The 1153433-nt window shown below is 45.3% G+C and overlaps 4 protein-coding genes across 7 annotated transcripts; 1 reads left to right on the forward strand and 3 right to left on the reverse strand.

The window, feature by feature from the left end:
- Nucleotides 1-172924: 172924 nt before the first annotated feature.
- On the reverse strand, nt 172925-190446 carry TGIF2 (TGFB induced factor homeobox 2). The gene is made up of 3 exons (XM_069243716.1): nt 189761-190446; nt 180653-180903; nt 172925-178544 (listed from the first exon to the last, which is right to left on the reverse strand). Exons 1-3 carry the CDS (start codon nt 190290-190292, stop codon nt 177933-177935), a joined length of 1395 nt encoding a protein of 464 aa, XP_069099817.1. The 5' UTR covers nt 190293-190446; the 3' UTR covers nt 172925-177932.
- Nucleotides 190447-423064: 232618 nt separating this feature from the next.
- On the reverse strand, nt 423065-486544 carry MYL9 (myosin light chain 9). Its single transcript, XM_069243722.1, has 4 exons — nt 486412-486544; nt 441716-441918; nt 429088-429249; nt 423065-425524 (listed from the first exon to the last, which is right to left on the reverse strand). Exons 2-4 carry the CDS (start codon nt 441897-441899, stop codon nt 425352-425354), a joined length of 519 nt encoding a protein of 172 aa, XP_069099823.1. The 5' UTR covers nt 441900-441918; nt 486412-486544; the 3' UTR covers nt 423065-425351.
- Nucleotides 486545-486643: 99 nt separating this feature from the next.
- Nucleotides 486644-912897, forward strand: LPIN3 (lipin 3). 4 transcript variants are annotated; one of them, XM_069243720.1, is made up of 20 exons: nt 486644-486810; nt 660618-660818; nt 661290-661385; nt 665631-665926; nt 714111-714227; nt 751446-751566; nt 768665-769214; nt 769551-769650; nt 774446-774627; nt 775589-775682; nt 810093-810162; nt 810291-810383; nt 838361-838422; nt 843716-843860; nt 844213-844361; nt 876268-876354; nt 883185-883337; nt 887492-887606; nt 907854-907957; nt 912312-912897. In XM_069243720.1, exons 2-20 carry the CDS (start codon nt 660627-660629, stop codon nt 912460-912462), a joined length of 2877 nt encoding a protein of 958 aa, XP_069099821.1. In that variant the 5' UTR covers nt 486644-486810; nt 660618-660626; the 3' UTR covers nt 912463-912897. The 4 variants fall into 4 exon arrangements, with proteins under 4 accessions (XP_069099821.1, XP_069099819.1, XP_069099820.1 ...); XM_069243718.1 differs by lacking the exon at nt 486644-486810 and adding an exon at nt 578271-578718; XM_069243719.1 differs by lacking the exon at nt 486644-486810 and adding an exon at nt 578744-578884.
- A 61815-nt stretch (nt 912898-974712) lies between these two features.
- Nucleotides 974713-1084823, reverse strand: EMILIN3 (elastin microfibril interfacer 3). Its single transcript, XM_069243723.1, has 4 exons — nt 1084120-1084823; nt 1030553-1030675; nt 1000200-1000462; nt 974713-977197 (listed from the first exon to the last, which is right to left on the reverse strand). Exons 1-4 carry the CDS (start codon nt 1084308-1084310, stop codon nt 975294-975296), a joined length of 2481 nt encoding a protein of 826 aa, XP_069099824.1. The 5' UTR covers nt 1084311-1084823; the 3' UTR covers nt 974713-975293.
- Between the last annotated feature and the right edge of the window lie 68610 nt (nt 1084824-1153433).

Raw genomic sequence — 1153433 nt, forward strand, 5'->3', positions numbered from 1 at the left:
AGCACTTTTTTACCTTATGATTGACGGTGTTTTAGTTGTGTGTCATATGCAGCAATGGACCATGTTGGCAACATGGATGTTTCTCATAGCTCTGGTCCTTTGATATTGCCATCCAAATGTGAAATAGACAGGATATATGTCATTAACACTGTGTGTGATGTTTGCTGTACAATCATATCCATCAAATTTGATGTGGCTTTTTCAGTATGCAAATTTGTATTTCTGCAATGCTCCATGAGGCAAAACTCTGATTATGATTCTTAGGGATCATGTGATGCATAAATAATTACCCAGAGCATGATTGAGTGATGAAGTGAGGTGTTTAATTACATATGATAACAAAGTGGTAATGGTGACTATAGTTAAAAGAAGTTTTGTACGATGTGTTGTCTGACGCAATCCTGCAGCTGTGTTTGGATATTCCACCTCATTTTCCCGAACAGCATCCTCCTCTTCCTCCTCTTCGGGCATTTGTTGATCCAGTTCATAGAGGGGAATGTTCCACCTCACACAAATGTTGTGCAGGATGGCACAGGTCAAAATGATCTTGCAGACCATTTCAGCGGAATATAAGAGGCTGCCTCCGGTGATGTCCAGGCACCTGAATCTTGACTTCAGGATGCCAAAAGTCCTCTCAACTATGGTGCATGTCTTACAATGTGCCTCATTATAGGCACGCTCTGCTGCTGTGCTTGGGTTGGCAATTGGGGTCATGATCCATGGCTGTATCCCGTAACCCTGATCAGCTGAAAGAGAAAATGAGGGTAAGTATTTTGTTGTTGGTTGCACCGTGATTGTCACTTTGCATGGCAGTTGTTATTTTGTGTCGTCTGTGACTCATCTGTGTTTGTGGTATTGTGTGGGATCCTAGGCTTCTGTGATGTTCTTTCTGCATTGCGTTGTTTAACTATCAAAACTGGTATTTGGCTGATTGACATGATATCAGTGGTATATTTAGAAACTTGCTGTTCAGTGTGTATCTCCCATGCATTATGTAATATGAAAGAAGTGTCCGTGTGCCTTCACTGGAGGTGACATGATACTTCCACATACACAATACATTCCACTGTGGTGGTAGCATGGTTGCACTATATGGCCTGAACATCCCATCCAATTCAACATATATAATTGCAGGTGAAATGCAACAGTGAGGCCCTTTGATTTGGCTAGGTGACAATGCACAACCCATCTCCATAAGCTGGCAGCACTGAAAAGTTCACAATTAACAATGCCCAATTATCCCATGTGTGACAAGTTCTATGCAAACCTATTTTTGTGCCCTCACCGACTTGGCTCATGTGCAAACGTGTACCTACACTATTGAACTTGCTCCAGGTAAGCTGGCTAACTTGGTTGTGGGGGTGAAGTTTTTAGTGTCAGAAGGTCCATCTGCCTGTACATATGTTAAGTGTATGGGGAATTGTCTCAATCCGTATGCGTAGCAGTGTGCACTTTGCATTAGTGTCACATCCACATGTTTTCATAGCACAGTCCACTTCCTTATTGCTAACTGGCAATGTCACCCCAGGAGTGATGTGAGATGTTGTTACTGCCTCAATAATTCCATGTCACCTTCATAAGAGTCAGCGTCCTCATGCTATGTGTCTCATGGTGTTTGACTTGCATCAACACACATTGCACACTGCTTACACAGGATGTATTGCTTGGAAGGGTGTGGGATTGAGTGTTATTGATGTGATTTTGAAAGGTTCATTTTCCAAGTTGTACTGCCAGTTAAGGCCATGTCATTGTCACTGTGTGGTTTTAAATTGGTCCCGTGTGGCTCTAAAGTGGCATCTCTTGTTATTTGCATCTGTCATTTGTCCATAGGTGTGTATCCCACTGGGTCAGGATATCAAACATGACTACCAGTGTCACACCTCAGTGTCTTCCTGGCCATGTGTCAATGTAGTGGTGCATGTGTTGGTGAAGTATCTTCTTTAAGAGACAAAAGAAGAGGAAGTCTGAAACGTTGCAGAAGAGTCTTCTTTATTCTAATGAGATGAAGGTAACAGAAACTCCAGCCACACTTGCACACAGCTCCTCCAGCTCCAACTACCCAGAATCTACCAGAGAATTCCGGACAGTACAAAAGCTGGGCCAGGGGCAGCCAGAACATACCAACTAATACATTAAAAGAGACATAACAGATGTCCTGAGAATAAAATGGGAATTACAACAAAATAGGAATACAATAAAATATAACCTAAAGGAAGACCTAAAATACTACACCACCTTCCTCCTTTAAAACGATTTTTTTTATTTTTTTATTAACAATATAATGGAGAAGGAAACAGAAAATGTACTATTTTAGCTTAACAACTCTATTGATATTCCAAATTAGTTCATCATCCACCTTAACAGCTCCTTTAAACACCTTTATAACTTTAAAAACTCTACTGTAATGAGATTGTCCACTCCTCGTTTTACCTGGCAACTTGACCTTGACAGAATCGCCCACATTAACATGTATTTCTTTCACAGACTTGCTTACATCATACACAAGTTTTTTTTTTTTTTTGACAACTTAGGGGGTCATTCTGACTTTGACGGGCGGCGGAGGCCGCCCGCCAAAGTCCCGCCGGCAGAATACCGCTGCGCGGTCAAAAGACCGCCGCGGTTATTCTGAGTTTCCCGCTGGGCTGGTGGGTGACCGCCAGAAGTCCGCCCGCCAGCCCAGCGGGAAACCCCCTTCCATGAGGATGCCGGCTCCGAATGGAGCCGGCGGAGTGGAAGGGGTGCGACGGGTGCAATTGCACCCGTCGCGATTTTCAGTGTCTGCTTGGCAGACACTGAAAATCTTGGTGGGGCCCTGTTAGGGGGCCCCTGCAGTGCCCATGCCATGGGCATGGGCACTGTAGGGGCCCCCAGGGGCCCCACGACACCCGTTACCGCCAGCCAGGTTCTGGTGGTCAAAACCGCCAGAACCAGGCTGGCGGTAAGGGGGTCGGATTCCCCATGGCGGCGCTGCTTGCAGCGCCGCCATGGAGGATTCCCTTGGGCAGCGGGAAACCGGCGGGACACCGGCGGTTTCCCGTTTCTGACCGCGGCTGTACCGCCGCGGTCAGAATGCCCATGGGAGCACCGCCAGCCTGTTGGCGGTGGACCGCCAGGGTCAGAATGACCCCCTTAATGTCTGCTCACAGCAATATTTTTTCATTCCTCATAGTCAAATTGTTCTTTAGTATAATTTTTAATCCATGGCTGATCTATCTTTGTGTGAGGAATACGTTTTCTGAAGATAACAAAGGCGACTGACCAGTGCTTGAGTAAGGTGTAAACCTGTAGTCCTCAACTTTACATTTAACCATGCTCTCCCAATCACCCCCTAACTGATTTGCCACCTGCATGGTTTCTTTCAATGTTCTGTTAAAACTTTCCACCATCCCATTGGTTTCTGGATGGTATAAAGCACATTTTTGTGAATGATGCCCCTTTCCTTCAAAAACTCACACATTAACTTATACGTGAATTGTACACCATTATCTGACAAAATGTATCTTGGATTGCCCTTCCTTCTGAACACTTCCGCCAAAAATCTTACTACTTTCAAAGAAGAGACTTCAGAAGTAATCATTATTTCTGGCCACCGTGACAACTCATCCATGAGGACTACTACATATTTGGAGAGTGTTCCAAGATCTACAGGACCCAAAATATCAATTGATACTTCCCACACCTCCTTGGGGACTTCTTTCAACACCATGGGTTGTGTTCTAAGCTTTAACGTCTTATCCGCCATTTTGCATTCCACACAATCACAAACTTTCCTTTCAACCGCTGGCCACCAATACACACCCCTCATTCTTTCTTTAGTTTTACATTTGCCATGATCTATTAAACACTCACGTAATTTACCTGGTGGAATCAATCTACACCCCCTTACAACCACTCCATTTTGTACAGAAAGTTTGTGCCAAATTTGACTATATTGCTCACTAAGCCCCTCAACATGACCAGGAGGTAACCCAGCAGACAGCAAGTCCTTGAACTTTAACAATTCTTCATCATCATTCAACTCTTGTTTCCACTCTTCCTCAGAAATACGTCCACCTGTGACACTGCAAACCTTTACTTCCTCATCCACCCACCACGACTTATCATTTTCACACTCATCCAATCCTTTCTTCTTCAACCTGGATAAACAATCCACAGTCCTGTTCTCACATCCAGGAACATACTTCACACTAAAATGATAATCTTGGAGGCCAATAATCCATTTACATATGCGACCTGAGACATTGTCCAAGCCTTTCTTCTCAAATATTTCACGAAGAGGTTTATGATCTATCAATCAATCACTTCATTTCTAAAGCGCGCTACATACCCGTGAGGGTCTCAAGGTGCTGGGGGGGGGGGGGTAAGGGGCGCTACTGATCGAAGGGCCAGGTCTTGAGAAGTCTTCTGAAGGCCAGCAGGTCCTGAGTTCGTCGAAGGTTGGTAGGGAGAGTGTTCCAGGTCTTGGCGGCGAGGTAGGAGAAGGATCTTCCATTGGTGGTGGTTTTCCGAATACAGGGAATTGTGGCGAGGTTGGCTGAGCGGAGGCTTCGGGTGGGGGTTTGGAAGCTGAGTCGGTTGTTGAGGTATGTAGGTCCGGTGTTGTGAAGTGCTTTGTGTGCGTGGGTGAGGTGTTTGAAGGTGATCCTCTTGTCGATGGGGAGCTAGTGCAGGCCTCTTAGGTGGGGTGTGATGTGGCTGCGTCGGGGGACTTCGAGGATTAGTCGTGCCGAAGCGTTCTGGATTCGTTGTAGTCGTCTCAGGAGCTTGGTTGTTGTTCCTGAGTAGAGGGCGTTCCTATAGTCAAGTCTGCTGGTGATGAGGGCCTGGGTGACGGTTTTCCTCGTGTCAGGGGGAATCCATTTGGAGCATCCGCAGGGTGTTGAAGCAGGACGTGGAGATGGCGTTGACTTGCCTGGTCATGGAGAGGATGGAGTCGAGGATGACCCCCAGGTTGCGAGCGTGGTCTGTGGGTTCCGGGGCTGTGCCTAGCGATGTGGGCCACCAAGAGTCGTTCCAGGCTGATGGGGTGGGTCCGAGAATGAGGACCTCCGTTTTGTCTGAGTTCAGCTTCAGTCTGCTGTCCTTCATCCAGTCGGCTACAGCCTTCATTCCTCTGTGGAGGTTGGCTTTGGCGGTGTGGGTGTCTTCGGTGAGGGATATGATCAGTTGGTTGTCATCAGCATAGGAGATGATGTTGAGGTTATGTTGTCGTGCGACGTGGGCGAGCGGTGCCATGTAGATATTGAACAGCGTCGGGCTGAGAGAGGATCCCTGTGGGACGCCGCAGATGATCTTGGTGGTTTTTGAGCGGAAGGGTGGGAGGCGGACGCTCTGGGTTGTGCCGGAGAGGAAGGATGTGGTCCAGGCCAGGGCCTTCTCTTGAATTCCGGCACCATGGAGGTGTGCTGATAGGGTGCGGTGGCAGACTGTGTCAAAGGCTGCTGATGGGTCCAGGAGGATGAGGGCGGCTGTTTCTCCTTTGTCCATCAGGATCCTGATGTCGTCAGTGGCGGCGATGAAGGCGGTCTCGGTGCTGTGGTTGCTGCGAAAGCTGGATTGGGAAGGGTCCACAATGTTGTTGTCTTCGAGGTAGCGGGTTAGCTGTTTGTTGACAATCTTCTCTGTCACTTTTGCCGGGAACGGGAGCAGGGAGATGGGCCGGAAGTTCTTGAGGTCTTTGGGGTCCGCCTTGGGCTTGTTCAGAAGGGTGTTGATCTCGGCGTGCTTCCAGCTTTCCGGGAAGGTTGCTGTCTCGAAGGAACTGTTGATTGTTTTCCGGAGGTGGGGTGCGATGGTTGTGCTGGCTTTGTTGAAGACGTGGTGAGGGCAGGGGTCGGATGGGGATCCGGAGTGGATGGAGTTCATGGTTTTGATGGTGTCTTCGTCGCTGACGTAGGACCAGGCGGTCAGGCGGCTGGTGCGGGTGGTGGTCGCAGGGGTGGTGGTCTCGGTGGTGGGTGCTGGGGTGTCGGAGTTGAAGCTGTCGTGGATGTTGGTGATCTTGTGGTGAAAGAAGGTGGCCAGGGCGTCGCACAGGTCTTGTGATGGTGGGATGTTGTTGGTGTTGGAGCTGGGGTTGGAGAGTTCTTTCACGATGCTCTTTGGTGTTGTGTGTGTTGTTGTCTAAGCGGTCCTTGAAGGCGGTCCTCTTGGCGGTCCTGATAAGTTTGTGGTGTCTGCGGGTGGCGCTCTTGTGGGCTGTGTGGCTGTCTGGTGTTCGGTCATGGAGCCATTTCTTCTCCAGTTTCCGACAGGTGGTCTTGAGAGGAGCGAGGGTGTCGGCGCAGTCTTTAATCCACTGTTTGAGGTTAGTCGCGTCTGGGTCGGTGGGGTCGGCGGGTGGTCTCAGGTCGAGGGTGGTAGTCAGTTGGTCTTTGGTGACCTTGCCCCAGCAGCGGCGTTGTAGCTGTTGGGTGCGGTGGTGTGTGGTGGGTTTCCTGAAGGTGAAGTGGACGCATCTGTGGTCGGTCCAGTGGGGTTCGGTGGTGTGGCTGAAGGACACATGGGGGCTTGTGGAGAAGATGGGGTCCAGCGTGTGTCCAGTGGCGTGGGTGGGTGTTGTCACGAGCTGTTTTCGTCCGAGGTTGGCGATGTTGTCGATCAGGCCGGTGAAGTTGGCGTTGTTGTTGTTCTCGAGGTGGAAGTTCAGGTCCCTGAGGAGGATGTAGTCCGTGGAGGTGAGGGCGTGGGTGCTGACGAGGTCGGCGATGGTGTTGCTGAACTGTGGTCGTGGTCCAGGTGGTCTGTATACGAGTGTTACTCTGAAGGTGGTGTTGGGGTTGGTGTGGATCTGGAAGTGCATGTGCTCTGCAGTGGTGAGGGTGTTGTCGGTGTTGGCCGATACTCGGAGGGTGTCCTTGTGGATGATGGCTATTCCCCCTCCCACTCCGTTGGTGCGGTCTCTGCGGGAGATCTTGTAGCCCTGTGGGACGGCTATGGCGATGTCTGGTACTGAGGTGGCGTTCAGCCAGGTCTCCGTCAGGAAGTGAACGTCGGGGGTGGTTGTGTCTAGGAGGTCCCAGAGTTCGATGGCGTGCTTACGAGCGGAGTGGGTGTTGAGGAGGAGGCCGTGGAGGTGGTTGGGTTCTCTGGTGGTGGGCTGGATGCTGGTGAATCTGCAGTTCTGGCAGGCGAAGGGCCCTTGGGTGCGCTTTGGGGTGGCCCGGTAGCAGGGGTGGTCTTGTCCAGTGTTGAGTGCGTGGAGGGTGCTGGCGTCGTAGTGCAGTCTGGTGTTGTGGGGCGCGGGGTCCAGGGCTCCTGTCGCTGGGTGAGGTCCAGGCGCGGACGGGGGCAGACGGGCTTGCCTTTGGCGCACCTTCGGCACGCCAGCGGCGCGTCCGCTGCACACGTCCACTGCGCTTCAGCGCGGCAACCTCCATAAGAGGCGAAGTGGCAGGGAGGAACAGCTGGGAGGCGGGAGCGGGCGGCCAATGGGCGAGGGCACGAGAGACAGAAGGTAAAAAGGGGCGGGCCGCAGGGGAGCAGCAGAGGGAAGTGGGGGGTCAAAGAGGGCAGTGGTGCAAAAGGGAGCGTCTAGCAGAGAAACAAAAATGAGAGACAAAAAGCAAAAGCAGAATGCCAAAATATGAACAACAAGTTACAAGACAATTGGGAGAAAAAAAAGATTAGCAATACAACCAATAGTCACCAGGGGCAGAGAACCCTCGGCAGCAGCTGGAGTGAGACACGGGCACCCAGGAGGAGCCGTGCGGCGTGGGGAGTGACCAGAGGTCAGGTCGCACTCACTTCTGCGCGACAACCTCCATAAGAGGCGAGGTGGGAGGGAGGAGCAGCTGGGAGGCCGGAGCGGGGCGGCCAATGGGCAAGGGCACGGGAGACAGAAGGTAAAAGGGGGCGGGCCGCAGGGGACCAGTGGCGGGAAGTGGGGGTGGGGGGGCACAGAGGGCAGTGGTGCAAAATGGAGCACCTAGCAGAGAGACAAAAAGCAAAAGCAGAATGCCAAAATATGAACAACAAGTTACAAGACAATTGGGAGAAAGAAAAGATTACCAGTACAACCAACAGTCACCAGGGGCCGCGAACTCTCAGCAGCAGCGGGAGTGTGACACGGGCACCCAGGAGGAGCCGTGCAGCGTGGGGAGCGACCCGAGGTCAGGTCGCACTTACTGCCGCGAGACGACCTCCATAAGAGGCGAAGTGAGAGGGAGGAGCAGCTGGGAGGCGGGAGCGGGGCGGAAAATGGGCGAGGGCATGGGAGACAAAAGGTAAAAGGGGGCGGGCCGCAGGGGAGCAGTGGCGGGAAGTGGGGGGCGGGGGCACAGAGGGCAGTGACGCAAAAGGGAGCGCCTAGCAGAGAGACAAAAATGAGAGACAAAAAGCAAAATCAGAATGCCAAAATATGAACAAGTTACAAGACATTTGGGAGAAAAAAAAAAAAGATTAGCAGTACAACCAAAAGGCGGCGAACCCTCGGCAGCAGCGGGAGTGAGACACGGGCACCCAGGAGGAGCCGTGCGGCGTGGCGAGCGACCCGAGGTCAGGCACGTACCTCAAAGCTAGTACCCCAAAGATACTGCTTACATTTTTTGACAGCCCAGAATATGGCTAAGGCTTCCTTTTCAATCGTGGAGTACTTACATTCTGCTCCACGTAAACCTTGTGAAGCAAAAGCAATAACATTCACCTTGCCATCATTGAATTGTTTCAAGACACAACCTAAACCTTTATCTGAGGCATCTGTAGTAATTGAGCAGGGAAGGCCAGGTTGGAAACTGCTAAGGAATTGCGCTGAAGACAAACCAAACTTTAAGTCATCAAACTCTTTTTGGCATTCAGAATCCAAAACAAAATCTGTACCTTTCTTGAGCAGACTCCTAATAGAACAACTCCTTTTTGCCAAATCAGGAATAAACCTAGCGTAAAATTCTACCATCCCAAAGAAAACTTGAACCTCACTCTTATTTTCAGGAGCAGTCAAGTCAAGAATAGACCTCACCAGCTCCTCCTTAGGTATGACTCCTTCGCATGTTATTATGTGGCCTAAATACGAAATCTCAGATTTGAAGAACTTGCATTTGGCACCTTTCAATGTAATCCCTTTCAAACGAAATGTATCAAGCACTTTCCTGACCAATTCTTTATGTCGTTCTATGGTATTTGTGAAAATAAGAACATCATCTTGGAAATATTTTACACCAATCATATCACAAGTATTTCATTCATTAGCCTTTGAAAAACCGATGCTACTGAACAGAGTCCAAAAGGCATTCTATTGAACTTGAACACACCAAAAGGTGTAATAAAAGAAGTGAGCAACTTGGACTCTTTGCACAATTGCACTTGATGGTATGCTGAACTCAGATCTAAGGTGGTGAAGAACTTGGCATCCCCCAGGGAACTAACCATCTCGGTTATATTAGGTAGAGGAAACCTATCCTCATTGACAACCTTGTTTAAAGTGTGCAAGTCAACATACAGTCTAATGTCTCCATTACTTTCAGCTGCAACCACAATCGGAGCGATCCATTTAGCCGCCTCTACTTTCTCAATTATGCCTCCGGACATCAGCCTCTGAAGTTCCACCTTCACTTTGTCTTGCATACTGAAGGGAATGTTTCTGACCTTACATGCGACTGGAGAAGCATTTTTTTAGTACAATGCAATGCTTATACCCTTTGACGCAGCCCAACTTACTATCGAAAACATCCGGAAATTCCTTCATCAATTCCTCACTCCAACTACCAACCTTCTGCACTTGTTGGGGCACAGAGTTGGGGTTTAATATTATCCTTAATAATTTTTGATGCGGCCAACTCAATATGATATCACCCACAACAGGAACATACACCTTCCCTTCAATCATGTTCCCTTTGTATACAATTCTAGCATCGAAGTAGCCCTTTAACTCTAAAGGTTTCCCACCGTAACTGAAAGGTGTAACATCAGGTGCATGAAGAGTCACTTTGTTCAGAAAATATTTGGTATAATCAGTATCCGAAACGAAAGTCAACTTTGCTCCTGAGTCCATCATCATTGGTATTCATTTAAAATGGTGTCTCCATCTGCACCATCGGAGTATTAATCGAAGGTAAATTCTCAAAAATTTCCTGACCTTCCACTCCAAGACAGTGTTGTAGAACAGAAGTCTTCCTGTCTGCCGATAAATTGCTGCTACAAACACGAATATAAGTAAGAAATACTTTTTTCCATTCATTCCACGGAATAGGTGGATCTCCTGGTAGTAACAAAAAGAAGGGGGGCGAAGAAATATTCTGCATTATTCCAAAATGGATGCGCAAGAAGAGCCAAGAAAAAGAGAAGAAAAATAAAAACTAAACAAATGGAGGTAATAAAAATAACTGTAAATGAACTGAAGACTAGTAATATGGGTCAAAAAGTCCAGGGAAGCAAGAGAAAGCCGCAAATTTATTCGACAATATTTTAATCCAGAAGGCAGTTATAAGGAAAGCATGCAGCCAATAGTAAGAAAAATTCAAATGCTTAACACATGCCCTTATACAGTGCTGAAAACGAGTCTGCGTGCAAATGAGAAAAAAAAATAGTACTCTGTAAATGGCACCAGAAGCAGATAATCCTCATGAGATAAGACTCCGAGTTGTGAAGAACGTTCCATAAATATAGTCTCTAGCGGCGTGTACTGATGAACCGAGGCCGGTGAAGGGTTACATATAAAGAACTCGTAAAATTGACAAGGTTGGAGGAAAGCACCACTGTAAAATCTTAAGCGGCGGCGCGCTGAATGAAACTTAGCTGCGTGAAGTGTTACAAGTAATAAGCTTGTAAAAGTAACAAGGCCGCTTTACAATGGCCTGCACATTGATGGAGTGTGTGTGCTTCCTGTTGGGGTATAGGTGCTCGGTTGCAGCAGGTGGCACAATCCGGACATGTGTGCAGTCAATGGCACCAAGCACGTGCGGGAAGCCATGAATATGATAAAACCCCTGTTTGGTCTCCTGCTGCTTCTGCTGTGTGTTGGGAAAGCTGATGTGGCGGGGTGTGAGGGAGATGATGGCATCAAGTACCTTGGGAAGGAAGGCAGAGAATGAGGGCTGTGAGATCCCGGCAACCAGGGCACCAGTGGTTTGAAAAGAGCCACTTCCCAACATATGCAGGACAGCTAGTAGCTTGGTCTCCGGTGGAAAGATGTGGGGTGTCTGCAAGTTGGGTGCCAACTGTGGCTCAATGTGGCGCAGCAGCTGCTGTATGGCTTTCCAGTTTAGTCTGTACCTCTGGATGATGTCATGTTCCCTGAGCCCTGAAGGGTTGTCCTGGTCCTGAATATCCTCTCCTTCCTTCTGCGTTGCCTTTGGGGTCCATGTTGGTGTGGTGGTAGCTGCTGCTGTTGCTCCTGTGCTCTGCATCTTCGTACATGCTGCATGAGTATCACCTCCATGTCTTCCTTTTTGAGCAATGATGTTGCTTTTGTGAGTTTTCCTTAAGTAGAGGTGTGTTTGCCCCATTTTAACGCCTGCCCTGACCCAGGTGTTAAATTTTGGGGCAAATCGGGATTTGCGCAATTTTCTGGCTCTGCCTACCAGACGTGCACTATTTTTGCACGGTTGGATACATATGGCGCACGGCTGTGTAAGTCATTTTTTGGACGGGAACGCCTACCTTGCACCTCATTGACGCAAGGCGGTTTCTCGCACCCAGAAAATGGTGCACACTAGGATATTTTGATGTTAGACGGGTCTAGCGTCAAAGTATAATATGGTGTTAAGTTTGCGCTGGTTTAGCGTAAAAAAGAAATGACACTAATCCGGTGCAAAGGGAGTATAAATATGGGCCTCACTGCTCTAAATGAATATTGTTTGGTGCAATTGTGTATTCATAGGTTTAAAAGTATTTAGTTGAGTTAAATGTACGTTGGTTAGAATGAATGTACATTACTTTTTTCAAATGTACTTTCAATAGAGCAAATATGTATTCGATTATGCTCGTTTGGCATGTGGCAGATAATTTGCAGTCATGTACTGTATACACAACTGGATTATGACACAAGCAAAATTCTTTCTTGGCATATAGCATAGAGTTTGCAATGTATTCTGGGTGCTTCGAGATACAGCCTTATAACTCTGATGAGGTGAACAAAATGCTTCTTGGTGGAGGAAGAACACACCACTCCACTGATTGTGCTTTGTTCAAGGAGCGAGGGTTTATAGTGTGACCTAGATGTAAAAAGTGTTGGGATTATCCGTGGGGACTGACAGGGTGCTCCTTTCATGATGCAGTATTTATGGAGCTGGAGCTTACAAGTGAACGTGAGCAAGTCATGTAATCACATTTGCGTAGACCGTGCTGGCTTTGTAAATAATGCAGCTGGTTTTGAAGATGGTGCAGGCTGGCAAGGGAAGCAAATGGAATCCTATCAGAATTAAAGTGATGTGATTATATTTCCTCAGACCTTGGATGAAACGTAGTGCAGCATATAGGATGTCCCTAAGAGGTGCCTGTATGGAGTGTGGAAGGCCAGGGAATAGGGCATTACCACTATCCAACTGTGAGAGTACGAGGGCTTAATCAGCAGTGCTCAAGTACCTTTCTGGAAGAAAGGGTCTGGCTTTCAATAAAAAAGAGAGCTGGCAACAAATTGTCTTGGGGTTTTTGGTAGTATGCTCCTTGAGAATGAGGTTGGTGTCCAGGATCAATCCAAGTGACTTGGCATTCAGTGGAAGTTGGGGTTCAAATCTGTCAAGGTTCATGTCATTGAGCCAGAGATTTTTTATAACCAAATTTTACTAGCTTTAACAATTATCAGCAGCATCCACAAACTATTGATTAACATCATCACAGTGTGTATCTGATATTGGAACAAAATACAAATATCTGTAAACAACAACAGCATCACACCAGCAGTCCATGATATGCCCACCACCCACCCCATGTATTATCATGTTTTTGGGGTCATACCCATGCATCATAAAATGGATTTTCCTGACGTGCACACCAGTCCACCCCTTCCCTACAGACTCCCAAGAAGGTGAGTTTCGGAATGCTCCAGACACGAGCAGGATCCCTTTTGGCCACCAATGCGACTACTCTAATTAATGCCCTCTCCAACCTCGGAACCCCAACTTCCTCCAGGAAAACCAGTAGGGCAGTTGACGGACCAAGGTCATTGCAGTGGCTCAGTACCGCAGAGATCTCTCATCCTATCCCTCCACATAAGACACACAATGCCAGAGAAGTCAATGCCATATGGAAAAAGCCAACTGCGGGAAGACTGCACTTCGCTCATGCAGCCTGAACAGAAAGGCCAATCTGCTGTATTCACCGGGGGTGGAGGGTCAGATGTGTCACGTGGAGATAGTTGATTTTGACCATTCGAAGATGTGAGGAAATTGCCAATTCTCTCGGGCCATGCATGCCTCCCACCAAACATTAGCGTACAACTCTCCCACCCAAACCTTCCACTTGTGTCACAAGATGAGGGAGCAATCCAGTTGTTCACCATAAGGGAGCAGTGAAGCATTGAAATGGCTCCCTTGCCCAATCTTTCCATCAGTAGTTTAGCTTCGAGGGGATTATATTCAGGGATCTGGGTATCTACCGAGATGTGGACAAGCAGGCATGGTGTAATTTAAGGTAGTGAAAGAATTGCATGTGAGAAAGGTGGTAATGGTCACATTGTTCCTGAAATACCATCAGCGTCCCCCCTCAGCGTACACCATCCAAATAAATAAACCTTACTCTTTCCCACTGTGTGAATCACTGAAGGCCCGAAACCTGCTGGAGCCTTGTACCTTGCCACAGAGACGTCATTCCTGTTAGACGACAATTCCAATGGATAAAACACATTGCTGTTCTCCAAAAGAGTAGCGTCACTCAGGTGCAGGATGGACGAGTGTGTGGTACTGGACTGCCATGGAGTAGGCCGAGGAGACTGTCAAGGCACATGAGATGTAATTCAACTGAGGAGGCGGGGGTCATCCCAACCTTCGTTAAACCAATCATTTATCGTTACCATGTGTGCAGCAAGGTAATACCTGTAAATATAGGTCATTCCAAGGCCCCCATCATATGGGGACTTCCTTGAGGAGGTGAAGGCCACCCGGTGTCACCCCAATCTCTAAAAGAAGGCAGTGATCCTAGAGGTAAGTGATTGGAACCATTTCCGGGGCATCAGGTGAGAGAAGTTTGCCAGAACATATAGGAGTGAAGAAGGAACATATTTTAAATAAGGCTCTAAGCCCCTTTGAGTTAAGAGGTAGGGGCCCCCCACCTCCATAAATTCCTGTTTAAGGCGGACCTAAGAGGCTGGGAATTGAGGGCCCCTGCCAGTTTAGGGAGATGAGATATGTAAATCCCAAAGTATTTATAGGAGAGATGCTGTATCGGCACCTCAGGGCACTAGGTATCACCAGTAGCATCACCCTCAACCGACACCAGTATTGATTTGCACATATTAATCCGTAATCTGAAGGCTTCCCATACAGGTGGAGGATTTCAAGGCAGCTGGGGCCCGTAGTCTGTAGGTCACCAACAAACAGCAGAACGTCATCTGCATAGAGAACGATGCATTCCTCAACACCCTCCTTCCACTACCATCCCCGAACCCGAGCATCACAACTATTCAGATGAGCCAGAGGCTCTGTTGGGAGGTTTGCGTCAAAAAGTATACCGCTGGCTAGCGCCATTCCTGGACGCCTGCCGGGCATCATATTTAAGTTATGAGGCTAGCCGGCAGTAAGGGCCAGTTCGGGTAATAATTATTGATGCTAACCGGGTGGGGGAGGCATAGGGAAAACTGGAGGTTATGAGTGAAAGAATGGCGCTAGTCAGGTTAGAGTAAATTAAATTACTCTAACTTGATTAGCATCATTATTTCCACACACAACCCCCATGGACATGACTCCTGTCTAAGTAAAGACAGAAGTCATGCCCCCCAGCCCAATGGCCATGCCCGGGGGACTTTAGTCCTCTGGGCATGGCCCTTGGTCACAGTGCCATGTAGGGGGGCTCAAATTAGGCCCCCTATGGCACTTTGCAAAAAGAAAAGGAAATACTTACCTTAGGTGTACTCCAGGTGTGGGTGCGGGTGGGTGAGGGTGTCCCTGGGGGCAGGCAAGGGCACCTGAGGGCATGGTCTCTGACAATGGAAAAAGGCCCACAGGTCCCCTAATGCCTGCCCTGACCCAGGCGTTAAATAATGGTGCTAAGCAGATTTAGCGCTATTATTTAAGTCCCTCCTCCTCCCGTGTGTGATTTTTTTCACAGGAGGATAAATAAGGTGCTAGGGCTTTTGAGTCATTTTTTGTCTGGGAATGCCTACCTTGCATCTCATTGATGCAAGGTAATTTCCTGTGGCAAAAAATGACTTTAACTCCAATATTTCGGCGCTAGATATGTCTAGCGTCAAAATTAAATATGGAGTAAAGTTTGCGCCTGATTTGCGTCAACAAACATGATGCAAATCCAGTGCAAACAGAGTATAAATATGCTCCTTAATGCCCAAGACAATCTGGGCGCAAGGACCTTTGCAAACACCTTAATTTCCATGTTGATGAGGGAAATCAGTATGTATGAGGGGCAGTGGTCCGTAGGTTGGTCAAACTTAGCTATGTCTACAATAGTGTCACTATCTAGGTCTTGGAGAAAGGGCCCATACTCCGTCACTTTGGTATAGAGGACCAATAGGTGGGGTACTGCGATAACGTTTAAAGAATTCGATGGGGGACCCATCTGGGCCAGCGGTCCTCCCGACTTGGGGTCAGAGAGAACTATACCTATCTTCTCCACTGTGAGTGGTTGGTCGAGATCCCGTCCAAGGAACGAGGGATTGAAAGCAAAGGGATATTTCATATTAGTGGGGATGCGACCTCCTGGGGATGTACGGGGATCGCTGCATGTAGGTCTTGATAGTAAGCCGCAAAGAGATGCACAATCTCAGGTTGATCCTCGTGGAGGGCTCCGGAGGGGTCACGAATGGCCAGTACTATCCAGCTGTAGACATCATGGGTCACCAGTCAATAGAGTAATTTGTTGGACTTATACCCATACTCATCGACCCGTTGGGTAAATGCTCTCCAGCATTACTTCACTTCTTCCAAGGAGATCCGTCGCAGCATAGTTTTCACCAGCGCCAGCTGGTGCTCTGGGTCTCCAGAGGCCTGACCACGGGCCCACCGCTCCAGATCAAGGGTCTCAGCTTCTAGATCCATTACTTGTGGCAATTGTCTCACCTCCTTCCTCTGCATGTACACTTTAATAAGACCCAGTTAACAATTAGGTTTCAGGTTGGCGAGGGTAGGCAGCACAGCCAGGCAGAAACCACCACTCCAGTCAGGGAGAGAAAGTTACACACTAAAGATAGCCTTTGCTCACTCCCGGTAGCTTGGCAAAGTAGTCATGCATATCTCCAGAAGGTCATGTGTAAAGCATTTGCACAACACACCTAAACCAGTGACACAATAAATACACCACAAAGAAAACTCCACAACAAGTTATATGAAAATAGATTGTATTGCATAAAACATTAGACTCTATACCAAAATGACATAAATCAATTATACTTCTGCTAAACCAGCAGTTGTCAGATCAGCATCATGTGTGCAGAATAAGGAGAAGCATTTCCCTATTGTATGTCTTAAAACATTACAAGCGAAACATTACTGCGCATATTTTACAGCCCCCTGTAGCAACATCTGTGCTCTTGTTAGAAGAGACACGACATATACCAATCACAGAGCATGAAAATGCAGCACATAAAAAGGGAAAACACACCTGCCACCATAACAGTATATGGCCCAGGACTCTTGGGCTCCTATTACAGGTTATATAGTAGTTAGAAATCCACCACACAAGGCACAGAGTCTCCTGTGCTCTTTACACAGTAAATATGGTACATTCTCCTATTGTACTAGCAGGATCAGGGACCTCCATCGAGGGCCGCCACCCCTTCCTGTTACCTACGCAAATGTTCCAGCACCATCAAAGATATGCTGCCCATCTGCGGGTGGGGGTCCCTACACTTCTTCTGTTGCCGTGGAAGGACCTTGCTGGGTTCCCTTCTCACAAGTGGGAAAACAACAGTCAGCTGTCCGTGTCCTCGCACTGTGACTGCCGACTCCTGAGCTCCTAATCCGGACAGGGGCTAGACCCCCGTTGAGGGTTCCCTCCTGTCCTTCCGCAGAGTCGGGAAGAAGGCCACCCCTCCTGCGGGAGACCTTGGTCAGTCCTTATGCTCAATTTTGCACAGCGACTACCTGTGTCCACGTGGTGTAGATGCTCTTTTCAGAACCTTGATGTCTTCCGATGAGACGTCCTCTTGGTCACCTCTGGCGCTGGCAGCAGCTGGTAGAACCTTCTTTTCACTGAGCCTGTCCCCCCCTCGGCTCGCCTTGGACTAGGGAGGGGACTACAGCAGACTCGTCGATGGGTCTCCTCACGCCTGTGCTGGCTAAAGACATGCTTCCCAGGCAGCCCGGGCTGCAGCAGTAGATGCACCAAAGTATGTGCCTGATTGTGGCCCGGGGGCACAGGATAGTGTGTGCTTGCCCACGATCCATCTCTCTTCCTTCCGGGGGGGGGATTCACACTGGAACCAGGGGCACTCATCTCACACTCCAGAGATAGCCATTCGCAACGCTCACCACACGCAGGGAAGAAACATCCAGGGCCTCTGGCAGCATTCACCTCACACTAGTGCAGTTATGCTGAAAGCACTCTTCACATGCAGGGCAGACATAAGCCAAGGAGCAGGAAACAGTGCTCCTGGAGAGACACTCAAGGGGGTACAAAAAGAAGGGGTAGGCAGGAAAGCACACACCAAGAGGTTCCAGTGATGGTTCCTCTTTGCAGCTTCGTAGAACCTTTCCTGTCCAGAGTCAGGGACAGGCTGGCAAAGGGGGAACACACAGAAAATCTATCTAGATGAGTTCTTTAGGCCATCCAGCTGATACCAGGCAGAAGGGCAACAAAAAGAAGAGCAGTCCAGACAAATCTTTTGGCAGTTCAGCAGTCCTTCTGGTGGAGGTTTGGTCCCACTTTCAAAAGTGGTCTCTAAATCGGAGGCAGAGCTCCCCTACTTACTCAAAATGCCTTTGTTCAGGGAGTAACTTCAAAAGAGCCCTTTCAAATGAAGTACAACAACCTTTCAAGCCAGCCCTGTCTCCAGACATCAGTAGTGGGTAATCAGTTTATTGTGTGATAGCTGGACACAGCCTATTCACATGTAAGGTGTGAACGACCCTCCCTCTCCTCAGCCCAAGAAGACTATCAATTTGCAGATGCCTCTTCTGTCACACTCTGCCCTTCCTGGGTGTTATGGCTGTCTGGAAAGTATGCTCCAAGTGGAGCTGTCACTCTACCCCATATGTGCATTGGAGTCAGGCTGCAAAGCACTAGAGGTATAAGGACAGAGAAATGGCTACTTTCTAAAAGTTGCATTTCTAAAATAGTAATAAGAAATCCACCTATGCCAGTAAGCAGGATTTCTCACTTCCATTCCAGACATACTAAACATGCCCATGGTGCTCCTTATAGATCAAAAGATACCACTTAGATACATGTCAGGGCATTTCCACTGCCATCCCATGAGAGCAGCTGTTTGTCACTACTAGGATGTGGAGCACATAAAAACATATGTCCTAGCTTTTACATACACAGCACCTTGCCCGTAGGGCCATATAGGGCCTACCTTAGGGGTGACTTAGGTGTAGTAAAATGAGAGTTTAGGCATTGGTGAATAGTTTAACTTGCCAAGTCAATGTGGCAGTAAACTGTGCACACAGGCCCTGCAGTGGCAGGACTGAGACAAGTTTGAAAGGCTACTCCCGTGGGTGGTGCAATCTGCACTGCGGGCCCACTGCTAGCATTTAATTTACAGGCCCTGGTTATATGATATACCACTTTACGAGGGACTTACAGGTAAATTAAATAAGACAAAGAATGTAAATCAATTATACCAAGTTGTAGAAGAGAGAGCACATGCACATTAGCACTGATTAGCAGTGGTAAAGTGCTTAACATCCTAAAGGCAACACAAAGAGGGTCAGAAAAATAGGAGGAGAAAGGCAAGTTTGGGAATAACCCTACAGAAAGGGCCATTTGCAAAAGAACACTTAAGGTGGGTTTGCCCCGGGAATGGGTCTGTCCCCTCCAGGGCACCCAAATTCAGTGGGGGGCAAGGGATGGTTCTCAGCCTCTGACTTTGTTAGTCCTCCAGTCCCTGCTCTACCTCCCATTCCCATGCCTGTTCAGAAGTGTCAAAGAACTATGTAGATTAATTGAAGGCGAGCCGAGAAGACAAGCATGTATTGGATATTAGGCACACTGATTTTGTGCTTAATTTCTTCAAATGAGCTGCGTTGCAACTGGGTCACTCGGGTGTAGTCCAGGAATATCATGAGTGTAGCATTGAGGCAGAACAGATCCTTTTGACTCCGGGCCTCAAGAAAGATGGTTGAGGATACAATCTATGAAGTGGTGGGAAAGGGGCAATTGGGATGTCTCTTAGTTAAGGCTCGATTTGCCCTCTCCACGACAAAGCAACGGGGCAGATCATCCAGCGGGACCCAGATCCGATCCCACTCCATCCCCTCCTAGAATTCAACGAGGCACAAACTATTTCTCCTGGACCTGTTTTTCAGCATCTTCCACCCGGTCCTTCAGGACGGGCATCCTGGAGATCAGTTTGGAGACCTGGTGCCTGAGGTTCACCACTTCATCATCAACCATAGAGACCTGGGCCTTAGCCTCACTCACCCCTTGTGACGGTCCTGGTGCGGAGGGAGACATCAATCCAGAAACCATCCACTTTAGATTCCACCACTTCCCTGGAGTCTTCAGTAGCTTTAGGTGTGTGTATTGTGGGCAAGTCGTGGTGGGAGGAGGCATCTCCGCCGAAGTGGTGTAATGGTCCATTTTGTTCTGGGCCATTTTCAGCATGGGGGGCTTGTCAGGCCCCATCTTCATCCACTAAGTAATAATCCCTCGGGGGGACAAAGACACACTCCCGCTGGCCCCCTTGCCTTTGGGCAGACAAGCAGCCAGCAATGGTAGTCTCAAGTCCATTCCAGGGAGGCATCACTATAGCTTGGGAGTCCGGCCAAGGACAGATGAAGATCCAGGTGGGTGGAGGGAGCTCCTCCACCTCTCTGCTGATGTTTCCGTCCGTGCCAGAGAGAAGGCTAATACGCCAGTCTGCAGCAACTCAATAGATCACAATTATCGCCTCGGGTCATGCACTTCCCTTGGGTCGTACTGGTTTCAGATTCGCCGTCACTCCCAGCACAAGGGGGCTCTCCGTAAATGGCCCAGACAGGGAGCCTCCAGAGAGTCCTGGTGGAGAAGAAGTGAGGACCCCCAGAACGGTTAATCACTTCCTGCAGGGGGGCACTTAGAGGGGGGAGCCGGACTCACTCCAACACCATATCCACCCCCATAGTCCGCCTGCACAGTTCAGCTCAAGGGGTGGACCGTGCCACAGGAAACACCGCAGTGCAGCCCACCGAGTCAGCTGCCGATAGCCAAGTGACTTGCCCATCCAAATCCAGCTGTTGGGCCCTGCAAACTCATCCTCGCCAGGTACGCCAGGCCGCCTCACCTGAGATCAGTCCCAGTAAGGCACCTTCACCGCCAACGTCTGGGAGTGCCACTCCCAACTTCAAGCCTGTCACGGTCCCAGGCTCACAGAAGAGATGACCACCATCCCAAATGCAGCACTCCCTCCCTCCCACGAGGACCTGCCCAAAATTACCACGGGGCACTCCAAAACCCCTTAGCCTCACCCCAGCAAAGATAGCCCCATACAGGTCCAGACAGAAATCAGTAGACGAGCACGAGGTGGCCGACATCTCATCCCCTGCCCCTTGCTCATAAGATCTATGCCACGGGTCCACAGCACACAAATCGTGTCTAGTGTCTGCAGGGCTCGGAGAGGGCTGAACGAAGCACTGTAAGGCAGGATGCATCATTTTTCAGCTGGGCAACTGGAGCTGACTTAAGACTTGACCACTATTTTGGCTTTCTTGGCTACGCCGCTGAGCGATACTTTTTGGCATGATATAGTGTAGTTACCAGTCTGCGATAAAGAGTGTATTACACATCTCCGTTTTGTTGTGTAGAAACATAGTGGATGTGCATGTTCAAGTGCCACAGATGTAGGAATAAGTTTTAACCTGTTGCAAGAGATATATACGTAGTACACTTGTGTGTGTGTTGATGCAAGGGAAATTACCCCATGGAGTGAAAATGTGGGGCAGTGTAGTACTCTATGGCATTGTGGATGATAGCTACAAGCTTCACTTGAGGGGTCATTCTCTACGAATGGAAGATTTGACAGGTTTATTGTAAAGAGGGCAGAGCACATTTGTGATGTGCTGTAGCAATAATTATTTCAGAAAACACTACAGGAAACTATTATCATTGTGGAATTCTTTTTCTGGTGCAGCTTCCAGAGGGTGTGGTACTGGATCCAGATTAGGTGCTTTCATCTGCCTCAAATGTGAATTTTGCCAGCTAGTGTGACTAGGTATAGGACTTATTAGAGTGCCGGGCTGCACTTTTTGTGTGAGTGCATGGTGGAGTGAGTTGTCCTTCTGGGTTTGTCTGTGTGCTAGTGGAAGATGGAAAAACTTTGAGAGTTTGAGAGTTATGTCCGTGTCACCTGCATAGTTTACAAATGTGATGAGGATATCTGTAGACATTGTGTTGAGTGTAGTTGTGATGAAAGGTTTTGTGTTGGAGGGAATTTGGAGTTGAGATTAGACTTTCTGCCTTTGTTTTATTCTGTGACTTTGAATGTGTAGACTTAGGGTTGACTTGGAAACCTTTGTCAAAGGAAGACGGTGGGTTATGTGCACTGTCTTTCGCATAGGCCGTGACTACATATCATGCATGCATAAATGTTGTATAATGTGACTGTGAGTGGGACCTTAAGTATGAAGGATCACAAGATGTATATGGTCTCAGACCATTGCAACCTTGTAGTCACAAACTAGTTGTTGAATTTCCTTGTTGACATGTCTGGACTCAATGCAGCATTTCTGTGACTCCTATTTGTCATGTCATCTTTGTGTGTCTCCCTGGGTATTGGGCGGTTTACCAGGTTATTGTTGGGTGAATGGGTATGCTAGACAAGTTGAATTTTGAGTGATTGTAAAATACTGTCCTTAACTAAGCTAGACATGTTGGACCTTGAACAAATGTGAATGACTGGCTCTTTACGTTATATGAATGGCAATGGATGTTCTTTGTTTTGGTTTTTTGTAAGAAAGGGAGGTGTGTAGTATTCTGTGTACTATTTACCTGAGCTGGTATCTGGAATCCTGAGAGTGAGTGATGTAATAGAATGTTGGTGTGTGATGTGCAGTGGAGCTAGGAGATAGGAACAGTTGAAAAAAGGATTGAGCCTTGAGAGGGGGTACTTGCTGTTGCTGCAACCTAAGGGCCAAATATGAAACAAAGAACTTACCTCCTACTTGAAGGCCCCAAACCTTTATACATAGACCCTGCCTTCTAACTTTACCAATGATTGGCATGTCTTGTGAATTGAAACCAGATAGGATGAAGGCCTAAATGGGAAGTGGTAATGAACTGAGCTAGGTGTTGAACAGGATTGGAAAGATGAGAGAACCTTTGACACCACATAGTTAGTTTAGAATTAACATTGTAAGAGCAGCAGTAGTAAGGTCATCTTTAGCTGCCTGAGAGGTAGGATGAGATCTAGTTTAGAATGCTGCCATGAATGCTAATACATTAACGCCTCTATAGTAGGTTGGAGTGATCAAAGGCAGAAAGCAGGTCCAATAAATGGTATGGGGTAATTTCATTCCTGTAACTTGCGGTCTTCACAAAAGCCAATTTGATAGAAAGTAGATTGGTTTATACCAGGAAGTCCATGACTTAAGTCAAAGCAGATCTGTGAACTAGCCAGATTCGGAATGTGCTGTTGGAGAATGGTCAGCGGCTTGCAGAAGCAGCTGGATCTTTCCTCATGGTTGTCTTTGACAAGAGGTCTTGCAGTCATTGAGAAGATCTTTGAGGTTTGTTAACATCAGGGCAGTGCGCGCTCTACGGGTGACTGGAATGCAAAAACCAGCACTTATGAGATAACGTAATTCATGCATTATGTTGAAATGCTGTTGTTTAACCTTTTGCATTGCAGAGTTTAATCCTGAAGCATTATATTCAAGGTGCTTGTAAATACTGTTCATTGCAATGTATTGCTGCAGGCTTTCAGAGTGTGTCAGGGTGTGGTCCCTTTTCAGGGCCTTCTAGAAGCTTTCTCTGCAGCATGACTGGGTGTGGTTTGTGGGCTGGGACAGACTGCATACAAGGAAACCAGCCCAGCTCCACGTGCTCACTATTCAGAGGTCCCGGTGCAGAGCAGCAGCAATTTCCTGAGCTCCTGTTCCAGAGGCCTCCCTTGATCTTCCAGGCCTTTGCCCTTCATTGTATTGGTGATCCTTGATCAGGGTGGTAAGACGGAGGTCGGGCTGGGCCCCCGATCCCGTTTTCGAAGGCATTCGAGTTTTTGGGCCTAGTTTTCATGTTGGAAGATTTTTCCTTGTGCGTGTGAATGTGCTCGTGGTTTCTGGCATTTACATGTTGATATTCGAATCAGCAAGATGCGCGATTCATTCTTGGCATTTGACTTTTGAGATTCGGGTTGGCAACAGTGTGCGCGACCATTTCTAGACATTTGCATATTGACATTCGAATCGGCAAGACGCGCGATTCATTCCTTGCATTTAACTCTTGATACTCATTGTGCGCTACCATTTCTTGGCATTTACATGGTGGCATTCGAATCGGCAAGACGCGCAATTTATTTTGTGCAATTAACTCTTGATACTCATTGTGCGCTAACATTTCTTGGCATTTACATGGTGGCATTCGAATCGGCAAGACGTGCAATTCATTCTTGGCATTTGACTTTGAGATTCGGGTCGGCAACAGTGTGCGCGAACATTTCTAGACATTTGCATATTGACATTCGAATCAGCAAGACGCGCAATTCATTCCTTGCATTTAACTCTTTATACTCATTGTGCGCTACCATTTCTTGGCATTTACATTGTGGCATTCGAATCAGCAAGACGCGCGATTCATTCCGTGCATTTAACTCTTGATACTCATTGTGCGCTACCATTTCTTGGCATTTGAATCGGCAAGACGCGTGATTCATTCCGTGCAATTAACTCTTGATACTCATTGTGCGCTACCATTTCTTGGCATTTACATGGTGGTATTCGAATCGGCAAGACGCGCAATTCATTCTTGGCATTTGACTTTTGAGACTCGGGTCAGCAACAGTGTGCGCGACCATTTCTAGACATTTGCATATTGGCATTCAAATCGGCAAGACGCACGATTCATTCCTTGCATTTAACTCTTGATACTCATTGTGCGCTACCATTTCTTGGCATTTACATGGTGGCATTCGAATCGGCAAGACGCGCGATTCATTCCGTGCATTTAACTCCTGATACTCATTGTGCGCTACCAATTCTTGGCATTTACATGGTGGCATTCGAATTGGCAAGACGCGCAATTCATTTCGTGCATTTAACTCTTGATATTCATTATGCGCGACCATTTCTTGGCATTTACATGGTGGCATTCGATTTGGCAAGATGCGCGATTCATTCCTTACATTAAAACTTTGACAATCATCGTGCGCAACCATTTCTTGGCATTTACATGGTGGCATTCGAATCGGCAAGACGCCTGATTCATTCCGTGCATTTAACTCTTGATACTCATTGTGCACTACCATTTTTTGGCTTTTACATGGTGGTATTCGAATCGGCAAGACGCGCGATTCATTCCTGCATTTAAAACTGATGCTTCAGATCACTTGCAGAGTGCACGATCATTTCATGGCATTTACAAATCCTTGTTGAAATCGGCAGTGTGCGCGATTCATTTCCCGCATTTAAAACTAGGTGTTAAAATTCAAGATGTTACAATATATGTGCATATTAAGGGGGTTATTACAACTTTGGAGGTGGTGTTAATCCGTCCCAAAAGTGACGGTAAAGTGACGGATATACCACCAGCCGTATTACGAGTCCATTATATCCTATGGAACTCGTAATACGGCTGGTGGTATATCCGTTACTTTACCGTCACTTTTGGGACGGATTAACACCTCCTCCAAAGTTGTAATAACCCCCTAAGTCCTTAATACAATTCCTATTGTGTTCCAGGAAATGTTCAGATTACTTTTTGTCCTCATGTAAAAAGACCATGTTTGTTCTGAAAACATAATTCTAGAAGGTTCTTATAATCCTAGACAACATTTCATGAAAGGTTTCATTGAGAAGTTGTACTAATCATTTTTGATTCCTTTCCAGGTACCCAGACGTCTTGAGGCCTAGTTATTAGTACTTTCTTAAGTTATCCATGGTTACAGTATGACAATGCTTAGAATCCTAGTCTAGTGAAAATCAATGTGATATAATCTTGACAATGTGTGGTTTAACCTTTTACTTCCTACAGGTCTCCTTCCCTGCTGTTCCCATCCTAATCCCCTTTTCCCCCGCTTGGACTCTCTCTGGCTCTGTGATTTTATCTATCGGAGCCTTGGAGCTGTCTAGTGGAGGAAATGTTGAGAACGTGCGCAGACCTCGAGGATCTGGTCTCCCTGACAAGTTTAGACAGTTGAGGATGATGGCTCTGACCTGAAGACCAATTACTGAGGAATTGGATGCTTTCAAAGCTAGAAGGGTCCAATGCAGATGTACCTTGGATGTTAGACTTTAGCATTTAATTGAATTAAGGGTGGTAAAGAATTAATAAAGGTTTGACATAATCTGGCATGTGCCGGTGGCCATTATTTTGTGCTTTGTGGTCTGTGAACTGAAGCTGCAGGTTGGCATGCTTGTTACAAAGCTTTTTATTGTATCCATTTTTATGACAGATGGTCTGCAAGGAGCAGCACACTGGGCATGGAGTAATGAAATCCTGGTGGTTGTCTGGGCTGAGATGTGGAATTAGAGGAGCTTGCAAAGTTGCGTCTAACAGGATTATGCTTCACACCTCTAATGGGTGTAGTAGTGTTTCTGCTTTTTGTGATGCCCATCTTGTAAATCCTTGTAAGACATTGGGAGTGGAGATTTCATTGCCACAATTTCACATCTTCCATTAACATTTCAGGGTTCTGTTTTCTGTCTTCAGTGCATTTACTTATATGTGGTTTTATAAAGAGCGAACCAAACCCATAAAGGGAAGAGGAGTGCTTGATAGAGGATGACTAAAACAATTACAAAATAACACAAGACATTTTTTACAACACATCATTAGAAGTAATAACAAGATAGAACCAATGTTCGATGAGTAGGATAAAAATTCTGAAACCAGTCTATGGAATAGCAATATTCAGGAACTAACAGTTGAAATGTGAGGGATGGAATCGATGGTATCAAACATCTGCCATATATGGGTAGGTGCCCGGAGCTAGGTAGGGCAATGAGTTTGAAATAGGAGGAAGTTTAGATCATTTCTTAATGCTGTAAAGTCCAGGTAAGTTCTGATTGGCAAGGGTGTGGAGTTCCAGATCCCGCCTAATAGTTCTTGATTTCTTGAAAGGGGTGTGTTGATAAGTTGTTGGAGCTGTGTAAGGGGTGAAGTCCTCCTGAGATTACATATTCTTCAGCTAGGCAGACAGAAGTGCCTATTTAATTGTTTTATATCTAGGTTGGGCCACATCGTTAAAACCTTCAGATAGCCATCACATCAGTTACGTAGTTGGGATGTCAATGATTCATCGGGATGCGAGCTGAGTGTAATGAGGTTGAGATTGTTCCTGTGTCTGTTGATAGTCACATTGCTCTTTGTTACTGTTAAAGTGAATTGGGGAGCAGTTTCATGATGAAGATCAGGTGCTGCTGGTCCCTTCAGATAACAAAGAGAGACACGGTCACTGTGATGAGTCCTAGTGTGTCATTCAGGAGAAATCCTGTCAGAAGTAGAGTTTCTTTGTTTGTGAGGAAGGATCTCATTTGGGTGAAGTCTACACCAGATATTTAAGTTTGTCAGGATGGAGAGGTTGAGTTTTAGTGATGTCAAGGAAAGTGTCTGTGATTACTGATTTGCTTGATGGATGCTTGTTTATCAGTAGGATGAGCAAGAGAAAAGGGGTATGTAAGGAGGAGATGTAAAGAGATTTGCATTCAGGAGTGTAGACCCTTTGAAAACCATACAAAACAGCAATTAATAAAAAGAAACACTTTGATGCCAATGTAATGGCAGAAGGCAATATTCAGATTCAATATAATCTTTCAAGATGGCAGGGCGTGAACTAGTCTTATAGAGCTGGGATTGGTAATGGGTTTTGCAAAGCTGTGCACGTCAAGTTTCTTCAGATACTCAATGAATGTGCTTGTTCTTTTTGTGTACCTCCAAACAAACAGACAAGTTATGGGTACTTTTGAAGTGTTTTATCCTCGAATAGCTGGGCCACTTTTTACTATTTATGTGGAAATTATCTAAATAGATTACATGTTCATGGAAAGTTTGGTAAAAGTGAAGTTTTGTGCAAAACTCCCAGTTGTCATTGCGCTAAAAGGGTCACAAAATCTACCTTTCAAACTATGAAATCTTTAGTGTGGGGTGATGGGGGAAGTGGAATAAAGATAACATACTTCTGCTCAATTTCCCCTGTCAATAAATCCTTCCTTTTCTTCTCTGCCATGCTGGACAGGCCTACGTGAAACCATACGCTCAATTCTATATTACATTATAACATAATCACAACACATCCCCCCTCTTTATATAAGTACAATGCAATAATACAAAGGACATTATATCAATATAAAAACAAAGTCATAGTACAATAATTCAAGCAATAAGCAACACTAATACAAGGTAAAACTAGACTAAAAATAAATAATACAAAGAGCAGAAGCTTCAAAATCATAAATACTAAATACTATATACAAACTTCAAAAGCATAAATACTTAAGTACCATATACTCTAGGAACACCTCCAGAAAACACAACAAAAACACAAAAAATTGTTATACTTCGTTATACTGTATGGCCCTGATTTAGATCTTTCATAGGGGTTACTCTGTCGCAACAGTGATGGATATCCTGGCCACTGACATCTAAATACCATTGGTTTCTATGGTATTTAGATTTCAGCAGATGGGATAGCTGTCACCATGGAAAGAGAGTAACCAGTCCACTGAGAGCTAAATCAGGTCCTATGTAACCTATTAGGCAGTTTGGTGGCTTCCTAGTCTTCCGAGTACACTTTTCACCCATACTCACATAAGGTACATCCATGGCTCTTACAGTTGATACACCAACAATGTTTGGGACATCACACTGTCCAATGCACAGTAAATCGCACTCTCCACTACATTCTAGAGCTTCTGCACCACTCTCTGGGGCATCTGAATTGAGGACATCCTCCTCTAGGTCACCATTACTTCCATAATTCCCACTCTGAACACTAACCAAATAGGATCCTTCAGACTAATGTTGTAACCAATTAAAAGCCTCCTTTCCAGCCCCCCCAACAATAACTTCTTTCCACTTCCTTAGAAAAGACCATGGGGCATATTTGTACTTTGTTTGTGCCACATTTGCGTTATTGTTTTGTGCGCTAATGTGATGCAAACTCAACTCCATATTTATATTTTGATGCTAGACACATCTAGCGTCAAAATATTGGAGTTAGCGCCATTGTTTAGATGCGCCAACCCACCCTGCATCAATGAGATGCAAGGTAGGCGTTTCCATCCCAAAAAGTACGCTATCCCCTTAGCGCCATATTTATCCCCCTTTGTTAAAATGGCTCACGGGTGGGGGGCGGACCAAAAGAAAGCTTGCTAGCACCATTATTTAACGCCTGGGTCAGATCAGGGATTAGGGGACCTGTGGATCTATTTCCATGGCCAGACACCAAGAATGGGCCCACAGGTGCCCACCCAAAGCCCCAGGAACACCCACACCCACACCAGAGGGAGACCAGAGGATAGGGGACCCCATCCTAGGTAAGTAGGGTAAGTATGGGTAAGTATTATAGATTTTTTGTTTAATGCCATTGGGGGCCCTAACATGGGGTCCCCTGCATGGCACTGGGTGCAATGGCCATGCCCATGGGACACTGGTCCCCTTGGCTTGCCATTAGGGTGGTGGGCATGTCTCCTGTCTTTGCTAAGGCAGGAGTCATGTTTTTGGATGGCTGTGCGTCTGGAAATGATGCAAGGATGGTTAGCGGCAATTCTTTTGTCTCTAACCAGCCTAGCATCATTTTTTTATGCAAAACCCCCTTCACCCCCACCGGGCTAGCATTTTTTTTTTTTAACGCTAGCCCACCCTGACCGCTGGCTTGCGGCATTCTATACATTTGGTGCCTGCTTGGCACTTTGGAATGATGCAAACCAGCAGTAAACTTTTTGACGCAAAACTGCAGTAGCGCATTTTTGCACCAAAAAGTATAAATATGGGCCATAACTCTTATAAGGTTCCACATCTTTCTACTTCTCAACTAGACTGCATTATGCAAAATATTGACCACTTCTTCTGGTTAAATTGAGGTTCATCTTTATAAACATTGCCAGGTTTCTTAATGCAAACCCAATCACTCACATCAATTTTCACAGGTTTAACACCATGTTTGGAATTGCGATACTTTTGACTCTTATCCAAACACTGCAACAATTTATCATACACATTCTATAAGGACCACTGCACAACACCAGTTTGATACAACCAACACAGGTTGTATTTAGATCTCGGTTTCCGAACCCTCATGATCACAAACCAAGAAAGACCTGAAGACATTACTTGTGACACAGTATGCCGACACTGCTTTTCCAAACTGTGTAATTCAATCCTTTTTATTACACTTACCCAACTGAATAGTATCTTTCAACACACGGTTATACCTCTCCTCAATGCCATTACCACTAGGATTGAACAAGGATGTGGGTCTATGCTTTATCTGAGTTTATTAAAAATACATTTTTGCCTTATTAGACAAAAATTGGACTCCATTGTCACAACACCAATGCAGAAATGCCTTTGGCAACAAACGTCCAATCTAGAAATGCTAGATTAAAATCCATATTAGTTTTTTCACCTCCTCAACAACTGACCACCTTAAAAACAAATCAATCAAAAACAAAATATACTTCTGAGACAGATCTACTGGGCTCATAATATCTATGTCTACTCACTCCCATGGGTATTTGGGTATAAAACCCACACTAAATGGAGGTCGCAATGTGCCAGATTTCAAGAATGCCACACTGTCTCTTACACACCTCTACACTACTAAATCAGTCCCCGTCCACCAGAGCAACTTCATCACCACAGAATTAGTCCTGACAATACCAAAATGACCCTCGTGACACAAATCCAACACACAGTATTTTAGTTTTTCAAGCAGAACAATCCTATGACACCTGAGAAACATTTCACTATCAACACACAACTCTGACCTCACTTCCCAGAAAGATCTGACTTGTCCATCCAAAGGGGATTATTTACAAGTCCCTGTGCGCCACCGGAACATCACGTTTCTGATGGGCTGTTGGCGCACACTGCAGGTCCATATCTACAAAGCCACATAAAGCTATTCTACGTTCCTTTTCATGGCTTTGTAGATATGGAGTGAGACAACATAGCACAAGTTGCTTCACTTCACAATAGGGAGGTGTGCCGTCGATGTTGTGATGGGCGTTTCCACCTAAATGACACCCTGGACGTTGGCGCATGGCAGTCCATTGTGCGCCAGCACAGGGGGGCAAAGGACAGGAATGCACTGTATCTCATAGATGCCCTTTCCTTTTGATGCAGGGCATCGCAGTAAGATTCCTTTTGATGCTGCCCTGCTCCAAAACTTCGGAAATGAGGCCCAAAGTTTCTTTCTTGGGCCAGCCCTTTACTATAATTGACTTCACCTCTTGCAACACCTTGTTGTTCTTGTAGTCTCCATCCTACTCCTCTTCCTTTATCACTGAAGGACCTTGATTATGCATCAAAGCTACCTTGAAGTTATTCCATATTTCATCCTCACATTCCTCCATATGAACAGGCATACTTGATAGAAAATCTCACATTGTCCTTTCAAGGTGTATAGGTTATCTTGTACACAAAATCCTGCAAAAGCATGAATATTTTTTCCAACCTGGACAATGCATTGACAGAACCTTCTGTTGTTGAAAGTTTGACCAATGCTTTATGATCACAACAAATTATACAAGGTTTCCCCAAAATAAAAGATCTAAAATGCTCTAAAGCCCAAGCACGCACTAAGGCTTCTCTCGCATTACATGTCTCTTCACTTGGGGATGAGGATCTTGATGAATAAGCAGTTACATTTTCCACGCCTTTTTCATCCATCTGTGTTAATGCAGCACCCAGACCCTTACTTCTAGAATCAGCAGTGATGATACTACGTGCATATGGATCAAGATTTTCCAAAAAAATGGCAGTAGCAATTTCAGAGTTAATGATACGAAAATCATCCTCACGCACAGCAGACCAATAAAAAGCATTCCTTTTTTAGTAATAATGAATATATTTTGCGTAAAACTCAACCATAGTGAAAAAAGGACTTAACATCATCTTTACTTGCATGAGTAGGCTCTTTCTCAATATGACTCAAAAAGGTGGGTTTCGGTTTCACCCTGCATTCATTGATGATATGACCTAAGCACGTAACGCTATCCTCTGCAAATTTGTATTTTGAAAATTCTACTGTAAGTCCCTCCTCTTTCAAAATGGTTAAAACCTCATTAGTCACGTATCGTGTTCGGTCTTATCAATCCCAAAACCGAAAAAGCCACCCTGAAAAAAGGTTACCACAACTCTTTGTTAAGGATATTAAACATTACGCTTTGGAAAACGGCCACTGCCAACCCAAAACGTCTGATTAGTAGCAACCAAAAGGTGTAATGAATGATGTTAAACCCATCGATTCAGGAGACAAAGAGAGCTGGTGATATGAGGAAGAAAGATTGATAGTGGAAAACCATTTCGCTCCTTTGAGACAAGTTACCATTTCATTAACCTTAGGTAAAGTGAATCTATTTATAATAATGTTGTTGTTTAGATGCCACAAATCAACACACAGCTTGATCTTTCCATTACTGCGTCTGGGCACTACTAAGGAAGACTACCAATTAGAAGCTTCTATAGGTTCACTTACCTGTGAAGCAACTAATTTGTCCAGTTCTTTTATGTGCACATTAGGAACAGCATCCTGTTAAGTAGTATTCTGTGTTCAAAACCTTTTAAATTACCCAGTTTGCTAATAAATACAAATGGGAATTTCTTCAACATCCTGTCTCCAACAATTGTTACTTCATCTAGCAGCAGCACTTGCTTCAGACTATTAGGATCGGGAATCATTTGCAATTTTCTTTGGTAAAATCAGCCTAACACTGGTGGTCCTTTATTTTCAATGTGTAATTTTCCATGGGTACCTCTGTTTTTAAGTTTAAATGTGAACCATCTGAAACTTACCATTTCAATTATTTCCCCTGAGAGAGCGTAGCTTACATAACATATATTAAAATGAAATGTTTATATCAATGTGTGATGATGCTGCATAGAAAACTATAACAATAGCAATTTGCTTAAATGTGCACCTGAATTGTGATCACGGTGAATGGCCACCAATGTATACGCAAACTTATAATGATGAGTGAAATGTTTATGCTATGATTCAATTAAGCTTATATTAACCTTTGCATTATTAAAACCGTATCAAATATACTTATAGGCTTTAAGTTAGCGTGAGCTGCAGTTTAGCTGCTCGGCTCTCATATTAAATGCATTTTTCTGTTTTTCCAGTGTGCTGACTCGCAAAGGGCCATGACCCTGCAAATGTTCTTTTTCTTCAACTTGGAAGACGAATGTATCCATATTAATTCCGTTCCCAAGCGCATATTCGGAGCCTCGGTTTAAAAGTTATGAGTAAAGTGAAACAAATGTAGATTAATGAAACGTACAAGGTCACTTAGACCGATGGACAATGAATCTGCTGACCCAAAAGACGTGCCAAGGAATGAAGTAACACCGGATGTGCCACCTCTGAAGACGTCAATTATGAAGACCAATCAAAGAAACGTGAATTAGTGTGGGTTGACAATTGGGATTACCTAAAGCTAAAATTGATAGGTTAAAGATAGTTGGGTATAGTAAGTGTCCAATAGAATTTTGGGGGAATGTACTACGAAAAAGGGATAAAAACCCATGTCACAGAAGGGTCATTAGAATTAGGTAGGGAATGCTATTGAATTTATCCAGAAACTCTGTCACTCTGTTTGGTGACTTTGAGACTTATTAAAACCATCCTCACCCATAGACTGCCCATTTACGCTTTTCCTCCTCATGAGGGAAGTGCCCCTATCCCTTTAGTTAAGCCTTGACTGATGGCGTCTGACTGATGTCCTGAAGACAAAGACTGTTCCTGTGTGCTGACCTAATCCATGGAGGGTAATTATGACAATGCAATTTGTAATTTGTCTGTTTGCTTTTCCTTCCTAGGTACCAACTGCTTACTTTTGACAGAGACCATAGATAGATGTTTTCCAAATTGGTGTTCTAAATTGTTTTGCATGAAGCCCAACATGCGAATGCTAATCAGTGGTTAGGACAGGGGTTCACTGAAACTGATGCAAATAGACAAATGAGTGACATCATGCTTTGTTGAACTGACGCAATATCAATACTCTGCTATAATTGATCTATGTTCACGCCGTGCTATGTTCTGATGTTTGTGATTCTTGCCTTATTGGAATCTTATCAAAGTTGCCATATCGTAACTATGCTATTGTGTTTCTTGGTTTTAAGATTGACGCATTTAATCTTAGATTGTAACTAATAGGGAATAAAACCCATAAAATTCTATCAACTGGTGTGGTTATTCATGGCGGAAGGTCATGATTGCGCCATCAATTTGATTAATGACTTTGACTAAAGTGAAATGTATTGTTGTGATAAACATTGATGACATCATTGATATATTGATTGACATATTGATCAGCTATCTTGTCCTACGGTGTCTCTCAACTGGGTCAAAAGATTCATTGGCCTAAAACGAGTCCCAATGTGTAATAAATTAACATAAAAGGACGCGTTAACAGTTCTGGTATCAGAGCGACAGTTAGGCCCTTTTGGTCCCTAGGACAGAGAATCATTGTTTAAATTGTTTTTCTATGATAATGCAAATCGGAGGTATGATGGGTTTCTAAGTTCACCATGACTTTCCTGGGATCTACAAGCCTGCCTAAGTGAGTTGGGGATATTCTCTGCGTCATAATGTGTTTGGTATAGGGTTTTGCACTTGCTCAGCTTCTGCCTTTTTGCAGGTGATTGTGAAATCTGTGCGTATCTAGGTCAGGTAAATGTTGTTTTAGTAGGAGTGGGCGTACTCCGCGGTATGAGAGTAGGGAAGTCGGCGTACTTCACATGAGTGTGGCGCTTTGAGCTCAAAATTATCCACGTGGTTGGTTGTTTTGTACGGACCCGTCGTGGTCTAAGACTCCGGAGTATATTGACAAGTGTAGGAGACACTTGAGTTTATGTTGTAATCTGTACGGTTTAATAGGTCAATCGGGCGTGGTTGACAAGTCGAGTTTGAGTCGAAATGTATGTGTGAAACCTTCAATGGAGATTTGGCAAGTTCTAAAGTGCACTAGGACAAACCATTGACAAGTGAAGAGTAGAATTTGCGGGTCAAATTCTGCTTGCTTATGCGGGAACTGAGAAGGAGAGAGTAGCGGCTGAGGCTTCAAGTGAAATCTCTGTAAAGTTCGGAAGCGAATGTGTTACCCTTCCTGTAGTAAACCGGCAGATTTGTGTTGTCATTAAAGGTGCTCGCAATAATTTTGCATTAGTTTGTGTGAATTCAGTGAGGGGCGGACGGGCCGCAAGACTTTGTCAGCTGCAGTGTGTGAGTGTGACGTCAGTGGTGCCGCGCTGGGATAGGTCAGTTGTCAAAAGGGGTCGCGCACGGATTGGCTGCCATCCGTGAGAGGCAATAGGTTGAGAAAGGTGGGTGAAGAGTGTCCTGGGAACTAAGTCACTTTTGATTAAATACAAATAAGAGAAAATCGCAAAATGAACTTCGTCAAGGCATTTAAGAACGCTCTGAAGGGAGACGCATATATTATGGCAACTGATGGGGAGCCTACACCGCCCGAGGGTACTCCAGCTTACATGGTTATGGAAGAGAAGGGTGTCGCGCCTTGTTTATGGATGAAACAATGGCACAAATTAACAGAGAAATAGGGATGTTTAGCGTTCCCAGAAGATGGGACGTTCAATCCGAAGGTGCTAGAGAACTTAAGGTGGATGCTAAGTACACAAAAACCATCTCCGAGGCCAGCTCAATATGAGGCTTTAGCGATTTGGGATTTGATGGCTCTTAAACATAGACAAGAAAGGTTCCAGAGAAGGCCAAAAAGGGCAGAAAAATCCTATGCAGAAGCTAGGTGGGATAACGAGAACAAAATGTGGAGACGGGGAATTGTTGACGGATTAAAATTATTCCCAGCAATAACTCAGGGAGAAGAGTCACAGGGAAAGAAAGCCTCCTGTAAAACAGATAAGGACTCTAGTAAGTCTAAAGAGAATAAGAGACCTTGGGAAGAGGAAGACGATTCAGACGATGAAGAATTCATGAATCGATTATTACATGATCGCCTGCCACCTTATGCGGTGAGCGACAGTGTTCCGAGCACTAGCCTGGGTCCTGGGAACCAGACGCAGGAGAAGGGAGTCACTGATATGGTACAGACTAGTGATACGGCTTCGATACAGAATGGTGTCAGTGTACCCACTGCACCAGACATGCAGATACAGTTGCAACCTCCACCGCAGATACAGAGAATTTATCCAGACGTTCCAGTACTTGAGACTACTACAAATCTGATAGTGCCGCCAGACCCGATATATACAAAATCAAGGTTAGTGCAGATTGAGTCAACTCCGAAATTGCTGTCCCAGCCGCAACCACAATTGATACCAGGGTATAACCCAGTGGCTGGTCTTCCATTAGTACCTGTCCTGGGTACTTTGGAATAGACCTATGGAGTTACTGCTCCACGGAGCTTGGGACCAGGTCAGACGCCTGCTGCAATATCATTACCAATTACTGTTGGTCCATCGGTGCCATTGTATGCACAAGGCAAATCTAGCGTATGTGATCAGGGAGGGATGACCCAAGATGCGATAAGAGGAGGGTCTATAGGAAATCCCCCGATAATGGCCTCAGGAGAGCAAGCAGTCGAAAAGCTGAGGTCCTTTATAGACCTTAGCCCAGTAGAAGTACCCTTGGAAGCAATGCGTCAGACAGGATTAGGGATTTTAACTCCACAGACGATAAGTATGAACACTTCACAGTTGCCAATGATACATGCAGGGAACATTTCACTGCAAGGTTTTACAGTGCAACAGCTGAATGAATGGCTAGAAAAAACTTATACTTCACAAAGGACTGCAGCGACTGCAGTGGAACCGGAAAAGGCAGGGCAAGATGACTACCTAAATTTTGTAAGACTGGGAGTGGAAGCTGCTGAATTAGTGGAAGGTACGATGGGGGTAAACAGATTAGAGTCCTACACTGAAGCAGAACTGAGATTTCTGTGCCCTAAGATTACCAAAGAAGTGATCAAGGTGCATCAGAGATTAGCAAACCTGGCAGACAAATACAATATTGACATTGAAAACACTAAACATTTGAAAAGAAGCTACAGATTAGACTTTGATTCGAAATATTTTGAGCACATGAGGTCTGCTGGAATGAAGGCGCATTTAAAAGAACTATTGCAAAGTGCGCAAATTTGGGCTGCATTCAAAAAAGGGGAAGGCAGATGGGCAAAGAAAAGAGATAAGGAGAAAGGCGATCGTCCAGGGTCAAGTCAGACCAAAACCTTAACCGATACAGAATCAGTAAAAATACTACCTATGAGAGAAACAGCTGGTGGTATTTTAGTACATGCCCCGTGATTATCCCAGATTGAGGGAGAAACCGATTGAGTGGTATCAGCAAACAGACAGGTTTGTGAAACTTGCGAAGTGTCTTTGGGAAGACTTGAATATCTTGTTTGAGATCATTGTTCCGCCTGATTTGTGGCTCGTGTGTAAGAGAGGAGTAGATTGGCCGACGAAGGAGCCGGCAAGGGATAAGGTGACCGGAGCACCCTCTGAAGAAGTGATGAAGTACTATCATAAGGTGATTGAGTTTTTTAAACAAAAGGTGTCGCCGAAGTACATGCTAACTATGAGAGGTTGTTAAAGGCATTCAAACACTACAGTGGTACTGAGACCATTGAGCCGAAAGACATGAACCATCTCGTGTTCAGATTTGTTGAAGGGTTGAAACCAGAAGTTAGTCAGATGATTAAGAGTCATTTGATTTGTTGGCAAGCGAAGCCGATTGATGAGGTGTTGCAGTATGCAAAATATTGTAGCGACGAAATTGAGTTGAGGCAGAAAAAGTTGAAAGAGAAAGTGATGGTGATGCAGATAAGGATTGCACAGGCAGGAATACAGGGAAATGGAGTTCAACAGATGATACAGCAGCAACCGCAAGTAAATGGTGTGTTTCAGGCGCAACCGAGAGGTCGAGGTTTTGTGAATCGCGGTCCAGACTTGAATACTGTTGTGGTTCAAAATGACGTGCAAGGGATGAAAAAGATGTCACCATGTCACGCGTGCGGGGGCGTGGGGCATTGGAAGCAGGAATGCCCGAATGTAGCGCAGGATGGTGTCGTTCAACAAAGCACTAATGTCGATACATTGCAAAATGTAAGAGGTCCAAAACTGAGACATCAAAATCCAAATTTTCTAAATAACCTGGTACAGATGCAAGGGGTACAGCCCATGCAGCAGATACAAATGTCGCGTATTCAGCCAGCGCAGATGCAGCAAGTACAACAGCAGGTTCCCATGGTACCTAGACAGCAAATGCAATTACCAATTGCTCCCATGGGACAGCAGCAGGTTATGCTTCCTCAACAGGTCACAGGTCAGGTAATGAGTCAAAATAATACAGTACAGCAATTCCCATTATGAGGTGAAAATGGCATGAATGAAGAAGGATCGGATGACAGCTCAGATAGTGAAGAGTGCAGGCTTGCAGCATCCTTAGAGGTAGACCAGAGGGGTCCCTATGTGAAGGGAAAGGTAATGGGTTATAAAGTTTCATTCTTGGTCGATACTGGAGCTACACGCTCTACAGTCAGGAGTGCAGAGGTTCCGAAACTACCACTTTCGGGGCGTACCATAAGGGTAGTCGGAGTAGCAAACCAGTACCTGACAAACCCGATTACAGATCAAGTGCCAGTTGAGATCGGCAACTTCCAGGGACTGCATAGATTTGTAGTCTGTGATTCAAGTCCAGTATCCCTATTGGGAAGGGATTTTACTGTGCAAGACAAAATGTTTGATTACCTGTTCCAAAGATGGAATCGAAGTACAGACAAATAGTGACGATGAGGGAGATGAAGGTCAGTTCTCAGAGGAAAAGACAGGGACGGCAAATGAGGATTATCCTTTGATTACCTTGTTTCCAATGCTTACAATGATTGACCTACCTGTCGAGTTACAGGGAACAGTGACAGAGAAAGTGTGGGATCTGACAGGAAAGGAAGTGGGACTAATAAAAGGTGTGGAACCAGTTAAAGTACAAGTGAAGCCAAATGCAGTGTTTCCCCAGGTGCCACAGTATCATGGCACACGATGTTCTTATTGAATTATCACAAATAATTGCAGATTTTTTGAAACAGGGAGTCCTGAAAGAGGTTTTGAGCAGTCCATGTAATTCTCCAATAATGGGTCTGAAAAAGCCCTGTGGGAAAGTCCGAATTGTGTAGGATTTGAGAAAAATAACTGAGATTGTGGTAAAATGTTGCCCCACGGTGCCCAATCCAGCAGTGATCATGTTTCAGGTTCCGTGTGATGTTGAATGGTTCACTGTTATAGACTTGTCACAAGCCTTCTTTTTCGATACCTCTTCACGAGGACAGCTAATTTCTGTTCAGTTTCAATTTCCTGGATAAGGTGTACAGTTGGTGCAGAATTCCTCAAGGGTTTTCTGAATCACCGTCCATCTTTAATCAGATATTGAAAAAGGATTTGGAATCCTTAATACTGCCTTTTAACTCAACTCTAGTGCAGTACATCGATGAATTGCTGATTGCATCTAAAACAAGGGACAACTGTAAATATGATACAATTGCCTTACTGAATCATTTGGGAAAGAACTGACACAAGGTGTCACCCAAGAAGCTGCAATACTGTCAGAAAGAGGTGAAATACCTAGGGCATCTAATTGAAAGAGGGGCCAGGAGAAGATCAAAGGAAAGAATAACAGCCATTTTGCAAATTAACCCTCCAACGACAAAAAGGGATGTCAGAATGTTTCTGGGAATGGTGGGTTACTGTCGCCAGTGGATACCCAACTTCTCGATTATCTCAAAACCTTTGATAAAACTGACAGGCAAAGAGATCAAGGATGAGCCATATACCATAGCCTTATCCAAAAAAGAGCTTGAGTCACTTATGGAAATGAGAGAGTGCATGTGCAGGGTACCAGCGTTAGGTATGCCTGATTATGGGAAGCCTTTTCTACTGTTTTGTCATGAACATGATGCTTGTTCTTTATCTGTCTTGACACTGGTCCATGGAGGTGCAAATCGCCCTGTAGCGTATTGTTCAGCTACCTTGGACCCCGTTGCAGCAGCCTTACCGGGTTGTTTGCGCGCAGTTGCAACAGTTGGTCAGAGCCTTACGCAGTGTGAAGGCATAGTCATGGGATACCCCCTAACAGTAATGGTTCCGCATTCAGTTGAAAATTTGTTGACTCGAACCAAAACTCAGCACATGACAAATGCCCGACTTACTAAATATGAGACAATCATACTGGGGTCACCAAATGTTTCTCTGAAAAGATGTACTGGGTTAAACCCGGCAACTTTACTTCCTGCTGAAAGCACTGAAGTCAGTAATGAAGAAGAATTTGAACATGATTGTCTTGAGGTAACGGAATTATGTACCAAACCACGACCTGATATTCAAGAGACACAGTTAAAGGAAAATGATTGCATTATGTTCGTTGATGGGTCTTACTTGAGAGACTCCATCGGTACACTGAGGGCTGGATATGCCGTATGTACCATAACTGGTATCATTGAAGCTTCCTGGCTCGAGAAAGTGTTTTCCGCACAAGTGGCAGAATTAATTGCCCTTACTAAGGCATGCCACGCAGCTTGAATCTGAGAGTCACTATCTATACTGACAGCAGATATGGATTCGGAATTGTACATGATTTTGGCCAACTGTGGTTGCAGAGAGGTTTCATGACCTCTTCTGGTTCTCCTGTGAAAAATGGTGAACAAATAAAGTATTTGTTACATGCAATTCAGTTACCTCTTGAAATTGCCGTGGTGAAATGCAATGCTCGCATTAAGTCACAAGACTTTGTGTCCATGGGAAACGGTTATGCAGATCAAGTCGCAAGGTTTTGTGCATAGAACTGTATATCGTTCAAGGAACAGTGGGAATTGTTAACGCAAACTGAAAATTACACATGTTTGAACCTTGCATTAAGGGTGGTCGATACCCTAGATGAGTTAAAGACATTACAGGGTCGTGCTAGCAAAGAGGAAAAACTTTCCTGGCAAAGAATGCAATGTGTACAGAGGGCTGATGATTTGTGGGTCTCAGAGGAGGGGAAATTAGTCTTGCCAAACAGTCTTTTATCACAATTCGCTAGGCTATACCATGGACAGGCTCATCTTGGGAGGGATGCGATGATCAGGTCATTCAAAATCGATTGGTTCAACCCGAAGTTCAGACATGCCGCAGAGGTTACCTGTCACAGGTGCATCATCTGTCAACAGATGAATGCCGGAAAAGGGACTGTGGTAACTTTGAGCCACATTGGGAGAGCTGGTGGTCCATTTAGCAAAATGCAAATGGACTTCATTGAGATGCCTGTTTGTGGAGGACTGAAGTATGTGTTGGTGATTGTGTGTGTTTTTAGTCACTGGATTGAAGCCTACCCCACACGTAGAAATGACAGTCTCACAGTTGCAAAGCTGCTGCTTAGGGAACTAATACCAAGGTTCGGGTTTCCGGTCTCTATAGAATCAGATAGGGGCAGACACTTCGACAATGAGGTGATTAAACTACTGTGTGCCGCACTAGACATCGAACAAAAGCTACATTGTAGCTACCGCCCTGAAGCATCAGGACTAGTAGAGCAAATGAATGGTACTCTGAAATCAAGAATGGCAAAGATGTGCGCAGCTACCAATATGAAATGGCCAGATGCATTGCCCTTAGTGCTGATGTCAATGAGGAACACCCCTGATAAGAAAACAGGACTGTCCCCCCATGAGATCCTCATGGGCAGGGCTATGAGGTTGCCAGCAGTACCTGCGAATGCTCTAGTAAATATCACAGATGATATGGTGTTGGACTACTGCAAAGGTTTGGCTGATGTGATTCGCTCTTTCTCTTACCAGGTAGAGGCTAACACATTACCACCGATTGGAGATCCAGGTCATACCCTACAAGCTGGTGACTGGGTGGTTGTCAAGAAGCACGTGAGAAAGTCGTGTTTGGAGCCGCGTTGGAAAGGGCCATATCAAGTAATCTTAACAACAACCACTGCTGTGAAATGTGCAGGCGTTCCAAATTGGATACATGCCAGTCACACAAAGAAGGTAACGTGTCCAACTGACGAGGAACTTGAAGTTTTCGGCACAACAGTTCCAGGAAGAGAAGTCTCAGGGCCAGAAAGCAGCCAAGAAGGAACTGAGACTGCAGGAGAGCCCACTGAGAACAGCCTCATCCCTCAAACAGTGAATGAGTTTAAGAGAGGTGACAGAGTGCCTATCTCAGTAGAGGCGGCAGGAGAGCTAAGTCAAGGGGAGGTTCTCCCAGAAGTAGACGGATACTGGTTAGAACTTGAACCTGTTACAGATCAAGAAGAAGAAGAAGGAGAAGAAGGGGAAATAATAGAAAGAGATCAGAGTGTACCAGCATCCCCTGAGCCAGTTGCAGGTCCATCAAGTGAAAACACCATATTACAAGAGGAGGGTGCTGTCCAGCGTCCTGAAAAGACATATCGGAAGAAGACGGATAAGGATGATAATTGGCCGGAGAACCCACCTTTAAGGATAAGAAGCATTCCAGGTGAAACAATAACAGACAAAACAGATGGAAGATCTAAGTGAGGGAGAACTGCAAGGTGAACGCAGATTGAAGAGTAAGAGAGTCGCAAACAGAAGATATACAGGTTCCGAATGGGCGTATGCTACAACATCAGAATAGCAACAAGAATTCCTAGCATTTTGTTTTGATCGAGAAGTACCAGGTCAATATTACGGTACCTGAATTAACTCAAAGAAAAGACTTTGTTAAAAATCAAAACTGAAAACTGAAGGAAGAGACTTATAAATTACCGGATGTGACATTAGAACCGGATTTGACTTTGAGAAACCTGATTATAACAAGCTGCTAACCTGATTTGACAAAGGGTTCCTGGAGCGAGTGAAAACGCTGTAAATATACGCAGAGAGCAAGAAAAAAAAAAAAAAGAAGAGTTCTAAATCATCCTCGAATTGATTGTTATTCTGCTATCTGATTCTATACAGACATGGCTTATAATAGAAGTAGTAACAAGGGAAGTAAGGTGTGTGGTTGGTTAAGCCTTATAATAGGTATTGTGTGTGTAATAATAATTGTGGGAATGCCGTGGCTGGAGGAAAAGACTATTAACGCTACTTCAAAACCTGAAACTACAACACTAACACCATGGGAGAGATTTGAGCAGGATGCAAGGCACTTGCATGAGGGAACTAATTCAAAGGGGGAACTTTCTACCAATGTTTTCTATCGCTTGCTGAATGAGTATGTAGAGACCATGGAAGCGAAAGACTGTAATGTGTGTACCAAAATTCCTTCATATGTGCAAGAAGGGGTTACCTACCATAGCCTTCCTCTAACCTACGGGATTAGCTGTAGTTTGCTACTAACCAGATTCTATAATCAAGAGCATGTGCAATACTTTTATTCAAATCTGGATGTTGTGTTCTCTTTTGTGCCTGTGATTGAATTCCTGAACAAGTTAGCTAAGGAACATGATATAAAAATAGTTAGAGGATTCTTTGAGCCGACGCTTACATTTGGAACTGCTTATGCACATCGCAACAATCTGACCTGCTTACTGTCACCTGTAGAGAAAAGCTTTTTAGATCACACTGGTGATAGACGCAAAGCATTAAAAGAAAGATTTGAAAAAGGGTTAGAAAAACACACATATGCAAACGATTATGCTTACACTGCAATCAAAACGCAAGGCAAACTAGCTATAGATGCATTACATGTAGGCAGGCTCTGTATATATAGACCAAAATCTGAGCAGGACAATTTGTTTGTGGGAACGAGTGAATGTAAACATGAGTTCTTGTTTCAGAGTAAGTGGACATTTATGTTGAATGGACAGGATCCAGCGATCCCTGGGATCTATTACATCTGTGGACTTAATGCTTATTACCATCTCCCTAAGGGATGGTATGGGACATGTTATTTGGGAATAGTTTTCCCAAAGATTTACCAGATTGATGACTTAAAACAAATACCTAAAACGTCTGAATTACAACATGCTAGACAAAAACGAGAATCAGAGGCTGCTGTCATTGGTGATATATTTGGAGCTATAATCCCTTCAGTAGGGGTTATCTTGATTTCTATGAAAATTCAAAAGTTGTCTACTATTGTGGATAACATGCTGACAAATTTTACAGGGGCTATACTCCTGATGGATACTGAACTTGCTGCAGAAAGAGCTATGACTCTACAAAATTGGCTTGCTTTAGACATTCTTTTAGCAAAAAGTGGAGGGGTCTGCAAGATGCTCAATGAGCGCCATTGTTGCTCGTTCATTCCGGACAATAGTAAAAAGATTAGAGGTATGCTTACTAACCTAACTAGAGATAGTGCAGATTTGAAGGATTTGAAGGAACCTGGAGTTTGGGAGAAATTTGGAAAGGGAATTGCCAGAGTGGGAAACTGGTTTACCAACATTTGAAATGGGGTACTTGCAAAAATACTAATGGGTTTATTAATTGTTCTGGCCTGTCTATTAGGATTATTGGAGGCATGCAAAATTAATGATAAAATTAAGAGAAATTGGACCAAAAGAACCAGTAGAAATGAAGAAAGGGAAAGAGAGAAAATATTCAATAAAATTTGCAAGAGTTCACATAAGGGACAAAATGTTGAAATGCGCATTATGCGTAAAGTGAAAATTTTTAAAAATGAAAGGTTAAAGGGAAAGGTTTGTGCGATGACGAGCGTCATCAGAGGAGGGACTGACAGAGCGTAGCTTACATAACATATATTAAAATGAAATGTTTATATCAATGTGTGATGATGCTGCATAGAAAACTATAACAATAACAATTTGCTTAAATGTGCACCTTAATTGTGATCACGGTGAATGGCCACCAATATATGCGCAAACTTATAATGATCAGTGAAATGTTTATGCTATGATTCAATTAAGCTTATATTAACCTTTGTATTATTAAAACCGTATCAAATATACTTATAGGCTTTAAGTTAGCGTGAGCTGCAGTTTAGCTGCTCGGCTCTCATATTAAATGCATTTTTCTGTTTTTCCAGTGTGCTGACTCGCAAAGGGCCATGACCCCTCAAATGTTCTTTTTCTTCAACTTGGAAGACGAATGTATCCATATTAATTCCGTTCCGAATCGCATATTCGGAGCCTCGGTTTAAAAGTTATGAGTAAAGTGAAACAAAATGAAACGTACAAGGTCACTTAGACCGATGGACAATGAATCTGCTGACCCAAAAGACGTGCCAAGGAATGAAGTAACACCGGATGTGCCAACTCTGAAGACTTCAATTATGAAGACCAATCAAAGAAACGTGAATTAATGTGGGGTGACAATTGGGATTACCTAATGCTAAATTTGATAGGTTAAAGATAGTGGGGTATAGTAAGTGTCCAATAGAATTTTGGGGGAATGTACTACAAAAAAGGGATAAAAACCCATGTCACAGAAGAGTCATTAGAATTAGGTAGGGAATGCTATTGATTTTATCCAGAAACTCTGTCACTCTGTTTGGTGACTTTGAGACTTATTAAAACCATCCTCACCCATAGACTGCCCATTTACGCTTTTCCTCCTCATGAGGGAAGTGCCCCTATCCCTTTAGTTAAGCCTTGACTGATGGCGTCTGACTGATGTCCTGAAGACGAAGACGAAGACTGTTTCTGTGTGCTGACCTAATCCCTGGAGGGTAATTATGACAATGCAATTTGTAATTTGTCTGTTTGCCTTTCCTACCTAGGTACCAACTGCTTACATTTGACAGAGGCCATAGATAGATGTTTTCCAAATTGGTGTTCTAAATTGTTTTGCATGAAGCCCAACATGCGAATGCTAATGAGTGGTTAGGACAGGGGTTCACTGAAACTGATGCAAATAGACAAATGACTGACATCATGCTTTGTTGAACTGACGCAATATCAATACTCTGCTATAATGGATCTATGTTCACGCCGTGCTATGTTATGATGTTTGTGATTCTTGCCTTATTGAAATCTTATCAAAGTTGCCATATCGTAACTATGCTATTGTGTTTCTTGGTTTTAAGATTGACGCATTTAATCTTAGATTGTAACTAATAGGGAATAAAACCCATAAAATTCTATCAACTGGTGTGGTTATTCATGGCGGAAGGTCATGATTGCGCCGTCAATTTGATTAATGACTTTGACTAAAGTGAAATGTATTGTTGTGATAAACATTGATGACATTATTGATATATTGATTGACATATTGATCAGCTATCTCGTCCTACGGTGTCTCTCAACTGGGTCAAAAGATTCATTGGCCTAAAATGAGTCCTAATGTGTAATAAATTAACATAAAAGGACACGTTAACACCCCATTATAACCTTCTGGTTAAATGTCTGAATCAATCAATTTGCCTCTCACCTTCTCAACAAAAGTAGAAATCCACATCTCCTCATTAATAAAAGTGTACAGTGAACTCGAGTCTGCAAACATTTTCACCTGAACACCACAAATGGTCATCCAGCACTCAGGTTTGTTTTTACACATCTCTTCATTAATATTTAGGACAAAGCTATTATGTACATTCATCACTAACTTGTTTTTACCAACATTATATTCAGATTCATGTTCTGAATTGTACTCGTCATCATTTCCCTCATCATTCTTTACACACTTCATCTCTACAGTCTTCTTCTTACACCCTTTTGAGAAATAACCAATCATTTCTCAACTACTACACTATTGTTTAGCTGAAGGACAACTCTTATTGTATGCAAGATGATTGTTGCTGCCACATGTTAACATCTAGCCTGCACCTTCAACTTTGCATTGTGAAACAAAACATTAACTAGAGATTTCAGCTTTGCATACTAAGCCTAACACATTCTCTAAACCAGAATCCCCACTGACCCTAAGATGCTTTTGGATAACAAGGTTGCTAGCATGCATGCCTCTTGCCCTAATGAAGTCTTCATGAAGATTCCCAAATTTAAAATCCATAGCTAATTTTTTGCATTCTGCTAAGTTCATCTACACTTTCTTGTTTGCCTTGCTTCCTCTGAGAAAGCGTAAATCTAGTCATACCAATACACAATTTCAGTGCAAAATAATTATCTAGATCAAGTATAGCTGCATTAAGAACATTTACATCTCCTGAAACCACTGATATAGGCATCTGAATGTACACTTTAACTCCTTGAGTATCCAAAGAATGGAATAGGGTCCTTGCTTTACTGTACTGGGGACATTTGGCTTGACTCGTCCACAGCAGCAATGTGAAAAAATACACCTCCCACTCTGCCCATTTCAATGTAAAGGTTGATCCTGATGGCCAAACAGCCTGCAGAGGACTGATGCTGAAACTCTATGTTCTCAAGATGTGGCTAATGGAATAGTTCAAAGTCCTTACTTCACCAATAGGATTAGTTCCATGTCCACACTTCATCAAAAGCCTCTGAGACACACAATAATGCTATCCCTTGATAAGGTTGAGAGTTAACAATCACGCAATGGAAGTAGAGAATTAATGTTGCTGACAGAATGCAATAATTCTCCAGGAAGAAACATTCTCGCACCGGAATACACAATATCCGTGCAAATTGTAGTAGAATCCACACAAACCATCATCCGAGGTCATGCTGCTGATGAGAACCAATTAGTGTAATACATAACAATCTGCTACTTCTTCCAGCAGGACAACAGTGACATTATAATACGACCGTAAATCCAAAAATGGCCGTTATGTAAAGTTCCATTGCTTAATCTGATGTGATGACATCATGCCGTAGTGGGCAGATGGATCTTTTTGAAAGCAGTGGCATGACTGATTAGAACTGCTGTGAGTGAGATCTGTGCATAGCAGGGAGCCACGCAATGTTATATTTGAAAAATGACAATGGTAAGCGACTCCCTCAACTGCTAATGTAAGCTTACCACTGCTGTTTGCCAATTTGTGCTTTGCCAATCCTGCAATCTAGTTGCTATACACGAATCTACTCAAAGGGTACTCCTCACACCACAACATACCATGAAGATGGCTGCCAAACGTCCGTCATCAAATGATGATGACGCTCCACACTCCTCCATGATGACGTGGGCCACCGCCTCCAAATCCTAAAACAATGTATGGCACGCCAGGTCCTACTTTTCAAGGTGCTTGTTGACACCTGACATGTTAGAAATTGTCACATATATGTAAATAAATAGTTTATTTAATCTGAGGGGTGTGAAGCTGCACATTCACCTCTGAGTCTTTCTACGCAGCAACTGCCATATAAGGAATCTCCGGGAGCATAAGCTCCATTCTATATTACATTATCACATAATCACAACATAGACACAAGAAAAAGGGAGAGAAACCCAGATTGCTTTAGACTAAAGAAACTGTTAAAAGTGTAGAAAATGAGGAAAGGGGCTTGTGGAATGCATGTCTTTCCAAAACATTGGTGTCTCACAGGGCAGGGCTACAGTACTTTATGAGCAGTTGGGAAGGTGCACATAGCCATAAATTATGGAGAGAAGGAATAATCTGAATTAAGGACATAGCTGAAACAAACAGATAAATGTCATGGTGAGGAGTAGGTTTCAGTGACGGGCGATAGTGCGAGGAATGGGTATAGCAGAGAGTTAGAAATAAGGGGGTGCTAGTTAACAGATCCTTGGGTAGGCCCCATAGACCATTGGCCTCTCGTGAGCCTTCCTCTCATAGTTACATTTAGCTGAAGCGAAAGTAGGAAAAAGATATGAATTAATGAGAGGAAAGAGGTCATCAGGGTCAGAGATATCATATTTATATCTTTTTTTTGTCCAATTTATATTTATTTCAAGTTTATCGTTTATCATGTAAAACATATACAACAATAATAACTTAACTTCACAACATTGCAGCAGTGTTCGATACATTTAGGGCCAGATGTAGCAAAGGTTTAGCGACTCGCAAACGGCGAAAAACGCGGTTTGCGAGTCGCTAAAGCCACTTTGCTATGTTGAAATGCATTTTGCGAGTCGGAACCGACTTGCAAAATGCATTTCCGAGTCGGAAATAGGAAGGGGTGTTCCCTCCCTATTTGCGAGTCGCAATGCGATGTAATTCCATTTGCGACCGCGAATGCGGACGCAAATGGACTCACAGTTACCATCCACTTGAAGTGGATGGTAACCCAGTCGCAAACGGGAAGGGGTCCCCATGGGACCCCTTCCCCTTTGTGTCTGGCATAAAAAATACTTTCTCAGAGCAGACAGTGGTCCAATGGACCACTACCTGCCCTGAAAAAACCCGAAACTAAAGGTTTCGGTTTATTTTTCAAAGTGCAGCTCGTTTTCCTTTAAGGAAAACGGGTTGCACTTTGAAAAAAAAAACTGCTTTATTTAAAAGCAGTCACGGACATGGAGGTCTGCTGACTACAGCAGGCCTCCATCCCCGTGAGTGCCCTGAATCGCTATGGGGTTGCAAATTGCGACCCACCTCATTAATATTAATGAGGTGGGTCTTTGCGACCCCATAGCGACTCCCAGACGGTGTCTGAGACACCGTTCTGCAGAGCAAATTGCGAGTTGCAATTTGCCTTCTTGCTACATCTGGCCCTTAATTTCTTGTGTAGTATCTGTGGGGCCCTGCCGTTCAGTCCCGGGTGGAGGGGGGGGAGTGTACAGTTCTTTTGCTGTTGTCAGTATAATTTCAGTTGTAAACCTGCCCATCCCAAACCCACACTTCCCATCCTTTCTATTGTTTATATCATCCTCATTCTTCTCTGCACTTGCCCTTTCTCTAGCTTTGCATTTCACCTGAATCACTACTCACTCGCTGTCTCATCTGGGGTACGCGCAGCCGCCCCATCTCCCTTTGCACTCGGGCTGCCCCCCTCCCACCCCAATCACTTTCTCCATCTACCGAGCGCTCCAGCATGTCACTCCAGATATCCAGGTCTCATTCTGCATCTCATCCGTCTGTACCTTTCCTAATCTGCATTCTTCTGCCACTGGCCATTCCAGGGGATCTGCTCACCATTTACTCAGAGGCGGTGGTGTGGACCAAGTCCAATGCATAGTTATGCTGTAGTCCGACAGGGCCAGCCTGTGTCCCATCTTCTTCCCCTCTGCAGGGAGTTGGCAGGAGGTTGAGGAGACAGTGCAGGGCAGTCAGCTCCACTCGAACGTTAGTTATTCTCCTATTGTCCCAGTAACCGTTTAATCTCAACCATCCTCTGTCATGTGAAGGAAGTGAGATAACTGCTCCCGCATCAGAACAGTTACCAGGCCTGGCGGTAAAAATCCTACTTAGGTGCTGTGGCGTGTGGTAGACATGATGTAGGTAAAAGAAATGTGTCAGTTTAAAGTGGGCATTGTTTGCAGTTTCCTTCACTTGGGCACCTGCGCTTTTCCACTTCCCGTCCATGAGCCGCTCCCTCATGTCTCGGTTCCGACTGGCACGAACTGTGGTTATGTCAATGCACCTTGCTCCCTTCAAAGCTGCATACAAGCATGATATAATGCCCCTACTAGTTCCCGGGGTCCACGATCATGGTGAGTATTATCGACTACTCCAGTTCCGCCATGAAAAACATCCAGATCTCAGGCACTATGCAGGAGAATTTAGCATACCGTCCAAACCGTCCTGGTTCCACCTGATACAGAAGAACAGCCTTGGCCACTGTAACAAAAGAGCCATTTAAATAGAGATGTGGCAGCAATATCCATTATTGACGGTATGCTCTGGCAGGGCTGCAACCATCAGATTGGCAATAGACGAGCATAGGGGTCTCCCCAACACACATTTCACAGCTAATTCCCAGATCTTTGCTACCTGTTGTACCACCTGTGGGAAGTTCTGTGGAACCTGTACTCCACTCATCAGTTACCTTTGGAGATCTGTTTCCTCCACCAACCCGGCTCAAAGTCTCTTTTCTCGGTTTCCTCATTTGGCACACCATAACACAGCATATTGGAGTTGGTCAGCTATGTAGTACAAATGTAGGTCAGGGAGGCCCAGTCCGCCTCAACAGGGTTCAGCTTTAAAAGATCAAGTTTAACTCTGCTCTTCCTGCCCGCCCACAATAGGGACACCAGCAGGATGTTTAACGCTGTAAACCTGGCTTGCGGTAGGTCGCCAACAGTGTTCTGTAAAACATTGGGATAAGATAATCATCTTGCTCAGAGCCACTGTGCCCTTGACCGAGAGCGGTAGCGTGTTCCAAAATCCCACAGACTCATGGAGGCCATTAATAACCAGCCCATGTTCAGTTCGCATTGGAGACTCAGTGTATGTCTAATGTTTATACTCAAATAGTGGAATTTCATAAGTTCCCACTCGAGATCTGTCTGGAGGAGTTCCCCCATTGGGAGTCCAGCCAGGTGCCCCAAGGGAAAAAGAATGGTCTTTGTCTTATTGGTGCAAAGTCCCAAGGCTCTCCCGAAGCACTCCAGGACACCAAGACACCCAAAAGCTTCAGCACCGAGCAATTCGGTCTGCTTAGATAGATGAGCATGTCGACTGCGTACATTGACACAATGTGCATGGGAGTTCCCACTTGTATTCACTATTCGCGGGGGGTCTGCCACAGGATTATTGCAAAAAGAAATGGCAGCAGTGGGCATCCTGCTCTCGTATCCCTCCATAGGTGAATCGGCTCCGACACCATGTTCCCCATGCGCACTCTTGCTGTGAAGTCAGTGTACAGTATGTGTACCCAGGACAGAAATACCTAACCTAGCGCCATTCTCTACAACACCTCCCAGAGATACACCCAGTCCATGGTATGAAAAGCTTTTTCAATATCCAACATGTCAAGACCAGCTTCAACCTCCCTGGACTAAATGCAGCATGTAAGAGAGGCATCTCAAGTTCACAGGGGTACCACAACCCAGCATGAACGTGCATTGATCCTCATCCACCCGATGGAGCACAACCCATTGCAATCACACTGCAAGTATTTTTGACAGCGTTTTTGTATCCACTCCCAACATCAACAGTGGTCTATAGGACCATGGGTCTTGTGGGCCCTTGTTGGGTTTAGGGATCATACCTATTAGGGTGTACCACATGGGTGGGGGCAACTCATCCTGCTGCCATGCCTCCTGAAATGTCTGAAACAAATGAGACGCCATCAAATTAGAGAATGTCTGATAGTCCCACTTCCACCCTATGTTCCTGTAGTAGAGTGTTTATCCCTGCCTGTCTGTTTACTGGAGTACCGACTGGGTGGAGCAAGAACAGGATCATTGGAGTGGGCTTCTTTCTTAAGGAGCCATGCCAGCAGACATCCTCAATTATCCCCCTCCTTATGTTGTCCTTGTCTGTACTCACACCATGTGTAACAGTCCACCCCGTCCCACAGCTCCCACACCCTAAGTTCGGCTTCTAGTTGCTTCCTACCCTCCACCCATGCAGTCCCCTCCTGTCGCTTCAACTTGGTTAACACTCGCTCCCCCTCCCGCAATTCTAGTTCCAATTGCCTCCTGTCGCCTGCCACTCTCGACATGCAGTCCCCCCATATCACTACCTTCAATGTGCTTCACACCGTATCTGAGAGCGGTTGATCATCAATTAGTTTTGAACTATCCTGACAGCACCTCTCATGGCTCAGCCTGAAACGGAGGATCCAGCAACGTCTCTGGCTGGAGTCACCCTAGTGGTATTTCCAGGTGCTGCCCTCTCATGTGTGTTTTAGAACTGCTTTCACCAGAGTTCAAAGTTGTAAATACCTCCACTTGTGCTTTTGCCGCCACTTACTCTGATCCACTCACTCTTGACATCCAGTGCACCATCATGTCTTACCACCACTCAGATTGCTGAGCTCAGTTGCCCCCTATTCTTGGCTCACCTCTTCTCCTCTGACCTGTCCACCTCTGGGGCCCCCCAGAAGCATCCACCAGAACCCCACCATCTCCTTCTCCGACCTATAGCCAGTCCCACACATCCTCAAGTGTGAAGAATTTGTACTTTCCCTCATGTAGAACCTTAAGTTTCGCAGGGTTCAGGAGCATCTATTTTAGGCCCTTGGCTTTCAGTTTTTGCTTGATGCCCTCAATTATTTGTCCGGGTTGCTGCACCCTCTGCATGTAGTTTGGAAAATTTGAATAGATCAATCATAAAAGACAGGACCCCTGACCAGTAAACAGCCTGCAGGATAGATTCACGGTCTCTGTAATTTAAGAGCTTGGTGATCATTGTTTACGGTGCACCCCCTGGCGGAGGGGGGGGTCTCAGATCCCTGTGTGCTCTTTCAACCACAAAGACAGGGGACAGGCTAGCCATTTGTATTGTCTTTAGGACCCACTGCTCAAGAAAAAGTTCCGGATCTCTAGCACCAACCCCCGTTCCCTTTGGAAAGCCCACAGAGCACAGATTGCAGCTGTATAAGCAGCCCTCCACGCCTTCATCTTGCGTCTCCAATTTCTTTGTCTGTGCATTGAGCCCGGCCAACAAGGTTCTGAAAACCACCATCCCCTTCTGATGTTTGGTCACATTTTGTATCATTGCCAAGGCCACTTTTCATAAATTGCCCCGCTACAGGTTGACATTGATGGATACAGCATCAATCTTGGTCTGTACACTCGCGCTCAAGGCCTCTATCGCTGCCAGTATCTCTGCCCTGTGGTTCATGCAGTGCACACCCTTGTCTATTGGAGGTCCACCTCTGGCTCCGGGCACATTGCCTTTATCCATTTTGATCATCTGAGTGCCTCTCATCACTTTGTCCTTGTCCATTGTTAAGGGACTCCCACGTGCCTTTGGCTTAGGTAAGATTTGGTACAGCACCTCTGCGGCCCACTAGTCTATTCTAGATCCCACTGGGGCTGTTGTCGAAGAACGGCTCCTCTCAGGGCATCCCAGAGCTCCACACCCGCGTGTGGGCCCTCATCAATCTGGCAGTCTCAGTTCAAGCAACTCTACACATAGTCCACTGTATCTTCACCCCCACCACCTTAGCTACATCCCATTCCAGGGAGCCCCTTTCATCACCTGCACACTCCTGGACAGCCGTAGAGTCTCACATCCTTAGGAGGGTCCTCACCACAACTACCTGTACCTCATAGGCAACAGGTAGCATGTATCTTGCGGACCCCTAGTTTTCTCTGCCCCCCAAGAGGGGGAGGAAAACCCCCTCACTGCTCCAGCCACTCCTCTCCACCATTCCGTAGGGATCCCCTCTGTTGCAGTACAGCACAGCATGTCCTCACTCTCAACTGTGCGACCCAGGACAGGTCTGCCATCCATGCGGCCACAGTCCCAGTCCACAACCAACCTTATTGTGGCTCCGCTGTGTGCCTCAATCAGGCCTTGCCATCTCCAACCACAGCAGCGCAGTTGTAGGATAGACCTCCATGGGCCCAGGTCACTTCTCCCTCCCCACCATAATAGTCATTGTTCCACCCTGGGCCTCCTGTCTCAGTAGTTCATGGGCTGTCCGGCCTGTCCAGAACTTTCCATGCTGCCAACTACAAGGCAGCCACGTACTTCTTCACCTCGGATCCCAGGTACCGCTGTGCTACAAGCAACACAAGCACGGCTGCCGCTGAGAGTGCGCCCGACCTCCACAGAAGCAGACTAGCCTGGACTGGGTTGGGCTTGTGGGGTATCCTGCGACACCCGCTCGCCATCAGTCTTCTGGTATTGTGCATGCTATTGGCAGGTAGGCATCTCGTCTAGGTCAGCTACGATTGCAAGCAACAGTCAGTGGATCATCAACAGAATTAACATTATAGTATTGGGTGGCAGCATGAATAGAAGCTACTGCTTGATGTAGGTAGAGTAGGAACACATTATATACATCACATACATACAAACATAAGTTCCCAAATCCCAATACAAACATTTTAGGCTAGGGATAGTTGTAAACCAATGTAAGAGGAGAAAGGCTTAATACATGTCATGCTAAAAAAAAAAAAGACAGACTGTGGGTTCAATAGAAAAGGCAGGTCATATTTAGGTAAAACAAACACTTATTACTTAGGAAACTTATACACATGCTGCATTGTTAAGTTAGCTGTGCTGAAACACACAAGAGGCCCAAGCCACATTAGAATGAAAGTTTTCTTTAAAGCTGCACCAACTGTCGCTTTCAAAATCTTCACTTAGCACAAACAGGGTCGAACAAAAGGGTGTATCCTGCCTTAGCACAAGGGTCCTAAAAACCACAAGTCTTTCATATCTTGGTGAGGGGAACTGTGTAAAGGTCAGATAAGCATTTGCACAAGGCAGGGCTACGGTGAGCATCATGTAACATATAATCACTTGTTGTGCAGAAAAGATAGAGATGCAGAATGACGTCAATGTCATTTACCCACCCATGAGGTGACCAGTAATCGTGCATGTGCTCTTGTCAAGAGGTACCTCTCCCCTATTATCTTATCTATACTGCTTGTTCTTGCTTACGTCAATGCTGAACTTGGCAGCATAGTTTTTTGTGGTTTTTACAGTATAAATACCACTGCTTGTGAACTAGAACTTTGAACTTCAGTCATGGCCTCTATGTTGAGACTGCCTGTTGTTCCCAGCTGAAAATCGATTAAATCTATATTATTGTGGCACTGTAATGTATAATTTTGGTGTTTGCATGCAAGATTATGTACGAAATGATACAATATTAAGGGATCCCGGTGGTAAGTCGGAAGATACAGTGAACTTGACTAAGTAAGTCAAAAGTGGTCAAGAGTAGTGTTAGACTTGGGGCTGAGCAATCCATGTATGTTCTAAAGAACACTCAAGTCAACCTAACCCAGACCTTAAGTCTGGAAGTCACAATTTGTAGTTGCAAATAGTGAAAAAGTTGTCCCCTCTATGAATCCAGAGGGAAGTGATCAGTAGTATTTTGTTTGCCCTAGTATGAAATTAAGAATTACTGTGTGTGTATATGCATGGATAGATAGAAATGTGGCCACACAATAATGTCAATATATAGGTTTATGTTATTTAGTGTATAATTTAGGAATAAGTATCAGACCTCCTATTCTTATGAAGGTGAAGTTATAACCGTATACTCAAAAGTAAAGTAATTGACTGGATTGAGCAAATGTCCCAAGAAAGTCAACTAATTAATTCCACATCCCTGAATTAATTATTCATTTTTATAATGGTCAGGCTGTCGCCCTCTGCAACAGAACTGACCTTAGTAGACCAGTAATATCAATACCATAGAATCATTTATTTTTAAGTCAGAAGTTTATGAATGTCTAGGTATTTATAGTATATCACCTCTAGGCCTTAAAAAAACCTACATTGACATAGGAGAAATGCCCGTTAGACAATTATAAATAATTATTCAAAGAACTAATATAATTACATTGTCCTCCAAGTTAAATGTAGTGTAGTAGCCTCATGAACCCCATAACAAATACTGACACTACTAACTATTATCCCCATTATGAAACTATAAAGCCTCAATATTGGAGGCAAGATGAATTATCAAACAGTATAGACTAGGACATATACACATATCTTGAGGGTATACAAATAGAAGAAGAATTATCAGCTACTATACAACCAAATATATTTAACTACCTTTCAGATAGATGTGAACAGAACCTTCGCATAATTATAATAAAAGAGTTTGTTTTAAAATCTACAAAACCTGTTGCAGTTGTCTTTCCAAGAGTGAGGCTCCCCTTTGAAGGTCTCTAAAATATTCCGTTTAATTTTTCATGTGTGACACTGGTGCCACCTTGTGGTCAGAAAGTGAATATATTTTTGAAGTCACTGCAATTTTTCAGTGGAACCATGGGCAACAGTCATGTGAATTCCCTGCAGTAATAACAGATTCATATTTAGCATTAGACCTCCTATTGTATGCATTTATTAGGGACCTCCCAGTGTGGAACATAGGATATGAGTAACTTATAAACATGTACATATATCACAATAACGTTATTGTTTGGTGTGTCAGGCAAACAAATCACTTAGGCCACACATAAATGCACCTACCTAATATATATATAAATGAACAAAGTCTTTCAGAGATTAGGGATATATATATATATATATATGATGTTCACCTTCACAGCCTAGTAACAGTTTATGTGAAGTCTGGAAATACCGCCAGGAAGTAAGTAGAAGTGTATTTAGAGTGTAAACCATATAGTATAAAGGATTAAGTTCACTAAACAGACATGGGGTCTCCTTTAGAACACATGGTTTAAGTGTTCTCAGGAGACAAGGACAGGATAGGAAAATACCGTAAGGAATGGCGCAAAGCATCATTAAAACTTACACATGCGTGGCCCAAAGAGGGCACATTTGATAATACAACAATAGAACACATGGCCACCTTCCTACAGAGTAAATTCAAGGGAAATAAACTAGAGTAAAGGAAGATCACACTAGACCTGTAGGAAAGTACCATCTTGCCTGGCATGTTACCCCCATATTTCCCTGTATATATGTTGTTTTAGTTGTATGTGTCACTGTAACCCTGCCAGCCAGGGCCCCAGTGCTCATAAGTGTGCCCTGTATGTGTTACCTGTGTTATGACTAACTGTCTCACTGAGGCTCTGCTAATCAGAACCTCAGTGGTTATGCTCTCTCATTTATTTCCAAATTGTCACTAACAGGCTAGTGACCAATTTTACCAATTTACATTGGCATACTGGAACACCCTTATAATTCCCTAGTATATGGTACTGAGGTACCCAGGGTATTTGGGTTCCAGGAGATCCCTATGGGCTGCAACATTTCTTTTGCCACCCATAGGGAGCTCTGACAATTCTTACACAGGCCTGCCAATGCAGCCTGAGTGAAATAACGTCCACGTTATTTCACAGCCATTTTACACTGCACTTAAGTAACTTATAAGTCACCTATATGTCTAACCTTTACCTGGTAAAGGTTGGGTGCTAAGTTACTTAGTGTGTGGGCACCCTGGCACTAGCCAAGGTGCCCCCACATGGTTCAGGGCCAATTCCCCGGACTTTGTGAGTGCGGGGACACCATTACACGCGTCCACTATACATAGGTCACTACCTACGTATAGCTTCACAATGGTAACTCCGAATATGGCCATGTAACATGTCTAAGATCATGGAATTGCCCCACCAATGCCATCCTGGTATTGGGGAGACAATCCCATGATTCCCCGGGTCTCTAGCACAGACCCGGGTACTGCCAAACTGCCTTTCCCGGGGCTTCACTGCAGCTGCTGCCAACCCCTCAGACAGGGTTCTGCCCTCCTGGGGTCCAGCCAGGCTTGGCCCAGGAAGGCAGAACAAAGGACTTCCTCAGAGAGAGGGTGTCACACCCTCTCCCTTTGGAATAAGGTGTCAGGGCTGGAGAGGAGTAGCCTCCCCCAGCCTCTGGAAATGCTTTGATGGGCACAGATGGTGCCCATCTCTGCATAAGCCAGTCTACACCGGTTCAGGGATCCCTCAGCCCTGCTCTGGCGCGAAACTGGACAAAGGAAAGGGGAGTGACCACTCCCCTGACCTGCACCTCCCCTGGGAGGTGCCCAGAGCTCCTCCAGTGTGCTCCAGACCTCTGCCATCTTGGAAACAGAGGTGCTGCTGGCACACTGGACTGCTCTGAGTGGCCAGGGCCAGCAGGTGACGTCAGAGACTCCTTCTGATAGGCTCCTTCAGGTGTTGCTAGCCTATCCTCTCTCCTAGGTAGCCAAACCTCCTTTTCTGGCTATTTAGGGTCTCTGCTTTGGGGAATTCCTTAGATAACAAATGCAAGAGCTCATCAGAGTTCCTCTGCTTTGCTCTCTTCACCTTCTGCCAAGGAATCGACTGCTGACCACGATGGAAGCCTGCAAAACTGCAACAAAGTAGCAAAGACGACTACTGCGACATTGTAACGCTGATCCTGCCGCCTTCTCGACTGTTTTCCTGGTGGTGCATGCTGTGAGGGTAGTCTGCCTCCTCTCTGCACTAGAAGCTCCGAAGAAATCTCCTGTGGGTCGACGGAATCTTCCCCCTGCAACCGCAGGCACCAAAGAACTGCATCACCGGTCCTCTGGGTCTCCTCTCAGCACGACTAGCGAGGTCCCTTGAACTCAGCAACTCTGTCCAAGTGACTCCCACAGTCCAGTGACTCTCCAGTCCAAGTTTGGTGGAGGTAAGTCCTTGCCTCCCCACGCTAGACTGCATTGCTGGGGACCGCATGTTTTGCAGCTACTCCGGCTCCTGTGCACTCACCGAGGATTTCCTTTGTGCACAGCCAAGCCTGGGTCCCGGTACTCTAACCTGCATTGCACGACCTCCTGAGTTGTCCTCCGGCGGCGTGGGACTCAATTGTGCAACTTCGGGTGAGCACCGATTCACTCCACTTCGTAGTGCCTGTTCTGGCACTTCTGCGGGTGCTGCTTGCTTCTGAGTGGGCTCCTTCTCTTGCTGGGCGCCCCCTCTGTCTCCTCACGCAATTGGTGACATCCTGGTCCCTCCTGGGCCACAGCAGCATCCAAAAACCCTAACCGCGACCCTTGCAGCTAGCAAGGCTTGTTTGCTGTCTTTCTGCGGGAAACGTGGGACATCCATCCTCCAAAGGGGAAGTTTCTAGCCCTTGTCGTTCGTGCAGAATCCCCAGCTTCTACCATCCGGTGGCAGCTTCTTTGCATCCACAGCTGGCATTTCCTGGGCATCTGCCCACTCCCGACTTGATCGTGACTTTTGGACTTGGTCCCCTTGTTCCACAGGTACCCTCGTCTGGAAATCCATCGTTGTTGCATTGCTGGTGTTGGTCTTTCCTGCAGAATTCCCCTATCACGACTTCTGTGCTCTTTGGGGAACTTAGGTGCACTTTGCACCCACTTTTCAGGGTCTTGGGGTGGGCTATTTTTCTAACTCTCACTGTTTTCTTACAGTCCCAGCGACCCTCTACAAGGTCACATAGGTTTGGGGTCCATTCGTGGTTCGCATTCCACTTCTAGAGTATATGGTTTGTGTTGCCCCTATCCCTATGTGTCCCCATTGCATTCTATTGTGACTATACATTGCTTGCACTGTTTTCTATTGCTATTACTGCATATTTTGGTATTGTGTACATATATCTTGTGTATATTTGCTATCCTCATACTGAGGGTACTCACTGAGATACTTTGGCATATTGTCATAAAAATAAAGTACCCTTATTTTTAGTATATCTGTGTATTGTGTTTTCTTATGATATTGTGCATATGACACTAGTGGTACTGTAGGAGCTTCACTCGTCTCCTAGTTCAGCCTAAGCTGCTCTGCTAAGCTACCTTTTCTATCAGCCTAAGCTGCTAGACACCCCTCTACACTAATAAGGGATACCTGGGCCTGGTGTAAGGTGTAAGTAACCATTGGTACTCACTACAAGCCAGTCCAGCCTCCTACAAGACCTATGCAGGGTCTTTTGTGAAACAAATATGAATGAGTCAAAGAAAAAGCCTCAAACCCTCCCTTCGGCTCCTACACCCCCCTATCAAGAGGTACAATTAAGGTTAGGCAGTGCAAAGGTACAGGGCATGTATACGATGCAACCTGGTACCCCACACTCACTACCCACCTCTTCACATCACCCTGCTGTGGGATATACAGACCCCGAGTATAGCCCACCATTAGAATCTTTTTCTGAACATAGAGAATATGTCCACCCATCTCCATGTCCTCAAATGGCCAGTACACCACGGGAAATGTTAGGTGGGGACAGTTCTAAATACATAGGGACAGTAGATGCCACATTTACACTTCATTTAGAGGACGAGATGTACCTTACTAGGAAAAATGAAGGTATACCTAATGAGGGGTCAAGAGAGGCACAGAGAATGGATGGGGCTAGAAAAAAAGGAGGTGTTTTGCAAAAACCAAGTACCAACATTAAAAATGAGACAAGAAGTTTAGCTTACACACACCAGAAAGTCCTCCCACAGAGTGCTGGAGGTTCATGCACCCAGGAGCAGAGGAGAATAGTGTAGGCAAGGGGGTCACAGTGCAGGAAGATGGACGGGTAGACCAAATGGCGACTTGGGAAAAGGAGGAAGCGCCCTTTAGGCAGTCAAGGGCTCTCACTGGGCCACAAATGATTGAACAAGAAGGACTAGAGGACACAGACTCCACACACAGCAGCTTAGGTGAAGAAGATCTGGATTTAGAAAAATCCTACAAAGGATCAGAGGGGGCGTTAGATGACATCACTGAACATTTTAAAAGAATGTCCCTTCTTGAGGACCATAACAGGGAACAGTCACAATATGCCTGGAAGGGAGAAGAAAACAATAAGACAGGACAGACTTTACAAAAGAAGCCAAGAGAATTACAGAGATTAGTACTTGATGGGGCGCATGCACGCCCATTTGAGAGAAAGGGAACATTTGATATGGCAGGAAAAATGTGACTGAGGAAAGACATGGCACATGCATTCCCTGTATGCCCTGGCAATACTTTGACACCCAATAAAATAGTAGTTCAGTATGAAAATAGTTGGTATAATGTGGTCCCTTTTACTGACAACCTAGCAGGCAGGACAGAAGGATTGGCATCACAGATGACACCATGGCCGCGAAAGGGTTCCTTTGAACCCCGAGACATGGCTAATGTAGAAATGTGCATTTTTCAGGGCACAGGGGATCCTTACTGGGATTACCCCTATATGCAGAAAAGTCTAATAGTGTGGCAGAATTATGCTCGTAAGTATGACTCTCATCACTCCACTGGCAATAGGACTACAGTCCTGTCACAACTTCCCTTGATATTCAAGGGCCCAGGGGCGCCTCAGTATATACCATGGCCCCAGATGGACAAAGAAACTCTTTGAAAAACAGTTGCCACAACTTGCTGAAGGTGCTGAGAAATGGATAGCAGCTCTGTAAAAAACATACTGCAGGGAATTCTCTTGCAATAGGGGACATTAAGAGTTTACTAAGTTCCCTTATAGGAGATGAGACAGACCTACTGTTCACAAAGGCAGGAGTAAAGGATGTGACATTGACCAACCCAAAATGTGATGGGGCACCCTTTAATAGAGTAAGGGGAATTGTTTGGAAACAACTGAGAAAAATGTATCCAGACAGGCCAGACATTGGGTCCCTTATGGCACAAACAATGCAGCCAAATGAGTACCTGGCCTATTTTCTTAGCAGAATGAAGGAAAAATGGACACAGGAAGTGGGGGAGAGTTGGGGTGTAACTGGACAGAATGCAATACTATTTTACAATATAGTGAAAAAGGGTCTGCCAACTGAAGTGCAGGATAAATGAGATAATATAGTGGCCTTAGAGGCCAAACCATGGATATAGATACAAGCACAAATAATACATTTTTGTAAGAAGAGACAAGAAAAGGAAAAGAGCGAGAAAGATAAAATAGAGAAAGCAGCAGCTAAATTGGTCCAGCAGAAACTGGCTAAGAAAACAGAGGAAGGAATTACCAATGCCACCACCCAGTTAGCTGCAGTGTCCCTGGGAGTGCCCCTTTCAGGCACCCCAATGCAACCCTACCAGTATACCGAGAAGCAATAACAGGATTAATGGAAGAGGAGGGCGAGGAAGGTTTGGGGGAAATAGAGTAAACACATTCCAGAGTGGACAGACATGCCACCATTGCAAGATGACAGGACATTTCATTAGAGTCTAGGTTTAAAAGGAAGATGAACTTGGCAACCAGACAAGGGCAAATTATGGCCAACAAATGGCACCGCCTGGTGGCATTGTAGCACAACCTGCCACGAGTCTCCACGTGATATATCTCCCACAGCCCCAAATACAAATGCTGCCTCAACCACAGATACAGCCTCAGCAGTTAGGCAATTAGTGCCCCAAATACAGTTTGGGCCACAGCAGACAGTGCAGCCCACCTGGCAGCACCATAACTTACAAGGAGGGGTAACTGTCAGGGGAGGAAACCCATTCCAGCAACCCTACATGGGAGGATATGCCCAATGAAGGTGCCCAAGGAGAAGTCTCATGTGGCCAGTCTTATCGGTAACCCACAGGCCAGACGAGGAACCCACTGTGATGGTAGCCATAAATGACAAGGAGTACACCTTTCTCATTGACACTGGGGCCACTAGGTCCTGTATCGGTGAGAGGGGACTGCCATTGTCAAATTTATCAATGGACACACAGGGGTTCTCCGGGGCTGTAATGAGGGTTACATTCACTAAACCTGTGGAGATGGAAATAGGGGGAAGGTATGTTGATGGATGTTTCTTATTTTCCCCAAATGCACCAGCTAATCTGCTAGGACGTGATCTCATGGCAAAAATAAACATGACTATTCACTTTGAAGAGCATGGGACTATGATCTGTTCAACACCTGGAGTATCTAGTACACGCATCATGACAATGGTTACACACACCCCAGATGGTAACCAAGTTAGAGCCAGACCTGTAGACATTTTAGCTTTTACTAGCGCAGTGTACACCATCATAGCAGAAACACCAGAACTGACAGGGAAGCTAGTTGAATTACCCAAAAGCTTTCTTTTTAGACGACAGGGCCCCTATTTTGAAATATTAGACAAAGACCTAATTCTGGAAATAGAGGCTCTAGAAGTGTACCCCACCTCTGGGACACTGATGGCAAGTGACCACACTGGTGCGATGTGGGCATGTGTCATCTTTTATGATCCCAACATGCAGGTGGGCAACATATCAGATGACCATTTGTTTGCCTATGACCTTAGAAGGACATAGATTGTTTTTCAAAACAGTGTACCTCTACGCACCACACTGGAGACAAAGCCTGTGATACCAATAAATGTCTCCAACCCATCAAAGATAATGACTTTGCGCAGGAACCCTCCAACTTGTGGACAAAAGGCCCTTATGATGTAGGCCTCATCCGCACAGCAGTACCATTCAGAATAATTTTGAAGGAAGGAGCAATACTACCAAGAGTGAGACAATACCCTCTATCCAGAGAAGCAGAGGAGGGCATTGCACCTGTTATACAGGCATTGGTGGAGCAGGGAGTCATATACCCAGGTGTATCCCCCTGCAACACCCCAATTTACCCTATAAGGAAGGCCAGGGGAAATTTGTGGCGCATGATTCAAGACCTGCGCCCCCTTAATGATGTAGTGATACCAGACTTCCCTGTAGTACCTGACCCTTCCATCATCCAAACCAACATACCCCAAGATGCTAAATACTTTTCAGTCATAGACTTGAAGAATGCATTTTTCAGCACTCCCCTGCACTAAGACAGTCACTATTTGACTGCATTTTCATATCGCGGTTCACAATACATTCATTCCCGATTACCTCAAGGGTACTGTGAGTCCCCTAGTGTCTTTAACAGGACGGTCAAGAATGCCCTCACCAATTTTCAATGTGACAGCACAGTGTTGCAGTATGTCGATGACCTACTGATCTGTAGTCTAGCAGAGGAGCAGTGTAGAAAGGACACTGTGTCCCTGTTGTGCACCCTTGCTCAAAGAGATTACAAGGTGGACAGGGACAAATGACAGTACTGCCAGGAAGAAGTTCAATTCTTGGGGCAACTACTGTCAGCATCAGGCTGCCGAATTATGCCCGGGAGAGCAGAATCCATTTGGCAGATGACAGAGCCTGAGACTGTGAAAGGAAGGCAGAAGTTCCTAGGCTTATGTAATTATGTCAGACAATGGGTTTTTGACTACAGTACTTTAATATCCCCACTGCTTGCTTCTATCAAACAGGCGAAAACACAAAAAGACAGGATAACTTGGACTACGGAGATGAAACACATTTTTAGGAAGCTAAAAACAGAGATAACAAATGCACCAGTGTTAGGAACACCAGACTACAACAAATAGTTTTTTCTTTTTTGCAACTGTAATGGCCAGGTGATGACGGCTGTCCTCACCCAAAACTATCCTTTAGGCCACAAACCAATTGCAGATTTTAGTGGCCTACTTGATTCTGTCATGAAAAGCCATTAACCTTGTGAACAAGCATTAGCCACAGCAGCCTTTGCAGTAGAGAAAAGTGCCCCAATAGTCATGGGTGTGCCTCTGACACTGTATGCTGAACATGCTGTGTTTGCAATAATTCAGAAAGCTAAAACAGCATTAACAACACATAGAGTATCAGGCTACAAGATAATAGTATCATTACCATCCTTGAAGGTGGTTAAATGCCACATGGTCAATCCTGCTACCTTCTTTGCACACCCAATTTCAGACACTGATGATGATGCCCATGATTGTGCCACATGTAGTCCAGATGAGTGTAGCCAAGCAACAGAAGACCCCATTCCAGGTAGTGTTGTATATTTTGTGGATGAGTCTTCCACAGTAGATCAGGACACAGGGGTAAGACTAACAGGTGCTGCAGTGGTCAGAGCGATGCAGCACAACTCTTCAGACACACTGCAGATAACCAAACAGATAACTTTGCCATCTCAATATTCAGCCCATACTGCTGAATTAGTAGCTTTAGTGGCAGCCCTCAAACAAAGGGAAGGAGAAACAATAACAATATACTCTGATTCAGCCTATGTCACTACGACAGTGCTTTCCAGCATTATGCGGTGGAACAGACGGGGATTGCTCAAGTCTGTTGGAAGCCCTGTCATGCACCGCCCCTTTTAGAGGACTTGATACAAGCTTTAACACTGCCACATGCAGTTGCAGTAGTGAAATGCGCAGCCCACACTAATGGTCAGGATTTTGTGTCCCGTGGAAATGCCCTGGCCGATTGGGCAGCCAAAGATGCAGCAACACGCCCTTTTAGTGACACAAATACCACAGTTTTGTTAGCTATTGAAACATTGACACCTTCAGACCCTTTGAATGCATCCAGACATTGCACAGGGACAGCTCATCTGCATATAAGAGAGATACAAGAAAATGCCCCAGAGCATGAGAAACAGTTGTGGGAAGCCAGAGGATGCACACAGTCAGGAACATATTTAATATACAGACAAATGTCAACAGGGAAGCCTGTCATACCCCAAGCATTGCTACTGATAGCTCTAAACCAGCTACATCTTCCTTCACATACTGCTAGAGGCAATATGTCCCTCCAAATACGTCAGGATTGGTTTGTCCCTAACTTACATGAGATGATTACAATGTACATACACACCTGCACAGTGTGCCAGCAGTATTCACCAAGTCCCACCTCTAAGGTAATAGCTTCCACAATACCTGACCCACAAGGTCCCTTTAAGGAACTGCACATTGATTACATTGATATGATTGACAGGTGCAATCATTATCGCTATCTTATAGTTGTAGTCTGCCCATTCTCAAGGTGGATTGAAGCAGGACCTTGTGTTCACTGTGATGCCAAGTCTGCTGCTAATTTTTTGATCCATGAAGTAATACCGTGGTGGGGTGTCCCTGGGGGGATCAGATCCGACAATGGCACCCACTTCATCAATAATATCTTTTCTCACCACCTTGTTAGGAATAACGCACAAATTGTCCTCAGCTTATCATCCGCAAAGCAATGGAATTGTGGAGCGCCTTAATGACCTCCTCAAGAACAAAATAAGTAAACTATGTGTGACATTGAAAAATAAGTGGCTATACTGCCTCCCTTTAGCACTCTTTGCTTTGAGAAATACCCCAGCATCATATCACCATTTGACTCCTCATCAAATAGTGACAGGTAGAACAATGAGCACATTTGTGCCATCAACTAGACATAAGTTGGAGACTGAGAGTGCACCTGAAGTCGTTCAAACTGAAATGAATGAATACATGTCTGAGCTAACAAAAGTTGCAAAGTTCTTCTCTAAACAGGTTAGACGTGCAGCTAAGAAGCACGCCCACGCATCTCCTGTAAAGGATCAACAAACACCATTACCTTTGGGAACTTTAGTAGATATTCGCAATTTTGGCAGAAAGTGGAAGGACTGCAAATTCAATGGACCCTTCCCAGTGACAGACAGCACGACTACAGCAGTGAAAGTCCAAGGCCACAAACCATGGTACCACCTCCAGGACATCTGCCTGGCCCCAACCATGCCATCCATCCCTTTGGACACCGAGCAGGAAAAAGAGGGGGGAGAACAGGAGAAGCAACTGGAGAAAAGCCTCTCTCCAAAGCTCCAATATTAGACAATTCTTCTTTCCAGTTATGTATTTTATGTTTGTTTTTCCACCTCAGTGCATTGATATTGATGTTTTTAGCCCTTGGATATTTTTATTTTTTTGATCCTATATTAAATATTACACGCATGCGTAGAACTGTTGATAATGATATTGACCATCACCCTCTCCATACTGCTTTGTTTGATAATATGTGGTACCAGCACATGCATAGTATAGGCACATCCACGTCCAACACCAGTTGGTATGTATACTCTCTCATCCCCCACGCTGCTGAAGTAGATAGATTGCATCTCCCAAAAGAGGCATCCCCAAACATTACACATTGTCTCCTGCACCTATTTTTATTCAGAATGAGAGCACAGCTACAGCCAACTCACGTTAGTCCTGTTACTGCATTAGTTAACACAACTAGATTTGACACCACCCCAGAAGTCCTACAAGTCCTGACAGGAAAATAAGAGATAACGGTCTGGCACAGATTGGGAAAAAGGGGTATTACATCAAGGTATTTTTGGAAGGTCTTACCCATCATCTGAAGGTAGTAACTATTTAGCTAAACCCCTCCCCCCTGATTGCGCAGGCAGGCCAGTTCTTAGTATCACAGGATCAGTATTTGCCCATGATAAATGGCATACCGAGGCCAAAGTCATATGTAAAACAATATCATTATGGGATGGCACTGAGACACAAAGTCCACTAAGTTTTAATAATATAATAGGCCAATGTCAGGAAATATGGGATGCGAACATACAGAGATATACATGGACAGGAACTACCATACACCCTAGAATAGCAATGAAATTAACACAGTTTTCTCTTTTTTTCAGAGGGAATGGGACAGTGAAGGTGGGGAGTAACCTCAACTGCAACATCACCACCTACAAAGCTGATATGCAGGGCGGCACCTCCAGGCTGATGGATCATTACTGGATGTGTGGGGCCCGGCTCCACATGCAACTACCCCCGAACTGGAATGGCCTCTGCTCCCTAGTGACTTTGCACACCCCCTCCCTGGTGATACCTGGTGTGGACATCTCTCGGTTACTTGACCATCCCATGACCCGTCCAACAACCTTGCTTCACCATTTCCTGACAAAACGAGCTGCTATGTATTTTGGTACTGAAGTGTGGAAAGACGTTCCACAGGAATATAGACTATTTCAAGATGCCCAAATCTTTTTTAGTAGCATCGTACCATTTATTCAGGCGAAAGCAACTGCACGCTGGTTGCAGATCACACGCTTTGAATTTATGAAGACCATAAACGCAACCAAAGATGGGTTCAATGCTATCAAGGAAGAACTCCGAGCCCTTAGGCTGATGGTAATGAAACACAGATATGTACTTGATTTAATGACAGCCATGGAAGCAGGGGCGTGTAAGAAGATTGGATAGGCCTGTTGTTCTTATGATGCAGAATATGGGACATTAACTCAGGCCATTCAGACATTGCATGATCTACAAAAGAAAATGATCGATGAGGGCGGTGCCCATGATGGGTGGTTGTTCGAGGGCTAGTTCGAATGGGTGCCATCCTGGATGTCGGGGTTGTTCAAGGCCTTGTTGCCTTTGATAGTGTTGTTGCTCTTGATGTGTCTTATTTTTCAGGTAATAATAGCATGTTGCAAAAGGATGACAGCTAAATTGGGAGGGACAGAGTAGTGGGTATGTGGTGATTCCCCTAGTTTCATTAGTAGATGGGAAAGTAGGAAAAGTAGTTGAATAATCAACTAGAGGGGGGGGAATGATGTAGGAAGAATAGGAACACATCATATGCATCACATACATGCAAACATAAGTTCCTAAATCCCAATACAAACATTTTAGGCTAGGGATAGTTGTAAACCAATGTAAGTAGTAAAAGGCTTAATACATGACATGCTAAAAAAAAAGACAGACTGTGGGTTCCATAGAAAAGGCAGGTCATATTTAGGACAAACACTTATTACTTAGGAAACGTATACACATGCTGCATTGTTAAGTTAGCTGTGCTGAAACACACAAGAGGACCAAACTACATTGGAATGAGAGTTTTTCTTTAAAGTTGCACCAACTGTCACTTTCAAAATCTTCACTTAGCACGAACAGGGTGGAACAAAAGGGTGTATCCTGCCTTAGCACAAGGGTCCTAAAAACCACAAGTCATTCATATCTTGGTGAGGGGAACTGTGTAAGGGTCAGATAAGCATTTGCACAAGGCAGGGATACCGTGAGCATCATGTAACATATAATCACTTGTTTTGCAGAAAAGATAGAGATGCAGAATGACGTCAATGTTACTTACCCACCCATGAGGTGACCAGTAATCGTGCATCCTCTTGTCAAGATGTACCTCTCCCCTACTATCTTATCTGTACTGCTTGTTCTTGCTTACGTCAATGCTGAACTTGTCAGCATAGTTTTTTGTGGTTTTTACAGTATAAATACCACTGCTAGTGAACTAGAACTTTGAACTTCACTCATGGCCTCTATGTTGAGACTGCCTGTTGTTCCCAGCTGAAAATCGATTAAACCTATATTATTGTGTCAAATTGATCAGTCTTATTTTATTAACAGATTTCCTTCTAACATGCTATACACAATTACACTTTACAGAAAAGTTTTTCAACAACATGCCCCTCTTTTGTGGAAGCAGCAGCACGCAGCAGAAACCCCACTGAGCCCTCGCCACCCGGCCTCCCCACCGCTCAGTGCCCCAACTTACCAGTAGGCCGATATGAGGGGAGTGCTGCCGGAAAGCAGGTAAAAGCAGACTCAAAACTTTTTTTAAATGTGGAGCTGTTTACCTTATACACATACACAAAAAACAGCCAAAGCAAAGCAGGCTCGATTTTGTGTGGCCAAATACCTCAAACTTTAACAAAATGAGAACTTGCAGGTCCCTTTTGCTAATGGCTCACGACAGAGAGCGAAAATATGTTTTCAAAAAACAGAAATACGCACCGAAAGGATCAGCCCCCATGAAGCTGAGGAAACAGAGGCAGAGACGCCCATCCCCTGTAAACCCATCTGCAGTGCCTGGCGAAAAGGACTGCTCAAATGTACTCAAAGGCAATGAGGCAAAGAGAGCAGCCAAGCCAAAGCCAATTCAAATAAAAATGGAAAAAACTATACATGAGTACTTCCGCACAGTGAGCCCTAAACCAGCTGAGGAAAAGCCAGAGTAAAGAGTCTGGCGAACTTATGTGGCGATCGTTCCACTACAAGATTGCTAATGGACAGTGCCATCACACAGGGCTCGAATTTGGAAAGCAGTTACCATGTGCCCTTGCTACCAAGAGCACTACCGGACCTAGAAGCAGTTCATACTGCCGGTGGTCGAGTATCCACTACTGAGGCTACCCTTGAGCCTTCTTCATTTGGAGGGCCCCCATTATACCCGGTGATTAGAGTAATAAAGCAGCAAATAACTGAGGATCAAACACAGTATTAAGCCGTTGCAACCATTTTGGGGCCCTCACAAAATAATTTACCCATGACCGCTACCAAGGTTTCTGTGATGTAACAACCATGAGAGGAGATAATTGGCAGTGGTCTTGTTTGGAGCCACAGGCAGTCTCCTCAAACGCAGTCCTTATCACAGAGACCCACTTTAAGGAGCCCGGAGGAAACTCAAGATGAGTTTAACTCCAAGTTTAAGATCCAGGGCGGAAAAAGGGCTGATTGGAATGCCCCATTCAATGCACTGTCCACAATTACTACAGCTACTTCAATGAACACTGATAAATTAGATATTCAGATATCAGTCATGCAAACAATGGCTTCATACATAATGGCAATCGATGCCAAAATGGAAAAGCTGAACTCCTTGAATACAAGAATGCAGTTGTATGCGGCAGAAACATTTCAGCATTGCGGCCACAGCCAGGTCATGGAAAAATTGGCAGAACTACGCAGGGTCATAAATGGCATAATTACTGGAATAAAAAATACAACTTTGTGTCAAAACAAACCAGCTATACACAAACCAGACTGTTTGCCTCTCCAGATTGATGCCTGCAAAGATGTTCAACAGCCTCAGTTATACCTAGAAGCACCACACGAAGCACACCAGGAAAAAGCCTGGCTAGTAGCCGTTGAATTACTAGACCCCAAAGACGATGTGGGCCAAACGGCCAACAACATCCAACAAAATCTAAATACGCTTCCAAGCTCAAGCAGGTGAGCAACCCAGGACTCGACACCTTTCAAACTGGTTCCATTCAGGAAAAACAAAAAGAGACTGAAAAAACTCAATAAGACAATGCAAGACCACTAGAAATCAAGCAATTGAAAAGTCTTGAGGGCCACCAAGTATACTTTGTATTAAAAAAAACACAAGCAACTAGACCCAAGGCCTCCCAAATGGATCAGCAGAGGATGCTGACACCAACAAGCACACAAAATAATGAAAATAAGGCCCAGGTCAAGCAGGCCAACATAATCGTTAAAAAAAGCAAACTATTGGGGACAGTGAGCTGCAAATGCAGTGGAATACTCAGGGTGCCACCAATGATGCTATAAATACAGAACCCCGGCTAAGGTAGGCACAGAGGGCCCCTCGAACGAAACGCCCTTCTCAAGGCCAGTGCCAGCGCATTCCCTAACCTATGCTGATCAGCCGTGCAAAGAGCGATCAGGGAGGGCATCAAAAGATCAGCCACCGGAAGATAGGGGTAGCACAGACTGTCAGGTCAACGGCCCCCTGGCGTTTCAACTCTCAGGTGCCAACTTCAATGAGATTGGGCCCAGTAAACACACAATCAGCACTCAAACGGTGGAACCAGTCAACATACCACACATGGAAGCAATCCAGGAAAGCCTACCCATCCCCAACTCCATGGATAAACAAGCACCCCTGGTAGGTGCACAGCCTGCCCACGTACGGTTTTAGGGGTCTTACCAGGAATGACAGAACTGTGACACCGCTCTAACAAAAGTCTACATCTAGGGCAGTGTCCCATTCTTTCCCATCTCAGCTGCAGGTGTTTACTGTTCAGTAATAATGGCTTTCCCCCCTCAAATTGACACAGACAGGAGCTTCTCCTTAGCACAAAAACACTGTTAGGGCATAGATGCTCACCCACAAGTTATCTACAGGAAGACAAGAAGCAGTATATTGAGCAAGAACTATTGCAAGCATCCAGGGTCACGCACATTTTTTAGCCTACCTACAACTCCAGGGGACCCTGGGACATTATGAACAGTGCAAATATCCTCAAACTTTTTGCATCTCTCCCAGGTCTCAATAAAATTAACAGCTAAAACCTGGATTAAGTCTCATTTCTTTGCACGGGCTCAGGGGAATGCAGGGAACCTTCTGAAATACTTTCTTAGTGACACTAAAATCAAGGACTATATTTTCTAACATAGAGCTCTGCTGGAGGAATGGGGAATTCAAGTAAGTATGCCAATACCAGAGAAGTATCCTCACTTTCTAGCGCACCGGCCTAATAACAGTCCAGTTACCGCAAAAACGTATTCAATACTGGCAGGCGCGAAAGGGCCACAAAGCAATGCAACAAACATACAACAAAACTTTAAAATAAGTATTCCTACTAGATTTGAATCTCGATCTTCAGCCAGTACATCTTCTGGGGGCACATGCTCAAACTGGCCTTCAAGTGACCTTCATAGCAGCCCCTAGCACTACGTCGACAGCGGGAAACAGAGCACTGGGCTACAAACACAAGCTCTCCCTAATTTAATGGAACATCGCAGACATATATAAAATCACCTTGGACCCACTGCTTGAAACCTACTTACGCTTGCATGACATAATATGACTTCAAGAGACGTGGAGCCTTGGCGAAATTCCCATTCGGGGGTACGGGCAATGCTACATACCCACCCAAAAAAAACAGAGGTAAGGTAGGCCAGGGGGTGTTTTGGGCACATACGTGACCCTCAATAAAAATATAAATGCAGCAGACCTGGAGTTGGATTCGCCACACATAAAAGCGACAGTCATTAAAAACTGGAAAGTAGAGGCCGATGAAATCTGCGTTTTGATAGTTAACATTTATTTGAACCCCAGGATTAAAATCCACTGAGACAGTAGAGCAAACTTTGCAGGAACTTAACAGCCATTACTCACGTGCACAGTGGATAGTGAATGGAGATTTCAAATTAAATGTATCTAACCTCCTGGGGATAGGGTGACCACCCGTCCATAAATTTCACGGACTGTCCGTAATTTCGCCCTGTCGTCCGTTGTCCGTGATGAAAGCTTTAACGGACAGCATTTGTCCCTAATTTTAGCCTTTCACCTAAAGGACAACAGAGGCAGGGCGAAATTATGGGCAGATCAGTCTCCCTAGCTGGACTGGAAGGCAGGGAGTCTCCTGTGCTCTGAGGGAGGGAGGGGCAGACAGATAAGAATCAGACCTTCTTGCCAGGGGGTCTCCTTCCCTAAAGACATGCAAATGTGCCCAACTGGTAAATCTGCAAATACAAAGGGGCTTGAAAACCTGCATTGACTTTACTAAAAGGAGTCACTTGAAGTTTTCTGGTGGCAAAGATATTTCTTTTAGAGAGGTATTGTAATGGTGTTCCAAAGTGAGCTGTGGGGTGTGTGGTTTTAATGGAGTGTTATATATTTTTTTAGTACTAGGTATAAACTGTATATTATTCAAATCTGTATTTGAGAAGCACTTTTATTTTATTTAACCGAAATGTATTTGCGCATTTTGTAGCAGCCTTTATTATGATGTAATAGTATTTTTCACAGTTCTTTCAGGTACCTCGGTACCTCATAGTACTAACAAACATTGGCAAAGCCAATAGGTCTCATCTATGAAAGAGTTATTGTCTTTGCTAATGTGTTTTAGCCATTAGCAATGTTGTACACCAGAGTAGCTGCTGTTCAGCATGGCTTAAAGTTAGTGGCATAGTTGTGTGGAGTGGAGTAGAGTGGCATAGGAGCAGTGGTGTAGAGCCCAGTGGTGCAAAGTACAGTGCAGTGGGGTACAGTGCAGTTGTTTAGAGTGCGTTAGCGTAGAGTGCATTGGTTTAGAGTGCAGTGGCATGGAGTGTCGTGGGACAGAGTAGAGTGGCATAGAGTGCAGTGGAGTAGAGTGGCATACAATGGAGTAGCAGAGAGAGCAGTAGTGTAGAGTGGTACAGTGGCATAGATTGCAGAGTAGACTGACGTTGCAGGGAGTGCAGTGGCGTAGTGTAGAGTGGTGCAGAGTAGAGCAAAGTGCTGTAGAGTGGAGTGATGCAGAGTAGAGTGGCATAGAGTGCAGTGGCATAGAATGCAGTAGTACATAGTACATTGGTGAATAGTACAGTGGTGGAGAGTGGAACGCTGCAGAGTAGAGTGTCAGTTAAGTGATGTAGAGTGGAGTAGAGTGGCACAGAGAGCAGTGGCGTAGAGTACAGTGGTACAGAGTAGAGGGCAGTGGCGTACAGTGCAGTTGTTTAGAGTGCATTGGCGCAGAGTGCAGTGGCATAGAGTGGCATGGGGTAGAGTTACATAGAGTGCAGTGGAATAGTGTGGCATACAATAGAGTAGCAGAGAGTGCAGTAATGCAGAGTGGTGCAGAGTGGAGTATTGTAGAGTGGTGTAGAGTAGAGTATAGTGCCTAGAGTGCAGTGGCATAGAGTAGAGTGGTGTAGAGTGCAGAGTTGCAGAGTAGAGTGTCAGTGCAGTGGTGTACAGGTTCTGGCAAGGCAAGAGAAAGCTGTGCATGATAACCCTGAATGGTGATCCGTAGAATGGTCAGTAGGAAACAATGAGCAGTGCATTAAGCCTTTCTTAAAAGTCTTTACTGGTAAACCCCATCTCATGCAGGGAGGTGGGCAGAAAGCCAGCGAGCCACCCATTGTTCCTGTGCAGCTGAATAAAAGCATTCTAAGTCCAGAAGACCTAATCCACTCGCAGTCACAGTTAGCCTTAGAGTGGAAAGAACTCCTGATGGCGCCGCAGTGACCAAATAAAATGTGTGGCCTGTCTGAAGAAAGAATGAAGGACGAGCAGAGGAAGGTTTGCAAAATAATACTATCATTGGGGTAGCACACCATCTTCACTAGTGCCACATGGCCCCTACAGAAAGCAGAAGAGAAGACCAAAAAGCAAACTGGGCTTGGAGGGACCGTTCGCTCTGCCAAGATTTTCTTCCTGGAAATCAGTGTAAGAATGGTAGATATTAATCACTAGGTATCAAAAGGTAACTGGTTCCCAGTTCAATTTGAGATCTAAATGTATATAAAGGCAAAAACAGTGCCATATGTCAAAGAAACACTACATTTTAAAATTTGTAAATTGTGTTTGTGCAATTTACATCCCAAATATTTTGAAGATTGTATGTGTACTTGACACTTAGGGATAACCCAGATCTCTAGTTTGGCTTTTGCTCAATTTCAAAACCATATAAAGACATGGACAAAGCGGGCAATTGCCTTGCACAACCTTGCAAGGGGTCTGGCCCCTGCTCACCCTTCAAAAGCACTAACAGCGAACCATTGCACCAGAAGAGTTTGCCAAGGTGGATGGGTGTTGCTTGTTCAACCACTTGACAGTGCCCCTTCTGTTTCGCTCCTGTGTGCAGAGACAACTCCCCAGGTTCCCAATAACTTCGAATAGTCTTGGTGGACCCATCTTGTCTGGTTTTAGGAATTGTCCCACCTTGTACTTCTCTTCCTTATTTACCCAGGTCTTGGCAACTACCCTTTGAATTACTTGCAGTGGATCTACCATTTGCTCTCGATTTAATCCTCCTCTTTTATTATCTTTGGTAGTCCGGGCTCCCATTTCTGAGATAAATGTAGAGTCCCGGACATACACTCTAGTGCTGTGAGACCACAGACAAGTTATGGGTACATCACATCCTGACATTAGGTGTGAGACTGTCGCCCACACCATCTGCCCTGCCTCGTTAAGTTGAAAGTCCTTGGGCGGTTGGGGTAAGCCAGATGTTTTTGTTCAATTTGTTTAAACTAGCATAAGGTTAATTACCTTAATGTTTCCCAAACTGTTTGCCAGGGGTTTTAAAATGTTTAGAAACATAATCAAAATTTTGCTGTTACTTTCTCTTCAAGAAAGATCGGGTAGATTTGGGTAGGGGTGATGGCCTTGCCGCAGTACTGAAGGGCATTAATTTACTACTGAACAAGGACGTATAGTGACACCTGAATGTAGCATACCAGGAGGCAATCACAAAAAGATCACAGTGAATAAATAGTGCTATGTTAAAAAAGAGTAAATAAATGCACTGACAACATAGTGAGGCATGGCCTCTCTTGCATGTGTCTGTAAAACTGACGTTTGTTCTTGAATTTTTGTCCGGAATTTTGACCCTTTGTCCTGAATTTTTGTCCTGAATTTTGACCCTTTGTCCTGAATTTTTTACAGTCCTGTCCAGAATTTGCCTCAATGCCAGGTTGTCACCCTACCTGGGGAATGTCACAGGGGCACGCACCCAGGACGCCGTCTCACACATACTGGAGCAAGTATCGAAACATGCAAAATCTAACAGAGCCGACCATCACTTATTGACAACTTTTTAAGCAATGGGGCTCAGGGCTCTGAATGGAAGGTTCCTTACAAATCAGCCAATAGAAGCGACCCACAGAATTAAAGTAGCAGGGTCAACTATAGACTACGTTTTTGTTTCTCTTCATCTATTTCACAGGGTCATAGCTTTTGAAGTAGAGGAACGAAGGGAAAGCGACCACTTCCCCTTAAGGCGGAGATAACAAATGAACATGAGGAGGCCACTGAAAGGCATAACATAGGGCTGCAAGACCCGGGATCCGCATGGCATCGAATAAGACGGACAGAAGCCTCTCAAGCAAAATATGAGTTCTGGAAAAGTCTCATTCTTTCAGGAAGCTGTGAACTTCAAAACCCGACGGCTGACTGTGAAAAAGTTCTGACAGGATTAATGAACGTGATAGGAGCAAACAAGTGGCAACTCCTTTTTCAACAATGCCCGCCATACAACAAATGGTTCAACAGCATCCTTAAACTGAAGAAGCACGCTCTAAAAACTGCCAAGTTTACACATCATCATCAGTATGTACCGGGCATCTCTGCTCCTACCTTCACAGAAAGGAGAAGGAATATGAGAAATCCATTTGGAAAGCAAAAAGAGCAAGGAATGAACAACAATGATTTCAAATTCTACAAGCTTGTAAAACAAAACACAGCAAACCACTGTGGACCCTGATAAAGCAGCTAGAGTGTGGCCCGGTTCACACCACAGGCAGCAATGTCCCTCAACATGCATGGCTGAGGTATAGTTGGTGATTATATTGCTGCAACGAATCCACTCTGCCACAACCAGAAAGCAACCATACCGACTCTCTTTGTGTGCCAAACCACCATTATTGCACTGATAAAGGCAATAAGAGACTCCAGGGAGCCAGGCCCAGATAGCGTTCCCGCCTCAATATTCAAGCAGGCACAGGGTTTTGGAGTAGCATATTTGGTCAATTATTTAATTTCTATTTAAGTGAGAACAACATACCAGAGTCTTGGTGAGGGCCAATCCTGCACCCGATTTACCAAAAAGGTCACCACGTGGCCCCAGATACCTACACTTCAATAGCTTTACTAGATGTTGAGGCAAAGATCTTCGCAGGAATCCTTCTTCAGGAATTCAAGAAATGGGCGGAGGTGACAGGTAGAGGTAAGTATTTTGGAATTTACTTTAAAGTGCCATTGGGGGCCTTGAAATGGACCACCATACATGGCACTGGGTGCAAAGGCCATGCCCAGGGGACCTTTGTCCCCTGTGCTGGCCATTGAGATGGTGGGCATGACTCCTGTCTTTTAAAAGACAGGAGTTATGTGGTATGGTAGGGTTATTGTCAAGAGTCATCTTTTTTTACTCTAACCAGCCTAACGTCGTGTTTTAACGCGAAACCCACTACTACCAAACTGGCACCCCCACCCGGCTAACATCATTTTCCATGACTCTAGCCCACCTTTTGTGCCGGATTGCGCCATTCCATAAATGTGACGCCCAGCCAGCATCTTGGAATGGCGCTAGCCGGCGGTATACTTTTTAACGCTAAGCTGCGTTAGTGCAGTTTAGCATCAAAAAGTATTAATCAGAGCCTTAATGCCCATTGTTCTACAAAATCTGCTTGACACCTTGGCCTCTTACTGTGCAACAAATCAGATAACAGATAATCTAGACAAAACCAAAATAGTCATTAAAAGGAAGGAAAATGGTACCTGGACAGCAGTATAGTAGAAAGAAGCCCCAGCTACAAATATCTGGGGTTTGGCTACACGACAGGCACTCGTCCAAGCTGCACTTAAATGCCCCGAAATCATGATTGCCTTCACTGATTGTGGCCTTTCTCAAACTACACAGCAAATTTTTAATGCCATCCTGGAAACCTATTTTAACAGCAATCAAATCAAAAGTGATTCCAACATGTTTCTATGGATCAGTGGCCTTCCTGGGGCGGTTGAACTCTTTAGTCAAGAACACCCAGAGCAAAGTCAATCGCCTAGTATTCAATCTTCAAGAGGCTGTAAACTTCAAAACCTGGCAGCTGACTGGGAAAAAGTTCTGACAGGATTAAAGTACATGTTAGGAGTAAACAAGAGGCAATGCGCTTTAGGAGCAAACAACAAATGGTTCAACAAAATGATTTACCATAAAGTTCCCCGAGTGGCACCAGATAGCTAACATCTAATAGCTTTCCTAGACATTGACGCAAGGATCTTCACAGGAATCCTTCTTCAGGAATTGGACAAATGGGCAGAGGAAACAGGAAGCTTTGCAAGCAACCAAACTGGCTTTCGGCCCAACTCAAGTACGATGGACAATCTTGTGGTGCTTAGATTTAGAAAAAGCAACACCTCTACAGGTTTCATCGATTTTTCAAAAGTTCAATCAGGTCGAAAAGAACTTGCTGTGGCGCAAACTAGCCGCTTGGAATATTCCATCTAATCTCCTGCAGGTAATACAGTTATTGTACTCTCAAACTTGGGCAAAGGTTAGCCTGGGCATGAATAAAGGCCTATCCACATCCATTCCCATAGGCAGAGGTTTAAAACAGGGCTGTGTCCTTGCCCCAAAACTATTTAATTTGTTTATTTCAGACCTAATCCCAGCACTGGATGAAACACATTTCCACCCTTTAAGCTGGGACAGCACCTGATGATGTCTTTATAGTATGCAGATGACATCGTTATCATGAATTTAACGCCCATTAGTCTACAAAACGTGCTCAACACCTTGGCCTGTTACTGTGCTACAAATCAGATGACAGTTGATCTAGACAAAACAAATATAGACAGAAAAAGGAAGGAAAATGGTACCTGGGCAGCGGTATAGTAGAAAGAATCCCCAACTACAAATATCTGGGAGTTTGGCTACAGGAGAGGCTCTCGTCCAAGCTGCACTTAAATGCCCTGAAACCTCGATTGGCGAGATGATTTGGCCTTTCAAAAACTACACAGCAAATTTTTAATGCCAACCTGGAAACCTATCTTAAAAGCAATCAAATCAAAATATATTCCAGCACTTTCCTATGGGTCAGTGGCCTTCCTGGGGTAGTTGAGCTCTTTCCTCAATAACACCCAGAGCAAAGTCCATCGCCTAGTATTCAACCTTCCACAACACACTTCACCTGCACAAATCAAACTAGAATTTGGGCTTCTGGATCAAGGTTTAACGCAACACTCTGCACTCCTAAAATATTTGGCATCCGTCCAAGCAAGTTCATCAAATACTCTGAAATTGTTCATCTGGAAGGCGACCCAGGACCATGGCCACTCAAATCACCGGGCCAAGGCGAGTGACGAAGCCTTGAAAGTATAGACTGCACAGTACCTGTGGAATCTGCCAATAACATACCAGGCTTTCAAACTAGCAATGAACAAACAAGTAAAGTTCTTGTCTTGGAAGCAGGACAAGGAACGCTTCTGCAAATGCAGGGTTATGCATCAACACCTACAAAAATCTAACCTCACAGAACTATCTGTTTGAAGGCATTAATGGCTACTACAAGACGAACTTTTTAGCATTAAGATTCAGCCTATTTCCATCGAAGGACCAACACCTTCATGGGCTACAAAGCCAGCCAGTCTGTTGTGCAGACTATGCCATGGGCTGCAGGAATCCTTCTTGCCCCATATTGCTAACCTCATGCAGAAAGCTCCTACGGAACTTGTTTAACGCAAATGGAGTTAGAATGTATCGCCAAACCATGTTATTCTGTCTGCAGGGCCATAAACCCCAAGTAATTGCATGTTTGACAAAGGTTATAATAATTGCAGAACAACAGTACAAGGCAGCTGCACTCTCAATGGGAGAGAATGCATCTTAAAACTGTATATTTTTCTCGCTTTGCTAATTTTAGTTTGTTCAGTCGCTGACCTAAAATCACTTTAGATATCATAAGTATTTGTATTTTTCTTGTATCAATAAGCCTTGTTGGTTTTGAAATTTGACTTCAGTTTTATCATATCATGTAAGCTTTTAAGTAACTATACCATGATTAATAAATACATTGTTCTCATTCAGGGTAGCATGGGGGCTGCCACCAGACCCCACAGTGATAGTCTACCTCTCCTGGCTCTCACTTTGGGCTCTTGGCTCAGCGCACACCCATTTTTGGGATGTCCTTTTTGTGCCAGCCTGCCCCTCTGGCCTCCCAGTTCAGTGGTCCAGTAACTGCTCGACTGGTGTAGCTTGGTTTGTGTGACCAGTCACAAGAGAGTAAGATTACTTTTGCAGGGTGTATCTAGTATGCTCAATCCTCTGTCTGCTCCGACTCTGCAGAAACTAGCTTGCCTGCTTCCCCACTGTTTTCTCACTATGATTTTTTATGATAGTCCAAAATCTTTAATCAATTGTTCTGAATTATCTCCAGCATTCCTGGTGTCATTCTTGGCCTCTGAATGCCCTTGTATCCAGGGCTAATGAAGTGAACCCACCGCTGGAGGAACAAGGAATTTAAAGGAGCCTTTCCAGAAATGTTCATGCAGTAGTAGTCAGTAACCAGGGTTACTGACTGGAGATGTGGTCTAATAGCCAGAGCTGCCAGCTTCGGAACTAGGAAACCAGGTTTGAGCCCTGCCATTGGTTAAACATTGTGTGATTTTGGGGCAAATCGTTTAGGCCCTCATTAAGAGTGTGGCAGTCTTACTGCTGCGAGCCCGGCAGGAAAACCAATGTATTACGAGTCTGGCCAAACTGCCACAACTCCAGCCTGGCAGCAGCTTAAGACCGCCAGAGGTATTACAACTCGGCAAACTGCTAGGCTTTCCGCGGCTGTCACCCTAACATGAAAACCCTGGCGGTAACTCACCCTGCAACAGGAATTCCCATTCCTGTCATTGGCACACGCACCCCCATATGTCCACACACCTTCAAACGCCCCTACCCCTCCACACACATGCAGACACCCCCCACCCATCCACACACATGCAGACACATTCCCAACCCATCCACACACATGCACACACCCAACACCCACACATCCACACATATGCAGACACCCCCTCACCCATCCACTCACATGCAGACACCCCCACCTATACACATGCAGATACACCACCCACCCATCCACACACTTGCACACACACACACACCCCCAACCGCATGCATACATCCAGACACCCCAACTCACACACAAACATGCAAACAGACACCCCAATTCGTTGGCAAACTGCTAGGCTTTCCGCGGCGGTCACCCTGACATGAAAACCCTGGTGGTAACTCACCCTGCAACAGGAATTCCAATTCCTGTCATTGGCACACGCACCCCCATATGTCCACACACCTTCAAAAGCCCCCTACCCCTCCACACACATGCAGACATCCCCCCACCCATCCCCACACATGCAGACAACCCCACCCATCCACACACATGCAGACACATTCCCCACCCATCCACTCACATGCAGACACATTCCCCACCCATCCACACACATGCAGACACATTCCCCACCCATCCACACACATGCAGAAACATTCCCCACCCATCCACACACATGCAGACACCCATCCACACAAATGCAGACACCCCTTCACCCATCCACTCACATGCAGACACGCCCCCACCCATACACATGCAGACACACCACCCACCCATCCACACACATGCAGACACACCCAGCCACCCATCCACACACTTGCACACACACACCCCCAACCGCACACATACATCCAGACACCCCCACTCGCACACAAACATGCAAACAGACACCCCAATTTGCTCACAAACACGCACTCAGACACCCCCATTCACTCACAAACACGCACTCGGACACGCATTAGCTCACAAACATACACTCATACAAATAACCCCACCCCTCTGCATACAAACACACACAGACTCTCTCACCCCACCCCACCCTATTCCGGACTGTCCACCTACCTGTCTTGGTGGGGTGGTCATCCGGAAGGGGATGGGTGTCGGTGTTTTCCACTGCCCGAACCGCACCACTGTTCAGGAAACTGCTGTGCCGTATTACGTATTGTAATACGGCGGGCGGAGTCCTGTTTCCGAGGTGGTGCAGGTGGTGGAAACACTTCTCTTCCGCCATCGGCCAGGCCAACGGTGTCGGATTTCCACCTGTAAACGCGCAGAAATCTTAATGAACTCATAACATGGCGGACTTCTGGTGCCAGGGACTTTGGCGGTCTGTTGAAAAGACCACTGAAGTCCACTGAAGTCGTATTGAGGGCCTTAAACTATAAACACAAAAAAGTGAATGTGACCTTCTGTAATCTCATCTTGTGCTATTGTAAAGAGCTCTAGTGCCCTGAAGCCAAGTGCATGCTAGATAAAACTGCAAACAAAGTAGAATATGAAGTGGTATTGAGGGCTGGTAAGGCAAACCCATCACTGGAGATTTTGCCCTGTCTTAGCAAGCAGTTGTGTTCAGTCTGTGTATGGTTAGTGAAAGGAACATGCAGTTTCAATTCTTACCCTCCCCGGTGTTCCTAGAAATCCAAGGACATCGAGAAATAGCTTGATAGCAAATCATTCTCTTTATGAGACTACAAATGTCAGGTAATGTGACGCATGTTTTAATGTAGCTCTTTGCCTGATGGAGATCCAATGAAGTGTTAAAAGCACAATTTTTCTGTCTTCATGTGAGTTTGGACGCTCTTCAGACCAGCTAGATCACCCTGAGTGTAATATGGAACAGACAATCTTTTCAAGGGTATGTGATGAAGCTTGTTTGTTATACCCGGTAATGTGAAAACTGATCGTGGAATATAATTAAAACATTTGCAGTGATGGTTCTGCTCTGACTTAGCCCTCTCCAGTCTGTAGTGTGTCCCCAGGACTGGGAAGGCAAATGTTGTTGCTGCTTGACAGGGGTAAGTGTGGGTTAAGATCGGTGCTTTAAATGGGCAGGTGCTGTCTGGTACTGAGTAACTGCACTTCTTTCATTTGAAAGGGAGAGTACCTGCACTTCTCAGCATTGCAGCAGTGGATTTAGTGGGTGGGGACTTGCATTTCTCAGGAGCATACTTTAAAAAGTGAGTCTTGTCCGGGAGAAAGTGTAAAAAGGGGGCACACCGGACACAATCAAACCTTTCTTTTTTTCGTTTAGCAGTGTATCACAGGAGACAGCTAGGGTTGCCACCTGGCCAGTTTTCTACAGGCACCACCCGCATTTTTATTTCACGGCCGATACGAAAATAAGCTGAAACTCTTGAAGCCAGTATTTTTATCCCGCTTACTCTTATCTGTGCATACTTCAAACAGCAAATATTAATAGACAACACTTTTAAATGTGTTTTGGAGCGGAGTTAACGATCCCTGGATAATGTTTAAAGTAAACAAAGGCAGAAAAGCCATGTTACAAATGAGTACATTTGATTTAGTTTAAATTCCTATTCAATATCATGTCCAGGCCTTTGCAGACTCAACAACAAATGACCAGTGTGTTTATCTTTGAAAGATGGTAACCCTTTGAAACAGATGAAGGGCATATAGGAATATTAACGGTACCTGTTGATGCTCAAAGATTAAGCCTTCGCATGTTTCTTGCCTCATATGGTCAACAGGGTACAAAAAGAGAAAGGACAGTGCCAGATCTCAGCGTGCCTGCCATAGGTTGCAAGATAATTGTTCCCACATTGCACTATTATTAGCCAGCCGTAAGGCCTTTCCGCTTTTTTAGGAGTTCTTCCTAACTTACAGTATGGCCATAAAAGACAGTGAGAGCAACGTTTTGCGACCAATAAGAAATGCTTAGTGTAACCAGCGTCTCTATTGGGAGCACATTTTTGCAGCTAGGCTACAAACCGCCTCAGCTCTCTGCCAGGAGACACACAGCGCGGTATACCTTACTCCACACAGCCAACCCTTGCGCAAGATTAGCTGTTTTTGGACAATCTCAGTTGTATTTTTTCATGTTTCTTGCTTCCCTTCCTTTCTTTGTTTGACCCGGTCCTACAAGCGCTTGTTGGTAACACCTTGGTAAATTTGTCATTTTTCCTGCTCCGAACGAACGACTGCAGACAGGCCTACGTTTAAAACCAATTTGCTGCCCTTCAGCGTCACCCTGTGGTCACGTGAAAAACTGCAGCGGAAATGTGTAAGGTGCCTCATCGAGTTTAACAGCAACTATGAACAAGTACTGACAATGGCAATCGCACTTTTTATATGAAGGTAAGACTGACTGGCTTTGCCAATTCTTGTTTTCTAATTCGTATTACATGGCGTGTTATGTGAAGAAATAGCATTCCTAGATACTGTCAGAACTTCAAGTACAAACATAAAACGCACGTTCCTTTTAAGAACTGTGTAAAACTGATTGCTTATAACCAATAATACAGTCATTATATATGACTTGTAGGGCTATAAAATGACCCATTGATCACAATGTATTTATTTATTATTGGGGTTGAGCGGAGATACACTTCCAAATTACAGGAGACCACCCAGAGGGATATGGCTACTTTGCTAAACTCGCTCCATTAACCTCCGGTCTGCAAAACTGATAAATGCTCACACTCAGGCCGTGGAACTGTTTTCAAGGTTGTCAGATCTGACTAGATTACATTTATGGGGTTTTTAGGTTCTGATTTAACTATACAACTGTCGCCAGACCTTATGTGATCAGCAGATAAAGGGCTTTCAGAAGTACTACTGTGATAGGGGATTAGGCTCCACACCATGTTGCTTCCAATGAATACAGATTTTGATTTGACAGGATTTATGTGCTCCCACTGAAAAGAGTTCTTGCATTCCACTTTTTGCCTTGTGGGAAAGTTTACACTTACTTGGTACAGTGGGACTGTATTATTTATGGTGACAAGCCAATGATTAACTCTATAAGCTTAATCTTTTCATTATGGAAAGTTATGATAAAGATATTAGGCTTGACATATTTGCATTTAAGGGTGTATTTTTACTACTATGTACAGGGAGTGCAGAATTATTAGGCAAGTTGTATTTTTGAGGATTAATTTTATTATTGAACAACAACCATGTTCTCAATGAACCCAAAAAACTCATTAATATCAAAGCTGAATATTTTTGGAAGTAGTTTTTAGTTTGTTTTTAGTTTTAGCTATGTTAGGGGGATATCTGTGTGTGCAGGTGACTATCACTGTGCATAATTATTAGGCAACTTAACAAAAAAAAATATATACCCAGTTCAATTATTTATTATTACCAGTGAAACCAATATAACATCTCAACATTCACAAATATACATTTCTGACATTCAAAAACAAAACAAAAACAAATCAGTGACCAATATAGCCACCTTTCTTTGCAAGGACACTCAAAAGCCTGCCATCCATGGATTCTGTCAGTGTTTTGATCTGTTCACCATCAACATTGCGTGCAGCAGCAACCACAGCCTCCCAGACACTGTTCAGAGAGGTGTACTGTTTTCCCTCCTTGTAAATCTCACATTTGATGATGGACCACAGGTTCTCAATGGGGTTCAGATCAGGTGAACAAGGAGGCCATGTCATTAGATTTCCTTCTTTTATACCCTTTCTTGCCAGCCACGCTGTGGAGTACTTGGACGCGTGTGATGGAGCATTGTCCTGCATGAAAATCATGTTTTTCTTGAAGGATGCAGACTTCTTCCTGTACCACTGCTTGAAGAAGGTGTCTTCCAGGAACTGGCAGTAGGACTGGGAGTTGAGCTTGACTCCATCCTCAACCCGAAAAGGCCCCACAAGCTCATCTTTGATGATACCAGCCCAAACCAGTACTCCACCTCCACCTTGCTGGCGTCTGAGTCGGACTGGAGCTCTCTGCCCTTTACCAATCCAGCCACAGGCCCATCCATCTGGCCCATCAAGACTCACTCTCATTTCATCAGTCCATAAAACCTTAGAAAAATCAGTCTTGAGATATTTCTTGGCCCAGTCTTGACGTTTCAGCTTGTGTGTCTTGTTCAGTGGTGGTCGTCTTTCAGCCTTTCTTACCTTGGCCATGTCTCTGAGTATTGCACACCTTGTGCTTTTGGGCACTCCAGTGATGTTGCAGCTCTGAAATATGGCCAAACTGGTGGCAAGTGGCATCGTGGCAGCTGCACGCTTGACTTTTCTCAGTTCATGGGCAGTTATTTTGCGCCTTGGTTTTTCCACACGCTTCTTGCGACCCTGTTGACTATTTTGAATGAAACGCTTGATTGTTCTATGATCACGCTTCAGAAGCTTTGCAATTTTAAGAGTGCTGCATCCCTCTGCAAGATATCTCACTATTTTTGACTTTTCTGAGCCTGTCAAGTCCTTCTTTTGACCCATTTTGCCAAAGGAAAGGAAGTTGCCTAATAATTATGCACACCTGATATAGGGTGTTGATGTCATTAGACCACACCCCTTCTCATTACAGAGATGCACATCACCTAATATGCTTAATTGGTAGTAGGCTTTCGAACCTATACAGCTTGGAGTAAGACAACATGCATAAAGAGGATGATGTGGTCAAAATACTCCTTTGCCTAATAATTCTGCACTCCCTGTATTGACGCCTGCTAAGAGCTTTTTTGTTTAAGTGAATCTCAGAGATGACCATTGTAGGTAAGGGTTTTGAAGTTGGTTACCCAATCTGAAGGTGAAGATAGAAGATTTGAATTGTGATAGTTCTTGTTAGTTGTATTCTCCCACTAGAAGTGATAGCATCTTGCTTTGTCAGTTGTAATTTATTTACACACTTGTAATTTGAAGAATGTAAGTATGCTGGTTGCCTTGTGGAAAAGCTTATTGTCAATACTGTAGGTATGAGTTGGTTATTGTGATAATCTAGCCATAAAGGCTATAGACCTGATTGATTCACGTGGAAAATGTACGTCCAATTCCATAGGTCTGATCTATTTACTATCAAACATTATGACAAAGGCAGTAGGCCTGGCTTATTAGTTGTAAAAAAAAAAAGTGATTTGTTAAATTAATTAGCTTTTAATTGTGGATTGTTATCACACTGTGTTACAGACTGTAGATGGGTATTTTTACATGAAATCTCACAGATTACTATAAGTAGGCAGTGGTTTTGGTATTGCTCCTCACTCCTAACAAACACTGAGGGGTGGAAAGTTTTCACTGCGATTAACCTTTTGAGGGATTGTGTATTGGCCCACAAGAAATTTGAATCAGGAAGCGTAATTTGTGAAGTTTCATGTTATGCTTGTCATACAACCTTTTCAAAATGATGCCATTACGATACATTGCATAATTATGCCACTGCAAAATTATAGCACAGGAGCGTGGGAACAATCCGAATGACCAGAATGAGAGCAGCTCTCATTCGTGTCACTTGCATTTTTGGGTTTAACTTTTTTAGCCTAAAACGTGCCCCCATTGCGAAAAAACGAGAGGAGGAAACCTTTCATGCTAAAGTATCACATTAAGTGCAGGACTTGCACTTTGGGTAGTTTTCCCAAAGTTGCAAGAAAGCAAATTAATTGAATTTCACACACCCTTAGCTCTGCATTGTTTTGCCAACTGTAATTTTGAACATATTTGGAATTTTATACCTTTATGTGCAATGGTTGCCAACTTATGCACACTTCAGTCGACTTGTGTTAGTTATGATATCAAAAACGTATAATGGCTATAGGTGTTTTTGGTTTATCCGGAACAATTATTGCAGATCACCTAGGTTAGATCTGTTTAGTATGAAAAGTTGACACAACCAGTAGGTCTGATTATTTATTTAAATAAACATGTGTTCAATACAATAGACTTTCAAGTGTGGATTATTATTATCACAATGTGGTAAAGCCTGTAGGTAGATATTTTGGTACATGGTAGCTCACATATTACCATAGCAGTCAAGGGTTTTGGTGCTGATGACCCACTTGAACAAACCATGGCTACAGAAGCTGTGCACTATTATTATCCGTATTAAGCTCTATTAGGAGGAATTGTATATTGTATATTGTTTTAACGACTGCCACTAAACCAGGCGCTCATCATAGAATGGTATTGTCCAAACTGCATCGTTATTTCACCATTCAAAGATGGCCAAGACATTGGTTCTAAACGTGTTGACCATGAGGGAAATTCAAAACAATGATAGCACTATTTAAGTACTATTCCAAGATGATCAGTCGCTGAAGCAGCAGCATGCTTTCGTTTTTATTTTGGTTTGTACTTGAGTTTGTGTTTGTGTTAGTGGGTGAATGCAAGAATAAGTCAGTGTTGGATACATGGATGCGGTAGCGAAAGGATGAAAGGAAGTGAGCATTTGTGATGATATATTGAGTGCCTAAGCCCATGAATGACTGAAGAGGCACTTTAATTTATAAGCCAGACCTGTTGGATCGCCAATGCTTGTTTTATAATATTGTTTGAAGATGAGGAACTCGCTTGAACCACGTCACTTCTCCCTACTAAACAGCACCTTCTACACACTGCCACTTAGATCATTTGTATATGACCAGTGGCACTGACAGCCTCAAATATGACAGAGAAAAAGTGGTCGCTTTGATAAGAATGTGTGACAGCTGCAGTTATTTATACGACTAATTGCTGGATTTGCTTTCTGCTAATGTCAATGTTTGAAACTATTGCCGGTAGCCAGGCTTATCGTCGTGTGTATTTTTGGTTTTGTATAATCCCCCTTCTGGAAGAGCTCTTGTCACTGAGAAAAGAAAAGGCCTTCCTCTTATTTTGGTTAGAATCGGATGCCATCTAGCAGTTTTAGGATTCGCATTGCAAAGCGTGGCAATCCAGCTAGCAGTGCACCCTAGTGGTTGAAAGGGAACATAAGACCCCAAGCTTGTCTGACAAGCTGCCGACCTGTTATCTATATATCGAGGTAAAACTTTATGATGTTGTGGTGCCTGTATGAGAGTAGGTATAGAAGCCAGAGATTTATATGCAATCACTAACATATTTAATGAAAAATGTAGGCTCGACTAGGATCTACCAGAAACCTTTCCACAAGATCTGTATAGCCTACTTTTCCCATTTATGTATAGAAAAAGTAAATGTATATCAAACAACAATCAAATCAATGTTTAAATGAAGTGTTCCCTGCATCCTACTATTAGCCCCAAGTAGGTGCCCTCTTTCATATTTACCGAATATAACAAAAAATGAATCAGGGCAAGATGTTCAAAGCAGCATCTTTAGGGCCAGGTGTGCTCCACTACGAGGCAAGTGGATCCTAGGAGAAGGTGACCCCGGACACATCCATTCTGCTGGACATGGTGTCTGTTCTGTGGGGGTGCTATTCGTATTCAGGCGGATGAAGGAGGCTGCGCCTTCCAAACCAGACACTGACTGGGAGACAAACCTGCCACTGAAAATACCAACGTATCGCAATGTGTCTTAATCAATTGCCTTGTTATATTTTTAAGTTGGTGGGTTTTTACAAAGATTGGTTTTTATAATATATTGTTTATGGTGCATATAATGTGCATAAACTCCTATACTTTATAGTATAGTATTTAATATGATGCAGTGGGTATATAAAAAGAGGCTGAATGAAACTGTTTCAACAGGTTTACATTCACAAATTGCATGCAAACATTCTCAACCTGTTATAACCCTTACAATCCTGCATGACAAACTGATCTTCCAACACTTATGTTTTTTAAACTACCTCTTCTTCTTTCTACCTTCTGTCTCCCTCTTCTATATACAAGTTACTCTAAAAATCTAATTCCTAACTGCCTTAAAGCTCTTTGGAAACCATCACAATATTAATTTCAGCTAACAATAGTTTCTCACGTAGCCCCCTCTAATAATCATGTCTATGTCAACAATTACCACAAAGAAACTGGATTGAATGCATGGCATGAGCATGCAAAACTAACCCCAATAACCAATGGACTGACCACTATCTAGGCTCTGGGTTACATGCTACTCACCGTAAAGCACTTCAATGCCTCGTCAGCGTTAGTAAGCACTATACAAATACAATGTATAACAATTTATTATTGTAAATCTAGCAGTCTTTATACTAATATAACTAAGTAATTGACAAGTCCCCTGCTGCTATTTTCTTTCTTTCATAAAATCTTTATTTGGCCAGATTATGACCATAAGAGAGAAGTCAGAACAATTTAAAACATACATTTTCATAATAAAACTTGTTGCTGAATCAGATATTATTCATATTAAAAAGTTATGGCAGCATTAGTCATCACACCCATATTTACAAGTCTGCTATGTTCATGAATTCCATTACATTAAAATGAACATATTTGTGAGTTTTTGAAGCATAATATAGCTCCTTCGGAAACAGTTATGCACCGAGCTGGCTTCATTTTCCACGACCTCGGCAAAGTTCTTCTTTCTTGTTGTTACACATAGGACTATTAGGTTTAATGATACATTGTATGTTAATCAGCCTACAAAATGTTTTTTTTTTTTAATAACAGTCTTTATTGAAGTTTTACAGAATACATAGACATTTAGGCCCTCATTATGACTTTAGTAATCTCTGAGCGAGACCGCCAAAGCCAAGGGAGCCAGAAGACCGCCGGTGCTGGCGGTCTTCTGCCCGCGATAAAATGGGGAGTGCGGGATTTCCCCCACACTATGGGTGGATATAAAGCAGTAGCCATGCTGGCTGGCGGTGGCGTTCTGGCGTTGCTACCACCTGCACCGTCCCACCAGTAGGACACCGCCAGTCATATTAAGACCATTAATATGGTCTGGCGGTGTCCTGCTGGCAGGGCACTGCTGACGGTGGCAGCGTCCGTTCCCTGCCAGACGACCTCTTCGCCAGACAAGGTAAGTTGGGTGTCCGACAGAGGAGGGGGGTAGAAGGGAGGGGGTGTTGTGTGTGGATGTCTGCATCTGTGTATGAATGTGTTTGTGTTCGTGTGAACATTGAAGTGAGTGTGTGTCTGCATGTCATTGTGTATGCATGTGAGTATGCGTGTTTAGATGTTTGTGTGTATGAGTGCCCGAATGCGTGTGAGTATGTGTGAGTGAATGCATGTATGGATGAGTGTGAGTGAATGCGTGTGAGTATGTGCAAGTGAATTCGTGTATGGACGAGTGTGAGTGGATGCGTGTCTGGAAGTCTAGGTGAATGGGTGTATGCGTGGTGCCTGTGGGTGTCTGTGTGCATGTATGCGTGGAGAGTGGGTGGGGGTGCTATACAAATAGGGTGGAGGTGCTATGTGAGTAGGAAGGCTGGGGGGCGCTGTTATTGTAGTGGGGGTGGGGGGTCAGGTGCCTGCTGGCAGGGTGGGTGAGCCATCTACAGGTGACAGGGAAGGAGTTCCCTGTCACCAGTAGCCCTACTGTCATATTTGTCATGGCCGCGCTACTGTCAAGGAAACCATGGCAGTAGGCCGGCTCCAAATACTGCCAGCGGTCCTCTGTGGATGCTGGGTCGGCGATGAACATCTCCAGCCTGGCGGTTCATACCACCATGGCAGTATGAGAGGAGATGTGGCGGGTTGGCAGCGGCCAACTCGCCACACTCATAATGTGGAGGTCTTCACCGTCAGCCTATTGGCGGTGATACCGTCCCATTAGACCGCTACTGCCAGGGTCATAATGACCGCAAGAATCATGGTAGCTATAATACTCCATCCCTAAGTGTTTAGGCAAGCAACCATTAACCATCCCACACCAGCCCTCCTTCCAACCAGTCTACAAAGTTGACCTATCTATGACAGACTATGCATGTACCAGAGGCAGAACTGGCAGGAAAGAAACTCAAGCTGGTTGAGTCAGAAACTGCACAGGCTGTTTTTTTTTTTTTACATGTATTTATTTGTTTTTATTCAACATTTACAATTGACATCTGACTTGAGTCATCATAATCATATCTTCTAAGATATAACTGAAATACAACCTGGAGAGGAGGGAAGGGCAATCGTCAACAGCAGGACCGGGTACCCCAACTGTAGTTAACAATTTTATGTGTGTAACACCCACTCATTGAAGTAGGATTAAAGGAGGAATAGCAACCCCATTTCCTTGTCTCCCACATGAAATCCCAATGGGATATAGTCACGCCCTGTTAACACCTCTATAGTGCGCCCAAATTATGTGGTAACTCGTGATGTCAGCATTTTGTACCATGCAGATATCACATTCCTTAAAACTGTATTGCTTAATAAGTTATAAAGTTGGTATATAGTTCCAGTGAGGCACATGGTATCTCAAGTTCTTGGGGGCCCATAGCGCCTGGTACACTAACCCAGAGCGTAACTGCCATGCGCCCTCCCCTGGTTTGTGATTGAAACTATGGCAATGGTACGTAATTGTACTTCTTAATGCTTGCCAAACCAGAGCTATTGGTTCAGGGGGGGGAGAATGTCATTTTTAGCCTCAACTTTGATAATAAAGGTGTCCCAGAGCTCCAGTCCCTTTATCAATACGCCCCTGTCCTTAAGAGAATGAAGCTTGTGTGCTTCTACCCTCGCCCACTTTAGCAAATCACCCAGCCAGAGGCATAATTGTGGCACCCCTGGTGCTTTCCATTGCTATGAGGCATTTGAATAGCACAAACGCCAGGTCAACACATCTGTGGGTTTGTCTATCTCTTCTTGACCTGGTGCGTATGCCTAATAGGCAGGATTACGGTGTGGGAATCAATTTGTGTCTGACCAATTCTCCTGTTAAGGAAGTGATGTCGTGCCAAGCCCGCTGTATAGATGGGCAGGCCAGGTCATATGATAGAAAGTAGAACCTGGTTCTTCACAGCGCAGGCAGATATAATTAGTGTGAGGAAACATTTGATGCACCTGGTGCAAAGTAGGTTTGGTGCAAATAATAAAATTGGGTGTAACGGAATCTAGGGTTACGTGACATTTCCTTTACCATTCAGAGCGCTGTAGCCCATGTAGACTGAGCTAGTGGTTAATTGAGGACCCCATCCCGTCTCACCCATGCTCCTGCTTGATCTGTATAGAGGAGTTCTAGGAGAGAGCCTTACAACTGAGACGTAATGTGAGTAGGCCCTATGCCGGATAATATTGTGTGTAATGTAGATGAAATCAGAGGTTCCAAGTCTCTGCAACGCCAGACACCACATATATGCTGCTTCAGTGCACAATAGGTTAGGAGTCGCCCTGTCCCTACACTGTGGTAATCATCTAGTTCTGTGTACGTCATAATAAAGCCTTCCTTGAATAAGTCATGTATAGTGTGTATTCTCGGGCCTAACCATGGATCTAGGAAAAGTTGTATGTGTAGCTTCTTGGCCCCTGGAATATCTAGCAGTGGAATCTTAGGTGAGTAAGGTGGAATTGCATTCTTTCCTCTTATGTAACGGCTCCAGCATGTGCAAGTTACTTCCATCAGGTTATTTCCTCGCAAGGGAGGGGATGTGTGGTCCTGAAACCATGCTAGCACACTCTCCCCTCCCAGACTTTCACGCACTATTGTTGATTCCTCATTGGGGGGGGGGGGAGTTCTGTAACCATTGAAGTAGCCACTGCAGCTGCACTGCTCCATAGTACAGCTCATAATTTATTATACCCAGGCCACCTTTCATAAGCGGGTGATGCGTTGCAGTGAGTGCTACACGCCGTCAACCAGTCCCCCATGTTAGTTCTAACGTCAGACCATTCAGGGTTCCATAAAAAGATCGGGGCACTAGTAATGGTAATGCAGTAAAGAAATACAGCCGTCTGGGGAGTATGATCATCTTTGCAATGGCCACTCGCCCCAAGGGTGATGGTGGTAATGACCCCAGAAACGTAGGAATCCCTTAATCGCACACAATGCATGTCCTAAGCTACCCTCCAGTAAGTCTTCATTAGTGTAATAGATATGGACGTCAAGATACTTAAAAGCAGTACGGCACCATGGCAAATTGGAAGAGCATGTCACAAGCATTCCTGTGTCAAAGTCAACAGGATTTGGACCAATTTACGTACAACCCAGATAAATCCCCAAATTGATCTAATAGTTGCAAAAGCTCCGGGAGGGATGTTGTGTATTTGTTTAGAAATATTAACACATCATCAGCATAAAGGGATACTATATGTTGTCTTCCTCCCTCAGGTATCTCCCATTGTTGCACCCTCAGTTGGAGCTGGGCCGCCAATGGTTCGATTGCTAGCGCAAATAACAGCGGCAATTAGGGCCACCCCTGCCTAGTACCATGACAGATGGAGAAACATTCAGAGATGACCTGGCCTGTTTTAACCCGGGCAATGGGATTGGAATACAATATTTTGATCCAACTCAAGAATCCTTGATCAAAACCCATATTCCGTAAAGCCTCCTTGAGGAAAGGCAACCCGAGGGAATAAAAGGCTTTCTCGATATCCAGTGATACTGCAACTCTGTCGTGGTCATCCTTGGGAGTGCTTGACATTACCCACAAAAGTCATCTAACATTCTAGAAAATGTTTAGTTCTGGTATGAAACCTGACTGGTCTTACGGAAGCAACTGGTTTGCTAGGACCATACCCAATATCTTGCAATTCAGGTTGAGCACTGATAGGGGCCTATAGGACCACACATCCAGGGGATCCTGGCCTGGTTTGGGCAAGACCAAAATCAGTGCTTCACGTTGTGAGTCTGTGAGTTGCCCTTGCCTTTGCACCTCACGTAGTACCTCTAGGAATGGTGCGGTTAATTGTGTGGTGAACGAGGTGTAATATTCCACTGGAAACCCATCCTACCGGGGATCTTGCTTCGAGCCAGTTGACACAGTGCTGTTTGGATCTCATCAATTTCTATGGGTCAATCCAACGCCATGCTCTGTAGTGGAGTGAGGTGTGCAAGGGGGGGCGAGTCAAAGAAATCTGCTATCTGTGTGGCTGGGGGTTCCAGTCTTGCTACATATAGTGCGCTGTACTAGCGCTGAAAGGCATCATTTATGGCCAATTGAGTACTGACCACAATTCTCGAGTCTAGTCTCAATGACCCAATAGGGGTGCAGTTCTGCTCGCCCCGAGTCAACCACGCAAACAGCCTGCCAGAGTGATCTTCCTCTGCATGTGACCTAGAGATATAATGTCGATAATCATAAATGCGCAGGTGTTCGTCTACCTCTCTATGGCGTGCGTGCTGTGTACGGATGGCTACTAGGTCATATGAGCATGTTGCTACCTCACATTCCACCCTGCGCAGGTCTGTTTCTAATGAGGCTAGTTCCTGTACCAGCATGCACCGCAATCCACCTGGGGCCGCGAGGCAATGACCTCTTAAGACCACCTTATGAGCATCCCATTCTGCTGCTTGCGTCGAGTATGTATTTCCATTTAATTCAAAGTATTGGGAAATGCAAGCCTTCATCTCCTGCAGGAAAGGAGGGCCTTCCAACATGTCAGGCTGTAGCCGCTATGTGGGTATGGAGACATGTTGCCTGCCACAGCACAGGCTAACTCTCAGGGGGCAATGGTCCGACAGCGTCTTAGTCAAGTAGTCTGCCTCGGTAGTGCCATTGGCCAGACCGCCGGGCCCAACAGGAAGTCTATACTGGTATGTAACCCATGTATTGGGGAATAGAAGGATAATTCTTGATCCTATGGGTGTAAAAGGTACCATATGTAATAGAGCTCCCTTTCGGACATCCATTGGCTCAGTTCACCCACCATATTCCCAATGGGGGCTCCCATCAATGGCGGATGAGATCTGTCTAAATCTACATTGGATACGCAGTTACAATTGCCACCCCATATGCAGTTGGCCATGGGGCCCTAGAAGAGTATGGGCATGATCGACCTTAGGAAATCCCCTTGCTTGGACATGGGGGCTTATAGTCCAGCTATGGATAGGGAATTGCCATCTAAGTAGCCCTCCAACAGCACATATCTGCCGTCTTTGTCCACTACAGAACGTTCAACTAAATAGCTCCAGAGCTATCCATATTAACACAGCTCTAGCAAAATCTGATGTCACTGTACCATATGCCTGCCCACGCCATTTAGTTTTAACACTATGCACGTCTCTTTCTATGAGGTGTGTTTCTTGCACGATCGCTATATGGACCCTGTGCTGTTATAGGTAGGCATGAATCCTATGACGTTTAGCAGGATTGGCCATTCCATGCACATTCCATGTTACCACTGTGCAGCTGTCAACCGTCATGTGTGTGTAAGTACGTGGTAACACGCATGGACCGCTGTCCCATAATCTCTGGGCATAACTTCATCAAATGACTCTAGAACCAGTAGGCTCCCATCCCACACCGACCTCCCCTCCCCCATCCTGCACTCAACGTCAGTGTCGAAAATCCACATAATATTAGAAAACGATAAACAGTGTTCAACTTTCCGGGGACACGGCCAACAGGGCCCAGATCTCCCAATACTGTGGTAGCGCAACAGGTGCAGTTAATAAACATGGTTTGAACAGTGTCCAATCGGGAATCCATTCGAAGTGGGAGGCGTTAGCGTGAGGAGTTGTCTTCATCTCGCCTCCAGCTTTTCAAGTACCATGGTCACTTCACTCACCTGGGCCCCCCCCTTTCACCTGTTAAATACGTTCACCCTCAATCACCAGTTCTAGCAGGATGATATCATTCAGTCGGGCAAGTGTAAGTCCAGGCCGAGCAGTGGAGCCGCTAAGAGCGGACCATTTATCTTAGACCTAATTTCCAGTGTTCATCCTTCCAAAAGCAGTTATGAACCGCACTCATGGATAGTGATTTCAGTATTGTCATAACAAATTAATGTATAATCTTAAAGTTCATCAGCCGTACGTGGAGTCACATCCGGGCCCAACATCGAATGAACTGTAGATCCACTGGAACGGCCTAACGACGAGTCAGAGTCCGTTGCCTTATCATCACGGAGGGCAGTATATGGATTGGATGTGATTTGGGTCACTTGAAGTAGTGCCTGTGCTTGGCCCTCAGCCGCTTGTGCCCTAGAGGGGTGCATCTTGATGCCAGATCTCTTTTTGCATCGGGGTTGGGGTGTCAGTTTGTCTCCATCTAGAGGGCCCTCACGGTGTGGTTTGATCAAGCCTTGGCATGTAACCACGTCCATGAATCTTCAGATGATACTCTCCCCTCCCAGACTTTCACGCACTATTGTTGATTCCTCATTGGGGGGGAGGGGGAGTTCTGTAACCATTGAAGTAGCCACTGCAGCTGCACTGCTCCATAGTACAGCTCATAATTTATTATACCCAGGCCACCTTTCATAAGCGGGTGATGCGTTGCAGTGAGTGCTACACGCCGTCAACCAGTCCCCCATGTTAGTTCTAACGTCAGACCATTCAGGGTTCCATAAAAAGATCGGGGCACTAGTAATGGTAATGCAGTAAAGAAATACAGCCGTCTGGGGAGTATGATCATCTTTGCAATAGCCACTCGCCCCAAGGGTGATGGTGGTAATGACCCCAGAAACGTAGGAATCCCTTAATCGCACACAATGCATGTCCTAAGCTACCCTCCAGTAAGTCTTCATTAGTGTAATAGATATGGACGTCAAGATACTTAAAAGCAGTACGGCACCATGGCAAATTGGAAGAGCATGTTGCAAGCATTCCTGTGTCAAAGTCAACAGGATTTGGACCAATTTACATACAACCCAGATAAATCCCCAAATTGATCTAATAGTTGCAAAAGCTCCGGGAGGGATGTTGTGTATTTGTTTAGAAATATTAACACATCATCAGCATAAAGGGATACTATATGTTGCATCCTCCCTCAGGTATCTCCCATTGTTGCACCCTCAGTTAGAGCTGGGCCGCCAATGGTTCGATTGCTAGCGCAAATAACAGCGGCAATTAGGGCCACCCCTGCCTAGTACCATGACAGATGGAGAAACATTCAGAGATGACCTGGCCTGTTTTAACCCGGGCAATGGGATTGGAATACAATATTTTGATCCAACTCAAGAATCCTTGATCAAAACCCATATTCCGTAAAGCCTCCTTGAGGAAAGGCAACCCGAGGGAATAAAAGGCTTTCTCGATATCCAGTGATACTGCAACTCTGTCGTGGTCATCCTTGGGAGTGCTTGACATTACCCACAAAAGTCATCTAACATTCTAGAAAATGTTTAGTTCTGGTATGAAACCTGACTGGTCTTACGGAAGCAACTGGTTTGCTAGGACCATACCCAATATCTTGCAATTCAGGTTGAGCACTGATAGGGGCCTATAGGACCACACATCCAGGGGATCCTGGCCTGGTTTGGGCAAGACCAAAATCAGTGCTTCACGTTGTGAGTCTGTGAGTTGCCCTTGCCTTTGCACCTCACGTAGTACCTCTAGGAATGGTGCGGTTAATTGTGTGGTGAACGTGGTGTAATATTCCACTGGAAACCCATCCTACCGGGGATCTTGCTTCGAGCCAGTTGACACAGTGCTGTTTGGATCTCATCAATTTCTATGGGTCAATCCAACGCCATGCTCTGTAGTGGAGTGAGGTGTGCAAGGGGGGGCGAGTCAAAGAAATCTGCTATCTGTGTGGCTGGGGGTTCCAGTCTTGCTACATATAGTGCGCTGTACTAGCGCTGAAAGGCATCATTTATGGCCAATTGAGTACTGACCACAATTCTCGAGTCTAGTCTCAATGTCCCAATAGGGGTGCAGTTCTGCTCGCCCCGAGTCAACCACGCAAACAGCCTGCCAGAGTGATCTTCCTCTGCATGTGACCTAGAGATATAATGTCGATAATCATAAATGCGCAGGTGTTCGTCTACCTCTCTATGGCGTGCGTGCTGTGTACGGATGGCTACTAGGTCATATGAGCATGTTGCTACCTCACATTCCACCCTGCGCAGGTCTGTTTCTAATGAGGCTAGTTCCTGTACCAGCATGCACCGCAATCCACCTGGGGCCGCGAGGCAATGACCTCTTAAGACCACCTTATGAGCATCCCATTCTGCTGCTTGCGTCGAGTATGTATTTCCATTTAATTCAAAGTATTGGGAAATGCAAGCCTTCATCTCCTGCAGGAAAGGAGGGCCTTCCAACATGTCAGGCTGTAGCCGCTATGTGGGTATGGAGACGTGTTGCCTGCCACAGCACAGGCTAACTCTCAGGGGGCAATGGTCCGACAGCGTCTTAGTCAAGTAGTCTGCCTCGGTAGTGCCATTGGCCAGACCGCCGGGCCCAACAGGAAGTCTATACTGGTATGTAACCCATGTATTGGGGAATAGAAGGATAATTCTTGATCCTATGGGTGTAAAAGGTACCATATGTAATAGAGCTCCCTTTCGGACATCCATTGGCTCAGTTCACCCACCATATTCCCAATGGGGGCTCCCATCAATGGCGGATGAGATATGTCTAAATCTACATTGGATACGCAGTTACAATTGCCACCCCATATGCAGTTGGCCATGGGGCCATAGAAGAGTATGGGCATGATCGACCTCAGGAAATCCCCTTGCTTGGACATGGGGGCTTATAGTCCAGCTATGGATAGGGAATTGCCATCTAAGTAGCCCTCCAACAGCACATATCTGCCGTCTTTGTCCACTACAGAACGTTCAACTAAATAGCTCCAGAGCTATCCATATTAACACAGCTCTAGCAAAATCTGATGTCACTGTACCATATGCCTGCCCACGCCATTTAGTTTTAACACTATGCACGTCTCTTTCTATGAGGTGTGTTTCTTGCACGATCGCTATATGGACCCTGTGCTGTTATAGGTAGGCATGAATCCTATGACGTTTAGCAGGATTGGCCATTCCATGCACATTCCATGTTACCACTGTGCAGCTGTCAACCGTCATGTGTGTGTAAGTACGTGGTAACACGCATGGACCGCTGTCCCATAATCTCTGGGCATAACTTCATCAAATGACTCTAGAACCAGTAGGCTCCCATCCCACACCGACCTCCCCTCCCCCATCCTGCACTCAACGTCAGTGTCGAAAATCCACATAATATTAGAAAACGATAAACAGTGTTCAACTTTCCGGGGACACGGCCAACAGGGCCCAGATCTCCCAATACTGTGGTAGCGCAACAGGTGCAGTTAATAAACATGGTTTGAACAGTGTCCAATCGGGAATCCATTCGAAGTGGGAGGCGTTAGCGTGAGGAGTTGTCTTCATCTCGCCTCCAGCCTTTCAAGTACCATGGTCACTTCACTCACCTGGGCCCCCCCCTTTCACCTGTTAAATACGTTCACCCTCAATCACCAGTTCTAGCAGGATGATATCATTCAGTCGGGCAAGTGTAAGTCCAGGCCGAGCAGTGGAGCCGCTAAGAGCGGACCATTTATCTTAGACCTAATTTCCAGTGTTCATCCTTCCAAAAGCAGTTATGAACCGCACTCATGGATAGTGATTTCAGTATTGTCATAACAAATTAATGTATAATCTTAAAGTTCATCAGCCGTACGTGGAGTCACATCCGGGCCCAACATAGAGTGAACTGTAGATCCACTGGAACGGCCTAACGACGAGTCAGAGTCCGTTGCCTTATCATCACGGAGGGCAGTATATGGATTGGATGTGATTTGGGTCACTTGAAGTAGTGCCTGTGCTTGGCCCTCAGCCGCTTGTGCCCTAGAGGGGTGCATCTTGATGCCAGATCTCTTTTTGCATCGGGGTTGGGGTGTCAGTTTGTCTCCATCTAGAGGGCCCTCACGGTGTGGTTTGATCAAGCCTTGGCATGTAACCACGTCCATGAATCTTCAGATGAAGGAAAAATGTGGGTATTTCCATCATCCACCACCTGGAAACGAGCCCGAAACAGCAGGGAGAAAGTAATGTTACATTCACAAACCAATTATTTGACCTTTATATATGAAGTTCGCTTGCATTGCACCTCCATGGTGTAGTTGGGGTAAGCCGTGATATGAGTGTTATCAAACCTCTAGGGACCCTGCATGCGGAAGCTCTGGAGAATCTGATTGCAGTCCCGGAAATTGAGGAGACAAGCTATTAGCGGCCTGAGTGGGGCCCCAAGTCATGGCGGCCTTCCTTGCTCTCTCTACGGAGAAGAAAGGAGGTACCTTGTTTGCGAGCACCGTGGCCTTCAACCATGTTTCAAGGAATGATTCAGCATTAGACGCCTCCGCTCGCTCCGGAAATCCTAGAAAATGAATATTGTTTCTTCGTGAGCGTCCTTCCGCATTTTCTGCCCTGCGTTGTTGAGAGGAGACTTCTGCCATCAGCTGTTTTACCTGGCTCTGAAGGTCTTTAGTCTCTGGTTGAACCACTACTAATGAGGCCTCATTCTCAGATACCCTTTTGGCTAGTTTATGGTGTTCAACTCTGAGTAAATTTACCTCCTGTGCCAGAGTCTATTTTAACTTCTAAGGCCGTTTTAGTGTCCAGTACGGTTTGTAAGAGCTTATCGAATTGCACAGAATTAACCTGTAGAGTTTTGTTTATCTTGTGGAGGGTTGCCACCTTGTCTTTAGTAATGGTGGGTGGGAGTGGCATCGCTCCTTCAGAAAGTGGCAGCAATCATGAGTGCTGCCGTGTAGGGGAGCTCGCTTACTCGGGTGCGACTTCCCTATTTAATGTTCCCAGCCACCAAAGTAACCAAACCAAAGACCAGTGGCACTCCCACCACTGAGGGCCGCTGCCTGTTCCCTGTTGTGGCGCTTCCCACACCTCGTAGCGTGATCAAATGGGGTCGCTCAGGAATAAACGTTCCTGGTGCTCAAGAGCCGGTCAACAAGGTTCAGGTCCTCTGTGTCGTGCTGGCCTAGACAGGTTACCAGCAAAATCCCACACAGTTGGCCATATGCAAGAGTCCTTCCCTGTTACTTCATTGTTTTGCTGGGACAGGACCTCTCCTCACATTCCTCGTGCAAGCCGCGTCAGAATTTTCTGGTGCTAGACTGCACCCAGCCCCCCACCGGTATGGCCTTGGTGTGGATTCAAGTGTCACGCTTCTGGTTTTGTCAGGGGGGGCCACATAGGATGCCAGAAAGGGGGGCCGCTTTCCCAGTCCCCCCGAGAGGGCTGTGGCTTATGGCACGCTCTCACCTGAGTCCTGGGCCCCTGCATGTCCCACTCTCTGCCCCACGGGCTTGTCTGCGGAGCACGGTGTCCCCGTGTCTCTCCCGCCCAAGAGGCAATTCTGTACTCCGCATCAGCCGCACAGTCCGCACACTTCCTCCTCCAGTGCAGTCAGTAAGATTCACCAATTATAACAGGCACGCTGACAGCCAGGGCCGCGACCCACCGCCCCTCCACTGCCCTTACGGCAGCTAACCAGGCAGCGGAAGAGACCCGCCTCTGGTCCCGAATCGGCCACTTAGGCCGCCAGACTCTCCGATGCACCAGACTTCGCCAACCAGTAGAAGCAGGTAGCCCCCCCCCTCGCCTGGAATCAAAGAACTCGTAGACCTGGCATCTAGGGGGGGCCTGGGGAAGGTGTCAGACAGGATAATTTCTGGGCTGGGAACACAGCTATTCCACGAGCGTCGGCTCCGATCACCATCTTGGCCACACACCCCTGCACAGCCAGGTTTATTGTGACCCCAGCCATTCTTAGATTCCGCCCAAGCCCAACACCAAGTATTCCAGAGTTAAATATACACATCATACTTCTTTCCCAGGCTTAAGGTGTCCATAGCCACCACACACCTTTCCTCCTTAAAATGACCAATGAAACAAACCAACAAAACTCAAACTAACACCGAATAAAAAAATGTAAGGATAGAAACAACACAAATGGCCTGTTTTATCATTTGGGGGATGATTAAGTACTGTGGCCATGGCAAAATACTTTTCCTCACAGTGATCCCTGAAAATGCATTGAAATTTTGGCGGACAGGGCTGTGGCATATGGCACGCTCTCACCTGAGTCCTGGGCCCCTGCATGTCCCACTCTCTGCCCCACGGTCTCGTCTGCGGAGCATGGTGTCCCCGTGTCTCTCCTGCCCAAGAGGCAATTCTGTACTCTGCATCAGCCGCACAGTCCGCACACTTCCTCCTCCAGCGCAGACAGTAAGATTCACCAATTATAACAGGCACACTGACAGCCAGGGCCACGGCCCACCGCCCCTCCACTGCCCTTATGGCAGGAAGAGACCCGCCTCTGGTCCCGAATCGGCCACTTAGGCCGCCAGACTCTCCGATGCACCAGACTTCGCCAACCGGTAGAAGCGGGTAGCCCCCCCCTCGCCTGGGGTCAAAGAACTCGTAGATCCAGCATCTAGGGGGGGTTGGGGAAGGTGTCAGACAGGATAATTTCTGAGCTGGGAACACAGCTATTCAACAAGCGTCTGCTCCGGTCAACATCTTGGCCACACCCCCCTGCACAGCCAGGTTTATTGTGACCCCAGCCATTCTTAGATTCCGCCCAAGCCCAACACCAAGTATTCCAGAGTTAAATATACACATCATGCTTCTTTCCCAGGCTTAAGGTGTCCATAGCCACCACACACCTTTCCTCCTTAAAATGACCAATGAAACAAACCAACAAAACTCAAACTAACACAGAATAAAAAAATGTAAGGATAGAAACAACACAAATGGCCTGTTTTATAATTTGGGGGATGATTAAGTTCTGTGGCCATGGCAAAATACTTTTCCTCACAGTGATCCCTGAAAATGCATTGAAATTTTGGCGGACAGTTCTGTCGGCATGACGGAGCCATACGTCAAACTTAAGAAAAATATATATATTTCCAAAAGGAAGTCCCAAAGTAGGATTTTCTTTTGAATTAAAAAAAAAAAAAAAGAATTACCCCACCTCACCATGGGAGATTTCTCTCATGGTATGGACATCATTTTCAGACTTCACTAATGGACAGTGAAAACTAGGCAGTTCTTCACCCAATCTAAATAGGGCGAACCAACACATGGCGAAACCTTAAATCTTCGATTGTCCTTATTCGGTAGGAAGTGTATGTGGCAGCGGAGATGGAGTAGTTTCCATCCTCTACATACTGAAGTTATTCCCGACCTTAAATGAGTCCCATCTTCTCTCTGTGGCATAGGTTGATACGACCACACCGGCTGAGGATTCTTGAGCTCATTACTCAACACCAAACAGGCCCGTTGCCATTCCTGACTGCATTGTTATAGACAGAAATGATTAGGTTCTATATCCTGCCATCCTCCATTTTCATAGCATTTTGAAACAACTTTATTATTCGTAATGGCTTGGTGAGCTTGGACCATTGTTCAGTGCTTACAGATCCGTAAAGTTTACCAACATTATCCATGTATACCACCACATCACAAGTCTTCTGCCTTAACTCATATTACAGCTTTCTCTGCTCATGTAATCTTAGCTTTTTTTTCTCCCAAACATTGTTCCTCACCACATCCCTCCACCCTTTACTCCAGTTCATTTACCAAAGTGCCTATTATCCGGTCTCCTTCCTTTGAATAACTGAAAAAGAGATTTCCCTGCAGTTGAATGTGGTGACATTCTGTATACCAAAAGCCTCTACTGCAACTCCTCTCACCAATACTACCCATTAACTTTAGCCAATTGTATTCCTTCCTTGATTGTCCTATTAAACTCCTCGAAAATCTCTTCAGTCTCTGAGTGATGACACACTTGTGATGTTCATTCCCATACTCTCTCAAAAACATTTCAATTCTTTGGAGCAGGATTACCCTCTATTGCCAGTTAAAAAAAACATGTAGTAAACCTTTCCTCTGGAAGTACCTCTTGAGAGACTTGTGGTGCTAATGTCACACACTGCCCCTTCCTAAGATCCATTCTGAAAACCCTGAACACACATAAGAGGCAAATGTGTTTTCAAAATCTTGTCACTTGAGCAACATTCATTACACTCCTGTATCTTCCTAGCTCCATCCAGTTCTTGCTGGGCATCAAACAATCCATTCCTAACCTTCCCTTAGTTTTGAGAATCCCTAGATGTCCTTTGTGCACCAAATCCAAAGGCCTGTTCCTTAGGGTATACAGGTCAATTAATTGTGAACCTCTGAACAGAAGTTTGTGCTTGAGAGATAACTTATGCCTCATCTGTCAGAAAGGTTTCAAACATTTGTCCTTATTCTTTTCCTGGTTCCATACTGTCTAAATGCACTTGATCACCTCCCTAGTAACTGGTTCTTCGAAATTTCATCTTGTCACTTTTCCACCAATACAACTCCATTAGTAACACAAACTCTCTGTGACATCTTCTCATTGCCTTCTTCCTTCTACATTGTCACCCATTTTGATAAACACTCAGGTCAGGTAGATTAATAATACCAGGAATGTTCTTTATCCGACATGTACAATCCTGTTGACTTACAACCCATTCTGTATACTTCCAGAACCTGCATCTAACCCCTTTTCCTCAATGATATCATATACTGGTTTGTGATCTGTCCTGACCATGAGTATGACCCCCAGGGCAAGCCTTTGAACTTAAACGTATAGTCTAGTTAACCACCAATGTCTCTTTCTCAATTACTGAGAAGTTAAATGCTGCTCCTCTTAGTGCCCTAGATGTAAATTATATGGTCTTCTCAACCCCATCTATCACTTGCACTGTTCCAAGACCTCTGCAGCAAGTATCTCTAGTTACCATGCAATTCCTTCCTGGTTCAAACCCTTGCAGGACTGGCATCTCGGCCAAATCCCATTTACCCATCTCAAACACCTCACAAAAACCACCATCCCAGGCAAACTACACATTTTTCATTTGTAGGGCTCTCATTTTTTCCATCGTCTCCACCAAAGTGCCTATAAATCTAGTTATAGAATCCCATTGTAAAACTCACATCTTCAAATAAAAATCTACACACAGGAAAGTTGAGGTGACACAAGATTTATTGCATAGAAGAAACTCCAGCCACTGCATCTGTTAGGTCTCCCAAAATTACTGTCTACCAAAGCTTCTCTTTCAACACTCTACATTCTACTCAGAAACCACTCCGAATAAGGAGAGTTTGTCATGGAGACTGAGTATTCATGGTTATTCATAACTCAGTCAAGGCATAGCTCAAATATGTATTTACACATTATCACATACCCTCCTTTAATAAAGCATCCCCTAACACGTTATTTGTTTTTCACTACAACAATCCGATTGAAATTCCAGATACGACCATCATCAAATTTGGCTGCCCCTGCGAAGACATTTGTCACCTTATAAGTTCTACCGAACGGTGGTGCTCCTCGAATTCTCTCGGCTACCTTACTTTGACTACATTGCCCTCTCTTATTTGCAAGGGTTTGCAACTGTCATATCTCTCTTTCCTCTCTCTCTGCAGATATACTTCTTTTGCCTTGGTTTTCTCCATTACCTCTCCAGGCCTTATTTCACACTGACTGTAATTTCTCAACCAAGGAGAATTCACTAAGTCAGTGGTTCCCAACCTGTGGTCCGGGGACTGCTTAGAAAATTAAAGAATATTAACAGATTAAGGCCCTCATTCTGACCTTGGCGGGCGGCGGAGGCCGCCCGCCAAAGTCCCGCCGTCAGGTTACCGTTCCGCGGTCGAAAGACCGCGGCGGTAATTCTGACTTTCCCGCTGGGCTGGCGGGCGGTCGCCTTCAGACCGCCCGCCAGCCCAGCGGGAAAGAGGCTTCCACGATGAAGCCGGCTCGGAATCGAGCCGGCGGAGTGGAAGCTGTGCGACGGGTGCAGTTGCACCCGTCGCGTATTTCACTGTCTGCGCAGCAGACAGTGAAATACATGTAGGGGCCCTCTTACGGGGGCCCCTGCAATGCCCATGCCAGTGGCATGGGCACTGCAGGGGCCCCCAGGGGCCCCGCGACCCCCCCTACCGCCATCCGGATCCCGGCGGTCCGGTAGGGGGGGGTCGGAATCCCCGCGGCGGTGCAGCAAGCTGCGCCGCCGTGGAGGATTCAATGGGGCGGCGGTACACTGGCGGGAGCCCGCCAGTGGTGCCGGTCCGACCGCGGCTTTACCGCCGCGGTCGGAATCCCCATTGGAGCACCGCCGGCCTGTCGGCGGTGCTCCCGCGGTCCTCCGCCCTGGCGGTCTTTGACCGCCAGGGTCAGAATGAGGGCCTAAGTCCCCAGCTTTCAGTAATGATTTAGTGGGGGGGACCCTGAGAACCAATAATTATTCAGTAGGGGTCCCCGGGGTCCAGTAATCATAACGTGGGGGTCCACAGAAGTCGCGATGTTGGGACCCACTGCAATACGGTATAAGGCCTTCGTTTCTTGGGTAGAGCAAAAGAGCTTACCCCATGGTTGAATGCGGAGTGAGTCTATACTTCTCGCCTCTTTACTGCCTATGTGCAATCCTTTATATTATCTCTAGCAATTTGAATGGCTCCCTTCAATGTTTTGTTAAACCTTTCAACCATTCCATTTATTTCTGGATGATATATGGCACACTTTTTTATGAGATTTACCCTTACTAACCGAAACATCTCTATTTCCTTTGAGGCCAGTTGCAACCCATTGTCTTTAAGGATACTTTTAGGATTGCCTTCTCTCACAAGTACCTCAGTTAAGAATCTGATGACTGCAGCAGTGTTGATTTCATTAGTCATTCCCACCTCTGGACACCTGGAATGCATGTCCATGAGTACATACAAACATTTTGTGGTGCTCCCTATATTGATAGCCCAACCATGTCCAATCCAACCTCCTCTTAATTCAGTGGGAATTTCCCGACAAACCATGGGAGCTGTCTTTACTTTCACATCTTTGTCTCTCATCTTTTACTCACTACAGTATCTCACAACCCTCTCAAATACAGTGTCTGTTCCAGGCCACAAATACACACACCTAAGCCTCTCTTTTGTTTTACTGACACCCCGACGACCCTCGTGAGCAAGCTGTAGCAAACGTTCTCGGACTCTCTGTGGTATCAATTTGCTCCCTCTCATTAGTTTTTCCTTAGTTTCTGACAAGTCATCAAAGAGCTTCAGATAACCAGCAAATTAATCATTCTTTTCTAAGTCTGGTCCCCAGGCAAAAAAAACTGACACATATCCTCCACAACCTCATTTCCCTCTGTGTCATGCCTCCATTCACGTGCCGTTACACACCCTATCGTAACATTACACAATTTAACCTCATCTTCCTTCCACCAGTTTTCCTCATCATCCTTGGATCCAGAATCCACAGCCAACCTCGACAAGCAATATGCAACTTTGTTGTCAACACTGGGCAGATATGAGACAACAAATTGAAAGTCCTGGAGTACCACAAGCCAAATACAAATTCTAGATGAAATACAGTGCAGACCCTTATTCCCAAAGACTTCCTATAATGGTTTATGGTCTGTTCACACTTGAATCCTACACCCCAAAGAAACTGCCAAAATGTCCTTATTGCGCAGTATACTGCAAGAACTTCCGTCTCTATGGTTGAGTTCCGCACCTCTGCCCCCTTAAAGACATAGATGTAAAGGCTATGGTGGCATCCTTATCTTCCTGCTTCTGCATCTGCTTCAAAACAGCACCAAGCCCATTTTCACTCAAGTCAGTAAAAATTAAGCAAGGCATACCCAGAACAAAGCTTTTTACAAATTGAGGAGCTGTCAATGCAACCTTTAGATCGCCAAATTCATTGAGGCCCTCTTCTGTCCAAACAAATTGGACACCCTTCCTGAGAAGGCTCCAACTGCCAAAAATAGGGACAAATCAAAAAATGTATAGCGCGCGCTACTCGTCCGTTAGGGTCTCACGGCGCTTGGGGGTGGGGGAGGAGGGTCACTGTTCGAACAGCCATGTCTTCAGTTTTTTTCTGAAAAGCAGGAGGGTCCTTGGTCTTGCGAAGGTCGGTGGGGAGGGAGTTCCAGGCCTTGGGGGCGAGGTAGGAGAAGGATCTACCTCCTGTGGTGGTGCGTTAGATGCGGGGGACTGTGGCGAGTGCGAGGTCGGCAGATCGGAGGTGGCAGATGGGAGTGTGGAAGTTCACTCTTTGGTTGAGGTAGGCAGGGCCGTCGTTGTGGAGGGATTTGTGCGCGTGGATGAGGATTTTGAAGGTGATCCTCTTGTCGATGGGGAGCCAGTGAAGGGATCTGAGGTGTGGTGAGATGTGTTCATGGCAAGGAAGATCCAGGATGAGGCGTGCAGCTGTGTTCTGGATTCTCTGGAGTTTGAGTTTGAATGCGATGCCGGCGTAGGGGGCATTACCGGAGTCTAGCCTGCTGCTGATGAGTGCATGGGTGACGGTCTTTCTGGACTCTATGGAAATCCATTTGAAGGTTTTTTTCAGTGTGCGGAGTGTGTTGAAACAGGAGGAGGTGACGGCATTGATTTGCTGGGTCAGGGAGAGGGAGGTGTCCAGGTTGATGCCGAGGTTGCATGCGTGGTTTGCGGGGGTAGGAGCGGGGCCTAGGGGGGTGGGCCACCAGGATTTGTCCCATATGGTTTTGTTGGGTCCAAAAATGATTATTTTGGTTTTTTTTTTTTTTTTTTTTTTTTGTCCTCATATTCATCCCCCGTGCTTTGATTAAGTAAAAAAAGGCAATGACACAACAAACGACAACGTGCCACCAAACCTCAGTAGATCATCCCCTCTAATCTACTGATTGCACTTTCTCGTACGGGAGTCATTGATCAAAAGTTATCACTTTCAATCGTAGCCAAAGCAGCACCTCCAGAGAACGAGGGGGAGATCTTAATCATTGGACTTTAATTTTTTTTTTTTTTTTTTTAAAGTATACGAAGTTTATATGACACAAAAAAAAAAAAAAAATATGTTATTGATACACATTTTCCCAATATAACCAAAAATTATCTTTTCTAGACAAGGGGCCCCATTGTTCCAATGTACAGATTCGATTTACAACTGTCTGCCAATCCAACACCCGAGGAGGCAGAGGATCAATCCATTTACGACAAATTTCTCGCCTAGCTAGAAGAATTAATATGAACAGCAAATGCTCTTGCTGAACTGGCAGTTTCTGATAATTTGTATCCTGGTCCCACACCCCAAACACCACCAATGCTGGATTTACAACTAAGTTTACATTAAAAATTACTTTAAAAATACTCTCTATGTCCCCCCAATAATTCAACAACTTAGTGCAATGCCAAAACATATGAATATCATCCGCCTTATCATCCCCGCACCTTGGACAATTTTTCTGAGATTTCCCAATAGCTGTTAATTTGGCCGGAGTCCAGTAAACCCTATGGAGTGTGAACAAATGATTTTTCTTCAGCCCTGCAGGACTAGTAGTAAGCCACAGTATTGAACAAGACTTTTGCCACAGTGTTTTAACATCTAAAGTTGGGAAAGTTGCTCCCCACTTCGACAAGGGGAGGGAAGCGCTATCATCTGATGATTCTAACAGAGCGTGGTACCACAATGCAACCTCTTTGTTGATAGCTCCCTGATTTAGCTTCCCTTCCCATATACTCCTCCCTATTTCCCCAATTCGACGAGACTTTACCCAACTAGATATTTGAAGATACTTAAATCTAGAAACTGTCCTGCCAGTACCTTCCTGGAATGCGCCCCAGCTTAACACTTCGTCTCCTTCCATCAATTGGCCCCATCTTTCCACCCCACTTGTTCTCAAAGGAGTTGATAGTTTGTCTATGAGGCATTCCGGAGTGCCAGGCGAATCCCAAATGGGAGCTGAGCTACAAAAATAAGGTATCTCTAACGCCCTCCGAAAATGCATCCAAACTTTACATGCATGTCTGGGGAGTTTCAAGCGAACTTTCTTGAAGTAACTGGGGTGTCCAAATTTATATAAAAAGTGATCTGCTCCTTCTTCAAGGTGAGCCGTTAATGCTCCCCAGACTGAATCGTGCTCAGTCCTTTTATTCAATAAAACTCTAATATTTTTTAGGTGAAAAGCCAAATAGTACTTAAAAAGGTCTGGAGACGCAATACCTCCCCATTCCCTTTTTCTACTCAACTTCTTCCAAGCAATCCTAACTCCCTTGGAAGCCCATACAAATGAGGATAACTCCCCTTGTAATTTTTTTAACCAACTCTTCTCAAACTCTAATGGGATAGTGTTGAACAAAAAAGTAAATTTTGGAAGGATACACATCTTCAAAATATTAGATCTCCCAATTATCGTAAGAGGAAGAGCAACCCACGCTTTTAACAGTTTTTTGGTTTCCCTATATACTATATCAAAGTTCAATTTAGCTACCTCGTTAAAAGCAGCTGTTAACCGAATACCCAAATATCTGATCTCTTGTTTAACTAACGGGGAAGCATACATCAAATTCCAACACATTATTTCTGTCTTTTCTGCATTTATGCTGTACCCAGAAAGTCTTCCAAATTGTTCCATCAGAGCAGTGACCTTAGGTAGAGTAGAGCTAACATCACTCGTATATATCATCAAATCATCTGCGTATAAAGCCAGTTTTTTTTCCCATCCCCCAGTTCTAAATGGGATAATCTCTTTAGAAGACCGGAGTAAAGTTGCCAAGGGTTCAATGTATAAATTAAAAAGCAAAGGAGATAGGGGGCATCCCTGTCTCGTACCTCGCCAAATCCTAAATTCTTGTGTTAAATGGCCATTTACCAGAATTCTCGCTAGAGGACATCTATACAGTTCTCCTATTGCCCTGATAAAAGGGATTCCCAAGCCCGCTTTTTCCAGAACCACCTTTAGAAACAACCAATTAACACGGTCAAAGGCCTTGGCCGCATCAAAAGACAAGATCGCCAGAGGCGCCTTCTCGTGAACCGCCACATCAATTGCAGCAAATAACTCGTGAGTTATCTCGTGAAGCTGCCTCCCCTTCATAAAGCCCTTTTGGTCCGAATGGATTAGATTGCCAGCAACTCTCCCCAGTCTCTTGGCTAAAAGTCCTGAATAAAGTTTATAGTCTACGTTCAGCAAAGAGATGGGCCTATAGGAGGAACATGACGTGGAATCCTTACCCGGCTTTAGCAATAAGCAAATTGTCGCCTCTCTCCAGGAATTGGGAATTTGGGTCCCTTCTATCAACATAGAGTTGAATAACTCTAATAAAAAAGGGATAAGTTCCTCCCCCAAAGCCCTATATAATTCGTTAGGGAGACTATCTGGCCCCGCTGCCTTACCTTTTTTTAGTGCCTTTAGACCTTCCGCCAACTCAGCCTCATTTAACTTATCATTCAGTAGGAGCCTCTTCGACTCCTCTAAAACTGGAAGATCTACATTATCTAAGAATTCTCTTACCGGCTCTTCTAAGTTAACCGAACTTTCTGAATATATCTCCTGAAAGAAAGATACGAATGCCCCCTCAATCTCCTCTTGCTCCGTACAGACCTGATTCGCAGGCTCTAATTTGACTGATAAAATGTGCCTTTTGGAAAAGTCTGACTTAACCTTCCACGCTAACAGTTTACTGCAGCCTTCTCCATAATCAAAATGAGCATATTGACTACTTTCCCATTTTAACCTGCAGCGGTTTTCCAAAAAAGCATCTAGATTAGACCGGACCTTTTCCTCTTGACAAGACAGCTCCATTACTAAATCCGTTTTCCCTTCTAACTGCGCATTATACCTTGCAACCTGCAAGGTTTTCAATGACAACTCCATGTTTCCCAACTTTTCCCTCTCTTCACGATACTTATAAGCTGCAAGGTTAACTAGCCTCCCTCTTATAAAAGCCTTGAACGCATCCCAAACACACCCCAAACTTGCTGTTCCTTGATTCAACTGAAAAAATTCTCTAGTATCTTTTTTTAACACTTCTACTAATGCGTTGTCTAAAAATAGAGCACGATTGATTGTGCTCCTAATTGTCCTGTTACTCACCCTAATATCTAAATGTAATATTACTGCAGAATGGTCTGACAAGTGTGCTGTGTTGTGAGCTACCCTTCTTACCTCCGGGCATAAACTTTTATGAATTAAAAAAAAATCTATTCTAGATCTATGCCCATATTTTTTATTGTGGAATGTATATCTATCTCCTTCACCCCTTCTCCAGTGCCAGACATCTACCAAGCCTAAATCCTGCATTGCTTGCTTCACTACTGCCCTTGTTTTAGGTGAATTAACCGTACCCCTAGGGGTTGACTTATCCTGTACAGGGTCTAGCAGTATATTAAAATCCCCACCCAACACCACTGGGTACCTAGCTGAGAGTAGAATATTAAATAAGTCTTGAAATGGCGATGGGTCGTCAATATTCGGCCCGTAGTAACCCGACACTGTAATCCAATGACCACCTACACACAGCTCTACCACTACCCACCTCCCTCTAGGATCAGCATGTACTATTCCTACCCTGCACCTCATGGATTTCTTAATCAAAACTGCCACACCTTTTATTGTACTAGTTTGAGAAGAGCATACGCTAAACGCAACCCAATTCAGCTGTTTAAGCCAGGTCTCCCATTCAGTTTGGTGAAGATGGGTTTCCTGCAATATAATAATCTCCTCTTCAACCAAACGTAAGTACTCAAAGATCTTCCTCCTCCTACCAGACACCCTTAACCCATTCACATTCCATGAGATAAATCTCAACTTCTCAATACCCTGCATGCTCATTCAAAGCGAGAAGGAAAACAAAGGGAGAACAGCAACCCCCCCGACCTATATTAGCAACATATGAGGACTTTCTTATTTTATCCCTTTCAACCCACCATACCCAAAACACACCCAGACTCCCCGTGTCACCCACCCCTACACCCACCACCACCAACGTGCCCCCCGAACCCCATTCCCCCCCCAGAGGAACCCTCCCTTTTTCTACTGGGATAACCATCCTGTTATCCTATATTCGAACCCCACGCCGGACGGGGGCTTCCCACTAGATCTTATTGAGACGCCTTAATCTGCTCTATAAATATACTGACCTCCCCAGGATCTCTCATATTGTACATTTTATTCTTCCACATTATGCGGAGAGCTGCCGGGAACCTTAGTTGGACCGTCGCCCCTAGCTCGCGGAGCTCACGCATAAAACTTCCCAGCTCCCACTGCCTATCTAACGTTGCCTTAGACACATCAGATCTTATCCTAAGAGACCATTCCCCTTTGGGAAAAGCCCCAACCTTGAGAGCTTCGGACAAGATTCTTTCCTTAATAGAGTATGTGTTGAAATTTATCAAAATCCTCCTGGGGTTTTTCCTTCCTGGATTTTTCTTGAAAGGATCACGATGGACTCTCTGAATGTCATCCTCCAGATTGACCCCTACCATACTGGGGAGGACATCCCTAATCAGCGAAATCACATAGCTCTTAATATTTTCCCCTTCCAACCCCTCTGGAACTCCCAAGAGCCTTATATTGTTTCTCCTCATATTATTTTCCAACATTTCCAATCTGTCCTGCAACATCTTTTCTCCCCGTTTCAATTGTGAAATGTCCTTAGCTTGAGCTAACACTCGTTCCTCGTGGGCCTCCACCACAGCCTCTAGTTTCCCCAGCCGGTCTGATAGCAGGTTGATTTTACTTTCCAAGACCTCACAGGCTTCCCGAATCCTAGTTTGATTAGTTTCTGAAATTTCGAATTTCCCTCTAATTTCTTTGGTGAGAGAAATTAGCAGAGCCTGTACATCCAAGTCATGCGTTATTGATCCACTGGAAAAATTACCATCAACTTCCGGCAAGGGTAGTATCTTTAAAGGGCCCTCTCTCACTGTAGCTGGTTCCATATCTAACAATTCTTGTGCTGGGCCGACAACTGAACCACCTTCAACTAGCTTAGAAGCCTCTAGCTTGTCTAAGGCCGGTTTAACGTTTGCCATATCCTGTGGTGGGGGAATTGCGGTCTGGAAGTACCTTGTGATCAACGAATCACTCCTCCCCTGGATCTCAATTTGACTCTCTTCCCGGAGGGGTAAAGGATGATCCACTAATAGTGTTGTGAGGGGTGGCCCTTCACCATAGATTTTAGAATCTGAGTCCGTTATACCTGTTGTTATACCTGTTGTTATAGTTCCAGAAACCTGAGTCCGAAGATTAGCACTTGTACCACGGGTACCGGGCTTACTTTTCCTGGCCACAATCACATCGTTGACTTCTGCCCGGGCACCCCTGGGGCGTCGCTTGATTAATGACATGCACTGCGGGGTTCCAACACTCTCACACTCCTTTCTTGCCCCCGTCCCACTTAAGTTGGATCTGGTGTGGCTCCCCGGGGACTCCGGGAGGCTCCCACGGAGAGAGCAGCGGGAGATATAAGATCTCCCACGTCGCACACCCTTTACCGCTTCTGCCCAAATACTGGAGTTTAGAGCCCGCTTCCAAGGCACCCCGCCACCCCTCTCCGTAGATAATGAACCCCCTTCTTGTTCGCCGTTTTTCCTCCCTAGTTTTCCCGACAAAAGTCGGAAAAAGGAAAACACAGTAGAGAGGAGGAATGAAATTAACAAGGCACAATAACCAAAAGTGTTCTTCTTTCCCCTTTTTTCTCTTTTTAACGCCTAGAAATCCAGGGGAAAAACAGTGCAAGAAGTGGAGGGCCAAGTACCCCCACCCGACAGGGAACCTATCTAAGCGATGTCCCACCTCCTTTCTCAAGACCCTTAAACCTGAGGAGCTCTCAATTGAAACAACAATTTACACTCTCAGTCCTTCCAGGAAACGGCAAAGCACCATGAATACAAAAGCGTTTTGAGTTTTGGCGTCCCTCTGAGTCTCACTACCCTTCTGTATAAAGCAACAAGTTTTGCACAGAATTTGTGATTATAAAATGACAAGCGCTGAAACGTAGCAATCCCTAGCGAATACGCAGCTGTAAAACTCAATATTTAGGCTTGGAGTTCCTCTAATACAAACTTCTAGTAGAAGGCTCTTGCATCTGGTTATTGTTGCAATAGGCAGCACTTTCACAGATATAAATGTTTTCTTTAAGCTCCCCAATACTCCTGGGAGGGCAGCAACGATAATGATAACAGTCTCTGCCTGCTGGAGACAAGCTATAGTCAAGCACAAATCATAGGACTAGTCACCCAGGCACCCCCCCACTCCACCAGAAAAACCCTGTCACCGTCTTTGCTGCTCCTTGCTCCGTTAGCGCAGCTCCAGGGGCTTCCCTCAAGAAACGCTGAAACGGGAGATCCAAAGCTCACGCTCCCGGGCTCCCAATCCGTTGCACGAAGGCGAGAGGAGAGAATCCTCACCCTCGCCTCCCTGTTGATCAAGCCGTCGCCCGGGTGGGGGCCGGGGGCACAAACACACGCGGATCCGGCAGTGAAAGCTACCGCAGCTTTCCCGAGTCTCACGCGCCCAGACTCCCAAACCGGAGCGCGAAGGCGAGATGAGGAAACTCCTCACCCTCGCCCCTTTATCCTTCAGGCCGTCGTCCGGGGGGGGGGCCAGGGGGGACAAACAAACGTGGATACGACGGGAAGAAACCTCTGCTGCTTTCCCGAGCAGAGACCGAGGGAAGGTCTGCTCACAATGCAAGACGCGCGGTTTCGGCGTCACATCCGTCCGACGGGAGTTCACGGCAGCTCGTTAGCTGACCGTCATGTTCCTCTCCTCCAAAACCTCGACCAATCTCGATTATTTTGGTTTTGTTGGAGTTGAGCTTGAGGTGGTTGGCTGTCATCCAGGTGGCGGTGTCAAGGAGTGCAGCGTGGAGGTTGGTTTTGGCGGTAGTAGGGTTGCAGGTGTGGGAGATTATGAGTTGGGTGTCATCTGCGTAGGAGAGGATGGTGATTTTGTGTGGTCGGAGGATATTGGCGAGGGGGGTCATGTAAATGTTGAAGAGGGTGGGGCTGAGGGAGGATCCCTGGGGGGCACCGCAGATGATTTTGGTGGCAGTGGATTAGAAAGGAGGGAGGCGGACATTTTGAGTTCTATTGGTGAGAAAAGAGGTGAGCCAGTCTAGGACTTTTTGTCGAATCCCTGCGTTGTGGAGGCATATGCGGAGTGTGTGATGGCAGACTGTGTGAAAAGCCGCGGAGAGGTCTAGGAGGATGAGTGCGATGGTCTCACCCTTGTCAACTCTGGTTCTGATGTCGTCAGTGCATGCGATGAGGGCGGTTTCCGTGCTGTGGTTCTTGTGGAAACCGGACTGGGAGGGGTCTAGTATATTGTTTTCCTCCAGGAAGTGGGATAGGCGTGTGTTAACTAGTTTTTCCGCAACCTTGGCGGGAAAAGGGAGGAGAGAGATGGGGCGTTAGTTGGAGAGGTCGTCCGGGTCAGCTTTGGGCTTTTTTTAAGGAGTGCAGTGATTTCTGCGTGCTTCCAGGGGTCTGGGAAGGTGGCGGTGTCGAATGAGGTGTTGATTATGTCGCGAAGCTTGGGGGCGATGGTTAAGCTGGCTTTGTTATAGATGCAGTGGGGGCAGGGGTCGGAGGGGGATCCACAGTGGATGGAGTTCATAGTTGTTTCAGTTTCTTCGTCGGTGGTTGGGGCCCAGGTGGTAAGTAGGTTGGGGGGGTGTGAGGGGGGTCTGTGTTGGACGGGTGGGGGGGTGCAGTGGGCATGTGTGGTGTGAAACTATTGTGTATGTCTAGGATTTTGTGGAGGGAGGGCCAATGGGTGCGTGTGGGGGGGCCACAGGGGAGGCAGCGGCAGGAGAAGCGGAGTCCGGCCGGAGCCGGAGAAGGGAAAAAACAGGCAGGGAGAGAGAGAGCAGAGCGAGCGCTGAGAACGGGGGGACAGGTGGGCAGAAAGGCGCAGAGCAGAGGATCACAGGAGGAGTGGGAGGCTATGACAAACAGCAATTACAAAATACAAAAAATACGTACACGGCAACTACAGAGTACAGAAATAGAAAAACACAAAAGGGTTACTTACACGGTAACCGGAGCTACCTACCACTAGGCACCAGGGATGAGGTGCAAGCGGGTGCCTGCGGGTGGAGGAGGGCCTCGAACTGCTGTCCAGGCGGCAGTCAGAGCGGCTGAGGGGCACGGGGGCAGGCTGGTGGAGCCAAGTGGACTCCTGGCCAGACCCTGGTCAGGAAGTCACACGGGGCTCCGCGCAGCGGCTGCCATTAAGAGGGTGGGGTGGGAGGGTTGAGCAGCTGGGAGGAGGGAGGGAGGGAGGGCCAATGGGTGTGTGCAGGGGGCGGGGCCGCAGAGGAGGCAGCGGCAGGGGAAGCGGAGACCGGCCGGAGAAGGGAAAAACGGGTGGGAGAGAGAAAGCGGAGCGAGCGCTGAGAACGGGGGGAAAGGCGGGTAGAAAGGCGCAGAGCAGAGGATCACAGGAGGAATGGGGGGCTATGAAAAACAGAAAATACAAATACAAAAAATACGTACACGGCAACTACAGAGTACAGAAATAGAAAAACACAAAAGGGTTACTTAGACAGTAACCGGAGCTGCCTACCACTAGGCACCAGGGATGAGGCGCAGGTGGGTGCCTGCAGGTGGAGGAGGGCCTCGAACTGCTGTCCAGGTGGCAGTCAGAGTGGCTCAGGGGCAAGGGGGCAGGCTGGTGGAGCCAAGTGGACTCCTGGCCAGAACAAGGTCAGGGAGTCACACGGGGCTCCGTGCAGCGGCCGCCATTAAGAGGGTGGGGTGGGAGGGTGGAGCAGCTGGAGGGGGGAGAGAGGGCCAATGGGTGTGTGCGGGGGGCGGGGACGCAGGGGAGGCAGCGGCAGGGGAAACGGAGACCGGCCGGAGAAGGGAAAAAATGGGTGGGGAGAGAGAGAGAGTGGAGCGAGCTCTAAGAACGGGGGAGGGCAGGGGGCAGAAAGGCGCAGAGCAGACGATCACAGGAGGAGTGGGGGGCTATGAAAAACGGCAAATACAAAATACAAAAAATACGTACACGGCAACTACAGAGTACAGAAATAGAAAAACAACAAAAGGGTTACTTACACAGTAACCAGTTCTGCCTAACACTAGGCACCAGGGATGAGGCGCAGGCGAGTGCCTGCGTGTGGAGGAGGGCCTCAAACTGCTGTCCAGGCGGCAGTCAGAGCGGCTCAGGGGCACGGGGGCAGGCTGGTGGAGCCAAGTGGACTCCTGGCCGGAACCAGGTCAGGGAGTCACCGATATTCAGATATACCCAGGAATGTTTGGACCTCTTCTTACTTGGAAGACTGTGGCAGTTGAGGTATGGAAGCAATGAGCTCAGCCTCGGGTTTAACACCCTCACCCGAGATAACGTGTCCCAAATATTTTATCTGTGATTGACCAAACTTGCACTTGCTAATCTTGAGTGTGATTGCTTTCTGAAAAAATATGTGAAGTACCTCCTTCACCCTGTTTACGTAATCATGCAGGTTGTCACTAAAAATTGGCACATCATGCTGAAAGAATTTCACTCCCGCCACCTCCTCAACAAGACTGATCATGAGTCTCTGAAATCTATATGCTGCAGAACAGAGCCCAAACAGCATTCTGTTGAAGCAGAAGACTCCAAAAGGTATAATAAAAGAAGTTAAGTCCATCTAATCATCACTCAATCGGACCTGATGATAGGCAGACGTCAAGTCAAGAGTTATGTTCAGCAGGGGAAACTTATCTTCAGTAACCTCCCTATTGAGATGATGAACATCAACACAGAGGCAAATCTTCCCTGAGGCCTTGGAAGCTACCGCCACCAGTGCCATCCATTATGAAGCTTCTACAGCCTCAATAATTCACTCCTTCTTGAGTCTATTCAGTTCAGACTCTACTGTGCCATGTAGACTCCACGGAATAATTCTGACTTCACACGCAACCGGTGTGGTTCCTCCCTTGTTCTTAATGTGATGGACATACCCCCTCACACATCCAACTTTATCTGAGAATACCTGAGGAAACTCTTGCTGAAACTGCTTAGCCATGGCATCCACTTTCCTGATCTGCACCTGGGGATTCAAACTAGGATCCTGAAAAATGTCCAAGAGTTTCTGGTGAGGCCAACTTAAGATGGTATCACTCTTGACAGGGACATATATCTTCCCAGGAGCCCAGTTTCATTGGAACTCAAAATCTGCATTAAAGTATCTGCGCAAATCTATAGGTTTTCCTCCATAACTATATAGCGCAACACAAGATGCATTGAGTGTAAGTTTTCCTATGAAATAGCAGTCATAATTGCCATTAGATATCAATGTCAATCCAGCACTCAGTCTATCATCATGACTGCATCCACATCATTCAATTTGACTACATCCGTGGGTTGTGCACAATTAGTACTTCTAACATAATTTCAATCGTCATCATATATTTGCAAAACAATATCTTCCTCATCTGCATAAATATCATTCACTTTCACCTTACCAGAGTTAAACTTACAACACTTTGCAAAATGTCCCCTTCTCCAGTGCAATCTACATGTTACACGTACAAAATGCCAATCCCTGGAATTCGCCAAGTGACTTGGATTGAAACACCTATAACAATTGACCTTCTTTTTAAGGAAAATTCATTTTTTTCTTTTGAGATTCAATTGTGTGTATCACATTTATCTCACTTTTAGCTTCACTTTCGACCTCAGTTTTAGATTTCTGCAGATCCCGTATACATTGTATTAAATGTTCCACCAGTTTAGCTATTGTTAAAACTTCTGTGAGACTGGGATCATTTTTAACCCACAATTCCTCCCTAACCTTGTAGTTTCTAAACTCCAACATAAATTGGTTGTGAATCCTTTTGTCTGTGTTTTCCCCAAAGTTGCACTGAGCAGCCAACTTTCTGAGCGCTGTGACAAAGGCTTTGTTTGACTCACCATCGTTCTGTTTGGTCTTGCCAAAAAAGAACCTCTGTAATATTATAGAAACTTTGGGCAAGTAGTGTACATCCATTTTTAAGTGAAAGCTCAAACTAATTTAATGTACAACATCCACCTCCCCAGTTATGTCAGGTAAATTCTCAAGCACATCCTGGCCTTTCAGCCCCTAAACAATGTATTAGCATGAGGTTTTTTTTCTCTGCTGAGAAACCAGGACCACATACTTTTAGCTAGTCAATAAACACCTTCTTCCACTTTGACCACATTAAGGGCAGGTCTCCAGGAAAAGAGAGGATGAAGAGCAGCGGTGAAATATGTTGCATGTTGAAGTATTGAGAAAAGAATCAGGAGAATGTGAGGAAAATGATGCATCCTCATTGCTGGTGTGAAATTAGTATCTTCAAGAAAATCTCCATGCAGGAAAGTTGAGATAACACAAGAATAATTGCACAGAAGAAACACCAGCCACAGCATCTATCAGGTCTCCCCAGATAACTGTCTATTACAGCTTCTCCTTCAACAATCTACATTCTACTCAGAACCAACAAGGATACACATTCCCCAGTAAATATACCTTAAACATTACATTACCACATACATCATATCCAGTGAAGTTAAATGTTCCTAATTTTCATAAGGATCCTTCTAATTTTTTCTTGCATCAACCCGGAACCTTATTCCTGCAGCCGAAATTGGTGCTCCAGATACAAAATTGCATCTATCTCAAATGGTATCTGCCTGCTCTCAAAGTCAGGTCACGTTTCTGAAACTGCCAAATAACACTCTTCACTCTAAATCATGTTCCTCCAATGTTCTGGCCTGCATCCACAGTTTCATGCATTGATACTGGTAGTTCTTTTCATTTTTGCCACAACTAGCTTAGCCTTCTCCCTCATCTTAAACTTTGGAGCAAACGTCCCAAACATACCACCTGCTGACTGAAAAACTTAGGAAATAATTTCTCAAACTTGCACAAATTCTACACCACTTTATCTTATAACCTATACCCTTGTAGTTGAAAAACAGCATAGGGATCCAGTGTAACTCCCAAATCTTTTTTTGTGTGGCCAACATATAAATCTCATCACTGCTAATAGGCACTTATGGTTTCCTCCACTATGATCCTTCCTTTGAATTCAAGAGTGCAGTTATGTAGTTGGAACATAGCGGGCTGGGTGGTAAACGAGAGGATCAGGTTAGGTTGAGTAAACTTAAAGAGGTTGATATTGTGGCTATGCAAGAGACGTGGGACGTTGAGTTGCTCTTTTTTTATAGATGCTTCTGTCTCCCTTTCAGTCCCTGCTGTCCCGGCTCAATGCGGTAGGGCAAAGGTCGGTTTATTACTGCTCATCTCTCTCAGCTTAAGGTGTTCTTGGTCACAGGTGGACCTTGGGCCTAGGCACTTGCAGGTCATCAAATTAGACTTTCTGGGCTTTCCAAGCATCATGGTTTAAAATTTTTATAATTCTTACAAGAGGGCTGCTCTGGCTGAATAGAATGAAATCTTATCCCTTACTTTAGACTAATTAGCGGGGAAGTGTAAGAACCTCAATTATTTCATTCTGGTGGGGAACTTTAACATGCATTTTTGCACTACTAATTGCGTAAACACTGCTTTTGCCGCTGAAGATGACTTAGAGCAGGGTGCGCACTTTCAGCATACACTTGAATGTAGGTTATTGGAGGAGGTATTGGCAGATCATTATATGGAGCACTTAAGGGATATGCTGGTTGGGCCTCTTGTGCCGACCGTTAAGGGGAGAGGGGCTAACACAGTTATTGATTACATCTTTGTTTCTGCCTTTCTAGTTAAGTTTGTTTGTAGCTTTGAAGTCCAATGATCAGCTTTTATTGGCCACAACTCGCTTGTTCTTGCTATAGACTGGGGTGTTCGTCAGGATGTCTCAGCAAGGAGGGGCTCCTCCAACATTGAGATTGTCCCTCAAGATCAGGGACGCAGATTGAAGTGTAATATGATCTGCCATGCCTCTTTTTTGGATGATCTATATTGTATTTGTAAATCAGATTTGGACCAGTGTCTGAATAGCGAGGGGATTGAGGATGGTTTGGTCTTAGTGGCATTTACCAGGATATGTGGACAAATTAATGTTATGCTCAAGGACCCTGGTAAAGTGAGGCATTCTCCCAGTGAGAGGTGGTTTGACACCCTTTGTATTAAAGCTCCTTGCAGTTTGAAACAAGCTAAAATCATCATGCTCTGAAGGGATAATAAATCAGCTTTAAAGGCTCGTAAGAAACAGATCAAGGAGAAGGCATGAAATGACCTGGTGAATTCTCTTTTTTTGAAGGATAGTTCTAGGTCTTGGGAACTTATCAATTGTCCCTTTTTCACCAGGGAAAAGAATTAGGCCACAGATTGTATTATTCCAGCAGTGGTGTGGGTTAAGCATTTTTCCAGTATCTATGGCAGTACTATGGACAACCTAACACCCCCAGCTCAGCTTAGACCTAATGATGATGATTTGGTTTCTTGGTTTATAGTGTAGGAAGTGGGGGCTGCCATTGCAGTTATGTCAAAGAATAAGGCCTCCGGGTCTGACGGGGTGCCTGTTGATTTATTTTGCTATGATGCTGAAAGGCGGGAAAAGGTTTTAGTTTCGGTGTTCAACGCTGCTTGGAGGGAGGGTCCACCCCCTTCTTGGTTGCGTTTCATCATTGTTCTGGTGTTTAAAAAGGGGGCTCTGTCCAAGCCTAGTTGTTATAGACCCATCTCTATTATGCACTCCTCCATATAAATCTAGTGTAGGGTAATCTTAGCAAGGATGTTGGACTGGCTAGAGGACCGGAAGGTTGTCTCCTGCTTCCAGTATGGGTTTAGAAGGGGGTGGGGTACACTTGACCATTGCCCGAATTTGATAGTTGGTAAGTATACAGTGGCCAAGCAGGGAAGGGTATATTTAGTGTTTATGGAATGGCTTCCGTCTTGGACCGGGTCAACAGAGCTAAGCTCTGGTCCATGATAATTTATCTGGCAATGGACTCTAGCTTGGTTAATTCTTTGAATGACCTTCACCAGTGATTGATGGCAGGTGAGGTATAATCATGAAGGGTCTTTAACTGACCAGATTAGTATCAGGAAAGGGGTGAGGCAGGGCTGTATATTGGCCCCACTCTTGCTCCCCTTATATATCAACAACATGTGCCCAGTGTTGAGCTCAGCTACGAAAGATATTCCACTTGTGGGATCCTTGCTGATTCTGGCTCTGGTTTATGCTGATGATACTGAGTATATAGCCAGAACAGCGGTTGGTCTTCAGATGCTTCTTGATTCCTTCATCTGCTTCTTGATTCCTTCATCTGCTTCAGGTCCTTTCATGACATGGAAATAAATTATTGTAAATATTGCTGAATGAGAATCGGGAGTAGAGAGAAGCGTTGCAAGCAATTGTGGGGGGAAGGACATGAGATAACGAGGGTCACGACGTTTCCTTATTTGGGTGTCCTGTTCAATGAGAATGGTTCCTGGGTGCTGCAAAGGAGGCTCAAGAGGAATGCTTTAGCTAGGGCTATAGCAGTGCTTTTTGAGTTTGCAGGTAGACTAGGCTCTAGACCAACACAGACTTTGCTTAATGTCTATGGAGCTAAGTATATTGCTAGAGCTATTTATGGTAGTGGGCTTTGGGGTTTTAAGGACTGCAGGGAGATTCAGAGAGCAGAAAATGTGTTTGCAAGGAGGTTATTCTGTCTCTGCAGACTTCCCCTATCTTTATTTTCCATGAGGAATTAGGACTGTATTACATCACAGAAAGGATGGCTTTGGCTCCTGTTGTTTTGTCGTTTCAAGTCTGGTCTAATTCAGAATTGGACCTGAATCAATCGATTATCAGGGACTGTAAGGGTCTAGATAATGGTTGTTGCATACCTGGCTGCGCTACATTAAAGAATCCCTGCAGAAGTTGGGTTGCAATAGGTATTTTGAGCAGTTGGAATTAATTAAAAAGGCTGATGTGGTATGGATCAAAAAGAAATTTTGTGGGAGGGCCAAAGCTGTAAGGGAGAAGGAAGAGGGGATAAAAACTAAGGTGCAGGCGTATGTTACGTTGAAAACTGCCCCTGGGATGGAGCCTTATCTCGGGATAGTGAGATCCCTCTACCAAAGTTTTTTATTAGTAAGATTTAGACTCAGGCCCTCATTATGATTTTGGCGGTCCGTGGACCACCACGGTGGAGGTGGCGGTCACACCGCCGTGGCCCCAGTGAAGCGGACCGCCATAAAATGAGCATGGAGATAGAACCAACAGAACACCGCTGGCAGCAGGCATATCCAGGCCGGCGGTGAAGCTGTTTCCCACGACTCTATTAGGAGGCTGCACACTGCCAGTATTTCCGGGGCGGTAGCACTGCCATGAAAAGCCTGGTGGAAAGGATTCACCCAAAAGGGAACACTCACCTTCAGGAACACAGGCACGTCAGCAGGTGCAATGACATCTACAGCACTGACATCTTGCACCACTCTGCCGGATTACACATACTGTACAGGGTAGCAGTAAGAGGACTCACTCATCTCCCCTGGCACAGTTTTGGGAAAACACAGATGACAATGCCCTGACACATCAGGTGAACTTACGACGTTGTCAGGAGCTGGCTACCAGAACATTTTTGTGGGTGACCACACAAATTATACATTTGTGGTACTTGCCCTCATAAGTCACCAACTGAATGGAATGGTCCACATCTGTGATACAAATCCTGCCAGGGTGACTGAGACCCATGGTGGACAGGCATCTACCTAGTATCTATGCTACAGCTTTCCACCAGTCCACAAACCAAAAGCACCTAAGCAACATATTAACAAGGTGAGTGTGTACATACCTCCTAGTGGCTGCTGGGCTGCCCTCAAGCGCCTATCCACCTCGGGGTAGGCCACCACCAGAATGCAGACTATTTATGGGGGTCAGGGTCCGATGGGCACCCTCCCTCGTTGGGAGGACGTCCCCAGTGGGTGTCAGCAGTCTTCCAGGCCCAGTGTCTCAGGTCCTCCCACCTCTTTTTGCACTGGGTGCTCACCTGTCATGGATCCCCAGGGTCTTCTCTTGCTTGGAAATGGCCCGCCAAATCCCCTTCTTCTGATGGGCGTTGACCTGCATGGGTGATAGAGACAGAAGGAGAAAGTCATGTAGAGTGGCATCACAGGGACAGCAGTGGACAGCACACATCTCATGGCAACACACACGTCTACACGCCAATGACTGTCAGACTCCTCACCAATTTCCATGCATCCGCTCTATCTGCCACGTTCCAATGCCTTACATCCACATAAATATCGCTATTAGACAGGATGGTCACAATAGACTCACCTGCTTCTCTGGTGCCCCATACAACTGTCCAAAAAGAGTAAGGATCCCATCCACGAGCTTCTTTAGTTCCTCCTGGGAAAAGGCTGGGGCCCTATCACCTGCAGGACATGGCATCTCGGCTACCAGAATAGAACACAGCAGCACACGCAGTGGAGGTCTTGTGTGCAGGAGTATCAGGAGTCAAGTGAGCATTGCCACATGTAATGGCGGTCACGTCTGCCGCAGACATCACTGTCAAAGGTCGGGGCGATCACCATTGGCTCCAGTCTCCCATAGACAACCATGTTATGCAATGAGGAGTAGCATGGTGATGATGACTGCCTACTGCCATGACATCTAACACCGGCAGGATTAGGTTACTTCCATCTGCCTTGTGCATGCAGGACAGGTGGCTGTCATTTTACTGGTATGTTGTGAATAGGGACTAAATGCTAGCAGCATCATAGGTGTAAATTGTTACTTATACACAGCTTTACTGTGCCCACACAGTCAATGGAGCTTTTTCTGACTTCTCCCCCTCCTATTCCCAGATACGGTGCAATGTTGAAGATAAGGCATGATCTGGTGTACCGGCCACTTGTCGACTTTGCCACCCTGGAGGAGCGACACGTCACTCAGACGTATCGTCTGAACCGTCAGACCATCATGGATGTGGTGACCAAGTTGGAGCCTGATCTATTGCCTGCCAACCGTCATTCGAATGCCATCACTCCCACGGTACAGGTGTTGTCAGTCCTCCACTTTTTTGCCACAGGGTCATTCCAGATGACAGTGTGCTTGGCAGCAGGGATGTCTCAGCCGATATTCAGTAACGTTTTGAGGGATGTACTGCTTGCCCTGTTGAGACATCTGCCCTGCTACATCAGGTTCCCCCCAACATGCTGATTTAGCCACTGTCAAGAGTGCCTTCTACAGTTTTGTACACATCCCTTATGTGTTAGGGGCCATGGATGGCACACACATTGCCTTGGTGCAAACCAGAAGGAATGAACAAGTGCTCAGGAACAGTAAAAAAAAATGTGATTCTATCAATGTGCGGGTGGTGTATATCAATGACCAATTTATCTCACAAGTGACTGCCAAGTTCCCAGGTTCTGTGCATGACTCCTACATTCTGTGGAACAGCAACGTCCCACACATGATGGCACCACTACAGAGGGACCAGGCGTGGCTCATTATCATGTTGGTTCCTGCCTCAGTGCACACGGGTGACCGGTTATCCCAACCTTCTCTGGCTACTGACACCTGTGAGACATCCGACTACAGATGCTGAACATCGTTTCAATAAGGCTCATGGTTGACATGGCGTGAAATTGAGAGAGCCTTTGGCTACTGAAGGCCAGATGCCGGTGACTACACATCTCCGAAGCTGCCCAGCTCTACATACCACAGAAAGTGTATCAGATCATGGTTGCCTGCTGCATGCTACACAATCTGGCCCTGAGACGTCACATCCCCTCGCTGGATGCAGAGGAGGTGGCAGCTGGACCAGTGGCTGATGAAGGGGACATGGGGAGTGAAGAGGATGATGAGGATGCAGCTGACTCCAGAGCAGAGTTGATATGACAATGCTTTCACTGAGCTACAGGTATGTGTTAGGGGTATGTAATGTGACCAGCGCTCCTGGCTGCCCTGTGACATTGATCCTCCTGGTGTCTGTTAGTAGTGGTGTAATTGGGTTCAGCCCTGCCTCTGGGTGGGTTGAGGGGGGTCACATGTCACCATCAGTGGGGTTGTTACTGTACACATTTCAGTTCAATCTCCCTGTTGTTGTGATGCTTCACATGTGACATGTTTGTGCTTTACCATTGTTCCCTTTACTGTCTCTTCAACTGCTATATGTGTGCTACACATTGTGGTGTCAACAATATTTGCTGCCCGCCTAAGAGTACACATTGGGAGGCAGTGCAACATTACTGTTTTGACTGTGGTACATGTCTTGTTTATAGCTTTGTCTGTTGTGATGGAGAGACTACTGGGGATGGTTGTCTTGGTAATGTGGGTCTCACATGGACACATGGCCAGAGCTGACACTTGCCAAATCACCCTTGGGACATAGTTGTTGTGGTGGTGTATGGACATTTTTAACTCCTATAGTCAATAATGTTCCTGTCTTGTTTTACTTGCAGGGCATTGGTGTGATGCACTCTGGTTCCTGCATCACCTGTTACCTCCCTTGACACATGTGTCCGACATCTGCCTGCTCCACTATCATCCAGGCTGCATATTGGTCCCCGTTCTGTCACTTACACATGCTTTGGCAGAACAATGGGTTGACAGTTAAACATGCAATGCCACAGTAAATGTTACTTCTGGCAATAAAGCACAGTGACAGTAGCTGTGCTCAATAATGTTTATTTGTGACTGACACGTGCAAGGGGGATATGTGGGGTCATGGTGGGTGAACTCATCAGAGTAGTCTGGCCAGCTGTGTGTAGTCCGTGTCCAGTATAGGGGGCCATGGGACAATGGAGAGATGACAGTGGACAGTCAACAGGGTGTCTCTGTGGCACACTCGGGAGAAAATTCAGGAGAGGGTCACTTCCTGGCAGTGACGTTGGTCTTGGCATCAGTTCCTGCAGGATGTCTGGTTGGACATCCTTGGTTGTATGGGGGTCCGTCACTATGGGGGGAGGGGGGGTTGCTGGTAGTCTGCGGTTCCTCAGGCATGGCCTCTATTTCACTAGCTGCCGCTGTAGTGGAGGGCTCTGTTGGGATGTGGCTAGTGGAAGGAGCTTGCTGGTGGGTGGAGAACTCACGCAGGATGCTGGTCAGTTCCTTTACCAATGGTGGCCATGGTGGCATTGAGGGCCTGCCACTGCTGCATGGCCTCCTGATGGTGTTCCCTTGCAGCATCTGGTTCTCCTGCACGGTGTTGAGTATCTGGCCCATGGTGTCCTGGACTTTGTGGTATGCACCCAGGACTTGGGAGAGGGCCGCCTGGCCAGTCTGTTGTTGTGCCTGCCCTGTCCTTTGGACCACATGTCCACTCCCACTACCCCTCGTCCCCTGTGCCTGTGCCACTGGCAGTGTGCCCACTCACATTAGCACCTGGACCTTCATTGTCCCGATTGTATTCCCTTGACTCTGGCCCCTATACTGTGGTGCACACTTCTGATTGAGCCGGTCCTGGGGCGCTGGTTTGAGAAGGTAAGCCTGGCTGAGGTGTGGCTACCGCATGGAAGGGGGAGTCTGGTGTGTCCATGGTGGGGCTGCTGGGTATGGACTGACCAGTCGTCCCTGATGGGCCAGGCAAGTCGTCACTGTTGGGACATCCACTGGGGTCTTCATCCAGGGGAGGGCTGCCTGACCCTGGAATCCACTGGTGTGTGGCAGCAGGACCTGTGGATAGTAAGGAAGTTAGTTTAATATTATAGATGTATTTGTTGGCCATATCGTGTGATCCTTGGTGTAGCCTGACTTGCTTCCCAGTGATGGCAGTGACAGCTGGAGTGATCAGATATTGTTTGGGGGATGCGGATTGTGCCATTGTTTCCATGTAAAATTGAGGGTTGAGGATAATTGATGACATTACTATCATTGCAATGAGGTGGAACGCAATCAAGGCAGTCAGTTTCTGTGGCATGTGGATTGGTTGTCCATGCAGGGGTTCCACTGTGAAGTGTGACTGTCTTCCTCTGATGTGTAGGGAATGTTGCATTGTGGGAGTTGTGGTGCTTGGCATTGTGCTTGGTATCCGTGCATTTGGGGGTGACTGTGTGAGGATGGTGGCACTGGGGTGGTGTGGCATGCAGGGGAAGGGTGTGGGGTGGCTGGAAGGGGTGCACAGGTATGGGATAGGGTTGATTGGGGAGTGAATATTGGTGGGGACGCATGCTAGGCAGGCGTGGCTGATGGCTGAGGGTAGCAGAGTTCATCCCTCAAAAGATTCCAGTCAGACCCTCAGGATGCATGATGTCTATGACTTTCTACTCCCAGGATGTCAGCTCTAGGGGTGGGGGTCCACCGCCAGTCTTGTTCAGGGCGATCTGCTGCCTGGACGCCATGGAAAGCACCTTCCCCCCATAGGTCATTCCACCTCTTCCTGATGTCCTCCCTTGTGCATGGATGTGTGCCCACTTAGTTGACCCTGTCAACGATCCTCTGCCATAACACAGTTTTCCTTGGCATCAATGTTTGCTGGACCTGGCCTTGGGAACAGTTATTGCTTTACCCTGGCGATTTAATCTACCATGACCCTCAACTCACTGTCAGTGAAACGTAGGTGCTTTTGAGGTGCCATTTTGATGGGGTGGGGGTGTTTGGTTGTGGATGCAGGTGGGTTGTGGTATTGGGATGTGTGTGATGTGTGCTTTGTGCAAAACACATAGTTGGGTGGTGTGTGCTGAGTTTTCAGTGTGAATATGGGTTCTGTGTAACTGGGTCGGCGCCATGTGTGCTGTTAGAAGTGTTTGCAAGGGATTGTGGGTGTGTGAGAGGCTGATTTATAGTGCCATGAGCAGGTTGTGTGCTTTGTGTATGTGTCTCACGTGTGGGATAGTCTAACTGTCCAATGTGGTTTTGCCTACTATTGGCTGTACCTTTTTTAAACCGTGGCAGTGCGCATGACCAGTGGTGTTCCGCCGTGCATGGTCCGCTTGGCAGGGATCTAACACGTGATAGGGAGGACGGAATGGTGTCCGCGCGGCTGGGCTGGTGGTCGAACAGTCATTCTTTCGCAGTCAGTCGGTCGGCCTGGCGTTGTGGCATTTATGGCTGAATTTGGCTGTTTGTCACTTTGTGACTCGTAATACGGTGGTCACTGTACTGCCGCCACTGACAGTATGGTGGCAGTATCCTGCACAGCGGTCTTGCACGGACACCACCAAAATCGCAATGAGGGCCTAAGCCTTTTGCCAAATCTTTTAGCTGACCCAGTGATAGGCCATAAAGACGTTATTCTGCCTCCCTCTTCTTGGATAATTTTTCAAACCAGGATACTTTGCATTTTCTTTTATTTTCTGATCATTATGTTGCCCTGAGATGGGCTACATGTTACCTTTGCTGCGAGGGGAAGGTATTGTTCATGGGGAGCCTGCCTTAAATTACTTACAGTGGCTGCGTACACCTTTGATCTGTTTTAGCGTAGCCCGTTTTCTGGCAGGTGCCTTGCGTATGAGGAACCGTAGAGTGCCAATTCAGAGGACTGATTTTGACTAACTAGTGCATTTAGGATGTTACTTTTTTTTATATAAATTGCATTTATGGTTTTTAGTCGCTAGACCTTTGTAGGTCTTTTTAAATGGGGTGTTTAACATTTTAAATTTTGTACAGAAGGTTCTAGTTAGTTTTTGTATTTATAAGAATGTGATATATATGTTTCCTTTCAACTGTTATATTCTGACTTGTGTATGTCTTTCATGGATTGTTTTTAAATCCGCATAAAGAATATTGACTGACTGATTGAATTCAAGAGTGCTATTAGGGTAACTATGCAGCTTTATACTCTGTCCCCCATTAGCTCTTGAAATAACACCCATGTAAATCAATTTGTTTCAGTCCATCAATGGATGTGCATAAACTGTTTCTGAAACAATTGTAAATCTGGAACATGAATCAACCATCATGTGAACATTCACTCCATCAATCGCCATCACATCTATTAGGCTGCTATCAATTCATGAATCCAGTTTTAGTATTGCTAACTCTTATATCTCTCCACCCTCCCTGGTTTCTAGCGACCCTCATATTGCGCCAGCATTTCTTGACATATCCCTCGTTATCACAGCACAGTCAAGTGGCCTTTTGTTCCAGGCTCTTGCTAGTGTTTGCCACGTATCCAGTCACAGAACGTCTCTAACACTGGCCTTTAAAGGCCCCTGTGAACTCCTCATTTTTATCATGATAACACAAGACCACATTCACTTCATCTTGGTTTTCTCCATCCTTCTTTATTTCCTTAACACTTTTTTCATGGTTTAATTTCTCAATGCAACAATCAAAACTCCACTCACTGGCGGCTCTTTCTTCATCTCTATTTTTTCCTGCACTTTCATACAATTACAATTCATGAAGAACCGGTCCCTTATTCTTTCCTCTGTTAGGGGTCTGAACTTGCAAGGTGATGCAATTTTTTGCAAAGCAGTTACAAAGTCTTTGACTGATTCTACCTCTGTCTGAACTCAACATCCACAATAATTGTGTTACATAATTGTGGAGGCCATGAATATAGGTAATGTATATTTTGCTTTTTTTAATATAAACATCAAACTCATTAAGACCCTGCTCAAATTCTCTTCCTAATACTGATGAGTGCTCTATTGCCACCTCCTTCTGAACAACATACACATCACACATACATAGGATAAAATACATTTTTTCAATTTACACCATTTTATGGGTGGCTCCCCTTGGCGGTTCAGAAAGAAAAGTGGAGGTGTAGCATTCTGCATCTGCTCCACTTGACTCGTGGGGAAATGTGTTTATTTTTTTTTAATCCATTGATTCTCAAAATATGACTGGCTAAACAGGCTTATTGTTGACAATAGCTACTGGATGCAGCAACACAACACAGTGATTGTACCCATTGGAGTTAGTGATTTGATACAAACAGTACAATCGTAGATCGTGTCAGCACCAATCCTATATTGCAGAGAGAATTTGGAATGGTGTGCAAACCATTAGTTTGCACAATGGCAGCAATTATTTTGTTAAATCTCCTTTAAGTTAATCATTGGTGAGCTTGTAACAGGCTCACCATTAAAAAAGTAATTGATTCTATAGATACAAAGGGCCTCATTTACAAGGCCCTTGCACCACTGAACCATCACTTTTAGCAACACTCTGGTGGCACAGTGCCCTGTGCCATATTTACAAGGCGACGTTAAGCCGCTTTTAGGAGCTTAATGCCACTTTGTAAATAGGGCCCTTTACATGCATCACTTTCCATGAAAGGGGCGTGCAATGGGTGTTGCTGTGTGCGTTTCACTGCAACTCCCATCGCAGTTTGACGCTACCCCAGATTTACGAGGATTTGTACACCTGAGGCAGCCCCAAAAAACAACGCCACCCCAGAGGTGGCACTAGCATGGCGCAAGGAGGAGAAATTCTTTTATTTCTCCTCATTTTTGCTTTTTCTATGTGTGTGCATTCTGCAGCACACACAGAAAGAGCAAAACGCCATAAATGATTGTTTATATGTAGGAAGGAACACCTTCCTGCAAATAAAAAAAAATTCCCTGCAAAGCAGGCACCCTTGCACTAGGGTGCCTGCGTTGGCGCTAGGCACCCTTGAACTAGGGTGCAAGGGTGCCTGCGTTGATCCTAGGCAGCTAATTTTAGCACGCAGACTTGGGGAAACACAGGGGTGCGCCACATTTTCACAAATACGGTGCAACCGTGCATTTCTGAAATAATGCAGCGAGGTGCTGCCAATTTTGGCACTGCACTTCGCCACTTACTTGTAAATGAGGCCCAAATTTTCCTCTAATAGGACTCAGGCTTTGTCTTACCTCTGTAGTGCTTCAGAAGATGGGCAGTGCTACCTCAGTGAGAGTCAAGTGACCACTGCCACACAGGCAGCAACCAGCATGCAACATGCTTAGATTCACGTCTTTTCTTATGTACGCACCAAATTTATCAGTGACATTTTACACAAGCCTGCTCCTCGGTATCATTTCAGATGTCCCCAAACAGCAATGTTTGTGTCTGCTCCTGTTCCATGCATGCATTCCACTGACAGTGTTTCATCCCTCATGCATCACATGTGGTTTCAGCAATGCGTCACGGAAATCCTCCAAGTCTTTCATCCACTACCACTGCTAAGATGAATTTTGCTTTATTTTAACCACTGTCAGTTTTTCCACTGTCTGACTCATTTTTTTGACTGCTTGATTGGTGTCGTGCTCTGTTTGCACCACCATTCATCACAACTCAAATGTGCGTGTTAAGGTGCATTCAATCGATCGTCACTCATCAAGTGTGAAAGAGTATGATGGTACCAAATGCTGAACTGGGAGGAAAGCAACACAACACACACGACGAGCAAGAAACGGCACAATAAAGTTTATTGTAGCCCCTCAGCCACAGCTTTGGCATACAACTGTCACCTTTCAGAAGCCTCCCAAGCACCACAAGAAAGTCACAATAATGTGGTATCACTATTAGTTGCAGATTTCGAGCCTCCGTCAAACTGTAATAATGGTAAGTAAAAGCTCTGAGAATTTAAGAACTGTGGAAGTTATTCACAAATTTATTTGGAGTGCATGAAGCAGCACTCCCATCGTACTCTTTTCCATACTCTTTCACAACTTTGTGAAATGGCCCAAAACATCTACAATTGGAATAATCGGAATCATTAATTTACAACTAATACAAACAGAAAATAATTTTCACTCATTGCATTTATACAAATGGGGAGCTGGGTGTTTCAGGGCTGGTTTCCAAGGGCATGAGAGTGTACATACAGGAGTACTGCTGTAGCACTACTTTCCAAATTCATAAATGCTGCCTTGAAATGCTCCTTTAACTTAACTTCGGCTGTTAGATTTCAAACAACATACAGTTATCTAAACCGTTATAGGTATCTGGCCCATATCTTGCATTAGGTTCAGTTTCTATGGGCCAGATGGATGTAAAATTTTGCGATTCGCTATTAGGAAATCGCAAACTGGGATGTAGTAGAGTGTATTTTACAGTCTGCGATTCCCAAATGGGTTGCAAGAGACCTGCCTCAATTATATTCATGAGGCAGGTCACAATTTGCGACCCATCTGGGAAAGGCACATTCACAGGGATGGCGGCCTGCTGGAGGCAGCAGACCACCATTTCTGTGATTGCTTTTAAATAAAGCAGTCTTTTTTAGGGTCGAGCGTGCAAAGCGCTCTGTCCCTGTTGTAAACTCTCTGTGGGCTTTTAACCACGCCCATGTCACTCCCATCAGTTTGGTTGGTTCGTGGGCTTGCCTTTTAAAATTTGCTTGATTTCATTAATGAAAGGCATGCACACGGTATGCCTTTTCTGGTGCTTAGCCCTCCTCGAGCGCACCGGCCAGTTACTGAAAACATATGAGGCTCTGTGTTTTACGCATGGCTTCTGAACTACTTTTTTTTTTATTTCGTAGGCAGCGCGATCTCACTGGGCAGTAGTCATGCGCTTTGCATGACATTGACCCTGTTACATGGATAAATGCACTTTTGCCGGTTACATGGATACTTGGATTTTTGCCAGTTAAATGGATAATTGCACTTTTGACAATACGTTTGACTGCGGGCGAACTTCTGTTTCCTTTTGTGTGTCTGTTTTGCACTCATGACGGCCGTCGGATCGCCTATGTGAAACTGTTTTACGGTTTATTTTGTTTATGTGGGAACAGTCCGGTTAGGAGTTTACAATGCTAATAGCTCTAACTCGAGCAAACGCAAGACCCATTGCATTGCAAATCCTTGTTTTTGTAAAACAGCCCGTTTTCCTTAAAGGAAAGCGGTATGCAACACTAAAAGAAAACTGAAAAGTTTTCTTTTCATTTTTGAAGAGTAGGTCTGTGGGACCACTGCCTGCTCTTCAAAAATGTTTGCAGCCCCATTCAAATTCAATCGTGAATGGGTTACCACCAACTTGAAGTTGGTGGTAACTGACAATGTTTTGCAACTGCATTCCTGGTCACAAATCATACTTACATGGCCCTGAGACTCGCTATTAGGAGGGGACTCCCTTGGCACGTGCCTTCCTAATAGCAACTCGCAATCCCTATTTTACGAGTCCGTAACAAGTTACCGACTCGCAAAATAGGGATGCTACATGGCCAGAAGCATCTTACCAGTTGCAAACGGAATGGTGGGCGGTTTGCAACCGGCAAAAATGCTTCATACTTCTAGCCCTATATAAGCTACTTCGTCACTAAAAGCTAACTATCTTGCACTGAAATATACATGTTTATCCACAATGTTAACACAACAATGCTATCTGAAGAAGATGAATAAAGAAATAACACAATCAGAACAAGAATCTTGCACTATGTCCCAGAATATGTCACCCCTTCTTTGCCTAAAAGGACAAAAAGATACCAACAGAAATTGAGCTATTGAATTTAAATTTTTTAGTGCCCGACAAATGACATCATTTGCTTCTCTAAGATTGAGCTATAGCATATTTAATTTGTTCTTTGTTTTAATCATGTAACTTACTTATGAGTCTTTGAAGTCCCATGGATGTCATTACAACAATATAATCTGCAATAGCCAAGCTTTTAATTCTTCTGTCAAGTCTAACAGAAGTATCAGATACATTTGTGACATATAGACAGAATACAAGAGTGAAAGCATGCCACAATGTTCATGAGCATTTCTTGTATTTATTTATTTTGGTGAGAGCCCCTCTCAGTCAGTTCATTTATTTGTTTCTTTACTGTTGTTGTTGTTTAACTCAATAATAGAATTTAATGCTATATTAGCTACCCGCCTGGACAGTGGCAAAGTATAGCAAAACCGATTGTGGAAAAAATAAAGTTCCGACCATCATCAACAAAGCAGCCATTTATTTGAAAAATCATTTGCCTGTTTCTAGAGATCATTATAGGTAATACCATTATGTTGCCGAACTTGAAACAGCTTTTCTGAAAACCTGTTTGATTGAATTTTAGCAAATGTCAACAGTGGCACAATTATTAAGTCCTTAAAGAATGACCTTAGCAAAGATTTTCCTTATGTATCTAGTAAAGCTCAAGGGATGGTCTCATGGGCTATTTCTTTTAAATGTATTTGATCCCAGACCCCTTCTATGAAGCTGGTTATCTGCCTAATATTTATCACATTGTTGGCTAGTGAGAATATCTAATAGCCAGTTATCAAAGCCAAATTTAAACACATAGGGCCTGATTTAGATGTTGGCAGTGCTACCTCCTAGCAGCGTCAACGGCAGACCATAGAAGACTGTCAAGTCGATGGTGTCCTGCTCAAAGTATTTAGATGTTAATGCTCTGCAAGCAGAGGGCTGGTGACTGATTGCTGACGGAGGGAGACAGCGGCAAGACCAAGTGGACCATGTACAATGGCAGGGGCTATGGAACAGAGGTAATTGACACACGCACACTGTCCCTTAGCCATATGTGTCCCCCTGCACTACAACCTATACAACACACCACATACACACCATCATTTATTACAATTCCAACACAACAAAACCCATACCTAACAAAAACACAGTGTCACACCATGGACACTACACCCACACACAACACTCCCACAACCAACACAACTTCACACACTCACATACATCACAACAACGTCCACCACACAACACTCACCTGAATGTGTCACATGGCAACACTGCATACACAACATCAGTGTCACATGCAAGTGACACACATACAGACACAACCACATCATCCACTCCTAGTCCCTCCACCTCAACCAGCCAATCCACACACACATACACGTTCGGACTCTTATACACAACAGATAGCACAAACCTACCCGTACAGATCCCCTTGCTATGCATACACATAGACACCGTTGTCCAGTGTGAGTGTACCGTCATTGTCTTGCCAGCATTGATTTCACAGTGAATGATGAGACCACACTCACAGTTGTGTATGTGTGCAGTATGCGTGTTGTACCAGTGTGTCCCCAGCCATGTGTGATATCATCCTTTACCCCACATATGCATGTCACAGTAATTAAAAAAATTACTGTGACATGTATATGCCTGCAGTGGTCCCGACCTCCCATGCAGTACCCACCCAACTTACCCTGACAATGCAGCATCCTTACCTTCAAGTCTGGGGACCGGGGTTTGGTGGCAGCACTGACTGCAGGTGTTGTCCAGACATGCCAAGTTGAAGACGGGGTTGAATGCGGAAAAAGGTGAGTTTTCACCCCTTCCCTCCCACGTCCCCAATCTGCCAACTCAGACATGGAGGTCGGATCGCCACTTTTTTCTTGGTAGTAAGGCACATCCAAATCTGCATGGTGGGAAAGGCAGCTGGGGTCACCCCGGCATCTCCTTTTTCCTCTCCTGGCATTGACGCAGGCAGTATTTCTTGGCAGAGACGGCAGTTTGAATGCAGGATTTCATCTATGGGACCGCCTACATCTAAATACCGTGGGCAGAAAAGTCGAAGGTGGGGCCATTACCACCAATATCTAAATCAGGCCCATAGTTGGGTACGTAATTAAGACTTACAGATCTGGAGGGCTTACAGGACTTAATAATTTCCTCAACATCCAATGTGGTGACAGAATGTATTACAATTCTGCTTCTTCTCAATATCTATTACATAACTTAAGTTGGTGCATGAAAATATTTCTATTATTATTGCTGTTGGGTATGCTCTCCATTTTAATAATGAAATACAATTAAGGAGCCTTAACCAGATAATCTGACAAGATGTAAAACAAATGTTTATCTGAGAAAAATACTAATTCTGTAAAGAGGGATGACTGACTGTTAGTTCAAAAAAGGCTGGAAAGCCTACTATACTTTATATAAGATTTTTCCTAAGGAGTCCAAGTGACCACATTTATCATTTTCATCAAATATCATCTTTGATTCTAGCATTGGAATTCAGCCATCAACATCACACATCTACAGTAACATCATCCTATTGAGGAAAACAACATAACTAAAAATGTATGATTTGGGATAATGCTGTCTGATCCCCAATTGTAGTACAACAATCCAAGATGTGGCATTTCAACAAGCGTTCCCTTTATCTGCAGTTTAAGGTAGTCTTGTTTGCTTTGTTTAACAAGGTTATCATTTGCTTAGTGCTTTTCCCCCATTATATTGATTACTTAAGATGATACTAAGAAAACTATTCTGCAAGGGCTGAGCACAATGTGAGTGCTGTAATATTGCATCAACACTTAGAAGACTTCAACAGACAAGCTCACACATCTACTCCAACATTTTTGTTTTCACATCCAGTGGATTTCCCGAACCCCAAAAGGAAATGCTGATCTACTTTATGATGAGAGGAGAATGAGCAGATGTCTCCAACCCCTCCTACAGCAATATGCACATAGAAGCAAATGTGCTTGGAGCCAGCAAAATCTGTCAGAGAATCACGCACATTTGCATGTGACATTGCGGAGGGGTGCCCCCTCACACAAATCATGATATTTTGATACATATTAACCTATTCTTATGTAACTATATTGTATTCAACTGGCTCAAAGTTTGATGCACTACTTCAGCACAATGCTTGCCAAGCCATGTATTGCCCCCAGCAACCCTCGATGCCATTCTGTATGCCTTACCACAAATCAGAATGCCAATTGTCAACATTTCTCACCATCAACTGTTCGGACTAACAGCTACCCCGTAATTACTCTGCAACACTGCAAACCTGTTTCTAGGTACAGGTATTCCTATGGAGCCTGCTCTTTAATTGGGGATGGGCAACTTGCTGACAGAGACTGACCTTGACGAGCAGTTGGTATGAGTAAGTGAACAGTTATTGTCTACTCCAATGTATCCTAATTGGGTCTGGGCACTACTGTTAGGAGAAGTTGTTCTTTTGGTCCTGAGGAAGCGTCACTGGATGCTTTGTGGCCACTTAAACGCGAAACATGTTGACCTAGTTCTTTAGGAATTTTGAGATTATTCATTTTTCTTACACTTACTGCGTTTGAGTGCGGTTGAGCATTACCTCTACAAGCACTCTGTACTTCTTTTTTAATCTTGGCCTAGACCATCTTCTGAACTATTAAAAAAGATGGTTATGGTTTAGAGCCATTTTTATATTTCACTTTTCATTCTCTCCTACACACATCTCTAGTTTGTGTTTATTATGGGCACACCCGCTATGAGGATTTAACTCTCCGGCTAAGTGCCACATCCTTCCCCACAAGGGGTGGCCCGTCAGACATTGCAGTGCCGGTCTGATGAGGAGCTTGCCCAGTGATGAACCTTGACATCCTATTGGATGTGTGAGGGCTGTTCTGCTCCTGACTATCTTCGTGTAGATTAGTTGTGTTTCTTTTAATTTCTTTTGACCATTTGGAACAGTGTACTCCACAATTTATTGCTGTATTGTGTATTTCAGTTCCTTAAGCACTGCATTTGTATAATATAAACCTGAAAACAGCCCTTTTAGCTACTGTACAGCAGATAATTAAACATCCCTTCTCTGCTGCCCATAATTCAAGCAGCAGATAACGCGCAAACGCGTAAAGTACAACCACAACATTCAGTTTGCTCATTCACCAATAAATAGCTCACTACACTCAGTGGCTAGTAATTTGCTTAAGTATTAATGAAGTTTCTAGTGAGCTACTGAAATACACATAGTGACATTTTCCAGCTTATTATATCATCCAATTTAGTTTTGCTCTTAACAACCCTCAACGACGATTGGAGGGGAAAACTTAAAATTCTTGGACTCAGATAGAATTAAACATTGAATCATATCTTCTTATAGACCACTGTCTAAAATTCATCAAATTACTCTGATGGTCATAGGGTTCCGTGGTATCCAATTAGTCTTCAGCACCTGCTAAACTAGCTTTGTATTGTTTCCGTTCTGTTTTATACAAATCTACTGATCTGTTCCTGGCCCTAAACGCAGTTCTAGGACTGAATATGTGATTTTATCAATTTCTCAAATTTGTCAGTTGTTTCCCTTTGAGAATATGATGATTCCTGCATAAGACCCATTATCAATAGGGATAGCAAAGCTTTTTTGGATCTATTTGGACACTAAAAAAACGCAAAAAACAGTTTTGTTCTCATTGAAACATTCAATGGAGTTGTGAGATTGGAGTTAGTGTATGATCATTAATACCACATTTGGCAATTTTTCCACACCGTGAGGTGGATGTGAGCTTCACCTTACCTAGTAGCATCCACATTGCCGGCATGTGGACCTTCAAATGAAGAAACCAACTGTAACTTCTTTGGCAAATTGTTTATGACATTCACCTCATGTACATGTCAAATATGTGTCCCCTTTGATTCATCAGCTACTGTGTGAAATTTAACATTTACTAGCAATCTATCTATGTCTTAACTGCTCAACATTCAAACCCTTTTTTTATTAGTAAAATGTGAATCCTTTTGTTGTGGTACTGCTGGTGCTATTAATTGCCAAACACAAGCAAAACTAAAGCATATTATAGAGTATGATGTTATTTGAAATCCTTATTTTTGGGTTAGGACATGCTGCAAATTAAGTTTTCAAATCAGGGCATCTGTCAATTTAAAGCTTGACACATCCTTTGTAAGAGACTAGTTTTATTTAAAAGCTCATACTCGTTTTCAACCTATTAATTCCCCAAATTGTATATTTATCATAGTATGTCAAGAATGAAGGATGCAAGTCAGGTTCTGATACTCTTGATCAAAAGAAGGGTCAAGGTCAAACTAATACTTTGATGGAAATTTGAACTAGGGGAACTTAGCTGCAAGCTCTGGTGTACTCTCCCAGCTCAGAACAGAGCAGTGCTCTTATTGCACTGACAGTTCAACCTGTTGGGATTTAGAATGTGAGGGTACCATTCAGCATAGGGATGGTAGCAGTGTTGATATTCCATATTCTGACCAATGCTCCTGGTGATATGATGTCATCCAGGTCAAGAGAAACGTACGTAGCAACTACACATTCTCGGCTGGCCACAGTATCTGACAGTCCAGTTCCTCCCAAAGAGACTCCATCATGCAACTGGATGGCTGTCGGGTTAACAGCATATACACCACTGATAGACAGATGAAGTGAGTCTTGCTTGCCTAACTATAATTGGCTCCTCCTAATCTGTTAAATACTGTCCAGGCTCTATTTGGATGAGGAACATCAACACTGTAGTACATACTGTAAATGTAATTACTGTATATATTATACAAACATAAGCCCATAGGGGGAAGGTGGGAACTGTATATTTATTTAGTACCAGAGTATCTGATTCACAAATTTAAACTTTACCTTTGCATTATCGCTAGCTCAAATCCATATGATTGAAAGCTCATGGTCATTGTGTCATCCTGCTCTTTGCAATTTTTTGACAGATGTTTTACACCCTGACAGTTCTGTATCTGAATCAGGATGGTTTCTAGGACATGGATTGTTCTTTTCAATATCATTCTGATTGGCCAGACCCCTGGCATAGGGGTGACTAGTGGTGCTGTTGGCACCTCAGCGATAGAACTTGCTGCATACTCTTATTCACGTTCAACCACCACAGTGCTTGTTGACTTGCACTTGGACACCAAATGGAGAGACTGCTTTATGTAGGGCAGTCTATGTTAGTATTTTTCTTGTCAATGGCATTAGATGACAGTGATCAATTGGGCACCTAATATGGCTCGACGTGTCGATTGACACCTGCCTATTCTTCAGTACCTGAAAGGTGGAAAATTGCATGACTTATACCATCTGCAGATATAATTGGCACTGTCTTGTTTATCAGGCCGATTCTCGGGCACTAGTTCACCTTCTTTTAGTAACCAGCCATGGAAGAAATTTAGGAGCGGACAGCTGATTGCACTTCAGACAAATTCTGTCTGGTTTTCTATAAATCCTGTAACAAACAAAGGCATGATGGAATATGAGGAGCCACCACCGGCAGGTCTGGCAAATATGTATACTTAGAGAATATTTCATCGTCTGAAAAACAATCTGGGGAAATTATTTAATGCTATTTCTGAAGTAGAGAGCTTATTTAGCTAGAATGTATACTTGCAGTCAAAGTTTAAGTGTGTCTTTCTTCCCTCTGTCCCTCTATTTGAAAGCATTGGAGAATGAAATGTGAATTCACACTTCAGTAAGTGCCTCTGCTAATAGCTGAAGTGAAACTCAGCCTCTGGTCTTAGGGAAGGAAAAGTCCAAACTTCACACAGTTTGACTAAAGACAAGTCTTTTGCGACTTCATGAACCATGGCTTCGTGCTGAGACAGCACCCAAATGAAGAGATACAGAAATCTACTGTTGCTGGTAAGTATTTATAAGTATTCACTGATTGGAGGCTAATGAGATGAATAACATGAACTATTTCGAAAGGTTGAGCTGCTGTGAAGAGAGGTGTTTGAGGAGGTATATTTATTGAGGATGGCTTCCTTACTTGACAGATTGTGAAACGCACTAGTGGAGAAGTGTGGCACAATGGTTAGAGAGGCAGACCCTGATGCAGAGATCTGGCCTGGGGCCAGGGTTCAATTCCCGCCTCAGCGGTTCTTGGGCTCAATTTCCCTGGACAGGATATTTCTCGCCTCAGTGCCTAAACTAACTCATGGGTCACACTCTGCAACTCTGGGCAATAGCTTGCTTAATCTCCACAACGGCCCCAACAGCGCTGGGATGCCTGGCTTCCCCTTGGGGGTTGCCCAGGACTGGGCATCTTACAGGGAAAGCCAGGAGGGGTTCCACAGCGGTATGCGTTCAGCGCCTCGATACCTCTGGGTCGGAGTGCGCTTTACAAGTACGAATTTACATTTACATTTACTATCTATTATAAAGTTTATAACACTCATATAACAAAAGTGAAACTGCCAAGACTCCGGGTTTAGCGGAATCTACTGAATCTGAACTGATTCATTTGGTGGAAGGTGATCACCAACTCCTGGTACTGTAACTTTATGAACCCCATCGTATTCCAGGATTTTATGGTACTTCACTGGAGAGTGAAGTGTTATAGCGATTTTATTTTATGCTGATTGTATTACGGATACTACTTCCAAGTCCATTTTAGTTTGTGCCCTGAATAATTTGGCTGCATAACATATTGTATCTACAGATTTTAAAGCTTGATCAGCTGCAAAATTACTCTTTTACTAGATTCTCTCTACTTTGCAGCGTGTATTAAACATCCGCCAATGGAAGCTATCTTTTAAGTGCAGCTATCCTTTCTCAGATCTGTTGTTTTGTTCTAATTATGTTTGCTTGCGATTCTTTGAATCATTGCCTTCCCAGTGAATCAGGATTATGTTTACGGCTCCCAGTTTTAAGGTATTTTTTTTAACATATCTGTATGTATGTATCTATATTAATTTTTTTGCCATTTTATTGGTATTCATACATATCTATTTTATGTTTTGAGCATAAATGGAGTCGTATAATGGTATATTTCCACATTTATTTAACTGATAAACCTGCACTCATACTTTGATGCCTGTTGCGTTTGGGAAATGAGGGAGCCAAATATAACGCAATACTACACTGACAGGTAAATATTAGCATTATAAACAAATATATGTTAAAATATGCCTGTATTTAACCTCTTCACTGCTAGACTTCTAACCCCCCCAGTGCTGAGCAGTTTTTTTGACTTTTTTGGGTGGTTCGCACATAGGCCAACATCCTGGGGATTCTAAAGGTGCCCAGGGTTTGTGCATTTCCCTGAAGTGGAAGTGCAAAATATAGCAACATTTTGAGTTTTTTTTTTCTTAGAAAAATCTGGAAAAAGTGCTCCAGATAAAACTGTTGTTTTTTTTTTCCCTACAAAAAAGTATCCACGAATGGTTTGCTGTACTAAAGTCATCATCTTCCCAGCTTTTAGGAACACACAGAGCTAAATCTGAAAACTAAACTGTACCACAGTTTTAGCATTTTTCTAGGAGGTAGCCAAATATCCCTATTTTTTGTGCTCTTAGCCTACTTCCAATTTGTGGCGGAAACCAGTGTGAAACTCATGGGTGATCCAGGCAAGCTATACATTTCTGAAAATTAGACAACATTCTGAATTCAGCAAGAGGTCATATGTGTAGTTCTCAAGATTTTCTCAAGGAAAATAACTGTTGGAAATAATACAATATTGAAAATGAAGAGGGAGGAACAGGCATTCGTTACAATTTCATCTGTAACTTTCCGTTACAATGGCAGATTGACAAAAGCAATACACCATTACGTCCGCTAGACCCTTACAGATGCAGGGATATATAGGGTCTGTAGGTTTTCCAAGAACCCAATGTACCGAGAGCAAACAACTGAGCTGCACCGTACAATGGTTTATCAAGGAGTACCAAGTATAGACCAATTCTTATAGCAAAATAGGCAGAGTGAAAAATGGGCATCAACGAAACTTATTTATTTCTGAAAGGGCCACAAGATATAGAGGTTAGGAGCAGTGGTTATTCCTACACCTCTGAATTTGTGGGTGCCAGTACTAATGTATATGTTTTGGAGGGTACTTTTCAAAATGTCATCTTTCTTATACACTGACTTACATTTGAAAGTCGCAAATGCAGTAAAATTCGATTGGTAATAACAAATGTTCTACTATTCTGTGCTCCCACAGGTTTCCAGATGAAAATGGTACTGCACCTGTGTGGATAGACCTAGTGCCTACGTCAAGAAATGGTCTAACATTCAACATGGATGCTGCGCATTTTTCCATCGAAAACTGACCCTCTTTCTCTGATGTGGGTAGCTCTAGATTTAGGACCCTAGCTCAGCTGGCACCTTGGGAAGCTTACATTTTTAAAACATAGACACCCAGGGAAATCCAGAGTGGGCTGACTTATGCGGCTTGCGCCACATTTGTTTTACCCGGAATCCCTTGCAAACCTCAAACTTTGACTAAAAAAAATAATTTTTTCTCACCTGTGATGTAAAGTTTTGGAATCTGCAGGGAGCCACAAACGTCCTTCCATGCGGTATTTCCCTAAGTCTCCCAACAAAAATGGTACCTCACTTGTGTGGGTGGACCTAGTGCCTGAGACAGGAAACGGTCCAAAACACAACATGGATGTAGCACATTTTGCCAACGAAAACTGGTCTTCTTTTACTGATGTTGGTAGGTTTAGATTTTTGACCCCAGCTAAGGAAACCCAACCAACTTGTACATTTTTTTAAAAGTAGACACCTGGGGAATACAGGATGGCATGACTTGCGTCGATTCCATTAGGTTTTTTTATTGCATACAATGCTCTGCAGATCTCCCACTTTGCCTGAGAGCATTCATTCTCCTTACATTTCTGTGATGGAAACTTCCAGAATACGTAGGAATCCACAAAATTCCTACCACCCATTATTGCCCACCTGTGCCAGTAAAAACACTGCCTCAATTGTGTGGCTAGGCCTAGTGGCGCAACAGGAACACCACACACATACACTTACCTATGTTGGGCTACCTCCACCTGTAGTGTCCCTGTGGTGTGGGTGGTGATGATGGTGGGGGATGGGGTGGGTATCTATGTGCACATTCTATGGTGTATCCCCATGGAAATGGGCCAACCAGCACTTTAAAACCTCCCAGGTGAGTGTCATTTCAGCATCTGGAGTTAAATTTGTCGAGGGGGGCTATCGTCATTTTTAAGAAGGGAGCGCATATCTTGTATCTCATTGTCACAATGAGACGCATTGGTGGGTTGGCCCTTCCTAAAAATGGCGCTAACTCCAATATTTGGACGCAAGACGGGTCTAGCGTGAAAATGTAAATATGGAGTTAAGTTAGTGTTGCTTCAGCGTGAAAATACATGACGCTAAGGCGACACTAACTCTCTATAAATATGGGCCTAAGTGCACATGTTAGTTTGGCCAGCCGTCTTAGCACTTACTCCAAAGCAGTGTTTGAGCGGAAGACCAAGCCGCTCAGACCAATTCTGGTGCTGCTCTCATGCTAGGTACAGCAGCGCTAGGATTGTGTGGGGAGCTTGTGCTGGTGTCCCAGAAAATGCTAGGACACCATCAGAAGAGAAGCGCAAGGCGGCATCTGGAAAGGTACGTTTATTTTTTTGATATTATTAAAATTCATTTTTTATCATTATTTATTGTCCCCTCGTCCTACCCCTCCGCTCGCCCCTCCCATTGAGATTTGCAGTGGCTGCCACTGGCTTGCACACCATGAACGCTGATCGTAATTTCACTGAAATGCAAAAACTGCCTTTTGAACTGGGAAAGATCGTTCATAGCTCCTAAAGCTGGTTTTTAGCAAAGGGAAATCCCTCCGCATGTGCCCAGGAAGGAATGGTTCCGTCCTCAGGACACGCCCACCATGTCTGAGGTCGAATATCCAGTCAGGAAATAGATTGTTTTTTGTTTGTATTTAGCTGTAAAAATCAGTAAAAACTGGTAAACTAAAAGCCTAAATTGCTACATTTACATTGTAAGCATCTATTTATTACATGTAGTGCTGTAGCTGTAAACCTGAAGGCTAAATTTTGGTATTTTGCATTCTCTTCTGTGGCAACCAGGTCTGGTCTGGTGTTCCCCATGCACTCAAATATGGTAACTGAACTTGGAAATAGAGTTCCCACTCATGGACATGTTGCTGAATGCTGTTTAAGAGGTCTGCTAAATTGTTGTTTACCTCCGAAAGATATTCTGCAGGGAGGTGAATGTGATGCTGTATCCCATTTCCATAGGCTCTTTACTAGGCATGATGGCTGAAGAGACTGAGTGCCAAATGTGTGTGTGAGGAAGGATTTGAGCGTCAGTTTTATCAATAGGAGTTTCAAGACATTGATGTGATGAGACCTCTGTTGAGCAACCCAGATTCCTTGGACTGTCATCTCATACATGTGTGCCCCCCCAAACTGTGTGATGCTCTGTAGTGAATGTCACTTGCGGAACTGGGTGCATGAAAGCCCTCCCCTTCAGCAGATTGTTGCTGTTCCACCATTGAAAAGAATGACATACTGTGGACAGAATCAATACTAGATCTTCGAGACTGCCTTCCAGTTGTGACCACTGTGACGCAAGACACTTCTGTAAGGGGCAAACGTGATCTCTCATGAGGTAGGATGGCTATGGAAGAGGTCATAATGACAAGAAGGTGCATCACCGTCCTGACTGGCAGGTGACAATGTGGCTGAAAAAGAGCCAGTTGGGTTCTGTAAATTCAGAACTCTCCGGGGATTGGTTTAAACCTTGGCTGTCCCAGAGTTAAGAATCACTCCCAGATATGATTGTATCTGGAGGGGTTGTAGATGTGATTTGATGGTATTTTTTGTGAACACCAACCCGTGGAACAAGCTGATAGTGCCCTGTGTACTTTTGACAGAATTGTCCCTGGTTGCACTTTTTATCAACCAGTCGTGTAAATAGGGGAAAGAGATGAATCCTCTGTCTTTGCAGGAGTACGTCCACGACCACCAAATATTTTGCGAATACCCTTGGCACTACTGCTACACAAAAGGGTAGAACTTTGAACTGATAATGTCGTCCACTTAAGCACAAACCTCAGATATTTGTGATGAGCAGAATCGATGAGAATGTAGAAGTATGCATCTTTGAGGTTGAGAGTTATCACAAACTCACCTTTTTGTAACAGTGGGATGACATCCTGCTTGGTAACTATATGAAAATGTTTCAATGGGACGTATCTGTTCAGAGGCCTGAGATCTAGTATAGGCCCTAGTGTCCCATCCTTCTTTGGGATCAAGAAGTTGAGAAAATATACTCCTCTGCCATGATACTGCTTTGGAACTGGCTTGATGGCCCTCTCTGCCAGAACCGACTTATCGCTTCTTCCAGAAGATGTAAATGTTAAGGACTGCGGATGTGTTTGCGTGGAGGAATGTTTGGTGGGGTTTACATAAATCTGAGACAATACCTGTGCTGTACTATGGCTAGCACCTACTGATTAGATGGCATGTATGCCCAATGTGTTTTTAATCCTAAAAGCCTACCCTCAACAGGTGGTTTGTGATTTGGAGGAGACTAGTTGTAGAGAGACACCCTTGGCTGGAATACTCCAACCTTTCCCTTTGGCTCTATTGCCTTTAACCCCTTCACTGCCAGGACATTTTCCCCCTCAAGTGAAAAGCCTTTTTTTTGGCTATTTGGGGCAGTTCGCGCTTAGGCCCTGATAACTTTTTGTCCACATAAGCTACCCACGCCAAATTTGCGCCCTTTTTTCCCCAACACCCTAGGGATTCTAAAGGTACCCAGAGTTTGTGGGTTCCCCTGCGGGAGACCAAGACATTAGCCAAAATACAGCGAAAATCTCATTTTTTTAAAAGAACAAAATGGGAAAAAAGGCTGCAGAAGAAGGCTTGTGGTTTTTTTCCCCTGAAAATGGCATCAACAAAGGGTTTGCGGTCCTAAAACCACCATCTTCCCAGCTTTCAGCAACAGACAGACTTGAATGAGTAAACTACATTTTCAACACAATTTCGGCATTTTACTGGGACATACCCCATTTTTACTATTTTTTGTGATTTTAGCATCCTTCCTGTTAGTGACAGAAATGGGTGTGAAACCAATGCTGGATCCTGGAAATCTAAACATTTCTGAAAAGTATACAAAATTCTGAATTCGCCAAGGGGTCATTTGTGTAGATCCTATAAGGCTTTCCTACAGGAAATAAGAGCTGAAATAAAAAATATTGAAATTGAGGTGAAAAAAACAGCCATTTTTCTCCATGTTTTACTCTAACTTTTGCCTGTGATGTCAGATTTTTTAAAGCAATATACCGTTACGTCTGCTGGACTCTTCTGGTTGTGGGGATATATAGGGCTTGAAGGTTCATCGCAAACCCTAGGTACCCAGAGCCAATAAATGAGCTGCACCTTGCAATGGGTTTTCATTTTATACCGGGTATACAGCAATTCATTCAGTGAAATAGAAAGAGTGAAAAATAAGTATCAAGAAAACCTTTATATTTCCAACATGGGCACAAGATAGGGTGTCGAGAATCAGTGGTTATTTGCACATCTCTGAATTCTGGGGTCCCCATACTAGCATGTGAATTACAGGGCATTTCTCAAATAGACGTCTTTTTTACACACTGTCTTACATTTGGAAGGAAACAATGTAGAGAAAGACAAGGGGCAATAACACTTGTTCTGCTATTCTGTGTCCCTCAAAGTCTCCTGATAAAAATGGTACCTCACTTGCATGGGTAGGCCGAACAGGAAACGCAGCATGGACCCATCACATTTTTACATTGAAAACTGACCTGTTTTTTGGAAAGTGCCTAGCTGTGGATTTTAATCTTTAGATCAGCCGGCACCTAGGGAAACCTACCAAACCTGTGCATTTTTTTTAAACTAGACACCTAGGGGAATCCAGGATGGGATGACTTGAGGGGCTCTCACCAGCTTCTGTTACCCTGAATCCTTTGGAAACCTCAAAATTTGGCCGAAAAACAAAAAAAAAATCCGCACATTTCGGTGACAGAAAGTTCTGGAATCTGAGAGGACCCTCAAATTTCCTTCCACCCAGCGTTCCCCCAAGTCTCCCGATACAAATGGTACCTCACTTGTGTGGGTAGACCTAGTGCCCATGACAGGAAATGCCCCAAAACACAACTTGGACACATCACATTTTCCCAAAGGAAACTGAGCTGTTTTTTGCAAAGTGCCTAGGTGTGGATTTTGGCCTCTAGCTCAGCCAGCACCTAGGGAAACCTACCAAACCTGTGCATTTTTTTAAACTAGACACCTAGGGGAATCCAAGATGGGGTGCCTTCTGGGGCTCTCACCAGGTTATGTTACACAGAAATCTTTGCAAACCTCAATTTGGCAAAAAAAACAAAAACACTTTTTCCTCACATTTCAGTGACAGAAAGTTGTGGAATCTGAGAGGAGCCACAAATTTACAGCCGGCACCTAGGGAAACCTAGCAAACCTATGCATTTTTTAAAACTAGACACCTAAGGGAATTCAGAATTGGGTGACTTGTAGGGCTCCCACCAGGTTCTATTCCCCAGAATCCTTTGTAAACCTCAATATATGGCAACAAAAAAAAACATTTTTCCTCACATTTCAGTGATGGAAAGTTCTGGAATCTGAGGGGAGCCACAAACGTCCCTCTACTCAGCCTTCCTCCAGGTCTCCCGATAAAAATGATACCTCACTTGTCTGTGCGGCCCAGGTGCCCGCAACAGGAAAAGGCCAAAAACGTGTAGAGATTGAGGGGATAGCACAGCAACTTGATAAGCACAATATTTTCTTTTATACATTTTTAGACTGACTCTGCTTTGGGGACCAACACAAGTGTGGTATCATTTTACTTGGGAGACTGAGGGGAACCCTGGTAGGAAATTTGTGATGGCGCTGTGATCCTACAAAAAAAAGTGAGGAAAATATGCTTTTTAAAGCAAATTTTGAGGTTTGCAGAGGAGTCTGGGTAAGAAAATGTTGGGGGATCCACGCACACGCCACACCTCCCTGGACTCCTCTTGGTGTCTAGTTTTTTAAAATGTCTGGGTTTGGTAGGTTTCCCTAGATGACGGCGCACTCGGGATCAAAACCAAAGGTGACCCCCCCCCAAAAAAAAACAGGTAGTGTTGCAATAGATCATTTTGATGTGTCCACGTCCTTCTGTGATGTTCCAAACACTAAAAATGTGAAAAGAAACACACTTAGGTTATGTTAAGAAGACCCCTCACGCACCAACACAGTTGGTGGCATGCTTCATCATCGGGGTCTCACCCGAGACACCTAGCACGTCACAGGTGTGCTCCTACGCCTGATTACAGCTAAGCAGGTTTTGTCATTTTTACCACACATACTGGTTGGATTTGGCACGAGTGAGAGTGATGGTTCAGCAGATCAAATTTTATTAACAAGAGATTTCACAAAAAAGGAAATTCACTGTTAATAACTGAAAGGCCAAAAAACTGAACCAATGACTCACAGCTTGTGAGCTGTAAAGTGCGCCATGGCACCAACCGCTTTACAGTCCATTCACACACCTTTCATACATGACATGCCCAAGACCATTTACGCTGCCAGCCGCTGGCCCAGCACATTACAACACTCGCATAAGTAGACAGTGCCATTCAAGGGCCCATCACTTTCATGCGGCCACATTCCTGATACAGCAATCACACCAGCTGATGGGAGTGTGCCCAAGCTCCACTCCACGCACACTGCCATCACTAATTACAAATAAGTACAAAACTACAAACTCAAAAGATCTTACTAAATGCATGACAGTAATGCCAACCGTGAAATTAAACAAAAAATGTAAAACAATACCGAACAGGCAGTTTTCACTCATGGTAGTTCCCAATAATTTTTTTGAGTGTGGTAACTTCTAAAACAGCCGGCCACACACAGCCCAGGCTTAGAAGGACAATCAGGGCAGTAGTTTTGAGTCTCCTTCCGGATACTTCTTTGGGCACATACTCTACATTTCTTAGTGGGAAAGTCTTTTTTGGGAGTGGGAGGAATGTGATCAGGAAAGTGTTGATCTTTCAATCTAGCCACATTCTCCACCACTGCTACTCTAGGAACTCTTGCTTGTTCCACCACAATAAGGCTCTCTATCACCGGCTCCTGAAATTTAACAAATTTCATCCTTGACTCAAGGAAACAATCCTTGAACACAATAAAAGCATTAAAAGTTGCTAAATGAAACAAATGGATGGCCAACTTTTTATACCAAACATAAGACTTACGAATAGCAGTGTAAGGTTCCAACCTCTGGTCTACTCTATCAACATCACTCATGTGCTTATTGTAGTCTAAAATGCACACAGGCTTGCGCAGTTCCGCAACTTGGCCCCAAACAGCCACAGGTGAAGTACTCTCATCACGTATGGTAGTTAACATGTCTCTTCTGTCTGCAAATTTCAGAGCTAGCAGCTCATCATTCCGCAAGGCATTGCACTGTCCCCTCTCAAGTTCTTTTTACAGACAAGCTCCCTTGGATAGCCTTTCCGGTTAGAGCGGATTGTGCCACACGCAACAGTGTCCACTCTGAACAATTCCTTGAACAACTGCACTCCAATGTAGAAGTTATCTATATCAAAACGGCTACCTTTGTTAAACAGTTGTCTACCAAGTTCCCACACAATTTTCTCACTAACTCCAAAAGTGGGCGGACAACCAGGGGGGTCAATACTGGAATCCCTACCAGTGTAGACCCAGAAATTATACACATATCCTGTACTACTTTCTGACAGCATATACAATTGAATTCCATACCGTGCCCTCCTGCTAGGAATGTACTGCTTGAAAACCAAACGCCCCTTGAACAGGACCAAAGACTCATCTACAGATATTTCTTGCCCTGGAACATACACCTCTGAAAAATAATCTATAAAATGATCAAGGACAGGCCTAATCTTAAAAAGACGGTAACAGTCAGGGTGATCTCATGGCAAGGTTAAAGCATTGTCAACAAAATGCAGCATCCGAAGAAGAAGCAAATACTGATTACGAGTCACGGTTGCAGGAAATATAGCCGTTGCCATCAAGTGACTAGTAGACCAATAAGAAGCCAGCGACGGCTTCCTTATCAACCCCATCAAAATAGTCAAACCTAGGAACTTTTTCAACTCTTCCAGATTTGTGGGAATCCACTGGGTAGCTCTAGACTGAGGCCTAGGTCTGGCAGCGTTGTCCCTCAAATACTACTCCGCATACAAGTTAGTCTGCTCAACAATCTCTTCCAAAAATACATCGTCCATAAACAACTGAAAGAAATTGACAGGCAAAAAGTTTTCTGTATTGACTCTACACCCCGAGAGACCAGTAAATGCAGGCAACTGTGGCTGCTCCATGTTTGGGGCAATCCAGGTGTCAGGTCTTCCAATGGGAAACCGTTCAGCCCCAGGCTGCTGCACTATTGGCTCATCAATGTCCCCCTCTAGAACATCTACATTGAGACTGGCTTCCTCATCAGAAGATTCCTCTCGGACAGAAAACTCACTGCCAGAATCTCTCAGTTCCTCCTCTGCCTCAGATGCAGAGTCAGTCTCATAATCATGGTCAGAAGACGACTCAAAAAGCATGGCAACAACCTGCTGAGCGGTCACTCTGTGTCTAGCCATGATCCTTTCTAAGAAGTGTAACTTGACAAAAGCGCCAACAACAACCAGCACTGTCTAAAATAAGTAATAAGTGTGGCTTTATCAAAAGAGTTATGTACTCAAAAACTATACCAGTCACTTGCCTGAAAAAACTAGACTCACCAGCAACTACTCTGCACAGACACAGCAATCACCAATGATATCCCACTAAAAAGAAAAAAGAAAAGCAAATTAGGCATAAGACAACACAAATATCATTGCGCACAAATCTGAGGACAATTTCACACACAATCCTGCATGGAGTACACCACCTACAAACATGTCATTCATGCATGTCAACAATACTCCTTTGGAGTAAATTGCTTTTACTTAACTAAAACATTAAACAACGCAAACCGCAGGTCAACTACTGCCAAAACCGCAAGGATCCACAAAAAAGGAAGCAAAGGCATCGAACTAAAACAAAAAGGAGATATAAACTGTTATAATCACAATTACAATACTTCGACAGTTGACAAACACCCCACCACCAAGCATATCCAAATTTTCCCTGGTGCCTAAGTGGATTTTGCCCCGCTTGGGGGCAGATGAGCCTACAAACAAATAGGCCGATCTGCCCTCAAGGGGAGCACAAATGGCCATCAGTCATGTGCCCCCTTTGGGGGGGCGATCCTTCAAAAAGGGGCAGCCCCCCTGCACCAAACACACACACAAAACACAAGATCCCTGGTGCCTAAGTGGATTCTGCCCCCTTTGGGGGCTGATGGCCCTAAAAAAAATAGGCTGATTTGCCCCCAACGGGGGCAGAAAGGGCCAACAGTTTTGTCCCCTTTGGGGGGTGACCCTTGCCAAAGAGGGTGCCCCCAGCACAAAAAAAACTAAGGGAAAAAAAAATTCCCTGGCGTCTTGGTGGATAGGCCTAAAAAAAACCTAGGCCAATCTGCCCCCAAGGGGGTCAGAAATGGCCAACACTAATGTCCCTCCTTTGTGGGGACGACCCTTGCCCAATGGGGTACCCCCAAGACACAAAAAACACACAAACAAAATCCCTGGAACCTAGTGGATTTCGACCCGCCCCCCCACCCGGGCGAAGATCGCCAGAAGGGGCCGAAACGTATAAAGAAATATTGCCCCCAGGGCAGCGACCCTTGCCCAAGGGGTCACGCCCCAAAACAAACAAAGAAACATCCCTGGTGTCTAGTGGGTGGATTCCTGCTCCACGATTGCGGGCCTCGCCTGCGATCGTAGAGCATGAATCCACTCAAAACAGGCACAGGGGGGAAGGAAACACTCTTTCCTTTACCCCTGTGTTCCCCCCTCCAAACCCACCCAAGGAGAAGGACTCACCTTTTTCATGTCCTCTCTCCAATCGCGCTGGAAGCAAACAGCTTCCAGCGCATCTCCGGCAGCATTTGATGACGTTGGCGTGCTGATGTCATCAGACTACCGGGGGAGGGGGGCGAACCCAACTTGTCCAAGGCACCCAAGGGGTTAAACGAAGCCCTTCCATAATCTCTACCTCCCTGTTGATTGTAGGCCTCATGTTGCAGCCAGTAGGTTTGGCTCTAATCTGAGGTGTATGGTTTATCTCCTCTACTTCGTTTGCTTATGAAAGGACTGGCACAGTGTACCAGTCTGTAGTACCCCTGTTGCTTTTGATGTTTCTGTGTCTTTTTAAAAAAAAATCTAACATTTTGTCTACTTCTGGGCCGAACAAGTGTTCACTTTCAAAAGGAACATTAAGCAAGTGTTCTTGTACTTCAGGTTTAAAACATGAAATGTGTAGCCATGTGTGACTTCTTAAAATAACTGTGGAGTTAATATCTCTGGCCGCAGCATCTGCCACATCTACTGCACACCTGATGGTTGCATTAGAGATCTGTTTTCCCTTGTTAACTAGTTCCTCTTCTCTTTTTTTATATAGGTCTGGATGATGTTGCAGGAGATCCTCCATGCCACCTCACTGTGTCTGCTTTATCTTGATAATAGTCCGAACAAATTGGCAATTCACCAGTGGTTGGTGGAATTAAACACCACCCTCTTCACTGCCACATCAGTTCTTTTACCTTATTAGGTGGAGGCGCATCCACTGCCATCTTCGTCGCAGCTATTTTCCTTGTAGTAGCTACTACTAAATAGAAGGGGGGTGTTATCCCCTAATGTAGAATGGGTCTAAGATGATTGTTTGTACTTTTTTCAAATTTAGGAGTGAATATTCTTATTTTCACTGGATCTTTCAAACTTTCTGTGGACAGTTGTAGGAGGCTGGCCTGGTTTGTAGTGGGTGCCCTGGGTACTTACACCTGACACCAGGTCCAGTTATCCCTTGTTAGTGAATGTAGTAGTGTTCTAGCTGCTTAGGCAGATAGAGGTAGCTATAGCAGAGCAGCTTAGGCTGAACTAGGAGACATGCAAAGCTGATGCAATGCCACTTATAGTTACACAGTACTTATACTGTGCTAAATACAATACTCAGTGTTACCAAAAATAAAGGTATTTATTTGGGTGACACAGTACCAAAAATATCTTAGAGACAATACTCCCTCTGGAGGCAAGTATTATACACAATATATACAGTAGACACCAAAATTAGACAAGTAAATAGTCATAGAACAATGTAAACAGTAGGAAATCCTATAGAATGCAAAGGGAGAAAATAGGTCTAGGGGCAACACAAACCATATACTAAAAAAGTGGAATGTGAATCACGAATTCCCCCATAGACAAGTGTAGTGTGTGCAGAATCGCTGGGAGAGTAAGAATACAGTAAAGCTAAGTAAATTACCCCACCTCAGAGCCCAGAAAAGCAGGAGTAAAGTACTACAAGTTTCCTTAGGACACACTACACCTCGTTTTGGGGATTTTGCAGCAGCCAACCAAGTCTGCAAAGAACAACTGCTGGATTATTGGACCTGAAGACCTGCTAAGGAAGGCAACCAAGTTGAAAGAAGTTCCAGGAAGCACAGGAGCCCCTGCCAACCCAGAAGAGGGTGCAAAAGAAGAGTCTCTGGTTAGTAGAAGACTGCAGAAATGCACCCTAGGAAGATGCCAGCGGGTTCCTGCATGATGCAAAAGATGTCCCACGGCGTGAAGATCGTTGCAGATGAGATTTCGTGTTGGAAGGCACCAACAAGCCTTGGCTACGACAAAAGTAGGTTTTTCATTAAAATGGCGCTGGATGGACCCAGGAGAGACCTGAGGGCCTTAACTCTGTGTGAGGAGGAAGAGGGGCCTCTCAGCACCTTAGATTGCCCTCAGCAAGCCATCCAGCATCCCCAGAAGCCGCAGGATCTGGGTTCAAAGGAGGTGCAAAATACAGGTTGATGCAGCACAACAAAAGAAGGTCCCACGCTGCCGGAGAACAACTCAGCGAGTTGAGTGTCACAGGATGGAGTGCTGGGGACCTGGGCCAGGCTGTGCACGAAGAAATTTTGCAAAGAGTGCACCGAGGTCTCAGGAGGCGAATAAGACACAATGCACTGGGTACCGTCGTTCTCGGGGAAGGCAAGGTCTTACCTCCTCCAAATTGCGTCAGCAGGACCTCAGGACAGTCTATGTCAAGGAAGTCTGCCCTCTGTGTCCTTAGGAGCACGCTCATCGCCGTGAGAGGAGTCCCAGTGTTCCGGTCGTCGCCTTGGAAGGTGCCTTCTTGGAGCAGGGGAGTGATTCCGTCACTCTACGTAAGATTTATTCGGTTCTTCTGGTGCAGGATGAAGACAGGGAGTCCCCAGAGCGTGCACACCATGCAGTTGCTGACTTGGAGCTGAGGTTGCTGAAGAAAAGTGTCTCTTGTAGACACTTTGTTTCAGTTACAGTATTTCTTGGAGCAGGCTGCGGTTGGTCCAAGGTCAGAAGAGTCTGAAGTTGTTGCAGAGGATTCATGAAGGAAACTTGCAAGCAGAATCTGAAGAGAACCCACAGGAGAGACCCTAAATAGCCCTGAGAGGGGGATTGGCTACCTTATCAGGTATGGACCCATCAGGAGGGGTCTCTGATGTCACCTGCTGGCACTGGCCAGAGTGCCCCCGCACCTTGCAAAGCAAGATGGCTGGGACACACTGGAGGAGCTCTGGGCACCACCCCTTGGGTGGTGATGGACAGGGGAGTCGTCACTCCCCTTTCCTTTGTCCAATTTCCCACTAGAGCAGGAGAGAAGGGGTCCCAGAACCGGTGTAGACTGGTTTATGAAAGGAGGGCACCATCTGTGCCCTTCAAAGCATTCCCAGAGGCTGTGGGAGGCTACCCCTCCCCAGCTTGTAACAGCTATTTCCAAAGAAGGGGGGTGTAACACCCTGCTCTCAGAGGAAATGCTTTGTTCTGCCTTCCTTGGACTGGGCTGCCCAGACCCCAGGAGGGCAGAACCCTTTCTGTGAGGTGGCAGCAGCAGTAGCTGCAGTGCAAGCCTCAGAGAGCTGGTTTTTGGAGTACTGGGGGTCCATGGTGGAGCCCCCAGGAGGCATGGAATTGGCTCCGCAATGCCAGATTTGGAATGGGGGGACAATTCCATGATCTTAGACTTGTTACATGGCCATATTCGGAGTTACCATTGTGAAGCTACATATAGGTAATGACCTATATGTAGTGCACGCGTGTAATGGCGTCCCCGCACTCACAAAGTCCCGGGAAATGGCCCTGAACTATGTGGGGGCACTTTTGCTAGTGCAAGGGTGCCCTCACACTTAGTAACTTTGCACCTAACCTTCAGCAAGTGAAGGTTAGACATATAGGTGACTTATAAGTTACTTAAGTGCAGTGAAAATGGCTGTGAAATAGTGTGTGCATTATTTCACGCAGGATGCAATGGCAGTCCTGTGTCACGGTTTGTCTGAGCTCCTCATGGGTGGCAAAAGAAATGCCGCAGCCCAAATGGATCTCCTGGAACCAATGCCCTGGGTACCTAGGTTTCATATACTAGGGACTTATAAGGGGGTTCCAGTATGCCAACTGAAATTGGTAAATGAAGTCACTGGCCTACAGTGACAAATTTAAAAGCAGAAAGAGCATAAGCACTGAGGTTCTCATTAGCAGAGCCTCAGTGACACGGTTAGGCACTACACAGGCATACATATTAGGCCACAAACTCTGAGCACTGGGGTCCTGGCTAGCAGGATCCCAGTGAGACAGGCAAAACACACTGACACACACTCACAAACAGGCCAAAAGTGGGGGGGGTAACCATGCTAGAAAGAGGCTACTTTCCTACAACAGTTTAAACATTGATTATATTGAGTTAGAGAAACACTTTTTTCTGTTTTGGAAAAAGACTTCACTAAACAGGTCACGGTAAGAGGGTTTAAACACCGAGGTTTTAGGGGCCGACGGCTGGGTAGGGGGAACATGTCAACTGGAAGTCTTTGAAGGCTCATAGCCCAATTTGAATCAAGGGCCTTTCGTCCTTTCTCGACTCTGAAGCCCTGTCTCTGCCAACCAAAACAACTTGGTTATGGAGCAGCAAGACATGGGTGTCGAGCTGGGCTCCTAGGCCGACCCGCTCAAGGGCGTACCTCAGGCAAGTCCTCCAGACGCAATTTATGTTTAGGGCCTTAAAGGGCATGTGTAGTCATGGCCCTTGTAGTTGTGTTCAGCCCGATGTATTCTAAGGTTTGATATCAGGGTCTCTCTGGTAGGAGATGGACGGTAGAGCCTCATCTCCACTGCCCCAGTGTCAACAGAGTCTCTCGAGCTATTTCAGTGCGGACTATATGCCATGTCTTCCACTTGAACAATCTCGAGCTTCGTGGAGATTTCCATGCTTTGGCTCTGGCGTCAAGCTCTCTACTTAAACTGTTGACACAGCATGCAGCCTTGTTCTCTGTGTTCAGGGAATAGACACAAATTGCACACTTGACTGTGATCGTTGTAAGGGTATTTGGCATTAACGGAGGGCACACACGGAATAGGGACTGCTCCATTACCCTTCTTGGACCATTGTACGACTCCGGTGGAAGGCTCCTTGAGTTCGATGATTCATTGGAGTCTACTCTTTTTCTATACACATCTGCCGAACCTTCAGCAATGAAGTTTTCTTCTTGGAGCCAAAAAAAAGCCTTGAAAGGTACATTGAGGATGCGCTTTGACAGATACATCCAGGCCCAATGGCAGGGAAAAACATTGACGGCAGGGAAGATTGAGCTGATGACCATGCACATTACTTACTAGAGGAGGAGTTAAAGGACCTCATGACTGAAAAGACTTTGAAGAAAAACAAGTTGCAAACATGGTAGGAGAATGCAGCACGTGTATCTACAGCCACACATATACTTTATAGCCCTGCATGCAAAATTAAAAATCAGAGGCAATTAGTTGTTGAAAGGAAGGATCCATTTTTCTAATGATCTAAGTAGTGCATTTAATTCTGTTTTGTGCAATAAAATCTCCAAAGGGCTTCACAAGTATGTTTAATTTCAAACTTCTTGTTCCAAAATGTTGCTCCTACTGCTGCATTGTGCTCTTTTGTGTCCATTACAGGCGGTGCAGATCCTTAAAGTATTCAGAAAGTGCATGTGATATTCGGTCAATGATCCGACCAGTGGTGTCAGTAAAATTGCTGGTTGAGACCGTTGAAACTCTTTGGTTCTGAGAGCAGGATCATATTCAAATTAACCCTGAGAACATATCTGATTTGTGACCCATTGCACTCAGTGTTCTACAATCAGTATATTAAGTATACTAGCCTCAGCAGTGGCTTTCAGCGTAGGTAATTAAGACACAATACTCGTCATCCACTGTGCTGCTTTTAATATGGCTATTTGAACTATTGTGCAAAGTTGTTTCTACTGGAGCATGCTGTACATCTGCAGATGAATACAAATGGAATTTGTAAACAATAGGTGTTCATCATCAATAATATAGCAAAACGTGCTTGTTTTGGACCAATTGTATTTACCAAGTTATACTGCCACAGGTCTACACGTATGTAGAACACTTTGTATCCAGTGTTATCAAGCATGGTGATTATTCTGTGTACATGTTGGATAAGTTCTTTTACTTTGGTAGTGATGTACATGCCAGCCAAACAATAAACCTGCAACAATTTGTTGTTGCACGATGACCATACCCCGTTGCTATTGTATCATTGTAGTAACCAAATCAATCCATTTTTTGGATAACTAGTTAATAACAGAAGAATGAACAACTCCCCTCTGAAACTAAAGTGCTTACTGTTACTTTTTTTTTTTTAACTGCCTTAATTAACTGCAGAATTTTAATTTACCAGGAAGTACAGCATTTATCATTAAATACACTAAGAAATGAGCACTAGCCATTGCTTAAGATCTTTTGTGGTAAGTATTGAGAAAACCTAATTAAATCTCTCAGATTCTGTTTATAGCTGTTCGCCCATTAAATTGATTAATTTCCTTCTGGGGCCTTGCTCATACTTTGGTACTTCCTGCATATAAAGGCGAAGAGAGGATGCACACTTAATTATGTGGTATGTACTATACTGCGCACCAGCACCATTCCACAGGACCATGGCGTTATAGCAAGAGTTTGCCTATTCCACCCATGGGGTTTCATAAATTTGGAGTCAGTAAATACGGGACAGGGTATGCTGTCCTTCAGGGTGTTCTGGGTGCAATGGGTATGTTCCCAAGCTTTGGAATCTTACCTTGGTCGGACCCTCCACTCTCAATATTGGTTTCTTCTGTCAGCATGACCATAAACAGGCATGGACCCTCACCCTTTCGAGGATGCATTATGGTCTGAGGACTCTCCTCAACATTAGAAGCTGAAGTCAAGTTTGAGACTATGTCTAATAAAATGTCTGTTGTGGTAAGATTTAAATTACCTAATATTTTTCTAGGTTCCAGTTTCTTTTTTGCAGGCAGAAGTGTCCAGTCGCAGCTTGCCATGGGGTCGGGGCAGCGCGGATAGAGGGGGGAGAAGGATGTTTGGCAGGGGAGTGGGGTAAACAGGGACACCAACACATTAAAAATATATATATATATATATATATATATATATATATATATATATATATATATATATTCGAAGAACATTACCTCCAGTCCTGCGATTCACCGCTCCTCTGGCCTTCCGTCTCGCTCCTGCACAGGCTCCCAGTCTGCCCTGCAGCCAATCCTGACGCTGTTCAGAGCAGCGTCAGGACTGGCTGGGAGCCTGTGCAGAATCTCTCCAGCCCAGCAACTGTGTTGCTGGGTTGGAGAGACCCTTCTGCACATGTGTTTGGTCAGCCAGAGATGGCTGGCCAAACATAGATGCGCAGTGAGAAGGGGGACGCTGAGCACTCCCCCCCCCCCCCCCCCCCCCCTCATTGCTCGTCACCCCCGTGGCCCTGCATCTTTTCACAAAAGCTTTAGTAAACATAGTTTATTATAGTTTTTGGGGTAATGTTTTGAAGCTGCCTGAGGGGGTGGGGGGGCGCGGGTGAGGGTGTGACGCTCCTCCACCCTTATGGAGGGCCGGCGTTGTCAAGTGTCACTATTAAATAGCGGTAAATGTGAACAGCTCCAATGGTGATACGTTTCAGCACAGTTCTGTCTGGTCCATGTCTAATAGTTTACATTCACTTTACATAGGCTGCATCTTCCAGGGGTGAGGGAGGACTTGAAAGGGAACTTCAGTGATAGTTCAATTTTGCAGAATTAGATGAAGTTTGAAATAAATAACACAAAAAGAAAAACCCAAAATTGGAGCTGCCTGGGCTATTTCAAGCAAACGATAGACATTTTTGAACAAATAATTCATTCTGCCTTCCGTTGCTGAACTAAAGGATGTGCGGTGACGTTTTATAGGTTCAGTGCCCAGACACCCCTGAATCAAGGGGTACTTGATAGAGAGGCAGTCTTGCCTTGAGAGTAAGGAGGTCCACGAAGCTTCCCTTCTCACTTGCAGTCCATGTCTTTGCTCTTTTCCTCTTTGCTACTTGCACCTCCGCTTCACATTAAATTTTGTTTTAACTTACCGATTGTAAGGTTTGAGTGAAGACAGCACAAGCGCTTGCAAAGATCTTTAGTTACAACAAAAAAAAAAAACACCTTTGAAAGAGCTTTTGTTGGACCTAGCTATTACTTGCCACTGGTTTGCTTCACTGCCAGCCTTATTTCCTTGCTTCAAATTGGCAATCGTGTGTTGGCTTCAGTCGGTCTTCCTTTTGTCTCTTCCCTGAAACATGGACCAAAACCTTATTGAGATCTTCCGCACTGTTTGTACAGGGATTTTGGTACTTTTTTAGACAAATAGATTACCAGTTCATGGGAACTTTGTAGATTCAAATCTATTTATATTGTAAAGCATGCAAGCAAGTGATATATTGCTTCATGATATAAAGTAATTTTCACACTACACTCTTGACTCTGAGTCTTAACCCCCTTCGCTGCCAGGCCCTTTCGCCTCAGGTGCCAGGCCTTTTTTTGGCTATTTAGAGTAGTTCGTGCTTAGGCCCTCAAAACGTTTTGTCCACATAAGCTACATATGCCAAATTTGCATCCTTTTTTTCAAATATCCTAGGGATTCTAGAGGTACCCAGAGTTTGTGGGTTCCCCTGGAGGAGACCAAGAAATTAGCCAAAAATTAAGTTTTTTTTATTTAAAAAATAAAATGGAAAAAAGGCTGCAGAACAAAACATGTGTTTTTTCCCTGAAAATGGCAAAAACAAAGGGTTGCAGTGCTAAAACCACCATCTTCCCAGCTTTCAGGAACAGGCAGACTTGAATCAGAGAAGAACATTTTCAACTGAATTTTAACATTTAACTGGGACATACCCCGTTATTACTATTTTTTGTGCTCTCAGCCTTCTTCAAGTTAGTGACAGAAGTGGGTGTGAAACCAATGCTGGATCCTGGACTGCTAAACATTTATGAAAAGTAGACAAAGTTCTGAATCGAGCAAGGGGTCATTTGTGTAGATTCTACAAGGTTTTCCTACAGAAAATAACAGCTAAGATATAAAAATATTGGAATTGAGGTGTTAAAAAAAAAAAAAAAAAAAAATGTCTTCACGTTTTAGTCTAACTTGTCCCTGCGATGTCAGATTTTCAAAAGCAATATACCATTATGTCTGCTGAACTCTTCTGGCTGTGGGTATATATAGAGCTTGTAGGTTCATCAGGAACCCTAGGTACCCAGAGCCAATAAATGAGCTGCACCTTGCAATGAGTTTTCATTGTATGCAGGGTAAACAGCAATTCATTTGGTGAACTATGAAGAGTGAAAAACAGGTAGCAAGGAAACCTTTGTATGTCCAAAATGGGCACAAGATAAGGTGTTGAGAAGCAGTGGTTATTTGCACATCTCTGAATTCCAGGGTCACTAGCATGTGAATTACATGCCATTTCTCAAATACACTTTTTTTTTTTTTTTTTTTTTTAAACACACTGTCTTACATTTGGAAGAAAAACATGTAGAGAAAGACAAGGGGCAATAAGTTGTTCTTCCATTCTGTGTTCCCCCAAGACTACTGATAAAAATGGTACCTCACTTGTGTGGGTAGGCCTAGTGCCGCGACAGGAAACGCAACATGGGCATATCATATTTTTTACATTGAAATCTGACTTGCTTTGTGGAAAATGCCTAGTTGTGGATTTTGGCCTTTAGTTCAGCCGGCACCTACGGAAACCTAGCAAACCTATACATTTTTTTAAAACTAGACACCTAGGGGAATTCAGAATGGGGTGACTTGAGGGGCTCTGACCAGGTGTTCTGTTGCCCAGAATCCTTTGGAAACCTCAGAATTTAGCAAAAAAAAAAAAAACACGTTTCCCCCTCACAGTTACGTGCTGCAAAGTTCTAGAGTCTGAGAGGAGCCACAAACTTCCTTCCACCCAGCATTCCCCCAAGTCTTCCGATAAAAATGGTACGTCACTTGTGTTGGTAGGGCTAGTGCCCACGGCAGGAAATGCCCCAAAACACAAAGTAGACGCATCACATTTTCCCAAAGAAAACAGAGCTGTTTTTTGGAAAGTGCCTAGCTGTGGATTTTGGTCTCTAGCTCAGCCGGCACCTAAGAAACCCTACCTAACCTGTGCATTTTTTAAAACTAGACTCCTAGGGGAACATAGGTTGGGATAACTTGTGGCACGCTCACGAGCTTCTGTTACCCAGAATCCTTTGCAAACCTCAAAATATGGCCAAAAAATAAAATTCCTCAAATTTCGGTGTTGCAAAGCTCTGGAATCTGAGAGGAGCCACAAACGTCCTTCGACCCAGCATTCCCCCACATCTCCCAATAAAAATGGTACCTCACTTGTGTGGTTAGGCCTAGTGCTTGCGACAGGAAATGCCCCAAAACACTACATGGACACATAAAAATTATCAATTACAAAACTAACTGATTTTGCAAAGGTGGGGGGGTCGATGCACGCAACTGCATTTTTTTGTCCTGGGCTCAGCAGCCATCTAGGGAATCCTACCAAACCCAGACATTTCTGAAAACTAGACAACAGAGGGAGTCCACAGAGGCGTGACTTGTGTGGATCCCCAAGTGTTTTCTTACCCAGAATCCTCAGCAAACCTCAAAGTCAGCCTTAAAAAAAAAAAAAAAAAAAAAAAAAAAACACAAACAACATTTTCCACATTTCTGTGTGGGATCACTGCTCCGGCACAAATTACCTACCACCCAACGTTCCCCTCAGTCTCCCGATAAGAATGATACCTCACTTGTGTAGGTGGGCCAAGAACCTGTGACAAGAAGAGCCAAAACATGGCAAAATTGAGGGGGGGAACCAAAGCGGGTTGAAAAGGGGGGGGGGGGGGGGGGGGGGGGAAATGTTTTTAGGCTGACAAGTGAGGCAGAATTTTTAGCGGTATAGATGCAACAATGCTGGGTGGTAGAAATGTTGTGGATTCCTGCAGATTCCAGAACGTTCCATCACAAAAATATGGGGAAAATGCCTGATTTCAAGCAAAGTTTGAGGTTTGCAGGGCATTGTGGATAAGGAAATGGGTGCGGGGTGCATGTGAAGCAAACCACCCTGGACTCACCCAGATGTTTAGTTTTCAGATGTGTCTGCGTCTCATAGATTTTTCTACATGGCAGCATCCCAAAGTCCAAAAAGTGCAGTCCTCACCATTACAAGTGGGACGATTTTGAGAGTAAGCCAAGCTCTCATGGCCCAAATGTAAAAGCAAAACCCAAAATAATCTGGCTTGCCGTTGGGATAAGATTTTTTTAGTGTGCGGGGGAGGGGGGGGGGGGGGATCTGAAAGACACTATTTTATTTATTTATGTTTAATTCCCTGGCATCTACTAGGCTTTCTACCCCTCCCCCCCGGTGTGGATCAGGGATAATTACCCCATCTGCCCACCGGTGGGCAGAACAACTGTGTCTCCATTTAGGGCTATACCCCACCCGCTTTTTTTGAAAAACAATTCTTGTCTGGTGGTCTTACCAAATAGTCCAATCTGCCCCCAAGGGGGGGGGGGGGGGGCAGAAATGGCCAACAGTAATGTGCCCCCATAGGGAGCGATTCCCCCTGCAAACAAAACACACACATACACCAATCCCTGGTGCTTAAGTGGTTTCTGGCTCCCTGGGGGGGAAGATCGGCCTAATCAAAATAGGCCAGTTTGCCAAATGGCCTAAAATCAATTTGCCTTGCTAAGGGGTCACTCCACTCCCCTTGCGTAAAATTGTCACGTTTAAAAAAAATATATAATAATAATAAATCCCTGGTGTCTAGTGGTTTCAGGCCGAATTACCAAAAAGGGTCGCTCCCCAAATATTTTAAAAAAAATAAATATATATATATACAGGGAGTGCAGAATTATTAGGCAAGTTGTATTTTTGAGGATTAATTTTATTATTGAACAACAACCATGTTCTCAATGAACCCAAAAAACTCATTAATATCAAAGCTGAATATTTTTGGAAGTAGTTTTTAGTTTGTTTTTAGTTTTAGCTATGTTAGGGGGATATCTGTGTGTGCAGGTGACTATTACTGTGCATAATTATTAGGCAACTTAACAAAAAACAAATATATACCCATTTCAATTATTTATTATTACCAGTGAAACCAATATAACATCTCAACATTCACAAATATACATTTCTGACATTCAAAAACAAAACAAAAACAAATCAGTGACCAATATAGCCACCTTTCTTTGCAAGGACACTCAAAAGCCTGCCATCCATGGATTCTGTCAGTGTTTTGATCTGTTCACCATCAACATTGTGTGCAGCAGCAACCACAGCCTCCCAGACACTGTTCAGAGAGGTGTACTGTTTTCCCTCCTTGTAAATCTCACATTTGATGATGGACCACAGGTTCTCAATGGGGTTCAGATCAGGTGAACAAGGAGGCCATGTCATTAGATCTCCTTCTTTTATACCCTTTCTTGCCAGCCACGCTGTGGAGTACTTGGACGCGTGTGATGGAGCATTGTCCTGCATGAAAATCATGTTTTTCTTGAAGGATGCAGACTTCTTCCTGTACCACTGCTTGAAGAAGGTGTCTTCCAGGAACTGGCATTAGGACTGGGAGTTGAGCTTGACCCCATCCTCAACCCAAAAAGGCCCCACAAGCTCATCTTTGATGATACCAGCCCAAACCAGTACTCCACCTCCACCTTGCTGGCGTCTGAGTCGGACTGGAGCTCTCTGCCCTTTACCAATCCAGCCACGGGCACATCCATCTGGCCCATCAAGACTCACTCTCATTTCATCAGTCCATAAAACCTTAGAAAAATCAGTCTTGAGATATTTCTTGGCCCAGTCTTGACGTTTCAGCTTGTGTGTCTTGTTCAGTGGTGGTCGTCTTTCAGCCTTTCTTACCTTGGCCATGTCTCTGAGTATTGCACACCTTGTGCTTTTGGGCACTCCAGTGATGTTGCAGCTCTGAAATATGGCCAAACTGGTGGCAAGTGGCATTGTGGCAGCTGCACGCTTGACTTTTCTCAGTTCATGGGCAGTTATTTTGCGCCTTGGTTTTTCCACACGCTTCTTGCGACCCTGTTGACTATTTTGAATGAAACGCTTGATTGTTCGATGATCACGCTTCAGAAGCTTTGCAATTTTAAGCTCTGCAAGATATCTCACTATTTTTGACTTTTCTGAGCCTGTCAAGTCCTTCTTTTGACCCATTTTGCCAAAGGAAAGGAAGTTGCCTAATAATTATGCACACCTGATTATAGGGTGTTGATGTCATTAGACCACACCCCTTCTCATTACAGAGATGCACATCACCTAATATGCTTAATTGGTAGTAGGCTTTCGAGCCTATACAGCTTGGAGTAAGACAACATGCATAAAGAGGATGATGTGGTCAAAATACTCATTTGCCTAATAATTCTGCACTCCCTGTATATATTTCTGGTGCCTAGGGGTTGCCGCCCACCTGGGGATCAGAATGGGCCTAATTAATCTAGGGGAGCGACCCTTGCCCAGGGGGGCACTCTCCTCATGTGCAACCATAAAAAAAAAAAACTCCCTGGTGTCTAGTGGGCATTCCTGCAGCACGATTGCTATGCGATCGTGCTGCAGGAATGCTCAGAGAGACATGAAAAGTAAAGGAAATGCCTTTCCTTTCCTTGCCTCCCTGGCCTCCCCTGCCCCCGTACAGAGGAGAAGCTAATCAGTTTCTCCTCTGATCGTGCTGGAAGCCATGCTTCTAGCGCGATGGGGACGACCTCTGATGAGGTCAGCTCACAATCATGTTCTGATGTCAGACGTCACGGGGCCAGGGTGGGGTTTAGGGGAAGCAATTATTCTACCTTCTCTGCCCAGGGGGATGGTGGTGGGAGGCCCACAGGCCAGGTGCAGGAAATAACGGTTACATCCTTGGCACCCAAGCAGTGCAGCCGAGGACGTAACCATTACATCCACGGCACCCAAGGGGCATAAAACTTTTGAAAATGTCACAAAAACATACATTTTGGCTGCCTTTCACTTTTACTGATGAAGCTATAAATATACTTACTTCCTTTAAGACTACTGCCAGACGGTATGTGTTATTAAGAATTAATATTATTCACGGTCTCACATTTACACATTGTTTTAGATACCTGTTTTTGTCTTAAATTTAACTGAGATTTAATTCATCAAACGTGATGTTTTCAGAAGGTTTATGTTTAACCTTTATCTCTAACCACCCTATAACCCTAACATTATGCTTACCTTCTTTTACCTCCACCAGTCTTTTTCCTTGTTTGGATAGTCATGCCCATTTCCTTGCTGCTCTTTTTTCCTGTGAGTGCCAGCTTCACTTCCTCTTTGTCTGTGTGTCCTTATCCTGGAGCACTGTCCAAGTACTGCTTCCTTTGACCAGTATGCTTGCACCACTTGCTGTTTATGGAGGTACTATTTTCCCCTTTTACTTGCATCTCCTGCTTTCCACAGACCTCCTGCCTTGTTGTTTGCTCAGCCCACCCACCTCTCCTGCATGGTTGCTCGTCTCACCTGCCACTCTATTATTGTTGCTTGTGCTGTCCTCCTTCCATTCCCCCAGGAGAAGAAAAAAGTAGTACCAAAAAGTCATGCCAACGGGTTTCAAGATACTACATAAATACAAAAAGGGCTCCCTACTCTACATGGCCTTTTTGGCACAGTCTTCACACGGGGCAACCACGCAAGTTCAGATGCAAGATTAAACAAGCAAGGTTTGTTTTCCTTGAATCTATTTTTGCATTTCTGACATTACAACCATGCCATGATCCTTCTTGCTTTTGACAGCTTCACACCACTTTAGACTGCAGCCCTTGCACCTGAGGAGTGCTGCGACCACAACTAGACATTTGGTGAACATCTGTGGTGCCGATTTTATTCTGAATGGTAGCACCATAGATTAATAGTGTCTTTTTCACTACAAACCTGAGGAATTATTTGTGCTGCTTATTTACTGGTATGTGTAATTAGACATCCTAGAGGTCTATAGTTGCAATGTAGTCTTCCTATCAGAGGGATGACTTTTTGTAGCTCTGTCATTTTGAATTTTTGCTTCTTGTTCAACTTATTTAGTGGCCTCAGGTCCAGTATTCACATTTTGTCTAGGTACCAGGAAATAATTTGATTACACCATTGAGTCTTTGGTTCTGAAAATACTATTTTTATAGCTTCTTTGCTAATAGTTCTTTCACTTCTTGTTGTTACCTCTACCCAGTTTTATGATACTTACTATCCATTTTTTTTGTGAGAAATTCTCCCATTTCTTCAGGAAACCACAGATTCTTCCTCCTACTGGTGATTTGTGTAGGAGAGTTCTTAGAAGGCAGACACTTGCAAGCTTGGTTCCCCCTCCCCCTTTCGAGGTTCCTCCTCTTCCACAGCCGTGAAAAGGCTGTCTGGTGCTTGAGCAGTACTGCCAATGTTGGGGTGGGGGTGGACTCACTACATTGGTTGCTGAAGGTTGCCCAAGTAGTATGTGGCTGCATGGCTCTCCTTGATGAAGCCTTCCTCTTTTTTCTGGGTCATGCCTCCCTTGAACTTTACACATTATTGTAGGACTTCCTTGGCTTTAAACTGTTTCATTGTCCTTTTCCATGTGCTCAAGCACTTCGTGCCTACCACCTCTTCAAACAGACTGAAATGCATATTGATTCCCAGAAAAGCATGTCTGCACAAGCCAGCGCATAGCTGCTCCTGACAATATCCTGAGTCCGGTGCAGATTTCAGGCATGTGCTGGCAATGATCTTCTCTGGCAGGTGTTCCATGAGCTCCTCCATTTCATTCCTCTATTGGTGGCCATATCTGTTTAGCAGAGCAGTTGAGTTGGCTATCTGACACTGTGTTGCTGCCGATCTTTTCATTTTTCTCCCTACCTGGTCTACTCTCTAGCTTTCCTTGTCAGAAGGTGGCCCCGTACACGTGGGAGTGTTTCCTCTTGTGTGCTGTTGCCGCAATAAGTCGATCAACTAGCACGTTCCCCTGACGTGAGGTAGAGCCTTTGATGAGAGGCAGTACTTTTTCTTCACCCTTGGAGATATTGCCTTGGCTGCAGCTGGCTCCTTAAATGCTTTCTTGCCCAACACGATTGGAAGCATCAGGAGAAATTGGCATCTCTTCTGCTCGGGTAGCAGCGTTTCTATGAGGACACATGATTCTGATTGTTTCTCTTCCAGCTGAACCCTACAATGCCTGCAGCATTCTTCACTACTGCATTGTATGTAGTGATGTCATCAGGTGGGGACAGCTTTGATGGATAAGATTCCACCATTTCATCTGAGGTGTCTGTATAAATGTCCTGCCACTCATCCTTTGTCTCTCCTATCTGTGAGGGGCCCTCCGGTTATTCCTGCAAATCAAAAAACTCCTCCTCCAACTCTTCTTGCAGCCCTGGGTGATGGGATTTCCCTTTTGCTCCGATGCCAGTTTCCACCTGTTTATTTAGTGGAATCCTGTACCCCTGCAGGAAGTTGTCAAATTCCCTCTTTTTCATGATTAGGGATTAGAGTTTTTTTGCTCTACCTAGATCAATTTTCTTTCATGGTCGAGTTCTACTTTGAGTCTGTATTTTGACATTGATGCTCAGGACCTTTGATGTACAAATCGGGTTCCTTGGTGTTTCAGCGACCTTTAGCGTTGATGCAGTGGTTCTTCAGTGTAGCTGTGGGCCCAGTCTCCGTACACGGCATTGAGCTGCTTCTTGCTTTATCCCTGCAATGCTTATGATTCTTCCCCCCTTCTTCAAGGTCAAAGCAGGTTTCAAGGGTTTGCCAACATCAGTGTCCTTGTCTAGGACCTGTGTAGCTCCTTAGGCTGCACCCTTCTCTACGGTGTTGATGATTCTGGCATCGCTGCTGGGTTTCAGCTTGGATGTGTTTCTGCCCTGAGGGTCTACCTTCTGTGTTGCTCCCTCAGAGTTTCCTTGTGTTCCTTACTAGTGGGGCTCTCAATGACCTATTCCCGGTTTGTTTCGTCTCCTTGGACCGCCTCAGTCCCAAAAAGGTATTTTGCGCTGCTTGACAGCCCATGCTCTTTTAAGGACTCCTGCTTCTGGAGGTAGTGCCACTGTGTGGTGTGCCCAACTCTGCTTCAACCTTCCCCGGATGGTCTTTGGCAAGACATGTGCACATGCCACGCAGTTCTCTGCTGTGGTCCTTAGGGAAGCAGAGAATACAGACTTGGTATGTGTCTTTCGGGGCATACTTGTGAAAGCATTTGAGACATAAAAAGGGGTATGATCCATGCCTCGGTCTCATCCTTCTACCATGTGGACTTCTTCCATGGTCTTCTCACCTCGGTTTTACTCTGTGATTTGCATTGTTTCCTACTTCTTAACAGTCATCGCGAATCTTCTTTGCGCAAAGGTGATTTTCTGTGGAAAACTTTTTGAAAGTTCTTCCTCCACTCTGGAGCTTGCCCTTAGCTTCCAGACTCAAAGGCAGAAAAAGAGAACCTGAAGAGGTCAACAGTGTCAAGGTATTTCCGCAACATAGTCTGACATCACACATGGAAGAAAATGGGAAGAAGTTCTTCATGGTGAAATAATGCACAGCATGTGAATCCAGAAAGGGTTGGCCTTTTCTTTCTACCTATCAGATAGAAGTGCTGGTGGCAATAAAACTCAATGTTTGGTTATCTAATAAGGAATGACCCTGCAGTGGTTATCTTCGGGGTTCAACGTGAAGTATGGGAAAGAGTGAGAAGGAGGAGGAACTCCTCACTAAGTATTCAGTTGCTGGTGGCAGCTGAAATGGTATTTTTGAGAGTAAGGAAACAGAAACGTCCCCACAGCAAACCTTTGGTACAAGGACGTTCGGGCACCACTGCAGCGGACAGACTGAATAGGCTCCTGGTCAAGGACAGGGACGATTTTGAATTCACGTGGTAAGCAATACTGAGTTATATGGAGAAGGAATATTGGAAAGGCATACATATTTCCAGATAGAGAGCACTATCTCACTTCGACTGTCAGAACTGTAGCCCCTGTCTGAAGACAACAAGAACAGGAGGTTTCTCAATAAGCCGGTCCTGGGGGGGGGGGGGGGGGGGTCTGTTACAGCCTAAAGTTTAAACCTGTTGACGTGCATGGAGATGGGCTCACCATAGTTTCTTATAATAATACAATTACTACTGTCATAACTTAGTAGTGGACAACACCGATTGCAAATGAGGCACTGATATGTTTCAGTGATAAGATTCAGCAAATGTGGATTACACTGGCTTAAGCCACGCTATAAACTTACGTTTACAAAACAAGGACAGAGTATTTTATTAAACAACTGAACACCCATAGATTTGCCAGCATTAAAATAATTTTAGATGATTTCACTACTGAACCAATTAGCCCCATTCTTGAGCTGGTTGAAATGGAAAAAGTCTTGGCAGGCAGTATCTTCTCAAACAATAAAGGAAGAATGAATGTTTACTATTCATACTATATGCCCCATTAGGGATAAAACAACATGGAAGGTTAAAAAAAAATATTACTAATTAGATTGTGGTTCACATACATGGCTCACTCGCTTAGAGACCGTCCTGCAAGTGAACGATATATCACTGCTGATTTATCCGCCCAAATAGAAGAGACATGCAACACCGAAGTTTCGGAGCTAATAAAATGATATAAAAAGGGAAAGTAGCAGATGCCTGCACCAAGGAAGGTGATCATTGCTTAAAACTCCTTTCGTGAATTGCAGGATGTATTTCGCAAACATATTTTGACTGTGGTTTGACAGAGCTTAAACAAAAAACCACCACTCTGAGTCTAACAAGCATTTTGTAGGAAAATATATTATCAGTCGCATCACCGTGAACCTTGAATACATTAAATTCTAGACAAAATAGATACACAACACATCACATTTACAGAACCTATAACAACTCCGAAATAGCAATACCACAGATTTTGGAGGAGTCACCAAGGTGCAATGCATCTTCTGGCTACTCCTCCTCGTATACTGGAAAAGGCATGAGAGTAGGGCACTCCATTCAAGCAGTACCTTGGTTTGGATGGTAGCGGTTAATGACATTCTTGCATCATGCAAGGATACTACCATAAGAAAGAAACGGTGGAGCCAGCAGTATCTTATAAAAAGGCTTTATTTAACAAAAGCAGGTTTCAGAGTTATTTACAGTAGTTTTTTTGCTTAATAAAGTTACAGTCGAAGGGCAACCTTCCTTTTCTAAACTGTTAGCTGCATTACACCCCCAAGCAGCGGAGATGGACTGTGTCAGCATAATGCCCAGTCATGACATGCTAGGCAGGCAGTATCTGCACCTATCCCACGACCCCTGAAGCAGACTCACAGCGCCAACATCCTAAAGTGGATGGTCTGGAATAGGAAACGGTAGTAATTAGACAACACTGCCCAAAGCATGATGGAAATCGCAGGCAACTACATTTTTAATACTGGCATGCCTTGCACACATGTACTGAATCGGATAAGTCTGTCCCTTTTAGCACACAACCTATTACAAGTGCACTAATGATTTCCCCCAACAGGTAGAGGGGCAAGAGTGGGTTTCTAGATCAGGCACATTGAAAAATGTATGGTGTGTTTATTCACAGATAAATACATCCTGCAGCAGTTATTTTTCTTATTGGTAAAATACAAGAGCCTCTCATCGCTCTTGAAAAATGTTTCGGCTTTATAAAAAAAAAAATAAAAAAAAAAAAAAACAACCTTCAAATTGAGAAAATACTGTAGGCAATGAATACTGATTTCCATAAAAGCTAGTCTTTTTCACATCACCTGATCATTTCTTTGATGGGCTTCCTTGAGCATCCATGCATTTAAAACATACAAAGCATCCCAAGCGGTCATCTGAAGCTCAGCTGACTATCCAGACCTCACATCTGCTGTAGAGTTAATGAATTCCCCTTTTCGTTCGGAAAGGTTCTAAGCAACCAAGCAGTGGTCATATCCTCAGTCACAAAGTGGCGGCTGAAGACCACATGGGACAAGGACGGGTAGGGGATCCTTGAAAACAAGTGGCTAGATGGTATAAAGATTTAATTTAAAAAAAAATAAAAAAAATGATATCCACATTTAATTACACAGAAGAGGAATCTTAGCATTTGGGTAAGGCACTGCATCATTCCTTTGTTCAGCAGTTGTCACTGGCCTACTACCCTACCACAGAGGCGGTCCCATCTTGAATGAATATGAAAAGACGGCACTTTCAAGCAGCATCCCTGCCTCGCTTATGAAGCTGGCACAGAAATAACAAGGTGTCACAGTTCCCAAGCAAATACCTTGGGTTCTGCTTTGCATCAGCGTGCGTGGAGAGGCTGATCACCGATCTGCAACTCAATGAAATCCTATGGGTCCTTCAGAAAGAATTCAACATTTCCATTGCACCAGACCTGTCCTGACATGGAACTCGAGGGATGCTTTAATTATTAATAACTAATGCATGCTACAATCGCCAAGGAGTTTTTCGGATCCTAGCAAAGCTTTTCAAGGTCAAATATTAAAAACCAAGTTTAAAGGAAATACAGTGACACTGAAGTCACTACCACAAGACTAATTTCAGAAATCGCACCTTGCCTCACCACCTCCTGAACCCCCTCCCCTTAATTTGGAGCACTTACAGAGAATAAAGTGATTTTATGCAACAGAAATAACAATGGTTTAATCTAACAAAAATATTTTTTATACAACAAAAACAAAAAAAGGCCTCTAGATTTTCTGAAACTATCTGCACCACACCATCTGGGCTTCAAAAGGGCGCAATGTGATAGTCTGTGCACACTTCACAATACAGGGAATGCGCGACTAAACAAAGATTTAATAGAAGGAGCACAGTCTTTAAGTATGAGTTTTAAAAATCTGTTGGATAGGTTTTCACTTTCTATAGATTGTTAGGTATGATGCTACGTGGTCCGCCGCTCTGTATTCGAATGCTCAACCAAAATGCATCATTCAATCGTCCATGGAGTCATCTCTGGAGGCGGGCCTGTGCCTACAGGATAGCCAAACCTATAGCCCACGGTCTTGTGAAAACGCATATTTATTTCAACAAGTAGCACTTGAATCCTTTCCCGCCACTAATTCCACTCTTTCTACAAAATAATTCAGTTATCCTAAATGACATCTTTACACGCAGACTCGTTTATGCCCAAACACAAGCCAAAATGGAAGACGTCAGAAGAACTCCCAGCACACGGAGGTCTCTGAAGGTGAAAGGCTGCATCCTAGGTAACAAACCTCACATCATGATCTTCATCCAGACTGGGTTATACGAGATGGGCACATGCATTACCACAGCCCAGTACGAGTCAGTCTGTAAAATCTTCACCACTCTTTGTTTGGCAATCCCCAACTTGAACTCTGACAAAGCTTTAGCTGCCATCAGAATAAAAAACTATTTGATGTTCTTTAAGAATATGGCAACAGCAAGGCAGAGTCTGTAAACAAAATGACGCAGTAGACCAAGTGTATGGCACAGACATATGTTCGAAGATTGGGGACCTGAAGCGGTTTTACTAAACTCAAACTTGTACCTCCTAAATTTCCTGTCCACACACACAGGCAAAACCGGATTTAGACGCACCTAGGGAAAAACAAATAAATATCCTCAGCACAACAGTTTCATGCCACTAAGCTGTCGGTGAACCGATGACAACACCTGCTGCCTTCATTGCTCCAGCTGTGCCTATGCCCAACTATCAGCGAAGGTAAGAAGGACTGATTTCGCAGGGGTCTGCCACACTGCACATGGGCCAGCACTGAGAGCCGGCAGTATCGGCCAGCCACTGAAATTGCAAGGACCACCAGGCTGAAATGGGAACTGCTACCTTCTCAGGTATTTCAGTCTCAGAGACTTAAGAAAAGTTAACCAAAAAAAAAAAAAAAAAAAAAAAAGGGTTGCGAGATGATTACATCCTTGACGCAAGAGGAAAAATTGAGACATCAGAAAGAAACACACAGATCGGCAGCATACAAATCCTGGTCGTTGGAAAGGATAAAAAAAAAAAAAACATCTACCAACATGCGGCAATTATGAGGCATTTCCAATCACGCACACAAAACAAATTATCAAGGGAATGACATCCAAACCAGGCCGAGTCTCAGGTTACCGCTGGAGTGTTGAGGACACAGCAGATTGTGTGTTATTGGTAAAGTAGGAGGGTCTTGCACCCTTCCATCACCCAATCCCAGCCTTGCAGAATGGTTCTTAAATATAGTTTATAAACCGACATGCAGTTCAAATATTGTTCTATTAAAAACATCAAAAACACAATATGCTCTTATCCAAAATAAGCTCTCAAACACCAGCCGAGCTACAGCTCTATCAGGTAGTGTGCTCCAAAATATTGGATTTATTTGATCACATTGAGCCTCATCATTCTAAGAGGTTTGTCCTTCTTTGGAATAGAAAAAAAAGTCAAAGAAATAGGTTTGTTATGGGGGGGGGGGGGGGGGGGGTAATTGTGAGCAGGAAAAGTAAGTTCCCCTCCAAATCTTGAATCCCGAGAGCTGGAGACGCTGCCTGAATGCAGGAGCCTCAAAGCACATGTGGGAGTGGGGCAGTACAATTTGGCCTGTTTTTTTTTGTTTGGTTCAGGGAATTAGGACCACACCATAATGCTGGACACCGTCTCACCTGATGATCAGTGGAGTAGCAGATGTTTGCCAAAGTAAAAACATAAGTGTCAGTGACCTGAGAATCTCACTCAGCCATCATGGGGGTTCTAGATTAGACACTTATACTGGCCTTTAACAGGGCAACTATAACTTATCTCTATTCAAAGAGGCACTCGAGAAAAACTAGATTGAGTAAAGGTATTAGCTGTTAGTCATAGCTCATCCTAAATAGATGTATACACAAGTCTTCATTTCGGGTGCCTACATAAAAAAAAAACACTCTTAACAAAAATGTTTCTGTATAAATGTCCCACTTGCGAGTATATGACTTTCAGAGAAATGTGAATGCCAAGTTAAAACTGAGCCATCTTTTGGGTGCAAGGGAGCTGACCAGAATAGCTGGCTTGTAACAGACTGACCATTTACATGTAGTGCACTGTGCAAGCTTTACAATGAAACGTCCATGAGGTATCTGAGTGGAGTACCACAAATATCTTGACCAAAACGCCAACACATCCTACGCCCAACCTCACACCTGGTTTATCTGTAGCGATTACAAGCAGTCAGCCTCTTTACTGGAACCTTACATCCATCTACCACACCTACTGGAGAGAAGCTATGCCAATCCAGACAAGCTAATCACTGAGCCACTGCTGTAGGTACACTTCAATGTACTGTACAACATGGAGTTCCTGGATGGTGAATTGGAAGCTTTTGAGTCATAGAGGACATTGTCATTAGTAGTAATATGAATAGTGAACTACTTGCCATCAATGGCACCAGGTTTGAATGATGCAACAGGAGTCTGAGGTATCAATGAATTCTGAGCCTGTCAAATACAGATACAACAGAAGTGTGAAAGACAGAAGGGAAAGTAGTGTCTAAATCAGTGTGTGCAGGGTGGGAAAGGTCCCCGCAAAAGCCTGGGCTCTGCAACCACATCAAGTTCAACCATTTGATTAGGACAGCTCAGACCGCTTCTGGTTTGTTTGTTCCCTTTGGGTTTTCACCCAGACAAAGACCAGCGCCCCACCAAAACATAACCGACATCTGTGCCCCAAACCCACCAGCACACAGGGCTAAGTGGGAAAGTTGTGTCCTTCCCTTCCCATCAAGTCCTGGCAAATCTTCTACAGCAACTGTGTTCGGAGTATCCCTTTATGTTGGGAGACAGGAGGTAGAGGAGTGAAGACATCTTACAAATGAGGGTCCACTTGAAACTTGTATAAAAATGGAAAAAATATAAAGTAACTCTTGGTCCATAAATCGCCGCTTACCCAGACTGAGAAATGAAGGCACAAGGTGGTTCTTAGTCATGAGTCTGCACCCCTAGCCTACATTCTTCAGCAACATTTCCTTATGCTGCCACCACAGTAAAACTTGGAAGCAGCAAACATAATGCCACATGGAAACTGGTTGACTGGCACCCACTCCCAAAGTCAAGTAAAAGGAGTAGAGGTGAAGTAAGACCCAACAACTTCCCAAAAAGCTGCAGGATATTAATTGGAGTTGCCGGCACTCAGTGGCATTTCTCGATGTAACGAAGGCGGAATCTGGGCACTCTGTCGCTGGGACTCCATCTCGGCTGCCTTCTGTAGGGCCACTTCAACCAGGAGCTGAAAGCCACTGAAGTCATCTCCGAAGAGCTCCGGAGGCGTTGGAGGTGGTGTGTTGAAGAGTCCGTTTGTGGGGCTGGATGCCTCCGTCCGCGTCAACAGCGTCATTGTGGTGCCAGAGCCAAAGTGCAATTTGCTGGGTTCTGGCTCAGACTTGCGGAATGTTGGTGCTGGAGGTGGCAGAAGCAGCTTTTCTCCTCGGTTGATGTTGTGGTCACCTAGTACAGGGCGCTGGCCGGGTGTAGAGCGAGGGATCGGTTGGCAGAGAACCTGTGGGCAGATAGACATGGCCAAGAGACTTGAGGTGGGGACAGGAGGAGTGGTCACTGGAGCCCCTCCTATTGTGCCAGGGCCGGGAGAGGCACTGCGAGGCAAAACAGATTCGGATGTCTTTGCTCCACGACGAGAGATCGTAAATTGGTTGGGATCCTTTCCATCTTTGCGCAGCATGTCTGGCAAAAGTCGGCGTCTGGCATTGATAAACCAATTGCAGATCTGAAAACAAAGACACAATCATCAGCTACTAAAAGTGGGCTGACAAAATACATGGCTGCAGATAAAACTGTTATACCAGGAGCACAACCCGTACAGGAAGCAGGTTTAGCGATTCTTACCGGCACTCTCAGGAGTCATACAAGACAAACTTCATCTTTTACCCCTCCCGCCACAAAAGGTAAATAGTAAAAGAAGTCAAATTTTGCCTGGTCTGGAAACCCTCTATGACCTAACCTGCAATGTGGTACCTGAAAGCTTTCTATCCTACACTGGTCTCCTCAAACAGCTTACTAACCACCTTTGAAAAATACAAGACTTCAAATTGCAAAAACCTTCGTCTCAATCTGAGAAAATGGCTGTTGGGCTCCATGTGCAGCACAGAATGTAATCCCGAACTGTGTGCACCATTCACAAGGTCCTTTGGGGAAATGGCCCAGAACTAACAAAAACTGGCCCTCTGTAAATCATAGTTCTCAAAGAAGCCAACACCTACCTGATCCAACACAAAAAATGGTTCAGACCATAAACATAGGATGATCTCTTGAAGTTCTTAGACCAAAACGTTGCCTTACGGCTAGCATAACAGGAGGTTTGGAAACTAAAGGTGCGTATACGTGTTTTATTCCCATAATATTCTGGAAAGACACCAGTTATGATCTGAACCTTTTATGTCAATAATTCTAAGTGTAGAAAATGTATTTCGCTTTGGAAGCTATCAAATATAGATGTAGGATTGTTTCCAATAAAACAAAGTTTTAAAGCAGGCCATGGTCGGCATAAAACGTTAACAAATGTGAAAAATCATTGACTGGCGACTTTGTTTTACAATCAACTTTAATTGGCTACTGGCCAGAGAATGCCTCATTGGCTGAAAAATATTTTCTGGATAAGAAGGTTCAGGGGAAGACTCCCAGATATGGGTTTGGGTGAGCTCCCTGGCAGCATTTTCCAGACTACAGTGAGTTAATTACAACAAGTGGAAACATTAAAGTTACAATGGGCTTGCAGATATGAGTGCACCAGATATGCAAATATTTTGGATGTAATGCAAGTGGTACACTATTCGATTTGTAATGCAAGAGGTACACTATTCGATTTGAAACGTCAAAGACGACCACTGTGCTCTTAGGGATGGATGTGTTTTTTTTTTTTTAAGTTGTAGTTTTAGAAATGTGCCTATTGTATAAAATGGTGCAAGGATGGTTGCTGGCTATACATCATTGGTGGTCACTCACTGCTCCTCAGTAGTGATAAATAGGGGCATGCAAATAGTGATGTGCAACGCTCAACGAAGTGTGCTTTAAAATCTCTGGCCCTATACTAGGTCACATTCTTGTGGACTTGCAATATAGTCAAATATTAGGAAGCAATAGAAAAGCCAATAGGTCTGCCAGTAATGTTCTAATGTATGCAAACTGGAGCACACATGAATGCTGTTCATCGGCCAGACCTACAGGCTTTGCCAATGCGAGGAGTGGCGGGTGTTAGCATGATAGCAAACAAAATTGTTCTCTGTACAGAAAGCGTATCAATAAAAGATAAAGACTTGAATGTTAAAGTGTGTGGAGCACTTTACAGATAAAATAGCTCCTCATGTATTCCTATGAAATTAGGCCCTAAAAAAACAGAATGATGTACCATTCAGCCAATCCCATGAGGTGAAAGCGTTGGCTACTCCTCTGGGTGGGGCGTCTATGTAGATGTGAAAAAAATTAAAAGAACAGGCTGTGCAGAAAGCTGTGCTATAAATCCAGATCTAAAGATGCATCTTTCAGAAATACAGTAGATTCCTCCATAAGGTAAATATTTCACCTCATCACAATAATTTATATTTCTAACCAATAAACGGGGAGCTAGGAGTTCCTTTGGCTTTTCTTTGATGGACTAGTAATACACTGCAGTAAGTGTTCCCTTTTAAACCGTCATTTAGTGGAATCGAAGTACCAAAAATGTAAATAAAATGTTGCTATATTAAATATGGAGTTTCACTGCAAATCACTGGAGGCAATATTCATGTATGTCTGATAAAATGTGGGATGATTCTATATGAAGAAGGCGTTGTGACTAAACAGGTTTCATTAAAAGGCACCATGTGCTCAGCCACTCACCTGCAACACTGATAAGCTGGTCTGTCCTGAGAGGCTGAGCTTCTCCTGCTCAGAGGGGTAGGCGTTGAAGCGGTGCTCAAACAGCCAGTCCCGCAGAATCTTTACCGAGTCCTTGGGCAGGTTTCCTCTACGCTTCCTCTTGTTGGGGTTACCCTGGTCAACGGAGAGGTCCATAGTGAAGCTACCCTCCTCATCTGCAAGGTCACTGTCCGACATAGCGGAGAAGTCCATGGGCTTGTCTGGACCAAACACTGAATGGGAGAAACCAAAAATAAAGTGTTCATGTGAAGTCTGGTACAACTGCCACTGAAAAGTAAATATTGTTTCTAAGCACAGTAAAATGGGCATTCAAATCCCTAGAATTCTACTAGTTCAACAAAACAGATTTGTAAGCTTTGACCATTGAGACGTTAAGAGTTCTTATTCGAAAATAGTTCAATGACGGGTATGCAAAAAATCCCATGAGCCACTAAAAAAAAAAAAAAAAAAAAAAAAAAAAAAAAAAAGATGATTTCTCAAAGGAACAGACAAAAGCCCAGATTTATGGGCTTTTGACAAGTGCAGCACAGCAAGTCACTGTGCTGCGCCACCCTGCGTCAAAGCTAAAGGGCAGAAATGCCCTGTATCTATGGCATTCAGCGCATTCCTGTCCTTTTCCCCCCTACGTTGGTGCCATTTCAAAAGTCTAGCGCAAACACAGGCACCCTTGCACCATGGTGCAAGGGTTCCTATGTTGTACGCAATATTTTTTGTGTAGGCACAGGCAACTTCCTGCACAAAAACAATCCTAGAAGGAGTTTTCCTCTTTATACGTGTGCTACAGAATTTCTCCTTGTTGCACCTCCCCTGGGGAGGCGTAAGGGTTTGGCGCATCTCCATATTTACAGCCTCTTATAAATCTGGGGATGCATCAAAATCCATCGGTACTGAGTGGGAATACCCACCCCAAATGCCCATGGAATGCCTCTCTTCTGCAGAGGCAGGCAAAGCAGCGATCTGCACTGCCTTCCTTACTCCACACCTATGAGGCCCTTCATAGCCATGCAATATGGCTTTGCGTCGACTCATAGAAATGATTCAGAGGTTTGCACCTCTGTCACTAAAAACGCAAAAAGTGATGCTCTTGCTGGTGACCTCAAACTGAAAGTAGAATCAGGTCTCTAACTGTTTAACAAAGCACATTACTAAAGGAAAAGCCACATTGCTTAGCCACCCTTTCAACACGCATCATTAGGGTCGAGCCTGCTTTGCATGCGCTCGCACATGCGTATAGCAGGGAGACTCTTTAGTATTTAGAAAAGGGCTCCGAGCCCTGTCAACTTCATGTCAGTGCTTTTTATTGGTTCGTGGGCTTCCCTAATTAAATCGGCTTGCTTTCATTAGTCGAAGGCACGCATAGGTCATGCCTTTTCTGGTGGCTAGCCCTCCTCGAGCGCAGCGACCAAGTACAGAAAACATGCGAGGCTCGCTGTTTTCCATCGGGCTGGTGGACTTTTTTTTTAAAACTAATTTACGAGCCCGATCTCGCTTGGCAGAAGTCCAGCGCTTTACCTACTTGATTTCACTTTTTCGGGTTACGTGCATAAATGCACTTTTTCCCCGATAGGTGAAAAGTCGGGTTAGGAGTTTACAACGCGATCGGCTCTAACACGAGCAAACGCGAGACCCGATGCATTGTAAATGCTTGTTTTATTTGGGATTACACAGTTCACACAAAGCGATGCAAAATCTCTGGAACGTTTTCCGGGATTAAAACCTATATAAAATACAACAGGCATGTCCTAAGCAGGCACTAAGTAGGAGGTGTTTGGAAAACCACGGCCAAACTGGCATTCAACGAGAGTTCTACCATAAGAGCATTCTGCTATCACATTGTTGTACGAACAACCTAAGAACACGAGGACATCAGAGAAGATACGTGCTGTGGCACTGGCGTTCCTGATCGCAGTATAGCACTGGCGACTGATACCCACAGGATTTCTCTCAGCATCTCGTCAAGCTAAGAGATGGACAGTCTTTTCTCTACCTGGCCGACAATGGGCTAATTTAGAGGATCCAAGCCACATCTCTGTTTAGGGGTGAACAGCAGAGCAATGTGAGCCTAGAAAAAGAATACACCTTTTGCCCCGATTATCCAATGGTGACCTTTGCACTCATGTTCAGTGCAACGTGTAGAAATAGCTCCATTGAGATCTTAAAGAAGTATGCCTCTTTCGTCTGTTAAGGGCATTCAGAGGATGGAAACCTGGAAACATTTCTAGCAATTGCTGCTTAAAACTGCAGCTCGATTTACTGCATGAAGTCACGTGGCTACTACACATTTAATCTGAAAACACAGAAAATATATACGCGGTTTAATCTGGACCCTGTCCCGCTGAAAAAAGGTAGTCCGTATCGCAGAGCAGAAATAGTAAACCATTCAGATCAGCTATACGATAATTGGTCTTCTCGAGGTCTCGCACTCACAGCCTGGCGGCACCTTCCCATACAGCAGCGGGAAACCCATTTACTGCGCTGGCGTGGGGTGCAACTATCAGCGGTCCCCACTCTCACATCCCAGCAGCCGGGAGTGGTCCCAGCCTGCGGAAGTGAAACACCGCACAGTCGGCGTTTCTCACCTCGATGGCCCCGGGAGTCGATGCTGGGGTCTCAGTGTGACAATGATTAGCGAACACCAGGCCGCAGAGGGCGAAAAGTAAAGAAACCCCCTGCTGCCCGCCCCCCTGGCCCTAGATGTGTGTGGGTAGGGGGCACCACACACTTATGGCAGGTGCTAGGCACAAAGGTTTCATATAGACCCATCACGACGCAAAATGTCCTAAAGTTTAAACAAAGGCATAGAGAGAAATAAAGGTCATCTTTAACCTCACCTGGTCACTGCTTCCCCAGCAAACACAACGTGTTGCAATGCGGTCACTCAGTATTTCCAGTTGGTGCTTCAAGTCATGCCTTTCAGGGCACCATGCAGGATTTTTAAGGAGGTGTATGGAGCTCTCTTTGGGAGCACGTAGATGGGTTTTATTACTTGCCAGCTTAAATGCCCAGCATCACTAATTGCTGTAAACCCTAAATAATTCTGTAGGATTGTGAAAAATGGTATCTCATCCAGGATAATGGGCGAATAGGTAATGGACGTGCTTGATAACGAGACATCATACAGGCATTCTTTGTGCAAATTCAGAATTAATTCCAGCCAATTTGCACATTCCGCAGTGCCTCAGGGCAGGGACACACATTAACAACTTGAACTTCTCAAGAGGGTGAAATATCAGACCCCTTGCTACGTGCCCAAATGATTCCCTTCCACTTCTACAACGTTGGAACTACACCATTAAATACGTCAACAATTTCTAGGGAGAAATCGAAGTAGAACTGCTGAATTTCCTAATCTTTTATTTTTTAGGCATTTTAATAAACTTTTTCAACTCAAACCGGTTGGCGGTGATCGCTCTTTTATAGCGCAAACAGAAATGTCTGCAGAAGCCTTGATTTTCATATTAAAATACTCCTGAAGCAAATGGTAGCCAATATCAGTGGTGTGGCAAGGATGCCGAGACCCTCGTATGCAAGGGAAACGGGCCCCATGGTCACAGTTTGGTCGAAAAATACAGCCAGAACTGGGGCCCAGAGGGCGACCAACAGCACCTCTAGTCCGGGGGCCACTATGCTTGCTTCACTAACTGTTAATACGCACATTTGCAACTAATATGGAGGAAGATAACAGAAACACCAAAGGTCGGATTATGCCCCCGCCACACCCAATGGAGGAAACTCAACTGTAGCAGTTTTGTCAAAGCCATTTAGCGTCACTAGAGGTGGCCAGGGCAGCCGCCCGGGGGTCTGCACACAGCAGCAGCCAGCCCGGCGAGGCACGAGGACAGAACACGCCCTAAACAGCCAAATTAGGGGGGGGGGGGGGGGGGGGGGGTATATTTATAGACAGTAGCAGTACCTCCGGTCCCTCGAGCGGTGGAACGAGGTTTGGCAGAAGATAACTCATATGAAGTTAATGTGCGACAGTGAATACTGATAAAGGAAGGGCCGGCAAGTCTCTACAGGAAGCCGAGAGGAAGGAGAACCTGCACAGCGGCAGCGCAAGAGATGACGCCCCTGCAGCTGTAGAACACTGCCCAAGTGAAGACCCGGGTGTGGTGCAGAGTCCACGCAAGGGCCAGACACCAGCATACAAAAGAGCAGATGAAATACTCGCCTAAAAGAACTCACAAACCAATGCCCAAAAGAGCAATAACCGTAGTTCAAGGAGTACACTTTCTCAAGACACAGGAACAGAATGCTAAACCCCTAGGAACAGGAGGTGCACATTGGTACTGAGCGCTGACAAGCAAACTCCCCTGCAGCCCGATGATATGGTTAAAGCAGTCTGTCTAAAAGGCATTTATTCGCGACTGAAGAACCCGAGGCGGGTCATCTATGACAAGTGCCACCTCATAGGAACTGCCCCCTTACAACTGTAAGGATACAAAAAACTGACTTCAGGCACACTCTCCAACTACTTCAGATCTACTGTTGAAATTGTGGCAGACATCGGACCGAAGCCTCGCTACCACATGAATTAATGCACGGAACAGATGAATATGGCATCACTGGATTAATTATTAAAAAGGATCGTGAGAAACCTTAATCTCTTGGCATGAAGAAATTCTGTATTGACAAAAAAAAAAAAGAACAAACTGCGTTAGCTGTTATGTTTTGATGACGAGTAAAGAGAAACTTAAAACGCCAATTTGGACTCTGTCCATCTCTGACATTTTGGAGTGTGCACTTCCCCAACTGGATGCAAGGTCTCATAAGCAACCACTGGGCCCATCTCGTGTGGACGGCGGCAGACCACTGCTTGCAAGTTCAAACCACCAACATCAGACTCCCTGGTATCCCTACCGCACTCCCTAAGACTGTCCCGCTGCGAGAAATCTGTAGTCTTCACCACTTTATGAAATGTCTCCACGAGTTATAAAATGGCTTGAATTATCCATGAAACATACACCTTTAGTTTCTCGGCTTGAAAAGAACACAGGGAAGAAGGCAGTAAGTCTAGCAATCTTGACAGAGAAAAGTCACACTTGAACAACAACTATTAATGTCATGGAACCCAAATGGAGATCTCAGGCTCCGCTCCCAGATAAACTTGAACTCCTCAATACAGATAAAATCTAGGTCCATCCTCCACGAGCAGTCTACTTTAACACTTCCTCTACCACGGCAGTCTGTAGTTAACTAGCTACATTCTTGGTTATTGTTCTTTCTCGACTTGGCTACATTAATACCAGTGCCTGAGGCCCGAAGTACGTAAGTCAACGGCCCACTGATCCTTGTATTTCGCACTTTAACATTTGTTTAAAAAAATAATTTAAAAAAGTAGTTTTGTTTTGACTATTAGTGGCGTGTGAGCCAGAAACAGTGCTCTGTATTCTAAATGCATTATAGAATGCAGGTGCTGAAAGAGATGCCCCAACTCATTGGCTTGGCGAATGAAAGGGCTGGGTCCAGCTTGACATCAAGGATTCCACCTTCTGTTGATTTGATGTGTTTGATACAGCGCTTAGAGCAGAGCCCCGAGAGGCAACTTGAGGAATTCGGCCCTGCCAATTAGGGGCGTGGATGTCACGACGAGACATTACCCGAGAGGGACCACTTGCCCCGAATGCCACAGCATAACCGGGCGTTGGCTTAAGAGACCGCTACCTAGGATTTATTGAAGTGGAGCCGAAGACATGGGGGGTGGGGCGGCACAAAGGTATTCAATGATTGAGGTGGTGGAGAAAAAAAAGAAAAACAAATGACTTTCTGTATTTTATTCAGGTAAAGCTCAGGACTGTCATGAAATCATAAAACCCATCAAAGGAACAGCCGGTGGGTCGGAATGGTTTGTTGGTCCTCGAACGAACGCATTGTTTGGCTCGTCAGGCAGGAGTCTTTATAAGTTCTTGTTTTTAAGATGACTCCATAAGAGGCTTGATTTGCTTCACTCCCTTTCTTCGGATCCCTTTATGTTTTAACGTGACGGGCCGAGTAGAACCATAATCACACTGCGTCTACGAGCGCATTGAGAACTACAGGGGGCTGAACACCGATTGCGACTCCTGGGTTAAGATGGTGGTTTTGGGGCACACCTGTAGTCAAGGTGACAGGTACGTAACAATACGAAGGATGGAGAAATATGTACATGGCTAGCTAAATCCTCTTTTCAGGAGACTGAATGAGATGAGGCAAAGTGCAGGATTCTAAACAAAAGCTGGGGTTCTAAGTGGTGTAACTGTGGACGAATATTGCTCCTCGATGATCATTAAAAAATAAAACCCCGAGAAGAAGGGGTACACTTGTGCCAAGGGATAAGCATCGCTCAATTGCTCCACGGTAGTAGGTGTACAGAATATAAACAATTATTGGCAGATTCAAAGTATTTAAAAAACAGGTTTATAAGTTAATGATTAATGTAAAAAGTTTTGGGCCTTGTCCACAACCATCAACAGTTAGAATGGGCGTCAAAGATGCAAAACGGACAAACCAGAGGAGATGACATCAAATGTAGTCGCCATGTTGCCTGGCGGTGACATCAACAGTGCTACCTTTACACGCAATCTGGATTTACTGAGGGAAACATACGGTTTCAGGAAATAAATCTAATTTTGTAAGGCTGCCTGTCACCTGTAGGAGTAAATCGTGTTCGTGAAAGGAACAAAACGACCTCGATGGCTCCACCACTGATAATCAACTTTTAGCAAAAAAATAAAATAAACTCCCCTCCCCGAGACAAGTACTGAATGTAACAATGTTTTCCGGCACTTAATCAAAGATAGCCGAGCAACTGGGTGCATCCAAATAGGAGGGATAAAAAGCAAAACCCTGGGCTGAAACTCTGAAGTAGCGGGTCATGGTAGGAGGAGCTCCAGCCTCAGCTCAGCCCCCGACACGAGGCCCGACTGTCATGGAAACCTGTTGTCAAAAATCTCATTCCAACCGACTTCTCTTCGCTCCTTCCACCCCACCAATCCACACTCTCTAGCCCATGGAGTGCCATCGACTCCGCGTCTTAGAAACAAGCAAACGTAACTATTCTATCACTAGATGTATCAATAGATGTATCAAAGTTCGAGGAACCGCCAAACAAAGAAAATGTTGCCCGCAGAAATCTTTGTGGGGATCGGAAACCAAACACCTTGTGCAGAGTTTGAATAGCGCGCGACAGCGCCCCCACCTCAATAAAACGATCGTTGGAAAGTAATCACTGTCACAAAATTACAACCGCCTCCCCATCCAAGCACAAAAAAAACTCACGTTAAATACACAACTTTTACATTTTGAAAAATGCGCTCCTGTGTGTCTATGAGGGGGGGGGGGGGGGGGGGTTAGGGTATACACCTACTGTTCTCCCTTCAAAAGGAATCCAAGTGATCTCATTGAAATGTAAACTTGGAAAACGAGGCGAAAATGGACGGTCCTTCGGGCTAATTAAAAAAGCAAATGGCTTGGCTCAAAGGGGGAGGGGACTTTGGGGCCAGAGTACGTGATAACTTCAGCCCCGATGGAGAGGAGGCAGCCCCTGCTGTGTGCAAGTGGCAGCTGGGAACAACCCTCCCAGGGAGCCAGCACAGCGCCACCTTGAAAAAAATGTGCACAACAAAAACACGCCGGAGCGCGCAAACTGTGCGAGCGATGGCAAACGGACAAGCACTAACTTATCTGCACGTTGTTTCCTCATGAACGTCCAATGTAAACAACTGATGACGTCAGGAAGGCATAACACCACACATTGATGACAACCCAAGAGGAAGATTTTGAAAATCAACTGTCCTTTGACGTTCCCCTCTTACAGAACACGCTGCTAACAGTGACAAAGGAAATAATAAACAGAGACGCAAACACGCGGCACTATACAAGTGATCCGATAAAAGTCAATGGGCCTATATATTTAATATAAGGGGCAACGGTCCCATAAAAAATAAATAAGGACTAAAGTGGCAGTCAATATATATATATATATATATATATATATATGATGCTGACAGTAAGAAAAGCAGTTCGATCAACTCAAGACAGCACTCTATATAAAAAAAAAACACAACAGGTTACATACGTGCGAATGGAAACCTCACGTGTCAGAAAGAGTATGCAGGCACCCAGACCATTTTGGAAAGTGGGTAACGGGAAAACGTTCCACTATTTACAAACAGGAGAGCAATGCGCGCGCCTAACCCCTCAACCCATCGAGCGGGGTGCAGGATTCGCTGTCAGTCTGGTAGCAGGAGGGGTGGCTTCTTTTAAATCTCCTGCAGCCTCCATGTTGTCTGATCCCAGCATCCCAACTCACTTGTATTTCCCGAGTTGGGGAGGGGACAGAAATCCCATACACGGACAGATATAGCCCCCCACCCGCCTCAGAGTATCTATTTGGGGGGGGGGGGGGGGGGGGGCACTTATTCTCGGGGCCTGGACCGGGCTCCCATCACTCCTTGACAGATGCCAGCACAGAGTTTTCTTTGTTTCCACAAAAGAAACAGGAACTTGCGCGGGCTCTGCCCCCTCCTCCCTTTTACACCCCCATTCCCTTTCTGGTAGTCCCACCCGTCACTTTACTCCCTCCCTCCACCGTCCCGACCGTGGGGGGTGATATTTTTCCAGGGGAGGGCTCCTCTTTTACTTGATATTAGTTTGTAAGTTGGGGGCGGGGAGAACCGTTGGCAGAGGAGCTTTTGTTCAAATTCCCTCCCCTCGCGTTTTTAACAGATACAAAGTTGCACCGATGCAGAACCCGATGCGGGGGAGATCCCGGCTCTGCCCCGCTTTTATGGCATATTGACACGAATTCGAGGGCATGCCGGTCCCGGCCGTTTGTTTTCCCTTCCATTGTCAGTGGAGATTTGAAGCCTCCATGTGGGCAGGCAGCGCCTCCTGTACGTGCACAATGCGACAGCCCATCAACCCCCTCCCTCCAAAAACATGGTGCTCTAAGACAGCATGCACGCTTTGTAGCATCGAACACCTCGATCCCACACACTAACGTTAGCGAAATAAAACACGAGAGCCTCGGGGCCACATAAGACCCGCAGAGGCCATGCACTAACAGTTTTATGCAAGTTGCAAACTTACTTTTCTCCGGCGGCTTCGTGTCTGCCGGAGGTCCAGGGTCCTCTTGCTTCACGACCTCCTTCTGCCCCGTTCCGGGGTCCCCCTGCATCGGGACTATGGGGGTGCTGCTGGTCAGAGACGTTGGTGGCCCAGCCTCCTCTCTGATGCTTCCAGTGGTGGCGTTTAGGGGCCTTGTGAAAGCGGGCACCACTTGATTCACGGCTGACGTGAATTCCACAGGCGGCTCTTGGCTTGTTTGGGTGCTGCTGACTGACAACTCCTTCACGGGGTCACCCAGCTTGCGAGGTGGGATAAATATCCCGGGTTTTATATACCCGGGGTATCTGACCTCTCCGGCGGTAGAGGGGCAGCTCCCGGGCTTCATGTATCCGTGGTCCCCCTGCCTAGAAGGGTGCACGCCTGCAGCTCTGCCTGCCTCCTCCTGCTGCTTGGAAACCAGGGGCCAGGTACGGGGGCAAGCAGCCTGCAGCACCTGGAAGGTCCCGGGAACACGCGGCGTCGGGGAGTTTGAAAAGCCCAAGGTGAGGTCCATTGCTGGGGGGGGCTGTACTCCAATGTGACTTTTAATACCTGCCACCGTCTGACAGCTCGGCCTCCTGCCCACCTCCCCGGGGCTGACGTCAGCTCTGAACCCCTCACTATAGACCAGACAGGAGGGCCCGGGAGCCCCTACCCCCCTGGACTATCCCCGCCCTCCGCCGGGCCGCAATGGGAAGGGGGAGGAACGGGGGCGTGGCCTCGCATGTGTCTGCGGCCCGGACCTTTCAAACTGTGAGGGTCGGTGTGTTACTTGTAGGGCCCTGTAGCGTCCAAATTGACAGCGAGCTCTGCCTGTTTCACCAATGTCAGTGAGACTTAAACTCGTGTATGCTCATCGTCGATTAAATATGAATCAAAAAGACTTTTCAAACAAAGTTAAAAAAATAAAAATATTGTGGGCGGAACGGTGGAAGCTCGGCCTCCTTTCATTAATTTCACGTTTCTTCCCTGTGAGACCCCCGTGTTCAGCACGGGTAGTTCTTGCCTGGTTCTGAAGTTCACCCAAAGAACCTACTAACAATCAGTCTATTGTATTTTGTTACATTGTATCAATCTATTATATTAGTACCACATAAATCACTAAGTATTAAATAATAATATCATAAAAGTACGTTTATTAGTTTAACGTATCTACCATATGTGCCGAAAGCATGCAGTGCCTGGTTCTGAACTACAATTTGAACGAATCAAATTATGATACATCTTTTACTAGTAAACATGAACAGGGTTTAGTGGCACACGAGATTGGATTTTTTGCAACATTGTGAACAAAGAATGTTGTTGGTGCGTCAGAAGAGGCACAGTCCCTATAAAAAGGCTACGAACATAATGTTTAGTGCCGTAGACTGAAAGCAGATATTTTGACAGCCACAAACAAACCTTCACAAGAGATGTTGAACAATCACTGACCATTCCATCCCCTCACTAAGATTAATCACTGTGGCGTACTTTCTTTATTCTGGGAGTAAAAATAAGGAAGAGGTCATACATCAAATATTTAATCTCTCCAATTTGGCATTGCTCTCGTGCTTTTAGGCAATACCGAGCCCTTCAATTTTTCATGGAAAACGAAGATCTGCTCTACTTGGCTTATTATCTGAGCAGGTAACTTCCGATTATGGGTGCTGTTTTTTCTTTTAAATAAATGCCAATAAAAACAGCTTTTATGCAAAGGGCAAAAACCCCTTACAATAAATGTCTAATCCAATAATGGTATTTGAAGTAAACTAAGTTTCAGTAAATGAATGAATCCGTTACGGTACTTCATCAAGTTGTGTGCCTGCTCCTGAGATCTATTTGCTACCTTTAGTCCACATGGAGAAATCCAAAATTCAGGCTTTTGACCTTAGCGGACAGATTAATTTATACACATGAGTTGGATACTTTCTGTACCAACTCTTATGTCAATTTATGGCTTGAATTAAAAAACTATTGTCATTACATATGAGATAATATGCACCCTCCTCAATTTATAATTATAGTCAAATTCACAGAGGATTTCTCTGCCCATGTATGGCAACAACTTCCAGTTTAAGATCACAGAACTCTGAGGTGATGAAGTATTCCTTTTACCTCTTGTAGCTTGTATTATTGTTTGTAATACACCATAACCCTCCCATGATCTGCATTTGAATTATTGTTCTCATCCCTTGTAAAAAAAAAAAATCGTGATGTTAATACTAAATGTGAAATCTGTACTGTGTAAATAAACAAACCAATACAAAGTTTGCAATTTGTCAAAAATACATATAAGTAGTTTAATGTAAGTCACTTTCCAAATGTGCATGGTAATTTGCAGATAAAAGCCAGCTTTCCTGTAAAGAACCTGAGTTTACATAGTAATTGGAAGCCACTATGTATCATAGCACCATAATATATTGAAATAGGCTTTCGATCCGCAGTATATTATTTTATGCTATTCTAAGCATACCTGCAATTGGAAAATTGTGCCACTACTGCTTGTAATATTTCATTACGAGTAGTGATTCCACTTTCATTCATTGCTGAACATAGAAGACAGCCGTCTTCTGTGCAAATCCAGACTTCTCTCCTCAGGTCTCCTAACCCACAGTTGGAAGGACATTGTTCAGTACACCATCACTGAGTAAGGTGGTCCAGTTTGACTGAAGCCCCACACATCCCATTGAGCATTCCTGCAAAGGTGGTGGTTTTATTTTCCGGGTTACTAACAGTCCCATAAAGTTTTCAGGGACACAATGGTAATTTACTTTTTGGCTTGAATAAATAAACTCGGTGTCATAACAAAACTTGAGGGGATCCTTGCAAAGTAAATGGAGAGACACCACTCCAGACTTACTAAGAAGCTGTCAGGCCTGGATACTGTGCTGCGGATGCTGCCTGTAGCTCAGCCCCCCCCCCGCACAGGAGGAGCTGCGCGGGCCTCTGTTACACTACTGAATAAACTTTATTTTCTAACAAAGCTGTGTTTTTTGCCTCCAGTTTGATGTTATATCTCACACCATGTATACAAGATTCAACCAAATCTGACACTTTACCCAACATGATTATTTTAAGATTCAGGGATATTGTTACACAAAAATATAGTAATTAAATACTGCTAGTCACATATGCATCAGTTGATACACAAAGCATAAGAGTGAAAATAAAGACTTTTATCCAATGCACAAGTGCAGAAACATTCACACCCTAATAAAAAATTAGTAGCAGAGATTTGATGCGAGGTAAAATTAATTTATTCTTTGCTCTTCACAACCAAGGGACAACAATCAGCCTCCTAGACCGCATGAGACTGTTTGCATGCGCTCGATATAGACACATGAGGTCACCCAGAGACCATATTCCACACAATCCATTCAAGCAGCCTCTACAAACCTCTCAACCCTAAATGACGTTTCACAGATCTTTGCTTTGCAACTTTTGACCTATTGACACACAGTATGAATGGGTATTCACTGTCTCTCAATCTTTGAGCCTTAAAAAAGCCTCAGGCCGAGCGCCACAACAGGGCGCAACACATTAATCAAAGTCTATATTTTCTCTTAAATACTCAATGTATCAACTGATTCATCTGCAACTAGGAGTATTTAATTACTATATTTTCATGTGCCAATATCCTGAATCTTGAAATAACCTTGTTGACTCACAGTGTTCGGATGCGAGTGAAGCAGTCAGGGAGGTATACACACATTCACTAAATATTACCTTAATATGGCAATACTAGAATATTTCGATCTGAAGTCCCTTTCCTACAGATCTACTGTAACAAATATGTTTCACTCTGGGCCACGTATTTTATTTTTTCACTTCATAAATGTTGGATCCAAAATTCATCATGAAAGGTGATCTTGGCTAAAAAGCCACGACTGGCTAAATGTGTCAGACATGATTTAAATGCTACTTAGCAATTGTGGTAGGATGGGAGGAAAAGAAAAGAAAGTGGGACAGCACACCTTACGTTACCAGGACTAAAATGTCTCTTCCCAAACTTGAAGAGGATACAGCAGGTAGCCTTAGATAGAGTTCCAGTCCCTCATAATGTCATGCAGCATTGTTGAGCAGAGGGTCCCCTCACCTCTTGGTGAGACATGCATACAAAATAGGCAAGTATTAATATATCAAAAAATAATGGGATTGGGAGGAATTGAAGGTCCAGTGCATACCCTCCAATAACAGTTCCTAACAATGAAATGCACTGTTCCTAAATAGCAAAAAAGGAAACAAACAGGGAGAATACTAGGAGGTCCTATTCAATAGGGAATCCTATTCAATAGGAGCAAGAGTCCTCACACACCCAAATGGGTGTCATGCTTCATCATCGGACCAGCTCCTCGTCAGACTGGCGCTGCAATGTCTGACGGGCACCACCCTTTCGGGGGGCTCTTTGCCGGAGTTCGTTTTCGATGATGCCTCGCTGTCCCGCAAATGAGTCGGGAGAAAAGAAAAGAAAGGAGAGCAAGAAAAAAATAAAAAAAAATAAACCAAGAGTAAAATTGGCTCAAAAACTCTCTGTAAGATTTATCTTTATTAGTGCAGAGAGCAGGCCAAGATTAAAACAATTAACGGGAGAGTTGGGTCGATATAATGTCCGACCATTCTCACACAAATGGGTAGTCAAGAACTATAAGACCCCCCTTAAAAATCGGGTCGACATGTTTCGCGTCTGTCCGGTCCACAAAGGATCCAATGACGCTTCCTCAGGACCTAATATAATGATGCTTCTCCACATACAAACTCAAAGTGCTCTTGCCTATAACAACTGACAAGCGAAAGCAGGGAAATTAGTCAGTCACTTACATAAGTCTATTTTGACCCAGTATGTCAATCCTATTCGTCGCCCCTCCCAATTAGAGACAGGGCTTCATGGGATCACGCAGACCGTAGGCCTGGTCCATATAACACAATAGTTGTGACTGGGCGTCGGAAGTTGCTCCTACCCCGGGTCGCGCTCCCGAATTGACGCAATATAGACAGCACTGTTCGTCGCTCAACAGAAACAAGAAAGATTAGTATGTGTCACACAACACTCAAATTTGAATAGTAAGATCATCAATGAAAATTGACACACACTGACCACTATTGCTGATAAGACGCTGAATAAAACAATGTTTGCTGTTCCTTAGAATGCACATCTGCAGGATAAATTAGTGCATACTCAATTACCTGAAAACAATCTGTGGTTACAGAGATCCGTATGTAGCAGAGAGGATCCAATCTAAGGCAACTATAGGTGTGGCACATGTTATAAATGTAATGCTGCAAAAATCGCAGACAAATTAGCTTGTTGTGGAAATAATATTATGATTAAAGCCATGACTAACTGCAGATTAATAATGTAACATATCTCATTCTCTGCCCACTTAACATGGGATATGTAGCAGAATCAAGACCGTAACTTAGAGTATGGTTTGGAGCAAACAAATCGGCGATCAGGACACAGAAAGTGCAAACGCCTTTGGTACCACACTGCATACATAAGAAACAAGAAGTACTAGATCTGGAGTGAGTTATATTAGAAAAAATCAAAAGCGATTTTAGAGATGAAAATATGGTTGAAAAACGTAAAAAGTGAGAAGTAGACTTGATACTCACCCTTAATACACATAAAGTAGGGCTCAATGAAAAATAATTTGGGGACCATTGGTAGTTGAGCACATAAAAAATGGTAAGAATCACAGGTAGGGTAGTGAGTTCTATGAAGTACAGATAACAAGAAGTATTTGTGACTGTCTCTCTCGATTCAAACAACTGTACATGAAAGGATCCTTTCTGTTTATAGCCAACAGTCTATTACAGTGTATTCCTTTACAGATATGAAGGTGAGGTCCAGTTCCTTTATTTAGAACATCCAGAGACTATGTTGCCTCACTTTTATTACGATGCTGAATTTGCAGTACCTCTGTACACACCAAGGCAACATGAGCTTTGGCTATTAAGAGGGCTGATTAACTTTTGTATCCTATTGTAGTATTCCTACTTTGGGATATTTACTGATTGACTAGTTTTATTCCATTATGGCACCTATTATGGAGTCAGTATAGAATGGAATATTAAAATAAACAAGTAAAAATTGTGACGTGTGATTGTTACAGTTTGGTTGGGTTCTGGTTAAGACTGATGTAATGCAAGTGACAGTTTTTAACCAATGAATGGACAGGAGAAATAGGATAAAGTCAAAAAGTCAAACAAGCTCCATTATGGCTGCTACATGTACATTCTCAATAAAGAGAAACTTGAGTAAATGGATCAGACATGAACTTGACTATGTGGACCCACAACAAGAAGTTTAACCCCTTGCATGCCATGGACGTAATGGTTACGTCCTTGACTGCGTCCGTGTGGCGCCATGGACGTAACCATTACATCCATTTACCGGACCTCGTGGGAAGCGCTAGCGCTCCCCCCGCGGGCCGCCCGCCAACCCCTCCAGGTCAGGGCTGGAAGGGGAGTCGCTTCCCCTTCCACCCCAACCCCTCCAATGACATCTGATGACATCAGCACTCAAAAGCGTGCTGACCTCATCAGAGGTCACCTCTAATCACGCTGGAAGCATGCTTTTAGCGTGATTGCAGAAGAGAAATGCTCAGCAAGCAGGGGCAGAAACCACTAAACACTAGGGATTTTTTTTTTTTTTAAATGGACATAAGGGGAGCGGCCCCTGGGGCAAGGGCCGCTCCCCAGGGGGGCAAATAATTTTTAGGCCATTTCTGCTCCTCCTGGGGGCAGAAAACCCCCTGGACAACCATTTTTTTTTTTTTTTCTAATGTTTAGTGCGCGACCTCTTCAGCAAGGGTCGCTAACTGGGGGAAAAATTGTTTCTAGGCCATTTCTACCCCCCCGGGGGCAGAAACCACTAGACACAAGGGAATTCTTTTTATTTAAATGAACATGAGGGGAGCAGCCCCCTGGGGAAGGGCGCTCCCCAGGGGGGCAAATAATTTTTAGGCCATTTCTGCCCCCCTGAGGGGACAGATCGGCCTAATATAATTAGGCCGATCTGCTCCCGGGGGGGGCAGAAAACCATCTAGACACCAGGGATTTTTTCTTTTTTTTCTTTTATGTTTAGGGAGTGACCCCCTCAGCAAGGGTCGTTACCTGGGGGGGCCAAATTGTTTCTAGGCCATTTCTGCCCCCCCTTGGGGCAGAAACCACTAGACACCAGGGATTTTTTTAAATCTTATATTTATGTATAAGGGGGGAGGCCCCTTATGTAAGGGCTGCTCCCCAGGGGGGCAAATCATTTTTAGGCCATTTTTTGCCCCCGGGAGGGAGGAGGGGTAGAAAACCACTATACACCAGGGATTTTTTTTTCTTTTATATTTAGGGAGTGACCCCTTCAGCAAGGGTCGCTCCCTGGGGGCCAAATTGTTTTTAGGTAATTTCTGCCCCCTCGGGGGTGGATCGGCCTAATATAATTAGGCAAATCTGCCCCTGGGTGGGGGGGGGGGCAGAAAAACAACCCTAGACACCAGGGTTTTTTTTTTTTTCTTTTATGTTTAGTGAGTGACCTCTTCAGCAAGGGTCGCTAACTGGGGGGCAAAAATGTTTCTAGGCCATTTCTGCCCCCCGGGGGGCAAAAATCACTAGACACCAGGGAATAAAAAAAAAAAAAATGAATATAAGGCCCCTTCCGCAACGGCGCTCCCAGGGGTGCAAATAATTTTTAGGCCATTTCTGCTCCCCCGGGGACAGATCAGCATCATATAATTAGGCCGATCTGCCCCCAGGGGACAGAAAACCCCCTAGACCCCAGGGATTTTTTTTTTTCCTTTTATGTTTAGGGAGCGACCCCTTCAGCAAGGGTCGCTCCCTGGGGGGCCAAATTGTTTCTAGGTCATTTCTGCCCCCCCCCCCACCCGGGGCAGAAACCACTAGACACCAGGGAATTATTTTTTTATCTTATACTTACGTATAAGAAGAGAGGCCCCTTGGGTAAGGGCCGCTCCTCAGGGGGGCATATAATATTTAGGCCATTTCTGCCCCCCGGGTGCAGATCGGCCTAATATATTTAGGCCGATGGGGCAGAAAACCCCTATACACCAGGGATTTTTTTTTCTTTTATGTTTAGGGAGCGGCCCCTTCCCTATTTTTAGGCCTTTTCTGCCCCCCATTGGAGGCAGATCGGCCTAATATAATTAGGATGATCTCCCTCCGGCGGGGGTCAGAAACCTCTAGACAGCACGGATATGTTATATTTTGGAAGCTACCCCTTCAGCAAGGGTCGCTCCCCGGGTGAGCAAAATATTTTCAGGCCTTTTCTGCCCCCCCTTGGAGGCAGATCGGCCTAATATAATTAGGATGATCTGCCTCCGGAGGGGGGGGGGGGGCAGAAACCTCTAGACACCAGGGATATATATATATATATATATATTTTGGAGGTGTCCTGGTTCTCCTGATATTTAAGGGAGTGTTGTAGGATATATATATATATATATCTATATATATATATTTCCCTTATGTTTTTATGTATAGGGAGCAAACCTGTAGGCAAGGGTCGCTACCCTGGGGGGCAAATTGTTTTTAGGCCATTTCTGTCCCCCTTGGGGGCAGATCAGCCTATTTTTGTTAGGCCAATCTGTCCCTAAGGGGGGCAGAAATCACTAGACACCAGCGTTTGGTGTGTGTGTATGTGTGTGTTTTGTTTGGGGGAGCTGCCCCTTGGGCAAGGGTCGCTCCCCATGGGGGCACATTACTGTTGGCCATTTCTGCCCCCTTGGGGGAAGATCGGCCTAATTTTGGAAGGCCCATCTGCCCCCAAGTGGCCCAGAAAGCCCACCAGAGACCAGGGACGATTGTTTTTCAAAATAAGAGGGTGGGGGTATGACCATACACCCACCCCAAATAAATGGGGCCAAAGTTGTTCTGCCCACTAGTGGGCAGGTGGGGCAATAACCCCCGATCCACACCCCGGGGGGCAGAAAGTGTACTAGATGGCATGGAATAAAAAAAATAAAAAAATTGTGGGTTGGTGGCTACCAACCAGTATGGGCCTGTTTATGCCCCCACCCCAACTGAAGGGGGTAACAGTCTTTCAGCTCTCCCCCCACACACTAAAACATTTTATCCACCACGAGCAAGAGGACATTTGATTATTTTGGGTTTTGGTTTTACATTTGGGCCATGAGAGCTTGGTAACTCTCAAAATCGTCCCACTTGGAATGGTGAAGGCTGCACTTTTTTGACTTTGGGACGCTGCTATGTAGAATAATCCACAAGACCCAGACACATCTGAAAACGAAACATCTGGTTGATTCCAGAGTGGTGTGCTTCACATGCACCCCACACTATTTTCTTACCCACAATGCCCTGCAAACCTGTGTAGGTTTGGTAGGTTTCCCTAGATGCAGGCTGAGTTAGAGGCCAATATCCACTTGTAGGCACTTTGCAGAAAACACCTCTGTTTTCTTTGGGAATATGTAATATATCCACGTTGTGTTTTGGGGCATTTCCTGTTGCGAGCACTAGGCCTACCCACACAAGTGAGGTATGATTTTTATCAGGAGATTTGGGGGAATGCTGGGTGGAAGGAAATTTGTGGCTACTCTCAGATTCCAGAACTTTCTGTCACCGAAATGTGAGGAAAAAGTGTTATTTTAGCCATATTTTGAGGTTTTCAAAGGATTCTGGGTAATAGAACCTGGTGCGAGTCCCACAAGGCACACCATCTTGGATTTCCCTAGGTGTCTAGTTTTCAGAAATGCACAGGTTTGGTAGGTTTCCCTAGGTGCCGGATGAGCTAGAGGCTAAAATCCACGGGCACTTTGCAAAAAACACCTCTGTTTTCTTTGGAAAAATGTGATGTGTCCATGTTGTATTTTGGGGCATTTCCTGTTTCGTGCACTAGGCCTACCCTCACAAGTGAGGTATCATTTTTATCGGAAGACTTGGGGGAACACTGGGTGGAAGGAAATTTGTGGCTCCTGATGAGAGCCCCACAATTCACCCCATCTTGGATTTCCCTAGTTGTCTAGTTTTAAAAAATGCACTGGTTTGGTAGGTTTCCCTAGGTGCCGGCTGAGCTAGAGGCCAAAATCAAAAACAGCTAGTCATTTTGCAAAAAACACATCAGATTTCAATGTAAAAATGTGATGTGTCCATGTTGCATTTCCGGTCACGAGCATCAGGCCTACTCATGCAAGTGAGGTTCCATTTTTATCGGGAGACTTGGGGGAACACAGAATATCAAAACAAGTGTTATTGCCCCTTGTCTTTCTCTTCATTTTTTCCTTCCAAATGTAAGACAGTATGTAAAAAAGACGTGTAATTGAGAAATACCCTGTAATTCACATGCTAGTGTGGGCACCCCGGAATTCAGAGATGTGTGAATAACCACTGCTTCTCAACACCTTATCTTGTGCCCATTTTGGAAATACAAAGGTTTTCTTGATACCTATTTTTCACTCTTTATATTTCAGCAAACGAACTGCTGTATACCCGGTATAGAATGAAAACCCATTGCAAGGTGCAGCTCATTTATTGGCTCTGGGTACCTAGGGTACATGATGAACCTACAAGCCCTATATATCCCCGCAATCAAAAGAGTCCAGCAGACGTAACGGTATATTGCTTTAAAAAATCTGACATAGCAGGAAAAAGGTACAGAGTAGAACATTGAGAAAAATGGCTGTATTATTCACCTCAATTTCAATATTGTTTTATTTCAGCTGTTATTTTCTGTAGGAAACCCTTGTAGGATCTACACAAATGACCCCTTGCTGAATTCAGAATTTTGTCTACTTTTCAGAAATGTTTAGCTTGGTGTGGGTAGCTTATGTGGACAAAAGGTTATGAGGGCCTGAGCGCGAACTGCCCCAGATAGCCAAAAAAAGGCTTGGCACCTGAGGAGGATATGGCCTGGCAGCAAAGGGGTTAGAGGAGAATGTTTTTTTGCCGGCTTGATATGAGAGAGCCTATTTATAAGGAGCAGTGAAGACTCAAGAAGGTAAGTGTTGTAAACTGGGTTCTGGTTGTAGTACCCACCCCTTTTTGCATGGTGTTAGTATTTTTTGGACTATAGTGCACTGGCATCCTGCTAACAGGGGCCCCAGTGCCAGTGCTCTCTTCTCTAATTTTGGTTGCTGGTAAACATTTTACACCCAGAATTGGCATAACTGGTGCACCCACGTAAGTCCCTAGTACATGGTAGTTAGATACCCAGGGCATTGGTACACAAGAGATCCCCCATGGCTGCAGCATATATTGTGCCACCCATGCAAACTGTCTCTGCAGGCCTGCCGTTGCAGCCTGCACTAAATGGTGCATGCACCCTTTCATCATCAAACCTGGACACTGCACTTAGACATTATCAGTCATCCCTCTGGTAGACCCTTCAGCCCACGGGCAGGGTGCAAGTCTCTAGGTGTGAGGGTACCCCTGCATGACCAGGGTGCCCCTACAGACCCCAGGCCCATTCCTGGACTCTGTAAGTGCGGAGAAGCCATCTTAAGTTACGTAGTGGATACTGGTCAACACAAGTGGTCCATCTACATAATGGCTTCTCCGAACCTAGGAATTTTTGGCATCAAACATGTTGGAATCATGCGACTACATTGATTCCAGTGCATGATACCCTGTATTCTGGGGCTCCTTAGAGGATCCTCCAGTTCTGCCAGTGCAGCCCTACGGGGTCTAGCTGCCAGCCCACGCTGCTGACCCCAACCACTGTTCTTCCCTCCTGCTGGTGAGCCAGGCTCAGGCCAGATAAGCAGAACAAAGGATTTCCTGCAAGGGAGAGATAGGTGTGACCATCTCCCCCTGTGTATTAGATGTCTAAAGGCTGGGGTGGCCTCTGAGCTACCTGCAGATATTCCACCAAGAGTGTAATCTCACCCTCAATGGCTCAGAGCTGTAGATCAGACATTCACAGCTAGTCCTTAAGCACCTCTGGATGAACCTCAGACCCCCCTGGCATGCTCTCAAAAACTACTCAGCCAACTTAGTCATATATTTGGTCTGATAAGAGACACCCGAGTCTCTGTCAGATAATTCTGGCCTACCATTAAAACTTCATGCGACCCACAGGTGAACATCAAAATGCCCTTAGGCACTCTAAGGCTCATCCAAACATTTTCATCACTAGCTACCTCAGCTAGCCGTCGACCCACTTTAGACACTCCTAGCTGGTTATTATATTTCCACAGATATCCCTTAAAGATCTTTAGCTTTCAAACATCCGAGCAGGCACTCACGAACCCAAAGCCAGGTACTAGACACCCTTATTCTTAGTTAATGCACCTTCAGATATCTGCCCGAATCCCTAAATGGGCCTCAGACACCCCCAGTCGGCTTAGCCTGCTCCCTACACACCTTCATGTGGCCCTTAGACATGTCTGGGCACCCCCAAGTCTGTCTTGAGAAACCATCATCTGATATTTAAAGATCCCAAGCATGCTCTCAGACACCCTTGATATGCCCACTGTCACCTTCAGAGAGGACCTAGAATACATAAGTATGCGCTCTGAGACCCTCTGACTGCCCATTAGATACTTTCAGTGTGTCCTGATCCTGTCTTCAGTCACTGCAGCAGGTTTACCATTCCCCATCTAGCCACTAGAGGTCCTCAGTGTACCCCTAGGGACTTCAGAGACTCTTATTTCATCTTCAGTCAAACCTCAGATTTCACCTCCACATTCAAACATCAGCCCTTCAGAGAGTACCACCCAGCCTTCAGACTCCCTTATTTGGTGCCTAGACCTTGGCAGTTCTATTGACCCTCTTATGCCTTCAGAGAGCTTATCCTCAGCTGGCCAAAAATACCCTGTCTGCCCTGACTCCTCCCTAGCTGCTCCCCTATGTTTTCTTATAATCTTGACAACCTTGTGATTGCTCTTGATGTGCGGTCTTCCCAGCAGGAAGGGAACAAATCGAGACTGAAGCTCCTCCCATAGGGTATCTACCCACCCTGTCCCAACCGTATCAACCAGCAGGTTCCAGGCTCCAGACATCAACCTGCCTTCCTTGCAGCTCACATGCATGCCCTCCGCTCTCTGCCAGTGGATCTAAACTCTCACTTCAGCACATTCATACACAGTAAGCCACTTTTAAAAGTGAAGCCCAACCTATCATTGCTGCACAGTACAATCATGCCCACTTGACAAGGTTTAGAAACGTGCCTTATGCTTCTTTTTGCAGGGGGAAGTATAAGGTGAGTGGACAATGCCTATATTTTGCAAGTGAGCGTTCCTCTGGACTCACTTATATTGACTAGTCAGAGGTCCGCAGAAATAGTGCATCTGCTGACAGTGCACATGGGAGTGAGGGAGCCATTTGTTAGCAACCAGAAACATATATTTCATATTTACTAATACTCCCAACCTACCAAGGACAATTTGGTCCTATCAGTTCCCCGCTAATAATAAATGAAAGCATGACACAATTAATTCAAATAAATGAAATGAGCTTAAGTCATATCTAGGATAATAAAACCTCTGATTTTTAATATTTCTTTATTAAAGAATTGAGACACAAAAGCTGTATAGATCTTCTTACAAATTAAGTGAGAAGCACTGCTGGGGTCCGGGGGTTTCGGAGGGAAGGGACAGAGGATGGTAGAAGGATATGTCAGGCACAGTTTCTTCCTTTATACACCGTAGTGGAAATGTGTGAGCACCTTGTTGCTGGTGTGTGCGGCTCACAAAGTTGCAATGCCTAGTAAAGCAGATCTGAGTGCACTAAAAAGTCCTTTGGCGTGTCTGTATCTTTCTATCCTTTCACACATTGCTATATTCACTTCATAGATGCATTATTCAGAGTTATGAAAATGTTCAACCAGTTATTGGCACTCCACCTTTGATTTATATAAGTGATAGTTCCCACTACCAGCCATTTAGTGGTGAGAAGGACATACATGTCAGAATTGTCATAAATGTCAGGCAAGCCAAATCCAAAGCAGGGAGAAATAAGCAACACACCATCTTGGCAGCCAAGGAACTGGAACTGGTAACAGGCTTGTCACAGTAACTGTGGAAAAGTGTTTAACAATAAAGCTGATAAGTGATAGAATTTGCAGCCCAACAAATTCCCCAAAAAATCAAACGTTTTCCTCTCTAATTTACACGACATTTAAAATCTCCAAAAGATAAGTAGGCAAAGATTATGGTACTGCTTGTTTATTGCAAAACCTTTGACAGCTGTGTAGCAGACATAAAAAAAACAATGAAAAAATGGGCAACACAAAAACCCATCGTACAACACTCTAGACCTATTGTAATGTTTCCTGAAAGGTGAAGCCATCCACAGCTCCTGCAGTATTTAGCAGACATTCTAGCAGACTCACTGATTTTAGATTAATGTCATTCGTTTTCCTCTTTGGGAGAAAACAGCTGACCACAAAGAAAAATAACAAATCCAAACGTGAAAAATGGTCCCAAAAATTAGATAATGAAAAATGTTCACTCAAGTTCAAACTGAAAGTGAAAAACAAGTCATTATGGAAGGTGTAAGGGTGGACAATCTTAGCTTCCATATCTTTAATAGAATCTAGACATGATGTCACTTTAGTAGGGGAGACTTGAATTCAGTGGCAGTACCTCAATAATAAGTTCAAAGCATGTAAATCTCATTCTCCGACAGACGAGCCACCATTTTGTAATAGAAAGTTCTAACACTACATTCTTAAAACAAATCTGCTACCTTCATATCATCCAACAGTGCAGAAGATAATAAGGCTTTTTTTTGTCATAGCCCACCTGACCTCATGACTGCCAAAAATAATATATTTCAATCAGTGTTTCTGCCATTAACTAGCTTGTCTGTCTTGCCAAGATGGGCATTGAAATAGGATAAGAGTGAAATCAAAGTTTTGGTAGCAGGAAGAGGACTGAAATCATCAGCATTTGCGTCATAACCCCAGGAACATTTACCACAAAAAGAATGAATGCCAAAAACTTTGTTGACCTAGTCAGGTAGTAGAGACTCTCTGAGGGCAGAAAAGTCTGTTATCTGCTGTCTTTATGAAGTCAGGCACAAAATCATGACCAACTGGGGGACAATTCCTTTAAAGATAAATATTGATTATAATACTTGTAAGTTGAAATACAAAACCAATCTAACATCTTACAACACAAACCATATAGGCCTCAGAACCTTAACACAAATGGAGCACATTGTTCTTCCTACTAGAAAGTATTGTCCCGCTGATTGAATTTTAACAAAAATGTGATAGCAAATATAACAGACCTGAAATGGCCATAAAGAGGCAGCTTTTGAGGACAGCTCAGTGGAGCTAGTTACTGTGGACATGTTGGAATTAATCTAATAAAACCAGCGGATAACTCCAGAAGTGGAGTGTAACATGCTTGAGCAGGCCAAAGCGAAGTTACTAGCATCAACACTGCTCTACTTCTCTTGACATGGACTTGAAATCTGAGAATCTTCGAAAATGGAAAATCAAATAATCCTAAAGGTCTTCATAAGGTTAGAGCAACCTATCAAGAGCTCTTGCTTCTTTATTGGGCTGTCAATAGAAGAACCCCGATTTTTCTAATTGAAAAGTAATGCAAAATTATCCAATTTTGGTGGACTCCAGAGACTCTTGAGGCACCAAAAAAAGACCCAAATCATTCAAGTCATGTAGTAATGTTGACCACTGATCTTCTACCTAATTAGATAACTCAGACGATATCCAGTCTGAAGCATGATACTGTTTGTTTCTAAAAAGGAGTGACTGATATTCTTGACTAAATTATACATTGAATCAAATACCCTCTTCTTTGTTTATATATCATACTGCTAATTTTTTTTCAATTGGAAACAGGACACACAATTGTCCCTCCTGTGCACTAGACCTCTGAAAGTGACAGAACTGGCATTATAGTATTCCATCTGGAAGAATCACAAACCCTTCCGTTCCTTGCATTTCGAGAAAATGTAACTAATGCCATGTAAGAGATGCCTTAAAGGAAATGCCTCCAATTTCTTAAAGGCTCCCTTAAGCAGGTGGTTGAAATATGGTTTGACCTGATGGTGATAATCGACCTAAATTTCTGGCTAACTTCTTTAGGGCACACAATCTAAATTTAACACTCCACAAATCTATTTTTAATAGCCTTGATATAGGAATTAAGAACAATAATGGACTCCACTGAATCCAACCAGAAACCCCAAAACTGAACTGTCTGAAAGGGAACTCGAGACAAGTTTTGAGGTAGACAATAAACTCCAACTGCTGAAGAACTATCACCACCATCAACCTTGGCCCCATAGAAGCAAACTCCCCTGCAACATGAAGAGCTTGGTATTAATATTCACTACCATTTGACTTCCTCTTGATCTCAAGAATGGTTTGAGGAGCTTCAGGGAACATCAAGTCGTTGGACAAACTAAAAGGAAGGGACTTGCATTGGTCATTTACTTGATTCCAAACAAACTAAAGGAAGTACCATTTCATAACTCTATTTGGAATGAAGGTTCAGTGTGGCCATCCAATACATTTTTAACAATGAATTTCTCATACAATGAATACTTTTCACCCTGAGGTGTCTGAGTAGGACATAATCATTCAATAAACTGAGATTGATGACTTTTCAAAGTCGTTCAGACTCTTTCTGTACAAAATAGAGACCACATAGAAACCCAGGAGTACACTGGGGGTCATATTCTATCACCAGTCATCTTTTGTAACAGTAGAGAAATCTTTCAGCACTAGGGCATCCTTCTGTTGAGTAAAAGCAGGGGTCTTAGAGGAACAGACTATACTAGTGGTGAATAAAGTTATGTTTTGTACCTCAATCTAAGGTACTCATGGGCTGCAAGTTAGACCTCTCACTGATGGAGAAAGAGGGCATGTTAGTTCTGCCACCCAAAACTCTTGGAAACCCAAAATATCATAGATAATGACTTACAATTTGCATTTCAAGGGTGTACTTAACCGTACTGGAACCAGTCTACCGGCTTCCGTGCTGGAGGTAAACCGGCCCATCTCTCACTCAAGCCAGAGGAATGGACTCACAGAGTGAAGGACTAGATTTTACGGGCCATCTAGTTTTATTCTGTTTAATGGCTTTGCCTATCCCTTTCATGGAGTCCTTAACTTTCTTTGTCAAAAGCCCTTAATGTATGGATCTATGCTGAGCATACCGATACAGCATGATGGACAAATCTGTATATGGGGACTTGAACTATCATTTGTATCTGTTAGCTTTGCCCATCAGAGATTCAAACCAATGGCTAACAAAAAGTCATATTGTTGGGGAAATAGTCCATTCTACCAAATTACGATGCAAATAGTCTTTGGGGCAAATAAGAAACACCTACAACATCCAGGATACCGTTCGCCCTGGGGCCTATCTGGATTCACAGGGAGAGAAAATGGGCAGTCAACTTGTCAAAAGTTATCACAATAAAAAGCTTCCAAATAAATTGTTAATTGACTTCATTGCTGCATTAATAGCCGACTGCAGTAGAGACTGGACTGCACTGTATCTTGAAAATAAATAGAATCGGTATTGCACTCCTGCACCACACCTTCCAAGTCTTCCAAGCAAACCGTGTTGTTGGATTTGCCTAAGCCCACTCTGGTATACTCAGATTGTGCAAACTATTCTTACCTGAACTTTCCATTTAAAATCTATATGGAAAATAGGAAACCTACAATAATCAGAAGCTATGTCCAAATATCTCAAGGGGCTGGCAGCCCACAGCCACCACACATAACTAAATTTAAAATGTAAATGTGCACTTTTTTTTTTTTCCTCTTTTTTTGATAATTGAATAATATAGTCCATTTTTGGGCAAGAAAACTCAAACCTACTGTGTGAAAATTGGCAACCCCTGCCTGTACCTGCAAAAAATAATTACAGGAGGGAAACCTCACTGCTGCAACAAAGTATCCCTCAGTATGTCAACTAAAGGGGACACTCAAATAGAAAGAGTGATACAGACCTTGGGACACCGATACAAATTATCCATCAGTCTGTCAACAAAAGGGAAAACTCTAACATAAAGAGAGGTGCAGCACCTTGGGAGACTCCAATTGGTGATATCTGTACCTCTAGGTCAGATGTAGCTCTTTGCACGCCCACTTCTAAAAATAGAGCAATTCAGGACAAGAAAATTTATAAAGATATTCGAATCTGCTTGTTAAAAACCTGCAACTCCACCTGCAACTCACTTGCCACTTGAGCAGTGATGTGCAGCAGCTTAGGCACTGATAGTTCAGATTTCTTGTGAAACCCACTTCTTCCACCTACAGTTATCCCTACAATTGAGACCAACCTTCTCCTGGACACCGTAAAGGCTTGACTTCTCAACACAATAACATTAATGCAGGACAACAAAACATAATTGTCTGTAGTACAGGACAACATATTGCAAAAAGAGCATAGGGGATTCCCTTTGAACTTGAATCACAGGCCAAGCCGTTCTGGTTTTTGTATCTCTTGTGGCTCCAGATCTCACTGTTCAGTGCATCTGAATCACCACTTCAATGTGGTCTATATTCTGATGTGAGCCTCTTATATTGGTCTCACATGGAGATGATGCTTGCTGCTTCTAATAGGTCTACTTTGTATTTATTTGTGCTCTCTCTCTCTAAAAGCATGTTTGAGGTCTTTAAGGGGCTCCAAGTGCTGAACAGTGATAGAAACAAAGAAAAACATTATATTAAAGAACAACACTAAATTGGACAGGTATACGTAAGAATGATAAAAGTTAGTAAGGGTGACTACACAAGATGGGATAAACAAATACAAATATTTTATGGTACGAGCACAGGCTCTTACTACACTGTCTTATTGCACTTTGAAAATATAAATCAGCCAGGGATAAAAACAAGTCCATCTTCAAAGAAATGAAAATGAATGAAATATCAAAATTTGAGGAGGACTGCAACTGTTCAGACCTTTCCCTCTGTAAGTCCTGTATCTTTCTACTTGCAGACACTGATGAATATTTCGTTTTCACTAGCGCTGATGTGTATATTTATAGGCCCTTGCACATGGGATGGTCTTATCACTCTCTGGCTTGCATTGCCTTTCTTGCTTTCTTGGAACTTTGGAAAACTCCAGGGCTGAAGTTCTGTGTCTGTGCATCTTTCTCATCAGTGTAATTTTGAGAACATTTTGGATCCCAAACAAAACATAATTTAACCCCCCCTTATGTTATTACCTATTTTCTAATATTTCAAGTCTACATGATGCCAAACAATAATATACTTACATTTTCAGATACACAAGAGCTGAAATATGTCTTGCCCTCGGCCTAAAAATCCTCCCAATAACACTGGATGGAGAGAAACACTCAGAGATAGGAATAGGAGGCAGGAATAGAGAGGGAGAAAGGCTCTGATAGAGAAATCATTAAAAGAGAGACAGGGTGGGAGAAATAGAATGATTGCTCTATCAGGGACCCTTTAGATCGTGGGGACCTGTGTAATTGCCAATTTTGCCCATGCCTTAAAACATCTCTTCATGCTACTCTCTGTTGTTCAGTTAGGTGGAGGCTGGCAGGAAGTGGTTTTGCTTCTGATGGCTAGCTCTCTGCTTCAGCTGCACCTTGATTGGTCCGCACCCCTTTGCTTGTGTACCTTTCTCATGCGCTGCTGCTCATGGTTGGCTGCAGTGTGTTGTTTGTTCTTTTGGTGGGCTAAACTTCAAATAGATTTCTCAAAGTAGACTACTGTTTCCCGTGTTTGATCAGAAGGTAGGCAACCTTATCCTTTTGTGGAACTCTAGTGACAAAATTCCACCTGTAGGTATTTTCCAATATACATTTTGCAGAATGTATTGAGCAATTGGGGTTGCCACTTTTCATGAAGAAAAATTCCAGTCATTTGTGCATCTTTTGAGGTTCAGTAATGACCAAGAGTCTATTCTTAAGTTTCTTAAGTACCAGTTTTCAATAAATTTGGCATTTACTTTTTTAACTGGTCTTTTATGTATAGTTGTGAGAAATTGTGTTGTTGGTTGAGAAGGATGTGAGCCATGCTCAAGCAACAGTCACAATCTCTGTCAATGTGAACTTCTAAAGCCACTAAATTAAACTGTGCCTAACCCTCTGGTAGCGTGGCAAAAAAACATTCAGGCTTAACTTAGAAGCAACTTGTAAAGTATTTATGCAGGACACAACCAGTAATAAAGTGAAAACACAACCCAAGAAAAATCCCACAACAATTTAGAAAAAACAGAGTAAAAAGGCAGACATCCAATCGGTAAAACTGACGAAATGCAATTTCAAAAGTTTTAAGGTAAGTATAGTGCCTAAAAGCACAAAGCATGGTTATCTGGCAATGCAAGACCAAATGAAAGTCACAAGTTCGGGCCAACCACGATGGAGAGTGGGCTGGACACAGGGACAAGGTTAGTCCCATTGAAACATTTACCTTTCAAAGTTCAGCACAAAGATGTTCGATCACTGTGGAGGAAGGCACGATGAGCAGGGAGTGTGTCATGGATGGTTATTGCGTTGATACGACAAGCAGGCGGCATGTCCTTAACAGTTGTCACTGTAGCACAAAGACCCTGTTAGGTGTAATTTCTGAAGATTCGCATTGGTGGTCACTGCGGGCTGTTGATGCTTTAGTGTGAAGTGCAGATCTCCCTTAGCTAGTCATCGCTAGAGGTTACTGTAGGGTGATGAGTTGGATTCACCAGAACCTTCAGATTGCAGGTTGGTGTGGGCAGCAATATCTTATTGCGAACCTGCCTTTGGTGGTCACGAACAGCCCAAAACTTCAGGATTTCTCCTTTTTTTGAATAGGAGCTCAACTGATGCCACACCAAGGGGCCAGGACCTGAGGGGCATCTTTTGCTCTTGAGGACCGGACTCACTTCAGCAGGTTTCAGCGGGGCACAGGAAGTTCCACTTGCAGGTCAAGTTGAAGGCCCAGGCAGCAGGTGAGCTGGGCAGATACAGGGAGGCCTCTGGAGCTTATTATGTCCCTTCAGCTCAGAACCGGAGGTCAGTCAGATTAACTCTGGAGTCACTTCAGGGTGGGATGAAGGATGCAGGTCCAGTCCTCCTTCCCATCAAGCAGGGCAGGCCTCAAGCAGCAGGTCAGCAGGGCAGTAGTTTCCACATATATAACTAGAAATGTACCGAAGAGTAGGTGTGACGGTTCTCATTTTACACCTAGTGCTCACTTTTGAGTGGGAGAAGCTTCTGGAGTTTGCCCTTGTAGAGATGTCTGATATTATCTGCCCCCTGCACTGGTCCGAGTCTATCTGGGGCAAAATAGCTAGTGGGAAGTCCTTTGTGCGTGAGCCGAGCCACTGCCTTTGAAGTGCAAGTGTGGTAGAACCCTCCCCCCAGCCTCCAACATCCTGACCGACTATTATGATACCATCTGGGAGGAGTACACAAAGGCCATCTTCGAACTACACTTAGTCATGTAACCCAGGAACAGCCTGCAGACACCAAATAGTTACGACAAGAAAATGCAAACATTCTTAAAGTGGCATTTTCCGAATTGTGACATAAAATCAGACATTACCATTAGAGAGAGATTTAAATTACAATTTCTCAGACACCAAGCATGACATTCCTATTTACTCTCAGACATCAGTTATCACTTATTAAATGTAATAAGACAACCTAGTATTATCCTATGGGATAGGAACACCTTCCAAAATTAAAAGGCGATTTTGAGAGTTTTTCAGTACCTGGACATGTGAAACTCAAAAGTACATGTCCAACATTTTAAATACAATGCACCCTGCCTGTGAACTGTTTAGGGCCTTCCCTAGTGATGACCTATATGTATTAACAAGCATTGGCAAAGCCAATGGCTCTCACCTGTACAAGAGATAGTAGCTTCGCCAGTGTGTTTTGGCCATGTTGTACACCAGGATGCATGGACTGGAATGGCAAAGAGAGGAGTAGAGTATTGTAGAAGAGAAAGCATCTATTGGAGTGGCATTGTATAGAGTGGCATACACAAGAATTTCAGAGAGTGGGTTGTTTCAGAGAATAGTGGCATAGAATGCAGTGGCACTGAGTGCAGTAGCATTGAATTCAGTGGCATAAAATGCGGCATTATAGAATGTAGTGGTGTAGATTATAGTGGGATGTTTAAGGGGTTACAGCCACCTAATAAATGTATTTTCTGGTATAGACTTGGGTACATGTGCTATCAGTTGGGTATAGTGAGTTTTCTGTCAGATTTCATCAGGAATGTCTATATAAAGACATGCAAAAAAGCATATAGACACTCTCCCCCTCTGTGCATTGTAAGTCCTAAAATATGTTGGTTATGTTACAAAATATTGTGTTTTTTCTCAGTACCCCCACAAATCCACATTCGTTTCCCTTTCCACTGCCCCCTTAGCCACTCTTGTACCCTGCGTGTTGTATAATGTATTTTAACATTATATGACAATGTGAGTGTTGGAAAATCTGAAGCCTACACTCCCCCATCTTACTGACTAAGCTAGGCCCCTGAGAGGAGAGTGGTGCAGAGTGGAATGACACAGAGTAGAATGACACAGAGTAGAGTAGCATAGAGTAGAATGGCACAGAGTGGAGTGGTGCAGAGTGCTGCAGAATAGAGTGGCGAAGATTAGAGAAGAGTGGCATAGAGTGCAGTGTTGTCAAGTACAGTGGAGTAGAGTAGAGTGGCATAGAGTGGTGCAGAGAGGAGTGGCATAGAGTTGAGTGATGCAGAGGCCAGTGGCGCAAAGTAGAGTCAAGGGGCATAGAGTTCAGTGGTATAGATTGGTGCTAAGGAGAGCAGAATAGAGTGGTGCAGGGTAGAGTATAGTACCGTACAGTGCGGTGGCAAAGAGTGCAGTGATGTACGGTGGAGTAGCATACAGTGCATGGTAGAGTGGCGTAGAGTTCAGTGGCAGAGACTGCTGTGTTGCAGAGTAAGGTGTCAGAGTGCAGTGGAGAAGAATGGCATTGAGAGCAGTGGTGTAGAGTACAGTGATGCAAAGTAGAGTGCAGTGACATAAAGTGCAGTGACAGAGTGCAGTTGTGGAGAGTGCACTGGTGTAGCATGCAGGGGTTAAGTATAGTGGTGTAGAGTGCAGTGGCATAGAGTGGAGTGGTGCAGGGAGGCAGTAAATTGTTTCACAGTAGAGTAAAGAGGTATACAATTGAGTGGTGCAGGGTGGAGTGCAGATGCGTAGATTGTAATGGTGTAGAGTGCAGTGACATAGAGTGCAGTGTTGCAGAGTGTTGTAGAGCACAGTGGCGAAGAGTGGAGTTGTGCAGAGTAGATTGGTGTAGCCTTGACTGGAGTGGTGTAGAGTGCAGTGACAAAAAGTGCAGTGGTGTAGAGTAGAGTGACGAAAAGTGTATTGTCATAGAGATGTACAGGTTAGGGTAGAGAGGCGTAGCATGAAGTGGCGTAGATTGCAATGGCATAGAGTGGTGTGGTGCGGAGTGCAGTGGCATAGAGTGGTATAAAGTAAAGTGGTACAAACCAGATTGTAGTGGTGTGGAGTGATGCAGAGTAGAGTAGGGTGGCATAGAGCGGAGCATTTATGGTGTGGTAGCACACTGCCATTACAGACAACATATTTTCAATTGAAATGACCATTACATTTGCACAGACATACCGTTTTACTAATAGATCTATCAGAGCACAGACACAACTATGTAGAAATTGCATCACCAAGGGTAATTACCTCCACTTTGCAATTGAAACCAAGATCGAGCTGCTTTAGCTACAGATGCATTTTACTGGATTGTTTTTAAGTCACCCTCTGTTGCCATGATATTAAAGGGTCTTGTACGAGTTTACAGATTTCACGCATCGCTATCTTTAATAACTGCCTTATGGAGAGCACATGTTTGGATTGCTTGTGTGTAGAGCTGTGCGTCGACATCCCAGTTCTTCTGCTTCTGAACTTCCAAATCGAGAAGCATAGCTGGTTTGATTAAGAGGTTTCTAAATGACGTCACCAATGCTTTCCAGTCAGCCTTGTCAATAGCTTGTGGCAGCAGCTTACATCTCTTTTGGGGCCCTTGGGTACCAGACACCACCAAGGCTTACAAATCAGCTCGAAGACCATGGTGTAGTTGATGCCTGGAAATGCATACTTAATTGATTTTACGGCTTGTTTCATGCATTGGCCAGATAATGATTCTCTTACTCTTACATTTTTTCAGTCAAGCTTAGATCACTGTGATTTTCTGATGCCAATGCTCTTAATATTTCTTCTGCACAGTTTTTACCCTCAGGGTATTCTTTACAATTGCCAGAAGTACAAAGAGTAGTATAATTAGTATTGGAAATCCCTATTTTCGTTTGCAACCAAAGTTATGAGTTGGTAGGTTACTTTAAAGGACTTTGAATTGAAGAGTGGTCCCTTAAGAATTTCTAATCCCATCAATTGCTTATTTTGTTCAAAAAGCTCCTGCGCCCAATGTCTTCACTTATGTTGTCCTCCTGAGTTAAATCATTTAAAGCATTGGCTGTGAGTGGGACTGGAAAATGTGAAGCGGATTCTGGCAAACGTATGCTGACTTCCTGGGCTTTTTGTGCTGGAGGGAAACTTAAGGACAATTTCAGTTTGACCGGTTGGTCTACAGTTTTTGCATAAAGGACACTTTATTGTAAGGTAGTTGCTCATGCATATAAGAGGATTGTAAATGTGTTGTAAACAATCATAATATGAGCCTCCAGTCATAATAAATGCAGATTTTCCTTAGTTTTTTAAACCATTTTTTTTCAAAACTTTCCCCTTCTTATTTACCCAAAAACACAACTTTTACTTTTTCAGTTTTAGCCGCAGCTCCCTCTGCCTCCACTGAAAGAATTGACTGAAGAGTCAGACACCAAAGTCAGTCAGTAATAGTGTTGTTCCTTATGAAATTTGCATTTCTCATGGTTCTTTTTCACTTTCCGGACAGTGTCTGATGAAGTCCTGCACATCAAGTAAATAGATTATAACTGTCACTGCAGTCCGTAGAATAGTCTATGTGAAAGTTCTGCTTCTCCTAGATCATTCGGAGTTTATTCCAAAAGCCTTCCAAAATGTGTAATATTGTTTCACCTGTGGCTGCTATGTAGTTACTATAACAAATTAAGACTGTATAATATGTGCCTTTCAGTGTTCAATAAAATCAGGGCTTCCTTTTATTATACTGGTTTGGAAGAACTGCAATAATTGCCAAAAGGTGTGGATGTATATCCAATGATGTGGCTGAGAGCTGCACACTGCAACTCAGTGGTCATTCCCCAGGACATAGATTCACTTGCCACATAGCATCAAAACGCCCTTCCACCCTTGCAGCCTGCACGTCGTTGTATGCTCCTATGTGACAAAGCACCCAAGTGCCCCACATAAGGATAGTACACTCTAGCCAAATATTACAATACAATACGATATTGATAATTACTTGCTCCTCATCTCATGAGTAGACAGTAAACAATGTTACCTGAAGAAATGTAGCGTAGTGGTTAGCAGATAATTCACGAAGGGGATCCAAACAGTAATCGTGGCTGGCCACTTTATCAAATTATGTGATCATGAACTAACAACTTATTCTGCAAGTGAAAGAAGACATGCAAATATAGGGATTCCAAAAAACCTATCTACATTAATAGCTGCTACAGAATTACTGGAAATGTATGTCTTTCTGAGATTCCAGTTCACCAGTGACAAAGGGTTCCTTTGGGAAACCACTGTAACCATAATGATTTGAAAACATTTTCTGAATTTCTATAGCAAAAAAATCGAAATCCAGTTGCATACTGGAACTGGTTCTAATGATGCTGATTGTTTTCACCGGTGTATTATGGCTACTGTTAGAATTGTCATTTACTTATTTTGCTTGTTTTTGTCTACAGGGGCCATTATCAACCAGATATCCCTAAAATGCTGCAGCCTGAGCCAGGACAATATATTTATAACAGACCAATTGGAAATTGCACCAGCGTTTTCAAGACCAGAAAGAATTATGACAGTAGCTCACACGCAAATAGTGTCATATCTTTCTACGGTTTTACATTCTCAGATGTCATGCTAGCCATAAACACCTACTCCTACTATATTCCTAACACACTGCATTAATAAGTGACAGTAATTTAACAATTGTAATTGTTCAAACTCCTTTCTTTCATTTAAATGACCTCCTGCTTATCTTCATCCTCTGCATGCCTCCTCTGAGTAAGAGTCAGAATTTCCTCAGATGTAACCTTGTCTAGACTCCTTAATAAAGGGCCTTACCTAGATTAGCCCCAATTGTAATACATTATTACACTCACATGTACGGCCACAAAAAAAAAAGAATAAGAGACCTAAAGGGATTGTGTTGTATTGTAAGAGCATTTGTAGAGTGCTTACTACCCCTCATGAGGAGTTGAAGCACCTTAAGCTGGATAGCACACTGCTCTGAAACCCATTATTAATTCGTCTTCATTCAGTGGTTATTGGTTTTATTTTGTGAAGGAACGTCCATATGGCTGGAAAACTAAACATAGGATCTGATTTTGGGTTTTCTCCCATGGTGTGCAGACAGCGAATGCACTGTCTCTCCAGGACCTTTTGTTTTCTATCAGTGACCTTAGGACTCTGTCCATTGCACACCATTGGTTCTGATGTAGTCAATAAGTTGAAACAGATAGGATCACAGTTCCCCGGATGGACCTGAGTGATGAAGAATTTTCAGATGTCAGATGATGAGGATTGCATGTTAGCTGCATCTTTAGAAGTAGACCAATGTGGACCCTATGTAAATGCCAATGTTATGGGACGTGATGTATTTTCTTGGTTGACACTGGAGCTGCACGTTCCACTGTCTGAACAATAGAAGTGCCAAATTTGCCCCTTTCAGGAAAAGGAATTCAGGTTGTATGAGTTACAAATAAGCAGTTAACCATTCATGTAACAGAACATGTCCCTGTAAAAATAGGTACATTTGATGAGGAGCACCAACTTGTGGTTTGCGATTTAAGTACTGTAAGTTTACTTGGACGTGGCCTACTGTGTAATTTAACCTGTTCTAGTAGCTTCACAACTCAAGGAATTGAATTACAGACAAATGAAGACAATGTGCCCTGTAAAATTGTGAAGTAAAACCTGAGTATCACATTGTACCCAATACTGACATGTAACAATTTGCTCAAAGACTTAAAAGACACAGGCCCTCGTTATGACCCTGGCGGTACACGGCCCACCAGGGCCGCTGTGGTGGTCTCAATGCTGCTTGACCGGAGGTACAGTCTGCCATATTACAACACATCCCTGCCTATTCCGCCACTTTACCGCAGCCTGCCGGGCTGGAGGTTTCTACTTGCAGCCCGGTGGGAGTTGGATAACCGCTGAGGTAATTCCAACTATGGACACTGCCAGCATTTTTCTGGCGGTCTCACTGTCACAAAATGCTGGCAGAAAGGTATCCCGACTTACGTTCCTGTCGCCGGGATACCCCCCAAACACCTCCGCACACATGCACGCATGAACCCACACACAATCACACACAGACACACCCCTACTCACACATGCACTCACAACATTCACCCCAATGACACGCATACATACTCATACACATCACACATGCACGCATACACTCACCACCGCTCCACCCCCTCCCTTCAACTACATACATACATACAGAACCCTCACCCCATCCCCAAATCTTACCTCACTGCATGCACACACACACACCATATACACATACAAACATACACACAACTGCATGCACTCACTCACACCCCCCTTGGCCCTTACACATTTACCCATGCATACACCCCCATCCACATGCATACAAACATGCATCACCACATTTACACACAAAAACATGCGCACAATCACTCCCATCCCTCCCCCGCATTCATGACACGCGTACACACACTCACACATTCACACACCCATTCTCATCCTCCCACCCCCACATCTGACAAGGTGCTCCTCCGTGAGGGAATGAGACACGGCGCTCCCACCGCTTGCACTGCCACGCCAGAAAAAGACTGCCACACAGAATTACTGGTTGTGATTCTGTGGGCGGTCTTTTTCTGGCGTGGAAGCGTCAGCAGTGGAACCAGCTTATCGCCGCCCACTGCCGTAGTGAGCGCTGCCAGATAGCCGACCACCGGCGGTGCCGATATCCAGTGACAGTCATAATATGGTGATCAGAAGACCGCCAACACTGGTGGTCTCCTGGCAGCGGTGGCCGCAGCTGCGATGATCTTGGGAAAAGACTGCCGCAGTCTTTATGAAGGCCCCAGTGACACTTGAGGTTTTGGATTTTTCAAGAAAAGAAATAGGACCCATTAAAAGAATTGAGCCTAATAAAAAAACACTGAAGCCAAATGCAGTGTATCCAAAAACACCCCTATGTAATGTGACACCCTGGACAATTGCTGGAATCATTCCCCTAAGTAATAGATTAATTGAACAAGGTATTTTGAAAAAGATTTTGGGAAGCCCATGTATCTCTCCCAATTTAAGATTGCTGAAGCCCAATGGAAAGTACCACATAATTCAAGACCTGTGAAAAGTGAACAAGGTTGTAATTCCGTGTTGTCCAGTGGCAGTGATTTTAGTTCTAATTCCATGTGAAGCAGAATGGTTTACTGTAATTGATCTATATCAGGATTTCTTCTCCCTACGGATGCACGAGAAAGCCAATTCCTCCTCGCAATCAAATTGGGCAGTTATGTTTAGACATGGTTCTGAATTCCTCAAGGCTGTACAGAGTCACCATCCATGTTCAACCAGATGTTGAAAAATAATCTGGAGTCCCCTAAAATGCCCTATCACTCAGTCTTAGTCCAGTTCATAGATGATCTCCTTGTTGCATCAAACACGTGTGAGATGTGCAGGTGAGATACAATAGCTCTCTTGAATAATTTAGGAGAAAATGGACGTTAGGTTTCCCCAGCAAAATTACAGTATTGTAAAAAAGAAGTCCTGTACTTAGGTCACCAAATTGTGAAAGGTGTGCGGAAGATGTCAGAAGAAAGAATCTGAGAAATCATGCAAATGAATACCCCTGTCACACAGAACGAAGTCTGCATATTCCTGGGAATGGCTACTGTCGCAAGGGGTTCCAAACTTTTCCCTTTTAGCCAAGCCTTTACAGAGGCTGACACACAAGGATGTGTCTGATCCAGTTCCATTGGATGACAACTGCATGTGTGCCTTATTAGAGCTGAGAGAAAGCCTATACCAAGCCCCAGCTCTGGGAATGCCTGATTATAACAAATGTTTTCTTTGTTTTGCTGTGAGAGGGATGGATGTGCTCTTTTGATCCTGTGGCTTCAGTACTGCCTGGTTCCTTATAGTCTGCTTTGAGCGTCAGTATAGAATAGTGAAAAGGCATTGTTATTCGTCATCCTCTGAAAGGTTTTATTCCCCTCTCGTGTGCACATTTGACTCGCCATGAGCAAATTATATTTGCACCTCCAAACGTGAATCTCAAACGTTGTACTGCTTTAAATCCTGCCACGTTGTAGCCAAATCCTGCTGAAAATGTTGATGACCTTGAAGATGAGGTTGAGCATGACTGTCTCGATGTGATTGAATTGCGCACCAAACCAAGACCTATCACTCAAGATGTCCCCTTAATGAAAATTGACTACGTCATCTTTGTTGATGGCTCTTGTTTAAGAGATGAGGATACTGTTAACTGCTATTGATACTTGGGAAGAAGTTAAGAGATTGCAGGAAGAAGTACAGAGGAAGAACAGCAAAGCTGAGTTAGAGCAGGATGTGTCAAAAGAAATGAGGATGATGTTTGGGTTTCAAGTGATGGGAAAACAGTGCTGACCAATAGCGTGTTGCCCCTATGGCTAGATACTATCATGGACAGGTACACACAGGTAGGGAGGCAATGATCAGAACGTTTGACAGACACGGTTTAACCACAAATTCAGAGTCATTGCAGAAACTGTGTGCTGCAGATGTGTCACATGCCAGCAGGTTAATTTTTAAATTTTGGGAAACGCACACTTGTCACACTGAGTCATACAGGTAGGTCATGAGAACCGTTCAACAGAATGCAGCTGGATTTTATAGAGCTACCTGTGTGCAATGGACTGAGATACATCTTAGTCATTGTTTGCATTTTTTTCGCACTGGGTTGCTTACCCGACCAGGAGAAATGATAGTCTCACAGTAGCAAAGCTGTTACTGCAATTTGAGTTCCCGACTTCTCTAAAGTTAGACCGAGAAACTCATGTCAACTGTGAGATCCTTAAATTGCTGTTTGCGGCATTTCAAGTTGAGCAGAGATTACATTGCAGCTACAGACCTGAGGCTTCAGGACTTGTAGAACAGATTAATGAATCCTGAAGTCCAGAGTGTCGAAGGTATGTGCATCCACTACTTTGAAATGGCCAGGTCCATTGCCTCTCGTCTTGATGAGTATGCGTAGTACACCCAATAGAAAGACTGGGTTGTCCCCACATGAGATTATCATGGAGATGAGGTTGCCAACAGTGCCTGCAAATGTGATTGTGAACATTACAGATCATTTGGTGCTGGATTATTGCAGAGGACTGGCTGACATGGTTCGTTATTTGTCTCATCAGGTTGAAGAAGCTACAGCACAGCCACAGCAGGAGTTTGCCATGACCTATGTCAAAGCTACTGAGTCATGATCAAGAGGCAGGTACAGAAAATGTGCTAGGAACTGCTTTGGAAAAGTCCTGATCAATTGGGTTTAGTAACCACTACAACTGTGAAGAGTGCTGGTCTCCTGAACTGGGTACATGTGAGCCACACTCACACAGTTCCAGGTCCCGTTGATGATACTGCATCTGTTTCAGAAGGGTTGGTTACAGTAAGTGAGAGGGATCCGGTTAGCCAAGTTGTTGGGACTGGACAAGTGCCTGCTACAGCACAAGCTTGGTCTGATGGAGTTCTAAGCGAGTCAACAACAGTGGATGATACAGGAGGGTCGGGACAGAATCAGTTGACTCATGATAGCTCGGATGCTGACGAAGGACTAGTTAAGGTAGATAAAAGAACTGTCCCAGGAGACAGCTGGCCTAAAAAGCACTCTTTGCTAGCTATACAAGTGCCTCGGACTATTGCTGCTGACACTGAGGAGTCGAGTTAGAGTGACAGTGATACTAAGGGTCATATAAACAGAAGGTCACAGAGAAAGAGAATACCAAGTCAAAGATACTCAGTACCTGAATGGACATATTTTGCTGCCAATGACTGGGGGAAGGAATTTGCAACCTTTTGCTTTAACAATTCAAATCCAGTTAAAAATTCTTGAGTTTGGAATTGCAGAGGAGCTGAACTTTGAAATCTTAATGTCGCTTGATTAACAAAGACATTACATTTTGGAAGTGATTATTAGTCATTACGAGCTGTGATTTTGTTAAAGACATTTTAACCTTTAGTAGAAGCCCTTTTGAACATTTGCACGTAGAGAAACCTCCTGATGAATGTTCAAGAAGATCAAGGAACTTTGTGAATAATTTGCATTTTTAAAGAGACTATTTTTGATTTTTGCTTTGCTCTCAAATAAAAAGCACTGGAAAGAGACAGCGATACGGAGATGCTGCTTTGCATTTTTGATTTTGATTTTTGATTTTTGATTTTTGATTTTTGATTTTTGATTTCAGATTTCTGGTCTGAAATGAGAGGACTTATGGAGTCAAATCACAATAACGGTGGTAAATGCAAAAACATATGCATAGGTTTAGTAGTAGTGACAGTAATCATGATTATATTAATATTCATTTTAATTCAGTTTGCCCATAGCAAATGATTCAGAGAAAGTTATGTCCACAAGTGCCCAAAATTTAGCTAACTCCATTACAAATCAGGATCCTCTGCATAAAGATGAGAAATATTTACACTCTGACAATTCTAGAGGTGATTTATGCTTGGATGTGTTTGATAATAAACTTCTTTATGAGTACGTAGACACCATGGAAGCTAGAGACTGTTATGTGTGCACACAATTGCCTTCATCAGTAAGTGAAGGAATAACATATCATAGTTTACCCCTAATCCATGTAATTTCCTCTAGTCTGTTATTAATCTTGTTATATTAGCAGGAGTATTATCAATACTTCTATCCAAATTATGACCTAGGGGGTCATTACAAATTTGGCAGCGTCCTTCCCTTGGGCCCCATGAAGAGTTCCCCGATGGGTCAGCGGGCAGAAACGGTGTTTCCACCTACTGGCCTACAGGGGAACGGCCTACAACATTGACGCCGGGTCATAATAGAGCCGGTGGCAATGATGTAGTGCATGGGGTGCATCAGCACCCATCGCAATGTTCACTGTCTGCAAAGCAAAGCAGACAGTAAATATTGCGACCGGGCTGGCCATGGTCAGTGCAGGGTTCCCCCCGTGGGTCCCAGCACTGAGGCTTCGCCAGCCTTTACATGGCGGTGTTACTGCCATGTCAAAGCTGGTGGAGTGGGGGGTTGTAATCCCCAGGGCGGCGATGCATGCAGGGCTGTCCTGGTGGATTAGGACTGCCAGGACAGCCAGTCCCTCCTGTGGAGGAGAACTGGCAGTCCTGGTGGTCCGACCATGGTACAACGACCAAGGTCATAATGTGGGTGGTCAGACCACTGCTTTGGTGGCAGTCCACCGCTTTGGTGGCATTTAGATGGTCGGTCTGAAGACAACCAGGGTCGTAATGAGGCCAAAAGTGTTTTCAATTGTCCCCATCATGAAATATTAGAGTATCATTGCATGAAAAACATTGACACAGCGGGAGGTTTCTTTGGGCCTACATTGACATTCAGAAGAGTTTATGCCCACATGAATATTTTAACCCGCATTCTTGGCCCAGTAGAGAAGGAGTTCATTGGATGAGCTGAGGAGAGAAGAAGAGCTATGAAGGCTAAAATAGAAAAGGGAATAGTTTTACACAATTAGGAAAAGGATGCAACACATTCAGTGGTTGGAAATCAAGGATTCTTGGCCTTAGATTCTATATAGGCCTAGATCAAAGACCAACACACTTTTAGTAGGATCTTCAAAGGTAGACATGTGTTTTTGTTTAAGAATGTTTGGACTTTAATGTTGAATGGATCTTATCCCGCAAAACCAGGTGTTTATTTTATGTGTGGGAAAAATGCCTACTACAAGCTGCTGAAAGGCTGAGGTGATACATGTTACCTGGGAGTAGTTTTCCCAAAGATATTTCATGCAGACCATTTTAATGATCCAGTCTGGCATGAGAAATAAAACTTCAGAGTCAAAAGAGGAGTTCATGCTTCAGAGATTGTTGGAGGTATTTTTGATGCCATAATTCCATCAGAAGGTGTGATCGTAAGTGATATCAAGATTAGAAAGTTGTTAACAATAGTAGATAAGTTACCTACTGACACTTCAGGTGCCATATTGTTAACCGGCACAGAAATGTTTGCTGCGAGATCAATGGTTTTGCTTGCAGAATCACCTTGCATTAGACATACTTCTCACAAAAAGAAAGTGGAGTTTGCGAAAATGCTACGTGTTCAACAATGCTGCACTCACATATCTGACAATATTAAAGAGATAAAAAAATACATTGCAAACATGACTGACCTGAAAAAGGACCTGAAAGAGTTAACAACAATAGGTGCATGAGAAGCAATAAGTAGTGTTTTTTCAGCCATTGGAAGGTGGTTTGGAAACTTAGGGAGAGAAATTATGGGAACCATCTTGAGACCCCCTATTGATAATGGCTGTGTGTGCCCTAGCTGCAGTTGGTCTTTGCAAATTATTTAAAAGGCTGGATGAAAGGAGAGCAAAGAACAGACAGAGAAAGGAGGAGCTTGAAATGGAGACTAGGAGAAGTATATGCTTTAATACCTTATGGGGTTTGAGGACTACAGAAGGCCTTGCCTGAATAATCTTCTGACACTTTGAGACATCTCATTAAAATGCGAGTTGAAGTATTTTGTGGTGGCTTCATCTGATGTAGACGCTAATTTTGTGCTGTCCCGCATGTCACAGAAGTGATCAATATGTCAAAACATATGCATTGTGTTGATCAGGGTGCTAATAGTTCAAATGTAGAAAGATGCACTGAGAGCTCATTTTAACTCTGTGTTTGTGTTACAAACCCTGGTGTTATCACTTATAAATCAAATGTTTGAAATATTTAATTGATATTATTTTATAATTTAGAGCTTAGACTAGCAGGATGTATTGAAATGATTTTGAATTTCTAATGATTAATGATTTAAATAAGTGTGTAAAAATAGAGAAATGCAGTTCTGTGTTATACTGATTGAAATGTAGTAACAGAGCCTTTTTGTTTAAAGTGAATGTAACATGAATATTAAAGAAACATTATTAATGTTGAATTTATAAGTCTGCATATTAAAATGTCTTTTAAAAATGTATTGCTTTAATTCACTTGCATTAGCCTAAGTAAGGCCTGCTAGGCATGTATTTCATGACTGGGCAGAAAATGCTGATTCATTTTCATAACGTCAACTTTCTTTAAGACTTCATTTCCATGTGAAGATTATGGTAATAGATCCCAATTGTTTTAGACATATAGAGAAGTTAAACAGTGTCAGTGAATGCTAAACATCCTGAACCATGGACTGATATAATATACAATTGTTTCAATCCTGTGTGGAGCTACATGGATGGATGAGGGTTTCATGACAGAGCTGGGAATATGTATGGATGTTTCAAACTGTAGTCATGTCATCAATTGCTATTGGATGATACCCCTTCAATGTCATGTGGACTATCTCTCAAAGTGAATCAGATTGCTGTATGAACTTTATTTTGATCAGCTGGACTTTGGCCACTCTCTGTCAGAAAATATCCAGATTCCCACTTTGAATCCAGACAGAGGCCTTGTAGATGAAGAACCCTGATTGCTGAGCCCCTTGGAAAGGTATCTTTGTGTCTGCTTTGATCTTTGAAACCCCCGCTGAGACTTAGGGATTTTTCTCCCTAGATCAAGCTTCTGACATGCTGACGCTTTCCCTTTTAATCTATCTTTTGCTCACTTAGGTAGTACCTTGTTGCCCGGGATTACCTTTTTCCAAATTCTTTTTTACCCTTTTTGTCCTAAATTATAACTCTGCTGATTGGAAATTGACTGAAGCTTGTCAAGCCTGAGCAACACTTGATTTCTGTATCACAGACTGTACTGGTCTTACTGCCTGTCTAGTTTTATTTTTGTTAGTTCGCTAGAACTTATTTCATCACCTTGGGCAACCCTAGGTGATTCTGCATCTTTATAATTTTGTCTTGAGAGTTGTCTACATGACATTGAGCTTACGTTTTTAATAAACCCCTTCATTTTATTCCTGACTGGAGTCTTCCTTGTATGGCCTAATGGGACATACTGTGCAATTAATTGGTTTGTATTGACATTGAGTTGTATGCTTCTACCACACCCTGTTGCAAGGTCCAAAGATGTGTTTACCTCAATGAGCACTGATTCCAGTGAAGGATGAAAATGCACCAGCAGGTGGCTTCATTGTCACTCTCCTCTGGTTGGCTCTTATTAGGCAACTGCTGTACGCTTCCTTCCTCTTCGTGTGTTTGTTCCTTGTCTGGAGCGTGGACGGATTACATGTGTCGTTCTAGTGCTCATTTCTTATGCACTACTTTTTCCTTTAGATGTAAGCACTTTTGATGAGTGTGTCTTTTTCAGCTGGCTCCCCTGTGTACTTCTCCATGTACATTTCATGTCCCTCCCCTGTCTTGCTTGTCCCATACACACTTCTCCTTCCACTGTCCATGTTGACATGCACCATCATCCATTCCTCCATTAATTGTCTGTGTTATCTTGCCCCCACTGTCCCTTCCTTCCTCCATTTGTTGTCCTTGTTGGCTTGACCCCACCCTTCCTCGCTCCCTCCCTTTGTTCCTCAGTTTGTTGTCCATGTTGATTTGCCCCCACGCTTTTTCCCTACACCGGTTTGTTGTCTCTGTTCGCTTGCCCTCTCCCTCTATTCCTAGTCACTGTTGGCTTGCCCCCACCTTCCCTCTCTCCCTCCCTATGTTCATTGCCCGGGTTAACTTGCCCCCAATGTCTCTGTACTCGTATGTTCATTGTTCTTGTTGGCATTCCCCCACTATCCCTCAATATGCTTTTGTCTTTGTTGGCCTGCCCTTTCCCCTTTCCCCATTCACCCTCCCCTCTTCCTTTGTCTGCATTGCCCTTACCCCTGTATCCCTCTGTTGTCTGTGTTGGCTACCCTCCACCCGCCATAAGAAGAAAAAAAACAACCATGATGTAGCCGGTGCTGGCCGCATCATAATGCTTTTCTCCCACACCTTCTTCCCTCTGTGTTGCCACCTTTGCTGCCTTTTCCCTCCTGCCAGCCATAAAAAAGCACTTGCCACATCATATTTCTTATTTGTAATAGTCAGCTGTGATGCACAGGAGTCACACCAATATCTTGTGTTGGTGAGGCATATTGGCTTTGCAAATGTTTGTTTTATTTTAACTATTTCTCACCACCAGGATATTTCTGGGGGTGAGAGGCAGTAAAATAAAATCATCCAACTACCCTCTCTCATAGTCCATTAGAACACTACCTGGCGGTCCCTCTTTTCTGAACGTACCCTCAAAGAACATTATCACTGCAGTGGGCAAAATATCCTTCACATAAGAGATTTCAGACAATCTGGGAAAAACACATCCATGGCTTGCAACAGTTTGGAAGTTGATCCCTCACCTCACAATATTCAGAAAATGTCCTCCCAAGGGCCATTCAGTAACACCTGACACAGCACTTGTGTATCTCATCATTAACTGAACATTCAAATCATTTATGACACACTCTTCCACTGCTAGGTCAAGACCAAGACACCAGGGATCTTCCGTGGTGCTCTTTCCGATCATTACTATGCCCAATGTTCTTCATGAGCCAACATAACTACCTTGTTCCTAAGTTCAGCCAGAACAATGAGTCTTGTACCTATAAACATGTGTCCAGCATCAGAAGCTAACTCACCTTTTGCACCTTTTTCACCCTCTATCAAACCAATCTTAGGCCCTCTCTCACATATATGACTGAGACAAGTTGACAGATGTCATTCTTCTCTTCAACACTTCCTCCAAAATAGAATCTTGTGTTCTAATGCATACACTTCCCTTGCCTCTAGCGATGCCAATCTAGATAAACAACCCACTGCTTAGTTCCTCACCCCAGAAATGTACTCCACATTTAAGATACTCTCCTGCAGCTCCACCACCCACTTCCTTTTTCTTGCTGAGGCACTATGTAAACTTTTATTATTGCAAATCTTCAAAAGACACTACTACAAAGAAAGTGCTTGAATTTCTTTATGGCTCGACTCAAGGCAAGAGTGATTTTTTCTATAATTGAATTGTTACATTCAGCACCCTTCAACACTGTGGAGGCACAAGTGATGTTCTTTTCTTCCCCATTTTCAGTTTGCATAAGCACAGCATCCAGACCACAGTGACCTATACTGCCTCCCTTCCTAAGAAAAAAGTCTTCACATTTGGAGATTTTACCAACGCTTTCATTATTTAATTGAACTTTTCAATATAGTCATCACATCACTTAAACTCAACACCTTTCTTACAACAGGCATGGAGAGATATTAATTTTTCAGCCAAATTATGAATAAAAGTTATACAATTCTGCCATTCCCAGAAAAGAGACCACCTCCTCCCTGATTTTAGAGATTTTCAATTTACATATCATATCCACAAACTTGCTCTTGGGGTTGGCCCTATCCTGTGACACACAAGGACATGAGTAAAAGATCTCCTCCCTTAGTACTGCACTATTCCGCATTTAATAATAAAACTGTACCTTTACACCAGCACTTCACCCTCTCTCTTGTGCTCCACCCAGATTGCTCCATAGAACAGCATGTAAGTTTGGAAACATTTCACATCTTAGATGTTTCACATCACGTAATCCATTATCCTCAAAAAGATGCATGCAGCTGAAAGTAGGACAAAGGGCATACTCAAGAATATGTAGTCCATCACTGGGATGATGAATGATGTGAGATCCTGAGAGCTGAAGGGCAATTTAATCTGATGACCGGAGGACAAATTAATCAAATTTAAAGGCAGTTGTGGCCCCACTAGACCCCACACAAGTCTTTATCTTAATATTCTCACTTAGTTCACACTCCCTGAGGTCAGACATACAACAAACCTCAGATCACACAACATTAAAGGTGAGGTGTGGGTAATAGCAGCGATGCTGCAGGTGGAATGAGCAAGCAAGCGTCTGGTGTTGAACCAATATCCATCACTACCTGAAAAACTTGTAAAGAGCGGTCAGTTGGATAACTACCACGTATGAATATTTGTTCTAGGAAAGGGGGTGATAACTGTGTATAGATAATGTTGATGTTTATTATAGTGGTTGGGCAGTGAACACTGTGGCAAGTTTTCTGGTTTACTAAAGTGGTGTACGCTATTAATTGTGTTTGACCAATGACTTTGTGTTTCACCATTGCGCATTTTAGTTGCTCAATGTTCACCAGTAGCACATTATGGGGGTCATTACAACCCTGGCGGTAAAGGCCGCTTACTGCCGCGCAGAAGACCGCCAATACACCGCCGCGGCCACGGAATTCCGCCACAGTTATTATGACCCACATCTCGGAATCCGCCGAAATTCAGACACCCACACAAGTCCGCCACACCAAAGGTCAGTGATAAACTGGCGAAAAAAACAACTCCACCGTCACGCCAACAGAAACACGCCCATGCTATCACGACCCATGAATCCACGTGGCGGTCTTTCAACCGTGGTATTCCATTGGCGGTACACACCGCCGCGCTCAAAATACAGACACATCTCCAAAACACCGCCACATTGGACAATTCCAAATACACACACCTGATACACATACGCAAACCACTCCCACACACACAATACAATATAAAACACACACCCACATCACCCACAAACCCCTACGACAAAAAATCAGAGATGAATGCGACAGACAGAGAGCACAGAAATAGATAACCCCACCACACAGAGGCACTCAACACCATTACCCACACAACATCCACGCACAAAACACCACACACCACTACACATCACCACACTCATCACCACATACACCACCCCACACATCACCTACACCACCCCATGGCACGCTAAAGACACCCCGGGTTTTCGGAGGAGGAGCTCAGGGTTATTGTGGAGGAAATCGTACGGGTAGAGCCACAGCTATTTGGATCACAGGTGCAGCACACCTCTATAGCTAGGAAGATGGAGCTATGGCGAAGAATCGTGGACAGGGTCAATGCAGTGGGACAGCACCCAAGAAATCGTGAGGACATCAGGAAGAGGTGGAACAACCTACGGGGGAAGGTGCGTTCCGTGGTCTCCAGGCACAACATCGCGGTTCAGCGGACTGGCAGCGGACCCCCACCTCCTCCCCCACAACTAACAACATGGGAGAGCAGGTCTTGACCATTATGCATCCTGAGGGCCTCGGAGGAGTCGGTGGAGGAATGGACACTGGTAAGTCAAATCTTAACTAACATATCCCCCACCCTACCTGCATGCTATCACACACCCCCACCCTCACCCCCTCACCTATCACGCCAAATCCTCACTAATGTACTAATAACACAAACCACACATCCCAACACCAAGCCCTGCATGACACAACAAAGCATGGACACCCATCACTAAAGCATGCCCACTGCACATACTCATAACACCCCTTAACCATCATCACACAAGCCCCCACACAGGAATGCTAGCACTGGGGTACACGCTCACCCACCCATTGCACACCATGACACACACAGATGCAATAATCATGCTTTTATACCCCTGCAGGACCACTACCTAACGTCACCAGACAGGAGGGTCCAGACATCTCTACCCCACCCACAGAAGAGGCCCACAGTGACGACAGCCGCTCTGGCCAACTGGATCCAAATGACCAGCCCGGACCATCGTGGGCCTCGGGACAGTCGGTTCCCCTCGCACAGGCACAGCCCAATACTGACCTTCCACCCTCTGGTAACACCAGCACAGCAGCCACCCATCAGGCCCATACCTCCGTCCCTAGGACACGTCAATCAGCTGTGTGTCCAGCACTACAGGGAACCCAGGATAACCCACCACCCCAACGACAACAGGGACCTGGGGGCAGTGGTAGTGGGCACACGGTCCAGGGAACAGAGGCACAGGAACACAGGGGAAGTGGGAGGGCTGCTGTGCGACAGGGGGCAGACAGGCCAAGGGAACCCACTCTCCACGAGGCCCTCTCCTCCATCATGGGAGCATACCACCACTCCCAGGAGACGATGGCTATGGTCCTGGTCAAGTTTCAGGAGACCCAGCGCATGCAGGAGGAACAGTATTTGGGCTTCAGGGAGGAGCTCAGAACCATCAGCTCCGCCCTGGGCACCATCGTAGGGGTGCTGAAGGACATACAGAACACCATGAGGGACACCGTGGCACTCCAAGGGGCCCCTGACACTAGCATGGACGATGAACTGTCCACCACCTCCGCCGGCGCTAGTGGACAGGGCGCCCCGCCACAGGACCACCACATCAGCACCCCACCCCCCGCAGACAGAGAACCACCCCGCAAGCGGTCCCTGAGATCCAGGAACAGGACAGAGCACAATGGCAAGACCCCGCCAAGAAATGAGACCACCCTGATTGTCATCCCACTGTCCCACAATGTTACCCTGTCCATATTCGAACTGCCCCAGCTCCACTTCCTATGCCCATATGGGCAGTGCACCTGTGAGACTAATAGACTGGACTCTGCCATGGACATTCCTCCACCATCCCCCCTCATCATTTTGCCACCCCCTCCAATAATTAGCACGTCAATAAACACCCTTGAACCACAAAACAATCTGGAGTCAGTCTGTGATTTCTAAAATGTGTATTATCTATGACAATGACAAAATCCTTTCGAAGATTGTAATGTAAACATACCTATGTCACACATCACAAGTCCATGAAGGATGCAAGCAGATGACACACGTTGGTAACCACACCTGTGAAACCGTAATGGAAATGTACAACTCAGTTACCAAATACTGCTTCAAATTGACAGACAGGATAGAGGTAGAAGTGTGAAAGTAAATGTACTAGTAAAGAAATTGTTCTCACCTGTGTGTCACTGGAAATATTGCTGTATGACAGAGTCCCTGTTGTCAATGTCTTCTTCCTCAGCTTCCTCCTCATCAGTGTCCACAGGCTCCACAGCTGCCCAACACTGTCATCTGGACCATCATCCTGCAGAAAAGGCACCTGGCGTCGCAAAGCAAGATTGTGAAGCATAGAGCAGGCGATGATGATCTGGCACACCTTCCTTGGTGAGTAGAATAGGGAACCACCTGTCATATGCAGGCACCTGAACCTGGCCTTCAGGAGGCCGAAGGTGCGTTCGATCACCCTCCTAGTCCGCCCATGGGCCTCATTGTAGCGTTCCTCTGCCCTGGTCCTGGGATTCCTCACTGGGGTCAGTAGCCATGACAGGTTGGGGTAACCAGAGTCCCCTAATAGCCACACCCGGTGCCTCTGGAGTTGACCCATCACATAAGGGATGCTGCTATTCCGCAGGATGTAGGTGTCATGCACTGAGCCAGGGAATATAGCATTTACCTGCGAGATGTACTGGTCTGACAAACATACCATCTGTACATTCATGGAATGATAACTCTTCCGGTTCCTGTACACCTGTTCACTCCTGTGGGGGGGACCAGAGCTACATGTGTCCCATCAATGGCACCTATGATGTTAGGGATATGTCCAAGGGCATAGAAGTCACCTTTAACTGTAGCCAAATCCTCCACCTGAGGGAAAACTATGTAGCTCCTCATGCGTTTCAGCAGGGCAGACAACACTCTGGACAACACGTTGGAAAACATAGGCTGGGACATCCCTGATGCCATGGCCACTGTTGTTTGAAATGACCCACTTGCTAGGAAATGGAGAACTGATAGCACCTGCACTTGAGGGGGGAATCCTGTGGGATGGCAGATTGGTGACATAAGGTCTGGCTCCAACTGGGTACACAGTTCCTGGATTGTGGCACGGTCAAACCTGTAGATGATGATTAAATGTCGCTCCTCCATTGTCAACAGGTCCACCAGTGGTCGGTACACCGAAGGATTCCGCCATCTCCTCACATGTCCCAGCTGACGGTGCTTAGGAAGGACAACAGCGACCACAGAGTCAACCAATTCAGAGGTATGTACCCACAGCTACACAGAACACGACACAAAATACAAAAGACTTTCTGTATGTGTGTTGACTCCAGGCCTAGGTATGTGTGACGCAGTTGAAAATGAAGCCATTTGGGCCCCTGAAATGTCAGATGCCTGACCTCTAAAGTGGGACAATGGGATGTGAGGTAACTGCACTGGCTTTGTACACCGTCGCGGTAGGCGGTCGTAGACCGCGGCGCAATGCTGCATTGGTTAACATAGGACCCTATGGGTCCCAGGAGCCAATGACGAAGTGCGCCGGCGGTGATGATACGCACCGCCGCGGACGTGACCGCCATTTTTTATCTGTTGAATCACTCGATACCTGATCTTCGACAGGAGAGGACCTACACTGCAAGTGCTGCTGTGACCTCGGTCTGGAAGAGACAATGGCACGGGCGTCTGGGGAAAGGGCCCCTGCCTTCACTGCACAGGAGTTGGAGAAGCTTGTGGACGGGGTCCTCCCCCAGTACACGCTACTCTACGGTCCTCCAGACCAACAGGTGAGTACATAGGGTGCAAGTTGTATGGGCTATGCCTGGGTGGAGAGGGCTGGATGTAAGTAGGAAGGGGCAGAGTTCTGCGAGCATGAAGGAGTGTGAATGTATGTGCCACATGGCAAGGGCAGGGATGTGGGCCACTCACTTAGACGGTGCAGTTGGTAATGACTTCTCTTCTTCCCCTGTACATGTCATGTAGGTCAGCACCCACCAGAAGAAGGATATTTGGCGTGCCATCGCCAAGGACGTCCGGACCCTGGGGGTCCACCAGAGACGGAGCACCCACTGCCGTAAAAGATGGGAGGACATTCGCCGCTGGAGCAAGAAGACGGCGGAGGCTCAGCTGGGGATGGCCTCCCAACGTGGGAGGGGTGCCAGTCGCACCATGGCCCCCCTGATGTTCAGGATCCTGGCGGTGGCCTACCCTGAGTTGGATGGGCGCATGAGGGCATCACAGCAGACACAAGGGGGTTAGTACACTCACATTCTGATGACTTTGCTTGCAGTGGAGGGGTCTTGGTGGAGGAGGAGGGCTGTGGGTTTCCCTAGGCCAGGGCGAGTTTCGTAGGCTAGGCCCCTCTGTAATGCAGGCCATGTGGCACTCCACCCCACCTCTGTAGAGTGCCAAGTACAGGTATACATGCCCCTGTGTCATCTATGTGTGCAGATGTCTATCATAGCCATGTAGGCCATATCCCAGGAACTGCATCAGTAGAGCCCAAGAGCGCGGCGTAGTGCAGGGGGCTGCTGTGTCTGTATTGTCCGCCAACGGTAGCGGTAAGCCATGCACTCATGTCTTTCTTCTGTTTCCCCACCCCTTTTTGTACTCTCCCTGTTCTCTTGTGCATCAGCATCATCAGGCGAAGTACAGGGGCACCGGAGCACGAGGGGGGTGCATCCCACATTGCCATGGAGGGCCACACCACGGACTCTGAATACACCAGTGGGACGGAGGGCGAGGGGAGCTTCACGGCAGTCACCGGATCAGCAACCAGTGACACGTACTCGTCCTCCGATGGGAGCTCCCTTGTGGTGGCAGCAAAATCTGTGCCCCCCACTCCTACAGGTACAGTCGCCACCCCCCTACCAGCACCGCCCTCCCAGCAGCCTCTCAGCGTTCACCCCGTGCCCGCTCACCCAGGAGGGTGGGCATCACCTTCGCCCCAGGCACCTCAGCCCCTGCCCCTGTCACCCCTGCTGCCCTCAGTGAGGAGGCCATTGACCTCCTCAGTTCACTCACTGTTGGGCAGTCTACCATTGTGAATGCCATCCTGGGTGTAGAAAGGGAGTTGCAACACACTAATGCATTCCTGGAGGGCATTCATTCTGGTCAGGCTGCCCATCATCGAACCCTGAAATCTCTGGCCTCAGCACTGATGGCAGCCATTGTCCCTGTGTCTAGCCTCCCCCCTCCAACTTCCTCCACCCAGACCCAATCCCCTGTACCTCAGCCTATCCCAAGCACACCATCAGACCAGCCTGTACACACGTCAAAACACAAAGGCAGCTCAGGCAAACATAGGCACCACACATCCCACAGGCACCCACACAAGCATCACCCACATACAGACACAGCAACATCCACTGCCTCCACTGTGTCCCCCTCCTTGTCATCTCCCTCCTCCCTCCCAGTCTCGTCTACACTCTCACCTGAATGCACTACCACTACAGCCACTAGGACTCGCACCAGAACACCCAGCACCACACCCACTCACCTGCACTCACCACCCCCACTACCCAGTGTGTCTGTGACCCCCCCTCCCAAAGTACACAAACGCAGGCACACACACACCCAACATCCATCCACCTCACGACAGCCTCCAGAACATGCACCTGCACCCAAAGCATCAAAAGTTACACCTCCTACAACCACCTCCTCTTCCTCCACTCCCAGACCCCCTCCAGCTACCCGTCCCAGTGTTCGTCAGAAACTTTTCCTGAGCAACCTTGACCTCTGTCCCACCACCCTCCCCTCCCATTCATAGGTCCCGTAGGAGCACCTCAGCCAAAAAAGGTCCGGTACCAGTGGTGGCTGTTAGAGGTATGTGGAGTGCACCGGGCACCAGGGCAGCCAGTGTGACACGGAGCCAAAGCACTGCCAGTCCACCCCCTGTGAAGCACCAGAAGTTAGACAGTGCCCGACGGGAGAGGGTGAAGACTCCTGCAGGCAAAGCCGCTCACAAGGGTCCCGGGGGGAGTGTCGAATCAGCTGTGACTCCTCCCAAGGTGGGGAAGGGGCAGAAGAAGTCGCCAAAGTCTGGGAAGAGCAGCACGGCGGAGAAGGCCGCCATCCTCCCCGATGCCCAGGACGCCACCGCCAGCCCCATCGTCAGTGGTCCGGAGACCACTGCCAGAGTCAGTGCCCAGGAGGGCAGCACAATCGTCACTGGTCAGGAGACCGCCTCCAGAGTCAGTGCCCAGAAGGACAGCACAATCGTCACTGGTCAGGAGACCACCGCCAGAGTCAGTGCCCAGGAGGGCAGCACAATCGTCACTGGTCCGGAGACCACCGCCAGAGTCAGTGCCCAGGAGGGCAGCACAATCGTCACTGGTCAGGATACCACCGCCAGAGTCAGTGCCCAGGAGGGCAGCACAATCGTCACTGGTCAGGAGACCACCGCCAGAGTCAGTGCCCAGGAGGGCCCGGCAGCCACAGCCCTGCTGGGCAATGAGGGACCGCCATGGCACACACCGCTGCACATGTCAGAGGCAGCAAAGTCAAGCACCTCTGAATATGCCACGCACCGCTGAACAGGGCAAAGACCGCCATGGCAAGCACCGCTGAACAGGGCAAACACCGCTGAACAGGCCAAGCACCGCTGAACAGGGCAAAGACCGCCATGGCAAGCACCGCTGAACAGGGCAAGCACCGCTGAACAGGGCAAGCACCGCTGAACAGGGCAAAGACCGCCATGGCAAGCACCGCTGAACATGGCAAGCACCGCTGAACAGGGCAAGCACCACTGAACAGGGCAAGCACCGCCAACTCAAGCATCATTAGCCCATGTGCGGCAGGGGCAGTGACAGAACTGGGACCGTCACGGGGAGCGTGATGCACTGTGGGCACCAGTCCCCCTCCAGAACCAGTGGATAACAGCATCCACTCCGTCTGTCATTCACAGGATGAAGCACTGTGGGCACCAGTCCCCCTCCAGAACCAGTGGAGAACAGCATCCACTCCGTCTGTCCTTAACAGGATGAAGCACTGTGGGCACCAGTCCCCCTCCAGAACCAGTGGAGAACAGCATCCACTCTGTCTGTCCTTCACAGGATGAAGCACTGTGGGCACCAGTCCCCCTCCAAAACCAATGTAGACTATTATCCACTTGTGAGACTGTGGCTTTGCACTCCCCAGGATAGACAGTGGGCAAACCACCCACTGCAAAGACTTGTGAGACTGTGGCTTTGCACTCTCCAGGATAAAACAGTGGGCAACCCACCCACTGCAAAGACTTGTGAGACTGTGGCTTTGCACTCCCCAGGATAAAACAGTGGGCAAACCACCCACTGCAAAGACTTGTGAGACTGTGGCTTTGCACTCCCCAGGATATAACAGTGGGCAAACCACCCACTGGAAAGACTTGTGAGACTGTGGCTTTGCACTCCTCAGGATACATCAATGGGCATGAAGCCCCGTCGTGGATCTAGCGTGGTGCTGTCATCCGGCTGAGGTGCCCCCCCTTCGCTTCCCCCTGAGGTGCCTGTTGTATTTCTATCTGATGCCCCTGCAGTGTTCTCTCCGTTTCTGGACAGGTATCGTGTGTGGGCCTCGCCCATGCATTTTGGGCCCAGTGGTCCACGGACATTGAAATGTGCATACCTACACTACTAATCGTGATGTATATATTTGGAATGTGTATATATTTATGTATATATGTGCTTACTGTATTTTGATACATTACAATGGTTGTACTTCATTTCCTTTTGTCTTTGCATTCTTCCGGGGGGGGGGGGGGGGGGGTTGGGGGTTGTTCCTGTGATGTTTGGTTATGCATTGGTGTGTGTGTTGTAGTGTGCGAGGGTCGGGGTGGGGGTGTTGCGTGTGTGTGTCCCTGACTTTTGCCTCCCCCCTCCCCTATGTCGTAGGTGCAGTACTCACCGTTGTGTTCGGCGCCGCCGTTGCTGATGTTTGTAGAGGAGCAGGAACACAAATGCAGGGAGTATTTGGAGTTCCGGCTCCATGGTATCCTCCTTCCTCATGAAGTGTGTTCAGGTGAGCGTTTTCCCATTGCAAAAGCTGTTTCCGCCGTGTTTTTATCCACGGAGAATCCGCCCCGGAAAAGGTGGTGGATTGGCCTGTTGTAATACTGTGGGCGGTACTTTGTCTCCCGCCTGTCTGTTGGCAGTGACCGCTGTGCTGCTTGTCTGTACCGCCGTGGCGGTCGGAGTGTTAAAGTGGCTGTCTCTGTTGGCGGTTTCCGCCACGGTCATAATTCCCTTTTTTGTTCCGCCGGCCTGTTTGCGGTCTTACCGCCGCTTTAACACTGTCCGCCAGGGTTGTAATGACCCCCTATATGTTTTGTTCAGTTTAACAGCCTATTGGCTTTGACATGACATTAGACATTACATTTGATATTTAGGTTAGCTGCCTATTGGCTTTAACGTGGGGTTAGACATTGCAGTTGAGACATTGCAGATGAGCTGTGTTTTTCCGAGCTGTGTTTTTCCACCAGATAAACCAAGCTGTGTTCTTCACACCAGACCTTAGCTGATAAGAGCACGTAGATTTTGTGTTTACATCGCAATCCAGTCTGAGAATGAGTGAGCTTGGGAGAATTGGCCACTCTCCAAGTTTCTTCGGTTCTCACACTGAGTTTGCTTTTAAGGATGACTCTGGACTACAGCAGAGGTAGATTGAATCTGCTTGACTTCAGACAGGAACGGAGACGTCAGTTGCCTTTCTCCCATTTGGGTAGAAAATCTCTTTCTCGCAGTTGACTGGAGTCATCAACTTGCAGACCCCAGAAAGATGAAGCTGAGCTATAGGCCCTTCGGTGATGAATTTTGACTTTTATGCTTTGCTTTGAAGTTATGCTATAATATAATCACATATATTTGCTGTGTACATTGCAACAGAGAAGTACTTTGATATATTTTGCTTTCATTGCTGCGACTACTTTTGAACGTGTGCTTCCAATCTACTAATTTCGTCTCTCAGGAACCTCATGGTGAAGAAACAATAACAATAAATATCTTCTTTAAACTCAGAAGTGCGTTCCAGAGAGGTTCTGTAAGCTCGGTTATGAGATAAGAGCAGGAAAGCAGAACAAGTGGTGTATGCAACCATTTAGTATGGAGAAATTTAGCAAAGCTTTTGCGATGTTTGGTTCATGAAAGCATTCAGATTGTAGTATTTGTCCGTGTGGAACATGATATACGTCAGGGGAGTAGGACAAGGTGCAAACTATTGTGGATTACTTGGGACAGATGATTCTCAGCCACTCGAATGCTATTAGGGTTATAATAGTCCTAATGTATATTCTGCTACGGACTACAAGCACTGGCCAACAAACATGTTTCAAGATGGCACTTGCTACACAAGGAAGATGATTCTGGTGAATGTGAGAGACAACATGCATGGGTTCAAATGAATATTGATCTTTGATTTGAAAGAAGATTTTCCCCCAAAATAATTTTGATATCTAGGGTGGTTATTGTGGTGCTGTGAGGTGTATTACGAATTGGCAGGCAACTTCTTGGAATATGGATGACTTAAAAACTGTGCATGATATTAAGGTTGGGGTATTATTCTTGTGCAATGAAAATGTAATAATTAAGTCATGTAAGATTGAACGAGAAGATTAATTTATATTCATATACATGAACATTATTTCTGTAGTTAAGTGAGATATGAGATTCTATATAGCCCTTTTTACAGGATGTGTATGATACAATGTGTATACTGATGAGCTGAACATTTCATTACTATGCTTTGAGAGATATATCAGTATTTTATGGGAATTTGAGATATAATTTTGTTTCAGATGATAGTAGTAAGTTTTCATATTAAAAGTTTAAATATCAAAGGACACCATGGGACTGTTCAGAGTCTCATCTCCCTATTGAAATTTCACAAATAATCATTGTGAGTAATTTTGAATAATGTTGATAACAACAATGTATAGGAAATCATGAAAATACATGTAATAGGCTATCATATGGACAACTGTTTGGATTAACAGGAGCGTATTGTGATCTTATTTATAGGGATTAATAATATATAAAGGTATACAGTGAAGGTCAGTAGGCTGTTTAAGTAATAATGTTGCAAAATTAAAGACTGAAATGTCAGTCTGATGAATAGTGCTGGATTTGTTGCTATTGTTTCTAGTGTTTTGATTGTAAATAGTATCTAAAATATTTGTGTGTGTATAGACCCTGATGAAGGCCAAAGGTAGAGACAAAGGCCCTCATTCTGACCTTGGCGGGCGGCGGAGGCCGCCCGCCAAAGTCCCGCCGTCAGGTTACCGTTCCGCGGTCGAAAGACCGCGGCGGTAATTCTGACTTTCCCGCTGGGCTGGCGGGCGGTCGCCTTCAGACCGCCCGCCAGCCCAGCGGGAAAGAGGCTTCCACGATGAAGCCGGCTCGGAATCGAGCCGGCGGAGTGGAAGCTGTGCGACGGGTGCAGTTGCACCCGTCGCGTATTTCACTGTCTGCGCAGCAGACAGTGAAATACATTTAGGGGCCCTCTTACGGGGGCCCCTGCAATGCCCATGCCAGTGGCATGGGCACTGCAGGGGCCCCCAGGGGCCCCGCGACCCCCCCTACCGCCATCCGGATCCCGGCGGTCTGGATGGCGGTAGGGGGGGTCGGAATCCCCTCGGTGGCGCAGCAAGCTGCGCCGCCTTGGAGGATTCAATGGGGCGGCGGTACACTGGCGGGAGCCCGCCAGTGGTGCCGGTCCGACCTCGGCTTTACCGCCGCGGTCGGAATCCCCATTGGAGCACCGCCGGCCTGTCGGCGGTGCTCCCGCGGTCCTCCGCCCAGGGTCAGAATGACCGCCAAAATGTGTTGGCTGGTCCATTAGTATCGGAACTAGAGCCACAGTTTGGAGAAATTTCAAGAAATATAAATAAAGAAGTTGAAATCTTTTCTGGGCTTAGATATTCTAATTTGCAATGAATTGTGTGTAGAATGACTCCTTACCAACGGTTTTTGGTCTACGGATAAACTGACATCTAAATCGGAAAGATACTTTGATACTGGAGTTGCCCTCTCAAGCTTTAGAATTGATGATAGGAGAACGCTAGCTATTCCATGATCAATCAGACAGAGAAATCTTGTCTGACAATAATATCTAAGTCACAGTATTGCGAACCAAAATCACAAATGTTACATATATCTGTTTGTTATTTTTTTACGGTAATATTGAAGTTTACATCATTGTTTACTTTAAATATTTTTATTGTGTATCATTATTTTGTATTTTGCTTTATTTTTATAATTAATATTATTGTAAACTTGTAATGTATATTTCTTTGGATCGTTGGCTTTATTGTGAATTGTGTGGCTGGTTTTCTTTTTACACTATATAGATTAATGCTAATCAATTAATGTGTTAATTATTTTATACATTTAAACTGATATTCTTTAAATTTCCAAGTTTTTTTAATTATGTACTAAATTACAATTTTATATTTTATGTATGCTTTTTTCCAAAATGGTACCATCAAAAGGTTAGCTGTGCTAAGATCACCCTCTTTCCAACTTACAGGAACACACTGAGTTGTAAGAAATGGTTTACCACACTTGTAGCATGTTTTAAAATGGTAGTTGATTTTTCCTATTTTTGTGGTTTCTACCCATCTTATGTTTGTGGTGGAAAGAGGCTAAAAACCATTGATGAACTTGGAAAACTGTTCATTTATGAAAAATAGATAAAGAATCAGAATTCCGAAAGGGGTCATTTGTATAGATTGCTCATGGTATTCCCAAAGACACTAAGGGGGTCATTCTGACCCTGGCGGTCCATGACCGCCATGGCGGAGGGCGGCGGAAGCACCGCCAACAGGCTGGCGGTGCTTCCTGGGCGATTCTGACTGCGGCGGTAAAGCCGCGGTCAGAAAAGGGGAGCCAGCGGTTTCCCGCCGGTTTCCCGCTGGCCCAGGGAATCCGCCATGGCGGCGCTGCTTGCAGCACCGCCATGGGGATTCCGACTGCCTTCCCGCCAGCCTGTTTGAACCAGGATGGCGGGAACGGGTGACGTGGGGCCCCTGGGGGCCCCTGCACCACCCATGCCACTGGCATGGGCAGTGCAGGGGCCCCCTAACAGGGCCCCACAAAGATTTTCACTGTCTGCTTTGCAGACAGTGAAAATCGCGACGGGTGCCACTGCACCCGTCGCACCCCTGCAACTCCGCCGGCTCCATTCCGAGCCGGCTTCATTGTTGAAGGGGCTTTCCCGCTGGGCCGGCCGGTGGTCTTCTGGCGGTCGCCCGCCGGCCCGCGGGAAAGCCAGAATGGCCACCGCGGTCTTTCGGCGGGAACCGCTTGGCGGGTGGTGACCGCCGACCGCCGCGGTCAGAATGACGCCTAAATATTGAAACTTAATTTCTTGCCCGGTGGCCAATTTACCAAAACAATATACGGTTACATCCATTAGACTCTTCTGGCTGCAGGTAGTTGTCCAAAATGATGTGATACATTGAGCCAATAACTGAACTGCAGCTTATAATGAAACTTCTTTGTCTGGCATCCATGCATCAATTCATATGGTGAAATCTAATGAATGAAAAATAGGCCTGAATAAAACCTATGCATTTGTGAAAAGTGCTCAATATAGTGAGTTTGGGAATCGTGGTTATTTGTGCAAAGTTGAATGAGGGGTTACCGATACTAGCATGTGATTTAGATGGCAGTTTTACAAAATGTGCTCTTTCTTGCACAGCAGTTCACATTTGGAATTCAAAAATGGAAATAAATGCAATGATAACAATTGTCCTACTATACTGTGTTCCCACTTATTTTCCAATTAAAGTACTACCCCACTTGTGATACATCGAAATGTTGCCCTGCAAACTGACCCATTCTGGCGACGTGGGTTGATGCGGTATTTTGGACCGAGTTCAACTTCCACAACTGGAATCCTACCAAACTGTGAGCCCGATTACGACTTTGGCAGTCTGACTGTCAGAACATCAAACCCCCGTGGATGACGTCGTTGTCAACCCGACCGCCTCCCCTCCATGTTATTACGATATTTCCACCGGGATGACCCGCGGAAACATCGTACTGTGACGTTGTGGCAGCATTGAGCCGAGACCAATGCCATCGCACAGAGCACCCTCACAATGCACACTGTCTGCAGAGCGCATTCCAAGGGTGCTGGCAGGAGGGCCCGTGCACTGCCCATGACATGGGCCCCAGAACTAGTTTTCCGCAAGTCTTTTCATGGTGGGGACCCCGCCATGAAAAGGCTAGCGGAAGGGGAGTCTTGATAGCACGGTAGTGCCAAACTCGGCACGACCATGGCTGACCACGACTCTGACCGCTGCCAACCCATTGGGATCTGTGATCCTGGTGGTTGTCTCCTGACGGTCCAACCACCAGGATCGTAATCTGGCAGTCAGATCGCTAGGAGTGTGGTGGTCCGACTGCCACAGTAAGTTTGGTGGTCCTTGGACTGCCAAACTTGTAACCAGGCCCTAAGGCAATCCTAAAACTTAAGAAATCAGGGGAGTCCTTGGTGATGTGCCTTGCACGGATCTCACCATGCTTTCTTACACAGAATGTTCCATAAATTTAAAACTTCGGCTAAAATCAACATTTACTTCACATTTCTGTGTGGGCAAGTACCAGAATTTGCTGTGACCCATAAATTCCTACCACCCAGTGTTCCCACGGTTCACCTGATAAAGACAGTACACCCTTGTGTGACTAAGCCTATCAACCGCAATAGTAAATGCCTCAAGATGCAACATGGAGACATCAATGTTTTGCCTTTTAAAATTTACCCTTTTTGCAGATGTTGATAGCTGTCAAATTTGGGCCCGGGCTCCACCATCAAGAAGAAAAACCTTTAAAAACCAGACATTTCTGAAAACTACATGCCCCAGGAAATGCAGGATTGTGTGACCTATGTGGATCCTAGTAATTTGGACTACCTGGAAAATGTCAAACATTTGGATTTATTTACCTATTTTCCTCACATTTCTGTGGAGGAAAGCAATGGAATTAGTGGGGTCCACAAAATTCCTATCACACAGCATTCCCTCAGTTCTCCCTGATAAGAATGGTATTCCATTTGTGTGGCTGGGCCTATGGCCAGTGGCCGCACCAGATAAAAACTGTGGCCAAATTAGATCAATGTACTATTATTGTGGTCTTCTCATGAACTTTGTGTTAGTCTGTTCTTGTCTCAGGTAATAAGTCCGCTATGCAAGCAGGGTACTGCTAGTATTGTTAGAAGTGAAGTGGTATGAATTTTGTGGATGCCAGCAGATACTGCCCTCTTTGTAGTGGTTACTGTTCTGCTTTGTTCGGTGCCTGTGAGGGCTGAGATATGACACCTGAGTGCTGAGTGGTAAAAGCCAAAGCAGCCAGCACGACTGATTTAACTTTCAATTGTGTGACGGTAGAGCACGTAGTCAATCTCACTCCCTAAAATACAAACTTTCATTAATTGTTGTTAGACTGGAGTCAGACTAGCAAATTGGACCCCACTCCAAGTGTAGGAACTTTTTATTTTCTTATGTGTGTTGCACTCGAATTAAAATGTGACCCGGCAGGTATACAATTTATCCATTGTTTATTGCATTGGGGTTAAACAGTCAATAACTCCATCAGCTTCCAAGTGCATATTTCCCCCAATGTTAGAGTAGAGTCACAATAGTAAATTTGTCTACATCCTTGCCCTGCCATGCATGCACTTTCCCCAACATTTCTTGGACTGGAGTTAGAATTTTAAATTTGCCCAACCAATGTATGGATTTTCCCCAATAGTAAACCCACATCCCCAATGTATTCACTTTCCCCAACATTTATTATATTGGCGTTAGAATAGTCAATCTGAGTCCATGATCATGCATGCACTTCTCCCACTGTATGATAGATTTGTGTTAGAATAATAAGTCTGACCTCCACTCCCCAGAATGTATGGATTTTGTGATCCCAGTGTATGATTGTCCCCAGTGTCTTTGGGATTGTAGTTACAATATTGTGTTTGAATTATTTTGTATTGTGTTCATTTTCATGGTCTGACTTGACAGCACACCTTTCACCAGACGATTGTGTGAGCATCACTAGAGAGGGGCTTTGGCTCCACCCACATGTTGGAGCCAGGAGCACATTTTAAATGGGTGGACGTTGTGTGCTTTCACACAAAAGTGCTTGCACTCAACGCCGCTGTGATCATTTTGTTTATTTATCTAGCTGTCTAGGAATGAACTTTGGAGGTGCACAAATGACATTGGAATCCTATTAAAATGTCTTAGATAACTAGATCATTTATGTTGTTTTTCTCTGGCAGTAGCACAAATGGGAGGAGGTCATTAACCTACATGTATTTTTAGATCTGGCTTGACAATGCAACTGTCATCTGACCCTTTAACCTACACCAATACTATTCTCTTTGCTTCCTCACAAATACACATTTATTTCCATGCTATTTACTTATAATGCTTTACATTACCATACAACATGCAGTTAAAGCCAGAACTATTGGCATTGCCAGCGCTGGTTATATTTTCAGATCTGATTTAGGTTACTCTTTTTTCCCTTCATTATGAATTTGTAAGATATTTCGTGAGTGCTCCATTTGAAGTATAAAAAGTATATATACAAAATTATTTTATCACTTCAAATTTCTTTATTGTATTTTGTTTATTACATTATTTCCTAATTTTTGTTATGTGATTAATACGTATAAAATAGTTTTTTACATATTTATTTATACATTTGTAAATTGTTTAATAAATATAAAATATGTTTGCATGTGTCTTTGAATTAATAATAAATACAAATGTTTATCTTGTGTTTTTTTATTATTTAATATTAATAAATAATAAATTTGTATTTGAAAATCATAGTTTCTTATAAAACAAGTGTATTTTAATCTCACAGTTATTCTAAGAATTTTTTATTAGTTTTTCAATACTAATTGTTAAATTTATTTTAAAGTTATGTGTATTTTTACGTAGAATGTAAACTTGTTTGTTCAGAAAATTCATTTACACTCAGGTTTGTGATGAATTCTCTAATTTAATCCATAATCTACTGGTGGGATATCAGCCTATCAATTGAGCTGGAGACTACCAGTCACAGGAGCACTAGGGGAAGGAGGAGGCCCTTGTCAACTGCGCACCTGACACCCTTGCCCAGCGCTATATAACGCATTGACTTTTCCCGCTGTGCAGGACGCCTATCAGCTGAGCGGGGGACTCTGAGTCACAGGATCACTCGGGCAGAAGGAGGCCCTTGTCAACTGCGCACCTGCAAACCATTGCCCAGACTCATATAGCGCATTGACTTCTCTTGTGGAGGGGGATGCCTATCAACTGAGTAGGAGACTACGAGTCCCAGGCTCACTAGGGCAGGAGGAGGCCCTTGTCAACTGTGCACCTGCACACCATTGCCCAGCGCTATATAGGGCATTCATTTTTCCCGCAGCGTGGGACAACTATCAGCTGAGCGGGGGGCTACGAGTCCCAGGATAACTAGGGGCAGAAGGAGGCACTTGTCAATTGTGCACCTGCACACCATTGACCAGCGCTATATAGAGCATTGACTTTTCCTAAGGGGTGGGACATCTATACGTTGAGCACGGGACTACGCCTCCCAGGATCGCCAGAGGCAGGAGGAGGCCCTTGTCAACTGGTCACTTGCACACCATTGCCCAGCCGTAAATAGCGCATTGACTTTTCCCATGGCGCTTGACGCCTATCAGCTGAGCGGGGGACTATGAGTCCCAGGATCACTAGGGGCAGGATGAGGCCCTTGTCAACTGTGCACCTGCTCACCACTGATCACCCCTATTATAGCGCATTGACTTTTTCCATAGTGCGGGGCGCCTATCAGCTATGCAGGGACTGTGACTCCCAGGATCACTAAGAGCAGGAGGTGGCCTTTGAAAACTGCGCACCTGCACACCATTGCCCAGCGCTATATAGTGCATTGACTTGTCCTGTGGCCATAAGAGCCTGAAGGAGGCTCAGCTGGGCTCCCCATCTTGGTTTTGTCATAAAAGTCTCTGAAGGTATTTTATTCTGTGGACAAGATCTTCTTTCTGTGTCCACTTTCAGCATTGTGTTCAAGTGGAAGCTGGTCCTCTGTTGTTATGTTGTTATATACTTTGACTTTGATCATGTAGATCGGGTGACGGAGACATATGTTGTTGCTTGCATGGTTATTTGTCGGACAATATTGTGTCTGCTCCTTGTTGGGGAAGAACAGACCAGCTTTTTGTGGATATGGGTATACAAAAGGCTTTGGAGCAGGTTATGGGTATAGCTAAATATTCAAAAAATACTGACGATTCTAACCCTAATACCTAAGCTGAAATTAATTTTTTAATTGAAGAGGTTGAACTCCTCATTGGTCAAGGCCAGTCCCCATCTAATGACCCGATGAATGCTATAGGACACCCTACATCTCAACTGCATTCTGCCACGGGGGCTGTTCCCAAAAAAGGACTCCAGGGAAGCAACTGAGGTGGGTTCTAAACAAGTGGAAAAGTCACATTCAGTCACTAATTATTTATCTGGGTGATCTTTACAGGCAGATAATTCCAAGACTGCCTTAAAAAGTGCAGATAAACCCACACCTAGTACTTCTTCCCCCCCCCCAAATCCCTTGCACTAATCATTATGCTCCCCTTGCCGAAGTGGCCCTGGACACAGTGCCGCTAGAATCAACCGTAGAGGCAATTGCCAAACCTTCATCATGTGAGTGTGCTATTACCCTTATGAATCAGCTCATTAGCAAATTTAAGGGACTATTTAGGTCCTTAAATGGTGGCACCATTGTCTACTGCTTTAACTTTTGTGCTTGTCACCATACATACCCCTTTTGGCTAAGCAACATCAGTGTCCTATTCCCCCAGCAGGCACAATCAGGAGAGGGGAAGCAGCGTGACTGTTGTTAGGGGCAGGTTTTTTTTTTACAATCTCAACCTCGTTCTCTAATACCCCCACTCCCCACAAAAAAAAGGCCAGTGAAGGAGCGCCACCATGTCTCAGCCCCAAGTTTTGTGGACTCAATGAGCAGACATCAGGCAACAATTCAGCTCCACATATTGCCTGACAATCCCCGGCATTTGAAGCGGCCCCCATTCACACCTAGGTATGACTTGATCTGTCCACAGGTTTGACCTACCTCTGATTTAGACATTCCGTTCTTTGGTCAAAGTTCCTAAACTTTTAGCTTCCGTGCCTAAGGAAGATGAGGATACACTGATACACAAAGCATTCATTGGATTAGGCAGGTGAGAGGCTTTCGTTCTATAATAAGGGATGATATAAGGAAAACCTGTAAGCACTCACAGCAAGGCTCCTACTTTGACAGTACTGAACTAGTATTCAGTCAGAGAGATCTAGCTGATAGCCTAGTAGCCTTCGATGCCTATACCTTACACTTAACCAGCTCAAAAATAAGATTTAAGTATAATCTCAGGAGCCTCAAATCCGTTCTGGCATTAACCCTTCACAACCTTTAGCCAATGCAGGGTCACCCATTCAGGACATCAACTGACAAGCATTGATGCCCTCCTTCGAACAGTTTTCTGAATCTATTACTAGTGTCCCTGGACTGGAAACTTCACTGACAGCTGAAGTGCTCATCTTTGAAGATCCTCCGATTGTAAAAGGGCTGACATATGGAAGTATTAAAGCTGACCGTCAAGAATTTATAAATGTGTGTTATGAGGCTGCTTACATCCCAGGTTAAACCCCAAATGTCCATGATATCTGTGCTTATCGCTGGCCTTCGATCAAAGGTTGCTTTACCAGGTTGAAATCCCTTTATCGAGTCATTCAACATTTATTTATTTCAAGAAACCTGGTCCAGTGAACCTTTATTTAAGCCTGGTTATTTGATTTGTTTGTGCCTGTGATAAGGGTCCCTTTCGGCCGGCCATCAGGAGGTTTGACAATATTGATTAGGCAAAATATAGGTTGTAGTATTTTTGTCATTCGTACTGATTGTCCTGATATTTTGGCAATCCATTTGCTGGTTAGTCCGTTCACAAAAATCTACACTTGTAATGTCTATACAAGAGGGATGAGGGGGTGGATAGAAGTCAATGACTGTCACATGCATGAAAGAACTTTTAGGGAACTGCTACACAATTCTCAACTAACAAAGCAGGAGATTTTGTAGTGGATCCTATTTTGTTTTAATGGGAATTAGGAGTTAACTTAGCCATCTGGCTTGCAGGCCTGTGCCCCGGCACCGAGTGACTTTTAACCTACTTAGCTTGCTCTGTTTTAGCACATTTATTTAATTAATTCTTCCAAGATGGCTGCCATGTTTATAGTTAGGAAGATATTTTCCGTGTGCCAGTAACATAATGTACCTTTTCACTGAACTGTTTATATAATTGTCGCCCCAAGCATGTCTTTTTATCTATTGTTTGGGAACATACCTGCGTCAATCGGCCTACCAGATCTGTATAAATACATCTCACACAGAGAAGATAATCAGAGCGATTACCACCACATGCCATTGACGCTCTCTATGCTACAAGCCGTCTTGGTGCTGACCCAGTCTTTATGTCCCCACAGAGTCTGATCTAGAGACCATATTCCAAGGTAACGAGGGTTGGGGGGCTCTTCTCATGGGCATGGTACTGGCAGATTAGGTTTAACACACCTAGCTCTCTTTAGGTTAAAGATTAGGTTCATTATGTTAAGGTAGTAGGGCCTATTTCACATCCATTCCACATTTCATGATATTAGAAGATGGTGGGGGTCTTCGTATTCATGACTCTTGTTTTTACCATTTTGTTTCTTGCGTTGTTCATTTCCTAACTATTGCAGCCCATGCAACTTATCGTAGATTGCAGTCTTGTTAATAAAACCTATTGAAAACCTCACTGCATCTCCTTCTTTGCCTGTGTGTATATTGAGACGTTATTCATGTGAGAAAGGGGTAATCTCCGTTTAACCACAACCTCCCTGAGATGTCGCACTCTTGATTCCATGTGCAAAAGCTGCCACAAATCACCTTTTACTGGTTGTGTTTTTGGTGAAGTAATACTTGTGAGCCGGTTGGGTAGGAACAATAGTTGCTACTTGTTGTGGGATTGGCCTAGTCGCCTATAAACATAAGTACTGTCATCCTTAAGCCAGCAGTCTTGCCTAGAGTAAGAGTCAAACTACCACAATTTAAACACAACCTTTGAGCCCATGGACTTGGAAGATATAAACCTAGCACCTGAAGAGGATGACAATTAGAACTGCCACCTGTGTATAGGTTGACAGAAGCAGCCTTGCAACTTAAAGATCTATCCCCCTAGTGGGGGCTTAGGGCAGCTAATGGAACAACTAAATTAGATAGGATCAGAGCTAATGCATACAGTAATGGCCACCACTCCAGTCTTATTGATTACTTTTTGTTAGACTTGGAATTCTGGCCTCTCCTTACGGATATGATAATTACAGAAAGGGTACAGTGATCACAATCATTTATGTCTCACCCTGGAATCCTTTGGATTTGAAAGGATGGTTAATCCCCATCCCTTATCTTCGACTAAGGACTTGTTTTTGACCAATGACATGTGGCGTGTTACGTGGTCCCAAGTAGTTGACAGCCTGGTTATATTGCCTGCTATAAAAAAGTATGTACTATCCACCTTAACAAAGATGAGCATAGGCTTACAGAGTGCTGAGAAACATAGAACAATGATAGACCTCCATGACAAATCATTTGAGAAAATTAAATCTTATTTTCTTATCCTTTCTACTATTAAGCATAAGCATACCTCCACTCAGTTGAAATGGATTAACAAGGAATGTAGATCTGCACGTAAGATCCATCAGGTATTCATCAAGCCAGGAAGTCTATCCAGTCCAAGGTGAAAAGGAAATGCAATAAGGAAATGTGGCAAGAGTTAAAAATGGCCTGTTCTGCCAAAGACTCAGTGACATTTTGGTGTTTAGTTAAATGGGGAAGAGGCGAGGGCATCCACCCACTTCCCATACTTATATTGACCCTGGTATGTGGATAAAGCATTTTTTTCTTTATATTCAGAGAAGGATGATCAGCCAGACTTGATTGAGAGTGACTCCTCCGTCCCGACAGATTTGGCATTTGAGGCAGTGGATGTCTCAACTGCCTCAGATGCAGTTACAAGGGGCCAAGTGCCCAGCCTACATAGTATACTGGCAAACGTATTCCTGCATGACAGAGACACTTGGTCAATTTATCTTCAAACTTTATCCAATGCCATAGTGCTGGGAGCTCCGATACTGGACTGAGGAGTACGGAGTTAATTCCTGTTTTTCAAAAAGGTCATAGATCTATCCTTGGGAATTACAGGCCAATAAGTTTAATTGATTTAGTGCAGAAGTTGTTTTCACGACTTGCATTGATAAAAATACAGGAAAGGACCTCTGGGTGTAATATTCTGTCTCCTCGCCAGGCCGGTTTTCATGAGCAGGTTAGCACCATCGACCAAGTCTTTAGGTTTCTGCTTCTATACTGGCGGACGCTAGTAATCGGCAAGAGCAGCATGTATGGAGCTTTAGTGAACCTAAAGTCAGCCTTTGACCTGGTTTCGTGCAAGACGTTATGGTCGGTCTTGGGGTTTGCCCCAAGATCTGCTTTCTTTGGTAATTCAGCTTCATGAGGAAAAATTTCTTCCAAGTTCTCTGGGGTGCTCAGGGTGAACTTACTGATCAGTTCCCCATTAAAAAAGGGGTACAAAAGGAATGCAACATCGCCCTGGCATTGTTTTCATTATTTCTTAATGGCATATCTCAGGCTCTTGCCAATCTTTCCACTGATGCTCCATCATTGGCTGGCACAACATTACCATCTAAATGTTTGCAGACAACATGCCATTAGTGGGCTTAAGCGTGAGCTGCTGTGTTTCGAGGAATTTTGTAGGTTGCAGGATTTTGTCAATAACTCCTCTAAGACAAAGTATGTGACATTCAACCAACACAAGTCTTTTAAGTGTCACATAAGGTTGTGTGATGAGCTCCTTGATAGAACTGAGGTCTTTAATTATCTAAATGTCACTTTGGCTTCAACTATATTGTGGAAAGCCCAAGTGGATGCAATGACTATTAAGCACTGCAAATAGCTGGGGCATTAATACAGTAACTTAACAATTCATTTTCCAAACAGATTTATGCCAAAGTGCTGAGCTCAGTCCTCTGTGGCTCTGAGCTGTTGGGATTTTCAAATACATCTTCCCTCACCACCGCAGAAAATACGTTTCTGAGGAGTGCGACACGTCTGCCTCAAAGCAACCCTTTAAATCCACTGTTGCTTGACCTAGGTAGAAAGGCCGGTGTTCATAAAGTAAAACGTTGCCCATTATTATATTGGCGTAAGCTGTGGGCTACACCTGAACTGGCCCATTATGCTGCAGCCTTGGGTGACCTTATGGAAGCCAATTGTTTTCGCAAGATCCACTGTCTTCAAAACATCAAAGAAGCATTGATCATTATGGGAATGAAAACATTATGGGACAATCCATCTGGCTTCCCTTTTCCCTCAAAAGAAAAGTTGAATGAACAATATTGTTTAATGGTTTTGACAGATGAATATCGAGCTGTTCCGAGTACCACTTTGACGGGGAGGAATGCAAACGCCGCCAGCCCCTTGAAGCTTACTGGGACTACATATCTATCCCGCTTGACAGAAGATATTTCCAATTTCGGGTAGGGTTCCCCCCATTTAAATCCTACACTAGCAAGTGGGCTCCTGAAATGGATGACAAGTGTCATCTTTGCATATATATTTGAGAAACCATTCCTCATGTCTTTTTGCGTGTCCTGCTTATGAAAGTCCATGTACTAAGTGGTTAAAACTGATATGTCAGACTTTGGGCTCAAGAAACTGTTCTGTTCCATTGAGAAATCTTGTGTCTGACTCCTGCTTTTTGTATGCATGTTCTGTTGCCAAATTCTTGTGCTGAACGTGGGCTTTAAGTTCTAGGTTATTGTCACACGTTTAACATAAGTACTTCTGTTTTTTTAATGGTGAACTGTCTCTGCATCCTAGGCCACGTTCTTATTCCGTGCTAATAATTGTCTATACTTTTTAATGCTTTTTATGTTTTTAATGTGATCTTGAAATAGAGTAATATTGCTGGTACACTGTGAACTACCTTGCATGTTGTGATGCTCAGAATACCATGCAAAGATTCTCTTCATATACTGTTTTTATCTATTTATATGTTATTGTGTAATTAAATGCTTTAGTGACATGTATTGTCGAAATAAATCTTTTTGATGATGGTAATGACTAGTGGTATCCTGTGATGTACCCACCCTACTACCTTAACTTTCCCCTCTTCATTCTCACTTTCTTAATATTCCCCAGACCACTCAAGGTAACTGCTAAGCCAGTAGAGAGTGATAATATTCTTTATCTCCTTCCCTTCGTTCCATCCAACCACCTTCCCTTCTCTAAACTCCCTCCTGCCTTCTAAACATGCTGCATATGTTCTAGTGTCCTCTAAACTCAAGATCTTTCAGAAAGAATTGCATGAGCATTGATGACATTATCTTAGATGCTAACACCAACCTACGCCTTATCAATTAAACTTGGTGCATGAAGCTGGCCTGGTGTGTGGTGGATACCTATGCTACTTACACCTTATACTAGGTCCGGGTATCCCTTCTTATTGAAGTGTAGGCAGTGTCTAGAAGCCAGGCTCTCTAGAGGTAGCTGTGGATGAGCAGCCAAGGCTTATCTACGAGACATGCAAAGCTCATGCATTACCACTATAGTCACACAGCACTTACAAACATGAAAAAAACACTCAGTTATACAAAAATAAAGGTACTTTATTTTGGGAACACATTACCACAAAATACTAGACAGGTGACCCACCCCTAGAAGGTAAGTAATACACTAAGGCCCGTATTTATACTTTTTGACGCTAAACTGCGCTAACGCAGTTTAGCGTCAAAAAATTTTGCGCCGGCTAACGCCATTCTGAAGCGCCATGCGGGCGCCGTATTTATTGAGTGGCGTTAGCCGGCGCTAGCAGACCGGCGCTGCCTGGTGTGCGTGGAAAAAAAACACGTACACCAGGCAGCGCCGGTGTAGGGAAAAATGGCGTTAGGGTGTCTTAAAAATGGTGCAAGTCAGGTTGACGCAAAAAAATCGCCTCCACCCGATTTGCGCCATTTTTAACGACGCCCAGACGCCATTTACATGACTCCTGTCTTAGTAAAGCCAGGAGTCATGCCCCCTTGCCCAATGGCCATGCCCAGGGGACTTATGTCCCCTGGGCATGGTCATTGGGCATTGTGGCATGTAGGGGGGCACAAATCAGGCCCCCCTATGCCAAAAAAAAATATTTAAAAAAAAAAATGTATACTTACCTGAACTTACCTGAATGTCCCTGGGGTGGGTCCCTCCATCCTTGGGTGTCCTCCTGGGGTGGGCAAGGGTGGCAGGGGGGGGTCCCTGGGGGCATGGGAGGGCAGCTGTGGGCTCATTTTGAGCCCACAGGTCCCTTAACGCCTGCCCTGACCCAGGCGTTAAAAAGAGGCGCAAATGCGGGGGTTTTTTGCCCCGCCCACTCCCGGGCGTGATTTTTGCCCGGGAGTATAAATACGACGCATTTGCGTCGCAGTCATTTTTTGGGACGGGAACGCCTACCTTGCATCTCATTAACGCAAGGAAGGCGTTCACGCAAAAAAATGACGCTCTTTACTCATACTTTGGCGCTAGACGCGTCTAACGCCAAAGTATAAATATGGCGTTAGTTTTGCGCTGAATTTGCGTTGAAAAAAACGACGCAAATTTGGCGCAAACGGAGTATAAATATGCCCCTAAGGGCCTGATTTATACTTTTTTTGCCCGCCATTTGCATCATTTTTTATGCAAAAGTGGCTCAAACTTACAAAATATAATTGTATTTTGAAAGTTTGCACTGCTTTTGCATCAAAAAGTGGCACAAATGTGGTGCAAAAAAAGTATAAATATGGACCTAAATATAAACACTAGCAATCAGAAATAGGCATATGAAAGGTTGGAAAACTAGGTACACCCACCTAGGTATATAAAATGTGTAGAGGGGAGCTGGGAGTACTAGTAAACCACAAAGGTAAGTAACACAGTACCACCCAGTGAAGGGGAATGTAGGAGTAAACACTGGATTTTCCCCAAACCACCCAAAACTAGAAAAAGAAGAAAAATAAGACACCCAGAGAAGACTGCAAGAAAATCAGAGGTGGATTCTGGAAAAAGAAGACCTGTGGAGAGAGTGGACCAAGTCCAATAGTCACAGTGGAGTCGAGGAGGAGTAGGAGGTACTACCCACCCAGCTGTGGATGCAGGAGTTGGTCTACAGTAATGAAGAGGTCAGCACTGCAGCCCTGGAGCCGGAGAAGAATTCCTGATGGATGCATAAGATGTCCCACACCGGAAGAAAGATTGAAGATGGGTGTCGGTGCAGGAGTTCCATTAACAAGCCTTGGCAAAGACAAACTTGCAGTTAGTGGAAAAGAGGTGAGGCCGGGGACAAGCAAGGTCCAGGAGGACTCAACCAAGCAGGGGGAGTCACAGGGGACCCTCAGCATCACAGAGAATCCCCAGGGGTGGAGGCAGCACCCACAGGAGTCCCACAGGACGGGGACACAGGAGTCACAGAAGGAGCACATGCAGCACTACAAAAGTGGATCTCACGCCACTGGAGAACAATGCAGGAGGCTGTGCTTTGCAGGATGGAGTGCTGGAGCTACACGTAGTCTGAAGATGCCTTTAAGGAGATGAAAACAAGCCTTGGCAACTGCAAGAGATGCAGTGCACAGGGGTGCTGTCTTGCGTGGGAAGGCAAAAGCTTACCTCCACCAAAGTGGAATAGCTGGCAGAGAGGACCAAGAAGACTACTCTGGACCACCACTGTGATGCAGGATCCATGCAGCTCAGCAGGAGAGAGGATAGATGCAGCCAGTTGTCGCTTGTTGCAGGTGCCTGTGGTTGCAGGGGACTTAATCCTTTTTTCCAAGGGAGATTCCTTTTTCTTCCTGTGCAGGCTGAAGATTTGCAGTCTTCTGAGGATGCACAATGAGTAAATTGTTGCAAAGCTGGCAGGAGCCCTGGAAGTAATGTTGCCTTTCTTCATGGAAGCAGCTTGTTGGGTCCTGGAGGTGCCAGCGCATTTCCAAAGGCCTGGGGTGGTGAAGGACAGGGGAGTGGCCACTCCCCATTCCATTGTCCAGTTTCGGGTTAGAGCAGGGATTGGGGGTCTCTGAACTGGTGTGGACTAGTTTACGCACAGAGAGCACCAAATATGCCCTTCAAAGCAAACCAGTGGCTTAGGGAGGCTACCCCTCCCAAGCCAGTCACACCTGTTTCCAAAGGAAGAGGGTGTGACCTCCCTATCCCAAAGGAAATCCTTTGTTCTGCCTTTCTGGGTTTGATCAGATCAAGCAACAGGAGGGCAGAAACCTATCTGAGGGGTGGCAGCAGCTGGGCTGCCCGGACAACCCTGTAAGACTGGTGAAAGCAATGCTGGGGTCCTCTAAGGAGCCCCCAGAGTGCATGGAATAACACTTTCAATACTTGTAACAGTATTGGGGTATGATTCCGACTTGTTTGATACCAAACCTGCCCAGGTTCGGATTTACCATTATGTAGCTGGACATAGCTAAATAATGTGTCCAGTACACGCATAAAATGGCGTCGCCACACTCGCAACGTCCAGGAAAATGGATCTGGAGTTTGTGGGGGCACCTCTGCTAGTGCAGTGCTGCCCTCACACACAGGTACCTGCACCCTACCCTCTGGGCTGAGAGGGCATACTGTAGGGGTGACTTATAGTTACCTGTTGCTGTGACCTGTAGTGAAAACAGGTGCATGCACCTGTTTCACGCATGCTGCAATGGCAGGCCTGCAGAACATTTTGCAGGGGCTCCCTATGGGTGACAGAATAACTGCTGCAGCCCATAGGGATCCCCTAGAACTCCAATGCCATGGGTTCCTAGGTACCCTATCCTAGGGAAATACATGGGGGGACCAGTATGCCAATTGTGAGAAGCAAAGTTTAGTAGCAACCAAATTTACAGGAGAGAGCATAATCACTGGGGCCCTGGTTAGCAGGATCCCAGTGAACACAGTCAAACATGCTGACAACGGGCAGAAAATTGGGGTAACCAAGCTAAGGAAGGAAGGAACAATTAGGAAGTGATGATGAACACCCATTGGATGTAAAACCCCCATGAGAAATAATTCTTTATAGAACACTATAGCAAGAGTAGCATTGATCTCTCTACCTACACAGTACATAATAAACTAAAATGAATGTGAATCCTGCTCATAAAATGTTGTCCTGACCCTGGTGCATCCTGTTCTTCCTCCTAAAAAAATGTGTATGAAAATTCTCATTCAATAGAATGTGTTGGATTAAAATAGGAAATGTAATCGCTGTCAATTGGCTTGCGAATTCCTTTTTTGTAGATAAATCCTCTCCAACTTACCTGCCCTGAGTACTTGATTGAAGATGATCTTGTCAGCCCCTTCATATGCTTCCTCATTTATCTTATCTAGAAATCAACAATAAACATTCCTGCATTTGCTAAAGTTTTCATAGACTTTTTCTAGATATCTAGTTAAATCAGTCCATCCTCCTGATTCTTGGGAACTGCAATATCTTATAAACTTCAGTGCCTGGTTTGATAAAACTGATTTATCTATAACAAAATGCCTTCTTGCAGCCCATTAATCACCGAATTGTGTTTAATTGGGCTACTGTCATACAGCCACAGATGGATATGCCTCAGATGCATTATTTTCCCCTTGTAACCTCATCACAATTATGAGAAATCTCACATTTTCTTGCCTAATTAAGTTATAACTTGGTTTAGCCTTGTAGGAAGCTGGCTCTTTATATGATATATCAAAATGAGATATATCCTATAAACAGCCCAGGGTTTCCCTTACTAGTAGACAGGGGCTTGCTTTAAAAATCCCAAGGTGCTCTTTTAGGGGGTTGTGTGGTTAAGGAGCCTTAGGTTTATCATAAAGAAGTAGTAGACATCTGCAAATACACACACAGTCAATAAATGAGACACACAACTCAAGAAGGAGATCCACAACAATTTACAAATATAACAAGTATCATTGTATATGTTCAGGCACCAGAATCAATATGATCAAGTAAGTACGTTTTGCAAGAAAAATCTTTACAGTTTTGAAAAGTTGACACTGCAGTTTTTGAAAGCTGCAATGTTATCCTACGGAGAAAAAACATACATGGCAAGCAGGTATAGTACTGCGACTTACGGGACCAATCTTCTCGACTTAAGGTAAGTATTAGGCAAGGATCCTGTCACACCAGACAGCACTGAGGCAGCCAGGTGCAAAGGTGTACTACAGCATTGGGTTCCCAATGTTAGTCAATAGGGATTGGTCCATTTGAAAAGAGGCTGCAGGATTGGGCAGGGAGTCCAGTCAAGGAGAACCAACAAGTGGGTTTAAGTCTTGAGATGCTCGAAGATGTGGGGACATCTTAGGTCCTCTTCTCCACAGGCCAGGGATGCAGAGGTGTCCTGAAGCATTGGGTTTTCTCCACCGGAGCTCTTGTGGTTGAGGGGGCCTGGGAGCAGAGGCTGCAGGTGGTGTCGGGGAGTCCACATTGGGCATGTCAAAGGTGGTCTCTGTCTCTGGAGGGCTAGGAGACCACGTTGGCACCTATGGCCCACTTCAACTAGGGCTAAGCGGCACAGGTGCAGTGGTGCTTTCCGGTGTCAGATTTCTGTGGTCTGGAGTTCTCTCAGGTCTCTTGGGTGCCTGCAAGATGCAGGGAAGCCGCTCCGCTGCTCCACTAGATTTATTGGGTCTTTATTGAAGGCAAGCAGCCCTCCCAGGCTTTTGGTGGCACACAGCTTGCAGGACGAGTTGACTTTGGTGAAATTGGTGATAGCAGCAGATAGGCCGGCAGGGCTGGGGGCAAGCAGGTGCTTCTTCCTCAGTCTTTGCTTTTGTGGCTCTTGGGTGTCCTTCTTCTTCGTAGGACAGCAGGAACCTGATTTCTTGGTGCCTGGGGCTCCCCTAAATTCTGAATTTATGGTTGTTAGGGGAGTGAAGCATAGTAGCCAATGGGCTACTTATCCCTGGGCTCACCACGCCCCCTATATGACCACTTCTTGTGGGAAGTGGGCATAACCCTGTCCCAGCGTATCTAATTCTGCCAACACCAAGATGGCAGATTTTTAAATGTTGTGTCTGCATCAGGCAGCTCACCTTAGGGGTGTGACTGATCTCAGGGGTGGACCTACCTCCATGAATACTAAATTTCCCACCTATCCCAGTGCCAAATGTGCCCTGGGGCAGGGAGGTTGGCATCTATCCTTTATGTGAAGCCAGATCTGCATAGCAAGGGTGGTGGGCTTCAAAGAAGCCCCATGCTTCAAAATGCTGACTCGCAGGTCATCCTGTTGGGTGGGATGTGTAAACACCTCTTCCAGAGCAGGCTTTGTTTCTGACCGCCCAAGAGCAAAGTCTGTCATTCTAGGGGGTCAGAATCATGTCTGGCTGTGGCAGGCTGGCCAAAACTAGTCAGGCCGCACACCAGCAGTTGTTATGTTTTCAGAACACACCTCTAAGGTTCCCGCTGGGTGCATGTATTGATGAATCCATCACTGGCATCAGTAAAGGTTTATTAATCTGAGATGTTTGAAACCAAACATCCCTATTTTCAGTGAAGCCATCATTTAGCTGGGAACTCGTATTGACCAGTGTCCAGTTCACTCACTACATCTAAGAATCAACAAAGACATAGAAGGGTCATATCTGCTTTTGCAGATATGCCCTCACATGCAATATAATGCACACTGCCTTAGGGCTGTAAGGCCTGGTGTAGAGGTGATTTACATATATTGCACGCAGGGGTTAGGGGACAGGGCACACAAACTGTGTGCCATGTTGTGTTTCCACTTTGTTGCACTAAGCCATGCCGCATGCAATGGCAGTCTGCATGTGCTAGGTGAGGGTGGCACAATACATGCTGCAGCCCTTGGGGACCCTCTTTGCTAGCCGCACAAAAAGATTTTGGGCAGAGTGTTGAAACTTTTCAAACACTCACCCCCAGTCACAGTTTTGTGTTTAATCCATTGTTCTTCTGCTCACCATGCCACCCCAGTTTAGACCCAGCCCTATGCAAATCTGTCTTGACCCTGCTCCCCAATGGGAATAGTCCAGCCCGAACTGCCAAAACAGGTCCTCCATGTACCGGAACAAGCATCCTAGGACCGGTTTCAGGGTATCACCCTTCATCAACTAGGCTAGCTTGAAGCCAGTGGTACAGTGAGCAAGGGACCCACGTTTGGGCATTCTCTTCCCACTTAGGGCAACTTAGCAACACAAAAGGATGATGGACGGAGTGATGAAACTTTTCAAACACTCACCCCCAGTCACAGATCTGGGTTTAATCCATCGTTCTTCTGCTCATCATGCCACCATCTGTGACTGGGGGTGAGTGTTTGAAAAGTTTCAGCACTTCATCCATCATTTTATTTTGTTTTGTGATGTTGCTTTTTGCGTCCTAAGTGGCAGGGGTAGGCCCAGACGTGGGTCCCTTGCTCGCTGCACCACTGGATTCAAGCTATCCTGGCTGATGAAGGGTGATACCCTGAAACCGGTCGCAGGATGCTTGTTTCCTGTCCAGGGAGGATCTGGTCTAGCCAAGAATATCTACAAGAAGGTATTTAAGCAGGTTCGGAACAACAGGAAAACTCATAAGTGCAGAATTGATAGCTTTCAGGTCTTGCGAAAAACTTCACGCTTTCTCACTTGGCTTGGTTATTAATAGGTAATGTCAGGGTGGAACAAATGCTTGTACCTGAAACGAACACCCTTTACCTTACCAGTGTAGCAATACCAGGGTGAATTTATTTTCAATTTCGTTTCTGGTCAGAGACAGGTTTGTAGCTTTCAGTTGAGTTTCTTCAGGGGTTTCAAAAGAATTTTGACAGAGTCAGCAGTTAAAGTACATTTTACATTATTTGGATGTGTGGGACTATAACAAAGATGAAGGGAACTTGTGCTGGAGCACTAAACAATTTTTGAGAAAGGGGTAGACTTTCAACAATATCATTGATGGGAGAAGAATAATTTAGAGCCACTATATCATGTTTAATAGGGACATCTAATAAGACACCACTGTTAGTGTAATGAACATTGTAAGTTGTTTTATGTGGAATGGCCCTCTACAGGAGGTTGGCAGTGGAGGTGGAACTCAGGAAATGTCATGTTGATCTATGATATAAGCCACTGATAAAGAGAGGGGACATGGTGCAGACTACTTTCATTTGTAATGTCAATGGCATGTATTACTTTGCCCGAAGGAGGAAGTGATGTAAAATCAGAGGTTTTCAAAGCAGACCGGTTAGAACCAGAATCACTTAACAAAAGGTGGGCCTGTCATTCAATACTACATTGAAATTATAGCCTATTCTAATTCACTGGATTCAAAGTGTGTATGGTGCCGTCGTTCTCTTGTTTGTCCTAATAGGTTGGTAACTGGTGTTGCAAAGGATGAGGAGGAGGGAAATTGGGCTGTTCACGCTGATCAAGGGACACCTGCAGTTGGTCTTCGTAGTTACTTTTTTTAGAGCCCAAAATGGTCACATTTAAAACAGGAGGCTTACCCTGGCGGTACAAATTCCCCTCTTCTCTGCCCCTGTCTCCGTCACTGTTCTTGTCTTAATCATCCTTCACTTCTTCTTATGGCCGCCCCTGGAAACGATTGCATCGGAAGCGACATTAATTTTCCTTCTGTAGAATTCTTCTTTCTTCAGTGCAACAGTATGCTGAAGGCAATTAGCTGAGGCTGTCATCTGCCTAGGACCTCATCGAACATTATAACTCTAAAGAAGTATTTGATATCAAGCCCAATGGGATTATAACATCAAAAATCATTGTGCTGTTCCTCCCTAAACTTAAGGTGCTTCTCTCACATTTCAGGAAACTGTCCAAGGATTTTAAAAAGTTCAAATCGGGACCATGATATGTGAACGGTAACTTTTGCCCCATCCCCAGTGGCTGTGCCCTGCCTCAAACGGAGCAGGTCTTCTAATGAGTCACCTAAAACATTACAACATTCCATCTACATTACCTCTGTGTCTCTATTCTAGGCCTCTAGGTCCTCTTTTGGCCATCGGCTGGAGACTGTCTCGGATAATACTCAGATTAGGCACCTGTCCACCATGTGGGAGTGATTGTGGTGTGCTGGTGTCTGCCTCGTGTCTTGCTTGCCCTTGCGCTCAGAGCACTGCTGCTTGCTGCACACATTTGCACATCACCTGCCTGTGCTGCACCTGACCGTGCCTCATCTGCATGCCTGGAGCTGCGTAATTTTAGGCTCCACTATATACGTCATCTATATACATTTATACACACTTATACAAGATGTATATTCATGGTGTGGTTAAACTTCATTAACACATGTGGCATATTTAAATGAATTCATAGTATTTAATTAATAGCAATAATAAGAGTTATTCTTTTTTTATTGAGGTTGTTGCAATCAATAAATCATATGTACAATAATGTCAAGAATACTGACAGACAGCATTCAGCACTGATCTTAAAGCAGGGTAGAGGCTGGAAAAGGCACGAAGAGAAAAAAAAACAGCATACATAGAAAACAAATCCAATTCCAAATGAAGGCCTCACATAAATAGACTTACCCAAACATTATTTAAATACTTTCGAGCCTTAGGGCCTTTGGCCTTTAGAATAGCAAGCTCACATTTTTAGATATGTGAAAACAATAACCACCATTCAGAAGCCATCGGGAGAGTAGGTTGTACCCAAACTTTAGCAGTGCCTAAACGGCCTTCAGTGTTAGCGATTGATACCCCCGATATTAATCTGGGGTCGAGGTCATGTTTATAAGCCAACATAATATCCTTAACTGACTACACGATGTGGTGTTCCAAATAAAAAAGTTATAATTGTGCTAAGCTGGACCGCAATGTTTTATATTAATGCATTCTACAAATATATGAATAATATTTGCTGTACACTGCCCATATTTAGAGCAACACGTCTCATAATTCAGACTATTTCTAGACCATTTATAAATTCTGTCTGGGGTATAATGCAACATACACAATGTACCAAATGGCTGCAGTTTAAGGCTGACCGAGCAGACAGACCGATAGATGATATCAAAAGCTGCAGATTTTACATCAACCAAAATATCCTGGCCAAGCTCCACGCCCCACTTAGCAGCCAAGGTTGATCTATCATCTGCCCTGTCAGTGGTCAAGATTTGATACAAAATTTTAACTGAGAGCTTACAACCTAGAATAAAAAAGTTGGTCAGAAGAACTTCGTCTTTATGTCCCGCCATGCATACCAGATTATCATAAAGTACTTGTAAAGAGGCTAAAGCACAGACCCTGTCAGGCTAAAAAAATCTGAAGGACCGTCTCAATACCACAATTAACCCAATTTTTGAATGCCAAATCGTGAAAAACAGCTGAAAAGACTGGGTTACCCCACATCGGGGTAAGTGAATGGATAGCCGGTAAGGAGTACCAGTTACAGATTTCGCCCCAGATGTGAAAAGCATCCTGGATGATCTTAAACCATACCCGTTTGAAATAGTTCGGATCACTACATCTGCTCATAAGTGCATTTGGTCAGTGGTTCTCATCATGTGGTCCAGGGACCTCTGGGGGTCCACAAGCTCTACTCAGGCAGTCCCTATCTGTTTAGAAAATAATATCTCATTAACAAATTAATAAAATATACATAAATATGGAAGCAAAATGTAAAAATATTTTTTACAACATTCTGTAAATGTGAAGGAATTTGAAATTGGAGTCTAAATATTAAGTACTCAGATTGACTCCTAGGAGCAGTGCAAGTGCATCAAATAGAATACAGTAGGACAATTATTTGTGAATATTTCATCATTTGTGTATTTGTTTGGTGGATGCTTGTTTCAATATTTTAGTAGTTTTTTGCAGTTTATTTCATTAAAAATGCTTAGACCGGAATCCTCAGATTGCAATAATGACTCATTGGGGTCCCCAGATTCAAATAATGACTCAGTGGATGTCCCCGGGTTCCAGTAATAAAGAAGTGGTGGTCTACAAAAGTTAAAAAGTTAAGTACCACTCTACTAGGTAGATCAATAAGCTGGTATACCCGTATTCATTATATATTCCCATTTAATAAAGATTATTGCCTTTGACTGATTTATAATGTTGTAAGGGGAATCCAGTTTGATTTTTGAGTAAACTTAGCTTGACATTAGGGCCTGATTACGAGGCTGGCGGTCATCAGACTGCCAGCCTCGCTGTCGCGGTCTTACTGCCACGGACCTGGCGGTAAAGACCGCCCTATTACAAGCTGCGGGGTTTAGAAGCCAAACTTCTACAATGCCACCTGGCCCGCCAGTGCAGTCGCACCGACGCGGCCCGTGGTGACTTCCTCCAGCCTGGCAGCAGGCCTCTGTCGGCCGCATTACAAGGCTGCAGACCGGAAGGCTTTCCATGGAGGTCACCCCACCACAAAAACCCTGGTGGTTACAGACTCGGTGACAGGAATCACCATTCCTGTTGCTGGCATACACCACCCCACAAACATGCAGACACCCCCCACCCGTCCACACACTTACAACCCCCCCCATCCATCAACACACTTACAAACACCCCCCAACCGTACACACACTTCCAAACACCCCCCAACTGTACACATCCATTCTAATACCCCCACCTGCTCTCACACTGACATAGGCACACCACCAATCACACATACGCACCCCTCCACAAGCATTCACACCCCATCCCCCTCTGCAATCATCCACACCACCACCCCTCTGCATACGCATACATTCACATACACATCCCTCTGCATACATTCACATACTCATACATTCACATACACATCCCCACTCACTCGCAGACTTGCACAGATACGCCCCCACTTGCATGCATCCCAATACACTGACCTACTCACTCACACCCCTACACCCCCACCCCCCTGCATATGCATACATCCAGACACTCCAAACGCTCGCTCACAAACACGCACTCATACACCCCCATACGCACACATACACACACACACCACACACATGCACCCAACACTCCCCTCTTTCGGAAGATCAACTTAACTTTTCCGCCAAGCTGGTCATCCGGGGGGGGCATGGGACCTGGCGGTTTTGCACCGCCAGAACCACCACGCCAGCAAGACTTCACCGAGCCGTATTACGACTTGTAATACAGTGGGTGTAGCCTTGCTGGCGTGGCGGTGCTGGTGATGAAACCGCCTCTTCAACTCTGTCGGCCAGGCCTCCTAATATGGCACTGATGGTCTGTTGACTGCAGCGGCTTCAGCTGTCTCTGGAAAAGACCACCAAAGTCGTAATGAGGCCCTAGGTCTTAGCTGAAAATATTTGTTTTAACACTGCCAGTGTGCTGTTATATCTCCTTTGCATCATGTTTCTGTCTTTTTTTTGTCCTCATATGACCTGAAATAAAAACCCTCTTTATCCCTTGTACTCCGTGTGCTTATATTGAAGTTGGTTATCAGTCAAGAACAGGAGCCTAGGCACCAAAGCCGTACCATATGGCCCAGCTGATCAAGAGGTATAATCATTGGGCACAATAGTCTTCAGCCACTTTCCATCAAGTTCCAAACTGCTGCACGCTCCACTTCCCTCTTGCTCTGGTTACTCCTACTGTCCAGCCCCTGAAATACTGAACGGCGTTCCACCATTCCAGCCAGGTTTGGGGCACGGATTGACTCCACACTTTACAGATCTCCCTCCTTGCCAAGAGGATCAAATAGAAGATAAGCAAAGTTTGTAATCTCGAGAGGCCTCTTAATTAAGAGTCTTGCTGTTTCACCGAACAAGACAAAAGTAGGTCTTACCTCCACATCCCAACTTAGGATGCCTGAGATTGTCTTCCCCCCCTCAAACCAAAACCTTTTCAGGTTGGGACAGCTGGCAAACACCATCAGCCTCTCTGTCACCACAACGCTTACATTTAGATTCCCAGGTGTCTCTCCGCTTATCTTGGTCAGCTTTGCCAGGTTCCAATAAGCTCTGAGTAGGGTAAAAAAGGATCTTCCTTAAAGTAGCAGATTTAATTACACAATAAAGCATGCCCAAAGATACTTGCCATAACTCTTTCAGTTCCATGCTTGGCAAGAATCTATCCCAAACCCTGTTTTCTTCAGCGGCTGCCGGAAGATACCCATACCAACATGATACCTCCTTCTTCCTTGCTCTGGGATCCTGAAGATCCTTGTTCAATGGGTGTCTACCCCTGGGTTTTGAGCCAGGCATTTATCTGACAAAAACTAAACCTGGAGAGCGCCCCATTGCTCAACGTATTCCAGTCCTCCCAAGAGAGACCCCTCCTCCCTTCCACCATCTGCCCCCAGTGCAGAATTCCAGACTCACTCAGTAGCTTTGCCAGGCTGTCCTGGTGAGGCCCACACTAGTGACAGTTTACTATAGTATGGGACCCATAAGAGAAATCTAACCCCGTAGCATATTTTAATTCTGGCCTTCCAACACTTCAGACGTACTTTTTTGAAAAATTGGGGGTCCCCAAATGTATACAAAAACCCACCTTTAGATAAATTGTTCAACATGGCATTTCATACTGGTGACTTATCGGGGTGGAGAAGGAGCATCCTCTTATTCTTCAACTGATATGCCTAACCGTACAATTGAAAATCTAGTAGGCCTAATTCACCCTTCTCCACCTTCCTCCTTAAGTTCTTTCAGGAGAGCCTAACCCCGTTACTTGCCCAAATAAAGGATGTAACTCTCCCTTGTATCCTCCCAAGTGATTTCTTATCAAAGCTTGATGGGATGTTATCAAAGAAGTAAGTCTATTTAGGTTGAATCGATATTTTAACCAGATGTATTCACCCATGCAGAGTTAAGGCCAAATTCTGCCAGCTCCTTAAAGTTTCACCTACCTCCTTATAAACTCTTTCCATATTTACAGATGGAACCCTCTCTAGATTATGCAGTATTGTTATCCCCAAATATCTTAATTCTTTTGTGGTTCGAAGACCCCCCATAGTCCTGATTCCATACCATTATCTCAGTCTTTGTTTATTTGATTTCATAAGCAGACAGCTTCCCAAAGAGCTTTACCTTTGCCATTAAACAGAGAATGGCCATTTCAGCATTAGACGTAAACAAAATCAAATCATCCGTATACAAAGCTATATTTTTTACAAAAGGAACCAACCACAAATTATATCCCTACTTAACCTCACACTCTGTGTTAAAGGTTCACTGTACAAATCAGGCAAAGCACAACCCAGTCTGGTCCCACTGCCAGTCCTAACTGGAACAGTAAGAGTGCCGTTAACTAGCAGCTGGCACATGGTGCACTATAGATCTTATTCAGCACCCTAAAGGATTTTCTCTCCTATTCCAAAATGTATCAGTACCTCAGCCAGATATTTCCAATAACATGGTCAAACACTTTGGCCACATCAAGAGTTACAACTGAGAGGAGTTCCCAAGGAAGTGGCAAGGTCGATTGAGCCTATCAGAGTGTCGTCAGCTCTCTCATTTGCCTCCCGGGATAAGCCTTTCTGATCCTTAATAATTAGGGCCCGACAACCTTACATAAACAAGTTGCCAGTACAGTCATAAAAACTTTATAGTCACACTTCAGTAAGGATATCGGTCAGTATGACTGACACTGTGTTGGGTTCTTGCCTGGTTTTAAAATCAACAAAAAAAATGCCCCATTCCAAGAGCCTGGCGTGGGGGAATCTTTAAATAATACGGCATTAAACAGTTCTGTCCAAACTGTAATCACTATTTCAGCAGCCAGAATATAAACTTCATTTGGGATCCCATTGGGGCCTGCCGCTTTCCCTCTTTTAAGCTTCTTAACACTGTCAGGATCCCATTCCCAGTTATTTCTTTAATAAGAATTGCTGTTGTTCCTGGGTAAGTCTAGGGAGTTGTTTATCTCGCAACCAACTAGCTAGCTCATCCATGTCCACCTCCATGGTAACTCAATAAAGATTGTGAAAGAATTTATGAAATGCCTGCTCTATCCCCTATGTCCTCTTTCTCATTCTTGATCTTCCTTATGTAATTCCGAGATCGATCCATCCTTTTCTTCCATCCCAACAACTTTGCACATTTCTTACCCTGTTCATATTCCCTAAATTTGCTAGCCTCCCACTGCTGAACTACTTTCTCTTGCAGCTTCAACTTAAACTTCAAAGGTGATCCTCTATTTTTCCTTCTAGGCCCCTCCCCCTAATTGCCTCATTAACTTTCATTACCTTCAATTCTTCTTCAGTAATAGATATTGGCTACTCCAGCTGTGTTAGTTGCAACCTCTTTCTCCTCCCCAGGCAATCAAGGAACTCTTCGTTGCCTCCCTCAGACAGGCCCTAAATGTATCCCAAACTATATGAATGGGGACAGATGTCAATTTCCCTGGCACCATCCTCTATCTCCTCCATAATTCCAGACTAAAAGAATATTCCCCTATTAATCATCCACGTCTTTGGGTACATTCTTCCTGCCAGTTTTTAGTTTTAGCAGTATTGTTGCATGACCAGACAAATGAATAGGGAGATACTCTATATCCTGAACTCTTTCTACTTCTCAATTGTTGACAAACAGATAATCAGTCCTTGAATCATGTCCATTCTTTTTTATAATATTGTAATGTGCATTCGGTTTGATTCTTTAGTGAACTTAGATTGACATTAGGGGCTCATTTACAAGCCCCCTGCACCACCTTAGAGTAATTTTTTTTACGTTATGGCAGTGCAAAATACTGTCCGGTGCCACACTATATATACATATATATGTATATATGTATATATACTATATATACAATGTCACCATTGTGCCAGTTTGTAAAGCCTTGCACCGCATTATACCGGTGCAATGTATAATGTATGCAAGCTAGGTCGTCCCCCGTAAAAAGCCCCGCTGAAAGGGTGCAGCAAAATCTGCAAGATTTCACTGCACCACGCTGTGCCAGCATACTATCATTTTTTTAACGCCTCCTCGGGGCTGGCGTTAAAAGTGAGGCTGTGCTGTTTCCTATGGGCACCTTAGCATTGATGGACTAGCATAACAATTTTGACTCGAGTACAGCAGGGGGTAGCACCACAACAGAGTGAGAACTCCTGATGCTGTTGTGGACACTGTTGCGCCATGAAGCACTTTCTTCTAAATACAGTGCTCGCATGGTGTCACTAGAGGGGAGCAGGACAACGCAAGAAAAGTGGCACATCAGAGCTGATGCGCCACTTTCTTGTTAACGAGCCCCTAGGTCTTAGCTGAAAATATTTACTTTAACACTGTCAGTATGCTGTTTTCCCTCCTCTGCATTGTGTTTCTCACTAGCTAGAGATAACCCATTATAGGCTCTCTTCAAAGAATATTTTGCTTTGCCAACTGTAATTTTATATACATTTTTAATTTTATGACTAGGTCTGGTAAATGCCTTGTAGGGAAGGTTACACTATGTGAAGTAAGCCCGAGTTGGTTATTGTGACCAGCCAATAATCAGACTTATAAGCCTGATTGGTGCACTGGGAAAAGTTGTACAGAAGCCACAGGTCAGGTTTGTTTAATATGAAATGTTATGACAAAACAGTAGGCCTGGCTTTTTTGTGAAAAGCATTTAAGCTAATAGCCTCCAATAATGGAATGCTATCACAGTATGTGACAGGCTGTACAAAGGTATTTTGTTCCATGAAATCTCAGATATTACCATGGGACGCAACGGTTATGGTGTTTAATTACCCACTCTGACGATCCCTGAGAGTAGATGATTTTCAATGTGTTGATTTTTGTTAGACTTTATTGCGATGAGTTATATATTGTTTTACCCACTGCAATTCTGTACATGATTCTAACGTTTGTAACTGTATGCTTGAGGGTTACCAGCTTATGCATACTCAGTAGGACTGTGTTGGGACCGTGCCAAGCCAATGGTAAAGACTATAGGCGCGCCACAGGAATTATGCGGTTTTGTGGCCACTGCGTTTTCCGCATAATCATGGATTTGCTGCATTTGCACATAATCCACCAACTGCTGCATAAACTGCAGATTTCAACAAAAAACATGTGGTTTCTAGCTCGAAAAGATCAAATTTTCCTAAACGCACAGCGACATGTTGCCGCTCAGTGGACGGTCCTTTGCAAAAGTTGAGTGGTCATCTTTCTGTTGATTATTTCTGTATTTGGGTGTTAAAGGCATTTTACCAGGTGATCGGCAAATGATAAATATTCACTGATAACCGTTTTCCACATCATATAATTTGTGCACTGTATAATTGTTCTAGTAAAACTGTATCTCTGTGGCCATTTCAATGGAAAATGGGATGTTTGGAAATGACAGTGTGCTACCACGTAATGGTTTGGTAATATATGTGTAACAGCACCCTCCAAGATGCACCACCCGCTACATACTACCTCCGTATCAAGCACCAGCGGAATGGGCATGGCTTATTTGCTCTACTTTCTCTTTCTTTTTTTTACAGCCTCTAGGACTTTGGTGATGCAACATTGATGGCAGTACTACACACTGAAAATAGCACCACTGCGGATATCCTGGAGTGAATGGGATGTGCTTCATATCCATCCCATTCACTCCAGCATATCCTCAGTGGTGCTATTCACTCCCATCCATATGGTCAAACAAAATATGACGTGGGTAAGTTTTTTTAAAGCATTCTCAGGAGTAGTCAGGGTGGGAGCAAATGATAAATTGTAACAAACTGAAGCATAATCCATCGCAGGCATAGATAAAGGTAATATCTGGTGAGGTGTTCCTTCAGGAATGAAAGGTCCAATGGTATGATTTCAAAAAATAAGTACTTTTCCGTTAAGGCTAGCCTTTCCAACTTTTAAAGCAAATACAAAGACCATCAAGGAATACAAAGAAACATGTCATATAATTAAGATAATTTACGTATCTCCGGGTAATAAAAAAAAATTCAATTTTCGAATATGGTATACAGTGGCTGGGGGCAAAAGGCCCTAATTTATATAATTATGGTAGGAGGTAAAGCCACTTGAAGTATTTTTAAGAACAGAGAGCAAGTGACCCTACAGTGCCAACATGTTCAGAGAAGTCCCCAAGATGTTTAAGAAGAAAAGGGCAGACTTACACAGTGGTGGCACAATAAAAAAAACGACCTGCTAGTTCAATAATTGCAAATCTAGGCCTTATGCGTGTAGCCTTTACTTGTGATTTGAGAACAGTCTTCTGATGGTTCTGCAAAACTAACATTTGTGCGTAATGATGTAATTGTCCTACAATGTCAATTATGAGGAACTACTACAAGAAAATAAAAAAATACAAAACAGTGTTCACTTTTCTAGGCCGTAACAAGGACACGATCATCGCACCATCATGGGCTCAATTGTAACCACTATATGCACACACTATGCACTAGACACATAAAGGTGATAAGCAGTAGCCCACACTACGGATGTTAAAGCAAGCAAGAACTGGAAATAATTATTGAGAGAAAATTGAGTTGTGGTCGCCCCTTTTAAGTACAAAATATTAATCTATAGAGGGAAATATGTCTAGTAAATACTATAAAACCATTAATTAAAAAAGGCAACATACGAGTGTCTTGGAGAACAGTAATCTTGAGTTAAGGAATTAATGCTTTGAAAGATAGCAGCCAACTGCTGTCGACCTTTATCTTTTCCAAAACCAGTGTACTAATTTTCACTACTGAACTTTTGTTCATAATAAGTATTAAAAGTTTAATTAATAGTGCAAAATCAATTGTTCTAATATTCTTGTTTTTAAAAAGTTAGACAAAAACAAAATATTCTCATCTGTTTTCCCTTCAAGCTGCGTGTCCAGGTGTTACCTCAGACTCTTGTTCTAGGCCATGCAAGAGGGGCTGAGAATAAGCACCTATGTATGTGCCTTGGAGTAGAAGTGATCTTGTTGCATTTACACATGATTTCCCTAATTTGAGGGAAATTCCAGTCTTATGCTACACTCAGGTTGAGAGATTTTTCAAAATTTTGTAGGTGTTGTGGGTATATTTGAATACCTTTTTCGACATTGTGGTGTCGAGTGGTTTGTGGATTGACTGCAAAGTGTCTATCAGTGGCCTGAGAAAGAACCTCCTAAGAATCCAATAACACAAGCTCCATTGCCTGAGGTGATGCAAAAAGTACAGGCAAGCAATTACGTTCTTGAAAGGAAAGGTGCCTGAAAAGGATATTGACAGGGTAAAGATCGATAGAATCACCCAAGAGCCCAAGGAGACAGTGCATGCTTATTACAAAAGGTTGTTACAAGCATAGTGGCATGGAAAATCCATAAGGGACGGATATGAGAAGTTTTGAATCTAGGTTTGTGATGGGATTGCAGTCAAGATCAGTTTGATGATGCAACAGAACCTACTTTTTTTGGCAGAATGATTTCTTATGAGATCCTAAGATACACAAATTATTGAAGTGACGAATTGGACACTAAACAGAAGATAGAACATTTTTGTCGGACCAAATGAAGATGGCACAAAGAAGAGGTCAGAAACTGCCGTATGTAGCAATTGTGGGTTGAATGCAATAAGCTGCGTACCCTCAGGGAGGACCTGTGATGTAGGGTGGGAAACAGTGTTCCACATGGGAGAGGTCGTGATGATCCAATTGATCAAGTATGGGATTGATACTGCAATGCTGTCATTATTGTAACACGTTGAGGCATTGGAATCGTGAGTGTGCCTGAAACACAATAGGGGGATGAACAAAAATCAAGTGCAGAATGTAGGATTAGTGCAAACTAAGTCCCAAATGTATACTCTGTTTGCGCTGGATTTGCGTCATTTTTTTTTAACATAAATTCGGCGCAAACAACTCCATATTTATACTTTGGCGCTAGACCCATCCAGCACCAAAGTTATGGAGTTTGAGTCATTTTTTGTATGTGAGAACCTACTTGCGCTAATGACATGCAAAGTAGGCGTTCCCGTGCAAAAAATTACTCTAAAGCATGTGCGCCTTATTTATCCTCTGGCGTCATTTCGACGCACAGGAGGAGGCGGCCTTAAAAAATGGCGCCCAGCCGGATTTGCGTTGTTTTTTAACACCTGGGTCAGGGCAGGCGTTAAGGGACCTGTGGGCTCATTTCCATGGTCTCCAACCATGGAAGCAGTCCACAGGTGCCCTTCCCTGCCCCCAGGGACACCCCCTGCCACCCTAGCCCACACCTGGAGGACACCCATGGATGGGGGACCCACCTACGGTAAGTAGAGGTAAGGAATTATTTTTTTTAGGTGGCATGGGGGGCCTAACTTGGACCCCCCCCTACAGGCCACTGTGCCCAATGGCCATGCCCAGGGAACAGAAGTCCCCTGGGCATGGCCATTGGGCAGGGGGGCATCACTCCTGTCTTTGCTAAGACAGGAGTTATTTCCATGGGGGTTGTGCGTCAAGAAATGACGCTAGTCAGGTTAGAGTAATTTTTTTGTACTCTAACCTGACTTGCACAATTCTTTGACGCACAACCCCCCGTCTTTCCTACGCCTCCGCTGCCCGCTTAGATTAATTTATTTTGACGCTAACCAGGCCGCAGAACCGGCTACCGTCATTCCTTAAATATGACGCCCGGCTGGTACGTTGGAATGGCGGTAGCCGGCATTAAACTTTTTGACGCAAACCTGCGCTGGCGCAGGGTTTGCATCAAAAAGTATAAATATGGTCCCAAGATGGTAATTCAGCTTAGCTACAGAAAGTACCAATGCAGAAAGTGCAAGGTCCTAACGTTCCACAAGTTCCAGTGATGCACGTACCCCAAACCCCAATGGCTAAGCAGAATATGAATGGTCCTAGGTTTAATAGTAACCAGGTCCCAAAATTGAATCAGAACTCTTTTCAGTACCAAAACCCATACCAACATTCTCCATGTTTGACTTAGAGGGTTATGGCTCTAACCAGCCATAATGAAGGTGCTGAAGATTGCAAAAGTTGCGTCCTTAGCACAGTCTTAGAGGTAGACTAGAGTGGTCCATTTGCAGAAGGTGAGATGAATGGTCATTCCTGATTGACACTGGTGCTACCCATTCCACTGTTAGAACACTGGAAGTTCCAAACCTACCTCTTTCGGCTAAAGGAATCCAAGTTCTGGTATTTGCTAACAAACAAATGTCAAACCCTGTTACCAAACAAGTTCCAGTAAACATATGGTCAATAGAAGAGAGTCACCACTTTGTGGTGTGTGATTCAAGTCCAGTAAATCTCTTGGGAGGCGATCTGTTATGTAAATTAAACTGCATCATTGATTGCACACTGAAAGGTGTGGAATTTCAGGCTCATAATGAACATGTTGATTTCAAATCAACAAGGTAAGGGGCAGGTATTGGACTTATTGGACTGCACTCCTTGATGACTATGGATCTACCACTAGATCTTAAGAATACAGTAAAGCCTATAGTCTAGGGGCCAGATTTAAAGAAAATTGGTGCAGCGAGATCTGTGCCAAAATTGGCAGGGCGTGCTGCATCACTTTATATATGCAGGGATGCACCATATTTAAGGGAATCCAGTGCGCACCTGCGTTTTCCACTGCGCTAGCACTAAATTTAGCTGCCAGCGCCAACAAAGGCATCCTTGCACCATCATGCAAGGATGTCTTTGTTGAGGGGTGTGATTATTTATATGGGGAAGGAGTCCCTTCCTGCACATTAACAATCACTAATGGCGCTTTGGCACTTCTGCACAATGCAGCACACACAGAAGTGCCAAAGCGTCATTTTCAAATGATTGTTTATGTGCAGCAAGGGACACCTTCCTGCACATAAACAATCATTTCTGGCATTTTGCTTCTTCTATGCGTGCGGCAGAATGCAACATGCATAAAAAAGCAAAAAACGAGAAGGAATAAAAGTATTACTCCTTGTTTCGCCCTTGTTTAGATTTTGGCGCTGCCTCAGGTTTACGAGATTTCATACATCTGGGGCAGCGTCAAAATGCAATGGGTGTTGCTGTGGCACGCCCACAGCAACACTCATTGCACGCCCCTTCCACGCAAAGTGCTGTGTAGGGTGGGGCTGTATTTACAAGGTGGCGTTAAGCCACAAAAAGTGGATTAACTCCACCTTGTAAATACGGCGCTGTGCTTAGCACCACAGAAGCGTTACTAAAAGTGACGCTCCTGTGGTGCTAAGGGCCTATAAATAAGGCCCTAGGACTTTTCAGCAAAAGAGATAGGTCTCATAAAAGGAGCTGGACCTGTCCGGATACCAGTTAAAACAAATGCTGAGTACCCTATGACACCCCAGTACAATTTAACACCTGAAACGATAGCTGGTATTACCCCAGTGACTGAGTCAATAATACAGCAAGATATTTCTAAAGAGATAATGGGAAGTCCATGTAACATACTTATTATGGGCCTGCAGAAACTGAGCTGAAAATACAAGATTGTGCAGGTCCATAGGAAGATTATTGATATTGTTATCCCTTGTGTTCCTGCGGTACCAAATCCAGCTGTGATACAGTATCAGATTCCATTTGAGGCTGATTAGTTCACTGTGGTGGATATTTGTTAGGCCTTTTCTCTATAGCCTTGCATGAGGACAGTCAGTACCTTTTTGCCTTCCGGTTCCAGAATTGTGCTTTGACATGGTGCTGCATCCCTCAAGTGTACACAGAGAGTCCCTCAATCTTTAATCAGATTCTCAAGAAGAATCTTGTGTTGTTGATAATGCCCTGTAATTCTGGCCTGGTTGAATACATCAACAATTTGTTGGTGGTGTCTGATACCCAAAAGGCCTATAGACAAGACACTATTGCGTTGTGGAATCACTTGGCAGAGAATGGACATGTAGGGGGTCAATACCCCGGCAGTTGGTGTAATAGTGGCGGTAGTACTGCCAACAGGCTGGCGGTACATACCAACACTATTATGACATTGGCGGTTTGGCCAAAGCCAAACTGCCAATTTAACACACCGACCGCCACAGCGGTAACGACTGCCGGGATGGAGACTACAGTCTCCAGCCCGGCGGCCATCACTAGGCCGTCCATGGCATTATGACCCCGTCCACCGGTTTCTATACCCCCACGAAAACCATGGCGGTAGGTACTATCAGTGCCAGGGAATACCTTCCCTGGCACTAATTGGGGTCTCCTCCGCCCCCCCTCCCCCTCTCCTGCGTCCACCCCCTCTCCCTCCCGACCTCCCCTGACATATAAACACATACACGCACATACATACACACCCACACACACACGCATACCCACACTAACCCACGCATGCACACATTCATACACACTCACAGCAGCACTCACTAACATCCATCCAGGCACACACACAATCACACGACACAACATGCTCGTACACTCACACCCATTCATGCACACACACTACGCACGCATGCATATATTCAAACACAGTCACGCACCTCCCACACACGTACATAACACCCCCCACCCTCCTCTCCTGTCAGAGAACCCGACTTACCTGCTTGCAGGCGGAGAACCGGACGTACCGGCTTGCAGGCGGTCCTCCGGCAGGAGATGGGATCCGGCGCTGATGCCAGCAGCAGCGTCCACCAGCAGAACACTGCTATGTGTTATAATACGGTCGTCGGCGTTCTGATGGCATGGCGCTGTTGCTGGCAGCAGCACCACCTTACTGCCATGACCGTAGCTGGAATTCCGCCAGCCTTCTGGCAGAATTCCGGCTACGGTCATATTTTGGTGGACGGTTGGTAGCCACGGCAATGGTATGTTGGCATTTGCCGCCATTGTTATAATGAGGGCCAAAGTGTCCCCAAGTAAATTACAATACTGTCGAAAGGAAGTCCTGTATGTGAGGCACCACAATGAGAAGGAAGATGTCACAATAAAGATCTTCTGCTATTCTAAAAATGAAACCATCAACTACTGAAAAAGAGGTCAGGATATTTCTGGGAATGGTGGGCTACTGTCGACAGCGGATACCCAACTTTTCCCTGGTGGCCAAGCCTTTACAGAGGCTGACACACAATGATGTGTCTTATCTGCTACTATGGGACAACAACTGTTTAGTTGCATTCCTAGAGATGAGAGAGTGTCTCTGTCATGCCCCGCCACTAGGAATGGCTGATGACAATAAATCTTTTACACATTTCTGCAATAATAGGAAGAGCTGTGCTCCATTAGGGCCATATTTATACTTTTCGACGCACAACTGCGCCAACGCAGTTGTGCGTCAAAAAATCTAACGCCATTCTGAAGCGCCATGCGGGCGCCGTATTTATTCAATGACGTTAGCTGGCGTTAGCCGGCGGCGCTGCCTGGTGTGCGTCAAAAAAAATGGCGTACACCAGGCAGCGCCGGCGTAGGGGAATATGGAGCTTGGGCGCCCAAAAATGGAGCAAGTCAGGCTGAGGCAAAATTATCGCCTCAACCCGATTTGCGCCAATTTTTTCCGACTCCCAACCCCCATTGAAATGACTCCTGTCTTAGCAAAGACAGGAGTCATGCCCCCTTGCCCAATGGCCATGCCCAGGGGACTTCTGTCCCCTGGGCATGGTCATTGGGCATAGTGGCATGTAGGGGGGCACAAATCAGGCCCCCCTATGCCACAAACAAAAAAAATAATTAATACTTACCTGAACTTACCTTATCTTCCCTGGGATGGGTCCCTCCATCCTTAGGCGTCCTCCTGGGGTGGGCAAGGGTGACAGGGGGGGTCCCTGGGGGCATGGGAGGGCACCTCTGGGCTCCTTCCGAGCCCACAGGTCCCTTAACGCCTGCCCTGACCAGGCGCTAAAAAACAACGCAAAAGTGGCTGGACGTCATTTTTTTTGACCCGCCCACTCCCGGGCGTGATTTTTGCCCTGGAGTGTAAATACGGCGCACATGCCTCGGAGTCAATTTTTTAGACGGGAACGCCTACCTTGCATATCATTAACGCAAAGTAGGTGTCCACGCTAAAAAGTGACGCAAACTCCATGGACTTTGGCGCTAGATGCGTCTAACGCCAGAGTATAAATATGGAGTTAGTTTTGCGTCTAATTTTTGTTAAAAAAAACTACGCAAATCTGGCGCAAACGGAGTATAAATATGCCCCTCAGTGCTTACACAAATGCATTGGGATGCTCGAAGACCTGTGGCTTTTTTTCTGCTACTCTTTATCTTGTAGCCGCAGAACTGCCCTGTTGCCTTAAAGCTGTAGCAGCAGTAGGTGTCAGCATTTAAGGAAGTGAGAGCATAGTCATGGAACATCCATTTACCGTTTTGGTAATTTATTTTGTTGAGATATTTTTGATTCGCCCTTGTAGGCAGCGTTTGACAAATAGTAGGTTGAAGAAATGAACAGATCATACTCACTGCAGAGAACATCACGCATAAGCTGTGTGTCTAACTAAATTCTGCTCCCTTTTTTCCATTGCCGAAAATGAAATTCATGATGGGGTGGTGGAACATGAATGTCTAGACATCACAGAACTATCCACCAAGCTGAGACTAGGTATTTGAGATGAGCCTTAGGCAGAGTCAGATTATATATTGCTTGTGGATGACTCTTGCCTGGGAGATGACAAGGGAAATTTGAGAGCAGCATATGTAGTCTATACTGTGGAAGGAGCAGTGGAAGCCTCCTGGCTCCGAGGTGTAGCCTCTGCACAAGTGGCTGAACTGGTTGCTCTTACTAGAGCCTGCTTGTGTTTCAGACATACTGAGAGTGACTATTCTTACTGATAGCAAGTATGGCTTTAGTGTAGTCTGTAATTTTGGACAGTTATAGTCCCAAAGAGGATTTATGCAGCAGCGGACACCGCAAATGTCAAGGGGAGCGGTGGGCAGGTGGGAGGGACGGAGACAGGCGGGCAATAAAAAATAGTTTTTAAAAAAGTACCTCTTCGGTGCTGCCGCCGCCCCCACCTACCACCTCAACCCTCTTCTGGTGACCCAGCATTCAGTGGAACACCCCAGCAATCCTAGTGCTGCTTTCATGCTAAACCTAGCATGAAAGCAGTGTCAGGATTGGTCTGAGCGGCTTGGACTGCCGCTCAGACACAACCCTGGGGTCAGTGCAGTTTTGTCCAGCCTGGCTGTTCAACACAGCCGGGCTGGCGAAACCTACGTCGGCATGTGGGTTTGGCCAGCCTGAAGCTGCTGGCCAAACACACATGTGCACTTAGGTGCACTCTCTCCTCCTCCCACCTCCCGTGGCCCAGCCCGCCCCTCCCTTCACATGTTGCTGGCTGAGCCAACTGCTGAAAAAAATATTGTTTTATCTTTCAGCTCCTGGCTTAGCCAGGGAGGCAAAGCTCCTTCGCCATTGCGAAAGAGCAGCCCCTGGATTAATGACATCATCTAGGTCCCCCATAAGAAATGAGGAATATATCATGAAATTGTTGGAAGCATTGCAGATGCCATGTGAAATTGCAGTTGTAAAGTAGTTGGCACACAGGAGCAGAAGTGACTCTGTGGCAGTTGGCAACGATTATGCTGATGAGGTTGCATGGCATTGCGCTCATGGGTCCCGAACCTTCAATGGGGAATATGTGAATGAATCTGAAAATGAGACCAACTTAAACCTTTTTGTTGACAGTGGCTGATACTTGAGAGGAGGTTAAAAGATTGCAAGAAGAAGTGTGGGAGGCAGAAGAGCGGGGCTGGGTCATAGCAGGCTGTGTCAAATGGGATGATGAAATTTGGGTATTGACTGATGGAAGTCCTGTGTTGCATAATAGCTTCCTATCCGCAATGGGTAGGCATTTTTATGGTCCCACAGACATTGGGAGGGAGTCTATAGTTAGGTTGTTTTGACAGAATTGGTTCAATCCCTGGTTAAGGTTGATGGCTGAATGTTTGTGTCACCGATGTTTTGTTTGCCAGCAAATGAATGTAGGTAGGAAGACTCAGTGATGATGAGTCGCATTGAGAGATCTGTAAGTCCCTTTGAAAGATTGCAAGTTTATTGAAATACCTGTGTATAAAGGGCTGGGATATATCCTGTTGGTTGTGTGCATTTTCTTGAATTGGGTTGAAGCTTACCCGACCAGGAGAAATGACAGTCTCACTGTGGCCAAACAGATGTTGAGGGAGTTAACCCCATGTTCAGTTTTCCAACTTCTCTGGAATCAGAACAAGGAACTCATTTTAATAATAAGATCCTGAAAATGTGTGTAGGATTGCAAGTGAAATGAGATGGCACTGTAACTATCGACCTGAGGCTTCTGGGTTAATGGCATGGTGAAATCCCGTTTAGGTAAAGTGTGCACATCAACACCGCTGATGTGGCTGGATATCTTGCCTTTGGTGCTGATGAGTCTCTGCAGCATTCCTGATTGGAATACAGGACTGTCTCCCCTTGAGAGGATCATGGGCTGTGTAATTAGGTTCCCAGCGGTGCCTGCAAATGCCCTTGTGCCTGCAAATGCCCTGCAGATTAAATGTTTCTCAACTACTGCAAAGGGCTAGCTGATGTGGTGTGTTCTGTTGTGTCTCAGCAGGTAGGAGCTGCCTCCATATTCCCGCATCAAGAGTAGTGCCATGACTTTAGTCCCAGAGACTGGGTCTTAGTGATGAAACATGTTTGAAAGACATTTACTGAACCATGCTTGAAAGGCCCCTTCAAAGTCATACTGGTAACAAATACAGCAGTAAAATGTGGAGGCCTTCCTAAATGGGTGCATGCCTCTCACACCCAGAGGGTGAAATAACCTCTTGGTGAAATAACTGTGCCCATCACTGAAATGCCACCAGTAACTGTTGAGCATTTCAACAGATGAGAGGGGGTGAACAGAGTGAGCCAAATCCCGAGGTCCGCTGACAGTCCCAATTTCCAAGGGCCCCTAAGATCTAATTGAAGCAAAGTCTGATAAAGCTAGAAGTGAAGTTGAGGTCAATGAAAAAACCTGCCCGTTGGGGCCGGTGAAGGCTAACATTGATCCTGGAGAAGGACCAAGTTGTATGGCCAGCCGAGTTGAAGCTGTAGATGAAAGGCAGAGAAGGCAAGGAAGATTGAGACAGAGTCTGTCTACTGAAAGCATACCACACACCGTCATGGAAGAAATTGAAGTTAATGATCTAAGTGGCAGTGAAAAAAACAGCCCACACCTAGGAGATCCAAAAGAGCACAGGTGCATTGTCGGAGGTACTCAGCCCTTTGTTAACTATGACAGAAACACCTCTATGATTTGGATAATGTTAGTGCAGTTACAATTGAGCCTCCGTGAACTTAAACCCATTGTGGAGTGTTGCTTTTTAACTTATTCTATCACTGGATGAACTAAACTGAACTGTGGGGGTGATTCTAACCCTGGCGGTCGGTGTTAAAGCGGCGGCCAACCCGCCAACAGGCTGGCGGTAAATAAAATGGGATTCTGAGCCTGGCGGGAACCGCCAACACAGACAGCCACCTTAACACTCCGACCGCCACGGCGGTACAAACAAACAGCGCGGCGGTCACCGCCAACAGACAGGCGGTAGACAATGTACCGCCCACACTATTCCAACTCACCAATACGCCACCTTTTCCGGGGCGGGAGCACCGCCGATAAAAACACGGCGGAAACAGACTACGGACGGGAAAACGCTCACCACTACGCACTCCAGGAGGAAGGAGGACAGCATGGAACCCGAATTAAACATCCTACCTGCTCTCGTCTACCTTCTCATCTACCACGAGTACGAAGTCCGGCGCAGACGACAACGGTGAGTACTGCACCTACGACACACGGGAGGGGGAGGACGAAAGGTTACGGGCACACACATATGCGACCCCCCCCCCCCAACTATGTACTCACCAATGCAGAGCACCAAGTCACAGTGACACCACCCAAACACCCCTGAAAAATGCTAGGACATAATCAAATTTGGAATAAATATTTATGTACCAAAAAGCTCCAGAAAATTATCGTACAACCATGAAAGATATTCACAACAAAACTAATGACATACACATCAGTGTATAACTGAAGTACCAAGTCCTGCACATCCTACGAATTCAGCATGTCCGTGGGCCAAAGTCTTGAGAAATAAGGGCAAAGCCCACACAGGAGACCTGAGTCCTTTGGAGAGAACACTGCAGGGGCATCAGATGTAAAAACTACAGGCACCTCAGGGGGAAGGGAAGGGGGGGGCACCACAGCCACATGAGTCCACGACGCCAGATCCACGAGGAGCCACCATGCCCACTGGACCATCCTGGGGAGTGCAAAGCCACAATCTCTCAATGTCTCTACAGTGGGTGGGCTGCCCACTGGACCATCCTGGGGAGTGCAAAGCCACAGTCTCTCAATGTCTCTACAGTGGGTGGGCTGCCCACTGGACCATCCTGGGGAGTGCAAAGCCACAGTCCATCAGGTGGATGACAGTCTCCACTGGTCAAGGAGGAGGCATGGTGGGCACAGTGAACCATAAACGGTGCTTGAGACGGCGGTGCCCAGCGGAGCGGGGCTTGAGATGGCGGTGCCCAGCGGAGCGGTGCTTGAGAGGAAGGGCCCAGCGGAGCGGTGCTTGAGATGAAGGGCCCAGCGGAGCGGTGCTTGAGAGGAAGGGCCCAGCGGAGCGGTGCTTGAGAGGAAGGGCCCAGCGGAGCGGTGCTTGAGAGGAAGGGCCCAGCGGAGCGGTGCTTGAGATGAAGGGCCCAGCGGAGCGGTGCTTGAGAGGAAGGGCCCAGCGGAGCGGTGCTTGAGACGGCGGTGCCCAGCGGAGCGGTGCTTGAGAGGTAGGGCCCAGCGGAGCGGTGCTTGAGAGGAAGGGCCCAGCGGAGCGGTGCTTGAGACGGCGGTGCCCAGCGGAGCGGTGCTTGAGAGGAAGGGCCCAGCGGAGCGGTGCTTGAGAGGAAGGGCCCAGCGGAGCGGTGCTTGAGAGGAAGGGCCCAGCGGAGCGGTGCTTGAGATGAAGGGCCCAGCGGAGCGGTGCTTGAGACGGCGGTGCCCAGCGGAGCGGTGCTTGAGAGGAAGGGCCCAGCGGAGCGGTGCTTGAGAGGAAGGGCCCAGCGGAGCGGTGCTTGAGATGAAGGGCCCAGCGGAGCGGTGCTTGAGACGGCGGTGCCCAGCGTAGCGGTGCTTGAGAGGAAGGGCCCAGCGGAGCGGTGCTTGAGATGGCGGGGCCCAGCGGAGCGGTGCTTGAGAGGAAGGGCCCAGCGGAGCGGTGCTTGAGATGGCGGTGCCCAGCGGAGCGGTGCTTGAGATGAAGGGCCCAGCGGAGCGGTGTTTGAGACGGCGGTGCCCTGTTCAGCGGTGCTTGACAGGAAGGGCCCAGCGGAGCGGTGCTTGAGATGGCGGGGCCCTGTTCAGCGGTGCTCTTCTCCACGGCGGGGCCCTGTTCAGCGGTGCTCTTCTTCACCGCGGGCCCTGTTCAGCGGTGCTCTTCTCCACGGCGGGCCCTGTTCAGCGGTGCTCTTCTGCACCGCGGGCCCTGTTCAGCGGTGCTCTTCTCCACGGCGGGCCCTGTTCAGCGGTGCTCTTCTTCACCGCAGGCCCTGTTCAGTGGTGCCTATCTCCACGGCGGGCCCTGTTCAGTGGTGCTCTTCTGCACCGCGGGCCCTGTTCAGCGGTGCCTATCTCCACGGCGGGGCCCTGTTCAGCGGTGCTCTACTCCACGGCGGGGCCCTGTTCAGCGGTGCTCTTCTCCACGGCGGGCCCTGTTCAGCGGTGCTCTTCTGCACCGCGGGCCCTGTTCAGCGGTGCTCATCCAGCAGGTCAAGGGAGCCAGACCTGGCCTGGACTCCCTGCTCAGTCGCCCTCGGACCGTGACGTTTCTGGACCCTTCGGGGACGGACTCCTGGCCTCCTTAGTGTCCTCCTTCCCAGCAGGGATGTGGCATGTGGGGTCCACCTTCTCCGCGCTCCTGCTGCCCTTCCGCTCCTTTGATGGGGCTCTCGGGCCCTTGCCTCCCCTAGATGGTGTGGGTGGTGAAGTGGCCGCACATTGCTCCTTGGGGGCAGCCCTGTCGGTCCTCGCACGGCGGCCCTTGTTTTTGCGGGTCCTCTTGCCGGGGGGGGGGCTGGACGTGTCCTTGCTGCTGATCGATGTGTCACTGCTGGCAAAGGGTGGGCTCCAGAACCCAGGCACAACAGTGACACCCGAAGCTGGGTTGGTGGTGGCTGCGGTGCTCTTGGGACTCTTTGAAGATGGATGGGGGAGCACATCGGGGGGAAAGAGGTTAAGGTTAGCCAGGAAAAGTTTTTTAGGGCCAAGGTAAAGGGTAGGAGAAGTGGAGATGGAAGTGGAGGTAGAGGAGGTGATTGTAGGAGAGTCAGGTGTGCTGTCATTGGGTGAAGGTGCTGGTGCTGTAGGCTGTCGTGAGGTGAATGGCTGTTGGGTGGGTGTCTGCCTGCGTTTGTGTGTCTTGGAAGAGGGGGTGACAGACACAGTGGGAGAGGACACAGGGGACGTGTAAATGGCAGTGGGGGTGGTGACTGCACGAGTGTGGACTGTACTGGAGGGTGATGTGGTGATGGAAGCACTGGCTGATGTTGGGGTGCATGCAGGTATGAGTGTAGACGTCACAGGGAGGGAGGAGGGAGACGAGGAGGAGGGGGACACAGGGGTGGCAGTGGCTGTTGGCATGTCTGCATCTGGGTGTTGCTTGGGTGAGTGTTTGTGGGATCTGTGGGGCTTGTGTTTGGATGAGCTGCTCTTGGGTGTTGAGGTGTGTGCAGGCTGGTCTGATGGTGTGGATGGGATAGGCTGAGGAACAGGAGACAGAGAAAGGCTGGAGGCAGTAAGAAGAGGGAGGCTGGAAACAGGGACAATGGCTGCCGTCAGTGCTGAGGCCAGAGCAGTGAACGCTCGTTGATGGGCAGCCTGACCCGAATGAATGCCCTCCAGGTACGCATTGCTCTGTTGCACCTCCCTTTGCACACCCTGGATGGCATTCAAAAGGGTCGTCTGCCCAACAATGAGCGTCCTTACCAGGTCAATGAGCTCCGCACTGAGGGCAGCAGGGGCAACAGGGGCAGGGGCTGAGGTGCCTAGGGCGAAGGAGACGCGCGCCTTCCTGGGAGAACCGGCACGGAGCGAAGACTGAGGGGCTGCTGGGAGGGCGGGGCTGGTGCGCTGGGTGGCGGCTGTACCTGTAGAGGCGGGGGGCACGGATGTTGCCACCACCCCTAGGGAGCTCCCATCCGAGGACGTGTCGCTTTCGCTGCTCTCACCAGCGGTCCCCGTCGTGGTGCTCCCCTCGCCCTCCGGATCACTGGTGCCCTCGGTGTCTGTTCCTGGGCCCACCGGGGCCTTGTGTCCTGCAGCTCCCTCGTGCTCCGATGCCAAATCTCCTCCGCCTGATGATGCTAATGCACACATGCACAAGAAGATGAAGAGAAAGGGTGGGGGGAGAAAAAAGAAGACCAGGTTGAGTGCATGCAATGTCAACACCGTTGGCGGAGAGGACAGACACAGGTGCCTAATGCACTAAGCCGCGCATTCGGGGTACACTACTCAGTACTACTGACTAAGACAACAGGCCAAGAGACGTCAAACGCGCACATGGGAGATGCTGGACCTTCAATGGCTGTACTTGTCACCCTACCGAGGTGGGGGCCGGGGGCACAGGGCCATGCCTAAGGGAGAGGACTATACTACAGAAAGCGCCCTGGCCTAATGTCACCCACAGCCCTCCTCCCCCACCCAGATGCCTCCACTGCGCAGGAAGATAGGAGAATGTGCTGATACTCACCCCCTTGTGTCTGCTGTGATGTCTTATAGCGCCCATCCAATTCAGAGTAGGCCACCGCCAGGATCCGGGACATCAGGGGGGTCATGGTGCGACTGGCACCCCTCCTAGGTTGGGAGGCCATCCCCAGCAGTGTTTCTGCGGTCTTCCTTGTTCCGCGGCGGATGTCCTCCCACCTCTTGCGGCAGTGGGTGCCCCGTCTGTTGTGGACCCCCAAGTTCCGGACTTCCTTGGCGATGGCACGCCAAATCTCGATCTTCTGATGGGCGCTGACCTATTTGACATGTACAGGGTGGAAAGGAGGAAATCATGAATGACCTGCATGTTAGATGTGATTGGCCCCCCCCACCAACTTTGCCATATGGCACATGCTCTCATCTGTCGGGCGTTGTACTCCTCATTCGCCCCCCACCCCACCAACTTACATCCACCCCAATCCACACAGGCATAGCCCATTCCATGTGCACCCGGTGTACTCACTTGTTGGTCTGGAGGACCGTAGAGTAGCGCATACTGGGGGAGGACCCCATCCACGAGCTTCTCCAACTCTTCAGACGTGAAGGCAGGGGCCCTTTCCCCAGTCGCAGCAGCCATTGTATCTTCCAGACCGAGGTCACAGCAGCACTTGCAGTATAGGTCCTCTCCTGTGGATGATCAGGTCTCGAGTGATTAAGCAGATAGAAAATGGCGGTCACGCCCGCGGTACGTACCGCCGGCGCACTTCGTCATTGGCTGCTGAAACCCATAGGCTTCAATGTTAACCAATGCGGCTTGGCGCCGCGGTCTTCGACCGCCTACCGCCACGGTGTGCCCCGCCAGCGCATTGACCTCACATCCCATTGTCCCACTTCACAGGTCAGGCAGCCGCCATTTCAAGGGCCTACATGGCTTAATTTTGACTGCGACACACAGGCCTAGGCCTTGCATTGCCACACATACACGCCTTTCAACCCATTGCCATTCTTTAACTGTGCAAGCTGTCTGTACGTACCTGTGGTTTGGCTGACTCTGTGCTCCATGTTGTCCTTCCTAGGCACCGTCCGCTGGGACTTGCGATGAGAAGGAGGAATCCTCACGTGTACCGACCGCTGGTGGACCTGTCGACAATGAAAGAACGCCATATATTACTTCGATACAGACTTGACCGTGCCACTATCCATGAACTGTGTGCCCAGCTGGAGCCAGCCCTGATGTCCCCCATCCGCCAACCCACAGGGATTCCCCCTCTGGTGCAGGTTTTGTCAGTCCTCCATTTTTTGGCCAGTGGGTCATTCCAGACCACAGTGGCCATGTCATCTGGAATGTCTCAGCCTATGTTTTCTAAGATTTTGAGCAGAGTGTTGTCTGCCCTGATGAAACTCATGCGGAGCTACATCATTTTCCCAGAGGAGGGTGACTTGCCTACAGTGAAGGGTGATTTCTATGCCCTTGGACATATCCCCAACATCATTGGTGCCATTGACGGGACCCATGTGGCTTTGGTACCCCCAAAAGACGATGAGCAGGTGTACCGAAACAGAAAAAGTTATCATTCGATGAATGTCCAGGTGGTCTGTTTGGCTGACCAGTACATCTCCCATGTAAATGCCAAGTTCCCAGGGTCAGTGCATGACGCGTATGTGATGCGAAATAGCAGCATCCCCTATGTGATGGAGCAGCTACAGAGACAACGTGTGTGGCTAATAGGTGACTCTGGTTACCCCAACCTGCCGTGGCTACTGACCCCAGTGAGGAATCCCCGGACAAGGGCAGAGGAACGGTACAATGAGGCCCATGGGCGTACTAGGAGGGTGATTGAGCGAACCTTTGGCCTCCTGAAGGCCAGGTTTAGGTGCCTGCATATGACAGGTGGATCCCTAATGTACTCACCAAAGAAGGTGTGCCATATCATCGTGGCGTGCTGTATGCTTCACAACCTGGCTTTGCGACGCCAGGTGCCTTTCCTGCAGGAGGATGGTCCAGATGGTGGTGTTGTAGAAGCCGTGGAGCCAGTGGAGAGTGAAGAGGAGGAAGACTCAGAGGACGACACAGACAATAGGGACAGAGTGATACAACAGTATTTCCAGTAACACCCAGGTAAGAATCACCCACGCCATTTCACAATTGGTTCTAGCCTCCTGCATCTGTACTTTCTGTAGTTCCCACCAGATCTTTTTGGGTAATTTTTGTTTTTCCCTTCCCTTCTCAGTGCTGTAGGACTCAGTGCCTGACTTCTGCTTGGTTTGCCCATGAACTACAGCGTATTGACATTGGTATGTTGTCATCACTAATTGACAGAACAGATATTGAACAGTAATATGTAATACATTTGATAATAATACAGCATGACTCCAAACTGATTTGTGTGCAATATGTGATTTATTTACAGTGCTAGATATTGGTACATGTGATTATAAGGGTGATGGGTGGGGGTGGAGTAATGTCCATGGCAGAGTCCAGTTCTCAGTCTCACAGGTGCATTGTCCTTTTGCCTGTGGAAGGATGGAGCAGAGGCAGTTCATGGTTGGACAGGGTGGCAATGTGGGACAGTGGGAAGAGTTCAGGGGGTATGTCCTGCTGGCGGGGGTCTTGACATCCTACTATGTCTTTTTTTTGGATCTCAGGCTCCTCTTACGGGGTGATTGTTCTTCAGCAGGAGGTGGGGTTCTGGTGGCCTGCCGTGGTGTTGGGGCCTCCTGTCCACTAGCGCCGGCGGAGGTGGTAGGCTGTTCCTGGTCCGGGCTAGTGACAGGGGCCCTGTGTGGTGCCACATGGTCCCGCAACGCGTCTTCTATCCTGTTGAGGGCCAGGACGATGGTCCCCATTGCGGTCCTGATGATTCTCAGCTCCTCCCTGAACCCCATGTAGCGTTCCTCCTGCTGTGCCTGGATCTCCGTGAACCTGGCCAGTACCGTCGCCATCGTCTCTTGGGAGTGGTGGTAGGCCCCCATGATGGTGGTGAGGGCCTCTTGGAGAGTGGGTTCCCTGGGCCTCTCCTCCCCCCCCTGTCGCACAGCAGCCCTCCGAGCTGCCCGGTTTCCCCCGGCCTCTGTCTCCTGGACGGTGTGCCCGCTCCCACTGCCCCCAGGTCCCTGTTGTTGTTGGGGTGTTGGGTTAGCCTGGGTGCCCTGTAGTGGCAGACACACCGCTGATTGACGTGTCCTAGAGACAGAGGCATGGGCCCGCTGGGTGGGAGCTGTGCTGCTGTTGGCAGAGGGGGTCGGGTCTGGTGTGGCCTGTGTCTGGGTGAGGGGAACCGACTGCCCAGAGGTCCCCGATGGTCCGGGCTGGTCATCAGGTTCAGTGTCGACAGAGCTGTTGTCCTCACTGTGGGCCTGTTCCGGGGGTGGGATGGACATTTCTGGACCCTCCTGGCTGGTGTTTTGGCGTTCGGGTCCTGCATGGGTAAGAGAGTTTGGTTATTGTTTCTGTGTGTGCAATAGCGTGCGTGTTATGGGTGCCCTCGTCCCCCAGTGCAGGCATTCCCTTGAGGGAGGTGTTGTGAGGGTAGTTAGTGGGGGGGGGGGGTAAGTGCAGTGGTCATGCTTGGGTGATGGGTGTCCATGGATTGTGTTGGCATGCAGGAGTTGGTGTTGGGATGGGTGGGTTGTGCTGGTGAGACATTGTCAGGGAGGATGTGTGCTGGGGGGTTAGGGGTGAGGGTGGGGGTGTGGGTTGGCATGCTGGTGGGGTGGGGGGGATCTAGTAGTTGAGATTGGACTTACCAGAGTCCATTCCTCCGGCTACTCCTGCGAGGCCCTGAGGATGCAGGATGTTGAAGACCTCTTGCTCCCATGATGTAAATTCGGGAGGGGTGGGTGGGGGTCCGCCGCCAGTCTTCTGGACCGCGATGTTGTGCCTGGAGACCATCGATCGGACCTTCCCCCGTAGGTCGTTCCATCGTTTGCGGATGTCCTCCCTATTCCTGGGATGCTGTCCCACCGCGTTGACCCTGTCCACGATCCGCTGCCATAGCTCCGCCTTCCTAGCTATACTGGTGTGCTGCACCTGTGAGCCGAAGAGCTGGGGTTCCACTCTTAGGATTTCCTCCACCATGACCCGGAGTTCTTGGTCCGAAAAGCGTGGGTGCCTTTGGGGTGCCATGGGGTGGTGTGGGTGAGGTGTGGGGTGGTGTATGTGATGATGAGTATGTTGGTGTGTGGTGCTTTGTGCTACTATGTGGTGTGTGTGATGGTGTAGTGTGCCTCAGTGTGTATTGCTATGGATTGTCTGCTGTGTCTCTCTCTCCTTCTCTCAGTAATTGTGGTCGTAGGGGTTTGTGGGTGATGTGGGGGTGTGTTTTATAGTTGATTGATTGTGTGGGAGTGGGTTGTGTATGTGTATCAGGTGTGTGTATTTGTAATTGTCCAATGTGCCTGTGTTTTGGTGCTGTGTGTGTATTTTGACCGCGGCGGTGTGTACCGCCAATGGAATACCGCGTTGGAAGTCCCGCCGCGTTGATTTGTGGGTCGTAATGGCATGGGCGTTTTTCTGTTGGCGTGACGGTGGAGGTTTGGTCATCTCCAGTTTATCGCTGCCCGCTGATGTGGCGGCCTGCAGTGGAGGTCGGATTTTTGGAGGTTTGGCCGTTGTGGGTCAGAATGACCGTGGCGGCTTTCCGCGGCCGCGACTGTGTTATGGCGGTCTTCTGACCGGCGGTAAGCGCCTTTTACCGCCGAGGTCAGAATGACCCCCTGTGTCTTTCTTTGATTCTCAAAACTGAACTTTGATATTTCCTTTGAACTGTGACAATTTAATGAACATTTTTTTTAAAGAATTAAGAAGATTCCCTAGGATTTAGGCGGCAGATGGAGCTTAGTGGTGTCACTTTAGAAGAATATGGAGTAAGGATAGGGATGAATCATGAAGATTGCTGTAAAGAGGCTAATCACATTTCATCATTCAATTCAGTTTTGCCACCGCACAAGTAGAAACATACAGAGAAAATCTGTTTGCTGCTATTTCCGCTCAGAACGGTCTGATTGTTGTGAAGTTATGGAAATCAATAACACAAATAGATGTAGACTGATAGTAGCTGGAGTAATAATAATGGTTATTGTAGCGCTAGTTATTTGCTTGTGGGATTGAACCCAGCAACCTCTTCAGGTCCTATTAGATATAAACCTAGGCTAATCCCTAGCACCACTGAGTCTGCTGTAGTGAATTTGCCTACTTTCAATTTTAATCTGTGACACACAGATACTTCAAAATTCTATTTTTCTTCCAATGCTTATTTTAGACTGCTTTATGAATACATTGACATCATGGATGCCAAGGACTGAGGCATTTGAACACAATTACCTGCTTCAGTAGCTGAGGGTATTCCATAATACCATATCTCACCAATACCATTTTGTGTAGTATTTTACTTAGTCTTTTATTAAGATTAGGTCATTATGAGTATTATTTTTCCAATTATGATTTGGTTTTCTCAGAAACCCCTTATGTACAAACATTCAAATCCACATCCCTATGCTAAAGAGATGGACAATGGAGTTTCTTTCAAAGTCAAATCATGCTTTATTTCGACCATAGGTCATAAAAGTTACACATAACATAGTAGAAAAAGAAAGTGCATTCATTATCATTGTGCTTTGCAAAGCACCACACTGGCTTAAAATAGAGTTTGGAATAGAAATAGCTTCTCTAAAGCCATAGATACTGGCAATAAAAAGTCAATCATAGGCCATAGCCTACTATAGTCCACCATTATCCCCGGTGCATAACTTAACATTTAGGTGCCAAGGTTTCTAAAACATCTGCATCACAATGTTAAAATAGTACAAGTTTTAAAAAATCGACAAAACAATAAAAAGTGAGTACAGATTCAAATTTTCCTGGATAATACCATCATCAAACTAAAAACAAGTAGTCCCACCCAAAATCTAAAATACTAGGTTGATGTTTTAAAGTGATACAATTTCCTAACTATTTAAATAACATACTTTGGCAAACAGAGCCTGCTACCTGCACAATCATATGAGCAAAGAAACTGGGGGACAAGATGTGCCAAAAAAAGGAAATCCTCAATTTAAGCACAATCAAATCATTAGAGACACATGCACCATGTGGCAGAAAGCTTATATCGTAACTTAAAACTGATATCGGATTCATGTTAAAATGGCACAAATACCAAACGAGTGCATAAAAATAACACTTTGCAGCTAACTCTGGTGATAAAATAGCAGAAACACAGGATGACTACCCACGTATTATCTAAAAGAAATATGTTCCAAAGCCCTGTCCAAACCACATGGTCAAATAGTTCTTTACTCATAATACAGGCTAAACACTGTAATCTGGTACTATAATAGCCCTATGGCGAATGAACCAAACTACTTACAGGTATTTTGTAACTGCACTTACTACCAGTGTGGACGGATTATATTTACAAATTCTGTGAGGATTAGCACGGTCGTATAAAAATAGAGCCTTGCACAATGGGATAATCCATTTTTCCCTTGGACTCTTATAAAGGGAACAGAAGAAAAGCACATGTTCGGTTGACCTCACGCATAAAATACAATTTATGTATTTATTGGCCTCAGAACTGTTCTGCGACCCTCGGGCAGTAAAAATGTTAACTGGTAAAATACTGTATCTAAACTGAAGGAATAGAGCGCAAGCGAATGCAGGAATTGGGAGATCGAGGAATTGCTCAGGCCATGGCTCCTGTTTGACAAGCAAAAATTCTGATGTTAGATGGCCCACCAGTTACTATGAAGGATCTGCTCTTTGGCCTTCTCCCAATATCTCAGTTTGACCAGTGAAATAGCGCAAGCCGCGATCGATTCGGGCCTCTCCCACAATTGCGGGAAACCCAAGTCATCCCAGACTGATTTCATCTCCCTCAGCCAACTGACCTTTTCCCAGCTACGTTGACTCCTTATAAGATCTTTGATTGCCTCGCAAATAGGTTCCTGTTCCTCTGTCTTTCAAAGGCAGATCCAATATAAGAGAAGCCTCAAGCCCGCTACATCTTTAATGCTATTCATCCCGAGATCAATTCTAAGGAGGATCATCGGGGTACCCTTTCCCATCCTGGCTATATATCTTTAAAAGTTGTTCTCTTTCATTTGAAGGGCATCCAGCTGTCTTTGAAAGCCCCATAGCTCTGCACCATACAGTGCAGCGCCCCGGATCTGAACTTTGTAGATTTCTGCATTGGGGTTTAATGAGGGCTAACTACAGCTCTGGCTTTACGTCCCAAAGCCCCTCCTCTTTGGCATATGATATGCGCTCCTTTTCTGATATGTGCATCCAATCTACCTGAGACCATCAGCCTGATCCCCAAATAATCAAACTCGTTGAGCCTTTCCAGTGGAATAGAATTCATTAAAATACTGGCTTTCACTTTCTTCTTTCGCGGGCTGCAGACCATAAACTTAGTTTTCCCGACATTGACCTCCAGACCAAAGGACACAGCCTTGCCTTACTCCACTCTCAATGATAACTGGGTCTGTTAATTCACCATCCTTTCCACTCCTAATTCGGGCAAAAGTGCCTTCATGAAGTCGGACAATAAGGTTCAAAAGGCCTTTAGGGACTCCCATGTTGGTCAGTGTCAGCCATAATTTATTCCTGGGTACCAGGTCAGAGGCCGCTCGAAGATCAATGAAGGCCACATATAGATTTCCACCTCAGATGTCCACAGTCCTCCATTTAGTTGCCAAAAACCTCAGGACTTGATCTGTTGTACTAACCGGGTCTAAAACCTGCCTGTAAATCAGAGATGGCCCCACTCTCTGTAATCCACTCTTCTAAATTAGACAAAATCTGCTTCGCAAAAAGTTTTTGAAAGTTATTGAGTAGACTTATTGGATGATAATTAAAAGGATCGCAGGGACGGCCTTTCTTAAAAAGGGAAACTATCAAAGCTCCCCTCCATGTGCAAGGAATGGGTGCTCCTGCGGCAACTCCATTACAAACCTTATTCAGGTAGGAGGCCCAGATATAGGGGTTTGATTTGTAAACATCGCCAGGTATTTTATCGAGACCCGGGGCCTTTCCCCACTTGAGGGAAACTATTGCTGCCTTAGTTTCCGCCAGGGAAAACTTAATTGGAGGGACACCGGTTTCCCTAATGTTGATCCGCTCCATAAGATTAGGTTAATTTACCCCTGAGTAAAGTGACCCAAAATGATTTACCCATATTGCGGGGAGGATCGAAGTACCAGGCAAGGGCCAGGAATCGCCAGTGTCATTTGAAATCAGCTTCCAAAACTTGGAGGCATCATTAGCTCATGCCGCCTCCAAAAGAGCAGCCCATTGTTTCTTCTCCCAACTTCTTGCCTTAAAAAGTTCTCACCTATAGCCCTCTCTTGACTGTCTTATTGGCTCTCTTATCCCCCTTCTCAGGTCCCTCAATAATTTGTGCTTGGCTTCCCTACATGAATGGTTGGAGTTTCTTTTGGTTTGTAACTAGGCTTGACACTGATCATGTTCATATACACAATTTGACTTGTTCTATGACCGCTACTGATAAGAAATTTATAGATGAGTTAGAAAATAGAAGGCGGGTAAATGAGGGGAGTAAAGAAACAGGAAATGATCTAGGGAAAGATGAGTGGGCAAAGAAGAAACTTAGCATAAAGAGTCAGGGGTCCAACCCATGATGACTGAGCAAGTGTGAACATTCCTTTGAATTTGGAGGAATCACAGCAAATTAAAGGAGGCAAGGATCCTGTTATCCCCAGTGTCTATAATGTGTGTGGAGCTCATACTTATTTTAAGTTGCCTAGAAATTGGGCTGGAACTATTTCACTGCCATCTTTCTGAAAATCTATAATTTGGAAAATCAAATTATCATGACTTGGGTTTTACTGGTGGCCAAAATGTAGTAGTAGTGCTTCAGAAATATTATAAGACATTTATGGTGCTGATTCCTGCTGATGGGGTAGCTTTGAATGATCACAATATTAGAAAGCTTCCTTCCATAGGGGATACATTAACTACTAGTAGAGCTGGACCGTTGTTGACTGCTGATGGTGAGATGATAGCTATAATATCTATGGTCCCACAAAACGGCCTTGCATTAGATATCCTTCTTGCACATATATTCCAAACAAGAGGTAGGAGAGAAATACATTTATTAAGAACATTACTGAATTGAAGGGGATTTGTGAGAGCTGGAAGCTACAGATGATTGGGAAGCAACTGGGAAAGGATTTGCTGCTCTATGTCATTGGTTTAGGAATTTAGGTAGTAGACTTTTTGGCGCTATCTTAAGACCTATCATAATCATTGCAATTTGGGTGATTTGTTTGTTTGCCATGTTTAAAGGGTCCAAGCACATGAGATCAAATAAAGTAGAGGAGAATGGAAAGGGAGTCAAAATAAAGAGAAGGGATGTAGAGTTGGAGAAGGATCAGTGTAGGTTTTGTGATAAGATGTATTACCTGGAAAACACAAGGTGTATGAAGCTGAAGGCAACTACATTTTGAGCTGGTCTCAAGAGAAAAAAATCATGTGATATTGTGATGACTATCCAAGCCATCAGAGGGGAGATTGGAGCAGCATAATTTTAGGCTCCACACTTTATACATCATGTATACCTTTTACATTTAAAGTGTGATGTAACCTCATTAACATGTTTGGTACAGTTAAATGAATTATTAGTATTTAATGACTGTGATCAATAAGAGTTCACACATAAGTTTATTAGGTAGATCAATGTACTGATGTACCAGATTCATTGCATTTATATTTAATAATGATTGTTTGCTTTTTTGCATGATTTATAAAGCTGTAATTGCATAAATCTTGATTTTCAAGTTAACTTAACTTTACATTAGGTCTTAGGTGAAAATGTTTGTTTTAATACTGCAACTGTGCTGTTTCCTCTGCAGGTGTGATATTGTGCTTCTCATTAGCTAGAGAAAGGCTTATTGCTATATATTAGACTGCTGATAGTGAGTCCTGATACAGAAACGTTGGCAATAAATGTGGAGCAATGACAATGAGAGAAAGCCTACTGTTGAAGGTGTACCAGGGGGATGCAACACTCAAGGACAATAGACGAAGCCCCTAATTATGTAGAGTTGGGAACTTACATGGTTTGTCGACTCCCCTCAAATATGGTTATGGGATTCGCTCCCAGTGGTGGGAACAAGATATGAATGTTCTGGAAATGATCAGTTTCATTTTTAATTGGTTTGTTATAGTTAGTTAGGCGAACTTCATCCTGACTTTGAGAGGGAGCAGAGCTCTCCCTGCTGGGTGTTCCTGTGTGTAAAGCTTTAAGCTGAACATTCTTTCCTTTACTTTGAACTTTTACTGAAGATCGAAACCATGCTGACACCTTCTATGCTTCCCCTTTAGAGCTTCTCCATCCTAGCTTATCTTGGGAGTAGAAAGGGAAAGTTTCTTTATGGAACACCTGATCTCATTAATTTGTTTCCTCTGCATCGTAGTTTTTACTATTTTGTATCACATTTTATTATGACTTAACTTACTGGAACATTTCAGACTCTCAACTGTATTGTTATATATTTTTAATCTGTTGATTTGCATAAATACTGGTAGGATTGATGTTTTAAAATAAACCTTCATGGTTGAGGTAGCTGATTCCTGGTCTTCATTGCGGAGTTTGCATTGCTTTAAATTAGAGCAACATCTATTTCTGATCTTAGCTCCCTCACAACGGTTCGATTTGACTATCAAAGATCCATACCACCGGTGTGGAAATTTGTTTTATGATTTCACCAAGAGATTGGGGTTTAGATATCCACGCTCCATCAAGTGCAACGACACACCTCCTAGGACACACTCTCCATTCACTGGGTTGTGCAGGCTAAAATACCAAGGGCTAGATGTATGATTATTTCATTTTGCAAGTCTCTAATTGCTACTTTTTGTGAGTTGCAATTAGAGACTCGCAAAACAAACATTTAGCAATTCTCAATGGGGTTGCAAAGACCCATTTCATCAATATTCATGAGGTTGGTTGCAATTTCGGCCCCATTAGGAATGGCTGCACTCACAGGGATGGTGGTTTGCTGGGGACAGCAGACCACCATATCTGTGACTGCTTTTAAATAAAGCATTTTTTTAAAAAAATACAGCCCATTTTCCTTAAATGAAAATGGATTGCATTTCAAACAAAAAAACGAAAAAATATTTTCACTTCCATTCACAAAGGGGAAGGGGTCCCTTGGAGACCCATTTTTATTTGTAAATGGGTTACCATCAACTTGAAGATGGTGGAAACTGTGATTGTTTTGTGACTGCATTCACGGACCCAAAACATTCCTACATGGCACTGCAACTCACTATTAGGAAGGGATGCCCTCGGCACGCCCCTTCCTAATAGAGACTCGCAAATCCCTATTTTGCAAGTTACCCACTTGCAAAATAGGCCAGAAGTCTTTTACTGGTCGCAAATGGCCCAATGCAAAACTGCTTCATACATCTGGCCCGAGATATTACCATCTATCTTTCTTGACTTTATTGATGTGGGTAAATAGGTATGAGGGTGACATGCAGTAAGGGGACAAGTCTTTATTGTATCCCTTGTTTGACTGCTGTGATATTTTATTTTTGATGGATGTCTTTAAGACCTCTAAATTTAGATTCTTTCTGGTGTTTCAGAGCTTCCTTGTGACCTACTTTTTTGATTAAGTAAATTAAGTATTCATCCTTTCTCAAAGGTACCTTCCTCTGTAATGTGTTTCTTCCTGACTTCTTTGGGTTGCTTAAACCAATTCTTGAAAAACTCCCCTGTGTTTTTACAATACAGGGTATGCATAAAGCAGGTTGGAATCTCTTCACACGGAACTGTACTGGTTTTAGGTTTACTAATTCCAATTTAGCATGCCTTACCCTCAATCGCACAAAGAAAAAAAAGAGTCCAGACTCTACTCAGTTCATACCTTAGGAGGGTGGGAGGAAATGCAGAAGCAGAGTAAATGGAGCAGGTGGTCTGCCATCTACACTGGCAGCTCGTACCAGGACAAGAGGACAGAAAATATACATTTGAGGCTATTAAACCACTGGTTCCCTTGCAATCTGAATAGCTCCGGTACAAACCCGGGAAACATCCCGAACCACAATTCCAGAAGAACGAAGTCATGAACAACGAAAGCAGAACAACGAACATGCGTGGTGTTAAGGCACAGAAGAAGGGAGTCGGCTTCTGAGGCGGACGCAGTTAGGTAAGTGGGGCTGGGGCCGTTTTAGGGGTGGGGGTGGGCGATCGGGTATTTTTAGTTTTTAGGGGTGGGTCGGGGTAGTTTAGGTTTTAGGGGGGTGGGGGGTTGCGGTAGTTTTAGGGGTGGGGGTCCGAGTATTTTTAGTTTTATGAGGCGGGCCTATGTAGTTTAGGTTTTGGAGGGGTGGGGTTTGCAGTAGTTTTAGGGGCGGGTGGGGGTTGGTATTTTTAGTTTTTAGGGGCGGGGTAGGGGGGTCGGGTAGTTTAGGTTTGGGGGACGCGGTAGTTTCAGGGGTGGGGTGGGATGTGGGGGTAGATTTTAAGGGGTGAGGGTTGCTGTAGTTTTAGGGGTGGGGTCAGGGTATTTTTAGTTTTTAGGGGAGGGGTGGCGGGTTGGGGTAGTTTAAGGGGTTTAGAGGGGTGGGGGTCACAGTAGTTTAAGGGGTGGGGTGGGGGTAGGGGTAGTTTAGGTTTTGGGGGTGAGGTCACGGTAGTTTTAGGGGCATGGTGGGGTGGGGTATTTTTCATTCTTAGGGGCGGTGTGGGGGGTCAGGGTAGTTTAGGTTTTAGGGGGGTGGGGGGTCGCAATTGTTTTAGGAGTGGGGTGGGGGGTCAGGGTAATTTAGGTTTTGGGGGGTCGCTGTAGTTTTAGGGGTGGGGTGGGGGGTCGGGTATTTTTTGTTTTTAGGGGTGGGGTCGGGAAGTTTAGGTTTTGGGGTGGGGTTGCAGTAGTTTTAGTTTTAGGGAGGGTGGGGAGTTGGGTATTTTTAGTTTTTAGGGGTACTTTTAGGGGTGGGGTGGGGGTTGGGGTAGTTTAGGTTTTAGAGGGGTCACAGTAGTTTTAGAGGTGGGGTGGGGGTCGGGGTAGTTTAGGGGATTTAGGGGGTGGGGGTTGTGGTAGTTTTAGGGGCAGGGGTGGGGGGTTGGGGTAGTTTATGTTTCAGAGGGATGGGGGTTGCCGTAGTTTAGGGGTGGGGTGAGGGGGTTGGGGTATTTTTTATTTTTAGGGGCAGGAGTGGGGTGTCAGGGTAGTTTACGTTTTAGGGTGGTGGGGGGTTGCGGTAGTTTTAGGGGCGGGGTTAGGGTGTCGGGAATTTTTTGTTTTTAGGGGCGGGTGGGCTGTTGGGGTAGTCACTGTAGTTTTATGGTCGGTGGGGGTAGTTCAGGTTTTTATGGGGTGGGGGTTGCTGTAGTTTTAGGGTTGGGGTGGAGGGGTCGGGTATTTTTAGTTTTGGGGGTGGTGAGTCGGGGTAGTTTAGGGGTTTTGGGGGGTAGGGGTTGTGGTAGTTTTAAGGCTGGGGGTGGTTTAGGCTTTGGGGGTGGGGTTGGTGGGTTAGGGTATTTTTAATTTTTTTGTTTTAGGGGCTGGGTGGGGGTTGGTTAGTTTTTAGGGGTAGTTTTCTGGGTGGGGAGTCAGGGAAGTTTAGGTTTTAGGGTGTGGGAGGTCACAGTAGTTTTAGAGGCGGGGAGGGGGGATCGAGGTACTTTTAGTTTTTAGGGGCGGGTGGTGGGTCGGGGTAGTTTAGGGGTTTTAGGGGGTCATGTTAGTTTTAGCGGTGGGGTGGAGGGTCGGGTAGTTTAGGTTTTGGAGGGGTGAGGGGTCACTGTAGTTTTAGGGGTGGGTGGGGGGTTGGGTATTTTTTGTTTTTAGAAGTGAGGTGTTGGGGTAGTTTAGGTTTTGGGGTGTCGCTGTACTTTTAGGGGTGGGGTGGGGGGTTCGTATTTTTAGTTTTTAGGGGCGGGGTGGGGTTTGTTTAGGGGTGGGGGTCACAGTAGTTTTAGAGGCAGGGTGGGGTGGTCGGAGTATTTATTGTTTTTAGGGGCAGAGTGGGGGTCGGGTAGTTTAGGTTTTGGGGGTGGTGGGTTGCGATAGTTTTAGGGGGCGGGTGGGGTGTCGGGGATTTTTAGTTTTTAGGGGCAGGGTGGGGGGTCGGGGTAGTTTAGCTTTAAGAGGGAGTGGGGGTCATGGTAGTTTTAGGGGCGGGTGTAGGGGCCTGGTATTTTTTGTTTTTAGGGGGGTTGATGGTCACGATAGTTTTAGGGGCAGGGTAGTTCACGTTTTGGGGGTGGTGGTAGTGGGGTAGAATTGTTTTAGGGGTGGGGGTTGGGGTATGATTGTTTTAGGGGTAGGGGGGTTGCATGCTGGAACCATGCATGCCATTCCACACATGCCTTTACCAGGAATGCCTTTACAACGAAAAATTGTTGTTAAGGCATTTGTGGTAAAGGCATTAGTGGTAACAACGGAGTCGTTTTTCTGACCGGGTTGTTTAGGCATGCGTGGTTCCAGCATTCGTGGTGACGACATATATTCAATAATTCATTTGGGTTTGCAAAGGTCCCAGAGCGGTTGCCTCAGCTTCGTGTGATAAGCAGCATTCATCTAATAGGATTTACACTGGCTATCTAGGCTGATATAATGTCCTTCCAATAGCCTCCTGCTCTTTGATGTGATTCCCCTCTTAAATAAATTAAGAAAAACAGTTGGTACAAAATCTTTCAACATCAGAAAAAACTTTTTGCTGTAATGTCCTTTTCCACATGCCTATGTACATTGTGGAATGCCTTCAATTTGGTAGTCTATAAAAACACAATCTTACATTCACACTGAACGAAATCGTGACCAGTAGTGATAGGTAGACAGCGGCTAGATGACCTGACAGGGCTGTCAGTGCTTCATTAGTGATGGTGGTTGCATCTGGAGAGCAATGACACTCATTTCAGGGGACTGGGGACTGAAAGCTGTTACTCATCAACATATTCTGGCCCTGAGCGAGCGAGACCGGCAAAAGGGAGACGAAGATAGGAAAAGGACACGATGGAAATAAAGATATGAAACGACCCTGCAAGAGTGTAATTAAGAGTTGGGGTGGGGGAGAAAGAGGCAAAAGATGGATTGAAGACTAGTCAGCCTCGGTAGTCGACACCCTCGACATACGGTAGCACCAGCAGCAGGCTTTTAAAAAAAGCTTAGGACCCCCCCCACACTTTTTTATGAAACTCTGGGCGGGCCACCTTTTAAGTAAATCCGGCTTCCACGACACTGCGCATTCATGAACTCGAAGCCCAGCATTTCACATTGTAAACACTGGCCTGTAAGACTGGGCGTACAAATTAAGTGGCTAATGGCCCATTGCGAGTTGGAGAAGTCTGATGTGACATGGGGCCCATAAATGCCACTCTTTATTCCATGATGAAATCATTCTGGGCCTGTCGCTAACAGGCTTACCAGCTGAATATTTAGCTAGAGGATTACATTTGACCAAGTTCGATGCCGCATGTTTGCACCGGGGGCGTAGCTTGGTCTCGACCACATTTTGCCGCATATTTGCCGTGGGGGCGTAGCTTGGTCATTATGATTGGTGGGGAGGCATGTGGTGGGATATGGACTTCAGATTTCCCAATAATAACGCTAAGACATCTTGTTAAATCACACATGAGAAGCCAACCATGAAGGGGGCTTCAGGGGCGGTGGAAAGAGAGAAGTGTGTGAACTGTTGGGGTACTTAAAACACAATAAGGCATATTTACAAGAAAGCGGCACATCAGTCCTAATGCGCAACTTCTCTTGCGTTGCCCTTGCCCCACCTAACAACACCATTCGTGCTGTATTTACAATACGAACCACCATGGCCCTCGTTACCACAACAGCGTTAGGAATTTTTGATGCGGTTGTGTCGCTTTACTGCACTAGTGTAAAAAAATGTTGACGCTAGTGCAGCAAAGCACCAGGAGGCCAATTGATTTTAATGGCAGAATAACGTAAAAATGGTGCAGTGAAATCTAGTAAATTTCACTGTGCCATTTTTTCGGGCCTCCCTGCATTTGAACACCCCCTTGCATACATTATGCCTAGCATAGGCGTAATGCGGCGCAAGGGGTTGCAAAGTGGCGCAACGCGCAAAGTGGCATTGCACCACTTTGCAAATATGGCACAGGGAAATGGCCACCTTAACGCCACCTTAGCGTCATAAAAATGACCATTAAGGCAGCGCAAGGGGCTTGTAAATATGCCCCATTATTTTTCAAACTAATTAACATTTGTTAAGGCTTTCAATACATAGACGAGAGAGTTTGTGTGTTTTTACCAGTGAGGCCATGTAAAAATCCCATGTGAAAACCGACAGACACTTCACACTGCCCGACTGAAAGCACTTGTACCCAACTATTGACTACACTGCAGTATAAATTTTTAGGGGGTATGTAACACCCCCGTGGATCTAAGCCCCTGGTTTGCTCGCTGCTTCCCTTTCTCTCCCAGAATAGGGATCCAGTTTATTTTTATAGATTTGTAGGTGTGCAATCTGTAATGTGTGCAGCAAAGAGCACTGGCGTGTGGGTGACAATTTACGACTATTGTTGCGTCGAAAAATAGCAGTTCATTTCCGAACCAGTCATTCAGATTTTAAACATTTATGTTATATAAGTGCATATAATCAGGTTGAGACCAGTTATTTAAATAAAAACAGATTTGTAAGAAACCTCTTTGGCAATCTCGGACACTATAGTCTGCGAGGCTCAGCGGCTTCTCGAGAAAAAAATCCACAAAAACTAGAGTGAGTAGGTGTTTAGCAGAGAGCGGCAACTATCCGCCTAAATTTGAGAGGAGGAGGGGAGTCCATCAGGTAAAGGAATTAACAGGTCTTGCGCTGTTAAGGTTGTCCATTGTTTTGTGAGTGGTGGGGGTTGGGTAACTTTCAATGGAATTCGCTAGCATACCCCAAAGTTGCAAGCCCTTGGGGGAGAGGGTGGACACTTGGAATAAGGCGCTAATTGGTTCAGTGGTTAATGATTGGCCAGGGGGAGGGAACAGTAGGGGATCATCAGATAGAGACAGATTCCCCAACACGTTTCGAATGAATGAATTTGGTGGAGTGCAAACCCTGGAAGACATACCATGAAAATGTGACTGTCTGAGTGTCCAGGAGCTCACCGCTGCCAGCCTCAGCCTGAGGGACGATTATGTGTCCGGCACGGTTTGACAAAGGGGCACACAACCGGAAAATAAAAGGCAACAAAAAAAGCCCCAAGAGATACAATCTCGCGGTCACTTCAAACGTGCACAAACGACCCATCCAGACAGCTGAAGCTTGGCGAGCCGACGTCAGGGAATGCCAGAATCCCACAATGCACCCGTGCATGTCCAATGCCATGGCATACGTGACGCCGTCAGTCAGCCAGGGCATATCTTTGTTTGGTGCGGCAGGTGTAGTGGCACCGGTACTGCGACCATTTACTGAGTGGAACCACGGGACAGGGGAGCCCATTCTTTCCAACTATGCTATATCAGTGCAGCGAGTCACCGTTTTCCGCCAAATAGCGCTCTGATTGGTAGGATTTTTAGCTCATTCTTGTGGTGGGACTAATTAATAACAGAGCATGAAGGTGTCACAACCTGCTTTGCAGTCACGTGAATCCTGTTAATACAATATCTTTGCACCTTATTGTGAACATATTGATATATTTAGTTAGGAGTTTTTTATAGTGCTAACATGAACCGTCAGGGTACGCTGCACAAAGAGCAGACAAATTATAAAAATGCTGCAAATCCTAAACAAACAGAGAAAAACGGATACAATATAACAATAGTCTGGCGTATTCATGCTACGGGAGGTGCGTACAGAGAAAAATAGTCAGGCTGAGTGGCTGCAGGGCTGCTCTTGAAGGTATCTATTCAACAGAAACATTTTTACCTCTGTTTTGAAGGAGGTAGTGGAGGGGTTTGACCTGATTACAGGAGGCAATGCATTCCATTTTCTTGGGGCGACACCGGCGAAGGAGCTGTGGTAAGTTTTCTTTATGTTGAACTTCTGTGGTTACAATAGTTGAGAGTTGGTGCTTCTTAAGGAAGGACTACCACCAGACAGTTAGAATTTATTAGCCAAGTAGACTGGAGCGTTATGGTGAAAGGCCTTGTGTGTCATGCAGGCTATCTTGGTTTCAGTGACATCATGGTGTAGCATATTGATGCTATCCTCACTAGGACATTTGCGGGTCTGGGTGGACTCTGAACAGAACAACTTGATATGCGTGTGAGGTGTCAGGGGGTGGTTCTGGGAAGTCTGACGTAATGCGCTGTGTGTGAATGGATTTTGGAGATTAAAGACATGTTCAACCGCAACTCCAGTATGTGGCATAATCTATTAGCATGCTCCAAAACTGTGAAAGACACCACAGCTGGTGACGAGTAGGGGATTAAGTGCCCGTGGAAAACAAAACTGCTTCCCCTGAGAGTTTGCAACGGTGCATCAAATTCCTTGTGCGTGCTGCATGTCCCCCCACAATCGATGCAAAACAGTTTGCAATTGGCACACATGATGTCAGAGCCATGCTCGAGCCCATACATGCCACAGAAGCAATCAGAGGCCCTGCAGAGAAGCACATTCAAAACGCTTGCAAATAACGCCGGTGAGGTTGTCGGCACAGACTCCATTCAGACGAAGCAAGAAAACAACCATAACGCCAACAAAATACAAGAAACAGAGAGCATACTAACATTCAGGGGCAATTGATGCGTACTGTGACATAGGCCTCTGCATGCAGCGATGCTTGCAGAGGTTGTTGAGTCACTCTGTACAGCAAAATCAGTTGAATGACAAGTGCTAACGCAATACTGTAGTGGCAGAAGGGAGGGCGAAATACTATGCAGCTTTGTTCTTGAAGTCACCACTGCCGCTCAAGACAGCCAAGTAACAGAACATTGGTGCAAGGTGGCCTGCCTGGATTGAAACATTAGATGACTTCATAGATGCGCTAGAGGAAGGACGTGATAATAAAATCATAAAATATTCGAAAGACCTTGCAGGTGATGGATTAAAAGAAGTGCTAAAGAAAGTTTCACAGACTGGTACAACATTGTACTGAAAGGGGAAAGAAGCGTTGGAAGCCAAGCTCAATCCAATGGCGAATGTTGAGTAGGAAAGGTATATCTTCTACAAAGTACAGTGAAAGACCGGTGAAACAATGGGTGAATTCATTGAAATACTTGACACATTTATTAAGCATTGCAAGTTCTTTGACTTTATTGATGAATAAGCAATGGGCCTCAGAAACATTGATGGCTGCCGTTTAGATTCCTTTAGAAGGCACATGTTTAGAGAGGTTTCAGTCTAGAGAAAATGCTGATGCCTGCAGGAGCAAAGGAATGAGCAGAAGGACAAGCTTCTGACATGGAAGCATGGACAGTGCACAATGAATCAGGGTTGACCATGAAAAGTAAGCACAATACAGATGCACTTAAGTCAACGCTGATTAAATCAAAACTATGCCTCCGATATGGACTACTAATGACCCATGAAGGCAAATGCCAAGCCTTAGGATAAGTCTGTTATGGTTGTAGAAGAGAGAACCACTTCAATTCATCAAGCTAAAGAAAAATCAAGTGTGTCACAATGGAAAGAAAAGATGCACACGATAACGTATCAGAAGCACTCTTGCCATGCCCACAAACCAAAAAACAACATTACATATGACAAGTAGGGACCAAGCAAAATCAATTGTCTTCAAGTTTGTTGTACAAAGATTCTTCAACTATGCTATCGAGTACCATGGAATCCATGGGTGCCTGGTGATGATGTCCACCAAAAGATGGCATGCACATGTGGGATTAGCTGCCTGTGAAGAAGACTAAAGTTCAAAGACAACTCACCAAACAAAAGCAACAAACTTCTTCCAGACAATACATTGAGGGTAAACAGTCACCCCATATTTTTCATCATCAACAGTGGGGTATTGATTAATATGCCTGTGGAAAAATTCAACTATCCCTCACCCGCGTTATGCCTCACTACTTCAGACACAAAGGTATATGCTTGGGCACCTTCTAAACTGCTACAATGCCAAGGGTCGTTCACAGCAGCAATGCAACACAAAACAACGTCAGTACAAGCCACCATTCATGTCATACAAGGAACCTCATCTAGTGCATGTTTGCTCAGTTTTGCTACAGTGGCTGATATGGGGTTAAATTCTTCTCAGCTACAACCTCTGTGCTCAGCCTGAGATTACAAGCTATTTCCTGTCATTGTTTCATGGTTTGGGAAAACTCAAGAACTCATTTCAACGAAGACATTCATCCAGTTGCCAGGCAGCACCCTACAGTTGCTTTTCATCTGGAAGAAGCTGTAGAAAAAGAGTTGGCAACACTTTTGAAACATGGCTTCATCGAACATTCCACAGGCCCCACACAATGGGTTTTGCCTATTGTAGTTGTACTAAAAAAGGACAGTAGTAGAACAGTGCGCAGTTGTGTTGATATGCGCCAGCCAACCAGATCCATTGAGAGGGAGAGACACCCTGCTCTCCATATAGCAGACATTATCATGCAACTAAACAGAGCTACAATTTTTTCCCATCTTCACCTTAACAGAGGGAGCCACCAACTCGAGTTGGAAGAAAACTGCAGATATATTACCACTTTTTCTATTCATGTTGGTTTGTTCAGATACAAGAGACTGAGAGGCAGATTTAAGAGCCGCTTGCACCATATATTGCCACATTAGCATAATTATTTTACGCTAATGCGGAAATATTATGGCAAAAATGTCACACCATATTTACAAAGTTGCACAATGCATACATTGCTCCACTTTGCAACCCCTTGTGCCACAATATGCCTGTGCCCGGCATAATGTAGGAAAGGGGGTGTCCCCCATTAGGGGGGAAGAAAAAAAGGTGCATTTTTGGCAGCCTTTTTAATGCCTCCACATAGAAGGCGTTAAAAGGAGGCACACAATTATTTATAATGGGCCTCAATGTACTTTGCAGGATTAGTATCAACATTTTTGATGCTAATCCTGCAAAGTGACAAACTAGTATCTTAAATTTTGAAGCTAGTTCTCTAACTACTGCCATGGTGCACTGTATCTTAAATATGGTGCACACTTGGTAGTGTTAGGGGGCGCTAAGGGGCGCAAGAAAAGTAGCGATGCAGTGAATGCAGCACCACTTTTCTTAAATCAGGCTGTGAGTATTGGAGTATCTTTGGCTGCAGAGATATTTCAGGATGTGATCCGCAGAGTAATACAACATGTTGCACATGTTTTCAATGACAGTGATAACAATTTGGAACTAGAAAGAACACAACAAAGCCCTCACTCAAGAGTGCCAGTTACTTGCTAATGCAGGTCTCACTTTAAATAAAGCAAAATGTGAATTTCACAAAACCAAACGTACGTTTTTTGGGCACCTATTCTTTGATGAGGGAATGAGTCCAGATCCAGACAAGGTGCAAGCACTGTCATCAACTTCCTCCCATCCCCCCAAGATGTTACCATGCTGCGATCCTTTCTAGGTATTGCCAGTTACTGCTCAAGATACATTCACACTTTTCCATAGTGAGTGCCCAAATGAGAGACTTGACAAAGCAGAATGATCCTTTTCAGCGGTCTCCTGAATGCGATCTGAGTTTAAAATAATTAAAACGTGATTGAGAATGCAACTGCAATGGCCTACTTTGACCCCAAGCTGCATTCCAAGGTCACATTAGATACAAGCCAGGTGGGGCTGGGAGATATCCTTGCTCAACACAACGGCCCATCGAATGCTCAGAGACACATTTTTGCCTAAGCCAGTCGAAGCCTGTCTGAAACAGAATGTGTCTACTCTCAGCCGGAGAAGGAGAGACTGGCTGTGGTGTGGGCCTGCAAACATTTTCATGAATTACTCTATGGAAACTGATTTACTGTCATCAAGAACCACTAGGCATTGCTTACTATTTTTGCACACCTGATGGTTAAGATGGCTCCTCACATAGAAAGGTGGGGGTTGAGGCTGCAGGTGTACGACTATGAGACTGTACACAAACCTAGGAAGGATCAGAACCCAGCAGATTACTTTTCAGAAGCACTGCTACAGCAGTCTATTTCGCCATACAGGCCAGCTGAAGGATATCTCAATTTTATTGTGAGGTCCAGCACACCAGTAGCTTTGTCTGTTTAGCAAATCATTGCTGCCCCCAACACAGACTTAGACATGAATACTGTATTGTCAAAGACCTCATTGAGACACAATAATGAAGATAACATACACAGCGTTTGGCTGATGATACTGAATTCCAAATGTTCAAAAATGTATAGCATGAGTTAGCCATCACACGAGAAGGCAAAATACAGAGAGGCTCGAGAATTGTCATAACTGAGAGCCTAGGGCAACGGGTCATTGAGTTGTCCCATGAAGAACTTTCTACCCACCAAAATCAATCAATCAATCAATCAATCAATCAGGATTTGTAGAGCACACTAATCATCTGTGAGGCTATTCACACACTGTGTTCCAGGCTGCTCAGGGGGCCTCAGTCGAAAAGCCAGGTCTTGAGTCTCCTTCTGAACTCCTGAAGGTGGAAAGGGAGGCTGGTCCAGGTTTTAGTGGCGAGGTAGGAGAAGGACCGTCCGCCACTGTTGCTGTGGCAAATACAGGGAGTATGACCAAGAGCGAGCGAGATGGAACACAAGAGTCTGAGGGTTGGTGGAAGCTCAGGCGATGGTTGATGTATGCTGGCCCTTGGCGTGTGCAGAGCTTTGTAGTTGTGGGTCAGGATCTTGAATTGGCATCTCTTGCGGACAGGGAGTCAGTGGAGTTTCTTCAGGTGAGGAGTGATATGGGTCCATCTGGGCAAGTCGAGGATGGGTCTGGCTGCTGAGTTCTGAATGATCTGAAATTTTTTCAGGAGGTGACAGGTGATTCCTGAATAGGGTGTGTTGTTGGGGTCCAAGCAGCTGGTGACAAGGGCTTGAGTGACTGTGAGTCTGGTAGAGACTGGAAGCCATTTGAAGATCTTACGGAGCATACGCAGGATGAGAAAGCAGGCAAAGGAGATTGGCTCTTCATCCTCAGTTTGCAAAAGAGCTTTGAGAGACAGAGTGTTGTTCCCTCGATTAGATGAGCAAGTAGAAAAGGAACTGAAAGCATACCACATCTGCAGTTGTCTGCCTACCCAAGGTGACACAGCACCCAGTGCTTATGCATGAACTTTCAGCCCATACCTGAGAGTGAGTCACGGTTGACTTCTTCGGAGCATTAAGTGGTGGACAGCATCTCATGGTAGTCATAGACGAATATTCCAGTTTTCCTTTGGTGGGAACACTGTCCTCAACAACTCATGATAAAGTCATAGAAAGGCTTGATGACTTCTTTGCAACTTGGGGTATCCCCGATATCCTCAAATCTGATAATGGCCCACCCTTCAACAGCAAAGAGTTCAAAGAGTTTCTTGTACAACTCAATGTCAAACACTAAAAGAATACACTCCTCTGGTGTGTCAAGCCAATAGTGTAGTTGAAATGTTTATGGGCACTGCAAGAGGGTAATTCAACAAGCGTTGATGGAAGAAATCGATTTGAGCCAAGCTATGTGACAGGCCCTCCAGGCCTATCGAACAACTCCTCCCTCTACAATGGGTGAGAGCCCAGCTACCTTGTTGTTTGGGAGAACCACCAGAAAAAAACTACCTCATTGGACATCAGATCGATCAGTGAATGCTGACAAACTTTGTGACATCAACGCCACTCATAAGAGCAAAACGAAAGCGTATGCTGACTGGCGATAACACGTCCCGTAAACAGCCTCTCTCAAAGGAGACTAGGTAAGGTAAAGTATAGACAGAAACGTAAGATGGACAACCCTATTGGCACTGACCTGTTACAAGTGGTGGCGTGCAAGGGACACATGGTAACAGCACATCATCCTGGGGAGTCTATCACTTGGGACAGGTGGTGGTGTGCAAGGAACACATGGTGACAGCACATAGTTCTGGAAAGTCTATCACTCAGGGCACATCACAATTATAACACCTACCTATTGGCGGTTCCTTCTTTGAGGAGGAAGAGCGTAGCTCCGCCTGCTGCAAACGCAGCACCTGCAGAAAATGTACATTTTATAAAATGGTCAATGGACGTGACAATTCGAAGTGCACTGTATCTCTCTCTCTCTCTCTCTCTCTCGCTCTCTCTCTCTCTCTGAGGAGAATGAGCCATTCGTGCTGCAGATTGGCAGCAGGAATGACTTGCCTAAACATAAAGTGTGAATATCGAATTGGCCAGCCGTCTTGTGAAGGTCAGCCCGACATGCGCACTTCAGCCGCACCAATATTAGCTGTGTACCAGCCCGGCAGACTGCAGGCACAGGCTCCTAGTCAGAAAAGGAGCTCTGCGTTAGCCTGCTGAGAACAATAATGGAGCTACTCTCATGCTGAAAATGGCAGGAGAACAGCTGCATGATTGGTTCGGTTTGTTGGCTCTTTACTTCGGAGTCAGGCTCTGAGGCTTTGTGGTTTCTTGGAACAGTGGGTGGTGGTCCTGGCATACTGCATTTCCCGGTCTTCCCTGCACACGGACATCAGTAAGTACTTTTGTTTTCATTTATTTCAACAAAGTTTGTTATTTCTACTCATAGAGTTAAACCAATTTGATGTGGCAAAAGTGTGAGACTACCCTTAGCCAGGGGCCCCAAGACCTGCGGCTTCACTCCACCACTTTTACATATCAGTAACTGCCACTGCACTTACCTCAACACTCACCAGCTCCTGCAACTATGGTGAAGTTGACCACAGCCACAGGTCCAGCTCCTGAGCCTGTGCCGCCGTTGCCTGATCAGGGTGGACCTTGAACACCTTGAGTCACCCGAGCCAGTAGACAAGTGCGTGCTCCTCGCAGACTGTCGTCGGAGATGTGATTTCAAATTAAACCTGTCATCTCTTATTTAATAAGGAGTGAGATGAGGCATATTGATGCTCTACGTACTAGGACCATTGGGATTCTGGGCAGACTCTGAAATGGAACTGCATGATATGTGGGGGGTGTCTGGGTGTGGTATTGGGAACTATGATGTGTGAATTGATGTTGGAGAATAAAGACACGCTCAATTGCAGGTCCCATGTGTGGAAAAATCTTTTTGCATGCTCCAGGGCTGGTGAAGGCACTACACATGGCTGTCTGACAAACAGAACATTCAAGTAAAAATCCTCCCCTCTCCCCCAACCCCAAATTAAAGCCTTTAAAACATATAAAAATGTGGGTAACTTACATAAATTGTTTGCTCCAAGTTTATTTTTTTATGATGCATTGACTTGTGAGTCAAACAGGTACTTTGTTCAAGGAGGCAAATGGCAGCGGTTTGGAGCAGTGCAAGGTAGTTGGACATAGAAGATATCGATCTGGTTCACTTTACAGTTTTGCTTGATTTTCCACACTGGCATCTCTGTAGTCCGAATCTTTGATTTTGTTTTTCCACGTCGATACCTTCCAAATATCCACAAAGAGCATTGTATTTTATTGTGGAGCATCCATGCCACATTTTTAAAGGGGAAGGAGGAAGAATTTATGGTAGATAAAATGGAGGATTGTATTTTCCTCATAGACTTAAATTGAAGTAGAAGCAATTTCATGTGGGAGATAGCTAAAATAAGTCAATTTTGGCTTAAAAAATCAGGATTCTCCCGCCTGAGTCGGGCGTGTTTGCATGCATGTTGTGAAGGTACGTATGCTGTTTTCTGTGCCCTCTGCCATGCCTCAAGGGCTTTAGGTGTGGTCTAGCTGCACTTTTTATAGTGTTTTATACCCATCGCGTGATGGAGTAACTTTCTGATTTGAGACGGGTTCTTTGTGCTGTTTACAGTGGATGGATTAAAAGCAGGGGCATAGCTTCAAGGGGGGTGTTTGGGGTGTTACATTCCCTTACAATAAATCTATTTTCTGCAGTCACGGGTGGTGTCGGGGCAAGGTGGCGGAGGGGAGATAACGTGGGGCAGGGGGATGGGGGACACAAAACAAAAATGGGAAATAAAGAAACCTGCTGCAACGCCGGTCTTCATGCTCTACTCAAGGGACAGGCTCCCAGCCTTCCCTGTGGCCAATCGTAACACTGCTCTCTTGCTGCTGCATGAGATCAAAATCAGGATTGGCCTAAGCGCCCTGACTTTGGGCTCCCAGGCAGACTGGAAGTCTGTGCATGCTGCCTCCAATCTGGCAATGCAGCTCGGGCTGGAGCAGCTCAATACGCATGTTGGTTTGGCAGTCCTGAGACGGCCGACCAAACCCACATGCGCACTGAGGGGGAGTGCACACCACTCCCCCTCCCTGCCTGTCATCCCTGTGGCCCCTTCTTGAAAAATAAAACAACAATAAGCATAGTTTATTATTGTTTTATTTTTCAAGTTTAGCAGCTACTGCTGCTGGAGAGGAAGGGGGAGTGGGGCAGGGGTGGGCAACGCTCCTTCGGCCTAACAGGGAAGTGTCGCTGATTTTCTGGAAAATAGTTGGATGCAAGACCTTTCAGTTGGGTATGGTGAGGTGTCTGTGGGATTTCATAAGGAATTGTTACATAAACGCCAACAAAAATGCAATAACACCCTCTACCTCTCTGCTTTGAAAGTCTTAAAAAATGTTGGTGACTTTGCAAAATATTGTGTGTTATCTCACTTGGCACCCCCTACCAATCCACATTTGTCTCCCTTTCCACTTCCCTGTTTGTCATATAATGTATTTGGACATTATATGCCAGCATGGTTTTTGGAAAATCTGAAGCTCACACCCCTTCAGACTTAGTGACCGTGTGTCAGAAGAGTACCCATTCAATCAAACTTCCATGGGAGCAGATGTCTTTTACCCAACTCCCTCCAACAGATGCATGCTTAGACTTTAACTGATTATCTGAACCCTCCACCTGCTAGGGGGAAAGGGGAATGGGAATAGAAAAAGAGAGACCGCCTCCAGATCCAGTTCCAGCCTGTGTTTCCTACTTGAAGATAGGATATTCAGTGTGTGTCTCTGAAAACCTGCACCTTTCTTCTTATTGGGATTTCTTTAAAGGAAGGACTGCAGTCGGGTGATAAGAGCATCGATAAGTACATTGCTACTGTGCATTCAACTGTTCAGCCATTCGCATTCACCCAATTCTATTGTTCTCCTAAACTGGATCTTTTGAGAGACTATCCTCTCTCTAAAAGAACAATGTTAACTTAATATCTTCTTTTCTCCAGGAGTCAGAGGTATCCAAGGTTCTCTGGAGAACAGTTCAAAATTTCACAAATACACAAACTACTAATGTCTTTTACAGGAAACAAAAAATCCTTTCCACGGTTCAGTTTTCTCAATCACAGTCTCTAGGAATTAGTCTGAGCACTGAGGTTTGTCTCTAAGACTGACAAGTCTGCAAAGCAAAGAGTTCTTGAAAATATATGTACATATATATATTGGGAGGTCTGGAAATCATACAAAAGGATTCCTAACTGCAGTTGCTTGAAGTTCTGTTAAGCTAAAACAACTTCTCCCCAGACAGCTGATAGCCAATTGTTGGAAGAAGGAAAAAATTGAGCTTCTTCAAAAGGGAAAAAGTAGCTGGTGTGCACATCGTAACAAGAAAAAGAAGTAATTATTCAAAAGTGGAAGAATTCTCTATGAAACGAAGCGCCTCAGGAAGACTGCTCATTCTCCTCAGGATGGCAGTTGAAGTGCAGGGCTCCCCGAGAGAAACAGCTGGAGGGAAGCTTCAGCATCTACAGCACTGACCTCACAAGGATTTGTGGCCACCATATTGAGTGGCATTTAAACCTGAAGAAGCTAGTTCTAAGAACAGCTTCCGAAAGAGCCACCCAGGAGTGAGGACACCGTTGCAACCAACATGGGTACAAGGAAAAGGGGAATCGTTTTTGCTGAGGGAAGAAAGTAACAATGCTGGCAATAGTTTTTCTGACACCATGCTCCGCCCCTGATTAAAAGGTGTTTGTTATTTGTAATTTGGTGTATAGAGTACATGTCGGAGGAGCAGTGTAAAAGTCACTGTGCATACACATTTAGTATAACGGTCTGGGGAATGTGGGTCCTGTAATGCTAGGCTAATTTATCCTTTCAGTAAAAATACACTGTAGTGGGTGAATAATTTTGAGTAAGATAGCTGCAAATTTACCCAATATTGACTAAAATTGACTGCACTACGAGGATCAGATCACCTAAATGCTGGTGGCTGCAGTAGTTTCTATCACCAAAAATATTAGGGTGGTAGACACAACACACCAAACATTTTGTCCTTGCACTAAGTGACATCACATTAAGTGACATCACCATCTTTGCCCCAAATAATGGGCAGTGTGCATTTTTAGGTCTGGCATTAGACATAACTTTTGATTTTGTGGAATTGTACATATAATATACTTCCTGATGGGGTCTTTCAGCCAGCCATCTTCATCCATTGGTGTGTTGTGTCGTTCACATTTTTCTTCTGCCCACTACAGGGTACAGCAAAGGTTAAAGGGTCTCCCATTTTAGCCTTTTCCTAGCTTCACTGTGAGTGATACATTCCATTCTTTCACAAGGGGCACTTCTGCACACAAAGTAGTTCCTTTTGGTGCCAGGGGCTAATATGGCTGTGTTTTATCAGACCACAATTTGTTTTTAAACTAATATTGGTGAGGTTCGGCAACTCTCACAAAAATGTTTTATAAAAATCTTGGCAAAACAAAACAAGTATTGCAAACGCAAAAGGCTGACAACCAATGCATGAGCAATTGACTTTGCCAAGACTTGTTTAACAAACTAATTAAATTTTTTTATTTAACCCATCAATATTTTGTTTCGATTGCCCGTATGCTTTCTTGAGCAAATACCACCAAAAAAATCCTCAAAATAGATGTACATTACCACCATGTCCTCTTCTTTATTCTCTTCCCGACATAAATGAGGATTCATCTATCAAACAGACTTTGTTATCTTTATAGAACTGCCCTCTATCTCCTTCCATGGTTCTCATTTGCTGTCCTGTAATACCAGACATTAGCTACATTGCTTTCAGTTATTAGGTTGATCCAACCAGATAGCACAAGTTGTCTGATCTTAAAATACTTATTGTGGGTTTACCAAGCACTTACAGGGCTCACAGCCCATTCATTGCTTATATTTGGTTGGCTTTATTGTCACTCTCAGTTCTTTGCTTCTTATTTAATGGCTTTCATTGTCCTAGCTTGACGGTCATGTGTTTGTCCATTCCCTGGAGCATAGCATCTTTACTTTCTGTCTGATTGACTTATTTCTATCCTTCCACTGCTCCCTTTTGGGGAACTAAGCTTCAGCACTCCAAGAAAGTATCTGTGCTATCCAGCTATCTCCATTATGCACTTCTCCCCCCCTAAATACCTGCCTCTGCAATCTGTGTTGCTGTCTCCCATGAGTTGCAAACTCTCATTTGTGTGCTTTTTCCCTGACAAATTTACTCCTTCACCTAAACTCCATGTTTCTTTCTCACCTGTTTGCTTTTCCGCCGCCCGCTTTGCTGCCTCACATGTACTGCTTTTCTCATACCCTTGCTCACATCCTATGTTTCCGCTCCTACTCCTACATTGCCCCAAAACCCACTATCTCTGTTTAAAAACATTTTTATTTATTTATGTATGTATTTATTTACTTATTTATTTATTTACCTATTGACAATCAGGCAGCACATTGCTTCTGGCTCATCTGTCTTAAAAGTGCTTTGTACTACTTCTTCATTTTTAGGTTTAGCGCGCAAGCGCTCTGACGTGCTGTAAACTTTCTGTGAGCTTTTAACCATGTCCACTGCACGCCCATCAATATCACTTGTTCATGGATTTGCCTTTCAAAAATCCTTTGGTCTCATTGGTAAATGCCTTATGTTTGACCCTTCCTGGTGCTGTTTGTTACATGGATAATTGCACTTTTGCTGATAGGTTTGACTGAGAGTGAACTTCTTTTTCCTTTTGTGTCTCTCCTTCACACTCATGCTCATGGGGTGCATGGCGTTTTGAAATGGCTTGCTTATGTCAACTGTTTTGCTTCTCATTACTCTTATCATAGCATCCTTTTCCATTTAGGTAGAAAATCAGGGGTTGGAATGTCTCCCAATCTTAGCCTTAAAAGGTTCTGCTTGGCTTTCAAGGATTGAGGAGCAGACACGATGGGTGATTCCTTACCTAGGTTATATGAACTTAAAACCAACCACCCATGATACCGTTTGGGTAACTCTTCCATATCTTCTAACCAGCTTAGGATTTTAACTGCTTTATTTACTGCTTTCCTAAAGGCTCGGACAGGTAATGTATTAACCAACAGTTCACCCAGCTCCAGGTGTGCTATTCTTTTTCCCAAGTACTCCTTAAAGCTGCTGTTACCCCTCTCAAGATTGATTTCCTGCCATAATACTTTGGCTAGAGTCCCTTTAGTGGCAAGACGTAGTTTATAACAGCCCTTGATAAATGCTGCTGGCATGGCAAGTGATTGCCTTTCTAAGGAGAATTCTAGTCTCACTTGGGCTGGAGAGGCCGATCTGTGTAACTGGAAAACTAGTTTATACGATTTAACTATTAGCTTTTCTAAAAAAAACCTTCTCTGCCCCCTCATTATTTCCGTACCATAAGAAAGTGTAAAAAATAATTTAGCTCTCATTACCATGATCCTTCACTTAAGAGGGCACCCAACGATTGACTTTGCTAGATTTCCAAAAGCACGATTTAGAGCTTGTGCCTTCTCCCTTATCACCTCTCTATGACCTGCAAACATACCTTTTGTGTCAATCCTAAACCCCAGGTATGTGTATGTTGCCACTATCTCAATACACTGTCCATTCAGATGCCATTTACGATGTAAGGTGGGTTTACGATTAAGGGTAATTATTTTAGTTTTACTTTGATTTATTTCCAGGTCACTGGCCTGCACATACCCTCCCAAGCCATTTAGAAGTTTCTGTAAGCCTACTCTAGAGTTGCTAAACATTAACAGATCGTCTGTATAAAGTAGGTTAGATATTTGGTGACCACCAAGAGTTGGAGGATGGGCTGGCTGATTATCTAAAACTGGAGATAAATCTGCTATATACAGGTTGAAAAGAAGTGGAGCTAGCACACAACCCTACTTCAGGCCTTTGTAGTCTTAATGGGCCTGGATAAGTAGGAACCGTCCCCAAGCTTGATTTTTACCCAGGTATTAGAGTAAAGCATAGTGATGGCATTCTGTAGGTTTGACGGCAGCCTCCATTGCTGCAATTTCGCCCACAATTTATCTTGAGGAACACAGTCAAAGGCGGCATTGAAGTCTACAAAGCACATGTAAGGAGGCGTCCCTGTAGCCTTTGCTCTGTTGATTATCAAAATCAATGCCATGAGATTGGTTAAGGTGCCCTGCTTCTTAGTGAAGCCAGTTTGGTTAATGGGGAGCCTGCCGTTGTCCATGGCCCACCGTTCTAAGTGCTGTAGGATTCCAATAGAAAAGTATTTGAGGTCCACATTCAAAAGGGTGATCAGACAATAGTTAGTGAAAGGGAGGCCTTCCCTCCCTTACAGATAGGATGGATTATTGAGCCCTTCGAGCAGTCTCGACCAGTTCCTGTTGCCAAGATATAATTGAGTTACATTACAGTGAAAAAAGGCAGTCCATCTTGTTGTTAGTTGTTTGAACAGGGCCTGGGGTAACCCATTAGGGCCAGGTGTACAGTCTAAGCGTGATTTTTCAATTATCTTGGTTATTTCCAATGAAGTAAATATACTGGACTTCTGGACCTTGGGTCCACAAGCGCCGATCGACCAGACCAGCCTCTGCCGAAGATGATTCCGTATAGTGGGATTTCAAATATCCCACTGATTCTTCATTTATATTTGCATTGTTAGCAGCCCTGGGGTCTTTTTCAATGTTATTGACCAATCTCCAAAAAAGACTTGAGTTTGCAGATGCAGATTCATGATGCAATTTTTCCAATAGCGTTTCCTGCTTTGATTTTTTAGAGAGCCAGATGTCCCTTTTTAGAAGTTTCCTTTCCTTCCGAAGGATTTTTAGAAGTAGTCTATCTTCGGGTGTTTCCCCAGTTGCCTCAAGAGCATGTTCACCACCGATTTCCTTAACCGTACTTCTCAAGGCATCAGTATACTGTTGCTGTGCCCCAAGTATGTATCCCTGGACCTTCCATTTGAAGAACATTGATTGATAAGTTTTTTTGAGAATGACTCCCATATTGAAACTGCATTTGTAGATTCCTTGGCCCTGTTTTTCAGCCTTGCGATCACTTCCTCTGCTTGAGCTTTAACCATGTGAGAGCTCCATTTCAATTTACTTAAAGTTTTCAGTGCAGAGCCCCCCATTGAGGTGTCTGGTTTCATCCTGGATGCGTGTTTGCTCCGTACTGTATCTATTTGGGGATTGTGATCACTTTCTGGATGATCTTGAATCGTAAAAGCACTCACAAACTTAAATAAGGGAGCATTTACCAAGGTATAGTCTAAATATGAAACCACCTTTTCTGAGGCTCTTGTCCAAGAAGGCAAAATGTCTGCCGACAACCGACCATTCAGTGCATAAAGGCCTGCTAACTCACAGTTCTTAATTAACTTATCTCCAATTTTATCTTTCTTTCTCTGAGGTAGCAAGTTTTGGGTGGGCAGCGGGACTGCTATTTGCACGTGGTCCTCGTTTGGTGTGTGAAATAGATTAAAATTAAAATCGCCTGAGACAAGCCAAAAGGCAGAGTTGGAAGAATTTTTATGTGAATCAGATGTTCCAAAAGTTTATTAGCTCCCATCATTTTTCTTTTAGGATTGACATAAACATTAATTAGAATCAGTGGATCAAGTATATTTTTTGCCCAACCGTCCAAATGAAACAACAGGATCAGCTAATATTCCGTCTGGGGTCCTGACGTCTTAGCCATGAGGCTAGTGCAAATATAGGTTACTAAACATCCTTTTGCCCTTCCAAACGTGTTGTGTTGCACTGCTGGCTTGTAAAATTCCTCGTATCCGATTAAAGGGAGACTCATGTGTGCCCATGTTTCCTGCAACATTACAATATCAAAAGAGCTCAAAAATTGGATAACTGCTGGATCTTCCAGCTTTGCCTGCAAACCCCCTATGCTCCAAAAGCAACTACTCAATGATCCTTGCAAACGAGGTGTCCGATGTACTACCATTCAACTTTTTGGAGATATTCTAGAGGATAGCGCTGTTGGGAGCCAGGTCCATTTATCCTGTGGGTAACCTTTTGTCAGAGATTGTCTGGCTAGGATCCTTCTTTGGCCCTCCTCTTCCCATATTTGTATTTTCCGATCTGGTTGAACTGCCTCTTCTTTAACAGATTCTCCAGTATTGGGCTTCCTGTTTGCCCCTCTTAGAATTGACCAGGGTGTTACTTTATTGCCTTTTCACAAACAATCCTGCAGTAGTGGGTGCGGGAAGCTTTCTCTTTCATAAAAGGTAACCTCTATTCCCCATGCTTTTACGATGTGTTTCCTTCCCATGATTTGCGTGGGGAGGTCTGATGACTACAGTGGGGTAAGTTTGTTGACTTCCCTGCGCTTGTCTAAATTTTATGGCAGAAAGGTCATCTGTGGACACAAGCTCCAGGTCCGGGAGAGCATTTATTAGTTTGAGCTCAGTAGAACGATTAAGCACATCTTGGGGAGCTCTAGATTTAAGTTATGGAATCCAGAGCAATTGGGGGCTTTGGGCCAGAATGATCTGGTTTGGATTATTTACATGGCTTAACTGCTGGATAGAAGTGCCTACTTGGGTTGGTTTCAACGGGCGGTTCCACACTGTGGAGTCTTCCCCTCCAGACTGCGAACTCCCGGGAACCATCTCTGGTTGCCTTCCTATGAGGCCGCTAATCTCCTCCTGGTTGTCTTCTAAGGCCTGCATTGGGATGATTACTTGCTGATCCTGGATGGGCCTGACAGTGCCACCAGATTCTTGCCCTCCCATTACTGGGGCGGAAAGGGAAGACCTCCAAGGGCCTATTGCCTTTTGTGAAGGTCCCGTGGTTTCCATCCCCACATCGTTATACTGTGTTGTGCAGGTTATTACTTTTGTAACGTCTCTGGGGACTCCCTGGGTATTCTTCCTGCCCTTCCTTTCAAATTTCCGCTCTGTGTTGGCGGGGATGCCCTTCTGATTCCCTATGATCTGCTAATTCAAAAGGATGTTCCGTGACACTTTCTTGGGTATCTCTAGATGTTAGTCTAGTGGCGCTTCCCTCTTCGTTACTGTTAGAAATGGGGTCTTTGGTTGACAGTCAGGTTACCCCCTGTTCAAGCAAGGACCCTCACTCTAGTTAGGATAAAAGAGAATCACCCTCAGCTAACCCCTGCTTACCCCCTTGGTAGCTTGGCAGAGCAGTAGGCTTAACCTCAGAGTGCTGGGCGTAAAGTATTTGTACCAACACACACAGTAACTTAATGAAAACACTACAAAATGACACAACACCCGTTTAGAAAAATAGGAAATATTTATCTAGACAAAACAAGACCAAAACGACAAAAATCCAACATACACAAGTCAAGTTATGATTTTTAAAAGGTTTAAAATAAAAAGAGTCTTTAGGTAGTTGTAACAACACACTAGCGCTGCTAGCGTGTAAATGTACCTGGTTTGCGTAAAAAATAACCCCGCACGGGCGGTGCGCGTCGAAAATAACCCTGCACGGTTATATGCGTCGAAAACAACTCGGCACGGCGATGCGCGTCGAAACAGCCAGCCACGCGACGGTCCGAAAGTCCCGCGGCGCAGGTTGCGTTCTCTCAGCCTTCGTCAGCGATGCTGCGCGTCGTTTCTCCTGCTCCGGGCGTCGATTCTCCGGTCGCGTTTCCTGCGGCGTCGTTTCTCAGCTGCGGAGCCGGCGTCGCGTCGTTTTCTCAGCCGCGATCGGATTCGCGTCGTTCTTTTCTCCGCACGGCGCTCGGTGCGTGTATTTTTGTCCTTAGGCTGCCAGCCTCTCCTTTCACGGTCCCAGGAACTGGAAGGGCACCACAGAGCAGAGTAGGGGTCTCTCCAGAGACTCCAGGTGCTGGCAGGAAGAAGTCTTTGCTATCCCTGAGACTTCAATAACAGGAGGCAAGCTCTACATCAAGCCCTTGGAGATTTCTTCTTCAAGATGGAAGGCACACAAAGTCCAGTCTTTGCCCTCTTACTCTGGCAGAAGCAGCACTGCAGGAAAGCTCCACAAAGCACAGTCACAGGCAGGGCAGCACTTGTTCCTCAGCGATCAGCTCTTCTCCAGGCAGAGGTTCCCCTTGATTCCAGAAGTGTTTCTAAAGTTTGTAAGTTTGGATGCCCTTCTTATACCCATTTTAGTCTTTGAAGTCACCTTCCTTCAAAGGGGACTCACACCTTCTTGTGAAATCCTGCCTTGCCCAGGCAAGGCCTCAGACACACACCAGGGGGCTGGAGACAGCATTGTCAGAGGCAGGCACAGTCCTTTCAGATGAGAGTGACCACTCCACCCCTCCCTCCTAGCAGAGATGGCTAATCAGGAATGCAGATCACACCCCAGCTCCCTTTGTGTCACTGTCTGGTGTGAGGTGAAAAACAACCCAACTGTCAACTGACCCAGACAGGGAATCCACAAACAAGGCAGAGTCACAGAATGGTTTAAGCAAGAAAATGCTCACTTTCTAAAAGTGGCATTTCCAAACTCACAATCTCAAAATCAACTTTACTAAAAGATGCATTTTTAAATTGTGAGTTCAGGGATCCCAAACTCCACCTGTCCATCTCTTCTCTAGGGGAATCTACACTTTAATCATATTTAAAGGTAGCCCCCATATTATCCTATGAGAGAGAGACAGACCTTGCAACAGTGAAAACGAAATTGGCAGTATTTCACTGTCAGGACATATAAACCACATTACTATATGTCCTACCTTATCCATACACTGCACCCTGCCCTTGGGGCTACCTAGGGCATACCTTAGGGGTGCCTTACATGTAAGGAAAGGGAAGGTTTAGGCCTGGCAAGTGGGTACACTTGCCAAGTCGACTTTACAGTGTAAGAATACACATACAGACACTGCAGTGGCAGGTCTGAGACATGATTACAGAGCTACTTATGTGGGTGGCACAACCAGTGCTGCAGGCCCACTAGTAGCATTTGATTTACAGGCCCTGGCACCTCTAGTGCACATTACTAGGGACTTACTAGTAATTCAAATATGCCAATCATGGATGAACCACTTACATACAATTTAAACAGGAGCACTTGCACTTTAGCACTGGTTAGCAGTGGTAAAGTGCCCAGAGTAACAAAAACAGCAAAATCAGAGTCCAGCACACATCAACAACCTGGGGAACAGAGGCAAAAAGTTAAGGGAGACCACGCCAAGGATGAAAAGTCTAACACGTGTCCCCCCCAGCTAAAAGTGGGGAGCAACTACCCAACCTCATGGGAGTTCTCATCACTAAGGCGGAAGAACCTGGACAGACCATCAGCATTGGCGTGTTCTGTACCGGGTCGATGTTCCACCGTAAAGTCCATCCCCTGTAGGGAAATGGACCACCTCAACAGTTTTGGGTTCTCACCCCTCATCTGCATTAACCATCTGAGGGGTCTGTGGTCGGTCTGAACTCGGAAGTGAGTCCCAAACAAGTAGGGTCTTAGCTTCTTCAGTGCCCAGACCACAGCAAACGCTTCACGTTCTATGGCACTCCACCTACGTTCCCTGGGTAGTAACCTCCTGCTAATGAAGGCTACGGGTTGATCTAGGCCCTCTTCATTCAGCTGTGAGAGTACTGCCCCAATACCATGCTCTGAGGCGTCTGTCTGTACAACAAACTCCGTGGAGTAGTCAGGTGCCTTCAGCACAGGTGCTGTGCACATGGCAGCCTTCAGGGCATCAAAAGCGTTCTGGCAAGCCTCTGTCCAGATCACTTTCTTGGGTTGCTTCTTAGAAGTCAACTCAGTTAAGGGGGTAACAATGGTACCATATCCCTTAACGAACCTCCTATAGTATCCTGTGAGACCTAAAAAGGCTCTCACTTCAGTCTGGGTCTTGGGAGGCTCCCAAGCCAGAATCGTGTCGATCTTAGGCTGTAGGGGTGCCACCTGGCCACTCCCCACCTGGTGTCCTAAGTACACCACAGAACCCTGCCCTATTTGGCACTTGCTCGCCTTAATAGTGAGGCCTGCCTTCTGCAGGGCCTCTAACACTCTCCAGAGGTGTTGCAGGTGTTCCTCCCATGTGGAACTAAACACAGCAATGTCATCCAGGTAGGCGGCACTGAACTCATCCAGTCCTGCCAACACCTGGTTGACCAACCTCTGAAAGGTGGCAGGGGCATTCTTCATCCCAAAGGGCATCACATTGAAGTGGAAGTGCCCATCGGGGGTAGAGAATGCTGACCTCTCCTTTGCCCCTTCAGTTAAGGCAATCTGCCAGTACCCAGATGTTAAATCAAACGTACTGAGGTACTTGGCAGCTCCTAACCGATCAATGAGCTCATCAGCTCGGGGGATGGGGTGTGCGTCAGTCTTGCTGACCGCATTGAGACCCCGGTAGTCCACACAGAACCTAAGTTCTGGGGTGGCACCAGGAGCAGTAGCCTTTGGGACCAAGACCACTGGGCTGGCCCAAGGACTGCTGGAGTGCTCAATAACCCTTAGGGCTAACATTTTGGAGACTTCCTCCTTAATGCAAGCCCTCACCCTGTCAGTCACCCTGTAAACCTTATGTTTAACAGGTGTACTGTCCCCAGTGTCCACATCATGTGTGCACAGGTGTGTGACTCCTGGGATCAGGGAAAACAGTGAGGCGAACTGTCCCAGCACGTGGCGACAGTCCCTCTGCTGTTCCTCAGTCAGGGAGGGGGAGAGGATCACTCCCTCCACAGACCCATCTTTCTCTCCTGCAGACAGGAGGTCAGGAAGAGGCTCACTCTCTTCCTCCACCCCGTCATCTGTCGCTAGGAGCATGGATAGCTCAGTTCGCTCAAAGTGTGGTTTGAGGCGGTTGACATGTAGGACCCTCAAGGGGTTCCTGGGGGATTGCAAGTCTACCAGATAGGTGACCTCGCTCTTTCTTTCCACCACCTCAAAAGGCCCAGTCCACTTATCTTGGAGAGCCCTAGGCTCCACTGGTGCCATGACCCACACTTTTTGTCCAGGCTGAAACTCAACCAGAGTGGCATTCTGGTCGTACCACCGTTTCATGTCCTCCTGGCTTGCTTCCAGGTTCTCCTGAGCGAGACTCCTGAAGCGGGCAGTCTGGTTTCTTAGTGCCAGCATGTAGCTAAATACATCCTGGGGTGGTTTACTAGGAGCTTTCTCCAAAGCCTCCTTCACCAGACTGAGCGGTCCCCTCACAGGGTGGCCATAGATGAGCTCAAAGGGGCTAAAGCCAAGTCCCTTTTGAGGCACCTCCCTGTAAGCGAACAGAAGGCATGGCAAGAGGACGTCCCACTTACGCCTCAAGGGCTCCGACAGGCCCTGAATCATGCCTTTCAAGGTGCGGTTGAATCTCTCAACCAGACCATTACTTTGGGGGTGGTAAGGGGTGGTGAACTTGTAGGTTACCCCACACACCTTCCACAGAGACTTCATATAAGTGGATATGAAGTTTGTACCCCTATCAGATACTACCTCCTTGGGGAACCCCATGCGGGTAAAAACCCCCATCAAGGCACATCCCACCACGGGGGCGGTGACCGTCCTTAGAGGAATAGCTTCTGGGTACCGTGTGGCATGGTCCACCAAGACCAGGATGAACCTGTTGCCCATGGCTGTCTTGGGATCCAGAGGCCCCACAATGTCAATTCCTACCCTTTCAAAGGGAGTACTGACTACCGGTAAAGGTTGGAGGGGAGCTTTGCATTTCCCCCCACTCTTGCCACTTGCCTGACAAGTCTGACAAGATCTACAATAAGCAGCTGACTGCTTGTTCATCAAGGGCCAGTAAAAGTGGGAGACAAGCCTCTTATAGGTCTTGTCCTGCCCTAGATGTCCTGCCAAAGGCACATCATGAGCCAACCCCAGTAGGAAGGTCCTGAAGCCCTGGGGTACCACCAGCATACGAGCTGACCCCGGCTCAGGAACCTTAGGCTCACTATACAGGAGGCCATCCTCCCAATAAATCAGGTGAGTACCTGGCGCCCCGCCAGCCGCCTGGGCTGCAGCCTGCTGCCGCAGTCCCTCAAGAGTAGGGCATTCCTTCTGCGCTGTGCAGAATACTTCCCTGGTGGGTCCCCCTTCCTGCTGCCACTGCAACAGCTCAGGGACCTCCCCCAGTTCAGCCACCTGTTCCCCTGTAGGTTCCGGGGCATCACCCTCAGGCTCTGCCTCCTCCCGGACCGTGGGAACTTCTGGGGCGGGTTTCCCGCGCCTCCTGCCTTTCCTCTTCTTGGCGGTCCCCTGGGCCACTGTTTCAGGCTCCAGGGGCTCTTGACTACCCTGATTGGCTGCCATAGACCGGGTGGATACGCATACCCACCCAGGCAGACCCAACATCTCCAAGTGAGACCTGTGTTCCACCTCCTTCCAAGGGGAATCCTCCAGGTCGTTGCCTAGCAAACAATCAACAGGCATGGTTGGACTCACAGCTACTTTCCAGGAACCTGAGACCCCCCCCCATTCAAAGGGAACCTGCGCCACTCTGCAGAGGCGCTCAGAATTGTCTACTGCAACTACTTGGTGAAGTACCCGGGGATCAATCTGCTCTTCAGACACCAGGTGACTCCTCACTGTAGTCACACTGGCTCCAGTGTCCCTTAGAGCCTCCACCCTCTGTCCATTGATGGTCACCCATTGCCTGTACTTCTTAGTGTTATCAGGCACTAGGTTTCTCTGGACCATCTCACTGTCCCCTAGTGAGACAAGGGTCATTTCTGCTGGTTCCCACCCACCTGAAACCAACTCCTCCCCAAGCGCTACACTGGCCAAACCCTGGGACGGTGCACCAGTGGGTGCCGGTGTACTTTTGGGGCATTTGGGGTCCCCCCTCACATGACCCACCTGGTTACATGAATAGCACTTACGTAGGGGACCACCTGCCATTGGCTTCCCTCTGGAGAACCATGGCTTGTTTTCACTGGGGGGTTGGGAATTCTTACCCTGGGAATCAGTTTGGGGCCCTTTAGAGAACTCATCCTGTTTGCCCTTACCCCCCCCTTTCGTCTGAGAGGGACCCTGCCCACCCTTGGCGTGGTCTCCCCCATACCTCTTTTGGACCCTGGTGCTCTCCCAGCGGTCCGCTTCCTGTGCAAGCTTCCTGGGGTCAGTCAGCTTGCTGTCAATGAGGTGCTGGCGCAGCTCTGGAAAACATAAACTGTACAAGTGCTCCCAAGCAATTAAATTGTAAAGCCCCTCATACGTGTTTACCTTACTGCCCTTCACCCAACCATCCAGTGACCTGCAACAAGAATCAACACATTCCAACCATGTTTGGGATTCCTTTCTCTTGTAGGATCTAAACTTCTCCTTGTACTGCTCAGGGGTGAGACCATACCTGGTAAGTAAGGCCTCCTTCATGGCAGGGTAGGTGAGACTCTGAGCATCCCCTAAGGCCGTCAGTGTGTCCCTCCCCTCTGCCTCAAAATGCTTCCACAGGGCTGCCCCCCAATGAGCTTCAGGGACCAGGTTCATGTGGAGAGCTGACTCATAACCCTTGAACCACAAGTAGATATCATCCTCCCTCTTATAATCCCTCACAAGGTCTTTTGGGATGTGTACCCTTCTCTCAGGCTGCACTGTAGAATTGCTGCCACCATCCCTACTGGACTGGCTCCTATGATCTATCTCTTTCAAGCTAAGCTCATGAGCCATTGTTATCTTCTTCTCCTCAAGGGCTAGCCTTCTCTGCTCCAATTGGTACTCCCTTTCTGCCTGTCTGTCCTGTAACTCTTCAGGTGTCAGACCCTTGGAGGATACACTGCTACTTGCCCTAGAGATTCTCCCCTGAGACATAGCAGGCCCACCCACTACATCAGTGTGAGTGACTTGCAACTCCTCTTCCCCCTCTGGCTCCTCCTCTGTGTGCCCCTCAGCTGCTTTGGCTGTCACCCAGGCCCTCAGCGCCTTTTGCAGCTCATCCTTCTTGGATGAGCTCTTAATGGGACAGCCAACATTACTACAGAACTGCTTCAACTGAGCCACCTTGTAGCTCTCCAATTTCTCCAAGTCAAAAGCAGCTTCAGCTAGGGCATCTCCAGACTGAGACATGATGAGAGGTTAAAAAAAATATGCACAGTTCCAAAAACAGAAAAGCAAGTTCTCAAATGAAGTTTCAGCAAAGTCAATCCCGGGATCAGCGAAAAAAAAGAAACTAAATGCAGAGAAAACCAGTCCAAGTAAAAAACAAAAATCACAAGACTAGTAGTATGTGGTCACGTAGTGGTCTGAGATCAAAACAGTAGTGTACACTTAATTACTGTATGTCAAGTACAAATACAAGTCCAAATCCCGACCGCTGGTCACCAATGTTAGAAATGGGGTCTTTGGTTGACAGTCAGGTTACCCCCTGTTCAAGCAAGGACCCTCACTCTAGTTAGGATAAAAGAGAATCACCCTCAGCTAACCCCTGCTTACCCCCTTGGTAGCTTGGCAGAGCAGTAGGCTTAACCTCAGAGTGCTGGGCGTAAAGTATTTGTACCAACACACACAGTAACTTAATGAAAACACTACAAAATGACACAACACCCGTTTAGAAAAATAGGAAATATTTATCTAGACAAAACAAGACCAAAACGACAAAAATCCAACATACACAAGTCAAGTTATGATTTTTAAAAGGTTTAAAATAAAAAGAGTCTTTAGGTAGTTGTAACAACACACTAGCGCTGCTAGCGTGTAAATGTACCTGGTTTGCGTCAAAAATAACCCCGCACGGGCGGTGCGCGTCGAAAATAACCCTGCACGGTTATATGCGTCGAAAACAACTCGGCACGGCGATGCGCGTCGAAACAGCCAGCCACGCGACGGTCCGAAAGTCCCGCGGCGCAGGTTGCGTTCTCTCAGCCTTCGTCAGCGATGCTGCGCGTCGTTTCTCCTGCTCCGGGCGTCGATTCTCCGGTCGCGTTTCCTGCGGCGTCGTTTCTCAGCTGCGGAGCCGGCGTCGCGTCGTTTTCTCAGCCGCGATCGGATTCGCGTCGATCTTTTCTCCGCACGGCGCTCGGTGCGTGTATTTTTGTCCTTAGGCTGCCAGCCTCTCCTTTCACGGTCCCAGGAACTGGAAGGGCACCACAGAGCAGAGTAGGGGTCTCTCCAGAGACTCCAGGTGCTGGCAGGAAGAAGTCTTTGCTATCCCTGAGACTTCAATAACAGGAGGCAAGCTCTACATCAAGCCCTTGGAGATTTCTTCTTCAAGATGGAAGGCACACAAAGTCCAGTCTTTGCCCTCTTACTCTGGCAGAAGCAGCACTGCAGGAAAGCTCCACAAAGCACAGTCACAGGCAGGGCAGCACTTGTTCCTCAGCGATCAGCTCTTCTCCAGGCAGAGGTTCCCCTTGATTCCAGAAGTGTTTCTAAAGTTTGTAAGTTTGGATGCCCTTCTTATACCCATTTTAGTCTTTGAAGTCACCTTCCTTCAAAGGGGACTCACACCTTCTTGTGAAATCCTGCCTTGCCCAGGCAAGGCCTCAGACACACACCAGGGGGCTGGAGACAGCATTGTCAGAGGCAGGCACAGTCCTTTCAGATGAGAGTGACCACTCCACCCCTCCCTCCTAGCAGAGATGGCTAATCAGGAATGCAGATCACACCCCAGCTCCCTTTGTGTCACTGTCTGGTGTGAGGTGAAAAACAACCCAACTGTCAACTGACCCAGACAGGGAATCCACAAACAAGGCAGAGTCACAGAATGGTTTAAGCAAGAAAATGCTCACTTTCTAAAAGTGGCATTTCCAAACTCACAATCTCAAAATCAACTTTACTAAAAGATGCATTTTTAAATTGTGAGTTCAGGGATCCCAAACTCCACCTGTCCATCTCTTCTCTAGGGGAATCTACACTTTAATCATATTTAAAGGTAGCCCCCATATTATCCTATGAGAGAGAGACAGACCTTGCAACAGTGAAAACGAAATTGGCAGTATTTCACTGTCAGGACATATAAACCACATTACTATATGTCCTACCTTATCCATACACTGCACCCTGCCCTTGGGGCTACCTAGGGCATACCTTAGGGGTGCCTTACATGTAAGGAAAGGGAAGGTTTAGGCCTGGCAAGTGGGTACACTTGCCAAGTCGACTTTACAGTGTAAGAATACACATACAGACACTGCAGTGGCAGGTCTGAGACATGATTACAGAGCTACTTATGTGGGTGGCACAACCAGTGCTGCAGGCCCACTAGTAGCATTTGATTTACAGGCCCTGGCACCTCTAGTGCACATTACTAGGGACTTACTAGTAATTCAAATATGCCAATCATGGATGAACCACTTACATACAATTTAAACAGGAGCACTTGCACTTTAGCACTGGTTAGCAGTGGTAAAGTGCCCAGAGTAACAAAAACAGCAAAATCAGAGTCCAGCACACATCAACAACCTGGGGAACAGAGGCAAAAAGTTAAGGGAGACCACGCCAAGGATGAAAAGTCTAACAGTTACCTGTTCTTCTAACTGTCGATCTGAACAGTCCATGCTGATTGACCTCCGGGGTCGCTGATACTTGAGTAGCGGGCAGGCTGTGGTACAGGGTGACCTCCGCACCCTCCTTGGTATACGGGGTACGCATCTCATTCAGGATTCCTTCAAGGGTTACTGGCAGTTGTACCAGGCGATCTATAACCTCCTTACAGGAGGAAATAGTAAAGTTATTGAGTTGATTTTTTTGTATCCTTGTTATCAGTGAGTTTAGTTCTTGTAACTTGCCATCAATTCCTGCCACAAATACAGCCAATGTATTTGGCAGGTCCACCTGGATGTCCATTTTGTGGGAATGAAACTGTAGGGCTGTTTCTGTTGTCTGCATTGAGTTCAGAATTGCAGCCCATATGACCGTTGCTACAGCCTCTCTGGATACACTTCTTTGGTTTTCCCCTAGAGTTTCTTGGGGGCCGGCGTTGTGCTGAGGGGCCATCCCTTGACCCCTACCTTCCTCCAATATGCTTATGGGTATCCTCTCTGGCTCTGCATTTCTTGATCTAAAGGCCAGAAAGTAATGAAGCCTAGATTTGGGGCTCCTTGTGTGGGCTTGGGGCTCCTCTTTTTCCACATAATCTGGATCACCCCCCCCCCCCCCCCAGGGCTACAGTCACTGGTTTAATGGGGGAGCTCCACCAGTAACCCCACCATGGGCCTAGCATGTATGGCTCTACTCTTCAGGATGTTGCTAATGGGGAAGAGTGGTACTGGCGGGGAGAGGCTCCTTCACCCGCTAACCCATCTCTTTGATCAAGGGCCTGGGTCGAGGCGGAGGGAGGGGGTGTATGATGTTCAAAGTCAGACAGAATCCTTTTGTCGATTATCCTGCTCATCGCCCCAAAGTAGTCTGTTATTCTGTGGAGCTGAGCGTTGGCCAATATATCGATCCTCCCAGCTCTGGTGGTTCTCCTCCCCAAACTGAAAATTAACAATTGTTGCTGCATCTGTTGCTTTTGTCTTTTCCAAATCCTTCCCAAGGTTTTGCCTTGAGGGGCTCCAGTTGAACAAGCGGCTTGTGCTGCCATCTCTAGGTGGTTCTGTGGTCTGAATTGTGCTGTTAGCTCTCCTTTTCAGCTGTGTTTCAATTAGTACTGAGTCCTCCTTCCTTTTCCTATTATTTGAGGTTGAAATCTTGCCTCTTCTTTTACCTGATTTCATTCTCAGTAATCAGCAATCAACGTGGCCAGGAAATTTAGATTTAAAAAATGTCTCAGTACTTCCTGGAGAAGTCCAGGAACCAAGAAGGACCCACAATGGTCAGAGGAGAAGCAGCGCGGCTACGCTCTTCTACAACGGGTCTACCTCTAGTAGACCACTTCAATATAGACCACAGGACCAAAGGAACACTTGGGATTCTGGTGAAGATTATAAATAGTGGTTGGCAAATGCGGTCAGTTATTATACTTATCGTGCTTGCTGCATGCTTAGCGTGGTATGCTGTAGTTACAGGGCAAGCGGGTCTCACCCGCCTCCCCCACAGGCCACAACCAGACCTAGCTGGGCCACTTCCGTGAGGGAGTCGGGGCAAACCGTCAGCGGTGAACGTCTAAGACCACTGCACTTGCAATCTCAGTCTCGCAAGGTGGGTAGCCCTCGGGCTTCACACTGCTACAGCACTTCGTTTGTGGTCTTCACTTCCTTCTTCCTTCTTTGTGCCCTTCACCTGTTAAGCTGGCTGGCTGTTAGGATGCAGTTAGGTTGCTGTCTCAGGCTTTCCTTGTCCTCCGAGGTCCTCCGAAGCAGTCAGTCAGCAGGCAGTAGGTAGGCACAGAACCTGAGGCCCGCTCTCCAGGATCCGAGGGGGGGCACTCCGAGAGGGGGAAATATGGGGGCAACGTGGGGCGAGGTGAGGAGCAACGTAACCAACGGTGATCGGCTTGCCAGCCATCCAACGCCAATCCCCCAGCGATCCGGGGGGGATGATCTGGGACCAGTGGGTCCACAGCGGCAGTCAGGCCACAGCAGTCCACAGTGGTCCTCAGTGGCAACAGGGGGACATCGCTCAGTGTGTCTGCTCCCAGCCCTCAGCTCAACGTGGCGTCAAGTCCTTTACGCAGTCCGTAATGTCCTTCCGGAAAACCGCGCTGACTCCAACTTTACATTGCTAATAGCTCCAACTCGAGCAAATGCTAGGCCCATTTCATTTCAAATGCTTGTTTAAATTTACTGATCCATCTCAGAAAAAAGTTGCCTTTGCCATTTTGTACGTGCATATGCGTAATGACTCATGAGGATGCACACTTCATCCCATATGCATGTATCTACAGAATGACCCAGCCACTCCATCTCCCCCTTTCCTGCCTCTTTGACATTAGCAAAGCCAACAGGTCCCAAAGGTGAATGCTTGTTTTCATCTCTCTTTGTGCACTGGAAAGTAAGGGAGGTACAATCGAGACAGAACTCTGCACTTAATGTGTGCAATGTCTGTCTCCCTTTAACCAAGGGTTCGAGTTCACTTCCTCTCCCTGTGAAGCGAAGCAGGTGGGGTTAAGGAAGCTTACACTCTGGTCCGGCTTCACAGGCGCAGAGTCTCTGCAGAGACAGCCCATATGCATAGATGACATTTCTGTTGCAGCGATTCCCATTGTAGCTGGTACTTTATGTGGAAGTTTCCAGGACATGATGGATGTGAAGTATTTGTTGTTTCTTGCGTTATCTGGCAGCATGCTGAAGTGTGTCAGCCTGCCAGCTGTTGGTGCAGAAGATGTTACAGTTATTAAAGGTCTCACTGTCACTCCCACTCTCCAGCTGAAAGGCAACACTTCTGATCTCTGGTAGGGATGCCATCCACAGCTGCTAAAACCAGGCCATGATTTCAAAAGCAGAGGCAAAGGCAGTGAAGAGACAAAAGATAGTCGTCTTCTGAATCTGATGTGGATGAGATGTTAGAGTGGACTCAGCGATACCGTGAAGGTTTATGTGACCAAAGTGAGTGCAGTATTGACTCTTTGCAGCTCAAACACAATTTTTCTCCAGCGGTGGAGGATATGGTTAAGAAAAACATGTTCTTTCCGTTCCAGAGGAAATTTAAATTTGACTCAGTCAAGGGTTTCTTCCAGAGGAAATCCAAATTTGACTCAGTCAAAGGTTCTTTTTCTAATCAAGATCTGAATGGTCATATAACAGATCCACAGGGTACACTTGTAAGTCATTTGGGGCCACATGTAGCAAAGTTCAGATTTGCGACTTACAATTTGCGAGTCGCAAATTCAAATGTAGTGCAGTGTCCTTGACACTAATTGTGATTCGCAAGGGGGTCACAAATGCCCACCTCATAAATATTCATGACAATAGGTTGCAATTTGCAACCCCCCTGGGAATGGCGGCCCTCACAGGGATGGTGGCCTGCTGGAGACAGCAGACCACCATGTCTGTGACTGCTTTTCAATAAACCAGTTTTTTTTTGTTTTGTAATGTAGACCGTTTTCCTTTAAGGAAAACAAGATACATTACAAAAACAAAAAATGAAACGTTTTTGTTTCATTTTTTCCACTGCCTGCTCTGAAAAAATGTTTTCTGTGACATTCACAAAGGGTAAGGGGTCCCCTAGGGACCCCTTACCGTTTGCGAATGTGTTACCACCAGTGTGACACTGGTGGTAACTGCGATTGCTTTGCGACCGCGTTCGCGGTCGCAAAGCAATCATACATCGCACTGCGAGTCGCAATTAGGAAGGGAACACCCCTTCCTAATTGCGAGTCGCAAACCTGTTTTGCGATTCGGTAACAATGTTCCTGAATCGCAAAACTGGGTTTGTGCATCGGGAACTGCCTTTTGCACATCGCAAACAGCCAAATTCACTGTTTGCGACGTGCAAAATCGTTCGTACATGTGGACCTATGTCACAAGGATGTAAAATATTGTTTTCTTGCCTCCATTTTCAACTTTCATATACCAAGAATCAGCAGTCCTGACTACCTGGTTCCTCGTTCACCTGAAGTACCAGTGTGGGCCGTTTGAGCCTGTTCAGGACTTTTTGGCATCAGTCATTCAGAGATGCATGGGTAAATGCTATTGTCTCAAGCAGCTAATACATCAAATTTACTTTGTTGCTGGTAGAATCAAAAGCAATTTCCAAGGCCAGGCTCAGATATTCAATCGAGGGCAAGGAGATGCTCAGAAACTGACAAAGAATACAATGCTTCAGTGCTTGCAGCAGAAGGAGGAAAATGATTCTATTCCGTTCTATATGTGTTGCCTGAGGTCAATGAAGGTTGCATTTTTGTGCAGGTATGTAAATGCCTGAATTCCCAACCTCCACTTCAAGATGGAATCTCTAAAACAGGAAATTCCAAAGGTACAACCTTTGGGTTACATGAAGTCAGTGAACCTACAAGATGTTTATCACCATGTCCCCATTTGGAAAGATCACCTGAAGTATCTTTGGTTAGCTGTACGTGGGCTACACTTCCAATTAACCCCATTGGTCCTTGGCTCCATATGCCACATTCAGTGGGCTACATTTAGAGACTGGTTAAGCCAAGCTGGCGAATCTGTGTACACAAAAGCTACACTTCCGTGTTCCATTATTAGGTTTTCAAGCAAACATACAGAAATCTCACCTTCTGCCTACTCAGTCATTAGAACCTATAGAAGCTTTTCATAAAAATGTGGACAAAGCTTTTCCACTTGGAACACGGGTGTTGACTCTGCAGCCTAAGTGGTATCATTAATGTAGGACAAAATAGTCTCAGTTTGAGATTGGCTCGGGAACAGGGACCTATAGCCTCAATGGTTTTTCTGATACATTGGGATCGTAAAGATCTTCAAAATCTGTTAAAACAACTCCCGCTGTCTTGGAAGTCTGCATCAGTGGACTTCGATCAGCTGATTACACTCTTCGTTTTTCTCATCTGGCATGTTCAATGGTGGTTGCATCTGAATCACTTGAGAAACTGAGTGGAATTAGATCCACCGGTAAAATATGCCTGGGCAATGGATGCCAGGGCCTCTGCCTGGTGAGCTAGTCTGAACAATTTAGAAGCTCAGGACCTATTCCAGGACTGTGAATTAGGCAAACAGCCAAGTCTTCAGTTTCTTGCAAAATTCAAGAACTGAGGAGGCACCTCTTACGTCAAGAGCCATGTTGTTTCACGGCTGTAAGCACGAGGTAGGAGAAGGTGTGGCCTTTGAATCTGGTTATGCATATAATGGGGTGTGTGTTTGTGTGTCACGGTTTTGGGCGGGTCTGATCAGGACTCTGGTTGGGACACCCCTTGAGGTCACCAAATATCCTAAAGAGGTAGTATACTGGGGAAGAAGAGCAGCTAAAGGCATACACGTAAAGGACAGCTGTGGGCAGACACAGGAAACAGGAAAGTAAAAGCAGAGCAACCCTTGTGTGAACAAATAGGAAATGGATTACTAGTGGACAAACACGCTGGGGTTGTACACAGAGTAAGGCGCAGAACCTCCCACAGTGACAGGGAATGTCAATGCCTCTGTGCAGGTTGCTCTTACAGATAGTCACCCTGCCAGCCCCATAGAAAGGAGGCAGCAGAAGTGATTCTGTCTCTGGACTCTATAGCACAAACAAGGATAGCACTTACATACACAGGACACGCTCTTGTGGGTCCAGCTGGAAACACAGTGGCGATTCCTGAGAAAACAGCAATAGCACACTGTCACTGTTAGGCACGAAAGACAATGTATAACACTAGACAAGGATGGGGGCTGGAATTGCCTCCTGGAAACCAGGAGCCAACCCCAGTACAAAGGAGGACACTTATACACTGGTGAAGACTGATAGAACACTTACCAGACACAAAGAACCAAGAAGAACCAGAAGGGAACAAACAAAGAGGCAGAGGCAAGAACTGGGAACAGGCTCCGGCTGAAGTAAAGGCGGGACTAGGACTTGAAAACACGGCGCAGACTTCTGGCTGGGACAAACAGAGACAGGACTGGGAAACTGAGAGCAGGCTCTGGCTGGAACAGGCAAGGACAGGGCTGGAATACAGGGAGTAGGAAATGAGCAGTAAACAGGACTGGGAAACAGAGAGAAGGTTCAGGCTGAAACAAGGCAGGAGCAGGGCAGAGAAATAGGGAGCAGGCTCTGGAAGAAACAAACAGGTACAAGGCTTAGAGATAGGGAGCAGACTCTGGCTGGACCAATCAGGAGCAGGGCAGAGAAACAGGAAACAGGATCAAGCTGGAACAGAACAGGAACAAAACTGGAACACCATCCGACAAAGGGTCTGTAACACAAAGGAATCGAAGTCCAATGCACGACGGGGATCTTGAGGAAATGGCTGCTTATAAGCAGTTCCAAGCTGGGCTGCACAGGAGAGGTCTCAGGTGTGTGTAGTTTCAGACACTTGCAAGTCCTGGAGGAGAGGATCCAGTGAAAAGGAGCAACTGGACTTCTCCCATAGAAAACAATGGGAAACAGAATCCGGGCTTTCTTGACTACCAGGCTGTGCATTATGGGATTTGCAGTCCCAGGAAGCAAATGTAGCACTACAAAAGTATACCATGGCCAAAAGAGAAACAAACCGGAGTCAGCAAGGGACTTTAGATAACTGTTCAAGGTGATTCCTAGGCTTCCGACACTCCCCGTACAGCGCCCCCTAGAGATGGGGCTACCGAGTCGTAACAGTGTGAGTAGGAGTCTGGAGGAGTCTTTTAGGTTTGTGGAAGTTTATGCAATTGTTGAAGTACCTTAAGTCCATTTTGTGCAAGGCTTTCTATGCATGCATGAGAAGTTTTAAAATAGCCTGGTTGTGGACAGGGAGCCATTACAGTTTTTTGAGTTGTGGAGTGATGTGGGAGCATTGTAGGAGTCTCAATGTGAGCCTGGCTGCTGAGTTCTGTGTGGTGTGGAATCTCCTGGTCAGAAGTGTGTGGATTCCTACATATAGTGCATTCCTGTAGCCTAGATTGCTGGAGATGAGGGCCGGGTGACGGTTATATGGGTGTTAAGAGGAATCCACCAGAAGACCTTCTTTGAGCATATTCAGGACGGGTAAGCAGAAGGTAAAGACTGCGTTCTCCTGGCTTGTCATGGAGAGCTGAATGTCAACACCTATTCTGAGGTTCTTCACATGGTTGGTAGGGTTGGGAGTAGGCCCCAGAATTGTAGGCCACCAGGTGCAGCTTCATATCGAGGTGTCTGTTCACAAGATGACAATTTCTGTTCTGTCTGTGTTAAGTTTGATGCTTTTGGTCTCCATCCATGCAGTGAAATAAGGCATGCCAGTGGTGAAGTTAGTCCTGGTGTTTGTCAGAGAGTGAGAAGATGTGAGAAGTTGACCCGAATGTTGTCCGATATGAAATAACGTTCATTCCGGGGGTCCAAATGATGCTGGGGAGTGGGGTCACAATAGTGTTAAACGGTGTGTGGCTGAGCAAGGATTCTTGTGGTAGTCCACCGATAAGGGTGGTGATGGATGAGGTGAAAGGTGTCAAGCTGACTAAATGGGTGTGACTTTCCAGAACGGAACAGATCCACCATAGTGCAGATTTTTGGATGCTGGCGTTGTGTAAACGCTGAATGAGGAGGGTATGAAACACAGTATCAAATGCTCTGGCGAGATCTAAAAGGATAAGTGCTGCAGTGTTTCCTCTGTCCAAGATAAGTCGGAGTGAGAGATTTGGGTGTATTATAAGGTATGGTTGTGTGAACCTATAATGTAATACATTTGAAAAATCTGCCTTGGTTTCAGTCCGGCACTTTTGTAAAACCTTAAGGTCAACCTTGGGTTGTTGTGGCTTAAAGCACCAAGGCTTAAACAAGGGAACTAGTGTACAGCGGTTAACAGTCCCAAAAAAAGAAATAGGAAAGCCACCCAACAAGAAAGAAATCCAACAATTAATAAAACTAGTTTATATTTGTATTAATTTTTAGAGACCAAGATGAGCAAAATCCATCTAAGAGTTCCGGAGGAACTGATTTTTAAAGAAACCTTACATTACAGTTTAACCACAAATAAGCTTAGGTAACTATAAAGTTTGTTAACATTTGAAAAGTTTGTAAGAGTTGTGTGCGGCTACTGTATTTGGACAGTTACCTGGCCACCACAGTATTTTCTAGTCTAGTTTCAAACTTTATAGTATTACCACCATCCACACATAGGGGGTCATTCCTACCCTGGCGGTCCGAGACCGCCAGGGTAGGGGACGGAGGAAGCACCGCCAACAGGCTGGCGGTGCTTCAGGGGCTATTCTGACCACGGCGGTAAAGCCGCGGTCAGAAAAGGGAAGCCGGCGGTTTCCCGCCGGCTTCCCGCTGCCCCAGGGAATCCTCCACGGCGGCGCTGCAAGCAGCGCCGCCATGGGGATTCCGACCCCCTTCCCGCCAGCCTGAATCTGGCGGTTTTCACCGCCAGAACCTGGCTGGCAGGGAACGGGTGTCGTGGGGCCCCTGGGGGCCCCTGCAGTGCCCATGCCACTGGCATGGGCACTGCATGGGTGCCCCCTGGCATGGGCACTGGCATGGGCACTGCAGGTGCCCCCTAACAGGGCCCCACATTGATTTTCAGTGTCTGCTTGGCAGACACTGAAAATCTCGACGGGTGCAACTGCACCCGTTGCACACCAGCAACTCCGCCGGCTCCATTCGGAGCCGGCATCCTCGTTGCTGGTGCTTTCCCGCTGGGCGGGCGGGCGGCCTTTTGGCAGTCGCCCGCCCAGCGGGAAAGTGAGAATTACAGCAGCGGTCATTTGACCGCGCTGCGGTATTCTGGCGGGGGAACTTTGGCGGGCGGCCTCCGCCGCCCGCCGAAGTTAGAATGACCCCCATAGGCTTCAATGGAGTGGTCCTGAAGCTGCGGATGCAGGAGAGAGAAGATGCTCAAGGATGTTCTGGGTGCTTTGCAGGTGACAGGGGTTGCCTTTGACGTTATTCCTCTGTCCACAGGTCAGGTGGGGCAACTTTGTCCACAGAAGCGGGAGTCCCTTGAAGTCCTCTTTGAGCCAGTAGAATGCCAGCTGCTGCAGGGCTACTGTTCTTTGTCCATTGCGGTGCTAGCAATATCCTTTGGTCGAGGCTGGTATCCCTATGGAGAGAACAATCTAGACTCAGATGACACTCCTGGGTCTATAAGATTTGAGTGAAATTTTTGGTTGTTGAGGATTCGTCTCTGGGGTGCCTAGTGACAGTAGTCGGTGATTCTTCAACGTGTCTATTGACTTCCTGAGTTGAGCTACTTCAGCATTGATGTTGTTGGTGCTGGTTCCAGAGGTTGTCTGCCAACACAACTTTGGAGCAACTACTTTGGTATGGGGCTTGGAACTGACTTTTCTGCAAGCCAGGTGCCACAGCACCATCCTGTGTTTTTTAGCCCAAGGTGCGGCTGGTGCAATCCAGCAGATGGTGCAGTCTCTCTTTGCCAAGCCCAGAGGTCAGCAAGGCAGCCTTTCTTCTGTCCTTTCTTTAGTCCCAGTGTGATCTGAGGTTCAGGGTGCCATATTTATGTTTAGAAAGTGCCATGAAGGGATGCCGTGGTCACTAGCTGTTCGACCTGGCATCCTTGATGTGGTTTCCCCTGTTATTTGCCTTTGCCTCCTGTATTTTCGACTGTGTGCTGGATTTTGTATTTGCTGTTTTTGGTACTCTTGGCACCTTATCACAGTTGATCAGAGCTAAAGTGCAAGTGCTCCCTGTGTAAAGTGGGACTATGATTGGTTATCCATGATTAGCATATTTGATTTACTAGTAAGTCCCTATTATAGTGCACCATGTGTACCCAGACCCTGTAAATCAAATGCTACTAGTAGGCCTGCAGCACTAATTGTGCCACCCACATGACTAGCCCTATAAACATGTCTGAGACCTGCCACTGCAGTGTCTGTGGGTGCAGTTTTAAACTGCCATGTCAACCTGGCAAGTGCATCCACTTGAAAGGCCCAAAACCTTTTCTTTTAGTATATGTAAGGCACCCCTAAGGTATGCCCAAGGTACCTCCGTGGGCAGAGAACAATGTAGTTAAAAAGTTGGACATGTACTAATGTGTTTTACATGTCCTGAAAGTGAAATACTGCCAAATTCAGTTTTCACTATTTCAAAGCCTATCTCTCCCATAGGTTAACATGGGGATTGCCTTGAATTTTTATGTTTTAAGTATAATTTCCCATTGGGAGCAGATAGAGATGTGGGGTTTGGAGTCTCTGAGCTCATAATTTTAAAATACATCTTTTGGTAAAGTTGCTTTTAGATTGTAAGTTTAAAAATGCCACTTTTAGAAAGTGGGCATATTCGTGCTTAACCATTCCATGTCTCTGCCTACCTTCTGAATACACATCTGGGTCACAATGACAGTTGGGCTATTTGTGAATTCACTCTAGACAGTCACACAAAGGGAGCTGAGGTGTGCCCTGCATATCCTTATGGGTCTTCCTGGGCTAGAGTGGTGGGAGGAGCTGACACATGCACCTGAATAGGGCTGTGTCTGTACTTACACAATGGAGTATCCAACCCCCTAGAGTGTGTCTGGGACCAGGGCAGGAAAGGCAGAGTCTTGTACACTACAAATACTTTCCTTTGTGGTTTGTCTACTTCAAAGGCAGGAACGAGAGCAAGTATTGTCCTGCTGACCCCATACATTTAGATCACCTTTGGATCAAGAGGAGACTATGAGCTGAAGAGCTGTGAGGAGGAGTACTGTCCCTTTGCTGTGTGTGCTTTGCTGGTTTGGCATGCAGCTGCTGCCTCTGCTCTGGAGAGGACAAAAACTGGACTTTGCTGTGTATCCTACTTGTGAAGTTTCTCCAATGGCTTGGACTGAGATTGCCTTCTGTTAAGAAGTCTTAGGGACATCAAAGACTTCACCTGCCAGCCCCTGGGTTCTCTTGCTGAGGACCCTGACTTGCAAGGGGGTGCCCACTCCAATTCCTGGGTCCTTTGGAGAAAAGGCTGGCCTAAAAACAAGAAGAACCAGGCACCTCAGCTCTGGATGACTCCAGAACCAGCGCTGCTGCCCAACTCCATGCCGCTGACTACATCCAAAGCCATAGTCCCTCTAAAGTCCAATGACCGTGAATGACGCCGCAGATCCGATGCGCTGGCCCAAAGCCACCTCAGTGTCTCTGAAGTCCAGCGACATCATGAATCCTGAATGCCCTGTCACTGACGTCTGTAACACCCGACTCCGCCGCGGCGCCTGTGACACAGTGGTGTGACCGCGGCCGTGAGATGTTGCCCCATCATGTCTTGACCCGCCGTATCCATCAACCCCGCCGGATCGTAAGGAACCGACGCCTCACCACCGACACCGCACCACCTCCCCTTCAACCGTAAGGAACCAACTCCTCACCCCCTCTGCCTCACAAGGAACCGATGCCACAACTCCATAGTAGCAGTAAGGAACAGATGCTGCACTGGCTCTAGAGACGCCTCACCTCCGAGACTTCGTGCAACGTCTTTGTTTCATAATTTTCAAAGGTAGTGTACCTGGGGTACGTGCGACTCTGTGACCCCATTTTCTAACACTAGCCAATAGGCTTCCAGGCCCCCTTCCCACCTTGTGACAATTTACCGGCTATGTGTGGCATCTAGCAATCCCAGAGTGCACTGTTCTGCCCAATCCGAAGATGTTTCCACACTTCCTCGGATGTTAGGAACTGGGTAACATTCCCTGGAGGTGTGGCTACCTGTGGGCTTCGTGCCCTTGGGAAAACCAGTTTGGGCACTGACCTTCACTCTCTGTCCCTGCCACCAGCCTGTCTACCCGAACAAAGGGCAGCCCCTCAAGAGTGTGATCGCCATTTGCCAACCAAAAGCTGCTTCACCTTTGAAGATCCCCTTTAGGGCATTTTGGCCACCCTCAGTGGCTTCCTCTGAAGGGGAGGTGACATCCCTGCTGCTATTCTCCTTAAGACTGGGATTACTTCAAACTCCTTCTCAGTAGGGCAGAAAGCTGTCTAGTGGCCAGTGACCATGTGAGGCCTCTAGACCAGTGGTTCCTAACCTGTGGTCCGGGGACCCCAGGGGGTCCACAAAGCCTTGTCAAGGGGTCTGTGAGTGCTTAGAAAATGGAATAATATTAAATGATTAGGGCCCTCATTACTACCCTGGCGGTCGGTGTTAAAGCGGCGGTAATACCGCCAACAGGCCGGCGGTAAAAAAACATGGGATCACGACCACGGTGGAAACCGCCATCACAGACAGCCACTTTAGCACTTCGACCACCACGGTGGAAGCAACCAACAGACAGGTGGAAGAAAATGTACCGCCCACCCCATAACAGCCCGCCAATCCGCCAGCTTTCCCGGGACGGTACCAATGCCATCAAAAGCACAGCAGAAATAGTGTTTGGAAGGGAAACCACTCACCTCTCGACACTCAACGAAGAACCAGGACGCCATGGAGCCCGAGGTACAGGTCCTCCCCATGTTGGTGTACCTCCTTATACACCAGGAATACCAAAAGCGGTGGCGACGACCACGGTGAGTACTGCACCTAGCACACAGCGGAGGAGGGGAGGAAAAAGAGAGTGGCACACACACGCAACACGCAACACCCCCACCCTCACCCACAACACCATACACACAAACACATGCAGCAACATTACATGTACACCCCGCAAAGCCCTGGAAGAACGCAAGGACAAAAGGAATTGAGATAAACAGTGATATTTTAGAAATAGTCAGATATATGTAACGAATCAAAAAACAGTATTCACAAAAATATACAATATGTACATAAGGTTATACATTAGCCTTTGCAAATGTCGGTGGCCCATTGGGCCAAAAATCATGGGCCAAGCCCACACTTGACTCCTGCCTCAATACGGAGAGAACACTGCAGGGGCATCAGGTCGAAAACACACAGGCACCTCAGGGGGATCAGGAAGGGGGGGGCACCTCAGCCGGAAGATGGAATATTGTCACTGCTCATCGAGGGGGCTCCATGCCCACTGCGTGGTCCTGGGGAGTGCAAAGCCACAGTCTCTCAAGTCTCTCAAGTGGGTGGTTTGTCCACTTCTTGGTCCTGGGGAGTGCAAGGCCACAGTCTCTCAAGTGGGTGGTTTGCCCACTGCTTGGTCCTGGGGAGTGCAAGGCCACAGTCTCTCAAGTGGATGCCTGTCTTCACAGGTTCTGGAGGGGGCTTGGTGCCTAGTCTGCCTCATTCTGCCAGGGATTGGGTGAGTGGATGCCTTTCTCCACTGGGTCTAGAGTGGGCATTGTGCCCAGTCTGCTTCATCCTGCCAAGGATTGGGTGAGTGGATGTCTTACTCCACAAGTTCTGGAGGGGGCATTGTGCCCAGTCTGCTTCATCCTGCCAAGGATTGGGTCAGTGGATGCCTTTCTCCACTGGGTCTGGAGGGGGCTTGGTGCCCAGTGATGCAGCACATGGGGTGTGGCAGTTCACATTCCCTCACCTGGGTGTCTGAGGCACGGGATTTGCAGGGGACAAGTAGCAGGAAAGTCCATGCAGGCAGGGCCAGACTCCATCCTGTGGCAACTAATGCTGCAAACTGGTGGTTGGCGGTGCTTGCGACGGGGATTCTGGTGGTGCTGGCCGTGGTGCAGGTGCCGGTGCTTCCAGTGGTGGAGGGAGGCACTAGCCCTTCTCCTGCAGCCTCTGACGGCTGGCCACTTGGGATGTTGCTGCTGAAAGTAGTGATGGCAGTAGCGGTGCAGGTGGAGGTGCTTGCGGCGGGGCTGCTGGCGGGGCTGTCGGTTCTGATGCCTGAGGTGCCTTGCCTTGGCTTTTCTGCCCCTTCTTCACCTTGGCAGCTGCTGTTGGGACCTTGGCTCTGGCAGCTGCAGTTTTGGAGGAGGCCTTGCTGGGTGGGTCGTGCTCCTTGCCCTTGGTGCATGCTGTCCCCTTCTTCACCTTGGCAGGTGGTGGTATGGTATGGTCCTTTGGAGGGGTCGGTGGCACACTGGCTGGGCTGACGGATGCCCCCTTGAAGCCCCTGGGAGTTGCAGGTACCACAGCGGACACCAACTTGGTGGATGAGATGCTGGCCTGGGTTCTGGACACCCTCGCCCAAGGGGATGGACGGGAGGGGGTAGGGAACAGGCCAATGTTTGCCAGGAAACGTTTTTTAGACACACTGGGGCGGGAAGATGGAGAGGGTTTGGAAGTGGAGGAAGAGGGAGTGGTTGTAGGAGGTGTCTTTCTACTGAGTTTGGCTGAAGGTGCATGGGCTGGATGCTGTTGTGAGGTGGATGTCTGTTGGATGGGTGGATGCTTGCGTTTGTGTACTTTGGGAGGAGGGGTCACAGACACACTGGGAGAGGACACAGGGGACGAGTGCATGGATGTGGGGATGGTGACTGCCAGTGAGGGGTGTGTAGTGATGGGCATGCTGGTGTTGGAGGTAGTGGATGAGGATGTAGTGCCTGCAGGTGTGAGTAGAGACGATACTGGGAGAGAGGTGGACGAAGAGGAGGAGGGGGACACAGTGGAGGCGGTGGATGCTGGTGTGTCTGCATGGGGATGGGGTTTGTGTGAGTGCCTGTGAGATGAAGTGTGGTGCTTATGTTTGCCTGAGCCACCTTTGTGTGTTGATTTGGGTGAATGCTGGTCTGAAGGTGTGCCTGGGAAAGGCTGGAGTTGAGGGGACTGAGTCTGGGTAGCAGAAGTTGGAGTGGGGAGGCTAGACACAGGGACAAGGGCTGCCTTCAGTGCTGAAGCCGGAGCCTCAAATGCTCTCTGTTGGGCCGCCACGCCAGAGTGAATGCCCTCCAGGTATGCATTTGTTTGTTGCAAATCCCCTGCTACACCCTGGATGGCATTCAGTATGGTTGACTGCCCAACAGAGAGGGATCTCAGAATGTCAATAGCCTCCTCACTGAGGGCAGCAGGGCTGACTGGGCCTGAGGTGCCTGGGGCGAAGGAGATGCCCACCCTCCTGGCTGAGCGGGCACGGGAAATACGCTGAGGGGCTGCTGGGAGGGCGGTGTTGTTAGGGTGGGGAGGCGGCTGCACCTGTTGTTGGGGTGGGCACAGAGGTGTCCGCCACCACCAGGGAGCTTCCATCGGAGGAGTCATCGCTGTCTGTGGTCTCCCCTCCTGTCCCCATCGTGGTGCTCCCCTCGCCCTCTGTCCCACTGGTGCCCTCACCCTCAGTGGATTCGGTCTCATGGGCCATGTGGGATGCAGCTCCCTCCATTGCCGGTGCCTCTGCTCCTCCGCCAGATGATGCTAATGCACACAAGGACAGGGTGACAAAACAAAAAGGGGGGGAGAGACAGAGGATACACTTGGTCAATGCCAGCAACACCACTACCGTTGGCGTACACACCACACAGGGAGCAGCCCTATGCACTAGGCCATGCCCAACCATTTACTAAGACAATCACCAGCCCATGGGGTTCAATGCCTAACGCCATGAGCTGCACACCTGAAACCCACAGGACCCTGCCCAGGAGTAGATGGCCGCCAACACTATTGGGGTAGGAGTGATACTAAGCCTGCCCAACAAGGGACCTACCCTGTCATGTTCACCCTGGCCTAGGGGCACCCACAGCCCACATCCCCCACCCACGTACCTCCTAAGGCGCGCAAAGTCATGTTTCAGATTCTGTACTCACCCCTTTGTGGCTGCTGTGATGCCCTCAAGCGCCCATCCAACTCCAGATAGGCCACCGCCAGGATGCAGAACATCGAGGGTCATGGTGCGACGGGCACCCCTTCCACGTTGGGAGGTCAGCCCCAGCTGGGCCTCCGCCGTCTTCTTTGCTCAGCGGCGCAGGTCCTCCCACCTCTTGCGACAGTGGGTGCTCCGCCTGTCAAAGACCCCAGGGTCCGCACCTCCTTGGCGATGGCACGCCAAATACCCTTTTTCTGGTGGGCGCTGACCTGCAGGGAAAAGACAGCAGAAAAGAGAATTATTCACCCGTTCGGACCGTCATACTCATTGCCCACCAGATCCCACACATCCCCTGATGCACATACATTGACCACCTTACATGCTGCACTCTGGCCAGTACCCCTCTGCCCCCCACATGTGGCTTACACACACAGCACTCAATACATTCATGGCACACACATCATGCTCACAGTGTACTCACCTATTTGTCTGCAGGACCGTAGAGTAATGTGTACTGGGGTAGGACCCCATCCACCAGTTTCTCCAACTCCTCCGCAGTGAAGGCAGGGTCCCTTTCCCCAGACACATGAGCCATTGTCGCTTCCAGACACAGGTCACAGCAGCACTTGCAGTGTAGGTCCTCTCCTGTGAAAGGCCAGGTAGCAAGTGAGTGATTAGATAGAAAATGGCGGTGACATCCGCGCCGGTGCGTACTGTCACCGCCGGTGTTCATCGCCATTGGCTCCTGGAACCCATAGGGCCCAATGATAACCAATGCGAATTTGCACGGCGGTCATCAACCACCTACCGCGATGGTGGACAACGCCAGCACAATTACCTCATTTCCACTTGTCCCTCCTCACAGGTCAGGCAGGCGCCATTTCAGGGGGGCACAAGGCATGGCACCTAACTGCGTCACAGCAGACATTTGCACATCAACGGACTCTCGAGTTCACATCCTGTTTCTGTTGAGTAAACAATTCATCATTAGTGCAAAATAAGTGTGAATATGACTCTCTGCTCACCGTTCTCTTCCATAGGCTTTAACCACTGAGGCAGATTATGAGATGGCGGCATCCTCCGGTGTACAGACCCCTGGTGGACCTAGCGACAATGGAGGACAGACACATTATCAGACTTGATCGTGCCACAATCCAAGAACTGTGTGCCCAATTGGAGCCAGACCTGATGTCTGCTATCCGCCAACCCAAAGGTATCCCCCCTCTAGTGCAGGTCCTGACAGTGCTCCATTTCCTGGCAAGTGGTTCCTTCCAAACAACAGTGGCCATGGCATCAGGGATGTCTCAGCCAATGTTCTCTAACATGTTGACCAGAATGTTGTCTGCCCTGCTGAAACACATGCGCAGCTACATTGTGTTTCCCCAGGTGGGGGATTTGGCCACAGTGGAAGCTGACTTTTATGCCTTGGTACACATCCCCAACATCATTGGTGCCATTGATGGTACACATGTGGTATTTGTCTCCCCTCCCGGAGAAATGCACAATTTTACAGGAATCGAAAAAGCTATCACTCAAGGAATGTGCGGATTGTGTGTTTGGTGGACCAGTACATCTCCCATGTGAATGCCAAATTTTCTGGCTCTGTGCATGACGCCTGTATCTTGAGGAATAGCAGCATCCCATATGTGATGGGCCAACTCCAGAGGCACCGGGTGTGGCTAATAGGTGAGCCAAAGGTCCCCACACAGTATGAGTAGGTGTCTGGGTATGGGGTTGCCCCTAAGGGTTAGTGTGTGTCTAACAGTTGTCCCTTGATGTTTGCAGGTGACTCTGGTTACCCCAACCTCTCATGGTTACTGACCCCTATGAGGAATGCCAGGACAAGGGCAGAGGAACGTTACAATGAGGCACATGGGCGTACAAGGAGGATTATAGAAAGAACCTTCGGCCTACTAAAGGCCAGGTTCTGGTGCCTCCATCTGACAGGTGGATCCCTGTACTACTCACCAAAGAAGGTATGCCAGATCATCGTGGTATGTTGCCTGTTGCACAACCTGGCCTTGAGATGCCAGGTGCCTTTTCTGCAGGAGGATGAGCCTGAAGATGGTCTTGTGGCAGCGGTGGAGCCTGTGGACAGTGAGGAAGAGGAGGCAGAGGAAGAAGATGTTGACAACAGAACCAATATTATTCAGCAGTACTTCCAGTGACATACAGGTAAGACACTGTAACTTCACTTAACATTTCGGTTAACTGTTGGACTTGTACAAGGCAGCCTGTTTCCCTATGTCTAGGGTCACTGACTGTACCCTTTGGCATCTCCATTTTCAGATCTCTGTGCCCCACTCTGGCTCCTGCTATGTGTACTGCTGCCCACCAGAGGTCATTCTAAAGTATATTTCACAGTACTTTTGATTTGCAATGCTTTGATAATGTTGTACTAATACATATTGGAATCATTTGACAGACTCCAGATTGGTATTTGTTCCAAGGGTGTTTATTTAGGTGCTCATAAGTAGAGTGGTGGTGTAAGGGGTTGGGCTGATGGTGGAAGGAAGTTCAGGGTACAGTCCAGTCTCTTGGTATCACAGGTGCATTGTCCAATGGGGCATAGGAAGGGGAGTAATAGCAGTCCAAGGTGGACAGGGTGACAGGGTGTGACAGAAGGGGGAGTCTTATTTCCTGGTGGGGGTTTTGGCAATGTTCTCTGTCTTCTGCCTCAATCGCAGGGACCGTTTGCGGGGTGGTATGCCTTCTGCAGGGGGTGGGGTGCTGGTGGCCTGTTGTTCCAGTGGCATGGCCTCATGTCCACTAGCGCCGGCGGAGGTGGAAGGCTGTTCCTCAGTTTGGCTAGTGTCAGGCGCCCGTTGTTGTGCCACAGCCTCCCTCATGGTCTTGCCCATGTCTGCCAGCACCCCTGCAATGGTGACCAGGATGGTGTATATTTTTGTTAGGTCATCCCTGATCCCCAGGTACTGTCCCTCCTGCAGCTTGGCCAGTATCTGGCCTATCGTCTTCTGGGAATGGTGGTATGCTCCCAGGATGTTGGAGAGTGCCTCGTGGAGGGTGGGTTCCCTGGGCTTGTCCTCTTCCTGTAGCACAGCAGTCCTCCCAGCTACTCTGTTGTCCTTTGCCTCTGTCCCCTGAACCATGTGCCCATTGCCACTGACCCCAGGTCCATGGTCGTTTGTGGGGTTGGCTGGGGTCCCTGTAGTGGTGGACACACTGCTGATTGACGTGTCCTGGGGACAGTGGCATGGGCCCGCTGGGTGGGTGCTGTGCTGGTGTTTCCTGAGGGGGGGAGGCTCTGTGGTAGGTTGGGACTGTGCCTGGGTCCCCAAGTGTCCAGAGGTCCCATGTGGGCCAGGTTGGTCATCGATATCCAGGTTTGCAGAGCTGCTGTTGTCACTGTGGGCCTCTTCTGTGGGGGGACTGGATGTAGCTGGCACCTTCTCTCCGATGATGTTGACTATGGGTCCTGTGGGGATGCAAATGCAGTGTTAGTGTACCTGCGTGGGCCATATTGTGCATGGGTGTGCTACCCTCTATGACTGTGATTTCCCTGTCAGCTTGCCCTTGTGTGAGTGGTGATTTACTGGGCATGCTGTGATGATGGGTGTCCATGCAGGTCTGTGATTGGGGTCCATGCATTGGTGTTGCATGCAGGGCTTGGTCTTGGGATGGGTGGGTTGTGATGGTGGGGTATATGTGAGGTGATGGAGTGAGGATAAGGGTGGGGGAAATAATAGTGCAGAGTCCATTCCTCCTGCTACTCCTGTGAGGTCCTCAGGATGCATTATCGCCAAGACTTGCTCCTCCCATGATGTTAGTTGTGGGGGTCCACCGCCAGTCCTCTGTACGGCTACCTGGTATCTTGCAACCACAGAACGCACCTTCCCCCCGTAGGTTGTTCCACCTCTTCTTGATGTCGTCCCTTGTTCTGGGGTGCTGTCCCACGGCATTGACCCTGTCCACTATTCTCCGCCACAGTCCCATCTTCCTAGCTTTGGACGTTTGATGCACCTGTGATCCGAAAAGCTGTGGCTCTACCCAGATGATTTCCTCCACCATGACCTTAGCTCCTCCATTAAGAACCTGGGGTGTCTTTGGGGTGCCATGGATGTGGTGTGCGTAAAATGTGTGAGGATGTGTGGGGTGATGTGTTGTGGTGGATGCTGTAATGTGCATGGATGGTGTACGGGTGATAGTTTTCTGTGCCTATTGAGTGGGTGCTCCTGCCTTGTCTCTCTCTGTGTGCTATTGTTTTGTTCGCTGTAAAGGGTTGTGGGTAATGTGGGTGGGTGTTTTATAGCGATGTGAGTGTGTGGGTGTGGAGTGTGTATGTGTGTCAGGTGTGTGTAGTTTGAATTATCCTACGTGGTGGTGTTTTGTATATGTGTGTGTATTTTGAGCGCGGTTGTGTGTATCGCCAATGGTTTACCGCGTTGGAAAGACCGCTGCGGTGATTCGTGGATCGTGATACTGTGGGCGTATTCCTGTTGCCGTAACGATGTGGGTTTTGCTATCACCAGTTTATCTTTGACCTTTGGTCTGGCGGACTTGTGTCGGTGTCTGTATTGTGGAGGATTTCTCAGTGTGGTTTCATAATACCCGTAGCGGAATACCGCCACGGTCACGGTATGCTGGCGGCCGTGAGCACGGCGGTAGGCAGCATTTACCGCCAGGGTTGTAATGAGGGCCTAGGTCTCCAGCTTTCAGTAATGACTCACTGGGGGGGTCCCCGGATTCCAGAATTGAGTCAGTGGGTGTCCACAGAAGTCAAAAGGCTGGGAACCACTGCTCTAGACAATTGGACCACAGAGTGAGAACTTTCTAGAAGTTGTATTTTCATAAAAGTAACTTAAATTCAGCTTGGGCACCAAGTCAGGTTTAATGCCAGGAATAATGTGATACTTTGAAGTACCCATTTAATAGTCATATTCAGAAGTTACCTGGGCTGAGTGTTCGGCTGGTAACTCTGTGTAAGCCCATTGGGCTACTAACTCTTCCACAGCAAAAACAACAATTTGGAAGTTTTACTGTCAGGACATATATAAAAATACATGTCCCACTTAATAACATACAGCTCCCTGACTTAGGGCTCAATAGGCCTCCCTTAGGTAAGTCTTACATATATTGTTATGGGAAGTGAGGGCTTTGCCATGGGATTTAACAGCAAATTTGAACTAACAGTGGGCAGTGAAAGTCTGGGAGCCATTTTGCACTCTCTCACACACAGGGTGGCACAATCAGAGATGCAGCCCTGGGTGGACAATATGTCTTACATGCCCAGGGTACCATATACTAGGGACTCATAAGTAAGTCATTCAGTGTCATTGGGGGTAGCCAATTACATATACACTTTGCAAGAGGTTAGAACGAATGCACTGAAGTCTAGATAGCGGTTTTCAGTGGAGCAGCAGAGTCGATAAACCAGCAGCAGTCTTTCTACAATGTCAAGTCTGAACTGTAGTCAACATAATGGACTTATGGACCTTGGATCCACAAGCGCCCGTCTCCCATTGAGCCAGACCAGCATCTGCGAAGATGATTTCTTAAAGTGGGATTTCAAATATCCCAGCCATGATTCTTCATTTATATTCACATTGTTGGCAGCCCTGGGGCCTTTTTCAATGTTGTTGACCAATCTCCAAAAATGACTTGAGTTTGCAGATGCTGATGCATGATGCAATTTTGCCCATAGCGTTTCCTGCTTTGATTTTTTAGAGAGCCAGATGCCCCTATTTAGAAGTTTCCTTTCCTTCTGAAGGGTTTTTAGAAGTATTCTATCTTCCGGATGTTTCCGCAGTTGCCTCAAGAGCCTGTTCACCACTGATTTCCTTAACCGTACTTCTCAAGGCATAAGTATACTGTTGCTGTGCCCCAAGTAGGTATCCCTGAACCTTCCATTTGCAGAACATTGATTGATACTTTTTTTGAGAATGACTCCCATACTGAAACTGCATTTGTTTTTCAGGGTCGCGATCACTTCTGCTGCTTGAGCTTTAACCATGTGAGAGCTCCATTTCAGTTGCTTTAAGTTTTCAGTGCAGAGCTCCTCACTGATGAGTCTGGATTCATCCTGGAAGCGTGCTTTGCTCCATACTGTAGCTATTTGGGGATTGTGATCACTTTCTTGATGATCTTGAATCTGAGAAGTACTCACTAACTTAAATAAGGGAGCATTTACCAGGGTATAGTCTAAATATGAAACCACCTTTTCCGAGGCTCTCGTCCAAGCAGGGAGAATGTCTGTTGGCAACCGACCATTCAGTGCATAAAGGCCTGCTAACTCACAGTTCTTAATTAACTTATCTCCAATTTTATCTTTCTTTCTCCGAGGTGGCAAATTTTGGGTGGGCAGCGGGACTATTATTTGCACGTGGTCCTCGCTTGGTAAGTGAAATAGATTAAGATTAAAATCACCTGAGACAAACTAATAGGCAGAGTTGGAAGAATTTTTATGTGAACCAGATGTTCCAAAAGTTTATTAGCTCCTGTCATTTTTCTTTTAGGATTGACATAAACATTCATTAGAATCAGTGGATCACGCATATTTTTTGCCCCACCGTCCAAACGAACCAACAGGAATGGGTGATCTTCCCACTGGGTGCCTGATGTCTTAACCATGAGCCTAGTGCAAATATAGGTTACTAAACATCCTTTTACCCTTCCAAATGTGTTGTGTAACACCGCTGTCTTGTTCAATTCCTCGTATCCGATTAAAGGGAGACTCATGAGTGCCCATGCTTCCTGCAACATTACAATATCAAAAGAGCTAAAACATTGGATAACCGCGGGATCTTCCAGCTTTGCCTGCAAACCCTCTATGTTCCTTTTGGATCAAATACTCAATGATCCTTGCAAGTGAGGTGTCCGATGGACCACCATTCAACTTTTTGGAGATATTCTAGAGGATAGCGCTGTTGGTAGCCAGGTCCATTTATTCTAGGGGTAACCTTTTGTCAGAGATTGTCTGGCTAGGATCCTTCTTTGTTCCTCCTCTTCCCATATTTGTATTTTCAGGTCTGGTTGAACTGCCTCTTCTTTAACAGATTCTCCAGTATTGGGCTTCCAGTTTCCCCTCGTAAAATGGACCAGGGTGTTACTTTATTCCTTTTCGACAAACAATCCTGCAGTAGTGCGTGCGGGTATCTTTCTCCTTGATAAAAGTTAACTTCAATTTCCCATTCTTTTAGGATGTGTTTCCTTTCCATGATTTGCATGGGGAGGTCTGATGACACAAATACCACTACAGTGGAGTCCGTTTGTTGACTTCCCTGGGCTTGTTTAAGTTTTATGGCGGAAATGTCATCTAGGGACACAAGCTCCAGGTCCTGGAGAGCATTTATTAGTTTGAGAACTGTAGAACGATTAAGCACATCTAGACATTCTGGGGACCTCTAGATTTAAATTCTGGAATCAGGAGCAACTGGGGGCCTTGGGCCACAATGATCTGGTTTGGATTATTTACGCGGCCTAACTGCTGTATAGAAGTGCCAACTCGGGTTGGCCTCGAGCGGCAATTCCACACTGTGGAGTCTGCCCCTCCTGACTGCGGACTCCAGTGAACCATCTCTAGTTGCCTTCCTACGAGGCCGCTAATCTCTTCCTGGTTGGCTTCTAAGGCCTGCATTGGGATGATTACTTGCCGATGCTGGATGGGCCTGACAGTGCCTCCTGATTCTTGTCCTCCCATTACTGGGGCGGGAGGGGAAGACCCCCAAGGGCCTCCTATTGCCTTTTGTGAAGGTCTTGGTGTTTCCATCCCCACATCGTCATACTGTGTTGTGCACGTATTTACTTTTGTAACGTCTCTAGGGACCGCCTGGGTATTCTTCCTGCCCTTCCTTTCACGTTTCTGCTCTCTCTTAGTCAAGTGTTGACGGGGATGCCCTTCTGATTCCCTATGATCTGCTAATTGAAAAGAATGTTCCGTGGCACTTTTTTGGGTATCTCTAGTGGTTAGTCTAGTGGCACTTCCCTCTTTATTACCCGTTCTTCTATCTGGAGATCCGAACAGTCCATTCTGATTGACCTCAGGGGTCACTGATACTTGAGGAGTAGCGGGCAGGCCCTGGGACAGTGTGACCTCGACACCCTCCTTGGTATACGGAGTACGCATCTCTTTCAGAATTCCTTCAAAGGTTGCTGGCAGTTGTACCAGGTGATCTACAGCCTCCCTACAGGAGCAAATAGTAAAGTCATTGAGTTGATTTTTTTCTATCTTGTTATCAGTGAGTTTGGTTCTTGTAACTTGCCATCAATTCCTGCCACAAATACAGCCAATGTATTTGGCAGGTCCACCTGGATGTCCATTTTCTGGGAATGAAACCTTAGGGCTGTTTCTGTTGTCTGCAGTGAGGTCAGAATTGCAGCCAATTTGTCTGTTGCTACAGCCTCCCTGGACTCAATTCTTTGGTTTGCCCATAGAGTTTCTTGGGGGCCGTCGTTGTGCTGAGGGCCCATCCCTGGACCCCTACCTTGCTCCAATATGCTTATAGACATCCCGTACAGCTCTGCATGTTTTGATCTAAAGGCCAGGAAGTAATGAAGCCTAAATTTGGGGCTCCTTGTGTGGGCTTGGGGCTCCCCTTTTTCCACATAATCTGGATCACCATCCCCTTCCCTTGTTAAATTAGATAAACTGGCCCAACGGAAAATGGGTTGCTGGTTGGACAGGTTTTTCAACATATCAGGTGGATGGGAGACTGGACCCTGAATGCTTGGAGTGGGCGCTGGCCCCCCCTTCCATCACCTCTTGGTCACAGTCACTGGTTTCCTGGGGGAGCGCCACTGATAACCCCACCATGAGCCTACCAGGTATGGTTGCACTCTCCAGGATGTTGATAATGGGGGAGAGTGGCATTGGCGGGGGAGAGGCTCCTTCACCCGCTAACCCCCCTCTGTGATCAAGGGCCTGGGCCGAGGTGGAGGGAGGAAGTGTTTGATGCTCAAAGTCAGACAGAATCCTTTTGTCAGTTATCCTGCTCATTGCTCCGAAGTAGTCTGTTATTCTCTGGCACTTAATTAGAACTGAGGGTTGGCCAATATATCGATCCTCCCAGCTCTGGTTGTTCTCCTCCCCAAGTTGAAAATTAACAGTTGTTGCCACATCTGTTGCTTTTGTCCTTTCCAAATCCTTCCCAAGGTTTTGCCTTGACAGTCTTCAGTTGAACAAGCGGCTTGTGCTGGCGCCTCTAGGTGGTTCTGCGGTGTGAACTGAGCTGTTAGCTCTCCTTTTCGGCTGTGTTTGAATTAGTACTGACTCCTCCTTCCTTTTCCTCTTATATGAGGTTGAAATCTTGCCTCTTCTTTTACCTGATCTCATTCTCAGTTATCAGCAATCAACGTGGCCAGGATATTTAGATTTCAAAAATATCTCAGTACTTCCTGGAGAAGTCCAGGAACCAAGAAAGTCCCACAATGTTCAGAGGCGAAGCAGCGCAGCTACGCTTTTCTACAGCGCATCTCCTCTAGTAATCAACATCAACATAGACAACAGGACTACAGGACCAAAGGAACACTTGGGATTCTGGTGAAGATTGTAAATAGCGGTTGGCAAATGCAGTCAGTTATTATATTTATCGTGCTTGCTGCATGCTTAGCTTGGTATGGCGTGGTTACAGGGTGAGCGGTTCTCATCCGCCTCCCCCACAGGCCTCAACCAGACCTAGCAGGGCCACTTCCACGAGGAAGTTGGGGCACACACTCAGCTGTTGACGTCTAAGACCACTGCACTCGCAATCTCAGTCTTGTAATGTAGGTAGACCTTACCTTGGGCTTCACACTGCTACGGCACTGCGTTTATGGTCTTCGCTTCCTTCTTCATGCCCTTCACCTGTTAAGCTGGCTGGCTGTTAGGCTGTTAGGTTGCAGTTAGGTTGCTATCTGAGGCTTTCCTTGTCCTCCAAGGTCCTCCGAAACAGTCAGTCAGCAGGCAGTCGGTAGGCACAGAACTTGAGGCCCGCTCTCCAGGATCCGAGAGGGGGCAACGTGGGGGCAACGTGTTTTGAGGTAAGGAGCAGCGTCAGCAATGCGGCCAGGCAGAGTAGGGCAGATCCTTGTCCGTGATTGGCTGCCCAGCCACCCTCTGCCAATACCCCAGCGATATGGGGGAATGATCCGGGACCAGTGGGTCTACAGCGGCAGCCGGGGCCACAGTGGTCAGCAGCCCACAGTGGTCCACAGCAGCAGCAGGGGAACAGCGCTCGGAGTCTCAGCTCCTAACGCTCAGCTCAATGTAGCGAGACATCTACGCAATCCGTAACTTCCTTCCGGAAAACAGCGCTGACTCCGACTTTACATTGCTAATAGCTCTAACTCAAGCAAGGCCCATTGGATTCCAAATGCTTGTTTAAATTTACTGATCCATCTCAGAAAAAACTTGCCTTTGTCATTTTGTACGCGGATAAGCGTAATGACTCATGAGGATGCACACTTCATCCCATATGTATGTGTCTACAAAATGACCCGGCCACTCCATCTCCCCTTTTCCTGCCTTTTTGGCATTGGCAAAGCCAACAGGTCTCAAAGGTGAATGCTTGTTTTCATCTCTCTTTATTCACAGGAAAGTCAGGGAGGGACAATGGTGACAGAACTCTGCACTTAATGTGTGCAATGTCTGTCTGCCTTTAATCAAGGGTTCAAATTTACTTCCTCTGCCTGTGAAGTGAGGCAGGTGTGGTTATGGAAGCTTACACTCTGGTCCAGCTGCACCGGGGAAGAGTCTCTGCAGACGGCCCGTATGCATTGATGACATTTTTGTTGCAGCGATTCCCATTGTAGCTGGTACTTTACGTGGAAGTTTCCAGGACATGGTGGGTATAAAGTATTTGTTGTTTCTTGCGTTATGTGGCAGCATGCTGAAGTGTGTCAGCTAGCCAGCTGTTGGCACAGAAGATGTTACAGTTATTAAAGGTCTCACTCCCACTCCCACTCTCCAGCTGAAAGGCAACGCTCCCGATCTCTGGTAGGAATGCCATCCAAAGCTGCTAAAACCAGGCCATGATTTCAAAAGCAGAGGAAAAGGCAGTGAAGAGACAAAATATAGTCGTCTTCTGAACCTGATGTGGATGAGATGTTAGAGTGGACTCAGCGATACTACGGAGGTTTATATGACCGAAGTGAGTGCAGTATTGACTCTTATGTAGGACAATGTTGGCCTCTCTTCTGTGACGCAGACACAAAGCCATGGTGTGAATGTCTCTGATAAATATGACATACCATCCGCTTCACAGATTCCAATTCCTAAATTCAGAAAAAAACGTTACTTTGCATGACTGGAAATTTGATCATGCCAAAATTTATGTTCAAGGTGTATCCTACTGATGGGGAAGAGGTGGGATTCCTAATAGATTCTGTGTTACCCAATTTAGGCTGGTAGGTTAGTAATGGCTGCTGAGGACCTCACTCTCAAAGACTCTACGAATAGAAAAAGGTTGACACTTACTTTAAGAGTATATATACAGGGCCTAATTTGTCCTTGAGATCTTGTGTATATGCAGCATATGTGTAAAGTCGTTCTAGAAGCATTTTCGGAGTTTGGTTGATGATGCAGTATGAACCGGAGTGTATTGATGAGCTATATACAATAGAACAAGTGAACTATGTGACACATTTGGCCTTTGATTCTACTGGATCAGCACTCACCATGGAGTCCACTGTGGCTGTTCACTGGGTCCAGGATTGTCATAAACATTCCATTAGGAAGGGGCTACTTTTTCACCGCCCTTTTGGCTCAAACACATTTTTTCTCCAGGGGTGGAGGATGTGGTCAACAATGCATTTGAAAATAATAACATTTTCTTTCCTTTCCGGAGTAAATCTAAATTTGACTCAGTCAAGGGTTTCTTCCAGAGGAAATCCAAATTTGACTCAGTCAAGGGTTCCTTTTCTAATCAAGATGTGAATGGTCATATAACAGATCCACAGGGTACACCTGTAAGTCATTTGGTCACAAGGATGTAAAATCTTGTTTTTTGCCTCCAGTTTCAACTCTCATGTACCAAGAAACAGAAATCCTGACTACCTGGTTCCTCCTTCATCTGAAGTACCAGTCTGGGCCATATGAGCCTGTTCAGGAGTTTTTGGCACCAGTCATTCAGAGATGCATGGGTACCTACATCAAATTTACTTTGTTGCTGGTAGAATCAAAAGAAATTTCCAAGGCCTGGCCCAGATACTCAATCGAAGGCAAGGTGCTGCTCAGAAACTGACAAAGAATATAGGGGGTCATTCCGACCCTGGCGGTCGGTGTTAAAGCGGCAGCCAACCTGCCAACAGGCAGGCGGTCAAAAAAATGGAATTCTGACCCTGGCGGGAACCGACAACACAGCCCGCCACTTTAACACTCCGACCGCCACGGCGGGGCAAACAAACAGCGCGGCGGTCACCGCCAACAGACAGGCGGCAGACAATGTACCGCCCACCCTATCACGACCCACCAATCCGCCACCTTTTCCGGGGCGGGAGCCCTGCCAATAAAAACACGGCGGAAACAGATCACGAACGGGAAAACGCTCACCTCTATACACTCCACGAGGAATCTGGACAGCATAGAACCCAAATTAAACATCCTACCAGCGATTGTCTACCTGCTCCTCTACCAGGAGCACGAACGCCGCCGCAGGAGACAACGGTGAGTACTGCACCTACGACACAGGGGAGGGGGGAGGAGAAAAGATTACGGGCACACACATACGCGACACCCCCCCCCACCCCAAATCCCCACACACCAATGCAGAGCAACAAGTCAGATTTACACCCCCGAAACCCCCCGGAATAATTCAAAGACAAAATAAAATGATCATTAAAATAGAAGTATATTAAAGCATATTTGAACTGAAGTGAAATATTAGATTATTAAAACCAATAAATCACAACATGAAGAATATGAACATAGTCCAAAAGTCCGGCACATATTGGCTACATGCCATTGTCCGTGGGCCAATGTGCATAAACACATGGGCAAAGCCCACACACAAAACCCGATTCCATTGGAGAGAACACTGCTGGGGCATCAGATAATAAAACCACAGGCACCTCAGGGGGAAGGGAAGGGGGGGCACCTCAGCCACATGAGTCCACGACGCCAGATCCACGAGGGGCCTCCATGCCCACTGTACCATCCTGGGGAGTGCAAAGCCACAGTCTCACAAGTCTCTACAGTGGGTGGATTGCCCACTGTACCATCCTGGGGAGTGCAAAGCCACAGTCTCACAAGTCTTTTCAGTGGGTGGATTGCCCACTGTACCATCCTGGGGAGTGCAAAGCCACAGTCCATCTGGTGGATTACAGACTCCACTGGTTATGGAGGAGGCATGGTGCCCAGAGTGCTTCGTGAAGCCCTGCCCGACACAGATCCGGCCCTGCCAATGGGCCAGGGTGCTTGAGATGAAGGCCCCAGCGGAGCGGTGCTTGAGATGAAGGGCCCAGCGGAGTGGTGCTTGACAGGAAGGGCCCAGCGGAGCGGTGCTTGAGATGAAGGGCCCAGTGGAGCGGTGCTTGAGATGAAAGGCCCAGCGGAGCAGTGCTTTACAGGAAGGGCCCAGTGGAGTGGTGCTTGAGATGAAGGGCCCAGCGGAGCGGTGCTTGAGAGGAAGGGCCCAGCGGAGCGGTGCTTGAGAGGAAGGCCCCAGCGGAGCGGCGCTTGACAGGAAGAGCCCAGCGGAGCGGTGCTTGAGATGAAGGGCCCAGCGGAGCGGTGCTTGACAGGAAGGGCCCAGCGGAGCGGTGCAGAGACGGCGGGGCCCAGCGGAGCGGTGCTTGAGAGGAAGGGCCCAGCGGAGCGGTGCAGAGACGGCGGGGCCCAGCGGAGCGGTGCTTGAGAGGAAGGCCCCAGCGGAGCGGTGCTTGACAGGAAGGGCCCAGTGGAGCGGTGCTTGACAGGAAGGGCCCAGCGGAGCGGTGCTTGACAGGAAGGGCCCAGCGGAGCGGTGCTTGACAGGAAGGGCCCAGCGGAGCGGTGCAAAGACGGCGGGGCCCAGCGGAGCGGTGCTTGAGAGGAAGGGCCCAGCGGAGCGGTGCAGAGACGGCTGGGCCCAGCGGAGCGGTGCTTGAGAGGAAGGCCCCAGCGGAGCGGTGCTTGACAGTAAGGGCCCAGCGGAGCGGTGCTTGAGATGAAGGGCCCAGCGGAGCGGTGCTTGACAGGAAGGGCCCAGCGGAGCGGTGCAGAGACGGCGGGGCCCAGCGGAGCGGTGCTTGAGAAGAAGGGCTCAGCGGAGCGGTGCAGAGACGGTAGGGCCCAGCGGAGCGGTGCTTGAGAGGAAGGCCCCAGCGGAGCGGTGCTTGACAGGAAGGGCCCAGCGGAGCGGTGCTTGAGATGAAGGGCCCAGCGGAGCGGTGCTTGACAGGAAGGGCCCAGCGGAGCGGTGCAGAGACGGCGGGGCCCAGCGGAGTGGTGCTTGAGAGGAAGGCCCCAGCGGAGCGGTGCTTGACAGGAAGGGCCCAGCGGAGCGGTGCTTGAGATGAAGGGCCCAGCGGAGCGGTGCTTGACAGGAAGGGCCCAGCGGAGCGGTGCAGAGACGACGGGGCCCAGCGGAGCGGTGCTTGAGAGGAAGGGCCCAGCGGAGCGGTGCAGAGACGGCGGGGCCCAGCGGGGTGGTGCTTGAGAGGAAGGGCCCAGCGGAGCGGTGCAGAGACGGCGGGGCCCAGCGGAGCGGTGCTTGAGAGGAAGGCCCCAGCGGAGCGGTGCTTGACAGGAAGGGCCCAGCGGAGCGGTGCTTGAGATGAAGGGCCCAGCGGAGTGGTGCTTGACAGGAAGGGCCCAGCGGAGCGGTGCAGAGACGGCGGGGCCCAGCGGAGCGGTGCTTGAGAGGAAGGCCCCAGCGGAGCGGTGCTTGACAGGAAGGGCCCAGCGGAGCGGTGCTTGAGATGAAGGGCCCAGCGGAGCGGTGCTTGACAGGAAGGGCCCAGCGGAGCGGTGCTTGACAGGAAGGGCCCAGCGGAGCGGTGCTTGAGATGAAGGGCCCAGCGGAGCGGTGCTTGACAGGAAGGGCCCAGCGGTGCAGAGACGGCGGGGCCCAGCGGAGTGGTGCTTGAGAGGAAGGCCCCAGCGGAGCGGTGCAGAGACGGTGGGGCCCAGCGGGGTGGTGCTTGAGAGGAAGGGCCCAGCGGAGAGGTGCAGAGACGGTGGGGCCCAGCGGAGCGGTGCTTGAGAGGAAGGCCCCAGCGGAGCGGTGCTTGACAGGAAGGGCCCAGCGGAGCGGTGCTTGAGATGAAGGGCCCAGCGGAGCAGTGCTTGACAGGAAGGGCCCAGCGGAGCGGTGCAGAGACGGCGGGGCCCAGCGGAGCGGTGCTTGAGAGGAAGGCCCCAGCGGAGCGGTGCTTGAGAGGAAGGGCCCAGCGGAGCGGTGCTTGAGATGAAGGGCCCAGCGGAGCGGTGCTTGACAGGAAGGGCCCAGCGGAGCGGTGCAGAGACGACGGGGCCCAGCGGAGCGGTGCTTGAGACGTCGGGGCCCAGCGGGGTGGTGCTTGAGAGGAAGGGCCCAGCGGAGCGGTGCAGAGACGGCGGGGCCCAGCGGAGCGGTGCTTGAGAGGAAGGGCCCAGCGAAGCGGTGCAGAGACGGCAGGGCCCAGCGGAGCGGTGCTTGAGTGGAAGGGCCCAGCGGAGCGGTGCTTGAGAGGAAGGGCCCAGCGGAGCGGTGCTTGAGATGAAGGGCCCAGCGGAGCGGTACTTGACAGGAAGGGCCCAGCGGAGCGGTGCTTGACAGGAAGGGCCCAGCGGAGCGGTGCAGAGACGGCGGGGCCCAGTGAAGCGGTGCAGAGACGGCGGGGCCCTGTTCGGCGGTTCTTCTCACGGCGGGGCCCTGTTCAGCGGTTCTTCTCACGGCGGGCCCTGTTCAGCGGTGCTTCTCTTGGCGGGGCCCTGTTCAGCGGTGCTTCTCACGGCGGGGCCCTGTTCAGTGGTTCTTCTCACAGCGGGGCCCTGTTCAGCGGTTCTTCTCACGGCGGGCCCTGTTCAGCGGTTCTTCTCACGGCGGGGCCCTGTTCAGCGGTTCTTCTCACGGCGGGGCCCTGTTCAGCGGTGCCTCTCTTGGCGGGGCCCTGTTCAGCTGTGCCTCTCTCGGCGGGGCCCTGTTCAGCGGTTCTTCTCACGGCGGGGCCCTGTTCAGCGGTTCTTCTCACGGCGGGGTCCTGTTCAGCGGTTCTTCTCACGGCGGGGCCCTGTTCAGCGGTGCCTCTCTTGGCGGGGCCCTGTTCAGCGGTGCTTCTCTTGGCGGGCCCTGTTCAGCGGTTCTTCTCACGGCGGGGCCCTGTTCAGCGGTGCTTCTCTTGGCGGTGCCCTGTTCAGCGGTGCTTGTCTTGTGTTCCTAGGGAACCAGATCTGGGCAATCATTCCCGCTCAGTCGCCATCCGACCTATCGCTTGCGGGGCCCTCCTGTGTTGGACTCCTGGGCCCGTGGGTGTCCTCCGTCACACCCCAAATGCGGCTGGTGGGGACCTCCTGGGCAGCTCGCCTGCTGCCGGACTTCTTCGCCCTGCTGCCCTTGCCCTCCTTGGACGAATCTCTGGGGCCCTTGCCTCCCTTGGAAGTATCTCTGGGGCCCTTGCCCTCCTTGGACGAATCTCTGGGGCCCTTGCCTCCCTTGGAAGTATCTCTGGGGCCCTTGCCTCCCTTGGAAGTATCTCTGGGGCCCTTGCCCTCCTTGGACGAATCTCTGGGGCCCTTGCCTCCCTTGGTGGATGGGCCAGGTGACGGTGCAAGGCTGGCGTCCTTGGGGGCAGCCGTCTCAGGCCTGTGGCGCCGGCCCTTTACTTTTTTGCTTCTTTTCCCAGGGGGTGGGTTGGCTGTCCCCTTGCTGCTGGCCGATGTTACTGCCCTAGGAGCTGGTGGACTCCAATAGCCCTGAACGATGGTCCTAGTAGGTGCAGGGCTTGTGGTGGCTGAGGTGCTGGTTGGACTCTTAGGAGATGGAGGGGGTGGGTCAGTTGTTGGAAAGAGGTCAAGGTTGGAAAGGAAGATCAATTTCGAAAGACAGGGACGGGTAGTTGTAGTGGGTATGGGAGTGGAGGAAGAGGATGTGGTTGTAGGAGAGTCAAGTGTGCTGTCTTTGGGTGCAGGTGCTTGTGACGGAGGCTGTCGTGAGGTGGATGGCTGTTGGGTGGGAGGCTGCCTGCGTTTGTGTGGTTTGGAAGAGGGGGTGACAGACACACTGGGAGAGGACACAGGGGACGTGTAAATGGTAGTGGGGGTGGTGACTGCACGTGTGCGGACTGTTCTGGTGGGTGTGGTGGTGATGGACGTACTGGCTGATGGTGGTGTGCATGCAGGTGTGAGTGGAGACGTCACAGGGAGGGAGGAGGGAGACGAGGAGGAGGGGGACACAGTGGAGGCAGTGGGTGTTGCTGTGTCTGCATGTGGATGTTGCTTGGGTGAATGCTTGTGTGATCTGTGGTGCTTATGTCTGGATGAGCTGCCCTTGGGTGTTGATGTGTGTGCAGGCTGGTCTGTAGGTGTGTCTGGGATAGGCAGAGGAACAGGGGAGTGGGACTGGGTTGAGGAAGTTGGAGGGGGGAGGCTAGACACAGGGACAATTGCTGCCGTCAGTGCTGAGGCCAGAGCGTTGAACGATCGCTGATGGGCAGCCTGACCCGAATGAATGCCCTCCAGGTATGCATTGCTCCGATGCACCTCCCTTTCCACCCCCTGGATGGCATTCAAAAGGGTAGACTGCCCAACAATGAGCGTCCGGAGGAGGTCAATGACCTCCTCACTGAGGGCAGCAGGGGTAACTGGGGCAGGACCTGAGGTGCCAGGGGCGAAGGAGATGGCCGGCTTCCTGGCCAAGCGGGCACGGGGCGAAAGCTGAGGGGCTGCTGGGAGGGCGGAGCTGGTGCACTGGGTGGCGGCTGTACCTGTTTTTGCGGTGGGCACGGATGGTGCCGCCACCACAAGGGAGCTCCCTTCCGAGGACATGTCGGTGTCGCTGACGTCTCCACGGGTCCCCGTTGTGGAGCCCCCCTCGCCCTCCGTCTCACTGGTTAAGTCCGAGTCGGTTGCAGGGTCCTCCGGGCCCTTGTGAGATGCAGCTCCCTCGTGCGCCGATGCCACTTCTCCTCCACCTGATGATGCTAATGCACACATGAGCAAGAAAACCAAAAAATAAGGGGGGGAGAGAAGAAAGAAAGACATGTTGAGTGCATGCATTGGCGGCACCGTTGGCGGAGAGGACAGACACAGAAGCCCCCTGCACTACGCCGCGCACTCGGGGTACACTACTCAATTATTGTGACTTGGCCTACAAGTCTATGGACGACAAATGCACACATAGCTGAACCCGGGCCATGGATAGCTGTACTTAGCACCCTACAGAGGTGGGGGGCGGGGGCACAGGGCCATGTCTAACAGAGGGGCCTAGCCTACAGAAACCGCCCTGGCCTAGAGATAGCCACAGCCCTCCTCCCCCACCCAGACGCCTCCACTGTGCGCTAATATAGCAGAATGTGCTGATACTCACCCCCTTGTGTCTGCTGTGATGTCCTCACGCGCCCATCCAAATCGGGGTAGGCCACCGCCAGGATCTGGGACATCAGGGGGGTCAATTGACGACTGGCACCCCTCCTACGTTGGGAGGCCATCCCCAGCAGAGCCTCGGCGGTCTTTCTGCTCCCGCGGCGGATGTCCTCCCACCTCTTGCGGCAGTGGGTGCCCCGTCTGTTGTGGACCCCCAGGGCCCGGACGTCCTTGGCGATGGCACGCCAAATGTCGATCTTCTGATGGGCGCTGACCTATGTGACATGGACAGGGTGGAAAAAGAAATATCATCACTTTTCTGCATGGTCGATGTGAGTGGCCCCCACTCCCCAACCTTGCCATGTGGCACATGCTCTCATCTGTTGTGTGTTGCTATCCTCATACGCTCCCCTCCCCACCATCTTACATCCACCCCACTCAACACAGGCATAGCCCATACTAAGTGCTCCCAGTGTACTTACCTGTTGGTCTGGAGGACCGTAGAGTAGCGCATACTGGGGGAGGACCCCATCAACGAGTTTATCCAATTCCTCAGATGTGAAGGCAGGGGCCTTTTCCCCAGTCGCAGCAGCCATTGTCTCTTCCAGACCGAGTTCACAGCAGCACTTGCAGTATAGGTCCTCTCCTGTGGATGATCAGGTCTCGAGTGATTAAGCAGATAGAAAATGGCGGTAACGCCCACGGCGGTGCGTACCGCGGCGGTGCGTACCGCGACCGCCGGCGCACATCGTCATTGGCTCCTGAGACCCATAGGATTCTGTTAACCAATGCTGCTTTGCGCCGCGGTCTTCGACCGCCTACCGCCACGGTGTGCCACGCCAGCCCATTGACCTCACATCCCATTGTCACACTTCACAGGTCAGGCAGCCGCCATTTCAAGGGCCCACATGGCTGAATTTCTACGGCGTCACACAGGCCTAGGCCTTGCATTGCCACTCATACAAGCCATTCAATGCATAGCGAATCGTGTACTGTGCAAGCTGTGGTTACGTACCTGTGGCGTGCTTGACTCTGTGCTCCATGTTGTCCTTCCTAGGCACCGTCCGCTGGGACTTGCGAGGAGATGGAGGAATCCTCCCGTGTACAGACCGCTGGTGGACCTGTCGACAATGGAAGAACGACATGTCATACTGACATACAGACTTGACCGAGCCACTATACAGGAACTGTGTGCCCAGCTGGAGCCAGACCTGATGTCACCCATTCGCCAACCCACAGGGATTCCCCCTCTGGTGCAGGTTCTGTCAGTACTCCATTTTTTGGCAAGTGGATCATTCCAAACAACAGTGGCCATATCATCAGGGATGTCTCAGCCTATGTTTTCTAAGGTTTTGTCCAGAGTGTTGTCTGCCCTGATGAAACACATGCGGAGCTACATTGTTTTCCCTGAGGTGGCCGATTTGGCTACAGTGAAGGGTGATTTCTATGCCCTTGGACATATCCCCAACATCATTGGGGCCATTGATGGGACACATGTGGCCTTGGTTCCCCCCAGTGGCAGTGAGCAGGTGTACAGGAACAGAAAAAGTTATCATTCTATGAATGTCCAGGTGGTCTGTTTGGCTGACCAGTACATCTCCCATGTAAATGCCAAGTTCCCTGGGTCAGTGCATGACGCGTACATCATGCGAAATAGCAGCATCCCTTATGTGATGGAACAGCTACAGAGACACCGTGTGTGGCTAATAGGTGACTCTGGTTACCCCAACCTGTCGTGGCTACTTATCCCAGTGAGGAATCCCAGGACAAGGGCAGAGGAACGCTACAATGAGGCCCATGGGCGAACTAGGAGGATTATAGAAAGAACCTTCGGCCTCCTGAAGGCCAGGTTTAGGTGCCTGCATATGACAGGGGGATCCCTAATGTACTCACCAAAGAAGGTGTGCCATATCATCGTGGCCTGCTGTATGCTTCACAACCTGGCTTTGCGACGCCAGGTGCCTTTCCTGCAGGAGGATGGTCCAGATGGTGGTGTTGTAGCAGCTGTGGAGCCTGTGGAGAGTGAAGAGGAGGAGGACGACGGGGACGACACAGACAACAGGGACACAGTGATACAACAGTATTTTCAGTAGCACACAGGTACGAATCAACCACGTCATTTTACATTTACTTAAAGTCTCCTGCCTCTCTACTGTCTGAGTTCCCCCCCAGTTCCTGTAAACTGAGTTGTGACTTTCCCTTCCGTTTTCAGAGCTGTGGGCTCCACTGCGTGACCTCTGCTTTGTTTGCCCATGTACTACAGCTGTGTGACAGTGGTATGTTGTCATCACAATGTAACTGAACATTTTGGCACCTTTATGTCTAATACATTTGTTCAAATTACAAGCAGACTCCAGATTTTTTTAGTGCAAAAAGTGATTTAATTCAAGTGCTAAATTTATGGAACATGATTGTAAAACGGGGATGGGTGATGGTGGAGTAATGTCCATTGCAGAGTCCAGTTCTCAGTCGCACAGGTGCATTGTCCATATGCCTGTGGAAGGATGGAGCAGGGGCAGTTCAAGGTTGGACAGGGTGACAATGTGGGACAGTGGGATGACATCAGGGGGTATCGTTTGCTGGCGGGGGTCTTGCAATCCTACTCTGTCTTCTTGTGAGATCTCAGGTTTCGCTTGCGGGGTGGTTCTTCTTCTGCAGGAGGTGGGGTTCTGGTGGCCCGTCGTTGTGTGGGGGCCTCCTGTCCACTAGCGCCGGCGGAGGTGGTAGGCTGTTCCTGGTCCAGGCTAGTGACAGGGGCCCTTTGTGGTGCCACATGGTCCCGCAATGTGGTGACTATCTGGGTTAGGGCCACGACGATGGTCCCCATTGCGGAACTAATGTTCCTCAGTTCCTCTCGGAACCCCATGTACTGTTGCTCCTGCATGACCTGGATCTCCTGGAACCTGGCCAGTACCGTAGCCATCGTCTCCTAGGAGCGGTGGTATGCTCCCATGATGGAGGAGAGGGCCTCTTGGAGAGTCGGTTCCCTGGGCCTGTCCCCCCCCTGTCGCACAGCAGCCCTCCCAGTTCCCCTGTTTCCCTGGGCCTCTGTCCCCTGGACGGTGTGCCCACTACCACTGCCCCCAGGTCCCTGTTGTTGTTGGGGTGGTGGGTCAACCTGGGTGCCCTGTAATGGTGGACACACCGCTGATTGACGTGTCCTGGAGACAGACGCATGGGCCCGCTGGGTGGGAGCTGTGCTGGTGTTCCCAGAGGGGGTTAGGTCTGGTGTAGCCTGTGTCTGTCTGTGGGGAACCGACTGTCCAGAGGTCCCCGATGGGCCGGGCTGGTCATCAGGGTCCAGGGAGACAGAGCTGATGTCATCACTGGGGGCCTCTTCTGGGGGTGGGATGGACATCTCTGGACCCTCCGTGGCGGTGTGGTGGCGTTCGGGTCCTGCAGGGGTATAAGAGTATGGTTATTGCTTCTGTGTGTGGCATTTCGTGTAATGGGTGGGTGGCCGTGTCCCCCAGTGCTGGCATTCCCTTGTGGGGGCTTTTGTGACGGTGGCTTATGGGGGTGATGGGTGTGTGCAGTGGGCATGCTTTGGGGATGGGTGTCCATGCTTTGGGGAGGCATGCAGGGCTGGGTTTTGGGATGGGTGGGTTGTGATGGTGAGCCATTAGCAAGGAGTTGGTGTGATGGGGGTGGGGGTGAGGGTGGGGGTATGATTTGGCATGCAGGTGGGGTGGGGGGAATGAAGTAGTGAAGATTTGCCTTACCAGAGTCCATTCCTCCGCCTACTCCTGCGAGGCCCTCAGGATGCAGGATGTGCAAGACTTCCTCCTCCCATGCTGTGAATTCTGGGGGAGTAGGCGGGGGTCCGCCGCCAGTCTTCTGCACCGCAATGTTGTGCCTTGATACCATGGAACGCACCTTCCCCCGTAGGTCGTTCCACCGCTTCCTGATGTCGTCCCGATTGCGTGGATGCTGTCCCACAGCGTTGACCCTGTCCACTATTCTGCTCCATAGCTCCATCTTCCTGGCAATGGTGGTGTGCTGCACCTGTGCCCCGAAGAGCTGGGGCTCTATACGTACTATTTCCTCCACCATGACCCTGAGTTCTGCGTCAGAGAACCTGGGGTGTCTTTGGGGTGCCATGGGGTGGTATGGATGAGGTGAGGGGTGGTGTATGTGTTGTAGAGTGTGGTGAGTGTGGTGGTGTATGGTGTTTTGTGCATGGAAAGTGTGTGGGTGATGTTGTGATTTGCCTCTGTGTGATGGTGTACTCTATGCTGTGCTCTCTCTCTCTGTCCTTCACTCGCAATTGTGGTCGTAGGGGTTTGTGGGTGATGTGGGTGTGTGTTTTATACTGGATTGGGTGTGTGGGAGTGGTGCGTGTATGTGTCTCAGGTGTGTGTATTTTGAATTATCCAATGTGGATGTGTTTTGTAAAGGTGTGTGTATTTTGAGCGCGGCGGTGTGTACCGCCAATGGAATACCGCGGTTGAAAGACCGCTGCGGGGATTTGTGGGTCGGAATGGCATGGGCGTATTTCTGTTGGCGTGACGGTGGAGGTTTGGTCATCGCCAGTTTCCCGCTGACCTTTGGTGTGGCGGAATATTGTGGATGTCGGGTTTTTGGCGGTTTGCCAGTTGCGGGTCAGAATGACCGTGGTGGTTTACCGCGGCCGCAGCGGTGTTATGGCGGCCTTCTGGCCGGCGGTAAGCGACTTTTACCGCCGAGGTCAGAATGACCCCCATAGTGATTCAGTGCTTGCAGCAGAAGGGGGGAAAGGATTCTATTCCGTTCTATATGTGTTGCCTGAGGTCAATGGAGGTTGCAGGTTTGTGTCAGATGTAAAACATTTAAATGCCTGAATTCCCAACCTCCACTGCAAGATGGAATCTCTAAAACAGGTAATTCCAAAGGTACAACCTTTGGGTTACATGAAGTCAGTGGACCTAGAAGATGTTTATCACCATGTCCCCATTTGGAAAGATCACCTGAAGTATTTTTGGTTAGCTGTACGTGGGCTACACTTCCAATTAACCCATTGGTCTTTGGCTCCATATGCCAGATTCAGTGGGCTACATTTAGAGACTAGTTAAGCCAAGCTGGCGAATCTGTGTACACAAATGCTGCACTTCCTTGTCCCATTATTAGGTTTTCCAGCAAACATACAGAAATCTTACCTTCTGCCTACTCAGTTGTAAGAACCTATAGAAGGTTTTCACACAAATGTGGACAAAGCGTTTCCACTTGAAACACGGGTGTTGACTCTGCAGTCCCAAGTGACATCATTAATGTGGGCCAAGATAGTCTCAGTTTGAGATTGGCTCGGGGTACAGGGACATATAGCCTCAATGGTTTTCCTGATAGATTGGGATCATAAACATCTTCAAACACTGTTAAAACAACTCCCGCTGTCATGGAGGTCTGCATCAGTGGACTTCGATCAGCTGATAACACTCTTCGTTTTTCTCATCTGGCATCTTCAATGGTGGTTACATCTGAATCACTTGAGAAACTGAGTGGAATTAGATCCACCGGTAAGATATGCCTGGGCAATGGATGCCAGGGCCTCTGCCTGGTGAGCTAGTCTGAACAAATTAGAAGCTCAAGACCTATTCCAGGACTGTGAATTAGGTTAAAAACCAAGTCTTCAGTTTCTTGCAAAATTCAAGAACTGAGGAGGCACCTCTTATGTCGCGAGCCAGGTTGTTCCCGGCTGTAAGAACGAGGTAGGAGAAGGTGTGGCCTTTGAATCTGGTTATGCATATAATGGGGTGTGTGTGTGAATAGGAGTCTGGAGGAGTCTTTTAGGTTTGTGGACGTTTATGCAATTGTTGAAGTACCTTAAATCCGTTTTGTGCAAGGCTTTCTATGTATGCATGAGAAGTTTTAAAACATCCTGGTTGTGGACAGGGAGCCATTACAGGTTTTTGAGGTGTGTGGTGATGTGGGAGCATTGTAGTAGTCTTAATGTGAGCCTGGCTGCTGTGTTCTGTGTGGTTTGGAATCTCCTGGTCAGTAGTATGTTGATTCCTACATATAGTGCATTCCTGTAGCCCAGATTGCTGGAGATGAGGGCAGGTGACAGTTATCTGGGACATGAGAGGAATCCACCGGAAGACCTTCTATGAGCATATTCAGGATGGGTAAGCAGAAGGTAAAGACTGCGTTCTCCTGGCTTGTCATGGAGAGCTGATTGTCAGCACCGATTCAGAGGGTCTTCACATGGTTGGTAGGATTGGGAGTAGGCCCCAGAATTGTAGGCCACCTAGTGCAGCTCCATATCGAGGTGTCTGTTAACAAGATGACATATTCTGTTCTGTCTGTGTTAAGTTTGATGCGTTTGGTCTTCATCCATGCCGTGAACTCAGGCATGCCAGTGGTGAAGTTAGTCCTGGTGTTTGTCAGAGAGTGAGAAGACTTGAGAAGTTTACCCAAATGTTGTCCGATATGAAATAACATTGCTTCTGCGGGTCCAAATGATGCTGGGGAGTGGGGTCACAATGGTGTTGAACAGCGTGTGGCTGAGCAAGGATTCTTGTGGTAACCCGCTGATAAGGTTGGTGATGAATGAAGTGAAAGGTGTGAAGCTGACTAAATGGGTTTGACTTTCCAGAAAGGAACAGATGCATCATAGTGCAGATGTTTGGATGCTGGTGTTGTGTAAGCGCTGAATGAGGATGGTATGGAACACAGTATCAAATGCTCTGGCGAGATCTAGAAGGATTAGGGCTGCAGTGTTTCCCCTGTCCAATATAAGTCAGAGTGAGAGATTTGGGTGTATTATATGGTATGGTTGTGAGAACCTACCATGTAATACACTTGAAAAATCTGCCTTGGTTTCAGTCAGGCTCTTTTGTAAAACCTTAAGGTCAACCTTGGGTTGTTGGGGCTTAGAGCACCAAGGCTTAAACAAGGGAACTAGTGTACAGCATTTAACAGTCCCAAAAAAAGAAATAAGAAAGCCACCCAACAGGAAAGAATTCCAACAACAATTATTAAAAATAGGTAACTATAAAGTTTGTAAACATTTGAAAAGTTTGTAAGAGTTGTGTTCGGCTATTGTATTTGGACAGTTACCTGGCCACCAGAGCTTTGCTAGTCTACTTCCAAACTTTATAGCATTACCACCATGGGCTTCAATGGAGTGGTCCTGAAGCTGCGGATTCAGGAGACAGAAGATGCTCAAGGATGTTCTGGGTGCTGTGCGGGTGACTGGGGTTGCCTTTGACGTTATTCCTCTGTCCACAGGTCAGATGGGGCAACTTTGTCCACAGAAGTGGGAGTCCCTTGAAGTCCCCTCTGAGCCAGTAGAATGCCAGCTGGTGCAGGGCTACTGTTCTTCGTCCATTGCGGTGCCAGCAATATCCTTTGGTTGAGGCTGGTGTCCCTGTGGAGCGAACAATCTAGACTCAGATGACACTCTTGGGTCTACAAGATTTCAGTTACATTTTTGGCTGTTGAGGATTAATCTCTTGGGGTGCCCCGTGGCAGTCATCAGTGATTCTTCAAAGTGGCTATTGACTTCCTGAGTTGAGCTACTTCAGCTTTGATGGCCTTGGTGCTGGTTCCAGGGGTTGTCTGCCAACTCAACCTTAGAGTCACTTCTTTGGTCCGGGGCTTGGAACTGATTTCTGCAAGCTAGGAGCCACAGCACAATTGTGTGTTTGTTAGCCCAAGGTGCGACTGGTTCTATCCAGCAGATGGTGCAGTCTCTCTTTGCCAAGCCCAGGGGTCAGCAGGGCAGTCTTTCTTCTGTCCTTTCTCCAGTCCTGGTGTGATCTGAGGTTCAGGGTGCCAGGGGTGTCACATGTATGCCTAGAACGTGCCATGAGGGGATGCCGTGGTCACTAGCTGTTAGACCTGGCATCCTTGATGTGGTTTCTCCTGTTTTTTGCCTTTGCCTCCTGTATTTTCGACTGTGTGCTGGATTTTGTATTTGCTGGTTTTGGTACTCTGTGCACCTTACCACAGTTGATCAGAGCTAAAGTGCAAGTGCTCCCTGTGTAAATTGGGACTATGATTGGTTATCCATGATTAGCATATTTGATTTACTAGTAAGTCCCTAGTATAGTGCACCATGCGTGCCCAGAGCCTGTAAATAAAATGCTACTAGTAGGCCTGCAGCACTGATTGTGCCACCCACATGAGTAGCCCTATAAACATGTCTCACACCTGCCATTGCAGTGTTTGTGTGTGCAGTTCTAAACTGCCAGGTCGACCTGGCAAGTGCATGCACTTGAAAGGCCTAAAACCTTCTCTTTTAGTACATGTAAGGCACACCTAAGGTAGGCCGAAGGTAGCCCCATGAGTAGAGAACAGTGTATTTAAAAGGTAGGACATGTACTAGTGTGTTTTACATGTCCTGATAGTGAAATACTGCCAAATTTGGTTTTCACTATTTCAAGGCCTATCTCTCCCATAGGTTAACATGGGGATTGACTTGAATTATTATGTTTTAAGTATAATTTCCCATTGGGAGCAGATAGAGATGTGGGGTTTGGAGTCTCTGAGCTCACAATTTCAAAATACATCTTTTTTTAAAGTTGTTTTTAGATTGTAAGTTTGAAAATGCCACTTTTAGAAAGTGGTCATTTTCGTGCCTAACCATTCTGTGTCTCTGCCTGGCTGCTGAATACAAATCTGGGTCACACCGACAGTTGGACTGTTTGTGATTTCACTCTAGACAGTCACACAAAGGGAGCTGAGGTGTGCCCTGCATATTCTTATGGGTCATCCTGGGCTAGAGTGGTGGGAGGAGCTGACACGTGCACCTGAATAGGGCTGTGTCTGTCCTTACACAATGAAGCCTCCAACCCCCTAGAGTGTGTCTGGGACCAGGGAAGGAAAGACAGGGTCTTGTGCACTACAAAGACTTTCCTTTGCAGTTTGTCTACTTCAAAGGCAGGAATGAGACCAAGTACTTTCCTGCTAACCCCACAACTTTAGATCACTTTTGGATCAAGAGGAGACTCTGAGCTGAAGAGCTGTGAGGAGGAGTACTGTCCCTTTGCTGTGTGTGCTTTGCTGGGTTGGCATGCAGCTGCTGCCTCTGCTTTCGAGAGGACAAAAACTGGACATTGTTGTGTATCCTGCTTGTGAAGTTTCTCCAATGACTTGGACTGAGCTTGCCTTCTGTTAAGAAGTCTCAGGGACATCAAAGAATTCACCTGCCATCCCCTTGGTTCTCTTGCTGAGGATCCTGACTTGCAAGTTGGTGCCCACTCCAGTTCCTGGGTCCTTGTGAGTGAAAGCTGGCCTAAAAACAAGAAGAACCAGGCACCTTAGCTCCGGGTGACTCCAGATCCGGCACTGCTGCCCGACTCCATGCCGCTGACTGCATCCAAAGCCATGTTCCCGCTGAAGTGCAATGACTGTGACCGACGCCGCAGATCTGATGCCACTGGCCCAAAGCCCCTGCAGTGCCTCTGAAGTCCAGCAATATCATGAATCCTGAATGCCGTGTCACCGACGTCTATAACACCCGACCCTGCCACGGCGCCTGTGACCCAGTGGTGTGACCCTGACCCTAAAAGATCGCCCCATCATGTCTTGACCTGCCGTATTCATCGACCCTGCTGGAACCAACGCCTCACCATCGACACCACACCACCTCCTCTGCAACCGCAAGGAACCGACTCCTCACCCCCTCTGCCTCGCAGTAAGGAACCAACGCCACACCTCCTCAGTAGCAGCAAGGAACAGATGCCACACCGGCTCCAGCGACGCCTCACCTCCGAGACTTTGTGAAACGTCTTTGTTTCATCGTTTTCAAAGGTAGTATACCTGGGGTCCGTGCGTCTTTGTGACCCCATTTTCTAACATCCCACCTTGTGACAACTTACTGGCTATGTGTGGCATCTGGCAATCCCAGAGGGCACTGTTCTGCCCAATCCCAAGATGTCTGCACGCTTCCTCGGATGTTAGGAACTGGGTAACATTCCCTGGAGGTGTGGCTACCTGTGGGCTTCGTGCCCTTGGGAAAACCAGTTTGGGCACTGACCTTCACTCTCTGTCCCTGCCACCAGCCTGTCTACCCGAACAAAGGGCAGCCCCTCAAGAGTGTGATCGCCATTTGCCAACCAAAAGCTGCTTCACCTTTGAAGATCAACTTTTGGGCATTTTGGCCACCCTCAGTGGCTTCCTCTGAAGGGGAGGTGACATCTCTGCTGCTATTCTCCCTAAGACTGGGAATAATTCACACTCCTTCTCAGTAGGGCAGAAAGCTGTCTAGTGGTCAGTGACCATGTGAGGCCTCTAGACCAGTGGATCCCAACCTGTGGTCCGGGAACCCCAGGGGGACCACAAAGCTGTGTCAGGGGGTCCAGGACTGCTTAAAAAATTGAATAATATTAAAAGAATAGGTCCCCAGCTTTCAGTAATGACTCACTGGGGGGTCCCCGGATTCCAGTAATGAGTCAGTGGGGGTCCACAGAAGTCAAAAGGTTGGGAACCACTGCTCTAGACAACTGGACCGCAGAGTGGGAACTTTTAAGAAGTTGCATTTTCATAAAAGTGACTTAAATTCAGCTTGGGCACCAAGTCAGGTTTAATACCAGGAATAATTTGATACCTTGAAGTACCAATTTAATAGTCATATTCAGAAGTTAGTCGGGCTGAGTGTTCAGCTGGTAACTCTGTGTAAGCCCATTGGGCTACTAACTCTTCCACAGCAAAAACGACAATTTGGAAGTGGTACTGTCAGGACATATATAGAAATACATGTCCCACATAATAACATTAAGCTCCCTGTCTTAGGGCTCAATAGGCCAATTACACATACACTTTGCAAGAGATTAGAATGATTGCACTGAAGTCTAGATAGCAGGTTTGAGTGGAGCTTCAGAGTCGATAATCCAGCAGCGGTCTTTCTACAATGTCAACCACCAGTTTTCAGATCCCTAAACTAATGTGTTCTGTTACTTGCATACACTCCAGAAGCATCCATAAGTGACTACCTGACCACGAGGGTACAGTCAACCAAACCCTGCAACAAACTCCTCGTTGTTGTCTGCGGAAAGTGCTAGACAACAGCAATAGTTTGAATCTAATTGCTTCAACAGGGGCATATGCAAAGATAGAAAATAAGGTTGTCTTCCTCAAACAGGACAGTGAACTCAAGCTGAGCTCTTGCCAGTGCTTTAAATGGCCGGTACTGTCCGCTACAGAGTACTGGCCCTTTTTTATTTTGAGAGTGAGAGTACCTGCATGTCTCAAGAAAAACATAATACTTTTAACTGGAGAGTACTAGCACTTCTCAGAAATAAGCAGGTACTCAGGTACAGAGTACCTGCACTTCTATTTTTCCATTTCAAGCACTGGCTCAGGATAGGACAATTCCATGTCCAGCATCCGTACGTCTCCATTGTCTTAACAGGTACATTTTAATTAGAACCATTGATATTGGTTCGTCCGCACCAATGTAAAAAATATTGAGTTTACTATCTTAAAATACCCCTTCTATGCCCACATAATTTTTGTAATAGTAGGGAGACACAGAAAGATTATATGGGTAGCCCACAATGAGAGGAACTTCGGACAAATCCATCACTCATAAATATGAGTACATCAAAGGTAGTCAAGTAAAGCTACGGGCACAGTAAGCAAGAGATACTTTTTAAAAGTGCTAAAAGGGTGTTCATTCTGGTCTAGATATTTAGGGATCAAGGTAGGATCTGGATCTCAACTGTACCTTGATGTGATCTTCACTAAAATGCGATATATGACGTATATTAAATTCAAACTTGATACTCTCCTGTGCGCTCATATATCTTATGTAGCCAAATTAAATACTCCTGTGTGTAATTACTGCTTCTACGCTTCTGTGATGGGTGGCAGAGGAGCAGCCCTGCACTTTGTTCTTTTTGTACCAAATGTGGTAGCTTTTCTATAAGAAGTTTATTGTTCATATTTAAGACCTATTCCATTAAATATACAGTGACAATATGTTGTAGGTCTCACCTAGCTTCAGTCTATGGACCTGTGGCAGCATATATGTACCTGTGGTCTTCCTAGACCATGAGTACTTACAAACATTTTAGCCGGGGCCAAAATGTGCACATGGGGAATCAAAGCATATACATCTAGTGACTGATTGCACAATGTGGAATCAGAAACCCAGAGAAACCTGGGATCAATCCCAGCCCCCTCCCCCCCACAACTGACCAAATTGTGTGATCCTAGGCCGTTGATTTATTTAACTTTTGCTTCTTTTTTTCTATCTTCACAAATAAGAGGACTTTAAAACATATGATTTCAAGATGTGTGCTGAACAAAACCTTGGCTTATGTTTGATCAAAGAAACTATATTAGTGTTTACATATAACAGCAGGCCAGGCCACCCAGAGGGTGCACATAGCAGCTGACCTGCCTCTTAGTTCACTATTGGCATTGTTGTCAGGGCAGGGAGCAGCCTGAATGTTTCTAGATTCATGGTTCTAAATGCTCTGATAATCTGATGTACTAAGGTGAAACACTTTTGCATGTTAATGAAATACACTTTTGAATTTTGAAGAGACTTTATCAGATGTGTATATTTGTACATGTTTGTTGCAAGTTGCATTCATAAAAGAAGGTGTTCCTAAAGTGAGTGATGGAGGACACCTGAGTGACTTCCTTTCCTTAATTCCAGGTAACCTGTAAATAAAGCTTGCCCGCTTATTTTACAGCTTTCTGATTGTTAGTAGAACAGTGCAAGTTTGTCTGTACCCATACTCATTACAAAAGTAACTTAACAATGTAATCAATGTCAAATATACTGTCTGCCTTAACCATATTAATGTACAGTGAAGCATCAAACTACATTATCGAAAGTACATTTACTGAAGACTCGAGAGTTTTTATTTATGTATATGAGTTCTAATATTTAGCTGTAACGTGAAATTGTAGTTCTCATTCATGTTTACACTTCCATTTCAAGGTTTGCATTTATTGAATAGAGTAATGCTCATATGTTCATGTTCTATTGTTGATGTTTGCATTTATCCTAATATTATGTATATATTTCTAACCAACTGTTTAAAAGTGCATATTAGTTATGGCTTGTTAAGTTAGCATAAGCAGGCCTACATTTTAACATGTGAAATGTTTTCTCTTTACTTTGCAGGATTTTCTTTTGCATGTACAAATTCTTCAGTGCCTACCAAGTGAAAGGACTATTATGTTTTAGAGATAGGAAGTCCAAGCAAGAAGACCTTGGCACAAACTGGATGATTTTGTGTGTCTCCTATTCATTGTCTATCTTGGAAGAAGGAACTTAAGATCAACGTGTTCGTTAGTGTTCTCTGGGGTGGGAGAATCACTCCATGTTGTAAGTGCGCCCCATGACAAAGAGAAATAATTGCTGTTCTGATGACATGTTCAGAAGATACAGATGCTCCTGGAATTTTCCACATTAATGTAGTGTTCACACTGTCAGAATTATTTTAGACTCTGAAGGGAGCAGACCTCTTGGACCCCTTGTCCTCACAGTGCATAGCTTCTTGCGAATAGTGGATTATTTATTTTGTTGAAGAGTTCTACTGAAGTCTTTGCAATGCTGACACCTACCTTGCTTGTCCCGAGACCCTTAACTTTAGTTCAATTAAGCCTAGAACCTAGCTAAATACCCTTACTCTTATGCTTGCTCAGTAAAAAACAAACTAAATTGTTTTATAGAATGTCAATTCTTACTTCTCAATTTTTGCATTGCTGTGACTGTAATTGTTATATTCCTTATACTGAAGAGATTAAACTTGTTTCAGTGATTCAGTTTGCTAATTTTTATTTTGCACTTTTGCAATCTGGTTTTGATATGCTCATATTTTGGAGTGATGTTACTCATTTGTAATAAACCTACTAAACATCAATATTGATTTCTGGTCCTCTTTGTGTAGCCTAATGGGCTTCACAGGATTGTAAATGTGGATTTGATACTAACACCTTTGTCCCCCAGCACTCTGAAATGATCTGGAAGGAGAAAGATCACCACTTCATGTGATTTTAACTCGTTCATTGTCTGATGGTTCGGTTGCTGGAACAGGGAGATAGAGTACCCTAAAATTTAGACTTGCACAAACCCTATATGGTTCAAGTCAGAGGGCTCATGGAGTTCGAGTCGTTCAAGTGAGAATTTTAACAGTGGGGAGTGAGTATTAGTAGGGTCAAGTGTTGTCATTGCTTATGTCTAGGTTGTGATGTTGTGGAGATTGTGTGATATGATGCAGTAATGTTTAAGTTATTGTTTGAGTGTGACACTGGATAGGGAGAAAAGTTGAAGTTGTTAACGGGTCGGATGTGACCTAAGATCCTGGGATCGTTATTGAAAAGTGTAGAAGACACTATACCGTAATTGTCTGCTAAGGTTGGTGGTGCTTGTCATGAGACGTCATCGACTGCACAATCGAGACATTTATCTTTGTGTGAAAGTGAGGTGTGATTGGTGTGGTGAATTCCTAGTGCACAGGAAAACAGTACACCAATTCTAGTGATTCCCCTCAGGTTGAGATTTCATTTGAGAGTGAGCCAGAGTGGGTCATAAAGTGTCATTCTGGACTGTTTCTTGTGCAAATATCAGTTTTTAAACATATTTTCAAATTTAACCATTTTGAAACAGCTTCTGAAAAAAGTTCTGAAAATGCACACATTTTCATCTTGAATACATGCTTGAATAGACACATCTTCAATACGTGCTTTTTAGTTTTGGTATACATATATTAATTAAACCAAGCAAAAGCCTCCAATTGAGCAGACTGGACTACACACAGGAGAGCTACTTACAGGTGGCTGGAGAGCTACCAGAAGCTTACAAGCCACTCAGAGAAGCCTATGGTAGAGGGAGCCAGATTGTACCCAGAGTTAGTGGGTGAAGAGACAGGTAAGGAGAAAGAAAAGATAAGGGCACTGAAGGGGAAAAGGCAGAGGATACACAAAACATAGACGAAGATAATAACAGTGATTCTAGTGACGACATTTCAGATCTATTGTTATCAGCACATTCACTGACATACAATTAAACTTAATATGAAGGAATGAGTGGTGCAGTTCCAAATGAAGGTTTAGCAGTGCCTTCCCCAAGAGTAAATTCCGGAGTATATGTAAGTCGAGGATCGATAGGTGGGAATTCAGGAGGAAATACACATGCTAACCCTGTAGTTCAGAATACCCAGGATGCAATCACTGTTCCAGTCACTATTGGTCCTGCAGTCCCATGTATAAACCTGAGTCATTGGGAACTGTGACACATGTTTTGGCAGTCCCCACTGTTGGAACTCCCTTAAAGCCAACACAGATAAATAAACTCCATGTTTCCCCTCGAAGGTCAACTGTGAATCAGACAGGACTTGTCCTGGTAGAAGGATCCACCCAGGATCACAAAATATTGATTTGTCTAATTGGAGTTTACTTCAGGGTGCTACTGGTAATAGTTCTGGAGAAAGAGTTGTACCTAGTGCTTCTATGGCAAATAATGAGAGTAACTCCCAAGCCCTAGATGATTTGAGTAGGTTCCTTAATGGGTCCCCTTGAGAAGGTGTAAGTTTAGGATCAGGCCGAGAAATAGCTCAGACCCCAGTAAGAGAAAACGCAGCAAATGTGGTCAGATTAATGTTAGAGTTAGATGAGATGGTATCTGGGAATCTTGATACTTTCCATTTGGACACGTATCAAAAGAACAAACTTATATTCATGTGCAAGGATGTCACTAAACATGTACGCAGGGCCGGCTTTTGGGCGGTGCGACCGCACCGGGCGTTGACCTCAGAGGGGCGCTGTGTTTATCAGTAACTTCCGAAACTTGTGATTTAAAAGCACCTGCTGAAAAGTTCCTTGTGCGTTTAGCCTTCAAGAAACAATTAAAATGTCAAGATACCTCTTGTGAATAATGTTTCTGCAAGAGAGAGAGTTGGGAGGTTTGCCTAGTGGCAGCTTTGACTCAACATAAAGTAGCACAGAGGGTTAATATGCCTGCTGCAAAAAACAGAACTATGGGCATATTTAAGAAAATGTGTGCAGCGCCACTTTTCTTGCACCCCTTAGCGCTCGCCTAACGCCACCATGTGTGCGTCATATTTACAATACGGTGCCATATGGCGGTAGTTAGGGGACTAGCGTCAGAATTTTTTTCACTAGTCCGGCGCTTTGCATTATTAGTGTCAATTTTTACGCTAATCTTGCAAAGCACCCAGAGGACTATTGTAACCAATGGAAGCCTCCTTTTAATGCCTGCTATGAGCAGGTGTTAAAAGTGCGGGAAAAAGAAATTACACAAAGAAATCTAACAGATTTCTTTGCGTAAATTTTTTGACCCCACCCTAATGGGGGGATGCCCACTTTGCATACATTATGCCTGGCGCAGGCATAATGTAACGCACAGGGTTACAAAGTGGCGCAATGCATGCATTTGTGCCTCTTTGTGTATATGGCACAGTGTTTTTGGCCTTCTAATGCCCCATTAGTGTACAAAAATGACACTAATGTGGTGTTAGAGTGGCACTTGGGGCTCTTAAATATACCCCTATGGCAATGCACAATTTGTGCTTGTTGTTTCTGGTGCAGAGCACCAGCACTTATTTTTGAGGGCCGGTGCTTATTGTTCTGCCTCAAGCATTTGCTGCGAGAAAAAGAGACATATGGGAAAAACGGAGGAAGAGAAAAACAAAAAAGCGTCACAATGGGAAAAAGCAGAAATCCGCAAGAGTGAGCTGAAGGGGCAGGGAGTGCCTGTAAATGGATTGAGAAGGTCCGAGATGGCTTCAGGATTACGCTGCCTCTGTATTCTGTGTTCACATATTTAATTGCAGCAGCCACATGTTTAAGAGGAGCGCTTTGGGCACCGGCACCCTTTTATTTACAAATCAAGCACGGCCCTATGAGGCATATTTGAAAAAAGTGGCACTGCACACAGTGCTGCATGACTTTTCTTGCGCCCTTTAGCTCCCCCCTGACGCCACCATGTGTGCATAATAATAAAAATACAGCGCACCATGGCGGTAGTTTGGGGACTAGTGTCAGACTTTTTTATGCTAGTCCAGCGCTATGCAGGATTAGCATAAAAAATGTTGACGCTAATCCTGCAAAACACCCAGAGGCCCATTGTAACCAATGGAAGCCTCCTTTTAATGCTCTTAGTATCTTGGCCCTCCCTAACGGGAGAATGCCATCTTTGCTTACATTATGCCTGGCACAAGCATAATGTAGCGCAAAGGGATACAAAGTTGAGCAATGCATGTATTGTGCCACTTTGTAAATATGGCACAGCGGTTTTGGCTTTCTAATGTCACATTAGCATTAAAAAAAAATGACGCTAATGTTGCGTTAGAATGGGGTTAGGGGCTTTTAAATATGCCCCTATATTTTATGTGGATAGCTGGGTCGATTAGTAAAGCCAGCCTTTACAAGTGCTTTAAAAAAACATGAATGTATGTGAAAGGGGAGCGATGGAGAGATGAGGGGCACATTTGCCAGGTGGTAGTGAGTTAAACCGAGGAGGAGGTCATGGGGTGGGGGGGGTGCCACAATTAACTGTTGCACAGGGCGCCACCAGTCCTAAAGCCGGCCCTGCATGTACGACAAGCTCATGATAAATTGTCTGAATTGGCCCAAACTTATGAGGTAGACCTAAGTCAAACTAATGCATTGCAGAAAAGCTATTGTGTATGCTTTGGTGAGAATTATATTTGTAGTATGAGAACAGCAGGAATGAAAATTCTAATCAGAGAATTATTTGAGAGCATTCAGAAATGGAGTAAGTTGTACAAATGGGAAAGTAGGTGGAAGAAAACGAATGAACAAAGGAAACTGAAAGAAGAGCCGCTGACGTCCTTAGGGGATGAAGAGGGCACCTCAGCTTTCCCATTGAGAGAAGTGCCTGGTAAAGGTTATGTCCATGTGCCTTGGAGTAGGAGTGAGTAATCTTAAGTCATTTACCAATGATTTCCATAAATTGAGAGAGAAACCTGTCCAATGGTATAAACAGGTTGAATGATTTGTGAAGAATTTGAGGGTTTGTGGGTGGATTTGAACACCTTCTCTGACATTGTGGTACAGAGTGACTTGTGGTCATATTGAAAAGTAGCTCTAGAGTGGGCAAAGAAGGAGCCTGTGAGAAATCCAGTACCAAATGATCTTTCATATTTAGTGATGAAAAAGTAATAACAGGTGACGATCTTTTTGAAAGGGAAAATAACAGCCAAAGACATGGATTGGCTGAAGATTGAGAGGATGAGCACAAGACCCCTCAGAGTTAGTGCATGATTGTTATGAGAGGTTGTTGCAGGTGTCTAAAAACACAGTGGACTGGAAACTCCCAAACCTAAAGATATGAGAAATATATTTTGTGTGCAGATTTGTGATGGGATTGAGACCTGAGATTAGCTTGATGATTCAGCTGTATTAAATTTGTTTGCAGAATAAGTCAGTGACAAGATTTTGAGTTATGCAAAATATTGCATTGATGAAATAGAAATTAAGCAGAAATAACTGAAAGAGAAGTTGATGATGGCACAGCTGGAAACCGCACAGAGAGGGAGTCAGAGTCAACCATTTGTGGGTAAAGGAAAGAACTAGGCAAGGGAGGTAACAACATTGAGCTTTGATGATGCAAGTTGGAAATGGGTTCCAACAGCAGGGTAGAGGATGTTGTGGTCCGATTGATCAGAGTACTGGAACTGATGTGGCAACTTTGAAAAAGATGAATCCTTACCATTAATGTAATACGTTGGGGCATTGGAAGCAGGAATGTCGTATGGATCCTCAAAAGTTGGGGTTTACGGGCTCGCAGAACAAGAATCCTGTACAGTCACAGAACATGCAGAAACAGAGAATGCAGACTTTAATGTTCTTCAAGCTCCAGCAATGCAAGTTTCCTAAGCCCCAATGCCATTGCAGGATGTACACGGTCCCAGAGTAAATTTGAATCAGGTCCCGAATTTGAATTAATAATTTTCCCACATTCAGGGTGCCTTTCTGCAGTTCTCTATATTTGAGGCATTTAAGAGCGATGGTCTGGACTCGCTCTTGGGACAGTGCCAGAGGTAGACCAGAGTGGTCCAATCATGGATGGTGAGGTGAATGGCCACCCCATATAATTTGTGGTCAATACTGGTGCTACCCACTCTATTGTCAGAACAGTGGAGGTTCCAAACAAACCTCTCTCAGGAAAAATAATCCAAATTGCAGGAGTTGCAAGCAAATAAATGACAAACCCAGTAGCAGACGAAGTACCTGTTAAAATCTGGCCTTTTGAAGAGAGTTTGTGGTATGTGATTCTAGCCCTGTGAGTCTGTTAGGATGAGACCTTTTGTGCAAGCTGAATAACTCCATCTGTTGTACCCCAAGAGGTATTGAACTGCTGACTCATGTTTTGACGTTGGCTTTAAAATGGCAAGAGATGACCTTTCTTTTGCACTGTTCCCCATGATGACAATTGATGAGTTAACCACCAGATCTTAGAGATACCGAAAAGGCTGAAGTCTAGGACTTTTCAGGAAAGGGCATAGGTCTCATCAAAGCGTTGAGCCTGTCCGCATCAAAGTGAAACCTAATGTTGAGTACACAAGAACTCCACAATACAATTTGAACCCTGAAACAAATGCAGGGATTAATTCAGTGATTGAATCCATGATACAATAAGGTATCCTAAAGAAGATAATGGGAAGTCCATGTCACTCACCCATTATGGGCTTACAGAAGCCTACCACACTGCGCAAGATCTGAGAAGGTGAACCCCATTGTTGTTCCATGTTGTCCCGTGGTACCGAACCCAGCTGTGGTTTTATTTCAGATTCCATGTGAGGCTGAGTGGTTCACTGTTATTTGTTTGTGCCAAGCCTTCTTTTCCATACCGTTGCATGAGGACAGTCAGTTCCTCTTCACATTTCAGTTTGGCAGTTGTGTTTTGGCATAGTGCAAAGTCCCACAGGGCTATACCAAGAGTCCGTCAATGTTCAACCATATTCTCAAAAAGAATCTGGAGTCCCTGGTCAAGCCTTCCAACTTAGTCCTAGTCCAATATATTGATGACCTACTGGTGGTGTTGAATACACAGGAAGTTTGTAAGCAAGATTCCATGGCTCTGTTGAACCACCTAGCTGAGAATGGACATAAAGTATACCCGAGCAAATTGCAGTACTATCAGAAAGAGGACCAATACCTTGGAGATCACGTTGAAAAAAGAGCAAAGAACGTGTCACAACAGAGCGTTTCAGCAGTTTTAAAGATGATTCTGCCAACTACCCAGAGAGAAGTCAGGATGTATTTGGGAATGGTGGGCTACTGTCGTCAGTGGATACCATCCTTTTCCCTAGTGGCCAAACCTTTACAGAGGCTGACACACAAGGATGTGTCTGATGTGGTACCTTGGGGTGAAGATTGCTTGATTGCCTTCTTAGAGCTCAGAGAAAGTCTCTTTTGTGCCCCTGCAGTGGGAAAGCCTGATTACAACAAGTCTTTTGCTCTCTTTCTGCAGTGAGAGGGAGGACTGCGCTCTCTCAGTGTTTACACAATTGCATGGCAACATAAGGAGGCAAGTGGCCTATTTTTGTGCTACACTTGACCCAGTAGCAGCAGTGCTGCCCAGCTGTCTTAAAGTCATGGCAGAGACAGGTGTCAGCACTGAAAAGTATGAGAAGATTGTGACACGTTATCATCTTACTATATTTGTGCCCCACTAAGGTGAGCCGTTGTTAACTCATACTGGTGTCCAACATTTGACAAATAGCAGGTTGACACACTACGAGCAAGTAATCTTAGCCACCAATAATGTAAAGGTCAAGGGTTGTACACTTTCAATCCTTCTACATTGTTACCCCCTTGAAGCTGGGAGAAAAGAGGGTGTTTTTGAGCATGGCAGGCAAAGTGTCACTGAACTATGCACCAAGCCAAGACCAGATGAGCCACTACATCAGTCTATTTTCATATTGTTTGTGGATGGGTCTTGTTTTAGAGACCGTGGAGGAAATCTGAGAGCTGCCTATGCACTTTGTACAGTCTCAGGTGTAGTTGAGGTTTCCTGGATTCGTGGAGTTATCTTCACACAAGTGGCTGAATTACTTGCTTTTATTAGAGCATGCTGTGTTTCTGAGCAGCAGAGAGTGTTGATTTTCACTGATAGTCAGTACGGCTTCGGTGTGGTCCATGACTTTGGACAGCAGTGGTCACAGCAAGGGTTCATGACTTCCTTTGGATCTCCCATTAGGAATTGAGAGTATGTTCAGAATTTACTTGAAGCCTTATAAATGTCTTCTCAAGTTTGTAGTTGTGAAGTTTCCTGCACAACGCAACGGAAATGATATGTGACAGTGGGAAACAGATATGCCAATGCAGTTGCCAAGTATTGTGCTCATAGAGCTTGTACTTTCAATGGAGAATATTGTAATTAATCAGCAGATGAGACCAATTACAACCTTTTGGTAAATACAACTGATACTTGTGAAGAAATTAAGAGAATGCAGGAGGAAGTGCCAGAGGCAGAACAACAAGGTTGGATCAGAGCAGATTGGGTCAAAAGGGAAAATTACATTTGGGTTTCAGTGGATGGAAGACCTGTGTTCCCAGATAGTCTGTTACCTCCTAGGTTCTAGGTATTTTCACACACCTGCCCATGCAGGAGATTGAACATCAAGGGAGGGATGTCATGGTCGCTTTGTTTCAGCAGACTTAGTTTAACACCAGATTTAGACCGATGGCTGAAGGATTGTGTCACAAATGGGTTGCATGTCAATAGATTAATGTAGGGAAAAGAACTACAGTAACATTAAGCCACATAAGAAGGTCATGGTGATCCTTTCAAGAGAGTGCAATAGGACTTCATCAAGATGTTTGTGTGCACTGAGCTAAGATATTTTTTTGTGGTGGAGTGCATCTTTTTGTGCTGGGTCAAAGCTTACCCGAACAGAAGAAATTACAGTCTCATGTAGCTAAATTGCTGTTAAGGGAAGTCATCCCCAGGTTCGGTGTCCTGACGTCTCTAAAATCCGATCTGGGGACCCACGTCAACAACGAAGTCTTGAAACTGTTGTGCACAAAATTACAGGTTGAATGAAGACTACATTGTAGCTATCATCCTGCCGCATCTGGCATTGTGGAGCAGATGAATGTAACGGTGAAATTCGGACTAGGATGGTCTGAAGCTTTGTCCTCTCAGTTGATGAGTCCTTGCAGCATTCCTGATCCGAGGACAGGATTGTCCTCCATGAGATAATCATCAGCAAAGTAATGAGACTGCCAGTTGTGAAGGCAAATGCACCAGTGTACATTACAGATGATTTGATTCTTGACTACTGCAAAGTACTGAATGACATGGTGCGTTCTGTGTCTCACTAGGTCAGAGCAGCCATATCCCCGCCACATCAGGAGCAGTGAAATGAACTCTGTCCTGGTAACTGAGTCTTAGTGAAAAAGCATGTGAGGAAGTCTTGTTTGGAACCATGTTGGTGTTGGTCTTTCCAAGTTATCCTGGTGACAACTACAGCTGTTAAACATGGTGGTCTCCCCAACTGGATCCATGCCTCCCATACTCGCAGAGTTGAGTGTCCCCTTCATGATGTGACAGCACCTGTTCCAGAGGTACCAGTGGTAACAAAGAGACAGAGGGAGCAGGTCAGAGAAGCTCTTGGGGACCAAGCAGAGCCTGAAACAGCATATGTTCCGGCTGAGGGAGCCCTGAATGAGTCAACTGCTGAAACTGAAATAAGAGAGCCTAGAGCTGTGTTTTGTGGATGAGACAGATTCATACTCTAACAAAGGACCTTGTGCTGTGAGAATGTGAGTGGGAGCTGGAGATCACTGGCCAAGATAGAAGAGAGAGGAAGGGAGAGAGAGAGAGAGAGAGAGAGAGAGAGAGAGAGAGAGAGAGAGAGAGAGAGAGAGAGAGAGAGAGAGAGAGAGAGAGAGAGAGAGAGAGAGAGAGAGAGAGAGAGAGAGAGAGAGAGAGAGAGAGAGAGAGAGAGAGAGAGAGAGAGAGAGACTGTCTGAAGGATGTGTACACCAAACTATCTTAGAGGATAATGAGGATTCTGGACTGAGTGGCAGTGTTAGAAATGGGGTTTCTGGTTGGGTAGGGTATACACCTAAGCAGGCAGAAACCTCCCACTCTCAACAGTGCGAGGGAGTTACACACCCAAGTTAACCCTTGCTCACCCCCTTGGTAGCTTGGCACGAGCAGTCAGGCTTATCCCAGAGGCAGTGTGTAAAGTGGTTGCACAACACACATCACACATGACTCAATATATACAAAACAAAGGAAACACAACACCAAGGCCCTCATTACGACCTTGGCAGGCAGCTTCTCGGACCGCCGGGCGGCCGCCAATGCAGCCACACCCCCGCCGTGGCCATTTGGAGATCCCCGCTGTGCCGGCAGCAGAAACCCAGCGGGGATCTCGGCCGCAACACAGGAGCCGGCTCCAAATGGAGCCGGCGGTGTTGCGGCCGTGCGACGGGTGCAGTTGCACCCATCGCACTTTTCACTGTCTGCTATGCAGACAGTGAAAAGCTGCACGGGGCCCTGTCAGGGGGCCCCTGCACTGCCCATGCCAGAGGCATGGGCAGTGCAGGGTCCCCCAGGGGCCCCGCGACTCCCCGTACAGCCAGCCTTTTCCTGGTGGTTCAAACCGCCAGGAAAAGGCTGGCGGTAGGGGGACTCGTAATCCCCTGGACAGCACTGCTAGCAGTGCTGCCCTGGCGGATTACTACTGCCGGGGCCATTGTGGCGGGAAACCGACGGCCCTGGCGGTGCGACCGCGGCGCTACCGCCGCAGTCGAAATCCTCTCAGAAGCACCGCCAGCCTGTTGGCGGTGCTTCAGCCAAAACAGCCCTGGCGGTCTTGGACCACCAGGGTTGTAATGAGGGCCCAAGTTATATAAAAATTAAACTGTATTGCATAAAACATCACTAGACAAAACACAACATGTATCAGTAATACCCTGCTACACAAGCAGTTGTCAGAACATCACATAGGTTACTACTACTCTGTGGCAATAAGCAGTAGTCAGGTAAACATACAGGTTACTGGTATTCTGCAACACAGGCAGTAGTCAGGTTGTCATAATCACTAAGAATGTACATGTCAGAATAAACATACTATCATGAATGCCAAGATATCATTTGGAATGCACATCATAAGAAACATTCCCAAAGGTAGTTCAGCATTGGCCCCAAAAATAACTGCATCTATCCTGAAACACGTCTCCATAAATGCCCATAAATAGGAACATTTCTATAGGGCCCATGTCACAAACAAAGCATTATTGGGCAAGTTTTATAGCTCATGAAGACAGTCCATGTGCTCTTATAAGAAGACGTACGACCTACTTCCCTTACGGAACCTAACCATGTGGTAGCAATAAGAGCAAAAAGAATCCTGGGTGGAGAAAGCAGAGCTTGTGAGAGTCACCGTGAGCACCTCCTTTGCAAGACTTGCAGTCTACCTGCGCTTTCCTCCAAGTTTATGCGGTAACCAGGGACACTCTTGTCCCAATCTAGGAGCTCCTGCACTGCAATTACAATAGTTATTGGTTGAGGGTTCCCTTCCCGGTCTGCTGGCCAAGTCACACAGGCCCCTGAAAGTAAGCCCCCCACAGGGAAAATAATGGAGGGCCAATCCTCCCTGGGCTCCCTGTGCGGGATCTCCAACTGGCTACTGCCTGCTCCGACGGGTAGACCTCACCTGGTCCTCCCCGCAAGCAGAAACCCCTGTGAATGTGGCATTGTGAGAGGAGGGAGGGGCGGCTCCAGCCAGCTCAGTTTCCCTCTGTCACTGGAGACAGTGCATCTCCCTGCAACAACATGCCGGGTGGGGGGAGCCTCCTGGGTCGGTACCCCATCCAGCCCAGAGTCAGGCCCTTCGGTCCTTGGTTAGGAGGGGCTCTTACAGGGGGGTCCTCTCCTGCTGGAGTAGGCAGCCCATGAGTGTGTGGCACTCCCCTTGCCGTGTCTTGGGCTGCGGTGGTGATTGCCTCCCAGCATGGATGCTGCCTCGTGCCCCTGGGGTGCCAGCGAGGTCGAGCTTGTCCGCGCTGCCCAGTGGGGCTCCTCGCGACTGCTCCTGCAACGGGGGAGAGAGGGGCTGGTGGGATCGCAAAGAACACTATTGAGCGCTCTTCAACCACTCTCCAAGTGCTCCACACACGCCTCACCTTTCCAAAGAGAAAGGAGGAGAGCAAAAAAAAGAGGAATGACAGGCCAGAGACAGTAAAAAGTGGAACACTTCTCCTGCACCTGTTTTGTAACAGGGGCTAAGGAGCGGAATGTAGCACTCCCCACACACTGGGCTCCAGAGGGGATACCGAGGGGCAGACATGCCAGCACACACAACCAGAAGTTCACATGGCCATTCCTTCTAGCTGTCCCATGGAACTTTGGCAGTCCAGAGTTAGAGGAAAGGGCAACATACAGAAACGCAATTCAGATGAGTCCTTTAGGCCACCCAGCAAACCCCAGGCAGCAGGACAACAAAGGAAGAGCAGTCCAGATGAGTCCCTGTGCAGTCAGACAGTCCCTCAGGCAGAGATTCAGTCCCAAAAGTGCTCTAAAAATGTGGGAGACAGGCCTTTCCAAAGAGAAAGGAGGAGAGCAAAAAAAAAGGAATGACAGGCCAGAGACAGTAAAAAGTGGAACACTTCTCCTGCACCATTTTTGTAACAGGGGCTAAGGAGTGGAATGTAGCACTTCCCACACACTGGACTCCAGAGGGGATACCGAGAGGCAGACATGCCAGCACACCCAACCAGAAGTTCACATGGCCATTCCTTCTAGCTGTCCCATGGAACTTTGGCCGTCCAGAGTTAGAGGAAAGGCTGGCAGCAGGGCAACATACAGAAACGCAATTCAGATGAGTCCTTTAGGCCACCCAGCAAACCCCAGGCAGCAGGACAACAAAGGAAGAGCAGTCCAGATGAGTCCCTGTGCAGTCAGACAGTCACTCAGGCAGAGGTTCAGTCCCAAAAGAGCTCTAAAAATGTGGGGGACAGGCCCCTGTACTTATACTAATTTTGTGCAGCCTCCACAAAAAGGGGGAGAGGAGGTTCTAACCAGCACTAACTGTTTCCAGGAATGTCCCCTCTTTCCTCCAGCACTGGCTCCAAATATCAGCAGGGGATAAACAAGCCCTTTGTGTGAGGCCAGGTCACTGCCTTCACAGATGCAGGTGTGCCCCGCCTCTACCTCTCCCAGCCCAGGAAGACCATTCAATATGTAGATGCACTCTTGTGACACCTTCACCCTCCCTGTGTACAGGCTGACTGAGAAGTATGGCCAAAGCCCAGCTGTCAATCTGTCCCAGACGTAGATTGCAGTCAAGCTGCAAAACACCGAAGTCATAAGCACAGAGAAATGCCCACTTTCTAAAAGTGGCATTGCTATAATGGTAATATAAAATCCACCTACACTAATAAGCAGCATTTCTCACTACCATTCCAACCATACCAAACAAGCCTACGCCACCCCTCATAGATTAGACAAAACCACTTAAAAATATGTTAGGGCATTTTCCAATGCATTTATGCGAGGTGCAGCTCTCACAGTAGTAAGAAACTACATGGGCTGTTTGTCACTAACAGGACACGTAGTACATAAGGACATATTGTCTACCTTTTACATACCCAGCATCGTGTCCATAGGGCTAGCTAGGGCCTAACTTGGGGGTGACTTAAAGGTAGTAAAAGGGAAGTTCCAGGCCTGGCAAGTTAATTTAGATACCAGGTCCCTGTGGCAGTAAACTGTGCATGCAGGCCCTGTGGTAGCAGGCCTGAGACAGATTTTAAAGGCTACTTTTGTGGGTGGTGCAAGCTGTACTTCAGTCCCATTGGTAGCATTTAATTTACAGGCCCTGGGTATAGGGATACTACTGTACAAGGGACTTACAGGTAAATTAAATGTACCAATTAGGTGTAAGCCAATCATACCTAGTTCAGAAGGGAGAGCCCAACACAAGCATTGATCAGCAGTGGTAAAGTGGTCAGAGTCCTAACGTCAACAAAAATGGGTCAGAAGTAATAGGAGGAGGAAGGCAAAAAGTTTGGGGATGACCCTGTAAAATGGGCCAGGTCCAACAAGCAGTGAGGATGAAGGGCCTGCACTGAGGAGATCAAAGAGTGCAAGGGTACCCTGTTGCAAGTACTCCCCACTAGAATGGACATACTTTGCTGCTGGTTCCAGAGAGAGTTTTTGGACATTGAGAATAACTGTGCAAAGACAATTAAGCCTCTGTGAATTGAACTTTGTGGCTGGACTGTGCATTAAAGTTAAATTGCCACTAAACTGATTGGCTAGATTTGTTGTTATTGTGATACTTTGATAGGGAATTAAGAAGAGTACTGAGGCCCGAGGCATAGGTGAAGAAGCATAGGGTTGCCATTTGGAAGAACACAGAGTGGGCTAAGGAAGTCTCACGATGGTCTGTAAATAAAAACATCACGTTTATTTGACTTAGTTTTGCCATTTTGCACAGGAGGAATCCAACAGAGAACACTATGGGGCTTCTATTTTTAACCCATCTGTCTGGATTTAGATAAGTCATGGAAACTAATACCACAAGTAGATGTAGATATGTGCTGATAAACTTATTAGCTGTTATTGTTATAGTACTTATTGTTCTTCTTGTAGGACTATCTCCATTTATACTCCACCCTGTAAGTTAACCATAAGCACAGTGATACCCTTTTGACTCCAAAAGCCTGTACATAGTAGAACTATGATGTAGTTCTTTCAGAAGTCTCTTTATCCAAACATTTGAACAAACACCCACCGTCCAGATCACAGATAAAGCTAAACGAAATTCTGCACCTACTTGGACACTATGGGCAGATTTATGGAAAGTGGTGCTTCACCGATTGCAGCAGCACTTTCCCTGAGCCCCTTAGCACCGCCACCATGCGTGCACTGTATTTAAAATACCGCAACCCATGGCACAGGGTAGGGGGCAATAGCATCATTTTTCATGACGCTATTGATGTACACTGCAGGAGTAGCACCAAAACGTTGGCTCTAGTCCTGCAGAGTACACAGGGACCCGTTCTAAAGAATGGAAGCCCCCTTTTAATGCTTGGTCTTGAGCCTGTGATAGCATTTAAAACTTAATGCTATCACATGTGACTGGAGGTCCATAGGATAACATGGACTGACACCCTGGCAGTGCCAGCTCAATGATCACCCAACGGATCCCCCCATGTTTGGTATCAAACACCGTGCTTTTTAACCCTGAGCATGATTCTCATGCCCAGGATTAGCTAGCATGTACCCTGGGGGTGTCCTTAGAAGGTGCCCACCAAGATATCAGCTTTCCCCCGTAGCGTGCTCTCCTTAGCCAGTTGCCACCAAGGTAAGAGTCTGCCCTCCTGCTAGTCATGCTAACACATTCCCAGGCACAGAGACAAAGGACCTGCGTGGGAAGGAGGTCACTCCTCCTCCCTCCCAGGATGGCTAGTGTTTACAGTAATCAAGGATGTGAGCCTCAAAGGTTCACAGCCCTTTATAGGTAATCTCTTGTCCCCCACTCGAGGACAAAGCTGTTTCCGTCCGGACCAAGATGGCAGGTAGGAACATTAGCTATTCAGGAGTCGTACAACTTCAAAAGGCTAGCCACACGTTTAGATAGGCTTGGAGGCCTGTAGAGCAGAAGGAAGGTTCTGCCATGTTGGCAAACCTAAGAAATAGTGGGTTCTAGGTAGAAAACTGATACACTCCCAAATAAAGTCATCACTTCAAGGGCGGGCTAGCTGTAGAGACCAGTAGCCCATTGGCTACTGTCCCGCATTCCCTTAATGCTCCTGAACCAGGATTTAAGGGGCTTACCTGGCACCAGAACCTCTGGCTTTGAATCCAAGAAGAGGCACAAAGAAGAGGCCATCACCGACAACAGGACTTCGGACTCCAGCCGCAGCACAAAGGGGGGACACTTAAGTGTGCTGAAGAGATCATATATAGGAACTGTGTGATCGAAGTGTGCCTGTGGGGAAACTTGTTACACCAAGCTAAACAAAAGCAGACTCCCCTGACTGTTGGTACCAGTCACCTGCAACCTGCAGAAGAAACATTGTGCTGCGTCACCAGAAGTGGTTCCTGTGCAAAGAAAGTTTGTGACATACACCCCTGGAGTGGTAGTGAGGCTCTCTCCAAGTTATGAGCCGCTACCCTTCCCAGACAACCTCCAGCCAACATAGTAACCATGGACTACTTTTGCCACTGCCAAGGCTTGTCTGTCGGTAGCCTGTAACCAACGGCTTCTCAGATATCACCGACTCCAGAGGAGTTCCACAGCATAGTGACCAATGTCGGCAATGACCCCAATCCTGTGAATCTGCATTCTGAAGGAGACGACTTCGAGAGGCGCAGCAAAGCATCTTTGGCATGATCCATCCCCGTGATTGACAGCTGTATGGCCACCTCTGCACCTGGAGCCACCGGACATGATGGTGAAGTTCCAGCTGTGGAATACAGGTCTGGGACCCTAAAGGCCTCTACTTCTCAAGGGAAGAGCATTAGTTCAACCTGAAGTGTGCTTTTGTCAAGTGCTGCATTTGACAGCACCCGCTGATCCTGTTAGCACCAAGGACAGCCAGAGCACCCCTGCACTCAGACTCCCTGAGCAAGGTAACTAGAAACTGACTGTTGAGACTTGGTCTAGGGTCCTGGAAGACCTTAATGCAAAGTGGGTTCACCTGGAGCCCACCCTACAAGTGACCGAAGTCTTTTGACCATTAAAAGTGCTCTATTATTCAACGCTTTAAAAATTCACAACTTCTGTAAGACAAAAAGTTCATTTTGGTGTCTAAATTAAGATAAAAATCTGCTTTATTTTTCTAAATTGGTGTTGGATTTCTTTTGACTCATGTCTTTACATATGTGGGTGTTGTGAAATGCTTTACACATGTTTCTCTAAGTAGCCTGGCTGCTCTTTGCCACACTAACCCGACTGAGCTAAGGTTCACTAGTGTGAACACTGAAGTCCACTTCTAGGTAACCTGCTAGTATTACATGGTAAGACTCCCCAGTCATACCACATAATACTGCCACCTTGCTACAAAAGTGAAGTATCAAACTACATTATTCAAAGCGTATTCACTGTCGAGACTATAGTTTTAATTTATATGTGTGAATTCTAATGTTTAGCTCTAATGTGAATTGTGCGTTCATACAGTTCATACATTCAAAAAAGGAACCTCTGCTCAAGATTGGCAACTCACCTCAAAACCCCACCATACAAGAAAAAGACAATAGGCGGTTCATCTTTCTCTGTTCAAACGGCCAACCTATGGAATTCATTACCCCCACATTTAGGATCCATGGATATCTATCTTATTTTCAGAAGATTACTCAAGAGTTGGCTCTTTCCTACATAACCACCATAGCAAACAGCAATGCACTGCATATCCCTGTGTATGTAAACATTTTTTATTTGATTATATGTATATATCTAGATATGTGTATTTCTTTCTACAAACATGTATAATAACTGTTTTTTTCTTAAAATATATACATACTATTTACAATTTAGGGCTACTCAGCAAATGTATATATTCCTTCTGCTTATATATATATATATATATATATATATATATATATATATATATATATATATATATATATATAAGAAAAGAGAACTCTGGGTAGTTCCCAAGTTTAGGTGGAGAGCAGCTCCAGTAAGAAGCACCCTGCAAAACCAGCAACACTCTAGATTTTCTGTCCTCAAATGTATGTTTATCTAGAAAAGTTTTTAGGCATAGGATCAGCACAGTCCTATCCACTCCAAGCTAGATAGGGACAAAGGCCCATATTTAAGGAAAGGTAGTGTCGCCCTAGGGACATATTTATACTCTGTTTGCATCAAATTAGTGTCATTTGTTTTTACTCTAATTCGGCACAAAACTAATAACATATTTACACTTTGGCGCTAGACCCATCTAGTGCCAAATTTATGGAGTTCCAGTGCAAAAAATGACTCTATGGACTTAACACCATATTTATACTGCCATGCAAAAATGCTGTGCAGGTGGGAGGAGGGGTCAATAAATGGTGAAAAGCTTGCTTTGCCCCATTTTCCAATCTTTTTACGCCTGGGTGAGGGCAGGTGTTAGGGGACCTGTGGACATATTTCCATGGTGGAAGACCATGGAATAATCCAACAGCTGCCCTCCCCAAGCCCCAGGGACACCCCCACCCACACCAGAGGGATAGCGGAGGATGGGGACCCCATACCAGGTAAGTACAGGTTAGTACAAGTAAGTATTTTATTTTTTAAAGTGCCATAGGGGGCCCTGAAATAGGCCCCCATACATGGCACAGGGTGAAATGGCCACACCCAGGGGACCCTGGTCCCCTGTGCTGGCCATTGGGGTGGTGGGCATGACTCCTGTCTTTTCTAAGACAGGAGTCATTTGGTATGGATGGTTCTGCATCGGAAAATGACTCTAGGTAGGTTAGAGTCATTTTTTTTTACTCTAACCTGCATAACGTCATTTTGTGGTGCAAAACACCCCTTCTTCCATACCGCCAGCCCCACCCGACTAATGTAATTTTTTTTTTTTACACTAGCCTACCCTTTGCACCGTCTTGCACCTTTCCATAAATATGGTGCCCGGCTGGTGTACATAAATGGTGCAAGCCGGTGCCCAACTTTTTGGTGCAAAACTGTGTTAGTGCAGTTTTGCACCAAAAAGTATAAAGCAGGGCCTTACTGTCATGTACATTGACGCTAAAGCGGTGCTAACTTAACTCTATATTTATGTTTTTAAGCTAGACTTGCCTAATGTCAAAATATTGGCAAATAGCGCCATTTTTAGGAAAATGCCAACTTACCTTGCATCTCATTGCGACAATGAGATGCAAGGTAGTCATCCCCTTCCAAAAAATTACGCTACCCTCCCAGCCCCATATTTAACTCCTGATGCTGAAACAACATGCACCTAAGAGGCGGGCCTAAATAATGGCGATAAGCCGGATTAGCCTCATTATTTAACACCTGGTCAGAAAAGGCGTTAGAGAGCAGGTAGACCCATTTCCATGGGGAAACACTATGGAATGGGCACATAGATGCCCACCCCAACCCCCAGCATCACTACCACCAACACCACAGGGACACTACAGGTGGAGGGAGCCCATCCCAGGTAAGTGTATGTGGGTAGCGTGCCACTGGGGGACGCTTACATTGGGCCTCCTGGCTGGCACTTGATATGTTGGAGTTGTCCTGGTCACACTGGTCCCCTGTAGTGGGCATTGGGGTAATGGTAATTACTCCGGTCTATACTTAGACAGGAGTCATTTTTTGGCTGTTTGTAAGTCAAAAAAATTATGCTAGGCTGACTAGCATCAGATATATTGCCGCTAAGCAGCCTACTGTCATTTTTGACCTTTCTAGCACTATTTCCCCTAATGCCATCCGTCACCGGCTAGCGTCTTTTTTGAGATGCTAGCCAGTTTTAGCACCATTGTGTATTGTTTCTTAAATATGGCACATGGATGGCGTTAGGGAATGACGTTAGCTCGCATTAAGAAAAATGGCGCACAAGAGCACTAGTATATAATTTTTCTTAAATATGGGCCAAAGTCTTTTGCCATTTGTACAGCAAAATCTTTTAGCTTACGAGCGACACAGTGTCATTCTCACCAAGCTGTAAAATGACAAAAGCCATTTACCACCTCAGGCACAGTATTAGAGCTTTGGACTGGTGAAATACCATCCAAGCTAACCTGGACTGAATAAAAGCAACCCTTGACACATGACTCGCTCTCATTAGAGCTCTTCAGAGGGGTTTAGCTTTGTCCAGACACAAGGGAGCACCCATTATAAGTCAAAACAAATCCCTTTCAGGGTTAGAGTGATGCATACATTATGCAAAAAAGAAGAGACAACTCTGGGTAGTTCCCAGGTTTAGGTGGAGAGCAGCTCCAGTAATGAGCACCCTGCAACACCAGTGACACTCTAGATTTGCTCACCTCAAACGTCTGTTTATATAGCAAGGTTTTTACGAATAGGATCAGCACTGTGCTATCCACACAGAGTTACATAGAGAAAAGGGCCAGATGTATCAACAAACCAATTTGCGATTCTCTAATACCGATTTTTAAGAAATCGCTATTTCTGAATCGCCAAATGGTATGTATCATATTTGCGATTCGGTAATAGCGATTTCTTAAAAATCGCAAATGCTATTACCGATCGCAAATTGTGATACCGGCCCCATTCGCACCTATGGGCCTGTAGGCCCATATTTGCGATTTTTTTGCATTTCCCAAATTGCGAATTCCTAACTGGAATTTGCTAATTTGGGAAATGCAAAACCCAGGGTGCTGGGGGCCTAAGGCCCCCTCTGCTGCACCCCAAGAATTTTTTAAAGGACATATATGGCGCACACATGCCAAAGGGGCATGTGTGCGTTACATGTCAATTTTAAAAATGCATTTTTCATGCATTTTTAAAAATTGCACATGCTTACCACCAAGTTCAGCATGGTGGTAATAGCGATTCCTTAATGCCCAATTCGCATTAAGGAATTGCTTATTACATGTGGTTTAGGAATTGCAAATAAGGATTCCAATTTGCGATTCTCTAAATGGGCACGCAAATTTAAGGAATTGCTATTTTAGCGATTCCTTAAATTTGCGTTGGGATTGCCTTTCATAAATACTGAAAGGCATTTTTGCATTCGGAAACGGGCATTCGCACCGTTTGCGGATGCAAAAAGGCTTGATACATCTGGCCCAAAGTCTTTTGCCATTTGTATAGCAAAAGTTTTAAGCACAGGATTGACACAGCACTATATTCACTGAGCTGTAACATGACAAACGCCATTTACTACTCCAGGCACAGTATTACAGCTTTGGACTGGTAAAATACCATCCCATCGAATGAGGAATAAATGAATGAAAGCAGCCCTTGACACAGGTTTCACTTTCATTAGAACTTTTCAGAGAGGTTTAGCTATGTCCAGAGACATGGGAGCAACCAGTATAAGGCAAAACAAAGCCCTTTCAGGGTTAGAGTGACGCATAAATTATGCAAAAAAGAAGAGAGAACTCTGGGGAGTTCCCAAGTTTAGGTGGAGAACAGCTCCAGTAAGGAGCACCCTGCAACACCAGTGACACTCTAGATTTGCTCCCCTCAAATTTATGTTTATCTAGTAAAAATTTTAAGCATAGGATCAGCAGAGTGTTATCCACACCAAGCTAGATAGGAACAAAGGGCCTGATTTATCAAAAGTTAGCTCCACATTTTTGTCATTTTTTGATGCAAAAGCGGTGCAAATTTAAAAATTATAATTATATTTTGTAAGTTTGTACTGTTTTGCGTCCAAAAAATAACACAAAGGCGGCATTAACTTTTCATAAATCAGGCCAGATGTATTTTGCTATTTGTACAGCAAAAACTTAAAGCATAGGATTGCCAGAATGTCATCCTCACTGAGCTGTAAAATGAGAAGAGCCATTTACCACTCCAGGCACACTGTTACAGGTTTGGACCGGTAAAATACCATTCAAGCTAACCTGGAATGAATAAAAGCAACCCCTGACACATATTTTTCTCTCATTAGAACTCTTCAGAGTAGTTTAGCTTAGTCCCAACACAAGGGAGCACCCAGCATAAGTCAAAACTAAGCCCTTTCAGGGTTAGAGTGATGCATAAATTATGCAAAAAAAGAAAAGAGAACTCTGTATAGTGCCGAAGTTTAGGTGGAGAGCAGCTCCAGTAAGGAGCACCCTGCAACATCAACGACATTCTAGATTTGCTCACCTCAAATATATATATATATATATATATATGTGTGTGTATATATATATATATATATATATATATATATATATATATATATATATATATATATGTGTATATATATATATATATATATATATATATACAGTCACTGAAAAACAATGGTTTCAGGGACATTATAGTTAGGTTCTGAATTTATTCGTACAAAACCATAGAAATTCAGTAGTTAGAGTTCTTTTAAGTAACTAAAACTCACGCCCTTAGGTAACTATAACAGGAGCTCCTGCATTCACAGTTTTCTTATCAATAATTTTACTGCAAATGTTGAAGTGATAATATCAAAGACTCCATACAAGATCTCATCAATAATACAGTATGTCGCTGTGCATGGCGAAAGTGCGAGTTATAGTTACCTTAGGACACAAGCTATAGTTACTTAAAAGAACTCTAACTATAAGTGCTGAATTTCTATGGTTTTGTACAAGTAAATTTAGAACCTAACTATAACGTCTCTGCAACGTTTGTTTTTTTTTCAGTGAATTTCTATGTTTTTTTTTAAGGTAAAGCTATTTTTATCACTATACATTATTCCAACCCCTGCTGCGCATGGCAGTCAGGCCTTGCAGCAAGCCCTTACAACCACTCAACCCCGCGCTACGCATGTCGTTTGGCTGTGGGCAGCGCAGGTTGGCCACAGGGCCTGTCTCTGTCAGTGGATCTGTGAGAGGATGTGTGATTTTTAGTGAAAGTGGGTGTGTGAGTCTGAGTGGGTGTGAGTGGGTGCATGAGTGTCTGAGTGGGTGTGTGAGTGGGCGCATGCGTATCAGAGTGCATTTATGTGTGAATGAGTTAGTGTATGTGAATTAGTGAGTCTGTGGTTTTTCTTTCAAATGTTTCCATATTTGAAATAATTGTGAAAATTTGCAAAGTTTTGCAAATATCGCACATGGTGATGCAAAATTATTTTAAACTCATAATTTGCCCCTAAAACACACCTAAATTACCCCTCTGGGGTCAGGGTACCTTCACCCTGGCCACTTCAATTTGAATTATCACCCCCAGGGACCGTGTCCCGTGAAATAAAATGGTGGACACATCTTTCTAGTCAGGTTGCGGCCAGCCAATTGCAACGCATCTTTTAGCACGTGTAGTCACAAAAAATGTTCAAATTTCCTGAATTATTCACAAAATATTTGCAAAGTCATTGTGGCCCGAGATATACAAATTTATTTTCCCTTTAATATCTCAAAACTACTGAACGGATTTACACCAAATAAGAAAAACGTGATCTGCGTACCGAAACCTAGCTTTCTGCCAAATTTGGTATAATTCCATCCAGCAGTTCAGGCTGTAGACGTGTGTAAACATCCTATGGGAACTAACATGGGAAATGCAACTTTTTTCACCCCCTTTTTCTCTGCCCCCACTTGACAGATCACCCTGAAACTTTCCATGCACAACAAGAATCACTAAGACACTTTTTTTTTGAAAACTTAGTGAAGATTCTTCAAACTGTGCCAAAGGTATAGGCAAGACACAAACACTTTTTCTATGGAGATATGGTCCGACGTATAGCTACCTAGTGGCAACCCCCACTAGGATATATATATATATTCAACTTATAAGGACATGGATGAAGATTTGGTAACTGAATGGTACACTGACGAATGTTCCGCAAAAATTATGGGGATATTAATTAAGCATCCTAAAAGGAAAAGGGAGTTACAATCAGCAAAAAATAAATAATTTACCAGGGACCTGGAGAGAAACAAAGATGAACAGGGTGTGAAAGTGCAATAGGGGAAAAATGGAAAAGTACTTCCAGGAATACGATGCTGAGATTATGGAGAGAAAAACAAGAAATTTTACAAGGGATAACCTGGATTATCAATATGGCCGCATGTATACCTTTGCCAAGAAATGTGATAACTTGAGAGCAAAAGATAGAATGGAAACATCTACTAATAAAGTGCTTAGTGATGGTGAATTTAGCTCAGACCCTGGATCAAGTGCTGACGAATCCTCTGGTGATAAAGTGGATTTTCAATGGAGTTTCACCTTCTGCGTATGAGCACGCGACAAGGGGGGAGAGGCAAAGCACAATAGGAAGTCGAAAAAGGCAATTCAGGACAAGAAGGGGCAAGAAGGAGAGGTCGGGTCAAAACAGGGGACAGAAGTAGCGAGGTTCAACAGTGATGTTGAAGTGAATGTCCCATCCTTTGTTGTGAATCTCTCTTCCATGTTAACATCGAATCAGGAAAGGATACAAAACCTGGGCCTAACATTCTGCCCCACTGTTGCCCCTGACTTTACTGATAAGGATAGAAATGTTTAAATAATATTTAAACTTCACAAAAACCATGATATGAAATCAAAGAAGACAATAGTAAGCAGGGATCCTGCAGCAGTTCCTTCAAAATTTAGGATTACAAGCATTCCAGATTTATTGACCATCCATGATTTATCAAATGAGGATTCCCAAGTACACTTTGGGATATGAGGGATATCCCAGGTCTCGAATAAGGAACGTGCAGCAGAAGAAGTAGCCCACAGGGGAATTGCTGTATGTAAATCTGTAGAGCAAGAATGGTTTTCAACAACTTCCCAAAAGGGAAGAGAGAGACAGAGAGAGAGAGAAGGAATTAAAGAGAGAGGAGTCGCGCTTAATTTTGTCATTGGGTACAGAGGTCCCGGGGGGTCATAATATAGATGCTGAACTACATGTACATTTATAGGATCAGAGTACAAGTCTTGGATAACCTTTAAGAAATACATATTGTGCAATATCTCTGTTTGCAACTTGTTGGCATGACTTGTGGTGGCCTGTACCTCAGGACCTATGACATATTTAAAAAGAATGTTGAAATTAGTTGTGATTACAATGTAGGTTGTTGGAATAGTGTTGATTGTGAAATATTTGATGGATCGCCCCTGTCAAATAGTGAGTAATATCTTAAACCCATGAGAAAGTCCTCCCCTGTTATATACATTAATGCACTTCATAAAAATGAATTGTTTGAACTATGGTGAGGAGTCTTTATTGTTATGCAGTTTGTTATCCCAAGGGAGAGGTGTGTCATGACAATGGGGATGTCCTTTCCATTGAAAGATGAACGTTGGAATATATAGTGGACAGTGTTAAAATACGTAATAGGAATTCTTATGACATCTATGAATGGTGTGGCGGTTTGGTTCATGCATTTTAATTGATGAATTCTATTTGGAGTATAACGAAAGCTATTTTGGAGAAATTGAATCTTATTCTATAATGGTTTTAAGATTGGTTGTTCATTTAATATAGTAAATTTCTCTTTTCATAGCACATGTTGCTTTATACACATTCCAGAGGGTTTGGGGAATAATCTGCATGTACCACATTACATAGGACTCTGAATATAGGTTATTGAGATATTGATTGGACCATGGAGTCCTAGGTTCATACATTCGGGATGTGATGTATGATTGGTTCTAATTTTCATGTATCACATTTCCAATATACAGATTCCTTTATTGGCTTGAACATATGGGGCTGGTGCACTGATCTAATGTAAGACTAATATTCTTCAAAAAGGAGGGTGGAAGAATGAGAAGATATCTGATTGATACATTTTATTTGAAAGAATTAGCTTCGCACAAAGCACATTCACTTTATTTCATGAGCCCTCTTATGTAAATACTACATACAATTGTATACTATATAGAATCTAAGGGAGGTAGATATCATGGTTTATGTCATGTACCTTAATTAATGGAGTTGTGCTGTGTTAATAATGTAATCATCTCTTGGGGAATGGGATATATGTAAAACGTTACACTTAACATGTTCATAGGTCGTACTTTATATATAAGTTGTTTGATTAGATGCTTATGAGTCTTTGTTTTATTTATCTATCACACTAGGTAAATATGATCTTAACTATTTATCTGCAAGCATTTCACTATTGAAATATTGAGTAAAATATAAAAAATAATGTTATAAAAAGTACACAAATAAATGAACTTCAATTACTGAACACTTGAAAGTCTCTGTTTATACAATACAAATTTAATTCTCAATAAATAACCTTCCTTATGCATATATTCCCTTTCTATGCAATCAAGTATCTATATATTTATTACTTTAGTCCAACTGTACAAGTGAAAAAAAGCAAAAACTAATTACTTTCCAATGCACTTTTCTGTCTCACCCTATACCTTTATCAATCTATCCTCTATCTCGACTCTCTTACTCATCGCAACCCTCATTCTACTAATGTGATCTCCAAAATAACCCTTCCTAAACACTTCCTTCCTCTGTACCTCCTGGTTCACATCAAACCTCAGTTTACTACTGTGATCTTCCAAACAACCCTACTACATTCTCTCAAATGATCTCCATAATCACTTTCTACAGACTCCTCCCTCCTCCATCCCTCCTTTACTCATCCCAGACCTCATCTTACTACTACAATCTCCCACTGAACACTTTCTGGATTCTACCCTCTTCTATCCCTCCATTATTCTATTCAATCCAAACTAACAGACTCACATGTCCGCTGCTCAAATTAACTCATATTTTCAGATACTAATACTATACTCATATTTCCCTATACTAATCGACCACTAATCTTTTTAGGTTACACAGTAGCGTCCTACTCGCCGAAAAGCACTTTGACTCCTCATCGAGGGGAAAAAGGGCAATATAAATACAATTACAATTACTTACACTTGTATTTCAAGGTGTGCATTTATTGAAAAGAGCCATGCTAATAAGTTCATGATTTATTTCTCATGCTTTGCATTTATCCCAATATTATGTTTATAATCATAAACAAATGTTAAAAAGTGCGTATTTGTTGTTGGTTTGTTAAGCTAGCATAAGCAGGCCTACATTTTAACGTTTTAAGTATATTATTTTTACTTTGCATGATTTTCCTTTGCAGGTGCACATTCTTCATATTTAGCTAGTAAAAGGACTATTGTGTATTAGAGTTAGAGGTGCTAAGCAAGAAGAACTTGGCACAGTCTAGATGATTTGGTGTGCCTCCTATTTTTAGCCTATCTGGACTTGGACCGGCGGACATGTCCCACATGATCCACGGGTAGGCACGCTTGGGACCTCCCCCCCATGAATGTGCTGATGCTGCTGGTGAGTTGAAAGCGTTGTAGTGTGAAACACGGTTGACAGCAAGGAGGATGTCATGGTGAGGACAGTGCATTTTTCGCGGTGTGTAGAGTGAAGAGGAAAATGGAGTTGATGTGGTTCTTTCCTGACGCCCAGCTGCTGCTGTGGGGAATCAATGTGTGAGGAGTTATAGCCTGCACAGCAAAGTTACCCACGAGGCCACTCAAGCCTGAGGGAAGCAGGTTTGGTGCAGATACGATAGACATTATCATGCAGGGCCACCAGGTTTCTTGCCACCCGGCAAGCACTTGCTTGTTCTGCTTTACTCGTTTGGCATCCATATCGAAGGCTGAGGGTCACTGAGTTTGGCTATGCCGATTGTTAGGCTTAGCATCCTTGGTGTGGTCTCCCCTAATATTTTACCTCTGCTACCCTGGTTGTTTCTGTGTGCTGGGCTCTGTTTTTGCTGTTTTGTGTGTTCTGGACACGTTACCACTGCTGACCAGTGATGAAGTGTAAATGTTCCTTGTATAAATTATATGTGTAAATTGGCTTATCCGTGATTGGCGTATGTGATTTACTAGTAAGTCCCTAGTAAAGTGCACTAGAGGTGCCCGGGGCCTGTAAATCATATGCTGCTAGTGGGCCTGCAGCACTGGTTGTGCTACCTACACTAGGAGCCCTGTAAACATGGCTCAGACCTGCCACTGCAGTGTCTGCGTGTGTAGTTCTAAACTGCCAATTCAACCTGGCAAGTGTGCCCACTTGCCAGGCCTAAACCTTAAATTTTCCTAAATGTAAGGCACCCCTAAGGTAGGCCTAGGTAGTCCCATGGGCAGGGTGCAGTGTATGGTAAAGGTGGGACATATACTGATGTGTTTTACATGTCCTAACAGTGAAATACTGCTAAGTTCAGTTTTCACTGCTGCAAGGCCTATCTCTCTCACAGGTTAACATGAGGGCTGCCTTTAAATATTATTAAAGTTTAGATTCCCTTTGGGAGCAGATAGAAATAGGGAGTTTAGGGTCTCTGAATTGACAATTTAAAAACACATCTTTAGTGAATTTGGTTTTTAGATTGTTAGTTTGAAAATGCCACTTTAAGAAAGTAGGCATTTTCTTGCTTAAACCATTCCGTGACTCTGCCTGTTTGTGGATTGCCTGTCTGGGTCAGTTTGACAGTTGGGCTGTTTGTGAATCTTCTCTAGACAGTGACACAAAGGGAGCTGGGGTGAAGCCTGCATGTCCTGATGAGCCATCTGGGCTGGAGAGGAGGGGAGGAGTGGTCACTTCCCTGAAAGGGCTGTGCCTGCCCTCACATAATGCAGTCTCCAACCCCCTGGTGTGTGTCTGGGGCCTGGCCTGGGCAAGACAGGATCTTGTAAACAACAGAGACTTTTCTTTGAAGTAGGCCTACTTCAAAGGCAGAAAGGGGTATACGTATTGGACCCAAAACCCCTGAAAATCAGATTACTTCTGGAACCAAGAGGAACCTTTGCCAAGGAGAAGAGCTGGAGAGCTGGAGGAAGAGTAGTGCCCCTTTGCCTGTGACTGTGATTTGCTAGGTTGGCCTGCAGTACCTGCTTTTGCCTGAAAGAGGACAAAGACTGACATTTGTGTGACTTCCCACTGGTGAAGAATCTCCAGGGGCTTTAACTGAGCTTGCATACTCTTGTTGAAGCCTCAGGGACATCAAAGACTTCTCTCTGCCAGCACCTGGACTCTCTACTGCCAAGTGGTGCTCTAACCTGTCTCTGGGCCATTGAAAGGTGTGTTGTGTGGCCATTTTAGTTATAGCTCCACGCACGTTATTTTAGCACCCTAGGCCTGACGTCGTGCACTTTAGCCTAGATATATTTTATTCAGCTTCATTATTATTTTAGCAATAGCCACATTTGCGGTCTTGTTTATTTCTCTGTATCTAGCTGTTCTTTGCCTAGGCCAGCACTGTGTTCTTAAACAAGAAATTTATTTCTCTCTGTGCTTCTCCCAAAGTTACAGTAAGATAGGTTACCGGTAAACGTGGTAACATTTTGTCTCTGGTATTCATAGAAACATACAGATCCTTACATAGGGACATTTTCTCAGAACATCGGCTGTTTTATTATAAAAACACTTCCCTGTCCCATACACGTTAGAGGGAGATTCCAACCAGATGACAATGACTGTATGCTGATTGCTGAATGCTACGCTACAGCTGCTTATGCAGACTTCAGGTCTTTGCTACCTATTGGGGATGATGTCTTCCCAGGGGAACCTGAAGGGCAGAATTAGAGCTTAACAAGCTGTGCTCTAATATAGCCTTGGTAGGAATTAGTCTATTGACTCTAGTGACAATATGGTAGGGTTATTTATATGCTTTACTCTCCTTGTCACAATTTTAATCCTGTCAAGCTTTATTGTCCTGGTTATTGCAGTACATGCTTTATTGTCTAAGATGCAGTTGCTTCATTAAAACCTTATTGAAACATATACTTCGTCTGCTTGTCCTTGAATATGTGAGACTAATGTAAGTGAAAGAAATGGATGAGATCTGAGTGACCACGATTTCCCTGAGGAGTCAATTGTGTCATGCACTTGGCTGCCAATCATCCCTGCTCTTGGGTAGAGATTGGGCACTGCTAGTAAGCCGGAGAAAAAACCCAGTTTGGGGCGACAGGTGTCACCTGTAGTGGGTTAGACTCAGCCTCCCACACTGCAGGCGATTCTGCGCTCAAATCCAGTAGTCTCATTAGAATAATGAGAGCCTACGCGGCAGGTGGAGCTGGTGGAAAAGGACAGAAATCCACACACAGACCGCCGTGCGGTGAAACCTTTGATGCACCATCCGCAACGGGGCTGATAAACGACAGGCCGCTGGCCTCGCAACTAAAATCGATGCTCCATCTGCATCGCAGCTGGGAGATCGATGCATCACGGCTGGAGAAACGACAAGCAACATCCTCTAGCAGTTGCTGACAGAGAAGCAAGCCCCATGCACCGCGGTTTACTGACAAAGTGCGTAACACTGGCTGTCAAAATTCTTCGCAAAGCCTGCCTGGAACTGAGGTGCCCGTCTGGGAATCAAAGCATCGCTTTCTTGCGGGAGAGAGGAAACGAAGCACACCGACCTGACCAGAGAAGGAATGATGCACAGTCTTGCTTGCGAGTGAGAAATGGACGCATCGCTGGCCTTTTACAATGCACGCTCACCCGTAAAGGTTTATTTTTGACGCTAACTAAGTACTCTGTGTAACAAGAGCATTCTCACTGTTTTTTAAGGATTACGACTCTTGTTCTTTTCAAAATTGATATCTTTGCTTGTGTATGTTGGATTTATGTCGTCCTGGTCTTGTTTGATTTAGATAAATATTACATATTTTTCTAAACTGGTGTGGGGGCTATTTTGTAGTGTTTTCACTGTGTTACTGTGTGTGCTGGTGCAAATACTTTACACATTGCTTCTGAAGTTAAGCCTACCTGCTCGTGCCAAGCTACCAAGGGGTTGGGCATGGGTTAACTGAGGGTGATTCTACTTTACCCTTACTAGAGTGATGGTCCTTGGTTGGACAGGGGATAATCTGACTGCCAACAAAAGACCCCATTTCTAAAACTAATGATTTACTGCACAAAGCATAATGTTCAGCTCTGTTTGGCCTTGTCAACAAAATAGGAACAGAATAGTGCTGGATAATAAATTTTTTGGTTGCTTAGAATAAAGTCTTGGACTGTTAAGAGATGCAACAGCTGCTTAGTAAGGCCTCAAAGTCCAGCCCGCGGCTGACTCTCATTTGCATATCAAAAAGGGCAGAAAGTGTCTTATTCGTCCTCCTGTTGCATGCAAGGTATAACTATCTGGCAACTCCTGTGGGATGGCAATGGCCGATGCTGTAATACCATTGGGGCTAGTGATCCAGATACCAACGGACACTGATTCAGCAGCTCCCCTGGCAGAAATGTGCAGAACTTTTATAGAGGAAAATAATCAAGGAGTGGGGAAAGACAATGGACAGATAGTGGCTTCCCCTTGGTTTCTGAATGTCATCAACGCTAGGCATTCAATAAATACCACTCCATCTCTGATAGAATCTAATGTGGTCCAAGAAGAGAGCTGTAGGCCGGACCGAGTGCATGTATCTCAGTCAGCAATGGACTTGGTAGTGGAGGGTTCGGTTCAGGAACTATCCAACCAGGCAGCAACCCAAGAAAAATTAATAGGAGGCCAGCCAGCAGTGGGGAGTAAGAAGTCAAGTCAGCAGTCATGCCAGTTGACATGAAAGAGTTGGTACAACCAGATTTCCATGCAGGCTAAGTCATCGTACAGCCTGGCTGAGCAATTGGAGTATGGGCGTGGGAAGGGTATGATGGACCAACTCCAGGTGCAGCCGCACGCTTTGCTGGAAACAATCTTGAAGGAATTGCACAAGCTTAAGGATATGCAACAAAAAGAGATGATTGCAAATAATCAAAGGTTAGATAAAATTGAGGAAGCAATGGGGCAGCTTCCACTTTGTCTTCAGGATTTGGAACAGCAGAGTATCGGATTTGGAAGACAGCTCCTTGGTTTGGGACAAGAAGATCCAGAAGAAGCTGAGTGAGACTCAAAATAGGAGTTGGAAACTCCCCTGCTTTTTTTTCCTCAGCAGGGTTCACAGTATCAGTAGCAGAGATTTCCTTGTCCAGAAGGTTAGATTGGGAAATAAATGAAGTTATTACAGTTATTAGAGCTGCCTTCAACTCATCGTGAACAAGACAGAAGTACTCATCATAGGCCCTCAACCCGATGTGTGGAATGACTCCTGGTGTCCACCCACCCTCGGAACCCCGCCCACCCCCACGAACCAAGCCTGCAACCTCGGAATCATCCTGGACTCCAAACTCAACATGGGCCGCCAAATCAACTCAGTCACATTCACCTGCTTCCGCACCCTCCGCCTCCTACGCAAGGCATTCAAATGGATCCACCTCGAACACAGAAAGACCGTCACACACGCCCTCATCACCAGCAGACTGGACTATGGCAACACACTCTACGCTGGGATCAACAAGAAACTCACCTGCAAACTACAGAACATTCAGAACGCTGCTGCCAGACTGGTCCTCGACCTGCCTCAACACTTACACATCTCTCAACACCTGTGCACACTACACTGGCTTCCTACAGAGAAAAGAATCACCTTCAAGATCCTCATCCATGCACACCAAGCCCTGCATGACACCGGACCAGCCTACCTGAACAGGCAATTCAACTTCCACGTACCCCACAGGACCCTACGCTCAGCCCAGCTCTCTCTTGCCGAAGTGCCCCGAAGTGATTGATTGATTGGTAGAGATCAGGAGGGACGATCGATCCTGCTGAAAGTTTAGATTCAGGGTGCAGTTCTTAAACTCCTTAAATACTATTACCCAGTTCAGAATGAAGACGCTCCCCTAGAGGCAATTTTTTCTTTGGTAATGGGTGTGGCAGGCCTGTTAATCTGGGGGGGTGACTTTCATTTTAAACAGGATCTTAAATTGGACACCTCAAACAAAATAAAAAACAGCTTAAACCAACAACAGCTAAAGTGATGACTAAGATAAAAAGCAGTCTAAATTTAGTGACCCCAAGCCAATTTGATCACAAAGGTCAGGTGTAATTTGCCTGCTTTGAATTGGGATGCTCTCTTTTCTGCATTAGATAAATTTGGATTTCCAGATGGAATGATCTTAATGCTCAAAAAACTATATCAAGGGGCAGAAGCATGTGTTATAATCAACACTAAGCTAGCTGGCAGTGTGCAGATGCAATGTGATACACAACATCCCAATGTTACACTGTTTTTTGACCCATTAGCAGAACGTATACATAGTACAAGTAGCATTTGCCCCCCGCAAGGGATGTACAAACTTAAGTTGTTTGTGGATAAACTGGTGCTCTATCTGAAGGCTGTCCAACACTACTTAGAGGGAGTATTTGACACTATTCAAGATTACACTAAACTGGTGGGATATAAGGTAAATCAGGATAAGACTTGGCATTGCTTTTTAATACCTGCTCATCAGTGTTACCCCCAGCACTATTTAAGAGTTTTAGTGACAATCGCCCCGTACAATACTTTGGGATTATGGTGACGGCGAATTATATAAATTTATTTATACTCAGTTGTGAGAAAACAATGATGAAAGTGAAAGGTCTGCTTGAAAAATGGTCTTTGCTCCCACTCACGTTTATAGGAAGAGCGTCACTTATCAAAATGTCAGTGTTGCCATTGTTTGGATTGCTATTTGCAAACCTCCCTATTAAGATAAACCAGGGTTTTTTTAAGCAGCTTGACTATCTTATGGCTAAATTCTTATGGAAAGGAAAATATCCCAGAGTGAAATATGCCATTTTGCAGTTGGATAAAGATGAGGGAGGATTGGCTCTACCGGATTTTTATTATTTATTACCAGGCTGCATGGCATGATATGCTGATTAAAACAGGTATGGCGGGGAAGGGGGGCTCAGGTGTGGTTCCTGATAAGTTTTTTATAAGGACAATGGTACAGGAGAGTGGAGGTACCTTGCCCATTATTCTTAAAATGCCAAAACTCCTGAAAAGAATTCAATACAAAGTGCTAGGTGATATTTCTTGGTTTTTACAAAAGTTGTTTAGGTTAAGACAGATTCCCCCCCTGTCATAGGTTGGTTAGGTTGCAGGATTGCCGGGGATTTGACCTGGCAATCCTGGAAACTATCTGCATGATCTGGAATTCTAAAGGGTATTCGACATTGGGTGATTTTTCTTAGGCACACTGCTTGCTACTTGGGTAAAGGTAAAACTTCGAGTTGGGGCTGTCGCACCTAAACTTTGGTACAGCGTCACTCAATTTAAATGTTTGATAAACAGCAGTCTCCAAGAGATGCACTATTTCCCAGATGCTATTATTAAATTGTGGTATAAAAGTTCATTAGTGGGAATGGGAAATTGGTATAGATCACTATGGATATATACAGATTCATTTCTGATTGAAAGACATCTATCTAAGATAGAGCAGGAGACAGGGTGTGGTCTGACAATCAGAGATGGGAATGCATTTCATTTTTAGGTTATGAAACTCTTGGGGCAGCCAGTTTAAAAGAATCAGTTTCCTATTCCACTAGTTTGCTTATAATACACCCAAGGCTATTTAAAGAATGTATCCATCCGTGAGCAACATATGCTTTGGGTGTCTTCAAGAGGGAAAAGAAGATTGGGTACAAATGTTTTTTTGGGTGTCCCAAGCTGGAACAATTTGGGATCGGGTTTTCTGTAAATTGAGTCAAGTAATTCAGATGACACTGCAGGTGGAACTAAAGCTTCTGCTGTTTGTGGTATTGAGTCAAACATCTGGATGGGGTAAACCTATTTGGAACTTTGCTGCAGCTTCAGTAGCAGTTGCGAGATCACTGATTTTACAACGCTTGCGTACTACTATTATGCCAACCGTCCAGGACTGGTTTGTGAAGTTACAACGGACAGGGCAATTTGAGGAAACACAGGCTAAACAAATGGGTAGCCTGAAGAAATATCAGTGTATTTGGTGCCTTTTGGGCGCGATGATTTAGTTAGCGCAAGTAGCGTAATAAATCAGTCCTAAAGGCTTAACAATTAAGACGCCAGCCGCAGCTCCTGGCTTATTGAACTTTCTTGCAGTGATTCATGATTCTGCTAGGTTGATAATATTTGGCATTCTGCGCACCTTTTGCATCGAATTAAAAAAAATAAAAGAATGAGTTATATTAGAATATGAGTACTCTAATGCACAAAGCACTTAATGAATGTATGCATTCTTGATAAGTTGCAGGTTTTTGGTCTACTGCGTTTTATTCTAGTGATAAATGAGGTTCATCAAGTAGCAAATACTGTAGCACTTAGCACTTTTGAGTATTGAATTTAAAAATGGGAAAGAATAAGCTTTTGCTCTAGAAATACGAGTATTGAAAGACACAAAACATTTTAAGAATGTATGCATTGTAGCCAGGCCGCAGGTATTGGTTTATTGCACTTTATTTAAAGGATAAACAAGGGTCAGCATGGGGCGAGTACTGAAGCACTTAGCACTTTGAGTATCTCAATGAAAAAGGTTTTTCTGTACTGAATTATGTTTTACCTGAGCTCCATTGATCTTTTTATGTTGTACTATTGATTGCGACAAATATGCTCAATAACAAAATAATACCAATAATATTTATTGTCTATCTAGAAAGAAGAAACTCAAGATCCACCTTTTCGTTAGTGTTCCTTAGGATGGTAGTGTTCCTCAATGTTGTGAGTGCATCCGCGAGAAGGAGAAATAACTGGTGTTCTGGTGATGTGATCAGATGATACGGATGCACCTGGGACATTCCACATGAATTTAGTGTTCACATTGGCAGAATTATTTTAGGCGGTCAGAGGAGCAGAGCTCTTAGACCCTTTGCCTCATAGGGCATAGCTTCATGCCAACACTGGATTCTTTATTTTATGAAGACTTCTACTTTGCAAAGCTGACACCTACCTTGTTTTGTCCCTAGACCCTTAACTTTAGTTCACTCTAGCCTAGAACCTAGCTAAATATCCTTATTCTTGCTGAATAGAAAGAAACTAAATTGTTTTATAGAATGTCAATTTGTACTTCTAGGTTTTTGCAATGCTGTGAGTGCATTTTTATATGCCTTATACTGAATAGGTTTATACTTGTTTTGGCACTTCAGTTTGCCGATTTTGATTTTATACCTTTATAACCTGGTTTTGATAGGATCATATATTGGAATATTTACTAATTTGTAAGAAACCTACTAAACTCTAATACTGATTCCTGGTCCTCTTTCGCTAGCTTAATGGGCGTCACAGGGTTGTAAACGTGGATTTGATACTAACTCCTTTGTCCACTCTCACAATATCCAGAATGAAAGTGACCCCTGACATTGATTTGACCTTAGCCAGGTCTCTCAGTGTGCACCACAGCTCTCTTTGCAGGCCTCTGTTCTTAAATTTAAGTCGATGTATCACCTCCCACTTGAAAGAAGACTGGGCTGCATGGTAGCAGCGAAATTGGTCATTTATGAGTAGGCTCAGGCCAGCCTTTAGCATGGGCAAGTTGGGCACACACCTGGTGGGAGGTGACCGCCATGGGGGCAGAAGCAACCTGCAGCAGTCTCTCTTCAACCTGCAAAAGTCTCCTGCTTACTTGGTTCTAAAAAAAAGTGCAGTAACCTCAGTTCTTAAGTCTGTCTTCCCCATTTTTTATGTCCCACCTCACCTTTTCATTATCCCTCTAATTTTCACAACACAATGACTATCAAAGATGACAGGTGACAGGGGGCGCCAATTATTTTTGGGCTTCCTGAGCAAAGGCCAGCTCTGGTTTGTCTGACACTTTTGTAGACAATACAGTTGGCAAAAAGCTTCTACCTACAATTATAGTAATTCCTGTGATAATAATAGATTGTTTGTTATAAACCACAACCACTGTGTTTGTGTCTTAAAGCACCTTAAAAGTGTATTAAAAAAACACTGAAATATTGGGAGCGCCATTGAAGACAACAAAGTTACTCAGGGCTAGAAGAGTGTCATTCTTTTTTAATTTAAAGCAGTCTACCCTCAGTGGGTAGAATGTTTTAATAGCCTTACAGCCCTATTGGCTCAGATTATACCAGTTGTTAAAGGTCCCCTCCCTCATTGTGGACCATCTCCTGCAGCTCGGGCTGTAACTCAGTTTCAGGGTCTTTGCCAACTACTGTAGGTCCCAGCAACAGGCTATAATATATACCGGTAGCTAGCACCAATCCAACGTTAATCAATTTACTGATCTCAGAATGATACAAGCAGATGACACCCCATGTGAACTACATTAGTCAACTTACTGAGTAATTGTGTTGGATGTGGATGTCACTGATCAGTTCTTCTCTTGATATACATCAGGAGACCTCTTGTAAAATTAAAATATAATGTTCACATAATTTGCATTACTGGCTCACTGGTTTACAGATTTGTTGTAAGCACACATGATTTATCACATATGTTGGTATCTGCTGGCCAACAGCCTTTCTGAAAGGCTGTATGACAAAGTGTTATTACTAAAACATATGTAACCTAAAAATGTCATGATTTTGAAATTCTAAAACTAAAATTGCTTTTACACTTGGACAAATGCCATATTGTCAGAATTTGTATTATCCTTTCTACCATTAGTATTGTGTCACAGAACTTTCTTAATGTGGGCTTTATTTCGTACTCATTGGCTTGGCTGACAATAGTACAGCAGGTGTAGTGCCACCAGGGCCCTAGGAGTGAGGGATCCTCTTCACACCTTTTAGTGGCTGCTTTTTACTAAAACCGGGAGGTTGGGGCTGAGGGAGCAAATTTTCTTGCTTGCATTACGGCCAATGGAGCAATTGCTACACTACCATTCTTATTATTCTGTGATTTCTTTAGTTCATTTGAAAATGGGTGTTTTATTGTAATTGATTGCATATGGTTCATAGAGATGTCTTACATACCAAGACCCATATTTAACGTAAAATGACGGAGTGCAACGCTGCACCAAAATTGACAGTGTTGCGCTCCGTCTTTTTCACAACACAGGGATGTGCCGTATTTAATAGAATACAGCGCACCCCTGTGTTGTCCCCTGCGCTGAGGCTAAATTTGCAGCCAAGAGATAACGCAGTCACCCATGCGCCTTTGGTGAAGGATGGTTGTGTGGAAGGGGAGATTGTTTTTGTGCACAGAAACAATCTTAAATGGTGATTTGCTCTTTCTATGTGTGCTGCAGAATGCAGTCCACATAGAAAGAGCAAAAAATGAGAAATAAAGGTATTTCTACTCGTTGCACCATGCTAACGCCACCCTTGGGGTGGCATTAGATTTTAGCGCTGCTTCTGGTTTACAAAAACTCATATATCCGGGGAACTGTCAAAATGCAATGGGTGTTGCTGTGTCACGCCCACAGCAACACCCATTACACGTCCCTTCCACGCAAAGTGCTGCAAGTGAAAGGGCCGTATTTACAAGGTGGCATTAAGCCACAAAAAGTGGTTTAACACCACCTTATAAATACGGTGCAGGGCATAGCACCACTGGAGCATCACAATAAGTGACGCTCCGGTGGCGCTAGGGGCTCTTAAATGTGGCCCCTAGTTTAGTAATGGTTCATGTTACTTAATGTGAAAGTGAAATGAGCTTACTCCTTCTCAAGATCTTCTTAGTGTGTTATGTGTATGGATAGAAGACGTGAAGAACTTAAGGCTTGATTTAGAACTTGGTGTTATCTTCTATGGGACTGAGATTTCGGCAGATGGGATATCCGTCACCGTTGTGATGGAGTAACTCATCTGCCAAGTCCTAAATCAGACCCTTAGCGATATATTTAGTGAGCTGGGTGGCCAGTGTTCCTGCACTAGCCTTTTGAGGATTGATAGCTATCATACGATGCTCTGCATGTGAGGGTATGGTTTGCTTTAAGTTAGGTTTATATGAATGATTCTAAGGTTTATGTTGGTGTAGTGAAGTGGGAGTGCTGCTACGATGGCAGTGATTTGTCAACAATAGCTTATTTGTGCCATGTTGTACACATGAAGTCATCCGGTCTGTCTAGTATGTTTTGTTTGTGATGACGAATTATAATTTTCATTAGAAATGTGCCTAGTAATTTAGTTATACTGTTGTGTGGAAGATGATGTTGGATGACTGACGGAAGAAATTTATCACATATTTAAGGGGTGTTGGCCGCATAGTCGTTGTGTACATGTTAAGTGGTTGTGTGGTGTGCTGTGGGCATTTTGGATAAGGGTTATAGACCACTGATACTGGACTAGTGTGATGGTTACTTTTTGATTTTGTATATGAATTATGGCCCACAAAACCAAAAGAAGTCAAAACAAAATTACAAAACCATTCTGTCTCCAAAACGTGACAGTCATAAGTTTGCACTACTTATTTTTTTTTTTTTTAAATATGCTATTACATATAATTTTCCTCGAACAATAATACTTTTCCTAGCTGGCAGGTGTATAGGAACCCCTATTTGTATTTAACTTTTTTCATAACAGGAAGTTAACAAGAAATCTAAAGCTTGCTCCGGCCCGACCTAAACAGCGGTGGTTACTCATGTCATAATGTGGCTATGAGAAATCACCTTCATAGAGTTTAAATATTTATACATGTTTTGGTCATCAAAATCACTATTGACGACAGGGTGAATGTTTGGCCATAAAAGCAACCATGTGGTGGACAGCTATCGATTATAGTTCTCCTAAACAGGGCTGGTATAGTCACTTGAATTGAGTTATAGGGTTTGTGGGCCATAAGATACAAGAGGGACATATTATTAGTTGCTTTGTTACACCTCATTAAAATTAAAAATTAAAATAAATTAAAAAGCATGGGGTTGAAAACAATGTGAGTCGAAAAGGAGACAGGCCTCAAATGTTTTAGGAATGTGACAAGCAAGATTTGAAAGGTGGTAGTTATCTCCCACTCAGTTCTGGAAACATGCTTTGTACAGTTTCATGCAATTTAGGCATGTGAGACTTGTGTACATTAGTTAATGATTGTGTGGCTATCATACATCTAACTCTGCACAATCTACTGTTTTGCACTTGTGTTTATGATTAATAAAATTACATTTTTATCACCCAAAAGTCAACTTTGTCATCCTAGCCAACTGTGTGACATCTCCTTCCTTGCAAAGCATTGATGTTTGCAGGAGTAGCTCCTCTGCTATGACAGAGGAGCGTTGCCCCCCCACCATCAGCAGCAAAAAAAGGGGCAGGGCCACAAATTGTGACAAGCATTGAGGGGTGCACTCCCCCTCACTGTGCACGCATGTTTGTCCGGACGTCTCAGGACGGCTAAACACACATGTGCAGTAGGCTCTTTTCATCCCGGCACCGTGTTGCCGGGCTGGATAGACCAGGCACCCAGTCTGCCTGGGAGTGCCCTGGCTGGGTGCTCCCAGCCAATCCTAACCCTGCTCTGAGCAGTGTCAGGATTGGCCGGAGAGCAGGCTGGGAGCCTGTGCCTGCAGCCTGTCTGCGCAGGAGAGGAGCACTGTGGTGGTGATGATGACGGCGGCGACGATTCAGGCAAGTTTTTTTTTTTTTTACTAATTCCCCAGCGAAGCCCCCCACCCCAGCCCTCCACCTGCGCATGAGCCACCCTGCCCCTCTTTAGCAATGCGAGCCGCTCCTGGATCTTTGGACCAATTTTCCCACGTTTTCATTCTGTCAGGACTGTCAAAAAAGTGATACAAGCTATAAAACTAAGGGGCATATTAACAAGCTCCTTGCGCTGCCCTAGCTTCATTTATTTTTTTTACGTTAAGGCGGCGTTAAGGAGGCCCTAACCATGGCCATATTTACAAAATAGAGCAATGCATGCTTTGCACCGCTTTGTAACCCCTTGCACCACATTATACCTGCACCAGGTATAATGTATGCAAGGAGGCATTTCCACGTCAGGAGACCCAAAAGAATGGAGCAGTGAAATTTACAAGATTTCACTGCACAATTTTTTTCGTCTTTTTTAACACCTGCTCAGGGCAAGCGTTAAAGTGATGCTGCCATTATACCCTATGGGCCTCCCTGACCTTTGCTGGACTAGTGCAAACATTTTTTATGCTAGTCCAGCAAAGCGCCACAATAGCGTCAAGAACTTTGACCCTATTGCCGTAATGTGCACCATGGTGCTCTGTATAGTAAACACAGCACTACCATGGTGATGTTAGGGGGTACAGGGCGACGCAAGAAAAGTGGCGCATCAGAGCTGATGCACCACTTTCTTGTAAATACACCACATAGTGTGCAGAGGTCATAACTCAGGCAGTGACCTTCATTTTTCCAGACTGTTAGGAGCATATTTACGGTGCAAAAAAAACTCCTCCTTAGTGCAAAAAAAAATGACGCAAGGGAGGCACAAGGGGATTGTAAATATGCTCTTTAATTCTTTAGAAGACCACATATCACATATTTATTGAGTGATTGGGTTAATTATAGTAAATAAAATACCCCCGCCAACATTTTCCTTCCCTACCAGCAAACCAATCCTCTTTTGGGCTAGTGCCCTTGTGGTTAAGAACTTACTTTATGTTTCTTTTTTTCTTGTGGTTCACTCAACACCATTCCAAGGTTGGAGGTTGATGTTCCAGCTATGAGAGATGCTGCTTCTTCTCAAGTGTAACCAGTGTGACTTCGACTTTGATGTTTCTGAGATGTAATTTGGCAACAACACGAACTTTGTCCTTACTTTTGGGGTATCCTTCATCCTTGCCATGCCACACTGGTGGCCTTCCAGCACTGGGGTGACCCTTTGTGCATTCTACCTGCTCATGGGCACCTGCCTTCGCCAGAGCCTTCTAAACATTAAGACGAACCAGTTCCATACATGGGTCCTACAGGCACAACTCCTTCTTGTTGAAGTTATCTGGGTGCCTCATCTTCAGTAGACAATAAAAACTGAATACAAATTTTTGGCATTTTGCGTATTTCGCAATTGTTTTTTCAACACTATGGCATTTCTATGGAAGTTTGAGACCCTTCCTTCCGCCCTACCATTAATTCAGAATTAATGTTGCCAAGTGCCTCCATCATCACAACTCTCTTTATGCACAATGAGGGGGGGGCAGGCGCTTGGAGTGCCGTCAGCGTGGCCCTACTTCACGTGCAAATGCCCTTTTGATACACTTCTTGAACTGGCCCGAGAAGCAAGCCATCATCCTTAGAACCGAGATGCTGTTTTGTGTGTTCACGGGCTCTGCAGTTCTCTTTCGTTCTCCTCATTATCATCAGCAGTGACTGCCACTGGAATGCAAATCATTTAATTATATTTGAGGCTGGACCAATATCTCCAAGTTCTTTTCATCACCATCAGTACCATCCTTTAGATGCATTATTGTCTAATCAACCATACCTGTAACAGCTTTTGGCGGGACAAATCAATACGCATTTTGGGAATTGTGGTTCCGGATATGGAACTGACAGGCAGATCTGACCTCCCGTGAGATTTATTTGAAATGTGGATCTCAGGAGATAGAATAATTTGATTTCTGCTATCACCTGCTGCAGATGTCAGCTTTTATCGGCTTAATGTTTTTAAATACGATTTCACATACTTTTTCTGAAGTGAGTGCCAGGCTGTGACATCAATTGGTTCTTTTTGAAGATTAGCTTTCAAGAATACTGCCGCATAGAGGTTGCACGCTTTCTGTTCTCGCGAAACTTGCTACATTTTTAACATACAAACAGCCACCACTTCTCTGCAGATCTGCAATTTGTATATAACCGATAAAGAGTGAAAACACGACCTTGGCACTTTGTGAAGCTATGCACTTGAAATGACCAAACTGAACACAGGCTACGGTGACCGGGCATTCAGTTTTTTTCCCGGACGGCCTGGTTTCTTCGTCAGTTGTTCCGGCATTTCACCACATTTTGCACACGTCCAGATTTTCACAAAGGGTCTACTGTAAATAGGGGATGGCGCATTTTTCTGTTTTCCAAGTTAGGACGAACAAGCAGATCTTACAATAAATAATTTAATTAACACAACGAGGCTAGATTTGAAAGGTGCATTTAATATAGTAGCCGAGTGCCTTGACTGTGTTGCTGTGTTGATGAGTGATATAATACGAGTCATTCGGTGTCGGTGTATAGTTGTAATCCTTCTTCCATATTTTGTAACTGCCCCGGTTTTTGGAATTCAAAACCCGGTCACCCTAACATAGTCGAATTATGAAGCATTGGCAGGATGTGTCAGAAGTCGGTGTATTGGAACTTTTTCCCGTTTATTCGGTCTCCCTGAATTCTCTACTACCAGAAAGAGAGCCCTTGGCCTCGCCCCCTCCAGGAGCACCTTCTTGTAATCCTTTTTCTGGAGAATAGAGTTTCAAGGAACAAGTCACTGAGAGAGAGGTCCTCGAGTGCCCCTTCCTCGGTGCCACCTCCCCCTTCCTGCCTCTGCCGTGCCGACAGCCCCCTGCCATGCAGAGCACAGGCGCACTCATTGTCATGGACGCCGAAGATCAGGTGTGAATGGTAGCTGATGCGCCTTGCTCCATGATAATAACCCTGGGTGCTCGACTCTGCCAGCGCCAAAGCGGCCCCTCCTCAGCTTCTGGCCCGGGTGCTTGCGAAGGACAAAGCCCAGCAGGTGTGATGTTTTCAGCAGCTCCAGGCTTGAATGACGGCCCCAAGACCCTGATTACACCGGTCTTTGGGAGTTATAATCACATATCCCACCGCACAGCCAGATTCACAAACCCACACCCACTCACTTGAGGGAACCGGGGACAGTTAAGTCGTTTTCATTTTCAGCGCTTGGCCTCTTCTGCCCTAAATACGAGGAACGCGCTCACTGTACAGCAAAACTTCATGACGCTCAAGGCAAAACGTTACACTCCCTATGAATTTACATATACGGCTAAAAGTGCTTGTGAATGGACGAATATAAACTGAGTAAAGATTCCAAGAGGTCTACCTTGGAATCAGTACAGGGTGGAAATCTACCTTCCCGCCTGACCAGTTGTGTGAGTCTGGACAATAAATTTAATCTCCGTTGAACTCGCATGACCTGGTCTGAGAGCACTGGGGGCGCGTAATGGCCACTGGACGCAATCAATATAGTTTTTATAAAATGAGGTTTACAGAGTCACATGAACACTAAAGAAGGACAGAGACAGTCGATGCTCGTGTCGAACAAGTCTGGAAAGCCCGTCTTCATCAGAAGCAACCCCACCGACCTCTTTCTAGTTTTTAAAAGAAAAGAATGCCCCCATCTTTGTGGTACAATTCTAGGATAAAATATGAGATTAAGAGCTCTAAATTCAGCTAATTTCACGGACGTGCGCGCACACTGTCTCTCCTATGTGCCTTAACAAGTCTGTTCACAGCGCGCTCAAAGGAGGGAAAAATAAACACAAACCCATGGATATTGCACAAGCGCAGATGCTTATGTCAATATTTGAACAATCCTATGGCACATGTGATTTGCGGTGGTTGGGGCTTTTTTATTTATCGATAATATTCTTGCAATGCCAGGCTGGTGGTACGAGCTAGCATCCTTCAATCGGGCCCCACTGTCAATTTTTATATTCCATTGGCAGCACACTCAACCGTTCATAAACTCCCCCAGTTCCAATTCGACTAACACTGAGGACGCCGTCCCTCATTAGATCACAGGACGTGAAATTATGCAAAGACCCCCTACATTTCATGACAACATACCCACTGTCTACTTATACGAACTATCTACATAGACCAGTGAACTTGAAGTATATTGCATGGGAGAACCAAATTATGTGGCAGTGTTGACTGAATTATGTGGCAATAAAGTGGAAATTAATGCTGCATAAGGCGTCACATTTTGTGATAGTATTACCTCATTATTTTAGCTTTTCTTAGACATATTGACACTTTCTTGGTAAATGTTTCATCTCATTAGTACTATTTTGACACACAAATATAGAAATAAGCAACAGATTGGTGACTAGTCAAACTTTGTGCACCAAGCCACGGTCCTGCGTTATTACTCATTCTTGTCTGCCTGAGCTAGAAACAATCTTTATTGGCTGAAATCTGAACATTATGCAGCAGATGATGGGTTATATGGCAAATAGGGGCAAATCCATAACTATGCGGAAAATGCAGCGCCTGCAAAATGGCAAAATTCCAGTAGACTGACAAACACATACCATGAAATGTAAGAACGTACAGAACACATTTTTCATAATAAAAAAACGAACTCCACATAGTTAAAAATGTATATCCAAAAAAGAACAAATCATTATATGTTAGTAAAATACATTTCCTCTGTCTGCCCTCTGACCCTTATGAACACCTACACCTTCTTAACGTCCTTCTCATCGCTTATTTGCACTGCACTGTGCACTTTTCATCTCAGGAGGCTTCACTTGTTCCAGAGGGATCCACCATAAACTAAAAAAACCAGCCACTTCCCTCACTGTGAACTCTCCCCATTTGTACGCCTGCTGACAGCTGCTGCTACTCTCCCTTTTAAATTCAACAAGTGAAGGTACAATGTACCTAGCAGCGCCTACCCATCTAAATCAGTGTTATATTTCACCTTTGTGCACAAGATTTATGATACGCATGTTCACCATTTTGACCACTTCGAATCGCAGTTATAAGTTCTGCGAATCATGACACTGTACCATTATTTGTAACAGGTTCACAGACACCTTGCAAATCCTCCTCCTTCATTCTCCTCATTAATAATCTGCCTCTAATTTGTTTGTCAGATCTCTTTCCATGGTCAAGGGATTAGGACTCACTCAGGAGGTGAAGGACTCACAGTGCCATGTGACCATAATATCTCCTCGGTCATCTTCTTCATGGCAAACGCCTGTCATCGGCTAATGGCACACATTGTTTTACCAATCTATTCTTTCTTTCCACCAGCCCATTTGCTTTTGGTTTGTCCCATGCACTGCATTTGTGAGCAATATGTTTATCTCACAAATTATACTGCAGCTCTGCTGAGCATATTTCTAGGCTGTTATCTGTAATAATCTTCTGAAGTAGACTTTCCTATAAAAAAAAACCCTCGTAGTGAGCTGGGCAGGGGTTATCTCACTGGAAAAGTATAGACAATTATTATTTTTCAGAGATATAGAAAAGAGCCACTTTGCCTCCATGTAGCCTTTGGTTCCCACTTGGAAGATTCCTCAATTCAATTTAATCTATCTGTACCCTTACTAATTGAATCTACAGGGAGAGAACCTCACAACACCACTGAGAAGCTTGACACTGAATATATCAAAGGGAAATCCCTGGCAATAAAGTTATAAAGTTGCTTAGTGATACTAAATCTGGTGTCCGCTTTAATTGAAGATACTGAAGCCTGAGGATACCAACTCAAGTTAGGTTTTAAGTAGCAATATCAAAACTATAGGCTTGCTATCCCTCAATCAGATAACCTACTTTATTGGCATAGGGTTTTTAGGGACCAAAAGACTTTAGAAGGTCCTACGGGCCATAAAATAAATGGGCAGAAGAGAATGTAAACATGGCTGGAGAATCCATGTTTGCTTTCTATAGTCTTCACGTTGTGCTCTTCCCGAGCCTCTCCGCATCAAATAGGTAGTTGCTGAGGAGCCAGTAGTGGTCCTATGGTGGACCCAACTAATGCATGATCACACTTCATCTATTTTTGCTTTTTTGGTGAATCACATTTGTGACACTTCTTCCTATTGGTATCATAACAAGTCACTGATATTCTAGAATGCACAATACATGGGTGCGCACTGATAAAGAGCTTTTGGTTTCCCACTCAGAAGGTTCTTCCAATGGAGGATTCGATATGTTATGTTATAGTGATATAAAAGCCTGAGTGTATCAAGAGATAACATCCACTATTCAATTTGGTAGAACAGTTAGGCCCTCATTATGTCTTTGGAGGTAAAAACCGCCTAACGCCGCGGCGACGGCCGCCAAAAGACAGTTGCTGCAGCTACCATCCGTTCGCCAAATTATGACAATAGCTGGATTTCCGCCACAAGAAGGGTGGAAATCTGGCTGTGGCCATACTGGCGGATGGTGGTAAAGTGGCGTTGCTACCACCAGAAGCGCCACGCCAGTAGACTGCCGCCAGCTGTATTATGATAGATAACACAGCCTGGTGGTGTTCTGCTGGCGGGCGCTGCCGGCGGTAGCAGTGCCCCGTCCCCTCCCAGAGGGCCCCCTGGATGCAGGTAAGTCGGGTTTCTGACAGGGGAGGGGGTGGAGGGTGTTATGTGTGTGTGTAAAGGTGTGTGCCTGTATGTGTGTGTACGTGAATGCGAGTGTGTGTATAGTGTTGTTTGCGTGCATGTATGCATGTGTGTGAGTGCGAGTATGAATGGAAATGTGAATGCGTGTCTGCGTGTCAGTGTGAATGTGTGTACGGATGTGTGCGTGAATTAATGGATGCAGCGTGTATGTCTGTGTGCATGAGTGTGTGTCTGCATGTGTATGTTCATGGGGGGGTGGTTGAAAGGGAGGGGAACGTGGATGAAGGGGGGGTGGGGGTGTCTGGGGAGTGTTGGGGGGCTCCTATCAGTGGCAGGGAAGGAATTCCCTGTCACTGATAGGGACTGCTGCCACAGTTTTCGTGGCATTATGAACGCCACAGAAACCATGGCAGTACACGGTCATGATAACGCAGGCAGTACAATAGCGGTCGCCAGGCTGGAGATTCTTATCTCCAGCCCGGCGGCTGCTACCGCCATGGTGGTCGGAGTGGTACAACTCAAATTTGGTACATAGTCTGTGACTACACAGTTTGCTGGAGAGGGCAAGGCTTTCCAGAAGGGTGGAATTTATTTAGACTCCAGAAAAGAGGACTGCTAACAGATTTTATGAGCCAGTATATAAGGTACTGGATTATGCTACGGGAAGTAAGGCCCACAGAGCCATGTGGACCTAGGAGTTGTACACATAATCCTTCTAGTTTTCCAGTCCCTGTTACTTTTGGCTCTTACTTTTAAAGTTTCTTATTCCCCAATTTCCTGCGTAGTATGGTCCATATTGTAAGTGAACAGGGGGTCGTGTATATTCAGATAGCCATACTGTCTCCATCGCGGTGAGGTCTAGGTAGTATAAGAAAGTTGTATTGTAGGTAGGTGAAATAGTTTCAGTAATTATAAGAGGGGGTTGTCTGCTATTCCTCCTAGGATTCAAATAACAGTAACTGGTAGGGGCAAGCTACCTTCCTCACCCTTACCAGAGTGGTATTGAGGTTGTAGGAATAGCACTGTTGTACTGAAAGCATGTATTTGAATGGTGATGTGAGTTATCCCTGGGTAGTCCTTAGCAGATGCTACCCTGACTTGTCCTAACCCAAGGTGGTACCTGGTGTTTTTGAGAGTTGGAGTTGTTAGGAGCTAAACGGACTAAAATGGTAGAGGTGTGGACAATTGCTTTTCTGTGGTGTGAGGTGTTTATGGTGTGTCACAGTTTTCATGTGGTGGTTTGCTGTGTTTGAAATGGTCTACATGGTGGCACATAATGAATGTTGTGTGAGATGAGGCAGACGTAGGGTGGGGCAGAACAAAGTTCATCAGAGTGGTGAGGTGTAGGTTTGTGGTCAGATTATTGTGGTGGGTTTGGCTGTACAGGTGTGCTGTGCAGCATTCTAATAGCTATTGCGGTATGTCCTATTTACTGGGTTGCCTCTGGAGTAATGTTTAACATAGTCTCCTCCACTATGAGGACTCATGATTTTGTGTAACGCTACTAATTTCTTTGTGCTGTTGTACTGAAGAGTTGCTTGATATGTGTGTGTGGGAGCGTGTTGCTTGCAGCATGTAATGAAATAAAGGAATATCATGGTGATTCGTTTGTGCAGTGGGGCATTGTGTGGTGTTTGAAGATATTTGGTGAAGTGTTGGGATGTGTATTGTGGAGTTCTCTATGTTGTTACAGTGTGTACTGTTGATCTGTTGCATGGATTAGTGCTGTGGGCAGGTCTGAATTATCTGTAATGTGTATTGTGTCATTTAGGTTTATTTTGAGTTTATGAGGTTTAGCTGTAGCTGCTTATTGTTACTGAATAAAAGACTGGCAAGGATGTTTTATAAGTTGTCCAACAAGGCATTGGGTTGATTAGCATCCCTAATGGCCCCCAACAATAGGCAAAGCCTTTCGGGGAAAGCACAAAGATGTTGGCAGTGTCAGATCAACAATGTCACAACAATGTCAATATGTATGTCCCTTGGAGACTGACTGCACCTCTCCACCAGCGCTTTCTCTTCTAGTGATCATGTAAATGCCCAGTTATGTATTTACCACCAAATATTAGCCACATTGATCTGACAAGGAGCACACCATTTTGTCATTTAGATGGAAAGCCCCAAATGGAATTCAGGTCTTCATTCTTCTTCTGACATTAAAGGGAAGTCTTTTGTTTGAAGATTTGAACTCTTCTTTATAGTCTCACATACGGAATGAAAGCTAGAGATGAAGATATTTCACAAGTTTCTTTCTTTATTTAAACAGTACTCTGTTCCAACAATACCACTTAGTGACACATGGTTTAGGTGCGAGACAGTCCAAGGACACCTTTGGGTAGAGAGAGCACAGGGATTCAACAAAATCAATGATGGCATCCATAATGTTATTAAAACCAGATTCTAAATCCAGAGCAGTCGTACACAGTGAAGTTTGAGCTATTCTATAGATGTTCATGATGGGTAGAAACAAAACCCCTGATTCAGTGGAACTCAGGAAGATCTTCATACCCCATGCAATGGGGTGCTCGGAAAAAAGAGGCTTATGAACCAGGATGGAGCTAAGCAGGAGCTTCAGAAAAGGAGAACATAGAGACTGAACCAGGATGGTGCTCTAGGGAGAAGGTAAAACAGCCTGAACATATTAGTTGATATTTAGAGTAATAGGGAATGTACTCTGGTTCAAGAAGATGCTCAGAATGGTGTGGTGAAGTGCAGGGGAAGGGAATGGGGGTGCACCTCATCAAGGGGGTTTTCGGAGGAGGGTAATCAGACTGTGCCAGCGAGGAGTATCAGGCCATCATGTAAGGATGGAGATTGTTACATCAGAGAGTTGCTTGTAAGTGTTTATGAAAGGTGGGAAGAAACCAGGGCTACATATGTGCTTTAGAAAATAGAACCCAACCATATCATAGAAAGATGCTCATTGCAGTAAAAACCCAGCAGGGCATGCTGAGGGAAGGAATTCTCACCTCTGTCTGACAAGGGAGGCCAGAGTATAAAGGCCTGTGCTGTGTCAGAAAGATATAGAGGAGAGAAGGCCATTTTCTAACCCTAGAATGGTTGGAAAAGGAGTAAGATTGGCCTAATTCTGCAAAACAAATCACATGGAACACAGACTATTTTATCTCTGGAGTGCTAGATGTGCTGCCAGAACGGGCCAACAAATGAGTTGGACTGGACAAAGAGTGCTATGCTTTTCATTGCCCATGGTATTCAAGGTTGAGGATTGTAGGTGCCATTATACGAGAGAAGTGTTAAATGGGGAGGACCGGTGTTGAAGGAAATGACTAAGCCACATCAGGTTCCATTTGATTGTCGTTATCTGAAGTGTTCACCTCTGACGAGCGCTTAGTATAAGTAAGTCAGACAAGGCACTCCACCAAGAGGCACCCCTCCTTCTGTTCCTTAGGTTATTGGTGTACTATTGTGGTTGGACATAATCAGGACAGTGGTCACTTTGTAAAGCTGCAGTTGTGGTAACAGCTCGGGACAGGTATCAGTACGATGTGAAACAGATTCGGGCTGGTTAAGTGCAGCATAAGAAATAGTTCCCATGGTGCCACAAGCAGTCATGTCTCAATGATACTTGTCTTGGCCATGATTGGATTGTCCACTGTTTCTGTGGCTTCCTGTGTCAACTTTCTTTCTATGCCCAGCACTGGTTCTTGATGGGACAAAATCATTGGTATGGTTTAAATACTAGTCATCATTGGTGAAAGCACAGAGGTGATCATCCCACCCACAAAACAATGACTAGTGGACACCATGACACCATATTCAATTAATGTTTTCTCCCTTAGCAGCTGGTGTGACTCATAACTCAATGGAGCTCTTGGTATCAGCATTCTGAATGGAAACTGGAGCTTATGCAGGGGGTATGTTGATCTCCTCCACCAGTGTCTGTGGGGATGTACATGGCATGACTGGTCAGTGCCTTAGAGGATGCACTGGGTGTGTCTGACCCGCAGAGCAACCTCCAGTGTGAGAATAGCAGCAAAGAGAGTGATCAGCCAGTGCAAGAGGAGAGCTCTAAGTTGTGACTGGTCAGTGCATTAGGGGAGGTCAAGTGTGCAACTAGACAATGGAAGAAGGAATGTGTGCTCGTTTACATTAATAGAAAAGTATGAGACATTACATATGGTATGGCAGAAACACGCTAGACAACACAGAAAGATACCAGTCAGTACGTAAGATTAATTTGGACATAGATGAAGTTAGAGTATCTCTGGGGTTGTTGACAGTGAAATTAATCAGAGAACAGGGTCTTATACATGGTCTGATTGGCTGGTGCTGGGGGACACAAAGAGAGTGAATAGTCAGCAGATGTCTTTTAAATAGTCTGAATGGTGCCTGAGTGTGACTGATCAGCACATAAGGAGCAGCATAGGGTGTGGTTGGTCAACAGTTGAGCTTCACTTGTTGTTCCAAGGAGCAAACTCTAAAATGATAAAGAAGATTGGATGGGGCATTGAGAAGGGCACACATCTCCTTCCCCTCATCTTTAGCTGCTTCTTGCTTCCTCTAGTCATCCTTGTCCTTGGCGCCATGCTTCAGGATACGTGTGAACTCCACATAATTGAAGTTGCCCTTCTTGTCAATGGGTGCCTCCCGGTACATCTCATCCACCTCCTCGTCTGTGAAGCGGTCGCCCATGGTAGTGAGCAGCTCCCGGAGGTGGTCTTCATGGATTACACCTAAATTCAAACCAGTGCATCAATGAGAGAGAGAAACTGTCAAGAAAGAGCAAGCAACCGAGAAAGAATGTGACCAATGAGGCAGAAGAGAGTAAAGAGATAGGAGCAACAACACATCAAAATGCGCAGGGCAATTGTCCTAAAGTTTCAAGGTGAGTGTGAGCAAAAGGATGCTTAGTAAAAGTTGAGAGAAGTCATTGGTGAATTTAGAAATGTTAGAGAAAACTGGAAGAAATGAAGAAGAGTGTGGAACTAGGAGGCAGAAAAGTAAATAAAAGAAACAAGGAAAAGTGTGTGCAAAAGTATGTACGTGAGAGGTAGAGTAGAAAGCTTATTCAAGATGAATACATTCTTTGCAGTTGTCTAGTTTCTATTAGATTAAAGTCTCATCATCCACAAACTGAAAATCTATCAAAATATATACTCTGCAGTAAGGAAATCAAACAGCTTTTCCAATCCTTTATGTGGTGTTACCGTAACAAGGGTTCATCACAAAAGAAAACTATTTTTGGGACTGCTTTGATCTCTCCCTATATAATACGTGGCAATAAACGGATGCCAGAGGATTCTTTTACAAGATATTTGCACAGATCTTTAATATGCATGCAACATCCAAAAACAGACCATATTTGCCAGTGGTGCTCTCAACCTGAGATAACTCAAGATTCTGTACCTGTAAAGTATTCTTCATTGCAGTTTCAAAACTTCACAATTCTTGACCCTGGCACAACATTTCTGGAACTTTTAATGTCTGCCACGTGTATACTTGATAGGGGTTATGTTAAGAGTAGGCAGAGAAATTTTTTAGAACTTTGAACGTATCTATATTTATATTATTTCTTCTTTCTCAAATTTGACTTATCAAACTTTAGCTGAGAAAAGAAACGGAGACCGAAAGACTCTTCTTCTTGAGGAACACAAATAACTGCACAAGGAACAGCGATTTGAGCTGTGTGCTTGTGAAGGAGCAACATTGAGGTGAGTGACCAAATCAAGAAGGGGAGTAGAAAAGCAAAGACAAAAACACCCCTTGCTGTCCATTCACTACACAACAAGGAACCAGAGATATCATGAGAACACGTGTGGCTACATCACAAGATGGCTACTAGCATTAGCCATACCAACGTGGGAGACCTTGAGGATGACTTTCCAAGGGTATTTTGGTTTTCGATGTGTGCTATAGTCTAACTAGCTCAATGATTATAAACAAGGGCTCTCTCATTCAGGAGTGTATCGTGCTGTAAGATATCTTGGTAGCTTTTGAAACCTTTTCCGGAATCAATGTACAATCGGGAGGACACCACACACCTGGTTGTTGTGGTGCTATATGAATATTCTCTGTTGTTATCAATAGCATCATTTGAACAAATGGGCGGCACAAGAAAGTTCAGTTTGAATTTTTGAGGTTTTGATTTAATTCACCCATGATGGAGGAAATGTTAATCGGCTTACTGCTCAGGTGGATGGAGTTCGACCAAAGGAAAGGAAGCAAGGCAATGAATAGCCCTCACAAACAAAAAGACAGTTCAGTAGTCCAGCCTGTTTGTTTCACCATTACTTTATATATTTTTTTATTTGTATTTTTTATTGTTTGGCAAAGTCATACCATAAAACCTGACATTGATGCATGGGAGCAAAAAGCTTACACTAGGTTAGTTCCAAGTGTGTGGCATACAAGGTGGGTCTTAGATCTTCATTACAAGAGTAGGATCCTGAGGTGGACTTTATGACAAGGAAATCTAAATAAGTCTAATAACCGGCTGATGTCTTAATGTAATATAACTATTGCATTCTTTCGGCCTTTTGAGGCCACCAGCCTCACTTGAAATCGACATGTCTCATTATAGGGCAGGCTTCCTCTGCCAGGTGTGCACTCACTTAGTGCACATGCACTGGAGACACTGTATCAAGCAAAAACGGGGCAATGGAAGGAGCTTTCCAGAAGGCATTGCGAACAATGAAAATTAATTAAGCTGCAAACTCTCACCATTTGTTAGAAGGAACTGTTCCCCATATGATAAATAGGCGTGCTTCTGAATAAACGGGTTTTGCCATAGTAAATCACTTCCATTTAATGGAGTACTAGAATGGGGAGTGTGATGTGATGGAACATGGCGTGTTTTGGTACTTACCCTTGCAATGCATTCCTCATCTTCGATGGTCTTTCTGGCACCTCTAGAAGAAGCACAGCCCCTTGTTTAACAATGCTCCAGTTCTGACTGAGCTACAGCTGCTCTTTTTCTGCCTTCAAGTAAAGTATGTCTATGTTTCTGTGCTTCAGTTAGAAATGTCTGGTTTGGGGTACTTAAGTACTTTGGGGTTCCGAGTTTAAACCAGTGAATGCAGTAGAATATTCAGGTCTTCCTGAATGTGCTGCTCAGCCGCTGGCTACTTATTGTGTGCGTTGTAGATCAATTATAGCCTACAAGCCTGGATCAGGTTTGTTAGTGTGATTCCAATTCTGTAATTATTAGCTGTCAGAACTATCCAATGCTACAAGACTATTCAACCTGACTTTTGTCAAGCTCCCAGGTGGCACATGGCATCGTCAAATGACTTTTAATGTGGTTTTCTGCAGATGTTCTGGTTTATGCCGGTGTGAAATAGAAATTTCAGCAATAGCAATAGGCCTGGGCAGAGTTTCAATTACGCTAGAGTAGTAGGAGTATGTTTGATAATCAAGTGTTACTGTTTTATGTGAAATTACCAATAATTACATGATTGTGTGAGTCCACATAATTAAGAGTCATTTTAGGGGAAAAAATCCTACTGCAAGAGCACATTTAGCAAGTGCTAAATTGGTGTTCTGTTGCATTTGGCTATATTACTTAGCGCAAAATGCATCCTTATGCCCAATTTGGACATGAGTGGGCATTTTGAAACTCAGAAAGTATCTTTAAATTCAGATTTACTCTTCTCATTATCTGGAAGAATTTTTGGATAATCCCTTGTGATTATACTACACAGAATTACGCAAATTATGCCCACCCCTATTTAGGATAAGCATAACTTGCTTCGGCCATGTTTGCTCGCATTATCAGTGCCTACAGGAAGTGCCCGTATCTGCCATTGAGCTGTGCCCACCTCTCGGCTCTTGAGGCAAGAAAACACAGACTAGGTTACTCAGCTGAAATATGTTCATATTTTTGTTACTATTTGAGGGTCATTTCATTTGTCCTCGTTATCTCAGCGAAGGCAACTGCTTGTATCTTTTTAAGCAATGAAGCAGCCAAACAACTATATTTGAAGCTTCCGAGTGCTGGTGTATAATGTATGCTTGCCACTGCTCCACCAGCTTAACCCATCAGGCCGTGTTGTGGAACATTCTGGCCCACTGAAAGTGTGATTCACAGATCATTCATTTTTCGTTTGCTAATAAATACTTTAAGGCATTGGAGGAGATTTCTGGTGACACTGGTTAGCATACTAATGCCATAAAATACATAATTGCTCTCTTAGCTCCGTAGGGGACACTTGGCTGGTACTGTCTGAGAGACACAGATGTACATGTGCGCTAGGATGACTCTTGTCTGGTTTGTGCTGCCTTATGGCGCGTCCCTTACCTGTTCCTTCTTCATCGAAGCAGGCAAAGGCATTCCGAATCACATCCTCAGGGTCTGTGCCATTCAGCTTCTCGCCAAACATGGTCAGGAACATGGTGAAGTTGATGGGTCCCGGGGCTTCGCTCATCATGCCCTCCAGGTAGTCGTCTGCTGGGTTCTTACCTGTGAGAGGGACAGAAGAAAAAAATCACAAGTAAGAGCATACGCCTCACCCAAGCAGGTCCAATACCACTGATATACAGGAATAAGGCTAGGTGCTTTTACACTTTGGGATTCAGGGACTAGGGCTCCTCACTCATTCAGAACTGTGGCGGGAGAAACATTCATGCACAGTAGACCTCACTCACATGAATTCCAGTGGAGTACCTAGGGCCTGAAGATACAGGCTCCTCAAGCGCAATAATTCCAGCCCTGGGCTCTTCACACACCTGGATTCAGGCTTAGGTCCTCACACATAGGGATTCAAGCATAAAGCTACAGGATCCTCACACACTGGGGTACAACGCTGGAGTTGTAGTTACTCACAGAGGCATCTACAAGGTCAAAGGCCTGGTGGTATCCTAATGCCAACTTTAAATTGAATGCAACAATCTTGCCTCTTTGCAATCCATTTGAACAAGACTCGTTCTGCACTTGGGGCCGGATGTATCATTCTTTCCAGGAGCGATTACCAAATTGCGATTAAGTAATTGCAATTGGAAGCGATTCACAAGGGCTCCCAAATGGACCTACCTCAATAATATTAATGAGGTAGGTCGCAATTTGCGACTCTTTGCGGATGGCTACAACCACATGGAAGGTGGTGGCCTGCTGGGCTCAGCAGATCACCATGTCTGTGATTGCTTTTCAATAAAGCAATCTTTTTTTTTTTTTTAAATGCAGCCCGTTTTCCTTGAAGAAAAACGGGATGCGTTTAAAAAAGAAAAAGGAAAAGGTTTTGTTTTTTTCATTTTTTAAGAAGAGGCAGTGGTCCGTGGGACCACTGCCTGCTCTTAAAAAACGTTTTCTCATGCAATCACAAAGGGAAAGGGGTCCCCTGGGGACCCCTTTCCTTTTGCGAATGGGTTACCACCTTCTTTCAATGGGTGGTAAAATGCAAATGTTTTGCGACCACATTTGGGTCACAAAACATTCATACATACCTCTGCGATTCGGTATTAGGAAGGGACGCCCTTGACACACCCCTTCCTAATACTGAATCGGTATGTAGTCGCAATTCAATTTGCGATTCGGTAACAAGTTACCCAATCGCAAATTAGACTTGATAGATTCCAAAATGCATTTTTGTGATCGCAAAAATGTTTGATACATCTGGCCCTAAGTGCTTCATAGGCTGTCTTAAAATAGCGAAACCCTGTAGAAGTTTGCATAAAAGTTTCTGAGACTCAGTTCTGCCAATGTCACAGGAAACATCCTCTTTAGCAGATTGATTCCATGCATTGAAATGTTGGGGACTTATCACTTCACTTTGCTGCACCGGTTGTATTTTTCCTTGAGCAAAATCATCCTACCTGGATTTAAGATGTTTAACATTTTATAATCCTGCTATGTCTAAAATATTTTCAGCATGAACAGGATATCGTCCTAGAATTGAAAGATACCACATGTATCATCAAAGTGCTCATACACGATGTATTCAATAACAACTGAGTCAGAAACCTGGCCAAAATCGAATTGTTCTTTCTGGAATGATAAAAAACATTAAAATTGAAGAGTGTTTCCCAAAAATTAAGGGGCATATTCAAGAGCCCCTCGCGCCACCAGAGCATCACTTTTCGTGACTCTCCGGTGGCATTAAAGATTTCTCCATATTTACAAGGATGTGTAACGCCACTTTTTTGTGGAGTTCCGCCTCCCAATAAAAATGGGCCCCTCTGACGCAGTTTTCTGCGTCACAGGGGCATGCAGTGGGTGTTGCAGTGGGCATTCCACCGCAACACCCATTGCTTTTGAGGCTGCCTCAGATTTACAAGTTGTCGTAAACCTGTGGCAGCGCCAAAACTAACGCCACCCCACGTGTGGCGTTAGCATGGAAAAACGAGGAGGAATGCCTTTATTCCTCCCCGTTTTTTGCTTTTTCTATGTGTGCTGCATTCTGCAGCACATATAGAAAACGCAAAATGCCATGGACGATTGTTTACGTCCAGGAAGGAACACTTTCCTATACATATTATCAATCATTTAAAATGCCACTTTGGTATTTCTATTTGTGCTCTATTTTGCAGCACACATAGAAGAGACAAATGGCCGCTAAAGATTATTTATGTGTAGGAAGGTGTCCCTTCCTGCACATAAACAATGCATCCTCTCTTGGCAGACACCCTTGCACTATGGAGCAAGGAGGCCTGCATTGGCGCTAGGCAGCTTGTTACAGTGCCAGCGCAGCAGGAAACGCTAAACTTTAAAAAGTTCAGTTTTTAGGAGTTTCCTCAACTGAACATAACCTTCTTCTCTTTGGAAATGGAGAGGTTAAGACTTTTCCATAATTTCAGACCATGAACCACCATGGATCTTTGGCCATGTCTGAGCCTCTCAAGGAGACTCAGACATTGCATCTAATCAAAGAAGAGGATTTCTACCTTGATTAGAAGCAAGGATGGAGACCATACAGCTTGTCATGCCAGTAGACTTTCCATACTAGGTTGCCTACCTGTCTTCTCATTACTCAGGAACTCATGCTAATCTAGAGGTGCTCATACAACAGGTGCTCTGAGAGAAGGTGAGTGCAAGGTAGGGAAAGGAGAGCGTGTGAGAGAGTGGAAGATTTCATGCACATATTTGAGAACTGTGTAATAACCTCATCAATGTGTTAGGACCTATTCTACTACGAATGTCGATTAACCCAGAGATGGTAGTCTCCTTCTTCTGGCATTGTTCTGCAAGCCCTTACTTATGGGTGTCAATTCAACAAATCCTGAAGGTGTAGTACCAGACTATTGTTAAGTAAGCACAACATCGTGTGACAGAAATACGGTTCCCCAAATATTCTTTACAAAATTATTGCCTCAATTCCCAATGGGATGATATTTTAACAACCAAAAGTTAAAACATTCGATTTCTGTCGGCCGCTCTATTTTGCTAACTATATTGATAGTTGAGGCTGTTGTCTTAATTCTAAACGTATTGTAACCATCTTCCTAATCCTTATGTTTCTGCAGATATTGTGTTTCAAGGAACCACAAACTGAAATCTCTCTTCCCTCGCACAACTGGCTAATGCTAGCTAACTACTGCCTCAAGCCCTCTAGTTGACACCACCACCTGGAAATTTAGACACTGACAAGCCGCTCACAAGACACTTGACTCAAAGTTTGGTACCATTGTGGACTTATAACAAGTGCAAGGCCATTTCTAGCACCAATGTCCCCTATTTGTAATTTTGTTATTGGAGAGCAGCAGCTAAGTTGGAAGCAGACAGGCAACTGTGAATCTGCTAAAAAATGTACAAACCATAAAGTGCTTAAAAACCTGAAACGTAGGGGCAGATTTATGGAAAGTGGCGCTGCACCAAGTACAGCACCACTTTCCCTGCGCCCCTTAGCGCCCCCCCTACCGCCATGTGTGCGCCATATTTAAAATATGGTGCACCATGGCGCAGGGTAGGGGGCAATAGCGTAATTTTTCATGATGCTATTAATGTACTCTGCAGGAGTAGCGCCAAAATATTGGCGCTACTCCTTCAGAATACATAGGGGCCCATTACAAATAATGGAAGCCCCATTTAACCCCATCTCTGATCAGGCGGTAAAATTGCCGTACGAAATGATGCGAGGAAATCTTAGATTTCTTTATGCCATTCCCCCCCACCCTTAATGGGGGACCACCCCCTTTGTATACATTATACCTGGCATGGGAATAATGTAGCGCAAAGGGTTACAAAGTTGGCGCAATGCATGCATTGCACCACTTTGTAAATAGGGTGCCTGGATTATAGCCTTGGTGGGCCACGTTAGCATAATGTGGCGCAGGGTGGAGCTAAGGGCTTATAAATATGCCCCTTAATGTCACCAAATTTCTATGATTCTTGCCCACTAAAAAAGCAACAGTATTCAATGTCAAGAAATTGCACTAAATTGGTCTTTATTTTGGGCTGGTGGTTGCAGATGACGGACAGTGGCACTCATTTTTTCACCCAAGACTATTTTCTACCAGCAGACTTTGTCCTGGAGTAAGAAAGGGAAAAGGAGAAACGGGACAAAGTAGGAGAGAGATAGGAAAACAGTAATGGAGAGTGAAAGGATGGATGGAAAAAAGAATTTGCGAGAGGGAGAGAAAGAGACAGGTAGTGTTCGGTGGTGGAAATAAAAGTTATGAAATGGAATCAAGACTAGGTGGCGTTGGCGCTTGATAGGCCAGCGGTGGGCTCCACAGGGCTGGACGGGCCTGTCGAGCAATCTGACGGTCACTGTCTCTTATGGAAAGCTTTGTACCTCAGCATTTTTTTTAAAGTCCTGACTTTTACCTCGGATCATTCTGCATGCTATTGGGATTTTAGGTGATACTCTTGTAAAGAAAAGAACTACAAAGCCACCGAATATTATGAGATTGAGAGTAAAAGGTTAGGGTTGGTGAAAGGACAGGGATTCTTGAATTCTGTGGATCTTTGTGGGAAGTACGTAGGTTTTGTCAGGTTTGAGGGGCTGAGCCTGTGACTGTTTCCTTTATCCATTCCATTTCCGTTCCATATAAAACTGCAACACATATAGTATAACATTGAGGACTTACTTAGATAACCCAAAGGCTATAGTGCGCTCACTAAAGCACTCCCAATATTACCAAACAAAGGTGTAGAGCTCAGCTAATTGAATCAGCATAGCACCACATGCTTTAAACTTGCGAAATCGATATTCAAACTTGGTATCTGTGGTCCCAACAGGAAGTAAACCGCCTCAAAGCGCCTAGCAGTTTTATACAGTTCAAACAGATGGTGAGAGGGCCAGACGTGATGTTTTTGGGAGGGTCATGGTTTGGTCAGTAACATTTCGGGATGTGGGGGTGGGGTGGGAGCTTCGGGTTTTCCCAACAATCACACTGGTAAATAATTTTAAACACATTATAGGACAAGCAGGGTGAATAAGAGGGGCCTAAGGGGTAGTGGAAAGGCAGAGGAATGCGAATTGTTAGTAGACTATGGCCCATATTTATACCTTTTTAGTGCCACATTTGCGTCATTTTTTGACGCAAAAGTGGCGCACACTTGCAAAATACAATTTTATTTTGTAAGTTTGCACCATTTTTGCGTCAAAATGCGGCGCAAATGCGGCGCTAAAAAAGTATAAATGAGGGCCTATATGAGAGAAAACACAATATTTTGTAAAATAACCAACATTTTTGAGGAGTTTCAAAACAGAGTGGGAGAGTGCATGTGCATTTCTGTTTGCCTGTTTAAAAAAATCAGGGTGAAATCAATCCGACTGATACCTCACAATACCCGACTGAAAACACCTGTACCCAATGATTCATCAGAAAATACAATTAGTAGGGGGCGGGGGAGGTAACACCCAAAATACACACTATCCCCCCCCCCCCACCCGTCCCACCCCCCAGATACTGCCCTGGGTTTTGGAGTTGCCCTCAAATTTGAAGATAATTCAGTCACAAGGCAGCCAAAGAGTGACTGACGCAACAGAATTACTGATTAAAAAACACAAGTGTCTTTATATTGTAAAATAGATTTTAAAAACAAAGACATTCGCCCCTATAGCTACTTTGCTAAACATTTGCTTTAAGATTCAGATTTGCATCTTGAGGAAGGCAGGGTGTAGGCACACCAAAGCTCCCTTGCTCGTCCGGCCTCGAAGCCCATGAGGTAGGCACATGGAATGCAGCAGCTGTATCTCAGGACAGAGGACCCCCTGGACGTGGGGTTCAAGGTCTTTCAGATATAGAAGGTGCCTCCCCACACACGTCCTTGCGTGTCGGGCGCCGGCTTCCCAAGGCCGCAATTTCAGGCCCAGAACTGGAAACACGGGCCCTTCACTGGGTGTCGGTTTTGCATCGGGGTCTAGGTCGTCCAGCATTAGTGTTGCAAGCAGTGCTTTAAATGGGCCGGTACTGTCCGGTACTGGGTACCAGCACTTTTTTATTTTGAGAGGGAGAGTACTGGCACTTCTCAGAAACAAACAGGTACTCTGGTAACTGCACTTGTGTTTTTCCATTTCATGCACTAGTTGCAAGTAGTCAACAACGACCTCAAATTATTACCTAGAGTGGATAAGGCTGCCACCTGGCCGGTTCTTACCGGCATGACCAATATTTCAATGTCCGGGCCGGTCCAAAAACTAGGAAAATCACAGAGCCGGTATTTTTCCCCCTTGTAAACATTACTTTAAATCAATGCTTGAAGTGGCATTATAGAAGTGTAGGTACCAGCACCCGTAGAGATCCACCACTTAATCTGGGTGGGTCGCTAACATTTCCTTCTTGTTCTTTCAGATTAGGAGAGGTGAGGGTGGGCGCGACTGTCCCCAGCACTTTGATGGTAATGTATAGCACTGCCCTGGGAAAGTGGGGAGATGGTGCTTGTTTCAGTGGACTGAGTTAGGGCCCGTATGCCAAGGCCCACTTCCCAAAGAGTGACAAAAGATGGGGCTTTATCGAGCTGGCTGTGGCATGGCGTTATTAGCTTACTGGGTGGACCAAGCTTCTTTGGTATTTGAGAGTGGGTGAGTTCATCCTGAATGAAGATACACCTAGGGGCCCTGGGAGTTGCCATACGGGCCCCCAAGATGATTGACTGATGTTGGAAGGGCCATCTAGGTCAACCATGACTCTAGGGAAGATTTTCACTAAAAATTGAATGTACCTATTGATGAACTTTATCTGAATGTAAAGGCTGTTTTTATCATTTTAATGTTTTGCAAGTAAGTGCAGCCCGATAATTGTTTTTGTTCTATCCAACCGGTAGTAAGTAGGTCTCAGGCTCATATTTTGGGGATGGACAGGATTTAGTTCTGGAGCAAGGACCTCATGTCTCTTGTGCCTTAACTCCATTACTTTGCGGGGGATCCCCCACCTGTCTGTAGATTTCTCTTGCAAGTGTTAGTTGGTGCCAGTAGCTTGTGAGCATTTTGTATGCTAGTGCGAATCTTGCTAAGCTTAGCTTTCTTGTGAGTTCCATAAAACATTTTGATCACATTTCTCACAAGCATTTCATACTCAACTGCATGTCCCACTTAGCTTTTTCTCGCGGGTACTCTGAAACTGTTTCACACCAGTAACTTAGGAGCATTTTTTAAAAGAATGTTTTCCTCATGTGTGACGCAACACTTATATAGTGCTTATGTAAAAAAGGGGCATATTTATCGAAAAGTGGCGCATCATTCTAGATACACCACTTTTCTATTGCCCCACTGCATCCTCCTAATGACACCATGTGTGCTCCGTATTTACAATAGGGTGCACCATGGCGCTTGCGTCACCATTTATGGGGCTAATGAGGCACTTTGCTGGATTAGTGACATAAATTATGGCACTAATGCAGAAAAGCATAGGGAGGCCCATTGTTTTCAATGGAAGCGTCATCTTTATGACTGCCTTAGAAAGGCGTTAATAATGATGCAAAAAAATGGCGCATTGAAATCTAGAAAATATCAGTGCGCCATTTTTCTGGGCCTCCCTGCGTGGGAACGTTCCCTTGCATACATTATGCCTCGTGCAGGCATAATGTGGCGCAAGGGTTTACAAAGTGGTTCAACGCTTGCTTTGCGTCACTTTGTAACGATGGCGCTTGGGAAATGCCACATTAATCCCACATTGGCTTAAAAAAATGACGCAAATGTGATGTAAGATAGAGGTAGGGGCATTATAAATATGGCCCATAGTTTGCAATAGCATCCCTGGCATGAAATTACAGGTACCCTGCATGTTTTTCCTACTTTTTGCAAGCATTTCGTGTACAGGAAAAAAAATAGTCAACTTGGCACCTCCCTATTTACGAGTAATTGCAAATTTGTTTATTTGGGTATTTCATACAATGCTACCATGTCACCTTGGAGCCACTTGAGGGTGCTAGGCCGCTACGTAGATGATAAAGTCCTGGTCAAGTAGGTAGTAATCTTTACTTGGGGGATACGATCTGTCTAGAGGTTGCTGGACGGATCCATTAAACCAGTGGCACAGACTGCATCATAGATGATATAACTGCGAAGTTGGGAGTGCACGGAGGCAGAATAAATTACCAGCATCAAGCTCTACAGAAACTGAACATCATTATTTAGGCATCACCTTCAGAAAGAAGCCACATAGGAGCTCCTAAATCAAGGACCTGCTGCATTACTCCTTGGAAGTGCACTGGTTGGGCGTACTGCCTTAACAGTACAGATTCCCTTACCTCGACTAGTTGGATCAGAATAATGACACTATCAAATGAGAGTGGTCACAGTATGTGCACCTTGAGCAAATCCTGGAACTAATGTATAACGTGAACTACTTAATTCATGCCAGTGTTAAGCTTATGGCTTAATATGTCTGTGTCATAGAATAATATGATTGAGAATGAATGTGTTTGTTTATGTAATAGGATGATGTGCCATTGGGTGATTGTAGGTTTTTGCTGTGGGAGGAAGTACCTCCAGTTGATGCCTAATACAATGAATGTTGACTTATTTGTTTTGTTTCATCTGCTGTTATAGTTGATGTGCATACTTGTGTATAGTTATGTGAATAAGTTTCTGTGTCCGTGTTACTACGAGCGGTTAATGTGTTGGCTTGAGCTAGAAAGTGGTTGGTGAGTATGACTATGTGTGATGTAGTATGGATTTTTGTTATGTTACTGCTTCTGATGTGAGCAAGCTACTGTGTGTGTCACACGTCTATCTGATGGGTAGCTCTGTTTGTGTAGTAGTGTTTATTTGTGTGTATGTGGTTGGTAGCTAAGTCAGAGTATCTCTGTGTATGCTTAGTGTGTAGCTCTATTTATATTTTTGCCAGGTAGCAATGCATATTATTTTCTGTCTTGTGCTCTGTTTTGCTTAGTGGATAGCTCTGTGTTGCTCTGCTTGTTGATAGACTGTCCCCATAAGTTGCTAGTTAACTGGGTGTGTGTTAGTGGTTGTTGTTTAGACTGGTTGCTTCATGTGTGTGGTGGGTAATTTTGGGCGTGTGTGTGTCGTTGTGTTAGTGTGTTGGTAGCTTAGAATGACTACACTTTTGCCTGTGTTTGGTGGGTAGCCCTGTGCTTTTTGATTTTATTGGCTAGCTCGGTTTAAGTGGTTGTTGGATAGTTGTAAGGAAATGCCTCCTTGGCATGGTTGCCCCCTGACTTTTTGCCTTTGCTGATGCTATGCTTACAATTGAAAGTGTGCTGAGGCCTGCTAACCAGGCCCCAGCACCAGTGTTCTTTCCCTAACCTGTACTTTTGTATCCACAATTGGCAGACCCTGGCATCCAGATAAGTCCCTTGTAACTGGTACTTCTAGTACCAAGGGCCCTGATGCCAAGGAAGGTCTCTAAGGGCTGCAGCATGTCTTATGCCACCCTGGAGACCTCTCACTCAGCACAGACACACTGCTTGCCAGCTTGTGTGTGCTAGTGAGGACAAAACGAGTAAGTCGACATGGCACTCCCCTCAGGGTGCCATGCCAGCCTCTCACTGCCTATGCAGTATAGGTAAGACACCCCTCTAGCAGGCCTTACAGCCCTAAGGCAGGGTGCACTATACCATAGGTGAGGGTACCAGTGCATGAGCATGGTACCCCTACAGTGTCTAAACAAAACCTTAGACATTGTAAGTGCAGGGTAGCCATAAGAGTATATGGTCTGGGAGTCTGTCAAACACGAACTCCACAGCACCATAATGGCTACACTGAAAACTGGGAAGTTTGGTATCAAACTTCTCAGCACAATAAATGCACACTGATGCCAGTGTACATTTTATTGCAAAATACACCCCAGAGGGCACCTTAGAGGTGCCCCCTGAAACTTAACCGACTGTCTGTGTAGGCTGACTAGTTCCAGCAGCCTGCCACACCAGAGACATGTTGCTGGCCCCATGGGGAGAGTGCCTTTGTCACTCTGAGGCCAGTAACAAAGCCTGCACTGGGTGGAGATGCTAACACCTCCCCCAGGCAGGAGCTGTGACACCTGGCAGTGAGCCTCAAAGGCTCACCCCTTTGTCACAGCCCAGCAGGGCACTCCAGCTTAGTGGAGTTACCCGCCCCCTCCGGCCACGGCCCCCACTTTTGGCGGCAAGGCTGGAGGGAACAAAGAAAGCAACAAGGAGGAGTCACTGGCCAGTCAGGACAGCCCCTAAGGTGTCCTGAGCTGAGGTGACTCTGACTTTTAGAAATCCTCCATCTTGCAGATGGAGGATTCCCCCAATAGGGTTAGGATTGTGACCCCCTCCCCTTGGGAGGAGGCACAAAGAGGGTGTACCCACCCTCAGGGCTAGTAGCCATTGGCTACTAACCCCCCAGACCTAAACACGCCCTTAAATTTAGTATTTAAGGGCTACCCTGAACCCTAGAAAATTAGATTCCTGCAACTACAAGAAGAAGGACTGCCTAGCTGAAAACCCCTGCAGAGGAAGACCAGAAGACGACAACTGCCTTGGCTCCAGAAACTCACCGGCCTGTCTCCTGCCTTCCAAAGATCCTGCTCCAGCGACGCCTTCCAAAGGGACCAGCGACCTCGACATCCTCTGAGGACTGCCCCTGCTTCGAAAAGACAAGAAACTCCCGAGGACAGCGGACCTGCTCCAAGAAAGGCTGCAACTTTGTTTCCAGCAGCCTTGAAAGAACCCTGCAAGCTCCCCGCAAGAAGCGTGAGACTTGCAACACTGCACCCGGCGACCCCGACTCGGCTGGTGGAGATCCAACACCTCAGGAGGGACCCCAGGACTACTCTGATACTGTGAGTACCAAAACCTGTCCCCCCTGAGCCCCCACAGCGCCGCCTGCAGAGGGAATCCCGAGGCTTCCCCTGACCGCGACTCTTTGAATCCCAAAACCCGACGCCTGGGAGAGACCCTGCACCCGCAGCCCCCAGGACCTGAAGGACCGGACTTTCACTGGAGAAGTGACCCCCAGGAGTCCCTCTCCCTTGCCCAAGTGGAGGTTTCCCCGAGGAACCCCCCCCTTGCCTGCCTGCAGCGCTGAAGAGATCCCGAGATCTCCCATAGACTAACACTACAAACCCGACGCTTGTTTCTACACTGCACCTGGCTGCCCCCGCGCCGCTGAGGGTGAAATTCCTGTGTGGGCTTGTGTCCCCCCCGGTGCCCTACAAAACCCCCCTGGTCTGCCCTCCGAAGACGCGGGTACTTACCTGCTGGCAGACTGGAACCGGGGCACCCCCTTCTCCATTGAAGCCTATGCGTTTTGGGCACCACTTTGAACTCTGCACCTGACCGGCCCTGAGCTGCTGGTGTGGTGACTTTGGGGTTGCTCTGAACCCCCAACGGTGGGCTACTTTGGACCAAGAACTGAACCCTGTAAGTGTCTTACTTACCTGGTAAAACTAACAAAAACTTACCTCCCCCAGGAACTGTGAAAATTGCACTGTGTCCACTTTTAAAGTAGCTATTTGTCAATAACTTGAAAAGTATACATGCAATTGAAATGATTTAAAGTTCCTAAAGTACTTACCTGCAATACCTTTCGAATGAGATATTACATGTAGAATTTGAACCTGTGGTTCTTAAAATAAACTAAGAAAAGATATTTTTCTATACAAAAACCTATTGGCTGGATTTGTCTCTGAGTGTGTGTACCTCATTTATTGTCTATGTGTATGTACAACAAATGCTTAACACTACTCCTTGGATAAGCCTACTGCTCGACCACACTACCACAAAATAGAGCATTAGTATTATCTATTTTTACCACTATTTTACCTCTAAGGGGAACCCTTGGACTCTGTGCATGCTATTCCTTACTTTGAAATAGCACATACAGAGCCAACTTCCTACAATAGTCGTGTGTTTGTGGTTGTTCAGTAGTTCTGTGAGTTGGCCCATGTGTGATTCTCAGGGAGCTCCATATGCATTGCTGGTAGGTGTAGATAAGCGAGAGAGAGATGGATAGAGAAAGAGAGAGAGAGCGAGTGAGAGTGTACGTGCACGCAAACCCTCTCTCATCCTGGCATCTGTCTGCTCAGAGATCACACAGGGAAACCCTGATCGTTAGCTTTTTGTATGACTCACCGGTTTTATATCTCGGCTTTCTGGACAGAAGACCCGCGGATGTGTGGCACTTGATGTGTGATTAATACCTAGCTCTATATCTTGCTTAGTAGGGTGATGGTGAGGCTGTGCTTGCTTGTTTACTAGTCACTAGATCAAGCTGTGCCCGTGGTTATGTTTCTGTTTGTTTGATAGTTATTATTGTGTGGTTGTCTGAGTCTGTCTGCGATTGGCGGGGAGCTGTGTGTGTCTGTGGCTTGTGTTTGCAGCTAACACTGTGAATTTAAGGGTACTATACGTTTGTAGTTACTGGGTAGCTCTGCTTATGTGGCCCTGTGTTTTTGATGGCAGCTTTGGGTGTGCTTGGTGGGTAGCTCTGTGTGTAGGGGTGTGGTGGACAGCTGTATGTGCATCTCTTTTTGGTTAGGATTGCAAGTAGCTCTCAGTGTTAATACTGAGCACGCCTCATGTGTCTGCTCCAAGTGTGCACTCCCACAGTCCAACATACCTAGGGATGCCAGCATGTCATGCAGATCTTCTTTATCTATGAACCCATCCCGGTTTTGGTCGATCATATTGAAAGCTTCCTTGAATTCCTGGATCTGGGATTGGTCAAACATGGCAAAGACATTGGAAGTGGCACGCTGGGGCCGCTTCTTGCTGGTCTTCGCTTTGGTCTTCTTGCTGGACATTTTGACGGCTGATGTTCACCTGAAATTAGAGAAAAACGAGGAAGATTGTTTTTATAAGACTGATGTTCTGCAGTGAACACAATAACAGGTCAGGTACCTTTTACCAGCGATATGTAGAGCATGTTTGTACAGGAGGAAAGACTTACAAGCTGCCTGTGTAAAGCAATGCTAAATCAAATTAAACAAGTGCTGCCAGAATGTTGCCAGAATATCTTATACAGAAACACTACCATACATAAACATTCTAACTTAAATGTTGTTTACTAAAACATTGTCCAATTGTAGGTTTCTAGATCAAATCCAAATAGGCACAATGTTGCAGATAATGTTTAGGAGACAATATTTACGTCAGTTGATATTCTGACAAGGATATTTTGAAACGTAAATGGTAGATATGCGTGATCCAGTGGCCACTGACACGCTCAGTGTGATGATGACAAGAAGTGGAAACGTACATGAGGAAGTAGCTCCGAACTAGCGTAAAAAAAAAATACGCTAGTTTCCTATCTACCGCCATGGTGCACACATGGTGGCGTAAGGGGGGCGTTAAGGGGTGCAATAAAATTGGTGCTGCACTGGGTGCAGCTCCACTTTTCTCAAATCTGGCCCGAAGTTTATGTTAAAGTGGTTTATTACTCAAGAAATATCCTTTTGGCAACTCACACATACCAGTTTTGCATACAGAGATGTAGTGTTCAAGATAGGAGGAGGTTAAACAGGGCCTTTTGGTTTCCTGCATTTACAACACCTTGGTCATATTCTAATAGAATAGAGGTTCATTGGCCATGGCTCCTAACTGGCCCCTGGTACCTGCCGTGGGAGGGCAAGTGACAGGTATTACGAACATGGTGGAAAAGTCTGCCACCTACTGGTAAGTCGTTGGTCGGGTACATTAAATAAAATCCAGAAACTGAGCACAAAAATACACTGTATTTGCTGTTTTTCTCTCTGTGTGAATGTGTCTGTGTACCTTTGTGGTATGCAGCATAACCACACATTAATTGGTAGCTAATCAACACTCACAAAGACAGTAAGAGCTGAGAAACACATCCCTAAAATCTAGTCAGAATCTCAATGTTAGCCTGCAAATTAGGAATCAGGCAGAAAATGTCATGTTTCTCCTATCACCTTCCGGGAATCTATGGGGCAGATTTAGGAGCCCCTAGCGCCTCCTTGCGTCACATTGGCATAATTGTTTTAAAGCTAATGTGATCCAACTAGACCAACATTGCTGTGTCAGATTTACAAAGTGGCGCAACGCATGCATTCCGCCACTTTGTAACACTTTGCGCTACATTATGCCTGCACCAGGCATAATATATGTGAAGTGGTTGTTCCCCGTTAGGGGGGGCTGAGAAAATAGTGCAAAGAAATCTAAGAGATTGCTTTGTGTAATTTTTTTTTGCACTTTTAATGCCTGCTCACGGCAGGTATTAAAAAAGGGCACACCATTGTTTTCAATGGGCCTGAATGAGCTTTGCAGGATTAGCATGAACATTTTTGATGCTGGTCCTTTCAAGCTCTGAGCTAGCGTCAAACGTTTTGATGCTAGTTTCCCTAACTACAGCATTGGTGCACCGTATCTTACATAATGACGCACACATGGTGGCGTAAGATGGCGCTAAGGGGCGCAAGAAAAGTGGCGCTGCACAGTGTGCAGTGCCACTTTCCTTAAACCAGGCCCTATGTTTGCTAGGAAAGTACACAAACTCACTCTCTGGTTTTGATAAAACGAAGACTCATATACAGTGCCCTTTGTCTCCCTTGCCAGGACGTCAGTGCGCAGGCATGACGAAAATGGACAGCAATGCGCCATCACTTCTGGAGGTGGGCGGAAGCCACTGTGGAGTTTGATGCTGTCACTCATTGGTGGGTGGCAACAATTGCTAAAAAAGTTTCCTGGTTCAGGTGCCTGTGGAAATTCAAAATGTGGGGGATCTGTGGTTACAGGTGTCCATTAGAAGGTAGTGTTATAGCAATTACACCATATGTTATGGATTGAGACTACTTCTTGTGTCAAGTATCCTGACTTTCAGTTTACGGATTAAAAAGCAGCACAAGAGTAAGACAGACACTTCCTCAGTGCCTGGCAATTCTGCGTATTGCTGTGGTTTCTCTCCCCCACCCTGCGGTATGTCACTCTGCCTTTCCCTCCCTTTGTGTTTTTACATTTACATTGGTTCCCTTATGTTGCTGACCCTTTGCTGGTAGAGGGTAAGGAATCTGTCCACAATTTGTTTCTGGCCTTCCTACTCTAGTGCCAGGGTGGAGGCAGTCGCTTCTCCTCTATCCTGGTCAAGTAGAAGACTTCCTGATATTCCTCTGAAATCATCCAAGCATCACAGATGGGAGGTTTCTTAGGACACAGATACCAAGAATAATAATTCAGATGTGGGTTCCTTACAATATGACAATATTACTGATACTCTATCCCTGCTATTTCTAAGGTGTTTGAGCTCTAACACATATTCCTGGCTGCCTCAGTGAGACTTATGAATCCTAAATCTTCAATTACTTGGTACCAGCTATTGACAGAGTATCACACTGGGTCTGCAGTGTTTTTAATCTTCCTTATTCCCCATTTTCCCCTACATGTCATAGTGATTTGCTGTATATTTGGCAACACCTATGACAGATGAGAGGGAAGAGGTTCACTTTGGATTCAGCAGCAGCTACAAACAGGACAGTTTGCCATGCCTACCAAGAATCTGAACATGAATTCATTATAAGTTACTATCTAGGGTATCTCCAAGATACAGGACAAACTGGAAACAGCTCTTCAGTAATGAGCTTTTTTGTTACATACATAGTCAGAGAAAAGCATTAGTGGCATGCGATGTCTTGGCTGTGAGAGCCCTAAAACCCACGTATTGTAACAGCACCTCTTTTGCTTCTCTTGACAGACTGATGATCTCATACATTGCAAGCCTTCCTAGCTCAAAGTAATGTACGTCTTCCTGATGCCCTAATCGATTCCAGTCTGACTTTAGAGGGTGAAACGTGGTTTTCTGTTATACCACTGAGTGCTGTGGTCTTGCAATATCTTACACTATTCTTCTCAAACAATAGAACCCAATCCATGGTGTTGTCTTTATTCTCCTCTCCGGAGACTGTTTTGCCTGAAGGTGTCCCTCAGGGCTCAGCTTGGTACCCTATCCTCTTTAATCTATCCAATCAGCTCTGATGCATTTCTCTGGCTTCTACGTCGTCTTGTATGCAGATGACACGCAGATGCTTTTGAAGTCTCACCAGTCATCAGCAAACTCCTTCGTTATGTTGAAATAAAGTATTCTGGGCATCCAGAATTGGATGACTGACAATGTTCTAAAGCTACACAGCAATAAGACTGGAGTGCTACTGGTAGGGGGATACTTAGGTGCAGATTTAAGAGCCCCTGGGTCCATAATAGCACCACACTAGCGTCATTTTTTATGCCAATGTGTCAATATTATGGCAAAAACGCCACGACAGATTTACCAAGTGGTGCAATGCATGCGTTGCGCTACTTCGTAACCCCTTGTGCAACATTATGCCTGTGCCAGGCATAATGTATGCAACGGGGCTTTCACCTGTTAGCGGGGCTGAAAATGTTTTGGAAATAAATCTAAAATAGTGGTTCCCAACCGGTGGTCTGGGGACCCCTGGGGATCCGCGAAGCCTTCTCAGGGGGTCCGCGACTGCTTAGAAAATTAAAAAATATTGACAAATATTGACAAATTAGGTTCCCAGCTTCCAGTAATGACTCAGGCGGGGGTCCCCGGATTCCAATGATGATTCAGTGGGGGTTCCTAGGTTCCACTAATGCTAAAGTGGGGGCTCACAGAAATCAAAAGGTCGGGAACCACTGATCTAAAAGATTGTTTTGCGTTATTTTTTTCAGCATTTTTAACGCCTGCTCAGAGCAGGTGTTAAAAGGGGGCACACCATTGGTTACAATGGACCCCTACATACTGTTCAGGGTAAGCGCCAACATTTTGGCACTAACCCTGGACAGTACATCAATAGCGTAAAAAATTCTGATGCTATTGCCCCCTACCCCGCGCCATGGTGCATCGTATTTTAAATAAGGCGCACACATGGTGACAGTAGTGGGGCACTAAGGGACGCAAGGAAAGTGGGGCTGTACTGGGTGTAGCACCACTTTTCTAAAATCTTCAGATTCCTCATATTACCAACTGAGACAGCCTTCTGGTCTTGTACCCACTTTAAAAAACGTGGGAGTATTGTTAGACTAAAAAAAGATCCTTCCTCAACCAAATAAAGGAGGACTGATCCTTATTATGGAGTCTCCTCAAAGCTCTGAGAAAAATGTGTTCTTTCCTCCCTGTGGAAAGGTTTGGCAAGGTGGTTCGTGCCGGCATCCTCTCACCTGGACTACTGTAATGCTATTCATATCAGCCTGTAACACAAAACAGGCCTATTGCATGAACTGAGCACCTGCAGAATATGGCTGTGAGAAATGTGATAGGACTTACAAAATGTGATCAGGGCTCACTTGGAAGACCCCAGTTAAGCTAGATAGATGCCCATCAGCAGGGGTATTGTGCTGTAGACAGCCCATTTGACGAACAGTGCATACTACAGGACTCGCTTGCCCTTTCTCACTGAGACGGTCAACTCCTGTACCATCCGGAGAGGCCCATCCAATCAAGTACCACTCTTTTGGTGCAAATGGCGCAAAGCAAAAAGGGTTGAGCAAGGGGAAAGTGCTTACCACCACTCTCCTCTTGGCACTGGACTGGATTGCCACGAGAGATATGTTCCAGAGGTGCTGTGCCCTGTTTAGCAGCTATAGCGGCGGTGGGGTTCTTGGAGGGACTCTTCTATTTGCAACTCAGCAGATAAAAGCTTATTATTAATGTTAAAGGGTGTGAGTGAAAGGATGTATGTAAGAATGGATGTGTGAGTGAAAGGATGGGTGGATGACTGAAACGTTGAGCGGATATTGATGATGAATGTATGTATGAGTGAAAGGATGAATGTATGGATGAGTGAAAGAGGAAGTGGATGATGAATGGGCGGAAGGTGAATATAGTGAAAGAGAGGATGGATGGATGGATGGATGTGTGAGTGAAAGGGTGGATGAATAAGTAAAAGAGTTTGTGGATAGATGATGGATTGATGAATAACTGAAAGGATGAGTGGATGAATAAATGAAAAGATAAATGAATAAGTGAAAAAATTAATAGATGAGTGAATGGGTAAATGGGTGGGTGGATGGTGAAAGGGTGGATAGCTGAGTGAAAGGGTGGGTGGAAGAGTGAAAGCGAGGATGGATAGGTGAGAGGATGTATGTATGGGTGAAAAGATGGATGGATGAAAGGATGATTTAAGGATGGATGAGTGAAAGAATGGATGGATGAGTGAAAGGGAGGATGTGTGGATGGATGGATGATGACCTAAAGGCTGAATGGATGGATGAGGGAAAGGGTGGATGTGTGAGTGGATGGAAGAATGGAATGATGGGTAGATGAGTGAAAGGATAAATGGCTGAGTAAAAGGATGAATGGATGGATGATTAGATTGAGTGAAAGGGTGGACTGATGGTGAACGAAAGGATTGATGAAAGAGTGGATGGAGGGATGGATGAGTGAAAGGCTGGATTGATGGATGGAGGGATAGACTGATGGGTTTGATGGACAGATTTGGAGATGGATGATAAGATTAGATAAGAATGGGCAGATGGATGGGCAAAGGGAAGGAATGGCAAAATAATAAAATATGGATGATTGAATGGATGACAGAATGTAAATGTGAAAGGATGACCATCAGTGGGTGGATTGAAGGATGAATGGGTGAATGGATAGATGCTTGGATGAAAGAAACAAGAGAGCTCTTCTGGGGAGGGCCGCGATGACTTACTTTGCTTGCTTGGTGTCATAAAACCTTTGCTTCAAAGTGAGGGGCATTTGTGTTTTCTGGCTACACCCTTGATAAGCGTTAGTAATAACTTTGCTACATTTAAAGAGGCTGTAAGTTTCTACTTCCAGGTTCAGCCCTAAATAGTCAGACTTCCTGGAAATGTCAGTCGAACATACTTTCCATACTCTGTTTGGTTTTACTTTTGCGTTTATTATTTGGTTGTTCCTAGCGCCAAGATGCTTTAGTGAATATATGCTTACTAAATATGTTTTTTTTTAAAGGCAAGTAAGATTTGCCTTTAGCTTTCATACTTGAGAAGTCATGCCATGTTATACAGGTTACGCCATTGCGGCTCCTTGGCTGGATAGCAGTGATACCTTTATCCAGCTGGAGGCGGGGCCTCGATAAGGATGGGGCCTGCAGGCCGGAGTGGGGCCTGTCAGGTTCTCAAAGCATAAGCAGCCACGGCAGGATATTTGAGAAGGGGCGGGCCAGTAGAAGGATCGGACCTCTTTGCTTTAGAAATCACTCATACCCTCCCTGCCCTAAAACAGGAACAAAAGGCTTCTGAAGCTATAATGTTGTGTCCCGTAGTGGCAGTATCTGTAATGGCGTGAGTTGTGCATAGTTTCCACACACAACTTGGAAAGCTACCCTTTGGGGTGTCATCTGGCCCGTGGTCACTGTGTAATATCGGCTCTCCATATGGAGACTGCTGATATCGGGTAACACTCTGTGGCAACGGTGTGACTTGGTAGGTTTCAAACAAGTCAATGCTGTGCTCCCATCCCAGGCGCCCAAACCTCATTTTGCCTGCCTATGTAAATGGGTTAAGTTTCTGATTCTCTGCATTTTGTGCATTTTTTAAAATGTGCCCTACCCCAAAGTGCTTAGATCTGTTCAGAAAGGTTATAATAACACATTAATAAACACATTTAAACATAATCCCTTGTTGCGATCATGGTCCTTCTCCACTATTGTACCTACCTGCCCCCCCTCCAGTTCCATCATGACCACTATTGTGTACCGCAAGCCCTGTCCTATAATCTCTCCTACTCTGAGGTCAGAGCACACATTGTCATCGGATTTCTTTTTTTTTACTAGCGTGTCTTCCTATCTTTTATTTATTTCAACCATCCCTACTCAGTTTTTTTTCTCTTAATACTGTTGCCTCTGGTTTACTTAATATTACCTGTAAAAATAAAAAAGAAGAACCTGTTTGCTCTCGTCACGTAATTTTTTTCTACGCTCGATTAATCATTCTTCCACGCCACTGGGTGATTTCCCCTCCCCCCACTGCGTCCTAGCATTGTAACTTGTATCGCAAAGCAGAGTCTTAAAACTAAGCAAAAGGCGTCATATAGAAAGCTATGAATCCCCAACACTTTTGCTTGGCTTTAACGGTGATCTTTTATCTCACAAAAACAAGTAAGCGCCATGTGCCAACTGTGAGGCAGATTTATTAGTAGGGAAAGAGTGACAATTTGGGAGGTACTCTTTAGTACAATCAGAACTGGGAATAAGATGGAAAAGTTGCTGGTGCCCTCTCTATCCGGGGCTCGAGGCCATCTTTCAGGTTTGACCCACTCCTCCTCCTCTCCATCCTTTAGGAGCCCTCCTGGCTTAGCTCCCTTGTTTGAAAGGAGCAGGAAGTGGAGTTATCTGCGGCCTGCGAATTCCTGTCATTCCTGCCCCTCCCCCGCCGTCTGCCCGAGCCCTCCCTGCAGGAGCAGTGCACACACGCGGCAGCAGACCCTTTTGAAATCGGAGCTCTCTGTGTACAGAGCCACTGAGGGCTGTGACGGGCATAATCCGGGGCGGCACGGCGGCGGCTCTCGATGCCTGGGAGCGGGCCGGGGTGGACCACCGTGGGGGAGGCATCTCTGTGGCTTCAGCGCCTCCACGCCGAGCCGCTAGACACGCGCCCACCTCAGAGTCCAATCCGCAGCATCCTTAACCGGTGTCCACCGCAGATACCTCCCCTCCCCACACACTCCCTTGAACGTGCCTGCGGGCAAACTCAGCTTCCATTAGAGCATCTCGGGGACAGCCACTCTATGACAATCTAATTACAGAGGCATATCCCATAATGCATTTCACTGGCGGGCATTACCTTCCAATCACTACTGAAATCGGGCAACAGTCCTCATTTTTTAGACAAACAATATAGTCAATATAACTACTTAAAGCCGCCGAGTTCCTCCAGCTTTCTGGGAGCACTTTTAGAATGTCCAACGAGTTTCTCTGGCGCCCTCTAATGGTCATTTTTGCCTGGGCCAAGTTTATACAGCGTTTGAAGACGAACAGAACCCTATTATACTAACGTACTGACAAAGAAAAAGCATTGCCGGTGGAAGGGTAAAAGTAACAAATACTCCCCGTTGAATTTTTATCACCCGAAACATGATCCGAATTTAGTTGTAAAGACAGGTGCACGTTGTCCGTACACTATTACCTTAAACTACAGGAGGTAAGGATCGGTCATCCCACATAACCGATCAGTAAGTAACAAGTGGTGTGGTGTATAGTATGTAATGCTCTCGGTGGCTGTATGGGATGATATGGTCGTTATTGGTATGGAGACCGGTGATCCGGCTTTATACCTGCACCACCCTCCAGTACAAACTAGACCTTGCACTTCACCCTCTCCTATCAGCATGGTGCTAACAGAAGCCCACTAGATTTATAAATTATGATTTGGCGCCATCTAGTGCATTTTTCATTAATTGACACGCAACTAGGTTGGGGCAGATAGACCGAGATATTTGTTGCTGCATTTAACTGCATAATCGACGAACTCGTAAGTTAACATAACAATTACTGGGTCAACCAAAAACATTGTGGGAGTTAATTATTAGAAAAGGGCGAACCAGACAATTATCAAGGAGAGCTGGGCCAATGGTCTGGCTTTGCTCCAAGAGCAAGCCGACCGTCAACACATTTAGCATGTGATTTGTTCAATAAACGTCGGAAAAGACTTCAAAATTCAGATAAAGTAGAATTTTTAGCACACAGAAGTGTTTCAGTCTTAAAGCATTAGATTTCTCATTGCACTCAAAGGCATTTATTAGTACTGGTAGCTCCTAAACATGACTGTAGGTAGAAATGTCTATGATGCATGCGATTGTCCAACTGCCCTAACGACGATGCCATTAGTGGCCCAGAAGTCCCATCAGTAATCACGTGCCTAGATTTTAGTATAGATGGAGCAAAATTATTGTCTCGTAAGATATTTATCAAGAGAGATTTTTGTAAAGTACACATCCTGAACAGATATACATCAAAGTATTCTCAGATCTGATGGTACGGAAAACAAGCACTTCAAAGCAGAGGCTCGCGTTAGAGCTATTAGCGTTGAAAATTCCTCACTGGACTTTTCTTGCCACTTTAATTGAAAATGAAAAGTAAAACAGTTGACCTAAGCGAGCCGATTCAAAGCGCCATGGCTGCCATGAGCAGGAAGGAAAAGAAGTTTGCTCGCAGTCAACGTGTCGGCAATTGTGCACTTATCCATATAACAGGGTAGACTGCAAGGCTGTAACAAGACCGCCCCAAGGAGGGGTAAACGTAAAGCATTTATCAGTGATAACAAAGGATTTTTTTAATTCAAGCCCACGAACGAGTGAAAGTGATGGGCATGCAGTAGGCTTGGTTAAACGCCCACAATACGTAAAACAGGTCAAAGTGCTTGGGCGTTCAACCTAAAGAGGCACAATGGAATTAGTTAATTTTCTAGGATCACACAGTTTGGGGAAACGATGATTGATCCCAGGTTTCCTAATTGTGGAGTGTGTCTGCTACATGGGTATCGTTTTCTGCTGTTTTAGATGGAAATGAAAATAGCATTTTTAATGCGTAACATGTGCCCAGAAACATGTGCCTTGGTGCTATCCTCAAAAGTTAATGCTTTGTGAGCTACTTCAGCACAGTGGGTTTGATGAATACAGGTACTGCATGTTAAATCATGTTGCTCAGCCCCCTCTGTTATTTACCAAGGGTAACCAGGTTACAGATAAATAGTTATCATTGGAAGTAGATCCACACCATGCCTTGCGTGGCATTGTGCCATATGCAAAGCCAAAGTAAATAACTCAATTGATTATCTAGACGTTCCTGTGCATAAATTATTAATCACCACAAACTTCATCATTAATGGCAGCCACAGAGTGTAGGGTAACCAAATTTTGAAATTCAAAACCCAATACATGCCATAGACATACTTTTAAGTCTACAAATTGAAAACAATTTTGGGTTAATGGCTTAACTGAGAGTTGCCAACTTTGAAAATAATTTTACCTTGTGTGAGGGGATTGGGCATTGCACCCCATCATAACCTGTCCAACAATGGAGGGGCCCTGCTTACAGCCAGACCCTGTTAGAACCGAAATCCCCTTCCCAACATATATGAAATAACAAACGTTTCTGAGGCTAGTGACTATGTCTTGGGGAGGTTGTAAAACCTCTACTTTCTTTGGCTGCCCGAAAATTCAATTTCCAAATCTGCTTTCTACAGGGTTTTCCAGCACTTTGTTCCCCAGTGTGTTACTGGTACTTCACCAGGTGACTGTGTGAAGAGAGTGGATATCATGTGGCACACAGTGGCACAGTGTGAGATGGTGCGTCTGTAACAGAGAGCTCACCAACAAGAAAGCACCTACAGATAAAGAAAATGAAATGCAACTTTTATGAACCCCATCAACTGTGCAACCTATATTGCTTCCTTTACGGTTCTGCTGTCCAATCGTGTCTGGGTACACATGAAAAAGTATCTACTTTTCTGTTAGTAGATCCACTCGGAAAACCACAGCATGCAATATGTAAGCCATGTAATACAATATATGTATTTTCACATTAGTTGGCAGAAAAATAAAATTGTTACGCTGCTCTGCCTTCAGATACCATCGTGCCACATGCCAAGAAGTTAGAGCAAATTCGCCTTAATCTCAGTAATTGAGCTGTTTGTTCAAAATCAGTAACTTAAAGGGAAATCCCAGCATGAACCTGTTAGAATGTTAGTCAATCATACGCTTATGCTCATGGACACATAAATTTGCCATCACAATCAGAATAGTTTTTCGGTGACTGTTCTTTATGTTCAACTATTAAAAGACTCACATGCACACATCACCACACCTCTTTCCTCCCACCTATCTTTGTTTTTTTCTGGGTAGGTCATAGTTGCTCCCATGAAGAGAAACTCAGACAACTTACAAACCTCTAATAGGATTCTAGCAGCTAATATATCTGAATTTGCAGTAGCTGGCAAGTGTGCCCCATGTTGGGCAATCGTATTACTGCTCTGCCTAGTAAAAAGGCAGGGAATGCCTTCATTTGTCACACTTGAAGATAAATAGGGCTTTGCTGCTTGTCATTGCATTACAGCAACCTCATGCATCTTCTATCGTGATGAAAGAAGGCAGCATGAAATAGTGCTTAAAGCAAGTGTGCTGCGTACACATGTTAAAAATATGGGTTTGCTTCAGAGTGGATACCCCTCCAGCTAAGTAGGTGGATTTGAAAATCAGCACTTGTAAATATTTTGATGGAATATGTCCAGTTCAAAATGATCTTTCAGACAAAAAATCTATTTTTGAGGTTCCTTCACAGCCTTATTGGGTACTTTAGACCCATGCAGTGCATTTAAGAGTAAATTTTGTCTCATTGACTCCCAATCTCATGATAGAGTCCGTAGTTAGCCGCTCCAAAATAAGTGACTTTACATTTTCAGTTAAGGCGACAAGACTCTGGAACCAGCTGCCTGTACATCCGCGTTTCTGCAATCAGCTCCTGCCTTCTAGAAAACGTCGGTAACCTGTTTTAATTCCCACTACACTAGAGGAGCTTCAAAATCCGATCGTCATCGTGATCTCTTAGCACCAGGACACCTTTTAAGTAATAGAGCAAATTAGAAAAATGCTTTTAATTACAGTATATTTACATCATTTTCACTTTAGTGTCTTATAGCTCCTAACCAGCCCTTGGCAGGCTCCTTTTATTGTTTACGCCAAGTCTGATGTGGCCTGTGCTTGGGTACCATGTTATGGTCCTTGATCACTTCCTGCCAACCAGTGTGGTCTCCAGGGTTAGTATTCTGCTCTTTGCAAGTGCAGTCTTCAGAAACAGACTTTGCATGTAAGAGGCAAAGCATATATGGGCCAAAACTCTGGGCTCGAATCACAGACACACCGGTTCATATGTTGGAAGGTAATGTACAGAGGGTTAATACACAACAATACCACGGAAATGTATAACAGAAAAACAACAATTGGAAGAGGGCAACTCTTACTAAAACCGTCATGCACTGCTGAATAATTAGGATATCAATGATTATGGGCTAGAGTCATTCTGTGTTGTAAATGGCATGCCACAGGTTCCTTGTGGCAATCACATTGTCAAGGTGTCACTCTATGACAAAATCTAAAAATACACTAAGAAGCAGGGTGTGGCCTTTATGAAGCACTGCCCCCATTGACTTACCTAGTATTGACTACCCAACAGGTTCACCTCAGGTGAGTTGGAGATGGTTTGTCCCCCTGTACTTATGGAAAGCCCATGGCAGATAATGGAAAGTTAAGTCATGCATGAGCATGTGGGATTGTTGTCTGCAGAAAGCCACCCAAAAGGCTTGGCGGAGTTACACGCTAAGTCCAACCCAAGAAAGAGCAGCTGCTTCAACAGGAAGTGGAAGGCAGCTGCACTTTGACATCCCGGGATCACAGCACAGCGAACACACCAGGATGTCGTGAAGAACGTGAGAGTGCTCAACACTAATAGGACAGGTGACGTCACTGAACAACAGTGAAACTGATCTGCAACTGGTGCGAGCCCCGGAAGTAAATTCGGACCCATAAGGATGAATTTTGAAAGTGGCACTGCCCCAGCAGAACTTGTCGCTCAGGAGTGAACGCTTTCATCTGGATATCAAAAACAATTAACTGCATTAATCAGTTTTAAATTAACATTTCTGTACTATTTACTGGATTGCTCGTAACACAGTTGTTTTCGAAAATAAACTTGCCATTGTATATACCTCTGAAGCTCGTATTGTCCATCCTATAAGAACTGCAGCAATCTCAAGGGCAGGGAGATAGCGCTGCTTATAGGTGGACATTGCTCAAGTCCTGTCTTTCGTGGAAGGGAGGAAGGGGATCGAATTTCTCTTCCTTCAAGGAAAGACAAAGGCCGGGGACATGGGCAAACTCCCTTCAAAGTGTCAGCCAAACATTTGGGAGCCTGTGAGCGTCCCTTAAGCGGCGTATTAAAATTGTTCTTTGCAGCCATGCATTTGACGCTAACATTCAGCCCCAACACATTACGGAGCAGATACCACTACAAGTAACAGCAGGTGGGAATGTTCAAAACCAGCTGAGAACCAAATGGTCACTCCTCCTACACCCATCGTTTTACTCCTTGCAGGGAACTACTTTTTGTTCTGGTTATATAAACATTCATTTGCTACTCAAATGCAACTCTGAACAGTATTATCTTTGCCTTGCCTCTATCCCCACCACATCTCTGGGTTTGAATTTACGCCTCCCAAACCTCACTCGAGATCAGCATCTCCGAGGTGCTCAAAGTACGGGAAATTCACAAGCTTTAAATATGATCAAAGGGCGCCCCTTAGTGAAAATAATATGAACTGACAAACAGCGCTGTGCAGTTCTGTACTAAAAAAAAACAAGCGACTGAACACACAAATTAGCATTGGCCTAGATCAATGATCCACAGTTTCATACGCTCTGTATTTACTTGCAGTCACATTCATCCATCCGTTCTTCAGGTTTCACTCACCCATTAATGCAAGGCGAAGAAGTGTCTGTGCCTCTTACCTTGATGACTGGGTGCAGTGGAGTCAAGAGGGGAAGAGCGACAGGCGAAAGCATGTGTGTGTTTGAACGTTGAGGTTTGTAGTAACGCAATATACAAGATCAACATTACGTCCATCTTGCCTTAGGAGAGTGGTACTTGATAAACCAATGTGAACAGTATAATAGGATTGTAGCTGTTGTATGATTCCCGATCGCTTCCTTTTTCTCCAAGCCTGTTACTTACCCTAGATCCGTACGATCTCAGCTAGCGTAGGAAATCAGATTGAGAATGTAAAATAAAATTACCAATACAAAAAAGATACCTGCTGAGCGAATCAGAACTGCCAGAATATTACAAATAAGACAAATGTATGTCTATATCCCTCACTTCCTCATCCGTCAAATCACAATGCCTGTGTCCCAGAATAAGATAACACATAGGCTCAAAGCAGACAACACACGTCCAACCACACCCACCCACATGGTAAAGCCTGCTGCCCATGTGGATAAGCGCTTCAGTACCTGATCAAAGCGCTTTCCTGGTGGAGCACTTCACTACTTAGTCTGAGAGCACAGTTGTTGGTGGGTGTGTATTTTGTAGCGTGATCCTTGTGTAAAGTATTTTGGACTTTACGTCACACGTCATGAGGAACCTATAGCTGTGTTTAAGCACATCTTGCTTCAGAACAATAGATGTGTGTTAAATATTGAGGTAAATAGAAAGCCACCGGGTGACACTTTGAATCATTGGTTTAGGCCCCGGCTAGTCTAGTCTTTTATGAACTGGTATGGAGTGTGTGCGTGTTTATAAGATTTTCCATGTTATGTCTCAAGTACTGGGTTCGCCAACCCTAGATTCCTCACAAACATACTTCATACAAAGAAATGTATACGCTCGCTTGCAGGTGAATACTTGAATGCCCAAAGTGGGCTTTGCGCTAGCTTTATTTACTAACACTTCATTGTGTATACTGACGTGATCCCTCTTCTTACATCCGTTCTTTTATTTGTAGGAACAAAGCATAGGATTAACTATAAACAAGCAGGCGTGGCCCGTCCTTTAGGGGGGAAGGGGCGATGCCCCCCACCTTTTGCCCCTCATGAAGAGTGCCTGTCAGGCTGAGCAAAGGACAGCCTGACAGACACTCTTCATGTTCAGGTCAGGCAGCCAGGAGCAGACATGCACGATTTGTGCAGACTCCTGGCTGCCTGAGCTGAACTTTGCTGGCCTGAAGAGGTCACTGCTCCTATGGGCGTGACCTCCTCGGCTCACGAAAGGTGCCTCGAGGCTCTCCCCTGGGTGACGAGGAAAGCGTCACTCATTGACTTCAACCTGGGTGCTTCAGGTTTAAGCCCTGAAGCACCCAGGACGAGTGTCAATCAGTGACACCTCATCACAGAGTGGGGTGGGGTCAGCATTCTCACTGACCCCATCCAATTCTGTGACAAGGCTGGGACTGCTGCCTTCCTTCATTGGCTGACACAAGGTCAGCCAGTGAGGGAAGGCAGCAGCCCCAACCCTCCTGGGACCTCCGAGGCTGAAGGTAAGTGTGTGTGTGTGTGAGATCTTTTTAAATGAATGTTTGGTGCATGCATGTATGTTTGAAGGTTGATGAGTATTGTTAATGGATGTGCGTGTGTGTGTATGTGAAAGTGTGAGTCTGTTTCCCACCCGCCCCCTCCTTCCTAAAACTGCCGGCCGCCACTGTAAACAAGGTACACAAGCGCACAACATCCAAATAAACTCTGACACTCTCATTCAGTGAACTAGTAAAGAAACTAAAGGATTCACAGAGAACATTTAGAAAAATATCCTAAAAGCATCAGAACAGAGTATAGACATAGAGCCTGATTTAGATCTTACCGGAGGGGAATACTCCATCACAAACGTGACGGATATCCTGTCTGCTATTTTACGATCCCATTATATTCTATCGGGATCATAATATGGTGGATGGGTTATCCGCCACATTTGTGACAGAGTATTCATTCCACCAAGATCTAAATTAGGCCCTTGGTCTTTGAATCTAGCAAGACTCTGTGTATTGTCAGAGCTAGTTCCTGAAAACAGACTCTCTTGACTACTGGAGTTTCAGGATAGCTTTTTGAAGATGCATACAGTCATGATTAGATTAGCTAATAGGGCATTTTGGTAACGCCCGAAGGGCTGGGTTGACTGGTCAGTGTGTGGGCCGTTTTTTTAGGCCTGTTTTATGAGCTGGTGGGCCATTTTTTTCTGCTGATTTCCCTGGTGCTAAAACAAAGACTGGCTGCAGCAGGCTCATAGCATGCAGGTTTCCAGGCCTTGCAAAACAGTAATACAGCAAGTCTTTACAAGTTCAAAACTGCCCTGATTTGCAAGTGTTGGTCACTTGTTTAGCTGTCTGATTCAGTAATGGGGGACACTTTTATTTTATAGCCTGGCCTATTGTCTGTCCCAATCTCATCCTCCAAACACCGTATTGAAGGTGATTTTCTGATTTTTCACAGCACCCAAACTTTCACAGTTTGCAACTGAGTTATCATCTTTTCAAGTGGGTATGCACGTTGCTATGAACAATAGGATAAGTAGTTTGTGGTCCGTTATTACAGAGAACCTACCTTCACGCCGGGATAGTTAAAAGTGTTGCTAAGCCTACAACACAGTTGTTTCACACTCTACCTATGAATTTCTTTGTTCTATCTAAATGAGCGCCCTGTTAGCATATACTAGTCTAGGCATTTCCCTTTCATTGTATCTAAGCATGAACACTGGGTACAGACACAATGGACTTACAGGGACAATCAATATGGTTTGCCTTGCAGGCTGAAAGGATGATGATGTTAAATCGACAGTAAATGCATCCTTGACCAGTAGAAAAGATTGATGTTGCCCAGGCCGAAATCCCTCTGGCTACAACTTCAGAAGGGGGTGCAGAAGTGGTATCTGATAACTGCTGCTGACATGCCCAGAAAGTGAAGAAGTTTAAAGAGAGTGTCTGGAGCAAGGGTAGTTCTTTTAATCCTTTCCTCTTCTTGGCGACTTTTATGCAGTTGTATGTCAAACTACTGTAAACAGAAATATCGCCTGACATAAATATATTATATCCAATATGTTGTTCACAAAAATATCATAGAACTGGTTGTGGATTTTTTATTATGAACTCCATAGGGCAATAGTACTTTAGATGATATTTAGGAACCAGTATTTATGTAAGATGATGTTTGGACCATATTCTGGTACCACACAACAGCAGTCCTGATAAAGTGTCAAATAATTAATGTCTTTATATTCTCACACTTTTCCCTCCTAGGAGTTGGGTCCATGCTACTCACTCTATAGACATTTGGAATCAGCTGGCCGTTCTGCGTAATGATGGTCAATGTAAATATAGGGATGTCATCACTCACATTCAACACCCCCTGCAGTTCTGACAGTCACTTTAATATGTACAGCAGCAGAGAATTGATTGATGATTGGATAGTGTGTGTATAAAGTGCGTGGTTAACCTGTAGTGTCCTGAAGTAGAAGAAAGGTCAGGTCTAATGAGAAAAGAGGTGAGTTTCAGATGCTCTTGGAAGAGAATGAAGTTGAAGAGGATTTTAAACAGGAGGTAGCTAAGTGAGAAAATGAACATCAACCCAACCAAATGCAGCAAAACATGAACAATGGTTATTAGACCCGTGAAGTGCGATCTCTGATTACAAGAGGGACATAGGGAACACATCTGTTCCACAGAGTGAAGGGTCAATGCACTGGCATCTAAAACCGAGCCACTGCAGAAGCTGAAGAATAGGATGTTTTTTGGCCAGATTAGGAGTGCTAGATCTTTCTTTTTCTTAGCCTTAGAAGAAGAGGGGCTGCAGAAATTTGAATAATATGGAGCAGCTGCACATTTTAGAAATCAAATCAAGATGATAGGATGGCTTTAATCACTATTCATCACCCCCCAAAGTGAAGGAGAAGTAGAATTTTCTTCAGCGCATTGGAAAGCTGAAACCTCCTTTATTAATCTGGGGTTCAAAACAAAGGCATGGGTGAATCATAACAGCTGGGTTAAAAACTTTAGAGACTGGAAATGGATGGTTGGAGGTCCTGAGCAGGGATCAATTCCCGTGTGAGCAGGCTTTTACCTGGGGGGTGGCATGCCACTGCCTAACTAATGTGCATTATTTAGGAGGTTTTGCGACCTCCTTTACATCAACCTTTTGCGATGTAGTTAATTAGTACAACAGTTGCAGTGCAAAATAATGGTCAGTTCCATAACCCATTCGGAATGCACAAACACCAACTTCACGGTGACCTGGAATTTGGTGCATGGGGTCCATAATGTCATAGCAAACAAGACACAAGAAGGTTCCAATTAGTATCTTCAGAGTGGGGACTCTAAAGAAATCCACACCATGAGTATTGAGAGAAAAATGACAGCCAATAGCTCGCAAGTCTGCAAGCAGCGGATGAATGGCTTTGTCCATATACACCCACTGTCAGCATGCACCTGGAAGAGCACAACAGTTTTTCATTTGACACCTAACATACCCTATTTGAGACACCTTAAGTAAAATGGACATTGTGCAAGGGAAGTCCATCCATTGTGATGTCGTCCATCCCAGTAGCTGTACTGCTTGTCAGAAATGTCGGGTTTTGACTTGTCAATTATTTTGACCTGAGGGCACCCTTCACCTCAGGCAACCCGTGACTGTACAGATATGAAATGACAAAAATGCATCGCTGAGTCAAGTGCAGGAGCAAACATATAATTTGGCCCACCCAAACATTTGCCCGATGCAGCAGGAATGAAAGATTGGCATAATCCTTTGACCTAAGGAAACAATTCCATCCTGGTTTTATCTCTTTATAGGGTCTATTGTTCCTCATTATAAATACTCCATCCAAGGTACTTAGCCTATTGTTTAATTTTCTTCACTCTGTGAGAATTCAAGATTTTATTATTCCATTATGTAGGGCATAGACACATATGATATACATTAGATGAAAATGGTGTCGGATTTACTTCTGTGCATTGTATGTTTACATGACAGTGTGTATACTCGTGTGTAGGGAAGGAGATGATGTGAGGGTGCATATTTGAGCGTTTTCACCCCAGACACCAACAACCACTGCCGGCCCTGTGCACAAACTTGTGGGTACCTCCATTGTAGCAGCAGCCGAGTTTCTCAACAAATTCGCAAAAACACATTAGAACAAAATAGCAGCATGATTCTGCATTGTTCCTCCCACTGCTTCCAAGGCACAAGAATGGGTCTGGACCCTTCACTTGCTGGTGGGTTCAAGAGGCCTGGAATCTTACTTCTGCAGTCAGTCGGATGATGCTGTTCGCATAATTGGCCGATTGTGTCAAAGTATGGGGCTTCCACTCTTAGGGCCATATGTACCAACAAATTTTCCCTTAGACACAGAATGGGTAAAACCCTTTGCTACATCTGGCCCTTACTTCTTAAACAAAAACCCACACATCTGGGTTCAGGAGAAGAAAGTACATCATTGCTTTTATTCTTTCAGTCAATAAATTCATCACAATTAAATCCTGATGGTATAAATAAACATATCGATTCTTAAAACGTTCTCCTCTTTTCATTCAAGTGATCTCATTCTAGCGCTGTGTTTTCCTGAATTTACTATTATTGCATATTTACAAAAGATAAAATAATTACCCCATTCCCCCATTTAAAATATTGTGTGTAACTTCTATATCCAAGACACTTTGTGGAAATGTTTGCTCCTCCCTTGTATTCTGAAGCCAGGGGAAATGACATATCAAAATTTGCAACTCAAAGCTTATAACCTCTTGCATCATTCCATTTACACCGTGGCCTTTTCCTAATCAGTACTCTGTCCAGTCTCACTAGTAATTCTTGCATAAAACATAACACCACCAAATCCTACAATCCTGCTTGGAGATGATGCACAGTACTGCTAGTTTAGGGTCTACACCAAACTCATTACAGGTCTCATGAATGATATAACCACGCCTGCCTTGAGACATGGTGCCTGGCAATCCCTACGGCAGAAACAAAGTTGAGATTTAAAGAGTGGCTTTGCCTTATAAAGTTACACAGGAAATTCCAAAGGCACCTCTTCTGTGACTTGCCTTAAGGAACATGATGGGCAGCTTCCTCTGCCCTAGTCAGCAGCCCGGCTTCAATCTCCTTTCCTGTCAGTAGCTGTGCTTCGCCTACTTGCTTCTCACAGACAGCTTTTTCAACATTCTAAACTCATCACCAAGATCATCCAATACATTGATGTTAGACCTGGCAGCTTTTTGGCAGGTCTCCCCTGACTTTTTGCCTTCTGACCTCCTGGTTTTGGACTCTGTTTTTGCTGGTTTAGTGTCTCTGCGCACTTTACCACTGCTAATCAGTGCTAAAGTGCAAGTGCTCCCCATATAAATTGTACTGTGGATTGGTTTATCCATAACTGGCATATTTGATGTACTAATAAGTCCCTGGTAACGTGCCCTCGAGGTGCCCAGGGCCTGTGAATCAAATGCTACTCGTGGGCCTGCAGCACTGGTTGTGCCACCCACATTAGTAGCCCTGTAAACATGACTCAGACCTGCCATTACAGTGTCTGTGTGTGCATTTTTAAACTGTCAATACGACTTGGCAAGTGTACCCACTTGCCAGGCCTCAACCTTCCTTTTACTACATGCAAGGCACCCCTAAGTTAGGCCCTGGGTAGCCCCAGGGGCAGGATGCAGTGTATGTTTAAGGTAGGACATATACTAGTGTGTTTTATATGTCCTAATAGTGAAATACTTCCAAATTTGTTTTTCACTGTGCAAGGCCTATCTCTCTCATAGGTTAACATGTGGGCTGCCTTTAAATATCCTTAAAGCGCAGATTTTCTTTGAGAGCAGATACAAATGTGGAGTTTAGGGCCTCTGAGCTCACAATTTAAAAATACATCTTTTAGTGAAGTTGTTTTTTAGATTGTTAGTTTGAAAATGCGACTTTTAGTAAGTAGGCATTTTCTTGCTTAATCCATTCTGTGATTCTGACTGTTTGAAAATTCCCCGTCTGGGTCAGTTTGACAGTTGGGCTGTTCACACCTCTCCTCTAGACAGTGACACAAAGGGGGCTTGGGTGTAGCCTGCATATCTTGATTAGCCATCTGTGCTGGAGGGGAGGGGAAGAGTGGTCACTCACACCTGAAAGGACTGTGCCTGCCCTCACACAATGCCAACTTCAAAGGCAGAACTCGGTATAAGAAGAAGACCCAAAACCCCAGACTTTTAGAATCTTTCTGGAATCAAGAGGAACCTCTGCCCAGGAGAAGAGCTGAAGGAGGAGTACTGTTCCTTTGCTGTGTTGCTTTGCTGGACGGGCCTGCAGGTGCTGCTTCTGGCTGCAAAGGGTGAACTTTGCTGTGTGTCCTGCTTGAGAAAATTCTCCAAGGGCTTGGAGTAGAGCTTGCCTCCTGTTGGAAGTCTCAGAGACACCAAAGACTTCAGTTTCCTCGACCTGCAGCACTGGGAACTGTGTGTTTTGTGCTGCTCAAGAGGAGAAACCACTGCGACGCTGCCAACGATGCCACTGGCCTGCACCGTGCCCTGCCGACGCCACACGGAGTCGCATTGTCCCGCTTCGTACCGCAACCCTGGTCTCACCGACGCCGTCATCGGACGACTTCACCGAGTCGCTGCTCGCACCCCGACCTGTGTGCCCCGCACTCTGGCATCGCCTGCTCACACCGCAGCCTGGGCATCCCCGTCGACGACACTACTGCTAACACTGCGCCGCTGCCTGCACCGTGACCTGTGGACACCGCTCGTGAGGTACACGAAGCACTGTCCCACCCCACACCGCAGCCCGGTCAACCGACGCCAGCACCATCGACTCCTGTGTCGTCCCCAGGCATCCTGCCTGCACCGTGGCCTGTGGACACCGCTCGTGAGGGTCACAAACCACCGTCCTGTCCTGCACCGCTGGCTTGAGACTACCGACGACAGCGCTTCAGCAATGATGACGACGCTGCCTGCACCGTGACCTGTGGACACCGCACGTCGCACCGCCCCACTACACACCGCAGCCCTGGTCTCACCGACGCTGCTGGACGCCATCACCGAGCCGCTGCCTGCACCGTGACCTGTGGGCACCGCACATCGCATCATCCCACTTCGCACCGCAGCCCCGACACCATCCATGCCGGCGCACCTGACTACATCAGCCTGGAGCTCGATCTGCAACGCATGTGACCTCAAGGGCCCGATGACTCCTGCACCGACTCCAGACCTGATACTGCAACGTCAGTGACGCCACCCTCCGGAGCTCACCGCGAGGATCACGACACCCTGCAAATCCAAGGTACTGTTTGCGGGTCTTCCCGACACCGTAGCTGTCCCGCAACCCCGCAGCCGGCTGAACTGTTGGTTTTGTTGATCTCGACACCCAGGTGGAGCTATCGACTTCAAGGAACTGTAGTTTTGAGTAAATCTTGCATAATTCATATTTTTCTTACTGTATGTTGGATTCTTATCGTATTTGGTCTTGTTTTATATAGATAAATATTGGCTGTTTTTCTAAAACTGGTGTGGTGTCCTTTTGTAGTGTTTTCACTTATTACTGTGTGTTATGTGCAAATGCTTTACACATTGCTTCTGAGATATGCCAGACTGCTCGTGCCAAGCTACCAAGGGGGTGAGCAGGGGGTTATCGGAGCTGGTATCTCCCTTATCCTGACTAGAGTGAAGGTCCCTGCTTGGACATGGTACAAACCAACTGCCATCTAGAGACCCCATTTCTAACAATTGACTCTGCACATGCTCCATCTACACAACAGTTCAACTTAAATACTATTCGGACCAATTCAAGTTTTACTTCAGCAACATTATGTCAATAGTCTTTTTTTTTTAGGTCTGGTTTAATACAGCGTTAGCTATAATGCATTTGGTAGCAAATAAGAGAATACAGAGAGGGTTTCACTGTTGGTTTGACTATTTGTACACAACATGTATCATAGCAGCAATAACATCTGTCACATCAGCAGCAACCATGGTTGCTGAAACATCATTAACCTCAACAGTGATCACACCTTCCACCAATGCCAGGAAAGAAACAGCAACAGCAGGGATAACAGCAACAACAAATCCTGTAGCTACCGCTGGGACCACTACAAAGGCGACATCTGCCAACATGGAGTTACCATAGCAGCAAAAAGGAGCTGCTAGCATAGCAAGCACACATGGTTTAAGCATAGTTGGTGCTAAGGGCACGGCAACAGCAACAACAGTAGTGGCTAAAATTGCAGGAGCCACAACAGTCACAAAAATAGAAGGAGCCATACTAGTGGCAAAAGCTGTCACCACAGCAAGAACAACCTAACCAACAGCTACCACCACAGCATCAATACCCACTCAGCAACAGCCATCACAACAGCACCTGCAGCTGCTGAAAGCAAGAGTAGGAACCTCATCAGCAGACACAGCTGTAATGACAATATGGACACCCGGAGTGACAACAGCTTCTGCCATGACAAAGAAAAGAGCAATAACAACTGCTGTTGCCATAGCAGGTACCACAACATTAAATAAGCTGCCCACTATGACAGTAACAGTAGCTGTCAAAATAGTTTCAATCACAGCAGGAACCACAGCCACTACCACTGTAGCAGCAACAGCTGCAACCACAAAATGGCAACAATAGTACCTTAACTGTCAAAACAGCTGCAACCAGATCCTGAAACTGCAGTGAGTGCAAAAGGGACCAAACTGTGGCTATAGCTGCCACCACGGCAGGGACACAACAGCAAAAAACATCTGTCAGTGCTGCAGGGGGAGTCACATTAACCACAAGTGTAATAACAGAGAGAACCACAGTAGGGAATATAAGTGTGAGCAAGTTAGGGACAACAGGAGTCACCACAGTTTTAACACCTGGAAAGGAAAAAAAATGAGTGGACTATTTGAATTAATGATCACGTAGCATGCTTGGGGGCCTACAAGTACAGAAAAAAACAGACCTCATCCTGGAGAAGCAAATGTTGAGAGAAGGCTGACTACCCTGAAACCGGTACTAGGATACTTGTTTCCGGTCCAGGGAGGACCTGGCCTGGAAGTTCGGGCTGGACTGTTCCCATGAGGAACAGGGTCAAGACTGATTTGCATATGGCTGGGTCCAAACTGCTGTGGCATGGTGAGCAAAAGAACGATGGATTAAACCCAGATCTGTGACTGGGGGTGAGTGTTTCCATTGTTCGGCACTCGGTCCATCAGCCATTTGTGTTGCTAATGTTGCCCTAAGTAGGAAGGGTATGCCCAGATGTGGGGCCCGTGTTCACTGTGCCATTAGATTCAAACTAGCCTGCCTGATGAAGGGTGATACTCTGAAACTGGTCCCCAGATGCTTGTTTCCGTTCCAGGGAGGACCTGGCCTGGCAGTTCGGGCTGAATTATTCCCATGAGGAACAGGGTCAAGGCTGATTTGCATATGGCTGGGTCCAAACTGGGGTGGCATGGTGAGCAAAAGAATGATGGATTAAACAAGATGAGTGTTTGCGTTGTCCATTATCCATTTGTGTTGTGAAAGAAGGCTGGACACATCATATCATATAAGTGAAAGCAGGTCAACCCACACATTTCTACCATCAGTTCACCATCTATCTTGCCCCTGCGGCCCTTTATGTCAGCATGCTGAGGTTGAAAGGTTCACAAGGAGAACTAATGAAAGAGAATACCAAACTATGTATGCTTATCAGCAGACATACAAACTGCTGAATGATAAAGGATTTGCGTACACAACGTAAGTTCAGATTGTATTTTGAAGCACAACTCGTCACAGTAATGGGGACAAAGGGCATCTTTGTGACAGTACTAGTATGGTATCACAACAAACATCGCATGTGTCTCAGGAGCAAAATAACCATCAAGAGATGAACTGCCTATCGCTCAGGGCTGTGAAAAGAAACCAGTTCTATCTAACCCATGGAAGAGACCCCAGCTCAGTGAGCAAAGACCACTCGAATAAAGGCGCCATAGATCGCTAGATTCACAGTAGTATCTAGCATCTCAGTCAGTAGTCATTAGTGAGGCTAGAGAATTATTTGGTCTCATCGTTCAGTATGAAACACTGAACTTTAGTTATCCTGAGAACTATTCTGTACTTTATCTGTTTTGAAAAGAATGCTACATTCTGTCGACATACATGTTTGCAAGCCCTTTAAGGGTTCCAACGTCATGTACATGCTCATGCTAAAGACAAGGAATTCAGTAAAGTGGTAGCTAAATGGAGGTTCCCAGACTCAAACATTTACTCTGGCCCAGGTACCCTGTAAGGGGTTCTCTCTTTGTGTCCTATGGAACCAGCTCTGCCAAGCGTCACGCAACTCGTGATAGAATAACACATTTCTGGTCATTGTCACGCAGTTTCTCACTTTGCTAGGTAATCTCCGAGTAGTGTTTATCAAAGGCCGCAAGGTGGCACTAGTGTACAGCGGGATACAAGTACAATAGGATTCTCGATATTTTAGGATATTTATATGTTTCCCTCGTCTGATTTAGGTTACCAGAAAGTGTCACTCATAGGCTTTGAAATGTCACTCACAATGACACTGAAATGATGAAAATGTCACATATAGCAATATGACACAGTGGGAGCTATGCAGGACAACAGAGGTTCCACCCCCACAAAACAAAAGCTCTAATTTTCTTCCTTGTCTGGGGATTTTTGAGCCATTTTCAAATACCATAACAAACAAAAACGTACTAGACACCACACATTCTATCATCAACTCTATGGCCTTTGATTCACAAAGAATTTGCTGTTACTTGCTCCTGGAGTATTCTTGGCTAACTACTAATTTCTAGGAGTAAGATTCCAATTGTATGCCTGACACTTAGAAGTCAAGGGTACTTGACGAAAAAGTCACACCTACACGCAGCAAAATATTTGTAAAATGGCCCATACATTCCTTCAGCAAAAACGTCGATGCCTTAACTTATTTCTCCCTCCTTATTCCTTAAATATTTCTCTTCTTAATGTAGGTCAATGATCAAATAACTTGTTCCCTGTTTCTATGGCCAAGTCTGTTTTTCTCTCGTATTCCCAAAGTTTGCATCCATTCTCTTCAGGCACTAACTTCTTTTCTACTCCAATGCCAGCTGGCTCGTGGCCTTCCCGGCATCCTCTCCGAGGGCGGGTCACGCGCTTCTAAACCCCCGTTGGCGTTTCCTCGCAGGCGTGGCCGCCCGGGCGGCCTTTGAACTGAGCCCACGGTCCGTCTGTGGCTATGAGCTTCTCCCTCCATAAGGGCCAGCAGCCCCCAGGCCGCAATAGAGCAACGAAGCAAAGAAGCCCCCTGCCCTCAGCGCGCCCCCAGACTGTGAGCGCAGAGGCCGCACCGGTTCCTCCTGTGAGTATCCGAGAGCTGCCTATTCTGTGATCAGACATGTCATAGTTGGCAAAGGCCCCGTGTCTTGTGTGTCAGGTTGAGCCACCCCTGGCCTTTAATCCAGGACTAATTCATTTATCCAGGACTAGTAATTAATTTGCCTGCTGGCACTGCAAAGCCGACCGTTTAATGAGCATCAGGAAACTACAAGTGACAATATGCGAAATATTAGAATGAGCCTACCAACTCAGCACTTTTTGACGGGTGTCGTCCTCTTTTCAGTACCGTGCAACCTCCTGAGCCTCATCATGCTCCCATAGACTCCTACGATGTTTTTAAACCTCCCTCACACATAGAAATTATTTTTCTGCATCCCCTTTAATTGGATCACCCTCTTAAACATCCACCTCCCCTTCGAGAATCAGCTTGTTGACAGTTTTGGAGGGCAACTTAGCAACGTCAAAAGGCAGTTCACTCTACCTACTGTACTATTTAACATTCAGTTATACCCATTACCCCCTTCTCATTTTATACATTGAGTTAAGCACAGTCACTGTATAGCTGTCAAGTCTTGCCTTATTTCCAAACTGCTTCTTGTTTTTGCGTTTTGTTTTTTTAGTTTCCTGTTTCTTTTACGTGTAGGTCTACAATTTTCAGCGTGGAATTTATAACGGTTGTCAGAGTCCCTAGTAAAATTGTTTCTGTTGTTGAAGTGTTCCTTTCACTTACCAACAAGGTATTTTTTTTAGGCCAACCTGCTGCTCGCTTCCAACCATATTTTGAGTTTCTGTAAGGCAGCTGCCTACTGTGTCCCTATAGTTTGCAAAATTGTGTTACATAGAAGCCCTGGCAGATGGCTTCATAAATACCATATGGTCAATTGCATGGCTTGGAGAACAAGTTAGGCTGCAGCTTTTCTTTTTAGTTTTTTTTTCTGTTTGCACACCAAAGTGTTTCTTTAAAAAACATGTACCCAATTTAGTTGTGTCGAGCAGGGAAGTGGTTTGTTCTGGCCTCACAACAGTTGCAGCAAAAGCTTTGTCTGCAGGGCACTCAAGTATGGATTCCAAGTATGCTAACTCTAACTACACATTTTATTTTACTATTCCCAATGTATAACAATATACCATCCAACTTTATAATTAATAATAATACAAGTGAAGGTTTAGGCCAGTGATATACCTATCTGGGTTGAGGGCCTGCCGCTGACATGTGTACTACACAGGCACCAAATAAGATTTCTAGCATCAGCCACTCAGTTACTCCTGCTAATACACCAATCATAAAATGAGTAGCATACATTGAGGTGGGTAACACTAGCAGCTATTTCTTAAATCGTAGGAGAATACATGTTTTTAGTACACTGTATAAATTGTCAGTATCATCCAAAGCCAATAAGAAGCACCTATTATGAAATCCTGCAAGAGGCACCTAAGAAAATCGAGAATGCATTTCCATATCCTCAAAAATCATTTTTATTAGTTAGAACATATCGATCTCATTAATAACAAGCTAATGTTTGTGTAATCTTCAACATGTAATAAATATTGAATCACATTTATCATAATTTTTTGTATACCATTACTAAATCAATGTCTCATCATCAACAAATAATAGATATTTGAATCACATTTATTATTATTCATTAAGTACCATTACATGTATTGATTAAGAAAGAAACCGTATTGTACATAAATCATGACATGAACTAACAAAAACACAGCCATCACACGTTTCACAACATGCGTCATTTTCTTTCAAGCCAGCTAGTCCGAAAAACAGCACTATTTAATTACAAATTCGTCAGTCATTGATCCACATAAGAGTTCAAATGATTTCTATGTAACAGATTATCTGCACTGACTTTAGTAATTATTGAATTGCTGCTTTCGAATTCAATACACGCTTTATTTTCATGAGAAACTTTATGTTCTCTATCCCCCAGATGGGTAGTCAAATATCTTAAGGAACAAATACCTCTTCAGCTGTGTATCAAACGTCAATTTCTTTCAAGTTTCGAATGAAATGGGCTTTCAAATTTATTGAAGATGTATTTGGAATGCTTTTAAGGTCTGGTACAACTATTGTTGTTTTAGAACGTATTTTGGGTCATTCGATCACTGTGACAGAAATGTAGACCCAGGAAGACGCTTGTGGATATCGATTACCGAGTGGAAGACACTGCCATAGGGGATAGGTGATAGAATCCAGATTTAATCCCAGTTGTGATCAAACAGAACTAGGAACAGTTGAGGATGATACCTTTTTAACTGAAGGGATGAAAAAAAAGACATGGAAAAAAGCTTTAGAAAACAATGACTAGTCAGAGTGGGGGCAGATGACATGCATTAATTTTGGAGAGACTGAGGTTAGTTTATTCAGGCACATCGAGTAATTGACAGGTCACTCTAATAGAAGCAATGTATGCTAAGAAGCCGAAACACAATTTGTGTGTCATCAGTATAGTTGTATTATTGGAATCTAAAAGATTTTATACGGTGGAACAATGAAAGCTGCCAAACATTGAATAAAAGAGTGTGTTACTCTGGGCTATTTAGGTGTAGGTTTGGAGATGGCACAGATAAGCTGCCTTTGTAGCTGATGAGATCGTCTTTCAAAAATAGGTTTCAACCAGTTCAGAACTTGGTGTCTAATGCCAGTTTTAATAAGAGTTTATCAAGCTGAAAGTATCTACAGACAGCATAGCTGTCAAGTAGTAAAATAAGAGGATTGAAGGACCTTAACTCAACTTCCCTTGTGCTGTTACCCATCGAGCACTGAATTGGTGCAGAGTAAAGTTGGGAAGCTCCAAGTGGAGTAAGCTGAAAATAATACAGAGACAAGCAGTGTTGAAGAATTAGTAGAATGCCAGAGATGCTCGAGATATTTTAAAATATTTCAAGATTGTTGAGGGACACTTATCAGTCTTGGAGCTTGAACATTTGCATGTTTGTTGTCAGGTTCTGAGGTTAATCCTAGGATAAAGGATACCAAACATCAAACTGCGGAGCAAGATCAACTAGCGAAGATGGCAATGGCAGATGGAACTTGCACACCTGACTAGTACATTAGAGGAAAAACTTTCAAAATGATAGTGACGTTGTCCAGTGTCTTTGCCCTGTCAGAGATTTCTTGATAGATTACGTTGATTTTAGTAAACAACTGGTATGTGATGGCTGATATTGTGTAGCTCATTGGAAGAAGAGCTGCTGGTCTCTTGAACTCTTACATTATTTTCAACAGTTTCTATTTGGGGAAGTGATCGTGCAATCGCAAAGGAGTCCTAAAGTGTGATTAGGAGTCAGTTCTTTGAGTAGAACTCTTTCTTTTGTGGCATTTTTTCTTTCTCTCATCTATGCATTATCAGTAATGCACTTTTCCAGTTTATGTTTTTAGGTCTCGCCTAAGGCACTGTGAATGTGCTGTTGCTTATGAGACATTCTGTTTACTAAAAGGGGCTTGGAGCCCAGCTATTGCTTACCACTAGTTGGCTTTATTGTCACTCTTATGTGCTGCCTCCTAATTGGCCACTGTTTGCCAGTTTCACTTCCTCATCTCCTGTTTGGAGCACAGACCAAGTACTAATTGCTTCATTTTGATTAGTGTTATTTTGCTGGATGGGCTGTGATTAAGGTCCTATTTTCTTTCTTTCTTCTTCCCCTGTCCGTAATGCTTCTTCCCTCCAACCGTTGTAGTCAGTGTTGCTTCTTCCACTTCACCTCCCCTCTTGTCTCTCTTGCCTCTGTCCTCCCACCTCCATTTTCTGTGTGGCTTCTAAACACCTCCCTACCAACCCACCCACCCACCCATTATCCTTGTTGCTTTTTTAGTGGGCCGTGTGGCTTCCTAATCCCTCTCACTCACCTGTTGTCTGTGTTGTTTTTAAATTGCTGTCTATGTAGCTTCTTAATCACCCCCACCCACCCATTATCCACGCTGCTTCCTAATACCTCCCACCCACCGGTTGTCCGTGTTCCTTGTTAATCCCTCCCACACCCCGTTGTCTGTTACTTCTCAATGCCTCCCACCTTCCATTGTCTATGTTGCTTCTTAATCCCTCCAATCCCCTTTTTCTCTGTGTTGCTTCTTAATCCCTCCCACTCCCGTTTGCATGGTTTCTTAACCCTGCCACCCCCCCTTGTGCGTGTTGCTTCTTAATCCCTCCCAACACCCATGTTGTCCTTGTTGCTTCTTAATCCCACTCACCTGTCTGTATTCTGAGTTGCTTGTTCCCTCCTGTTCTCTGTGGTGCCCACCCCACCTACCATAAAAAGTATTATGGTGCAACCACCACAGGCTGCTTTCAGTGCTTTTTTCACCCTCCTGTTGTCTGTGTTGCCTGTTCCCTCATTTCCTTTTGTTCCGCATGCTTCTCTTCCATCACACCCTCCCTCTTGCTGTCCCGCCACCCACCATCAGAAAAGAAATAGTTTTGGCACGACCAGTGTTGGTTTCATCGTAGTGCTTTTTTAAAATCCTTTAGCCTGATGGCTACGCTTCTGTACAACATGGCTAAAAGACATTTTTTCAAAGACAGTAACTCTCGCATGAACAGGACCTATCGGCTTTGGCAATGATTGTTTTCATAGCCTTCATAATAACAGAAGTGACACTTGAGTAAAGTTACTTCGCAAACATTAATCTAGGCTGATTATGGAATTAGGTACTGCGTCAATAGTATCTTAATACAGATACCAGATGGATGTGCCTTTATTGGTATAACTACAAACTACCTTGATATTGATTTGCTGTGGAAGAATTTCAATAATTATCTTTAGCATATTCCGAAGACAAAATGTGACATATATATAACACAGGGGATCTTTTTGTGGATGTATCTAGATTATCAGATATTAAATAGTCTGATATTTTCAATGTGTAAATAGGATGATAACCATCCTTAAACTGTGGCATGGGCAACTCAGTGTTACACTGTAAACAATGGAAAGGTATTTATGGAAACATTAGGAATAATCACCCAGATAAATATGAAATGTAGGAATTGACTGTTAAATATAAAATTATGTGTTCCTTGGTGCAATGAAGTACTGTGTCCGTTTTAGGCATTAAAATCATGTAAAAGTCTGATAGTTTGGTCTTTACGCATTGAATGCTTAACTAAGACTGCAAGTGATAAAACCAGATGCAATGGCGGCAGGTTAAGGGATTGGGATGTTCAGTAATTGAGGCATGTGGCAGTCGGAAATCTATTTTAAAAGATGCAGTGTAGAGTCCACTTCACTGGCGTCTCTTACGTTCCTCGCTTCCCCTTCATTCATTTGTAGCTTTTAGAAGGTTGTGGCAGAAGCTGTGTGGCGAATGGGGGAACCAGAGAATTTGTGGCAGTGTTTTGAGCCGACTGTCCTTCTTCGGAGTTTCTCAAAGTTTTGAGTCTGTTATTCCCTTGTGCGCTTGTTTCACTTCCATAACTATCATGACCTGGCAGTTGCTTCTGTAACAGGAATGTGAGGAGGATTCAGAAGCGGTGATAGGCACCATAATTGTAGTCTTTTTTGGTATGTCAGTCTCTTGATAGATTTGTTTGTCCTTCTGTTTTTATGATGGTTTAAAGATTGCTCTTCCTAGCCTGAGCCTGCCAGAATGTGGCGTTTATCAAAAGTAGTGTGTGCTAGGCATACCAGGAAAAAATAAGTCTTGCCATACGGACAATGCATGCCATGATCATACTAAGAAAAATGGGTAGTCTTATTAGAAGAAGAGGCCTAATGCTTGCTAACTATAATACATGAAGTGTATGAGAGACAGAAAGATGGTAGGTAGAAATGAGCCAATCAGTGTACGGGATCGCGTGATCTCAAGATCGCCGACGTTGTTGTTCATCTTGTGAGATATCGGCAATTCTGGGGCGGGCTTTACCTATGCGCAAAGAACAGAAATACCAATGGGCACCAGTGACAAGGTCGTGCTCACATTCGAGCTCTGACAAAGCAATTAAAATAGCTATCACTGTCCAAAAATGAAAGAGAAGTGTTTATTTTTGTATATAATGCAAATATGACCAAAAATTCGAAACAGTTCTTTTCGGGTACTTTTGAATAGTCCCACAGGCATCCCGGTGGAGCCAGTGATAAACACGCAAAAAGTACATAGAAAGATTTTGAGAATAAAATGCACCTGTGGTACTGATCAAAGGACGTAATGCCAACGTCTTAAGCCAATGGTTTAACACTGTGCACAGATAGAGAATAAGAATTTCTTAGTTGTGCAGAGGTTTTATAGGATTGTTAGGCAGTGAAAAGTTTTGTGGTTGGCTTTTAGTGGTGTAGCAGGAAGTAAACATTTTTAAGTATGTGAGGGCTGGGTTGTGGACATTTTTTAGTACTGGGTTGGGAAACGTGGAGCAGTCTGCCTGACATAGATAAAGTGCGGTGTTTGAAGAAACTGAGACCTAAAAATTGAGGAGATCAGCAGTTGGTGGGTAACTCAGGAGGAGGATGTTACAGTAAACAAATCTCCTGAAACCACTGCCCCTATGACTATACTAAAGGTGGTATGGATGAACCACACAAAGGTGAACAGCTACTATTTATTGGATAGAATTGGCTTTGGGGGAGAAGAAACGAGAGCTTAGTGTTCAATGTTTGTGTAGTTCAATGTGAACTGCAAATGGAGAGGTGAGACTGGTTTTCGGAGGAAGGGACCTTTCGATATGATGGTCTTTGAGGTGGTTGTTGTGTAAAATTAATTCAGTCCCTGTTGACTTGGTTGGGAATTAGGCTGCTCATGTCTATTTTATAATGGATGCCTGATATGCAGATTGTTTTGCACGCTTGGAGTTTATGGGCATTAGTGAGGAAGGTGTATGGGAAGTAGTGATTATGCATATAAGATACCAAATGAGATAATTTTGCCAAAGAATAGGGCAGGTGTATGGGAGGAAGGGGAGAAGGCTCAAGAAAAAGCTTTGAAGGCTCCACCAGTAGAGTGGTTGGGCTGTAGCTACCCAAGCTACAGATGTTTCTGTCACCAAAGTGGAAGGTGAATCTGATGGGTGATGCTTAGGCAGGATGCTGTTTCATAAGTTTGTTGCGAGCCAAAGGCTGCAGAGAGATCAGTGTGTATCAAGGCAGACGGTAGGTGTTTATGGACAGCATATGACGTACAGTATGAGACATAAGAATGAGCTGCCTAATGCAATACATTTTACAGTAGTCATATGGAAGTGATTGGTAGAATTAAATCAAAACCTGGTTCTGGGTGACCCGCATGAGGACCAACGTTATATAAAAGACATGAATGAGGGAGATTGACAATAAGGCCTTAGGTATTGAAAGTGAGGTCTTTGCCGCCTGGGCTTTCTACAGGTGTCTTTCATTTAATTCTCCAGTGCTCTCTGTTCAGAAACCTTGCCTAGAATAAATATCCATGTACTTCTTTAACATTGAAATAAAAGTGTAATCTTTGGGGCTTTTGTGGTACTTCTAGTAGAAAGGACCACTTATTGCTCAAAAGTTAAATTGTCTCTTGGCATGTTAAAAGTTGCACGTTAACTTGCGGGCACTGCTCCCGTGCATTGCAGGGATGTAAAATTCCTGTAGCCTGACGCCCAGGACATGTTATTTGGGGTCAAGGACAACAAGTTTTCATGTTTACTTTGTCCCTGGAACAAGTAGGCCCAACCCCCTGCAGCACAAACCCTTTGGCTGCCAGTTTACAGGGATGGGAACTGTCTGCCGTTGAGGTAATATGCATGTTCATGTGTTGATGCGCTTCATGCTTGTATTTATGGTTCCTTAATGAAAAGCCTTTATTATTAGGGTGAGCACTGTAAATAAATGTTTTAAGGTCACACTGCACTACTGACAGTAGTTCCAGTAAAAAAAAAAATGTATACACACTTTTTTGAAAAGTTTAACAATATGAGGCTATGTATAATGCTCCCAAAATGTTCTCTGATTGGATGTAAATGTTTGAAGAATCTTTAAAGCAAGAGTGATTTATCTTTGCTTTAAAAATAAAATGTTCAGGAAAAAATGCAAGTAGGAAAAAAAGACATTTCGCTACTATTAAATTTTATGTGCTATTTTTTTGAAGTGTCATTTAGTGAAATGTGTTGCATGCTAGTATTTTTCAAAAATATTCCTAATGGAAAATCAGTGTAACCATTTTCAACAAGATTATGGGAAGCATGAAAATAAGCACTCGCAAAGCCACCCGATCGGACGTTTGTTGCGAGTCTTTTGGTTTCATAAATGAGTGTCTTTGTTTTGACATGGCTTTTGTAACACTTTATTGTTGTGGTAGCTGCCAGACCCTCACCACTGTAATGAACAGGGGCAAAAAGAAAAAAAAAAAGTTTCTTTGGTCTCAAAATGCGCATTTTGCCACCAGTGTTGTAACAAAGGCCACACAGCCCCTACGGTGTGGGGGGAGCCCTCAGCACAGCACCTGCCCTGAGTGAGTCTGGAGGGAGCCCCCACCATGTTCTTTGCAGGGGCCCCTGACAGTTTTGTTACGCCACTGATTGCCACAGTAGGTCCTGGCATTGAACAAAACTACTTTGTGTGCCAATATGGTCCCTGTGGAAGAGCAGAATGCGACCACTCACAGTAAAGCCAACCCATTGATAGAGAGAGAAATTGAAGTTTAATAAAAACAAAATGTTTTGGTTAACGCCAGACCTAATTAGGGACCCAATTCCTAAAGAAGGACACAAAAGTGCACCCTTGGTATATGTCTTTGAATTAGTGGTTTTCATGAATTCACATGAACTTGCAAAAACAGACCAGGAAATCGCACTGCTAGAAAATATTTGTGAACTGTATTTTAGCACGAACAAATATGCATGTGTAGATTTGCTCAGGTGAAAATCTGTTGAGTGTTTATAAATTCACTCTCCCTCCAACCACTTTTTTCCAACCCTGGAAGAATTTCTATTTCTGCCATTGTCAGGAGTGAATTTCCAACCTTTCTCAGTATAGGAAAAGATCAGAGAAGAACTGGTGAAAATCCTCAAAAATGTGGGTTGTTAGGTTTGCAGACTCAAAGGCATTCCAGGCCTGGAACTATTGCCTACGGCTTTCTCCAGCCCCAGAATGTAGATCAGCAAAAAGGTGACAAAATACGGAAGTTGCTATATTAGGGAATTAAATTGCAAGTATTCAATCCCTACTATAATAGTAGCCCTGGCATAATCAGAGAGGCTATTATCAGAGCTCTTACATAATGAGATTGCTGCTATAATTTGTAGCTGAACTACATGGCATCAAAGGGACACGTAGATTTTCTTTACAGCACAGGTAGATTTAAGAAGCAATCTGTCCCATGGATAAGTAGATATTTTATCAAATTCCACACATCAGGAATTCAACCTGTTGTTTTTCAGGAGGTATACAACCTGCAGGGCTGTCACATCGTCTGCTTTTTCGAGTAGCCAGGCATGATATTACCATTACAGATAAATGTGATATGTCCCACAAATTCCCAGACTGGAGTTTGCCAGAGTTGCAAGAAAAAATGCTTTATCTGGCACAACTTCACACTTTATATAATTTGGGAATAGTGAAATTTCCTCTGGGAACTGAAACTAACATAAGTCTACTGGCGTGCTGGTCTGCTAGCCAGCTGGAAGGAGGAGTGTGGCAGGTGAGAACCCCAACTTACTTTAGTGTAACTTTGAGGTGTCGCTGCTAAGCCGTCACTCATTTATGGCAACACTGTAACTTGAGTTAGACTGGACTGTAGGGGACTTCAGGGACACCCACTGAGCAGGGGATGAGGCAGCCCCTGTCAGAGTGTCCCAGCTCAATGCCAGGTAGATAACAAAACTATCCACTAACGCTCAGGCAGCAGTGTATATTTGGCTATTTGTAGTGGAGACCAAGGGACAAAACAATAAAGTCTGTCCTCTTTATGGTAAACAATAAACATGGATTAGCAATGTTATTTAGAGGAGACGGGATCCTCCACATGTAAAGTCAGAGGCTCGGTGCGCCTGATCTGTTCCTGGCGGTGCAGGCCCTGGTAGGGGTTCTCGTGCTTTCCTTAAGGCCCAGTAGAACTCCGCCAGAACCGGAGCTGCAGCAAGAACGAAGGTCTGTGTGACACTCAGCCTCCAGTAGTATATTCTTGCTCCTCGTGCTTTCTCATTCTAGACTGCCGTTTCATCTTATGGTGATAGATACTTGTGCCTCGTATATTCCCTTTAAGATTCTGCGTGTCTGTCATGCCATCACTCACCAGGTACTCCGCACGCCATCCAGTTAAAGATATAACACTGTGGACTCTTAACAAAACATCGGACGGAATGATAGAGAAAACATATATGAGGCCCCAGATGGAATGTGCTGACCTGGTACAATAGCAGACCTAAATCTAAAACGTACGCGAAAGCAGTTTATAAACAACACCAACACTTATGAAGATTCACCATCTCAAACAAGCAGAAATCCGAAACCCTTCTACGAAGAAATCCTTAAAACTATGGCATGAAGGTAGTCACACCCTAACAGCGCTGCAAGGCGCTGCAGAGATCGGGACTCACGCTTTACAAATCTGTTTAATTCAGTGCTTAATTTGTACCGGTGGTTGCATGTGAGACACCTGCACTTATTTTTCTTCATCTACGTCGACCCAGAACAAGATAGTGAAAAACAGAAAAGGGGGTGAAGAACAAGGAAGAGAAAGGCTGAAAAACTGACAAATGGAGAAAGCAGAGGTGAAAAGAACCTGAAGGAAAGAGAGAATGGGGGAGGGAGTGTCTGGGAGTGGCTGAAAGAGGCAGGTGGAATCAAGACTACCAGCCTTGGTTACCCTCCGAAGCACCGGGTTCTAAACACAATGTTGGGCCCTGGTACTTATGTTTTAAAAAATTATGTACTGGTATAGTGTAACATATTCACGTCTCTTTAAGGGTCTCCACTGAATGCCTTTAATGTCTCAGGATGCTCTGAGACGGCTGAAAGGAGACAATGGGGCTGTTTTTGAAAAGACCCAAATAGCATCCTCTCTCAACTCACAGATGACATTATGTATGCTATTCTTGATGACATCATGGGTAATGCTAATGCCATCATTGAAGCAACTGAAAACATTGGTAACTTGTCAGATGGCGGTAGTTCATGCAGTCCTGTAGTTTCCTTTGCATTCTCTTTTTTGCAGTTTTACTTTCCACCCCAAAATCAATGAAGAGTTACAAGCACCAAGAAAGAAAGAAACCAATTTAGACTCGTGCCCAACACTGAGGAGTTGAGATCGCTTTATCATTGAAAATGTATATAAAACTCTCACCCACGACTTTTTGAAGTTAGTCTGGTTGCAGAACAGAAGCATTGCCATTCACACTGCTAACATTTCCACAAGCCGAAGGTCATTGCGTTCTGGGATCGAAACCTCAGAACTATTTGGAAAGTCCTTTCCGGACCACCAAAAACACCACAATGCCACGAGTGACAGATTATGCCCTAGTTACTGCCCTAGTTGGCAAATATGTTCAGGTCTCCCTTATACGGTTTGTGCCCAGGTATTCCTTGTAGCTGTAGATGCTTGTGGTAATGCCCAAATAAGGTGCTCCTCTCTTACACTACTCTGTGTCTCTCTCATTGCATGTTAAACTTAGTACTTTGTTTCTCCAGACAGCTGATTAAAGCCTTCCAGCCTGCTTGATCCCCTTCTCTGGACCTCGCTGTTTGCCAGCCTGTGGTCAGTCATCCCTCACCCCTCTATCTATCTTCATTCTTCAGCCTTGAGAACCCACCTACTGACAACCAAACATCTACGGGAATACTTATCTTCCCGCTTCCCAAACAGTGCATCAGCAGACTACCCTGTAAATATGTAATTTACTCTAAAGGTATGTTTCCCATGTTCACGTCTCCATCACCAGATATGTAACGCCTTAGCTTGTTTGTATGTGTGCAAGAGGCTGATAAATTTAGTAGAAACACATTTCGGCACTCTGGCCGGTGTTGCATCAGGGACCAACAAGTTTAAATATAAGTACAGAGCAATGGTATACGAGCTGGCATTATATGCAAAAGTACATTGATAAAGATAATCACTTAACATTTGATATGTGTTTAACAACTAAAAGCAAAACCTTTGACAGTTTAAAATCACACAAATAAACTGCTGGTCGGCGCGAGAGGACCATCCGAATTGTCAAATTTTATGAAGAGTTTAGGGAGGCATGGGGAGACTGATATTAAGAGAGGGCGTGCAAAGTGGGTTATGCGTTCACATTTTTTGGGTACATTTTGTGTTGATTGTTCTTTTTGCAAAGGTTCGAATGCATGGCATTTAAGGGTTCCCATTAAAGTTGTATCCTTGATTTTCCTGCATGCCCACTACTATCATTTGATCTGTCTGTCGATTCACAGCAGTTGGATCCCCTACATCTGTTTTGTCAAGGGAAGAGGATGGTTTCATTCCTGACACTAAATTCCGATCCAAGATAAAAAATCATTGGCAGTTGTGCAGTGAGTAATCTCCCCCACTCTCTTTATACAGTGTGCTCAGCACTTTTTCGCCATTGTGCATATCTAACTCGGAAAACTGTACAGAGCCACCCAACTGCCAAGGAAATGTATGGTATGGGTTTTCTCCATTGTCCACTCAACAGAAATCCCATTCAGATCTGGATTCCTTGCAAAATTTGACAAATTGGCCGGTAGCACCCAAATTACATTGCTCTGAATATGATATGCAGTTGTGTTTAAAGCAAAATACATCTATGGACTAATTGGACTTACAGAAAGAAAAATAGTAAATATCTTGACATTGTAAATTAGGAAAATTCTGAGGCCCATATTTATACTTTTTTAGGGTCACATTTGCGTCAATTTTTGATGCAAAATCGGCGCAAACTTACAAAATACAATGGCCCATATTTATACTTTTTCGGCGCCGCATTTGCATCATTTGTTGTTGCAAAAGCGGCGCAAACTTGCAAAATACAATTGTATTTTGTAAGTTTGCACCGTTTTTGCGTCAAAAAGCGGCGCAAATGCAGCGCTAAAAAAGTATAAATATGGGCCAATGTATTTTGTACGTTTGCGACAATTTTTGCTTCCAAAAACAACACAAATGTGGCTCTAAAAAAGTATAAATATGAGCCTCAGTGTCTAATGCTAACAGTGCTTTGAACTATCATTTTCTTTCATATGGAATGCTGGTGATTGATTCCATGGGGCCCTTGATTGAGTCATACTGACTGCATATTGTGAAGATAATTACGGGCATTTTTTACAGTTTAATATTGTTGTCTCCGGCAAAACATTGTCAAAGTTTGTGTGCCATGTAATTGCTTGCATTTTCCTGTAGTAGTTGATGTCCTGACAAAGGACTTCAGATTTTTAAAGGCTGAAACATGTGGACTGTGATATGTTACTGAGTGCTTGACAAAAACTTTATAACTTACAGTTCACAAACAGCAATAATGAAATAGCATCACCTTTGCATTTTTTGTGTGATCATTTATTATGTATCTAATTGTTGTTCTTTATAAATATTGCAATTTGAATGTATATTACTCAAGCTTACCTGTTTTTTTTCTTTAAATTGTAGGTTTTAAAATTAAAAAAAATATGTGAACAAGTGTATGTCCTTGTTTGGAATGATTAACCCATAATATCTTTTCACTAGTCGCTTCATATGGGTTTTTTTTTTTTTGCTGGTGGATTTTTTTTGTCGCTGTATAACATAATTATTTTTTTATACTTTTTTGTTTCCCCGACTTGCCATAGTCTGTTGCTGCTCCTAATGATAGACCCAGTGTAGAGCATTTGTATTAAAGATGCTACATGATCAACTAAACCCCAAATTACTTTGTGTGAGTTGTATGCTTCCCTTTAGAAAGAATTAAAAAGATTTCTGGACTTGCTGGATAGAAGGTCCAGCTTGGGCTGACCAGACCTAGACCTACTTATGTAGGAACCTGGAGCAATCTCGCGACTCAGGAGTGGTGAAAAGAGTGGGAAAAGCACTTGCAACCGGTCTTTTCTTGGCATGTAACATTTGGTGATTTCTAGCGTGACTGGGAATGCAATGCACAATATGTTAAAAGAGTGGCCAGCAAAATTTCAAGCAGTATAATATTTTTGTAAAGCAGCAGCACTTTTTGACCGTAATATTGTGGCCCAAGCCCGGACAACTCCAGGTAGCTGAAATATGTAGGTAACGGGCAGAGTCGAGGGACCTGGAGATCTTATGTATCCTTCCCTGTCTAACAGTCTGTGCACCTTATCACTCTAGGACTCTAGCCTATTGCTCACCACCACACCTGCACCCTTTGGGGCACAATGAACAGTCCTTTTTCTGTGACTGGCAGTATTTTCAGAATTTCACTATTTTTTGCATTTATTCTTACATTTAAAATTATAGTGACTCTATCTAAAAGTGCCTTGTTCGCATTAGCCTTCAATAGTACCAGAATGTAGCCCATTGCAGTCACGATCTTAATTGTTACAGTAAGGGAGTACTAAGTTGTTTTATAATTCAAACTCGACTTTTGGAATTGTGGCCATGAAAGTGAAGCAGAGGTGAAGGCCGTAGGCGTTCAAACGACCATGCTGATGCAGAGGTGGTTACCGGAATGGGAGCCAAGGAAATAGGGATACACAAGTTGGATCTCTGAATAAAAGTTTAGATTTGTATCTTAGCACCTAAAATCCAAACCGTGGAGTATTTCGGTACATTATGCCCTCAGAGCAGGGCTGCCCAGTAGACTTGATTATTCTAGCACTCTCCGTAGCCACTAGGGCATCCTATTATGCACATTTAAGGGTTCTATGAGCATTAGTGAGACTGTGCCACAGATATTTACCTTCTTACCTATGAACTGCACCCACAAGGTGAAATTCGTTCCCTGCGTATGCTCAATCACTTGGATCACACAAGGGTTGCCTCCTTGATCTGCTTGTCTTCGAACCTCATAAATACAAACATAGCACCTCTGGTCATGTACCAAAGTATTTAGGTCAAATTCTCCAGGGCCCAGAACTGCGCTGCCTTTCCCAGTACAAAAGAAGGCTGACCAAATACCCAAGGCAATAGTAACTCTACGAGGACTGCTCATGAAACAATATATTGCTCTCTAGACTGTGTACTTGTCATGCTAAGCCTACCAGAGGAAGACCCCCTCCAGCTCACCTGAGCACTTCCACTCTATCAGCTGATCACACACCGCAAATCGATCTCCCAATACTTGCTTCCATCAGGTAACTGCAGTACATATGTTTTAAATGTAAATCCATACACTACCAAGCATCGCTCCTCTTTACCTCCTACTGCTGCCTCATCATCTTGAACCTGACAATATAAAGTTCAGAAGAGCATGGGACACCGACCTCTTCCTCTCTGCATATTTATAGTATCTACCCATTCTGGCATTCTAAACGTTTGGTTCCAGAAGTGCAACCCCCAAAACTATACCCAGACACGTCAGTAGTGAAGAGTTGCATGCCCATCTATTCCACAAATATGTTCTGCCAAAGCTTCTCAGTCATTGTCAGCAGCGTCCCAGTGTCTAATGCTCTTGCATACAACTCTTCTAATTCAGTTGTGATCAGCAGCAGTACACAGCAAGACCCATCACAGTAACATGCCAGTACACCTGTATTCTGGTCATCAGCACCATTGGTTATCACAACCCCGGGATCCACGGCTGCTTAGCAAATGTACCTCCTCCTGCTCAGCAGCCTGGTAGCCCACGCTGCTGGGTCAATGTCACCCCAGAAATTGAAAACCAAAACTGAAGAATGTGTATGTCCCGACCATCATCAGGGAGAGGAAAAGGCTCTTCAGGCAAAAACCACTGGGGACCCTCAAGGACAGCCACCTACGAACTCTGGTGTTGGGCTTCGATCCCAGCAGTTTGGACAGCAACTTTGTGCCCATAGATTGTTGGGCCCTGACTTACCTACTGTGGGGTCAAATACCCTTGACCTGAGGTGCTTATCTCTTTTTTAGAAACCAGGTAAAAATGTACAGAGTGCATGGAGCTGTGTGCATTCACCATGGGACATAAAAAGGGCCCCTGGAATTATATGACAGGGGAGGACCAAATCATGCATTTGAGTTGAATAAATTATGCAGTAAGAAAAGGCATGTTGTTTACGCTGTGTAAAGTGGTACATTTTGTGACCATATTACTGCTTTATTTTTTCTTATTTTCAAATGTTAACAGTGTCTGGGCAAATGTTCCACCTCGTTCGTAACAGCGTAGCACTCATATAGAGAAATGGGCAATTAAAAGTCGACCAAGATTACGTTTGCGAGAGGCCTTCCGAAGTGTGGCAGCACGTCACCGTTTTTTTTTGTAACTTTTGATCAGTTGCAGCTAGAAACAGAATTGTGTTTTGGTAAAATCCGTACATTTTTTCATTATGTGGTAAAAGCGACAAATCCATAATTATACGGTAAAAGGCCACGGTCTCAGAATTGCATAATTCACATCGCCTGAGATATAGAGTGGGGTGAACTACCTCCATGTGCTCTTTCGGGTTAGAGTCCGGGAAACACTCTGCTTTATTGTAACTGGCTGTTCAGCTCTGATCCCCCTTTTTCTGTCACCTTCTGTTTCTCTTCTAATCAAAGCCTCAGCTACTTTTAGAGAGGATTAGGTTTGCAGTGTGCAGATTACTACTCAGTCCGGTTCCTTATTTCCTCCTGTGGTTCATCTCCTCAAACCTTATACTCCCGGCTACTAAAAGTATGTTATTATGCTACTGTGGAGATTTCCCTCATAATTATGGATTTGCTGTACCTGCCACATAATCGACCATCTCCATCATAATATGGCATACATTATCATAATATATAGTTTAACACAATACAATTTTGTTTCTAGCTCGAGCTGGTGTAAGGTTACTTCGAGGAAGTCCCGGTGGTGTCGCAAAGTGCTAGACATTGTGGAAAGCTTAACTAGTCAACTTCAAGTCCCAGCTGCAGCATCATATATTACACCAGAACTAACGAGGTGAATCTTACACCCTGGCAGTATTATTTTCGGGGACCTGTCAAGGTGGATTGTGTTACGGTAATCCCACGTATCACTGGCATTAAAAGAAGTCAAGCAGTGGTCGGAGTGTATATCTGGGACCAGTCGCGGGACCTGGAACTGGACTCTGTTAAACTCCTCCGGCGACCATGACTGCGCAAGAGATCTGATCCGTTATTACGCGCCTGTGCGGTTATTGTGGAGTGGGTAGATATGAGAAAAGTAGGTTGCCTAGGCCGTGCTTTATATCTTTGTGCGCTTGTTGTGTTATTCACATCTCGATGCGCCTTGTAGAGGAGGACATAGAAGGAAAAGATATGCAACTTCCTGCGGGAGTAATCCCAGTCGGCCCCTCCCAAACGGACACGGACGCACAGTCAGACATGCGTCACCCCCACCCCTACGAGGGACTGACTATTTTGGACCGAATTAAGTACTTCCTTAGAATGAATAAAGTAATCTTCCGGATGAACTCAGAGTGTTATCTCTGATGATTTAAAGTACTTTCCTGGAGAGAATAACGTCTCCTCTGAATTGGATAACGTGATACCCTCGGATGGAATAACGGGCTCACTTGAGTGAAACGGGTAGTAAGGCTAGTAACCCCACCTCCCCCCTCAAAAAATGAGGTGTTCTCCATATTGTAGCAGAGTGACTCCCTCAAAGTCCTTCCATGGGTTGATTGAAGTGCCCTCTGCTCAGGAAAAAAAACGACTGAGGGAACTGAGGAAGAATACGGTTTTCCAGAGACGGAATAAGGAGGCCTCCTGGCTAGGGTGCACTACAGTGGCCTCGCAAAGTGATTCTGTTCGCTTACTGAAGTGCCTCTGCACTAAGTAAAGAGCTTCATCTGATGGAATGACGGATTTCCATGGAGGGAATCCGGCGTTCCAAGGATGGAACAAGGATTATCCAGAGTGTACTATGGTGTCCTGACAGAGTGCTTCTTTGGACTTACTGAAGTGCCCCTGCACTGAATAAAACGCTCCATATGAGGGATGACATATTTCTGTGGAGGGAATAATGTGTTTTCACAGATGGAATAGGGCTGATTCCATGATGTACTGAAATGACAAACCTCCTAGAATGCTGCCCTTGATTGAATGAAGTGCCTGTGGGTTGGAAGAAAGAGTTTTCCTGGATATAATAAGGTGTTTACCCGAAAAAATAATATAGCGCTTTCTTGAGTTTGCGCGAATTGCTTCTCAAGTTGAAAAAAGTAGCCCTAGAATAAGAAATACACACGCTCTTCCCTTGATGATTGAACACATATTTTGGCCATAGATTGCAGGTGCTGACGTCTCACCTGAATGGAAACAAGTGCCCGTCCGGGTGAAGATAGCAGATCGCTCATTTAAATGAAACAAGGCGCGCCCAGGTTATGCCAATAGAGACACACTTCAACCATTCCCTCCCCGGACGCCTTTCCTTTGACTAGAATATAGCGCTCTCTGAGGCGGTATAGAGTTCTGTCCCGGATGAAACAGAGTGCTACCTGGATGAAATAGAGTGCCCACCTCCCCGATGAAATGAAGTTAACCCCTAGAATGTTCTTACCTGTGTCACTGGAAGGATGTGGTGGAAGCAGAGAGCGCACAAACCCACAACCTATAGCAGAAAATAACTAACTGTTTTAATCCCACTGAATGTCACTTTCTGGGCGTCATCTGACTCGGCAGGCCAATGGCAGGGCGAGTTTACCCAAGCAAGCCCCGCCCACCCGAGGGATTTGGCCATACAAGGGTAAGGAATGCCGATGATCCCTTGGCTGCGTCCCAGGCCGGAGTCCGTGTTGTTGGTACGGAGAGCCAGCGGAAGAGGGGAAGAAATGCTGCCGGGACTGGCGAATTCTGCCATATATAGATGAAAACCCAGCAGGGCCCACTTCCCGGGGCCTGCAGGCTGTCATCTAGGGCCCAGTGACACAGGGGGATAAGCACAACTTTATAAGGGGAGGTGAGTGCTTCTCGGTGACACGGCGGGACCCGGACAGCCGTATAACGTTAGGTGCGCACACACTCAGCGACAGAGTGGGCTCATCTTTGGAGGGATGAGTGCACACTCCGAGGTTGAACAGTGCACATAGTTCTGGGTGAGGGCGCACCCGGACGCGGTGTAAAGAGGCAGGTTTCTAACGGGAGGTCAGTGAGAGCGCACCCAGTGACGTTAGAGGTGGGCGAGCACAGACAATATTTGGCATGTAAATCATGCAACAAACTTCGTGTTACAATGTGGTATGGTGTCGGCAAAATTCAAAAGCAAATTATTTTACCAGACGAAAGCGTCTCACCTTAGTACATCATTGCATCTCTTAATTGAGAAGTAGGAATTAAAAGTGATAGTTTCTGTACAGAAGTGGGAAGCATTCCTGCCCTGTCTGTGAGGACAATGCTGTTAGTAAAGAAGAGGCATTTAAATCGGACGGGTCCCACCCGGTCTCAAGCCTGGCAGTCATTAAGGTGACTGATACAAGTGCAGGTGACCAAAGGCTATTAGTGTTCTCTCAGTGATATGGGCTGATACATTGGCATGGTTAAGTGGTGGATGCCAGGGCTTTAAGTGGTGTGGGTCCCTCTGGGACTCTGGCTTGGTATCAATTAACCAAGGATGCTGAAACGTGGGATGCTGAAACGTCCTTGTCAGGTTCTACATTAATATCCTTAACTTTAGTAGGAAAAACACGAATCGATTTCTGAACGTGATTGTGAAGAACATTAAGGTAATCCTGTTCAGCTATTTAGGTCCTGTTTATATTTTAAATGAATGTTTTACTCAATCTTGCCTTCCCTAAGAGTCTTAGCTAGTGCCAGGATGTTGTGTTTTTATGCATATTTTCATGTAGGATATTACTTTTGTATAGTGCATACTTTGAACTGAGTGGCCTTCAGGTGTTTAGTACAGACCGTGATTGAAAGTTGGTTAAAGCTGAAGACACTGCCAGTTTCTCATAGTGCCTGTCAGTGAGTCAATGGGTGGGGCATCTAGGCCCTGGCTTCTCCGTAGAGCATGCAGAGTTATTGGCATTCTGTTATATTGGACACTGTTAAATCTGAAGATTTCTAAAGTGAGGTACACTGAAAGAGATGACACGAAAAGAGAAGTGAGGTCTTTTAAAATGGGCTATCCAGAAATAAGGTAGAACGCTAGATGTGCTATAGAAATAGATTGCAGTGAAAACAAATGGCAAGATTATTTTATGTACGTGTTCTTTCACTGCAGTAGGGCACTCAACCATTTAATTTAGGAAATGTTCCAGTTAATATTTGCACTTTTCACTGATGGCAACACTAACCCAGTACTCCCAATGCATTCTGCATTATTAATTGCAGAGACGGCCCACTGCAGTTCTTTTAAACATCTGCTTTTCCACCTATCGCTTCGTAGTCCCCAGGCATTCTCAAAGTTGCTATACATCACTTGATAGGCTTTTCTGAGTGGGACAGAGTCTTCAGTGACTGTGAGCTGGCTGAAGCTAAGTGACATGCAGTTTCACCCCACCTTCATCTTTGACTATTACTCTGAGTGTTTTCATTCAGTAGTTGTTCTTCCTGGTGGAAAAAATGGCCAAACCCTCATTCCCTGCTAACTACTGCTATCACTACTTCTTTTTTCCCCTAAACCCTTCAGTTACTAATATTTAACTGGCTCAAACAGTATTCTATTTCAACCCTCTTAGCCCTTTGCAGACAGGTTTTCATAAATACCACCTAGTGGAAATATCTGTCTCAAATGTCCATAACTACCTTATTTCGCAAAGTGACCGAGTTGTTCACTCTGCCTAATCTCCTAAATCACTTGGTTGCTTTGAACTCTGTCAACAACTCAAACTTACTCCTGACTCTTGCCTCCCTTCACAAACATCGCTTTTATTCAGTTCCCCTTTTCTCCACCTGTACTTTAAGCTCTCTGTCGAAGACCGTATCTAATGGATTAAAATATATACCTATAATGTATACCTATGGCAGGCTTTGTATCAACACCTTCCCCTTAACTGGATGGGTTTGTTGGCTGTCGCATATCCCTGTTTCTTATTCAGTGATTTTCCTCCCTAGTCTACCTACCTCTGGAGCAATACTTCTTAACTGTGTTCTGATTGGATGACTTGTGTCCTTCCACATCTTGCATTCAGGGAACACATTTTTTATTTTTCTTCTAGCACTTCATAGTAGTATATCTGTTTTCTTGCTCTCACTTGTGTGCTGCTTGCACCCCAAATGACTCCTCCACTCTTTGTGTTGCTTCCCCGTTCCTCAACAGCTGTGCCATTGCTATTTTTTCATTTTTAACACCCGACCCACTCCTCTACCCACACACCCTTTCTGCTCCCACTGCTATGTGGCGTTTACTTTCTCCCACCACCGGCTCCTATGCTGTTACTCCACTACTTCCTCTTGCATTTTTTCACTTGTTTTCCTTTTTTGGAATCTGAGTAGCTTCAATTTGTACAAGGGCCTCTCTTTTCTTAACAGGCCTTTTTGTGCGCATTTTTTTATTTTTATTTACCTCTCCAAGCTATGCTTTTGCCATAAAAAAAACAAATGGGACCAGGTCTTGCTGTATGTGTGCACAGGCATGGTGAAGTCATGTTAGGCTGCAGCAGTGGAATAATCCCTGCACAAGCATGCATGATAACTTGTGTGGATACACATTGAGCCCCTCATTACAAATTTGACGGGTGAAAAAGGCCACCCGCCAAACGCCCGCAGTCAGGTTGCTGCCAGTGCGGCCACCTTCCTGCGGGCCCCATTAGGAGTTTCCCACTGGGTCAGCAGGTGGAAACGGTGTTTTTGCCCGCAGGCCTAGCATGAAACAGCCCACAACATTGTGCCGGTTTATAATTGAGCTGGCGGCAATGTTGCGGTGTATAGGGTGCAACCGCACCTGTCGTGCTTTTCAGGGCTGTCCATGGGGACCCCTGCACCCCTTCTCTGCCAGATTTTACATAGTGGTGCAACTGACATGTAAAAGCTGGCATAGAGGGGCTCGTAATCCTCAGGGAAGCGCTGCATGCAGCGTTGCACTGGCGGATTAGGACCGCTAGCACCGCCAGTCCCTCCAATGAAGGGAAACCGGCAGTGCTGGCGGTCCGACCGTGGCCCAGATGCCATGATCATAATGTGCCGATCTGACCGCTCCCAAGCGGTCAGACCACTGCTTTGGTTGTGGTGAGACCGCCACCGCAGCCCTGAAGATCGCCAGGTTCGTAATGAGGCCCTGAGTTTTTTATTCTTTTTTTTTGCTGATGCTGTTTTGCATTGCCAACAAATATGTTTTTTTTCTTCCTGTCAATATGGAACAGTATTGGCAAAACCCATTAGCAAAGCCATTAGGCTGCATTGCTTTTAAAAGGTGAAACCAGTTGGCTCTGCTAATAATTGTTTCAGTGTCCTGTTGCTTCTGATTTACGTTACCTATCACCCTTACCAATTAGACTCATTGTTAGAAATTTTATTTTGTCACATTACACCTTATTTCCCACAGATGTAACCTCTTGCTTTGGTTCTCACACCATCTATGCACGGGTGACACCCACATCTCTTACTAATTTCCTACCTGCGACCCCCTTCTACACATAGGCGGTCATTCTGACCGCGGCGGTCGCCGCCCGCCAAGCGGTTCCTGCCGAAAGACCGCGGCGGTCATTCCGGCTTTCCCGCTGGGCCGGCGGGCGACCGCCAGAAGACCTCCGGCCGGCCCAGCGGGACAGCCCCTTCAACAATGAAGCCGGCTCGGAATGGAGCCGGCGGAGTTGAAGGGGTGCGACGGGTGCAGTGGCACCCGTCGCGATTTTCACTGTCTGCTAAGCAGACAGTGAAAATCTTTGTGGGGCCCTGTTAGGGGGCCCCTGCACTGCCCATGCCAGTGGCATGGGCAGTGCAGGGGCCCTCAGGGGCCCCACGGCACCCGTTCCCGCCATCCTGGTTCCGGCAGTGGACACCGCCAGAAACAGGCTGGCGGTAAGGGGGTCGGAATCCCCATGGCGGTGCTGCAAGCAGTGCCGCCATGGCGGGTTCCCTGGGCCAGCGGGAAACCGGCGGGAAACCGCCGGCTCCCCTTTTCCGACCGCGGCTTTACCGCCGCGGTCAGAATCGCCCAGGAAGCACCGCTAGCCTGTTGGCGGTGCTTCCGCCGCACTCCGCCATGGCGGTCATGGACCGCCAAGGTCAGAATGACCCCCCATAGAAATCTTGGACTATTCCCTGGTTATTTAAAACTGGCTCTTACCCCGTTTCCAAATGCTCAGCTCAGCTAAGCCTGCCATCTTCTGCTTCCCAGCCCTATAGGCCGCAGCTACACTTCGATGTGCCATATTTCCTCTTGACATCTTAATATCATGCCATGTGGCAAGGCACCATTGGGTATAATTTAACTTCAGCATCAGAGTTGAATCATTCTGCACAACCACTTCGAAACCGTCGAGATTTCAGCTCCACAGTTTCGGGAGAATCTGCCAGTATCTCTTCTTCAGCGCTGCCAAGCCCCTGACCAGCACAAAGGTGTTAAGTAAGCTGGAAGATTGCAACAGCCAGTTGGCAGGAATCCAACACTCAGGACATGCGTTTTCTGCCTTTGATAAGAGCAGACATTGCTCCACATTTGCAGAGTGTAACCTGCCAAAATAACATCACTTCGAGGCACTCTCAGCAAGCTGCGTGGAAATCTTCAAAACACAGAGAACAGGAGAAATCTTTTACCCTTGTATTTAAACTTAATATGGGCCATCACGCTCTCTGCGTTTAGCCAGCATGCACCTCCTTGCTGTACTCACCCCCATGCGCCCTTGCTCCTTCACAGGTCAGATCAGCTTCCTGGGTCTCTAGTTCGGACTGCCCACCCGCTGCAGCTCAGTACCCACCCAGACCGCTTTGGGATCTTAAATGAGATTTCAAATCGCAACTTCTGAGGATAGGCTATTAACGGGCAACCGAAAACCCCACTCCAGCTGATACCTCTTACGTAATGTGACTGCTTACAACGCAGACAGTAACACCTCAACACGTTGTCAGGTGTGCAATGTATGCGCCCCTGTCCTTTGCCATATTTCATCGTCCATCCTATCCCCTTTATGTCATCCACGCAGCCTGCAGCCTACACCACTGTAGCTATATAAAGCACTCCTGTGAGAAGGGATACCCGAGCTCTTACTTTATATGAATATAAAATACGCGGTTGCATTTACTGTGGAGAAAAGCTAAACCTGTTGGCTTTGGCTCCGCCTGCTCAGCATTCTTGGAGGGCCTTTGTAACCTTAAGGGTCCCAGCAGCATTACCTGCTGGAGCTCACCGGTCGCCTGCAGCCTGAGCTGTTGCATTATTCCAACTAACATACATTGCTTTCTACTGCACAAGCACGCACTCCAGACAAGTTTCCTGCATTGTTACAAGCCGCCCTGCCTCTTTGGATTGCTTACTTCCAGGAAGTCCTCAACGCTCCCTATGCAGATTTGCTACAGTGCTTAGCGTTGTAGTTCAATGTACTATCTCATGGTCTCAGTAAGGCGAGTGCTTCTTAAGTAATTCCTTTTATGGAATGTCTAGACCTCGCTGTATTCGCTGCAGAAACCTAATGCACAGTCAGCTCTTGCAACATTTCTTGCAGGACACTTACTTCGCTATACAGTGCTCTGTCTCAAGTCAGCGTGAATCGCGACCATACAGTATTGCACGAGTAACTCCCTGCATCCAGTGTTCTTTCAGCATTCCTTCTAGATTCTGCTGTTGCAGTACTTGCAGCTCGTGAACATTCAGAATTGAATTCACTGCAAGCTCTTCTCCAGTACTCTTTCAGCACTCAATGCAGACAGCAGGTACTCCCTGCAGCTAATGAACATTGGTAAGTAAATTAACTGCAAGTGGCTCCTGCAGCTAGCCAGTGCCTCTGTAGCGTTAATCTCTGCAGTAATGCACTTTCAGCACCTCTGCAGAACTTCTGTAGCTCATGAAGTATCAGAATTACATTCTCTTTAAATCCCCTTTACAGCTATAACCTCTTTAGTACTTTTTGAGCACTTTCCACTGATAGTGCTACTGCAGTACTTCTGCAGCTTATGAAGATTGAGAAATAATTTAATGCAGGTTCCCCATTCCTCATGTAGTTGCCCTGTGCCTTGCCGGTACTAGTCGGTGTACCAATGCTCTTTCAGCACTTTCTCTATGCAGTGCTTCTGCAGGTATTCCATGTAGCTGGTGAACGTGCAGATGTAAAGTCACTGCACGTGTCCCTTAAAGCCAGCTCCTCCTAGTACTGTAGGTAATCATGCATCTACAGCAGTCGATGCAGCCAATACACTGCATACTCAGTGAGCATGCGCTCTAGGAATCTCCTACGACCTGCTCTCCTGAAGAGCGCCCATACTTATAAAAAATGATAGATTCCTTAGGGAACTCAGAGCTAGCACTAATACATCATTTGCTGAAAGATTTAGCTGCAGACAATGCCCTTGCCTACAGTACTCAATGCAGATAATGATCACTTCAGTTCTTTGAAGAGCTCCTCAAGGTGTGTTCCTGCAGTACATATGGTGGCATCCATTGCATGAACTCTAGAGCTAGTGGTCCTTCAGTCTAACCTGCAGCCAGTGCCCCTGCAATCTTCTATGTACCCAGCACTTCTCCTGTATACCATGAATTTAGTGACCATACACCATTCTTTGTCTATGCTGGACATCATCAATGCTCGTAAGTACTCACTGTATTCACTGCTCTCTTTGCACTCTGATTCTTTTTAGAGACTGTCTAATGCACACGCTTATGCACTGCTCTTTATGTCTAGTGAACATGCAGGATTTGACACAGGTAGCGCCTCTGTAGTACTCAGGCCTGTCAGGATCTTTTTCTGGGGTATCTGTGAATTTTTTTTTGCAGGGCTTCACTCTGGTTTTTGCCTTGTGATAAAAAAAATATATTCTACAGGTGAAACGTGTTAGAAATGGAGTCTCTGGTTGGCAGTCCGTTACACCTTGTCCAAGTAGGGTCCGTCACCCTGGTGAAGGTTAAAGAAGTCACAATCCTTTGTTTAGCACAAAGTGCCTGGTATGCATAAAAAATAAAACTGCTGGAGAGGTGATGTGTCAGAAAAGCAAGTAATGCCTCAATTCCTTACTCGCAAATGAGGCCATGAGTGGATTCTTTCCACGCCAGGTAGGTGATGCGTCAATTCTTTTCCCCACAGGAGAACAATGCGTCAATTTTCCAAACATGCATCCTTGGTTCCTCGCGATGATGATACAGATTTGACCCCCAGGGACAATGCGTGGAAAATCCAGAACGCACGGCAACAATAGATTCACGCTGAAGCAGGCAAGGCATGGATTTCCACTGGTGCTGCATTGATGTTTCAGCTGGGAGGCAGGCGCTGCGTAAATTTTTCTGCTGCAATGGCCGCAGTGCGTAGATTTTTCTTTAGGTCACCAGCTTCCACTTCCACGGGCCCAGGGACTGGATTTGGCACCACTTGGCAAATCAGGACTCTCAGCAGAAGAGCCCAGGCACTGGCCCCCAAAACTTCACAACAGGAGACAAGCTCAGTCCAAGCCCTTGGGGAAACTACTCAAGCAGGATACACAGCAAAGTGCAGTCTTTGTCGTTTCTGAAGCAGAAGCAGCAACTGCAGGTCAACCCAACAAAGCACACACAGCAAAGGGGCAGTACTCCTCCTCAGAGCTCCTCAGCTCTTCTCCTTGGCGGCGTAACCTCTTGATCCAGATGTGTTCTAAAGTTGTGATTTCAGTAGTCCAATACTTATACTCATTTCTGCCTTTGAAGTAGGTAAACTTCAAAGGAAAGTATTTGCAGTGCACAAGACCTTGTCTTTCCTGACCTGGTCCCAGACACTCTAGGGGGTAGGAGACTGCATTGTGTAAGGACAGGCACAGCCCTATTCAGGTGCAGGTTTCAGCTCCTCCCACCGCTCTAGCCTAGGAAGACCCATGAGGATATGCAGGACACACCTCAGTTCCCTTTGTGTGACTGGCTAGAGTGAATTCACAAGCAGCCCAACTGTCAGTCTGATCCGGACGTGTATTCAGCAGCCAGGCAGAGGCACAGAAGGGTTAAGCAAGAAAATGACCACTTTCTAAAAGTGGAATTTTCAAACTTACAATCTAAAAAACAACTTTACCAAAAGATGTATTTTTAAATTGTGAGTTCAGAGACCCCAAACTCCACATCTTGATCTGCTCCCAATAGAAAATTACACAAAGGATATTTCAAGGCAATGCCCATGTTAACTTTTGGGAGAGATAGGCCTTGCAATAGTGAGAAACAAATTTAGCAGTATTTCACTATAAGGACATGAAAAACCAACAAGTACATGCCCTACCTTTTAAATACAGTGCACCCTGCCCAATGGCTACCTTGTGCCCACCTTAGAGGTGCCTTACATCTACTAAAAGGAAATGTTTTGGGCCTGGCAAGGGGGTGCACTTGCCAGGTCGACATGGCAGTTTGAAACTGCACACACAGAATCTGGAATGTCAGGTCTGAGATTTGTTTACAGAGCTACTAATGTGAGTGGCAGAATCACTGTTACAGCCCCACTAGTACCATCTGATTTACAGTCCCTGGGCACATACAAGGGACATACTAGTAAATCAAATATGCCAATCGTGGATAACCAATCATATTTACAATTTCCACAGTAGCACTTGCACTTTAACACTGTTCATCAGTGGTAAAGTACCGAGAGTAACAAATCCAGCAAAAACGAAATCCAGCACACAGTCATAAATACAGGAGGCAGAGGCAAAAAGACAGGGGAAATCACACGAAGGATGCCAAGCCTAACAATAGGTATTTGCCACCACCTGGTGTTGAGGCCGCATTAGCTGCCTTGTTAAGAATGTGCAGGTAAGAGCAGCGTTTAAAATTATTTATTCTATAAAGTAATTGTTTTAGCCAGAGAGTGCCGTCCTTAATAGTGTGTTGCCCAGGGCAAAGATCCCTGGTTGCCCTTCCCTTTCACAGCTCTGGCAGTACTCCTGGTCCTAGACTGCCTTCTAACTATAAACAATGGCTTCATACCCCAGTTTTCAAAGATAAAAGCACACAATGTATATTAATCTTCTGAAATGAGCCTTTTTAAAGGCCTGACACAGGGAGCGAGAAACTTTGGGGACCTATGATAAAAAGTACCTTGAGAGCGTCATGGGTACATGGACCGACTTTTTGCGCCGGAGGCACTTTCGTATTACAGAAGGTGTCACAGAAGCTTGTGCATCCCCTTGTTACAGTGGTGGTTGTCCCGTTAGAGCTCCGGTGCTATGCCCCGCTGCTTTGTTATACCAAGAGTGAATAATAATCTTTTATACACTCTTGGTATAAACAGAAAATGCTGTCTAGCACCAGCCCTAGGCAGCTCTGCTAGACAGAATGTCTGATGTCTGGTGCAGGCACACAAAGGCGCTTGCACCAGCCTTCAGAGATTATCAAGAGCTAGTGAAACTCCCAGAACTGGCCTCAGACCCCTGGAGAGCCTGAGTTCCTCCCAATCTGTGATGTGAATGGTGGCATGCCACTCTAGGACCACCCCCGACACCCACCACCCATGCACGCAATCTCGGTTTCATACTAGACTCATCTCTTTCCATGACTCAGCAAGTCAAAGCCATATCATCCTCTTGCTTCAACAGCCTCTGTATGCTACGCAAGACCTTCAAGTGGATTCCGATAGAAACCAGAAGAACGGTCACCCACGCCCTCGTCAGCAGCAGACTGGACTACGGTAACGCCCTCTACGCGGGGACCACAGCCAAGCTTCAGAGAAAACTCCAGAGCATCCAGAACGCAACTGCATGTCTCATCCTCAACCTCCCTCGCCACGAGCACATCTCCGCCCACCCCAGATCCCTACACTGGCTGCCCATCAACAAAAGGATCATCTTCAAAATCCTAATCCACGCTCACAAAGCCCTCCACGACACCGGACCGGCCTACCTCAATGAACAACTTAACTTCTGCTTCCCGACCTGCCAGCTCCGCTCCGCCGACCTTGCCCTCGGAACAGTCCCCCGCATCCAACGAACCACCTCCGGCATCAGATCCTTCTCCCACCTCACTGCCAAAACCTGGAACTCCCTCCCCACCAACCTACGCAAGACCCAGGAAATCCTAGCCTTCAGAAAGTGCCTCAAAACATGGCTCTTCGAGCAGTAGCACCCACCCCACCACCACCACCACCTTGAGACCCTACCAGGTGAGTAGCGCGCTTAACAAATTATTGATTGATTGATGTGTTGAAGCCTCACAGTTAACGTCCACGCCTGAGTTCCTCCCAACCTGTGATGTGTTGAAGCCTCACAGTTAACGTTTACCACGGGCATTGCTGGCTTAAGCCCTGCAGTACCTGTGGTCACATGTCACTCAGCCAGTCACCCCACCCCTTCCGAACTTATCACAGAGTTGAGAAAGGGTGGTGTGAATGAGCAGAGACTGAAAACTCAAATCTGCTACTGTGCAGGTTTGAGGTTTCAGAAGTGACTGAAGCTCAAAGAAGCAGCAGGACTCCAATTGAGACCTGCACAGACAGCAAGGTAAGTTAAAAATGCTTTGAAATACCATGAATATATGTGTGAGAGTCTGTGTCTGTGAGAGTGTGTAGATGTGAGCATGCCTGTGTGTCTCTATGTGCATATGTGTGAGTGAAAGTGAGAATGTCAGTGAAGGAGTGAGTCAAAGTGAGGGCAATGAGTGATATCAAGAGTGAGTACAAGTGAGAATGATTGAGTGGAGGAGAATGCCAGGAAGTGTAACTGAATGTTACTGTGTGTGAGACTGAGTGAGTCAAGCCTAAGTAGGTCTTAGTGAGTCAGAGAATGAGTGGGACAGAGTGAGGCAGTGTGAGAGTGAAGCAGACTGAGTGAGAATGATTGTGTCAGAGTGAGTTTGAGTCAGAATGAATGTGAATGAGTGAGTCTGAGTGAGTATGAGAGTCAGAATGAATCAGAATGAGTATGACTGAGCGATTCAGTGAGATTGAGTGCAAATGACTGAAGCTGACTGAATGAGTAAGACTGAGTCACAGTGAGACTGAGTGGGACTGAGTGTGAATGAAAGAGTCAGAGTATGAGTTTAGTCACAGTGAGATTTAATCAGAATGAATAGCACTGAGTGAATCAGGGAGTACAAGTGAGTTATGAGGAGAATCAGGCAAATTAGGTGAGCATGAGTGAGTCTAAGCGGGAATGAGTGAGTCAGTGTGAGCGAGTGAAACTGAGTGGATCAGAGTGGCCTTGTTTGAGTCATAATGAGTGGGACTGAGTGAGAATGAGTGGAACTGATTGAGCATGAGTGAGTCAGTGAAATTGAGTGAATCGGAGTGAGAGGGACCGAGTGAATCAGGGAGATCGAGCGAGACAGGGAAACGAGGTGAGAATGAGTGAGACAAAGTGACACTGAGTGAAACTGAGTCAGAATGAGACTGAGTTAATCAGATTCACTTAGAATGAGTGGGATTGAGTGGGTCCGAGTGAGAATGGGTGAGACTGCATGAATCAATGAAACTGTATAAGAGTAAGTAAAATTGACTGAGTACTAAATCAGAGTGAGAATAAGTGAGAGATTAAGACTGACGGCAGCAAGTGTGAGTTTACCCCTCGAACCCTCCAAGTAGGTGAGCCAGACTCATTCATTGGAATTCAGGCCAAAGATTACGTCCCACTACTTTTAATGGTCACCAGCCACCGCTGCCATGTTTACTACAATCCCAAGGTGACGTTCCCTCTTTTTCATGGGGATTAGTCCATTCAATTGAAAAAATAATTTGGTTCTGCTCCAACACCATATCATAGAAGAGAGCACGGAGTCAGAGACTGCCAGGAGTTCCACTGTCTATGATCTACCTAGAGGTGGCGCCGAGTCACTGCGTCTCCCAAGGGGTGCCCCTTGAAATATGAGGCTCCAATGGATCCCACAGGCATCCCTCTGCAGTTGGGTGCAGTCATTTACAGCGCCTACTTGCAAGTGTAGCTCTGTTCCTATATAAAATGCATCCTACATTGATACCTGCACATTTAAAGGCGAGCCTTGTCTTCCTTTCGTTAATGCTCTGCCCGAGGTCATGTGCGTGTTTGCGATAGGACTCCGTGACCTAGCCTATGCCTAGTGCATCAATGTGTGATGTGGCGCAAACTAGGGCTGTGCACTGTATCTTTAAAGTAGGACCAGTAGTTTATATCACAGGGGACGAGTTGATATTCCCTTCCACCAGACTGAAGCTTTACCTGTTATTATTTAGTGTTTAATTCCTGGCATGGCAGAGGGGTATCACTGGGGAGCAGGGAGAGAAGAAGGAAGGATTGTTGAGATTATTTCCGTGTCCACCCTCTCCGGATGCCACTAGAGGATGAACGCTGGATGGGGGTGGAGAACAGCATGTAGTAAAAGACCAGACACACTTCTCTTTTTATGATCTGTTTACAGACAGATCTGCTGATTGTGTTGCTTACAAAAGGCTTGACAGGTTATCTATCTGCATGTTCCCGGTGCTGTAGAGCAGACGATCTGTGGTGTGCCCATAATCCTTGCCACAATATAAGTGCACAGCGCAACCACATCAGTGATATTTTAAAATAGTTCCCACTTACTCCAGCACAACCTACATCCTATACTTCAGATGGGGCTTTCTCAGTCCAGTATTACCCTAAGTTTACCCGTCAAATGGTTCTCATTCACTGTACTCTGTCAGACACATTACACTTCAGAGGGATCCCTGTCATGACTGACATATTATATTTCTCTCTATGTTACTCTTTCCACCATTACTGACATTTCAGAGGTGTCTCACTCATTACATTAGACATCTTGCCCTTCAAAGTAGTCTTATACCTTCCTTCATTACTGACATTGTATGCTTCAAAAGGGTTCCGCTGTCGCCGGCATTCCTGACATTTTACACATTGAATGAGTCTTAGTACAAAATTTGAGACACCTTGTTCTTCAAGTGTGTAGGAAATCCATCTTTTCTGATGGGTCTCTCCAGATTTTTGGCCTTTTGTTGGACGCAATATTTTTGCTGGGTGTAGAACTCTGTGCATTTTACCTCTGCTAAAGTGCTAGTGCGCCTCCTATCAACGTGCTATAATTGGGATATTCCTAAAAGCCATATTTAACTTACCTATAAGTCCATATAATATGGTACAACTTATTCGCAGGGCCAGAAATTTAAACGGCACAAGTGGACTCCTGCACCCATTGTGCCATCCAGTACAGTGACTGTGTAAAAACAAGCATTGGCAAAGGTACTTGGTCTTGCTTATGCAAGAGCTGTTGGCTTTACCAGTGTGTTTTAGCCAAGTTGTACATCAGCGTGGCTGCTGTTCAGCATGGCTAAACATTAGTGGTGGATAGTCCTATGGAGTGTCGTAAAGTGGAATGGTGAAGTGGAGTAGAGTGGAGTGGCAGAAAGTGTCGTGTATTGGAGTGGCATAGTGTAGAGTTGCTTAGAGAGGCAAACACTGGAGTGGCATAAAGTAGAGTGGACTGGTGTTGAGTGCATTGGCATAGAGTGTTGCAAAGTATAGTGGCGTAGAGTGTAGTGGCAATGAATTAAGCGACATACTATGCAGTGTCATGGAATGCATTGACATAGATTTGAGTGGCGCTTAGTAGAGTGGAGTGAGAAAGTGGAGTGGCGTATAGTGCAGTGGAGTAGAGTGGTGTAGAGTGGTGCGGAGTAGAATCAAGTGGCATACAGTGCAGTGGCATACAGTGCTGACTAGAGCTGCATGGCATTGAGTGCAATGGCGTAGAGTGGTACAGAGTAGAGTAGTATAGAGGAGTGCAAAGTAGAGTATAGTGCAGTGGCATATAGTGCAGTGGTGTAGAGTGGAATACCGTAAAATGGAGTAGTGAAGAGTAGAGTAGAGTGAGGTAGACTTCAGAGAGTGCAGTGTTGCAGAGTAGAGTGCCAGTACAGTGGAGTAGATTGGCATAGAGTGCAGTGATGCAGCGTAGAGTGCAGTGGCATAGAGTGCAGTGACAAACCTGCAGTTGTGTAGAGTGCATTGGTTTAGAGTGCAGTGGTTAAGAGTAGAGAGGCATAGAGTGCAGTGGCGCAGAGTGGAGTACAGTGCAGTTGCATAAAGTTGATTTTTTCAGAGTAGTGTGAAGTGTCATAGAGTGAAGTGGTGCAGAGTAGAGTGCAGTTGCGCAGAGTGGCATAGAGTGTAAAGGCGTAAAGTAAAGTGCATAGAGTGCAATGATGCAGAATAGATTAGAGTGGCGACAGTGGATTTGTGTAGAGTGCAGGGGCATACAGTTGATTGTTACAGAGTAAAGTGCATTGGCACAGAGTATATTGGCATAGAGTGCAGTGTTAAAGAGTGACTTAGAGTGGAGCTGTGCAGAGTAGATTGGTGTGGCCTAGACTGGAGTGGCGTACAGTGCAGTTGCGAAGGGTGCAGTGGTGTAGAGTAGAGTGGCGAAGAGTGCATTGGCATAGAGTAGTGTGGTACAGGGAAGAGCAGAGAGGCATATTGTGAAATGGTGTAGAGTGTAGAGGCGAAGAGTAGAGTGGTGCAGAGTAAAGTGGAGTGGTGCAGAGTAGAGTGTAGTGGTATGAAGTGGCATAGAGTGGCATAGATTGAAGTATTTCCGGTGTGGTAGCATAGCAGCACACTGCCATTACAGACAACACATTTTCAATTGAAATGACCATTACGTTTGCACAGACATACAGTTTTACTAATAAAACAATATACAGTGTACAAACGAAAATGTGTGAAATTGCATTATCTAGTGCAAAAAAGTTGCTAAATGTGTGTTACTATTTATGATACATTCTGAATTACTTACATAATTCATTTAAATGTTGGTGTGTGCTAGAAAAACCCTCTTTCATACTCCCAGTATCCAGCAAAATAGTCACATAAATCCTTTCACTTTGAAGTCAGAGAAAGAAAAAGAAACAAGCGCCCTCTAAAGACAGGGCCTGACATTTGACCTCAGCCTTTGAATGCACAGCAAATGTGACAAGATAAGAAAAAGATTTAAAGGCCTGTTTACAGAAAGGGAGTTTGTGGAAGGATCCAGTAAACACAGTTTAGGCAACAGGAGGGACAAACTCAACCTGGAGAGCCTAAAGCAAATAAAGCAAGTAGATAGAAAGCCAGAAAATGACAAAGCCAATGGTAATCAATGGGCAAAATGCATTCCTAGGTCAACATTCTGAAAGTCCCAAGATGTCTTTAGGAAACCAGACAGCTCTGCTGTTTTATAGGCTGCAGCATATTGACTGTGGGCTGCAGGCCTACCCCTCTGTAGCCTTGCTGTGCAGTTTGTTTTCAGCTGCAGATTCTACCTGTCAAAATAACTCCATCTGACAGGTCTAAGCCTTTCTTTCAAATATGTATAAGTCATTCCGAAGTAGACCTTATTGTGCAGGTGCTGGTGTTTAAAAGTACAAAAGTTTAATTTTACACATGTCATTATAGTAAAAAGGTCCCAAAAGCTAATTTTACTGTAGGTAAACTGGTTGTTCCATAGGAAAACACTGGGATGCAATATTAAACACTATTACTGTATCTCAGGAGTAGGACTAGCTAGAAAAATTATTAAACAGTTGTTTTTAATAGTTATTATAATCTAATTCGATGTGATGTCCGACTGTAATAAATATTAAGGAAAGGTAACTTATACAATGTTACCTTTTCGTTGCCTGACGTCCTTGGAGGTTAATCTGCATTTATGTTATGCAGATTTGTAGAGCGCATTATTACCTGGGAGAGTGTCCTGGCGCTGGGCGGGTGTGAGTCTAGCCACACCTAGGACCTGTTTGGACTGCTCGAAAAGCCAGGTTTTCAGGCTTCTTATGGAATTCAAGGAGTGAAGAAAATCCTTTTTTTGTGTAGCGGTATGTCATTCCACACTTTAGTAACGATATGGGAGAGGGCTTAATCATCGGATCTGGTTTTGTTTATTCATGGGATTTGTGTAAGTAGAAGTCCAGATGAGCAAAGGTGTCTGGAAGGTTTATGAAAGCAGCTGCCATTCTTGAGATATGCTGGACTAGCATTATGTAGTGCCTTGGTAGTGTGGGTGAGGAGTTTAAATTGTGCTTGATGGTGAATGGGATGCCAGTGGTGTAATGTAAGTACAGCGAGGGAGGTCAAGAGTGATAGTGTCCACTGAGTTCTGAATGGTCTGCTGCCTTCTGGTGAGTTTTATGTTGATCCCGGCACAAATATGTTTCCTTAGTCCAGCTCATGGCAACAGAAGCAGATAAATCTTCATCATTGTGAAAGATTTCACCTCACCTGCATCCTCCTCAATATATATATATATATATATGATCACCCCTAAGAGGACCTCTTCAACAATCTTTCTCAATTCTTCAGCAACAAAATCATTGCCATTTCAAGCAACTTCAACCGGAACTAATAGACCTCACTTAAACGCCTCCTGATCTTATCAAGAGAACCAATGCTAACAGCATGGCCTTTCATCAAGCCAGAAGAAACTGTGGCCACCATGAGGTCCATCCACTCAGGGGCCAATCGGACCCCTGTGCCAATCACCCCTACTCCAGAAGACTGCTACCCATCCGCGCCATGCTCACACCCATTCTAAATGGCTCAAACTCTTCCATGACCTTTCCAGATGCTTGGAAGCATGCAATTGTCCTCCCTTTGCTGAAGAAATGCTCTTCTGTCTCATCAAAGCTTACCAATTACAGACCAATCTCTTTGCTACCATTCCTGATTAAAATCTTGGGGACACTTCACTGAATACCTGAACTACCACCAACTCCTCAATTCCACTCAATCTGGCTTCAGATCCAACCTCACCATGGAAACTGCCCTTACTGCTGCAACAGATGACATCCGTATGACTTTGGATGGAGCAGACATGGCAGACTCATCCTCCCGGGCCCCTCCACTGCCCTTGACGTCACTAACCCCATTCTCATCCAATACCTAAACAAAATCGGTATCCAAGGACACCCACTCTGATGGATCTCCTCCTTCTTGACTTGAAGAACCTAGTCAGTGAGTCTGGCATCATACACCGTGAACACTTGCAACCACAAGAGTTCTGCAACGAACCTCCATGATCCCGACCCTCTTCAACACATACATGATCCCTCTAGCCAGCATCATCTGCTCTTATATTATCAACGTCCTCTCCTATGCTGAAAGCACACAACTCATTCTCTTCCTCATGGACAAGACGCCAAGTACCTGGATCAAGTTCAGTGCGGGTATGATGGAACTTGCCCAATGAATGAAGACCAGTGGTCTAAAGCTGAACACTGACAAGACTTAAATTGTTACCTTCGGGAAGAGCACATTACGGTTGGATTCTAACTGGTGGCCAAAAGAGCTAGAACCGATGCCTAACTACACCACCAATGCCAAGAACCTTGGGATCATCACCAACAGAAAACTCAATATGACTGCCGAAGTCAATGCTGTCACTGCCTCATGCTTCCATACCCTGAATCGGCTAGGAAGATTCTCAATCAGCTCCCAGTAAACTGTTATGCATGTCCTGTTCACAAGCAAGCTGGACTACGGGAACAGCCTCTATGCAAGGATCAACAAAAACTCACCAGAAGGCTGCAGACATTTAAGAAATCAACAACTAGAATTACCCTGAACCTCCTACGTCGCACTCAGACAACACCACATGTGAAGACGCTCCACTGGCTTCCAGTTCACAAACGAGCACTATTCAAACTTCTTACCCACACTTTCAAGGCGCTACATAACTTCGGCCTAGCATGTCTCAACAAACGCATCTGATTTCACAAACCTTCCAGACTCTTCCGTTCCTCCGGCTCCAACGTACACACATTGCTTGCATACAGAAAACCAGATCTGGCATTCAAGTCTTCTTCTTCATCGCTCCTAAAGCATGGCTCAACCTTCTGCTACACGTAAGAGCCTCCTCCTCACTTCTTGAATTCCGCAAAAAGTTGAAGACCTGGCTTTTTGAGTAGTCCCACTAGGACTACTATACTCACACCTGCTCATCACCAGAATATCTTTCTGGGTGGTAGAGCTATCTACAAATTTGCATAAAGCAACATAATATTCCCCACACACACCGCCAGCACTCAGAACCCAAATTTAGTGTGGCCAAAGATATCTTGAAAATGTCCAGAGTGGGTACGTGTTTCTCCAGGAACCTTGACTTCAGTGGTTAGGGCATGCCCAGAGGGTCATTCACACATGCTAGCGCGTGGCAGGCATACATTTGACTTTTCCAAGCACCCACTTCGGCACTTTCTCGGACACATGGAAGATCAGAAGACGACTGAACCAGCTGTCTGAGACCTGAGAAGAGCCTAAAAGGACTGGACCTGCTCTCCCTCTTTTGTCCAGGACAAATAAGTGAACTACAAGGGACATAAGGGTGACCTCCTGTTCAAGCTACAGGAAATCAGTGAGCTACAAGAGGCCTGTCCTGCAAATGCCCAGCTGAACAGTGGCAACAAAGCCTGGATTGGACCCTGCTGTTGTCTTCCATCTAACACCTAGATGTTTAAAAGTCCACTCCTGTGGTGGACTGGAGCTTAGAGGGTTGAATCAGAAGGTAAAATATTTTGTCCAGATGAACCTGGTAGGTGTATCTGACCCACTCTCCATTGTGGTCAGAATTAATTTGCACCTTCATCCTGTTCTACTGTAACCATTGACTTACATTTGGACTTTTTAGGTTGAACACGCCAGCGCTCTGTCCTGTTTTACTCTATCAGGGGTCTTTTACCCACTGCCACCTCACGCCCATCACTATCACTCGTTCATGGACTTGCCTTTCAAAAATCCTTTGTTATATTTGGTAAATGAATTATGTTTTCCCTCATTCAGGCTGTTTTGTTACCACCTTCCCAATCGACCCTGTTACATGGATAATGGCACTTTTGCCGATATGTTTAACTGCAAGCGAACATCTTTTTCCTTTTGTGTCTCTCCTTCGCGCTCAGGCTTATTTCGGCTATAGCGCTTTGAATCGGCTTGCTTATGTCAACTGTTTTACTTTTCATTTTCAATTAATGTGGCAAGAAAAGTTCAGTTAAGAATGTACAACGCTAATAGCTTGAACTCGAGCAGACGCGTGACCCTTGCATTGCAAATGCTTGTTGCTTCTTAGTGCTATTTCTGTTTACAATGTCAAATATTCGTGTCTCTGATTGCCCGTACTGGATTTTTTTTCATATTGGTGTCATTTTGTTTGTTAAATTTGTCATTGTTTTGCATTCCAACATTATAACTGTTTTAGTACTGCACAAATACTTTACACACTACCTCCAAGTCAAGCCTGTCTGCTTTGTGCCATAGCTACCAGGTTTTGAGGTCAGGTTTATTTAGGGCCTGAATGCAACCTTGTCGGATGGACTACTCTGTCACAAAAGTGACAGATATCTTGTCCGCTGTACTACACGTTCCATTATATCCTATGGAACTTGCAAAAACCCTGGGTGATATCTTTCAAGTTTGTGACGGAGTATCCCATCCCCAAGGGGCGTAATGACCTTTAGTGTCTTTTTACTGGTTCACCATGACTGTCAATGTGGTTAATAATTGTGGCTGGTATTTCCCACCTTCCCCCAACTAATAATCCAATTTATTACAATATGGAATTTCCTCACCCCAGCATTACAGACATATTTCTATTTAAATGTTTCTAACCTATTGTAACCATAACAGACATCTTCAAATGGTTCTCAGTCACTCCATCATTGGGGCATATACTATAATGGAACTTGTAATAAGGCGGATGGGGTATCCGTTACGTTTGTGACAGAGTATCCCATCTGCCAAGGTCGTAATCAGGCCCTATGTGTGGTGAACCAGATTTTTCTGATGAACAAACAAAAGCCCTTGGTGAACATTTTAACATTAGGAAGATACATATCTGGTATGCTCCCAAGTTACAAGAGTAACAGGCAGATATAAAATTTGTTCTGGGAAGTAGTAATCATACTGCACAATGCTTCTCAAGATTACCAATACTACCATTGGAACAAATATGTTATTAAGAAGACATTGATGTGGCAGCCACAGGTGCAAATATGGTGTATCAGTCTCTTTGGCAGATTTCAGGAGAAGAGTGTTCTGTTGCTGACAAAAAGGACTGCACACTCAACGAGCTTAACAAATTTGGGAATGAAGGATTGCTTCCTGCTAAAACAGCTGCTGTCTTACTTCAATGTTACACATTAACTTAGTGAAGCAGAACTTGGTTCTGTAGGATGACAAATGCATACTACCTGCAATTGTGAGGCCTACGATTCTTAGAAGCTGATACCAGGGGCAAATGGGTATGCCAACCCATCAAGTGTTACTGTCATATTTCTGGTAGCCTGACAAGGACATAGGCGATCATTCTGACCGCGGCGGTCGGCGCCCGCCAAGCGGTTCCCGCCGAAAGACCGCAGCGGCCATTCCGGCTTTCCCGCTGGGCCGGCGGGCGACCGCCAGAAGACCGCCGGCCGGCCCAGCGGGAAAGCCCCTTCAACAATGAAGCCGGCTCCGAATGGAGCCGGCGGAGTTGAAGGGGTGCGACGGGTGCAGTGGCACCCGTCGCGATTTTCAGTGTCTGCAAAGCAGACACTGAAAATCTTTATGGGGCCCTGTTAGGGGGCCCCTGCACTGCCCATGCCAGTGGCATGGGCAGTGCAGGGGCCCCCAGGGGCCCCATGACACCCATTCCCGCCATCCTGTTCCTGGCGGTAAGAACCGCCAGGAACAGGATGGCGGGAAGGGGGTCGGAATCCCCATGGCGCCATGGCGGATTCCCTGGGCCAGCGGGAAACCGGCGGGAAACCGCCGGCTCCCCTTTTCTGACCGCGGCTTTACCGCCGCGGTCAGAATCGCCCAGGAAGCACCGCCAGCCTGTTGGCGGTGCTTCCGCTGCCCTCCGCCCTGGCGGTCATGGACCGCCAGGGTCGGAATGACCCCCATAGTGTCTGACAAGTTGATGAGGACGTGTGACACCTGTGCCACAAGTGTAAGAATGCTACTACAAGCTGTATGTCTATGTTGCCTTTCCAATTGCCAGAATGTGTCTGGGAAAAAATGTTGTGTCACACTGTGGGACTGCTTATAGTTTTGTCCTCTCACAAGAGATTTTTCTTGATCCTTCTAGACTACCATTCTGAAAGGCTCGAAGTTACATTCATTGAATGTTCCGACACAAGGATAGTGTTGGATTTCCTATTCAAATCTTTTGGCATCATAGGTTTTCCCAGAAGTGCTGATCATGGTCAATTGGGGGCAGTTGATAACTCTAAACTTGAAAGAATTCATCGTAAGATATGCCTTGTATGATCTGCATATATAATTGACTCAACTATACTGTCTTGCTTGTGTGCTTCTATGCCCCGACCCACGATCATAATGCTCTTTCTCACCCGTGTGCTCCTGTTTTTCTTCATATATTGTGCAAACCTGCCCTTAGGCCATTGGAGCGCTTTATGTGGGAGCTGGTTGTATTCAAACACAAGATTACATTTATGTATTAGCATGGGGAGATGAAGTGATGTGCTCAGGACCACAGGATGTTGAGACGAAGCCTCAGACTTAGACCTGGTTCCGTATTTCCAGGGTCGGCAACCCTGGATTTATATTCCCATCCTTTGCTCCCTACCGCGCTACATATTTCTCACTTCATCCATGTACTTTTCCCTACCGTCCTTATTTCTTTAAAGCCTCCCCTGACCCACTTTCCCGTTCGTTTTCATTAGCAAAGTCAATAGTTCCTCAAGCTGTGACCTGTTGACTTTGCCAAAGCTTATTTTTCCGAAGGCCTAGTTTGTAATGTCCAGACCTGTCAACTAAAAAAAACAAAAATAAATAAAAAATTACTGTGTGAAGAAGTGGGGGCCTCTTGTCGAATAGTACCTAAGAGGCACTTTTGAACCCCCACTAAAACCCCTCCTGTAAAAACAAAATAAAAGTTATCCGTTGACTGGCGCCTGTTGTGTTTTCACATCCCTTAATGTACATTGGCTGCTATAAATCCATTCTTTTGAGTGGTTTCCATCTTATTTTCTTCTCACTGTGTTTTGTTGGCTCCTCACCTTGTGAAGGTGTGGAGGAAGTCGATATTGTATGACACACTGTGGCACCATGTGAATTGGGAGTTCTGGGTGCATACCCTCATTGGACGGAAGGAGGAGTGCTTGATTTCTGAGACAATAAGTTTCTAATGCCTTTCATATGAACTGTGACCTCAAAGTGCTAATAGACAAAGTTGGTTTGTGCCCTAGCTGTTGTCCAGATGCCATATGGTGAAATGAGAGGTTAGGTATGGTTGGGGAAGCAATTTTAGTAAGTGGGTGAATATTCGGTATTCAGGTATATATACGCTATCTTCAGCTCTTAAGCTCCGTTTATGGTAATTTAATAAATACTATGGGGGTCATTCTAATTCTGGCGGGCGGCGGAGGCCGCCCGCCAGAATTCCGCCCCCATAATACCGCTCCGCGGTCAGAAGACCGCGGAGGGTATTATGAGTTTTTCCCTGGGCTGGCGGGCGGTCTCCAAAAGACCGCCCGCCAGCCCAGGGAAAAACTCCCTTCCCACGAGGATGCCGGCTCGTAATCGAGGCGGCGGAGTGGGAAGGTGCGACGGGTGCAGTAGCACCCGTCGCGTATTTCAGTGTCTGCAAGGCAGACACTGAAATACCTTGCGGGGCCCTCTTACGGGGGCCCCTGCCGTGCCCATGCCATTGGCATGGGCACGGCAGGGGCCCCCAGGGGCCCCGCGACCTCCCTACCGCCATCCTGTTCATGGCGGCTTTCCCGCCATGAACAGGATGGCGGTAGGGGGGGTCAGAATCCCCCATGGCGGCGCAGCAAGCTGCGCCGCCATGGGGGATTCTGAGGGCAGCGGTAAACCGGCGGGAGACCGCCGGTTTACCCTTTCTGACCGCGGCCAAAGCGCCGCGGTCAGAATGCCCTGCGGGGCACCGCCGGTCTGTCGGCGGTGCTCCCGCCGACCCTCGCCCCGGCGGTCGAAGACCGCCGGGGTTAGAATCAGGGCCTATGTGTGTCCGCTTGGCGGGGAGGGTATTCTGATGCCCGATTTCATGTGATTCACTCCTTGCTTAGTTTATTCCACTTTTATGGTTGACTGTAATCGGTGTATATGTACACCGTTTTAAAAACGTACCCTGTGCATTATGAAAAGTGTTATTGTAGTTTATTTTGTATGCAAACCTTGATGCTACTGTTTTCGTGGCACTGTCAATTAATTGTCCATTGTCACTATATTGGAGCTGCAGTGTTGCCAGCAATTTTCTGACATGTAAATGTGCCTTGACATCAGGGATAAGGATCTAATGCCAGCTTACTATATAATGTGATGTAAACATAGCTTTCTACCAGAAATGTAGTACATGGTGACAGGGTAGGACATATGGACACCTGCAGTGTACTGTTTACACAGATGTTTGGTGGTGATTATTAATGATGAATGGAACTTATCATTGTCAGTACTTCATATATAATCTACCTTCACACACTCACAAAGTGTTAGCTTAAATGACACAGCTGGGATTTGAACCCAGGCGTCTGGTTCGAAGATCAGCACTTTATTGACGAGGCCACCTGTGTGGGTGCATTTGAATACCCAGTTTGTGATAGCAGAGACCGGAGGCTGTTTAGAGGCAGTTTATTGCTAAAGGCATTGACACATCCAAAAGGTGAGCTCCATTGGCTCTGGCAATGCTTGTTCATCATAACTCATCCCAGGACCCTAACCACCCTACAAACTCATTGCTTCCTTTTAATGCTAACCTTCTCTGAACTCTAAAACTCTTTAGTACTCCTCAATGCTACCGACCCCTGAACCCTAAAAAAACCCTACTACTCCCTAGTGCTACCCTTCCATGAGCCAGACAAACCCTTAGTAAATCCGTAACGCTTCACATTCCTGACCTATAAAGACTTTTACAAGGCCTTGGAGCTATTCATGGCTGAAACCCCAAAAACCCTTACTACCCCTTAATGCTACCCCATCCCGTATTGCTAAACACTCCTTACTATACCATAATGCTACCTTTCCGAGAAACCTAAAACCCCTTAAAGCTACTTTTCCCTGAAGACTACGAACCCCTTAATACTCTTTTATGCTATTTGTTAGAAATTGGCTTACTGGTTGACTGAGGTGTGAGCCCTGGTCAAGCAACAACCAGAATCCAAATCAGGGTAAGGCACAAGCAAACCCCAAATTAACCTATTCTCACCCCCCTGGCATCTTGGCACAAATCAGTCAGGCTTGACTCAGGGGCAATGTGTAAAGTTTTTGTACACCACTTCAAGCAGTAAAAGAGTGAAAACACCACACAAAAAATCCCACACCAGGTTAGAGAATAGAGCTTAATTTAATAAATAAAACAACCAAAGCAACAAAAATACAATCAGTAGAACCAGAATTATGAATTTTTAAAGAAAATAAATTGCAGTATAGCACCTAAAAGCATTAAGCGCCAATCGTAGCTATTTGGTCGCACTGGATCGGGGCAAAATCAAAAGTTCAGGCTGACCTCGATGGAGCGCGGGTCGAATAGAATCCCAGATTAGTCCCACTGAAGGTTTACCTGCTTACGTTTTACACCAAGAGTCCGGTTCGCGTTGGAGAGGGTCGAGAGGAGCAAGGAGGACGTAGCCAGAGGCTGTTGATGTCAGTGTGGCATGAACAGCAGGCCAGGCATCACGGATGGGTGGCCTAATGCTTTGCGTTGGCAGGTCTCCGCGAGTGGGTGTTGCTGCTGTGTGAAGAGATTGGATGGCATTCACTGCTTTTCTGGTGAGCGGTGGGGTTCCAGTGTGAATGCGCCCGTTTGTGATTGCGAAGAGCCCAAAAGCTTGTTTTAGGAGCCAGTTGGGCCACACAAAGAGTCCATGACTTTAGGGGCACCACTTGTGGGTCAGGAACTCGCTGAAGATGGGCCAGGAGCTGTTTGGCAGCCTTTAATGTTCCTGAGGCTAATCAGGGGGCCAGAAGACTAGCCCTTTAAGTCACTCTGGGGTACAGGATTAATGATGAAGTTGTGGCACAGTTCTTCTTCCCCAGGCAAGAGGACAGTACGCAGCAGGTCAGCACCGCAGTGCAGCAGTTGCTTTAGAGCAGCAGTATAGCATAGTGGCAGTCCTTGTAGTAGCACAGCAGTCGTTCTTCCTTGCAGAGAATCCACAGGTCCAGAGGGGTCCTTAAGTGTTGGTGTCAGAGGTCCTTCTTTTAGTCACAGTTGTGCCTTTGATGTGGGGAGATGCCCTGCCTTCCTGACCCTGGCTCCAGACGTACTACTAGGGGGTATTCACCCCTTTCTGTGGAGGCAGGACACAGCCGATTCAGGTGTAAGTGAGGCTGGGCCCAGGTCCTCATACTCAGCCTTCCAGTGATGGCCCATCCAGGCACACCTAAGCTTCCATTGTGTGTGGCTGTCTAGGAGGACTACCCAAAGCCCAACTGCCAACTACACACAGTCATGTGACAAGAGACAGGCTGCAGGCACCAAATGGCTAAGGCAAAAAATGACAACTTTTTAAAAGAGGCATTTTCAGAATTAAAATCCAACTTCACCATAAGTTAAAATTTTAAATTATGATTCCAGAGACACAAGGCATGAACTCGTTATCCCTTCCCATTTGAAAATTACACTTATAAAATGTAATATGGTAACCCAGTGTTTTCTAATGGAAGAGATAAGTCTTGCAGTAGTGAAAAACTAATCTAAGAGTTTTTCACTACTAGGACATGTAAAACATAAAAGTACTTGTCCAACTGTTTAAATACACTGCATCCTGCCCTTGGGCCGTCCAGGGCCTACCATAGGGGTGATTTATATGTATTAAAAGGAAAGGGCCTGGGCCTGGCGAAAGGTTTATTTTATCATGGTGGTATAAACTACACACACAGGCTCTGCAGTAGCAGGCCCGAAACATGTTTAAAGTGCTCCTTAAGTTGATGGCCCAATCAGTGCTGCAGACCACTAGTAGCATTCAATTTACAGGTACTTGGCACATGTAGTGCATTTTATTAGAGACTTATAAGTAAATTAAATATGCCATTGGTTATATGCCAATGTTACCATGTTTTAAGGAGCGAGCACAAGCACCTTAGCACTGTTTAGCAGTGGTAGAGTGTGCAGAGTCCTAAGGCCAGCAAAAACTAAATCATCAAAAACAGGAGGTGTGAAGGCAAATAGTTAGGGGGAACCACACCAAGGATGCCAGGTATAACTCTACCCATCCCAGAACCCTAAAATCCTAACAACCCCTCAAATCTACACTTCCCTGAACCCCAAAAACGCATTACTACCTCCTAATGGTGCAAGTCCTTAAACCCTAAAAGCTCCCTACTACCCATTTAATGCTACCCTTCATTGAACACAGCAAGCCCGTTGAACCCCCTAATGCTACACATTCCTGAACTGCACAACATCCTTTGTAACAACTGAGGCTTACTCAGGGTCTCTACCTGCTGAAAGTAAGGGAAGCCTAATAGTAAAATACTTGGAAGAATTAGGAATCATATTACTGATTCTCCTTGTTAAATCCTCATTTCTAAGCCTACTCTCGGGGTACCATTTGTGATCCTCTTATTTTTATAGCCACCTGCCTCCCAGCAGTTATCAATGCCCTTGGTAGAGGGAAATCTGAGGAGGATCTACAAAGTGGTATCAGGCACATTGTAATAAGGCGGTCAGTAGCTTACTGACTTTAAAAGTTAGAACATTTTTAGGGTATCAGTGGAAGCACTTCAGTACTACATTCTGCCAAATAAGTGCAGTGCAATTGTGGAGCTTTGCCGTTTGGGATAACTGAGCACTGCCACACTAACGGAGTAATTTACTGAATGTTGGATGTTTTGCTGTTGTACCACTATTTGGCAATACCGTTACCATTACCACAACCAGTTATCTTGGTGTTACCGCAGATTTAGAGTGCAAACTTTGTTTTGATGTCCTTTTCTGCAGTTATTGGTGTGAAATTAGCATCAGCTTTTTGCTTGTGGTTTGTTACGTTTAGGCATGGAATGCAGTACTTGTCTCTTAAACCAAAAATGGAGTCCACTCTATCCCCTTTCCTCACATTTCACTAGATTGATTTACAGCTTCCCGCACAGTCTAAATGACCTCCAAACTAGTATGTCAGGGTATAACAAAACATCAAATATTAATGTATAACTATTCTGATTTTCTGGTAAAATGACATTTCTAGGTAATGGAAACATTCCTTTTTAGTTCTGGCTAGACAATGCATCTGTGTGGGAGACACTTTTATTACTTCTTTAAAATATGCAAGGCTTTGGCTTGGCTCCACCGGAAGATTGTTACTGTCTCACCTCATGCTCCAAGCTTGTGATGTATCATTCTGCTGTCCAGGAAGTGCTTCCATTAGAATACACAAGGGATTGTTCTAAATCTGAAAACTAAACTCAACTATGCTGTTTGTCACGTTCAGTTCTTTTTCTGTCATATGCATGATTCTACAAAGAAATACATATTTTTTGCTACTTTTCACAGTGTTCGTAAAGTCTGAGGAACAGGCTTTAATGTTATAAACAACATTTGTGCGTACAATGCCCGCAAACTGCATTTTTGAATGTCAGTTCATAAATTAGCTTGTACTTAAAGCCAGACGTATTGCTATGCTTAGATCTAGATTTAAATTTCATAGGAAAAACAATATATGTGGAATTCGTCTTTAAAATGGTGATGGTGAGGCCCATCTCTCAGTAATTCCTCAGTAGTACAGCCATACATAAACAAGAATTAAAAAAAAAAAACAATAGTTATTTGATTTTTAATAGTGAAAATGTTTTTTGAAAATCAGTAAAATACACAGGGGAAACCTGATGGAAACCAGCAGTGCGAACTTCTCTCACACTGGAACTGCTGCAAGTGTATGCAGTAACACTGCGATTACGGCATGCACTGCTCCAGTCAAATCTTACCTCACACAGAATGGGTGCAGCATTAGGCAGGCAGCAATTAAGATTTAGGTGGTGCAAGATTGCCTGTTACATAGTCAGACCAGTTACAGCACAAACAACTGATGCAACCTTCCTTTGCTTTTGAACATCTTTGCACTATGGCATAAGTTGTCCCTAGATTGAGAGAACGATATAGGCCTCAAGGAAAGCAAGAGATCCTTATGGAGCAGAGGAAGAGACATAAGCAGCAGAAACCAGCAGGAAAGAGAGGTTGTCTTTCCAATGTACAATGTATTCATTACTGTTAAAGACTCAGCTTTAATATTTTTTCCTTTTAAGGAGTCATCATTTTGGGGTATGATGTGAAGTTTTGAGGTCGCATCTTGTGTAATGTGCAAACCTTTGGGTCTCTCCTCTTGAGTGCCTTCTGAAGACTCCCTCTTGTGTTTTGTTATTAGTGGCTTAGATTTTAGGAATATTGTGCATATTTCCAAAGTACCACAGTTTCTTTTAGAGGTCACGTATAACAAACACACTGTTCAAGGTTGTGGTGACCACCCCTGCTGTATTGTGTTCTGTAATACAGAATTGTCCTGTCCAGTTCTAGATGCCACACTTGACATGTTGTATAACCTTTTCTGGAGTACATCAGGTGTATTGATCCAGCCAGTGGTAGTCACCACTAGGATATTTTGCCCATACAATTATTTGCAGAACCACATTTGATGTATTTTGATCTTTTCTGAAGGCCTCATCTGGGGGATTATCTAGTTCTGAAGACATGCTGGACAGTGTTCTGGAGGTCAGGTTTCAATTCTGAAGTACACCTATTTTGTTCATTTCTAGTGCTAAAAAATCGTGTAAAACATTCAGACCAGCAGAGGAGAAACTGCTTTATGTTTATGTTTTTTTGTGTTCTTAAAGCTGTACCCTGTTGAAATGTGTGCTTCTTGTAACAGAACATTGCAAGCTGAAAGTTGAACAAAATGTAACCGTAAATAGTATCGGAACTCCAATTCAGAGTTGAGAACAATGTTGGCAGACTAAAAACATTTTAATTATTTATGGTTAACTAGCGCAGTATAAAGAATGTAGCAACCCAGGCAAGATCACGTGTTTTCCAACACATTCAGCTTTCTATATGAAGGATTCCGAAATTGCTTTCTCCCAGAATAGGGAATCCAGCACAGACTCGTTATGACAGCAGCAGCTGCCCCCCCAAACTCCCTCCGCCTCACCACCCCCATTGACATGTAGCCACCACTGCATTATGAGAAAGGGCACTCTGGTGTGCATTTTGTAAGAAAGGTCAGATTTCTTCCTCTTTATTAGAACTCTGCTGTGGCAGTACCAGGTGCCCCAGGAATGTTCATCAGAGTAATGACAAAACCCGTCACATATGGAGCCCTGTAGGTCAGTAGTAAAGGCCTTGGTTCAGATGTGCAAGAGTCAAGGCCTTGGGTTCAATATATTTTACGTAGGTAGCCAAAGGGTGGTGTACAGATTACCCTTTACTATGTCTCATCCATTGCCCTGGGGCGTTAGTAAGAGCACAATTCGTTCTCCATGGAAATGATTCTGTAGGAATGGGGTTCAGTGGTAGGTGAAAGCAATAACTACTCGTGCAACACCAAAGGATGCAAGCTGTTAGGGGTCGCTGGTGGTGCCCTAACTTACCAGTCCCAAGTTGCACCAACACCCTTACTTGTAGGTTCAATCAAGAGTTTTTGCAAATTATGACATGACGAACAAAAACAAAAGCATGCTGTTGCTGTCTTAATATTTATTGTTTTCTTCATATGATGATTTGCTACATAAAATTATTGGTCAAGAAATCCCACTCATCATTGAGCAACCAAAATATATATAGCACTTACAGCTATCCAAGGAACTAACACTGTTAAATCTATACCTTAGCCAAAGTGGTGAATGTGAGTGCAGAAATAAAGCAAGCCACATAGCCACCAATCCTTGAAACACTTCAACATAAAAGGGAAAATCACTGTACTAAACATTCTTGTGAAAGTACCGCAATCCTGCCATTGTGTTCTAATACTACAAAATGTATGTCGCCAACAAAGTAAACGATGAAATGTAAACACCTGTGTGAACTGTCACCTTCTGGATACCAGTGTGTATTACGAATTCATATCCCTAGTGTTCGTCAAAAAAACTTGAATGAACAACACATCATGCCATCATGCTTCTAAGCTTGTAAGCCATATACCGTGAAATAAAACTTAGTATGTGTAAAGGATTACTGTGCCTGGTACATAAGTTTAGACGAAAACCCACATCCTACTCAAAAAAAGTTGCTTTCAAGCCCTACCATCACATGCAATGTACTGAAGAAAGATCTCAACTATGTTTTTGAGTGTGCACACCCGAGGTAGCCCTTTCCTGAATTTGAAACCAGGAGTGTGCCGTAGATCCTGGTAGAAAACTAGTGCATCCTCTTGTGTTTTGTGCTCGCCATGCATGCATCTGGAAGTTGTTGTATTCACCCAGAAAGGAAACACTTATAATGGCACACACCCAATTACCATGAGTGTGGAAAGAAAACGCCCAAAACTTCAAACAGCCACTCCCCTCAGGAACCAAGAATGTATATCTCCCAATCCAAGAATGTATATCTCCCAATCATAGTAAGAACAAACTGAAAAACATTGAATGTCGTTGATAGTCCAAATTAGTCATTAGGCGACACTTCAAAGCCCATGACTTAGAATCATAACGCATACCAAAGAAATTGTGAAATGCATAATTACTCTGCATAGCATAAGATATGTCTAATGTAAAACAAACCCTATCAGTCAGCCGATTTAAAAGAAGTAAAAAGATTAAATCAATTAAATTAAATCAAATATAGCTAATCAAAGAGATAGCACTTAAATATTCATGATCTATATCCAAAGAGTTTTATAATTTAAAAAAAACAGGAAAGTTCTAATTTGTCATTCATGCCATTTGGCTGAACTGTGCCCTCTTTTTTTATCCAAAATATTCTCTTTGCAGGAGTTTCTTACGGTTGTCGATCCCAAACAAATTCTAGAATCTGAAAGCGCAACAGAGATTTGTTATGACTCATCATTCCAATGGGTTCCCACACTTGAATTCTTATTCATATTCTTTATATTGCTTTTGTGCTCAGTTATCCAGGTCTTGATTTTAATTTCTGTCTTGCCAACATATAACATTCCACACGGGCATGTGAGACAATACACATGATTCTTTGCATTGAAACTCGCTGAATGTTTCAGCTTGATAATGTTGTCTTCCATGGGATGAGATACAGTGTTGTCTAAAGTCACGTTGTTACAATGAATGCAGTTGAGGCATTTTGCGTGCCACAATAGTTTTCCTTCTGACAGTATTGGTAGCGAGAATTTCTGTGATGTTCTTATAGCGACTATGCAAACAATGGGTTTCACAAAACAATTCTTGGAAATCTTGTTCAGATTGTAGAATTTCCCATTGGCTATCAATGATGTTTTTCGTGGCCTGTGATTTTGTAGAAAATTTTGAAACAAAAACAATTCTCTTTGAATCAGGTTTGCGAGTTTTCTGGAGCAAAGTCTCCCTTTTAATGGCTTGTACCTACTATATGGTATATCCAGCATTACCTGAGGATATCCTCTGTTTTGAAACCTAGTCTTGTAGTATTCATAAACTGAGCTCAAATCATCTGAGTAGGTTGCGATTCGTTTCAGACGGGTGAATTAAGAATAAGGTAAATGTTGTTTTAAGGACAAAGTATAGAAACACTGAAAATGCAAACTATTATTTCTGTCGGTAAGTTTCTTGTATACTCAGGTTTGGATACCAGTATGTGTCAATTTCACTAGAACTTCTAAAAATGTGATCTCTCTTCAATTGATCAGTATGGGTGAATTTAATTTGAGAATTCTTGGAGTTAAGACTAATAATATTGTTTCCTAGCACTTCTTGAGTTCCATTCTAGATCAAAAAGATGTCACCTATCAATCATAGGTAGAGAATTAGATGTTGATTTGCTTTAGCCATGACAAAATACTGGCATAAGTTGGTGCCCCTGAAAAGCCCATTGTTGTTCCTTTCTTTTGGAGATAAAATTTCCCTTGCCATTCGAAGTAACTATAATACAAGGCAAAATTGAGCAATTCTGAATGTAAAATGTTATCATCCCCTATCTCGTCTTGCTGCAATAAAGCCCATTCCTTGCTTCAATGCCCTCATTATGAGGAATAGAGTCGTACAAAGAGTTGACATCTATGGTACATAGCAACCAATTTTCTATGTGGTCTTGAGGTAACTGGGCCAATTTGTTGAGAAAAGCAGTAATGTCGTAAATGTATGATTTCCATTCCTGAAACATTGATTGTAAGAAAGTGTTGAGGTATTGTCCGATAGGTTTCTGTAGAGATCCACACACCGAAACAATAGGTCTAAATAGAAGTTGAGTGTGATGTTTGTGAATCTTTAGCAGCATGTATATCTTCGGTCTACAAGAGTGTTCAGTGGTCAGAAACTGTTTGGTTTTATCACTGATCCATGCCATGTCTGTCATTGTGTTTGAGATCTGATTTAGTATAGTTTGAATTACTTCTGTAGGTTTGGTGTCTAATGACATGTACATATTGCCATCTCCAATGTGAGCATTTACTTTACTTTCGTAATATGTGGTTGTTTGAGGGGTGATGGAGGGTTTTCTTTACACACGCTTGGTTCTTGGAGGTGTGGCTGTTATTAGGGTGGTGTAAGTTTCCTTTTCGGGCGAACCTAACCTCTTCCGGGTGCATGCATACAGAGCACAAGATGCATGAAGGCGCACTAGTTTTCTACCTATGTCTGCGGCACACTTCCAGTTTTTAATTCAGGTGAGGGCTTACTTTGGTGCGTACATTCAAAAGCGTAGCTGAGATCTTTGTTTTGGTACACTGCATGTGATGGGAAGTCTTGGCAGGAAATTTTCTAGGTAATATGTAGGTTTTCTTCTATATTTACATACCATGCACAGTGATCCTTTACACATAGTGAGTTTGTTTTAACTGTATATGGCATGATGGCATGATGTGTTGTCCATTCAAGTTTTTTTTAAGAACACTGGAGATAAGAATTCTCAACACATGCTGGTATTGAGTAGGTGATGGTTCACACGTTTCAGAGTTCACTTTGTTGATGACATATATTTTGTTGTAAGATAACACAATGGCATGATTGTGGTTCTTTCACATGAATATTTAGTACACTGATTTTCACTTTTGTGTTTGAGTGTTTCACAGATTGATGCCTATGTGGCTTGTTTTATATATGTACGCATGGTTCACCACAGTGGTTAAGGTATAGATTGGTTAAGGTATAGAGTGTTAGTTCTGTGCATAGCTAGAAGTGCTATATATATGTTTTCTCATTTTTTTTGTAATTACCGCTGATGAAGGGTTTTCAACCCTAAAAGCATTGGGTCGTGTAACTTATTGGAACAAATCATTGGATTCTATTGCCGAATATGAATGGTCATCTGCAAGACAATTAAGATGGTGTCTCAAGGATGATTGAGATCGTTTGAACAATAATTCTATGTTGCAAATCATCATATGAGGAAACAATAACTATTAAGTCAGCAACAACAAGCTTTTGTTTTTGTTTCTCATTTCATAATTTGCAAAAACTCTTGATTGAACCCACGGATCTAAGTGTCAGTGCATCTTGAGACTGGTAAGTGGGGATGCTGTCGGCAGTTCTTTCATTTACAGTGTGTGCCATTGGGACAGTGCACACACCAAGACAGCACGTAAACTGCAACTACATTGAATACATTACAATATTCAATAGAGTGCATATACAGGATATCTTTTCATATCAGTTCTTAAGAGCTGATATTTTGGTAAAAAAGGTGCACTTTTTTGGGTGTAGCATTTGTAAAGTACTTTATTGTACTGATATTCGTATAGCTCTTTCCATGCCCCTAATGAGGCCTAAACGTTATTGTTGAGTATCTACTCTGTATGTAATTTATGTAGTGCTTAATAGTCCTGACAATGACATTGGAGTACTCCGATTGTCATGAGATTCCTGGACAAGGTGTGCACGATTGAAAGGATGTTGGTAGTAGACTATCCAATGTTGGAGAAAAATTGGGTGCTCTGTGTGACGTTTGGAAGAAGGCTAAAGGTGTTGTTTATGGTTCAATCACTTAAGCTAGTTTGTTGGAAATAGGGTGAGAATTAGATAGAATATGCAGATGCTTCACATTGGCATATTGGATTGCCATTGATGGTGCTTGCATAGTTGACAGCGGGAACAACATGGTGGTCCTCAGACAGCTGTGGAACAGAATCGGGAATCCTCCAATAATTTTCTGTTCCTTCTAGGGCCACTGTAGGCATAATCCAAGTCGGATATTTGATACTATGATGCTGAATTTTGCCCATTTGGTATGAAAATAGTATGTCATCTTCTGGAGTTTGAATCGTGTTTTAGGAAAAAATCAAATGTATATTGCTTTCCTGAATTATTGATGGTTACAGATTGTCCTTAGTTTCTTGGGTAGGGTGTTCCATAGTACCAACCTATACTATCACTTTTAAAAGTAGGAATGATTAATTGTGGAGCCAATTTTTGAACTAAGTTTCCTTTTTGGTTGAAGAATTTTAATTTGGATTGGAGTAAAATTGGACCTGTTCCATAAATTGTTTTCTAGAAGACAAGATGAGTTTTGAAGGATATTCAGTTTTCAACAGGAAGCAGTTAGGTCCTTAAGTGTGGAGGTGATTTGACTATGGCTTTTTCATACTAAGAACCTGTCTTGCATTCCGGATTTGATTACTTTTGTTGATATGGTGTTCTGTGAGCCTAGGTGGAGTTCATTAGCATAGTCTGTGCATGATAGTAGTAGGTTTGTTATGGCTTGGACCGTACAGAGATGGCCTAGGCAGGGGACAATCCATTGTGATTGTCTCATGTTGTTGAAGGAACATTTTGTCTCATTGATATCCTGTTTTTCGATGAGTGTTTGGCATATATGATCACCCCTAGGTACATTACTAATGTCTGTATGGTAGGAAGAATTTATACCTCCTTCATCCAGGTTGTAGTTGGGTAATACATTTTCCATATGTTACCAGTAAATGTTTCTTTTTTAGGGGCATCTACTTTCAAGAGAGTTTTTAGCATTCCGTTGATAACTGCCTGTAAGCATTTTTTAGCATTTTATATGTCTTGATGCCTGAATGGCTTTCTTATTTAAGGATAATCTGAATGTCATCTGCATAGTTGTAACAAGGGAGTTTAAAAGATGGTATAAACGCTGGAAGTAGGGCCAGAAATTTGTTGAACAGATAGAGGCATCTTTTGAGCCTTGGGCAGCGTCTAACTTTTGTGAGAATGGGGTTGACAGGTATGGAGGTGGAGACATTATTTGTGTTCTGTCTCTGAGGTGGGACTGACTACTCTTTGACATGCTCTGTATTCCTGCCTTTTTTAGTCTTTTAAGTAGGAGTTTGTGGTTTATTGTACCCCAGGCTCCTAGTACACACAGCTGGATTAGTGGAGCTGCCCTGTTAGTCTATGGGGTTGTGACTTTCCCTTATTGCAAATATTGCGGATTCAGTGCTTCCTCCAGGAAGGAAGCCTGTTTGCTGCTCAAAGGAGGATATTTTGCAGGAGATTGGAGATCTGAATGAATGTTGCTCTTTTAATAAACTTGCAGATAATTGGCCTGTTCATTATTGATATGTAATTTCTTGGATCCTTTTGCAGCAGTTCTCCTCTTTTTGGGCCTGGGTGTGCAACACAGTTTTAGTTCCCTATGGTATTGTCCAGATGATGGTGAGTCATTATTTATTGCTCTTCCTTTCTGGTTGCACAGGTAGCTTTGAACATGCTCTTCATTTTTGTTTTGGGCCATGACTCAACAGTAATATAGTGATGCTGATAGTAGTAGTCATGATTTTGGGGAAGAGATGGGCTGGGGGTGGGCTGAGAACACAAGTGAGCAACCAAGTATTGACATTTAGAGAGTGCTTTCTTTACTTGAGCGAGGTCTAAAGTACTGTCCTGATTGTTGAGTAAATAGCTACTCCAAATGTATAATTTATATGTTCTCTATAGTGTTGACAAGGACACTGTGAGCTCGTTAATTGTCTTTGGCTTCCAGGTACACTTTATGTGTATAATTGAAGAGGTGTATAGTATAGTATGAGTTCTCCAATTCTGGAGACAAATGGCTACTTTGTCTGACATTTGGCAGCATGGGGCTTCGGGCACGTAAGCATGTTTAATTTAGAAAGTGTGAGAAACTGATGCAGCTGCTAAAGCAGTCACTTAACTAGATATATTAGTTTCTGTGACATACAGTATTGTTATATACTATTTTTGTACTTTATGTTAGGATTGAGTCAGCCAACCTCTGTATTGGTGGCCTGTGCCTTGAGCCCTAAAGGGGAGACACTGTTGAGAACTTTGGTGAGCCAGCTATGGAATTTACTTATGGACATCAATGGATTTAGTAGTTGTATCACCAAGAATTCTGTCAGGAGTGAGTCTGTTTCGAAACACTTCCATTGTCTGATACAGGACATGTTGCCAGTTATTGTTATAGTTGGTTGCTCCGTTTGTAGGTTTACTTGAAGTGCATGATACAGTGGTTGTTTAGGGTGTTAGAATGCATTTCTTTGACTGTAATAAGTTCTTTTGAGTTAGATAAGGCATTGTGGTATGGCCTGATAATGTGTAGATATCGTGAGGAGCTGGTAATAATACAGTGCTTCCAGGTTATTAAGTATGCCTGTGACCTAAGTAAACCTGTGGTCTGGTGGAGATTGAGTTTGTCAAGCCAGGTTTTGAGGTCCCCAAGAGGTTAAATAGATAAGGGCGTCTGTGAACGTCTCTTTTTTAATAAGTTGTTGTTACTTGCGTAGTAGTGAGGTCAAGACTGTCAGGAGTGATGAGTAATGGATAAGTAATTATTCATAACCTGTGGTTGGGTGGTCTTTAATCGTGATAATTACTATGAAAATGTTATATACCAAGGCTAGTGCTTAAGAGCATGTGTTCTTTTCTGTTTCCGTGCAATTTTGGGCATCCTTTGGGAATTGTCTCTTGTAAAATTACTGGAGTAATGTCTTCCATCCACATTTCTGTGATAAAGCGTAGGTTTTGCCCAGAGCCGTTCAAACTGTAGCTCATATGTGAGTTCCATTATTTTTTAAAGGATCTAAAATGTATCAGGATGCAAGATAACATTTTGTTCAGTTGTGTGGTTCCTGGTTGTATTCGACATATTGATAATTGCTCTTGATGTACAGCCTACAAAGTGAGGTTGGAAGGCACCTTAGTCTGGTTCTTTGTGTTGTTCGTTGTTGAGGAATCATTGGACTTTTGTTGGTTGGGTTTTATGATTTCATTATGACTTGCTTGAGCAGAGATTGACACATGGCTGTTCATTTAATAATTTGGGGGTTGCTCCACTGGTTGCTCATGGATTTTACCTGGAGATTCTTGAATCTGATATGGCATTATTGACAGTGCCCTCTGAGGGGCTTCCATCATTGTCTGTTCCTTTCATCTGAAAGTGTCCTGAGCAAAGGAAAGGCCTCATTGTATTATCTCAGTTTAGACACGATTAGTTGATTCTTGGTACCTGGGCCGTCCCTCCATTTCTTCCGCCCATTGTGGGATACAGTATTTAGATATGGTATTGAGTTTGATTTGTCAGGATTGTCCTAAAGACATAAGAGAAGGGAGTTACTTGCTTGCCACCTAGTGCGTTTTGGGTGATAAGGGTTAGAGAAGATGTGAATATTAGAATAAGATAGTTTGAACCTTTTAAACATTCTGTAGAGTGAATAAGTTAGAATTACCGTGGATTGCTGTACAACTTCTACAGCAAGTGTTATGGCAAGGATTTGTTCCACTTTAATGGGTAATCGACTTGGCGGTTGATTGAGTACAGTGGTTGGAAGAGTGGCAGACAAGGTAGTACAGAGCTGTTATGTATATTAAGAGGATAGTATGGTAGGCTCTAAAGTGGGGAAAGTTTTATGGAAGGAGGTATGAAAAAGAGAGTGTAAGGAAAGGGTGGTGAGATACTGTGGTAGAACTCTAAGGAGGGATTGAAAGGGTTAGTTGAATTACTTTATAATCTGGTGGGCTTTAAAGGGTTGAGTTTAGGGATGGTTGTAGATGGTGAAAATAAAATGATGTATCAGCAGTGCTGCAGCAATTCCTCGTTGATTGTGAGATTCTTCTTCCTTTGCCAAATTTTGTTAATAATCTGCTAAAATCCGCTCACTACAGTTCACTGTCTTGTTTGTGGTTCAGTGGCTTCTGTTGGTAGTGAGAAGTACAGCCAGGTATTTCCCACAGGAATTTTCAAAAACCTCTCAAAGAAAGCTGTAGGGTTGGTTTTGACTCCAGTAATACCTTCTGCCACTGCGTAGCCCCTGGAACCATGGTTGTCCACCCAGGGATTTCACAATACAATTTAGTTACTGTAGAGTCTGTTGTGGTTAGTGTATGGGGGTCTGCTCTGAAACACTGATGTTGCTATTCTGAAAATACTTCTCTAATTCCCCCAAGCTCATGGATGTAGTTTAGTAAGGCCCAATCAGATACGACTGCGAGATACCCAATTGATAGCCTTTGCACAGTAGACCCAAAGACCAGAAAAATTTAGCTACACCGGTGATATGATTGGAAACACCTATGTTACTAGGTCTGTGAGTCCACCCACCTGGAAACATGGGACCCATATTAGCAGGTCTGACTACCAACTAGATGGGCACTTGTAGCTACCCAACTGATGTATCATTCTACAGCAGTAGGTCTGTGAGGCCCGCCTACATATGAAAACTGAGATAAGCTAGCAATACTTTTGGAAGCACAGGACCTTCAGTAATAGGTCTGTGAGGCTTACCTCTGGTGAAGCATTTGCTATCCTGCATTTAACCTACTTCTCCACAGTCCAATATTACAGTCTTTTCAGTGAACCCTGGATCTAGTGTGTCAATGGTTATGTAGAAGTGTATCCAGAGTTGTTTATGTGTACATGAGGGGGGCAGGGTTTATATCTTAAGACTGATTACAAGATCTTAACAGGCCCAAACAGGGAATACACTTCTGGAGGATACCCTCTCCATTGTTCACCTGCTAGCCCAACCTAAAAGCCTCTGGGAGAAGAGCTAAATACTATCAGTAGAACATGCATCTGACAAATATGTAGTCTTAACAAGTGCCATTGACCTTATAAGGAAATAGAGCAGGGAGGATGAGGGAGAAAGGGAAAATATGAAGCCCTGAACAGAATTAAAATGAAGGCTGCAAACAAAATTGCAATACATTATAATCATTGACAAAGTCAATGGTTCTGGCGCTAGCCACCAGCCATCTGGCAATTATTGTTTTGTTCGGTCAAAGGTTTTGAAAAAATGTATTGTTTGAGACTATGTCAGGACTTCATTAATCTAAAAAAAGGCATTAGCTACAGGCAAAAAAGGTTTTGGTCTAAAAAAACACACACACATTACCATTCTACTCTCTGGCACTGGTAGGACTACACTGTGTGTATGGATGTGTTCCTTGTTAAAGGCTGACATAACCATAATTTGCAATGAAGTCTGCCAATAGGTGAAGTTGGCTGACACATTACCCCATAATGCAAGCGGAGTGGATGGGAGAAAAATGTTAAAGACACCAACCACAGACTAATGGATAAAGCCTGACTGTAATCACTATAAGTAACTATGTTACACACATGATTTTAGTAAAATCAAAAGGTGATAGCTAACACAGAACTAAAAACGTCAATCAGTCTGGAATTGACTACAATCTCCTCGCCTTTGCGAAAGAAAGAGTAAGGAAAGAAAGAAGAAAAGAGAAGGAAAGAAAGAAAGAGAAAGAAAACAAGAGAAAAAAAGGTAGAGGAAAAAGAAGGAAAGAAAGATAGCGGAAAAGAGAAGGAAAGAAAGATACTGGAAAAGAGAAGGAAAGAAAGATAGAGGAAAAGAGAAGGAAGTAAAGATATAAGGAAGAAAAAGGAAAGAGAGAAGGAAGGAAAGAAGGAAAAAGGAAAGAAAGAAATAGAAGGAAAGATAGAAGTAAACAAAAGAGAAGGAAGGAAAGACACAGTGATGGAAGGAAGGGAAGAAGGAAGGAGAAAGAGAGAAGGAAAGAAAGAAGTAAATTAAGAAAAAAGGAAAAAGAAGGAAATGAAGAGAAGGAGATAGATAGCTAGATAGATATACCATAGAAGGAAATAAGGAAGGAAAGAAAGAATGCAAGCATCAAAGAAGGCAAGAAATAATGAAGGAAAGAGAAAGAAAAAGAGGGAAAGATGGAAAGAAACAAGAGAAGAAAGTAAAAAGAGAAAGAGAAGGAAAGAGAAAACGAATGAGTAAATGAAAGAAGGAGTGAAAGAAGGCAATATTGAAAGAAGGCAAGAGGAAGTAGGAAGGAAATAAATTGGAAAAAGAAAGAATAAAGTATAAAATGAAAAACTTAATAGCAGTTTCAAGTGAACACAATATGGTACACTGTGAAATAACAGCAGCCAGAAAAGCAAAATGCAACAGCGTTAACAGGAAATAGAATCTGATAAAGATGGCATGTGCATCAGAGCATACTGCTATCACCTCAAGTTCTAAACACAAATGCTTCACTAAAATAATTATAAAATAAAAACAAGAACACCAGCACTGAAGGGAACTAGCTTGTGTGGGATGTGCTTACTGTAAAAAAGCAAAATGCAGTAACGCAACATAAAGTTATCCAGTGAGTTAAGAAGGCTGCCCCATGCTGCATGCGGTAGTGGGTGGAAGCAAAATGTGAATGACACAACAACAGACCAATGGATGAAGAGGGTGCAGAAAGGCTCTATGTGTACATATTTTATAGCTGTTATAGTAAAATCAATAGGTCATGGCTAACTCCAGAACTAATAAGATCCATGAGACTAAATTGAACATACTGTAGCTGTGTCACAAGTGATACAGATCCCCTTGCTGGCCATAGCTTTACTTAGTTACAAGGCAAGTGTTTCCAGAACTCAATGACAGAAAAGTGGTTGAAGCGAGACAATTACTTCAGTAAACCAGTGGTTCTGCCCAGGCTTAGCAAAAGCAGCACCGATTTTCATAAAAAGCTTACTACTCATAGCCTGTTCTATCCTTTATTTCCTTTTGGGGTTCCAACTTGGAATCACTTCTAATTATTAGATCAACTGATAAGATTCAGACCTCGTGCTTTTCGATCAGGCATTCTAAACGCATAACTGCTTTGTCTCTCATATCCATTCCATTTGTACATACTTTCACTTCCGTGATGATAAGCTAGCAATTAATTACAAGGAGTAATGTTAACCACTCAATATTTACCTTTAGTTCAATGATCATGTAGAGGAGAACCTGTGTATCTACCACATAGATACCTGTGTGCCTACTTTCTTGTATGTGTTAAAAAAAAGAATAAAATGTATTGAAGTAAAAAAGGGGGAGACGATTAAATTAGCACAGCTGTGTATGTGTCAGATAAGAGCATTGAGGGTTCATCAGAGGTAGTGTGTTTTAAGAGCATGGAAGGAAGGGGGTTTTACCCCTTCCTGTATACAAATGGTCTCCAAAGCAAGTAAACTAGAGATGCGGGCAGGCAGATTGCTCCTTGCATGAAAAGCGGCAAATTCTAGGGGCAAATAATAAAGTTATGAATCTTTAATTTCTGAGTAGAACATAAAGGATCGGAAGAAAAGTTGGACCCACTATCCATCGAGTATCAGGACCATACCAGACCCATTGCCCCAGAGCTTCTCATCCTAGTGATGCAAAGCTGTCATGAGGAGACATGGTGTTGACAAGATGAGTTACAAAAAACTAAGAATAAAATATGTCTTGGTGATCTGTATTGTTTCCACATCTTGATGGTTATTTACATGCTGCTTACAACTCCTAACTGATTGAATTCGGTTTTACCAGTAAGGCTAAGAATGTGGAACAGTTGTGGGGATTTTTTTGGCATTTGGTATAACAGAGTAAGACCCCATTGGTCTAAGAGAGCTTCAGTCCGCACCCCTGTCGCATGCGGCATGGGGCCCTGCAGGATCAAGGTCACAAACAGGCCTTTACCTGACGTGTCCTGGGGCTATGCTCAAGATAGTGTAAAGATTGACGATACGCAAAGGTAAGTACACTCTTTTATTTCCAAATCGGTGGTTCGTAACAGTAGCAAATGCCGGCACAGGACGCACAGGCAAACTGTCCCTGCCCCTTCCTCCAACTGCCCACCGCTGAACATTCCCCTCACATAATTCCCACATCCCATTATGACATCGATCTACACACCACACAATTTCCCACTTAACAAAACAAAAACAAAATTCTCTTATATTTTATTTTTTGTACAATACAAAACGACACATAACCAATATATAAACACATATACATTTTTTCTCTTGAAAAAAAATATTCCTTCCATGACCCATACATTGAGGTATCATAACAACTACTAAATGATTTACTTCCCATCACAAATTCATTAAAGTACCTTGGTAACTTCCTCTCTCGCTCTGACTTTTCCTAATAGGTATTATACTGTTCCCATGATAGTCAGACTCACCCTCATCAACACCATCAGAACACACCTCATCTGGTTGCAAGATAGTACCCATTAACTTCATCTTGGCCATTGCACTCCTTCCCCTCAGAAATACCACACCCTTTAAACAAACGCGCATGCCGCAAATTACATATTCTCCCATCTTCAAGTTTAACAGCACCATCCAAAACCTTCACAATCTTCACAGGATGCGACCATCGAGCATCTCCTTTACCTATCAAGCTAGGATTCCTCACACGTACATACTGTCCAACCATCAACCTTGGCATGGACCTTCCACTGATACTCTTGCACACGTTCTCTCACAGAACTAAAGTCCTTTTCAACCAACTCCCTTTGTTTTTTTGTTTCTCAACCACCAAGGAATTAATCTAAAAGATAGCTTCCTACCCCTCAATAGCTCAAACTGTGTTTTTCCTGTAACAGAATGTGGTGTAATCCTGTAAGATAACAACATACTTTGGATGGCCCTCTTCCAGGATAAGTTGGATGCTAAAGCTAATTGTATAGCTTCCTTGACTACTCTGTTAAACCTTTCAACCTGACCATTTCCTTCGGGATGATACAATGATACCCTCACATGATTCACTCCACAACTCTTCAAGAAGGATTGCATTATGTCAGAAGTAAGTTGCACCCCATTGTCTGAAACAGTAGTTTCTGGAATGCCTTCCCTTGCAAACACATCCTTCAAAAATTCAAAAACTGTATCAGTAGTTATATTACCAACCATACGAACCTCCGGCCATTTGATAAAATAATCAAACAGGACAATAGCATATGCTCCTTAGCAGGTAGAGTAAGAAATGGCCCCATGAAATCTATTGCTACTTTACACCACAGCCCAATAAGGTGGTTCGTAACAGGAGTAAATGCCGACATAGGACGCACAGGCATCCGTCCCCGGCCCCTTCCTCCAACTGACGACCGCCGAACATTCCCCTCACAGAATTCCCACATCCCATTATGACATCGATCTACACACCATAAATAGGTCTACAATGAGCACCTCTTACAAAATGTTAGACAGTTCATCCAGAAGTTGAAGTTAAAAAAAGTCATGAGATCAGAGATTTTGAGTTCGGCGAAGGTAGGGTCAGAGTGTTTAAAGTAGGCCAGAGAAGTGGCTAAAAAGAACAAAATATTCTACAAGTATTTTGTACACCTTTCACATTCTGGTAAATATATATAAATATAACTCATGCACCCTAAACTAAAAATAAATGCAAGTTAAAGAAATAGGTGGGAAGTGCGTTATTTCAGGCAAATTTCAAACTTAAAAATGTTTTGTGCAGGATAGTAAATTCAAAATAAACAGTTTGTGCTGGTTTGCATCACTGGTGTTAAAATTTTGAAATATTGAATTGTGTATTCACAGTGCTTTCAGTCGCATTCTGGGACCTCATAGCACTATAAATACATATATTGCCCAATGCACCAACTGGTATTCCCTACTATGACTTCCGGGTTACACACACAGACATCTGCAGAGATCGCGTTAACCAACTTAACTTTTATGGTTTAAATCAGTTTTATTGTTTTACAGAATAAACATCAGCAGAAAACAAGCCAGTATCATTGAAGGCCTTATTCACACTGGACCGTCAATGCACAGCTATGCAGCAAAACATAATGGCGTCAACATATCCCTGAACCATCATCGTTTTCATCCCTTCGCCCCTTTCCTTTTGCAGTGGCGGTTCGCAGGGCGCCGAAGAGGCAGGGTGGTGCGCGTAGTGGGGGGAGGGGGTCAAAAAATAAATTTAATAAGGAAAATAACACTTACCTCTTCGCCATCGCCTCGCACTGCTCCGCTCTGCTCCTCCGTCTTCTTGGTGCAGGCACTAGCTCCCAGCCTGCCCTGCAGCCAATCCTGATGCTGCTCAAACCTTGCTGCTGGGCTGGAGAGAGCCCTGTGCGCTGGTGTGTTTAGCTGGCCCTACATACATGTGCTGCGCACTCCCCCTCAGTGCACATCACCCCTGTGCAGTGCCCTTTTTAAAGGGAATGATAATAAACATAGTTTAATATTGTTTTCTTTTAAAGTTTTTGCAGCTGCTGCTGCTGGCGATGCTCCTCCGCCCTTTATGGAGGAGCCGCCCCTGCCCTTTTGACTCAAAAGTGTGTTCTGGGTATTTCTTCTTTCAGCTTTCTCTCAGCCAGACTTAGGGAGCACCCTCTGCCATGCAAGTGTTGTCCCCCGTGTCTGTCAGGCGCAGCAATCACAGGTATCTAGGGCAAGTCAGCTTGTTAAACTCCGTAGAGAGTAACGCAATGTACAGCGCCCATAGGGCTCAGTAAGCAGCCAAGTTATTGCTAGGCTCAATTTCTTTATGCCCAGTGTGTGCCATATCCTATGTAGCCATATGTATGAGTGGGGACTTTCTCCATGCCCCAGTGGGAGAGTATAGAATGGAGTGAAGCTGCTAATGCAAAGCTCATGTATCTACCCTATCTATTCCCAGGGGAAAAGACAGGGGACTTGGAAGCACCAAGCTAACGTTAAGCCGGAAAGCATGGGAGATGCATATTGAGGTGGGCGTCACTGTCAATCAAAACAATCTAGTTAGTTTCAGGCATGACCTCAGAAGGTGCAGCTGGGTACTTGAATTCTAATAGGAGTGAGGTACCAGTATGTCACTATGTTAGTGGTTGTTTCCACACTTGTGGTGCTACATGCAGAGTGTCGTGCTCTGCAGTAAATGTCATCAGAATCTTTATTCATGAGGGTTACCCCAGTTCTCGCTCTCATCGCCTCTGTCTCTGAGTTTGTTTCTGTTTTTGAGTGTATCAGAGGGGCATATAGTTTGGTAATTTTGCGCTTATCCCTGTGTTTAGTTAGGAGCCACTGTTTGTATGGCATAGGCAGCCTCTGGGCTCCCCTCTGAGTGTTAGGGTGCATTACCCAATTCTGAATTTGGATGTAGCAGCGGCATTTGTTTGTGGCAGGCAATAATCATTTTTCAATTGCTCAAATGAAATAGGCCTATCAGCATCCAAAATATGGACCGACAGCATGAACACTGCCATGCATTAAATGATGCGGCTTGGAGTACCAGAGTACACTCTGGATCCCCCAGTCCGGGTGTCAGGGGCAAAGGAAAGGACGTCAGAATGTCAGCCCTTTCCGGCCTGCTATGTTGTCCCAGTCTGCAAGAGTAGCCCTGGTGACTGGTGAAGAGTAGAGGCCCCAGACCCTTTGTTTCTGCTGTACCCAGGGCACTTTCCAGAGGTGGTCTCCGGCTATTGCGCGACATATAAAGCACCAATGGTTTTCTCTTTTCAGACGGCTCCACTCAACCAGGAAGCACAATGGCTGTGCTTGGTAATAATGAATGAGGTTAAGAACACCTAACCACTCCTTGTCTGCCGGGCAATAGAGCTGGTTGGGGTGCATAATTGGGCGTTTCCCTTTCCAGATTAAGTAATTGAATTTTACTTGTAGCTATTTGAGTGCTCACGCAGGAGTCAAGTGCAGAGCTTGGAAGAGAAAAATAGCCCTGGGAAGTGCAGTAATGTTAAGGGCTGTTATTCTCCTCAGCCAGGATAGACGGTAGCATCTCGACTAGACCAGGTCCACTTTGATCTAGTTCAGTAGGGCTCAATAGTTAATAGCGATTGTGTCCAGGATTTTTGGGGCCATCTGTATCTCCAGATAGGAGATGGAGGAGTCAGCCCACGTCAAAGGGTGTTGGGCAGCTAGCTGGGCTTGAGTATGTGATGTGGCAGATAGTTTGAGGGCTTGTGGCTTTGGAGTTTGATACAAAAACTCAATGCTTTGTTGAATCGCTCAAGTTCCTAAATAAGGGGAGGAAAAGAAGGCAGAGGGTCAACAAGTGCAACCAGCATGACATCTGCATATAGGCTTATGTTATGGAGCTCTCCTCCAAATCTCACCAGGGTAATCCACAGGTTCTCTCGAATTCTTAGGGCCATGGGCTTCATAAATAGTGCAAACAACAGGTGGGACAGTGGACATCCATGCCTTGTCTTCCTGTAAATAAAAAAATAGGGCTAGGGCGAGAACAGTCTAATGACTCACACAGCTGCTTTGGGGTTGCTGTAGCTGCATAGGATCCAGGTGCGAACTCTATTCCTAAATATGCCAGTACACTCTGGCGAACATTACTTCCTGGCGCAATCGCTCAGCTTTGTCTACTAGATGCAGGATTAGTTTAGTATTGTTGCTGCACTGTGTATGGGGAATAAACCCTGACTGCTCGGGGGTCTATCAGTCCCGGCATTAGGGAATTGAGTTGAGCTGCCCAGATGCCTGTAAAAAAGTTCAGCGTCCACATTTATGAGCAAGATAGGGCGGTATGAGCAATAGTGGTGGATATTGTTACTGAGTTTGGGGATAACCAAGATCTCTGTCTCCAGCATAGATATGAGAAGAGTGCCCATGTCTGCAAATGAGTTAAATAGTCTGGTGAGCTGGGGAGTAACTTTCTGGCAGAAGGTTTTATAAAATAGGGTGGAGAAGCCGTCCGGACCTGGCAGCTTCAGTTGTGCTATTGGTGAAATAACCTTTTCCCTTCGTATGGTTTTGTCCAGTGAGTCAGATTGCTGTGGGGTCAGTCAGGGAGTGTGGGCTCCCTGCAGGTATGCATGCAAGTATGCTGTGTGTAGGTCTTGAGCCTCGTAAAGAGATTTGTGAAAGTCCGGTAAGTTGTCCCTAGATGCTCGTTGTCTGTGATCTCAACGCCATCTGAGTTTAAGAGCGCACCTGGCGTTTAGCCAAAGCTTGTGGGACAGGCGTTTAGCCCAAAGCTTTTGGGACAGAGGTCTGCCACATTTGTCATCTACAAAGAATGTGTGCTGTAATTGGTGCCAGGCATATTCTGCCCAAGCCAGATCTAAACCATGCAACTGAGCCAGTGTGGCTTCAAGCTGCCACCAGATTCTCAGGGCCGTAGTTCTCATATGAATAGCCTCCAGTTTGTGCACCTGTACCTCTAGTGTCCCTCTCCTGTGTTTACAAAGCTTGTTTTCAGTGGCAGAGATGGCAATATATTTCCCCTGTGCTACCGCTTTTTAATCTCCCACAGGGTGGGGATGGAGGTATCATTAGTGTTGTTATTTGTCATGAAGTCAGAAATCCAACTTCTTGTCTGGTCGATGTAGGGTGTCTTGTAGCCTACAGGGCCCATTCACCTGGTGTAGGAGCACAGCCCGCAAGGTGATGGCCAAGGGGGCATGGTTGGACGGAGCTCTCGTTTCAATGACTATCTCCTTAACCTGGGTTTGTGGGGCAGTAGTGCCTTGAAAATAGTTTGTGTAATCACTGATGTGTGGGTGAGCTATCCTCCACAGGTCTCTGAGCCTCACCTCCCAAAGCCTGTATGCTCCCCCCTCAGAAAGAGCCACAGCCTGGACACAACACCATCCTAACTGATTAAGAGCATTGTTCATCACTAGATTGAGAAGTCCTCCTAACAGATTGGCTTAGTCGAGGATTCCAGGGTTTCCCTGACTACACATTTCAGAACTTGCCTTTGGTTCTCATTGGGTGCAAATATGAAAGTGAGCAATGTTGGGTGACAGTATTTCTACATGTACACAATATAGTAGCAGTCTCTCTCGTATTTCAGTTATTTTATCTCCAACCGTCCATCTGATGAAGCGCACAAAAAGGATAGCGACCCCTTCCAAGAGTTAGGTGGGTTGGAGGAAAAGTATTGTTGTGGGTAGGAATGAGACTTCACAGCAATGCCATTCTCAGGACAGCAGTCTCCGAAGGATGCAATTGTCCCCCCAGTTGTGTTTCAGGAAGGATAGGAACACCTTCTATTTAGCAGGGTTATTTAAGCCTCAGACATTGAGGCTAAGGAACTTCAGGTCGGTATGGGCAGCTGTGAGTGAGGGTGCATGCTGCTCTATGCTCTGTGGATTGCACTCGGGACTCGGGGTCAGACCCAGAGATGATTTCAAGGGTTACTGTAGGTAGGTGGGAGAGGTCCCAAGCCCAAGTGAATCTGCTTATGATACAGCGAGTACTGTTACACCAGAAACCCCCAACTGAAAGAGAAACTGCCAGCCGGGCTAATGCAAGCCCTCTGCAAGCCTTTAACAAAAAACAGGAACAGTTAAGAAATAGGAGAGTCCAACATTATACTGTCAGTTGCCAGAGTGGTTCCCTGGTTAACTCTAGGTCTGGGGTGGTTGCCTCCACATTTTAAAATATGCCGTGGGGTCTCAGGTTCCTCTGCCACCTCCAGCAGTGGGAACAGCAAGTAGGCCTCAGCTATAGATATGGCATATCATCAGCAAAGGTGGGTGCAGGGCTGTACTTAGTTTATGTCATGCCTCTCTGAGTCTCCCGCTGGGCTGTCTATGACCGATTGCCTCTCCATGGCAATAGTTGTAGGGTCCCGATGAAGACCCTTGGGTGATCTCACAACATGGTGCCATTGGTGTTGTCATTACTCACTACACACAGGAGACCTATCTTGGGAGCTCTGTTCTCTGTCATCCAGAAGGTACAGCTCTGGGCTCTAGAAGCTGAAAGGTTGTGATATAGCTCTAAGTTGTTGTCTGGGATTTGGACTGGGTGGGTGTCTCTTGTGCGAGGCAGGATAGTTTGCTTGAGTTGGAAGTCATGAACACAGGCAGGACTGCCCAGCTGGTGGTGCCCCAGCACATGGACAGCTTACTATGTGGACCTGGTACAGCTGTATATTGGCCTCCGCCGTCGAGTCTAGGTTCTTTAGGAAAAGGACCAAGACATAGTCCGATATATCCGTGCCCCCCCTCCAGTCTATTCCCCCAAATGTGAAGATTGTTCCTATGCAAACAGTTCTCAAGGTCTTCTGCGTGAGATTTCAAGGTTATCTGCTGCCCTTGCAGGAGGAGGACTTCCTGGCACAGGTGCTCAAGCTCCTCACCTTTCGCTGTTTTGTTATCCTTGAACATGGATACCCTGTTGGTAATTCCAGTAGAGCTAGGTCATGCTTGACCACTCTGAGGTCCTGTGTGAGCATGTCTTTTGTAAGGAAATGCCTTTTTTGTATTGTCATCCCCAGGTTTCCCTACGGATGCTGCTGATTTTTCGACCCAGAGAGTGCACTGAGGCCTGCTAACCAGACCTAGGTGACAGCGTCCTGACCCTAAAGTATGTGTCTATTGGACTGTACCCAATTAGAAGTGGCTATCTTACCTGTAAGTCTCTAGTATATGGTACCCCGGTATCCACAGCATGTAAGTTAGAGGGGTACCCCGGGGGATGCAGCACTGGTTGTGCTACCCTAGAGGTCCACCAGGTAAAATGGGTCCCCCAATCCACCACTGCAGACTGAAAGCAGTGGCAAATCCACGGCTTCCCCATACATCTGTGTAAGTCACCCCTCTGACAGGCCTACCAAGCCCTAAGGCTGGGTGCAACAGATGACACAGGCATGACATGTACTTTACATGTCCTGGCTGTAAATACTCAAAACTACAATTTATACTGTGGAAAAATGTGGTGCTCAATTGTCCAGTACAGGTTTACATGCTGACCCCTCAGCTGTGCTAACTCCTGAACAGTGTGACCAAAGGGGGCACTCCAAGGTATCAAACAACTCGTTACACGAAGCCCAACTTGTACCTCAAGTTGAAATTAACGGAACGTGTTGTAGTGTGCAGCTTTAGCCCTCCTGGAGAGACGAGGGACATGCCAATGACTCTCAGGAAGGAGAACAATGAGGGACTGCAGGCCAGGGAGGTGTTAACTCCCTACTACACAAAGCCAAGTGGTGTTAGCCCCAAAAGGCAGGCTTCAAAGATGAAGCTGCCATTGAAGGGCAAATTTGTCACGCTAGGGAGGAGTGCTGTCCCATTGTTTAGGCAGACAAACTGGTGCAGATAGTAGAGTGGAAACCAGTTGCCAAAACAAGTGCCCCAGGAGCGTGTAGCATTGAGCTGGCCACATCCTGAGGGTGTGCTAATGAGGTCTGTATACGGAGGCGGGGGTGTGGCCATATTGGGGGTGGACAGAATGCTGCATCCTGGGATAGCCAGATGCCACACTCCACAGGAAGTGGTCACCAGGTTGGAGGGAACCTGGTAGCCCATTGGCTACCAACAGCATCCTGCCCTGAGAACACTTTCCAAGCATAAAGAGGCACACTTGGCACCCAGACCTCAGATCTCGACCAACTTAGAAGATAGACTGCCCTGCTGCACCGAGGGGCAAGTAAAGTGAATCTGCACTGTTGAGGACTGCATCTGCTGCACCTGGTGGCTAGCTTGCCTTGTCCTACCCAAACTGTCTCCAGAGCCCAGTCAAGCCAAGAGACACCAAGGGCCAGCCGAATGGCCTCTTGTTTGAAGAACAGGGACATATCAGCTGAAGAAGCCTGCTAGGGCTATGTAATAGCCCAAACTCTTCAAGCCGCTATCACTGTTGCCGTGCAGCATCAAGGGCAATAATCTGACACACAGAGCTGCACCCGAGTTTTCTGAACCCAGGAGGGCTGTTGGAGAGTTGATGAAACCCTCAGAAGGTGTGTTATTGAGCCAGGAAGGATTGGTCTGTGACTGCGACACTAGGTGACTGGTAGTCCGGTGGTGACTAGTCTTCCGCCAGTCCGGAGAGGACCTCATGGGACATGAACCCTGCGACCAGGACCCACTCACCATCTTGGTGGACTGAGAAATCCCTGCAGAAAGATTGCTGTCGACCGGGTCACATCTGCAGCATTCTTGGAGCATCTTCAGCATCCTTCATCTCTTGCATCAAGACCCAGCCAAAGCAGTCCATTGCAACACCAATAATGTGCCTGGAACTGCTGGAGGACTGCTTCTTCTGTGAAGATAACTGTTCTTGAGGACTTTGCTTGTCCCTCTGACTAGCTCCCTGCTGGACTTGATCGCCCCAAGTACCTATAACCAACTGCATTGAGACCCGGGTTTTATTTGAAAAAGTTTCTAAGTGTCAAATTTGTTGACTTTGCCAGGGCTTGTTCATGGTTGAGAGAAATTGCTTTGATTTATTATTGCTTGTAGAATCAGTATCTCTGGAACACTGCAGTGGATCTCCCTGGTGCTAGTGTCTAAATTCTTATAAAATTACAGCCTATTTTAATATTTGGTGTTGGATTTCTTAAGTGCTGTGTCGATTTCTTTTTCAATTTTGTTGGTGCTGTTTAAATGATTTCATTTGATCCTCTGTGTAAGCCTTGCTGCTCAGTTCCACAGCTACCCAGGGTTGTATTGAGGGTTTGACAGACAAAACCTAAGGGTCTTTAAGGGGTCGGTATGTATATTAAATGGTGTGGTTGCACAACCACACTGTACAATGTACCCTATTTCCTAATACCCTAAGGTAGGTCTTTCTTTCCCAACGCTGACACAATGCCTGGTGATCACCGTGGTCAAAGTGCATCCCCGTGGCAGGTTCCCACAAGAACAAATCCATTCCCGCCTTTGCGAACACTGTGCATCCCGCCGCAATCATCCAACAAGTCTCTGGGTCATTGCTTGTCCTCAGAACATGTGTGCACCTTTTATGTAGGCCTTTGTGAGGAGAAGGAATCTGGCACTGTGCTAGTGTGCCTACTGCAGTGTGCACACTGTCACTCAGCACCCATAGTTCCACTCTTCTCTCACGAAGTGTCAGACTCAAACCACTTCACTCCCTGACAATGTCGATATCATATCATCGGCCCTGCGAGGGCCCCCTGCACCCCGGGCTGAATCCAATGCCCATCAGGCCAACAAAGCCCTGTCCCAAGCTTGTTCAACACAGCAACATGACAGACAGGGCTTCACTCACAGTGCTCTCTACAGCAACAGTGAGGGCAGTGCTCCCCTCCACGGAGTGCTCGTCTGGCATGGCACACCACCGGTGGACTGGCTACCGGACTGATCAGCCGCTGATCCCTTTCGCAGCTGTGGACCCCTTGCTAAGAGGCAGCTGTTGTCAAGCTGATTACAGCGACTTCATCCCCTGTAGGCAGATGCTCCAAGGGCTCCCCGTGGGACACCACAGGTGAGCTCCTCTTCACTGCGCAACCACTGGCATCTTGAGCCACGTGGTCCTCTAGACGTCACTCGCAGATGTTATCATCTGCGCACCCATGGGTGGGCCCAGAGGAAGATACCTGGCCCCACACTTATGATAAACCGTCAGGAGGGATCTGCATCACTTGACGATGTCTCAGGGTTCCAGGACTAGCGGTGGTTGTAAAAGATTGTGGTGGGGCCAGAGCAATGCGGTCACCATCTTGCCCACACACCCTCCAAACTGAACTTTCATTACATAAAAGAATGCATTACTTTGCATTAAGAGGGCGTCCCATGGATGCTACGTAGGCATTGCCAAGCAACCACCCATGATTTTTGACATTTTTTTTATTTTTTCAAACATTTCTGATTTAGAATGTGTGCTGTACAAGGTTACCCTTCCTTTCACAAACAGAGAGATGAGAGGTCAAGCCTCCACATGTCCTCCCCAAAAAACAATAATAAACACAACAGGTGGGAGGAAATGAGAGAAAGCTGTCAAACCCAACCACTTTGGTTGTGATCCTGCCAGTATCATCTAGAGTTGTTGTTGAAGACCGTAAGGTTGCTTCATCATCGGCCACCTGTACCTATTCTGGTAGGACAGTGACACCCAGGCGGACTCAACCTCGTGGTGGAATACACCCAAAGGGAGTTCTTATATAAAGTGATTCTGGATAATACAGGGATCCAGTTGTAATTTAAAAATACCTAAGAGACAACCAGTGTTAATACACCTTTATTAGTGGTGTCTGTTGGTAAGGTTAAAAGATAATTTGACGGTATGTGTGAGTATAATGACTCACTTCATCATAGAATAATTAGGCCTAAGCCTGACCTCTCATTTGATCATGAAGAAAAAGGCGGCTCAGTGAAATAAAAGATTTGCTAGGACCACACGGTTTGATGAAGCGGAGAACCCATGATTAATCCTAGGTTTTCTGGGTTCACATTGTACAAAGCACTTTCTCTCCTTTTTACATAACAAAAAAATCACAGCTTTTTTATTATTATTTCTTTGTGCATGAGGATAGAGCATGGGCGGCAGGTGAAAACCTCATGGAAGATTGGCTTGTTTTGGGCTCGAGAGTCCAAAATGACCTTGAGCTGATCCACAGTCAGGCATTTGGCTCGAGCCCGGCTTAAACTCTCACAGGCTCGTCCACCTCTAAGAACAAGAGACCCCCCCACTTCCCTTTCAGCCAGAGACCCTTGAATTTATCATTATCGTTCTGGGACAATTGTTTTATAATAAAATGTAAGCAGTTATTGTAAAATTAAAAAAAGATAAGGAACTTCGTTTCCAATAGATCCTGCCCTCTTCAACCTCTTCAGTGTGGTCATCCAAAAGCCATTTACAGGCAGAGGAGGCTTTGTTTGTTTTTTATTCCTTCTCAAGGTCTTTTTTTTTCTATTCAGTCCACTTCCAAGGTTCCCTTTAAAAACTTGAGCCCCGGTTGGGAAATGTACAGAGTAGGATTCCCAAGTGGAAAATTAAATTAAAGTTACGTTTTTAATTAAATTAAAATTAAAATTAAAGTGCCTAGGGATAGATCAACAAGTTGAAGGGCTTAGTAATCAGATTGCACCACATCTGCAAACACACAGGAGGGGTGCTTCCCCACACTTTAACTTCGACAAAAGACAGAGAATGCAAGAATTCATCAGACCGTAATTGAGAGAGGCAGTGATATTGTAGTTTAATTTGTATAACAGTTCCCAACCCTTAAGATTCCCAAAGCACAGATATGGCTGAAATGTTGCTTTGTTTTATTTCCCGAATGCTTTTAACCCATTGACAACACTAGGCACTATTTGAACAGACACTGATCGAAAATTTGATATATTTAAGATTGATAACTCTAATTGCAAAGTCCTCATCTTATAACATTGTTCATGGTGTCAAACTGAGTCCAGAAACCCCAAGGCAGTACTCCTACATGCACATATGTGGCAGCGAGCAGCTCTGTGCTGACGTTGATCCATTGCAGAGGGAATCAGCGTGTATGCATATAATCACCAGCCAAGCATGCTGACTTCCATTCTTTTCGCACCTTCGAATAAGAATCCAGAGCCCACTCCTCTTGCCTTTTATAAGTATTTTTCTTAAAAAATGTTTCTTTTCCAGTATGCAAGAGACAATATGAGTTTAAACCATGCATGGACTGTCACAACCAAATGTCTATGACAGATCCCCATGAGGTAGGTTTGTATGCCTGGGATCGAGGCACAACTCCTGAGCTTGTGACAACTCTCGGCCCCTTCCCACCACTCTTGAACTCTAGAGAGGGCACAAAAGCATCAGCATGTCTCCTGGTCTCACTTACGAAGTGCTGAGGAACCGATTGTGAGTTTGGTCCCAGTGCAGCATGATTTTCAGGCTCTGTGGTGCATGTTACAGCAAATAGAGCCCTTAAGGGAGGCAATGCTGCATACCTTGGGCATGCTTCCAGTTCCCTGTGGTGCTTGGGATCCACAGAGAACCCAGTGGGGATCCGGCCAGGCCTTTTGAGTCTGTATCAAGTTTGGTAATAATTTCGGTTCCAGTGCCACCAGCGGCGCCCATACTGGAGGAGGAGCTGACACCTAAAGTAGTCTTCGACTCAACCTTGATCAAGGCTGCGTTCCGTTCTTCTGGGTACACAGACTATAACCAGTCTGTCGGACTCAAATAACTTGCCCTTACCGCGGGATAGAGCTCATACCTTACATCAGCTCCTCAGATCAGATTCCGATAATAATGGTTACGAAGAAGAGGATGAATTTGCTCCTCAAAATGATGGTAATTGGTATGCCGAACTACAGGATGCCATTGGTCTAACCTTTTCCTCAGACGCTGGGCTTGTCTCTCCCCCTGGTCCTGTCACTGAGGAGTGTCCCTCTTTTGTGATGGTTATGAGGCGAGCTACAGTGGTCTTTGACCTGGGGTTCCCTACAGGGGAACTCAAAACTAATGGCTTGACAGAGGTGCTTATGCATGGCCAGGCCTCTGCTGAATCACTACTAGCTTTTATCAGGCCTTAATGGATACCCTGTTGGGCACTTGACTAGGCTATATTCTGGCTTCCAAGTTAATAGAAATGTAGCTCGTTGCCATAGACTGGCTTCAGGTAACCCTTACTTTTTGACTCAACACACTGCGCCTGAGAGCCTAGTGGGCAGGCAACCACCATCAGAATAAACTCCCAGTGGCTTTCCCACAACTCCTCCTGAATGCGAGTTTAAGGGCATGGGAACTTTTGGCAAGCACATTTCTTTTAGCTAGCCTTGCCTTGGGGTCAGTTAATGCCAGCTGTTTTTAGGTCACAACAGTCAAGCCTTATGGTTTGCAGTTAATCTAATCCTGCCAGCAGTCTTAGAGTACTTATGAGGGTCTTCAGCCTAAACCATACAGGGCAACCAGAATGCGATGGAATGTGTTATATGGATTGGCCTCGACACAACCGCCTGTTTTGGTTTGCGCAATGGGGATGCATTTTGAGCTTCGGCACAATGCCTGGATGAGGTTTATATGCTTCTCTGGTTATGTCCAGGCATCTTTGAGCAACATGCTATTTGATGGATCTTACATTTTAGGTGGAAAAGAAGACTTAGCCCTGGAACACTTTAAAGAGAATCGTGCCAATGCCTGTTCCCTTTCCCTGAGGCTGTTTGCCCCAGAACACAATTTTCTCAGCGGTTTTGCCCTTTTTGTGGCTGCGTTAGGGGTTTTCAGCATAACTCACGCCAAACCCTTCACCAGCACAACATCCTTCTCAACCATTTCATGGCCAAAGCACCTACAGTCCCCATTCAGGGCATCAAAGACAACATGCTGCTACTCACTCCCATGCCCCTTTGGCGAACACAAAACTGCTTTATTGTGTCCTTTTCAACTCGCACAAACATGCTATATCTTATGTTATGTTTAAGAGTTCTTGATATGGCGCAAATGACCCGCTCCAGAAGGGCCATCTCGGGGCTGAGGTTGAGAACAGAAAGAGTAGCAGGTAATCAGAATAACCAGGTCTTAAGATGCTTTTTAAAGCTAGAGAAGTCCATTTATGCATAAATGAACAAAGAGAGCCAATTCCAATGGTAGGGGGGAAGATAAGAAAATGCCTTGCCATAAACTTTTGATATTTGGATGCATTGAGAGCATAAGAGGAATTCATTTTTGTATCTTAGATTTCTGTCTGAGTGGTAGAGGATAAGCCTATCCAGCAGATATTTAAGGCCTATGCCTGGCAATGATTTGTACGTCAGGTAGAGTAGTTTAAACGATACTCTTTTCCTAAGAGGGAGCCAATGGAGGCCTCTAATTATAGAGGCTGAAGGAGTATGTGGGAGCAGTATGTTGACTGGGTAGGCCGCAGTGTTTTGGACCACCTGCATTTTGAATAGAAGGGATTCATTTGATGCTAAAATGAGTGCATTAACATAGTAAAGACGACTGATTAACAACTCCTAGGTGAGAGTGTTTAGAGAGCTCACAGGAAGCCACTGAGGGACTCTCCTGAGAAGGCGCATAGTTCTGAAACAAGTGCCACAGGTGGACGTAATCTACTCTTTTATTGACAGTTTATCATCCAAAAGTATGCCCAGGTTCTTTACTGTTTTTTTGGGAGATGGGACAGATCCAAGCTCAGCCAGCCACCTTTCCTCTGTTAGCTGAGCTTTGACAAATAGAAGAATTTCTGTTTTGTCTGCATTTAACTGAATACAGTTAAGAGACATCCAGGTGGCAATTGTTCTTATGCAGACGGTGAATCGCTGTTTGACATTCTCAATGTCTTGCCCAAACGAAATTACTAATTGGGTGTCATCTTCATAAGAAAGTATCTTGAAACCACAGGACTTGACTGGATGGGCAAGGGGAGCTACATAAATGTTAAAAAGTGTGGGGCTCATAGAAGATCCCTGAGGAACTCACTTACCCAGGGAAAAGGTTTTAGATTGGAAAGTGCCAATGGAAACTATTTGGACCCTGACGCTAAGAAATTCTTTTAACCAGTCAACGGTGGTGCCCTGACTACCTATCTTGTGAAGACGCTAAATCAAAATGGAGTGAGAGATGTTCTCAGACGCCACTGACAGGTCAAGAAAAACCAGCATAGCTGGATTTATGGCATCCAGGGATAGTCTGATTGTGTCTACTACTGCTAGTAGAGTGGTTTCAGTACTGTGGGAGGGTCTGAAGCTGTAAGAGCCAGGATCAGACAGTTCTTCCAAGGGTGGCTTGACATAACTTTAGACATGTAGGTCCTATAACTTATGAAGCAGGCTGAAGGAGGAGCACATCTCCATTTTGAAGCATGATATGTAATATGTTGTGGCCCAAAAAGCTATAGATATGATTCAGGCTTTAGAAGTAGGAAATGGATGTTACTTCTGGTACTTCCTGGTGCAAATGAAGAAGATAGGCCTACGTCCTATTTTAGTACACTGACCCTTGACGCCTTCTTGACAAAGAACAAATTCAAGATACTCAGCAAGGCCCAGGTTTCTTCTGCCTTGGATCCAGAAGATTGGATGATAGTGTTGGACCTACAGGATGTATATTTCCATATTCCCATCCTGCAGTTCCACAGGGGTTACCTGAAGTTCACAGTGGTCCAGGAGCATTTCCAGTTTATGATGGTCCACTTTGTCCTTACCAGTGCCCTTCAGGTGTTCCAGAAAATTATAGTGGCTGCTGCTGTGTTCCTTCGATAGTCGTGAGTACCAGCCTGCCCATACCTAGACAACTGGTTGTTGAAGGCGGGCTTGCAGCAGCCAGTTGTAGATCACCTCCAGACAACAGTGAGCCTCATAACATCATTGGGGTTCACTAGCAATGTGCCAAGGTCACACGTGACTCCTTTTCAGACACGCCCATTCATCGGAGCCATCCTGAATACAATGACGTTTAGTGCTTTTGCCTCGGATTGGAGTGTCCAGGACATTCAGGCAATGATCCTGATGTTTCTAACTGTTCTGGATCTCAAAGAGGATGGCATTGAGGTTGCTGGGACTCCTGGCCTACTGCATCCCGCTGGTCCAACACACTAGGTGGCATACGGACTCTGCAGTGGGATCTTTAGTTAAGTAGATGCAAAAGATCTGCAATGGTGGCTACTATATCGTGATTGGGCCAGTGGTAGATGCCTCTCCTTATCTCACCAAGAACTGACGATGGTCATGAATGGAGCACTACTGGGCTGGGAAAGCCGCCTAGGAGAGGTGGAATCTTGTCTCCAGCGAATCCCGACTCCACATAAATTTGTTGGAGTTGGACGCAGTCCATATGGCAATGAAGGCCTTTCTACATCGATCAGAAGAGCCTAGTACAGGTACTCATAGACAACACCTCCACCATGTGGTACTGCAGCCAGGAGGTCCTGTATCTCTGGAAGTGGCTGATTGGCCAGTCCATTTCAATGGTCTTGAACATCCTGGCGATATCTCTAAATGATGAACTCAGTCATCAACACCTAGCATATTATGAGTGGAAGTTGCATCCGGAGGTGGTGCAGGACGATTCCCAGCAATAGGGAGAAACATGGCTCGATCTTTTCGCCAGCGCAGAGAATATGCAGTGTGGCATTTTTGTGTGCTAGAGTTCCCAAAAAGGTTCTCTCTCTTAGACCTGTTCCACCTCGAGTGGAGCTCTGGACTCCTCTATGCCTTTCTGCCTCTACCCGTCTTGGATTGAGTCTGAAGAATATCTAGACCGACCAAGCCCATGTTTTCGGGGTGTCTCCTTATTGGGCCAGGGTGTGTGATCCAGAACTCCTGGGCATGAGCTTCGGACTTTGATCAAGCTTCTGCATCTGAAGTATCTATTGTAATAGTAACAAGGAACTTCGCAATCTGTAGTTCAATGTGTGGAATTTAAGCGACGGCGACTAGACTCTCTTGATCTTCATCCTGAAATTGTTCATATGATTCTGGCTACAGGGCATCCATCTACAAAATCAGTGTACACAGGATGCTAGGACGAAGTTGTGGCATGATGCAACAGCAGTCTGATTGCCCAGCTACAAGCCAAGCTTTCTGAAGTGTTGTTATTTGTTTTGTCATAGACCCAGCAAGGGTTTGCATTGGGCACTGTAGGATGCCTTTTGTCAGTTCTTTTATTTTTTTTGCAGTCGCGCGATCAGACTTCTTTGTTTTAATCATCTGTTGTGTTGCGCTTTCCTAAAGGTTTACAGCACACGTTTCCACCAAAGCCATTTGGGATGCCACAGTCAGACTTGAATTTGGCTCTTACTTTTTCGAGCCAGCTCACAGCTGTCCACCACATCTCTTGTTCATGAAAATGTTTTTCTGGTCAAGATCATGTCTGCTTGTTCCATGAATGAGCTGCAGGCTCTCCTAGTCCAGCTGCTTTATCCATCATTCTTCCCTCACAAACTGGTTTTGAGAATTCAACCTGCATTTTTGCTTGTGGTAGTTATTTACAGCTTTACACGTGAGACAAGTTATGACTCTTCCAACTTTTTTTTGTCCCACCTTATCCCTTGAAAGAGGATGGTAAACTCCATCGCTTGGACCTCATGAGGGCCTCCAGTTTCTACATTGATCGTAATAAGGATCATTGGGTGGATGATCCACTCTTTGTGGGCTTTTCGGGAGCAAAGAAGGCCAAGGCAGTACAGAAAAGCACCATCGCCAAGTGGTGTGTAGTACTCTGCATTAAAATCTGCTACGTGTTAGCTAAAAACCAGCCGCCTGAGGGGTTGAGGACTCATTTTACTAAAGCCAAGGCATCTAGTACTGCGCTGGCACTCAGAATGCCAATCCTGGATAACGGTCAGGCTGCTACAAGGTCATTGGTGCACATGTTCACTGACCACTATAGCCTGGACAGTCAGGTCCTTCAGGATGGGCATTTTTCCTGTTCTGTCCTGTGGGACTTTTTGTTTTGAGCCATTCCACAGAGCCTATGCCAAGGAAGGTACTGCTTTGGTATCTATTCACAGCGTGCAAAATTAGCAGTTAAAATTATCCCTAAAAAGAACAACCTACTTATCTTTAGTAAAGGTCTTTCTTGTGGATACTCTATCACACTGCAGATTGCTTATCGACCCACCCACCTCCTTGTTCTGTGGAATGGACTCTTTTTTTCCCACCTAAAAAGATCCCAACCTAAAGATTTGCACACTTTTCATACCAATTTGCTTATGGGCTCTGCATCTGAGATTGTGGGCAAGCCTTAGAAAGCAACTGCCCTTGAGTGCCACTTATATGCGTCCCCGCTTGTCACTTCTGAGCGGAGCGATGTCTGCACTGAGTCACCTGATGCCACCTATTGGTATTCAGTAGTACTGCTTTTGGGATTCTGGATTCATTCTGAAACCTGGAAGAATAATCAAAAAGTGAGGAATCTGTGGTTGGTTAGTGTATCCACCTGAAAGATTGTTACCAAGATTAAGTAGCTTCCTCACACTGTCAGGGTTTATCAATGATTCTAGTTAATGCCACAGCCCTTTAACTCCTGTCTGCTTTCCTGATCCCAGGTAATTGTTACCTTAAGCAATGTGAATTGTGGATGCTGTAGGCACAGTTTTACTGTGAAGCTCATGTGGCTTTTTCCTTCCACAGAGGTTGTTTTGGGGTTGGTTGACTGTACTCTGACCTTGTAACTGCCTGAATCCCTGAGTATGCACCACTCATGGGTATCTTCCTTCATCTCTTTGTACTTTCTTAGCTCCTTATTCTATGTATTTCTTTTCAAATTCATGCAGAGGCATAGCAAAAAAACTTACTAAGAGTACATCCATGATTCATGCATGACCCAAAAGACGTGTCCTATATTCTGCATTGCAAACATGCACTGATCCATCTATGGCAGTGGTTCTTAACATTTTAACTTCTGTGGACTCCCACTTAATCATTACTGGAAGACAGGACCCTCTGAATCCTTATAGGAATCCAGGGACCCCCACTGTGTCACTGCTGGAAGCCCGGCACCCTACCTAAGCACTTTTAATGATTTGAACCACAAAACAATACACAAAAACTACATAAATGAACTTTCATTGAACTAATAACACAAATGATTAAATATTTTTGCTCACAAATATAAGAAAAAAATCACAATTTTGATTTTGATGGGAAGAGTGGAGTTTTTATAAATTTGAGGCCACTCATTGTCCATACTACATTCTGTTTGATGCACTTACACTGCTCCCACAAATCAATCTGAGGATGCTAAATTTGTATCCTCCAATTTTGAATTCCTTCACATTTACAGAATGTTTTAAAATTCTCAGGTTTACATGTTCCTTCTTTATTTATATACATTTCATTAATCTGTTAATATTATTTAATTTGCCTAATGGCCTAATTACGAGTTGCTCATAATATTCCAACCCATGCATAAACGTCTGTTTATGTATGGGTTGGAATTAGAAGTGTGCTGGTATTTAACGCATCCAGCAATTATCAGATGCATCAAATAACTCGCCATTCATTAAAGTTCAGCAGGTTAACACTGACGAAATTAAATAAATGTACAGAATTTACTTAGAAGTTATAAACTCTCATCCATGCAGTTATGGGTGTCAGTACCCATATTGGAATTCTGAGTGGTGCACCATTTGCCACACCCTGAAATTTTCTCCTGTCAAATTTCACCAGAAATCTATCAGGATAGAATGCTAAGATATAAATGCAAAACATGCACTAATTGGTGCGGCATAAATTTTTAGGTGGGGACCTCAGCAGAAGTTAATTATGCTACTCATTAAATACCAATTACCATTGGAAGTACCTAACATGAGCACTAATATTTCCAAATTATACACAACTTGAAACCATGGCCTTAGTCCTCAAATCTATCTTTGTGTTTCTATATGATGATATCCATATAGGTACGTAGTTTACAATATATTACTCTCAGTGTGTGAGTGTGTGTGTGTGTATGTGTGGATGATGGGACCTTTTACTCTGTCCATTTTTGTGCAGTCACCAGCTTTGCCAATGCTCTTGTACTATGATAACTACATATAAAGCAGTTACATTGATAATCTAGATAATGCATAGATATTGATGATACACAAAGACTACCAGATTCTCCAGATAATATCAAATGCTCTGCCCTAATATATCCTTGTAGACCATACTTAGGGGGATATTTAGAGCCTGGTAGACTTTCCACAGATCTGTTTAGGATAAACCCTTGTCTTGTCAAACCAGTCATGTAGAGGACTGCCCACCCTAGAGACCCCCAACTGGCTGAACTGAATTTCTGTACTATGAGGGCGGTCGTCATGGGGGACCCTCTTTCTTTGCACTATTGGCTTGCTGAACAGGCACCATTTTCAAAGCATCCACTCTGCAAACGTTTTTGTAGTGAGAAAAAACACTCTCAAAGTGGTGGTTTCTCTTTTTAATACAAAATACATATGGCCTGATATGTGTGGAACGCCATCCATGCATATAGGGGCCATTCTACATGTTTATTGCTTGAATCCACCCTACAATGGCTTCATTCGGTTCTTTTGTTGCTTCTTATATTTGGATTGCACATTGTCTTGGCCTTTGCAAATAGAGGTTCATTCAATCTTCAAGAAGGCTCTTAAAATTCATCAATTATATTGATTATCTTGATATATTTTCTGATACAGTTAGTCATTGCATTTTATAATTAACAAGTCAACTCATATCTTGCAAATTTACTCCAGTATTGGGACTTTCATAGATTTACATGCTTGAATCATTCCCTGTTGTTGAGATGGGAGACCCATAATACCTTAGAAAAGCAATGCAATTATAGGTATAGACTAGAGTAGCCCTAGGACCTTCAATTTAGTAACATATAGAGTCTTTTAAAAAAATAGACCAACCCTAGGTTTCAGCAAATCAAGATGCACTACTCTGGAACACTCTTGTGAGAAGCCCTAGTGTCTCTGATTTTCTGCAACGTATCATGCTGGGGAGTCTCCACTGAGCTCAGTTTAGTTGTACCTTTTCAGACCTGTTCTAGGATATTGTGATCTGCATCTATATATGTATATTCACTTAAAAAACCAAAGGTTACAGGGACGTTATATTAGGATATTACTTTACTCACACAAAACTAGAGAAATTCAGCATTTATAGTTATTTCAAGTAACTATAGCTCGTGGCCTAAGATAACTATAACTCGCACCATCGACATGCACAGTTTTTTCTTCAATAATTTGACTTCTGTTTCATTGATATTTAAATTTAAATTATAAACGTCATGAGTTCTGTAATATCTGGGGTTTATTAGCAGTAAATGGTGAGGGTGCACGTGATAGTTACCTTACACCGTGAGTTATAGTTACTTGAAATAGCTAACTATAGCTGCTGAATTTCTTTGGTTTTGTGTGAGTAAATTCAGAACTTAACTATAACTTCCATGTAACCTTTGTTTTTTTCAGTGAATTTCTATGGTTGTTTTAATGTAAAGTCTTTTTCATTATGTTAATCCTACCACCTACCAGGCACTGCGGCCAACACTCTATAACATCCAACCCGCATATGGCCTAATGCCTCAGGGCCTATCTCTCTAGATGTTAGAATAAGTCTGAAAGGGTGTCTCTGGGTATGGGAGTGGCTACAAGAGTGTCTGTCGGGGTTTGAGAGTGGGTGTGAAAGGGTCTATGTGATTTTGAGAGTGGGTGTTAGTGTGTTTGTTTGCGCCCCAGTAGATGAAAGATGCATTCACCTCCACAAAGGATTTCAGATTGTTTTTCAATTTGGAATCGTAGAGTAAACACTTTGCGTGGGTGTGAAAGGGTCTATGTGATTTTGAGAGTGGGTGTTAGTGTGTTTGTTTGCGCTCCAGTAGATGAAAGATGCATTCACCTCCACAAAGGATTTCAGATTGTTTTTCAATTTGGAATCGTAGAGTAAACACTTTGCCTTCTCCAAGCCTAAGAGTTAGGATCATTGTCCTTTCCAGAAGTGGAGCTTCAGCTGGGGCACCTGCTACATTTATATTTGTAAGTGCTTCCTATTGAGGTTTCTTTTTTTGAAATGAGCATCATGGCCAGAAGGGAAGCTCACCTACTCGTTTATCCACAGTTCACAGTTTGCACAAAATGTCAATCCAACTGGAGCACTTTCTACTGGTTATTCAGAAAGTGCTACCTCATTGGGTAAATGTCCATTGTGGGGGTGGGGGACTACGTGCCCCCCCCCTTCCTCAGCCGATTATGGCCCCGGGAACCCCTTCTCCACTGACCCAACGTGCCCCCCTCTTGGGCCGATCTCGGCCCGGAGACCCCATTCCCCAGCCATCTGTGCTGGGTGCCCCGCAGGGCACCCACTGTGCAATGGGACCACGGTTGGAGCCTAAAGACCCCCCAGCTGGCTCCTGGCCTCCTGCAGCATCCGGCATTGCTGTTACAGACAGGGAGCTGGCAAAGATGCTGTTCCCTGTCTGTGAGACCAATTGTTTCCACTGTTTCCATGCCTGCAGACAAGGAAACCTCCACTTCCAGCGGGCGAAAGCTGTTTGACAGCCCTCACTTGCTGGAACTGAAGATTTTCTCTGACTTGGTGGGAGCTGTCAAAGTTCCTGCCAAGTTAGAGCAAACAGCTGTGTCCCGAGGATGGGCACCGCAGGACATAGCAGGAGCTGGCCTTGGAGGGTGGCGGTCCTGAGGGCCATCATTGGCTTCAACATTAAACAGGCCTGGGGAGGTGGTGGTCCAAAGGGGCACGGGTCTGCCACGGACCCCCTTCATTATCTTATTTTTTTAGCACTGGGGAGGTGGTGGTCCCTGAGGATGTTGGAAGCTGTTGGGCTGCCCGCATTTATTGAATCATTTGCCCCAGGAAGATTTTGGTCCCTGGGGCTGCTGGGATGCTGCCCGGGCCCCCTTATATATTTAATCATTTGCCCTGGGGAGACAGCGGTCCCCAGGGTTGCGGGAGTCTTGTGGGCCACCCCTATGGTTATTTCTACATATGCCCCGAGAGTAGGTGATCCCCAGGACTGCTGCGCAGGCCCCCTGTGTTTATTTTTTCATGTACCCCATGGAGGTGGTGAATTCTAGGGCTCTGGGGGGGACACGCGGCCCCCTGCATATAATTAAATCTGAACACCCGGGAGGTGGCTGTGTCCGGGGTAGGAAATAAGCCCTGGAGGGTGGTCCCATGCACCCCCGCCTTTATTTTTACATAACCCCGGGATCTGGCCAACCCTGGGGCTTTAGTAAAACAAGTACAGGAGACGCACTTGTTGTTTTTTTTTTTTGCTACAAATGTTTTTTTTTGTAAGTGCTTTTCTGATGGATAAAACTACCTGTGGATTCCTCACCTTATGAATTCTCCCAATGTGCCAGCATTTGACGGAAATTTTTCTTCCCAGCTCGACGTCGACGAGGACGTCACAATTGCCCGACTCCCACGTGACTCCGTCTGACATCATCGTGTCAATAAGAGGTCCTCGCTGGTGTGCTGACATCAGTTCCCTTTTTTTCTGTGCTTTCGAAGCATAACGTTTTTTTTCTAGCTCTTGGGAGTTACTGTTACTAAAGATGTTTGATTGTAGGTTACAATGTCTCCTCCTCGCGAATGCGAATTCAAGCCTTGTCGGGAGTGCGGGGGGCGCATGTCAGTGATGGACCCAGACAATGACTGCCTGTGGTGCTTGAGTTCTGAGCACGATGTAGATGAGTGTGGTTCATGCCAGAGGATGAACCCAAAGGCGCTCAAGGAGCGGGAGGCCAAACTCTTTTTGGCCAAGGCAAAGAAGAAGGAGAAGCATAGGAGTCATTGCAGGTCTTCTCCTGGAAAATCCTTGAGGTCGCACAAGAAACAGCATTGGCATGATTCCCGGCGTCGTTCGGATAGAGGTCGGTCCCGATCGAGGTCTCCATCAAGTCGGCGTCATGCGACGTGGGAAGTTAGTCCGACGGCGACTCCATCACCACGGAGTCCTCAAGCTTCTCCAGCGCCTTCAGTCTTCGAGGTGGTTGAGCTTCAGGAGAGTCCTTGCTTTTCGCCTGGAGCGCAACCGGACATTCCGGATCTGGCGCCGGCGCCACAGGAGGAACAGGGGTATCCAGCCTTCCCGGCTCCGGACCCAGCGGCATTTTTAAATGCCATGTTTAACCTCTTCAATTCTATGGCCCCTGGTGGTGCACCGGCTGGTCCCACAGGTCCTTTGGCCTTTTCAATAGGTGCTCCGGCTCTATATAGACCGGCGGTGTTTATGCCCTTTTGTCCTGCGGAGGGTGTTGGTCTGGTGCCGATACCGTTGGTGTCGCCCGGAAGACCTTCGACGCCAGTGACATCACCTGCGAGACCAATGGTGTCGGTGACGTCGCCTCATACTCATTCGACACCGGTGAAGTGGGCCAGTGTGCCGTCGGCGCCGATGGATTTGGTTCTGGCGTCGGATGGATCCATAGAGTGGGGTATGTTGCCTGGTCCACGTCAGCAGAGATCTTCGACGTCAGTGAATTCCATGTCGACGCCGAGAATAGAGGCCAGGTTAAGGTCAAGGAGAAAGGCTCTCATACCTTTAGGGGAGCGAGAGTATCAGAGGCAACTCCTGGAGGAAGGAGAAATTGATGAGCCCCTGGGGGACTATCAGGGTTTGGACTCGGCAAGTGTACTGGATACTTCCCCTGAGTGGGATCTAGCCTCTCCTGGGGAATTTACAGAGGAGGCAGCCTCTCTTCATTCTGTGGTAAGGAAGGCGGCAGATTTTCTGGACCTCCCACTACCATCTGCAGAGGTCAAGACTAATATTTTAACTGAGGTCCTCCATCCTGCTTCAGCTGTGGAGGAGCCAATTCTGCCCTTTAACGCTGCTCTTACGGAGCCTATTCTGGAAGTTTGGAAGAAGCCCGTGTTTTCGTCTGCTGTTAGCAGATCGGTTGCAAGGAGGTATAGAGTGGCTCCGGGGGACTCGGGTTTTCTGTCGAAACATCTGACTCCGGAGAGTTTGGTAGTACAGGCTTCATGCTTGTCTCATTCGGCTCCTGGTTCCTTCCCTGGCACGCCTTAAGACAGGGAATCCAAGAGGATGGAGCAGCCTGACAAAGATACCTTTTCTTCATGTAGCATGGCCCTCAAATCTGCCAATGCGGCTTGTGTTTTGGGCTGATACATACATGCTCTGATAGACACGGCCAAGGCTGTGCTACCGGATCTGCCTTGGAGATGCAGGGACTCCTGTCGGATGCTCAGGCTGCTGCTACGCAAGTTATTCAGTCGGGTCTGGACACTATAGACTCTGTGGCCAGAGCGATGGGCACTTCCATTGTCACCAGAAGACATGAATGGTTGAGGACTTCTGGGTTCCCGACAGATGTCCAGACGACCCTCTTGGACCTGCCCTTTGATGGGGACAAATTGTTTGGGGCTAAAGCTGACTCTGCATTAGAGCGCTTTAAAGAGAGTAGGGCTACTACCAAGTCTTTGGGCCTGCAGGCTTCCACCGCCATCCCATTCAGATCCTTTAGGAGGTTTAGGGGTTTCATGGGAGACCCCAACCAACAGGCCAGCAACCTTCAAGTCTGCCCTATAGAACCTAGAGAGGGCGGGGTAGAGTTAGAACAAAAGGGGCCACCCAGCAGCACCCTGCCTCTTCCTCTTCCTCCGGGGGGTGCAGCAAGGAAAGCAGCCTTAGTTCTCTGCCCATTACGTCTCGTGTTTCTCCTGTTGGGGGAAGGTTATTTCATTTTCTCCGCAGGTGGGTGTTAATCACATCGGACTCCTGGGTCCTCAATATTGTGGAGAAAGGTTATGCCCTTCCTTTTCGGGAGCTTCCACCTCCTGTCCCTCCCCGCCCATTCATTTACACAGAAGATCATCTCCTGTTGTTACAGCAGGAAGTTCTAGTCCTTTTATCAAAAGGTACAGTGGAGTTGGTTCCAGAGAAGGAGAGGGGTCAGGGTTGTTATTCAAGATATTTCCTGATCCCAAAGAAGGATGGTTGTTTGAGGCCTATCCTGGACCTGAGGGTTTTGAATTGGTTCCTCAAACAGGAGAAATTCAAAATGCTGACCCTAGTGCAGGTGCTTCAGGAGTTGAACAAAGAGGATTAGATGTGTCGGTCGACTTGCAGGATGCTTACTTTCATATCCCAAGTCGCACAGGAAGTATCTCTGGTTTGTGGTGGGGTCGCAACACTACCAGTTTGCGGTCTTTCAGTTTGGTCTTACTTCGGCTCCACGAGGGTGATGGCGGGGGTTGCAGCAAGTCTCAGGAAGAAGGGAATAGTGGTATTACCTTACCTGGACAATTGGTTGATCAAAGCCATGTCTCCAGAGCTCGTGTTGCATCACCTGCGGATGACAACCAAGTCTCTAGAGCTCGTGTTGCATCACCTGCGGATGACAACCCAGTTGTTGTTCGATCTGGGCTTTTCGATAAACATGCCCAAATCTCACCTGGAGCCCTCTCTGCGCCTTCTGTTCATAGAGGCAGTACTGGACATAACGTTGGATCGGGCCTTTCCTCCGCCTCAGCGGATTCAGGACATTCAGGCGTTGATTCCAATGCTTCGAAGGAGCGGTTGTTCCAGTCCTCAAGGTCCTACGTCTGCTCAGTCCGTTCGTTTCTTGCATTCTGTTGGTCACTCATGCACGCTGGCATATGAGGGCTCTTCAGTGGTGCCTCCCCAGGCAGCAGTTTCAGCACAAACGGGATCTCGAGGAGTTGATAACGATCTCCAGAGACACTGCAGCGGACCTGCAATGGTGGGCTCTGGACGGCCTCCAGTGGCCACAGTTATAACGGATGCCTCCACTCCGGGGTGCTCATCTAGGGGACCTGGAGGTCAAAGGCTGTTGGTCTCCAGTGGAACAGATGTTTTATATCAATCTGTTGGAATTGCAGGTGATACGTCTGGTACCTTCTCTGCAGAGAGGCTCTGCGGCTCTGGTCCTGGGCTCAGGACCATTGGATTTGCTTAGTAGCAAACCATCTGGCCGGATTTCTGAATGTGCGTGCGGACAGTCTCAGTCGGCGTTTCTTAGCCGATCACTAGTGGCGTCTCCATCCAGACCTGATCCGTTACATCTTCCAGATGTGGGGGTTTCCTCAGGTCGACCTGTTTGCCACTCTGGAGAATGCGCACTGCCCGTCGTTCTGCAGCCTCCAGTATCCGGTGCAAGGAGCATTGGGGGATGCGTTTCAGATGTCCTGGAACGGCCAGTTGCCTTACGCGTTTCCCCCCATACCCTTGATTCCCCGGGTTCTGAGGAAGATTCGCCAAGACCGGGCCCAAGTCATCTTGAAAGCTCTGGATTGGCCGAGAAGGGTGCGTTATACAGATCTTCTCCAGCTTTCACTGTGCCCTCCACTCCATCTCCCTCACAGGGCAGACCTCCTCTCGCAGTCGCAGGGGCAGGTTCTACACCACCACCTCCAGAGCCTGTGTGGAAACTGGCTAAGGAATCCAATTTATTATCCCCCAGGCATGACCTCATCCTGTGACAGAGCCTGTGTGGAAACTGGCTAAGGAATCCATTTTATTATCCCCCAGGCCTGACCTCATCCTGTGATACTCAATGATGTACAGGCCTGAAAAACATATGCAGAAGGTTGAATGACCTTTAGTACATTAACCCTGACATGCAGCTTGTAATGCAAGGCTTGCCTAAAAGAGACAGCTCATGTGACATGCATTGCTTCATTCGCCCAGCAACAGACAGACATCTCGATGTCCACATAGGTCTGAGGAGAGGTTATGAGGAAGCTGGATTTGTGACTCCTTGGAAAGTCCCAAACGTCTTAGAAATGTGAAGGTCACGGTTGTGGTCATCTTGTATCACGCTGCCACCATGAAATGTTATTCTGCTGTGATTGGATAGATGCCTAATATATGTGTAATACCATGCATCTCCTGATCAACATCACGCCATGTACTTGATGAAGAAATTATCTTTCAGTTGTTCTGATTGGATGATGTATTTTCACCCTTTTGTGGTTTTCATGCATAAAAGATTGTATTGGAGTACCGCAATTCAGACTGCTTGGCCTTGGCATTTCAAGCCACAGTCTCCGTGCACATATTATTTAATATTTCTGCTTGTACCTTAAGGCTGGCTGGTCTCTGGTTTGTTCCTGAGGGCAGATAGAAAAGGAGGCTTCAACATATGGTGCAGAATGCGGTGTTTGGATTGACGATCTCCCCTGCCTGGCTCCCAGCTGTTTGGGAGGGCCCCTGGCTCTTGTGGGTTTCCCTGCTATGCTCGGAGTGTCCTCCCTGGAAAGGGTGCCAGTGCTTTGGTGAGTCACTGTCACTTCCTGGTCCCTCTGGTTTTGCCTGACTGCTTTGGTCTGTGTCTCATTAAGTGGGGAGTGGAGTGATAAGGGGTTCAGTTGCTTCTGAGTTTTCCCATCTTCCTCTACCTGGGCATTGTTTTTTGTTTCTGGCTCTTTTTCTGCTCTGCCTTCACTGGGATGGCAGTAGTGCCACTCCTGTTCAGGTGGCTACTCCTGCTTTTCCATTGGTGGCCGTGTGCCACGCGTCGGATTCTGGGGTTGTATGCTACTTTCCCTCTTCACTTGTCAATTCCTTACCCCTTTCTTTCTGGGCTAATACTGGTGTTTGTTTCCTCTGCTCCGAGGATGCGAGCAGGTGTCATGTTTTTATGAATGTGTGTAGCCGGTGGGGCTGCAGTGTGGTTTTCTGGGCAGCTCGAGAGCTTGTCCAGGATTGCAGCCTGAGGGGCTGTAACAGTGGAGCGGTCAGCCGGTGGGGCTGAGGTGTGTGTTTTCCGGGACACCCAGTGGGGTGGTCTCTGGTCACAGCCGGAGGGGTTGTGACTGTTATGTACCCAGCCGGAGGGGCTGTGGGGGAAACCTGGCCAGGGGGGCAGTAGTGGTCTGCCCCGGTACAGCAGGCAGGGAATGCGCTGCTTATTTGCCTGTCACCTCCTCGGTTTGGTTCTTCTGTGAACCACTCTTCCGGATGCCTGGTGCCCGGGGGGCCTCCGGATTGTCCCCAGGGACTTTTTCGCCCTGGGTACAAGAGGTGGGTGGTGGGAGGGGTATTTAGATTGTTTTATAGTACCTGTGTTTTGCATGTTGCCATTTATCACATTGTAGCATTGTGTTGTTTTCCATACTGTTCAGTTTTGAGCGTCTGTTCTATCGTGGTGAGGGCCTCTTTTTGACATTGCAAGGAAACTGACAGTATTGTTTCTGTGGCTTTGTGGACATGTGTTGTGCTTTACATTGCCGCCTACATTCTAGTAGCATATGGGATGTCCCTTGAATGTGGGGCTGTCCTGTATGTGGAGGATAATCTAAAAAAAAAAAATGCCTGAACTGAAGAATGGTTTCCTCCACATGGTGGGGGGGCTGACAAGGGCAGGGAAGATTGGAGGACGAAACAATTCGAGATAATAGGGGCTTGCCAAGCTTTCTTCCTGTGGCGAGTGCACAGTCACGGGAACAAAACATCGATTTTGCTTGAGGACATTTGGGAAATACACTACAGCCTGAGGGCACCACAACAGGGACCAGACACTCTGAGCTGCCTCAACAGCAGCAGGCAGAGACGGAACGTGAAAGCTGCACCCTGGCATGGCGTTTGATGGATGAGGAAGTCAAAAAAAAAAAGCAAAAAAGTAAGAGACATTATGAAAGAATTAGACAGTTATTACATAGCCAGAGTAAAGAGGAAGTGGCTAACGCAATCAGAAAACATGAACAGAAGTACAAACAGATATTAAGTGAAATGAAAGGGTGTATTGACAAGGGGCGTGAGGGATCACACTAATTACTATGCGATATGTCCACGTATGCACATCACACACTCCATAACATCAAGATGTGGTAGGGGGTGCTCAGCAATACAAACACACAGCTGGAGATCACAAGACAGTCTCTCGGTATATAAAAAAACAATGTACAGAGTTAAACAGAATAATAGCCATAGGAGGGCTGTTTGGAAGGATCTGGATACATTGTTTAGAATTATTGTACCAAGAGATTTGTGGGAGGATTGTAAGAAAGTGATACACTGGCCTGAAATATGTGATCAGTACTGCAATTACTACACTATCATTTGGCACTAGACTAAGGGGGTCATTCTGACCCTGGCGGTCGGTGATAAAGCGGCGGCCAACCCGCCAACAGGCCGGCGGTCAAAAAAATGCAATTCTGACCCTGGCGGGAACCGCCAACACAGCCGGCCGCATTAACACTCCGACCGCCACGGCGGAACAAACAAACAGCGCGGCGGTCACCGCCAACAGCCAGGCGGCAGACAATGTACCGCCCACCCTATCACGACCCACCAATCCGCCACCTTTTCCGGGGCGGGAGCCCCGCCGATAAAAACACGGCGGAAACAGACATTTTCAATGGAAAACGCTCACCTCGAGACACTCCACGCGGAATCCGGACAGCATGGAACCCGAATTGAACATCATACCTGCTCTCGTCTACCTGCTCATCTACCACGAGTACGAACTTCGGCGCAGACGTCAACGGTGAGTACTGCACCTACGACACACGGGAGGGGGGAGGAAGAAAGGTCATGGGCATACACATATGCGACCCCCCCACCCCCCCAATATGTACACACCAATGCAGAGCAGGAAGTCACAGTGACACCACACAAAGCCCCTTTAAAAATACAATGACACAACCAAATTTGGAATTAATTTTCATGTACAAAAAAAGCACCTGGAAATAATTGAACAACCGTGAAAAATATTTACAAAAACCAAAAAGATATACACATCAGTGTATCACTGAAGTAACAAGTCCTGCACATCCTACGAATCTAACATGTCCGTGGGCCAAGGTTCTGCGAAACAAGGGCAAAGCCCACACACGAGACCTGAGTCCTTTGGAGAGAACACTGCAGGGGCATCCGATGTCAAAACTACAGGCACCTCAGGGGGAAGGGAAGGGGGGGCCACCACAGCCACATGAGTCCACGACGCCAGATCCACGAGGAGCCACCATGCCCACTGTACCATCCTGGGGAGTGCAAAGCCACAGTCTCTCAATGTCTCTACAGTGGGTGGGTTGCCCACTGGACCATCCTGGGGAGTGCAAAGCCACAGTCTCTCAATGTCTCTACAGTGGGTGGGTTGCCCACTGGACCATCCTGGGGAGTGCAAAGCCACAGTCTCTCAAGTCTCTACAGTGGGTGGACTCCACATGCCATGCACCACTTGCACTGTAGTAGTTGGGCTGGTGGTGGCTGAGGTGCCCTTGGGACTTTTCCCAGTTGGAGGGGGTGGGTCGGGGGAGGGAAAGAGGTCAAAACTGGAGAGGTAATTTTTCTTGGGACCAAGGTAAGGGGTAGGAGTAGTGGTGAGAGAAGTGGAGGAAGAGGATGTGGTTGTATGAGAGCCAGGTGTGCTGTCCTTGGGTGCAGGTGACTGGGACGTAGGCTGTGGTGAGGTGGTTGGCTGTTGTTTGGGTGTCTGCCTGCGTTTATGTGTCTTGGAAGAGGGGGTGACAGACACAGTGGGAGAGGACACAGGGGACGTGTAAATCCCAGTGGGGGTGGTGACTGCAGGTGTGCGGACTGTAGTGGAGGGTTTGCTGGTGGTGGAAGAACTGGCTGATGTTGGGGTGCATGCAGGTGTGAGTGTAGACGTCACAGGGAGGGAGGAGGGAGACGAGGAGGACGGGGACACAGAGGTGGTAGTGACTGTTGATATATCTGCATCTGTGTGTTGCTTGGGTGAATGCTTGTGTTTTCTGTGGTGCTTATGTTTGTGTGAGCTGGCATTGGGTGTTGAGGTGTGTGCAGGCTGGTCTGATGGTGTGGATGGGATAGGTTGAGGTACAGGAGACAGAGAAAGGGTGGAGGCAGATAGAAGAGGGAGACTGGAGACAGGGACAATGGCTGCCGTCAGTGCTGAGGCCAGAGCAGTGAACGCTCGTTGATGGGCAGCCTGACCCGAATGAATGCCCTCCAGGTAGGCATTGCTCCGATGCACCTCCCTTTCCACCCCCTGGATGGCATTCAGAAGGGTAGTCTGCCCAACAATGAGCGTCCTCACCAGGTCAATGAGCTCCGCACTGAGGGCAGCAGGGGTAACAGAGGCAGGGGCTGAGGTGCCTGGGGCGAAGGAGACGCGCGCCTTCCTGGCCGAGCGGCCACGGAGCGAAGACTGAGGGGCTGCTGGGAGTGCGGTGCTGGTGCGCTGGGTGGCGACTGTACCTGTTGTTGCGGGGGGCACAGATGGTGCCGCCCTCGCTAGGGAGCTCCCAAACGAGGACGTGTCCGTGTCGCTGGTGTCTCCACCGGCCCCCGTTGTGGTGCTCCCCTCGCCCTCCGGATCACTGGTGCCCTCAGTGTCTGTGTCAGTGCCCACCGGGGCCTGGTGACCTGCAGCTCCCTCCTGCTCCGACGCCAAATCTCCTCCGCCTGATGATGCTAAAACACAAGAAGACAAAGATTTAGGGTGGGGGGAGAAATTAAACAAAGTTGAGTGCATGCCTTAGCAATACCCTTTGCGGAGAGGACAGACACAGGTGCCTCGTGCACTGAGTCGCGAACTTGGGGTACACTACTCAGTACTTCTGACTAGGCAAACAGGTCTAGGGACAACACACCCGCACATGTGTGATGCTGGAGCATGGGTAGCTGCACTTGGCACCCTACAGAGGTGGGGGGCGGGGGCACAGGGCCATGCCTAAGGGAGAGGACTACACTACAGAGAGCGCCCTGGCCTAATGTCACCCACAGCCCTCCTCCCCCACCCAGACGCCTCCAATGCGCATACAGATAGGAGAATGTGCGGATACTCACCCCCTTGTGTCTGCTGTGCTGTCCTCAAGCGCCCATCCAAATTAGGGTAGGCCACCGCCAGGATCCGGGACATCAGGGGGGTCATGGTGCGACTGGCACCCCTCCTAGGTCGGGAGGCCATCCCCAGCAGTGTTTCTGCGGTCTTCCTCGTTCCGCGGCGGATGTCCTCCCACCTCTTGCGGCAGTGGGTGCCCCGTCTGTTGTGGACCCCCAAGTTCCGGACTTCCTCGGCGATGGCACGCCAAATATCGATTTTCTGGTGGGCGCCCACCTGTTTGACATGTACAGGGTGGGAAAGAGAAACCGTAACATATCTGCATGTTTGGAGTACATGCCCCCCCTCCCCAACCTTGTCATGGTTCCCATTCTCTCATCTGTTGTGCGTTGCACTCCCCATTCCCTCCACACCCCACCAACTTACATCCCCCCCCCTCCACACAGGCATAACCCATTCAATGTGCACTGAGTGTACTCACCTGTTGGTCTGGAGGACCGTAGAGTTGCGCATACTGGGGGAGGACCCCGTCCACGAGCTTCTCCAACTCTTCTGAACTGAAGGCGGGGGCCCTTTCACCAGTAGCAGCAGCCATTGTCACTTCCAGACCGAGTTCACAGCAGCACTTGCAGTATAGGTCCTCTCCTGTGGATGATCAGGTCTCGAATGATTGAGCAGATAGAAAATGGCGGTCACGCCCGCGGCGGTGCGTACCGCAGCGGTGCGTCCCGCGACCGCCGGCGCACATCGTCATTGGCTCCTGAAACCCATAGGCTTCAATGTTATCCAATGCGTCTTCGCACAGCGGTCTTCGACCGCCTACCGCCACGGTGTGCCCCGCCAGCGCAGTGACCTCACATCCCATTGTCCCACTTCACAGGTCAGGCATCGGCCATTTCAAGGGCCCACATGGCTTAATTTCTAATGCGTCACACAGGCCTAGGCCTTGCAATGGCACACATACAAACATATCAAACCATACATTTACCTGTACTGTGCAAGCTGTGTTGTACGTACCTGTGAGTGGATTGACTCTGTACTCCATATTCTCCTTCCTAGGCACCGTCCGCTGGGACTAGCGATGAGAAGGAGGAATCCTCGCGTGTACCGGCCGCTGGTGGACCTGTCCACAATGGAAGAACGCAACATAATACTACAATACCGACTTGACCGAGCCTCCATCCATGAACTGTGTGCCCAGCTGGAGCCAGCCCTGATGTCCCCCATCCGCCAACCCACAGGACTTCCCCCTCTAGTGCAGGTTCTGTCTGTCCTCCATTTCTTTGCAACTGGCTCATTCCAGACAACAGTGGCCATGTCATCTGGGATGTCTCAGCCTATGTTTTCCAAGATCTTATCCAGAGTGTTGTCTGCCCTGATGAAACTCATGCGGAGCTACATCATTTTCCCAGAGGAGGGTGATTTGCCTACAGTTAAAGCTGATTTCTGTGCCCTTGGACACACCCCCAACATCATTGGTGCAATTGATGGGACCCATGTGGCTTTAGTCCCCCCAAATGACGATGAACAGGTGTACAGGAACAGGAAGAATTACCATTCAATGAATATCCAGGTGGTCTGTTTGGCTGACCAGTACATCTCCCATGTAAATGCCAAGTTCCCAGGGTCAGTGCATGACGCGTATGTTATGCGAAATAGCAGCATTCCCTATGTGATGGAACAGCTACAGAGACAGCGTGTGTGGCTAATAGGTGACTCTGGTTACCCCAACCTGCCGTGGCTATTGATCCCAGTGAGGAATCCCAGGACCAGGGCAGAGGAACGGTACAATGAGGCCCATGGGCGTACTAGGAGGGTGATTGAGCGAACCTTTGGGCTCCTGAAGGCCAGGTTTAGGTGCCTGCATATGACAGGTGGATCCCTAATGTACTCACCAAAGAAGGTGTGCCATATCATCGTGGCGTGCTGTATGCTCCACAACCTGGCTTTGCGACGCCAGGTGCCTTTCCTGCAGGAGGATGGTCCAGATGGTGGTGTTGTAGAAGCCGTGGAGCCTGTGGAGAGTGAAGAGGAGGAAGACTCTGAGGACGACACAGACAATAGGGACAGAGTGATACAACAGTATTTCCAGTAACACACAGGTAAGAATCACCCACGCCATTTCACAATTGCTGATAGCCTCCTGCATCTGTACTTTCTGTAGTTCCCCACAGATGTTTTTCATTAATTTTTGCCTTTCCCTTCCCTTCTCAGTGCTGTCTGACTCAGTACCTGACTTCTGCTTGGTTCGCCCATGAAATACAGCGTATTGACATTGGTATGTTGTCATGACTAATTGACAGAACAGAAATCGAACAGTAATATGTAATACATTTGTTAATAATACAGCATGACTCAAAACAGATGTGTGCAAAATGTGATTTATTTACAGTGCTAGATATCGGTACATGTGATTCTAAGGGTGATGGGTGGGGGTGGAGGAATATCCATGGCAGAGTCCAGTTCTCAGTCTCACAGGTGCATTGTCCTTTTGCCTGTGGAAGGATGGAGCATAGGCAGTTCATGGTTGGACAGGGTGGCAATGTGGGACAGTGGGAAGACTTGAGGGGGTATGTCCTGCTGGCGGGGGTCTTGACATCCTACTCTGTCTTTTTTTTTGGTCTCAGGCTCCTCTTACGGGGTGGTTGTTCTTCAGCAGGAGGTGGGGTTCTGGGGGGCTGTCGAGGTGTTGGGACCTCCTGTCCACTATCGGCGGCGGAGGTGGTAGGCTGTTCCTGGTCCGGGCTAGTGACAGGGGCCCTGTGTGGTGCACCATGGTCCCGCAACGCGTCCTCTATCCTGTGGAGTGCCAGGACGATGGTCCCCATTGCGGTCCCGATGATTCTCAGCTCCTCCCTGAACCCCATGTAGCGTTCCTCCTGCTGTGCCTGGATCTCAGTGAACCTGGCCAGTACCGTCGCCATCGTTTCTTGGGAGTGGTGGTATGCCCCCATGATGGTGGTGAGGGCCTCTTGGAGAGTGGGTTCCCTGGGCCTCTCCTCCCCCCCCTGTCGCACAGCAGCCCTCCGAGCTGCCCGGTTTCCCCCGGCCTCTGTCCCCTGGACGGTGTGCCCGCTCCCACTGCCCCCAGGTCCCTGTTGTTGTTGGGGTGTCGGGTTAGCCTGGGTGCCCTGTAGTGGCAGACACACCGCTGATTGAGCTGTCCTAGAGACAGAGGCATGGGCCCGCTGGGTGGGAGCTGTGCTGGTGTTGGCAGAGGGGGTCGGGTCTGGTGTGGCCTGTGGCTGCCTGAGGGGAACCGACTGCCAGAGGTCCCCGATGGTCCGGGCTGGTCATCAGGTTCACTGTCGACAGAGCTGCTATCCTCAGTGTGGGCCTGTTCCGGTGGTGGGATGGACACTTCTGGACCCTCCTGGCTGGTGTGTTGTCGTTCGGGTCCTGCATGGGGTAAGAGGGTTTGGTTATTGTTTCTGTGTGTACAATAGCGTGCGTGTTATGGGTGCCCTTGTCCCCCAGTGCAGGCATTCCCTTGAGGGAGGTGTTGTGAGGGTAGTTAGTGGGGGGGGGGGGTTAGTGCAGTGGTCATGCTTAGGTGATGGGTGCCCATGATTTGTGTTGGCATGCAGGAGTTGGTGTTGGGATGGGTGGGTTGTGCTGGTGAGACATTGTCAGGGAGGATGTGTGCTGGGGGGTTGAGGGTGAGGGTGGGGGTGTGGGTTGGCATGCTGGTGGGGTGGGGGGGATCTAGTAGTTGAGATTGGACTTACCAGAGTCCATTCCTCCGGCTACTCCTGCGAGGCCCTGAGGATGCAGGATGTTCAAGACGTCTTGCTCCCACGATGTGAATTCGGGAGGGGTGGGTGGGGGTCCGCCGCCAGTCTTCTGGACCGCGATGTTGTGCCTGGAGACCATCGATCGGACCTTCCCCCGTAGGTCGTTCCATCTTTTGCGTATGTCCTCCCTATTCCTGGGATGCTGTCCCACCGCGTTGACCCTGTCCACGATCCGCTGCCATAGCTCCGCCTTCCTAGCTATACTGGTGTGCTGCACCTGCGAGCCGAAGAGCTGGGGTTCCACTCTTAGGATTTCCTCCACCATGACCCGGAGTTCTTGGTCCGAAAAGCGTGGGTGCCTTTGGGGTGCCATGGGGTGGTGTGGGTGAGGTGTGGGGTGGTGTATGTGATGATGAGTATGTTGGTGAGTGGTGCTTTGTGCTACTATGTGGTGTGTGTGATGGTGTAGTGTGCCTCAGTGTGTCTTGCTTTGGATTGTCTGCTGTGTCTCTCTCTCCTTCTCTCAGTAATTATGGTCGCAGGGGTTTGTGGGTGATGTGGGTGTGTGTTTTATAGTTGGTTGATTGTGTGGGAGTGGTGTGTGTATGTGTATCAGGTGTGTGTATTTCAAATTGTCCAATGTGGCTGTGTTTTGGTGCTGTGTGTGTATTCTGACCGTGGCGGTGTGTAGCGCCAATGGAATACCGCGTTTGAATGACCGCCGTGTGGATTCGTGGGTCGTAATGGCATGGGCGTATTTCTGTTGGCGTGACGGTGGAGGTTTGGTCATCTCCAGTTTATCGCTGCCCGCTGATGTGGCAGGCTGCAGTGGAGGACGGAATTTTGGAGGTTTGGCCGTTGTGGGTCAGAATGACCGTGGCGGTTGACCGCGGCCGCGGCGGTGTTATGGCGGTCTTCTGACCGGCGGTAAGGGCCTTTTACCGCCGAGGTCAGAATGACCCCCTAAGTATGGGAAAGGTTTGCAAGTAGACAAGGGATGGATGTAACATGCTTACACAGTGTAGAAAATGTAAGTTCAATTGTTAGGTTATCACAACTAATAAGACACAAGCTTCTGACTTTATTACTTGTTAGTGGCTTTAGGTTAAGATCCTCAGGGGGGCGTCTCACTGTACAGCTGTGGATAGTGTACAACAGTGGTTCCCAACCTGTGGTCTCAGTGATGGGACTTTAGATACAGGGACAGTAACAAAATATTAATATAATGTTATCAGTAGATCTACAATGTCACTTCCGAATGCATGTCCTGTGTTACACTTACACTATAAGAGAAGGACTTGATGCATTGATTATACACCTGACTATACAATGATGGTTGGCTATTACTATTAACATGTGTTTTCCAAATTTATTACTGCATATTCTTTTTGAAAGTATAATTAGAGAAGTTTATGTTGCAAATGTGATGCAGGGATGAGAGGGAGAGAATTTTTAGTTCTGTGTACCGATTTATGTCATGTTTCAATATACCTTTCTTCTTTCAGAAGCATGTGGTTACACACAGAGTAGAGAGCCTTTCCCCCCACATACCTCGATTAGGTTTTCCTTTCCTGATTTAAAAAAATTAAAACAAGATAAAAAATAAGATAATAAGGAAACAAAAACATTTTTAGATGCATATTACCCCTAGCTCCACTTTAGCCTCACCTAGTTGAGTTACAGGTTTCCGATGTAGCACATGTATGGTTTGCAGTGATAACGATTGTGCCTTTGATATGTGAATATTACTGACCTGCCTACATTAGTAGAATGGAATGGTGCTACTAACAGTGATGTTGTATGTTACATGTGTTAGGATGATCCAGTTTTTGATATGAGTAACAGCTGACAGGAGGTACAATATAATGTGGAATTAGGTGTGCACAAAGAGGAGAAGGTGAAATCATTTATTTAATTTAGTTACCCCATAAACAAGTCAGATATGTCCCTTCATAAGATTTTGTGCATCTGCTGAGCGGTTCTGGATTGATGCACTACCACTTGCTTCATTGGTCAAGAGAGGCACCCTTGACAAAGTTGTCAAAATGAGCACCGACTGAAATACTGTTTGACTGGCCTATGAACATGTCTGGTGCTGAGAAGTTATTATCTGATAAGACATTTTGACAGCAGTTTGCATTGCCTTCAGCATTAGGTGCTGCAGGCCCTTTCTGGCTAGACAACACTACCTGGACATGATCTCCAACAGGGAGATTGGGCTTGGGTCACCTGTAAAGTAGGAGGGACTGACCTCCTGGATCCACAGCTCTTACACCAAGAAGGTAGCGGAACATGGACATCCGCAGCAGCAGAAACGAGTGGAACAACTGGTGGACCCACCATCATGGTAGAGTCTCCGCTCAACAAGGGCTGCTCGTGCTGCACGCCTCCAAGAGACCGAGGGTGTAAGCGGGCCCTGTTTGGTTCTAATACAGAGTAATCAAGTTATCCTTTGATGCCACACTGAGGGGGGTACCACCGACTGTGGCACAGCTGATTGCCATTCCATGGTACTGTAACTGCAGGCTGTTAGCTCAGGGAATAGGAGCCCTCTACAACTGCAACATTTAAGGATCTCTTCGTCTCCTCTAAAGAGTATAACTGCAAGGACTATGGGCACCGTCAACCTCACCAACTGTCAACTTCAACTTCACAACCTTCATCTCCTGCAGTTCTGGCTGAAAGACCTAAGTAAACCTTCAGTTCTAGAGTACCTGGCCTCCATTCTACAATACCTTTTGCCTCAAGTACTGGTGACCTCTGGGGCAAAATATAAGGTATAGGAAATTTATCATTTTGAAATTCTCTTTTGAAATTCAATAAGGCAACGATGTCCGACACCCCTTCAAGGCCCACCAAGAAATAGCCATGGGCACTAGATTTTGTTGTTGTTGTTGTGCTACTTCTCATGGAGTCTGCTGATTTCCCACGTATCACCCTTACTTCGAATAGGAGCATTAAATGACAATGAGACTTTGAACATTAAAACTTTGAACTTCTTTCCCAAATTATCAGTAGAAGTAAGCACCACAGAGATGAGCAAGGATGCTTTGAGGGACAAAGAAGAATGTTAGAAGAATGTTACATTGAAAGTGAAGTATGATGCAAAGCTAAATATATTGTGTCATTTGATGTTTGCGCACACCTGCTCCAACAGTGCTTAGTAAAAATAAAATTCAGAGTAGTACCCTACATCACCTTTACCAACTATAGCTGTGAAAGACAGAACAGCATCAACATTCCATTTCCTGTCAAATAAGAGTTGTCATTGATAATAATGCATAATATCAAGTACAGGAGTAGTGATCATAATAGGAGGAATGGGTTGTTCTTAGGTTAAGACTAGATTAGTAAGTAGTGGCCCAACTTTGCTTCACACACACACACACACACACCAACTAAGGTTAATGTCCCATGTGCAACATTCCTTACAAAAATAAAAACACATATAGTGATATATCAGGTATCCTCTGAAGTTTGAACAAGAGGTACAAAAGATGACAAAAGACAGCAATAGTAATGATTCCCAAGATAGCAACAGCATGCATACCAGACACAATATCTAGACCTAAACACTGATGGGTGGGAGACAGTTCCACAAGGTTTGGGAAAACCATTTCATCATTGATTATCAGAGGACGGAATGTGGAAACTGGCTAAGGAATCAATTTTATTATCCCCCAGGCCTGACCTCATCCTGTGATACTCAATGATGTACAGGCCTGAAAAACATATGCAGAAGGTTGAATGACCTTTAGTACATTAACCCTGACAGGCAGCTTGTAATGCAAGGCTTGCATAAAAGAGACAGCTCATGTGACATGCATTTCTTCATTCGCCCAGCAACAGACAGACATCTCGATGTCCACATAGGTATGAGGAGAGGTTATGAGGAAGCTGGATTGGTGACGCCTTGGAAAGTCCCAAACATCTTAGAAATGTGAAGGTCACGTTTGTGGTAATCTTGTATCACGCTGCCACCATGAAATGTTATTCTACTGTGATTGGATAGATGCCTAATATATGTGTAATACCATGCATCTCCTGATCAACATCACGCCATGTACTTGATGAAGAAATTATCTTTCAGTTGTTTTGATTGGATGATGTATTTTCACCCTTTTGTGGTTTTCATGCATAAAAGATTGTATTGGAGTTCCGCAATTCAGACTGCTTGGCCTTGGCATTTCAAGCCACAGTCTCCGTGCACGTATTATTAAATATTTCTGCTTGTACCTTAAGGCTGGCTGGTCTCTGATTTGTTCCTGAGGGCAGATAGAAAATGAGGCCAAGTCATCTTAAAAGCTCTGGATTGGCCGAGAAGGGTGTGTTATACAGATCTTCTCCAGCTTTCACTGTGCCCTCCACTCCATCTCCCTCACAGGGCAGACCTCCTCTCGCAGTCGCAGGGGCAGGTTCTATACCACCACCTCCAGAGCCTGCACCTTCATGCCTGGAGATTGAACGGGGCAATCTGAGTTCCTTTTCTCTCCCGCCAGAAGTGGTGGACGTTATTTTATAGGCCAGGCGACACCCACCAAGACTATCTATGATGGCAGATGGGCAAAATTTGTTGATTGGTGTGGAGAGAAGCAAATTGACCCCTTACGAGCCCATTTGTCAGATGTTTTGTTGTTTGCATTGTCCTTGGTGCAGAAAGGTTGTGCAGTTGCGACTGTCAAGGGCTATTTATCGGCACTGTCGACCTTTCTGTGCCTTCCTGACCAACCTTCCTTGTTTAAGTCCCCTATAGTTGTAAGGTTCTTAAAAGGACTAGCTAATAGGTTCCCTCCCACTCCTTTTGTTATGCCTCTGTGGGATTTGAATTTGGTTCTCACTTTTCTGATGGGTTCATTGTTTGAACCTTTGCATTCTTGCCCGTTGAGGCTTTTGGTTTTGAAGACAGTGTTCCTCACAGCTATCACTTCTGCTAGGCGTGTAAGTGAGCTTCAGTCTCTTAGTGTTAAACCCACTTTCACAACTTTTCATGCAGACAAGGTGGTGCTAAGGTAGTTACTCCCTTTCATATGTGGCAATCCATCACACTCTCGTCCTTTTACCCTCCTCCCCATCCATCGAAAGAGGAGGAGAGACTGCATTGACTTGACCCAAGGAGGGCTTTAAGCTTTTATATTGAAAGGACCAAAGAATTTTGAGTGGATGATCAACTCTTCATTGGATATGTGGGGAAGAGGAAAGGCAAGGCCGTCCATAAGAGAACGCTTTCCAGGTGGGTCATTCTTTGTATTAAAATATGTTATTCTTTTGCAAAGAAGGATCCTCCTTTTGGAATCAGGGCCCATTCCACCAGGGCTAAGTCTGCCACTTCAGCCTTGGTTAGGGGTGTTCCAGTGGCTGACATTAGTAAGGCCGCAACTTGGGATTCCCGCCACACTTTCGCTAAGCATTATTGCTTGGACGCGGAGGTTAGGAGGGATGGCCATTTTGCACGATCGGTGCTGCAAGATTTCTTGGTGTGACCACTCAGGCACCAACCTCCGAGTGCGGTACTGTTTTGGGACTCTATTCATAAGGTGAGGGATCCTCAGGTAGTTGTATCCATCAGAAGAAAAAGTTACTTACCTTCGGTAATGCTTTTTCTGGTGGATATACTAGCTACCTGTGGATTCCTCACGGTCCCACCTGCCTCTCCGTTGCCAGTCTGGCCATACCAAGTTTTCTTTGGGTGAATATGTATAACACCGACGACAGTGTTAATATATATATATTTGTTTTTACTGTTTAGATTTGAATAAATATTACGTATTAGATTTGATTGATCTATTTATGTTGAGTATGTGATGTCGGTAATCACCTGTTCGCCTCAAAGGCACGTAAAAAATGGTGAAAACTGACGTCAGCACACCAGCGAGGACCTCTTATTGCCACGATGACGATAGACAGAGTCACGTGGGAGTCGGGCAATTGTGACGTCCTCGTCGACGTGGAAAGCTGGGAAGAAAATATTCCATTGAATGCTGCCGCATTGGGAGAATTCATAAGGTGAGGAATCCCCAGGTAGCTAGTGTATCCACCAGAAAAAGCGTTACCAAAGGTAAGTAACTTACCAGCACCAGAGTTAGGGGTCAGAGTGTCCCTACCCTGACCCCTTTTCTTTTTTTTAAATCGTTTTTTCTGGGACTCAGCTGTAGCCAAGGTCCAAGATGGCTGGCAACACTTCCTGGTTGAAGTATTGGCAGCCAATTAGACCTCTGCACAAGCTCGTTATTATTTGAAAAACCTTTGCACCTCTAGATATCTATATTTCTTTTTCTTTTAATATCTCAAAAGTTACTGAACACAAAATAACAAAAGGCACTCTTTCTAGACAAAGAGGTACCTTCCTGCCACATTTGGTCTATTTCCGTCCAGCAGTTTGAGTTGTAGTCGTGTCAAAATCTCTATGGGGATTATAAGGGAAATGCACTTTTTTTACCCTCCCTTTTACTCGGCCCCTGCTTGAAGAATCAGCCCGAAACTTTCCATATACAACAAGATTCGCAAGAACACGTTTTTTGGGAAAATTTTGTGAAGATTCGTCAAAGGCGCCAAGCATATAGGCAAGTCAAAAAACGCTTTTTCAATGGAAACATGATCCTAACTATAACTACCTACTGACTTATGCCAGTAGGTTATATATATATACATATATATATATTTATATCCCAGTCGATGACCCCATCGACAAGAGAAAAACCTGCAGAAAAATGCCAACTCCGGCAAAAAACAACATACCTCACTCCAGAACATACATCTCCAAGTAAGGTGTCAACTTTGCTTCTCTCCCATCTATTGGATAAAGAGGATTCTGATGCTGGATGTCCCTTTTGCGTGGCACATAGCCCCTTGGCGTTGCACATCAAATACTAACATGATGACGAGGTGTACTATGACCAGTGGTACTATGATCCTCAAGAGCAGTACCACCAACAAAGGCCAGGAGGAGATAGTTTGCCTTCCTTCCTCATTGGTATCAGATTTACAGTTTATGTTGACAGATTACCAAAGGCGTTTCCCACCACCATCTGATTCCATTAGACTCACTCCTTCACCTGCTCACTTTCCACCAGTGCAGGCATAAACTCCTCAGGTTTCACGACAGTTACCTCAACCTACTTTTGATAGGCACACTCCGCAAAATGTTCCTCTACAGGATCCCAAGTCTTCAGACAGAGACAGAAAGGAGGGTGAGCTTTGTGATGCAAATTCAGAGTGGGACTATCTTCTGCCAGCACCTTCATCTCCTACTCCACCTCCTGTGGATTCTCATCCAGAGAATATAGGGGGTTTCCATAACCTGCTCAAAAGGGTGGCAAGAAGGTTTGAGGTGCCTATGCCTACTAAACAGACAGACTGTTTTGTTATGATTTTAAAGAACTCTTCTGCAAAACCATCAGTGCTATGGCCATCATTGATTATATATGGGACGAGGGCTTAAAAACAATGAAGAATCCAGCCATGGTAGCAGCAGTGTTACCATGCTTCGGCACGAAATACAAAACACCTGAGGATTCTCCTGTGTGTCTCACTGGCCATCCTAAGCCTGACTCAGTGGTTATCCAGTTGGCCCAGCGCTGTTCCAAGAAGCCTTCGACTCCTATAATGGCACATCAAGGCAAAGAGAGTATGTGCCTAGACAACATTGGGAAGTGTTTCTCTTTGACGTCAGCTCTTACAGTGAGAGATGGAATCTGTTTGGCTGTCTTGGAAGGTACGATCGCCAGATGCGGTCGAACATCGATATGTACATAGAAAAACTTCCAGATAACTTGAGGAAGAAGCAAAGAAAATCTTGCAGGAAGATGAGCACACTTCATCTGAGATTATCGATTGCGCCATGGATATCGCCAATATAGGATTCCCATAGCTTGCTGTAGCTGCAGTCCTAAATAGGCAAGGATGGCTCAGAGCCACTTCCAGCAGCCCAGAGGTTCAGAACAAAACTTTAGATCTTCCATTCGATGGCGAAGCCCTCTTCAGCAAACACATCGAGGACACCCTCCAGGCCATCAAAGCAGACACCGGCACTGCTAAATCATTAGGAACCCTCCAGTACAGAAATATACATTTGTGAGGTGCCAGAGGATGGGGGCAACCATCTTATAGGGGAGGATACCAACAATAGCACTATCCAACATAGTCAGCAATCTCCCACTCATTTTGTCCCCAATACCAACAAAGACAGCCAATACAAGCGGCATACAATATACCACCTCCCAAAGGGAAATTGGATTGACAAGAAAAAGACTTGGGCCTCTGTCAAAGACATGGTCCAGGGCCTTGCTATTTCCTTCATTCCTGCACCTCACCTCGGTGGCAGAATATCCAATTACATTCATAGATGTGAGAAAACACTACAGGCCAATGGCTCTCAGACCTTCTTCAGCATACCCTGCACCAGAGAGACAACTAGAGTTTATCACTTTAACATAATCAAATCAAAGAAAAAAGTCCCTTTCAGTTCACTTATACAAGTCCTTACTAGTGATGATGTCTTCTTGCATTCCTCCGGTTCCATTCTGCCATCTGTGCATACGTCGGCTACATGAAGACCTGGACAGCCATTGGGTGCAGGCCACAGGATCTATTGATGATCACATCCAAGTGACTCCAAACACGATCAATGCATTATCATGGTGGACATGGCAAGCATCTTTGTCAATTGGCTTGTAATTTTTAACTCAGTCATCTCTTTTGGTCATCACCACTGATGGATCCCAAGTGGGTTGAGAAACTCATCTCCAATACTTACAAATCAGTGGGCAATGGCAACCTTTCCAAGTACTTCTCCACACCAATCTACTGAAGCTCAAAGCAGTATGTATAGCTTTGCAGGCTTTTTTCCCCAGAATAAAGAACTTAAAAGTGCTTATTCGCAGAGACAACACTACAACGATGCACTACATGAACAAGCAGGGTGGAACACAATCTCCCCTAGTCACTCAAGAAGCTCAGGCTATCTGGGAATAGTCGATCCATCACAAAGTACATCTACGAGCGGAACATGTCCCAGGAAAACAGATTGCCATAGCCAACACTCTCAGCAGACTAGCAACCTCTTGCCATGAATGGGAGATCAATCAAACAGTCTTAGACATCATCTTTCTCCAGTGGGGTAAGCCAAATCTGGACCTTTTTGCAACACCCCAGAACTGCAAATGCCGATACTTTGTTAGTTGGCACCCCCAACAAGGGTTGTGGGAAACGTGTTTTCTATTGCATGGTCCGGAATCTTTGCCTACGCCTTTCATCTGATTCCTCTCCTCCAAAATGTTTTCTGGAAAATGAATGCTGAACCATTCAGGATCATTCTCATAGCTCCAACATGGCCTCACCAGCATTGGATCATGGAGTTATTCCTTCTCTCAGAGAGACCTTACATCCAGCTGAAGCTGATAAGATCACCCCAAAAAGGGTCGTGGGAAATGCGTTTTCAATCGCATGATCTGGAACCTTTTCCTACACCTTTCATCCTATTCCTTCTCCTCCAAAAAGTCTTCAGGAAAATGAATGCCGAACCATTTAGGATCATTCTCATAGCTTCAACATGGCCTTGCCAGCATTGGTTCATGGAGTTACTCCTTCTCTCACAGAAACCTTACATCCAACTGAAGCCAATACCATCTTTGCTAAAAATAAACAACGGCCATTTACTGCACCCAAATCACTTCACATGTCAGCCTGGCTCCTGAATACAACGAATTGGCACATCTGAACATCTCACCGGATTGCAGGGACACCTTGGCCAGGGCTCGCGCAGACAGTACGAATAAGACCAATTATCTTTAGTGGAAACAATTTTGCATTTGGTGCCAGGGTGATAGTATACATCCACTTTCATCTTCACCAGAAGATATCCTTCTGTAACTTCTTCATCTAGCACAATCAGTACTTGCCCATGCATCCATCAAGGTTCAGTTATCAGCCATGTCCTGCTTCCGGCGATCAGCCTCATCGCCTTTGTTTGGCTTAGCAGACTGGAAAAATAATTCCTAAAAGGCTCATTCCGAACCTTTGCACCATTGAGGTCTCCTCCACCTCTTTGGTAACTCAATACTGTGCTTTCTTAGCCTATCCTCAAAGCAGATATTAAGTAACTTTCATTGCAAAGTTGTTTTACTTTTGGCGCTAACATCAGCCAGAGTAGTCCGCTAAATTCAGGCAAATACCATTTAGGAACCTTTTCTTCAATTTAGAAGCAATAGAGTAGTTATTTGCACAAACCCTCATTTTGTTCCAAAGGGCCCATCAGACTTTCACCTCAGTGTACCAGTGATTCTTAAAACTTTCTTTCCAGACCCTAAGTCACTAGCAGAAGAAGCTTTGCACTCTTTGGAAGTCAAAAGATGCTTAATGTTCTACTTGGACAAAACAAAGAGCTTTCACAAATTCAATAAATTATTTATGGAGTTCAGCACCCCAAAAATGGGCTACCCACTCTCAAAGCAGAGCATTGCTCATAGGAAATTTAGCGCCATTGAATTATGTCACCAGAAAGCTGGGACACCATTATGTTCAAAAGTGCAAGCTAATTCTAAGCGAATTCTGTTTACTTCAATGGCGTTGTTTGCTGTGGTAACCCTCCAGGAAATTTGACGAGCAGCGTCCTGGAAGAAAACACACACGTACTCAGCACTACTGCTTGGAAGCAGCAGTTCACAGAGATACTGCAGTGGCCCAAGCGGTGTTACGACCTTTCCAGTCTTTTCCAGTGAAGGCGAGCCATTACCTTTTTTCCCATCATCCTCTTACCCATCACACACATCACTGTATTTATATGCATTTACAGAAATGTTCTCTGTCTATATGTACAGGAATATATATGTGTATCTGTATATTTCTTTTCCTACACAATTATGCTCTGGATTACTTTTCTGAAAAAGTGTGCTATTCAGTTGCTTTTTTAGTCTGATTCAAGCATGTAACAATATGGGCGATGTCTTTCTTCTGTTGGCGAAAGGAGCCCTGGGTGTCTAAAATTACTCCAAGATACTTGCAGTAGGGCACCAACTCCAGTAAAACCTATTCATAATATGAGACTGTTATTGTTTGTATGTAACTAGATTTGTATTGAATTACATTTCGTGTTCGGATTTGTTTATCTGTGCGAGAATTTGATCAATTTATGCTGAGAATGCGATTTATGCTACGAATTTTTCTGTTGAAAAAAAGGCTCCATTTAAGAACTGAACCATGTCAGGTTTGCCCTCCTTCTTTTTAAAAGCAGACCAGGAACACTCTTTCTTGCTTAGGACTTAGAATATTTGTGCTATGAGATTTGACGTCAGACTATTGCTTCTGATTGAGTCTTTTGCTACTTTCCTATATTGACTTGCCATGCATTTTGACTATTGTTTTTTGCCTTCTGTGTTGCTTGCTCTTTATTAAAGTTGCCTATTTCCAGGTGATTTTGATTCAGTTGTCGCAGAAAGACCACATCTATTCTTGAGGACCACTCTGTACCTGATCCTGCGAAGACACCTTGGGCCAGATGTATCATCACGGCCCACTGCGATTCGGTAATAGCGATTTTTAAGAAATCGCTATTACCAACTCGCAAAGGGCCATGTATCACATTTGCGAATCGGTAATAGCGATTTCTTAAAAATGGCAAATGCTATTACCGAATCGCAAATTGCGATACCGGCTCTATTCGCACATAGCTGCACATTTTTTGTATTTCCAAAATTGCGATTTCTGAACCAGAAATCGCAATTTTGGAAATGCAAATCCCCAGGGTGCTGGGGGGCCATGCTGCACCCCAAAAATGTTTTGGGGGACATGTAAAGTACACACATGCCATAAGGGCATGTGTGATTTACATGTTCTATTTAAAAATGCATTTTTAAATAGTTGCAGTCCATGGTATTTTGCATCTGCAAAATGCCATTCTACTGAAAAATCGCAATTTGCGATTTTTTGCAGCATTGCCTTGCGACCTGGAATTTGTGAATCGCAAATTGCGACTCGCAATTTCCAGGTCGCAACGCGAGAAATCGCAATTTTTGCGATTTCTTATTTGTGGTCTGCGAATGCCTTTCATGCATTGCAGACTACTGTTTTGCACTCGCAAACGGCCGAATTTACCGATTCGCACCGTTTGTGAGTGCAAAACTTTTTCATACATCTGGCCCCTTATCATTTATAAATCAGATTAGCAAAAATACCGCCAACATCGGTAATATCTCGATGAGTAGACTTGCTCAACAGTGAGGCGGGGAAGCCTTTTTGAAGATGAATTAGAACAGTTCATGAGCTGACTGTACTTTCACAGTGCCAAAAATAGTTGTTGACTTCAATTAGCTTTACCAGGACTGGTTCTACTGTGCTTGTTATTGAAATCCGTGGAAGCTGCTTTTAGTTGTCAAATCATGCATTCCCCTTTTAAAGATCTTTATCTGCAGTCCACAGACATTTTCCTATCTACTACACATGTTTGAATGTTTAAAAAGCTCAATTTATAATTCTGCTTTCTGGGGTATAGCTCCGCCCTATTGTTTGAAGTGTGTGCCCCGCTTCTATTGGTTGACCTGTCACACCTAAACTAACCAGTCGATGCCCTCTTCTTTCGGGGGAATTATGGCGTGCGCAGCATAGTACCTGCGGGCGCCTTGAAAACAGGGCACCCTCAGAAATGTCTCTGGTCGAGTTGTGCCCTATGTTAATCAAGCTACATACGTTCCAGATGATTGTTTGTTTTGCGAATTGCGACAGAGCCTTTAAGTGACGTTGCTCGCTCAGTTAGTAGGAAGAGTGTAACCGATGTCCCCTTTGGAGTGGTCCGTGCCCCAACTCCGCCCCTTCTCTACGGCACCCTTGCGTCCCGTGCTGTCACCGTACATTGACAGCTCTGAGTTTGTCTTGCTGCATCCAGAGCGCCCGTCATACGCGCACACCTGGGCCAACCCCAACTCACCTCAGGACGGACCCAGTCATGGTGGGCGTGGCCAGAGAGTGCCAGATGAGTGCCTTCTAACCCTGGCCCCGCCTCGTGCCCAGGTGAGTGGAAGACTGAAGGCTTCTGGTCGTGGGTGTGTAGGGGGAGGATGGAAGATGGCGTCACAGGTGTTCCAGGTAGAAGGGAAGTGTTGATTGTTCATGCAATACCCGCTCCAAAGTCCAGAAACGGTGTGCTGCTGAGGTAAACAGACAAAGGAAACCGCAGGTGAGTCGCGGAATTCTGGCGCTGCCAGGGGGCCTGGAATTAGGCACACACTGGCTGTGGTGTGGGGGTTCTGCCAGAAGAGTGAAGGGTATGGGCCGGGGCATTAGAGTAATCTCTGCCAGTGCCGTGCCCATGCTTTCATTTGAAAGGTGGAAAGGATACACATACCTTGATCGAGGTTCTTGACGCTAAGTTTGGGCTCAGGACGGATGGAGGGGCAGCGGTAGACGGGCAGACTTTACGGGTCACTACACAGTGGTTTGCCTAGGCTGGTTCGTGTCACGCAGGTGGCAGAACACAAGTATACATTTGCTGCTGTGTTTTTGAATAGCTCGGTCTAGGGTTGTGCTGAGCTGTGTGCACTAAGATAACATCACACATAGTTGTACCCTTGCCCCCGAAGGATTGATGTTTGAATTCGAGCAGTGCCTGGGCCTCTGCAGATTTGGGTGCCTGGCAGCGCCGGAAGGCAGGCGATGTTTTGTAATGGAGTGTGCCAGAGCTGCACCTAAGCCAGGTGGAACTGGAAGATGCAAAGTGTAAGGCATGAGGAATGTTTTCTACTCCCGTGGGCTGGCGCGCTCTCTCTCTCTCTCTCTCTCTATATATATATATATAATCAGAAAACAAGATTCTCTTTCTATTTTAGCAAGAGAAAACCTCACTCTGTCGTTGTGCCAAAAAATACTTTAACTTTTAATACATTAGTGAGATCATAAACAAACAGGAATCCCCTGACGCGTTTCGGTCTCACCGGACCTTGTTCATAGGTGTTTCCTGTGTACTAATTTTAGCGCTTTAAATAAGATACTCCAAAGTAACAGAAAAAATACTCAAAGTTACACCACTTCTTAAAAGTTACTCCATAACTGTCATTTGTCAGACAGACATATAATTTTGGCGCTATAAAAATAAGTTGACTGAAGGAATAATATCCAAATATTAATATTCTTACATCAGAGGTGTAGGATTTAGTGAAGAAACCTTGAGGATTGTGCTATTGTAGGTAATATGCAATAAATGAATATGAATCCAATGTGAACATAAATTAAAAATTAATGAGGGCCCCTATAATAATTTTTGTCAATACACCTCAGAAATTGTTTTGAAGTCTCCATTAGTCGCTGAAATAAGATTTTATGACATATATTCAAAAATAATTAGATTCAATGAAATGTCACAGACTACATATACCAGAATGCATTGCATTGTGGAATCTAGTGAAAAACACCCTGGTTTGTAGTTAAAACACTGTTATAATTTGGTAAACATGTATATAGAAACGCGTTTAATTTTTCTTTGTTAAAGTGTATATATTTAGTGATGTTATGGAGTAACTTTTAAGAAGTGGTGTAACTTTGAGTATTTTTTCTGTTACTTTGGAGTATCTTATTTAAAGCGCTAAAATTAGTACACAGGAAACACCTGTGAACAAGGTTCGGTGAGACCGAAACGCGTCAGGGGATTCCTGTTTGTTTGTTTATGATCTCACTAATGTATTAAAAGTTAAAGTATTTTTTGGCACAACGACAGAGTGCGTTTTTTTCTTGCTAAAATAGAAAGAGAATCTTGTTTTCTGAAATATGGTTGTCCTGCCTAAAACCAGCACCACCGGAGAATCAAGTGCGCCGTAACACGCTAATCAGGACATCTTTTCTTTTATTTATATATATATATATATATATATATATATATATCTCTGTTTGTATATTTGTACCCAGCACACATGCTCCAGCTTTCTTGCCCAAGGATGTTTCCCAGATGGTAGTCGTTGAAATATAACTATTTAATAACAAGCATTGGCAAAGCCAGTACATCTGTATTTGTCAAGAATACGCATGACAAAAAGACTGCCACCTTGAAAATGTAATACACATTTTAAATAAAAAATAACCAGCTCAAGTCATTTAATATTATGGTACGTGTGCTTCCTAGCAGACAGGTGCACTCTGAACAGATGTAGAAACCCTTTCTATTCATGTCACAGGAAAATGTGATTCACATTGCGCAAATAAAAGATAGCTCTGGGTTTTAATTTCTGTAGCAACACAAAAGGATGATGGACGGAATGTTGAAGAATGCAAACATTCACCCCCAGTCACAGATCCTGGGTTTAAACCATTGTTCTTGTGCTCCCGCCATGCCACCCCATTTTGGACCCAGCCATATGCAAATCATTCTTGACCCTGTTCCCCCTGGGAACAGTCCAGACCTAACTGCCAGGCCAGGTCCTCACTGGACTGGAAACAAGCATCCTAGGACCGGTTTCAGAGTATAACTCTTTATCAGACAGGCTATCTTGAATCCAGCGGCACAGCAAGCAAGAGACCCACGTCTCGGCATACCTTTCCCACTTAGAGCAACTTTAGCAACACAAAAGGATGACGTACGGAAGGGTTACAGTGCTTGTTACACGGTGTGACAAACTAGCTATAGAAGATTTGCTGTGTGAGACTCCTTCATTAGGCACTTTTAGGAGAGTTAGTATTATTCTTACCTAAAATGCAATTTTGTATACCTTTCTAATTTTATGACAGTGTGCCTGGTGGGTGTCTTGTGGAAAACCTTACACCCATAACTGTAGGCCTGTGTTGGTCATGGTAATAACCTACATGGTTGATTAGTGCACTAGGAAAGACTATGTCCGATGCCATGAGCCTGCCCAGCTTATTATAAAGTGTTATGATAAAGGTAGTTGATTTGGTTTATTTATTGTGAAAAGCATTTGTTAATGCTGGTAATCCTTTAACAGGTTGTTGTTATCACAGTGTGTTACAGGCTCCAGACATTTATTTTGTTACATGTAATCTCACAGATCACCATAGTAGGCATGAGGCTATCCACTCTGACAAAAATAGGGGTTTTCCTTGTGATGTTTCTGGGTAGGCTCTGGCGAGGGAGTTGTGTAATGTTTTGCATGCTGTATTTTTCTATATACTTGTAATTTTATGACTGGATGCCTGATAGTTGCCAGTTCATGTGCTCATGAGTAGGGTGGTGTTGAGCAAAGTGTAAAGCCAATGTTAATAGGTATAGGCTTCCTTAGTTTGTTGGGGACATTTTTTATGCTTCAGACATTCAGTCTGCTTATTATGAAGTATTAGGACAAAGCCAGTTGGCGTGAGCAGCGGTGAAAAGCATGTTAAAGGCAATAACCTTTTAAGTATGGATTATTATTGCACTGTGCTAAAACCATTATACAGTTTTTTTTGTTACAACAAATCTCACAGATTGCAATAGTAGGCAAGGGGTTTGGTGATCCACCTGAACAAACTGTGGGGATAGAAGATATGCACTGCAAATAATTGTTGCTGGGCTTTCTCAGGTGGGTAGTATTTTGCATTGTCAGATGTAATTTTGTAAATGTTTGTACTATTTTTACTGTATGCCTGGTGGCTGCCTTGTGGAATGCTTATACTGTATGCTTGAGTTGATTATGGTGTTAAGCCAATGATACATTCTAAAAGCCTAATAGTTTATTATGAAAATGTATGATAAAGACAGTAGGTCTGACATGTTGATTGTGAAAAGCATATGTGAAAGTCAAGAGGCAGTTAAGGATGGATTTCTTTGAAATAGGGCCTACAGATAGGTTTCTTGTTACATGGAATCTCCCAGATTAATTTCAGAGGAAAACGTTTTGGTAGTGGTTAGCCATCTGACATCATCTGGGTATAGAAGATTTCGATTGTGAGAATCCTAGTTCAACCCTGTTAAGGGAGATAGCATTTTGCTTTGTAAACTGTTTTTTGTATACATATGCAATTTTATGATGGTATGCCTGATGGTTGCCTTGTAAAAAAGCTTATGCTCAGTGCAAGAGGTCTCAGTTGCTGATGGTGACAAGCCAATGATAACAGCTATAGTCTTGATTGGTGTGCACGAAAATGGTATGCCAGATGTATTGGCCTGTACTGCTCATTATGAAAAGTAATGGCAAAGACAGTATACCTGGATTATATATTGTGAGATGCTAATGGTAAAACAACTAGACCTTTAACAATGGATCTTTATCACATCATGTTACAGGCTGTAGAAAGGTATTTGGTTAAATGTAATCACACAGAGTACCATAGCAGGAAAGGGTTTAGGTGTTGGTCATCCACTTCGACAAACCCTGGGAGTAGAATTTCAATGTAGTAATTCTTGTTAGGCCTAATTGAGAGGGGTTGTATATTGTTTTGTGAACGATAATTGCGCACATATTTGTAATTTTATAAATGTATGCTTTATGGTTGCCATGTTAAGCACAGTTAAGAAAACCTGTTTTGTACATAGTGCCCAGCCATTAAGTTGATATGCAGTGTAAGTTCACTTGGAAAATTAATGTTGAATTCCTTACCTGTGATCTGTTTATAATGAAAAGTTAAGACAAAGCACTAAGCAGTAGGTTTTCAAAGTTGATTATCATTACACGGTGCTAAAGCCTGCATTCAGGTATTTTTTCCATGAAATCTCTCAGATTACTGTAGTAGGTAAGGGATATGATGCTGGTTACCCCTCTGATAAACCATGTCATAGGGGAGGAGAGAGAGAGAGAGAGAAAGAGAGAGATAGAGAGTGAGAGAGAGAAAGAATATTTTACTTTGTCAAATGTGATCCTGCACACTATGTATTATTTTTTTTTTTTTACTATATGCCTGATGCTTGCCTTGTGGAGGAAGCTTAAACTCCGTACAGAAGGCCTGAGTTGACTATGGTGAATAGGCAATGGTAACAGCTAGAAGCCTAATTGATTAACTAGCACAAATATTTCCAATGCCAAAGGCCTGATTTATATATATTAAATAAATAAATACCATGTCATGGGTTATGTAATATGTGAGGTCATAAGCAGTGCTGGCGGGGTGCAAGTTACAGTTAGCACAGTAAACTATAACTGATGAACATAATGTTTTTTTTTTTTTCTTCAAAAGGATAGTTTTCATATTATTACAAGGCCTACCTGTAACATCATGTTAACCTTTATTTTTAAAGTAAATTGCTATTTTTTTTAATGTAAGCTTAAATATTAGTACCATGCTTATCTTTAACATCACGTTAACTTTTGTTGTTTCGGTGAATTTCTAAGGTTCTTTTAAAGTAAAGTAAGATAATATTAACATACCTAACTATAATGTCACTTAAACCATTGTTTTTCAATGTATATCTATCTATCTGTCTATCTATCTATGAAAAACAGGAAGCAAGACACTGGGTAGTTCCGAAAATTAGGTGGAGAGCAGTTCCTTTATATGAAGCATCCTACTACACCAGGGAATCTCTGAATCTGCTCACCTCAAATGACTATTTTCCTATCAGAGTTTTGAACCATAGGATTAGCCCAGTGCCATCCACAAAAGCAATTATAAAGGTTCAGTGGACCCCTCAGTGCTCTGTGCGCCAGAGCAACTCCACCTGCTGCACTAATGCTAGCTACACCTTGCCCTCCATTTTCTTGCACCCTGACTTAATGGAGCTGCATAAATAAAGGAGCCAAAGTGGATGAACTTTTATTTTGGAAAGTTTCATGCAGATTTGTCAAATGGCACCAAAGTTATCCGCAAAACAGGCGTTGATAAAGCCAGTAGTGTTTTCATTTGAGATTTTTTGGTGTTGCCAATAGTTCTATCAATATGTTACTGTGGAATTCTTAATGTCAAACCTAAAACTTGTGATTCCGTAATAAGGAATGACTGATTTGCTCCACTGCCAGCGAAAACAACATCACACCCTCACAGGAGCTGTGAAACAACCTTGCCCACTTCTTCCAAGACAAGATTGCAGCCATAAATAGAAACTTCATACCCCAAACCACACCTACGGACTTCTTTGACAGATACGCCATCACCATAACTGGCACGAACCATACACTGACCACCTGGAAAATCTTCTCCACCCAGGATATTGTCACGTGGGCTCTCATTATCCTAAATGAGACTACTGGATTTCTAGGCAGCAGGATCGATAACGGTGTGGGGGACTGAGTCTGACCCACGTGTAAGGAACTCTGTCACCCTAAATCCGGTTTTTGCTCCAGCTAACTAGCAGTGCCTCATTTCTCCCACGGGGAAGAAATGATTAGGCAGCCGAGCGCATGACATCTTTGGAACTTCTCAGGGAAGTCGTGGTCACTCAGATCCGAACCAACTCTCTCATTTACAATATGATCTCATATACAAATGACAAAGACAGTATAAGTTTTATATAATGTTTTAATAAAACAACTGTATTTTAGATAATAAGGCGTGAGCCGCAATAACCAGAACAATACAACATAGTTGGATTGATATAGTCACCAGGAGAGTAAAACATAAGAATAAATCTATCATATTTCCTATCAGTTTCTACTCTCCCTCTGCTTGTTCTATTTAGAGCACAGCATGTTAAGCTTCTAGCTTGCCTTTCCGAATCACCGGGGAGACATACGCCCTCATACCTGAGCAAAGGCCTGTGATCTGGTTCAGCATCCGCAACGAGGCAGTCAGCGTCTAGCTGTGGGTCTCTGGTCGGAATCTCCCTCTTGCATGTATTGGGACAAGGAAGTGATTTTATAACTAACATGTCATCGTGATCACAAAATGTCCCTACGCAGGAATGCCAAATCTAAACTGCTACCACGTCTATCGGCAATGTACCAGACTGTATCCTTGACTGAAGCACAGAGTGAATATGTTATGAAGAACTCCAGTGCTGAAGTAGGCAAAACAGTGTGATATGAATAAAAAACAACACCGTAGAACTGGCTATTTGAAAAATAACAGTACGAAGCCTAATAAAAAGCATTTAGAGCAAAGTGCACAGAGGCTCTAAGCTGTCAGCAAATGAATAAAATACATTCAGGGCAAAGTGCACAAAGGCCTAAAGCCTGAAGCTAATGCGCAAAGTATACGTAAAACTAACCACACTACACCCTCCCCTTGTCAGTAGCAAGTGGTTCCAATAACATAAAAACATGCCCCAAACATAAACAATATATTTCGACAAGGTAAGAAGACAACAAAGTCATAAATTTAGGGAACATGTGACGATAAAGCCAAATTCAATATAGTGTCAATTTTGTCGAAGGGAAAAAAAAAATCCAATTGTCAGACAGAAGCAATAGAACGTAGGAGCTTCTCCACTTCGATATATGTTAATATCGGAAGATCCACGCCACAAAGTACCATGGAGCAGGTGTGTTCCAAAGCCCCAAAACCATTCAGGGCGGCACCCCGTGCAGTGCCAATGAAAGAGACAATACCATCTTCCTCCAGGAAGGGAATCTCATAAACCTCCTCACGAAGCAAACGCAACCGTAGTGCACAAGTCTGGGAATGAGCCCTAATTGGGAACATCAACAGATCAGGATCGACCACTGGAGTGCGCTGCAGTGAGAGACAGAAAGCCAGTGCATGTTCAAACGAGCACCAAAGGCACCGAAACACGGGTTGCACACAATCCAAAACCGGTCTGAATGACAGAGACCAGTCACACTCCAAATGGCTCAGGAGTGTAGCTCCAAAATGCTGCATCATGCGTTCACGACACAGCTGCGCTGACGGGAGCAGCAATATAGGATTTCGTCGTGGCGGGACAGCCATTGCGAAAAAATAGCAACAATAGCAAGACTCCAGCCAACAAAGCCAAAGTAATCGGGAAACCCCCAAAAATGCTTCCGAAAATAGAGTGTATAGCCGAAGGTATCAAACCGAATATGGAAGAGAAGCTGTGAGCGAAACCAACGGCTTTGAAAAAATGAGCAATACCAGCAGTGCTGGATGCATTAAATATACGTCCCACAAGTTCACCGAAGTGACTTGGAAAGTTAGTATTCAAAAGGGACTGTATCTCCGCTGATGACCTTGCCACCTGAAGTGCGTAGGTCTCGCTAGCAGATGTAAGGGCCACATGCTTTTGAAACAATAAAGCTTTCAGCCTACTCAACTTGTCGAAATCAACCTTGGAAGTAGCAATATGAGGCCAGATGTCCGCTACCTCCCTAATTTGAGTGGGGGGAAACAACACATTCCCGCAGCACGTAACGGCCTTGTTGACAACGACAACGTAAACTATTCCGGCACGCATGCCACAGCAGCGTTCGCTGTTAAGAACAACGTAACTGCCGTTAGAAAGCACCTGGAAAGTGTTTTTAATAACTGGGACTGGAACACCCTTCAGATAACAAGCTAAGTTAGCAATCGAAGCGTTACACGCTCCGTGCAAGGACAGCTGTTTACAAACCATGGAATGGCTGACAGAAGCTTCGCATTCGCTACCGCTAAGAAAAATCTCCCTCAAACCATTAACACATCTGTATTGAAAGGGAAGCTCCCACACCTCGTGTATGTAACTGTCTCCCAATAGTTCATATCTACCCACCGGAATGTGCTTCAAACAAGAAGTAAATTGCAGAGTGGAAATAGGCAAATTAATAACCCCATGAATCAACCACTCAGCTGACGGAATCTCAGCCACCGTGAAAGGCAGTTTCTCCAATTTCTCAATATTCAACATAACATATGTCGCTTCCTTTTTAGCCATCAACTGTTGTTGACGAGTCAAATTAAAGGAGATAAAGATCTCTCTGGCACGAATGTGCTGCCATGGAACGCGACCCGCCTTCAAGGTCTGAAGAGTCCAACCCAGCTGCATGATGGACCGTGTCTGACTCTGCCCATGATATAAAGAAGACATGTCTGATTTAATAATGTCAATAGCAGAGGAAACCATGCTGTCAATCGTGTAAACACGGTCAGAAAGGGTATGCATGCCATTATCAACATCAGACAAAGTCTGCAGTAGATTTTCTTGATCAATCTGCCTCAACCGGGCTGCAGCCTCCTGTTGTGAAAGTTTCCAAATCTCATTATAAACTTCATATAAAAACCTTTTCTTCCGTGGTACCTTGGGACCTGACAAAAAATCTTGTAAATCAGTACCATTAGACAGTAACTTGAGATGTGACTTAACTGCATCCAGCGTGGATGACTTCAACCATTGTTGACAAAGCTTCCCCACGCTGTACGTAGTTATAATATCAGCATGTTCTGGTGAAATGTAACGAGGGTCTGCCCTACTAGTCCTGAACCCCCCTGAAGAGGTGCCAAACGTTGATGACACTGATTAGTGTCTACAGGCCATAATAACCACCCGCCCGGATGTAACGACGAAGTGTTAAGCGTACCATTCTGGACCCAATGCGTAAATTCACTAAAAGTAGCATTCACATAGTGCTGCCAGTTGTTTAATTTGGAAGGGACAGGTATACTAGGCAAAGTCAACTCTCTAATTGTCGCTAAGCCCAAACAGCTAGTCTGTTGTACTGTGTCATTGAGGAAAATCATCTGTACAGGGATAATACATGCTCTAAATAATGTATCCCTGCCTTGCATCTGCCAATTTTCGTACCCCAAACACTTTTCAAGTCAACAGTCTTAAACCAGTATTCATACCCCTCGACCGAAAGTTTAGATACAAACAAATTTGAATACAGTAATTTAGTATCGGTCAGTAACATTTGCTTATTGGAATACGGAGTAACTTTAAAATAGTAAGACCTAGCATTTCGTTGATCATGCCCAGAAAAATATGCAAATTTATCATAATACGTTTTTGAACTCCCTTGTGGAGGAGTCGAGCAATGTTCCCATTGCACATAATTAAATATGGACTTAGGGCTACTAGCTTTATGAATAAAGTGGTGTCCATAATAGTTGTAGCAAAACATGTCACCATGATTTATCTCTAAATTGGTAAGCATCTTCATCGTCATAGACAGTATAATATTGCAAATCTGTTAGCATAGAATCTACTGTCTTCACATCCCAATCATCAGAAACAATGCCTGGTATAACAATATCATTCATTGATAACTTGAGGACATACGGTATTTGAATCAATTCAGTGGGACCATATATATCAAACATCACTTTATCCCATACAATCCCATCCGGAATCGGTATTGCAGAAATGTTCACATTGGACAAGTCTCTTCGAACCATATGAGATGAAAAATGTGGTCTCAACACAGTCTCCACGTGCTCAATGTCAGATCGATCAGGAAGAAAATGACCATGTATCACTAGAAAAAAAGTAACTACAAATCCCAACCATAAAAAAAGAGTCATTACAGCCATAAAAAGCCATAAATAGTTCCAAGGAAAAACAAAATATGTGCGTTTAAGCCAACTCAGCAGCTTACGTGGACCTCGGACAGAAGACATTGAGGACGAGGAGCTGGACACTGCTTCATCAGCGTCGTTGAAGCAGCCAGAGGCAGTTCTTGCAAAAGGTGCAATTGTGAACAAAGAAGCAGATGGAGGCTCTCTCCTAGGCACGCTATAAACCACATGTTCAGAAACATCAGTAGAACGTACAGCAACTTGATCAAAAGATTCCATATTAATCGTTGTCTGTGGAACAATCGCAAGATCATCTTCCACCCTCCGCAAGCTCGGAGAGGAAACAGAGTCGGTGTAAATCACCTGCAGCGGGACTTCTTCCCCAGTAGTGAGAGGGATGCCGGAACTACTGGGTGTCCCTCTTGGTCTGCTGTGCAGAATCGGACACATGTTGTAACTTGACATTATCAATAGAAACAAAGCGATTTCCTTTGGCCCCTTGCAGCGGCGGTAAAATCACAGTTCTCGTGCCGCTCACCCCTAGCACAGTGACAGGTGCTCGATAAGAAGGACCAAATTCTTTCTTTACTGCGACCTTTTCACGCACTAGATCCCCAATCCTGGGTATCCAACCAGTAGGTGTTACTGGCTCATCCTTAATTCCTGAGGAGGCAGCACTTGTAGAAGAGTTATCTTCACGGAATTGTTGTAAATCCTGCAAAACAGTGACACGATCATTTATGTCAAAGGGCGTAACTGCCGCCACCACACCAGGACCATCTAGATCAGGAACATACATTTGTTTTCCAAACAAGCACTCATATGAAGTACGACCCCCCAGTGACCGTCTAGGCAAGTTATTAAGTGCTCTCTGTACTCCATATAGGTGGGCTAGCCAACTACGACCCGTACCTATAACCCTGGCCGTTAAGGATTGCTTTAAATCACGATTTAAACGCTCCACGACAGAATTTCCCTCAGGATGAAATGGAGACGAGAATTGGAGTTGGACCCCCAACGAAGCCATGGTGTCCCTGAATGCCTTAGAGGCGAAAGCAGGGTCCTGGTCCGAATGAAAAGCCGCAACTGCAAATGTATCGACAAAGATGCGCAAATCTTTAATAACAGTCCGAGCGTCAGCCGAGCGTTGAGGCCATACCCACACAAATCTGGAGCACGAATCTACAGCAACCAATATATATTTGTATGCACTATCTGGTGTCAGCGGACCACAATGATCCAAGTACACACACTGTAACGGTTTGTTTGAAATCAGAAGGGGCGTCTGCTGCGGGCGTCTAGCCGACGATGCTTTAATTTGTTGACAGACGTCACAACAAAGGACATACTGCTTCGTCTCTTTATAGAGACCAGGCCACCAGTAACGAGCCTGTAAAAGTGAAATCGTGGCAGCCACACCAGCATGTGCAGATGCCACCCCCTCATGTGCTGCAGAAATTAATCGATGTCTCTCAATTCTATTGGGAAGTTCACGTACACCAATGCCTGGAATATTAACAACAGCATTTAGCGCACTACTCAAGCAGTAACTATATTTAGAAGGAAATCCTTTAGGAAATGGTGTGCCATCAGCCGTAGCTTTTATGGCAGCCGAAATCTCTGTGTCTGGTTTGGAACACGAACGAGTCACTGCGGCCACAGTGGCGATAGCCACTGCCGACTTTGCGGCTTCATCAGCCAAAGTATTCCCAGCAAGGTGTATTCCAACGTTCTGTGTCCAAGTGTATGCACAACATGGACCTTAGGAAGCGTTTCTTTCAGATCCGCAACCTTACCCCACAACCATTTATGTTTAATGGTGTTGCCTTTTGAATCTCTGAACCCATTCAACTTCCAATAGTGCAGATATTCATTGAAAGACTGAACACAGTAGTAGGAGTCACAGACCAGCAAGGTCAAAATCGCCACATCCGCGTGCTCCAACGCTAACAATAGAGCTTTGAGCTCAGCCAGCTGCGCCGTGCAATCTCCCAAGGTTTTAGTATAAGTATGTCGGGGGCAGAACACTTCCCCCTCCATAGTGCCACTCACCACCGCACATGCAGCAGAATACTGCTGTTTAGTCCCAACCGCTGGTTGCGCAGAGCCATCGGTATACATGACCACTTGATATTGGTCAATAGGCAATGTGCCAGCAGGAACTGGGGACTCTATTTCATATTGAAGAAATTCTTGAGTCTGCAGTTTAGGGTCAAATATGTAATCTACATCAGTGGCTGTCAAAGACGTAGCCCATTGTATCCATCGCGGGTGTAAAGCTTTCGAATTAGGAACACTCGCTTTTGTAACAGCCTCTAAGGCCGGAATCGGGGAAACGACAATGTTGCGTTGGCCCTGGGCAAGCGGTCTTTCTTTGATCACAGCCATCTGTACTGCAGTGAGTATTTTCTCAGTCTGTGCAAATCGTTGTTCTGCAGTAGAATACAAGTGGGACTTGTATGCAATCGGGACTGTCTCACCCTCATTAAAGCTGACATACGTAAACCCAACAGCCCCAGGTATTACCCTGATGACTAAATGTGTCTTATTGTCCCGTGTATGTAAGTGTTTAACTGCCAAGAGATCTGTCTGTAACTCTCGCAGTATGTGTGTATGCTCAAACGTCCAAAATCTACTCGAAAAATTCGGGTGAATCAGTTCGTATAATGGTTTTATACGCGTAGCATAATCAGGAATGTAAGTTCTGCCAAAATTCAGAAACCCCAACAATGACTGGAGCTTCCGAACCATATTAGGAGGCTGCAATAAAGCACATTTCTCCAAAAAATGTGGCGCTAGGCTCTTGCCCTCACTCGACAACTCATATCCCAGGAAAATGACGCTGAGGAAGGCAATCTTTGATTTCTTAAAATTAAACTTATAGCCAATATCAGCAAACCCTACAACAATGCGCGATACGCGCCTTAGATGTTGCAGAATCTCATCGTCAGTCAGATATATGTCATCAACATATGATAACGCTTCAGGGTCCAACTCGTGCAGCATTTCAGTCACACGAACCGAAAACAGTCCTGGGCTATTCTTATACCCCTGAGGCAAACTACAAAAACATTTCTGAGAACCAAACGCACTGAAACTGGTATAGTCCCGACTTTCGGGCGCTATATTTTGGCAAAAAAATCCATTCGAGATATCCAACGTTGTTTTGTATTTCTTACGCACTATATTGTTCATAAGCGCTGCGCTATGTGAATTCTGTATTGCATATGTGCGTGTGTGACTATTCAAATGTCGGTAATCCACCACTATCCTATATGAATGGTCCGGTTTAGCAACCGGAAATAAGGGATTATTCATCAGCGAGACACAGGGCTCAATTACACCCTGGTACTCCAATTGTGTAAGAATTTTCCGAACCGATGCCCTTGCCTCAAATTTAATAGGATACTGCGGCTGTGGCTGAGGTTTGCCCTTTATTGGAATTACATGATAAGGTGATTGTCTATACCACCCCACATTATTTCTATATAGGGCGGGAGCCTGTGCTAGAGCCCATGTTTTACCATAGGACTCCGCTAGCTCTCTCGGAACAAGTGGTGAGAAGGAAGGTACAATAACATCCTCCCCAACCGGACAGTCGCGAACAAAGTCAGGTGGCCAATCCTGTTCGGCCAACAGAACATCATATGATTTTACCACATGGTCCCAAAAGATGGCGTGTACAATGCGGTCAATGTCCCCTTCTAATCGTAGAGTCACTTGATATACTCTATCAGGATCAGAGACACGCATGTCCGCCGTTTCGACTTGTATGAAGTCATCAGTTGCTTTCACCTCCAGATGCTCTAGAAGACTCCGGCGAACTATTGTGACCTCTGCCGCGCTGTCTAACAGTGCTAACGCCCATGTCTTGTTCGTCAAGAGAACTCTCTTCTTGAGCGGCATGTCTAACTGAGACTGCTGCCACTTTTTTCTTTTTAAATTGCTGTTTTTGTTGCAGCGGTTTCTCTTCTTGTTTAACAGAAACCTCCGCTGAGCGTTGTGAATCCTGTCTCGGTTTCACGTACTCCATCCTCCGCTCTGACCGCCCACCTCTCTCACTTCTCTTCTCTGAGGAGTCCTGAAAGGAACGAGATTGGCGTGTATCAGTATATTGATATCTATCAGGCGTCTTCAAATTATCCCTATTTCTGAGATTATACCTATTCTGCGGGGTCTCCGGTTGCGGAGACTGTCCCCCATCTTTTTTAGGTGTTTGCTGTTTCTTTTCCCAGCGCTTTTTTGTACCCTCAGGTTGCTGTTGCTTAGCATTATCTTTATTATTTTTACCCTGCAATTGGGGTTTCTGCGGTCTAGCCCCTAGGCTATCGCGACCAATACTTGAATATGTCTCGGCTATTATTCTCGGAAGTTCCTGCTCTTGATCAATCTGTGGAACATCCCGAAGACGCATTCGCACTGCTAGTGCTACTGCCTCTCCCTTGAGATTACTCAAAATAATAGAAGAAACTGCGGCAAAATTGCCCATTAACTGCATGCCCAAATCTAAGGCAGGGGCAGCCCCATATTCATCTTGAATTTGTTTAAGCACTTCCAGTAAATTAGCTAAAGTCGGTGTACCGTGTGCTGTAGTGTAGAGCGCGGCAAACACTGTGCCCCAGGTATTACAAAGGTCCACCGGAGGAACCATCCCATACGGCAAACACATCGTCAAAATTCTATGTTTATCCTGAGGTCCCGTATGGGGAAATACTGCTTCCAGCGTATTAATTTTTTGCGCCAGCCAAAATGGAGTCTCCTCACGTTTAGCCGGTACCTTGCCCATAACTGAGTGTACAGTGGCCGGATTGATTCCCGGAACCACTGCTTGTGGGTGCGCCGGAGCAGCACGCGCTGCATTAGTATTTAATGTCTGCATCACAAACTGAACCAGTCTTCTGTATGTTGTAGCTAAGTCTATATATAAACGACGCACATCAGCCACTGCCAAATTTGCAACCGCAGGATATGGTGTGTAAGTAGCCAATAAAGGCCAGGTCGGACCATCATTACTCAACGGACCTAACCTCACTTGTGCTACTGTATGTGGGATGGCGCCATCAAGCCAATTATGGTGTTCTTGATAAGATAGAGGTATCTCTAAATAAGCGTAAGCCCTGTATTGTACAGGGGCATTCGCAACAGTGTATTCGTGAAAAGTATTTGTACCCCCATCAACTGCTGGAAATGCGACCCAAGAATAAAAAAGTTCTGTCCTATAGGCTGCATGGGCATCCACCACAAAAGTGACTGGACCCCCCTGGACTGTTAGTCCATGTGCTATCAGATGTCCTGTGAGTGGGTGACGCATGTTGATTGCTATATTCACTACATTAGGATTCGCCATTTGCAAAAAATAGCTCTAGGTCAGAGAAGGCACACCAATATCGGGGCTTTTCCTTTCAAAGTTCAAGCTTGAACAACCAACCACTAAGCAATTGGACGTACCTATCCCGTGGTGGCGGAAACCCTCAGCCCCACGGACGTCTCCGCGTACGGAACCGAGGAGTCAAAATATATATGAGACCGAGAGAGTCAGTCGGACCTAAACATTAGAGCCAGACCAATCGTTGGCGGCGCCATGTCGCGTGGGCTCTCATTATCCTAAATGAGACTACTGGATTTCTTGGCAGCAGGATCGATAACAGTGTGGGGGACTGAGTCTGACCCACGTGTAAGGAACTCTGTCACCCTAAATCCGGTTTATGCTCCGTCTAACTACCAGTGCCTCATTTCTCCCACGGGGAAGAAATGATTAGGCAGCCGAGCGCATGACATCTTTGGAACTTCTCAGGGAAGTCGTGGTCACTCAGATCCGAACCAACTCTCTCATTTACAATATGATCTCATATACAAATGACAAAGACAGTATAAGTTTTATATAATGTTTTAATAAAACGACTGTATTTTAGATAATAAGGCGTGAGCCGCAATAACTAGAACAATACAACATAGTAGGATTGATATAGTCACCAGGAGAGTAAAACATAAGAATAAAGCTATCATATTTCCTAACAGTTTCTACTCTCCCTCTGCTTGTTCTATTTAGAGCACAGCATGTTAAGCTTCTAGCTTGCCTTTCCGAATCACCGGGGAGACATACGCCCTCATACCTGAGCAAAGGCCTGTGATCTGGTTCAGCATCTGCAACGAGGCAGTCAGCGTCTAGCTGTGGGTCTCTGGTCGGAATCTCCCTCTTGCATGTATTGGGACAAGGAAGTGATTTTATAACTAACATGTCATCGTGATCACAAAATGTCCCTTCGCAGGAATGCCAAATCTAAACTCCTACCACGTCTATCGGCAATGTACCAGACTGTATCCTTGACTGAAGCACAGAGTGAATATGTTATGAAGAACTCCAGTGCTGAAGTAGGCAAAACAGTGTGATATGAATAAAAAACAACACCGTAGAACTGGCTATATCTCCCTCAGAGATCATCTCTCAGCCCCACGCTCTTCAATGCATTTATGACCCTGCTGGCCAACATCGTCAGATCCCACTGTCTCAACATAATTTCCTATGCAGATGACACCCAACTCATCCTCTCACTCACAGAGGACCCCTCCACCACCAGAACCAACTTCCACAGATGCATGACAAGCTTGGCTGACTGAATGAGAACATCTGCCTTCAGTTTAACACAGACAAGAAGGAATTACTGATCTTTGGCAACGGCAGCAACACATGGAATGCCTCCTGGTGGTCATCAGGCCTATGACCCGCACCCGCTCCCTCCAACCATGCCAAAAACTTCGGAATTATAATTGATGGCAAGCTCACCACGAAATCACAGATCAACGATGTCTCCTCTGCCTGCATCCTCACTTTGCGGATGTTACTTAAGATCTTCAAGTGGCCACCCCTACAAAGGAGAAGTACTGTGACACAGGCTCTCATCGCCAACTGACAGGGCAAAGTCAACACCCTCTACGTACGAATCGTCTCACACCTCCTATCGACACTTCAGACCATACAGAACGCCGCAACCGGACTCATCCTTGGCCTTCCCCAACGAACCCACATCACATCCCACCTGATGCAACTCCACTGGCTCCCCATACAGAAGAGATGCCAATTTAAGTTGCTGACCCACGCACACAAGGCTCTACACAATCAAGGACCTGCGTACATTAACCACTGCCTTAACTTCCACAGACCGTCAATAAGACTTCGCTCATACTCCTGGCATCTACTGAAGCAGAAGTGGAGGAGGCTCATTCTCTCACATTGCATCAAAAACCTGGAACACACCCCACACACCTCCGGACCATCACCTCACTTTGGAATTCTGAATGGCCCTCAAGACCTGGCTGTTCAGATAAGCCTCTGAGACCTGCAAGCACCTGGATACCCTATTGGGTGATTAGCTGTGCTTTATAAATCCTGATTGATTGATTGCAGTGTCACTGGGAGGACTGGAGCACAGCTGCTGTTACATGTCTGAGGGTGATGGAGTCATTCATGTCTGTGGAAGAAAGCCGACAGTCTGAATTCCAATACTCTGACAGTCCGCAGGTCCTGGCGCTCCTCGTGCTACGGCATCCCTTTAGAAGTGGAGCTGTAGTAATAGTTTCCTTGCAAATTTGATCCAAAAGTTGTGCAGATCCTTTGCGCATTGGTGAAGCAGATTTAAATATCCCCAGCTTTTGTGGAAGTTAGGCACAAATGTAGAAACACGGAAGAGAGACAGCAACGTGGAGCAAAATTGGGGGCTAAAGAAAAGTACTGAGTGAGGTGTAAAAGCACAGGACGGGGTGATGGAAAGCAACAGGAGGAGGGTTAGAAGCAACACAGCTGCATGGTTGTGGGAATCAACACTGATGGATGCGGAGATGGAAGGTAACAAACAGAGAGAGAGAGAGCAATGTGGAGGGAAATTAAAATTAAATGGGTGTGAAACAAATGGGAGCCTGCGAGGGGCACACTGCAAGGGATCGCGGTGGTGCACGAGAAGCACGTTAGGGAGGCAGCTGAAAAACATGCTCTCTTGCAGAGTGGTTCAACAAAAATAAGCATTGGCTAAGCAAATAGGTCACACTTGCACAAGGTATTGAATTTGTCACTATTTTTTAGCCATTTTGTTCAGTCTTTTTTGATTGCTGGTGCAACAGGAGGCAACAGAGAGGGAGGGTGTTTGGAACGGGGGGCAATACGAACAACCAAGGGTGTCTGAAAAAGTGCTGATATGAGACCAGCACCGGCTGTCTCATAGCCGCAGTTCTTCCAGGGTGGGATGTGGGAGACAACACAGAGGGAGGGGGGTTGGTAGGCAACACAACACAGAGGGAGAGAGGACAAGTCACAGAGCATCACGGACACTGGGGAGTGGGAAAGAGAGTCTGGGGTCAAGAACATGGACAATGGATGGTGTGGTCAAGAAACAGTGGAAGGACTAGGACAATTAACTACGCAAAGAGGTAGTGTGGGGGCAATCAACAATGAAAGGTGGTAGGGGGAAAGCAGCAAGGGAAGGAGGGAGGTTCTTTGGGGCAAAAACAATGGGCAACAATGGAGGGAGGGAGGGCTGGAGGGGGGGTCAACAAAAATGGGCATCCAAGGTAGGATGGGAGGAAGACAGAGGGGGTAGAAATACAAGAGGTAGCCATCTGAAAAAGACGATCTCTGGTAAAGTGATTAAACACAGAGAAAAAGGTAACGCCTAAAAAAAGCAGTGGAAAGACACGATCAGCACACAGGGTACTCTGATGTCATTGCAGTAAAGTGAAAGTAATAGAAGCTGATGGACTTGTTTTACTTTCACTTCATCAGTGTTTGGTGGGCATATCTCAGCTGCTCCAGCACTGATTGCTGTGAATCTCCACTTTCGGTGACACTTCTGTCCAGTGGATTCCTGCTTTGGGATCACCACCAGGAGAGTGATCCCCAAGCAGGGATCCACTCTCTTAGCACCAGAGAAGGGGAGCGGCCCCTTGTGCAAGGGCTTATGCTCCCCTCTGAGCATATTGAAATATATCAGTCTTTTTGCCCCACCTGGAAGGCAGATGATAGTAATTAATCCTGATCTGCTCCCTAGGTGAAAGTAGCGGGCATAATTACCCTTAGACACCAGGGAAAAGTTTAAAAAATATATATATATATTAGGGTGGGGGCTGCCCAGTCGACACAGGGACTGCATAGATGCAATAATTTTTTTTTTGGGGGGGTGGCCCCTCTGGGCAATAGCCAATAACCCTCTCACTCCCAGGGGACCAATAGACTTGCTGCCTATCCTGTGGGGTGGATAGGTTTTTCAACCCACCAGACCCTGGCAGTTTTGAAACCTGGATGTCCAAATCGGGGGCTCCTATTGACCTTGGTTTTATCAGTTCCTGTCAGAGGCACTAGGCTCAGCCGCACAAGTGGCACAGCATTTATATCTGTACATATGGGGTAACTCTTGGTGGTCAGAATTTTGTGGATTCTTGGAGATTCTGGAAGTTTCCATCACAAAAAGTTAAGAAAAATTAAACTTTTCAGGTGAACTTTGAGGTTTTCAAAGCATTATGGGTAAAAAAAAAATGCATGGAATCCAAGGAAGGCACCCCACCCTAGAATTTCCTAGCTGTCTAGTTTTCAGACATGTCTGTGGTTCGTATGTTTGTATGGGTGGCATCACAGAATGGCCCCAAATACTGCAACTACCCCTATTGCTTATCTATCAATGTAGCACTTTAGAGCATTTTGTCTCATTGTCTCTTGGCCCACTCACACAAGTGGAGTACGTTAGACATGTGGGAACTCAGGGTGGTAGGAAATTTGTGGCTTCCTGCAGATTCCAGAACTTTCCCACAAAGAAATGTGAGGAAAATATGTGTATTTTTACCAAAGTTGAACGTTTGCAAAGGCTTCTGGATAAAATGACATGGTGAGAGCCATGCAAGTCACACATCCCTGCACTCCTCTAGATATCTAGTTTTCAAAAATGTGCACGTTTGCTAGATTTCCTTAGGTGCAGCTTAGCTAGGGTCCAAAATTCAAAGCTCCTCACTTTGCAAAAAAAGGGGTCATTTTTGAGTGGAAAAAATGATGTGTCTATGTTGTGTTTTGGGGTTGTTTCCTTTCAAGGGCCCTAGGCCTATCCACATAAGTGAGGCGTAGTTTTTATCAGAATGTTTAGGGGCCGGCTTGGTGGAAGGAAGTTTGTGGCTCCCAGCAGATTCCATAACTTTCCATCACAGAAATGTGAGAATTTTTTTTTTTTTGTCCATTTGGCAAGGGATTCTGGGTAAAAAATAAACCTGGTGAGAGCCATGCACTGTGGATTCCCCCAGGTGTAGAGATTTTAAAAATATCCAGGTTTGCTAGGTTTCCCTAGGTACCAGCAGAACCAAGGCCTTAAATCCACAGCTACCCACTTTTCAAAAAAAGGGGGTAGTTTTGAGTGGAAAAATGTGATGTACCAATTTGTGTTTTGGGCCATTTCCTTTCTGTTGCACAAGGACTAGCCACACAACTGAGGTACCATTTTAATCTGGTGACTTAGAGGAATGCTGGTGGAAGGAAGGTTGTGGTAGCTCCATGCAGATTCCAGACCTTTCCATCACAGAAATGTGAGGAAAATGTTTTTTTTGTTAGTGAAAGCTTGAGGTTTGCAAGGGATTCTGGGTAAAAAGACCTACAGGAGCCAAGTAAGTCACTACAATCCGGATTCCCACAAGTGCCTAGTTTAAAAAAAATGTACAAGTTGCTAGGTTTCCTTGGTGACTGCTGAGTTAGTTCACAAAATCTACAGATACCCACATCGGAAAAAAGGGTCTATTTTCAGTGGAAAATGTGATTTGTCCATGTTGTAATTTGGCCCGTTTTCCTGTCGCAGGCACTAGGCATGCCCACACAAGTGAGGTTCCATTTTTATTTGAAGACATGTCAGAGCATAGGATAGTAGAACATTTATTATTACCAATTGAATTTCACTGCTTTTTTTCCTTTTAAAAGTAAACCAGTGTATAAGAAAGAAGAGATTTTGAAAAATACCCTCTAAATCATATGCTAGAATGTATACCCACAAATTCGGAGATTTACAAATAACACTGCTTCTAAACTCCATATCCTGTACCCATTTAAAAAATACTTAGGTTTCCCTGATACAAATTTTTCACTCTACATATTTTACCATATGAATTGGTCTATACTCAACTGAGTATGGCTGGGTACCTTGGGTTCTTTGAAAAGCTACAAACCCTATATATCCCCCCAACCAGTAGAGTCTAGTAAACATAATGGTATATCGCTTTTTTAAATCAGCCATTGTGACAAAAAGTTACAGATGAAAATGTTGTCACATATGACTGTTTTTTCCTACTCATTTTCAATATTTATTGCAACAGGTAATTTCGTTAGAAAAACCTTGATAGATCTACACATATGAGCTCTTGCTGAATTTGGAATTGTCTACTTTCCCGACAATTTTAGCTTTTCTTTGTTACCCATGGGTTTCACACTGTTTTCCACCACAAACTGGAAGTAGGTTGACAGCACAAAAATATGAAAACTGTGATGAACAAAATCGTTTTTTCTTCAGCTCTACTTGTTTCTGAAAGCTGGGAAGATGATGACTTTTGTTAATGTCCTTTTTGGAAAAAAGCAGACACTTTTATTCAGAGCACTATTTTCCAATTTTTCCCCGAAACTTAAAATATTGCTATATTTTGCCCATTTTCTCAGTCCCCTTCAGGGGAATACACAAACCCCGGGTACCTTTTAGAATCCCCAGGATGTTGGGAAGGAAGACACAAATTTGGTGTCGATCCTTTGTTGGAAAAAAGTTATGAAACCCTAACCGTAAATTACCCCGCATACCCAAAAAAGTGCTCAGCACTAAGGGTGAGACGGCACAGAAGCTAAGGAGTTAAATCGAACACAAGACGTTTTTGAACAGTGCACATACTTAACTTTCGAATTTGAAGGTGCTCTAACATGTGATACTGAACAAAAAAAGGCTTGCTAAAATAAAATATTTGCCTAGGATCAGGCAGTGTCGTCTAGGAGGGAAGCAAGAATTGATCCCAGAAGTTCTATTCAGGCACTAGATTTGTATATCTTTTTTACATCAAAGGCTAATGCTTTCTCCTTTAATTCTTGGAGGATGAAATTAGAGTGTAGGTGGCAGGCAGAATCAACATTTTATTTTTGGCAGTTTTGCATAGTCTCAACCTTGCCCAAGGACGTAAGAGTGCTTCACAACTGATATAGAGTACTTAAACCTATGTTTTTTTCAACACAGTGACATTTGCTGGGATTACCAGGTTGCTGAGCAGAGCCTATGATTTGAGTCTTGTTCCCCTAGCTGTACAACTGTAATCACTAGGCTACATTGTCTTCTGCGAAAGCTCAACTGGTTTTTGGTTTGAGGTTCCAAGAGGGCCTTGAACATCTGGCTTGAGTCTGTCTTGAGCATTCAGTGGCTAGCCTACCTATACCTATCATCTATACTAGATTCTGTTTTCTGTACATATGGTGCTCCCACATATTACGCTAAGAATGGCAATTTAATTTTTAACCTCCAATTTCAAAATCCTTTACACGTACACAACATTTTAAAATTTGCAGTTTAGCATGCTGCTTTTGCTAATATATATATATATATATATATATATGTATATATATATATATATATATATATATGTATATATTTATATATATATATACTTTATTACTCTGCTAATGGTATTTAATTGTGTAGCCATTAATGGACGCACAGAGTAGGCATTGTGGACCCCCAAGCATCCACTGAACCCTCGTTAAGAACTGCAGTCTTGTGTTATTAGCAGGTGGCTCGGTTTTATTTCATGGTGAAGTGGTGCTGCAACAGATCTGAGAAGCAGTGGTGCTCTCAGATCAAATGATTGCAGGGATAATGGAGGGAAAGTTTCTTGGTTGCCAAAAAATATACAGCTTGTGGGTTGTAATAATCACCATTCACATATGACAGGGTGGCTATGTGCCTGGGGTTATCTACCTTTCCTTGTCCGATTCTGAGATGATGAATCCAGAAACCACTCCTGCCCTAACACAGGAGCCATTTAATAGGGCAAAGAAGGACAGGGGAAGGATTAGCGAGCTATTTTGATGAAAGTGGTCTCCTGCTGCTTGATGGTCTGAAGGGCATATTTGGGTTGCCGAAATCTGGGTGTTTTCACTATACGCAACAGCACTGGGCATTGTACCCTACGATTAAAGCCTCTCCTTTCCAGCAGCTAACAGCTTTTGAGAGATGACGTGTTAAAAAAAGACAAACAAAAATATGGTGTCAGAGCTGTTCAAACTACTGATGCCAACGGGGTTACCATAACAAAAGCTGGGTCAGAGTAGATGTGAATCCTAGCTAGACCAACCACTCTCTTAGGTTGAATAGACGAAAGAATATTTCTGATGGATACACCTACCTGTGGATTCCTCACCTAAAGAATTCTCCCCCTCGCGCCAGCCTCGACGGAAATTTCTTCTAGCTCTGCACGTCGACGATGATGTCACAATCGCCCGACTCCACGTGACGCCGTATGACGTCATCTAGGCAATAAGAAGCCCTCGTCGACGTGCAGACGTCAGTTCCCTTTTTTCCGTGCCTCCGAGTTACGGTTTTTCTTCGAGGCACACAGGGAGCTATAGTTGCGTATCGACGGTTACAATGTCGCAACCAAGAAAATCCGGTTTTAAGCCTTGTAACCAGTGCGGGGGTCGAATGTTGGTTACTGATCCCCATGAGAATTGCCTCTGGTGCCTTAGTTCCGACCATGAGGTCGAGTCATGCGGCTCCTGCCAGCGCATTAACCCTAAGGCGCTTAAGGAAAGAGAGGCTAAATTATTCTTGGCCCATTCTAAGAAAAAGAAGGAGAGGCGTCATCGGAGAGAGTCCTCTTCGAGGGCTCATCATCGCCATGGAGACTCTCAGTGCCGTCACGACTCCCGGCGCCGATCGAGTAAAGGACGGTCCAGGTCCAGATCGGCATCCCCGTCAGCTCGGCGCCGTCCGACGTGGGGGATTAGCCCGACCGTCACTCCTCTGCCTTCTACGACTGACTTCACCTGGGTCAGTTTTCGAGGTAGAGCCTCTTCAGAGACCAGAGGGTTCTCCTAACCAGGAGTTGCCTGGCCCATCTTCGGCTTCTATGCCGGCGCCAGTGCAACAGCAATATCCGGCTTTCCCGGCGCCGGGTCCGGATGCTGCGGCTTTTTTTAATGCCATGTTGAACATTTTTTCCACCATGGTGCCGGGTGGAGGACAAGCTGGTCCGTCGGGCCCTTTGGCCTTTAATTTGGGTGTTCCGGCGTCTTATAAGTCGACACCTTTCATGCCATTTTTGTCTGCTGCAGCCGAAGCTGCGCCAATGCCCTTGACGTCGCCCAGGAGACCTGCAATACCTGCTACGGCGCCGATGGATTCGCCTCGGATCCAGTCCACGGTCAAGGTTCCTGTGGAGCCGGAGGGCCCGGCGTCAGATGGATCCGAGGTTCGCTTCTGACGAAGATCTTTGGCGTCGGCCGACGCCTTATCGACGCTGGGTCTCGAGTCTAGACTTCGATCCAGACGTCTGGCTTTGCGCCTTCTGGAGGAGGAAGAGTACAGCAGACAACACCTGGAAGAGGGTGAAATCTTGGAGCCTTCCGGTGACTTTCAAGGACTGGATACTGCGAGTGGCATCAATACTTCCCCTGAGTGGGATCTGGCTTCCCCTGGGGAGTATACTGAGGAAGCTGCATCTTTTCATGCAGTAATACGGAAGGCTGCAGACTTCTTAGATCTTCCTCCTCCGGCTGCGGAGGTGAAGAGGAACCTTTTGACAGAGGTGCTACATCCAACTTCTGTGACGGCAGAGCCTCTCTTGCCTTTTAATGAGGCTCTTCTGGACCCCATCAAAGACATTTGGAAGAAACCTGGGTCTTCTGCAGCTGTCAACAGGGCGGTAGCACAACGCTATCGAGCGGCACCAGGTGACCCTGTCTTCCTCTCCAGGCACCCGACACCGGAGAGCTTAGTAGTTCAGGCCTCCTGTTCTTCCCGGTCCTCTCCTGGCTCGTTCCCTGGAACCCCTGCGGACAGGGAATCGAAGAAAATGGACCATTCTGCCAAAAAGGCCTTTTCTTCATGTAGTATGGCCTTGAAGTCAACCAACGCAACCTGCATTTTGGGACGTTATATTCATGCCCTTATGGAGGAAGCAAAAGGCCATCCGAACTTGTCACAGGAAGTGTTACAATTGCTGACGGACGCTCAGGCGGCGGCGACCCAGGTGATACAGTCTGGGTTAGACACTTCGGAATCAGTGGCAAGAGCTATGGGCACATCCATAGTTTCGAGACAACAATCTTGGCTGCGTTCGTCTGGCTTTTCAGCAGATGTGCAGGCGACTCTCCTGGATCTGTCTTTTGATGGTGAAAAACTCTTTGGGACAAAGGTAGATTCTGCTTTTGAACGATTTAAAGAGAGCAGGGCCACAGCGAGGTCGTTAGGACTTCAGTCGGCCTCCTCCTCCTCCTCCTTTAGGTCTTATAGGAGGTTTAGGGGTTTTGGACGTGGCTCCTCCTTTCGTGGCAGATTCCAAGGACCACAACAATCTGCAAGCTCCCTGCCATACAGATCCTTCAGGGGCAGGGGCAGAGTCCGTACTAGAGGAGCCACCCAGCAGCACTCTGCCTCTTCCTCTTCCTCGGGAGGGGTGCAGCAGGGAAAGCAACCTTAGTCCTCCACCACTCCCTGTTCACTTGTCTCCGGTAGGGGGGAGACTTGCCCAATTTCTTCCAATGTGGGAGCTTATAACAACAGACTCTTGGGTCATCGACATTGTGAAGAGGGGGTATGCTCTTCCCTTTCGGGAGTTCCCTCCTCCCTTCCCTCCCCGCCCATCCTTTTGTTCAGAAGACCATCTTCTGTTACTACAACAGGAGGTGTTATCCCTATTGGCAAAAGGCGCAGTAGAGTTGGTTCCCGAGCAGGAGAGGGGTCAGGGCTGTTATTCAAGATACTTCCTGATCCCCAAAAAGGATGGTCGGTGAAGAACAATTCTGGACTTGAGGATTTTGAATTGGTTCCTCAGGCAAGAAAAGTTCAAAATGCTGACCCTTTCACAGGTTCTTTTGGCGTTGAACGAAGGAGATTGGATGGTGTCTGTCGATTTGCAGGATGCCTACTTCCATATTCCGATCCTTAAATCGCACAGGAAGTATCTCCGGTTTGTGGTGGGATCGCAGCATTATCAGTTTGCGGTCCTCCCGTTTGGTCTCACTTCAGCACCTCGAGTCTTCACAAAGGAGATGGCGGTGGTAGCGGCAGAGCTCAGAAGAAGGGGGATAGCAGTGTTTCCCTATCTGGATGATTGGTTGATCAAAGCCAAGAGTCCGGAGCTCGTGCGGCGTCATCTCCAGTCGACAACTCAATTGTTGTACGACCTGGGTTTTTCAACAATGTGCCCAAATCTCACCTGGAGCCCTCTCAACGCCTCCTGTTCATAGGGGCAGTATTGGACACGACATTGAATCAGGCCTTTCCTCCGCCCCAGCGGGTTCAGGACATTCAGGCGCTGATTCCAATGTTTTGAAATGGAGCGGTAGTTCCAGTTCTCAAAGTCCTTTGTCTGCTCGGTCTGTTTGCTTCTTGCATACTGCTGGTCACTAATGCATGCTGGCACATGAGGGCTCTTCAGTGGTGCGTCTGCAGGCAGTGGTTTCAGCACAAAGGGGATCTCGAGGATTCGATAAAGATCTCCAGAGACACTGCAGTGGATCTTCAGTGGTGGGCAGCGGTCGACAACCTGTCACAAGGAAGGCCGTTCTCGCTACTGCCAACAGTGGCCACAGTGGTAACGGATGCTTCCACTCTAGGGTGGGGAGCTCATCTGGGGGACCTGGAGGTCAAAGGCCTTTGGTCTCCAGTGGAACAGAGATTTCACATCAATCTGTTGGAATTGCGGGTAGTACTTCTGGCTCTCAAGGCCTACCTCCCTTCCATTCGCGGTCAGTCAGTCCAGATCCTAACGGACAATACTACCACGATGTGGTATATAAACAAGCAGGGGGGAGTGGGATCGTATCTTCTCTGCAGAGAAGCTCTTCGACTCTGGTCCTGGCTTCAGGAACACAAGATCTGCTTGGTAGCCCATCATTTGGCCGGAGCTCTGAACGTGCGTGTGGACGTTCTCAGTCGACGCAACTCGGTCAACCACGAGTGGCGTCTTCATCCAGATCTGGTTCTGTACATCTTCCAGATGTGGGGATATGCGCAGATAGATCTGTTTGCAACTCAGGAGAATGCGCAGTGCCGTTATTTTGCAGCCTCCAGTATCCGGTGCAAGGAGCTTTGGGGGACGCCTTTCAGATGTCCTGGAAGAGTCAGTTGCTTTACGCGTTTCCTCCCATACCCTTGATTCCTCGAGTTCTGAGGAAGATCCGCCAAGACCGAGCCCAGGTCATCTTAATAGCTCCGGATTGGCCAAGAAGGGTGTGGTATTCAGACCTTCTCCAACTCTCTCAGTGCCCTCCGCTCCGTCTCCCTTACAGGGTGGACCTCCTCTTGCAGTCGCAGGGGCAGATTCTACACCCCCACCTCCAGAGCTTGCACCTTCATGCCTGGAGATTGAACGGGGCAATATGAGTTTTTTCTCTCCCACCGGATGTGGTGGATGTTATTTTATCGGCCAGGCGACACTCCACCAAATCGATTTATGCAAGTCGTTGGGCTAAATTTGTATGTTGGTGTGGAGAGAACAGAATTGATCCCTTAAAGGCTCGTTTGTCTGACATATTGTCATTTGCTCTTTTCCTGGCGCAGAAAGGTTGTGCGGTTGCCACAGTCAAGGGTTATTTATCTGCACTGTCGGCTTTTCTGTGCCTTTCTGATCAGCCTTTCTTGTTTAAGTCTCCTATTGTTTTAAGGTTTGTAAACGGGCTCACTAACAAATTTCCACCATCACCATTTGTTATGCCTCAGTGGGACCGTAATTTAGTATTAACTTTTTTAATGGGGTCTCCATTTGAACCGATTCATTCTTGTACTTTGCGGTTGCTAGTTCTCAAGACTGTTTTCCTGGTGGCTATAACATCGGCCAGAAGGGTCAGTGAGCTTCAGGCTCTTAGTGTAGAGTCCCCATACCTTTCTTTCTTTAGAGACAAAGTGGTGTTAAGGACCAATGCGGCTTTCCTCCCGAAGGTTGTTACACCCTTTCACTTGGGGCAGTCTATTACTCTCTCTTCCTTTTACCCTCTGCCTCATCCATCCAAGGAGGAAGAGAGGCTCCACCGGCTGGATCCACGAAGAGCGCTGAGCTTCTATGTCGACAGGACGAAGGAGTTCAGGCAAGATGATCAGCTCTTCGTTGGATACGTGGGGAAGAGGAAAGGTAGAGCAATCCACAAGAGAACGCTATCCAGGTGGGTCATTCTATGTATCAAAATTTGTTATTCTTTGGCTAAGAAAGAACCACCTGTGGGGCTTCGTGCACATTCCACCAGAGCTAAAGCTGCTTCCTCTGCTTTGGCTAGGGGTGTTCCTGTGGTTGACATCTGCAGGGCGGCGACTTGGGCGTCCCTCCATACTTTTGTCAAGCATTATTGTTTGGATTCTGAGGTTAGGAGGGATGGCCATTTTGCTCACTCGGTGCTGCAGGATTTCTTGGTTTGACCATTCGGGCACCCACCTCCGGAGGTAGTACTGCTTTGGGACTCTATTCTTTAGGTGAGGAATCCACAGGTAGGTGTATCCATCAGAAGAATAAGTTACTTACCTTCGGTAACGCTTTTTCTGGTGGATACAGTAACTACCTGTGGATTCCTCACGGTCCCATCCGCCTCCCCGTTGCCTGACTGGTCATACCATGAAATCCATGGGTGAGCATCTCTTGTCTTGTATATATGTATATACCTGAATTATGTATATAGTTGGGGCATGTATATATGCATTTCTTTCACCAATTTAGTTAGTTCAAGGAAAACATGTTTGGACTTGTCTCACATATTTTACTTTCATATAGAGCACTTATTGCTGTTACCTAATTTTGTCTTTATTGTAATAAATGTTGTGATTTCATTCCGTTTGATTTGACTATGTTCTCTTTAAGATCAATGTTCACTTGTTCGCCTCTATGGCACATAAAAAATGGTGATAACTGACGTCTGCACGTCGACGAGGGCTTCTTATTGCCTAGATGACGTCATACGGCGTTGCGTGGAGTCGGGCGATTGTGACGTCATCGTCGACGTGCAGAGCTAGAAGAAATTTCCGTTGAGGCTGGCGTGAGGGGGAGAATTCTTTAGGTGAGGAATCCACAGGTAGTTACTGTATCCACCAGAAAAAGCGTTACCGAAGGCAAGTAACTTATTCATTAGAGAGTATGCCATGGCTTCTTCTGCTCAGGAAGCAATGATTAGGATAACCACTTACTGGTACGACACACTGTAAAGTTACTGGAGTGATCTGAGCAGAAGTCAGATAAGTGCTTCAGGGAGATGCTTGTACACCTGCTGTTGCTTTGTGTAGATTATCATACATGGTGGCAAGTGGTACTTGACACAATAGATGAGATGCTCCCCAAACTGTCCCAAGATTCCAGTCTTATGTTCTCTTGGGTATTGCCATGAAGCAGACATTCTCTTTTACTCCTGTGGAGGCATGCAGATGGTGTTGGCGCTCGGTGCTGCAAAACACGTGATCGCCTCAATTTAGGGGAAGGAGAGTTCGCTGTGACATAGTTTGGTTTGTTTATATAGGGAATGGTATTTCCTGGACATGAAGAAGATTGTCTGCACAATAACAGAGTGTGGGATTAGATGCCATTTTTGGAGCAGTCTTTGAAGGTGACGTACCCTAGATTCCTGAGAGTGCTTAGGATATTACCTTCATTACGATCCCAAGGGGTAGAACAGTAACAGAAATGTGTTATCTCCTGGGCCCTGGGCGGTACAAGTTCTAGAATAGAGATATCTTTCATAATAGAACCCATAAGGCCTTGTTGGGATGGGTAGAGGGAGGATGAAACAGTTTGTTCATGGTTGATAATTATTTCATACTTTCAGATGGGTTTCGGCAGGTGTATGTGTAAGAAGAAATGTTCAATAAAGAAATGTCAACATAAAACAGTACCTGACCAGTGGATAGACCTAATATATTTAACAGGATCAGTCCAAAACTGTGACTATAAAGTCACTGTAGTTTCAATGTGGTCTTTACATGGTCAGTGTGTAGGCCTGTTTTTCTCTCATGCAATAGGCCCACGTAGGTATAGTAACGTTTCTGTCACGAAAAGTATGTGAATGTTGGGTGTTACAACTTTTGCTGTTTGCCAGAAGCCCACTGATTTTTCAGTTAAAGGAAAGTGAAAAATGTGATTTTATTTCCCATACTTTTAATTTTTTAGAGCAGTCTGCGTGATAAATGTGGTGGAATTCACACAAACCTCATCACTCTGGATACCCGGAGGGGTGGGGAAGGGTGGAGTTGGTACTGTAATTTTAAGAATGTTTGGCGTTGGTAGGGTCAGTGGGTGCCTGCTAACTCCATGCCCAAATATTGCAGACATCCCCTTAAAAGCTCCCCCCATCAAAATATTCCTTGCAGTCTAGTTTGTGAAACCCGGCTCAAACCCTTTGAAAATCTACACGTCTGAGTATCTACACTTAGGCAACCTGGGATAACACAGATGTAGGTCAGAGTTTTCCTGCATGAGGTAAGCTGGTTCAAATTGATGTATTTTTTAGAAAAAGATTCAGAAAACCTGACAAACAACATGTTCATCAAATATTTGAATGTGGTATTTTCCAGTCAGTCCAGGGGTGACAGCTGTGAATAATGTGTGACCAAGACAGGTACACTAAACAACATTTAGCTTTGAGTTGCTTTTAATTTTACTAATTGTGCTACTCCCATTCAATTGCCATTGGCACCCCAGCATGATAAATGAGCGATATATGTCTGGTATCCCCCCTGTTCAGGAGACATAGAGGAACTCAAATATTGGTGGGGCTTTTGCAAAGATGTTTCCCTGTGTGAAGGAGATTGTAGAGATTTATCATGATTTTCTTTTAAATGCTAAAAACAAGAAAATATCATTTTTAGTATATTTCCCTAGCCAGCCAGTCCGGCCAATAGATGTCTTAGGTAGGACAGAATTAGATTATCGTATATATATATATGTTGGCCATATTGTCCTGACTTTTACATCTATCATGAAATGAACAGTGCACGCTAAACAGTGATTCTGCCACAATTTAGTGATCTGCACTACTATTATATGAAACTATGTGCAGATCACAAAAATCCACACGTTGATACAGCCAGACCTTATAGATTAAGAGCAGCATTTCCTGATTTAGAATTCTGGGGTTTATGTTTATCAATTTGAGAATGATGAAGAAATATTAAGCAAATGTGTTTCAAAAAAGAAAAAATCCCTATTGTTTTCATTAAGTCTTCAGGCTTCAACGAGATGTTGAGGCGGGATTTGCAACAATACATGCCTCTGAATGTATCAGAAAACATACAGTAAGTAGGGGTACGCAAAGAGACTAAAGAGTGTTTTTTAAGCAACTTAAAAACTGTTGAGAACAGCTCTGACCTGAAGGGAATGGGTTAAATATCAGTTTCCGATACCACAAACCGGTATATCAAGTTCCTCAGGAGTAAATGGTCAGACTTTAATGTCCATGTGTACTAGAAAAACTACAGAGGTAATGTTTCCTGTTCTCATTGAAACCCTGGGCCTCTAACGAATAACACAACTTTTGCATGCAGAGAAATATTTTTGTAGCGCTTGCAAGTGAATGGCGCCCAGCTAAATTGTGCTGTTGTCTATCTCCGAAATCATAAATGCTGTTCAGGATGCAAATCTGTGTCCCTGACACTGCATAACTACATTTGCAACGGAATTGTTTTTCTAGTAAGGTACACTCGCCAAAGAGTCCATCAGATGTTGACTGCCATGCTAAGTTTATATTTTAGTGCACAATCGCACGTTAGTTTTTGGTCTGGTGTTCGTCTTACCTGACAGGGCAGTTGTTATCTGTTGACCTGTTGCTATCAATTCTTTAAAATAGAGTGAGCTTTGGTTCTGCCCACAGAAACATCCCTCTCTTACTTCATGTAATGTGTCCTATGCAGCTTGGTGCATCATTCCATCTGTTTTCTTTATTTCCATTGCCTTAACGGCTATTCTGCTTCGCAAACGTTCACATAACCACCAAACACATTCATTGTGTTGCAATGTTTACGAAAAGCACTCCTTTTTTCACAAATTTAGATATTGTAGTCGGGGCTCAACATTTTGAATGCCATGCATTTCATTTACACTACTAAACAAGCACCGACAAAGCCTATAGGTCTGGGTTTAATTTGCAAGGATGGGCATGCACACGTATATTTGCACAGTTTTGCATATTTAAGCCAGGCGTATTGGTTTTGACATTGCTTGTTTAGCTCAGTCTCTGCAAAACTCACTCATGTTTACGAGCGTCCTCTGCTTCTTGGCACGGTGGCACCCACCCCCTAAACACAGCAGCTGCTACTTTAACCTTTGTCACAGATCCGTACAAGGGTGTACGGGACAGCAAAGTCATCCCTGGCACAGGAATATCATATCATGTGGGTATGAGTACAGTCAAGGCCTCTTCCATGGACCAAGGGATACATTCTACACTTTTTATTGGGTAGACAGATGGTAGAGTAGGAGAGAAGGGACTGACAGATGACTACGCAGAGTACAGTTTGTAGTGAAATCTTTAATGGGGAGGATTGGGAAAAGGGATGTGGAGGACAAACTGTGCTAGGATAAACGAAGTAGTAGATGTGGGCCTGGAAAGGGTAGGAGGCGTGTCTGTCAATGACCCGACCTTTTTGCTAGCACAGTTCTGTTCGAGAACTCCCGGCTCAGCAGGTTGGCCCCGTGTGTGCTCTGCCGCCAGCTGAAGCTTCTGGACACAGGGCTTTCATCACTGGTGCACTGTCGTCGCGAGCACCAAGGGGACTGGACGGCATTTGAGGATTTACATTGGATTTATTTTGTCATCTCTCCTCTACTGGAGGGGCCGAGGGTCTGTCAGGAACATGGGGCCCGGGTGGAGGGCTCCAGCATGCAGGCTTCAGCCGGGGAGAAAACTATCATGTTGGGTGAGAGGAAGGATGTGACCGGCAAGGAGGGACGTCTCGCCTCCCGTTTCCGCTGTGTTGACCTTAGAGAGTCGAACAGCGTTCGCCTGTCTCCCTCTTTCTGGGTAAGGCCATTCTTCCCCCTTTGTTATTTCCACGAGTCTTTTTAATGTCTTTAGTAATAATTAAGCTACTTTTCGATGCTCTTCACTGCCGTTACATTAGTACTTGATCCTCCACAGAGCCGTGTAATGAGTTAAGCGCTATGCTGTGAGTTATGTTCCCAGGTGGACCTAGTCAGCCCTTTCCACACGGCCCTTTCAGTCCTTGTGTAAGCTTTCTCCGGAGATGACCCCGGCCCAGTGGTTCCTCTCAGCAGGGCCGTGAATTTCACCTAGCAGTGTCCTCCTCAGTGCAGCCACACAAGGGCAGACTGATCATCCTCCCAGGCAGGTACAGCGCCACAGTACTGATTAGTACTGTTGCCTGGCAAGTGTTATATCTCCAGCCTTTTCATTACAACCCATCTATATGTTGCAAACGTAACGATAGGCAAATGGATGCTGTCTGCATTTACACTAAAAAAAGTGCAATTGCAGTTGTCCCAGCTGTCAGGACGAAGCCACCTACAGTACATTTACGACAGGTGATCAGGATAACAGACGGATCTGTAATCAACGTTAACTGTATGAGCAGGAGCCATGAATCCTTGGAAAGAGAAGATGTGGCTTACCCCTGGTTTGAGAGGGGCCACTTTTGCACTGGGCTTCATATCTTACTCGTGAACACCCTAAACGGCTCCTAAAGGAAGACCAGCTCCGCTTGAGCCCTAGTGCTGTCATCTTAGTAACACTGGTACTCCTCACGTGCCAGGATAAGCAACACAGTGGGTTATAGGCTGCTGCCTACACAGAGCAAGACTGGGCATATCTGCCTCCTATCCCCCAGTGTGCCCTCCCCTGCATCCTGCGTCAAAACCGTCATTTTTTATCCAAGAGACCATTAATGTGCCCTTTGTAAATTAGATGATATCCCCTACTGCCCTCTCCTCCCCACTCAGTTTATTTGTATTTCAGAATGAAATTTCAGGGTGAGAAACCAAAAGCATGTTGCAAGTGGCAGGCAGTGTTAACGTTCCATCATGTGACAGACGTGTACTGGTCCTATTAAATGAAAAGTAAGTTTACTTGCTTGATAAAGGGGCTAGAGGCTAGCTACCCAAACCACGCCCATAGGAGGTAGCAGTGACTTCCTAGTGCAGAAGCCCCAGATTCAGTCTATTAATTGTAGAAAATAAAAAAAGCATATCATTGATTCTTAAATTCTGTAACCAGGTGTGTGCGATTATGGAAAGTTGTTACTCAATTGTATCCCTTTTTCAGGAGATCTAATGGGGCAGTGGAGCTAGTGTCATGGATTGTAGCTGCTTTGTGCTGAATTTTAATTAGCTACTTTTGATAACAGTGACTCAAATGTGTATATAAAAAATGTCAATGCCCACTATCAATTGTTTATCTTCTATAAACTAATAAACTAAACTAAATATGTATTTCCCAAGGAAACAAAGCTAACCAGAATTGCTGCATATTTGTTGTGGTGACAATTAAACCACAGTAGTGGGACAATAAGGATGATGGTGTGGCGTTTGGGACATTATTCTATAATAATCTGCAAGTGGCTGTCCTGAGGGCTGGATGTTACAATGTCGAGCTCCTTAATTTTCAGAACAGATTACATTCTTCTGGATCAATACATTTATATTACCTTTATTTCGACCCGATGAGTATTTATACATTCATTTTATGTACTTAGTTTTTGATCTTTTTATTTTTGTATTGTTTTTCATTATTATTTTGGGATTTGTTGTTGTTTTATTTAGTTTTTAGTTAACCTCTTAGCTGCTGGGCCTCCCCCCTCCTCCCCCTCCACACCCTCCACCCCTTCAGTGCTGAGCTGCCCTTTTTTGGCTATTTGGGGTAGTTCGCACTTAGGCCTTCATAACTTTTTATCCACATAAACTATCCACGCCAAATTTGTGTCCTTTTTTACAACGTCCTAGGGATTCTAAAGGTACCCAGAGTTTGTGGGTTCCCCTGGCGGAGACCAAGAAATTAGCCAAAATACAGTGAAAAGTTCCTTTTTAAAAAAAAAACAAAAATGGGAAAAAAGGTCTGCAGAAGAAAGCTTGTGGTGTTCTCCTGAAAATGGCATCAACAAAGGATTTGTAGTGCTAAAATCACCATCTTCCCAGCTTTCAGGAACAGGCAGACTTGAATCAGAAAACCACATTTTTCAACACAATTTTGTCATTTTCCTGGGACATACCCCATTTTAACTATTTTTTGTGTTTTCAGCCTCCTTCCAGTTAGTGACAGGAATGGGTGTGAAACCAATGCTGGATCACGGAGAGCTAAACATTTCTGAAAAGTAGACACAATTCTGAACTTAGCAAGGTGTCATTTGTGTAGATCCTACAAGGTTTTCCTACAGAAAATAGCAGCTGAAATAAAAAAAAGAATTGAAATTGAGCTGAAAAAAACAGCAATTTTTCTCCACGTTTTACTCTGTAACTTTTTCCTGCATTGTCATATTTTTGAAAGCAATATACCATTACGTCTGCTGGACTCTTTCGGTTGTGGCGATATATAGGGCTTGTAGGTTCATCAAGATCCCTAGGTACCCATAGCCTTTAAATGAGCTGCACCTTTCAGTGAGCTTTTATTCTATGCTGGGTATACAGCAATTCATTTACTGAAATATAAAGAGTGAAAAATAGGTATCAAGAAAACCTTTGTATTTCCAAAATGGACATAAGATAAGGTGTTGAGAAGCAGTGGTTACTTGCACATCTCTGAATTCCGGGGTGCCCATACTAGCATGTGAATTACAGGCCATTTCTCAAATAGACGTCTTTTTTACACACTGTCTTACATTTGGAAGGAACAAATGTAGAGAAAGACAAGTTGTGTTCCCTCAAGTCTCCCAATAAAAATGGTACCTCACTTGTGTGGGTAGGCCTAATGCTAGCGACAGGAAATGCAACATGGACACATCAAATTTTTACATTGAAATCTGATGTGTTTTTTGCAAAGTGCCTAGCTGTAGATTTTGGCCTCTAGATCAGCCGGCACCTAAGGAAACCTACCAAACCTGTGCATTTTTCAAAACCAGACCCCTAGGGGACTCCAAGATCGGATGACTTGTGGGGCTCTCACCAGGTTCTGTTACCCAGAATCCTTTGCAAACTTCAAAATTTGTCCAAAAACGCTTTTTCCTCATATTTCAGTGACAGAAAGTTCTGGAATCTGAGAGGAGTCACAAATTTCCTTCCACCCAGCGTTCCCCCAAGTCTCCCGATAAAAATGGTACCTCACTTGTGTGGGTAGGCCTAGTGCCCGCGACAGGAATAGATCACACAATGGGCAATGTTGGTCCTTACATGAGGCAACTGTTGACCCTCGGGTGATCCATTCCTGATGCAGGCACTATGTACAGGCACTCAAGTGAGGTAGTGTTTTTATCAGGACAGGTTTGGAATCACTGGGTGGTAGGAATTTTGTGGATCCTAGCATATTCCTGTAGTTTGTGTGATAGAAATGAAAGAAAAAATAGAGTTTGTATTCAACATTTCAGCTTTGCCGGGTATTCTGTGAAAGAAAACCTTGGGGAATCCACACAGATGTCTAGTTTCCAGAAATGTCTGGGTTTAGTATGTTTCCCTATATTGCTGCTGAGCCCAGGACCAAAAACACAGATGCCTGCCTTACAAAACCAGTTTGTTTTGTGATGTATAATTTTGATGTCTCCACAGTACGATTTGGGCGGTGGAATTTGGGGCTGAACTAAATTGGGGGCTCCAAAGAGAGCACTCTGTCTCTGTGCTTGTCGCCGTATGCACCTGCTCTCTGGGTTGGGCTAACCCGATATTATCCCTTTGCACAGTCTGTGCTTGCAAAGGGACAGCAGGACTGTCCTTATCACTTCCCTCATAATTACTGGAAGAGGAGGTATCGAATGGGACTCCTCCGACTGAAAAATCACTCCCAGAATCTGCGCCATTGTCCTTTTCCCTCAGATGCTGTCTCAGTATCTGCTGTCTCAGTCTCTGAACCTGTGTCAGAGCTGTCCTCTATAACCCGAGTAAGGGCGTGAGCATCAGTCATCAACCGAGATGCCATCTCTGCTACTGGCTAAACTGCTGCTCTAAAGCTCTAGCCTATGTAGACAGTCACAAAGTTGCTGGTGTGTGTGTGATACGTGCAACAGAAGAGGTCACCTTACCTTCGCTTCTTCCCTCAATCAGCACTTTCTTTCAAGACACTCAAAAAACACCTTGTCTCATACCAATCGTCACAGTTTTTAGCACCTCTAACGCGCAGTCCAACAATCAGTATTGTTGCTCCTACTCCCATGTCCTCCTCCTCGGATTCCCTCACTACCACCCAGCAAAAGTGCCCTTCATCTCTCCATAGCCGACCATCACATAAATTTAATTTGTATTATAGCGCAGGTAATGGCTGACTTTACTAATGTACTCAGCTATTTACATAAAATACAGATTTGCTCTTTGCAGTAGGCATATAAACCTTTTGCGCCGCAAAACTGCCCCTAGACAAAACTTTGATCCTTTTGTAGCAGAAACATAATCGCAAGACTTACTTGACTTTTTTATTGCTGCCTAAAAGCTACAGTTGAAACGCGTCAGTTGAAGTATGTGCATTGCTTTGAAGACACAAGCTGCAACTGCAAGATAACTGGTGGCAAATATATATCACTTTTATATGTGGGTCTGGTTTTCCTGGGGGCCGATCGCAGCCCCCAGGGAAACCATACAACTACAAAAAAAATTATTGCCCCCACGGGGGGTCGCCCTGTCCAGGGGCGACCCACCTGTCAATATCTTTTTATTTTTTATTTTTAATTTAGCCCCTGTGAGGGGGTGCGATCGGGCGTGATGGCGCCCCCCAGGGGACACCTACCTTTTATTAACAAACATATGCCCCCGGAGGGGGTGGGGTGCCCCCTCCAAGTGAAATCCCTGGTGTCTAGTGGGGTTTCCTGGCCCTCGATCGCAGAACCCTGTTCAGGAAGGCCTTGTTTGAAAGGGGAGTGTCTCCGCTTTCAAACGAGGCCTTCCCGAACGTCAGGAAGGCTGTTTATGGCAGTTTTCCCTATTGGAGCAGGAAGCGACCACAAGGCAGCTTCCTGTTCTGATGGGGAAAACACAACAATGATGTCAAAGGGGCGGGTGGGGGGGGGGGGGGGGGCCGGAATATCCTCAGTGTCTCCCGGATTGCACCAGAGGATATTTTTAACCCTCTGCTTGGTGTCGGCACTGGTCGTGACCCGCACCAGGTAGGTGCCGACGTCCACACCAAAGGGGTTAATTGAATAGGTTTTAAGGATTAACCCTACTTTTGATTGCTTTATACCCCTTTCCTTTTTTTATATGTATATTTTTGTTGGTGGTGTTTACAGACAGGTTAAATCCGGTGTTAACATCATTGTCATGGTTACTCTTTGTGGTCAAGCAGCACGGTAAACATGGTTGCCCTATGCTGGATATTAGTCACATAAAGATATGGGAAATGTTCTTAAGCAAGTCTGAGCAGTTCATTTGTTTTTATATTTAGCGAGATTATGCATGCAGACTGTTAAACCCCTATTTGGGGACAGTTTTATGAAATATTATTAGTTTTAAGCTATTTGTATTGAGTGAATTATGCAGATCCTTGCAACTACTTAACACACTCTTGGGTTAGTTTGCTTTGTGATAACCACTGTAGTGGGCTTCCATAGAGCACAGTGCTGTGATTACTTGATTACTCATGATTAAACGAGAAAGGTGTAATGCAGATAGTAGGTTATCATTTGTATATAATAATTTCCATGCTGGTGTATAATAGGCGCTAGTGATAACATACTTCTTATTTAATATTACGTTTTTATTTCTTATTTAAACTGTGTCATCATCTAGTTCATTGGGTGCTACCTTTGAGGATTCCTGCCACCCTGGGGTTTTTGATATTGGTCGGAAAACTGTGGCTAATAACGTAGGAAAGAGCCAAGACCTCATCATTTTCCTCACTCCTTAGTGATACCCAATCACTCATATTTTGTTCCAGAAGTTTTTATTAGGCTGCTTGGTTAAGAAAAATGACCTAAAATATTTTTTCTTATATTATGACAAAATATGTTGGTGTTCTAATCAGGAGTGTATTGTCCTTTTTGAGGGTACATCTTTAGTTTTATTAGCAGGAAAACAATCCATTTCAGTTTATTCTTTTTATGTGCTATGGAGAGATTTTTTTAAATAAGATCTTCTGGTGACTGGAATCCAGTGAAGAGCCTTCAGTACAGGAGAAGTGATTTCGAAGGTCTACGTGTAGGAATTGTTTTGACACTGCATTTTACAATCTTTGCATGTGTCTCAATACTGAAATTGTTACTCTGTGTTATAAGGTATGGGTACAGTCCAGTCGGGACATGATGAGGTAGGTAGTAACATTGACTTTCTGATGGGATCACAGATGCCTGAAAGTGTGTTATAAAATACTAACAGTGGCGAATGTTAAATTCATTATTTAATTTTCCAGTGAGTTAATGGATAAAGATGAGACCCTTATAATGTCTATATTTTTTATTTCATTTTACGTTGTTGGTGGTTTCCTTAATTTTTCAGACCAGGATGTTAATGGGGCATAGGATTTCCAATCTCCACATGTTAAGATCTTAGGTTTTTAAGTGCTGAGTTAGTAGTTGTTTGTTTGCATCCAATGGTCAATGGCTTTCAGGCAGTTACTCTGTTTTGCGATCTAACTCAGTTGAATTTTCTAGCTTAATGATTTGACCAGTGTAGTTTTAACATAATATGGAAGTAGATGATGAGTCCTGGGAGGCATCTGATGTAAACATTAAATAAAAAAGCTGTAAAGAGATGATTGACCCTTGAGGAACTCATTTTTTTTGTATGGTTTGGAGGAGAATAGTGGTAATGAGATGGTGCTTAACCCGTCCACAGATAGAAGTCAGGTCCAGACCTGTTCTTCAATGCCCGTTTTTCTTTCAATCTAGTAATTCGTGTTTCACGGAGTACACTGTATAATAGTGCCTACTGAACAAGGAACCGCAGTCCTGCTTTATGGCTACTTTTGTTTTCCGTTAACCCCCGATAGAGGTTAGTGTTCCTTCAGGTCTCTTCCTGAATAAATGACAGCTTGTGAGCCCCCCAATTGGTTGTTTTCACCCATGAAGTTTGAAATCTTGGAGAAAGCCTGTCTTTCTTTCAATTTTCCTAGGAGTGGTCTGTTTGATATTGGGTAGTAATTGTTTGTGCCTGATGTGTCCAAATAATGTTTTCCAATCAGTGGTGATATGTAGGATGTCTTTAGTTCTGGTGGGAAGGTGCATGCGGTAAAGAATTATGGATTATGTTTGTTGCTGGTATTGCTATTGAAGATGTTAGCAGCATGTATGTGTGTGATGAAGAGCTGGCAGTCCCACTGGCTTTCACCAAGTCAAAAAATTAAGCAAGAGTTAGTTGTTTAAAGGAAGTTAGTGTGAGTGTTCGTTTTTTGGTGGCTTTTTTTGTATCCTTGATCAGTTTGACAGCTTGTTGTTTTATTTTTCTAGAGTGTGCTCTAATGTTTTTGCTTAGAGACCAAGTGGTCTGCTAATAGGTCACAGAACTTCTGTGCTTTATGTTTAGATACTGAGGAGCTTTCCAAATTGAACAATGCTGAAAGTATTTAGTGTTGTTCCTTTAGAGGGCATTTGGCCCTAAAATCTTGTTAGCGTAGGACACTCTTAATTTTTTTTATTGCAACTTTCAAATCCTTTTGCTTCTTTGGTGTTATAAGGTATCTAGAGTCCTTGTCGTCCTCACAGTGGTAAAGCTCCTCTGAGGGATTTGCAGACTGTCAAAATGACAACATAACCCATATTTCATAGGGAGCCATTAAATAGTTTCCATAATTCATGACCCCCACATAATTAAAAATATATTTATATAAGAAACTCCTCATTCTAGGAACTTCAATAAGTTAGTTTTATTCAAGGTATTTCATGGCAAACACTGACACGTTTGACTACAAAGAGTCTTTTTTTCACATTTGGCGAGTCCTTTTTTGCTGTCAGTTATATACATACTGACCTTCCCGCTCATTATGAAAAATTCTGGGTGATGTAGTTCAACAAGATCAATTAATCTTTTACATCTAGTTAAAGCAAATGTTACAACAAAGAATATGTTAGTTCATTAATGTTTACTGAAATATGATGATGTTATAATTGGACTATCTGCATATATTTATGCATAATTGTTACCCTTTTGGTAGGTAAGTGCCTAATTTTTGCAAAGGTGTTACAACAAATTTCATTCATTTATTTAAGTTTATGAACATGTTTGTGCAGTATCCATTTATGAGCATCAAATATATCATTGATGAGAAATCAAATGCACAATATATTATAGGTTGAGTGCCCACAGCTGATCACATTCAGTCGAGTCTTCATCATGTGACCATAGTCCTTCTTAGGGGTCCCCACACTGCATGTATTTTGGCTCACTGTACATAACCCTTCTTTCGGTAAAACCATAAATTCACTGACTGTTGTAATGTTTTTATAAATGTAAATACATTTCTTCATCCAGGTTTAACCCAAAAGAAACATAGTACATTGTCTCATTCCAGGTGGCACTATTTTAGTGTCTGATCACCTCCTCTCCTATTCTGGGGGATGCTAGCATTGCCATGATACCTCATCGTTTTCCAGTTGTTTTCATGATTATGAATATAATGTATTTGTGATTGCATAACTGGTGTTTCTTTTCTGTACCGCCCATATATGTTCTAGTATTCTCTTCTTGAGAAAACGTGGTACTCCCCACATACTTGATACCAAATTCACATTTGATGACATAGACTATGAATTAAGTTTCACATGTGATTCTTTGGTTAGTGACAATGGTTCTGTCTTTCAAATCACAAATTGTCTGTGTTTTTACCAATCTTACAAGTACAAGTTGTGAAATTTGACAAACCTTTTCTTCTCAGTTTCTAGCCAGATCTGTCGCTTGTTGCCATCAAAGTGATGTCTAACTAGCCTATCTTTTAACAATGGCACTTTCTGTATGTAACCTGTAGTCTCACACCAATATTGCTTGAAATATCAGGATCATTGCTAATAAGATTCAAATATTTGTTAAACATCCTGATAATATCTTGACTTCCCTTGCTGTATGTGACTATTAGTCTGATCACATTATTCATGCCAGTACAGTCAAAATTGCTTTTGTGTGCCAAAGTTTGTAGACATGTCTTTAACTTGGCTCTTTCTGCACCCTATTATATATATTTATTATATAGTCTTTATCAGGGACTTGGGATGGAAATTCGTCCCATGTAGTATACCCCGCCATACAAATGTTGCAGTGATATTATCAATTATGTCATGAGTGAAGTATGTGTGGAGCAGTGACTGGTGAGTGCACAGGATATAGTTCCTTAGGGCATGAGTTATAGTTACTTGAGATAACTATAAATGGTGAATTTCTGTGTTTTTGGAGTTTAAGATGTTATGTTATTACAGAACATTGCACCTAACTATAACATTACTTTAAACTTTGGTGTGTTCAGTGAATTTCTAGCTTTTTTCTTAACATAAAGTAATAATTTATTACTATTCGTAAATCCAACCCACCACTGCACATTGCCAAAGGCCCCTGCAGACAACCTCTGCATGCATCCAACCCCATGCTGTGCACGGCCTTTGGCTGTGCGTGAAGGGGCATTGGCCAGAAGACCTGACTTGTGGCCCGGTCAGGCAGCCAACCCCCACAGACAGCCAACCCAATGCCGCACATGGCCTTCTGCTGTCTGCGGCAGGGGGTTGATGTCGTGCAACACTGCATAATATTGGCCTGTTTCCCTGGGAACTCTATGCCAAGGGCTTTTTTTTTTTTTTAAACTGGAGCAGGGCCGCATAGCCCCCCCCCCCTCCCCAAGCCTCTTTATGCCCTGGAGACCCCATTCCGTAGGGCCTTTTTTATTTTAAAGGGGAGGAGGCCACGTGGCCCTCCTTCCCAAGCCTATTATGGACCTAGGGACCCCATTCCCCAGGGCCCAACATATATATTGAGAGGGGAGGCCGGACATGTGCCCCCCTCCTCCCCGAGCCTATAATGGTACTGGGGACCCTATCCCCCAGGGCCGTATATATTAAAAGGGGAAGTGGCTGCGTAGTGCCCCTCTCTGAGCCATGTTTGACCCAGTGGACCCTATCCCTTGAGGCCCTCATTATTTTAAGGTGGGTGGGCACCCAGCAAGCACACACTGGGGGTTACGTGGGGAGCCCTTGGGCCCAAGCAGCTCTCGGCAAGCTGCCGGAGCCAGCATTGCTCTCACCTCCAGGGAGCATCTATTGTGGCTGCTCCCTTTGGGCAGGAGCAGTCTGTTGATGTGTTTGCCTGACTGCAGGCAAGGAAATACATCCAAAGTCTGCTCCCAGCAAGCAGGAGCATTTTTAAAGCTCCCGCCCTCTGGAAAATACTTTGTGTTCGCTCCCGTTTGGCTGGAGTTTTAAAAATGCTCCTGCCAGGTGACAGCAAACCCCAGCTTCGCTGCCCACTCCAGTGTGGGTAGGGAAACTGCTGTGTCCAGGAGGTGGGCTCCCTGGGACATAGCATGTGAGCCGGCATGGGGTGATTGGGTCGCACGAGTTGTTTGGGGTGGGAGGCCACATGGCCCACTTCCCAATAAAAATACTGCGCACTCCGGAAGATGGGGTCTCCGAGACTGAATGCGGCCTGGGGGGGGGGGGGGGGGGGGGGGGGGGGAGGGGGGAACAGGGTGCAGGAACCTCCATCCCCATTAAAAACAATCACCTGGTAGTCCTGGTAGTCATCTGGGTCATAGTCCACCACAGGGGAAAAGAGGAGGGTTTAAATAAGAAGCACTGGAGCCTGCGCTCTTTTTTTTTTATTTTTTTTTTTTATTTTGCCAGGGGTTTTGTGATCCTCTGCAAGTTCATGACAGAATTTAGAAAAAATATTTTTTGGCCTCAAGCCTAGGGGGGCAGGTTATTTCTACCCTATCTCCTTATGTTTTTTTTTAATGTCTTTTTAGTACTCTGGACTGAGTCCTGAGTCCTAAGATGCCTGCCACCACTTTCTTGTTGATGTAGGGGTAGCAAATCAGATCTCAAAAGGAGATCTGTTGGATCTTCACAGGCTTTGCGTCCTTAGATATACAACGTTTTTGCCCATTAATGCTTAAAAACGACTGAACGTTTTTTCAACAAATTACAAAAAGCACACTTTCTGGACCAAGATAAAGCTTTCTGCCAAATTTGGTGTAAATCTGTTCAGCAGTTCGAAAAATGAATGGGGACGTTGTCCCGCAGCCTCCTCCCTGAGCCTTCTCAGGCTCCAAAGACCCGATCTTCTGTGGCTCTCTATTTTTTAAAAGGGGCTACTTGGTCCCCCACCCCAAGTCTTGTTAGGCCCTAGGGATCCCATTCCCCAGGACCGTAATTATTTTAAAGGGTAGCGGCTGCGCTGACCTATTTTAGCCCGATTGACCCCATTCGCTGGGACCTCCATTTTAAATAGGTAGTTAGTCCAGTGCCTACCAGGGGCACATACCATGAACATGTTATGTGCTGCAGGAGGAGCCCAAGGTCCCCGGCTTCCCCAGCCGACTCCCTCATGGTGCGGAAGCCGGCAGGCCAGAGGGATCAGCAATTTATGGTGCCGTCTAGAGCGGAGAGCAATTTGCCCACATCAGCGTGGGCAGGGAACAGAATAAAAGTTTGTTCCTAGCCAGCAGGAGCATTTTCAAAGCTCTCAGCAGCTGTGAATAGACTTGTTTGTTTGCTCCTGCATGGCAGGAGATTTTAAAATGCTAACATCTGATGTGAGCAAACACGTTTCCCTGCCTGTGCCGGAGCGGGTAGGGAAACTGCTGTGTCCTTGGTGTATATTCCCTGGGACCCAAAAAGTGAGCCAGCCTGGAGGGCGAAGTCCCTGAGGCTTTCAAAGGCTCAGTTAGGGTGGCTACACGGCCCCCACTCCCTTTGTTTTTTTTGTTTTTGTTTTTTGTTTTTTTTTAGCAAGTCACGATCCTGGAAGATGGGATGCGAGGGCCTTTTAAAGGCTTGAGCAGGGGGTGTGCGTACTCCCCTCTCCATAATATTTAAATTGGACCCCAGGGATGGGGACCGGGGCCAAAGACAGTTCAGGTGGGAGGTCTTGCACCCCCCTCTAAATAAGTAAATTGGATCCCAGGAGATGGGGTTCATTGAGCTGAATACAGATTGGTGCATCCCCACTCTCCTTATTAAATCCTGCTGTCCGTTCATGTCAATTACTGCATGGCCACGCACATCAGTATTCATGTCCCCTCGATAACATGCACAAAAAACATAGCAAGGGCTGTCTGGAAGGTGGAAGCCTCTGCATTCCCTACCTTTTCCTAAGCTTTGCCAGATTGCTTTGTTTTGTTTGGCCGGACAGAGGTTGTGAAGGCTTTATCATTTCCCTGCTGGATATCACTGCTTCTGCATTCCAGTCACCATTCAAGGCAAAGGAGGAGGGAGTGGGAAGCTAGGACTAATTTCCCTCACTACCAATCTTTTCTCTCACTACCAGTCTTTCCTGTCACTCTCCTGCTTAACTTCATACCTGCCTAAGCTGCAGAGAAGAGGTAGAGACAGAGCCTATGGATTGCGGATTTGTAATGTGTATAGCAGCAGACATATCAGAGTTTGTAGCCCAATGCTGCTCCATTGTCTTCAGTCCAGTGCCCCTTATTGCGGTGTTGTACAGCAGCATGATAGCCCCTTGCCTAGGGCAAATACCAGCTGTTATGGCCATCTATCAGCTTTATGAGGAGAGAGGCTTTAACAGTAGATTTAACCTGCGGCAGAAAGGTTATGATATTAGAACATTAAAACCAGTTAGGGTAGGCTATTCTAATATTAACACAGAGAAACAGAAAGAGAAGCCTTGGAATGTTGGAGCAGAGGGCCTATAATATAGCCTTGTGTGGGTTATACCAGCCATTAAAGGCTTGCTCTAGTGTGAAATGCTTGTGCCATAGGCGAGGACCTATTGAGCTGATTGAGACTTTAATGGCTGGTATAGCCCCCTGCGAAGGGAATGTTTTTACAAAAAACAAAAGCCTCCTGGGAGACACAGGTAGTTTAAACCCCTGTGGTTCTGAAGCTTCTGAGACATTCACAGCACTTGCTGTATATGTCTAACAGTGGCTGTCACGCTCATTGACCATAACAGTTAACTGTCAACTGTAGAAAGTAGGAGCTATGAAAGGAGGCTGAAATCAACCCTGATTCTCACTCTGGTCTTCCAAACTGGTTTTCTTCATTTGGCAGAGCCAAGGGAGACAGAAGGGCTTAAGGGAATTCCTCTCTTCTTCTAAGGCTTCAGTGTGAGTGTGAAGGACGGGAGGATGTTGGCATGCTCATAGTTTTACCTCTTCCATAGCCTCTGCAATTCACATAAATTGAAGAGAAGGATAGAATGAGAGACAAAGGCTATAGATGAGGACCTCGAAATGTGGACAACAGTGGGCACATACCAGCGTTCATAGCCTACTGCTACTTCATCGTTTTTGGTGGAGCTCTTAAGATTCCAGTGTTTTAATTAAATATGATTGCCACACCTGAGGACAATAACGGCTGTTAATTACATGCTGATACTGAGAGGGATGAATTACCAGCTGGCATTGTCCTTCTGGAAACCAGTAAGACTATGAGTTATCATCTGCCATAGCCTTTGTCGCCGCGCAAGAAAAAGTACTCTGATGTACCTGCAGTATCTGTGCCTCACTGGAAGGAAATGGTGGATCTTTTGTTCAAAGCTAGCTTAAAGCTGCTCCTGTCCACAGTTTTTCAACCCTGGCATTGTGCCCAGTGTGTTGGTTAACTGTCCACGCTCCCTTTGAATTTTCTCAGTTTAGACTATGTCCCTCACTTTGCTCTAGTGTAATCATATACCCAATAGTCATAGAAGTAAGAGAAAAAGAAACCTCAGTTTCATTTGTTCCTCTTGTTATGTGGCTATCTGACTTGTTTTCCCCTTGAACAAAGTCAGCAATTGAACCAGTATTGGAGAAACTTCAAAGGGATAGCTTTAACCATGCAGTGGGTCACAGAGCAGGCACTGTATCAGACTGGAATAGTACAGCTTTCCGTTTGCTTTGGGCAACTGAACCACCAGCCCATTAAGTGAATAGATAAACCTAATGGAAAGGTGGAGAAGGCTCAACCGGGCACCCCAGCATACTGAAGTAGCTGCGAGAAGGGAGACACAGATTGTTCTATCTACGGGTATATGATGGAAGTGATTGCTTGCAAAGTGCGCGTTCAAATCCATGTTAGGCTCTCAGTGTTCTACTCTGGGTGCTAATTTGATTTAAAAAAACAGAGGTCAGACGAAAAGCATTCAGCTGCTTCCTGAATGAAGAGGTGAGTCTGACAATTCTTTGCTTCTTTTAACTCCTGCTTCTCACCCCAAACGATATGTAGTGGATAGGCTATGGAAGCTTGAATTAGTGGCAAATTATCTTCTGCTCATAGTGTTCTGTCAGCAAACCTTTTGTATACGAGTGAAATGAGGTAATGCGGAATTCATCTTTCAATAGAGTTTATGCTTTTTTGACTCATTTGTTTTATACATTTTCAATTTTGTATTTTAAATCCGAGTTCATAAATTTTGTATTGCTTAGTAAAATTGAAATATTATAATTTTTTGAGACTGGTTGGAGTAGTGTATAAATCCAATCTTGATAGTGTTCCAGATCTGCTCACATACACAAAGGCACTACGGTGGAATTTAAGTCAAAATATGTTTTTTAAAAAAATGTTGGAATGAGCATTCTAAAGGAGCTATGTGGTAGTCTCCAAGAGCTTCGGATAGGATAGATTGGTCCAGCAATCAATTAAGGAAATGTATAGATCACTAATGGAAACTTTGGACATGATGCTAATAGCAAGATGGCAAAGCCTTTTATGTTATAAGCACATGAGAATAAGCTCACATTACACTTGCCTGAATGAGAGAGTTTTTAGAGACCCTCTGAATTTGAGAAAGTCAGTTTACATTCTTAGTTGTATTGAGCTCTCTAAAGTAAATAAGTATAATTTAAGTTAGTAAATGTTGAGGTTTAAAAAGTGATTTTTCTTTGCCATTTCTAATACAATCAGTGGTTCATAGGATTATGTATTTCATAAATTATTTTTGCACTATAAATTAAATTATACATGTGGTTACAACGACTTTGTAGTAGTCAAAATGTGTACATTTCGGAGGGGGCGTTAAGTTGGGCCAGAGCTTACCTCTGCAGCATTCCTCTTCGTTTTTGAAAGTTTACCATAAAATCATATCCAGGAAAAATGTCAATGTTGTAGACCATTTCAGTTTTATGTCTTTGCGATTTTTATGTTGTGTAAGTTAATAATTATAAAAAACGTAATATTACATAATCTGAAAAGTTTTTTTGTTGTTGTTTTTATTCATTGTTTAAGCAATGCTGTACACTAATACACACATCTATCAAATATATGTAGCTGCTGTTGTAATTCTTTCAAGTTTTTTAGGACTTGCTTAAGCAGCGCATGCGCTGTCTCTTTGAGACATTTGGTTTTTTATCAGTGGGCTAGGAGACTGCCCACTTCTCAGAACAACAAAATCAAACCCCCACCTCCAAAAAAGGTTCTATATAAAGAATCCAGAATACAATCATAAATCTTGAACAGCACAATGGATATCATTTTATTGGAAAAAATAATTTGGCACAAAAATTGCATATATAATATCATAAAATATTTATAGCCATTCCCCAATATTAAGAAAAGCAACATTCACACTAGTACATTCACTCTGACAACATATACCCACATCATCCTTGCCTCATGTAACTATATCACTCAACTGACTAAAAATAGATGTTCGATTGAAAAGCCCTCAATCCTAATATACAAAAGTTATACAAATACGGCAACCAAATACTTGCAGTCACCTGATAATATTGCAATTGTATAACATATTGTTACCAATATTATTCACATATATAAATTTTGTAAAAAACTTTCAAATACAATGAATACAGTGATTTCCCAAATTCAGTAATAAGAGTCCATTAAGCTGTCACACTCAAACTGATAATTTAATCAAGGGGCTTCCGGCTAACGGGCAACAATAGGAATGTGTACAGGGGCTTAAAGTGGTAACTGCTGTTGCAATGTCCACTAACCTGTTGATACAGTGTCAATGCGCGTTTCGGTGCCAAGTAGCTCCACAGCCACACACCTTCTTCTTAAGGACACAATCAACAGAAGTTTAAAAATCACCAAAACAGTGGGGGGGGGGGGGGGGGTAAGCAACTCTTTGTATGGTACTCTACCAAAATAAAGAGAATCAGATAACCATACATAGAAGCGCTATATACTAGTGGTGATACCTCCTGCTGACCCTTTGTACACAATAGACTCAGGATAGAGAATGAACAGATGCCAAAAGATACTAGGTAAGCACGAAGAAACCTTCTGAAACAACCAGTGTAAACTTTAACTACCCCCATTGACTAAAATGGGGAGAACAAATAAAATGTGGACATGCTCCTTAATGAATGTAGACAATGCTTGTGATTCCTATAAACACCACCCGATCAATACAGACAAGAAGAAAGATAGAATCCAAAGTGAACATGCAAAATCATGTATATAAGAACACTTTCCACCCGAAGAGAAAGATCCAAAAGTCCACAGAAAGACCCAACTAACAAAATAATAGTGATAGTGATTATAATGGAATCGTTGAAAAATGGGCGTTTACAGATGATCAGTTGCTGGCATTGGTTGGCCAGGAGGTTAGGGTAATCTCTATTTCTGATACTCAAAAAATTCAGGACAGAAATTCAGGACAATGATTGCAACAAATTGTTGAATTTACAGAAGAAAGTAAAAAGGATAGAATCACAAGCAAACTTTATGTTGGAATATTTAAAAGCAGGAGTCATCCCTATGGGCCTACAAGTCAGAAACATACCAGGGCTGTTCATAGAGTTGAGAAAGTTCCTGGAGAAATGATCTGTTTTATCTAATTGGTGCTTCAGGTATTAGAGGATCCTAATTATTGAAACAGCAGGCAAATGGTTACCATTCTTATGAAAGAGATACAATAATTAGAGGATAAACTTAGACAGTATAATACGGTAGATGAAACTAAGAGAAAGGTGGAGCAAATACATTTGGAGATGGATTCCTATCATGAACATCTTGTAAAAAGGAAAACCGACAAATTGAAGAAAGATATTAGGATGTTCTCACAGGAAAGGACATATCCTTATTTAGTTTTAAATGTCTATACAGAAGATGTACCCTCAGAGAATAATAGTGACTTTAACAGATCCAGGAGACAACGAGTTACCTTTTCAAACACATCAGAATCTGATGGAGAGGAGGCTTTAATAGACAGGATTATTGTAATGTTAGACAACAACAATCCCTGAACCAGAATGTTTTTTAACCACAAACGGGGCAGAGGACCAGTCCTCAGGAATGGCAGCAGAGCAGACGGAGAGGCAGATTTCATTACCATTCAGATCAATCGCATCAGAATCTTCAGACCCATCGGCAACAGTATTGGAGACCAAAGGGTCCTCAGATGCTCTCCCCATCTTTAATCTTACTAAGTCAGTGTTTGGATCTGCCACAAATGAACTTGGCCAAAGGGTTGACGTTTGTCCGCAATCAAGACTAAATAAATTTGAACTAATGAAAGACCTACATGGCTTTTTTCAGAAAGTTAGAATAACATTTTTTTTTCAATAGGACAATGGTAAGGGAAACTAATCTTTCTGGTCTAAAACCCCCTTCTGAGCTCACTCCAAGTTTAGACATGGTGGGTCTGGAAGTAGAGATCTTTAAAAGGACAGTTCTCTAAAAAATAAAGGCAATATTGAAGTTTGTTCCTGAACCTCCATACAATCTTACAATGGAACAAGCGGAAGCCCTGTCATAGTTGCAGTATAATAATCCTGACATTATTAAACCCTGTGACAAAGGTGGGGGCATTGTGCTTTTTGAATTAGATACAAATAAAAACAAGATAAATATTATTACTCTCTAATGTTAATCACATTGTAGTTATTACAAAAGACCCTGTGAAGGTTTTGTGTTGCAAAGTATCTGCAAAGAGGCATTACAGAACTACATTTTTCTAAATCTGAAAATGAGTATCTCCAGGCAGATCATCCCCGACTTTCTATCATTTATGGGCTACCGAAGACTCATAAGAATGTACAGGTTCCTCCCCTTAGACCAATAGTGTCCACTATAGGTTCTGCTACGGAACCTTTAAAGAAATATATTGATGTATTCTTAAAACTTTTATCCACAATTTCCCTTCTTTTGTTAAAGATACTACCCATATGATTTCCAGAATAGGCGGACTTGACTTTAATCCGGATTCTGGATTTCTGGTAGTGATGGAGATAGAGGCCCTCTATACTAACATCCTTCAAGAGGGGGCCTATGATGCAGTTAAAACCATACTCTCCAAACAGGATTCAGGTTTACCTACAGAGTTCATTCTTGAGTGTTCAGAGATAGTCCTATGGTAAAACTATTTTGAATTTGAGGGAATCATCTATATAAAAATTAAAGGAATCAGCATGGGGGTGGCCAGCGCACCTAGTGTGGTGAATGTTTACAGGGGCGTATTTGAGCGGAGATGTGTTTATAATGAGATTGCATCATTCTTTAAAAATATCAGAAGTTGGGTCAGATACATTGACAGTATCTTCTTTATTTGGGAAGAAGATATGGAAACTCTGCAGGAATTTATCAAGTGGATTAATCTATGGGATGACAATCCCAGTTTTATTCCCAAAATTGACAAAAAAAAAAGATTTCTTGATATTTCTGAAGAAAACAAACAACTCCAGGTATCTTTATGCATCAAACTTACTGCTCGCAATACTTTATTCCACTTTGAAAGTTTCCACGCCCGGTGCCAAAAAGAATGATACAAGATGCACACAAGAGAGACAGATTTTAAGATCGTCAAAGTATGTTCTCTAATAGAGTGAGGTATAATCAAGACAAACTAGTATGTGTAATTGGACATTCGAAGATAAATAATAACATTAGACAAATTGCGAATGCCCAATGGCACATTTTGAATAGCAATGATGATGGCCTTCACCTAGCTCCCCCTGTGTTTGGGTTTAGGAGGAATAACAGTCTTTTGGGTCAAGCAAGTTAAAGCCAGAATAGCCAACCAACCACTGTTTATCCAAAAATCTAATGTGGGAAATACCCCTGTGGTGGGTAACCACCAATACAGCCAATGCCATGATTGTGAACAGGATATGGTCTGAGTCCTTGTGCTACAAAAAGGAAAAAGTATGTTTTAAAACTATGACCAATTTCAGGAGTAGTAACATAATTTATTTAATTATTTGCCACTGCAACTTGGGCTATGTAGGAGAAACGAGGAGGCAATTTAGGATTAGATTCAGTGAGCATAAGGCGGCAATTCGCAACTGTAACATTGTTTTGAACAAAGACATACAGAGGGTGACCTTAAATGGATCATTCTGGAGACTGTGGTACATGTATATCCCTATGAAGTAGTGGTGTTTGCAAAAAGAGGGAATTCTCTTGGATGTTCTATTTGGATAAGGTTACTGAGGGGCTCAGTGATCTGATCCTTAGGAAAATGCTTTTTGAGTTGACATTTTGCTGGAGCTATAGTTTCTATTGAAAGTCCTTCGAAAACACAATGTTTGTCTCTAAGTCAAGTCAAGTCTTGGTTTCCCCGAGCAGGTTTTTCTTAAATGACCAACTCAGCCTCTTTATTTGAAGCTATTTCTAAAAAGCTTAATGGTGGATTTTTTTAAAATCTTTTTTAATCCAATGTCGTGAGTTCAACATCCTAGAATGTTCTAAATGCATATTAAAGATAGATGCTTCCATGGAGTCTTTACCTAGATGTTCATTTTGGAATGATGTCGTAATTGGTTTCATTACGGGGAACTACCTGTGGGTATTTATGTAATCTATTGGTTTTGGTCCCCTCGAATATGGCCATGGCCTCTCCGTTATGTCCCAGGTATCCAGGCGCAGCAGAATGACTTCATCACGTTCACACGCGCGCTGTGCATAGGCTGGTGAGGATGTCTATGGCACATATAATGGGTCCAACTTTTGGGACGATTTGGACCTTCACAAGTATTTTGGTTGCTGTTTCCCGTGGTCGCTGTTATCAGCTTGATTGAGATTTCCAGGTATGACGATTTGAAGTCAGGCTAAGTTTGTTTTGGGTAATTATGATTTCTGGATTCACAAAACGATTACACCCTATATGTTAGGTTTTTCTTAGTTTCCCTTGGCTTATTAGAAACTTTTTTATTCCATGTAAGTGAGAATGCCCAATTTAGTATAATCCACTTTTTTGTTAGATTGTTATTTAATATGTTATTTAACCCCATGAGTGCGGGAGTCTGTGTTTTGCTTTCACCAATGACCGAGCTGACAAAAATCTCTGGAATGCACTTCTTAGATCAAAGAAGACATTTATTATTACTTCACCACAAGGTTCCTAAAAATTGAAGGAGATTAGTAGGTCAAAAGCACACGTTTAAAAATAGTCACAGCAATGAAAGGAAACTATAGCAAAATGATTCTCAACTGCAATGTACACAGCAAATATATGTGATTATATTATAGCATAATTGCAAAGCAAAGGATAAATTAAAAATTCATCACCGTAGGGCCTGCCAAGCTCTTCATCTTTCTCATGCCATCAAGAAGACGACCCCTGTTCACCTGCAAGAAAGAGATCCTCACCCTCATTGGAAAATGTCAGGCATTTGATGTCCAATCCTGACCGAGGTCTCGGAAATTCCCCCGCTACTGAGCAGGGCCACCTCTTTTATTGTTTAAAAAACCAAAAGGGCTTTCTGGAGAAAACTCCTCCTCTTAAATGGAAATATTCAAACATGCTGGCTACTGTAGGTCAGAGTCGGAAGAAAAACGTTGAAAACTGGCCAGCCTTTTAAGGCTCTCCTTCAATGGCCGACCTGTTCCCTGCACTGAAGGAAACAAAAAATATGTACTTTCTTATCATGCTATCGTGTTCGGTAAGGGAAAATACGAAGAAACAAGCTTAGTTTACCCTGTGGAAAAACACAGCTCAACTGCAGTGTCTCAACTGCAATGTCTAAAGCCACGATAAAGCCAATAGGCAGCTAAACTGAATACAAAATATAATATGCCTCTGGTGAACACTGAACAACTAATATGCACAGTGGTGCAACACAAAGTCAGTGGTCAAACACATCTAATTTTACTACAGTTGGCCACTGGCCGATGCCCTCACTACTTCCCTAGTTTGGGTCACGACCAGTGGCCAACACCAGGGAGAGAGTTGAATTTTTTTTCATTTAATCCCCCATCGGGAGACACGGACACAGCTTCCGTGTCACCTGCCCCTTTGTGACATCATCGCGCCACGAGGCGTGCTGGCATCACAATCTGTTTTCCCCACCGGAGCAGCAAGCAGTGCGCCACAGAGGTAAGGCCGCTTCCTGCTCCAATGGGGAAAATTGGCCCACACGGGCCGCCCCACCACTTGGGAAGGCCTAGTTTGAAAGGGAAAATTCTCCATTTGCAAACAAGGGCTTCCATCCAGGGCCAAGAAACCCCATTAGAAACCAGGGATTTCACTTGGGAGGGTCAGCCCCGGGGCTAGATAGATATATATATCTATCTATCTATCTATCTATCTATCTATCTATCTATCTATCTATCTATCTATCTAGCCCCGGGGCTGACCCTCCCAAGTGAAATCCCTGGTTTCTAATGTATATATATACAGAATTCCTTAACCAATCATTAAGGCTCCAGCACTCCACGAAGGTTTCAAGGATTTATTATAAACAAAACAGGAACGCGTTTCGGCGTAACCGCCTTCTTCAACCTGCGGGCCGCCATTTTGGCACCCTTTATATATCCCTTGTGTTACCATGCATTTAAAGTAATACACTGCCTTTTCAAACATACTGACTTCTGTAATGTCATACATGTGAAAAAATATATATGATACATATAGCAAAATAAATTAATGTAACGAAATAAGCCAGTGTATAGTGCTAAAACACAAAATGTTATTTACCAATCTAACTAAATCTTTATAAATCTGAGTAAATTAGAATTGATGACAAGGAAACTAATTACGTATAAATCTTAAAATAAATCTCCTTGGAGAGGCCAACCAGGTCCAATCAATAAGCATAGATGTTACATTAGACATTATTGCTATGAACAATCATAAATAAGTTAAATCTCATATATACTAGCAAAATCGTACAATGACTGTATCTATGTAATGTGTATGTTTTAGTTGCTGTATTACTATACATTAATCAACCACATCAGCCTAAATGAATATATAACTCTTCACTGGAGTTCAATCCTCCTGGCTCTCTAGTATCTAATGCCAATATATATCTGGACTCTAATTTCCTCAGATGTTTTTCCCTATCTCCTCCACGGATGTCCTTTCTGATGCCATCTATTACACTATACTTGACATCTTCTACACGACCTCCATGAAACTCATGCATATGTCTGGCAACCGGATAAGTCTCATCTCTATTAACTATAGCCCTTAGGTGTTGTAAAATTCGTTTATGTACCTGAAGTTTTGTACTACCTACATATAGCTCAGGGCATGTGCATTTGAGAATATAGATTACGTAATCACTTTTGCAGTCATATCTGCCTTTGATGGTATGTATTCTTTTGTATGGGTATTCAATCGTTTTAATATTTTCCCCATTCTTACATGCTTTGCATTTAGTACATTTATAGAATCCATCCTGTGTCTTTAGCCAACTCATTTTCAAAGATTTCTCTAGTCTCACATCATTTTTGACCAAAATATCCCTCATCGATGTTGCTTTTCTATAGGTTATCATGGGTATGTTACTTATTAGTGTGCCTATGACTGGATCACTCTTGAGCATATGCCAATGCTGTTGTAGTAACTTTCTTACAGAGTCGTGGGCACTGTTAAATGTAGTAATAAATCTCACAATCCCTGTGTCTTTTCGTTTGTTCTTTTTCTTAGACTCTGACAAATTCATGGTCTTTGCGGTGGTGAACAATAACTGTTCCCTCATACGGGATTTCACTCTTGTACTAGTGTTCTCTAAGATCTCATTGGTATAACCCCTCTGTTGCAATCTTTCTATCATTTCACTCTCTACATTTGCATAATGCAGTTCTGTACTACATATCCGTTTTGCTCTCAATAACTCAATAACTGCTCCAGAGGGGTTATACCAATGAGATCTTAGAGAACACTAGTACAAGAGTGAAATCCCGTATGAGGGAACAGTTATTGTTCACCACCGCAAAGACCATGAATTTGTCAGAGTCTAAGAAAAAGAACAAACGAAAAGACACAGGGATTGTGAGATTTATTACTACATTTAACAGTGCCCACGACTCTGTAAGAAAGTTACTACAACAGCATTGGCATATGCTCAAGAGTGATCCAGTCATAGGCACACTAATAAGTAACAGACCCATGATAACCTATAGAAAAGCAACATCGATGAGGGATATTTTGGTCAAAAATGATGTGAGACTAGAGAAATCTTTGAAAATGAGTTGGCTAAAGACACAGGATGGATTCTATAAATGTACTAAATGCAAAGCATGTAAGAATGGGGAAAATATTAAAACGATTGAATACCCATACAAAAGAATACATACCATCAAAGGCAGATATGACTGCAAAAGTGATTACGTAATCTATATTCTCAAATGCACATGCCCTAAGCTATATGTAGGTAGTACAAAACTTCAGGTACATAAACGAATTTTACAACACCTAAGGGCTATAGTTAATAGAGATGAGACTTATCCGGTTGCCAGACATATGCATGAGTTTCATGGAGGTCGTGTAGAAGATGTCAAGTATAGTGTAATAGATGGCATCAGAAAGGACATCCGTGGAGGAGATAGGGAAAAACATCTGAGGAAATTAGAGTCCAGATATATATTGGCATTAGATACTAGAGAGCCAGGAGGATTGAACTCCAGTGAAGAGTTATATATTCATTTAGGCTGATGTGGTTGATTAATGTATAGTAATACAGCAACTAAAACATACACATTACATAGATACAGTCATTGTACGATTTTGCTAGTATATATGAGATTTAACTTATTTATGATTGTTCATAGCAATAATGTCTAATGTAACATCTATGCTTATTGATTGGACCTGGTTGGCCTCTCCAAGGAGATTTATTTTAAGATTTATACGTAATTAGTTTCCTTGTCATCAATTCTAATTTACTCAGATTTATAAAGATTTAGTTAGATTGGTAAATAACATTTTGTGTTTTAGCACTATACACTGGCTTATTTCGTTACATTAATTTATTTTGCTATATGTATCATATATATTTTTTCACATGTATGACATTACAGAAGTCAGTATGTTTGAAAAGGCAGTGTATTACTTTAAATGCATGGTAACACAAGGGATATATAAAGGGTGCCAAAATGGCGGCCCGCAGGTTGAAGAAGGCGGTTACGCCGAAACGCGTTCCTGTTTTGTTTATAATAAATCCTTGAAACCTTCGTGGAGTGCTGGAGCCTTAATGATTGGTTAAGGAATTCTGTATATTAGAAAGACGAGGTGGCGTGCGTCCCACTCCAGCACCATTGACGATTAGGTGCAGAGAGTAACGCTGACCGGAGTGTTAATATATATATATATATATATATATATATATATATTTTTTTTTTTTTTACAAAAAGTAAGTTTGCCCTTGGGGCTCCACAGAGGTTAAAAAATAAATTACATTAAATTGACAAGGGGTCGCCCGTGAGCAGGGCAATCACATGTACGGGCCATTGTGGCCCCTAGGGAAACCATACAGCTATTAAAAAAAAAAATATATATATATATATCCGATCGGCCCCCGGGAAAACCACACCCACATATAAAAGTGATCCCTATATATATATATATATATATATATATATTCCTGACACGGGCGCTAGGCTTGGGGGAATGCTAGATGGAAGGAACTGTAAGGCTCCTCTCAGATTCCAAAACTTTCTATCACCGAAAAGTGTTTTTTTGGTCAAATGTTGAGGTTTGCAAAGGATTCTGGGTAACAGAACCTGATGAGTGTGCCACAAGTTATCCCATCCTGGGTTCCACCAGGTGTCTTGTTTTAAAAAAAAAATGCAGAGGATTGGTAGGTTTTCCTAGGTACCGGCTGAGCTAGAGACCAAAATCCACAGTTAGGCACTTTCTAAAAAACACGTTAGTTTTCAATGTCAAAAGTTGATTTGTCCATAATGCGTTTTGGGGGGTTTCCAGCCGCTTGCACTAGGCCTACCAACACAAGTGAGGTACCATTTTTATCACTCAGATTCCAGAACTTCCATCACCGAAATGTGAGGAAAAGGTGTTTTGGGCCATATTTAGAGGCTTGCAAAGGATTCTGGGTACAGAAACTAGTGAGACCCACATTTCACCCCATTCTGAATTCACCTAGATGTCTAGTTTAATTTTTTTTATATGTTAGCTAGGTTTCCTGAGGTGCCGGCTGAGCTAGAGGCCGAAGACCACAGCTAGGCACTTTGCAAAAAACACATCAGTTTTCTCTGGGAAAATGTGATGTGTCCACTTGTGTTTTGGAGCATTTTCTGTCGTGGGCACTTGGCCCACCCACACAAGTGAGGTACCATTTTTATCGGGAGTCTTGGGGGAATGATGGGTGGAAGGAAGTTTGTGGCTGCTCTCAGATTCCAGAACTTTGCAGCACCGAAATCTGAGGGAAAAGTATGTTTTTTTTGCCAAATTATGAAGTTTGCAAAGGATTCTGGGTAACACACCCTGGTGTGAGCCCCATAAGTGACCCCATCCTGGATTCCCCTAGGTGTCTAGTTTTAAAAAATGCACAGGTTTATTAGGTTTCCCTAGGTGCCCGCTCAGGCAGAGGCCAAATTCCACAGCTAGGCACTTTCCAAAAACGCGTCCGATTTCAATGTAAAAATGTGATGTGTTCGTGTTGCGTTTCCTGTCGCAGGCAGTAGGCTTACCCAAACAAGTGAGGTACCATTTTTATCGGGAGACTTGGTGGAAGACAGAATAGAAGGACAATTGTAAATGCCCCTTGTCTTTCTCTACAGACAGTGTGTAAAAAAGATGTCTGTTTGAGAAATGCCCCGTAATTCACATGCTAGTATGGGGACCCTGGAATTCAGAGATGTGCCAATAACCTTTGCTTCTCAACACCTTATCTTTTGCCCATTTTGGAAATGCAAAGATTTCCTTGATACCTATTTTTGACTCTTTATATTTCACCAAATGATTTGCTGTAAACCCCGTATACAGTGAAAACCCATCGCAAGGCACAGCTCATTTATTGGCTCTGGGTACCTAGGTTTTTTGATGAACCTACAAGCCCTATATATCCCGCAACCAGAAGAGTCCAGCAGGCGTAACAATATATTGCTTTAAAAAATCTGCCATAGCTGGAAAAAGTTATAGAAGAAAACGTGGACAGAAATAGCTCTTTTTTTTCAGCTCAATTTCATTTTTATTTTTTTATTTTAGCTGTTACCTTCTGTACGAAAACCTTGAGGATCTATACAAATGTCCTCTTGCTGAAATTCAGGATTATGTCTACTTTTCAGAAATGTTTAGCTGTCTAGGATCCAGCATTGGTTTCACACCCATTTCTGTCACTATCTTGAAAGAGGGTGAAAGCACAACAAATAGTAAAAATGGGGTATGTCCCAGTAAAATGCCAAAATTGTTTTGAAAAATGTGGTTTCCTGATTCAAGTCTGCCTGTGCCTGAAAGCTGGAAAGATGGTGATTAGCACTGCAAACCATTTGTTGATGCAATTTTCATGGAAAAAAACACATGCTTTTTTCTGCATCCCTTTTTACCTATTTTCTTTTTTTACACGAAATTTTAGCTGTATTTTGGCTAATTTCTTGGTCTTTTCCTGGGGAACCCACAAAAACTGGGTACCTTTAGAATCCATAAAATGTTGAAAAAAGGGAAGCAAATTTGGTGTGGATAGCCTATGTGGACAAAATGTTATGAAGGTCTAAGCGCAAACTACCCCAAATTGCCAAAAAAAGGGGCAGGACTGGGGACTGGCTGGAAAAGGCCCAGCAGTTAAGGGGTTAATATGTTGGATTCACTCAATGTTTTTGTTGTTGTTTGTCAGGGGTCAAGGATCCTCGGTATTCTGTGGGCCCTGCTGGTCTCTCCATATGAGTGGGAAAGCTTAGCACATCATTTTTGACTGGGGAAAACTAATGAGAATAGGTACAACAATATTTTTATGTATATGTTTTTAGATTGTTTAGTTGAAGTGATATATTTTGTGTTTATTGTTTTGTTTATCTTTTTCGAGGTAGTGTTTATAGGTAGACGATTGGTCCAGGGCTGTTTATGATGACTTGACCCTTGGGTAGGTCGCTTCCCCGCCGCTGCAGCTCCACCTGCCAAGGCCCCTGCCACCTCTTGAAGGTCTTAGGTTTACCTTTGTGCTTTTCTCCTGTAAATTTCTTCATCTTTCCTGTTGCGCTTTCTATTGTGAATTTCTTCTTCTTTCCTGTTGCGCTTTCTATTGTGAATTTATTTAAATTTTTCTCTCCTGTTGCGCTTTTCCAGCTTTCCCGCCTCCCGCTTTCCTGCCGCTGCCTCCCGTGCGGCCCCGCCCCCCCTGCTCCCATTCGTTGTCCTCCCTCCCGCCTCCCATCTAACCCCTCCTCCCCCCTCCCCTCTTATGGCGGCTGCTGCTGCGCTGCAGAGACAGCGACCCTTGACCCTCGGGTAGGTCGCTTCCCCGCCGCTGCAGCTCCGCCTGCCCAGGCCCCTGCCACCTCTTGAAGGTCTTAGGTTTACCTTTGTGCTTTTCTCCTGTAAATTTCTTCATCTTTCCTGTTGCACTTTCTACTGTGAATTTCTTTTTCTTTTTCTCTCCTGTTGCGCTTTTTCTTCTGTGAATTTCCTTTTCTTGCCTGTTGCGCTTTTCTTCTGAACTTCCTTTTCTTGCCTGTTGCGCTTTTCTTCTGAACTTCCTTTTCTTGCCTGTTGCCCTTTTCTTCTGAATTTCCTTTTCTTGCCTGTTGCGCTTTTCTTCTGAATTTCCTTTTCTTGCCTGTTACGCTTTTCTTCTGAATTTCCTTTTCTTTCCTGTTGCGCTTTCTATTGTGAATTTCGTCTTCTTTCCTGTTGCGCTTTCTATTGTGAATTTCTTATTCTCTCCTGTTGCGCTTTTCCAGCTTTCCCGCCTCCTGCTTTCCTGCCGCTGCCTCCCGTGCAGCCCCGCCCCCCTGCTCCCATTCGTTGTCCTCCCTCCCGCCTCCCAGCTGACCCCTCCTTCCCCCTCCCCTCTTATGGCGGCTGCTGCTGCGCGGCAGAGACAGTGACCCTTGACCCTCGGGTAGGTCGCTTCCCCGCCGCTGCAGCTCCGCCTGCCCATGCCCCTGCCACCTCTTGAAGGTCTTAGGTTTACCTTTGTGCTTTTCTCCTGTAAATTTCTTCATCTTTCCTGTTGCGCTTTCTACTGTGAATTTCTTTTTCTTTTTCTCTCCTGTTGCGCTTTTTCTTCTGTGAATTTCCTTTTCTTGCCTGTTGCGCTTTTCTTCTGAATTTCCTTTTCTTGCCTGTTGTGCTTTTCTTCTGAATTTCCTTTTCTTGCCTCCCAGCTGACCCCTCCTCCCCCCTCCCCTCTTATGGCAGCCGCGCGCAGCGGGCGCGCCAAAGGCAAGCCCATCTGCGCCCGTCCGTGCCTGGACCGTGCCCAGTGCCAGAACCCCTGGCCCCCACCGCACTCAAAACACCTGACTAAGATACGACGCCGCTTCCTTCTACGTCCTCAACCCCGGACGAACAGCCACCTGCTACCAAGCCAGCCCTAAACGTACTCATGGACCCTTCACCTGTCAAGCCTGCAAGTTCACATTCCACCGAGCCTGCAGACCTACCGGCACTCGCACCAACAACCACCTCAAGTGCATCCTTCTCAACACACGCTCCGTCCACAAGCACGCCATCAAACTATGGGACCTCCTGGACACAACAGCACCAGACGTCGCCATAGCCATCCCCGACGGCTACAAGATCGCCCGGAAGGACCGTATCAACCAAACCGGTGGAGGAATCGCCATCAACTACAGGAACTCCATCAACACCACCACCACCACCGAAGACACTCCCCTCGCCGCCGAACTCGTACACTTCCAGATCCACACCAACCCCAGAACCACCCTCAGAGGAACTCTCGTCTACAGTCCCCCGGGCCCACGCGCCCAATTCAGGGAAACCATCAGAGATTTCATCAGCCCGCACGCCCTAGCCTCACCAGACTACATCCTCCTCGGGGACCTGAACTTCCACCTGGAGAAAAACGACGACTACAACACCGTCACCCAGCTCGACAACCTCGCCAACCTCGAACTCAACCAACTGGTGAACACCCCCACCCACACCGCTGGACACACGCTCGACCCCATCTTCTCCGCCAGCAACCACATATCCTTCAGCCACTCCTGTGAACTACACTGGACCGACCACAGATGCGTCCACTTCACCTTCAAACGGGAGACCCACCACCATCGCACACAACAAATCCCCCACAGACACTGGAGCAAAATCTCCACAGAGTAGCTCCTCAACACTGAACCAAAACCCAACAGCCATCACCACTGACGCCAACAACGAAGCCCACAGCCTCACACAGTGGATCACCAACTGTGACGAAAACCTCGCTCCACTTAAAAGCCACCCAAGCGGGACCAGCATCAGGAACCCCGTGGTTCACGGACACCCTCAAAGAATCCAAGAAATCCTGCCGTACCCTCGAAAAAACCTGGCGCAGAGAACGCACCACAGAAAACATGTCAGCCCTGAAGATCGCCACCCGTGAAAACCACCAGCTGATCCGCTCCACCAATAAGACTTCATTCAAAGAGCTACTAGACAACAACACCCACAACAGCAAAGAACTCTTCAACATCGTCAGAGAGCTCTCCAACCCCAGCGCCAGCTCCAACATCATCACGCCCTCACAAGAACTCAGCAACTCCCTCGCTACGTTATTCCACCGGACGATCGCAGACCTACACAACAGCTTCGACCCCAGACCACGCCGCCCACCAACGAACCCACAGCCCCCACCACTACACTCAACGCCTGGACCCCCATCAGCTCTGAGGAGAACAGAATCACAATGAACACCATTCACTCCGGCTCCCCCTCGGACCCGTGCCCCCATCACATCTTCAACAAAGCCGACTCCATCATCGCCCCCTATCTCCGGAGCATCATCAACAGCTCGTTCTCATCTGCCACCTTCCCCGAGAGCTGGAAACACGCGGAAGTCAACGCCCTCCTGAAAAAACCCACGGCTGACCCCAATGACCTGAAGAACTTCCGCCCCATCTCTCTTCCCCCCCCTTCCCGGCCAAGGTCCTTGAGAAGACCGTCAACAAGCAGCTGACCAACTTTCTTGAAGCTAACAACTCACTCGACCCTTCCCAATCAGGATTTCGGGCCAACCACAGCACGGAAACCGCCCTCATCGCAGTCACCGACGACATCAGAACTCTGATGGACAACGGAGAAACAACTGCCCTCATCCTCCTGGACCTCTCGGCTGCCTTCGACACTGTGTGCCGTCGCACCCTAATTACCCGCCTCCGCTCCACTGGAATCCTAGGACAGGCTCTTGATTGGATCATCTCGCTCCTCTCTGACAGAACCCAAAGAGTCTACCTTCCGCTGAGAACCCACCGAGATAATCTGCGGCGTACCCCAAGGCTCCTCGCTCAGCCCAACCCTCTTCAATATCTACATGAGCCCCCTCGCCGCCATCGCACGCAAACACAACATCAACTTGATCTCCTACGCCAACGACACCCAGCTGATACTCTCCCTCACCAAAGACCCAACCACCGCCAAAACCAACCTACAGGAAGGAATGAAAGACGTCGCAGAATGGATGAAGCTCAGCCGCCTAAAACGGAACTCGGACAAGATGGAGGTCCTCATCCTCGGACAATCCCCATCCGCCTGGGACGACTCCTGGTGGCCCACGGCGCTGGGCACCGCACCAACCCCCTCAGACCATGCACGCAACCTCGGATTCATCCTGGACCCCCTCCTCACTATGACCAAGCAAGTCAACACCGTCTCGTCATCATGCTTCAACACCCTTCGCATGCTCCGAAAAATCTTCAGATGAATCCCCACCGAAACCAGAAAGACAGTTACCCATGCCCTTGTCACAAGCCGTCTGGACTACGGAAACACCCTATACGCATGGACCACCGCAAAACTACAGAAAAGTCTCCAACGCATACAGAACGCCTCTGCACGCCTCGTCCTTGACATCCCGCGCCACAACCACATATCTGCCCACCTGAAGCACCTGCACTGGCTTCCCGTCAACAAGAGGATCACCTTCAGGCTCCTCACCCACGCACACAAAGCTCTCCACAACATGGGCCCGAATACCTCAACAGCCGCCTCTCGTTCTGCACACCCACCCGTCAGCTTTGCTCAGCCAGGCTTGCACTCGCCACCGTCCCACGTATCTGCAGAACCACCGCAGGAGGAAAATTCTTCACCTACCTGGCAGCCAAAACATGGAACTCCCTCCCCACACACCTAAGAACTACCAAGGACCATCTCGCCTTCAGGAAGCACCTCAAGACATGGCTTTTCGAGCAGCAGTAACCCAACCCCCCTCCCCAGTGCCTTGAGACCCTCTCGTGTGAGTAGCGCGCCCTATAAATGCATTGATTGATTGATTGATGATATGGTTGGAAGACATCTGGGGAAAGTCATAAGAATTTGAAGGTATATTGTAAATGTGTTTTTTGTTAGTTGGGTCTTTCTGTGGACTTTTGGATCTTTCTCTTCGGGTGAAAAGTTTTCTTCTATGCATGATTATGCATGTTCACTTTGGATCATATCTTTTTTTCTTATCTGCATTGATCAGGTGGTAGTTATAAGAATCACAAATATTGTCTACATTCATTAAGGAGCATGTCCACATTATATTTGTTCTCCCCATTTTAGTTGATGGGTGGTAGTTATAGTTTACACTGGTTGTTTCAGAATGTTTCTTTGTGCTTATCTAGTATCTTTTGACATCTGTTCATTTTCTATCCTGAGTCTGTTGTGTACAGAGGGCCAGAATGAGGTTATCACCACTAGAATATAGCGTTTCTATGTAGAGATATCCCCTCTTATCTGATTCTCTTTATTTTGGTAGAGTACCATACAAAGGAATAGTATTCCTCTGTTTTGATTTTCAGGATTTTTAAACTTCTGTCAATTGTGTCCTGAAGAAGGTGCGTGGCCGTGGAGCTACTTGGCACCGAAACGTGTGTTGACACTGTATTAACAGGTTATTGGACATTCAACAGCAGTTACCAGTTTAGGCCCCTGTCCACATTCTGGGCATTGCCCAGTAGCCGAGAGGCCCTTGATTATTTGTCATCAGTTCAAGTGTAACAGCTTAATGGACTCTTATTACGGAATTTGGGAAATTGCTGTATTCATTGTATTTAAAAGTTTTTTTTACAAAAACCATATATGTGTTTAATATTGGTAACATGTTATACAATTGCAATATTATCAGGTGAATGCAAGGATTTGGTTGCATTGTTTGTTTAATTTTTGTATATTAGGATTAAGGTCTTTTCAATCGAACAGTTATTTTTAGTCTGTTGAGTGATGTAGTTACATGAGGCAAGGACAATGTGGATATATGTTGTTAAAGTGAATGTATTAGTGTGAATGTTGCTTTTTTTATTATTAGGGGGATTGCTATAATATGTAATGATATTATTAGTCAATTTCAGTGACAAATTATTACGTTCAATAAAATGATATCAATTGTGCTGTTAAAGATTTATGATTGTATTTTGGATTCCTTATACAGAACCTTTTTTGGAGGTGGGGGTTTGATTTTGTTGTTCTGTGATTTTTCCATGTCCCACTCCTATATCCTTTTATCAAGGGGACTCCTGTTTCTTTTTTTTAATTTATAACTGCCCACTTCTTACCATCAGTTGGCTTCCTTGTCACTCTCATTTATTTGCTTCTTACAGGTCATCTGGCGTAGTCTTCTTTCCTCTGTTTGTGTTTGTACCTCCCCTGGAGCATGACTGCATTACTTGTATCCTTCCACTGTCCATTTTTGTAGGTGCTACTTTTTTTCTTTGGGCTTAATCACTGTACTGGAGTGGAGTGTTTTCGGCAAGTCCTTCTTGTGCACTTCTTTTCCCTCCGTGTCCCTCCCTCCCTGAGTTGCCTGGTCCCACTCGGGTAACCACCTGTCTGTAATTTTCACAGACCATCCGCTATTTGGGCCTCACGTTGGTTGTCCATGAAGCACTCTCTCATGGATGCCTTTTTGTCCACAATTCTGGACAAGGGGCCACATTGCACTCCTGTGAAACTCGAGGGCCTGCAGCAGCCCCTCCCCGACCTTGCACAGACTGTGATCTGCCCATTGCCATTCTGTTTGCTGGCTGATTGTCAGAGACAGAATGATAACAGGCCTCTCTGTGGAGACACAACATGATGGCAATGTAGTATTTGTTTATCAAATAAAAATATGGCCGGGAGCACAGCTCAGTTATGTAACTGAAACCACACTCAACTCAGTCTTGGTCTACAATGGAGACTTCACATCTCTTATCATATTCCTAATTAGTACAGTAGCGCAATTCAATATTATCTTTATTCATTCTTAGCAAAAACAATATTTCTCTACAAAGCATCTTTACTACTTGCACAGTGTCTTTTGATCACACCCTCTGAATTCTATCAGTGTATCCTCCCTATGCTACTTCCATGCTCTTAAGTTTTACGACCTGTCCTCCTCCCTCCACCAACCTTAACGCACACAAGCATCCTTTGTCTCTCTTTTAGGAATGCCACGATGTACACCTCCCATCAACACGTGTATCAGAAAGTGGCTCAAGCTCTTGTGTGTGTGACCTTCTAATTTATCTGTGGTATGCGCGGACCGGTTTTAACTGCTGTGCCCTGCACCTGGCCTCTCTCTCAATTCTCCTTCCTGTCCATGTACTTCATTCTAATATCGTGCTCGGTTTTGGGCCTGTTCTTGTCTCGCAGAATGTACACTGCTGCACGTTTCCCTCCTAAGCCATGTGTTGACCAGTATGGGCCTATTTTCTTTTTCTCAAGGCCTATTACATTCCCCCCTCTAGTTGAATTTTCAATTACTCACACACCTTTCCGGTCCAATGTACCTATCTCAGCGTATGCATTCTTCTTCTCCTTCCACACTTTACTAACTACTCTACTAGTAAACATTCCTCCCAACTTCTGACTACTGGACTTACAACACCCTACAATAATTCAGACCAGACAATACACCAAAAGGATCACCACAAGGATTGGAGGAAGTCCTTTCAAAACAACTCTGGAAACCACTCATCGGGGGCACGCCCTTCTTCCACCATTTTCTTCTGTAGATTATGTAAAGTCTGTACGACCTCTGTTGTTGTTCCATTGTCAACATTGTTAGCTGGCATGTATGTACAGTAGGCTGTACTGATCTTGGCACAAACCCCTCCTTCCATAGCCATCATCAAGTCTAACACATACCTATGTTGCATGAGCATTACTCGCACTGCCTGCAACACTTCTTTGACTGCATTGAAACCATCTTTCGTGGCATTGATGGCTTTCATCAGTTCCCATCGTGTTATTTGTAGCCATTGAGCAGTGGCTTTCGCTTGGATGAATGGGAGGATGCTTCCAAAAAACAACTGCGCATCATTGAACAACCAATACTCCTGTAGGATTTCGGCCCAAGTTGTAGTGCCAAAAATACTCGCAGCTCTTCTCCTCCGATGATGGTGTAACAAGTTCATTGAACGGCTCATGGGATGGTCGTGTAGCTTCAAACGTCCACTCCTGGAATCACCAAGTATGGGGTGTGCACAGTAACTAAGTAACAGAGACCTCTCCATCCTGCAGGAAGTCATGTATATAGCCATTCTTCACACTGCCAATAGTAGTCCATCAGACTGGAGGTGCTCCATTTATGTCAGCATTATACCTTGTGGTGATGCAATTGATGTTCTTCCCTACCCAGACCGTTCCGTTTCCGCTGAAACATAAGGAAAAGGTAATGGGTGTTCGGCCCACTTGAAGAGTTGAAGGTGCTTCTACCCAGGTTAGGCTCTGTATATTCTAATCCCATGTAGCCTGACAATTCTGTTGAGTGTTAGTGTTGTTTTTACTCCCTCTCCATAAGGAGAACTCTGCACGCAAATGTTGCTCCTTGATCTCTTTTATTGCTAAGAGAAAATCTTTTTGATGAAAGTTGGTGAAGAATGTTAACAAAGGTACAATACTGAGGTGTCTTTTATACTTCTCATGAATGAAGAGTGCAAATCGTGCTACCTTTACATGTAATATAAAAGGTGTGAGGTGGGTATTTCTTTTTCATTTGCACCCTAAGTAAAGTAGGGAAAAACATACCTCTTACATGTAATATGAAAGATGTGAGGTGGGTATTTCTTTTTCATTTGCACCTTAAGTAAAGTAGGGGAAAAAAGTTAAGCTACTATGAAATTTTAGGTGCTGTTTCTTTGAAGCGTTATTTCGTAAAATGTGTTGATGCATGCTACCATTTCCAAAAAATATTCCTAATGGAAAAATCAGTGTAACCATTTTCAACAAGATTATGGGAGGCAATGAAATAGACAAGCTCTGGCAAAGCTAACTGATCTGACATTTTTTGAGAGTCTTTTGGTTTCATCAATGTGTGGCGTGTTTTGACATGGCTTTTGTAACACTATTTTTGTGGGAGCTGCCAGGCCCTCACCATTGTAACAAACACTGGCAAAAAGAAAAAAAACGTTTTTGGTCTCAAAAAGCCCACATTGCCACCAGTGAAGTAACAAAGGCACCACAGCCCCCCTCCCGGGCCCCCTCAGCAGAGCACCTGCCCTGAGTGAGTCTGGAGGCGGGGGCCTCATTGTTCTTTGCATGGGGACCCTCCAGTTTTGTTACACCACTGATTGCCAGAGTAGTTCCTGGCACTGAACAAAACTACTTTGTGTGCCAATATGCTCCTTGTGGAAGAGTAGAATGCGATCACTCACAGTAAAGCCAGCCAACAGAGAGAGAAAAAAAAGTTCAATAAAAACAAAAAGTCTTTGTTAACGCCAGACCTAATTAGGGACCCAATTTTTAAAGTCAGAAAAGTGCACTCATGGTATACGTTTTGAATTAGTGGCTTTCAAGAATTCACAAGTACTTACAGAAGAAGACCACGAAATTGTACTCCTAGAAAATATTTGTGAACAGTATATTAGCACAAGCAGAGCATTTACAAGTTCACTTTCTCTCCAACCACTTTTTTGCCAACCCTGGAAGAACTTCTACTTCTGCCACTGTCAGGAGTAAATTTCTAACCTTTCTCTTTATGGGAAAAGATTAGAGAAGAGCTGGTGAAAATCGATAAAACATGCAAGTTAGCAGGTTTGCAGACTCTGAGGTTTTCCAGCCCTGGAACTATAAGCTTACTGCTTACTCCAGTCTCACTATGTAGATCAGAGGAAAGGTGGCAAAGTAAGGAAATTGCTATACTAGGGAATGAATTTGCAAATACTCCAATCATACTATAATAGTAGTCCTGGCATAATCAGAGGGGCTATTATCAGCGGTCTTACATAATGAGATTGCTGCCAAAATTTGTCGCCCCACTACATGGCACCACAGGGACAAGTAGATTTTTTTTACGGACAAGTAGATTTAAGGAGCAACCTGTCCCATGGACAAATACATATTTTATTAAATTCCACACTCCTGGATAGTGACCTTTTATGACAGTATCTAGCATCCCACTGTAGTAGGCAATTGGCTTGTGTCCCATAGATGTCTTTTGAGTCAGTACTGCAGTAATTGTCATTCCGTTACAGTGACAAAAGAGGTAGAATTGTTCATTGTAGTCAGGTGTACCTAACACTGGAGCATTCGTGATCGCTTTATTGAGCTCCAGGAACGCTTTCTCATCTGTCCAATTTATTTTATTTGCAGTTGCATGGGACTCCTTTAATGTAGAAGTGGTGCTGTCAACGTTGCATAATCAAAGACCCACTGCCTCACGTAATTACAGAGTCCTAAAATTTGATGCATTTGTTTGGTAGTCGTGGGCTTGGGCATGTTTCTAATGCGTTCTACTCTTTCAGGTGTCACCTTCCTCCCGTCTTTAGATATTAATTGTCCCAAATAGTGGACCTCTGTCTGCACATATTGTAATTTATTTTTATCGACTTTGTATCCTTTGTCTGCAAGCACGCAGAGGAGGCCAATGGTGTCATCTCTACATATGTCTTCAGTGGCGCTGTAATAATCTGTGTACAAGATTCACTCTGTAATCGCTGTTTTCCTATGTGCTTGTGGCAAAGCCATGCCCATCTACTCTTCCTTTTTTCATTATGTTCACCATCTTTGTACACATAGTGCTCCGTTTTTAGGTTTAGATTTTGAAAACTAACTTGTGAAACTTACCTTTTGCTAACAAATAGATAGCTCGGGGTTTGGGTACACCACTTTCAGCAATTAGCTTTCTCTCCGACAGTCTCATTCGGCTGTCAGTCACAATTTGGTTCCCAGAGGAGTATTCATCTCTCACCAACGCTACTGGCTGTTATAGTGTATCCTTCCGCCTTCACTTGAGTGCTTGCATTGTACTGTACTAGGATTATTTCATATCCCCCGCATCCCACTCCTCCTGGTTCCCTCCCTTGTATCTCACTCTAATGGTGCTAACACTGCATGTGTTGTCAAATTAAAGTCATTCTGTGAGCTTTGTTAATGCATGTATTTCCCAGTGTTGACTATTTTAAGGTTGTGCGCGCAAGTGCTTTGTAACTATTGTGGGTTTTTAACCTCGCCCACATCACGCCCTACACTCATTTATTCGTGGGCTTTTCTTTCGAAATTCCTTGATGTCATTTGTATTGCTTCACGTTTTTCCTGCCCTCGGGCGGTTTTGTTACTGCCTTGCAGGTTAACCATGTTACATGGATAATTGCATGATTGATGATATACTTTAGCGTGGGTGAAATATTTTTTTCTTTTGTCTCTCCCCTTCGTGCTCCATGGCAGCCATGGCCCTCACAGCACCAACAGCTCAAACACCATTGGTGGTTTTAGAGCGCTGGTCACAAGGTTCACACTGTTACCTAATCAGAGTCATTTCTTTTGGCTCTCCACTTCATGCTCCATAGCTTTTCCAAAAACACTTAAAATTGATAAATGCGTTCCGTAAAAAAACACAGAAATACACAACGCACCTCTCGGGAGAAACCATACTACAATATTCACTGCACTCGGGAAAAGTCGCCCCATAATGCTTCGCAAGCATTCTTTTTAAACTCATTTTTGCTCATAACCCAGCCTGTGGTGGTCCTAAGGCAATGGGACCACCGCCAAAACGTTCAGCGTGACTCAGTCTTTCTGTTTAGGTAATCTGTGGGTCCCCGCACTAGATTAGTGGTGACTCCAACATAATAACCCCTCCCACCATTCAGTTCCTTTTTAAGCTCCCTTATGGCTGGAAATGTTGTTTTACAGCTTGGAATAGTTTGTTTTCTAAGGGCCTTTGCATTGCAGTAAGCCTACTAGGCCTGATAATGTGTATGGCACTATGGGCCAGATGTAGCAAACAGTTTGCCCGTCGCAAACAGCGAATTTCGCTGTTTGCGACATGCAAACTGCACTTTGCAATGCACAAAACCCCTTTTGTGATTCAGTAACCTGGTTACCGAATCGCAAAACGGGTTTGCAAGTCACAATTAGGAAGGGGAGTCCCCTTCCTAATTGCGAGTCGCAGTGCAATGCCAGATTGCTTTGTGACCGCGAACGCAGTTTGCACCCATTTGAAATGGGTGGTAACCCATTTCCAAAAAGGAAGGGGTCCCCTTCCCCTTTGTGAATGGAACTGCAAACACTATAGAAACGTTTCATTTTTTAGTTTTGTAATGCATCTCGTTTTCCTTTAAGGAAAACAGGCTGCATTACAAAAAAAAAAAAACTGCTCTATCTCCAGCAGGCCACCATCCCTGTGAGTGCCGCGAGTCTCAAGGGGGTCGCAAATTGCGACCCACCTCATTAATATTAATGGGGTGGGCCTTTGCGACCCCCTTGCGAGTCGAAGGTGGTCTCAGGGACACCATCCTACATTCCAATTTGCGACTCGCAAATTGCGAGTCGCTCTGACTCGCAATTTGCAAGTCTCAAATTGGAAAATACCTACATCTGGCCGTATATCCTCTAGCGGCTAAATATATGGTTGCACTACATTACTTCATGCCATTCTATTTTCATGTGATTATGCTTTGTAGGGGCTAATGATATGGTTACATGACTGTGTTTCTTACAAATGATATTTTTATTGTGGTGTTCTCTAGGGGCTAATCTGAGTGTTACAGTCAAAATACAACAATATTTGCTGCACTCATTCGTCCCATAATGCTTTGCAAGTCATTTGTTTTTTTTTTACAAAACATCTTTGCTCATAACTCAGCCTGTGGTGGTCCTAGGACATTGGGACCACCTTCAAAACGTTCACTGCAACCTGCTCTTTCTGTCTAGATCGTCTCTGGTCCTCAGAGTAGGTTAGTGGGGACCATAATATAATAACCCCTCCCATCATTCAGTGTCATTTTAATCTCTCTCATGGTTGGATTCTTTGTTTTTCAGCTGAGAGTAGTTTGTGTTTCAAGGGTCGTGTTTGTAATATCATTGCAGTAGGCCTACTAGCCCTGCAAATGTGTAATGCACTATGCCCTCTAGGGGCTAAATATGTAGTTAAACTGAAATACTTCTAGTCATTTTTTTTTTCATGTGGTTATGCTCTCTAGGGGCTCACTATATGTTAACGTGACCATTTTTCTTACAAATGCTGTTTATTGTGGTGGTCTCTAGGGGCTGTTTTGAGCATTACAGTCTAATGCCAAAAGTTTATTTCAGATATAGGTTTTTTAGGGGTTTGTATGATAATTGTATATGTGTTATGAATCTCTCCTTATTGCAGTTATCACCATGATTGAGGCCAACTTAACATACTTATTACACTATGACTGTTTGAATACTTTTGATGTGTTTGTGTGACCTTTCTAGTTTATTTCTCTCATTACTCCTCTGTGGCTATCTTTTTTGGGGAATTATGATAGCCAGCCAGCAACTCTGATGGTGGCGTGGTGAATTTGGTATTCTATTGGAATTAGCATGGCAGATTTAAATTAGGATGCTTCATGGCAACATTTACATTTTTGGCTGCAGATAGAGGAAGAAGGTAAATGGAAGTGTTTTAGTTATACGCAGGGCCACTGGAATTTGTGGCAGGAAAAGACCAAATTAATGAGACAGAGTTGACCAATTTATGTGACAAGAAAAGTACAGTCATGAATTTTCAGTGCCATTAGCTCTAACTCAAGCAAATGCGAGACTCATTGCATGGCAAATGCTTGTTACACTTGCTGTCCATTCTTGTTTAGTGCATTGGCGAAAGCACACGATATATAGAAGTTTTGTCCGATTTCTTGGGTGCTTTATTATTTTCTTGTTCGTAGTACGCTATGAGATGCCACTGGTAAATGTACACCTAAATCCTCAATAACTCTGTCTTTCAAAATAAAATAAAATAAATGTCCTTTGTGGCTAGAATGTAAATCATGTTTAATGTTTTCAACTGCTGACGAAAATGGTAATTACACGTTCCACTTTTTGTTCCATCAGTATCTTGTTCAATGCAGCTAAAAAAATGACTGTATATAAGTATAACCTTTGTCAGTAATTAGAATGAAAATGACGGTTCAGAACGAAATAATTTTGCCTCAACTCCAGTGAATTTCGATTTCTAAAATTACATTTTCTAGTTGGAAGAATTAATATCAACAAGATTTCTGTGCCCTTATACATATCTAGTGAAATATTTTGAGAAGTGTTTAATTTACAGCTGGATGAATAGATTTAAGGTTAAACATCTGTTAATGCATTGCTCTCATCGTCTGTGGTACATCCGTCCTTCTCCTTAGCCTCTGAACTTGAAATGGCTTTTAACAGACTTTTAGATAAGCACAACCCCCTCCAGCTCCACACTTAGATAACAGCTTGTGCACTTATTCGGGAATACGGAATGTTTGCCAAGATCTACCTCTAGAACCAAACGTCAAAGTGCATACATAATTTAAATATGCTTTTCAGCTATAATTGAGTGACTGCAGCATGCATAAGAATAGTATCCGCAGTGGCACCAGACCTAGCTCAAATAACTTACTGCATCTTTCCTACTGTCTACAGAGTATGAGAGATGCAGTGTAAAAGGGCTGTCTGCTGAAACGGGAACATACGATTTGAAAAAAAGTTGACATCAATCCTTTCGCTCAAGTTAAAATTTATAGGCCTTCTAATTCTGGATAGTCGGCTAAAAAATTCGAACACTCATTTGATGGTCAGTGTGGATTTTACGGAATAACTTCTCTAACTTGTTGTGCCATACGTCCTTTCAAATGCAACTGTTCTAAAGAGATTTTCTCTTTGGTAATGTGATTTTAAATTACTAATATTTCATGGTTCTCTAACTGGAAATCGTCTTTCTGTAGAAGTTGACAATAAAGGCACAACAGCATGGTTTAATTGTTTGTAACTCACGTCGAGGTGACTTTCATATGCCAGTTGAATGGGTAAGAGTAAAGTCATTGGCAGGATAAAAAATGTCTCAGGCAAAGGGTGGATCTTTTTGTCATCTGGAACATTCCTTATGTTGTACCGTACCTGAAGTTAGGTACCCCGATCCGCTCCCCAGCGCCTCAGGTCTCCTGGACTCTGCAGCAAGGTGCTGCTGCTGCTAGTTACTTGCCTGGTTCTTCGAGCTGCCTGTTTATCCCTGTGGCTAGCCAGTTACTTGCTCTGTGCCCGCTTGCCTAACTTCATTTCCTGTAACATGCCTGTCAAATTATGTTGCTATACTGTATCCACTGAGTCAGACTGTTTTGCATTTGTCTTTATTATTCAGCGAGTAAGCCTATTGTTTTACTGCTTCAAGTGAGCCAACCAGTATAAATTAGCCACATTTGTTCACTTGTTTATTTAGTTTATTTTTCATCCCCTGAACCATGCTGCTTTTTTGGAGCTAGCTCCTGCTTGCTCATTTCCCACCCTTTCGCTACTCCTACCACCCAGTGCCCAGCCCCTCTCCCAAGACCTACTTACTGGGGGCCGCATGCGTGCCTCCGGTTCTCCAAAGGCAAGCCACTCTGTGCTAATCCATGCCTGGACCTTTCCCAGCTCCATGAACCCTGGCCCTCTGGCCACCCACGGATCCTCTGCCGAGGAACTCTGAGCCCCGGACCCTAGATGTCACATTGCTGCTTTGCGTCGCCTAGATCATCACTTGCCATCACTGTCTCTTCTCGCAACTCAGAACCTCCCACTTAGGTGGAAACCCTTGCCACACCTACCCCCAATGACCATGACTGCCACAGAACTACTCCACTACCAATGCCAGATCACTCTGCAAACACACCACTGAGACCTGGAACACCATCACCACCCTCAACAAACAGATACACTGGTACCGCACCAACAAACACGAAGGTGGTATCACCATCATCCACAAAGACGCCATCTGCTGCACCACCACCAAAGATGACATTAAACCAGTCGTGGAGCACCTCAGCTTTCCACTCCAGGCTGACAGCAGAACAACCATTAGAGGCATCCTCGCATACAGACGCCTGAATTCATCGCCCCACTCGTCATCGACTCCAAACACTTCATCTTCCTTGCCGTCCTTATCTATCACCTCATTGACCTCCAAAACGCCAACACCACCAACCTTCTGGATAGCCTGAGCAACATCAGCCTCTCCCAACTGGTCACCGACCCCACACACAGTGCAGGCTATATGCTGGACCCAATAGAGTCAAGTACAGCCATGCAATCAAACTTGCCTGGCTCGACCACGCTATCATCCATTTTAACATCGTAGGAGCGCCATGCACCACCACCTACCTTCTCCCACTGCTGCTTGACCAAAGTGGCAGAAACTCAATGGATAGACACCCTCTACATCACCCATCCCGATCCCACATCCAACCTTGAACAGGCCGTCAAGAACCTCTCCACCGGATCACCAAATGCACTGAAAGAGTCGCCCCAATCAAGCCCTCCAAAATCATTAGATCCACCAAACAAGCCAGCTGGTACACACCAGAACTCAGGACCACAAAATGCAACTACAAACGTCCAGCGAGACAATCGCACACCACCAAAGACCCCATGGACTGAGCCACCTTCAAATCAGCTCTTAACAACTGCCAACTACTCCTGAAAGATGCCAAGAAGCGTGTCCTAGCAACCCGCAACATGGCCAGCTTCAACCACAGCAAGGAATTCTTCAACATCATCAGAGAGTATTTCTGCCCCTCAACTACCAAAAACACGTTACCCCCATCCCAGGAACTCTGCTACACTTTGGCGGACTGCTTCCACAACAAGATATCCATGCTCTACCGTAACTTTGGAATCCCAACCCACTGACCTCTACATCCTTCTCAACCCAACGGACATAGTCAACAACCCTCCACTCAGCACACGGGAAGAACTAACCACACAGGACACCACAGCCATCATGAGCTCCATCCACTCTGGAGCACCAACAGACTCCTGCCCCGCCACTTCTTCAACCTCAGGAGCAAGGACATCAGCATCAAACTAACCACCATCCTAAACCCATCCGTCACCACAGCCACATTCCCAAGCAAAGAAAACATGTAGAGGTCAAACCCCTCCTGAAAAAGCTCTCTGCTGACCCCAGCAAACTCAAGAACTAGGACTTATCCCTCTGCTCCCTTTCCCCAACAAATTCCTTGTAAGGAAACTCACAGATCACCTAGAGAATAACACCCTGCTGGACACATCCTAGACCAGCTTCTGCACCAACCACAGCACCAAGACTGCCCGGAGCATACCACAGACGACATCAGAATCCTCCTCTACCGGAGTGACACAGCGGCCCTGATCCTCCTCAATCCCTCAGCAGCATTCAACACAGTATACCACCACACCCTCACAATAGACTCTGCGCGAATTGCAATCCAGGGAAACCCCCTCGGATGGATCTCCATTCACATCCGAACTCCAGAGCATCCTCTGCTGTGTCCCGCAAGGCTCATCCCTCGGTGCCACCCTGTTCAACACTTACATGGTGCCCCTGACCAACATCCTCAGAACCCATGGCACCAAGGATGAGCTGGTGCAGATGACACCAGCTCACCCTCTCTCTCTCAGAATACCCCTCCACCACCAGGACCAACTTCCACAACTGCATGACGAGCGTCACCGATTGGATGAAGACCTACTGCCTGAGGCCTGAAACCGGTCCCAGAATGCTTGTTTCTGGTCCAGGAAGGACCTGGCCTGGCCGTTCAGACTGGACTGTTCCCATTGGGAACAGGGTCAAGACTGATTTGCATATGGCTGGGTCTGAGCAAGAATGGCATAGCAAGCAAAAAAACTGATGGATTAAACCTAGATCTGTCACTGGGGGTGACTGTTTGAATTGTTCTGCATTCCGTCCATCTTCTATTGTTTTTGCATTTGTTGCCCCAAGTGGTAACGGTATGCCCAGATGTGGGTCCCGTACTTGCTATGCCACCAGATTCAAGCTAGCCTGGCTGATGAAGGGTGATACCCTGGAACCGGTCCCAGGATGCTTGTTTCTGTTCCAGGGAGGACCTGGCCTGGCAGTTCGGGCTGGACTGTTCCCATGAGGAACATGGTCAAGACTGATTTGCATATGGCTGGGTCTGAGCTGGAATGGCATAGCAAGAAATAAAACGGAGGGATTAAACCCATATCTGTGACTGGGGGTGAATGTTTGATTTGTTCTGCATGCCGTCCATCTTCTGCATTTGAGGCTCAACACAGACAAGACCAAAGTGCTGATCTTTGGAAAAACCACCTTCCCATGGAACGACACCTGGTTGCCTTCCGAACTTGGACCCAGTCCTTCATCAACCATGCCAGCAGAATCATAGACAGCAATCTCGCCATGAACCACCAGATCAATGCAGTTGCCTACACGTGCTTCCACACAATTTGCGTGCTCCGAAAGCTCTTCAGATGGCTCCCCAACAACACCAGGAAAACTGCCACCCAAGCCCTAGTCACCAGTTGACTTGACTGTGCTTTCCATGCAGGAATTTCCAACCAGTTCCTTAAGAGACTCCAGACCATTCAGAACTTTGCTGCCAGACTCATCCTGAACCTCCCTAAAAGGACCCACATCATCCTCTACCTCAGGAACCTTCACTGGATCCCTGTCCAACAATGATGCCAGTTCAAGATGCTGACACATGCCTACAACCCTCCACAACTAAGCGGCAACATACATCAACTACCTCCTGAACTACCACCAACCCTCCAGCCACCTGTGCTCTGCCGCCCTCGCGCCCACTCCACACATCCATCGAATCTTCAGTGGAGGTCACTCCTTCCCCTACCTTGCCGCCATTTCTTGGAACGGCCTCCCGCTTCACCACCAAACAGTATCCTTGCTTATGGAATTCAGAAAAGGACTCAAGTCATAGTTCTTCGACATCACTGCAGGATCACAGCGCCTGGATACCCACAAGTCCTGTTTGACTGATTGATTGAAGTGCCTGTATTCCATCTGCCATTAAGCAGTAGAAGTCTAGAAGTCAGGAATGAAGCTCCTGCCTCTTTCTCTTGTTTCTGGGATGGCTGTTCTTAAGCATAGTGGATTTTCAATTTTTCCCTCGGTCAGAGTCCAGGCTCCTTTTCATCCTAGTCCTCCTGTCTCTCCTAGATAATCAATTTCAGCTTTAGCTTCCCTATTTTCAAGCACGGACTGAACTTCCTGTTTTTTCTCATCTTTCTAGTGTCTACCAATTGGGGTGCCCTACCTCACCCCTGGAGGCAAATGTAGATATTGGTTGCCTCAACCCATTGCAGTGAGTGACATCTGCCAAGCTACTCCTCTCGGACTAATGTGATATTCAGGAGCGCCTCCTCCTAAAGAGCGGAGGAGCATCACCCTGCCTGCTATGAGCGCAGCAGGCAAGCAAATAAAAAAGCATAATAATGCCATTTTATTTTGCCACCAGCTCACGTCGTGTGCAGTGTGAGCATGAGGGAGGGGGCGGGACTGAATCCTGTGATTGCAAGATGACTGCTGCCCCTTTCACTGCGCATGTTGGGTTGGCCTGCTGTCTTGCTATGGGCAGCCCGTCATGCACACTGTAGACCCAGCACTCCCTGGGCTGTAAAGCAGCTAAGTGATTACATGGACAGCCCCCAGCCTTAAAATGAGCGCTGGGTTAGCCTGCTCCGCACCAGTCCTGAATCTGCTCTCATGCTGAAAACAGCAAGAAAGTAGTAGATTCAGGATTGGTTGGATTTGCGTTCCACTGAGCAGGAAGAAAGTCCTTCCCTTCCGGCTTGTGGACGTCTGGGAAAGGTGTTGCACAGGGGGAGCGCATATATGGTGAGTTTGGCGCCATCGCGCCCGCCATATTTTAGTCCTGCTAGCCGCCACTGGTGATATTCCTGTAGCCACCGAGCAAAACATGGCCATGTTTTTCCGGTGGCAAAATTACATTTTATATATAGTTTCAAGTGTTTTGTAGCCATGTTCTGCACGTGTCAGTTAACTAACTCATTTTTTGCCGTTTGCACATCTACTGGTCTTTTATAAGAATGTGTTAACAACCCTAATCTTTGGACTGGAATCCCTAGCAGGTTGTCTCCAACCATAGGTAAATCTTTGAGAGCAGGAGTAGCCAGTGACCAGCTATATATTGATTCTTCAGCATTCTATGTTATCAGTTTTTACTTTTGCACGGTTATTATTACTTGAAATTATTTTATGGTTTAATAATTTACAATACTCTGAATTGAAAGACAAACGTGGATTCATTTTAACTTCCTTTCTTTTCTGAGTTTCATCCGGTTATTGATGAGGTTGGCCTTGTGTTGCTAACTAGATGCATTTTTCGTAGTAAAATTCTGCCGTTTTGTGTGTTAGTTTTTATTCAAACTTTTTCCATCTTGTCTTTTGACAGACTTTGATTATTTTCCGTTCTCTGTACCATATCCATTAAACTTAATTTATTAATAAAGGCGTAAGTAGTTCTAATCTTATCCGTTTTCCCAATGGATTTGTTCGGTAATATTTTGCTAATTAAACCTCCAACCTGCCTCCAACCTGCTGTTTTTTATTATTCCTGTTTACATTTTAGAATGTTTTGTGTATTACTCATCCTCTGTTCAAATAAGTAAAGCTCAATAGTTAGGCTGTGCCGACACTATTCATAGGGCCCCATGCTATCGTGTTTGTAAAAGAAAATCCCTCGCTTCTTGGAGTGTAGACTGCAAGCACAACCTGCGTGCCCCTACCTGTTCTTGGTAGGCCGGGGGTGTAGAGGTAATGCTGCACAGACCCACACCACCACACATAGCAAAGCTTTAAACGTAGATTCAGTATTCTCTTGTGGTTGCAGGGAGAGAGTCATAGTGACATACCAGTCCTTGTTCTGCATATAGTTAATTTAAAATGACTGCCCTTAAAAGGGCGTCCTGTAATAAGCTTTAAAGGGGTAGACATTGAACTGATGTGCTAATGCATTCCATTAACATACATACAATGGGCTCTGCAATGAAGGCGATGGTAAGAGGAGGACAGATGAGCTGAGGCTACCTGGCTGGCACCTCGTCATACTGTATATACGTGAAGACACACCTACATTGTACGCAGCTCTTAGGGACCTAGTGAAATGTACATACATTTGGTGGCTTCAGCAGTGATCAGTACCTATACATACAAACAAACAACTACACTAGAATTCTGTGTTAGCCATACACACAAATGTCTATCTCAGTAAGGCATGTATATGTTTTGCCTTTTTTAAAAATTTGCTGTGATCAATACACATGCAAGTCAAAATTTGTTTGGTGAGTCTTCGCCCAGAATTTGGGGTGAAGTGCCACCGCATTAGTTTCTGGTGGGGATAGATCCAAACAAGAATCCCTGCTAGATCTTGGACACCCTGCATTGAGTCCTGGTATTGGGAATGCTTTTTTAGAATAAACATCTCTCTATGCAATCACACTCGCACCATTATCCTCAAGGTTTTGGAAGGTTAAGTAACCAGAGAAGTAATGATTTGCCTCTGTTACGTGACTGGAACCATAAGTGAAACTGATTTCCTGAAGTTTATTTGCTCCACACTATGTGAATCGTAGCTAAATACATAGTACGTGCATGCCCAGTGTGTTTCTGTTATCAGCCTGTGTGTTCCTGTCTCTCTGCTTTTGTACCCTCTTTTGAGTTTTGTGTGTTGCCCTTCTTTTCTTTGGCTCCATGCTACAGGTCCATACCTTCTCCAACCATGTCATTCTCTTTGCAGTCACAGACCATGAACTACGTTGGACAACTGGCAGAGACAGTGTTTGTGACTGTGAAAGAGCTGTACCGTGGCCTAAATCCAGCAACTCTATCTGGGTGCATTGATGTGCTGGTGGTGAGACAGGCCGATGGCACTTTTCAATGTTCACCGTTCCATGTGCGCTTTGGGAAGCTGGGTGTTCTACGCTCCAAAGAGAAAGTGGTGAGCATGTTGTAATCTTCTGTGGCCAGTGATTTATAGGGCCTTCATTTTTCAGTGCTTTCATCTCCCTCATTGAAAGGACAGAATGTTGCCTACTTAACTCTTTCTTTCACTCACTGTCTTGCTGCCCATCTCAAGTACCTCATGAATTTTCCCTCATCTATTTCCTTTCGGTTGATCCCCTTTTCTGTTACTCTCATCTAGTCTTTCCATTTCCTACCTCTCTCGTCCTTTGTCATCTTTCCCGTCCGTAACATATTTTCTTGCTGAACGGATGACTCTGGAATCATTCTGTTTAATGTATTTCTTTACGATCTTTCTGTCTTGTCCCAACCATCCACGTTTTAGCAGTTTCACACACACACCCTTATGCACTTTATTTTTCTCACTCTCCTACTTGCATCTTAAATTTATAATTTTCTGCTATGATGTCCTTCCTTCTCTTACAGTTGCTTCCAATCTTCTCTTTAGGTTGATATTGAGATTAATGGGGAGCCAGTCGATTTACACATGAAACTAGGGGACAATGGGGAAGCCTTTTTTGTGCGGGAGACTGAAACATGTGAGGTGAGTGAATCTCAGGAAGGTAAGGAGCATTCAGTAACATGAGCAGGCTATCTACCCTATTAATTTGTCATGCCATTGATTAAGGAAGCAAGAGACCACATTTCGGGGCAGAGTATTTGTAAACATTTGCAAGCTTTGCAGGGAGCTAGAGATGCTCCTCTTAAATGCATAAAGAAAATGTTTTGGTGAAGTCATGACTTCCACTATAATTAATTAGTAATGTGCTTTTGTGAAGACAGGACTGACCGATAAAAGGGTGCTGATCTATCAACGAAAGAGGTAATCCCGATGTGAACAATAGCAGTAAAGTGAGGTCACCCGAACAAAAAAAAATTGCTGAATTATTTTGAAAGTCAAGAGATACAAATTTATCATTTTGCGATATTTAGCGATATTTAATAATTATGGAAATCATCGAAGATTCAAATTAACCTTAGAATAAATAGGTGAGTGGAAACCAGAATGTACATTCATATGAACTTCAATAAGGTGATGTGGTAACTACAGGGAGTGCAGAATTATTAGGCAAGTTGTATTTTTGAGGATTAATTTTATTATTGAACAACAACCATGTTCTCAATGAACCCAAAAAACTCATTAATATCAAAGCTGAATATTTTTGGAAGTAGTTTTTAGTTTGTTTTTAGTTTTAGCTATGTTAGGGGGATATCTGTGTGTGCAGGTGACTATCACTGTGCATAATTATTAGGCAACTTAACAAAAAAAAAATATATACCCATTTCAATTATTTATTATTACCAGTGAAACCAATATAACATCTCAACATTCACAAATATACATTTCTGACATTCAAAAACAAAACAAAAACAAATCAGTGACCAATATAGCCACCTTTCTTTGCAAGGACACTCAAAAGCCTGCCATCCATGGATTCTGTCAGTGTTTTGATCTGTTCACCATCAACATTGCGTGCAGCAGCAACCACAGCCTCCCAGACACTGTTCAGAGAGGTGTACTGTTTTCCCTCCTTGTAAATCTCACATTTGATGATGGACCACAGGTTCTCAATGGGGTTCAGATCAGGTGGACAAGGAGGCCATGTCATTAGATTTCCTTCTTTTATACCCTTTCTTGCCAGCCACGCTGTGGAGTACTTGGACGCGTGTGATGGAGCATTGTCCTGCATGAAAATCATGTTTTTCTTGAAGGATGCAGACTTCTTCCTGTACCACTGCTTGAAGAAGGTGTCTTCCAGGAACTGGCAGTAGGACTGGGAGTTGAGCTTGACTCCATCCTCAACCCGAAAAGGCCCCACAAGCTCATCTTTGATGATACCAGCCCAAACCAGTACTCCACCTCCACCTTGCTGGCGTCTGAGTCGGACTGGAGCTCTCTGCCCTTTACCAATCCAGCCACGGGCCCATCCATCTGGCCCATCAAGACTCACTCTCATTTCATCAGTCCATAAAACCTTAGAAAAATCAGTCTTGAGATATTTCTTGGCCCAGTCTTCACGTTTCAGCTTGTGTGTCTTGTTCAGTGGTGGTCGTCTTTCAGCCTTTCTTACCTTGGCCATGTCTCTGAGTATTGCACACCTTGTGCTTTTGGGCACTCCAGTGATGTTGCAGCTCTGAAATATGGCCAAACTGGTGGCAAGTGGCATCGTGGCAGCTGCACGCTTGACTTTTCTCAGTTCATGGGCAGTTATTTTGCGCCTTGGTTTTTCCACACGCTTCTTGCGACCCTGTTGACTATTTTGAATGAAACTCTTGATTGTTCGATGATCACACTTCAGAAGCTTTGCAATTTTAAGAGTGCTGCATCCCTCTGCAAGATATCTCACTATTTTTGACTTTTCTGAGCCTGTCAAGTCCTTCTTTTGACCCATTTTGCCAAAGGAAAGGAAGTTGCCTAATAATTATGCACACCTGATATAGGGTGTTGATGTCATTAGACCACACCCCTTCTCATTACAGAGATGCACATCACCTAATATGTTTAATTGGTAGTAGGCTTTCGAGCCTATACAGCTTGGAGTAAGACAACATGCATAAAGAGGATGATGTGGTCAAAATACTCATTTGCCTAATAATTCTGCACTCCCTGTATGCTTCAGAAGTGTTCATTTTGTAACATGCAATATGAATTCATCACTTAAACATGTTACAATGAAAGCAGTTGAAAATAGAAATCAGCTTGTAACTGTTTTAAAAAAGAAAAAAAAAAAGAAATGATCGCTGGTTCTCATGTCTCTGGTTGCACCATTATAATTTTTGAGAGACTCCTCTTCATGTCTAGAATTCTTTTAGTATTATGTACATTTTGAATGAGCTGTTTAAAGGATAGTGTTCCAGTCCCTTAAGCTTTTAAATGGTGGTTTTATTTTATAGCTTAGAATGTGCCAAGGTTAACAAATACAAAAGCTCTTAGGAGACCACTAGGTTTATCCACAACCTACAATCAACATCCGAGTTTCACAGAGTTGGTCTTCTACTCAATCTATATTCGATGGATGGTGGTGGTGTCAGGAAGCCCTGGCTCTTTTGCATCTTTCAGTTGCCTTAAACACAGTCTACGTTGCCATCTTCTTGATTCGGCATCTCAAGTTCGATAGTGCTTGTACTTAATTGGTCAAGAGGGTTGCTAATGAGGCTCGAGACACTTTTTCTTTCTTTCTTTTTTTTCTCTTGGGATAAAGAGTCCTGCCACAAATAAATGAGGTTTTGTTGATTCTTAGCAGCCCATAAGCTAGCTGTATCCAGTTCTCTTTCTCCATTTCAGATATGCTGACAAAATTAAAATTTGTTTACACTTGAACAATAATAGGATTTATCAACCACCATCCTTTAATTTATGTTGCTGGGTGCAGACTGCTCATCACTGAATGAGGCAAAAATAGATGAAAACTAAACCCATGAAATGCTGCAGTGATGTTCTTTTTGGATCCAAAACCATTTGCTCCCATTAAGCATCCGTTCCCTTACATCAAGTCTGTCTCCTCAAACCGTGACAGTGATTAATGTTGGTGTGGATATTCATTTGCAGCTAACAGTTACTGTCCAGATTAGTCGTATGATAGACAGTGTATGTTGTCATTTTAATTTTTGGATGAAAATCCGGAATGTCTGCTGGTTCATTGTTGGTGATTGTTGGATATGAAGGGCCCTGTAAAGGGAATCGTTTTTTCTCCACACTGGATGGCTCCTTTGATGTGCTGCAGTTAGAGTTTAGGCTAAACCAAGAGAGAATAAAGAGTATTTCTCTCTTTGGTTGCATTACATTTAAATAGTCCTTTTTAGGATTCTCTGCCTGTTCAACATAATAATAATTTCTGTGGGCCTCCATCTACGATAGCAAGAAGTATGATCAAACTACATTCCTTTGATCTAAATCTCGATGGTTTTTGCTATGTTCATGCTTTCAAGACTTGGCTTCTCATATCAGGCCCAAAAAATTGAAAAAAAAGCCAATACCTGACCGTAACCTTCACCGTCTTCTTCAGCTTTGCCTTGCTAAAGAAAATGTGATTTCCCTACAAAAAGAGAAGTAGCTTTATTTCCTAAGGCAGACCACCAAAACAGATCTAGTCCTAAGTGACTATCTATAGCACAGGTCTCTTAAATTATATTTTAACATAACACGTATCTCTTTCCCTAACATTCTAAAATAATGCAGTTGTGATCACCTGCATCTGCATAGATTTGTTCACAATTCCTCCTCACTGGTTAAGTAAGATCAGGTTAGACTTGTTCTTCGATAAGTTGAAACACACATACACCCAGTGAGAAAAGAGCACAGACCTCTACTGATTGGCTCTGAGATTTGAGGACAAACAGTACACGTTTTGAGTTGTTTTCTAAAGGATTATTCGCTGGAGGTGATTGTTAAAGAGAGGGTTAGTGTGTTCCAGTTTTTTGCGACAAGCACTGTGAGAGCACTACAACTTTTTAACTGACCTTTGAAGCAAATAATAGCCACAGTAACAGCATTGACAAAGCCAGTAGATCTTGCCTGTGAGACCTCTTGACTTTGACAAGGATTTTTAGCCATGCTGTACACAAGAGCGGCTGCTGTGCAGCATGAGTGAAAATAATAAGAAAAAATGCTATGCCGCCATTGTTGCTTCATTTTGTAGGAGAGCACTAACACGGAGGTGCACCTACAAAATAAGTTGAGCATTTTTTTGTAATGGAGGTGATAAGATATGTGTGGTCAGTGACTTGCTTGTCTCTTAAATCTGTACTGTTGAACATGGGCTCATATTCTGATTCTCCTCCCTGTTAGGAAAGTGTCCCCTCCCACCTTTGCACATCCCCATTGCCTTTGGAGAACAACGATGATGAGGAGCCCGCACCTGGTCCAGGGGATCCCACTTCTGCATTTGTTACCCCTCAAATAAGTCCGATTCAAGATCCAGCGCTAGCGAACAATGACACATCCCTGCGCAAGAAAAGACGGAGACGCAAGAAACTCAAAATGAAGGAGAGCATACGGAGTGAGGAGGCAGAGCTTTCCTCGCCTGAGGAGGGGATGGAAGACGAACTCACTCAAGAGGAAAATCACAGGTTGCTGTCAGCCCGGTAAGAGGTTGTTGGTGATAATGCCCTCTGTGCAAAGGCTATTTCATTCATTAGGTAATTCCCGTATTTTGCATCAGTTTTTAAATCGAGCTTTTCATATTTTTTGCCCTTTGTGATTGTATACATTAGTTGTTCATCATCATTTATTTTAATGGTTATGCATATTTTTCTTCTAACAATGAATAATTAGGTGTCTATTTGTTATCATTTCATAGTGGTAGAGCAGGACGGTGTCTCACAAAAGGCACAAAGGCTTATTTGAGCCATTACATCGCTTTTACTAAGTATTACATGTAGCTAAATTCATGGTAGTGGATATGTATTGTAATGTTATGAATATCAGTACCAGTCTTAAAGCGAGTTTTTTGAGTCCCACCATCCTCCCAAAAATGTGTTTGGAGGTCTAAAGGCTGCAAGACCTTTTCAGAGGTCTCAGCCTTTTGTATTTGTAGGGAACTGTTTTGAAATGAAAATACATTCCCCCAGCTGTCCGTCTTTCATAGGAATCCTTATATTTTTGTGATCTGAAATAGACTGTTTGGGATAGTTTATTCACTTTGTTTCCGTTGAAATTCTAGTGGCTCAGTGTATTTTTTTTTTTTAACACAAGCAACAGAGGCGTAACAAAGGCCCCAAAAACCCCGCGGTGCAGGGAATGGGCTGCTCCAGGGGCCCCCTCAGCACAGCACCCGGGCCTGAGAGCTCCTGAATAAATCCGGATGAGGCGCACTTCCATGCAATTTGCAAGCCCCCGCCACCACCAGAACAATCTCCAAAAAGATCTTCCCATAAAAATACAAAACGCCTGAGATCAAAGGAAAAATATCATGACTGTTCTCAGTCTCCATGCTGTTCCCTGAGGCAGGGCTGTTCTTAGTTATCAGTTAAAATTCTGAAATTGAAAAAGATGAGATCAGAGTTACATGTGCCATCACCCAACCTACAGAGGTTCGGGCCTTCCGGGTACACTACTGAGCATACTGAGCTTTTTTAGGACAGCTCTTGTTCCCTCTTGATCCTCAAAACATTTAATTGATGCACCTCCATTGGCTTCAGCCCTTGGGCTTAAGAAAACGTTTTTTTTATCAAAACTAACCAAATGCCTTGCCCACGACATCTCCAGGTAGGGCAAAAACAATAAGAAAGGTATAAAGTCTTCACCTCTGGTAATCTCACTGTCCAAGCTGGAATGCCCTCCTGTTTTCTGGGTCATTATGTCCATGCTCTGTCGAAATTCGCAAAATGTAAAGTCATCAACGTACAAGGCCGGATGAAAAAGCCATTTATCAAATTGGTGAACACCCAGTTGAGTGCCTCCAAACAGATCCTCATTTGTAAATGGACTCCGCAGAAACCATGGCTTGATATATTTGTAAGGCTGTAATACTAACCATGCTTCAGTGGGTAGCAGCAATTTATGTATAATGCCTTCTCCTTCTCCTCCCAACAACTCCTCAAGAACGAAACAGGTATGGCTCATACTGTCAACATAGACTCCCCAGTGAGACAGTTCCACCAAAAGTGCAAGACATCTTATAGCTATTCCAAGGTAATGCAGCTGTGGCAGAGACAACTTGTCTGCCAGTGCTGATGCACTAAAAGCATACAGATCCTTTTAGGACAGGGTGTGAATGTGAAGGACACCACTACTAGCTGATCTACTCTCTGCCCACTCTGATACCTTCAGCCTGAACGAGTTGCCTCCGCCCTTCCAGCCCTACTCTGTATTCTTCAGATGGTGGTGGGGAGGGTCTCCCGCTTTTACACCAGTTAGGAGGCTTATGACAGTCATACTCTTACTTTTAGACCGTCCTTCTTCCACCAGAACATAATGTCAGGGTAGCACCTTGATTCTAAACCCCTTCCCTACTAGGTCTCCCTCTGGCACGCCCAAGCACCCTCCCCCCTCACAAGTGCTGAGCCCTTTTTTGGCTATTTGGGGTAGTTTGCGCTTAGGGCTCCGTAACTTTTTTTTATAGATAAGGTACCCACGCCAAAATGGCGTACTTTATTCCAACATCCTGGGGAATCTAAAAATGCAGAGAGTTTGTGGATTCCACTGGAGGGAACCGAGAACATAGGCAAAATATAACAAACTTTTGAGTTATAAAAAAAAAAAAAAATAGGGAAAAAGGGCTCCAGATAAGTTTCTTTTTTTTAACTAAAAATGGCATCCATGAACGGTTTGCTGTACTAAAGTCACCATCTTCCCAGCTTTCAGGAACATGCGGACCTGAGTTATAAAAAACAAATTTTGCAACAGAGTTTTGGCATTTTTCTAACAGTTAGTCCATTTTTCCTATTTTTTTGTGGTCTCCGCCAACTTCCAGTTTGTGGTTGAAACCAGTGTAAAACCCCTGGGTGATCCAGAAAAGCTGTCCATTTCTGAAAACAAGACAAAATTCCGAATTTAACAACATATGTGTAGATCCCTCAAGGTTTTCGAAAGGGAAATAACTGTTTAAAATGAGTAGGAAAAGGCAGGCATTTGTGGCAACATTTTCATCTGTGACATTTTGTCACAATGGCAGATTGACAAAAGCAATATACCATTAGGACAGAAGCAGTGGTTATTTATACATTGCTGAATTTGTAGGTACCGATACTAGCATTTGATTTGGAGGGCATTTTTCAAAAATCCATCTTTCTTATACACTGGTTTACATTTGAAAGGCACAAATGCAGCTAAATCCTCTTGTTAATAACAAATGTTCTACTATTCTTGCTCCCTCAAGCCTCCAGATAAAAATGTCACCTCACTTGTGTGGGTAGACCTAGTGTCCTTGTCAGGAAATGGGCCAAAGCACAACATAGGCACAGCCCGTTTTTCCACCAAAAACTGATCCTCTTTTCCCAAAGTGTGTAGCTCTAAATTTTGGACACTGGCTCAGCTGGTACCTAGGAAAACCTAGCCAACCTGTAGATTTTTGAAAAATAGACACATAGGGGCATCCAGGGTTGCTTGACATGCATGACTCTTACCATGTTTAGTTACCCAGAATACCTTGCAAACCTCAAGCTTTGACAAAAACACATTTTCCTCTCATTTTTGAGATGGAAAGTTCTAGTAATCCGCTGGGCGCCCCTAACTTCCGTCCACCTGGCATTCACCCAAGTCCCCCGATAAAAATGGTAATTTACTTGTGTGTGTAGACCTAGTGCCCATGACAGGAAATGGCTTAAAATGCAACGCTGACACAGCCCATTTTCCATTCAAAACTGACTGTCTTTTTCCTATGTTCGTAGCTCTAGGTTTTGGACCCTAGCTCAGCTGGCACATAGAGAACTCTAGCCAACGTGTACATTTTTGAAAACTAGACACATGGGGGTATCCATGGAGGGCTGACTTGTGTGGCTCTCACCACGTTTAGGTATCAGGAATCCCTTGCAAACCTCAAACTTTGACTTGAAAACACATTTGCATCACATTCCTGTGATGGAAAGTTCTAGAATCTGCTTGGAGCCACAAACTTCATTCTACCAGGCATTCTCCCATGTCTTCTAATAAAAATGATAACTCACTTGTGTGGCTAGACCTAGTGCCGTGGACAGGAAATGACCCAAATGCAACATGGACACAGCACATTTTTCCACCCAAAACTGACCCTCTTTTCCCAAAATAGATTTTGGATGCAAGCTCAGCTGGCACCTAGGGAAGCCAGCTATCCTGTGCATTTTTGAAAGCTAGGCACCTAGGGGTATCCAGGGTGGGCTGACTTGCATGGCTCTCACAACATTTAGTTACCCAGAATCCCTTACAAACTTCAAACTATGAAAAAAAAAAAAAAGTTCCTTATATTTCTGTGATGGAAAGTTTAGAATCCGCGGGGAGCCACTAACCTCCATCCACTCGACATGCCCCCATGTCTCCCGATAAAAATGGTACCTCACTTGTGTGGCTGGGCCTTGTGAATGCACCAGAACAAATCAAACCAAGGCAAGGAGGGAACCTTTGCGAGGACTCCCATTGATGTTAGTTTGATCAGTTTCTGTCACTTGCACTTGACCCAGCCACACAAGTGGGGCTGCATTTTCATTGAGACAAGTAGGGAAATGCTGGGTGGTAGGAATATTGTGCTTTCCTTCTCATTCTAGAGGAATATGGCACAGAAATGCAAGGAACATATGTGATTTTAGTCACATTTTGAAGTTTGCAGGGCATTTTGGGTAAGAAAACTTGTTGGAATCCCTGAGAGACACCCCACCCTCTACTGCCCTTGGTGTCTAATTTACAAAAATATCTAGAGTTGGTAGATTCTCCTTAGAGACAATGTACACCCTGGCAGAGAAAGGCAGAAAAGACAAGTATTACTTCACAACCGTGTATTCCTCAAGTACACGCAGATTAGGCACGAGGGTGAGTGAAGGTTCTGAACGTATAATGTTATTAACAAGAGATTTCACAAAAATTAAATGCACGGTTAATAAAAAAAACTGAACCAATGACTCACAGCTCGTGTGCTGTAAAGCTGCAACAAGACACCAACTGCTTTACAGGCCGTTCACACACCTTTCATACGTGACAGACACAAGACCTTTCACACCGCCAGCCATGGGCCCACCACATTACAACACTCACATCAACAGACAGCGCCATTCAGGGGCACATCACTTTCATATGCCCACATGACTGACACAGCAATGACACCGGCTGGCGGCTGACGGAGTGTGTGGAATGGCCTTTGGCTAGCAGTGTGTGCAGTGACCAGCAGCAAATCACTACTCACACACTGTCAGCCAAGTGCCAGCTCATACACACCACCAGCCAAATGCCGACTCTCACACACCGCCAGCCAAGCGCCAGTTAGTCAAACACCAGTCCAGGCACACTGCAAGCCAGGCGCCAGTCCACACATACCGCCAGCTAAGCGTCTGTCTACGTGTATCGGCATCACAATTAAAAAAAAAAAAAAAAAAAGAAAGAAAACACAAACCAATTAGAAGTGAGTACAAAACTATAACTACAAACACAACAGCTCTAACTAAATGCATCACACTAATGTCAACCGTAAATCTGAACAAAAAATATAAAATTATTCAAACCAGTCAGTTTCCTTTTATGTTCACGATTGCTTTCAAGAACTCTGTTTCGTGTGGTACAATTTAAAACTTGTTGACACACACAGTCCAGGTTTAGCAGGACACTCGGGGCAATACATATGACACTCTTTCTGCACACAGCTTCTCATACAGACTCTACATTTCCTACTGGGACAGTCTTTTTTGGGCCTGGGAGGAATGTGATCAGCAAAGTGCCAATCTTTCAATCTAGCCACATTCTCCACCACTCCAACTTTAGGAACACTTGTCTGTTCCACTATAACAAGGCTGCCTGTCACAGACTGCTGAAATTGAACAAATGTTATCTTTGACTCTGGAGAACAATCCTTGAATACAACAAATGCATTCAACTTTGCTAAATGAAATAAATGGATAGATAACTTCTTATACCAAATGTAAGCCTTGCGAACAACAGTGTAAAGTTCCAACCTTTGATCTACTCTATCTATGCCATCCATGTGCGTATTGTAGTCTAAAAAGCACACAAGTTTGTGCACTTCAGCAACCTGACGCCCAACAGTCCCAGGAGAAATACTTTCATCATGGATGGTAGTCAGCATGTAGACATCTCTCCTGTCTGCAGATTTCACAGCTAGACTTTTATCAGTATACAAGGCACTGCACTGTCCACCCAAAATGTTTACAGCGCTTTAGGGTAACATTTATGGTTAGTCTGGATTGTGCCACAAGCAACAGTGTCCACTGTGAACAATTCCCTGAAAAATTGCACACCAGTGTAGAAACTATCTACCATATGAATGGTGACCTCTATTACCAAGTTCCCACACATTTTTCTCACTTACTCCGAAAGTGGCCAGACAGCTAGGAGGGGTCAATACTGAAAACTCTACCAGTGTGCACCCTGAAACTATACACATATATAGTCCTACTCACTGACAGCATATACACCTTTATTCCATTACATGCCCTCTTGCTAGGAATGCACTTCCTAAAAACCAAACAGCTCTTGAACAGGACCAAACACTCAACTACAGCTATTTCTTTCCCTGGAACATAGATCTCTGAAAATCTATCTACAAAGTCATCAAGGACAGGCCAAATCTCAAAAAGACGGCAAAGCTGAAGTATTATCAACAAAATGCAGCATCTGAAGAAGAAGCAAATACCGATCACAACTCATGGTTGCAGGAAATATAGTGGTTGCTATCAAGGGACTAGCAGGCCACTATCAAGCCTATCAAAAAAGTTAAGCCCTAGAACTTCTTCAGCGCATCCAGATTTGTGGGAGTCGATCGTCTATCTCTAGAGTGGGGCTTAAGACTGGCACTTTTGTCCTTCACATACTGTTAAACCATACAAGTTTGTCTGCTCAGCAGTCTCATTCAGAAATACATTGTCCATAAACAACTGAAAGAAATATATAGGCAAAATGTTTTCAGTATTCACTCTACACTCTGCGACACCAGTAAAGGCAAGCAACACTGAGTGCACCATATTTGGGGATACCCCAGAGTTCAGCACTTCCAATGGGAAACCTTTTAGCACCAGAAGCCTCTTGCTATCTGAACATCACTATCTCTCTCAGCTCTCACTATCGATACAACAGTGTCCTCCTCTAAAAGAGGCACTTCCTCCACACTGATAGTGGCTTCATGATCAAATGAGTCCTTTCGGACAGAAAATTCACTGCTAGAATCTTGCACTTCCTCCTCTGCCTGAGATGCAGAGTCAGTCTCATAATCATGATCAGATGAAGATTCGAAATGCATACCAACAACCTGCTGAGCGGTAATGCTGATTCTAGCCATAATACTTACTATTAAAAGTAACTTGGCAAATATGTCAATAATAAACAACACTTTGTAAAATAAGTAATACACAATGTGTGGCTTAATCACAAAAAACTGTATACTCAAAAATGATATAACTCAATTGCCAGAGACGGCTAAACTCACCAGCACGTACTCTGCACAGACATAGCAAGCACCAACGATATTCCACTAGAAAGGAAAAACAAAAGAGAGCTACACAGAAGACGACACAGCACACATCATGCACAAATCCAAGGACAATTTCACACAAAATAAACAGAAACTAAACACATTTATGCAGGGAAATTATATTCATTTAGAGAAAACAGTACAAATAACTTTTTCTTACAAACACGTGCAACCACACAACTTGGAGATCTACGAGTGCCAATACCGCAAGCAGGAGTTGCATCAAAGGAAATCGAAAGCTTTGTACTAGAATAAAAAGGAGAAATAAAGCATTACAATCACAAATGCAAATGATAACAAGAAATAAAACAGTTAACATGATAAAACGCTACCCATCACCACCCAAATTCCAACCTCTCACATTGCCAACAAGAAGCTAGTCAACACACCATCAACCAGAAGTCAATCGACTCACACTGCCAGCGAAATCCCCAGTTCAAACACACTGTGAGCCAAGCGCTAGTTCACACACACTGCCAGGCAAGCGCCAGTCCACACACACCGCCAGACACTTGCCAGTCCACACGTACTCTCAGAGTAGCACCAGTCTACACACATTGCCAGGCAAGCGCTAGTCCTCAGACACCCCACCAAACTACCGTAAATCCACACATACACTGCCAACCAAATGCCAGTACACCCACAGCCAGCCAAACACCAGTACACACAGATCATCAGCTGAACTCCAGTTCGTACACACAGAAACTAGCCCCGGTGTCTAGTGAATTTCTGGCTTTCTTGAGGGCAGATTGGCCTAAAAATAGGGCCAATCTACCCTCAGGTGGAGACAGAAAATGGCCAAAACTATATTTTCCCACTTTAGGGCCCCATATAGCCACCTCTGCAACATGTCAAGAAGACAATCCCTGCTATCTAGTGGACTTCCCCAAGGGGTCGCTTCCAACTAATTTATCAAATAATAACCCTGGCGGCTAGTGGGTTTCGACTGTCCCGGTGGGCAAATCGCCCAAAAAAATGGGTTAACTAGCCCCAGAGAGGGGGATGAGGGGTGGGAGTGAAACCACAGAAAACACATTTTCTCCCAGGAGAGGGACCCTTTCCCATGGGGTCGCTCCCTTATTCTGCACAAATAAAAAGTCCCTGGAGCCTAGTGGGCTTCGAACCCCCAACCCCACATGGGGGGGCAGATTGGTCAAAAAGAAGGGCTGATCTAGCCCCAGGGGGACCAAAACACAGTAAAAATATTGCCCGCCAGGGGAGCGACCCTTTCCCGAGGGATTGTTACCTTATTTTGCACATATAAAAAAATCCCTTGTGCCTAGAAGGTTTTGACTCTGACCGATGTGTGTGTGTGTGTGTGTGTGTGTGTGTGGGTAGGGGGGGAGAGGGGGGGGGGGCAGCAGCAGATTGGCCCAAAAAATGGCCGCTCTAGCCCCCAGTCTGGGGCGAAACACGGAAAAATAATTTTCCCCCAGGGGAGCGATTCTTTCCCAAGGAATTGCTCTGTTATTTTACACATATAAAAAATTCCCTGGTGCCTAGTGGGTTCTGACGCACTCCCCCAAGTGCCGATCTGTCAAAAAAACAGACGATCTAGCCCCCACGGTGGGCTGAAACACAGAAAAAAACGAATTCCCCCAGGGGAGCGACCGTTTCCTAAGTGATTTCTGCCTTATTTTGCACATATAGAAAATGGCTGGTGCCTAGTGGCTTTTGACTTGCAGCTCCCTGGGGGTTGGGGGGAGTTGATCGGCCAAAAATTAACCTTTCTACTCTGAATGGGGGCTGAAACATGAATATATTATTGCTCCCCCCTCCCCCAAGGTAGCGACCCTTTCCTAAGGGGTCGCTCCCCTAATAAAGTAGGAAAAAATCCCTGGTGGTCTAGTGGATTGATTCCTGGTCCAAGATCACGGGCTTCACCCACAATCGTGCAGCAGGAATCAGTTCAAAACAGGCACAGGGGGAAAGGAACAACTCCTTCCTTACCCCCTGTGTCTGATTTCAAGTACAACCACCGCGCTGGATGAACAAATTACTTCCAGAGCAGGCGGCTGCAGTGATGACATCATCAGATCATTGACGGAGTGGGGAGCAGCAGAAGCGCTTCTGCTGCTGTCCCTGGTGGGGCGATTGTAATGGATGGCCCACGGGAGGAGCACCAGCAATACCTCTGTGTATGGATGCAGGGGTGGAACGGTTCAGTCCTCAGCACACGCCCTCCGTGGCTGAGGATGGAACCGTTCCATCCTCAGCACTGAAGGGGTTAACGCAGAAGTCCTCACCCTGCTGAGCAAATGGGTCTTAGAGGTTGTCCCTCTGAAGGAAAGACTCATGAGAGTTAACTTCCTTTACTTCTTGTTCCCCAAAAAGCACAAACGTCTAGGACCCATTATGGAAGTCCACATTCTGAATTGTTGATTTGGCAGGACAGGTTCAAGATGCTGTCCCTGAGCCAAGTCTAGCTGGCCCTGAATGCAGGGGATTGATTAGTTCTAGTGGTTATTTGAATAATGCTTCTCGTTCAAAATGTATGTGGAATCTCACTACTTCTTTTCTTGTTCCTTCCTGCGAAGTAGAATAGACAAGACCGCCCTCCTTTGTAGTCATAGTTCAGCTGCCATTTTCCTTCTCTTCTTTGTTTGTGTGAATGTTAAGAAGAAACATGGCAACCAGTACACACATTTTATTATTTGCTCAAAAAAAATTAGCTTGAATTCTAGGCCTGCACTTGCACCACTCATGTCATTTGTTTTGTACAAAACATGACCATTCACTATGCATAGACTGAGACCATTTTACCATACAGTGAAGCCTGTAAAACAGTATACAGTAAAACGGTATACAGAATCTTGCAAGTCAGGTCACAGGTGCAGAATGCTCAGTCAGTTCATCAGAAAGTCTCAGGAAGTCCATCCACAATGATGAATGGACGACCTTGTGGTGTGCTATCCTGTCAGCTCCCAGCTAGCACAGGCCAGTGTTGTTTTGCACGCCCTTTTAGGTGGCTGTTGTGTCCATTTGACCGATATGGAAATGTGAGTCTACCGATCCATGGTGGAATGTCTATACATCAATATATGGGAGATGCTATGACTGCATTACTCCCTTCCATTTCGTGGAGTGCCATTCAGATTCTGCTGGACAACACCACCACCATCTATTTTACCAACAGACAGGGCGTTGTGGGGTTGTCATCCGAGAATTGATAGAGGGCAGATTCACCTGTGTTGGTGGCCCTCAGCAGTGGGGAATTTTCCTGATAGCCCATCATCTTGCAGGTTCCCTTGAGTTGAGAGTGGAATCTCTCAGCCTTACTTCTCGCTGGAAGACAATAAATGGAAACTACACCCCAAAGTGAGCTGTTCTTTATCAGGTTTGAGTATTGATAAGTGGATTTCTTTGGCAAGGACTGTAAGAGAAAGGGTCTTCAAATTTGTACCGTTCATTTTCCTATAAAAGGTTCTCTGGGGATGTATTCAGGTTCATTTTGTCTTGGAATCAGCTGTTGTGTTTCCATCAATTTTGCTTTTGTCAGTTATCCTGCAAATGGTGCCAAAGGATTGATACAGCTGATCCTAATTTCCCCAAAATGGGCAAGAGGAAGCTGGTATGCTGATCTGTTGACCCAGTGCAGTGAGCCCCAATTTATCCTCCCCAGCACAGAGTAGAAAAGCTTTTGAGGCAGATAATCCGTTCCTCCATTCTAATCCTCAAACACTGCCCTTGTACGTGTCTGGAGTTAGTGTGGTCATCAGAGTCATTTTGCCTGCCTGGTGAAGTTTTGGACGTCAACATGACTGGTAAGAAATTTGCTAAGAAATCAATTTATATGATTTATTGGGACCAGTTCTTTCAATTGTGCATGTCAGAGGGCCGAGATATTTTTTATCCTGCCTCTATAGCATTTTGTGATTTTTGTTGTCTCTGTTTGACTGCCCTTCACCTTCATGTGTCCCCCTGATCTGTGATCCTTGATTATGCAATACTTATGGCACATTTTTCAAACGGTTTGCTTTCTTTGTGTCCTCCCATTCCTTTCATTGTTGTTTGTGGGATTTGAATCTTGCTTTGGCTTTCTAAAAAGCTTTCCTGTTTGAGCAGTCGCACAGTTACCCAGTTCGACTTCTTATTTTGCGGACATTCTTTGTTGTGGATAACATTAGCTCAAATGGTCTGAGAACTTCGGGCCCGCTGTTTGTCCATCTATCACAGTTTTTGACCTAGATAAGTTAGTTTGACTCACCTGCCTATCCTTCTTATGCAAGGTGGTATCTCCTTTTCATATGGACTAGACTATTACTTCCATGGTTCTTCTCTCTGCTTCATCCTACTAAAGAGGAGGAGAGGTTGCCTAGCCTCGATCCCGGGAACGAAGTGTCCTATACAGCAACCTTCATCGACAAAACAGAATGCATTCTCAGCACTTTGTGTACTCCCCATTAGCTAAGAAGAGCAAGGCAATGACCAGATACGCTATTTTACTTTGGGTCACCCTCTTCATCAAGTTCTGCTATGCCGTGGCCAAGGGGGATCCTCTGGATCCCATTCCATTAGGACCACAACTTTTTCCACGGCCCTCACCAAATGGCATTGACGTCCGTTGGCAAACCAGGTGGTCATTCTTGCATATTGAATATTTTTTATATGTTTAGTGGATTCATAATACACCCACAGATTCCTCACCACCTTCCCTCGTCAGTTGATGAATTGTTTCCATTCATATTATGATTACAAAGTATATAAACAACTTATATGGGTTGACGCGCTCTAATTTGTCTCCACACCCCTCTGCGGGGCACGGAAAAAGTCTAAGGAATGTATCTCAATGTGATGTTTGGCTTGTAAAATACTTCAATGTCATGACGTCCGAAAGACAGGTGAGTCTGAAGCCTCATGTCATCACCCAAAGGCACCTTAAAGCTGTTGCTGTGAACTGTTTACAGGACATGTCTGACGTCTGGAGAGTACTCACAAGGTGGGGAATCTTGGGAAGTTAATGTTTCCACCAGAACTATTACTGCAAAATGTAAGTAACCTTCTTTCTTCAGTGTGCTGTGTCAAGCTTTGGATGGTTGTTGTCTCTATGTTGTATTACTTTCTAAGCCCAGATTATTGAAGTTGGATTGCAGCTACCTTTTTCATGATCTAAACTCGGTTTGGCAAGTGTGGTTTTGAAAGTAATTTACAGGGTCACCACGTCCCAAGTTCTTTTTTTTTTTCAGCAGAGAAACTAATTACTGTAGTAGAATTATGTGGTCATCTCTCGGATAACTTTGTCTTCGATAGTATATATTCACAGGAAGTGTCATTCAGTGAGTAGAAGGGTTTGGGGAAATCATTGATAGGATTGAAGTGGGACCATTTGTGGTGTTGAAGGGTGTAGGTGTTTGGTAGATGATTGCTATTTTTATATTTTCATGTTTTTGTCAGATGTTGTCAGTTGTCCCAAGATTGAACCTTTCCTCAGCGTGTTGTAGCATTCAGTGATGCTAAAGAGGTATCCGATTCAGTTGGAAGCTTTGTTGATTATTGCTAAGTAGTACGTTGTCCTTGCTTCTGTGATGGGATTCCTACTGGGTGCATGCATATTCTTCTGGATCTTGAAGTTGTCACGTAGCTGTGTTTAGTGCAATTTCTTCCTCTTCTGGTGCAGCACTTTCTTTTAGTTCTTGTGCCCAACAAAGTGAAGGGGGATTGACTTTCGAGGAGGATGATTGCAGGGGAGCTTAGACATGCTGTGATACGTTTGTTTCTATACTGTACAGCATTTCCTGAAGAGATGCTAATTTCACCAAAATAGATAAAATTCAAAAATAAACATTTCTGCATTTGAAAGGGATATCTAATTTATTATTTGATTCACTTTTTTCAGTTTTCTCAATAATTGCATTTAATGTTTTGGAAGAATACACGTTTTCAAGTCTACTGTACTGCAAGCTATCATGTTTTCACAGCCTACAGCAACTTTCAGCTCACCACCTTCTCTCATGTTACTGAGAAGAGGGAGAACCTGTCAGTGATCTCTCTTCACCTTCCCTGTCAATTTTATGGCATTTGTTTAAGCTCGCTTTAGAGAATACAAACCCTCAGAATTGGTTGATTGGTTAGCTACCTTTTTTTTCTATTCCTCAGAGGCCAATTTCCATGCACAGCCTGTCCCGTCAATATACTTTAGCACTAATTTGCTAGGAAGCACTTTGTCTGTTTAGTCGCTATATATCTGCTACCTTTGTAGTTAACTTGAGACATCGCCTTTGCTCCAAATTCAGCATTAGCGCAGTGTTTGACAATTTAGTTCTCTGTATTGACGTTTTTCAATAGAATTTATCATTTTGGGGCCTCACTCTAAATACTTCTGGTCTAGGCATTTAGGATTACTTTTCTTAAGCTACATTGCGTGCGACTCCCAATGGAATGATGACTCTGGCCAAGCAACAAGCATGTCTGCAAGCAAGAAGTTTCAGTTCAACTTCGTTTTGGTTAAATATCTTTTTAAAGCATCAACCAAACAAAGGAGCCATTCCAAGATGACCAGGAACACAATGGTTGCCAGACATGGATACCATTTCAGTATGTCAGTTTTTAATGCTAGCACCTTCCTGTCATTTGGTTCCTGTTCTGAGATGAGCACCTTCCCGTCATGTCTCTGAACACTGTCCGGCAGCTCCTCTGGGTTGCTCCTCCTATTGGATTCTTCACTCCTGCTTTCCTTTTCTCTGTCAGAACTCTCTGATTCAGTCTGTACAGAGTGAAAATCTTGCTTTTCCAAGCACAAAAACAATCTGCCTCTGGTGTAGCTACGACCTATTGAAACTCTCTACCCTACAGCTCTGATTAGCCTTCCTTTGAGAAAGCTCTGAAGACTCACCCTTCTAAAATGTACCTAAGCAAATCAGATCTTGACACAATTACCATCTGCTAAGATAGGATGTTTTCTGTCCACATTTATTAATTACTATTCTCCTGTGGGACCACTGCCTGCTCTTAAAACATATTTCTTTACCATTCTTAAAGAGGAAGAGGACCCCCTGGGACTGCTTTCCCTTTGTGACTTGGGTAACACCAATTTTAAACTGGTGGTAAAGTATTACTATTTTGCAACTGGAATTCAGTCGCAAAACAGTAATACATAATATACCGATTCTGTATTTGGAAGGGACCACCCGAAACACGTCCCTTCCAAATACCAAATCACAAAGGCAAAACATGATTTGTTAACAAGTTACCGAAACGCATTTTGAATTTTGTACATTGCAGTTTTCAGGTCAGAAATGGCCTGATTCTGCGACTGGAAAATTATTTGTACAGTTAGCCCTTTCTTGGCTACTTCCCTTGTGACGATGGCTTATATTTGGCTCAATAATTGTACTACCTTTATTGCAATACAATAGTTTATTGACTATGTGATCACTCTAATCCGGAAGCTTCTATAGAAGAAGCACATACTGAATCTCAGCAAATCACTGTGCTTGTTCTAATATATATTATCCAATCCAAACAAACAGATACTGAATAGAAAAGACACTACTGCAAACGGCACTACTCAGAAGAGGTCTTGAAGGAGAAATCAAGGATTCATGAGTATATGTGGCCCTTCCTGCCTTACTGACTGAATTCAGTAACCCAATCATCCAGATAAAGCAGAGAATCAGTGATAGAAGAGTAAAAAAAAAAAGAAATGAGCTCATAATGTACCTCATCAGACCACATTGATGCCCCGTAATCAGCCAACCAACATCCCTCACTTTCCATTCACTTCATCTGTAGGCCAGGGTAAGTCCATTGGTTGACGAAAAGGCCCTAGATATAGCTTCGAATTTTGTCTTTCTTTAATTTTACATTTTTGCTTTTATTCAATAACAGCTTTGCTTTAGAAACTTGAAAACAATGCCAATGCGACCATTCTATTTAGTGTACATTCTGAATATCCGCTATCATGCTAAGGATGTGCTAGAGCCGTCCAGTGCAGCAAATTACTCTTGGTGAAATACGGGAAGCTCAAGTGTGCCACCAATTTTCTTGAATTCTGCAATTTGTAACCAGTCCCCAAGGTAGCCAAGTTCCATGCAAATTTTTTCTTTAGTCCATGGAAATATCTGGAATTCCCTTCTATGTCAGTTCTCTTTCCTCTGCCCCAGCCCCCCAGTCCTCAACCCAGGCGAGCCTAGCATAGGTGTCCTGTGCACTCCACATGTCCCCACTACTTCAAAGGCTCAAGTATGTCCCCACCTTCTTCAATATTCTCAACGACCTTCTCGGCTCTGCATGAGAGTCTGATGTCGATCGCCTCTGCCACTGCCCATTCTACAGTGTCTCCTACTCACTGGTCTATCACCGGTCCCCTACTTTCCAGCCATCACATAACGACCTGCCACTTTGCCAGGAAGAGCGGCAATTGTAGGAATTTGGAATGCATCTTTCACCGTTTTGGCCACCCCACTATATCAAGCAAACACTGTTTTCGAGATGGGTCTAGGGCCAATTTCATTTATCTGCAGATTCCCTCGACCTAGTCCCACCAGTATATCAACACCTCCCTGCAGTACCATACTAAGAGTAAAAAGGAAACTCCCCACTGTCCACATCTGGGGCATGTAGTAGAGCGGTGTGTGTAAATTCTAGCTAGCTTAAGTGTTGTGAGGTATGTGGTGCATATAATTAAAATGGATTCATTTCAATATAGCGTTCCCTCTTCCATTCGCTGTCTGTCAGTTGCTCCTCCAAGTCATTATCCAGGCCTGTCTAGCTAGCAGTGGTTTCCTGGGCCTGTCAAGCTTGAGGGCCTTGTACCTCCAGAACACCTGTCACTCATGTCCAGGAGGGTCTGTAAAGTCCTTGATCGGCCGGGCGTATATGGAAAATCCCTCCATATTTCCCCTGCTTTTCTTGCGATTTTGGCATACTGTAAATATTGAGTCTGCCCCAAGGAGAAATCCTCCTGCGCCTCCTGATAGGTAATTAAGTGCTTTCCGGGGTTCAGATTCCCCATCTTTAGGCACTCCGTCTATCTGTTGCGTAAAGGACACGGAGGAGCTAAAGTCCTTGAAGTACTTCAATGCCCAGACTTCCAGAACCCTGGAGAAGAGCGGCTGTTGTAGCACACTTGTGACCGCCTGCTCTTAAATCCAGGCAGTATACCACACAAGGTATGGGAAACTCCTCCCCGAGGCTCGTATCCATTATCAGGATCTTAAAGATTGCCCCCAAATGGGTCCCACATGGCATTTTAACCATTTTGGCCATCCATTTAGCTGCATATTGTACACGAGCTGCATAGTATCACAGCTCCTTATATGGTAGTCTCAAGCCGCCCCCCGATCCAGGTTAAGGGTTTCCAGGGCCAACAAGCTTCTCTGTCCTGCCCAAACTAGTGACACCCTGAGGTGTTTTAGGTGCCCAAACCTGACCATTGTGATGGGTCATGTAAAGACACCTGGAGAGGAACAACATTTTGGCTATGGCCACTTTACCCATTGTAGAGAGGGGTCATCCCGCCCAGAAATGAACAAAGGGCTGCAATCCTTCCAATATCCTCCCACTATTGTACTTGTATTGTTTCTCTGGTATTGAAGCCACCATTATTCTGAAGCATCTACATTTGTCAGTTTCTGATTGTAAGCCAGATTGGGCAGACTATCCATAGGGGTCATCGCCAGGGCTCCCATAGAGAACAGAATAAGTTTATTCCTGTTAGCTTGCAATCCTGCCACTCTGCCAAAGTCCTCTATATGCACCATCTGTTCCAGGACAGATTCCCCTTGGCATGACAAATAAAAGGGGGCATAGTCTGCAGAGAGAGAGAGAGAGAGAGAGAGGGGATATGGGTAGTGTATCCCAGTGGAATGTCCCAGTCCTTTAGGGCTCCCTGAAGCGGTTCCAGCCCCAATGCAAATAAAAACAACAATTCTGGGCATACTTGTCAGGTTCCACGCTTCACTACAAAGAGTTCTGACACTGCTTCACCACTGCATACTCTGGCTCTGGGATCCGTGCTTAACAGTCTGACCCAGGCGCTAAAATTCATCCCAAACTCCATCCATTTCAGTACCTCCATTAAATGTGGGCAGTCCAAGATGTCGAATGCCTTGGCAATATCTGCAGAGGCCAAACCCAGTTCCTCGTTCTAGCCTTACACTGAGTGTAACATATGTGCCAATTTTCTAAGCTTAAGGGCCATTCTATGCCGCAGAATAAATCTATAGTGATCCTTGTGTACCAGTGTGCCCATCACCTACTGAAGTTGCAATGCCGAGATTTTACACAGGACCTTGACATCTGAGTTAATCATTGGCAATGGAATGTAGGATCCTGTATCTGCAGAGTCTCCCCCCATTGTCAGCATCATGCATATCAGTCCCTCTTGCATTGTCAGGGGCAATTCATTGTGCACTCATGCCTCCCTGAAGACCACCAACTGCTTCTCCCTTATGAACTGTTGAGGTGTGTGATAAAACTCTATTGGGAAACTGTCACTACCCGGAGCCTTATCTGTGACCAGTGCTTCCAAGGCCCCTCTGACGTCCTACAGACTAATAAATGCTTCCTCTAGCTCTTCCTGGAAGGCTACTGGCACTTGTGGTAACTTTATTCCTGTCAGGAAGTGTGCCATGTCTCTTGGTGCAGTGTTTGTAGCGTTTCGGTAAACTTTACGGAAGTGTTCCATAACCATGTGACTAATTGCAATCTGTGTCCGTTGGATCGCTGCAGAAACATCACCGGAGAGGCCACCACCTCTCTGGATGATATCCAGGCTAGCAGCTTGCTAGGCTTATCTCTGACCCTGTGCAGACTCTGACTTTAATCTCGACATGTTGACCTATCTAATCTGTCCAATGTTTCGTTCAGGGATCTTTTTGCGTCTATGAGCTCCATTCTCACAGAACTCCCCCTCCCCCCAATGACTCTCACCATTTTATGGTTCCTAGCAGAGCTTCCTACTTAATCAGATCCTTCTGTAGGTGTACCTTTACTCCTATACTTTTCCTAAATAATCCCCTGCATGCCACTGCCTTGAGCTCCTTAAGTTGAGGATCCCCACTTGGTCCCCAAATATACCTCCAGTGGAGCCATGAGGACTTCATGGCATTCCTGTCTGACAAAACAACCTGCATCATTCTCCAAGAGTAGTGATTCACCCATCTGTCACCCCAGTCAATGCCTACCTCCAGCGGGGAATAGTTGGATAAGTACCTCACCTGGCAGCTAGTCTCCCATACTCATGGTAGCATGCCTTTCTTTTGGACAGAATTGGTCAAGCCTGCTGTATGTATGATGGGTCATAAAGTGATATGAATATTTTCTGCACATGTAGCTGTCTCCACATATCCGCATTGCCTGTGTTGGACATTACTTGGTGCAGCGCATTTGCCAAGTGAGCTTTTGTGGTGTGTTGTGGGGGATGTCTGTCGCGTGCCCTGTCCTGTATACAGTTGAAGTGCCCCCACCCACAGGATTGGGGGAATCCATACTTCCCATAAGTAAATACTGAATTTTGGTAAAAAAAAGTCTGTTGTTTGTGTTTTGTGCATACAGATTGAGGATGCCAATTTTTGATGGCATGTGTAGCTGTAGATACACATGCTCTGCATACTTCCACCATCTAGTGTTGGGTCCAGCAGGTTGCAAGTTGTTTTTCTATGAAAAGTATTTCAAGTCACAAGGAACTGTAACTCTTGCTTTTGGCTGGTAAAGCACATGGGCATAGACTCCATTATTAGATTGTTTTCTTCCGCCATAGGGTCTGGTCGTGTTGTCACTGAGCTCCGGTTCGAGACTGGCTTAGGCCTCCTCTGTTTTGGAAACCACTCAACTTGTCGGTATTGTTTCTCGAACTCGTCATTCTATTCCTTTGCGTTCAGGGACAGAAGAAAGTCTTATTCAGATCGACATGCTTCAATTGAGGCCCTTAGGGCAGCGCTCTTCGGGCAGCCATTTTCTCCATTCCATACCTCAGAAAATGCAATCCTAATTGAACGGACACATTTCTGTTTCTGTCTGAAGTGTCACTCGAAATTTCTGAGGACCGATCAGCACCAGTTCTGCAACCTCTGCCTGTTGCAGGACCATAGAGAAGACTGTGAGGCCTGCCAGTCTTTCCGGTCAAAAAAGACTCTGCGAGATCACAAAGCCCGCTGTCAAGAAATACAGAGGCAAGAAGTCGAGGACACACTAGACATTTTCAGACTCAAAGACACCATGTCCGACAGTGAACAAGAGCAGGAACTTTACAAGGCTTTGGATGCTGAAGACGAGCCTTTTTCCATCCAAGATTCGGACTCCGAAGCCGGCATAACTCTTGAGATGCAGGAAATTCCTCAAGGTCAACCAACCGTGAGTAAAACTCCCCGTGTTCCGACCAAAAAGCTCCATAAGTATGCAAGCTAAGGCTATTGAGCCACCACTGCCTTTGCGCCATAGCAGGCATCGAAAGACTCAATCGGACGTCCCTCCATCAAGCTCGGCACAGAAACCTAAGCATAAGGCTTCCACCTTGTTACTGAGCCTAACGCCATCAGCCTCGGCACTGAAAGCGTCCACTTTCTACTCGGCACCAACTGTTTCAGCACCAAAAAAGACTCCCTCTTTCGACACCGACAACTTCAACACTGAGATTTAAGAGCACCTTGGCAGCGAAAAAACACTATTCCTGCAGCCTCGGAGTCGAGAACATCCCCTAGTCCATACTTCATAGGATGAAGCAATTGCTCCATGCTAAGCAGCCACCACAGCATATACAGCGACATACAGTGAGAGTGCTGGTCAAAGCTGTTGTTAGTGCTCTTCCAAAGCAACAACTTTCTTTTGAAGAGGTTATTAAACCACCTACACCTCTAGTTAGACAAAGGAAAATGGTGAAAGACTTGGTTGGGATTCACCCACCTCTACCTACCTACATCTCCACCACCAATCACTCCACCACCACATACTGCTTCTCTTCCACCATCTCTCGGTGACCTCCTTGATATTTTCCGACAGGGCCCACCTCAGTCATTTCATGACAGCCAGGACACAGGGGATGCCAATATGCCTTTTCATTCAGACACAGACCTTTGGTCTGAGTATGATTTGGACACAAATATAGCACTGACACGGAGGTCTCTACGCAGCTAGATCATCTCCACCGAACAATACAACTTCTTTTTAAGAACTCATTGAGAAGGCAGCTATATACCATCAGGTGCCTCTTCACAAAGAGCCCATTGAAGATGCTTTTCTTTTTGGAACCCTTACCACTTCCCATAAGTCCACCCAATATCTACCCACGCTTAAAGGTATGTTGAGGCATGCAGATGATATTTTACAAGACCCTCACTAGAGCTCACATTATCACTCTACCGGTGGAGGAAAAAATAAAAGGCCTCCCCATCTGACCCAGTTTTTATTGAAGATCACATACCTGCTGACTCTTTAGTGATATCTAATGATAGAAAAAGAGCTAATTCACAAGCTGCTCATGATGCCCCGCCTCCTGATGAGGAGAGCAAACTCATTTATGCTTCTGGCAAACGTGTTCCTGCTCAGGTGGCCAATCACTGGCATATCGCCAGATACAATCGTGTCCACTGGGATGAAATGGAGGAACTTCTCCAGTATCTCCCAGAGGAGCACAGGAAAAGAGGCCAGGAAATTGTTAGTGAGGGGCAATTAATATCCAACAATTCAATCCGCTGTGCTTTAGACTCAACTGACACAGCAGTGAGAGGGATAAACACAAGTGTCCTTTTACGCAGACATGGGTGGCTACGCATTTCAGGTTTTAAGCAGGAGGTACAGCAGACAATCTTAAATGTACCATTTGATAAAGAACACCTTTTCGGCCTACAAGTAGATCAGGCATTGGAGAAGATGAAAGAAGACAACACAGTGGCAAAATCCATGGGGGTGTTCCAACTCCCCGCCTTGCAAGGTACTTTTTGCAAGCCTCAATATAAAACAGCCTCTAAGCACTCTACATCTGAAACTTCGCTGTCATAGAGTAAAGGTCAATCCCACCCATCCTATCGAAGAGGATTTTACAAGGGCTCCTATGGAGGGAACAACTTCAGAAGTAGGGGAAAAACACAGTCTCCTCAAACGATTTTCAATACCACCAAGCAGTGACTCTACCTTCCGTCCGATTACCAAACACCCGTAGGAGGACACCTTCAGTTATTTTTCCAAATTTAGCAAAAAATCACTACATAACAATGGGTGTTGGATATTATCCAACATGGTTATTGTCTGGAGATCAATTCCCCCTAGCACTCTCAAACTTTCACAGGACCATCTCACTCAACTCAAGCAGGATGTGCAGGCCTTACTGGCAAAGGAGCAATAGAAGCAGTTCCTCTACAACATCAGGGAATCGGGATATATTCACTATACTTTGTCTTACCCACAAAGGACAGCTCCTTGAGACCTATCATAGATCTCAGGCTTTAAATTATTACATCATATCAGAACACTTTCACATGGTCACATTTCAGGATGTGATCCCATTGCTGCAACAGGGCAACTTTTCATTGGCACTGTTTGTAAAAGATGCCTGCTTTCACATTCCCATGCACCCGGCACATCACAAATATCTCAGCTTTGTAATAGAAGGACAACACTACCAATTCAAAGTGCTCCCCCTTGGGGTCACAGCAGCCCCAAGGGTGTTTACAAAATGCCTTGCGGTCATAGGAGCTCACTTGCACAGACAGAAAATTCATGCCTACTCAAACCTAGACGACTGGCTCATCAAAGCCAGTAATCTCAATCAATGTTTGCACCATACCCAAACCACAATGACTTACTTCATCAATTAGGTTTCAGCATCAATTTTCAAAAGTCTCATCTAAATCCACTTCAGATACAGCCCTTTCTATGGTCCACTCTTAACACAGTTGAGAATAGCCTACCCAAATGCAGCAAGGGTACAAAACTTTCAAACACAGCTTTCTCACTTTCATCCCAATTACCCAGTCAGAGTAAAATCAGTCATGAAACTTCTAAGAATGATGGCTTCAGCACCCGCCCGCAGCGCCTCCTCTGGTGCAAGCAAACATTCATTCACAAACCAAGCTCCCAGTGATGACAGCTCAGATGCCTCAAGGAACTCACGCAGACGAGCGTGGCGAGACGTCCGCTCATCCGCCACATCCAACACCGGCATCGCAGGGGCAAAAAGCAAACCCGTCCCATATCTACGCCCCAAAGCCGCCCAGGCCCTGGAAGTACACGCCACAGAATCTATCCCTCTCGCACGAGTCCGAGACAGACAACCGAGAACTCTTGGCAGCCGTCCGGCCAGACCAAATCACTCTCAGACGCAACGTGAGGCAGATACCTTATAGGATGAATCCAGAAATACGCAAAGTGGGACTGCGCGCAATAATAATAAAGCTCCAGATCCGGGGCAGCAAGGCCCCCCATCTCAAACGGCAGAGTCAGCTTCTCCCAAGCAATCCTAGGCTGCCTGCCCGCCCACACCAGTCGCACCAAAGCGGATCTAAGCCTCTTAAGGAAATTCACAGTAAGCACCAGCGGCAGGTTAACAAAGAGATACAAAAACTTTGGCAAAACAACCATTTTAGTGATGCCAATGCGTCCAATGAGCGAAAGCGGCAGCGTGCGCCACACCTCCAGTCTATCTTCCAGCCAGGCCATCAATCTACCGTAATTGGCAAGCCACAAAGTTTCTACATCACAGCTAAGCCACACTCCCAAATATCGGACCGGGCCCTCCGCCCATTCAACTGGATACCGCGACGAGCAGCGCGCAGTCCCACTAGTGAGGGGAAGCACCACCGACTTAGACCAATTCATCGTGAGGCCCGAGAAGCCGCCAAGGTGAACGACCTCAGTCAGCAGGACATCCATATTCACACCCGGCTCCCACACATACAGCGCAATATCATCCGCATACAGTGAGATTTAAATCGGTCGCTGCCAAAACTGCAGACCCCTATGGTTGTGATGCTGTTGCAGATAAGCCGCCATCGGTTCCATGGCGATAGCGAATAGGAGGGGAAATAAAGGGCATCCCTGACGAGTCCCCCGGGCCACAGGGAAGGGCTCCGAAATGCAACCATTCAGCCTCAACCGCGCAACTGGGCCCGAATACAGCAAGCGGATCAATTTAATAAATCGGGCACTCATGCCCACCCTGCCCAAGAGCGCGAACAAATATGGCCAGGCCAAAGAATCAAATGCCTTAGTCGTGTCCAAAAACACAGCATCAGCCTCGTCGTCTGCCGAAAGACGACCCAGCACCGCGAAAAAGATACGAAGATTATGCATCGTCGACCGCTCCGGCACGTAGCCTGACTGGTCTGGAAGCACTAAGCGCGACATCAGGGGCTGCAAACACAGCGCCAATAGCTTGGCGAGTATTTTATTGTCCACATTGATCATGGACAGTGGACGGTACGAATCACAACTGTATGGGTCCTTGCCAGGTTTAAGGATCGTAACAATCAGCGCTTCCCTCAAGGATGCAGGGGGATCCTGTCTCCAGAGCCTCAGCATAGACCTCCAACAGATAAGGAGCTAGAATATCAGCGTACTCCTTATAAAAGGCAGGAGTTAATTCGTCCAAACCCGGGGCCTTCTCACCAGGCAGCCCACTGATAACTGCCTTGACCTCACCACTGAAAAACGCTCATCAAAATAGGCCCTGTGAGCCTCCCCGAACCAAAGCAAACTAATCTCCGAGAAGTAAGACTGCGCCGCATCAAGGTTATGCTCAGAGGGAGCAGAATATAGATCCGCAAAATATTGTGCAAAAGCCTGCATTACACCTTCAGTACCCAGTACTCGCTCAACTCCCTGCCCATCGATTCCGGTCACGTACCCACTCGCCCAAGGCTTGCGCAGCCAGTGTCCGACCCGCCTTGTCCCCTTCCCCATAACGCCAGGCCCTGGCATATTTACCCAGAAAACAAACTTCCCATTGAGCAGCTTGCTCATATCTAGAAATCGCCTCACGCAGAGCCGCCACCGTCTCGCTCGCCCAATCTGCCACCAATTGCACCTCCAGCTCCGATATCCGCCCCTCCAGCTCGGCCAATTCCCTCTGCAATGCACGAAGCACCCCATGCGTCTTGGCCAGACACTCTCCCCGTATGACCACTTTAAAGGTCTCCCAAAGCGTTCCCGCCGAGTCTACCGACCCGCGATTGTCAGCAAAGAAATTCACAATGGCCTCACGAATCTCTTATCGAAATACCTCATCTCGAAGTGCCCCCTGCGGCAGACGCCAGGCAAACGCAGCACTTGAGGCTCCAGCTATGGAAAGCCACAGCAAGACCGGAGAGTGGTCCGAGAGGGTCCGAGCCAAATGATCCACCGACTGCGTCTACATCTCGAGTGCCCAGCCATTGATCTAAGCGCGACCATCTGTTATGAACATAATTAACACATGTGCTCTCTCTCTTATCCCCATGTTTCACCCTCCGTAAATCAACCAGGGCACCATCACACATGACAGTCTTTAACGCAGCAGCGGGAGGTCGAGGCCTAGACGCACTCTCCCGATCATGATCATGCTCAGGATCCAGAACAACATTGAAGTCGCCTCCCCAGATCACAGTCCCACGTCCCAGTGAGTCAATCAGGCGCCATACCTCACAGAAAAACCCAGGGTATTCAACATTCGGGCCATACACTGACACCAACCGACAAGGCCGATCCAACAGGGTGCCATTCAACAACACACAACGCCCTTCTGGATCCACTATCACACGATGAGTACGCCACTGCAGCCCCTTACGAATCAGAATCACCACTCCTCTAGCGTAGGGCGAAAACCCCGCTCCATGGCATTCACCAATCCACCCGGCCCGCAACCGATGCGTCATGGAGCCATCCAAATGTGTCTCCTGAAGCATACATATATCGACATGGTGACGCTGAAGATAAGCAGACATGAGTCGCACTTTACGCTGATCATTCAAGCCACGCACATTTCATGTAAGACAGTTAACTGTTGCCATCTGTCCTTGCCATAAACCAGCAACCACTCTCTATGCCCCACCAGCGTGCCACTCGTCGCCGCCTGCCAAACCCCCTCAATCCAGGGGGACAAGAACAATATCTCCACTCAACAGTGAAACACCCAACCAAAACACTCACTACCCCCCCCACCCACGCCGACCCCCCAACTGTGTCAAAGCAGAGACACCACCACCCTAAAAATACATCTTTTAGTAAAGTTGATTTTAAGATTGTGTGTTTGAAAATGCCACTTTTAGAAAGTAGGCATTTTCTTGCTTAATCCATTCTGATGGATACAACTACCTGTGGATTCCTCACCTCATGAATACTCCCATGGCGCCAGCATTCGACGGAAATCTTCTTACTAGTCTCTGCACGTCGACGAGGACGTCACTGTCGCCCACGCGACGCCGTCTGACGTCATACAGGCAATAAGAGGTCCTCGACGACGTGCGGACGTCAGTTCCCTTTTTTCCGTGCATTCGAAACGGTTATCTTCGAGGGAGCAACTGTTACTCTTGCGGTTACAGTGTATATCTTGCTGCGTACTCTTTCTCTGTGGAAATAATGTCGCAGAGAAAGTCTGGATTTAAGCCTTGTCGTGAGTGTGGAGGCAAGATGTCGGTGACGGATCCTCATTCCGATTGCCTTTGGTGTTTGAGCTCCGACCACAACGTCTCGACTTGTGATTCATGTCAGCACATGAATCCGAAGGCCCTTAAAGAACGTGAGGCGAAGCTGTTTATGGCCAAGTCAAAGGAGAAGCATCACAAGAAGTCTTCTCCAAGACATCGGCGTCATCGAGACTCCCGGCGCCGTAGAGAATCTCGGCGTCATTCAAGGGAGGCTCGTTCCAGGTCTCCGGATCGGCGCCGAAGGACATGGGAGGTCAGCCCCACGGTGACGCCGCATCCTTCGACGCCGTTGCCCTCTCCGGCGTCTCCAACTTCGCCTGGACAGGCGTCGGTGATTGAGGTATTGGAGCCTCAAGTGTTTTCTCCGGCGCAGACGCCGAGGCCGGCGTCGGGGTCGCCTCCGAGACAGGCACCCCAGTATCCGGCTTTTCCCACCCCTGGAGCCGATAGTTCCGCATTCTTGAATGCGATGTATGCCATCTTCCAACAGATGGCTCCAGGGGGTGCTCCGGCTGGGCCTTTGGCCTTTTCTTTGGGTGATCCTGCGCCTCTTCGGCCGGCACCCTTTATGCCCTTTCTCCCGTTTGGGAACGTGGGCTCGGCGCCAGTGTCGGCGCCGGTGGCCGCTCCGGTGGCTTCGGAGGGATTGGCCCCAGGGATTTCCATCCCGTCGAGATTTCGGCCTGTGACTCCGGTGGGTCCATCCGTTTCAACTGCTCTTCAGTCGGCGCCGAAGTTACCTGTGGCGCCGGATGCGGCGTCGGTGGCTTCGGAAGATCGGCGCCGATCTCCGACTTCGGCGGAGGTATTGTCGACTCCGCGGATTGAGCAACGACTGCATTCAAGGAGGCGTGCTCTCCGGGTACTAGAAGAGCAGGAGTACCAACGAGCCCTAGAGGAAGGAGAGCTAGAGGACTCGGGTGATGGGCTGCGTGGACTGGAGTCGGCCAGTGGGCTGGACACTTCCCCTGAGTGGGACCTTTCGTCCCCGGGGGAATATACTGAGGAAGCTGCTTCCTTTCATACAGTGGTACGGAAGGCAGCTAGTTTTTTGGACCTGCCTTTGCCGGTGGTGGAGGCGAAACAAAACCTTTTGACAGAGGTGTTGCATCCGGCCTCAGCCGCGGCGGAGCCTCTGTTACCTTTTAATGACGCTCTGCTGGATCCGGTTTTAGAGGTGTGGAAGAGGCCGGCATCTTCCCCAGCAGTTCACAGAGCCGTGGCCAGGAGGTATCGGACGGCTCCAACTGATCCTGGTTTCCTATCTAGGCACCCTACGCCGGAGAGCTTGGTTGTGCAGGCCTCCTGTTCGTCCAAGTCAGCGCCTGGTTCTTTTCCGACGGTGCCTGGGGACAGAGATTCAAAAAAGCTAGAGGCGCAGTCGAAGAAGATTTTTTCGCCCTGCAGTCTGGCGTTAAAAGCCACCAATGCAACCTGTATCCTGGGGAGGTATATTCATGCTCTGATGGATGACATCTCCTCTTCGTTTACAGAGCTTCCCCAGGGTCTTTTGGATCTTGTCTCTGATGCCCAGGCTGCTGCGACCCAAATTATCCAGACGGGACTGGATACCACCGACTCGGTAGCCAGAGCAATGGGCACAACTGTGGTGGAAAGGAGACAGGCCTGGCTCCGTAACTCGGGCTTTTCGGCAGATGTACAGTCCACATTGTTGGATCTCCCGTTTGATGGGGACAAACTGTTTGGGGCTAAGGCTGATTCGGCCTTGGAACGTTTTAAGGAGAGCAGGGCCACGGCTAAGTCGTTGGGACTCCAAGCTCCTTCTTCCACGGCCTCTTCCAGATTCTTCAGGAGGTTTCGTGGATTTGGGCGTGGCTCTTCCTCCTCTTCCTTTCGGGGAAGATATCAGCAACCTGCCTCTTCCCATCCCTATAGATCTTTTAGGGGGAGGGGTAGGGTCCGCACCAGGGGAGCCTCTCAGCAGCACTCTGCCTCTTCCTCATCCTCTGGCGGGGTGCAGCAGGGGAAGCAGCCTTAGGCTTCCACCATTTCCCACTCACTCCTCTCCTGTAGGGGGAAGATTACAGCATTTTCTCACCAAATGGGAGACTGTTACGTCGGACACTTGGGTTCTCAGTGTTGTGGGAAAAGGCTACACCCTTCCCTTTCGGGAGTTTCCGCCCCTCATCCCGCCCCGCCCTTCGTATTGTTCACAAGAACACCTCCTGTTGCTAGAACAGGAGGTAGAAGTCCTCCTTTTAAAGGGCGCGGTGGAGTTGGTCCCGGAGCAGGAAAGGGGTCAAGGAGTTTACTCAAGGTATTTCCTGATTCCCAAGAAGGATGGTCGTTTGAGACCAATTCTGGACCTGAGGATCTTGAATTGGTTCCTCAAGCAGGAAAAGTTCAAGATGCTGACCCTAGCACAGGTGCTTTTGGCGTTGAACATGGAAGACTGGATGGTGTCTGTCGACTTGCAGGATGCTTACTTTCATATCCCGATACTCAAGTCACACAGGAAGTATCTCCGGTTTGTGGTGGGATCGCAACACTACCAGTTTGCGGTCCTTCCGTTTGGTCTTACTTCAGCACCTCGAGTCTTCACGAAGGTGATGTCGGTGGTTGCGGCAGAGCTCAGAAGGAAGGGGATAGCAGTATTCCCTTACTTGGACGATTGGTTGATCAAAGCCAAGTCCCCGGAGCTTGTGTTGCGTCATCTGCAGTCAACAACCCAGTTGTTGTTCGACCTGGGCTTTTCGGTGAACGAGCCCAAATCTCACCTAGAGCCCTCTCAGCGCCTCCTGTTCATAGGGGCAGTACTGGATACAACATTGGGTCGGGCCTTTCCTCCGCCTCAGCGGATTCAAGATATTCAGGATTTGGTTCCAATGTTTCGAAATGGAGCGGTAGTTCCAGTCCTCAAGGTCCTTCGTCTGCTCGGTCTTTTTGCCTCCTGCATTCTGTTGGTCACGCATGCTCGCTGGCACATGAGGGCTCTTCAGTGGTGCCTCCGAAGGCAGTGGTCTCAACACAGAGGGGATCTAGAGGGTACTGTCAAGATCTCCAGAGATGCTGCTGTGGATTTGAAGTGGTGGATTGCAAGCAACAATCTTTCACAAGGAAAGCCGTTCCAGCAGTCGCCACCAGTGGCCACAGTCATAACGGATGCTTCCACTCTAGGGTGGGGAGCTCATCTGGGGGATCTGGAGATCAAAGGTCTTTGGTCTCCAGAGGAACAGATTTTTCACATCAATCTGTTAGAGTTACGGGCTGTACGTCTGGCTCTCAAGGCCTTCCTCCCTTCCCTTCGTGGTCAGTCGGTACAGGTCCTAACGGACAATACTACCACGATGTGGTACATAAACAAGCAGGGAGGAGTGGGGTCGTACCTTCTCTGCAGAGAAGCTCTTCGACTATGGTCCTGGGCAAAGGACCATCGGATTTGCTTGATAGCAAACCATCTGGCCGGAGTTTTGAACGTGCGTGCGGACAGTCTCAGTCGCCACTTCTCGGCAGACCACGAGTGGCGTCTCCATCCAGATCAAGTCCGTTTAATCTTCCAGAAGTGGGGGTTTCCTCGGGTAGATCTGTTCGCCACTCGAGAGAACGCGCATTGTCCGTTGTTCTGCAGCCTTCAGTATCCGATGCAGGAAGCGTTGGGGGACGCGTTTCAAATGACCTGGTGCGGCCAGTTGCTTTACGCGTTTCCTCCCATACCCTTGATTCCTCGAGTATTGAGGAAGATTCGCCAAGACCGGGCTCTAGTAATCTTAATAGCTCCGGATTGGCCAAGGAGGGTGTGGTACTCCGACCTTCTCCAACTCTCAATGTGCCCGCCGCTCCGTCTCCCTTTCAGGGCAGACCTCCTCTCACAGTCGCAGGGGCAGGTTCTACACCCCAACCTCCAGAGTCTGCACCTACATGCCTGGAGATTGAACGGGCAACCTGAGTTCCTTCTCTCTCCCGCCTGAGGTAGTGGATGTTATATTAGCGGCCAGGCGACACTCCACTAAATCTATCTACGCTAATAGGTGGTCTAAATTTGTTGCGTGGTGTGGAGAGAGGCAGATTGATCCTTTACATGCTCATCTATCGGACGTTTTGTCTTTTGCTCTATCTCTGGCGCAGAAAGGTTGTGCAGTGGCTACCATTAAAGGTTATTTATCGGCCTTGTCAGCCTTCATATGTCTTCCAGACCAACCATCTTTATTTAAATCCCCTATTGTTATCAGATTCTTGAAAGGTCTTCTAAATCAATATCCTCCAAAGCCATTCGTTATGCCGCAATGGGATTTGTCCTTAGTCCTGACTTTCCTTATGGGGTCCCCTTTTGAACCTATGCATTCTTGCCCCTTGAGGTATTTGGTTTTAAAAACAGTCTTCCTGATAGCTATAACATCAGCAAGGAGAGTGAGTGAGTTGCAGGCCTTATCAGTAAAACCCCCTTATACAACTTTTTATGGGGATAAGGTGGTGTTGAGGACCAAGGCTGCTTTCCTCCCGAAGGTTGTTTCACCCTTCCATTTGGCTCAGGCAATTACTTTGTCCACGTTCTATCCTCCGCCTCATCCTTCCAAAGAGGAAGAAAGACTGCACCGTCTGGACCCAAAGAGAGCGTTGAGCTTCTTTATCGATAGAACAAGGGATTTCAGGCTGGAGGATCAGCTGTTTATTGGATACGTGGGCAAGAGGAGAGGAAAGGCAGTCCACAAGAGAACACTATCCAGGTGGGTTGTTCTTTGCATTAAAATATGTTACTCTTTGGCAAAGAAGGATCCTCCTGAGGGCATTAGAGCTCATTCCACCAGAGCTAAGTCGGCCACTTCGGCCTTAGCCAGAGGTGTTCCTGTGGTCGACATCTGCAAGGCCGCAACTTGGTCGTCCCTTCACACTTTTGCAAAACATTACTGTTTAGATTCTGAGGTTAGAAGGGACGGCCATTTTGCACGGTCAGTGCTGCAGGATTTCTTGGTTTGACCATTTAGGCACCCACCGCCGGGCGTGGTACTGCTTTGGGACTCTATTCATGAGGTGAGGAATCCACAGGTAGTTGTATCCATCAGAAGAACGAGTTACTTACCTTCGGTAACGACTTTTCTGGTGGATACATTAGCTACCTGTGGATTCCTCAAGGTCTTGGAGTGGAGCTTGCCTCCTGTTGGAAGTCTCAGGGACACCAAAGACTTCAGTTTCCTCAACCTGCAGCACTGGGAACTGTGTGTTTTGTGCTGTCCAAGAGGAGAAACCACTGCAACGCCACAAATGATGCCGCTGGCCTGCACCGTGACCTGCCGACGCCACACGGAGTCGCATTGCCCCGCATCGCACCGCAACCCTGGTCTCACCGACGCCGTCATCGGACGACTTCACCGAGCCGCTGCTCGCACCGTAACCTGTGGGCCCCTCGCTCCGGCGTCACCTGCTCACACCACAGCCTGGGCATTCCCGACGACGTCGCTCCTGATGACACCGGCGCCGCTGCCTGCACCGTGGCCTGTGGACACCGCTCGTGAGGAGCACGAAGCACCGTCCCGCGCCGCAGCCCCAGTCCACCGACGCCAGCACCATCGCCTCCAGTGTCGTCACCAGGCATCCTTGCCTGCACCGTGGCCTGTGGACCCCGCTCGTGAGGGTCATGAAGCACCGTCCCGTCCCGCAACGCTGGCTTGGGCCTACAGACGACAGCGCTTCCGCAACGACGACGCTGTGCCTGCACCGTGACCTGTGGACACCGCACATTGCACCGCCCCGCCCCGCTTCACACCGCAGCCATGGTCTCACCGACGCTGCTGGACGCCATCACCGAGCCGTTGCCTGCACCGTGACCTGAGGGCACCGCACGTCGCATCGTCCCACTTCGCACCGCAGCCTCGACACCATCCCCGCCAGCGCACCTAATTTCATCAGCCCGGAGTTCGATCCCCGAGGTGCGTAACTTCAAGGGCCCGACGACTCCTGCACCGACTCCGGAACTGACATCAGCAACGCCGCTCTCCGGAGCTCACCACGAGGATCACGACGCCCTGCGAATCCAAGGTACTGTTTGTGGGTCTTCCCTACACCGCAGCTGGCCCGCGATGCCGAGGCCAGCCTGAACTTTTGGTTTTGTTGTTCACGACGCCGTGATAGCCCCAGGTGGAGTTATCGACTTCAAGGAACTGTATTGTTAAGTACATTGTGCAGCATTCATATTTTTATTACTGTATGTTGGATTTTTTTATCGTATTTGGTCTTGTTTTATATAGATAAATATTGGCTATTTTTCTAAAACTGGTGTGGTGTCCTTTTGTAGTGTTTTCACTTATTACTGTGTGTTATGTGCAAATGCTTTACACATTGCTTCGGAGATAAGCCTGACTGCTCGTGCCAAGCTACCAAGGGGGTGAGCAGGGGTTATCTGAGCAGGTATCTCCCTTATCCTGACTAGAGTGAGGGTCCCTACTTGGACAGGGTGCAAACCGACTGCAAGCTAGAGACCCCATTCCTAACAATGCATCTCAGACAGGGTGGGGTGCTCATCTCCAGAACCTCACAATCTAGGGTCTTTGGGATCACACACACTGAACTGCTAGCTGTTCACTTAACACTCAAAGCCTTTGTAATTCATCTCACCAATAAGACAGTTCTCATACGCACAGACATGACAACTATTTATTATGTGCAAAAACGCTGGGGGGCAAGTTCTCTACAACTGTTTCACCTTGCCCAGACAATTTGGTATTGGGTCATCTGTCACAATATATACCTGTTAGCGGAACACCACCCAGAAACACACGACAATTTTGACAACCTCTGCAGCAGGATGCGGCAACAAGTCCATAAGTAGGAACTCCACCTCAGAGTCCTTCTACCCTACTTTCAAAAGTGGGGATTTCCAGACATAGACCTTTTCGCAAGAAGAGAAATCGCAAAATGCCCAAACTCCGCCTCCAGGTTTCCACACCCTCAGTCCAAGGGCAATGCGCTATGGATGAACTGGTCAGGGATATTTGCCTACCGTTGTCCACATTTCCTCTCTTTCTGCATCTGGTTCGGAAACTGAGGTAAACTTCTCTCACACTCATTCTAGTGGCACCCACATGGGCCGGACAACCATGGTTCACCACTGTATTAGACCTATCAATAGGGCCACGTGAGAAGCTTCTCCTCAACCCAGACCTTCTCACTCAGAAGTACGATCAAATCAGACACCCAAATCCCAAGGAGTTGAATCTTGCAATTTGGCTCCTGAAGTCATAGAATTTGGTTATCTAAACCGTCCACAAGAATGTATGGCTGTTCTTAAGGAAGCACGTTGACTAACTACTAGAGCATCTTATGCAGCAAAATGGAAATGTTGAGTGCACTATTGCATTGCTCAAAAGTAAGATCCCTCCAAGTATCAATGCAAAATATAATCCGCTAGCTTCTTCATTTTAAGAAGGAAAACTTAGCGTACACTTCCATAAGGTTACACTTAACAGTGTAGTGGATCCTATTTAGTTTTGATGGGAATCAGAAGTTTACCTTAGCCTTCTGGCTTGCAGGCATGTGCCCCATCACCTATTGACTTTTAACCTACTTAGCCTGCTCTGTTTTAGCACATTTATTTAATTATTTCTTCCAAGATGGCTGCTTGGTTTATAGTTAGGAAGATACTTTGATATCACGTTATCAGTGCCACTCTGTTAAGGCATCACTATTAGCGTCAAAGTCAAGTGATATACATAGGTATTCACACCATGTCCCTTTCCCACTTATATATGACAGGAACATAATGTACTTTTGGAGAGAATTGTTTATATAATTGCCACCCCAAGCATGCCTTCTTATCTATTGTTTGGGAATGTACCTGCATCATGGGGTCCTACAAGATCTGTATGAATACATCTCACACAGACAAGGTTATCAGAGGGATTCCTATGCGATGCCATGAACGCTATCTATTTTACATGTCGCCTTGCAGCAATCCCATCCTTTGGGTCCCCCACTGAGTCTGATTGAGAGACCTAATTCCAAGGTAACAAGGGTTGTGGGGCCCTTCTTATGGACCTTGTACTGGCAGATTAGGTTTATCACACCTAGCTCTCTTTAGGTTAGATATTAGGTTCTCTATACTAGGGTTTTAGGGATATCTTACATCTCATGTTGTTGCAAGATGGTGGGAGTCTTTGTATTCATGACTCTCCTCTTTTCCATTCTGCTTTTTGCATTGTTCATTATCCTAATCATTGCAGCTCATGCATTTTATATTAGATTACAGTTTTGTTAATAAAACCTATTCAAAACTTGACTACATCTCTTTCATTGCCTGCATGTGAACAAGACTTGTTGCTCATGTGAGAAAAGGGTAATCTCTGTTTAACCATGACTCCCGTGAGATGACACACTCTTAAGTCCATGTGTAAAGGCTGCCACAAATCACCTTTTACAATTGTTTTTTTGTGAGGTACTGCTTGTGAGCCAGGAGGGTTGGGCCGACAGTTGTGACTTGTTGTAGGATTGGCCTAGTCACCTACAAACAAAAGTGCCGTCATCCCTAAACCAGCATTCTGATGGATGCAACTACCTTATGAATTCTCCCAATGCGCCAGCATTCAACAGAAACTTTCTTCCCAGCTCTTCACGTCGACGAGGACGTCACAATTGCTCAGCTCCACACACAACTCCGTCTGACGTCCTTGTGGCAATAAGAAGTCCTCGACGGCGTGCTGACGTCAGTTCCCTTTTTTCTGTGCCTTCGACAAATAACGTTTTTTTCATAGCTCTCTAACAGCTACTGTTTCAGAGGTGTTTTCTTGTACTTGTTACAATGTCTCCACCTGAGAAGTCAGGTTTTTAGCCTAGTCGTGAGTGCGGGAGCATATGTCAGTCATAGACCCTATGAAGACCGGTGTCGAAGTTCAGACTACGACGTGGAAGAGTGTGTGTCTTGCCAGAGGATGAACCCGAAGGCCTTAAAAGAAAGAGAGGCTAAGCTCTTTTTAGCAAAAGCTAAAAGAGGACACAAGGTTCATTGGAGATCTAGGACAAGGGACTCTTCTTCTCATAAGTTATTGAGATCTCATAAGAAGTTGCACCGGCACAATTCTCTATGCCATTCTTCCAGAGATTGGTCTCGGTCCCCTTCGAGACGACATTGTACAGCGTGGGAGGTCAGTCCTACTATTACTCCCCGGCCTCCGGCTTCTCTGGCGCCATCACGGAATGAGGTAGTCGAGTCTCCGGTGAGTCCTCCGACTTACTTTTCACCTGTGTTATGTTCAAGAGCCAGTGGCGCAGGTTTCGGATCCAACTCAAGCGCCTTAAGATGACCAGAGGCTTCCTGCCTTCCCGACTCTGGGAGATGATCCAGCGGCTTTCCTAAATGCTTTCCTAAATGCTATGTTTAGCATTTTTAACAAAGCTATGGCCTCTGTTGGTGACCGGCTGGTCCCACTGGTCCATTAGTGTTCTCCTTGGGTTCGCTGGTGCCGTAAAAGTCGGCTCTGTTGTGCCCTTTTATCCAGCTGAGAGTGCTGGTTTGGCGCCGATGACGTTGATGGAGTCAATACTGGTGCCGGATGGGTCCCGGTCAGGACGCTGTGTGTCTCCACCGTCTTTTCCACCACGTCCATCTGCTTTGAAGGTGGCGTCGTCCATGTCGGCTAACTCTCTGCCGATGCCGAGATTGGAGGCCAGATTGAGATCGAGGAGGAGAGCATTGAGGCTGTTGGAGGAGCAGGAATACCAGAAACAGTTGTTAGAAAAAGGAGAAATTTCTGAGCCTATGGTCGAGTTTCAGGGTCTTGACTCTGAAAGTGGACTGCATACCGCCCCTGAGTAGGATCTTTCATCCCCGGGTGAATTTACAGAGGAGGCAGCATCCTATCACACTGTCATAAGGAAGGCCTCTGAATTTTGGGAACTTCCGTTACCAGCTTTGGACGTAAAGACAAATATCTTGACGGAGGTGTTGCATCCTTCCTCTACTTCTGCGGAGCCCCTGTTTCCTTTCAATGATGCTCTTATTGAGTCTATTTTAGACATTTGGAGAAATGCGGTTTCCAGGACTGTGGCAAGGAGGTACATGGTTGCTTCTGGGGGTCCTTGATTTTTATCCCAATATCCAACACCTGAGAGCTTGGTGATCCATGCTTCTTGTTCTGCTCGATCTGCACCTTGCTCATTTCCTGTTAATCCATCGGACAGTCCAAGAGGATGGAGCAAGCAGCCAAGAAATGTTTCTCCTCATGTAGTATGGTGCTGAAATCGGTCAATGCTACCTGTGTGCTGGGGAGGTATGTTCATACCCTGATGGACACGGCAAGAGCTGTGGTGCCGAACTTGCCTCAGGATATGCAGGGGCAGTTTGATGAGCTTCTTTTGGACACTCAAGCAGCGACCAAACAGATTATCCAGTCTGATCTGGATACAGCGGACTCAGTAGCCAGGGCAATGGGCACTTCAGTGACGACCAGTAGGCATGCCTTGCTTAGGTCTTCTGGATTTTCAACAGACGTTCAAACAACTTTGTTTGACCTTCCATTTGACGGTGAAAAGTTATTTGGGTCCAAGGCGGACTCTGCATTAGAAGATTTAAAAAATAGCAGGGTTACTGCAAGATCCTCAGGGCTACAGGCATCTGCACCTATGCCCTTTAGGTCCTTTCGGACGTTTAAGGGGTTTGGCCGTGGATCCTTTTATCGTGGAAGGCCACAGTCCAGCACATAACGGCCTGCCAACCCTCTCTCTATAGATCTTTTAGAGGGCGGGGGAGGGTTAGGACACGGGGAGCCACCCTGCAGCACCCTGCCTCATCCTCTTCCTCTGGTGGAACCCAACAAGGAAAGCAGCCCTAGTTTTCTATCCATCTTAGGTCATGCTTCTCCCGTAGGGGGAATGATATTTCATTTTCTCCACAAGTGGGAATTAGTCACATCAGACTCTTGGGTACTAGATATTGTGGGGAAAGGTAATGCCCTTCCTTTTCGTGAGTTTCCCCCAACCATCCCTCCCCATCATTCATTTTATTCGGAAGATCATCTCCTGTTGCTTCAACAAGGGGTCCAAGTCCTTTTGTCAAAAGGTGCAGTGGAGTTGGTTCCAGAGCAGGAAAGGGGTCAGAGATGCTACATGAGATATTTCCTGATTCCCAAGAAGGATGGTCGATTGAGGCCTATCCTGGACCTGAGGGTTTTGAATTCGTTCCTCAAGCAGGAGAAATTAAAAATGCTGACTCTAGCACAGGTGCTTCTGGCGTTGAACAAGGAAGATTGGATTGTGTCTGTTGACTTACAGGATGCTTATTTTCACATCCCCATTCTGAAGTCGCACAGGAAGTATCTCCGGTTCGTGGTAGGGTCGCAACACTACCAGTTTGCGGTACTTCCTTTTGGTCTTACTTCCACACCTCGGGTCTTCACGAAGGTGATGGCGGTGGTTGCATTGGACCTCAGAAGGAAGGGAATATCTGTATTCCCTTACCTGGACAATTGGCTAATAAAAGCCAAGTACCCAGAGCTTGTGCTGCATCACTTGCATGTGAGAACAAGGTTGTTGTTGTTGAACCTGGGCTTTTCGGTGAACATGCCCAAGTCTCACCTGGAGCCCTCTCAGTGCCTCCTGTTCATAGGGGCAGTACTGGACACCACATTGAATCGGGCCTTTCCTCCACCTCAGCGGATTCAGGACATTCAGGCGTTGATTCTGATGTTTCAAAATGGAGCAGTTGTTCCAGTCCTCAAGGTCTTACATCTGCTCGGTCTGTTCGCTTCTTGAATTCTGTTGGTCACTCATGCACGTTGGCACATGAGGGCTCTCCAGAGGTGCCTCTGCAAGCACTGGTTTCAACACAAAGAGGATCTCGAAAAGTCAATAACGATTTCCAGAGATGCCGGAAAGGATCTACTGGTGGGCTGTGGATGACAACCTTTCCCAAGGAAAGCCGTTTGTCTACCACTTCCAGTGGCCACGGTCATAATGGATGCTTCAACTCTAGAGTGGGGAGCTCATCTGGGGGACCGGGAGGTCAAAGGTCATTGGGCTCCAATGAACAGATGTTTCATATCAATCTGTTAGAATTACAGGCGATATGCCTGGCTCTCAAGGCCTTCCTCCCGTCCCTTCGCGGTCAGTCAGTTCAGGTCTTGATGGATAACTTTACCACAATGTGGTACATCAAGAAGCAGGGAGGAGTAGGGTCGTACCTTCTCTGCAGAGAGGCTCTGCAGCTCTGGTCCTGGGCTCAGGACCATCGGATTTGCATAGTAGCAAACCATCTGGCCGTGGTTCGCAACGTACATGCTGACAGTCTCAGTCAGCATTTCTCGGCCGATCCTGAGTGGCGCCTCATTCAGACCTGGTTCTTCACATCTTCCGGGTTTGGGGTTTTCCTCAGATAGACCTGTTTGCCACTCGGGAGAACGCGCACTGCCCGTCCTTCTGCAGCCTCCAGTATCAGGTGCAAGGAACATTGGGGGACGCGTTTCAGATGTCTTGGACGACCAGTTACTTTGCGCGTTTCCCCTCCCCCATACCCTTGATTCCTCGGGTTCTGAGGAAGATTCGCCAAGATCAGGCTCAAGTAATTTTAATAGCCCCGGATTGGCCCAGAAGGGTGTAGTACACAGACCTTCTCCAACTCTCACTGTATCCTCTGCTCCGTCTCCCACACAGTGCAGACCTCCTGTCGCAGGGGCAGGTTCTACACCCCACCTCCAGAGCCTGCACCCACATGCCTGGAGATTGAACGGGGCAGTCTGAGTTCCTTTTCTCTCCCCCCAGATGTGGTGGATGTTATCTTATCGGGCAGGCAACACTCCACCAAGACTGTCTATGCTAACAGATGGGCAAAATTTGTTGCTTGGTGTGGAGAGACGCAAATTGATCCCTTGACGGCCCATTTGTCTAATGTTTTGCTTTTTGCACTTTCCTTGGCACAGAAGGGATGTGCAGTTGCGACTGTGAAGGGTTATTTATCGGCACTGTCAGCCTTTCTGTGCCTTCCTGATCAGCCTTCCTAGTTTAAGTCTCCTATAGTTATCAGGTTTTTGAGGGGCCTGACTAATACGTTTCCTCCCACTCCGTTTCTCATGCCTCAGTGGGATTTGAATTTGCTTCTAACTTTTTTAATCAGTTCACCATTTGAGCCTATGCATTCTTGTCCGTTGAGACTTTTAGTTTTGAAAACAGTTTCCTCACAGCTATCACGTCTGCTAGGCGTGTGAGTGAGCTCCAGGCTCTTAGTGTGAAACCTCCCTTTATATCCTTTCATGCTGACAAGGTGGTAATGAGAACCAGGGCGGCTTTCCTTCCTAAGGTTGTCACTCCCTTTCATATGGGACAATCTATAACACTCTCATCCTTTTACCCTCCTCCCCATCCTTCAAAGAGAAGGAAAAACTTCATCGCCTAGATCCAAGAAGGACTTTGAGTTTTTACATTGAAAGAACAAAAGACTTTCGTATTGATCAACTCTTCGTTGGATATGTGGGCAAGATGAAGGGCAAAACCGTCCACTAGAAAACCATATCCAGGTGGGTCATTCTTTGAATAAAGGTTTGCTATTCACCCGCAAAGAAGGTTCCTCCTGAGGGTATTAGGGCCCATTCACCCAGGGATAAGTCTGCCCCTTAAGCCTTGGCTAGAGATGTACCAGTTGTGGATATTTGTAAAGCAGCAACTTGGGCTTCCCTCCACACTTTCGCAAAGCATTATTGCTTGGATTCGGAAGTTAGGAGGGACGACCATTTCGCACGTTCTGTGTTGCAGGATTTCTTGGTTTGACCGGTCAGGCACTCACCTCAGAGTGCGAGACTGCTTTGGGATTCTATTCATAAGGTGAGGAATCTATAGGTATTTGTATCCATCAGAAGAACAAGTTGCTTACCTTCGGTAACACTTTTTCTGGTGGATACAGTAGCTACCTGTTGATTCCGCACAGTCCCACCCGCCTCCCCATTGCCTGTCTGGTCATACCAAGACTTCTTTTGCTATAAATGTATGTACGTTTTTGGTGTTTTTTATATAAACAAATATTGTGATTTATATTTGTATTTGGATTGGTATATATATGTTGTTCTTGTGAAGTCAGTATTCACCTCTTCGCCTCAAAGGCGCGTAAAAAATGGTGAAACTGACGTCAGCACGCCGGCGAGGACTTCTTATTGACACAATGACATCAGACGGAGTCGCGTGCAGAGGCGGTCAATTGTGACGTCCTCGTCGACGTGAAGAGCTGAGAAGAAAGTTTCCGTCGAATGCTGGCTGTAGGAAGTTGGCTCTGTATATACTATCTCAAAGTGAGAGATAGTGTGCACAGAGTCCAAGGGTTCCCCTTAGAGGTTGATAGTGGCAAAATTAAATAATACTAATGCTCTATTTTGTGGTAGTGTGGTCGAGCAGTAGGCTTTTCAGAGGGTAGTGTTAAGCATTTGTTGTACACACACAGGCAGTAAATGAGGAACACACACTCAAAGACTTAACTTCAGGTTAATAGTTTTTATATAGAAAAATATATTTTCTTAATTTATTTTAGAACCACAAGATTCAAGATTTGAGGTAAGTACATAAAATACAAGGTACTTCACACAGGTAAGTATGGAACTTCGAATTAAAGCAGTAGTACACACAGTATAGGTTAAAATGGCAACAAGCTATTTTAAAAGTGGACACAGTGCAAAAATCAACAGTTCCTGTGGGAGGTAAGTATGGCTACGTTTCTCAGGTAAGTAAAGAACTTACACAGTCAGTCTCCTGGGCATAGGCAGCCCACCGTTGGGGGTTCAAGGCAACCCCAAAGTCACTGCACCAGCAACACAGGGCTGGTAAGGTGCAGAGGTCAAAGGAGGGCCCAAAACATATAAACGCCTGTGGAGAACAGGGGTGCTCCGGTTCTGGTCTGCTGGCAGGTAAGTACCTGCGTCCTCGGGGAGCAGAACAAGGGGGTTTTGTAGAGCACTAGGGGGGACACGAACAGGCACACAAAAACCACCCTCAGCGGCACGGGGGCAGCCAGGTGCAGTGTGCAAAGTAGGCGTCGGGTTTGCTATTGGAAGCAATGGAGGGACCCGGGGGTCACTTAGGCGATGCAGGCAGGGTACAGGGGGGCTTCTCGGGCCAGCCACCAACTGGGCTAGGAAGAGGGCCGCCTGCTGGTCACTCCTGCACTGGTGGTAGGTTCCTCTCGGTCCTGGGGCTGCGGGTGCTTGGTCCAGGCGTTGGGTTCCTTGTTACCAGGCATTTGGGGTCAAGGGGAGCCTCTGGATCCTCTCTGCAGGCGTAGCTGTGGGAGTGCAGGGGGGTCGACTCAGGTTACTCACGTCGTCTCAGTCGCCTGGGAGTCCTCTCTGCGGTGTTTGTTCTCTGGAGCTCGAGCCAAGGGCGTCGGGTGCAGAGTGAGAAGTCTCACGCTTCTGGCGGGAAGGGAGAATTCTTTCAAAGTTGTTTCAAAGTTGCAAAAATGTTGCTGTTGGTGAACAGTTCCACTGTTCTCGGGGGTTTCTTGGTCCTTCGGTTTCAGGGCAGTCCTCTTAGACCTCAGAGTTCACTGGTCCCTGTTGGATGCGTCGCTGTGCAGGTTGTTTGAGTCTGGAGACAGGCCGGTAGGGCTAGGGCCAGTTGTCGTCTCTGTCATCTCTGCAGGACATTAGGTTGCAGGAATCTGATTTCCTGAGTTCAGGGTAGCCCCTAAATACTAAATTTAGGGACGTGTTTAGGTCTGGGGGGCAGTTGCCAATGGCTACTGTCCTGGAGGGTGGCTACACCCAATTTGTGCCTTCTCCCTGAGGGTGGGGGGGAGGGGGACACATCCCTATTCCTATTGGGGAATCCTCCAAACTCAAGATGGAGGATTTCTAAAGGCATGAGTCACCTCAGCTAAGGACACCTTAGGGGCTGTCCTGACTGGTGGGTGACTCCTCCTTGTTTTTATCATTATGCTGTCCTGCCTTGCCGCCAAAAGTGGGGGCAGTGTCCAGAGGGGCGGGCATCTCCCCTAGCTGGGATGCCCTAGGGTGCTGTAACAAAACACATGAGCTTTGAGGCTCACCGCCAGGTTTTACAGTTCCTGCAGGGGTAGGTGAGAAGCACCTCCACCCAGTACAGGCTTTGTTCGTGGCCACAGAGTGACAAAGGCACTCACCCCATGTGGCCAGAAACTCGTCTGGTTGTGGCAGGCTGGCAGAAACTGGCCAGCCTAGCACTAGGAGTCGGACTGGTATTCAGGGGGCATCTCTAAGATGCCCTCTGTGTGTATTTTACCATAAATTCTAAACTGGCTTCAGTGTAAATTTTTTTGTGCTGAGAAGTTTGATACTAACCTTCCCAGATTTCAGTGTCGCCATTATGGAACTGTGGAGTTCGTGTTTGACAAACCCCCAGACCATATGCTCTTTATGGCTACCCTGCACTTCCAATGTCTAAAGTTTTGCTTAGACACTGTAGGGCAGAGGTCGTCAAACTGGGGGGCGGGCCCCCCTAGGGGGGCCTCAAGTGATCACAGGGTGGGGGGTGCCAGACTCTTGCTAAAAGAAGCATCTTACAGATAACAGGCCTTTGTTTTAAGCAGAAGCATGTTATTGCATATTTTAAAAGGTAACAGTACTTATCTGCAATGTTTCACTTGGTCTAGACATATTTAGACATTGCCATCTTTATGAAATAATTGTCAAAAATTCTGAAGGGGACCCAATAATTTTTATTTTTCAACTGGGGGGGCGCGGCATTAAAACATTTGGAGACCACTCCTGTAGGGGCATAGTGTTCATGCACATATGTTCTCACCTGTGGTATAGTGCACCCTGCCTTAGGGCTGTAAGGCCTGATATTGGGGTGACTTACCTATGCCACAAGCAGTGTGAGGTGGGCATGGCACGCTGAGGGGAGTGCCATATCGACTTAGTCATTATCTCCCCACCAGCACACAAGCTGTGAGACAGTGTGCATGTGCTGAGTGAGGGGTCCCCAGGGTGGCATAATGCAGCCCTTAGAGACCTTCCCTGGCAACAGGGCCCTTGGTACCAGGGGTACCATTTACAAGGGACTTATCTGTGTGCCAGGGCTGTGCCAATTTTGGGAACAAAAGTACAGTTTAGGGAAAGAACACTGGTGCTGGGGCCTGGTTAGCAGGGCCCCAGCACACTTTCAATCATAACTGGCATCAACAAAAGGCAAAAGGTCAGGGGTTAACCATGCCAAGGAAGGCATTTCCTCACACTGGCACATTGGGAGAATTCATAAGGTGAGGAATCAACAGGTAGCCACTGTATCCACCAGAAAAAGCATTGCCTAAGGTAAGTAACTTGTTCATATTGCCTAGAGCAAGAGTCCAACTATGACATGGCACCACCAACAGTGGTGTTTTGGCACTAATTTACAGACGCCCTGAGTATCTCGGTCTCGCACACAACAGGTACCCTAAGTACCATTATTTGGAAACGTCCGTGATCTTTGGGATGATCCTCCTCAGCTGAACAGAGAGCACCTAACTAGGCTGTAGGTTGTTTGAGCTCGAACTCTTAAAAGGACTTTCTCCCCATTTGGTTTTCCGTCTCTTTACCAATTATACAAAATGGCTAACGCCATAGACATACCCGAGAATGTCAGATATGCATTAACACTACATCCGACAGGGCATGGCTTAAGAGATGAGGGCGGGGATGTCACATTCATTGTAGAACCAAATGAAGCTTACCAAACAGAAACATTTTATTCCTGGGTCACCTTTCCTGAGGAAGATTCCTAGAACATATACATTCCATACATGCAGAATTGCAAACATACCACAACGGTCCTAAGCATGCCAGTATCTTGAAATACTGATTACTTATCAAGAACATCAGAAATTGCTTAATGGCATCCTACCACACGTAATACAGCCAGTGAGATTAGGTCCCTTAGGTAATGACGGACCAACATGGCTTATGTTTGCCACATATACACCACACCCTGGTGTACAAAACTTGCAGGCAGCTGATCTGCGCAATCTTTACAATGAGCTTGTAACACCAAATTGATTACGTGTTCAGTTCGTAATGCGCACTTTGAACACAACACCAGCGCATCCAGCATCCACTGGATATCAATTGGCCACTACTGGGATTAATCCACAAACAGTACATTCTATCATGGGCAGAGTGTCCACAGAACGAGAGAAAATTCCATTCTGGATAGCCCAGAAAACTAATCATCTGGAAGCTGTGTTTCCCCATACGGAACCGCAGGAAAAACATAGAATTCTCACAATGTGCTTGCCTTTCGGAATGGTTCCCTCAGTTGATGACTGCTCCACATGGGGTACAGTCTTCACTGCGATTTACACTACCACAGACGGTTCCCCAGCACTTGCCAATTTACTGGAAGTGTTAAAACAAATTCAGAACAAGCATGGGACTGCTCCGGCCCTTGATTTGGGGATTAAATTAATGCGTAACCTTGACGCAGTCTCCTCAATAATACTCCGTAACATTAAAGGGGAAGCGGTAGCGTTGGCTATACACCAGCGGCTCCTAGAGATTCCACACTTGGAACAGGATCAACAGCTACCGAAAATAATTTCTGATACCTATACCATTATAGGACTGGATAGTTTGGGAGCCAAGCTGAAAAAGCCTGAAATACAGAGTACCACCCCTAAGGAAGGTACCAAAGAAGCACAGGAGGGGTTCTAAAAAGTGCTGGGACAAACAAAAAAATTAAAGACAGACAAAGTCAAAGAGCAGACTCTCCACACCCAGAGAACCGAAAGGAGATATACTCTCTGAAATAGAGAGAATATAAAAGCTCCTGACAGAAATATTGATTCACATCCCTCTCGTTCCTTTCAGGACGCACCGGATAGATGTAGTGAGAGAGTGTGCCAGTCAGAGCAACGTCCTGACTAAGTAAAACAGGAGAATCACCACGGTTTCAGACAAAAAAGAAGACAAGTCCCCACAACAAAAGCCACAGTTTAAAAAGAAAAGGGTGGCAGCACTTTCAATTAAAAATGCCAGCAAACTTGAGAACATTGCTGAAGAACCCAGACGTGGGTTGTGACACTGCTGGACAGCGTGGCAAAAGCCTTGATATGTCGCCAGAGGCTAAAAGATCATCTGGATGTGACAGCAACTAGCTACTTTATTGCAGTCTAGACTGGGGACGAGCACGTTCTCCCACCCGACATGGTTTATGATTTAAATATCCAAATTGAGGGAGACATAGAGCGCACCATTAATGTAATATACTGGGATGAACTTAGTTGTGATATCCTATTGGCCGAAAGAGACTGGCCACCTGGATACGTTCGTAAGCTCCCACATGGGGATAATGTCATTTTGCCTTCTTTCTCTCATCTTGTTCCAGAAGCAGTAAAAGAAACCTACACTGTCAACTGGGCTTTAGCGAAGGCACCTGTACTATACCGCAATACTGTAGGTTGGGATAAGGATTCTCCTTACCACGTAATACCGATCAGGTTTACACCCCAGCCCCAATATCCTGTTTAACACAAAGCCAAAGCTCTGGTGAGGGAGATTACCAGGGTGTAATTGAGCCCTGTGTCTCTGCAATGAATAACCTGTTATTCCCTGTTGCAAAATCAGTCCATTCATATAGAATAGTCTTGGACTACAGATATTTAAACAGTCATACATGCACATACGCAATACAAAATTCACATAGCACAACACTAATTAACAACTTAGTGCGTAAAAAATACAAAACAGCCTTGGCTATCTCCAATGTTTCTTTCTGCCAAAACTTAGCACACGAAAGTCGGGACCTGAGTGCATTCTTATTTAGCTCACAAAAATGCTTCTGTTGTTTTTCCTAGGGCTGTTGTCATCCCGTATAACATCAATACTGCATGATATTGATCCTGAGGCTTTGTACTGTGTGGATGACATACTTTGGACAGGCTCAGTCGACACTTCTAGACTGATCACGAGTGGCGTCTCAATCCAGACGTGTTTCTTCACATCTTCCGGATGGGGGTAGTTCCTCAGATAGACCTGTTTGCCACTCGCAGGAACGCGCACTGCCCATCGTTCTGCAGCCTGCTGTATTTGGTGCAGGGGGCGTTGGGGGAAGTGTTTCAGTTGAGCTGGAGCTTTATGCGTTTCCTCCCATACCCTTGATTCCTCGATTTCTGAGGAAGATTCGCCAAGATCGGGCAAAAGTCATTTTTATAGCCCCGGATTGGCCAAGAATGGTGTGGTACACAGACCTTCTTTAGCTCTCATTGTGCCTTCCGCTCTGTCTCCCTCACAGAGTAGGCCTTCTCTCGCAGTCGCAGGGGCAGGTTCTGCACCCCCACCTCCAGAGTCTGCACCTACATGCCTAGAGATTGAATGTGGCAATCTGAGTTCCTTTTATTTCCCTCCAGAAGTGGTGGATGTTATCAGCCAGATGACACTCCACCAAGACTGTCTATGCGGCAGATGGGCAAAACTTGTTACTTGGTGTGAAGAGAGACAAATTGATCCCTTAAAGGCCCATTTATCTGATATTTTGCTTTTTGCCCTTCCCTTGGCACGGAAGGGTTGTGCAGTTGCGACAGTGAAAGGCTATTTGTCTGTGATATCTGCTTTTCTTTGCCTTCCTGATCAGCCTTCCTTATTTAAGTCCCCTGTAGTTCTTAGATTCCTTAAAGGCTTAATTAACAAGTTTCCTCCCACTCCGTTTGTAATGCCTCAGTGGGATTTGAATTTAGTTCTGACTTTTTTAATGGGTTCACCATTTGAGCCTATGCATTCTTGTCCGTTGAAACTTTTAGTTTTAAAAACAGTTTTCCTAACAACTATCATGTCAGCTAGACGTATGAGTGAGCTTCGGGCTTTTAGCGTAAAACCTCCATTTACAACCTTTCATGCTGACCAGGTGATGCTGAGAACCAGGGCAGCTTTCCTTCCTAAAGTAGTAACTCCTTTCATGTGGGACAGTTTATAACACTCTCATCCTATTACCCTCCCCAATCCATCAAAGGAGGAGGAAAGACTGCACCGCTTGGATCCAAAAAGGTCTCTGAGTTTCTACATTGAGAGGACAAGAGACTTTATAATTGATGATCAACTCTTCATTGGATATGTGGGCAAAATGAAGGGCAAAGCCATGCACAAGAGAACCCTTTCAAGGTGAGTCATTCTTTGCATAAAGATTTTTTATTTGCTAGAAAAGAAGATTCCCCCTGAAGGTATTAGGGCCCAGTCCACCAGGGCTAAGTCTGCCACTTCAGCTTCAGCTTTAGCTAGAGGTGTACCAGTTGTTAATATTTGTAAGGGAGCAACTTGGGCTTCCCTCTACACTATCGCAAAGCATTATTACTTAGACTCCGAAGTTAGGAGGGATGGCCATTTTGCCCGATCTGTTTTGCAGGACTTCTTGGTTTGACCAGTCAGGCACCCACCTCCGAGTGCGGGACTGCTTTGGTATTCTATTCATAAGGTGAGCAATCAACAGGTAGTTGTATCCATCAGAAGGACAAGTTACTTACTTTTGGTAACGCTTTTTCTGATGGATACAGTAGCTACTTGTGGATTCCTCACAGTCCCTCCCACCTCCCTGTTGCCTGTCTGGTCATACCAAGTCTTCGTTTATCATAGATAGAATGTATATATTTTGGGTTTTATATAAACATATATTGTGTTCTGTATATATATTTGTGTGCATGTATATATATTTTTCTTGGGTTGGCACATATTGTGCTTGTGAGTTTGGTATTCACCTGTTCGCCTTGAAGGCACTGTAAAAAAAAGGTGGAACTGATGTCAGTACACCGGCGAGGACTTCTTACGGCTCCGATGATGTCAGATGGAGTCATGTGCAGAGCCGTTCAATTGTGACGTCCTTGTCGACGTGAGGAGCTAGGAAGAAAATTTCTGTTGAATGCTGAAGCATTGGGAGAATTCATAAGGTGAGGAATCCACAGGTAGCTAATGTATCCACCAGAAAAAGCATTACCGAAAGTAAGTAACTTGTTCTTCTTTTTCAATCTCTCTTTTTCTGTGTCACTTAAATGTGTTTCCTGGAGGCTATGTGAATTTTGTGATGACTGAGGAATATCAGGACCCTGTGTCTGTTCAAATATGTACCAAGACCTCAGACATTCCAGACAAGGAGCTCGTACATATCCAGTGTCATAGCCAGGTACACCTACTCGGATTGATTCCCCACAGTTGCTGATTCTTCCTCCATTGTCAGAGTGCCGCCAGTACACAGAGTGTGTGCCTGTGGCTCGGGTCTGAGTGGAGCCCCAGTCACCTGCCAGCGACTCCATGTTCCCTTCTTCCTACTAGGGCGGGTTCAATGAGTCCCTCGCTCCTCTTGTGGAAGCCTGTCCCAAAGTTCCAACCAAGAGCATACATCCTCTGAGCGCATTTTATTTTGTGCCACCACCCACAACCTAGGCGTATACAGTAGCATGCACTGGAGATTTAAGGTCTTGAGCTTCTGCATCACATAAATGAAATGCCTTTCTTCTTGTCTGCACATTTCTGGTGTAGTCAGGGTAGATGGCTATTACAGCTGCTAACACTGTTACTATTATTATTGCTGTCATTATTATATACCCAGACATCTATTATTTGTGTCTTGCCTTGAAGAGAAATTGTCATGCACACCCTTGTGTACTGTTGGGAATTTTGCAGACTGAAAGCATTTCAAAGGAAATATGTTGCTTTATCTAATTTTCTCTATCATCTCTCCCATCAGTGATTCCATTTACTATTCATTTGCTGAAGTTTCATCAGATGAGGAGCCACCGCCCACACAATCAAAGGATAAAGACTGCTACCCATTCTCGGGAGAGGAGTGGATCCTTCCACAGAGGTATGAGCAAAAGTTTGGTTGAAGGGGAGACCAAAAGAGCAAGTACAGGGAAGTGGTGAGGGAACACAAGAAGGGCAACATGGGGATAAGAGGCATTAAGGGTAATCCGTGGGTGCAGCCATCACAGGGGACGGGGAATAGTTTGGATGGCATTAAGTGGGCGATAGAGAAGAGCAGAACTTCCGGTATACTCTTCATCTGCCTCTGACTGCCACTTCCCAGCCACATACATTGCGCTGATTAGTTCTCCCCTCCACTGCAGAAGTTTGTCCTATTACGTCTGTTGTGTTACAGTCCAGCACAGAAGGACTTCCCTTTGCAGAACATGGAGCAGTACTAAGTTGTTTTGCTCTAATTCCAGCTATCTACATCCTGCTCTACCTGCATTAATTTGGCTGCCTCCAATCCTGCCAAAAAAATCTCAATCTCTTGTAATCCATTTCCTTTGTTGTTTCTGCCCCCTCTCTTTCTGAAGTATTATTGCTTTATGCATTTTCACAGTAATGCTGTTGTTCCCTTCCTCTTCAACTGCATTACTCCGTACCCCCTCATTTTGCAAGTCATTACACTGTCTCCTTTCTCAGTGGCTTCAAGAATAACACTTTCCAGACTTGTCCTTTCTCTGTCAATGCTCCTATTCTGCGTTTGATTTTTCCATGTAAAAATGATTATTTTTTCCTGTCACACAGTTCTATTATATTACCCTCCCTGGTTTAGGCGTTGGCTTCATGAGGTATTTTGATAATCTCCTTATCTGATCAGTGCTAAAACCTGGAATTGCAAAGCATCATATAACGACACGACCTCCTTGTTTCACAAAAATTCTTTGAAAGTCAGATATCTGTATATGTATTGCCATATTCTATTCACTGATGTCACATGCATGTTAAATGTCTGCTGTTGATCCCAGCTCTCTGAAACATATGATTTATCACACCTCTTGAAAAACAATGGGAAGTTACCAAAGCCTGATCGTCCATCGACCAGTCTCTAATTTACTGTATGCAGGTAAAATCTGGAGAGCTCTTACAGATGAATTACAAATACTTGTGTAGTCTACAGTTTAGGGTCAGAAGAACAGCAGAGTGGAATTGTGCACTTTAACAGATATCCCTTGACCACCCAGATGTGAACTCAAGCAAGCTGCCCTGCTACCCCCCCCTCTTTTCTTCCTATGACACTGAGGCAGGCTGTCTTATTGAAAAGAGTCAAAGAATGTAGGGGGTGTATGGGACAGCCTTCGTGTGAAAGCTTTATGTTGGATTCGCATGTGTGGCTGTAGATACACATGCTTTGCATAAGTTCGCTATCTTGTGTTGGGCTCAGAGTGTTACAAGTTGTTTTTCTTTGAAGAATCTTTTTGAGTCACGAGATCGAGTGACTCCCCTTGGTGATAGTGCACACGGGCATCGAGTCCTTTGTTAGATTGTTTTTCTCTGCTGTTGGGTGCAGACTTCTATTCCTCTCGCTCCTGTATTTCTCGGTTCCAAACTCATCTTTCCTTCAGTGACTGTATTGTATTTAGATCTCGTATTCTCTATCTAATGCATTCGAATCGACAGGGGTCGGTCTCACCGCCCTTTGGGGCACAACGTCTGTCTCAGGCCTACTACTCCGTGTGCTATTGAGAAATGCAGTGGTAATGGAGCGCACTCCACTTGGATTTAGCCCTCAGTGCCATTTGAAATTCCCGCACACCGATCATCATCATGTGTGTAATCTCTGCTTGTCCCCGGACCACAGGGAAGAAACCTGCAAAGCCTGTTGGTCTTTCCACTCCAAGAAGACCCTACAAGACCGAAGAGTGCGGTTATTGGAGAAGTCATCAAAGATGCCGGATGACACCCCTGATATCTTTCGAAAAGAGCATGCACAGGAAGGGAGCTACAAAGAAGATGCTTTTTCTATAGGAGATTTGGACTCGGATGTTAATTCGGACATCGAAAGCCAGCCTCTTACCTCAGCGCAACCTGTGAGTACTACACCGAGCCCCCATGTAAAGACTTCAAAGAAGCCACATAAGACGGTTTTTAGTCCACCACTGCGTTCGGGCCATGGTTGGGTCCGAAAATTACATTCGGATACCCACCTTCGGGCTTGGCACTGAAAATTTTCAAGACAAAAACGTTTTTGCCATCAACCTGTGGCTCCACACTTCATTCAGTCTCGGGATTGAGTTGAAACTTCAACCCAAGTGTTTCTGCTCCAACCTAAAAACTTTCTATTCAACAAAAGGCTCCACAAGTTTCAGAATCGAAAATCCCTCCTTCAAAAGACAAAAGTCTTTCCTCAGACTCAGCAGTGGAGCCTGTCCTTGAAACTATGGACGGTCGTCAGTGCTAGATTCATTTCCAAAAAGGAAGAGGATGCATTATTGCTTCTCTTCCAGTTCCAATTAAGAGGAAACTTTGGACACAGCTCCTCCACCTAAGAAGCTCTACAAATACAAGGCTCCAGTACAACCTATGCCTTCTCCTCCACACTCTCCTGTACTTCCTCTTACTCCTCCTCCGCCTCCACAATCTCCTCCACCTATTGTGGAACCGCAATTTTTTCCACAAGGTTCACCAACACCTCAGGAAGATGACATGGAAGACATTCCACAGGACATAGACCCTTGGGATACTTATGATATAGATCCCATACTCCCAACATCTTATCAGCAGGTCATAACACGGGCAGCTACATATCATAATGTCCCAGTGCATTCTGACCCAATTGAGGAAGATCTTCTCTGTGACATACTAACTTTCACCCACAAGGAAAGTAAATGTCTTCCCATGCTACCAGGCATGCTTAGACATGCTACAGAGATTTTAAAAGAGCCTGTCAGATCTAGAGTAATTACTCCAAGAGTTGACAAAAAATACAAGGCAGCTCCTACAGGCCTTGTATACATTACGTCACAATTCCCCCAGATTCCAATGTGGTTAGTGTGGCATGTAAGCGTACTAAGTCAGTCAGTCAACAGGAGATGCACCCCCTCCTGATAACAAAAGTAAGAAATTAGATGCCATGGGTAAACGGGCAGCAGAAAAGCAGCCAGTCAATGGCGTATCGCCAATTCCCAAGCTCTTCTAGCACGGTATGATAGGGCCCTCTGGGACCAGATGGAAGACCTTCTCCAGTATCTTCCAGAAGAACACCGTAAAAGGGGACGGGAGTTAGTTTCAAAGTGGCAAACTATTTCCGATAATGCCATTAGGTGTGCCACTGATGCAGCTGATATTATTATATTATTATTATTATTAGGAGATATGCTTGGTTAAGATGCTCTGGGTTCAAACCTGAAATACAACAGGCTGTGCTTAATATGCCTTTTGACAAGAAACATTTATTTGGGCAACAGTTTGGCACCACGATGGAAAAACTCAAAAAAGACTCTCAGACAGCAAAGGCCACAGGGGCCTTATTCACTTCACCACAAAGGGGTACTTTTCGTCACCACAATCCAGCTGTGGGTTCAAGACCACATCTATTGAGCCTTCAGCCTCTCAAACAAAACTAGGCACACACTTTTACAACAGAGGTTCCTTTAGAGGTGCTAATAATAGAGGTAGAGGGAAGGCTTCCACCTCTAGAGGTTCCGCCTCAAACACACAACAGTGACTTGCTACACCTTCCACCTGCACAGACTTCTCCAGAAGGGGGAAGACTACTCCATTTCTACCCACAAGGATCCAGTATCACCACAGATGATTGGGTTCTATCAATTATCCAGTATGGTTACTGTCTAGAACTCATTTCCATTCCACCAAATATTCCTCTGTGCACTCACAAACCTTTGTACGCTCATCTCACTCTTTTAAAGGAAGAGGTACAATCCCTCCTTCTCAAAGGAGGTATTGAACCTATAGAACCTTCTCTCCTAGCACAGCAAGGGTTAGGAGTATATTCCCTATACTTCCTCATGCCAAAGAAAGATGGCTCATTAAGACTAATTATGGATCTCAGACCTCTCAACCTATACATACTTTCAGAGCATTTTGATATGGTCTCTCTGCAAGATGTTATTCCCTTATTACAGCTACAAGATTACATGACCGCATTAGATCTCAAAGATGCTTATTTCGACATTCCCATGCGTCCTGCATAGCTCAAATACCTCGGTTTTGTCATTGCAGGAAAACATTATAAATTCAAGGTTCTACCATTCGGGTTAACAACCGCTCCCTGAGTATTCACAAAATGCTTAGTGGTAGTTTCTGCATTCTTCAGAAGTTAACATATTCATGTTTTCCCATACTTGGACGATTGGCTCATCAAAGCCAATACCATCCAACAATCTCAGAAACATACTCAGTATACAGTAAACCTTCTACACAGACTGGGATTTACAATCAGCTTTCTCAAATCCCATCCCCAACCCTCAAAGATACAGCCTTATATGGGAGCAATTCTCAGTACTCACTCGGGGTTGGCATATCCAATCCAGCAAGGATTCAAGCTTTCCAAACACATTTGTCTCAATTACAGGAGAACCATACTTACACAGTCAGACTAGTGATTAGTGATGCAATTATTAGAGATTATAGCTTCCTGCATTGCCATCGTTCCTCATGCCAGACTTCACATGCGTCTATTACAGCAGCATCTGTCTTGTCAGTTGTCTCAGTCACTGGGTTATCTTCAGGATCTAGTGTTGTTGGACTGCCAGACTGACCGCTCTTTGCAATGGTGGAATCCCACTAACCTTTCAAAAGGGCGGACCTTTCAAGACCCTGTGCCTCAGATCACTCTCACTACAGATGCATCACTGATAGGTTGGGGAGCTCACCTGAACAACCTCCCAATACAAGGCAGATTAGTTCCCCAATAATCAAACTTATCATATCATCTACTTCGAGTTACTAGCATTCTTACCAGCGCTTAAAGCATTTCTGCCACAACTCTCCCACAAAGTGGTTGGTTCTATTTCATACAGACAACATGATAACTATGTATTATCTTCAGAAACAGGAGGGGACACACTCATCTCAACTGTCCTTTCTAGCGCAGACAATTTGGAAGTGGGTAATTCACAATCACATTCACTTACTGGCAGAAAATCTCCGAGGAATGGACAATCAGTTTGCAGATTTCCTAAGCAAAATGCAGCCACAAGTCCAAGAATGGGAACTTCACGCACAAGTACTTCACCAATACTTCCACCTCTGGGGAACACCAGAAATAGATCACTTTGCCATCGTAGAAAATTCAAAATGCCAAAATTTTGCATCCAGATACCTACACCCTCAGTCTAAGGGCAATGCTCTGTGAATGAATTGGTCAGGGATATTTGCTTACAGTTGTTTTCGGCCTCTCCCACTCATTCCATTTCTGGTTTGCAAACTGAGACAAACATCACTCACCATGATCCTTGTAGCCCCGACGTGGGCATGTCATCCTTGGTACACAGCACTATTGGATCTACCTGTGGTTTCCCATTAAACCCTTCACAACAGACCAGACTTTTTTTACTCAAAAGTGAGGTCAAATCAGACATCCAGACCCCAAAACACTCAATCTTGCGATGTGGCTCCTGAAGTCATAGAGTTTGGATATTTACAACTTCCTTCAGAATGTATGGACATTCTTAGAGAGGCACGTAAACCTACAACTAGACAATGTTATGCTGCAGAATGGAAACGTTTGTATGCTACTGTCAGCCTAAACACATTGATCCATTAAAAGCATCAGTACAAGACATTATTTGTTAACTTCTAGATTTACAAAAGGCAAATTTAGCATACTCATCTATTAGACTTCATTTAGCAGCCAGAGCTGCTAACCTCCAAAACAAACAACGTAGGGCCTGATTACGACTGTGGCGGAGGGGATTACTCTGTTCCAAAAGTGACGGATATCCTGTCTGCCGTTTTACAAGTTTCGTAGAATATAATGGAACTTGTAATACGGCAGTTGGGATCTCCTTCGCATTTGGGACGGAATATCCCATCCACTAAGGTCGTAATGAAGCCCATAATTATTTTTTCAGTATTCCTGTAATTAAAGCCTTTATGGAAGGACTTAAAAGGGTTACTCCTCCCAGGGTTCCTCCAGCTCCAGTAAGGAACATTAATATTGTCCTTACTAGACGTATGGGTCCACCATTTGAACCAGTGCATTCCTGTTTCTAGCAAATTCTTTCATGGAAAGTTGCCTTTTAGAGGCTTTCACTTCTCTATGACGTGTACGTGAATTACAAGCTTTCACTTTAGAAGAACCCTTTTTCCAAGTACATAGAGATAGAGTAGTCCTTAGGAAAAACCCTAAATTTCTCCCAAAAGTAGTTTCACCATTTCACATAAACCAAACAGTTGAGTTACCTGTTTTTTCCCCGAAGCCAGACTCAGTTGCTGAAAGAGCTTTGAACGCACTAGATGTTAAACGAGCTCTTGTGTATTACATTGACAGGACTAAAAGTTGTAGAAAATCTAAACAGCTTTTTGTAGCATTTTCAATGCCTCACAAAAGGGAATCAAATTTAAAAAAATGGAATAGCAAGTTGGATAATCAAATGTATTTAAACTTGTTATCTAAAAGCTAAGATACAATTACCTACAGCTCCTAGAGCACATTCTACCAGGAAAAAGGTGCTTCCATGGCCTTTTTAGGAAACATTCCAATAGCAGATAATTGTAAGGCTGCTACTTGGTCTACACCACACACCATCACTAAGCACTATTGTGTAGATGTTTTTAGTTCGCCAACAAGCAAATGTTGGCTAGGCAGTGCTCAGGACACTTTTTCAAGCTACTCCAACTCCTATAGGCTAGCAACCACTTACTTGGAGGGGACAGCTTTACAGTCTATGCAAAGCATGTGTATCTACAGCCATGCATGCCATTGAACGGAAAATGTTACCGAGTAGACATCTGTTTGGGGCATGTAGTGCTGTAGATTCACATGCACCCTCCCCAGAAGCCTGTAGTCGTTGTAGTAAAATTCTTCTACAAATATTGTACATATATATATGTTCGATGGCATGTGTAGCTGCAGATACACATGCTGTGCACTGTTCCTGCCATCTAGTGTTGGGCTCGGAGTGTTACAATTAGTTTTTCTTCGAAGAAGTCTTTTCGAGTCACGGGACCGAGTGACTCCTCCCTTTCGGCTCCATTCCGCATGGGCATCGACTCCATCTTAGATTGTTTTCTTTCCGCCATCCGGTTCGGACGTGTTCCTCTCTGTCAGTAATTCGAATCAGGAAAGTTTAAAAAATCATTGAAATCTGTCGGTATTGTTGCGTTCGGGACCGGTTTTCTATAGATACATCGGCACCGACGAGACAACCGCTTCGGCGGCCCTTTGGGGCTTCCGCACTCAACCGAGGCCTGGTCGGCCCGACCACACCCGTCGTCGAAGACTCATGGACCGGACCCCCTTCCGTTTCTGTCCGACGTGCCACGCCAAGTATCCTTATACAGACCAGCATCGGGTCTGTAATCTGTGTTTGTCGCCAGAACACAGAGAGGATACTTGTGAGGACTGCAAGGCTTTTCAGTCGAAGAAGACCTTGAGAGATCGACGAGCAAGGTGCTTGCAGATGGCATCGAAGTAGACACAACACCTCGACGAGGAAGTGATGGCTATCTCGATCCAGGGTTCGGGATCAGAAGACTCAGACAGAGACTGACCACCGACGGCAGGACAAAAAGTGAGTACGCCTGCTCCGACCCAGCCCCTAAGTCAGTTGAAAAAACAGAAGGCCTCGGGGACGCCACTGCCGGAAGGCGATGGCTCAACCCACAAGAAAAGCGGTGACCAAATACCATCTTCGGCACCGAAAATGGCCAAGATCGTGCCAGAGTCTTCCGACTCGGGTCGAGAAACCAGCATCGAAAAGAGTCGACATCGATTGGTCGAATCGAATAACCCTCAAAAGAGCCTCTCGGAGCCAAGATCAACCGTAACCATGGGTGTTTTGGTACCGAAAAAAATGGCTTCGGAGCCGAAAAAGACTTCTTATACAGAAGAACATGGGCTCTCCCAACAACTTAAGGAGAGGCACAGGTTTGAGCAGGAGCTGGATCTGGAGGAGCTTGACCAAACTCAACCAAGGTTACAAATCCAGCAGGACACTGGAAAAATTCAAACCATCCCTTCGCTCAAGTTTAAAAGAAAATTGGCTTTTCACGCAGAGACTGAAACTGAGCAGCCAAGAGCAAAGGTGGTTAGAGAGAGGTCACCAATCTCACATTTCTCACCAGAGATGTCGCCACCTCACTCGCCACAAGGGACAAGGTCACCAGCTGGCACACCAACTGCACAGTCACCCACACATACTGTGCAGACGCAGGACGATGCAGACCCCTGGGACCTATACGACCCACCAGTTTCAGACAACAGTCCTGAGTGTTATCCTTCAAAGCCATCTCCTCCAGAGGATAGCACATCCTACACGCAAGTACTGGCTAGGGCAGCGACATTCCATAATGTCACTATGCACTCAGAACCAGTGGAGGATGACTTTCTTTTCAAAACACTGGCGTCCACGCATGCGTCATATGAAAGCCTGCCAATGTTACCAGGCATGCTTAAGCATGCACAACAGGTCTTCCAAGAACCGGTCAAGGGAAGGGCCATTACACCGCGGGTGGAGAAAAAATATAAACCTCCCCCATCAGACCCTGTGTTTATTACACAGCAGCTCCCTCCGGACTCTTTTGTAGTGGAAGCCGCAAGAAAGCGGGCAAATTCACAATCATCAGGGGATGCGCCACCCCCTGCTAAAGAAAGCTGTAAATTCAATGCAGCAGGGAAAAGAGTGGCGTCACAAGCGGCAACCAATGGCGTATCGCCAATTCACAGGACCTCCTCGTCCGTTACGACAGAGCACATTGGGACGAAATGCAGGATATTATTCAGCATTTGCCAAAAGAACATCAAAAACGTGCTCAACAGGTGGTGGAGGAGGGACAGGCCATCTCCAACAACCAAATCCGTTCTGCACTGGACTCTGCCGATAAAGCAGCATGAACTGTCAACACAGCAGTTACCATCAGGAGGCATGCATGGCTACGCAGTTCTGGTTTCAAACCAGAAATACAGCAAGCGGTATTAAACATACCGTTCAACCAGCAGCAACTATTTGGGCCGGAGGTGGACACTGCGATAGAAAAATGAAGAAGGACACAGACATGGCCAAAGCCATGGGCGCGCTCTACTCTTCCCAGTATAGGGGGACATTTCGGAAGCCACAGTTTAGGGGAGGGTTTAGACAGCAACCCTCAGAGCCATCCACCTCCCGAACAAAACCCACCTACCAGTCTCAATACCAGAGAGGGGGGTTTCGTGGTTCATACAGGGGACAATACCCAAGAGCAAGGGGAAAATTTCAGCCTGTCAAGCAGACCCCAGTAACAAACAGTGACTTCAATGTCACACTTCCCCAACACACATCACCAGTGGGGGGAAGATTAACAAAATACCACAAATATTGGTCAGACATAACCACGGACACATGGGTTCTATCAATTATCCAACATGGTTACTGCATAGAGTTCACACATTTCCCTCCAGATGTTCCCTCAAGGACGCCCAAACTGTCAGCACAACATCGAGACCTACTACAAATAGAGGTGCAAGCACTATTAACAAAACAAGCCATAGAACTAGTACCACACTATCAAAAAGGAACAGGGATTTACTCCCTATATTTCCTTATTCCCAAAAAAGACAAAACAGTAAGACCAATTCTAGATCTCAGGACTTCATCAAATCAGATCATTTACACATGGTCACACTACAAGACGTATTTCCCTTGCTAAAACAGGAAGAATAGATGGCAACACTGGATTTAAAGGATGCGTATTTCCACATACCCATCCATCCATCTCACAGGAAATACCTCAGATTTGTCATACAGGGCAAGCATTACCAATTCAAAGAATTGCCCTTCGGGATAACAACAGCACCCAGAGTATTTACAAAATGCCTTGCTGTAGTAGCAGCTCATATAAGGAGACATCACATGCACGTATTCCCATATCTAGACGATTGGCTAATAAAAGCCAACACTCATCACCGGTGTCAAAGTCACACGCAATATGTAATAGATACTCTCACAAACTAGGGTTTTCTATAAATTACCAAAAATCTCACTTGCAACCATCCCAAATACAACAATACTTGGGAGCCACACTCAACACGCAAAAAGCAATTGGCACTCCAGGCCCTCAAAGAGTTCAGTCGTTTCAAAATATAGTGTCAAGCATACAACCAAACCAACAGTACACAGTCAGGTTTGTAATGAAACTACTAGGCATGATGTCCTCATGCATCGCTATTGTCCCAAACGCACGGTTAAACATGCGGCCCTTACAACAGTGCCTAGCAAAATAATGGACGCAGGCACAGGGTCAGCTTCAAGATTTAGTGTTGATAGACCGCCAAACACACTCTTCGCTTCAATGGTGGAACCCCGTAAATTTAAACAAAGCGTGGCCATTTCAAGACCCAGTGCCTCACGCCATTATTACAGCAGACATTTCCATCACTGGGTGGGGAGCACACCTCAACAATCACAATATACAAGGTCAATGGGACAATCAACAAAAACAACTTCACATAAATCACTTAGAACTACTAGCGGTCTCCCTAGCACTAAAAGCTTTCCAACCCCTTCTAGTCCACAAACACATTCTTGTCAAAGCAGACAATATGACAACAATGTATTATCTAAACAAACAGGGGGGGGGGGGGCACTCGTCACAACTATGCCTCCTTGCACAAAAAATTTGGCATTGGGCAATTCACCACAACCTTTGCATGATCGCGCAATATATACCAGGTATTCACAATCAGTTAGCCGACTATCTCAGTCGAGATCACCAGCAAACTCACGAGTGGGAAATACATCCCCAGATTCTACAAGATTACTTCTACCTCTGGGGGACACCAGACATAGATCTGTTTGCAACAAAACAAAAGGCAAAATGCCAAAACTTCACATCCAGGTTCGCACATCCTCAGTCCAAGGGCAATGCTCTATGGATCAGTTGGTCAGGAATATTTGCTTACGCTTTTCCCCTCTCCCACTCATTCCTTTCCTAGTCAACAAACTGAGTCAAAACAAACTCAAACTAATACTTGTAGCACCAACATGGGCTTGCCAACCGTGGTACACTACACTGTTGGACTTCTCAGTAGTACCTCACATCAAACTCCCAGACAGACCAGATCTGTTAACACAACACAAACAACAGATCAGACACCCCAATCCAGCATCGCTCAACCTAGCAATCTGGCTCCTGAAGTCTTAGAATTTGGCTATCTAAACCTTTCAAATGAGTGTATGGAAGTTATTAAACAGGCAAGAAAACCGACAACAAGGCATTGTTATGCTAATAAATGGAAAAGGTTTGTTTGCTACTGCCAAGCAAACCAAATCACACCGTTAGAAGCCTCCATACAAAACATTGTGAGCTACTTACTACACCTACAAAAAGCAAATCTTGTTTTTTCTTCCATCAAAATTCATCTCACTGCAATCTCTGCTTACCTGCAGATTAAACATACAAATACAATTTTTAGAATCCCTGTTATTAAAGCCTTTATGGAAGGACTAAAAAGGATCATACCTCCAAGAACCCCACCAGTACCCTCGTGGAATCTTAATATTGTACTTACACGACTCATGGGCCCACCTTTTGAACCCATGCATTCTTGCCAAATCCAATTCCTAACTTGGAAGGTAGCTTTTCTAATAGCCATCACTTCACTACGAAGAGTTAGCGAAATACAGGCGTTTACTGTCGAAGAACCCTTTATACAAATACACAAACATAAAGTAGTTCCCCGTACAAATCCAAAACTTTTACCAAAAGTAATTTCAGTGTTTCATCTAAACCAAACAGTAGAGCTCCCAGACTTCTTCCCACAACCAGACTCGGTAGCAGAAAGAGCACTGCATACATTAGACATACAAAAGCGCTAATGTATTATATAGACAGAACAAAAGCATTTCGTAAAACTAAGCAATTGTTTGTTGCTTTCCCAAAACCCCATGCTGGTAACCCTATATCCAAACCTAGCATAGCCAGATGGATAGTCAAATGTATTCCGATCTGTTACCTCAAAGCTAAAAGAGACTTACCCATTACACCAAGGGCACACTCCACTAGAAAGAAAGGAGCAACAGTGGCATTTCTAGGTAATATACCAATGACAGAGATTTGTAAGGCAGCCACTTGGTCTACACCTCATACCTTTACTAAACATTACTGTGTAGATGTGTTAGCAGCACAACAAGCTACAGTAGGACAGGCTGTACTAAGAACATTATTTCAAACAACTTCAACTCCAACAGGCTGACCACCGCTTTCAGGAGGATTACTGCTTTGTAGTCTATGCACAGCATGTGCATCTGCAGCTACACATGCCATCAAACGGAAAACGTCACTTACCCAGTGTACATCTGTTCATGGCATGTTGCGCTGCAGGTTCACATGCGCCCTCCCACCTCCCCGGGAGCCTGTAGCCATTTAAGTTGCATTTAAATTGTATATATGTAAATAAATATTCCTTTACCACAAACTATGTACATACATATCTTTTCAATTGCATGGACATCATTAGTATCCTCATTCTACCACTCCTACCTCACCTTATGACGGGGAAAACAATCTAAGATGGAGTCGATGCCCATGCGCAATGGAGCCGAAAGGGAGAAGTCACTCGGTCCTGTGACTCGAAAAGACTTCTTCGAAGAAAAATAACATGTAACACTCCGAGCCCAACACTAGATGGCAGGAACAGTGCACAGCATGTGAATCAGCAGCGCAACATGCCACGAACAGATGTAAACTGGGTAAGTGACATTTTCCATACTCTGCATGGACATGTCTTTATATGTGTGTGTGTGTGTGTGTGTGTGTGTATATATATATATATATACCCTCCTTACCTCACCCGCCTGTGGGAAAACAATCTAACAAAGGACTCAATGCCCATGCTCACCAAGAAGAGGAGTCACTCGATGTCGTGACTCATAAAGACTCTTCTAGGAAAAAAAAACTTATAACACTCTGAGCCCAACACTAGATGGTGGACTTATGAAAAGCATGTGAATCTACAGCATTACATGCCACAAACCGATGTCTACTGAGTAAGTCACATTTTTCTTCCTTATCAGTCATTGTCAGATATTGTGTAAATGGTCTGAGAAACTGTTCATGCAAAGGATGCCTGATGAAGTACTTCTATGAGCCTAATATTCACCCTATCACCCACTGCTACATATACCAGAGCCTGGTTTATTTTTCACGAATGACACCCGATTCCTCAGTCAACCAAAAAACAAACTAGATTGCAAATTAAAAATCACCAAACATCTGGAAAACCCATACTTTACAATCAAATCACAGAAAACACCGACTGGCTGAATACAACAGGAACTTAGATTCCCTACTAAAAGAGGCTGGTTATCACATCTAGCAAGTAACCTAGTAATAATATTGGACACAGATCTGTTATTGGTGCCACATATTAATGTAGCTAGAGTGTTTTTTTCTAGCTATCCGAGTTCAGGAAAATCCTGTTATCATCGGAACTGATAATTGAGTGGCAAAGGTCCTTGTACTACCTCAGTCTTCAGTTTCCTCCCCAAAAATATCCAGCCACCTAATTATGCCAAAACTTACCAAGTGTGGCCATGTGAAACTATCCTTGAAAGCAATCTACAAGAGCCTAACAAGTCAGTCTAAATTCACAAGACCTTGCACCATGTATAAGGCTTAAAAGAACTGAAGGCCCTGTATATATGTAAAAAAGAGCTTGGAACTACGTCCTAGGAGGCTAAACATAGTTTCAGCCTTGTCTAACTGGACCCAGATATATGCTTTGATACATAATACACATAGGCAGATTCATGTTTGTCCAGGGGCATAGACTGTGCAATAACCTAAACCTCTGCATGAGTGTGTTGCCTGCCAACCTAAATTTCAGAAACCCCCTGCAGACAGAACTGTTCAGAATGACATTGAACTGAGGATCTGCTTCGTCAGGGTAGTGATTCATGGATATAGTTAGGAGACACAACCTTCCCATGTTGTTGGACTCGTAACCTGCTCAGTTTGTTACTGTCCCTACTAAATTTGTAATGCAACATACCTTTAACAAGTAAATTGAAGGTGGCAATGAACTGTACAAAACAGGAAAAAATTAATAAATACTGTCAATTGTGTAATATTAAGCTCATATAAAAAAATCAGAGATAATGTCTGTAAAAACAAATGTTTTTTTAACCTTAACTAATCAGAACAAAATATCTCAGTTCTCCAAAATTGATGGACATTAGCAGGAGAAAGAGAGAAGTGATAACATTAATTACTGAAATGTGGTGGTATTCAGCCTTAAAAGACTACTCCTCATTTGAGCCAGATTTCTGTAAAGGTGGCACTTTCCAGTAGATTATTATGGAGGCTGTTTGTAAACCCATACTTAAAAGGTTCCACATGACTTCAACAAATGGTGGAGACACAATAAGTTAGGGTACATAAAAAGTTACTTTGATTTTATGTCCATATTTTGATGAACCTGTTACATGTCCAGGTGCAGAGTTCAAAAAGCCTTCAAAGTTTGGAGACAAGAAGCTCCGATAGAATAAAAGTACTACCATGGAGCCTTCAACGAATGAAGATCTGAAGGGTGTAACATAATTTTAGAATTGTTTTTAAATAGGTTTAATTTTGATAGGACATGGTTACAGCAAATATGCTGATTTTAAGGACAAAATATGTATTCAGCTGAAGCAGACAATGGGGTGAGATACAAGAAGAAGAAATAATAGAAAGTTCGATGGCATCTGTCGCTGTAGATACGCATGTTTTGCAATAGCTCGCCATCTGGTGTTGGGCCGGAGTGTTACAAGTTGTTTTTCTTCGAAGAAGTCTTTCGAGTCACGGGACCGAGTGACTCCTCCTTTTGTCTCCATTGCGCATGGGCGTCGACTCCATCTTCGATTGTTTTTTTTCCGCCATCGGGTTCGGACGTGTTCCTGTCGCTCCGAGTTTCGGAACGGAAAGATAGCTAATTTCGGAAGATTTTCGTCGGTATTGTTGCGTTCGGGATCGGCGTAGTTAGATTCAACACCGCATCGAAGATCGAAGAGCTCCGGTGCCCTTCGGGGTAGTTTTTCGATCCCCCGTCGGGGCCTGGTCGGCCCGACCGCGTGCTGAAGAACGCCGATGGAACGGACCCCATTCCGTTTCTGCCCCAAATGCCACAATAAATACCCCTATACAGACCAACACTTGGGGCCTGATTCTAACTTTGGAGGACGGTGTTAAACCGTCCCAAAAGTGGCGGATATACCACGTACCGTATTACGAGTTCCATAGGATATAATGGACTCGTAATACGGTAGGTGGTAAATCCGCCACTTTTGGGACGGTTTAACACCGTCCTCCAAAGTTAGAATCAGGCCCTTGGTCTGTAACCTGTGCCTGTCACCTGAGCACAGTGAAGACAACTGCGAGGCCTGTCGTGCGTTCCGGTCCCGAAAAACACTCCGAGACCGTCGAGCCAGAAGACTTCAGATGGCGTCCGCGCCGACAGCCCACCGAGAGTTCGAGGAACAAGAAGAGGAAGGTACCTTCTCGATCCAAGACTCAGACTCCGAAGGATTCGACGATACACAAACTGTGAGTAAGACGTCGAAAACCACACAGAGGAAGATTTACAGGGCCCAGGGGACGCCACTGCCATCAGGCCATGGCTCCACCCATAAATTCGGTGACCGACCGTCGGCACCGAAAAAGGCCCAAACAGTGCCGAGATCGTCCGACTCCGGTCGAGACACCGGCACGCAGCCTTCTCGGGACCGAGAAAGTGCTGGAGACAAGCCTCGACACCGAGATGCCGGTGTGGACACGGCTCGACGCCGAGACAGCGGCACCGAAGAAGATCGACGCCGAGAGGTTTCGGCCCCGAAAAAGAAAAAAGTCACCTCGGAGCCGAAAAAACACGCAGACAGGGTTTCGGTGCCGAAACAAACTGCAAGCGACCCAGCTTCAGGCTCTTATACAGAAGAGCACTCGCTAACCTCCCAAATGCAAAAGCATAGGTTTGAGGAAGAGCTACAATCAACTGATGTGGACCATACGCAAAAGCGTATTTTCATACAGCAGGGGACAGGAAAAATAAGCACCCTTCCCCCCATTAAAAGAAAGAGAAGGTTGGAGTTCCAAACTGAACAGACACCACAACCAAAAGTGGTGAAAAGAGTTACCCCACCACCCTCTCCTCCGCCCGTGATTAACGTCTCATCAGCACAAACTCCATCACACTCCCCAGCTCACACCACCATAAGCCAGGGTGACCAAGATCAAGACGCATGGGACCTATATGACGCCCCAGTGTCAGATAACAGTCCGGAGGCATACCCTACGAAGCCATCTCCACCAGAGGACAGCACCGCGTATTCTCAAGTGGTGGCTAGAGCAGCACAATTTCACAACGTAAGCCTCCACTCAGAACAGGTCGAGGATGATTTTTTATTCAACACACTCTCCTCCACCCACAGCTCATACCAAAGCCTGCCTATGCTCCCTGGTATGCTCCGGCACGCAAAAGAAATCTTTAAGGAGCCGGTCAAAAGTAGGGCAATCACACCAAGGGTGGAAAAAAAAGTATAAGGCGCCTCCTACAGACCCGGTTTTCATCACTACACAGCTGCCACCAGACTCTGTCGTTGTAGGAGCAGCTAGGAAAAGGGCCAACTCCCACACATCTGGAGATGCACCACCCCCAGATAAAGAAAGCCGCAAGTTCGATGCAGCTGGTAAGAGAGTCGCAGCACAAGCTGCAAACCAGTGGCGCATCGCGAACTCCCAGGCACTACTTGCGCGCTATGACAGAGCCCACTGGGATGAGATGCAACATCTCATTGAACATCTGCCCAAGGACTTACAAAATAGGGCAAAACAAGTGGTTGAGGAGGGACAGGCCATTTCCAACAACCAGATCCGCTCCTCCATGGACGCTGCAGATACAGCTGCACGGACAATTAATACATCTGTAACTATCAGAAGGCATGCATGGCTCCGAACGTCTGGATTTAAACCAGAGATTCAACAAGCAGTTCTCAATATGCCTTTTAACGAAAAAGAACTGTTCGGTCCAGAAGTGGACACAGCGATTGAGAAACTCAAAAAAGATACGGACACTGCCAAAGCCATGGGCGCACTCTACTCCCCGCAGAGCAGAGGGAATTACAGCACATTCCGTAAAACACCCTTTCGAGGGGGGTTTCGGGGTCAGAGCACACAAGCCAGCACCTCACAAGCAACACCGTCCAGTTACCAGGGACAGTATAGAGGAGGTTTTCGGGGACAATATAGAGGAGGGCAATTCCCTAGGAATAGAGGAAGATTTCAGAGCCCCAAAACCCCTACTACTAAACAGTGACTCACATGTCACTCACCCCCTCCACACAACACCAGTGGGGGGAAGAATAAGTCATTATTACAAAGCATGGGAGGAAATCACTACAGACACTTGGGTTCTAGCAATTATCCAACATGGTTATTGCATAGAATTTCTACAATTCCCTCCAAACATACCACCAAAAGCACAAAATTTGACAACACACCATTCCAATCTCCTGGAGATAGAAGTGCAGGCACTATTGCAAAAGAATGCAATCGAATTAGTGCCAAACACACAAATAAACACAGGAGTTTACTCACTGTACTTTCTGATACCAAAGAAGGACAAAACGCTGAGACCAATCCTAGACCTCAGAGTAGTGAACACTTTCATCAAATCAGACCACTTTCACATGGTCACACTACAAGAAGTATTGCCATTGCTAAAACTACACGACTACATGGCAACTTTAGACCTCAAGGATGCTTATTTCCATATACCAATACACCCATCGCACAGGAAATACCTAAGGTTTGTATTCAAGGGAATACATTACCAATTCAAGGTACTGCCTTTCGGATTAACAACCGCACCAAGAGTCTTTACCAAATGTCTAGCGGTAGTCGCTGCACACATAAGAAGGCAGCAAATACATGTGTTCCCATATCTAGACGACTGGCTAATCAAGGCCCATTCGTTAATAGAGTGCTCAAATCACACAAATCATATCATACAAACCCTCTTCAAACTAGGATTCACCGTCAATTTCACAAAATCCAAAATTCTGCCGCGCAAGGTACAACAATACCTGGGAGCCATAATAGAAAGGAGTAGCCACTCCAAGTCCACAAAGAATTCAAAATTTCAACACCATCATACAACGCATGTATCCAACACAAAGGATACAAGCAAAGATGGTACTACAACTCCTAGGCATGATGTCTTCATGCATAGCCATTGTCCCAAACGCAAGACTGCACATGAGGCCCTTACAACAGTGCCTAGCATCACAATGGTCACAAGCACAGGGTCACCTTCTAGATCTGGTGTTAATAGACCGCCAAACTTACCTCTCGCTTCTGTGGTGGAACAACATAAATTTAAACAAAGGGCGGCCTTTCCAAGACCCAGTGCCACAATACGTAATAACAACAGATGCTTCCATGACAGGGTGGGGAGCACACCTCGATCAACACAGCATACAAGGACAATGGAACGTACATCAAACAAAACTGCATATAAATCACCTAGAACTTCTAGCAGTTTTTCAAGCACTAAAAGCTTTCCAACCAATAATAGTTCACAAATACATTCTCGTCAAAACAGACAACATGACAACAATGTATTATCTAAACAAGCAAGGGGGGACGCACTCCACGCAATTAAGCCTGCTAGCACAAAAGATTTGGCGTTGGGCAATTCACAACCAAATTCGCCTAATAGCACAATTTATACCAGGGATCCAAAATCAACTCGCAGACAATCTCTCTCGAGATCACCAACAGGTCCACGAATGGGAAATTCACCCCCAAATTCTGAACACTTATTTCAAACTCTGGGGAACACCTCAGATAGACTTGTTTGCGACAAAGGAGAACGCAAAATGCCAAAACTTCGCATCCAGATACCCACACAAACAGTCCCAAGGCAATGCCCTATGGATGAACTGGTCAGGGATATTTGCTTACGCTTTTCCTCCTCTCCCTCTCCTTCCTTACCTGGTAAACAAACTCAGTCAAAACAAACTCAAACTCATATTAATAGCACCAACTTGGGCAAGGCAACCCTGGTACACAACGCTGCTAGACCTATCAGTAGTACCCTGCATCAAATTGCCCAACAGGCCAGATCTGTTGACACAGCACAACCAAAAGATCAGACACCCAGATCCAGCATCGCTGAATCTAGCAATCTGGCTCCTGAAATCCTAGAATTCGGGCACTTACAACTTACCCAAGAATGTATGGAAGTCATAAAACAAGCCAGAAGGCCATCCACCAGGCACTGCTATGCAAGTAAATGGAAGAGGTTTGTTTGCTACTGCCATATTAATCAAATACAACCATTACACACAACTCCAGAACATGTAGTGGGTTACTTGCTTCACTTACAAAAATCTAACCTGGCTTTCTCTTCCATTAAAATACACCTTGCAGCAATATCTGCATACCTGCAGACTACCTATTCAACTTCCCTATATAAGATACCAGTCATTAAAGCATTCATGGAGGGCCTTAGGAGAATTATACCACCAAGAACACCACCTGTTCCTTCATGGAACCTAAATGTTGTCCTAACTAGACTTATGGGTCCACCTTTTGAACCCATGCACTCCTGCGAAATACAGTTCCTAACCTGGAAGGTGGCATTTCTCATCGCCATTACTTCCCTAAGAAGAGTAAGCGAGATTCAGGCGTTTACAATACAGGAACCTTTTATACAACTACACAAGAATAAGGTCGTCCTAAGGACCAATCCTAAATTTTTGCCAAAGGTTATTTCACCGTTCCATCTAAATCAAACAGTGGAACTTCCAGTGTTCTTTCCACAGCCAGATACCGTAGCTGAAAGGGCACTACATACATTAGATGTCAAAAGAGCATTAATGTATTACATTGACAGAACAAAAAACATCAGAAAGACTAAACAACTATTTATTGCATTTCAAAAACCTCATGCAGGAAACCCAATATCAAAACAAGGTATAGCCAGATGGATAGTTAAATGCATCCAAATCTGCTACCTTAAAGCTAAACGACAGCTGCCCATTACACCAAGGGCACACTCAACCAGAAAGAAAGGTGCTACCATGGCCTTTCTAGGAAACATCCCAATGCAAGAAATATGTAAGGCAGCCACATGGTCTACGCCTCACACATTCACCAAGCACTACTGTGTAGACGTGTTATCCGCACAACAAGCCACAGTAGGTCAAGCCGTATTAAGAACATTATTTCAGACTACTTCCACTCCTACAGGCTGATCCACCGCTTTTGGGGAGATAACTGCTTACTAGTCTATGCAAAACATGCGTATCTACAGCGACAGATGCCATCGAACTGAAAATGTCACTTACCCAGTGTACATCTGTTCGTGGCATCAGTCGCAGTAGATTCGCATGTGCCCACCCGCCTCCCCGGGAGCCTGTAGCAGTTTGGAAGTTACCTTCAACTATTTATATATGTATCATCTCAACCTTAAATAGGTGCATACTTAGTCACTCCATTGCATGGGCACTATTACTACAATTCAACTCCTACCTCACCCTCTGCGGGGAAAAACAATCGAAGATGGAGTCGACGCCCATGCGCAATGGAGACAAAAGGAGGAGTCACTCGGTCCCGTGACTCGAAAGACTTCTTCGAAGAAAAACAACTTGTAACACTCCGGCCCAACACCAGATGGCGAGCTATTGCAAAACATGCAAATCTACTGCGACTGATGCCACGAACAGATGTACACTGGGTAAGTGACATTTTCATTACTGTACAAGAGCAAAACAAACTTGTATGCAAATATGAACTTAACATTTCTTAATCACACTAAGGTTAAGCTTGAAAGTAGTCAAAGGCATCACCAATAAATAATGATATCGAAATATGTAACTGGATTCCTACTGCATGCTGGTGGATGGAGACATCTGAACCCTTCACAAGATCCCACAGCGGATGGAGTAAATTAATGGACAAAAGCAACCCCTGGTGCAATGTTCAGTTCAAATAAAGGGAATCAAATGACCTCTTCATGCTATAACAATTAATTTCTGTTGTAGAAAAATGAAAAATAGTCCTCAGTCTAAATAACAAAATTGACAGGAGTGTGGGCTGAAAAGGTGTCAAGAAGACGCAAAACACATAAAATAATAAAACAAGAATACTGGAATATATTATACAGGGAGTGCAGAATTATTAGGCACGTTGTATTTTTGAGGATTAATTTTATTATTGAACAACAACCATGTTCTCAATGAACCCAAAAAACTCATTAATATCAAAGCTGAATATTTTTGGAAGTAGTTTGTAGTTTGTTTTTAGTTTTAGCTATGTTAGGGGGATATCTGTGTGTGCAGGTGACTATTACTGTGCATAATTATTAGGCAACTTAACAAAAAAAAATATATACCCATTTCAATTATTTATTATTACCAGTGAAACCAATATAACATCTCAACATTCACAAATATAAATTTCTGACATTCAAAAACAAAACAAAAACAAATCCGTGACCAATATAGCCACCTTTCTTTGCAAGGACACTCAAAAGCCTGCCATCCATGGATTCTGTCAGTGTTTTGATCTGTTCACCATCAACATTGCGTGCAGCAGCAACCACAGCCTCCCAGACACTGTTCAGAGAGGTGTACTGTTTTCCCTCCTTGTAAATCTCACATTTGATGATGGACCACAGGTTCTCAATGGGGTTCAGATCAGGTGAACAAGGAGGCCATGTCATTAGATTTCCTTCTTTTATACCCTTTCTTGCCAGCCACGCTGTGGAGTACTTGGACGCGTGTGATGGAGCATTGTCCTGCTTGAAAATCATGTTTTTCTTGAAGGATGCAGACTTCTTCCTGTACCACTGCTTGAAGAAGGTGTCTTCCAGGAACTGGCAGTAGGACTGGGAGTTGAGCTTGACTCCATCCTCAACCCGAAAAGGCCCCACAAGCTCATCTTTGATGATACCAGCCCAAACCAGTACTCCACCTCCACCTTGCTGGCGTCTGAGTCGGACTGGAGCTCTCTGCCCTTTACCAATCCAGCCAAGGGCCCATCCATCTGGCCCATCAAGACTCACTCTCATTTCATCAGTCCATAAAACCTTAGAAAAATCAGTCTTGAGATATTTCTTGGCCCAGTCTTGACGTTTCAGCTTGTGTGTCTTGTTCAGTGGTGGTCGTCTTTCAGCCTTTCTTACCCTGGCCATGTCTCTGAGTATTGCACACCTTGTGCTTTTGGGCACTCCAGTGATGTTGCAGCTCTGAAATATGGCCAAACTGGTGGCAAGTGGCATCGTGGCAGCTGCACGCTTGACTTTTCTCAGTTCATGGGCAGTTATTTTGCGCCTTGGTTTTTCCACACGCTTCTTGCGACCCTGTTGACTATTTTGAATGAAACGCTTGATTGTTCGATGATCACGCTTCAGAAGCTTTGCAATTTTAAGAGTGCTGCATCCCTCTGCAAGATATCTCACTATTTTTGACTTTTCTGAGCCTGTCAAGTCCTTCTTTTGACCCATTTTGCCAAAGGAAAGGAAGTTGCCTAATAATTATGCACACCTGATATAGGGTGTTGATGTCATTAGACCACACCCCTTCTCATTACAGAGATGCACATCACCTAATATGCTTAATTGGTAGTAGGCTTTCAAGCCTATACAGCTTGGAGTAAGACAACATGCATAAAGAGGATGATGTGGTCAAAATACTCATTTGCCTAATAATTCTGCACTCCCTGTATAGCGGCTTAGAAAAATTATTAAGTCTACATCAAATGCAGACAGTGAAGTTAAATTTACTGATGAATCTGATCTGAGAAAATGAGGTTACTCAGATTGACTTTAACAGATCAGAAAGGGGTTTTCATGTGCACGTAAGATTACTGCAAGCAAACACTATGTGAGGCACAAAACGATTCTGACACTGAAAATTCCATTGGATGTTCTAGTTTTGAGAAAGATTATTTTTCCTCCCAGTTAACTAGGTAATCATATCTATGCATGCAATAGGGTGACCACCCGGCAAGAAGGCAAATTCGGGACAGGGACAATAAACATTCAGGGCAAAGGGTCAAAATTCAGGACACAAATTCAGGGCAGAGGGTCAAAATTCAGGGCAAAGATTATTGGCAAAAGGTTATGTTTACTGACACATCTGGGGCGTTTACACAGTTATAAAGCAGTCGACAGAAGTACAAGCTAAAATAGGTTTATTTTCTTCAGTTGTATTACACATTGGAGTATTGAGCAAACATTCACATATAGTTGGACATACTTAAAGATGATAAAACTAGCAAACATACACACTCCAAGTAGAATTTGACACCTGACTTAGTGATAGTGCAAAAGCAGCGCTGTGCTACTGAACGTAGACTTGGAGTTCACAGGCAGTAGCACTACTAGAGAGGGCGAAACTGAGAGATAAATTATGGTAAGAAAGGAGGAGAGAAGATATATGCAGAGATGGAAAGACAGAAGGTTGGAACAGTACGAGTGAACAGTGAGAGATGAAAGTAAGCGCAGGTCACTCAGATGAGAGAAAGAACGGATGATGAAAGAAAAGAGGATCACAGAAGATGATGGGGCAGAGAAAGGAGCTGAAAACAGATACAGAAAGATGCTGAGGGTGCCAGAGAGAAGGTTGAAAGGAGAATATAACAGGTGAGTTAGGGGGAACAGAGAGAACCCATGTGGTAAATGAGGGCGGCAGAGACATATGGCAGGATAGGGTAGAGGAGGGAACAGATAGAGAAAAGGGAAAAGAGAGAGAAAGAGATTGAGCAGTGAGTAAGCAGAGAGATTAAGTGAGAGTTCACTTTGTAACTTGCATGTCAGAGCTTTCAATCCCAATATTATACTTTGCTAGGGGAGCTGAGAGAGATAGTGCACATTTTGCTGATGCCTGTGTAGAATTCTGCTTGAGGGTGGACAGTATGTACTGGGAACAGCATTCACAAGCTTTCTTAATTTTATCAAAACAGACCCCATAACTCTTGTTAAAATGGCCACTCCTGAACAGTCGACCCTGGTCTACAGTAGCATCAGGCTTAAAAGGAAAGAGATTGTCTCCCATGTTGTGAAGCTGTTGTGAAGCAAGATGAGAGACAGACTGCATAAGAAGAAACAAGCCTTCTATCCAGGGTTAATGTTACCTGAAAAATGTAAATATATGCAATTAGTTAATCAGCAAGTCTAAAGGCTGCTGGGGAACCTGTTTTAAACTGTGTGAGGTACACTGGTAGGTCAAGCTTGCCAGGCAGTTCAAGAAATTACAGCAGTTTACAGCCTGCCATTGCTTACCTTTGGTTGCCTTCATTGTCAATCTCATTTCCTTGCTTTTATTTCAATGGCTTTCATTACCCCAGCTTGTCCATCCTATGTCTGTCCCACCCTTTGAGCTTAGCTTGCTTACCTTCTCTTTATCTCTTTTATTGGCTGGCCTCTATCCTTCTACTGTCACTTTTAGCAAACTTGTTTTCCTTTTAGGTTAAGCACTCCATGAGAGTCCATGTGTTTTTTAGCTCTTTCCTTCTTGCCTCTGTGTGTTCCCTCCAAAGGCCCACCCCTGTGCTATGTTTCTCTCTTGTGTATTTCTCACCCACCCTCCTCACACTCGGTGCTGTTCTCGCCTGCATGTGCATTGTAGGAAAGTACCATCTTGCCTGGCATGTTACCCCCATTTTTTCACTGTATATATGTTGTTTTAGTTGTATGTGTCACTGGGACCCTGGTAACCCAGGGCCCCAGTGCTCATAAGTGTGCCTGAATGTGTTACCTGTGTAGTGACTAACTGTCTCACTGAGGCTCTGCTAATCAGAACCTCAGTGGTTATGCTCTCTCATTTCTTTCCAAATTGTCACTAACAGGCTAGTGACCATTTTACCAATGTACATTGGCTTACTGGAACACCCTTATAATTCCCTAGTATATGGTACTGAGGTACCCAGGGTATTGGGGTTCCAGGAGATCCCTATGGGCTGCAGCATTTCTTTTGCCACCCATAGGGAGCTCTGACAATTCTTACACAGGCCTGCCACTGCAGCCTGAGTGAAATAACGTCCACGTTATTTCACAGCCATTTTACACTGCACTTAAGTAACTTATAAGTCACCTATATGTCTAACCTTTACCTGGTAAAGGTTAGGTGCAAAGTTACTTAGTGTGAGGGCACCCTGGCACTAGCCAAGGTGCCCCCAAATTGTTCAGAGCCAATTCCCTGAACTTTGTGAGTGCGGGGACACCATTACACGCGTGCACTACATATAGGTCACTACCTATATGTAGCTTCACAATGGTAACTCCGAATATGGCCATGTAACATGTCTATGATCATGGAATTGCCCCCTCTATGCCATCCTGGCATAGTTGGCACAATCCCATGATCCCAGTGGTCTGTAGCACAGACCCTGGTACTGCCAAACTGCCCTTCCTGGGGTTTCACTGCAGCTGCTGCTGCTGCCAACCCCTCAGACAGGCATCTGCCCTCCTGGGGTCCAGCCAGGCCTGGCCCAGGATGGCAGAACAAAGAACTTCCTCTGAGAGAGGGTGTGACACCCTCTCCCTTTGGAAAATGGTGTGAAGGCAGGGGAGGAGTAACCTCCCCCAGCCTCTGGAAATGCTTTGTTGGGCACAGATGTGCCCAATTCTGCATAAGCCAGTCTACACCGGTTCAGGGGACCCCTTAGCCCTGCTCTGGCGCGAAACTGGACAAAGGAAAGGGGAGTGACCACTCCCCTGACCTGCACCTCCCCTGGGAGGTGTCCAGAGCTCCTCCAGTGTGCTCCAGACCTCTGCCATCTTGGAAACAGAGGTGCTGCTGGCACACTGGACTGCTCTGAGTGGCCAGTGCCACCAGGTGACGTCAGAGACTCCTTGTGATAGGCTCCTTCAGGTGTTGCTAGCCTATCCTCTCTCCTAGGTAGCCAAACCCTCTTTTCTGGCTATTTAGGGTCTCTGTCTCTGGGGAAACTTTAGATAACGAATGCAAGAGCTCATCCGAGTTCCTCTGCATCTCTCTCTTCACCTTCTGCCAAGGAATCGACTGCTGACCGCGCTGGAAGCCTGCAAACCTGCAACATAGTAGCAAAGACGACTACTGTAACTCTGTAACGCTGATCCTGCCGCCTTCTCGACTGTTTTCCTGGTGGTGCATGCTGTGGGGGTAGTCTGCCTCCTCTCTGCACTAGAAGCTCCGAAGAAATCTCCCGTGGGTCGACTGAATCTTCCCCCTGCAACCGCAGGCACCAAAAAGCTGCATTACCGGTCCCTTGGGTCTCCTCTCAGCACGACGAGCGAGGTCCCTCGAATCCAGCAACTCTGTCCAAGTGACTCACACAGTCCAGTGACTCTTCAGTCCAAGTTTGGTGGAGGTAAGTCCTTGCCTCACCTCGCTAGACTGCATTGCTGGGAACCGCGACTTTTGCAGCTATTCCGGCCTCCGTGCACTTCCGGCGGAAATCCTTTGTGCACAGTCCAGCCTGGGTCCACGGCACTCTAACCTGCATTGCACGACCTCCTAAGTTGTTCTCCGGCGACGTGGGACTTCTTTGTGCGACTTCGGGTGAGCACCGTTTCACGCATCCTCGTAGTGCCTGTTTCTGGCACTTCTCCGGGTGCTACCTGCTGCTGAGAGGGCTCTTTGTCTTGCTCGATGTCCCCTCTCTCTCCTGGTCCAATTTGCGATCTCCTGGTCCCTCCAGGGCCACAGCAGCGTCCAAAAACGCTAACCGCACGATTTGCAGCTAGCAAGGCTTGTTGGCGTTCTTTCGGCGGGAAAACACTTCTGCACGACTCTACAAGGCGAGAGGGATCTGTCCTCCAAAGGGGAAGTCTCTAGCCCTTTGCGTTCCTGCAGAAACCGCAGCTTCTTCTGTCCAGTCGAAGCTTCTTTGCACCCGCAGCTGGCATTTCCTGGGCATATGCCCATCTCCGACTTGCTTGTGACTTTCGGACTTGGTCCCCTTGTTCCACAGGTACCCTAGATTGGAAATCCACAGTTGTTGCATTGTTGGTTTGTGTCTTTCCTGCATTATTCCTCTAACACGACTTCTTTGTCCTTAGGGGAACTTTAGTGCACTTTGCACTCACTTTTCAGGGTCTTGGGGAGGGTTATTTTTCTAACTCTCACTATTTTCTAATAGTCCCAGCGACCCTCTACAAGGTCACATAGGTTTGGGGTCCATTCGTGGTTCGCATTCCACTTTTGGAGTATATGGTTTGTGTTGCCCCTATCCCTATGTTTCCCCATTGCATCCTATTGTAACTATACATTGTTTGCACTGTTTTCTAAGACTATACTGCATATTTTTGCTATTGTGTATATATATCTTGTGTATATTTCCTATCCTCTCACTGAGGGTACACTCTAAGATACTTTGGCATATTGTCATAAAAATAAAGTACCTTTATTTTTTAGTATAACTGTGTATTGTGTTTTCTTATGATATTGTGCATATGACACTAAGTGGTACTGTAGTGGCTTCACACGTCTCCTAGTTCAGCCTAAGCTGCTCTGCTAAGCTACCATTATCTATCAGCCTAAGCTGCTAGACACCCTATACACTAATAAGGGATAACTGGGCCTGGTGCAAGGTGCAAGTACCCCTTGGTACTCACTACAAGCCAGTCCAGCCTCCTACATGCATCTCTACGCCCTGCATTTGATGCTGTCATTTTTGGGTGCTTCCTGCTTTCTTGTTTGCTTTCCCCCTGTGCTTTGTGTTCTCCTCTCCTCTGTGCTGTGTCCGTCACTCCTTGTTTGGTTCTCCTCTGGTTCCCAGTGTTGCTCACTCTTGTGGGTGATGCTTCCCCTTCCTCATACCCATTCTCTCCTCTGTTTCAAAAACTGCCTGAAATCCATTTAAAAGCACCTAAATAAATGTGGCCCACTTTTGCAGATCACAACCTTTTGTGAATCATTCCTGGGTTAGTATCAGGTGATTAATATTGGGAGAGTTTTGTGGTAAGTAAAGCCTTTTATAACCTGTATGTCAGTAACATTGGATTTTCCACTACATCCTATCTGCTGGCTCACTGACACATCTTCAGGTCCATGAATCTCATAAATATGGCCTAGGCCTTGTACAGCACTCAGCTGCCTTTTGGCTAGGATCACACTAAAGAAATAGGATATACGCACATACAGATAGAAAATGACATTTTGTTCAGAAAAGGATATTTTTCAAAGAATGAAGGAGAAATATATCTAAGGGTCCAGCTCGGAGCATTTGTCTGGCAGCTTACAGTGTGGCACTAGAAGATTTTGGGATTGGTGCACACATGTTTTGTTACGTTAGACATTTCTAATTGTGTTGTTCGTTCTTCATTAACTGGAAATTTTGGGGAAAAAAAACTGGACAGAACACAGGTTCTAGCAAAATAAAATCCCTCTGCTCATAGGCTATGCCTTTTTATTAGTCTGTTTTTCAATCAATTCCTGAAGTGCTCTAATCTCAGGGCCTGGGGCACAGCACAGGCTGCAGAAATGTTAGCCAGCAGGGCTGGCTTTAGTGCTGGTGGCACCTGGTGCAATAATCTTTGTTGGTGCACCCTCCCTCAAAAGCCGTGATGTAACACAAAATGATGGGGGCCCCCTGCAGAATGAGATATGGGGCCCCTGCATCTCCCATATCTCACAGATGTACATTGGTCTTGGGCTGCATGGGGATCTCCTCAAGGTTTGGGATTCCCCTGAAGGGTTGGGCCCCCCTGCACTGCAGGGGCTTTTGTTAAGCCCCTGCAACAAAGACCTCCTTCTGCACAGAGTCCATTACTATCAACCTCCTATGGTGCCCCTCATCTCTACAGAGACCTTCTATCATGTGTATTTCATTTCTTTTATAGTGCAAAGTAGGGTGTCAAGAGCGCTTTATCTCACACACAATATTCAGAGACAATGACCCAGATGTACAAAGCCATTTAGCATGTTTTAATTGATCGAATCTCTATTTTGGGCCATTAAGAAATGCTAAACGGGCTTTCATATGTACAAATCCCTTTAGGTGGTTGCAAATTGCGATTTCTACTCAGTAGAAATCGCAACTTACTATCCATTAAATGGGGATTACCCATTCGCGATTCCTATGCACATGTACAAAGCATTTCCTAAAGGCAAAGTGGGCATTTAGTAAATGCAGTTACCATCGACTCAGTCAATGGTAAACATGTGCATCTTAAAAAAAAAAACAGCCAAAGATGCTTTTATTAAAGTGCGATAGAGCACACACATGCCTCTAGGGCATATGTGTGCTTTACATGTGCACCACTATTTGTGGGGTACATCGGGGGGCCTCATGCCCATAGCCATCCTTGGTTTAGCATTTCCTAACAGAAAATTGCTATTTTGGAAATGCTAAACCGGTCCATTGGAACAAATGGCATGGGATTTCCTATTTGTGATTTCCAATTAGCGATTCCTACTCCATAGAAATCGCTATTAGGAAATTGGATATTTCATACGTATAATTTTTCTTTTACTAAATAGCGATTTCTAAGGAGTCGCCATTTAGGAAATGCACAATTGCATTTTCACACATCTGGCCACTGACTCTTATAAGTGTTTAAGTCAATATATAGGAAATGTTACTTAAGACAATGAAGGCTGCAAGGTATAGGAGTCACATGTCATCTATTCTGGTAGACATTATATGCAAAGCCACTGGAATTATGCAGCGAGGAGGACCACATTATGCTGCAGGGTTGACTAAATTATGTAGCAAGAAAAGGGAAATTATGAATCGTAATGCGGCAAATTTTGTGATAGTATTTACATTATTTTCTCATTTTTATACTTGTTAACACTTTCTGGGCATAGGTTGCACCTAATTAGTGGCAGTTTAATACCTAAATATAGCAATATGTAAAAGAAAAATGACCAGTCAACCTCTTCGGAGGGCCTTTGGAACACGCAACACTTTGTCTTTAGTAACTTCTGACCCATTTGAGCTAAAAACTATTTGTTTAATTAGAATCTTCAGATTATGCAGCAGATGATGGATTATGTGGCAAATCCATAATTATGTGAAAACTGCAGCACAAACGCATAATTCTAGAGGTCCTGACTATATGTTAAAAGTGCTTGCCCTGTAGAAATACAAACTCAGGATGTAAAACATAACAGTGCTTGGGGGTTCTACTTACTAATAAATATTTATTATTATCCACATGAATTCTTTGATATGCATTTTTACACTTTGTGCTTGGAAGTGGCACATTATCCCTGTGCACTACTTTAAGATCAGTCAAAACTAGGATTAGGAAAAACTCAGATCTCTCCAAGAGATACATTAATCACCAGAGATAAATTCACATTTTAGTTATGGCCTGAAAAGTGCAGGCATGCAAAGAACTCAGGAGTCTGCCTTTAACCCTCTCCGATACTTCAGAATCCAGCATAGTTGAACAGCATGGCTCCACTATATAATCAGAATGCCTGTGTCCTAGGCCGCTGTAGGAGAAGGAGCACCACGTGCTGTAGCTACAATAGGGCTCATTGTAATCATGACAGAATGACAATAGGCCAGTCCACGGTTCATGGGAGGTCGGGGGGGGCTGCTGCCCGTAGTACACTGCCAAGAAGCAAAGGCCCCTTAAAAGTCAGCGCTCGCAGCTAACTTTCACAGGGCCTTTTCATAAGTTTCCTACCACCTTCGCCACCCAGTTTTCACCTGCCGCGCATCACTCATTTTTGATCCGCCATCTGAAGCCTGCTGCCTGACACTGCCGTCTGAAGCCAGCACCTGTCTCTGCCCACAAGCTCCCAGAATTTACGGTGAATGTATGGGACATGATGTTCCCAGTGCTGAGATTCTGTGTGCATTTAAAAAAAAAAATAGAAGTGAGCAAAACTGTTACTTTAAATTTCAACCATTGTTTAATACATGAATGTTAAAGGCTGGTTTTGTCTCTTGACATTGTAATAGCAAATGTGAATGTGTGTACTTTGATGGAGGAGTGCAGCAGACTGTCTTTCCAATGTATGAGCATTTTTTTGCCAAAAAAGTGTTGAAAATTCAAAAAGAAAAGAAGACTCCAGAGTTCCCCTATCTAAAGGGAGCAAACAACACCAACATTTATCAGAAGTCCTTTTACACTGATTCATGGTACTACATTCAGACCCAGTAAATTATTTATTGTCCAGAGTGCAAATGGTCTTTTTGGAGAACATTGTACATTGGGCTGAAATAGTTCCTGACACTATCTTACATCTGCTTGATAAATCTCTTTACATAAAATTACCACAAAAGTTTGCATTTGAGGCCTGTAAATACAAGAACGGTAGCCTCCTTTTGGGTAAGAAAGCACCACTTGTTAGGTATTATCACCGCTGCCACACACCAAGGAAGACACACAGGGACTTTGTCATTTAAAGGAGGAATCTATCCACTGGGCTGTGCTATGTGGGTTCAGGATCTTTGACCACTAGAGTAGTCAGAAAATGAGCCCAATAGTTTTGTGTCGCAGGTGGGTTTGAAATACAGGATAAAATTGTGTGATGTAGTCAGGGGAGCATTACAGATCCTCCTCACCCCCAGAATGCCCAAAGGTTTTCAAAGAAGGCATGTCTCTTTCCAGGCAGAAATATCAACCATGTCAGCAGTGCTGAAAATGAAGGACATAAAAACTCACTGTTCCATCCCTTTCAGTTTCTGTGGCTTAATATACTTATTGATATTATTTTTGGTTTTGACTCACCCCCGCCTTCCTGTCCAGAGTTTATTGTAGCTGCCATTGGTTAAATAAACTCTTACCATCAGTCCTCCGTGTTGCTAGGCGACCACTCAAGCCATTATCGGGCATTATTTAGATCGAATATTGAGCGGAGAGTAAATGTTTAGAAGTTAATTGTGTTTTGGCAATGTAGGAAAACTTGTACTTCAGTAGCCTGCATTGGATCCACGAAGGACCACATTAGTAGTGGAGTTTGACCTTTCCACTAACCTGGCACTAAAGTTTCTGGACCAACTGGAATGTGCACCCGGCCCTAGTGTTGAAACAACATATTGGTGACCACTTCCTACTGCAGTATGGTGAATCACCAAATGGTTTGAAAATGCAGGGCTGTCAAGATAGGTAACCAAGGGAGCTCTCAAACAGATCCAGAGTCATAGAAAGCAGGGTGCAGTGTATGAATGAAGGCTAATCTGCAACCCATTTGACGGTCATTGCCCATACCCACATTCAAAGGTAGCTTAGTCACCATCCCTGCAGCACATGACGATGGATGAACAAAGGCAGCCAACAGCAGTTGTAATCCCATTATGCCAACTTTCTTGCATTGGTACTCTCCTAAAATCCAGGAGGCACAGTAGAGGTCACATGCACCAGGTGGAGGTGCAGGAGGAAGCAACCATAGAAAGTATCCCAACTCGCAACTACAGCAGCAGACTATTTATCGGAAACCAGGGAGCAACTGTGGAACGGAGGGGTGCAGGAAGTGTTCCCTGACCCCAGGGAAAGCATAGACCAGGAAGACATAAGAATAAAGAACAATGGAGCAGTAGACTAAGGGGACAGCTGTGGTGGGTTCCTTGCTTAATTATCACAAGGCAGTCGGCGAGGATTTAGCCACGGAAGTGTTGCAGGGCGAGAGTCCTCGAGAGTGAAGCTGGCCGCGGAGAAAGTCCTATCTTTAAAGAGACGCTGCAGAGATTGCCCATAGTAGCTAAAGCTAGATCAGCATTACACTTTAACTTATACTGCATGTTGTGACGTGTGTAGGGCCCATTGCATTATGCACATTGGCGTGTTGCAGGAGTTGGACAAGGCTGTTGAACAGTGGCCTGATCTACACTTTACTAATGCCATGTGATGTGTTGGGTTCCACCCTTTTCCCCTATCCATTGTACCTTGAGACATGATGCCACTACCCCCAGTTGTACTTACCAGACAAAGCAGGTGGGTAAATGGGCCTATTGCGAATAAACGTACCTGCTCTGCTATGGAAGACAGATGCAATTGCACCCTTCAACTCACAGAAGTAGTAGGCTCTGCTTGTGAAGTGAGCGACTGCTCGGTTCACTAGTTTCATGTGTTTTTGTGCCCTGTTTGCCAATTCACTCGCATTACTCAAGCTTGTTAGAACAGACACCGGGCTGCAAACTCCGAGAGAGGAATTTGCAGTTTGTTTTGTAGTCAAGATACCGAGGTGACAAAACCTTTGGGGTTTCTATAAGAGAAGCAGTAAATGAGCCCGAATCCTTGTGACAAATTTGAAATTCTCCTCAAATCTTTGTATATCTGATACTTTGCATCTCGGCAATGGAGATGCATTGATAATGGGTTTAGGGAAGCATTTGTTGAAGGGTACTTCTGAGAGAGGTTAAAAACCTCCTCTTTATTTGGTTTCCATTTCACTAGCTTGTCTCAAGTGCATCACTCAAAGCGCTGCTTCGGATGTTGTCAAGATTTTCCACAAGTATTTTAGCATCCCACGTTCATCGTTCTTTGCAATATGTTGGTAGGTACATACCTGGCCAAGTGTGGGAGGCCACTTCGTCAGTGGAGGGTTGTAAAGCAGAGCCAGAAGGTGCCAATCATTTAAGTTGGGCTATCTTGGGCAAAACGATTGTCATGGGAAACCTCATGCTCTCGAGGTTGACTCAGAAGGTCCACCGGGTGTTCTGTCTTGATGATGATCACATTTTTGGGTTATTTAAAGTTGTATGCTTTTAGGAGTCCTGCCAGTTAAGAACATTCAGATTAGGCTACTATCGTCACCAGGGCTTTATAAAGACTTTCCCATCAGTTTTAGGCTGGGTGTGAGCGGGCATGAGCTGGGCATGTGGTACATGTTTCCATCAGTCACTTGTGGGATCTGGAGATGCCTTTCCATTTAGCACGTTGTTTACTTCTTTTACTTGTGTGGTGGGAAGACAAAACTGGAAAAAGGCCCAAGGCCAGCATGTATGATAACAATGACATGTTTAATCATGATGTCCATGCTTCTCTTATGCACATCACTTTGTATGTTTAAACAAAACATTTATTTGGTTTTGCTCGTAGAGGTCTGTAATGAGAGACATTGACGGTCCACCAGTTGTGAGGCGTTGTCTGTGCACCAGTTGTGAGGCATTATCGGTCCACCGGTCGTGAGGCTGTGTCGGTCCACCGGTCGTGAGGTGGTGTTAGTCCATCGATCATGAGGCGGTGCCGGTCCATCGATCGTGAGGGGGGAATCTGATTCCTTGTCAGTGTTACTTATTGCACAGTAACAAACCCGCTGGAGAGCTCTTCTAGGGCCTACATTCCGGTTACCAAGCCTTGCAAATGACCCAGATCCAATCATAGCGAACACCAGTCATTCCAGGCAGCATGGGAAGAAGAGTACTAATTTGTTGAATGGCCAAAGGAGAAAGCCACCTGTTTGCTTTGCAAAGAGAAAGTTAATGTTCTTAAAAGGTATAACCTAGAGCGGCACTACAAAACTCGCCACGCAGGATCTACTGAGAACTTCCCATTGCACTCAAAACTGCATTTGGCAATAGTGCCAGGGTTAAAGCAATCACTTCTTTCCCAGCAGAAGCTCTTTGTTTCTCAGATGAAGGAATCTGAGGCTGTTAAAGAAGTATCATTCAAAATATGCTACTTGCTTGCCAAACATAAGAAGCCCATTCACTGAGGCAGAACTGGTAACAAAATGTTTCCTTTCAGTAGCTGAAATTTTGTTTGAGAACTGTAGCAATAAATCCAGTATTTTAAAAGAAATTGGCGTATTACAGTTATTGGATTCTGCATTTGCACACAGAATAGAGGCAATGGGTGAAAACGTCCAGGAGCAGGTAATCAAAGCAGTCACGGAGTCACCATTCTTAAGTTTTGCCATGGATGAGCCCACAGATATAGGTGATGTAGCCCAGTTATTAGTTTGGGTGAGGTACTTGGACAAATCACTTCATCCCAAAGAAGAGCTCCTATGCCTTCTACCACTGCAATGGCACGCACGTGGAGAAGATATACTGGATAGCATTTGCAACTACTTTGAAACACCTCACATATGATTGGACATTCTAGTCAGCATCACAACAGATTGAGCTCCTGCAATGGTAGGCCATGACGAGAGGCTTTATATCGCTGCTTGAGAAGAAGTTCACTGGACAAACTGTGATAGATTACCACTGCATTATTCATCAAGAGGTTTTATGTGGAAAATTGAAGCTGAAGCACAGAGAACTGGATAACATCCTAAAACGTGCATTGAAAATTGTTTTTAAAAAAACTGTGCTAAAGCCCTGAACCATAGACTTTTTAAAGCTGTGCTGCAGGATTCTGAAGCTGAATATAAAGACCTCTTGATGCACACTGAAGTGTGATGGCTAAGCAAAGGAAACATACTGGAGCAGTTCGTTGCTTTGCTTCCTGAAATTGAACACTTTGTAAACAATAGGGGTCAATCATTCCCAGAACTAAAGGATGTGAAATGGCTTATAATGCTCCATTTTCTTTCAGATCTATTTGCACACTTCAAAGCTCTGAATTTGATGCTGCAAGGCAAACAACAGCTTGTGTCCCCCGTGATGAATAGTAGTTACTAATTTGAAAGTAAGCTTGTGCTATTCAAAGAACAACTGAATGTTGCTGCCTTCACCCACTTCCCAAAACTGTCATCTGTGACTCTTGAGGTTGCCGAGTGCACTAGAAATGCTGCAAATGCTAAACCTTGGTGCATGTCTTGAGGAAATTTCTGGGGAGATCAAACAGTGCTTTTCTCAATTCCGAGCCCTCACCCCTCTGTTCGGGTTGGTTGGAAACCCCTGGATGGTGAGTGAACGAAACCTTGATGTTGTTGAACGTATTGGCATGAATAGGGCACAAAACACAAATGGAGCTGATAGTTATGTAGCACAGTTCAGCTCTGAGCATCTTTCATGGGGCAGGCACCAGAATTGTGGAACATTGTGCCTTCTGACAAATTTTCTGTTCTTTTTACAGTGGCCCAGAAAGTAATTTGCATGTTTGGGTCAACATATGTTTGTGAAAATTCATTTTCCACAATGGGACAGACTTACATCTCGATCAGCTCTTAAGACTTGCTGTTTCAGAAATAGTACCAGATTACAGGACACTAATAGGTGATATGAAGTGCAAAATACGTTCTTAGTATATCTTTCTTTGACATACCTGTTTTCTGGACTCAATTAAACCTGTGCTGAATATCCAGTTAACTAGAATTATAATGCAATGCCTCTTAAAATTGGTATTGTCTTATAATAAAAATGTATTACCAAAATGGCCTCCTTGTAGCTTAGTAGCTATAGCTGGCTTTGAAATACAGCATTGTCTAGTAATGTTTCTGTTTTTAAAAGGGGTGGGTTTTTTTTTTTTTACCCCTGTAGCTCCACCCCTGACCCCACCCCCAAATCCACCCCCACCCTCAGGCCCATCGGGAAAAAAGTTTGTGAGAACCCATGCTCTAGAATTTCAAAGAGAAGTGCGAGCTGGCCCTGAGAGTGAGTGCTTCAAAACTCATGGGGTTTCTCGCAGGGGGACAGCACAGCTCTCTCGAATCCCCAAAAGTATGGACAAAAGGCGCCTGTAAAAGGAATGATGACTGACAACGGACGGGACACCCAAATCACGGACGGTCTGTGAAATTTACGCACGTGTGGTCACCCTAGCATGCGAGTGTTAGGTTTTTTTCATTTTAGGTTTGTAGCGTATCAGAAGATTAGTACTAACGAGGGAGACTTGTCAAGACCAACTTTTTATAGAACCTTCAGCTAAAAGGTTTAAAAAGCACTAGGTGAACATTGTCAGCGCAGACATCTTTTGAGCGTTTCCAGATTCATTTCTTTGCATAAACTAGCACGTTGTTCCTGGGGTCAGAGCTATCAAGTGCCAAAATAATATTCAGAGTAGATGTCTTGTTGGTACATACTGCACTGACCAGGCAGTCATGGTAGACCTATGAATGTGAGCAGTGAGGGTTGAGAGAGAGTGTTGAGTGACAGAGTTTAAACGGTCTATCGGGGTCAGAAGACACAAAAGGGACGAGAGCCTGAAACTAAGGCAGAGGGATTTTCATAAATCAGGCTACTGGATGTTGCTGAGTATGTAGGTGTAAATAGAATTATGATATGAGGGGTTAGAGTAGTCACCTGTAACCTGAGAGATGGTTGTAATTCTGGTTTTCTTTTTTTTTTTTTTTTTATGCAGCCGTACTCCCAATCGTCCATCTTCCCCGAAAAGTGACTCTGAGCTGGAGATCAAAGCCCCAGACCTTTCACCTAGAGGAGCGGAGTCTCATATGCAGTGGAATTGGGGGCGACTTCCACAGGTGAGAGTGGTGGTCGGGGCCTGTAACTTCAGGTTTTTGCAGGCTGACAATATTTATCTGGGCGTTAAATGCAAGTTTGTGCCTAAAACGGCATTAGGTGCCCCACCGTTATTAGTGGATGCAGAGAAGCGTTTAATAAATGTGTCGACAAAGGTCCACAATTACAAAATAAATTAACGTGTTATCCAGGGCACGAGTCGAGGGTAGATGGCGGCTGTCTACTTTTTTCACAGGGTGGACGCCGTTTACCCTGCCAAGAGGTTGGGCCCCACAAAAATATGCAAAGAGTGCCCCGGTGTAATTTTTAGACACCGGGACACATTCAGCACTGCCTGCTTGTTGTCTCCCTTTGTTACGAGCATCAACTTTCAGGTGGGGAGGGGGCTTATCGGATTCCAGCTAAGCCTGTAACAAAGGCCAAAGTTAAGGAGCATCAGGCCTTGGTTTGTTGGAGTATCCTGTCTGGAAGCTATCTGGAGCCTCACACCTAACTGCAAGGGAGGGGAAACACACACACAGCATATCACTTCACAGGTAGTTAAGAGAGGAACTTTGTTCAGTAAGTGTATTTAAGACTAACTCCTGCATTTCGCCCACTCCAGAATCATTGCATTTATAAATCATATGTTTTTGTTGTGGCATGCATGCAAAACAAAACGATGTGGCACTGTTTATCAGTGGAATAAAATGGCTGCATTTATTGAATTACAAAATGGGTAGCTGCCTGTGAAATATTACATTTCTCAACCTTTGGTTCAGCGACCATTCAATTTTACAAATTGTGTTTCACTAATCAATCATATTTGTGTGACTATCATTGACGGGTCGGCCTTCAAGTCCCGGCCTCTGTTTGTTATGTCTGTTCTCGCCTTTGGTTTTGTAGGCAGTCCCATGTCTTTGTTTCTTGGAGGGGCTTACTCCATCTGTTCATTTTACCATTTCTCTCTAAGGGGGTAGCATTGAGTTCTTGGATTAGGCCCAACTCGCTACCTGTCGTGTACCTGTGCCCTGCCATTCGACCTGGCGGATCTGGGCTGCGAGTGCCGTGCTCCGCTTACTCCCCTTGATTGGCCTCCCTTCACCCTGCCGTGAGGCATCCCCAGATGAGTGGCCTTTCTATGCACACCGCCTTACTAGGTGTGCTTACAGTCCATTTTGGTAAAACTTTCCTTAATTACCGCTTGCCCCTCCTGCTTTGACTGGTATTGCGACTGGATGCTTTTATCGTTGGGGTGGAAGGGTGGTGTTTTCCTCCTTCCTTTGTAGCAGTGCGTCGCCGTGGGTCATCTGTTTGCCCACCTGGCCGACCTTGCGCTTTTTATCTTTTTTCCCCACATGCCACTGCCACCTCCGGGTGGTGGGGGGGCCCTTCTTTGCTGGGGGGGTCATTGGAGGGTTTGAAAAACTCAGTACCCCCATTGGCCCGGTTTTCGCCCCCTCATCCTTGCCCCGATGGTACTGGGGGGGGAGAAAGCGGGGGTCAAAACCGGCCTAACCGGTTCTTATGGGTCTAAGCGGCCGTTATGGCGCCGGCCCTACGAGCCTCTTGCGGGGGCGGCCTTTGCTCTAACTCCCGCATTTCGCCCACTCCAGAATCATTGAATTTATAAATCATATGTTTTCGTTGTGGCATGCATGCAAAACAAAACGATGTGGCACTGTTTATCAGTGGAATAAAATGGCCGCATTTATTGAATTACAAAATGGGTAGCTGCCAGTGAAATATTACATTTCTCAACCTTTGGTTCAGCGAGTATTCAATTTTAAAATTGCGTTTCACTAATCAATCATATTTGTGTGACTAGCATTGACGGGTCGGCCTTCAAGTCGCGGCCTCCGTTTGTTATGTCTGTTCTCGCCTTTGGTTTTGGAGGCAGTCCCATGTCTTTGTTTCTTGGAGGGGCTTCCTCCATCTGTTCGTTTTACCATTTCTCTCTAAGGGGGTAGCATCGAGTTCTTGGATTAGGCCCAACTCGCTACCTGTCGTGTACCTGTGCCCTGCCATTCGACCTGGCGGGTCTGGGCTGCGAGTGCCGTACGTCGCTTACTCCCCTTGGTTGGCCTCCCTTCACCCTCCCATGAGGCATTCCCAGGTGAGTGGCCTTCCTATGCACATCGCCTTACTAGGTGTGCTTACAGTCCATTTTGGTAAAACTTTCCTTAATTACCGCCATGCTGCTTGAGAGGCTTACGTCTCCGGGCAGCTCCTCACACCACAAGATTTCTTCTCCCCCCTTTTTTTTTAATCTTATCACATTACCGTCGCCAGGTTGGACCAGAATATGCTCATCCCTTCCTCTGATAGACGTACTCCATCTGATGCATATAGTTCTGGCTGCCTTGGGTGTATCAAGCCCCGGCGTACGCTCTCCAGCCCGTTCGCCTTGCAGTACTTGGTTACTGCGATGTTAATTTTTCGTCTGGAGTTGTCAATTGCTTTGTTTGATGTGGCCCCCCGCCACACCATTCTGGGGATGATTTCTGACCAGACGATAGTGGCGTTCCCGCATCATCCTCTCATTAGTACCAATGATTGCCTGACTTCGCTCAGGAGGACCTTTCGTCCGACTGTGGTTAGATCGTTGCCACCCACGTGGATGATTATCATGTCAGGGGGTCTTAGCGCTGTTTTCCATAAGCTAATCATTGTCTGTTCAAGCTGTGCCCATTTCATGCCTGGGAAACCCCACCATTTGATTGACTTCGTGGATCGTTTTACCTCTCTAGTCCAGATGTTTTTCCTCCACCATGCTTGCAGTCTGGATACGAAAGAGTGCCCGATCACCCATATAGTCCTGGGTGGAGCCCCTGTCAACGTAATCACAAACAACAGCCTTACATAAAGTGTGTGCGTATGTACTTTTTGTATGCGTTGGACCGCCACCTGCCTACGGTTTTGATGGTGCCTTCGTCCAGGCCTGAGACTGCAGCTGTTGTGGCATCGCCTATGCGAAAAGAGTGGGAGCTGAAATCTGTTGGGGCCAGGCCTCCTTCCTTCAGTGTTTTGCTCAGCACTGCTTTGAACTGGTATTTGCTTAAATGCTCCCCATTATGGTGCCTGAAAAGTGGGCCTGGCAACCCTGTGCGCACAGCTAAATAGTCCCTCAGAATGCAGACCGGGCAGTACTTTGCTTGGCTTATGCATTTTATTACCACCCGAGAGCCCTTTCCCTGCTGATCCGTTTTTGACCGCCTTAGTAAGAGTCGTACCTTGTCCTGTACTAAACTGCAATCGATTGCTTGGAGGCAGTTGTCGTCTCCCGACAGTTTTGCTGATGCGACCAACTCGCTTAGGCGAAAAGCCCCAAAGAATGCTGTGTCAGATGCTGCTTTGAATAAAAATGACTCAGACTGGTTGGATGTCACCTTTTCTAGAATAAGTAATAGCCTGGTCAACTTGTTGAAGTCTATGGGGTGTCTGTTGTCTGACTTGGGACCCTCGAGCCTTTTCCACCCTTTCATTGCAGTTCGGATGTAATGTGATGCTGTGGGGTCTATCCCAGTCTGTAATTTGGAGTAGTGCGCTATTGCTGCGAGGTGCGCCTATGCCCAGGACATTGTTTTCCCCTGCTGATAAGCCCCCTTGATGAAGTGTTCCACCGCCGCTCTGGTTGCGACCGGGTCACTGAGGGATTCTAGCCCTCCTATTTCCATGAGAGTTCTGGCGTATTTGGCGTACCTTCTGTGTGTCTCAGGGTTGAGTGCGTTATGCACTAGTACTGACAAGTCGGCTCTGCCAGTTCCCATAGGGTTTCTGGATAGGGTGTCATCTCTGGGGTTGCCTCCGGGGCTAGCTTCCTGAATCTGTCCATCTGGAAAGGACAGAGAGCGTCTGCTCGTGAGTTTTTCACTCCTTGGACATGTCTCGCCCTGATGTCCAGGTTGCCCCTGAGCTGAAGGATCACTAGGTGTCTCAGGAGTCTTAATGTATCTTGGCAAGAAGCGGACCCTTTGTTGAAGGCCATGACCACGCCTAGGTTGTCTGACCAGAATGTTATCTTCATGTTTTGCAACTGGCCCCTCCATACTGTCATGGCTACCACTATGGGGAATAGTTCTAGAAATGTGATGTTTCTGGTGATGCCCAAATTGTACCACCTGATTGGCCATTTGCCATTGCACCAAGCGTTCCCTAATATGGCCCCAAAACCTCAGCCCCCAGCAGCATCAGTATACAGTGCAATCTCCTTCGCTGATAGCCAGACCTCCCGCCAGATTAGTCTGCCGTTGAACTCCGTTAGGAAGGCATCCCACATGGTGAGGTCTCTTTTTACTGCTACGCCTAATCTGACGCAGTGGTGTCTCTCGCAGACCTGATGTAAGTTTTCTTAAACGCCTGGTGAAAACTCTCCCGACTGGGATCACCCTGGTCGCGAAGTTAAGCTTCCCGACCATGCTCTGTAATTCCCTAAGTGTGGCTTTCTGTTTGTCCTGAAATGTTTTGATCTCTTCCCTTAGCTCCCTCACCTTTGCCTCAGGTATCCTTGAGGTTCCCGTGGCTGAGCCTAACTCAATGCCCAGGAAAGGTACGGACGTTGTTGGCCCCACCGTCTTGTCTGCGGCTAACGGGACACCCAAGTCTCTTGTCAGGTGCTGGAAGGAGTTCAGTAGGCTGGCACATTCGCCTGTGCCTGCCTTGCCCACGAATAGGAAATCGTCCAAGTAGTGCATTTTCCCTCCCGACGGGTGTTTCTTATGTAAGGCCCATTCTAGGAAGGTGCTGAACTGTTCGATATACGCGCATGCGATGGAGCAACCCATGGGCATTGCCTTGTCGATGTACACTTGCCTTGTGCTGAAAACCCAGTAGGTAAAAACTGTCTGGGTGTACTGGTAGGAGCCTAAAGGCTGACTCTATGTCTGCTTTTGCCAGTAATGCCCCTCTGCCTGCGGCCTTGATTATGTCAATGGCGTAACCCACCGAGCAGGCGCCTTCTGGGATATTATCATTGACCAATGTCCCTTCTGGGAACGACAGGTGATGTATCAATCTTTATTGGCCAGCCTCTTTCTTGGGTACCACGCCTAATGGGGAGATGATCAGGTCTTTTAGGATTGGGAGGGCTAGGGGGCCTTCAATGCGCCCGAGCCTTAGTCCTTTATTGATTTTTTGGCAAACTACCTGTGGGTGTTCTTTTGCTGATTTCAGGTTCTTTATGGCTCCCCCTACTATCTTTCCTTTCACTGGGATTTTGAAACCTTCTTCGAAACCCTTGACTAATGTTTCTGCATCTTTGCTATTGTTATACTCGTTGGCTAACTTCCTCAGGACTTTGGTATTGATTGGGGAACTGGCCAGTTTCCATGTCCTTTGATATGCCACTTGAGTTGTTGTCCGCTTGGGACTATTGTTTCTTTCTTTTTTCTTTTTTGTCTGCTCTGTGCCTGCTCTTCTTGCATGATGACGCTGGGTGATTCCCCCCCCGCATGATGAGCAGCTGTGTCTAAATTTGCAGCTTTGTCCCCATGTGCACTCATCTGTGTCAAATTTCCAGCATATTGCTTGAGTTCCTTTCTCAACTTACCCTTTACTGTTGTGCCATTGTTTGTACCTATGGTAAGATTTATGTCTCTCGCGCTTTTCCTTGGGCTGTGTGTTGCGAAACGGCTGATCCCCCCCCCCCACACACACACACACCCAGGAGTTGACTTCCCTGGCCACCATCATTTTGTGTATATAACTAGATACATCCTCTTCATATCATTCCATTTCAGGGTGCGCCTGCATTTTTAGCCTGAAACTCTTGTCATACTCTAGCCAAGCATCCCCTGGGAATTGACGGTGTGCCTCATGTATTTTGGATTCATACAACCATAGGTCCGCTGCGCAGCGTGGGAATTTCTCAACTATTACGCAGGCCATTATCCTGAAAGCGCTCAGCCAATTCTCAAAATTTCTCTCTTTCCTGGCCCTTTTCCTCTCTCTCCTGTCCTCCTCCTTTTTGTCACATATGGTAAGGTCTAACCCTTCCACCTGGATTTCTAGTAATGTGAAAATATCAATCAATTATTTTCTCCAAATTCTTTCTTTTACTGCTAGCGGAATGGCTGTAGCTAGCCCAGCTGACCTTGTTGTCATGGCCGGTGGGCCCAAGGATGGTCTCACATAAGACTCTGGGGGTTGCCTGCTGCAATGGGGGGTTCTAGTGCCTTACTTGCTGCCCCTGCTGACGTGACCCATGCTGCTGTGGGATCCCCTATGGAGGTTTGATCTTTCCTGCTAGCATGCCCGACTGGTGGGTCGCTTTTCTCTGCATCAGCAACGCTTAGCCCTGCGCCGCTCCCTCTTAACAACAAAGGTGCAAATCATTCTAAGCATTTCTTAATTATTGCACTGATATGCTCACCCTCAGCTGGTGTTTGTGGCGTGCTGCTCGAAGGTGGCTCCCTGGTGGATGGTGCCTCAGAGGGGCGGCCTGTCCCCCTCGCTTTCTTGGGTGTCTTCTTCGCAGGACCGCCCTCCGTTCTCTGGCGCTTGCCCGCTTTCCGAGGAGGCAGTGGTGACCCCTTGACACTTGCTCCAATCTCCAGGGGGAGGTCACTTGTGTTGGGGATGTCTGTGTTCTGCCTCTCTTCTGCTGTGTCTACCATCTTGGCGCGCAGCCAGTCCTTTCCTCGTTTTACAGCTTCTGCCCTCATTTGTGGGATCATCCTTTCCAGGTCGTCTTGTGGCTCTACCACTTGATCTTCTTCCATACTGGAGCTTTGCCCTGGATTGCTGAATGTCTAAATGCCCCTCTGCTTGGTGCCTGTTGTAGCAAGTCTACTTGGTTAGGGCTTCTGCCCGTGAGCTGTTAGACGAGCTCAGATCTTCGCTAACCAAGCTCACCGTCATCAGGGGCAGGGAAGAAAATTGTGCTCAACCATAAAACTTCCTGGTGCCGAATCGCAGGAAGTTTGGCTGTGGGTGTGATGGGCCGTGCTCACGGGGTCGCATTGCTGGTAGAAATGTAACTCGTGCGGCTTGGGCTGGCTCCGGGCCGCACGGAAGGTTAATTCCCCAACCGCCTGCGAGGTCGCGTCACCCGACTCAGGTGGTCCCCCGTACAGGCGAGGGGTAGAGAGTCGGGACCGGCTTGGGAGCTCCTGGACAAAATGCAACTCGAGCAGCTTGGGCTGGCTCCGGGCCACACAGGAGGTTAAATCCCCAACCACTCAGGTGGTCCCCCGTACAGACGAGGGATAGAGAGTCAGGACCGGCTGTTGTTGCAAGTCCCCCGGACGTGCAGGCTGTTTCCGCTAATGCCTGCGGGGTCGCGTCACCCGTGTTGCGTGGTCCTCCTTTGCAGGTGGGAGTCTGAATCGGCTCCCGTAAGCTCCTGTGTGGTTTTGTTGGTCCCCCGGACTTTCGGGCGCAACTGTTTTGATTGCCCCCTGGATACAGCTGCGACACATCCTCTTCCGGGATCCCCAGGACGCGGTCAAAGATGGGCGCGCTGCTCCGCGTTGGATGGGGTTTGTGGAATATCGCGGGTACGTGGGGGCTTCGTCGAGCAAGTGCCCTTTTGCTGGGCTGGAAAGGTGATCCGTCCCGGGGAAGGACGGACCGAAGCGTGCCACTTCTTTGTCGAATGCAGTCTGGTCAGAAGAAGGCCGCAGTTCAGGCAGCAGGGTCGCAACGCCCGATCGGGCAGTCCCCTGTTCGATGCCTGGAAGGTGCCCGATAACAGCGTTTGCAAGGGGTGGGCATGTGCCGGAAGCAGGGTCGCGTCGCCTGATCAGGCGGTCCCCTGTCTAGTGGCGAAGATCGGGAGAGCTAGTCCTGCGCTTCGGCAAGGTTGCGTCTGGTCTTGGGCGTGGGGGTGGTTTGTTGTTTTCCTCCTTCCTTTGTAGCAGCGCGTCGCCGTGGGTCATCTGTTTGCCCACCTGGCTGACCTTGCACTTTTTATCTGTTTCCCCACTTGCCACTGCCACCTCTGGGGTGGTGGGGGGGGGGGGCCTTCTTTGTTGGGGAGTCATTGGAGGGTTTGAAAAACTCAGTACCCCCATTGGCCCGGTTTTCACGCCCCCATCCTTGCCCCGCTGGTCCTGGGGGGGAGGAGAAAGCGGGGGGTCAAAACCGGCCTAACCGGTTCTTATGGGTCTAAGTGGCCGTTATGGCGCCGGCCCTACGAGCCCCCTGCGGGGGTGGCCTTTGCTCATATGCATGCACTGTAAGAATTTCTGTTGTGTTGGTTCTGCCCTAGTATTTATACAAATAGCAATTTAAATGGCAGTATTTTGTTTTATATCTTTTATAGCGCTGTAGGGCTACTCACCCCAGAGCAGGGTGTCTAAGCATTTTACATCACAGATGATTTACTGGTCATACAAAGATCTCTGCAGCAGGTGTCTTAACCCCATAAAATACTTTAAAATGCAGACTTTGCAACCAACAGATTGGTGAGGTCATAGGCCTTGATGCCACTTCCTGTAATGCAGTGTGCGATGTCACACACCATGATGTCACTTGCATACTGCTTACCTGGTTAGTCACCCCACTTTTTTTGAGGACCAGTGCACTGGTATTAGTACAAATAATTCTAGGAGATTTAAGCCCTGGGATATCAGAAGGTATACAAGAATTTGTTCAGAAATTAATATTTTTGATATTCATACAGTTATACTGCCACCCAGAGGATGATCGTCAAAATACAACATTCCACAAATGATGGATAAGAGCACCACCAAACGCAGCCATTGAATTATTTGTTCTTTCTTCAGTGCATGACAAAGTGCCCCACCTGCCCTGAGGCTTGGGACATCACTACTTGACTTCCTTAGATGTCCTAACAGTAGTGTAGCTGTTAATGTGATTGGATTTATCAGGGCCGGTCCTATGATTTGTGCGACCCGAGAGGAATATGTAAGTCCCCCGTAAGATGCAAGTAACATCACAGAAAGTAACGTCAACTGACCATTAGTTTACTGGCATTGTAGAAGCAGCTTTGTGAAAAGCTGCTTACCGTCCAGGATACAATGAGTTTCGTTCATGCAGGGGCAGGGCTTTTTTCACACCTAAGGATGCTACAAGTACCCATCTAATTGCTGTTCTCATGCAGATGCAGCCATTAGATTTCTGAAGACCTTTGAACGCCTGGGCCTCGCAGCTCTGCACCATGCTGCTACCTGGACCTAGCACCCATGATCTTTTAAAAAGTGCAACACCAGTGCGAGGACTCGTGGAAGTGAGCAGACGGCCCTGGGCAGCTGCCCACACTGTCCATGCCTAGTGCCAGCCACAGGATTTATATAGAGCTAGCTGCTCATGAAGAGGTGAAGGAGCTAGGTACTTTTGTGAGAGCATCAATTTCTCGACTTCCTCGACCCCTTGTGCTTTTCCATGGCAACTGATTTCAGCCAGCTCTTTACAGGGGGATGAAAGAAAATGGGGGGACGTTAAAAGGTATGTGGCTAATGTAATTAAGGGCGAGGCTTAAAACAAGTAAAATAAAAATCTGTGCTTAGCATAGTGTTCCTCCCAACTGGTATTTTGCTGCTTCTTTCTAGCATTGCTTCCAGATATATAATACAGCAAGTAACATTACACCTACAACAAGCCAGAACTAATGGCTTTGTTGTATAAAATATTGAAAATGCTTCTGTTCTGAAATGATGGGACCATGTAGTAACAATAACAAGCCTCTTTGAAGTTACATCAGAGGCAGCGCATGGTGGAAATGCTGTAGAGTTACAAGTTTTTTTTTTCACCCTTAGGGCAAAAATAGAGAGCCCGCTATAGACCTGTCTTGGCATCTGCTTTTTAGAACTAGGACCCGGCCCAGTTAAAGCTCAGATTTTAGCTATACAGGTGGACACACCAGGTTCTCCAATGACAACTCTTGTCTAAACTCTTTTAAAAACAAGCGAAGTGCCCACAGCACTAAACACTCTGTGATCAACCACTTCTAAAACAAGCATTGTCTAAGTTAAACGGTCCTGCAGTGGCTGTCAGCCTTTTTATTTTGTTACGTTATTGCTTTCCCAAAACTTCATCGCTGGGTAAGCTGCTGGCTCTCACCAGTGTTGAAAAATATGCCTAAAAGCAAATAGAAGTTCCTGGTCAGAAAAAGCACACACTTCTAGAGTAGCCTTTTTGCATTAAGGGAACTGCTTTGTGTGTGGATGTGTTTCTTGTGAAAGTGCAGAATGCTATCACTCACAGGGAAGTTAGCCAGTGGCTGAAGTGGGCCGACCCCATGCCCATCATTCTGTATGCTGTAGATAGTGGAAGAAAAACGTGACTGACTGAAGGAACAGCAGACCAATAGAAGAAGAGGGCTGGCGTAAAGCCCCTTTAAATAAGAATATTATATATATAATTTTATTAAAATCAAAAGGTCTTGACTACAGCCAGACCTAAAAAAACAGCATTTTGCCAACAGACTGTAACGGCTACCACTTGGTAGCAAGCTCCAGTGGTTGCCAAAAATCCTGGTGAAAATAGGCTGTGCCCAACTCCAGCCCAACCAAGAAGCAAGCCACATCTTGGACACAAACCAGTCCAATTTTCATCCCAGACTCAGGAATAAAATGGTACTAGTTAATGTCTGAAATGACCTTGAAAGGAGCAAGGAAATGCTTCCCTCTTAACGTGACCTGCATTGCTGTAATGCAGAGACTAGAACTTTCAATTGAAAAGTGATATCTGGGCACATCTGGGTGATGTCCTACAATGCTGAAGTCCAATGGTAGAGGAAATCTTTTGAGTGATTGATTGTTTGTTTGATTTGTAGAGTACAGACTACTACTTCACAAAAGAAGTGAAGAAGTGTCTTGGTGCTAATCAAAATAATAGTAACAAGGGAAAATCATTCCTCTTGATCCTCAAGGTACTAGATGAAATTTGTAATAAAAAGCTTTTGAGCTGTTTCCTAAAGACTCCCAGATTAAACGAAGCCAGTTTGTGGGGCATCATCCTTGGCTTGAATTCTAGTGAATGAGACTGGCTCACTTACTTAGAGGGTTTGAGTGGTTCGCTTACACTTACTGTAGTCAGTCTTAATCTCCCACTCGAACTTTGGCCCTCATTATGAACACAGCGTTTTTCACTGCCGTGTTCAGGCCGGCGGTCATTCTACTGACCGCCAGCCCCCTGGGATCCCGCCGGCCGCATAGTAAACATTTTGCTGGGACGGGACATTGCCGGCGGCTCCATGTGCCTCTGTGCAGCGGGTGCAGCTGCACCCATCGCGCAGATCGGGGCAGTGACCTGCGCGATGGGGCACTACACAGGGGCCCCTGCACTGCCCATGCCAAGTGCATGGGCAGTGCAGGGGCCCACAGGGGGGTCTCGGAGCACCCCTTCCGCCAGCCTTTCCCACCAGGGAAAGGCTGGGGGCAGTAGGGCTCATTATCCGCAGGGCAGCATGATGCCTTCCACCGTCAGGATGCCTGTCGGAGGCAGCCTGGCGGTGGGTCACGCTGTTCATTATATGGCGGTTCAGCCCGCCATGCCGGTGGTGGGCTTTTTAGCCGCCGTCGGCATGGCGGGCTGAACCGCCGGGGTTAGAAATGACCCCTGTAGTCTTCAGTCACTTTTACTTACTCTCACTCACTCACTCTCATTGTCTCATGGTGTCTCAACCATTCTCACTCGGACCTACTCAATCCCACTTATTCCAACTCATTTTGATTGATTCAATCTCACTCTGACTCACTTATCCTCATTTAGTTTCACTCAGTCTCACTCTGACTCACTCAGTCTCACTCTTTCCCACCTAGTTTCCCTGAGTCTCCCCATTACTTACTCGTTCTCCACGGTTCACTCAGTCACACTCACTCAGTTTCACTGTGACTCGGTCGTAATCAATCAGTTCCACTCATTCTCATTAAGTCTCACTAACACAATGTTACTCTGACTCACTCTGTCTCACTGAGACTCCCTCAGTTTCACTCCGTCTCAATCTGACTCACTCATTCCCGCTCAGTCTCCCTCATGCTTACAAAATTTCCCTGGGTCTACTCAGAACTCACTCATTGTGCCCTGATTCACTCAGTCATATTCATTCTGATTCAATCTCGCTGTTAGTCACTCATACTCAGTCTCACTCATTCACACCCAGTCCCACCCAGTTTCACTCAGTCTCACTGTGACTCAGTTTTACTCATTCACAGTCAGCCCCAGTCATTTGCACTTAGTGTCACTCATTCTCACTGAATTGCTCAGTCGTACTGATTCTGATTCACTCTGACTCACTCATACGCACTCAAACTCACTCATTCATACTCATTCTGACTCAGACTCACTTAGACACAATCATTCTCACTCAGTCTGACTCAGTCAGTCTCTCTGACACTGACTCATTGTGTCTCACTCATTCTAAGGCTCATTCAGAATTGAATCAGTCAGTCTCACACAGTAACATACAATTATACTCTCTATTGTTCTCCCTCACTCAATCATTCTCACTTGAACCTACTCCTTACATCTCTCATTGTCCTTACTTTGAATCACTCATTCACTGACACTCACTTTTACTCACATATATGCACATAGACACACAGACATTCTCACATATAAATGCACTGTCTCAAGGACACACACTCTCACACATACAAAGTATGGAAAGCATTTTTCACTTACTTTGCTGTCTATGCAGTCCTATTTGGATTCCTGCTGCTTGTTTCAGCTTTAGTCAATTGAAACTGGAACTTCAAACCTGCGCAGTCGCAGATTCAGGTTTTCAGTCTCTGCTCATTCACCGACACTTTCCTAACTTTGTGACAAGTTGGGAAAGGGTGGGGTGACTGGCTGAGTAACATGTAGCCACGGGCACTGCAGGTCTTAAGCCTGCAAGGCCCGTGGCTAACTTTATCTGCAACGCTTCAATACGTCACAGATTGGGAGGTACTGAGACGTGCCAGGCTTCTGAGGACAGGGCTGGGAGTTCCACCAGCCCTGGATAATCTTTAATTGCAGGTTCAGGCTCATTTGTGCGCCTGCGCCAGATATCAGGCATTCTCTGTAGGAAAGCTGTCTAGGGCCGCTGCTAGACAACATTTTCTTTTTATGCCACGAGTGAATAAAAGATTCTTATTCACTCTTGGTATAACAAAGCAGAGGGGCATAGCCCCGGAGCCCTAAGGCGATGACTACCATTGAATGAAGCATATACAAATGATGCCAGGGAACGACCAACTAATATTGCTTTCTTGAACTTGGGGATTCATACCAGGCATGTGCCCTGGAATCTGAGAGTACGAGAAGGCTGATACTAAGAAAACAGAGGGGCCATGTAGGAGGTCGGCCCACAGTTGTAAATAGGTTTATGTTACAGGCATAGAGATTTGAAGTAGTATCTTTCGATTAAATGGAGCAAGACTAGCTTTACTGTTGCGGTTTGAAGCAGCTACAATCTGGGTCAGAGGTACGTAGGTATTCCAAAAACAGAGTACAGTATGTCAATCCTAGACAGAAAAAGAACTTATATCCAGTCTTTCCTCATCTACAAAATGAAGAAAAGGAAATATTTTCCTAATTATACTGACAATGAAAACCAGTGGGACACCCACATTTAAGACCTAGTACTCTAGTTAACGTAGCCAACCCAGTGACTCAGGCAACCATTCCAGTGTCCATAACCACAATTTCCATTTTATTGCTGCTTAATAAGAGTGAGTTTACACTAATCAGTTTGAAACCTCATGAAGATTCTTCCTGAGGTTTGACTATGACCTTGGAACCCGCAACCAGGCCCATACTGTAGGAAAGTACCCTCATTTTGGCATGGTTAACCCCACTTTTTGCTTGCTATCGGTGTGCTTAGACTGTTTTCACTAGGATCCTGCTAACGAGGATCACCGTGATTGTGCTCTCTCTCCAAATTTGGTTTCCTTGGACCTTTGTGCACTCCACAATTGGCATACCGGTGTCCTCCTTTAAGTCCCTACTATATGGGACTTAGGTACCCAGGGCATTGGGACACCAGGGGTCCTCCATGGGCTGCAGCATGTATTACGCCATCCATGGAAGCCCATGCTGAGGCAGGGGAAGGCAAAACAAAGGATTTCCTGTGTGAGAGCGGGGCTGCTCTTGGAAATAGGTGTTAGAAGACTTGGGAGGAGTAGCCTCCCCAAGCCACCGTTTGATTTGAAGGCCACATTGGGTACCCTTCTGGCATAAACCAGTTTACACCAGTCCAGGCACCCCCAGACCCTGCTCTGGTGCAAAACTGGAAAAAGGAAAGGGGAGTGACCACTCCCCTGTCCATCACCATCCCAGGGGTGGTGCCCAGAGCCCCTTCAGATGGCCACTCGATTCTACTATCTTGAAAGTGAGATGTGCAGAGGCCCCTGGGAGCATCTGAGTGGCCAGGTCAGGCTGGTAACGCCGGTGGCCCCCTCTGATAGGAGGACACCGTGCAGAGTGACCAAACCCCCTTCTAGGGCTATTTTGGGACTCCCTTGCGGGTGGGTTCCCAGATTCGGCATGCAAGACTCCACCAGGACTCCTCTACATCGTCTACTCCTGCTCCTGGCCACCGGAAACGCAACTGAACACTTCTGGAACCAACAAAACTGCAACTCCTGAGACAACCTCACCTTGCAACGTTGTTTCCCCAGCTCTTTCCAGCAACTGCAACATTTCCCGGCTGTGCCTCCTCTGGGGTCGGCAAGACTTCAGTTGCAGTAGGAAGCAAGAAGGAATCTCTCTTGGAGTGAAGGAGACACTCCCCTGCATCTGCAGGCACCTACAGCAACGACATCCAGCTGCGTGGACCTGCTTTCCTCTGGAACTTCGTAGATCCTGCATCATAGGTGGTGGTCTAGAGTAGTCCCCTTGGCCCCCTGTGCCAACTGTCCATCTTTGGAGACGGTGAGACCTTGCCTCTCCTTGCATGATAGTACCTCTGGGCACCACGACTCTTGCAGCAACCAAGACTTGTTGTCTCCTGCTCCAAGGTATCTTCAGACTCCTAGTAGCCCCGGCCACCAGCACTTCATCCCTCCAAAGACAGTCTCCTCTCTGCTGCTCCCCCGACGTGGGACTCCTGCCCAGGAATGCTAATTTGGCCTCACTACAACTTTCTTTGCCTGCTGCCAGTGGGTTGCCTGTGGGGACTGCAACTGCTTCTGCTGGCTCTCTCAACTGCTGAGGGTCAGCCCAGACTTCCCTCCAAGTGTCAAGTCCTTGGGACCTTGCTGATCCTCTTCAGCCTTTCAACTCTTCTTTTGCCTCCGCTTGCATTTGCGAAGGTTTGTTGGTGGATTTCCTGACCACTAACCGACTGCAACCCGGTGAACGACGTGAGACATAATCTGCACGGCTACAAGAACTTCTCTGCAGCTTCTCCACAGCTGATCTTCATCTCTTCTTATTGACCCGGATCTTCATCAACAGAAGTGTGGGTATTGGCTCCTGCCCCGACTGGACACTCCATCTTGGACTGGACTCTGTCTCCTTTTTTTGCAGGTCCTCCTATTCCAGAGTCCAGTCATTCAGCACCTTCCTCCTCCTCCTCCTGACATCAAGAACCTTGAGAGGCACTGGCAGTATTTCTGAAAATGTTCATCAATACTTCTTCATTAAATGATGCACAATGGTGGGAGAGGCAAGGGGCAGTGTAAGGTGCCTCAGGTGGCGGTGTTGCACCTTGAAGCCTCGGTAGAGAAGGCTCCATCGGGAGGAAAGTAGCAAGTCCAAAGCAGAACACTGAACTAGACAAAAAAAACAACCAGTGAAATAGCATAAAGTACCTTGGAAAGTATGGGATACACTGCTACCAGTCAAAGCTGTCCATTGCAACACTGCATGGCCTCTTTGATGGTTTGTTACATGTGCATGTTGTTAAAGAGCTATATTAATGCCAGAATGTAGAATACCTTTGTAATTAAACACTATTATTAAGATCGAATCTGAAGAATAACAAAAGATATATACAATTAGTATTAAATGGATTATGATAGCAAAACATGTTATTAATTCTTTATTAGGTCAGTGTTTTTCAACCATTCCTTCCTTTACTTTTTTTCTATGCTCACACTGGTTACACACCTACGTTTGGACCCATGGTTTGGTCTCCTTAGTAAATACTGATCACTTTCGAATCTGCTGAATTGCTGCTTGCTCCAGGACAACTGCCCCGGCCTTGGAACCCATCTAGATAATCATTATTTGTCTCCTGCTGTTCTGCTAATACACAGCCCGGACATTGCTTGTTGTATAGTTTCAGTTTCTGTTTTGGTAGTCCAGGGACATAATTACCTTATTTTTCTAATACTACTAAGCTGTCCTTTCTATATTCTGCCCGATACAGAAGGTGCAAGGTATAAAACAGACAAGATTTTTTTTCTCATGAAAACAAAACTGCATAAACAGTACGAATTGGACACAAGATAATATATTACAGGAAGTGTAAATTAAAGATGCAGTTTGGGACGCATGCAACATACTGTACTGCGTTGCAGGAGAGGCTGTAGAGCCACCAGAGGGAACCTGACTAGAGAGTTGCTAGAATTCCAGCCACGAGTTCTGTGCTGAGGCATGAGTAGATGGCTGCAGTGGTGCAGATTTGAGTCATACCTAATTTGATCTTGCTTCCTAGCCTGCGTGTGTGGAAGGTAGCCTTAATTTAAACAGTAAAAAAGGTGCCAAACAGAAGACAAGTGCCTCCTCCATCTCCTACTAGCAGCAAGCTCATCACGTGTCCTTACAGCAGGCTAAAGATCCACACACTGCCCGCCCAACAGGACACCTGCAGCAAAGAGCAGATACCACAAGAAGTGGTATAAAGGAAACCCTTTGCAAAGATGAGTGGAAGAGCACTGTGGGGAGGTTGTCCTTGAGTTGATCCGAGGGTAAGCAGCCTACTTTGAGATATGAGATCTGAAAGTGAAGCAGAAACAACTGCTTCACGAAAAGTAGCTCTGAGGACATTTGGAAAAATGTCTAGATCCATATTTGGAGCCTGAACTGTCAATAGGATCAGAACACCAACCACAAAAATAACAAGCTGAAAAAAACAATTAGTATTATCTCCACATAGCTACTCTAAGTATATTTCGAGCTTGATGATATAAAACGTTTTGAAAACTGGCTCTTTCCTCAAGTGCAAAAATATTTACTGTATTAAACTGATATCACAAGACTGACTTGTTTCTCCTTACATTTTTAAAGGTTTCAAAATCTGAGAGGACAGATCCCCCAATCTCAGCACGGAACAGCCCAGTGATCACAATGAGTGCCTTAGACACCTCTGTGTCCATCTTGAGCCCAACATCAACATCAATCACATCAATTCAGCTCAGTGAATCCACCCATTTCCATGCCATCACAGATGACTCCTCTGAACCCAACAGCCAGACTGACTCCCCAGAGTCTATAAGTCCTTCCTTGCTCTGCCGGCCAGAGCCACGGTTTATGGACAGGACCAGCTTACATCTCCAACACGAGGAGAACCCGCCACCTGATGTGGTCGATGGTAGCACACAAGGATCCTGCCTAACCCCAGAGGAGGATCAGAGAGAGGAAATGCTAGAGGCTGTAGCCACAGCAGGGACAGGGAAAGACGAGAAGGTCCATGAAACTTTAAAACTAGTCTTCCACATAGAGGAGCCTCACCAGCAGGAGGGGCAGCCTGCAAATCGGACTGAAAAAGTAGAAGATTGTAAACCTGTCGAGGACAACACCTTTGTTGGACTGAAGCCTGAACAACAGACGAAAAAAGGTCAGTATCGGAATGAAGCCGCTCATCTAAGGCCTCAAGCTGCAAAGGGTCGTTGAATAGAGCATTATGGTTCCAGTGTAGTTCTTTCTCTAATTCAACCCACCATGCCTGGTGCACGCTTGGTCCTTTATTTCGTCCTGGTTCTTTTTCTGATATCCTGCCCTGGAGTAAGTTTTTTGTGTGCGTACTTTGGTTCTCTCATTTTGCTTTTTGTTTGATTCATTAACTAACATGCAGCACACATCTTATCTCTGTTTTGTCTTAACTTCTAGTGTACCCTTGCCAGTTTCTTCTTGGGTAGCATGCTTTACCTTTTCTTTCCTGTTTCCCATGTAGGACATCTGAAGAGAAGTCAACATCTTGGACCCTCTGACATATACCTTGATGACATCTCCAAGCTGACATCTGATGAGATTGCAATTTACTTCCCACAGAGGTCTGTAGGATTGCATAAGAAGGTGTGCAAATGCTAGCTAAACAGGAGGAAATAGAATTTAGAACTCTTTTCTGTACATCACTCAGAATTATAAATAGAATTCAGAGCTAGTTTGAGACATGTCTTGGGTTTCTCTTGATTGGAAAATAGGAGTAGAGGATAGTTCTATTTGACAGTCTTTGATACAAGTGATACAATCTTGCCACAATACTAAGCATATGGGGGAATTTGGACTCAGGATCTTCAGTGACTGTAACCAGTTATACAGAACTTGTTCGCATGGCAGAAATCAATGGATTTAAGAAAGAATGAAACCACCTCAGTTAAGCTGGCTAAAAGCTGCTTAATTAAAATTAATCTGGGGACCTAGTTTCCATTTTTCATGGTATGATTTAGATTCAGGTGAAGACACCAGGTGGCCTTCCAGCTTTTGTGATTACAGACAAACATTTGTATTATCAGGTTGAGCATGTAATCTCATGAGATGGATCTAGTGCAATCAATCATCCACCCATTCATGATATGTAACTGTCACCTGGGAGTTGACAGATACTATGGTGGTAGGTTTTAGGGGGGGTGAGTGCCTCGAGGTCCAAATGAAACCGCAGAAGTCGTAGAATCAAATCTAAATAAAGGTTATGCAAACATTCAGATAGGAAGTTGAAGTCCATGTGCCACCTCAGGTAGAGGGTTAATCAACTTGAATGTTTTCGAAAATTCCAAACCCCCCAAAAAAGGAAATGGCTGTTCTCTCTCATCCTCTGGAAGGATTTTTCTCCTGGCAGCTATCAGAATTGTCTCAAAACTGATTGATGACAAACATTTTGTGGGTTCTTAAATGCTAGTTTTTACAGCTTTTTTGTTTTACCGGAATTAGTTAACAACCAGATAAGGATTAATACGTAGGACTGTGTTTATGGTCAGTTTGTTTTTAAAGTATGCAAACAGTAGCATATTTCTATGAAATTGTAACGTTGGTTTCCATGATGTGTATGTAGCTAGTACAAGTAAAGAGCATATTTTGGCATGTTTGAGGGTTATCCAGCGGCTTTATTAGTTTGTGTTTAGTGTGTCAGAAGCTACTCACACTTCAGTTGCATTGAAAAGGGATAATTTGAAGGTACTGCTAAGTAGGAGAAATGGGGACGAATCTGCGTATTTGCCTTCAGACTTAAGATCTATGTGGAATTCCAATTGCCCGACGCCCAGGACATCTTGTTTGGGGTCAAGGGCAACAAGTTTTTATGTTTACTTTGACCTTGGGCCAAGTAGGCCCAACCCCCTGCAGCACAAACCCTTTGGCTGCCTGTTTACAGAGAGTGGAACTCTCTGCAGTTGAGGTAATGTGTTTCCAAAAGATGATGCTGTTCGAACTTGTATTTATGGTTCATTATTTGAAAGCCTTCATTATTAGGGTGCGTGCTGTAAATACATGTTTTAAGGTCACACTTCACTACTGACGTTGGTTCCAGTACAAAAAAAAAAAACATGTACACACATGTTTGAAAAGTTTAGGGTAAGAGACTAAGTATAATGCTCCCAGAATGCTCTCTGATTATATGCAAATGAAGTGTCATTTAGTAAAATGTGTTGATGCATGCTAGTATTTCCCAAAAATATTTCTAATGGAAAATCAGTGTAACCATTTTCAACACGATTATGGGAAGCATGAAAATAAACAAACACTGACAAAGCCAACTGATCTGACATATTTTTATAAGTCTTTTAGTTTCATCAATGCGTGTCTTGTTTTGATATCGCTTTTGTAACACTTTATTCTTGTGGGAGCTACCAGGCCCTCAACATTGTAACAAACATTGGCAAAACCCCCCCAAAAAGTTTTTGAACTCTTAAAGCACACGTTGCCACCAGCGGCATAACAAAGGCCCCGCAGCCGCCCTCCAGGGGGCCCCGTCAGAACAGCACTTGCCCTGAGTGAGTCTGGAGAGGGGGCTCCTCCATGTTCTTTGCAAAGGGGCACCCTCCAGTTTCGTTACGTCACTGATTGCCACTGTAGTTCCTGACACTGAACAAAACTACTTTGTGTGGCAATATGCTCCTTGTGGAAGAGCAGAATGCGATCACTCACAGTAAAGCCAGCCGAAAGAGAGAGAAATAGAAGTTTAATAAAAACAAAATGTCTTTGTTAACACCAGACCTAATTAGGGACCAAGACCCACATGTAGGTAGCTTTTTGCATGTCGCAAACAGCGACTTTCGCTGTTTGTGACGTGCAAAAAGCGCATTGCGATGCACAAACCCAGTTTTGCGATTCAGTAACCTGGTTATCGAATCACAAAACGGGTTTGCGACTCGCAATTAGTAAGGGGTGTTCCCTTCTTAATTGCAACTCGCAGTGCAATGTAGGATTGTTTTGTGACTGCGAACGCGGGCGCAAACCAATCGCAGTTTGCACCCATTTCAAATGGGTGCTAACACTTTCGCAAAAGGGAAGGGATCCCCATGGGACCCCTTCCCCATTGTGAATGTCACTGTAAACATTTTTTCAGAGCAGGCCGTGGTCCTGCGGACCACGGCCTGCTCTGAAAAAATGAAACGAAAATGTTTCATTTTTCGTTTTTGTTATGCATCTCGTTTTCCTTTAAGGAAAACGGGCTGCATTACAAAAAAAAACTAAAAAAACTGCTTTATTGAAAAGCAGTCACAGACATGGTGGTCTGCTGTCTCCAGCAGGCCACCATTCGTGAGGGGGTCGCAAATTGCGACCCACCTCATGATTATTCATGATGTGGGCATTTGCGAAGCCCTTGCGAATCACAGATGGTCTCAAGGACACCATCCTACATTCGGATTTGCGACTCGCAATTTGCAGGTCACAAATCTGAACCTACTTACTTGTGGCCCCAAATTCTTAAAGAAAGTCACAAAAGTGCACCCATGGTATATGTCGTACCCCTATAAAATATTTGTGAACTGTATTTTAGCATGGGTAAATACGATGTGTAGATTTGCTCATGTGAAAATCTATTGAGCATTTGCAAGTTCATTTTCCCTCCAGCCACTTTCTTCCCAACCCTGGAAGAAGTTCTAATTCTGCCATTGTCAGGAGTAAATGTCCAACCTTTCTCGTTATGGGAAAATATCAGAGAGAAGCTGGTAAAAATCTTTAAAACATGCAGGTTAGTAGGTTTGCAGACTCAAAGGCATTCCAGCCCTGGAACTATTGCTTACTGCTTCCTCCAGCCCCAGTATGCAGATCTGCAGAAAGGTGGCAAAATAAGGAAATTGCTACAGTAGGGATTGAAACTCCAAGTATTCAAGCCCTACTATGGTAGTAGCCCTGGCATATTCAGAGAGGCTATTAATTGCTGCCATAATTTGTCGCCACACTACATGGCACCAAAGGGACAAGTAGATCTTTTTACAGGACAAGTAGATTTGAGAAGCAACCTGTCCCCTGGACAAGTAGATATTTTAATAAATTCCACACCCCTGGGTATTACCAATGGCTCAGTTAGCTTGCCTACTTTTTGTTTCTGTCTTTACTATCCTTATGAGCTTTTTCCCCCATGTGCAAGGCAGAATTGAGAGGTCAGGTGGTTACAGCTAGGAAAGTTGAATCTTGTAAGTGCTTGGAGATTACTAATGACGTGATGAAGATACCTGTGATTGGTAAATGTATAATGAGTTCATAATATGTGAGGATTTGTAGAAGTACAGGTTTGCTGCAAATTTTTTGACAGTGATTTGAAGTGTGCAGTATTGTAGGATTCAGCAGATCATTAAGATTGAAGTATTCCGAGAGGGTAAGGTAGGTTTTGAGAATTTGGGAAGGAACAGCAATGGTGAAAAGAGAAGCTAGGTGTGAGATACAAGTAACAGATTATATCCCTCCTATGCTTTAAACCTTGCTTCTGCTAACCTCTTCCCTAAAGGATAAATTCCATGAAATAAAATATTGATGTGTCAGAGGCCCATCTATTGATAAGGAATATGTATTTATATGTATCTTCAACAAGGTAGTATCTGTCATAAACATGCCTACTGTAAAGCCAGAGCTTAACATGGTACATTCAGTAGTAGGTTTTGCTTTGTTGGGTAAGGGACTGCAGCTTTAGTGGTATCCAAATCTGCAGCACCAGCATAGGAGTTGGTATTTAGAGGACTGGTGATGGTGTGATTGAGCAGAATCCTGTGTGTGTACTGATTGAAATGAAGGGAAATATTCCTAAAGAGGAAAAATTTAGACTGGATTCATCCAGGGACTAGTGCTCTTAGGTTTGAAATACTCAAGATGATAATGGTAGAGTGATCCAGGCAAAAAGGAGCCTTGGCACTACGGGGTGCACGCTGGCACACAAACCCTTGTTATGTTGCACCTCAGATGCCCACCTGATGTTTGCCCACATTTGGATTACAAGATGAGTGGCTTGTGAAATTCAGTTGTATGTGCCACATTTGTGGGGCTACTGATAGTATGTTAGTAAATACGTTGGGCCTATCGGACTTCCTTGAGTCTCCCAATAGGCAGTGCTTGTCCTTGCATAGAGCAGGCAAATCTTCGGCTAGGCCTTTAGAGGGAACAGGGATCTACTATTTCTAGAAAGCACTCTTCTTCATTTGAATTCTTATATTTCTAGTTTCACATACAGGTTTTACCAGCAGTCTGAGTAATGTGCATTATCTCATAGTGCCTCTGAACAAACAACATTAATTTGTTAATTTTATGAAATTGCCTTGCTGGTATGATTTTCTGCTCAAATAACTTCAGAGTGCATTTAGAGATGACTTCCCCCCCAAAAATGTTTAACAGGATATATTTTTCCTTAACTAGTGATGGAGGTCCTCCTAACAAGCCTGGGACTGAGACTGGCTGTGTTACCCAAGACCAGTTTGCCAGCACCAGCCCAAACGATAGTGGGACAGAAAATTTCTCTGACCCCTCTGGGGATCAAATGGATGGCATTGCACTTTCCCTCTGTGGAGGCTTGGGAGAAAAAAGGGAGATCTCTCATGGTAGGTGTTGTATGTCACATATTGATTAACAGGAATTTTCTGGGTGGCATGTTACTGGTTTGAGGGATAAAGGGTTTGTGGAAGCCCTACTTTGTATGATCAAGCTTGTGATGCATCAGTAGCAAATTACATTGATGGAGGTAAGATGATATATGAAATTTGATTGAAGGGCAGTTAATGAGCAGCCAAAATATCTCAGAGTTCTAACTGTAAAAGGGGGATTCGGAGGCACATCATGCATGTTGTGTGAGCAATGGCATGGAGCGGTCAGCAGTGATACCTTGAGAGGCATGTGGAAGCACCCACATGGTGCATCTGCACTGACACTATTACTTTGTCACCACGTAAGATTGTTTACCATACAGTTACCTGCCCAGTACAGATTACATCAAGGTTCCTATATATAGTATGTGTGGGGTCGCACGTGGCCTGTTGAAAGGATTGGATGTATAGAGATATAAGGAGATCGGTTAGTAATAGTGGGGTCCTGTATTTTACACAGGGTAGCATCAGATGTGCAACAGGATCATCTCACAGCTTTCAAACAGATATTGGCATAGAGTTTAGATGGATATCTTGTAGACACAATGGTGCTAGTAGGCAAGGAAGATGGAATGGGCCACTGTTGACGAGGAAGATGAACTGTTGATATTTCACTGTGAGCCTCTTGTAGGCATCCCTATTGCTGTGGACCTATGTAGATTGTCGGGGGTCTGCAAAATCTTTCATCCGATTCCAACCCAGCAGCAACGCCAACAAACTCTGATTTTACCAGAAATGTGAGATTGCATACATATTTTTTTCACCTTAATTAGGCAATAACACCTATAAGGCAAACTATAGTAATCATAGCAGCAAGAAGGCATACCAGTTTTGAGAGAATGTCATATTTGCAATGCCTCTAGCTACATAGTATGTACTCTAAGAGCTGACACTGCTTCCTTCTGCTCTCCTCCTTCAGAAAAGTTTATGCAGCATGCCCTGACATTCAGCACTTTCACAGATAATCCAGGCATCCTGGAAGACCCGAATCTTGTCATACGGATCCACAAAAAGTGAGTAGGAAGAAGGTTGATGACTTCACACTCCTTTCTCAGAGTTTGGCTTCAGTTTGTTGGTCCGCTAGATGCAATGAGTACTCTGATCTTGAGCATGGTTGTGAGGTGGTGTTGGTATGCTGCATTAATCTGTCACATTGCAAAATACTGGGAAAAAAATCTCCAAAAGAGGGGATTATACAAATGATTCATAATTGTAATGTGTTTTTCATTGGCTTACAGGGAGGCGAGATTAATAGCCAAGGGTTCATTCAGTCTTCAGAACACAACAGCCTATTGAATTCCACAATTTCATCATATTGTGAAATTAAAACTTCTGTACATTTTAACAGTTTACTACCATCAGAATGGTAATTGGCAGAAGTAGTGTGTAGTCTTAGAATTATGTAGATTGTTATTTTTATCTGGCAACTCTTAACGGGACCCACCACTGAAGACTATGTAGCTGGTAGAAAAGAAACCAATAGAGGACATTGCTGCTCTTTGCTCAAAGTCTCAGTACTGTGCTGCTGTTTCTGAGTAATTTCCTTGCCACCTTAGTACTCTTTTTTTTTCTTCTGGGGGGCTTGCCATGGTGTAGCCATTAGTATCCAAACTCACGGAGGACAGACCAGTGGAGTGTTATACATTTTCCACATCTTTTACATGCCTCTTTGAATTTCTGGGCCCACTATTGGAGAGCAAGGAATGCTGAGTGTCTTGCTTTAAATAAGCAGTTTAGTAATGTGTGCTGAGGAACAATTTAGATAGCAAAGAGATGTGTTTTAGGTGTTTTCTGAAACAAAACTCCAAAACCAAATGAAATAATTCTGAAGCTTGTTCCGAAGAGTGGTGGCCTTGTAGGAAAAGGGTCGAGATTGGATTAAATGTTGGGTGATCAAGAAGACTGTAAATGCTGATCTGTGCAAGCCAATATGGTCATATGGCGCAAATTTTGAGCACAGACATCCCTGAGCACGCACTCCACAAAGGACTATATGCAAAAATTTGAAAACATTGTTTTTACTCCACAGGACGCTACTGTATTGCAGCAATATGTGGAGCTAAAGAACTGACATTTTAGGGTACTTTTGTTTGGCCTTTACACAATATCTATGTGTTCCATTAAAGGGAGGAGTGCTCTCTGATTCCTTTCCTTCAATCACAGAAACTATTTTTATGGCTAAAGTATTCACTTTCCTATAATGATTTACGTGCATTTACACATAATACCTGTGTTACAGTATAGAGTTTGCGATTTTTTTTTTTATAGAGGTTCACCTATAATATTTGCATGTAGCATTAGTAAACAGTTGTACTTATCTTGTACTTTCTGTATAAAAAGTATTTTGAAACATGTTTATAGTGACAGTCATGGTATTTTAATAACAGGTCTAATAATAAGAATTTCTGCCCAGATCTCTATTCAAACACAGAAGCTAGAGAACCCACTGGATGTTATCCTTCGTTTCATTATCAATGCATTTGTCACGTACTTGAAAAGCACAACATTCTGAATTTATGCCATAAATGGGCAACCTTGGCTCACCTGTTTTTTTCCATTTCTGTAATTTGTCCAAGGCTAGAATAGTGCGCATGATCCTACAAATGTCATTATTTACTCTGGCAGAAAAGCAATATAGAATTACTAGTTAAAGGATGCCATAATCCTCTTGCTGTACCCGCATTCCCTCTCTCAGGCTTGCCTGAGGGGAAGGTACTGATGGGGTGTCCAGGAAATCCAGCATATATGGGAGCCCAGGTCATACAGATAGAAAAACCAGGCAAATACCTTCCATGGCGTGCTGGAGTACCACTGTCCAAGGGTGAGACTTTTCTACACCCCTTGAATCCTTCATTGAGCATCAGTGTAGGAATCACAAGCTTATCCTTCTCTGACCATTCCAGGAAAACGAACCAAGAAGTGGCTGCTGGAATTGTTTAAGGTGTCAAAAATGAGATAGAATTATTGTCCAGATGTCTTTCCAACCTGCTCTTTGCAAGTTCATTCCTTGCTGGGAAGTATCAGCTCTTCTGAGTTGGTTAATCAGAGTCCTATTAAATTGAGTAAGGTAATACCTGTAATGGGCTGTGCTGTGGAACAACAAACCTGCCATTGCAGGAACATTGTAAGAAAGCTACTTTCGACCTGACATTAATATATATTATAACCAGAGAATTTTGTTAATCCATCTCAGAACTTACTATTTCAGCAAGTTGATGGAAATGGTTTCATTTAATTATTATCATTCAAAAACTCACTAAAGTCCTGTCCAGTTTAGCACCAACCACAGACAACCTCTCTCCTAACACATAAGGGTTTTTTTCACAACCACTTGACAACTGCAATCCGATGCATATTTCTCAAGTCCACATCTTATAAAGATGATATAATTCCTTCATGCATTAGTAAAGGAGATTTCTGTTGAAGCCTTCGGTCACTGAGAAGTCACCTTCCTAGATACCTTCAAGACTCGACAAATACTTTCTCTCCTAAAGTCCCCTAATCTAGACCCCAATGACAATACAATTTAACACCTGATCTCACACCTGCTATTCACAGGAAAGGGAAAAACTATCAGACCGCTAGGCAACTGGAGACAGCCATCATCCAAGGTAGTCTTTGATGCTGTTCCGATCTGATACGACTAGCCCACCTCTTATTATAAGACTCAGCCACTCACAAGGCTTCAGAACTATCCTCTTCGAACCCTACTTGACATTCTAGCGTCTAGAATGGGCTCGATCTGTGTCACATACATACATAACAATTTAGGGTTTTACTCTAAAGATCCATAATATATACAAGTATAAAACATGTCAGTGCAATAAGTCAGAAAGAATTCCTAGATAATTTGTTTCAAAGATGGATAAATGGATAAAGTAAAATCCATTTTCATCTAACTGTATCTATTTGATTTACATATATTTCCTCCAAAAGAAATCAACACAAATCTACAAACAATTTGTGTGACAAAAATATAAATACATTATTTAGAGGCAATAATTCCACTAACGTATAAGAGGATATATATAATACATCCCCACATTACGGAGGACAAAATAAAGGTCTTGAACCATTCCTGAAGTTTTCCATGAGGGCACACTTGACAGAGTCTAGGTTTCGGGCTCACGTAAGTTCTCCAGAAAAATCATACACTTAAGCTCCAAATCAGCTGCCATGTGGGGGTCATACATAAAAATGCTTTAGAGAAAACTCAATGCCAGATGACATATTAATTTGCGCAAATATTTTTGGAACCAGTGTGGTATTTTGCAAACTGACCTTTGTACTAATGGGATAGTATGCAAAATGCTGCTTCCTACAGGGTCATAATTTGACCTGCTGCTTGAATATTAATGTGGTAAGTTGCAACTGCCGTACCGCTACCTTTCAGTAGTCATTAAAATATTAATGTTTTGTGACAAGATTTAGTTTGTAAGACATTAATACAGTCTAATTGGATTCCATATTTGGAAGGTACACCCTAAAAACACCCCTTCCAAATATCAAATCTGCATTTGGTTGCAAACCCAATTTGTGATTCGTTAACATATTACTGAATCACTATTTGAGTTCCATACATAATTTAAAGCCATTTGTTTTGCTGTCACAAACTGCCCTATCAGGCCACTTGTGAATGCAAAAAGCCTTCATACATCTGCAGGGTGGTGTAATTTAATAAAATAACTACTTGTCCATGTGACAAAGAGCTTCGTAAATCTACTTGTCCTATAAAAAAAACTACTTGTCCCCTTGGTGCCATGTAGTGCAGCGGCAAATTATGACAGTAATCTCATTATATTAGAGCTCATATAATAGCCTTGCTGATTATGCCACACCTGCTACTACTTAAGTAGGGCTTGAATACAAGCAATTTTCTTACTTTGTAACATTTCTGCAGATCTACATACTGGGGCTTGAGATACCAGTAAGCAATAGTTCCGTGGATGGAATGCCCTTTTGAGTCTGTGCAAACCTACAAACATGCATATTTTAAGGTTCCCCAGCTCTTTTCTAATCTTTTAGAATACTTTTCCCATACTGAGAGAGCTTGGAAATGTATTCTTGAGAAGGGCAGAAGTAAAACGTCTTCCCGGGTTGGGAAAAAAGTGGTTGCAGGGTAATTAAACTTGTAAACAGATTTTCACATGAGCAAATCTACACATGCTTATTTGTTCATGCTAAAATACAGTTCACAAATATTGACTAGGAGTACAATTTTCTGGTCTACTTGTTTAAATCTTGTTTTTTTATGAAACACATAAATCTGCACTAATGCAAAGACATCTACGCTGGGTGCACGTTTGTGACTTTCTTTAAGAATTGGGCTCCTAATTAGATCTGGCGTTAATGAAGAAGTTTTGTTTTCAATAAAACTCTATCTCTCTTTATTCTTGTGTCGGCTGGCTTCACTGTGAGTTATAGCAATCTGCTCTTTCGTAAGGAGCATATTGGGGAAAAAAGTTGTTTTGATCAGTGCCAGGAAATACTGTGGCATTTTGTGGTTTTAGAGACCTAAAATAATTTGCTTTTGCCAATATTTGTCACAATAGTGAGGGCCCGGCGGCTCCCACAACAATAAAGTTTTACAAAAGCCATGTCAAAACAAGACATGCATTGACAAAACTAAAAGACAGCCCACCTGGGTCGGATCTATTTGCTTTGTCAGTGGTTGTATAATTTCATGTTTCCCATTATCTTGTTGAAACTGGTTACACTGATTTTTCCATTATGACTATTTTTTGGAAATATTATCATACATCAACATATTTTACTAAAAGATGTTTCAAAGAGATGGTACCTAAAACTTCAAAGTAAGTTAGCTAAACATTTTTTTCCCTGTTGCTTTTCTGTCAGCATTTTATTTTGAAAGCAAAGAATCATCAATCTTACTTGCAAGCTTCTGTAAATATTTGCATCTAATCCGAGAGCATTCTGGGACCATTATACATAGGCTCATATTGTTGAACTTTGCAAACATGTGTCCATAGTTTTTACTGGAACCACTGTCAGTAGTGCAATCCGAGCTTACAACATTTAATTAGAACACTCATCCTAATAATAAAGGCTGTGCACTAATGAACCATAATTACAAGTCTCAACAACTTTAATATAAGGGCACAGATCCGGATAAAGTGTGTTGAGGATGTCTTCGAGGAAGGCTAGGTTCAAACCGTGTGGCTCCTATCACTGCGCCATGTTGGTTATGGACTCCCATCTCGTTTGCCTCCGATTCCTCGAGCGCGACCCCGACTCCAAGTCATGCTCGAACTGCTGGGCCATGGTGCCAAAGGCCTTGAGGGAGCAGTCGGCAACACCGGCATGCGGAACTCTTCTGATGTCTCATTCAAGAAGGAGGTCGTGGGACCACTCCAGGAGCCCAAGTCCTTTTCATCCCATTCAAGGTCCTCAGGACAATCGGGAAAGAGGCACAAAAAGAAGTCCAGGAGGACTTAGAGTTAACCTTGTCCGTGGCTGGTTAGACGAAGGACAATCTGGAAAGAAGCACAAAAAAGAAGAAGTCCAGGAGGACTTTAACTTAACCTTGTCCGTCGCTGGTGAGACGAGTGGGGAACATCGGAGTTCCAGGCATCGTTCTACTTAACTGTTGCCTAGATTGACTCTGCACCTTCCCCCATTTCCGGGAGCCGAATCGACTCGCACTCAGATTAAAGCATTGTTTGAGGCCGTGCGCCATGTATTTGAGCAGGCCGACCCCTCTGGCATGTCTTTGGGCCCACAATGTCAGAGAAGACCCCATCCGGTTCCACCACCAGTGGTTTCAGCCTCAGCTCTGATGGGGTCTCATGGACCCGATTCAGGACCCTTACCAGCGCCGGCCATACCCAGGTGACCTTCTTCGGCACCGCTCCCGACGCTCTGGGCTCCCACTGGTGGCGCCAGCCCCATTCTGATTCCGATTAGTTGGAGCTGGAACAAATTCACACAACACTGATTCTCGCCATGACGGTGCCCATCGGTGCCAGGCATTGGAGAAAATTTGGAAGAGGTCCCTGGATCCTTTAGAACACCAGTTAGAGAGTAGTTTGGACTGGGATGAGGATCTAGAAGAGGCCAGTGGTCTGGACACCTCTCCAGATCGTGGCTTGCTCTCTCCCCCCACTTTGTCTCCGGAGGAGGAGGGAGCTTTCTATGCAGTGGTGGTGAATAGGGCAGTGGAGGTCCTCGACCTTGAACTGCCCTCTGTGGCTGTCAAGACAAATATCTTGAAGGAAGTGCTTCAGCCTGGGGCTTCTACATCTGAACCCCTTCTGCCCTTTAACAAACACCTACAGACGTCCTGTTTGGGAACTTTGTCCAAACCCACCACTGGGGCTCCTGTAAATAGGACAGTCTCCTCTGCCATCGCCCAGCACCAGGCGACCCTAGCTTCCTCAGCCCAACACCCCACCCCTGAGAGCTTGGTAGTCCAAGCCTCCACTTCCCATAATGCATTTCCTTCCTCTCCCCCAGACAGGGAATCCAAGAGGCTGGACCATCTTGGGAAGAAGACGTTTTCTTCCAGCCTGGCACTGAAGTCAGTGAACACCTTGTGCTTATTGGGACGTTTCTCCCAGACCATTTCTGATATGGTTGTGCAAGTGTTGCCTTTAGGTCCCGGAGGACAGACGGGCCATACTCTCTCAAGCAGTGAAAGAAGAGAGGGACGCAGTGAAGTTCACCATTCAGTATGGCTTAGATACGGCTGACTTGCTAGGTACAGCAGTTGCGTCAAAAGTGGCCGTAAGGTACCATGCCTTGCTGAGGGCACCACCTGGGTTTTCGAGGGATGTCCAAGCAAAACTAATGGTCGTGTCCTTAGATGGCACTCATTTGTTAGGCGAGAAGGCAGGCTCAGTGCTGGAGTGCTTTAAGGAATCTCAGACTGTGGCCAAGTTCTTGGAACTCTCAGCTAATCCTCCTCCATCGTCTGCCTTTCGTCCCTTTCATGGCTACTTAAGGAGCGTGGTACCACCCAAGCCCTATGCCAGCCACCATCCTAAACAACCAATCCAAGCTATGTAAGGACATGGGAGCGGTGCCGTCAGACCTAGAGGGTCTGCTGGTCAGAAGTCATCTGCCACCCAGTCCATGGCAGCTGCAGCCTCAAAGCCCTCCTATTTAGTTCTGGAGGGCCATGCTGGCCCTGTTGGAGGGAGAATATCACATCATCTTCCCCACTGGCAATCCATAACATCAGATGTATGGGTACTGCAGATCACCAGGAAGGGCTATGCCCTGCCTTTCAAATTCTTTCTTCCCCCAGTACCGCCAACAATCGAACGGCTGACGGAGGATCCTTTATCACTGCTCCGAGAGGCAGTTACGTCTCTTTTAGCTAAGAGAGCCACAGAAAGGGTCCCGATATCAGAATTAGGCAGTGGTTGTTATTCCAGCTACTTTCTGATACCCAAAAAGAACAAGGGTCTTCGCCCTATTCTAGACCTGTGGACTGTAAATCTCTTCGACAAAAAAAAGTTCAAGATACTCACGTTGGCCCACATCTTCTCTGCCCTAGACCTAGATGACAGGTTGGTAGCGCTAGACCTACAGGATACGTATTTCCATATTCCCATCCTACCTGCCCACAGGCGTTACCTGCAGTTCAAGGTAGGCCACGAACACTTTCAGTTCACCATGCTGCCATTTGGCCTTACCAGCACCCTCGGGTGTTCACCAAGTGATGGCAGTGGTCGCAGCTCATCTGCGCAGGTCTGGAGTGTCAGTTTTCCCCTACCTCGACTACTGGCTGTTGAAGGCGGGCTCACCCCAGGCTGCAGTCTTCCACCTCCAGAATACGGCGAACCTTCTGCATTTGCTGGGGTTCAGTATAAAAGTGCTGAAGTCACACCTGACTCCCTCTCTTTCATTCTGGACATAGTGCAGTTTCGGGCTTATCCTCCCGAACAGCAAGTCTAGGATATACAGGCTATTATACTGATGTTTTGGCCTCTATCCTGCGTTTTTGAGAGACTGATTCCGAGGCAACTAGGCCTCATGGCCTCCTGCATCCTGCTGGTAAATCATGCCAGATGGCATATGCAGGCTCTGCAGTGGGACCTGAAGTACCAGTGGACACAGCATCATGGAAATCCCTCCGACATGATCCAGATCTCGGAGGGAACTGCAGAAGAATTGCAGTGGTGGATTGCGAACTGCTACTGGATCAGAGGCAGACTCCTCTTTCTTCCCCAACCAGACCTCAGATTAGTGACAGATGTGTCACTTGTGGGATGGGGCAGCCATCTGGGAGTGGTGGAGATAAGAGGACTCTGGTCTCTGGCGGAATCCAGAGTCCACATCAACACTTTGGAGCTCTGGGCTATCCGGGCTTCTCAAAGAGAAGTTGGTGCATGTGTTCACGGACAACACCACTGCCGTGTGGTACTGCAGCAAGTAGGGGGTGGTGGGGTCGTGGACCCTTTGTCAAGAGGACTTGCGTCTCTGAACATGGCTGGAACAGCAGGGCAAAACCCTGGTAGTTCAACACCTTGCAGGTTCTCTGAATGCCGGAGCAGACAAATTCAGCTGTCAATACGTAGAAGATTACGAGTCCATTCAGAGGTGGCGCAAGGTCTCTTGCGGCATAGGGGAGACCCTTGGTTAGATCTGTTTCCCTCTGCCTAGAATGTGCAATGTCAGCAGTTTTGTGCATTGGAGTTTCCAAGGAGGCAATCGCTCTGACACACTTTTCGTCTCAAGTGGAGATCAGGCCTCCTTTATGCCTTTCGGTCTATATCACTCCTACCCAGAGTTCTCAAGAAGATCAGGAACAACTGAGCCCAAGTAATCCTTTTGGCTGCAGACTGGGCATGGAGACTCTGGTATCTCGAGCTGCTAAACGTGTGCATCGATCCTCTGATCAGACTTCCCCTTTGCAAGGATCTTCTGTCGCAGCAGCAGGGGAGTGTTCTGCACACAAACCTATCAACTCTCTGCCTTCTTGCATGTAAATGGAGTGGCAGCAGTAGACAGCTTTTGATCTTCCTCCTAAAGTCTATAAATCATCTTGGCAGTCAGGTGTCCCTCCACCAAAATGGTATCCTCCTGTCATTTGAAGAAATTTGTGGCATGGTGTACAGACAAGTCTGTTGACCCCCTTTCTGCCCCTCTCTCTGAGGTCCTGTTGTTCAGCCTTTCCCTTACGTAGCAGGGCTCTGCTCTAGGTACTTTAAAGAGATATTTTCCTGCTATTTCTGCTTTTTTAGGGTTGCCTGATCAACATTCATTGTTTAAGTCTCCTATTGTACATAGCTTCCTGAAAGGTCTTAGACATCGTTTTCCTCCGTGTCCCCATTCATTATGCCCCAATGGAATCTGAATTTAGTTTTGACCTTTCTGATGGTTGCTCCTTTTGAGCCACTCCGCAATTGTCCTGAGGGCCTTTTTTCTGCCAAAAGTAGTCATGTCCTTTCATGTAGGCCAATCCATCACTTTGCCTACTTTTTTAGGCGCCCCCACATCCTCCTAAGCAAGAGGAGAGACTCCACCACCTGGACCCAAAAAGAGTGCTGGCATTCTACCTTCATCGCACAAAAAAGTTCCTGGTGAGTAGCCAACTCTTTGGGCTTTGTAGAGTATGTGGATGCGAAGAAAGGTTGAGGAGTGCAGAAGTGGACCATCTCCAGATGGGTCATATTCTGCATTAAGATCTGCTATGCACTGGCCAAAAGTCAACCCTATGAGGGTTTGCACGCTAATTCTACCCAAGCTAAAGGTGCCACCACTGCGTTAGCACATGGAGTTCCAGCCCTTGACATCTGTCAGGCAGTAACAGTGGCATCTCTGCACACGGTTATCAAATGCTACTGTCTGGACAGTGAGGTCCATAGGGACGGGCACTTAGCCTGTTCGATCCTGCATGATTTTCTAGTCAGAACTTGGTTGACAGACCCACCTCCGGGAATGGTATTGCTTGGATATCTATTCAAAGGTAAGGAATCTGCAGCTCTATCAGAGCAGTCTCTACCAGATAAGGCGTTACCAAGGGTAAGTACCTTGTTCATCTGGTAGAGACTGTACCTAGCTGCAGATTCCTAACCGACCCAACCACCCATCTTCCCCGCTCTGCGAACTGATTTCTAGGGGCAGGTGACTCCCTTTTCAGGGCCTTAGTTTTGTGGCACCAGTAGTCCGTGTTCTTCATGGCTCTGCACTTCTGACATGGAAAGTTGTGAAAAAAAACTATCTACAGAATTTTCCATTTAAGCAACGGGCAGGTGCTTCACGCAGATGGTAGACGCGTGATAGCTTGAGGAACCTGGTCAATCTACTTCCGCAATAAGTACTACAGCCCCACTAGCTTCACACTGTTACCATGGGACTCCTAGGCAATCCCCATAGATCTTAAAGTTCTTTGTTATGCGATTTATAGCTCGATTTTCCCCTATGTTTAGGGCCCACTTGGACGAAGATCCTCTTGACTGCAACAAGTTATAGGCACAGTCAAGGTAAACCACACCGTTGGTCCGAGTTTTTTGCTTTTCCACTAGTGTGTTTCACTTTATGATAGGACTCTGAGCACGTGTGCCACACAAACTGTTTAGTCATTTTTAATCAATTTATACCAGCACCATGCACTCAGCATGGTTAGACAGGCTCACAGTTTGGAGGATTCTGACTCCTTGTCACCACAGAGCATGCACCGGGTGCCCTACAGTTTGGCTTTTTAACTTAATTTGTCTTAAACGCTTTTAGTTTATTTTTGTTTGTCTTGGTTTATCAATAGGCAAAGTTGTCCCATTGTAGTCCTGATAAGGCCCACAATTCAAGGTGTCTAAACGCGTCGACACCTTGGGGATTGCGGCGAGGTTGGGTAGAAAGTAAAATTGACCCCCCAGAAGTACATCGCACAGGGCAAGGAACCCCAGGAAGTCATTGATCTGGGTACAGCATCTGTTGGTAGAACTAACAACAACCACCGCTCTCGAGTGGATTACGTCTTTAAGCGCTTTACGTACCACTACCTCCAAAGGAGGAGATTTAGTTGGGACAATTTCCAGATGATGCAGTTTGTTCATTTTTTGGTCAGTTTTCATGATTTGTCTGCATTCTCTCACATGTTGTATAATTGGTAATGTTGTGCAAATGTCATTCCTGGTATTATGTTCCTGCTTAATTGGGACAGTCCGTCTCTTTGATTATTTCCTTCCTTCGTCTTGCTTGATTATACATGAATAAATATTACAAAGAAATGATTTCCCGAAGAGAGTATTCATTACTCTGTTTTCTGACAAGAGAAGTAATCTATCCCGGCCTTTTGACCAATTCTTTATCAATATATGTCTCCTTACCCAGGTCAGGTAGGGTTGTTGGGTAAACCTCTTCTTTATTATAAGTCAGTGATGACAGGTGCAGAGCCAATCAACAACACTGAAGGGCGCGCAGCAGTACTGCTGATGAAAATCTTCTGGATCCATTCTGACGCACAGGGAGAATTCAAAGGTAATGAACCCTCAGCTACATATAGAGGGGTCATTATGACCCTGGCAGTCCTGCTCCGCCATGCCGGCGGTGGTGTCAGACCACCAACAGCGTGGCGGTGCAGGACCGTCAAATTATGACTACTTAATGCAGCCAGTTCACCGCCTGTACCGTCATGGGTGCTGGACCGCCTGGCCGAAGATTGACCACCTTGGCCCAGCGGTCCACCTAACACCGCCTGCAGGATAATGAGTATCCTTACAACCAGGAAATCTGTGGCAGCAGCACCGCCACAAATTCCGTTGTAGTAAGGATAATGGTGACAGGAATACTAATTCCTGTCTCCTGTCGCCTCAACAGGACTCCCCAACCCCGCCCCCTCCATGTTGGAGCCCCACCTGACCCCATGAGGAGCCCCCACCCCCTCAAGCTGCGACGTCCCACCATCCCCCGTTCCCTGTACTGACCCCCACACCCCCCTCCTCGATCCACGCACGCAGCACACATACAGACATCCAAAGACACATCAATGCTCACTCATTTCCACACATGGCCTCGACACTCCCCCTGCATACATGCACACATACTCCCCCACATACACAGAAGCACACAGATGCTTGGACACACACAAACACAAACAAGACCCCCCACCCCCCTCCATTCACACACCCATTCACGCACACAACACTCAAACCCATTCCCCCCCCCCAGTCTATCACCTTTTCTGGTGGTTGCGGTGGTCATCCGGGAGGAAACAGGTTCCATGGCGCTTGCTCCGCCGCCAGCACCCCGCCAACACAACACCGCCAAACCGTCTACAGTGTTGTAATAGAGTGGGTGGTGATGTGGTGGTGGCGACAGAGAAAGCTCCACTAGACCACCGACCTCCAGTATGGCTGCTGGGGGCTTCCCCACCAAATAGTGGCGGAGAGCAGCCATACAGTGGCGGTCATATGGTGGGCATGACTGTGGCAGTCTACTAAAAAGACCTCCCAAGTCATAATGAGGGCCATGGTCTCTACCAGATAAGGCGATACTTAAGATAGGTAACTTGTCCTTCTATCACAAATGACTTCACTCTTTGTGAAGTGCCCTTCCTAGGCCCAGACTGATCCACATGCAGTCTGCATTGTCTGCCTGTCAGAGTCGCACCATCCTGAATACTGTCCCCACTGCCAAAAGTTATCAGTGTGCACCCTGAAAGCCAGAGAGAAGACAAGGCCCCATGGACTCCAGGAGAGAGGATCGTCTATAAGAGGCCTTGGGGAACATCTAACATCATCTAAAGAGCCCTCCTCCAAAAGAACATTATCGAGGCAGATCCAGAGAAAAACAGCAAAAAAACTGGTCCAGATCGACATCGAAAGGTAGGACGAAAGGTAGGACGTCAAAGAAAAGACCTATCTGTTCGCCCTCGATATTGAGAAAGCCATCAAAAGTGAGATTGGTGCACTGCTTGACATCTGAGCACACCTGGCACTCGACATCAGAACCCACATTGCCATCAGGGAGGCATCGCCCACCAACGTCAAGACACTTCTCAACACCGAGACAATGTTGAGAACAACCTTCACAGTCTAGGTTAATGTCAGCCCTACAACATCCATCGACGTCGAAAACTTACTCGATGTTGAGACATACCTCACCATTGGAACAGCTTGGGCTTCACAAGTCAACGTGGAGAGCGCAGTCGACAATGGCATTGAGGCCTACAGACACCATCCACATGACGTTGAAAGGGAAAATCTCAACAACAAAACAAAAAAATGTTTCAGAACAATTGTAGTTGTTATCCACATAGGCACAAATTACTGGAGTGACCATAACTGCACCTTGAACACTTACTAGGTCTCGTTCACACTCCTCAGGCAATTTTTTGCCAAAATGGCTGGAAAGCCTGAAGAAAGCAACATTCTCTGTGCCATCTGGCTCTGAATATTCCCAGGCCTACTCTCCATCCAGGTCTCATACTCCATCTTCCAAAAGAACACCTCTACCACAGTTTTCACCAGGTACTATATCAGTTCCTCTCTCACCAAGTGCTATATCAGTTCCTCAATGCCAGTTCTACACTGTGTGGGAGTGTACCTCCACCATGTCTAAAAGCCCTTGGCATCACCACTCTAGATCTCAAACAAGATCCAGGAGATCCAGGTCCACAAGATTAACAACTCACACAGATTGCACCAAGCACAACCGTACAACACCACCTTGGCCTACTTCTTCCAGATCCTGTGTTACAGACTTCTCACATACTCTTTCTGACACACCATAAGCAAGAATCTCATTGGTGGATGACCTGTTGACACTTAGGGGCTGATTCTAACCTTGGCGGACGGCGGAGGCCGTCCGCCAAGGTTCCGCCGTCAGAACACCGCCCCGCGGTCGAAAGACCGCGGCGGTGATTCTGAGATTTGCCCTGGGCTGGCGGGCGGCTGCCAAAAGGCCGCCCGCCAGCCCAGGGCAAATCAACCTTCCCACTAGGATGCCGGCTCAGAATTGAGCCGGCGGAGTGGGAAGGTGCGACGGGTGCAGTTGCACCCGTCGCGTATTTCAGTGTCTGCTAGGCAGACACTGAAATACTTTGTGGGGCCCTCTTACGGGGGCCCCTGCCGTGCCCATGCCAGTGGCATGGGCACGGCAGGGGCCCCCAGGGCCCCCGCGGCACCCCCTACCGCCATCCTGTTCCTGGCGGGCGAACCGCCAGGAACAGGATGGCGGTAGGGGGTGTCAGAATCCCCCATGGCGGCGCAGCAAGCTGCACCGCCATGGGGGATTCTAAGGGCAGCGGTAAACCGTCGGGAGACCGCCGGTTTGCCTCTTCTGACCGCGGCCGAACCGCCGTGGTCAGAATGCCCTGCGGGGCACCGCCGGCCTGTCGGCGGTGCTCCCGCCGACCCTGGACCGCCGGGGTCAGAATGACCCCCATAATGTTGTCCTAATCAGAGGTGCAACTAAATTGAACACAGCCAACCCGATGCACACAACAACCTCTTCTGTGATTTTCGAGACCTTAATTCACAGGACAGCGTTGAGACCACGATCGTCTCTTCTACCTGGTCTTTTAGAAACAGTGATGCTGCTGTTTCTAACTCCACCATCTTTACAATCCACACGATCTCGGATCTTGAAAAATTACAAAATCTTTGACCAGAACCCTTTATTTCTCAGGACTGATTCTCCTCCACATTTGGTCATTGTAGCAGCTACACGGAAATCTCATTCTGCTGCATCTTTGTCATTCTTGGTACCACCTAACAAAGACAGCAAACAAATAGATGTACTTAGGAAGAAAATATGCAGCATATCTGCCTCCTTCATGAAGGTGTCCAGTTCCTCCTCTCTACTAGGAAGATATGTCAGATCTCTGTGCAATTGGTTGTCAAGGTTCACCAAAAAACTTCCCAAGGAGGACAAACAGGAGATCTTCAATTAAGGTGGTTTGGTCTTGAATCTGATCATAAGCGTTGATTTGTCAGATCTGGCTGCACATGGATATGCACTTGGAAAATATGCACAAAGAACTTCCTGGCTGCATCTCAAGGGCTAAGACCTCAGGCTCAGCGCCACATACTAAGCCTTCCATTCTCTGATAACACTCTCTTCGGTTCTCATGCAGATAAGGAGATGTCCAGGATGAAGACTGAGCTGGACACACTCAAGGCAGTAGGCCTTGAGAAGAAGAAAAAAAAAAAAGAGTACTGCCAGTGTTACAAGCCCTACGATCGGTGGTTCTTCCAGAAGAGGTTTCAAACCCCTCACTGGCAACCGCACCTGCAGCATGCATGATCCCACTATCATCCTTATAGACTATTCAGAGGAAGGGGCATACAGCAACAGCAGCCTGCAGCCAAGGAATACCTGCTGCAAAGCAATGAAATGTTACTTCCCCCTTCACTGTTCCCCGCGCTGGTGGGTGGTAGTAATGTCAATCACTGGGAAGAGTCTAAATTAATCACAAACGACAGATGGGTCTTGAATATTGTGCAGAATGGCTATTCTATCCGCTTCAAGCCCCCTTCTTCAAGGGCTTTCTGGCAAAAACATCCCGGTACCAGCAGACCAGTCGGAAATTCAAACCTTGCTGCAAAAAGTAGCCATAGAGGAGGTACTGTGTCATCTAAGGGAATCAGGAATTTATTCCCATTACTTTCTCATAAAAAAGAAAGCACCAAAGCAAGAATTCTGTCTTAAACCTCAGAGTACTCAACAAGTACATCTGCAGGAAACAATTCGGAATGCTAGCTGTGCACCAAATCTGGCCACAGTTGCAGCAAGGGGATTGGATGTGTGTGATCAACCTTCAGGATGTATATTTCCATATCCTGATCTTCAAGAAACATCTTAAAATCCTGCAGTTCAAGGTGGGGTGTCAGCACTGCCAGAACAAAGTACTCCCCTTCTGTCTCAAATCAACCCTGTGAAAATTCTCAAAGTGCATGGCCATGGTTGCAGCATTCTTAAGGAAACAAGATTTGTGTGTATCCTTACCTTGAGGACTTCCTCATTAAAAAAAACTCCTCTCATCACATACTAAGGAGCATTGTCACTTTTGTGTCAAGACTCTCTCAAGCCTGGTCTTCAGGTCAAGGTTCAGAAATCGTCAGTCGATCCAGTCCAAAAAATAAAAGTATATTAACAATATATTATTATTTAATAGTACACACTTTCAAAATGAAAATATTTAACTATCTTTTTTTTCTAATTTTCAATGCCACCTTAAAGCCAGAAATCCCTGGCGGCAGTACTGAGGTGTAAATGACACAATGTGAGAGCTGCTTATGATAATTAGCTGCAGAGAAGAACAACAAGAAGTATCTGACGACAAAAGGGAGCCCTAATGCAGATACATTACTTAGGGGCCATACTAGATATACGGTCCGCAATAGTGTATCCTCCGGAGGAGAGACTATAATCCTTGACTGAAATGTCTCACTCTTCTGAGTTCTCATCAAACTTCTGCAAGACAGATAGCGTCCCTTACGTGCTCCAAAGATTCTTACATTTTATAGTGCCAAACACAAGCCTGCGCATGAGGCCCCTACAGCAGTGTTTGGAGGATCAATAGAACCAGCTTTCCAAACGCTGGGAGGACAAATTCAGGGTATTACAAGCTGCACTTCAATCTCTCCCATGGTGGTTTTAGAGGAACAACCTCATGTTGGGAGTACCATTTCACCAGGAACCACCCTCACAAACACTGATTACAGATACCTCGCATCAAGGATGGGGAGCTCACATGGGTTTCCTTTAGACCTGGGGTGTGTGGTGGGACAGTGAACAAATGTACCGCATCAACAAGCTGGAACTCAGAATATTCCACCTAGCTTTGAAATATTTCTTCTCAGTTCTCCAGACAAACTGCATCCTTGTCAAAACCGGCAACATGACAACCATTCATTACTTGGATAAGCAGGGAGGAGCTCACTCTCCACTGCTTGTGTTCTGTGCTGGGGCTGCTTGGGTGCCAAGTCAGAGCAGCTGCAAGACCTCCGAGGAGCCACTGCCTAGTCGCTTGTGCAGTCATAGGGGCAGATGGGTCCAGGTCACAACTTGCTCTCGCCACTGAGAGCAAGACACAGGCAGGGTGAGCAGGTAATCATTGGTTGACTGGTTCTTCAGAGCATCATAGCAACAGTGTACAACTCCAGTCTAGTTGTATTGCAGAGGTGATGATCTACTTTGGTGTTTAACATCTCCTTTGATGGAAACCATTATCCACATGACAGTGATGGTGCTTGCCATTCAGTGATCTGGATGACGAGTGATTGATGCTGGAGTAAGGTTGACTGGAGGGACTTCGCCATAGCTATTGTAGTCTTTCTTTTCCTCATGTGCAGATGCTAGCAGTGATGCCATCTGTTTCAAGCAGCTGGTGACAGGTGGCTTGGTCGCACTGCGAAGCGTGGGACAAGTATGCGGTTCGCGCATGCTGGTGTCTTACATTTGGTACTCGCCCTGAGCTGTCTCCAGTGGCGTCGCTGCACCCCGGTGGCTTTCTTGTCTGTGGGTGCACTCTTCCCTTGTGGCATGAGTCCTCTATCTCTCCAACCTGTGATCTTCCGCTCTTCTACTTCTGTGGTCATCAGATGTTGCAGTGACAGGTGTTGTCACACAATCTCCTCTCTTCTCTTTCTTCACAGCGTGCTGTCGCGCCACGCTATCTTCTCCTTTGCTGTGGCATCTGGCCACCTGTCTTCCGTTTGTGTGGACCTTTTGAAAGTCCTGTCCATGGACTCGGTGTCTTCGCAATGTTGCGGTGGTGACAGTTTGCCACTCAGGGTGTGTGACTCTCTTGTTGCCTGTTGTGAGTCATTGCCGACTCCGTCTTGAGGCAGTGTGGGGGAGGACACTCCTTGAGCTGTCTCTGTCCCGTTGCAGGGCAATGACAGCAGGTCACTTCCTTTCCCACCTCCTCTTTACTTGAGGGTGCAGTGCTTTCGCCTCAAAGCAGTGCCGTCTCGGCACTAGGCCCTCCTTGAGCTGGGGTGTACTTTGCAGGGTTGGTCGCTTCCAGTGGTGGCCATCTTGTGTTGTGGTAAGGCCGGCTGGCACGGCCTCCTCTCCCGGGCGTTCCCCCATGCTCCCGGAGGCTCAGTCCATCTCTTTGGGATCCTGATCGTGTTCTCAGGTGCGGTGGCACAATCCTCTCTGCACCTCTGACATTGTCTCATTTTCTTCTGGGCTTCTTTTTTGATGCCTGGCATGTCCCTCTCCTATCTTGCTGTGATGTCCATCACTGCTGGGGACTTCTGGCACCTCGGCTGTGGTAGCAGACGGCCGCCAGGGGCTTAGCAGGCCATGCATGCTCTCGTAGTGCCTCTTGTGGAACTCGTGTTCTTTTCCTACATTTGAAGCTTGGCTAGAGCAGCTGCAGTCTTGTCACTTCCTCTTCTGTGCCAGTTTAGTCCGTGGGCGCGCAGTTGCTCTGACATAGTCACTGTGTGGGGTGCTGCTGTCAGTTTGCCTTTGCCAATGCTTGTTTTCCTTTTAAACTAGAAACCGGGTGTAGTACCTTTCTTTTACCACTAGATGTCAGTGTGGCACTATTTTTCAGCTTAACAACAGTCTTTCCTCCTACCTCCCTCGTTGATTGAAGCAGAGGCTGTGAGGAGCCATGCTGCCCGGGAGGAGTTCGTCAGGCTGGTGGGGGCTCTGAAGCCACAGGTAAGTGCAGTTTTTTTTTCTTCTCTCTTGCACAAAGCCATGTGGTGTGGAGGCAGGAGACCGGCAGTAGGCTCTGTGAGGGTGTAGGCAGTCAATGCAGGCCAATCCCTCATGGGCTTTGGTGAGTGGGTTGACCCTGGGCACTTTACTTCCGTGGTGAATGGCAGCACCTTTGGTCTTCCTCTTCTCACTGCCTTCCCAGGCCTTTCTAGCATCGTTGCAGGGGAGGGGGGGCGGCCCTGGGCATTTCTCTTCATGCTGGTGCATGGCAGCGCCGTTGAGGCTGCCTCGTCGCGTCCACAGCAGCCTTCCCTCGCGCTGCAGGCGGTGTTGCTAGGAAGCAGGGGGGGTATGGGCATTTTAATTTTTCTTTAGTGCGTAACAGCACCACCGCAGCATCCTTGTCGCGGCCGCAGCAGCCTTCCCTCAAGCTGCTGGCCGTGTTGCTGGAGAGGGGGGTTGCCTTGGGCGCGTCATTTCTTCTTTGGTGTGTGGCAGCACCATCTTGCTTCCTCGTCTTGGCCGACGCAGCCTTTCCTGAATCTGCGGGCCATATTGCTGAGACAGGGGGTGGCCCTGGGCTCCTGATTCGGTGCAGAGCAGCACCGTTGCTTGTTAGTCTTCACGGCGACCGCAGCCGTCCTAGCAGTGCTGCGGGCCGCTACACCACATGGTGGGTGCTTGCCTGCTGGGGAGGGCGCCTTGTTTGTTGGTACGAGGAAGCACCGCTGCAACTCTCTTTTCGTGGGCGCAGCTGTTTTCACAGTGTTGTGGGATGCCATGCATGCTGTGGCGGGGGTCGCCAGTCTTGGGAGCAGCTCAACAGCCCTTACCATCTCCTCATATGCCGGCGGGGCTGGGGCTCCAACTCACCTTCCTCTCCCTGCTTTCCCTGCGGTGGTCGCTGTTGTGCGGGCAGACGACATGGGAGTGCCTTATACAGAGTCTACTCTTTCCCCCCTATGACCAACTTCGAAGTTTCTGCCTGCGTCCATGTGGGGTCTTACCCACTCATCGTCATTGTAATGTTGGGGGCCCTATGCCTTCATTCTACTAAAATGAGGTGGGGCAGACACATGATTAGGGTTCTGGTAACTGGCCACGGGCACGTGCGCCCGGCCCTTTTTATTGGCAGGGTCACCTGACCGGTGCCGCCTGTGTTGGATGGTTGTAGGGTGTGTGTATAAAGCCAGCCCTAAGCTAAGTGGCTGGTGGAACACTACAACGTGTCCAGCAGGTCTCTACAGGGATGGTAAAGTGTATTGGGGTCTATCTCCTGCCACTCTCTCCCCACACCATTTGGATAATGGCAGTACGTTTCCTCATTGGAATTTCCAGCCCCATAATTAACTGTTGGTTAAGGTCTCCAGTACCTGGAGACCCCTATGGGAGAGCCGGCCCAGTGGTCCCATACACAGTCAGAACTCCCATTATTGATTGTCTTCTCCTCACCTATGTCCTGTAGGGAGATGGTGGATGGGGGTTTGGAGAGGGAGAAATCCTTTCCACCGGCCTGGTGAGCAATCAATAGGGCTGGTGTGCCTTCTCAGCGCAAGCTCTGCAGCGCTGTGTGGGCCCCTGTTTCCCCTTTAGTGGTTCCCTTTTTGAAAAGACCACAGTATTCCCCTGGGGCCTGGTCAGGGCGACATTCCACCAAGTTCAGTATGGGCCAAACTGCGAAAGTCCCCTTGGCCCCACAGCCGTCTGGCAGCACACCTAGGAGTTCATAACCGCTGATGTGGATGGGAGAAGGAAGCAGAGCTGTGCCTCACTTGAACGTCCTTCTTTGTAAGGCTGCGATCCCGCCACCCCTCACAGTCTTTCGTACTGTTACCTCTGGTTCCAGTGTGCCGCCTCTCCTCTCTCCCCATCTGCAGCAGTCTCGCATTGCTGAGTCCTTATGGTGGACGCAGGATGGAAAGTACTCTACGAAATTAACTTTGCTGCCAGTGCCATCTTGAGCCCTCGGGTCGCGGAAGTGATGTCCTTCCCAGTCCTCCATTCGTGGCGCGCCCAGGGCCCCTTTTCTCAGACGTAGGTGGGAGTCAATGTCCGATGTGGGGACCCCTTTAAACTACCCCTGGGGACTCTTTTAAACAGGATTATTTGTGTTGCAGCGGCGGGCGGGCCGGAGGTCAGCTTCTATGCAGCTGCCGCCATGCTTCGCAGTTCACGCCACCAATATCATCTATTTTGATAAGTCTCAGATCGTTCTCTACTTTCCTTAAATTGACAACACTTTCGGTAATGTGTCTCTTTCCTTTTGTGCTACCTCTCCCTATCCCTTTCCTTTTCAGTCTTCCGTATTTTTTATTCCAACTTCTCTTGTGTTATCATCCTTAACGCTCAACAGTGGTATTATTTGTATGCCCTCTTTTTCTTTTTTATGTGTTATGCTCCGCCCCGCCTGTTGCGCCTTCATAATCTCAACGAATCTCTTAATTTTTCATTCTAAAGCTACTCAGATCTCCCTTTCCATTCTCATGCTGTCCCTTTCTAGGGACTGCTCTTCCCTTTACTTCAAGCTCCTTTCTTACTCCCTTTCTCCTCTTTGTTCAAATTAGACATCTGTTCATAATCTCCTCTTCTATTTTTTCCTCACAACGTTTAGCATCTCCTTCACTGCTGACTTATGATGGTCTCCTCTTACCTGCTGTTTTATTGCTTTTATACCACTTTTAAAGGTATTAATGGCTTAACTCCACCTCATCTATAATCTGATTTTACCCTGAGACTCTTCATCCTCATGCACTCAGTCCTTCTTGTTTCTCTTCTACCACTGAGCCCCCAGACATAGAATTATTTTCTCCATGCTTTACGCTTGGCTTCATCATGTCATTCTTTTGGGTTCTGCTACAACACAATTGTTCTATTGTCTCTGCTACATAGTCTGCTTTATGATGTTCGATGGCATGTGTAGCTGCAGATACACATGCTGTGCACTGTTCCTGCCATCTAGTGTTGGGCTCCGAGTGTTACAAGTTGTTTTTCTTCGAAAAAGTCTTTTCAAGTCACAGGACCGAGTGACTCCTCCCTTTCGGCTCCATTGCGCATGGGCGTCGACTCCATCTTAGATTGTTTTCTTTACACCATCGGGTTCAGACGTGTTCCTCTTCGCTCCGTATTTCGAATCGGGAAAGTTAGCTAAGTATAGAAAATTTGTTGGTATTGTTCTCGTTCGGTTCCGGTTTAGTTCTAGGGTATCGGCACCATCATAAAGACCGCTTTGGCGGCCCTTCGGGGCTTCCACTTTTCATCGAGGCTGGGTCGGCCCGACCACACCTGTCGTCCAAGACTAATGGACCGCACCCCCTTCCGTTTCTGTCCTAAGTGTCACGCAAAGTATCCTTATACAGACCAGCACCGGGTCTGTAACCTGTGTTTGTCACCTGAACACAGAGAGGATACTTGTGAAGCTTGCCAAGCGTTTCGATCGAAGAAAACCTTGAGAGATCAACACGCAAGAAGACTACAAATGGCGTCTAAGCCGAAACAAGATCTCGACGTCGAGGAGGAAGAAAGAATTTCCATCCAAGAAACTAACTCGGATGAATCCGACGGTGAACGACCCTCGATGGTGCAACAAACTGTGAATAAACCTCCCCCGTCACAAACCCAGGGTCACAACAAAAAACTCAAGGCCACGGGGACGCTACCGCCAGCAGGCCATGGCTCAACCCACAGAAGGGAAGGTGACCAGATAAAATCGGCACCCAAGAAGGCCAAAGAGTTGCCGAAGACTTCCGACTCCAGTCGAGATTCCGGCACCAAAAACTTTTGTCATCGAGTTGTCGAATCAAGAAAGCCCCGAAAAAGCTCCTCGGAACCGAAAAAGATAATTACATTAGGAATTTCGGTACCGAAAAATCCGGCCTCGGAGCCGAAACGATCCTCATACACTGAAAAGCAAGGGCTTTCGATGCAGCTCAAAGAAAGGCATAGATTTGAGCAAGACCTGGATGTAGAAGAACCTGACCAAAACGCAACAAAGTTTACAAATCCAGAAGGATTCAGGGAAGATACAGACCATCCCTCCACTCAAAACTAAAAGAAAACTAGCCATTCAAGAATCAGAAACGCAACCAAAAGCCAAAGTGGTTAGAGGCAAGTCACCACCACCAAAGGTCTCACCACAGCCATCCCCACTGCATTCACCACACTTATCACCAGTGGGTACAATGATAACGCAGTCACCCACACATACTGGGATGACCCAATATGATGCTGATGCATGGGATCTATACGATCCAGCTATATCGGACAACAGCCCAGAGTGTTATCCAACCAAGCCTTCACCACCAGAGGACAGTACAGCATAAACGCAAGTACTAGCCAGGGCAGCTACGTTTCACAAAGTAACAATGCACTCTGAACCAGTGGAGGATGACTTCCTTTTCAACACTCTGGCATCCACCCAAGCATCCTATCAAAGCCTGCCAATGCTACCGGGCATGCTCAAGCACGCACAACAGGTCTTCCAAGAGCCTGTAAAGGGAAGAGCTATCACGCCTAGGGTCGAAAAGAAATATAAACCACCCCTGACAGACCCAGTGTTTATAACGCTACAGCTCACCCCGGACTCAGTGGTTGTGGGGGCTGCAAGAAAAAGGGCGAACTCACAATCATCAGGGGATGCCCCACCACCTGACAAAGAGAGTCGAAAGGTCGACGCAGCGGGCAAGAGAATGGCATCACAAGCAGCCAACCAATGGCGAATTGCAAATTCGCAAGCCCTACTTGCACGCTACGACAGGGCACACTGTGACGAGATGCAAGACATCATCCAGCACTTGCCCAGGGAACACCAAAATTGTGCCCAGCAAGTAGTTGAAGAGGGACAGGCCATATCAAACAATCAAATAAGGTCTGCACTAGACTCTGCAGATACAGCAGCACAGACTGTCAGCACGGCTGTAACGATTCGAAGGCATGCATGGCTGCGAAGTTCTGGATTCTAACCAGAAATACAACAGGCGGCACTAAATATGCCGTTTAACCAACATCAGTTGTTTGGGCCGGAAGTCGATACCGCGATCGAGAAGATGAAAAAAGAAACAGACACGGCCAAAGCCATGCGCACGCTCTACTCCCCACAATTCATTGGCACTTTTAGGAAACCACAATTTAGAGGGGGGGTTTCGGCAACAGACATCTGAACCATCCACCTCCCAAACAAAACCCACCTACCAGTCACAATACCAAAGGGGGGGTTTCGTGGTTCCTATAGAGGACAATTCCCAAGAGGAAGAGGGAAATTCCAGCCCGCCAAACCAAGCCCTAGCAAACAGTGACTTCAATGTCGATACCGCGATCGAGAAGATGAAAAAAGAAACGGACACGGCCAAAGCCATGGGCACGCTCTACTCCCCACAATTCAGAGGCACTTTTAGGAAACCACAATTTAGAGGGGGGTTTCGGCAACAGACATCTGAACCATCCACCTCCCAAACAAAACCCACCTACCAGTCACAATACCAAAGGGGGGGTTTTGTGGTTCCTATAGAGGACAATTCCCAAGAGGAAGAGGGAAATTCCAGCCCGCCAAACCAAGCCCTAGCAAACAGTGACTTCAATGTCACACTACCCCAACACTTGTCACCAGTGGGGGGAGGTTAAGCAAATACTACCACAATTGGACACACATTACCACAGACACGTGGGTCCTATCAATTATCCAACATGGTTATTGCATAGAATTCACAACATTCCCTCCAGATGTTCCACCAAAACCGCACAGATTGTCTCCACAACACTTAGACCTATTACATATAGAGGTCCACGCACTGCTACAAAAACAAGCCATAGAGCTAGTACCCTATCACCAGAAGGGAACAGGCGTTTACTCCCTGTATTTCCTTATTCCAAAAAAGGACAAAACATTAAGGCCTATCTTTGATCTCAGAACACTGAGGGGGTAATTTTGACCTCGGCGGTCTTTTGAAAAGACCGCTGAGGGACCGCCGTGCTGAAGACCGCCAGTGATGGCGGTTTTCCGCTCGGCGTATTATGACCGCTGGAGGCTCTCCGTCCTTTTTCGGACGGAGAGCCGCCAGCAGCCATACTGGCTGCGGGGAAGTGGAGGTTGCTCCACCTCCACCGCCGTGCAGCAGAACACCGCCCACCGAATCATGTCCTGTGATTCGGCGTGGCGGTGTTCTGTCGACGGTGTGGTGGCGGCGGAGCTGCCCCATGGATCCCGTCCCCTCCCGGAGGATCAACGGACCAGGTAAGTTGATCGTCCGTTAGGGGAGGGGGGTGGGGGGGTGTTGTGTGGGTGCATGGGGGTGTGCATGTAGAGGGGGGGTGTGAGTGCATGTATGCTTGCGGGGGTGTTGTATGTTTGGAAATGAGTGCGTGTATGTCTGTATGTGGGTGTGCGTGTATGACTGTGTGTGTGGCTGTTCGCATGTATGTTGATGTGTGTGCAGGTATGTGTGTTTGTGGTGCCTGCGTGCGTGTTGGCTGTGTATGTGTGATGTGATGTTGGGGGTTGGGTGGGTTCCTGCCATCTTTGGGGGTTGGCAGGGGTGGTGGGGGGTGTAGGGGAAGGACTCGGGGTGGGGGTGGGAGGTGGGAGGTGGGGGAGAACCCGGTCTGTGCCAGGGAAGGAATTGATAGTGCTTACTGCCATGGATTTCATGGTGGTTCGAAACCCCATGAAATCCATGGCGGTCAGCCGGGTCAAAATACCGCCGGCGGTATTGTGACGACCGCTGGGCTGGAGACCCAGGTCTCCAGCCCAGCGGGCTGAACGGAGAAGTGGCGGATGACCATGGCGGTAACCGCCATGGGCATTATTGCTAAATTTTTACCGCCAGCCTGTTGGCGGTAAGACTGCCGCTTCTCTGCCGTCTGCCAGGGTCGTAATGACCCCCTGAATCTATTCATCAAATCAGATCATTTCCACATGGTAACACTTCAGGATGTAGTTCCCTTACTAAAAAAAGGAGAATACATGACAACACTGGATCTCAAGGATGCGTATTTCCACATACCCACCCATCCATCTCACAGGAAATACCTCAGGTTTGTAATACAAGGCAAACATTATCAATTCAAAGTGCTACAGTTCGGAATAACAACAGCCCCCAGAGTATTTACAAAATGCCTAGCCATAGTAGCAGCTCATATAAGGAGACAGCACATACACATATTCCCATATTTGGACGATTGGCTAATAAAAGCCAACACTCAGCAACAATGTCAATTTCAAACGCAATACGTCATAGATACTCTACACAAACTAGGGTTTTCTATAAATTACCTAAAATCACATCTACAACCATCCCAAATACAACAATACTTGGGAGCAACACTCAACACACAAAGAGCAATTGCCAGTCCAAGTCCACAAAGAGTTCAGTCATTCCAAAATGTAAGATTAAGCATGCAACCAAACCAACAATACACAGTAAGGTTTGTGATGAAACTACTAGGCATGATGTCCTCATGCATAGCTATTGTCCCAAATGCAAGACTACACATGCGGCCCTTACAGCAGTGCCTAGCAAAACAATGGACGCAGGCATAGGGTCAACTCCAAGATCTAGTGTTGATAGACCGCCAAACACACTCTTCGCTTCAATGGTGGAACCCTGTAAATTTAAACAAAGGGCGGCCTTTTCAAGACCCAGTGCCTCACGTCATTATCACAACAGACACTTCCATGATTGGGTGGGGAGCACACCTCAACAATCACAGCATACAAGATCAATGGGACAGTCAACAAAAACTACTTCACATAAATCACTTGGAACTGCTAGCAGTATTTCTAGCATGAAAAGCGTTTCAGCCAATTCTAGCCCACAAAGACATTCTTGTCAAGACAGACAATATGACAACAATGTATTATCTAAACAAACAGGGGGGGGAACACACTCGTCACAGCTGTGTCTCTTAGCACAAAAAATGTGGCATTGGGCAATTCACAACAACATTCGCCTCATAGCACAATACATACCACGGCATTCAAAATCAGTTGGCCGACAATCAACAGCAAACTCACGAATGGGAAATACATCCCCAGATTCTACAAGATCACTTCTACCGCTGGGGGACACCAAACATAGATCTATTTGCAACAAAAGAAAACGCAAAATGCCAAAACTTTGCATCCAGGTATCCACACCCTCAGTCCAAGGGCAATGCTCTATGGATCAGCTGGTCAGGGATATTTGCTTACGCTTTTCCGCCTCTCCCGCTCATTCCTTATCTAGTCAACAAACTGAGTCAAAACAAACTCAAACTAATACTTATAGCACCAATGTGGGCTCGCCGACCGTGGTACACCACACTGTTGGACCTGTCTGTGGTACCCCACATCAAACTACCAAACAGACCACATCTGTTAACACAACACAAACAACATATCAGGCACCCAAATCCAGCATCGCTAAACCTAGCAATCTGGCTCCTGAAATCTTAGAATTTGGATATCTAAACCTTTCTAAAGAATGTATGGAGGTCATTAAACAAGCAAGAAAACCCACAACTAGACATTGTTACACTAACAAATGGAAAAGATTTGTTTGTTACTGCCAGGCTAATCAAATTACGCCACTAGACGCCTCCACACAAAACATTGTAAGTTACTTACAAAAGTCCAATGTAGCCTTCTTTTCCATTAAGATACATCTCACTGCAATATCTACTTATCTGCAGATTAAACATACAACATCGCTTTTTAGAATCCCAGTTATTAAAGCCTTTATGGAAGGACTAAAAAGAATCATACCCCCAAGAACACCACCAGTGCCTTCGTGGAATCTTAATAATGTGTTAACACGACTCATGGGCCCACCATTTAAACCCATGCATTCTTGTCAAATCCAATTTTTAACTTGGAAAGTAGCCTTTCTAATAGCCATCACTTCACTTAGAAGAGTCAGCGAAATACAGGCATTTACTATTCAAGAACCCTTTATAGAAATACATAAACATAAGGTGGTTCTCCGTACAAATCCACGATTCTTACCAAAAGTCATATCACTGTTTCATTTAAATCAAACGGTAGAACTCCCAGACTTCTTCTCACAGCCAGACTCAGTAGCAGAAAGGGCATTACATACGTTAGACATTAAAAGAGCGCTAATGTATTACATTAACAGAACAAAACAATTTAAAAAAACAAAACAATTGTTCGTCGCTTTCCAAAAACCACATGCAGGTAACCCCATATCCAAACAGGGCATTGCCAGATGGATTGTCAAATGCATACAAACCTGTTACCTAAAAGCTAAAAGAGAATTACCCATTACTCCAAGGGCACACTCCACTAGAAAGATAGGTGCCACAATGACTTTTCTTGGTAATATACCAATGGCAGAAATTTGTAAGGCAGCCACTTGGTCTACGCCTCATACATTTACTAAGCATTACTGTGTAGATGTGTTAGCAGCACAACAAGCCACAGTAGAACAGGCTGTACTTAGAACATTATTTCAAACAACTTCAACTCCTACAGACTAACCACCGCTTTTGGGGAGATTACTGCTTTGTAGTCTATGCACAGCATGTGTATCTGCAGCTATACATGCCATTGAACGGAAAATGTCACTTACCCAGTGTACATCTGTTCGTGGCATGTTGCGCTGCAGATTCACATGCGCCCTCCCACCTCCCCGGGAGCCTGTAGCTGTCTTAGTTGCATTGAAATTGAATATATGTAAATATTTTTGACTTTAATACTCTATGTACATACATATTTACTCACAGGTGTAGGTTTGTGTCGTCTTTGTGACGCCGCAGTCATATATAGGCACAACCATGGTGCACTGACGTCAGTTCTTTTCTTTCCACACCAGCCTACGTGCAGATCTGGAGAAGAGCTACCTCATTCATTTTTTTGACTACGTCATCATTTTTGTCGAGTTTGTGGATGTGTTGAGGGATGTCCAGCAAGACCGGATTCAAGCCCTGCGACTCCTGTCACCGAACTATGTCGGTGACGGATCTGCACCTCGTGTGCTTATGGTGTTTGTACCGCGATCACGACCTGAAGTTGTGCTCCGAGTGTCAGGCCATGAACCCGAAGGCTTTGAGGGAGCGGTCCTTAAAGCTCATGGCAGCCCCACACTCGACTCTGTGGCGCTCACGGTCCCATTCCAGAGGAAGGTCTCGAGATCGGCCGCGGAGTCGCCACCACTCTTCGTCCTCCAAGTCATCTGGACATTTGGGTCACAAAAAGAAGAAGTTGAAGAAAGACAAGCGTTCTTTGACTTCATCCCGTCGATCGGATGATTCGACGTGGTTAGAGCGTCGATGCTCTAGACCTCCGTCAATGGAGCCTTCTTCTGGGTTGGCTCTGTGATTCCCCGACTTCCCGGGAGCTGGAGCCACCCCGCATAACTCAAAGAGGTTTACGAGGCCATGAGCCTCATTTTTGGGGGGGTCCGACCCATCTTCGAAGCCTTCGGGCACAGGTGAGTCGCTTGAGGTCCCTCCGATTTCAAAGCCGTCGGCATCGGCCTCAGCTCCGGAAGGCCCCTCCGGATCCAATCGCAGATCTGTCCCAACGCCTGTCATGCCACGGCAAGCTTCCCTGGCATAGGGTCAGACGTCGATGCTCCAAACGTCAGTTGGGCCCACAATCGATGTCGATCCCATACTCCTACCCGACGAACTAGAGCCGGAACTACGTCGATCGACGCCGATTCCGTTCTCTATGGGCTCTCCTGGGCCCAGGTTTGATCCAGACCCTTATTCCTGTGGGTATGGATACGGGGAGAGTATGGAGGGGTCGCTGGACCCTTTAAAATACCAGCTTGACCCATAAATGGACTGGGTGCAGGATTTGGGTGAGGCCAGTGGACTAGACACCTCTCCTGACAGTGGTAGGCTTTCTCCTCCTAGCATGGCTACGGAGGAGGGTGCTTCCTACTCTATGGTGGTGAGAAGGGCAGCTGAGGTCTTTGACGTCAAGCTTCCTTCTGTGGAGGTTAGGCCTAACCTCCTCACCGACGTGCTTCATCCGGGGTCTTCCTCTTCCGAGCCCCTTTTACCGTTCAATGAAGCACTGACAAATGTCCTTTTGGGTACTTGGTCCAGGCCCAGCACAGGGGCTCCTGTGAATAGGACGATTGCCTCCCACCATCGGCCTGCGCCGTCAAGACCCAAAATTCCTGACCCAACACCCCACACCTGAGAGCCTTGTCATCCAGGCTTCTTTTTCATCTTGTGCATTCCCTGCCACACACCCCCGAATAGAGCATCAAAAAGACTGGATAATTTGGGGAAGAAGTTGTTTTCCTCCAATAGTCTAGCGCTGCAGTCCGTGAACACCGCATGCCTTTTGGGCCGCTATTCCCAAACTCTCTGGGATATGGTCTCGCAAGTGCTGCCTGCAGTTCCGCAGGAGGCCCGGACTGTCCTGTCCCAAGCCGTAACAGATGGGAGCGATGCAGCTAAGTTCATGATTCTTTGTGGACTGGATACGACCGACTCTGTGGGCAGATCGGTTGCATCGACAGTGGCATTGAGGCGCCACTCCTGGCTGAGAATGTCTGGCTTTTCTGGAGGAGTCCAGCAATCCTTGATGGACATGCCCTTTGATGGCATACATCGCTTAGCAGACAAGGCGGACTCGGCGCTCAAGAGCTTTAAGGATTCCCGAGCCACGGCACGGTCCTTAGACCCCAGCAGTCCGCCTTTCGCCCCTTTCGTGGCTATGGAATGGGCACCCAACCGCGTCCTTTTCCACCTGGCCACAGACACGCGCATGCTGTACAGACCCTGCGCGGCCACGGGATCTCACGTTTCCGGGGATCAGGGAGCCAGCGGGTCACCCAGTCCACCCTCGCCCCCTCCTCAGCCTCCAAGCCTTCCTAGTCCACAGGTACATCCGGAGCCAGTAGGTGGCAGGATACGCCATCACCTGCCCCAATGGCAAGCCATTACCTCGGACAGGTGGGTACTCCAAATTGTCAGAAGGGGCGGCTCCCGCCCCTTCAAAACATCTCCTCCAGCCATGCCACCTTCATACAGCCAGATATCGGAGGATCATATGATACCGATGTTACAGCCTCTATCCTGGATTTCGTTGAGAATGACTCTGAGGTTGCCGGGCCTCATGGCCTCATGGCCTCCTGCATCCTGCTGATTCAAAATGCCAGATGGCATATGCGGGCTCTGCAGTGGGACCTGAAGTTCCAGTGGGCGAAACATCAGGGGAATCTCTCCGACAAGGTCTAGATCTCGGATGGGACTGTGAATGACCTGCAGTGGTGGTTAACGAATAAGGATTGGGTCAAGGGCCGATCCCTCTCCTTTCCCCAACCAGATCTAAAGATCGTGACAGATCCGTCACTTCTGGGATGGAGTGGCCACATAGGAGAGGCAGAGATCAGAGGTATCTGGCCTCTGGCGGAAACCGGTCTCCATATCTAACAATCATCTAGAGCTTCAAGCAATTCAACTAGCTTTGAAAGCATTTCTTCCTTCCCTCAAGGGGAAAGCAGTGCAAGTGCTCACAGACAACTCCACCGCCATGTGGTATTGCAAAAAACAAAGCGGAGTGGGGTCGTGGACTCTTTGTCAAGAGGCCCTTCATCTCTGGACTTGGCATTTCCCTGGTGGTTCAACACCTGGCAGGCTCCTTGAATGCCAAAGCAGACAAACTCAGCCAACGATGCATGGTCGACCACGAAAGGCGTCTCCATCCGGAGGTGGCGCAAGGTCTCTTCCTGCGGTGGGAGAACCTTGGTTAGACTTGTTTGCCTCCGTAGAGAACATGCAATGTGGAACTCAGGCCTCCTGTACGCCTTCCCACCAATACCACTTCTGTCCAGAGTTCTGAAGAAGATCAGACAAGACTGTGACTCAGTAATACTGGTGGCTCCGGACTGGGCACAGAAAGTCTGGTATCCTGAGCTCCTCCAATCAGATTGCCTCTTCAGGAGGATCTTCTGTCACAGGAGCAGGGCAAGGTCCTCCACCCGAACCTGTCAACTTTGCGACTTCTTGCGTGGAGATTGAGCGGCGACAGTTGATGTCTTTCAACTTGCCAACCAAAGTCTGTGACGTTATCTTGGCAGCCAGGTGTCCTCAAACAAAACTGTATACGCCTGTCGTTGGAAGAAATTTGTGGCATGATGCATCGACAATTCTGTCGATCCTCTATCTGCTCCTCTCTATCAAGTTCTTCTCTTTATTCTTTCCCTTGCCCGGCAGGGTTCCACCTTGAGCACTCTTAAGGGATATCTCTCTGCTATCTCTGCGTTCTTAAGGTTACCTGATCAGCCTTCCTTATTTAAATCTCCCGTAGTTGGGAGGTTTTTTTAAAGGCCTCACTCATCTTTTTCCTCCTATCCCATTCATCATGCCACAGTGGGATCTCAACCTGCTCTTAACTTACCTTATGTGTACCCCATTTGAACTGCTTCACAACTGTCCTCTAAGGCTCTTAACTATAAAGACTGTCTTTCTAGTTGCCATTACTTCTGCCCGCAGAGTTAGTGAACTCATGGCTCTGTCATCTAAGCCACCTTTTCTTGCCTACACCCTGACAAAGTGGTATTTTGCACAAGGGCTTCTTTTCTACACAAGGTAGTGACAACCTTCCATGTCGGACAGTCCATCATGTTGCCTACCTTTTATGCACACCCACATCCCTCTAATGAAGAGGAGAGATTCCACCGTCCGGACCCAAAAAGAGCATAGGTGTTATATCTTGATCGTACCAAAGACTTCCGGGTGGATGATCAACTCTTTGTGGGATATGTGGGTGCAAAGAAGGGGAAGTCGGTGCAGGAGAGAACCATTTCAAGATGGGTACTCTTATGCATCAAACTTTTCTACGCTCTTGCTAAAAAGCAACCCCCTGAAGGTTTGCAAGCTCACTCCACCAGAGCTACTTTTGCTACCACAACGCTAACACAGGCATTCCAGTCGTGGATATTTGTCAGGCAGCAACGTGGGCAACGCTGCACACTTTTACCAAGCACTACTGCCTGGACAGTCAGGTCAGAAGGGATGGCTACTTTTGCTGTTCGGTTCTGCAGGACTTTTTGGTGTAATCTTAGTTTGCAGGCCCACCACTGGGGATGGTATTGCTACGGTATCTATTCAAAGGTAAGGAATCTGCAACTAGAAGTCTCTATCAGATGTACAAATTACTTACCTTCGGTAACAAAATATCTGGTAGAGACATACTCTAGTTGCAGATTCCTTACCGACCCACCCATTCTCCCTGCACTGCGAACTGATTTCTAGGGACAGGAACATTCCCTCGAGGGCCCTAGTTTTGGCTCACCACTCAGTGTTCTTCATGACTCTGCGCTACTGGTGTGAAAAGTTGTGAAAAAAACCTGACATCAGCGTGCCGGGGTGGCGCCTATATACGACCGCGACATCATCACGGCGAGCACAACACCATCGACGTCCGCAGAGTCGACTGACGCCACCTGATGGCATGCAGAGGTACTGCTCGAAGAAAAAAATCTCCAGATCCAGTCTGACACCTTGGGAAATTCAAAGGTAAGGAATCTGCAACTAAAATATGTCTCTACCAGATATTTTGTTACAGAAGGTAAGTAACTTGTACTTCTATTAGTGTCTGTCTTGTTGTATTTAGAATCCTCCACTACCCTTTCCATCCACAGCTAATTAGTTCACCCCTGTAGAATATTTTGGAATCTCTTGTCAGCTGTCTTACACTTGAGCTGTTGATGACTGTAATTTTATCGTAATGAAATGGAAAATGGAAAGCCAGCTTGGTCTGTATGCATTAATGTTACCACATGTCTTTTGCGCACAAACACACATTTGTTGGTTATGGTGTTAACCATTTCTTATATTTGCATGTTTCTGCTTTCACTAGTGTTGCATGTATTTACTATTGGCATTTTTCCAAAAAGTATATTTTTAAAAAAGCAAGCTGAGTGACTTGTTTTACTCAGCTGGTCTCTGATACCTTTTTTCAGTACATTCATTACTAATGTAAGCCACTGTGAAATTGAGAACCTGTTGAAATTGAGTTGTGCAGGGATAGGCACAAAGCATATCCAGTAAACATCTGGCTCTAATGTGTTTTCTGAGAGGACTTGACGTTTATTTTATCAGCGCCACGACCACAACCATGTCCCTCATTAGCACATTGCAACACCTAAACTGCACATCTTAAGAGTGAGATGCAATACACTCTCACTGCTCCTCAGACAGCCTGCACTGCACATGTTACATCAACTGACTTATTTGTGATGTCTGGGAACACTTTGAGATGAAACGAAACCAAACCTAATGAAGGAAAAGTGTATTACCGTCTCTTTCTCTTGCCCTTATGGCAGATGGGGCTGGTGCTGCAGCAGACGCGCTCTCTGCTTCCCTTAGCTTTTGCCACACAATGATACATGTTTAGTTTCATGATTTCAGCAGAAACATGCCCTGCAATGTGTTCCAGCACCACTGCGAGAGGCCCAGCTTCAATTTTGCAATGGCAGCTGCAGATAGTTTGAAGTGTAGATGATTAAATGTGAGGGATGAAATAAAAGATCTGTGTAAGTTATACGACTTCAGGACAATATTTTAAAATTGTGATATGTTGGTGAAAATAATTACATTGATTTAGTACTTTCTAGGCCACAGGAATCACTGATAGAGTACAAAAGGTAGAGAACTAAATCTTGAGTCTTTATATTAGGAGTAGATATTACTTGTATATATTTTTTATACCTAGAGTTTTTCCTCACCTTTACTGTTTACAATAATTTTACCCTTTATCTCTTATTCTTTGGCTGATCGATAAATGACCAACCGCTCAGAGTGAGCATTACAGTTTATTTCTAAATGGTTATATGCTTTGCTTCCTTACACCACCTCCTTACTGTTCCCTCTTTCAGGTATTATAATTGGGCTGTGGCTGCACCAATGATTCTCTCCTTGCAGGCCTTCCGGATGAATCTCCCAAAGGTAGCCACCAAAGCTTGTGTTTGTGTGCTTTTTACTAGCAATGAAGGATGTAACTTGGGAGGGTTACTTTTAAGCCCATTGAGATTTCTCATATCTGCATCAAACATTTCCATTTACAATCTTCTCAGATCACCATTGACAAGCTGGTGAAAGAGAAGATGCCAAGGAAGACAGGGCGCTGGTGGTTTTCGTGGAGAAGGAAAGATTTCACAGTCGAGGAGGTAATCTATATGCTAAAAGAATTGGGAAGAGAGTCAAACAGATTGTAGATAGTGCTGTGTTATTTCTCGACTGAATAGAGTGCCAGGATAGTTCAGTATTCACAATGTAATGTTATAATCTGCAAATAGTCTGGATTAGGACCTTTAAAATTCCTACTGAAAGAACTCAGGGGTATATTTAAGAAAAATGGCACTACCACTTTTCTTGCATCCCTTAGCGCCCCCCCCCCAACGCCACCATGTGTGTGCCGTATTAAAAAAACGGCGCACAATGCCTGTAGTTGGGGGACTAGCGTCAGAATTTTTGATGCTAGTCTGGCGCTTTGCTGTATTAGCGTAAAAAAATTCTGACGCTAATCCCTAAAAAAAAAACACCCAGAAGCCCATTGTAACCAATAGAACCCTCGTTTTAACGCCTGCTCTGAGCAGGTGTTAAAAGTGCTGGAAAAAATTCAAATCTAAGAGATTTCCTTGTGCCCTTTTTTGCCCCCACCCCTAATGGGGGATAGCCCCCTTTGCGTACATTATGGCTGGCACTGGCATAATGTAGCTGAAAGGGTTAGAAAGTGGTGCAGTGCATGCCTGGTGCCACTTTGTAAATATAGCGCAGTTTTTTTGGCCTTCTAACGCCACAGCGTCAAATAAGTGACGCCAATGTGGTGTTGGAATGGCGTTAGGGGCTCTTAAATATGCTCCTCAGTTCGTACAGGTATTTCATGTTACACTGGTTGTTTAACTTTGTCAATAACCTTCAGCATAGTGTGTCATTTGATTGTCTTGAAATACCCGAGCTTGTTTCCCATGATGTCAATGACCCTTGGTTTCAAATGTATGACTTCAGAGATTGAAATTGGACACCATAATGTTCTATCCATTCTTGCCTCTTTTTTTGTCAAATCATATTCCTTTACTATTTAATATCTCCTGAAACAGCAATCTGTAATCGTGGTCTTTATGTTCACTCTGATCAAGGTTCATGCACAATACATTTCTATGTTTCTGGTTTCAGCATGGGCTGGAATGATGTGGAATGGTGACAATAAGTGTCTTCCAATTTAAAAATAATAGTATCAATGCTATTCTTAGCAGGAATTCACCATATTAATCGTCGATAAGTAGGGGGAAAAATATGCTACATTGCAAAGATCTCAGTGATGTCCTCATTTATTTATTGTCTCCTTTGATGATTCAGTGGTAATTGGCCCAACAGTGTTCTGTCTTCGATTAGTTAAAATGTGGTTTATATTCCTACTTCTACACCTTTTGGTTTATCAACTTTTGTTGGCTTGAAATCAGTTGCACTGCACTCTGTACCCCATATATACAGCTGTCTAGTTGTTTGAAAATATAACTGCTGCACAGCAATCTGAAGGCTCCCTGGAAGTCTGATCAGTGGAAAGCTTTCACCATGAACAACACCCGCATATGTTGTTTTGCCTTTTCCTGATTGAAAGTTGACCCATAAGAAATATTGCTCTCTCTGATTTTCCACTATTGTTTTTCTGCCTGTTTTATAACTTCACTTATGTGCACTGTCCTGCTCTGTGTCTGTTTTGCAGTACTCCTTGCTGTCAACTTTGCAGCTTGACTTTGATACATTTGCTAGTTTGTTTCCTAAAATTCTCTGTAAAGTATGACAAATTGCATCATTTGTTGCCTGTTGCAGCTTTCTGACAATCTCTTAACCACTTCTCTGCCAGGCCTTTTCCCCCTCCTGTGCCAGGCCTTTTTTTGCCTATTTGGGGCAGTTCGCGCTTAGGCCCGCATAACCTTTTGTCCACATAAGCTAACCAAGCCAAATTTGCGTCCTTTTTTTCCAACATCCTAGGGATTCTGGAGGTACCCAGACTTTGTGGGTTCCCCTGAAAGAGGCCAAGAAATTGGCCAAAATACAGGAACATTTTTGTTTTTTTCAAAAAAATTGGAAAAAGTGGCTGCAGAAGAAGGCTTGTGGTTTTTCCCCTGAAAATGGCATCAACAAAGGGTTTGCGGTGCTAAACTCAGCAGTTTCCCAGCTTTCAGGAACAGGCAGACTTGAATCAGAAAACCCAATTTTTCAACACAATTTTGGGCATTTTTCTGGGACATACCCCATTTTTGCAATTTTTTGTGCTTTCAGCCTCCTTCCAGTCAGTGACAGAAATGGGCATGGGGTGGGGGTCGGATTGGGTCCGAGATCCGAGGGCCACCTGGTGCAGTCCCAAATTGAGGTTGCCTTCCCAAAGGTGAGTTTTGTCAGTGTTGAGTTTCAGGTACTTGTTCCCAATCCAGTTTACCAATTCAGTCATGTATGATATGAATCTGTTCCTTGTGTCCTTTGGCTTGTGCGATAGGGATAGGATGAGTTGTGTGTCATCTTCGTATGGTAGGATGGCGACATTGTGGGCTCCGATACGAGGGGTGTCATTTTTTGTTTGAATCTGTTTTATTAATTTTTAGATTTTACAGTCATTTCCAACCACTTAACATTATTTTGCTTTACAAATCTCATATTAATGATAGATGGTAACGTACATTGCAACATATGTGTGACGTATGCACAACTTTTTGTGTAAATGGCTTTACAATGATGTAACAGTTATGTTGCAGTGTTTCATAATACAGTTGAGCAGTTCAAACAATCCTTGAGGTATCAACATGAATGTACAGCAGTGTCACTGATATAAGTGGGGAGTAAACATGCATGCATATGTTGCGGCAGTGTCAGATTCATACATTTGCACCGATCAAACAAAATAAAGGAACCAGTGTGAACAGTTCTGATGGGTACAACTACCTGTGGATTCCTCACCTTATGAATTCATCCTTGCGCCAGCATCCGGCGGAAAGTCTTCTTCCTAGCTGTCCACGTCGACGAGGACGTCATAATGGCACGGCTCCACGTGACTCCGTCTGACGTCAACTTGCCAATAAGAGGTCCTCGTCGACATACTGACGCCAGTTTTCCTTTTTTCCGTGCCTTCGACGCCAACGGTTTTTCTTCCTGGCTCGTTGATTACTGTTGCGTTTTTTGGTGGTTACAAGGTCGCCTCCAAAGAAGTCTGGTTTCAAGCCATGTAGAGAATGTGGGGGTCGGATGTCAGTGACCGATCCACATTCGGATTGTATTTGGTGCCTTAGTTCTGAGCATGATGTTGAAGGATGCTCATCGTGCCAGAGTATGAACCCTAAGACTCTAAAAGAGCGCGAGGCGAAGCTTTTTCTGGCGAAAGCGAAGAAGGGCCATAAGAGGGATTCCTCCCATGCTTCACCAAAGAAGCATAAGAAGCGGTGTCATCATGACTCTTGGCGCCGGTCGGAGTGGAGCCGATCGAGGTTGAGGTCTCGGTCTCTGTCTTCTCGACGCCAGAAGACATGGGAGATGAGCCCTACTGTGACGCCTCAGCCCAGGAGTCTGGGGTTGTCGCCAGCGCCGTCTGTCTTTGAGGTTGCTCATCATAGCCCTCAATTTTCGCCGGCGTCGAGGGAGCCTGATGTACAGCAGTCATCTACTCGGCAATATCCTGCTTTCCCGGCTCCAGGGGCGGATCCGGCTGCATTTTTTAATGCAATGTATGCCGTTTTTCAGTCCATGGCCCCTGCTGGTGCACCGGCGGGTCCCACAGGGCCATTGGCATTTGATTTGGGCTCTCCGGCACCGTATAAGGCGGCTCCATTCATGCCCTTTTGTCCGGCGGAGAGTGTCAGATCGGCGCGAGGGTATCTCCTTGTGGGAGTTCACCACCTGTGACGGTGGCTCCACCATCGCGTCAGCCGACGCCATCGCCGCGCCATTCGACGTCAATGATGTCTCCTTCCAGACCGGCTCCATCGCCTTCCTGCCAACCGACTCCGCGGAGGTCATCGTTGGACTCTGTGTCGGCGCCGAGGTTCGAAGTCTTCGGCGTCGATGGATTCATTATCGACGCCGGCATTGGAGACACATCTTCGTTCTCATAGGAAGGCTTTAAGACTTTTGGAGGAGGAAGAGTACAGACAGCTGGAGGAAGGTGAGATTGAGCCTTTGGATGAATTCCAAGGTCTGGCCACTGCAAATGGGCTGGATACTTCCCCGGAGTGGGACATTGCGTCTCCGGGGGAGTTTACAGAAGAGGCTGCATCCTTCCATACTGTGGTAAGGAAGGCAGCAGAGTTTCTGGACTTGCCCTTGTCTGTGGCGGAGGTGAAAACTAACCTGCTCACAGAGGTGTTGCATTCTTCTGTGTCCAGTGCTGATCCTTTGCTGCCTTTCAATGAGGCTTTAACTGAGCCTATATTGGACTTGTGGAGGAAGCCAGTTACGACTCCTGCGGTGAACAGGGCAGTGGCGAGGAGACATAGGGGCGCACCAGGAGATCCGGTTTTCCTGTCACGTCATCCGACTCCTGAAAGTTTAGTAGTCCAGGCGTCTTGCTCCGCAAAGTCTGCTCCTGGAACATTCCCTGGAGTCCCAACTGATAGGGAGTCCAAGAGGATGGAGCAGTCTTCGAAGAAGATCTTTTCATCCTGTAGTATGGCACTCAAGGCTACTATTTCTACCTGTGTGCTGGGCAGGTATGTCCACGCCCTTATGGACTCCGCTAAAGAAATGGCCAAGGATCTGCCACAGGAGGTGCAAAGGTCCTTTGGGTCTCTTTTTACGGATGCGCAGGCGGCTGCACAACAAATTATACAGTCTGGCCTGGACACGTCTGATTCGGTAGCCAGGGCCATGGGAACATCTGTGGCTACTAGGAGGCATGCCTGGTTAAGGTCCTCTGGATTTTCATCGGACGTTCAATCCACCTTATAAGATCTACCATTCGATGGGGAAAAGCTGTTTGGAGAGAAGGTGGATTCTGCCCTTGAACGGTTTAAGGACAGTTGGGCAACAGCTAAGTCTTTGGGCTTACAGACTGCTGCTGCTGCATCTTGTAGACCTTTTCGCAGGTGTATGGGGTTTACACATGGCTCTGCCTTTCGGAGGTCCCAATACTTGGCCCAGCAACCTTCCAATCCGCCCTATCGTGCCTTTAGAGGGCGGGGTAGGGGTAGAGCTAGAGGGCCAGTCCAGCAGCCTTCATCTTCATCCTCCTCCTCCAGTGGACAACAGCAGAAGCAGCCCTAGTTTTCCCCACTTTATCGTCCATACTTCTCCTGTAGGGGGAAGATTGAGCCTTTTTCTCCAAAAGTGGGAGTGGATTACAACGGACTCGTGGGTGTTAAGAATTGTGGAAAAAGGTTATGCTCGCCCCTTTCAGGAGTCCCCTCCTCCCTTTTCCCCCGTCCCTCATTTTGTTCAGAAGACCATCTTCTGTTGTTGCAACAGGAGGTTATGACCATGTTGTCAAAGGGCGCAATAGAGTTGGTGCTGTTGAAGGAAAGGGGTCAGGGGTGTTATTCAAGATATTTCCTGATTCCCAAAGCGGACGGTCGTCTAAAACCAATCCTAGACTTGAGGATTTTGAATTTGTTCCTCAAACAGGAGAAATTCAAAATGCTGACCCTAGCGCAGGTACTATTGGCGTTGAACGAAGGAGACTGGATGGTGTCTGTCGACTTGCAGGATGCGTACTTTCATATTCCAATAATCAAGTTGCACAGAAGTATCTCCGGTTTGTGGTCGTGACGCAACACCCCAGTTTGCTGTCCTTCCGTTTGGACTTACTTCAGCACCTCAGGTTTTTACGAAGGTGATGGCGGTTGTAGGAAGTTGGCTCTGTATGTACTATTTCAAAGTAAGAAATAGCATGCACAGAGTCCAAGGGTTCCCCTTAGAGGTAAGAGATAATTCTAATGCTCTATTTTGTGGTAGTGTGGTCGAGCAGTAGGCTTATCAGAGGGTAGTGTTAAGCATTTGTTGTACACACACAGGCAATAAATGAGGAACACACACTCGAAGACAATTCCAGGCCAATAGGTTTTTATATAGAAAAATATATTTTCTTAGTTTATTTTAAGAACCACAGGTTCAATATTTACAAACAATACTTTAAATGAAAGGTATTTCACTTAGGAACTTTAGGAACTTTGAATTTACAAAATAGCATATACAGTTTTCACACAAATGGCAATAAGCTATTTTAAAACTGGACACTGCAATTTTCAACAGTTCCTGGGGGAGGTAAGTGTTTGTTAGTTTTGCAGATAAGTAAACCACCTACAGGGTTCAAAGTTGGGTCCAAGGTAGCCCACCGTTGGAGGTTCAGGGCAACCCCAAAGTTACCACTCCAGCAGCTCAGGGCCGGTCAGGTGTAGAGGTCAAAGTGGTGCCCAAAACTCATAGGCTTCAGTGGAGAAGGGGGTGCCCCGGTTCCAGTCTGCCAGCAGGTAAGTACCCGCGTCTTCGGAGGGCTGACCAGGGGGGTTTTGTAGGGCACCGGGGGGGACACAAGTCAGCACAAAAAGAACACCCTCAGCGGCACGGGGGCGGCCGGGTGCAGTGTGCAAACAGGCATCTGGTTTGCAATGGAGTTCAATGGGAGACCAAGGGGTCCCTTCAGAGATGCAGGCAGGCAAGGGTGGAGCTCCTCGGGGTAGCCACCACCTGGGCAAGGGAGAGGGCCACCTGGGGGTTGCTCCTGCACTGGAGGTCTGATCCTTCAGGTCCTAGGGGCTGCGGGTGCAGTGTCCTTACCAGGCGTCGGGTCTTTGAAGCAGGCAGTCACGGTCAGGAGGAGCCTCTGGATTCCGTCTGCAGGCGTCACTGTGGGGACTGTGGGGGGGTCAACTCTGGCTACTCACAGGCTCGCAGTCGCTGGGGAGTCCTCCCTGTAGTGTTTGTTCTCCACAAGTCGAGCCGGGGGCATCGGGTGCAGAGTGCAAAGTCTCACGCTTCCGGCGGGAAACGTGTGTTCTTTCAAAGTTGTTTCTTTGTTGTAAAGATGCTTCCTTCTTGGAGCAGAGCCGCTGTCCTCTGGAGTTCTTGGTCCTTTTAGATGCAGGATAGTCCTCTGAGGCTTCAGAGGTTGCTGGACCCTGTGGGGCGCGTCGCTGGAGTAGTTCTTTTAAAGTGGGGAGACAGGCCGGTAGAGCTGGGGCCAAAGCAGTTGGTGTCTCTGTCTTCTCTGCAGATTTTTCAGCTCAGCAGTCCGTCTTCGTCTTAGGTTGCAGGAATCTATCTTGCTAGGTTTGGGAGCCCCTAAATACTCAATTTAGGGGTGTATCTAGGTCTGGGGGTTAGTAGCCAATGGCTACTCTCCTTGAGGGTGGCTACACCCTCTTTGTGCCTCCTCCCTGAGGGGAGGGGGGCACATCCCTATTCCTATTGGGGGAATCCTCCATCTGCAAGATGGAGGATTTCTAAAAGTCAGAGTCACCTCAGCTCAGGACACCTTAGGGGTTGTCCTGACTGGCCAGTGACTCTCCTTGTTTTTCTCATTATCTCTCCTGGACTTGCCGCCAAAAGTGGGGGCTGTGTCCAGGGGGCGGGCATCTCCACTAGCTGGAGTGCCCTGGGGCATTGTAACACGAAGCCTGAGCCTTTGAAGCTCACTGCTAGGTGTTACAGTTCCTGCAGCGGGGAGGTGTGAAGCACCTCCACCCAGAGCAGGCTTTGTTTCTGTCTTCAGAGAGCACAAAGGCTCTCACCACATGGGGTCAGACACTCGTCTCTCAGAAGCAGGCTGGCACAGACCAGTCAGTCCTGCACTGAACAATTGGGTAAAATACAGGGGGCATCTCTAAGATGCCCTCTGTGTGCATTTTTTAATAAATCCAACACTGGCATCAGTGTGGGTTTATTATTCTGAGAAGTTTGATACCAAACTTCCCAGTATTCAGTGTAGCCATTATGGAGCTGGGGAGTTCGTTTTTGACAGACTCCCACACCATATACTCTTATGGCTACCCTGCACTTACAGTGTCTAAGGTTTTGCTTAGACACTGTAGGGGCATAGTGCTCATGCACCTAGGCCCTCATCTGTGGTATAGTGCACCCTGCCTTAGGGCTGTAAGGCCTGCTAGAGGGTTGACTTACCTATGCCACAGGCAGTGTGAGGTTGGCATGGCACCCTGAGGGGTGTACCATGTCGACTTAGTCATTTTCTCCCCACCAGCACACACAGATGGCAAGCAGTGTGTCTGTGCTGAGTGAGGGGTCCCGAGGGTGGCATAAGACACGCTGCAGCCCTTAGAGACCTTCCCTGGCATCAGGGCCCTTGGTACCAGGGGTACCAGTTACAAGGGACTTACCTGGGTGCCAGGGTTGTGCCAATTGTGGAGACAATGGTACATTTTAGGTGAAAGAACAATGGTGCTGGGGGCTGGTTAGCAGGGTCCCAGCACACTTCTCAGTCAAGTCAGCATCAGTATCAGACAAAAAGTGGGGGGTTAACTGCAACAGGGAGCCATTTCCTTACAGCGGTTGTTGCAGCACATCTCAGAAGGAGGGAAGTAGCGGCTTTTCCCTACGTGGAAGATTGGTTGATCAAAGCCAAGACTCCAGAGCTTGTGTTGTCTCATCTGCGAATGACAACCCAGTTGTTGTTCGATCTGGATTTTTCAGTAAATGTACCCAAATCTCACCTGTAGCCCTCTCAACGCCTCCTGTTCATAGGGGCAAATACTGGACACAACATTGTTTCGGGCCTACCCCCCGCCTCAGCGGGTTCGGGACATTCAGGCGCTTATTCCAATGTTTCAAATTGGAGCAGCAGTTCCAGTCCTCAAGGTCTTACGCCTGCTAGGTCTGTTTGCTTCTTGCATTCTGTTGGTCACTCACGCTCGCTGGCATATGAGGGCTCTTCAGTGGTGCCTCCGCAGGCAGTGATTCCAGCACAAAGGAGATCTCGGGGATTCAATAAAGATCTCCAGGGACGCTGTAGTGGATCTTCATTGGTGGACAGTGGACGGCAACCTTTCCCAAGGAAAACCGTTTTCACTACCACCTCCTGTGGCCACAGTAATATCGGATGCTTCCATTCTAGGGTGGGGAGCTCATCTGGGGGACCTGGAGATCAAGGGTCATTGGTCTCCAGCGGAACAGATGTTGCATATCAATCTGTTGGAGTTGCGGACGGTACGTTTGGCGCTCAAGACCTTCCTCCCTTCCCTTCGCGGTCAGTCAGTTCAGGTCCTGACAGACAACACTACCGCGATGTGGTATATAAACAAGCAGGGAGGAGTAGGGTCGTACCTTCTCTGCAGAGAGGCTCTGCGACTCTGGTCCTGGGTTCAGGACCATCAGATTTGCTTAATAGCGAATCATATGGCTGGAGTACTGAATGTACGTGCGGACGGTCTCAGTCGTCTCTTCTCAGTAGATCATGAGTGGCGTCTCCATCCAGACCTGGTCCTCTACATCTTTGGGATGTGGGGTATGCCTCAGGTGGATCTATTTGCCACTCGGGAGAACGCACACTGTCCGTTGTTGCAGCCTCCAGTATCCGTTGCAAGGAGCGTTGGGGGATGCGTTTCAGATGTCCTGGAGTGGCCAGTTGCTTTACGTGTTTCCCCCCATACCCATGATTCCTCGGGATCTGAGGAAAGTTCGTCAAGACCGGGCCCAAGTCATCTTGGTGGCACCGGACTGGCCGAGAAGGGTATGGTATACAGACCTGCTTCAACTCTCTCAGTGCCCTCCGCTCCGACTCCCGCTCAGGGCAGTTCTCCTCTCACAGTCGCAGGGGCAGGTTCTACACCCCCACCTCCAGAGCCTGCGCCTTCGTGCCTGGAGATTGAACGGGGCAACCTGAGTTCCTTTTCTCTCCCACCGGATGTAGTGGATGTTATTCTATCGTCCAGGCGACACTCCACTAAATCCATTTATGCTGGTAGGTGGGCAAAATCTGTCGTTTGGTGTGGAGAGAATCAAAAAGATCCCTTAAAGGCCCACCTTTCAGATGTTCTTTTGTTTGCTCTTGATTTAGCAATGAAAGGCTGTACGGTAGCTATGGTAAAAAGGTTATTTGGCGGCTTTGTCGGCTTTTCTTTGCTTTCCGGACCAGCCTTCTTTATTTAAATCTCCGATTGTAAATAGGTTCATTAAGGGTTTAGTTAATACGTTTCCTCCCACGCCCTTTCACATGCCTCAGTGGGACCTGAATCTGGTACTGACATTTCTGATGGGTTCACCTTATGAGCCTATGCATTCATGCCCGTTGAGATACTTAGTCCTAAAGACTGTTTTCTTGATTGCGATTTCTTCTGCTAGGAGGGTTGGGGAACTTCAAGCCCTTTCTGTTAAACCTCCATTTACCATGTTTTTCCCTGATAAAGTGGTGTTCAAAACCAGGGCAGCTTTTCTGCCAAAGGTTGTCACTCCTTTTCACATGGGTCAGGCTATTACCCTTCCCTCGTTCTACCCTCCTCCCCACCCCTCTAAGGATGAAGAGAGGCTCCATCGGTTGGACCCTAAGAGGGCTCTGAGTTTCTACCTGGAGAGAACAAAAGATTTTCGTCTAGATGATCAGCTGTTCGTAGGGTATGTTGGACAGCGGAAGGGCAGAGCGGTCCAGAAACGAACAATCTCCAGGTGGGTCATCCTGTGTATAAAAGTTTGTTACTCTCTGCCGAAGAAAGTTCCCCCTGAAGGTATCAGGGTCCATTCTACCAGGGCTAAGTCCAGTTCTTCGGCCCTAGCGAGAGGAGTACCATTAGTGGGCATTTGTAAAGCGGCAACTTGAGCGTCCCACCATACCTTCGTAAAACATTATTGTTTGGACTCTGAAGTGAGGAGGGACGGTCATTTTGCTCACTCGGTATTACAAGCTTTCTTGGTGTAATCAGGCGGGCACCTACTACCGAGTGCGGTACGGCTTTGGGACTCTATTCATAAGGTGAGGAATCCACAGGTAGTTGTATCCATCAGAAGAACAAGTTACTTACCTTCGGTAACGCTTTTTCTGGTGGATACACTAGCTACCTGTGGATTCCTCACAATCACTCCTGCCACCCCGTTGCCTGCCTGATTTCACAGTTATCTTGTAAATGGTTGATTTTTGTTTATTTATATATATATATATATATATATATATATGTTCGATGGCATGTGTAGCTGCAGATACACATGCTGTGCACATCCCGCCATCTGGTGTTGGGCTCGGAGTGTTACAAGTTGTTTTTCTTCGAAGAAGTCTTTTTTCGAGTCACGAGACCGAGGGACTCCTCCCCTTTCGACTCCATTGCGCATGGGCGTCGACTCCATCTTAGATTGTTTTTTTTTCCCGCCATCGGGTTCTGACGTGTTCCTTTTCGCTCCGTGTTTCGGGTCGGAAAGTTAGTTAGAATCTCGTAAAAATCGTCGGTATTGTTTGCGTTCGGTATCGGGTTAGTTACAACAGATCGACACCGGATTAAGAAGAGCTCCGGTGGCCCTTCGGGGTTTTCTTCCATCCCCGTCGGGGCCTGGACGACCCGGCCACGTGTCTCTTCAAGGCTGATGGAACGGACCCCATTCCGCTTCTGTCCAAAATGCCATAACAAGTATCCATATACAGATCAACATCTGGTCTGTAACTTGTGTTTGTCACCAGAACACAAGGAGGATACTTGTGAGGCCTGTTGAGCGTTTCGGTCCAGGAAGACACTCAGGGACCGAAGAGCAAGAAGACTGCAAACGGCGTCGGCGCCGACAGGACAAGAGCGTTTCGAGGAGGAGGAAGAAACCTTCTCCACCCAGGAGTCGGACTCTGAGGAGATCGATCCAGAGGAAACGCCGAAAACCGTGAGTAAGACGTCGAAACCAAGAACTCACGAGAAAAGCGCTAAAGCCCAGGGGACGCCACTGCCAACAGGCCATGGCTTAACCCGAAAAGTAGGTGACCGTTCAACAGCACCGAAAAAGGGCGAGCTGGTGTCGAAGTCATCCGACTCCGGTCGAGATACCGGCACACAGCAATCTCGGGCCCGAGATAGTGGCTCAGAGAAGATTCGGCACCGAGACAGCGGCACCGAAACGGGTCGGCACCGAGAGAGCACGACGCCGAAAGTAAAAAAGGTTTCGTCGGAGCCGAAAAAAGCAGCCAAAAAGGTTTCGGTACCGAAATATCCGGCCTCGGAACCGAAAACAAGTTCCTACACTGAGGAACAAGGACTGTCCACACAAATGAAGACACATAGATTTGGACAGGAATTACAGGCAATAGAGCCAGATCACACACAAAGACGGCTCTTTATTCAAAAAGATACAGGGAAGATCAGCACTCTTCCTCCAGTCAAAATGAAACTCAAGCTTGCCTTCCAAGACAAAGACAAACAGCCACACGCAAAGGTGGCTAAACAAGTAACACCGCCAGCATCCCCACATCACTCTCCGCAACCATCACCGGTAGCCACTCCACCAATGATGCAATCCCCAACTCATACAGGAATGAGTCAAGATGACCCTGACGCATGGGACCTTTATGACGCACCAGTGTCAGATAATAGTCCAGAATGCTATCCAGCTAAACCATCGCCACCAGAGGGATAGTACAGGCTACACACAGGTGGTGTCAAGAGCAGCTGCATTTCATAATGTCAGCCTTCATTCAGAGCCCATTGAAGACGACTTTCTTTTTAAAACACTGTCGTCCACACACAGCCAATATCAGAGTCTTCCTATGCTACCCGGAATGCTAAAACACTCCAAACAAGTGTTTGAGGAGCCTGTTAAAGGGAGAGTCATTACTCCAAGAGTAGATAAAAAATATAAACCGCCACCAACAGACCCAGTGTACATTACACAACAGCTAACACCAGACTCTGTTGTAGTGGGAGCAGCGCGCAAAAGAGCCAACTCTCATACTTCAGGTGATGCACCACCTCCAGATAAAGAAAGTCGAAAATTCGATGCTGCAGGCAAAAGGGTGGCAGCACAGGCAACAAACCAGTGGCGTATTGCAAATTCGCAAGCTTTGCTAGCCAGATATGATAGGGCCCATTGGGATGAGATGCAACACCTTATTGAACATTTACCCAAGGAGTTCCAAAAAAGAGCGCAGCAAGTAGTAGAAGAAGGACAGGGTATCTCCAATAATCAGATACGGTCAGCAATGGATGCTGCAGACACAGCTGCTAGAACTGTCAACACAGCTGTAACAATAAGGAGACATGCATGGCTGCGTACATCAGGATTTAAACCAGAGATACAGCAAGCTGTGCTGAATATGCCATTCAATGGACAGCAGTTGTTTGGGCCGGAAGTGGACACTGCGATCGAAAAACTTTAAAAAGACACTGACACGGCCAAAGCCATGGGCGCACTCTACTCCCCACAGAGCAGAGGCACATTTCGAAAGACACAATTTCGAGGGCAAACCACAGAAGCCACAACCTCACAAACAAAGCCCACTTACCAGAGCCAGTATCAGCGGGCGGTTTTCGGGGACAATATAGAGGGGGACAATTTCAGAGGAATAGAGGAAAGTTCCAAAGTCCCAAAACTGCTCCAAACAAGCAGTGACTTCAAGGTCACAAATCCCCAACACATAACACCTGTGGGGGGGAGACTAACCAAGTTTTACAAACATTGGGAGGAAATAACAACAGACACTTGGGTCTTAGCAATTATCCAGCATGGTTATTGCATAGAATTTCTCAAATTCCCTCCAAACATCCCACCGAAAACACACAATATGTCAAAACAACATATAGATCTTCTAGGACTAGATGTTCAGGCATTGCTACAAAAAGAAGCAATAGAGTTAGTACCAAAACAACAAATAAACACAGGAGTTTACTCCCTGTACTTTCTGACACCCAAAAAAAGACAAGAGTCTGAGACCTATACTAGATCTCAGAACATTAAATACCTACATCAAATCAGATCACTTTCACATGGTTACATTACAAGACGTAATCCCACTCCTCAAACAACAAGACTACATGACAACACTAGACCTAAAGGATGCATATTTCCATATACCAATACATCCTTCACACAGAAAGTACCTAAGGTTTGTATTCCAAGGGATACATTACCAATTCAAAGTGTTGCCATTCGGAATAACAACTGCACCAAGAGTTTTTACAAAATGCCTAGCAGTAGTAGCTGCACATATCAGAAGGCAGCAAATACATGTGTTCCCGTACCTAGATGATTGGTTAATCAAAACCAACACACTAAGACGGTGTTCACAACACACAAAATATGTCATAGAAATCCTCCACAAACTAGGTTTCTCAATCAATTACACAAAGTCACACCTTCTGCCGTGTCAAACACAGCAATACTTAGGAGCAACAATCAACACTGCAAAAGGGATTGCCACTCCAAGTCCACAAAGAGTTCACACATTTCACAATGTGATACAGACCATGTATCCAAATCAAAAGATACAAGTCAAACTGGTGATGAAACTACTAGGCATGATGTCTTCATGCATAGCCATTGTCCCAAACGCAAGGTTGCACATGCGGCCCTTACAACAGTGCCTAGCATCACAATGGTCACAAGCACAGGGTCAGCTTCTAGATCTGGTGTTGATAGACCGCCAAACATACATCTCGCTTCAATGGTGGAACAGTATAAATTTAAACCAAGGGCGGCCTTTCCAAGACCCAGTGCCACAATACGTAATAACAACAGATGCTTCCATGATAGGGTGGGGAGCACACCTCAATCAACACAGCATCCAAGGACAATGGGACATACAGCAAAAACAGTTTCACATAAATCACTTAGAACTGTTAGCGGTATTTCTAGCGCTCAAAGCATTTCAACCCATAATAAGCCACAAACACATTCTTGTCAAAACAGACAACATGACAACAATGTATTACCTAAACAAACAGGGAGGCACACACTCAACACAGTTGTGTCTCCTAACACAGAAAATATGGCATTGGGCGATTCACAACCACATTCGCCTAATAGCACAATTTATTCCAGGAATTCAGAACCAGTTAGCAGACAATCTCTCTCGGGATCACCAACAGATCCATGAATGGGAGATTCACCCCCAAATACTAAACACTTACTTCCAAATGTGGGGAACACCACAAATAGATCTATTTGCAACAAAAGAAAACTCAAAATGCCAAAACTTCGCATCCAGGTACCCACAAGATCAGTCTCAGGGCAATGCGTTATGGATGAGCTGGTCAGGGATATTTGCTTACGCTTTTCCCCCTCTCCCACTCCTTCCATATCTAGTAAACAAATTGAGTCAAAACAAACTCAAACTCTTACTAATAGCACCGACATGGGCAAGACAACCTTGGTACACAACACTACTAGACCTCTCAGTAGTACCTCATGTCAAACTACCAAACAGACCAGATCTGTTAACACAACACAAACAACAGATCAGACATCCAAATCCAGCATCGCTGAATCTAGCAATTTGGCTTTTGAAATCCTAGAATTTGGACACTTAGACCTCACACAAGAATGTATGGAAGTCATAAGACAAGCTAGAAGACCTACCACTAGACACTGCTATGCAAATAAGTGGAAAAGATTTGTTTATTACTGCCATAATAATCAAATTCAACCCTTACACGCATCTGCCAAAGATATAGTAGGATACTTACTACAATTGCAAATGTCAAAGCTAGCTTTCTCTTCAATAAAGATACATCTAACCGCAATTTCAGCCTACCTGCAAATTACGCACTCAACTTCATTATTTAGGATACCAGTCATAAAAGCATTTATGGAAGGCCTAAAAAGAATTATACCACCACGAACACCACCAGTTCCTTCATGGAAACTCAACATTGTCTTAACACGACTCATGGGTCCACCGTTTGAGCCCATGCACTCTTGTGAAATGCAATACTTAACATGGAAAGTTGCATTTTTAATTGCCATCACATCTCTAAGAAGAGTGAGTGAAATTCAAGCATTTACCATACAAGAACCATTTATTCAAATACACAAGCATAAAGTAGTTCTACGGACAAATCCAAATTTTTTACCAAAAGTGATCTCACCGTTCCACTTGAATCAAACGGTAGAATTACCAGTGTTCTTCCCACAGCCAGATTCTGTAGCTGAAAGAGCACTGCATACATTAGACATCAAAAGAGCACTAATGTACTACATTGACAGAACAAAACAAATTCGAAAAACAAAACAACTATTAATTGCTTTCCAAAAACCTCATACAGGGAATCCAATTTCTAAACAAGGCATTGCTAGATGGATAGTTAAGTGTATTCAAACCTGCTATCTTAAAGCAAAGAGAGAGCTGCCTATTACACCAAAGGCACACTCAACCAGAAAAAAAGGGGCTACCATGGCCTTTCTAGGAAATATTCCAATGAACGAAATATGTAAGGCAGCAACATGGTCTACGCCTCATACATTTACCAAACACTAATGTGTAGATGTGTTAACGGAACAACAAGCCACAGTAGGTCAAGCTGTACTACGAACATTATTTCAAACAACTTCAACTCCTACATGCTGAACCACCGCTTTTGGGGAGATAACTGCTTACTAGTCTATGCACAGCATGTGTATCTGCAGCTACACATGCCATCGAACGGAAAATGTCACTTACCCAGTGTACATCTGTTCGTGGCATTAGTCACTGCAGATTCACATGCGCCTCCCCGGGAGCCAGTAGCCGTTTAGAAGTTGATCTTGAACATTTGTAAATTTGTAAATATATTACTTTAAACTTCATTATGTACATACGTATTCACTCCATTGCATGGGCACTATTACTAGCATACACAACTCCTACCTCACCCTCTGCGGGGAAAACAATCTAAGATGGAGTCGACGCCCATGCGCAATGGAGTCGAAATGGGAGGAGTCCCTCTGTCTCGTGACTCGAAAAAAGACTTCTTCGAAGAAAAACAACTTGTAACACTCCGAGCCCAACACCAGATGGCGTGATGTGCACAGCATGTGAATCTGCAGCGACTAATGCCACGAACAGATGTACACTGGGTAAGTGAAATTTTCCATATATATATATATATATATTTATATATATATATATATATATATTTATGTAAATATATGCGTGTAAGGGAAATGTTCTTGTGTATATGTATTTTTCTTTACGGTTTTTGATGGGTCGGTTCTCACCTGTTTGCCTCAAAGGCTCGTAAAAAATGAGGTGAAACTGACGACAGTACGCAGACGAGGACCTCTTATTGGCACGTTGACGTCAGACGGAGTCACGTGGAGCCGTGCCATTATGACGTCCTCGTCGGCGTGGACAGCTAGGAAGAAGACTTTCCGTCGGATGCTGGTGCAAGGACGAATTCATAAGGTGAGGAATCCACAGGTAGCTAGTGTATCCTCCAGAAAAAGCGTTACCGAAGGTAAGTAACTTGTTCTTTAGAACAAAACAATGGTGTGATTGTTTAAACTGGGAGTGGAACATTTAGAGAAGGGAGCGTTATAGCTAGAGCTGTTAGTTGTTTGTGATCAAGGGTACTGTTACATCTCCATGGGAAGGAGTAATGGCTGTGTAGGAGCAATGGCAGTGTAAATATCAGTAAAGGTGTTAATGAAGAATTAGTTAGGTCATGGATTAGTGCGCGGGGGAGAATTTTTGGTGCTTATGTTGTATACTGCGCTAATTGGATAAGGTTTTAGATTCCTCTGTGCTCTCTAAGCTTCCCAATGGTGATTCTGATGCTCTTACAGGAGTACTGTGTATTGATGTGTGTAGGTCAGCCAATATAGCGTCCCAGTTAGCAGCTGTTTGATATTTTTGAAGGCCAAGAGTATCCTCTTGTTGGAGGGTGACACTGTCTGCCTGTGCCCAGGCCGACAGATATTGCAGCCAGACCACATACCATGGCGGGTCAGATGAACGCCATCTGTGAGTAATGAGTCTCTTGGTAAGATAAAACCCAGATCCCAAAATCACACTGTGATTCTGTGTTTTTTGGCCCTATGAAAAAGACCCAGTATACATGTCTCCCAGGTGAATGGGACAGTGCAAGTAACACAGTGTAAAAGACAGTGCATAACCCCCCTCCGGTAATGCTGTAAACATGGGCAGGCCCATAGCATGTGCAGTAGATCTGCATCTATTAAGTGACATCGTGGACACTCCGCATCTGTACGGTTAAAATACCTGTTAATTTTAATGGGTGTTATAAATGCTCATTGAGTAATATAGTATTGGATTAGTCGGAATCTGGCCTTCTGTGCACCCGGGTTGGGGTTTCCAGCAGTCTAGACCATTCCTTATCCATATACAGTGTGCCATGGGTGGCCGCCCAACAGTCGCAGAGTGACGTCAGCGGTGGTGAGGTGTGACGTCTCAGTGATTCTGCCAGCAAGCGAACAAAGTACCTACCTGTTCCATACACATGCAGATATTGTAGTGTAAGGTGTGTGGGGGGGCGCCTGCGTGATTTCACCTCATGATTGTCCCAGTGCTTGTATGAGTAAGCAGTGAAGGAGGAAACCGCTGGGGAGTACCCCAGTCTCTTCCGTTAAGGCGTCATATGTGAGGAGATTATGATTGTCATATAAATTGCACAAAATATGGATTCCGGCAGTGTGCCATGGTAAAAATTCCCCTAGTTATGTAGTACAAGGGCCACGTGAGGGAAATGGCCGGTGGATTTAGTGAGACATAGGCTTCCGCAGAAGCAACGGTGTGCTACGTAGAGAAATTGGGTCCAGGGCACAGGATGCTTAGCACAAGCGTAGAATAAGCTAAAAATATCGGAGAGGCTCCAGGATGGGGATAAGGTGGCCGTGTCAGCTAGATTTCGGGAAGCTAACTAATGGGCAACCCTCTGTAGCTGGGCCGCTAGGTAGTAGTTTTCGAAGTTAGGAAGTGCCAGGCCACCCTAATATGCAGCTCTGTATAATTTAGTGAGTGCTGCTCTACATCGAGAGTTGTACTGAATACATTCACAGATGGTGCGTTCGAATGAACAACAAAAGGAGGCAGGGACATATAATGGGAGATTCGGGAAACAGTAGAGCAAGCGAGGTAAAGCAACCCATTTTTAGGACGGCAACACGGCCTATCACTGATAAGGCTAGCGTCTTCCAGAAAACTGTCTGAGATTTGAAAGACATTGTGGCCCGTGTTAGGTTCCCGTCAAGTAGATCAACGTCCGAGTGATAAATCTGAATCCCAAGGTATCTGAAAGTGTCTGGTCCTCAGAGTGGGGAAGGGACGGCAGGGAGCAGGTCAGGGTTAGGCATGGAAGCTATATATGGGAAGATACATGAATTAGACTAGTTGGCTCACAGGCCAGACATTGATGCAAAGGTGGAGAGTTTGGTGATTATGGAAGTGGGACGGTGAGATAGGTCCTGTAGATAAATAAGGAGGTCCTCTGCATAGAGGGACACTGCATGTCTACCATCATCTATAGTATGCCCCAGTCAAGGCCCTGTGCTCGTAAAGCGATCGCCAAGGGTTCTACAGTTAGGGCAAAGAGAAGAGGGGACAGAGGACAACCCTGCCTTGTGCCCTTCTCTATATTTATGGGAGTAGACATAAGGGGCCCTGTTTTCCTCTGGTTATGGGCGGACTATACAATGGATGTACTATTTGCATAAATCTGTAGTCCAGTCCAAATTTTGTCAAAACCTGAAGCAGGAAAGTCCACTCTAACAAATCAAATGGCCTCTCCAGATCCAGCACAATGCAGCTGGCCTGGGGCCACTGCAACGGGCATGCTTTAGTATGTGAAAGAATTGCCTTATATTAAGTGATGTGTTGCGGGCAGGCACAAATCTATTTTGGTCCTCATGGACCAGAGTGGGGACCAGGGGCAATACTGGGCAATATTTTATAGTCCGAATTCAACAGCGGCACAGGTCTGTAAGAATGAAGATGCGTAGGGTCTTTATGTGGTTGTGCAATGAGGTTAGAAACGTCTTGAATAATGTATCTGGGAGGCACACAGTATTCAGCGCCTCTATGTAAAGTGCATGTAGTTTGGGTGCAAGTAGTGGTGCATATGCCGAATATAATTCTGATGGTAGTCGGTCCGGACCAGGGGTTTTCCCTGTAGCAAGGGCTTTAATGGCAGTTTGAACTTCCATTAAGGTGATAGGTTTGTTAAGTACTAGCCTCTGGTCCGATGTGGCTTGAGGCAGTGACAGCGTGGATAGAAATGAGTCATTGATGTCTATGGAGGATGTCATAGCAGATTGATATAGAGTGCTCTAATGACAATATAATGTGTTGTGTATGTCCCACTGTGTGTAAGCAGTGGGATTGTGTCTGTTCGAAATGCCTCTTTGGGGCACTGAGGTCTATCCTGTCATATCAACCAGGCCAGTAGGGAGCCAGCCCTGTCTGCTGTGGGTTGCGCCTTGACTGAGTGTGCTGTATAGTTTAGACAATGTATCCTTTCTAGGAGTTTTGAGTGTTCTTTCAGAGCTGCAGCGGTCAGTTACCTGGGTCTCGTATTGACTCTTTTTCAAGATGCAGCAGATGACGTTCTATTGCCAAAACCTCCCCATCCAGCTTTCTGCGTATATTCCAGGTCAGTCCCATGCAGTGACCACAAAGGGTCACCTTAAATGCATCCCATTCCGTGAAACGTGAGCTCACGGAGCCCTCATTAAGTTCGAAATATTCAGTGATTATGTGATTAATGGACTCCCGAAATGCAGGATCCTCAAGCGCGCCGGCTGTAGCCACCACATGGGGACCGGAGGACGACCAATGTCCCAATCCAGCTGCAGATATTGCAGGAAATGATCTGAATGAGTGTGGGCCAGATAGTCGGTTTGTGTTATGTATTGGGCAAAGTCAGTGGTGTAAAGCAATCTTCTATGCAAACATGTAGGCCGTGTGGGGCTGAGTAAAAGGAGTAGACCTTAGTGGAGACATTGCGAGAGCGCCAAATGTTAAGTAGGTTCCAGTTGCATGGTCCATTCTTGAGAGAGTGAGCATTGGAAGTTGCTGCTGTGCGAGGTAAAGGGGGAAATGAGCGATCAAGTGTTGCATCTAAAACAATGTTAAAATTGCCTCCCAGGAGCCAGGTGATCCCACTCCATTGGGTAAGGGCATCAAAAAAATCGCGAAAGAAGGAAGCGTGGTCAGTATTAGGAGCATATATATTACCGATGAGTATTTGCCTATCTTTTAGCCATCCCTTCACTACCACATATGTCATGGTTTTTGGCAGTGGTAGTACAGAGGACCTCTGTGTGTACTGAAACAAGGTTGTCAGATGTGTGAGCAGTATAAATGATAACGTATTCGTGTCTCCTGCAAAACAGAAATATGTAAGAAATCAAACAAATAATAATATATGCAATCATTAACATAACTAATACCAAAAGGGCAGCGAACAAGAACAAGTGGCCACCCATATTTAACGTTGGCGGGGAGCAGATGTGCATTAGGTCAAAGCGTTGCAGTATTTGACGTGAGAAGGAAGCCCCCGGTCTTCGGGGAAGTTCTGGCGCCTGGTACCCAAGTGGTATCCATGTGCCCTGTAGGGGGCCAGATTGTTTTCTGGTATCACCAAAGTTGGCCACATTTCTACATGGTGAACGAGAGTGCATCATTGCCCTTGTCAGGACAAGTAGGATGGCCACTTTGTGACAACAGTATGGAGGGTGCAGGGCTGATTCAAGTGTAGGAGTATATCTTAGGACGTATGCTGGGCTGTGGCACAATTCAGGGAGTCATAGTCCAGGAGTAATCAATTGACAAAATCTGATGTTTGTGGGGTGTCCTGTGGTAGGGGACATTAATCAGATCCAGAGGGCCAGGTGGCAACAGAGCCTTCTTCATCAGACGATTGATGTTTCACAGTCTGGAACAGCGGAACATGTCAGTGATGGCAGCTGTTTTTTTAAGGGCCTGTCAGCATTCTGCAATAATTTGTTCTAGGCCAGGGGACGTTTCAGAAGAACAACAGGATTTTGGTTGGGCTCCTCAGTGTCTGCATTGGTTGCTCGAAGTCAGGGGACCTTTTCTATCGAGTCTAGATGCTTCCAGCCATTTCCATGTGTCATCTGGAGTAGTGAAGAAGTGGGTAGTGCCCTCCATGACCACACGCAGTCATGCTGGAAAGTGGAGAGAGTACTTTAAGTCCAATTCCCGTAGCTGACGTTTCACAGCTTGGAAGGGGCTATGCTGGCATTGTACCGCTATTGTATAGTCTGGGAAAAACATTATCCTGGTATTGTCTGTATGAACCTCAGAAAGAAGGCGTGATTCATGCAGCACTGCATCCCTTTCACGGTATTGTAGAAAGCGAATCATGAGTGGAAAAGGGTTTGGTGAAGGCGGGTGTCTGCGTGATGGGACTCGATGAGCTACTTCATTTGAGAAGAATTGCGACAATGATGCTGGGGGAAGCAGTGCATGCAGCCAAGATTTCACAAATTTAACTGTGCCATGACCCTGTACTCCCTCCAGGAGTCCCACCACACAAATATTATTTCTGCGGGATCTCCCCTCTGCATCATCATCACGTTTGTCCAGAGTGTGTACATGCTCCAGAAGGCTTTGCAGATAGGATCATATACTGTGGAGTTTCGGTTGTATTGTGTCTAGGGTTTGTTCTGCTGCAGTTACCTTCTCTATGAGTTTCCAGTGGTTTGCATGCAGCAGGGTAAGGTCCGATGCGACTGTCAGTTTTTGGTTCCAACGAGTATCGGAATTGTTCAATTGCCAAGTACGGAATCCAATTTGGCTTCCAGGGAAGCAGGGCTTTCGGTAAACTCCTGTTTATCTGATGGAGGCACTGATGTTGAGGTCAAAACACCATGGCACGAGGTAACATGTTGATCAGTTGCCTGTGATCTCCCTGTTGCAGTCCCACTAGGCATAAGGTGAAGTGGAAAGAAGAAGTGCAACTTGAAGTGTCTGGATCAGGGTGGTGGTGGCTTCAAGAATGGTGCAAGGTTATAGAGAATACCCAAAGAGTCTGTCGGTATTGTTGTGCCCCTTCCAAGCCGGTGGTGGTCTGCAAATGCAGTATCAAGGCCCTATAGATGTTTTGTTACCTCTCCACCTCTGAGGAGAGCGGTCAGTAAGATGAGGTGAGGGGGAATGGAGCGCAGCCCAGCCTGGATTTTCCCATGTCTAGTCGTTGTGGCGGAGAGGGGAAGGTGCAACAGCAGCCACGCAAGCAACAAAAAGGATTCCTGCTGCAAAGGCCAAACCAGCAAGTAAATGTAGTGTGTGAGGCTAGTGTGGCAGTATCGTGCTTTTTGCACATGCTGCACGGATGAAGGGGTTTCGCTGGGACACCATAAAATAAGTCTCTCAGTCTTGTTGTGAGCGAATGCTTGCAGCAGGTCATACGCTGTATGGGTTACAGTGATTCCCAGGCCGGACCCACCCGTTTGTTCTTGCCGTGCAATGAAGTCTGTTTGTGAAAGTAGCTGGAGGCCAGGCATCAGATATTACCAGGCACAATCAGTGAGAGCAAGGGCTCATCAATCTGCGCCTTAATGATGATAGTCGGAGCAGGAAATCAGTGGCAGGCACGGGGGCACCCCAAGCCATTTGTGCTGCCCTGCCCTCCATCGGCTCCCCACAACATGTCTCATGGCTACTTCGCCCAGGCGGCAGCCCTTCAGCGCCAGGGGTAGGCAGTTTGGATGTTCACAAAGAGCCTGGGCCCGCATCTGACCCCGGTGCTCAATGCGCAGTCACTGTTCACCAGCAGTGCATCCTCCGAAACTGCACCAGGCGCGCCTCACCTCTGCTCCGGGTCCAGCAGCAGTAGTTCGCGGGTGCAGATCTCGCCACCAGCGCCCCTCCTGCCCCGGTTCTCAGCTACTGTTGACCACTACTGTTGGTGGTGCTGCATCAGCTTTAGCTATGGCTGCCACCCAGGCTGACAAGTAGTGCCATGCAGTAGAGTCAGCATAGATGGCAGCGCTTCAGCACCAGGTACAAGCGAGCCGGGTGTTCCCAAGGAGCCTGGGCCCGAACCTGACCCCTGTGCTCCGCACATGGTCACTGCTCGCCAGCGGTGCATTCCCTAAGACTGCAGCAAGCATGTCTCACCTCACATGTGCGGGCCTCACCTCCAGCGGTCCCCCAGGTCCTCCGCAACCACTATTGCTTGGAGGTTCTACGTGTGCTGTAGCTATGCCCACCACCCTCTTGGCAACAAGTAGCGCAACGTAGTGTAGTCAGCCTAGGCCGATTACAGCTCCAACAATGCTCTTCCAGCTGGCTGGCCTGCTCACAGTGGCACGCGAGTACCGTTCTGGACCGTCCCCTGGTTCAATGAGAGTCCGCATGACTCACAAACTTGGCAAGGCAGGAGTTTGTTATTTAGGCACACCAGAAGGAGGATTATGCTTGCTTGATGGCAAGCTCAGCCCATACTTTTGAAGGACAATGGGGTGTCTATGCGGAGCCGTTTCAAACACGTCCGCCATGTTGCCTCTAACCAAGCCCCCCTGATGTGAGAGATGTCATGTCTATGCTGAAGAGCATGGGGATGAGGAAGAAGCCAAGTGGTAGCACACAGCAGAGTTGCCAAGTCTCTGCGGTGTGTGGTGGCAAATTGACCATCTAGGTTCTTTTGGTGAAAAAGGTGCAGAGCCCCTGGATAACAGTCTCCTGTAGATGTTGGATCAGGACTGAGTATGACTCTGTGTTGAATGCTGCAGAAAGCTCGAGAAGGATGAGGGTCGTCATCCCTTCTCTGTCTCAGGATGTCATAGGTTGCTGCAATGATGAGCATCTTAGTGCTGTGGATGAGTCTGAATCCTGATTGTGTGATGTCGAGGACTTAGTGGTCGGTAAAATGTCAGGTGAGGCACCTTCTGTAGGCTTTTTCAATGCTCTTGATTAGTTGGGGTAGGAGTGATTTGGGGGGAAGTTAGTGAGTGTGATAGAGTCACCTGAGGGTTTCATAAACAGAGCGTTGATGGCTGCTCACTTCCAGATCTATGGGAAAGTGGCAGTGTTGAAAGAGGGGTTCATAATCTGGGTGAGTACTTTGCATGGGTATGCAACTTTTATTGAACATGTTGTGAGTGAATGGTATTTTTGATTTCAGTTTGTTTCCCAAGTAGCCAGGGTGTATTTGGTTTCAGTGAGCGGTAGACTGGCGGTGAGGTGACTGGGGTTAAACTGGTCCTTGAAGTTTTTGTTGATGTTTTTGATTTGTTGTAGAAGAATTCAAGAGGTTGTTCCAGAGCTCCTGGGAGTAGGTGGTGTTGTTGGTGGAGGCCATCGTGGTGGAGAATTCCTTCACAATAGAGAATATTTCCTTGCTGCTGCTGGAGCTTGTGTTAATGCTGTCCGCAAGGTTTTTTCTTTAGTGTTGGTGATGTGTCCATGAGGTGGATTTGTACGTCAATCTGTCTATTTTTTATAAATTTTAAGTTGAGCCTTCATTTTCCCTCCTGCTACTTGCAGCGTCATGTGGGCATCCCGAGTTCTTTTGTGTACCAGCAGGCCTGGGTCTGTGAACTAGAGACTTGGTTTTGTTTGAGGAGGCCAGTGTGTCTGCGCAGGCGGTGATCCATTTGATTTTTATATGAGCCTGTAAGTTGCCTGTCGGGAGGATTCTCTGTGAGGGCGGTTGCCCAGTCCTCTTCTGATGCGTTTTTCCATTGTCAGTGTGCTGTGCCTGCAGTGGTTTTTTCCTGAGGTATTGGATGTCGAGCTTGAAACGTATGAGGGCATGATCTGACCAAATGAGAGTAGTGGGTGTGTTGATGGAGATGGATGGAGATGTTGGGAAGACTGAAGAAAATTAAATGCAGGATGTGCCCCTCCAGAGTGCGTGGGTCCTGTTATGTGTTGTATGTGACTGTGGTTCTCAAGACTTTTCGAGAGGACTGATGAGTTGGGGTCGGAGTGCCCTTCTAGATGATAGTTGAAATCTCCTAGGAGGATGAAGGTGTTTAATTTGATCAGAAGTGGTGCCACAAATCTTGGAAAGGTTTTGGTGAAGTTGGTACATGGTCCAGATGGATGGTAGATCAGAGTGCTTGTAGGGTGAAGTTGGCATTGACCTGAAGTTGGAAGGTGAGGTGCTTTATGTAGTTAGTTTTAGCATCTGTGAGGGCTGTGTATCTGTAAGAGACCTTGCAAATAATGGCTGTACCTCCTCTGGGTTAGTGTTTTCGTTCTCGACTGGTGATCTTGTATCCGATGAGGGCACCCATGGTGATGTCTGGAATCGACTCTAGGTGAGCCTTGTTTCCTCAGGAATAGGTGGTCTGGTGCAAAGGTCTAGAGCAGGTCCTTGACTGCTGTGGCAGCCATGGAGATGCCTGGAATCGACTCGAGGTGAGCCTTGTTTCCTCAGGAATAGGTGGTCTGGTGCAAAGGTCTAGGGCAGGTCCTTGACTGCTGTGGCATGTCTTCCAAGTGAGCTAAGGTTAAGCAGCAAGCATGAGATTGTGGTGTTGCTGTGAGTCCGTTCAAATAGTTGGGGATTGAAGCGTTGCGGCATGTAGTGTAAGTTTGTATCATACGCCAGGTGTTGCAGGTGTGGTGACAGGAGGAGCAGATGAAGGCTTCTTCTGTGTAGCATGATGAGGCACAGTGGCAGCGTGTGAAGCGATGGCCCGGGTTAAGCGTGTACAAGAGGGAAGGGCAAGCATGGCATGATAGTTATTGTTCGGGGGAAGGACAAGCATTCCTGGGCTAGATGCAGCTCAAGCGCTCACAGGCTTGCCTTTGATGTGTATTTGGCGCATCAACGTATGAAAAGAGATGGAATGGGGCAACAGAAAATCAGCAGCAGGTGAGTATAGCACAAAATGACAGGCAACAGAAAATGATAGAACACAAAGAAAAACAGGTACAAGTGAGAGTAACGTTTAGAGAATGCAGAGCATGGGCACACAGAAAAAGAAATGTGAGAGACTGAAAAGGGTGGTCAGTTTCTGTGAAAACAGAAACAGAGTAGAGACCATAAAAGAGCAAGCGAGAACAGACACAGAAACAGAGCAAGAAAGATTAGAAGACGCAAACGGAGCCAGGAAGAACAGAAAAAAACATAGCGAGAGAGAGCAGAAAGAACTTGAGAGCAATATAGATTAAAAAAAATAACAGAACAGAAAACGAAACCAGAGTGAACATTCTAAGAAGCTGGAGCCTCAGTCAATGATCCTAAGAGGAGGACCAGTGCAGGGTTAAATAATTACTAGTGATTACTTTCTTTAGTACCTAGTAGGAAGTGTGAAAATAAATTGAAATATTCATTAGAATGAGTGATGATTTTATGTTAAGCAAGGAAGTCACTGAGGAAGTGGAGTTCTTAGAAGTTGTGGATATCAAGAAGAAGGCAAGTTGAAGCCTACCCTTTCTTTCCCTGAAGCATGCAGGCCAATTTCTTTCTGCACTCAACATAGGACAGATAAATCTAACATTTTACATTTCATCAGCTCTTTTTGTTCAATCTAGGCAGTGCCAAAAGACAACACCTGTTTGCTTTAGCATAGCTAAAGTTTAGGCTAAGACAAGCTTAACATCATTGTTCCCGTTTGTTTCTTTGAAATGCACAGTAAGTAACAAAACTCTTGGCACAACTATGCAGAGCAGTTGAGTATTGATTGTTTAGGCTCACCTGAAAGTCCTGGTGAGCCTTTCAAGATAACTTTCACTACCTAAATGTGATTGTTCAATAAAAACAAACCTTTGAGTTTGAGCCCTCATCCTCGACCTCCGTCTTGTTCTACTGCTAGGACTAAGAAAACATCTAAATCCACTTGTAGCATTTGACAAAAGTAACTGGTTAGCTGTTGGTTCCAGTCATAACTTTAATGTGGTAGCACAGCTTTACGGACCAGCATTTAGTTAACAGTGGTTGTTGATCAAGAAAGAACAGTATGGAGTGATATAAGTATTCGTGAAGGTAAGGTTTGATCTTCTTTTGTGCTTTTTTTAATAAGGCAGTGGCTTCACGCCATTGAAAGTGTGCAGTTAAGTGCAAATTCAATATGATTCACCAAGGCCCTCATATGCTGAAAAAGCATGTAATGCTGCAGTGCAAGTCTTGACAGCATTGGAGTAGCTCTGTATGATGTCACTCATTTTATTAAGCAAAGGCCATGTCAGGCTTTTCTTTAAAAACATCTTGTGGAGGGGTTAGAAGTACAGAATATCTGCACAATATGGACTGAATTTGAACTTGATTTTTAATCTTGAAAGGAGAATTGTACAGCTATTCATAAAGACTAATGTTCCATCACTTCCTATTTTTAGAGGCAGTCCATGGCAGAGAAGAATGAGGCTGCAGGTTTCAAGGCAGAAGCTCCTGAACAGAGGTAAGTGAACGACCTTTAGCCTCTTGACAGAAGAAAGGAAAGCGGCCATGAGACAGTCTGTTTGAAACTCTAGGTGAAATTGGAAGTTCTATTTTTGTATTGCATTAAGAAATATACATCTCTCATGTTACCTAATTACTAGTTAAGTGCTAAATTCTGACCTAAGTGCAAACACCGGATTTAAGAGTTGTGTGATAGTTGTCACATCCTTGCAATTTCCCCTTAAAAATTCAGGTAGTCAAACCTGACAAAATGTATCAGGCTATGAGCCCAGAAGAAGGCAAAACATGCAGATTTTGATTTATTGTTAGTGTGCCTGTTTGGGTTTTGTTCACGTTGAAGCACATTTTCTAGTTATAAACTCAGAATAGGAGGGATTTACTAAACGTACTCACCTGGGGTAATAATTTATGAGTGTAGTAAATACTTTACCGTACTCCACTCAGCTTATAAAAAGGGCATGGTATAAAAGGTCACAAAACCAGAAGTTTTTTTTTTTTACTACTGAATGATAGAAACAGCAGGGTTTAGGACTGCAAATAAATAGTAAATTTCATAGTGAGATACTCCTACATTAAAAATCTCAAAACGTGTTTAATGTTGTCATTCTCCACTGGAAATGACGAAGTGAGTATTGTGTAATATTCTTTACTGCCAGCTGATTTGACAGTTCTGTCTTGTCATATAAGGTGAATTGTGAATCTGGCAATGGAGTCTAAGTAGTGTAAGGGATGTGTTTTAACTTGACAGTCAAAGCATTGGTTTTTGGTGCTCTGAATATGCCCATGATAATATACCTCCATTAGTATATTCACACCTGGCAAAGTTGCTCTTGTAGGCTTGAGGAAACTAGTTTAACTTCAACCTGCCATCACTTAATTCATACAAATAGTTTTCACTTTCTTTAATAGTTTTCAGTCTTAATATATCTTCTGTCACAAATCACATTTTATGTATTCTCTTAAAAATGTGTCACAAAGCCAGCCAGTGTTTTGGTGTAGAAATTAAAACACGCCCTCTGCAGAAAGTATCTGCTTCCATCATGTCATTGCATCTACAAGGAGTGTCCACTTAGCCCATCGCATTAAAGGACAGATCAAGTCTTTAGTATACAAATTCTGCTTCAGTTGCTGTAAGGAGCCAAAGGGCAATGAAGCTAAAGATAGAGGCCACCTTTGAGTGATTCACTTTACCCCTCGATGAAACTTGAAATGGGTCACACAGAAACAGAGCAGACACAGCTAATTTCTGTAACCTATGGGCCAAGTGTTTATCTATCCTCTACACCCTCTACACTCTGTTGTGTAACACAGAGTCTAGAAGTTCTTAGCATTAATCCAGTGTATTTTCTATAATAAAAATAAACTTGAGGAACAAGAATATTAGCATTCTCATATTTGAAGTGTATGTTAGAGAGACGGCAGCCAAAGTAAGTGCAAATCTTTTGATATAACCTCATCTGTTGAGACTAGAGCGTCTGTGTGAAGTTCCTGAGTGAGATTTGCATCTAGGTTGACCCAGAGGCTTTTAGGTCAGTGTTTCCCAAGCTCTGGTTCAGTCGCAAGCCGATATTTGGTGGGTCATGAAAGTCCAACCAATAAACAAAGATGCCTGTAAATTCTGTATTTATCTTGTTATATTTTTTAACATAGCAATTTGTGTTTACAAACTCCTCTTGCTTTGAAAAAGAAAAGTAAAGTGAATTATGTTGCAATCTTGCGGGTTACAGAGTGTATGAAAGGAATGACTGTAGGATGTCATTTTTGCAACACTTAACAAAATGTGAATACCAGTAAATTAACTGAACTGTACACATTCAGCAGTTCAGAAAGGAAAAAATGAATTAAATTTTTGGGAATTTTGAAGTATCATGGAAGCAAAGTTTTTATTAGAATCAAAACAAATCAAGACACCTTTTCTTGATGCATCACAACCAATAAATATTCACTGAAAACAGATTCCCACTTTTATCATTAGTGTGCAATACAGTTCTATATGGTTGTGTCAGTAAAACTGTATGTCTCTGCAAATTTAGTGGCCATTTTAATGGAAATGTACTGTCTGTACATAACAATGCGCTGCCACACAACACTTTAATTACATACAAAATTGCCTGCTTCATGTCCATTAAAGCTAGAAGGGTTGCGAAGGTTTGCCATGCTGCAAAGTGGTTTGTGGTTCTAAAAAGTGTGAGAAGCACTGTTTTAGTACTTTTTGTTTGTGTTGGCAGTTCCCTAGGTCAGACACATTTCACACACACTTCACACTGCACACCAGGGAGCTTCACTGACTTTCAAGACTCCAACGTGCCTGGTTCTTCAAAATACCCACATTTACCTTTAAAGCCCTACAAAACATGGGCCAGCTTGCCTCAGCTACTGAATCTCATTCTACAAACCAGGCAGGCACCTCTGCTCTGCCAGACACCTACTCGCACACATTCCATGCATATGCAGAGCCAGAGCCGGCATTCGGGTCTTCTTCTACATTGCTCCAAAAGCCTGGAATGACCAGCCATTACATCAGTTCAGTCTCTTCAGTTCTCAAATTCTACAAGAAACTGAAAACATGGCTTTTCAAACAGATGCCTACTCACCTGCCCTAAGCCAGGCCAGATGTGCTATTGCTGGCAGTGCCAGGACACCCTCCCAGGTGATAGTGCGCTTTACAAATACACATAACATAACATAAGTCTGCAAGCCAGGCCGTGATCTCTTGTGCCAGTATCCAGTTTGCACATCTAAAGATTTGGCTTTGCATAGGTTGAGCTTAAGGTGGTTAGTGATCATCCAGACTTTGATCACAGTCAAGCATGTTACCAGTCTGTATGTTATGGTGTCATTGGGGTTGGAATTTTAGGTTGGTTTCTGTGTCATCATCCGTGTTGCAACAAGGCATTGAACAAGAACGAGTGATTCTATTCAGGCAGAGATCGGAATTGGATTTCGAAAAAAGTGCACAGGTGGTTAATTGTTTGGGAATGTCAGTATTCAAGTGGCAGGGTTCGGAGGCACAAGACAGTGTGAGTTACTGAGACTCTAGCTTGATAGGAAGTATGCAATCTAATCCAAGACTTTTCCTTGGGTGCCCACATTCTCCAGTCTGTCGAGTAGGTTAAATGGTGGGCTGTGTTGTAAGTACCACATAGGCCTAGTAGCATCTAAGTGGACGATATACTTTTATTTGCTTTAGATCATCCTTTGTGGAGACTAAAGAACCAGCCTGTGCATCGTCAAGGTGCTTTTTTTTTTTTTTTTTTCTTTCAGGAAATTCCTGCATTTGGATATTGGCTGCTTTTTCAGCTAGTTTTCCAAAGTAATATATGTTTGCTATTGGTCTGTAGTTTACAGGAGTATTTTGTGCATACTCTTCCTGCTGGTTGGTTACCTAAGGCATGCCTTCAAGTTCAGCTACTCTTAGAGCCTGTCGATGCTCCTGCCTAGACTACTGCTTGCTGTCACCCCAGAGTGGACATAAAAGATCTGGGACAGCAATCGCTGACCTCTTCCCATCCTACACAGAACAGATCCCACACCAGGATGCTCATGACTTCCAACCCAGACCCTGCAGCAGCACATGTGGAGATTGAGTGCTGGCAGCTAGAATCCTTTTGCCTTCCTAATTGAGATGTAATATGACACATCAAAAAGGTGATGGGAAGAACACTTGCAAATAGTCTAATCACTGGTAATCACTCGGGGTAGCATTGAAGCCCATCAGTTTATTTGTCCACTAAGCCACTTCAGATTAGACCACCACTATGTAAATCCCCCATACTTCCTGCTCCAGTAGCAACAGTCCAGCCTGATCTGCCAAGTCAGGCTTTCTCTGAACTGCAACACAAGCAAGCCTCTTCAGTTGGATTCATTTGTTTCTAGTGTCACACTGAGGAAAGTACTCACATCTGTGGATATGAACATGGGACTCAAGTCTGTGCATACCCTTGGCCACTCAGGAAGTTACAAATTAAAAACACAAAAGGTATTGGGGGGGAATACTTTCCAGTAACCTAGCCACTGGCAACCATTTGATGTTGCTTTCTAACCCATTATTGTTTGCCCACTATTCTACCTCATATTAGACTCACCCAAATACAGTTCAGCGTTGGTCCTCTTCCAATAGAACAACATGGCTGTGATTCCAGGATAGTTTGCCTGCTTCTACTGATAGCCTTAATAGATTCATTTTTGCTGTGCCTTTGTCATTACAGTATACTGAAGTTTTTCAGGGATAACATTTTGAGTGGGCATGCCCCTTATCTAATCATAGGCATTAAATGGAGGTTGAACAGCCACATAATCCATTTAGATGTCCCTCACACACTCCAAACATGGATTATGAAGATGCCTTATTTCCCATTGGTTTTGATCTATTGCGTGGATCGAAATATCAAGAGGTAGCTTGATTTTGTCAGTCACCTATGTTTGGTTATAGTTCTAGAGAGAAAAAAAACTCTGTTGACAGTGTTTTTCTTTAATGCCTCAGAAGAAAGTCCTTCCCTGTGTGGATTTATCCTAATATGTCCATAACTGCTGGTCCTCCTTTTGTTTCAAACTGTCCCCAGTTGTTTGACATTACTGATTGTACACACTGTTGGATTCCCTTTTCTTTTTCCTATATGCAGCAGATTGTGATCATTCCTTTTTTTGAACCCATAATTCTTTATTTGTGGAGTCACTCATAAGGGTGTTCATTCTAGTTCATCACTTGCTCATGCGCTCTTACCCCATCTTGTTCAATGATTTAGGGCCTGATTTAGATCTCGTTGGACTGGTTACTCCATCACAACGTTGACTGATGTCCTGTCCACCAAAATATAAATCCCCTAGGATAAAATAGGATCTGTATTTCAGCGGACGGGTTATCCGTCATCACTGTGGTGTAGTAACCAGCCCTCCAAGATATAAATCAGGCCCTTGGTTTACTATTTTATCTGATGTACAGATTCTGCTCTTGGAGCAACAGTGGTCTCTTATTTCTTAGGTATAATTTTTCAAGATTTTGTTCTCTCAGTATGCAACTATATTAATCAAAGCATTTCAACAGCTCAGTGGTCAGTATTTGATAATCCCTCCTTATATCAATCATTGGACCTTAGCCCACAGTGTTTTAACTATCCATTAATGTGCACAGTAGAAACAGAACATGGTTATATCAATCAGATCCTAACGTTCTAGCCAAAACAATGAAGCGAATTGTGCTCTTCCCTAGTGATTTCAATAATGATAATAGTGATGTGGTTTGTAATATAATCCTATATTTCGACTGATATATGCTGTTTGGCTTATTTCAGAGACAGTGAATACAAAAGTGCTAGCGAAGACGAATCTACACAGCTGGATGGTCAAACTAAGGAACAGCCTGTATTTCGACAACCAGTGGAGCACGCCTTTCCTCTCACCTACAAAAAATCACTGAGACTTTCCTCTGAACAAATCGTAAGCTTCCATCTATTGCTTGTTTCTTAGCGGGCCAAAATGGGATAAAAGGCACTTGACAACTCTGTTTTTCTAGTGGAACATGGCAGAAGGGCTGGCTCATGATTTACATATGAATTTATTCACCCAGAGTTAACAATGTTAGTGGTTGAGAATGACAGAACATTGTTAAACATATATATTACTGGGAAATGGTGTGCTCGTTTGTGGTATCACACTGCTGATTTTTTTTTTTTACATGTTTACATACCATAACAATCAATCAAAGGCAACCAGGGTAAAGTCCTATAATGCTGAATACTAACCTCAGAACCCTGTATCCATGTCTTACTCGAGTATGTTTTAACTACAGAGCTGCTTGAATCTGAGGGATGGTGCCAATGATGCGGTGTTCAGCGTAACCACACAGTACCAGGGCACCTGCCGCTGCAGCGCCACCATATACCTGTGGAACTGGGATGACAAGGTTGTCATTTCTGACATAGATGGCACTATAACCAAGTAAGATATGATCCCTTCTAATTCCTGCTCTCAGATTCTTGTGGGTAAACAAAATGGTAGGAGGAAGGAGGTTCACTTTTAGGGGCATCTGGGAGGGCTTCTCAACAGGCCAATGGTTCTGTAAAGTTGGTAGCAAAAAGTTAAAGTGAGTCCTATCAGATGAGCATGATATTGTCTTAATCCAGCCCTGCCAACATTTTGAGAATCACATGCCTGACAGTAAGTCTCCCTGTTTCTCTTTGGGACAGTCTGTGTATGTCCAACCATTTCTCACAGGCCTCCTGCTCTGTGAGGCAGTGTTTGACTTACATTGTATCTCGTGTAGTGGAATCTATCCAGGTCTGATCTGGTTATCCCAAAGGTATACTTTTTGATAATGGTGCGCCTCGTGTTAAATGAGTGAAGAATATCTAGGTTTACTCTGTAACCAGGTCTATTGAATGAAGATCTGACCATAACTCAATGGTAGAAGTGGCAGTTTAAAAATAGAGTGTTTTGATTGGTCAAGGCAGCTTTAGGTTTGAGGCATGTGTGGGGGTAGATACACATGCTCTGCATACTCCTGCTATTTAGTGTTGTGTCTGGATGTGTGCATGTTGTTTTTCTTCGAAGGAAGTCTTTCCAGTCACGAGGTGAAGTGACGTCTCCTTCTCAGCAAAAGTGCGCATGGACATCGACTCCATTGTTAGATTGTTTTCTCTCCACCGGCGTTGCATTCTCTCCACTGTTGTGTTCGAACATGGGTGCTTACGCTCAGAATTGAGACCATCGTCGGATCTCTCTTTTGGTTCTGCTTATATTTAGATTGTCGGTATTGTTATTGATCACATTTTCTCCTCTCCGTGCGTTGAGCTGCAACCACCCATTGAGTCAACTTCATCGCGGCTCGCAGAGGGCCTTGCCCTTTGGGACCTTTGAGCTCCATCTCCGATTTAGTTCCTAAAAGATTCCCTCCTGTAGACAGAACAAACTCAATTTCGTTTCTGTCCACATTGTCACACAAAGTACCCATAGACCGACTCCTATGGTCTGTAACTTGTGTCTCTCTCCAGACCACAGGGAAGCTGATTGTGAGGCCTATTGAGCTTTCCGCTCAAAGAAAATTCTCTGTAGCACGCCACCTTGAGATGCTTAAAGGGCAACCAATGACACCCCCAACCCCTTCGGACATCAGAATACGTGGAGGAGTACCATCCAGAGGCTTTAGTGGCTGAAGATTGGGCTTGCTCCGTCGAGGCCAGCTCAGAATCCAATCCTGAGTTTGCAATTACTAATGTGTTGATAGAGACTCATGCAGTGAGAACGCTATCCCATGCCCGCAGCCTCCAAAAGGACACAAGATTCCAGGTCAAGAGGCCTTTGGTCCACCACTGCCTAAAAGGACATGGTCAGCACTGAGAATTAAGTTCAGACGCCCAGCCCTCTGGCTCAGCGCTGAAACACCATTCAAAGCCAAACCCTTGGCACTGACAACATCTTTGGCCTCCACACCCTCCAACCCGAGCCACCTGACAGTGTCTACAGCTTCGGCACCGAGTGGATCTTTGGTGCCTTATCTTAAATCCGGCTCCAAACCAAAACCATGAAAGTCAACACCAAAAAAGATTACAGAGGGCACTATTCTCTACGGGTTACAAGAAAAACTGGACTCCAGACAAAAGCAGACCCAGATTCAACCAAAAACTAGAAGAATTGTGGCCAAACCACCACACTCTCAGCCACCACCTCCCAAAATACAGCCATCATTCCAAGAGGATTTAGATGTTCCCATTCCATCTAAACGTACAGAGATGGACAATGCCACCTGTCCTTTGCTTTCACTACCATCCTCACCACCTCCCCTACCGCCTTTTCTTCCATCACCTCCACCACCTCTGCCCTCTTCACCGCAGTCTGACATAGAGCCCTTAAATACCTCCCCCCAGGGCCACCATGGTGATGGCACTGGCCTCCCTGATACTGGGGATGATTCATTTGATGTTTCCACAGACAGGGTCCTCTGTGACTCCTGCTATGTTGACCCTCCAGGGAACACGGATCTGGACCTGTACCCCACACGCTCATCACCTCCTGATAACTCCACCACATACCAGGAGCTAATATCTAGAATGGCTACTTTTTGTGGGGTGCAACCTCCTAAGGAACCTCTAGAAGAGGATTTCTTATTTGAGACACTATCCTCTACACACAGAGGCACACAATATTTGCCTATGCTGAAAGGCGTGCTTCGCCATACAGAGGACATAATTAAGTACCCATTTAGGTAATGCATTATTACTCCAAGGGTTGATAATAAATATAAACCCTCAGACGCGGTATACATAAGCGGGTAAGTACTACCCGCGGGTAAGTGCTAGAAAAAGAGCTAACTCCCAAGTGCCCAGCGATACCCCGCCGCCTGACAAAGAAAGCAAAAAAATTGATGGAGGGGGTAAAAAGGTTGAAGCTCAGTCTGAAAACCAGTGGCTCAGCGCCAATTCAATGGACCTTTTAGCTAGATACGACTGTGCTCAGTGAGATGCGATGGATGACCTCCTCCAATAACTCCCTTCTGAGCACAGGAAAAGGAGAGAAGAATTACTAGAAAATAGTTTTTTTTAAAAGACACAAAGACGATGAACGGCATTGGAGCTCTACACACCCCTAGGTGCCTCTTTCACCACTCCAGCTACTGCAGAGGCTCCAAAACACATAGTCTGGATGCCTCCACATCATACCAGCATAGGCACAGCCAGTACTCCCTGACAACATCCTACTATAGGAGCTCCTATTGCGGAAACAACACAACAGGTATAGGCAAATGTGTTTCCCCACATGGCACCACCACTACCAACTACTTGCTTCGATTTCCCCCCGATCACACTACTCTAGTCATGGGATGCATACAAAACTTTTTACCCACCTGCCAACAGATAACAACAGATCGGTGGGTGTTGGATATTATCCAAAATGGTTATTGTCTGGCTCTTATTACCACATCTCCCAACATTCCACCTTGCACTCATTGGCTCTCCATAGAACATCAAACACTACTCAAACAGGAGGTCCCAGCTCTCCTTCTGAAAGGAGCAATAGTACCTATCCTTCCTTAATACCAGGGTCGAGGTACATCCTCATACCCAAAAAGGATGGTTTGCTGCAGCCATTATTAGATTAGACTGAGGAGGCTAGTGTCAAGGTTTCTAATAGATCTTCAGACCAAAATACTGCAGTGAACACGTTTAATTGAGCACTTTATAATTTCATAATGAGCTGAATTTCGATTTGAGAAGGTAAACATGAATTAATACTATGATTGTGAATTGTGTTAGGATGGTCGTCAGGAAATCATGATGTATGAAGGACATACCTAAGTAGTCCATCATTGATCGTTGTGAATGACCATCCAATACATTTGTTTAAAAACAGCATGTTTTCCACTGAACATGGCACATTGAAAAAGGTGCACAGCCGAAACGCTTCTGTTTGTTTTTGATCTTTGAAATAAAGAACTCGCTGTACCCTGTGAGTGCTGGTCGTTTCCTTGAAGGGAAGGCTTTATTATGTATGTGTGTGTTTTTTATATATATATATATATATGTTCGATGGCATCTGTCGCTGTAGATACGCATGTTTTGCAATAGCTCGCCATCTGGTGTTGGGCCGGAGTGTTACAAGTTGTTTTTCTTCGAAGAAGTCTTTCGAGTCACGGGACCGAGTGACTCCTCCTTTTGTCTCCATTGCGCATGGGCGTAGACTCCATCTTCGATTGTTTTTTTTCCGCCATCGGGTTCGGACGTGTTCCTGTCGCTCCGAGTTTCGGAACGGAAAGATAGCTAATTTCGGAAGATTTTCGTCGGTATTGTTGCGTTCGGGATCGGCGTAGTTAGATTCAACACCGCATCGAAGATCGAAGAGCTCCGGTGCCCTTTGGGGTAGTTTTTCGATCCCCCGTCGGCCCGACCGCGTGCTGAAGAACGCCGATGGAACGGACCCCATTCCGTTTCTGCCCCAAATGCCACAATAAATACCCCTATACAGACCAACACTTGGTCTGTAACCTGTGCCTGTCACCTGAGCACAGTGAAGACACCTGCGAGGCCTGTCGTGCGTTCCGGTCCCGAAAAACACTCCAAGACCGTCGAGCCAGAAGACTTCAGATGGCGTCCGCGCCGACAGCCCACCGAGAGTTCGAGGAACAAGAAGAGGAAGGTACCTTCTCGATCCAAGACTCAGACTCCGAAGGATTCGACGATACACAAACCGTGAGTAAGACGTCGAAAACCACACAGAGGAAGATTTACAGGGCCCAGGGGACGCCACTGCCATCAGGCCATGGCTCCACCCATAAATTCGGTGACCGACCGTCGGCACCGAAAAAGGCCCAAACAGTGCCGAGATCGTCCGACTCCGGTCGAGACACCGGCACGCAGCCTTCTTGGGACCGAGAAAGTGCTGGAGACAAGCCTCGACACCGAGATGCCGGTGTGGACACGGCTCGATGCCGAGACAGCGGCACCGAAGAAGATCGACGCCGAGAGGTTTCGGCCCCGAAAAAGAAAAAAGTCACCTCGGAGCCGAAAAAACACGCAGACAGGGTTTCGGTGCTGAAACAAACTGCAAACGACCCAGCTTCAGGCTCTTATACAGAAGAGCACTCGCTAACCTCCCAAATGCAAAAGCATAGGTTTGAGGAAGAGCTACAATCAACTGATGTGGACCATACGCAAAAGCGTATTTTCATACAGCAGGGGACAGGAAAAATAAGCACCCTTCCCCCCATTAGAAGAAAGAGAAGGTTGGAGTTCCAAACTGAACAGACACCACAACCAAAAGTGGTGAAAAGAGTTACCCCACCACCCTCTCCTCCGCCCGTGATTAACGTCTCACCAGCACAAACTCCATCACACTCCCCAGCTCACACCACCATAAGCCAGGGTGACCAAGATCAAGACGCATGGGACCTATACGACGCCCCAGTGTCAGATAACAGTCCGGAGGCATACCCTACGAAGCCATCTCCACCAGAGGACAGCACCGCGTATTCTCAAGTGGTGGCTAGAGCAGCACAATTTCACAACGTAAGCCTCCACTCAGAACAGGTCGAGGATGATTTTTTATTCAACACACTCTCCTCCACCCACAGCTCATACCAAAGCCTGCCTATGCTCCCTGGTATGCTCCGGCACGCAAAAGAAATCTTTAAGGAGCCGGTCAAAAGTAGGGCAATCACACCAAGGGTGGAAAAAAAGTATAAGGCGCCTCCTACAGACCCGGTTTTCATCACTACACAGCTGCCACCAGACTCTGTCGTTGTAGGAGCAGCTAGGAAAAGGGCCAACTCCCACACATCTGGAGATGCACCACCCCCAGATAAAGAAAGCCGCAAGTTCGATGCAACTGGTAAGAGAGTCGCAGCACAAGCTGCAAACCAGTGGCGCATCGCGAACTCCCAGGCACTACTTGCGCGCTATGACAGAGCCCACTGGGACGAGATGCAACATCTCATTGAACATCTGCCCAAGGACTTACAAAATAGGGCAAAACAAGTGGTTGAGGAGGGACAGACCATTTCCAACAACCAGATCCGCTCCTCCATGGACGCTGCAGATACAGTTGCACGGACAATTAATACATCTGTAACTATCAGAAGGCATGCATGGCTCCGAACGTCTGGATTTAAACCAGAGATTCAACAAGCAGTTCTCAATATGCCTTTTAACGAAAAAGAACTGTTCGGTCCAGAAGTGGACACAGCGATTGAGAAACTCAAAAAAGATACGGACACTGCCAAAGCCATGGGCGCACTCTACTCCCCGCAGAGCAGAGGGAATTACAGCACATTCCGTAAAACACCCTTTCGAGGGGGGTTTCGGGGTCAGAGCACACAAGCCAGCACCTCACAAGCAACACCGTCCAGTTACCAGGGACAGTATAGAGGAGGTTTTCGGGGACAATATAGAGGAGGGCAATTCCCTAGGAATAGAGGAAGATTTCAGAGCCCCAAAACCCCTACTACTAAACAGTGACTCACATGTCACTCACCCCCTCCACACAACACCAGTGGGGGGAAGAATAAGTCATTATTACAAAGCATGGGAGGAAATCACTACAGACACTTGGGTTCTAGCAATTATCCAACATGGTTATTGCATAGAATTTCTACAATTCCCTCCAAACATACCACCAAAAGCACAAAATTTGACAACACACCATTCCAATCTCCTGGAGATAGAAGTGCAGGCACTATTGCAAAAGAATGCAATCGAACTAGTGCCAAACACACAAATAAACACAGGAGTTTACTCACTGTACTTTCTGATACCAAAGAAGGACAAAACGCTGAGACCAATCCTAGACCTCAGAGTAGTGAACACTTTCATCAAATCAGACCACTTTCACATGGTCACACTACAAGAAGTATTGCCATTGCTAAAACTACACGACTACATGGCAACTTTAGACCTCAAGGATGCTTATTTCCATATACCAATACACCCATCGCACAGGAAATACCTAAGGTTTGTATTCAAGGGAATACATTACCAATTCAAGGTACTGCCTTTCGGATTAACAACCGCACCAAGAGTCTTTACCAAATGTCTAGCGGTAGTCGCTGCACACATAAGAAGGCAGCAAATACATGTGTTCCCATATCTAGACGACTGGCTAATCAAGGCCCATTCGTTAATAGAGTGCTCAAATCACACAAATCATATCATACAAACCCTCTTCAAACTAGGGTTCACCGTCAATTTCACAAAATCCAAAATTCTGCCGCGCAAGGTACAACAATACCTGGGAGCCATAATAGAAAGGAGTAGCCACTCCAAGTCCACAAAGAATTCAAAATTTCAACACCATCATACAACGCATGTATCCAACACAGAAGATACAAGCAAAGATGGTACTACAACTCCTAGGCATGATGTCTTCATGCATAGCCATTGTCCCAAACGCAAGACTGCACATGAGGCCCTTACAACAGTGCCTAGTATCACAATGGTCACAAGCACAGGGTCACCTTCTAGATCTGGTGTTAATAGACCGCCAAACTTACCTCTCGCTTCTGTGGTGGAACAACATAAATTTAAACAAAGGGCGGCCTTTCCAAGACCCAGTGCCACAATACGTAATAACAACAGATGCTTCCATGACAGGGTGGGGAGCACACCTCGATCAACACAGCATACAAGGACAATGGAACGTACATCAAACAAAACTGCATATAAATCACCTAGAACTTCTAGCAGTTTTTCAAGCACTAAAAGCTTTCCAACCAATAATAGTTCACAAATACATTCTCGTCAAAACAGACAACATGACAACAATGTATTATCTAAACAAGCAAGGGTGGACGCACTCCACGCAGTTAAGCCTGCTAGCACAAAAGATTTGGCGTTGGGCAATTCACAACCAAATTCGTCTAATAGCACAATTTATACCAGGGATCCAAAATCAACTCGCAGACAATCTCTCTCGAGATCACCAACAGGTCCACGAATGGGAAATTCACCCCCAAATTCTGAACACTTATTTCAAACTCTGGGGAACACCTCAGATAGACTTGTTTGCGACAAAGGAGAACGCAAAATGCCAAAACTTCGCATCCAGATACCCACACAAACAGTCCCAAGGCAATGCCCTATGGATGAACTGGTCAGGGATATTTGCTTACGCTTTTCCTCCTCTCCCTCTCCTTCCTTACCTGGTAAACAAACTCAGTCAAAACAAACTCAAACTCATATTAATAGCACCAACTTGGGCAAGGCAACCCTGGTACACAACGCTGCTAGACCTATCAGTAGTACCCTGCATCAAATTGCCCAACAGGCCAGATCTGTTGACACAGCACAACCAAAAGATCAGACACCCAGATCCAGCATCGCTGAATCTAGCAATCTGGCTCCTGAAATCCTAGAATTCGGGCACTTACAACTTACCCAAGAATGTATGGAAGTCATAAAACAAGCCAGAAGGCCATCCACCAGGCACTGCTATGCAAGTAAATGGAAGAGGTTTGTTTGCTACTGCCATATTAATCAAATACAACCATTACACACAACTCCAGAACATGTAGTGGGTTACTTGCTTCACTTACAAAAATCTAACCTGGCTTTCTCTTCCATTAAAATACACCTTGCAGCAATATCTGCATACCTGCAGACTACCTATTCAACTTCCCTATATAAGATACCAGTCATTAAAGCATTCATGGAGGGCCTTAGGAGAATTATACCACCAAGAACACCACCTGTTCCTTCATGGAACCTAAATGTTGTCCTAACTAGACTTATGGGTCCACCTTTTGAACCCATGCACTCCTGCGAAATACAGTTCCTAACCTGGAAGGTGGCATTTCTCATCGCCATTACTTCCCTAAGAAGAGTAAGCGTGATTCAGGCGTTTACAATACAGGAACCTTTTATACAACTACACAAGAATAAGGTCGTCCTAAGGACCAATCCTAAATTTTTGCCAAAGGTTATTTCACCGTTCCATCTAAATCAAACAGTGGAACTTCCAGTGTTCTTTCCACAGCCAGATACCGTAGCTGAAAGGGCACTACATACATTAGATGTCAAAAGAGCATTAATGTATTACATTGACAGAACAAAAAACATCAGAAAGACTAAACAACTATTTATTGCATTTCAAAAACCTCATGCAGGAAACCCAATATCAAAACAAGGTATAGCCAGATGGATAGTTAAATGCATCCAAATCTGCTACCTTAAAGCTAAACGACAGCTGCCCATTACACCAAGGGCACACTCAACCAGAAAGAAAGGTGCTACCATGGCCTTTCTAGGAAACATCCCAATGCAAGAAATATGTAAGGCAGCCACATGGTCTACGCCTCACACATTCACCAAGCCCTACTGTGTAGACGTGTTATCCGCACAACAAGCCACAGTAGGTCAAGCCGTATTAAGAACATTATTTCAGACTACTTCCACTCCTACAGGCTGATCCACCGCTTTTGGGGAGATAACTGCTTACTAGTCTATGCAAAACATGCGTATCTACAGCGACAGATGCCATCAAACTGAAAATGTCACTTACCCAGTGTACATCTGTTCGTGGCATCAGTCGCAGTAGATTCGCATGTGCCCACCCGCCTCCCCGGGAGCCTGTAGCAGTTTGGAAGTTACCTTCAACTATTTATATATGTATCATCTCAACCTTAAATAGGTGCATACTTAGTCACTCCATTGCATGGGCACTATTACTACAATTCAACTCCTACCTCACCCTCTGCGGGGAAAAACAATCGAAGATGGAGTCGACGCCCATGCGCAATGGAGACAAAAAGAGGAGTCACTCGGTCCCGTGACTCGAAAGACTTCTTCGAAGAAAAACAACTTGTAACACTCCGGCCCAACACCAGATGGCGAGCTATTGCAAAACATGCGAATCTACTGCGACTGATGCCACGAACAGATGTACACTGGGTAAGTGACATTTTCAATATATATATATATATATATATGTTCGATGGCATGTGTAGCTGCAGATACACATGCTGTGCACATCCCGCCATCTGGTGTTGGGCTCGGAGTGTTACAAGTTGTTTTTCTTCGAAGAAGTCTTTTCTCGAGTCACAAGACCGAGGGACTCCTCCCATTTCGACTCCATTGCGCATGGGTGTCGACTCCATCTTAGATTGTTTTTTTTCCGCCATCGGGTTCGGACGTGTTCCTTTTCGCTCCGTGTTTCGGGTCGGAAAGTTAGTTAGAATCTCGGAAAAATCGTCGGTATTGTTTGCGTTCGGTATCGGGTTAGTTACAACAGATCGACACCAAATTAAGAAGAGCTCCGGTGGCCCTTCGGGGTTTTCTTCCATCCCCGTCGGGGCCTGGTCGGCCCGGCCACGTGTCTCTTCAAGGCTGATGGAACGGACCCCATTCCGCTTCTGTCCAAAATGTCATAACAAGTATCCATATACAGATCAACATCTGGTCTGTAACTTGTGTTTGTCACCAGAACACAAGGAGGATACTTGTGAGGCCTGTCGAGCGTTTCGGTCCAGGAAGACACTCAGGGACCGAAGAGCAAGAAGACTGCAAATGGCGTCGGCGCCGACAGGACAAGAGCGTTTCGAGGAGGAGGAAGAAACATTCTCCACCCAGGAGTCGGACTCTGAAGAGATCGATCCCGAGGAAACGCCAAAAACCGTGAGTAAGACGTCGAAACCAAGAACTCACGAGAAAAGCGCTAAAGCCCAGGGGACGCCACCGCCAACAGGCCATGGCTTAACCCGAAAAGTAGGTGACCGTTCATCGGCACCGAAAAAGGGCGAGCTGGGGTCGAAGTCATCCGACTCCGGTCGAGATACCGGCACACAGCAATCTCGGGCCCGAGATAGTGGCTCAGAGAAGATTCGGCACCGAGACACCGGCACCAAAACGGGTCGGCACCGAAAGAGCACGACGCCGAAAGTAAAAAAGGTTTCGTTGGAGCCGAAAAAAGCAGCCGAAAAGGTTTCGGTACCGAAATATCCGGCCTCGGAACCGAAAACAAGTTCCTACACTGAGGAACAAGGACTGTCCACACAAATGAAGACACATAGATTTGGACAGGAATTACAGGCAATAGAGCCAGATCACACACAAAGACGGCTCTTTATTCAAAAAGATACAGGGAAGATCAGCACTCTTCCTCCAGTCAAAATGAAACGCAAGCTTGCCTTCCAAGACAAAGACAAACAGCCACACGCAAAGGTGGCTAAACAAGTAACACCGCCAGCATCCCCACATCACTCTCCGCAACCATCACCGGTAGCCACTCCACCAATGATGCAATCCCCAACTTATACAGGAATGAGTCAAGATGACTCTGACGCATGGGACCTTTATGACGCACCAGTGTCAGATAATAGTCCAGAATGCTATCCAGCTAAACCATCGCCACCAGAGGATAGTACACGCTACGCACAGGTGGTGTCAAGAGCAGCTGCATTTCATAATGTCAGCCTTCATTCAGAGCCCATTGAAGACGACTTTCTTTTTAATACACTGTCGTCCACACACAGCCAATATCAGAGTCTTCCTATGCTACCCGGAATGCTAAAACACTCCAAACAAGTGTTTGAGGAGCCTGTTAAAGGGAGAGCCATTACTCCAAGAGTAGATAAAAAAATATAAACCGCCACCAACAGACCCAGTGTACATTACACAACAGCTAACACCAGACTCTGTTGTAGTGGGAGCAGCGCGCAAAAGAGACAACTCTCATACTTCAGGAGATGCACCACCTCCAGATAAAGAAAGTTGAAAATTCGATGCTGCAGGCAAAAGGGTGGCGGCACAGGCAGCAAACCAGTGGCGTATTGCAAATTCGCAAGCTTTGCTAGCCAGATATGATAGGGCCCATTGGGATGAGATGCAACACCTTATTGAACATTTACCCAAGGAGTTCCAAAAAAGAGCGCAGCAAGTAGTAGAAGAAGGACAGGGTATCTCCAATAATCAGATACGGTCAGCAATGGATTCTGCAGACACAGCTGCTAGAACTGTCAACACAGCTGTAACAATAAGGAGACATGCATGGCTACGTACATCAGGATTTAAACCAGAGATACAGCAAGCTGTGCTGAATATGCCATTCAACGGACAGCAGTTGTTTGGGCCGGAGGTGGACACTGCGATCGAAAAACTTAAGAAGGACACTGACACGGCCAAAGCCATGGGCGCACTCTACTCCCCACAGAGCAGAGGCACATTTCGAAAGACACAATTTCGAGGGGGGTTTCGAGGGCAAACCACAGAAGCCACAACCTCACAAACAAAGCCCACTTACCAGAGCCAGTATCAGCGGGGAGGTTTTCGGGGACAATATAGAGGGGGACAATTTCAAAGGAATAGAGGAAAGTTCCAAAGTCCCAAAACTCCTCCAAACAAGCAGTGACTTCAAGGTCACAAATCCCCAACACATAACACCTGTGGGGGGGAGACTAACCAAGTTTTACAAACATTGGGAGGAAATAACAACAGACACTTGGGTCTTAGCAATTATCCAGCATGGTTATTGCATAGAATTTATCAAATTCTCTCCAAACATTCCACCGAAAACACACAATATGTCAAAACAACATATAGATCTTCTAGGACTAGAAGTTCAGGCATTGCTACAAAAAGAAGCAATAGAGTTAGTACCAAAACAACAAATAAATACAGGAGTTTACTCCCTGTACTTTCTGATACCCAAAAAAGACAAGAGTCTGAGACCTATACTAGATCTCAGAACATTAAATACCTACATCAAATCAGATCACTTTCACATGGTTACATTACAAGACGTAATCCCACTGCTCAAACAACAAGACTACATGACAACACTAGACCTAAAGGATGCATATTTCCATATACCAATACATCCTTCACACAGAAAGTACCTAAGGTTTGTATTCCAAGGGATACATTACCAATTCAAAGTGTTGCCATTCGGAATAACAACTGCACCAAGAGTCTTTACAAAATGCCTAGCAGTAGTAGCTGCGCATATCAGAAGGCAGCAAATACATGTGCTCCCGTACCTAGACGATTGGTTAATCAAAACCAACACACTAAAACGGTGTTCACAACACCCAAAGTACGTCATAGAAACCCTACACAAACTAGGTTTCTCAATCAACTACACAAAATCACACCTTCTGCCGTTTCAGACACAGCAATACTTAGGGGCAACAATCTACACAGCAAGAGCGCTTGCCACGCCAAGTCCACAAAGAGTACAAGCATTTCACAATGTAATACAGGTCATATAGCCAAACCAAAGGATACAAGTCAAAATAGTAATAAAACTACTAGGCATGATGTCCTCATGCATAGACATTGTCCCAAACGCAAGATTGCACATGCGGCCCTTACAACAGTGCCTAGCATCACATAGTCAAAGGCACAGGGTCAACTTCTAGATCTAGTGTTGATAGACCGCCAAACATACACCTCGCTTCAATAGTGGAACAATATAAATTTAAACCAAGGGCGGCCTTTTCAAGACCCAGTGCCTCAATTCGTCATAACTACAGATGCCTCCATGATAGGGTGGGGAGCACACCTCAATCAACACAGCATTCAGGGACAATGGAACACTCAGCAAAAACAGCTTCACATAAATCACCTAGAACTATTGGCAGTATTTCTAGCGTTAAAATCTTTTCAGCCAATAATAAGCCACAAACACATTCTTGTCAAAACAGACAACATGACAACGATGTATTACCTAAACAAACAGGGAGGGACACACTCACCACAGTTGTGTCTCCTGACTCAGAAAATATGGCATTGGGCGATACACAACCACATTCGCCTATTAGCACAGTTTATTCCAGGAATTCAGAATCAATTAGTAGACAATCTCTCTCGGGATCACCAACAAATCCACGAATGGGAGATTCACCCCCAAGTACTACAGACGTACTTCCAAAATTGGGGGAAACCACAAATAGACCTATTTGCAACAAAAGAAAACGCAAAATGCCAAGGCTTCGCATCCAGGTACCCACAAGATCAGTCTCTGGGCAATGCATTATGGATGAGTTTGTCAGGGATATTTGCATACGCTTTTCCCCCTCTCCCACTCCTTCCATATCTAGTAAACAAGTTGAGTCAAAACAAATTCAAACTCATACTCATAGCACCAACTTGGGCAAGACAACCTTGGTACACAACACTACTAGACCTCTCAGTAGTACCTCATGTCAAACTACCAAACAGACCAGATCTGTTAACTCAACACAATCAACAGATCAGACACCCCAATCCAGCATCGCTGAATCTAGCAATTTGGCTCCTGAGGTCTTAGAGTTTGGACACTTAGACCTTACACAAGAATGTATGGAAGTCATAAAACAAGCTAGGAAACCAACCACTAGACATTGCTATGCAAATAAGTGGAAAAGGTTAGTTTATTATTGCCATAATAATCAAATTCAACCTTTACATGCATCTGCTAAAGACATCGTAAGCTACCTGCTACATTTGCAAAAGTCAAAACTAGCTTTTTCATCCATTAAGATACATCTTACCGCAATTTCAGCTTACCTGCAAATTACCCACTCAACCTCATTGTTTAGTCATTAAAGCCTTTATGGAAGGCCTAAAAAGAATTAGACCACCAAGAACACCACTAGTTCCTTCATGGAACCTCAACATTGTCTTAACACGACTCATGGGGCCACCTTTTGAGCCCATGCATTCATAGCGCCTTGAGACCCGCACGGGTGAGTAGCGCGCTTTATAAATGTTAATGATTTGATTTGATGTGAAATGCAATATTTAACATGGAAAGTTGCATTTCTAATTGCCATCACATCTCTAAGAAGAGTAAGTGAAATCCAAGCATTTACCATACAAGAACCATTTATTCAAATACACAAGCATAAAGTAGTTCTTCGAACAAATCCAAAATTCTTACCAAAAGTCATATCACCGTTCCACTTGAATCAAACAGTAGAACTACCAGTGTTCTTCCCACAACCAGATTCTGTAGCTGAGAGAGCACTACATACGTTAGACATCAAAAGAGCGTTAATGTACTACATTGACAGAACCAAACAAATTCGGAAAACAAAACAATTATTTGTTGCTTTCCAAAAACCTCATTCAGGAAATCCAATTTCCAAACAAGGCCTTGCTAGATGGATAGTTAAATGCATTCAAACCTGTTATCTCAAAGCAAAGAGACAACTGCCTATTACACCAAAGGCACACTCAACTAGAAAGAAGGGTGCTACCATGGCCTTTCTAGGAAACATTCCAATGACTGAGATATGTAAGGCAGCCACATGATCTACACCTCATACGTTTACCAAACACTATTGCGTGGATGTGTTAACAGCACAACAAGCCACAGTAGGCCAGGCAGTACTACGAACTTTGTTTCAAACAACTTCAACTCCTACAGGCTGAACCACCGCTTTTGGGGAGATAACTGCTTACTAGTCTATGCAAAGCATGTGTATCTGCAGCTACACATGCCATCGAACGGAAAATGTCACTTACCCAGTGTAAATCGGTTCGTTGGCATGTGTAGCTGCAGATACACATGTTGTGCATAGTCCGCCATCTGGTGTTGGGTCGGAGTGTTACAAGTTGTTTTTCTTCGAAGAAGTCTTTCGAGTCACGAGACCGAGGGACTCCTCCTCCTTTGCTTCCATTGCGCATGGGCGTCGACTCCATCTTCAATTGTTTTTTTTCCGCCATCGGGTTCGGACGTGTTCCTTTTCGCTCCGAGTTTCGGGACGGAAAGATAGTCAAAACTTCGGAAAACTACGTCAGTATTGTTGCGTTCGGGATCGGGTTAGATAGAATCGACACCGAATCGTGAAGAGCTCCGGTAACCCTTCGGGGTAATTTCGATCCCCCGTCGGGGCCTAGTCGGCCCGACCGCGTGTAACATCGAGGCTGATGGAACGGACCCCGTTCCGATTCTGTCCTAAATGCCACAACAAATACCCATATACAGACCAACATTTGGTCTGTAACCTGTGCCTGTCGCCCGAGCACAAAGAAGAAACGTGTGAGGCCTGTCGTGCGTTTCGGTCCCGAAAAACGCTCCGTGACCGCGTGCCAGAAGATTACAGATGGCGTCCACGCCGACAGGACAACGAGGGTTCGAGGAACAAGGAGAAGAAGAGGAAGCCTTCTCCATCCATGAATCCGACTCGGAAGAATTCGACGTCAAGGAAACCGTGAGTAAGACGTCGAAACAAGCACCACACAAGAAAACAGACAAGGCCCAGGGGACGCCACTGCCAACAGGCCATGGCTCAACCCATAAAGTAGGTGACCGTCCATCGGCACCGAAAAAGGCCGAATTGGTGCCGAGATCGTCCGACTCGGGTCGAGACACAGGCACGCAGCAATCTCGGGACCGAGAAAGCGCTGCCGAAAAAGATCGACGCAGAGACAGCGGCACTGAGGAAGATCGACGCCGAGAAATCTCGACTCCGAAAAAGAGAAAAGTCGCCTCGGAGCCGAAAACAAGTAAGGACACGGTTTTGGTGCCAAAAAGACCAGCAACCGATCCGACTACCGGCTCATATTCAGAGGAACAATCACTGTCCTCTCAAATGCGCAAACACAGATTTGAGGAAGAGTTACAGACCACTGACGTAGACCACACTCAAAAGCGGATCTTTATACAGAGTGGGACAGGGAAGATCAGCACTCTTCCCCCAATTAGGAGAAAAAGGAGACTTGAGTTCCAGACACAGGAACAAACACCACCAACAAAAGTGGTGAAGAAGGTAACTCCGCCACCCTCTCCTCCACCTGTAACTCAGATATCACCGGCACAGGCTCCATCGCACTCACCGGCTCACACCACCATGAGCCAAGATGACCAGGACGCTTGGGACCTGTACGACGCCCCAGTGTCAGACAATAGTCCTGAGGCGTATCCTACCAAGCCCTCACCACCCGAGGACAGCACAGCGTATGCACAGGTGGTAGCTAGGGCAGCAGAGTTCCATAACGTGTCGCTACACTCAGAACCTGTCGAGGATGACTTCCTTTTCAACACCCTCTCCTCCACCCATAGCACTTACCAGAGCCTGCCTATGCTTCCAGGAATGCTAAGGCACGCAAGGCAGATCTTCAAAGAACCTGTCAAAAGTAGAGCAATAACTCCGAGGGTGGAGAAAAAATATAAAGCACCGCCCACGGACCCTGCTTTCATCACCTCACAGCTGCCACCAGATTCAGTTGTAGTAGGGGCAGCTCGCAAAAGAGCCAACTCCCACACATCAGGAGATGCACCACCTCCGGATAAAGAAAGCCGCAAGTTCGACGCAGCTGGGAAAAGTGTTGCAGTACAAGCTGCAAACCAGTGGCGCATCGCGAACTCTCAGGCGCTCCTAGTGCGATATGACAGAGCCCATTGGGACGAGATGCAGCATCTCATCGAGCATCTACCCAAAGAATTTCAAAAAAGGGCAAAGCAAGTGGTTGAGGAGGGACAAAACATCTCCAATAACCAAATACGCTCCTCTATGGATGCAGCGGACACAGCTGCAAGAACAATAAACACCGCAGTAACCATAAGAAGGCACGCATGGTTGCGCACATCTGGCTTTTAACCGGAGATACAGCAAGCAGTACTCAATATGCCGTTCAATGAGCAACAATTGTTCGGACCTGAAGTGGACACTGCAATTGAGAAGCTGAAAAAGGACACTGACACAGCCAAGGCCATGGGCGCACTCTATTCCCCGCAGGGCAGAGGCACTTTTGGCACCTTCCGTAAAACAACCTTCAGAGGGGGGTTTCGGGGTCAAACTACACAAGCCAGTACCTCACATTCAACACCGTCTACCTACCAGGGACAGTACCAAAGGGGAGGCTTTCGGGCCCAGTACAGAGGAGGACAATTCCCTAGAAACCGGGGAAAATTTCAAGGCCCAAAAACACCTATAACCAAACAGTGACTCACAGGTCACTCAACCCCTCCACACAACACCAGTGGGGGGAAGAATAGGTCAGTTTTACCAATCTTGGGAGGAGATAACAACAGACACTTGGGTCTTAGCAATTATCCAACATGGTTATTGCATAGAATTTCTAGAAATCCCTCCAAATATCCCACCAAAAACACAGAATATATCAAAACAGCATTTAGACCTTCTAGAAATAGAAGTTCAAGCATTACTGCAAAAGAACGCAATAGAACTGGTACCATGTACACAAATAAACACAGGAGTTTACTCACTGTACTTTCTAATACCAAAAAAGGACAAAACACTGAGACCAATCCTAGATCTCAGAACACTAAACACCTACATCAAATCAGAACACTTTCACATGGTCACGCTACAAGAAGTGTTACCACTGCTAAAGCAACAAGACAACATGACAACCTTAGATCTCAAAGACGCGTATTTCCACATACCGATACATCCCTCGCACAGGAAATACCTAAGGTTCGTATTCAAGGGAATACATTACCAATTCAAAGTATTGCCGTTCGGTATAACGACCGCACCAAGAGTATTTACAAAATGCCTAGCAGTAGTAGCTGCACACATCAGAAGGCAGCAGATAAACGTATTCCTGAATCTAGACGATTGGCTAATCAAGACCAACTCACTAACAAAGTGTTCACACCACACAGATTATGTCATACAAACCCTCTACAAACTCGGTTTCTCCATCAACTATGCAAAATCACACATTCTGCCTTGCAAAATACAGCAATACTTAGGAGCGACAATCAACACAATAAAGGGAATAGCCACTCCAAGTCCACAAAGGGTTCAAAATTTTCGCAAGGTTATACAAGCCATGTATCCAACACAAAAGATACAGGCAAAGACGGTATTACAACTCCTAGGCATGATGTCCTCATGCATAGCCATTGTCCCAAACGCAAGACTGCACATGAGGCCCTTACAACAGTGCCTAGCATCACAATGGTCACAAGCACAGGGTCACCTTCTAGATCTGGTGTTGATAGACCGCCAAACATACATCTCGCTTCTATGGTGGAACAGTATAAATTTAAACAAGGGGCGGCCTTTCCAGGACCCAGTGCCACAATACGTGATAACAACAGATGCTTCCATGACAGGGTGGGGAGCACACCTCAATCAACACAGCATCCAAGGACAATGGGACGTACATCAAGCAAAACTGCATATAAATCACCTCGAATTGTTAGCAGTATTCCTAGCGTTGAAAGCATTCCAACCCATCATAACCCACAAATACATTCTTGTCAAAACAGACAACATGACAACAATGTATTATCTAAACAAACTTGGGGGAACACACTCCACACAGCTGTGCCTCCTGGCACAAAGAATATGGCAATGGGCAATTCGCAACCACATTCGCCTAATAGCACAGTTTATTCCAGGGATCCAGAATCAACTAGCAGACAATCTCTCTCGAGATCACCAACAGGTCCACGAATGGGAGATTCACCCCCAAATTCTAAACACTTACTTCAAAATTTGGGGAACACCTCAAATAGACTTATTTGCGACAAAGGAGAACGCAAAATGCCAAAACTTCGCATCCAGGTACCCACACAGGCAGTCTCAAGGCAATGCCCTATGGATGAACTGGTCAGGGATATTTGCGTACGCTTTTCCCCCCTCTCCCTCTCCTTCCATATCTAGTAAACAAATTGAGTCAAAACAAACTCAAACTCATACTGATAGCACCAACATGGGCAAGGCAACCTTGGTACACAACACTGCTAGACCTATCAGTAGTACCCCACGTCAAGTTACCCAACAGGCCAGATCTGTTAACACAACACAAACAACAGATCAGGCATCCAAACCCAGCATCGCTGAATCTAGCAATCTGGCTCCTGAAATCCTAGAATTCGGACACTTAAACCTCACCCAAGAATGTATGGAAGTCATAAAGCAAGCTAGAAGACCTTCCACTAGACACTGTTATGCAAGCAAATGGAAAAGGTTTGTTTGCTACTGCCATAATAATCAAATTCAACCATTACACGCATCTCCAAAGGATGTAGTGGGTTACTTACTACACTTACAAAAATCGAATCTGGCCTTCTCTTCCATTAAAATACACCTCGCAGCAATATCTGCATACCTGCAGATTACCCATTCAACTTCACTATTTAGGATACCTGTCATTAAAGCGTTTATAAAGCCTCAAAAGAATTATACCACCAAGGACACCACCCGTTCCTTCATGGAACCTCAACATCGTCTTAACAAGACTCATGGGTCCACCTTTTGAACCCATGCATTCTTGCGAAATACAATTCCAAACCTGGAAAGTTGCATTTCTCATCGCCATCACATCTCTAAGAAGAGCAAGTGAAATTCAGGCGTTTACAATACAAGAACCTTTTATCCAAATACACAAAAATAAGGTAGTCCTAAGAACCAATCCTAAATTTCTACCAAAGGTTATTTCACCGTTCCACTTAAATCAAACGGTAGAACTGCCAGGGTTCTTCCCACAGCCAGACTCGGTAGCCGAAAGGGCACTACATACATTAGACATCAGAAGAGCACTAATGTACTACATTGACAGAACAAAACAACTATTTATTGCATTTCAAAAACCTCATACAGGAAACCCAATATCAAAACAGGGTATAGCCAGATGGATAGTTAAGTGCATCCAAATATGCTACCTTAAAGCAAAGAGAGAGCTGCCCATTACACCAAGGGCACACTCAACCAGAAAGAAAGGCGCTAGCATGGCCTTCCTAGGAAATATTCCAATGCATGAGATATGTAAGGCAGCCACATGGTCTACGCCTCACACATTTACTAAGCACTACTGTGTAGAGGTGCTATCCGCACAACAAGCCACAGTAGGTCAAGCCGTACTAAGAACTTTATTTCAGACTACTTCCACTCCTACAGGCTGAGCCACCGCTTTTGGGGAGATAACTGCTTACTAGTCTATGCACAACATGTGTATCTGCAGCTACACATGCCATCGAACTGAAAATGTAACTTACCCAGTGTACATCTGTTTGTGGCATTAGTCGCTGCAGATTCACATGTGCCCACCCGCCTCCCCGGGAGCCTGTAGCCATTTGGAAGTTATCTTCAACATTTGTAAATATATTACTTAAGCCTTAATTGGCACATACTTATTCACTCCATTGCATGGGCACTATTACTAACACACACAACTCCTACCTCACCCTCTGCGGGGAAAACAATCGAAGATGGAGTCGACGCCCATGCGCAATGGAAGCAAAGGAGGAGGAGTCCCTCGGTCTCGTGACTCGAAAGACTTCTTCGAAGAAAAACAACTTGTAACACTCCGACCCAACACCAGATGGCGGACTATACACAACATGTGAATCTGCAGCGACTAATGCCACGAACAGATGTACACTGGGTAAGTGACATTTTCATTTCGTGGCATGAGACGCTGCAGATTCGCATGCGCCCACCCACCTCCCCGGGAGTCTGTAGCCGTTTCGAAGTTGATCTTGAACATTTGTAAATTTGTAAATATATCACCTTAAACTACATTATGTACATACATGTTTACTCCATTGCATGGGCACTATTACTGTAATACACAACTCCTACCTCACCCTCTGCGGGGAAAACAATCTAAGATGGAGTCGACGCCCATGCGCAATGGAGCCGAAATGGGAGGAGTCCCCTGATCTCGTGACTCGAAAAGACTTCTTCGGAGAAAACAACTTGTAACACTCCGAGCCCAACACTAGATGGCGGGATGTGCAAAGCATGTGAATCTGCAGCGTCTCATGCCACGAACAGATGTACACTGGGTAAGTGACATTTTCCATATATATATATATATATATATATATATATATATATATATATATATATATATATGTTCTGTGGCATGTGTAGCTGCAGATACACATGCTGTGCATTATCCTGCCATCTAGTGTTGGGGTCGGAGTGTTACAAGTTGTTTTTCTTATAAGAAGTCTTTTCGAGTCACGGACCGAGTGACTCCTCCCTTTCGGCTCCATTGCGCATGGGCGTCGACTCCATCTTGATTGTTTTCTTTCCGCCATCAGGTTTGGACGTGTTCCTCTTCGCTCCGTATTTCGGACCGGGAAAGTTTGCTAAAGTATTGAAAATTCAACGGTATTGTTATTGCTCGGTACCGGGTTAGTGTTAGTGTATCGGCACCGACATCAAGACCACTTCGGCGGCCCTTCGGGGCTTCCATTTTTCAGCGAGGCCTGGTCAGCCCGACCACATCCGTAGTCCCAGACTAATGGACTGGACCCCCTTCCGCTTCTGTCCTAAGTGTCACGCAAAGTATCTTTATACAGACCAGCACCGGGTCTGTAATTTGTGTTTATCACCCGAACACAGAGAGGATACTTGCAAGGCTTGCCGAGCGTTCCGATCGAAAAAGACCTTAAGAGATCGACATGAAAGAAGACTACAAATGGTGTCGAAATCGAAGGAAGAGCTCGACGTCGGAGAGGAGGAAAGCATCTCCATCCAAGAGACAGACTCGGATGAATCCGAAGGTGAACAACCCTCGACGGTGCAACGAACCGTGAGTAAACCTGCCCCGTCCAAAACTCAGGGTCACAGCAAAACATTTAAGGCCATGGGGATGCCACCGCCAGCAGGCCATGGCTCAACCCACCGAAAGGAAGGTGACCAGACATCGGCACCGAAAAAGGGCAAAGAATTGCCGAAGACTTCAGACTCCGGTCGAGAATCCGGCACCGAATGATCTCGACACCGAGAGTTCGAATCGAGCAAACCACGAAAAATCTCCTCGGAACCGAAAAAGTCTCTAACAGAAACTTCAGTACCGAAAAAAGCGGCCTCGGAGCCGAAAAGAATCTCTTATACAGAAGAGCAAGGACTTTTCAGCCAATTCAAGGAAAGACATTTATTTGAGCAAGAGTTACGTATGGAAGAACCTGACCATACACAAAGGAGGTTACATATCCAAAAAGACACTGGAAAAATAAAAATTTTACCTCCACTCAAATCAAAAAGAAAACTTGCATTTCAGGAGACAGAAATGCAACCTAAGGCAAAAGTGGTTAGAGACAAATCTTCGCCACCTATGGTCTCACCACAACCGTCCCCAACGCACTCACCACAACTGTCACCAGTGGGAACACCTATAATGCAGTCACCCCCACATACTGGGATGACACAGGATGATGCTGATGCATGGGACTTATATGATGCACCAGTATCAGATAACAGTCCGTATTGTTATCCAACAAAGCCGTCACCACCAGAAGACAGTACTGCATATACGCAGGTACTATCCAGGGCAGCTAGGTTCCACAACGTAGCAATGCACACAGAGCCAGTGGAGGATGATTTCCTTTTTAACACTCTGGCACCCACCCACGCTTCCTATCAGAGTCTGCCGATGCTCCCTGGCATGCTCAAGCACGTGCAACAAATCTTCCAGGAGCCTGTAAAGGGAAGAGCTATCACGCCTAGAGTTGAGAAAAAGTACAAACCTCCCCCAACAGATCCTGTGTTCATAATACAACAACTCACACCGGACTCAGTGGTTGTAGGGACGGCAAGGAAAAGAGCAAATTCTCAATCGTCAGGAGACGCTCCACCACCTGACAAAGAAAGTAGAAAATTCAACGCAGCGGGCAAGCGAGTGGCAGCACAAGCAGCCAATCAATGGCGAATAGCTAATTCACAAGCCCTACTTGCACGCTACGACAGGGCACACTGGGACGAGATGCAAGACATCACACAGCACTTGCCCAAAGAACACCAAAAACGTGCCAAACAAGTAGTGGAAGAAGGACAGGTCATATCTAATAACCAGATAAGGTCAGACACGGCAGCACGGACTGCCAACATGGCTGTGACCATTCGCAGACATGCATGGCTGAGAAGTTCTGGATTCAAGCCAGAGATTCAACAAGCGGTGTTAAATATGCCGTTTAATCAACAACAGTTGTTTGGACCGGGAGTCAACACAGCCATTGAGAAAATGAAAAAAGACACAGACACGGCCAAAGCCATGGACGTGCTCTATTCCCCACAAGTCAGATACACCTTTAGAAAACCACAATTCAGAGGAGGGTTTCGGCAACAAACATCTAAGCCTTCCACCTCTCAAACCAGACCCACCTATCAGGCACAATACCAAAGGGGAGGGTTTCGTGGTTCCTATAGGGGACAATTCCCAAGAGGAAAATTCCAAACAACCAAACCAAGCCAGACCAAGCAGTCACTTCAATGTCACAAAACTTGACACCAGTGGGGGGGAGGCTAACCACATACTACCAAAACTGAACACACATTACCACAGACGCATGGGTCCTATCAATTATCCAACATGGTTATTGCATAGAATTCACAAGATTCCCGCCAGTTGTGCCACCCAAAATGCACAGGCTGTCCTAACAACACTTAGACCTATTACAAAGAGAGGTCCAAGCACTACTAAAAAAACAAGCGATAGAGCTCGTACCCAATGATCAAAAAGGAACAGGAGTCTACTCACTATATTTCCTGATTCCAAAAAAAGGACAAAACGTTAAGACCTATCTTAGATCTCAGAACACTGAATCTCTTCATCAAATCAGACCACTTCCACATGGTAACACTTCAAGATGTAGTTCCCTTATTAAGAAAGGAAAAATACATGACAACATTGGATCTCAAGGATGCGTATTTCCACATACCCATCCATCCTTCTCTCAGAAAATACTTAAGGTTTGTACGGCATACACTATCAATTAAAAGTGCTACCGTTCGGAATAACAACAGCCCCAAGGGTATTCACTAAATGCCTAGCAGTAGTAGCCCTCACATAAGGAGAAGGCACATGCGCGTATTCCCATATTTAGATGACTGGCTAATAAAAACCAACACTCAACAACAGTGTCTTCTTCGCACGCAATACGTCATAGAAACTTTACACAAACTAGGGTTCTCTATAAATTACCAGAAATCACATCTGCAACCATCCCAAATACAACAATATTTGGGAGCAACACTCAACACACAAAGGGCAATTGCCACTCCAAGTCCACAAAGAGTCCAATCGTTCCAAAATGTAAGATCAACCATACAACCAAACCAACACTACACAGTAAGGTTTGTAATGAAACTTCTAGTCATGATGTCCTCATGCATAGCCATTGTCCCAAATGCAAGATTGCACATGGAGCCTTTACAACAGTGCCTAGCAAAACAATGGGCACAAGCACAGGGTCAAATTCAAGATCTAGTGTTAATAGACCGCCAAACACACTCCTCGCTTCAATGGTGGAACCTTGTAAATTTAAACAAAGGGCAACCATTCCAAGACCCAGTGCCTCAAGCTGTTATCACAACAGATGCTTCCATGGTGGGGTGGGGAGCACACCTCAACAATCATAGCATACAGAGGGTCAATGGGACAATCAACAAAAACAACTTCACATAAATCAATTGGAACTGCTAGCGTTTTTTCTAGCATTAAAAGCTTTTCAACCACTAATAGTCCACAAACACATTCTTGTCAAGACAGACAACATGACAACAATGTACTACCTCAACAAACAAAGGGGGACACACTCGTCACAACTGTGTCTCTTAGCACAAAAGATTTGGCATTGGGCAATTCACAACCAGATTCGCCTAATAGCACAATACATACCAGGCATTCAGAATCAGTTAGCCGACAATCTCAGTTGAGATCACCAGCAAACTCATAAATGAGAAATACATCCCCAGATCCTACAGGATCACTTCCACCGCTGGGGAACACCAAACATAGACCTATTCGCAACAAAAGAAAACACAAAATGCCAAAACTTCGCGTCCAGGTACCCACACCCTCAGTCCAAGGGCAATGCACTATGGATCAGTTGGTCAGGGAAATTTGCTTACTCTTTCCCAATCTCCCATTCATTCCTTATCTGGTCAACAAACTAAGTCAAAACAAAATCAAACTAATACTCATAGCACCAACCTGGGCTTGACAACCGTGGTACACAACACTGTTGGACTTACCAGTAGTACCCCACATCAAACTACCAAACAGACCAGATCTGTTAACACAACACAAACAACAGATCAGACACCCGAATCAAGCATTGCTCAATCTAGCAATCTGGCTCCTGAAGTCTTAGAATTTGGACATTTAAATCTTACACAAGAGTGTATGGAGGTCATTAAACAAGCCAGAAAACCTACAACAAGACAGTGTTACGCAAACAAATGGAAGAGATTCGTTTGCTACTGCCACACTAATCAAATTCAACCACTACATGCCTCCACAAAAGGACATTGTAAGCTATTTATTAGACTTACAAAAGTCTAATCTAGCATTTTCTTCCATTAAGATCCATCTCACTGCAATATGTGCCTATCTGCAGATTACACATACAACATCACATTTTAGAATCCCAGTCATTAAAGCATTTATGGAGGGACTAAAAAGAATCATACCCCCAAGGACACCACCAGTACCTTCGTGGAACCTTAAAATTGTATTAACACGCCTCCTGGGCCCACTATTTGAACCCATGCATTCTTGTCAAATTCAATATCTGACTTGGAAAGTAGCCTTTCTAATAGCTATCATATCACTTAGAAGAGTGAGTGAAATACAAGCACTTACTATTCAAGAACCCTTTGTACAAATACATAAACATAAGGTGGTTCTCCGTACAAATCCAAAGTTCTTGCCAAAAGTCATATAATCATTCCATCTAAACCAAACTGTGGAACTCCCAATCTTCTTTCCACAACCAGACTCAGTAGCTGAAAGGACCTTGCATACATTAGACATAAAAAGAGCACTAATGTATAACACTTACAGAACAAAACAATTTCGTAAAACAAAACAGTTGTTTGTAGCTTTCCAAAAACCTCATGCAGGTAACCCTATATCCAAACAAGGCATTGCCAGATGGATAGTTAAATGTATTCAAACTTGCTACATTAAAGCAAAAAGAGAATTACCTATTACACTAAGAGCACATTCCACTAGAAAGAAAGGCGCCACAATGGCTTTTCTTGGGAATATACCAATGACAGAAATTTGTAAGGCAGCAACATTGTCTACGCCTCATACATTCACAAAACATTACTGTGTAGATGTGTTAACAACACAACAAGCCACAGTAGGACAGGCTGTATTAAGAACATTATTTCAGACAACTTCAACTCCTACAGGCTAAACCACCGCTTTTTAGGGAGATAACTGCTTAGTAGTCTATGCACAGCATGTGTATCTGCAGCTTCACATGCCACCGAACGGAAAATGTCACTTATCCAGTGTACATCTGTTTGTGGCATGAGACGCTGCAGATTCACATGCGCCCTCCCCGGTAGCCTGTAGCCATTTTTAGATGCATAAGAATTTAAAATATGTAAATAAATATTATTTTAATAGACATTAGATACATACATTACTACTCCATTGCATGGGCACCTCTAGTATACTCACAACTCCTACCTCACCCTCTGCGGGGAAAACAATCTAAGATGGAGTCGATGCCCATGCGCAATGGAGCGGAAAGGGAGGAGTCACTCGGTCCTGTGACTCGAAAAGACTTCTTTGAAGAAAAACAACTTGTAACACTCCGAGCCCAACACTAGATGGCGGGATAATGCACAGCATGTGAATCTGCAGTGTCTCATGCCACAAACAGATGTACACTGGGTAAGTGACATTTTCCATATATATGTGTGTGTATATATGTATGTATATATATATATATATATATATATATATATATATATATATATATATATATATATATATATATATATATATATGAGAGATATTTATATATATATATATATATATAAAATAGATTGTGTGTGTTCGGCCAAGGGAGCTTTATTTCCCTTGGGCTACAACGGGAGTCAGACTTCTAAGAGAGCAAGTGCACTGATTGGCTGCCAAAACCATGAGAAAAATGTTGCTGGCAGCCATTGCAGGACTTGGGGACTTAGTTCCCTGTCCAGAAGATTGAAAAAATAAAAATATATAGAAGCAGGATAGGGATACCCTGACCTACAAGGCCCAATGGTGGGACACAGATAAATCTTGCATTACCCTGGTGCCAAACAGGGAAAAAACAGCAAAAAATGCTGCAGTCCTGCAAGACTTTTGTGAGTTTGAAATAAAAAAAAACAAAATGGCAGCCAGGCCTTCCCCCAGGGCTGATTTCATAAAGGGGTGAAGGAGCTGCGTGGCTCCCATCTCTGAACCTCCAGAGGCCTACGGAAGCTCACCCCTGGCCAAAATGTGCTTGTTTTGGGAGGGACCTTTAATGGGTCTTTAATGGCACAGGATTCCTCATCCCCCAGGGCCGGCTCCCCCCAGACATTATGGTTGCCCTGCCCGCGGGTGCATGCTGGGAGAGGGCTTTTGATCTGTTTCCCTGCCTGCGCTGATGTGTGTGTATATATAAATATATATATATATATGTTCGATGGCATGTGTAGCTGCAGATACACATGCTGTGTACATCCCGCCATCTGGTGTTGGGCTCGGAGTGTTACAAGTTGTTTTTCTTCGAAGAAGTCTTTTCGAGTCACGAGACCGAGGGACTCCTCCCATTTCGACTCCATTGCGCATGGGCGTCGACTCCATCTTAGATTGTTTGTTTTCCGCCATCGGGTTCGGACGTGTTCCTTTTCGCTCCGTGTTTCGGGTCGGAAAGTTAGTTAGAATCTCGGAAAAATCGTCGGTATTGTTTGCGTTCGGTATCGGGTTAGTTACAACAGATCGACACCGAATTAAGAAGAGCTCCGGTGGCCCTTCGGGGTTTTCTTCCATCCCCGTCGGGCCTGGTCGGCCCGGCCACGTGTCTCTTCAAGGCTGATGGAACGGACCCCATTCCGCTTCTGTCCAAAATGACATAACAAGTATCCATATACAGATCAACATCTGGTCTGTAACTTGTGTTTGTCACCAGAACACAAGGAGGATACTTGTGAGGCCTGTCGAGCGTTTCGGTCCAGGAAGACACTCAGGGACCGAAGAGCAAGAAGACTGCAAATGGCGTCGGCGCCGACAGGACAAGAGCGTTTCGAGGAGGAGGAAGAAACATTCTCCACCCAGGAGTCGGACTCGGAGGAGATCGATCCCGAGGAAACGCAAAAAACCGTGAGTAAGACGTCGAAAACCAAAACTCACGAGAAAAGCACTAAAGCCCAGGGGACGCCACCGCCAACAGGCCATGGCTTAACCCGAAAAGTAGGTGACCGTTCGTCGGCACCGAAAAAGGGCGAGCTGGTGTCGAAGTCGTCTGACTCCGGTCGAGATACCGGCACACAGCAATCTCGGGCCCGAGATAGTGGCTCAGAGAAGATTCAGCACCGAGACACCGGCACCGAAACGGGTCGGCACCGAGAGAGCACGACGCCGAAAGTAAAAAAGGTTTCGTCGGAGCCGAAAAAAGCAGCCGAAAAGGTTTCGGTACCGAAATATCCGGCCTCGGAACCGAAAACAAGTTCCTACACTGAGGAACAAGGACTGTCCACACAAATGAAGACACATAGATTTGGACAGGAATTACAGGCAATAGAGCCAGATCACACACAAAGACGGCTCTTTATTCAAAAAGAAACAGGGAAGATCAGCACTCTTCCTCCAGTCAAGATGAAACGCAATCTTGCCTTCCAAGACAAAGACAAACAGCCACACGCAAAGGTGGCTAAACAAGTAACACCACCACAATCCCCACATCACTCTCCGCAACCATCACCAGTAGCCACTCCACCAATGATGCAATCCCCAACTCATACAGGAATGAGTCAAGATGACCCTGACGCATGGGACCTTTATGACGCACTAGTGTCAGACAATAGTCCAGAATGCTATCCAGCTAAACCATCGCCACCAGAGGATAGTACAGGCTACGCACAAGTGGTGTCAAGAGCAGCTGCATTTCATAATGTCAGCCTGCATTCAGAGCCCATTGAAGACGACTTTCTTTTTAATACACTGTCGTCCACACACAGTCAATATCAGAGTCTTCCTATGCTACCCAGAATGCTAAAACACTCCAAACAAGTGTTTGAGGAGCCTGTTAAAGGGAGAGCCATTACTCCAAGAGTAGATAAAAAATATAAACCGCCACCAACAGACCCAGTGTACATTACACAACAGTTAACACCAGACTCTGTTGTAGTGGGAGCAGCGCGCAAAAGAGCCAACTCTCATACTTCAGGAGATGCACCACCTCCAGATAAAGAAAGTCGAAAATTCGATGCTGCAGGCAAAAGGATGCAAACCAGTGGCGTATTGCAAATTCGCAAGCTTTGCTAGCCAGATATGATAGGGCCCATTGGGATGAGATGCAACACCTTATTGAACATTTACCCAAGGAGTTCCAAAAGAGAGCGCAGCAAGTAGTAGAAGAAGGACAGGGTATCTCAAATAATCAGATACGGTCAGCAATGGATGCTGCAGACACAGCTGCTAGAACTGTCAACACAGCTGTAACAATAAGGAGACATGCATGGCTGCGTACATCAGGATTTAAACCAGAGATTCAGCAAGCTGTGCTGAATATGCCATTCAACGGACAGCAGTTGTTTGGGCCGGAGGTGGACACTGCGATCGAAAAACTTAAAAAAGACACTGACACGGCCAAAGCCATGGGCGCGCTTTGCTCCCCACAGAGCAGAGGCACATTTCGAAAGACACAATTTCGAGGGGGGTTTCGAGGGCAAACCACAGAAGCCACAGCCTCACAAACAAAGCCCACTTACCAGAGCCAGTATCAGCGGGGAGGTTTTCGGGGACAATATAGAGGGGGACAATTTCAAAGGAACAGAGGAAAGTTCCAAAGTCCCAAAACTCCTCCAAAAAAACAGTGACTTCAAGGTCACAAATCCCCAACACATAACACCTGTGGGGGGGAGACTAACCAAGTTTTACAAACATTGGGAGGAAATAACAACAGACACTTGGGTCTTAGCAATTATCCAGCATGGTTATTGCATAGAGTTTATCAAATTCCCTCCAAACATTCCACCGAAAACACACAATATGTCAAAACAACATATAAATCTTCTAGGACTAGAAGTTCAAGCATTGCTCCAAAAAGAAGCAATAGAGTTAGTACCAAAACAAGAACTAAACACAAGAGTTTACTCACTGTACTTTCAGATACCCAAAAAAGACAAAACTCTAAGACCCATACTAGATCTCAGAATAGTAAATACATACATCAAATCAGACCATTTTCACATGGTTACATTACAAGAAGTAATCCCACTGCTCAAACAACAAGACTACATGACAACACTGGATCTAAAGGATGCATATTTCCATATACCAATACATCCTTCACACAAGAAGTACCTAAGGTTTGTATTCCAAGGGATACATTACCAATTCAAAGTGTTACCATTCGGAATAACAACTGCGCCAAGAGTTTTTACAAAATGTCTAGCAGTAGTAGCTGCACATATCAGAAGGCAGCAAATACATGTGTTCCCATACCTAGACAATTGGTTAATCAAAACCAACACGCAAAAACAGTGTTCACAACACACAAATTACGTCATACAAACCCTACACAAACTAGGTTTCTCAATCAATTACTCATAGTCACACCTTCTGCCGTGTCAAACACAGCAATACCTAGGAGCAACAATCAACACAGTAAAATGAATTGCCACTCCAAGTCCACAAAGAGTCCAAACATTCCAAAATGTCATACAAGCCATGTATCCAAACCAAAAGATAAAGGTCAAATTAGTAATGAGACTCCTAGGCATGATGTCCTCATGCATAGCCATTGTCCCAAACGCAAGGTTGCACATGCGGCCCTTACAACAGTGCCTAGCATCACAGTGGTCACAGGCACAGGGTCAACTTCTAGATCTGGTGTTGATAGACCGCCAAACATACATCTCGCTTCAATGGTGGAACAGAATAAATTTAAACCAAGGGCGGCCTTTTCAAGACCCAGTGCCACAATGCGTAATAACGACAGATGCATCCATGACAGGGTGGGGAGCACACCTCAATCAGCACAGCATCCAAGGACAATGGGACATTCACCAAAAACAGTTTCATATAAACCACTTAGAACTGTTAGCGGTATTTCTAGCTCTGAAAGCATTTCAACCCATAATAACCCACAAATACACTCTTGTCAAAACAGACAACATGACAACAATGTATTACCTAAACAAACAGGGAGGAACACACTCGACAACTTGCAACACTCCGAGCCCAACACCAGATGGCGGGATGTGCACAGCATGTGAATCTGCAGCGACTAATGCCACGAACAGATGTACACTGGGTAAGTGACATTTTCCATCTCGCTCGCTCTATCCACACAAAAATAAATCCAATATATATATATATATATATATATATATATATATATAATGTACATTTAGTGTAAAATGCATGCATTGGACCATTGCCGTGCACTGTGTATAATATATAATAGAACCTTTCAGAATACTACATTTATGTCTCACACTTCTCTTTCTCTTGAAACGTAGGTCAGATGCCTTGGGCCATATTCTGCCACAGCTGGGCAAAGACTGGACGCATCAAGGAATAGCAAAATTGTACAATAAAATCCACCTGTAAGTACTAATGGAAAAAATACATGTGTTTCTCAATGTTATTCTTTGGAGAAGAGGTAAAAGTGAGGAGAGATTACTACAGAGAGGAAATAAGAGGAAATAGTCTACACAAAAGCAGTTTGAAAGAAAAGAAGTTGATTGTGTTGAGATTCTCATTAATTTGGTACTAGGATAGATAATCTTCCACTTCTTCCAATGTGTGACTAAAATAATAAAGGCTTGACCAAACAAGAGCAGTGTTTCCTTACATCACAGAATTAAACTTAGGCAAAAGATGAAGGTGTCAAAAATAGGGGTTGAACTGTACAGAAAGAAGCAATTTCAGTTCCAGCGTCAATTAATGGTAGGATGATCTCAATCAATCAATCAATCAATCAATCAAGAGCGCACTAATCACCCGCTAGGGTCTCAAGGCGCTGGGGCAGAGCTACTGGTCTTAGAGCCATGTCTTGAGGCGTTTCCTGAATGTCAAGAGTTCTTGGATCTGGCGAAGGAGAGCGGTAGGGAGTTCCAGGTCCTGGCGGCTAGGTGAGAGAAGGATCTTCCGGCGGTGATGCGGGGGATGGAGGCGAGGGCGAGGCTGGCGGAGCAAAGATTGCGGGTGGGGGTGTGGAAGGTGAGTCTGTCGTTGAGGTAGGCTGGGCCTGTGTTGTGGAGGGCCTTGTGTGCGTGGATGAGGAGTTTGAAGTTGATCCTCTTTGATACTGGTAGCCAGTGAAGGTCTCTGAGGTGAGGGTAATGTGGTCACGGCGTGGGATGTCCAGAATGAGGCTGGCGGATGCGTTCTGGATTCTTTGCAGTTTTGTTAGGAGTTTGGTTGTTATTCCTGCATACAGGGCGTTTCCGTAGTCCAATCGGCTGCTGACCAGGGCGTGGGTGACAGTTTTCCTGATTTCGACGGGAATCCACTTGAAGATTTTGCGGAGCATGCGGAGAGTGTTGTAGCAGGAAGAGGAGATGGCATTGACCTGCTGAGTCATGCTGAGTGTGGAGTCCAAGATGAAGCCTAGGTTGCCTGCGTGGGTGGTAGGTGAGGGCGTGGTTCCTAGGGAGGTGGGCCACCAGGAGTCATTCCAAGTTGAGGGGTTGGTGCCAAAGATGAGGATTTCTGTCTTGTCTGTGTTTAACTTGAGGTGGCTTGATTCCAGCCAGCTGGCGATGGCGTGAAGTCCGTTGTGGAGGTTGTTTTTTGCAGTTGTAGGGTCTTTCGTGAGGGAGAGGATGAGCTGAGTGTCGTCTGCGTAGGAAACTATGTTGATGTGGTGGGTTCTTGCGATGTTGGCGAGGGGGGCCATGTAAACATTGAAGAGCGTGGGGCTGAGCGAAGATCCTTGAGGAACGCCACAGATGATTCTGGAGGCTTCTGACAGGAACGGTGGGAGGCGGACTCTCTGGGTTCCGCCTGAGAGAAATTACGAGATCCAGTCGAGTGCCTTTTTGCTTGATTCCAGCGTTGTGGAGGCGTGTGCGGAGAGTGTGATGACATACCGTGTCGAAAGCTGCGGAGAGGTCCAGGAGGATGAGTGCTGCTGTTTCTCCTTTGTCGAGCATGGTCCTAATGTCGTCTGTGGCAGCAATGAGTGCAGTCTCAGTGCTGTGGTTTCTGCGGAATCCGGATTGGGGGATGTCGAGTACCTTGCTGTCTTCCAGGAACCGGGATAGTTGGCTGTTTACAATTTTTTCAATTACCTTGGCTGGGAAGTGGAGGAGGGAGATCAGCCGGTAGTTCTTGGGGTGGTCTGGGTCTGCCTTTGGTTTCTTTTGCAGGGCGTTGGTTTCTGCGTGCTTCCATCTTTCTGGGAAGGTGGCTGACTCGAAGGAGCTGTTGATGGTTTTGCAGAGGTGGGGGGCGATGATGATGTTTGCCTTATTGAAGATATGGTGTGGGCAGGGATCTGATGGTAATCCGGAGTGGATGGAGGCCATGGTGGTGTCCTCTGTTGACTGGGGTCCAGGTGTTGAGGAGGTGGGTGTTGCTTGGAGCGTTGGGTCCTTGGGTGTTTGTAGTCAGCTGGTGGGTCTGGGGTTTGAAGCTATTGTGGATTTCTTCTATCTTTTGATGGAAGTGGGTTGCCAGTGAGTTGCAGAACTCCTGTGATGGCGGGGGTTCGTTGGAGCAGGTCCTGGGGGTGGAGAGTTCATTGACGATGCCGAAGAGCTCTTTACTGTTGTGAGCGTTGGCGTCGATGCAGTTTTTGAAGTGGGTCCTTTTGGTGGTGCGGATCAGTTGGTGATGTTTGCATAGGGCATCCTTGAAAGCGATGTGGTTGGAGTTGGTAGGGTCAAGGTGCCAGGTTTTTTCCATTCTGCGACAAAGCCGTTTGGATTCCTGTAGTTCTGGGGTGAACCAGCTGGCCTTGATTCTGTGGGAGGTGTTTTTTTTATTTTTTGAGCAGTGCGAGGGTGTCGGCGCAATCTTCTATCCAGCGATGCAGGTTGGTGGTGGCTATGTTGGGGTCCGGTATCCCAGGGGGTGGGGCCCGGGCGAGAGTGGAAATCAGCTGATCCGTTGATATTGCTTCTGATAAACAGAATATCAGCCCTTTCACTGTTTTCTCCCCATTAATAGAGATTAATCTGTACCATGCATTACATACAGGATGTATCTCAAGTGTGTACCCAGTTAGGAGACGTAGTTGTTCGCATTAATTAGACTAACTACTGAAAATGCAAACCTACAGCTGCTCTTCCATCTCTTTGTCATGACCATTGGATTATTGTTTGGTGGCTCAAATACTCCTCTTCAGCTCAATCACTGGCCCTTTTCTCCATATAAATCCATCTGTTTTTTTGTTTGCAACTTTATACATTGTTCTTTTCACCTGTATATATTTGTATCAGTTTGCACAGTTTTTCTTTTTGTATATATGTTGCACAAGCAAGTCTGGTCATTATATGGTTTTACATATTTTTTACTTATTGAAAATCTCTACTGTAATGTTACTTGTGCATTATTTATGTATTGAGTCTGTTTGCTTTAAAGCATGAAGGCTGCCCAGTTTGCCACCACAGAACCATGGGCACTAGCTATGGATTACAGAGAACAACGGGTCAGAGTAGACTAATTTTAAACCTTAGTGAATAAACTTAGTGACTACCTGGACGATCTGTGTGTACAGTTTAACAATCAATATAGCCAATGTCAAGTAAGTAATACGCATAGTGCATGAAAAGAGGGAACGTATGCATTCATTATGATCAACATTTAAAAAAAAAAAAATTGATTTTCATTCTAAGTACTGGATAAACTGACCAAACAGTGGTCAAGTGACGGAGCGAAAATGCAGTGTGTATATATAGATAAAAACAGCTGATCCAAGAACTCAATTACATTTACTTAAAAAGGGGGTAGGGACAGTGAAGAATATGAGGTTCCCAATAGAATAATAGCACCATGTATAGTGGTTCTTGAATCTAGTGGCATGGTTGTCCATTGGTGGGTTTTTCAGTCTGTATTTCAGCATGATTTTTGATCATATACTTTGGGTCTGTATCTTATAGTTTTTTGTAAATTTGATGCACCACAAGTTATACTAAAAGGACAATATCGTTGTGTCTTCCATAGTTTTAAACCGATTTGTTTAGAAAATATTAAGAACGAGGGCACTCATACTTACAAGGCTTTTTCCTTTCTGTAAGCTTTTCCCTTCTGCACGATCTCAGAGAAGATTGTAGGGTCCCAGTGCCAGACCTCCATAGGGCAGTACTGTCTCCTGGATAACTGCAGGTTCAATTATACTCACCAAATGAAGTGTCACTGGTATTTGGGTGGGATGCCCTTCTGGTTCTATTTGTACTGGAGATACTCCCACTCCCCCTCTGATCAGTCCAGTATTTGTGTTACAATGAGTTGCGTTCCCCTGTTGACTTGCTTGTCTGCTAAAGCAGAAGCATGGTTGATGATAAGCCACTAAACAACTCAAGAAACATCTTAGTGTTACCATAAAATGGAGATTTCATAACCAGTTCAATGGTAGTGGACTCTAGAGTTATCCTGGAATCAGCTTTTCGAACACTCATTATTTTGCACATGAAATTAATCTGGGTCATTCTTCATATCTCTGGCCTTTTCGTTACATTGCTATGTTGAGAAAACAGTGATATGTTTCTGCGTGTCACTGGTACAGAGTAGGGGAGGGTCTGTTGGTGAACCATGAGTTAATGGGTTAAGAGCATGTTCAAACCTAGTAGTGTCAAGAACTAGAAAATATTTTATAGGGTAATTTAGAGAGTACAATGTATGTGTATACAGGCATATGCACACACTCAAACCAACCAGGTCAGAAATCGTAATACGGGGCCTGTTAACTATAGTTGTGCTTACAATGAATGTTGTAAAAATACTTCTGGTAGGAGTATTTCCTTAAAAATATTTCAAATTATTTGATATCAAATCTCATAGCACTAATCCACCCCAGTTGGGACTAAAGTATGCTTTACAAGTCCAAATCAGTAAAATTAAATATCTTATGAATAAATAGTTTGGAGATTAGAAATTTGATATAAATATTTATTGCAAAGACATTCATGCTATCGCAATTCTGTTACATTTTACAAAAACAAATGTTTCACCATAAGATTTTTTTTTTATATTCCAATAAGAGACTTAGAGTTAAGAATTTGATCTTCTTTCTAAGAGTTGATCTTCTATGTAACAGGCAACACGTATTTCGGGGTACTAGACGGCTGTTTCTTCAGGGAGTACTTGCCAGTGTTAGGAAAGAAACATATACACTATCTTCAATTAGAACATAGGTACAAAAAACATATATTACAGAACAATAACAATAACAGTGTTAATATATTATGTTAAAATTCAAGACCATTTGTTCAAGAACAGTGTGCTTCTTGGGGAACCCTGCCACCACCTATGTTTCTGAGCTGATCTAATCCTCTGATCTTGCTTGTTTATCAATTATTGTCACCATATGTGAGAATCTTATAGAGTGATAATCTATGGCTAAGTTCATGCATAAGTTTTTTTGGAACAAAAACCTACACCACAAACTTTTTCCCCCAAAATGAATTCTAATCTTGTGAGAATGTTGATAAGAAGGTTAATGAATCAGCATAAAAAGGCATAGGTGAAACGTGGTAAGTGGGAAACAAATTAGGGAATTATATCATAAAATAGAAAAGTAAAAGTGAAAAAAGTTGTAGGTTTTGTGTTTGATTTATCCATCTACAAAACTCTGAGATGAAAAGAGGAAGTGCAAGTTTGTTATTAATGTTTCTGGCAGAGCAAAATCTTAATCTTCAGTGCTTTTCAGGTTGTCCAGCCTCTGTGTAACTATGGCCACTTTTATCCTCTTTATACATCTCCAGTTTTCATTTCAGAAAAAAGGGGTTAAAATGAGTGTTCAGCCTTATATATATCTTGAAATGATAAGCAAATGTCTAGGAAAACTTCACAGTGTAGATGTTTCACTGATTATTTTCTTCTCCCTTTCTACAGGAAGGCTGTATGTCACAATGATGTATTTATGTGTCTGCTCCTTGATGTACTTCAGTGCCATTTGTATCCCAAAATTTCATTTAACATTCAAGGATGATGAACGAAAACATGCTGAACCAGTGGCTCAAAATACATTTTTCCAAGTCCAAATCCACACAGCAACGCGAGAGACAAAGCAGAATCTACGAGCAATGCTGAACACATTTTTAATAACATTGTGGTTTTTGGAGGACATATTCTTTTACACATTACAAGTTCACATCTCTCTAGACAAATCACTTTCTATCACCAATACAACTTTCTCCAGTCTGGTATCACATGTGTTTGTTTCTCCCAATTAGTAATCTTTGAGGATCTCAATAAAAGTAGATGCCAGATTAGAGCTCATTAGGAAGACAAGCTGTCACCTTTCCCATCACATTTTGTCATTTCCATGGTGGCATCCAAGGAAGAAGTTTTATTAACGAGATCTTCCTTGAAAACCTCTGACAGACCCATCAATGCTGGTGTGCTGTCCTCAAATGGGTGATCGACTATTCACAAAAAAGTGGTCAACATATGAGCAAACATTCCATGTCAGAGCCCGATGTCTACCTCACTCTCCAGCTGTTTCTGCTGTTGTTCACAATTAAGTCTATCTGGTTCCAAAACAGCAACAAAGTGGGACATTATCTGAACAAACAGGGAGGCATAAAAATCTGATTTCCATTAAGAGACAATCACCTTCGTAGTAGCTCCTGGCACAAAACGCACAATATGGTGATGCATGTTCCAGGTGTACAGAACACAAAAGCAGATAAACGAAACTGATATATTTTAGAAATGATCCAATGTTTTCTCAATTTCCACATTCTTGCATACCTCTGTAGCCAGTGAGAAGCCCCGCAGCTAGATCTTCACAAATTGCAGATTCTTTATGTCCAGGGCACAGTGCATGAATAAATGATATAACCTTTCTTATGCTGCTGTTTATTAACCTACTGATGCCTGGAGCATAATGACCCTCTTTGTATAGGAATATATGATTTCCCAGCCTTGTGTTGCCAAATCTTTCTTCCCAAGCAATTATGACTGGAGCTATTTGGCCACATGGATCCTCTTTCCTGTGCAACTTTGGAGTATGGGCCTGATTGAGGGTTTGGCGATGGGGTTACTCCGCCACAAACTTGACTGATATCCCGTCTGCCGCATTACTATTCCATTTTATCCTATGGACAACTGCGGATGGAATATCCAACAGAGTAACCCATCCACCAAACTCTAAATCAGGCCCAATATCTCTTTGTGCTCCTTTCTCACACACTGTAGTGATGATTCAATGCTGTCTTGCCACAGTATGACCATCTGGAGTACACTATGCCTTCCTCTTTTTCAGGAATGGATACAAGTTTCTATACTGTTCTGCCAGGGCTATTGGCATGGCCAACATCACCAAAGGTTACCTACAGTGGGTGAATGACCGGGGCTGTGCTCTGCCCATGGGTCCTGTCCTCTTGGCCCCAAGCAGCCTCTTTTCTGCCTTGCACAGGTAAGTGTACAGGTCCTTGAAATGTTATTATTATTAATAGTTTATTTGGTGTTCACTGTCTCGATGAATTACTTAATATGGATTAAGAATATTCTTCTAAAAAATATATGTTTCCTTTATGTATGTTCCAACTATTCACAGAAGTAATGCCTGTTTAAGGTGATGCTCCTGAAATTACCATCTTAACACAGTGCTATGCCCATGTCCTTTCTAAAGTCTTTATAAAGATGTTTTCCTAAATCCATAATGTCCCTCCTTGTGGATTTGCCTGTTTTCTCAAATCATTCTTGTAATCTTCGAAAATATGACAAACAGTAGGCATTAACAATAAGAACTGGTGGAATCTGTAGACTATCATGACCCCAAATATCTCATTTAAATTGTTGACAGATGGTATTCACTTATTACTCAGCATTCAAAATGCTCAAATATGAATTTCCTGGGATTTGAGATTGTGTGCAGTTCGCAAAGATGTCATCAGTATTACTCTGTAAATTTGGCGTGTAATGTGTATTGGAAACGTTTTTTCAAGTAATGATGGGCTGGTCAGCTGTTAAGTTTGAAATAAAGTAAACATTCAAATTAAACTGATTCAGTCATATCCAAGAACAGTATCCAAGTCAAAGGCCTTCATTAAGAGTTTGGCGGGTGGCGGAGGCCTGCCGCCAAACTCTTTCTGCCTTCAGATCGCCTGTGCGGCCTGAACCCCGCCGGCCCTAATAGGACTTCACTGCAGGGCCTTAACATTGACGCCGGCTCATAATGGATCCAGCGCCATTGTGGCAGTGCAGCGGGTGCAGCAGCACCCGTCGTGCATTTCACTGCCCGTAATTCGGGCAGTGGAATGCATGACGGGGCTGTGCATGGGGGCTCCTGCCTATGCCAAGTGCATGAGCAGGGCAGAGGCCCCCCGCCGCCCCCATTCTGCCAGCCTGTCCATGGCGGTGTAAACCACTATGGAAAGACTGGTGAATGGGGACTCCTAATCCCCTGGGCGGTGCTGCAAGAAGCGCAGCCCTGGAGGATGAAAACCACCAGGAACCCCAGGCTGCCGACTTGTGTCAGCCTGGCGGTGCCGGTGGTCCGACCGTGGCAGATCCGCCACGATAATAATGTGGCCCCCCCACCTCCAGCCAGTTGGACCGCCACTGCGAGTCTGACGGTCATTCGACCCCCAGACTGCTAATGAGGGCCACAGTCTTACTCCTATCCAAGAACGATATACTCAAAAAAGAGTTTATTTATAAGAGTTTTCTATAGCGCTAGCAAGACCGAGAGGGTAACGGAGCGCTTTACAACAGAACAGGAAATAAACATAAGAAACACACAAGTCAAGAGTCACTTTGTACAATGAGGATACATATGGGTTCTCATGAATAGAAGGGTGGCAATTCGAGGAAGGGGGTGTGGTGAGGGAGAGACCCTTATTAATGAGAGGGTTGGTTTAGGAGGAATTCTTTCAGTAGTTTCTTAAAGGTCATGTGGGAGGTGTTAGATCTGATGTGGATGGGTAATGAGTTCCATATTCTCGGAGCGTTGTTTGTGAAGGAGCATAAACGAGTTTTTTGCTTGTTGGGTTACGGAAGGAGGAGGAGGAGAGAGTTTGTGCTTCTCAAAGATCTGGTTTGACCAGCTTTCACTAGCTTGTTAGCGAGGTATTCAGGTTTCCCAGTGTGAAGGGCTTTGTGTGTCAGGCAGGCAGTGCGGAACAGGCAGCGGGCCTCAATCGAGAGCCATTTCAGATTGTTCAGGGCTGGGGAGATGTGGTCAAATTTTTTAGTTCCTGTCACTAGTCTAGCTGCTGCATGAAAAGTGGACCTCATAGGGGCGAGTCAGGATTTGGCCGTGCCAGTGAGGATAGAGATCCCATAGTCTAGTCTTGAGAGTGCCAGTGCTTGAGTGGCGTGTTTGAGGTCATCTTGGGGAATGAAGGATTTGATTTTGTGAAGAAGTTTAAGGCTGCGGAAGGCATTATTAGCGTTTGACTTCATATGGTCCTGCAAGGTCAGGTTGGAGTCCAGACAGATTCCCAGGGATTTGACCGTGGTAGATGGGGAGAGAGTACATTTGAGGGCGTCAATAGATTTTAGCCATTCTTGCAGTTGAGGAAGCTGGTTAGATTTCGAGAGGAGGAGTATTTCCGTCTTGTCGTGATTGAGTTTGAGGTGGTTATGTGAGAGCCAGCATAGGGCTTCTTTAAGGGTATAGTTCAGACGGTGGATGTCATCTAAGGAAGATAGTTCAATATAGAGTTGCGTGTCATCAGCATAGAGGTGGAAGGGGAAGAGTTGGCAGTAAACACTGACTAGAGAGCACAAATGAACAATTCCTGCTCCTGGAACTTCTCTACTGTATGGAAGAGTTGGGTGATCCTTACTTATAGTGCTTGGAATTCGTAATCAACGTAACATTGTTCTATATGTAAATAATTGTTAGTATGCATTGTCTCTTTAGTGCTTTCTCAAACTTCTTGATATTTGCTGTTCTCTCTCTTTAACGTCTTCTCACCAAAATCCCTAGTCACAATATAAGAATATAACTTAACAAAACATGAATGTCTCTTTTCTGAAATTCACTGACTTACTAGCTAGAGTAATATAACACTAACAGAATACTAGTGACACGTTAGAGACAGAATTTGGAAATTATTTATATGCTGGCTAGCTAAATATTGCTGTTTGCAGGCAAATAAAACAATGTTAGTTTCTCGCTTGCTTTGCTATACAAAGACTTTAGGAGAAAGTAAACTTGATGACATATTTGTGCTAAATGACCAACTCAAAAAGTAAAAAAGGATAAAATTATTGTTAGATCTTCCACTGCTATTAAGACCGAACAGTAAGCAGGGAAAATGTTTTTTTACTTATGCTCCTTTAGTCTTACTCTGGTTAATCCTTACTAATATCACTAGGAACTGAAATATGTGTTCCTCTACTCTTTTTAGGCCAGCTCTCCCACCTTCATGTTGCAACTCTTTTTAGTGGATTTAGAGAGAATTCTTTAGTTGTTAGAAACACAAAGTGCCCCATCTGTGCCTTGGACATTGTAAAAATAGGGAACTAAACTGAATACAAAACTAATATGACGGTCCGTATACAATGAAACATGTTTCCATAATGAACTGAGACATCAAAATATGTAAGATAACAAATTAGCTAAACACATTGCAAATTAAATATCCAGTTGCAATTCACTGCATACAGTGAACTGACATGCTCATAGTGCCATTCATTGCATGTAGTCACTCCCGCCATGCATAGTTGTTTACATTCAAGGCTCACTGTAACTTCATGGTAGCCATATTAAGCAACAATTAGTACTGGGTGTTTTTCCTCTTACTCAAGACTCTGATATCTAGCATTAGACAGTAGATGTAACATATCACACACATGCAACACAGCCCATGTATGTCATGTAGCTAGCTATCGTGTGGCTCAGTACAGTACTGACTTCTAAGAAAGAACACACATAAACTTTCAGCAGAACCCATGAGATGGAAAACCTCACATTCATGGTCAAAACATAACACAGATATAACATGTAGTTGTCTATCATCACGCTTAGAACAGCATTACCTCATGGTGGTAGACCACACACTAGCATTCTTCACAACACTTTAAAATGAACTGCCATCATACATCTAACAAGACTTCCATAGGCCACCTTGACTCTCATTTTGAATGAGCACTTTATTCTCATGGGGTCAGTAAATGAAGTTGCTGTCCTCATTCGGAGCTCTCAGTTGTAAACTCTAGGGGGATTGTTTGAGGTAGGGGGGTCCAGGGAGGGTGGGAAAAAAGAGCCAAATTCCTATGAACAGGGAATGCAGCCCGTAGTAGCCTATCACAAACTACCAATAAAACACACACACACACACACACACACCCTCTCCTCTTTTCACTTAGGCTATCCAATCCATTAACTTAAACACCAAAATCACACACCCCCCAACAAAGATGTGGTCTCTGATGGTAACCTTTGAGTCACTGCACTGCCAGTAGTGCTATGGGGTCACACCAGTGGCAGTGGTTGCACTATGCAGGTGCCACTTACTTAACATTTCCATCAAAATGGATACTTACAGTACCTGGTATTAAATAACTAGTATTTTTGTGTCATGTAAATGAGCTGCTGTCCTCTGCTTTCCCCCACAGGGAAGTGATCGAGAAGAAGCCAGAGGTCTTCAAAATTGCATGCCTTACAGATATCCGAAACCTTTTCAACCCTCAACGCCAGCCTTTCTATGCTGCCTTTGGAAACCGGACCAATGTGAGTCACTCGTAATATGTTGTCAACATGTTCTCTCTCTCTCTCTCTCTCTCTCTCTCTCTCTCTCTCTCTCTCTCTCTCTCTCTCTCTCTCTCTCTCTCTCTCTCTCTCTCTCTGTCTCTCTCTCTCTCTCTCTCTCTATATATATATATATATATATGTATATATATATGTTCAATGGCATGTGTAGCTGTAGATACACATGCTTTGCATAAGTCCACCATCTAGTGTTGGGCTCTGAGTGTTACAAGTTGTTTTTCTTCGAAGAAGTCTTTTTTCGAGTCTCAGCATCGAATGACTCTTTGTTCGGTAATAGTGCGCATGGGTTATCGACTCCTTTGTTGGATTATTTTCTTTCCCCTGTCGTGTTCGGACTTGTTTCCTCTCGCTCCGAGACTTTAGAATCGGAAACTTTATACTAACTTTATTCTACCATCGGTATTGTTTCGATTGCGTTTCCAACTGTAATAGAGCCAATAGTACAGCCGGAAAGCAGAAAACGCCCTTTTGGGCGCTCGCGCCCTACTCGGGCCTGTTCAGGCCTACCACACCAAAGCCTGATGGATCAGACTCCATTCTGATTCTGTCCTCGATGCCATGCAAAATTCCCCTGTACAGATAAACACGTGGTATGTAATCTCTGTCTCTCTCCCGAACATCGAGAAGAGGACTGTGAAGCTTGTCAGTAGTGCCGGTCGAAAAAGAAACTGCGTGACCGGAGAGCTAGGAGACTCAAAATGGCGTTGAAGCATACAGAGTCCACTGACACCTTAGAAGAAGAGCAGGCACAGACGGCTGTTTCGATTCAGGACACAGACTCCGAAACAGACTCGGATGAAGACAGCCAACCGATCACTGCGGCTCAGCATGTGAGTACACCTGCCCCTACGCCCACTTCCAAGAGACCTATTAAGGCCTTGGGTGCACCACTGCAAGAGAGCCATGGTTCAACCCAAAAGAAAATTGTCGGAGACAGACCTTCGGGTTTGGCGCTGAAAAAGGCAACACCCGTTTCGATTCCAGAGTCTAGCAAGTCAATTATTAAAAGCTCCACATCTGAGCCGAGCCGACGTCCACACTCTTCGGAGTCGAAAATTCAACATACGGCTTCGGAGCCGAAACGACAAGCTGTATCTTCGGGACCGAAAAATGTATCCACCACTTTGGAGCCGAAAAAAATCTTTGTACACAGAGAAACAAGGAGTTTCCAGCTGATTAAAACACAGCTCAAAGACAATTGATGATCAATCATCTAAAACAGCTAGAACATCAGAATATCTTTCGGAAGACTCAGATATTCAACCAATCCTTGAAATCATGGACCCCCAACAAAGAAAGATACGTATCCAAAAAGAGACTGGCAAGATCATGAGCTTAACCTCCTCCACAAACCAAGAGAAAGCTGGCATTTCAAGAGTCTCTTGACACAGCTCCACCACCAGCAAAGATATTTAAAAGGAAGGAGAAACCATCACCTTTATAGATTTCTCCACTACATTTGCCACATTTTTCTTTCTCTCCACCACCTACTACCCCACCACCATTGCCCTAACCAACACATTCCCATACATATGCACATGGAGATACAGTTGACCCCTGGGACTTGTATGACCCAGATCCCATATCACTAAATGACCCAGACCTCTATCCGTCCAAACCTTCACCACCAGAGGATAGCACAGCTTATACACAGGTCATTTCGAGAGCAGCTGCATACCATGGGGTTCAAATGCATGCTGAGCCTTTGGAGGAGGGTTTTCTTTTCAACACATTGTCCTTCACCCACTCACAATACCAGTGCTTGCGGATGCTACCTGGTATGCTTAGACAAGCAGACAACATCTTTAAAGAACCTGTTAAGGCTAGAATTTTAACACCCAAAATTGAAAAAAAATACAAGTCTGCGTCACCAGACCCAGTTTATATCACACAACAGGTACCACCAGACTCTGTTGTAGTCAATGCTGCAAGAAAAAGGGCCAATAGCCAATCTTCTGTGGATACCTCTCCCCCTGACAAAGAAATCAGAAAGTTTGATGCAGCTCGGAAAAGGGTAGCTACACAAGCAGCTAACCAATGGCGTATTGCCAATTCACAAGCCTTGCTATCAAGGTATGACAGGGCACACTGGGACCAAATGCAGGAATTCTTACAATACTTACCAAAAGAACTTCAAAAAAGAGCACAACAAATTGTTGAAGAGAGTCAAGCATTTAGCAATAACAAAATAAGTGACGCAGCCGATACAGCAGCTAGAAGCACAAACACTAGCATAACCATCCATGGTTAAGATTTTCAGGGTTCATACCAGAAATCCAACAAGAAGTGCTCAATATGCCCTTAGATACAAAACATCTATTTGGACCTGAGGTTGACACAACTATTGAGAAACTCAGGAAGGACTCTGACACTGCAAAAGCTATGGGAGCCCTACACAGTACACCTTACCGAGGTTCCTTTCGTAAACAAGAATTTAGAGAAGGTTTCAAGCCCTAGTCTGCAGAGGCTTCCACCTCGCAAACAAAACAAGGTCAGCAGCACTACCAAAGAGGAGCATTTAGAGGCTCTCACAGAGGTCAACATTTCAGAGCCAGAGGAAAATGTCAAACCTCAAAGAGTGTCACCACTCCCTCAAAACAGTGACTTCCTCAGTATACCACAACCCCACACATCTCCTGTGGGTGGCAGACTGCAGCAATTCCACTCCCAATGGCAAAACACACCACAGACCAGTGGGTGTTTTTAATTATCTGCAATGGTTACTGTATAGAACTCATTTCTACTCCTCCAAACATTCCCCCTCGCTATCACAAAATGTCCCCAGAACACAACGTTCTGTTACAGCAAGAGGTAAAATCGTTACTGCTAAAAGAAGCAATAGAATCAGTTCCAAAATGTCAACAGGGAACAGGATTATATTCACTATATTTCCTCATGCCCAAAAAGGATGGTACTCTCAGACCATTAAATTTATATATCCTGTCAGAACATTTTTACATGGTAACTTTGCTGGACATAATTCCACTACAGCAAAAACAAGATTTCATGACTGCATTAGATCTCAAAGATGCCTACTTCTATATCCCCATACATCCAGCTCATCGAAAATACATAAGGTTTGTAATAGCAGGAAAGCACTACCAATTGAAGTTTCTTCCCTTCGGCATAACAACAGCTCCAAGAGTTTTCACAAAATGTCTAGCTGTAGTAGCAGCTTTCCTAAAAAGACAACACACACATGTCTTTCCTTATCTAGACGACTGGCTAATAAAATCAAGCAGCATTATACAATGCCAGCGACACACTCAATACACAATAGAAACCCTACACACATTGGGGTTCACAATCAGCTACCAAAAATCTCATCTTAAACCAGCACAAGTTCAACCTTACCTAGGTGCTATTCTCAATTCCCAAAAAGCCTTAGCCTATCCAAATCCGCAAAGGATACAGGCTTTTCAAAACCTTATATCACAGATACAGCCCAATCAACGTTTCACTGTAAAGTTCATCATGAAACTTTTGGGAATTATGACATCATGCATAGCAATAGTACTGCATGCAAGATTAAACATGAGAACACTACAACAGAGTCACAGCAATGGTCTCAAGCACAGGTCAATTGCAGGATCTAGTGTTGTTAGATCGCCAAACGCACAAATGGTGGAATCACAACAATTTATGAAAGGGGCGGTCATTTCAGGACCGTGTGCCTCAGAACACAATAACAAGAGACACATCAATGACAGGTTGGGGAGCTCACCTCAACAACCTTACTATTCAAGGGGAATGGAATTCAATGCAGTTAACCTATCACATAAACCGTTTAGAATTGTTAGCTGTGTTTCTCGCCCTAAAAGCTTTTCAACCCCTTCTCAGGCACCAAACAGTCTTGATAAAAACAGACAATATGACAACAGTGTATTATCTGAAGAAACAAGGAGGAACACATTCATCTCAACTGTCCCTCCTAGCCCAAATAATATGGAAATGGGCAATTCACAATCACATTTACTTGCAAGCGGAATACATCCCAGGGATACCCAATCAGCTAGCAGACCTACTAAGCAGGACCCAGCAAAAGATACACAAATGGGAAATTCACTCTCAGGTACTTCAACAGTACTTTCAAATGTGGGGAACACCGACCTAGACCTATTTGCAACAAGCGAAAACGCAAAATGCCAAAACTTCGCATCCAGACACCTTCACTCTCTGTCCAAGGGCAATGCTGCATGGATCAACTGGTCAGGGATATTTGCTTACGCTTACGCTTTTCCCCCTCTCCCATTAATTCCATTTCTGGTCAACAAACTGGGTCACACCTCTCTCACCATGATTCTCATAGCCCCCACGTGGGCACAACAACATTGGTAGACAACACTACTAGATCTATCAGTAGTACCTCATAGCAAACTTCCAAACAGGCCAGATAGCGATTTGGCTCCTGAAATTATAGAATTTTGATACTTACACCTTCCATTAGACTGTATGGAAGTTCTAAAAATAAGCATGCAGACCTACAACTAGGCAATCCAATGCTAACAAGTGGAAACGTTTTGTTTACTACTGTCAGACCCACTTAAAGCATCAATACAAGATATTGTATGCTACCTGCTTCATCTACAAAAAACAATTAATTTTTTTCTTCTGTTAAAATTCATCTTACTGCTATATCAGCATACTTACAAACCATACAACATACTTCTCTCTTTAGAGTTCCTGTCATAAAAGCCTTTATGGAAAGACTTAAGTGTATTATTTCACCAAGAACTCCACCAGTTTCTGCATGGAATCTGAATATTGTACTCACAAGAGACCACCATTCAAGCCCATGCATTCATGTGACATTCAATTTCTAACATAGAAAGTATTCACTCTGGAGGAACCATTTTTCCAAGTACACAAACATAAAGTAGTACTTAGGACAAATCCAAAATTGTTGCCAAAAGTAGTTTCTCTTTTTCACATTAACCAAACAGTGGAATTGCCAGTCTTCTTCCCACAGTCAGACTCAACTGCTGAAAGAGCGCTTCATACTCTTGACCTTAAAAGAGCTCTAATGTACTATGTTGATAGAACAAAAGAGTTTACAAAAACTAAACAGCTTTTCGTACCTTTTCAACAACCACTTAAAGGGAATACTATCTCTAAACAAGGATTAGCTAGATGGATTGTAAGATGCATCCAAACATGTTACATCAAAGCAAAAATAAAACTTTTAATAACCCCTAAAGCACATTCCACAAGGAAAAAAGGTGCTTCCATGGCTTTTCTATGTAACATACCAATGGGAGACATATGTAAAGCTGCCACATGGTTCACTCCACATACATTTACAAAACATTACTGTGTGGATGTATTTTCAAAGCAACAAGCAAATGTTGGTCAAGCAGTACTTAAAACTTTATTTCAAACTACTTCAACTCCTACAGGCTAGCAACCGCTGTTTTGGTAGAAGGACTGCTTTCTAGTCTATGCATAGCATCTGTATCTGCAGCTACACATGCCATCGAATGGAAAATGTCACTTACCCACTTACCCAGTGTGAATCTGAAGATTCACATGCACCCTCACTCCTCCCCGGAAGCCTGTAATCGTTGCAGTTTTATTTGTACACGTGTACATATATATATATATATATCTTACATTTACATGGATATCTTATTTACTTACTACATTTAGTTGTACGTTTACATTCTTTTACTCTATCACTCCTTCCTACGCCCTTCTGCGGGAAAACAATCTAATAAAGGAGTTGATGCCCATTCGCACTATTACTGAAAACTCAAAACCATATGTCCTCTCCCCAGTATGGTAAAGGCTCATGGCAGCGTGAAGGAAACTGTAGAACTGCACTAATTGCAAATCAATTCAGATTTATTTACGTGCTAACGAAAAACCATCAGACGTGTTTCGGTTGTCCTGCAGCCTTGCTCACAGATAGTGATTTACAGAAAGTTTTGTGTGACATCATGATAGTCCACGCGAAAAGAGTTTCAACAGAGTTGACTTTGCAATGATCATACTATTTGGCACCAGTGTATGCTTATATTACACTCAACAAAGACATTTAGGGCCTGATTCTAATGTTGGCGGGCGGCGGGAGCCGCCCGCCAAGCTACCGCCGCTGAATGACCGCACCGCGGTCAAAAGACCGCGGCGGCCATTTAGACATTTCCTCTGGGCTGGCGGGCGCTCTCCAAAAGAGCGTCCGCCGGCCCAGAGGAAATGCCCCTGCAACGAGGACGCCGGCTCAGAATTGAGCCGGCGGAGTTGCAGGGGTGCGACGGGTGCAGTTTGCACCCGTCGCGTATTTCAGTGTCTGCTTAGCATTGGCATGGCCACGGCAGGGGCCCCCAGGGGCCCCGCGGCACCCCCTACCACCATCCTGTTCCTGGCGGGCGAACCGCCAGGAACAGGATGGTGGTAGGGGGTGTCAGAATCCCCCATGGCGGCGCAGCAAGCTGCGCCGCCATGGGGGATTCAAAGGGCAGCGGTAAACCGGCGGGAGACCGCCGGTTTGCCTCTTCTGACCGCGGCCGAAGCGCCGCGGTCAGAATGCCCTGCGGGGCACTGTCGGCGGTGCTCCCGCGGGTCAGAATGACCCCCTTAATATTATGCTTGAGCCAAAATTAATAACAATTCTATATGAAACAAGAATACAAAGAAATGAAATAAATAGAACTGAAACCATGAAAATAGGAAACACGTGAAAAACAATCAGGACCAAGTGGGCGTATTACATAAAGCAATTTCATTGTGTTTGGAAATAAAACACTCTTGCGCATGACCACTTGAGAAAATTCAGCAAATCAAACCCAAGTGGGCGAATCAAAAGTGCCATAGAAGTCACAGGGTGGTCCCTGAGCAATCACATTATGTACATTAATATGTAAGCATGTAAAAATATAAACCTATAAAACATATAAAAAATGTATCCCAAGTGGGCACGGTCATATACCACAGTACATATTAAAAAGAGATAATTAATCCCACAATTGTATCTTAAATATGAAAACAGTTCTAAGTGAGAATTGTCAAGGAACCACTGATGTAAGTCATTATATTGATCATGCCTTATTAAGAGGTTTTCGTGTTTTAAGGATTTACCTAATCCTTGCAATCATCACTTCCTAATTTACAATATCGCGAATCTAAGGATCACCTGTTGATGCCAACTCCAATTTTGAAAGTGTGCCAAACCTACCCATACACCCGAGTACATATAAGTTAACAATATCTACTGGATTCGCCTCATGTTCTCTGAGAGAGATTTCGGACTATAAATGTGTATGGAGGTTTTACTCCATATTCAGCCCACATGGAGTTGTGTAAATGTAGTTCTACTATGTAGTGTGTCTCCAGCTGCCTTAGTGCTTTCACCTGATCACGCACCCCCAGATGATAACTGAGATTGCATCAATTACAAAATATTTTAAAGCACTGATGTCATTCTGATGTTGTTCCTCAAAATGCCGGGCAACAGGGTATGCTTTCTCCCTATGTTTTATTGCCCGTAAGTGCTGCAAAATCCTCTTGTTCACTGGGAGTGTAGTACTACCCACATAAACCAGTTTGCAAGGGCATTGAAGGATGTAGACCGCATGATGTGTTTTGCTGCGGCAACTACCATGTATGCACTTATTTCTTTTTGCAAACGGTGACTTGTATTCCTTGGTATTAATGCCATGTTGGCATGCTTTATATCTACAGCATCTTCAAAAACCTGTGCTGCGGCCTAACCAAGCGGTTTGAGTAGATGGAATAATCTCGGGACTACTTTTGACTAACTCGTGTCTCATTGACTTAGCTTTCCTAAAAGTCACTTCATTTCTTTTAGGGGGCATGCTACCCAATATGGGATCATTCTTTACATGGTGCCAATGTTTCTTATTTATTGTACGTTGTGGTCAACCTGAAACGTGGTCCTGTTTTGGTCTGTTCATTGCTTGCTTTTGAGGTCCTTGTTTTATCAAATATCAACTGCTCCTACGATTTCAATGTGGACTTCCTTTTTCATCCTTAATGCTTGCCTTCGAAAAACCCTGTGTCTTATCTCCTTGCTAGATCCTCTAGTGCCCTTTCTTCCTCAATAGCCTCACTACAGTGTTTCACACTTAAACTTTCCCCGTAAGGAATGCTGTTAATGGAAACTGGAGGCATGGAGCACCGTGTTGCCTGAAGTGGGTTTTCCAATCAGTTTTGTCTTTAATCTATTGTTCTTAACAGAGACAGCAAGATCCCTGAAATTAACCTTTAAGTTTCTAATTGCATTTGTGAAGTTCACTTTAAGATTGTTGACCTCTATCTTCCTCAGAAATGCCCTGGCACTAACTTCTGCGCCCTTCCACACAAGGACTAAGTAGTCAATATACCTCCTCCGATCTACCACATGCTCTGACCAGTCAAGAAAGTGTTCATGTTTTCCTGTTTTCATGGTTTCAGTTCTGTTTATTTAATTTCTTTGTATTCTCGTTTCATATTGAATTGTTACTAATTTTGGCTCAGGCAGAAGAGAATAGGGAATTAAAATACCCCCACTTCGTAACAGAGCTCTTTGGACACCAAGCACGTGAAACAAGTCTTCACGACCCTCCCCAGAAGAGCTCACCTGTCTCTTTCATCCATCCGTTCATTCTTTCAGCCACCATTGTCTGTCATCATTCTGTCCGCACGCCCATCCATCTCCAAACCTATCTGTTAAACCTATCCATCCATCTCTCCATCCACCCTTTCACATATCCATCTCTCCATCCACCCTTTCACATATCCATCTCTCCATCCACCCTTTAACTCATCTATCTACCCCTTCACACAGCCATCTATCGTTTCTCTAATCCATCCACCCTTCCACACAACCATCCACCCATCCATTTATCCATCCATCCATTTATCCTTTAACTCATCCATTGATCCTTTCACTCATACATCCATTCTTTCACTCATCCTTCCATCCATCCACCCTCCCTTTTCACTCATCCACCACTTGTTTCATTCATCCATCCACCCTTCCATTCATCCTTTCATTCACCCCTTTTACTCATCTGTCCATTCTTTCCCTCATCCATCCTTTCGCTCATTCATCCATCCATTCACCCTTTCAATCCATCCATCCATCCAAACTTTCACTCATCCCATCCATCATTTCACTCGCTCATCCATCAAACCTTTCTCTCATCCACCCTTCCATTCACTCACCCTTTCACTCACTCATCCATCCATTTATCCACCCGCCCCTGCACTCATACATCCATTTTTTCACTCAACCCTCCTTACAGCCATCCTTTCATTCATCATCCATCTACCCATCCATCCTTTCACTCACCCATACATTCACCTATCACTCACTCACCTTTGTCAGCCAAGTTGCAGACAGAAAATGCGAATCAAGAACTTCACCCACTCTGTAGCTGCTAAAGGTGGGAGGTTAATAACACCCGAGCATCCATCCTTTTGCTCATTCATCCATCCATCCATTCAACCATCTGACCAACCTTTCTCTTCATCCATCCACCCTATTACTGCACCCATCCATTCACTGAGCCAACCCTGGTATCACTCACTCATGCATCGATACTTTCATCATCCATTCACCCTACCACTAATCCATCCATTCACCCTTTCAGTTCACATAGTTTGTGGTTCGAAGATTCTGACTCCTGCTTCATCCTTTAGTTCAGGTGGAAGCCCGATCTGGAGCTGATGCACCTGAAATCCACAGAGCATAGTGTACTCTTCTGCACACTGTGGCCTTCTGAGAGGCCTATCTGCACCATTCAAAGTGGTTCCAGATCACTCTGATGCATCTGCAGCCTCACAGACCTATCGGGCTTCTATTCAGAAAATTGCTGGTGGGTCCTTTTTCATGCTGACTGATCCCGTATGACATCAGTCCAATCTGCTTCTGGCACTGCTCTATCCCAGCTACTCCCCCGAAAGCAACACCGGCCGCTCCTCCTTCGGCTCCACCCACAGCTTTGAGATGCCAACACCAGTTCTGACACCCTAGATTGTAAAGTATTTTCAGCAAAGACCTGTCCAATGTTATATTAAACCATCAATAAAGCCCAGCCTCCAGTGGAGTAAGACTTCCCTGGGTCCTTTTTCCTCACTAACAATGCTGGCAGATGTCTGAGAACATTTTGGGCTCGGACACCGATGCTTTCTAGATCTTTAACACATGCCTTATGATGAAGGCGACGGTGAGAAGGTAGAACGCTTACTTCCCCTCGTTCCACCAATACCAGTTTATTCATTGATCTTTAGAGTGCCAGTAGATATGTGAATTATTAAATTAATGTTTTATTTAATATCCTTACAAAAGCATAGCACAGTACACCTTTGATTCATTTCTGTACGCCAAAAAGTCTTAATTTTCTCATACAACAGTGCACGAGTCTCCTTACTTGTGAGCTTTATTGTGTCGTGCTTATTCATTGACACAAAAGCAACACTGCAGGCTAGACTTTTTCAGTATCTTTGGGGTGCCAGAAGAGAGGATCATGAAGAAGTCTGTACCAACTCAGTCGATTGTTTTACTTCAGGCAGAAAATACCAAACTCCAGCACAAGAAATCCTGGCCTGCAGATCTAAGTGAAGTGCCCCCTAGAGAAAACGCAACAAAGAGTCACCCTAGGTGCAGCTTTAACCCTGGATTTGCAAATAGATGCTGCAGTGAAATCACTATGTACTGTCCATTAGAAAATGACAGATTGAAGCTCCATGTAAGCGATGTCTTAACTTCAGTTCCCTTCTTTCTGCATCTTGTAACGTGGATCAGTAGCTCCGCTCCAGGCTTGGCAGTGTTCCAATGACTTCCAAAACAAATTATGTTTTCCACCCAATGACAGGTTTCGAAACATGCCATGGTTGCAGAAAACAGATGTTGGTCACAGACCCACACAAGGGGTGTGTGCCTCTGGTGTCCTGGCCTGGACCACGATTAAAAGTCATGCAGTAAATATACCATCTTGCTCCCAGAGGTGATTCATGACCGGAAGGCAACCCAGTATGTGGCTGAACACAAGAAATTCTCACTGCCTTCAAGCATGTCTCACTCCTGGTCTGGGTTGTGGACTCAGTGCAGCTCCTGAGGCTGATTCCACGAGGGGTCAGCTTTGCACTCCAAGTCATCTTTTAAGAGAAAGTAGGAGTTCAGGCACAAACATTAAAAAGGCAAAGAATGACCACGCCCATCTCTCCTCTCTAAACCTTAAGAGAGTACAAGAGTATCACCATGTCAGTCATTCAATTTTGAGGTCTCTGATCGACTAGATGATTCCTGAAATCATCCAGGTGTGCCCTGAGTTCCCCTGGCCTGACAATCAGTGATGCCGCAACAGATTGAAGACTTCAAGAAGCTATGCTGCACACTTTTGGTGTGCTTCCAGTTCCTTCTGGCAAACTTGTGGGCCCAATGGACACAGGTAACCACTGACCCATACATCTTTAGCACCGTATTCCACCCTTGGTACCTGTTCTGAGCCCCGCACCCACACTGGCATAGACTTTCCTTCTGGCTCTGAAACCTAAGCCATTTCTTTACACATCAATGCCCTTACTGGTATTGATGCCTGACACTAAGCTGAATTTAGCACAATCACAGCTGATGGTGCACTGTGAGATCACAAAATTGTAACTGAGCATGCATCATGATTTTTACCCGGTGCCTATGCTAGGGTGTACATTCTAGCAGAGCCCCATTATCTTTTTCTCTATAACTCGCAGCAAGGGGCACCCAGGTTGTGGGTGATGATGATGGCAAAGATGGGGATGGCCAGACGTCAGACTGGCTCTTAATCACCCTGATTTTCTTAACTATCGTGGAACTCTAGAGATCCCTATTTTCCATTCCTCATCTATGACGGCGAATCCCAACTCATTCCCTACTACTCCTTCATTTAGACATCTTAAGAGGAGTGAGGATTTTGGTAAGCATATGTTTCCCTTTACTCAAGAAGAGTGCTATTGGGCGTATACTAGACTCAGAAAGGGAAAAGGGTTGTAAGTCTAGCTAGTTCCTTATCCTGAAGAAGGTCAGGGATCTTAGGCCTATATTAGACCTTAGGTTTCTAAATGCATTGCTCTGGAAGAACAAATTTGAATGCTCATGCTGACCCAGATTGTGTGTGCACTGGACCCGGGAGACGGCATGGGGTCCTTGAACCTGCAGGGCGCATATTTTCATATATCAGTCCTGCAGTCCCACAGATGTTATCTGAGGTTCAGGTAGGCCAGGGGCTTTCTAATTTGCTGCAATCGCCTTTGGCCTCGCCAGTGTTCCACAGGTGTTTACGAAAGTGATGATGTTGGTTGCTGCCCATTTGGGGAAGTTGTTGATACCAGTCTTCCACTACCTTGACAACCGACTGTTGGAGGAAGGCTTGCTTTAGTCAGTCATTGACCACCTCCAGAAAACACCAAACCACATGAAATAATTTGGGGTTACTATCAACAAGCCAAACTCACACCTAACTCCTTCTGACATGCTTCCATTCTTTGGAGCTTTCTTGGACATGGTTTAGGTCTGGGTCTTCCCTTTGCCGCAATGTCCAAGGTGTTTGGGCTTTAATCCCGATTTTTCAGCCTTGGTCCTAAATCATGATGAGTTCATCTATGAAACTTTTTGGTCCCTTAACCTCCTGCATCCTCCTTGTATGTTATGGCAGGTGGCACCCGGGCTCTGCAATGAAATGTGATTTACCAGTAGGCCCATCAACAAGGAATCTGACAGATGTCATCCAAGTATTGGAGAAGACTGCTCACAATCTATAGTGGTTCAAACAGAATTGGGTCTGCAGAAGACCCTTCTCACTGTCCCACCCAGAGCTGATGTTCCTAAGTCATGGAGAGTGCATCTCTGAGGCTTTTTGATCCTTTAGCCTCCTGCATCCTCCTTGTAAGTTATGGAAGGTGGCGCTCGGGCTATGCAATGAAATGTGAAGTACCAGTAGACACAGAACAAGTAATCCAACAGATGTCATCCAAATATTGGATGAGAGGGCTCACGATCTGCAGTTGGTTGTGAGAGATGCATCCCTCCTGAGCTGGGGAGGTCACCTTGGGGGAGATGGATAACAATGGAGTCGTTCCTCTGGTTCTGAAGGTCTTCCTGCTGTGCATCAAGGGGAGGCTGGCACAGATTCTCATGGGCAACTCTACTGGCATGTGATATTGCAACAAGGATGGCAGCGTGATGTACTAGGTCCTGTGTCAGGAGGCTTTGCGCCTCTAGGGCAATTGGAACATCAGAGAATTTCCCTGATTGCAAATTCACCTGGCAGAAGTTAGCTACTTACAGTAAATCTCTTACTGGTGGATACTGTACATAACTGCAGATTCATCACTGCCCTTCTACCTCTGTTTTTTGAAGTGACCTCTTTTTGGCATCTAAATAATTTCCGGGTTAGAATTCAGTACACTGGTACTAACATTTTTTAAGTTTCTTGTCTGAGGGTGCATTAAGGAAAAAATAAGAAACTTAGCATGCAAGGATGACTCTTTTTATGCTGCTCCACGTCATCACTTCCTCGGGGTAAGGAGCCAACATGAAACAGGACGTTGCCACCTAGCCATGCACAGGAGCAATACTGAAGAAAAGTTTCTGGATCCAGTATGACTACTGAGGAGACCTCTAAGCTGAGGAATCTTAAGTTTGATGGAGTTAAATGGTATCCACCAGAAAGGACATTACCAAATGTAAGTAACTTATTTATCAACCTTGAGCCTAGTAAACCACAATGCAAAACAGGATAACACGTTTCAGGAAAGAATTGAAGAACAGTCTGTTAAATTAAAACTGCATGAAGAGCATTCTGTCTGTCTCACAAATATTTTAAACTGGAATAAGTGTACAGGCAGCAGTTATTTCTCGACAGCATGACCAGTCCAACTGTGAGGACTCTTCACCCCTCGTTCAGCTCTTTCAAACAGGTCACACTAGAGTCACACACTTTGGAAAACAAATAGGTAGGTCCTGCTGTTAGCACAATGGACAGTTGTAGTTCCATGATACCACACAAGTGGCAGTTATGCATTCGACAGTTGTCAGGTAATATAATGTTTGATGCCATGTGTGGCTGTAGATACACATGCTCTGCATACTTCCGCCATCTAGTGTTGGGTCCGGAAGGTTGCAAGTTGTTTTTCTTCAAAAAGTCTTTTGAGTCACACGGTGTAGTGACTCCTCTTGCCGGAAATGTGCATGGACTTCAAGTCTAATATTTTCTTCCACCATTGGGTCCAATTGTGTTTCACCAAGCTCTAGGTCGAGACTGGTTTTTTTTTCCGACTCTTTTCATCTGGGATCCACCCCTTATCGTCGGCATTGTTTTTGAACGCGTTCACCTCCATCCCTTACGTTCGAAACCAAGAAAACATTGCTCGTCCGATCAAAGCACTCTGTCTGAAGCCCTTTGGGCCACCATTTTCTCCACTGCATTGATCTTAAGAATGAGCTTCTAATGGAAATAACTCCCTTCTGATTTTGTCCAAAGTGCCACGTAACGTTCTTGAGGACTGACCAACACCAGGTCTGCAATTTCTGCATGTCACCAGACCACAATGAGGAGGACTGCAAGGCTTTCCAGACTTTTAGATCGAAGAAGACTCTACGGGACTGAAGAGCACGCTGTAGAGAAATGCAGAGGCAGGAGGTGGAGGAAACATCAGACGTCTTCCAACACCAAGATGCAGAGCCGGAAGATGAGGAAGAACTACAAGAGGCCTCTGCGGCTGACACAAGGCCTTTTTGATCATGGAGTCCCAGTCGGAGGTAGACCTGGAAATGCAATATCTCCCTCTGGCGCAAAGTACTATAAGTACAAAAACCCTTATCCTGACCAAGAAACCTCCGTCCTCCACCAGCGTAAAGGCTACGGTACCACCACTGCCAACAAGCCATGGTCAGCACCAAAAAACAGATTTGAATGCCCCGCCCTTGGGTTTGGCACTGAAACGCAAGCCTAAGCCAAGCATCTTGGTGCCAAGTCGACTAGCTCCATCGTCAGTATCGACAACCTCAGGCTTACACTCAACACTGACTGCTTCGATGACAAAAACACCACCACAAGCAATCTCGGTATTGACCGTTTCGTCTCCGACAATCAAGAGAAGAAACCAAAATCAACACCACCTTTGGAACCGAGTACCTTGGTTAAACCCTTCCTCCATAAAATGAAGTACCAACTCAATGCTAATCAAAAACTGCTCCATATACAGCCTCATACTGGTCGTATTTTGATAAATGCTGCTGTGACAATGCCATCAAAGAGACAGCTTTCCTTTGCAGAGGCCATCGATGTACTGTGCCTGCTGTCAAAAAGAAGAAAGCTGATACAGACTCTGCCACTGTACATCCTCCTTTGCCTACTTCTCCACCACCAACACTACCTCTGCCACCCTCACCCCCTCATTCATAGGATGACCCATTTGACATTCCCCCTCAGGGGTCCCCGCACTCCTTCATGGGTGATCAGGGACCAAGGGATGACGCACTGGATTTGCCTCAACACACTGATCCTTGACCAGCCTATTATGTTGATCCTCAGGCTGACAGACCCAGATGTTTAATGTGCGAGGCCCTCTCCTCCGGACGACACCGTCTCTTTTCAAGAGCTAGTTGCTAGGGCTTAACCACCAGGTACCCTTAGATAGGAAGCCCACTGACGATGATTTCCTCTTTGAAATCCTCTCTCCTTCTCGCAGGGCAAGACAGTACCTGACAATGCTCAAAGGAATGACGAGGCACCATGAGGGCATTTTTAAAGATCCATCTAGGGCACGCATCATTACATGACCATTAGAAAAAAATATATAAACCTTCACCCTGTGATCCCATTTTTATCAAAGGCCAAATCCTTCCTGACTTCTCAGTGGTCCTTAAGGCCTGTAAGAGAGCAAACTCACAAGCTGACAAGGGTGGCAAGCTCATAGATGCCTCAGGTAAATGTATTGCAACCCAAGCCACCAACCACTAGCGTATAGCAAACACTTGGGGACTGTTAGCCAGATCGGACTGTGCCCACTGGGACAAGATGGAGGACTTCCTCCAATACCTCCTAATAGAGCAAAGGAAAAGAGGCTGGGAAATAGTTGTGGAAATACTTTGTCTACTATTGCCTGTCAAAACAATTAGACCCTTTCAAAGTCACAGTGCAGGACATTCTCTCCTACCTTCTGCATTTGCAGAAGGAGAATTCGATATGCACTTCCTTAAGACTGCATCTAGCTGCTAAAGTTGCTTATTTTTAAAACAGACAGCATCTTTCACTTTTCACAATTCCAGTAATCAGAGCCTTTGTGGAAGGGTGAGTGATTCCACCAAGGACGCCTGCAATGCCTTCATGGAATCTTAATATTTTACTTACAGGACTCATGGGTCCACCTTTTGAGCCTCTACATCCATGCCCTCTTCAGTTTTTAATCATGTTAGGTGGCATTCTTAGTTGCTATTACTTCACATTGCTTTAACCCTACAAGACTTTTTTCCAAATGTATAAGGATATAGTGTTTCTCTGCACCAGCCCTAAATTCCTGCCAATGGTGGTATCTCTGTTCCACCTCAACCAATCTATTGAATTGCCAGTCTTTTTTTCCACAGCCAGACTGTGTTGCTGAAAGAGATCTTCACACTCTAAATGTTTAAGAGAGCGCTTATGGTCTACACTGATAGAACTAACACCTTTAGAAAGCCCAAACAACTTTTTGTTGCTTTTTCACCACCACACAAAGACAATCCTGCATCTAAATCTGACATAGCCATATGGATTGTGAAAGGCAATCAAACCTGCTAATCTCAGGCTAAAAGACAATTGTTTCTCTTAAAGAGCAGTCTACTTGTAAAAAAGGAGCAACCATGGCCTTTTTAGGAAATATTCACATAGCTGACATATGTAAAGCAGCTACATGGACCACAGCACCCTCCTTCCCAAAACATTCTTATGTGGATGTATTAGCATGCCAATGTGCTAACGTAGGAAAGGCAGTGCTGTGTAAACTTTATCACATCACTGCAACTCCCACAGGTTAGTCACTGCTTTACAAGGGCACCGCTGTACAGTTTATGCAGATCATGTGTATCTACAACCACACATGCTGTCAAACGGAAAATGCTACTTACCCAGTTAGCTTCTGTTTGTGGCGTGGAGTACTGTAGATTCACGTGCACCCTCCCTCCTCCCTGGAAACCTGTGGCCGTTGCAGTCTCTCTACCTTTATAGTTATGTACTTTGCATGGACATCTTGGTTTTTATTCTTCCACTACACTCCATTCTCACCCGCCTGCGGGTAAACAGTGTAACAATGGAGTTGATGCCCATGGTTATTACCAGCAAGAGGACCATGTGACTCGAAAGACTTATCTAAGAAAAACAAATTGCAACCTCCCGGACCTGGATTGCGTAAAAAGCAAAGTATGTGAATCTACAGCACTACATGCCACAAACAGATGCTTTCTGGGTAAGCAACATTTTCCATACCTCACTTTGGTCATTTCTGAGTTCAGTAAATTACGGTTGTCATTATTTACCTGGAAGAATGGAAAGCAGAGCCTGTCTTACCAACTGGTGAACTCCAGAACACTGCATTTGTCAGTGGCAAGCATTTATCTCACTGAGCCATCTTGCCAACTTATATTGAGTCAGCGTTATTAGGGCTCCTGATGAGCTCACCCATTTCAAAGGTCATCTCAAACTTCTTGATTAATCAAGCCATGTCCTTCCCATCTTTCCTCCCTCTCTAGCAGAGAGGTCTCATCAGACCTAAGATTTCAAAAGAGCTGTTAAAGATTACCTAGACAAGTATAAAGGTTTACATGGGGGAAGGGTGATCCAGTAAACACTCATAGGATGGAGATTCTTGGAGAACCAAGCGTTTATTTCAGCTGGAAGGACATCTATACCCAGCTTTGGCTACCACATCTCTACAGTTCATCACTAAGAATGGAAAGACATCCTTTTGTCAAGCAATGGAAATTTCCAGACATTGCATACAGAGAAACAATAAAGTATTCATTAGTAATACATGATAACTCATCCTGTCACAGTTGATATGACTCACACCAAAGAAACATTCTTCCTTTCAATCGATACAACCTTGAAACACAGTTGAAAGTCATATAAAAAAACACAGTGGGCATTCTCCATAATCATTTTCACAGCAAAGGAAAGTCGAGCTCTGCAAACTACTGTTATACTATTTCTCATGACAGGTCTGCTGTGCACACGTGTGCTGAGGTGATGCTGCATGTGATCGCAACAAGATAGAGTCGGGCAGGTTTCTTGAATGCAGCCTATATGTTCACATACAGAAGCAACATTTGTAAATTGTTGGTCTAGCCATACTTTCATGATGTCCTCAAGCCAATCAGTATCCATAGTATATGGCTCCTTGTTATCAAAACCTTAAAATATCCGTTCCTGGAAAGCCTAAGGCAGTGATTCCCAAACTGTGCGCCGCGGCTCCCTGGTGCGCCATCAAAACTAGCTAGGGGCGCCGCACTCAATTTGGGAACCACTGAGATATTTCCAGTTCGGACAAAATAAAACTACACCAGTGGTTCCCAAACTGTGTGCGGCACCCCTGGCTAGTTTTGATGGTGCACCGGGGAGCTGCGGCGCACAGTTTGGGAACCACTGGCCTAAGGCTCACTCCACAGGAAGTTCTCACACTGATCCACATGAGAAACATTACAGTTACAGACATTGACTAAGTATTATCACTTTGATTTAAGTTACATTTGTAATCCAGGCATCACTGTGCAACTTATATGCATCATTCAATACTCATAGTTTTCACTTCTGCTCTTCCGTATTGTGCAACTTAAAGTTGAGTTTGCAAATGTATTTCTATGTTCATTAATATTAATTGTCTAAAACGCTGTAATAGAAACAAGTAGATTGAACTCGGTTTTATAAAGATTCTAAATCTTATACACCATGTAAAAGAGTAGTTCCCCGGTAAAGTGTGTGATAATGCAATGAAGAAGCCTTGCATTTCATCATTGTATTTATCTATAGTTCTTTTAGTATGTGTACCCTTAAACACAGAAAAGCAATTTGGCTTGGAAAATTCTCAGAATCCATTGAACTGCAGGAATTATAGGCTTATATGATAGGAAGGGTGGTTTATTGAGCTGCAGTAGTTGATGAGGTTAATCTGAACCTAGACATCTGGCAGTCTGGTTTTGTCTGAATAAGGGAACTGAGATCACTCTTCTTGACATGCAGTCATGAATTTGGAAAATAAGAATCCTCCACTACTGGAGTTCTTCGGTTTATGCACTACTTTCCGCACCTTGGACCATTCACTTCTGGTATTGAGAATAACGGGATGGTCAGAGTGTTTTAATAGATGGACAGGTAGAATTCTAAGGTCTGTGTTGAAAACATGTCCTTGTCATGGCAGCAGCTACCTGTGGTGTTCCACAGAGCTTGTGCCCAAAATTGTCTATATTTGATATCTATTTTCACCCACTGCATCATCTGCTTCGTTTTGTACGTTTTTAGTTTCTTAACTGTGCAGATATAGCCTAAATGATGCTATGACAAACAGGCAGTTTTGCATATGATGTGTGTATGTGGTTTAACATTATTAAGACCTGGATGAACTCCAATTTTCTAAGTTTTATTAAGTTTCTGCTTCTCTGTGATATAGGGTGAGCTATGTATATTTTTGAATATAATAGTTTCTTTGTTATTGTACTATCAGAATATACATTTTTCCTTTTACATCCAATTATTTTGTTGTTTTTCATTAAGCATAAGGTCCCATGTTGGTGTGAGCTCACTTGGTGAATGCAGTGCTCAGAAGCCTGCAGATCACTCTGATAGTCAGTAGGACTGTGCAGGAGGGACTGTGAACTGGTTCCTGCATAATCCCTCTCTTCATTGGTTCTCTCTTAAATTTCCCAAGATGTACCTTTCATGCCACAGTTACTGTCCTTATATCATTGTATTCCTTAATTATTGCTCTCTTAGCTTCTCGTCCTGTACATACTTCTATGATTCTTTTATTTCCTAACCCACCATTTTCTCATTCCCCTTTTTATTTCCCATTCTTTCTCCTTTTCTCTCTGTTGTATTTCTGAACAGAAAGTTCCATCCATTTTAATTTCCCACCTCACTCCCCAAGTATATTTATTCTTTCATCATTTCTACAAGACTTCTTTCCCCCATATTTCTTTATCTGTCTCTTGTTCATATATAGCTTCTCAATCTTGGGATTTCTTGTTTTTTATTGGCACAGGATGTGTATGCCTACAAAGAAGTTGGACTGCCAGAATCTCGCATTTTCACAGTTAACCCCAAAGGAGAACTCATCCAGGAGCTCACTAAAACCACCAAGTCTTCGTAAGTCTTGAACAGATGTTGCCACACAGCACCTAGATTGCCTTGCTGTTATGCTACTCACCTGTCCAGTTGGACTTTACGCCCACATTTCTGCAATTTCCTATACCAATTTTTCTCTGGCTGTGTCACGTTATTTGCTTCAGTAGTAGCATGATCTTTCTGGATTTCACATAAACCAGCGCATCCCAATCTGTTCTTCTTGCAGGGAGCATATCCTTCAGTGCATAATATTAAACCCAATCTGAAAAGCCTAGTGGGAGTTGAATTATGCGCTGCTTACAATTTAAAAAAAAAAAAGGCCCTCATGAGCTTGGGGATGACAGTCTTGACACAAGACATGCAACACATCATAAAAAGCTGGTTCATTTACTTAGCATATCTATAATTTTAGGCATACATACATTTTATTTAAAATGTAAATTTAGGTTCAAGGAATGTGTGGCTGTAGATACACTTGCTCTGCATACCCCTGCATCTAGTGTTGGGTCAGGAGTTGTGCAAGTTGTTTTTCTTTGAAGAAGTATTTCAAGAGTGACGACTCCTCTCGGTGGTGATATGCATGGCATGGGCATCAATTCCATTGTTAGATTGTTTTCTCTCCCCCGTCTGGTTCAGACGTGTGTACCTTTGCTCTGTTTTCGACTCTGTTATGGTTCAATCTTAGGTTCCACATCCTATCCCTTCCTTCTGTATTTTTTCTGTTTGCAATCTTTCCATCTACGCATCGACCTAAAATGTCGTTGGTTCGATTCCCTTCAACCGCATTCCCTTTGGGCGAACCACCCTTCAGGGCCAACTTCCATCTCAGTTCTTGATAACATCCAAGTAGTGATGGAATGTATGCCTTTTAGGTACCATGCAGAGTACCCTTGCACTGACCAACACTCAGTTTGTGACTTGTGCTTTTCCCTTGAGCACAATGAAGTGGATTGAGATGTGTGAAAGTTGCTCTGCTCCAAGAAGGCCCTTCGGGATTGTAGAGCACGTCGCCTCGCCACTAACGACACTCCTGATATATTTAGTGAGGAGCATGCCCAGGAACAGCCATTGGTCGAGGAAGAAGAGGCCTTCTCCATCGACGAAAGTTCTGGATCCAAGTTCAAGCCTGACTTTGAAATGGAGGACATTACACCAGCTCAACCTGTGAATACATCACCCCCTGCCCACCAGACTAATCCAGCCAAAACAATAGTTGGCTCTTCTTTTCACAGAATCCGAGGTTCACAGTCCGTCACTACTGCTGAGCCATGGTTGGCACCGAAATCCTGCTATGGATGCCCCAACTGCAGGCTCTGCGCCAAAAGCACATTCAAGACCAAAAACCTCTGTTTCGACTTCATTGGACCTGTTTCGACTTCATCGGCCCAGGACCAGCATTCGATACAATCTCAACCTTTGGTGCCGACCCGCAGTCAACCTCAACCACCTCAACACCGAGTGCACCTTTCACCTCAAAACCAGAAGCTTCGGAGACGAAGACTTCAGACCCTAACTCATCAAGTTCCAAGACTGGTTCCCAGCCATTGGTGGAACCAACCCTGAACATTTTACAGGAAAAGTGGACACATGCCAGAAGAAATTTCACACCCAGGCTGATACTGTACGAATCCTGGCCAAAACTTCCTCTCCTCCACCACCTAAAAGTAAGCTTACCTTTGAAGAGGTTGTGAACATGCAGAACCTGCTAAAAGGAAGACTAAGGACAAGACTACCAACCTTCACCCTCTTCCATGGCACACCTACCATACTCTCCTGTATCACTATCGCCTCCAGGAGAGCCTCTGGTTGTCTCACTACAGGGGTCTCCACAGTCAGACACTTATGGGTATGGTGGGGGCCAGCAAGGATATGACACCTAGGACATTATTACACCGATCCCCATGCTGACACAGATCTTGACCTTTATCCTGCAGGCCGTTTTCCCCCTGAAGGTGTCACCTCTTAACAGGAGGTTACAGCTAGGACTACTGCATTTAATAATGTAGAGCTACATAAAGAGCCCTTAGAAGATGACTTGCTCTTCGTCAGGCTCTCCATTACACATAGGGCTTCCCAATACCTGCCCCTGTTAAAAGACATGCTTAGGCATACCGATGACATATTGAAAGACCATATTTGGGCATGGGTCGGAATAGCTAGGGTGTACATAAAAAATATAAACCTGCACCAACTAACACTATTTACTACTTACCATCACTGCCCTCAAGCCTGCTAACTCTTAGGCCAGGGGAGACACACCGTCTCTTGACAAGGAGAGTAAATGACTAGACACTGCAGAGAAAAGGGTTGCAGTTCAGGCTGCCAACCATTGATGCGTTGCCAACTTGCAAGCTTCCCTAGCATGCAATGACTGTGCCCACTGGGACAAAAGGGAAGAATTACTCCAGTATATCTCAGAGAAATATAAAAAACAAAACCAACAATTACTATCTGAGAAGGGACATGGTCTCCACAACTGTCTCACGTGTCTCAGATCATCTGGAGGTGGGCCTACATTACCACATTACCTGTAAGTGCAATATTTTTTAGCAGCAGACAACAACTTTGCAGACTTGCTCAGCAGGATGCAGCAGCAATTACACTAATGGAAACTCCACCCACAAGTCCTCCTCCCATACTTCCAGTGCTGGGGTTCCCTCAAATGGACCTTTTTGCAACTGCAGAAAATGCAGAGTACCCAGATTTTGCCTCTGGGTTCCCACACCAACTGTCCAAGGGCAATGACTTTAGATGGGTTGGTCAGGGATATTTGCCTATGCTTTTTCACCTTTCCCTCTCCTTCCATTTCTGGTTCGGAAGCCCAGGCATACGTCTCTCACAATGATCCTAGTAGCTCCCACCTGGGCTTGTCAACCCCAGTTTACAACACAATAGACCTCTTTGTAGTTCCCCACAAGAAGCTCCCTAACAGGCCGGCCCTTCTTACTCAGAACCATAGACAAATCAGGCACCTAGATCCCAAAACTCTCAACCTAGCAATTTGGCTTCTGAGGTCATAGAGTGTGGCACCCTAACTTGCCACCAGAATGTATGAACATTCTTAAAAAGCACATAGACCCACCACTAGAGGTTGCTAACCAGCAAAATTGAAATGTTTTGTCTTTTACTGTCATTCAAAAGAAAATGACCCCTTCAAAGCCACAGTACTAGACATTGTTTGCTACCTACTTCATTTACAATAGGCTGGGTTAGCATGGTTTCAGCTTGCTGAAATGGCTATCTATCTCCAAAATGGACAGCACTTTTCTTTGTTCAAGGTCCCTGGAATAAAGGCCTTCTTGGAGGGGCTCAAAAGAGTTATTCCACGACGAGTGCTACCCGCACCTTCCTGGAATCTCAATATCGTCCTCACAAGACTTGTGGCCCCCCATTTGAACCCCTACATTTATGCCCTCTTCAGTTTATTTCTAGGAAGGTGGCATTTTTTGTTGCCATCACTTCACTTAGACGTGTTAGTAAGCTCCAGGCTTTAACCTTAGAAGAACCTTTCTTCCAACTGCATTGAGACAGAGTGGTTCTTCAAACCAACTCTAAAGTTCTCCCAAAAGTTGTGTCACAATTTCACCTCAATCAATCAATTGAATTGCCAGTTTTTTTCCCATAACCAGATTCTGCTGCAGAAAGGGCTTTTCATACATTAGATGTTAAAGCACATTTGTGCTATACCCCTAGAACTGAAACTTTCAGAAAGTATAAACTACACTACACAACGTCATGAAACATTACTGTGTGGATGTTTTAGCATGCATCAAACCAATGTAGGCCAGGCAGTGCTACATACTCTATTCCAAACAACTGTAATACCCACAGGTTAGCCACTGCTTCTTTGGGGGTATTGCTTAAGAGTTTTTCCAGGGCATGTATATCTACAGCCACACATGCTTCAAATGGAATATGTTACTCACCCTATAAGCATCTGTTAGTGGCATGTAGATTCACAATTGCCCAACCGTCTCCCCGGAAACCTAAGGCTGTTGCAGTTTCACTTTCTATTTTTACTATATAGTTAGCACGGTAATTTCATTACTTACACCTACACTTCTTTCTCACCCGTCTGTGCAAAAGAATATAACAATAGAGTTGGTGCCCAAACGTATTATCACCAAGAGGAGGAGTCACTCTGCCTTGTGACTTGAAAGACTTTTTTGAAGAAAAACAACTTGCACAACTCCAGACCCAACACTAGATGGCAATAATATGCAGAGCTTGTGAATCTACAACACTACATGCCACAAACAGATGCTTATGGGGTAAGTAACATATGCCTTCCTTTCAATATTCAAAAATGTTTACCATTAACATGTTTGTCTATCGTTATTGCAAGTAATAAATTGACCTTTACTTCATTTATTAGGTATGCCAGACTCAGTGAACTTGTGGAGCTTATCTTCCCACCCATTTCCCAGGAGACACCCTCAGCTCTACTGTGCCCTGAATTCAGCAACTTTGCCTATTGGAGGGAGTCTGTGTCAAGCATCACCCTGGATGATCTTGCAGAAATCTAGAAGGACATCTGAGAAACTGAAAAATAGCAAGCCGGAATAGTATGGATGGATGCTATTTGCCACATGAGCCAAATACTACTTCCTCCCACCTTGTTGCTCATCTTTAGAACTCTGACAGTGGCTTATCAGAGCACTAAAAGCTTTGAGAGAGCACTAGCATCTTTGGCAGCTATGAAAGACTTCACATTATGATACAGGAAACAATGTGGTAGTGATTCTGGGACAGTCACAGTATCTTGCCTTGGCAGAAACTTTTACAACTGGGGGCAACATTGGTAGCCTATTAATTGCCATTGGATGTGCCACAGAATGCAATGGCTGATCCTGACCATATATCATTATCAATGTTAAATTAAAGATTCCATTGTGAATGGACATTTTAAATAATGTTTTAACCTCTTGTAGATTTGCAATAAACTTTTAAACAAAGTTGAACTGCTGCCGGCTCCACCATGTCTCGCATAATCTGTTTATGTGGTTAATAGAAGCTGGAAAGGTGGGGATATGAGAACCAGCATCAAAACAGCTACAAAAGACCAAGTCAGAGCAAATAGCTAAGGTCTAGGAAGTTTCTATGTAGGACTGAGGTCATGGCTGTGATAAGGAGATGGACCACTATGGTTGTGAACAGAAAGAACAAATCATAAATGTGAAAATGAGTGTAAGCAGTGAAGCCATTTATGTATGAAAAAGAAAGAACCAAACTAGTGAAGATCCAAAGTATAAAGAACAGAGATAATAAAAGTGATGAGAATAATAAACCTTTTTGGAGTTTATAAGGAACAGTTGCAGTCATGAGAAGATGGTGAACACATTAACTAATATTATGAAGTTCTGCAGGGAAAGACAGTGGTCTTAATCATGATAAATTAAAGAACTAAGCTTACGAAAATGTGAGTAAAACTTGAGTCATGAGCCTGAGCTGGGAGGAACTTCATCCTGAACGTGATGTGAGATTGAACCTCTGTCACAAAATACAGATTCAGGCCAGTATGGTATTGAAGAGCTAAGGTCATGCATTTGATACAGCTTCAGCCCCACTGGTGCTGACCCAGGGGTGGTCTATTAGTTTCACATCTGACACTTTGAGATGCCACCGAGGTATATATCAGAATAGGCGCTGATGGATTGTTACAGCTTGATGCTGAAAACGACTTTGAAGTCTTCATAGAGGCTGACTTTGCTCCATGTTCAAGAGGGACTAATCCAGCCTCACTGTGTCCCTTCTTGACGTGAACAAAAATCAATTATTTTGTCTTATTTGTCACAATTATGAATGGCTGAGTACTTGTACCATATGCACATAATTTATCACATCTTAGAAATAGGATAGCATTTACCTCCTCAAAGTCCCTATGGACCCGCTGTCCGGAACAGGTGCCATTCCTCCTCTCATGACCACCTCAGTACAGAGCAGAAGAAGGCAATACTTGTCCTGTAAGAAAACTCTCTGGACTGTATTTTGGACAAAGTAATCTGTCCTTCCATTCAGAACTTGCACAGTGCTTGGGTCCTAATCGATGTCTCATTTAAACAACCTTCCACATAAATTATCTGCCTTAGTGGGTAATGATTACCTCTGTCTTCCCTTCCACCATCCTCCATCAGCCCTCATTCTGCAGAATGCACTGGAGGGACTTGCAAACATCTTTTGAAGTAAACCAAGGAAACTAAGTGAGTTCCCTGTGCTTTCCACACCATCCACTGTGCCGGTCTCTGCAATCACTGAGATACTCAGCTATTAATTCAGCAGACTGTTAGGGTTCTTGTTCCTGTGGGCTTGATGAAGAAGGTTATGTCTATGTTTTTTTAAACACTGACAAATCGGCTGGATTTCTTCTTTTTAATGACTATATTCCCATATGAAATCTCCCTTCTTAAATGCCAGTTCAGTTGCCTAGTGACAGAGCTGCTTTTCACTATCCTCAAAATATGTATTGTGAAAGGATTTTTCAGGAACCATAGAAAACCTTCATAAAGTGTGTGCATTTTGCAAAACATTAAACACCATAAACATGCATTGAATCATAATAATACAAATTAGTTGGCTTCTTGCAGAATAAGGTGACAAAAGGAGTTCTACACGGAGTTGTTCATAAAATAGCTCCTTGTAACCCCCCCCCCCCCAATGACCTTAACAAAAAGTTTCTTAACAGTGGGGCAAGTAAAAATGTAGCTCCTGTGATTTCATATTCCCCATTAGGAAGTGAGTCACATATTTAGGGTGACCACCCGTCCGTAAATTTCACGGACTGTCCGTAATTTCGCCCTGCTGTCCGTTGTCCGTGATGAAAGCTTTAACGGACGGCATTTGTCCGTAATTTTAGCTTTCATCTAAAGGGCAACGGAGGCAGGGCGAAATTACGGGCAGAGGAGTTTCCCCAGCTGGGCTGGAAGGCAGGGGGTCTCCTGTGCTCTTAGGGAGGGAGGGGCAGACAGATAAGAATAGGCCTTCTTGTCAGGGGGTCTCCTTCCCTAAAGACATGCAAATGTGGGCAACAGGTAAATCTGCAAATACAAAGGGGCTTGAAAACCTGCATTGACTTTACTAAAAGGAGTCACTTGAAGTTGTCTGGTGGCAAAGATATTTCTTTCAAAGAGGTATTGTAATGGTGTTCCAAGGTGAGCTGTGGAGTGTGTGGTTTTAATGGAGTGTTATAATTTTTTTGAACACTAGGTATAAACTGTATATTATTCAAATCTGTATTTGAGAAGCACTTTTTTTAATTTAACCAAAATGTATTTGAGCATTTTGTAGCTGCTTTTATTATGATGTAATTGTATTTTTCACAGTTCTTTCAGGTACCTCGGTACCTCATAGTACTAACAAACATTGGCAAAGCCAATAGGTCTCATCTACGAAAGAGTTAATGGCTTTGCTAATGTGTTTTAGCCATTAGCCATGTTATACACCAGAGTAGCTGCTGTTCAGCATGGCTTAAAGCTAGTGGCATAGTGGTGTGGAGTGGAGTAGACTAGCATAAGAGCAGTGGCGTAGAGCCCAGTGGTGCAAAGTACAGTGCAGTGGGGTACAGTGCAGTTGTTAAGAGTGCTTTAGCGTAGAGTGCAGTGGTTTAGAGTGCAGTGGCATGGAGTGGCAATGGACAGAGTAGAGTGGCATAGAGTGCAGTGGAGTAGAGTGGCATACAATAGAGTAGCAGAGAGAGCAGTAGTGTAGATTGGTGCAGTGGCATAGATTGCAGAGTAGACTCACATTGCAGGGAGTGCAGTGGTGTAGTGTTGAGTGGTGCAGTGTAGGGCAAAGTGCTGTAGAGTGGAGTGATGCAGAGTAGAATGGCATAGAGTGCAGTAGCATAGAATGCAGTAGTACATAGTACATTGGTGTATAGTATGGTGGTGAAGAGTGCAACACTGCAGAGTAGAGTGTCAGTGCAGTGATGTAGAGTGGAGTAGAGTGGCACAGAGCAGTGGCGTAGAGTACAGTGGTACAGAGTAGAGGGCAGTGGCGTACAGTGCAGTTGTTTAGAGTGCATTGGCACAGAGTGCAGTGGCAGAGTGGCATGGGGTAGAGGTACATAGAGTGCAGTGGAGTAGAGTGGCATACAACAGAGTAGCAGAGAGCGCAGTAATGCAGAGTGGTGTCATAGAGTGCAGAGTAGACTCATGTGGCATAGAGTGTAGTGGTGTAGAGTGGTGTAGAGTATAGTGCCTAGAGTGCAGTGGCATAGAGTAGAGTGGTGTAGAGTGCAGAGTTGCAGAGTAGAGTGTCAGTGCAGTGGTGTAGAGTGGTACAGAGAACAGTGGCATAGAGTACAGTGGTGCAGAGTAAAGGGCAGTGCAGTTGTTTAGAGTGCACTGGTGTAGAGTGCAGTTGCATAGAGTGGCATTGGGCAGAGTAGAGTGGCATAGAATGCAGTGGAATAGAGTATATTGGTGCAAAATGCAGTGGTACAGGGCAGAGTGGTGTAGAGTATAGTGGCAGTCAGAGCAGTGTTGCAGAGTGTCAGCTTGCAGTGGTGTAGAGTGCATTGAACTAGAGTGCAGTGGTCAGAGTGGTATAGAGTACAGTGGCGTAGAATAGATTGTTTCAGAGTAGAGTGCAGTTGCATAGAGTGGAGAGGTGCAGGGTAGAGTGCAGTGGCACAGAGTGCAGTGGCATAAAGTAGATTATTTCACAGTAGAGTGAGTTGGCTTAGAGTGGAGAAGTGCATGCTAGAGTGGAGTTGCATAAAGTGGCATAGAGTGTGATGGCATAGAGTAAAGTAGTGTAGAGTGCCGTGGCATAGAGTGCAGAGATGCAGAGTAGATTAGAATGATGTACAGCGTATTGATGTAGAGTGCAGGGGCATAGAGTTGAGTGTTACAGAGTAAAGTGTATTAGCTTAGAGTGCAGTGGCGTACAGTGCAGCGTTGCAGAGTGGCAGAGAGTGGAGTTGTGCAGATTAGATTGGTGTTGCCTAGACTGGAGTGGTATGGCGTGCAGACGAGCAGAGCGCAGTGGTGTAGAGAGGCGCAAAGTGCGGTGGCTTAGAGCAGAGTAGTACAGAGTAGAGTAAAGAGGCATAGTGTGAAGTAGTCTGCCAGAGAGCAGTGGCATAATGTGGAGTGGTTCCGAATGGAGAAGAGAACAGTGGCATGGAGTGGCATAAAGTGGAGTGATACAGAGTAGGGTGCAATTCTGATATATTCTGAAGCCTATTTAAATGTTGTCATGTGATAGAAAAAACTCTTTCCTAACACCAGTATCCAGCAAGATTGTTGCATAAATCCTCTCACTTTGAAGTCAGAGAAAGGAAAGTAAACACTAAGTTCCCACCGAAGACAGAGCCTGACATTTGACTTTGTTCTTTGAATGCACAGCAAATATGATGAGATAAGAACAAGATTTACAGGCCAGGCCAGAAAGGAAGCACTCGGCAGGATACTGTAAATAAGGCTTTGACAAGGGAAGGGACGAATTCAAGCTGCATGGCCTAAAACAAATAAAGCCAGCAAATTGAAAGCAACAAATTGTGAGTTACAAACCACAAGGCCAATGGCAAGCAACGAGCAGAATGCATTCACAAGGAAGCACTATGAATTTACTTAAAATGACTGCTGTGGGATACTTTGTGGGGAAAGTCCAGTATTTTAGACCATATCTTGCAGAGGTTTGGCTACATCAATCACCCAGGTAGTATGACAAGAAGACCTGGAGTGGTTTCCATGTTGCAGGATAGGTTTGTACACCCATTCTATCAGTTTGCCACCATTTCCTATGGTACAGAGCTTCTGGCACACCTCTTGTAGTGTTAGTGCTAGGTAGCAGACATGAACTAGGGCATTTAATGATTATTTAAGGTGGTTGTAAGTAAGGAGTTGACCGGGGTGAAGATGGTAGTCTGCCACAAGGGTTTGGAAATTTAGTAGCTCACTGTTCAGAAACAAAGTCCCCAATTTTAAGACACCTGCAACATGCCACTGATGGAGTTGCTCTGAGCACAGCCATCCTGTGTGAGTGGGAAGGCTTAGCAAAGGTAGTGCAGGAGCATAGGGTTTCTTCGTGTCAGTGAGTTTACAGGTTCTGGCAAGGCAAGAGAAAGCCATGCATGATAACCCCGGATGGAGATCCATAGAATGGTCAGTAGGAAACGATGAGCAGTGCATTAAGCCTTCCTTAAAAGTCTTTACTGGTAAATCCCATCTCATGCAGGGAGGTGGGCAGAAAGCCAGTGAGCCACCCATTGGACATCTGCAGCTGAATAAAAGAATTCTAAGTCCAGAAGATCTAATCCACCTGCAGTCACAGGTAGCTTTAGAGTGGAAAGAGCTCCCGATGGCGCCGCAGCGACCAAATCAGATGTGTGGCCTGTCTGAAGAAGGAATGAAGGACGAGCAGGGGAAGGTTTGCAAAATAACACTATCATTGGGGTAGCACACCATCTTCGCTAGTGCCACATGGGCTCTACAGAAAGCAGAAGAGAAGACCAAAAAGCAAACTGGGCATGGAGGGACTGTTCGCTCTGCCGAGATTTTCATCCTGGAAATCAGTGTAAGAATGGTAGATATTAATCACTAGGTATCAAACGGTAACTGGTTCCCAGTTCAATCTGAGATCTAATTGTGTAGGAAGGCGAAAACAGTGCCATATGTTAATGAAACAATAATTACATTTTAAAATTTGTAAATTTTGTTTGTGCAATTTACATCCCAAATATTTTGAAGATTCTATGTGTACTTGACACTTAGGGATAACCCAGATCTCTAGTTTGGCTTTTGCTCAATTTCAAAACCATATAAAGACATGGACTAAGCGGGCAATTGCCTTGCACAACCTTGCAAGGGGTCTGGCCCCTGCTCACCCTTCACAAGCACTAACAGCGAACCATTGCACCAGAAGAGTTTGCCAAGGTGGATGGGTGTTGATTGTTCAACCACTTGACGGTGCCCCTTCTGTTTCGCTCCTGTGTGCAGACAACTCCCCAGGTACCCAATACCTTCAAATAGTCTTGGTGGACCCATCTTGTCTGATTTTAGGAATTGTCCCACCTTGTTCTTCTCTTCTTTATTTATCCAGTTGTTAGCAACAACCCTTTGAATTACTTGCCGTGGATCTCCCATTTGATCTCGATTTCATCCTACTCTTTTATTATCTTTGATTGGTAGTCCGGGCTCCCATTTCTGAGATAAATGTAGAGTCCCAAACATACACTCTAGTGCAGTGAGACTACAGACAAGTTATGGGTACATCACATCCTGTCATTAGGTGTGAGACTGTCACCCACACCATCTGCCCTGCCTCTTTAAAAAAAATTAGGTTGAAAGTCCATGGGCGGTTGGGGTAAGCCAGATGTTTTTGTTCAATTTGTTTAAACTAGCATAAGGTTAATTACCTTAATGTTTCCCAAACTGTTTGCCAGGGGTTTTGAAATGTTCAGAAACATAATCAAAATGTTGCTGTTACTTTCTCTTCAGGAAAGATCGGGTAGATCTGGGTAGGGGTGATGGCCTTGCCGTGAAGGGCATTAATTTACTACTGAACAAGGACGTAATGTGACACCTGAATGTAGCACACCAGGAGGCAATCAAAAAAGGTCCACAGTGAATAAATAGTGCTATGTTGAAAAAGAGTACATAAATACACTGACAACATAGAATGGCCTCTCTTGCGTGTGTCTGTAAAACTGACGTTTGTTCTTGAAATTTTGTCCTGAATTTTGACCCTTTGTCCTGAATTTTTTAAAGTCCTGTCCAGAATTTGCCTCAATGCCAGGTGGTCACCCTAGTCACATTAAGTGTTTGTTCTTAATTTCTGACCGAGAGTCGGAGTAGACTATTTGTCCCACAAGTGTGCGCATACAGACCCAGGTGGCCTACACTATACCCAGACAAATTAGGGAGCTCCACTTGGAGTTTTACAAGTCCTGAGTCTCGATAGCCAAGTCTCCTGTTCCTAGTGGTCAATATGGTAGGAGTGCCAAGACCTCCTGTGCTCAGGGGATTACCTGTGTGTGTTTAGGTGCATGTCTGTGCACCAGATATAAACTCACTATGGAACGGAAGTCCTCAAGCATTCCAGACAATAGTTGTGGATTTCACACCCCTCACAGAGGAACACAGATACACATGCTTCATGTGGAGAATATTATATATTGTGTGGCCCCCTTGTTTTTCCCTTGATAGAAGACCACATGTGGGTCAGATATCTGTTTAGCAGGCCTCAAACCACACCAGAGGACAGAATTCCAGGTGAAATAGTGCATAGTGCAAAAAATTAATGGGGGAAACGATCAATGTACTTGGAGTTTCTCATTTGTTAATGGTTTACATACCACAATTAGCACCACTTGTAGTTTCTTTAAATCTCCACGTAGCACACTGTGCCATTTAGCCATGCTCAGCTAGCACACTTTTAAAAGAAACATTCCAGCCATCACCTTACATTTTTCAGTCATTCTGCTGTGAGGGTCACTTGCAATCTTCCACAATGCTGTTAGTATGTACTTTTTACTAACTACATATAACTTTCAGCCCTGCCAAGTACAAGGGATCAGAGGTTAGACTAACTCATTTAAATACTGGTGTCTGCATCACAACACTAAAACACAATAGTCCTGGATTACAGATACGGGAACGAGCACCTGTTCATATAAAAAAAATACAGCCAGGGGACTTCAGGTTGTACTGACTGCACTGCTGCTGCAGCATTTCACTCAGGCATGCAGAGAGGAGAGAGCGTTAAAGCTACGAAGTGTCATAACAAGTTGATGTTTGCAATGTTTGGTTTCCATGATTTGCACCAAGCCTGGCCTCTCGTGCCCACGTGTTTATTCAGCAGTGCATCAGTAGTCACAAGAGGGAAAAGCATAACCAACAGCTGGATCCGAATCAAGTCTCATGTGGATCTGGGGCCTGTTGTTTAACAGCGCTAGTGACCATGTCGAAGACAGTGAGTGGCACAACCAGTCACAGCTCTTTTTATTAGGTCGCATCCTACTGGACAGCGCAGCTGTCTGGTTTGCCAACGACATCTTAGGGACATTTAGAAAGTTGACCTAGGAATGCATTCTGCCTGTTGCTTGCCATTGACTTTGTGGTTTGTAACTTGTATTTTCTTGCTTCCGATTTCTGGCTTAAGCTCTCCAGGTTCACTTCCTCCCTCCCCATGCCAAAACCTTATTTACTAGTATCCTTCTGAGAGTCCCCTTTCTATAAACAGGCTTGTAAATCTTGTTCTTATCTTGTTACATTTGCTGTGCATTCAAAGACAGATCAAATGGCAAGCTGTGACTTCCAGAGAGCTCGGAGTTTACTTTGCTTTCAGCTGACTTCAAAGTGATAGTGTATAGAGGAAAGAAGAATGCAGATTTGTTTAGGCACAGAGAGGCAAGTGACTTGCTTTTAGGTCGAGCATAAGCGTACATACAACCTCTTGTATACTTTTAAGTATACTTCTTCTGTGGACTTCCAGCTATTTCATTTGTTAGTTTCAGTGTCATTTAAAAATCCTTGCTTGCTAGGGGTCACATTCCTCTTTGCCCCTCCTTCTGTATGGGAGCAATGACCAACTCCTGTATAATTATGCTTTGTCCTGTTTATCTGGTCTGAAGGGGACTTTTTAAAAATATGTTTCCTGCTCCTGTCCAGGGAAGCCTCCCTTTTCATTTTCCCAACATTCTTCCTCTGAGCTTAGCTGCAAACAACGCTATAAATCAGGCTGTTAACTTGATCACATTCGGTCTTCGTGGGCTCTCTGCACCCTCACTCAGCTGCCTTGCTCCCACCCTTCCTTAGCTTGGATTTTCTTTACCAAGTGTGCCTGCCTGTGTGCTGAGAGCAAGGGCGGGGGATCACTTGTAATTGCTTATAGCCTAGGCACCCGGCTCCTCCAGGGTCCCGCAATTCTTAGAGACAGTGCTAACTTCTGCTCCATACTGGGATCCCACTTGCAGCTCCCATCAGTGCACCTCAGCTCACACACTCCAAGCCCTCAGCCATGCTAGGAACCCTACACACGCTGTCTGCCAGAGCACCTCAGTTCTTGTAGTCAGTACACTCTGCTGCTCCAGGACTGGGACCTCAGGCGCAGCTCCATCAGTGCACCTCAGTTCACACACTTCAAGCCCTCAGCCGTGCCAGAACCCCACACATGGTGTCTGCAATAGCACCTCAGTTTTTACAGTCAGTACACTCTGCTGTTCCAGTACTAGGACCTCTGGCACAGCTCCATCAGTGCACCTTAGTTCTACCCCTGCGAGGTCACTTCCTTTCCTATACTGGGACCCCGCTCCCATGCAGTCCAACGCCACTGTTAATAGGAACCACCACAGCTCTGCCAGAATCCATACATTATAACATTCAGTGCACATTTCTTCTCAGTACTAAGGCTCACAAGCACGCCCTTTAGGACTCCTCGCTTCTATAGTTCAGAGGCAATGTCACTTCCATACTGGGCCCCACTCGCAGCTTCACCATGGCACCTCCAGGCTAACACTTGGCAACACTGGCACACCAGTACTAGGTTCCATACATAGCTCCATTAACATACCTCACTTCTGACCTTATGTGCCCGTTACTGTTCCAGTAGTGCAGCCCACATACAACTCTGTCAGTGCACGTCAACCCTAACCTGCAACGCCCCATTATTCCAGTATCAGGAATTACACAGTGCTCCGTTTCTCATTCCTCACTAGCTGCCTTTCGCTTATTCCAGCACAGGCCAGGACACAGCTCTGTCTATACCCCCAATTCTGATCTGAAATGCCCCAATATTGCTGTATTGGGGGTGTACATACAGCTCTTATGTGCCTCCAGCTGTTCTGCAGTGCCCCCTGCTGTTCCACACTCTGACTTTTGTGTGAGGACGTTGGGGAGCTAATTAAATCTATTCTTAGCTGTCCTCTTTATTTGGGAGGATCTGTTTCACCTATCTCACTCCATTCTTTGCTTTACTCTGTTTACTCTCAATGTTTTCTTTCTCCCCCAGTTTTCTCTTTCCAGCTCTTAAAATCCACACATTAAAATTTTCGCTTTTTCTTTCAGCTGTTTATTTCTACCCATTTCCCTTTTTTTAATTTGCCTCTTGCTACCTCCTCTTTCAAACTCGCAAAAACTTTATTTCTTTCCTTGTTTCATTCCTCTCTTTTTCTTCATCAGGTGTTAATTCTTTCACTATTTTTTCTCTTCCCTTCATTCTTTCTTCATTTTTTATTTGCTCGTTCCTTTGACTGTGTATGCGTCCTTTCATTTTTTTTTAGATCTTTCTTCCTTCCTTTCTCTTTATCTGTTAATTCACGTTTTACTGTAAATCCCGGTTTTTCCCTTCTGTGTGTGGAAGCCACGAGTTATTTGTCGGGACCCAAAGTTTCAAAGTGATTTTCCCTTTCTTTGTCTGTGGAAATGTGTCTGTACATACTTGCCCTGGTTGTTTCTCTCACCATCTCTCTTTTTTCTCTAATGTTCATTTTTCTTCTCCTTTCGTTATTTTCTCCTCTTTATCTTTTGTTGACTAGTTTCCTTCCCTTTTTTTTATTTTGTCTCCGACGTTTGCTCTATTTCTTCTCTTAGTTGTGTTTTCATTTCTTGTTTTTTCTTTCCCTTCTTTCTTTTATTTCTTTCCGACCCCTTCTCTTTCTTCCATTTGTCTGTTGAATTCCTTTCACTTCTGTTTTTCTGTCTCATCCGCTTTCTCTCCTGAGCCCTAGTTATGAATGGAGCAACAGGTACAGTTGCACTGGGGCTTAGAGACTATGGACCTCACTCAACTCTGTTTACTGCTGTATTTTCCCACCGAAGTTGCAGTCAACCATATTCCTATCTTACTCCAGGGCCCATGACACCGTTACTACACCACTTGTCCTCTCCATCTTTACTCCCGTCTCCCTCTTTCCTTTCACCCTCCGATCAGTTCCAAATTATATTTTTGTTATGGTGTTTTGAGCATCACACTCTAATGCCAAAAGTTTATATCTGCTAAAGGTTTATATGCTAATTGTATATGTTTTAATATAGAGGAAGGAGGTAAATGGAAGTGCTTTAGTTAAATGCTGGGCCACTGGAATTATATGGCAGGAAAAGACGAAATTATGAGGAAGGTTGACCAATTTATGTGGCAAGAAAAGTCTAGTTATGAATTTACAATGCCAGTAGCTCTAACTCAAGAAAATGAGAGACCTATTGCATTGCAAATCCTTGTTATTTGTTGCTGTAGACATAGACACAGGTACATTAAGCAGGATGACGACTTTTTTACTGATAGCAATTTTTTGCCTCTTCAATTGGCTAGGAGGTGCCCGAGGAAGCATGGTGTTAGGGCAATTTAGCAGGGCGAGCGATTTAGCAGATGAAACTCTCAGAGAGATCAGCCAGGGTATGCCAGAGTTCCCTGTTCAGAAGCTGCAGTAGTGGAGGCATTGTTGGGTTGGAGGGGACCTCACCCTCTCTCATGGGTGATGTCACAGCACCAGCTTCAGCTGCTCTGCAGCGACTATTATATGTGAGTAGGAATCCCTATGAAAGGTGGGTCAGGTGGAAATCCATTCAAAGAATCGCACAGACGTGCTTCTGCGATGGTGGGGAGTTGGGCATGGTTAGAGGCAGCATATTAGTCCAGCTAAAGTGTTTCTTGGTTGCTTGAAGCCGTGCAATATAAGATCCTTCTTGCGTGGGCACACAGCATGAAGGTATGCAATTAATATGCCTACCCTACATTTATATTAGTCTGTGGTGTTGGCATTCAGTTTCATGATGTCATAGCACTGGCATCATGCTTTTCCAATAGTTAGTGTATGGATTCAATATTTATCAATTGAGTCTGTTTGAAGGAGGTGACTGCAGCTTTCAGCCCCTTTGTCCACGCCACAGGCTTTTTAATAAAGTATCGGTTTTCCGTTTATTGTGATTGACTTCTACAGCTGCTGATGAGCATGCTGATACATGACTGTACAACTTTACTGTGGCTGTAAATCATGCAGAGTTTTCGGTCAAGAGCTATCACTTTGGCAGAGGAACAGTGCAAGTGTTTGACGATTAACTGATGCTTAAGCCAATCTGTTTCCCTGGTGCCCAAAAGTATGAATTTTCTACAGAAGATTTGTAGCCAGTCCCATTTTTATGGGTAATGTAAAGGATCCCTTAAGGTCGTCTCATTTAGCTGATATCTGCCCCTTTTGTCTGAGCCTGGGTGCCCATGGGCCTAGGTGCACGCATGGAAAATGACCCACATGCCTACCCCGGGTTGGTATTTAAATAGACATAACTGTTGTGCACTAGGCCCCTCAAACCCCTGACCCACGATGTAATTGCACTTGTTGCACTAACAACTCCACCTATAGTAATGTTCCTCTAAGTTCAACAAGTCGTCAATTCTTTCCTCCAATATATATCCATCTCTCATCTTTCCTCATTTTAGTTCTCCACCCACTATCGCCATTCCAGTCTTACTCTTCTCATCTTCTTTCGCTTGCTCGTTATCTCCTTCCTCACTTCCCACCTAATTATACATATTTTTGGCCCCTTTCTGTTCCTCTTTTTTCACCAGTTTTGCTCGTTCTTTTCTTTGTTTCTATCTCATCATGTCCCTCCTCTCATTCCTTCACCTTTTCCTCTCCTTTTCTTTCATCGCTATTCTGATTCCTCCACTTAACCCTTTGCCCACATCCCACTTTGAGTAACATAGACTCACTGAAGAGTCAACACAAATCTTGGCTCCAGCCAAGCACTGTGTTAAAAAAAAATTGGCGCGGATGATCTCTATGAAATAATTTTAGCCAATGCAGGTTGAGCTCTGTCAAACACCTTTAGGCTCTGGTGCCACTGCACCAGCAACGCCACTGATAACTCTGCCCCGGAAATTAGTTTGTCAATACTGGTCAAAAATCTTGCAGCTAGTATTAAATGATCATTTAATACAGTCTCCCGACCTTTAATTAAGGCTTTTCTGGCTGTCGTCTCTACTGCTTACCATACGTGGATCATCCAGTGTATGGATAGACTGGTCCCACCCCAGAGAAAATCCATAACAAACAACATTAAGCCTGTACTCATCATTCTCTGATAGACTCGCACAGACACTGCACTCAGTGCCGCTGCACTCTATGCCACTATCCTCTGCAATACTTCAGGGTTCTCCAATGTTGGTCTTGGAGGGCCAGATCCAAAACCGATTCTGAAGATAACTACATTTATCTAAATGTGGATATGCCTAAAATCTGGCATAGATCCAGCCCTCCAGGACTGACATTGGAGAACCCTGTTCGACTCTAATGCACTCTACACCAGTCCACTCTTTTCTATGCCACTCCAGTGTATGCCACTATATGCAGCTCCCACTATGCCACTCCAATACACAGCACTTTCTGCCACTCCACTCTACAACACTCTTCGCACTCTTTGCTACTCCACTTTATGGCACTCTGCATGACTCTCCTCTATGCCACTAACTATTAACCATGTTGAATAGCAGCCATGCTGGTGAGAAACGTGGCTAAAACACATTGGCAAAGCTAATACCTCTTGAGTAGGCGAGACCTATTGACTTTGCCAATGCTTGTTTTTGATGTAGTTGCCATACCTGACCCTCAGTGCTGTGGTGGTGAGGGTATGTTAGTGGGTGCAAGTTGCAGGATGTTTTTCCCTCTCTTCAGCATTCTTAACCCCCAGGTTTCTGCCAGATCACCCTCCTCCCCCCGAAACAAAAAAAACGACACACACAAAGGTTTGCTACATGGTCCGGTTTTATATTGTTGTTGACTGGAAGTCGAGGACTTCACCATCACCTGTCGTCCTCAGTTCATGTAAGTTTGGTGGATGGGGGCAGCACCGATTTGGTCGTTGCCAATAGCCAAGTGCACAGTTTAAAATCTCCACTCAGCCTCACCTCAGTCAGATGCCAGGAGGACTCCACCCACGCCTCTCCCCAGGATAGTGGTAGCATGAAGGCCATGACTGCAGGCCTGCTGTAATGTTCTGGGACAAAGGCCACAGAGGGACTGCCAGCTGACAATGCCAGCACCAGCGCGCAACCCTCCAAAAAGTGCTGTGCAACTACAGACCGCTAACCTGAGAGGAGCATAGAGCTGCATTGTGAAAGACAGCGTTGTAAGACCATTGAATGTTGGTCTCGGACCTCTGTTATGCGCTTCAGCCTGCCTACAATATCAGCACAGAACAGTGACCCACAGTCTGCAGCTCGGTACCCCCACCCCCTTTGTAGACCACATTTGAAAACGTTCTTCATTGGCCAGGAAGACGGGCAATTACTTATAGTTGCCTTATGTGAGTCCAGCAGAGTAGCACTCTAATTCATGAGTGCAACAAGGGCAGTGTCAGCGTGTGTGTTGAGGGGGAGGCAGTGGGGTCAAAGACGTGGTTAAATTGAGAAAGTATTTGTATTCTGTCATTTTGTTGATCTTTCACTTTCAAGAATCCATATAAAAAAAACTGTGCACACACTTTGAAATGAAGGAAACACGATTTAAAGTAATTGGTAGGAAATACAATCTGAACCCTGATTAATTAATGCAACTGTCCTGTACCATTGATATACCTCCATAAACAATTGTTGTCCAGAGATTTTCGTTCTTGATTTGTGCTTTTGTTTCATTAGAGAAGTAATTTAGCTAGGGTAGACATTGCTAATCTGAGTCGATTTTTTTTCTGGTTGACATTTTTTTAAAAAGGCGGATGTGTTGCAGTGATTATCTAATAGTTCCGAAACCACAAGACCTACATACTTAATTATGTTGTCAAAACATAGGTTTTAGGGATCAAGTAGTCTTATAGAGACAGAAAATAACTCCCTAGAGCAACCTTTCTGCCATTTTCCAAAATGAATAATGATGTGTTTTAGCCATCATATTGGTGATTTATTTTAATATTGTTTTTGTTTCAGGTTTTCTGTTGATTCACATTTGTGAACATGAGCGAAGCAGGTGGTAGCAGAGGATCTTCACCTCCTGACAGAGTGTTGCTGTCTACAAAATCTTGAAATGTTTCATATGCAAAAAGCTAATATCAAATGCGGCTGGACAGAAAAGAGTTTGAGATGCTGCAGAAATACGGCGAGATGAAGTTCACAAAAGATTGAAAGAGATGGGTGAAGAGAATCAAATATTTTATCATTGTAACAAGTGCTGCAAGTCGTATACAATGAAAAAAGAAAGACAAGAATCCTAATCTTCTGAAAAAGGCGACAACAGCCAAACCCAATGCCTGTCCTCTTAGAAGATCGATGGCTAACCCTCGACCACCTCCAACAACTGATCAGAAAGTAGCGGATCTTCAATGTTATCTGTGGTTTAGCCAGAACAAGGACCAAAGGGACTGACGAAAGAACAAAGTTCAGAGTATGTGAGTCTCAAAGGGCAAACATGTTTTTTTTTCTTTAGCTAGTTTCTTCCAAGATGAGGTTTTCAGCCGAGTAGCTGATCTAAACAGCGAGGTGAATGTATTTGCAGCATATTTGCTTGCCCACCCAAGATGCATGCTTGCATACATTTGAAAATATGAATGTACAGTGAGCTCCCAGCAGCAACGTAACCACCAGCCTTCAGTTAAGTTTGCATTCTTTGAAAAAGCAAATGAAGTTTTAAAGCCACTCTTGAGTGCTGGCTACAGGTTCACACTCAGTGAGAGCAGATAACTAATGGTCAACAATGATGAAACTGTATTGATCCATAATAATAAAATTAAGATTTTTCTGTTGAGAGTGTACAATGACAGAATTCGATTTTGTCAGACTAACAAAAAGAATGAGCCACTTATGCCGTTCTCAGCTGATTGGCCTCCTGAAGTTCTTTCTGCCAAAGTAAGATAACAGGATGCAGTGAAATCAGTAAAAAAACATTTTAAGAAACATGCTGAAAGACTTAGATTTTGGACTTAATGACAAATTTTGTGATGCCCCAGAGCTCCACAAATCATGAGAGTCCACAAGAATGCCTGACGTTGTCTCAACATTTTTGTCATTGCTTAAGATCAGCAAAGCTAAAATGTTACAAAACTAAAGTTCTTGAGTTCGTAACAGAAGCCGACAACATTGATGATGGCTTTGACGATATAAGCGAAGAAGTGGAAAACAATCCCATGAACCAACAGGCTTATGCGGTGCAAATGTACTGTCTTTTCCAAATCATGTTTTATTAATTACATCACAGCAAAAAGAAAACTCTGCTACATGTGATGACTGCCCACGCAATATTTGACAAGTGCAAAAGTAGAGAGCAAATCACTTCAATGAATAGGATTGGCTTATCAACAAGTTATAATTATTTACATAGTACAGAGCAGGAACTTGTTAGCAGCTCATGCTGTAAAATCATGTGCATTTGACAGCACACCATTTCCAAGTCACTTTAATGGAAAGGGTTGCTGCTCTTGAAAATTTTGATTTTGAAGACAGCTCTTCTTTGTGTGGAACATCCAGCACACATGATACTGCCATGATGCTTTTTCAAGACTGTATCAATGAAATAGCTGCTGGAAAACAAGCTGTGTCAGCTGTAGGCATAAACAAAATGAAGCTGCAAACTTATAACCCAACTGCCTTGTCAGCGTGTGCCAAATCACTACAAGCAATCAACACATCCCAGTCTACCACAAAGTTTAAAAGTGGCTGAGAACATGGATCTTCTTCTTCCCGATACTACAGTTGGCAAAGCTGATTTAACTGAATTTATCTTATTGCTTATTCCATGCAGACTGAATGATGAAGAAAAGCCAATTCCTCTGTGGGCTGGAATTCATGTTTTGATCTCCCAGAATATCTTTCACTGAAGAAGGTTGGGTTTTGTACCAGTAATACCATCTCCAGTCACAAACTATGCAACAGTATACACAGCTCTAAACAAAAAATTCCAAAATGTGCATGCTCAGCTCGAAGACCAGCCTACCTTGTCAATTTTCTGCGATGAAGGTGTTTTCTGTAATGTAGCTGACATTTTTATGAGCAATCCAGTAGAATTCGATGATCTTTATCCAATGATGGGCGCTTTCCGCATGACAAAAGTTGTGTTGCAGTGTGCAGGACGTTATCTCATTGGACGTGGTATATATGAAGCACTATTGAGGCTGAAACATTTGGAAGCAAAACTGTCTAGTCAGTATTGAGCGGAACTCGTTTTGTTCATTCGTTATAAGGTATGCTCATCATATCTTAGGCTATAGAAATCTTGCTTTGGACTGCTTTCTGAAACAAGAATGTCAAATTAGGTTTTGCATATCTTATCTCAGATGTGTGCAAGGCATAGGGTGTGTTTAATACAGTTAGTTCAAAACCAGAAAATCCGAAAACCAAGTTCATAGAGTTTGTCAAAGAATATTAAGAAAAATTAGAACTTTTCAAGTGCTGGGAAATGTTTTAAACATGATAGCTCTAGTGAAACATTTGGTACATGGTGATTGGGAGCTGTGCATGAATACTGTGGAGTCACTGATTACTGTGTTTCGCGAATTTGATTGCATAAACTACATGAGATATGGGCCCTGGTATTTGGAAAGAGTGAAGAATCTAGAGGTGTAAAACCCATACCTCTACAGAAAATTCATCCAAAGACATTTTGTGGTAAAAGACCGAGAGGGAAGGTTCAATGCTGTATTTACAAATCTGAAAGTGTAACAGAAAAGCTCCAAGGGAATTGATGGTCAGACTCGTAAATGTGAATATGTTGCTCAATAGCAGCTAGTTTACCATGAAGTCCTTTGTATTTGCATTGCTTTCAGAGAGATGACAAATTCAGAATTAATGGACCATTGTGAAACTGTTCCTCACCATGAACTTGTGGGAACGAGAGGGGGACATTTTAATAGACAGTATTGTTCATTTCATGCAGCAGCAAAGAAACACCTTTGAAACGACTGAGCCTGTGCGCCTACACAACTTGGTGACCAAACAGTATGTGGATAACGATATAAAGACACGTCTACTAGATGTCCTGTAACATGGATCGAAACTATGTGCAGAACTGTAGCATGGAAGACTTGTATTGAAAGAGAAAAGGCTGTTTGACATAATCAGTAAAGCTAAACTTCCACAATTTAATTGCCATAGTAAGGTTCGTCTAACCAGCCACTACAAAACAGGTTACAAAAAAAACAACTTTCACAAGCACACACAGAGATGGATGTATCAAAAAGAAAAGGGTGAATTTATCAAGGACATTCTATTGGATGATCTTCTTCCAACAAACACATTATTTGATGGAGATGCTGCAACCAAACCAGACAAGCAGAGACTTGTACAAGAGCTTGCAAAAAACTTTCACCTGCAGAATTTCAGTTGGAGAAGGTGTCCTCATTGAAAACTGCTGTTGTGGACTACATGTCACAATTGCAAATGGTCAAGATTTCATCCATGTAAACCTTTGGAGAGGTTGTTCAAACTGTTCTACAGACATCAAAGTCAGTGTGTACCTTGCAAGAACTGCACATTGTCTTAGACAGTTATCTTGAACTATCTGTCAAAAAATGTGAGAGAATCAGACGAATATCTACAGGTGGAATACATGACCTTACCTGCAACAAAAATTCAACACTATCCATGTGCAACTTGATAAATTCTGATCATCAAAATCAAACAAGATAAACTTGAAGATGTTAACGCGCCAAAATATTGCTGATGCTTCAATGTACACTGAACGTCCAATTATTGCAAGTGGAATGATTGCCAATGAGAAGTTGGTGCCTGCAGAGAGATATTCAAAAGCTACAGGCAATATTGTTTGAGCACTTAGCATCAAATTGGAGGAAGCTGACCTTCGTGTTGTGCTACATTGAGTGGGCTGTTCGAAATGGTTCCAATTGAGTCATTGTCAAATAATACAGATGTTATTATTGTGCTACTTAGATTTATTGCAATGTTCTCAATTAAAGGATTGTCCGAGTTATGGATACGTTATGGAACAGGCAAGAAAGGACACTTAATTCGCCCATCATATTCTGGACAAGAAGCCTGACCCAGAGATGCCCAGTGTTCTTATCAAGGCACATATTCTTCGAGGTGATGACACTATGAGCAACATTGGAACATAACTTGGAGCTTTCACTGCTGAACCTGTGAAGTTTCTAAAAGGATTTGCTGAGACAGAAGAAGAATGTGACTTTAAAGACATAGAAAAATACCTTGTGTGTGTGTGTGTGTGTAAAATGAGTTTTGACTGTCATACATTTGACAATCTTCGATACAGTTAGCTCAAGAGATCAATCCCTCTATATGACCTTCCACCAATTTCATATTCTGTGCGTGGACACAATAAAAGAGCGTTCTACTTGATCAGAAGATGTGTAAGTATTTTGGGACATGCATATGTAGACAAAGATCTGTGTGAATTTGGTTGGGAAGATATTGATGGGGTGCTAAAACCTACAAAATTTCGAAATCCTCTACCCACAGAACTTACATGTGGATGTACTTGCAAAACCTGTGCTACAAAAAGATGTCCGTATCAATGTGCTCTTCTCAAATGTTCAGCTTTCTGCAAATGTACCACAAGCGAATGCCGAAACAAATAAATAAAGTAAACTATGAAAATGTGTCTAAAACAGGAGTTTTTTTCAAATTCGGATCATAAACATTGTTTGGTGTATACATAAGAGGATTAAAACCCATTATTATTTGTTTAATTTTTATATATGTCTCTACTTCCTCTATCATAGCCACCATTTTGGAAAATTGTTGAAGGGTTGCTCTCAGGAATTAATTTCTGTCTCTATAATTTACTTGACCCCCACAACCTATGTTTTGACACCAAAATGAAGTATATTGGTCTCATGGTTCCTGCAACATTACATCATCACTGAAAAACATCCACCATTTTTAAAAATGTCACCCAGAAAAGAAAAAATTATCCCAGATCTGCAATGTCTCCCAAAGCTGAATCGAGGTCCTTGGCTGCATTTCAAAACACTGTGGCTGTGAAAGTCTTTACTTTAAAATTGCACACAATATATGATAGATTGCCACACATTTTGGAGAGATTTATTGTTTTATATCAATCTTAGGGCTTTAAAATATACCTGTTGAAGAATTCAGCCTGTTATGTTCTGAAAGCACTGGTTAACACATTCACAGCAGATGTCTGTGCGTTTGTATGAAACTAGAGAGATCCAAATTTAAACCCAGGTGGGTGCAGTGGAGAATAGCGACTTTTATATTCATAGTGCTATAAGGTAGTGGCCTGTGACAGAAAGCACTGTGAATATGCAAGTTATTATTTTGACATTGTATTAAATGTAATATGAAATAGGCAGAAGCAATGGGCAGAGATTGTGGTTAGTACAAAACAAGTGCTTTTAGAATATATATTTTAGGAATATGTAATTAGACAGTGCCTAGTGCAAACCTCTTTTCAAAATTATATTTATCTCTTTCCATGCGCTTGATTGCTTGGTTTTACTCCTGCGAAAGTGTCACCCTAAGTGTCAGACTTTGGCAGTTGAATGCTATTCGTAAGTACACTGAAACCGTTGAAATGGCACACATCAGTAGTCTGAAAACCTGGCAGCCATGCACTTCTCCAGTTTACTACAACGCCTCAGCCAGCACTCTTTTCCATAAATGTGCTAGTATACTCACTTCACAAACTATATAATGCTGTTTGTAGCACAGTGCACCGATGCCTGAGGCAGAAGGCAAACATGCAAGACAGGAGCAGTCAGAACAATGTCTCCAATCCAGGGATTTCAGAAGGGACTGAATGAGATTGTATAATGTCTTTCCTTTTACCTCCTTTTCAGAATTCACCAACCTACATTCGTCCCTTGCAGTATAAAAGATCCCGCAGTGTCCACGCCGGGAGCCCTAAATCACAAAACATCTCTAGGCCTTTGACATTATAATTCTTGTGGTATCAACAGACGTACTGTTATCATTGCTTGAAGGAAACCGATTAACCCCACTCCCATACAGAGAACACAGGTTTATAGTGGTAGCTGATTTCTCCCAGGACATGACCACGAGATGAAAAGTGTTGTTGGCAGTGAGCTACCAACTTTGCAAATTAGATATCCAGATATCCATGATGGTGACCATCTACGTAAAGCATAAGAAATTCTAAGAACTGGGGGACCAAGGACAGTTTTTAGCCATGAACATTCCTAAGCAGTCCGTGCAAATGAGTTAAACAGGTGCAGCTCTTCCTTTGAGAAGGAGCTTTGCGAGCTGGAGGCACTGGAAGAGTTCATAGATGAACTGGAATTCTCTACCGTGATAATTCCTAAGCCACCCATGCAAAGGAATCAAACGGATGCAAATACTTCTGATAAAAACAAAGCCCAGCCTTCAGAAAGCATAGCCTGCCAGAAGCATCACCGTCCCCCAGACCACTCCATCTCAAATATTGGAATGTAAAAGACTGGAGTTCACAAGAAAATGGTCCGAGACAGGCGGTCTTTCCAAGATGGGAACACATTCAGATCGCCCATGAAAATCTGATTTGTTTAAATGACAACCTGAATTGCTTTTGCTAGACAGCGCCATAATGTATTAATTCCCCTTGCCACTGTAATTGACATGGCGATAGTTCATTCATTCGGTGGTTGAACTTGTTTGCAGAAAAGTTGGCTGTTCAACCCGCTGCATCCTCTGAACTGTCATGCTGCATATGATCTGGCCCACTACTCCCTCCTGTCATTAACCTAGGCCCGCCGGGACAGTCGGACAAGCAGGTGATTGGTCCTTTTGATATCACAGGCAGTTCCTAAACCAGTTCTGTTACTGCTGTGCCCTTCCCTATGACGCTACATGCACACATGCTACACATTTGCTTCACTATTATCGTTCAGGATGACAGGATGTAGGAGAGTATGCTCATCTGCTTAACAATAGAGTAAACGTTTTAAAAGTCTGAGTTTCAGGTCATCACACCATATTTATAGACCACTTCAATTAATGACCTTATCTCCATAGGTGTGAGAGAGCGTAGTATAAATATCATATATTATAGACGTGAAACACTTACATTTGGCAAAGCAATATTAATAAATAATAATTAAAATGCATTAATAAACGTGAAGATTTACTCATTTATGAACACTAATGTTGAATAATAATAATAATAATAAGATATGCATTATTACAATCAAAACTGTATTCATTTAAACGTGTATGTCTTAAGTTAGCATGAGTTGCGAACTAGCCGTGTAACTCTCATTTAAAGCTTATTTTTCCTGCTTTTTCTGTGTGCGGACTCGCAAATGACTATGACCCAGCTATTGTTCTTTCTGTATTAATTTGAAACATGAAGAAATCTTCCCATCCGCATGCTAGCAGTTTTTAGTATAAAAGATATGTGCTTCGAAACAGTAATGGACACTCTCAAGGACGATGAGACGAGGGGAAAAGAACTCCTGACCCCGAGACGTGTGCCAAGATGGTGAAGTAACCTCCGACGTACCACCTACGAAAAATGCTGATTATGAAGACCAATTGAAAGACAATTCAATATCAAGAAATAACAAATGCATTACTTAATGAATAATTTGATTGGTTACCAATGATGGGGTGTGGTTAATAACCAATAGAATTTTAGGGGAATGTATTATGGAAAAAGGGATAAAAACTCATGACACAAGAGACGAAGTTCAGTTAGGAAGGGATAACATCAATTGCATCCAGAAACTCTGTCACTCTATTTGGTGATTTGAGACTTAGACAAAATTATCATAGCCCATAACCCGCCCTATTATACTTTCCTCCATATGAGGAGAGTGTCCCTTGATTCCATTTAGATAGATTGACGGTGAACCATCTGATGTCCTGAAGACGAAGACTGATCTTGTATGCTGACTTAACTCGAGGAGGGTAATTATTATGCTAACAGAATCTATATGCCTTTCTTTCTAGGTACCAACTGCTGTATGTTTAATTAGGTATCTTAGTTAGATGTTTTCCAAATTGATGTTCTAAATTGTTTTTGCATGAAGCCCAACATGCTAATGCTAATCGGAGGTTAGATGAGGTATTCATTTGACGGACGGAACTGACGTGACTGACATGTAGCTATGCTGAACTGATATTCTGTTGTTTATCATGCACTATGGTCTATTCTCTTCTAACATATCTATTCTATGATTCTGATCATCGCATTGTTGAAAGTTCATCATGATTGCCACTTGTGATTATGTTTTTATGCTTCTTGGTTTTAATAATAATACGTTTATTATTAGATTGTAAGCAATAGGGAATAAATTCACAAAATCTTCCTTTAAGGTGTGGTTATTTGAGTCAGAAAAACAAATGAATGCGTCGAAGATTCTTTAATGGGTTTTGTGAAATATATGTTGATGGTTGGTAATTTCGTCTTACGGAGACTCACCACTGGGTTAAAAGGTTCATCGACCTAAAACGAGTCCTGATGTGTATAATTTAACATAGACGGGCGCGTTAGCAGTTCTGGTAGCAGAGTACGGTTTGGCCCTTGCGGGCCCTAGGACGGAGTTTTCATTGTTAATTTTGTTTTCTGTGATAATGAAATTTGGCAAAACGATGAGTGGCTAGGTTCACCATGGGCTTTCCTGGGATCTTGGAACCTGCCTAAGATGAGTTGGGAATGTTCTCGGCGCCATAGTATGTGTGGTTAGGATCTTTGCGCTTGCTCAAAGCTTTATGCCTCTTGCAGGAGATTGTGAAGAGTGTGTGTATTTAGGCCAAAATAAGTGTCGTTTAGCAGGAGTGGGCGTACTCCACAGTATGAGAGTGGAAGTCGGCGTACTTCATGTGAATACAGCGCTTATTGTTCAAAATTATCCACGTGGTTGGTAAAGGTACAAGCCTGTTGAGGTCTAAGACTCCGGAGTAGGATGAAAAATATGGTTTATGTTGTAATCTGTGCGATTTAATAGGTCAATCGGGCGTGGTTGACAAGTCAAGTTTGAGTCACAACGTATGTGTGAAACCTTCGATTGAGATTTGACAAGTTCTAAAGTGCACTAGACGGAGTCATTGACAAGTCGAGAGTAGGATTTGCGGCTCGAATTCTGCTTGCGTATGAGGGAACTGAGAAGGAGAGAGTAGCGGCCGAGGCTTCAAGTGAAATCTCTGTAAAGTTCTGGAGCAAATGTGTTACCCTTCTGTAGTAAATTGGCAGATTTGTATTGTCATTTAAGGTGTCTGCAATAAATCGCATTAGTTTGTATGAGTTATAAGAAGTTAGTGAGGTGTGGACAAGCCGCAAGACTTTGTCAGCTGCAGTGTGTATGAGTGTGACGTCAGTGGTGCCGCGCTGGGATAGGTCAGATGTTGAGAGGGGTCGCGCACGGATTGGCTGCCGTTCTTGAGAGGCAATAGGGTGAGCAAAAAGGGCAGGTGAAGAGTGTCCTGGGAACTAAGCCGTTTCCTGATTAAATCTAAAATAAAATGAATTTTGTTAAGGCATTCAAAAGCGCTTTGAGGGGAGATGTGTACATCGTTGCAACAGATGGGGAATCTACACCGCCCGAGGGTACTCCAGCTTATACAGTTATGGAGGAAAAAGGTGTTGCACCTTGTTTGTGGTTAAAACAATGGCGCAAGTTGACAGAAAAAGAAGGGTGTCTAGCGTTTCCGGAACATGGGACGTTCAATCAAAAGGTATTAGAAAACTTAAGGTGGATGTTAAGTACACAGAAACCACCTCCGAGACCGGCACAATACGAGGCTCTAGCGATCTGGGATCTGATGGCTCTTAAACATAGGCAGGAAAGGTTTCACAGGAGATTGACAAGAGCAGAGAAATCGTTTGCAGAAGCAAGATGGGATAACGAGAATAAGATGTGGAGACGGGGAATCGTAGATGGGTTAAAGCTGTTTCCAGCGATAACACAGGGAGAAGAGACACAGGGAAAGAAAGCTTCTTGCAAAACTAACAAAGACTCAGACAAAGTTAAAGAACAAAAAAGGACCTGGGAAGAGGAGGATGATTCAGAGGATGAGGAGTTTATGGATAGGTTACTGCATGACCGACCACCACCTTATGCGGTGAGTGACAATGTTCCGAGCACTAGCTTGGATCCTGGGAACCAGACACAGGAGAAGGGAGTTACTGATACGGTACAGACTAGCGATACAGCTTTGATACAGAATGGTGACAGTGTACCTACTGCACCAGACGCACCGATACAGTTACAACCTCCACCACAGATAAAAAGAATTTATCCCGATGTTCCAGTACTCAAGACTACTACGAACTTGGTGGTGCCGCCAGAACCGATATATACAAAACCAAGATTGGTTCAGATTGAGTCAACCCCACAGTTAGTGTCACAACCACCACAACTGATACCGGGGTATAACCCAGTAGCGGGTCCTTTGAAAGAACCTGCCCCGGGATTATTAGAGCAGACCTATGGTGTTGAAGCTCCTAGAAGCCTGGGATCAGGTCAGACACCTGCCGCAATATCACTACCTATCACTGTTGGTCCCCCAGTACCGTTATATGCCCAAGAGAGAACAAGGACATGTGAACAGGGAGTCATGACCCATGAAGCCATAAGAGGAGGGTCTATTAGAACTCCACAAATAATGGCCCAGGGAGGTCAGGTTTCTGAGCGATCAAGACCCTTAATGGACCTCAGTCCAATAGGGGCACCTCTTGAGGCAATGCGGCAAGCAGGTTTGGGAGTCTTGACTCCTCAAACCATGAGTACAAATACCTCATATACTCCAATGATACATACAGGGAACATTTCACTGCAGGGTTTTACAGTACAACAGTTAAATGAGTGGTTAGAGAAAACTTGTACATCACAAAAGGCTACAGCAACTACAGTAACCGAAGTCAATCCTGAAAAAGAAAAACCAGATGAATACTTGAATCTGGTACGGCTAGGTGCAGAAGCTGCTGAGTTGGTGGAAGGAACAATGGGGGTGAACAGGTTAGAATCTTACACTGAGGCAGAACTGAGATACTTATGCCCTAAGATTACCAAAGAAGTGGGAAAAATACACCAGAGATTAACGAATCTGGCAGACAAATACAACATCGATATTGGGAACACAAAACATTTGAAACGAAGCTACAGATTAGACTTCGACACAAAAGATTTTGAACACATGAGATCCGCAGGCATGAAGACACACCTGAAAGAATTGCTGCAGAGTGCGCAAATCTGGGGAGCATTAGAGAAATGGGAAAACCGATGGGCAAAGAAAAAAGACAAAGGGAAGAGGGATAGCCCAGGGTCTATTGAAACAGCGACCACACCCAATCTGGATTCAGTAAAAATCCTGCCCATGAGAGAAACAGCTGGTGGTGTTTTAGTCCATGTGCCATGGTCCAGGGGAGATATTTTGTCCTTTACAAACGATTACCCGAGGTTGAGAGAAAAACCGATCGAGTGGTATCAGCAGACAGATAGATTTGTGAAGCTCGCAAAATGTCTTTGGGAGGACTTGAATACTTTATTTGAGATTATTGTTCCACCAGATTTGTGGCTTGAGTGCAAAAGAGGGGTGGATTGGCCCACAAAGGAACCGGCAAGGGATAAAGCGACAGGAGCACCTTCTGAAGAGGTGATGAAATATTATCATAAAGTGATTGAGTTTTTGAAACAAAAGGTGTCACCGAAGGTGACCGATTGGCAGAAAATCGACCGGACTTCGCAAGAGGTTAAGGAGTCAATACATGCCTATTATGAGAGATTGTTAAAAGCATTTAAACATTACAGTGGTACTGAAACGATCGAGCCGAAGGACATGAATCATCTTGTGTTCAGATTTGTTGAAGGGCTGAGACCAGAGGTTGGTCAGATGATTAAGAACCATTTGATTTGTTGGCAAGCTAAACCGATTGACGAGGTGTTGCAGTATGCGAAATACTGTAGTGATGAAATTGAGCTAAAACAGAAAAAGCTGAAAGAAAAGGTGATGGTGATGCAGATAAGAGCTGCACAGGCTGGAATTCAGGGAAATGGTGTTCAGCAAATGATGCATCAGCAACCGCAAATGAACGGTGGGTTTCAGGTACAGCCGAGAGGTCGAGGTCGAGGCTTTGTGAATCGTAATTTAGACATGAATAATGTTGCTATTCAAAATGATGGGCAAGTAGTGAAGAGGATGTCACCATGTCACGCGTGCGGGAGCATGGGACATTGGAAACGGGATTGTCCAAATATGGTGCATGATGGTACAGTTCAGCAGAGCATGAATGTTGGGGCACAACAGAATCCACGAGGTCCAAGAATGAGACAACAAAATCAGAATTATCAAAATAATTTGACGCAGATGTCCGGGGTACAACCCATGCAGCAAATGCAGACGCCACGGTTCCAAACTGTGTCAGTACAACCAATGCAACAGCAGATTCCTATGGTGCCTAGACAGCAAATGCAGCTACCTCTAGCCCCGATGGGTCAGCAACAGGTGATGCTTCCTCAGCAGGTCACAGGTCAGGTGTCGAGTCAAAACAACACTGTACAACAATTCCCATTGCGAGGTGAAAATGAGACGAATGACGAATGGTCAGATGACAGTTCAGACAGTGAAGAATGTAGACTCGCAGCCTCATTAGAAGTAGATCAGAGAGGCCCATATGTAGAAGGAAAAGTGATGGGCTATAAGGTTTCATTTTTGGTTGACACTGGAGCTACACGCTCTACAGTCTGCAGTGTGGAAGTACCAAGGTTACCTTTATCAGGACGCACAATACGAGTGGTTGGTGTGGCTAATCAGTATTTGACAAATCCAATTACCGATCCAGTACAGGTTGAAATTGGAAATTTCCAAGGCCTGCATAGGTTTGTCGTATGCGACTCAAGTCCAGTATCCCTGCTGGGAAGGGACTTATTATGTAAAACTAAATGTTCAATTACCTGTTCCAACGATGGAATAGAAGTTCAGACAAACAGTGATGATGAAGGTGATGAAGACCAGCTCACAGGAGGAGGGGAGACGAGCGAAGATTACCCTCTAATTACCTTATTCCCAGTGTTCACACTAATCGACTTACCTGCTGACCTACAAGGGACCGTAACAGAGAGAGTGTGGGATTTGACAGGAAAGGAGGTTGGATTAATTAAAGGAGTTAAACCAGTCAAGGTGCAGATAAAACCAAATGCAGTATTACCACAAGTACCACAATATCACATGACTCAAGACGTACTCATCGAAGTGACACAGATTATTGCAGATTTTCTCAGGCAAGGAGTTTTGAAAGAAGTTTTGAGCAGTCCATGTAACTCACCTTTTATGGGTTTGAAAAAGCCCTGTGGGAAGATTCGGATTGTGCAGGATTTGAGAAAAATAAATGAAATTGTGATAAAATGCTGCCCTGTGGTTCCTAACCCAGCGGTAATAATGTTCCAAGTTCCTTGCGATGCTGAATGGTTTACCGTAGTAGACCTATGACAAGCATTTTTCTCAATACCACTGCATGAGGAAAGCCAATTTTTGTTCAGTTTCAAATTCCTAGATAAGGTGTACAGTTGGTGCAGAATCCCTCAAGGGTTTTCTGAATCGCCATCTATCTTTAATCAGATCTTAAAGAAGGATTTGGAACCTCTTGTACTACCTTTTAATTCAACTCTTGTGCAGTACATTGATGACTTGTTGATTGCATCCAAAACCAGAGACAGTTGCAAATATGATACCATTGCATTATTGAACCATTTGGGAAGAAACGGGCATAAGGTGTCACCTAAGAAGCTGCAGTACTGTCAGAAAGAAGTAAAATATTTGGGGCATCTAATTGAGAAAGGATCCCGAAAAATATCAAAGGAGAGAATAACAGCTGTCATACAAATGAATCCCCCAACAACAAAAAGAGATGTCAGAATGTTTTTGGGAATGGTGGGTTATTGCCGCCAATGGATACCCAATTTCTCAATCATTGCAAAACCCTTAATAAAACTGACAGGAAAAGATGTCAAAGATGAGCCATATACAATCACTTTGACAAAAGAAGAACTTGAGTCATTCCTTGAGCTGAAAGAATGCATGTGCAGGGCCACAGTATTAGGGATGCCTGATTATGAAAAACCTTTTCTGTTGTTTTGTCATGAACGTGATGCTTGTTCTTTGTCTGTTTTAACACAGGTCCACGGAGATGCAAACCGCCCTGTAGCATATTTTTCAGCTACTTTGGACCCTGTCGCAGCAGCCCTACCGGGTTGTTTGCGAGCAGTTGCAGCAGTTGGTCAAAGCCTTTCCAAATGTGAGGGCATAGTCATGGGATACCCTTTGACAGTTTTGGTTCCACATTCTGTTGAAATCTTGTTGACAAGAACGAAAACACAGCACATGACAAATGCACGACTTACCAAATATGAGACGATTATTTTGGGATCACCAAATGTTACACTGAAAAGAAGCACAGTACTGAACCCGGCAACTCTGCTTCCCAATGAAAATACAGAAATCAAAGAGGGGGAAGAATTTGAGCATGATTGTCTCGAGGTGACTGACCTCTGTACCAAACCTCGCCCAGACATACAGGACACCCAATTAAAAGAAAATGATTGCATTATGTTCGTGGATGGGTCCTGTTTAAGAGATTCAACTGGAACATTAAGAGCTGGCTATGCAGTGTGTACAATGTCTGGTATAGTCGAAGCCTCCTGGCTTGAAAAGGTATTTTCAGCACAAGTGGCAGAATTAATAGCTCTTACAAAGGCCTGCCATGCTGCTGTAAATTTGAAAGTTACAATTTATACTGACAGTAGGTATGGATTTGGAATTGTACATGATTTTGGTCAGATCTGGTCACAAAGGGGTTTCATGACCTCTTCCGGATCACCTGTGAAAAATGGAGAACAGATAAGAGATTTGTTACATGCAATTCAGTTACCTCTTGAAGTTGCCGTGGTAAAGTGCAGTGCTCACACCAGATCACAAGACTTTGTGTCAATGGGGAATGATTATGCAGATCAGGTAGCAAGATTTTGTGCATTAAATTGTATATCATTCAAAGAACAGTGGGAATTGCTACCTCAGCCTGAAAATGACACAACTTTGAATCTAGCATTACAAGTGGTTGATACTTTAGATGAGTTAAAGACACTACAAAACCGTGCTAACAAAGAAGAAAAACGCTCCTGGCAGAAAATGCAATGTACACAAAGAGCAGATGATGTATGGGTCTCAGATGATGGAAAATTGGTCTTACCTAATAGTCTACTTTCACAATTTGCCCGAATATATCATGGGCAAGCACATTTAGGAAGAGACGCCATGATCAGATCTTTTAAAGTTGATTGCTTTAATCCAAAATTCAGACATGCCGCAGAAATTACTTGTCACAGGTGCATTATCTGTCAACAGATGAATGCTGGAAAAGGAACAGTGGTAAATTTGAGCCACATTGGAAGAGCTGGAGGTCCATTTAATAGAATACAAATGGATTTCATGGAAATGCCTGTTTGTGGAGGATTGAAGTACGTGTTGGTGATTGTGTGTGTTTTCAGTCATTGGATTGAGGCATACCCTACACGTAGAAATGACAGTCTCACAGTTGCAAAACTATTACTGAGGGAATTAATACCACGATTCGGGTTCCCGGTTTCTATAGAATCAGATAGGGGAAGACACTTCGACAATGAGGTGATCAAGCTTCTGTGTGCAGCACTCAACATCGAGCAGAAGTTACACTGTAGCTATCGCCCTGAAGCATCAGGACTAGTTGAACAGATGAATGGTACCTTAAAATCAAGAATAGCGAAAATGTGTGCAGCAACAAACATGAAGTGGCCAGATGCATTACCGCTAGTACTGATGTCCATGAGAAACACACCAGATAAGAAAACAGGATTGTCCCCCCATGAAATCCTCATGGGTAGAGCAATGAGGCTACCAGCGGTACCTGCAAATGCACTAGTGAATATTACAGATGATATGGTGTTGGATTACTGCAAAAATTTAGCTGACGTGATACGCTCTTTCTCTCACCAGGTAGAAGCTAACACGTTACCACCAATCGGCGAACCAGGACACTCTCTGCAAGCTGGAGATTGGGTGGTTGTCAAGAAACACGTAAGAAAATCGTGTCTTGAGCCGCGTTGGAAAGGGCCATATCAAGTGATATTGACAACCACTACTGCTGTGAAGTGTGCCGGGGTTCCCAACTGGATACATGCCAGCCACACAAAGAAGGTAACATGTCCTGTTGAAGAGGAACTTGAAAATTCCGGTACAGCAACTTCGAGAGAAGAAGTCTCAGAATCAGAGATCAGTCAAGAAAGATCTGAGACTACAGGAGAGCCCGCTGAGAACAGCCGCGTCCCTCACACTATCAGAGAGTTCGAGAGAGGTGACGGAGTGCCAATCTCAGTGGAGGCAGCAGGAGAACAAAGACAAGGAGAGGTTCTCCCAGAAGCAGACGAATACAATTCAGAACCAGAATACAGTATTGAACAAGAAGGAGAGAGAGACGGAATAGTGACAAATCCAAATCAAAACGAATCAGACTCTTCTGATCGAATTCCAAGCCTATCGAGAGAAAACACCATATCACAAGAGGAGGGTGCTGTCCAACGTCCTGAAGGAAATCACCGAAACAAGACACATAGAGGTGATACATGGCCAGAAAAGTCGCCTTTTAGAATAAGAAAATTAACGAACGAGACAATAATAGAAGAAAGCGATACCTCACAGGTGGATGATCTGAGTGAAGGGGAACAGCAAGGTGAACGAAGATTAAAAAGAAAGAGAATAGCAAACCGAAGGTACACAGGTCCTGAATGGGCATATGCTACAACCTCTGAATGGCAACAAGAATTCTTGGCATTGTGTTTTGATCGAGAAGTACCTGGCCAATACTACGGTACCTGAAGGAAAACAACAGGAAAACTCTGCAGAAAATATATCAAAAGAAAAGAGACTTTATAAACCTACCGGAAAGAGACAATTAAACCTGGATTTGACTTATAAGAAACCTGATTACGACAAGCTGCTATCCTGAATTGACAAAAAGGGTCCTGGAGTGAGAAAAGACGCTGTAAATACGCAGAAAGAGTTTGCCATCTTAAGTTGATTGTTGATCTGCTATTCTGATTCTATACAAACATGGCTTATAGCAACAAAGGAAGTAAAGTGTGTGGTTGGTTAGGACTTATGATAGGTGTTGTATGCGCAATAATAATTGTGGGAGTGATTGTGGGAATGCCGTGGAGAGAGAGTGAAACTATGAATGCAACTTCAAAACCTGAGACTACCACTACAACTAATAAATTATCACCGTGGGAGAAATTGGAACAAGATACTAAACATCTTCATGAGGGAACTAATACGAAGAGGGAACTTTCTACTAATGTCTTCTATCGCTTATTAAATGAGTATGTGGAAACTATGGATACGAGAGATTGTTATGTGTGTACTAAAATTCCTTCATCTGTGCAGGAGGGGGTTACTTATCATATTCTCCCTCTTACTTATGGAATTAGCTGCAGCCTGTTACTAACGAGATTCTATAATCAAGAGCATGTACAATACTTCTATTCGAATCTGGATGTTGTGTTTTCTTTTGTGCCTGTAATTGAATTCCTAAATAAGCTAGCTAAAGAGCATGATATAAAATTAGTCAGAGGATTCTTTGAGCCAACACTAACATTTGGAACTGCTTATGCACACCGCAACAATTTAACATGCTTACTGTCTTCTGTAGAGAAAAGCTTTTTAGATCACACAGATGATAGACGCAAAGCACTAAAAGAGAAATTAGAAAAAGGTTTAGAAAAACGTACTTATGCAAATGATTATGCTTTCACTGCCATTAAAACACAAGGCAAGTTAGCTATAGATGCATTACACGTAGGTAGGCTATGTTTATACAGACCAAAATCTGATCAAGACAATTTGTTTGTGGGTACGAGTGAATGTAGGCATGTGTTTTTCTTTCAGAGTAAATGGACCTTCATGTTAAATGGACAAGACCCAGCGATTCCTGGAATCTATTACATCTGTGGGTTAAATGCATATTATCGTCTCCCAAAGGGATGGTATGGGACATGTTATTTGGGAATAGTTTTCCCAAAGATATACCAGATTGATGACTTAAAACAGATACCTAAATCTTCTGAAATACAACATTCTAGACAAAAACGAGAATCAGTGGCTGCTGTCATTGGTGACATATTTGGAGCAATAATCCCATCAGTTGGGGTTATCTTAAATTCTATGAAAATTCAAAAGTTGTCTACTATTGTGGATAACATGCTGACAAACTTTACAGGAGCAATATTATTAATGGATACTGAACTCGCTGCAGAAAGAGCTATGACTCTTCAAAATCGGCTTGCTTTAGACCAGAGGTCTCCAAACTTTTCAATGTTGCGCCCCCCAGTTGAAAAATAAAAATCATTGGGCCCCCCCTCAGAATTTTTCACAATTATTTTATAAAAATGACAATGTTTAAATATGTGTAAACCTATTTAAACAGTGCAGTTAAGTACTGTTACCTTTTTAAAACTGCAATAACATGCTTCTGCTTAAAACAAAGGCCTGTTATCTGTATAATATTTATTTTTGGCCAGAGTCTGGGGCCCCCCCTGGGATCACTTGAGGCCCCCTAGGGGGGCCCGCCCCCCAGTTTGAAGACCTCTGCTTTAGACATTCTTTTAGCAAAGAATGGAGGTGTGTGCAAAATGCTTAATGAGCGTCACTGTTGTTCCTATGTACCTGATAATAGTAAGGAAATTAGAAACATGATTACTAACCTGACTAGAGATAGTACAGATTTGAAAGAACTGAAAGAACCTGGAGTTTGGGAAAAGTTTGGAAAAGGAATTGCCCGGGTAGGAAACTGGTTTACCAATATTTGGAATGGTGTTCTTGCAAAAATTATGTTGGGCCTACTAATTGTTTTAATTTGTCTATTAGGATTATGGGGAGCATGCAAAATTAACGACAAAATTAGAAGAAACTTGTCAAAAAGAGTCAAACAGAATGAAGAAAGTGAAAGAGAAAAAATGTTCAATGAAATATGGGAAAGTTCACATAAAGGGCAAGATGTTGAAATGCGCATTATGCGCAAGGTGAAAAATTGAAAAAAAATAATAATAATTGTGTGATGACGTGCGTCATCAGAGGAGGGACTGAGAGAGCGTAGTATAAATATCATATATTATAGACGTGAAGCACTTACATTTGGCAAAGCAATATTAAATAATAATTAAAATGCATTAATAAACGTGAAGATTTACTCATTTATGAACACTAATGTTGAATAATAATAAGATATGCATTATTACAATCAAAACTGTATTCATTTAAACGTGTATGTCTTAAGTTAGCATGAGTTGCGAACTAGCCGTGTAACTCTCATTTAAAGCTTATTTTTCCTGCTTTTTCTGTGTGCGGACTCGCAAATGGCTATGACCCAGCTATTGTTCTTTCTGTATTAATTTGAAACATGAAGAAATCTTCCCATCCGCATGCTAGCAGTTTTTAGTATAAAAGATATGTGCTTCGAAACAGTAATGGACACTCTCAAGGACGATGAGACGAGGGGAAAAGAACTCCTGACCCGAGACGTGTGCCAAGATGGTGAAGTAACCTCCGACGTACCACCTACGAAAAATGCTGATTATGAAGACCAATTGAAAGACAATTCAATATCAAGAAATAACAAATGCATTACTTAATGAATAATTTGATTGGTTACCAATGATGGGGTGTAGTTAATAACCAATAGAATTTTAGGGGAATGTATTTTGGAAAAAGGGATAAAAACTCATGACACAAGAGACGAAGTTCAGTTAGGAAGGGATAACATCAATTGAATCCAGAAACTCTGTCACTCTATTTGGTGATTTGAGACTTAGACAAAATTATCATAGCCCATAACCCGCCCTATTATACTTTCCTCCATGTGAGGAGAGTGTCCCTTGATTCCATTTAGATAGATTGACGGTGAACCATCTGATGTCCTGAAGACGAAGACTGATCTTGTATGCTGACTTAACTCGAGGAGGGTAATTATTATGCTAACAGAATCTATATGCCTTTCTTTCTAGGTACCAACTGCTGTATGTTTAATTAGGTATCTTAGTTAGATGTTTTCCAAACTGATGTTCTAAATTGTTTTTGCATGAAGCCCAACATGCTAATGCTAATGCTAATCTGAGGTTAGATGAGGTATTCATTTGACGGACGGAACTGACGTGACTGACATGTAGCTATGCTGAACTGATATTCTGTTGTTTATCATGCACTATGGTCTATTCTCTTCTAACATATCTATTCTATGATTCTGATCATCGCATTGTTGAAAGTTCATCATGATTGCCACTTGTGATTATGTTTTTATGCTTCTTGGTTTTAAGAATAATACGTTTATTATTAGATTGTAAGCAATAGGGAATAAATTCACAAAATCTTCCTTTAAGATGTGGTTATTTGAGTCAGAAAAACAAATGAATGCGTCGAAGATTCTTTAATGGGTTTTGTGAAATATATGTTGATGGTTGGTAATTTCGTCTTACGGAGACTCACCACTGGGTCAAAAGGTTCATCGACCTAAAACGAGTCCTGATGTGTATAATTTAACATAGACGGACGCGTTAGCAGGTGCATTCGTGTTTACCTTTGACATTTTACAAAACACTCTATCGTGGTTTTCCTAACCCAGTTCTTTCCTACTGTCTGACTCATTGCAGTCCCCATTCTGTCAGCACTCTGCACCCCCACTTGTCCAGTTGCGACTGTCTGTGTAATCAGCCTTCCGGCCATTACTCAGTACTACTCATCCTTTGCACAGACATCCATGCAACACACCCAGAGGCGACCATCCCCTCCCACAGCCACATTACCCTCTTCCTCTTCCTATCTGCCTGGCGCTCCTAACGCGCAGCTTCCACACATCCTGCAACTCTAGTCACAGGGTTGCATCCCACGACTCTTTACACCCCATCTGACACTTTGCTGCATTCTGCACAATGATTCACCTAGCTGGACACCTCAGTTCTGTATTTGACCAGAGTACTACTTCTTATTCAATTCATCCCTCCACATTCCCTTCCCCAGTCGCCACCACCTGCAGGTGATGACACACATTATATCTGACAGTATACCCAGGTATCTGATAGCCGCAGATTCTTTACCCTTGAATGTTCTCCAAGCATCGGATGGGATCCGATCACTTTTGGTGAGCAGTACTCCTGTGCACCAGTAAGTGCCATTGTATGGCTCCACGTGGCATTATCCGTGCCTGAAGTGACATTCGGTGCCTATATAGGTACAACACAGGTGCGCCTATGCCAGTTCTATTCTTTCCATACCAGCCAGCGCAGATCTGAAGAGAGCTACCCCAGTCACTTTTTAACTGACCTTTTTCGACCTTTTGTGAAAGAATGTTTGAGACTTGGGACCTGATTTAGATTTCAGCAGAGGGGTTAGTACGTCACAACAGTGATGGATATCCTGTCTGTCAAAATGTAAATCCAATAGAAAACAATGGGATTTAGATTTCAGTGGATGGGATATCAGTCACCATTGCGACGGAGTAATCCCTCTGCCAAAATCTAAATTAGACCCATTGTCTCCTGGTGTAGGGTGTCCACCAGCAAAGCAGGTATTAAACCTTGTGGTGCCTGTCACCAGTACATGTCTGTGACTGACCCGCAATAGGTTTGCCTCCGGTGCCTTGAGCTCTATCCACGACACCAAGACATGCGAGGATTGCCACGCCATGCATGCCAAGAATCTGAGGGAGCAGTCTCTTAAGCTCCTCACTGCCCGACAGAGAATGACTCCACAACGCTGCACATCTCAGTTACAAGGAAGGCCCAAGATCATTCACAAAATCATTCCCAGCAATTGTTGTCCCACTCCAAGTCATCTGGGAAATCCCAGTAATCCCGTAAGAAAAAGAAGTCGGCAAAGATGTCTTTGGCTTCACCGCTCGAGTCTTCATCTCTTAAGGCCTAGCTCTGTGGTGGACCCTGCGCCTGGGCTGTCTCTGTGCCTTCCTGGGCTTCCGGAAGCTGGAAAGACCCCCAGCCAAAACAAAGAAGTTTGAGGCCATGAGCCTCATCTTCAGGCAGTCAGACCCAATGCCCCAGGGCCCAGGAGGCACCCCTATTAGACTTCCACCGGTGGGTTCACCCATGGCACCAGACGGGCCCAGGGATCCATTGACTGAGCTGGAGCAATGGCGGTCGAGCGACTTCAACTTTACCTGGCAGCTGCTCCAGTGCCAATGCTGGATGCCTGTGGCGCCACCTCCAATATCATTCTCAACTCTGATATGGAGCCAGATGGGCTATGTTTGACATCTGCTCTGGGGCCGAGCAGGGAAAGACTTGCATATTGGAGCCAGTGCCTTGCTACTATGACAGGCCTCGATTGGATGATAAGTGGGAGGGTTCTGCGGATCCTTATGGTTATCGAATAGAAGATCCTGAGGGCACCTGGTATGAGAATATGATGGCCTGGACACTTCCCCAGACACTGGCCTGGTCTCTCTTCTGATGGTGGCAATAGAGGAGGGTGCCTCATTTGCTGTGGTGGTGCGGAGGGCGGCTGAGTTCCTGGACCTCACACTGCTCTTAGTGGCAGTGAAGACAAATGTCTTGATAGAAGAGCTTCAGCTGGGAGTTGCTCTCAAAGAACAATTACTCCTTCTTGAGGCCTAGTCCAAGCCCTACACAGAATTGCCTACTGCCATCGTTCCGCTCAAGGTGACTCCAGTTTCCTCACACATCACCTTTGGAGAGCTTGATGATGAAAGCTTCCACATCCAAAATTAATGCTGGTGCATTCTCTACCAACCCATCCGATAGGGAATCCAAAAGGCTGGGCACCTTTGGGAAGAAGATGTTCTCTTCTGTCAGCCTGGCATTGTGGTTGGTGATCACCACATGCCTCTTGTGCCGAAACTCCCATACGATCTGGGACTCTGTTGCTCTGGTGCTGCCCATGGTTTTGGAGGAGGCCTGAGCCACACTCTCTCTGGCAGTTGCTGGTGGGAGAGATACAGTCATGTTTACCTTAGGATGTGGGCTGGACACAACTGACTTGTCTCTCTACGGCCTTTAGACACCATGCCTGGATGAGAAAAACTGTTTCTTTGGGTGCTGATGGCTCCCGCATGTTCAGTGAGAAGGCCGACTCAGCACTGGAGTACTTCAAGGACAGTAGAGCTACGGTCAGGTCCTAGCATCTTTCTGTGGCCCTTCGCCAACACCAGTCCACCTTCCGCCCTTTTTGTGGCCACGGAAGGGGTTTCCAATCACATCTTTACACTCCCAGCCACCATGGCCAACAAGTTGCTCAGACCTTTAGTAGCCAAAGCGGCAGTTCCCACAGAACACACGGACAGGCAGCTAGAAGCTAGAAGTCAGGCCAGTCCACCACCCCCGGCAGTTTCCAATCCCTTTAGTTTGTCCTCCAACCATCATGGGTATCCAGTGGGTGGCAGGATACGTCATTGCCTGCATCACAGGAGGTTTATTCCGGTAACATTCAACCGTTGGGTTTTGCAGTTCGTCCAAAGGGGTTATTCCCTCCCCTTTGTGACCAACCCCCTCCCATGCCATCCATTTATGACCATCCAACAGAGGACCGCCTCTCATTGCACCGCCTGGAAGTGCTGGCTCTCTTGTACAAGGGAGCCTTAGAGAGGATGCCTGCATCATAAGTCGGTCATGATTGCTATTCCCTCTACTTTCTGGTATCAAGACGGACCAAGGCATTCGTCCTCTCCTAGACCTGCACCTTCTCAGCCTCCATGAAAATTGAGACATTTGGTTTGCTCACTCTCTCACAAGTCCTTTCTGCCCTATTGACGGGAGACCGAATGGTTGTGTTGGACTTGCAGGGCGCCTATTTCCACATCCCCGTCCTGCCTGCCCACAGACATTATATGCAGTTCACGGTGGACCAAGAGCACTTTCAGTTTGCCGTGCTCCCCTTCGGCCTTACCATTGCCCCTCAGGTGTTCATGAAAGGGATGACAGGTCAGGGGTTCCAGTCTTTCTCTTACTCGACGATTGGCTGTTAAAGGCGGGTTTGCCCCAGACTGTTGTCTCCCACCTCCAGAATACAGTGAACTTTCTGCATTTGCTTGGGTTCAATATAGCATGCCAAAGTCACCCTGACTACCTCTGTGACGCCCTTTTCATAAGAGCTGTCCTGGACACAGTTCAGTTTGTCTTATCTTCTGAGTGGCAAATCCAGGATATTCAGGCTATGATACCGCTGTCTCAGCCTCCATCCTGGATTTCAATGAGAACAACCCTGAGGTTGTTGAGCCTAATGGCCTCCTACATCCTGCTTGTAATATGTACCCGATATTGAGGCATTGCAGTGAGACCTGAAGTCACAGCATCAGGGGAATCCCTCCAAAATGGGCCAGATATTGTAAGGAACTGCAAAAGATGTGCAGTTGTGACTAAAAAACTGTGATTGGGTCAGCGGCTAACTCTCTCCCTTCTCCAACCGGAGTTGACTGTAATGACAGATGCATCACTCCTGGGCTGTGACGGACATCTGGGAGAGGGAGAGACCAGAGGACTCTGATCTCCATCAGAATCTGGACTCCACATCAGTCTATTGTAGCTTTTGGCAATCTGTTTGGCATAGAAAGCATTACTTCCTTCATTCAGGGGAAGACTAGTACAGGTGTTCACGGACAAAACCAATACCATGTGGTACTGCAACCAACATGGCAGTGTGGGGCCGTAGACCCTTGGTCAAGAGGCATTGCGCCTCTGGACATGGCTGGAACACCAGTGCATTACCCCAGATGTTCGAGACCTGGTGGTCTCTCCAAAAGTGAGAGTGGACTAAATCAGCTCTCAATCCTAGCAGCTCATGAATGGCATCTCCATCTGGAAAGAGACAAAGGCCCTCATTACAACCCTGGCTGTCGGTGTTAAAGTGGCAGTAAGATTGCCAACAGGCCAGCGGTAAACAAAATGGAATTATGACCATGGCGGAAACCGCCAACATAGACAGCCACTTAAACACTCCGACCGCCACGGCGGTAGAAACAAACAGCATGGCGGTCACCGCCAACAGACAGGCGGAAGACAATGTACCGCCCACACCATTATGAGAGGCCGATCCGCCACCTTTTCCGGGACGGATTCAACACAAACAAAAACACGGCGGAAACAGGACTTGGAAGGGAAAACTCTCACCTCTACACACCCCACGAGGAACCAGGACGGCATGGAGCCGGAACTCCAAATTCTCCATGCCATTGTCTTCCTGCTCCTCTACCAGGAGTACGACCGACGGCGGCGACGACCACGGTGAGTACTGCACCTACGACAAGGGGAGGGGGGAGGGAAAAGAGAGTGACACACACACGCAACACCCCCACCCCCACCCTCACACACAACAACACACACACAAATACATGCTGAAATGTTACATTGCCCGAAATGCATTGGCGAGGCCCACACAAGATACCCGTCTGAACGGATAGAACACTGCAGGGGCATCAGATCGAAATAAAACAGGCACCTCAGGGGGAAGGGAAGGGTGGGCACCTCAGCAAGATGAGTGCACGACGCCAGCTCCACGAGGGGGCTCCATGTCCATTGATGTATCCTGGGGAGTGCAAAGCCACAGTCTCAAGTCTCTCCAGTGGGTGGTTTGCCCACTGCTTTATCCTGGGGAGTGTAAAGCCAGTCTCACAAGTCTCTCCAGTGGGTGGTTTGCCCACTGCTTTATCCTGGGGAGTGCAAAGCCACAGTCTCAAGTCTCTCCAGTGGGTGGTTTGCCCACTGCTTTATCCTGAGGAGTGCAAAGTCACAATCTCTCAAGTGGATAACAGTCTCCACTGGTTCTGGAGGGGGCTTTGTGCCCAGAGTGATTCATCCTGCCAAGGACAGAGGTATTGGATGCCTTTTTCCGCTGGTTCTGGAGGGGGCTTTGTGCCCAGAGTGCTTCATCCTGCCAAGGACAGAGGTAGTGGATGCCTTTTTCCACTGGTTCTGGCGGGGGCTTTGTGCCCAGAGTGCTTCATCCTGCCAAGGACTGAGGTTGTAGATGCCTTTCCCTACTGGTTCTGGAGGGGGCTTTGTGCCCGGAGTGCTTCATCCTGCCAAGGACAGAGGTAGTGGATGTGATACTCCACTGGTTCTGGAGGGGGCTTTGTGCCCAGAGTGCTTCATCCTGCCAAGGACAGAGGTAGTGGATGCCTTTCTCCACTGGTTCTGGAGGGGGCTTTGTGCCCAGAGTGCTTCATCCTGCCAAGGTCGGAGGTAGTGGATGCCTTTCTCCACTGGTTCTGGAGGGGGCTTTTTGCCCAGAGTGCTTCATCCTGCCAAGGACATAGGTAGTGGATGCCTTTCTCCACTGGTTCTGGAGGGGGCTTTGTGCCCAGAGTGCTTGATCCTGCCAAGGACAGAAGTAGTGGATGTGACACTCCACTGACGGTGGGCCTACTCCGAAGCTGTCCAGGACCCTGGAACTGACCACCAGCTTTGTACGACTGACCACTGGGGATGGCAGCTATGTCTGCGGTGGTGCCACTGGCACATGATGTGGCGTGGCCGCTGGTGGTGCTTGCCGCGGCCTCAGTAGCGGCGGTGCTTGCAGCGCTCATTGGCCAGCGGTGCTGGTGGGTGGCTCAGTGAGCGTGCTGCTGGCGGCGGTGTCCTGGGCAGTGGTGCTGGTGGCGGCAGTGTCCTTGGCTACGGTGCTGGTGGCGGCGGTGTCCTGGGAAGCGGTGCTGGTGGCAACGGTGTCCTGGGAAGCGGTGCTGGTGGCGGCGGTGCATGTGGCGGTGCCAGTTGTGGTCTTGTCCGCCATGCAGGTTGGCGGCGACTTCCCTTTCTTTCTCTTCCCCTTCCCCACCTTGGATGGTGGCGCAGCTGTCTTGCCACTCCTAACTGTAGTCCTGGGAGAGCCCTTGGTGGCAGGTGTTTTGCCCTTCTCCCTCTGGGCTGTTTCTGAGGTGGGGGAACTGTCCTTGGCCCGGCTCCTTGGCACACTGGCTGCCCTGCTGCTTGGCGCACTCCAGAAGCCGGTTACTGCTGGCACCACTGTTCCCGGTGATGTGGTGGCTGAGGTGCTGGGTGGGGACCTGGAAGGGCGGGCCCTAGGGGATGGAAGGGGTGGGGGAGGTGAAGGGAAGAGGTCAAGGTTTGACAGGAAAATTATTTTAGAGACACTGGGACGGGTAGATGGAGGGGGTTTGGGAGTGGAGGAAGAGGTGGTTGTAGGAGGGGTTTGTTTGCTGACTTTGGGTGAAGGTGCATGGGCTGGAGGCTGTCGTGAGGTGGATGGCTGTTGGGTGGGTGTGTGACTGCGTTTGTGTAGTTTGGGAGGTGGGCTCACAGACACACTGGTAGACGACACAGGGGATGTGTGAATGGTAGTGGGGTGGTGAGTGCATGTGAGCGGTGTGTGGTGATGGGCGTGCTGGTGATGGACGTAGTGGCTGAAGATGTAGTGCATGCAGGTGTGAGTGGAGACGTGACAGGGAGGGAGGAGGGAGATGAGGAGGAGGGGGACACAGTGGAGGCAGTGGATGTTGGTATGTGTGCATGGGTATGATGCTTGTGTGAGTGCCTGTGGGATGTGTGGTGCTTATGTTTGCCAGAGCTACCCTATGTGTTGAGGTGTGTGCATGCTGGTCTGATGGTGTGCTTGGGATAGGCTGAGGTACTGGGGATTGGGCCTGGTGGAGGAAGTTGGAGGGGGGAGGCTGAACACAGGGACAATGGCTGCCTTCAGTCCTGAGCCCAGAGTTTGAAAAGCTCGCTGTTGGGCTGCCTGACCAGAATGAATGCCCTCCAGGTATGCATTAGTCTGTTGTAACTGCCTCTCTACACCCTGGATGGCATTCAGAATGGTAGACTGCCCAACAGTGAGGGATCTGAGGAGGTCAATGACCTCCTCACTGAGGACAGCATGGCGGACAGGGGCAGGGCCTGAGGTGCCTGGGGCGAAGGAGTTGCCCACCCACCTGGGTGAGCGGCCACGGGGCACATGTTGAGGGGCTGCTGGGAGGGCGGTGCTGGTAGGGGGGTGGCGGCTATACCTGTAGATGCGATGGGCACAGAGGGGCCCGCCACTGCAAGGGAGCTCCCATCAGAGGAGGAGTCGGTGTCGCTGGTCTCAGCTTCTGTCCCCGCTGTGGAGCTCCCTCTCGCCCTCCGTCCCACTGGTGAATTTGGAGTCCATAGTCTCGCCCTCCAGGGCCATGTGGGATGCAGCTCCCTCCTGCTCCGGTGACACTGCTCCTCCACCTGATGATGCTAATGCACACAAGAATAGGGAGACGACAAAAAGGGGGGGAAAGAAAGTAGAAAGACATGTTCAGTGCATGCAATACTGCTACAGTTGGCGGACACTACAGACACAGCAGCCCTCTGCACTACGCCATGCACTTAGAGTTCCCTAATTAATCACAGGGCCATGGGATACAAGGCCTATGCCCGATTGCTGCACACATGGAAGTCACAGGACCCTGACTAGGGGTAGATGGCTCTTAACACTGGTGGGGTGGGGTGCCACATGGCCTGCCTTACGAAGGGACCTTGCCTACAAAACTCGCCCTGCCGTAGGGGTACCCACGCCCATCTCCCCCACCCAGACACCTCCAATGCACGCTGAATCAGATGAATGTGGCTGTACTCACCCCCTTGTGGCTGCTGTGATGCCCTCAAGCGCCCATGCAACTCCGGATACGCCACCGCCAGGATCCGGAACATCGGGGGGGGCATGGTGCGACAGGTACCCCCTCCCAGCTGGGCCTCTGCCGTCTTCTTGCTCCAGCGGCGAATGCCCTCCCATCTTTTACGGCAGTGGGTGCTCCGTCTGTGGTGGACCCCCAGGGCCGGACGTCCTTGGCAATGGCACACCAAATATCCTTCTTCAGGTGGGCGCTGACCTACAGGAATAGTACAGGGGAAAAGGTAAAACATTAACTGTTCGGACCATCACAGTCATTGGCCCACGTTCCCACCCTTGCCCTGACGCACATACATTCACCGTCGTATCATGCACGCCTCATCCCCCCCCCATCTCCCATCCACACCACTCCAAACAGGCATTGCCCATACAGCATGCTCACAGTGTACTCAACTGTTTGTCTGGAGGACCGTAGAGTAGTGTGTACTGGGGGAGGACCCCATCCACTAGTTTCTCCAACTCTTCCGATGTGAAGGCAGGGGCCCTTTCCCCAGACACTTGAGCCATTGTCGCTTCCAGACTGAGGTCACAGCAGCACTTGCAGTGTCGGTCCTCTCCTGTCGAAGATCAGGTATCAAGTGAGTGAACAGAGAGAAAATGGCGGTCACTTCCGCGGCGGTGCGTACCGTCACCCCCGGCATACATCGTCATTGGTTCCTAGGACCCATAGGGTCCAATGTTAACCAATGCAGGATTGCGCTGCGGTCTTCGACCGCCTACCGCGACGGTGTACAACGCCAGCGCAGTTACCTCATATCCCCTTGTCCCACATTACAGGTCAGGCAGCCACCATTTCAGGGGGCCACATGGCATTAATTTGAAATGCGTCACACATATTTAGGCTTTGCATACACACTAAGACAGGCACATAGCGGATTGACAAATGTGTGCAATAAAGTTGTTTATTTCGTACCTCAGTGTTGGCTGACCCTCTGATCGCTGTTCTCATCCTTAGAGCACTTCCGCTGGGGCAGGTGAGCAGATGGCGGCATCCTCTGGTGTACAGACCGCTGATGGACCTGTCGACAATGGAAGAGTGACATGTAATTGTCACCTACAGACTTGATCGTGCCACAATCCAGAAACTGTGTGCCCAGTTGGAGCCAGACGTGATGTCAGCTATCCGCCATCCCACAGGAATCCCCTCTAGTGCAGGTCCTTTCAGTACTCCATTTCCTGGCAAGTGGTTCCTTTGAAACTACAGTGGCAATTGCATCAGGGATGTCCCAGCCAATGTTCTCTAACGTGTTGTCCAGAGTGTTGTCTGCCCTGCTGAAACACATGCGCAGCTACATCGTTTTCCCTCAGGTGGAGGATTTGCCTACAGTGGAAGGTGACTTCTGTGCCCTGGGACATATCCCCAACATCATAGGTGCCATTGATGGGACACATGTGGCCTTGGTCCCCCCCCGCAGGAGTGAACAGGTGTACAGAAAACAGAAGAGTTACCATTCTATGAATGTGCAGATGGTGTGTTTGGCCGACCAGTACATCTCCCATGTGAACGCCAAGTTTCCTGGCTCAGTGAATGATGCTTACAGTCTGAGGAATAGCAGCATCCCTTATGTGATGGGGCAACTCCAGAGGCACCATGTGTGGCTATTAGGTGAGGACATGGACCCTATACAGTGTGAATAGTTGTCTGGGGTTGTCCTTAAGGGTTAGTGTGTGTCTAATAGGTATCCCTTGACACTTGCACGTGACTCCGGCTACCCCAACCTGTCATGGCTTCTGACCCCAGTGAGGAATCCCAAGACAAGGGCAGAGGAACGCTACATTGAGGCACATGGGCGAACTAGGAGGGTTATAGAGAGGACCTTCGGCCTCCTGAAGGCCAGGTTTCGATGCCTCCATATGACATGTGGTTCCCTATACTACTCACCAAAGAAGGTGTGCCAGATCATCGTGGCCTGCTGTATGCCACACAACTTGGCTTTGCGATGACAGGTGCTTTTTCTGCAGGAGGATGGTCCAGCAGGAGGTGTTGTGGCAGCTGTGGAGCCTGTGGACAGTGAAGAAGAGGGGGCAGAAGAAGAGGACATAGACAACAGAAACACCGTGACTCATCAATACTTCCAGTGAGACACAGGTAAGAAGACATCACTGCCTCCTACATCTGATAAAATTGTTTGACCTCTCATCTGTCTGTCACTTTAACCTAATGTATGGACCCTGATTTGTCACTTTCCCTTTCGATTTCACAGATGTGGGTCCCACTGTGTGACCTCTGCTATGTTACCTCATGGACTAGAGCTGTGTGACATAGGTATGTTGACAATACAATGGACATTGCTATTTACCTCAGTTATTGCAAATACACAATTGTGAAAGCAGAGACTGACTCCAGATTGTTTTGTGATTTAAGGGTGTTTATTTAAGTGCTAAATAGGGGAGGGGGTTGTAAAATGGTCAGGGGTGATGGTGGAGGAATGTCCATGGCAGAGTCCAGTCTATTAGTCTCACAGGTGCATTGTCCAAAGGGGCATAGGGAGTGGAGCTAGGGCAGTTTAAGGATGGACAGGGTGACAAAGTGGGACAGATGACAATCAGGGTGGTCTCATTTCTTGGCAGGGGTCTTGGCATTGTTTTCTGTCTTTGTCCTGGATCTCAGGGACCGTTTGCGGGGTGGTTCTCCATCTGCAGGTGGTGGGGTGCTGGTGTCGTGGTCCTGTGGCGGTGCCTCCTGTCCACTAGCGCCGGCGGAGGTGGTGGGCAGTTCATCGTCCAGGCTAGTGTCATGGGCCCCTTGTTGTGCCACAGTGTCCCTCCTGGTGTTCACGAGGTCCTTCAGCACCCCTACAATGGTGTCCAGGGTGGTATTGATGGACTTGAGTTCCTACCTGAACCCCAAATACTGTTCCTCCTGCAGCCGCTGGGTCTCCTGAAACTTGGCCAGTACCGTTGCCATCGTCTCCTGGGAATGATGTTAGGCTCCCATGATGTTGGAGAGGGCCTCGTAGAGAGTGGGTTCCCTGGGCCTGTCCTCCCCCTGTCGCACAGTAGCCCTCCCAGTTCCCCGGTTTTTCTGGGCCTCTGTCCCCTGGACCGTGTGCCCACTACCACTGCCCCCAGGTCCCTGCTGTTCTTGGGGTTGTGGGTTAGCCTGGGTTCCCTGTAGTGGTGGACACACTGCTGCTTGAAGTGTCCTGGGGACAGAGGTATGGGCCTGCTGGGTGGGTGCTGTGGTGGTGTTTCCTGAGGGGGGAGGCTCTGTTGTAGCCTGTGACTGTGTCAGGGGAACCGACTGTCCCGAGGTCCCAGATGGGCCGGGCTGGTCATCTAGATCCAATTGGACAAAGCTGCTGTCATCACTGTGGGCCTCTTCTGTGGGTGGAGTGGACACGTCTGGAACCTCCTGTCCGGTGACGTTGGGTAGGGGTCTTGCAGGGGTGTAAAGGCATGATTATTGCATCTGTGTGTGCCATGGTATGCATGGGTGGGTGACCCTGTACCCCAGTGCTTCCATTCTTGTGTAGGATCTTGTGTGATAATTTTTTAGGGGTCTGTGTGGGTAGGTGTAGTGGACATGCATTGGTGATGGGTATCCATGCTTTGTTGTTGCATGCAGGGCTTGGTGTTGGGATGTGTGGTTTGTGATTGTGGGACATATGTGAGGAGTTGGAGTGATGGGGGTGAGGGCGAGGGCGGGGGTACGTGATAGCATGCAGGTAGGGTAGGGGATGAAGTAGTTAAAGCTTTGACTTACCAGAGTCCATTCCTCCAGCTACTCCTGCGAGGCCCTCAGGATGCAGTATAGCCAAGACCTGCTCCTCCCATGTTGTTAGTTGTGGGAGAGGAGGTGGGGGTCCGCTGCCAGTCCTCTGAACCGCAATGTGGTGTCTTGAGACCACGGAACGCACCTTCCCCCGTAGGTTGTTCCACCTCTTCCTGATGTCATCCCGTGTTCTTGGGTGCTGCCCCACTGTGTTGACCCTGTCCACGATTCTGCGCCATAGCTCCATCTTCCTAGCTATGGTGGTGTGCTGCACCTGTGATCCGAATAGCTGTGGCTCTACCCGGTTGATTTCCTCTGCCATGACCCTGAGCTCTTCCTCAGAAAACCTGGGGTGTCTTTGCGGTGCCATGGGGTGGTGTGGGTGATGTGTAAGGTGGTGTGTGTTGTGATGCGTGGGGTGATGTTTAGGGGTGTGTGGTGTTATGTCCGTGGATGTGTGTGTGTGATGTTGTTGTGTGCCTCTGTATTCTGGTGTTGTCTTTGCTTTGCTGTCTCTCTGGCCTTCTTCAACATTTTTGTTTGTAAGGGTTTGTGGGTAATGTGGGTGTGTGTTTTATATTGTATTGGGTGTGTGGGAGTGGTGTGTGTATGTGTATCAGGTCTATGTATTTTGATTTGTCCAATGTGGTTGTGTTTTGTAAGAGGGTGTGTATTTTGAGTGTGGCGGTGTGTACCGCCAATGGAATACCGCAGTTGAAAGACCGCCGCGTGGATTCATGGGTCGTGATAGTGTGGGCGTATTCCTGTTGGCGTGATGATGGAGGTTTTGTTATTGCCAGTTTATCACTGACCTTTGGTGTGGCGGACTTGTGTGGGTGTCTGGATTTTGGCGGATTCTGAGCTGTGGGTCGTAATAGCTGTGGTGGAATTCCGCAGTCGCCGCGGTGTGTTGGCTGTCTTCTGCACGGCGGTAAGCACCATTTACCGCCAATGTTGTAATGAGGGCCAATGTCTCTTTCAAGGGGACAACCATGGTTAGATCTGTTTTGCACACTGGAGTTTCCAGGGCAGTTGTCTCAAGTGGAGCTCTGGCCTCCTGTATGCCTTTTTGCCAATACCACTCCTGCCTAGAGTGCTCAAGAAGGTCAGGAATGACCAGTCCCAAGTCATTCTTTTGGCTCCGGATAGGACATGGAGAGTCTTGTATCCGGAGTGTTGAGCATGAGCATTGTTCCTCTGATCAGGTAGCCTCTTTGGGTGGACCTTCTGATGCAGCAACAGGGTGGGGGTCCTGCACCTAAATCTGAAAACACTTGCCTTCATGTGTGGAGATTGAATGGTGACAGTTGACAGCTTTTGACCTTCCACTCAAAATCTGCAATCTTATCTTGGCAGGGCGGCATTCCTCCACCAATACGATATACACTTGCAGTTGGATAAAATTTGTGGCATGGTGTGCAGATTCGCATTTTGACCCTCTATCCGCACCCCTTTCTTAGGTTATCTTATTTTTTTCTTTCTTTGGCACAGCAGGCTCTGCTCTGGGCATGTTTAAAGGCTACCTTTCTGTGGTTGCCAGATCAGCCATCATTTTTCAAATCCCCTATTGAACATAGATTCATAAAAGGCCTCCAACAAGTTCCCAATAGTGCTTTTTATTATGCCCCAGTGAGACCTAAATCTGGATCTTACTTTTCTGATGTGCACTCCCTTTGATCTGCTCACAACTGCCCATTCAAACTTCTCACCATGAAAATGGCCTTCCGAGTGGCAATAACATCTGGTCCTAGGGTCAGTGAGCTACAGGTACTCTGTGTGCATCCTTCATACCTCACTTTCTTCCCTGAAAAACTGGGTCTAGGTCATCTTTCTAACCAAAAGTTGTTATCCCTTTTCATGTTGGCAAATCCACCACTCTGCCTACCTTTTACTCTCTGCATCACCCATCTATATAAGAAGAGAGACTCCACTGGCTGTACCCAAAAAGAGTGTTGTTATTCTACATTGATCACACTTGTGCCTTCTTGGTGGATGATCAACTCTTTGTTTGGTATGTTGGAGCTGTTCGCTACATCAAAATCTGCTAAGCACTGCCCAAAAAACAACCCTCCGAGGATTTGTGTGCTCATTCTCAAAAGCCAGAGCTGCCACCACTGCATTAGCTCTGGAGCTCCTGTCCTGGATATCTGTTCGGCGGCAACATGGGCGTCTTCAAACACCTTTATTAAGCACTACAGTCTAAAGAGTCAGGTCTGGTGGGACAGTAATTTTGCCGGTTGGGTCCTACGGAATTTCGTAGTATAAACCGTATCGTAGACCAGACTCTGGGGAGGATTTCTTGGGTATCTATTCTGAGGTAAGGCATCTGCGGCTAGACGTCCATGTCAGATGAAGACGTTTCCTTCAATACCACCTTATCTGGTAGAAAATCTGTCTTGCTGCAGATTCCTTATTGACCAATCCATTCTCCCTGGTCTGTGACCGGATTATAGAATTAAGGATGTATCCCTATAGGAGCCATAGATTTCCACACCAGTGGTCAGTGTTACTCGTGGCTCTGTGTTTCTGGCATGGAAAGTTGCAAAAGAAACTGACATCAGCACAACGGGGTGGCAGCTATAGGCACCGTTCACGTAACTTCTGATGCCAACGAACCCACACCAGGCCGAACGACCCTACCTACCACAGGGATACTGTTCACCAAAAGTTTCCGATCCAGTCTGATTCTTGGTAACAAATCTGCGACTAGGTAGAGTCTCTACCAGATAAGGCATTACGGACGGTAAGTAACTTGTTCTTTGCAGTCATCATATCAGCCTTCATATACCCAAACTAGCAACCTGAATGGTGCAATAGTAACTTAGCGGCTCATACTTGCATTGCATTTACAGTGTCATTTGAGGTCTATAATATTGTTAATAATCTCCCGATTAAGAAAATAGAAAAGAAAAGAAAGTCTTACTTTTTAACTTCTGAAAAACTCAGTAAGTACGTAGTTAGAAAAAAACAGAGCCTTGCTCTGGAGACCTAATTCATGATCTGTGCAACCAACCCACAACGAAGCCACCCTAAAAGGTTTGTTAATTAATGCACGGCCCACAAAAGCTCACACATTAAATTGCAGGCCTTATTATCCTATAGCTTTGACAGCCTACTTCAAAAAGAAAACACCGTCATATTCAAAGATAGGCCCAACTGGAAAGGAGGTGGAATAGCCATCATCCATAAGAACAGTTGGAACAGTGTAACAGCTGCCTTCTCATCATCTGCAGCCTTCCAACCTGCCCTCGATCACCGTTAGACCAAACAATAATTATTATTTTCTTCCAGGCCATTCACTACCCCCTCCGCCCCCAACCCCCCTACCTGCCAGCCTGGTTACAACACCACCTTCTCTGTACACTTCAACTAATTTACTGCCTCCATGCTACCACAACACTCCACCAGTGTCTTTTTGAGTTACTTCAAATGCCATGGTAACATTAGCAGACTCAAATTTGATAAGAAGCTTACAGAAATGTACCTGTTACACAACCTAACTCAACTGATCTCATAGCTAATCATAACAGGGAGCACACTTATAATCTTGCCTCAGAATGAATCTCATTACCCTAGATGACCACCGAAGATTGATCAGTTCGACCACCCTGCACTACCATTTCACTTAACTATACCTACGGCCTTCATTAGAAATCTCTATCCACCATCTCCCAGAAGAACTCCAAAATATGTAAGCACATCCTCCCATACACAACTCCATTATCCTGTGGTACAACCGAATGTCAGCATATGGACAACTAGTTGATTGGAAAAAAAAGCCAGGAGGAAACTCTAAACACTGAGCACTCTTCAAAACATAAAAACTCAAAGAAAAACACACGAAGACCTAGTCGTGCATACAAAGGCCAGATTCTTTAGAAATTAAGTAAGTGAGGTCCTGAACCACCAAAAGGTGTTCTTCAAAACCATCAAAGACTGCAAAAGTCCTTCTATGGAACCGACAATCTTACAACAGCCAAAATTGCAAATCGCATTGCTAAAGCCTTCACATAAAAAATACTAATCATTTTTTAAAAAAATCAATATAACCAGCTTGTCATTGGACTTGCCCTGTGTTAATAGTGGATAATTCCAAAATGGACAACTTTTAATCAAATCGACATCTACTCCGGCCTATCTATCACACCATCGAAGATGCGTTCAACATACTTGGTTGACCACATCTAAGCTAACTTGTAAAAAGCCTGCACAAAGGACATTGCCTCCTTTTCCTCAACAGCATCAATCCTCCCTCGAGGAAGGTGTTATATTAACTGAAGGCACCGGTAACTTGAAGGGTAGGTGTTTTCACCATCATGAGCAAGATACAGGTAGTGGTTTCCCTCACAGCTTTTACCACAGCTGACTTGCCACAGTCAACATACTGTAGGCTCTAAAGGCAGGGCGAACCATAGGAGGAACCCAAGGGGACATTGGGAAAATGAGAAGAACGAAGGAAAGGGTAGAAAAGGGCATGGAGTCAAGGGAACGCACAACACATTTCTTTTCTGTGTGAAATACGGATTTAGGCGGTGCATCGAACCACTATTATTGTGCAAGCAACGTGAGGAAAAACACTTGGGCCCAGATTTACACTTTTTTTGCGCCGCATTTGTGTATTTTTTTTATGCAAAAGCGGCGCAATATTACAAAACACAATTGTATTTTGTAAGTTTGCGCCGCTTAGCTTAAAAAAAGTGACTGAAATGCGGGGCAAAATAAGTATAAATCAGGACCTAAGTATGCAGAGTGAGTGATGAAAGACAATTGGCTTAATCAAAATCCTTTAACAATTTATGTTGCAGAATCTTCCTCTCCGATTTATGTGTATACATTTCCCTGTTGTCTGCAAGGCCAGCGTCAGTGCAGAAAAGCTTTAATACATCTCATGGCCTCACCCACTCCTCATAACGGACATCACTCACTTTGGTCTGCACCACTAGATGTGACAGCTAGCAATATGTCCACTTATAGGGTATCTTTTTACCACGTCAAGAAATAAGGGGATTCGGAGGATTATGAGGTCCAGTGTATGTCCTCCAATAACAGTTACTAATAATGTGATACACTGTTCCTAAAGAGCAAGAAGAAGACAGGGTGAGTAATAGGGGATCCTATTAAGTAGGAGCAAGAGTCCTTACACACCCAGTTGGGTGTCATGCTTCATCATTGGACCAGCTCCTCGCCAGACTGGCGCTGCAATGTCTGGCGGGCACCACCCTTTCGGGGGGCTCTTTGCCGGAGATCTTTTTTGATGATGCCACCCTTTCCCACAGGTAAGTGAGGGGGAGAGGGAGAAAGGAGAGAACAAAATGGAATAGAAGGATAAAATTGGCTCAATGACCCTTACTAAGAACTATCTTTATTAATATGGGGTCTTGGCCAAGATTAAAACTGTAATCAGGAGGGTAAAGTCGAAGTAATGTTCGACCACTCTCAAACTGTATTGCACATAACAAGGAGGTCAAGGAACTACCAGACCCACCTCAACAATGGGTCGACATGTTTCGCGTCTATGAGGTCCCAATGGATCCAGCGACGCTTCTTCAGGACCTAATAACAAAAAAACTTGCTTCTCCAAAAATAAACCATGCTGGCTCTTGCCTTTATCAACTGACAATCAAAAGGGAAGGAATATTATTATCATCAGTCACTTACATGAGTCCTTTATGACCCAGTATGTCATTCCTACTCATCGCCCCTTCTACACTAAGACAGGGCTTCATGGGATCACGCGGACCATTGACCTGGTCCACAAGGCTTTGAGTGGAACCGGCAGACGGCACTTCCACCTACCCCTGGGTCGCGCTCCCGGAATGACCTGAAAGACAATTGGCTTAATCAAAATCCTTTAACAATTTATGTTGCAGAATCTTCCTCTCCGATTTATGTGTATACATTTCCCTGTTGTCTGCTAGGCCAGCGTCAGTGCAGAAAAGCTTTAATACATCTCATGGCCTCATCCACTCATCATAACGGACATCATTCACTTTGGTCTGCACCACTAGATGTGACAGCTAGTAATATGTCCACTTATAGGGTATCTTTTTCCCACTCCGCGATATAAGCAAGCAGAATTAAGCAAGTTTTTCAAGTCTGGAACACATTCCATAGAAACATTTTTACCTCCCAACTCCAATAGCTGCCCAGCAACTCCGATGGAGGCACGTACTGGGCCTTTGGTAGTAAAGGCCTGCACCATTGGCTAGTGATCTGCATGACCCACTATTGGTAAACCCTACAGGAAAGAAATGTAAATGTCTGATCACTCAATAGCAATCTAAAGGTTATTCTTCTACTGTGGATCAGTTTTCTTAATCTGTTAGATTGGAAAGTGAATGTTATTGCCTCTCTTTCTTCTCAATAACCTTTAATAAAGTAGCCCTCAACCTTTTGCTGCTTGCATCTGTAGTTCAAATGGCCCCTTGATTTTTAAGTTAAAACAATTGAGGTAGGTGCTTTAGAAATGTAATTTGTTACTGAGGTAAGGGTTTTGTCTCTTGTCTAAACATATTAGCATTTCTTTGGAAGGGGTCTTAGCGGGTGAACGATACTCGTGAATTACTGTACAGATTTACAGTGAAACTTTGACAGCCATAAAAAAGATACCATTCAATCTTTGTTTTCAGTAGCTCAGGCATTCTTTACTGCTTCATCTAAGTTGAACTTGGGTTTCACTCGTCCCATGCACTGTGAATGTGATTGACCCCACCCCACTGTTGCAGTTATCATACTTTATGGTCCAACCTGCATCTTTTAATCTTCGGAGGACTTTCCTCAATATGCTGTTGTGGTCATTTACATCTGCCCTATATACTAAGATGTTCTCCTGGAGGCAGGTAACGTCTGTGGCGTGATACATTAGAAAAACATGGCTGCAGAGACGAACCCAAAGGACATACAGCAGAATCTGAAGTCATCCAAGGGTGTAATAAAAAATGTAAGATGCCTGGAGTCAGGTAGGAGCGCTACCTGTGACGAGAGGCATCGTACATCAAACTTAGGGGCAGATTTAACAGCCCCAGTCACTATTTGTGATGCTCCGGTGGCACTAACCACTGCTCCACTTTTTGTGGCATTACACCTCCTTGTAAATATGGAGCCCTCTGATGCAGTTTTCTGCATCAGAGGGGCATGCAGTAGGTGTTGCGGTGGGCGTTCCACTGCAAAACTCATTGCTTTTGACGCTTCCTCAGAGTTACGAGTTGTCGCAAACCTGAAGCAGCGCCAAAAACGAATGCCACCCCAGGGGTGGCGTTAGCATGGCAAAACGAGAAGGAATGCTTTTATTCCTCTTTGTTTTTTGCTTTTTCTATGTGTGCTGCATTCTGCATAAACAATCATTCCTAAATGAAGCTTAGCTTTGGAACTTCTATGTGTGCTGCATTTTGCAGCACACATAGAAGGGCCAACTCGCTATATTAGATTGATTATGTGCAGGAAGGGACACCTTCCTGCTCTTAATCAATCTATCCCTCAATGCAGACACACTTGCACTATGGTGCAAGGATGCCTGCGTTGGCACAGGAAGCTTAATTTAGTACTGGTGCAGGGGGAACACAGGGCTGTGCCATATTTTGTGTAAATACAGCGCATCCCTGCGTTTCAGAACGTAGTGTGGCGCTGCTATTTTTGGTGCAGCACCGTGCTGCACCACTTTGGCTTAAATCAAGGCCTTAAAATCTCCCCTCTTTCGTGAAGGGGTTGTGGTAAATCCAAATAGGTGAGTCCAAATCTCTCAAATCAATATCTAACTAGAGCCCCCGAACCTCAGCTTTTTGGCACAAAACAACAGTAGCCCGACATAGGGGGTCATTACAACATTGGCGGGCGGCTAACGCCGCCCGCCAAGCTGTAACCGCCATGCGGCCGCCAATGCAGCTGCACTCCCGCGGTCCCCATTACAACAATTCCGCTGGGCCAGCGGGCGCAAACCTAGTTTACGCCCGCCGGCCCAGCGGGGATGCGGCCGCAACATAGGAGCCGACTCCTAATGGAGCCGGCGGTGTTGCGGCCATGCGACGGGTGCAGTAGCACCGTCGTGCTTTTCACTGTCTGCTATGCAGACAGTGAAAAGCTGCACGGGGCCCTGTTAGGGGGCCCCTGCACTGCCCATGCCAGTGGCATGGGCAGTGCAGGGGCCCCCAGCGGCCCCAGGACTCCCCTTACCACCAGCCTCTTCCTGGCGGTGCAAACCGCCACAAACAGGCTGGCGGTAGGGAAGTCATAATCGGATTATCACCGCCGGGGCTAAAACGGCAGGAAACCGCCGGCCCCGGTGGTGCGGCCCCGGTGGTGCGACCGCGGCGCTACCGCCGCGGTCTAAATATGGGTCTCCGTACCGCCAGCCTGTTGGTGGTACGGGCGCCACTTTAGCCCTGGCGGTCTCAGACCGCCAGGGTCGTAATGACCACCATAATGACTTAATATCCCTGATAAGTTTACTTAATTCTTCCTCTATGGATTTCGTCATCAATTTGGATTTCTGCAACCTTTATGTGTAACAGTTTTGGCCCCTTCTTTCAACCTTATTTTGTGTTGGAAATTCTTTAGATGACCTATGTTGGCCAGGTATACTTCAGGAAATTCATCACAAATGCGCTGATCAGAGATTTAACTAAGCGTAAGGCAGGGTTGGACTTATTGGGGTCAAGTGGTATGCCTAGTTACTTTTGATGCTACCACCCCAACATATTTGATCCTTGTGTAGTTATGTCGAGTTTCCATACAGTAGTCCATTCCCTGAATGAAATGCGCATTTTGGTCATACCAATAAGCGGCACCACCGGGATGTGCCTCGGGTTTGTTAAAAGTATACTCAATATTACTGAGTATTTCTTTGAAAACATAATAGGTTAATGAAAATAGTGAGCAATAACTTTGATTTTGTGGTCACCTAATAGAATTTCGCAAGACAGACTTGGTATGGTGTTACATTAATTGTTCATATGCGTTTTCCTCGACAAAAATGTTATCAGTATTTAAACTACTGGATGTAAATACCTTTTCTTGCTGACATTCATAGATCTCATGTGAACCTCCAGAGAATTTGACTTGTGTTCCTGAACCTAGAGGCAAATGTATATAGACACAGCTTCAGCCGATTTTATGTCAGTGTACCCTCCGCACCTTTAATTACCAGATGCAGGAATACTGGGTCTGGTTTTATCAGGTGCATTTTTCCTCTGTGTTGTTCTGAATTTTTCCACCCACTCAGGGGAGGTGGAAAATGTCTGTGGTAATGTCCCAAAGTCAGGAAACATGGTGGAAAATAACCCAGTAATTCTAAATTCTTAATTGTACTCCACCTTCTGATGATTTTTAACTCATCATGGCCAAATTCAGAGGTGGTAGTACCAGCCACAGCTGTTCATTGTAAACTCAGCATATTCCTATTAGTATTCTACCATACTTATAATAAATCTAGTGAGGTGGGGGCTCAACGTTCTTCCGTCCTAACGGAGGAGCCGCCCCTGGTACAGTAATAGGGATTACAGCACGTAGCGGAAGTTATCAGTCCCCTCATAATGAGGGCCTTTATGCAGAGGAGTGCACAGCATGTGAGTGTACTATACGCATGCCAGATACCCTGAATCCCATCCTTTTAGTCCTTGAGCAAAAAGACTGTACCATGCACGAGCAGTCCTCTTTGCGCCATTGAAAACAAGAACACAAGGTCTTTTCCAAGATCTGGTCTCGGCAGGCATAAATCCGTCGACGAACGTGGAAGGACGAAATAACTTTTTTATTTTTGTCAACTTTCTTAATGAACGACGACACTTTACATGGTATTATTTAATGTCAGCGGCAAACAGGCATAAACAAGAAACACCAAAGACTGATGCAGACGACAAAACACAAAAAAATACAAATCACGTCTTCTGAAAGTTGGTCATGCCAGAGACCATTGCACAGGTAGTAATTGCACGGTAATGAGGGTGGCAGAGTAGAGTCCTGTCATGCAATTCTTATTGTCCTAATGGCATAGGGCTCGGTCTGCAACCCAATGAGACAGATGCTAACAAGAGATTTTGGACAATGAGGTCATTGTTGTCATTAGCAAAATTACAAAATAACAGCGAATATAAAAGTGTCTTGCAAAAACATTCTTCCTACCACTTCAGACTTTGTGGAACATGGTTATGAGCTTTTTCTTTACCGGAATGCCCTCGACCTCCAGGCTGAAACATTGTTATACTATTGCTAAAAAAAAAATAAAAAAAAGGAAGAGAAAAACAAAGATCTCTGGGGTGTCATGTCCCATGGGAAGCGTTGTGTACACCCCATTCATCATTATGTATTATTTGCTCATTTGAGGTCGGGAACCCAAGAGGTCCTTTTTTAACTTATGCCGAGAAGCTGGTGATACTAGGCTTTACGTGCTGCAGGTCTAGCGGTCTCAGGGCCCTGTTGCTGTTTGACCAATTCAAGACCATCCCAGCATCTCATATTTCTTTTGATTCTAACCAGCAAGAATAGTGCAGAACACATGCATTTGTCCAGCGGGGCATCAACATCCGAGAGCCGCAGTAGACACTTGCTAAGTAGGACTATGCAAAATTTTGTTAAGATTTTTTAATGTGCATAAATTGCGCTATTTGGCATTACACAAATTCTATTAAATGTCGGAATAACAGCAGCACAGAATTCCGTTCTGCTGTAGAGTACCGGCTCAAGCAGAAATTGACTTGCGGAAGACAGGATTGATTGAAAAATGTTCTTTTAGCCATATCTCGAGTAGTTTTTGAGCACAAGATATACCCTTATATTACATTTTCACTTGAGATTCCCCAAAATGCATTTCACGTGATTTATGCTGAATTTCCTCTAATTTTCCTCACATTTCCAATAGTTTCAGTGAAAAAAGTGTGATTTCTCACAACCCTACCTAAGTATTATGGCGTGCTTCTTATTAGAGGTTCTATTTTATCCTTCTCCTGAGGGGACAGATTAAAAATGTGGATATGAAGGATTGCTGGCCTGACATAGGATGTTCATATGTTTATTGGAGGCAGTCACAGGTGTTCTATTCCACAGTGAAGGGAATGTTTATTGAAGCAATGATAACATGTAATGGAGGCAGTAACAAGATATATTGGGCTGGCTGTAATGAGATTTTATAGGAGCCCGAAGATGAGATGTTGTAAGACAGCAGTGATAGGGTAACACAGGAGCCAATCGAGATGTTCTATGGAGCATTGATGAGCAGTATAGGAGAACATCAGTGAGATGTTGTAAGACAGCATGGAGAAATGGTATAGGAGTTAATTGATGAGATGTTCTATGGAAGCAGTTATAAGACCACTAATCGGATTGACTCGAGGAGCAGTGATTAAATAGTATAGGAGCCCATCAATGCGATGTTCTAAGGAAGCAGTAATGAGAGAATGGAGTGTATTAATGAGATGTTCTACAGCAGCAGTGATGAGATAGTATAGGTGACCATCAATGAAGGATAGGTGACTATTGATTGGATGTTCTATGAGTACACTGATGTTTGTTCTGAATGAATAATGAATTGATATTGTAGATGCAAAGATAAAGGAGTACCCCTTAGTTATCCTTTAGGGCAGTGATGTCATGTGATAAGATGTTCTGAAAGAACAGTAGGTTACTAGGTTTTACTGCATAGTGGTGATGGAGTGTTTTAGAGAAACAGTGACAATAGGTTTTTCAAGAACATTCATGGGCTATTCTAATGTAACGCTGACGAGACACTCTAGGTCAGCAGTGATGGGATATTGTAATGTGGCAGTGATAAGACATGCTAGGTGAGAAGTGATGAGAGGTTCAGTAATGGGATGCTCTCATGCAGAAGTGACAAGACACAATAGGTTAGCAGTTATGGTAATTCCAGTGCAGGGAATATTCTAATGTAGCAGTGATGAGAGACACTAAGGCCCATATTTATACTTTTTTAGCGCCGTATTTGTGTCATTTTTTTATGCAAAAGCAGCGCAAACTTACAAAATACAATTGTATTTTGTACGTTTGCGCTGCTTTTGTGTCAAAAAGCGGCGCAAATGCGGTGCTAAAAAAGTATAAATGTGGGCCTAGGTTAGTAGTCATAGGATGTTTTAGTGTAGCACTCATGGCTTATTCTAAGTAGAGCTGATGAAACACACTGGGTTAGCAGTGATGAGATGGTCTAGAGGAACAGTGATGGGATGTTCCTCAGTAGCATTGAGGAGACACACTAGGTTAACAGTTTTGATATTTTGTTTGAATGTGATATGATATAGTAAGGTATCTATCAACACATGGCATGCTAGAAGTGAAGTGATGAAATATTCATGATCAACAGTGCTGGTATGTGACAAGGGAGCTGTATCACGTCATTCTTGGGAAGTCCTCTCCCACTACCCCCGGCTTTCGGTATGCACTGTATCATGGTGGCAGTGTTTAAAACTAATGCTCACGGTGTGCTTTTTTTGTAAAAATATAGCAATAGACAGTATTAGGATTCTGATGTCTAATAAGTTATACTGCCGCTCCTGCGTACCCTTCTACAATTCATTCTATTGCTAGTGCTCTTGGTTCTTTTTCTATGCATCCTTTTTCCTTTCTCAAACCTAAATGCATCTGATTTCTGGGTTTGTCTTTTTCTTTCTACCACTACTAGAGTTCCTTGTTTTCTCTCCTTATCCTAATGTGGGCTCCCACTCTCCCCTCGGCAGGTGTGGTGTTTGTCAGCTGGTGGAATGTAGGTCTTCAAGGGGACATGGGACAATGAGTAAAAAGTATTTAACTGTGGTGAAAATAGTGAACTAGGTGAAGATGAGCCATTTGAAACCATGGTCAAAGAGAAGAACACGTGTCATCAAGTGGGACACACAAGCCAACAATATAAACATTTGTCTGAGAAATAAAGAGCGAGGCAAACTGCAGCAAGCTAGGGCCACAAGAGTTAGCAAAAGGAAGAAGATCCAGCAAAGATAGAAAAGGATAGAATAAAAAAGAAGTAAAAAGTAAATCTTTTAGAACACCTCTTACTCACTCCTGGCAGACCAAGAAGAGCCATCAAGCAGAATTGAGGGCTATTGAAGAAAAGAAGAACCAATGAGGGCCGATTGGCCCTCATATTAGAGAAAAGCGAATGAGATGGACTACAGAGAGAGGTGAATGTGGAGCGAAGAGGTAACATTAGCGATAAAGAGTCAACAAGAGGTACATAAGTAAGCCTAGGCAAAATTCCATCATGCTGGTATAATATTGAATAATTTCGAAATTTGCTTGCTATGCAAATTATGCTATTATGCCACTTTATTTAATTATATGCCGTTTGCAGCAGAAATTTAGCTCAAGCTCACAGGAGCAATGTGAACAACCAGAACACAAGTAGGTGCTGTTTGCAGCCCTTGGGTTTCGTTATGCATTTTTAGTGCCTAATAAAATCTTGTTTCCAAAGTGGGGCATAGACTATGGGCTGCAAACACATAGCACCATATGCCAGGTTTGCAGTTCATGACATTTTGTGTTATTCTTCCCAAATTTTGGATAATTACATAAAAAAGCAAATTAAGGGAAATGCACACACCACTACTCAACTACCCACTCATCGAACTGTTCCCTTTCCCCGTGAAAGTCCTGGAGAAGGCAGTCAACTTCCAACTCACCGAACACCTGGAGAGAAAGGAGGAGAAGGAGAAGGTCCATGGAGTATGGGAAGAGCCCAGGAGGGGATAAAGAGACCAGGAGATGCAACAAAACTACAGATTTATAGAAGGGACACTGGGAAGAGGAAGAAGATCCAGTGGAAGGTGAAGATTCATCTGGAGAAAGATATCTTTGCAAGGTGATCAAGAACATGGTGATACAAGATCCATGGGGCGAAGTGAGAGTTCAAGGTGAGGATGGAGAGACACAGAGGGGATAATAGCTATGGAATAGAAGAGAAGCCAAAAAATGGAAACAGTGCCCAGGAGAGGACTAAGACACATGAAGGGGATTAGAGACAGGATGGATAGAAATCAGCAAGGGTATACGATCCTAGGAGTGACAGAAAAGTCAGTGAGGGGAGTGCAAGATAACAAGAGAAAGTAGTCTGACATGTGAACGACGGACCAAACAGAAGATGAGCTTCTGGGTGGTGGAGAGACAATGAAGGGACCAAAAGGCAATCCCAAATCTAGTTCTCAATGTTATTTCCTATTCATCTACTGAATCGTTTATAACATCTCTGGTGAGAGAAACTGTCAACAGGGTGTGTCCTGAATGGTCACTCGTGTGGTGAGTTAAGATGAAAATAATGGTGCAGACGGTGCTTCATCCTCTGCCCGCAGCAGGTAGAATGGGTCTGAGTAGGTGGCACAAAGCAGAAACATGTCAGAGAGAAGACTAAAACTAATATTTCATAATTGATTTCTCACAAGGGTACATTTCCTTTTTTTCACATGTTCACACCTCGTAGTGGTATTTGTTTAAAGTGTATCCATTTCAAAGGGGGAGGTTGTTAATGGGTATAGGAAATTTCATGGAGATGAGCGAGACCTGGGCTACCATCTGATTAAAAAAAAAAAAAAAAAAAAAAATCTTATTTCTTTTTCGTCCAAATTCACAGTATGTCAATGAAAGGCAGAAACAGCACTCCTTCTCACAAATTTGTAGCAATAGCAACTGTACAATGAAGGTCTCTACATTTCGGATTGTCTGTAATTCAAATGGGACTCACGCCCTCCCGCTATTATAGCACAGTGTTTGTGTTCACCAAAAACGTGAGATCTTGTGAAATTAATTACTAGCCACATTTGAACTTATGAAAGAAAATGATCTGCGACAGCCCTTCGTTTTTGTTATGTTGGGATTTGTTGCTTAATGCCATCAACCTACAGGGATATGAACACTTGCACGGAAGTGTTAATGATCCAAATGTTCAGCTTCACTACCTGGACAGTCAGTGTCAAATAACCGTCCAAAAACACCAACTTTAAAGTTCAGTCAACAACATGGGACAGTTTTTTGCCCCTGAACAAACTAATATTGGAAATAAAAATAGAACCAGAAAATGTAGCAGCTTTAATTTATATTCTTTCTTAAAAAAACACTTTGTCACATTGCAGTCTGTTTTTTTTAATATATATATTTATATATAAGTTAATTTTAGTTCCTCTTGATTTTTGGGTCACGTCAGCGATTCTTGCCATCCTTGGGAGCTGGCAAACTGTTGAAGTGCTCAGCGAGCTCTGTCACCTTGGCCTGGCAGTCGAGCAGACTGTCCTTAAGAGAAACGATCTCCTGGGTATGGGCCGATAGGGTTCCATTCAAGTGGTCCATATAGCCCCACAGACCCCCCGTGTGTTTCTCCAGTTCATCTTTGATGATGTCTAAACTTCCAGTAACAGCTCCAAGTTGACCACAGGTGCTTTCTACCTGTCCCACACGTTTATCAAACCGAACTACTTCCTTCTGAATTTCATGAGCCACGTGTTTGCAGTTTCCCAGATCATTCAGAATCCGAGTTTTGAGCCTTTCAAGGTCCCCACGGAGATCTAACACACGCCGGTTACTAAAATGCAGCCGAGAACCCTGATCATGGACTTTCTCTTGAATGGAGTGCACCTCATCTGAGATTTGACGGTCCCGCTCTTCTGAGGATGAATTGACATGTAGCACTGTATCCGAGTACTGTGTGACGGAGTCCTTCAGACCAGTGAGTGATTTGCTGACAGTGCTAAGGTTAATCTTCAGGAGGGTGATTTCCCCCTGAAGGGTGTTAGATTCCTCCTCCTCCCTCTGCCTCTGGAGTTCCAGCATGGTGAGGTTAAGCTTTCTCAGAAGGTCTGAGTTTATGTCCAGTTTTAGGAGGATATCCTGAGTTTTGCTCCGGCAGTCTTCAATTTCAGCCCTGAAAGTGTTGAGGTCTGTGGAGGTAGTGGTAATGCAGTGCTGAGAACAGAGATTCTCCAGTGTGGTCAGCCTGTTCTGGAGAACTTCTATACCATCATTGGCATGTTTCTTCATGGTGGCAAGCTCATTCTCTACCATGGGCATCACCACGCCATCTACTGTCATGGGCATGGTGACATTGCTAAGCTCGCCGAAAATAGTGACAAACCTCTCTTCCAAAGTTCTCATTTTGTCATCAAAGGATGTTTTAATGCCATCCACCTCCAAACCCACCATACCCCTAATGTTGTCTTCCACTTCGTGGCATCGACCATCCACTTCCCGTTCAGTGGCATTGATTTTGGCCTCCATATCCTCAAAGCGACCATTGAAAAAGTTTTCCAGCGTCACTGCAGAGAACTGCGATAGTTCATTGTCCAGCCTGGAGTTCAGGTTCTTCTGGGAGTCAGCAATCCCATGGATGCTCTTTTCTACATTGTCTAGACGTTCATTGAGATAGTTGATGTTGCTGCAACAGCTCTCCACCACCGTCAGACCTTGAATCTGGGACTCCAGGTGGCTGATATCCTTCTTTATTTGTAGCTCTTTGCCATCCAGAGTCTGTTGGAGCCTTAGGTTGGCAGCTTTCTCCTCTTCGCACTGCTGCTGCACCTCTTTGATGCGGAAGTCACATGTGTTCTGTAGGTTGAGCAATTTCTTCTCAAAGCCATCCAGCATCTCTGCCCTTACATTAGCCAGCTTGCTGTCAATATACTCCTCCAGCATTTCAATGGAGGTTAGTGGGGATGGTTTGGCTGCTTCAAGTAGGTGCTTGATTCTCCCATCATGGTCTAATACCATTCCATGAACCTCATCCAGTAGCTCTGTCTTGGTTTTCAGGAGGTCGCTTACCTCTGTCACTTTTCCTGCAATGTCCCCTACTACTGGGTATGTAATGCCTACTCTTTCTGGCCCGTCAACTATTCCATCAGGAATGACTCCGAAGCCCACACTGGAATCTGGCACACTCGGACTGTTCATCAGTGAGCCAATCATTTTGTTGGTGTCTTCCTGTATGCTAAGCCGGAGGTGGTCACCCATGCCGTTCACCATGTTAAGTAAGCTGTCATAGGACTGGGAAAGACGTCTAACATCTTCTTCCACTCGATCCAATCTCTCTCCAAAAATTCCTGGTAAATGTTTTCCTATAGAAGACAAGACAACAACATACTTAGTACTGAATCAGCTGATGATACAATATTCATCTGCAGTAACAACCTTTACAATTATTTGCACATTCTTTACAGCACTTGATTGTGGACCGAGATGAATTTAACAATATGTTTAGAAATGTTTAAAGAACATTTGAGAGTCATTGCTACAATGACCAAACAGTCCTTTATAGAATATAGTGATGGTCAACAGAGAATCAGCCTATTGCCTCTTCTTTCACAAAAGTCTTTTCGTCTTGGAAAAGTAAAATCAGTGCAGTAAAGTAACTGAAGAATGAAAAGGGACATTTGTATAGTTCACAGTCCTCCATTTTTTTCTTTCAGAAGAAGTGGATGCCATGGAGGAAATGTACATGTCAGATGAAATTATTAATAACTATTGGCTCATTTGTAGTTCTTGATGCAGCACTGTAAATTGTAGTGTGTACTGTTAACAGTGCTTTAATGGCATTTTGGCCTGCAGCAGATGCATTATTATGTATTTTATTTTTATAGCTTCTCAAGCAGTGTGCTGAACACCATTTTGAAACAGCTTTAAGAGTCTACATCTCCATTCCTGCACTATCTCATGAGGTTATATTGTCAATAAGTATAACCTTATCAGATTAACAATTTTTGTAATTTGAAACACCATGGCAGATGTGAACATTCGGTGAAAAGATGCTCCTCTTGTTTTTTGGAACACATGAGCAAAGATCAATAACTATGTTTTTTGTCATAGTCTTAAGAGGTAGTTTGACAAAAGACACTATGACCACTGTGACAGATGCATTTGAAGTGTGAGGCAGGTGAACTACTGTTCTGGAGAAGCTTCTCTTTTAATGTTTAATGTTGTTAAATAAGTGGGCTGGAGTGCTAGAAGAGGGCAATGACTGTGATAACTGTGAAACATGACCTGAGAATTACCATGGAATAGGTGATCGTTTGTTGAAGCGCAACATCAGTAGTCAATAGTATCCATGTGGGAGTCCCTGGATAGAGTCAGCTTTTGTTGTAAGTATTTTTTGGTATTTAGGTACATGGCTGGCTGTATTGGTTAAGTAACTCGTCTTATAGAGGGATAGTGCCTCAGTGAGCCGCCATTTTGTATAATGTTGAATAGGCGTGATATTGTACAATTTATGAGTATATTGGATTTACTGCCAGCTTCTCGGGATTATACCTGCTGAATTTTCCATTCGGTAAAATTGGGTACAATGTTCTTTCTCCCATAAACATGGGGGATGTTATAATCAAGCAGAGTAAGTGTTAATTCTGGTAGGAATACTCTGTACAGGGGATTTTCAGGGTAACAAACATCAGACTTGCTAATTCAAAACCCAAAGACCAGGTTTCATTAGGGCGAACGTGCACTCAGTGACACTACAGCAATGACTTATTTTCCACCCACTCCGGCCAGTCCCCAAAGAAGTAGGGCAAAAGTATGGACAGCACTTGGCCGAAGGCGGATCCCTGGGCTCATGGCTCTATCACCCTACACCCTCTCCCAGAGGAAGGACAGTGTGTACTCAGAGCACAACTTGAAGGGAGCAGACAGTGCTCCTCTGGAGAGATACTAACATACCTTGACCAACCTCAACACTCACCCCCTGACACTGACTGGCCTTCCCAATGGCAATTTCTGCCTTCTCTGCGCTGATGGGAAATGTCAGCAGGCTTGTGTCCAGATCCAATCTGGACAGCATGTAGAAAAATAACATCTTTCTAGCATGGTTACTCCCACTTTTGCCTGAAGTCAGTGTATTCACACTGCAATGCACTGGGATCCTGCTAACCAGGACCCCAAAGCCTGTGCGCTCTCCTCCAAATTTGGTTGCTTATGAAATTTACACCCCACAATGTTCATGCTGAATCACCCATGTAAGTCCCTAGTATAGGGTACTTAGGTACCCAGGGCATTGGTACACCAGGGGTCTCCCATGGGCTGCAACATGTATTGTGCCACCCCTGGGAACCCTTGCAAACTGTGTCTGCAGGCCTGCCATTGCAGCCTGCATGAAATGAAGCATGCAGCCTCTCATCACCAGGATAAGGCATATCCTGGTCACTGCGTTTAGACACTATAAGTCATCCCTCTGGTAGGCCATTCAGCCCCAGGGCAGGGTTCTGGTCCCTAAATGTGAGGGTACCCTTACATGAGTAAGGTACCCCTACAAACCCCAGACTCCATTCCCTGGGCTTTGTAATTGTGGGAAGCCATCTTAAGGTATGTAGTGGACACTGTTCAACAGGAGTCATCCAACTACATAAATGCTTCTCCAACCCTAGTTTGGTATCAAACATGTTGGAATCATGCAACTACACCAATTCCAGTGCTGCTGCTGAGCCCAGACACTGTTCTGCTCCCTGCTGATGAGTCTGGCTGCGGAACAGAAAGGCAGAAAAAAGGATTTCCTGCAAGGAAGAGGTATGACCAACTTCTCTTTGAGTATTAGGCAGTGCTTTAAATGGGCCGGTACTCTCCGGTACTGAGTACCGGCACTTTTTTATTTTGAGAGGGAGAGTACCGGCACATCTCAAGAAAAACGCAATACTTTTAATTGAAGAGTACCGGCACTTCTCAGAAACAAGCAGGTACTCTGGCACAGAGTACCTCCACTTCTATTTTTCCATTTAAAGCACTGGTATTAGGTGTCTACGGGCTTGTATGGGATAGCCTCTGAGCGCCACTAGACTGCTTTGAAGGGCACATTTGGTGCCCTCCTTTCATAATCTGGTTTGTACCAGTTCAGGAACCACCGGTTCTTGCTCTGGCACAAAACTGCAAAAAGGACAGGGGAGTGACCACCCCCTGTCCAGCTCCTCCCCTATGCAGGTGCACAGAGCTATGCCAGGTGGCCGGCTGATTCTGCCATCTTGGAAACAAGGTAGGCAGAGGCCCCTGGGAGCATCTGAATGGTTTGGCTATATAGATGACATCCCTGACCCCCTCTGATAGGTAGGTCACTTCAGTGCATGCCCAACCACTTTTTAGGGTTACTTAAGGGCTCCCCTGAGGGTGGGTCCTCAGATTCGTCGAGCAAAACTCTACAGGGAACTCTCTGCAAGACATCTTCTGCTCTTGGCCTCTGGAACTGCTGCTGGTCTGCATTAGAACTGAAACAAGTCTTCTTCTGGTGGGAAGGCTCCCATTGCAACATTGTTTCTCCAGATCCTGCAAGAATTACGCAACATCCAAGGCCATGCATCCTACAGGGTCACAAGGACTCTGTTTGCAACTGGAAGCAAGAAAGAATCTCACGTGGAGTAAAGGAGTCACTCCACTGCATCTGCAGGCACCTCAAGACAATGCTGCCTGGCTTGTGGGGTCTGCTGTTCCATGGACATTGAAAGGCTCTGCATTACAGGTAGTCGGTCTGTGGCCTCCTCAGAGTCCTGCTTGTCTTCTGACCAGCTTGGGAGGCTGTGGGCCCCTGTTCCTGCCATTGGATTGGAAACCCTGTGCACTGTGACTGTCGCTCTTGCGAAAGTTTGTTGAGTCTTCTTCCAGGAGACCTTCAGGCACCAAGAAACCCAGGCAACCGGCGCACTGCAACTCGAAGATCAGCCCCTGCCCTGCGACGTGGGACTTCTGCTTTGTTGTGCTGTTGAGGCCTCCTTGTGACTTCCTGTGTTCATCACCTGTGAGTCATTTGTGGGGACTCTAATCACTTTTGCAGACATTTCCGCGTGCTGAGGGCCAGTCCTGTCTCCCCCACAAGGGTAGAGTCTCTTGGACCTAGTTGGTCCCTAAATCTTTGCAAATACCTCTACAGCTCCTGCATGCATTTGCCAGTGCTTGTTGGTGGCCTCACTGGTCATTGACCCTCCCCCAACCCAGCAACCATCGAGGGACGGCTCATAAGCAACTCCTGGGATCCTCTGCAGCTCCTGGACCTCACAATTGGACTTCTTCTTCCACTGCCTTTGCAGGAACTTCATCTCTAGGAGGGTGGGCATCCCCACCTGCACCACCTGGGCACCTCCAAGGGTGCTAGACTCAGTCCCCTTCCTTCGCAGGTCCTCCATGTCTAGAATCCATCTCTGGGTTCCACCGGCCTGGTCCACAGGTGGTGACAGCAGCTGGACAATCCGAGGCTTCCCTTGACTTCAGTGAGAGCCCCTTCTTCTCTCTGCAACTGGGTCCCCTGGTGTAGTTATTCCTCTCTTCTGAGTATTCTTGGGTAGGGGCACTCTCCAACCTTCCTCTTGACTGTTGGTTTTCTCGGGATCCACTGGGAAAGGTTCTGAAACACACAGACTCCAACCACTACTTCCCTTTGTTAGTCTATGGGACTACTGGGTAGGTAACCACTCTGGGGTCACATACCGTACTTACCTCTGGTGTTTTCATCTCCCTCGCTCCAAGGTAACTACCCCACTTACCATGGTGGGGTTCACTATTTCGCATTCCACTTACGTAGTATATGGTTTGCCCCACCCCCAATAGGGCCTTGTGTATTTTATGCTATTTCTGCCTGTTATTTAGTGTACATATTGTGTGTAGATATCTCCAAAGCGAGATATCTAAATGCTAGTCTAGTAGTTACTGCTGTAATAAAGAATCTGTTTTGCAACACATGTGTGGTTCTTTCTTGTGGGTGCGTTACTGTCTGACTACTGTAGTATTGCAAGTGCTTCACATTACTCCTGGATAAGCTTCAGCTGCTCTCCTCAACCACACGTAGACAGCTTTTGCTATCTGGACACCTATTCACTATCACTATAGGTTGCTTGGACTGAGTATAAGGTACCACACCATAGGGTACACCGTAAACTTAGCCAGCCACAGGGGTTTTCCAGTTTTTACGAATTGCACCTTTTTTATATGGTAGGATTTGAACCATTTTAGTTCTAGCTTATCAATTCTGAACTTTTGTTTTGGAGTGAGAAGGAAGATATTGTGTTTTGTGTGCTTAAAGCCGAGGAAAAATTTAATACAATTAAGAAGCATTTTTAATTTCATCATCAATGTTTATGGGGTTATCATTCACTTTGTCATGTATTAGATTTTTAGCTTACAAATACTGTCTTTGTTCTGTTGCAACACTGTTTTCTATGTGTTTAGTTACAAATGGTGTGCCTATGTGGTCAAAGAATGCATCAAGATGGTTAAGGTCATCTATTGTTTTTTTGTTCAAGAGTTTGACATGGCCATGCTTAAGTTTGCGTTTCTTAACAGAATGATAGTAGTATGTGGCTGATTCTGATTGCACATTAGTAGCTATCAAGTTAGCTGCAGAGCTCATTATTTTTGTGAGGCTATGTAGGAAAGTACCATCTGGCATGTTAACCCCATTTTTCACTGTATATATGTTGTTTTAGTTGTATGTGTCACTGGGACCCTGGTAACCCAGGGCCCCAGTGCTCATAAGTGTGCCTGAATGTGTTACCTGTGTAGTGACTAACTGTCTCACTGAGGCTCTGCTAATCAGAACCTCAGTGGTTATGCTCTCTCATTTCTTTCCAAATTGTCACTAACAGGCTAGTGACCATTTTACCAATTTACATTGGCTTACTGGAACACCCTTATAATTCCCTAGTATATGGTACTGAGGTACCCAGGGTATTGGGGTTCCAGGAGATCCCTATGGGCTGCAGCATTTCTTTTGCCACCCATAGAGAGCTCTGACAATTCTTACACAGGCCTGCCACTGCAGCCTGAGTGAAATAACGTCCACGTTATTTCACAGCCATTTTACACTGCACTTAAGTAACTTATAAGTCACCTATATGTCTAACCTTTACCTGGTAAAGGTTAGGTGCAAAGTTACTTAGTGTGAGGGCACCCTGGCACTAGCCAAGGTGCCCCCACATTGTTCAGAGCCAATTCCCTGAACTTTGTGAGTGCGGGGACACCATTACACGCGTGCACTACATATAGGTCACTACCTATATGTAGCTTCACAATGGTAACTCCGAATATGGCCATGTAACATGTCTATGATCATGGAATTGCCCCCTCTATGCCATCCTGGCATAGTTGGCACAATCCCATGATCCCAGTGGTCTGTAGCACAGACCCTGGTACTGCCAAACTGCCCTTCCTGGGGTTTCACTGCAGCTGCTGCTGCTGCCATCCCCTCAGACAGGCATCTGCCCTCCTGGGGTCCAGCCAGGCCTGGCCCAGGATGGCAGAACAAAGAACTTCCTCTGAGAGAGGGTGTGACACCCTCTCCCTTTGGAAAATGGTGTGAAGGCAGGGGAGGAGTAGCCTCCCCCAGCCTCTGGAAATGCTTTGTTGGGCACAGATGTGCCCAATTCTGCATAAGCCAGTCTACACCGGTTCAGGGGACCCCTTAGCCCTGCTCTGGCGCGAAACTGGACAAAGGAAAGGGGAGTGACCACTCCCCTGACCTGCACCTCCCCTGGGAGGTGTCCAGAGCTCCTCCAGTGTGCTCCAGACCTCTGCCATCTTGGAAACAGAGGTGCTGCTGGCACACTGGACTGCTCTGAGTGGCCAGTGCCACCAGGTGACGTCAGAGAATCCTTCTGATAGACTCCTTCAGGTGTTGCTAGCCTATCCTCTCTCCTAGGTAGCCAAACCCTCTTTTCTGGCTATTTAGGGTCTCTGTCTCTGGGGAAACTGTAGATAACGAATGCAAGAGCTCAGCCGAGTTCCTCTGCATCTCTCTCTTCACCTTCTACCAAGGAATCGACTGCTGACCGCGCTGGAAGCCTGCAAATCTGCAACATAGTAGCAAAGACGACTACTGCAACTCTGTAACGCTGATCCTGCCGCCTTCTCTACTGTTTTCCTGGTGGTGCATGCTGTGGGGGTAGTCTGCCTCCTCTCTGCACTAGAAGCTCCGAAGAAATCTCCCGTGGGTCGACGGAATCTTCCCCTGCAACCGCAGGCACCAAAAAGCTGCATTACCGGTCCCTTGGGTCTCCTCTCAGCACGACGAGCGAGGTCCCTCGAATCCAGCAACTCTGTCCAAGTGACTCTCACAGTCCAGTGACTCTTCAGTCCAAGTTTGGTGGAGGTAAGTCCTTGCCTCACCTCGCTAGACTGCATTTCTGGGAACCGCGACTTTTGCAGCTACTCCGGCCTCCGTGCACTTCCGGCGGAAATCCTTTGTGCACAGTCCAGCCTGGGTCCACGGCACTCTAACCTGCATTGCACGACCTCCTAAGTTGTTCTCCGGCGACGTGGGACTTTTTTGTGCGACTTCGGGTGAGCTCTGTTTCACGCATCCTCGTAGTGCCTGTTTCTGGCACTTCTCCGGGTGCTACCTGCTGCTGAGAGGGCTCCTTGTCTTGCTCGACGTCCCCTCTCTCTCCTGGTCCAATTTGCGACCCCCTGGTCCCTCCAGGGCCACAGCAGCGTCCAAAAACGCTAACCGCACGATTTGCAGCTGGCGTTCTTTTGGCGGAAAAACACTTCTGCACGACTCTCCACGGCGAGAGGGATCTGTCCACCAAAGGGGAAGTCTCTAGCCCTTTTCGTTCCTGCAGAAACCTCAGCTTCTTCTGTCCAGTAGAAGCTTCTTTGCACCCACAGCTGGCATTTCCTGGGCATCTGCCCATCTCCGACTTGCTTGTGACTTTTGGACTTGGTCCCCTTGTTCCACAGGTACCCTAGATTGGAAATCCACAGTTGTTGCATTGTTGGTTTGTGTCTTTCCTGCATTATTCCTCTAACACGACTTATTTGTCCTTAGGGGAACTTTAGTGCACTTTGCACTCACTTTTCAGGGTCTTGGGGAGGGCTAATTTTCTAACTCTCACTATTTTCTAATAGTCCCAGCGACCCTCTACAAGGTCACATAGGTTTGGGGTCCATTCGTGGTTCGCATTCCACTTTTGGAGTATATGGTTTGTGTTGCCCCTATCCCTATGTGTCCCCATTGTATCCTATTGTAACTATACATTGTTTGCACTGTTTTCTAAGACTATACTGCATATTTTTGCTATTGTGTATATATATCTTGTGTATATTTCCTATCCTCTCACTGAGGGTACACTCTAAGATACTTTGGCATATTGTCATAAAAATAAAGTACCTTTATTTTTAGTATAACTGTGTATTGTGTTTTCTTATGATATTGTGCATATGACACTAGGTGGTACTGTAGTAGCTTCACACGTCTCCTAGTTCAGCCTAAGCTGCTAGACACCATATACACTAATAAGGGATAACTGGGCCTGGTGCAAGGTGCAAGTACCCCTTGGTACTCACTACAAGCCAGTCCAGCCTCCTACATTGGTTGTGCAGCGGTGGGATAAGTGCTTTGAGACTACTTACCACTCTTGTCATTGTACTTTTCATAAGAGAAAAATATACAAAACAAGGTCAGTGTATATACACATAGCCAAAAAGTTTTGCCTTTCCTCTTTTCACTCTTTTCTAAGTGCTGAAAAGTACTTCTAACTTTCTAAAAAGTTCAAAAAAGTTTAAAAAGTTTTTTTCTCTGTCTTTCTAAAAGCTCTGACAAACTTTTTTCTCTTTTTCTATCACTTCAACTCTCTCTAAAAATGTCTGGCACAGGCCAAAATGTTGATCTGTCCAAACTTGCATATGATCACCTTAGCTGGAAAGGAGCAAGGAGTCTCTGCATAGAGAGAGGTTTGAGTGTAGGGAAGAATCCTTCCTTGGAATTGTTACTTAACATGCTTAGAGAACAAGATAAGGCAAGAAGTGCCCCATCTGTTGAAAAAGTAGCTAATGGTTCCCAATCTGATCCAGGGACTCCTCCAGGAAAAGATTCAGGAAAGAAACTTCCTAGCCTGCCCATTACTAGACAGTCTAGCATAGTTGGTAATGATGTTGGGTCACACCATACAAATAGTGTTGTCTCACATCATAGCAAAAGCATTTATTCACACCACAGTGGTACTGATGTTTCTGTTAGCCAAGCTGTTAGGGTGCCCTCTGTAAGGGACAGGTCTCCTTCTGTCCATTCTCACCATACTTCTGTTTCAAGACATGTCCCTCCCACCCACCCTGATGACAGATTGTTAGAAAGGGAGCTCAATAGATTGAGAGTGGAACAAACCAGACTGAAGCTCAAGAAGCAACAGCTGGATTTGGATAGACAGACTTTAGAAGTAGAGAAGGAGAGACAGAAACTGGGTTTAGAAACCCATGGTGGCAGCAGCAGTATTCCCCATAGTCATCCTGCAAAAGAGCATGATTCCAGGAATCTGCACAAGATAGTTCCCCCTTATAAGGAGGGGGATGACATTAACAAGTGGTTTGCTGCACTTGAGAGGGCCTGTGCTGTACAGGATGTCCCTCAAAGGCGGTGGGCTGCTATCCTATGGCTATCATTTAGTGGAAAAGGTAGGGATAGGCTCCTTACTGTTAAAGAAAATGAAGCTAATGATTACAAAGTTCTTAAGAATGTACTCCTGGATGGTTATGGCTTAACCACTGAACAATACAGGATAAAGTTCAGAGAGACCAAAAAGGAGTCTTCACAAGACTGGGTTGATTTCATTGACCATTCAGTGAAGGCCTTGGAGGGGTGGTTACATGGCAGTAAAGTTACTGATTATGACAGCCTGTATAACTTGATCCTGAGAGAGCATATTCTTAATAATTGTGTGTCTGATTTGTTGCACCAGTACTTGGTGGACTCTGATCTGACCTCTCCCCAAGAATTGGGAAAGAAGGCAGACAAATGGGTCAGAACAAGGGTGAACAGAAAAGTTCCTACAGGGGGTGACAAAGATGGCAACAAAAAGAAGGATGGCAAGTCTTCTGACAAGGGTGGGGACAAATCTAAAAATGAGTCTTCATCAGGCCCACAAAAACACTCTGGTGGGGGTGGTGGGCCCAAATCCTCCTTTAATCAAAACAAAGAAAAGAAACCATGGTGCTATTTATGTAAAGTAAAAGGCCATTGGACAACAGATCCCAGTTGTCCAAAGAAAAGCACCAAGCCTCCTACCACTACAACCCCTACTGCTACCCCTAGTGTCCCTACTAATAGCAGTGGTGGTGGGAGCAAACCTACTAATAGCCAATCCAAGGGAGTAGCTGGGCTCACTATTGGTAACTTAGTTGGGGTTGGCCTTGTTAGGGAGGCCACAGAGGCTGTGTTAGTCTCTGAGGGGGCTATTGATTTAGCCACCTTAGTTGCTTGTCCCCTTAATATGGATAAGTACAAGCAGCTACCCCTAATAAATGGTGTTGAGGTTCAGGCCTACAGGGACACTGGAGCCAGTGTGACTATGGTCATAGAGAAACTGGTCCACCCTGAACAACACCTACTTGGTCACCAGTACCAAGTAACCGATGCTCACAACAACACACTTAGCCACCCCATGGCTGTTGTTAATCTCAACTGGGGGGGGGTTACTGGTCCAAAGAAAGTTGTGGTAGCTTCAGATTTACCTGTAGACTGTCTATTAGGGAATGATTTGGAGACATCAGCTTGGTCAGATGTGGAGTTGGAGGCCCATGCAGCAATGCTGGGCATCCCAGGGCATATTTTTGCTTTGACAAGGGCTCAGGCCAAAAAGCAAAAAGGACAGGGAAGCTTGGATCCTGGAACAATGGACCAAGTGCTCCCTAAAGCTAGGGCTAGTAGAAGCAAACCACTTCCTACTATCCCTCCCTCTACAGTGGATTCAACTTCTGAGGAAGAAGAATTCCCTCCCTGTGCAGAACCTACACCAGAGGAGCTTCAAGCAGACACTGCTGAGCTTTTGGGTGAAGGGGGGCCTGCCAGGGAGGAGCTGAGTGTGGCACAGCAAACCTGTCCCACATTAGAGGGTCTCAGAAAGCAAGCTGTCAAACAGGCTAATGGGGATGTCAGTGACTCTCATAGAGTTTACTGGGAGGACAACCTCTTGTACACTGAGCATAGGGATCCTAAAGCTGGAGCTGCCAGGAGATTAGTGATTCCTCAGGAGTACAGAAAGTTCCTCCTAACTCTTGCCCACGACATTCCCCTAGCTGGGCACCTGGGTCAAATGAAAACTTGGGACAGACTGGTTCCATTGTTTCATTGGCCTAGGATGTCTGAGGACACAAAAGATTTTTGTAAGTCCTGTGAAACCTGTCAAGCCAGTGGCAAGACAGGTGGAACTCCAAAGGCACCCCTTATTCCACTGCCTGTGGTTGGGGTACCCTTTAAAAGGGTAGGGGTTGACATAGTTGGCCCCCTTGACCCTCCTACTGCTACTGCTTCAGGCAATAGGTTTATCTTGGTGGTAGTAGACCATGCCACAAGATACCCTGAAGCAATTCCTTTAAGGACCACTACAGCACCTGCAGTGGCAAAGGCCCTCCTGGGAATATTTTCTAGGGTGGGCTTCCCAAAGGAAGTAGTATCAGACAGGGGAAGCAATTTCATGTCTGCATACTTAAAGGCCATGTGGAAGGAGTGTGGTGTAACTTACAAGTTCACAACACCCTATCATCCACAAACAAATGGACTGGTGGAGAGATTTAATAAAACTCTCAAAGGCATGATTATGGGTCTCCCTGAAAAACTCCGCAGGAGATGGGATATCCTTCTACCATGCCTCCTTTTTGCCTACAGGGAGGTACCCCAGAAAGGAGTGGGCTTCAGCCCCTTTGAACTTCTTTTTGGACACCCTGTTAGGGGTCCACTCACACTTGTAAAGGAGGGTTGGGAACAACCTTTAAAAGCTCCTAAACAGGATATTGTGGATTATGTACTTGGCCTCAGATCAAGGATGGCTGAGTACATGAAAAAGGCCAGCAAAAACCTTCAGGCCAGCCAAGAGCTCCAGAAGCAATGGCATGATCAGAAGGCTGTTTTGGTTCAGTACCAACCAGGGCAGAAAGTGTGGGTCTTGGAGCCTGTGGCCCCAAGAGCACTCCAAGATAAATGGAGTGGACCCCACACAATTGTTGAAAAGAAGGGAGAAGTCACCTATTTAGTTGACTTAGGCACTGCCAGGAGTCCCCTTAGGGTGCTCCATGTCAACCGCCTGAAACCCTACTATGACAGGGCTGATCTCACCCTGCTCATGGCAACTGATGAGGGACAGGAAGAAGACAGTGATCCTCTACCTGATCTCTTCTCTTCCACAGAACAAGATGCTCTTGTGGAAGGTGTAGTTTTGGCTAATTGTCTTACTGCTGAGCAGAAAGACCATTGCATAAATCTCCTAGATCAATTCTCTGAACTCTTCTCTACTGTGCCAGGTACCACTTCTTGGTGTGAGCACACTATAGATTCTGGAGACAGTTTACCTGTCAAAAGTAAGATCTATAGGTAGCCTGACCATGTCAGGGACTGCATAAAGCAAGAGGTGCAGAAAATGTTAGAACTAGGAGTGGTTGAGCACTCTGAAAGTCCATGGGCTTCTCCTGTGGTACTTGTACCAAAACCCCATTCCAAAGATGGAAAGAAGGAAATGCGGTTTTGTGTAGACTATAGAGGTCTCAACTTGGTAACCAAAACTGATGCTCACCCTATACCCAGGGCAGATGAGATCATAGATACACTGGCATCTGCCAAGTATCTAAGCACTTTTGATTTGACTGCTGGGTATTGGCAGATCAAATTGTCAGAAGATGCTAAACCTAAAACTGCATTTTCAACCATTGGAGGACATTACCAGTTTACTGTAATGCCTTTTGGTTTGAAAAATGCACCTGCCACTTTTCAAAGGTTGGTGAACACAGTCCTGCAAGGGCTGGAAGCTTTCAGTGCAGCATATTTGGACGATATAGCTGTCTTTAGCTCCAGCTGGGATGATCACCTGGTCCACCTATGGAAAGTTTTGGAGGCCCTGCAAAAGGCAGGCCTCACTATCAAGGCTTCAAAGTGCCAGATAGGGCAGGGGAAGGTGGTTTATCTGGGACACCTTGTTGGTGGGGAACAGATTGCACCACTTCAGGGGAAAATCCAAACAATTATTGATTGGGTTCCCCCTACCACTCAGACTCAGGTGAGAGCCTTCCTAGGCCTCACTGGGTATTACAGGAGGTTCATTAAGAACTATGGCTCCATTGCAGCCCCTCTTAATGACCTCACATCCAAGAAAATGCCTAAAAAGGTATTATGGACAGCAAACTGTCAGAAAGCTTTTGAGGAGCTGAAGCAGGCCATGTGCTCTGCACCTGTCCTGAAAAGCCCTTGTTACTCTAAAAAATTCTATGTCCAAACTGATGCATCTGAAGTAGGAGTAGGGGCAGTCCTATCACAACTTAATTCTGAGGGCCAGGATCAACCTGTTGCTTTTATTAGTAGGAGGTTGACCCCTAGAGAAAAGCGTTGGTCTGCCATTGAGAGGGAGGCCTTTGCTGTGGTCTGGGCTCTGAAGAAGTTGAGGCCATACCTGTTTGGCACTCACTTCATTGTTCAGACAGACCACAAACCTCTACTTTGGCTAAAACAAATGAAAGGTGAAAATCCTAAATTGTTGAGGTGGTCCATATCCCTACAGGGAATGGACTATACAGTGGAACATAGACCTGGGAGTAGCCACTCCAATGCAGATGGACTCTCCAGATATTTCCACTTAGACAATGAAGACTCATCAGGTCATGGCTAGTCTTATTGTCCTTCGTTTGGGGGGGGGGGGGTTGTGTAGGAAAGTCCCATCTTGCCTGGCATGTTACCCCCATTTTTCACTGTATATATGTTGTTTTAGTTGTATGTGTCACTGGGACCCTGGTAACCCAGGGCCCCAGTGCTCATAAGTGTGCCTGAATGTGTTACCTGTGTAGTGACTAACTGTCTCACTGAGGCTCTGCTAATCAGAACCTCAGTGGTTATGCTCTCTCATTTCTTTCCAAATTGTCACTAACAGGCTAGTGACCATTTTACCAATTTACATTGGCTTACTGGAACACCCTTATAATTCCCTAGTATATGGTACTGAGGTACCCAGGGTATTGGGGGTTCCAGGAGATCCCTATGGGCTGCAGCATTTCTTTTGCCACCCATAGGGAGCTCTGACAATTCTTACACAGGCCTGCCACTGCAGCCTGAGTGAAATAACGTCCACGTTATTTCACAGCCATTTTACACTGCACTTAAGTAACTTATAAGTCACCTATATGTCTAACCTTTACCTGGTAAAGGTTAGGTGCAAAGTTACTTAGTGTGAGGGCACCCTGGCACTAGCCAAGGTGCCCCCACATTGTTCAGAGCCAATTCCCTGAACTTTGTGAGTGCGGGGACACCATTACACGCGTGCACTACATATAGGTCACTACCTATATGTAGCTTCACAATGGTAACTCCGAATATGGCCATGTAACATGTCTATGATCATGGAATTGCCCCCTCTATGCCATCCTGGCATAGTTGGCACAATCCCATGATCCCAGTGGTCTGTAGCACAGACCCTGGTACTGCCAAACTGCCCTTCCTGGGGTTTCACTGCAGCTGCTGCTGCTGCCAACCCCTCAGACAGGCATCTGCCCTCCTGGGGTCCAGCCAGGCCTGGCCCAGGTTGGCAGAACAAAGAACTTCCTCTGAGAGAGGGTGTGACACCCTCTCCCTTTGGAAAATGGTGTGAAGGCAGGGGAGGAGTAGCCTCCCCCAGCCTCTAGAAATGCTTTGTTGGGCACAGATGTGCCCAATTCTGCATAAGCCAGTCTACACCGGTTCAGAGGACCCCTTAGCCCTGCTCTGGCGCGAAACTGGACAAAGGAAAGGGGAGTGACCACTCCCCTGACCTGCACCTCCCCTGGGAGGTGTCCAGAGCTCCTCCAGTGTGCTCCAGACCTCTGCCATCTTGGAAACAGAGGTGCTGCTGGCACACTGGACTGCTCTGAGTGGCCAGTGCCACCAGGTGACGTCAGAGACTCCTTCTGATAGGCTCCTTCAGGTGTTGCTAGCCTATCCTCTCTCCTAGGTAGCCAAACCCTCTTTTCTGGCTATTTAGGGTCTCTGTCTCTGGGGAAACTGTAGATAACGAATGCATGAGCTCAGCCGAGTTCCTCTGCATCTCTCTCTTCACCTTCTACCAAGGAATCGACTGCTGACCGCGCTGGAAGCCTGCAAATCTGCAACATAGTAGCAAAGACGACTACTGCAACTCTGTAACGCTGATCCTGCCGCCTTCTCGACTGTTTTCCTGGTGGTGCATGCTGTGGGGGTAGTCTGCCTCCTCTCTGCACTAGAAGCTCCGAAGAAATCTCCCGTGGGTCGACGGAATCTTCCCCCTGCAACCGCAGGCACCAAAAAGCTGCATTACCGGTCCCTTGGGTCTCCTCTCAGCACGACGAGCGAGGTCCCTCGAATCCAGCAACTCTGTCCAAGTGACTCCCACAGTCCAGTGACTCTTCAGTCCAAGTTTGGTGGAGGTAAGTCCTTGCCTCACCTCGCTAGACTGCATTGCTGGTAACCATGACTTTTGCAGCTACTCCGGCCTCCGTGCACTTCTGGCGGAAATCCTTTGTGCACAGTCCAGCCTGGGTCCACGGCACTCTAACCTGCATTGCACAACCTCCTAAGTTGTTCTCCGGCGACGTGGGACTTCTTTGTGCGACTTCGGGTGAGCACTGTTTCACGCATCCTCGTAGTGCCTGTTTCTGGCACTTCTCCGGGTGCTACCTGCTGCTGAGAGGGCTCCTTGTCTTGCTCGACGTCCCCTCTCTCTCCTGGTCCAATTTGCGACCTCCTGGTCCCTCCAGGGCCACAGCAGCGTCCAAAAACGCTAACCGCACGATTTGCAGCTAGCAAGGCTTGTTGGCGTTCTTTCGGCGGAAAAACACTTCTGCACGACTCTCCGCGGCAAGAAGGATTTGTCCACCAAAGGGGAAGTCTCTAGCCCTTTTCGTTCCTGCAGAAACCTCAGCTTCTTCTGTCCAGTAGAAGCTTCTTTGCACCCGCAGCTGGCATTTCCTGGGCATCTGCCCATCTCCGACTTGCTTGTGACTTTTGGACTTGGTCCCCTTGTTCCACAGGTACCCTAGATTGGAAATCCACAGTTGTTGCATTGTTGGTTTGTGTCTTTCCTGCATTATTCCTCTAACACGACTTCTTTGTCCTTAGGGGAACTTTAGTGCACTTTGCACTCACTTTTCAGGGTCTTGGGAGGGCTAATTTTCTAACTCTCACTATTTTCTAATAGTCCCAGCGACCCTCTACAAGGTCACATAGGTTTGGGGTCCATTCGTGGTTCGCATTCCACTTTTGGAGTATATGGTTTGTGTTGCCCCTATCCCTATGTGTCCCCATTGCATCCTATTGTAACTATACATTGTTTGCACTGTTTTCTAAGACTATACTGCATATTTTTGCTATTGTGTATATATATCTTGTGTATATTTCCTATCCTCTCACTGAGGGTACACTCTAAGATACTTTGGCATATTGTCATAAAAATAAAGTACCTTTATTTTTAGTATAACTGTGTATTGTTTTTTCTTATGATATTGTGCATATGACACTAGGTGGTACTGTAGTAGCTTCACACGTCTCCTAGTTCAGCCTAAGCTGCTCTGCTAAGCTACCATTAACTATCAGCCTAAGCTGCTAGACACCGTATACACTAATAAGGGATAACTGGGCCTGGTGCAAGGTGCAAGTACCCCTTGGTACTCACTACAAGCCAGTCCAGCCTCCTACAGGCTAATTATCTCTTTGATAGAATATTCAACTACTTGTTTAGATTTGGTCAACAGGGACGTTGATTTTTTTAATAAATTCATAATGAAAAAAATTACTTTTTTACATTTGTTGTATGGCAGAAATGTTAATAACATTTCTCTTTTCAGTTTCTTGTTTAGTTATGTGCGTAATGACTATTTCAACATTTCAAACAGTTTTCTGAGTTTGGTTTTGCATGGTGTAGAAGTAGTTTGCTTTGGTTTATAAAATATTTTTAATAGATTATTCTCCAGGATTTTAGTCGCTATGTTTTTAAAGCAGAACCTTTCTTCAATGTCTTTCATTACTATTAAAAAGGCCATGCATTCCTCAATTATATTACCAGGAGTACTGTGTTCCTGATAATTTGACTTTCAATCTCTTCAGCTTTAGTAGAGATCTGAATTCGTTAAATGTTGCTGTGATTTTGTTACAGTTTAGTAGGACCACAAACGTTTGGTCTAAAAGGTTAACTGCTAAAGGGGTAGAGGATTATTTGTTTGGAATAGCAAGTTTATACTCAGTTATGTTCGTGTATTGGTAATGAATATTTAAGCTCTTTACATTATGGGTCATATCAGTTGTTTCTAAGCATGGTTAGCTATGTTCTTGGATTGGTAGTCACTAGAATGAAGGGAATCACAAGATGAACCAAACAGTAAACCATTTGCATATAATGTATGAATATACAGAGCTAAGTTTAGCGGGAGGAGATCGAGGAGGTACCTTTGGTTGGTTTTAGTTTAATGTTTTGAAAAAGTACTAAGATTTCTGTTTCAATCACACTTCAATGTGTGAATTAAAAGATTCAAATCACCCAGTAAAAAATATTAGTTAATTTAGTAATCGATATGACGTGTACTCCACATATTAATAAACAAATCTGAGGTAATTTCCAGGTGAGCAGTAGAAAATATAAAATCCCTTATATTTTGTTGATGACTATCTATTTGCGAGAACTAAAAGGATTCAATTATAGAGAATTTCCCTTTTTTTTCAAGGTACGCTTTCGGTCGATCTGTGCTTTGAAATGCATTGGAAAACCAAGCACTAAAAATCTACATTATGATCATGAATGTAGTCTGCTATTTTGATATTCTGGGCAATTGTAGATTTACATTTTTGAATGGCACATTTAAATGTTATATTGTAGTCATGCTTCGTATTCAATCCAGAATGGTTTTGTTTTTTGTTTTTTTTGTTAACTGTGTGTTTAGTATACACTTTAAGACACTTATGGCTACGTTCCTATATTGTTGTTTTGGAGAACTATCATTGAATTTGCTAGAATGAAATTGCTGAGTGAAAGAATGTAAGTTGTCTTGATTATTTTAGATAAATCAATGGATGAATTAAGTTCTTCAATAGTTTGAATGTTTTTTTCGGAGTTTCTTCGTTTAATCAGTGAACCCATGAAACATTGGAACAGAGGATTTTGCTGTTGTGGTGTGCAGTTGGGTTTCCTGGGAGCAAATACAAAAACGTTAAAGTGGATCTACTGAACATCCTTGTCGTTGCTTAACATACGTTTTTCAAATTTGAGAACAGAGCTTGAAACCTCTATTGAATGTTTCCTGGCCTACAGATTTCCATTTTAAGGTGTTAGTCAATCTATAAACCAGATTGACTGGTGGAATACATGATCCCCTTCAGAAATATGCTCTAAACTGTGTAGGAGCACAGGAAGCAACATAAACCTCAGAGGTAGTCGATTTAGAGTGAACAGGACACTTCAAGGTCAACCCTGAAAATTAACTACTCTTACCAGTTGTAGTTAGCACTATATGGGCATTGATTATAAGCTGGTTGGGAAAGCAAGGATCTAGTTTCATACAATTATGTGTTTTTTTAGAAGGATCAATCTCTATGAACCACTTATTATCTAGACGATTTGGTGACCTTAGAGAGTTTAGAGAATGTTTGAAAGGTGCTGGATGGCGAGCTCCGAAATAACACTGTCAATCAGTACAGGAATATCTAGGTGTACTTTAGTATCCTTAGCTTAGTACATATTTTGAATACCCTTCCTAATTTTCTATGTGTGCAATTTCAGACTTGTTGAAGTAGACTTCAAGGTTAGATGGAGCTAGTCCACAGAAAGTGGAACATAATATTATGGAGTAAGTGAAAACTCACTCCAAGTAATTTAAAATGCATCAATAAGTCGATAATGTTGCAGTTTGCTCTCATAAATCGGCATTTGCTATACCAGAAATACGAAAGATTGCTGTGAAATTCTGGCAACTAACACTATACAGGAAACGGTTTCAAAACACAAATTATCCAAGCTCGCCATATCTGCTGTGCCTCCCAGTTGTTCCAAGAGGATGCTATCTAATTTTCATGTGGAATTACCTTTTAACCACTCCAAAATGATCAGACAGAACTAAGGAAGAAGTTATGTCATCAGATCTGGTAGATTGTTTTAATAAGTGTATTGATATATGCAATGTAATTAAAATGCCAACATGTCCTGACTCTTAAATCTAAGTAGGGCATCACAGCTGTTTGTTCTGAATCAATTGTTTTGCAATTTAGAATCTCATATTACTAGTTCAAATAGGCATGCATCAGTGCTTGAAGCGCTAGAAAACTACTGAAACTGGATTTTTTCTCTGCCTTGAGTTTACCTTATTAGCTTGGTTGTTATTTGAGTAAATGAACATAGCATTGCCATTTGAAAACAGTCTCCCATGTCTTGTTGCTAATTTATATATTAAATGTTGATTAACGACAATACCTTCTGAAGCACACAAACTTGAAATTTTTCATAAAGGTAAAGTTTAAGATGACATCTCATTTGTTTCTGGGTAAACATTGTTAATTATTTTAAATCTCTGAATATTACCTACACCCACATAACATTAACCGTCAACACCTGATATTTTTAAAAATGTAAACATATAAATAATGAAATGCAGCAGACTATGACTGATGGGGCAGTTTATTATTTCAGGGACTCCAGACCCAATTTCAGATAGCTTAAGACTGGGGGCCCTATTAAGAATTTGGTGGTCCCAACACCGGACCGCCAAACTTGCGGGGAGGATGCCACCACCAGGGCGGTGGTGTCCTCCCCTGCCTTATTACAATTTTTCCGCCGGTCTTACCAGCTGGAACATTGCAATAGAGCATTCCCACTGGTCAGACTGGCGAGGACAGTGCTAGGAGAGAGCACTCGGCTCCCTTAAAGGAGCTGAGTGCTATCTCATACCACAGAGGGGTGGATGACCAGCACCCTTGGAATGCGCACAGTACGCATTCTGAGGATGCTGGGCAGGGGCCCCCCATGGTGGTGAAAGGGTGGCAGTGAGGGGAGTTGTAATCAGCCAGGCGGTGCGGAGTTCAGTGCCGTCCTGGCTGAGTACAGCTCTGATCACCGTCATGCAGTCGGGAACCATGTTCCGAGAGGGGACGGAGGTCCACTGGTGGGTCCGCCTGCAAGGATTGTAATCGGACAGTCTGGAGTGCAGCGGTCTGACTGTCAATGTGAGTGTGGCGGTCCTATGATTTAGTCCTCAGTCTTTAAGCACCTAACTGTGATTTTCTTTTTGGACATCAGTATTGTGGACATTCACTTGAATCTCCACTAAGCAATAAGAGGGCTGTTACAATCTGAGCAAATGAAAATAACCTACATGGTATTCCTTACCATTAGAAGAAATAGTGAGGGAAATTACAAACCATGTGGAAACTAGAGCTTGGCAATGAGTAGGCCACAAAAGATTTCATTTAGTTAATTAAATATATGCCATAGATACTAGTGTAGATAAATCTCTGCCTACATAATACTTCTGAAAATTTTGCTTCATGGAGAAGAAATAAAAATATTGTTTTTTCCAACACGCTGTCACAGAATATTCACAAACATGGAGGCTATGACTAACTTATGAGTTATTGACAAGCACCTTATAATAAAAATCATTAGGGAAATTTTAATTGATTTGCCAAAGTTTTATCTAAGTGGCCACGGTTATATGCAGGTCATATTTTCACAACCTGCAAGGACAGCATAATCCACAGTATGGATGAATGGAAAATGTAATTCATCATCTACTCTGCTAAGGAATTGAGTTATTTAATTTCCCATTGGTCCTCTGTCAACTGTTCTGAGTTAATCTCCAGTAGACTGAAGAAGTGAATTTGGTCAACTGTTAACTTTCCTACATTAATCTCCAATAGAATGGAGATGTTTTGATTGATCATGGCTTGTTTATGTGGAAGTGTGTCAAATGCAATCTGTTGACAATTAACTGCGAAATATTGTCTTTCCTCTGTAGAAATCTAAATGTGAAGCTTGCAGGTTTTTTGTAGCTTTTATGTATTTGACGTTAAATATGTTTTTTATTATGGAACTCTAAGCCCACTGGATGGTAACATTGGAAACTAGAGGGTAAAACAGTGCAACCACATTTAGAGAACCCCTTTGGGGATAAAACAAGCATATTTCAATGGCCAGGCTGCACATGGATTAAACTGATTAATTTAGTTGTGTTTCATATGCCATGTTTGGCAAGCATGTTTCTCAAGTGAGTACAAAATATTTCAGTTTGAGTTAAAAAATATTTAAATGTAAGGTCAGGATAAAATGCCCCTTTGTTTCAATAAAGAATATATGTTGACAGAGGAGCAAGGTTGTTCACAATCTGACATTGACAGGAGCTTAAGGGCCATATTTACAAGAAAGTGGGGCATTACTAGTGATGCGCCACTTTCCTTGCGTCCCCTAACACCACCATGGTAGTACCATATTTAAAATACAGCGCACCGTGGCACATGTTAGGGGAAATGGCATCATTTTTTTTACGCTATTGTAACGCTATACTGGATTAGTGTAAAACAAAATTATGCTAATCCAGTATAGTGTTAAGAGTCCCATTGAAATCAATGGGAGCCTCATTGTCACCTACTTTAAGCCGGCATTAAAAATGACAACAGAAAGCGTGCAATTGAATCTTGTAGATTTCATTGCACCATTTATAGCGACCCTCTAACGAGGAACGGCCCCTTTGCATACATCATGCATATATTATGCATGATGTGGTGCAAAGGGTTTAAAGATGGCACCTTGTAGTGGTCCGTTAGTATCACATTTGCGGCAAAATTTTGCTGCAAATGTGCCGCTATGGGGTGCAAATGCTTTGTAAATATAGCCCTAAGTGTGGAGGGATCTTACGTTCTAAATGCTCAACTGCACCCAGAATTGTGCTATTTTGAGATGTGCATCACCGAACGTCTCTTAGTGGCCTGTCTTAATTGTACATTGGGCTTCTCGGCGCAACATATCCTCAACAGAAGGATGAGCAGCTGTTTAAACCTGGACTACCATTGGAATGTGAAGTGGGGCAAGACCGGACTGCCTTAGGTATACCTCTAAAGAGCTTTTTTGACACAAACCTCCCAGAAAACAGTCTTTTAAATAAAAAAAGATGGCTAATTTCCACCTACTATGGGTGTTTATTGAGAGCTGTCTCTCTGTGAGGGTTGAGATATTTGTTATTTTCAGAGTCTAGAGTTTGTTTATATCTTTGGAATTTGAGTTGCGTTTTTAGTCCCTTAGAGAAACTGACAAGTCTTTGTGTCTCAAATTAATGAGCTGCAATCAGCATTTTTTATTAGCAGGTAAAGTATTTGCTAGTGCATTGTTCGAAAGTTGGTGCTTTATGTATGACAACGAAACGCAGGCCACGCTTAGATGGGAAAAACGCAAATCATGAACAAAATCAATACTCTTACAGCCCCCCTCAGATCTCTAAGAAACCTGTTGTTAAAATGTCATTGAGTTGCAGGACGATTACAGCTGTCCATTAGTCAGGTTTCCTGGGTAGTGAATCTCTTCTTGCATACTTCAATCCTCATGGCTACAGTATGCTACCGTGTTACACCAGAGGGACAGAATGGTATTAGAATGGACAAGGATTCCTCGAGGACTGCACCTAGCCCTGCCTGTCTTTCATTTCACTGATGAAGTTCACAGGAGGACCCAAAGCAGGTTGTAAGGAGCGCTCTTTGACAGTTGTGGGCACCTTTGGCGGGAATTTAGAGTATTTAACCTTCACCAGCACCTCTCCAAAGTCACCAGCTGTTCCTTTGAGGGTCTCTCAGATTAGATTTGGGGGTTGGTGGCAGTTAGTTCCATTTGAATACAGCCACTGCTCACTCAGACTTTGTGTGTAGGTCCTCCACCAGTACATGCCACATTATATTAACTCCAAAAATAATGAGAGATGGAGGTATTGACTGGAGGAGAACAAGTTGTGTCAAAAGGAAGAGAGAGGTAATACGCGATGGAAGAAAAAGAGGAAAGTGATATAAAAGAAAGAGAAACATGCTATGGGAACAAAGAAAATCTAGAGAAAGGGCAATCCGGAGGAGGAATAAGGCGGAGTGGAAAGTGGTAAGCAGAACGCATATAGGGAATCCAGGGGGGATTGGAGAGTTAAATAAAAAATGATGAAACTCACCATAATTGATCTTTTTTGATGGCACTTGGCCTCCTGGGAATGTGTCAATATGCGGCTTAGGGTGGGCTGGAGGTAACATACCACCTGGGAACATCTTTGATCCTGGTGGGACTTTGGGGCCCGGAAATTGAGGAAAGAGTCCTGGTTGTTGGGTGGGATTGTCATGACACCCTTCTCCTGAGAACCCTGGACAGCATCTCCACTCCAACTCGGTGATGGTCTTGTAGCCTATCTTGTACTTTGGTCGAAAAAGAGTCCGGTATCTGTAAGAACGATAAAAAGAGTTAGTGCTTTAACCCACAGAACGTGATTGTACTTAAAATCATTCATAGGCTGTATTACATCATCAGAAATGTCTTGTCCAGCTGCAGATGTTAAGCTCCAGACCCATTGTAAGAGCTGCTACTGTCAGGCCTACGACCCAGGATGGGGAATGTAGGAGATGTATGTGAATTCATGTACTTGGATTCTATACAACAGAATGTGCAGTTGATTCTTGTTCGTTACCATTACAAATTCTATTAGGAGTCAAAGTGATATCATTGGTTGATCATTCAATTCATGGTAAACAACAAATTGTGAGGATGTGACATCTGTTTCTATGGCAAATATGTGTTCATGGTGGCTGTAGGAAACTGGCCTGGTGTGTGGTTATCACCTATGGTGTTATCACCCTACACCAGGTACAGGTATTCCCTATTAGTGAGGTGTAGTCAGAGTCTAGGAAGCCAGGTTCTCTAGCGGTAGCTGTGGATGAGCAGCCAAGTCTTGTCTAGGAGACATGCAAAGCTCATGCAACACCATTTATAGTCACACAGCACTTACACATATGAAAAAAAACACACAGTGTTACAAAAATAAAGGTACTTTATTTTAGTGGCTAAAATACTATATAGGCAATTCTCTACTAGCAGTTAAATAAACACACTATTATATACACCTTGGTTGTCAGGAATGAGTATAGAATGTAATAGACAACAGTGCACTAACAACAGACAAAAGTGAACCTGGGCGGAGCACAAACCATATACTTAAAAATGGAATGCGAATGATAGACCCACCCCAGGTAAGTGGAATCTGTAGAGGGGAGCTGGATGAATTAGGAACCCCAAAATGTAAGTACCAGCGTGCCCGCCAGCGACCAGGAGAGAAGAGGTAAGTACCTGGTTTTTCCCAAACCCACAGAGAAACTTTGTGGAAGGACTGTGCAAGACCCAAGCAAGACTGCAAGAAACAGAAGATGGCTACAGACAGAAGAGGACCTGAAAATGAAGGGGACCAAGTCCAGTTCCAGTTGGAGTGTCCGGTTGGGGCAGAAACCACTACCCACCCTTCCGGAGGTGCAGGACCAGGTCGAGTGTGAAGACTAGGAGTCGGCTATGCAGCACAGGAGTAGAGGAGGAGTTCCAGAAGTATTGCAGTCGATATCCTACATCGGAAGAAGAGCTGCAGCCCATCAGTGGTGTGGAAAAACCACCAACAAGCCTTGGCAAAGGCAAGAGGTGCAGAGAAGATTTGCAGAGCTGCCGGGGACCAGGAAGGTCTGAGGGGACTCAACCCAAGGAAGTGGGTCCCAGGCATCACCCAGCAGTCAGGAGAGCAAGAAGTCATGGATGCAGCCCAACAGGCAACTCACAGGCAGCAGGCACTGGAGTCGCAGTGAGGCCCACTCAGCACACCTAAAAAGGAGTCCCACGTCGCTGGAGCAGCAGACCGGAGACCACGCATTGCAGGGAAGAGTGCTGGAGGCCGGGGCTACACGAAGTCTGAAGATCCTTCAGAAGAAAAGCCAACAAGCCTTGATAGCTGCAAGAATCGTTGAGCACAGGGGTACTGTCCTGCAAGGAGAGGGAAAGACTCACCACCTCCAAAGTTGGACAGCTGGTAGAGGGGACTACTCAGGACCACCACCTGTGCTGCAGGATCCACGCAGAGTTGCAGGAGATAGGACCCATGCAGCCGGGTCGTTGTTGCTGTTGGTGCCTGCAGATGCAGGGGAGTGACTCCTTCACTCCAAGAGAGATTTCTTCTTGCTTCTTGGTGCAGACTGAAGACTTGCCACCCTGAGAGAATGCACAGCCGGGAAAATGTTGCAGAGCGAAGTCGGCGCTGGAGCTGCAGATTGTAGGTTCCTGTGAAGTCCAGTTGCGGCCTCAGTGACCAGAAGTCGAGGTTTGTTGCAGAGGAGTCCTGCTGGAATCTTGCACGTTGAATCTAATGACCCACCCAAGAGGGAGACCCTAAATAGCCCTGGAAGGCGGATTGGTCACCTATCAAGGTGACCAACTATTAGGAGGGGGCTGTGACGTCACCTGCCTGACCTGGCCAATCAGATGCTCCCAGGGGCCTCTGCCCACATTGGATTTAAGATGGCAGACTCAAATGGCCACCTGGGGAGCTCTGGGCACAACCCCTGGCGTGGTGATGGACAGGGAAGTGGTAACTCCCCTTTCCCATGTCCAGTTTTGCGCTAGAGCAGGGACTGGAAGTCCCTGAACTGGTGCGGACTGGTTTATGCAATGAGGGCACCAAATATGCCCTTCACAGCATACCAGTGGCTTGGGGAGGCTACCCCTCCCAAGCCATGTAACAATTATTTCTAAAGGGAGAGGGTGTTGCCTCCCTCTCCCAAGGGAAATCCTTTGTTCTGTCTTCTTTGGCTTGAGCTGTTCAAGCAGCAGGAGGGCAGAAACCTGTCTGTAGGATGGCAGCAGGGCGGGTTGCCGGGGAAAACCTTGCTACCTGGTAGGAGTAGAGCTGGAGGTCCTCTAAGGAGCCCCCAGAGTGCATGAAATCATACAACGAATACTGACAACAGTATTGGGGTATGATTCCGACATGTTTGATACCAAGTGATGGAAAATGGGTTATTGGTAAGGGCAGGTAATTACCTACACTTAGCAATAGGCCACGAACCTCCACTTGGGTCCAGTTAGGTCTCAGTAAATTAAACCTAGCTCAACCCTTGGTAGCTTGGCAATGAGCGACAAGGATTAACTTAGGAGACAAAGTGTAAAGCATTCAAATATCACAAAACAGTAAGAAAATAAAACACAGGAAACAATTAAAAAATCCGAAATCAATTTATAAAAATAGGAAATATTTTTAGCTTTAAAATGACACCAAAATGAATAAAATCGTATAAGGGGAACCAGAGATATGAATTTTTAAAGAATGAATGCTTTCTAGGGCATAGAAACAAAAAGCGCCAATCTGGTCATCTGTTCGCACCTAGAACGGGACAAAGTCAAAGTTTAAGGCCGACCGCGATGGAGCCCGGCTTGTCTACAGCCCACAGGGGGCCTCGGTCAAAAGCTTACCTTAGAACTTAGTTGTTTTTCTGGAGATTTTCTGCAGCGGGACCAAGTCGCCAGTCCAATCTGACCTCCTGGAATTCTTGGATACGCGTCGTGGGAGCACTCGGTGTAGATTTTTACCTTCGGACTTAGTCGTTTTTTCGAGGTGAAAATCCTTCGACCAGGGCAAACCTGGATCCTGATCCAACGTCCTTGGAGCCCTCTTCAGATACACTGCCTGAGAGGTCCCAGTCAACTTCCTACGTTCGGACTGAGTCCTTTTTTCTGAGATTTCCTTCACTGTGATGAACCTGCAAGTCAGGCAGGGTCGCGGTTGAGGCAAGCCAGCTAGAGTTGCCGTGGCGGGTCGGTCCCTTTATGGAGCTTTTTTTCCCAAAAGTTCTCCAAACTTCTGGATCTTCTTCCAGATGTTCCTTTAAGGGACTTTTGAGGTCCACAGCTCACCCCAAAGTTCCAGAAGCTCTGAGATGCTCCTTGAGGGTGAGGACTACAACTCCCAGAATGCACCTGGCACAAACTCTGTTTTGGCCACTGGGCATTGGTCAGCTGGTTGGTTTCTTCAGGACTTGGTGCAGGGGACTCTGGTTAGCAAGTTTTCACCTGTAGCAAACAGGGAGTCCCTCCTTGATCCAGTTGAAGCCGGGCAAAGGCCTTCTTGTGGTGAAGCCCAAGTGTGCAGCTGGTGCAGTCCTCTAGAGTGTAGTGTCCAGTGAAGGTCAGGGGTCCAGCAGGGCAGTCCTTCGTCTTCAGTAGTTCGTCCTTGTTGGAATCTGATAGGGATCTGAGGTGTGGGTGCAGGTCTGCCAGGTTTATCCTTGCTCCTGGATGATCACTGGGAAGTGTGGCAAAAGTCAATCCCAGTGAGCAACATCACTCAAAAATCCATCATGGCTAAAAGTGATTTTTGGATGTTACATCTGGCTGAGCCCACCCACTGGTGTGGCTAAAAATCCCAAACACACCCCTCTCCTATTCTAATCAAGGGGGGACCTAACTGTCTGGGTTTGCAGGGTGTGAGGGTGTTGCTGGGTTGCTCCAAATGTCCTTCTCTGCCTTTGAAGACCAGTTTGGCAGCTCTCCCCCCTTCCTGCTTCCCCAGCTGCTGAGGGGAGACCTCCTCCCCCAGGCACATCTCTTTGTGTTGAGCCAGGCCACTTCACACCTCATCCGGGAAGCCTGGCCAGGCTGCCAAAGGCTGGCCAATCAGAGCAAAGCAGCAAAAACACTGCAGGGCTGAAGTTGGCAACTTTTCAGGTAAAGTTTAAAACTCCTTACCTGAACAAGTTATATTAAATCCCACAACTTCCAGTTGTGGGATTTATTATAAAAATTAATTTGATACCAAACTTGTGGTATCTGTTACTTAAAGGGACTTTTAAAATTAAAATAAAGTCTCCCCATTCTACCTATGAAGGCCATTCACTACAATGAGGGAAAAACCAATTTGGCTGTTTTACCTCACCAGCGCTTGTAAAACTATTTTTATAAGGTCCCTGCTTATAGTTACATGGCACCCAGCCCTAGGGGCACACAGGGCACACCTTAGGGGTGGGTTATGTGTAAAAATAAGGTAGTTTAAGACTTTGGAACTACTTTTAATTCCAAAGTCGAATTTGCATGTAACTTTAATTCAAAAGCAGCCAGCAAGGCAGGCCTGCCTTTAAAATGACACTGGGCGCCTCAGCAGTGCACCTATGGGGGCACTACCTATGCTGGGGTCCCTAAACCTACTTTCCCCACCATATACTAGGGACTTACAGGTAGGTTAATTTTGGCAATTATAATTAGCCTAATTTGCATATCCACTTTACACAGAGCACTGGCCCTGGGACTGGTAAGCAGTACCTAGGGCACAGCCAAGAGTCAGTAACCACCAGTACCTGTCCAAAACGTTCGGGGGTGACCAGGGCAAAAAGGAGGACTTTTCTACACCATGGTTCAGAGTTACCATTATTTAGAAGGCCATATGTAGTGACCTATGTCTAGTACACATATAAAATGGCTTCCCCGCACTCACAAAGTCCAGGAAAATGGAGCTGGAGTTTGTGGGGGCACCTCTGCTCATGGAAGGGTGACCTCACACACAGATACTTGTTCCCTGCCCTCTGGGCTAGGAGGGCCTGCCATAGGGGTGACTTACAGTGACCTGGTGCAGTGACCTGTAGTGAACAGGGTGCATGCACCCTTTCATACAGTCTGCAACGGCAGGCGTGCAGTCACTTTGCATGGGCTCCCAAGTGTGGCATAATACATACTGCATCCCATGGAGAACGCCTGGTGCCCCAATGCCCTGGGTACCCAGGTACCATATACTCGGAACTTATATGGAGGAACCAGTATGCCAATTGTGGGATACAAAAAGTTAGGGGCAACCAAATCCAGAGGGAGAAAGCACAGTTACTGGGGTCCTGGCTAGCAGGATCCCAATAAACACAGTCAGAACCCACTGACATCAGGCAAAAAGTGGGTGCAACCATGCCAAAAAGAGGGTACTTTCTTTTAGTGGTCAATAGAGATCATTGTTTTTTACAGATCATTGTTTTTTAACAAGTGCCACAAAAGTTGTTGAAATCGGGATTTCCAGCAAATACAACTTTCTCTTCTCTCTACTTCTAATGTAGGTCAATCTGGGACTTCTCCTTCAGCATTGTTCACATTCCCATTGCTGTCAACTGCATCCCACCTGCAACCATTCCTCTAGACTTCCATGCAAAGAGTACGGAGGGGTGCAGCTTTAACATGAGTGTCAGGAGTAGGTCTCTATAGAACCTTGTAGTGCCTGCGTTGGTAAATAAGCCTGTTGTTCATTATCAAGGAGAGCCAACAGTGCTCTATTGGTTGTGTTGAAGTAGCAAGAATGGGTCTGGATAGCTATATTGATTCACCGTAGCTTAGCTATCCAATGCAGTGCAATTGATGTATCTCTGGTGCGGAATGGCATGTTCCTTCCAAACACCTGCGCAGACTGGAATACTAAATATACGAGACAAACTATGTAGAAGGGAGAGGTCATTCTCCCTATACTTTGTGCTGGGTACCAGACACATGGTTATACATCCCAGACATAGACCATAGCTTTCAGGTTCGCAAGGATCTATGAATTTAGAAGTTCTGGATATACGAAGTGTAGGGAGACAAAAGCTAGAATGAGGAAACTCATGAACGACCTGTGTGACTGGGTGTTTAGTGTGGAAAAATGAGCAGAGACCTAAAGGTGAGGAGTTTGGGAAAGACATCTACAGTGGTGAGAGACTCACATTCAGACAGTCACGAAGGAGTGCGCCAGGATAGGTAATTTATGGGATGGACTGGTGCCAGTGAGCAAAAGTAAGTAGAATGCAGGGATAGACAGCTGTGGTGGGCAGTAAGAGACCCTGGCAGCTGCAAGTGTGGAAAACACCAGGAACTGTCTGTCGTAGGAATGGAAATTGATGGAGATAGACAGCTGCTTTCATGGCATAGAAACAGGTAGTGTAGGAAAGTGGAATAATACGTGGTACAGCTGGGTAGTTTTTCCATTTAATATTGTCACAATGGCCCAAAGATGGTCCTTGGATTCACCCTAATAAATTCTTAGCTTGGTCCTGGTAATGTGGCAAAGAGCAGTCGGGCTTTACTAGAGGAACATGTGTTAAACATTTCAGAGTACCAAAAGGGACAATAAGTAATTGACATGACTTGAAAGAATCTGACACCAACTTATGAAATAAAGTGTATTTTTATCTTAAGTTAGACACCAAATTTAATGGGTTAGTGTACTTAAAACTAGAGTTATAGATTTTAGAAGCAATATTAAATCTGTGCAAAATAATACATGAAAAATTTAACATTGCTCTCAGTGGGAAAAAACACTAGTGACAATCGGCCACTTTGAGATTGGGTTTTGTGGAACCCTTGCAGGGTTAACGCTGTGTGGGCCCTAGGACCAGACCACAACAGTCAGTTCAATTTTACATAGCCCATGGATAACGGGTGCAGAGTTGTCCTAGATGTCTGTGGTTCTTAACGAGAGCTGCGGTGGTGCTGATTTTACCACTTATAGGGTGCTGCATGAAACAAGATGCAAAAATACAGAAGAGGTCTGGCTGCTGAAATCAGATTTAGGTTGCATGGTGTTCCCTGTAGTTGCAGCATCAAGGTCAGTTACCAGACTGGACTGGCAAGCCTTGGTAGCGGTAAGCACAATGAAAAGTTTCTGGAATGTCACTGGGTCCGGGGAAGTGACGTAGTGGCTTGAAAGTTCAGGTAGGCGAGACTACAACGCCTTCAATGCACTGGACCACCTGGATTTGGGTGATCCCATGGAGGGCCCAATGGCTTGTGTTTCTTTGGATCGGGTGAGTGTTTTTACCTGCAGTTCACAGGGGACTGATGCCACTAGTCCGGTGGAGACTGGGGGTGCTCCTGGCTTCCACAGGGGTCCCTCTTATCAAGAGTGATGAGTTTGAGCCAAGGATGAGGGTCATTTATGCAGTTACAAGTCTTTTGCCACAGGGACACAGTATCCCTCTTTTGCTTTGGTGCTGTGGCCAAAGACCTGTTGTCTGTGTCACAGGACTCCTCTTGGTCCTTCCATGAAGTAAGTTGTTCAGATCTGAGGTTCTGGTGTCAGGGGTGTGTCCCTTAAATCCTAGAATTAGGGGGATAGGAATGTGGAGGCTAGTATCCAATTGGCAGCTAGCTCCTGAAGCTAATCCACCCCAGAGGTGATCACATCTGGTGGGGTGGGTCACTTTTTCTACCCAAACCTTCTATTCTGTCACTCCTAAACATGGCAGAAAACTACATTTAGTGTAGAGACTGAGCTGCTCACTCTGGACGTGTGGTCAGCCTTCTGGGGGTGTACACCCCCTTAAATATTTAATTTTCCACTTCCCGGAGAACAAATGTGCCTGGGGCAGGGGGAGGGCTGTTTCCCCCACTGGGAGTTAGCCCTGATGCATATGAGAGGTGGTGCAGCCTTTGAAGCTCACCGCCTTGATTTTTTTTCAAATATATTTTTATTTAACTGTTTGCTGTTTTACATTTGTAGGTCATTTTACAGTAACGTTTTGTCATTATTATACACATCTCTTAAGTTGTCCGCACCACTGTTTTGCTTTGTTTGCATTGTGTTTCACAATTACTTGCTCAATTCAGTAGTTTAATAATACTTGTGTAATATTGCTCCCATCACTTAATCAATCCGACTTTATGGAGACAGTACTTACAGTGCCCCTCGTTACTTTTAATATTGGTGACCTGATAACAGACTTAACTCCACTTCAAACTGTATATAGGCTTAATGGCTCATGTGGGTGTGGCTTCTTAACTTTAAAGAGGGGGGGGTTGACATAGAGTTTCATACTATGTAGGAGCGGTCTATCTACTATTCCCCTCCCTCCTTCGTTCTTTTAGTTATTGCGTCCTGTCCTCTGTACTCGCTCCCTCTGCGCCCGGGCCAGCGGGGCTCCTGATGTTCCTCCCATCCTGTTTTCTGGAACTTTCGCTTACAAGCACATCAGGTGACCCTCTCAAGTGGTTCCTCCCATCCCCTCAGGTACCATTGGTCCCTTCGTTAGGCCGTCCCACCTTATCACTAGGTTTTCCCACTCCGGGGCGATGGGTGTCTGGCGGACTCCCTTGGCCTCCTCGGCCTTAAGGACCTGCAGTTCAGCTCTGGACCATCTTGTGACATCGCCTCTCCATTCTGTCAATGAAGGGGGTGCATTCGATTTCCAACCCTTCGTAATCAGCCTTTTGTAAAGGGCCAGGGACAGGTCAAGGAAACGACTCTCTACCCTGCTCCATTTGGCACTAGCTCTGAGGCCCAATAGACAAATGTCGGGGGTTGGCCGGAGTTCCGTACCGAACAGCTCCATGAGATTAGTCGTCATCGCCGTCCATCCCCTCTGGAGCATCGTGCATCCCCACATCATATGATCAAAGTCGGGTTCCCCGTCTCCACATCTGGGGCAAGTCCTGGGCTCCCCCCCGTATATGCGGTGCAGCCGTTGAGGAGTAAGGTATGTTCTGTGTAGATAGTTGTATTGTATGTATCTCAGCCTAGTGTTGCGTGAGATCACCCCAGGGTAAGCAAGTGCTCTAGTCCACTCTGACTCGGTCAGGTCCCGCCCAATTGTCTTCACCCATTTTTCTCTTAGGGATCGCAGGGGATCCACTGCTACCTCTATCTGGGCCCTGTATATTTTTGCTATTAGGTGAGTTTCCTCTCCCTCTGTCAGCAGGAGGTGCAACACCCCGTGGGGAGCGGGTTCTGCATTGACCGTGGTCCAATGCTGCTTCAGGGTATGCACCAGCCTTCCAAAGAGTAAAAACTGTCCTATTGGGACCCCCCCCTCTACTACATCAGCAAAGCTCCTCAGCACCCCCTCCCTGAATAGCTCCCCCACTGTCTCTATCCCTGCTCTCGTCCAAGGCCCCAAACCAAGTCCCCCTGGCCCCTCCGCCCTCACGTCCAGAGCGACGGCTGCCAGCGGGAGAGTATGGTGGCCCCACTCCAGTCCTCCTCTCACATTGTTTCCAGCATCTCATCGCCACATTGTACATTATGTTGCCTCTAATGGGGGCCATCTTCCTGCCCGCCATATTTGCTGCAATCTGAGCTATGTCAATTTCACCGTTTGCGGTGGCCAGGTCCAGCCGCCCGCTAGCCAGCCGGCCACCCATTGTAACTGAGATGCCAGGTAATAGCCTACGAAATCTGGGGCGCCCAGGCCTCCCAACCGCGTCGGCCTACAGATGGTCGAGAGCACAGTTCTTCTGCGGCCCTCATCCCATATTAGTTCTCTGAGCAAGGCGTTCAACTCTCGGAACCATGCCGCGGGGATCTGTAGTGGTAAGTTAGCAAAATAGTAGAGGAGGCATGGTAGCATGACCATTTTTGAGAGCGCCACTCTGGCCATGATTGTTAGTTTTAATGATCTCCAAAACCCCACCGAGGAGCGCAATGATCTAAGCGTCCTGCCGAGGTTACCGTCCCTAAGATCGTTTAATTCGTGAAATATCAGTATGCCCAAGTATTTAAATGTCCGCGGGGCCCAATTTACGTCAGCTGGGCACGCATCTGGGCGTGCACTGTCTGACATCACGGGGAATACATATGTTTTCCTCCGATTAAGTCGGAGTCCCGATAGGCCCCCGAAGTCTTCCAGTTTTCCCAATGCCCACGTGAGTCCTCTTGACGCGTCCCTCATGTAAATAAGTATATCATCTGCATACAGGGAGACTATATGTTCGGACAGACCCCAAATAATTCCCTTGCCCACGCCTTCACATCGCAGCTGCGATGCCAGGGGTTCGATTGCCAGGGCAAACAGTAGCGGGACAAGGGTCAGCCCTGCCTAGTTCCCCTGTATACTGGGTATGCACTGGAGATCATCCTTCCGGTTTTAACTCTTGCTAACGGGGATGAGTACAGCAAGTCCACCCATTTTACCCAGTTCTCCCCCAGCCCCATTTTAAGCATCACAGTCCTTAAATAGTCCCATCTGATGGAATCGAAGGCCTTCTCGAAATCCACCGTGAGTAAGGCTCCCTCTGGCGGTCTCTGATCCCTGGGCATGTGCAAGATCGTAAACACCCTTCTCAGGTTCAGGGAGGTACTACGGCCGGGGACAAAACCATTCTGGTCAGCGTGCACTAACTTTGTCATGAGAGGGAGCAACCGGGCAGCCATTATCTTACTAAGTATTTTGAAGTCGCTATTTAACATAGATAAAGGTCTAAAGTCCGTCACCGGAGCTTCCCTGTCTTTTGTCTTGGGGAGCGGTACCACTAAAGCCTCCCGCATTGTGTGTGGTAGTTCTCCATATTGCAGCGCCTCCGCGTACAACCCTGTCAATTGGGGGGCCAGCAGCAATTTGTATTTTTTATAGAAATCCATGGGGAGACCGTCTGTCCCTGGGGTCTTTCCGGGTGCTAACTGTTCTATAGCTTCATTTACTTCCTCTATCGTTACTGGTCCCCCCAGGCTGTCTCTCTCATCTGCGCTCAGTGTTGGTAGTGGGATTTGCTGTAGGTATCTATTGAAAGATTCCATCTGCAATTCGCTGGGTTTCCCGTACAACTGCAAGTAATACTCTCTGAACGCATCGTTTATGGGGCCCGGCCTGAGTCTGCGAGACCCCTCCCCGTCTATTACACATGTGATGGGCTCACCCTGCTCTCCCGGGCGGACCAGCCACGCCAGTAGTCTCCCCGATCTACCCTCTTCCGCATGTAGGGATGCTAGATATTTTTGCCTGTCGTGGCACCGGAGTTGCTCTTCAATGCGGGAGTGTTCCCTACAAGCTCGGTTATATTCTTCATTCTCCTGCGCTGTCTTCCCTTGTCCCAACTCCCTCTCGTGCATATCCTTCTCCAGGTCATTCAATTCTTTTTCAAGTGTACGCCTCACCCCCACCGACTGCCCCAGGCAGAAGCCCCTTGTCACTACCTTAAGCGCCTCCCATTCTAAGGCCCTAGAGGGAGTAGACCCCTTATTCGTCTCAATATATTCTGCCAAGTGGCCGCGTAGGGCCTCTCTGTACGCCTGGTCCTCAAGTGCCGAGGGAGAAAGCCTCCATTATGGTATAAGGGGTCTATCCTCCGACATCCTCATCGTTATTAACAAGGGATTATGATCAGACAAAGTGCGGGCTAAGTATTCTGAGCGTGTCATATTACTTATCAGGCCTGCTGTGCAGACTACTCTGTCAATTCTGGTATGCACTCGGTGGAGACCCGAGTAGTATGAATATTCACTAGACGTTGGGTGGTGCATTCGCCAGACGTCCGACAACCCCCACGTGTCCAGCCACTCACTCAGCCTTCTGGCTGTTTTGATTGTCGCTGCCCCTTGCAGAGGCGGGGTGGACCTGTCCAGATTTGTGTCTAGTACTGCATTGAAGTCCCCCCCTACTAATAGCTCCCCAGCGCTTTGGCGTGTGAGGTGTCTCGATAGGCTCGTCATAAAGGGGACCTGGTCTTGGTTGGGGGCGTATATGCAGCTTAAGACTATCGGGATACCTTGTAGCTTCCCTTCCAATATCACAAATCTTCCCTCCCGGTCTATATTGGAAGAGGTCATTATGAAGGGGACCCCCGCTCTGATCCATACTAAAGCGCCCCTTGCATAAGCTGAGTAGTCTGTGCAAACACCTGCCCCCTCCACCTGCGCCTTAGCTTCTCTCCCTCTCCAGACGCCAGGTGTGTTTCCTGTAGTAATGCCAACTGTACCCCCCTTCTCTTTAAGTAAGAGAGTATTTTGTGCCTTTTAGCTGGAGTGCCCATCCCCCTAACGTTCCAGGTCAATAAATTATAGTCCGCCATTTCATGATTTCATTCTGGTGACAATACCCCCGCTTCTCCCCAGTCGCGAGGATATTTTCCCACATCATCATGTCTTTGCCGCAGTCAAATTCCGCCACCCATATTGCCATATTAACTTGTAACTGTGTATCCCAACTCCCCATCCCCAGGGCACCTCCTAACCTGTAGGCTGCCCAGTAAACTGTGCAACCGTGCAACTTGTTCAACTTTTGATCAGCAGTACTCGCCATTTTGAATGGGCGAGGTTCTGTTCCGGGGGGTGGCCAAGTCCGGAGGGGCCGCCATTACGCTTGACATGCCCAGTCCCCGGCGCCTTCCGCAGGCCCTGGCTAGCCAACTTCGTCAGCTGTTTGTGGGGTCACCTTCGGGGCTCGGACCGAATGCTCCAGGTCTTCCGCAGAGGACACCAACGTGTCGTCCGTTTCATTCCCAGAACCTTCCTGAGGGGATGCCTCCCCACCCATGCGTGCTGCCGCTTCCAGTGCTTCCTTCCTGCCTTTCTCTTTCTGTGTTTGTGTGGGCGCCAGTCGTCTGCGGTCTCTGGTCTTCCTTCCCTTCAGGGCTCGGCGAGCATTGCCACCAGTCGGGCCCTCTCCAACGGGACCCCCCGCCTGGGGGCCACGTGACTCAAGCCATTCCCATGCCTCCTCAGGGGATTGGAGAAATGTTGTCTTCCCTTCCAGCATCACTCTCAATCTGGCTGGGTAGAGTAGCGAATACTGGATTCCCTCCTCTCTTAGGGCTCTCTTAACTGCCAGAAACGAAGACCGCTTGTTTTGCACCTCCAGGGTAAAGTCCGGGAACAGTGTCACATCCCCATTTGCGACTTTAAATGGGCCCGTCTCCCTGGCCCTTTGCAGGAGGGAGTCCCTGTCTCTGTAGTGTAAGAGTTTAGCTATCACGGCCCGGGGGGGTCTCCCCGGGGCACGGGGCCTCGCCGGCACCCGATGTGCTCGTTCCAGCGTGTAGAATGGGGTCAAGCGCCCCGGCGCCACTGCCGTACTGAACCATTTCTCCAGAAATTCAACAATGTTCTCCCCCTCAGCCCCCTCCGGGAGGCCCACCACGCGCACATTGTTCCTTCTGTTCCTCCCCTCCGCATCTTCAGCTCTTTTTTCGAGTCGCGCCACTCTGTCGGCCAGGGAGGTCACTTCAGCCCTCAGGTCTTTCTGCTTTGGTGCTATCTCGGCCAGTACAGTTTCTGTCTCTTTGACTCTGTCTGCCAGTTTATGGTGGTCCGCTCTCAGTAGGCTCACCTCCACAGCTACTTGACTGATCTCCCGTTGCAACGTTGTTTTGGTGTCTTCGATCGCCCCGAGTATTTTATCTAAAGTATCCTGGACTTTGATCTGCATGTGGCCCTGTGGGTCCGAGTCATCGCTCCCGGACAGAGCTGCAGCGGCCATGGTTCTGTTCTTGTGGCGGCTCCTGGGGGGCATCTGATCAACAGCGGACCTCGCCCCCGGCCCCCGACAGCTGCTCCAGCTGTTTCAGTTGTTCCGCTTCGGAATGCCTCTCCCCAGGCGCTCTACGTTTAAGCGCTATCCATTTCAGCTCCGGGTCCTTTAGCCCGTCATGGACTCTCAACTGTCACTCTTCATCGTGGCACTAAATTTCCTCCCGCTTGTCTCCCTTGTTGCACCAGGGACGCTTCTGTGCTCAGTCCTACTCCTTTATGGATCTCCAGTACTCCAATGCGCCCGGGGGAGTCCACGGTTCTACCTTTTAGGCAATCCACCCCTCGCTCGCCCCCGGGGGCGCGACCCGCCACCCGCCAGCTTCATCAGTCGGCCCTTTTTTCTCGCTTGCTTGATCCTATCTTCTGGGTTCCTCAGCCCCGGGTACTCATTCAACCCCCATGGGTCACTGGCCACCTCCGTCCGGGGCCACCCCGATCCGGCCCCCGGCTCGGTCAACCAGCCACCCTGCATCTAGCTCACCGGTGTCTGCAGGGGTCCACCAGGTCCCGTTATCCCTCGTTCTCTCCGCTTCTTCGGTGTGTACCAGGGCCCAAAGGCCCACCTCAAGTCAAGCGGCCCCGCAGTTTGACCCCGGGTCACGTCGCTACCTCGAAATCGTTCCACACTGCCTCTCTCTCGCTCTTGGCCTCGCTTCGTCCCCAATCCTTCCTAGGGGCCTCGTCCGTGGCCCAGAGTAGCACCACTTCACCACCCGTCAGAGTGCGTCTTCCGCTGGGCCACCAGAACCCAAACGGCATCTCCACCCCAGCTCGTAGTCTCCGCCGGCAACCTCCGCTTTCTTCAGCCTCCGGGTCGCCTCAACCTGCAGCCCTGCCCGTGGCCGCGGCCCCGATCTCGGGCCTGCCCCCTGTGTTCTTCTGGGGTCGCCCGTATCCAGTGTCTCAGTCTCCGTGCGCCTCCACAGTGCGCGATCTCACCTGGGCCCCCCCAGGTCCCCGCCAGCACCTCCGCCTCCGCCGGAGAGCCCGCTTGGTGCCTCCCGCTGTTCTGTGCCGTCCGCGCACTCACCACCTCGATTCGCGGCACCACGCAAGGCCGCGGCCTCTGCCGCGTGCCCAGACCCACGGACTCCGAAGTCCCCGATGGGCAGATCCGGCACCCCCGGGGTCGCCGCAGGGGCCCACACACGCTCGGCCCTCTCCTCTGGTCCACGCAAGGCCTCCGGGCCGCCTCAACCTACGGCCCCGCCCAAGGCCGCGACCTCGATCCCGTTCCTGCCCCCTGTGTTATTCCGGGGCCGCCCGCTTCCAGTGGCACAGTCTCCGTGCGCTTCAGCTGTGCGCGATCTCACCTGGGCCCCCTGGCCCCCGCCAGCACCCCCGCCGCTGCCGGAGAGCCCGCTCGGCGCCTCCCGCTGTTCTGTGCCGTCCGTGCACTCACCACTTCGGCTCTCGGCACCACGCAAGGCCGCGGCCTCTGCCACGTTCTCAGACCCGCAGACTCCGAAGTCCCCGACGGGCAGATTCGGCACCCGCGGGGTCGCCGCAGGGGCCCACACACGCTCGGCCCCCTCCTCTGGTCTCGCCCCGCAGCCTGGACCTCATTCGGCCCGGGGAAGGCACGATTTTGACTTTCTATTCGCCGGCCCCTCCGGAGCTAAGAGTTCAGGCGTGCGCCATCTCCGGGTCCTTGGCCACGCCCCCCCCAAGCTCACCGCCTTGATGTGCCCATTCATTAGCCTGCTTGGGAGGTGGGAGGAGTGACCTCCTTCCTGCCCAAGCCTTTGTTCCCTACGCCTGGGAGTGATCACATTGCCTGGCAGGAGGCCAGAATCTTGCCTTGGCGGCAGCAGGCACAGGAAAGAGCAGGCTTGTCAGCCAGAGTACAGTGAAGGTGGGCCAACCAGGTGCGCAACCTCGAAGGTCGCCACCAGGGTGCATGCTATGTCACCCAAGGCAGGAGATTAACATTGGGGTGAGAAGGTATGTTGTTTGATACCAAACCTGACATATTTTAGAGGTACCATAATTGAACTGCCAATCGCAAGGATGCTGGGTTGGCAGCCCATGATCATATTGTCTGTAGGAAGTTGGCTCTGTATGCACTATTTCAAAGTAAGGAATAGTATGCACAGAGTCCAAGGGTTCCCCTTAGAGGTAAGATAGTGGCAAAAAGAGATAATACTAATGCTCTATTTTGTGGTAGTGTGGTCGAGCAGTAGGCTTATCAAAGGAGTAGTGTTAAGCATTTGTTGAACACACACAGGCAATAAATGAGGAACACACACTCAGAGACAATTCCAGGCCAATAGGTTTTTGTATAGAAAAATATATTTTCTTAGTTTATTTTAAGAACCACAGGTTCATGATTTACATGTAATCCTTCAAATGAAAGGTATTGCAGGTAGGTACTTTAGGAACTTTGAATTAGCAAAATAGCATATACACTTTTCACATAAATCACATATAGCTATTTTAAAACTAGACAGTGCAATTTTCAACAGTTCCTAGGGGGAGTAAGAGTTTGTTAGTTTTTGCAGGTAAGTAAACCACCTACGGGGTTAAAGTTTGGGTCCAAGGTAGCCCACCGTTGGGGGTTCAGAGCAACCCCAAAGTTACCACACCAGCAGCTCAGGGCCGGTCAGGTGCAGAGGTCAAAGTGGTGCCCAAAACGCATAGGCTTCAATGGAGAGGGGGGTGCCCCGGTTCCAGTCTGCCAGCAGGTAAGTACCCGCGTCTTCGGAGGGCTGACCAGGGGGGTTTTGTAGGGCACCGGGGGGGACACAAGTCCACACAGAAAGTACACCCTCGGCAGCACGGGGCGGCCGGGTGCAGTGTGCAAACATGCGCCGGGTTTGTAATTGAAATCAATGGGAGACCATGGGGTCTCTTCAGCGATGCAGGCAGGCAGGGGGGGGCTCCTCGGGGTAGCCAGCACCTGGGAAAGGGAGAGGGCCTCCTGGGGGTCACTCCTGCACTGGAGTTCGGATCCTTCAGGTCCTGGGGGCTGCGGGTGCAGAGTCTTTACCAGACGTCGGGATCTGAGGAGCAGGCAGTCGCGGTCAGGGGGAGCTTCGGGATTCCCTCTGCAGGCGTCGCTGTGGGGGCTCAGGCGGGGCAACTCTGGCTACTCACGGTCTCGCAGTCGCCAGGGAGTCCTCCCTGAAGTGATTGTTCTCAACAAGTCGAGCCGGGGGGCGTCGGGTGCAGAGTAGCAAGTCTCACGCTTCCGGCGGGAAACGCAAGTTGTTTCAAAGTTGCTGCTTTGTTTCAAAGTTGCAGTCTTTGGTGAACAGGGCCGCTGTCCTCGGGAGTTCTTGGTCCTTCTAGAGCAGGGCAGTCCTCTGAGGATTCAGAGGTCACTGGTCCCTGGGGAAAGCGTTGCTGGAGCAGTGTCTTTAGAAGTGGGGAGACAGGCCGGTAGAGCTGGGGCCAAAGCAGTTGGGGTCTCCGTCTTCTCTGCAGGGTTTTTCAGCTTAGCAGTCCTCTTCTTCTTAGGTTGCAGGAATCTAGTTTCCTAGGTTCTGGGGAGCCCCTAAATACTGAATGTAGGGGTGTGTTTAGGTCTGGGAGAGCAGTAGCCAATGGCCACTGTCCTTGAGGGTGGCTACACCCTCTTTGTACCTCCTCCCTGAGGGGAGGGGGCACATCCCTATTCCTATTGGGGGAATCCGCCATCTGCAAGATGGAGGATTTCTAAAAGTCAGAGTCACCTCAGCTCAGGACACCTTAGGGGCTGTCCTGACTGGCCAGTGACTCCTCCTTGTTTTTCTCATTATCTCTCCTGGACTTGCCGCCAAAAGTGGGGGCTGTGTCCAGGGGGCGGGCATCTCCACTAGCTGGAGTGCCCTGAGGCATTGTAACACGAAGCCTGAGCCTTTGAGGCTCACTGCTAGGTGTTACAGTTCCTGCAAGGGGGAGGTGTGAAGCACCTCCCCCCGGAGCAGGCTTTGTTTCTGTCCTAAGAGAGCACAAAGGCTCTCACCACATGGGGTCAGAAACTCGTCTCTCAGCAGCAGGCTGGCACAGACCAGTCAGTCCTGCACTGAACAATTGGGTAAAATACAGGGGGTATCTCTAAGATGCCCTCTGTGTGCATTTTTTTATAAATCCAACACTGGCATCAGTGTGGGTTTATTATTCTGAGAAGTTTGGTACCAAACTTCCCAGTACTCAGTGTAGCCATTATGGAGCTGTGGAGTTCGTTTTGACAGACTCCAAGACCATATACTCTTATGGCTACCCTGAACTTACAACGTCTAAGGTTTTGCTTAGACACTGGAGGGGCATAGTGCTCATGCACCTATACCCTCACCTGTGGTATAGTGCACCCTGCCTTAGGGCTGTAAGGCCTGCAAGAGGGGTGACTTACCTATGTCACAGGCAGTGTGAGGTTGGCATGGCACCCTGAGGGGAGTGCCATGTCGACTTAGTCATTTTCTCCCCACAGCACACACAAGCTGGCAAGCAGTGTGTCTGTGCTGAGTGAGGGGTCCCTAGGGTGGCATAAGACATGATGCAGCCCTTAGAGACCTTCCCTGGCATCAAGGCCCTTGGTACCAGGGGTACCAGTTACAAGGGACTTACCTGGGTGCCAGGGTTGTGACAATTGTGGAGACAATGGTACATTTTAGGTGAAAGAACACTAGTGCTGGGGCCTGGTTAGCAGGGTCCCAGCACACTTCTCAGTCAAGTCAGCATCAGTATCAGGCAAAAAGTGGGGGGTAACTGCAACAGGGAGCCATTTCCTTACATTGTCCACTAACACTTATAGTAGTTTCCAATGGGAAACACCACTATAAGGACACATAGGCTTGCTCTGATATGCCCACACCTTTAATATAATGCACCCCACTCCTGGCCTGAGGAGGCCTACCTTAGCAGTACCTGATATATTATAGGCAGAGCAATTGACTGCGCCCCACACGGTGAGGGCACAGTTGAGCTTGAGCAGTTAGCACTGTCAGTAGTTTGCTTGGGTAGCCCAAGAAGGCACAGAACCATGCTGCAGCCCTGGGGATCCTTTTGCCACCTATGCCCGAGGTACCTCTGGTACCATATACTCGGGACTCATAAAGGGTGTATAGTTCTTGCAAATTTTGGATTACCAAGTTGAACATAACAGTTTTTGAAGATGGCACTGGGGTCTGGGCAAAAGACTCCTTGCACTTTAAGGCTCATAGCCATAGTCATTTGGAGCAAAAGGTGGAGGGTGACCATACACAAAAGGGCACTTTCCTACATGTAGCTCCAGCCTTGGACATCTGCAGAGAAGGACAGCTGTAGGGGGGATATTCAAAGAGATAGACACAGATAGAGAGTTAAGGTATTGACTGCCAGAGGCATGGGTGATGAAGCAGTGGAGGACAGATGAGGAGACCTGCTTTTCTGGGCAGCCAAGTGCAGCTGCAGAAATGTGAGCTGGAAGGGATGGACAGCCACCGCAAAGGACAGCCACAATGACAGACAGCGTTACTGTGACGTCAATAAAAGATGAAGGGATTCACAGCCACAGAAATGAAAGGTGACGGAGTGGACAGCCACAGGGATGCCGTGTGTAGACTCTGTATTGTTCTATATTTAGTTGTAAATGGTGTAGAAAGTCCGCAGGGGACAAGTCAAAAGCATAATGTCTGTGGTAAAAGAGGGTTTTAGTTATATCTCGTATTGCTCTAAATTTTATTTTAGCTGTGCAAGTTTGACATAAGTGAATCCAATCTGCAAGCAAACATTGAAAAGAGATGTGTTTTCAGATATTTTTTGGATGCTCAGAAGGCTTTGTCCTTACTCCTGTCCCAGAAGAAAAACATTCCACAGCTTTTCTTCATCACTGTAAATGATCTACTAATGTGAATTCTCTCCTGGGGCATGCTGCCTTATTCATTAGGAGTCTAAACCAGGGATGTGCAAAATTCACGCAATTTGCTTATGTGTAATTTACATGAAATTTCTGAAAAATTAACCGAAATTATTTGAAACTATGCGGAATGCAAAACTGGAACTTGGTGCTATATTTTAGCACGAAATGCGTCTTTGCATCCATTTTGGATGCCAGGAGGCATTTGGCTATAACAAAAACATAGCAAGAACATACATTGAGCGCAGAGAAAAGTATGTTGCTGAAATGTGTCATTGCTTCGCCTACTTTTGTAGGTGGGGGCTTCATTACACCCCTAAATTTATCAGCATTATTAGGTGGGCGTTAATGGACAATCCTGTGTAAAATGAAAATTGAGGTTGTTATTTATGGATTCCTTAACTTGATTGGAGAATCTGGTCTCGAAAACGCTCACAAAATGACCTCTTGCACTGGAATGGAGGGGTGAAAAGAGGGAGAGAGATGAAGAAAAGGATGGACGGATGCAGAAATGGGTAGGTGGAGAGAAGAAGGAGGGATGGATGGTGGTAGTTGGAGAAAAGGATAAATGGATGGAAATAAAAAGATGGACACTTGAAAGAAAAAAGGAAGCGTGGATGGATGGGTGGATTGATGGTTTGTTGGATGGATGGATCGTGAAAAGGAATTATTGAAGATGAATGCAAAAGGATGACAGGAAGAAGACAAAGGAGAATGGACAGAAAGAAGGGCGGATAAAAACAAATAGAGTTGGATATAAAGAAGGATGTGTAAAAGGCCACAGACGGAAAAAAGAATGGGTTGATAACAGAGCGGGTGAATGGATGGATGGAATGAATAAATGATGGAAAAGTGAAAAGGAAGCAGGAATGAAAAGGAGCTGGATGGGTTGATGAAATTAGAGGTGGATGATGGAACAATATGGAAAGAATGGAACGAAAGAAGGAAAACAAATAAAAAAAGACAAGAATGGAAAGAAAGAAAGAAAGAAAGAAGGAAACAAAGAAAGAAAGGAGGAAAGAGAGAAAGATATAACACTGAAAGAAGGCTGGAGAGAAGGAAAGGAGAAAGTAACTGTAAGAGATTCATAACTTTAAGATTTCCTCAACGACTGCCAGATTTGCTTGTCTCACCACTTCATTCAGAGCTCCTTTGGGACATGATCACATTGAGAGGTATTTTTTTTGTCTGCCTACTTCCTTGTTGGTTGGCTTACTGTTAATGTTCTGCAGTAGACCCTTATAGGCAACATTAAGATAGTCTACTCTGGACCTGATCATGGCATTGCTTTTTCCATAAGACCCTATTTCCATCCTCTTAACAGTTTGGATTTGAAATAATCCTTGATTATCTTGAAAATATGATATGGAACCAGACCCCTGGACCAATAACCAAGTCTTGTGTGATTCAAGGATTTCTGAGAAACGTACCCCAGTAGATGTTTCTTGAGGTATCTTTTTTTTTCCTTTGAATACAATTTCAGGAATACATTCTATTACAAATCTTGCCTTTTTTGAGGGGAAGATAATTCTGTGCGATCGTGGGAAAGTTATTATGAGCATCTGTTGTGGGGGATATATCCATGAATCCACTGTTGTAGGTAAAACTGGGAGGTCTTGAGGAATAGTTAACGTCAGTGTCCCTGATGCATGGTGTAGTGCTTGAGGACAGGGTCAGGTGTTAGTTTCGGCTATATATGGGATTGCACTGTAGGATAGATTGTGTTGGGATTCCGCTTGGGTTCATGTGTTTTGGGTTTTTGTGTGTTTACATGTGGATTTTTGCTTGGTTGTGGATGGCTGGGGTCGGGTGTCTCTGGGATGAAAACTGAGTAGGTTGAAGTGATGGCAGCAGGATTTGGCTCATGGTGAAAGTTGGGGAGGAGTGGGAGTTATGCTCCTGTGAGTTTCATAAGGATTGACTAGGTGGTCGAAAGAGGCCTGTTTCTGAAGTGCGTGCTTTTAATGTTATTGAATGGGCCCGATTTGGCATGTGTTTGAGGTTGAATGCTAGTGTATTTTGGCTAGTACTAGGTTGGTTTGGCTACTGTTTCTAAGAGCTGGGATGTGAAATATTAGTGCGATTTAATGGAAGAAAATCCAGCCACATGAAGTGGTGTTTTAGGCTTAGTGTGTTAATGCGATAATGCGTAGTTTCGGGCCTAAAGGCAGCGGTTTTGCATGTTTCGCGCTGAGGTTGAAGGGTGTTCCTGTTGATTCTGAGTGGATCTAGTTTGAAATGCGAGGTGGTGAGATATTCTAGTTCTTTCTGCAAGTTATTTGAAGAAAATCGGTCAATGGGAAGGTGTGTTTTGACCCTAGTTTCCAGTTGCGACGTCGGCGCTATTTGAGGCCTAGTAATGTTGCCGGTATTGCGTAATTGGGGATCGAATTGTAGGGTGTTTCCCTGGTTAGGAGTGGATGTGAGAGCTCGGGACTTATCAGAGGAATGTGTTAAAGTAAAGTGGAATTTTGGGGGTTGTGTGTCACACAAGGGGAAGTTTGGCAATGTTTTCAGAATGCACTTTTGGTGCATATAGGCCTGTATTAAACTAATGCCGTCATGGGTTATGAGTGCTGTAGGGGGTCTTTTTGTTTGCCCTAGACCACGTAATGTATCGGAAGCCTTGCTTTAAATAGGACGGGCCTTCCTATGCTACTCATTCGTCTGCCTTGTAGCAGCCATTCAGCTGCAAAAGGCTTCCTGATGAAACGGCCTCAAAGGGAGGGGCGGGCAGGTTCAGCGACAGGGGAATATATATAATTTTAATACCTATCTTTTGCCGTCACGCTGCTGCCGGCCGCGTTGCTCCTCTTCCCTCAATGGGGTGTCCCAGCCTTCACTGGGACACCAGCATAGTTGTCCCAGCAATCCTTGCACTGCGTTCATGCTAAACCTAGCATGAATGCAGCGTCATGGTTGGTCTGAGCGGCTTGGACTACCGCTCAGACTCAACCCTAGGGTCTGTCACTGATGGTAGGGCTTGCTGAGGATCTGCTATTGAAAATTTAGCGGTACCTACAAATCAGATGGGAGAAACCACGAGGGTGGATGGGACATTGACTAAATTTTGACTGATGATCTGGTATCCCTCCTCTCCCTTGCTCTAAATGACCACCTTAATTCTTTCTTCAGCTTATTGTATATGAGCCTTTGTGAATTTAGGACAATCGATTGGTAATCTTGCACTAACTGTACGAAAACACTGCCATTGACACGTATTATCCCCTAGAGGGCGCAGCGAGACTGGATTCCGTGCCAGTGTAATGTAATTGTTGAAATTCCTGAGATTTGAAAGAGATGGAATTCTCCCGCGCCTTCCTCGTCCCCAAGAGAAAGAAAGATGAACGTAGAGAGAAAACAACAGAAACACTTGAGGGCACACAGAAAGAGGAACGGCGGGGAACGGAAAACGAGGGCAATAGGGAGAATATCATACATATTGAGAGAGATGGAGGGCGGAGGATAATGGCACACCGAGCCAGAGAAAGAAACAGACCGGGGTAGGGGCGGGTGAGAGACAACATCTAAGTTTTTGACCGCGATTAGAGAAAAACGGTAGTCATGCCTCTCAGCTCACCCACATTCGGATGCTATAGTCAGGGGCGTAGCTGCAAGGGTTTGTGCGAGGTGTTATACCCGCCCAAAAAATATATTTTGTAGTAAATAGGTACAAGTGCTTACACTTGGGTGTGGTGATGTGTCTGTCGGGTATCACTAGGGATTTATACACAGACAAAAACACACTTGTTTTCTTGTCTCAGTTTTGAAGGTCTTAGAAAATGTTGGTTAGTTTGAAAAATATTGGCCCAGATTTTGAAGAAAATGACGAGAGTGACCCTGCACCAAACTTGGGACTGCCACGTTCCATCATTTTCAAAGTGCACGTATGCGCCGTATTTAATAGAATACGGTGCACCCCTCCCTGTGTTGCGCACTGTGCCAAGTTTGCTGCCGAGTGCCAATGCAGCCACCCTTGTGTCATGGTGCCAGGATGGCTGCATTGTGGGGCAGATAGTTTTTGCGCAGGAAGAGACACCTTCCTGCTCAAAAACAATCTTCAATGGTGATTTGCTTTTTCTGTGTGTGCTGCAGAATGCACAGAAAGAGGAAAAACAAGTGAAAATGCTTTTATTCCCCTGAGGTGGCATTAGATTTTGGTGCTGCCTCAAGTTTACGGAAACTCATAAATCTGGGGCACTGTCAATATACAATGGGTGTTGCTGTGGTACGCCCACAGCAACACCCATTACATGCCCCTTTCACGCAAAGTGCTGTATGTGAAGGGGCCCGTATTTACAAGGTGGTGTGAAGCCACAGAAAGTGGCTTAAAGCTACCTTGTAAATACGACATAGTGAACAGCGCCTCTGGAGCGTCTCAAAAAGTGACGCTGCGGTGGAGATGGCCCTTGTAAATATGGCCCACTGAGTTTTAAGTGGTAATACCCATTGACCCTTAGGCCCCCCTTTATGTCCTGCCTCTCATTTAGCGTACATTAGCAAGATATGACAGCGTGATTGTTGGTAAACCTGAGGTTCACCCCCCGCCACCCACCAAAAAATAATCTATTGACCCAGCTGTGCCCCTGGCTGCTGTCACCTTTTCCCTCCTACAAAACAAACTCCCTTCCATGGGATCACCTGTCTTGCACCGAAACACGTCCTCGTCCCGCACAAACACGCTTAACTGTATTTCTTTCAATGGTCTCACTCTCCAATCCCATACGTCCTCTGCCTCATGGGAGAGTCAAAAGTCAGATGTTCAGAGGGATGTTTCAGCAGAAAGCAGCCGATTTACAAGGCTCAAGGGGAAGAATATAGAATGAAGGAACCAATGATGAAGAAAAAACTAAAACATACTTGTGGAATTTCATCGTTCTTCTTTGTGAAATGCTTTTGAAGGCCAGTTCCCACTTTTTATGTATTTTTTCACTAGGGAATTGAGGGTCTCGCTTCCATAAAAACTCTTCCTCATCCGCCATTCCGTGGCCGTGGTCCTCGCTCACACCTCAGCAGAAGGTGGTGACAGCTTGCTTCCCTCTTCTTTTTCCTTCAGTGTAACGTTCGTAAACATGCCACTTCGGTTTAGGTTGCTGTGTATTTTCAGCTTTTTTTTTTTATTTTTATTTTTTTTTATGAATTGTGCTGCTGTCCTTCCAGAACATAAAAATTTAATTCCAGCTTTTCTTTATTTTTTATTTCGTGTGTTTTTCATTGTTTGTTTTTTTAATTTTGAAGATGTGACGATTTTCACATTTACGTGCCTGCCGTACTTAAATTGTTAACCGTTGCAGGTAGAATTGGTTAATTTCAGAGAAATGTTAATTCCCTGAAGATTCTCCAACTTTATGTTGACTCAGAGAAACAGCCACGTGCTCAGGGAAGCTGAGAGGTGAGGGAAGCCAGACAGAGAAATAGAGAAGGTGTGGGAGGAAGAGTGGCAGAAAGGAAGACTGAAGGAGCCAGGCTGCCAGCGTGATGGCGAGGTAGGCGGAGAAGGTAGAAGGAGGGAGAAACCAGGGAAGGTACAGGAAGCTGTACTAATCCTGAGGAAGGCCATTGTTCCTTGATATTTGTATAATCCACGTGTGCCCTTGGTGTGACCCTCAGCCATCCAGTTATGTCTGAGGCTGCCCTGATCCGTGGTTGTGGCCTCCCCGCAGACCACAGCTGGACTAGAAGGATTTTCTGTATTCTCATGTCCCAGTGTTTCAAGTCTTGCAGCCCGGGGTGTTTTGAAGGCACCAAGCCCAGTTTCCAGTCTCCATGTCTAAGTGTTAACGCTCTCTCAGTCTGTATTTAATTGGTGCAGTTGGTGGCCCTGCCTCTCATACTTGGAGATCGGGACTTAGTTTATTGTCCTCAGACTTTGACACAGAACAAGAGACAGAAAAGGGCTTAAAGTGTAAAAGAAGGAGAAGAGAAAGTTAGTAAAAGTGACAAGGAGAGAAAGACAGGATGAAAAAGAGCCTAAATAAGAGGGGCGAAGAAAGGCATTGGGTGGATTAAGACTAGACAGCTTTGGCACTCGGTAACCGTGTCATCCAACTGCACCTACCACGCCATCCTAACAAAAAATTGGGGCATTTCTTTTTAACACGTTAAGCACTGCTCTCGGTCCCACTATTCTAGGGCACTACATGTTTGTCTTTCTGGGCCAGTGGTCCAAGCCCATGCTTCCTATTCCCAGAGTTAAGAGGCACCGTCTATCATTCTTAGAGTTCCAAGCCTTGCCTCTTGGTCTAAGACTTTTGGGGACGCGTATCCCTGTCCATGTGTGTCAGGTCCTTCTCCGCCAGTATTTATGTCACTGTCACCTGATGTCCTCTGAGTATGTAGTTGCTCCCACCGTTGTGTATTCCCCTCTGTCATGTCTACCATAATTCTGTTGTTTCTCCAAGTGCTTTGTGTCGCCCGATGCAGTGTCCCTGCCTTCCTGTCGCAGTGCTGTTCTTCGTTGTGCCGGTATGTTTGTGATCCTGGTTAGCATTCTTAACCTCTTGCCTGTCCTGTGACTGTCATCAAGCCTTGTGTCTCCAGGCTTTCTGCCACTGTTGCCTGTGGATTGCAATCTGTGTTTCCTGGACCAGCCTTCTTGCCTCTTTGAACATGAAGATATTTACGGTGGGTCTGTTAGGCCACTGTCGGTATCTGAGATGCAGAGAGGTGCCTATGTTTTGACTGCAGATATGTGCATGTGTGACAGTGCTTTTAATGTGAATTAGGGTGAGTTCTTGGCGGAAAATGCTATAGAGGTGTTAGAACGGGGTCATGGCACTTCTGTCGTTTTATCGGAGGCCCAGGATTGGGTGGCCCATCTTGCTTTTCATTTCTTTGAGGGAGATGGACGTTTTTCAAATGGTGCACGTGACCTGGAGCATTCTATGCAATCATGTATTTGTCCCATATTTACAGAAAAGTTGTGAGATCATTGATGGTGAGGCTTCTGTGAGGGGTTGATGTCAACTACTGTTATGACCCTCCATGAATGGTGACTATGCAATGTTTTGGTGCAGTGCATTGTCTTGTCCAATGTGTGTTTTCAGTGAACAAAGTCAAGGTATGCTGGTCTGCACAACTGATGGGACCGGAGGATAGATTAGCTGCACATTTGTTGCTGAAGATGATATTGGTGGTTTTATTCCTGCTCTAGAATTGACTCATGGTTTTCGAGGATAAGGGACCTGGAATGGTTCTGTAATACTCTAGTGGTGACGCTGTTGGGTTGCTCAAGTGAGGAGCTGCTGAAATAGATCTCTTAGTTCGGTGTGTAGTGGGTGTATATGGCCAATTAGAACACTGGAATGTGGGAGCGCCATTGAAGACAATGGAGTGGCTCTGGGCTTATAATGACTGGCATAAGCCCAGAGCTCCAACATTCCAATATTTGTCTCCATTTTCAATTTAGAACATTATGCCCTTAGTGGGTGGAATTTTCTATGGCCTTACAGCCCATCTGCCTCGGGCTATACTGGTTATTAAAGGCCTCTCCCTTGTTACAGGTCGGGTTCAGGGCCTTTTTACAACTGGTATAACCTTCAGAAGCTTCCTACAAGGTTTCATTGCAGTTTGGTTACTCTTGTTTGGTGGAACATGATGTATTATCTGTATTGTGACCAGGATATGATACGGGAACCTCATGTACAGAAATATCGCCTGGCTAAAGGTTATTTACAAAAATATCACCTGTAGGAGATAATATTAAAAAAGTGTCACCCAATGGGACAACATTTTTCTAAACAATATGAGAGCTCAATATTTAGATCAGACAGTATTCTGACACACACACCTGTGACCAGCACTGCATGCATCGCTATAGTTTTGGATTGTGGCTGAGGTAAATAGATGTCTGGTTAGCAAGTGTGCCCATCAGTGGTGTGCCTCCTTGTTTACCTCTGTTAGTGTAAGGGAGTTGGTCTGAGGATTGCATTGAAGATCTACATTCTCTGCTGTTCCTGCTTTGTATGCTGGAAGGTGCGGTGTGCTGCCTTTGTGCGTGCTGTATTTGTTTGGACTCTGCTGGAAGTTTTCTCTTTCGTGGTAACACGTGTGTGTGTGTTCACGTGTGCAGGTGTGGGTGTGTATGTGCAGGCGTTTTTTGTGAGGAAGCTTGCATTGCCATTACTTTGTTGAACATGTTCTCCATGCATAAGGAACGCCTGAATTGTTTACCTCTCTAATGTATCTGCTTTTCTAAGAGTGTTTCTTTGTGAATGTGTGTGTTTTGCTCTGCTCCTGATAGTGCCTTTCCGGTTGTGTTTGATTTCAATCGGGCAGCATTTATTGCCTTTTCATGCATTCTATCTTGTCTGCACTGCATGCTTTAGCTTTTCTCTGTGAATGAATGAACGTTGAGTTACAGGCCTATCTTTAAAGCACTGGGCTTGGTCCATTTTTTTAGGTGGGGCACGCAAGTGCTTGACCTGTTGTAAGAATTTCAGGCTTTTAACGATGTCCAACTCACGCCCAGCACTTTCACTCATTCGTGGGTCTGCCTTTAAAAAATCACTTGTTATCATTGGTAAATACTTTACGTTTGTCCCGCCTTGGGGCTGTTTTGTTACCACCTTGTAGACTGACTCTGTTACATGGATAATTGTACAATTGCCAATACTTTTGACTGTGAGCGAACTTCTTTTTCCTTCTGTGTCTCTCCTTTTTGCTCATGACGGCCATGGTGCTTAGAATCGGCTCACTAATTTCAACTAATGTTTACAGTTCATTTTAAATTTATGTGGCAAGAAAAGACCAGTTCAGAATTTACAATGCCAGTAGCTCTAACTTGAGAAAATGCGAGACCCCTTGCATTGTAAATGCTTATTTTGTACTTTTCTCATACTTTTTTTTCCCACCCAGTGTGTGCCTCTCCCTAACTGCTCCAAAACACTTCACGCCTACATGATTGTGATTTCTTGTAGGGGCAACTTAGGAAAACCACATTTGTAGAGAAACAGCTCTGTGTGCTGCTGCCCCAGCTGTCACTGCTTTCTCTTGTGTGGGTGAAGCTGTCCATGGGATATTCATACAGTAACCCTCGCTTGCAATTATTTTTATTTTTTTAATCCTTTCTCAACCTTATATCACACTAAACAAGACCAGAGTGTGTGAGAATTCCTGTGCGGGGAGCTTCTAGACCCGCGCAGAGCCCTGGCATACAAACAAGCAGTGGTATATGTAAGAAAAAACAGGAACTGCTTTGTTGTGCTCCTTTGGCCAAAAGGCCTCAATGTGAGCTCTTAATTACTTCTCTTTTAATAGCCTGAATTGACTCTGCTGGAATTGCTGGCAAGGCCAGGCAATGGAATCCTCTGGGCAAGGCCCGCTGTCACTGAGAGCCTTGGCATGGGTAAGGAGCTGATGTCTTGGCAGCGGGTCCGGTGCCCCTGCCGACTAAATGTTGGCAGAAACCAGAGCCTTAATAAGAAGGGATAATGGCTGCTGAATAGCAGCCAGTTTGAATAAAGCAAGGGGTGTTCTGTCCCACTAAGGAACAGGGAGATTCCTGTCTTTGACATTTGAGTTAACACTGCCCTGTCCTTACCAGCCTCTTCGATATAACTACCCATTGAGAAATTAGTACCTACCCGATAAATTCACGATTGGTGGTTAAAGACCAAATGAAACAAACAATGCGTTACTTGTGTGGTCTTTTATCCTCTTATGGCTGCCAATGACCTCATTTTGCACATTGACGGCTTTGTCCACCACACTCAACCTCCTGGCACTGGCAAGTTATTGTTGGACGGTGAAAGGGATTTGTGGTTTTTTTTGTGGTTCACGTAATACAGGTGTAAATTTCATTTTTTTCAATAATAGTGAGTAGCCTGGGAAGAGTATGTTGGACAGCTGCTTCTTTAAGTTAGACTATCAAAGGTGCCCAAAAGCAGAATAATCAGAGATCTCCAGGAGCTCTTTCTCTGGTGGAGCCTACAAGTCTTCACATTTGATGAGATAAAAGGAGGCAGGACGTGACATCTCTCTTCCTATTCTAAGATATGGTTGTACCTGGTAGCTTTGGGACCTCATGTGTGACATAACTCCGGAAGGAACTGTGGTAGGATCTGTCCAGAGTAGCGGGTACCTTAATCACTGACAGCCTTAGATTTGGAATGAAGAACAGATTTAATGGATGCCATTTTTAAAGGACAGCTAGGGTATCATATTAACCATCTCTAAATCGAACTTCCCAAGTAATCGATGCACATGGTGTAGGTAATAAGATTGTCAAAAATGTTTTCTAAAAAGGTTCTAAAAGCCTACCTGAATCCTCTCAGTCATGACTAATTCGTCTATGAACAAAAGTTAATTTAAGTTATATTGTGTATGCGATGGCCTGTGAGATGGGAACATATCTCCATTTGACTAGAGTTTTGAAGGGACATGAGAGGAGATGTTGAGGAGGACATGGATTGAGATGGCGAGTTATGGGCTGAGGGGCTATACTCACATGACTTTTCCTGAACACTTGGGTCCCCAGTTGCACTTGTGATATTCGGCCTTCACGTAGGTCTCAGTCCCATCCTGCTGGGTGCAGGTGACGTTACGCTGCACCACGTACACGCAGTAATTCCTGCAAGTAGGAAATAAAAGAAGCTTTGAAACCTAAGCATAAGACATGACTGTGTGCAACACAAAACAGCACAACAAATGCTCAAATAATCATGGTAGCCTAACAGCTTAGTGGAAAAGGCCATCATCATGAGAGTTCTGGTAGGCAGCAAGTAACAGAAGTTACCAGTAATGCAGTGAAACCGGGGGAATGCCGAAGCTTGTGAATTTTGACCTAAATATTCATCTCCTGAAAGCATGCGAAGGGTGAAAATCTGCCTGCAAATGGGAAACAATGTACAGCAACCATAGTGGGAACCGATTCCAGCAGTCATCCCACATTCCACACTGGCATGTAATGAACCCACTTGTGATCCCACTGTAATACCTGATATTAGTGATTCTCCTGTCATCTGCAATCTAGGGACGCTGTTACTGCCAGTAACCACCAAACCTCTCATACCGGTTTAATAAATGCCCTACAAAAGACCCGAAAGATGCAGAATCCGCCGTGTAGATGTAAGTCAGTCTCGCATCTCTAGGCTGGGTGAGGTATCCGGTCAAAGAACTTCTACACAAGAGGATACACCAAGCTGCCGGGCTGACACATTGTATGCTACATAAGCGGAACAAGATACGAGTACCAGGAAAGACTGCGATCACGTGGAAGAAAGAAATACAGTAAATGATGGAACTCTCCCTCCCTCCTACAGTGAAAAAACACTAGAAAACCAAACGCGACTTAAAGAGACACGCAGGACTGTGGCTTGAATCAGAGAGGAATTGTTTAAATTGTGTGCCTCTACTAAGATAGGAGTTCTTGTACACAGTATTGTTGAGTAAGTTTATCACGCCTCATTGTGGTGGTACCAAATTATAATGGCAGAGAACTCACATTTTTTTTCAGTGTATAAGAAGCGCCCCAGCTGGCAAGATGATATTTGGCTGGAATGCTGAAAATCTTTGCACCATTTCTGCTGGATCAAGAATGTTACTCTTTGATGCGTGCCCCTATGGTTCTGTTCTGCACTCCATTTTTCCCTTATTTTTGACCCTTGGCAAGAGACCCATGGACCTAAAACCGATTCTGCTGTAGCCATTTAACTGTATAACACATATAGCACCTTTGAGATGTAAATAGGAAGCACATTCAGGAGCATTATTTCAAGATGTCTAGATCATGGAGATGAGGGGCTTGTATTGTACTGTAGGGAATTATCTGCCTCTGTGAGAGAGATGCCTGTTTCATGTCAATTAACCCAATTCCATCCCTCTCCCTTTTACTTTAAACTGACTTTTTTCTGGAAAATTAACCCCTAGCATAAGAATTTATTCTTGTCCTGTGTGTATCTCAGTGACGTTATAATCCGGCTCTGACTAGAGAAAGTTAATACAGGCCCAGCCTGCACTAGGTCAGGCCTCCCACCAATACCCCGGATGTAAACTGCCCTAAGAGAGAACATCCATATTCAAGACTCCATTACTGAATTTCATGGTCGTTTTCTAGGGAAAAAAGTGTCTCTGACACAATTAAATAAATTATACTCTTAAAAATGAAACATATAAAGTAATGTTCAAACTTGATTAAAGAGGATGTCAACAGTTTTTCTTAAACTAAACACTTCAAAGTGTTAAAAAGGTAACCAATATTCCTTAAAGGTGTGATGATATTGAAAATAACTGAAAATGTACTTGTAAAGAATTTGTACTGTATGCACTTCTTTATTTGAAAGTAATAGATCCAACAAAGTGAAAGGGGGTAATTTAGAGATGGGTGGTAATGTAAAATTCTCTGATTTCTAAAGGAAGGGTTAACGTGTATTAGAATCCCCAACAGTAAATTCCTTCACCCCACTATGAGTAAGCTTTGGCAAATTCCACCCGGATTTCCATTCCAGATATAGCACCTCTTTCAAATTTTTTGCGTTAAAATCCAACTATAAAATAGGTTCAAAGGGTCAGATAAAAAAAGAGGTGCTGCACCCAATGCAGCGCCACATTTTTTGAACCCTTTAGCGTTCCCCCTAACACCACCATGTGTGTGCCGTATCTAAGATATGCCGCACCATGTTGGTAGTTACGGAACTAGCGTCAGAATGGTTCAGAGCTTTGCAGTATTAGCATCAAAATTTTTATGCTAATCCTGCAAAGCCAATTGAGGCCAATTATAAACAATGGTGTGCCTCCTTTTAACGCCTGCTCTGAGCAGGTGTTAAAAAGTGGCAAAAAAAATGATGCGAAGAAATCTCTTAGATTTCTTTGCGCCATTTTTTCGGCCCTACTAACAGGAGAACGCCCCCTTTCCATACATTATGCCTGGCGCAGGCATAATATAGCGCAAAGGGATACTAAGTGGCACAATGCATGCAATACACTACTTTGTAAATTTGGGGGCTTTTTTATACCCTGTTTGCACTGAATTAGCGTCATTTTCTTTTACGCTAATTCAGCGCAAACTCAACTCCATATTTATATTTTGGTGCTAGACCCGTCAATGAGATGCAAGGTAGGCGTTCCTGGGCAAAAAATGACTCAAAGGCCTGAGCGCCTTATTTACCCCCCTGTGCAAAAATGGTGCATGGGAGGTAGGCGGTAGGCATGCTTAGCGCCATTATTTAACGCCTGGGTCAGGGCAGGTGTTTGGGGACCTGTGAGCATGTTTCCATGGTCAGAGACGATGGAAAGAGCCCACAGGTGCTCTTCCCTGGGCCCAGGGACACCCCGCCCACACCAGGAGGACAGCCAAGGATGGGGGGACTGCATCCCAGGTAGGTGCAGGTGAGTACCGGTGTTTATTATTTTGGAACGTGCCACATGGGGGCCTAGCTGGGGCCCCCCTACATGGCACTGTGTCCAATGGCCATGCCCAGGGGACATAAGTCCCCTGGGCATGGCCATTGGGCTGCGGGGGGCTTACTCCTGTCTTCACTGAGACAGGAGTCATGTCCATATGGTTTTAACGTCAGAAAATGACACTAGTATGGGTAGAGGCATATTTATTTGATGCTAAACCCCCGTTCCCCTTACGTCTCCCCCACCCGGCTAGAGTCCTTTTTCAAGACCCTAGCCGGGCCTTACCACCGGCTAATGTCATACCATAAATATGACGCCTGGCCGGCGTCTTGGGATGACGCTAGCCAGCAGTATACTTTTTGATGCTAAACTGCGGTAGCACAGTTTAGCATCAAAAAGTATAAATCAAGGCCTTGGTGCGGCTATTTTGGCCTTGTGGGCCACATTAGCATAAAAAAATGATGCTAACGTGGCGCAAGGAGGCGCTGGGGCTCTTAAATCTGCCCCAAAGTCTTTAAGAAACCCATCATGTTGATTTACATGCATGGCTGAAGCATTACTTGGGACTTCCAAAAAGCTTAAGTGTGAGCCTAAAACGTAGGTAAGGATGGAAGGAGGGACGTCATCTCATTGTGTTTCCAGATGCCTTCAAAAGTATTTGAGTGGGAAGAAGTGGGACTACTGTAGTCTAGTTCTGCTTGAAGGTCCTACGACTGCACCTTGTTGTTGCCAATTTATTAGAATCACTTGTCCCTTGGGGGTCGAAAACAACCCACTGACCTCCAGCCTACAGGGGATTTCCTAGAGGTAATGAAAGTTGTAAACTTCTCCCTTAAAGGTGGTCCATGCCAAATAATTTTACATTTCTCACATTTTTGAAATGTGCTAAGTTTCCATGTTTGGCTATTTGCCTGTGGGAGAAGTTTTTCTCAGAAATGTTTTTGCAAGCGAATTCTCTCGCAAAAAACTATTTGGACCAAATTCTCTTTTCAGAATATATATTTTTTTAAATTGGAGTGTTTTGCCTACCCACCCATCTCAGCAGAAATGTAATTATGCATTTCGATTTTTTTTTTAAATCTGCAAATTTGATGAGGATTAGGAAGTTAAAAAAAAACAGATAACCTTGTATAGGACAAAGCTTCTTTTCTGTGCACACCACTAGTTTTCCCATGCTTCGCATCTGTCCCGTCCAGTCTTTGATCTTGCTTTTCCCTAAAATGGCAACCGCTAAGGAAGGTCTTGGTGCCACCAATGGCCATGACAATAATTCCTCACACAGTCCAAGAAGCATTAATCTGCATTCTTTCAGGATAGAACGAAAGGAGTTTCTTGCCTGTTAAAGAGGGGAAGAACATGATGATAGTGCCTTGAAGCAGCTTGAGGATGGGAAAGCGTAAGTACTGTGCAAAAACATAGAACCGAGAACCCTGGGGTTATGAGGCACAGAATGACGATTTCTGTGCCAGAGCAAAACATGGCACAGCAAACTTTAGCAATTATTCATCACGATTTTGCCAAGTGAAGGAATCTAGCCTGCTCCTCTTTAGAAGCACCTACATAAATACTATTACTTTATCACACCCTGGGTGAACATTTCTCAAATGCTGTCAATTCGAAGATTGCTTTTATCCTGTTTCATGTTTTTAAGTATATTACAACCACTTACAAGTCCATGGTTTCTTTCCTGTTCTAAGTGGATTTAACACCCTTGATTTTGGGGTTCTGCTACAAAAGGCAACACTGGAAAAATAATTTACTCTTAGGCAAATGGCAAATGTGAGTCCTGTTAAACCCTCCCATGTGTTTTTCATAAAACTTTCAATCTAAGTGACCAAGAAACATATTTTGCTGAAATTAGCGTACTTTGGGACAGAAGTCTGATTCTGAGGGGAGTTCCTTATTATGAATACACCCGGGCATAATTTGCACTCTTGTAGCAACTGCTGAGCTGAGCTCACTATGGGGGTTATTACAACTTTGGAGGAGGTGTTAATCCGTCCCAAAAGTGACGGTAAAGTGACGGATATACCACCAGCCGTATTACGAGTCCATTATACCCTATGGAACTCGTAATACGGCTGGTGGTATATCCGTCACTTTTGGGACGGATTAACACCTCCTCCAAAGTTGTAATAACCCCCTATATCTTTCAGATAATAAGCAAGTGATACAGTCTAATTCACAAATTATTTCACAAATGATGTCCTCGTAACCTCTTCCGGTGTCCAAGTGCGAGTTAAAAATTACTAAAGAAATTATAGGCCACAGGCAAAACATTCCTCATTTTATTAGCTGTGTCTCAAAAATCACTATTTAACTACTTGTCTGTATGTCTATGAAGATATGTTAGCATCATATGGCCCCTGAAGAAAAGACGTTCAGAACATCTTAAGGACATATTGAATGGATCCAGCTGCCATATATTAGAGTGAAAATCATCCATGCAAGAGACTTCCATTAATGGTTGATACATCCTATTCACCCCTTAAAGAAGAAAGTAACTGAATGTTATTTCTGAGAAATAAAGAATTAAAATTGATTTTATAGCTGAGCATAGTGGTGATGGGCTTAAATATAGATACTGAAAAGCAGCTTTTTTGGGAAGACTATATATCTTACATCAAAAATAACCTTCTCAAGTGTAAGGTGATTTCTGAATATATTTGACATCTCATTTGGATTATAATGAATTGTATACCCAAGGAAAGTGTTCCCTCAGTCCCCTTTTTTTTTTTTACATCGTATTAGGTGAATGATCATGGTCAAGTCATCATGTGGTAGAAAATTTCAGGTGGCAGGTAAATGGCAGGGTGTCAGATGATCCACTCCTGAGAATCATCGTCTGTTTACCAAAGTGTATGGGGAACCATCTTATAAAATTATGTTATGTTACTGTTATATAGTAAAAATGTGCTTGCTTTTTTCGGACCTCTGTGGACATAAAAAGATCACCAATTAGTTATCTTATTGATCACACAGCCTTGAAAAATGCTTACTATCAGTGCAAAAGAGGCAGGCTGTACAACCTGTGAATATTATCTCATGTTTTGCAGGGATCTGTACCCATCTTATCCAGCTATGCTTAAACAGTGTATATAATTGGATTTGAGTAATCTGAACTATATATTGATTAACTTGATTCAAGTAGCATGCATTTAATTGGAAACAGTGACCACAAAAGTAAGCAAGTAAATTATAAGGATAAAATGCTCCTTTAGGCTCTTAGGGGTAGAAGCATCTTCTCTGTTCAGATCCAACTCACTCAGTCTCCTGCCATGGATATTGGTCAGATGACCTCTCAGCTACAAGGGAGGCTAGCACATCAGCAGTTTGTCCAGTACACCTTAGTGCTGATGTCACCTTGCTTCCTCTGGTTAGCCAGGCGGTGTTTTGAGCAGGCAGTCATCTCTACAGCCCGCCTGAACGTCCCACACCTAAGAATCCTAGAGATCCTGAATACCTTGATTCTCTGAAAATCGCCTTTCCAAAGGGTTGCAGGCAGCCCCTGGAAATATGGGAATTTCAAACCATTTCCTCACAGTACTGTGCATGTGTGGGGTACATCAAAGGAAATCCAGCCGTTTCCGCTATTTCCTGTTGTGCCTATGCTTTGAGGTAGGCCTAGGGATTTCCAAGGGACCCCACAAAATGTGGTTACATGGTAGGCTAGTGGAAGCCCTCACAGCCTTCCTAATGACCAGGTTGGGAAACACAGAGGCTAATCCCCAGCTAAGAGCTAGCAGTGCCCTGCTGCCTATCAGTGAGGAACTGGATGTGAAATACCCCTCTCACTGACTCCATAATTAGGGCTAGATTCGAAAGTGAAATCCAAAAGAACAGCGTGACCCCTATATTTGTTTCCATTTCAAATCTCTTTCAAGTCACGGCAAAATCATGTTCGGGTGCAACATATTGCAGTGAACCACTAAGATAAGACAGTAAGTTGATAGTGCATACAGACTACTTTTTACACTCATTTTCATTTCTTCACTCTTTCTAGGCAGACAGGTTGTCTCTCTTGTTTTACCTTGTTTTTCAATGAAGCAGAAGATTAGTGTATCTTTTTAGTTCATGTAAAATGTTTTCAAAGATAAGTTTTGGACACACCAGCCACATAGTTTGTTACTAAGGAGTCACTTTCATCATTTCTAGTTGGAGTGGGAGGCAATGTGTAACCAATCTAAACACTGGTTTAAAATGAGTTTGCTATTCTGATTTATTTCAACACAAATGCATTAATTGTGTATAATACCTTGCTAAGAAGTAGCCCAATGGGCGCAAATTCTCCTGGCACAAGCAATACATTTGTAGCCTTTACTTGGTTAAATCATTTTAGATAAATAAGTTGCAAAGATGGCTCTTGATAAAGTTAAAGATATGAGTTACATATTTACTTTGCATTCATTCCACTTTGTTGCTTGTGTTTAAAGGATACAATTCTACCCCATACAGAGAATGCGGCACTAGTTTGAATATATAAACATATTTCAGGAAAATAATTCTCCTAGAGCCTTAAGTAAAATGTATTCAAAGCTAAACCACCTGTGTTTGACCTCAGTTTCACCTGGCTTCTCTGGTGTATGCCTCTATCAACCAAAACAACATTTGAAAAATACTGCACCTTCTAAACAGGCCAATAGGAGGGGCTTTACCAGAGCACCACAAAAAGATGGCGAACTGTTAGTGTGGTCCCCGGAGAGCAGCGCTGCAACTTCCACTTCACCTTTGCAGGTGGGTGCAGTCACTCACTACAGCTGCCAGCTTTAGGTGGCTGTCACTCACTGTGAAACCTGGAGTAGGGTGTAATCAGCTAGTCCATATTTTATTGAATGTACTACCCAAAGGGCTGCATTGAGTTTGCAGCTGCCCTCAGGACACACGTTGAGTGTAATAGGGCACAGTATCCCTGTTTGTGCATGGCGAACCTGCTTAGAGGTGCTCCGCGGCACAACCAGGGACAGTGGGTCAATTACATAATATGGTGCCAGGCAGTCATCTTATTATTCTTCAGCATGCCATAAATATTCCCATTCCAGGTATGGTGGAGAGTTTAAATATCTTCCACAAAATGCAAACATTTAGCAACACCCCCAATCCCCCCCCTTAATAATATTCAATGTTTTAAAAAACCTTGATCAGCCCTTGCTAGGAAACCTAGCATGCCTGACTCATACCCAATAAGGAAAATAAAAAAGTAATGGGTGGAATAATTGGATTAATCTCAGCCACTGGTAATCACAGTCCATCTTTTTTGCCCTCCTCCCCATGAAACCTCAAACAGGAACCAGCCATATGCAAATCAGCCCTGGTCCTCATCCAATAGGAACATTTAACAGCGCTCGGGGTGCCGTCTTGAAATAATAGCTGATTTGAGAGCAGTGTTGTGGTGTAACATGGCTTTGCACAAATAATGAACCATAATATTGTAATGACTAAGAAGGAATCATTATTTCCACCCTTTTTAATATACTTTCATATTTGTGGGGTTTCTATCGTACAGCAGACAAAAACCCTTCTCCGGACCATCAGCCGGGGACATTGATACTGTCTTGGCAAAGTTTTACCATGTTGACAGCAGCTTAGTATCTGACTACGATCATCAACAAATGAAAGGAAAGCCTTGCAAAACGTCTGCCGCTACTCTGCATCTTGTATCGAGATATTTGTAGTAATTTTTAATCATTTTTTGCTAGAAGCGAGTATTTTTGTAGAAGATATGCTGAAAACGGTTTAATAGTTGACAGGAGCGGGTAGATGGATTATTTCGCAGAAGATTCTGCAGCTGTACAGTCATATTTTTCCAGTCGACATGCTGTATACCAAATCCATATGTAACAATGTTCTCCGGTATCACTATGTTGATAGCTCTGCCTTTAGAAAGAAATCAGTTTGCCCCCTTCAAAACGAGGTGGGAGCACAAAAAGCTGGGTGGACGTGGCATTCTGTGAATTTTGGCATGTGCCCTCTTACGGCTCATCTCTAATTAAAGGCTGTAGTTTTTAAATTTCAGTGTAGCTACAAGTAGCCAAAATTCCAGAAAAGTACTTATTTGGAGGGCGAATAAACTTTTACATGATTAGTGCCAGCAGCACGGATGTGACCTAGACAGTCAGTCTTTCATGCAAGTAAAATGAGGGCAAATTTACAAAAAAGTGTTGATGCGCATATTACATCAACATTTTCAGCACAGTGGCAATATAGAAATGCACCCCGGTGTTTCCCCCTTCGCTTGTGCTAAATTTTGCTGCCTGCACCAACACAGGCATTCTTGCACCATTGTGCAAGGGTATCTGTGTTGAGGACATTGATTGTTTATGTGCAGGAAGGGACACCTTCCTGCACATAAAAAATAATTCATGGCCATTTGCTCCTTTTTTTTGTGTGCTACAGAATGCAGTACACATGGAAGAGGCAAAAAACGCGGAGGAATAAAAGCATTCCTCCTCGTCGTGCAATGCTAACTCCACCCCTGGTGTGGCATTACTTTTTGGCGCTGCCACAGATTTACGCCTTCTAGCAAATCCAGGGCAGCGTCAAAAGCAATGGGTGTTGTGATGGAACGCCCACAGCAACACCCAATGCACTCACCTCTGCCGTAGGAGACTGCGTCGAGGTCACGTTAAGCCACAAAAAAGTGGCTTAGTGCGACCTTGTAAATGTGGTGCACTGCACAGCGCCACCGGAGCTATTGTAAATCTGGCCCTAAGTATGCCTAAGACAGTTGGTGAAAAGACTCTTTCTGCAGTCTCTGTCTACTGAATATGAGTTTATCAGAAGGTAGTAGATGAACAACTGCTCAGTCTTAAACGGTTTCTGAGAAAGGGATCTGGATTACACCTCTGACAGCCTGAGAAAGGACTACCCTCGCAGGAAGTGCTGAGTTATTCTGTGGAGTTACCAATGAGGAGTTTTATGTATTTGGCTTTGTCAACATGGATGCTATTAGTTTGGGAATACTAACGAAAGAGGGTGACTTCACTGCCAAAAGAATAACTTAAAATATGAACATTCATTTTTTACTGGAATATTGAAATTGTTACTTAGGGAGTGCATAAAAATACTGAAGCGAATACATATTATAGGAAAAAGCCGGACAAACACTTAGAATATTTGGGATGAAATGCATGGCACTTTTTATGGAAACACATAGAATGTGTCTTATGTGTCGTGTGTCGTATGTCATTGTGGCAATTTTGTACGACCATGAACTTTAAGAAGGTGAACTCACTGACGAGGAGTAAGCTCAGTGCAAGACATACACTCAGTGGTGAAGGTGAATGCGGCTGTTGTGCCTTCACTGCAGCCCGGTGCCACAGGTCATACCTGACGTGCCCAAAGAGCCGTCCGGTGCATGGACAGGAATACACATGCGGCAGCGTGGCAGGAATGCGATAGCCCCTGGTGCCACCCATGATATGCAGCAATTAAGAGGGTTCAATTGTGTTTTCAGGGCTCAGGTCTCTGTGCCACTGCGCCTGCTGCACCAACGGTAGCTACGCCCCTGTTTACATGTCTACAGATGGTAAGAGGGGCTGGGAGGAAGAGGTGCTGTCACAGTTCTCATGAGACCCTTAGTGGAAGGGGTCGATCTACATTTATGGGGATAAAGTTGCCCATTTTCTGCTTGGTAAAGCTGTATAGGATGAAAGAGACAGATACAGAAGTAAAACAAAAGAAGGAAATGGGCGGAGGTAAGTGGACAGGGGTGTAATTTGATCATGTCTGATCAAAGGGCTTTTTCATGTGGCCAACTAAAATTAAATTGAAACAAATTAAAAGGAAATTAAATGTAGGAAAATATAAAGGGCAAATCATGAGATGGCAGGGCCAAGTCTTGGGAAACAGTTTGGCAAAAATTTAAGAATGGCCTTGCGCTATCTTACTCCACATTAGGGTCATTTTTCTGACTCTAATGTGGAGTTACATTACCAAAAACACCGCACCACATCTGCAAAGTGGTGCAATGCATGCATTGCGCCTCTTTGCCACCCTTTGCGCCGCATTTTGCTTGCGCCAACCATAATGTATGCAAAGGGGGATTTCTGGCGCAAGGAGGCCCGCAAAAATGGCGCAATGAAATCTACAAGATTTCATTGCGCCAGTTTGCCATTATTTTTAACGACTTCTCAAACCTGCCATTAAAAGGACTCACCCATTGGAATCAATGGGTCCCCTTGCACTTTGCTCCACTAGTGTTAGAATTGTTAACGCTAGTGGAGCAAAGCGCCACAATAGCGTAAAAACTGTTTACGCTATTGTTCTTAATACTGCCATGGTGCACTGTATTCTAAATACGGTGCACACATGGGGGCATCAGGGGGATGCGGGGGGCACAAGAAAAGTGGCACATCATTGGATGCAGGGGGTGCAAGAAAAGTGGCACTGCATTGGATGCAGGGGGTAACGCAAGAAAAGTGGTGCAGCACTGGATGGGGGGCACAAGAAAAGCGGCGCAGCATTGGATGCAGCACCACTTTTCTTAAATTCGGCGCTTTGTGTTTAAGATCACCTGTTAAGTAAGTCATGACTAGAAACGCATCAAGTGTTAAATTTCATGCAAATACGTCCCTGTTTTATTTGACTTTTATAGGACTTTGGGTGTCTGAGAATGAAACAATATATCTGCTCCTAACAGATATTCATTTTCAAGTCAAAGCATAAGTTGGAAGTTGAGAAGTAGAGAAGCAGGTATACCGGTTCTCAGACGGTCAAATGTCCCAGAATGTCATTGTAACAATATAGATTCGAGGGCATCTTTTCCCCAGGAGAATGTATACAACAGGGCTTCCTGCCTTGGAATGGTTGTGGGCACCACCAGCGTTTACAGACACAGCTGCAACACACACACTCATGAGACTTCACTCTGAAGAAGTATTAGCACCTCGGTACTGCTGAGTATCTCCGGGTATGTGCGAAAATCCAGATATCCTGGAGCCACTTTAAGCTCAAGCTCAAAATACCTTCTTTAAATATATATTTACCTCATTGAAAATGAAGAGTGTGACAATATCACCGAAGAATATTTTATCCTGTGTCAATCCCTGAATGTTCTTTCTGCAATCCAGTACAAGTTCCCGAACTCAGGAACCCTCCATCCCAAAATAGCCCCGAACCAATCCGAGGCTGTTAAGACGTCTCCAGTTATCACCTACAATTCAGGTAGATGTCGCCATATTCTGAAAACAGTTGCTTGAACCTCTAAGAATTCATGACGTAGATCTGGAAGCCGAGTATTGTGCTTTGCATCTGAGAGTTACTTATGCCTTCTGCTTTTTCTTCACCTCAAACCATCTTCAGCCCAGTCTCATATTCAGCTGATCTGAGGCCGTAGAACCTACTCAGGTCATTGCGTGTGACCAGGTCCAGCGTGACGGATTTATGCCACAGAATTTAATTTAAGTTACTAGGAGGCGTTTATGACAGTTATGCCTCCATCTTCTGGCCGGCCAAGGTCAGTGTGTTCAGTCTTTGCATTGCTAACTCCAAATTACTGCTGGACAGTTGAAGAATTTTTAACTTTTCTATTAATAATGATGAAAAGAATGTCACAAAAAGTAAAATTCGAAATGTTATGTGTGGGTCATGCTCTATAAAGTGGGCATGCCAAGCTAAGTCACACAAGCTTAGGATTGGGAAGGTTTTCTGGCTCACAGTTAGGCCTTGATTTATACTTTTTTACGCTAAACTGCGCTAACACAGTTTAGCGTCAAAAAAGTATACCGCCGGCTAGTGCCACCCCAAGGCGTCGGTGGGTCGTCATATTTATGGGATGACGGTAGCCGGCTATAAGGCCCAGCTAGCATCATAAAAAAGGACACTAGCTGGGTGGTGGAGGTGTAGGGGGAACAAGTGGTTTAGCGTCAAAGGATGACGCTAGTATGGTAGAGGCACAAATAATGCCTCTAACCAGACTAGCATCATTTTCTGACGTTGAAACCCCATGGACATGACTCATGTCTACGTTAAGACAGGAGTCATGCCCACCACCCCAATGGCCGTGCCCATGGGACTTATGTCCCCTGGGCATGGTCATTGGGCCCAGTGTCATGTAGGGGGTTCCATGTTAGGCCCCCCCTATGGCACTACAGAAAAAAAATGCTTACTTACCTATACTTACCAGAGATGGGGTACCCCATCCTCCGCTGTCCCTCTGGTGTGGGTGGGGATGTCCCTTGGGTTAGGGATGGGCACCTGTGGGCTCTTTCCATGGTCTCTGACCATCGAAAAAGGCCGACAGGTTCCCTAACGCCTGCCCTGACCCAGGCGTTAAATAATGGTGCTAAGCAAGCTTAGCACCATTATTTAGGCCCGCCTCCCTCCCGTGCACCATTTTTGCACTGGAGGATAAATAAGGCGCCTGGGCTTTAGAGACACTTTTTGCCCGGGAATGCCTACTTTGCATCTCCTTGATGCAAGGTAGTTTTCTGCAGGCAAAAAATGACTTTATCTCCAATATTTTGATGCTAGTCGGGTCTAGCATCAAAATATAAATATGGAGTTAAGTTTGTACTGAAATAGCATTAAAAAAAATGACAGCGCAAACAGAGTATTAATATGCCCATAAGTCTCTCACAATTTGTGGTCTGAATCTTGGACTGAGGTCCAGGTTTCATAAAGGCATCACTGCTTACTCCAGGCCTACAACTAGTTGTACTACACTTCTAGAGGGTGCAATCATCTTCAAAAATCTTGCATCAACAAGGGCCATTCTTGATCACCAGACCAGACGACAGGTACAGTGCACTCTTCATATCTAAAGACCTAACAAGCCAAGCAGCCTGCGCAAGCCCAGCCCATCCTTAAGGTCGAGGGCCCCACCCCTATGCTTTTTGGAAACATGAAGAGTGTCTGTCAGGCTGAACAAGGTCATGAGGGGGAGGACCTTGAAGCACTTTGTTGGGCTGAGGTGGACATGCCCATAGAGTTTTGAAATGCCAAAGTTCAGCTCAGGTAGCCTAGTGCCAGCGGATTTAGTGATTGTACAGCACATGGATGCCTGTTCAGCAAAGGCATCCATGTGGATGGGGTGGATTGTGGTGGATTTTATTGGATGGGAATGGGGTGGATTGTATTGAGTGTGGTGGACCTTTTAGAATGGGGTGGATTGGAGTGGGGTGAATTGGATTTGTGTGGGGTAGGGTGGATTGGACTGGAATGGGTTAGATTACGATAGTTTGGCAGGGGTTGGACTGGATTGGAGTGGGGTGGATTAAGGTGGACTGAATTGGATTGGAATGGGGTGCCTTAAGGTGAATTCCATTGGAGTGGGATGGATTGGAGTGAGCTGGGTGGATTGGAGTGTGTGGATTGGGTTGTGTGGATGGGACTGGCATGGGTTGGATTGGATTGAAATGTGGTGAAAGGAATTTCTGTGAGTGGGTTGGATTGGACTTGGGTATGGTGAGATGGTGAGTTGGATTGGAATGAGGTGGGTTGGATTGAAATATGTGGATTGGATTTGAGTGAGATTGACTGGACTGGAGTGGGGTAGGTTGCATTGGTGTGGGTTGGATTGAACTGGAGTGGGGTGGATTGGACTAGAGTGGGGTGGGGTGTATTGTGGTAGATTTAATTGGAGTGGGTGGATTAGGGTGGAGTTGGGTGAGTGGTTTGGATTGGTGTGAGGCAGATTTGATTGGAGTGGGGTAGATTGGATTGGTGTGGATTGGGTTGGTGTGGGATGATTGGAATTGGAGTGGGTGGATTGTGGTGGATTAGAAAGGGGTGAATTGGGATGCAGTGCAGTGGATTTGGGTGAGGTGGATAGGATTGGAGCGAGGCAGGTTGAGAGAGGGGCAAATTGTTTTGGACTAGAGTGGGGCAGATTGTTTTGGATTGGAGTTCGCAGAATATTTTGGATTGGCATGGGGGAGATTGGAGTGGGGCTGGTTGTTTCAGATGGAAATGGGGTATATTGGTTTGGATAGGAGTGGTGCAGTCTGTTTTGGATTGGAGTGGGGCAAATTGTTTTGAATTGGAGTGGTGGAGATTGATTTGTATTGGAGTCAGGCCGATTGATTTGGTGAGGAGTGGGGCAGATTGTCTTGGATTGGAATGTAGCAGATTTATTTGGATTGGAGTGGGGCAGATGAATTTGGTTAGAAGTTGGGCAGATTGTTTTGGATTGGAGTTGGGCATATTGGAGTAAGGCATATTGGAGTGGGGTCAAATGTTTAAGATTGGAGCAGGGAAGATTGCTTTGGATTGGCTTGGGGCAGGTTCCAGTGAGGCAGATTGTTTTGGATTGGAGCGGGGCAAAATGGTTTGATTTGGAGTGGGGCAGATTGGAGTGGGGAAGATTGTTTTGGATTGGAGTGGGGCAGATTGGGGTGTGGCAGGTTGTTTTGGATTGGAGTGGGGGCGTTTGTTTTGGATTGGAGAGGGACAGATTGTTTTGGATTGGAGCGGGCACGTTCATGTGGGACGGATTTTTTAGATTGGAGTTGGGAAGATCGGATTGGGGACGATTGTTTTAGGTTGAAGTGGACATATTGCTTTGGATTGGTATGGGGCAGATTGGAGTGTAGCATATTGTTTTGGATTGGAGTGGGGCAGATTGTTTTGGATGGGAGTGGGGCAGATTGGTTTGGATTGGAGTAGAGCAGATTGCTCTGAATTGGAGTGGAGCAGATTGATTTGGATTGGCATGGGGCAGTGTGGGATGGGGCAGACTATTTTGGATTGGAGTGGGGCATATTGTTTTGGATTGGAGTGATGAAGATTGGTTTTATTGGAGTGGGGCAGATAGTTTTGGATTGGAGTCGGGCAGATTGGAGTGGGGCAGGCTGGAGCGAGGCAGATTGTTTTAGATTGGAGTGGGGCAGATTGTTTTAGACTGGAGTGGGGCAGAATGTTTTGGATTGGAGTGTGGCAGGTTGATTTGGATAGGAGTGGGGCAGATTGTTTTTTTTTATTGTAGTGTGGCTGATTGTTTTGGATTGGAGTGGGAAAGATTGTTTGGATTGGAGTGGTGCAGAATGTTTTGGATTGGCGTGGGGCAGATTGGAATAGGGCAGGTTATTTTTGATTGGAGGGGGCAGCTTGTTTTGGACTGGAGTGGTGCAGATTGTTTTTGATTGGGGTGGTGTAGATTGATTTGGATTAGAGTGGGGCAGATTGATTTAACTAGGAGTGGAACAGATTGTTTTGGATTGGAGTTGGGCATAGTGGAGTGGGGTAGATTGTTTTAGATTAGAGTGGGGCAGATTGTTTTAGATTAGAGTATGGAATATTTGGATTGGCTTGTGGCAGACTGGAGTGGGGCAGATTGTTTTCAATTGAAGTGGTGCAGAACTGTTTTATTGGATTGGGGCAGATTGTCTTGGATTGGAGTAGGGCAGAATGTTTCTAATTGGAGTGGGGCAGCTTTTTTTAATTGAAGTGGGGAAGATTGTTTTCGGTTTGGGGTTGGGCACACTGGTGTGGGACAGATTGTTTCAGATTGGAATAGGATAGAATGGAGTGGGGCAGATTGTTTTAGACTGGAGTGGGCGAATTGTTTTGGATTGGTATGGGGCAGATTGGAGTGGTGCATATTGTTCTGGATTGGAGTGGGGCAAATAGTCCAGATTTGAGTGTGGTGGGTTGGAAGGATTGGAGTGTGGTGGATTGGGGTTAGGGGTTTGATTGGATTGGTCTGGGGTGGATTGGGTTTAAGTGGATGGATTAGTGTGAGTGAGATGGGGTGGATTGGCACGGATCGGAGTGGGATGGACTGGCTGTACTGCACAATTATGTGTTAAAACATAATTTCGGATATTACACAAAAGAAAGAAATAATGTCACTTTGCAATATTTAGACCAAAATAACAGTCAACTTTTGAGAACAGCGCCCACAAGCAAAAACAAAACATGAGTGTAAAGTGAAAAAGAAGACTTGGCAAAATAAAAGAAACGAGTTAACTATAGGAAATAAAAGTTTGCAATTTTGTTTGTCCTGAGTTTTTTGCCAGTTACCCACCTTCTGTTTGCAGTGCCCCAGAAGTTAAAAAAAAGTACATCAATCACATTGGGAACAGTGGACAGGCACTGATTAAGTTGAATCAATAAGTGTTTGGTCCCTGCTCCACAGACAGGAACGGAAATGATGCTAGGCATGCAGTAACCAATTACGAGGCTATAAAGACAAGTGACATGCAAGCCAACAAATGGTAAGCAACAGACAAGCTCTAAGCCCACTGTAAGATTACAATAGTCTCAAAGAGACAGTGTATGCAATGTCTAGCCGAGACCTAAACATCATTGCAGATAGACGGCAACATGCATGGTGGCCTGCTCAATGTTTTGTTTGTATTTTAGAAACAAGCACCCAAAGCTGATGTTTGTTTCTGAAACAATAACAAACAATGATCTTGACACATACTGAGTATTCTGTCAGTGCCATTGATGGAGTCTCCTGTTCTGGCTTCTACACATCCCATGACAAACCCAAACTGACAAATCTCTATTGGACGCCCTGCCCTAAACAGTGAAGGTCCTCTGATGTTGTGAACAAGGCAGCTTTATGATAGAATACAGTATTCCTATGCAATGGTTCCCACTGACTTGTTTACACAAGGTGCTAATTCGTACAATTAATCCTCCAAGAAGAACACACAATGATGTATAGAGAATTTAAGCAATCTCTGACTTTTGTGTTGATAGTTACACAACCCTTGAATTAACCTAGTAGGTTCTCTGTGTGACGGCGCACTGCAGGTTATAAGTAAAATAAAAGTTGGAGTGTGAGAAGAAATTAGAGAAAGAGAGCTCCTAAGCCACTGTTAACCTCTTCTTGCCACTGTCAGCATCACCCCTGACACGTGAGTGGAAAGGACAGTGCCAGGGTTACCAAAGGAAAACCAAGCACTGTACTAGTTACATTTGGAGAGCTCTCATACACTAGTGGTCGTCTTGGCCCCGTGTTTGAAGAACTAAAAATAAAAACATCCTACTCAGGAAAAGGTAGAGTCTCTATTCCTGGGTGGTCTATAGTGAATAGTTCTAGGTCTGGTCTGTTTCTTGTTTATTCTGCAGTGAGTAGGGCTGGGCCTTGTCTCCCATCCAGGAGGTATGCACTAAGAAGGGTGTTTCTAGCGTCTGCAGTGAGCTCGGTGGGCCGAGTCTCTGGCCTTAGAAGGTCTGCAGTGAGTATGCTGGTTCCTGTGTGCTGTTTCTGGAGGAGTCTGCAGTGTCCATGGTGGGTGCTGTATCTGGTTTTGGAGTGTCTGCTGTGATCAGGTGGGTTGCTGGTACCATTTACTTGGTGTCTGCAGTGAGCAGAGTGCCTTGGCTGGTTTCTTTTGTAGAGTTTGCAGTCATTAGTGCCAGGCCTGGCTGGTCTGAAGGTCGGAAGTGGGCAGGATTGAGCCTGGTCTCTGTTTTTGGAGAGGGCCTGCACTGAGCAGCACTAGTTTCTGGGCTCTGTTGCTGGAGGTCTCAAGTGGACAGGGTTGGGTCTGGTCTCTGGTTTTGCAGGGAGGGACTAAAGGGAGTAGGGCTGGTTCCTGGGTTCTGTATCTGGAGGGTCTGCTGTGGGCAGGGCTGGTTTCTCCTCGTTTTTGGGGGTCTGTAGTGTGCAGCGTTGGCATGGCTGGTCCCTGTTGTGGAGTATGCACTGCTATTACTGGCTCATCTCTATTTGTGGAGGTCTGCAGTGAGCAAAGCAGGTTTCTGTGTGCTATTTCTAGAACTGCAAAGGGAGGGGTTCGAAGTATCTTTTATTCTGGAAGGTCTTCAGTGAACAGAGCGGATTGCTGGTGTCTGTTTGGGGTCACGATGTGGCTGGCTGGTTTCTGTTCTAGAATCTGCAGTGGGCAGCGCTGTTTCCTGCGGGTCTCTGTTTCTGGAGGTCTGCAGGCGCCAGAGTTGGGTCTGGTCTCTGGTTTTGAAGGCACTAGAGTGAGTAGGGCTGATTCTTGGGTTCTGTTTCTGGAGTGTCTCCAGTGTGCACGTATGGGTGATGGAATTGTGTTACCCCCCTGCCCGACAATGAATGATGCTAAAAGAGCTCGCGACCAGTCAGTGGCGGCGAGTGATGACTAAGGCACGAGCGCGTGATAGACTGCTGAACACATGACTCAGCTGAGGATACGCTCACGTCCAGGACAACTGCTGAAACAGGAGAATGGCAGGTGCGGGCCTCACATCTTGGAAATGGATTCACAAGAAGCAGCAGTTCAGAAGTTCAGCTGCACAGAAGCCAAGCCAAGCCCTGGAAGTCTGGCCTGATGCAAACTCTTATGGATTTTGGATGCCGCAGGCAAGAAACCCTTCCGGGGGCCTGTCTGGAATAACTTTGAATTGTATTTTCCATTTTTTGGTAATTCAAGCCTTATGTTGCATAACATTGAATTATATGTAAAAAATTAAGTCACAAGAATACATAGGAGTGAGCTAAAGCGAAAGTTCATTTTGCCAGTGGGCCCCTTTTGAAGGTGCCATTTACCCACTTTTCCAAAGCTCTAAAGCATCTCTGCTGTGAGGTGCAGGTGATTACACTCTGTTCAGAGCCAATGGCAGATCCCCAACCACATCCTTCAGTCTTGTGACGTTTCAGGAACTTATTTGATGGAAATTTAGGGAGTTTGGGGAACAGCATTTCTCTACCTGTAGTCACCTTATTAATACATAGGTACATGTGGTACAACCACACCGAACCAGAGACAAGAGGACATTGCCTAAATACCATAAGGCCATAGACATTTCCCACTCGCACTGATAGTGTGGTCTGCAACACAAAAACCAAGGCCCATATTTATACTTTTTAGCGCCGCATTTGCGTCGTTTTTTGACGCAAAAGCGGCTCAAAATTACAAAGTACAATTGTATTTTGTAATTTTGTGCTGCTTTTGCGGCAATAAATGACTCAAATGCGGTGCTAAAAAGGTATAAATATGGGCCCAAGACCCTCCAAAGACCTCAATGATTTTGATTTCACGAAACTCGGAAGGTTAAATTCCCCTTTAGTGAAACATTACCAGCTCAGTAGCCTTGTAACCACCACCACCAACTGCCAAACCTAGGCAGCAGGAAGACCCTGCTGAGGTGACTACCATACTAATTGAGATTTAATTCCGAGATCCATCACTCCTGTAATGCACTTGTCCATAAGATGAGCATAGGCGTGATCTCACTATGTGCATTATCTTTCTATAGAGACCTCACTATTCTAAACATTGCTGTTCAATAGCTGCCTCTAGGCACCTATGCATTTGGACAATTGGTGAGAAGACCGTTAAATCAAGTCAAGGAAACAGCAGTAGTAAGTTAAAGTGCTAGAGTTAAAAAAAAGTATTTAACTCTATTGGGATGGGGGTGCATGGCTGGCAAAATGGCAGCCTAGATGGGCCTGCAAAGAGCTCCCGCTGTGAAGCTAAGAATCCTGAGCCATCCTGCCCGACCCGACCGCTACGGATTGGATATGGCTTTATCATACTGCTCCCCGACACGAGGGAATGCATAGGGCCTGAGGATGCCCCGTGGTCCAGGCCTGTGGCTCGTGGTCTTCTGTGATGAGCTGCAGGGCGTCTCTCTTGCCCCGGTGTGTGCTTGTCCTGCCTGTGACTGCCTCACCCTTCAGCAAGCGGAGAGCCGAAGTCGCCTACGTTCGGGGACCCTGCAGCATTGGAGATAATGAGGTAGCAACTATTCCTCCAGCTTCATCGTCTTGTGGGGCACCACGCATTGAGGAGGATGCGCTACTGATGGCGATGCGGTGAAGGGGCTGCGGGCCCTGGTGACTGCTTGCCCCTGCTCTGCCCACAGATGGAGACCCTCCAAGACTGCCTGGTATGTGCTGGTGGTGGAATAGGTCCCCTGTCTCCCCTGAATGACCTGCTGACAACTTTCTGCCTAAGATGCACAGGAGCATCGTAGGAGGGTGAAGCGGCTGAGGCTGCTGGACCACAGAGCCTGGCGGACAGTGGAGCCTGCTGTGATCAACCAGGAAGACAATATATAAAGGGGGGGGTCCCTGCCATCTCAGGGTTCAACACCCATGTCGGGGTGTGACCTTGCACCCCATTAAGGGATCCTCATGGCACCTTTGCGGGGGCCTCTTGCACATTGGCACACTTCTACTAGGACGTTTTTTCTACCTCTACAGCATACCCTGAGCATTGCTTGGTGTGAGTGCCTGTGCCCTGCACTTCTGAAAAATGGAGGGTGACATGTGTTATGGTTTTAGCCTCCGGGAAGCATAGGATGCTGGAACCAGCTATATGATGCATTGACTGGGAAGAGGTTGCAGGAGTGTTTGGGGCCCCTGTTTGCTCACCTGATAGCTGTCCTGCCCTACAATGAACAGTGCTGATGTGCCAATCTGAGAGTTTTTGGGTTACCCTGGTGACCTGGACTACAGTGGCTGAGCTGCGACCTTGCCAAATGATACTCACCTGTGTTGCCCGTAAGGGGGGGAGAGCACCTGTGTCCCTGGCTGCCTCAGAGTACAGATTGTGTGCTTGGATTGACGTCCCCTGCTTTCCTTCACCTCCTCGCACTATTGGAAAGGCTAACGGCCCAAAGATGACTCAAGCCAATAAAAATTACCATTATTCAATCCTTAGCCGGAACCTGATGGAGAGAATCCCGGTCCACACCTTGCAGCACAGTCGGAGGCGACTGACCACTGAAATCCTGGTGGCTATATAGGGCACCAGGGAGGTCCAGAGCATAAAATGGACACCATAGCTATGGATGTCAATCACCTTCGACTCGATCTCCATAAAGTAGCCAACAGAATGATGGCAGCAGGAGACAATATTGCCACTATGCAACAAGAGATAAAAACACTCCAGCCACTGTTACCAGACTTAAGTGCAGTGCTTCACATATGGAGGATAGGCTTGAGGATGCAGAGGGCCGCTCTCAGCGCAATAACATTCACCTGATTGGTTTTACTGAAAAGGCAGAGGGTCCTTCTGCAGAACTCTTCTTGGAGGACTGAATCATAAATACCGTAAATCGTGAAACCGAAACACCTATCCAATTTCTTCTCCATTGGACGTGCACATCGTGTGTTGGTTGCCGAGCTGCATCTTGGTGCTCCACCTCAGTCTCTCATAGCCGCCAATTTAATTATAGGGACCGGGATGTGATATTCCAACATGTGTTGGCTCACAGCCCCGAGGGTTTGAAAACAGACCAATCCTTATTGTTACAGATTACACAAGGCGTTTTCAAATTCTATGAAACAACTTCCTCCCAGTTAAGCGGCGCCGCCAAGAATGTAACATGAAATACAGCCTACTGTACCCCACCAAACTCAAGGTTCAACACAATGGTACAGTACAGTTCTTTGAGTCTCCTTGAAACGCCACTGCCTGGATGGACATGCAGGGCTTTGGTAAAGGTACTCAGTCCTCAGAGTGGCAGGAGCGGAGGGGACGGGGTCTCCGTCGCTCTGCAAGGAACAAGTCGAAGCTTTGGAGCTTTCCCAGCGTTCCATGGGGGCTGTGTTCTAGTATGCCTGGATGGCAGGTTTCAAACTGAAGAGCCCATGGTGTTGAGGCAAAATTTATTTTCTCAGCTCTGAGATCTGGCAGACACGCTGAGTGACAGCAGTGGAGTTGAGTGATCAGCTCTAGGAAACCTTGAGTCCGATAATATGTAAGTGATTTAGGAAAGGGGGGTGAAATGCTGACACTCTGGGCATAATTGTGACTGTTTGGCCACTACTTTGGGAAGGTTCACAGGGGGTTGATCAGGTAGCAATTCACATCTATTGCTGTTCAATGTTGTCAATCACTTTTTTATACTTAAATTTGACCACAAGTTAAGTATAATTGCTTATTTTTAAATGTTACTTCACAGTGGGGAAAGCCTGGGGCCCCACTTCCAGAGAATTTCTGCACCCTTCTTGTCGGCTGCAGGGAGCTACGGTCCCCGGTCTAGAAATGTCATTCTACGTTTGCTGGGTTTGGAGTTTCGTTTTTCTGAGAGGGGTCTGTGGGAGAGCATTTGGGACGGGTGGAGGAACCCTAATGGTGGAGGGTTGTGTCATGGGACTCCATCTGGTCCGCCTGTGGGTGGGTGTAGGGAAGGGACCAAGATGGGTAATGTTAAGTTACAGTTTACAGCTGTATGGTAAGGCTGCTATGCTCATTTGGCACTATTAGGAGGACCTGGGAAATGTATGTTTTCTGTGACACTGCACCCATTTATGCAATGGTTACCGCGATCACTACATATAGGTTCTTAACTTGGATCATTAGGGCCTTGAACAACCCCATGAAGCGAAACAGAGTCCATCCTTAAAAGGTATAGAGTACAAGTGGTGTTCCTACAGGAAGCACATATTTGGGGAGACTGCAATCAGGCGATACACTGCAGATGGCGTGGACAGCTCTAGGCCACATCCTATTACGGCTATGCCAGGGGGACACTTATTTGGGTAGCTCCAGGTACCCCGTTCAAGCTGGACACGACGCACACCGACACTGAGGGCCAGTTTGTCATAGTGATGGGGACCCTAGATGGCCATGACCTCTGTCCTTTTGACATTTATGCTCCTCATGTTGATGACTGGGCTTTCTTTGGGAGAGTGCTAACAGCTGCTGGATTGACTGATGGGATCGGGATCCTACTAGCAGTAGACTTCAATTGCCCCCCCGGACAGTGAACTAGATAGGACTCCCCCATTCGCTCTGAAGTTACCTATTATGTTCAGGGAACTGCCCAATTGCAACATGGACTGGGGATGGTGGACATCTGGTGACTTCAACACCCCCATACCAGTAAATACTCCTACTATACACCAGCGTCTGATAGATATAGCTGCCTGGATCTCTTTTTGGTCTAGCCCTCAGCCATGCACCGTCTCCTTGACTCATCCTACTTAGGGAATTACATCTCAGACATTCCCCACTGCTAATGCGATACTGCATCAGACAATCATGGCCTAGAGTACCACCATGGCGACCTTGAGTGGAGGCACTGACAGACCCGGCATTCCTTGCCACCCTGAGAGATGCCCTGGACCAATATATTGTTGCCAACTGGGAAACAGCAAGTAGTAGAGAGGTCAAATGGAAGGCACTCAAGGTGATCCCAAGAGGATTCTGAATGTCCAGTTCGCTAGGCCTTAGGCAAACTCTGGAAAAGGACATATTGAGAGAGGAAGTCGAGCTAGCTAAATTAGAAAAATAATATTCTGCTTCACCCGAGAACAAAGCGCAATAGAACTGAATACAACACAGTGTGTGTGCACTGAGGGATAGAGTTGAGAAACGTGCGAGCTGTTAATCGTCTGAGGCTGTATATGGAGGGGGACAAGGCTGGCTGCCTCCTGGTGTGCCTGATATGGTCTGAGACTTTGGTGCAGCCGGTCCTAGTGCTCACCACTAGAGAGGCATCACCCACCCACTGAGATATCATTAGGGTATTTGAAGACCACCTAAGGATGGTGTATACTGTGCCTTTGCACATGGACACCTATATACTCTGAACACTTAATTGGGCTGCTGCTGTCAACTTTGTCAGAAGCAGACCGGGAAATACTAGCGGTCCCCCTCACCCCTCAGGAACTCAGGGTAGTGATTAATTCCATGAAAACGGCTAAGGCACAAGGTGGAGACGGGCTCCCAGCAGAATTTTATAAGGTCTTCCCAGACATTTTAACAGTGTACCAGGAAATCTACTCTACAGGGATACTTCTAGACAAGATGCCAGAGGCCATGATTGTTCTCATTCAGAAACCTGACAAGTATTGGATGTTAGCAGGTTTGTACCGCCTGGTCTCCTTACTGAATGTCGACCACAAAATATTAAGCCAGATACTGCCGACATGACTACTCCCACGACTGATCCACACTGACCAGTCGGGTTTTAAGCACAGCAGAAATACGCTGCCTAGTACCCTCGGCTAATACATGTGCTCCACTCCCCAGGGCTGTAGGACGATCACTTTGCGATGGCCTTTCTTGATATTGAACAGGCCTTTGACTCAGTAGGTTGGGACAATATATTGGGTGGTGTTAGACCTGTCAGCCTTAGGGTGGTCTTCTCCCAAACCTTTTGCCTAATTGCCTTTATTTTGTCTGGATTTTTGCTTGGTTGGCCTAAGGACTCTGAGCACCTTACCACTGCTAACCAGTGCTAAAGTGCATATGCTCACTCCCCTAAACATGGTTTGATTGGCATATACCTGATTGGCATATTTAATTTACATGTAAGTCCCTTGTAGATTGGTATGCCCCTGTTTGTCTGCCAGAGGAGGTGGATGGTGCAGCAGAGGATGCCACCCCAGAACCCAGAGTAGGACACTGCCTTCCTTGGTGACCTGCTGAGCTTGCTGGATAACAAGCAGAAGGAATCCACCAGGGAGGATTTCTGGCAAGCGCAGAAAGAGTTCACAACCCTGGAGGGCATGAGGTGGCAAGCTGAAGCCCAGGTGGCTGGTGAAACCTCTGGAGATCACCACATTTATTTGGTGATTGACCTCCTGTACAGTGAACCCAAGGCCACTTTGCATGGGGCAATAAGAGTCCTAGTTATTCCCCAATGATACAGGGCTTTTCTATTAAAGTTAGCCCATTAGATTCATCTAGCAGAACATCTTGGGCAGGACCTTTGCCAGGCTTGTCCCCACTATTACTGGCCCAGGATGAAGATGTCCTGAGATGCATTCTGTAGGACTTATATGACCTGCAGGCCAGTGGGAAGTTAGGGAAGAAGCTGAAAGCTCCCCTGCAACCCTTACCTGCCATTGGCACCCCCCTTTGAAAGTGTGGGCATTGACATCATTGGGCCCCTGGACTCCAAGACAGACTCTGGCAACAGATTTATCCTGGTCTTGGTGGACTATGCAACAAGATATCCAGAGGCCACACCTCTGAGAACTGCAACTGCACCTGCAATAGTGAGGGCCCTAATGAGGATTTTCACCAGAGTAGGTTTCCCCAAAGAAGTGGTGTCTGACAGGGGCAGCTTATATGCAATCTATGTGGAAGGAGTGTGGTGTTACCTATACGTTCTCCTCACCCTATCATCCACAAACCAATAGTCTTGTTGAAAGGTTCCACAAGACCCTGAAGGGTATGACTGGGGGCCTGCCGGACCCCCTGAGGTGGAAGTGAGATGTAAGTTTGCCCTGCCAGTTCTTTGCTTACAGGGAGGTACCACAGAAGGGGTTGGATTCACCCCATTTGAACCTCTGTATGGTCGCCCTGTAAGGGGACCTTTTAGTCTGGTTAAAGAGGGTTGGGAGCATGCACCCAAGAAACCTCCACAGGATGTGGTTAGCTACATGCTAACTGTCAGGAACCTGGTGGCCAAGTTCTGGAAGAAGGCTTCTGAGAACTTGGAGGCAAGAAGGAAGTGATGAAGTAGTGGTATGACCTGAAGTCTACCTCTGTGGAATTCCAGCCTAGACATAAAGTATGGATGATGGAGCCATTAGAGCCCAGGGCCCTCAAAAACTATTGGGCTGGGCCTTAAGAGACAGTTGAGAGAAAAGACCTCAAGACCTCAACCCTCCAGACCCCTCTAAAAGGCCTTTCAAATCAACTGTCTCAAAACCCACTTTGAGAGCTCTGAGGTAACCATAATGTTAATGACCGATGATGGGGAGGAGGATGAGAGGGAGCCTCTCCCTGACCTCCTGTCATCAAAAGTGCAAGATGGGTCAGTGGAAGGCGTGAACCTTGCCCCTATCCTGACCCCAGAGCAACAGAGGGACTGTCGTCAGTTATTGAGACAGTTTTCCTCTCTGTTTCCCTCACTCCTGGACTTAGATACCTGTGTACCCATGATATTAATACAGGAGACAGCCCACTGTCAAAAACAAAATGTACAGGCTGTCTGGCAAAGTGAGGGCCAGCATCAAATGGGAAGTCTTCAAGATATTGGAGCTGGGGGTGATTGAGCCTTTCCAGTAGCCCCTGGTCCAACCGTGTGGTGCTGGTACCAAAACCTGCCCCACCGGGTGCTGCCCCAGAACTCAGGTTCTGTGTGGATTACAGGGGCTAAACTCAGTCACCAAGACTGATGCTCACCCCATACCTAGGGCTTATGAGCTCATTGATAGGTTAGGGGCTGCCAAGTTCCTGAGCACTTTTGATGTAACCTCAGGCTACTGGCAGATTTAACTGAAAGCGCTGGGGGGGAAGGGGTATGTTTTCTTCATTCCAGAGGACCGCTATCAATTCAAAGTGATGTCCTTTGGATTAAAGAATGCCCCTGCACCTTCTAGAGGATGGTATGGAGGCCTTCAGTGCTGCCTACTTAGATGATACAGCTGTCTTTAGTAGCACCCCTTAGAACCACCTCTACCACCTCCAGAAAGTGCTTCAAGCCCTGCAGGATGCAGGCCTGACTGTCAAGGTCAGTAAGTGTCAGATAGGGCAGGGGTCAGTGGTGTATTTAGGACACCCAGTGGATGGCGGTAAGGTGCAGCCCCTACAGGCCAAATAGAGACCATTGTGGCCTGGGAGCCCCCGAAAACTCAGGCAGAGTTGAGGGCCTTCTTGGGTCTCACAAGTTATTACAGGAAGTTTGTCAAGAGGTATGGCACCATTGTTGCCCCCTTGACTGAGCTAATTTCAAAGAAGCAGCCTAGGAAGGTGATCTGGACAGAGGTCTCCCTAAAGTAGGCCATGTGCACAGCCCCTGTGCTCAAGGTCCCTGACTTTTCAAAATAATTTGCAGTCCAGACAGATGCTTCAGAGCATGGTGTAGGGGCAGTACTTTCACAGCTCAATGATGAGGGCCTAGACTAACCTGTAGCCTTCCTCTCTAGGACGCTACTTCCCAGGGAAGAGAGGTGGTGTGCTATTGAGAGAGAATCCATTGCTGTGGTCTGGGCACTGAAGAAGCTGATAGCATACCTGTATGGGACTCACTTTAAGGTTCAGACTGACCACAGGCCCCTCAGGTGGCTAATGCAAATGAGGGGTGAAAATCTAAAATTGTGGATGTGGTCCATTTCCCTACAGGGAATAGACTTCACGGTGAATATTGACCTGGGTCAGACCACGCCAATGCTGATAGTCTATCCAGGTTCTTCTGCATTTGTGATGAGAACTCCCAGGAGGTTGAGTAGTGCACCCCACTTTCAGCTGGGTGGGACACGTGTTAGACCTGTCAGCCGTAGAATGGTCTTTTCCCAAACGTTTGGCCTGCTTGCCCCCACTTTGTCTGGATTTTTGCTCTGTTGGCCTTAGGACTCTGCATTTTACCACTGCTAACCAGTGCTAAAGTGCATGTGCTCACTCAGCTAAACATGGTTTGATTGGCATATACTTGATTGACATATTTAATTTACATGCACGTCCCTTGTAGAGTATAACATATAGCCAGGGCCTGTAAATTAAATGCTACCAGTGAGCCTGCAGCACTTGTTGTGCCACCCACTTAGGTCCCAGTTCTGTCATTGCAGCCTGAAGGCAGTGTGCTCCTGCCATGTTGACCTGGCATTTAAAACCCCTTGACAAGCCTTAAACTCCCCTTTTATTTCATATATCACCCCTAAATTAGGCCCTAAGAAGGCCATTGGGCAGGGTGCTGTGTAATTAAAAGGTATGACATGCACTTTTTAGTTTTACATGTCCTAGAAGTGAAAAACTCCCAAATGTGTTTTCTCACTACTGAGAGGCGTACCCCTCCGTTGGGCATCCCATATTAACATAATAGGCTGTAATTCTTAAACCAGAGGTAGTAGATATGTCATGTTTGGTACCGGTGAACTTGTAATGGTAAAGTCAGATATATATCACAAGCTTGAAAATGCCACTTTAAAAAACTTGCCATTTTCCTGCCCTTAGCCCTCTGTGCCTGTAACCTGCCTTAGGTCACACGAACGGGTGCAACTGACAGTTGGGACTTTGTGAATTCACCCCAGTCACACAATAGGGGGATTAGCAGAGCCTGAATCGGCAGTGGACTCACTTGATGGGGGCGGAGCTAAGCACAGCCCCACTTGCAACTGAATAGGTTGGGCTCGGCCACCACACAATAGGTTTAACGATTCTGTATTGTTAGTGCAGCAAGCTTGGAGTCAGGGCAGGGGAGGCAGGAAATTCCTAGAACTTCAGAGAACCCTTCTAGAAACTTCTCAAAACTTCTAGGAGCAGGGCACACAGGTATAAAAAGAGTGCTCTCAGACCTGCTCCTCAGTTCACTACTGGACCTGTGGAAGGGCTCTTAGAGGACCGCCTGCTGCTGTGACCTGCTGTGCTGTGCAGTCTGCCAGACTGCTGCTATACCTGGAATTACTGCTTTTCTGCATGGAGGACGGTTGGGACCTTCAGTGACCAGTCCTGCTGCAGAGCTCTACATCACCACCTACACCCAGGACTCCAGACGTGAATACATGGGCTAGTTCAACTGGTCTCCTGTTTTGAGCAACAGGGACATAACAGGCTCCCACCATCTTAAACCTCCACCTGGACCCGGCCTGAGTGATTGTTGCAACTTAAGAGGTCTCCCTCCACTCCTGGACCCTTAGTTGTGGTGCTAAAGGTGCCCAGGTGGCCATTTTCTAAAACTGAGGACTTGCTATTTTGAACCTTAAACTTTAAAAAATCATAACTCTGGGTCGTCCATTTGGATTTTGATGGTTTTGGTGTCAAATAATTTATTAAAATGTTCTCTATTTTTTCAATTCCTTTGGGATTTTTATTGTGTTGTTTTTCCACTGTGTTGCTGTTTGGGTACTGCATAAATACTTAACACATTGCCTCTAAGTTTAGCCTGGCTGTTTTTATGCGCCTAGCTACCCAGGGTTAAGCACAAGCTAATTTAGTGACTTTTTGTGGTTCAGTCTGCAACGGATTGTGGCTGTTGCTTGACCAGAGTTCACACCCTAATCAACAAACAACCCAATTTCTTCCAGGGGGGTGTTGTAAGTGATCAGCCTGGGTTAAGTGTATATAAAGTGGGTGAAATTACTGTATGAGGAATCCTCTACAGAGGTCCGAACAGGTCGCTGTCTGTCCACCACCATTTCTCTCCAACGTGGCACATGGCAAGGCTGTCCACTATCCACTGTCCCCCCTTCTGTTTGCCTTGTCAATGGAGCCCCTTGCCTGTTGTCTTTGTCAGATTCTGGGAGGCTGGGAAATCTCAGTGGGGCGCATGGTACATGTGGTCTAACTACATGTGGACTACACATCAGTGTTCCTGAGACAGCTGAACCTGTCTGCACCACTCCGCCTCTATCTAATGCAGGAGTTTGGGGAATTCTCAGACCTGCGGGTCAATGCATCTAAATCTGCACTATTCTCCATAGGGTTATTGGGTACTCTGCCCACGGAGCAGCTCCCAGAGGTGGGTGTTCCATGGAAACATGATAAGGTACGATATCTGGCTATCTACCTCACTCAAGGAGAATAACAAACTCATGACTGTCCGGAACCCCTCCTCCTCAATCTAATGCAGGAGTTTGGAGAACTCTCTGAATTGTAGGTCATTGCATCAAAATCTGCACTGTTCCTCATAGGGGGTGACCTCCGAGCAGCTTCCAGAGGCAGCTATTCTATAGGAACGTGATAAGGTTTGATATCTGGCTATCTACCACACTCAAGGGGAACAACAAACTCATGAGTTTAACCTGGACCATGTGATGAGGGTGTTAAGCTCCTCTATAGACTTCTGGAATACATTGAAGCTGTTCTGGGTGGGGAAGATCGCCCTACTGAAGATGCTGGCCTTTCCACAATGCCTATACACTCTCTAGGGAGCTATGTATGAGTCCTCCTGACTGGTGTTTAAGGACCTAGAAAAGCTCATACCGCAACTATTATGGGCTGGAACATCTTCTACGGTTGGACCTGTCATGCTCAGGAGGGAGTGGAGTAGGGGAGGCCTTGAGGTTCCAGACCTGGAGCTCTACTATGTGGCTATGCATTTCCAGCATGCCTTTTATAGGATGGATGGGGAGAATTATTGAAAGAGGACACTCTTGGCTGGCTCCCATAACGGCTACCAGCTGAGAGAACTCCTCAGGAGGGACTGGGATGTCCCAGTCACATTGCCTCACGTGATTGGTCTGACCTGCCATTTGTGGGACCACACTATCCGACAGGTGATGAAGCGCACACCCTTCGCTCCTGATCTGGACATATGGATTGTTTGTCCATTCACCCAGATAGCCCAAATAATGTCCACTGAAAAAGGGCGGGAGGGTGGCTGCATAACACTCTCTGATCTGTATCCTGACAGTTGCTTTATCACCATGCAGGATGCCTTTGACATGTTTAGGCTGGGCCAATGTCAATTTTTTAAATATATGAAGATGGCCACCTCTGCCCGCCGGCTCTGGACATCATTCACCGAGGCCCCAGCTCCCCGCAGACACTGGTCACTTTACTGGCATTTGCAAGTGGACAGTGATTTATTATCCATTTATTTAGGGCACTTCATGCTGAAAGAGACTTAGGACAGTTCCAGGCAGAGGAACGGTGGCCGGAAGTGAGTTAGGAACGCACATCACACCAAAGGAGTGGGAAAAGATACATGCAGGAGTCAGGACTGTGTTGGCGAGTGCGCGGTTCAAGCTAGTTTAATATAGTTATATTAATATGATCTACCTCTCACCAAGGAAACTCCATGGTATAGGCCCATGGAGAAGCCCCCATTGTGCACGCTGAGGTGTGTGCAATGCAGATATTCTACATGTCTCCTGGGGCTGTCAGGTCATACTACGGTTCTGGGAGGAAGAACTGACACATCTTAAGACAGTAACTGGCCAGACGGTTCCCAGGCAAATAAAACCATGGACCTAATTACTACCTTGGCGGAGGGGATTATGTGACGGATATCCCGCCCACCGTGACAAGTTTCATTGTATCCTATGGAACTTGTAACACTGCGGACGGGATATCCGTCACATTTGGGACTGAGTAATCCCATCCGCCAAGGTCGTAATCGCGCCCCATATCTCCCAAACAACCCCAAGAAAAAGCTTAGTAGGAAGGACACACTACTGGGTTTCCTAGTTGCCAAGCGGTGTATTGCGATACACTGTCTGAGTGCCCGACTCCCGCTGATAAAGAGCTGGTGGGATGAACTCGTAGAATGGGCGGGAGCTGAGGAAGTGCATATTTTCGCACCAGGCACCACGACAAATTGCCAGACGTCCTGCTTGCCTCTGGAGGGATTACCTACACTATAACAGTGCTAGACGCCCCAGTGAGCCTCCAGTGCGGGGAACCGTATGCTGAGACTCCCTTGGATTGTCCTCCCGAATGATTGTTTTGTTACAGTATACTTTGTTAACTGTGTCCTGCTCTACACACTTTAATTATCTGCTATTATGATCCTCATGCTGTACATCCCGCCTTCCTTCTTTTTTTTCTCTTCTGTAAAGCCCTAGAGGGGAGGGGCAGGGGGGGGAGTTGGCATTTGTTGGGGCTGTATACAGCACTACGGTCCTGATCCTTTGCTCACTTGTAATTTGGCTCTCATTGTGCGGGGCTACTGTGGCTTGTGTGACATCAACTGTTTCACGGGATAGGCCAGTGTTCGACAGAGAAGCGCTGAAGTTAGGGTGCCTGTGACTTTTTTACCTCCGCTGCTGATGGTGTACCTCGCTTACTCTCCTATCTTTTATGTGATCCTGATTTTTATTGCTGAAAATGTTAATAAAAATACTTTTTAAAAACCCTGTCTCGATGCTACTAAATTGCTGTTTGTACTGTAAATATCTAACCAGTGCCAAAACAGATGCATTCACTAAATACAGATGTTGGGGTCTGAAATAGGATTTCTGAAATAGGATTTCTGTTTCCAAACCAGCTATGTTCAAATTGCACACCAACTGGTTTGCGAAAGCGCATACAAGTTGCTATGTGACCTATGTACTAATAGATGTCGTCACAAATTGTCCATTTACATTGGCAAAACAATTTTCCTATGGAACTAGGCAGATTGCAGTTTGCAACTCCCTGTGATTAGCTATGAATGCCGGGATGGAGCCCTGCAAGGGACAGCAGACCTCCACACCTGCACTGACAGTCACTAACAGAAAGCATTTTAAAGTAGCCCATGTCCATTAAAGGGACAGGAGCTGCATTTAAATAAATGTCTTCCCATTTGGTATAATTTCTTCTGTGGACCACTGCTTGTTGGCTTTGAGGTCACTCAACATGATTCCTACAGGGAAAACATTCCCCTGTGGAACAGCTTTCCGTTTGCGGATCACTTACCACCCTAAATCAGGGGTCAGTAACTCATCAATGAATTGCAGGCACACACCATTAAAGTATACCTTTCCAACTTGTAAACTGGAGGTGGATGCCCCTTTCACACTCCCTCCTGTTTGTGAATTGGAAATGGTTGCAGAAGCCCTTTTTCAAGAACAAAAGACTTATGTTACTCACAAATAGGTTCCTGTACATTGTAAATAGCCCTTTTGAGGTTACAAACCATATAATTTGGCGAATCATACAGTTGAGGCTCGCAGCGCGGTAAAATGGTGGGACAGCGCGTGATGCGGCGACGACAACAAAGCAAAAAAAAATTACATTAAAAAAATAAGCTTACCTGACTCCCCGTGGCATCGCCGGTCTTCAGGCTGCATTGAAGGCCCAGGCTCCCAACCTGTCCTACGGCCAATCCTGATGCTGCCCTCATACTGCTGGCAGCATGAGAGCAGCATCAGGATTGGCCTGAGCGCCCTGGCTATGCGCTCCCAGGCAGACTGGGAGCCTGTGCTTGCTGTCTCCAACCCGGCAACACAGTGCCGGGTTGGAGAGAGCTCAGTGCGCATGTATGTTTGGCCGTCCTGAGACAGCCGGCCAAATTCACATGAGCACTGAGGAGAGTGCGCACCACTCCTCCTATTATCCCCCTGACCCTGCCTCTTTAAAAATGAAACGATAATAAACATTGTTTATCATCATTTATTTTTAAAGTTTTGCAGCTGTTGCTGCTGGCAGGGTGGAGACTCTCCTCCACCATAGAGGAAGAGCCGACGCTGATATCACATAGTTTGTGAGCACAAAAGGACTTTGCATATCAGGCCCTTTGCGCCGAGAGGACAACATCCATAGATCTTGAGGAGAAAAGATATGTTTTCTTCCACAAAATTAATTCTGATTTATAAACACACACAAAGTATTTTTCTTCAAACTTAAATATGTCTGCATAATTTGTGTACAGCTGGCATTAGAGTATTAATATTATGCTCCTAGAATACGTGCAGTAAACGTCTCCCATTATTAGAGAATCATGTGGGTTTAATACACAGAGCAAGTATCTACAAAGGGGAGATATTTTCTTAGCTGTTGATATAGTGCATCAGTACCCCGAACGTAGGATAATAAACCACTTTCCAGCATATCTCCAATATGTGGTGCGTCGATGGTTAATGCCGGTTTATTCACTGAGTAAAATCATATATACAATTTGCTCAAGAGGTACCAGACATGACATTAGGTATAGGTTTATGAGTTCTTAAAAGAGCAGTGTAAACGAAATGTCCCAAAGAGTATAAATCATTAAGTGCCTGATTTATACTTTTTTAGCACTGCATGTGCGTTCTTTTTTTAAGCAAAAGCGGCACAAACATATAAAATTAAATTATATTTTGCACGTTTGCTCCACTTTTGCATCAAAAAATGACGCAAATGCGGCGCTACAAAAGTATATATCGGGCCCTAAGTCCCTTTGTAACTCCAGGTTGACAAGAGGCGCACCTCAACCAAAAGCGTGTCAGTGCACTGTGCATCAGAACAACATGGGGCTTATGGTAACCCCTTAAAGAATTAGCATATACCGATGATATATGGGATGAAGTACATTATAAGGATACTGCAAGTCGCCAATGAGTTTTGTGACCATAGATAGGAACGAGGAAGAAGGCTGATTTCCTTTATAACTGCATGTAACCCATGGAAATAGCACGTAAGGAAAAGCCAGTATTCTTTTCCTTGCTTAAACTGCAGCTCTAATTATGCTCTGTAATGTGCCTTTCACCTTGGCTGCTAGCTCTGGAAGAAGGCATTATACATCACCACGCAACTGTAATAACTTATTACAGCGGTGTCATTTTCTTACTACTAGAAAGGACACAACTTGACTAATAAGGAAATTAAAGATAGGCTTTTATACGGGGATTGGAGGCTCCGGTGTATTAATAAGACCTACGAGTTCACAAAGGTGAGCCGAGTAGATTCGAGCTGCATTGCTGCATACTAAGAGCAGCCTTACCCTTGATTTGCACGTCACTCTCATTCCAAAGTACATCCAAAACACCAGTTGTAAACAAACACCAACTGCAAATAGTTTAAAAATCAACAATTCCGAACAGACGGTGCAGCAGTCTCTGATGGGGAAGGAAACGTTTTGTCCTGAATGACAACACACAGCATGAAAGTTGGAGAGGTAGGAGACTTCTAGGTCCACCACAAGCAACGCCCTTGGAAAAGGAACATTGAGGTTATTCTACTGTGAGTATTTTGTTGTGGAATTTAGTTCTAAGAGTTCATAATAACAAATTAGATCCGCAATAAACAGAATTGCAGGAAGCGCAGGCTACCTATTAAATTCACTTTATTAGGAACTGGACAGAGTTGAGTCAGTGTAGGAGATGGGTGTGGGGAGCTTCTGATGGAAGGGTTGGAGAAACAATGAAGCAATGTTGGAATGAGAGGGGGAGACCAAGGCCATGGCAGCTGGTGATTTTTCAAACATGGTGGACTGTAAATACTATGCTCAAACTGGGCAGAGCGAGCAGGTGTGGGGAGCGGGTTCCAGCCTCATCAGAGGGATCCCGAGGGGTCTCCTCCAGAGAAAAGTGTGGTGGGAAAAGTGAGGGTAGATGGATGGTGCACTGGACATTAATTATCCAAGAGAGCAGATCAAAAAAGCTATGTTTCACTGGCTGTTCCAAAGTGTCACCCCGTGCGTATTATTCCAATATGTCAAGATCTAACAAATCAGCTTAACATGCCTCAAGGTTTTTGAAGAGCTTAGGTCATCTTGCCATAAGCTCCTTTAGAAAAAGGATTCTCGCACAATTGGTGGCAAATATTGTGTTTCACAGAAACTCCAAAGTTACTGGCTAAAAACCCAATTTAAAATAACTTGGATATGCAGTTTTTTTCAATTTGACACAGCTTCGTATAATTTTTAGGTCAAGCCCATCAGACAGTTCTGCTGTCTGGTTGTGAAAGAAACATTGTGGGCTTACCAAGAACTGATTACCAATGCTTGGCTTTACTGTCACTCTCATATTCCTGCTTCTTATTCCATGGCTTTGCTTTTCCATCTTGTGTCTGCCCCTCCACTGGAGCATTGCCAATTTACTTGTGTTCTTCCACTGCTCACTTTTAGGGAACTCCTTTCCTACACAATCAACGAGAGCGCATATGTTTTCTAGTTGTCTTCATGAAGAATTTCTCTTCCCCGCTGCCACCGTGTTGCTGTTTCTCACCACTGTTCTTCTCCTCAACACCCCTCCATGATGCGCTCATCCCGTGCTTCTCCATGCCCTCCTCCATAATCTACTCACCCTTGTGTACTTCTCCCTACCCCAGCATTTCTTTCTCACCCTTGTGCTTCTCCCCAGCTCCATGCTGTTCTCGCTCGCCCACCAGCTTTTTCCCTCCAAACTCCACATTGTTCTGTATCTCGCCTGTTTGCTATTCTCCAACCCCACCTGTGTCCTTCATGTTGTTTTCCTCACCAGTACCCTTTATGTTGCTTCCCCCGCTGTCATCCCCCAATATTACTCCCTCACCAAACTGAGGTCGCTAAATCAAAAGAAAAAAAAGGCATCCTCATCATTTCGTAGGTGTACCCATGTGGTGCGCGTACCTACAAAATGACGCTGAAGGCCACATCATATGCTTTTTTTTATTCCTATTTAGCCATGCTGCACAGCATCAGGTATGTTGTACGGCATCACTAAAAACCATTGTCAAAACCAATTGGTCCCAAAGGCAATAGCTTTTGGGTTTGCCAATGCTTGTTTAAGTAGAGCACTCATCTAATAACTTATGCCTTCAGTTCTCTTTACTTTTGCCACACTGTTCCTAAATAGATTCTCTGTTAGATAATATGATGGTAAATCTACTCATAAAGGGAAAAGCAGCAAAATTACACAGCTTGCAGGTCCTCAGGCCTTAGACATAATATGCATGTATCAGACTAGACCCTGCTTATAGTGCCAAACTACTGAGATAGGCTCATCTTATACACTGTGCTTTGGACAGCCGATATATAAAGACATAATTAGGTTGTAAAACCTGTTATAATAGGTAATTGTGAAAAATATGTCTGCCTCAGCACCTTCCTACTGCTTTTTTTTAAACTCCGGATTTCTTATGTCACTTACAGACTGCAGAATGCTAAATAGAAGTTAACCATCAGTATTTTATATATGGCATGCCTATGTCTCCCTGGTGCCACTCCCTCCATGCCATGTCAGGACACCACGTTGATATTGAAACTCACCCAAACAAATAAGTACTAGCCCCATCAAATACCATCAAGTGTTGCAGCAGGGCCCTGCCCCTTAGGAGACAGTTATGAAAACTGTGCATCTGGGTGAATTATCCCTACAGCTTGGCACTTATCAGGCAACTTAGAGGCTGAAATGAATTGTGACAGTTATGTTGCAAAGCCTAGTTCTCAGTCAGATAAATATAAATATTAATTCGGACCTAGAAATTTTAAAATGTAATCAAAATCACAATTACAGTGTAATTCTGGTGTTGCTCATATTTATCAAACTCAAGGTCAGCTGCAACCACATTTTAGTTACATATTTAAGTTTTGATGCTTTAAGACATGCAATATGGTTGGCCGAAGCCATCTCCCGCAGCTTAAAGATATTTATCTTTGTGACTGTAGGACTTCACGCTTTTTTACACCTCTTTAAAAATCCTGATTTGGCCTTCCGCTTTAGGCAAAATTTAAAAGAAAACACACAAGATACCCAGGAAATTAATACAGAATTAGATCATATGAATTGCCTGTCCATTTCACAAAGGATAGCCCAGCCCTAGTCAAAATGACATTGTGTTGTTTGAGTGCGTCTCTCCTGTAGCAAAAAGATCATGTCGAGGTCCTTTTTCTTAAATCTGGCACCCTCTTGGTGTCTCTTGAGTGTGCATCTTTAGGCAGTTGGCTACCTTTGACTTAATGTGTTGCTTGCTCAGCACTGATAAAATCTATTTTTTTCAACAGAAGGACGGAGTGAAGCTGACTGTATCTGTGGGCTGGGCTGCTGGTGGATCCTTCCAGGTTAGTTTCATACAGTCAAGGCATGACACCAAAATGGGTCTAGAAATTACTGCCACAGCATCAAACAAGCGCCATCTACTAAGCAAATTACAAAACTTCAACAAACATGTTTTCAAATCAGATGCCAGTCCGAAAGTATTTTAGGTACACTTTAGTTTGTTCTAAAATATCAGTTTGTCATTTTCTGAAAATGTATCCATTGTATCCTCAAAAAACAATTTTCATTTTTAATAAAATTATCTAATTTTGTCCATGAACAGCACCATGACATTCTCTTAAAATACCCTGATTAATGCCCCTAAACAAGATTTTAATTTTAGTAATATGTGTTCTAAAATGTTGGCTGGTCATTTTCTGAAATATCTCTGCCATTTTCATTGTTAGTCATTTCCATCAGGTGCTCGGGTACACCATCATATTGCAGTATTTGAAATTATATGCTTTAAATATCCCCAGTAGGCTGGCCCTGCCGTGATATTTCCCTGCCGCCACATATGCCAGCAATGACATGATGAACAACTTCTCTAGTTATGTCCCTGGCAAAGCATGACGGATCCTGTTCCCTTTATGCTGGTCATAATATAATGTGCTTTTTTTCCTCCATATCCTGATATCCTATTTGTGTGCCCATTACCGCAATGGTCCTGCAATCCCATGATGTGCACTCTTTTTTGCCATCACATAACTGTAGACACACCGCTCAAACTCACACTTACATAAACACACACGTTCATGATCACAATCTGCCAACCTCCCCTTTGTTCATTGGACAGGGCCCCTTTTGCAGCAGTTGTGCTTTACTGAGTCTTGTCTTGGTGGGTGGGAATTACGAGGCCTTTGTGGCAAATTGCCTCAAGGCCTTAATGACTCCTGCAAGAAGAAAGATGCAGGAAGTTTAATCGCTCAGTGCAGTCAATCAACATGTTTCAAAAATATGTTCAAACATCATACATATCAGTTGTAGAAGAAATACAATATTTATGTTCATCTTGGAAACATTTCTACAGCTATGAGGTGCTATTATGGGTGCAGGTTTTGCTTTTTTAGATGCCAAACCTTTTTATGGCTTTAAATGAGAGATAGAAAAAATAGACTGACAGCTAAAATTGCAGAAAAACTGGAATTTTAAGGCTACTATACCATCATCCTTATACTTGTGTGTGAAGAATGCCAAAACATTCAAACAATATCACAAAAGTTTAGATGATTGTTGGAAAAATGTCAAACTTTCCCATAAAATGAGCAAAGCAAGAATAGAATTTATTGATACCATTTTTTTTTTAGAATATTGGAAAGCTTCAAACACTCCTCATGTGGACAATGCCTTTTTAATATATGAAAATTATATTCACAAACTGGGGTTTGTTTGGTTACAATATAGTTGCAAAATACGTCACGAATTTGATGCAGAAAGTGTCCCAGAAATTGTATTAAGTATTACAAAATGACTGAATATGGTCAAATTGTTTGGTAGAAATTGGAAATTGATTTCCACAATGTCACACAGGAAATAAAAGCATCTCCAATAAGTATCACCGAATCTGATGTTAGAAGTGCAGTAATTTGCCCATTTTTTTATTAAAGAGAGAACGGCCTTTTAGTCAATTACAAGTTCGAATGGTTCTAAAGAAATAAGTCCAAAAGCATTGATAAGTGAAAACATGCATGAAAATGTTACAGAAAACAGTGAGTGATCATGTGCACTCACACCCAATTCCATGCACATACAGGGGCATATTTATACTCTGTTTGTGCCGATTGTGCGTCAAACATTTTGACGCACATTGGGCGCAACCCGTGCACCATATTTAAACTTTGACGCCCGAACCCGCGGACATCAAAATTCCTCTGTGTGCGTCATTTTTTGGATGCGGGAAACAGCCTCTGCGTTTATGACCTGCAAGGTAGGCGTTCCCGCCCAAAAAATGACTTTAAGACCTGTGCGCCTTATTTATACTCCAGCGTCATTTTGACGCATAGGAGGGGGTGGGCCTTAAAAAGCGGCGTACAGCCTGATGTGTGCCGTTTTTTAACGCCTGGGTCAGGGAAGGTGTTAAGGGACCTGTGGGCTCACTTCCATGGTCTCTGACCATGGACGGAGCCCAGAGGTGCCCTCCCCTACCCCCAGGGACACTCCCTGACCCCCTCGCCAACCCCTTGGGGACACTCATGGATGGGGGGACCCATCCCAGGTAAGTACAGGTAAGTTGAGGTAAATAGTTTAAAAATGTTTTTAAAGTAGCATGGGGGGGCCTAATTTGCGTCCCCCTACATGCCACCAGCCCAATGACCATGTCCAGGGGGCAGAAGTCCCCTGGGCATGGCCATTAGGCAAGGGGGCATGACTCCTGTCTTTGCTAAGACAGGAGTCATTTCAATGGGGGTTGTGTGTCAAAAAATGGCGCAAGTACGGTTTGAGGCATGATTTTTGCCTCAAACCTGACTTGCACCATTTTTTGACACACAACCCCCTTTTTCCCCTACGCCGGCGCTGCCTGGTTTGAGTCTTTTTTTGTTACTCAGACCAGTCCGCAGCACCAGCTAACGTCATTCCTTAAATAAGGTGCCCGCATGGCGCGTAGGAATGGGGTTAGCCAGCTGTAAAAATGTTGACGCAAACTAGCGCCGGCACTGGTTTGCGTCAAAAAGTATAAATATGGGCCACAAATTGTCCGAACCAGGAAGGCAACAAACTTACTCAAATAAAATACACAGAAAACATAAAGAAAGAGGAATTACCCTGTGGTACATTTGAGGGCATGTTCTTACAACCACATTTCTGTTGGGGGTACTCTAAAACATTGTTGAACTTTTTTAAGGCATAACACACAGGACCATTATGAAGGGCTTTAGGGGATATTTTCAATGCCTGGATCCAACACACAAGGAATGCTAGACAAACAAACATTGGACCAGATGAGAAGAGAGAATTTTTCCTGACCATCGTTACTTTACTTTACTTTACTTTTAATAAACTCCTGCTGTTGGGGGGTGTTTCTGAAATGCAAACCAAAGTGACAAGTATATCAAGAAAACAAGGTGGCCAGCTTGGCAATGATCTATCATGAAAGTGCATCTGCCAGTGCAGAACATCAAGTTTTATTGCACAGATCCCTGCCAGGCTGGAGAGATCTGTAAATGTGGAAGCCAATCCCTTCTCAAGCAGGCAGGTGGGCTACCTGCCAGGCTTTAAATGTTTGGTAAAATGTCTAAATAGCTAGATAATGATGGAACAGTGAGTGCCCATTCAATTTCCTTTAATCACATAATACTCCACTTAATGTTACCGTTCCTTGATTCTTAATTTAGGTAAACCTCCACAGGTTTGGTCCACCATTGTCACATATGCCAATATTTCCAAATACCATTGAGAAATGTAAGTGTCCCTGTGGAGCAAGAACAGCGTGACCTGTGGGACTTTTGGCACTGCAGAACATACATTTAAGTGTGATTAATTTACAAAGGTAAGACTGAAAGTAAAACACTTCAAGCATTGGCCAGGCAGAAGTAAACTAATGATGATGAAGCTTGTCATTCAGCTGCTTCTAATGTGGTTGTGGGTTCTGCAGGGGATTGATCTACGCCTCCCCTTTGTGGCAGAAAAGCAAACTAGGGAGGACACTATGATTACACGTCGGTGTCACGTTCAAACTCCAGGGACTGATTTTGCAGCAAGAAGTTAAAACAATAAACTTTTAACACTGATTCAATGTCATGAAAGTGGCAATAACACTCAACACAGAACATATTCTCAATCCCTTCTCCTCCACTAAGAGGAAGCTATACCGCTAAAGAACAGAGCAAAAACCCTTTGGGCAAGAGTTACTAACATTTGACGCAACACAGCAAGAAAACTTGCTGCTTTGCATCAAATAGAGCAGAAATGCACCATCTTGACTAAGCTAAGGTGCGTTCCTGCTCTCTCTGTGCTGGCACAATGAGTGCTGCCTAGCTCCGAGGCAGGCACCCATGTACCATGATGAAACAGTGCCTGTGTTACAGGCAGGATTGTTTTGTGCAGGAAGGGGCACCTTCCTGCACAAAATTTATCCACAAAGGCATTTTCCTCTTTCTGCATGTGCTACATATTTCTCCTTGTTATGCCTCTGTTGGTATAGTGTAGCATTTTAATGCAATCCCAGGTTTATTACCCTTAGTAAATCTGGTATTGCTCCAAAATCCATGGGTGGAAGCTTGGGTCCGCCCACATTCCACCCATGGAAAGCCTTCCCATTGCAGAATAACGGAAAACACTGATTTGCCCTGCCTTCCGTTACTCTGTATTGACTAAGCCATGCACAACACATATAAAATGAAAGTAACGAGGAGAAATAAATATGCTTCTCCTCCTAACACCTGGGTCTGGAAGGAGTAACAATTTTGACACATTCCCAGGGTAACAACTCTTTGGAAATCTGGGGATGTGCAAAGTACTGATCTGGCACCCGAACAATTAACCAGATACCCATTGTACAAATCTATAAGATACAAGACAGAAAGAACACCTCGTCACTGAGATGGTATGAAGCCGAAACCAGAATCCAGAGCCTCCCCAAGAAATGGGGCTAGAACCCCAAAACTGTGAGGCGATACCAAAACAAACCGGAATCTAGCACACCAGGGAACCCATTTGAAGTAATAGGGTAGGAAACTAACCACAGGTAACCCCAAGACTTTTATTAGGGTTGCTGGTGATGTGAGAAGTTGTGATGTGTGGTGTATGTGGTGGTGGTTGTAAATGGGTGATATGGAGAAGGTTTTTGGTGATCATTTTGGTGGTGGTGTAGGTTGCCTAGGGTAGAGTGGCGGATGTAGGGCATGGTGCTGGTGTGGGTTGGTTGTGTAGGTGTAGTTGAAGTGTAAGATATTCAAACCAAAAGATGGAACCAAATCGAACTGAACTTGCCCCTTTAAATGAAGCCACCACACCTGAGGTGCTGAGTTCACAATGAAACAAGAAGCATGAACCTCAAAGAATATAGCAGGACTCTTATTTGGTATCCAGGACATCAAGACACCCAATAGGCCTTCTAAATTGGAGCTTGAGCTGATAAACGAAAGGCCTAGTTTACAAGAAACTGGTGCATCATGATTGATGGGCCAGTTTTCTTGCTCAACTCTGCGCCCCCCTAACGATGCTATGGGAGTGCTGCATTTACAGTACAGTGCTCCATGGCACAGTGTCCGCAGCTGCCTCAGAAATTCTGATGCAGTTGTGGCGCTAAACCGTAGCATTGCTGAACTAGCGTAAAAATGTGAGGCTATTCCAGCAATGCTGGGTGGAGGGCCATTGAAAATAATACAGCGTCACTTTAATGCCGGCCCTGATCAGGCATTAAGAAAATGACACTCTGATGGAGCAGAATGGTGCAGTGAAATTCTATAGATTTCACTGCAAAATTTCTGTGGCCCTTTTGCGGGGGAACACCTACCTTGCATACATTATACCTGGTGCGGGCATAATGTGGAGCAAGGCTTTAAAAACTGATGCAATGGTACCATTGCGCCAGTTTGTAAATGCGGCGCTGTGTGGGGGACTGTTTGCATCACTGTAGTCTAATAAAAGTGAAGCTACAGCAGCGCAAAGGGCTTGTAAATGAGCCCCAAACGGGCCTATTTACAATACAATGGAGCATCGGTCATGATGCGCCACTTTTCTTTCATTACCCCTGCCTCATCTAACAACACCATGGTTGTGCAGTATTTATAACATGGGGCACCATTGTGGTTGTTAGGACAATAGCGTCAACATTTTTGACGTTATTGTGGCATTTTGCTGCACCAGGGTCAACAATTTTGATGCTAGTGCAACCAAGCACAGGGATGCCCATTCATTAAAATGGGTGTGTCATTTTAATTCCTGCTCTGAGCAGGAGGTAAAAATGACAGAAAAAGTGGCGCAGTAAAAGATGTAAATTTCAGGTGGTGCTAGGAGCTTGTAAATATGCCCGTAAGCAAGGCACCACAGTAAGGGACAAAGGAGCAAGGGAACCAGAAGGTTACTAGGAAGCAGTGCCCCCCAGTCATCAGGGCTGGTATTGTAACAGGAAGCTAGCGCCACAAGGTACTGATCTGATGAAGCTAGAATACGAGGAAAGCGCTATACAAGCAAACTACACCTCACACATTCTTAATAAGAATATAGATGTCCAATGCACTGAATATATGCCTTAACATGACACTAGCACCTTATTGCACTGGGTAAGAACCATGCAAAATATCAAAAACTTCAAAACAAAACAAAGAACTTTCATTACTTCAGCTGCTTTTACATTAAGCTATAATCCTAGAACACTGATCTAGCACCTAACAGTAAGCTAGGACCCTGAGAGCACTAGATGAGTGCCCTGACCAGACTGACCCAAGGCACATATCTGACTCTTTAACAGGAAGGTAGAGCTGTATGGGCCAGATTTACAAGAAGTGGCGCAGCGTGGCTGCTGTGCCAAAATTGGCAGTGCTGTGCTACATCGCATCTAAAACGCAGGGATGTGCAGTATGTATAATGATACGGTGCACCCCTGTGTTTCCTCTTGCGCCTGCGCTAATGTTTAAGCCGAGTGTGAGGGGGACATTGTTTTTATGCAGGAAGGGACACCTTCCTGCACAAAAACAATCTTTAATGGCGATTTGCTCTTTCTATGTGTGCTACAGAATGCAGCATACATAGAAAGAGCAAAAATCAAGGAGAAATGAAAGCATTTCTTCTTGTTGCGCCATACTAACACCACCCCTGGGGTGACGTTAAATGTTGGTGGTGCTTCAGGTTTACGAAATCTCGTAAATTTCGGGCAGCGTCAAAATGCAACGCGTGTTGCTGTGGCACGCCCACAGCAACACCCATTGCATGCCTCTTCCAAGCAAAGTGCTGCGTCTGAAGGGGCCATGTTTACAAGGTAGCGCTAAGCCACAAAATGTGGTTTAACGGTATCTTGTAAATACGGCGCAATTGACAGCGCTACCGAGGCATCAAAAAAGTGAGTCTCCGGTGGCGCTAGGGCCTTGTTAATCTGGTCGTAAGTGACAGTCAGTCTCACGGGCCATTATAGCGCCACGAAACACTAGAACCCGGCTTTACTGATGATGCCCCCTTTTATAGGATCCTAGAAGAGCAAAGCATGGAACCGAGCAGTGACCTCTGGAGCACCTACAATATCTCCTCCAAAGCGCCTCTGGCATGGGGAGCAGAAACGTACTGGGGAGCAGGTGTAAAGTATGTAAGTAATTTCATTTAAAAGATAAAGTTACTCCCAAAGCCCCGTCGTCTCCAGATTCGGAGCTCCAGAAGCAAACGGCCCTGTTATGTCTGGGATTAGAGATAAATCACTGCATGGAAACGGTGCCAGCTGGACGGTGCCTGAAACGGGAGCGCTGCCCCGCGAGACGAGCTGGGAGGGAGCAAGCGCTGCCTGCCCTCGGAGTGACCAGGCGCTGCCCAGGTCACGCGAACAGAAAAGATAAGCTGCCTCTGGCTCCAAGTGGCCTGGCACTGCCCACGTTACTCAAGGAGAAGAGATAAACTCCCTCTGCCTCTCAGTGACCAGGCACTGCCCAGGTCACGCGAACGGAAAAGATAAGATGCCACAGGTTCCAAGTGAGCAGGCACATTCTATAGAGTGGGCAGGATGGAAGGTGCCCTGAGTGTGGGCAGGATGGATGGGCATTCGGTAGAGCGGGCAGGATAGACAGGTTTCCAGAACAGTGGGTGACTTCCAGAAGAGCAGGCAGGCGTCCTGGGTCTGGCGGCGTTTATGTGATATGTTTTATAATTCTTCTGCAAACAGAAGAATTCTTCCCACCTCATAATTAGTCGCTATTTTAACACGCAATATATGTTTGGAAGAGACCTTCTGTTTCATAAGACTCCGCCCTCACTTTCTTACCCCAGTGCCCCTCCTCCGGTCCTCCCCCGTCTACTGACTCCGAGACGCCTAAGCGCTTCTGTTTTTAGAATAACAACATAACTAAATGAACAGAGTTAGACGGCTGACGGTGCCTCTCATTGTTCTGTTCCTTGTAGCGCCCCCTTCTGGTGAGTCACACTTTAGCTATAAGGAGACATAATTATTAGGGCTCCTACTTCTATGGTATTTTTTTTTACATTTCCCTCTGTTTTTATCCATATTTATTTTTTGGTCATCTTATTGATATGTATCCATAATTATTTTGAGTTTTTTCTGCATCTTTTTAACGGACAAACATGCACTTATCCGTTGATTTCTGCACATTACACAGCCAAAATCGATAAAATAATAAACCAATATTTAAAAAAATGTATACATGTTGAGGTGTGCGGTCATTTAAGCAAATCTCAATTGAGCTTTTTAACTCCCTATGCTGCCAATATGCACAGCTATTTGACTGAAAGTCATTAATATCACCATGGTGAGTCACTCAAAAAAATCCAATTTATCTCTATCTTTTTCCTTTTACAAATAAATACAGACAGGGAAGAGATGTTTTCCTTCCATATTTGACTGTACAAATCAGTAAAAATGGAAAACAGGGAGGCCTAATGATTATTCCCCACACGCTCTAAATCGATATCTTTCTCTGTGGCCGCAGCAGGAACCCGTCCTCGGACAGGCACAGAGCCTGCCCTTCCTCACTGAACTTTCTTCCTTCCTCACAGAGGCACTTTCAACTCCCGAGAATCTCCTTCTCCGGGGACTGTTCCTCTCCCCGGGCTTTCCCACTCCTCGGGTTCTCGCACTCCTCATTCTCTTCCTCTCCACCTCACATACTGCCCCACGCCGTAGGTTATCTCAGCTCTCAGACTCTCCCACTCCTTACTGCTCACTCCTTAGACTCTTACAATCTACAGACTCTTCCACTTCTCAGACCTTCCACGCATTGGATTCTCCCACAAGCCCCAGACACTTCGGCCCGTATTTATACTTTTTTTGCGCCGCATTTGCGTCGTTTTTTGACGCAAAAACGGCGCAAACTTGCAAAATGCCATTGTATTTTGTAGGTTTGCGCCGTTTTGCGTCAAAAAGCGGCGCAAATGCGGCGCTAAAAAAAGTATAAATACGGGCCTTCTATTCCTCGGCCTCTTCCAGACCCTGACTCTTCCACTCCTTAGACTCTTCCATTGCTTGGCTTTTTCAACTCTACAGACTCTCCCAGTCCCCAGACTCTTCCATTCCTCAGCCTGTTCCAGTAGCCAGAATTCACCACTCCTCGGAAACACCCAGACTCGAAACTCTGCCACTCCCCGGACACTTCCACTCGTCAGACTCTCCCACTTACCAGACTCTTCACTCCCCCGACATTCCCCCTCCTCAGACTCTTCCACTCCTCAGCCTCTCGCAGTCCCCAGACTCCCCCAGGGCCTAGAATCTTCCACTCCTCAGAATCTCCCAGGTCCCAGGCTCTTCCATTCCCAAGACTCTACCCCTCCTCACTGCTCAATCCTCAGACTTTTACAATCTACAGACTCTTCCACTTCTCAGAACTTCCACTCCTCAGCCTCACACAGTCCCTAGACTCAACCAGGACCCAGAATTTTCCACTTTTCAAACTCTCGCAGGCCTCAGAATCTCCCAGTACTCCGACTCCCCTAGTCCCCAGACTCTTCCATTCTCCAGACTCTTCCACTTCTCATACTCTCCCAGTCCCCAGACTCTTCCAATTTGTAGCCTCTTCCTATCCCCAGACTCCCTCACTCCTCAGACTTTCCAACTTCTTAGCCTTTTCCAGGCCCCAGCCTCTCCCACTCCACGGACTCACCAACTCCTCAGCCTATTCCAGAACCCAGACTGTTCTAGTCTTCAGACGCTCCCAGTTCTGAGAGTCTAACACTCTTCAAATTCTCCCAGTCCCCAAACCCTCCCACTGCTGAAACTCTTCCACTCAGAAACCTCTTCCAGTCCCGGACTCTTCCATTCTGCAGCATCCTTCAGCCCCAGGACTCTTACCACTCCTGAGATTCTCTCGGTCCCCGGACTCTCCCATTGCAGATACTCTTCCTGTCTGCAGTCTCCCAGGCCCCCGACTCTCTCCCTCCTCAGCTCTTCCTGTCCCCAAATTCATCTACTCTGCTGCCTCTTGCAGTCCCCAGACCACCCCCCCGAGCTCTTCCAGGCCCCAGACTGTTCCCTTCCTCAGCAGTGGCATAACAATAGCCCCCACAGTGCAGGGTGCCGCAGAGCTCCAGACACCCCCCACACACATCCCACCCAACCCCTCCACACACATCCCACCCCACCTGCACCCCCCTCCAGAACTGTGCACAAACGTGGGGGCAAGGGGCACTGACGTTGGTGCAGGCGCTGTGTTTAAAATTAAATTATGGGTTTAGAAGCACTAAAATTGCTTGTGCGTCTAGCAGTTTTCAGGCAACATTAAAAATGTCAATATAACTCTGGCGATTGATGTTACTTCTGGTGAGAGATCCCAGTTTTGTCTAGTAGCAGTTTCTACTCATCATAAAGTAGAGCTGATGGATAATGTGCCTGCTGCAAACAGTGTGTACCATGCAGATCACAAAACATGTGCGTGAACTATGAGTGGTGCTTCAAAAACGAAAAATAAATGGTTATCAGAGAGGGGCTATAGATAAGAGAGAGGCCCTGTTGGAGAACGGTAGAGAGGGAATTCGAGGAGAAGGTGGTCATGAGGGGTGCCATCAAAGACTGATGCACCAGGTGCCGCCAGCGCTAAAGCTGGACCTGCGTGGAGATCCTCTTCATGTATTTTGCAGGGGGCCCCCTCAAGGTTTGTTACTCAACTGGATCCCATTCTCCAGACTCTTTCACTCTACAGACTCTCCCAGTCCACAAACTTTCCAATTGCTGAAACTCTTCCACTCTGGAACCTCTCCTAGTACCCAGACTCTTCCATTCTGCAGCCTCTCCTAGTCCCCAGACTCTTCCTCTCCTCAGACTTTCCTACTCCCCAGACTCTCCCTTTGCTGATACACTTCCATTCTGCAGCTTCTCCCAGTCCTCAGACGCTCTCACTCCTCAGCTCTTCCGGACCACAGAGTCTTCGACTCAGTGATGCTCCCAGTACCCAGACTCTTCGATTCCTCAATGCTCCCAGCCCCCAGACTCTTCCACTCCTCAGGCTTTCCCCTTGCTAATACTCCCCCAGTCTGCAACCTCTCCCAGAGCCTAGATTTCCATTCTGCAGCCTCTCCCAGTCCCCAGACTCTAACCCTTCTCAGCTCTTCAAACCTCAGCTCCACCCCCACCTCAGCTCTTCCAGGTCCCAGACTTGTCCACTCATCGGACGCTCCCGTTCCCCATACTCTCCCTCTGCTGAAGCTCTTACACTCTGCATCCTCTCCTAGTCCCCAGACTCTTCCATTCTGCAGCCTTTTACAGTCCCCAGCCCCCCTCAGCTCTTCCATGCCCCAGACCCCCTGCCAGCTCTTTCAGAACCCAGGCTGTTCCACTCTTCAGATGCTCCCAGTCTCTTTTACTCCTCAAAGTCTCCCAGTCCCAGACTCTCCCACTGCTGAAACTCTTCCACTCTGCACTCTCTTCCAGTCCCCAGACTCTTCCATTCTGCATCCTTTTACAGTCCCCAGCCTCCCCTCTAACTCTTCCATGCCCCAGACCCTCTGCCAGCTATTTCAGACCCCAGACTGTTTCACTCTTCAGACGCTCCCAGTCTCTTCCACTCCTCAGACTCATCCCACAAACTCCTCACACAGACTCCTTGATTCCACACAGGGACGGCTCTTGTATTTTGGGGCCCAGGCCCGTCTAATATAGGACTGTTTGCATCTCAATAGACGGCCCTGCTCCTGAAGCTGCTTTGTGCAGTCCGTTCCTGGGCTGCAGCCCCTCCCTTTCAGTACCTCTTCTGAATCTGGTAAAGGGCTGAAGGTTTGAGGGATGCTTTTCATCTGAGAGAGTTTAACTGGGGACAATGGCGGTGCCTCTGAATGGGCAGCAGGCCTGATGCAAGGACAAACGTGTCTCCTTGTAGCTAGGGCTATAGGAGGGACCCCCCACATACACACCCTAGGACACGCTGCAATACTCTATGGCTGCAAACCCTGGGGAGCCCCCCCCCCCCCACACACAGGGGAGGGACCCCCGCCCCCAACGGGCTCAAATACAACGAGACACCTCTCTTAATTGGACTGGCATGAGCACAAGAGGACCTGTGCATGGCTGTGGCGCACCGGTGCGGGGCCCACATTGGTGGGCTTAGTGCAGGCAGCTACCCACACCGCCTAGCCATGCCTAGCGCCTGCCCTGGTTCCACGCACACTTCTTTTCTCCGGACACCTCAACTTTCAATCCTCTCAAACCGTACTCTTCCCTCCAAAATCTTAATCCTAACCCTCCACCATCCTCGCGCTCTCTTGAAGAGGCGGTCCTCTTGCAAGTGAAGCAAAGTCTCCACTGCCTACATACTCACATGGGAGCGCTTAGTGGTCTTGTCAGGAGTATAAAGCGCTATATACATCGACAATACAAACTTCTCTGTTTTGCGCTGCATGAGGGCAGACACAAAATGTTCATCTTCAGTGTCCTGGCTATATCCCAAGAGGCAGAAGGACCCCGTCCAGCCATAAAACCCACGTGAGGACACGAGCTCCCACCCGGCTCTCTCTGCCGGACAGTGCACTCGGAATGAGAGACCTCGTTGCGCTTTGGGGAGCCGATCCTTCAGCTCAGCAGCGTGTTTCTTGAAGGCGTGTAGTGCCTGCTGTCTTTTCTAGTCTCGTCTGGTTGGAGCAGTAATAATACATTTATTCAGACGTGTCCATAAAACATACATAGCAATGTCAATGAAACACATAACAATCACATAAACCATCATCTCAACATACATCATTAAAGAGTAACAATTGATATTTAATAAACATTTTAAAAATGGGTCTCCCACAACTGGTACCCGAGCTCTCTACAGCGCACGGACGCCGCAGGGGGCCGACTCGGGCTTTACAGAACCTACATCCCTTTTTTACTATAGGAAGGCACAGGCAGGTCAAATTTGACAATCGCGACCCGAGCCCCTGAGAGCGGTTCTAGCAAGCGCCTAGACGTAATTAGGTGACGCAGTGCACCCTAAACAGCCAGAACGATACAAATAAATGAGTACGTGTACTTATCTATTCAAATGAAATGTGAGTCTAGTTTTGCACGCCCAGCATTGTTAGCTCCCTTGGCAAGAAGCAAAATGAAAATGATTTCTCCACTGTAGCACAGAACAGAAATACTACTAGTAACAACTGTAATACGTAGGTAGCTTCATAGCGCTTGCTCTACAGGTCGACCGATTCGTACCGCTGTAAAAAGTAAAGCATATTGTTAACGAGGAAGATCTGAGCCGGCCCTGGTGCCAGGATTTCAATCTTCGAACCGGGAACTGATGGCGACAGGCGCCGAAGCTAGTTCTTAACTCACTGAGCTATCTCACCGAGCTCAGGCTGGGAGGAGGCAGAATAGGTTTGAGGTCCTAGTCCGGTTCGTAAATCACACTCCCTGATTGATGTACATTTTCCTTTTCAATAGTGAAGAGTACACTCCCAAACTGAGATACGTTTTTTGAAATCTCACTCCCTCCTCACTATTTCCAGGGTCGCGGAGCTGAGGGTGACCGCTGCACGATCTTCCTCTGTCAACTCTTGGGACTTAGTGGGACCTCCCCACCCGGGCAACCTATTCTGCACCAGGGATCAGCCCCGTGCCTGACTCCAAGCCTCCTGACACTCTGTGTGATCTGCGGCACATCACTGTGCATTTAGCCATCACATAGAATATGAAAAAAGTCAGTCTTCCGCTCTCTGCGCACACTTTCAGCTACCTCACCCTCGTGCCTCGTTCACCACCACCCGCCTCCTTATTCGTCGTCTTAAAGAAACACAGTATTATTTATTTCACCTCTTGAGGTGTTTTCTACTGCGCACAAACACAACGAAGCCTCTACCAGACAAAAACAGCAAGTGTACCAGGGCTACAGTGTACAGGACTGTCGGGGGGAACGTCAAAGCTGGGGGGGGGGGGGGGGTGGAGGGGAGAGGGGAAAAAAAGAATCACCGTTTCAGAGGATTAAATACAGGCGCTGGAGGACGTTAAAATACTGTTATTAATACGATCGTCATTGTTGCATACAGTATCCCTTCTGAGGCATCAATATGTTGTATTGCATCAGACGCAGGACTTCTGGTACGTATTTCTTTGTAGTTTTTGCATCGACCCTGGAAAGCTGCTAAATCGATTCTCTCAGATTGGAAGTGGAACATGTGACTTCTAAGATCTCAGCACAAGACGCACGAGACATCACTACTGAGGTGGGTTCTGCGCCCCATTAGCGGACCATTCTGCACCTCTCGGCACCTTCTACCCAACAGGCCGAAGCCAGCCCGCGGCCACACATCTGCTTTCCAAGTTCCACGTACTGCTGACGGCGGTCACACGCTGAGGCTGCACGCTGCACAGCTGCGCCGTGCACAATTGTGTGCAAAGTGCCAAAGTCGGTTCCAATCTAGTTCCTTTCATACAGCCCCTGCCCCTCTCAAGTATCCCTCGATTCGAGCGTCATTCACCCTATACTCGTCTCCAGTCTCTAAATAAGTGAGATACTTCCCATAAACTTCGGTGGGATCACTCACCTTGAAACCCTTCCAAGCTCGCCAAAACATTTTCCTATCCCTTGAGTCCAGTGGGTCGCCATCCAAATCACCCTCCTTCACCCGAGACTCAAAACAACTGCAAGAAATGCGAGTTTTAATGTATATCACATTCTTGCCCACGTGCCTGCTTCGGTTCCCATCCTGGTTGTTACTGACAGACAATAATTCCCACAGGGACATCAGCGGCTAGCAAGGGTGCCAGTGTATTAATGCTCACGCGGATAATGTGCCCCTGCTGCTGTATGTATGGGTATAAAATGCCCCTATAATTGAGGATCAGTAGGCCCCTGAAGCCTCTGGTTCCACTGCATCCGATGGGCATTGAGATCTATGTCATGAGATATCTATTTTCACCCAGAGTTATACCTGTTAGGCAGGGCCGTTAGAATTTATGCTTTTTTTGTGGCCACGGCGTTTTCCGCATACTTATGGATTTGTCCAATTTGCCACATAGTCGCTTTGTCACCTGCATAATTTGCAGATTGAAAAATGTTTCTAGCTCACGCAAACCAAAAGTTACCCAAACCCCGAGAGGCGTATTGCTGAGCAGTGGAAGACCCTTTGCAATGGTTAACTATTTCCCTACCTGATGCTTATTGTATTTTGGTGTCAAACTGGTACTAATGAGATTCACCATTTGCTCTGGCAGTGCTAACGTGTGAATATGACAAAATAAGGAAGTACTATTCTCACAAAATGCACCATTATCACGAAATGCACATCGGTACGCATCATAGAGTGGCTTTTCTTGCACATAATTTAGTCAACCTTGCCGCATAATTTGTTCCTCCGCTGCCGCATAATTCGAGTGCCTCTGCTGGAAAGACATAGAGACCGGCGCGAGCAGGGGCGCGGGAACGGGCGCAAGGACGGGTAGCAGGCGCAGGAGAAAGGAGCTGTCTTACTTGTGCTTCCCCATGGGTTTGCCCGGGTGGTGCTGCGGGCTGCTGCCCGATGTGTACAGGTTGTAGCGGCTACCGTAGGTCAGGGGGCGGTGGTAGTAGGTGCCCTTGGCGTCCCCCATGGACAGAAGCGCCCCCAGCCAGGCGAGGGCCAGCAGCAGCAGGGCGGACCTGCGCGGGCTCCGCGGCTCCATCTCGCTCTGGCACGATTACAGTCCTGCTAGGGGTCCCTTACCCCCGCCACCTGAGGCGGAGGGCGTCCGGGAACAGCGCCCTCTGTCCACAGTCCCCTCAGATACCAGCGTCCCTCGGTCTCAAGTTCTGTCAAGTGAAGAGACCGAGTGACGGGAGAAACTGTGAGAAACAGGCAGCCGGTGCACAAAAGTCTCTTTTCTGCAGGTCCAAAATGTCCTTTGCCGGTCGTCCCCCGGTTAAATAACGCGCAGTCCGAGTAGCGTCGGGGGGGCTAGTGCCGCGAGCCCTGAAGGGAGCCGCGGGAGTCTGGCCGGCCCGCGGATCTCTGGTCCTCTGTTTCTACTGTTAGCAGTTTAGGAAGAGTATGCCGGGGAGCCCCATTCCTCCATGTGCCCCCCTGCGCCTCTGAGCTCTGTGCCTGCCCGGCCGGGCTTCTTATGTACCTCAGACCCCCTTGCTGCCTGCCGCCTGCCCTGTGCATCTGCTGCCCCGGGCAGGGGAGGCGGATCCTCCGCCATTAGCATAATATCTCACCCACCCCTCCCGACCGGGAACAAGACCCCCACTGTATCACACCAAACAAGAGGTTAAAGAAAGTAGGGGACGCGCACACATGCTGTGCTGTAGGAGAGCGTCGGAGGTGGGGGCGGAGGGCACGAAACAAAGTGAGGGAGAAACACACACTGGCAAACGAGGGAGATGGGATCAGATGAAAGGGGAGAAGAGGAGATTAAGGGGCAGGGGCATCCATGAAGGGGCGCGTGGAGGAGAAGAAAAGGAGAGTCAAAGGAGGTGGAGATGTGGGGAGAGGTTGGCGAGTAAAGGAGAAGAGTGGCTCGACCAAAGGGAAAGAAGTGCACGGAGATTTGGGAAAGGACAGAAAATTTATAGAGCTAAAAGAATGAGGGTGGGTGATGCAGAGAACAAATAATATGAGACGTGTGGAAAGTAGTGGGGATAAAAGCGGAGGGAGAGGAGAGGGGCACTGCGGGAAGAGCAGAAAGGAACAGCAAGACAGTCGTAAAAGAAAAGGAGCTGTGGGGAGAACACTAATGGGAAGAGTAGACCTCCTGCAGAAGAGCAACAGGGGAAGAGGGAAGCTGTAAAAAAAAGAGGCGATTTGTAGAAACAGTTAAAAAAGGAGATTCAAGAAATGTGGAGATAAGGGTGTCGTGAAAACCCCAAGGAGACGAACGCTGTGGTGAGAACAATAGAGATGAGCCGTGGAAGCAGCAAGGAGTTGTGTAAAGAACGAAGTCAAGGGAGCTGACGAAGGAAGAAAGTGAGGAGGGAAAAACTATGGTGAGAGCAAGAAAGAAGAGGAGAGCTGTAGAAAGAGAGGGGGGGGGGTGAGGAAACAAGCGGCAGGGAAAGATGAAGAAGGAAAGGGAGCGGAGAGCTCGACAGAGAGTCGTGGGGTTGCGGCACTGGGGGTTTGGAAAGATGAAGAAAGGCCAAGGATAACTGAAGGACCAGCAGTAAAGACACTGACTGACAAGGTGTGGGGGATTGAGAGAGTGAGGGAAGTGTGTGGGTGAAGAGCGGAGAGGAAAGAGTAATAGAGAGACAAGGAGAGTGAGGCACATGGCGAGGAGGGAGACAGTGATTGAGACACAGGAAAGATGTGAGAGAGAGAAGCTAGAGACAGAGAAAATGGACAAGTAAGGCAGTGACGAGATCAGAGAAGCGAGTGTGTAACAGAGAAGGTTCTGGGAAGAGTCTGTACATTTACAGGATAAAAGAGACCCTTTGAGCTGAAAGGACGGAAGGGGCAGAAGAACCTGGCTCCCGAGAAGGTAGAATACATAGAAAGAGACAATAGAACCTGTCATGCACATCTAGCCTCCAATGTGTCTACATATTTTAGCATTTCCCAGGCACCCAAGGTTCTCATTATGTGCGATCACACCACACCAATAACTACCAGTCGAATGGGTGCAGTATTACGTGCAAAACTCAGAATCCATTTCAGGGTCCGAACTTCTATTTGCCCCTGTCTTGGAATTACAATGAGATCCCTAAAGAGGTCCTTAGTACCCGCTCCCACCGCACCTCTTCTCTGACCACTCATTGTGAGCCTTTCGGCTGTTAAAATTCACTTTCCCTCCAGGCTGTTCCTTTTGCATCAGCTCCGGGTACCTTTTACCACTCGGAATGTACCTTCTCTTTCTAGTCTAGGCCGGACACGCCAATTCGTGGTGGATTACTCTTTCTAACCTGTCTTCTCTATTCCTAGATAAAACTCCAGGTGCAGACACTCTCTCACATGGATGTGAGAGACTGGATTTGATTTGATTGGATGGTATGCACCCATATTTGGGCAGAAGCGAGACGGTGAGGCTTGGGAAACTGAGAGGGAAGAAGATAAAAACGAATCAGGCCACTCTCAGGTCAACCAAAGTGCCACCATCCTGCTTCAAATTCACAATCATCCCATTGCCAAACCCACTAAGAGTAGGACTTACCATGCGTTTAGGAACAGCAACTCAACTTTCAGAATAAGAAACTTTTGTGACCCACCTACCTTTAATGGACATGAGACGAAGGCCATTTTTAAGGCAATAAAGGCAATTGTTTGTAAATGTCACTACTTTATTAACTCCCTTCGATATCAGACTGTGACCAAGATATTGATCTGGGCATAAAAGTGTACAATAGTGAATTGCACTGAAGTCTGGATATGGAACACTTTTCAGAGTGGGATGCTGGCCTGTGGCATGAGTTCACTGAAATCACAAGGCATGCTATAAATGTTTTTTAAGCAAATATATATGTGAAAGTGGTACATGAGTGGAATGGTTGTGTATGATCATGTATAGTGAGTACCGTTCTGTTGAAATAGTCTTGTTACGTTAAAAACAACAGCAACAAACACTGAGAGTTTCACCCGAAGTCTTGCTTTGGAATTCTTGCAAGCCTTTTTTTCAAATTGGTTTTACAGACATAGTTCAGCATCTATGTGCTGTTGCACAAACAGGGCTCATCATTTTAAATATTACATATAGACCAGGACTTTCACGATCTACCAAAAATCAGCTTAGGAAATGGTGCCTTAGAGCTGTCTCAGGAAAATAAGCAATGCACACTGAGTTCCCCACCTATTCTCTTGTTCTAAACAGACAAGAAAAGTGGGTGAGAAGAAGGAACCTTAAAATAACTTCTACTGACCTTAAATATGATCCACTAGATTGCAGCATATGGCTTGCTCAGCTACCCTCTGCCACCATTTCTCCTTCTTCAACCGCTCTGCCCTCATCATAGCATAAGCAAAAATTTAAATAATCCACTTGGAGAAAGGATTCAATTTTAGTCATGTCAGAACCTGCTACATCTGATTATAAGTGTAGCAAGGGAATTATCAGCATTTTGGAAGCTTAGAACAGCAGCAGGACAGTGGAAGCATTAGAGAATGGTTCTCTGAAGGCTGGGGCACAATCTAGGGGTGGAGCTCAGAAGACGGATCAAGAAGAAGGTAACCAAGGAAAGGATTCACAGCTATAAAGGCAGAGTCAGCCAGAAACATCTTGCTTAGCATTTTCTGCACATTCTAAGGGTCCCACTTGTAATAGTTCACACTCTGCTCTGCTTCGTTACATTTGATTTTGTTTCCCTTGGGTATTTGCATGTTACTTGTAAGGAAATGCCTCCTTGGCATGGTTGCCCCCTGACTTTTTGCCTTTGCTGATGCTATGTTTACAATTGAAAGTGTGCTGGGGCCTGCTAACCAGGCCCCAGCACCAGTGTTCTTTTCCTAACCTGTACTTTTGTATCCACAATTGGCAGACCCTGGCATCCAGATAAGTCCCTTGTAACTGGTACTTCTAGTACCAAGGGCCCTGATGCCAAGGAAGGTCTCTAAGGGCTGCAGCATGTCTTATGCCACCCTGGAGACCTCTCACTCAGCACAGACACACTGCTTGCCAGCTTGTGTGTGCTAGTGAGAACAAAACGAGTAAGTCGACATGGCACTCCCCTCAGGGTGCCATGCCAGCCTCTCACTGCCTATGCAGTATAGGTAAGACACCCCTCTAGCAGGCCTTACAGCCCTAAGGCAGGGTGCACTATACCATAGGTGAGGGTACCAGTGCATGAGCATGGTACCCCTACAGTGTCTAAACAAAACCTTAGACATTGTAAGTGCAGGGTAGCCATAAGAGTATATGGTCTGGGAGTCTGTCAAACACGAACTCCACAGCACCATAATGGCTACACTGAAAACTGGGAAGTTTGGTATCAAACTTCTCAGCACAATAAATGCACACTGATGCCAGTGTACATTTTATTGTAAAACACACCACAGAGGGCACCTTAGAGGTGCCCCCTGAAACCTATCCGACTATCTGTGTAGGCTGATTGGTTCCAGCAGCCTGCCACACTAGAGACATGTTGCTGGCCCCATGGGGAGAGTGCCTTTGTCACTCTGAGGCCAGTAACAAAGCCTGCTCTGGGTGGAGATGCTAACACCTCCCCCAGGCAGGAGCTGTAACACCTGGCGGTGAGCCTCAAAGGCTCACCCCTTTGTCACAGCCCAGCAGGGCACTCCAGCTTAGTGGAGTTGCCCGCCCCCTCCGGCCACGGCCCCCACTTTTGGCGGCAAGGCTGGAGGGAACAAAGAAAGCAACAAGGAGGAGTCACTGACCAGTCATGACAGCCCCTAAGGTGTCCTGAGCTGAGGTGACTCTGACTTTTAGAAATCCTCCATCTTGCAGATGGAGGATTCCCCCAATAGGGTTAGGATTGTGACCCCCTCCCCTTGGGAGGAGGCACAAAGAGGGTGTACCCACCCTCAGGGCTAGTAGCCATTGGCTACTAACCCCCCAGACCTAAACACGCCCTTAAATTTAGTATTTAAGGGCTACCCTGAACCCTAGAAAATTAGATTCCTGCAACTACAAGAAGAAGGACTGCCTAGCTGAAAACCCCTGCAGAGGAAGACCAGAAGACGACAACTGCCTTGGCTCCAGAAACTCACCGGCCTGTCTCCTGCCTTCCAAAGAACTCTGCTCCAGCGACGCCTTCCAAGGGACCAGCGACCTCTGAATCCTCTGAGGACTGCCCTGCTTCGAAAAAGACAAGAAACTCCCGAGGACAGCGGACCTGCTCCAAAAAGACTGCAACTTTGTTTCAAGGAGCAGCTTTAAAGACCCTGCAATCTCCCCGCAAGAAGCGTGAGACTTGCAACACTGCACCCGGCGACCCCGACTCGACTGGTGGAGAACCAACACCTCAGGGAGGACCCCCGGACTACTCTACGACTGTGAGTACCAAAACCTGTCCCCCCTGAGCCCCCACAGCGCCGCCTGCAGAGGGAATCCCGAGGCTTCCCCTGACCGCGACTCTCTGAAACCCAAGTCCCGACGCCTGGAAAAGACCCTGCACCCGCAGCCCCCAGGACCTGAAGGACCGAACTTTCACTGGAGGAGTGACCCCCAGGAGTCCCTCTCCCTTGCCCAAGTGGAGGTTTCCCCGAGGAACCCCCCCCTTGCCTGCCTGCAGCGCTGAAGAGATCCCGAGACCTCTCATAGACTAACATTGCAAACCCGACGCTTGTTTCTACACTGCACCCGGCCGTCCCCGCGCCGCTGAGGGTGAAATTTCAGTGTGGGCTTGTGTCCCCCCCGGTGCCCTACAAAACCCCCCTGGTCTGCCCTCCGAAGACGCGGGTACTTACCTGCAAGCAGACCGGAACCGGGGCACCCCCTTCTCTCCATTCTAGCCTATGTGTTTTGGGCACCACTTTGAACTCTGCACCTGACCGGCCCTGAGCTGCTGGTGTGGTGACTTTGGGGTTGCTCTGAACCCCCAACGGTGGGCTACCTTGGACCAAGAACTGAACCCTGTAAGTGTCCTACTTACCTGGTAAAACTAACAAAAACTTACCTCCCCCAGGAACTGTGAAAATTGCAGTGTGTCCACTTTTAAAGTAGCTATTTGTCAATAACTTGAAAAGTATACATGCAATTGAAATGATTCAAAGTTCCTAATGTACTTACCTGCAATACCTTTCAAACAAGATATTACATGTTAAATTTGAACCTGTGGTTCTTAAAATAAACTAAGAAAAGATATTTTTCTATAACAAAACCTATTGGCTGGATTTGTCTCTGAGTGTGTGTACCTCATTTATTGTCTATGTGTATGTACAACAAATGCTTAACACTACTCCTTGGATAAGCCTACTGCTCGACCACACTACCACAAAATAGAGCATTAGTATTATCTCTTTTTACCACTATTTTACCTCTAAGGGGAACCCTTGGACTCTGTGCATGCTATTCCTTACTTTGAAATAGCACATACAGAGCCAACTTCCTACATTGGTGGATCAGCGGTGGGGTACAAGACTTTGCATTTGCTGGACTACTCAGCCAATACCTGATCACACGACAAATTCCAAAATTGTCATTAGAAATTGATTTTTGCAATTTGAAAAGTTTTCTAAATTCTTAAAAGACCTGCTAGGGCCTTGTGTTAGATCCTGTTTAGCATTTCTTTTAGAGTTTAAAAGTTTGTAAAAGTTTGAATTAGATTCTAGAACCAGTTTTAGATTCTTAAAAAGTATTCCAACTTTTAGAAGCAAAATGTCTAGCACGGATGTGGCTGTGGTGGAACTCGACACCACACCTTACCTCCATCTACAGATGAGAGAGCTAAGGTCACTCTGTAAACTAAAGAAAATAACAATGGGCACCAAACCTACCAAAATACAGCTCCAGGAGCTTTTGGCAGAGTTTGAAAAGGCCAACCCCTCTGAGCATGGCAACTCAGAGGATGAAGATAGTGACTTGGAGGGAAATTCCCCCCCTCCAGTCCTACTTAGGGAGAGCAGGGCTACTCAAGCCCTGACTCCACAAATAATAGTCAGAGATGCTGGCTCCCTCACAGGAGGGTCCAACAACTCTGAAATCACTGAGGATAACTCCAGTGAAGAGGACATCCAGTTAGCCAGGATGGCCAAAAGATTGGCTTTGGAAAGACAGATCCTAGCCATAGAGAGGGAAAGACAAGAGATGGGCCTAGGACCCATCAATGGTGGCAGCAACATAAATAGGGTCAGAGATTCTCCTGATATGTTGAAAATCCCTAAAGGGATTGTAACTAAATATGAAGATGGTGATGACATCACCAAATGGTTCACAGCTTTTGAGAGGGCTTGTGAAACCAGAAAAGTGAACAAATCTCACTGGGGTGCTCTCCTTTGGGAAATGTTCACAGGAAAGTGTAGGGATAGTGTAGGAAGTTGGCTCTGTATGTGCTATTTCAAAGTAAGGAATAGCATGCACAGAGTCCAAGGGTTCCCCTTAGAGGTAAAATAGTGGTAAAAATAGATAATACTAATGCTCTATTTTGTGGTAGTGTGGTCGAGCAGTAGGCTTATCCAAGGAGTAGTGTTAAGCATTTGTTGTACATACACATAGACAATAAATGAGGTACACACACTCAGAGACAAATCCAGCCAATAGGTTTTTATATAGAAAAATATCTTTTCTTAGTTTATTTTAAGAACCACAGGTTCAAATTCTACATGTAATATCTCATTCGAAAGGTATTGCAGGTAAGTACTTTAGGAACTTCAAATCATCAAAATTGCATGTATACTTTTCAAGTTGTTGACAAATAGCTGTTTTAAAAGTGGACACTTAGTGCAATTTTCACAGTTCCTAGGGGAGGTAAGTTTTGATTAGTTTTACCAGGTAAGTAAGACACTTACAGGGTTCAGTTCTTGGTCCAAGGTAGCCCACCGTTGGGGGTTCAGAGCAACCCCAAAGTCACCACACCAGCAGCTCAGGGCCGGTCAGGTGCAGAGTTCAAAGTGGTGCCCAAAACACATAGGCTAGAATGGAGAGAAGGGGGTGCCCCGGTTCCGGTCTGCTTGCAGGTAAGTACCCGCGTCTTCGGAGGGCAGACCAGGGGGGTTTTGTAGGGCACCGGGGGGGACACAAGCCCACACAGAAATTTCACCCTCAGCGGCGCGGGGGCGGCCGGGTGCAGTGTAGAAACAAGCGTCGGGTTCGCAATGTTAGTCTATGAGAGATCTCGGGATCTCTTCAGCGCTGCAGGCAGGCAAGGGGGGGATTCCTCGGGGAAACCTCCTCTTGGGCAAGGGAGAGGGACTCCTGGGGGTCACTTCTCCAGTGAAAGTCCGGTCCTTCAGGTCCTGGGGGCTGCGGGTGCAGGGTCTCTCCCAGGCGTCGGGACTTTAGGTTCAAAGAGTCGCGGTCAGGGGAAGCCTCGGGATTCCCTCTGCAGGCGGCGCTGTGGGGGCTCAGGGGGGACAGGTTTTGGTACTCACAGTATCAGAGTAGTCCTGGGGTCCCTCCTGAGGTGTCGGGTCTCCACCAGCCGAGTCGGGGTCGCCGGGTGCAGTGTTGCAAGTCTCACGCTTCTTGCGGGGAGCTGGCAGGGTTCTTTAAAGCTGCTGGAAACAAAGTTGCAGCTTTTCTTGGAGCAGGTCCGCTGTCCTCGGGAGTTTCTTGTCTTTTCGAAGCAGGGGCAGTCCTCAGAGGATGTCGAGGTCGCTGGTCCCTTCGGAAGGCGTCGCTGGAGCAGGATCTTTGGAAGGCAGGAGACAGGCCGGTGAGTTTCTGGAGCCAAGGCAGTTGTCGTCTTCTGGTCTTCCGCTGCAGGGGTTTTCAGCTGGGCAGTCCTTCTTCTTGTTGCAGGAATCTAAAATCTTAGGTTCAGGGAAGCCCTTAAATACTACATTTAAGGGCGTGTTTAGGTCTGGGGGGTTAGTAGCCAATGGCTACTAGCCCTGAGGGTGGGTACACCCTCTTTGTGCCCCCTCCCAAGGGGAGGGGGTCACATCCCTAATCCTATTGGGGGAATCCTCCATCTGCAAGATGGAGGATTTCTAAAAGTTAGAGTCACCTCAGCTCAGGACACCTTAGGGGCTGTCCTGACTGGCCAGTGACTCCTCCTTGTTATTCTCATTATTTTCTCCGGCCTTGCCGCCAAAAGTGGGGCCTGGCCGGAGGGGGCGGGCAACTCCACTAGCTGGAGTGTCCTGCTGGGTTGGCACAAAGGAGGTGAGCCTTTGAGGCTCACCGCCAGGTGTGACAATTCCTGCCTGGGGGAGGTGTTAGCATCTCCACCCAGTGCAGGCTTTGTTACTGGCCTCAGAGTGACAAAGGCACTCTCCCCATGGGGCCAGCAACATGTCTCGGTTTGTGGCAGGCTGCTAAAACTAGTCAGCCTACACAGATAGTCGGTTAAGTTTCAGGGGGCACCTCTAAGGTGCCCTCTGGGGTGTATTTTACAATAAAATGTACACTGGCATCAGTGTGCATTTATTGTGCTGAGAAGTTTGATACCAAACTTCCCAGTTTTCAGTGTAGCCATTATGGTGCTGTGGAGTTCGTGTTTGACAGACTCCCAGACCATATACTCTTATGGCTACCCTGCACTTACAATGTCTAAGGTTTTGTTTAGACACTGTAGGGGCACAGTGCTCATGCACTGGTACCCTCACCTATGGTATAGTGCACCCTGCCTTAGGGCTGTAAGGCCTGCTAGAGGGGTGTCTTACCTATACTGCATAGGCAGTGAGAGGCTGGCATGGCACCCTGAGGGGAGTGCCATGTCGACTTACTCATTTTGTTCTCACTAGCACACACAGGCTTGTAAGCAGTGTGTCTGTGCTGAGTGAGGGGTCTCTAGGGTGGCATAAGACATGCTGCAGCCCTTAGAGACCTTCCTTGGCATCAGGGCCCTTGGTACTAGAAGTACCAGTTACAAGGGACTTATCTGAATGCCAGGGTGTGCCAATTGTGGATACAATGGTACATTTTAGGTGAAGGAACACTGGTGCTGGGGCCTGGTTAGCAGGGTCCCAGCACACTTCTCAGTCAAGTCAGCATCAGTATCAGGCAAAAAGTGGGGGGTAACTGCAACAGGGAGCCATTTCTTTACACAAGCCCCCCCCAGCCCACAGGCCAGGAGACTCAGCCCAAGCTGGGAGAGTCTTCCTAGTCTGTCAGGCGAGGAAGAGTAGGAGAAATAGGCTGGTTAGTTGCAGGGCCTACTCTGCCTTACATCCTTCTGTTCAGGTCATTCCCTTTGGGGAACTGACCTACTTCCACAGTGATAGGACCTAGTCTGAATTGCCTCTTGTCTGCCTCTTCAATGTCTCCACCCATTCTTTCTATTTTGGTCTTAGAGGTATCCACCTCTGCTAACCTTATCTTGGCCAGGGTTACCCCTAGCTTACCCAGAGAGGTTACCCAGAGCTGGAGTAACCCCACCATGACCAATAGGGTCAGGGGGCCTAACTTGCTATTTGGCATGGGGTCAGACCACCATGCTAAGGATAGTGCAGCCATAAAGGCTAACACCCAGCAGAGGCCACTGACAGCTGTCAGTGCCCAGAACCACACCTTTAGCTCTTCACCTAAAAGGGAAGGGGCTAAGTTACAGGCCTCTTTGGGTTCAGGTTGCCTGTCTGCTGTATTAGAGTGGGGGGTTACCACATCTTGTAGTAAACACCCTTCTTCCACTCTTTCTTCTGTTAGCTGAGGAGCCACCCACTCAGGTTTAACAGTTGCCTGACTAGCCAGGACTTCTTGTGGGTCAGGTTGGACTTTATCAGGGCCATTTTTGGAGTTCTCCCCTACTGGAGCAGAATCTCCTTGGCTTGCTGTAACCTTGGCTAAAGGTTGTCCACCCTTCCTACTCTGTTTTCTTTTCTTCTTCTTCTGGGGCCTGCTTGCATTTACTGCAGAGGCAGGACTTCCAGAATCCTTGGGAGAGGACTGGCACTGGACCAGTTCCTCTCTTGGGCTCTGACTAACCTCTGGGTAGTCATTTCCAAGGAGACAATCAAGGGGGAGGTCTGTACTGACTACTACCCTTCTCCAGCTAAGAGTGCCACCCACTTCTATGGGTACTAAAGCCACAGGCCTCTTAGTGACCCTGTCTAGGCTAACTCTTACCCTGGCAGTCTCACCTGGGATGTACTGGTTTGAGAGCACCAGCCTGTCATGCACAATAGTGTGACTGGCACAAGTGTCTCTCAGGGCAGTGGTTGGGATTCCATTCACCAGTAGGTGGTGGAAGTGTCTACTTCCCTCTGGAATCTCCAACTCACCTGTTGGGCCCTGTTTCCAGTTGAAGGCTATGAAGACCTCCTCATCTGAGGAGTCATCTCCCATGGCTACACTGGTTACCCCTGGAATTTTGTTCTGGGGTTTGTTTTTGGGACAAGAAGTGTCCTTGGTGTGGTGCCCAGACTGTTTACAGTTGTGGCACCATGCCTTAGTGGCATCCCAGTTCTTACCCTGGTACCCACCTTTGTTTTGGGTTGTGTCTTGGGGCCCACCCACCTGTTCTGGTTTTTGGGGGCCTACAGAGGACTCTTTTTCTTTGTTTCTAGTGTCACCCACTTTCTCCTGGGGAGTTTTTGTAACCCCTTTCTTTTGGTCACCCCCAGTGGAAGTTTTGGTTACCCTAGTCTTGACCCAGTGGTCTGCCTTCTTTCCCAATTCTTGGGGAGAAATTGGACCTAGGTCTACCAGATACTGATGCAACTTTTCATTGAAGCAGTTACTTAAAATGTGTTCTTTCATAAACAAATTATAAAGCCCAACATAGTCACACACTTCATTTCCAGTTAACCAACCATCTAGTGTTTTTACTGAGTAGTCTACAAAATCAACCCAGGTCTGGCTCGAGGATTTTTGAGCCCCCCTGAACCTAATTCTATACTCCTCAGTGGAGAATCCAAAGCCCTCAATCAGGGTACCCTTCATGAGGTCATAAGATTCTGCATCTTTTCCAGAGAGTGTGAGGAGTCTATCCCTACACTTTCCAGTGAACATTTCCCAAAGGAGAGCACCCCAGTGAGATCTGTTCACTTTTCTGGTTACACAAGCCCTCTCAAAAGCTGTGAACCATTTGGTGATGTCATCACCATCTTCATATTTTGTTACAATCCCTTTGGGGATTTTTAGGATGTCAGGAGAATCTCTGACCCTATTTAAGTTGCTGCCACCATTGATGGGACCTAGGCCCATCTCTTTTCTTTCCCTTTCTATGGCTAGGAGCTGCTTTTCCAAAGCCAATCTTTTGGCCATCCTGGCTAACTGGATGTCCTCTTCACTGGGGTTATCCTCAGTGATTTCAGAGGTGTTGGTCTCTCCTGTGAGGGAACCAGCATCTCTGACTATTATTTTTGGAGTCAGGGTTTGAGGGACCCTGTTCTCCCTAGATAGGACTGGTAGGGGGGAATTGTCCTCCAAGTCACTATCCTCTTCCTCTGAGTTGCCACCCTCAGAGGGGTTGGCCTTTTCAAACTCTGCCAAAAGCTCCTGGAGCTGTATTTTGGTAGGTTTGGGGCCCATTGTTATTTTCTTTATTTTACAGAGTGACCTTAGCTCCCTCATCTTAAGATGGAGGTAAGGTGTGGTGTCGAGTTCCACCACAGTCACATCTGTGCTAGACATTTTGCTTCTAAAAGTTGGAATACTTTTTAAGAATCTAAAAACTGGTTCTAGAATCTAATTCAAACTTTTACAAACTTTTAAACTCTAAAAGAAATGCTAAACAGGATCTAACACAAGGCCCTAGCAGGACTTTTAAGAATTTAGAAAACTTTTCAAATTGCAAAAATCAATTTCTAATGACAATTTTGGAATTTGTCGTGTGATCAGGTATTGGCTGAGTAGTCCAGCAAATGCAAAGTCTTGTACCCCACCGCTGATCCACCAATGTAGGAAGTTGGCTCTGTATGTGCTATTTCAAAGTAAGGAATAGCATGCACAGAGTCCAAGGGTTCCCCTTAGAGGTAAAATAGTGGTAAAAATAGATAATACTAATGCTCTATTTTGTGGTAGTGTGGTCGAGCAGTAGGCTTATCCAAGGAGTAGTGTTAAGCATTTGTTGTACATACACATAGACAATAAATGAGGTACACACACTCAGAGACAAATCCAGCCAATAGGTTTTTATATAGAAAAATATCTTTTCTTAGTTTATTTTAAGAACCACAGGTTCAAATTCTACATGTAATATCTCATTCGAAAGGTATTGCAGGTAAGTACTTTAGGAACTTCAAATCATCAAAATTGCATGTATACTTTTCAAGTTGTTGACAAATAGCTGTTTTAAAAGTGGACACTTAGTGCAATTTTCACAGTTCCTAGGGGAGGTAAGTTTTGATTAGTTTTACCAGGTAAGTAAGACACTTACAGGGTTCAGTTCTTGGTCCAAGGTAGCCCACCGTTGGGGGTTCAGAGCAACCCCAAAGTCACCACACCAGCAGCTCAGGGCCGGTCAGGTGCAGAGTTCAAAGTGGTGCCCAAAACACATAGGCTAGAATGGAGAGAAGGGGGTGCCCCGGTTCCGGTCTGCTTGCAGGTAAGTACCCGCGTCTTCGGAGGGCAGACCAGGGGGGTTTTGTAGGGCACCGGGGGGGACACAAGCCCACACAGAAATTTCACCCTCAGCGGCGCGGGGGCGGCCGGGTGCAGTGTAGAAACAAGCGTCGGGTTCGCAATGTTAGTCTATGAGAGATCTCGGGATCTCTTCAGCGCTGCAGGCAGGCAAGGGGGGGATTCCTCGGGGAAACCTCCTCTTGGGCAAGGGAGAGGGACTCCTGGGGGTCACTTCTCCAGTGAAAGTCCGGTCCTTCAGGTCCTGGGGGCTGCGGGTGCAGGGTCTCTCCCAGGCGTCGGGACTTTAGGTTCAAAGAGTCGCGGTCAGGGGAAGCCTCGGGATTCCCTCTGCAGGCGGCGCTGTGGGGGCTCAGGGGGGACAGGTTTTGGTACTCACAGTATCAGAGTAGTCCTGGGGTCCCTCCTGAGGTGTCGGGTCTCCACCAGCCGAGTCGGGGTCGCCGGGTGCAGTGTTGCAAGTCTCACGCTTCTTGCGGGGAGCTGGCAGGGTTCTTTAAAGCTGCTGGAAACAAAGTTGCAGCTTTTCTTGGAGCAGGTCCGCTGTCCTCGGGAGTTTCTTGTCTTTTCGAAGCAGGGGCAGTCCTCAGAGGATGTCGAGGTCGCTGGTCCCTTCGGAAGGCGTCGCTGGAGCAGGATCTTTGGAAGGCAGGAGACAGGCCGGTGAGTTTCTGGAGCCAAGGCAGTTGTCGTCTTCTGGTCTTCCGCTGCAGGGGTTTTCAGCTGGGCAGTCCTTCTTCTTGTTGCAGGAATCTAAAATCTTAGGTTCAGGGAAGCCCTTAAATACTACATTTAAGGGCGTGTTTAGGTCTGGGGGGTTAGTAGCCAATGGCTACTAGCCCTGAGGGTGGGTACACCCTCTTTGTGCCCCCTCCCAAGGGGAGGGGGTCACATCCCTAATCCTATTGGGGGAATCCTCCATCTGCAAGATGGAGGATTTCTAAAAGTTAGAGTCACCTCAGCTCAGGACACCTTAGGGGCTGTCCTGACTGGCCAGTGACTCCTCCTTGTTATTCTCATTATTTTCTCCGGCCTTGCCGCCAAAAGTGGGGCCTGGCCGGAGGGGGCGGGCAACTCCACTAGCTGGAGTGTCCTGCTGGGTTGGCACAAAGGAGGTGAGCCTTTGAGGCTCACCGCCAGGTGTGACAATTCCTGCCTGGGGGAGGTGTTAGCATCTCCACCCAGTGCAGGCTTTGTTACTGGCCTCAGAGTGACAAAGGCACTCTCCCCATGGGGCCAGCAACATGTCTCGGTTTGTGGCAGGCTGCTAAAACTAGTCAGCCTACACAGATAGTCGGTTAAGTTTCAGGGGGCACCTCTAAGGTGCCCTCTGGGGTGTATTTTACAATAAAATGTACACTGGCATCAGTGTGCATTTATTGTGCTGAGAAGTTTGATACCAAACTTCCCAGTTTTCAGTGTAGCCATTATGGTGCTGTGGAGTTCGTGTTTGACAGACTCCCAGACCATATACTCTTATGGCTACCCTGCACTTACAATGTCTAAGGTTTTGTTTAGACACTGTAGGGGCACAGTGCTCATGCACTGGTACCCTCACCTATGGTATAGTGCACCCTGCCTTAGGGCTGTAAGGCCTGCTAGAGGGGTGTCTTACCTATACTGCATAGGCAGTGAGAGGCTGGCATGGCACCCTGAGGGGAGTGCCATGTCGACTTACTCATTTTGTTCTCACTAGCACACACAGGCTTGTAAGCAGTGTGTCTGTGCTGAGTGAGGGGTCTCTAGGGTGGCATAAGACATGCTGCAGCCCTTAGAGACCTTCCTTGGCATCAGGGCCCTTGGTACTAGAAGTACCAGTTACAAGGGACTTATCTGAATGCCAGGGTGTGCCAATTGTGGATACAATGGTACATTTTAGGTGAAGGAACACTGGTGCTGGGGCCTGGTTAGCAGGGTCCCAGCACACTTCTCAGTCAAGTCAGCATCAGTATCAGGCAAAAAGTGGGGGGTAACTGCAACAGGGAGCCATTTCTTTACAGATAGACTCCTCACACTCTCTAAACAAGATGCAGAATCTTATGACCTCATGAAGGGTACCCTGATTGAGGGCTTTGGATTCTCCACTGAGGAGTATAGGATTAGATTCAGGGGGGCTCAAAAAACCTCGAGCCAGACCTGGGTTGACTTTGTAGACTACTCAGTAAAAACACTAGATGGTTGGATTCAAGGCAGTGGTGTAAGTAATTATGATGGGCTGTACAATTTATTTGTGAAAGAACACCTGTTAAGTAATTGTTTCAATGATAAACTGCATCAGCATCTGGTAGACCTAGGACCAATTTCTCCCCAAGAATTGGGAAAGAAGGCGGACCATTGGGTCAAGACAAGGGTGTCCAAAACTTCCACAGGGGGTGACCAAAAGAAAGGGGTCACAAAACCTCCCCAGGGGAAAGGTGGTGAGACAGCCAAAAATAAAAATAGTAAAGAGTCTTCTACAGGCCCCCAAAATCCTGCACAGGAGGGTGGGCCCAGAGCCTCTTCACAAAACAATCCTGGGTACAAGGGTAAAAACTTTGATCCCAAAAAGGCCTGGTGTCGTAGCTGTAATCAGCCTGGACACCAAACTGGAGACAAGGCCTGTCCCAAGAAAGGTTCCACTCCAAACTCCAATCCAGGTAACACTGGAATGGCTAGTCTCCAAGTGGGATCAACAGTGTGCCCAGAGCAAATCAGGGTCCACACTGAAGCTACTCTAGTCTCTGAGGGTGGGGTGGATTTAGCCACACTAGCTGCCTGGCCCCCTAACATGCAAAAATACAGGCAGCAGCTCTTTATTAATGGGACAAGTGTAGAGGGCCTGAGGGATACAGGTGCCAGTGTCACCATGGTGACAGAGAAACTGGTTTCCCCTGGCCAATACCTGACTGGAAAAACTTATACAGTCACCAATGCTGACAATCAAACTAAAGCACATCCCATGGCAATGGTAACTTTAGAATGGGGAGGGGTCAATGGCCTGAAACAGGTGGTGGTCTCCTCAAACATCCCAGTAGACTGTCTGCTTGGAAATGACCTGGAGTCCTCAGCATGGGCTGAGGTAGAACTAAAAACCCATGCAGCCATGCTGGGTATCCCTGAACTGGTGTGTGTAAAAACAAGAGCACAATGCAAGGCACAGGGTGAAAAAGTAGAGCTGGAGTCTGGAAGAAAGGCCCAGCCTACCAAGAGAAAAGGAAAGTCAGTTGGGAAACCAACTGCAACACAGTCAGAAAAAGAGAACCTCTCTTCTCAGGAAGAAGTTCTGCCCTCTGAGGGAACTGAGCCTTTGGAGCTTGAACCTTATCAGGTTGAGCTCTTAGGCCCAGGGGGACCCTCAAGGGAGGAGCTGTGTAAGGGACAAGAAACCTGTCCCTCTCTTGAAGGCCTTAGGCAGCAAGCTGCTGAAGAGTCCAAGGGCAAGAAAAATGGAACACATAGGGTCTATTGGGAAGATGGACTCCTGTACACTGAGGCCAGAGACCCCAAACCTGGTGCCACTAGGAGAGTGGTAGTGCCTCAGTCGTTCAGAGAGTTTATTCTGACCTTAGCCCATGATATTCCCCTTGCTGGGCATTTGGGACAAACCAAGACGTGGGAGAGGTTAGTCAACCACTTCTACTGGCCCAATATGTCCCAGAAGGTAAAAGGAGTTTTGCCTCTCCTGCCCCACCTGTCAATCCAGTGGTAAGACAGGTGGGCACCCAAAGGCCCCCCTCATTCCACTTCCAGTGGTGGGGGTCCCCTTTGAAAGAGTGGGTGTGGACATAGTTGGTCCACTGGAACCTCCCACAGCCTCAGGAAATCTGTATATCCTAGTAGTAGTGGATCATGCTACTAGGTATCCTGAAGCTATTCCCCTTAGGTCAACTACTGCCCCTGCAGTAGCCAAGGCCCTCATTGGTATCTTTACCAGAGTGGGTTTTCCTAAGGAGGTGGTGTCTGACAGAGGTACCAACTTCATGTCAGCATACCTAAAACACATGTGGAATGAGTGTGGAGTGACTTACAAATTCACTACACCATCCCATCCACAAACTAATGGCTTAGTTGAGAGATTCAACAAGACATTAAAAGGCATGATCATGGGGCTCCCAGAAAAGCTCAAAAGGAGATGGGATGTCCTCTTGCCATGTCTGCTTTTCGCTTACAGAGAGGTGCCACAGAAGGGAGTAGGGTTCTCACCCTTTGAACTTCTGTTTGGTCACCCTGTAAGGGGACCACTTGCTCTTGTTAAAGAAGGCTGGGAGAGACCTCTTCATGAGCCTAAACAAGACATAGTGGACTATGTACTTGGCCTTCGCTCTAGAATGGCAGAGTACATGGAAAAGGCAACCAAAAACCTTGAGGCCAGCCAACAGCTCCAGAAGTTTTGGTATGACCAAAAGGCTGCAATGGTTGAGTTCCAACCAGGGCAGAAAGTCTGGGTTCTGGAGCCTGTGGCTCCCAGGGCACTCCAGGACAAATGGAGTGTCCCTTACCCAGTACTTGAAAGGAAGAGTCAGGTCACCTACCTGGTGGACCTGGGCACAAGCAGGAGCCCCAAGAGGGTGATCCATGTAAACCGCCTTAAGCTCTTCCATGACAGGGCTGATGTTAATCTGTTGATGGTAACAGATGAGGATCAGGAGGCAGAGAGTGAACCTCTCCCTGATCTTCTGTCATCAGACCCAAAAGATGGCTCAGTAGATGGAGTGATCTACTCAGACACCCTCTCTGGCCAACAGCAAGCTGATTGTAGGAGAGTCCTACAACAGTTTCCTGAACTCTTCTCCTTAACCCCTGGTCAGACACACCTGTGTACCCATGATGTGGACACAGGAGACAGCATGCCTGTCAAAAACAAAATCTTTAGACAGTCTGACCATGTTAAGGAAAGCATCAAGGTGGAAGTCCACAAGATGCTGGAATTGGGAGTAATTGAGCGCTCTGACAGCCCCTGGGCTAGCCCAGTGGTCTTAGTCCCCAAACCTCACACCAAAGATGGAAAGAAAGAGATGAGGTTTTGTGTGGACTACAGAGGGCTCAATTCTGTCACCAAGACAGATGCTCATCCAATTCCTAGAGCTGATGAGCTCATAGATAAATTAGGTGCTGCCAAATTCTTAAGTACCTTTGACTTGACAGCAGGGTACTGGCAAATAAAAATGGCACCTGGAGCAAAAGAGAAAACAGCATTCTCCACACCTGATGGGCATTATCAGTTTACTGTTATGCCCTTTGGTTTAAAGAATGCCCCTGCCACCTTCCAAAGGTTGGTGAATCAAGTCCTTGCTGGTTTGGAGTCCTTTAGCACAGCTTATCTTGATGATATTGCTGTCTTTAGCTCCACCTGGCAGGATGACCTGGTCCACCTGAAGAAGGTTTTGAAGGCTCTGCAATCTGCAGGCCTCTCTATCAAGGCATCCAAATGCCAGATAGGGCAGGGAACTGTGGTTTACTTGGGCCACCTTGTAGGTGGAGGCCAAGTTCAGCCACCCCAACCCAAGATCCAGACTATTCTGGACTGGGTAGCTCCAAAAACCCAGACTCAAGTCAGGGCATTCCTTGGCTTGACTGGGTATTACAGGAGGTTTGTGAAGGGATATGGATCCATTGTGACAGCCCTCACTGAACTCACCTCCAAGAAAATGCCCAAGAAAGTGAACTGGACTGTGGAATGCCAACAGGCCTTTGACACCCTGAAACAAGCAATGTGCTCAGCACCAGTTCTAAAAGCTCCAGATTATTCTAAGCAGTTCATTGTGCAGACAGATGCCTCTGAACATGGGATAGGGGCAGTTTTGTCCCAAACAAATGATGATGGCCTTGACCAGCCTGTTGCTTTCATTAGCAGGAGGTTACTCCCCAGGGAGCAGCGTTGGAGTGCCATTGAGAGGGAGGCCTTTGCTGTGGTTTGGTCCCTGAAGAAGCTGAGACCATACCTCTTTGGGACTCACTTCCTAGTTCAAACTGACCACAGACCTCTCAAATGGCTGATGCAAATGAAAGGTAAAAATCCTAAACTGTTGAGGTGGTCCATCTCCCTACAGGGAATGGACTTTATAGTGGAACACAGACCTGGGACTGCCCATGCCAATGCAGATGGCCTTTCCAGGTTCTTCCACTTAGAAAATGAAGACTCTCTTGGGAAAGGTTAGTCTCATCCTCTTTCGTTTGGGGGGGGTTGTGTAAGGAAATGCCTCCTTGGCATGGTTGCCCCCTGACTTTTTGCCTTTGCTGATGCTATGTTTACAATTGAAAGTGTGCTGAGGCCTGCTAACCAGGCCCCAGCACCAGTGTTCTTTTCCTAACCTGTACTTTTGTATCCAGAATTGGCAGACCCTGGCATCCAGATAAGTCCCTTGTAACTGGTACTTCTAGTACCAAGGGCCCTGATGCCAAGGAAGGTCTCTAAGGGCTGCAGCATGTCTTATGCCACCCTGGAGACCTCTCACTCAGCACAGACACACTGCTTGCCAGCTTGTGTGTGCTAGTGAGAACAAAACGAGTAAGTCGACATGGCACTCCCCTCAGGGTGCCATGCCAGCCTCTCACTGCCTATGCAGTATAGGTAAGACACCCCTCTAGCAGGCCTTACAGCCCTAAGGCAGGGTGCACTATACCATGGGTGAGGGTACCAGTGCATGAGCATGGTACCCCTACAGTGTCTAAACAAAACCTTAGACATTGTAAGTGCAGGGTAGCCATAAGAGTATATGGTCTGGGAGTCTGTCAAACACGAACTCCACAGCACCATAATGGCTACACTGAAAACTGGGAAGTTTGGTATCAAACTTCTCAGCACAATAAATGCACACTGATGCCAGTGTACATTTTATTGTAAAACACACCACAGAGGGCACCTTAGAGGTGCCCCCTGAAACCTATCCGACTATCTGTGTAGGCTGACTGGTTCCAGCAGCCTGCCACACTAGAAACATGTTGCTGGCCCCATGGGGAGAGTGCCTTTGTCACTCTGAGGCCAGTAACAAAGCCTGCTCTGGGTGGAGATGCTAACACCTCCCCCAGGCAGGAGCTGTAACACCTGGCGGTGAGCCTCAAAGGCTCACCCCTTTGTCACAGCCCAGCAGGGCACTCCAGCTTAGTGGAGTTGCCCGCCCCCTCCGGCCACGGCCCCCACTTTTGGCGGCAAGGCTGGAGGGAACAAAGAAAGCAACAAGGAGGAGTCACTGACCAGTCAGGACAGCCCCTAAGGTGTCCTGAGCTGAGGTGACTCTGACTTTTAGAAATCCTCCATCTTGCAGATGGAGGATTCCCCCAATAGGGTTAGGATTGTGACCCCCTCACCTTGGGAGGAGGCACAAAGAGGGTGTACCCACCCTCAGGGCTAGTAGCCATTGGCTACTAACCCCCCAGACCTAAACACGCCCTTAAATTTAGTATTTAAGGGCTACCCTGAACCCTAGAAAATTAGATTCCTGCAACTACAAGAAGAAGGACTGCCTAGCTGAAAACCCCTGCAGAGGAAGACCAGAAGACGACAACTGCCTTGGCTCCAGAAACTCACCGGCCTGTCTCCTGCCTTCCAAAGAACTCTGCTCCAGCGACGCCTTCCAAGGGACCAGCGACCTCTGAATCCTCTGAGGACTGCCCTGCTTCGAAAAAGACAAGAAACTCCCGAGGACAGCGGACCTGCTCCAAAAAGACTGCAACTTTGTTTCAAGGAGCAGCTTTAAAGACCCTGCAATCTCCCCGCAAGAAGCGTGAGACTTGCAACACTGCACCCGGCGACCCCGACTCGACTGGTGGAGAACCAACACCTCAGGGAGGACCCCCGGACTACTCTACGACTGTGAGTACCAAAACCTGTCCCCCCTGAGCCCCCACAGCGCCGCCTGCAGAGGGAATCCCGAGGCTTCCCCTGACCGCGACTCTCTGAAACCCAAGTCCCGACGCCTGGAAAAGACCCTGCACCCGCAGCCCCCAGGACCTGAAGGACCGAACTTTCACTGGAGGAGTGACCCCCAGGAGTCCCTCTCCCTTGCCCAAGTGGAGGTTTCCCCGAGGAACCCCCCCCTTGCCTGCCTGCAGCGCTGAAGAGATCCCGAGACCTCTCATAGACTAACATTGCGAACCCGACGCTTGTTTCTACACTGCACCCGGCCGTCCCCGCGCCGCTGAGGGTGAAATTTCTGTGTGGGCTTGTGTCCCCCCCGGTGCCCTACAAAACCCCCCTGGTCTGCCCTCCGAAGACGCGGGTACTTACCTGCAAGCAGACCGGAACCGGGGCACCCCCTTCTCTCCATTCTAGCCTATGTGTTTTGGGCACCACTTTGAACTCTGCACCTGACCGGCCCTGAGCTGCTGGTGTGGTGACTTTGGGGTTGCTCTGAACCCCCAACGGTGGGCTACCTTGGACCAAGAACTGAACCCTGTAAGTGTCCTACTTACCTGGTAAAACTAACAAAAACTTACCTCCCCCAGGAACTGTGAAAATTGCACTGTGTCCACTTTTAAAGTAGCTATTTGTCAATAACTTGAAAAGTATACATGCAATTGAAATGATTCAAAGTTCCTAATGTACTTACCTGCAATACCTTTCAAACAAGATATTACATGTTAAATTTGAACCTGTGGTTCTTAAAATAAACTAAGAAAATATATTTTTCTATAACAAAACCTATTGGCTGGATTTGTCTCTGAGTGTGTGTACCTCATGTATTGTCTATGTGTATGTACAACAAATGCTTAACACTACTCCTTGGATAAGCCTACTGCTCGACCACACTACCACAAAATAGAGCATTAGTATTATCTCTTTTTACCACTATTTTACCTCTAAGGGGAACCCTTGGACTCTGTGCATGCTATTCCTTACTTTGAAATAGCACATACAGAGCCAACTTCCTACATTACTTGTTTGAGTTTGTGCTGGTTTTTCTTTTCCCTTTTTTATTGCTGTGTTAATTTCTGCTTTTTCTGTGCTTAACGGTTGTATTCTGGGCACCCCTCGGCATTGGTTCCATACGACAAGACGGGTCGATGAATCCAGCAGGTTAAGATGCTTGGCAATGACTTTGTGGTGTTGCAATCACACCACAGGGCCACAGGTGCGGTGGCGGAGTCGAATGTCACGGATGTCAGTGACAAGCACTTGGGACTCAAGCTGTGGTGGGACTTCAGAGGTGCTGCTGCATCATCAGGTTTGTGGTGTCAATCGCGGTCATTGCACTCCGCGTGTACCAAGGCTCTCTCTGGTGCAGGCAGGGGCACAGAGTTGAACAGTGGCGTTGGTTCCGAAGTCACTCTGGAGTCGATGTGCTTGTTTGTTCTTGGTTATACCAGAACCCACTCCCGAGGATCCAAGAACTGGAGTTGGCAGCACTTCGCAAGTCAGGACTCTCAGCAAGAGAACCCAGGTGCTGTCAGATGAAATCTTTGATGTCCCTGAGACTTCTTAACAGGAGGCAAGCTCAGTCCAAGCCCTTGGAGAGCTTTCGGAAGCAAGTAGTTGAAAGCAAAGTCCATTCATTTCACTCCCAGGACAGAAGCTGCAAGCAGCAGGCCAGCACAGCAAAGCAACTGGAAGAGTGGTAGTCCCGCCTACATCATTCAACTCTTCTTCCTGACAGGACGTCCTCAGTCCAGAAGGATTCTAACTTTGTGGAATCAGAGGTCCAGTACTTATACTCATTTCTGCCTTTAAAATAGGTAAACGTCAAAGAAAAGTCTTTGTTGTGCACAAGACCCTGCCTTTTGTGCCCTGGCCCCAGGCATACTTCAGAGGGTTGGAGCCTGCTTTATGTAGGGACGGGCACAGCCCTATTCAGGTGCAAATGGCAGCGCCTCCTACCACTTTATTTCAGGAAGACCCATCAGGATATGTAGGGCACACTTCAGCTCCCCCTGTGTGACTGTATAGGGTGAATTCACCAACAGCATAACTGTCATCCCGAACCAGATGTGTATTCCACAAACAGGCAGAGGCACAGAATCGTTAAGCAAGAAAATGCCCACTTTCTAAAAGTGGCATTTTCAAACTTACAATTTAAAAAACAACTTCACCAAAATATGTATTTTTAAATTGTGAGTTCAGAGACCCCAAACTCCACATCTCTATCTGCTCCTAATGGGGAATTAACTTAAAATATATTTCAAGGCCATACCCATGTTACCCTACGGGAGAGATAGTCCTTGCAATAGTGGAAACCAAAGTTAGCAGCATTTCACTATCAGGACATGTAAAACACACCAGTACATGTTCTACCTTTTAAATGCACTGCACCCTGCCCGTGGGGCTGCCTTGGGCTTATCTTAGGTGTGACATACATATAGTAAAAGGGAAGGTTTGTGCCTAGAAAATGGGTGCACTTGCCAGGTCTACATGGTAATTTAAAACCGCTGACACAGACACTGCAGTGGCAGGTCTGAACATGTTTACAGGGCTACTCATGTGAGTGGCACAATCAGTGCTGCAGGCCCACTAGTAGCATTTGATTTATAGGCTCTGGGCACATATGGTGGTCTATACTCTGGGCTTACTAGTAAATCAAATATGCCAATCAGGTATAAACCAATCACCAATACAATTTAGACAGAGAGCACTTGCACTTTAGAACTGGTCAGCAGTAGTAAACTGCCCAGAGTCCTAAAGCCAGCAAAAATGAACTGCAGCACACAGTCAAAAACAGGCAGACAGGTGCAAAAAGTTTGGGGACAACCCCACAAAAAAGGGCCATTTCCATCAATTTGGAAGATACATTCTGTATTAGGACCAGATGTCTCTCTCAGCCGGTGGATGTTCTAATTGAGGTGCATTTTGGCCATAGCAACTCTGTAAATAAGTGCTAAGTTCTCATTTCTGTAGCAGCTATTCCATCTCTATGTTGCACTTACATTATTGAGGATTACTTACTGCAAATTTAATTTATGAGATTTTCATTTAAATTGCTTAGAATCATATAGGGATGTTTACTATAACGATATATTACAGGTTTGGCACTTTTTTATTATTTGTCATACAAAACTCCAAAATATCTCTTGCTAAAATTAATTTATAAGTCTAGATCATAAGGTCATATTTATGATATTTCCAGATCCATATGATTTCTTTTTACAACACAATTAAGAAACATTAATTTCAGCTAAACATCCACACCCTATTGACTTTGAAAAAAATGATTCTCAGCATTAATACAATTGTGATTTAAAATATGAATCACCATCAAACATAGTAATTCCCCACACATGATATCACCCCATATATCTACTGCCTATCATGTCCCAACAAAGTAGATAATTTATTTTGAAACTATGTTCCTTTTTAGTATAGTTTTAAATATTTAAATTGTAATGACTTTTCCTTATCTTATTTAAAAATATATTTCAATTTGGTGACTCTTGAATTGTATTTCTTGTATATTCCTTTTAATAGAAAAGTAAATTTTATTAATAAAACATGGTATTGTCTTTATCGTGGGGATTCCTCAGTGCCCTAAGATATCACAACTAATCAAATTAAGTTCCTAATCAAAACATTACTTTCTCTGTAGCTTGTTTTTTCCTAAATTATTTCCTTAAGTAAACACATGACCTACACCTATAACAAATTCTGTTATCTCATAAGTAAACAATTTTCAACATTTCCAATTTTTAGCATCCTAATAACCATCTCATAAGTAATAGCCGAGATGTACTACACAATATGAAATTTTGAGCAGCATTTGATTATGGCCAAGAAAGTTTGCAGTTCTAGTTCTAAGAAAATCATACATAGCATCTAACTCTTGTCGTTACTGTATCAAGTATGCAGACACTTCCTATCCATTATCAATATTCCAATATCATTTTGCTATAGTACTTTATGAATCCTATTCAAGAAATAGGCTAGTCCCTTAATATAAATGGATCACTAGTGTGATTAACTATGTCCCTGATATCCTTTCAGTTAGGTTTACAGGTCCTTGCACAATAGGCACCGCCTCATGTATTTTCATTAAAAAATACGTACTCAGAAATTAGAGTTGATAAATTTCAAATATGGATACTCATCACTGTTCCAGGTGTTCTAAAAACAAACCATTTCTCAAGTTACACATACATCTCTTCTCTGGCTATCTTGAACATATCATATTTAAGCTCACTGTTCGTTGTGTTTGGGGCTTTGATAGATTAGGGGAGAAGATGATTCAGTTCATAAGGCTGTTCGTAGTGTTTGAATCATGATATCAAATGAACATTTTAAAATGTATTTTTGATAAGCCTATTTTGCAAAAAATAACAATGAGTATTGGAGAGTAGTCTAAATAACCTTGGGCCAGATGTAGCAAAGGTTTTTACCCATTCTGTGTCTATGGGAAAAAGTGTTCGTATATATGGCCCCTTATCCCTTAAAAATTTCCATTTGACCTTTGTTCATGGTAACACAATAAGACATATTTAAGGCAAAGTATATGAATGTATAACTTAAAAAAAAATTGGCATTTTCACATCCAGTTGAGAGTACCCTAGAGGAGAGACCATAGACAGGAGCAGAACATGGCTTAAAACACAAGGCACAGTCACTGAACTTGATGTCAGTATATAAATGACATCTATTTTAAATCTGAAACTCATTATCGAGCTGGTTATCATGCTGGTAACAACCTCTTAATATTGTATTTAATATTTGAATACAGAATATCTAGAATTCAATTCTGAAACGTGTTTGTGATATTTCAGTTTTTTTCAGAAGCCTTGAAATAGAAAATTTAAAAAATTGCAGGTTGAAAAGAGAAAAGAAAATTGAATCACTGCAAGTATTGTGTTTAGGTAAGTAACCATTTAGTATGAAGCCAGGCTGCAGAGATAATATTTTATTATATATGATTTTTATCATATTGTAAAGTCCCAACAAAGGAATTTTCTAAAATGTCAAATCAATTGAAGACACTGGTTGGTGTGATTATCTATCTTATATCACTGTAAAATCAGCAGCTAAGGCATTTAATACTATTGGATCTTGATATAAAAACCGAGGAAATGAGTTCCAAAGGAATACAATTGTAAAATGTGCCAGAATGCTGTGTAATTGAAAAATGAGATATAGAAAAGTGATTACTAATAAAATGTTATTTTAAAATATATTTCACCTTCTAGAATTAAAAAAATATGTTCACCAAGAAGAATTACAACACAATTTATCTTTATAATAAGCGTATATTGTGTTACCTATTCTTAGTACTTTCCATTTTGTGTCTGTTAAAGGATTTGATATAGATTAACCTATTTTGTGGGATTACTGTGCTTGATCTTCATGTGAATATTAATTTTTTTTATTGTAATGATGCTTTGAATCATGGATATTAAAGCTGGTATGGTGTAGTTGTGTACTGCCTTACAGAGCTCTTAACAGTATTAACTTGTAATTACGTTGTAAAAGCAAACACTATGGAAATGAAAACCTCATAGATATAACTTTGACAATTTGACTAATGATTGAATTTTACCATGTGACAATATTGGATTTTAAATAATTAAGGGCCAGATGTAGCAAATAAAAAATTTGCGAGTTGCAAAGTGCGAGTCCATGCGACTCGCAATTTGCAACTCGCAAATTGGTATGCAGTACGGTGTCTCAGACACCGACTGCAACTCGCTATGGGGTCGCAATGACCCACCTCATCAATATTCATTAGGTGGGTCGCAAATTGCGGCCCCATAGCGAGTATAGGCACTCGCAAACATGGAGGCCTGCTGTCGTCAGCTGACCTCCATGTTCGTGACTGCTTTCAATAAAGCAGTTTTTTTTTTTTAAGTGTAGCCTGTTTTCCTTAAAGGAAAACGAGCTGCACTTAAAAAAAAAAACGAAACCTTTTGTTTCGGTTTTTTTTCAGGGCAGGTAGTGGTCCCTTGGACCACTACCTACCCTGAAAAAATATTTTTGGGTCCATTCACAAAGTGAATTTGCGAGTGGGTTACCATCCACTTGAAGTGGATGGTAACTGCAACACCATTTGCGACCGCGTACGCGGTCGCAAATGGTATTGCATACCACTCAGAATCGCAAATAAGAAGGGAACACCCCTTCCTATTTGCGATTCTGAAATGCATATTGCGAGTCGGTCCCGACTCGCAATATGCATTTCTGAATAGCAAAGAGGCTTTTGCGCCTGGCAAACGGCGATTTTCGCTGTTTGCGAGGCGCAAACCCTTTGCTACATCTGGCCCTAAGTAATTAAAAACTAAGAATGTTGCAGTAAATAATTCTGGCATTTAGACATTTCTGTTTGTTTTATTTCAGTGCGGAAGGATCAAATCCACGTAACTTAACTGAAAACCACATGAACGGAATTTAGACCAACTGTCTCCTCACCAAACTGAACCTAGTAGATATAGTACTCGCCAACAGAAATGTAGAAAAAACTTTTCCAAGCATACTCTAATTTTAATTAGGAAAGGTGGGTAGGTAAATGAAAAGGAATTTACGGAAGTATGATGGAACAACAAATGCTTATATAATGCATGCCTTTACAACGCGGTCTGAACAACGACTGGGTCTTTACCACATATGCCTTTACTACGCATGCCTTTACAACAAATTTCATTTTAAAAGCATGTTTGGTAAAGGAACATGCGTGTTATATTCTCCCCCGCCCTGCCCCCTTACACCTGATACCATACTCCACCCCACACAAACCCTTAAAACTGACCCTTCAATCCCCTGTCCTGAGCTTTAACCCCTACTGCCGTGCACCCTAAAAGTAACCCTGCCCTGTTCTAAAACCTACCAGACAGTCCCACCCTGAAACCTAATACCTACCCGGCCCTGTCCTAAGGACTACCTAACCGCGCCCTGTGCCTTAAAACCAACCCCACCATGTCCTAAAAATGACCCCGACCCCCTGCACTTGCCCTGAACCCTAAAACCTACCCTGCCATCTCCTAAAAATTACTGACCCCCGCCCTGTACCCTAAAACCTACCCCACATTGTCCTAAAAACTACTCCAACACCCCTGCCCTGAACCCTCAAAACCTACCCGCCCTGTCCTACAAACTACCCCGACCCAGCCCTGAACCCTAAAATATATCCCACCCTGTCCTAAAAACAAACTGAACCCTCTGCCCTGCCCTGAACCCTAAAAGACGCCCCACCCTGTCCTAAAAACTACCCAACCTCCCCACCTCCACACTGAACCCTAAAACCTACCTCACCCTGTCCTAAAAAATACCCGGACCCCCACCTCAAACCCTAACACCTATCCCACCCTGTCCTAGAAATTACCCTGACGTCCTGCCCCCAACCTGATCCCTGAAAGCTACCCCACCCTGTACCCTAAAACCCACCTGCCTTTTCATAAAAACTACCTGAGCCCCTGTACTGAACCCTAAAACCTACCCCACCCTGTCCAAAAAACTACCCTGGCCCCAGCCCTGAACCCTAAAAACCTACCCCACACTGCCCTAAAAACTACCCGACCTCCTGTCCCAAACCATAAAGCTTACCCCACCCTGTCTTAAAAACTACCCTGACCCCCCCCACCCTGATCCCTAAAACCTACCTTGCCTTGTCCTAAACACTACCTGAGTCCCTGCCCTGAACCTTTAAACCTACCCCATCCTGTCCTAAAAACTACCTCAATTCCCCACCCCGTCCTAAAAACTATCACAACCTCCCCTCAAAACCCAGCCCCACTTACCTCTCCCCTCTGCTCTCTGCTCCTTCCTGTTCAGCCCAGACACCTAGACCGCGTTTGTCTGCTATTACCACACACATGCGTCATAAACACATGTGTAGTAAATGCACATGCATGCAAATGACAGAGTGGTCATGGCATAGGTTTGTAAGTGATGTTTCACGAATATGTAAGCATCTATTAGAGAAAGTGTTCCAGTGTTTCTAGATAATAGTGCATTAGCATTAGTGTAGGATCTTTAAGTTTTTGGCATTCAAATGTTCGTTGACAGAATACAAATGCGTCTAAAAAAAGAAGGCTTTCTATAGGCACAACAGATAGGATTCTGTCTTTCAGAGCAAAAAGTGTCTATTCCGTGAAATTTTGTACACCATGGCTTATTCAAGCAATCTTTAAGGTGAAGGCACTTTGTCCCTTTTTTATATTTTATGGTGCAAAACTGCATTAACGCAGGTTTGCACCAAAAAGTTTAGCACCAACTTGCACCATTTCTGTGCACTAGCCGAGCACCATATTTATGGAATGGTTCAAGCCGGTGCAAAGTGTAGGCTAGTGTGAAAAAAATGACGTTATTTGGGTTGGGCTGGTGGTAAGGAAGAAGTGGGTTTTGCACCAAAAAATGATGTTAGGCAAGTTAGAGTAAAAAAAAATGACTCTAACCTGCCTAGAGTCATTTTCTGATGCAAAACCATCAATACTACATGACCCCTGTCTTAGAAAAGACATGAGTCATGCCCACCACCCCAATGGCCAGCACAGGGGACCAGGGTTGCACCCAGTGCCATGTAGGGGGGCCCATTTCAGGGCCCCAATGGCACTTAAAAAAATAATAATACTAACCTGTACTTACCTATACTTACTTGGGATGGGGTTCCCCCATCCTCCACTGTCCCTCTGGTGTGGGTGGGGGTGTCCCTGGTGCCTGGGGAGGGCCCCTGTGGGCTTATTCCATGGTGTTCCACCATGGAAATAGGCACACAGGTCCCCTAACGCTTGCCCTGACTTTCCCTGACCCAGGTGTTAAATAATGGTGCAAAGCAAGCTCCTCCTCCCCGTGCTTGATTTTAGCACAGGGGATAAACATGGCGCTAAGGCCATAGAGTCATTTTTTGCACTGGAACGCCTACCTTGCATCTCATTAAGGCAAGGTAGGTTTCCACGTCCCAAAAATGATTTTAACTCCATAAATTTGTCACTAGACGGGTTTAGCGCCAAAGTATAAATATGGAGTTCTTTTTGCACTGAATTTGCATTAAAAAAAAGACGCAAATTCTGCGCAAAACAAAAGTATAAATATGCCCCTTTGTGTCCCAGAAATCTTTTTATGAAGGGTCTTGGAAAAACTAGAGATGTAGTTTTGATAGAGGTGAGGGAGGTGGGGTCGGTGCTTTGTCAGCGAGGGTGAGACAAAGAAAATGGGGGGGATAATCAAATGGACTGGTAAGAAAATTGTCAATTGGCCTTCAGTCATGTTGCAGATTTACTTCCCACTTTGGAAAGGTAAAGTTCATCCTGACGATTGGCAAATAAGACCATAAATCTTCAGCATCTCACTTATTCAACAAGGTCCTCATCAAACATCTCAAAGAGACTAAAAGAATTGCGAATATTCATGACACATGACATTGTATAAGACATACTTTTGTTTTGGATTTCAGGGAAGCATTTTTTCTTTCGATTTTTTGTGTTCCAGATTCTGTCACATATTTCACTTCTGATGAAGAGCTTCTTCATAGCCCTGGTGCACCAGGCAACACTTTGCATTTTTCAGAAACTACATGCTCCATGAAACATTCTGACATCTGTTGGGTCTGACCTGATTATGCATTTAAACTAAGAAAGTGTGTGGATCCTTTCTTATCTTTGAGGAGGCGCTTGATTATGCCATATATTGCAGTTTCCACAAATTTAGAGTTTCTATTGTGCCTCAGATACCACACATTGATTGTTTCCATAGTATCCTTGTGTATGCATATGATTTAATATAATATTTCATAATTTCCCAGAAAGTTAACATTAATGGTACATAGTGTAGGTTTCACAAACGCATGCATATGAACAAACTGCATCTATCAACCCTGAATATTACCAGTTTTCATAATGCCCTGGTATGGTTCAAATGCTGACAGAACAGAAAGGGTACATTTTGAATCTTGTATACTTCCCCATGCAACCAGAGTTTGGAAGGCTCCTTCAATGCGCCATTCATTGCAGCACTTTTGTAGAAAGTTCCTCATTTATCAAAGTTTGTATGAGCTTGTGAAGTGATGGAGCAAAAGATAGTGTCAATTTAGTAGCCATTTCCAAAGCCTTTTTGCACAGGGCTAAATTGCATTGGTTATGTTGGATGTGTGCCAACTCAAACCTTAGTAAATGTGGACCAAAATGTCTGACTGAATGGTCAGGACCTTTTGCGATCACCTTCTGTAACACAAACTACACAGGGAGAGGATGATTATGATAATTTCAAGGAAACACCGCTAAGATTAGAAATACAAAATAAATGCACAATTTGCAAACTTTTGAAAAATATCATTTTTGTACTAGTAGGCAGAAAGGAGTCACTTGATTACTTCGTAACTGTTTTAAGTTCAAGTTCAAAACATCTTTATTCGGCTGAAAAACATCCATAAAGGCAAATAACGCACCCAAGGAAACAAATAAAACCACAAGTTGAAATACAATAAAATACTGTAACACAAAAATCACAAGTGAGAAAAAAATCTAATATACCATGCAGCCTAATGTAAAACATTGACTACCTTGACCGAACAGCATCCTGCAGATATAAGAACACATGTTCACATGTTTCCTCATCTGACAATGCCAGGAAAAATAGTAATCGGGAAGACAACCCTAAAGACCCCTGTGTATCAGCAGCTGTACGAGGAATCTTCTAGGATGCATTTTATAATAGTCACAAAAACAGAGAAAGTGCCACATCCTTTGTTTGTGCAAAGTGCTCCAAGGCCTGACCATGGATTCCAGTTTTGCCTGATACCCACTTGGGAAACATAAAGAATACTTCACAATCCCTGCCCGAAAAACGAAACAACAAAAATCTTCACCCACCCTTGTTATTATTCCATAAATAATTAGTGAAGATAGCACCAGAGTACAAGACTAAATAAATCTTCACAGTTGACTTATGCTCCTCAATTTACAACCTCTCAGATTTAGCGTGCTTCAATAAAAGGCCTTGCACACACCGTCCACCAGCCGAGTCCCTCTGTGTGCCATCTGTAAAGTCTGCTCGGCCGATCGACTCTACGCTAACCACGGAATAGCATGTCCCTTATAACAGGAGTGACAATCAGAGATAATCTCTCTGGTCAATCCAGATTCCTCATTACTCCAAATAGACAGCCACAATACCACCGGTCTGGCCCGAATAAAATCATACAAATAGCTGAGACCCAATTCACTATGGCATAAAAAGCTGGAGATGATTGAAGGGGCTAGTAACAATCTCCAACATAAACGATTTTCCTCCTACCTTTCCAAATTCGTCAGGTCTCCTATGCCCCAAATTGCTGCTCCGTAGGTTGCTATTGGGGTGCTCTGCGCAGAATATGTATGCATAAGCAAACTCGTAGGTCTCTCTCCCCTTGGGGAGGGGAGACTCATCAACGAACCAAATTGTCTTTTACATGAGTCTGCGACTACTATGCTAAATGTAAGAAATTTCGCCTCTGAAACAGAACCTTTGCACAGACATTTATAGAAGTGTGTTGAATTTAAATGGAGCAGAGAGCAATTCAAGAAATTTGAAAAGATTAAAGATCATATCATCAATGCACCTACCCTGCAATCTTTTTCTATTGGAGACATTGTATCGTTGCAATTCTACAAGAAAATCGGTAAGCAGAGAATGGACTGTAGCATAAGTTTACAAGTCGTTAAGCAAAAAACAGAAACACAATATTCGGTTATAGAATGATAACTTCTAGCTTGTGTTTGGGCAACCAATTGTTTCAGACATTTCATTTTGGGCAATGGATTTTCATTAGATACAGATCTCAGACAGTTGCTACAGCTCTTATCACAGGGTGAAAGTTTGAATACAGCTGTTCGGATTGTAAGGCTAAGTTCAAAATTTGAGAGTTCTTCTTTCATGTTAAACTTTATTCCAGAAAACAAAATAAAACCGGCAGACTGCTTATCCAGGCTTCATGTTCTTCATGGGATTGAGATAAGATTAATAATGATGAATTTGATGTTGTTGCTTGTGTGGAGGATGTGTGTGTGAGATACAAGGTGGAAGTTTAATGAGCAGTAATGGTTTCTCATAGGATTCTAAGGACAAATAATTTAAATTAGTAAAAAAAAACATTTTCCAGGAGCCATGGGGTTGAAAGTTACATTACATTAATTTTTGCAGGTAGCATCGGAGGTGAGTGTGCAAGGAGATTTTGTTATTCCCAATAACAAGGATACCCCTTCGAGCAATGCATATTTGTTAGATCTGTCTCATAAGGGTCACATGGTAATGTCAGCACTTAAGAGTTTGATGAGGAACTACTTCTGGTGGCTTGGAACAGATCTTGAAGCAGATCGTTTAGTTAGAAATCGTACTGCCTACTCTAATAGCGTGAGTACTGAGAGCATAAATACATTCTTGCTCTTCACCTACCTCTGTAAACCAACCCTATCTAAATAAATAAATCTAAATAATTTGACATTAAATAAATAGTCAAATATTTATTTAATGTCCATGAGTGTTTAAAGGCATCTATTTTACTACACCAGTAAAAATCCCACATCCTTTGCCAGCTGGTCTAGAGTTCCACTGCCAGGGTGACTTTAGGTGTGTTGAGCCGAGAGCACATCACACTGGTGCTTAGAACCTTGCCGGCTTCTCATTCAGAGTAGGTCTGTTTATAACCATGTGACCACTGCCACGTTGGCTTCATGTTCTGCTGATCAGTTTGTGGTGCCCAGAACGAGAACTAACATCCTATTAAGACAGGGCTTTCTCAGTGGTGGCAGAAAATGGTGGAACCTGCATACCCTCTCCTTGGGAATGGAGAAAAGCCTTATATGGTTTAGAAAAGGTATGCAATATGTTTTATACGTTACAAGTCCTTTTTTTTCTGCCTTCTACCAGTTTGAAATTTGAACCTTGGTGTTTTTGCAGCTTTTGGTGACTAGTTATGTGTTTTCGCAACACTGCCAGGAAGCTTTTCTGACATTGCAGCAAATAAATAAACTTACAATGACATAAAGCGACAATGGCAGAGACCCGGCAAGGGAGGGCGGAGTTTGCAGTTCCTACAATAGAAGACTTCTTAACAATTTTTAAAAAACGAGTAAAATCCACCATATTTTTTTACAATGGGTACCAAATATGCAAATATTCTCTCCTCATATTCATTATATCAAGTTATTCATTATGGATCTCTAAAAATCTGGCTGGATTTTACTACTTTGGCTAAATAGAGTTCTTTGAGAAGAAGAGATTAAAAAAATGGGAGACAAAATACCTTGAGAGACACGTGACAATAGAACAAGGGGGACATACTGAAGGGTCGAAGAATGAAAATATAATGCGGGTGATAACTAAAGGGCATATTTAAGAGCCCCCAGAGACTCCTTGTGGCACATTAGCTTCATTTTTGTTACGCTAATATTCCACATGAGGCCAAAATGCATTGCGCCACTTTGTAACCCTTTGCGCTACATTATGTTTGCGCCAGGCATTATGTATATAAAGGAAGCGTTCCCACATTGGGTGAAAAAATGATGCAAAAAAATCGAAGAGATTTCTTTGCGTCATTGTTTTCTGCACTTTTAACACCAGCTCAGAACAAGCGTTAAAAGGAGGTACACCATTGAGGGAAAACATAGAGAAAAGGGAAAACTACACTGTAGGAAAGACTCTGAGCGGATTGTATAAAAAAGATTTAATACAAGAGACAAGAGGGAGGAGGGTGACAGGAGTTAGAGGTGTCAGACAAAGAGAAGAGATGAAGGACTAAGAAACAGAGGGGCAAAAGAGAGCAGGTAGAAGGAATATCAGACACAGAAGAGGGCAGAGGAAGACTCGGGAAAGAGAGTAGGCAGAGCTGGTGATAAAGTTAAGATAATGTGAAGAAAATGGCAGAATAATAAGTGGAGAAAAACAGAGGCGAGTTGTGAGAAGGGTGCAGGAGTAAGCAAAATGGGAAGAGAAAAAAAACAACTTGGAATTAAAATAGCAAAGAAGATAGTATACAGGGAGTGCAGAATTATTAGGCAAGTTGTATTTTTGAGGATTAATTTTATTATTGAACAACAACCATGTTTTCAATGAACCCAAAAAACTCATTAATATCAAAGCTGAATATTTTTGGAAGTAGTTTTTAGTTTGTTTTTAGTTTTAGCTATGTTAGGGGGATATCTGTGTGTGCAGGTGACTATTACTGTGCATAATTATTAGGCAACTTAACAAAAAACAAATATATACCGATTTCAATTATTTATTATTACCACTGAAACCAATATAACATCTCAACATTCACAAATATACATTTCTGACATTCAAAAACAAAACAAAAACAAATCAGTGACCAATATAGCCACCTTTCTTTGCAAGGACACTCAAAAGCCTGCCATCCATGGATTCTGTCAGTGTTTTGATCTGTTCACCATCAACATTGCGTGCAGCAGCAACCACAGCCTCCCAGACACTGTTCAGAGAGGTGTACTGTTTTCCCTCCTTGTAAATCTCACATTTGATGATGGACCACAGGTTCTCAATGGGGTTCAGATCAGGTGAACAAGGAGGCCATGTCATTAGATTTCCTTCTTTTATACCCTTTCTTGCCAGCCACGCTGTGGAGTACTTGGACGCGTGTGATGGAGCATTGTCCTGCATGAAAATCATGTTTTTCTTGAAGGATGCAGACTTCTTCCTGTACCACTGCTTGAAGAAGGTGTCTACCAGGAACTGACAGTAGGACTGGGAGTTGAGCTTGACTCCATCCTCAACCCGAAAAGGCCCCACAAGCTCATCTTTGATGATACCAGCCCAAACCAGTACTCCACCTCCACCTTGCTGGCGTCTGAGTCGGACTGGAGCTCTCTGCCCTTTACCAATCCAGCCACGGGCCCATCCATCTGGCCCATCAAGACTCACTCTCATTTCATCAGTCCATAAAACCTTAGAAAATCAGTCTTGAGATATTTCTTGGCCCAGTCTTGACGTTTCAGCTTGTGTGTCTTGTTCAGTGGTGGTCGTCTTTCAGCCTTTCTTACCTTGGCCATGTCTCTGAGTATTGCACACCTTGTGCTTTTGGGCACTCCAGTGATGTTGCAGCTCTGAAATATGGCCAAACTGGTGGCAAGTGGCACTGTGGCAGCTGCACGCTTGACTTTTCTCAGTTCATGGGCAGTTATTTTGCGCCTTGGTTTTTCCACACGCTTCTTGCGACCCTGTTGACTATTTTGAATGAAACGCTTGATTGTTCGATGATCACGCTTCAGAAGCTTTGCAATTTTAAGAGTGCTGCATCCCTCTGCAAGATATCTCACTATTTTTGACTTTTCTGAGCCTGTCAAGTCCTTCTTTTGACCCATTTTGCCAAAGGAAAGGAAGTTGCCTAATAATTATGCACACCTGATATAGGGTGTTGATGTCATTAGACCACACCCCTTCTCATTACAGAGATGCACATCAACTAATATGCTTAATTGGTAGTAGGCTTTCGAGCATATACAGCTTGGAGTAAGACAACATGCATAAAGAGGATGGTGTGGTCAAAATACTCATTTGCCTAATAATTCTGCACTCCCTGTAAATGGAGAAGGGTAAGGAAACCAAAATATGGGGGTGGCACGAGAGAAAGACCCAGCAGTCAGTGCTTTAAATGGGCCGGTACTTTCCGGTACTGAGTACCGGCACTTTTTTATTTTGAGAGGGAGAGTACCGGCACATCTCAAGAAAAACGTAATACTTTTAATTGGAGAGTACCGGCACTTCTCAGAAACAAGCAGGTACTCTGGTACAGAGTACCTGCACTTCTATTTTTCCATTTAAAGCACTGCCAGCAGTGATATGTGGGATGTCGTGTGGTGGGGAGGCGGGTAGGTTGTCTGCGTACTGTAAGCAAACCGAGCAGCACCGGAGTCCATTTTCAGCCGCACGTGACGTCTGAAAACAAGCCCCAATCTCGGCGGTCCCGGGAGCCCGAGCCTCGTCAGGCACATTAATTAAGGCAGGGCGCGAACCCACTTGGCCCTGTTAAAAGGTACTTTGTGGCCACTGAGCTCGGTGGCGCTCCCAGTCAGAGTGCTAATGATGGCGGAGGTCCGCGGGAGGGGCTGCGAGTGCCCACAGTATCACTTTCAAATCGCTTGGAAGAAAGTAATGAATACAGAGCTTGACATAGAAGGTGTGAGTGCAATTTATTCAGTTGAAAGAAGCCCGCCTTTTTTAACCTCTGGACTGGATTTTTTCTGTTTGGGCCCTTGGGATTGAGGGTAGCTAACAAGCTTCCTTTAGTGAAGTACGTACTTCATGTTGCGAGCTCTCAGGGACCCTCCAGACATCGCACTGGGGGTCCAATACGTGTTTCTTCCAAGGGATGTTGGAAAGGCAACTTTATTTGCAAGTGGAACACTGCAAGAGATAACATAACTGAAGTATATGACACACAGCATTCACCTTGAGGGGTTTCTTGGCGCTTTCAACAAGTCATGAATGGATGTTTATGGTTGCCACCAGTACAAGGCCAACGGACCTGCTCCAGTTCGATTCTGTGATCACAAATCTTGGCAGTAGATGCTTTAATCCACATCTTCATCACGATACAATAGCTATATGTGTACATCTATCAAGGCGAAGGGAGAGGATGTGGTGGAACACCAGAGCTGCCTTCCTTGGAGCTAGGGCGCCAGGTTCGAGTCCATGGGCTCAACATCCTGTGACTCTGGGTAAATTACTCAATTTCCCTGTCAAAAAATTAAGGTGTCCCTGTGTAACATCACTGGTGCTCATGTAAAGTGCTCCAATAACTTCGGGTCAAGTTTGCGCTATATAAAACTACAAAAAATAGAAATAAAAGGGCCTAAGTCAACCTTGACTGGATCACAGTCTACAAAGACATGGGGGAAAGCCAGTTGGTTTGGGCGTATTAAGAGTGCAATTTTTGTTTTATGCGATATACAAACATACTCTGGTAAACATATATAAATATAAAGGATTTTCACAGCAGCCCAATCACACCATCTCTGTCTCTGAAGTGCACCCCTCGTGGAGCTGTTGTGGATATGTCATCAGGAAACATTCAGTCACTCACTTTGACAGATAGCCAACAGATGAAGCTGCCTGACCCATTGCCACATGCTGTATGTTATAGAGGAGAGCAGCAAAATGTGAGTGACACTTGAATTTATCAGTGGATAAAGAGGGCTAACTGAAAATCTGTCGATCCAGCCATGTATTTTTGTTATGATTTACTTTTTTAATAAAACATGGGGCAATCAAGACAGCTAAGCCAGACTTAAAAAGTACTCATGGTTACAGACACTGTGTCAAAAGGAATGTAAACACAATTTACTTAGCAAGTAAATTGCATTTGAACATGGATGCTTCTACAGATGCAAAAAGACATCTGAGATACTGGCATAAGTTGCAGTTAAAGTCTAAGAATGCTTTAAGCGCTGCTCGAAATTTAGAGTGTGTAAGTACCCTACTCACCCCGTACCTCTACGGCAGAGCGCAAGACAATCCGGTGGCCCTCTAGGCATTTCCCCTACTAAAAAAAAAGTTTTTCACATGTTTTCCTTGAAATACGTAACGGATGATACCTTTAAAATTGTGTCCTTTGGGTAAATAAGGGTGACACCCAAAGTTGTTGGTGCTTGCTATCCACTATTCTGCCTCAGCTTGCTAACCACTATTCACCGTAGCTTGCTAACCATTATTCACCGTAGCTTGCTAACCATTATTCACCGTAGCTTGCTATCCATTATTCCTCCATAGCTTGCTATCTATTATTCCTCCATAGCTTGCTATCATTATTCCTCCACAGCTTGCTAACCATTATTCACCGTAGCTTGCTAACCATTATTCACCGTAGCTTGCTAACCATTATTCACCATAGCTTGCTATCCATTATTCCTCCATAGCTTGCTATCCATTATTCCTCCATAGCTTGCTATCCATTATTCTTCCGTAGCTTGCTATCTGCCATTCTGACTTGGTTTGTTGTCCATCATTCTGCATCGGCTTGCTAGCCACCTTGACACCTAGGTTTGTATCCCCATTCTGTCTTGCCTTAATATCCACCATTCTCACTTGACTTGCTGTCCACCTCTCTCCCTGGGCTCCCTCCCATCATTCTGCCCTAGCTTGCTATTCTCCATGTTGCTTTGGCTTGCTATAAAACGTTTAGCCCTGGCTTGCTAAATCCACATTCTGCCTTGGCTGGCTATCCACAATTCTGCCCAGGATTGCTATCCACCATTCTCTCCTACATTCATGAACATAGGTTCATGAAAGTGCAAACAGTTTCCACATAAAATGTTCTTGACCGCAATCTCGGCTTAATGGCAAATTGTTTATAGCAGAGGTGTCTGATGTAGCTCCAGAAGGCCTGGGTCTAGGCCAAATTTTCAGGACAACCGCTGGCTACGTAAATGAGTTCCATTTAGATTCACTCTACACAGGTTTATTTAATCTAGAGATGCTGAGAGTCTGGCTCGAATCCAACCTCCAGGATGTGCTGTGGACACCAGCGATAATATCATATCTCACAATTATCTTGATCTTGTCTCTCCTCTCAGCTTTTAATAGAGCCCTTTTGTAATCATTAAAATAAAAGAACAATGTCCTTAATTTGGACTGGAGCACTTCTTATGTGGGGTGAAGGTGCCTCTTTAGTTCCTGGGAGCTTTGACTTTTAATAGAAAGGAACAGCTTTAAGTACCCATATTGTTCTGATTCAACGACTGAACGTGCCCCTATGTATAACGCACTATAAATGGTTTATCTCCTTGTCTGATGAATCTTTTTCTTTCAATTTGGCCCTCATTTTTCCTCTCATACGTGAAAAGTTTTAATATTTATTGAGCCTGTAACTCAAGAGAGCAACAAGAATCTACTGTTATACATTTCAGATTATTCCTAATACGAAAAAGCAAGACCACCACCTTTCTTGCTGAAGAGGTGTGCGGTTGTGAGTATAATCAGGAGGGTTATATGATTAAGGGCATCAAACGTCATCGGAGAACCAACCATTATAAGACATGCAGGGGCATAGCTACTAATCTTTCATGCTATGCACTGCAGTAAGCAAAGTTGCTGCGCTGCGTGAAAGGGAGAGACCAGAAATTGTCCTTATTTACAAAGATTTCAAGCATTTCTGCTCCCTACTTGTACTGGTGCACGGTTTGCTTCCTAGTTCCAATGCAGGCACCATTGTACAGAAGTGTGTGGAAGGGGCACCTTCTTGCACAAAACAATCCTCAGAGGCATTTTCCTATTTCTGTGTGTGCTGAGGAATGTGACAAGAGGAAATAATTAGGAGAAATAAAACTATTTATTTTTGCTACACCTCACTCAGGAATGTGTAGCACTGTGACAGTTTCCCAGGCTTACTAGTTTTAGTCACCCTAAAATGCAGCAAAATCCATGGGTGGACACATGGGATCGCCCATGCTCAACCCACTGAACATCTCCCAGGTTGAAATGTACCATAACAGCCCAGGCAGCTGCGTTGTGGCACATTTTTGACAAAGCTAAGCAAGGCAGCACAAATCACCCCTTGCATGGCATTATAAATATTACTGAAGCTTTTCAACGGACTTGCGTACCCCTTGCGCGACACAACAACAGTGCAAAGGCTTGATAAATATGCACAACCGTGTCAATATTGTACATATGGCAGTTCTTTTGACACAGAACTAGGCCTGATAATAAAGTGTCACACTAGGAAAACTACGGAGGGAAGGAGGCACTGGATGTCAGTTTATCAATATAGAAGATACATGCTGTAAGATTCTCCTTAGTGCCACGCTCAAGACAGTAAAGTGAGAGTAAAGATTTAACAAGCAGCTGCAGCAGTACTGCATAGAGGTCAGTCTTGCAAATAAAAATTGATAAGTAATACTGGCAGCATGTCTAAGCGTGATCTGGGTGTGGACAGGCACAGACGAGCTTGCCTTTTTTGTGCTGCTGGTGACCTCCCGGCATGTGCATTATACACAAATGTGCAGAAGGTTTAGTAAACTTCTCTCTCCTGCACATGAGACTATCTCTAAATCAACTAGGGCTTCAGTAGTACAAAATGACTGCTGCTACTGGACACTTCTAAGAAGAAAAAATGTGAAACAGTTTGTAGACCCAATATAAAACAACAGTAAACGTTAAATTATCTTAAAAATACTACTGAAAACGTCACAAGTTTATAAAGCCCTGCAAAGAAAAACTCCTACTAATTATTAAGAAAAATTAAGTGAGAAGCCAAGGCTCAAGCCCACACAAAAAATAAATTAAAAATAGCACCAGTACAATAGCAGAGGAAACTCAGGGCCGCATTTACAAAGTTTTGGCGCAGGGCAGCCTCGCAAGCCTTTTTGTTGCGTCAAAACAAAAAGTCAGGAAAGCACCATATCTACAGGATATGGCACATCCCTGTGCTTGTCCCCTGCACTGGCACACAAATTTCTGCCATGCGCCAAAGCAGGCATTCGTGCACCATAGTACGGGGATGATTGTTTTTTGTGTGGGAAGGGACACTTTCCTGCACAAAACAATCATGAGATGCATTTTCCTCCTTCTATGTGTGCTGCAGAACGCAGCACGCATAGAAAGACGAACCCTTACGCTACCCCTGGGGTGGCTTAGGAAACTGACGTATTCCCAGGTTTACGAAAACTTGTAGATCTGAAATGTGTCAGATTCCATGGGTGTTGTGTGGGAACACCCACAGCAACACCCATACAATGCCCTTTTCATGCAGAGTAATACATGAAAGGGAGCCATATCTACAAGGCCATGTAAAGTCATGCAAAGTTGTTTTGCGTGGTCTTGTAGATATGGCTCTGCAGCCTGCGCTGCTGGAGAGTAAAAAAAGTGATACACCGGCGGTGCAGCCTCTCTGTAAATGAGGCCCTCAGTTTCTTGTATTGGATGTGGATGTCCTTTTCATTTCAGAAGAGCTTCAATCCTTAGTTTGGCTGTTTAGTCACTCAGTAGTTAACTGGTGGTCCAAGAAATTCATTTTCTGGTGAACCCCTGGAGATTTTCAAAATGACAATTGAACAACTGGGTGTAAACATGGTGGTAGGAGCAACTGCTAACTCCACCTGTGTACTTAGCCATGTCTTGAAAACCAGGAAATATTACTGGAGGAAAAAAAGCTCATATGTCACTTCTAAATAAGTAGGCAATTCTTCACAATAGTACACATTTGATCCACCCTCTATGCTGAAGAACGCTAAATGAGTAGACATTTGATTGCTTTCTCCTTCACCTCAGATACCTTTTCATCCTCATAAAGGCATGAAGTTTGAAAATAAATATCCCCTCAAGATTTGGAGAAATAACATTTCATGATGATCCCACACTCTCTAATTCGGGCAGCTCAGGGATAGGACCGATATAGGGCCAATATCACATCTGTGACATCAACAGTGAAGTACAATTTATCAACTTTAAACCTAATTGGACACGTTGAGGTCTATTATTATTCAGAATATTTATATTTTTAGTCTTATCTTCCACTAATGGAGCATAGGTCATAGTGATCCGCATTTGTTGGAATCAGTGCACCCCTTTCAAAGTGTGTGTTCACTCATGAGATCTAATGGTAACAAAAACTATCTGATATTCCCAGGACAGTGGCTATATCTCTATTCACTTGCACTTCCACAGCGTGTATATATATATATATATATATATTAATCCTCTGAGTCCAGCAAAGGTTGAAGTGACTAAAGTGGTGGTCCGTGCCGGGTGCTGGCTACCCAAAATAGTATACAGGAAATTGTCTAATTTATTGTACTGTCCCACCTAAAGCCAGTACAATAAATTGGACAATTTCGTGGACCTTGGAGTTTTGGCTTTGTTCCTTTTCCGAAAATGAGTATTTTGGTAATATATATATATATATATATCCAGTAGAAGGCGTTAGCCGAAATACGTTGACACTCTGTTCTGTTCGGAGGCAGCATGTTGAATGTGAATAAAAATAGATTGACGGAAAAAACAATTGGTCAGCGGCTGTTCTCATGTCTCATAATGGGTACTGTGGATTCGAGCTGGGATGCAGCTGAGTGATGAGTGGAGCTGGGGTGCAGATGAGTGGAATCTCACCAATTTAGGATATATATGTGTGTATATATATATATAAATATACAAATATATATTTCTACATACATTTAAATGTGTGCTTCAGGCCTGGAAAGTCCATCGGATTCACACTTAAGTGGATCCATACATTTAAATGTGCTCAAGTCAACTACTGCAGCTAATCAATGTAAAATTTCATGAGATATATAAACATTCTGGACAATGTCTTTATATATCACAAAGCTATGAAAACTAGATCTATCACTAATCATTACTAGTAACACACACTGACCTGTCAGGGGATTTTCTGAGCTGGGAACATCCAAGTTCTTTTTAGATACTCAAATCCACTAATGTAGCTAATCAATGTAAAATATCATGAGATATATAAAGATTGTGGACAACATCTTGATATGTCCAATAGTTCTGATCTACCACTTATCATAACTAGTGATACACAATGACATACCACAAAAGTTTCTGAGCTCAGAGCATCCAAATTATTTTTAGATTGTTAAAGTCCACTACTGCAGCTAATCAATGTAAAATATCATGAGATATATAAACACTGTGGACACAGTCTTGATATATCCAAAGGTAATGATAACTAGATCTACTACTCATCACAACTAGTAACACGCACTGACCTATTAGGATATTTTCTGAGCTAGGGACATCCAAATTATTTACAGTGTAGTGGATGTTAGAGGGAAAAGAAACAACATATTGTTCTGTACCTGTGAGTATCTTCTCTCACTTATAAAATTCTGTTCTTGAGTTAACATCTATTTAGGGTCAATCAGATCTTGACTATCAATTAACAAAACTAGTATACACAACTTACCCTGATTGTCTTTAATATGGGACAGTATGAAAGCTTCATTAGGCATCTCTATCAATGGATATGGTGTTGTCTTAATTATTTTTTTTTTTTTTACAAAATCATAAAATACTCCCTTTATATGTGACCTTTGTTTAGCACTGTGTCTGAGCAAGATCACTAAATAGTTATTGAGAGGAATAATGACTCAAAGTTATCTTCTTATGTTGCAATGATAATATCAGTAGTTTCATTGTTTTGAAAACATATTGGGCTTTTCAATGATGTGTGTTGTACCATAATGGCTAATATAATTTTCTGCCTTTGCTTGTTGAAATGGTGAGGACACATGTGCCCAAAGAAAATAATTGACCCAATCAATCAATAAGGTTAGCCTTTGACTACAGTCATCCCCTAACAATGATGGAGTACCATTTGTCTGACCATAATCACTCAATGAAATAAATTATGGTAGCTTATTTTGAATTTCATATCTTCTATGCCAGCCATCAAGATTTCATTTTGCCATCAAAATGTCTAATATTACCATTCATGGTCTAAATTGTAGTGTATAGTATTGTATTGTAATCGTATTCATACAGCGCTTACTACCCCTGACGAGGCGTCGAAGCGCTTTTCGGTGAGTAGCACGGTACTCTGGAACCCAACAAGAATTAGTGATGGATTAGTATCGGGAAATAATGAGTACAGTTTTAGTATTATTATGAGTTAATTTGAGCCGCGAATATGAGAGTTTGTTAGTTAGATTGACTGGAGTAATGGAGGGGTGGAGGAGGAAAGAAATCCAGAAGTGTTAATTGGGAGTATTTCCTTAATTTACTCAACCCATAGGCTTGGGATGAGTAAAGGGGGATGGAGGAGGGAAGAGTATGTGGAAGGGTTAGGGAGAGCATAGAAGCAGGGTGAGATAAATGCTGGAGAATTTAGTAGGGTTGTGTGGGAGGTCACGGTAGTAGAGTGCGGTTTGGTGAGTTAGATGTGGAATCTGAGGGAAGAGCTTAGGCAGAGTTATTTAGGAGATGAAAGTAGTAGAAAGGATTTGGAATGAGTCAGAGTGCGAATGGAGGATAGTTTGATAGAGACATGACATATGATGATGGGTAGGTAAGTGTGATAAGATGAGAGCAGGAATTCATAGATATCTAGTATAACAACCCACCCAGGAGCCATGCACAGAAACAACATATACACATACATACAAATATATATATATATATATATATATATATATATATATATATATATATATATACACACACACAGACATATGCACATACAATACATAATTAGAACCATGGGTAAAATATGCTTAGTCAAACAGGTTTAAAGAGTGTGTGTGCATTTTATTGTTATGGCATAGTAGCGATACATATTTTCTATAGAAACTATACATAACTGGAAATATAGACATAATCTGAAAAAAATATTTATCAACATAGGCATATGCAATTCATAGTTGTTTGAATATGGTGGTTATGAAGGAAAGAGCCAACTCTTTAGTAGTTTTCTGAGGACAAGAAAGTTATCTGTGGCTCTCATAGTTTGGGGTAGTGAATTCCACAGTATGGCTCTTTAAACGGAGAAGGATGTACCACCTATAGTCTTTTTCTCGTATGGTGGTGTTCTAAGGCGGGGTGCAAATCTTGAGCGGAGGTTTCTTTGTTGGATGTATTTGGTAATTTTGTTTCTGATAAAAAGCGGTCCTGTTCCATGTAAAGCTTTGTGGGTGATACAAAGCAGCTTGAAAGTGCATCGTCCAACGGGTAACCAGTGTAGTGCTTTCAAGGCAGGGGAGATGTGGACTTGCGGCTTTACATGTAATAGTAGCCTGGCTGCGGAATTCTGGATACGTTGTAGTTTTTTCATAACAGATAGAGGTGATCCATGGTAGAGGCCATTGGCATAATCAAGTTTGGATAGTACAAGCGAGATAGTAGCTTGCACCTTGTGTGGAAATCCAAGGTGGGGAAAGATGCTTCGTAAAGTCTTCAAGGTGATAAAGCTTGTTCGTGCTAATTTGTCCACTTAGGCATTCATAATTAACTTGGAATCCATGGTGATTCCTAGGTTTTTAACTTCCTTGGATAATTGAGGAGGTGGTCTGAGATCGTCAGGCCAGACACACAGAAGGTCATCATTTTTCCAGTCCCCACATATGAGTATTTCTGTTTTGGAGGTATTTAGTTTGAGATGGCTCCAGGTCATCCACTGATCAACGGCTCTAAGGCAACTGAAGATTTGTGAGTTTTCAATGTTTTTGGGGCATTCTAATTTAAGTAGTATTTGTGTGTCATCTGCATAGTTGTAGCATGTGAGATGGAAATCATTGATCAGTTCTGGTAAGGATATTATGTAGATGTTGAAAAGCAAAGGTGAGATGATTGACCCTTGGGGGACCCCTGCTTTTGTGAGGTAGGGCTCGGACGAGAAGGGGGGCGAGTGGATGATATTCGATCTTTTTTGAAGATAGGAAGTAATCCAGTCGAGAGCAATCCCTTGTATGCTGGCTTCGTGGAGCCTTTGAATTAGGGTGTCAACCGTATCAAAGGCAGCTGAGAGGTCCAAGAGAAGTAGTGCAGCAACTCCATTTCGGTCGACTGTGTTTTTAAGATCATCCCAGATTGCTATGAGTGCCGATTCAGTGCTTCTTCCCGGGCGGAATCCAGTTTGGAAGTCTGAAAGTAAAGAATTGTCTTCAATGAATTGTGACATCTGGGCGAAAGCTGCTCTTTCTATCAATTTGCCCAGGAAAGGTTCATTTCTGATTGGTCTGTAGTTGTTGGGGGTCTTGCGGGTCTAGGTTTGTTTTCTTTAATAAAGGTCGTATGTATGCCTTTTTCAGGTCTACAGGAAAAGTTCCTGAAGTTAAAGAGTTGTTGATGATTCTTCTTACAGGTGTGGCAGCAGAAGTAGATAGGAGAATGTTCTGGAAGATTTGTGGTGGGCAAGGGTCAGAAGGGGAACCAGAAGGTCTGCTTGCTTTGACCAAATCCATAAATTCATCCTGGGATATTTGTTTGAAGGACTGTAGAGGTTGGGTTGGTTTATTCTTAGAGGGTATTTTAGGAAAGGGGTTGGTGCTGATGGTTTTCTTCTGTTTTAAGTGGGAGTCCAATGTGTCTGCCTTGGTTGTGTAGTGAGTTGCCAATTTGTTTGCGAAATCTTGAGTAGGGGAATGACCTCCTTCCTTGCATGTAGGTTTTTGAAATTCATTGAGAATTTTATAAAATTCCTTGGTTGTAGATTGAGCATTTTGAATTCTGTCTGGGTAGTACCTTTTTTTAGCTTTTTTGATTGATGATTTGTGTATCCTGTTAAGTTTTTGTAGCTGCAGTTTCTCTTGACCGTTGTTTGTTTTGAGCCAGGTCCGCTGCAACTTTCTGATTTGTTGCTTTATCTTTTTAAGTTCTGTGTTTCTCCAAGGTGTTGGTTTTCTTTTGTTGTGTTTAGTTTTTCTGAGTGGTATTAGGATATCAAAAGCTTCCTGTAGCCACTCATAAGGTTTTGGCACATAATTAATTGTATCTAGATCTGTGTTGGCTGTTAGTTGTGTTTCTAAGTCATCCAAATTGAGTTTGCTCCATGGTTGATAGGTGTATGTATGTAAGTAGTTGTGGGGTGTGTTGATTTGTGGAGCTGTATGTCGGAAAGTTATCAAATGGTGGTCTGACCAAGTGATTGGCGTGATGCTATGAATAGTAACTAGTTCAGGCTTAGCAAAAATGTCATCTAGGATGTGACCAGCGATGTGTGTTGGATTGTGTACAATCTGATGTAGGTTCAAGGCGACTGGGCCAGTGGTGATAGCTTTTGGATGGGGCATGTTGGGTTTGTCAAACACAATGTTTAGATCCCCAAGAATGCATAGGTTGGAGTATAGTGTAATAAGGTTTGAGACTGTGTCTAGAAAAGCATCTGGGAATAAGGAGTTGTTAGGTGGAGGTCTGTAAAGGAGGATAAAGTTACAGAAGGAAGTTGGAGTAGGGTGGCATCTGGGAAGGAGGGCTTCACAACCTTGTATGGAGATGTTGTCTGTTTTACTGAGGTTCAATGCCTGTTTGAATATAATAGCTAGTCCACCTCCTCTCTTGCCTATATGGTTTTGTGTGATGGTTTGATAGCCTGGAGGAACGGCTTCGTGCAACACTGGGGCCATGTCATCTCCCAACCAGGATTAATTTATGAATAGTAAGTCAGGTTGTGTGTCTGTGAGCAGGTCGTCGATGTGGTGCTTGTTTTTTTAGAGTGATCGAGCATTTATGAGCTGGCAGTTTAGAAAAGGTGTGTTAGTGGTAGTGTTGTTTTGTTTAGGAGAGGGGTAAGTAGTATAATGTGAGCTTGAAGCAGGAGCGTTGCTAGTTGTGATAACTGTTTGAGGCTCACAATAGTCTTGCTTTTCAATATAGTGTTCCTCTTCCAGCAGGTTAAGGAGGCATTTTGTTGGGTCTGTGTGTGTGGGTGGTGGACTTGGTGGCTGAGGCAGCCATGAGGAGTGTACTGTTTTTTGTAGGGTAGTTTTATTATGTAATAGACAAGGGGATTTGAGGTTGCTATGAGTGGCATGTTTTTTATTTTGTTTGCGTTTGTTTAGTGTGGATGGAGTATGGGTTAGGGGTGGTGGAGGAGCATGTGGATCATGATGTAAGGCTCTAAATTGTGCAATGGAGGAGAGGCGAGTGAATGAAAGTTGCTGGGTTGGGGTGCTTGTGGTAGGTGTTTGTGAAGAGTGAGAAAGTAGGGGTGGAGATAGGATGGAATTTGTATTCTTTGTGTAGTCCTGAGGGTGGGAGTGGGTATGACGAAACGTGTAATGTAAGTTTGTGTTGCTTTGATGTGCTGATGTTTGCGGTCTGTATTGTTTTTGTGGAATAGTGAGAGGGGATATTGGTGTAGTTGTTTTTGGTGAGGGATTTGTATGTGAGTTAGTGCTGGTGAGTGGAATTTGAGTGTTAGATGGGGTGTTGATGTGTTTTGGAGATGAATGTACGAGGTGTGTAAGAGGTGATGGATGTGTGCCAGGGGAGTTCGTGTTAGTTGCGATGATTGGAAGAGGTAATATGTGTGGTGGAGTGAAATGTGGGGATTGTATGGTTGTGTGTAATTGGTGAAGAGAGGGGAAGAGTGTTTGTAAATGGTGTGTTTGAAGGCAGGGTTTGGGCATTGTTATGGTGACAGGTGGTCTGTGTGGAGCAAACAGCGGATAGTGTTGTTGGTTAGTAAGAGCAGAGAGTGTGTATCTGGAAGGCTGAGACTGAGAGAAATGTATACTGTAGTTTTGTGTTGTGTGGGTGGTGGCAGGTTGTGTTACTGGGAGTGGACAGAGTAGTGTTTGCAGTGAGAATGCAGGTATTTGACTGTTGTATTTGTGGGGGATATGTGTATATGTGTTGTATAAAGGTGTAGGAAAGTACCATCTTGCCTGGCATGTTACCCCCATTTTTCACTGTATATATGTTGTTTTAGTTGTATGTGTCACTGGGACCCTGGTAACCCAGGGCCCCAGTGCTCATAAGTGTGCCTGAATGTGTTACCTGTGTAGTGACTAACTGTCTCACTGAGGCTCTGCTAATCAGAACCTCAGTGGTTATGCTCTCTCATTTCTTTCCAAATTGTCACTAACAGGCTAGTGACCATTTTTACCAATTTACATTGGCTTACTGGAACACCCTTATAATTCCCTAGTATATGGTACTGAGGTACCCAGGGTATTGGGGTTCCAGGAGATCCCTATGGGCTGCAGCATTTCTTTTGCCACCCATAGGGAGCTCTGACAATTCTTACACAGGCCTGCCACTGCAGCCTGAGTGAAATAACGTCCACGTTATTTCACAGCCATTTTACACTGCACTTAAGTAACTTATAAGTCACCTATATGTCTAACCTTTACCTGGTAAAGGTTAGGTGCAAAGTTACTTAGTGTGAGGGCACCCTGGCACTAGCCAAGGTGCCCCCACATTGTTCAGAGCCAATTCCCTGAACTTTGTGAGTGCGGGGACACCATTACACGCGTGCACTACATATAGGTCACTACCTATATGTAGCTTCACAATGGTAACTCCGAATATGGCCATGTAACATGTCTATGATCATGGAATTGCCCCCTCTATACCATCCTGGCATAGTTGGCACAATCCCATGATCCCAGTGGTCTGTAGCACAGACCCTGGTACTGCCAAACTGCCCTTCCTGGGGTTTCACTGCAGCTGCTGCTGCTGCCAACCCCTCAGACAGGCAGCTGCCCTCCTGGGGTCCAGCCAGGCCTGGCCCAGGATGGCAGAACAAAGAACTTCCTCTGAGAGAGGGTGTGACACCCTCTCCCTTTGGAAAATGGTGTGAAGGCAGGGGAGGAGTAGCCTCCCCCAGCCTCTGGAAATGCTTTGTTGGGCACAGAGGTGCCCAATTATGCATAAGCCAGTCTACACCGGTTCAGGGACCCCTTAGCCCCTGCTCTGGCGCGAAACTGGACAAAGGAAAGGGGAGTGACCACTCCCCTGACCTGCACCTCCCCTGGGAGGTGTCCAGAGCTCCTCCAGTGTGCTCCAGACCTCTGCCATCTTGGAAACAGAGGTGCTGCTGGCACACTGGACTGCTCTGAGTGGCCAGTGCCACCAGGTGACGACAGAGACTCCTGCTGATAGGCTCCTTCAGGTGTTAGTAGCCTATCCTCTCTCCTAGGTAGCCAAACCCTCTTTTCTGGCTATTTAGGGTCTCTGTCTCTGGGGAAACTTTAGATAACGAATGCACGAGCTCAGCCGAGTTCCTCTGCATCTCTCTCTTCACCTTCTGATAAGGAAACGACTGCTGACCGCGCTGGAAGCCTGCAAACCTGCAACATAGTAGCAAAGACGACTACTGCAACTCTGTAACGCTGATCCTGCCGCCTTCTCGACTGTTTTCCTGCTTGTGCATGCTGTGGGGGTAGTCTGCCTCCTCTCTGCACCAGAAGCTCCGAAGAAATCTCCCGTGGGTCGACAGAATCTTCCCCCTGCAACCGCAGGCACCAAAAAGCTGCATTACCGGTCCCTTGGGTCTCCTCTCAGCACGACGAGCGAGGTCCCTCGAATCCAGCGACTCTGTCCAAGTGACCCCCACAGTCCAGTGACTCTTCAGTCCAAGTTTGGTGGAGGTAAGTCCTTGCCTCACCTCGCTGGGCTGCATTGCTGGGAACCGCGACTTTGCAGCTACTCCGGCCCCTGTGCACTTCCGGTGGAAATCCTTTGTGCACAGCCAAGCCTGGGTCCACGGCACTCTAACCTGCATTGCACGACTTTCTAAGTTTGTCTCCGGCGACGTGGGACTCCTTTGTGCAACTTCGGCGAGCACCGTTTCACGCATCCTTGTAGTGCCTGTTTCTGGCACTTCTCCGGGTGGTACCTGCTTCAGTGAGGGCTCTTTGTTTTGCTCGACGTCCCCTCTCTGTTCAGGTCCAATTTGCGACCTCCTGGTCCCTCCTGGGCCCCAGCAGTGTCCAAAAACGCCAAACGCACGATTTGCGTCTAGAAAGGCTTGTTGGCGTCCTTTTGGCAGGAAAACACTTCTGCACGACTCTCCAAGGCAAGAGGGATCCGTCCACCAAAGGGGAAGTCTCTAGCCCTTCCTGCAGAAACCTCAGCTTCTTCTGTCCAGTAGAAGCTTCTTTGCACCCGCAGCTGGCATTTCCTGGGCATCTGCCCATCTCCGACTTGCTTGTGACTTTTGGACTTGGTCCCCTTGTTCCACAGGTACCCTAGATTGGAAATCCACAGTTGTTGCATTGCTGGTTTGTGTCTTTCCTGCATTATTCCTCTAACACGACTACTTTGTCCTTAGGGGAACTTCAGTGCACTTTGCACTCACTTTTCAGGGTCTTGGGGAGGGTTATTTTTCTAACTCTCACTATTTTCTAATAGTCCCAGCGACCCTCTACAAGGTCACATAGGTTTGGGGTCCATTCGTGGTTCGCATTCCACTTTTGGAGTATATGGTTTGTGTTGCCCCTATCCCTATGTTTCCCCATTGCATCCTATTGTAACTATACATTGTTTGCACTGTTTTCTAAGACTATACTGCATATTTTTGCTATTGTGTATATATATCTTGTGTATATTTCCTATCCTCTCACTGAGGGTACACTCTAAGATACTTTGGCATATTGTCATAAAAATAAAGTACCTTTATTTTTAGTATAACTGTGTATTGTGTTTTCTTATGATATTGTGCATATGACACTAGGTGGTACTGTAGTAGCTTCACACGTCTCCTAGTTCAGCCTAAGCTGCTCTGCTAAGCTACCATTATCTATCAGCCTAAGCTGCTAGACACCCTATACACTAATAAGGGATAACTGGGCCTGGTGCAAGGTGCAAGTACCCCTTGGTACTCACTACAAGCCAGTCCAGCCTCCTACATTGGTTGTGCAGTGGTGGGATAAGTGCTTGAGACTACTTACCACTCTTGTCATTGTACTTTTCATAAGAGAAAAATATACAAAACAAGGTCAGTGTATATACACATAGCCAAAAAGTTTTGCATTTCCTCTTTTCACTCTTTTCTAAGTGCTGAAAAGTACTTCTAAACTTTCAAAAAGTTCTTAAAAGTTTAAAAAGTTTTTTCTGTCTTTCCAAAAAGTTCTGAAAACTTTTTTCTCTTTTTCTATCACTTTAACTCTCTCTAAAAAATGTCTGGCACAGGCCAAAGTGTTGATCTGTCCAAACTTGCATATGACAACCTTAGCTGGAAAAGAGCAAGGAGTCTCTGTATAGAGAGAGGTTTGAGTGTAGGGAAGAATCCTTCCTTGGAACTGTTACTTAACATGCTTAGAGAACAGGATAAGGCCATAGGTGCCCCATCTGTTGAAAAAGTACCTAATAGTTCCCAATCTGATTCAGGGACTCCCCCAGGAAAAGATTCAGGAAAGAAACTTCCTAGCCTGCCCATTATTAGACAATCTAGCATAGATGGTAATGATGATGAGCCACACCAAATAAATAGTGTTGTCTCACATCATAGCAAAAGCATTTATTCTCACCATACTGGTAGTAATGTTTCTGTAAACCAAGCTGTTAGGGTGCCTTCTGTAAGGGACAGGTCTCCTTCTGTTCATTCCCATCATAGCTCTGTTTCTAGAAATGTCCCTCCCACCAACCCTGATGACAGAATGTTAGAGAGGGAACTCAATAAGTTGAGGGTGGAACAAACCAGACTGAAGCTTAAAAAGCAACAGCTGGATTTGGATAGACAGTCTTTTGAATTAGAGAAGGAAAGACAGAAGTTGGGTTTAGATACCCATGGTGGCAGCAGCAGTATTCCCCATAGTCATCCTGCAAAAGAGCATGATTCCAGGAATCTGCACAAGATAGTTCCCCCTTATAAGGAGGGGGATGACATTAACACGTGGTTTGCTGCACTTGAGAGGGCCTGTGTTGTACAGGATGTCCCTCAAAGGCAGTGGGCTGCTATCCTATGGCTATCATTTAGTGGAAAAGGTAGGGATAGGCTCCTTACTGTGAAAGAAAATGATGCTAATAATTTCCAAGTTCTTAAGAATGCACTCCTGGATGGTTATGGCTTAACCACTGAACAGTACAGGATAAAGTTCAGAGAGACCAAAAAGGAGTCTTCACAAGACTGGGTTGATTTCATTGACCATTCAGTGAAGGCCTTGGAGGGGTGGTTACATGGCAGTAAAGTTACTGATTATGACAGCCTGTATAACTTAATCCTGAGAGAGCATATTCTTAATAATTGTGTGTCTGATTTGTTGCACCAGTACTTGGTGGACTCTGATCTGACCTCTCCCCAAGAATTGGGAAAGAAGGCAGACAAATGGGTCAGAACAAGAGTGAACAGAAAAGTTCATACAGGGGGTGACAAAGATGGCAACAAAAAGAAGGATGGTAAGTCTTCTGACAAGGGTGGGGACAAATCTAAAAATGAGTTTTCATCAGGCCCACAAAAACACTCTGGTGGGGGTGGTGGGTCCAAATCCTCCTTTAATCAGAACAAGGAAAAGAAACCATTGTGCTATTTATGTAAAATAAAAGGCCATTGGACAACAGATCCCAGTTGTCCAAAGAAAGGCACCACAGCTCCTACCACTACAACCCCTACTGCTACACCTAGTGTCCCTACTAATAGCAGTGGTGGTGGGAGCAAACCTACTAATAGCCAAACCAAGGGAGTAGCTGGGCTCACTTTTGGTAATTTAGTTGGGGTTGGTCTGATTAGGGAGACCACAGAGGCTACTTTAGTCTCTGAAGGGGCTATTGATTTAGCCACTTTGGTTGCTTGCCCCATAACTTGGAGAAGTACAAGCAACTAACCCTAATACATGGTGTTGAGGTCCAGGCCTACAGGGACACAGGTGCCAGTGTCACAATGGTGATTGAGAAACTGGTGCACCCTGAACAACACATACTTGGATACCAGTACCAAGTAACCGATGCTCACAACATAACACAAAGCCACCCCATGGCTGTTGTAAATCTCAACTGGGGGGGGGGTAACTGGTCCAAAGAAAGTTGTGGTAGCTTCAGATTTACCTGTAGACTGTCTATTAGGGAATGATTTGGAGACATCAGCTTGGTCAGATGTGGAGTTGGAGGCCCATGCAGCAATGCTGGGCATCCCAGGGCATATTTTTGCTTTGACAAGGGCTCAGGCCAAAAAGCAAAAAGGACAGGGAAGCTTGGATCCTGGAACAATGGACCAAGTGCTCCCTAAAGCTAGGGCTAGTAGAAGCAAACCACTTCCTACTATCCCTCCCTCTACAGTGGATTCTACTTCTGAGGAAGAAGAATTCCCTCCCTGTGCAGAACCTACACCAGAGGAGCTGGAAGCAGACACTGCTGAGCTTTTGGGTGAAGGGGGGCCTGCCAGAGAGGAGCTGAGTGTGGCACAGCAAACCTGTCCCACATTAGAGGGTCTCAGACAGCAAGCTGTGAAACAGGCTAATGGGGATGACAGTGACTCTCACAGAGTTTACTGGGAGGACAACCTCTTGTACACTGAGCATAGGGATCCTAAACCTGGAGCTGCCAGGAGATTAGTGATTCCTCAGGAGTACAGAAAGTTCCTCCTAACACTGGCACATGACATTCCCTTAGCTGGGCATCTAGGACAAATGAAAACTTGGGACAGGCTTGTTCCCCTGTTTCATTGGCCTAGAATGTCTGAGGACACAAAGGAATTTTGTAAGTCCTGTGAAACCTGTCAAGCCAGTGGCAAGACAGGTGGCACCCCAAAGGCACCCCTTATTCCACTGCCTGTGGTTGGGGTTCCCTTTGAAAGGGTAGGGGTTGACATAGTTGGCCCCCTTGACCCTCCTACTGCTTCAGGCAATAGGTTTATCTTGGTGGTAGTGGACCATGCCACAAGATACCCTGAAGCAATTCCTTTAAGGACCACTACAGCTCCTGCAGTGGCAAAGGCCCTCCTGGGAATATTTTTCAGGGTGGGCTTCCCAAAGGAAGTAGTATCAGACAGAGGAAGCAATTTCATGTCTGCATACTTAAAGGCCATGTGGAAGGAGTGTGGTGTAACGTACAAGTTCACAACACCCTATCATCCACAAACAAATGGACTGGTGGAGAGATTTAATAAAACTCTCAAAGGCATGATTATGGGACTCCCTGAAAAACTCCGCAGGAGATGGGATATCCTTCTACCATGCCTCCTTTTTGCCTACAGGGAGGTACCCCAGAAAGGAGTGGGCTTCAGCCCCTTTGAACTTCTTTTTGGACACCCTGTTAGGGGTCCACTCACACTTGTAAAGGAGGGTTGGGAACAACCTTTAAAAGCTCCTAAGCAGGATATTGTGGACTATGTACTTGGCCTCAGATCAAGGATGGCTGAGTACATGAAAAAGGCCAGTAAAAACCTTCAGGCCAGCCAAGAGCTCCAGAAGCAATGGCATGATCAGAAGGCTGTTTTGGTTCAGTACCAACCAGGGCAGAAAGTGTGGGTCTTGGAGCCTGTGGCCCCAAGAGCACTCCAAGATAAATGGAGTGGACCCCACACAATTGTTGAAAAGAAGGGTGAAGTCACCTACTTGGTTGACTTAGGCACTGCCAGGAGTCCCCTTAGGGTGCTCCATGTCAACCGCCTGAAACCCTACTATGACAGGGCTGATCTCACCCTGCTCATGGCAACTGATGAGGGACAGGAAGAAGACAGTGATCCTCTACCTGATCTCTTCTCTTCCACAGAACAAGATGCTCTTGTGGAAGGTGTAGTTTTGGCAGATTGTCTTACTGCTGAGCAGAAAGACCATTGCATAAATCTCCTAGGACAATTTTCAGAACTCTTCTCTACTGTGCCAGGCACCACTTCTTGGTGTGAGCACACTATAGATACTGGAGACAGTTTACCTGTCAAAAGTAAGATCTATAGGCAGCCTGACCATGTCAGGGACTGCATAAAGCAAGAAGTTCAGAAAATGTTGGAACTAGGAGTGGTTGAGCACTCTGACAGTCCATGGGCTTCTCCTGTGGTACTGGTACCAAAACCCAATTCTAAAGATGGAAAGAAGGAAATGCGGTTTTGTGTAGACTATATAGGTCTCAACTTGGTAACCAAAACTGATGCTCACCCTATACCCAGGGCAGATGAGCTTATAGATACACTGGCATCTGCCAAGTATCTAAGCACTTTTGATTTGACTGCAGGGTATTGGCAGATCAAATTATCAGAAGATGCTAAACCTAAGACTGCATTTTCTACCATTGGAGGACATTACCAGTTTACTGTAATGCCTTTTGGTTTGAAAAATGCACCTGCCACTTTTCAGAGGTTGGTGAACACAGTCCTGCAAGGGCTGGAAGCTTTCAGTGCAGCATATTTGGACGATATAGCTGTCTTTAGCTCCAGCTGGGATGATCACCTGGTCCACCTATGGAAAGTTTTGGAGGCTCTGCAAAAGGCAGGCATCACTATCAAGGCTTCAAAGTGCCAGATAGGGCAGGGTAAGGTGGTTTATCTGGGACACCTTGTTGGTGGGGAACAGATTGCACCACTTCAGGGGAAAATCCAAACTATTATTGATTGGGTTCCCCCTACCACTCAGACTCAGGTGAGAGCCTTCCTAGGCCTCACTGGGTATTACAGGAGGTTCATTAAGAACTATGGCTCCATTGCAGCCCCTCTTAATGACCTCACATCCAAGAAAATGCCTAAAAAGGTATTATGGACAGCAAACTGTCAGAAAGCTTTTGAGGAGCTGAAGCAGGCCATGTGCTCTGCACCTGTCCTGAAAAGCCCTTGTTACTCTAAAAAATTCTATGTCCAAACTGATGCATCTGAATTAGGAGTAGGGGCAGTCCTATCACAACTTAATTCTGAGGGCCAGGATCAACCTGTTGCTTTTATTAATAGGAGGTTGACCCCTAGAGAAAAGCGTTGGTCTGCCATTGAGAGGGAGGCCTTTGCTGTGGTCTGGGCTCTGAAGAAGTTGAGGCCATACCTGTTTGGCACTCACTTCATTGTTCAGACAGACCACAAACCTCTACTTTGGCTAAAACAAATGAAAGGTGAAAATCCTAAATTGTTGAGGTGGTCCATATCCCTACAGGGAATGGACTATACAGTGGAACATAGACCTGGGAGTAGCCACTCCAATGCAGATGGACTCTCCAGATATTTCCACTTAGACAATGAAGACTCATCAGGTCATGGCTAGTCCTATTGTCCTTCGTTTGGGGGGGGTTGTGTAGGAAAGTACCATCTTGCCTGGCATGTTACCCCAATTTTTCACTGTATATATGTTGTTTTAGTTGTATGTGTCACTGGGACCCTGGTAACCCAGGGCCCCAGTGCTCATAAGTGTGCCTGAATGTGTTACCTGTGTAGTGACTAACTGTCTCACTGAGGCTCTGCTAATCAGAACCTCAGTGGTTATGCTCTCTCATTTCTTTCCAAATTGTCACTAACAGGCTAGTGACCATTTTTACCAATTTACATTGGCTTACTGGAACACCCTTATAATTCCCTAGTATATGGTACTGAGGTACCCAGGGTATTGGGGTTCCAGGAGATCCCTATGGGCTGCAGCATTTCTTTTGCCACCCATAGGGAGCTCTGACAATTCTTACACAGGCCTGCCACTGCAGCCTGAGTGAAATAACGTCCACGTTATTTCACAGCCATTTTACACTGCACTTAAGTAACTTATAAGTCACCTATATGTCTAACCTTTACCTGGTAAAGGTTAGGTGCAAAGTTACTTAGTGTGAGGGCACCCTGGTACTAGCCAAGGTGCCCCCACATTGTTCAGAGCCAATTCCCTGAACTTTGTGAGTGCGGGGACACCATTACACGCGTGCACTACATATAGGTCACTACCTATATGTAGCTTCACAATGGTAACTCCGAATATGGCCATGTAACATGTCTATGATCATGGAATTGCCCCCTCTATGCCATCCTGGCATAGTTGGCACAATCCCATGATCCCAGTGGTCTGTAGCACAGACCCTGGTACTGCCAAACTGCCCTTCCTGGGGTTTCACTGCAGCTGCTGCTGCTGCCAACCCCTCAGACAGGCAGCTGCCCTCCTGGGGTCCAGCCAGGCCTGGCCCACGATGGCAGAACAAAGAACTTCCTCTGAGAGAGGGTGTGACACCCTCTCCCTTTGGAAAATGGTGTGAAGGCAGGGGAGGAGTAGCCTCCCCCAGCCTCTGGAAATGCTTTGTTGGGCACAGAGGTGCCCAATTCTGCATAAGCCAGTCTACACCGGTTCAGGGACCCCTTAGCCCCTGCTCTGGCGCGAAACTGGACAAAGGAAAGGGGAGTGACCACTCCCCTGACCTGCACCTCCCCTGGGAGGTGTCCAGAGCTCCTCCAGTGTGCTCCAGACCTCTGCCATCTTGGAAACAGAGGTGCTGCTGGCACACTGGACTGCTCTGAGTGGCCAGTGCCACCAGGTGACGACAGAGACTCCTGCTGATAGGCTCCTTCAGGTGTTAGTAGCCTATCCTCTCTCCTAGGTAGCCAAACCCTCTTTTCTGGCTATTTAGGGTCTCTGTCTCTGGGGAAACTTCAGATAACGAATGCACGAGCTCAGCCGAGTTCCTCTGCATCTCTCTCTTCACCTTCTGATAAGGAAACGACTGCTGACCGCGCTGGAAGCCTGCAAACCTGCAACATAGTAGCAAAGACGACTACTGCAACTCTGTAACGCTGATCCTGCCGCCTTCTCGACTGTTTTCCTGCTTGTGCATGCTGTGGGGGTAGTCTGCCTCCTCTCTGCACCAGAAGCTCCGAAGAAATCTCCCGTGGGTCGACGGAATCTTCCCCCTGCAACCGCAGGCACCAAAAAGCTGCATTACCGGTCCCTTGGGTCTCCTCTCAGCACGACGAGCGAGGTCCCTTGAATCCAGCGACTCTGTCCAAGTGACCCCACAGTCCAGTGACTCTTCAGTCCAAGTTTGGTGGAGGTAAGTTCTTGCCTCACCTCGCTGGGCTGCACTGCTGGGAACCGCAACTTTGCAGCTACTCCGGCCCCTGTGCACTTCCGGCGGAAATCCTTTGTGCACAGCCAAGCCTGGGTCCACGGCACTCTAACCTGCATTGCACGACTTTCTAAGTTGGTCTCCGGCGACGTGGGACTCCTTTGTGCAACTTCGGTGAGCACCGTTTCACGCATCCTTGTAGTGCCTGTTTCTGGCACTTCTCCGGGTGCTACCTGCTTCAGTGAGGGCTCTTTGTCTTGCTCGACGTCCCCTCTCTCTTGAGGTCCAATTTGCGACCTCCTGGTCCCTCCTGGGCCCCAGCAGCGTCCAAAAATGCCAAACGCACGATTTGCATCTAGAAAGGCTTGTTGGCGTCCTTTCGACGGGAAAACACTTCTGCACGACTCTCCAAGGCGAGAGGGATCCGTCCACCAAAGGGGAAGTCTCTAGCCCTTTTCGTTCCTGCAGAAACCTCAGCTTCTTCTGTCCAGTAGAAGCTTCTTTGCACCCGCAGCTGGCATTTCCTGGGCATCTGCCCATCTCCGACTTGCTTGTGACTTTTGGACTTGGTCCCCTTGTTCCACAGGTACCCTAGATTGGAAATCCACAGTTGTTGCATTGCTGGTTTGTGTCTTTCCTGCATTATTCCTCTAACACGACTACTTTGTCCTTAGGGGAACTTTAGTGCACTTTGCACTCACTTTTCAGGGTCTTGGGGAGGGTTATTTTTCTAACTCTCACTATTTTCTAATAGTCCCAGCGACCCTCTACAAGGTCACAAAGGTTTGGGGTCCATTCGTGGTTCGCATTCCACTTTTGGAGTATATGGTTTGTGTTGCCCCTATCCCTATGTTTCCCCATTGCATCCTATTGTAACTATACATTGTTTGCACTGTTTTCTAAGACTATACTGCATATTTTTGCTATTGTGTATATATATCTTGTGTATATTTCCTATCCTCTCACTGAGGGTACACTCCAAGATACTTTGGCATATTGTCATAAAAATAAAGTACCTTTATTTTTAGTATAACTGTGTATTGTGTTTTCTTATGATATTGTGCATATGACACTAGGTGGTACTGTAGTAGCTTCACACGTCTCCTAGTTCAGCCTAAGCTGCTCTGCTAAGCTACCATTATCTATCAGCCTAAGCTGCTAGACACCCTATACACTAATAAGGGATAACTGGGCCTGGTGCAAGGTGCAAGTACCCCTTGGTACTCACTACAAGCCAGTCCAGCCTCCTACAAAAGGGTATTGTGTTGGGTGATGGGACAATGCAATCTGTCTGTGGTCAGTTTGTGATGCATGAGTTGGATGTCTTTGTAGAATATGTGTTTGCATGTTGAGGGATGTGTAGGGGTGAAAACCATTCCTGGTCAATTGAGAATTGGGCAGCATTTCTGTCCCTAGTCCCTAGTCCCTACCTGTCCCGAACAGGCCCAAACAGGTAACTGCCCTTGTCCTCTCCGCCCTTTGCCTCGACGCCCGGGCTGAGACGTCCTGAGTCCTAGCCTTTTATAGCCCTACTGGCCAATAAGAAGCTGGTCCTAACCCTAGCCAATCCAATTTCAAGCCCTGATTCAAACAACTAATGGGAGACCCGGCCCTAATCACCAATCATAGCCCTATTCCTGACCACCAATCACAGCCCCAGCCCTAAACCAGCAACCAATCAGAATCTCAGCCCAATTCACCAATCACAGCCCTAGAACCAACAGCCAATCAGATTCTCAGCCCTATCCACCAATCACAGCCATAGAACCAACAGCCAATCAGAATCTCAATTTGGACTTGATAAGAATTTTTATTGATATAATTTAACATGATAAAGGGTGACTCGTATATTAATGTAGCTTATGGCACAGGGTTGAGTAGTGCATCAGTATTTCATTGACTAGGAACTGTCGCAAGAACATAATAACACTCCCTCTTTTACAGTAGTTGTACATAAAAAAGTACAAATTCTTATTAAGATCTGCTTCAATCTCGCTAATTCTAATCTCTTTATCACTGTGTAGAGATTTTGGAATCCCCATGTTGGGGACCAGAGATTTTGACCCTCAAAATGAGGTCCATTTTTCCCGTCTATAGATTCACGGGGATAATGAAGGTCCACATTATGGGGATCAGCTGGGGCCAATTCATATTGCAGGAGTCAAGTATCCATGGGTGAGCCATAAACTCTAAAAGGATTTACTAATAAAATTCATAATTTTCTTAGGATGATTCATAAATGTGTGTTGGCCTATGTAAAGATATAGTCATCTTACTGGTAAGTAGATCAGTAGGTGCACACTATTCATTTCAGGGTCTATTTTAAATTTTTTCACTATTTTCGATCTCCAGTATAACCACTTGTGTTGAAGTGAGCTGCACACCATTCTGGGTGCAAAAGGTTCTTTTGAAAATTAGACCCTGAAAGGATGCTTACTGATTCAAGTGGTACATATGCAATAAATGTATTTGTTAGAATACACCTTTTAATTTTTCTTGCTGTGAATTAGTTTGCCAAGGATTCGGCCCGTCATTCAGAGTCTGGCGGTCCTAGGGCCGCCAGAGTCGCTGTTGCGGGTGGATCACTGCCAATGCAGGGATCCTGCCTCCACATTACGACGTGGCGAAAGTGCCACGGTTGGACCGCCGGCCTTGCCACTTTTTGGCCATCCGACGGCCTGGTGGTGTCAGCGGTCTTAATCCTCTTTGCAGCGCTGTCCTGGGGATTATGAGTACCCTCTCCGACAGCTTTTACATGGCAGCTGCACTTCGCATGGGCAGGGCAGCGGCCCCCATGGGAAGACCAGTCGCACTTTTCACTGCTTGGCAGACAGTGAAAAGTGCGACGGGTGCTGCTGCACCCTACGCACTGCAACATTGCCCCCGGCTCTATTATGAGCCGGCGTCAATGTTGTGGGCATTTTCCAGTTGGGGTGGTGGTCAGCTTCGGCAGAGGGGTGTTTTCATTCGCCGAAGTCGCAGTGATGGCCTGAAGCCTTTTCAAATAATTGTTCACCTGATTCCAGCATTGCAGTAAAAGAAAAAACCTATGTAAGACATATTGCCTCCATCATAAGGTGATACTTCAGCCCCCATCACCCGAAATTCTTACATCGGCTTCTCCTCCTGTTCAATTTTCTTTGTGTTATTTAGATTTTACAATAATCGTTCTGGATAATCCCTTTGCGGGGACCTCATGAGGGAAATTGCTCTTGCTTCCAATATTAAAATTGCTGTTCAGGTTTCTCATCAGCTGAGCAACACTATCAGCTTTCGCTCTATAGATGGAATTCTCTTTTCTGTATTGAGGTCCCAAGGAGGATCCATGGGCTCAATTTGGGATCCTTCTATGTAAAATGAGGTACCCCCCTATAGGAGGTGAGTGTTGCTTTCCAAAAGTCCTTTTTATTGGAAATTGCCATCTGTCAACACTGAGGACAGGACATATGTTTCAACTGTTAAGTAGTGAAATTTGATATATTTCTGACCAAGAATCATAGCTGGGCTCCCAAGTATGTCTATTTATTGTCCCTGCTGATTGGAGGGTAAATGCTGCTAATTAGGAACAGGCCGGGAACCTTTGTACTTAGGACTCACATAAAAACCACCACAGTTATCATTATTCTGAGATGCATTAGTCACATTAGGTAAAGATGTAGGGAGGGGCGAGATCTAACCGCTGACAATGATGGCTGTGCGGATCTGAAGCTCCCGGGGCCTTGCCATTACCAGAATGCATTCCGGTGCCATCCTACACTCTAACCTGCCACGTAGAGTGTGCTGAGTTGTTCGGCGGCCGCTGGTGCTTGCGCCTGGGGCTGATGCGTGGGGCACAGCGAGGCCGACCGCTGTGACCTGTCACAGCCCTTGGAGGCCCTGCAGTGATAGGGGCTACGGGTGAGCTTGAGGGCAAGGTCACAGCAGCCCTTGGAGGCCTCGCTCGGCATTGGCTAGCCCTCCTGCCTCCTCCATGGCTGGTGCCAGCTACGCGCCGGGCCCTCCCTTGAGCCCGCTTGATCGCAGTGGCGGCATTGTGCACCGGATCGCCCCTCCCTAGCGCGCTGCACTTGGAGGCACCTGCCTATTGGGCACCTTCGCATGTCATCGGCCCGAGCCCTGCATCAGGTCTCCATTACAGTGCAGTGCCCTAGCACCCCCGACCCCAGCTCGCCTCAATCTTCTCTGTGGCTTCTGGGGATGCATGGTGAGTGCCTAGTGTCTCACGCTGCGTGGCACATCCAAGCACCATCTTTGGATGAGCCCCTCCGGACTTCCAGTTACTATATTTAAGGATTTCATGCCACCCTATCTGGCTCACTTTGCCGGTGCCCGGCACTGGCAAACCTCGCAATCCCTGATGCTCTGAAGTGACCCCTTGACCTATTTACATTGAAGTTGCCTGCTTTGTTTAACACGGGGATACTTGCAGTTAGCAACGCCACAACCATGCATCACCTTGGCCTTCGCTGCCTCATTTTTTGATCCTCTGCGCCTGGCCACCCATCCCCCAGGCCCTCCTTATCCTGGACTCCATGATGGGGTGCAGTGACTCAAAACAGCACCAAGTATCCTGCAAGGCCACTAAAACATCTGGCGCCAGGACAGCAAGGTATCACATAAACCTCTTGATGCAGAAAGGGCGCAATCTGACCCCCCCCCCCCCCCTTTGGAGGGTGCTGCAGCAATTATGGCAGAGTTGAATGCTGTGTTCAAGGCCACTGACACATGCTTGGATGCCCTTACGATGCCCTTGGATGGCATGCACGAACGCTTAGATGGCCATTCTACCAGGCTTTGCGCCTCCGAACAGCAGATTTCAGATGTGGAGGATGGTGCAGTGGCATTGGCTAAGCATGAGGAGCAGGCTGAGCACTTGCTGGATACGGTGGTGGTGAGGAACGAGGACCCGGAGGCACGGCCCAGCTGCAATAACATTTAGATTGTGGGGGGTCACCAAGTCTACCATCACCAGACCCATGAGCGGATATGCTGAGCAGCTAACCTAGATCAACTGCCCATGCTGACTCCTGCCTCCCTGACCACCCCCCAATCAATGCCTCCTTGTTGCAAGACTTTCGAGAGGCCGCTGACTGAGAAGTGCTGTACCTTGGAGAGTACGCTAAGGCAAGTCAATATGGAGAGGGGGAAAGGCCTGGCCGTACGCTGGCCCATCTGCTGCAACCTTCTTACCAGTCGTCCACCGTCACCACTCTCTAGATGGATGATCGAGGTATGGTATTGGTTTCTTATACCTTTAGAAGCTATTATCAGTCCTTATATACTGTGCCTGCCAGCTTGGCCACTGGCGAGCTCATGGACTAATGGCTTACTATGGTATGGCTGTACACCAGCCAACAGCAGTTTTTGGCCTCGCCCATTACTGCAGAGGAGATCTCTCAGGCCATAGACTCGCTTGGAAGCTTCAAAGCCCCTGGAACCGATGGCCTTACAGGTGGGTTCTATAAGGCATAGAAGAAGGTCCTTATCCCACATTTGCTTGAGGTCTACACGGAGTCCCTCGATCAGAGTGCCTTCCGTCTGTGCGTTAAGCCATGATTGTACTCCTCCTTAACCCAGGGAAACCACCCCATTATTGCACATTGTATTGTCCACAGTCTCTCCTCAACCACGACAACAAAATCTTGGCCAAAATACTTGCTACACGCCTGTCCCTGTTATTAGACAGAGTAATTGCCTCCATGTAATCTGGATTCGTGCCTCGCCGCTCTACCTCTATGAATCTGCACAGTGTCTACTGTCCTTGACCAAATAGCCCCGGTGATCCCAGTTGTTGCGGTATTGTTATGCTGAAAAGGCTTTGGATTCCTTAGAGTGGCCTTTTCTATTTGCTGTACTTCATAAACAAGGTATACTGCAGGAGTTTCGAGGCCTGGTTGCATTGCTGTATCAATACCCTTCAGCCAGGATCCGAGTTAACGGGGAAATCTCAGAGGTTTTTACATTGACCCATACTACTCTTCGGGGTTGCCTCCTTTCTCCACTTTTGTTTATTCTTTGCCTGGACCCTTTGGTCCACCATTTCCAGGAGCGTTATATGCACCCGGGGACTCAGTTTCCGCAATGGCCCGCTTTTTGTCACACTCTATGCAGACGACACCCAATTGTTCGTTCGCAAGCCAAACACCAATCTCACCCCATTGATCAAGGAGGTGGTCAGGTTCAGCCTTTTCTCTGGCTTGTCCATTAACTGGAGCAAGTCTGAGCTTTTTCCCCTAACTCACGCCACCATTTCCTGAACCATCTCAGACCCCTTGATATGGAGGAATGACACTACTAAATATCTCCACAGAAGTAGCCCCAAAGTCATGCAATGCAACTATGGCCCAGCAATCGATAAGCTTGCCATTGAAATTGACAGATGGAACACCTTACCCCTGTCTCTTGCAGATCGGGGTGCTATAATCGAGATGGTGGTTCTCCCTCATTTTTTATATTTGTTCCTTGATATTCCAATAGCTTTCACTAATCGTTTTTTCGACACACTGCGTAGCCTACTTACACGCTTGGTCTGGGCTGGTCAGCGCCCTTGCATGCGCTGGTCCACTCTGACACTTCTCCTTGAGCGTGGAGGCTTTGGGGTTCCGGATTTCATTCTGTATTATCTAGTGGCCCAAGCACATTTTGCCTACCACTGGTACTGTCTTGATAGTGGGATTCAGTCTCCTAAGCTGGAGCAATCACAGTCCCCAGTATCATCACTTTCTGTCCTTCTTCCGCAGGGTGTACCTAGAAACCTTCCAAAATACAAGCTCTCCCCACCACTTGCTGGGCATAGGCCAAACTGTGTTGGTATTTTGGCTTTGACTCTCCTCACCCCACATCCCGTTATCTGACAATCCATGGCTTCCGCCTACATGTGAAAAATTGGCTCAGTGCGTCCTCCTCTCTTTGCCGCTGCGCACGATCAGCGACCTGTTTGCGAGTTACAGCCTCCGCCCTTTGGCAGAGGTTACTGAAGGGCACCAGACTTCCCACATGAAGAGATTAATTTTGCATAGACGCTGTAGCTCCTTGCGATTCACACTACCCACATATCCCGCAGAGCCCAAGCACTTTCCCCCACTGTCTTTTATCATCACTGCCCCAGATTGCTCACATTTAGGCCCATATTTATACTTTTTTAGCTCCGCATTTGCGAAGCATTTTGGCACAAAAATGGCGCAAACTTATAAAATACAATTGTATTTTTCTAAGTTTGTGCTGCTTTTGCATCAAAAAGTGGCGCAAATGCGGCGCTAAAAAAGTATAGATATGGGCCTTAATCTCTCGGCTCTACCGCTTCTCAATGCAACTTAGACCTAGTGGCCCAGGAAAATCTAGGGTGGCCTGGGAAAGGGATATTGGTCACCCTCTGCCAGACAAAGTCTGGTATCACTGTTGCATACAAACCAGACTAGTGCCCAACAATTACAGTCACATATTGTTGCATTTTAAGGTTTTACATCGTGCATATGCAACTCCATGTGCCCTCGCCAAACTAGATCACACAGGATCACATCAATGTCCCAAGTGCCGGCGGACTTCGCAGATTTCATGCATCTGACTTGGACATGCCCGACATCCTGGCATACTGGGGGGGGGGGGAGTATCCAGTGTGCATTGTCCCAGATGGTGGGCCAGGTGCTTGCCCTTGACCCCCTCTTATCTTTGCTGAGTTATGTCAAACTGCTTCCAAAATCCATTCACCGGTTTGTCACCATAGCTCTGCTACTTGCTAAACGCCAGATCGCCCTCCACTGGGGTAGTGGTGTCCATTCCACGTTAGATGCATGGCTGCGAGATCTCACATACTGTGCCATCACCAGTGAACTATATGCCTCAATACAGCCACTGATATCCTCCCCAAAGGACAATTGCAACCCATAGGCACCGATCTCCAGGCACAGGTGTCCGATCTTCCTGATGCACACATAAGCCCCACGTCTGGGCAGAACGGTGGCCTGTCGCCACCCTCTGGTGTTGTTTCAAGCTTTTTTGTTCCACTCGACACATTGTAAATTGCTGATGATGACTCAAAGTGATTCCACTGTGTGCATTGGCGTGTTTCACCGCTTGTTCATGCTCATGTCATCTTTGAGTTTTCTGTGCTTTGTGTATTATTGTTCTTTGTTCTGGTACAAAATTTTCAATAAAATAAAGTAAAAAAATGTAAGGATGTTGGGATGCATGTTTTCTTTTAGTCTCTGGAGAATGAGTAGTTGCAGTACAGATTTTGGAATTCCAAGCTACCAATCCCAATTCTAGAGTTTTCTGTTTTCAGCTATGTCACAGAGAGAGATTTTTAGGAAATTTGTGGATACATTTAGATGTAGTATTTTTGGGGACTTTGAAGACCCTGGAGACATAAGAAGTAATCCAATCAAGAGTCATGTCACGGTTAAAATCTCGTCCTAAATGGGCCATTATGTGCTCAGACAAGCTATAGGTATAAGTTGAAGTTAATGTTTAACTAACTACAACAGTGTTTTGGGAATTTGCTTAGAAGGCCCTTTTAAATACGGGGGTGCTATCTTGGGGTCATATCCTCAAAACAGGTGTTATTCGTATTTCTAAAGCTACATTTTTTTCTGATCTTATCACAGAATGATTGACACATGATGTAATTTCTGGGTCTAAACCCCTGAATTTTCAGATGATTAGGAGATATTTTTACGATCAACGGAGTTAAATTCCCAATAGAATTAACCTATTAAGAAATATGTAATAGCTGAGAGTCTATACTGTCTTTGATTAGTTTTAATGCACCTGTCTCTAGGAATCCTCCTCAGAAATATAGGACATGTATTCTGCAGGTTCATTGTATATATAATCAGCGCTTGTTCTATTCTTTCTTGATGTCATTTCATCATAATGAGATGCTTTTTGTCTCTCATGTGATTAGGGTGAATTTTTTTCACATTAAACTTTTCTTCCCTTTTTCTTTTGTGAATATGTATGTTCATAACTCCTTTTCTATTTATTCCTCAGTGCCTTGGTATCTCCATAGTGCATCTTTTCCCGAAAGAGTCCCCTGTGGAAAGATTTGGGCATGGCTCTTTATGGTTCATGTAAAGTTTAAAATCTATTGCTTTATTCAATAAAGCTACTAAAAGACACAGGGTCAACAGCATTGGTAAAGTAATATGCACCACTAGTTCAAGCAATCAATCAATCAATCAGTCATTTGTAGAGCACGCTACTCACCTGCTAGGGTCTCAATGTGCTTAGGGAGGGGGCGGGGGAGGTGCTACTGCTCGAACAGCCAGGTCTTAAGGCATTTCCTGAAGGTCAGCAGGTCCTGGGTCTGTCGTAGGTAAACGGGGAGGGAGTTCCAGGTTTTGGCAACAAGGTGGGAAAACGATCTGCTGCCAGCTGTAGTTTGGTGTATGCGAGGAACAGTGGCGAGGGCGAGGTTGGTGGAGCGGAGTTGGCGGCTGGGAGTGTAGAAGGTGAGTCGCTTGATGAAGTAAGCAGGGCCGGTGTTGTGGAGTGCTCTGTGAGCATGGGTGAGGAGCTTGAAGGTGATCCTCTTGTTGACGGGGAGCCAGTGTAGATCTCTCAGGTGAGCTGAGATGTGG

The sequence above is a fragment of the Pleurodeles waltl genome, chromosome 7 (assembly GCF_031143425.1).
Source record: "Pleurodeles waltl isolate 20211129_DDA chromosome 7, aPleWal1.hap1.20221129, whole genome shotgun sequence".
Taxonomy (NCBI): Eukaryota; Metazoa; Chordata; class Amphibia; order Caudata; family Salamandridae; genus Pleurodeles; species Pleurodeles waltl.

Coding starts and splice junctions, on each gene's coding strand:
- TGIF2 (XM_069243716.1), bottom strand. CDS start 190,292: ATGGACCTCACCTTGGGCTTTTCAAACTCCCCGACGCCGCGTGTTCCC. Junction 180,904..189,760: donor CACGAAGCCGCCGGAGAAAA/GTAAGTTTGCAA, acceptor TCTCCCATTCAG/TGTTTGGTCCAGACAAGCCC. Junction 178,545..180,652: donor CCAGCTTATCAGTGTTGCAG/GTGAGTGGCTGA, acceptor CTTTGTTTTCAG/ATCTGCAATTGGTTTATCAA.
- MYL9 (XM_069243722.1), bottom strand. CDS start 441,899: ATGTCCAGCAAGAAGACCAAAGCGAAGACCAGCAAGAAGCGGCCCCAG. Junction 429,250..441,715: donor TGACATGCTGGCATCCCTAG/GTATGTTGGACT, acceptor TCCCTCTCACAG/GTAAGAACCCAGCAGACGAC. Junction 425,525..429,087: donor CTTCGATGAAGAAGGAACAG/GTAAGGGACGCG, acceptor GTTTGAATTTAG/GTGTAATCCATGAAGACCAC.
- EMILIN3 (XM_069243723.1), bottom strand. CDS start 1,084,310: ATGGAGCCGCGGAGCCCGCGCAGGTCCGCCCTGCTGCTGCTGGCCCTC. Junction 1,000,463..1,030,552: donor AAGTGTTCAGGAAAAGTCAT/GTGAGTATAGCC, acceptor TCGTTCTTACAG/ATACCGGACTCTTTTTCGAC. Junction 977,198..1,000,199: donor ATCAAAAAAGATCAATTATG/GTGAGTTTCATC, acceptor TGTCTTCTATAG/GAAAACATTTACCAGGAATT.
- LPIN3 (XM_069243718.1), top strand. CDS start 578,482: ATGTCCCCTTTGGAGTGGTCCGTGCCCCAACTCCGCCCCTTCTCTACG. Junction 774,628..775,588: donor AAAAAGGGAGATCTCTCATG/GTAGGTGTTGTA, acceptor CTCCTCCTTCAG/AAAAGTTTATGCAGCATGCC. Junction 810,163..810,290: donor TCCGGATGAATCTCCCAAAG/GTAGCCACCAAA, acceptor CAATCTTCTCAG/ATCACCATTGACAAGCTGGT.